At 39.8% G+C, this 1,034,354-nt stretch overlaps 10 protein-coding genes, 2 non-coding genes and 7 pseudogenes across 32 annotated transcripts; 13 read left to right on the top strand and 6 right to left on the bottom strand.

Annotated features, from left to right (window-relative positions):
• Positions 1-33,104: 33,104 nt before the first annotated feature.
• LOC119532770 lies at positions 33,105-34,483 on the top strand (annotated as a pseudogene).
• A 1,483-nt stretch (positions 34,484-35,966) lies between these two features.
• Positions 35,967-41,216, top strand: LOC119532769 (annotated as a pseudogene).
• Positions 41,217-60,940: 19,724 nt separating this feature from the next.
• Positions 60,941-183,552, bottom strand: DAPK2 (death associated protein kinase 2). 5 transcript variants are annotated; one of them, XM_037833736.1, is made up of 13 exons: positions 183,538-183,552; positions 183,262-183,332; positions 177,063-177,160; positions 119,318-119,539; positions 109,440-109,578; positions 91,137-91,266; positions 81,201-81,249; positions 80,459-80,485; positions 77,525-77,677; positions 76,414-76,459; positions 65,093-65,182; positions 64,894-64,977; positions 60,941-61,159 (listed from the first exon to the last, which is right to left on the bottom strand). In XM_037833736.1, the coding sequence occupies exons 3-13, from the start codon at positions 177,137-177,139 to the stop codon at positions 61,079-61,081; spliced, it is 1,098 nt and encodes a 365-aa protein (XP_037689664.1). In that variant the 5' UTR covers positions 177,140-177,160; positions 183,262-183,332; positions 183,538-183,552; the 3' UTR covers positions 60,941-61,078. The 5 variants fall into 5 exon arrangements, with proteins under 5 accessions (XP_037689664.1, XP_037689665.1, XP_037689666.1 ...); XM_037833737.1 differs by lacking the exon at positions 183,538-183,552 and having other exon boundaries at positions 183,262-183,385; XM_037833738.1 differs by lacking the exons at positions 177,063-177,160; positions 183,262-183,332; positions 183,538-183,552 and adding an exon at positions 166,458-166,539.
• LOC119530908 lies at positions 142,661-146,379 on the top strand (annotated as a pseudogene).
• A 20,803-nt stretch (positions 183,553-204,355) lies between the features above and the next one.
• Positions 204,356-205,467, top strand: LOC119533331 (annotated as a pseudogene).
• A 5,406-nt stretch (positions 205,468-210,873) lies between these two features.
• Positions 210,874-280,352, bottom strand: CIAO2A (cytosolic iron-sulfur assembly component 2A). Of its 2 annotated transcripts, XM_037833734.1 has the most exons (5): positions 279,993-280,352; positions 265,914-266,078; positions 242,443-242,492; positions 224,613-224,658; positions 210,874-212,186 (listed from the first exon to the last, which is right to left on the bottom strand). In XM_037833734.1, the coding sequence occupies exons 1-5, from the start codon at positions 280,114-280,116 to the stop codon at positions 212,089-212,091; spliced, it is 483 nt and encodes a 160-aa protein (XP_037689662.1). In that variant the 5' UTR covers positions 280,117-280,352; the 3' UTR covers positions 210,874-212,088. The 2 variants fall into 2 exon arrangements, with proteins under 2 accessions (XP_037689662.1, XP_037689663.1); XM_037833735.1 differs by lacking the exon at positions 224,613-224,658.
• Positions 239,585-239,692, top strand: LOC119533523. The gene has a single exon (XR_005216653.1). It is a non-coding gene; the product is annotated as a U6 spliceosomal RNA (small nuclear RNA).
• Positions 280,353-282,073: 1,721 nt separating the features above from the next.
• SNX1 (sorting nexin 1) lies at positions 282,074-316,082 on the top strand. The gene is made up of 15 exons (XM_037833733.1): positions 282,074-282,266; positions 293,828-293,924; positions 297,862-297,989; positions 298,511-298,577; positions 301,444-301,487; positions 303,726-303,867; positions 304,478-304,556; positions 305,006-305,081; positions 309,439-309,552; positions 309,758-309,851; positions 310,922-311,127; positions 313,624-313,767; positions 314,307-314,387; positions 314,868-314,939; positions 315,644-316,082. The coding sequence occupies exons 1-15, from the start codon at positions 282,108-282,110 to the stop codon at positions 315,692-315,694; spliced, it is 1,554 nt and encodes a 517-aa protein (XP_037689661.1). The 5' UTR covers positions 282,074-282,107; the 3' UTR covers positions 315,695-316,082.
• A 10,534-nt stretch (positions 316,083-326,616) lies between these two features.
• On the top strand, positions 326,617-329,954 carry SNX22 (sorting nexin 22). The gene is made up of 7 exons (XM_037833730.1): positions 326,617-326,760; positions 327,114-327,197; positions 327,547-327,651; positions 328,146-328,240; positions 328,613-328,645; positions 328,844-328,911; positions 329,283-329,954. The coding sequence occupies exons 1-7, from the start codon at positions 326,686-326,688 to the stop codon at positions 329,402-329,404; spliced, it is 582 nt and encodes a 193-aa protein (XP_037689658.1). The 5' UTR covers positions 326,617-326,685; the 3' UTR covers positions 329,405-329,954.
• PPIB (peptidylprolyl isomerase B) lies at positions 329,925-335,857 on the bottom strand. 2 transcript variants are annotated; one of them, XM_037833729.1, is made up of 5 exons: positions 335,721-335,857; positions 334,744-334,857; positions 333,937-334,030; positions 330,847-331,031; positions 329,925-330,269 (listed from the first exon to the last, which is right to left on the bottom strand). In XM_037833729.1, exons 1-5 carry the CDS (start codon positions 335,748-335,750, stop codon positions 330,147-330,149), a joined length of 546 nt encoding a protein of 181 aa, XP_037689657.1. In that variant the 5' UTR covers positions 335,751-335,857; the 3' UTR covers positions 329,925-330,146. The 2 variants fall into 2 exon arrangements, with proteins under 2 accessions (XP_037689657.1, XP_037689656.1); XM_037833728.1 differs by having other exon boundaries at positions 335,616-335,798.
• A 2,101-nt stretch (positions 335,858-337,958) lies between these two features.
• On the bottom strand, positions 337,959-561,313 carry CSNK1G1 (casein kinase 1 gamma 1). Of its 9 annotated transcripts, none has more exons than XM_037833721.1 (14): positions 561,112-561,313; positions 507,130-507,180; positions 490,639-491,043; positions 435,033-435,073; positions 429,590-429,659; positions 390,054-390,205; positions 388,503-388,737; positions 384,078-384,163; positions 382,255-382,339; positions 381,830-381,978; positions 381,065-381,172; positions 368,400-368,510; positions 358,404-358,510; positions 337,959-343,960 (listed from the first exon to the last, which is right to left on the bottom strand). In XM_037833721.1, the coding sequence occupies exons 3-14, from the start codon at positions 490,817-490,819 to the stop codon at positions 343,906-343,908; spliced, it is 1,380 nt and encodes a 459-aa protein (XP_037689649.1). In that variant the 5' UTR covers positions 490,820-491,043; positions 507,130-507,180; positions 561,112-561,313; the 3' UTR covers positions 337,959-343,905. The 9 variants fall into 9 exon arrangements, 7 of the variants coding, with proteins under 7 accessions (XP_037689649.1, XP_037689650.1, XP_037689651.1 ...); XM_037833722.1 differs by lacking the exon at positions 561,112-561,313 and adding an exon at positions 530,511-530,554; XM_037833725.1 differs by lacking the exon at positions 337,959-343,960 and adding an exon at positions 359,727-359,781 and having other exon boundaries at positions 358,400-358,510.
• On the top strand, positions 531,624-531,733 carry LOC119533719. Its single transcript, XR_005216829.1, has one exon. It is a non-coding gene; the product is annotated as a small nucleolar RNA SNORA44 (small nucleolar RNA).
• Positions 561,314-568,085: 6,772 nt separating the features above from the next.
• Positions 568,086-575,877, bottom strand: PCLAF (PCNA clamp associated factor). Of its 2 annotated transcripts, none has more exons than XM_037833732.1 (4): positions 575,644-575,877; positions 575,260-575,340; positions 575,068-575,069; positions 568,086-569,633 (listed from the first exon to the last, which is right to left on the bottom strand). In XM_037833732.1, exons 1-4 carry the CDS (start codon positions 575,687-575,689, stop codon positions 569,565-569,567), a joined length of 198 nt encoding a protein of 65 aa, XP_037689660.1. In that variant the 5' UTR covers positions 575,690-575,877; the 3' UTR covers positions 568,086-569,564. The 2 variants fall into 2 exon arrangements, with proteins under 2 accessions (XP_037689660.1, XP_037689659.1); XM_037833731.1 differs by lacking the exon at positions 575,068-575,069 and adding an exon at positions 573,666-573,828 and having other exon boundaries at positions 568,086-569,678; positions 575,644-575,794.
• A 2,848-nt stretch (positions 575,878-578,725) lies between these two features.
• Positions 578,726-676,728, top strand: TRIP4 (thyroid hormone receptor interactor 4). 3 transcript variants are annotated; one of them, XR_005216445.1, is made up of 15 exons: positions 578,726-578,866; positions 583,021-583,190; positions 584,638-584,771; positions 591,362-591,574; positions 592,969-593,047; positions 594,717-594,846; positions 596,788-597,003; positions 617,722-617,848; positions 620,895-621,082; positions 639,585-639,709; positions 640,791-640,882; positions 668,336-668,438; positions 670,116-670,206; positions 671,123-671,164; positions 676,428-676,728. XR_005216445.1 is itself a non-coding variant. In XM_037833719.1 (14 exons), coding segments are annotated over exons 2-14 (1,647 nt in total). In that variant the 5' UTR covers positions 578,775-578,866; positions 582,014-582,112; the 3' UTR covers positions 676,496-676,728. The 3 variants fall into 3 exon arrangements, 2 of the variants coding, with proteins under 2 accessions (XP_037689646.1, XP_037689647.1); XM_037833719.1 differs by lacking the exons at positions 670,116-670,206; positions 671,123-671,164 and adding an exon at positions 582,014-582,114 and having other exon boundaries at positions 578,775-578,866; XM_037833718.1 differs by lacking the exons at positions 670,116-670,206; positions 671,123-671,164.
• On the top strand, positions 601,316-601,995 carry LOC119531908 (annotated as a pseudogene).
• A 4,700-nt stretch (positions 676,729-681,428) lies between the features above and the next one.
• On the top strand, positions 681,429-1,032,307 carry ZNF609 (zinc finger protein 609). 4 transcript variants are annotated; one of them, XR_005216444.1, is made up of 11 exons: positions 681,829-681,938; positions 707,608-708,481; positions 881,707-881,932; positions 991,949-992,036; positions 993,749-996,089; positions 997,046-997,412; positions 998,850-999,025; positions 999,277-999,493; positions 1,000,035-1,000,113; positions 1,000,430-1,000,826; positions 1,032,217-1,032,307. XR_005216444.1 is itself a non-coding variant. In XM_037833715.1 (10 exons), exons 2-9 carry the CDS (start codon positions 707,735-707,737, stop codon positions 1,000,106-1,000,108), a joined length of 4,236 nt encoding a protein of 1,411 aa, XP_037689643.1. In that variant the 5' UTR covers positions 681,429-681,648; positions 707,608-707,734; the 3' UTR covers positions 1,000,109-1,000,113; positions 1,000,430-1,004,875. The 4 variants fall into 4 exon arrangements, 3 of the variants coding, with proteins under 3 accessions (XP_037689643.1, XP_037689642.1, XP_037689644.1); XM_037833715.1 differs by lacking the exons at positions 681,829-681,938; positions 1,032,217-1,032,307 and adding an exon at positions 681,429-681,648 and having other exon boundaries at positions 1,000,430-1,004,875; XM_037833714.1 differs by lacking the exon at positions 1,032,217-1,032,307 and having other exon boundaries at positions 1,000,430-1,004,875.
• On the top strand, positions 954,658-967,789 carry LOC119530906 (annotated as a pseudogene).
• LOC119531904 lies at positions 978,298-978,928 on the top strand (annotated as a pseudogene).
• OAZ2 (ornithine decarboxylase antizyme 2) lies at positions 1,006,164-1,019,372 on the bottom strand. The gene is given in 6 exon segments (XM_037833717.1): positions 1,006,164-1,007,356; positions 1,007,622-1,007,707; positions 1,008,550-1,008,725; positions 1,010,035-1,010,115; positions 1,010,117-1,010,192; positions 1,019,165-1,019,372. Coding segments are annotated over 6 exon segments (570 nt in total). The 5' UTR covers positions 1,019,185-1,019,372; the 3' UTR covers positions 1,006,164-1,007,225.
• Positions 1,032,308-1,034,354: the final 2,047 nt, after the last annotated feature.

Raw genomic sequence — 1,034,354 nt, 5'->3', positions numbered from 1 at the left:
CTGGTGTTCATTCCAAATATTCTACTGAGCATTAATTATATGTAACTGACCGTGAGGACATGGGGCCAAAAAACGGAAACAGGCTCTGCCCCCCAGAAGTTCACATTTAACTGGTGACCTGAGGAACACACAAACGTAAGAATCATGTATTTGTCACCAATGTTGTAAAATATTATAGTATAGGCAGAAGAGGAAGCTTGCCGTTGGTAGAGCTGAATTTATGTCATATGAAGTAAGTTAGACCAAGAATTAGGAGCATGGCTTTGCTGTCAGACAGACAAGGCGAGAATTCTGAATCCCACTTCCGGCAAGTTGCTTGACCTCTCTATGCCTCAATTTCCTCATCTGTCAACAGGACAGATTAGTTCTTATGATCTCAGGCTTCCTATGAGGAGTAAAAGGTATGCAAATCTCCTGGCACATATTAAGTACTTATTAAATGGTAGGTATCATTACATGTATAACTTTTAAATTTCTATGTATAAAATTTGTATCTATTTCTGGGTTACTTTGTAAACAAGAACAGAGGTGAGGGAGTAGGTGTGTGGGGAGTGATGCCATTGTTGTAGCGCTTTTTGATCTGGGTATTGTAGATCTGAGACAAGGCCAACAAGCTTCCCTGTCAGTCTCATTTTAATTTGCAGATAATGTAGGCATCAATGCCACTCACAAACATCCCATGACATTACATTTTTCTTGGATTTGGAAACTGTACTGCTTTTGCCCTTTCTTTCAAGAAAAGGTCTCTCTCTGCTTACATTAAAGACCAACTGAGAGATTCTTCCTTTGCCCTCTAAGGGATGTGTGGAAAGAACTGAATACAATTGAGTGCAATAGCATACAATTATCGAATATAGTTAGTGTCAGCAAATAAGCCCTGACCATTTTCCATCCTTACCTTAACCACCTAAACACTCTCTCATATTCACATCAACAATCTGCTAGAGGCTCTTTCTCATCTTTCCCCCAACTCTATCAGTTCATTTGATCCAAATTTCCCCTAGAGAAAAATGTTGGTGATGAGAAGGGTAGAAAGAGAGAGCTCAAGACCTCAGTATTACAGGTCTTTGCCCTGGTAGTCCTCTGAGTGGCACATTCAGACCACACCAGTTAGCCACATCTTCCCTCACACACATTACCCCCATCTCATGCCACATATTCCACAGTCCCACGCCCCAGCCAGGAGTTACCAGGCAAATGAACTGGAGAATCAATAGAAGAATATATATATTTTTTTCATCTGGTAGTTTGAAGCTGTAAGTACCCTAGAAAAACATGTTCTTAAATTTAATCCATTCTTGTGGGTGTGAACCCATTGTAAGTAAGAATTTTTGATGAAGTTACTTCAGTTAAGGTGTGGCCCACCTCAATCAGGTTGGGTCTTTATCCTATTACTGGAATCTTTAATATAAGAATGAAATTCAGACAAAGAGAAAGCTACAGGAAGCAAGACGCAACATCACAGAACCCAGAAGAGAAGGGAGAGACCAGGAGACTCTGCCATTTGTCTTGCCATGGGACAAAGGAGCCATGGATCACCAGCAACCAGTCCTAGAACACTGATCTTCAGGAAGAAATCATCACCTTCATGATGCCTTGATTTGAACTTTCTTTTAGCCTCAATACCATAAGCTAATAAATTCCAATTGTTTAAGCCCACCCATTTCATGATATTTGCTTGAGCAGCCTAGAAAACTAAAACAATCTGCATATATGAGATATATGGCTCCTAAATAAAAATTAGGGCTAAATCAAAAGTGAAAGGATCCAGCAGAGGGTAAAGTGTGGAGGAAGGGGTGAAAAGGAACAAGTTTGTTTTGCCCTTGGCACTGGACTCAGGAAACAAACAACTCTGATGTACAGGAAAAAACTCCAGAGCAGGAGTCCTCAGGAGTCCTGGTGTCTCTTGAAATTGCAGCCTCTTTGCCGTCAGGTTACACAGACTTGCTGAGACTCTGTCTCACATCTGTAAATAAGGGTGACAATTGGTTTCCTGCCTGCCTCAGAGTATCATGAGAGTCAAATAACAGGAAAGTACTTTGTAAGCTTAAAGCACTATATATGTGAGGCATTATCATTCATTCACTTAACAGATCTTTGTTGAACACCTATCATAAGCTAGGCATTGTGTGAGGTACCAAATACTGTAAGTTAAGCAAATATGGTAACTGCTCTCAAAGTTAAGCAAATATGGTAACTGCTCTAATAGGAGGAGATGGGAGAGAAAAGGGATAATTACAATGCCATGTTAGGAGAGTACAAGTGATAAGGGTATGGGTAGGGGGATGGGGAATAAGAAGAAGGGGAAGGGGAAAGAGATCTGAAGGCTTCTTGGAGAAGGAGGTTTAGAATAGCACACACAATGAGAAACCCCCCATTTCATGAAGATTAATTCGTAAATCAACTCCAAAATAATGTCAACAAATTGCTTTGCCGTGGGTTGTGAATTCTGATTTGTTCTAATAAAAGTCACATCTCCTAAACCATTAAAAAGAAGTCTTTGATGTGGAGTCATTATATAAACCCATTAGCTTTGAAGAAAGATGGAATTACTGGAGGAAAAAACCAGTGGTATCTTAATTAGAAACATTTTGTTCTTACAGCTTGTATTTAAATACCAGAAAAAGAAAATGCATTCCACCTCACATACTCAGCCACCCATAGTTTCCTACAGCCAGTCTCTCTGATCCAGATAATATTATAGATCAGAGCCTATCTATAAATTCATTTCCAAAACATGGTAACTATTCCTTATTTTTGTTTATGTTTATTTATACTCTGCTTCTTTACAAAAAAAGACTCTGAGATAGCTATTAGCACTTTATTCTCAATCATGTTCCCCACAAAGAAACCCCAAGAGACTGCACATATCAATCAATCAATTCTCACATTTATTAAGTGCCTACCATGTGCATAATATTGTGCTGGAACTATAACATGTAACAGGTCTATGCCCTTTAGGGGCCTGAAAATTAAAGGTAGAGATAAAGATCCATGAAAAGATAGTTAAATCACCAACAATGTGATTTGTCATTGGTGGTATGAGCAAAATTGTAAAGTTGGGTGCCCAACTTCTGAAACTTGTTTACCATATTGCTCCTCCAGAGAAGCAGGATATCGAGGAAAGGCAAGATGTTTATTGTAACTTCATATTTACAGATCTATGATAGGTATTTTAGTAAGTCCTCTGGACTATGTCATCCTTTAAATGGAGTGAAACCATTACAATTTTCTCTTCCTACAGGTAAAGTTTGAAACTGGCCAAACTCAGGGATCAATTAAAATTAATTCTAAAAGACAAAGACTTGCACAAAAGACAGCTACCAACAAAAAGTGGTGTGACACAAGCTAACAGACTGTGCAGAAAAATAAATATTCCCAGAACTCAGAAGGCAAAAGAGGGAGATTGCTGGTAAGAGAGAACTTCCTGCAGGTGGAAGGATTTGAGAGGGGTGCTGACAGCTAAAAATGAAGTTACATATTTTGATAATGTATTCTCAAAACACCAACCTCCAAACCATAAAAGTTGCCCAGAATTCTTGTTAAATGTATCTACATATGAGAACAAACTCATTACCTCCTTTCTTGCTAAAGGATAATTGATCTGCCAAAGAGGTTTGAAGGGAAGCAGGGATACTAAAAATAGGACCACAAGATTGGCAGGTTGTTCTTTTGGAAATAGAGTCACTCTTGCTGAAGGAAACCTTATAGGGTTCCCATTTTATATCCATATCCTAAAGGAAACTTAATACATGCCAGGAAAACCCACCCTCCAAATAGTATTAACAACTTCCCACATTTCCTGTTCCTTAATCCTGCAGTGCAATAACTATCTTTAGATAAATTATTTTTACAACAGTTTGTTGGTGTTTTTCCATCAAAACACAAATGCCTGGGGCAGACACAGATGAGCATTTTCTCACTCAGCAGGAGGGAATGGAATGTTGATGCTAGGGAAAGCAACGGAAGCTTCAGGGAAACAAAAATGGGGAGAAGGAAAAAAGGGAAGTAACATTTATACAGTGCTATCCATGCCAGACACTATGGTAGCCCAGTGGGAACAAGAGAAATAAGGCACATCTTTGTTCTGGAAAGAAAACAGTAGAGATAATGTACATATAAATAATTATAACACAAACTAGAGAGCTCTGAGTGCAATAAGAGAGCTAGCCTCCTTCCCTCTTTTGAAGGACTGAGTAGCTTAAAAGAGAGCTATTTGAATTCCAGCAGGTTGGATTAGAAACAGTAAATAAGAAATGAGGATCTGAAGATTATTTAGTTTTGGACACATAGAAATAGGGAACATTCTAGGCACAAGTGGCTCAAGATCAGCAGGCAGACCAGTTTAATTGTGGCTATGTGGTGCTTATGTTTTCCAGGTCTCTTGGTTGCAAGCGACAGAAACCCAACCTGAACTTACATAGGTAGAAAATGGGGAGAGCAATTATCTCAAAAACTAAAAAAAAGGTTAACAATCAAACCGGGGAGGGCAATGATGCACCAAATTTTCAGAAACTTATGGAATCAGGAACTTCAGCACAATCAAAACTCTCTTTCTCCTTTGCTTCCCTTGCCCAGTTGACTTAGGTTTCTCCCAAAGCAGAGTAGCTTTCTTCATATAGTTGGAAACACGGCACCCCTCAAGTTCTACATCTACCACACCCAAAACTATTTAGAAAAGAACTAATGCTCTCAATTCCAATTTGAAAAATTCTGGGGGAAACTATTGATTAGCTAAACTTGGGTCAGTACCCATCTCCAGACTGATCCGAGGGTATCCAAGAGAAGGGACAGGTCATAACATAGCAACATTGTGCTCATTAACAGTATGAGAAAAAAGTGGGAGATGGGTCAGAAAAGGCAGTAGAGACCTATAAGACTGTGCTCTGGGAGTTGGTAAGGACTGAAGTTCGTATCCGCCAAGTTGCATATCAGAAAGGGAGGAAACATGTTGGCCCAAAACTGTGGTGAACATTTGCTGGACTATCATGTTAAAATGGGGCTGAAAATTTTAAGTCATGTTCAAATCGATGAATACCTTGTCATTTCAATCAAGATGTTGTGAAACATAGTGGATCTCTCACATTGACTTTAAGGACAGCAAGAGTTGGGGTCCAGTCCTCGTTCTTCAACTGTCTAGCTGACTGACTTTGGGTGATTATCTTAATCAAATCAATCTGAGCTTCAATTTCCTCTCTGAAAAAAATTATAGTAATAATGTCAGCTAACATCTATCGAACGTTGCTGTTCTAAGCACTTTTAAAAAATTATTTCATTTAATCTTCAAAACAACCCTATAGGGGTCTATAAATCTGAGCTATAATACCCACTCAAGGGGTTCTTATAAAGATGAAAGAACCCATGTAAAATGTATATAGCCCAATTGCCTGGCACACAGCCAACACTTACTATCTCATTATTTTTAATTGCCTGATGCCCAGAAAACAAAACTCCTTGCATTTCCTGATTGCCTTCAGCTTCAAAGACTAATGCTTTAGGAAAATAAAAACAATAACAAATGGAAGGTAAGCAGTCTATGACTCCTTGTCTCTGACATAGAGCCAGGAGTAGGGTCTGACTTGGCAGGGACTAAAATAAGCCAGGAAGAGGAATACTACAAATAGAAGGTAGAGGATTGAGAAATGTGGTTATGAAATGTCAAATGAATGAAAGTGGGCTAGCATTTTGGGGTTTTCTCCTTACAAGATAGAACTTTCCCAAAAAAGCCCACCTATAAATTTTATCTAAAGGGCCATTTGAAGTATCTCATATCTTTGACTTCCATGTTGTCTAATGGCTGGGATTATTTAACCAAGGACAGGAACTAACATTCACTGAGAAAAATCATTGTGTCTGGACACTCTGCAGAGTACTTTACACACATCAATCTCATTTACTCCCCAGAAAGGTGGATATCTTCTCTGCATTATACAGATAAAGAAACTGAGGCTGAGAATTTAGAAGTGACTTGGTGTGGATTACCAACTAGTAAGTAGCAAAGCTGGGATTCAAACACAATTTTGTCTGACTTCAAAGCCTACAACACAAAATAAGTCTCATTTTCTTGCCAAGGAGAGATGTTCAAGGCACGAAGTACTACCGATAACTGAGAAAACTGGTGACATAATAGGCACCTCTCTTTCCTCTTCCTTTTCTCCATATGTGGTTGGCAAGGAACTTACATTTCTTTTAAGACAAGAAGAAAGGAACTTTTACAAGTTTTGACAAAGGCATGAATCCTATAAAGAGAGGTTTTAGAGAAATAATATTATGCAAAATTTGTATTATGTTCAATAGACATTGACACAATCTTACAGTGCACAAGGCATAGTGCCAGACAAAGGAGTGGGGGACACAAAGATTAACAAGATTTCCCAGACCTCAAAATGCTTAAAGTCTAGCAGAGAAGATGGAAATGGAAGGAGCCCTGGTCTGCCATTCAGCCTGTGTGAGCAACCTTGCTCCACAAACCTGGGGATAAGAATAAGATGCCTGATTTATTTATATTTATTTATTCAAATAAAATCTGGTTTAGCTTCCCTACCCTGCTGGTAGCTCAGTCATTATTTGGGCTCCTTTTCTACCTAGCAGAAGCTTCTGATGACTGGTGGGGCTACCAATAGTTGTTCAAAGCAGCCTGACTTCTCCCTGCTCCAGGGCTCTCTTCCATCTGCCTAGTGCAAGGCAGATGGAAGAGCCTGGGGACTAATGGTCCCTGTGAGTAGTCTTCAACAAACACTGACTAGACTTGGTATTATAAACAACCCAGATCCTCCTGCCCTCAGGTGGGATAACTCAGAAATGTGTGTTTTCCAATGACTCCCAGAACTCCCTAGTGGAATTAAGTTCAGCAAGTGGCTTAACACACATGTTTTTGGCTGTCCTCCTTTCTCCGTCTTGTGTCCTCACTCCCCTTTGGTGTTCTTAGGGTCACCTCCCCAATAAACTACCCTTGAATCCTCATCTTAGGGTCTGCTTCCCCAAGAATGGAAAAAAACTAAGACATTGCTTTACCCTGGGTTTACGTATAGGCTGAAGTCTTCATGCAGAGCAAATCATTAGGGGAGTCTTCTCTGGCTGCCAGTCTGTGGTAACCACTGATCTGCTGCTCATCTTCCAAACCTACAGGTCTCTTGAAATCAGTGAGCAACAGTCAGGTATGGAAAGCCAGGACCTAATGTCTAGTCTCTTTGGATATACCAGGCTGCCCATCCCCTCTGAGATCCTGCCATCTCCCTGGGACTAGCCAGGTTAGGGTGCAGATCGCCCAAACCCACAGAATCTACAGACTACTAGCCCCTTCCTATCACAAGGATTCTTCCTTCACTCTCATTGTTTCCATCTACCCTGCCCTAAAATATTTACTTTCTGCCCCCAAAATAATCCACTCAAGAAACTCAAACTTTTGAAAACCGAACCTTGAACAGCAGGCTGCCTTAAGTAACTTCTGCTCTCAATACTGCAGCCCAAACTTCCTCTGAGGCAGGAAACCCAAAGCCTGTCTACCGTCTCAAAACAGGGAGGGAAAATCCCAAGAATAAATAAACAAATGATTGTTTTTCTTCCTAATTCTTCCACAGCAGCAAAAGCAAAACACAAGAGCTCAATAGATTTTCCTGCCACATCTTACTTGCTATCAAATTAAATAGAAAGGGTTATTCTGGAGGACTTATCTTTATGAAGGTCCTTTTTCTTGAAAATAACAGAAAAAAAAAATTGGAATCTATTAAAAGGACCCAAGGACAGGAGTAGTGTAGCCTCATTCATGGGGAATGAGAGTCAGGACTGGGAAAGCTGCTCTGAGACACCTGGGATCTCATGGTATCCCCGTGTTGTCTCTTGTTTTGCATCTGCCCCCTCTGTTCTCTCTGCAAACCACCTCTCCCTGTTTCTCTGTTCCCATGGCAGAAAGCAGCCACCCTGTGGCTCCCAATTCTATATCTTCTCAGTCCAGGAGACCAATAGATATTCACTAATATCTCTCAACGTCCAAAGTTTCCAGATGAAGAAGTCTGATTGGTCCATCCCTAGAAGTTTAAACACCCCTTTCACTTGAACTTAATCAGATTCAACACTTAGCTGTAAGGGAGGCCGGGTTATGTGATCTCTAGCTGGGTGGTCATAAGTTCTGCGCAATTTATTACTGAAAGGAAGAAGGAAAATGACTACTGGAGATAGTTAGCTGTCTCTGCCACAGTCCACATCAAATGCTTAGTTGTTTCAAAGATAAGCATGGCACCTCCTAGAGATAAGGCCAAAGACACATGATGGGCCTCACTCATGCAGGGAGCTGTAACCTGTGAAAGCAGAGAAACTGGCAGCAACAGGAAGCAGACCTGGTTCTTTCCTTTTATAGGACAGATTCAAAAAAATGGGATTCCCAGATCAAAGGCTATAGGTACTGAAAAAATTTAATTTGTATGGCTAGATTTCTTTCCCAGAAAGTTGTAATAATTCTTCTATCATCTGAGTATGAAGGTGCCTTTTCCCCCAGTCTCACCAGCTCTGCATGTTTTCAGTCCTTTCAAGCTTTGCCAATCTGATGGGTGAAAAATGGTATCTTAACTGCTCTAATTTTCATCTCTCTGACTACAAGTGAATTTGAACTTTATCTCAGTTTTAAGTAGGGTACGTGTATTTCCTGTATGTTGCTTTAATGATGGCCTCAGGACACACCAGTTTGTGATATTCTTTCAACCCACCGAAGTTTGCAAGGCCTGACAGTGAGCACAACTCTACTTCTTGGCCTCAGCAGCAGTACCACTCCCTATACATTTGTGCAACCCTCTGGAAAGCGATTTGACAAAATGAATCACTGTTCTCACCTTTAACCCAGCAACCTCTCTTCAGGGCATCTAGCTTACAGAAACAATTGAAACTATAGAGAAAGCTATATACAAAAAGATGTTCATTATAGCATTATTTTTAATAGCAGAAATTTTTAAACAATCTAAGTGGCCAAAAATATTTTATAATGGTTAAGCAAGCAAGATGATTTAGTAATTCTAAATCCATTAAAATGAAAGACTAAGAAGTAATATACAAATTATTCATGATATAAAATATGGATAGAGAATGGCTCCTGTACCCCACACTCCTCTTGTTCCATTCAAGGAGCTGCTCTTCCCTCTGACTTTATGGAAATCACATTGTTCCTCGGAATCCCTGGCTGCAACAATGGGCACTGACACTGGCCTGGACAACTATGACACCCCTTTCCCTCACCCACACTGATTCGTCCAAGGGGTGGGCATGTGACCCATGGAAGGCCAATCAGAGAAACAGCCTGAAATGTGATGTGTGTTTTCCTCTGGGATCAAAAGCTGTCAAGGACCACAGAAGCCTCACCATGCTGTCAGCCATTTTTTCCATCACATAAAGAGAACTCCCTGGAGAATGAAGCTACACAGGGGGAAGCAGAGCCAAGGCATGGAGAGACACAGGGTCCCAACAACATCATTTAAGCAATGAATCTAGCTATTCCAAAAGCCAGCACACTCTTAGACCTGCTAATTACTGAACCAACAAATTTCCGTTTTTTCACTTAAGCTAATTTGAGTTGGGGTTCTGTCACCTGCAACCAAGAGTCCTGACTAACACAATTACTGAACCAACAAATTTCCTTTTTTTCACTTTAGCTAATTTGAGTTGGGGTTCTGTTACCTGCAACCAAGAGTCCTCACTAACACAATATGTCTATTAAAAAAAATTTGGAAGGAAATGCACAAAAGGATTATTGTGTTTGGTGAAAGAATTATGGGAGGTTTTTCTTTTTATTTTCTATCCCGTTTGTAATATTATATTGTTTTTATAATTTCAAAAGATTCATTTAAGAAAGAACAGAGGAATACCCCCTGGGGGCCCACTGCAGCTGAATATCATATTTCAGGGCCCACATATATGGGATCAGAGAAGTTTGTAAGGAACTTGCCTGAGGTTACAAAACCAACAAATGAGGGGCTGAGATGCAAACTCAGATCTGCCTCCCCCAAAACCAATGCTGCAAATCAATCTTATTCCTAATCCAAAGGGAAAACATCATGGGCCAATGCACAAAAATATATGTGTATAATTAATCCACTGTATTTGATAATAGACTGTTGCAATAGCTGGCACTTTCGAAATATATTTATTTTATTATACAAGTTGTATTAGTTTCCCTCTGCTGCTGTAACAAATTACCACAAACATAATGGCTTAAAATAATACAAAGATACTATCTTTGAGTTCTGGTCATTTCAGACTGAAATGGTCTTGCAGGGTTAAAATAAGTGGCTGTGCCTTCTGGAGGCTTTATGGAAGAATACAATTCCTTGCCTTTTCCAGTTTTTAGAGGTCACCTGCATTCTTGGCTCATGGTCCATTCCTCCACCTTCAAGCCTGCAGTGTAGCATTTTCCACTCTCTCTCTCTGACCCTCATCTTCCTGCCATCCTCTTATAAGGACCCTTGTGATTACATTGATTCCACCTGGATAGTCCAGGATACTCTCCCCATCTCACCTGACTCACATGTGCAAAATCCCTTTTACCACGTAAACTAACAACCAGAGGTTCCAAGGATTAGGATGTGGATATCTTTGGGGGACCATTATTCTACCTACCACAAAAGTTATGTAACTACAAAATTAAAAACTTGGAACATGTGCAAAAAGAAGAAAAAAATTACCTACAATTCTTCCAACACAATCACTAATAAGATCTTTCTGTAATTCTTTCCAATCTTTTTTGTTATTTAGTTTTCCACATAGTTTTAGTTATACCATTTTGTATCTCACTTTTTTTGCTTGGTGCATACCACAAGCTCTTTCCTGTACTGTTACATGATGTTTTAAGATAATCATTAGCAATGGCGATATACTATTTCACTGAATGTATATTCTGTCACTTGTTTAACCAGTTCCCTAATGTTAGACCTTTAGGTGGACATTTAGGATGCTTCCATCTTTTAACTCTTACACACAATGAGGCAACAAACATATGCACACAACTCTTTCTAAATTTGTGAATTATTTCTTTAGGATAGATTCTAAGAAGTAGAATTACCTAGACTAAGGAAATAAAATCATTTTGACATGAACACCCAAATTACATTCGCAAAGGTTATAGTGATTCCACTGTTACAAGAGAGGAAGGAGAAGGCTTGTTTCGCTGCACCCCATCAACTGTTGTCACTTGCCAAATGCCATCTGACTCATTCTCTATATCCTGTTTTTACTCTCATCACCCATGTTTGAGAAACACCTGAAGGGTCATGATTCCTTTGGTATGTTTTCATCAGACACAGCTAAATTAGCCAGTCAACCATTTTGTCCAAAGACACATGAAATTAGGAATCAACTTCCCAGCAGTGATTTTTTTTTTTTTTTTTTTATGGTTTAGTATGACAGACAGCACCAATTTCCACAACAACAGCTGTGGAGCACATCTGGAACATGTCTTCCTTGTCTCTTAGAGCCAGGGCCAGCTGGGACCCCTTGGGAGTGCCTCCTCAAGCTGCCCGCCCTCTCCAACTCTGGACTGGGAAGGGGGCCTGGCTTCACGGTCCTTGCCAAGCATGCAGTCTCAAGCCTCTGTAACAACAGAGAAAAGAAAAGCCAAGTTGGTATCTGGACTCAAATTGCCTCTGGTTTTGGAAATAATGATAATGACAATGACAACAATAACAACAACATTAACTGCTACTAGGTAATTGCTAAGGTCCAGGCACCTTACAGAATCATTTCATTTTCTCCTAGAAAGTACCTGCTGTAACAACCATTTTAAAGATTAGGAAATAGAAGTTCAGAGAAGTGAAGGCCACACAAACTAAATGTGGCAAAGCTGAGGTATGAGGCCAGATTTTGACTCCAGAGGAAGGTTCTCAAACCATATGAGGTGATGTTGCATGCTAAAAATATTTACAACATGTTTTCTTGGGGTGTTACTCATGGAAAATCCAGTGTCTTAGGGAAAAGCAACTTGGTGTATTTGATAAAATGCCTTTCTGTACATTCAAGGAGAAGAAGTAGGGTGGGTCCCTAAACAATGACTGTGCCTTGGGAGAGAATTACAGAGATAATGGGGAGGCGTTTGTACCTTGCCCACACATTCATCTGCTGTCTAACTCATTTTCTCAGCTGGAAAATAACATGGGGAGATGGAAATGTAATTGGGTTTAGGGTCCTGGTTTGTCTCCCAGAGCAGAGGGCAAGTGCCTTGAATTCTGGGCTCCAACATGTTTCTGCATCCCTCTAGCATCCCCCTAGCATGAGTCCTGGACCAAGGGCACTGGGGCCATTTAGAAGCATAGAAGTAAGGCCTTGGCTAGTGTTTTGGTTTACTGAAGCTGCAAGAATGCAAAATACCAGAAATGGATTGGCTTCTACAATGGGGGTTTAGTAGTTCACAAATTTACAGTTCTAAGGCCATGAAAATGTCCCAATTAAGGCATCAAGAGGTAGATACCTTCTCTGAGGAAAGGCTGATGGCATCCAGGGTTTTTCTGTCACATGAGAAGACACATGGTGACATCTGCTGGACCTTCTCTCCCGGCTTCTGGTTTCAAAATGGCCTTCTCGAAAATGTGTCTCCAAAATGTCTCTCTTAGCTGCCCCTGGCAGCAAACTCTGAATTACATATTTTAGTTTCTCTCTGAAATGTCTCTTTCAGCTTCTCTGAGCTCTCTACCTCTCTCTGAGTTCTCTTAAAGGACTCCAGTAAAGGATTAACACCCACCTTGAATGGGTGGGGTCACATCCCCATGGAAACAGTCTAATCAAAAGGTCCCACCCAAAACAGGTCTGCCCCTACAATAGTGGATTAAAAGAACATTGTCTGTTATGGGGTACGTAATAGATTCAAACCAGGGCAGCTAAAAATTCTGAGTAAGGGTCACAGAGTCAAACAGGTGTACCCCCAGGCACAGATGCTCTAGCACAGATCTCTGAGGGAGGCAGATTACCTCCTCAGCCTCAAGAGTCCTTGGGCCAGCCTTCAGATTCAAAAACCAACCTCAGAGAGTAGTTTGAAGCTGTGACTGCCACATTCTGACTCCTTCTAATCCCTCATTTCTGCTACTGTCTTTATTAATCCTTCCTGTGGCACCTACTCGCTCTTCAGTCATAGATATTGTTATTACTTTCAGTAGTAGTGACAGTAGAATAACAGTGACAATGAAACTGTGTGCTAGATATCTAGGGAATTGACTGAAAGCGGCCATAATGGGATAGAAGTGTCCAGAAGGATGTGGCTCTTTTATCTAGCTGACCAGGGAAGGTCTCTCTGGTGAAGTGACATTTGAGCAAAGACTTGAGAATAGTGAGGAAGAGAGCCATGTCGATATCTGAGGGAAGACTATCCCAGGTAGACGGAATAGCAAGTACAAAAGTAGATCCTGAGATGGAGGGGCCTTGACATGGTCAAGAACCAGCAAGGAGGAAAGATGGTTGCAGTGGAGCAGAGTAGAAGATGGAACAAAGTATTAGGAGATGAGGCAGGAGAGGGAAGGATGGGGGCAGAATCATGTGGGGCATTGAAGGTCAAGGTAAGGACTTTGGCTTTTACTCTTAGGTGCGGACCACTGGCAGTTTTTTGGTTTTGTTTTTCAATGTATTGTGGTAATATATGTATGCATGTATAAATAACAAATTTTCCCATTTTAACCATTTTAAATGGTTAAATTTACATTCTCACTGGTGGGTTTTGAATAGATGAGTGACCTGATCTGGGTTATATTTTCAAAAGATCCCTCTGGCTGCTGTGTTGAAGATAGACTAGGGGGGACCAAGAAAAGAAATAAGGGGACCTATATCAATAACCCAGGAGGTTAGAGCAATAACCCAGGAGAGTTAATGTTGGCATGGTCAAGGGTAGACGTGGTGGAGATGGTGATATGAGGTTGGATTTTGAACATATTTTATAGGAAGAGTCAACAGGATATACCGATGGATTGGATGTGGAGTGTGAAAGAAGGAATCCCAGATGACTCTGTTTTTTGACCTGGGCAATCAGAAAGATGCAGTTGCCATTTATTAAGATGGGGTAGACAGCAGGAGGAACATGTTTGGAAGAAAGAACAGAAGTTTGGTTTTGGACATACTGAGTCTGTCAACCATGTGGATGTGTTAAGCAGGCCGTTGGATACAAATGAGTCTGGAATTGAGGGGAGAGGTCCGGGATGTGCTACAAAGTTGAGACTTATCAGAGAACAGATGGTATGTAAAGTCATGAGGCTGGATGAGATCACCTAGGGAGTGAGTGTAAAACAGAGGAGGAGAGGTCTGTGCCCTGAGCTCTCCAATGTTCAGAAGTCAGGAAAATGAGGGCCTGAAAAGGCAGGATGTGTGTGTGTGTGTGTGTGTGTGTGTGTGTGTGTGTGTGTGTGTGTGTGTAAGGGGGGGGTAGGGAGAGAGACTGTGAGTGGCCATTGTCTATGTCTGTCTGAGGTCCTGAAAGTCTGGGTTTGTGTGGCAGAGGGAAGCCACATAGATTTTGAGTCTGCAGGCAAAGTTCCAGGCCTTGCTGGGTGAGTTCAGTGAATGCCCCAAGAAGCATCTGCACTGGTTTGAAACTGTAACGTACCCCAGGAAAGACGATATTCTTTAATGCAATCTTGTGAAGGCAGACTTGTTGTGAGTGGGACCTTTTGATTAGGTTGTTTCCATGGAGATGTGACCCACCCAACTGTGGGTGAGAACTTTTGATTAGATTATTTCCATTGGAGGTGTGACCCTGACCATTCAAGGTGGATCTTAATTAGATCACTAGTGTCCTTAAGAGAGCTAAGAGCCAATACAGACCCAGACACTTGGAGATGCTTGGGGATGCAGATGGAAAGACGTTTGGAGATACTAAACTAAGAGATGAAGCCCAGAGTTTGCCCTGGAGAAGCCAAGAGAGGACTCTCAGATGCTTAGAGACAAACACCTCAGGAGAACAAGCAAGGATGCACAGAGGCTGCGAGAAAGGGAAACAAAGAGAGAGAGAAGCCCAGAGACATTATGGACAAAGCTATTTTGAAACCAGAACCCAGGAGCAAAGGACTGGCAGAAACCAGCCATGTGCCTTCCCAGCTGACAAGAGGTGTTCTGAGTGCCATTGGCCTTTCTTCTGTGAAGGTATCCTCTTGTTGATGCCTTAGTTTGGATACTTTTATGGCCTTAGAACTGTAAATTTTTAACCTAATAAATCCCCTTTACAAAAGCCAATCCATTTCTGGTATATTGCATTTCCAGCAGCTTTGGAAAACCAGAACAGAGTCCATAAGCTGAGTTCACTGATCTCTCCAAGAAGCACCATAATGTGAATTTAATGTAGTCCCTAAGAAGATCCCATTGGACCTGAGTCCAGCACCTTTCTCTCGACATCCTCATAGTCTGAGTCAGTACATCACCCAAGAAGCCCCATTGCCTGAATTCAGTGGGTTGCCTGGGAGTCCTTGCAGCCTGAGTTTAGTGCATTTCTCAAAAAAGCCCTAGAGTCTCAGTTCAGTCACTCCACTGAGATGTCCTCAGAGCCTGGTTCTGAGCATCTGTCAAGCGTTCGCACAGCCCAATTCAAAGCATTCCATAAGAAGCCTCTCACAGCCTGAATCCCTCCTACCCCCAGGAAGTTCATACTCCCTGGCTTGGTCTCTGAGAGTTCACTACACCCTCACCCCCATTCAATCCAATTCACCATCAGGCTCCAAGTTACCAAAACCCCAGCCCATTAAGGTTGCTCAAGTCAGGAGACTTTTTCTTGAATGGAGAAGGAAAGCTGGGTCTTTGTCCCTGCTATCGACCTTAAAAGGCCTCTCCCCCTTGCTGGATACCTAAGGCTGCCACCTGCCAAGCCTCTAGATAAATCCACACAGTGGGGACCTCTCAGCAGCTGTGCTGGATACCATTAACTGATCTTCCTTACCTTCTGGAGCTGGCTTTTTCCATGGCTTCCATAACAACCCACTCTCCTGGTTCTTCCAACTCCCTAACCAGTCCTCTGTCTCCCTCACACTGCCCTTCCCTTAAATGCTTGGTTTCCTAAGTTCAGCCTCAAGCCCTCTTCCTACTGTACTTGCTTGCCCTGGACGGCCTCACTGTCTCCCTTGGATTTAGAGCCATCCATGTGTGACCACTACCAGGCCAGACCTCTCATATGAGCTCCAGCCTCAACTCCTGCCTGGCCACCTCTTCCTGGTCATCATGTCACAGGTTCCTCAAAAGAACCACCTCTAAAATGTAACTTAGCACACCCACTGCCTCCCAAACCCAGCTGCTCTTCCCATGTCCCCATTTCTGTGACCACCTTTTCACCCACCCAGACACCAGAGGCAGAAACCTGGGCATCATACCTGGGAATGTGAACTCCATGAGGGCAGGGATTTTTCTTTTTCTTTTCTCTTCTTATTCATTGGACAGGTTCAATTTTATTATAGAATGGGTCAGTGACTCAGAATAGACAGAAAGTCCCACTCCTGCTTCCTGTTTCCCAGTAGAACCACTTTCAACTCTTTTAAAGGGTGCCATTTCCTTTCTGTATCTGTGTGATTTAGGATTCTCTAGGAAACAGAATCAACAGGATATATATGAGACTTTATAAAAGTGTCTCATGAAACTGTGGGGATACAGGAGTCCAAATTCTGCAGGACAGGCCATGAGCTGGAAACTCCAATGAAGGTCCTTGATGAACTCCCCAGGACAGCCTGATTGGCTGAAGAAGAAATGGAAGTTCTCTCTTCTCCCTTAAAAAACAAACAAACAAACAAACAAAAAACACTTCAACTGATTGGATTAAATCCAACTGATTGGATTCTCTCATAATCCCTTAGTTGGTCATAGATATAATCAGCCACAGAAGCAATCAATTGACTGATGATTTAATAAACCAGCCTCCTGGTTTATTAACCAGCCAGGAAATTTCCTTGCAACAACAGGCCAGTGCTTGCTTGACCAGACAACTTGGCACCATCACCCAGACAACTTGACACATGAACCCAACCATCACACTATCTCTTACTGATATTCCACAGATTAGAAAACAGCTGTAGAAAGGCCTGGCCAGAGCATGTTCATTCAAACCACCACCCTTTGTTTGCAATTGTCCTTACCATTCATCACTGGCATATGAACAGTCTATCACCATTCTCAAATTAGAGCTCCCATACTTCCATTTAGAACAACTCCATGATGGGATGTAGGATCTCATTTGCACCTTTGGAGAAAAGAGGGTGCCTTTGCAAAGACTCATCTCTATTTTATGTGAACCTTAAATCCTCAGGGGCTCTCCTTTGACCCAAATTTTGAGTCCCCTCTGCTCTGAACTAACTGCTCCAAACAACCCCACAAAATTGAGATACTAATTTTCAAGCAGCTGTCACATGCCAAGCACCACACTGAGAGTTTTATACGTGTCTCATTTAGTCTGCTTAACAGCCCTGAGAGATGAGAAGCATTTCCCTGTTTCCCAGATAAAGAAACAAAGGCCAAAGAGATTAAGCTATTAGCCTGAGAGACTGCTTAGGACTTGACTTGTGCCAACATTGGTGCCGCTGTTTCCCCTCTTCGCAATGCCTCCTCCCCAAGGACATAGTTTTATACCCTGTCTTGCCACCATGTAAAGCATTGTAATCTAAAGCTCATGAGATTGGTGGGGGCAGAGAGGCCTTTGAGTTGATGACTTTTTTCTCTTTCCCTGCCTTGAGTTCAGACTTGATTTCTAACTGGTGGAATTTTCTTCTTCTCACTCCTTTGAGTCCTCACCTACAACATGAGCCATCCCCTGTCCAGTTATTAGTGCTCCTTCTTTATTCCTCCTTCTTCAAGGTAGGAGCTAGGAAGGGTTGAGCCTCCATGGGTCCTGGCATGTAATAGGTTACCAGGACCCATAGATCTCTGGGTTAAGACTAAGTGTCTCTGTTTAGCCGGTTCTCACAATTAAAAAATAATTGACTCTGGGCAATAGACTTCTGTGGCCCCTTATACCAAACCATAAATTCCCAGTGTTTTCTGCTTCAAAGCAGTGGGATGAGTACGGGGACTATGGGGTGGGGGGGGGGGGGTTGTGAAGCTGAAGAGATGAGAGGAGGCCAATTCTATACAATTAGAATTTCAAGGTCCTAAGTTGATATCTTGGTTAAGTCTCTTATTATGTCATCTTCGGCAAGTCACTTAACCTCTCTGAGTTGTGTTTCCCTCATTTGTGAAAAGGGGCTAATAATCCCTGAGTCACAGAGAAGTTGTGAGAGCATAGTTTCCAGCACACAGGAGACATAGATGAACATTTGATGGATGGATAAATGGATGAATGACCTAACAGAAAAAGCATGAAATATACAATCTGTTTAAATAAGTGCAATGTTAAAATTTTTCATGAAATGCATGTTATCTTTTGGGGCTATAAATAGATTAGGCAATAAAATTAATTATGTCAATGAACAATCATGACTCAGTGGAAATGCCAAGCCTTTAAAACCTGAGATACAATTACTGGATCCAGCTTCAAAGGCAAACTAAAGGATTTTTAAAAAAAAATTCCCATAGTCCAAGATGTGACAAAGCTGCTGTGTGTGGGATGGAGCCCCTGGTTACAACACTCAGAACATTCACAGTGGGAGAATTTTAGGATGCGTGAGAATCCTATATCCCATACCCAGATTAAGGCCAATCAAAGCATCAGGGTCTAAATGATGAGGTCCTGTTTGTGATCGTGGCCCTAAAGATTGTTAGCAAACCCCAAAAGCCTCAGCTTCTGAGCCCTCCCACTAAGGGACTAGAGTCTGCCCAGGCCTCTCCAGCCTCCCCTCCGAGGCTGTGGACTCCTCCCTGTGGTGTCTACCCTTCTCCTCTGGGAGGGAGCTTCTGACCCCCCCACACTCGACCCTGGAGCCCCAAGCCAGTACCAGCCCCAGCCTTGTCCTCCCATCCCGAGGTGCTGTCCAGATGCTGAGAGTTGGAGCCGGCAGGGAGCTGTCCAGCCTGCAAAGCCACCGCCAAAGCTGGGGAGCCAAGCGGGGCCTCAAAGCTTAGCCATGCCGGCGGAACCTGGACCCAGAGCCTATGAACCAAGCTAGGGCTGCTGGGAAGGCCCTTGGTGGCCACACCCAACTGAAAAAAAGGAGGAAACAGGCCCAGAGAGAATAAGGGTTGGCTCAGAACACACGGCCCATCAGCAGCAGAGAGAGAAGCAGGTCTACCAGCCTTCCAAGCTGCTGCTGTGGGCTCCCATCTCCCAGCATACAGGATTACATCCTTGTTGATGACTGTCTGCTAGACGCACGGCAACCACACACAATGCTTATATAGCCCTTACAAGTTTCAAGATGCTTTTATTATTCTTTCATTTCATTCTTACCACTACACTGTGATTAGCTGTGGCAATACTGTCATCACCAACCCCATTTTCCAGATACAGAAACCGAGGTACAAAGAGGTGAACTAGAGCCAGGAGCAGGAGGAGAGGGTCAGGGAAGGCTGTCCAGAGAAGGGACAACTGAGCCAGATTGGATGAGGGAAGGGGGAGGGCATTGTAAGTAGAAAAGTAGCAGCAACAAAGTCCTGGATTTAGGGATGGAGAGAGAACAGTATGCAGCACGGAAGGAGCACAGGGCCCATAGAGTGTGGCAGAGGGTGAGGTCAAAACAGTGAGAAGAGGAAGGGCTGGGGAGTAGATTACACAGCCATCCTGAAAGGCTCCCTCTGGGGGAAGATTTCCAGTAGTCCTGTGGCAGCAGTCTATACCTCAGCCCAAAGTACTTGGTGGCAGACATTGCCCAGAGTCCTCCTTAAGGGTGGTTTTGAAGGGCTGTGGCTCATCGCTTCAACTAGGCTATAAGTTCCCCTAAGTTAGAATGCTGTCTCTCATTCTGGAGTCTCCCTCCTGCCCTGGGCACTGGAATCCCATGTCATCTCTGATGAAGACTCAAGGGCCTGTCCACCAAAGCACAAGCCTAGGCCATGGTCTTTGGGGCACACACACATGCCTCCCTGTGTGTATGACTGGTGGGAGTAGGATGGGGGATGACTGATGGACAGGCTGGGGGGATAGAGATCATACAATGGTGCTCAATTTCCTTAGGATGGGATATTGCTTTGGTTTGCTAAAGCTACCAGAAATGGGTTGACTTTTACAATGGGGTTTTATTAACTTATGACTTATGGTTCTTAGGTCATGAAAATGCCATCTCAAGCCATCAACAGGATGATACCTTCTCTGAAGACTGGTTACTGGCAAGCATGGGCTCTTCTGATAGATAGCGAGGCACATGGCAATGTCTGCTGGTTCTTCTTTTCTGGGTTTCATTGCTTCAGCTTCTGGCTTCTCTGTCTGTGGCTTTTTTTTTTTTTTTTTTTTTTTTTAACTTCTCTGGAGCTTTTTCTGTGAGCTTCTCTGGAGCTTTTTCTGTGAGTTCATGTGTTTTATCCTCTTCTAAAGAATTCCAGTAAGAGGGTGTTGAATAGGGTGGGTCACGTATCAGTTGAAATAACCGAATCAAAAGGTCCCACCCAACAATAGGTCTGCACCCACAGGAATGGCTTAAAAAACATGGCCTTTTCTGGGGTACACAACAGTTTCAAACTACCACAGACATGAAAATGGAATGAAAGAAATTTATGTTCATTGAACACTTATTGACTCCATTCCAAATGCTTTCAATGTGCTATTTTATTTAATCTTTGCAGCAACTTTCATTTTACAGTTGAGGGATCCAAAGCTCAGAGAGGTGAGAAAACTTACCCAAAATACTTGCTCTGTGGCCACACTTCCCATACCCCAGTCCCAGACAGCGACTGAACATGGCAGGAATACAAAGGCAGATCTCTTTCTGGAAGTCAGAGGACTCCTCTGATTGGAGGCTTTAGCTCAAGGACACCCAATGGTACTGCTGAACTCTCTTAGAACTGCATCTTAGTCTAAGATGCTTCTTCCCAACCTTCCTTTCTTCCCTCTCTCCTTCACATGAGTCAGACCTGCTAAGGTCTGATGGCTCTTCCAGCCTGCTCAGCTCCCTCCCCAATTCTCCACACAGGCATTTTCCTTCTTGCATGTCTAATCTCATCTTGGCATCTGCTTCTCGGAAGACCTGGGTGAACACAGCCACACAGCTGGTGAGTGGCTGGCTGGGCTTAGACCAACCCATACTCACTCTGCATCATGTGCCTCCTGCCAGGACACAATTAGAAGCAGCCAAGGATAATGTGGAGCTGGCTGCTGGTTTTCTTTAAACATGCACAGGAGAGAGCTCCTTAGCCCTCCTTCCTTCTGCAGCTTACTCACTTCCTTCCAGTGGGAATGACTGGCTGATTCTGTAATTGCAGATTAATCTGTGTGCCTGCCTGCTGCTTCTCACTTTATCCAGGACTCCAGTGGAGAGGAAAGCCTGTGTGGGTTTATTTTCCTCTCGAAATGAATCTTCAAGCCTGTTTTATACTTGCCTCTCAGTTTCAGTTCTAATCCTGCCTTAAACAATCCCCTCTACAATGACAATGTTCAAAGGCTCCTGAGTTTTGCACAGCCCTCATAACCCGAAAAATAGATAATGAAGTAATCCTACAGACGGTATAGATACCCCTAGAAAGGTGAAAGAGAAAGTTTCCTGAAAAGCTGTATAAACTCTCTTTCCACAAATTGAATCAAGTATTACATTCGTGGGGTGGAGGAACTCATTAGCTAAAGGAATCCTGAATTTGTGGCTCACTCCCTGCTCTTTCCCCAGCCCCAGCCTATAAGGAGTAGGTGCTGGGTAAATATTTTTAGTGTGAAGAACTGAAAACCTTTATAGAGCAGTTTGATAAGTTCAGATTTTCTTATGACTTGGTGTCCAGAAAGCAGAATATATCATGAGACCAATGAGCTCACCCCTTGGATCCAGTGAATTCTGAATAGCCCTGGCTGCTTTCTCAAGGCTCCAGGCAGAGGAAATGAATGTGATGCTTTCAGAGACCCCTGTGTTAGGAGGTGGGAGAACACCCATATTAGAAATAGACTCAAATAGAAATAGACTGTACTTGGATATCCTGAGGCCAAAGTTTATAGTTATTACACCCTTATCAACCTAGAGTATCACCAACACCCTTCTGCGGAGCTGCCCATTTTGACATCACTGAGGCAAATTATTATAGATTGCCAAGGAATCCAGCTGCAGGCCTAGAACAAACAGGGGTCACAGTGTAGCTGGCTGTTACAAGAAGGCAGATAATCTAGATAGAACAGGACACCAGGCCCAAATAATGACCCTAGAATTATATCCTTTGGTCCCAAAACATACACCCAAGGTCCAGTACATGCCACCCAGTCCCTACCTTTCATTTCTATCTAAATCCTATCCATCCTCTAAAACCTAGCTCAAGTCTCACCTCTTCCAAGAAGCCTTCTGTGTCTATCCCAGCCCATATTGATATCTAAACTCTCGAAGGGCTTAGAGGCTCTTCTGTACCACATAGCACTTACGTTATTAGGTCCTGTCTTTTATAGCTAATGGTCTGCATTCATGTAACAAATCAATACAATTTCCTAGAAAGTAATAGCTAGTACCTTTGTATTCTTTTCAGTTCCAGGCACACAGTAAATAAACACTTCAGAAATGGCTGTTGATTTGGCATCCAATAGATGCTACATGAATGCCCATTGGTTTGACAAACAATAGTTGCTCAATAAATGCCTATTGGATTGGTTTACAGAAGATGCTCAATAAATGCCTGCTAGTTTGGTGTACAATAGGAGTTCAATAAGTGGTTGACTTGATCTAATAGAATTTTCTGGGTGCCCTTCTTGCTGAGGACTGGCTGAGTTGACTGGGGTACCAGCCAGCCAGTGGAAGGTTGGGTTGGGTCCTGAAAAACATCCAGCACAGGAGAGCTCTTGAAGGCAGGGCCAAGTGGCGGTAAATTGGTGAGAAAAATCCAAGCCAAGTTTTTGAGGAGGATTAAGAGTTGAGGCCTGGAGAGCCCGGATACAAATGTCAGGCCCCAAGAGGCACTTTCCAACAGTACCTCTTCAGGTAAGCTTTCCCTGGTCTCACTAACCAACACTTTCTGAGGCACTGCTCTATTTTATTTACTTCTTGCTATTCAAATCACCTGATATTATCTAGTTCAGTGGCATTTTTCCCCATACCTGGCACCCATCTCACTTCCTCACAGGAATGTAAACCCTATGAGGACAAACATTTCCTGTTCACTGATGCTTGTCTTGATCACCAACATAATCCCATGACTAGATGTTTAATAAATATATGAATGAACTAGATATGTGAAAGACCGAATGAACTAACAGAAGCTGAGAGAAAGGAAGTCAACAGGGAGTAGATTCGGAGGGATTTGGAAGGAAACCAGTGAAGGTCTGGCTTTTGGCTACAATGGCCCATGAGCCAATTGTTGTTTTCTGTCCTCCTTTTTGGACTATAGGTGTCATAAATGAAAGTGTCTGGTTATCTTAAAGGAACATAGGATAGAGGAAGAGATTATCAGCCTGTGCCTTCACCATCGATCCACCTTTTAACAATGCGATTATAAAATGGCTCCACTGTCTTATTCTTGGACAGCCCAAAGGATATTCTGTAGTGGATGATATAAAAACATCTCATGAAGTACATCATGTATTTTGAAAGTAAACTTAACCTTATTATACAACTAATAGGTAATAAATTGGGATATTATTCAGTATACATTCACTCCCCTCTCACTGTGAGCAGCATATACTTCTCTGTCCCATTGATATTGGGTTTGGCCATGTGACTTCATTTTTTTGGTGAAATGGTGTAAGCAGAGGCTTTGTATGTGCTTGGACAGTTTGGCTTGTTTGTCTCTTGGGCCCTAGATCTGGAATGAGAATCAAGGACAGGATAGCTGCTGCTCCTTCAGCCAGAGCCCCAGAATGAGGATATGTGGAGCAGACCTGAGCCTGACCTGCAGTGAGGAGCCAGACACAGCCAACCTGCAGCCTGAACCATGGCAAACCCACCAGGCTCAGCCGAGATCAGTTGAACCATGGTTGATCTGCGACCTGTGAGCCTGAGAATAAGCTCTTGTGTTATAAGCCCCTGAGTTTTGGGCTGGTCTATTATGCAGCATTGTTGTGGCAATAGCTGATAAATTTATAATACATGCTCATTGTATAAAAAATTAGAAAATGTAGATAAGCAAAAGAGGGGAAATATAAGACACCCGTGATTGCATCACCCAGATAAGCACTGTTAGCATCATGCTATATGGCTCTCAATTATTTTTTTGTGTTTCCCAGTAATGGTTGCCTACTATACATACTTTTTGTAACTTGCCCTTTTATGCCAATATATTAAGAGCATCTCTCTAAGATTGTAACACGCATGGCAGGGTTGTCTCATTATCCCTCCCAACAACCTTACAAGGCAGGCTCAGAGAGGTGACCTGATTTGCTCAAGGTCACAACCTCTGGGAATCAGCAGAGCCCGGTTTGACTCCAAGTTCAGTGCTCTTTCCACCAGGCAGTTCTCTCTTGGGGCCTCATTAGCATTTTTGGCACTGGCAAGGTCAGCTCCTTCTCCAACAAGAACAGTGAAACCTTTACCTTATCTGGAAGGAGAACATGAGTGTTTGGTTTCCCTGATTCACCCAATCCCAGGGCTGTGGCAAAGCCCTGGCTCAAGGACACTGCCGCCAACCTTTATCCACATGCATGGGGGTGGGGGGGGTGGGAGGTGTCGTTGTTTCCACCATGGGGTAGGGTAGGGGAAGGTAAGGGCAAGTGATCCAGAAGGGAAGTATTTTCTGACAGAGCCCTTGGCAAGCCATCAAATTCCAATTTCGTCTAGGGGAGAAACAAAGCTGTTGGGCATCCCTGTCAGCAGGTCTGGGAATGAAGCAGAGGGTAGTTTCAATTCCTACAAAAAAAGAAAAAAATCAGCCTTGGAGCCTCTGCCATAAACCTGGGAAACCCAGGGAGCCAGGTTGCATGCCCAACCCCAGATAGCTTCAGCAAGAGAACTCCGTGGAGGCTGGAGAAGGACCAGATCACAGGTTCCAGTCACTTACCTAAGCCAAGGACCAGGTGGAAGAACTGCCTTCAACTAGTTGCGTGGCTTCAGTTTTCTCATCTACCAAATGGTCATGGAACTGTGTGCCCACTGAACCCTCTCTCCTCCAACAAAGCAGGGTTGTTGACAGGATCCAGCAAAATAAAATGAAAGGGAAAGGGCTATGGAAACCGCAGGGGAGTCATGTGGGGCAGCGTCCTCTCGGCCACACACACAGGTCCTCACTCTCCAAGCAAAGGTGGCAACAGAGAAAAAGAGCTTGGGTTTGGGGGGATCTTCAGGTGGGAAAAACAGACCCTACAGAATCCCTGAAAGTTTGTGGAAAGTAGATTCCAGCCACAGCTTCTCTTGTGATAAGGTTTTCCCTGGAGAAAGCTCTCTGTGGGTTGTCTTTTCCTCCTTAAGTTGATTTTCTGGTCCCAGCTGGTGAAATAAAGGAAGGAAGGGAAGGGAAGAGAAAGAAGAAAGAAAACAAACAGCTCACACTGGGTGGACTGGGGCCAGTGGAGGCAGGTGGGAGGGGTTTGGACAGCATAGGAGGGACCACTTGGGAGCCAGAACCCCAGAACTGAAGCCTCGGGGCCGATGCAGTCATGAAGAGCCCAGGATGAGAAACAGCTCTGCCCAGAGGCTCTGATGGCAAAACCAACAAATTGCAGGTGTATTGGGGTAATGGACAGCCTTGTTTAGTTGAAGAGCTTCCTTCTTCCTTCCTCCCTTCATCAAGCTCAGCCCCTTCTTTTTTTTTTTTTTAAATTAAATTCAGTTTTATTGAAATACATTCACACACCATACAATCATCCATGATATACAATCCACTGTCCACAGTATGATAACATAGTTATGCGTTCATCACCACAGTCTATCTCTGAACATTTTCCCTACATCAGAAAGAACCAGAACAAGAATAAAAAATAAAAGTGAAAAAAGAACACCCAAATCATCCCCCCATCCCACCCCATTTGTCCTTTAGTTTTTATCCCCATTCCTCCACTCATCCATACACTAGATAAAGGGGGTGTGATCCACAAGGTCTTCACAATCACACTGTCACCCCTTGTAATCTACATTATTACATAATTGTCTTCAGGAGTCCAGACTGCTGGGTTGGAGTTTGGTAGTTTCAGGTATTTACTTCTAGCTATTCCAATACATTAAAGCCTAAGAGGTGTTATCTATACAGTGCATAAGAATGTCCACCAGAGTGACCCCTCGACTCCATTTGGAATCTCTCAGCCACTGAAACTATTTCGTTCCATTTGGCATCCCCCTTTTGGTCAAGAAGATACTCTCAGTCCCACGATGCCGGGTCCACATTCATCCCCGGGAGTCATACTCTGCGTTGCCAGGGAGATTTACATCCCTGGGAGTCGGGTCCCACGTAGGGGGGGAGGGCAGTGAGTTCACCTGTCGAGATGGCTCAGTTAGAGAGAGAGAGGGCCACATCTGAGCAACGAAGAGGTACTCAGGGGAAGACTCTTAGGCACCATTACATACAACTTTAGACTCTCCTTTGTGGTAATGAGCTTCATAAGGGCAAGTCCCATGCTCGAGGGCTCAGCACATCAAACCGCCAGTCCCAATGTTTGTGACAACATCAACACCAGTCCAGGTGAGGATGTCCAACACATCCGCACCTTCCCCCAGATCCTCGGGGCTGGGGAGGGGGAGGCTGTAAATATATTTTTTATTATCTGCCCAAATTACTCTAGGATGTGTCACTATTTCACTCCAGCCTATACTAACCTACCGTATCTCACTTCCTATTCAAAGTCCCATGCAATTGTGGTGTTTGAACAAATCGACGGTAGAGTTGTACCGTTTAGCAAATTTAGATCCCGTACCAAATAGATATCTATTCCCTTGGTCTCATATGAAAGTTGAAGTTTTAAAACACAATCAGTTTCAACCTTTATCCTTTGGCCTGGCTTGCCCTGGTCTTAACCAGACCTGCTTCATTCATATCACTAATTGAAGTCTGGGCTCTTTTTCAGCTTTTTCTTTTTTTTTTTTTTTTTTTTTTGACAGTGTCAGCCCCTTCTTAGGCAGAGGAAGAGATAAGAGGTCCCAAGAGGAAGGAGACATAGGGGAAAGAAAGCACCAGTTTTGGAACCAGAGAGAAATGAATTGAAATTCCAGTTGTGTGATCTCGGAAAATTCACAGAGCCTCTCCAGGTCTGTTCTGTACCTGTAAAATGGAAATAATAATTTCTTTTTGAAAAAGAATGTGTAAAGCATCTTGCTCAGTGTCTGGCACATTCTTGGTAGCAAGTATTACCAGGTTTGCATGGAGAATTTGAGGAGGAGGCAGAACTAGAGCTTGGGTCTCTGGACTCAGAGACCAGCCCTGCTCCCCTGAGCTGCTTCTTGGTAGCTGGGAGCAGCCGGTGCCCTAACCCCTGGCAGTGAGCTCAGACTGAATCCACAGGGAAACATCAGGCACGTTCTCCCTCCCCCAGGATTCCGGTTGCCAAGGCTGCCTTTCACTGAGGTATGAGGACAGGGGTTCACTCTCCCCTGGGTCAAGACAGCTCTCCACAGGCAGGGGCAGGCTCCCTGGAGGTAGCACTCCCACCAGGCCCCAGGAAAGCTGTGGGGACTATGCCAACAGAAGCCTGGCCTCGTGGCTGCGCCCCAGAATGCCCCACCCAAGGGACTAGGCTCTTAACAGCTCAGAGTCAGCAAGGAAGAGGGGGTCCTCCTCAGAGAGCTGCTCCTGTGGGGCCAGAGTCTCCCACAGCCGACGTGAGGACCCCGAGCCTCACCAAGGGCACTGGGGGGCCCAGGGTCATCTGGAAGTCCCACTCTTCCTCTCCCCTTCCTGTATATCATTTTTTCTTCTCTAAATGCCATCCCACTGAAAGGCATTTATTTCCGTACTTCATTTGCCTGACCAGACTGTGAGCTACGTGAGGGCGGCAACCAGGACTTCTTTGGCACAATGCCCCCTGCCCTCCCAGGACCTGGCACAGAGCCGGGAGGCAGTGATGTTCAGTAAATGGGTGCTGAGACAACAGGAAAGGAATGGAGTTGAATTATTTGGGGTTCTCAAAGGAACTGATGAGTTCACGGGATCAAAATGAGCAAGGAGAGGTTGCAAGACACTTGAGCTGCTCAGTCTATACCTCCGTCTGCCAGTATAGATTTCAGTGCTTTAAAGAAAAAGCAACATTGATGCAATTGCTAAACTGGGGGAAATGTATCATTCAACATTTATTTTGTTTCTCATTATAAAATTAGTGCCTGCTCATTGGAAAACACAAAAATGAATAAAAAAGGAAATGAAGTTTTGTCATAAACCCATAATATATGTGTGCATATGTGTATGTAGATATTTTTATTGCGGCATAACACATATAATGCTGCTAATATTTCAACATTTAGACTTGCAGTCACTTACTAAGTATAGGCATGCTTTTTTCAAAAACGTATCTTTGAACACATTCCTCAAGGTGAAGTGAGTTCTCTCTCAGCCCTCCTAAGGCTCTGAGTTACTTGCCTCCTGAGGCAAAGACAGGAGTAGGAAGATTTCTGCAGTTAGGAATTCAGGCTCCTTCAGGATGCTAACCTCAGACCCAGCCCGACTGTTAGAAGCTAATGGGTTTGTGGCTGGGAGCAGAGAAGGACAGGGACATCCAGGCACATGCAGGGACTTGACCTCCAGGGAGCCAGGGGTAGGGGTGAGATAGAGGAAGCTCCATGTTCTCTAACACCTGCTCTGGGCCAGGCGAGGCTTGGCTAACAGATCATATCTAGGCTTCCCTTCTCACCTGTGCAGACACAGCTAGTTGACCTCAGTACTCTTTCCCACAGACTCAACACAGTGCTACAGGCAGCCACTACCAGTTACTGAACTTGCCACCCAAGTCACTAGACCCTTGCAATTTATTGCCTCTTTCTGTCCTCACAGTAGACCATTATTAAGGTATGTTCTAGTTTGCTAATGCCGGGATGCAAAACACCAGAAATAGATTGGCTTTTATAAAGGGGGTTTATTTGGCTACACAGTTACAGTCTTAAGGCCATAAAGTATCCAAGGTAAGGCATCAACAATCAGATACCTTCACTGGAGGGAGGCCAATGGCATCTGGAAAACCTCTGTTAGCCGGGAAGGCATGTGGCTGGCATCTGCTCCAAAGTTCTGGTTTCAAAATGACTTTCTCCCAGGACGTTCCTGTCTAGGCTGCAGTTCCTCAAAAATGTCACTCTCAGTGGCTCTTGGGGTGTTTGTCCTCTCTTAGCTTCTCCAGAGCAAGTGTTTGCTTTCAACAGCCATCTTCAAACTGTCTGTCATCTGCAGCTACTCTCTCAGCTTCTGTGCATTCTTCAAAGTGTCCCTTTTGGCTGTAGCTCCTCTTCAATATGTCACTCTGAGCTGCACTGAGTTCCTTCTGTTTGTCAGCTCATTTATATGGTTCCTGTGATTTAATTTAGACCCACACTGAATGGGTGGGGTGACACCTCCATGGAAATTATCCAATCAGAGTCATCACCCACAGTTAGGTGGGGCGCATTTCCATGCAAACAACCCAATCCAAATGTTCCAATTTAATCCCCACTAATATGTCTGCCCCACAAAATTGCATCAAAGAACATGGCTTTTTCTGGGGGGGCATAATACATTCAAACCAGCATAAGGTAGTTCCCATTTTATGATGAAGAAGCTGAGCCTCAGAGAGATTAAGTCACTTCCTTCAAAGCCCTCAGTGGTAAGTGGCAGAGCCAGGATCAAATCCAGTCTGTTGGAGACCTTGAGAGGGATAATGAGCATTGCAGCAGCCCCTGGGAGCTCCATGTTTCTTTTGGAGGAGTCCCTTGCTTTCTTTCCCTTACCATTCAGTTAACACCAGGGCCTGGCCCTGTGGAATCAGGTGCCTTTAAGTCATGTTCATCAGAATGAGGCTGGCAAGGAGCCACCCCCCTACCCAGCCCCCATACCAACCATCTGCCCTAAAGGATCACAGAGCCCATGCAGAGGCCACAGACAAGCTGGGAGGGCAAACCAAGCCCCAGCGCTGCCACATCCTTGCCTTGGTCTCTTCTCTGACCTGGGGCCAACCAGGCAGAGGGAGTAGGGAGCTAGGCTCTTGGGAATTTTCCAGTGAGACCAGGAGAGAAATGGCTCAGCTTTGGGGAAATTCCCTAAAGAAATAGATCAATTAAACCACTCTCTGAGGCCCAGGGCCTTCCTAGGGCATGACTGGCTGTGTGTGAGACAGAGAGGCCAAGACTCTCATGCCTTGGAACTCCTGGTAAAGAAAATACCATTAACCTATATCAGTCATTCACATTCTAGTGTGAATGAGATTCCCTGGTCCATTCTTCCATAGGCTAAAGAGAGAGCTTAAGCTCCAAGGCCTTAGGGTGAGTAAGTACTAAACTGAAACAGAAGGTAGTTTCCAACCCAGATTCTTCCCCTTGCTAGTCAGGTGACTTGGGGCTAATAATTCAGCCTCTGAGTCTCAGTTTCTTTATCCCTAAATAAAGGGAGTAATAATTCCAAGGTTGTTGAGTCCATAAATGGAGACACATGAGTGAAGGCACTTGCCACACAATAGGAGCTCAGTGTACCTTTCCTCCCTCCCACACTCCCTCCCTTCCTTTTTTCCTCATATCACAGCTGCTCTAGGGCAAGACCTGGAGAACAATCCAGTGTACTGGGAGCCTCAGGCAGAGTTCTGAGTAGAAGGCTAATTCTGAATCTGGGGTCTGGAACAGGGTTCTAAGTGGATTATCTGGGAACTGGCCTTGACCACACTTGTGGCAGAGCTGCCTGTGGGTGGACCTGCTCAGAAAACCTGGACCTGACCTGGACAGTGATAGCATCAGCGCAGTCATCTTTGCCAAGGGTTTGAACTTGAGGTTGGTTTGAACTTGAGGTTGGTGACCTGAGGGGGGTGGGGAGAGGGTCCCCACCAGGATGGAGACACAGGACTGTAATTTGTGCCCTGCCCTACAGCTCAAGGAAAATCACCTACTAGGGAGGAGACAGAAGAGATCCCAGCCAGCATTGGCAACATGATGTTCAATTATCAATGCAAACTTGCCAGGCATGAAGGCAAAACAGGCAGGGCTGCTACTCTGCCTTACAGATCAATAGGCAAAACCTTAAACTATACTGAAAAAAAAGTACCATAAACAAAACTAAAAAGGTAAATACAAAATTAGGAAAGATATTTGCAGTACATACAACAGATAAGAATATAATATCCTTTTACTGAGGAAGTTTTTCAAACCAATTAGAAGGTGACTCTCCTAATAGATAATAAAGAAAGTATAAATAGGCAACTCATAAAAGAAGCGTGAATATGCAGAAATTGACACACAAACTCTCCTGGGTGGGGGTATAAACTGGAATAAACTTTATGAAAACAGTTGGGCAGTTTTTTCAAGCTCCTTCCTTCACTTTAACCCAGCAATTCCATTGAGGAATTTATCCTTGGAAACAATTGAAAAAGAAAACCAAGATGTATAAGAACAACCACAGCGGTGCTAGTTATAACAGTGAAAAATTGGAAGCACACTAAATATTGAGTAGAGCATGATAAATAACATTTTGGTACTTCCAGACAATGAAGTATTATTCAGGCATTAAAAATTATGTCAGACTGAACAAAGATGTCTGTGTGTCAAGTTGAAAGAGGAGGGCTAGGGGCATGTATGATGCCAGAAGGAAAGATAGCTGATAAAGACTGAGACTGTATAACTTAGTGAAACCTAGAGCGGTCAAGGATGATGACTAAGCAAAAAAAGAAAAAAAAAATTACTCTGGAAGAGTATTTGTGGACATAGGAAAGTGTGTACGAAATACTATTGAAGGAAACAAGGTAAAATAGTATGAGCTCATTTCTGAAGAAAATATGTGTATATGTCTGTATTGAAAAAAGTAAATAACAAATTCTAATATATTCCTAGGGCTTATATCTGAGTGCTATTATGGGGGACCCAGGGGATTTTGTGTTTGTTTTTCTGTGTTTTCCAAATTTTATTCATTGAGCATTTTGGCTTTTGCAATGAGAAAAAAATTCCTCCGAATAAAAAAATAAGTAAAAGAGCAATTTTATGACAAAACCTTTTCTCCAGCCCCTTACACTCATACCCTTCAGGTTGAACTAGCACAGATTGTCCATCAGTGAAAAAAGGTCCGAGTTCTGGGCTGGAAACCAGGTTTCGAGTCTTGTTTGTGATCAGCCTGAGGCTGGGTAAGTCCCTCCTCAACTCTGAGGGCCTTCGGAGCCCAGGCTCTTGGGGATGTGACAAGACTTGGGAGAGCTTGAGAAGACAAGCTTTTGAGAAGAGGGGTGTGCTGGTTTGGATATATTATGCCCCCCACAAAAGCCATGTTCTTTAATGCAATCTTGTGGGGGCAGACTGGTTAGTCTGTTGATTTGGGTGGAAACTTTGATTAAATTATTTTCATGGAGGTGTGGACTCCACTCACTCAGCATGGGTCTTGATTGGTTCACTGGATTACTTGAGAGAACTCAAGAGCCCACACAGATGCTTGCTGATGCTTGGAGATGCTTGCAGATGCAGACAGAAGGACGTCGGAAGATGCTAAGCTAAGAAATGAAGCCCGTAGTTTGCCCTGGAGAAGCTAAGAGAGGACACCCAGATGCTTAGAGAGAAATGCCCTGGAAGAAAGAAGCAAGGATGCCCAGGAGCTGAGAGAGAGAAGCTGAAACACAACCTGGGACCAGCAGACGCCAGCCACATGCCTTCCCAGCTGACAGGTGTCCCGGACACCATCGGCCATTCTTCAGGGAAGGTACCCTCTTATTGATGCCTTAGTTTGGACACTTTTTATGGCCTTAGGACTCTAAATTTGTAACGAAATAAATCCCCTTTATAAAAGCCAACCCGACTTCGGTGGAGTCCAACCTACGGTGGCGGGTGGGATCGCGCGGGTGCTGCGTCCCAGGGCAGCCCACACCCTCCCTTCCCTTGCATCCACAGCCCTCGGCTGATGGGCGGCCGATGGGACGCAGCGCCGTGGCCCTGGCCCATGGGGAAGGAGCGTGCTGGCCGGCAATGGAGCCAGAGCGGGGCTGCCGCTGAGCCAGGCCGTGAACGCCACCGCCTCCTTGCTGCAGCCACCTGCCTCAGCCCCTCGCAGAGCACCGGGCCGCTGGGAGCATGGCCCTGGAGCAGTTCTGTGCGGTCCTCAAAGTGTTGTTAATAACAATACTTGTAGTGGAAGGGATTGCTGTGGCCCTAAAGACCCAAGATGGACAAAATATTGGAATCAAACATTCCTGCAACCCAGTGTGGCATTTGGGTTTAGACCGGCAATGGAGGTCATTTTGCTTCACCAAATTATCCTGATTCATAGCCACCAAACAAGGGTGTATTTATATTTTGGAAGCTGCTCCACATCAAAGAATAGAGTTGACCTTTGATGAACATTATGATATAGAACCATCATTTGAATGTTGGTTTGATCACTTGGGAAGTTTCAGATGGACCATTTAGTTTCTCTCCACTTATAGATGGTTATGGTGGTGTCAAAAGTCCTCCATTAATTAGATCAACGGGGAGATTCATGTGGATTAAGTTTAGTTCTGATGAAGAGCTAGAAGGACTTGGATTTCGAGCAAAATATTCATTTATTCCAGATTCAGACTTTACTTACCTAGGAAGTATTTTACATCCCATTCCAGATTGCCAGTGTGCCGGTTTGAATGTATTATGTCTCCCAAACGCCATTATCTTTGATGTAATCTTGTGCGGGCAGACCTATCAGTGTTAATTAGATTGTAATTCATTGAGTGTTTCCATGGAATGTGCCCCACCCAACTGTGGGTGATAACTCTGATGAGATGATTTCCATGGAGGTGTGGCCCCACCCATTCAGGGTGGGCCTTGATCAGTGGAGCCATATAAATGGTCTGACAAACAGAAGGAACTCAGTGCAGCTGTGAGTGACATTTTGAAGAGGAGCTACAGCCAAGAGGGACACTTTGAAGAAAGCACAGGAGCTGCAGATAGAGACAGTCTGAAGATGGCCATTGAAAGCAGACTTTTGCTCCGGAGAAGCTAAGAGAGGACAAACACCCAAGAACAACTAGGAGTGACATTTTTGAGGAACTGAAGCCTCGAGAGGAACATCCTGGGAGAAAGCCATTTTGAACCCAGAACTTTGGAGCAGACACCAGCCACATGCCTTCCCAGCTAACAGAGGTTTTCCGGACACCATTGGCCATCCTCCAGTGAAGGTACCTGATTGCTGATGTGTTACCTTGGACACTTTATGGCCTTAAGACTGTAACTGTGTAACTAAATAAACCGCTTTTATAAAAGCCAATCCATCTCTGGTGTTTTGCATTCCAGCAGCATTAGCAAACTAGAACAGCCAGTTTGAGCTCTCAGGAGCTGATGGAATAGTATGTTCTAGTCAGGTAGAACAAGAATTAAAAACAAAGCCTGGCCAAGCAGTTGATTGCATATGGACAATTAAAGCTACTCCAAAAGCTAAGAACTTGTTCTGCAGGCAGAAGCAGCCTACAAAAAGCTAAAGCAGTTTTATGAAATAAATGAAAGTGGTCTAGAGCAAAGGATTACCTGCTTTAAGTCATAAAATAGAGCATTTGAAAGGAGGAGAAAGTCTATTCCATAGGGAATAGAGGAATCATTTGAATTCCTATAAATGGGAATTTCTAAGGCCACAAGCAAGCACAAGTTCAGGGCAAGACACAGAAAAGATTGAGAGTACCTAGCACTTCACATTCACCTCAGGCTGAACTTCTAGATGGAAGGTCTAAACTCTGACAGTATCCATACCACCAGCCAACTGAGACCCAATTCGCAAAGAGAGTAAAAGGTGTTTTTTGCATTGGTTTGTTATTTCAGGAACAAACAGCTCAGGGGCTAAATTCCCAGAGTACACACTTTAAATTATCTAAATGTACAGTGTGCAACAAAAGAGTATAAGACAAATAAAGAAAGAGGAAGTGATGGGCTATACAAGGAATAAGATAAAAATCTAGAAATCACCAACAGAGATGACCAGACTTTGAACATACCAGCAGACTTTTAAAAACATGATCCTAATATGCTAAAGGAGATAAGGGAATACACAGAAAAATAACTAAAGGCTATCAGGAAAACAATGAATGAACAATATGAGAATCTCAATAAATATATAGAAAATTTTTAAGGCACCAAACAGAACTACTGGAGTTGGAGTCAAAGACTGGAATAACTGAAATACATTCTATATAGAGAGGGTTTCACCAGAGATTGGAGCTGGCAGAGAAAAGAACTTGTGAACTAGAAAACAAGATAACAGAAATGACTTATGCTGAGAAGCAGAAAGAAAAAATGAAAAAAGTGAACAGAGCCAAAGGGGAAAAGGACCTGTGGACACCAATAAACATACCAATATATGAATTATAGGAGTCCTAGAAGGAGGAGAAAGAGACAAAGGGGCAGAAGGAATATTTAAAATAATGGCAGAAGACTTCCCAAATTAAACAAAAGACATGTATACACACGTTCAAGAATCTCAACAAACCCAAACAGGATAAACTTGATGAGAACCACACCCACACTCATAGTAGTCAAGCTGCTGTAAGAGTTTTGCAAGCTGCAAGAGAAAAGTAATGTGCTATATACAGGGGAGTCCCATCAGAAACCATGGATGCAAGAAGTCTGAGGGGCAAAATATTTAAAGTGCTAAAAGAAAAAAATTGCCAACCAAGAATTTTATATACAGTGAGACAGTCTCAAAAATGAGGTGGAGTTTAAGACATTAAGACATTTCCAGAGAAACAAAACTTGAGGGAGTTTGTTACCACTAGGCCTGCCCTACAAGAAATGTTAAAAGGAGTTCTTCAGACTGAAAGAAAAGACAGTAGACAGGGGATTGAAGCAGCAGAAAGAAATAAAGATCCTCTGGTAAAGTTAGGGAAAAAAAAAAGCCAACCCATTTCTGGTATTTTGCATAATGGAAGGCCTAGCAAACTGGAAGGCGACCCCACCCCAGTGGGAATTGGCTCCATGACCAAGATCTACTGGCAGGTGAGAGACTGATCTCCAAGACACTGATGTCTCCTGGCAAGTGTGTACAAGCCCAGAAATTATGTATCTGGATCTGCAGTGGAAATAGGGAGTTCACACATTTGGAGGGGATAAAAAATTACCTATTTCTTATCAATAATCTCTAACTGAAATCTAGCACTAAACCTCAGCAGTATTAGCAGTAACTGCGACTTTGTCACTAATAAAAATCACAGTTATTTTCATATCACATTACCATTCCTTGTCAGTATATCAAAATGGATTAAACTCATCATTGCTTCAAAACTCTGGCAGTTATGTCCACTGCTAGATTTTGTTATTTAAAGTGTCAGTAAGGAAGCACATCAATTACTGTATTCCAAATTGCCTTTTAAAAATATTTTCATAACTATATTTCAGTATAATAGATTTTCTTTTAATCCTCTGTGTTTTATTTTACACATTCAAAAATATTCTGAGAAGGGGCCATAAGCTTCACCAGACTGCCACAGGGTACCATGTCAGCAAAAAATTAAGAGCTGCTGCTATAAGCCCAGGGCTTTGAGACAGAGGGAAGAGAGACTTTTCTAGTCCTGCTCCATTCCCATCCCACCCCACCCTGGTCTCACAAGGACAGCCTGGGATTCTAGTAGTTCTAATAGGACTCCATGATTAGCTGCTTATTGACTCCGATCCCCTCTAAAATACTTTCCAGAATAACCAAGACTGAAGGAGAATATCCCCAATTCCCAGGTGATTTCATTCTGAACAGCAGGTAAATTCACCAAAAATGATGTAATTTAAGATACTGAAAATGTGGGTTGAGTTCCCAGGTTCCAAATTCAGAGGTTTTACAATGTCTTATCTCTATATCTTAGCACAGGTTAAAGTTTGGTTTTTTAAACAGTTTTTAAAAGCACACTTTCACATGCATTTCTTTTCCATTCAAGCCTCATCCCAATCATGTGAGGATCAATCCATTTTACAGATGAAGAAAGTGGAGCCCAAAGTGAAGTGACCTGCTTTATCTTTACCTAGCACGTAGCAGAGCTGGGATTTGACACTAAGCCTCCTGGCTCCACATCCACTAGGCTGTCGGTTGCTCTGCTCCCTCCGCAGTCCACCCACACCTCAGAATATGAGACTACAGCAAACTTAAGTCCTGGCTTTCTCTTGGCCCTTCTCATGTTGGAAAACTGCCTCTGGTCTAAATTCAAAGAACATTCTACAGTTTGTCATCTGTGTGGAAAATTCCATCTGTCGAGTCTCATAGCTGCTATTTTTTACCAGCCAGCCCCTCTTCTCCCTGCTTTCCTTCGGGGATCTACCTCTTCCCCATTCCATGTGTCCTGAAGACACTGTCAATCCCAGTGCCTGATTCCCTGCCCTGTCTCACATTTCCAGGGCCTTGGATGGGCATGTGACCTGAGCTTGGTGAGTCAGATATTCTCCTCTGAGAATCTTGTGCAGAGGGACCCAGTGATGGGAGGCTCATGGTCTCCCTAGTTCCTTTCCTTCTGAAGGCTCATGCACTCACATTTTCTTTTGTTTTGGTGAATTACCAGTAAACTCCTTATATATACATAGTGTGTGTGTATATACATATATATACACATATACATTTATATATATATAGTTGTTGTTGTTAAGTTAGCCACAGTCAGCCTCTGTTGCTTTCAACCAAAGAACCCTGGTTGAACCATCAGTCAAGGAAGGAAAAGGGAAGAGAAAGAGGAGGGGAGAGGGAAGGAAGAGAGGAAGCCAGCATCTAGTGAGCCTACTATGTGCACGCCTGGGCTAGGACCTTCAGTACCTTCTCTTGTTTTCTCCTAACACTCATTTGAAGTCGGTGTTATCAGGCCCTTTCTAACTGCAGGGAAAGTGAGACTTTGAAGAGTGAAATGACTTGCCCAACGTCACATATTGAGGTGGTAACAGACTTGGTTAGACCCATATTTGTCTCATCACAAGTCTGTTCTCTTGTCATTCTGTGTTAGGCTTGAAAGAAGGCCCAATCTCACCTCCCTCTGGCACACTGCTGAGTTTTTAATTTCCAAAGGAGAAGCAATAAAATATATCCTATTTTTCTCTCTCACAGTCTCAAGAGTACACTCAGATTTGGCCTTGGGCACAGCCATGAGGCAGAGGGTCCCAGGAAGCCCTTTCTGGGTCTCGTGTCCCAGCTCCACTTCAGCCTACCCTGGCTACTTCCTGGACATTGATCTTCTTCCCTCACTCCACAAAACCTTGCTCTTGGGAAAGGGCCTTCCTAAATCATTCCCACCTTGCTCCCTGTGACTGAGAAGTCTTAAAATGTTTCTATTCAAGAAAGTCTCAGAAAAGACTTTGTAACTCTGGGATTGCATCTGGGCCGGGGGCTGTTTAGGGGATGCAGTGCCCCTGACATCACACCTCACAGACTTCCTCACAGAGGGCAGACCTGAGGGTTCAAGGCACGAGGCCCCGAGCGGCGGCTCAGCAAACCAAGAGGGGTGAGATGGAGCCTGCGAGGAGAGGCGAGTCCTCTTCCCAGGGTGAGGAGAGGGCAGGGCAGGGTGAGGCTACGGGGCCGAGTCTTATACACCATCAGGGTGGCCAAGGAACTGGGATCCCCAGGTGTTTGTCCCAGCCCAGCCCTGCTTGGGCAAGTTGCTCCCCTTTGGGACCACTACTGGCCCCTTTTGGAAGTAAGAAAAGGGCAGCAGAGGCCCCTAAGCCTCCGGAGGGGCAGCTCCTGACATGCAGGGAATGTCCTCCCAGGGCTGGGAGTGTTGACAGGATCATCACAACAGCCAACTACGCTCTGTGGATCATGTGTCACCAGCCAGGCTTGCTCAGCTTTCTCCCAGCATTTGCGGTGGGTCCCCAGAAGCAGATAGGCCTCCAATCCATCATCTTCAGGACCAGGACTGTGGGGGGCCATGCCAGGGTGGAACTTCCAGCTGTCCAGGGCTGTCCCTGAGCCGGTGGGGAAAACAGAAAATGGGGATGGGGGTTTGGTTTGGCTTCCCTTCACTTCCCTTCACTTGTTATTAAAGAAAACATGGGAGAATAATTTGGCTTTGAACAAATAAGTCCATATGCCAGCTGTAGGCCAAAACTTTACAATTCTGAAACCTGGAAAAACCCTGAGGTTACCCCAACACACATCATTCCAGAGATGGGAAACTGAGGCTCACGGAGGTGACAAGATTGGTTTGACTTGCTGAACCAGGACTTAAATACAGGTGTCTCCACTCCCCATATTTAATAATCTCTATTCTGGGAAGGGAGGGGTTGTTATTTCAAGGCTGTCCAGGGCTTGACATTTCTCCCGCTGTACCCTCCTCTTCATCACTGTTCGTGGACCACCTTCTAATCATGGCCCCCACTCAGCAAGTTACCACAGCACTGGCAGAAAATAGATGTGTTATCTCTGGGTGTTAGGACAGCCGACTTTCTCTCTTTTCAAAAAAAGTAGTTTTAAAATTGAAACAATTAGATGGATTGTATTGTGTGTGAATGTATCTCAATAAAATTGAATTAAAAATAGTTTTAAAATGGAAACAATTGACGGGATTGTATTGTGTGTGAATACATCTCAATAAAGTTGCCTTAAAAATTTGAAATAAAAACCTTCATTTAAAAGAAAATAAAATCCTGGATAGTTTCTAATAATGGAGGAGAAGAGGTCCAAAAAGACGTTATTGGGATATATGAAAAAGTTGGAATATAGACTGTCAGCTTTATATCAATGTTAAGTTTCTTGAACTTGCTAACTTAAGGTGTTTACAAAGTGAGTACCTTTGTTCTTGGGAAATGCACATGGAAGTATTATGTGTTTAAGGAGCATGATGTGTACAGCCTACTCTCAAATGTTCATTAGATAGATAGATAGATAGATAGATGGACAGGTGACAGATAAATATAGATAGGTAGCTGGATAGATAGAATGATATGGTAAATGTGGCAAAAATGTTAAAAGTTGGTGGATCTGGGTATCTGTGGGGGGAGGGTATGCTGGATTCTTCTGTATGGAATTTGAATTATTTTTGCAACTGTCTTGGAAGTTTGAAATTATTTCAAAATAAAAAGTTTAAAGAAAAGAAAAGAAAGACTCACTTCTGCTGTGGAGCATCTGCAGACCTTGTTTGCAAACATGGGTGATTTCCTGGGGTTTGGGTAATTGTTTGCATACTTGGGTCTCCCTTGCCCTTTAGACTATAAACCCCCTGAGGGCCAGGAACAAGTCTTCTGAGGTGTTGAGTTTTTTCATGTGTCTGCCTGCAGCAGGTACCCAATAAATGCTTGTTAAATTGAAATGGAAAATGGGAATGAAGGTCTGCTAGGCTGCTATTTTGCTCTTGGTATGATGGGGTGTGGGAGGAATGGGCAGTGATGCCCAGGTCCCCTGCAGTGTGCAGCATTTCCTAAAGTGTGCTTAGAATGTCAGCCCATACAATGTCACGGGAGGAAGGTATTTTGAGGTCAAATAAAATTGCTCAGCTCCCAGCAGAACAAATTTGGAACTGGATTGGATGCACTGAGTCCTACTAGAGTATTAATGACACCCTCAAACATTGCTCGTGTGGGTTTTAAATAGATCCAACTGGTTGGAAGAGCAATTTAGCAATACCTAGTAGGTGAAAATGTTCTTGGGTCTAGGAATTGCACTTCTGAGTATATACCCTAGATAAACTTTCAAACGTGGACACAGGGCAATGTGAACAATAGCGTACAATGTAGCAGTGTTTGTAAAAAATTAAAATGTCCAGGCACTGTGTCCAGTGGTCCCCTGAAGGCACTGTGCAGCTGCTCCCACGTGGAGCTGAGCCCTTACTGGGACCAGCACTTCTGGGGTGTCACTGAAGATCAAGAAAAATTACTGAAGAAAAGCTGTACGTTGTATGTTGGAAATCTTTCCTTTTACACAGCTGAAGAACAAGTCTATGAACTCTTCAGCAAAAGTGGTGACATAAAGAAAATCATTATGGGCTTGGATAAAAAAACAAAACAAAACAAAACAACGACAACAAAAAAAAAACAGCATGTGGATTCTGTTCCGTGGAGTATGTCAAAAGAGCAGATGCAGAAAATGCCATGCAGTGCATAAATGGAACTTGTCTGGATGACCAGCTCATTGGCACAGACTGGGACACAGGCTTTAAGGAGGGCCGGAAATATGGCCGGGAGCAATCTGGGGGCCAGGTACAAGATGAGTATCAGCAAGACTATGATGCTGGGAGAGGAGACTGCAGAAAGCTGGCATAAACCAGCAAGTGGGTGGGTGGGAGCCCCACCAGTGACAAACACTCTCCTCAGCCTGCTGAATTTGTTGAAGAGCAATACTGAAGCTCTGCAAACCAGCCGGGTTTTACCAAGCTTTGATCAACGTCTACTGAGCTGGAAGCCCCTTTAGGGAGTTCCTCTCTGAAAATTATTAAAGGACAGAATCTAAAAGAATGCCTTTAATTCTAGTCTTAGAATCTTGGCTATGTGTCAGATGACCAGAATGATTTTCTATTACCAGGTCAAACATTGTGTTCCATGATGACAGATTAGATTTATAATGTTGATTAGTCTGTCGGCCAAAAACATCACACTTCTTTCAAGAAGACTGGAAAAATTTTAAAATTTGTTTTATCATGTTTAGGTCTTAAGTAGATTCATGATCTACATTGTGGCCTAGATTTTTTTTTTAATTTTAAGTTTGCATTAGATAAAGTTTAATAAATGGAGTTTTGCTATGTAATATAGCCATACTCTACATTAGAAACAGATGTTTGACAACAGAATTTGTTTTCTATGCTGAATTCTAATCTCTAAAGTCAAACTTAGAGTCAAGGACCTACCTAAATAGTTGGTACAAAAGTTAAGCCTTAGACATGAAAAGATAGTCATCTTCATTAGCTACTAGGGAAATGCAAATCAAAACCACAATGAGGTATCACCTCACACCTATAAGAATGGCCACTACTAAACAAACAGGAAACTACAAGTGTTGGAGAGGATGTGGAGAAATAGGAACACATTCACTGCTGGTGGGAATGTAAAATGGTCCAGCCACTGTGGAAGACAGTTTGGCAGTTCCTCAGAAAACTAAATTTTGAGTTGCCCTACAATCCAGCAATTCTGCTACTCAGTATAACACCCAGAAGATCTGAAAGCAGGGACACAAACAGACATTTGCACACTGACATTCATAGCGGCATTATTCACAATTGCCAAAAGATGGAAACAATCCAGAATCCATCAATAGACAAGTGGATAAACAAAATGTGCTATATACATACGATGGAATATTATGCAACAGTAAGAAGGAATGAGGTCCTGAAGCATGTGACAACATGGATGAACCTTGAGGACATAATGCTAAGTGAAATAAGTCAGACACAAAAGGAAGATACTTTATGATTTCACTAATATGAACTAACTAGAACATGTAAACTCAGAGTCTTAAAATGTAGAATATAGGATACCTAGAGATAGAAGCTAGAGAAGGGGGAGCAGTCACCTGACATGTACAGAATTGTTAATGAGGTTGAACTTAAATGTTTGGGAATGGATAGAGGGAATGGTAGCTCATTATTAGGATTATAAGTAATAGAGGCAATGTATTATAGGTGAATTTGATTGAAAGTGGTTGTTTACAGTCATGTATGTAAATAAGTTCTTCCATGAACTACTACTAATGTAAAAAAATAGAACTAGAGGGGTATAGGGAAGAAAATATAGCTATTGCAAACTATGGACTATAGTTAACAGTCATATGTTAATATTGTTTCATATTTGTGTGGTGTGTGAATATATCTCAATAAAATTGGAAAAAAAAAAAGTTAAGCCTTAGACAGTCCCCAGGGGACATCATTTGCATCCATGCTTTATATGGTCCATCAGGAAATCCAGGAATAGGTCTCAAAGGGTATTTACTAAACACATTTTTCAAAAGAGGTACAAGTTATACCTAAAGCTAAAGAAAGCAAGATTTTGTTTTACTGAGAACTTCAAATGCTCCCAAGAGGGACATCGCCAGTAGGAAATGTGATGAAATAACAAGGAATGAGTTAAAACATTGTCTTGAAATTGTGAAAGTTGCTGTGAGGGCCATCTGATTTATTCTGTTCATTTTCAAAGTGATCTTGGTAATGGAGTGGGTTTAAAGAGCTTGCAGATCAAGAAAATGCTTAACAAAAATGATCATATAAACTTCCCTCAGGAATGTCTTTTTCAGCCAATTCTTATATTGAAGTCTGTTTTGTTTTTACCCCCCATTTCAAATGAATTGTACCTACTGAGGTTCAGAGCCTTAATAGTGAGCTGATGTTTCCTGCAGAGAGGGGAATCTAGAGAATTTATTACGTATTTGTAAGGCAAGAAGTGATTCGTCTGTAATACTCTATGTGAGCTATAAAAACGCTAGTCTAGTGTAGTTTTCCCTGATAAAAGTGAAGTGCTTTGTAAAAGTTGGGGCTGAAGTAACTTAATGTGAACATCTTTCTTTCATGTTCCAGTAACTAGGTTTTCTCATGAAATTCAAACTGTTTAAATTTTTAAAAGAGCTATAACTAGCTGTAAGTTCTTAAAAGAAACCATTTGCAAAATTTCATTTAATGAGGATATATATTGGTTTTTCTAATTTCTTTTTGCATTATAGTTTCAATTAATGTATTTTATATTCTTTTGTAGTAAACATAACTCAGATTTCTGTAGGCCTTACAACCACAGAGTGGTTCCTATTTGAATTGCCTCTTCGGTGACAGGTCACCTTCCAATAAAGTTGAACCAACTTTCAAAAAAAAAAAAAAAAGTCCAACAACAGGAGAAAGGCTGAATTGTGGTTAAGTGTAGATAATGGAATACCATATAGCAATGAAAATCAATAAACTAAAGCCACATGTATCAATATGAATTAACCCAAAAACATAATGTTGAATTTTTTTAAATGCAGAAGGAAATATACAATATCATGGTGTATACATACAGTTTAGAAACCAGCAAAACAGTACTATATAATCTTGATGTATACATAAATATGTTATCAAAAGGATAAACTATGTATGGGGATAATATGCACTAAGTTGATGACAGAGGGTGGAGGGTAGGGAATGACTGTGGTTGGGTCCCCAGGAGGCCTCAATTGTTCTGTAGTTTTTCTTAAGATGGAGGAGAAAAGGATCTGAAGCAAATATGATAACATTATGATATGATTTAGCAGGGAAGTAGGTGTACAAGTGTTCATTCTATTGCTCCCCATTTTTGTGTGACTATTTCAAATATTTTACAAGACAAAATGTTTAATTTATGAAAGAAAGAATCTGGGTCTTCATTGAGAGATGCAGTTAGCCCATCCTGAACTGCCCCCATCTTAAAAAAAAAATCTTATTTTAAGTCAGATAACATACTCTCTTATTGTTTCAGATCTTTTGAATTGAGTTTTCAGTTTTGTATTCCTCTATGGGCCATGATGACAAATGGGCAGGAAGGCTGTTCAAATCCACACTGGATTCGGCAGGAAGAGGGTCTTCACCATTCAAGACCCATCTCTAACCCACTCTTCTGCTCCATAGCCTTGAACAGCCCATTGTTGACTACAGGATCAAGCTCAGATTCTTTAGCCTGGCCTCAAAACTCTCCGGCTCGTAGCCTGCAGCCATCTGCTAGCTTTGACTCAAGTATAACTCCACCTTTCAGTTCCAGGGGTGTTCTCCCTGCTTCCTGACAAGATGCCTCCAGGCCTGTGCCCAGGGTGTCCCCACCCGCCTGGAATGCCCTTCCCTTTCTCCTCAAGCCTCGCCCTGTGGCTCACTGAAGACTCACCAGTTGGGGAGCAAGGTCGGCCGAGCAGAAAGGGCACAGTCCCAGGTTTGATTCCTGACGTGGTCGTTTAGTAGCTGCAAACTGGAGGCAATTTTTCCAACTCTTTTTCAACTTCCTCCCCTGTAAAGTGAAGGGACAGCAGCTGCCTCATTTGGGTTGTGGTAAGCATTGGGGCTAACACACGTGAAGAGCTCCTCACTGGCAGGGATATGGCAGGCAGTCCCAGTCCTCCCCCACCAAATGTGAGCTCCTCTGAGGAAACATCAAAGCTGCCCTTATTTTAGAAACTGTTTATTGAAATTTAATGGATATGCATAGAACCACCTAGCATAGTCATAAGTGGAATAATTCAATGAATTTTCAAATACTGAACACACCTGTGCAACCAGCACCAGATCAAGACCCCAAAGTCCCCTCGTGTTCTGTCCTTGTCATTGCTTCAGCCTCCCCAACCCCAACCAAGGGTGGCCACTGTTCTGACATCTGACTCCCCATATAAGGGCTGCCTGTTTTTGTTCTTTATATAAATGGCATCATCCACTACATTACTCACATTTTTAAGGAGCGTCTCTCATCTCCACGGCCCATAGCACTTCTTCTAAACCTCTAACAGTCAGTCCAAGAGCTCCCAGAGGGCAGGAGCCGGGCCTCATTCCCACTTCACCCTCAGTGCCTCTCCTAGGATTCCAAGGGAAAGAGAAGGGAAGGGATCTAAAATGCTTGGTGAACTTTTCTAAGTCCTGACCCACATGGAGAAAAGCAAGTCTTGACTCAGTGGTACCGCAGAGGTGAGCTGTCCTTGACCCTGGCCACTGACAAAAAGCTATGTAAGCAGCTGTGGTTTCCCAAAGGATGCATCCCCTTCTCTCTCTCTTTGACCCTTGCTCCCTACTTCCTTCTTTTGGAGAACTTCCTTCCTCTCGGGGCCAGGCCAGGGTGACCCGTCTGTCAGCGCCTCCTCCGCCGGCCAGGCAGGAAGGCTGGGAAAGGGGCCACGTGGGTCTTCCACATGGCTGGTTACAGGGGTGTGGGGATGGGGAGTCAAGGTTTCCGGCAGAGGCCTTTCATCCAGAAAGCCACAGGGCCTGGGGCAGCTCCCTGCAGCTCTTCCTCTGAGCCTTGCCCTGTCCACATGATGCCCCAGGAGACAAAGCTCACCTGGCGGTCCCATTAAGCCCACGCACAAGTACAGAACCAAGGGCTGATGCCAATGACAGAGACCCTTCCAAGCTTGCTTCAAATGCTGGAATGATTTTGTATTTATAGAATATCATCTTTATTTTATTAGGTTTTGTTTTAGATTTTTAATTCAAAGTTTGTTTATCCAGTTTGTTGTTGTTTTACTTTATCAAAGAAAAGCTTAGTTGGCCATGACTCAAGTCATGTGCCCACGCTGGACAAGCTAGGCCGGCTTTGCAGCAATTATTTGGAGAGAGTTGGGGGAGGGCTGCTCTAGTCCTGCGCCTGCCCCAGCCTGGCCCTGGGGAGGACTTACAGGGCTGGATTTCATGGGTTCTGCAGTTGATTGCCCTCCAATCCTTTAATCTGCACAAGGTCAGTTGTCCAGACTGTCCCCAGGGCTGACCAGATGGAAAGGGAACTCCCAACAGGGCAGGCCTCCTGGTCAGTGTCTACTGAACACCAGCTCCCACTTGCTCCAGAATGTCAGCCTCATCTGAAGCTGCTACTGTGGCCATCTTCTTTAGGATTAAGCATTATCTTCTTCCCAGGGGACCTCTTTAGAATGCGTCTCTTTCAAAGAGATGAGTTTATTGAACTCAATAAACTTTTCTTCAAAATCAGGGAGGAAGACTCTGAGAGAGAACTCCCTGTAAAAGGAGTGCTGGAAAATAAGGAACAAGCATGGCACGAGGGCCTTGGAGACAAACAAAAATGAGTTTTGGCTCAACCTGCACCCCCACTTCCCAAGCTCCCCCACTGCCCCAGAGACCTGCCTTTCTGGCAGGAATGGGGTCAGAAACCACTCTTGGATGGGAGTGCCCAGTTGGGAGAGCCCAAGAACTCCCTGGAAGGGGCTCCCAGGCTGCAGAAATGCTCTTACTGAACCCAAGCTACATGTACACTTACACTCGCCTCCTCCCCATCCTGACACGCCTACACAGTGTGTCCGCATAAAACCCAGCCCACACTTTACACATACCCTCCTCAGCCATGCCCAGCACACACACACAGAGGTCTAGAGCTGGCAAGGATCTTAAAAATCCAACTATTTTACAGTTAAGAAGCCTGAGCTAGAGAGACAGGAGACATGTGCGAGGTAATCCAGAATTAGAGGTGAGTCAGGTCTCCTCACGGTAAAGGCAGCCAAACCTTGTCTCTTCTCCCCAGCTGGGTGACCACTGGCAAGTCCCTTAACCTCTCTGAGTTTGGGGTCTTTGTGAAATGATAAAACCCACCTCAGAGGGCTTTTGCAAGGATTCAAGGGAACCACGTGGTTGAGCACCTTCCTTGCAAGCCACAGTGATGGTGAGGGATGGTGGCCTTTTTTCCTTCCTTGGAAAGTCCACCTGCAAGTTATATTGGGAATATGTGTTGCAAATATTTTTCCTGTTATGTCTTTTAACTTTTTAATGGTATAATTTATTATTTAAACGTTTGTTATTTGAATGTAGTTAAATACATACATGTTTTCCCTTTAGATTTTGTGTTTTTGTGTCTTGCCTAACGTAATAAGTGAAGACATTTTAAAATGACAAATTTCCCAGACAAATCATAGTAAAGGAAACATAAGTAAATCTTTTAAATAAGAAAAAAGAAAAAAAAAAAAACAATTCACAAACTCTCACAGTAAGAGAAAGGCAAATTAAAACTGTTCTGAGATATCTTTTTTACATTATAAGATTAGCAAAACTCTAAAGTTTTGATGGCATACTAGTGTTGGTGGAGCTGATGGGAAGCAGGCACTCTCAAACATTGCTGGGAGAAGTATAAATTAGTACAACCCTTATCAAGGGTAATTTAGCCATATTTTAAAAAAATAAAAATGCATATATCCTTGGATCTAAGAATTCCACTTCTAGGAATTTATTTAGGATATTATTATAATTGTATCAAATGACATATGTAAAATGTTATTCATATGGCATTGTTTGTAATAGCAAAGGAAACAATCCAAATATCCATCATTAGGGAACTGTTAAAAACATGTCATACAATGGACTACTATATAGCCATAACAAAGAATGAGGAGGCTCTTTATGAAAAGATATGGAAAAAATCTATATTGTTAAGTGAAAGAAGCAAGGTGTGGAATAGTATATGTAATTTGCTATCATTTGTGGAAAGAGGGGGAAAAGAATATTTTTCTTTATACATTATATATGCTCTTATTATATATAATATTATATATAGATGATTATTTATATATAACATTATATGCATATATATAAACTCTACAAGGATTTGCAGGTAACTAGTAATGGTGATTATATGGTGGGGGATGGAGAGAGACTTTGCTCTGTATATTTTTTTATACTTAAAAATGTGTGAATCATGCTAATGATGATTTGACTATTCAGAAAAAAATGTAAAATAATGACAGATTCCGGAATCCAATTCAGAATATCAAACCAGACTCTCAGGGGTTAGGCTTCTATTTTTAAAAAATTCCTCAGGAACCTCTTGGGGGAATCATGGTCTGTTCTAAAAAAATCCCTCAGGATCTGCTAAGCTTTAGATCCAGCAGTCAAGGCCCGTGGCTGGTGTAGCGCCACCTGGTGGTCCTAGTCAGAATAGATTCCAACCATCTCTGAAAAATCTGTGGGGATGACGGGCAGATGTAGAGATACAAAATGGGACAGTACCCACTGATGTGGGGATGGTCCCAGAGGGCATGTGATTGGCCCGGAGTCTCTGGTGCCCTCCAGAGTTGCTTTCTGGGTCCTGACTGGAATGAGGCACAGCTGGAGAGCAACCAGCTCTGTGCTCCTCTTGCCCTGGACGTGCCTTGGTGTCTCTCTCCGAGTTCTGCAGCCTCTGTGTCCCAGGGAACCACCCAGAGGTGCCCTGCAGGAGCACACAGTGCATGGACTTTAAAAGTAGACCTGGGTTCAAATCCTGTATCCACCATCTACTAGCCCTCTTATCTGCCCTCTCAGATCCTGCCCTCAGTTTTTTCATCTGCAGAGTGGGGTTAATTGTAAGACAGACAGAGTCTGCACACAAATCGAGAACAATGCCTGGGCTTAGGAGGAACTTGATAAATGCTAGTTCTCTCCCCTTGTGTTACTTCTTGATAAGTTTACAGTGAGAAAATGGAGGAAAGTCCTCTGACCCCAAAAAGAATAGGTTGGCTCCTGGGAGCTTCCTGTAGCCACAGGGCTGGGAAGGCCTGAGCATTGGAAAGACTGAGGAAGAAATCCTTATGCTTCTGGTATTGCTAAAATGTCTCTCTCCCTCTTTACCTTCTTGTTTCCTCGTCAGCTACCAAGGAACAAATCCCAGGCCTGGCTGAGGGAGCAAGTGGTTGCAGTTCCCACAGGCAGGGTCAGGCCCCATCCCAGGCATGCCACCATAGGCCTGGGCACTCCAGCAGGACAGCCTCTGGCCTGAGAGAAAGACCAGTCCCTGCCCTCAGGGAGTGCATAGTCTGGGGAGAGAGAGCCCAATGGAGCAGAAATCACAGTGAATGCACAGGGGGCTGCTGGGACCCAGAGAGGCAATGACGAACATACTGAGTTGGCCACCTGCTCTTTTGGGTTATGGCACAGTTTCTAGAAGCCCCTGATAAAATGTAGCTAAGAGTCCATTAGCCCTTCACCCCTTAGCTCAGAGTAGCATCTTTGCTTCCCTCCTAGGTCTTCTCAAAGGTGGCAGAACCCAAAGGAGCTGAGATACTAGACTGGCATATTTTTGTTTGAGGCTGTGGGCAGGGACAGTTCAGAGGATGGGCCAAAGCAGTCCGGGGAGCGGTGACTACTGGATTCGAGGCTGCCTGGCAGTGGCAAGACACCAGCTTGGCCAGATGAAGAGCCTCGCAAGAGGAAATTGGGAAACATCAAGGCCCCTTGTGTCACAATCCTGACCTGCTGTGCTCTGTATCCCCCGCAACACACGACCTCTGAGAAGTCAGAGGCCCAGAGAACAGGATCCAACCTTAAGGGTCACCTGATTCACAGGTAAGGAGACTGAGGACCAGCAGGGAAGGTTTCTGCCTCAGTCCCACGGTGACTTAATGGGTGACCCTGACCTAGAACTCAAGTTTCCTGAGCCCCATTGCGTGGAAGAAAGCACTAAGGTTTTGAAGCTAGAGAGAACTGGATTTGAACTGAATTTGTGGTCTTAAAAAGTCATTCACCTTTCTGAGCCTCAGTTTTCCTTATCTGTAAAATGGATACATTAGCTTTTTCTCAGGATTGTCACAAGGACGAGAAATAATATATGCAAATTATTTGGCACATGGCTGCTGAGGGTTAAGTGGGGACCTCTATTATTCTGCCTTCTTCTACCCCAAACAGAACCTGCCACTTACAGGCAGGATGAAGGCTGGCTGCTGCAGCTCACAAGCGTGGCTGCTTTGTACTTGGTTGTCGGGGGTGGGTGGGAGGGGGAGGTGGGGGATGGGGAGGAGGAACTTGGGGTTCTGGTTGCAGGGGTGGAGGGGTCAGACCAGTAGAAAGCAGAATGTGCTTTGTAGCTGGGGATTGTGGCTTCCTCACTAACCCCAGTTTGATGATCGTGCAGGCTGTGGCAGCCACGTACCTAACATGTAGCTGAAAATGCAGAGATGGAAAAACAAGAGCCATGGCCCCTTATGCCCATAAAGGCAGCTGCCAACCCCATGCTTTATAGTCACAAAAGTGGTTCCCAGAGGCATAAATACTACGGGAAGTCTCTTTCCTTCTCTTCCTTTTGCTCTAGTTTCCTCATTTATGTATACATTTTTATCCTTCTACTTATGACGTAAACCACAATAAGCATGGTTGCTACAGCGCGACCACTTTCCGAGTGCAATATAGCAGGTACTTTACATGTGTTAGCTCATCTAATTTAATCTTCACAGCAGCCCTGCAAGAAACATATTTTAATCCCCATTTTACAGGAGGGGAAACTGAGTCACAAAGAGGTGAAGTTCCTTGCCAAAAGTCACTCAACCAGGAAAGTGCCAGAACTGGGATTCAAACCCAGAGGCCTGGGCTGACTCCAAAGTCAGTGTTTCCATGCCCAAGACCAGTACCTTCTGCCTGGGTTTGAAGCCAATTTGCAGGGAAGGGGAGTAGATATGGACAGGGCCTGCAGTTTTGGAAGCTATAACAGGACTGGTTCCTGGATGGGTGTGGGGTGATTTTGGGAGGGGAAGCCTCAATGGAACCCAAGAGAGTTTGCTCATGAGGCAACCCTAAACGGGTAGAGGACATCATAGCAGCAGAACTAGATAAAAGGATGACCCAGGTAATAGCAGGGAAGATAAAGGAAACTGAGGGAGACATTGGGGCCACCTCTCCAACATCCATTACCCATCTCTTAGCAGTGACCTCAGTTTCCCTGAGAAACCTCCCAATTTTAGAGGAAGCTGAGTCCACCCCAGACTCTAAGGCCCCGGGTCTCAGACCCAAAAGAATCACTCCAATTCCATTCTCTGGCCCCTGTTATTGGCCCAGCGATGAGCACGTGGACCAAGAAGACATGAAGAGAAGCTTCCTGAGGCCTTTAGACAGCAACTGCCCCGCTTTTCTCACTCACCTCCCTGGGTAGCCTTTCTGGCTGGTGCTTAACTCTCAGTGAATATGCTGAAGTCTGTGCCCCTCCTGGGTTTGTGCCCTTGGGGGAGAGGGGTGGGGTCGGGTGATAAAAGTCAGATCCCTGTTTTAAACATTCAAATTGTAGGGAAGGTGGGGCCACAGGGCCTTGAAATCATCCCACAGAGGCCCGTGTTCAAGGTGGTGAGAGCCCAGAGAGCCCAGTCGAGGCCAGGGTGGGGGGTAGCAGACACTACAGCTGCTTCTCTGACCCTGGCCAAGAGGAGTCACCCAGGCACCCAGGTCAGGGCCTGGATATTCTTGGCCTCCTGCTGCATCAGCAGAGTCTGGGAGGCGGCAGCCATTTTGTATGTCATGTGACTGAGGGCACTGAGCCAGCGGTGTGGCCATGGGGAGCCAACCTTAAGCCCTCGCCATGGGCCCAGGCCCCACCTGCTCTCTGGGCTCAGGTTCTGGTCTCCAGAGTCAGATGAGGGCAGAGGCAGGAGGGAGGAGCTCCAGCCAGGCCAGACGGCCACCAAAGCACTAGAGAAGGGGACTTTGGGCCCCTCAGCAACTCCACCCTTCAGCCATTCCCTCAGTAAACATCCTGAGCTCGGCTTCTTTTTGGGGGATGCACAACTGACCATCTAGGTTTGCCCTGGACTCTCCCGGTTTTAGCACTGAAACTCCCGTGTCCCAGGAAACCCTTCAATCCTGGGCAAACTGGGATGCCTGGTAACTCCCACCATTCTCACATCTATCCTCCAGTTGGGACCTGCTTTTGAAGATGCGGAAACTGAAGCCCGGAAGAGGGAAGTACCTTGCTCGGGTTCATGCAGCCAGAAAGGTGAAGGAGCTGGCGCTGGAACTCCAAGCTCTGACCCAGGTTAGGGCCTCCCCCAGCTCATCAGGTGATTCCAACAGCCCCTAACTGCTGGCCCTCCTCCAGACTTGTCTACCTCATCTACCTCCCCTCCTGTCAGAGTTAGGTTTCTAAACCAGTGTTTCCAAACCACCTGGAGTATTTATTAAAGCACAGATGCTGGGCCCACCCCCAGGGTTTCTGTTTTAGTAATCCGGGCCGGGATGGAGATTTTGCCTTTCTAACAAGTTCCCAGTTACGCTGCTGCTGCTGCTGACTTGCACTTTGAGAAACACCCATCTGAGCTACAGCTCTCACCCAGCGTCACAAAACCTCTGGACCTTCTCACAGCTCATTGAATAAAAGCCTGAGCCTGGGTTCGAGCCCCCATCATCTCCACAGCTCCCCAACCATACTGAGTTCCCCCCACCCTACCACACCCCCACCCCCGCCATCAGGAGTTACTCTGCTCTCTCTCACTTCTGTGTCTACTTAGGTTGTTCCTGGCCTCAACTTCTCAGCCCCCACCACATACACAAATCCTCGTCCTTTCAGCCACCTCCTCTGGATGCCTGGGCCCCATCTCCAAGAATGAGGGCTTCTTCCTCAGCTTCCAACTTAGCCCCTATTTCATCCTGCCCTGAGTAATGGGTTAACTGTCTTTGTCACTGGACTGTGGGTTCCTTGAGAACAAGGACAGTCTTTTTCATTTTAGTATAATATTTGTTGAATGGATGTGACCCCAGAAGACAGAACCAGCACGAGGCTGATTGGAGCTCAACTTGAGAAGGAACTTGTGACGATGTGAATGATTTGATGCCAAGGGTTTGAGGGTCCTGCCAGGGGAGACTGTGAGCTCCCTGTCCACCCTGGCTAGCAGAGATATTGCCAAGGACATCTTCAGTGGAGCTGGATGAACATCTACAAAGTCGCGAAGCCCCTGGTTAGGCTAGGTACTGGCTATCCCAACCCCCTCTGAGGCCCCCGTTTCCCCAGCAAACCCGCTGCCCTGCATTCCAGACCCACAAGGCCCCGTGGGCTGGCAGAGCCTTACCAGAGGTGAGTGACTGTAGGCAAGCTCAGTGTTTTACCAGTGGCCTTCACCGACTGAACGCAAGGAGTGATCGGTGGTGATACCCTCCTGCTACAGGCCCAACCCTCCTCCCCTCCTCCTCCGACCACCTCCCCAGAAGGACCAACCTGTCTTTGTGCTTGGGCCACTTCCCCGTCCTTCACCACACCTGTGTTTCCAGCCTCATGGGACTAGAGGAAACAGCTTATCTGCAGGTTTGCCCCCAGCCTGGATTCCTTGGGAACAGAAATATTTCCCTCTATACCCCAGTGCCTAGCATGGTATCAGACACACGGAAATGCTCAGAAGGTGTGCCTTTACCTTGAACTTTCCCCAGCCGTGGTATCCTACCAGGTGTTCCGTGAGTGGCCATGTGCCCTCTTGTCCTTCTCCATCTGCTCTTGGGAAAGAACCTGTGAAACCCCATCCAACCAAGAAACCCATGACCAAGGCTTTCTGTCCCTGACATCCCTGAGGGAAATTTTACTATTTAAATCAGGCAAGCTTGAAAGACTCCCTTGATTGCATCATGGCTAAGCATAGCATGTATGGTGTTTGTTTGTTTGTTTGTTTGTTTGTTAGTTGGTTGGTTTGGGGAGGAGGGGTGGGATTTCCAAGAGTCTGGACTTTTATCACTCGGTAGGGCTGTCCAGGGTTAGCATAGATCTTAAGAGTATGGCGAGGTCTGCAGTTTGTACCATTACAGAAAATCTGTGCAGGCTTCCTCTCCCACCAGGAAATGTCTCATCAATCAATTTCAAAGCCAGCAGCTCGGTTGTTGGAACAGCCTGAGAAAGCCAAGACCCAGGGGACCCAGCTGGGGGACACTCGGGCCTCAGCTCTCCTTCTGCCAACCTCCAGGTCTCATGAGCATTTGTTTCCGTGTCTTCCTGGGGCTGACCGAGGTCATGACCTTCTGAAAGCATGCAGGGTCAGCCAACCCTTCTGAAATTTCCCCTCAATGTGTGTGAAAGGAGATATGTCCAACCGCAAACACACATAGCCCACATCCTTATGACTCAGCAGCTGCTGCTGTCCTCAACCCAATCCCCTGGAATGTCAACCAGCCCTGCTGCAGAGGCCTGACAGCATTACAACAGATGCTGCAAGTCCTGAGCCCAGAAGGCACTTTCTCCGTGAGTCCTTTGGGACAATACTCAGACACCCAGACACATCCAGACACATAGTCAGATGCACACACAGAAACAAATACAGACAGACAGACACACAAACACCTAGATGCCTCCAAAGGACTCAGCCAGAACCAAGGCTGACTTCCATGCCTGACCTTGAACACTTCTGCCCATGTAGCAGGTGGCCACTGGCTTTCGGGCAGGGCCTGCTGGATCTCTGACTGGTACCAGGGTCGTGATAGCCTTGGGAGGAAAAAATGGTAGAACTACCAATTTACCACAGTCCAGTTAACACCCAGAAAAGTCTCCCTCATTTATTTGGTAGCTGGTAGCTTTCCGAAGTCTAGTCAAGGGAAGGCATAAGGATAAGCAATCAGAAGACCAGCCTGTGCCTTCTCCATTCTTTTATTAGAAGCTTATTCATCCTCTAAGGCCAGATTGGACACCTTGCCCATGCAGTCCTCCAGGGCCCCTGGTCAGAAATAATGGGGAGAAGCTCATTTTGGCTTCTTGCCAGTCTGAGGCCTTATGGGTTTCCTTGACATTTTGGACCAACCAAGGAGAAACGACACACATTCATTAATTCCTTCCACAAATACTTACTGAGCACCATCGGGCACTGCACAGAAAATAGCAGCCAAGAGAAACACAGTCCTGCCTCATGGAGCTTATCATCCACCAGAGGAGACAGGTACCAAAAACTCAAGCAATTCTCACAGTAAGTATTTAATTAAAATTAATGAAGGTGATAAAGGAGAGTCAAGGTGCAATGAGAGGTTATAGGAGGGAGACCTAATCTGTTCTGGAAGGCAGGGGTGGAGAAGGTGGGAGGGTGGTTGTAAGGAAGTATTGTTTTCGTTTCCTGGACTGCTCAACCAAATACCATGAAATGGGTTGGGTTAAACGACGAATTTATTTGCTCACAGTTTTGAGATTAGGAAAAAGTCCAAATCAAGGCATCATCAAGGCAATGTTTCTTCCTTGAAGATTGTGGTGTTCCGGGGCTGGCTGCTGGTGATCCTTAGTCTTAAGCTTGTCACCTGGCAAGACACATGGCAGCCTCTCCTGGCCTCTCCCTTCTCCTCTGGGTTCTACTGATGCTCAGGTTCGGGCTGCTCCCTCTGTGGCACTCTCTCTCTCTTTCTCTCTCTCTCTCTCTCTCTCTCTGTCTGAACTTCATTCTGCTTACAAAGCACTCCAGTAATAGGATTAAGACCCATCCTGAATGGGCTGGGCCACACACACCTTAACTGAAGTAACCTCATCAAAAGGCCCTATTTATAATGGATTCACACCCACACGAATGGATTAAGTTTAAGAACATGTTTTTCTGGGGTACACACAGCTTCAAACCACCACAAGACCCTAAAGGATTAGGAGTTAACTTTACAAAGAGGCAGAGAATGGGTGGGGTTTGGGGTGGAAAAGGAAATATTCTAGACAGGTGATGTGCACCCAGACTCTAAATCAGGCAGGAAGGAGCCTGCGCCTTTAAGGCCGGGTGGCTGGAGCACAGCAGGCAGAGGGCCCAAAGGCTGGAGTGACAGGTGGGGGCCAGATCGTGAGGGGTCTCTTGGGCCATGTTCAAGATTTTGAACTTTAAGGTGAAAGAGACAGACGAAAGGGGAGAAACAGAGAATTAATTTTTACCTTAAAAAAGGCTTTTTTGCCAGAAACTAACCACAATAATAAAAAAAAAAGACATCAATTGAGCAACAGTGGCTCAGCACCCAGCTTTGCAGTGAGTGGGATGGCTCTGTCTGTGCCTGCCAAGGGAGATAGGTGGAGAGGAAAAGAAGGCACAAGTTCACCCTTCCCTGCCCTCTCCCTCTCTCCTTGTGTCAGTTCAGGTGCTTTGGGAAGCAGACACCAAGATGGAATTAAAAGTGCAAGAGATTTGGGGAGTAGGGGGGCATCTGGGAAGGAAAAAGGGAGCAAGAGTGGGCAAGGGAGAGCTTTTACAATCACAGTGCAGGTCTGACATCTAAGAAAGGAGAGGGGGAAGGACTGAGGATTGGGCAGGAAGAGCCTCAGACAGCAGTGCAGTTCTGAGTCTCAGCCAGGCTGATAAGGAGCCCAGGACAAAGGCTGCCTGTTAGAGGGGCCCCACACTGGACGGGAACACCCTGACTCTAGTGTCCACCCACCATGCTCAGTCATTGGCTGAAAGCAGCCGGGGGAGGGCAGGGCCTCAGTGGGAATGCATGGTCAGTCCCGAAGGTGCCGTCGGTTGACAGCACTCCTTACTGCAGGCTCTCTCTTAAAGGGAGATCTGACTTACATATGCTTTATGTAAGTTATAAAATAAACTCCCATGAGCCCACCATGCTGTGAATTTAGTGTTGGCTGAAACACTGCCAACAGCGTAGTATCCACCCTTGTCCTCCTCCTCATCTCAGCTGTCCAGAGGTAATCTTCATCCTGAATATTGAGTGTAGTCATTCCCTGACTTTTAAAATATACTCGTATCACTTTTGCATATATCCCTAAACAATGCACGGTATAGTTTTGTTTTTGAACTTAATAAAAATAGTATCATACTGCATATGGTTTTCCAGAATGCTTTTGTTTCACTTAGTACTGTGTTTCTCCAGAAAAAAGAGAAAAGAATGTGGATTTGGGGGTAGGCAAAACTGGGCAGGAATCCAGACTCCAGGTACTGCAGCTGTGTGACTGCATGCAAATTTCTTGACCCCACCAAGCCTCAGCTTCCTCTTCTATATAAATGGGGCTCTCACTTCCCTTAAAAAGTTATAGAGAGGCTTAAATGAAATGCTGTAAGTAAAATATTTCCTATTACAGAGCAGGTTCTTAAAAATTATTGAGAGTTTCCTTTCCTTCTTTCATTTTCCCTCTAGCTCAGGGGTGGAGGATCATTGGTCCACAGAGGAAAAAATACTTAAGAAATTATTTCTCCCTAGATAATAAAACCAACTGATTTTTTAGTTTAATAATGTGTTTCAGCTATGAAGAGGAGAGAAAACCTAGTGGGAGAAAGGGGAAAACAGGCATTTTAGAAACCATTAATGGGAGATCATCTTTCTGCTTTTTGGAATGTCAACTAACCATTGTTTACAGCTCTTCAACTGCTCTAATCCCTAAATCTATTAAATTGGCTTAGAACGGGATTAGCCCAGCAGACCACCAAGGAAGATATTATTCTTTTGGGGTGCAGCAATGGTGAACAGAACAATGTCAGAATGATATCAAGCTGGGAGGCACACTGAAAGCAAGTTCTACAAGCCTGTGCCTGATAAAATTCCTTGTTATCCCAGTCCTCAATTTAACCCTTTTCATATGTACCCACTTTAATGGTCTATGGAGCACAAGGCTTGATTTTTCTTTCAAATAGATTTTATGATTCATCTTTTTATGGTAAGGCCTTCATTTGCTTCCAAAATAAGTTTTCAGCAAATAAATATGCAAGTGGAAAAGGCAAAGACAATCCAAAATCCAGAGTCAGGAGTCAGGAAAGCTGGTGAGATTGACATTAAAACATGGTGTGCTAAAATATTGAAATGTGTACTTGTGAAATATTATTGCAGCATCCTGCAAACACACAGGCATATACCCCGGGGCAGGGCACCTTCAGACCTCTTTAAAGAATTGCTTTTTAACTGAGTACAGTTTCATCACTGAAAATGTTCTGTTGGCCTCAGAGCACACACTGTGGTCCCTTGCAGTTTTGAAGTGTCAGCTGGTCAGCACAACTTCAGAGCCGACAGAACACACCTGGTTCCCCTGGGCCAGCTGCTCCACTTACCCTCACACCTGGAGGGCAGCAGACATCTGCCACAGGGACTGGGCCCTGAAGGGAGGGGCATGGGGACCTGGCTTCTGGCTGCTGAGGAGAAGGCCTCTGGGGTTAGAATGCAGGATTTGTATCCTTAAAAGCCTCCTCTGCCCACTGCCTGGTCCTGTAGTTCCCAAAGGATTCTGGGAACTCCAGCAGGTACCATCAAACACCAGAGAGCTGAGCTTAATATGACCTGGATGAGGGGAAGCTGAGAAGAGCAGTCTGGGAGCAGGATGGATTTCTAGATTCCCAAGACTTCTAGAATATGGATGCCTTTAGGGAAGGACCATGCCTGTCCTGCTCACTGTTCTAATCCTAGTACCTAGAATAGTGCCAAACACATAGTAGGAGCCCAATAAATATGGGTTCACTGACTGACTCCCAGTCCATGGTCGGCTGCTGTGTCCTCTATTTTGAGACGGGCAAAAGCAAGTGTGAAAATTTCTTCCATTTCCAGCAATGAAGAACAAGACTGTGAACAGCAAAAGACAGATGGCAGCTTGTTAAAAATGAAGCAAAGCTAATGGTCCATCCATTGCCTGAAAGGCTAGTCACAGTTGATTAAACTGAAGAAATGAGCACTGTACTAGGAGTCACAAAGTCTGGGTTTTCATCAGATATTTTCATATACCTACCGTGTGAATGCAGAACTAGCCACTTCCCCACTTTGGGCTTTGGTTTGCTCTTCATAAAGTGCAGTGGTTGGTCTAGACAAGTTCTAAAAGGTTAGCCTGATGATCAGGATTGGAAACTTGAGGCTGGGTTGGTCAAAGCTGCTCACTGTTCTCCCTCCTGACTTCTGAGTCGGTTACCCAAGCAGGAGGACCATCTCCTACTCCCTCCCAGTGAGCCCTTGTTCTGGAATATTCCCTGCTGATTTAAGTGACTGGCCACAGCCACGAGCTCCCCACAGGCCCAAAGGTCCTGGGCATAGTTGGCAGTTCCCAGCCTCAGCTCCGGCCTCTCAGGCTCAGACTGAGTGAGGCCGAGCGAGGAACAGGGCTGGTTCTGCCTGAGAACTGGGGAGGCCCAAGAACTATGGGTCAACTTCTTGTCTTCATGAAGCTACTCACCTCTTGCAAGTCCACTCAGTCTCTGGCCAGAGCCTCCTGAAATCGATTGCCTTTCTGTTCCTAAAAGGCCATTTTGCCGTGGATCCTTCCAGTGGATGAAGCTTTTTGGTTCACTTTCTCACACAAAGTGCTTAAAAGTCTCTGCTGACCAAGGAAATGGATGCCTCTCTTGTCCCCCAGGACTCTTTATTTCCACTATGTTTTTTTCCCCCTTCTCTCCTTCTTTGCTTATTTCCTCAGATAAGTTTCCTCACTCACCTTCCAAAGCTTCTCTCCCTCTCTTTCCACCTCTTCCCACGTACTTTCCCAGCCTCCATGCCTCACCTGGACCCTGTATGTTTCTGGCTTCTAAGATTCTTCTCTGGGCTTCTGGTTGGCAACACCATTCTCTCCTGGCCAGGAAGGCAGGGCCACATCTCTGTTGTTAAAATTCCCTTGCCAAACCCACTCAAGGGTCCAGGTAAACCATCTCTTTTCCTCTCCTTTCTCTCTGTAGGTCCTTCTTTGCCCTTCTTCACATCTTTAAAAAGTCCTCTGCCCCCATCTTGGCCACAGTTGGCAGAGGTGGTGATGGTAGTGGTAGAGGGAACACGGGCAATAAATGCTGGTATCTGGGCCAATTTTGTTGGTTTGGAGACCTTTAAGCAAGGATGGAGCAGGAGTCCAGAGGGGGTGGTGCAGTACGACATCCTGAGGTTCTGTCTACTGAGGACCCCAAACCTAGGTGCTCCCGCAGAGTCACAGGTACCTGGGTGGAGGGAAATCGGATGGGGTGGCCCTAAAAGAAACCAAGCATCAGATAAACCAGAAGTTTAATAAAAAAATGAAAAAAAAGTTACAATCCAAGGAGCTGGCAACCAGCTGTTTTAGGAGGTTTGAATATGTTGGTCAGCCTGATACCCTGACTAAGGTGGGATCTGGGAAGTCACAAGCTTGGTCCCTCACACCCCAAGAGTCACTTCACTCACCCGCCCTGTTCCCCTGGGGAAGGCCTCTCTGCCTTCCTGGTACAATTTTGGACCAGGCTGGTTCTGTACTCCCTCCCCGTGAGGACAGCTCCCTGGGTCTGACCTCCACCCCCACCCACCTCACCCACCCGGGGCCCCTCGTATGCCAGCCAAGCTCTACCCAGAGGGATAAAATGGAATCTCCTGCTTTCTTCAGAGAGAAGACAGGGATTGCTGGACCCAAGCTTTTCCCTTTTCCCAACGTTTGCCTGTCCCCTGCTCGCCTGCCAAGCTCAGCAGCCCAGCTTCCAGTAGGACAAACAGGGTGGACCTGGGGCTTGCCTTCTGTCCACTGCCTCCGATGACATCATAAAACACTCACTCCTCACACCCACACATATAGGTCCAGATCCTGATGGTGTTTGATTACACTGTTTCCTTAAGTCACACCCTCACCCCGGGTTCTAAGGTTGGCAGACAGGTGAGCGCTGGTATTATGGAGAATTCAGAGCTTTGGGAATCTTGGAGCCTCCTCCAGAAGAGACAGCACAGCTCCCAGGGGGATCTTGGCTCCCCTGAAAACTCTTCAAAATCCTGCAGACGCATCTCTCTTGCAAGGTGCTTGGGGATGCAGAATGCCTGGGTGCTGGTGGTGACCTGGGTCTAAGAGCTGCACAGAAGGGAGCCGGGCTGGGCCCAGGCCTCCCTGGAGGCCACCGCGAGCTGGGCCAGTTAGGAGGTACTGCTCCTCCTCCGGGGGTGGAGGGCTTTCCTCTTGGCAACATCCTCCTCTGTGTCACTCTCACAGTTCCTCTGGGGGGAGAAAAAGAGGCCCAAGGCCAGGGGGTCATGAAATGCCAGGAATGGGGTTTAACCGGGCAACCTGTCAGAGGCCTGCAAACCAGAGAAGTGGATGTTGAAGGGAAACCTGCTTCTGGGCCCAGAGACCAGGAAAGGGGGCACTGGAGGTGGGAGTGGGGTCGGGGGTGTCAGATTAACCTTTTCAAGGCTTGCCCATGCCCTGAAAGAGGACAGGCCAGCTGCCTCCAGAGACGTCCTTCCCAGGAGGAAGGAAAACAGCAGGGCATCTAAGGGGAACCAGGCACCAAGAGAAGGCAAATTTTAATAACAATGAAAATTGTATCTGGTGCCCTTTGTAGCTGCCACATAATGAAGACATGCGGTACATGGTCTGTGGGCTGATGGGTCTCCTTAACTCAGTTTAGAGAGAACAGGAGTTGGGGGTGAACCACAGCCCTCCTACTTCCCCCCCACCCACCCCAGCCCTGATGGCCACCCCTCCACATCCCCTCTTCCTTAACTGGCTTAGGTTTCACTTTCAGCAGAGTCTTGCCATGATTTTTTTTTTTCGGGAAAATGGCTTCTGAGCTCCATTTTTTTAAGAAAGAGGAAGAGTGAAGTGCTGTCCTTCAGCTTGTATGTGGCTAAACCAGAGCCAAGGCAGCAACTCTGGACATCATATTGTTTTTTCATTCAGGCCAAACCAATCTAATCTAATTATTAAAAATGCGCAGTTATAAAAGAAGTACTAATTCAGAAAGCCCTTAAGTGAGTGATAAAAAAGCTGTTGCCAAATGTCCAATTTTAATGCTTCCTAAACAAACAAGCCTAACATTCTTCTTTTCTTTTCTATTTATTTATTTATTTAATTTATTTTTGAGAGAGAGGTTGAGGGTTATGGAACAATCATGCATAAAATACAGGATTCTCATATACCACCCTATTATTAATACCTTGCATTGGTGTGGAACATGTGTTACAATTGATGAAAGCATATTTTTGTAATTTAACTATTAACTATAGTCCATGGTTTAAGCTAGGGTTCACTGTGCTGTGCAGTTCCATGGATTTTTAAAAAACTTATTCTAGTACCACATATACAACCTAAATTTTCCTCTTTTAAACATATTATGTAATATATAATTCAGAGCTGTTAATTAGATTCACAATGTTTTCTAATTTTTATTTTTAAGGAAAGTCCTTTAAGGAAACTATATAACACATCTGGGACCCCATCCTTTTCCACTTGCAGGGTGAGCCATTGAGCTGATGGTGCTGCTTGCACAAGGACAAAAATTAGGAAAGAATTTCTAATCTTTTCAATTACTCTCTGGTCCTCTCTCCCTATGGATCGCATTCTATCAGGGCAACGGGGTCGGGGCACAGCCTGGGAGGCATGCCCTCTGCCCGCCATATGCTCGCCCAGGACCTTCCTTCCTTCCCTGCCCTGAGCCAGCTGGCAATTCAAGGTCAAGATCAATTTCAGCCAAATACATCCTGGACCAAACTTGACTATTACAATAAAAATAACTCAAGCTCTGCTGAACGGCAACTTTTTAGTATGAGTCAGAACCCAAACAATAAAAAAGTAAGCTGGGGGGAAAGTCTGCCTGCCATTAACAGGGATTTGCAGAGGGAGAGAAATCCAGTCCCCTTTTATAGCAGATGCAGACACTGGCCAGAGAAGGGACAGGGCTCGGCCAAAGCTGCACAGTTGTTTCAGGCCTCTGGAGCCATCAAGTCCTGGACAAGAGCAAGAATCAGCAAGAGCCCAGGCTAAGGAAAGAGGACACTGGGGGCAAGGAGGGGAGGGGCTGCAGGAGCTGTGCTCTCTGTGCATCTGGGACGCAGTATGAATGCCGCGCACCCCGAGGCTGCCCGGGGCTGATTGCCCGCCGGTCTCAGGCCCACCTGCCCCTTCCTGAGCAGGGGGGTCACGTTTGTGACCTGGGCCCCCTTCACCACCCTCAGCAAGACCAACTGAAATGCTAAGAGTGGCACTGCATTTTAAAATCTATAGGAGGATTTTTTTTTTTTTTTGATCTGCTATAAGATTTATTAGAAAACAATAGCTGTAAGTTTACCTTTATATTAAGAAATTGTTTTTCACCCCAAATGGTTAAATTGCAGATAGTCCCAACTGTAACAGAAGTATTTTGGAGAATATGCTGCCAAGTATAGATATAAAAGCTCTCTCCTTGCAGTTCATTAGGAAAGTGACAAAGAGACATTGGCTGCAATGGATTCCTTCAGTGGGCCATGTTTTTATCTGCAGTGGAGAAACTACATTCTAAATCTGATCTCTGATTGGGAAATACTTGGTTTTATTCTCACTTGACAGTATCTGGAGAATTAACATGGGAAAAGATGCCACAATAACATTGTTTAAACAGATTTCTACTTATGCATGGGAACATTGATCCTTCTGAAGTGACCTAGTTAATGAGCAGTGTTATTGGGCATAGAAGCCTGTTCTATTAACATTCACCAGGTTCACCTTTACACTTTCGGTCCTCAAGCTTTTTCAGGGTATCTACCATCTTAAATTGCATTTTCTGGTAGCCTTTATTCCAGAACTTCTGCAGAATATCTCCACAACTTTTTCACATTTAGCACTCTAAACACCACACAGGAGAACCATAAACAATTCTTTAACTATAACACAAGAGAGTAATTTTGAAAATGAAGGATTAATGTAAATTCTATTTGTTTAATTATAATTATTAATTCCAATAAACCAGGCCCCAACTCACACTTTGAAATATCACTGCATTAGTCTAGGAGTCAGCAAAATTTTTCTATAAAGGGCCAAATAGGAAATATTTTAGGCTTTTACTGGCCAAAGAATTTCTGTTGTAAGTAGACAATTCTGCAGTTGTAGTGCAAAAATAGCAATAGACAATATATATTTAAAAAGTGACTGTGACTGTGATCCAAAAAAATCTATAGGAGGATTTTAAACAAAAACGACACTAATAATTGCTAAAGCTTATTGAGCACTTATATGCCAGGCTTTGTTCTAAGATTATGTCATCACTTAATCCTCACGATGAAGTTATGAGATAGGGACTATTATTAATCCCATTTTACAAAGGAGACAGTTTTGCCACAGAGAGGCTAAGTGATTTCCCCAAGGTTACACAACTGCTAAGGACAGATTTGAACCCTGGTGGTCCAGCTCCAGGGGCCACACTCTTGACCAATGTGTTACATTGTAAGCCTCTCATTTTAAACGGACATAAAACTTTAACAAGCTAGCCAAATATAAATTATCATCCAAATATTATTACCAATGTTGAGCTAGGCAAACGAGAAATAGAAAAATTGAAAAAGAATTCCAAAGCAGATTTTGGATTATCAGAAGCAATTTTTTGGTTATCTGTGGAGGTCTCATTATCCAGAGTCCCTGTGGTCCCCAGAGGGCTATGACTCCTCAGGGAAAGGCTGGGGGTTGTGGGGTGGCAGCAGCAGCCCCTTTGGAGGCCCACCAGAAAAGGATCCGAGATCCTTCAGAAGTTCATGTGGCCCCACGGGTGAGCTCCCACCCGGAACCACCCTAAGGCGCCCCAGAACACAAGTTCTTCTGACTACGCCTCAGCCTCCAGTGCAGAGGAGGAGAAGACCAGCAGAACTGGCTGGAAACAGTCCAGGCCCACCAGCCTCAAGGAGCAGGGGAAGCGTCCCTCATCCCCGAGCTCCAGGGCACCCCAGAATTCTGCCACGAAGAGGACCCTGCATTTACCCACCAGGTTTTCGTCTGGCTTCAGGTGCACCTTCTTCATCAGCGAGCGGGTAAGGTGGTTACACAAGGAGACGATGCTGAAGGAGAGCTGGGGGGAGGGAGAGAAAAAGAACTGCCAGGTAAAAGTGGGCACAGACACCGTAAGAGAATCCAGGAGCCCTGCCAGGGGTCCCTGCTGCCTCCACCCCCGAACCCCAACATACCTTCCACCTCCTGCGGACATACTGCTTCTTGAAGTTTTCCAGGTTGACCACGGATTCCCTGCGCACCATGGCTTGCTGTTTGTCCACCGGCTGAGAGACAAAGCAGAGAGTGGCAGCTGATGATGGGCCTCGTGTGGCAGCCACCCCCATCTTCATAGAACCCCCAACCACATGCCGTCCTTAGCCTGACCCTGGCGCCTCTTGGCTAGGAGGTCATGCAGCAGGAGTGTGCCATGAGGCCACACAGCTACCGAGTTTCAGCTGTTCTGGAGATGCCCTTGGTGTCCTGAGCTATTATTACTACAGCCAGACAGGCCAGTTTGGCTGGAGGCATGGGGCAGCAGGGGTATCGATCAGGGGCCACTTAGAGGGAGAGGGTCATCTGATAGCCATACAGCAATGCCCACTCTGCTGGTTCTGGGTTTGGCAAATTGGATGCCTTATTGGCAGACAGGGTATTAATACTCCACAAAAAATAAATGGGAGGAAAGAGGAGAATTGATAAGGGTTGAGAGGAAGTGGGATGTTCAGTTGCATTTCACAGCCTGGCAGTCAAGGCTTAGCCAAGCCTGGCATGGTTTCTCTAAGCCTCAGTTTCCTCATCTGTAATATGGGGCCATTAACACCATATCGTGGTGGTGTTTGTTAAGGATTAAATGAATGCAGGCAGGTCAAGTGCCTAGCCTATTGCTGCTCAATAAATGATAATAAATTATTAGTCTTCTTGCCTTCTCCATCCTCTCTTGAAATTTCCCCTTTGTAAAATTAGGTTTTCCTAAATCAAGAGATCAAAAGATGGATTTCAGGGATTCTGTGAACCTCCTGAAATGGTTTGCAAATTTTAGTGTGCACGCTTTTACACAAATGTTCAATGCAGCATTATTCATAATAGCCCAAAATTGGAAACAACCCAAATAGCCATCAACTGATGAATGGATAAACAAAATGTGGTATATCCATACAATGGAATGTTATTCAGTCATAAAAAGGAATGAAGTATTGATATATGCCACAACATGAATGAACCTTGAAAACATTATGCTAAATGAAAGAAGCCAGACACAAAAGACCACATATTGTCTGAATTCCACTCATATGAAATATTCAGAATAGGCAAATCCATAGAGACAAAAAGATTAGTGGTTGCCTGGGGCTGGGGAAGGTGGGAATAAGGAACGACTGGCTAAAGGGTAAAGGGTTTCTTTTTTGGGTGATGAAAATGTTCTGGAATTAGTGGTGATGGTTGTACAACCTTGTGGATATGCCAAAAGCCATTTTATGGTGTGTGAATTATATCCCAATAAGGAAAAGTTCAGTGTGTATGTACAGACGTGTTTCTTCTGAGGAGAGCTGATGGCTTTCAATGAATCTCAAAGGACTCCATGAACCTCAAGAAAATGAAGAATTGCCAGGACGCTCTGTAAGGTCCCGTCCAGCTCTAGACTTTCCTCTGTGCTCTGGCAGCCTCCTCACTGCACTGCCTCATTTGGCACCTTGGTGAATGCTGAGTGAGGTGGCTTGTTGACTCTCAAGTGCTAATCACAACAAAAGCAACCTCCCCTCTTGTTTATTTTTCATCCTGGTGTTCGGCACCAAGAGGAAGCCAGCGCATATTGCCAACCCACGCTGCTCTGAGTTTATCTTCTGGCAGGAGGCTCCTTCCATGTCCCCACCCCCCACCTCTCCAAGAAGGGCCTCCATGTATTTTAAAGTCCAATTTAAATGTGATCTCCAAGACAATTTCCAAGATACACCACCTCCCTCCCCCACATGTGTACTCCTTTATGATATACAGCATCTGTCTTGGTCAACTGCAGAGAGAGCCATGCCTCTACTGGATGTTTATATCACTGCCCCTTCTCCACCCTCTACCCCCACCCAGAGCCGACAATAGTAGGTGCGTAATAGTTGCATGTTAAATTGTTTCCCTGAGCTGCTGAAGAGACAAACTAGAATGAAATCCCAGGACCTGAGCCTGCTCACTCCCACTGATGAGAGGCCCAGATCACAGATCACCAAGATCAGCCCAGTCACTGACACCCCAGGGAAGCCATCTCTATGGCTCCACCTGGGAATCAGCAGATGCAGAATTCTGTGGTCAGGGGGCAGGGAGGAAAATGCAGGCAATATGGATGGGAAGGGGAGAGGGGAGACTGGGGCTATTCACCCTCCAAAACTGCAACTGAGTGATTTGGGCAAAAGAGTACAGGAGGGAAAAGAGAGGAGGGGCAGGAGGAAGGCAGAGAGAGGACAGAGAAGAGAAAAAGATGAGGGCATGGAGAGGCCTATCAGACCACATCCACTTCTCTTCCCTGAACGCACGTCATCTCCACTGCTGCACCTCCAAGCCCAGCCCTGGATCTGGGTCCCACTGGAAGGGAGACACAAAAGACGGCAGAGAACAACCAGTCTGGGCAGAGGACTAGGCCTGCTCCTCCCCTCAAAACCTTCCAGCTCCTTCCCAGCACACTCGACAGAACCCAGCGAGCTCATGGAGACAGACCCCCCCAAGGCCAGCATGATCTGGCTCCTTCAACTTGACTTCCTACCTCTCCTTCCTGTCCATTTGGCCCCTGCCACTCAGGCCTGCTTGCTGTTTCATGAACTTGAGGTCTCAGGATCTTTGCATTTGTTTAAAATATTGTTCCCTTATATACTTTATCACTTTGTTAAGGTCTTTGATCAAATGTCACCTCCTTAGGGAGGCTTTCCTTGACTGCTTCTTCACTGCATGTGTCACTCCTGACATCTCAGTCTGTATTTATTTATTGGTTTATTGCTAGTCCTCACTGCCCCCCCCGCCCCGCCTTACCTTCCAGTTCCTAGAATCTCCTCCCCAGGATGATTAGTCTCCTGCCTCCCCAACCAGTAAGACATTTCTATCTCAAACCTCACTGATACACAAAGAAAACAATTCACACTGAGGCATAAATGACCTTTGAGCCTAACCCTTGCAGGAGCACTTGTATTTTATGGGGAAAGTTTGATGCAGAGGAATTAGTAGACTCTGAGAGGGAAGGGACTCTTTTTGTCCATTTACTGGCACCCTCGTTCAGGAGCGGTATGGGCACTTTGGCTGAACCCCATGGCTGGAAGGTCAACATGCAGACAAGGGGAATCCCACTAGCAAGAACCCCGTGGTCCAAGAGACCCAGCGGCGCCAGCTGGAGAAATGGCACAGGCAGAGGTGTGCAAAGTTGCAAAGCTGCCCTGAGCAGAGGAGCCTAACTAAAATGTCAGGTGGGACCATTCCCAGAGGCCACTAATGAGAGGTGACGGAATTACTTCTAGGGCCCTGTCTACATGCTACACACAACAGCATGAGGAAGAGGAGGCCGCTTGGGCTATAAATCTGCCTGGCTGGCCCTTCCTAAGCAATGGGCCTCTCGGGTTGCTAAGAGGTGCACCAAATGCTGACACTGTCTTCTCCGACAGTGAGTCTGAGTCACAAAGATATAAATTCTACAGTGGAAACTATTCCCAGAAGGAATGCATCACTAACACTTTTGATTAAATTGGGTGTGTGGGGGGGTGGGCAGGGGTGAAGCTAGGTTCTCTCTTCTCCTGACCTCCCTGCTCTGCAAACAAATGGTGCCACCCTTGGGCCTTGTGGTCCCTCAGGGATACCAGTGAGCCCAAACAATTGTAACCAGGTTCCTAGGAGCGTGTCTGGTGTCTAGGAAAAATGCTGGGAAGGGAGGCAAGAAGATAGAAAGCTGTGGCTAAAGTCAGGTTTTCTTCACACCAATGCAAATGTCTTTGAAAAAATCCAGTGAGTGTGCTAGGTCAGCAGTGATATACACACAAGGGGGGCTGAAGCAGCCTTATCCTCCCAGGCATAAAAAAGGAGAGCTCCCTTTACCGAGGAGGTGTCCCCAGAGGATTTTCAATTCAGGGCCTCCTGCAGAAACTGCAAACAGATGGCAATTTTGCAAACCTCTGCCTGTGCCATTACTCTAGCCCCATCCTCCATGGAAAGCCAAGGCCACCTGGGAACCCACTTCTCTTTCCTGCACAGAACCATGTCTCTGGGCCTCATCTCTTTGTCCCCCTTAAGTGTGTCTCTAAATGAAACACCTCCACCTCTCCCTTCTGCTGGCTGTCTAGATAGCTGGAGCCTAGGCCCTGCTGGCTTCACCCACCTATTTTCCCAGGAAAGACGCACATGAGGCTTATGGTACCTGAGTCTCTGCCTCCTTATAAATGGGTGGGGAGAGCTACAGAAAGCCCATGTGTCTGCAGATTATTCCCTACAGTGAACAACTACAGTGGAAGGAGGTGGAAATGCCCCATTTCCCTCCCTAGTCTGGTCTGCTTTCTGAGTTACTGATCAGCATGTGCACAGACAGTCTTTTAATCCTCTTCTCTGGGACCTTCAGTATTCTGAGCAATTTTTTTCTCAGAAAAAGCTTCAAAAGTTTTCCTTCCTACACTGTTAAAGAAGACAAAAGACTTGAGAGACATGACAGCTAAATGCCATGTGTGGACCGTGTTCAGATTCTGATTTAACAAACCAACTGCAACAGGGTGTGGAAATGTGTATCCAGACGATGTTAAGAGATTGTTTTAATTTAGTCGGGGTAATAATGTCACAGCAGTTATACTAAAGAGAAGAGTCCTTATCAGAGATTCATGCTGAAGATTTTATGAAATAAATAAGTCTCCAAAATTTGCTTTAAAATACAACAGAAAAAAACAGTGGGGGGAGATGGATGAAAGATGATTGGTCATGACTTAAGTTGGATTATCAGTACATGGAGATTCATTATACCATCCTCTATGCTTTTGTGCAGGTGCTGAAAAATTTCCATAACCAAAGTTAAAAACAGAAACTCTCTCTCTTTTTAATCTCCACTCAACAGTTCCAGGTTCCTGACCCCAGCCTGGGCTCATCCCCAGTCCTTCCACTTCTCTACTTCTCCACGAGGCTGCAGCTTGCAGGGGAGGGGAGCAGGCTGCGGAAGGAGGCCCTTCCCCAAGAAGCTTCTGCTCTCGGCTGCCCCCTTACACTTTCTCAATCAGAACTCACCTCTCCTGTTTTCTGGATTATACAGTATTAGGTATCTCTATCATATCACTCATCACGGCCTTTCTCATCTCTCATTTGGTTCAGGCCAAGAAATTGAGTCTTCTATTCAGGGGTTGCCTTGTTGTTATCTGTCACCTCTCCCCAGAGGAGCACAAGCAGTGTTAGTTCAACTGAACTGCTCCTCTGCTCCCCTGCTCTCCCTGCTCCTTGAATACGCCCACAGCTGGGTCTCCTCGACAGTGTAAAGAGTCTCCCCACACTATGAGTCTCATGGACAAAGGGGAAAAGGCCATTCAGCTCCACAGACATTTACAGAAGGCTGACAGGGGGTGACAGCTGGGCACACGGCCACCTCCGAATGCGCAGGTGGCCTGTGTGATCAAGTGAGACGTCTTCATAATCACCCGGGTGCAGGGCAGAGTTGGGTCTCCTGGAGGAAACTCTGGCTTCTGTCATCATAACTCTGCCCCATCCTTTCAGTGCCAGCTTTTGCAGAATCATCCATTACAAAACCGTCTCCATCCTTCCCTTCACAAAGTCTGTAATCATAAGCTGTGTGCATCTGCCTCAGAGCAGGTACAGGCTGCTGCCTTCCCCAAGTGTTCCAGCTTCCTGGGGAATCCTTGCTCAGGGAGATGTCACACACTGCCCCTCCGACCCCAAACAGCCCAGGGTGGTATCTGAAGAGCACAAGGATCGATCTTTAATTCACAGCCTGGCAAATTAAAACTCCTCGGTGATGGCAGAAGGACTGGCCCACAGAGCAGTCTCCCAAGCCTTCCTCCCTTGAGGTACCAGCCAACAGTCCACTCTCAGCTCTCCACCCTGTCATTGTCAGCCCCTCCCTGCCCTCAACCGCACTGTTAAAATGCCAGCTGCTGGGCCTGCGGAGCACTTAGTTAGGTGGGTTCCCTGGCTGGGCATCCCACAACACCGCATGTCCAGAGGCCTCTCGGGCTCCCCCCAGCCAGAGGAGAATGGGAGGAGGGTAGCCAAGGGACGGGTTTTCCCAAAAGACTTGGGGGGGGGGGCAGTTCTCAGTTCACTAGGATTTGTCTTTAGAAGCTCTTTGTACAGAAAAGACATCTTATATGAAACATCTAAATGAGAAGTAATTACCAATGACTCGACGTGAACTATTCCACTACTGTGAAGAAAACCACTCTGGGTTCTGACCCCAGCTCTGGGGCTGACTAGCCAGGTACTTCAGACTAGTCCCAACCACAGAATTGCTGTTCAGTCAATGGTCTCAGGAAATTCATTTAATGGTCACAGAACATTGTTGTAAAATGTTGTAAATGAGAACTGCCAGGCGGTTCACCTCTGAGGACCCTCCTGTGATTCTAAAATAATGGCATCTCCCTCCCTTTTCCCAGTGTCCCAAATTCAAATCATCACCAACACACCTCTCTTCTATTGCATTTTATTTTGACAATCACAAAGTTTTCTCCATGGTGCTCAATCAGTGGCTTCCTCTCCTTTGGAGACCTGGCTGTATGAAGGTAAAAGTCTGCTGACACTGCCAAAGGGACCTTTAATATTTGCAGGGTCTTATGTCAAATGAGTATACAATGTCCCCTGACATGGCAGGTAAGTCATTGGAGAGACTGGAGGTGGGTCATTTGTCTCGATGCTCCCAGGTAAGTTATAGGAAACAGGGTTGTTACCATCTTCCAAGACACACATTTTCCCATCTCTGAAATTGGGATGCATCTCCCAGTCAGTGGCATCCTAGCATGACATCAGCCTGGAGTGAAGGCAGGTGTTTCCGGAGAGGACCACACTTACTTCGGCAGCCAGCTGGGGCCAACCAGCCTCAGACTGTTTCACGTAAGATTTTCTGCTTGCGGTTCTTTGGATCACACTCATAGTGAGAATTTGGAAAGCAAACCTGAGTACCACTGGCCTGGGCTCCAGGTCTCAGGTGAGGGGTTTTCATCCTTCCATCTAGGGTCTCGGTTGAGACCCACATGCCTTGCTTTCGTTTTCTGCAAGGTGGCTTTATTCCTCATTTACCCTGTCACTGAGAGTGTCCCAGCTTTATGCGGGGGTCTCCTATTGGACTCCCTGTCTTGGGTTTTTTTTTCTTTCTTAGTGATACACAAAAGAGTGATACATGTTCTAATCATAGTTCCTTATATTTAATGCAAAAACATTCTGTTACAATAAATATGATATTTGCAATGATTCACCATGCCAACAGAAAAGAAGATGCCATTTTGAGGAAATGGTTTCATGGGATCAAAATCTCCTGTCTTATCCTAAACTGCTTCCTGGCTGCCTGCTCCCTGGGCACCTTGCACTGTTAACTAGCAGGGCACCCTTTGGTGGCTTCTCAGGACTCTTGGGACAAAGGCAGAGCTCCTTCTCATGGCCAAAGCCCTGCAAGGCTGGCCCTGCCTCCTCTCCAGCCCCGTCTACACTGCACTCTTACTGGTTCTCTTTCCTCCAGGTTTCTGTCCCTACATCGTCAGCCTTCCACATCCCCTCCCTTGCATAATGCCTCTGTGGGGAACACTTCTCTTTCCAGGGTGTGCTTAGCTGATATCAGCTCTAACATAACAACCTCGGGGACACCTTCCCAGGCCAGATCAAACTCCATCATAGGCTCTGGGGGAGCTGCATGCTTCTCTTTGGTGGCATATGCCACAGCTGCAGCTTTAGGTTTCTGTGATTCTTGATTAATGTCTGAATCCTTCACTGGATGGTGAACTCCTCAAAGGCAGGGAACATGCCTTTTTTGTATTCATCACTGTATTCCTGTGGACCTGGTAGTTGGTAGGTGCTCAGTAATTGTTTGTGAATGGATGGATGGATCCACAAGCAGACACTAAACTCCTGGAGGCTGGGGCAGGCAGGAGAAGCAGAAAGAGCAACAGGCTTTCATCAGAAGGCCTCCACTTCTGCACTATTGATGTGACTTGGGCAGATCAAAACCTCTGTTTCCTCCTCTTTATTTTGGGAATAATACTTACCCTGCCTATTCCTCGAGGGTGTTTTGTGAGGCAGTGAAGGCTCTTTGAAACTATGCAATCTGCCCCACCCCCCAGCCTCTAGCACGGAGTGGGGCTCGAACTCTCGGCACTGTTTATGCGAGTCAGTCGACTGCCCCTCCTCTGGCCGGCCCGGGAGATCAGACCTTAGTCCTCGGGGAGGGGTGCGCGAAGCTTTGGGTCACAAAGGGACCACTGAGTCTTGTGCTTCCTAATCTTTTTGCTCACCCTCCTCAGAAACTCTTATGGAGCTTCTTATACCTTTCAAGGCCCAAAGCCCAAGGTGCATAAGAAAAGGAACATTCTCGTTGAATACTTTTTGGTCTTCATTCTTCACACAAAGTTGGGGCCCTTGACCAGAAGAGGGGAAAGGGTGGGGAAGGGTGGAGGAGGGTGCTGCCCCTTCCCTCCTGCTCTGCAGGCCGGTCTTCAGACAGGAACAGGGTGGGTAGGAGCAGAGAACTGTACTTTCCAAGGACACAAGTCTTGGGGCAACCACCTGAGGGTATAAGGCATTCTACCTATACCTGGCTGAATACACAAAGTGGTTTCCTTTGTCCCTGGGATCTGAAGTTTATTATTAAGGTGGATGTTAATATCTGCCTTTCATATCCCCCAACTGAGAGTCAGGCATTCTGGGTTCCTGTTTCATTTGTGTCAACCAGCCACAAGCAATCCAGACTCCCTTTCCCTCCCCAAGTCAATTTCCTCATCTGTCACATGGAAGTAATAATCAGAACAACAACAATAATACCACCCACCTTCCTATCTCATAGATTTCTTTCAAGGATCAAATGAGGTCACAGACATACAGTGCTTGGAAAAGGAAAAGTCAATGCAAACAAAAGCTAATATTATTTTGTGCACTTTGAATCTCTGCTTCAGCAGCAGGAAACCACCAAACTGACTTACTGTTATCCCTAGTCAACTCAACTACTGCCTAAGATCTGCAATCCATAAGGTGTGTATAGTTGAGAAGTGAGACGTGAACAAATCCATCATCTCACATCAGTTATCGACCATCTCCCCAGGGCTGGTGTTCCTCCCTCTGGAGAAGGGTACACCAAGGCTTTCCACCGAGGGGTATTCATTCTTTAATTGTTTTCAGAGCACAGCTGCCCTGCCAGTGCCCTCTGCAGAAAACCAGGTTAGTGAGGGATGGTGCAGAATGAATAACTAACTAGCATCCCAGCGAATCTGGGTCAGTGGAGGGGGGTCAGGCTATGACAGACACACCCTCCCCTGCAGGATCATTTTAGCTGGGTGACCCTGCAGGGCAGCTGAGAGCATGCTTCTGCAAACCACTTGGGATGCATTACTGACTGGATCCTGGTACTCAGAGCTTCAAGCTGGCCAGGACTTCCTGGCTGCATGATCTGTTGAGCAGCTCTGTCAGGGATTCACTGGCATCCTGGAGGAACATGGAGCCTAGGCCGTCTGTGCTCCTGCTCTCCAACTGGAAGCTGCCCACCAGATCCTGGACCCACTGTAGGTCTGCCGAAAGCTCCTGCCTCAAAGTCTCAAACTGCATCTGCAGATTGTCCAATTTCCTGGCCACACTTCCAAGGTTGGACCCTGTGGCCTGGACGTCTTCTCTTAGGAGCTTCTTCAGGGACTTTACCTTGCGGAACTCGTACCTGAGCTGAGACAGGTCATGCCGGGAGCTTTCACGTTCCTCTCGGTACCATGCCTCCTTCTCGTTGTAGATGGAGACCAGGGCCTCCACATCGTCCTGGAGGGCATCGTGGGCCTCAGCCAGGGCACGGCATCCCTGCTCCACCAGAACCATGTCCTCTACCACACGGGCAAAGCGCTCGAAGTTGACGTAGGTGTTGTTGGGGGGCATGCTCGAGTGGCATTTGAGGGTGTACTCTCTCAGGCGTTTGGCCTTCAGCTGGGCGGGCTCTGCCTTCCGCTGTTCGGGGGCCCTGACTTCTCCTTTTGACTGGTGGGTGTTCAGACAGAAGAACCAGAGTGTTAACTCGATGCGTGCTCCAGAGGCCAGTCAGCGGAAGGCGCATGCGCGGCCTTGGCGTTCAGTGCATGCATCAGGCCTTGGGGAGAACCAGGGTGGGACAAGCACCCCCGCAGACCAGAAGAAAGGTGGAAGAGTGCGGGGGTGCTGCCTGCATGCTCACTTCAGGGCAGGATGGGCCACGGCCATTAGAGGGTCTCCACATGCATAGCATTTAATGGGTGCTCACAGAGACAAGCAGGCTGGAGTCACGGTCCCATGGGCAGCCACTCCAGGGCTGGAACACACACGGCCATGGATGGCAGAGGGCGGCTGGGGGGCCTCCCTCCTTCAGGACAGTTGGCTCCCTAGTGCTTGGCAACACTTGGCAAGCTGAGCAGGGAGGTGGCCCAAAAGAATCCCTAACTCTGTGTTTTAGGACCAACTGAGGGCCCTGGGCCTTCCCCATCCTTCAAGGGGTAGACAGATTTGACCTTCTCCCTGCTCTCCATCTTCCATGGACCTCTACCCCTTCTTATTCGCACCATTTACAGATTCACAGACCTGTAAGAGACCTTAGCTCACCTTCTGGGACCTTCTCACTTAACAATTCGGGTGAATGGGAAGTTAGATGACGTCCCCGGGAGTGCACCACCATCTGTTCACAGAACTAGGATAAGAATCCTGGTTTCCTGGTCCCTGCTCTCCCAAAGTGCTTTTCACTAGACCAGGCTGCAAGACCCTCTGGGAAACCAGAAGCTGGGGCTCACTGTTTTGCCCCCACACCCCCACAGAGAGAACGAAATTGCCCCAACAGAGTGTCTGTCTCTCCTACCCCCAGGCCTCCGTCTCAGAGCCCCATTCTGAGGCCTCGAGGGGACGTGAGAAGCTGAGTGACAGGTTTGGGCATCACCTTTAATCAGAGCCCCAAGAATCAGAAAGCAGGAGCCCTGGTTACAATGCTGGGGTTTTTAACTACCACTGACCTCTCTCTACAACTGGGGGATCCTGATATCTACTTTGGGAAGTGATGACATTTATATCCTCCGACAGAACACTTTATAAGATGGCCCCAAAGAAAAGGGGTTTCAATTGAGGTTTGTTAGGGTTTTCATTTCATACGTAACCTGAATCTGTGAAAGACAAACTTAAACTAGCAAAACCTGTTTGAACAGTGCAGACCCTTTGCCCTCCCCTCTCCCACTAGCTTCCACCTGTGCCCTGAGGATCAGCAGATCAAGCAAAGGCCTCTCCAGGGGCTCCTTGCCTGTGGCCACCCCCAGCCAGCCCTGGAGACAGAGCAGGGACCCTCCCACTCACTGGAGCCCACCACCAGTGCCCTTACCATGATCCAGGGGTGCCTGAGAGCCTCTTGGATTGTGAGCCGCCTCCTGCAGCAAGGATCAGAAAACAGTGATGATCCATGAGCACAGAAGTTGGGAACGATTGTCTCTGTTCTGACTCTTTTTAGTCCTGCATCTGGACCTTCCTCGACTGGTGTCATTAAACAGCAAAACGGAGGTGGAGATTTGCTTGGGGAGACGGCTGCGTTCCCTGCACTCCAGGGGAAAGTGGTCCAGGCAAACCCCGGACAGAGGGATCTTACATAAACCCCCACCTTCAGTCCCCAAGTTGAAGGACCCAACACCACACTATAGGGGAGCCATAAATGCTCTATTGGGCTTCCTTTCCTGCAGAATCCTTACAATCTCCATTGCTAAACCTTGGGTCTCTGTTCTTCTCTTTGCCTCCCTGATCTATTTTCTGCCCTTTGCTGCTCTGAACCAAGTAAGGTGACCCTACCTTGCACCACCATTAGTCTGGGAAATCAGGAGCCCTGCACTTTAGAGGACCCCACTCTAGCCCTCTCTGGAGTCTGTGGAATTGAGAGGACCTGACCTTCTAGATTCTGTGCTGTACCTTGCTCCCTACCTTCATCCAGGCCATGCTCTGGGCACCCAGCACCCTACTACTCCCTGCCCGTCTCCTTCCACAGCCACAGGGCTCATCCTGGGCCCCAAAGAAAGGAGATTAGCTCGTCTCCTGTTCCTCTCCTCCTGTACCTCTGAGTCTGCCTCATCTCTGCCCATCCCTCAACCTGAATTGGCTTGAAAACCCTGCCACTTTCTTTTCAAATCCTAGTTCCAGGTGCTTTGGGACAGACTGCACAAAGTAATGAGCCCTAGAAATCTCAGGCTGATCTCCAAATACACACACAGGATTCTCTGCCTTTTACCAGGAAAAGAAAGCAGAAAGACTTGAGTAAAGAAGACGAATGCCAAGTCTCGGCCAGTCCACACTTCTCAGTGCCTGCCCTGCTTAGAGCACAATGGTGCAGAGGGCAGTGTGTGGCCAAGCCAGGACAGACAGCAGACTGACACCTCCTTGGGAGAGGTGGGGGAGAGACAGGAGAGGATCAGTACCTGAGAAGCCAATGCCTTTCTCTGTCCTCTTACCGGGTCTCTTTAACCAGAAGCTTCCGAATGAAGTCCTTGGCCAGCTCACTGGTCTGACTGAAGAATTCTTCATCAAAGTCATAACTCACTGCTGTGATATTTGCCAGTGTTTCCTGCTTTGTGTCTCCCAGGAAAGGGGATGCTCCACTTAGGCTGAGCACAACAGAGAGGGAACCACATGACTGTGGGAAAGTAGATAGAAATGGGGGTGATGGACTTAGGGAACCCTGACCCTTACTGGTGCATGGGGATGGGAGTTTCCCAGCAACACAGGTTGTGCTCTCTGGGCAGTCGGTGAGCACAGCTTTTTTAACTGAGACCAATTTAATACACTTTTATGGAGCTCCAACTAGAACCTGGCAGAGATAAACCATGACTTCAGGGACTCAAAAGCTGAGGGAGAGAAACACAGAGGCATGGGTCTCTAAAATTCTCAGCAAAACAATGTAGAGTATGATGGAAGGTCAAAGGACTGGGGGAACACAGGAAAGAAGAGGGCCCGGTGTGGCTTCCTGGTAGAGAGGACATCTGTATCCATTGCTTCTGGAAGAATGGAGAAGTTGTCAGCAGCCACAGAAGGAGATGGAGGGATCTAGGCCAAGGGAGCAGCAGATGGAGCAAAACCCAAGAGGTGTGGAAATAGATGGGCCATTAGGGACTGGCAGGGTTTGTGGAAGGATGTGGGAGGATGCGGGAGGATGTGGAGGATGCATCACACAATAGTGACCCCTGGTTCTACCATCGCCTACTCCGATTTCAGTTCCTCATGGGATACCTCCACCTGGATGTCCACTGCCCCAGAACTCACTGTGCCCCAACTTCCCTCCGTGCACTCCCTGCCTCGATTAATGACATCACTTTACAAATATGTCCAAGCTAGAAATACAGGAGTGCTCTTTAACTCCTCCTTCCCTTCCCTCACCATATCTAATTGTTGAATCCATTTACACAATATCTCTCAGATGTCATCCCCACTGCCACTTTATTAGCATGGGAGCAGCAAATTGCATTGGAAAAAAGAAATGATATCTCAATCCTGGGTGAGAATCCCCCTCATTAGCTGTGTGAGCCTAGGTAAATCACTCAACCTCTCTGAGCTCAGGGGTAAAATGAAGAAAATAAAAAGTCCCTACTTCACATGATTGTTGTGAAGAATAAATGAGAGAGATAATGTATATAAAATGCTTTGTGCAACTGTGGACCATACTAAGAGCTGTATAATTCAAGAATATTGTTATTGTCATTGCTAACACAAAAAAAAATTTCTAGGAACCATTTCCTACAGGTTCACATCTACACTCTTGGCAAGGCATTCGAGACCCTCAGAAGTTGGTCCCTACCACATGTTCCTTACGTTCCAGCCACACTTAACACGCTCACTGTTCCTTTCCTCAAGCTGTTTCCTCAGCCAACACAAGGCTCCCCTCCCTCTCCACCAGGAGAATTAACACCATTCCTTACAGTCCCGTTCTAATCCCTCTCCCTCAGCCCCAGTAAAACCAGTGGCTTCCTCATCTGTGTCTCACAGAGGTGTGTCCACGCCTCCAGCACCACCTTCGTCCCACTGGATGAGAGTTAGTTGTGTGGGTGTCTGTCCCAGAGACAGGGCGCTCCAGGCAAGCTGGGCAGAATCCCCTGTGGATCAGTGTCCTGAGCGCCTGGCACCGGGCCCACCATGGAACAGACACTCAGCAACGCTGTGTTGAATTCATATGAGCCACAAGAAGACCGTGTGCCCTGTAGATGCTGGGATTCCTTAGTATTTCAATATGGAAATCAGAGCTCTGAAGAAATCAGGTTTCAAGGGCCAACATCTGAATATTCTGGCTCTCATCTGAAACCGATAGATCAGTGGTTCTTGGCCCTCCCTTTGCATCAAGTTCAGCTTTTTAAAAAATACTGATGCCCTGATGCCAAGCCTAGTGACTCTGATTTGCTAGATCTGGGATGGTGCCTGGGCCACAGTAGTTATTAAAGGCTTGGCTGGGGGCCTCAGGAGCAGCCTTGGGGTCCAACACATCATGCAGAGCTTCCCAGTCCGAGCGCTGCTGGGAGAGTCGGAGAACTGGTTTGCACAGGTGTTGAGACGATGATCCCCTCAGCTGTTGAGCGCTGGTACCCCTTGTCCCCTCTGGCTGTGGCAGTCAGCACCCATAAAAGCATCATTTTCCATGTGTGCTGTTAGGTGAAAAAAGTGGGGAAGCCCTGATGGAATACACACCTCCTGATCCACCACGCTCGTGTCAGAGCCGGTGCTGGGAAATTTGCTCACATTGGCTTGTTCAATCTCCATGGCAGGGAGCTTATGATTCCTATTTTTCTGATGAGGAAAACAGGCCTGGAGGTTTAGCACTTGCCAAGGCCACAGAAATGATAGGTGATGGAGTTGTCTGATCACCTCTAGATGTAATTCACTGTAAAACAGGGCTATGCTGGAAATCTCTGATCAAGAAATATAATACTCCTGGGACAGGAAGGAGAGACATTGGCAGGGGGGAAAAGTGGGGGGCAGTGGGGGAAAGAAAGGAGGAGAGAGAATGTGCTAGGAAGAAAAAGGCATGTGGGAAAAGGAAGGGAAAGAGAGAGATGAGGCAGGATCAGGGAGGGTTTCGCTAACTTCAGACCTGTCCCAAAGCTCAGCCTGGGTGAGGCTGGACAGCCAATTCCTGGTCAAAGTGGGGATGCAGGTACCGGCTAGGCTGCAGGATGGAGGGCTGGAGGCTGCCCTCCCAGATTCCTGCTCAACCTCAACCCTGGGGACAGACGTGTGAGATGGAGCTAAGAGCATGTCGCCTCAGGTTTGCTGTGTGGATCTAACACATGATGGTGGGTGCTCAGTAGATGTCAGTCAGACTATCTGTCTGTACCTCCCTCATTCCTCCTGGTTCCCCCAGATCTAAGCTGGGTGGGAGCCCTGGGTTTGGGGATACTCACAGAATGTAGGTGATGACGCCTATGCTCCTGCAAAGCAAAGAACAGTCAAGTCAGGGGCTGCCTGGCTCTAATCCCAGATCACCAGCAGGACTCCCCAGAGGGTCCTCAGGGGAAGAGGTCACTTGCCTCCTCCATGGTGGCCCCTGGATGCTGTCTCACGCCCCACAGCCCTCCCTGTCCCATGCTTCAGTTAACAGCCTGGCCATGTTTGGAGTCATCAAGTTCTGGACATTGAATCTGAGGACCTGATTTGAGACCCAGACTCTGGCACTTGCTGGCTCTATGCTTTTGGGCGAGTCCTTTATCATCTCTGACCCTTTCTCTCCTCATAGAATGAGGATAATGGTAATTACCTCACAGGACTGCTGGTAGGAGTTTAGAAACATCAAGTAATGAATGTGCTCTGCACCGTACAAATGAAATGAGCTTCATTTGTGCAGGGAATCAACCACTGCAGTAGCTGCAGGCCTGGAGCAGGTGCCCAGGATGTGAGAGGCTCTGACTGGCTGAGCTATTATTGCTATTATCTTTATCACGACTGTGGGAGGCCTCGGGCCTGCCTCTCCTCTCCTTTTGCTCCTCATTTCTCCACTGCTGCTAACACTCTGCCTCAGACATGTTCAGAAGCTCTGAAAGGCTGGAGTGGAGAAAGGGTTTTCATGGTCAAGGAGGAGATCCCTGGAGCTAGGGTCTGAGGCCTTCTGCCCTTAGGCCAGGGTCCTGGGTGGGCTCCACAACTTACCACATGTCAGCCTCCAGCCCCAGGGGCTCATAGTTCACGATTTCTGGAGCTGAAAGAAGGCATATTGAAGAATCAACAGTAGGGTGAAAATGTGAGGAGATGGCTGTAGGGAATTTGGTGCCAAATGTCTCCACCCTGAATCCCCACTAAGGAAAATCAGAGCAGTAGATGGAGATGTTATAGGTAAGAATTTTGAGGAAGGACATTGCCTGTTATTCTGGTAGAAACCTTCTACAAATAGGCCTTGACAGTGAGGAAGAGGGAAAGTAGACAGGAAAACCGGGAAAAGGAGGAAGAGGGTAAGGAGCTGAAGGTGCAGGAAGGAGAAGTGGGGGTCTAAGGACAAGGCCACTTGAGAACTTTCAGGTGGACACCGGGGAAGTAAGTGCTGGACGGTGATGGAGAAGAAAAGAAGGCAAGGAGGGAATCCACATTCCTCTGAGTCTGGTCTGAGAGAGGACGTCTCCCACCTGTGGGACGTGAGGATAAAAGGGTAAGCTAGAGGAGACCGAGGCATCCAGGGGCAGATGACCAGGGCAGCTGCGAATCGGGTTCTGGGCCAGAGCTAGCAAATTTCAAGTCAGGGTAAAGAGAAATAAGAACTCTGTGAATGATGTGGCGACCTAGAGAGGGGTTGGGTCCAGAAAAGAAGACTCTACCAAGGAGAGAAGACGACCAAATGCTACTCAGAGATCCAGGCAGGTGAGCACAGGAAAATGACTGTTGCATTTTTTAGTCACTGCAGTGCCCAGGAAGAGGGACATGGGCATAAGAGTGTAGATGACTCTTTTAAAAGCTTGGCAATGAACTTTGTTGAAGTGTGTAAAAAGTGCAAATCTATTCTAAAGTTAGATAGTTAAATGTAACTAATAGGCATCATAAATCGATAACTTGATAGTACGCTCCATAGCATCTCTTGGGCAATTCTGTGCTAGCATCACCTAATGAAGCCTTGGCTTTATTGTATGTTTGTCAGATCCATATCCTAAATTTCTTTCCAGTGTCTTTTCAATTTTTCCTCAAGTTATGTTCTTTGTAGACAGTGCAATTGCAATGCTTAAAAAGGAAAACTGATTATGTACTATTGGTGATAAAGAAGAACTGGGACTTAGTAATTTTAATAGTATTCATTATTCTTCTCTTTTCCCAAAAACATGGGAGACACTAGCTTTGACCTTTTTCCTTTGTTTACATTCCTTGAAAAAGATTTTCACCTCACTGAAAAAAAAAAAAAGCTTGACAATGAAAAAGAGGAGAAAGGGCAGAAGCTAAAGAAGGGAGTTGCTAATGGAAAAAGGTGGAGAGGGGGAAAGGCTACATCTTTTTATTTAGAATAATATCAAAACCATTGCATTTATAGGGTAAGCCAACCGTGCTATCTTTCTGCCTCCCCATTCTTCAACACAGAGGGAACCACTATCCTGGCTTTGCTTACTTATAAAAATGGTGTCACGCTGTACATGATCTACTGTCACTTGCTTTTTCACTCAACATTATGCTTCTAATGATCACTGAATGTTCATCCATGGGCTTTCATTTTCATTGCTATATAACAGTCCGTTATGAGACTATAAATAATTTTCAGTCATTCTCCTCTGAATGATCATTTGGATATTTTCCATTTCTTTTTTGGAACAATATTGCTATGAATTTTTCTGTACGTTGTCTCCTCAGGCACATGTGAAGGTCTTCCTTTAGCTTGATTCGCAGACACTCTTCCTAACTGTCACTGGTCCAGATAAGATAGGTACAGAAATTGGGAGTAAATATTTAGAAACTCTTATATCCAATCATCTTTTCTAGGAATTTATTTTTATTATATTTTACTGAAGTAGCAGTCCAGAACAGATTGAAAGTTTTTTGTTTTTTTTTAAAATAGTCTTTTGCCACGGAGAGTTTGAGAAGCACAACTATGGGATATATATCTAGGAGTAGAACTGCTGGATTGTTAGGGTTTGTTAATGTTCAGCTTTATAAGAAAAATCCTAAATGTTTTCTGAAGTGATTGTACAAATTTACACTCCCATGAGTAGTAAGTAAGTTACATCCTGATCAATACTTGTATTGTCAGACTTTTAAAGTTTTGGCAGAGTACTAGTTTGGTAGCATTGGTATTTCACTGTGATGTTATTTACATTGCCATGGTTACTAATGGGGTTAAGCATCTTTTCATATATCCATTGGTCATTTATGTTGTCTGTTATAAAATGCCTGCTCATGTTCTATGTCCACTTCTCCACTGGGTTGTTTTTCTTTTTCTTTTATTGATCTGCAGTAGTTCTTTAGATATTCTGAGCTCTAATCCTGTCAGTTACACATGGGTAAGATATATTCTCCTAGCATGTACATTGTTTTTCACTTTTTATTGTGTTTTTTGATAATCAGATATTCTTAATTTTAATGTAGCCAAATTTACCAAATGTTTTCTTTGATGGTTAGCATTCTGAGATTATGTTTAAGAAATTCTTCCTAACTTGAAGTCATTGAGATAGTCTCCTTTGTTTCATTCTAAAAGTTTTAAAGGTTTGTCTTCCACACTGAAGTCTTTCTACCTGGAAATTATTTTTGTGTACGGTATGAAGTAAGGATTTCTTTTCTTTTTCCATATAAATATCCAATTGTTCCAGCATCATTTATTGAATCACTTGTCCTTTTCCTGAGTAATTTGCAATACTGCATCCAGTACATATCAAATTTCTAAAATGTGTATGCTTTGTTTTGGGCCTTTCTAACCTTTTTGGTCAATTTGTTTTTTCCCATTGTAATGTTATGTCTTGAAATTTGGTGGGGCAGGCCCTCCACTTTATTCTTCTTCCAGAGAATTTTATGTATCCTAGGGTCTTTGATATTTTTTTTGACTATTTAGATAATTTTATCTATACTGGCTTGCCTTCATGGATCAGAAAGGCGGCGAACCATAGACTGTCAATTTCTCCACCTGTGGAGCCATAACAGCAAATCACAGGGAATTCAGGTGACAGATTCTTACAGTCTATACTTGATACAGTTTTTTTATACTTTATCAAAAAATTAAAAAAAATTTTCAAACAAAACAAAAGAAATAAGAAAAACAAATAACCTAAAATAACTACACTGCTTCCAACATGTTCCTACCATACCTCAAGAAAATTAACACACCATAGTCATTCCTGAGCATTCCCAAGATATTTTATTTATTTATCTTAAAATAATCTTGTCAAGTACTTAGGAAAGCTGACTTGGAATTTTGATTGGAATTGCTTTGAATCTATAGTTTAATTTAGGGACACTTGTCTCTTTCCATCCATGAACATGGTATATCTCTCCATTTTATTAGGTGTTCTTTAATATTTGTTACCAAGTATTATTATTTTCTCAATACAGGTCTAGAATTTGTTTGTTAGATTTATTATTAGGTATCTTATTTTTTACCATTTTATTGAAATATAATTTACATACCATAAAACTCATCTGCTTCAAGTGTAAGGTTCAATAAATTTTAGTATACTTGCAGAGTTGTACAACCATGGCCATAAACAATTTTAGGACATTTCTCTGACCCTAAAAAAGAAACGTTGAGACCCCTTATTTCTAATTTTTATTGTAAATGGTGTGTTTTCAAGTGACTTTTTATTTTTTGCTAAAGTGCTGAAATGCAGTTGCTACTTTGCTTACCACAATGCTAATCTCTCATTTAATACAATTTGTCTGTAAGTTATTTTTCTATTTTTTATAAAGACAATTGCTTCTCCTGTAAATAATTATAGGGTTGTTTCTTCCTTTTAATTATTACCTTTATTTATCTTTCTTGTCATACCACACTAGTTAGGACCTTCAGAACAATACTGAATAGAAGTGACTGATAATGGGCATCATTGTCTTGTATTTGATTTTAAAGAGTTTGATTCTAATTTCACTATTAAAAATGATGTTTATTATAGGTTTATGGTGGATACTCTTTATTAAGTTATGAAAGTTCCTTTCTATTCTTAATTTGCAGAGAACTTTTAAAAGGAAAAAAAAATGTAACCAGTAATAAAATAATCTTTCAAATTTTAATCTGTTAACTTCGTCAACTAATTTAGAGATTATCTCATGTGAATCCATTCTTTTAATCCTGGAATAAATCAAACTTGGTTATGATTTATTACCCCTTGTTCTGATGATCTATTTCTATAAAACAAACTACTCAAATGGAGGCTGCCAGTGTCTTGAGGCCTGAGAATGAAAACGGGCACAGGAACATTTCCTCCATATTCTAAATCAAAGTAGTGACAGAGCCTGCCCACATTCTAGGAGGAAGGGATATAGTCCCCAAATCTTAATGGGAGGAATGTGAAAGAATTTGAGGTCATCTTTAATCCACTGCAACTTTTTATACACAATTAGGTTCAGTTTAAAATTTTTAATTTAGATTTTGTTTAGAATTTTTACATATATATTCATAAGTGAGCTTGGCCCATAATTTCACTTTCTTGTACTATCCCTGTAAGGTTTGGATATCAAAGGTATGAGGTCCTCAGAAAATAGCTGGGGAGGGGATATGCTCTCTTTTTATAGTTTCTGCAAGACAACAGATTATTGATATGATACAAAATTGGTATATCATTGGAATAAGCTCTTACTTAACTTTTGTAGAATCTGCCTGTGGAATCATTTGGGCCAGATATTTTCTTTGTGGAAATACTTTTAACTACTCATATAATTAATGACTATTCTTCCTGACTTAGTTTTGGCAAGTTATAGAAATTGTCCTTTTTGCCCAAATTTTCAAATTTATTCGCAAAAAGTTCTGCAGAATATTCTATTTATAATTTCTGCTATATTAGTAATGTCCCTGTTTAAATTTCTGATTCTTTTTATGCTCTCTCTTTCTCTCTTTATAAATCAGCCTCACCAGAGATTTGTCATGGTATTATTTTTCTTAAAGAACCAACTCTTGATTTGGTTGATCCTCTCCACTGTATCCTAATACAATTTCAGTTCCCACTTCTGTAATTTTTCGTCCACAGGCATACCACAGAGATATTGCAGTTTCGGTTCCAGACCACTGCAATGAAGTGAATATCGCAATAAAGTGAGTCACATGAATTTTTTTGGTTTCCCAGTGCATATAAAAGTTATGTTTATACTGCACTGTAGTCTATTAAGTGTGCAATAACATTATGTCTAAAAAAACCAATGTACACACCTTAATTAAAGTATGATACAGACACAAAGTGAGCACATGCTTTTAGAAAAATGGTGCTGATAGATTTGCTCGATGCAGGGGTGCCACAAATCTTCAATTTGTTAAAAAAAACCACTATCTGCGAAGCACAGTAAAGCAAATTGCAATAAAATGAGGTACACCTCTACTCTCTGGGTTTACTCAGCTGTTCTTTTTCTAATTTTCTAAATTGGATGCTTAGCTCATTAATTTTAAGGCTTTCCTCTTTTCCTATGAAAACAAATAAGTTATAAATTTTCTTTTAAATAACATTTTTGCTATATTCCACAAGCTTTCTAAGTTCTAAGAGGTTTTACTTTCCATTACAATTTCTTTCTGGACTAAAGATTTATATAAAAGTATGTTTTCTAGCTTGCTTCCAAAGATACAAGGATTATGAATCTTTTCACATTTTGGCCAGAAACATCATCATTATGATATTAATTTCTTAACATTCATTAGGTTTCCTTTATGGTCAATTACATGGTCATTTTTGTAAATGTTAAACGAGTTTGAGTGTATCCTCTAAGTACACCTTTATATGTATGTCTATTAATTAAGTGTGTTAACTGTGTTGTTTATATCTTTTTCTTCACTAACCTTTGTTCTTGATTTATTATATTGAGGGAAGTGTGTTTAAATCTTCCACTATATTGGTGAATTTTACAATTTCTCCCTATAATTCTATCAATTTTTGTTTTATTTATTTTCAGTTATTTTGTTAGATACATCTAAGTTTAGAATTATTATAAACTGAATTTTTATCTTTACATACTAATACTACTTATCTGTAAAAATGCTTTTTATTTTAACATCTATTTTTTTCTATTAATATAGCTACCTCAGCTTTTTAGTTCATATTTTCTGGTATATATTTTTCCAGTCTTTTGTTTACAATCATTACATATTCTTATGTTTTAAGTGTCCGTATAAATAAATATTTTAAAACCTAATTTACAATCTCTGTCTTTTAACTAACACATGTAGTCCATTTGTATCTATCTCTCTATCTCTCTATCTATCTATCTAAATAATTTGGGCTCATTTCCCATCATTTTTGTGCTTATATTTGTCCATTTTTCCCTATTTTTCTTCTCTTTTCTTGTCTTTTTCTTTAATTGAGGTTTTTGCTAATTTTCATATTTTCCCCCAACTTCTATTTTTTAATGGTTACTCTTGAAATTTTACTATAGATAGCTAACAAATTTTAACATAAATCAATATTTTGACCCTCTTCCAACAATACAAGAACCTTAGAAAGTTAATTTCAAACACCCCTCCTATCTAGCATTACTGTCTTCAGTTTTTAGTTCTGTACTTTTTAACCACAGAACTAAAACATCTTCAGCAGCAGCATTTCCTACAGAAAATGTTTATATTTATATTTACTGATTTCTTTGCTCACTATTCTTGTCTTAAGTCCTCTTTTCTGAGATCGTTTTTCTTAATCCAGAAGTAACCCTTTCAGAAGTTCTGTTTGTGAAAGATTGCTGGTGGTAAACTCTTTTTGTTCTTTTGTTTTGTTTTTACTTGGTTTTGCCTGAATCTTTTGCCCTCATTCTTGAAATATAATTGTTCTGGGTACACCATTATGGGTTTGCCCCCCCCCCCCCCACCTCCCTGCTCTTTGAAGGTCATGCTCTACTGGATCCTAGCTTACGTTGTTGTTTTGAGAAGTATGCTGTCAGTCTGTTGTCCCTTTGTAGGTGATTGGTCTTTCTTTCTGACTTCTTTTAGGATCTTCTGTTTGTCTTTGGTGCCCTACAATTTCACTATAATGTGTCTAGGTATGAATTTATTTAATTTTTTTCTGCTTGGTATGCATTGCCCTTCCTATGTTCTGGAAGCATGTTTTTACATCAGTTTTGAAAGTTCTCAGTCATTCTCTTCAAATATTCCTTCTATTGTCTCTATTCCTTCCTTCTGGAATCCCAGAGGGAAGGAATAAAAAATCTGTTATAACTTTTAAAAAATCCTTTTTGTCTTATCCTCTCCTTTATATTTCTATATCTTTGTCACCTAGGTAATTTTTTCAGCCCAATCCTCAAATTCTCTCATCAGTGAGTATTTAACCCATTCACTCAGTTATAAATGTCAACAATCATACATTAAATTTCTTAAAGTTATTCCTGGTTCTTTTAAAAAAATTTCCTGGTCAACTTTGACAGTCTCTCATTGCTTGCTCATTGATGTGAGTCTACCTTTTATTTCTTTATACATTCTATTTATTTTATTGTAGAGATCTATTAATCTCAATATCTTGTGCCCTTTAGCATCCAAATCTTTGTTTACTGTTTCTACTGAGACACACAATTCACTCTTGTTAGGCTTGTTTCTTGTGTGTTTTATGATCACTGTGAGCTCATATTTGTTTCATTTTAATCAGTGGGAATTCTGGGAGCTAAATAAGAGATGTTTCCCTCAAGTGAGAATTAGTGATTACTTCTTCTGAAACTCACAGGGCACTATCAACCTGGGGTCATTTTAGCTGCCCTTCCAGGGTCCCCTACCTTGAGGCTTTCCTGAGGCAAGTCTCTGATTGAAATGCTGATATGTGCACCTGCCTTTAGAGGAAGTCCTCCTGTTGAGTTTGCTTGCTGTTCACAGCTCCAGTCCTAAATTCATTTCACTGGCTTGGGGAGTGGAATGGGTGGTACTGAAGAGGTTTGTGCCCTTAAAGATTTCTCTTATTTCCTATGTGCCCAGAAATGCATTAAAAATAATCTCTCTCAGGAATCGTGGGAGGGCCTTTGGAAGACTTACTCTACCACACTACTGGAAGCTGACACTTTTTAACCTGGGGTCTCAGGTTGAAAATTCAAAGGAATGGTAGGGGATAGGGAAAAGTAGTTATAACCTGTTTCTTAGAGATACTGGGAAAGAAAAGTCATCATAATTTGAGTAGGGGCTTAAAGAAGCCACCCTATATATTCGTAAGGTGCAAACAAAATCAGTGCTGTGCTAAAGCTCATACTGGCTCATAAAAACTGATTGTGCATATCTCTTTCCAACTGTGTGTTCAGGGACAACATACTGGGAGTTTGAAATTAGCAAATGCCATTAATCAAGCCTTTTTTTTTTTTTTTTTTTTTTTTTAATTTGAGAACCAGCTGCTAAACATTTATTAGCACACCACAGGGCAAAATCCTCCACAGTCTGCTGGCTCCATCCATCCATGTGTCTCTCACTCAAATCCCAAGTCTGGTATGAACTCTTACCTCAAACCAGAGTGGACAATGGGTTGTCTCCCACAAATAAACTCATTCCAGCCTTAACCCGTTGTGGTACCACTTAAACTGGGGTGTGCCCTTCTCTACCCTGACTCCCTCCTCACTCCCTTCAGAGACTTCTTACAACCCTAACACTAGCCCTTTGTCCCTCACACTCAACGTCATGACTGATCCTGTTGACTTTAACAGAGTGGATATCTTGTCTGAACAGTCTCTCAGAGCTCTCCTTACTACAATTTCTCACATTTACAATTAATCACATTCTGTCTTGTGACCCCTCTTCCATTTTTGCCTCAAATTTCTAGTTGAACCATTTATTGTTATTAACACTTGCCATAAACTCAATTAAAGAAACATAAGCATTTTTACCACAAATGTGAATGCTGGACAGTAACTACTGTCTCAAAGTTCTAGGCTAGATACAAGTTCAAGTTTGGCTCTGCCATCAACTCACTGTGTGACCTTGGGCATGTCATTCAGAGTGTGACTTCCTGAGGGCAGGGACCATTCTTTGGGCAGGGAAACCATCACTATTCCACCAGTACCTCACCTAACAGCTGTCATACAGTAGATGAAGACTATCCATTCGTTAACCTGAATTAAAGGTCCTTCGTCCTCCATTTCCACATTTGTTAAATACTAGACCAGAGGATCTGGAAAGATCCTTACGGCACTCCTGTTTGGCGTTTTGTGTGTCTTTTCCCCACAATTAAATTGCAAGCTCCTTGAGGGCAGGGTCTTCTTAGAGAGATGACCCAGTGCAATGGAAGGAGAACAGGCTTTGATGTCTGATGTATCTGTGTTTGAATCTCAGCTCCACCACCTACTAATTGTGTTGCCTTGAACAAGAGACATGATGGAGAAAATAATAAAATCCACTTCATGAGTCATTCTGAAGATTAACTGAGATAATGTCATAGAGCACGAGGCATAATAACTGACACACAGCAAGGTTTCCTTGCCTTGGGTCTGTGGGGCCTCTGCAGAGCCATTCCATAGTGGCTGCAGAGCTGGAAATCAGTCAGAGTAGATGGTCTGAGATATTCTGTCTTCATTTTAAATTAGACTGTGGTCAGCAGTTTCAGCCCCCAGGTTTTGAGGAGAACACACCCTTCCTCTATCTCCAAGATCACTCCAACTCCCAAGGGTGAGATCTAGCATCTGGCAGATTATTTCCTCTTTATTTTTCAGGAAATCAGAGAAGGTTGAGTTTATGGGAATGCAAGAGGGCAAAGTGATTTTAAATCTTCAAAAATCATCTAAGAGCAGGAGGTAGGGTTAGCTCTGGGAAGGTTTCACCCTGCAGAAGCCTCCAGGTCCCACCTGGCTACCCCATGACCTCACTGGGTCTCCAAGCCAGTTACCTGGGCCCTCACCCAAAGGCTCAGCAAGGTATTTCCTTCCCCACCCTTTATGTTCTTTTGGGGCCATAGCCCCAGACACAGGGTTTGTTCCAAGGATTTCTCTACCTTTTGATCCCAGACTCTTAGCTGGGAGAGAAAGAAGCCTAAAGCTCACCAACAAATTCCGGCGTCCCAAAAATGTTCTTAAACTCAACTCCATCTTCTATTTCATGAGCCAGGCCAAAGTCAATCAGCTTGATGTGTGGAATGGGAATATTCTTGTCTAACAACATAATGTTTTCTGGCTGGAGAAAAAAAAAGAAAAAAAAAGAAAAGAAGAAAAGGAAAGAAAGTATGTAAAGCTCTGTTTTGTGTTTTTGCTTTGGGGTTTGATTTGGGGTTTGGTGTTCTTTTTTAGGTGACTAACACAGCATAAATTCTTTCTTGTTTTTGCATCCTCAGACTTCTCCTGTGAACTCAAACACAGACATAGTGCCGAGGGCAAGGCCTGGGTTTTTTCCCCAAACTGCTGCTGACAGTAGGACTTAGAGATTTGGGCTCAATCCCCTTTCTGTCTCTAAATGGCAGATCTGTTTACTGCAGTGCCTCTGTTTCCCGATCTGTCAAATGGGTCCAGTGAGACACTAGCATTTCCAACTCACAAAAACCATGTTCTGTGAGTGTGATGGGGTGGGGGTGGCACAGCTTAGCCCGGGTTTACCCACAGCTTAGTGACCTGTCTTCCTGACTGCCTCTCTCCCCCACCAGCTGATTTCCTGTTGATAACTCTCCCCTCTTTCTAGACTAACTGTACGGCCCACATGTGTCTATGTGTTTAACTAATTTTGACCCTCAACTGGACACAGGAAAAAATGCACCTCATTTCCAGGGAAAATACCAGCAGCCCAGGCTATTTCCAAACAGCTGCCAGGTCAGACACAGCAATGCAGGTGTGTGTTGGGGGAGTGGGCAGCCCTGCCCTGGCCTTCACAGGCCTGGGCTCCCAAGAGGCTTGAACAGGGCCCTGGGTCCCACCCCTCTCACTCCCACCAACTGCTCAGAGTGCAAGGCAGGGCGGGCAGGCCCCTCTCCTTCATTCTTTCTCCCACCCTTCAGCACGACTGTCCCATACTCCTCAAAACGCAACATCCTGAAAACATATATCCCTGCAAAAACTTGCACATCAGTGTTCAAAGCAGCATATTCATAATAGCCAAAAGATGGAAACACCCCAAAATGCCCACCAACTGACGAATGGATAAAGAAAATATGGTATAGCCATATAATGGAATATTTGGCAACAAAACAGAATGAAATACCAATGTTACATCATGGATGAACCCTGAAAACATCATGCTAATGAAAGAAGCCAGACACAAAGAACACATATTGTATGATTCCATTTATATGAAATATCCAGAATAGGCAAACCTATACGGACAGAAAGTAGATCAGAGGTTGCCAGGGCCTGAGAAGTTTGGCGGGAAATGGAGAGTGGCTACTCATGGGTTCAGACTTTCTTTTGGGGATGATAAAAGTGCTCTAAAATCGACTGTGGTATTGTTTGCACAGCTCTGTGAACTGCATACTTTAAATGAGTGGACGGTATGGTACACGAATTACATCTCCATGAAGTTGTCACGAATGAATGTTTTAGAAAATGGAATAGCCCTGTTTCTCACCGTTTCCCACTCTGTACGTTTGGTGGCAGCGTTTGCTCTACCTGGAATGCCTCTGCTCACTCCCTGCCTACTGAAATCCTAGCCGGCTTTAGAGTCTACCTCAGCCTGCTTTGTCCTTGGAGCCTTTCTGCATGTGCCCTGAGCTGCCCCTTGCCTCCCCTGAGCCCCTTCACATTTATGTGAATCTCTTTCTATTACGATATTTGTCACATTCTCCCCTGCCAATAGTCCTTGGCTGTCTTTGTCCTAGCTCCCCTCCAGACCCTCTGCAGGAGGGGGGACTCAGGCATTTGCCTCTTTGCCCCCACAGAGCCCAGCACACAGACCAGCATGTTGAAAGTGGCAGCAACTTCGCTGAGCTGATTTTGAATCTGGACTGAAGACTCACCCCAGGTGTCCTCAGTCTAAACTTCCAGGCTTCCTAAAGCATTTGTGACCTCATGTCACAACAGCTGGAAACTTTCATTTGAGGGAGTTGGCTGAGGTCCCCCTTTATGTTTCCTTTTTTTTTTTTTAAATAAATAACACACTTCCTTTTGCATTTTAAAACTTGTTTATTATTCTTCCTCTCTGGAGATTTCTCTCAACCTTATTTTGAAAATGTGTCAAAGTCCTTTCCCAAGGCAGAGCGGATTCTTAGGCTCTAGAAAGGGGGGCAGGAGCAAGGGGAGGTCAGGGGACAAGACCCAGGCAGGTGGCCCTGCTCCGAGTCCCAACCTAGCCTGCCAGTGACTGCCCCTGATCCCCAGTATCCTCCACCTCCCCAGCACGCGGCTTCTTCTCCCTCCATTCCACACTTACCCCTTGGCCACCTTGTTGGGAACTTCTCTTTTCCTACAGGGGAAAGGCCCTGGGGCTTCTCTCTGGGGCCGATGACCAGGGCCCAGGTCTTCCTGAGTGCCACAGGGCAGTCAAGGCCCAGGGCACCACCTCCCGAGACACACTGAATGGGGAAGGGAGCCATGGTGGACAGAGGTGAACACAGGGCTCCTGATGATCCCCAGGATGGGGTGGGTGGGGAAGGGGACGAGAAGGGTCCTTGCCTCATATCTTCTTGCTTCTGTGGCCCACAGTCCAGGGGAAATGGTGTAAAACCCACTGGCTTGTGAGAATCTCAGGGCAAGGCCATATTTTCTCACCTGAGTCCCGTCTGTCCCCAGCCCCACCCCAAGAACCTAACACAAATAGCAGGGTACTTCTCCCCTGCTTGGAGGACCCTTCCCACCATGCCCCTCACCCCCTGTCCCTAACCTGGCTAATTTCTCTTCACATTTCAGTAAAGATAGCACCTCCTCCAGAAGACCTTCCCTGATCCCCACCTCCCCACTTCCCTATCTCCAAACACTCTATACCTCCCCAGTTGCAGTGCTTCTTACATACTCTTATCCTTGGCTTACTTATCTGTCTCCCCTCCCTGGACTGTGAGCTTCCCAAGCAATTTATTCCCATTAGCATCCCCAGAGCCCAGATAGAGCCTGATATGCACCAGGTGCTCAATAAATGTTCCCTGAGTGAAGACAAGTACCATTTTTTAAGCCCTTACAATGTGCAGGGCCCAACACTAACCGGGCACGTAACATACTTTACACCTCATTGAACTCTCTTTTCCCTTTTTCCAGAAAAAGAAACCAAGATTGAAATTCTAGCTCCTGGCCACACAGATTTTAACCTTTACTTGTCAAACTCCAAGGCTACCTAATCCCTAGACTACATGAACAACCTTCCCTGTTCCTCAAGGACCTTGTAAGTCTATCCTGGGAAAAAGCAGGAATGCTGCTGGAGCCTGGCAATCCAGGGCAACCTCGCACCCTGTCTCAGGCCCTGCTATTTTCCTCCTCGGGCACCTGCTTTCCAACCCAGGCTGCCTTTTCTTCTGGTGGTGCTTCCATTTTGGCAGGTCAGTGGCCTCCAACTCCTGTCCCTGGCCTGGCCCTCATGCTCATTTCAGAGGAGGCCCTGCCAAGGGAGGAGACTTCCCAAGGGGAGTCTGGATGAAGTGATGTGGTCTGGAGATTTCAGACTGGGAGGTGGCCCCAGGGTAGCAGGAATGCTCTGCTGGGCAGTCAGGACCCGGGCGCTTGTCCCGCCTTGCCTCCCTCCACTCCTTCCCTGAGCCATTTGGTCCAGACACACCTGCAGGCTTGGACCTACCCAGAGGCCATGGCCAACCTGGGAGTAAACAGAGGCCATAGCTCTGTTCCAGTTTGCTAATGCTGCCATTCACAAAACACCAGAAATAGACTGGCTTTTATAAAGGGGGCTTATTTGGTTACAAGGTTACAGTCTTAAGGCCATAATACTGTCCAAGCTAAGGCATCAACAATAGGGTACCTTCAATGGAGAAAGGCCATTGGCATCTAGAAAACCTCTGTTAGCTGGGAAGGCACATGGCTGGTGTCTGCTTGCTCCCAGGATGAGTTTCAAAATGGCGTTCTCCAAAATGTCAATGTCAGCTTTCAACGGCCATCTTCAAAATGTCTGTCTCAGCTGCAGCAGCAAGCTCCTTCTGTCTGAGCTCTAATATAGGGCTCCAGTAAACCAATTAAGGCCCACATTGAATGAGTGGGGCCACACCTCCATGGAAATACTCTAATTAAAGGTATTATCCACAGTTAAGTGGGTCACATCTCCATGGAAACAACCTAATCCAAATGTTCCAACCTAATCAACACTAATACATCTGCCCTCACAAGATTGCATCAAAGAACATGGCCTTTTCTGGGGGACATAATATAGCCAAACCGGCACAGACTCCCTGCCACCACATGATATTTCCTACTTCCTTCTCAGGCCACCAAGGTCTGGTCCAGGTGCCTGATGGACCCAGATCATCCAAGGGATTCAGACCCTGTATCTGTAGCCCCTTCTGCTTTCAGAAAGACTTCCCTCTCCCTATCCAAACCTCCACTAGTAGCCTGATGATACGCAGGAAGCAGGGCAGGGGCAAACATTTACCGCAGGTTTCCAAGCCAAGCAGCACGCTAGCGCTCTATGCAAACACCATGTAATCCTTGCATCCACCCTGAGTGGTAGGTACTGTTATCATCCCCTGTTCCAGTTTGCTAATGCTACAAATGGATTGGCTTTTATAAAGGGGATTTATTAGGTTACAAAATCACAGTTGTAAGGCCACAGAAGAGTCCAGGCTAAGGCATCAACAAGAGGATACCATCACTGAGGAACAGCTGATGGTATCCGCAACACCTCTGTCTGCTGGGAAGGCATGTGGCTGGTGTCTGCTGGTCCTTTGCTTCTGGGTTGTGTTTCAAAATGGCTTTCTCCAAGTCTCCAGGCATCTGTCTTGGTTCCTCTCTCTCAGCTCCTGTGTATCCTTGCTTCTTTCTTCCAGGATGTTTCTCTCTAAGTGTCTGGGGGTCCTCTCTTAGCTTCTCCAGGGCAAACTCTAGGCTTCATCTCTTAGCTTAGCATCTCCAAACTGTCCTTCGGTCTGCATCTCCAAGCATCAGCAAGCATCTGGGTCCATGTCGGCTCTAGCTTTTCTCTCAAATACTCCAGCGAACTAATCAAGACCCACCCTGAATGGGCGGGGCCACACTCCATGGAAATAATGTAAGCAAAAGTATCACCCATATTTGGGTGAATCACATCTCCATGGAAACACTCAATCAAAATCTGCCTCAACAAGATTGTATTAAAGAACACAGCTTTTTGGGGACATAATATACCCAAACTGGCACATCCCCACTTCTCAGATTTTCCAAAGGTCCAACAAATCATAATGGCAGAATTGGAGTGGGCTCCCTGGGCATTCCAGCCCCTGTTCTCTCTACCACATCACCCAGTCTGGTTAAGCCCAGATGCCTTAGCCTGATATTTGAGGTAACTGAGGCTCTGCACTAGCTGCCCCAAGCTACCTTCCAGCCTCACCACCCATCGCTTGCCTGCAGCTGCCCTATATCTCCTCAGGATGTAAGATAATACCTTATAGGGTATTGCCACCCCCAGAATAACAGATCAATTTTATCTTTTGCTTTGGCTGTTCCCTTCTCCGAAATGCCTTTCCTACTCTTCTTCACACTCTCAGAGCTTATCCCCCACTTCCTTTTACCCCATGACCTTGTGCTCTAACCCCCTGAGCGCTGACAAGGCTCGCTGACGGTCCTAAGTCGTAGGCTGACTCTCATTTTGTGGTGCCACTTTCCTGGGTAGTGGCCTCTGTGGGAAAACTCGGATCCAGGGATTGGTTTTAAGCTTTTTGGCACCTTTACAGTGTCCTGAATCCTGCGTGCTCCATTAATATTTGCTGAAATGAACTGAAAAGAGCGGAACAGAATTCTGGGGTCGTGGAGACGTGCAGGGAAACCCCCTCCCTCCGGCTGGCAGACCCTCTCTTTCTTCCTGCTGAGGCGCTCCACCTCCTCTGGGGGCGCCAGAGTGCACTCCTCCCTCGGGGGATGCTGGCTGGGTCAGGGGGAAGAGGAGCCGAGGCAAGGTTCCCAAGGGAGCCTGAGGGGCCAGTAAGGCAGCAGTTCTCCATGGGGTTGGTCTAAGTTTCTCTACTTCCCCCCTCCCCAAACAGGGCAGCGTGGTGGAAGAGAGCCCAGTCCTGCATGTTGGGAAACTCCATTCCCAGCTCCACCCCGCAAGGCTATGTGGGCTTAAGCAGGCCACTTGCTCTCTCTGGGTCCCAGCCCCCTACTGTAAGATGGACACTGGATGGCATCCAAAGCCCCTTGGAACTCTAGGCTCTGCAGTTTTAAGGCGGCACAACCTCCCAACCTGGCCTGGCAAATTCGCAGTTCTCTGGGCCCCCAGACAGAATGTAGAAAGGCTCAGTTCACCTTGCCTCAAATAAGGAAGAGCCAGGCTGCTGCTGGGCCCAAGCCAGGCTGCCCTCTGGGGAAGGACGATCCTTGCCCTACTCCCTCACTCCTGTCATAGTCCCTTGGCTTCATTTACTTCACCCACACACCTGACGTCACCTCCAAAGCATGGCCGGAGGGAGGCATCTGATGGCTGCAGGGAGGGACCACATTCTGGTCGCATGGCCCAGCCCAGCCCAGGACCCACAGAGCTGTCAGCAGGATGGGGAACAGCCCCCTGTCAGAACAAGCCCACCCGGCTCAGCCCCCCCAGGCAGGTAATGGCGGAAGGGGCCAACGTGCCCCTCCACTTCCCAGAGGATCTGGCTAGAGGTGTTTGCTGTGCTGCCAACAGGAGGTTGGTCCTTGAGGCAGGGGCCATATTGACGGGTGAGCCCCACAGGCCCGGCGCAGCAGGCACAGGAGCCCCTGCAGGGTGAAGGCCCCCTCGGGGGACTATCTAGTGAAGTGCAGAGGGTGAGGGCTTGGATTCTGTTTGGGGTGATGGAAAAGTTCTGGTAATAGATGGTGGTAATGGATGGTGGCAACTCTGTGAACGTAATCAATGCCACTGAATTATACACTTAAAAATAGTTTAAATGGCAATTTTGATTATATACATATTTTACCACAATAAAGTTTAAATAAGTAAAAAATTTGTAGAAATGTAGGTTTTAAAAAAAACAAGGCAGGGGCTTGGAGTAAGGCATGCCTGGGTTCAAATCCCAACTCTGCCATTCATAGCGTGAGACCTGGGCAAGGTCAATGGACCTCTTGGAGCCTCAGTTTCCCATCTGTAAAATGGGCACACCTAATGTGGCATACGGTTCTTTTGAGGATACAGAAAGATGGTCCATATAAGGAACAGTGTCTGGCAAGATTTTGGAGAATGACAGCTCTTTGTTCACTCTTTTCTGGGATACCAGCATTGACAACAGTCATCTCTGGGTGCTTTGACTCAATCCCTGCTGAATCACCTGCAAACGGCTAAAGAACATGTCCTTTCACAGGCCTGCCTACTCACCCACTTGTCTCCCTCCCCCCATCCCCATCCCATCCCTTTCTTCCCCCTTCCAGATCTACAATGTTAGGGCTGCAAGACATCATTAAGTCCCTTCCTGTTGCAAAGCAGCTCAGAGAAGTCAAGAAACTGTCCAAGGTCATTAGGCAAGGAGCACAGCCAGGACATGAACCCAAGTCTGCTGACCCCTGGCCCAGGGCTCTCCCCATGTGCCCACATGGCCTGCCTGCCGCTGGGTGAGGCTGTGCAGTTCAGCAGAGCTGGAGCCCAGCCAGGTATGTGCTAGGGTGACAAGGAAGCTGCTGACGAACCTTCAGTGAAAATGTCAAGCACAGCCCCAGATTATTCAGGCAGTGCTGGGCAACCTGAGAAAGCAAAGCCGCTCACTGCCAGGCCTCTGTGGGCAGGTTTCCAGGGTGTTGCAGCTCCCTCTCCTCCTGAGCCACTGTAGATAAGACCACAGGCAGTGCCTCCCACAGACGTCTGTGTAGCCCACGCCATTCAAGGCTTTTCTGACATCCCGTCTCACTTCTCATGAGCTCACCCTCTGCTCTAGCCAGGCTGACCTCCTCATCACCCCCAACCCAACCTGTAGTTCACTCTGCTGGAGTGCCCTTCCCCTGACAAGCTCCTTCTCTCCCTCACCATCCAGCTCCAACACAATATGTGCTGGAGCATCTGTAAACCCACAACCCCACTTCCTACCTCTGCCTTACTAAACTCCATGAAGGAGGGCAGGGGCCTTGCCTTTCACATGCATCTCTAGCACCCAAAAAGAGTGGCTGGCATTGCAGTAGGTGCTCAGTAATTGCTTACTGGATAGACGAATGAATGATCCAATGCAGTCACATATGCTGACTTGTCCATCCTGCTTTGGGGAAATCAATATAGATAATGGCTAGGAGCACAGGTCTTGGAGCTAGGCAGACCTGGGTTCGACTTCCAGTTCTGCAATTTGCCAGCAGTCTGACACTGGTCAAGTTTCTTAACCGCTCTCAGCCTCAGGTTTCTCACCTGTAAAATATGAATAATAATAAAACCTACCTCAAGAAGGTTACTGGGAGGATCAAACAATGCATAAGAAGGGGCCTGAAATACTGTAACTGTTACCATCTCTGTGATGATTTCCTTGATCAAGTTCCTTTTTCCCAGAATGAAGGAACTTATTATCTGCCTATTGAACTCCTACCCATCTGTACAGGCCCAGCCAAAATTCTAGCTCCTCTGGGAAGCATCATCTGAACACCCAGCCTGGCCTCCTTCCCTCTCCTGGCTCCACACCCCTGCAGCAATCTTCACCTGCAGCAGCCCCCAGCCTGCAGCCCTAGTTGCCCCCATGAGCTCTGTGTGTGAGTCTCACCTCCCCCAACTAGACTTTGCATTTTCTGGTGGCAGGGCCCAATTCTCATGCTCCTCCTGTGTTTCCTCAAAGCACCCACCCTGGGGTTCATCTATAGCAAAACCCATAGCACTTTATAGTTTACAAAGTATTCACATTCATCTCATTTCATCCTTACTCTGTGAGGCAGGTACTGTCATCACCTCCATTTTACAGATGAAGTAACTGAGGCCTGGGGAGGTTAAATGCTTGCCCAAGGCTCTTCAGCTAGTAGGCAGTGGAACTGAGATTCACGTTCAGGCTAACTCCAAGTGCTGTGTGCTCTCCCCTCCACCATGTTACCCTCCTTCCTCTAGTTGCCACAGGATGCCCTCAGGGTCATCTCCCACCCCATCTGCTGGCAAAATGGGCATTTCCAAGTCAGGTCTGCTGCCTCCTTAGCTCACTGGCCCAGCTACACGTTCTTCCCGGAAAACCCACAGCTGTAACTTAGGAAAGCCCCTGAACTCAGCTGCACTTGGATTTGTTACACCGTGGCCTCTGGTCACTCACCCACGCCCTCTTCTACTAGGGGAGGCCGCTTTGGGACTCTGGACCCCTCTCTGCCCTGCGAAGTAAAGCAGGAGAGAAAACCCACCACCTATTTTGACTCTAAGTTGTCATAGAACAGGGATGGGAAATAAAAATTCGCTTTCCAGACCATTTCAGGACTGGGCCAATCAGCAGTGCTGGCTTTTTGGTTTGTGCCACAAAACAACGAGCATTTTGCATGCACTTTCCCACATCACCTCATCAGATGCTCACAGATGCCGTACGAGGTCAGGGAACCAGTGCTCCTTCTAACCAGTCAGGAGTGTGGGCCCGGATCCAGGCATTCTAAGCCCCAAGTCATGCTTGGGAGCCTCCCTCTGTGCTAGTTGCCCACTGGAATCCCCTGGGGACTGGGTTAAAAATACCAAACTGACTAAATCCAACTCAGCAAGGGTGGGAATCCAGAATTGGTTTCCTAAAGTAAGCTCTTCAAGGAAGTTATAATCAGCAGGTGACCAGGAAAGGGTTTGATTCCCACCTCCGCCCCATACTACCTGTGTGACCCTGGCAAAAGACTCACCTTTCTGAGCCTTGGGTCATCATCTGCAAAATGGAAATATTAATAAGGGAAGGGGTTCTGAGGAGGCACAATGCAGCCCTAGGAGCCCTTCAGCAACCTGTAAAATGGGCATAACAATAGAAACTCTCTCATAGGGTTCTGGTGTAGATAAAAATGAGTAAATACATGCAAAAGCACTTATACCAGAGCCTGCACACAGTAAATGCTCAATAAATGCTGGCTGCCATTATTATTATACCACCGTTGCCCCCACAACAGTTAGCCTGCATATGGCACTATCCTGTTTACAAAATGCTTTCACCTACAGGGTCTCAGAGAACCAGTGGGATGCTGCAGCTGGTGCTAACCGGCTCACGAAAGCTGATTGTTAAATTACAGGGATTTGGGGAGCCAGTCATTAAGCACAGGCATTATTAAAAGTTAAATTATATAAACTTATATTTAAATAAATCATATTAAAAATACTATACTATTTTACTATATTTTACTATTGTTTATGCTCTTGAGGTTATTTATGCCTTTTGTATCTGTATTGGAGAAATACCATATAATACTATATAATATATAATGGTGTGCTACACCTCTTTCCAATTCCACAGTTAGTGACATCACATTGGGAGCTTGAAATTGGACATGACAGATATATTTACACCATGGAAAGTGGCAAGCAATAAATGGCTCGATTTATTGTTCTCTTGATTCTAGGCTTAAGAAAGTGATGGAGAATATGATAATAATACGGATTTAACTTAAAATAAAAGTGTATCGTGTCTATAGCTGTTGCTTTGTGAATAGCACAGAAAATTGAAATATTTGTCCAATATTTGAACACTATTGTTCAATTCTGCAAGGAAGTCACTCATATCATTGGTGAATGAGTAAAATTCCAAAATACATTTTCTTTGTTTCATTTTCGTCTTTATAGTTAACATAAACAAAAATATCAATCAACATTCTTGTTGGAACTACATTCGTCAACTGCAGCCATAGGTTGGCTACTGACACGAGAGTTTAGCAAAAACCAAACTGGCTCTATGGAATTTATGATAGAGTATTATATATTTTGTTATTATTTGTAAATTGTGTTATAACTTTTTATTGGTAAAATTTATAATAAACATATATATTTATATACATTTTTCCACAGATCCGGCTATTACATATTTACTATAACACCACTGCACAGAGCCTCAATAAAGTAGGTATCACTGCCAATGTTTTCCAGATAAGGAAAATGAGGGACAGTGAAGTAACTTGTTCAAGGCCACACAACTAGTAAGTAGTGAAACCAAGTTTGAGCCCAGATCTTTGTGCCAAGATAGCTGCTCTTTCTGCCACCCCTCGCTACTTCTGAAGTCCAATTCTTTCACTCCTAGTGGAGATCAGCTGCAGTGGGAGGGCTGATGGTGGGGCTGTGAATAGAACTTAAAAGGTACTATTTGAACACATGGTATTTTAGTGGAAATCAGGCCTGGGTGGAAGGTCAGAGTGCAGGGTGTGGGCAGCCGGGAGCAGCTAGAGGCTTCTGAGCACCTAAAGGCGATGGGTAAGGATAAAAGGAAGGGAAGGCACTACATTTTGTTAGTTTCCTCATCAGTAAAATAAGGATCACAGTATCTATCCCAATCCATGTCAACCTAGGTTATGAGCACCTGGGAATTACACAGTATCCTGAATTTTGGGAATCAGCCCAACCTGCTGGTTGAGAAGTATCATTAACCTTTGGATGGTTCCATACTTGTCTTCTTTTCTGAGTTCCTTTGGAGAGGAATAAGGAGAAATGTGGCCCAATAGGGAAGCTAATTAAAATTCACCACTGGCACTTGTGAGGAGCTTTGAACTTTTGCAGGGCCCTTTTATAAACACTGATAGATCCCTAGTCCTTCACTCCAATTTTGTGGCACAGGAAACAGAGGCGATATTACCTCCACTTCCAAGGCCAAGAGAGGTCAGAGATGTGACCTCCCCAACATCACACACCAGAGGTGGAACTTAAACCCAGGTTCAGCTCCCAATCCTCTCCTCTTTCCACTAAACCATGTAAATCCTGCTGTATCTCCTAAGAATCAGCTGGTTGGTTTACTGCCTCCCATTTCAAAGTTTCTATAATTCGGCTCTTTTAATAATGACCCCCTCCAGAGTTTAATTTTTGCCATATGTTGTTCTCCTTCCCTTACCTATTTAGGAGGGAGTGTGCTCAATTCACTTCTCCCAGGTTACCCTTGGGTAGCCTTGCAGGAATTGATTAAGTGGTCAGCATGTACGTATTTCCAAGGTTTCAGACTCACAGTCTGATGCATGGGGCTAAGATGAAGAAGCCCCATGGGATAGACTCTGAGGCTGGGGTACAAGCTAAACCTTGGGTATAAGGATTAGGAAACAGAGCCTACCCCTTGGGGCACACTATGAAAGCTTCTACAGCCAAATAAAAACAGTTCAAAGTACACATGGGCTGCTTGGGTTAAAATGTAAAGAGAAAAAAGGTGGGAGAGAAAATACTGCAAGTAGTCTAGTTATAAGCAACTTAAAACACACACACCACCTGTTCATAGAAAGCAGGAAGAAAATACACCAAATGTTAATATGGTTGTTTTAAATTGAAGGGACTATGGGTAACATCTTTGTATGTTTCTGTATTTAGCGAGTTTTTCTTACTTTCTGTAATAGCACAGAAAACCATCAACTTCGTTTAAAAAAAAAAGTTTGTTGGGCACCTTTGGTTCACCCTTTTCCCACATTCTTGCTATAGCCTGAAACGAGCCTACTCTTTCCCATCCATCCTCTTCCCTGCCAGGAAAATGTTCTTCCTACATCAGAAATCAGACCACGTTTTTCTACCCATTAAAGGATCTTCCATAATTACTGTTAATTTTCTTAAATGTGATAATGGTACTGCGGTTTGGTAGGAGATTGTTCTTAATTTTGGCACATGAATACTGAAGTGTTTAAAATGAGGTGTCATAATGGCTACAATTTACTTTCAAATCATATATATACATATACACATACATACACTTACACACACATATGCTTTTACATATATATACATATATATATATATATATATATATATATATATATATATATATATATATATATTTTTTTTTTTTTTTTTTTTCCCTTGGCAAATGTGGCCAAATGTTAATTGTGAAATCTTGGAGGAGGGTGTAACGATATTCACTATATTTTTCTTTCAATTTCAATGAATATTTTGAAATTTTTTCATAATGAAAAGTTCTGAGGGATAAAGCCTTCCATGGTTTGTGATCACCTACACAAACTCTTTGGTCTGGCCCTAACTCTTTCCACTCTCACTCTAACCTACCTTGTCGGTTAAATCTCTACCAAGTCTCACCTCCACTCAACGTCCCCCAGGTTTTAGGACATAAATATTTGTCTCATGCTTGTAAGTTCTAATTTTCAAACACTTGAATGTTCTATAGAGTTAATAAAATATAAATTACTTTTTTACGTATTAGGGGTAGCTTTTAGAAAGAGAAAACAATGTAACCAGATGAGAAATAAACTGTGTGAAGGATAAATTTACAGCACAGTACAGACTTTTGGATTAATTGTACGTAAAAGGCATGATTCAAGGAAGTAAGAAATCTGGACTGTTAGAATCTGGTAAAATAAAACTGGTGACACCCAGCTTTGCTTAGTGTTTCTTCACTGGCTGAGTTCAAATCCCAGCCCATCATTTAATACCTGTGTGATCTTTGGCAAGTTACTTAAACTCTCTGAATCTCAACTGCATGGTGTGTAAAAAAGTGGCAATCTCTTATACCTCAGTGGGTGTCAGTGAGGATCAAATGAGAGACTAGATATGTAAGCACCGTGCATTCTAGAAAATACCATATTCATTTTAAATATTATCAGTATCATTCGTATGAAAGCTTAATGAGCAGACCCCTTCACACTGCAAACATCAAGAACAGCTAAAATGATGACTCAGGGCATAGAGGAATTTGGATTTTTGGAGTATCTTGCTCACGAATTCACCTCTCTTAGGACTTTTATACAAAAAAAAAAGTACCCTCGGAGTTCTGGGTTCCTGGCTTGTGTACAATTTCATTCAATTCTCACAACTTGTTCTTTCTGCTTAAAATGTCAGTCAAACCCAAGGACTACCTTTCATTTCTGAATTCTCAAGTTGGATCAGGTTAGGGTGGGGATTTGGAGGAAGAGGATGAGGACACACCCATGAGCAGAGGGGAAACTCCCAAATCGAAAATAAACACAAAGCCACTCACAAACACCCTCTACAAGGCTTTTATTTGTGTTGGGATCATGTACCAAGGCGAGGTTACTGGGTGGTACTGAGCCCCATTTCCTGGTGATCCATACCAGAAAGGCATGTCTGAAGGCACGTCTGGGTTCTACCCAGTACTGGGGGAGAGCCAGCCCCAGTGCCTCTTCAGTATGTGTAGACATGGGGCAACCTCACTTAGCGTCATCACCCCATCTACCCACATCAACGGCCTTTCTGTTACAACACAAACCAGGACGATCTGCACTCTGCCGAAGCACAGAGCTTACCCCTTGGAAGTCAGTGTTCATTGGCGAGAGTCATGGTTCGCTTCTATCTCAGGTGGCTTCCCCACCAAACCTCACTGCAGTCATCTCTAGGAGATGGTGGGCCCTGGAAGGAGGTATCATATGCCATTGATGTTCGCCACTCTCCTGGCATCCAGTAAGCCCTCAATAAATGTTCACTGAATTGAAATCTGCCTGCAACCTCTTTTGCATTTTCCAGGTGAGAAATGAAAGGACCTCGGGCATCCATGTGTGCATTTCATCTGCACTCAGGTATTCATTCATTGTGTTCACTCATGGATTTCATTTACTGAGCAACTTATCATGTGCCAGGCACTGCACTAGACACAGGCAGCAGAAAGTGATTCATGGTGATAAATGCTCTCCATAGAAGTTTGTACTAAGTGCAGTAGAGGCAGAAAGGCAGGTTAGTCCTTAGTTATGCTCTGGGGAGGAGACAGGAGTGGGAAAGTCTTCTGAGGGGAAATGGCATTGCTGCTGGGCCTCAAAGGATGAGCAGAAGGTACACAGGCAGAGAAACCACAGGGCAGCCTCCTGGACTGGAACCGGCATGAATGGTCAACTCGCTGCCTGGGGCTAGTGTTTCCAATTGGGGAGAGGTTGATGGGGCCAGAACCAGGGCTAGGGTGGTTCAAGAAAGGCCTGAAAGCCATGCTGAGAATGGGCTATTTCTCCTATGAGTAACAAGGGTCCATCACAGTTTTCTTTTACATTCATTAGTGCCCTCATCTGCTCTCTGCCACAAGCTGGGAGCATCTTGTGGGCAGGGACTGAGCCTGGCCTTCCCAGCACAATGCCTGGACATAGGAGCAACTCATCAAATAGCAGCCTGAGGAGAAGTCGTTTATGTTCCAAAGGCAGGCTACAGAGCTGACTCTCCTCAATCACCTGCCCCTTCACGCTGGAAGGTGAGGGTAGAGAGCAGGTCATGGGAAGGGGCAGGAAGACAACGGGGTGCCCATGTTCACAGGACAGTGAGGCTAGCCTGACTTGCTTGGTGAGGAGTAACAGAATACAAGTAGGAGAGGAAAGCAGAGGCTCCTCATGGAGAATGAAAACCAAAAATAAAGATGTGGATTTTATTTGGTGGAAAACACCGAACCAAGAAGCCATCTCTAAAGTGCAGACTTTCTGTGTGATCCCCTCCAGCTGGCCGAAAGCTCCAGCCAGGGGGCATGCACAGCCACATTCTGGTTCCAGGAAATGTCTTTCAAGAATGAAAATTAAAAACAAAGATGTGGATTTTATTTGGTGGAAAACAGCGAACAAAGAAGCCACCTCTAAAGTATGGACTTTCTGTGTGATCCCCTCCAGCTGTCAGAAAGTTCCAGCCAGGGGTCACGCACAGCCATTCTGGCTTCAGGAGGTGTCTGCTCAATCATGAAACAATCCCTCTGAGTTCCAGCTATGCATCACTTCCTGAAGTTGCCCAGTTGGGCCCCAGTGTAGGGGCCCAGGGATGGGGGCATCAGAAGGCCCAGAGCCCACAGAACTCCAAGGACGCATGTCTGTGACGTGGGTAGCAGCATCCCCACCTACACGCATTCAGGGGAAACCCAGACTCTCCCCAGGTTGTGGAAAATGTCCTGATGGAGCCCAGAAGCCAGACATGAGCCCCCACCAGCAGCCCCTCCTAGCAACCAATCCCAGCAATCTGCTGGGCAATTTACAATTGAATTAGCAGTGTTTGTTTTCCTAGCCTATCAGGGCCCGAAACACAGCAACAAGAGTTGTGTTTTCTTTTCCTCTGTTCTAGGAAGGGAAATAATAGCAGCTACCATTACTGAACACCTATTTGGTATTCAGCACTAATGCTTCTTCTCTCCAAACTTTACAACAACCCTACCGGGTATGCTTTATTATTTCATCGAAGCTGAAAGACTGATGTTCAGTCGTATCCTGCTACGTGGTAGAATGAGGATCAAACCCTGATCTGGTTAACTCCTGCGAGCTCTCACCTCACCACAATGAACTGTATGGACGCAAACCAGGTAGAATCAACCTGCAAGTCCTCTTACCTCTACCAGGCCTATTAGAGAAAAGACAAAGGAGCCCATTTGGGGGCTGGTCTCCTGCAGCTGGCAAAGGCACAAGAAAACAACGCATTAATTGCCCCTACAAGTACCAGGAAGGAGACACAGTGCAATCCAGGCAGAAATTCCTGCTTGATGCGTTATCATCTGAGGTCCAAAGGCCTCCCAGGCCACGCCCTCCTCAGGTGACCCTGAGCGAAGCTCTGCACCAGGCCTTCTGTTGGAGGAATTCAGAACACTGAGAGGGTCGGCATAAGGAGGGGCCACCAAGCTGAGGAGACTCACAGCAGGACACCTCATGAGGCAGAGGAGGAGCTGGGGCTGGGGCCCACATGCAGTAACAGCCCACCCCAGGCATGGCCACTGAGAGACCTTGGGCACCCAGACCCCCTCTGGGCCGGTCCCCAGAGCCAGAGAGACTTGGGTGTCATCCTGGACTCTGCCCTCTCCCTCATCTCCCACATGCAGTGAGGCACCTCATCCCTAGATCAGCTTCGGTATTAGGTCTTCAATCTGTCCCCTCCTCAATGAATTTGGCACTCATCATGTCTCACAAAATTACTGCACCAGCCTGCACCTAGCCCCCGGGTTGTCCCCCAGTCTATCCACCCTGCCAGCTGGGGACTGTTCTGAAACACACACGTGCTCACCTCACCTCCCTGCTCATCTGGCCCTTATAAATCTCAGGGGAAAGTTCAACCTCCTTGACTTAGTTCCCACACCCTCTGACTGCCTCCCAGCCTCTTTCTGGTGTCTCCTGCAGCCACCCAGTACATGCACCCTTTGCCTGTTCCTCCCTGAATGCATCGTGCTATTTCATGGCCACCTGTACTGCTGGGATCTCTCTTCAGAAATTCCTTCCCCTCTGCTAACTCCTACCAGTCCTTGAGAACCAAACTCAAACACCACTCATTCAGGAAGCCCTCCCAGATATCCCAATCTGACATAGATCCCTCTCCTTAGAGCTCTCCAAGCCCCTGTGCTTCCCTTTATCACAGCACTTGGAGCTGTTGATGTGTCTTCTCTGTCCCTACGTGATGTTCCCTGGAAAAGAGGAACTAAACCCAGATGGAGCCTCAGTTAATTTTGTACATACAGCAACCACCCAGTCACCAAGCACAGTAGTTGAAACACAACAGAAATTATTCAGTGAAAAAAATGAACGGGTCCCCTTCAGGGTACAAAGGTCCCTCTGATCACTGGGTATAGGACCTTTATGTTTTGGGGGTCTCTAAAATCTCATAAGTCTATGCTGAGTTACAAGCTCAGTTACTAAGGGAACTGACCCTTCTGCTTGGTTCACATTCTTGCTTTATGAAGTCCTCTTAGTCACAGTGAACTTTCCCAGCCCTGAATACCAGTTACCACAAATGATCAGCAGTCCCTGGAAACAGTTTTATGGCCACAATTTGGGGTGGAGTGGGGGAGGGCAGCCAGCAGTCCCTGGGCTCCAAGATTTACAATCTCTGGCCAAGAGACGCTGGAGAGAGAGCCAGCCAACCTCAGCAGTCTTCCTCCAAACACGTCTTGTTCTGCCCACTCAGGAGTTAGCTCTTGGTTACTGGAAAGTTCAATCTTATGAAATGTGTTTGGTTTCCAGTTGCCTGTCATTAGTCAACTTATTTTAAAAATACACCCACCTGCTCCCTGAAAGAGATAAAGCGCCTGTGGTCTGACTTAGAAGCTTCTTGTAGGCAGCGCCTGTGTACAGAAAGCTTATACACGAAACGAGACTGAGGAGGTGGATACTTTCTAAGGCATCACGTCTTGCCTGGAGCTCAGGGTCGTCGGCTGTGAGATGAGGGAGGAGGATGAGGTGGGCACTGGGCCCCTCCTAGCACTGACATCCCAAGAGACTGGGCCCCTTCTTCTTAAACTCTCATTTTTTTCCCTCCTCACCCCCCACACTGACCTTGAGATCAAAGTGAGCAATTTTCTTGGTGTGAAGGTAGTTCACCCCATCCAGGATCTGCTTAATGAAGCTGGTGGCCTCCTCCTCACTCAGTGACTCCTTCTGGGCCAGGAAGTCAAAGAGCTCTCCTCCGGACACTCTGCAAGACATGGGCAGGGAGGGGCCAGCCCATCAGCCCTGTGTGTCAGGAGGCCTGAACCCAGCCCTCCGCCACCCTGTATCACAGTCCCCCATGTCCATCGCTGGGGCTTTACCCAGCCAGCACCACGGACTGACTATGTTTCTATTTGCTGTGTTCTCCCCTTTGGATCACAAGGACAGGAATCATCCTCAGGGGGTCACCAGAAGGGCCTCTAGTCACACTCTAGGCCCAGGTCCCCAGTTATGCTGGGTGTTACCCACACTCGATACAACTGAGGTAGCAGATGGCAGAGACAAGACAAACAGGAACAAATGCTGGGCCGGAAGATGGGAGAACTGGGTTCCTCCAGCCCAGCCTGAAACTGATCTTGGACAGCTCATTTCCCCTCTCTAGGCCTCAGTTCCCTCACCTGCAAGATGGGCAGACTGTGCAAGATGACCCATAATGCCCCTGTAGTGGGTTGAATTGCCCCCAAAAAATATGTTCAAGTCCCAACCCCCAGTACCGTGACTGTGACCTTATTTGGAAATAGGCTCTTTGCAGATGTAATCAAGTTAAGATGAGGTTATACTGGATTAGGGTGGGCCCTAAGCCAAAGAGACTGGTGTCCTTATATGAGAAAGGAGAGGGATATTCAGACCCAGAGGCACACCAGAAGAAGGTCATAAAAGATGGCCTCTTCATAGGCTCAAGAGAATCTAGGCATGGTCCTTAATTAAAACATAAAATCCTATTAATTATATCAGTCCCTTACAAACTCTAAAGTACTACTTTTGTCCTCATAGTCGATACCCTTGTGCCCTATAGTCGATTAGTTGATGTGACAAGAAAGGAGAAGTACAGGGTAAAAGGAATCCCCCATGGGATTTAGGGTTGCCAGGTAAAATGTGAGATTTTTATTTGCTAAATTCAGCAACCTTCTGGTCTTGTTTGTCCTGTGACAGATGCTGGTGCACCCAGCCAGCACTGTGCTTTCTCTGGGCTCTGACAGACCCAAGGGTCATCCCAGGAAAAGATCTCAGGAGGTGATATGGACCAGGAAGTCCAGGACCTTGGAATTACTTGGAAGACTTGTAAAAATTCAGATTCTCAGGCCCTACCACAGTTTTGACCAAATTAGATTCTCAGTGGTAAGGTCTTGGAAATTGTATTTTTATAACAACAACAACAACATAATAATTAATATTTAAGTTAATATTCAATACTCGTCACTTATTCTGTGCCAGAAATGAAGTTACATGCTTTGTGCACATTATCTCATGCAATCATCACAATATCCTACAAGGTAAATAATAGTCCTATTTTATCATTGCTGATATGGAGGCTCAGTGAGGTTAAGTGACTTGCCCAAGGTCACGCAGTTAGAAAGTGGTAATGTCAGGAATCAAACCTAGACAGAATGACTGACAACCACTATATCACTTTAAGTCTTCCCAGAGGATTCCTACATGGTCAGAATAGGCCCCATCCCTGGTTTGGAAATCATCTCCCTGTCACCTAGCCCATCCTAAATAAAGAGCATCAAAACCCTATTTTCCTGTCTTTAACAATCTCCAGAAGCATACCAAAGATTAACCTTAGCATCATGAAAAGTGGAATAACCAGACAATGCGCCAGATGGGGTGCAATAGGAAGTACACAGCAACACTTATGATGTATTCTGACCTAAAAATTGAATCCTAACTCTGATTAAGCCTCTAGTTCAGTGTTATCCAACAGAACTTTCCAAAGTGATAGAAATGGTCTTATCACATGTAGCTACCGAGCCCTTGAAATTTGGGTAGTGTGACTGAGGAACTGAATTCTAAATTTTATTTAATTTGAATTAATTTGAATTTTAACAGTGAAGTGGTATGTAAAATATTTTCCATGAAATATAACTTTATTGTTCTGGTAGGACTGCATTTCATTTTATCTATTGCTTTGTATACTAGTTAAGATGTGCCATAAATATAAAATACCCCCTGGATTTTGAAGATTAAGTATGAAAAAAGAATGTACATTATTTCATTAATAGTTTATTATATGCTGAAATAATATTTTGTATATATTGGTTATATAAAAAATATTAAAATTAATTCACCTGTTTCTTTTTACTTCTTATTTAATGTGGCTACTAGAAAATTTTAAATTATATATGTATTATATTTCTATGGGACAGCAGCAATACAAAGGGATCACCTCTGGAATTAACTACTAGTTTACAGGAAATACAGGGGACAGAGGAACATGTTAAATAACACAATGAGGAAGGAATCATCCAAATCCAGACTATAAGACAATTGACAGGACAAATGATCCAGTTTCTTTAATAAATCAACAGCATCAAAAAAGAGGTGGAAGGGGAACTATTATAGAACAAAACAGACATAAGAGACAAAAGAGCCAATTACGGTGTTGTGGAACTTATTTGGATCCTAATTCAAATAAAATAACTCTAAAAAGATACCTCTGAGTCCACCAGAGAAATATGATAATGGCCCGGAGAGCAGGCAGCTCTGGGGATCCTGAGGCCCGACTGGTTAATTCCATGAGGTGTATACTAAAGTACTTACAAGTGAAAGGACACTATGTCTGCGATTTCCTTTAAAATTCCAGCAAACAAAAACAGTCAGGGTTGGGCGGGGGGAGAGCAGAGTTTTATATAAAACGAGATTGGCAAAATGTTGATAACTTGAAGCTGGGTGGGGGACACAGGGGGACCGATTATACTACTATCTCTGCTTTTGTGTATGTTCAACCCTCCCCCTAAAAAAAAAGTGTTCTTCCTCAGTTATCCTCCCACAGCATGGCCATCACCACATGGAAGTTTTTCGGTAACAAATGAGGAGACCGAGGCCTGGAGGAGGGGCAGTGGCCATCCACAGTCATAGCGAGGAAACACATGGTCAGGACGAGAGTCTGCGCTCCCAGCTCTCAGTCCAATGCCGCCTCCGTGTACTAACATGTGACCTGGAGCAAGTTGCCTAACATCTCTAAGTCAGCAAAATGGGGGAAATAAGAGTGTTACATTACAGATCAAAAGAGCACAGTGACTGGCACGCAGAAAGTGCCCCAGCAGTGGGGGCTCCTGTCACTGGCGTCATCATTTGTTTGTTGCATGTGGTTAGCATGGGCTTACAGGGTTGGGGAAGGTGTTGGGGGCATAATAGGGCCTGGGTAAGATCTTCAAAGACGGAGCCAGGGACTGAGGACAGGCAGGACAAGTAGCGGAAAAGCCTGAGCCTGGAAAGCATGTGTGGTGATAAGTCCCTGTGCACAGGCAGGCCTTGGAGGTGAAGACCTGCAGAGGAATGCTGGTTCTGCCACTTACTAGTGAGTTACTCTCAGTTTCAGTCTTTTTCATCTAAGTGGGTTTAAAAACATCACCCTTAAATAGATGGATGAATGTCAGAAAGTATATGCTTCTCTCATGATGTGAGCTTCTCAAGGGCAGGGGCCATGAATTAGGTATTCATTTTATTTCCAGTGTCTGGCATGTAATAAATGCTGGGTAAATGTTTGGAGAAAGAGAGCAGGGGAAAAAAGAGAGAAGGGGAAAGGTGAAAGGCTGAAGAGAGTGCTGTCTACTACAGCTGCAGTGCCCCCCTGCTCAGAGTGAGCCGGGCAGGGCCTGAAGCGGCTGCCTTGGTGCTGGGGATGAGGCCGGTGTGCTCTTTTCCCACATGTCAGACAGATGAGGTCACCTGTGTCCCACCCCCCACCCCCACCCAGGGCAGGTGCAGGAGATGGAGCACCCCTGCAGCTGCTGAAGAAGGAACCTTGAGTTTGCCCCGCAGACCCAGGTCAAAGAGCCAGGAATGTGGATCCAATCCTCCCCCAGCTTAAGACTCAAACTTGACCTTGAGGTGGGGCATGTAAGAGTGCCAGGGCTCACCTTTTCTTCTGGTAAAAGAGAAACAAAGGGTTTCACTGCCACTTTTGAGTATGGGGGCCAGAGGGGTAAGAGAAATCTTGAAGTAATGTTGGGCAAGCGCTATGAAATCTTTGATAAAGCCCTTGAAATAAATACCATGTACCATATCACTGTCAGGGGAGGCAGTGTGGAAATGGGCTTGAGTTCGAGTTGATTTAAAGTTTGCCACACTTGCAACACGCTTTCCCAGCATTCGCTCACTTGAGCTCATGTCCACCCTGAGAGGCAGAATGGAATGACTGTCCCCTTGTATCAGATGAAACTCAGGCCCCAAGAGAACGAGTGACTTGCCCAAGGTCACACAGCTAGTAAGTGGCAGAACTGGATTTAGATCCAGATCTTCTCAGCCCAGTCCACCGAGTATTCTTCTCACCGTGCTCTCTCCACATTACAAAACCTGAGTTGCTGGTGCAAAAAATGAAGCTTGAACGTCACCAAGCACTGGACAGGCCTCCGACCTCCCTGCTCAGCTAAGCCCATGCCCTCATCACACTGAACTGTTATGATCTGTTTGTCTCTCTGAATGACTAGGTTATCTTTGCTTCCACAGAAACTAGTGCAAGGAAGACATTCAATAGAAGTTTGGTGAATAAAAGGACAAATGAAAGAAATTTTAAAAATTTCAAATATCAACATGACATAGAATATTCCATATCATATAGACAGTAAAGCCTTGGTATTTGCAAGAGATCTATCTGTCTGGAGCCCCTTGCAAATTTTCAAATTCACTGTGCCCCTCTGAAATAGATAGAAACCAGCCCTACCCTTGCTTTTTATATCCCCAGTCCCTGCCAGGTCCTATGAGGCTGTGATGGGAGGCAGATAGATAATAATCCTACCATTTCTACCTTAAATGAAAAGCTGAATAAATGTAAGTGATTAAAATGTGGAAGTCTCCTGTCAAGCCAAGCCATGGACGTGATGGCCTGGGCTGGGTGAGGACTTTAGATGGCAGTAATCAGCCTTTATGACGAAAGGTGTGGTCCAGGCAGGAGACCCAGATGAGGCATTTCATTCCCTTGGGATGAAGAAGGAAACAGCCACTTTGGCCCATAGACTCTCCCCTAGAGACTTGGAAAGATGGGAGGCTGATGAGCCTGCCCAGGGTGACCAACAAGCCCTGGACACCCAGGCTGAGGACACTCAAGGCAAAGCCCAGTCACCTATTTTCAGAGCCCAGCCAAGGAGTCTGGCTTTTACTTCTTTTTCCCCTAACATAGTTACTTCCAAGGGCTTTTCAGCCCTCAAATCTCTCTGCCCTGGAGTCATTCCCTATCTCATTTCAAACTTCTTTCCTCTCACATCCCAAACCTCTTTAGCTTAAAGATAAAAACAAACACACAAAACAAAACAAAACAAAAAACAAAACAAAGAACCTAATAGCCTGACTTCCCCTCTTCTCCTACCAGCATCTGCAGGGTCAGTCCCCTTCCTGCTAATCTGAATTTTGTCTCCTTTTCCCCTGTAGGTTGGTACTGGCTGCTGGAATTGGCTTTTCAGAATTTTTCTGGAAATGTGTGGTCAACCAACCTATGGTCACAGTGATGGGGAAGGATGCTGCCAGTGGTGCTGGTGCCCAGGAAAATGGGATCAATTCAGGGAACTGAGAAGCAATGCCAACACCTGGAGCTCTCTGCCAGGCCAGTCTCTGGTATGCAACTGCCAGGGTATTGCTTTCCACTGGCTTGGCATGGAGGAGGCCCTGGAACATCCAGGGGCTTGGGATGGGAGGCCTGCTCAACCTCCCAGGGAACACAGACCCAATGGGGTTTAAAGCCTGCCTTGGAAGGAGTCAGTTACATTTTGTTTCAGGGCTCCACATGTGACATGAGTTAATCTGTTGAGATTTTGAAAACATTCTTTCCCACATACAGATGTCAATTTGTATGGACAACTCTGCCCTCAACAGCCTGACCAGAGGCAGCTGCTGCTAAGGAGGTCACAGATGGGGTAATAAAAGAGGAAAGGGACTTAAATCAGGGCTGTCATGTCCTTCCAGTACTGGCTGATTTAAAAGAAAGCAGAAGCAAGATGCTGCACCAGACAAAGGTTGCTGAGATGGGCAGTGGGATTGGGTATATTTATCCATAAAACCTGTAATTTTCGACTGAGCAGATGGACATCAATAACCACATTCAATTAGGAGAAAAACCCACTAACCTATTAGGGCACAGTATGAACCAGGAGGCCAAAGACCCCGATCAGCCCCAAAGGGGTCCAAGTCCAAGCACAAGAGCCCATGAACGTCTCTCCTATGAGACCCTCCCTCTCAGACCTTGGTCAGAGATGGATTAGACACCATGTAGCAAGCTTGGCCCCGTCTTTTCTAAGTTCATAACTCTCTAGCACTCCACAGACAGGCACCCTGAGGGCAATGAGACAACTTGGAAGTAAGTGAGGAGACAGAAAAACTAAGAACAGACAGAACTCAACAAGCAAGTCACAAGAGGCACCAGTGGGATACAGCCTTAACTCACAAGAAGAAATACCTCAAGAGCACCCCTCACCTCAACTCCTGGGTTCTACAAACAATTAAAGAAATGTCAATTAAAATGACAACAAAGTATTTTATAACTATAAAGGTCAATAAATGGAAAATGTTTTAAAACAATTCAGGGCTAGCAGGGTGATAGGCAATTAGGAACACTCCTTCCTATGTCGCAGTTGGTACCGATTAGCCAACACCAACTAGTAACCCCACCTGGATGTCCTTTGAGAGTGAGGATATGGAGAGCTCTAAAAATGTCACCCTTTGATTTAGTTGTCCCACTCCTGAGGATTTATCATAAAGAATTAATTCAAAAGAAAATGGGAAAACTGGGGGAAGAAAGCTGTTTTATAGCAGTAAAATCCGTACTAGTGAATAACTGGAAAATAAAAACCAAATGTCCACCAATGGGAAAATACTGGTATGCAATTTCAGTGAAACATGATAAGTATGTAAAAAGAGAAAAGGCTATTGATGGCATTATGTAATAGTACAATGATTGCACACAGATTAAGATTTGGGAGGGACCACAGAAAAACATAAACAGCTATGTTTGGGTAGTGCGATTTTGAATGTAATTTCTTTTCAGTTGTTGCAAAGTTTTTAAAATTGTAGTCTTTTAAAGAAGTGGCCTGGCCTGCTCAGTGAAGGTGGGCTTGTCATTCTCTGCTGGGAATCAGCATGCCAACTGCTGCCCTTAGCCTTGAGGCATGCCCCACTTCAGGCGTCCACATGGCTGGCCACATCTGGGGGACCCCACCAGGCTTCTGGGAGAAACATGGAGGACACCGGGAGTTAGTGAAGGGGACTGCACTGGCAATTCTAGGCATTTAAACATTGGAGTGAATAATTTAAGAATCAAATGCAAAAGTATGCAAATTCCTATCTGCTACCTAAATCTATATTCTGGCAACGCTAGAGCATGGGTCTCATTTAAAATGATCCCAGATGTCAGGTGGTCCACCCCACCTTTAGGCAGGTTAAGGATGGCTGCCTGGTTTACAGATGAGATCTGAAGCTTCGAGGGGGTGAGGTGACATGCTCAAGGTCACAAAGGCAGGGATTACCAAGGCAAATGCCATCATCCTCTGCTCACTGGCAGATGTGCATGTGCATATGCGGTCCAGAAGAGTCCCAACACGAAGATTTCCTGCTTGAATCGACACAGCCACCGTGACTTGTGCCACAGTGGATTTAAGCCCTGTTGTCTGCTAGAGCCCCACCTCCCATTCTGTGGAGAGGCCTCCAGGCGGGGGACCTGGGTGGCCGAGCAGCCCGAGGAGTCTTGGTGTCTCCTATTTGAATCCCACCAAAGACTGTCAAATCTCCTGCTGGGCCTCAGGCCATCTGCACAGGCCTTGTGGTTGCACGTCCTGGCTCTAGGCCCTGGTAAGCAACCTGGCCTCTTAGGGTTCATGTCAGTAAAAAGGGGATAGTAAGAGCCTCCATGTGCTAGGACTGTTGCGAGGGTTACCTGAGGTAACGGGAGTAGAGCACCCAGCACTGGAAACACTCAGTCACCTCTCTGTGCTGGTATATGCTTCTCTGGCCACTGTCTTTGTGAAGTAAGAGCTATTATTATAATAATAAAGTGTCAAAAGCACCCAGAAGGCTGGCCCCTATGGCGCTGGTTGCTGCAAGGAGAGGCTAAACCTGTTTATAATTGTGCCTAAGAGTCTCCCCCGAGTGCCTCTTTGTTGCTCAGATGTGGCCCTCTCTCCCTAACTAACTAAGCCACCTTGGCAGGTGATCTCGCTGCCCTCCCCACTACGTGGCACCTGATTTACAGGGAGTGTAAATCTCCCTGGCAACACAGGATATGACTCCCAGGGACGAATCTGGACCCGGCATCATGGGATTGAGAACATCTTCTTGACCAAAAGGGGGATGTGAAAGGAAATAAGTTTCAGTGGCTGAGAGATTTCAAATGGAGTCGAGAGATCACTCTGGTAGACATTCTTATGCACTATATAGATAACACTTTTTAGGTTTTAATATCTTGGAACAGCTAGAAGTAAATACCCGAAACTACCAAACTCCAACCTAGTAGCCTTGACTCGTGAAGACGATTGTAAAACACTGTAGCTTACAAGGGGTGACAGTACTGTCAGGCCCCAGAAAAAGAGTCTAACATATAGAAGGAATGTCTGATCCACGGGCCCTGCTGCTTATCTCATAAATACCAGGTGTGCCATAAACTAAGGGTTGAAGGCTGTTTTAGGAATCCCAGTCACAGTGGCACCTAGACTCCAGGGGGCAGACAAGGCAAGATCAGATATCCCCATAAAGATGAATGACCGCAAACAAGCCAAAAGGCCTGCTTCCTCCACATAGATAATATAGTGCACATCAAAGAAGAGTAGTGTGTTAAAACCCTAGTAACCAGTCAGCAGAACTGATAAGCACTCACCCAATCGAGGCCCAGAACACACTCAGCAGGACCTTCCCCCCCAATACCCAACGTGGGTTTTTCCTTTAAAAAATGCTGCTCTCAGATACAGGGCCGGAGCCATTTTTCCTTTCTTTCTTTTCTGATGGCTCCCACCTGCTTTCTTCTGCTTTCTTCCTCTAATAAACCTTAAATTCTCTACTTAAACCATGACTCGCTGAGTTTGTGTGGATTCTTGAATGGCTCTGAACCTAACAAGTACTATTGTGAAAACCTGGTGGATCACACCCCCTTTATCCAGTGTATGAATGGATGAATGGAAAAATGGGGACAAAACTAAATGAAAAATAGGGTGGGATATGGGGAGGTGATTTGGGTGTTCTTTTTTTATTTTTATTTTTTATTCTTATTCTGATTCTGGTGTAAGAAAAATGTTCAAAAATAGATTGTGGTGATGAATGCATAACTACATGATTGTACTGTGAACAGTTGATTGTACACCATGGATGATTGTATGGTATGTGACTATATCTCAATAAAAGTGAATTAAAAAAAAAGAAGCACCCTGAGGATGTTTGTTTTTCCCTCTTCACAGAACAGATTCCTCGGAGGCAGCCCCCTCTCCTGCATTCACCTCTCCCCACCCTCTCAGCCTCCCACGCATTCTCCTGCCTGGACCTAAACCCGGCACCAGCCATTTCTTCCCTTTTGATCCTCAGGGTCCAATAAAAGCCAGACCAAGACCCGGCCCTCCGCCCCTCGTCCGGCCCACTCTCCGGAGGAGGAACGGAGTGACTGAGGCAGAGGGAACCTGCCCACCCCTGACGTCACCCCTGGGCCGAGCTCCAGTCTGGTTGCTCCCGCCCCCGGGGTGCATGGGCTGGGGCTTCCACCGGCCTGCCTGTCCCGGCCGCCCCTCCCACCCCCGCGTACCCCCACTCACAGCTCGAGGATGAGCACCACGTCGGTGCGGTTCTCATAGACATCGTGCAGCGTGATGACGTTGGGGTGCAGCACCTGCCGCAGGATGCTCACCTCCCGCTCGATCTCCTCCCGGCACACGCCCCGCCGGCTGCCCCGGCTCTGCCGCTTCTTGATGAACTTGGCTGCGAACTCGAGCCCTGTGCTCTTTTCCCGGCACTTCTTCACGATGGCAAACTGGCCGCTGTGGGGACACAGACCAGGGAGGGAGTGACCAGCTGTCGGCCACCAGGCTACACTAATTCGGTCCTTCTGCAGGGCAGAACTCAGCATCAGACGGTCTCCCCACCCAGATGTTAGCCTGTGCCCGAGGGGACAGGGACTGGGCTTCCCTTCTGTTCATACAGATCCTTAACTTTTTACTGGGAATGAATATTAGTAATATCATCCCCAATGTACAGATGTGAACACGGAGACCCTATGGGTTTATTGATCAGGATGACAAAGCTGCATTGTTCCAAAGCCTCAGCTAGGACCCAAGTTTACTGTCCAACAGATGAAAGCACACAATGTCCATATGCTTACAGTGTATAAAGAGGAGATTAAAAAGGAAAAAAAAAAAGCAAAAAAAGATCAGCCAAAATACCAAGTGTAACAATCATCAGCCTGGGTCCCCCAGATCTGGAGGCAAGTACAAATTCATCCATTTGGAATTGTGAAGGGACAAAACACCTTTATATTCTCATGTTCACACCTCTGCTCACAATCCTCCTTCCCCCAAATAAAATCTCAATTACCGGACCTGAGCCAAGTAACTAAACAATTGGGGGACTGAGCAAATATGATGGTGATGATCTTGATGTAAAGACAAGGCCAGCAGCTATGCAGGGTGAGTTGATGGGGACTCTGGTCTGGGGGTGGGGGCAGGTAACCTAACAATAGTGGGAATTCATCACGGGGCGGGGAGAGAGGGTGGTGACTGCGGAGTTGTAAAATGTTAGGAACTGAAGCACAAGGAGAGGTCAAGTGACTGGCCTGAGGTCATCACAGAGTTAATAGCAAAGCCAGATGCCCAGTTCAAAAGCTTCTAAGATAGCTATAGGATTTACGAAGTCAACGCTAGCACCCAGGGATAAGTCTGGAAATCCTTCAGTCCCAGGTCCAAGATAGCAACCATGAAATGGCATCCCCTTCAGAGCACACTCAGCTCTGAGCCACCTTCCCTGAGTGTTCTGGGGACAGTCTGCACCACGGGGAAGGGCAGTAGGCAACCCTCTGCCTCACCATCTCAGTTCAGGCCGTCAGCAGGGGCCTCTCAGAGTCACTGGGGACTGCCCTGGGGCCAACCCTCCCGGAGGAGCCATCACCCCTAACCCCTATCCCCCCAGCCCTAGGCAACCACTAATCTACTTTCTGTCTCTGTAGATTTGCCTATTCTAGGCATGTCATATAAATGAAATCATACAACATGGTTTCAATTCTTTCATCCATGATGTAGAACGTATCAGTACTTTATTCCTTTTTGTTGTTGTTGTTGTTCTGCATAATATCTCCCCTTTATTTTTTTTTTCCGGTTCTGTTAATTACATTCATTATGTTGTGAATAGCCTGTCTTTCTTTAAATGCAATTTTATTGAGATATAATCACATAACATCACATAATATACAATCATTCAAAGTGTGCAATCAGTTGTTCACAGTATCATTATATAGTTGTGCTTTTATCACCACAATCAAACTGAACATTTTCATTACTCCAAAAAATAAAATGAAAATTAAAATAAATTTTTCATTTATTTTAATACAGTTTAATTGAGATTTATTCACACATCATACAGTTGTGCGTTCATCACCAGAATCAATTTTTGAACCTTTTCCTTACTCCAAAATAAAAATAATAGCAAAAAAGAAGACCTAAATCTTTCCATCCCCTCCATCCCACCCTATTCTTCATCTAATTTTTGTCACCATTTTTCCACTCATCTGTCCATATACTGGATAAAGAAAGTGTGAGCCACAAGGTTTTCACAGTCACACAGTCTCACTATGCAGTCTACATAGGTATACAGTCGTCTTCAAGAATCAAGGTCACTGGGGTGCAGTCTCACAGCTTCAGGTATTTCCCTCTAGCCATTCCAACACACTAAAGACTAAAAGGTGATAACTATATAGCGCATAGGAATACCCTCTAGAGTGACCTCTCGCCTCCATTTGAAATCTCTCAGCCACTGGAACCCTACTTTGTTTCTTCTCTTCCCCCTTTTGGTCAAGAAGATCCTCTCAATCTCACAGTGCTGGGTGCAGGCTCATCTCCAGGAATCATGTCCCATGTTGCCAGGGGGATTCACACCCTTGGGAGTCACGTTCCACATAGGGGGGAGGGTAGTGAGTTCACCTGACAAGTGGGCTTAGAGAGAGAGAGGAACACATCTGAGCAACAAAGAGGCTCTGGCGGGGGAGGGGGGAGGGACTCCTAGGCACAATTATAAGTGGGCTTAGCCTCTCTCTCCCTCTCCGTTGCAGCAACTAGCCTCACAGGGGAAGGCCCCCAGATCGAGGGCTTGGCCCACTAAATTGGCAGTCCTCAGCGTTTGCAGGAAAATCAGCAATAGCCCAGGTGGGGAAGTCCAACACTTCCACATTTCTCCTCAGCTCCTTGCGGGGTTGGGGTGGGGGGGGGTGGGAGGTGGGGGTGGGTAGGGCACAAATACACTTCATTCCTTTTTATTGCCAAAAAATATTCCATTGTATGGATATACTATATTTTATCTAACTACTCATTAACTATATGGACATTTGGATTTCCAGTTTGGAGCTATAATGAATAATGCTGCTATGAACATTTGTATACAAGTTTTTGCATGAACATGCTTTCATTTCTCTTGGGTGTATACCTAGAAGTAGAATTGCTGGATCATATTGTAACTCCACATTTAACCATTTGAGGAACTGCCATACTGTTTTCCAAAGCAGCTGCACCTTTTTACATTCCCTCCAGCAATGTATGAGGGTTCCAATTTCTCTGTGTTTTCACCAACATTTGTTATTATCTGTCTTTTTGATTATAGCCATGTCAGTAGATATGAAGTGGTAGCTCATTGTGGTGCTCCGCGTTTTCTTTCCACCCAAAATACTCACTGTTTGAGACAGAACTTAGAAAGTTTTATGGTTCAGCTTAATAAAGGGCCACCAGAGTCCAGACTAAGGCTGTACTCTCTAAGTGGCCATGCTGTAAAGTTACACACAGTGAGATACTCTGGATATTTACCTCAACCTGAGAAAATAGCTTCACATGTGGACCAGTCCATTATTAGAATAATCTTCAGTGAGTTAATCTTCAAAATAAACCCAAGTGACAACGACAAAAAAGTCAAGTCAAGCAAGCAAGGAATAAATACACCAACAGTTAAATAGCATTCCATGGCAACCTCACTGGAGATGTCACCAAACACGTATTCATGTGTCTCTTCATCCCCTCATCCCTCCATTTACTCAACACTGCCTGAGCATCTGCTGGGCAATAAGGGGCAGGGACCAAAGGTAAGACAACAGGGACAGATGGAGCTCTGGGGATGGAGAGGTCCCTGGGGACCGGGCAGGACAAAAAAAAAAGGCTTTTGGATCCAAATTTATATTATACTGTCTGCTAACTCTATAATCAATTTTCAGCTATTTAGGATCCAAATATTGGCTCTATGCTGTGCACACATTAGGGTCTGACGCAGGTGGAGTTCTCCCAAAAGCAGAGCAAACACATGCAGCACACTCTCTGACACAGCTGCCCTTGGAGCCAATTCAGGCCTCAGGGACAATGGGCCCCTTGGTAGGTGCCGGCAAACACTTGACCAAACTTCCAGTCCCAGCTGCTGTGAGGCCCCCATTAGGACAGCCATGCTCCTCTCCTCTGTGACACCTCCAGGAGCTGCTCATGCAGACATGGCACTTCGAGGTTGTGGCTTTTCACAACAGCCCCGAGGACAGAGGGGGCTCACTCTCTCAATTTGACAAAGGGGGAAATCACACCTTACGGATTTTAAGCGGTTTGTTGAAGCTTAAAATAGGCATATAGGCAGAAGTGGAGGTGCAGGATTTGGGTTTGGCACCCAAACTCCCCATCTCCCAGCACCACTCTGTTGACTACATTAGGACTTTTTTTGTAAAGCAGAGCTAAGTGTTTTAGGTCACCTTGACATAGCTTCCCCCTTGTGAAGGAAACTGAGGCATTTTGCTATATCACATGTCTCAAAAGCTCTCAAAAAGCATATGAGTGTTTGCTTTCCCTGCTCAAGCAGTGGTGGCAGAGAGAGGGGACTGGGGATCAGGCCTAATGAGTTGGCATCTTTCTCCCACTGAAAGGAGGAGGTATTGGGGGGGAGAGGGAAGACTAGGAGGGAGCCCAACTCCAGGCACCTACAGTCAACTCTCCTCCCTTCAGGTGGGAGGGCCCTCTGCACAGGGCGCCAGTGGGAACCTCAGCAAGAGCCAAGAGCTTGCTGGTTTTCCCCTTTCCTTGAGCTGTTCCTGGGGAGACTGGAGAACGCCACCCTCATCTAGGGCCAGTCTCCAGGCCAAGAGGCCTGGGCTCAGGGACTCATTTTGTCACCTCTGGCAAGTCCTCACCTGCTCTGAGCATCAGTTTCCTCGTCTGGAAAATGGGGATAATGATTCCCAAATAGGGAATTGTGAAGACTGGAAATATTTGTTATTTTGACCCACAGTTGACACTAAGAAAAGGTAGCTATCATGACCATTATTAGCTTGTGGCTCCTGTGAAGGCCGAGCAAGAGACACCCAGACACAGAAGTTACTGATTTAAATGGTCTGGAATGTGTGGCCAGGGAATCGGTATAATTTTAAAGCTCCCCAGGTGATTCTAAAGCATAGCCAGATGTGGGAATATCTATCTGCGTTCTAAGCAATTAGCCAACTCTTTTCATCCTTAGAGCAGTGGTTCCCAACTCTGTGAAATTTTTAAACTCCTAGTGCCTGGGTCCCACCCCAAAGATTCAGATTTCCTGGGCTTCAGGATATTTCAAAGCTCCCTAGGTGATTCTAGCATGCAGCCAAGGCTGAGAGCCCCTTAACGGCTGAGGAAATGACACCACTGTTTCTCTTATCTATTCTCTGTCCTTTTCACTATTACACTCCTCCTCAGTTCTCTGGTCTGACAATTTGAGGGGAGAGGAGCGGAGGGGAACAAGAAGGGAGAAGTTGTTTCTCCCACTAGCACAAGTTTGTTTCATGGGTCAGCAATAGAAGTGCTGTGATATTAATTTGCAGATCAAGACAAATGATTACTTGGGCTTTGGGGATAACAAGAGCAGGAGCTGGCAGATGCACAAAAGCTGGTCCTAAGGTGGCTCTACTGTGCCCATCAGAGGGTGCCAGCAGACATGACGGGAAGTGAAGGCAGCAATGGTGACGGGCTCTTGTCTGTCCATCGGGAAGGCTCTGGCCCCACGGTGCAGAAGCTGCCCATCTAGGCTACAGGGGCAAGGAGTGAGCAGTGAGGGCCCTTCTAGGTCAGGACAGAGCCACTCAGGGTGTCATCCAGGGAGGGGGCAGAGGGAAGCCATGCAACTTTTAATGGAGGTCATTGCCAACACTATTTCAAGAATTATGGGATGCTGGAATATTTGTACACATACACAAAGCAGGCATATTCCAATTCCTCTCCTCTCCCCCCTGCCCCCATCGCCCCCCAGCAACATCAGTATCTAATCCATACTCTAATGCACAAAGGGCCAGGGTTCCTGGTTCTGCTATCAAAACTCTGTGGGCTTGGACAAGTCACTGCCTTCTCGGTTTGCGTTTCTCCCTTCCTTGTCAAATGGGGATGACAAAACCTGCCCTGCCCAGCACACGGGGCTGTTGGGGGAAACCATGAGATAATGTCTGAGGAAGGACTTCACCATCCAGTGCTGCAGAAAGGCAGTGTGGCGTGGGCAGGCGGGAACTCTGCGCCTAAGGCAGGCTTGGAAGTCACTTGGGAGGGCTTAGTGAGACAATAAATCTCAAGACACAGAAACTACCTTCCCCGCTTCCTTCAGTACACTCCCTTGCAATCGTGTCAGGAGCACTCCCCTCTTCCCAGGCAGCAGCCCAGCCCAGCGCCTCATTCTCAAAGCACCCCAGGGAGGACCAGGTCAGCAGAGGGCACTCACACGTGGGTCTCATTCCAGACCTTGACAGGGCCAGGTGGCAACCCAGGAGGGCTTGAGTAATCAGATGAAATGGAGCACACCCAGAATAGCTTCCCAGTGCTCAAAAATACCTCCAAAAACAGCTTCTAAGCTTCATGGAAGTGCCTGGCTCAATCATCCCCAAATTCTTCACCAAAGGGAAATAACCCAGATATGACCGAAACATCACAACATGGGTAGATTTTGTATAACAGCATGGACGTTACAACATTTATACCTGTAACATGCATGAGCTTTTGCATTATCCCCCAACTCTTCCCTTTCCCACAGGCCCTAGAGAACAGATGTTCCCCTATCAGTAAAACAGTAAATCTTAAGCTCGAGGAAAACAACAGTGTTGTCAGAAGCTATGTCCAGTAAGATAAACAGCACCACTGTCAGAAGTTATGCCCAGGAGAAAAACATAAAGTGTTGTAGAAGCTTGACAGGCCAACTTGTAATCCTTAATTTGAATGCATACTCAGCCAACCATACTGCATTCAAATCTTATAAAACATTGCCCTGTCCTCTGGTCAATGTGGACCATCATAGCAAGGAACTGCTCTCTCCTGCACCACCAGGACGAGGACCCCATGTAAACCCTCAATAAACACTCTCTTTTACTCACCAAGCTGGACTCATCTGAGTCATTCCTTGGTCTCTTATACCCCTTGCAGTTTGGTGGAAGACTGTCTTATTACAAAGCCCCTCACCTTACTCAGAACAACACCCAACTTTGTTGCTGACAAACTATCTTTATGGTCATTCTCTCTTTTAATATATGCAGTTCCATCTGACAGATAAGAAAACTGAGGCTTACAGAGATTAAGTGACTTGGCAGTTGGGCCAGGTAGCAGTCCCTGATAGCAGGAACAGGACTCAAATCCAGTGCAGAGACTCTAACTCCGGTGAGACGCTCAAGGTAAGTAGCAGCAGCAGCAGCTACCAAGTAGTGGGGTGGGGGGTCTGACCCCAGAAGGGAAGCCTAATCTATCTCTGACATTATTTAGAATTGCCCATGCATGTTGATAGTAATAATCGGATTTATTTTTATTTGATGTTATTATTCCTTTTACAGTCTCAAAAGACAATACACCCCTCCTGGCCTGCATGGGGGCAGACCACTTCCACTACCCACCCACCCCCAGCCTCTATGGTAAGCAACGGATAACCAGACTTGTTCTGTCAACCAGCAGGGGCCCAGCTGCTAAGGTTTTGTAAGGTTAGAGTGGGTCTAACTCATTTCCTCTCTCAATCAACAATAAACTGTCCATGTGTGGATCAGAGTACTTCAGTAACTTGCCCCAAAGTCACCAGATTGTCAAATTGGAGATGAAGCAGAGCTGCACACAATCCTAAACCCAGGGATCAAGCTGCCACGTGAGGTGAAAGGTGTCAAATGGGAAGTGGTCCAAGGCGAAGGGATGTGGAGACTGGTTCCTCCTCCCACTTCCCCCACAGCAGTCACTGCAGTTCCTCTTCCCACTCTGGAGAACAATGAATCACGATTCATCTGGAATTACCCTACAGGTGTTCAGGGTCACAAGGCAGGGACAATGCTTAAAAGCTTCCCATCACGGCTACCCCAGGTGCAGCCCAGCAGGTACCTGAACAGGACCTTTAGCCAACCTGACCTTCAGCTAACATGTCTCAAAGACAGGAGCAACTCAGATCTACAGACAGCCAGAGCCACATCAGCCAGATCCCAGAAGGTCCACACCCGGATCCCAAGGCAACAGCCCATCTGGGGATGGTGTCACCGAGCCTCTCCCAGCTCCTCCACCTGGCCAGGCCAACTTCTGGGCCTTTGTGGGCTGAGCCTGCGCTCCTTATCTCCGACCCCTTCCCAACATCTCTCTCCTTTCTCTCACTGCCTCAGCAATCAACAGGTTTTTTTTTAGCTCCTGTATCCAAGTCCAGGATTTAAACTCAAAAGATCCAGGTTCTATTTCTAGCTCTTCTGCCATTAATAAATCCCATAACCTCTAAGCCTTAGTTTCCTCTTGTGTATCACTGACAAAAGAATTTCCCAGTTTCACCAAGTTGTAATAGGAATAAAATAAGCATGTGACAGCACTGTGTAAATTATAATTTCCCCACAAATGTGAATTATTATTTATTTATGTTCACTGGGACTGCCTATCTGGATCCTAGTCTCCATATTTCCAATCTTAGTGTATTCTTGAACCTGACTTGGCCCCAATGAACCCACTTTAAAAACAGACAGTGCTGGGGAGGGCTGTGGGAGTAAAGTACCGGGATCCAGAAAGACAGAAAATGCTCCAAGACACACAGTTACCCAAGGTCAGGACAAGCAAGACACCAAATATCCAGGAAGTCAAAACCAGAGTTAAGAAACCTAAAGATACCAGAAGGCAGAGCCTGAAGCAGGCCAGGGAGATAAGGGAGCAGCAACAAAGTCAGGATGCAACAAGGAGAAAAGCTGGAGCAGACAAATAGAAACATTAGCACCGGAACCAGCAAATAGAGGAGGGCCCAGGGTTGTTCAAACAACCTTTCCTTCCAGCTATTGAGACTAATGAACCCTACCACCACCACGAACCACATTGCTGTTGTCTTTCTAGTCGCTTGACAATAGTTTTTAAATTTATTTGAGATGTGGAGCCTTCTCGCAAATGAAATCTTGCATGGAAGCCAGATAAGTGAAACAGATAAAAGCAGTGCTTCCTTTTGGGGGAGACACTCAGAGCCCTTCCCACTCCCCACCCCTACTAGTCCCATAGTGCCTAAAGGGGCTTCATGGAGCCCCAAGCACTCAAGGGAAGATGGTTTGAGAAGTACTGCAGTATAGCATGGAAGCATGCTGTTTCTTAGATGACCCCAAAGGAGTTTCAAACTGTACATGAAAAAAAAGGAGAAACAGAAACACTGTTTCTTATAATTATTATCTAGTCTTTTGAGAAATCATTCCAACCAAGTCAAACTCAAGGTGAGAGGTAAGGAAGACCTGTAGGATGAGCGTCAGGAACCAGAAGTCTCCAGGGAGCTGAACTCCGACCCACATATGGCCCTGTCCACAAAGTTGTGGGCGTCTGCTCTTTGCTGGCCTTGCGGCAGCTGCTTTCAGAAAGTTAGCTCATTTAATCCTCTGACCCGACAGACTACCTTCCTTCCTCTGGACTTTTTTTTGTCAGAAAAACATATTTCTAAAAGCTCAGAAAGGAAGGAATTATCAAGCAGAGCCAAGTCATGCTTAGTTATGGTATTTTTGCAATCTGCTTTTAAGTATAGGCACGTTTTGATGCTGTCATCAAATTAACATAAGCCCATAGGTCCAAGACCAGAAATAAATTAGGCTCGATTTAGGTTGGCCTTGGCTGTATAGAGAAAGGTTTTTGCTGAAATTGGAGTTCAGTGTCCTCTGCTATTTCCCTTGGTCTAAAGTCTAAACCCTAGGCACTGATGTGATTTAAGTTAATGTGGCAGTGCTGGTCTTAGAGGGTGACACCCACCCAACCCATTCACCTAACTGTCCATTCACCTTATCCATCCATTCACTAACTTATTCCTCCATCTCTCATTTACTGTTCATTGTCCTAAGTGCTATAAACAAGACCTACCCACAACTTGAAGGGCATGCAGTCTATTGGGGAGATCAGACAAACACTAACAAAAAGGAAATATAACATGGAAATGCAAGAAATATAGAATGGATAGGCAAGAAATATCTGCCTCAGGTTCAAGTGAGTGGGCAAACAGTTAAATGCTGTAGCAGTTCAGCAGAGCGTAAGAGAAGGATGGGCTGAAGGAGTCAGAGAAGACTTATGGAGGAGGTGGGATTTGAAGTAGGATTTGAAGAAATGGCTGGATTCGGGAAGACAAAGAGAAAGCAGCTTACCATCGTTAGAGAGGCAGGGAATGCTTCACAAATGCTTTATTCTGTAGAGGCCCCAAGCCACCATCTCTCTTCCTGTCAAGTGACCACTTTCTAGAGGAAATACCTCAGGAGCTGAACTTGCCCTTTCCTCTCCTTATGGGGCTGGAGGGAAGTTGTGGAGGGAAGAGGTCAAGCAGTCAAGTTCAGATGATGCTTAATTGGGTTGGGTACACTTTCCATTACCTCAAATCCCTGACAACCAGATGTACATTGATCAATGAAAGAATTTCAACCGAAAAAAGTCCACTTGCTCATTCCTGGAAATGTCAGCTGGTTGGTCCTCAGAGCCTGGGCCCAGGAGGTTGGAACATAAAGGATGAAACCATAAACATGAGAGCAAGAAAGCGACTGCTGAGAGACACATAAAAGTCTAGACTGTTGAGGTTCTCCTATTACTGTGGGGATACAGCATATCCTCATAAAATGGTGAGGTGAACAATTCATCTTCTATGATAGCTCCCTCCCACCTTTCCAGACCCTTCCTCTTCAGTGCAAAGAATTCTCCTGTATCCAGCTTGCCCCCTGTGAACTTTTCACCTCTCCTGGCCCACCACTAACCTTTACTACCCTGAGAACTGTTCCATAATTCACATAAGGTAACAAAGGATTCCAAAGGGTTAAACGGACCTCCCTCCAAAGTGACACATTCACATTTTAACCGAGTCCTTGACCAAGAAGCGGCTTTAAAGATGGCAAGTGGAGAAACTACCCAGATATATGAAGGCCTTTCCAGTTTCCTAAAAATCACTCCAAAAAGATGGTTTCCTGTTTTGTCTCTGCAGAGGGCTGACTATATGTGTCTGTAGACGTATGTACAAATTAGAACTAATTATTTCTTGTCCATTCTCTTCTGTACACTGGATCTTAAGGCCCAAGGGATTCTTACCGTAATTTCTTCACTGATATACTCAACTGTTAGCCACCAAGGATGGATGCTCAAGATTAGGCATTCCAGCTCCACCACTAACTTCCAAGTCCCTTTTATTATCTGGGCCTCAGTTTCCTCATCCAAACAATCAAAGGTTGAACCAAGATAACTCTCTCAGATACCCCACTCCCATCCCAGCTCACTCAGCTCACTGACTCAGGTCAGTATGTTAGAAAGTCATCCTCAAACATTCCAGAGATATACAGGGTGATTCTGAGTTTCCTGTTTCACAGTACTCAGCCATGGGTTCAGACCACTGAGATTTATCAGTCTAAATTTCCAAAGAGAAAAGGGGACCAGGGCTTTGGGCAGAGACAGCTGATCTCTCAGTGACATACCCCTTACACCTTCACATCCAGGAAAATGCTGAATACACCAAACATCACAAAAGTATTTCCATAACAAATTATTTGGACGTTCATTTTAGCTCTCAGCCACCAACCACACAGCCTGTGAGAGCCTGGAGAGTAAGAACTGCCCAAGTCATCTTTCTAACTCTCATAGAGCCAGCTCAGCACTGGCCACAAAGCAGGTATTCAGCCGGTGTCGGCAGAAACGAATGATCTAAATCGAGAAGGCAGGAAGTGTGGCACAGGGCCCTGTCACCCACAGACACCTTCAATGCAGCCGGAGGGCTTCAGGTGGCAAACTCCCTTACAGCAGAAAATGTCTTGGGTATGGTTTTTGTTTTGTTTTTTGTTTGTTTTCTTTACAAAAGAAACATGTTCATTATAAAAAGCACAAAGAAGCAGCTAAAATTTTTCCTTAATCCCACCTTCCTAATTATTATTTTGGCTTCTGCTCTCTTGGATTTTTTTTAGTGCATACTATAGTCTTTTTATTATCATTATTTTTAACGTAACTGAAATGATAATGAATATACTATTTTAGAACCTGCTTTTTTATTCTATACTGAACAATATATCATGAACATTTCCCCCACATAATTCAAAATTCTCTTACCACCTGATTTAATGGCTATATAGCATCCCTTCATACAGATAATGATTTCTTTAAGCAAATTCTTAATTTTGGACATTTACATTATTTCCAAGTTTTAAATATCATTAACAACACTGACATAAATACCTTTATATATAAATCTTTGCATACATCCGTGATTATTTTTCCTTAAGATAAATTCTAAGAAGTAGAATACTTGGTCAAAGGATATGTACATTTTTAAGGTGTTTGATGCTTGACAAATTATCCTATAGAAAGATTGCCCCATTTATACTCCAAACAGCCATAAATATCTACAGCACTCCACCCGCATTTCACCAAATACTAGTTTATTACTATTTTCAACTTTACCATTTTGATACATGAAAGGTAATATCGCATTGTTTTAACTTGAATTTAATTAACTTGCAGTTGATTACCAGTAAGAATGAACATCTTTCCCTATTTTTATTGGTAACTTGAACTGTCTACTCATATATTTTGCTAACTTTTCTGTTGGGGTGTTTGCCTTTTTCATATTGTTTGCAAAAGCTCTTTACATATTTGTGATACGAACCTTTTGTCATGTATGTTGCAAATATTTTTCCCAACCAATGGATGAGTCCAAATATTTCTGAGTTGACTGTCTACAAAGGAACTTGAGTTCTTTCTCGGTGTCAGATGTCAACCATCTTTTCCCCTTTACCTCTGTCTCCTCCTGCCTGTCACTGTGCCTTAGGAGCCCTGGGAAGGGAATGGCTGCTGTGCCTCAGTGAGACTGCCGCCCTTGATCACCAGAGCACTCGATCCAGGTGTTAGCATCAAACGAACTGCACAGGCCCAGAGAAACCACCCCACCCCTTCCCCCCATGCCTGGTCCTCTCCTCAAAGTGGCTGCACTCTTCCTCCAGGCACTGTCCCTCCTCCTGGCTGAAGGCGGAGGGGACAGCATCTGACCCAGAGCAGGTCCTGCTGCCTGGCACCCCCCCCCCCAGGTGGGCTGCAGCTGCAGGGTCGGTGTGCACAACAGACTCTTGAGGGATACAAAGCATCTCCCAGCTCCCAACTGATCCATTCTGTTGTTTAGTGTCCTTTTCAACAGGACTTGCAAAATCACTTTATTTCAGAAATTAGTATCATGAAGAGGTGTGTCTACCTTGGAAAACTGAAAACCTTCCTCAGTTCAGATCATGAAAATGGCACAGTCTACTTTCTTTCCCTTTTGTTGTCTTGGTCAGTGACAATAACTCAGATGGCCTAGATCTTGGGTGTATTTCCTTCCTCCTTCCTTTGCACCAGTGGTTGTCAAACTTGGGGGTTTATCAGCATCATCTGGGGGTTTGTTAAATGTAGATGCCCAGGCCCTACCACAGATTTGCAGAATCGTAATCTTCTGGAGGGAATGTGGCTCTTGATCTTCCAACACTATTTTAAAGTTCTGTCTATGTGCCTTATTGTACATTGCCTCAAATCCTTAACATACATGCGCCAAAGGAACCATAAATGATTTTGTGCTGCCAATGTGGCCCAGGAACCAGGTACTGAGGCATATAATGAGCTGCAGAGTCCAACTTCAAAGGCAGGACTCTGTCCATTTCCCAGTAGCTAAAGGAGGCTCGGAAGTATTCAAAGCGTTGTCCAAGGCTGAACCACCCAAACAATTATTTACAGTCAATTCCAATGGCCAAATTGTTTGCAGCACAGAAGGTGGTGTTCACAGGAATAAAATGGTGGCACCCATGCCCCCTCCTGCCTGTATGCTCACAGGTGGCCCATTTCCTCATCCTCACCCTCAAAGGTATTTGGCTTTAGATCCACCCCCAGCCTCCCTATGCCCACAGGCCTGGAGGGTGGGATGGGGATGTGGGTGGGGTGGGGCGAAGGAACAGGTCCAAGTCCTCTTAGAAGCAGATTTCCCTCCAAACTCTCCTCCCACCCACCCCCTGTCTCCCAGGCAGAAACCAGAGCCTCTGCTGGGCAAGCAACTCAGAGTGTGGCTGTGCCATCTCCTCTGTCATCACCCTCCCCAATTAGCAGCTACCAGGCGCCCTCAGGGCTGCCACTCCTACCTGGTTCCTCTAACTGTGTTCTAAGTGGTTACACATAATAGGCTTTGGCTAGCTGACATGTTTTCTTCAAGCCCAATTGTCAGGATCCAGGAATGGTATGCATCACAAACAACATTTACGTTTCCTCTAATTTCCCACACTGCAATCTAGAATGGACCCCAGCTGCTAAACAAGCTGCCTCCCTCCAGAATGCCCACCTGCTAAGCCTCCCTTGCAAGCTGCCTCCACGTGGCAAAGATGTGCACATGCCCACATTAGAGCCAATTAGGGACAAAGGTTAACCAGCGGTGCTCCAAGGACTCAGGGCCTCCAATCTGGGAGACCTCCAACCCAATTTCCTCACTAGCTGGCTATCAGACTTCAGGCGAGCTTCTTCATCAGTAAAATGGGGATGATAATGACCTCATGGGTTGTGATGAGGATTAAATACACTTAACAATGCCTAGAACAGCACCTGGCACATGGTAAACACCAATAAATATGATTTTAATTTTAGCTCTCTGGGCTTCAGTTTCCTCAGCTGTGAAACAAAAATAATACTTCTCTCTCAAATTTAATTAAGCAAATTTAATTAAGAAATATGAGAACACTTAGCACAGAGCCTGGCATATTCTAGGTGCTCAGAGAATGGTTTCTGAATAATGAAGGATGCACAAATCAGACAATAAATGTTGTATTTTGGAACAGACATTTCCACCCATAGTTGCCCATTGCCCTTTCCTGCCCCTCAGTATCTTGGAAAATTACCCCCACCCACAGAGAAACAGGCCCACAGAGCAGTCACTAGCTCCCCACGGGGCCTAGGCTGGCCAGATTGGCACATTCCTGCCTTATCTTGGCAAGTCCCAGCTTTCCCTCTGGAACAGGGTGAGTAGCCAGGTTGTGTCTCAGCTCGTCGGGACCCAGGACAGCCAAGGACAGACTGTCTCCCTCAGGCTGCCCCCACCACACTCTTTCTCCACACCTCTCCAAGCCAGGGATTCTGCAAGGTCTCCTGCCAGAAGCTGATCTGCCAGGCTGGCATGGCTCAGCTCCACCCAGAGAAGGGGCCCCAGCTAAGCAAGGCTCTCTTCCTGGGTCTTTGGTCTCTGCCAGGTGGGCCCACTCTCAGGAGACCCAGGGGAGTTGCCAAGAAGCACAGCCAGGCAGGGCTGAGATCACAACAACATAACAACAAGTGCCCTCTGTGAGCCCAATTCGGCATCCTTCCTGCCACAGCCCTTACCACCCCAGACTGTTCTACTTGCCTGCATCCTCTAGGATTGTAAACCCAGGAAGAACAATGTCTTGTTTACTGTTTTGCTTTCTGCATCTATAAGTGCTCAGCAAATATTAGTGGAATAAACGAGCACTTACAGAGTTGCCCACTGGGAACTCAAAGATGAAAACAATGCAATCCTTCACCCATGTAAGAACCACAAAAGAGTTGAACAAGGAAGCTACCCAGCTCCTACCTTCACAAATCTCCTATCTAAACTAAACATTCTGTGAATCTTCTCTCCCATGCTCTTTGAGGGTAGGGCTGTTGTGTGGAACTTCTCTTTTCCCCCAGGACACCCAACTTCACTCAGTGCCCAGTAGGTACTTGGACACACAGACTAAATGCAGCTCAGGACAGAGGCATTGCACACTGCCAGAAACATGCCCATTCAGACTTCTATCGTCACTCTGTTCTGGGAGGAAGTTTCCAACAGATCCCTGGGACAAGTAGGAAGCATCAAAGGAAATATCTGATCAAGCCGGAACTAGGGGCCAGAACTATCCACAGGCTGTGTTAGACTCAAGCCTTCCAGAGCATGGCCCCCGACAACTGTTTTTCACTGAATTGCAGGGTCAAACCGCAGGAGAGAGGAAGGACTCTCTCCCCCACCATTGCACAGTTGAGGAAACCCCGGGAGCAGCTTGCCCAAGGTCTCAGAGCAGTTTACAGCAGAGAAGCTCGAGTCCCAGGGTTCTCGACTCCTATTCCAGTGTCCTTTGCACTATGGCAAGAATTTTCGGGCTTTTTCTACTAGCAGAGTCCATTTTATTTTCATTTGTAATTAAAAAAAAATTTTTTTATCACAGTAATACATATGAACATGGCTAAATAAAACTCAAAACTGCACAGAAGGCCTTGTTATGAAAACAACGGTACGGTCCCCTGCCTAATCCCTCTCCTGCTCCAGCTCTGGCAAACACTTTTAAGCCTTCCCATATTTAAAAAAGTTTTTGCAAATAAATCTTAGATAGATATTTGCTAATCAAACTAGGTCAAAGCAAATACGCTTTCACTGAGAGGAGGATGGGGCGAAGCACCTGCTGGACTCCTATACAAGTGCTCATGCACATGTGTGTGCACACATACACATCCATGACAGGCCCTAAGGCTGTACCTAAAGGCTCAGTGTGAAAAGCACACCACTGTAGCAAGCTTCCCCTTACATCACAGCCCCCAACTTTTATTGGGGGTCTGCTATGGAGGTAGAGGGAAACTTTCTCCCTGAACAGATATACCTGTATCAGATATACCTGATTTTGTCCTACAGACTTCTGAGGTCTCACCAACTGCAGCAAAAGAGACCTCTACAAAAACTCAGATTTTCCCTAAGGCTTAGGCTCTGATTGGAGGGAAAGAAAAAGGGAGGAATCCATGTGTGCCACAGCTCATAAAAACACAGACCTAACAGCTAGTTGGATTGGCAGTCATGTACACCTTAAGATGAATTAGTTTAATTAGATTGCTTTCCTACCAACTGGCAGAATCCAGCTATGATAGAAAAAAATGGAAATTTTGATGTAAGGAAAGAAGAAGGGGTAATGTTGGGGGTGAGGGACAACTCAGGTACTTAAGGAGAAGGCAGGAGATGCGCTCTGTGTTGGAGGTCTTTAGGTGCTAGAGGGTAGGGCAAGGTGAGAATAGGGGAATGGCAGAAGGTGTCAGAGGAATTATGAATTCTTTCTTTGAGTGCTTACTGCTCAGTCCCTCCCTTCTTCAAAACATTTAAGTGAACACACTTCAACCACCTCTATTACTTGCACCCACCCCTCCCCCCAAAAGTTTTGTTATGCACTGGATTTTGCTGTGCTACCCCATCAGATACAGAAGGGGGAACTGGCTCCTTCTCCTATCTCTAGATCACTGTCCAGCCATGGGGAAATGCAGCTTGTCACCTAAAAAAGACAGTTATCATACCATGATGGTGCAATCTCCTTCCTTCTCCTTCCCGCAGATGGGGCTCTAGCACTCATAATCTACATTTTCTCCCCCTAAAATCAATGCAAATATACAGTCCGTGATGACAACGGCCTCTTCCCACCAGATGGGGATGGGAAGGATTGGGGACATTGATCAGCAATCATAGTTCCCAGCATGGCCTTCCTGGAAATCTTCCACCATCGCTTAAACAGGTCAGCAGCGTGTCCTACTCCTCCCAGGGCCCTGGGCTGCACTTCTCTCCTCACCACTGGACGTTCACCTAGAGAACACTGCTCTTCAAAGTGTGGTCCTTGGACCAGCAATATCGGCATCATCATAGAGCTGGTTAGAGAGCAGAATCTCAGACCCTACCGCAGAACTGAGTCAGAATCTACATATTAGTACAACTCTCAGGTGATTCACATACCTATTAGAAAATATTACAGCAAGACACAAACCCACTGCTTAAATTACCTCCACTCTAAATTACCTACTATTCTGGACATTCTTGCTAAAAATCTGGACATTTGAGACTCTTCCTACCTTGGTAAAGGTGGTATCATGAGCAAACTCAAATGAACAAATACCTGTTGAATGTGAAAAACTTGGCTAGTCTTTGTCCTCAGTTCCTAGAGAAGCAATCTCTGAAGCTCTGGAATTTCCTGGGATAGGAGGGTCTTCTGTTCTTCATGGTGGCCCCAGGACCATACCAGATGGTTCATATGCTAATGAGATGGCAGGGAGGGGCCAATCAGACCTGCAGTCTTGGGTGGGGCCTGGCCCTACCAGACAGGCCAACCATGTGATTAAGGAGTTGGGATTTGAGCAGAGTCATATCAGCCCAACATCTGAGAGGGGAGGGGGCTGCAGATTGAGTTCAATCCTGCAGATTCCATTAATCATGCATATTTAGTGAGATTCCACACAAACGTGGGTCACTTGAAGGCCGGATGAGCATCCTTCATTGAGAGAATACGTTGCTGCTGACTCCATATGGAGAGGACATGGAAGTTTGCATTTGAGACCCTCCCAGACCTCGTGTCTCTTCTTTTGGCAACTTATTTGTATCCTTTTACTATAATAAAACTATAAACATAGGTATAGAGCCTTCAGTGAGTTCTGTGAGTTGTTTTAGCAAATTATCAAATTCGAGGGAGTGGTGGGAACCCCCAAATTTGTAGCCAGTTGGTCAGAAATGCCAGTGGCCTGGACGCCTAAACTCGCAACTGGTGCCTGCAGGGCAAACTTGCAGAGGATTGTCCTTAACCCATGGACTCCGGGGAGTTCGAGTCAGAAGTGAATTGGGTTCAGTGATGCAGCTGTCTTTGCAGTTGCAATAAAGGCTTTTTGATAACCTCAGACTCCTTCTGTGAATAAGTAACACTTGAAGAGTAGTTTATGATTGACATAGTGGTTTCACACTCACTAATTCCTTGGGAAGCTCCTATTACAGAGGAGGAAACAGGCTCAGTAACACAAGCATCTCTCATGGTAATTTGCACAGAACATTCAACAAATAATTTTTTACTTAATTAATTAATAGATGAATGGATGACAAACTAGCAGTTTTATCAGAACATTTTCTTCATCTCTCACTGAAAAGACTCGTAAACTGAGCTATAGGTACAATGCTGGAGGGAAAATGGCTTGAGACTGTCTTACCCCTAAAATATAGATTCCTGATATCATCTGGTTTTCTTCTAATCTGCCTATTTCTCCTCAATTTAAAGAGTCTCTCTCTCACACACGATTCCACTTAATGGAGGATTATAGTGAACTGAAGTTTATAGAGTGAGACCATAATGTACTATGTCTGATTGTCTCAAACGGTTTGCAGTCTGGCACAGAAGGCAATTCCCAAGAAGGAGTTTCAAAATTATTTTCAACATTGACAGCATCCTTGGAAGATTCTCCCATTTGTTTAAAAACAACTATCATTATTTTGTAATTACACCTTGCTCTACTTACAAAGACTTTTCACTATTTTTCAAACTAATAGCTAACACATTTCTTTCTATATTCCAGGTGCCATTCTAAAATGTTTTACCTCACTCAGTCCTCTTAACATCCCTGTGAGGGAGGTATTATTACCCCTTTTACAGATGAAGTTCCTGGGGCACAGAGAGGGGAAGTAATTTTCCAAAGTCACACAGCTAGGAATGCTTGAAGCCAGAATTTGAACCCCAAAACACTGGCTCCAAATCCTGTATTCTTGACCCTTGATTGGCTCATTGAGAGTGGAGGAAAATTCATGGGAAACTGAGTCAGCAGTCTGGGAGAGAAGATGGGATAGAAGGTCAGGATCTTGTCTATTTTCAAAGCCAAACAGTGTCAAGCTTGGCCTATCCTTGAACATCATCACTGGTTGCTGGGAACGTGACCATGAGAGAGAAATCAAGCTGAGTTTCCACTTAAGTAATTACTTGTCCCATCCCTAAAGAAAGTTCATCCACTGATCCCTGAATGCCCTTTCCTACCTCAGTCACAGGTGATGGCAGACTTTCAGGAGGGGCCTGGGTAGGTCAAGCATGCATCCTGGGCCCCTAGAGCCACTCACCTGCTGCTGGGAGGTGTGCTTCAAGGAGTCAGATTACCTGCGCTCTGCTAGAGCTCCCTCGAAACAACTGGTATGCTTAGAAAAAGTCATAAGTTTTCTGGGCCTCAGTTTCCTCCTCTGTAAAATGAGGGTAATACCTGCCTGTGGGAGGCTGCTATGAAGCCCAAACATGACAGTGGAAGGGAACACACTTTATAAACTGCAAAAGGCCACACAAATGCATGGAATGATGTGTGGGCTCCACTGTTCTCACACACAGACACAGGAGACAGTTACTTGGTAAGATTTCAGGGGGTCTTTGCCCCCACAATAAATCCACCACCTGTCATTTCATCTCTAAAGCATCATTCCTTTGAGTCCTGGGGCTTTTTAACAGAGGAGCACCAAGTAAATGAAATTAATGGCAGGGGAGGTTGTGTGTGTGTGTGTGTGTGTGTGTGTGTGTGTGTGTGTGTGTGTGTGTGTGAGTGATGGCAGGGAAGGGTTATGAATGAATTTCTATCAACTTAGACCCAAAGCAGGGATTAGCTTGAATGGAACGTAGACCTGGTGACTGAGGAGGGGTGGGATGGTGTGCAGCGAAGTGAGATGGGAAGGAACTGGCCTCAGTGGGGTAGAATATAGAGACAACCCCTCTGGCTTTTCTCTACCGCTCTGAGGCTGGCCTGATTCCAAATCACATTTCCACATCCTGTCCCTCTTCTGTGATTTTGTGAGGAGAAACTCAGAACACTGACACCTTCAGTGGGTGTGAAACTCACCCGCATTTTTAGGAAGGTTTAGCAACGATACTTGTCCATAGCCAGTGCCATTGCTCTGGCAATTGAAAGTATACTTTGTCAACTGCAAAATAAGGTCCTTTTGGGGCATCCAACATTTTCAGCATCACCAGGATTCCCCTCCTTTTTGCAGCTCCACAGCAGAGTTAAGCAATCTGGGTTTAACTTCCTGATTGATCAAGAGAAAATCAGCCATGCTCTCTGGGCTTTAGTTTCATCATTTTAAATGAGATGAGTGGACTAGATCCATGGTCTTTGAACTTCTTAGCTAGGAAAATGCAACATATAGAATTCATGAAAACCAAAATGCTAGGGGTGGGGGGCCCCACACCTGTGGGGAAACCTGAGTTGTAAGGAACACAGCTTTGAAAATCACTGGGTCAGAGGAGATTTAGGAGACATGACAACTAAATGCAAGGTGGCAACCTGAATGGGATCGTGGAACAGAAAAGGGACATTAATGGAAAAATTGGTGAAATCCAAGTAAAGCCTGGAGTTTAGTTAATAGTAATGTACTAATGTTGGTTTCTTAGTTTTGACAAATGTACCATGGTTATGTAAGATGTTAACATTAGGGGAAATTAGATAAGGGGTATATGGGAACTCTGTACTATCTTTGCAATTTTTTTGTAAATCTAAAATTATTTTAAAATAAAAAGTACATTAGAAAAAACAAGGTTGTTAATAGTATCTATCTTACAGGGCTGTTGTGAGGATTGAATGAACTAATTTAAAGGCCTTGGAACAACATCCAATGCATGGACATTAGTTATTATTATTACTACCACTTTCTGCTAACCCAGAAAATAGACCTACAGCCTTACATCAAAGATGTATCATTCACTCCAGAAGCTTTGAACCTCATTTACTTTTTCCCATATTGACCTCTTGAGAGAGGAAAAGAGAATAGGTCTATTGAAAAGACAATTGGTCTATGGAAATACTGCAAATATTTCAGTAAGGCCTGTGACACTGAGACTGAGAGGCATGTCCTCACAGTAAGGTTTGTGAATCCCAATTTGGGGTCAAAGAGGTCCCATAAAAGTTTTATCTAATCTCATTGAAAATAAAAATAATTTTTTTAACTTCAACAATATTATCAACTCATGGCCATCTTATTTCATTTATACTGCCCCCCCCCCCTTTACCCCGACCCCATTGGATTATTTTTAAGCAAATCCTGGCTATCATATCATTTTATGCATAAATATTTCAGCATGTATCTCTAAAAGATTAAGACTCTTTTTTAAAAACTATAATTGCAGTACCTATCATGCTTAAAAAACTAACAATAATTATTTAATATCATCAATATTCAGTTGGTGTTCACATTTCCCTGACTATTGAATCCTAAGGGTTTCTTACAATTTGTTTCATCAAATCAAAATCCAAATAAGGTTCATACCTTGCAACTGATTGACAATGTCCATTAAGTCTCTTTTATCTCTAGGTTCCCTTCTCTCTCTCTCTTACTTCTCTCTCTCACTCTCTTTCCCACTCCCTCTTTTTCTTATCAATCTTTTGTTGAAATTCTGAGTCTTTTGACCTGTCTAGTTTCCTACAGTCTGGATTCTGCCCTTACTGCCCCATAATGCTCCTCTGTGCCCTGTGTTTCCTGTAAATTAGTAGCTGGGTCTAGGGGCTTGATTTGATTCAGTTTTGAGTTTCTGGCACAGCTCCATCAGAGGCACTACTGTGTACTTCCATCAGGAGGTACGTGACATCTGCCTATCTCTTTGTGATAGCAGCAACTTTTGATGACCAAAGCCTAGATCCATTAATTCAATAGGGGGGGGCGTAATTTTAAAAAAAATCACCATCATCATCATCCATGACTTGCCTCAGGCTGTTACCTTTGTCTGGATGGAGCAGCTTCGTTCTTCATTTAGACAAGAAAGATTGTTCAGAGGATTTTAAGTTCCTTAGAGGGATACAGACTTTCCAAGAAGTTGCTGCCCCATTAGCCTGGGATGAAGGTGAACTCTGCTAGGCCTCCGTAGAAGGTGCTAGCTGGTTTGGTGGGGTCTCCCCACTCAGCCTTCTTCTCATCGATCTCCCATGGGCTCCCAGGTTTGGCAAGTGGGCTTTCATTCTCGCAGGCTCTGGGATGCACACACAAACACATCAAGCACGTGCAAAACTGGCTCCCAAGTCTGCCAAGGAAGCAACCCAAGGATCCTTTAACACTGAGAGCCACACCCGCCCTTTCAGCAGCCACAGGTTGTTCTTTGACCTCACATTCTTGGCTTTGGTGCCAAAATCAGTGACGACTTCTCTTTCTTTCCTTTCAAATACTAATTCCTTCTATTCCCATAGCTCCTTCTAGATGAGGGTTTTCACAAGCTTTCAAAACAGTCTCTTATATAATCCTCCTAGCACATTAGTGAGTAAGGAATGCCCTCACCCTATAAAGGGAAATCGACCCCAAGGAGCTCAGCTGACACTCCTGCTATCCTGCTCTGGCCTATGGCCTGCTCTTAAGGGTGCAAAATTCTGCCCTTGACAAAAACAAAACAAAAACAAAACAAAACAAAACAAAACAAAACATGTCTGTGAGTAAGTTCAAGAGGGGAAGGGTCTTTTTCATGTGGTCTGGAGGAAGCCAGGAGGCTCTTATCAGAAGGGGTATTCCAGTTAGGTCTTGACAACTATCCTGCCTAGAGTTTCCCAAACAGCAGCAATTTCAATCATGTTGTTCTACTTTCCGGCTCTGTGTGTGAGGCCATGTGTTTGATCAGGGGTTTAGTAAATACAGTCACCACAGATATCAAGAACAAGCAGAAGCGTTATCCTCCTTTGCCCGAATCCCGGCTACTGGCCCAGGAACACCACATGCCGTTCAGCAGAGGCGTGCAGGTGCTGGAGACGGTGAGGAAAGAGATGGCTGAACCAACCCAGAAGGTGGGAGGGCAGCTATGTACCTTCCCAAGATGGGAATGGGCTTGTGCCAATCTGCCAGGGTCCCTCATGCTTAAGGCCAACAGCAAACCCTGGGAGATAGATGGCCAAGGTGGGAGTGGGAGGGAGGAGAAAATGAGAAATAATCTGGCCCACAACGTGGGGGAAGTGAACACAAGAAATGGATCTAGGAACAGAACCAGAGCCAACCCATACAAAACTGCAACGGGGCAAAACCAGCCTGCCCAGCATAGCTCTCCCTGGGCCATCTCCTGCAGGCCTACTGTGGCACCGCCTCACTCCCCAGAGGGCTCGGGACCAGCCCACACTGAGAGCTCCAGCCCACCACACCAATGCACCTGGCTTCCCCGGGCCCCCTGACCCTTTACCACCACAGCAGCCCCTGCCACTGAGGTCTGTACCCTGAGTCCTGACATGCTTAGCTTTTGTCAAATTATCAAAAACAGGCCAGAGTTGGAGAATCATCTTGATGTCAGAGGCCATAGGTCTCCACGAGGGTGGTCAAGGAGCAGAAGACACCAAAACAGACTTTTCTTCCCTTACACCAAGTCCTGGTGTATAAAGTATGTGTCAGCTCTTGGCAATCCCCAATTAAGGATGTCTAGTCTCAGCACTTACATCAAAACCCCCAAGAAAAGTCACAAATTTCCCAAACTCTGTCCCCACCCCTCCAAAGCAGGGCAGAACCAATGAAGAAAAGTTGTCTGATATCCTCCAGCACACAATAAAACTCGGGAAACCTCATGTAACCCTGGAAATAAAGGCAACTTCTCAACATCACCCTCACTTTACAAATGGGGAAACTGAGGCCCAGAAAAGGGAAGGGAATTGCCCAAGTCACCCATTCTTCCAGGCAGTGACAGATGCAGGACCAGACACGTCTCCTGACAGGCAGCTGGTTCTCTCTCCACTCCACCCTCATGTTTCAGACAGCTCAGACTTGGTGCCTCCACGGGGAAGGCCTGGTGGCTGGAAGAGGCTGAGGCCAAGTACAGATCACATCACCCTCACAGGCAGCCAAGAAGGAAGTGGAGACTATTCTCCTTCCCTCCCACCTGCAGGTAGCCCGGCTCCAGGAAGACACTGAAAAATGCAGGGAGGCTCAAATTTTGCTCAGAGAAACTTCCACCAGTTACAAGGGAGGAGAAAAGCCCATCCCCACACAACCCTAACTCACTTACCTCTACAATGACGAGAAGGTACAGGATCCCCTCAGCCTGTAATCTGGCCTCCACTCAGTTTCCAGTGCCCCCAGTCCTCTCTCTGCTCCCTTCTCATGGCAAATATCCCCCAAGCCCACCCTGCTCACACCTGCCCAAGATACCCACCTCCTCCTTGCTCCAGCCAGAGCTTCCCATCCTCTAAGGACCACCTGGAAGCCTCTCTCCTCCAGGAAGCGTCCCCTGTTCCCTAGGGCCCAATGCAATTTCTTCCCTTCCTGGATTTCCCAGCCCCAGAGAAAGTTAGTGCTGGGAAGGAAGGGATCTGTCCCCTTGGGAAGGGCCTATCCTACTGGGTACTGGGATTTCTCATGACCCCCTGTGACAGCTCACCTGTTGTCTGTTCGGCATACCTCATTTTTCTGATTTGTTTAACTGTTATGCTGATAAAGGGAGCGAGAGTCCTACTTATTGGCACATCACATATGCTGGAGCATGAGACAATGGTTGATAAATAGCATTTAGCACTATATATCAAGAACCATACACCCCAAATATCCATCAACTGATGACTGGATATGTGGCAAAATAAAACGTGACATAATCTGTACAATGGAATACTTTTCACAATTAAAAGGAATGAAGTACTTTATGCATGCCACAATATGGATGAACCCAGAAAACATGATGTTAAGTGAAAAAGCCAGAAACAAAAAAACACTTCTTGTATGATTCCATTTATATGAACTGTCCGGAATAGGCAAATCCATGGGGACAGAAAGTAGATTAGTGATTGTCTTGAGCTAGTGGGGTAGGGGGTAATGGGGAGTGACTTCTGATAGGTATGGGGTTTCTTTTTGGGGTAATGAAAATTGATTTTGATGATGTTCACACAATTCTGTTAATATACTGAAAGCCACTGAATTATCTACTTCAAATGGGTGAACTGCATGGTATGTGAATTATATCTCTGTCAAAAAAAAAATACTCATCATATGCTTGCACCAGGTAATGTCAACTGTGCCTCAATATCAAGGTCCTTTACAGATAATAAAGCACTTCTACATACATTAGCCCCAGGCTATACATCAACATACTGCACAGTTGGTATTATCCCTCATTTTGCAGACTAGGAAGTTGAAGCTCAGGGAGTTAAGATCACATTGCTAACTAGCAGTTAATCTGGTTAAAATCAGATGATTTAAAGTGCAGTGTTCTTTGGGAATGTGGCCTATGAAAAGATTTCAAAAGAAAGAACACATCTCACGGACAAAGAAAAGCTGGAAACAAACCAAACATCCTTCACCAAGGAACTGCTGTGGCAATTAGTTGTTCTGGATGCAGTGGACACACACATTAAAATGATAAATATGACCATCATGTGGGACACGTTTATCAAATAACATTAAGCGAACACGCAAAAATAGTATGTACAGTTTGATTATGATTTTTGTTTTGTTTTAAATACACTCATGTGGCCAATAAATAGTAGAGAACACGGTTGCAAAATGTGCTAGGATGATGAATATGTGCATGAAACTTTTCCTTTAAAAATTTCCTGTGTTTTTTTAACAGTCAAGAAAAGAGAGAAAATAAACACTCAAATGGCCACTCTGCAGTCAGCGCAGCAGTGCACTGTTATTACCCAATCCAGGGACCTCAAGAGGGGCTCTCTGCAGGACAGGCCACAACTGCAGGGCCATGGAGGAACTTACAGGAGGCAGGGGAAAGAGGGGTGGGACCCCCTCTCAGGCAGCAGAGACACTGCAAATATAAGATCTCCCTTTTCTTTGTCAAAAAGAAGCACAGGAAAGTGTGCCATAATTTATTCAGTGATTTTTCCTTTAAAATGTTCTTCGTGTACCCTGGTCACGAGGTCCTTCCGCTACAAGTGGCTGAAAGCGACCCCTCCCGCCAACCAGTTCCCCCAGGCCTTGAACTGCCAAACAGCTACTCAACTGCTTAAGCTGACCCACAGGCTCAGAACAGAGACAAAGCAAGGGAAGAAGCAGAGGCTGTTGGCCCAGGCTGAGAAGAAAGCTGTCTCCAAGGGGACGTTCCTGCTAAGAGGCCGCCTGTCCCCCGAGCAGGGGTGAATACTGTCAGCACCTTGGTGGAAAATGAGAAGGCCCAGCTGGTGGTGACTGCACATGATGTGGACCCCATGGACAGAGCTGGCTGTCTTCCTGCCTGCCTTGTGTCATAAAATGGGGGTCCCCTACTGCTGCATCAAGGGGAGGGCCGGGCTGGGATGGCTCGTCTACAGAAAGACCTGAACCATATTCGCCTTCTCACAGTCCAACTCAGAAGACAAAGGAGCAAAGCTGGTGGAAGCTCTCAGGACCAACTACAATGACAGATAAGAGGAGATCTGCAGTCACTGGGGAGGAAATATCTTGGGTCCAAAATCTGGCTCACATTGCCAAGCTGGAAAAGGCAAAAGCTAAAGAACTTGCCACTAAATGGAGTTAAATGTATACAGTTGACTTTTCTGTAAATAAAGATTAAAATTCTTTCCCAAAAAGGTTAATTTTATGTTACGTGAATTTCACTTCAATAAACTGTAAAACAATTCTAACGTGCAATGTGAAAAAAAAAATGTTAAATAGCCACATGTGACTACTGCATTGGACAGCGCAGCTCTAAGTAAATATACAAAATACAAGTCCTTTAGAAAACAGACTCCATGTAGTAAGTGTAAAGAAAAATATTAGCTCTCCTTCTAGCTTGAGAATGCTTTAACCTAAATGGCAGAAACCCAGATTGTTCCTTGAAGAAGCCCCAGGGAGCAGAGTCCCTCTTCTTGTGTCCTCTTCCCAGCTTTCCCACCACCCAGCTTGGAGGGGAGCTAGGTGCCCCTAGTTCCTTCTGTAAAATGTAAACCAGCCACTCAGACTTCCTCACACAGTTGTGAGGACACACTGCAAAACTGTATGCTTAGGGGCCTTAAAAGTGCTGCAAAAGCATTGCCATCACCATCACTGCTATAGTGCCCTTCCTGACGTCCTCATTAAACGGCCCTTTAACAGGCAGTAGCAGGTGGGAGGGTGGGGTGGGGGGGCCACTGGGGGGCAGGGGGTGATACTGTGTCCAGGAGCAAGGGGAGGGGAGAAAGTTTCAGGCAGCCATTATTTTATCAAAAATTCAATAAAACATTCTATGTGGCTTACCTGCCCCATATAGTCCATGAATGTGATAAATTAATCTGCCAATAATTCCATTTTGTACAATCTTTTATCTGACAACGATACTGACACAAGTATGGCACAAGAGTTTGCCCTGTTTACTGCTGAATCCTCAGGGCATAGAAGCATACTTGGCAGATAGTGGGTGAATAAGTGATATATGCAGACATAGACACAAAGAGGCTTATTGCAGTAGCAATCTAAATATCTGTCAGCAGAGCACTGGCTAAATTAATTATGGCCCATCCACGATAGGTGGCCTGTGCAGTTGTCAAAAAGGATGTGATGTGTGTGTTTGTGTGTACTAATAAGGGAAGATGCACAAGATTATAAAACCAAGTTGCTGAACAAAATTTTGATCCCATCTACATGTACAGTCTGATCCAACCCCAACTACATGTTTAAAAATACAGAATATGCACACATATGGTTGTATATGATTTCTAGAAGGATCCATAAGAAACTTAACAAGTGTCACTTTTGAGGACTGGGACTGGGGGGTTCAGGGGGATGGGGAAGGGAACCTTTAAATGTGTCTTTTTTTTTTTTTTAAATAAACTGTGATTTTTTTAAACTGTAAATGTCAAACATATTTGTTAAAAATTCTATCTGGGGTTGGCCTGGCCAAAAGGAATGATGGGGAAAAATGTTTATACTATAATGTAATTGGGTAAACCAGGATATAAGTTTTATCTTCGGTAGGCTCATAACATAAAACAGACAAAAAAGAACGCATGGAAGAAAAGCCACGGCACAGCCCCTCCCAGCCTGGTCCCTGCAAGAAGGCCCGAGACCCCTCCCACCCCAGATCATCCCCAAGATGGCAGCCAAGTTGGCAAGGAGGACCTTCCACAGCCGGAGTCCAGCAAGCAGTCACAACAACATTCCAATGTTCGCAAAGTGAGATGGGCCCAACGCCCTCGTTCTGCACAGGACTAGGGAGATGGGAGTAAACCTGTCTTAACTTCTACAGGGGCTGAGAGCCTTTTCTTCAGAACTGAGATTTTAGGCTGGATGGCTGCAAGTCGGGAAACACTGAGTGTATCTGTGCGATCTGAAGAGTCCAGAAACAAACAGCTTAAACTACACTAGGTGCCTTTAAGTTTTGGTAACTGGGCGGAAAAGTGAAACCAGGAGAGAGGCTTCCAGGCAGCTGAAATGTCTCTGATTACCTTGTGGGCAGTCGTATGGAAGGAAATACTTTAAGAAACAGGAGGGTGAGCTGGGAGAAGGGGCAAGAATTTAAAAGTAAAGAACTTAAGCTCGGGAAGGGCCCTCAGATACCACCTAAGTCCAACCCCTACATCGCCAGAGAAGGAGTTGAGGCCCAGATGAGAATGCATTCCTTCTAAAAATGACTGTAGACCAGGGAAGGGGGGTGCTACTAAGTGACCAGAGTTACAGGTTCCCTGGTGGTGACTGCTAAAGCAGACTGGAATTGAGATATTATCCATTCTGGAAAAATACAGTTGTCTGAACATCACATCAGAGCCACAGGAAATAAGGACCCTGTCCCTGAAAGTGTTCCCGCTTCACATGAATAAATCTTGATGCCATCGTGAGCAGATAGAAATCTCCCTCTTTAGGACTAATAAGTCATTTCATTTAGCAAACTGGAGAGGCCCCAACCTTCCCTGGTTGTTACTGGCAGAAGCTCTGGGCCAGGAAGCTCAGCTGCCTGAATCCTCACTAAGGTTGCAGCAACCCAAGTTAAGTGTTTGTTTTCTTAGTTTTCCTCCAACCAGGCTCCCAGATGGCCTTCACCCACCCCAGAGAACCTAGCTCTTGGGAAGTGGGGTTAGCACGAAGATTGCCTTACAGAGAAAGTGTGATCCACCCTGCAGTTTGAGTTTTTAGGAGTCCTACCTGAGGAGGCAGCCCTGCTGGGGGGTGGGAGGGTGGGGTGAGGTGTCTTGGACCCTAACTTGTCCACAGAGAGAACCTTCATGTTGGTCCAGGCCCTGCCATTATCAGATACGATTCTGCAGAGACTTGAGGGCTGCTGGGAAAATCACAGAATGTTCAAACCGAAAGGGACCCTCGGGAGTATCTAAGAGTCCAACACTCTGGTGTTCCAGAGGATGAAGTGAAAACCGAGGAAGTTGGTGATTTGCTCAAAGCCACCCAACAATTTGGGAACAGAGGTGGAATGACAAGAGGGGCCCACAGACACTTTCCTTTGCCAGTTGAGCAGCCAAAGGGGCACCAACCTGTGTTTACCAAAGACCAGGTACAAGGTACCACAGGAATCACAAATCCTGCCTACAGGGAGCTGACATCTATTTGGAAAAACAAGACCTGACCCCTCAGAAAAGTTAATAATACTAAATAAAAACAAGTCATGCCACAGTTGAGGGAGGGAGGATAAATGAACAGATGCATGGTACAGAAAACCAAGAGGCATGCAGTTAGGAAGACTCCTCGGAGGAGGAGGGCAGGAAAGGATGAAGCGGTCCAGACAGAGGAAGAGAAGAAGAGCAGACTTTTGCAAGGTGGCAAATAAGGGGGAAGCGGCAGGAGAGGACACTGCAGTGGTCAGGGACCTGTGCCAGTGGCAGTCTGGCAGGTGACCAAACAGCCTGGCTGACCCATGGGTTCCTGGATGCCAAGGACACTTTCCCGCCTGGCTATGCCTCATGGACAAGAGAGCAGCATGTTCCAGGTGGGAATTACAGCTCTGAAGTTCAAAAGCAGCTAATCCCAGGGCTCTGTGAGCACTTTACACAAGGTCCTCCCACAGCTGACCCAGGGGACCAAGAACCACTTGACCATAAGGCCTCAGAGCTGCTGGGGGTATGCGGCCCAGCCTGCAAGGACACTGACCCCAAAGGCCTCGGGCAACTCCAGGAGGAAAAAGGGGTGGGCAGGTACGGTGGTTGAATAATGACCCCTAAAGAGTTATGTCCATGTGAATGTGACCTTGTTTGGATAAAGCATCTATGCAGATGTAATTAATTTAAGAATCTCAAGATAAGATCATCCTGGATTACTTAAGTGGGCCCTAAATCCAATGACAAGCATCTTTATAAGAGTGAGGCAGAGGGACATTAGATGGACAGAAGAGGAGGGCTCACAGAGGCATATAGGGGAGAAGGTGATGTGACCTGACCCTCTTCATCCATGAGCTCCCCAAAAGTAACTGTCACCCTCCTTCTCCAGCAAGTTTCTCAGAGTCCATTATTAGAGAGAGGTGGTGTGATTCAGGAAATGTTCTGGCTTTGGAGTCAAATAGGCCTGGATTTTAATCCCAGGGTGACTCAGGATATGAATGATTTGATCTCTCTGAGCCTCACTTTCTCACCTATAAAGTGGGGTAAATGCTTTATTGTGACAATTAGAACAGCACCTATAAAGTTTCCAGCATGTGGCTGCCTGCAAGAGGAGCACAATAAATGGTAGTAACTAATATCATCATTATTTACATCCATAGCAAAATTTTCCTGTAACACGGCTGTGCCCACCATGTTCTCGTGGAGTTGGTGGATGCGAGACCCACACCCTAGGGGCTGTCCCCAAGGGGCTCAGCCCAACCAGGAAGAGGGGGCATCCCGAGCAGAAGGTGAGGCAGCCTAAATTTAGGAAGAGCCCAATGATGGATGGAGAAGCACACACTACAGGTGCCAGAGTAGGGGGTAGGGGACTCCATGGTACAAGGGTAGGCTTTTGGAAGAACATACAGTAGAGCAAAGGATGGAAAGATGATATTCTGGGTTGAATTCTGTCTCCCTACAAGATATTTTGAAGCTCTAACCCTGGTACCTCAGAATGTGACCTTAATTAGAAATGGGATCATTGCAGACATAGTAAGTCAAGATGAGGTCACCTTGGAGTAGGGTAGGCCCTTAATCCAATATGACAGGTGTTCTTATACAAATAGGAGAGTCATAGACACAGAGACATGCAGGGGAGATACCACGTGAAGACGGAGGCAGAGACTGGAGTGATCCAGCTACAAGCCACAGAGTGCCAAGGACTGCCGGCCCCCAACAGAAGCTAGGAGAGGGCAAGGAAAGATTCCTTCCCTAGAGCCAGTAAAGAGAGCATGATCTTACCAACACCTTGATTTGGGACTTCTAGCCTCCAAAACTGTGACAGAATAAATTTCTACTGTTTTAAGCCACCCAGTCTGTGGTAATGTGTTACTGCGGCCCTAGGAGGCTGGTACTGGTGGGTAGGCCATTCCTGGTGAGCTGGAGAAAAGACTGCCCCTGGGGACTCAGGGCTGCCCTGGGAAAACCAACTCTTGGATTCCCCCTCTTGGATGGGGGAACAGGGGTTGAACCCACTGGCCTGCAGAACTCCCAGAGGCTCAGGCGGAAATCACCAAATCATTCTGCAGCAGAGAAAATGGAGGGTTGAAGGAGGGTGTTTCTGCATCCCTCAGGCAGCCAGGTGCAGGTGCTGAGGGTGACGAAAGGGACCAGCTGCCTGAAAGACAGCGTCTGTCAGCTACCCGCCCCCACCCTCGCCCTTCCCACACACACACACAGACAGGCAGGAAACAGTAAGGAGGAATTCTCAACACCTGACAGCCATGCTCACCCCTCCAGGCAAACACAATGGGCAAAGAGGTGGCGCACACCTGTGTGGGGCCCAGCACCCCTTGGCACTGCCACTGGTTTGTTCCCAGGTGTGGCTGGAGCAGCAGTTTCAATGTCACTGAGTCCAACAAGCCCTCCATTTATAGGGGATGAAACTGGGGCCCAGAGAGGGGACTGTTCACCAAAGATTACCCGGTCAGTGGGCACCGGAGCCAGAAGCCGGGGCCAGAACACAGTTGTCCTGCCCCCTGGATGATGTAAGATGTGAACCATGCTACCTCCAGCCAGGGCCTGGGCCTGCCTGAGACACATGGGGCCAAAATAACCAAGGACGGTGCTGAGATACTGACCACCAGGGCTTCAGTGGACCAGCACTGGGCTGGGCTTCTCAGGACCTGGAACTACCTGAGGGACACTGAGCAGGTCACTTTGCCCCCTGCCTCAGTTTCTCCAGTTGTCAAGTTAAAAGTTGATAACATGTAGGTTCTTTGATTATTCACTTAGCAGAGTTTGTGAGAATCTACTGCATCCCTCTTACTCACCTTCAAGACCTTCTTTCCCCACTCACTAGCTGTGACCTCAGTCCCCTGTGTTCCTCCAGTAGACACCCAATAAATACTTGTTTTCTGAATAAGGAACAGATGATGTTGAGTGAGTCACCCAATCTCTTGAAACCTCAGTTTCCTCATCTATAAAATGGGGCTAATAGTACCTACCTCCCCTGCTACCTCATAAGGCAGCTGTAAAGACCAAATAGAGAAGGCAGCTGTAGGAGGCTGAGGAAGAGGGCAAAGCTCCAAGCAAAGGCCCCAAACAGACCTCAGAGGCCACCCCATACTCCACCAAGGTTGGCCTCTGAGGACAGTCACACTGAGTCGATGCTCATATCTCTCTATGCAAGCCAGGATACAGGCCAGTCCACTTCGTGACCTGGGTACAAACCTCCCTCCCTTCCCTTGTCTGGAGTCAGAAAACCTTGGCTTATGTTCTGATGCTGCCTCTTCCTAATTGTATGACAGGAGCAGGCCACTTTATTTCTCTGAGCCTCAGTTTTCTCTTCTGTAGAAGAGGGTTTAATTAGCCCTGCCTATCTAGAAATGTAGCCGTGAGAGTCGAATGAAATAACATATGTGAGAGTGCTTTACAAACCATACAAATGTAGGCGGTGATTACTATAATTATTATGTCAAAAATAGACACATTGTGAGTCTCAGAGGAATGCAGACTCCTGGGCCAGGCGGAGGGTACAAATGCCACTACTCCTTTCAATTCCGGTAACTTTGACATTTTCTCCATCAAATTACAAAAGCCTATATTGCTTTTCCAGGAAGCCAAAAATATTCTAGCCACAACTCTGGGGAACCACAAAATAAGACATTTCCATCATAGATGCTGCTTGGCTTCAATCAACGCAGCTCCCTAGGCCACAAAAATGTTTTTTTAAAAACACCACTTACCATAATCCAGCCCCTCCTCCAAAACACATCCTTTCTCCTAAGAAAATAAGTGGGTACCACTTTTGATAAAATCCAACTCTGAGGCATTCATTCTCGGAAGGCAGGCCCTAACCCTGGCCAAGGGACAGACATCAGCATTCTCGGGTTACAGTTTGCAGGTAGAGAGATTTCCAGGGGAAGTGGGAGAGGAACTGAGGCTCCTGGCCAGCCCCAAGGGCTGTGAGGACAAGGCCTGTGAGCCCAAAGAGATAATGACTGCTCCAGTCTCAGAAATTAGCTCTACTAAAGGGCTAAGAAGCTAAACAACCTCAAGACTCCTTGAGCGGTTAAGTTTTAACCAATCAGGTAGGAAGAGGGCCTGTGGACCAATTTCTCCTCACCCACAGGCTTTGATGCTGCAACCTCATCTCCAACTCCCTCCTCCCAACAAATGGCTGCCCCATTCACAAAGAGTCAGCGGATCAAGGACCAGCCAGAAGGAATCTCAAAGAAGGCCCACCTGTCCTACGGTCCTTGTGGTCCCATAGTGTAGGCAACTGGCCCCACAAGGTCATCCCAAAACTGTGCATGGCAGACACCCCCAGTCCTGTGTTCAGGGCCAACCTGGCCAGGGTCCTATCCACAGCTACTTGCCCATGGTTTACTCTTGGGTCTGCTGCTTCCTCCAAAGACCACAGTCCTGGATGGAGACTGCATGCACTTTGCTTGTAACCTCAGGCCCCCTTTGGATGTTCTGCTCTCTGGTGCAAAAGCTTGAACCACATGACAGACAGCCTGGCCTGGTGGGAAAAGCAAATGCTTTGCAGTCAGGTAGACCTGAGTTTGAATCCAGGGCTTGTTGCTGACCAGCTCCAGAGCCTTGGGGAAACGACTTAGCATCTCCAGTCCCTGGTTTCCTCATCCATAAAAGGTATCACACAAAGTTTGTAAAGATTTGTAATAATGTATGTAAATAATATGTAATAATGTATGAAGGCCTCATGTACATGACTGGCACTTAATCAGTGGTGATTTTTATTATAATGGCACTCCTACCCCCACTCCCATGTGCCAGAGTCTAAGGCCTCATCACTCCACAGTGTCTGACCCTTACCTTTGGTTCACATGTTAACCACTTTTATCAGAGGGCCCTGCTCTCAGACTTGCCCAGTTCTGGGTTAAGCCAGGGCTGGCCACTGTGGAGTGCAGGGCTGGCAAATAAAAAGCACTCAAAACAGTAAATGTCTGTTTACATGGAAAACAAATCCTAAAATCTCAAATTACTGGAATATTTTCTCCACTACATTCTACTTCTTTGGGTACAAATCAATAAGTAAACAAGCTTAGATCAGAAGTTAAAGAGTAACTTCTCTCATAGGGACTTTTTTCTTCTTTGGATGGCCATGGTACTACATAGCATTCAGTGGGCAAAACACAAAGATGGGAGGTACTTGGATGATTCTGGAAGTTCCTTCAGACTTCAAAAAAATATTTTATTTATAATGCATTGTCATTTTCTGATTATAAGAGTAATATATGATCACTGTAGACAGTATGGGAGACAGAAAAAGTCAACGGAAAAAACAAATCAGTGTCAATTTCACCATCTCTAGAAAACGCCATAGTGAATGTTACAGTGTTATTTCCTGCCAGTCTTTCTTCTATACGCCTGTATGTATGTATGACTTCATTCATTTAAAAACAAACAAATGAATAAGCAAGACACCAGCACAGACAGGAAAGCAGCTGCTAACTGCCCATGGAAGGCTTCCTTGTCCTGTTCTCATTCTCCCCACCCCTCAACAAGTAACTTGTTAGTGACACGGCCTGCACATTGCACAGTTACAGCTTGTCTTATCAGGGGTTGGTGAACTTCTGTCCTCCGAGTGAGTGAACGTAGTCATCTCTGCTTTCCATTTTTGTGCTACTGAGTCAATATTTATTAGCTGTGTTGCTAAAACAGGCACCGGTCACAGACTTGGTACTAAGCCTTCCCATCTAATCTCAGTGGCACCTGGAGGCTTTACTATGCCACAGGCCACAGAACCAGGTGAGTGCTCCTGCCCTACTTGAACAGGTGGCCTCTGGCCCAGCAAGGTTGCAACCCATAATCATAGAAGTTGCAGAAGGCTAGTGCTGGAAGACACATAAATGTTACAGATGGGGAAACTGAGGCCCTGTGTGTGTGTGGGGGGGAGGGGTACTTGCCTAAGACAGTACAGCTCCAGAACCTCTGGACCCCTTTGCTCCCATACCTATGCTCTCTCTTGTTGCACTGTCTCACTGAATGCATCAACATGGAGAAACATCTTTAAAGGCAGCAGGAAACAGAACCCATTTCATCAGGACTGGAAATTAGGCAAGCACTGCTCGAGATAGTCAATTTCACAGACGGATCTTCCCAAGGGTGCCCTGATCTCTTGCAGTAATAATTAAGGTGATACCATCATGTTGTCAATCCTTTTGTCTCTTGCTGGAATCCATTTATTGATTCATATCATGAATTTTTATTGAGCACCAACTATGGGAAAGCATTACTTGTTTCACGAAAGCAGTGCCACTTTCCCCTTGCAGTTGCCAAAGGGAGTCTGAAGCCTAGAGGAAAATATACATAGAAAGGAAATGAAGGAGGATCATGGTTTGGGGGTAGCCTCGGGAGAAAGTACCTGTTCCCAAGAGCACCTCAGGTACTAAAAAGAACAAATCAAAAGGGAAAGGACAGTGACTTGGTATGACACCACATTCCTGTAGTTGTTTCTGTGGAGTAGTGGAAAGTGGAAAGTGCAAAGGACCCAGAGTGAGGCGATTGCATTCAAGTCCTACTTCCACTATCAACAGGCTGCACGGCCCAGGGAAGGAAAGTGCCTTACCCCAGGCCATGTGACATATTGGTGGCCAAACTGGACCTTGATCAAGTTCTTTATTCCAAGTCCATGGCTGATGACCCAGATGCCACAGATGAGTTTTCTACAACTTTTATCTTCAGACAGCCTCAAGAAAGCCACTACCCTTATCTGGAACTCCCATGGCAGTAGGACTTCTTCTCTTCAGTTGAAACCAAGCCCCACCCACAAGGGGAAGCCCTAGAACCTTCTCCCCACCTGGGTTCACAAACCCAGGCTCAACTACTTCCTACAGGAGCAGGACAGAGGCTGCTAGGCTCAAACCAGTGCAGAAAGAAGCCTGCAGTGTGGGGAGATGCTGGCATATGAGAGGGAGAACAAATGAGCATTCTGTGCAGCTGCTGGGATGTCAACAGCTCTGTACTCTCAGCCTACCCCCACCCCACCCCCTGCCACCTCCAGGCAAGAAAACAAAGAAGATCGTGAGAACAGGGCCATGATGAAAATGGTGCTGCGGCATTTCTACCTTCTTCTGCCCTTGGGAGTGCCATTCTGTAGACTTGAACTCAGAGCTCTCGGGGCTGAGCAAAGCTTATGGTGGCACTGGCCCCTGTCTTTGTTGACTGCCTACTATGGATCTAGCCCTATGTTAGGGGGAGTAGGAACATTAAGAAGGGCAAACCTTGGCCCCTGGTCTCAAAGGATTCACAGTCTGGCTTAGAAAGAAGAAGGAACACCCAGAAAACCTTCTACTTCCTATCAATTTTGTGTGAGGCACAGACTGTAAAGGCTATAGGTGCTTAAAACTGGAGAGATGGATGAGGCTTAGAGGAAGAACCCATAGGAAGACCTCAGAGGGAAAGGAGATATTTTCACTGGGCTTGAGAGCTGAGTGGAACTAGGCAGTAGAAAAGAGGAAGGGAGATGAGAAATAAAGTGCTCAGAATGAAGAAAGGAACATCTCATAAAAAGGCATGGATAAAGAAGCCAGAGGGGAGAAAGGTTAGGAAGTATTGGAAGGTTAGGAAGTTTGGACAGGTATAGTGGGCAAAATAATGGGACTGAGTTAGCCACATCCTTCAGTTTAATCTGCCAGCCACTTATTCCTGAGTGTACCAGACATTGTAGTGGGAAGATATGGCTCCTGCCCTAGAAGCACTTGCTCTACAAAGAGGAAATCAAGTTGGCAACAAAAACGGAAGGTAAACACATTAGAGATATATACCTGTAGGCAAAAAGTACAGTCTATAAAGGTAACCATCCAAATGTTGGTCGATGTCAACAAGGGTCCTCTAACCTTCACAATGGCTACAGGGGCTGGCTCTTGGGCAATCTTGCAGAGACAACAGGAAATGCACAACACCGTCATCACTAAATGAGCACCTATAGTTACGAACATTTGAATAGTTCAAGTTCTGTTCTCAGTTATCAGCCATTTTCTTCAGTTAGGCAAAGGTTTCCCAGACTTATTTTGAACACAGCTTCCCAAAGGCAGCTGTTTTCATTTTCTAGGCTGCTCCAAGCAAATACTATGGAATGGGTGGCTTAAACAAAGCTTACACTTTTGAGGCCATGAAAATATCCAAATCAAGGCATCATCAAGGCAATGCTTTCTTCCCAAAGACTGGCTGCTGGTGATACTTGGCTCCTCTGCCACATGGCAAGGCACATGGTGGGGTCTGCTGGCCTCTCCCTTCTCTGCTGGGTTTCACTGATGTCAGCTCTGTTCCAATCAGTTCACTCTGTTTATAAAGGACTCCAGTAATAGGATCAAGACCCATCCTAAATGACATGGGTCACACCTTAACTGAAATAGCCTCATCAAAAGGTCCTCCTTACAATGGGTCCACACCCACAGGAATGGATTAGATTTAAGTACATGGTTTCCTGGGGCACATACAGCTTCAAACCACCACAGCAGCAGCAGCTGGAATTGGGGCTTGAGCTATAATACCTTCAAGAATACTTCCCTGCATCCAACAGACAAGTCCTCTAAAATGTAGACTTTTAAAAAGTCATTTTGTTTAATGCCCAAGAAAGAAGGACTTGCACATGGTGAATTCTTTTGTGAAGAGCAGACTACTTTTATAAAACATTTTAATTACCCTAAAGAGCTCACAGTCCAGGGAAGATAGACGGTATCTCAGGGCGCTTCCAACCTAAATCCTAAGAAGGTTTGATGACAAATCACTCTTTCTAAACCCCTTGGGAGGTATCCAGGTGAGAGGGGTATCTCTGTCAGAATTGTTCTGCCAAAAGGGATGGGACACATGCTGTAGATACCAGTATGGATTCTTCACACCATCTCTTTTCCTTCCTTTTTAGCTGCTGCCATCCTAACTTACTAATCCTTCAGTAATTTACTGAGTCTTTTCTTTCCATGTGCAGGATATAAAACAATGATGCCTCCATGCCCACCCTCACAGAACTTCCAGGTCCTCACCACCTCACATTCTTCGCAGCGATTCGCTCCTCCCAGGCCTGTCTCCCAGGCCCTTTCTCCAACCACATTAATCTTTCTTCCTGCTTCTCTTCAGCTCAAAACTAGTATGAAGTCCAAACTCCTGACCATGCAATATTTTAAAAGCAATTGATCTGTTTGTATGTGACAAAAGAATCACATGCTAAATGTTTTAAATTTAAGTTTAAATGTTTTCAATATCACATGTATTATTTGGGTGTTCATTTGGCCGAACCATGTCCCGTCAGCTCTTGAGTTGCCATGGAGCCCAATACTCTCATGTTCCTTGCCTCTGCAAGTTCTCTGTAAGCTCCTAGAAAGTACACACTATATTTTTGCATTCAACCCCCCCTCTCCATCCTTCCTTAAGGCCCATCAAAGCATCTCCTACCTGATACGTCCTTGACTGATATTTCACAGAATCATTAAATTTTGTAACTGAGGGGACCTGGGTCATTAGTCCAGCCCCTTTGTTGTACCAACAAGAAGACTGAGAACTAGAGAAGAGAAGGAACTTACCAAATGTCACAATGGCAAAGCCAGAAGAGAGGCCTCAGGAATCAACTGAAACCAGAACTCATTCTTCCATTCAAACTTTTGCGCTAAGCCTTCTATCTGCCTACCACTGTGTAAGGCACTGGGAGATAAAATTGAATGAGCTCCAGTTCCTATGATCGGAAAGCTCACTGCTGCTTTAGGGGAGCTCTTTGTCAAGGGCCAGTGCCACAAAAAATGGAAGCAGACTGGCAGGCAAATAATGACAACAGAGGTGTCCACAAGGTGCTGTGGGAGCATAGAAGAGGTTTGTCCAGCTCCGCTGGCAGGCAACATTCCTCTCAGCTGCCAGGAGGTAGTAGAACTTGAGCACCAGGAGAACTAGGCCAGAGGTTAATACACGGGTGGGACTTAGACCAGCACAGGGAGAACATGCAACCTGGCTTAAGAGAAAGGTGGTCACCAGAAGCATGCAACAAAGACAGGAAATGAACCTAAAAGCCATAAAGAAATTGGCTTGTGGGGTCACTGCCTCTTCAAGTGTGCCTGCTTGCACCTGCGCCATTTCCTCCTCCCCACCTTGAGGTAAACTCCCTGAGTTTAATTGGCTTTTATCTGATGATCACTGCCCCTAATAGGCAGAGCTTTTCCAGCCCGCCCAACTCATACGATCCCAACCAGCCAATGAATGGGTCACTACTGGGTCAGGTGACCAGCCCTGTTCCAATCAGGAGCTATCCCTGCACAAGGACCAGCCCAGCACCACTCCCTGGGGCAGGGGGCTGTGCCGGGAGGTGGGAGGCCAGTTTTACCAAGAAGGGAAGGCTCAGTATGGCAGATCCCATACACAAGAGGGGCCTGGCATCACAGGCAGAGATCCAGTGTAGGTGAAGGCAGAGTCAAAAATAACATGGAGGGGCAGAGGTTAATAAAGAGACTTGTCCCATGAAAGGGAGATGTAATAACCCAACATCTTTAAGGACTGATTATGTGTCTCTTGAAGAACTGATCTTGGAGCCAGTTGTACAATCTAGACAAATTGGGGTGCTTTAAAAAATACAGATGCCAGGGCCCCACCTCAGACCTTCTAAATCTGAATCCTTGGCATATTTGTATGCTTGTATGTTTGTTTGTTTGTATGTTTGTTTTAAACCTCCCCTGGTGATTCTGATGTACTGCTTGGGCTGACAACCACTGTGCTGCATGTTTCACAGTCGTAATCTCATTTAATCCTCTGGAGTCAGGAAAGTTCTAGATTCAAATCCTGACCTGATAAAGTAGGTGGCATGGTCCCATTTCACAGGTGAGAAAACCAAGGCTCAGAGATGTGAAGTAATTGGCCCCAAAACACACAGCATGTCAGTAATAAAGCTGGGATTCACTCTCAGATTTGATCCCTGAGCCTGAGGGACAAATTCTCGGCTGTATGCTGGAGAGGTTCCACTGCCCTACTGAGATGGCTGGACCCAGGGATCTTGCAGGAGGGAAGCAGCCCCAAGGGTCAGGGTGGGGGTATGGAGCCAGGACGACTTGGCCAGGATGGCTGCGGCAGAGCTGGAGTGGGCAGGGAATGTTTCTTGATAGGCAGGGAATTGAAATCTTAGAGATGCATGTGGATCCCAGAGAGGTTCTTATATCAGGTTTTGGACAAAACATCTGAAAGAATTTCATGATCCCCAATTCTGGAAATGCTGCAGAGTTTGCTGGCTCTGAAGAGAAAATTCTTTCTCTAAGGAATCTTTTCGAGATTGTTACTTGGGACTTTATTGACAAACCTCTGTGGACACACAGACTTATCCTCCCTCCATGTGGCCTCCCTACTGTCTTTGTGCCTCTGCTTCCTTATCGGTAAATGGAACAGTGACTTCCCACATGCCTGCCTACCCCACAGAGGGGAGTCTAGGACCAAATGAGGTAACAGAGGAGAAGCTGCCTGATCCCAACCCTCCCTGGCAGAGGGTCTGGACAAGCGCTTCAAAACAACTGACCACTGGGTTTTTAGAATAAAGATGTCAGTATCAGTGACTATTGCTGTGAGCTCCAGCCAGCCAATGCCCCTTACATCTGTGGCAGGAAGGGAAAAAGTAATATTTTGAGAGCTGCTCAGAGCTGTTACCCTGTGCTTGGTAGGGGTGGGGAGAAAAAGGGAATGGGGAAGCATAGATGACTTTTGGCTTGGGGAAAATTTGAAAGGGTCGTTGGATTGGCAAAAAGGAGGTTGGGGGTCCACTAAGGTTTCAACAAGGAGTTAAACTGCCTGCATATAAAAGAAAAGGGGGACTGGTGGCTTGATGGGTTGAGCCCTCTACCATAAGTTTTACCCTTGGGAAGACGGTTGCTGCAAAGGAGAGGCTAGGCCTCCCTATATTTGTGCCTAAGAGTCTCCTCCTGAATGCCTCGTTGTTGCTCAGATGTGGCCCTCTCTCTCTGGCTAAGCCAACTTGAAAGGTGAAATCACTGCCCTCCCCCCTACGTGGGATCAGACACCCAGGGAAGTGAATCTCCCTGGCAACGTGGAATATGACTCCCGGGGAGGAATGTAGACCCGGCATCGTGGGATGGAGAACATCTTCTTGACCAAAAGGGGGATGTGAAAGGAAATGAAATAAGCTTCAGTGGCAGAGAGATTCCAAAACGAGCCGAGAGATCACTCTGGTGGGCACTCTTACGCACACTTTAGACAACCTTTTTTAGGTTCTAAAGAATTGGGGTAGCTGGTGGTGGATACCTGAAACTATTAAACTACAACCCAGAACCCATGAATCTCGAAGACAGTTGTATAAAAATGTAGCTTATGAGGGGTGACAGTGGGATTGGGAATGCCATAAGGACCAAACTCCACTTTGTCTAGTTTATGGATGGATGTGTAGAAAAGTAGGGGAAGCAAACAAACAGACAAAGGTACCTAGTGTTCTTTTTTACTTCAATTGCTCTTTTTCACTCTAATTATTATTCTTGTTATTTTTGTGTGTGTGCTAATGAAGGTGTCAGGGATTGATTTAGGTGATGAATGTACAACTAGGTAATGGTACTGTAAACAATCGAAAGTACAATTTGTTTTGTATGACTGCGTGGTATGTGAATATATCTCAATAAAATGATGATTAAAAAAAAAAAAAAAAAAAGAAAAGGGGCATTTCCCTTGGGCAGTAACTGTAAAGGATGGTAGCAGATTTGGGGCCTGGAGTCCCGTATCACCATGGAGGTCAGGAGTCAAAGGAGCAGAGGTGTCTGTTACCTAACTTTAAGCTGTTTTCTTCTCTGTGCAGGAACTCCTCACATTACCCCCAAGCCTTATGTGAAACTTAGTTTACCCTGCAACCAGTTTCAGCAGCAAGGTGAGGGACTTGGAAATGGGCCTGGGTCCGCTCCTGGGGAGGGTTATGGAGGGAGTGCAGCCTTGTCTCAAAAGGTGGTCTCAGGTCCAAGGACCTGAGGTGTCAAGGAGGATGTGAGAGTCCCCTGGGGAGACTCAGAAAGGCTGGGGCAGGGGGCAGGGGGCAGGACTTCCTGCTGTCCTGGAATGAAACGCTCATCGTTCTTATTTGGACATTAAAGGACAGGGGACCCCAGAAGCTGAAAAACATGAAAGGACATTCCATATGTGGTATTTCAACAATTCCATGAGTAGGGACTATGTTACAGATGCTGAAACTGCATCTATGAGAGCGAAGGTGCCTGGGGTCAAACATCTCCCAGTAGCTGAGCCAGGAGGCAAACCCTGGCGTGGACGACTCCAGTGGCCAGAATCATGACCCCGGGGCTGTGGCTCTTCAGCCTCCCACCCACATCCAGGGCTCCTGCCCTTCTTGCCTCTTCCCTGTCTCATGTCTCAGCTGGGCTCCTCCAAAGGATAGGCTGGTAGGAACACATCACTCCTAGAACTGCCCTGGACCCTCAACAGCTAAGTCCTCCTCCCTAGCTGGGGGCCCTCCCCTCAGAGTGCTAAATGAGCATCGCCTCAAGGAGGGGAGTCTATTTCATTAACCTCCAGGCCAGAGGCTCAGGATTCAAGATTAGGGTCCCGAGGTCTTAGCGTTGGATGCTGGGGGATAGGGTGTGGGTCACCTGGGGTGGTGAGCAGAGAGGCAATGCCAGCCCTGGAATTGGGTTAGACACAGAACAAATGGGCTGTCAGTAGGCTCCCCCAATAAACTCCCCAAAACACTAAATGATATTATCAACCTCCTTCCCTGCTCTTTGGAGGGGACCTGAGGGTCGCAGGCCAAGAGAAAATCCTGGGGGGCATGATACCTCAAAGAGAGCAATGGATCAGGAGTCAGAAGGCATGGGCTTAAATCCCAGCTCTGACATTTACCTTGGCAAGTTAAAAGTTCTCTAAGCCTCAGCTTCCTTATCTGTAAAATGCATGAAATACCTACTACCCCCTAGGCTGCGAGAGGACTAAATCAGGCAATATACCATGAGAAGATACTCAACCCCTGAAACCAGAGCTCCCTTCCCTTCTTCCCACCATATCCTTTCCAAACAGGACAGGGCCGCCCTGGGTGGACAGCAGTTCTGAAACTGGGCTCCTCACAGTCCTGAGCCCTGGAGGACCCTTTGCTTAGCCCTTCCTCTGCTTTTACCACTACCGGCCTTCACTTTGATCTGCTTAAATCCTGACTCCACTTATAAAAAATTCTACTGCTTAAAGAGTAGTAAACCCTACTGGAGGAGACCTGAAGTCAGTACTTTCTTCTGTAAAGGGCCTGATGGTAAATATTTTAGGTATTGCAAAATCAAGGATATCATGTAGGTACTTATACAAGGGAGAAAACGTATTTCCACAAATATTTTATTGATGAAATTCAAAATATAATAGTAATTGAGTATACATTTTTTGCAATACAGGTCTTCTAATGAGAAGAATAGGAAATTTTGGGGGGAGGAGGGGATAAAATTCTGCTTCTTTGGGGTTCAAAGTTAGAGTTTCCTATCATCAAATCAACTGGGAATGTTCATCTATAAAACCATCCTTAGCTCAAGGGCCATTCAAAAACAGGTGGCAGACTAGATTTGGTTCTAGGGCAAAAGGTTTGTGTCCCTGGACTATACTGTAGGAGCCTCTCCAGGTTAAGGGTCTCAGCTTCTGAAGCCTGTTACAGGAGGCCTCTCAGGGTGTGCTATGAGCAGCCTTTTCTCTGCAGCAAAAGGGCTCAGCTGCTCCAGGCTGTTTCCGGACTGTGTAGTCCCCACAAGAGACTTCCCCATCGCCTGCTCTGGGGAAGGGTGGAAGCTGCAGGTCTCACACAGCCTCCCACCTTCACTGCCAGAGCCCTGGGGAGCTTCACTACAGCTGGGGTGGTGGGCTACCTCAGGACCTAACTCCTCCTGCTGGCCTTGTCTCTAAGTTCTCTGTGTTTTCCCAGTGTGCCAGTCTGGATGTATTATGTCTGCCAAAACACCATGTTCTTTAATGCAATCTTGAGGGGGCAGACGTATTAGTGTTGATTAGGTTGGAATCCTTTTATTGAGTGTTTCCATGGAGATGTGACTCAATCAATTGTGGGCGAGAACTCTTATTAGATAATTTCCATGGAGGTGTTAACCCACCCAATTCAGTGTGGGTCTTAATTGAATCACTGGAGTCCTTAAAAGAGTTCACAGACAGAAGAAGCTCAGAGCAGCTGTGAGTGACATTTTGGAGAGCAACTGATAGAGACATTGGAGATGGCCATTGAAAGCAGACTTATACTAGCCAAGAGTTTGCTCCAAAGAAGCTAAGAGAGGACAAAACACCTCAAGAGCAACATTTTGAAGAATGCACAGGAGCTGAGAGGAGCTAGAACACAACCCGGGGATCAGCAGACACCAGCCACATGCCTTCCCAGCTAAGAGAGGTTTCCCGGACACCACTGGCCTTCCTTCGGTGAAGATATACTTGTGTTGATGCCTTAATCTGGACATTTTCATGGCTTTCAGACTGTAGCTTTGTAACCAAATAAACCCCCTTTATAAAAGCCAATCCATTTCTGGTATTTTGCATGGCAGCATTAGCAAACTGGAACACCCAGCAAGGGGGAGGACAGGGGAACTGAGCTCCTGTTTGCTCTCAAAAGAGCATCTGCCACCCCCAAAACCCCTCTCCCAATAGCACTCTTTCAGAAAGCTGTCCTAAAGAACCCTTCCAGCCATCTTTTCAAAGTAGAGACAAAGAATCAGAACCCTTTGACCTGAGGGCCATCCAGCGTCGGTGCCTCTGGGGTGAGGGCGAGCCCTGAGGATGGAGGGGAGGGAGGTAGCTCCATTCAGTCTACAGGGAGGAGCTCTCGCCTCTAGTCCTGACTGGGCAGGGTCAGGCAAATTCTCTGGGCCTCGTTTTTGTCACTTATAAATTGAGAATTATTATATTTGCCTTACTGACTTTGTTTGCTATTAGAACTTCAAATTATCCATGAAAATGATTGAATATGTAATAAAATGAAAATTGAATGTAAACACCGTGAAGAAAAGTAAAGTTGCAGAGAGAATAAAGTTTGGAATTAAGGGAGAGGAACTGAAGGCTTCAACCACTTTAAATTTCTCCACAGCAAAAACATTAATATCTTTATAAACACTCAAACTACCATAAAATAGGTAAAAATAATAATAATAATTATAAAAGAGTGTTGGCAAAGCCATAATGAAATAAGTGCATGCTGGAGGCACTAAACTGGTTCAGTATTTTTAGTTTCAACCATTAAACCAGTTATGCATGACCTCTGACCTCATACTCCACCTTTGGGAATACACCCAACAGAAGTAATGCAAAGAGAGGAAATTAGATAGATATGTTTACAGAAACACTACTATTCTTAGCAGTGAAAAAAATTAGGGGAAAGTTAAGTAAATTGGGAATATCTATAAGGTAGAATATTATGAAGTTAATAAAAATATATGGACTGTATCTATTTTGAAAAAAAGGTCAGTATTCTTTAAAAATGTCAATGTCATGGAAGTCAAAGAAAGGCTGAGGAACTGTTCCTGATTAAAGGAGACTAAAGAGAAAGCACAATTAAATGCAATACATGAACTTGCACTGGATCTTGTACTGAGAGAGACAAACGCTATAAAGGACATTAAGGGAACAAGTGACAAAATTGGAACATGGGTGCTAGATTAGATAAAGAATATGGTATCAGTGCTAAATGTTCTGAATTTGATAACTGTGCTGTGGTTACAAAAGAGAGTGTCCATGTTCTTAAGAGATGCACAGTGAAGTATTAAGGGATAAAGCGGCATAATGTCTGCAATTTACTCTCAAATGGTTCAGAAACAATAAAAGAAAGGGAAAAAGGAGGGGGAGAAGGAAAGTAGGAAGGGGGGAGGCAGAGAGGGAGGGAGAAAATGTGACAAAATATTAAAAATTGGTGTATCTGGGTAAAAGGTATATGGGAATTCTGTTTCTCTCACATCTTTTCTAATAAGTTTGGAATTATTTTTTAAAAAAAATAATTTATATATATAAACTCTGGATATATGGAAAGGAATAAATGAACCAAAGTTAAGTCCAAAAATAACATCACAAAATTTACAAACTGGTAATAAGTAAAACGAAAGTATACACACAAGATAGATGTAGAATGGTTTCAATTACCACCACCTACCTCCCCCCTCCAGCTCTTGCAGTTTTCATAAAGCAGATTAAGCTCTAGAAGACTGACCCCTTAGGGCACACGATTTGCACTGTGTGCTGAGCTTCTGACAGGAGCTGCCTGCATGTGCAATGCAGCCACTTTGTTTGAGTGGCTTTGTGCTTTGTTTTCCTTACAATGAGTGATAAAAGCGCCTCCCTCCCTCATCTACCACTTCTGTCATCCAGGGCCCTCTGCAGTCGCCCCACCCCCCTGGCGGCCCTGTCCTGTGACCCTCTGCTCTGCCCCAGCCTGGGTCCCCTGCTCCTCAGTCCTCCACACTGGCCTCACACAAGGTGGTTAGTTGCCCATCTCCCCAGTCAGACTGTCACGGCCTTGAGCTGTTCACCTCCCCAGTGTAGTGACTTCCTCCTCCCAACTTCTAGCACATGTTTTTGGGGTTCCTCCATTATCACATGGCCTGGTCCATCTTCTCGTTTCATTAGCTTTTGAGGAGAGTGTCCCTGTGCCCTCTGAGCCTTAATCCCTTCCAGGGCAAGTCCTGAGCTTAGGATTCCTAAGCCTGTCTTGGTGCCCAACACACAGTGGGTGACTGGTATAATTATCACTGACTGTGATAACGACCTGCAGTACAGATGAGCACGTACTCACAAGCTTTTGCCCACATGCACAGACATCCGCATGCACACTCTAACCTTTCGGAAACCACCGGCTTGTCTCCAGCACAGCTGGGGCCCAGATGGCTGTACTGCCACCAACCCCAAGCTTGTCTGTGCCTGGCCCAGGAAGCTCTCAAGCCTATGGCAGGTGACAAGGCGCCACTGTGCTGTGCTGTCGTTTTACATCTGTCTGGCTCACAGTTACCACAACCTTCTGGGAAGTCCACCCCTTCATTTGTTCCACAGGTCAGAGGCTCTGAAGCCAGCCAATGCCCAATCCATCCAAAGTCTACTGTGGTGTTGCTGGGGCCTGGCTTTGATGGAAATGCCATTTCCTCCCTCCTTGATGTTGAGGCGCTGCTACTGGCACTCCTCACCCACCTCTTCTTTTTCTGGTCACTCTCCCACCCTGAGCTAGGACACAGTCCTATAAGGTTCACAGGCAGAATCCCATCAAGGCTGCAGGAAAGAGTCTGACTGAGGGAATTTTATGGGTTGGTGGGGTCCTCTCAGGGACACAGATGCTGGATATATCTGCCCTTTCCACTTTCCTCTCTGTGGTGGTTCAGTTCATGTGTCAACTTGGCCAGGTTATGGTGTCTAATTGTTTGGCCAAGCAAGCACTGGCCTGATTGTTACTAGGGGGCTATTTCATGGATTTAAATCATCAGTAAGTTGATTGCATCTGTGACTGATTACATCTACAATCAACTCAGGAGATTGCCTTCAACAATGAGAGAAGTCTCATCTAATCAGGTGAAGGCTTTCAAAGGAAAAGTGATGATTTCAGTAGTCAAAAGAGAGAATTTCCATCTCTGCTTCAGCTAGTTAGCTTCTCCTGGGGAATTCATCAAAAACCTTCATCGGAGTTCCCAGTTTGTGGCCTGCCCTGTGGAATTTGGACTTCTTATTAAAGCCTCATAATATTTACATAACTTATCTCCTATCAGTTCTGTTTCCATAGAGAACCCTGACTAATACAGCTTTGGTACCGGGAGTGGTTTTTAAGAAACAGAATCTTAAGGATTGTTTTGAGAATTGGTTCTCCAATATGATTAGATTCAAATTTCCAATTTATGTAGACTCCATTTCCAACCATCAACATGGCACTGATAGGCCATGGCATGAGTTAACAATAGATATATGCAAAATATCACTACTGGATAAAGCTACTCAAATGCTTATAGGAGGCAAAGCTCTGGGTGAGTGTTTTTGACACTTTAACAGAGTTTTGTGGAGTTAAAAGGTATAATGATATTGGCTGGTTGTTCCTAAATATGCTGGATACAGTTGTAAGAGAAAGGGATGAGCTCAAGGCTCCAAATTCCCAACTTAAGTACCACACAAAGGACATGAAAGTTTCTGTGGGTTCTCTGAAAGAAAATCTTATTTCATGAAGCTCCAGATTTGGGATTTCTGAAAATGAGACCTAGAGTCTCATTGCGCAAATGGCTGGATTCAATGTAAATTAAATTCTCACCCTTGCAGGATGTTTGCTGTTAAAGTGTGGGCATTGCTTGGAAAGGAATGGGATCCTGAAAAGTGAAATGGGAACATATGGGTTGACCATAATGATGGTGGAGACATCGAAACCCTAAATTCTGCTGAGTCTTTTCCAGTAAACCTGTCTTTACCAGACCATTAGTTTTGCCCTCAGGAATCTTCCATCCACTTCCACCTGACGAGATATGACTGTAACCACCTCCCCTGAGGAAACAGCCCTCAATCCTCTGTTTGAAGGGATTAATCCTGTTTCACCAGATGAAACTGCAATGGAAGCCCTTAGGTAATTGGCTTGTAAGACCCTTCTAATTCTTCTTGTGACCCATCCCCACCACCCCTCTTTTCTTCCAGACCTATAACCAGATTGAAGTCCCAACAGGCCCCAAAAAGTGAGGTACAAAGTGTGACCCATGAGGAGGTATGCTATATTCCAAAAGAACTGCATGAGTTTTCCAATTTATATAGATAGAAATCAGGGGAATGTGTATAGGAATGGATATTAAGGGTATGGGATAATGGTGAAAGGAATATAAAGTTGGATCAGGCTTAATTTATTGATATGGGCCCACTAAGCAGAGATTCTATATTCAACATAGTAGCTCAGGGGGTTAGAAAGGACCCTAACAGTTTGTTCAGGTGGTTGGCTGAAGCATGAACCAAAAAGTGGCCCACATTGCCTGAGGGTGAAATGCCAGGACTGCCCTGGTATAGTGTTGATGAGAGACTCCAAAGGCTTAGAGAGACTGGAATGTTAGAGTGGATTTCTCATGTAAGACCTGCTCACCCATCCCAGAGGACACACCTTTCACCAGGACTCATAAATTTATGAGACTAGCTCCATCATCCCTGAAGAGCTCTGTGATTGCTCTTCTCTATAGGTCAGATATTACTGTGGGAACTGCTGTCACTGAGATGGAATCCTTAAACACAATGGGATGATCGGATTACAGGTTGGCAGAAGCCAAGTGGCAGCACTTAATCGATAAAGACAAAGTGGGCATGGCTACGGTAATGGACAGCAGACTCAAAGTAGTCTCAATTGCAGAGAACTATGGTGTCGGCTAGTAGATCATGGAGTACCTAGAAGTAAAATGGATGGACAGTCTACTAAATTCTTACTTGATCTGTATAAGCAGAAGTGTTCTACAAGAGTTTTACAACTCTTATAAAAAAAAATCTCATAATATTTACTATATATATACATCTCCTGCTGGTTCTGTTTCCCTAGAGAATCCTGACTAATACACTCCCCTTCCACCCCCGCTTCATGGTAAAACCCTCCAACCCAGAGCAAATTCCTTAACCCCCACCCCTGCTCCTGGGTCTCTACTAGAATAGATGACCTCTGAAGAATCTCCCAGATCAATTTTGATTAAATTACGGAATTAGCATAGTGTAAAAGAAAGAGCATGAGCTTTGCAGTCTGACAGACTGAGAATGGAATCTGACTGCCCTTTTCAGACTCTGTGATCTTCAGTTTATTATTTAACTTCCCTGAGCTTTGGTTTTCTCATCTGTGAAGTGGGAATGTGATCCAGCTCGTATAGTTCTTCAAGGACGGGAAGTACTTGGCACCAACCCTGACACAGGAGCAGTAGATTCCTAACATAAATCAGTCTATTTCACTTTCCCAGCAGCAGGAAATACAAGCATGTGTGTGATCAGAGAAGCACAAAAATCCCAGCCCAAGTAGCTAGAAAAGCCTAGGGAAGTTTCTGGCTTTTATCATGACTTTCTCTGAGATTTATTGTGACACACGCAGTAGAAGTTCCTGCATGGCTTCTCCTTGAGTCAGGTACTTAATGTTTTGGGGACTGAGTTTCATCATCTGTAAAATGGGACTAGTAACTACCTCACAGGGTGTCATAAGGATTAAGTACTATAATGTGTGTCCAGTAAATGGAAATCATTTTTATGTTTTGTTTCCCAGTTTTGTGTTTGGGTGATTCAAATTCATGGATTCCGTGGCTGACAGGAGTTGGGGGTTTGGCAGATTTAACTCAAGGCGAGTTCCAAGCAGCTCTGAAGTTAACTTACTGGGTGTCTTGGGTATACACTTTTGTTTTGAGCTCCTTTGAGAGTAAAAGACCTGGGCTGGACCCCATGGTGGGGGGATGGATGGATAAAAACTGAAATGCTTAGGAGCTGGGTCTGGAGGGACCTTCAATTCAGTGGGGAAGATGGCCTTGTGAATCTTTTTAAATAACATAAGGTATGATGACATAAGCAATTAAAAGAGATGTGAGTCCAGGATATAAAGGAATCAAACTGAGAGGTGGGGATGCAATAGAATGGGATGGATCATGTTGGGAAGATAGCATGTGAACTGGACCATGAAGGAAAAGTAGAATTTTTCTGAGGCTGAGGAAACAGCAAGCGCAAAGACAAGTCACAGAAGCTCTTGGAACCTCTGACCTCTGTGTCAGTGCCAGAGTGATGCTCAAAACGGGAGGAGAGATGTGGCCCTGCCTTAAAGAGTTGACAGCTCAGTAAAGACAAACAAGAGATCAGGCCTGTTCTCCTCCTGGGGTTCCCCAGGGCCCACCCCCCATTCTGCCCCAGGAGCTTAGCACTGGTGGCTGAATTCACTCTGGGGGAATGTTAACTCCTTGCCTCAAGTAGACACAAAACAGGAGGGATATATGAGTGTGGGAAATAGCCTCGGAAAGATTAGAAGGTAAGAGTCAGAAGTAAAAATAGCTGCTGGATTAAGGCTGCTGATCTTTTATTGGCTTACACTGTTGTCTTAAATTTTTTATTAAATCAACTTTCATCCAAAGTAAGTCTCATAGACCTATATGTGCTGCTGTGGAAAGATAATCAACATGTTTCATTAAGTGAAAAAGCAAGCTATAGATTGTTGGGGTTGTGTGGCCTCATTTGGGTCCACATACACACTTGCTTTACTTAGAAAATTTCTGAAAGGCAACAGAAGAAAATTATCATCAAACTTTACATGTGGGGCATGAGACTCAAAAGGAGGGTGAGGGAATTTCTACTTTTTACTTTATACTCTTCATAACTTCATGACATTTACAATGTATTACTTCTACTATTTAAAAAAATTAACATAAAAACAAAAAGAAATTATAAAAGTCCTCTTGCCTCAGAGTTTATCTTGGAGACTCTTTTCCTAATGACCAAGAAGAGTAAATCCAAACACCTCCTTTTGTTGATTTCCATAGTGTTTGGTGGCTGGACTGGGCTGGAGAACCTCTGCCTGGGTAAATCTGAGCTCAAGCATTTCCTTTAGCGTTTTGTTTCTCTCCCCAAAGAGGCTGCCTGGTTGAGCCGAGTGTGTGGGGGTGATCTCAACCACAGACGGCCCCCCCGGGAGGCTGAGGTCTGGCAGGCAACCCCAGCAATATGGCTGCCCCCTGGGAGTCCTCAGCTCTGTTCTGGAAGGGCAAAGCTTGAGTGGAGGGGCTCCTTCCCTGACCCAAGGCTCCTGTCCCTACAAAAGGAGACTCTGCAGGTTAAGTGCCTAGCAGGGGGCTGTGTAGCAATTTCTGTTGCTGTCTTCACCAGGTCAGAGGGAAAGGGGATGATAGGGTGTGTGGAGTAATTGTGAGGCAGGTTCCTTGGAGAGGTGGGGGCTGTGGATAAAGGTATGAATGTAGATATAGAAAAGTTTGTATTTGTTTCCATCAGTACAGTGTAGTTGAAAAGGTTCCAGCCTGACAGTCAGGAGACCCACCTTTGAGTCCCACTACCTATGTCACCTGCTCTGTGACCTTTGGTTTCACTTTCCTCATCTATAAAATGAGGGATTTGTTCTCAATTCATGTTGACATCCAGTCCAACACTAACATTTTTTTTTTTAATCATCATTTTATTGAGATATATTCACATACCACGCAGTCATACAAAACAAATTGTACTTTCGATTGTTTACAGTACCATTACATAGTTGTACATTCATCACCTAAATCAATCCCTGACACCTTCATTAGCACACACACAAAAATAACAAGAATAATAATTAGAGTGAAAAAGAGCAATTGAAGTAAAAAAGAACACTGGGTACCTTTGTCTGTTTGTTTCCTTCCCCTACTTTTCTACACATCCATCCATAAACTAGACAAAGTGGAGTTTGGTCCTTTTGGCTTTCCCAATCCCATTGTCACCCCTCATAAGCTACATTTTTATACAACTGTCTTCGAGATTCATGGGTTCTGGGTTGTAGTTTGATAGTTTCAGGTATCCACCACCAGCCACCCCAATTCTTTAGAACCTAAAAAGGGTTGTCTAAAGTGTGCGTAACAGTGCCCACCAGAGTGATCTCTCGGCTCGTTTTGGAATCTCTCTGCCACTGAAGCTTATTTCATTTCCTTTCACATCCCCCTTTTGGTCAAGAAGATGTTCTCCGTCCCCCGATGCCGGGTCTACATTCCTCCCCGGGAGTCATATTCTACGTTGCCAGGGAGATTCACTCCCCTGGGTGTCTGATCCCACGTAGGGGGGAGGGCAGCAACACTAACATTTTATGATTTTATAGTAATATAATAATCTAGGTAACTATATAGGCAAGAAGAAATAGCTGCTCATTATATTCTGCTTACATTAAGTTCCTTATATCCTTGGGTATACGAGTATTTGTCTGTGTGGGGTTTTGGGGCTAGCTTTCAGCCCTCTCCCACCCCCTGGGAGCATCACGCCGGCCCAAATGCTCACCTTTCCTGACTCTGATCGAGCGAACCTACCCTCAAGGCCAAAGAGGAAAAACTGCCCTACCCTATATTCTCCCCCATTCCCCAGAAGCCCTGAAATGAAAGGAAAAGTGATTTTGTATTTTGTGAGATCTTACGGTATGGTGACCAGAGCCCTAGACTAGAAGCCAGGCCACCCATCCCCACCCTGGTTTTGTGACCAGTTTGCTATGTGACCTTGGACAAGCCACTTCTTTCTGGCCCTAGCCTCATCTATAAAGTGAGGACGTGGATATGTTTCTCTTTAAGAGCTCTGCATTTCTCCAAACACTGCCAGGAAGCAAGAGACAACCTCCAGCATCCCGAGCAGGCTATGCCAAATGCGTGAGCACAGCCAACTGTTTGCACTCAGTACTGGGAACTAGAAACAAGGCGAGATACGCAGGGTGGCACAGGGTCCCAGCCGAGTGCAGAACTGGCCAGCCAGGGGACACTGTTCTGAGACAAAGCTAAATTCCACCCTTACTTGTAGAATAAGGACAGAAAGAGCCCCCAAAGGAATCAGGAACATGTGCTTCAGGGACCAGACCAGGGCAGGGGGTGGAGTGAAGGCTCTTTGTTAATACACTATTCTAGGTAAGGTATATACATAGAAGAAAATGCACCTATATGTGTACAGCTTGATATATTTTCATGAAATGAACACATCCAGGAAATGAGTACCCAGATCAAGAAACAGAATATGACCTGCACCCCAAAAATCCTCATGCCCTCTTCCAGCTACTTCCAGTCCCCTAAGGATAACCACTATTCTGATTTCTAGCACCACTGACACATTTTACCTGTTTTAGAATTTTACATAAATGGAATTATACAGTGTTTATTCTGTTGAGTCTGGCTTCTTTTGCTCAGCATTATGTTTGTGAGCATCATCTATCATTATGTGAAACAGACTGATTCATTTTCAGTTTTGCATAGTAAGGATTTAATAAAGAGCTAAAATCAGTGAGTCATCTCTGAGTCTAGGCTATGGTGCTCACTGAAGGTGGAGGACAGGTTCAAATTTAGCTCCCCCCCAAATCAGAATGATTCCCCTGCTATTCTTCCTGCACATCCCTTACCTCCCTGCCTCCCTCCTGGGGGGCTCCAGAGGGGGAAAGTGGGGACTTATGCCCCAAATGTAGTTCAGAGGCTCAGTCCATCATGTGGTGAAGTCCAGAAGCTCTTGTTTATTGAACACTTAGGCTGCACCCAGCTCTGTAAAGGACACCTTAGATCCAGCCTCTCATTTAATCCCCACAACCGGGAAGTAGACAGTTATTATTCCTGTCTTACAGGTAAGAAAACTGAGGCTGAGAGGTTGAGTAGGTTGCCCTAAGTTTGCACAACTGGGAGGGGGACCAAAACTCTAACCCAAGCGACCCCAAAGGCCAAACCTGTCTCCCCTCCCCCCATGTCTTCTACCTCCTCTAGCACCACTTGTCCCTGCCTCACTTTCTGAGGCCACGCCGGCCTTCTGCCAGCTCCTCACAGGCTCCCCCCCCACCTCAGGGCCTGTGTCGATGCTGCCATGTTTGCCTGCACACTTACCACTGGTTCACAAAATAACTTCCTCTGAGTGGCCCTCCCTGACCACCCAGTTTAAAGCACATGCCCTGAGATTCTCTCTTGGAGCACCCTGTTCTCTCCTTTCAGAGCCCATTTCACCCTTTATAATGTCCTATCCTTTTGTGTTCACTTGTTGAGTGCCTTTCTCTATAGCCTGGACAGTGTCCGGCACACAGTAGGTCCTCAAGAATATTGTTAAATGAAGAATGGGAGGAAAGAAGGGAGGGACAGGGCTGGCCCCTCAGAAGCCAAGCTCTCATCTGAAAACAGCTCTAGTTCCAGCTCTTCTATGGCCCTTCCCATCTCTGAGTTTTGGTTTCCTCAACTGTCAAATGAGGGGCCAGGAAGAGAGGACCTCTAAAGTCCTTCCAGTCCTAGTATGTCCAGCCACTCCAAAGACCCCAGGGCCCCAGACTTCTGCTACCTCTTACCTGCTGTACACCCAGTTAGCACTTTAGACAAATGGGGGAGGAGGTCATCCCAAGTCTCCCCAGGCTGTCAGGTACAGGGGCCTTCATACCCTGTTGTAGGTGCAGGACCAGAAAACATGAGGTCACTTCCAGCTCTAATAGCTCGTAATCCTGATGGGGTGGGGCAGGGGGTGCATGGAGCCAAGACTCAGAAGGAATAATAGATGAATTCCCCAGGAAACTGCTTCTACTTCCTTCTTCAGAGTCTCCCCAGCATTCTCAGCCTGATTCTGCCTTGTTATCATGTACATGACTGCTCGACAGCCAGACCGGAGCCCTAGGAGGGCAGAGACTGTATCTTGCTCATCTCTGTATCCACAGCGCTCAGCCCAGGCCCCTACTCACAAGACCTAGCCAAGGTGAGGCCACCAAATCAAATACCACTGGCAGGGCCAGCCAGGGCCTGCTGCTGAGGATGCCATTTTTCCCCTGGTGTCACTAAGGTCAGACGTGCCTGAGGCAAAGAAAACCTGGCTTCTTCATTCAGACTCCAGCCGACCACCCCAGTCCTCTGGCCCTCTCTCTCCTCCTCCCACCCCTTCACCAGGCTGAGAGGCCATCACCCTCTGGGGACTCTGCAGTGACTTGCTCTCCACCCTTGTCAGCAATCTGCAGCCACCAGAACAAACTCTCCCTAAACTTGAAGCTACTGCTGCCTCCCATTCTTCTCAGAATAAGGTTCCTGTGGCTTTGAAGCTCTTTCTGATTTTGTCTTTAAAATAATGAATTAATTAGTCTTGATGCAAGAGTTCTATGGAGAAAAAGGCCTCCTGTTTTAATTCTTGGATGCAGCAGAGGCCCTAAACTCCCACTTTTTTACCCTGCTGGGTGTGTGAAGGGGGAAGGCCATGTATATGAGGAGCACGTCTGAGTGTGCAAATGTGCTCAAAGGAGAGAGCACAAGCAGGTGTGCAGGTATAACTGGGTTTGGTCAGAATGTTTGCTATGCCACTGACTGGCTGTGCAACTTTGGGCTATTTGCTTACACTCACTGGACTACAGTTTCCTCATCTGAAAAATGAGAGTAAAAATAATTCCTATTTCATACATTGTGAGAATCAAACTTGGAGACAGATGCTTTGTAATCACTAGAACACCACCTAAATATTAGCAGTTGATAGAAATAGAAGGCTAGAAGAGGGCTTCAGAAAATCTTAATTTCTGTAGCTACTTTCAGATCTCAGAGTTCAGCCTTGGCTCTGTTCTGGATTTAGCAAACCTGTAAGGGCACTAAATAAGTTGGATCCCAGGAACCTTCATGACTAGTTTCTGTGGTGGTTACTCAATGCAAATCCATTTTCAGGAAGATTACTTCACCTCCCATTCAGGCTCTGAGCCCAAAGACAAATAAATCCTGGGAACCACGGAGAATCCCAAGCAGGACACATAGAAGAAAACCAACAGGCCAGGTCTCGGTCCCAAGCCTGGGGAGGGCTTTGTGAGAAAAGCGTCAGATAAAACAAGAATCATCTGTTGTACATAACTGTCAGCCAGGTTATACTGAAAATAGAGAACTCAACAATTCTAGCTACTTCTGATGGCAAGTCTTTATTTCCAGAGAAATGACTGCGGAAATATCCATGAAGACGAAGAAACCTCAGGGTCATTTTTAAAACTTCCCACTAATCCTGTGACAAGCCTGAGCCCTTCAGCACCAACCAACAACCACACTAAGAGAAAGGCCACCTTGGTTCCATCTCACCTTCCCGCCACTTCTCAGTCTCTTACCTCCCCAGCTCCTCCCCGATGTCATAAAAGTCCTCCACCTTCTGCTGCTTGAACGTCTCCATGCTTGGACTCCTCATTGAGGCCTGAAGCCTACAAATCTGAAATGGGAAGAAACATGAAGTTAGGGCAACCAAGCAAATTAGCACATACCTACAGATCTCAGGCCTAAGGGTGATGGCTGCAGGAGACCTAATAATTAAACAATAACCCACAGCCCTGGATCTCTGGGGATTGCCCTGCTCAAGCCTTTTCTCACTTGTGACCGATGATAATACAGTTGCTGTTTGATTTATATTAATTTAAATTCGTTAAGGAGAGAGTAAAAGAGGTCTCCTCACTTCTTCAGATCTGCTCTGAAGAAGTTCAGAGAAATAGACCCATGACAAACATCAAAAATTTGTTCTCATTAAATTCAGATCTACGCAGAAAAGAGGCACCAGTTTTTGAGCTGGAAGTCCTGTGTTCAAGTCCTAGCTCTGCTTGGGCAAGTCATTTAACTGTCCAGAGCCTCAGTGTTCTCATCAGTAAAATGGGGCTAATAGTGTAAAGATCAACTGTGATTTATGAAATTATTTTATAAACTATAGACTGCTGTAGAAAAGGTAAGGGATTATCATGACCTCAGCTCCCTCAGGGGCTGTGCCACCCAACTGCAAGTCTGAACTGATTTGTAAGCTCTCTCACTCATCACCCCAAGGGAAAGGTGAGAGGGAGTGGTGTGGCAAATTACAACAGGCACAGAAGTCAGGAGCCTGAGGTTCTAGTTCTGGTTTTGTTCTCATCTAGCTCTGTGGCCTCATCTCTTGTCAGAGAAGCCTCAGTTTCCTTATCACAAAATGGAGCTAACTCTACCTGCCCAGGGCATCTCAGTAAGAGCCACAGGACAGCCAAGTCGTGGGGAGCACTCACAACTCCACCAGGAGAGGCTGTCTGCATCCTCACCTGGGGTCCTCTTGCCCGAAGAGCTCACCCACTCCCAGGACAGCCACGTGCCACCCTGGACAGCACCCAGAACACGGGGCACCAAACATGAAGACAAAACCAGCTGTCCGTGGGTGCTGTCTTTCAGGAACCGTCAGCAAAGGCCTCTCAGAGCTCATTTCAGACAGCATTGGCGGCTTTTCTTCTGCCTGCCAATCAGCTACCATTCACACCCTGGCTCTATGAACCCCAAAAGGCTGTTTTCACCAGGCTGGGTGGAGGCACCATTACATAAGTGGTGTCTCATCAACGCCAAGTGGCGGGAGCTGTTCTAACGCTCAGGGGATATTTCACCCCTTCCTCCACCTATGTCCGCTGCAAACCAGAACCCCATTACAGGGTGCTGCCTCCCTCCCTCCTTTTGCTGAGACACACACATCCCTGCAGATTCTTAGGCAGAGCTGGCCCAGCTCCCTGGCATTGCTCTCAGGGATCTGCAGACCCCCTGCCTGTCAGCACCCAGGGTCCTATCAGGCAACCTCCTTCCTGCTCAATCTTCATACTGTGCTTGGCCAGGCCCTGGGCAAGCAAGGAATACTGAAGAGAGTAGGCTCCAGGAGCCCCAGTTTTAGACTTTTTTGGGTGTGTTTCTGCAATGTACCCCCCAGCAGGTTAGCAGCCCTCTCTGGGCCTCAGTCCTCTCATCTGTGCACAGGGTGATAACATCTACACCACCTGCTCCACGCAGAGGCTTGAGGATCCATTGTGATAACGGTGTTGAAAACACTCTAAAAACCAAAAACTGCTGTGCAAATAAGAAAGATTGTTATTACTATTATTATTTGACTCATCTGAGACCAGTGTTCGTGTATCTGCTTTCTAAAGTCATTGAGACAACCAGTTCAGTTCCTTTCTGAAGAAAAGGTTTTGAGGTTCCCCTGGCAAGTTTGGCTTGACCCACCCTCATCCCCACCATCCTGGCAGATTTCCTAGACTAAACTAGAGGGTGACAGAAGTACTCTCTACTGTCTCTTCTTGCTGAAAAAAATCCTTCCAAACAAATCATTTGGGTCAGGCCCTCAGGGGAAAGGAAGGTTTGCTGGTTTCACACAGCTAGATGAAAGTTGAAAATTCCAAAAAATTCTGTTGACAGATACTCCAAGAGTGGTCCCAGGAACAGCTAAGACCCTCCACTTGGTGAAGGGCCAGCTTCATTTGTTATCAAGAGCTGAAATGGATTTGAAGGAGCCCCAATTCCCCAGTAAAACAGCAAGATTCGGGCTGCATAGGCTGGATGGCTGGAAATGGTGGGGCAGGGGACTCCCCTAATGAAAAACTAGGTCCACCACTTTGGCCCCAACTCACCTTTCCAACCTTAGCCCCCATCCCAGACTTATTTTGTATTACAGCCAAAGAAGATCTTTCCTTTTCCCCCCAAAACTTTCACTCCTGCAATGCCTCAGCTCAAGCTGGGCCGTTTCTTTCAAAACTCCTCCCTTTCTGCAAGGCCCAGCTCAAAAGCTACCAGCTCCTCTTTTCCTCCAAAGCCAGATGCAAAGTCTCTCCCTTTTTAAACTCCCAGAGAGTGCTCTTCATACAATTTTTAGGGCATATATCACATTCTGGCTCCTATCATAATCTGTTTCCATTGCTAACCCAGAGAGAGAGAGCAAGAGAGCACAGATTCTATGGTCTGACAGGCCTGTGTTCAAATCTCAGCTCTTCTATGTACTAGCATATGCTGAGCACAGGGAAAATTACTCATGAGGAAAATGAGGCTAGACAATGCCCAGTGTTGGTGAGGATGTGGAGCAACTAGAACTCTCAAACGCCACCAGGGGGGAGTACACTGAGACAACCACTTTGGAAAACTGTAGGGTAGTTCTGTGGACATACCCAATCCTAAGTACACACCTAAGGGAGATGTGTAAAGATGTTTTCCAAAATGGTCCAATCTAGAATGTTCACAGCTGCACTATTAGTAATAACTAAAAATTGGAAACAATCCAATGCCCATCAATGGAAGAATGGATAAATAAATTGAGGTATATCCATACAACAGAATTATACAACAATGAGAAGAACAAACCACTGCTACACCCAACAACATGGATGAATTTCACAGGCATAATGTCAAATGAAAGAAGTTAGACATAAAAAAGTATACGATGTGATTTCATTTATGTAAAAGACCAAAATAGGCAAAATTAATCTGTGGTGTTGGAAGTCAGAATAGTGGTTACCCCTGGGTGAGGGGGTGTGACTGGAAGAAAACATGAGGGGTCCTCTGGGTGCTGGTAATGTTGTTTCTTGATCCGGGAAACTGGGTGGTGGTTATATGGATATATGGGATATAAAAATTTTATATCTAATAAAAAATGAGGCAAATACCTACTTTATGAGACAAAAGCGGTAACGTATGAAATGTTTTAAATGGCCCCTGGACAGGCCCAGCAAACATGAGTTCCTTCCTACCTGCCAATGTCTTGGAGTCCCATGAGGGCAAGATTGTGATGCTTTCAACTCTGTCCCCCCTGAAGTAGCTGATATACAGTAGGAACTCAATAAATGTTGGCTGATTTGAATTTAGTATCCCAACCTCCCTTCTTGCTTCTCAAAGCCACTACTCAGATACCTCACTGGGTAAAAAAACTGGTAACAACTTAAAGTCCTTTCCAATACCTCCCAACCCTCCAATGCATTTGCATTTAACAGTTCAGAAACATGAAACTAAAGGGGAGAAACTCTGTGGTGGAATTTCAGACACCGACTAGGACCTAGAGAAGGACCGGGGAGGTGCAGCCACTTTTTTGGCCCTGAAAAGCTCAAACCATGTGGCAGAGGGGAGGATACGGCAGCAAAATTTAGCTGGAAGCAGAGGCCATTGGCTCCAAACATTCCAAGGAAGAGGTCCATCTTAATGTTCCCATTTCTCTTGATGGAGTCATTGGAATTCATGTACCTGCCCCCAACCCTTAAACTAGGCAACACTTCAGGGAGTTAAAACAGACTTCTTAGAACCTCACAGAAAGGGACCTTGCAGATCATCTTTTTGGGGGTTTTAGACTCTATTTTAGGGGCCACCAGGATGAGGAAGGAGACCAGAGCCTCCCCCTCCCCCACCATTTCAACCAGAGCAGTTCCACTTTATCCATACTATATGTTGGGGTTCTGTGTAAGCATTTACCAGGAAAAAAAAAAAAAAATTGAAAACCACTGATGTCTGGTCTAACCCACTTTTTTTTACAAAAGGAGGAAACTGAGGTCCAGAGGGAGGAAGGGACTTGCTAAAAGTCCCTAGCCAACCCAGTCCCGCTGCTTTTCCCAGGGCTTCTGTTGATAGCAAGCCCAACCTTCCAACAGTGGTACCGGGTTGGGAACTCAAAGGCCTCCTGAGGGACAAGCTACGAGGGGGCCACCATAGGGAACGCTCTACTGCCACTAAACCCTCTACCCCAGCAGCCCCAGCTCACCCTGCAAAGTGATCTCACCGAGTTCCTTATCCCACCTCACCCAGGGTGACTATGTGGAAAGGGACTGTGGCAAGGGGGCAGGCAGTGGTTTGGGCCAAACACATGATTGTGCACACACACACACACACACACACACACACTCCATTAGGAATCATCACACTCAGGCTCTGGGGCAGCTGTCAACAGAAAGGAGGGGGCTCCGGCACTTACACAGCCCCTCCGTGCATTTGAGGCTTTGACTCATTTCATCCCCTCCACAATCTTTGATGAGGAAGCTGGGGCTCAGAGGTCAGCCACCTGCCTGAGTTGACGTGAGAAAACCATGTCTTTCTGGTGAAGTTCCAGCTCCGCTGAGCAGCCTGCCTGACCACCCCCACATCTAACAAATAAAGAGGCCTTGAGGAGGTGCAGGTGTTCTCATTCCTGCCAGCAGGAATCTTGCCCCAGACCAGCAGACACCACCCACATCCACACACCCCCATCCCCCTGTGCAAGCCTCTCTGCAGCTACTGAATTATCAGTGAGGCCACTTTTGGTGCTTGGGAAATGGGTAGTTTGGGGAACAGAGCTCTTGAATCCATCTGTGTAGAGACCAAGACCCCAATGCCCCCAGCAAAAGGACTCTCCGGGAATAGCTTCTGAAGGGGCAGTTGGGAAACACCAAGTCAACAGTCCCCTAGCTGCCCTCCCCAGCTATGACTTCCCCACTGTGAGTGTCCACCCCAAACCTATGTGGCCTCAAAGGAACTCACCTCTCTGGGCCTCATGTTCTCCTCTGTAAAGTGGGAATACTAATTTCTACCTTGCAAGTTGTAAGGGAGGGTAAGTCACACCCATACATGTCACAAGATATCCACAATGCCTGGCACAGAGTCAGGTCAACTGTTGGAGCCCCTTCCACCTGAGCCCACAACAGACCTGCTGTATGCCCCCACGCCCACCCCAGCCCCGGCTCCAGGAGGGTACTCTTGACAGCGGGAACCACAGGTTCATTTGGCCACATGGGAGACTGTGTGGTGAGCACTATCACTTCCTTGCCCCAGTGGTGCTCAGGGAGTAGAAAGACAACCGATGATGCTGAGAAGACCCGGTATGTCTCCTCTCGGGAGTCCGGGGTGCTCTCGCCCCCTTCATAGGGGCATAACTTGAAGGACATTTGTCCCCCATCTACTTCCTAGGTGCCAGTCCCCCGCCTGCCGCCCCCACCCCAGCTGGGCCATCCCTCGGGTCAAAGTGCCAGGCTTCGGAGCGCGCCCTAGGGGCGACGCGAGGGGGTTCCCGGCGCTCGGTCGCCTGCCACAGCGCCCAAGGCCACCTCCGACCATGGCCAGGCGCGGTGTCGGGGACTGGACCGGCGGGCCCGGGATCCACGACAGAGTCCCAGCCCCCGGGCGCCGCTGCAGTAGGGTTGCCCGCCCCGTCCCGCCCGTCGAGCCCGCACCGGAGCGTTACTCACGGTGGGAGGCTGCGCTACCGCGGGCGCGGCGGGTGCGGCGGGTGCGCGGCGCTCGGCCGGGCTCTGCTGCTCTCCTCCCTGCGCGCTCGGCGCCCGCCCGCGGAGCCACCGAGGAGCCCAGAGGGCGGAGCGGTCGGCCCGGTCCCAGGCGCCGGCTGGAGGCGCGCCTGGGGGCCCGGCGGCCCGGGACGGGGCTTGGCGCGCCCCCTGCTGGGAATATCCTCCTGCCGGCCCCGGGGTGGGGGCCGAGCGCCTCCCTGACAAGTTGGGGAGCGCACTTCCCGCGCTCTGAGGCTCGCAGAAGAGGGGGCGAGGGTCAGGGTGGAGGAGATCCTCCCGGTGCTCTCACCTGTTATGCCGTTCACATTCTGTGTGGCCTTGGGCAAGTCGGCTAACATCACCGAGCCTCGTTTCCCACTTCTGGAAATTGATTTAAATGAGCTGATGCATATAATACGGTCTGACACAATGACACGATCGCTCAGAAAATGGTATTTCCTTGCCCCCACCCCCACCCCTTTCCCACCGTGAGAGAGGAAGTCCCACTAGGGAATAGGGTGCTTCCTGCTTCCTAGCCAGCCCGCTCCCTGACACCGCAGTTTGTTTTGGGAAGCTCACCACTCACATCTCAGCAGGATGAGGGCTATGATGCGGTGGGGGCGGGGTTGGGGAGCTGGGCTGTGATTCGGGGGAGCTGCTCTCTCCTCATGCAGCTTAGGAATGGCCAGGCCCTTATTGCTCTTTGCTTCCCCAGCCCTGGAATGGGAGGTGAATGAAGCCCTCACATCACAACAAATCTTCCCTAATTGAGGACGTGGGCGTGGATTCCTCCTCTCTTCCTTCTGCTGAAAAAAGTCCCTGGAGGAAAAAAAGAGTGGAGGGGGTAATGGGAGGAAGGACGCAGAAACAGAACTTAAGCCAAGTTCAGTGGTCTTATTTCAAGACAAAAAGCTGTTTAGTGGATGGAAAGAAGGCCCCTTTCTAGAACTTCCATTTCTAAGTGACCCATGGCACTCCTCAAGAAAGCCTTATGTTGAGAGTCCTGGCCTTGGTCAAGGCCCTGCTCTGCCTGCCGTTCAGTGTGTATGGCTTGGGGCAAGGCACCTGAGCCTTCCCATAGCTCTGAATGGAGTGATCTTGAGTCTGAAATGAGACAGCATGTAAGATGTGCCTAGCAGGACTTGTACCAGTGTGAGCCCCCATTAGCCGTTTGGACACTGGGGCACTGTCAAATATAGATGAGCAATCTCTCAGCATTTGGAGCAGCCTCGGGAAAGATCCCAGAGCTTCCTTTTTTCCAAACTTAACAACATCCCAGGACAGTGCAGGCCCTGAGCCTCCTCTCCCAAGAGAACCATGCTAGATAGAGTAATAACCAAGACCAGAGTCAATGGGCAGAGGACACTCACTGGTAAGGTTTCACCAGCATAGGGACGTCACTTATCCTCAGACTATCCTCAGAACAGACCCCTCACCACCACCCTGCATTTCAGGTTGTCTATTGCTACATAAGAAACCACCCCAGCCTTGGTGGCATAAAACCACAACAATTTCATTATGCTCACAACTGCCAGGGCACTTGGGCAAGGCTTATGTCTGCTCCATAATGTCTGGAGCTTCAGCTGGAGGTAACTTGAATGTTAAATGGGTGGGGGCTGGATTCATCTGGAACCTTCTTCATTCACATGTCCAGTGCCTAGGCTGTGATGACTGGAGTATGAGCTTGACTGACAGTACCAGAGCACATATCCGTAGCCTTTCTTTCCTTCTGAGCCTCATACTTCATACCTAATTTCTAGCAGCACCCTCTTGCATGAGCCGAAGCAGAAGTTTTTGGATTTGGCACTTGGCAAATTAGTCAGAGAACATCACAACTGGAAGGATCATTGTCAATCAACACATTCAGCCTGGACATTTTTCACATGAGGAAACTGTGGCTCAGGGAGGGAAAGTGACTTGCCTGTGGTCACACCATACTTGGTTCATACCTCTCTTGTCGTTCTCTGCCCTCTCTTTGAGTTATGATTATTGTCCACTTCTCTTTTCCTTAAGGGCAAGGACAATGTCTTGTTCATCTTGTCCATCTTTGTACACATGCAGAGGCAGAATTAGAACCAGGTCTCTTGACTCCCAGTTCACTCTACCTGCCAAAATGCAATTGCCTAGGGAGGTATCACCCGGAGCTACAGTTTATGCTTGAGGTTGAATGCATTCATCAAACCCTCACCTAAGAGCAGTGACGGCACTGAGCACTGAACAAGGGACCGAAGGGCCAGTGGACAGAGAAGGGGAAGTTGAAGCAAAAAGAGGTCAAAGAGTTAAGAGCTAAGAATGATACAAATCGGCTTCAGCCCCTGCGTGGTTCCCACTGCTGACCAAATAGAGCACAAATGCCTCACCCTGGCATAAATGCTCCAACCTGCATTTTCCACCATGTCTCTTCCCACTTGTGAATGCACAGCCAGCCCTTTTGCCAGGTTGGCTTATTGGCTGTTCCTGCCTCCATGCTTTTGCTTAAGCCATTCTCACTATCTTTCATCCCGTACTACAAAATCTTATCCATCCTTCAAGAGCCCTCTCAAGTATCATATACTCCACGGAAACTTACCTTATCTGCCCAACTAGATGGTTCACTCCTCTAAACCCCACTATACTTGGTTCATACCTCTCTTGTTATGATTATTGTTCACTTCTCTTTTCCTTAAGGGCAAGGACAATGTCTTGTTCATCTTGTACATCTTTATACACATGAAGTGCCTGATATCCCAGCCCCAATAAAAGCTTAAATTGAATTACTAATATGTAATTACTAGAATGTAAATGCCATGAGGGAAGGGACCATAACTGTGCTGTTTTCTGTTGTCCTCCAAGGGTACTCAAGGGCCTGGCACTTAATAGATGCTCAATAATCATATGTTGGATGGAAATTTGATAATTAATTTTAATAGCTGCTATGTATTACATTTCAGCAAGCATGTGCCACTCCAGTGACTGGTGCTTTATTCAAGGTGGATGTTATTAACCCCTTTTACAGATGACGTAAATGAAGCTTAGGGAAGTTGTGAAGTTGTTGAGCTGGGATGTGTACTTCATCCATATGCAAATCCCAAGCTCTTTCTGCTCACCCCATTGCCTGCCCTCGATTGGAAATTTCAAGATTTCTAAAATGGTGTTAATATAGGGTTCTCAGTCCTAGCTGCACTTCAGAATCTCCTAAGGAGTGTTTAAAAATTCCCATGCCTAGGCTATACCCCACAATATTTACATTAGGATCTCTGGGAGTGAGGTCTGGGTATCAGTATTTTTTTTTAAACTCCCCAGGTTATTCCAGTGTATGTTGAGAACCACTTTGTTCATGCCACAGAGACCTGGAGAAATGGAAGTGTCCTCCATCTACCCACCAAACTGCAAACACATCTGAGCATCTACTTTGTGCAAAGGACCATGAGGTGGGTGAGTCACAGGAGCTTGGAGCTTCCACAGCATGAGAAGACAAACCCATGGGGAAAGATCTAACCATGCCAGGCAGCAAGAGGGCAATGGTAGTGGTGATGTCCTAAAACTGACTTCAGTGCCTGGCAAGTTTACAGAGCCTAACAACCTGCTGACAAGGAGGCATGGCAGATACCAGACAGCATAGAGTTTGGCATAGAGGATGCACAGTGTGAGGGTTAAATGCAATGGACTCTGAAGCCAGACTGCCTGGGTGTGGATCCCGACACTGTAAGTAATTTGCTGTGTGATCTAAGGCAAGTCACTGATCTCTCTGTGCCTCATTATCCCCGAGTACTAGCATTTATGTCATGGGTTATTGTGAATGTCCAATTAATTATTCATTTGAGTGAAGGACTTAGATCAGTGCCTGGCACATGGTAAAATGCTCAATGAGTATTAGCTATTTTTACTATTCCTTAAATGTCTGCTGAGTTCCCCTAGGGGAGGAAGTAGGTCTTATTCATCTTTGCACCCCACCCCACTCCAGCCTGGCCCACTTCTTAGGAAGTATCAAATGAAATCTAGAATGCAGACTTCTTGACAAGGGGTCCAGTGCTGGATCCTTTCCTGGGCTTGCAGTCTGGGCCAGGAGAAGGCACAGGTAATTCCTCCCCAGCTGGCTCTCCCCATGGGTGGGAGGCAGGTGGGAAGCCCCTCCTCCCAAGGGTGGCCTCGTGGCCTGGCTTCTCAGCTGCAACCCTGCCCACCCTGCCCTGTGCCCTCTGCTCCCCCACACTCAGCCAGGCGAGGTCAGGGGTGTGGAGAGGTCTGGCAGCCCTTCCTGCTTCCTCCCCTGGGAGTTCCACTGGCTCCTGCAGCCCGAGGCAGCTGCTTCGGCCTCTAGCCTTGCTGGACTCAGCACAGGAATGGGACTGGGAAGGGGAGAAGAGCCAGCGAGTCTCCAGGAATGGGAAGCCCTACCTTTCCCTGGAGGCCCTGGAGGATGGGGATTTCCTGGGCATGTTTGCACACTCATTCACTCTGCAAACATTCAATGGCACCTCCTGGGACTTGTTGGGGTAGGGCGAGATAGGGGCACGACATGGGGAAGGGTCAGGTCTACTCTGGCAGGCATCATGAGGGGCCTCGAGGGGAAGGTGAGGCTTGATTCAAGCTTGCAAGAAGAGTGATGAGTGATGAGCACCAGGAGAGTATGGAGTGGGGTGGGTGAAGAGAGCACAGTAGGTGGGAGCAGCTGTGTGTACAAAGGGCTGGGGGTGTGAAATCACCTGTCATTTACTGCCCTGTTTCCCTTCTGAGTCAGCACAGGAGTCATCTGCCATTGCAGAGGGTGGTTACACAGGCCTTAGGAGCTTGGCCAGGGCCCCCAAACTCTGCGCACCTGCCCAGTTCCCTAAGCTCTGGAATCAGACAGGTGTTTTTGTATTCCTGCTCAGCTATTTCCTGGGCAAGTTACTTTTCCTCTCTGAGCCTCTGCTGCCTCATCTGAAAAATGGGTATAATTACACCTTTTTCTCTGGGCTGCTGTGAGGACCAAATAAGATGTCTGAGAAAGCACTGGCACAAACATCAGCTTTGCTCCCAAACATGTTGATTTCCTCTCTCAGGACAGTCTGGGCCACACCTCTCTGTCCATGTTGTGCCTGCCTCTATTTCTGAAACACTTTCTTCATTTCCCCTACATCTATCCAAGGCTCAGCTCAATTCCAGCTCATTCATTCTTCAAGCATTTCCTGGTGCACATCCCCAGCCAATGCCGAGAGAAATTTAGCCCTGCCTTTCAGGAGCTCGGAGTTGATCAGAGGTGACATCCTGGGAATATGTGCTGACTCCTGTGTTCTGAGCAGAGCCCTGAGAGGTCCCACAGATGGGAGGGGATAGTCCCTGAGTGCTGGGGGGCTGGAGAGACTCCTCTAAGGAGAGGAACTCTTCCTAGACCCCCTCAGCCAGCTCCTCAGAGCTGACAAGCATATCTACTGAGCTGAAGATAAGATTTCACCTTCCTGTGTTTGCTAATGTGCCTTTTGGGTGTCTCCTGTCACTCTTACCGTGCCTTAATGTGGTCAGACTCACCAGAGGCCCTGGTAAATCCGTGAGGGAAGGATGGGTGGACGGCACTTCCCTCCCACCTTCTCCTGCAGAGAAACTGCCAGGCCAGCACTGACCCTTCTGAGGGCAGCTCCTTCCGCATCCCTGGCTGACTCTTGGCCTCTGTGAAGGCCAGCCCTCCCACTCAGCGCCCTCCTGGTCTGCATGCCGACTCCATCTCAGCTGAGTCCCAGGTCGTGACCCAGTTATGAACAGTTGTATGGGGAGGCCAAACGTGCATGGAGGCCGTCCATGGCGGTCTCCACAGCAAAAGGGAGTGGGCCCTGCTCCTTCCTCTCCAGACCTGCTCTCCAGGCTGCGACCACGGCCTCCCTCAGTCTTTTCCTTTCACGAGATTTTTCTGGCATCTGGGCCTTGGCTTCCATCTCTCCATACATGTAGAATATTTTCCTCCTTCTACTCAGATCAAATAGACATTAATAGAAGATCCATCATGAGCCAGGGAATATGTTCAGTGTTCTCTGATTCTCTCATTTAATGTCCAAGTTGAATACCTTTCCAGGCAGATATTATTATTATTATCCTTATTTTGCATTCATTTTGGCTATCCCATTTCTAATCTCCCTTCCTACTTGGGAGGAATCAACCATGGAGGCTGTACTGGGGTATAAGTGGATATACTGCATCATCTCCCACCTCCAGAGCTAAATGGGGGAAGATCCTTTCTCTCTTATCCCCAGGATCCATGGGACCCAGGCTCGGCCAGTTCAGCATTTTGAATCCCAAGATGTTCACAGCAGTGGTCCGGTGGCCGTGCAGGGGTCCTGGACAGCTGGTTCTTCCTGCCTGGCTTCTGGAGCCCCATTTGGTTCCTGTTCTTTCAGCCACGCATGGATTCTTAGTCTCTCCAGCCTTCCAGTAAATCCCTTTGCATTGAGTTGGCAAGAACCTGACTGATACTGGGAGGGACGGGAATGTGCTCAGCACTGAAGGGTCAGTCAGCAAACAAACCAGACATCTTCTTTTATACCCAGAGTTTTCCCACTGGGTCACAGGGGTTCCAACAGAGGAGAGAGGCAGAGGGATTCCCAGGACCATGCTGAAGGGGAATCCAAGGTCGGGAGCACAGGGCAAACCGAGAGAGCGACCAGCCCAGGTTGGAGCAGGAGAACAGAGAACCCTGGAATGATGTCTCCCAAGGAAAAAGTGAAACTGATATATCAGGCAATCTGTTTTAAGCTATTAAGTGGTGCTTTACTTGTTAAAAGTTTGGGGGATGGATTTATTATAGGTACACAGAAAAATTAAATAAATAAGGAAGTGATTCTTAATTCCAGAGAAAACAAAAACGTATATAAGGGAGGAAATGTTATCATAATTCACGATAGCTGAGCTGTGAGCTGGGAATAATATTTACATAGTCATAATAATATAAACAATGCATTGTTATCCAGTCTCCACAGACAGCAAGTTGGAGGCGTGGGGAGAAGTATGAGCATTAAAACCCCATCTTTCCCACTAGGCAATCAATAGATACCTAAAAGGGAAGAGTCAAAAAATAGCGTAATAATAACGATGTTTGGGAACATGGCACTGAATAACAAAAGAAACTGTTTCAAGTGCTGAAATGATGGCTTCTGGGGTTTGGGGCTCAAGTGTGAGGCAGGATGGGGCAGAGGATTGTGGTTTTTCAATTATAAGACTGAAAACTATTTTGCCCTTTCAAACTATGTATATCTGTTACTTTGATAAAAGTTAAAGGAAAAGAAAAAGAAAATAGGTGGAATCAGAATGATAGGAAAAAAGGCAGAGAAAATCACAGCTCAAGATATCCTAGTTGCTAACAATAATTAGGCATTTATCATACCCAATCAATGTATGACTAGGATTATCCTCATTTTACATTTGAGGCTTAGTGATACTCACAGAGTTAACATGTAGCAGAGACAGTTTAAACCGAGACAGTCTGATTTCAGAGCCTCAGTCCTGCCATACTCTGGGAAAATTCCAAGCTCTGCATTAACCATTAAGAAGAGCAAAAGTAGACTGGGGCTGGGGGGCTAACCATCAGCATAATTCATGAAGTGCCACATTAGGCACTGCAGGGCCAGCAGGTTCCTCCTCCTCTTCTTCCACCTCACAGAAGAGCCAAAGGATGTGGCTTTGGACTTGGGATAAAGCCTGGAGTGAGAAGACCTCAGAGAACAACCTGCCTAGGAGGCCTCATAATAAGGGCGGGGAGGGAGGCTTAGGGAGAAGCAGAGCAGAGGCAACTCTGGTCCTCTATGAGGAACAGAGGAGGGAATAAGGAGAGACAGCTATACCTAGAAATTAAATACAGCATGGTGTGCCATGCTTAGAGTAAAGCTCTACATTTATGGCAATTTTTCCCCAACCTGTCTGCTCCTCACCTAGTCCCCAGCAGGAAGGCTAGTCTAACAATATGGAGAAAAGTTAAGAGGCATGGAGAATAGATTTAGGAGATTCAACATTTGTCTAAAATGAGTATTAGGGCAGAAGAAAGAACATTAATAATCAAAGATATGCTAGAAGAAAATTATCTTGAGCTGGAAAAATTATAAAAATCTTCAAATTAAAGGAACCTATCAACTACCAAGCAGGATTAATGAATATATATATGTATATGTATACACACACACACCAAAGTACATCATGAGGAAATTTCAGAATCCTAAGGATAAAGAAAAAATCCTAAAAGAATCCAGAGAGAAAGGCATTGTCAAGAAGAATGCAAATGAGACCTACTACACTTCTCATCAGTTAAGCCAAACTGTCCACTAAGTGTGACAGCAAAATGAGGCCATTTTTGGACATGCAAGAAACTCAGAAATTTTACCACAGACATAAAGTATAAAACAATTGCTCTAGAAGGTGTAAAATATGCTCAAAGAATCCAAGAATTCTTGGACAGCTTGGTCCAAAAAACAACTTGGTCTATGTATGGCCCAGAAGAAGAGAATAGAAAGAAAATAAAAAGATTCTTTAGTGCTGACACTTGGTGGATTCTCAGTCAAGCTGCCAAGTTTTCATGATGTAGGATTACAGTTCCTTCTTTTTGCACCGAAAGCTACTTCTTTCAGGATGTCTTAGAATCACTGACCCCTTAGAATTACACCCCTTAGATTCAGATTCAGGAATGCACATTTTTAACAGGCTCCTTAGGCAATTCATATCAACACTAAATTTTGAGAACTGAAGCTAACTTGTTTCTATATGTAATAATATATACATAATCATAAAAATAAATGTCATTTATTGGTTTTTAATTTATAGAATCAACCTGTAAGTAAAGGAGGGACTAATTTAACTATGGGTACAAATCAAAATTTATCTTTTAAATCTTGACAATTCTAAAAACATATAAGTAACAAATCTGGGAAGTAGAAAGGGGAGAAAGGTGAAAGGAAGGGAATGTGCTTTGTTTAGATTACTTTAAATTATAATAGTAGGCTCCTAAGAGAAATGATCAATTCCAGGGCTGGGGGTAGCATAAAGTGAACCAAGAACATTGTGTGCCATAAAGTAAGGAAGGGCTCAAAAACAGATGCAGACATGTCAGGAGGAGAAGGGAGATGGCTTGAAGGGGCCCCCATGGGCCATATTTGGAAGAATTTGAGCATCAAAATAAATAATGGCAGGAATGGATTATAACATACTGAAGAATAAAAAGAATCCCTGTGTTCCAGTCTGAGACTAAAAAATTAAAATTAAAAAAGGAGGAGAAAATGAAGTGATTTTTGAAGAAAAGTATGAACTATTAAAGAATAAATGATAGAATTAGAAAAATCACTTCACCACCACATAGTAATGTGATTCAGGCAAGAACCATCATTGGATATTAAAACCATTGAATGAAACATTGTTGGAGAACAGGACAGTCACATGATCTGTACGTATCACCCCACAGATTATTCATTAATGACAAAGAGAAAAAGGTAACTTTACAGTGGAGAAATCTGGTAGATACCACCATAATAAAATGGCCAAACTTAGCATCAACTTTAATGGGACAAACTGGCATCATGTGCCTTCTGGTATAACATATAATATCACCTATGTAGTACTTCTGCCAAAAATGTACAACCTGAATCTGATCATGAGGAAACTATCAGATAAGTCCAGATTAAGGGATATTCTGTGAAACCTTTGACCTGTACTCTTCAAAAATACCACCATGAAAGAAAAATATGACTGTTTTATATTAGAGGAGACTGAAGAGATGTGACAACTCAGTGCAATGTGGTGACTGACTGGACCCTGGATTGAAAAAAAAAAAAAAAAACAGTTAAAAGGGACATTGGACAATGGTGTCAATTCAAATATGCACTTTCAATTAGATAATTGTATCAATGTATTCTCTGAATGTGAGAATTATATTGTGGTTATGTAGGAGAATTCTTGGGGCAGGCCTACTGACATATTCGGGGGAGAAATGGTTTTATTTCTATAGCCTACTGTTCCTCAAATAGTTCAGCAAAAAGAATATGTATATATGTAAAGTGAGAGAAAGCTAAATATGGCAAGTGGTTAACAGTTGATAAATCTAGGAGCATCCTTTTTACAACCTTTCTGAAAATGTGAAACTTTTCAAAATCAAAAATTGGGGAAAATAAAACAAAATCTATTATAGTGATTAACAGAAAAACTAAAACTAAAAATTGTAAAAAGTGGTTGTCTTCAGGGATTAACACTGGGATGAGATAAAAGGGAGACTTCACTTTCATTTTATGCTTTTTGGGTTCTTTTTTGCTATATTTCTTTATTGCTTCTCTGATTAAAAAGAAAACTAGTTTAATTAATAAAACAAAATGTCTACAACAGAGGCTGCTCTGAGAATGTTTTATCTATGGAGTCCTCTTCATTCCAGAAAAAATTAATAAATATCATGTTTAGTTCCCATTAATGCTCTAATGACCTTTTAAACCTATTAATGAGTGCTGAAATTCTTAGAGCTCCAGTCAGTCTTCCTCAACCTCATTTCTGCTTAGCAACAGCACTTATCAAAGGACATTGCATTCTTTTGCTAATCTTGCTAAGTGAAAAAAAAATTGCTAAGAACATTAAACATCACTGATGTGAAGACACATTGAGCTATAAATATCCTTCAGAAATTGATGAAAATGACAATGAAAGCCATATCTCATTTATACATCCTATTTTGTCCTATTTTTTTTTATCACCAAGAAGTTCTCTGTCAATCTACCTATCTCCTATTTTCAGTCTACAAAACAATTAAGGGACTTCGAAAGTTTCACAATTTTTCTATCTTTTAATTCATTTTAACCAGTGGAGGAGATATGACTTGCCCAAATTGCACTGCTGACTATTGTCAAATGCTCAACTAGGAACCAGGCTTCTGTCTCTATATCCTCACACCACGGTTTTGGTCCTGATTCTTCCATTCCTTGCCTCAGTTTTCTTACCTAAAAAATGGTATAGTGGTATTAGATTAAAATCAAATTAGCCCCCAAACTCCGATGGTAGGTATTGTGTTTCAGTTGGAGAAACAAAAGTTCAGCAAGGCCCTGCAACTTAATAAATTTCACTCTGTAAGGCGACCTTTAGCTTACACACATTTCCATTTTATATTCTGACTCATCTGCGCAGACCTCACCTTAATGTAGTCAAGGAGCTACATGATATGACAGCCTTAGGAATCCAGCAGCATAGAAACTCAGCTGATACGATCCAGTTTAGCTTTAATCAGAATAACAACAACAAAAACTGAAGAACCATAACATTCCTTAAACACAAAGAAACAAAAAACTTAGTAAACTAATAAATTTTGGTAAAATTTTTAATTTAATTCATTTAATTCATTTTTAATTCTGCACATATCAACTGTGGACCAAGCTCGAGCCTGTAGTTAGTGATCTTAATGAATCCTTGAAACCCTCAGAAAACCAAAAGCTACTGTGGTTTCTAGTAGGTAGAAATTTTTTTTTATTTTTTATTTTTATCATAACTTTATTTTGATAATTGCTCCTAAATTTATAATTTTGCATCACCCAAAAGATTCCTGAAGAGCAGAGCCTTTGTGGACTTTATTTTAAACTGTTTCCTTAACAATACTTTTTTTTTTTAAATCTTCATTTTATTGAGATATATTCACATACCACGCAGTCACACAAAACAAATCGTACATTCGATTGTTCACAGTACCATTACATAGTTGTACATTTATCACCTAAATCAATCCCTGACACCTTCATTAGCACACACACAAAAATAACAAGAATAATAATTAAAGTGAAAAAGAGCAATTAAAGTAAAAAAAGAACACTGGGTACCTTTGTCTGTTTGTTTGTTTGTTTCCTTCCCCTATTTTTCTACTCATCCATCCATAAACCAGACAAAGGGGAGTGTGGTCCTTATGGCTTTCCCAATCCCATTGTCACCCCTCATAAGCTACATTTTTATACAATTGTCTTCGAGATTCATGGGTTCTGGGTTGTAGTTTGATAGTTTCAGGTATCTACCACCAGCTACCCCAGTTCATCAGAACCTAAAAAGGGTTGTCTAAATTGTGTGTAAGAGTGCCCACCAGAGTGACCTCTCGGCACCTTTCGGAATCTCTCTGCCACTGAAGCTTATTTCATTTCCTTTCACATCCCCCTTTTGGTCAAGAATATGTTCTCCATCCCACGATGCTGGGTCTACATTCCTCCCCGGGAGTCATATTCCACGTTGCCAGGGAGATTCACTCCCCTGGGTGTCTGATCCCACGTAGTGGGGAGGGCAGTGATTTCACCTTTCAAGTTGGCTTAGCTAGAGAGAGAGGGCCACATCTGAGCAACAAAGAGGCATTCGGGAGGAGGCTCTTAGGCACAATTATAGGGAGGCCTAGCCTCTCCTTTGCAGCAACAGTCTTCCCAAGGGTAAATCCTGTGGTAGAGGGCTCAACCCATCAAACCACCAGTCCCCTATGTCTGTGGTCATATTAGCAACCATCAAGGTGGGGTAGGCCAATACCCCTGCATTCTCCACAGGCTCCTCGAGGGGGCTCTACATATTTTTTTCCTTGTTTTTTTTTTAACTCTTTTTTTTTTTTTAATCAACTGTATGAAAAATAAAAAAATAAAAAAAAAATAAAAAAAAAAAACATACAATAAAAGAACATTTCAAAGAGACCATAACAAGGGAGTAAGAAAAAGACAACTAACCTAAGATAACTACTATACTTCCAACATGTTCCTACTCTACCCCAAGAAAGTTACCTAATATAGCAACATTTCTGTGAACTTGTTCCTACTATACCTATCAGAAATTAACAGACCATAGTCATTCCTGGGCATTCCCAGAACGTTAAATTTACCCATGACAGCTTATCTGCTCTTCTTGGATTATTGTTTCCCCTTCTTTAATTGCTCTCTATTGCTAGTTCCCCTACATTCTACATTATAAACCATTTGTTTGACATTTTTCAAAGTTCATGTTAGTGGTAGCATATAATATTTCTCTTTTTGTGCCTGGCTTATTTCGCTCAGCATTATGTCTTCAAGGTTCATCCATGTTGTCATATGTTTCATGAGATCGTTCCTTCTTACTGCCATGTAGTATTCCATCGTGTGTATATACCATATTTTATTTATCCACTCATCTGTTGAAAGACATTTGGGTTGTTTCCATCTCTTGGCAATTGTGAATAATGCTGCTATGAACATTGGCGTGCAGATATCTGTTCGTGTCATTGCTTTCCGATCTTCTGGGTATATACCGAGAAGTGCAATCGCTGGATCGAACAGTAACTCTATATCTAGTTGTCTAAGGAACTGCCAGACTGACTTCCAGAGTGGCTGAACCATTATACAGTCCCACCAACAGTGAATAAGAGTTCCAATTTCTCCACTTCCCCTCCAGCATTTGTAGTTTCCTGTTTGTTTAATGGCAGCCATTCTAATCGATGTGAGATGGTATCTCATTGTGGTCTTAATTTGCATCTCTCTAATAGCTAGTGAAGCTGAACATTTTTTCATGTGTTTCTTGGCCATTTGTATTTCCTCTTCAGAGAAGTGTCTTTTCATATCTTTTGCCCATTTTATAATTGGGCTGTCTGTACTATTGTCATTGAGTTGTAGGATTTCTTTATATATGCAAGATATCAGTCTTGTCAGATGCATGGTTTCCAAAAATTTTTTCCCATTGAGTTGGCTGCCTCTTTACCTTTTTGAGAAATTCCTTTGAGGTACAGAAACTTCTAAGCTTGAGGAGTTCCCGTTTATCTATTTTTTCTTTTGTTGCTTGTGCTTTGGGTGTAAAGTCTAGGAAGTGGCCACCTAATACAAGGTCTTGAAGATGTTTTCCTACATTATCTTCTAGGAGTTTTATGGTACTTTCTTTTATATTGAGATCTTTGGTCCATTTTGAGTTAATTTTTGTGTAGGGGGTGAGGTAGGGGTCCTCTTTCATTCTTTTGGATATGGATATCCAACTCTCCCAGCTCCATTTGTTGAAAAGACCATTATGACCCAGTTCAGTGACTTTGGGGGCCTTATCAAAGATCAGTCGGCCATAGATCTTGGGGTCTATCTCTGAATTCTCAATTCGATTCCATTGATCTATATGTCTATCTTTGTGCCAGTACCATGCTGTTTGGACAACTGTGGCTTTATAGTAAGCTTCAAAGTCAGGGAGTGTAAGTCCTCCCATTTCATTTTTCTTTTTTAGAGTGTCTTTAGCAATTCTAGGCATCTTCCCTTTCCAAATAAATGTGATAACTAGCTTTTCCAAGTCTTCAAAGTAGGTTGTTGGAATTTTGATTGGGATTGCATTGAATCTGTAGATGAGTTTGGGTAGAATTGACATCTCAATGACATTTAGCCTTCCTATCCATGAACATGGAATACTTTTCCATCTTTTAAGGTCCCCTTCTATTTCTTTTAGTAGATTTATGCAGTTTTCTTTGTATAGGTCTTTTACATCTTTGGTTAAGTTTCTTCCTAGGTACTTGATTTTTTTAGTTGCTATTGAAAATGGTATCTTGTTCATTTCTAGCATATAGAAACATTACTGACTTATGTGCATTAATCTTGTATCCCGCTACTTTGCTAAATTTGTTTATTAACTCTAGTAGCTGTATCATCTATTTCTCAGGGTTTTCCAGGTATAAGATCATAACACTTGCAAACAATGACAGTTTTACTTCTTCTTTTCCAATTTGGATGCCTTTTATTTCTTTGCCTTGCCGGCTTGCCCTGGCTAGCACTTCCAGCAAAATGTTGAATAACAGTGGTGATAGCGGGCATCCTTGTCTTGTTCCTGATCTTAGAGGGAAGGCTTTCAGTCTGTCACCATTGAGTAGTATGCTGGCTGTGGGTTTTTCATATATGCTCTTTATTATATTGAGGAAGTTTCCTTCAATTCCTACTTTTGAAGTGTTTTTATCAAAAACAGATGTTGGATTTTGTCAAATGCTTTTTCAGCATCTATTGAGATGATCATTTGATTTTTCCCTTTCGAATTGTTAATGTATTGTAATACATTGATTGATTTTCTTATGTTGAACCATCCTTGCATGCCTGGAATGAACCCCACTTGGTCATGATGTATGATTTTTTTTAATGTGTCTTTGGATTCAATTTGCAAGTATTTTGTTGACGATTTTTGCATCTATATTCATTAGGGAGATTGGCTGGTAATTTTCCTTTTTTGTAGCATTTTTGCCTGGTTTTCGTATTAGATTGATGTTAGTGTCATAAAATGAGTTAGGTAGTGTTCCATTTTCTTCAATGCTTTGAAAGACTTTGAGTAAGATTGGTGTCAGTTATTTCTGGAAATTTTGGTAGAATTCCCCTGTGAAGCCATCTGGCCCTGGGCATTTATTTGTGGGAAGATTTTTGAAGACTGATTGGATCTCTTTGCTTGTGATGGGTTGATTGAAGTCTTCTATTTCTTCCCTGGTCAGTCTAGGTTGTTCATATGTTTCCAGGAAATTGTCCATTTCCTCTACATTATACAGTTTGTTGCCATACAGTTGTTCATAGTATCCTCTTATAATTTTTTAAATTTCTTTGGGATCTGCAGTTATGTCACCTTTTTCATTCATTATTTTGTGTATATGGGTCTTCTCTCTTTTTGATTTTGTCAGTTTAGTTAGGGGCTTGTCAATCTTGTTGATCTTCTCAAAGAACCAACTTTTGGTGATATTTATCCTCTCTATTGTTTTTTTGTTCTCTATGTCATTTATTTCTGCTTTAATCCTTGTTATTTCTTTTCTTGTACTTGGTTTAGGATTGGTTTGCTGTTCATTTTCTAGCTTCTTCAGTTGATCTATTAGTTCTCTGATTTTGGCTCTTTCTTCTGTTTTAATATATGTGTTTAGTGCTATAAATTTCCCCCTCAGTACTGCTTTTGCTGCATCCCATAGGTTTTGGTATGTTGTGTTCTCATTTTCATTTGTCTCTATATATTTAGCAATTTCTCTTGCTATTTCTTCTTTAACCCACTGATTGTTTAGGATTGTGTTGTTTAACCTCCAGGTATTTGTGAATTTTCTAAGTCTCTGATGGTTATTGATTTCTAATTGTATTCCATTGTGGTCAGAGAATGTGCTTTGAATAATTTCAATCCTTTTAAATTTATTGAGCCTTGTTTTATGTCCCAGCATATGATCTATTCTGGAGAAAGTTCCGTGAGCACTAGAGAAGTATGGGTATCCTGGTGATTTGGGATGTAATGTTCTATATATGTCTGTTAAATGTAATTCATTTATCAGATTGTTTAGGTTTTCAGTTTCCTTATTGGTCTTCTGTCTGGTTGATCTATCTATAGGAGAGAGTGATGTGTTGAAGTCTCCCACAATTATTGTGGAAACATCAATTGCTTCCTTTAGTTTTGCCAGTGTTTCTCTCATGTATTTTGTGGCACCTTGGTTGGGTGCATAGACATTTACGATTGTTATTTCTTCTTGTTGAATTGCTCCTTTTATTAGTATGTAGTGGCCTTCTTTGTCTCTCAAAACATCCCTGCATTTAAAGTCTATTTTATCTGAGATTAATATTGCTACACCTGCTTTCTTTTGGCTGTAGCTTGCATGAAATATTTTTTCCATCCTTTCACTTTCAATTTCTTTATGTCCCTGTGTCTAAGATGAGTCTCTTGTATGCAACATATTGATGGTTCATTTTTTTTAATCCATTCTGTGAATCTATATCTTTTAATTGGGGAGTTTAATCCATTTACATTCAACGTTATAACCGTGAAGGCATTTCTTGAATCAGCCATCTTATCCTTTGGTTTATGTTTGTCATATATATTTTTCCCCTCTCTCTATTAATATCCTTTAACGTACCCATGCCGAATCTCTTCAGTACTGAACCTTTCTCCAAGTCTCTCTGTCCTTTCTTTGTTTCTCTGTCTGTAGGGCTCCCTTTAGTATCTCCAGTAGGGCAGATCTCTTGTTAGCAAATTCTCTCAGCATTTGTCTGTGAAAAATTTAAGCTCTCCCTCAAATTGGAAGGAGAGCTTTGCTGGATAAAGTATTCTTAGTTGGAAATTTTTCTCACTCAAAATTTTAAATATATCATGCCACTGCCTTCTTGCCTCCATGGTGGCTGCTGAGTAGTCACTACTTAGTCTTATGCTGTTTCCTTTGTATGTGGTGAATTGCTTTTCTCTTGCTGCTTTCAGAACTTGCTCCTTCTCTTCCGTGTTTGACAGTGTGATCAGAATATGTCTCGGAGTGAGTTTATTTGGATTTATTCTACTTGGAGTTCACTGGGCATTTATGATTTGTGTATTTATGTTGTTTAGAAGATTTGGGAAGTTTTCCCCAACAATTTCATTGAATACTCCTCCTAGACCTTTACCCTTTTCTTCCCCTCTGGAAAACCAATGAGTCATATTCAGACGTTTTATATTGTCTATCATATCCCTGAGGTCCATTTTGATTTTTTCAATTTTTTTTCCCCATTCTTTCTTTTGTGCTTTCATTTTCCATTCTGTCATCTTCCAGGTCACTGATTCATTGTTCAACTTCCTCTAGTCTTGTACTATGAGTATCCAGAATCTTTTTAATTTGGTCAACAGTTTCTTTAATTTCCATAAGATCATCTATTTTTTTATTTCGTCTTGCAATGTCTTTTCTATGCTCTTCTAGGGTCTTCTTGATATCCTTTGTATCCCATACTATCGTCTCATTGTTCATCTTTAGTTCTTTGATTAGTTTCTCTAGGGACTGTGTGTCTTCTGATCTTCTGATTTGGGTGCTTGGGCTTGGGTTATCCATATCATCTGGTTTTTTCATATGCTTTATAATTTTCTGTTGTTTTTGGCCTCTTGGCATTTGCTTAACTTGATAGGGTTTTTTTAGGATTTGTAGACCAATTGCAGTCCTTATCTCTAATTTATCAGATCTACAGCTCCGTGGAGTACACTTTCTCTAACTAACCAGCAGGTGGCGTCCACGAGCCACCTGTCCTCCACAAGCCAGTTCTCCCCTGCTTTGCCTTTGTGGTGAGTGGGGGAGTGAGTCTTGTGGGATCCAATTGGTGTACCAAGCTTGCGTGTGTGGTTGGTGTTGCCCGCCCTGTATATGGGGTGTGTGTCTGGGCAGTCAGGGAGGGGGGATGGCTCTAACAATCAAATCTCCCTGGTGTTCCTGGAGTTTTAAAGCTGCTGCAATAGTCTAATCCTTCAGTTCAGTCCTGCCACAGTTTGTCTCTGCCACTGACCCACAAGTCCTTGGTATTGGCGTATGGCCCCTGAGACTTGCATGTGGGTCCCTCTTCCGGGCCATGAACCCTCTGGTCCTCTGCTGAGGGATGACTGTGCTATGTCACAGGTGAGTGCCATCCCCAGGGCGGTTCTGGGCTGCAGGGCTGTGTAGGGAGGCTCCCAGTCTGCTGAAATGATGGCTGAATGGGGCTTGTTAATTCACACTGATCCACCTTCCCAAGTCTGGGACAACCAGCTGAGAGTGCAGGGAAGACTAATGTCCACGCCCAGTTTTGTGGTGTATGCGTGTTATTTGAAGCACTTCCATCACACTGGGTTGTCTGGGGCAGCTCTGGGCTATGGGGCTGGTGACTGGCAGGAGTGTTTCCTGTCCACCAGGATGATGGCTGTGAGTGGACACCCCCCTTTTCTTGGTAAGTTGTGGTGTTTAGTGAATTTTCTCATGCACTGGATTATTGCCTTTTGTCTCAGAGCTCTCTTAGTTCTGCTCCTGTCTTGACCTGCCCAAATTGCAAGTCTTTGAGGCTTTCTGTATTGGGCTTCTTAGAGTAATTGTTTTAGAAACAGAAAAAAAAAAGATAAAAAAAAAAAAAAAGCCCTCCTTGCAGATCTAATGGGTTATTGAAATGCTAAGAGACAAAGCAATTAGGGCCATTAAGGAAAGATCCAGGGGGCAGAGAGATCAGTTTTTCTTCGGGATTTGCATATGAGCCTCAGGGCCTGAGCTCTGCCCTTCCCCTTTCTATGTTCACCAGAACTCCAAACAGCCTCTGCTTTTGTTTTAGAGTTTTTCTTACTGTTTTTTGCTATGCCTATCTCCTCTCTGCTGGGCTGGCTGCTCTCAGATTCTCTGGTGTCTGGTCTCAGTCTATCTATGGTTGGAGTTTGGATCAGTAGAATGAGTTTCCTATAAGAGCTGCCACTGCAGTTCTCCCTTCTCCTTCCCAGCGCTGACGGTCCCTCCTCCCACGGGACTGAGCCTGGCAGGGAGGGGCACGGGTCCCCTGGCCACAAAAACTTAGAGATTCCGCTGATCTCAGCAGTTCGACGTGTTCATGAGTGTTGTATGAAGTATGCCAAAAGTCAAATTTCTCTGTGGTGTCCAGTCCACGCAGTTCCTGGCTTTCTACCTACTTTCCTGGAGGAGTAACTAAAACATACAGCTCACCAATCCGCCATCTTGCCCCGCCCTTGAGTAGGTAGAAATTTAAAACCGGAAGGAAACTTCAAGATCATCTTCTCACACCTTTACTTTATAAAAGGAAGAACGAGGACCAAAGAGGGGAAGTGACTTATCCAAGTTCGCAGTCACCTGGGGCAGAGCCAGGACTGGGGTTGGGCCTCCTGACCCCTAGCCCAGTGGACATTCTTATATGAAGTCACAACAGCTGAAGCCCTGATTAAGCCAAATCCACTCATTATGATCAAGCAAATTCAACAAGCAATTTTGGAGAGCCTGCTATACTTGACATTGTATCATGATTATGGGAGGTAACAGGAGGTGTCTGCAGAGATAGAGAATAGAAAACATATTCAAGATAGCCAAAAGTGTCAGTGCCAGGACCCAGGAGTTTGGAGAATCAAAGGAGACTTCCCCAAGGGGGGAAATATATTTTCTTTATCTCTCACCTTAAAAATTTATTTTAAAAACTGGTTTTACAAAGGACACATACACTAAGGTTTTGTGTTTTTGTTTTGGTGTTTAATTAGGGGTTTTCTAATTATTAAAAGGAAACATACATTGCAAAAAAAAACTTTTAAGGCAGAGATAACTTCTTAAAATTTTGATATATTTCCTTCTGGTCACTTTTTTTATATGTAAACACAACCTTTTGTTTAATTGGGATCACTTAGTATATATTGCCTTTATTTTGCTTTTCTCTCTTAATTATATCATGAGACATCTCATATAATTAAAGAGCCTGTGAACACACTAAAATTAACTTTACCTATTGTTAGACCCTAAATTGTACATTTTTCATTATAAAAAATAATTCTGTGGTCACACATTTTATAAGGTAGGGTTTGAAAATAATGGTTGTGGATAAGATAGACTTCAACAAACGATGTTAAGTCAATAATTAGCCATCTGGATAAAAACTGAACTGGATCCATTCCTCAGACTATATACACCATATAGATTCTAAATGGCTCAAAGACTGAAATGTAAAAAAGAAAAAAAAGAAAGAAAAAAAAGGAATCATAGAATTATTCAAAGAAAACAAGGACAAATTTTTTATAACTTTAGAGTGGGGAAGACCATTCTAATTATAGCACAAAATCCAGGGCACATAAAATAAAAGATTGATCAATTTAACCACATTAAATTTTTAATAAAATCTTCACAGCAATAAAAAAAAGAAAAAGTAAAAAACAAATGACAAATTGGGAGGAACAAATAAACTTGCAACATATATCACAGATAAAGGGCTTTTCTCCCTAATATGTAAAGAGCTCCTACAAATCATTAAAAAAAAAGACAAGCAAGCTAATCAGAAAATGGACAAATGATATGGAGTGTTCACAGAACAGGAAATACAAATGTCTCTTACTCAGGAAAAAATACTCAATTTCACCTACAATGAGGGAAATACTGACTAAAACTTCACTGAGGTATAATTTTTCACCTATAGTTTGATAAAAACCTGAATGTTCAAGGATCCACTGTTTGGCAAAGCTCAGAGAAACAGGCACTCTCATACACTGATGATGGGAGTGTAAATTTGCATGACTCTGGAGGTGATTTGTCAGTATCTGTCTAAATTATAAATGCACAGACCCTTCACCCATTCCCAGGAATTTACTCTAGAGATCCACATGAACATGTAAAATAGAACATATACACAAGGTTGTTCATGATAGCTTTGTTTGTAACAGCAAAATATTGGAAACAACCTAAATGCTTTTGTTAAATAAATTGTGAAACATAAAGTGGAATACTATATGACAAAAAATGAGGAAGCTTTTTGTGGGCTGATATGGAATATCTCAAAGATATATCATCAGATAAAAAAGTAATAAGGTAAGGTGCAGAACAGTGTGGATAAAATTTGTGCAAAAAGGGAGTCCTAGGGCCCTTGCCTCATCCCTCCACAGGCTGGGCTTCTGGCCCCACAAGCCACCTGAGAAGAGTCGCTGGCTGTGGTTGCCACCAGGTATATTTCTAAATCTTGAAGGTAAGCAAAAACTTCTGCTTTGGAAGAGATGTATTTTTGTCACTTTCTGTAAACTAAAGCATTTCAATGTCTCTTTTGGATTGTTTTTGCACTTCTCGAACATGAGTTGAATCACTCAGGTCTGAAAAGCCTTCTGGTACCAGTATCCACCAATACTTGGTTGATGAGCCAAACTTTTCTTGGTTTCCTCCTCCTTCTACTAAAGCCAGTGACATAGTATGTTCCACCAGCCTTTCTCACTATGAACTCCAAGGGGGAAATGGGAAGAGGATTTGACAACATGACTTCTGTTCACTTTGCACAGCATGCTCCTACAGAAACACTGGTGACTCTAAAACTTACAAACCTGGAAAACTACACTGAACACCTGAGAGCTGCTTTACACGTTCAGCAAGTCAATTCTTGAGAATTCTAGAAGGAATCAGTGAAACTTTAATAAGAAACATTCTTTTTGGAGCAGTGACAGGGCTGAATTATCTATACCAAATGGCTGTATTTACAGCCATATCCTCATTTCTGGTGATGGCCTAGTGACCTTCTCTGGCCTGTTCCATCTGCATAGTTTGGTTAAGCACAGACAGAATCAGGGCTGTGTTTGATTTCCCACAGCTCAGCACATCAGTGCAACCATAGCTGAGTCCAGATCTACTGAAAGAGGATTTACATGGACATAATATGAAGTCAGATATTTACAGTGTTGGGATTACAGCCTGTGAATAAGCCAGTGGGCAAGTACCTTTCCAGGACATGAATAGGACTCAGATGCTGTTACAGAAACTGAAAGGTCCTCCTTATAGCCCATTGGATATCAGATTCCAGAATGAAAAATTCCCAACCAGGTGTAGACTCTGGAATTGGAGAAAATGTACCTGCGTCCAGTGGAATGTGCATAGTAAATAGTGACAGACTACAGATGTCATCCTCAAAAACTTTCTCTGCTGCCTTCATTAGCTTAGTACAACTCTTGTTTGCAACAAGATCCTGAGAAAAGGCCATCAGCAAGCAATTTACTGTCCCACATATTCTTCAAACACACAAAAGAGCAAAGCCAGGATTCAATACTTTCGCAGCTGCCTCCTGCTTACAACCAGCCATCAATAGCAGTGCCTCCAGTGTTACATTAGACTGAGCTGGAATGCATTTTTCCTGTTGAAAAAGACTCAAACTGTCAATTCTAGGGCTGCCAAATCATTTTATGTCCTATGTACTTGATACTTTCTCCTTGCTGCTTTTTCTTCCATATTGCTAGGTACAAATTCCAGAATTATACTTGAAAATACAGTTGGCACACTGGACGATCTATCATTTTAAACCACTTTTTCAAAGTGGCATTCTTATAGCCCCCTCAATTAACTCAGAGTGCTATCATAACTCCAGGGAAACTTCAGAATTATTAATCTAGAATTTAGCAAAATTTAGTGTCTTCTATTCTTGATTTTTTCCCCCAAGCTATGACTCCTTTCTTGATCTCTCAATATTTTCAGTTATTTTCTTCAGCATTTTGCTGTCCTTAGGGGAATGAGCCCTCAGAGGACAGTGCTTCCAAGTACAGCTTTTTTTTTTTTTTCCAGATTCTGTAAGCTTTTTGATCAGCTATTGTTAGACCAACAGGCTAAGTTTATCCTGGTGCCAAACCCTTTTTAGTAGAAGGGAAAATGTTTATACTTTCCTATTTTCCATTTTTGGTACTTATGTTAACAACAAACTGAGCCTCAGTTACACTGAACGATTCACTTGAAATACCAAAAAAAAAAAAAAAAAAAAAAAAAAAATTGTGCCCAAAAGGTGTATATATATAGTTTTTGCTTTTTACAGGCATAAAAATTCTCTGGGGCAATGAGTAAGAAATCATTAACCTTGGACGCCTATTGGGGAAGGGTTAAAACTGGGTGGATAAGGCACAGGGTTGGGAAGGAATCTTTGTACTGTATCACTTTCTATACTTTTTATGTCTAAACCACATGAAGTTATTACTCACCAAAAAACAAAATAAATAATTAAGAAGTCTATGCAAGCAAAAAACTAGGAAAGAGTTTGTGATATTTAGGACAGAAAATTTTAATATCCATATTATATAAATACCTTTTTAATAAAGTGAACATCTCAATAGAGAAATGGGAAAAGAGAACAAACATGATGTTTTTAAAAAGCCCAACAGAAATATTTTAAAATGCTTACGCTTACCAGTAACCAAACAAATACAAATTAAAGATATTTTTTATCTTCCCTCTTGGCAAAGATTTTTTAAAAATAATAAAACCCAGTATTAGTACAGGAGTAGGGACACATTCACTTGCATACCTTCTTGGTAGGGTACCAATTGTATAATTGCTCCAATATATATTTCAGCAATGGGTATCAAAAGCCTCAAAATAATTCATAATCTTTGGTAAAGCAATTCCACATCCAAGAAAATCTTCAGTAACAATCACCCCCTCTGAACAAAGGGTGTAGACTGGCACTAGGTAGCGCAACCTGGCTGGAGCAGGGGTGAATAGGCCCTCAGGGGTTCTCTCTGCAGGTGCTGGGCGCACCCAGGGCAGCTGACACCAAACAATGTTTCTGTCCCTGTTAGATGACTGACGAGAAACCTGAAAAAACAGCACTAAGGGACATGCTTTGCTGCCATCTAGTGTTACTCCAGGTAATAGCACCCAGCCAGGAGAAAAATTATTTGCCTCCGTCAAAATAACTTAGCACACAGGTGCCCTCTCCCCTATTTTTATTTAACAAACACTGATTAAGCATTTATTATGTTTCAGGAACTGTGCCCAGCACTTTATAAGCATTCCCTCTTTTAATCCTCCCAATAGCCGTATGAAGTAGGTACTTTTATTATTCCCATTTTACAGATGAGAGAACTAAGGTACAGAGAGGTGAGTCCAGGATTGGAACAAGGTGGCAGTTTGGCACCAGGATCCATGCTCCTAACCACCTCCTCTGTGAGGACAAAGGTCTCTGTGATACTAACAGCTCTTCGAGGGGTCCTCACAGCCCACCCAGCAAGGCGCCCCCACCCCCAACTGCCCCAAATAAGTTCACATACGGACCAAGTTCATCCCTGTTCCAGGGCAGTCTAACCTGAATCAGGGGTTTTTAAAGAATTTTTATTTGTAAAATATTTCATACATACAAAAAGGTATAAGGAACAATATAAACAAAAACTCAGTAGCAGCTAAAAAAAAAAAAAAAAAAAAAATAGAGCATTTCCAGTGATGCATCAGTGATGAGTCTCAACCTTCATGGTTCACTGGCTTGTTTCCCACCATCATATTTACACATGAGGACACCAACCTGGCTATGAATACAACTTTTATAGCAATCCTTCCCCTTCCCAACAAACGGTCCTCCCCTAGTTACGGTTAACTGCTAGAGATATCTGCAGTTTTGGTGACAAAGTTGTAGCTTCACAGTGGAGCTGAAAAGTTTTTACATTATTTGTTATGGTCTAAGAAGTGGTTCCCAACCTAGTCTGTGGACCCCTGGGACTCTGAGGAATTATTTCAAGGAGTAGGGAGTCCAAATGCTCAGCTAGCATTGTCTGTAGACCAGGGTGGTTAAACTGGGGTCTATGGACTTCTTGGTGAGTCTGAGAACTTCCTGAAGTCATATGCAAAATTTTATGTTTACCTGCCCTTTTCTCCCTGAGGGAGAAGGTCCGTTCCATATCTTTTATCAGATTCTCAAAGAGATCTGAGACCTTCCAAAAAGATTAAGAATCATTCCTATAGATCAGGGTTGGCACATAGCCAGAGGCCAAATCCAGTCCAACACTTGCTATTCTATGTCCCACAGCTAAGAATAGATTTTATGTTTTTAAATGGTGGAAAAAATCAAAAGAATATTTCATGACACATGAAAGTTATATGAAGTTCAAATGTGTTTCCACAAAGTTTTAATGGAACACAGCCACTCTCAGTCATTTACATAGTCATGGATGCTTTCATGCTACAAGAGCAGTTAAATAATTGCACAGAGACTAACCATATGGTTCACAAAACCTAAAATATTTACTATGGGCCCTTTTCCAAAAAAGTTTACCAGTCCCTGCTAGAGATGGGTTAGATAATATATCTCGTGAATACATGTGTTCTTTTTCACTTGTATGCAGGTACTGTTACGATTGATAAAGTACAAATTCATTTAAAATATTAAATGTAGAGGGCTTTAGTCATCTGAACCCTCTTACTACATTTGGACAATTCTCACCACATGAGTCTTGCTGGCAGTCTGTCTCCATTTACAGAAGGTCAGATTCTCCTTTCTTTGGCCTCACTCCAAAAAAAAAAAAGGAATAGAGGAGAGATCATTTTGGCAGCAGTGGAAGCTACAGCAGTTCCACCCAGCTTCCAGGAGCAGCAGGGCCTGCAATGATGGGGGCACCTGCAGCAGTGACCCACTTCTCACTGTGGTTTCCTAATCAGACAGTCCCTAAGACATGGTTTTATCTTTGGTCCTGGCTGTCTACCTTCTCTGATTGTCCAGGATGAGCTCAGGCACTAGGAGAGACTGGGCCTGTATCATTCACTCCCTACAGCAGAGAGGGGCCTAAGGCAAAGGTTGATACGTAAGAATTCCAAGAGGACAGGGACTATGGCTGATCCATTTTTGTATTCTCAGTATCTAAGATAGTGCTTGGTACTTAAAAAGTGCTCACTAAATATCTGCTGGTGGGATAAAGAGTAAGTACATGAGTTGGCAAGAGAATGGACTGGGGATTTCTGACTTCAGTAGACTTCAGCCACCTGAAATTGTCAATGAGTTTCATGTACCAGGATCTCATGAGAAGGGGATGTAAAGACAGCTTTGCTCTTCAAACTCTATTTATGGCTCCCTGGGTTTCCTAAGCTCCAGTGACAGGAATCAGTCAGAACTTGGGGATTAATGTAAATTTGGACCCTGCTGCAAGCCCCAGAACCCACTCAGATGATGCCTGTGATATCTTCTACAAGCAGACAGATGGTCCAATAGCTTATATATATGCACATGTATGGGTTGGGTGAGAGGTTAAAGAACCGTGCATACAGTAGGTTCACTTGGCTCCTACCCTGGCCCTGGATCATATACTGCTGTGAAGCAAGAAACTCACTGTTGGTCCTGAGGTCTTTTTCCCGATGGATTTGTAATTTAGAAAGAAGTGACTAAAATCATGATTAAAAATTAAGAATATTTCATTACATTTGGATCTATTTATGTATGCTGGGTGACAGATCTTTTAAAATCTGGATGAGAAGCCAATGAGAACTTTCATAGCAAAAGATCAGGAATTGACAGTGCTATTTCCAAAAACTAGTGCCCCTGTGCCAGGAAGTGGTTTCTCTGACAGCAGCATTTTTAATGATATCAAGAGAAAGAGAGAACACAGGGAAATCCTCAGTGAAGAGTCTTAGCTGAAATCAAGATGACTATAACAGGACGTCTGTAACCAGTATGCTGTATAACAGTAAGTAAACATTTTATTGACTCCCATTATCCTCTTAAACTTTGAGAGGGTGTGATCTTCATCTGCCCATGGCAGATGGTTTGGGCAGACATATGACTTCTGTCAGATAAGTCCTCCTGTTACTTTTAATCATACATATCATTTCATTAAGGCATCCAGTCACATCTATTAGTCAGAACTACAAACTTGCCTTTAAATTTTTTCTAACCTGAGCTTGCTTCAGGCTTGAAACCTACAGTGGAGTAATGGGATGAGGTCCTTTGCTTTCTCTTCTCTTAACTCCCTCATTTGCTAGTTATTCTGGCACTGCCTTAGAAGCTGGAGTGGGGAGGAGAGGTAAAGAGATAGCACAGTTCTTACTTAGCTGGTTGGCTCTGTGCTCTTTGGGCCTGTCTGGTGATTAGAATTGGCTCTTTCTCTAGTGGTGGTGTTTTCATGGACTTATCAAAGGTTACCGAATGCCCCTTGGCCCTGGCAGATGCATCCCCACCCTGGCTGCTCACTTGCTGTCCTCTCCTCATCCCTGGGCACCAAGTAGTTCATGGCCAGCTGCTTCCTGCTGAAGCCTCCTTAGTCCTGCTGATGGCCCACTGGAGAGTGTCAATTATGAATCCACAGCAAGGTCCATCAAAAACATTCATGCTTCCATTGCTGTGAAGGCTCTGCCATGAAAGAGTCAGCCTCTTGCCCTCTAGATTTCCTAAGCAAGGATCAGACCTTAGTCTTCAGCTCACTACTGCTTTCATTTTTGGCCTGAGTCAGGTACCAATTTTCTGGGTCTCCCAATCCCAGAGAACATATTTCCAAATATTTCAAGTTGTCCCTTTGAAAGTCCCCTCAGCAGACAGTAATAAAAGGTGTCATCACTCCACCCTTCTACCAAAATGGGTGTAGGGACCCAGCACAGCAACAACTTTCTACAAAGAAATTTCCTCAGAAATCTTCTCAACAAATTCTCTGTGCTCTCAAAACTTTAATAATCGAAGTGGATAAAGGGGATAAAGGTGTTAAAGAGCCACAGAACAGATTCTACTGTTTTCCCCTTTAGATCCTGAAGTAATGTTGAGGCAGCAAGAGTTCCATTCTAATACCTTCTACATTATTTACTTATTGCTGCATGATAAATTACCCCACAACTTAGTGGCATAAAACAACAATAAACATTTATTATCTCTCACAGTTTCTATGGGTCAGGAATTTGGGAGTGGCTTAGTTGGGTAGTTCTGGCTCAGGGTCTCATGAGGTTTCAGTCAAGATGTCAGCCTGCAGTTATCTGAAGGCTTGGCTGAAGCAGGACAATCATTTCCAAGGTGGTTCATTCACATGGTTGGCAAATTGGTGCTGGTTGTTGGTAGAAGCCTAAATTCTTCTCCACATAGGATTCTCCACAGGGCTGCTTGAATATCCTCACGACATGGCAGCTGGCTTCCTGCAGAATGTTAGCAATCCAAGAGACCAAGGTACAAGCAGCAAGACCTGTTATGATCTATCCTCAGAAGTCACACATGGTCACCTCTGCCATACTTTTTTGGTCACACCAACCAGCTCTAACTCAATATGGAAAGAAACTATACAAGGGCATGAATAGCAGGAGGTGAAGATCACTGGGGGCCATCTCAGAGGCTGCCTACCATACCGTTACATTTCAAACGATCACTGTCTCTTACAACAAAATGAACAAAATACAAATAAAGAACAGACCATAAATTTAGATTGGTTTAATCAAAACTTCTTTGGGGGATGTCTTCATCTTCAAATTTGAGTGTATCATATGGCCACCTCCATGTCTGTGTCTCATCTGTTCCTCTTTTTTCAGGACTCTCTTTGAAGGAAGGCAGGGCCTACACCTGATCTCTTCTTAAATATCCCTTTTGATTCTCTGATCTCTAATTTATATACTAATCAGCAAAATTAAAGCTTTGGAAATATTTTTAGGAATCTACATTCACACTGAAATTCACAGTTCAATGAAAACATTTTCATGTGAATCATTACAAGAATCATCTCTGTTTTACTTATATTTTACAGAGTAATGATTTAAATTGGATACATCTGGGCACAGTAGATATTCGACATGAAAAATAGTTGTATCCGAATGGGCATCAGAAAAATAGCAACTCATCTTACACATAATAGCTAGAAAATATTTCTCTATCTGAACACTTAAGTGTTACAAATCCTGAGAATGCTGTACAATGAATACTACCTTATAATTAAATCTTGCTTGAAAATAATCTTTTAAAAAATGCTTTGAGATACAAATCACTTAGTTATTAAACATGAGTCTTTTACATTTTACAAAGAGTTTAAACAAATATATCAAACAATTACAGCTCAGTATCTCTTAAAATAGCTATTAATCAGGTTCAAGGACGCACTGTTCTACAATTTCCCGTAAGTTGGGGTTCTCCATTGCAGCTGCCACTCGTTCTTTATCATTTATCTGCTTGTTGACTGTAAAACACACAGATAAAAGTTAGCAGAACAGTGTCAATAAATAGTGACAATATTTTTACTAGCCCTGTAAAAGAAAACCTTTTCCCCTTGAGAACCTGAATGAAGCTGGTTTTGGATATTTATTCATAATACAATTTTCAATATCTGGAAGGCAGATTTAAAGAGAAAATCCCCTAAAATTCTCCTACCCTATCACAACAATTTTCATTTTTTTCTTTCCAGTCTTTTTCATATACATATTTTCTTATAGCAGTAAAAAAAATTTTGAAAATTGCTGCATTATTCCCTTAAGTATATTTTCAAAACTATAGTTATTCAAAACAGGGAAAATTACAAGTGTTACAAATTAATTATGAAGACTATGCAACAATGAACACCTTTAGGCATATAACCATCTGTTTGAAAAAATTCCTGAAAGTGGAATTATTAGCTCAAAGGTATATATATTTTTTCATGGTTTCTGAATGATAACTTAGCATCTTTAAAAATTATTATTAGAGCAGTTGTAGATTTACAGAAAAATCTTGCATAAAGTACAGAGTTTTCATATACCACCCCCCCACACACATACACACTCAGTTTTCTCTATTATTAACATTTTGCATTAGTGTGATACCTTTGTTTCTTGGTGAAACAATATGATTGTAAGCATACTTAATTATAATCTGTACTTTACATGTGATTCACTCTTTGAGTTATATAGTTCTATGGGGTTTTTTGTATCCTCAAACTTATATACAACCTAAAATTTTACATTTTATACACTTTTAAATATACAATTCAGTGGTGTTAATTACATTCACAAAGTTGTGGCTCCATAGTCACCATCCATTGCCAAAACTTTTCTATCACTCCAAATAGAAACTCTGTACCAATTAAACACTGACTCCCCCTTCCTTACCTCAACCCAGCCCTCATAACCTGTATTCTAGTTTCTGACTTTCTGAATTTGCATATTCTACTTAGTTCAGATAAGTGAGATTGGAAAATATTTGTCCTTTTGTGTCTGGCTTATTTCACTCAACTTGATGTCTTCAAGGTTCATCCATGTTGTAGCATGCGTCAAAACGTCATTCCTTTTTACAGTAAAATAATATTCCATTTTATGTATATACCACATTTTGTTTATCCATTCATTTCTTGATGGACACTTGGGTTGCTTTCATCTTTTGGCAACTGTGAATAATGCCGCTATAAATATCGGTGTGTAATTATCTGTTCGAGTCCTTGCTTTCAATTCTTTTGGGTTTAAACCTAGACGTAAGATTGCTGGGTCATATGGTAATTCTATACTTAATTTCCTGAGGAACCACAAAACTGTTTACCACATCAGCTGCACCATTTTACATTCCTACCAACAATGAACGAGGGATCCTATTTCTCCACATCCTCTCCAACACTTGTAATTTTCCATTTCTAGTTGGTATGAAATTGCATGTCATTAGGGTTTTGATTTGCATTGCCTTAATATCTAATGACGTTGAACATCTTTTCATGTGCTTATTGGCCATGCGAATATCTTCTTTGGAGAAATGTCTATTGAAATCCTGGGCCATTTTTTTTTAACGTAATTTTATTGAGATATATTCACATACCATATTATCCAGCCAAAGTATACAATCAGTGGTTCATAGTATCATCACATAGTTGTGTATTCATCACCATGATCAATTTTTGAACATTTACATTACCCCAGAAAAAGGAATAAAAAGAAAAAAGGAAACCCCAAACATCCCATCCCCCTTATCCCCACCCCCCTTATTAACCTCTAGTATTGCACTCTACCCAATTTTAAGACTAAATGTAGGTTAATTAAGACAGTGTAGTATTGTCAGAGATAGATATATAGATCAGAGGAACAGAATAAAACATCCAGATGAAGATCCATACAAACACAGGCAACCTTTTTTTTTTTTTTGCTATCTAGCTATACAATCAAATCATTATCAAAGATCAAGGCTACTGGATTACAGCTCTGGGCCCATTTTTAAATTGGATTGTTTGTCTTTTTGTTGTTGAGTTGTAGAATTCCTTTATATATTCTGGAAATTAAACCCTTATTGGATATGTAATTTCCAAATATTTCTTCTATTATGTAAGTTGTATTTTTTCTTTCATTTTACACGAAAGTTTTTAATTCTGATGAAGTCTCATTTATCCATTTGTTCTTTCATTGCTCGTGCTTTTGGTGTAAAATCTAAGAAACCATTGCCTGACACAAAGTACTGAAAATGTTTCCCATGTTTTCATCAAGGAGTTTTACAGTTTTGGTCCTTGTTATTTAGGTCTGTAATCCATTATGAATTAATTTTTGTATATGGTGTGAGGTAGGAGTCTACATTCATTTTTTTGCATATGGACATACAGTTCTACCAGCACCATCTGTTGAAAGGACTATTCTTTCCCCACTGAGTGGTCTTGGCACCTTGGTAAAAAATCAACTGGCCATAGGGGTAAGGTTTTATTTCTGAACTCTCAGTTTGATTGCATGGATCTATATGTCTGTCCTTGTACTAGAACCATGCTGTTTTGATGCTGTGACTTTGTAATAAGTTTTTAAATCAGGAGGCATGAGTTCTCTAACTTTTTTTCCCCCCAAAGATGTATTTGGCTATTCAGGACCTTTTACATTTCCATATGAATTTGATGATTGGCTTTTCCATTTCTGTGAAGAAGGTTGTTGCAAGTTTGACTGGGATTGCATTGTTTCTTTAAATTAATTTGAGTAGAATTAACATTTTATCAATATTTAGTCTTCCAATCCATGAACACGGAATGTTCTTCCACTTACTTAGGTCTTGTTTGATTCTTTCAGCAATGTTTATAGTTTTCTGAATACAGGTCCTTTACAGCCTTGGTTAAATTTTTTCCTAGATATTTGATCTTTTATTTAGATGCTATTGTAAGTGGAATTTTTTTTCCTGATTTCCTCTTCATATGGCTCATTACTAGGGTATAGAAACTACTGATTTTTGCATGTTAATCTTGTATCCAGCCATTTTGATGAACTCATTTATTAGCTCTAGCAGTGTTGTTGTAGACTTTTTTGGATCATGTCATCTTCAAATAGCAAAAGTTTTACTTTTTCCTTTCAAATTTGAATGCCTTTTATTCCTTTATTTCATTTTTTTTGAATAACTGCTCTGTCAAGAACTTTCATTACAAGGTTGAATAACAGTGGTGATGACAATGGGCATCCTTGTTTTGTTAGTGGTCTTAAGGAGAAATCTTTCAGTCTTTCAAGATTGAGAATAATGTTACTCGTGGATTTTTCAGGTATGTGCGATCATTTTAAGGATGTGTGCCTGTTTGGAACTATTATGCAAAAATCAGTAGTGTTTCTGTATACTAGTAATGACAGCTTAGAAAGAAAATGCCCTGGGAGAAGCAAGAATTCAGCCTTATTGCCAGGAGAAATCATTGCAAAGTTCACCATGGACTCAGGAGAACCTGTGTCTATGAGCCATACTTTGTGCTAAGGGAGTTAGCAAGGGGGAGGGTGCAAGTCATACTGTGGCTTTCATTTTTTTCTAGTGAATCAATAAAGCTGTTACAAGCTAAAAAAAAAAAAAAAAAAGAAAAAGAAAAAGAAAAAAACCTCTCAGTCATGATTGAGAGCAGAGAAAGGCTTGATTCTGGGGACCCACAAAAACTGAGAAAGCCATTTTGAAACCAGGGCCCAGGAAAGAAGGATCCACAGACATCACTATGTGCCTTCCCATGCACAGAAGAACCCCAGATGCCACTGGCCTTTCCTCAGAGAAGTTATTTTCCTCGTGATGTCTTAATTTGGACATTTTCAGGTCCTTAGAACTGCAAATTTGTAACCTAATAAATCCCCACTGAAAAAGCCAATCCATTTCTGGTATATGCATTCTGGCAGCTTTAGCAAACTGCAACAGATTTTGGTACCAGAGACATGGATGCTGCTGCAATTTGCACATACCAAAAATGCTGGAACAGCTTTATAAACGGATAAGGGGAAGATTTGAAAGAATTGTGAGGAGCTTGATAGAAAAGGCCTAGATTGCTTTGAAGAGACTGTTGGTAGAAATATGGATGCTAAAGGTACTTCCAATAAGGCCTTAGACAGAAATAATGAATGTTCTATTGTAAACTGGAAGGAAGGCGATCCTTGTTTTAAAGTGGCAGAGAATTTGGAAAAATTCAGTTCTGGTGTTGGACGGAAGGCAGAATTTGAAAGTGACAAACTTGGATATATAGCTGAGGAAATTTCCAAACTAAGTGTGGAAGATGCAGTCTGGCTTCTCTTTGCAACTTATATTAAAAAGTGAGAGGAAAAGGATAAGCTGAGAAATGAACTCTTGGGTACAAAGAAACCAGAAATTGATGGTCTGGAAAATTCTGGGTTTCCAGGAAGTGAGACCCCAGAGGATAGGGCCCCACATAAGGATTTAAACAAACATGGAATGAGTCAGCCATCTCAGGCCAAGCCAGGATTGGAAATGGAATTAACCAGAAAGGATTTGTGGAAAGTCCTATTGTCTGATGGTTGGGATCCTGTATGCTGCATGCCAAACCAACAAGTTTTTCTGTGAGATTTGTATAAACAGAACCACTGCCAGCCTGGACTAAAAGGGACAAAAAAGGAATAGATCGAAGGAAAAATTTCTTCAAAGGCAGATGGAAACTAAGATCTGAAGGCAAGAAACCTCAGGCCAGGAGAGTGGACCAACCCATGCATGTGGAGAGGGAGGGTTTGCCCTGGAGTTTGCTGAGGGCAGGGCTTCCACCTCATTGTTGATAAAGAATGCTGCTGCCCCAGGCCTCAGAGAGGATAGAGCACATTCCTCAGGGAATGGGGACAGCCTGGCCACATCCCCACTGTTCTAAGGAGGAGAGGGTGCCCCAGAGATGGCAGAGAGTCTGGGTGCCACCCTGATGCTTGAAGGTGGAGCGAGAATAAGATGGTCTCCCCAGTGCTTGGAAATGCTGAAACCCTCACGCCAGTGTTTGGAGACAGCAGGGCCACCACTTAAGCCCTTGGAGAGGGTGGGACTGCCACTCTCTCAAGCCCTGAGGATAAAACATCTTTCAATAGGTGACTCTTAGACTTTGAAATCTAATGGCATTTGCCCTGCAGGTTTTCAGAACTGTTTGGGACCTCCGACCCCAGTTTTCCTTCCAATTTGTCCCTAAGGAAATGGGAATGTTTATCCTATGACTGTCCCTCCTTTGTATATTGGAAGCAGATAAATTGTTCTAAGTTTCACAGGTCCACAGCCAGAGAGGAATTTTGCCTTATGCTTGTAACTGATATTGATAAAACTTTGTACTTAATATTGTTACTGAAATGATTTAAGGCTTTTGTGGTATTGTGATGGGAAGAACATTTCTTTTTGGAGTCCAAAGGGTGGAGTGTGCTGGTCTGGAGCTGTTATGTTTCCAGATAATGCCATGTTCTTTTAATCCATTCTTGTGGGTGCAGACCTATTGTTGGGTGGGACCTTTTGAATAGGTTGTTTCCTTGGGGATATGACCCAGCCAATTCAGGGTGGGTCTTAATCCTTTACTGGAGTCCTTTAAGAGAGCTCTCTCTCTCTCTCTCTCTCTCTCTCTCTCTCACACACACACACACACACACACACACAGATTAGAAAGAAAACACCTCAGGAGAAGAAGGACCCACAGAAACTGAGAGAGCCCTTTTGAAACCAGAGCCTAGGAAAGAAGGACTAGCAGACATCACCAGGTATCTTCCCATGTGACAGAGGAAACCCAGATGCTATTGGCCTTTCCTCAGAGAAGGTATCTTCTTCTTGATGCCTTAATTTGGACATTTTCAGGGCCTCAGAGCTGTAAATTTGTAACCTAAATAAATCCCCATTGAAAAAGTCAACCCATTCCTGGTATATTGCATTCCAGCAGCTTTAGCAAACTGAAACTGGATGCTTCTTTCTATTCCTAGTTTTCTGGGTGCTTTCATGAAGAAAGTTTGCTGGGTTAAAATGCCTTTTCTGCATCAATTGAGAGGATCATGTGTTTTTTTTTCCCTTCATTCTATTAATGTGGTGTATTACATTAATTGATTTTCTTATGTTGACCCATCCTTACATTCCTGGGATAAATCCAACTTAATCATGGTGTACAATTCTTTTAATGTGCTGGTGGATTCAGTGTGTTATTATTTTGTTGATAATTTCTGCATCTATATTTATGAGAAATATTGGTCTGTAATTTTCTCTTCTTGTATTGTCTTTAACTGCTTTGGTATGAGGGTGATGTTAGCTTCATAGAATGAGTTAGATAGTGTTCCCTCCTCTTCAATTTTTTTGGGAGAGTTTGAGCAGAATTGCTATTAATTCTTCTTGGGATGATTGGAAGAAGTCACCTGTGAAGCCGTGTGGTCCTGGGCTTTTCTTTAATGGGAGGTTTTTGATGACTGATCCAGTCTCTTTATTGGTGATTGGTTTGTTGAGGTCTTCTATTTCTTCTAGAGTCAGTGTAGGTTATTTTTGTGTTTCTAGGAAATTAACAATTTCATCTAAGTTTTCTAGTTTGTTGCCATACTAGAAAACTTTGATGTTCATAGTATCTTCTTATGATCCATTTTACTACTCTTAGAATCCATTTACATAGTATCTTGTTCATAGTATCTTCTTATGATCCATTTTACTACTATGGGGTCAGCAGTAATATCTTCCCTCTCATTTCTGATCTTATTTATTTGCATCTTCTCTTTTTTTCTTTGACAGTCTAGCTAAGGGTTTGTCAATTTTATTGATCTTCTCAAAGAACCAACTTTTGGTTTTGTTAATTCTATCTGTTGTTTTTTTGTTGTTGTTTTTCTCAATTTCATTTATCTCTGCTCTGATTTTTGCTATTTCCTTCCATCTCCTTACTTTGGGATTAGTTTGCTGTTCTTTTTCTAGTTATTTCAGGTGTGTGGTTATGGTTATGTCTCTAACTTGAGACCTTCTCCTTCTTCCTTTTTTAGCTTGAGCATCAATATTGGTGGAGTTGCCACTGACCAAGATAGGGAAGGACTCAGGAGGAAGAGAGATCTTTTTTAATGTAAACATTTAGTGCTATAAATTTCCTTCTCAACACTACCTTTGTTGCATCCCATAAGTTTTGGTATGTTGTGTTTTGTTTTCATTCATCTCAAGATATTTCCTGATTTTCCTTGTGATTTCTTCTTCGACCCATTTATTGTTTAAGATTGTGTTGTTTAACTCCCATTAATTTGTGGATTTTCCAGTTCTCCCTGTTATTGATTTCTAGCTTCATTCCATTTTAGTTGGAGAAGATGCTTCATATAATTCCAACTTTTTAAATTTATTGAGACTTGTTTGGTGACCTAACATATGGTCTATCCTGGAGAATGATCCATGTGCAATTGAGAAGAATGTGTAATCTGCTGTTTTTGGGTGCTGTGCTCTGTATATGCCTGTTATGGTTAGTTCATTTATAATATTGTTCAAGTTCTCCATATTCTTATCAATCTTCTGTCTAGTTCTATCCATTGATCGAAGTGGTGCAGTGAAGTCTCCAACTTTTATTGTAGAGGTGTGTATATCTGCCCCCAGTTTTGCCAATGTTTGCCTCATGTATTTTAGTTCACTGTGATTAGGTGCATATATGTTTATGATTGTTACATCTTCTTGGTGGACTGATCCTTTTATTAATATATAGTGTCCTTCTTTGTCTCTTATAACAGCTTTTGACTAAAAGTCTATTTTATCTGATATTAGTATAGCTGCCCCAGCTCTATTTTGGTTAATGTTTGTATGGAATATTTTTTCCCGTCTTTTCACTTTCGAATTTGTCTTTGAGTCACAAGGTGAGTCTCCTGTAAATAACATATAGTTGGGGCCATTCTGCCAACCCTGTCTTCTGATTGAAGAATTTAATCCATTTACATTCAGTGTAATTACTGATAAAACAGGACTTACTTCAGCCATTTTATCCTTTGTTTCTTATATGTCTTATATCTTTTTTTTGTCCCTCTGTTCCTTTATTGCAAACTTCTTTTGTGTAGAGTTGATCTTTTGTGATGTAACTGACTGATGCCTTTCTCATTTCCATTTCTGTCTATATTTTAAATATTTCCTTTATGGTTACCTTGGGGTTTGCATTAAACAATCTAAGTTATAACTTATTTCAAAATGTTATGAATTTAACTTCAATAGCATACACAGCCTCTCCTCCTTTCTATCCCTGTCCATTTCTCCTCTTTATATTTGTCACACATTATTTCTTTATATTTGGGTGTCCATAACATAGAAATATGATTTCTTATTCAACTGTATTCTAAATCTTACAGGAAATAAAGAATAGATTTACATACCGAGGATATACTATACTATGGCATTTTGCATTTACCCATATAGTTACCTTTACTGGAGATCTTCATCTCTTCATATTGCTCTAAGATACTCTATCCTGTCCTTTCTGTTTGTGCCAGTTTGAATGTATTGTGTCCCCCAAACGCCATTATCTTTGATGTAGTCTTGTGGGGCAGATGTTTTGGTGCTGATTAGATTTGCTTGGAATGTGCCCCACCCAGCTGTGGGTGATGACTCTGATGAGATATTCCCATGGAGGCATGGCCCCACCCATTCAGGGTGGGACTTGATCAGTGGAGCCATATAAATGAGCTGACTCAAAGAGAAGGAACTCAGTGCAGCTGTGAGTGACGTTTTGAAGAGGAGCAAGCTTGCTAGAGAGGAACGTCCTGGGAGAAAGCCATTTTGAAACCAGAACTTTGGAGCAGACGCCAGCCACGTGCCTTCCCAGCTAACAGAGGTTTTCTGGGCACCATTGGCCATCCTCCAGTGAAGGTACCCGATTACTGATGTGTTACCTTGGACACTTTATGGCCTTAAGACTGTAACTGTGTAGACAAATAAACCCCCTTTTTATAAAAGCCAATCCATCTCTGGTGTTTTGCATTCTGCAGAATTACCAAACTAGAACACTGTTCAACTGAAGTACTCCATTTAGCACTTTTTTTTCCTTTGGTAGGGGAGGGCTCTTGGTGACAAACTCTCTCAGTTTTCATTTCAGTTTCTGGTTTGCTAAACAACTGGAATGCAAAATACCAGAAATGGATTGGCTTTTATAAAGGGGATTTATTAGGTTACAATATACAGTTCTAAGGCCATAAAAGTGTCAAAACTAAGGCATCAACAAGAGGGTACCTTCACTGAGGAAAAGCCGATGGTATCCAGAACATCTTTGTCTGCTGGGAAGGCATGTGGTGGACATCTGCCAGTCCTCTGCTCCTGGGTTGCACTGCTTTCAGCTTCTGATTCCAGTTGCCTTCTCTTAAAGCATTGGTGGGGTCTCTCTTAGCTTCTCCAGGGCAAATTCTGCATTTCATCTGTTAGCTTCTCTCCTGGTTCTGGTTTCAACAGCTATCTCCAAATGTTCCTGGGCATTTTCTAAGTGTCTCTGAGTATTCACTTAGCTTCTCCAGAGCAAACTCTGGGCTTCATGTCTTATCATAGCATCTCCAAATGTCTTTCTGTCTGTATCTCTGAGCATCTCTGTCTGTGTCAGCTCTCTTAAGGATTCCAGTAAACTAATTAAGACTCACCTGGAATGGGCGGGGGTCACTTCTCCATGGAAATAATCTAGTCAAAAGATCCCAGCCACAATAAGTCTGCACCCACAAGAGTGGATTAAAAGAACATAGTCTTTCCAGGGAGTACATAACAGCTTCAAACTGGCACATCTGTGAATGTCTTAAACTCTCCCACATTTTTGAAGGACATTTTTGCCAGATACAGAATTCTTGGTTGGCAGTTTTTCTATTTCAAAACTTAAATATGTCATACCACTACCTTCTTGCCTCCAGCCTTTCTGATGAGAAATCACCACTTGGTCTTACTGAGGATTCCTTGTACATGATGAACTGCTGTTCTCTTGATCTTTTCAGAATTCTCTCTTTATCTCTAGCATTCAACATTTTGATTAGTATACATCTTAGACCAGGTTATTAGGGTTTATCCTGTTTAAAGTTTGTTGCACTTCTTGGACATGTATATCCATTTCTTTAGTCAGACTGGAGAAGTTTTATACCATATTTCCCATATTCTTTTCTGCCCCCTTTCCTTCTTCTCTCCTTCTGGGACTCATAATGTATATGTTGGTGTGCTTCATGTTGTCCTACAGGTCCCTTCAGCTCTGCTCACTTTTTTCATTCTTTTCTGTATCTGCTCTTCAGATTGTGATTTTAACTGTCCTGTCTTCTAGGTCGCTAATTCTTTTTTCTACCTGTTCAAATCTGCTGTTCTATTTTTAATCTTCATTTTTTGTTTTTCATCCCCATAAGTTCTGTTATGTTTCATTTTAAACTTTCTAATTCTTCCTTTTGTTTACTCATTTTCTTCTTTATACCATTTAGTTCAATATCCATACTTTCCTTTAGTTCACGGAACTGATTTAGGAGATTTGACAGAATGTCTTTGGTTAGTTGCTCCCATGCCTGTGCTGCTTCTGTTGTTTTAATATATTCCCTTGAATAAGTCACCTCTCTTCCTATTTCTTTATATAACTTGTGATCTTTTGTTGATGTGTGGGATTTGATTATTTTCATGTGCTAACTCTAGGTATGTGGGATTTGATTATTTGATGTGCTAACTTGAGATCTTTTGTTGAAATGTGGGATTTGATTATTTTTGATGTGCTAACTCTTGGAGTTTTAGTGTAGAATGGCTGTGTGTTAAGGTTCTTTTTCAATTCTCAGCCCAGTTTATACTGAACATTTAGAGTAGCCTGTGGTTAACAGTTCATTTTTTTCTCAGGTCTTTCTGTGCCTGAGTCTTACTGTGAGTGTGTGCATTAACTTTCAAGATTACCCGAGTATGCTGACTGTTTCCTATCCAGGAGAGGAATTCCTTTCATTTCTTTCTCCTCCGGAAATCCTGGGTTTCTTCTCTTTGTTATTATATACAATATACAATTTCTTCCCCAGTGTTAGTGGTTTGCTCAACTCCTCGCCCATGCTCTAGACCACCCTTTCACTCCAGCTTTCAGCCCTGGGTCCTCACTGCCTTTTGGCAGCTCAGCTTCCCTTTCTGTTTGGCTTTTCTGCCTCTGGTACCTTCCAGGTTAGGTAACCTCAACCCAAGGAGACAGATGGGGGCTAATGTTCAAGGATACCCAATATTTTGATTTCACTAGCAGTTAGGGTTCAGGCTGGGAGTGTGCACAAATTGCCAAAAGTTTCACTGAAGGTCACTCTGGTTTCAGGGAGCCAGTTTGAATGCACATACGCAGACTGCTAGGTTCCAACAGTGGATCTATGTGGCTCCCCATGCCTGAATGCATGTGGGATTCTAAGCTGCTGTAGTAGGTAGCTCTGTGGTCAATGACCATGGCAGGAAGTGCTTGGGACAGAGAGCTGCCACTATGTATCTCTTAAACCATGTTAATCCAAGCATGGAGTGAGGGGTCTGGACCAGTAAATATACCTCACTACTCTGCTTTTTTTAGGTGTTTTGTTACTCCTCAACTGGCATTTGTAGAGTTGTTCTCCAGTCTTGATTGCCCTCTGGTGTTCCAAATGAGTTAAATCTGACCTTATATTTAGCTGTCTCTAAGGGGACAGCTTGATGGCAACATCCCTTGGTACGAGTATTTTTATGGTTTGATACCTATTATTTAATTATTTCCCAAAATTATTTACAAATTTATATCAACAGCAATACAGCAGTGTATCAGTTTTGCCAGCAATACCCGTTATTAATAAAAACAAATTCATACATACACATGCACACATATAAAATAGGAATTGAAAAATGGCTCCATATTATTGTTGTAATTTACATTTCCTTGATTAATTGTGAGACAGAAAATTTTCCCACATTTATCTATTGGTTCTTGGGTGAATTTTCTGTTTATGCCTCTTTCTGTTAATCTATTAGGTCTTTTTTTTTTTTCCATCAGTCTGCATCCTGGATCTTCAGATAAAAAAGGTACTGTCTGATCCATTATCTGTTGTCTATAATTTGCTAGTAGCACTCTTGATGGAAGAGAGATGGCCATTTTCTTAACACGAACTAACTTTTCTGGGACACTGCTAAAATATCTCATGTAGGAACACATATATCCCTACCTAAACAATTTCAATTTACTCTGTTTCTTTCTGTTTCAATAGGCTCCACAACAGCAAGGATGTATCTCAAAGGCTGAGCTGTGCCTACGCATAGAAGGCACTCAGTAAACGCTAAAGGAAAACCCATAAGGCTTAATACAGTTACTATTATCAGATCTTATACTTAAGAGGAGTTTCAAAAGGATAGCCTGAGTGGATTACTTCCTTGAAATGCCTCGGTTTTGTGCTTTTTTGAAGTACCCAGTAGATAGTTGGCTGGCAGAAAGACCATATAGCAAGCATAAATGGCTGATGTTGACTTGATGTTGATTTTTAAACAATGTTTTAGCTTCACTTACTGTCCTCTTCTGTTGAGTGGGTTCCTTCAGAAATGTAGATTTCCAACTAGGAAGAAAAAATATTAAAAGGAAATCATGAAAGCATTCTAAAGTGGCAGAGTGAGGTGGAATGTACAGTGGACTCAAGAGTCTAGGGATATAAACCAAATCCTGTTTCTAACATCAAAGACTTAGGAGCAAATCCCACACATTGTTTTTCTAAAACAAGGACTGAAGTGAGTAGGATTTATTTTAGTCATCTGGGAAAGGCCTGTAGGGGACAGTCCAATTAATTTTTAAATACACACAAATACAATTTTACACAACTGAGACCTCATACATGTTGTTTTTACAGATGAATATCCCTCCTACTCCACCCTACCTCTTCCTCCCAAAGCAGCATCTAAAATTCCTTCCTGCCTCATCCCCATAAGAACTCAAAAATGATGGAGACATGTTAAAAAAAGACCCAAGCAATAGCTTGAAAGGGCTGCCATTGGCACAAACTGGGAACAATATAAGCATGAAAATGAATAATAATTTTGAATATAACTCATTGAATGAAGTAAGAATTCACAATTCTGAACTGATAAATAAATAATAAAATAATATATGAGAGAGAAAGGAAAGTTCTTTCTCACAGTGGAATGCCTACTAACAAATGTAGAAGGAATGATGAAATTAGGAAATCATCATTTAGAACCATCACCGTAATAACTGATTCATTAATTAATGCTAAAACTAATGGGTAAAAGTGTGGTGAGAACAGGATATTTACATAGTCTCAAAGTTTCTCTATACTTTATTAATTATAATAGGAAACAATGACAAATTTTCAACGGAAGACCTGGTGGATATCACATTAATCAAAGGATTAAAATCACCCATAATGGGATAAACTGACATTATAAGCCTCTTGATATGATGCACTGAGAAGATGACACCACATACTCAGTAATCTTGCCAAAAATGTATAACCTAAATACAATCTGGAAACATCAGAAAACTCAAATTTGAGGGAAAATCTACAAAATATATGCCTACAATCTTTAAAAATATCAAGATCATGAGAGAAAAAAGTCAAGGAACTATTCCTGATTAAAGGAGACTAAAGAAACAAGACAACAAATGCAGTGTATGATCATGGGAAGGAGGAGAATCACTATAAAGGATATGTTTGAAAAGTAGGAGAAATTTGAATATGTATTTAGATTAGGTAAGAGCACTGTATTACTATTAAATTTCCTGGTTTTGATAATGCTACTGTGGTTAAGTAAGAAAATGCCCTTGCTGCATGCTAAAGTATTGAGGAATAAAGGGGCATGATAACTGCATGCAATTGTTTCAGAAAACAGAGAGAAAGAGAACGAAAAATAAAGATAAAGCAAGGTGGCAAAATTTTAACAATTAGTGAATCTGGGTGAAGGATATATGGGAGGTTCTTTATAAATTAGTGAATCTGGGTGAAGGATATATGGGAGTGTGATGGTTGGGTTCATGTGTCAACTTGGCTAGGTGGCCTAGCTGTCTGGTCAAGCGGGCACTGGCCTGACGATTGCTGTGAGGCTATCTGAGGCTGGTTAATAAACCAACGGGCTGGTTTGTCGGATCATCAGTCAATTGACTGCAGCTGACTGATGACTCATCAAGGAGCATGCCTTCCACAATGAGAGAATGCAATTGGCTGGATTTGGTCCGGGTGATCAGTTGGAGGCTTATAAGCCGGACGGTTAGAGAACCTTCACTTCTTCTTCAGCTGCTCAGTGAAGCTTTTCCTGGGGAGCTCGTCGAAGTTGCCAGTTCGTTTCCTGAGGAGTTCGTCAAAGTTGTCGGTTCGTTTCCTGAGGAGTTTGTCAAAGTTGCTGGTTCGTTTCCTGAGGAGTTCGTCAAAGTTGTCGGTTCGTTTCCCAAGGAGTTTGTCGGACGTCTTCCTTGGAGTTGACAGCTTGTTGACGGCTCTGCAGAATTTGGACTCGTGCGCTCCCGCAGTTGCGTGAGTCACTTTTACAATTTAATAATAAGAGACATCTCTTCGTTGATTCTGTTTCCAAGGAGAACCCTAACTAATACAACTTGGTACCGGAAGTGGTTCTTGAGAAATGGAATCTTAAAATGGGCTTTTACAATTTGTTTTCTACTCTGATTAGATTCAGAGGCACTAATGACTCTATTTCCAATAATCAAGACGGTACTAACAGTCCATGGCAGGAGTTGGCAAAGGAAATACGCAAAATAGCACCATTTGATTCTCCTAATTGTGCTCTAGTACGAAGCGAGGCTCTGGGTAACAGCGTTTTCGACACTTTCACGGAGTTTTGCAGTATTAAGAGATATAATGATGTTGGCTGGCTGCTCTTAGATACTTTGGATGCAGTTGTAAGAGAAAGGGATGAGCTAAAGGCTTCAAATTCAAAACTTGAATGCTGTATGACAGATGTAAAGGGTCCATTTGTGCCCTGAAAGAAAATCTTATTTCCTGTGCCCGCAGACTGGAGGTTTCTGAAAATCAGACGCAGTCTCTTATTGTGTGAGTAGCACATTTACAGCGTAAACTAAAATCTCAACCTCTCAGGGTGTCTGCTGTTAAAGTAAAGGCACTGATTGGAAAAGAATGGGACCCAGAAACTTGGGATGGGGACATATGGATTGATAATAATGACAGTGAGGACATTGGAACCCTGGATTCTGCTGGGTCATTGTTAGATTTACCTGTAGAGGGCTGTCCTGGGGAAACAGCTTCTCTGCCTCCAGTCTGCCCTAAGGAGCCTGCCACGCAACTCCCACCTAAGGAGATTAACCCTTCAATGCCTGCTAATCTTGTAATCACCTCCCCTGAGGAAGCAGCCCTCACTCTTTTGTCTGGAGAGATTAATCCTGTTTTAAGAGATGAAAATGCAACAGAGTGCCCTGAGGTGAATGGCTTGAGAGATAATTCTAACTCTTTTCATGACCCACCCCCACCACCAGTTTTTGCTTCAAGACTTATAACTAGGCTCAAGTCCCAACAAGCCCCAAAGGGTGAGGTACAAAGTGTGACCCATGAGGAAGTACGCTATACTCCAAAAGAACTGTATGAGTTTTCCAACTTATACAGACAGAAACCAGGGGAATATGTGTGGGAATGGATATTGAGAGTGTGGGATAATGGTGGAAGGAATATAAGGTTGGATCAGGCTGAATTTATTGATATGGGCCCACTAAGCAGAGATTCTGCATTCAATGTCGTAGCTCGAGGGGTTAGAAAGGGTGTTAACAGTTTGTTTGGGTGGCTGGCTGAAACATGGATCAAAAGGTGGCCGGCATTACCAGAAGTTGAAATGCCAGAACTGCCCTGGTATAATGTGGAGGAGGGGATTCAAAGGCTTAGAGAGACTGGAATGTTAGAGTGGATTTATCATGGAAAACCTGCTCACACAGCCCTGGAATGTCCAGAGGACACACCTTTTACCAGGACTGTAAGGAAAAAATTTGTGAAACTAGCTCCATCATCCCTGAAGAGCTCTGTAGTCGGCCTTCTCTATAGGTCAGATATTACTGTAGGAACTGCTGTCACTGAACTGGAATCCTTAAACACAATGGGGATAATCGGGTCCCGAGTCAGCAGAAGCCAAGTGGCTGCAGTTAATCGCCACAGACAAGGTGGACAGGGCTACCATAATGGAAAACAGGCTCAAAGCAGCAATCAAAATAATATGACTCGCAGAGACTTATGGCGTTGCTAGTGGATCATGGAGTACCAAGTAGTAAAATAGATGGGCAATCGACTAAATTCTTGTTTGAACTATATAAGCAGAAGAATTCTAGGCCACGTGAACAAAAATCTCCCTTGAATTACAAAAACAGAGAGTCACGGCCCCTTAATCAATTCCCAGACTTGAGACAGTTTACAGATCCAGAGCCTCCTGAATGAAGGGAAGGCCGGGTACCCTTGGAGAAGGACCCTGTCACACTGCCAAAAATTTATACTGTTAATCTTCCTCCCAGCCTTCCCCAGGGGGACCTACGGCCTTTTACCAGGGTGACTGTGCATTGGGGAAAAGGAAATGATCAGATATTTTGTGGATTATTAGACACTGGTTCAGAAGTGACATTAATTCCCGGAGACCCAAAACGTCACTCTGGTCCACCAGTCAGAGTTGGGGCTTATGGAGGTCAGATGATTGATGGAGTTTTAGTCCAGGTCCGTCTCACAGTGGGTCCAGTGGGTCCCCGGACCCATTCTGTGGTTATTTCCGCAGTGCCGGAATGCATAATTGGAATAGACATACTCAGCAACTGGCGGAATCCTCACATTGGTTCCCTGACTCCTGGAGTGAGGGCTATTATGGTGGGAAAGGCCAAGTGGAAGCCATTAGAGCTGCCCCTGCCTAGCAAAGTAGTGAACCAGAAGCAATACCGGATTCCTGGAGGGATTGCAGAGATTAATGCCACTCTTAAGGACTTGAAGGATGCAGGGGTGGTGATTCCCACCACATCCCCATTCAACTCTCCTATTTGGCCTGTGCAGAAAACAGATGGGTCTTGGAGGATGACTGTGGATTATCGTAAGCTTAACCAGGTGGTGACTCCAATTGCAGCTGCTGTCCCAGATGTGATATCATTGCTTGAGCAAATCAACACATCCCCTGGTACCTGGTATGCAGCTATTGATCTGGCAAATGCTTTTTTCTCAATTGCTGTCAGCAAGGACCACCAGAAACAGTTTGCATTTAGCTGGCAAGGCCAGCAGTTTACATTCACTGTGCTACCTCAGGGTTATATCAGCTCTCCAGCTCTATGTCATAATATTGTCCGCAGGGATCTTGATCATTTCTCCCTCCCACAAGACATCACACTTGTCCATTATATTGATGATATCATGTTGATTGGACCTAGTGAGCAAGAAGTAGCAACTACTCTAGATTTGTTGGTAAGGTATTTGCGTGGCAGAGGATGGGAGATAAATCCAACAAAAATACAGGGGCCTTCCACCTCAGTAAAATTTCTAGGTGTCCAGTGGTGTGGGGCCTGTCGAGATATTCCTTCTAAGGTGAAGGATAAGCTGCTGCATCTGGCCCCTCCTACAACCAAAAAAGAGGCACAATGCTTAGTTGGCCTCTTTGGGTTTTGGAGACAACATATTCCTCATTTGGGTGTGCTACTCCGGCCCATTTACCGAGTGACTAGAAAAGCTTCTAGTTTTGAGTGGGGACCGGAGCAAGATGAGGCTCTGCAACAGGTCCAGGCTGCTGTGCAAGCTGCTCTGCCGCTTGGACCATATGATCCAGCTGATCCAATGGTGCTGGAAGTGTCAGTGGCAAATAGAGATGCTGTTTGGAGCCTTTGGCAGGCTCCTATAGGAGAATCACAATGCAGGCCCTTAGGATTTTGGAGTAAAGCTTTACCATCCTCTGCAGATAACTACTCTCCATTTGAGAAACAACTGTTGGCTTGCTACTGGGCCTTAGTAGAGACAGAACGCTTAACCATGGGCCACCAAGTTACCATGAGACCTGAGTTACCTATCATGAGCTGGGTGTTATCTGACCCACCAAGCCATAAAGTTGGGCGTGCACAGCAGCACTCCATCATAAAATGGAAATGGTATATACGATAGAGCTCGAGCAGGTCCTGAAGGTACAAGCAAATTACATGAGGAAGTGGCCCAAATGCCCATGGCCCCCACTCCTTCCACCTTACCTTCTCTTTCCCAGCCCACAGCTATGGCATCTTGGGGAGTTCCTTACAATCAGTTGACTGAGGAAGAGAAGACTCGGGCCTGGTTTACAGATGGTTCTGCACGATATGCAGATACCACCCGAAAGTGGACAGCTGCAGCACTGCAGCCCCTTTCTGGGATATCCCTGAAGGACAGTGGTGAGGGGAAATCCTCCCAGTGGGCAGAACTTCGAGCAGTGCATCTGGTTGTTCACTTTGCTTGGAAGGAGAACTGGCCAGAGGTGCGTCTGTATACTGATTCCTGGGCTGTTGCTAATGGTTTGGCTGGATGGTCAGGGACTTGGAAGGAACATGATTGGAAGATTGGTGACAAAGAAGTCTGGGGAAGGGGTATGTGGATAGACCTTTCTGAGTGGGCAAACAACATGAAGATATTTGTGTCCCATGTGAATGCTCACCAGAGGGTGACTTCAGCAGAAGAAGGTTTTAATAACCAAGTGGATAAAATGACCCGTTTGGTGGATACCAATCAGCCTCTTTCCCCAGCAACTCCTGTCATTGCCCAATGGGCTCATGAACAAAGTGGTCATGGTGGTAGGGATGGAGGTTATGCATGGGCTCAGCAACATGGACTTCCACTCACCAAGGCTGACCTGGCCACAGCTACTGCTGAGTGTCCAATTTGCCAGCAGCAGAGACCCACACTCAGTCCCCGATATGGCACCATTCCTCGGGGTGATCAGCCTGCTACCTGGTGGCAGGTTGATTACATCGGACCACTTCCATCATGGAAAGGGCAGCGATTTGTTCTTACTGGAATAGACACATACTCCAGATATGGGTTTGCCTTCCCTGCACGACATGCTTCTGCCAAAACTACAATATGTGGACTTACAGAATGCCTCATCCACCGTCATGGTATTCCACACAGCATTGCTTCAGACCAAGGAAACCACTTCACAGCAAATGAAGTGAGGGGATGGGCACATGCTCATGGAATTCTGTGGTCTTATCATGTTCCCCATTATCCAGAAGCAGCTGGGTTGATAGAACGGTGGAATGGCCTATTGAAGACTCAATTACGGCGCCAACTAGGTGGCAATACCTTGCAGGGCTGGGGCAGTGTTCTCCAGGAGGCTGTGTAAGCTCTGAATCAGCGTCCACTCTATGGCGCTGTTTCTCCCATAGCCAGAATTCATGGGTCCAGGAATCAAGGGGTGGAAACAGGAGTAGCACCACTCACTATCACTCCTAGTGATCCACTAGGGAAATTTTTGCTTCCTGTCCCTGCAAGTTTAAGCTCTGCTGGTCTACAAGTCTTGGTTCCAAAAGGAGGAGTGCTTCCACCAGGAAACACAACAGTAATCCCATTGAACTGGAAGTTAAGGCTGCCACCTGGCCACTTTGGGCTTCTTATGCCTCTGAATCAACAGGCAAGGAAGGGGATTACTGTACTGGCTGGGGTGATTGATCCTGACTATCAAGGGGAAATAGCACTGCAACTACACAATGGAAGTAAAGAAGAGTTTTCCTGGCATACAGGAGATCCCCTGGGGCGTCTCTTAGTACTACCATGCCCCGTGATTCAAGTCAATGGAAAACTGCAACAACCCAATCCAGGCAGGACTACCAATGGCCAAGAAACTTCAGGAATGAAGGTTTGGGTCACCCCACCAGGCAAAGAACCACGGCCAGCTGAAGTGCTTGCTGAGGGTAAAGGGAACATGGAATGGGTAGTGGAAGAAGGTCGTGATAAATATGAACTACGGCCACGTGACCAGTTACAGAAATGAGGACTATGATGATACGAATATTTCCTCCTTGTTTTGTTATGATTATGTTTGTATTTGTCTGTGAAGAAAATATTTTTGCTTTCTTCTCTGTCTTATCCCCTTATCATATGGCATAAGCTGTAACGTTCATTTTGAAGATATGGTTTTAGGTGATGTGTACAACTGCCAAGTTGACAAGGGGTGGACTGTGATGGTTGGGTTCATGTGTCAACTTGGCTAGGTGGCCTAGCTGTCTGGTCAAGCGGGCACTGGCCTGACAATTGCTGTGAGGCTATCTGAGGCTGGTTAATAAACCAACGGGCTGGTTTGTTGGATCATCAGTCAATTGACTGCAGCTGACTGATAACTCATCAAGGGGCGTGCTTCCACAGTGAGAGAATGCAATTGGCTGGATTTGGTCCGGGTGATCAGTTGGAGGCTTATAAGCCGGACGGTTAGAGAACCTTCACTTCTTCAGCTGCTCAGTGAAGCTTTTCCTGGGGAGCTCGTCGAAGTTGCCAGTTCGTTTCCTGAGGAGTTTGTCAAAGTTGGCGGTTCGTTTCCTGAGGAGTTCGTCAAAGTTGCCGGTTCGTTTCCTGAGGAGTTCGTCAAAGTTGTCGGTTCGTTTCCCAAGGAGTTTGTCGGACGTCTTCCTTGGAGTTGACAGCTTGTTGACGGCTCTGCAGAATTTGGACTCGTGCACTCCCGCAGTTGCGTGAGTCACTTTTACAATTTAATAATAAGAGACATCTCTCGTTGATTCTGTTTCCAAGGAGAACCCTAACTAATACAGGGAGGTTCTTTATACTATCCTTCCAACTTTCTGTAAGTTTGAAATAACTTCAAAATGAAAAGGTAGAAACTTTAATTAAAAAGTTAAAATGCAAATCAAAATAAAATTTACAAGGTTTCATAAGCCACTAGTATTAGCATTTTTTACTTTACTCATTAATTCAAGGCACCTTTATTGAGTTCCTTCTATGTATAAGATCAAAGAGAGGAATACAGAAATGGGTCATATATGAAATCTACCTTCAGGATGCTAACAGTCCAGGAGGAAAGATGAAACATGGGCTTAAATAGCAAGAATACAAATTAGAAAACAACACTCTCCAGATTAGAAGACAAAGAAAGAGCTATGGGAATTCAAAGAAGAGAGAAATGGCTTTGGTTATGGGAATCAGGACTGACATCAAGTAAGATAGATGCCATTTCCATTAGGCTATAAAAGATAGGTATGGTTTGGATATATGATAAGAAAGAAGGCTATTTCATGTGGATGACTCTGAGCAAAGGCTAGTGGCAGCAAGGTGTAGAAAGCATAATCACCTAAGAAGGTGCTGAGTAAGAGGTAAGATAATCACTTACAAGCTATAACTAATTACAATGAATTAACTGTGAAATTTATATTCCTGAGCACAAGCAACAACAACAAAAAACCCTGATAAATTGGACTTCAACAAAATTAAAAATTTTTATGCTACAAAGGGCACTATCAAGAAAGTGAAAAGACAACCCACAGAATGGGAGAAAAATACTTGCAAATCTTATATCTGATAAGGGACTTGTAACCAGAATATAAAAAGAACTGTTATAACTCAATAATAAAAAGGGCAAAGGATCTAAATAGACTTTTCTTCAAATAAGGTATATAGATGGCCAATAAGCACTTGAAAAGATGCTTAACATCATTGGCTATAAGAAAAATACAAATCAAACCCACAAGGAGGAGGATTGTGGGAACATGGTTGAGTAGAAAGTTACAGGAACCAGTCCCTTCACCAAAACCACTACTGAACTGGCAGTAACTATCTGAATAGACTATTTTGAAACCCCATAGTCTACAGAACACCCGGGAGGGGCAGGAGGAAAAGGCTGGCAAATTGTGGTAAATACTGGTGAGTTTCACCCTCCCTACAGCAGCAGCTATCCCCCATCCCCCAGACTCTGATAAGCAGCAGTGGGGACTGGAGCTCAGGCTCCTGGCACAGCTTGCTCAGATAAAAAAGACAGGACCCTGCATGTTGCACTTGCCTGGGGCTGATCTTCTTGATAGGAGGGCTAAGCTCTGAAGGAAACCACCAACCAAACAGAACCAAATTACAAAGTTGGTAAAAGGTGCTTTTTGCATTGGATTGTTTGTTTTGATTGTCCCCTGGCATTTAAGAAAATCTCTTTCATATTACTATCTGGGTACAAACGTAAGGAACAGAAACCTCAGGGAATAAATACCAAAGTGAATACTTTAAAATATTAAACTGTGAAGCCTGCAACCAAATTACAAGAAACACAAACAGGATATGATGGCCCAACCAAAGGAACAAGATAAAAATCTAGAGACTATCAAATAAGATGACCAGACTTTGAACTTACTGGACAAAGACTTAAAAAAAAAAAAAAAAATCCTCAATATGCTCAAGGATATAAAGGAAAACATGTAGAAGGAACTAAGAATATGAGGAAATCAATTAATGAACAAAATGGGAATCTCTCTGTTATGCTCAATAGGAACTGAGCAGAAATACTGGAGTTGAATAACACAATAACTGAAATTAACAATTCTCTAAGGGGTTTCAACAGGAGATTGGAGGAGGCAGAAGAAAGAATTAGTGATCTTGAAAGACATGACAATTGAAACGGTTTATGCTGAGGAGCAGAAAGGAAAACAAAACAAAAAAAAAAAGTAAAAAGAAGCCAAGAGACCCGTGGGGAAACATCAAGCATATAATATATGCATTAAGGGAGTCCCAGAAAGACAAGAAAGGGAGAAGGGATAGCAGGAATATTGAAAAAAAATACTGGCAGAAAACTTCCCAAATTTAAAGAAAGCCATGAATGTGCACATTTAAGATGTGCAATGAACCACAAACAGGATAGACTCAAAGGGAACCAGGCCCAGACACAATAATCAAACTATCCAATACCAAGGACAAGAAGAGAGTTCATAAAACTGTAAGACAAAAGCAGAGTTATGCACAGGGAATGCCAAAGAGATTATATGCTGAGTTCTCAAGAGAAACTATGGAAGCAAAAAAGGGCAGTGGTACAAAATATTTAAAGTGCTGAAAGAAAACAATTGCTAACCAAGAATTTTCTATCTAGCAAGATTTTCTTTCAAAAATAAGGGATTAACACACTCCCAAATAAATAAAAGCAGAGGGAGTTGATTACCACTGCACCTGCCCTACAAACAATGCTAAACAGAGTCCTTTAGACTGAAAGAAAAGGACACGAGACAGTGGATCGAAGTGGAATAAAGAAATAGACCTGTGGTAAAGATAACCACAAGGGTAATTTTAAACGCCAGTATATTGTGTTGTATTTTTTGGTATGTAATGCCACTTCTTAGACCTTACAGGTAGTACAATGGAAATGCATAAAAAGAAATGATAAATCTATGATTTGGAACATATAATATACAAAGATATAATTTATAACAAGTACAACAAAAAGGTGGGACTATGGAGGGGTACAGGAACAGTGTATATGTATGCCATGAAGTTAAGATACTATCAAATCAAATATAATAATAATAGATTTAGGATGTCAAATTTTCACCAAATAATCACCACAAAGAAAATACATGAAAACATATTAAAAAAGAAATGAGAATGGACTGAAAATGGTGCAATAAAAAAAATCAAAGCACTAAGAAAGTAGACATTAGCAAAAGAACTGAGGGTCAAAAAGGTATAAGAAATACATAGATAAAATAGCAAAATGGCAGAAGAAAGTCCTGTGTTACCTTTAGTTACTGTAAATGTAAATGGATTAAATTCTTCACTCAACAGGCAGAGACTGGAAGAATGGATTAAAGAGCATGACTGAACTATATGCTGCTTACAAGAGACTCACTTCAATTCAAAGACATACATAGGCAGAAAGTGAAAGGATGGAAAAAAATATGTATCATGCAAGTAGTAACCACAAGACAGCTGGAACAGCTATACTAATCTCAGATAAAACAGACTTTAAGTAAAAAACTGTTACGAAGGACAAAGACGGTAACCATATACTGATAAAGGGGTCTATTAAAAAAGAAGATGTAACAATTATAAATATATATGAACCAAAATGGCAGATTTGAAGGGAGAAACTGACGGTTCTACATTAATAGGAGATTTTAATACACCACTTTCAAAGATAGATAGAACATCTAGCCAGAAGATCAGTACAAGACTTGAATGATACTCTAAACCAACTAGACTTAACCGACACATAGAGAACACTTCACCCAACAACAAAAGAATACACATTCTTCTTGAGTGTACATGGATCATTCTCCAGGATAGACCATATGTTAACTCACACAAGTCTTAATAAATTAAAAAATATTTGAATTGTACATACAAGATACAATATCTTCTCCAACCACAACAGAATGAAGCTAGAAATCAATAACAAGGGAAGAAAAGGAAAATTCACAATTATCTGGAAATTAATATTCTCTTAAACAAAAAAAGGGTTAAAAAGGAAATAGCAAAGGAAATTAGGAAACATCTTAAGGCAAATGAAAAAGAAATTACAACATGCCAAAACTTAAGGGATGCAGCAAAGGCAGTGCTGAGAGGCAAATTTATAGCTCTAAATACTTACATTAAAAAAGAAGAAAGACTTCAAATCAGACATCAATCCACAAAACTGGAAGAACTAGAAAAAGGAGAGCAAACTAAACCCAAAGCAAGCAGAAGGAAAAAAATAAAAAAAAATTGGAGCAGAGATAAATGAAATAGAGAACAAAAAAACAAGAGAGAACCAACAAAACCAAAAGTTGGTTCTTTGAAAAGATCAATAAAATTGACAAACCTTTAGCTAGACTTACAAAGAAAAAAAGAGAGAAGATACAGATAACGAAACTCAGGAATGAAAAGGGAACATTACTACTGACCTCACAGGAAGAAAAAGAATTATAAGAAGATACTATGAACAACTATATGCCAATAAATTAGATAATCTAGATAAAATGGACAAATTCTTAGAAACACACAAACTACCTTCACTGACTCAGGTAGAAACAGAATATCTCAACAAAGCAATTTCTAGTAAAGAGATTGAATCAGTAATCAAAAACCTTCCAGCAAAGAAAAGCCCAGGACCAAATGGCTCCAGAGGGGAATTTTACCAAACATTCCAAGAAGGCTTGACTCCACTTCTACTTAAACTCTTGTCAAAATATCAAAGAGGAGGGAACTCTCCCAAATTCATTCTATGAGGCCAACATCATGTTCCTACCAAAGCCAGATAAAGATAACATGAGAAAAGAAAATTACAGACCAGTATCTCTTATAGGGATAAAAAAAATCCTCAACAAAACACTAGCAAAACTAATCCATTAGCACATTAAAAAAATTATACACCACGATCAAGGAGATTTATCCTGTATGCAAGTGTGGTTCAAAATAAGAAAATCAAGTAATGTAATATAGCACATTAACAGAATAAAGGTTAAAAACCACATGATCATCTCAATTGATCCAGAAAAGACATTTAACAAAATTCAGCACTCCATCTTGATAAAAACACTTGGAACACTAAGAATAGAAGGAAATTCCCTCAATATGATAAAGGGAATACACAAAAACCCACAGCTATCATCCTACTTAATAGTGAAAGACTGAAAGTTTTCCCTCTAAGATCAGGAACAAGACAAGGATGTCCAATGTCACCACTGTACTAGAAATTCTTGCCAGAGCAATGAGGCAAGAAACAGAAATAAAAGGCATCCAAATTGGAAGGGAAGAAGTAAAACTTTCCCTATTTGCAGATGACATGATCCTATATACAGAAAATCCTGAAAAGCCCACAACAAAGCTCTTAGACCTAATAATGAATTCAGCAAAGTGGCAGGGTACAAGATCAACACACAAAACTCAGTGTTGTTTCTATACACTAATAATGAACAATCTGAAGAGGAAATCAAGAAAACAACTTCATTTACAATAGCAACTAAAAGAATCAAATATCTAGGAATAAATCTAACCAAGGATGTAAAGGACTTGTACTCAGAAAACTATAAAACATTGCTCAAATAAATCAAAGAAGACCTAAATAGATGGAAGGACATTCAAATTCACAAATTGGAAGACTAAATATTGTTAAGATATCAAATTCTACCCACAGCGATTTAGAGAGTCAATGCAATTCCCAACAAAATTCCAACAATCTTTTTTGCAGAAATGGAAAAGCCAACTACCCATTTATATGGAAGGGTAAGGGGCCCTGAAACAGCCAAAGCCATCTTGAAAAAGAAAAATGAAATTGGAAAACTAACCTTCCAATTTTAACACTACAAAGCCACAGTAATCAAAACAGCATGATACTGGCACAAGGACAGACATATAGACCAATGGAATCGAATTGAGAACTCATAAATCAACCTTCACATTTATGGCCAACTGATTTCTGACAAGAGGGCAAAGACCACTCAACTGGGAAAGAATAGTCTCTTCAACAAACAGTGCTGGGAAAACTGGATCTCCATTTGCAAAATAAGCATTCCCTACCTTATACCACATACAAAAATCAACTCAAAATGTATCAAAGGCCTAAATACAAGAACCAGAACTATAAAACTCTTAGAAGAAAAAACATAGGGAAACATCTTCAGAAGCTTGTTAGGCAATGGTTTCTTAGACTTTAAACCCAAAACACAAGCTACAAAAGAAAAACTAGATAAATGGGACCTAATCATAATTAAAAACTATTGTGTGTCAAAGAACTTTATCATGAAATAAAACAACAATCTACACCAGGGAGTAAATATTTGGAAACCACATATCTGATAAAGGTTTAATACTCAGGATATATTAAAAAAATCTTTCAATTTAATAACAAAAAAACAACCCAATTAAAAAATGGGCAAACAACTTGATTAGATATCACTCCAAAATTACACAAATGGCCAAAAAGCACATGAAAAGATGCTCAGCATAATTAGCCATCAGGGAAATGCCAGTCAGAACCATTATAAGATCTCATTTCATACCCACTGAAATGGCTGCTATTAAAATAAAATGGAAATTACAAGTGTTGGAGAGGATACAGAGAAATAGGAATACTTATTCATTGCTGTTGGCAATATAAAACAGTGCAGCCACTCTGGAAGACAGTGTGGCAGTTCCTCAGAAAGCTAAGTATAGAACTACCATATGAACCAGCAATCCCACCATGAGGTACATACCCCAAAGAATTAAAAGCAGTGACTTGAACAGATATTTGCACACCCATGTTCATAGTGGCATTATTCACAATTGCCAAAAGATGGAAGCAACACAAATACCCATCAACAGATGAAAGAATAAACAAAATGTGGTATATAAATACAATGGATTATTATCCAGCCATAAAAAAGACTGAAGTTCTGATACATGCAACAAAATGAACCCTGAAGACATCATGTTGAGTGAAATAAGCCAGACACAAAAGGACAAATATTGTATTTTCTCACTAATATGAAAAAATTAGAATAAGCAAACTCCTAGAGTCAGAATCTAGAATATAGGTTGCCATAGGATGGGGTGGGGATAGGGAATGAAAAGTTGGGCTTAGAATGTACAGGGTTCTGTGATCGCTTCAGCAGTACATATAATAAAATTGGAACGATACAGAAAAGATTAGCATGGCCCCTGTACAAGGATGACACGCAAATTTGATGAAGTGTTCCATATTTTCGTGTGGCTCCCTGAGCATCGATCCTTTGCTGGTTATCACTGAGGAAAAGATATGTATCAAAGCAAAATGTAGGGCAGCTAATATTAAAGCTGTGACTTTCTGGCAAAAAGAAAAAAAAAAAGAATGTACAGGGTTCCAATGTGAATGATGGAAATGTTTTGGTTGTGGATGATGGTGATGGTAGCACAACATTGTGAATGTAATTAACAGCACTGAATTTTATATTTGAATGTGGTTAAAAGGGGAAATTTTAGGTTGTATATATTACTAGAATCAGAATTAAGAAAAAAAAACCTGATAGGACTATACAATACTAACAGTGAACCCTAACGTAAACCATGGACTATAGTTAATAGCACAAAACAGCATGGTATTGGCACAAAGATAGACATACTGATCAATGGAATTGAACTGAGAGTTCAGAAATAGACCCCCGGATATATGGTCGACTGATTGACTGTTTTTTGATAAGGCCCCCAAATGCACAGAACTGGGACAGAACAGTCTCTTCAACAAATGGAGCTGGGAGAACTGGATATCTATAACCAAAACATACCTCATACCCTAAACAAAAATTAACTCAAAGTGAATCAAAGACCTCAATATAAGAGACAGCAGAATAAAACTCTTAGAAGATAATATAGGGAAACATCTTCAGGAGCTAATAATAGGAGGTAGCTTCTTAGGTGTTACATCCAAAGTACAAGCAACAAAAGTAAAAACAGATAAATGGGAACTCTTCAAAATCAAAAGCTTCTGTGCCTAAAAAAACTGTCAAAAAGGTGAAGAGGCAGCCAATTCAATGGGAGAAAATATTTGGAAACCATGTATCTGATAAGAGACTGATATTTTGCATATATAAAGAAATCCTACAACTCAACAACAGTAGTACAAACAGCCCAATTATAAAATGGGCGAAAGATATGAAAAGGTATTTTTCCAAAGAGGAAATACGAATGGCTAAAAAACACATGAAAAAAAACGCTCATCTTCACTAGCTATTAGGGACATGCAAATCAAAACCACAATGAGGTACTATATCATACCAATAAGAATGGCTGCCATTAAACAAACAGGAAACAATAAATGCTGAAGAGGATGTGGAGGAATTAGAACTCTTATTCATTGCTGGTGGGAATGTATAATGGTATAGCCGCTGTGGAAGAAAGTTTGGTGGTTTCTCAGGAAACTAGATATTGAATTACCCTACTATCCAGCAATTCCACTTCTCAATATAAACCCAGAATAGTTGAAAGAAGTGATACGAACAGACATTTGTACACTGATGTTTATAGCAGCATTGTTCACAATTGCCAAGAGACGGAAACAATCCAAGTGTCCTTCAACAGATGATGGATAAACAAAATGTGATATATACATATGATGGAATACTAAGCAGCAGTAAGAAGGAACAAGGTTCTGAAACATATGGCAACATGGATGAACCTTGACAATATAATACTGAGTGAAATAAGTCAAATGCAAAAGGAGAGATATTGTATGTTACCACTTCTATGAACTCTCCGAACAATGTAAAATCAATGTCTTGTAATGTAGAACATTGGGGACCTAGTGATAGACAGAAGCTAGTGAGGGGGAATGTAATCTCATATATTCAGATATGTTAATGATGGTGAATTCAGTGGTATAGGAATGGATAGGGGTGACGACTGTTTGTTAATGGGATTATTAAGTATCAGAGTCGTATTGAAGGTGAATAGGATTGAAAGGGGTTTAAAGGCATGTTTCCCACAGATCATCACCACTAATACAGACAGGTACTTGCATGATATACTTCTAAGGTAGGACACTAACACAGAGAGTTTTAAAATACAATAATAATAAAAAAAGTACAATTATTAAAAAAAGTTCTGTCATGAATTGTAACAAACGTACCACACTAATGTAAGTTGTTAATACTAAGGTGGTACATGGGAGCCCTGTATATTAAGCATGATTTTTCTGTAAACCTATAACTTCTTTAATAAAAACAAAACAAAACAAAAGACAATGATATATAACTTTATAACCTCTAGCAATAATCAAAAAGATAGTAAATGTTGGCAAGAATGTGGAGAAATTAGATCTCTCATACACTGCTGAAGGGATTGTAAAATGGTACAGCTGTTATGGAAAATAGTCTGGCAGTTCCTCAAAAAGTTAAACATAGAATTACCATATGACCTGGCAATTCCACTCCTAGATATATAATTGAAATTTATACCTAGAAGAATTGAAAACATGTACACAAACATTCATAGAATTATTACTCATAATAGCCAAAAAGTGGGAAGCAGCACAGTGTCCATCAACTGATGAATAAAATGTAATATATCTATACAATAAAGTATTATTTGGTAATAAAGATGAATAAAATACTGATACATGCTATGGCATGGATGAATCAAAAAACATTCTATGTGAAAGAAGCTAATCACAAAAGACCACATATTGCATGATTCCATCGATTTGAAATATCCAGAAAGGCAAATCTAGAGGCAGAAAGTGGATTATTGGTTGCACGGAGTTGGGGGTAGGGGTGGGGTGGGGTTGGATGTCTGAGGAAAATAGATGTGATTGTTAATGGGTATGGGGTTTCTTTTATGGATGATAAAAATGTTTTAAACTTGATATTGTTATACAAATCTGTGAATAACCACTACATTGTAAAATACAGTTTATAAAATTATACCTCAATAAAATTATCAAAAAATAACCCCCCCAAAAAAACCACACCCCATCTTCCTTACCTTATGTTTAAATGGTAAACATCGCTGAAGTTTTACTCTTAAGCACAGCCCTGTGGAGAAGAAAAAAAAAAGAGCCCCAGTTATCTCTTCCGGTTCTTAAAAAAAACACAGATGTGTCTAGGTGTCTCCATACAGTATTACAGCTGTTTGGCTCAATCCAGAGGTGGAGGTCACTGTTCCATCTTTCACCATAATGTGTAGAGGGAGAGTGAGGATGTTCCCTTGTGAACTTAAAAGATACATCCTGGGCTGGTGGCATTGCTAGTGACTCCAAAGGAAGAGACGAGAATTAATATTTATTGATCGTCTTCTTTGAGCCTGGCACCATGCTAGGGACTTCATTAACATGTATGTAGTCTTACTTACCCTCATGATAATCCAGTGAAACAGGTATTACCAACCCAATATTACATATTATGAAACCAAGGTCACAATGTAACTTGCTCAAACTCACTGAGCTAGTTAAAGTGTCAAAGTTGGGACTGGAACTCAAGACCACTGCAAAATCCAGGCCCTTTCTACTATATCAATCTGCTTTCAAGCAAAGGTCAATTCATTTATCAAACTTCACTGAATGCCCACAACAGGCCTAACCATGCAAAAAATTAAAACCAAGAGCCACTTAAAAAAAAAGGGCCACAGAAATCTCTCAAATTTAGAATCCTGACACAAGCTCCCCTGAAGTTTGTCACCTCAATGCTAAATCACAGTTCAATCAGTAGTTTTCTAGTTGAGACCTGAATTAGAAATTAAAACTGGGTTTGGAACAGATCCTCAGTATCAGTGTTCCATTGCTCCCCACCATAAAATAAGGAATGAATTTTAAAATAAATCCACACTCTTACACAGCAGAAAATAAATCAAATTGCTCTTATTATTAAGAGAGAGTATTTCAATAACGAGTTTTGAAAAAGTAAACTTCAGAATGAATAGGACCACGGACAAATCAGTAAAAAAAATGGGGACAAAAAGTTAATGAACAATAGGTGGGGAGGAGGAGTATGGGATGTTTTGGGTGGTCATCTTTACTTTTACTTTTATTCTTATTTTTATTTTTATTCTTTGGAGTAATTAAAATGTTCAAAAATTGTGGTAATGAATGTACAACTACATGATCATACTGTGAACAACTGATTGTACACTTTGGATGACTGTATGGTATGTGAATGTATATCAATAAAATTGCATTAAAAAAAAAAAGAATGAAAAAGATCTCTCTAACTCTCTAGGTTTGTAGATTTGGAAGAGTTTATTTCCTCTTCCAACTAATAAGTAAGGCCTTTTTATCCTATCAGGAATATTTTCTTAGTATTTAGGTTTGTTTAAAGCAAACAACAAAACCCCAAACTATCCCAATGCTGCAAAATTTAATTGCTAAATTGTCTATCTTTGGGGATGGATGAAATTAAATAGCTCTTGGTCTTCTAAGTACCATTAGGTTTTCTAACAGAATCATCTGAAAAATCGCAGAAGAGTAAAATGGATTAGATAAGATACAACTTTGTCTAGCTCAGAATCTGGTATGTAATATAGTTCTGTAATAAATATTGGGGAACTCTAAAGAGATTATATCCTTTTCTTAATAGGGTCTCCCATTAAAGGACTGGGTTTAGAGCTTATCTGGGAGAATTTCTCTCCTTAACTTCTTATTTGTGTGCCATCTGAGCATCCTTATGTGTTCTAATGACTGTTGGTGTTTTAACTATGAAGTAAGTAACAACTGTTTCACAGTTTCTTAAAAGCACTTTCTTGAGTATCATCACCTTCAAGGGAAGCAGTATATAGCATAAGTGAGATAGATGCTTTGGGTTCAAAACCTGGCTCCAGATTCCATGTACTCCCTATCAAATTTCCAGCAGCCTTTTCTGCAGAAATGCAAAAACCAGTTCTCAAATTCATATGGAACTACAAGGGGTTCCAAAGAGCCAAAACAATTTTGAAAAAGAAGAACAAAATTGGAGGACTTGTACTTCCCAATCCCAAATTGCAACAGTAGTCAAAACAGTGTGGTACTGGCATAAAGACAGACAAATAGACCAATGTAAGACAATTTAAAGTCCAGAAATAAACCCACATATCTATGGCCAGTTGATTTTTTAACTTTCTATTTTGAAATAATTTCAAACTTACAGGACAATTGCAAAATTAATACAAACCCCAAACAAAGAATTCCAGCATATCACTCCCCCAGCCCAATTCTCAGATCCACCAATTTTAACATTTTGCCACCTTTGCCCCCCCTTCCTTCTCCTCCCCCATCCCTTCCTCCCTCCCTACTTATTCTCCTCTGAACATTTGAAAGTAGGTTGCACAAATCATACTCCTTGAACACATAATACTTCCATGTACATTTCCTATGAACAAGAATAAACACTTATATAATCACCTTAAATGTAGTTATCAAGTTCAAGAAATTAATTGTTCACATAAAGCTCACATTCTATGTTCTAATTTCTTATGTCCCAATAATGTCCTGAGGATTTTCTCCTCTATTCTTAGATCCCATCCAGTATCATGTATTGCATTTAATTGTCATTATCTCTTTAGTTTTTCTTCCTTTCTTTCTTTTTTAAAATTGCAGAAACATTTATACAACATAAATCTTCCCTTTCCCACTCATCCCAGGCATATTATTTTGCAGGATTAATTACATTCACAATGTTGCAGTACCCTCTCACCACCATCCATTACTATAACTTTCCCTTCATCTCAAACAGAAACCCTATACTCATTTCATGTTAACTCCCTTTGCCTTTGCCTGCCTCCCCTGGTAACGTGTACTCTACTTTATGTCTCTATGAGGAGTTTGCAGTCTCTCTTATTTTCTTTGTGGTTACCGTGGGGCTTAAGTTTAATATCCTAAATCTGTAACAGTCTCAACTGCTTGGACACCAACTTAAATTATGTTCTTACGTTGCTGCCCCCCTATCTTTATGTAGTTCTTGTCACACATTACATATTTATGCATTATTAGTCCAACCACTGATTTATCACTACATTTTATACATTTGCCTTTTAGCTCCTGTAGGAAGTACAAAGAGGAGTTACAAATCAAAAATACAATAGTGGTGGTATTTATATTTACCAATATCATCTTCACCAGAGATCTTTATTTTTTATTTCTTCATGTGGTTTCAGTCCATTGTCGAGTGTCTTTTCCTTTCAACCCACAGAACTCCCTTTAGCATTTCTTGTAGGGCCAGTCTAATGGTGACAAAGTCCCTCAGCTTTTGTTTATCTCGAAATGTCTTAATCCCTCCCTCATTTTTGAAAGACAGTTTGCTGGATACAGAATTCTCGTTTGGCAATTTTTTGCTTTCAGCACTCTAAATATGTCTTCCCACTGCCTTCTTCCCACCATGGTTTCCAACAAGAAATCAACATGTAATCTTATTTGGGCTCCTGCGTATGTGACACGTTGCTTCTTGCTTGTAAATTTCAGAATTCTCTGTTAATTTTGGCATTCAGCAGTTTGATTAACAACATAACATGGTGTGGGTCTATTTGAGTTTATCCTCTTGGGAATTTGTTGAGCATCTTGGATGTGTATATTCAAGTCTGTTATTAATTTGGGGAAGTTACAGCCATTATTTCTTTGAATATTATCGCTGCCCCTTTCTCTCTTTCTTCCCCTTCCTCTTCCCAGGATGCATGTATTGGTAATGTGATGGTATCCCACAGGTTCCTCACGCCCTGTTTACTTTTCTTCATTCTTTCCTCTTTCTGTTCCTCAGACTGAATGATTTCAATAGTCTTATCTTCAATTACAAAGGTTCTTTCTTCTGCCAGTTCCAATCTGCTGTTGAACTCCTCTAGGGAATTTTAAAACTTGTTACTGTGGTCTTCATCTCTGTTTGGTTCCTTTTCATAATTTCCATCTCTCTTTTGATATTTTCTTTGTGTTCATCTATCATTTTCCTGATTTCCTTTAGTTCTTTGTTCATGTTTCCATTTAGCTCTTTTTAGGAGCAGTTTTTAAAGTCTTCGTCTGGTATGTCCAAGATCTGATCCTCCTCACTGATGCTTTCTAATGTTTTAATCTCCTCCTTTGCCTGGGCTGTTGCTTCCTGTTTCTTTGTATATTTTGTAAACTTTTGTTGAAACCTGGACATTTTGATATTTTAGTGTTTTATTGCTGGAATTTAGACTCTGAGGCATCTGTTCCTTAAGTCTGTGTCAAGTTAGTGCTATGACAGAGCATTCCTTGAAGGCCAGGAGCTAACCAAAATAAGGAGGAGGAGGAAGAGGAGGAGGACAAAAAGGAAAAAAACCTTTCTCAATCAACCTCTGCAACTGCTCTCCTTCAGGGCTTATCCATACAATCGTTTACAGAATAGCTCCAGGCCAAAGCATAGGGGTATCCCTGATACTTTCTGTGCATGCCTCTTCTTGGGCATGCACATGTGGCCCTAGGATTCCCCCCATTTATATGAATATAAATACCCCTCTTCCCTAGGAAACAGGTCTCTGACATTCCTGGGCACTGCACTGTATGTCCTACAGCCAGCAGTTCCTTATCTCAGGCAGTACAACTTCACTGCTTTTCTGTAACATTCTGTAGGAGAGTGTAGTGCGTCACTTTCCATGAGGGGCAAGTCTGCAGAGAGTCCCTCAGGCCATCACCAGGCAAATTGGCCTGGACATACATGCTCCCAATATGTGTATAAGGGTTACTCTGCTCTCTCTGGAACCAGGACCAGGAATCCATAGTGAGAGCATGGGCTATCTCTGTGCCAAGCTGGCAAGGGGATAGGGAGTTGCCAGCCAGGGCACCATGAGATCCTACCACTTTTAAGTGGCCTCTTTCTTGATTCAGTGCTTGCTCTGTTTCTGCAATCCTTTAAATGTTTTGGAGTTTTTAGAAAGAAGTCTCTGCTCGTTCTTGCTGGTTGTTCAAAGCTTCTATAGGGGAACAGTGCCCTGAAGTGTCTCATTCCACCATCCTGATAGGGACAGGGCCTATGGCCAATTTCTTTTTTTTTTTTTTTTTTAATTAAATTCAGTTTTATTGAGATATATTCACATACCATACAATCATCCATGGTGTATAATCAACTGTTCACATATCATCATCACCCCAATCTATTTTTGAACATTTTCCTTACACCAGAAAGAATCAGAATAAGAATAAAAAATAAAAGTAAAAAGGAACAACGAAATCATCCCCCCATTCCCACCTTATTTTTCATTTCGTTTTTCTCCCCATTTTTCTACTCATTCATGCATACGCTGGATAAAGGGGGTACGATCCAAAAGGTTTTCACAATCACACTGTCACCCCTTGTAAGCTACATTTTTATACAATTGTCTTTAAGAGTCCAGGCTACCAGGTTGGAGTTTGATAGTTTCAGGTATTTACTTCTAGCTATGCCAGTACATTAAAACCTAAAAAGTGTTATCTATATAGTGCATAAGAATGTCCACTGGAGTGACCTCTCGACTCCATTTGAAATCTCTCAGCCACTGAAACTTTATTTCATTTCATTTCGCATCCCCGTTTTGGTCAAGAAGATGTTCTCAATCCCACGATGCTGGGTCCAGATTCATCCCCAGGAGTCATACACTGTGTTGCCAGGGAGATTTACACCTCTGGGAGTCAGGTCCCATGTAGGGGGGAGGGCAGTGAATTCACCTGCCAAGGTGGCTTAGCTAGAGAGAGAGGGCCACATCTGAGCAACAAAGAGGCACTCAGGGGGAGACTCTTAGGCATAATTATAGGCAGGTTTAGCCTCTCCTTTGCAGTAACAAGCTTCATAAGGGCAAGTCCCAAGAAAGAGGGCTCAGCATACCAAGCTGTCAGTCCTCAATGTTTCTGAGAACATCAGCAACAATCCAGGTGAGGAAGTCCAACACCTCTGCATTTTCCCCCAGCTCCTCAGGGGAGCCCTGCATATGTATTTCTATTTCCCGACCAAATTACTTTTGGATGTGTCACTATGTCACTCTAACCTACACAAACTTACCATATCTCACTTCCTATTCAACATTCCATGTAATTGTGGTGTTTGAACAAACTGACTGTAGAGGTTATACTGTTTAGAAAATATAGATCCTGCACCAAATGAACATCTCTTCCCTTGGTCTCACATGGAAGTTGAAGTTTTAATACACAGTCAGTTTCAACATTTACCCTTTGGCCCAATTTGCCCTAGTCTTAACCAGATCTGCTTCGCTGATATCTTTAATTTAAGTCTGGACTCTTTTTCAGCTTTTTTTTTTTTTTTTTAACAGTTGCTGTATGCACTAATGCTGACATTCATATCTGCCGAGCTCTAGCTCTGAGTTTCAGGTGTCACACAAATACCCAGTGTTCCAGAGACCAATCAGGTTATACACAAAGGGATCAGCATCTCAGAGTTTGGAGACAGCCATTACAATTCAGGAATAGATTTGAATGCTCTAAGAGCTTATAATCTAGGGATCATCACAATAATTGTTTCCCTGTTAGGCCGTGCTCTAAGACTCAATTCTGAATTTACACATTGTAGTTAGTCCATATTAGTGAGGCATTATAGTGTTTGCCTTTGTTTTTGGCATCCTTCACTCAAAATGCTGCCTACGGGATCCATTTACCTCGTTTCATGTCTCACAGCTTTACTCCTTTCTCGCAGTTTCTCAGTATTCCATTGTATGCATACACCACAGTTCACCAATCTGTTCCTCAGTCAGTGTACCCTTAGGCCACCTCCACACATTGCAGATCATGAATACTGCCTCCATAAACACCAGTGTGCAAATGTCCATTCATGTGTCTGCTTTCAGATCTTCCAATGACATACCCCATAAGGAAGTTGCAGGACCTTATGGTCCCCACATACTTAGCTTCTTGTGGAACCACCACAGTAACCTCCAGAAAGGCGACACCATTCTGCCTCCTCATCAACAGTAAATAGGTACATCCCTCTCTCCATGTTTTCTCCAGCACTTTTACCCCTATTTATATTTTTTCCTACAATTTTATAGAGTCATATTCACATACCATACATTTATCCACAGTGTACTGTCAGCTGTTCACGGTATCATCATACAGTTGTACATTTATCACCACAATCAGTACTTGAACATATTGGTTACTAAGAAAAAAAGTTTTGTTTTTTTTTAGCAAATAATAAAAAAGATAATAAAAAGAAAAATAAAATGTCATACAATATAGTAAGGACAGAAAACACCACCACTACCAAGAATCCCATATCCCATCCCTCCCTTATATTCCTCTCTCATACACATTTAGCTTTGGTATGTTGCCTTTCTTACATTTAATGGAAGCATATTACAATGTTACTGCTGACCATAGACTGCAGTTTGCTTTGATTATGTTTTTTCCCAAATACCATCCCATTTTCAACACTCTGCGTGACTGACATTGATTTGTTTTCCCACACGTAAAAATGTTTTTATATTTGTACATTTAGTAACAGTCATTGGCCACTCCAGTTTTTGCCAAGTTATACAGTCCCAGTCTTTATCATCTATCTTTACCTCTGGTGCCATACATTCCCCTATCCCACCTCTTTCAGCTTTACTCACAGACATCTTTGTTCAGTGTACTTACAATATTGTGCTACCATCACACAGTATTATGCTACTTATTTCTGTATCTATACAATCAATCCTGCTGAACATTCTGTAGTCCTTCAGCATCAAAAGTCCAAACTCTACCCTCTTTCTATCTCCTGGTAGCCTGTGTTACCAGCTTTTAACTCTCAAAGTTTGCTCATTAATGTTAGTTCATATTAGTGAGACCACACAGTATATGTCCTTTTGTTTCTGGCTAACTTCATCAACATAATGTCTTCAAGGATCATCCACGTTATTACATGTGCCATGTCTTTGTTCTGTCTTACAGCTGCATAATTTTCCATCATGTGTATATACCACAGTTTGTTTATCCACTAGTCTGTTGATGGATATTTGGTCTGTTTCCATCTCTTGGCAATTGTGAATAATGCTGCAGTAAACATCAGTTTACAAATGCCCATTTGTGTCTTAACTTTCAGTTCCTCTGAGTACATACTTAGCAATGGAATAGCTGGGTCATATGGCAAATCTATACTTAGTTTCCTGAGGAACCTCCACACTGTCTTCCAGAGTGGTTGCACCATTCTACATTCCCACCAACAACGAATAAGTGTGCCTTTCTCCACATCCTCTCCAGCACTTGTACTTTTTTGTTTTTTAGATAATGGCCATTCTGGTAGGTGTGAGATGGTATCTCATTGTGGTTTTGATTTGCATTTCCCAAATAGCCAGTGAAGTTGAGCATTTTTTCATATGTTTTTGAGCCATTTGTATTTCCTCTTCAGAAAAGTGTCTGTCCATGTCTTTTGCCCATTTTTTTTTTTCATATCTCTTTCTTTGTCTCTTTCTTCCTTTATTGCAACATGCTTTTTGGTATAGTTGATATTTTTGTGATGTATCCAACTGGTACTTTTATCATTTCTGTTTTTTTTTTGTTTGTTTGTTTATTTGTTTGTTTATTTAATTTATTTATTTGCCATCAGGGTGATATATATATATATACACACACACACATATATATATATTTTTTCTGATGGTTGCTTTATTTATTATTTTTTAAATTTTATTTTGAAATAAATTCAAACTTACAAGAACAGTTGCAAAAACAATACAAACCCCATACACAGAACTCCAGCATACCCCAACCCCCCTCCCCTGAAACCCTGATCCACCAACTTTAACATTCTGTCACACCATTTCTTTCTTTCCCTTCCTCCCTCCCTATCATCCATTATCTATTGTTCTGCCTTCTGAACATATGAGAGCAAGCTGCACACATCCTTGAAGAAATATTATAATTCACATATACATTTCCCATGAACAAGAACATTCTTTTATGCAATCCCATTAAGCGCAGCTAAGAAGTTCAAGAAATTCAACATTGATACAAAGCTTACATTCTATATTTACTTTTTTTACTTTCTTATGTCCCAACTGTGTCCCTTTGAGCCTCCTGTCCTCCGTCCTCAGATCCCATCTGGGATCATCCTTGGCATTTAATTGTCATTATCTATTTAGACTGTCTTTTTTTTTTCAGTTGTGGAAACATATATACAGCCTAAATCTTCCCATTCCAACCCCTCCCTAGCATTCTATTAGTGGGATTAATCACATTTAGAATGTTGCAATGCTATCACCTTCCCACCATCCATTACTAGAAATTTCCCTTCACCCCAAACAGAAACCCTATACTTATTTCTTAACTCCCCATTGCTCCTTCCCCCATTTCTCGTAACCCACACTCTACTTTTCATCTCTATGGTCACATTCTCTGATACTTTCTTTGTATTTACCATGGGGCTTAAACTTAACCTCTTAAATCTATAACAATCTTGTTTTTCTTTGATACCAACTTAACTTCAATAGGACACATAAACTATGTTCCTATGCTCCTCCATTCCCCCACCTTTATGTAGTTCTTGTCAAAAATTACAAATTTTACATTGAGTCCAAAACCATTGATTTATCATTACTGTTTATGTATTTTAGATCCTGTAGGAAGTAAATAGTGGAGTTACAAATCAAAAATACAGTAGTATTGGTATTTATATTTACCATGTGATCTTTACTGGAAATCGTTATTTCTTCATGTGGTTTCAGTCAATTGTTTAGTGTCCCTTCCTTCTGCCTGCTTAGTTCCCTTTAGCATTTCTTACAGGACTGATCTACGGGTGATGAAGTCCCTCAGCTTTTGATTATCTCGGAATGTTTTCATCTCCCCCTCATTTTTACCCTTCAGTTGTTTGTGAATTTTCTAAGTCTCTGATGGTTATGACTTCTATGTGTATTCCATTGTGTTCAGAGAATGTGCTTTGAATAAATTCAATTTTTTTTAAAATTTATTGAGGCTTGTTTTATGTCCCAGCATATGGTCTATTCTGGAGAAAGATCCGTGGTCGCTAGAGAAGAATGTGTGTCCTGGTGATTTGGGATGTAATGTTCTATATATGTCTGTTAAATTTCTCTCTCTCTCTCTCTTTCTTTGTTTCTCTGTCGGTAGGGCTCCCTTTAGTATGTAAAGTAGGGCAGGTCTTTTACTAGCAAAATCTCTCAGCATTTGTTTGTGAAAAATTTAAGCTCTCCCTCAAGTTTGAAGGAGCGTTTTCCTGGATAAAGTATTCTTGGTTGGAAATTTTTCTGTCTCAGAATTTTAAATATGTCATGCCACTGCTTTCTTGCTTCCATGGTGGCTGCTGAGTAGTCACTACTCAGTCTTATGTTGTTTCCTTTGTATGTGGTGAATTGCTTTTCTCTTGCTGCGTTCGGAACTTGCTCCTTCTCTTCAGTATTTGACAGTCTGATCAGAATATGTCTTAGAGTGGGTTTATTTGGATTTATTCTATTTGGAGTTCGCTGGGCATTTATGCTTTGTGTATTTATATTGTGTAGAAGATTTGGGAAGTTTTCCCCAACAATTTCTTTGAAAACTCTTTCTAGACCTTTACCCTTCTCAACCCCTTCTGGAACACCAATGAGTCTTAAATTTGGACATTTTATTTTATCTATCATATCCCTGAGATCCATTTTGATTTTTTCGATTTTTTTTCCCCATTCTTTCTATTGTTCTTTCATTTTCTGTTCTGTGGTCCTCGAGGACACTGAGTCATTGTTCAACTTCCTCTAGTCTTGTATTATGAGTATCCAGAGTCTGTTTAATTTGGCCAACAGTTTCTTTTATTTCCATAAGATCTTCTATTTTTTTTATTTACTCTTGCAATTTCTTCTTTATGCTCTTCTAGGGTCTTCTTTATGTCCTTTATATCCTGTGCCATGCTCTCGTTGTTTGTCCTTAATTCTTAGATTAATTGCGCCAAGTACTATGTCTCTTCTGATCTTCTGATTTGGGGGTTTGGGTTTGGGCTGTCCATATCGTCTGGTTTTATCATATGCTTTAAGATTTTCTGTTGTTTTTGGCCTCTTGGCATTTGCTTTACTTGATAGGGTTCTTTCCGGATATAAAAAATAGCAATCTGTAATTTGTCAGATTTACAGCTTGGTGGCATACACTTTCTCTAACTAACCAGCAGATGGCATCCGCGAGTCACCTATTCTCCTTAAGTCAGTTCTCTACAACTTTGTCTTTGTGGTGTGTGGGGATCTGATTCTTGTGGGGTTCAACTGGTGCACTATGTTTGGGTGTGTTGTTGATGCTGCCTGCCCTGAACGTGGGGCATGTGTCTGGGTGGTTAGGGAGGCAGGGGAGCTTTAATAATCAAACCTCCCAGGTATTCCCAGAGGTTTAAGACTATTGCAAGAGTCTAAGCCTTCATTTCAGTCTTGCCTCAGATTGTCTCTGCTGCTGACCCACAAGTTCCCAGCATTTGCGTAGGGTCCCTTGGATTTCCGAGGGGGTTTCCCCTCTCAGCCGTGCTCTTGTAGGACCTCTGCTGAGGGAAGGCTGTGCCACGTCACAAGTGCGCACCGGCACACCAGGGAAGCCCTGGGCCGCTGGGCCATGCAGGGGAGCTCCCAGCCCGCTGCAAAGATGGCTCCTCGCACAGCTCCACCTTCCCAGCTGCGGATGCACCAAAGGCCACTGTCCACGGCCAATACTGTGGCGTGTGCACAGTGCTACGGGAAAAACTCCCCGTCACACTGGGTTTCTTGGCATGGCTCTAGGCTGTGGGTCAGGCCTGGGCAGAAGTGTCCGCCGCCCGCTGGGGAGATGGCTGCAAGGGGCGTGGTTTTTTTCTCCTTTTGGCTCCCCTCTGCACCCCTGGCCCTGAGAAAATCAGCAGCGGGCTATCCTCCACGCCAGACACTGAGACGTTGGCACAGCCCGCTCCTGCTATGCTTCACTGTGCAGTTCTCACTGTCTCAACCGCAGCCGCTCCCGGGTTTTTTTTTTTTTTTTAAAGGAACTAGTCCATCTCCAAACGCCAAACCACAGTTTCCCCACAGCGCAGTGTGGCCACCGGACTTTCAACCAGCTCACTCACTCGTTTCAGAATGCAGACTCCCGGTTTCACCAAGTGCACAGTCCCTGTGGATTTAGCAGATCTTGTCCGGCTGGTGCATCGCTGGGAATTAGTGTTCTGGGTCACTTTCTGGCTTTTATCTAGTATTTTTCATGGAGGTGTTTTTTTGCCCTGTCTCACCTAGCCGCCATCTTAGGTTCTCCCCTTTTTTAAACTGGATTGTTTGTCTTTCTGTTGTTGAGTTGTAGGATCCCTTTATATATTTGGGATATTAAACCTTTATCTGATATATCGTTTCCAAATATCATCTCCCATTGCGTAGGCTGCCTTTTTACTTTTCTGACAAATATAAAAGTATTTAATTTTGAGGAGATCCCAATTGTCTATTTTTTCTTTGGTTGCTCACATCTTGGGTGAGAGGTCTAGGAAACCACCTCCTATCACAAGATCTTTAAGATATTGCCCTACATTTTCTTCTAAGAGTCTTATGGTCTCAGCGCTAACATTTAAGTCTTTGATCCATTTCGAGTTAATTTTTGTATAAGGTGTGAGATAGGAGTCCTCTTTGATTCTTTCGGAAAGGGATATCCAGTTCTCCAAACACCATTTATTGAAGAGGCTGCTCTGTCCCAGTTGCTTTGGCTTGGCTGCCTTATCAAAGATCAACTGTCTGTAGATGAGAGGGTCTATTTCTGAACACTCAATTAAATTCCATTGGTTGGTATATCTATCCTTATGCCAGTACCATGCTGTTTTGACCACTGTAGCTTTGTAGAATGTTTCAAAGTCAGGTAGTGTGAGACCCCCCACTTCATTCCTCTTTCTCAATATATTTTTGGCTTTTCGGGGCACCTTGCCCTACCAAATAAATTTGGTTAACTGTTTTTATTATTTCTGCAAAGTAAGTTGTTGGGATTTTAATTGGTATTGCATTGACTCTATAAATCAGTTTAGGGAAAATTGCCATCTTAACTATATTTAGTTTTCTAATCCATGAACACGGTATGTTCTTCCATTTTTTAAGGTCTTGTTCAATTTCTTTTAGCAGTTTCTTATAGTTTTCTTTGTATAGGTCTTTTGTCGCCTTGGTTAAGTTTATTCCTAAATACTTGATTCTTTTGGTTGCTATTGTAAATGGAATTTTTTTCTTGATTTTGTCCCCTTGTTGCACATTACTTGTGTTTTGGAACACTACAGATTTTTGCGTGTTGATCTTGTAGCCCGCCACTGTGCTATATTCATTGACTAGTTCTAGTAGATTTGCTGCAGATTTTTCTGGATTTTCTATATATAGAATCATGTCATCTGCAAACAGTGACAGTTTTACTTCTTCCTCTCCAATTTGGATGCCTTTTATTCCTTTTTCTTGCCTAATTGTTCTAGCTAGCACTTCCAGCACAATGTTGAATAACAATGGTGACAGTGGGCATCCCTGTCTTGTTCCTGATCTTAGAGGGAAAGCTTTCAGTCTTTCCCCATTGAGTGTGACGTTAGCTGTGGATTTTTCATATATTGCCTTTATCATATTGAGAAAGTTCCCTTCTATTCCTATCCTCTGAAGTGTTTTCATCAAGAAAGGATGTTGAATTTTGTCAAATGCCTTTTCTGCATCGATCAAGATGATCATGTGGCTCTTCCGCTTTGATTTATTAATGAGGTGTATTACGTTAATTGATTTTCTTGTGTTGAACCAGCCTTGCATGCCTGGAATAAATCCCACCTAGTTGTCATGTATAATTTTTTTAATGTGGTGCTGGATTCAATTTGTGAGTATTTTGTTGAGGATTTTTGCATCTATAGTCATTAAAGAGATTGGTCTATAATTTTCTTTTTTTGTAGTATCTTTGATTTTAGTATTAGGGTAATGTTGGCTTCACAGAATGAGTTAGGTAGCTTTCCCTCTTCTTCAGTTTTTTTGAAGAGTTTGAGCAGGATTGATACTAATTCTTTCTCAAATGCTTGGTAGAGTTCACATGTGAAGCCATCTGGTCCTGGGGCCAATTTCTTTTGACAAGGGTGCTATATATACAAATCACTATACACACTATACACACAAATCAACACAAAATGGATCAAGGACCTAAATATAAGAGCTAAAACTATAAAGTTCTTAGAAGATAACATAGGGCCAAATCTTCATGACTTAGGATTTGGCAATGGATTCTTGGATATGACACCAAAAGCACAAGCAACAAAAGAAACAATAGATAAATTTGACCTCATCAACATTAAAAACTTTTGTACATGAAAGGATATTATCAAGAAAGTGTAAAGACAACAACCTACAGAATGAGAGAAAATAGTTGCAAACCACATATTAGATAAGGGCTTAATATCTGTAATATATAAAGACCTTTTACAACGCAACAGCAAAAAACAAGCAATCCAATTTAAAAATGGGCAAAGGACTTGAATAGACATTTCTCCAAAGACATACAAATGGCCAATAAATGTATGAAAGGATGTTCAATATCATTAGCCATTACAGAAATGAAAATCAAAGCCACAAAGAGATACCACTTAACACCTACAAGGATGGCTATTATTGAAAAAAGAGAAAGTAACAGGCGTTGGAAAGACTGCAGAGAAATTGTAACACTAATGTAATGTTTTTGAGAAAATAAAATGGTGTAGCCATTGTGGAAAGCAATATGGTCATTCCTCTAAAAGTTAAATATAGAATTACCATATGACATTTCTGGGTATATACCCAAAGAAGGTGAAAAAGATCTCACAGATATTTGTACACCATTGTTTATAACAGCATTATTCACAACGGTGAAAAGCTGGAAACACCACAAGTGACCATCAACACATGAATAGATAAACAAAATGTGGTATATACACAAAATGGAGTATTATTCAGCTATAAGAAAGAATGGAGTATGAGATACATTGCGGTATGGAAGAACCTTGAAAATACTATGCTCGATGAAATAAGCCAATCAAATGAGAACAAAAATTGTATAATATCACTTATGAAAGACAACTAGAAACAGCAAATTCACAGAGATAGACAGTGGACTAGAGATTACCAAGGAATGGGGAGGCGGGGAGAAGACAGGGGGAGTGATTGTAAAAAACAAAAACAACTCTGCTTTAGCGCACACTAGCTATGCTTCAGTGGACAAGTTCCTTAACCTCTCTGAGCTTCAGATTCCTTATCTATAAAATGAGTATTATGATGGTGTTCCAGTTTGCTAATGCTGCCATTAAGCAAAATACAGTTGCTATGAGAAGTATATAAAGTGTATTATAACATATTTAGAACAATGCCTGGCATATAAATGTCCAATAAATGTTAGGTATTACTATTTTATCATTTTCATTTTACAGCCAGGGAACCAAGAAAACTGATTTGAGTAAAATCACATAATCAAGAAATAACAGTGGTGAGAGATGAATCTAGACCTTCTGACTCCAATCTTATGCCCTTTCCAAAAGTGTCTGAACTAAGTCAACAGGAGTGAGTATCACTAGTGTCCCTGCCTTAACCACTTGTTCCTTTTGATTTTCTCTTTCCTTTGGAATTACTCACCAGGATAACTGAACAGGTGACAACCTAAACAATCAGGGAACTGTTACCCAGGTGCCTTTCACTGCTAGGTCTACCTGCTTATAAGAAATGCTCCTCAGCACATCAGCCAGAAAGAGGGCTCTCTTCATCAAATTTCCCAATTGTGTTCATTGAACACGATTACTATGATACACTGCTGCCTACCCTTTAAAAAGTCAAGCATCTTAACTGAAATGCCTATCAAAAGGGCTACAAAAGCAACAAAACTTTGTTTAAGAAGTGTACGGATCTGAAATATCAACCATATCCTAACCTTACTATGTATACATAACAATTATTTTCATTTTATGTTCTCTCTCAATCTTTGTCCACATAAACACAGTTTTCTAACTGTAATCATAATGCAGTTAAAAGTCAAGCTTTTTCATCTATTTCTCACACAGATACTTTGGTTCCTTGGTTATGTTTATAATTTTCAATAGCTACATGAAATTCCATCATATTGGCGCCATTTCCTAATTAATGGATACTATCATTTCTTCCAGGTTTCATTATTATAAACTTACTACAAACATTTTGTACATGTTAGTATTTTCCTCTATGGGATTATTTCCTTCAATTCCTGGGTCAAAGAGTACAAACTTTTTAAAGACTCTTTACATGTGCCACTAAAGTATTTTCCAAGAGGATTTTCCAGTATATTTACAGCATCTGACCCAATAATTCCATTTACAGGAATTTCTCCTGAGGCAATACTAGAGATGTATAAAAGATTTACCTTAAAGGTTACTAGAGGATGAGGGGAAAGGGGAAGGAGGAGTGTATACTTGGCACCCCATGTCTACCAATTTCCTCAATTTGGGTTTGATACAGCTTCATAATTAGATTCAAATTATGCATTTTTATTAGGAATATCACAGAAGTGATGCTGAGTTCTTCTTAGCATATCATATCAGAATGTATAATATTGTCAACTAGTTCCATTACTGTCATTTAACTTTGACCCTTTGGGTTAAGATGGTATCTGCTAGGTGTCTTTACTTTAAAGTTATCATTTAACCCTTAGGATCAATTAGCATCTTTTGGTGAGAAACTTTGAGACAATGTAAATATACTGTTACTGCACTTTCACTTGCTGATTTTAGCATCCATTGAAGATTCCTGACTGTATCAATCATTATTAAGATGGCTGCCAAAAGGTGATTTTCTAATTCCATCATTTCTTCTACATTTAATAGTTGAAATTCTACTGTATGAAAGAGCTTTCCTCATTCATTCATTCATTCATATTGGTGTGGACTCGTGGAATATGTCCCCATCATTCTTTGAGCATTTCTCAATTGTATAACAAGATGTTCCAGGCTCATCTACTTCCTCCACCTCGGCCCTGGAATCAACCATTTCTGCAAGGATCCCTGGTTCCTCTCAGTGGAGAAGAATAATTAGAATACAATATCTGGGTTTGGGTGTGCTCATTACTACTGGGATGTCATCGCTTCTAGGCCCTCTCAGCACAGAGCTTGGATATATATATTTTATACACACGTATGCATATACATACATACAAAGAAACAGTCATGTATGTACACACATATATATCAAATATACTTATAACCACTCACATACATCTATAACCATTTCCATTCATGTACTTTATTTTTGTAGCTAGCTAGCTATATATTAATCCCATGAGTTCACATTGATACCTTCTATTCCAACCCTACACTGCTAGGTTCATTCTATCCTTCCCCCTTTATATATCTGTATAACACCCTGACAGTGAGAAATCTGGCTCCCACCATCACAATATATTTTATTTGTTCAATTCTAAAATGTACAGAAAGTAGTTCAGAATTGCTAACCTCTGCAAAAAAGATGTCTACTAATTAGAATTCAATATTTGTTTAGAGGTGTTTTTCTCCTTTACCCCAAGGTATATAATCCAAATACATATATTTTTAATACCCCAGGCAGCATATAATTCCTCAGTCTCTAGGGCCCTTATTTCAAACACTTACATTAGAGTTTCCAAATGCCAATCCAGGAGGTGAAATAGGACTAGGCATTCATCAGAATCAACTGGGAGGTTTTGTTTGTTTATTTTTTAACATAGACTCCCACATCTGAGATTTCCTTTTCCAGCCTTTATGGAATAACTGATATTCGATTTGCCCTCTGACCATAAATAACTATAAACTGGACAAAATGTATGAAGCGACTGTTTTGGACACTGGACATTAGGCAACACAGGGCATGATCCCTGAGAGAAGGGAACATACAAGGTAAGCTCTACGATCTCCTTGGTTTTCTGCCTGAATACTTTCTGTACTGTAGCACAGGATGGTTGAGCCCAATTTGAATTACTGAACTGAGGAAGGAGCAATCAGAGTTAAAGGCTACTGAGGTGGCTAAAATTTACAGGACAGGGTAATAAAGAAGAGAGAGCTACACAGAGAAGTCATTTCAAAAATCTGCATCGGGGTCTTTGGTTGAATATTAAATTGCACATGCACAGAGCAATATTCCATGAGACCTGGCAGTGAACAATTATTCATTCAGGAAGTGTGAGCTCAACAAAGATTCAGGAGATCAAAAAGTGGAGAAGTAAGATTCTGATGAGCCAGAATGGAGGAGAGATCTCAATGAACACCTCGTTCACTCACCTGAGGTACTAGAAGGCTACCCTCAGGAGTAGCTCTACTGTTATTCCCTGAAATAAAGGCTACACTAGACTCTTAAAATCAAAATCAAGATGATCACCAGTAAATTAACTGCCCGTATAAAACTCAACATTATTTAAGGGAAGCCAACACAATCTAGACTGTCAACAACACAGCATCTACAATGTCCAGCACCCCCAAAAATTACTGGACTTGTGAAGCAGAAAAATGTCACCCATATCCAAGAAGAAGGGAAAAATATCAGTCAACAGAGGTTAGAATTAGACGACATAGTGGTTAGAATAAGCAGAGAGGACTTTAAATCAGCTATAATAAATATGATTAAGAATTTAAAGACTCCCCAGTCCTACTGAATTAGATCTAGGGGAAGGATCCAGGAATCTTTATTTTAAAAAGCTCCCTGGGTGACAGCAATATTCAGCCAGATTTGGAAACTACTGGTAACAATTAAGAACCGAAGCTGCCATTTAGTAGCAGCCTTGGTGGAGCCATACATAAACAAAGTGTGGGTAGAAAGAGATCATACAGCTTCAGAAACCAAAACCAACAAACACACACAGCCTAAAAACTTTCCAGTTTCCAGAGGCCTAGCAAAACTACTTGTATTTTGTTTCTGTCCAAATCTTTCCAACAAAACCTCTTTCTACTTTCTAACTTTCCCTTTTCAATCCTTTTTATAAACTTATTTATATTTCAATAGGTAATGATCCCATAGTTCAAAATTAGAAAATAAAAAAAGGTATACAGCAAAGTCTCCCTCCCATCTTCTCCCCTATCTGCTCAATTCCTACTACCACAGTTCCCTAACCTACCACCACAGCTGTTAGATTTTTGTTTTCTTTATGTATATGCAATCAGACATAAAGATATATTTTTGTCTTTTTTATACAAATGGTATTGCAGAGATCCTATATTTGCTTTATTTATTTATTTTACTAGAGCAGTTGTAGGTTTACAGAAAAATCAGGCAGATAGGGAGATAGTGTCTATTTCTCCCTTCAAATCTGTCAACATTTGCTTCATATATTTTGGGGTTTGCCATTAAGTGCATATATATTTATAATTGTTTTGTCTTCTTCTTGAATTGACCCATTTATCAGTATAGAATGATTATCTTTGTCCCTTGTAACAAATTTTTGACTTAAGGTCTATTTTATCTGATATTAGTATAGCTTCTGCAGCTCTCTTTCGGTTATTATTTGCATGGAATATTTTTTTCCATCCTTTCACTTTCAACCTACACGTGTCTTTGAATTTAAGGTGAGTTATAAACAACATATAGTTGGATCATGCTTTTTTTTTTTTTTTAATCTATTCTGCCAATCTCTGCCTTTTGACTGGAGAGTTTAATCCATTTACATTCAAAGTAACTACTAATAATGCAGGACTTTCTTCTGTCATTTTGCTATTTGGTGTTTTTAAGTCATATCTTTTTTGTCCCTCAATTTCATTACTGCCTTTATTCATATTTATTTGATTTTTTGTAGTAAACCCTTTTGAGTAGCTTATTTCCTTCTGCGCATATTTTTCAGATATTTTCTTTGTGGTTACCATGGAGCTTAAATTAGTATCCTAAATCTATGCCAATCACGTTTGATTTGATACAACATTAACTTCAATAGCATATACAAATATACAAACTAGGTTCCTATACCTCTCTGCCCCCTGCCTTTTTGTTGTACTCGTTACAAATTATATCTCTATACATTGTGTCCCCCAAATCATAGATTTGTCATTATTTTTACACAATTACATTTAAGAACCTGTAAGAAGTAAAAGTGGAGTTCCATGCTAAAAATACAATACAATAGTACTGGCATTTATAATTACCCAGGCCTTTATTTCTTTATGACACTTTAATCCACTGTTTAGTGTCCCTTTTCTCTCAGTCTGAAGAACTCCCTTTAGCATTGCTTGTAGGGCAGGTGTAGTAGTAATCAACTCCCCATGTTTTTATCTATCAGGAATGTTGTAATCTCTCCCTCATTTTTGAAAAAAATTTGCTAGACAGAAAATTCTTAGTTGGCAGTTGTTTTCTTTCAACACTTTAAGTATTTCATCCCACTGCCTTCTGCTTCCATGGTTTCTGATGAGAAATCTGCATTTTATCTTACTGGGGGTCCCTTGTATTTGACCTGTTGCTTTAATCTTGCAGCATTCAGAACTCTCACGTCGTCCTGGGGGTCTGGGCATGATTCTTTTTGAGTTTATCCTGTTTGGGATTTTGGGGGGGCCTCTTCAATGTGTATATTCATGTCTTTCATTGAATTTTGGAAATTTTCTGCCATTATTTATTTAAATATTCCTTCTGCCCCTTTCTCTCCTTCTTTTCCTTCTGACACACCCTTATTGCATTTACGGATACTCTTGATGGTGTCCCACAGGTTCTCTACCCCAGGCCACCTGATTTGATTGTTTCTCATATTGCTTCAGCCTTTTAGGCTGCTTTTGCCTGCAGGACAAGTTCTGGAAAGGCGAGCCAAAGAGGAGTATCCTGATTCAGTCCTTCCGGATGGCACTTGACAGATTGGGCCCAATGTACAAGCTCTCCAGAATGTGCACAGGAGTTATTTTACCTCCTCTGGAACAGGGCCAGGGACCCACAATGAAAGCACAGGCCAGCTCCACTCTCTGTCAGGGAAGGAGATGGGGAGGGGCCAGCAAGGACAACATAAGCTTCTTCTATGCTTTTTAGCTGCATTGTCTTGATTCAGTATTCACTCTGTTACTGCAATCCTTTGTTTTCTGGAGCTCTGTGGAAGCTGGGTCTGCCCATTTTTGTTAGTTTTTCAAAGATTTTGTGGGGGAATGGAACTTAGGAACATCTTCCACTGCCATCTTGGGCAACTGGAAGTTTATCCTTGCTTTTAACACTTAACAATGTGTCATAGAGATCTTTTCTTATCAGCACATGAAGAACTTCATTTTCTTTTATAGCTGCATAGTATTCAATTGTTTATATACACCACCATTTATTTAAACAATCCTCCAATGAATGGACATTTAGTTTGAGACATTTATATCTTTTATAAGAAAGTATATAATCAAAGACACTTATTTATATATTACTGATAACTAATCCATTACTGAGAATGCAGCCTCTCAAATGGAAAACTGTCTCAAAAAATATCCTTCCTACAACTTTATGATGATACCATGAACAACTGATTGTACACTGTGGATAAATGTATGGTATGTGAACATAACTCTATAAAATTGTAGGAAAATATATAAATAGGAGTAAAAGTGTTGGAGAAAACATGGTGAGAGGGATGATGCCTCACCAATATGGACTAACTACAATGTGTAAACTCAGAATTGAATCTTCGAACATAGCCTAACATGGACACAATAATTGTAATAGTCCCTAGATTGTAAGCTCTTACAGCAGTTAACTCTATCCCTGAATTGTAAGGCCTGTCTCTAAACTGTGAGATGCTGATCCCCTAGCATATAACCTGATTGGTCTCTGGAACAATGCATATCTCTGAGACACCTGAAACTCAGAGCTAGAGCTCGGCAGATATGAATGTCAGTATTAGTGCATACAGCCACTGTCAAAAAAAAAAAAAAAAAAGCTGAAAAAGAGCCCAGACTTCAATTAGTGATATGAATGAAGCAGGTCTGGTTAAGACCAGGGCAAGCCAGGCCAAAGGGTAAAGGTTGAAACTGATTGTGTTTTAAAACTTCAACTTTCATATGAGACCAAGGGAATAGATATCTATTTGGTACAGGATCTAAATTTTCTAAACGGTACAACTCTACAGTCGATTTGTTCAAACACCACAATTGCATGGAACTTTGAATAGGAAGTGAGATACGGTAGGTTAGTACAAGCTGGAGTGAAATAGTGACACATCCTAGAGTAATTTGGGCAGATAATAAAAAATATATTTACAGCCTCCCCCTCCCCAGCCCCGAGGATCTGGGGGAAGGTGCGGATGTGTTGGACATCCTCACCTGGACTGGTGTTGATGTTGTCACAAACATTGGGACTGGCGGTTTGATGTGCTGAGCCCTCGAGCATGGGACTTGCCCTTATGAAGCTCATTACCACAAAGGAGAGTCTAAAGTTGTATGTAATGGTGCCTAAGAGTCTCCCCCTGAGTACCTCTTCGTTGCTCAGATGTGGCCCTCTCTCTCTCTAACTGAGCCATCTCGACAGGTGAACTCGCTGCCCTCCCCCCTACGTGGGACCCGACTCCCAGGGGTGTAAATCTCCCTGGCAACGCAGAGTATGACTCCCGGGGATGAATGTGGACCCGGCATCGTGGGACTGAGAGTATCTTCTTGACCAAAAGGGGGATGCAAAATGAGACGAAATAGTTTCAGTGGCTGAGAGATTCCAAACGGAGTCGAGAGGTCACTCTGGTGGACATTCTTATGCACTATATAGATAACACCTCTTAGGCTTTAATGTATCGGAATAGCTAGAAGTAAATACCTGAAACTACCAAACTCCAACCCAGCAGTCTGGACTCCTGAAGACAATTATATAATAATGTAGATTACAAGGGGTGACAGTGTGATTGTGAAGACCTTGTGGATCACACCCCCTTCATCTAGTGTATGGATGAGTGGAGGAATGGGGATAAAAACTAAAGAACAAATGGGGTGGGATGGGGGGATGATTTGGGTGTTCTTTTTTCACTTTTATTTTTTATTCTTGTTCTGGTTCTTTCTGATGTAAGGAAAATGTTCAGAGATAGATTGTGGAGATGAACGCATAACTATGTTATCATACTGTGGACAGTGGATTGTATATCATGGATGATTGTATGGTGTATGAATGTATTTCAATAAAACTGAATTTAATTAAAAAAAACATATATATCCTTCCTCCAAGACTTCTGTCCATTCTACAGAGACACCAATAAGCAGATGAAAGGAGACGGTGATGGCAGCAGTACCAATCTGATACTTGCGCCCACTCCAATCTCTAGAACTAAGGAGAAGAGCTGATCCACACCCACTGTCCATTAATTATGGACATGCACACCTAAGAGAAACAGTATGGTTTACCTAAAGGAGAAATGGATTTGGAGTTAGGAGACCTGAGTTTGAGTTTTAGCTTCATGACTTCCTGGCTGTGTGATCCAGAGAAAGTCACTTAAACTCTCCGAGTCTCAGGTTCCTCATTCGTAAAAGGAAGATAATATTTTAACTCCCTCACAGGCTAATTTGTGAGGACTACAGAAGATGTATATGAAAACACTCTGTAAACCATAAAGTGCTACACATGATGCAAATTATTATTTTGGATTAGTACTAGCAAATAATATATATATTCTGTGTGTGTGTGTGTGTGTGTGTGTGTGTGTATATGTAAAATCTTACCAATAAGAGTTGCCAAAGAGCAATGAGGTACTGTTGGCGTGAACCTGATAATAACCAGATAGTCCTCTTCATTTATCTCCTGTACTTCTACACAACTTTCCTTTACAACTTCCAGTTCTTCTAAAGTATTGGGCTTCTCTGGGTCTCGGATAGTTCGAATCAAATCTAAAGAATCATTAGAGACAAGGTATTATGTTAAAACCTGAATTTTCTAAATAAAGATAATTTTGCCAATCCTAATCCAAATACTGACTTCTTTGCTTAAGCAAATAGCACAGCAATGCCCCAGGGTTCTGATAGAAATTTCTACTACCAGTTTCCTTTGGAGAAAACTGTTTCCTTGGATTACTATTTGTGGTGGCTAGACCACATCTGTTTTCTCAGATCCAACATTCCTGGATTGCCTGTTTTCAGATACAGCATATGAAAGGCCAACAAGGTAGTGGGAGTATGTCATATCAATTTCAGGTGGGAATGCTTACCTGATTAAAATGCAAATGAAAAATTAAAGAGGAACCATTGATAAACGAAGAATCGTGACTCTCATTCAATAATATTTATTGAAATTTTACTATGTATACAACATGCAAGGCACTGTGAGGGGTATCTAGATGAACCAGACATAGAAATTAATGTTGGGGGAAACTCAGTATAATACACTGGCTAGGAAGATGGACTCTGAAGACCTACAGACAGAGGTTCAGATTCTGCTCCTTATAGGCTATATGACCTTGTGCAAGTTAGCTTACCTCCCCACACCTCAGTTTCCTCATTTATAAAACAAGGACAAAAATTTATATCATGGGGTTGTAAGAATTAAATGAGATATATTTAAAGTGCTCTGTACACTCATACACCTGAAAATAAATAAAAATTATAACTTCTAAAAATCAAGATAGAATATAGTAAGAATGGAGCAAATGCCATGGGAGCTAAAGAGGAAGAAATAACTTTGAGCTTGGGATAATGTGGTATTGGGCTTTATGGAAGTGTAATCTGAATGAAGCCTTAAAAATTAGGTTACATTTCAATATTTGGCATTTAAGGTAAAGGAAAGCAAAGAACAAGTTTAGTTCTCCTGAAACCCAGCATAAAAGGGAGTTTACACCAGATTACAGGCAATAGGGTGTCCACAAGAAGTTGTGAACAGGAAGTAATACGGACAGCATTGTGCTGTCAACTGGTAACTCATTCACCAACATAGACTCAGAACTAAAGAGATGAGTCAGAGATACCAAGTGAAAAAGCTTGGCCAAAAATAGGCACATGAAAATAATAATGGAGAGGAGAGGATGCACGAAGAAGTAATTTCAGAAGCAGACAACAGAAATTTGACATTGATGTGTAAGACAAGGAAAGGGAAAAAATGACATTTTAAGTCCAAGTGTCTAGGAGAACAGTGATAGAATGAACAGAAATAAAGAATAAAGGAAGAAATTTGAATAGGGGCTGGGGAAAATGAGTTGTTTCATATGTAATGATTTTGAGATGCTTAAGGGGTAATCTGACGGATTTTCCAGGAGACACTGAACTGTAGCATAGAGTTTAGAGAGCATTAAGGCTAGAATGATTGTTGAACTGATCAACAAAAACAGTTTTCAGCCTTGGCTGAATACTGGAATCACTGGGAATGCCTTTAAAAAATAGTGATGTCTGGGTTCTACCACAGAGATTCTGAAATAATTGGTTTGGAGTGTGTACTGGGCAATGAGAGCTTTTAAAACTCCAAAGGTTATTCCTATGTGCAGTCCAGTATGAAAACCAATGATGTAAAGGGAAAGAGATCCAAGGATAGACACATGGGAAGCACTTAATTTAGAACCAAATGGAAAAGAAAAGCAAAAAGAAGCAGAGAAGGAAAGAGTAGAATAGTTAACATCAAAGGCTACAAAAAAAATTCAGGCTGACAAGAGCAAAAAACAGGTCTTTGATTTGTCAACTAGGAGGTCACCAGTAAGAAAGCAGTTTTGATGTAGAGGTGAGGGAGAAATACAGTTTGCAAAAGAGGAAGAGAGAGGAAACTAAAAATGCAGTCCAAGAGCCTTGGAGGGGAGAGGAAGAGCAAAAGGAAAGTAGCTTTAGAGGAAGCCAGAATGACGATAAGGGAAACCTGAGTATGTTTTGTAGCCAAAGGAAAAATACTAAATGGAAGAAGAGGGATTGAAAATATAAGAGGGAATTGAGGACAGACTGGTAAAATAAGCAGAAGGAAATGGGATCTGTGATGTGGAAGACTGGGTTAGCCTTGGAAAGGACAAGTTTCCTTCCAACTCTGAGGTTATAGAAAAAAGGTGAAGAGGACAATCATAAAGAGAAGTGTTGAGGTGGAGAGGAGAGAAGCAGAGGGACTTCATGTAGGGTGGACTCAATGTTCTCAAGCCTGGGGTTTTGTTCTATTATTTATAATCCCCCTGTGATCAAAAATTCAACTGGAAGGCCCCACCCTGATCAAGATGGCAGAATGGGATACTTCAGGGCTCTGACACCCTACAGAAGCTTTGAATAACCAGCAATAAACTGGCAGAAACATCTTTCTAAAAGCTCCAGAAAACAGTTCAAGGTTTTCAATAACAGGACAATGGCTGAATCAAGAAAAAAGGCTACTTAAAGGAGGTAGGATCTCATGGTACCCCGGATGGCCCATATCCCAGCCCCTCACTGGATTAGCACAGAGCCAGCCCATGATCCCAGCTCCCAATTGAAGTCCCTATACTGCCTCCAGAGGGAGCAGAGTAACCCTTGTGCTCATATTGGGAGCATATATGTCTGGCCCAATACGTCTAATGGTGACCTCAGGGACTCACTCTCCCAGAACTTGCCCTGTGTGTAGAAGGCAGCTCAGAGAGCTCTACTACAGAATGCTGTGGGAGAGCAGTCAAGTTGTGCAGCATGGTGCAAGGGATTCCTGGCGGTAGGACACATAGTACAGTACTTGGAAGCATGGGGAAACTTACTCCCAGGTGTGCCAGTTTGAATATATTGTGTCCCCCAAACGCCATTATCTTTGATGTAATCTTGTGTGGGCAGATGTTATCAATGTTGATTAGATTGTAATTCTTTGAATGTTTCTTTGGAATGTGCCCCACCCAGCTGTGGGTGATGACTCTGATTGGATAATTTCCATGGAGGTGTTGCTCCGCCCATTCAGGGTGGGTCTAAGTTGATCAGTGGAGCCATATAAATGAGCTGACATAGAAGGAATTCAGTGCAGCTGTGAGTGACATTTTGAAGAGGAGATACAGCCAAGAGGGACACTTTGAAGAAAGCACAGGAGCTGCAGATGAGAGGCAGTTTGAAGACGGCTGTTGAAAGCAGACTCTTGCTCCGGAGAAGCTGAGAGAGGACAAATACCCCAAGTGCAACTAAGAGTGACATTTTTGAGGAACTGCAGCCTACAGAGGAACATCCTGGGAGAAAGCCATTTTGGAACCAGAACTTGGAGGAGCCACCAGCCACATGCCTTCCTAGCTAACAGGTTTTCCGGACACCATTGGCCATCCTCCAGTGAAGGTAACCGATTGTTGATGCGTTTACCTTGGACATTTTATGGCCTTGAAACTGTAACTATGTAACCAAATAAACCCCTTTTATAAAAGCCAATCCATCTCTGGTGTTTTGAATTCCAGCAGCATTAGCAAACTAGAACACCAGGTAATAAGGATCATTTCATATCTGTGTAAATGGGGGAATCCTAGGGCCACACGTGCATGTATAAAACAAGACCCAAGGGCAGAAAAGCTTAGGGAGACCCCTATGTTGTGGCCTGGAGTTATTCTCCAAACTCATTGTTTGGATAAGCCCTAAAGGAGAATACTGGCACAGGCCAATCTTCAAAGACTGAGAAAGGTATTTTCTTTTTTCCCCACTTTTTTTTTGTTTGTTTTTTTTTTGTTGTTGTTGTTAGCTGCTAACATTCAAGGAAACCTCTGTCATAGCAACAGCACTAGTTAAGGAGCAGATGCCTCAGTCTAAATTCCAGTGATAACACACTAAAATACCAATGTCTAGATTTAAACAAAAGATTGCGATACATACAAGGAAACAGAAAGTGATGGACCATGCAAAAGAGAAGATTTAAGCATTAGAAATCATCAATGAGTAGGACCAGACCTAGGACATAGCAGACAAAGACTTTAAAAACCTGGTCCCAAATATTCTCAAAGAGCTAAAGGAAAACATGGACAAAGAACTAAGGGAAATCTGAGAAGCACTAGATGAACAAAAAGAGAATATCAATAGAGATATAGAAATTATGAAGAGAAACCAAACAGAGCTGAAGTCCATAGTAACAGAAATTAAAAACTCTCCAAAGGGTTTCAACAGCAGATTGGAGCTGGCAGAAGAAAGAATCAGTGAACTTGAAGATTAGACAACTGAAATCATTCAGTCTGAGAAGCAGAAAGAAGAAAGAAGAAAAGTGAACAGAGCCTGAGCAACCTGTGGTACACCATCAAATATATGAACATAGGCATTGTGGGAGTCCCAGAAGGAGAAGAGAGAAAGAAAGGGGAAGAAAGAATATTCAAAGAAATAACGGCAGAAAATTTCCCAAATTTAACAAGACATAAATATGCACATTCAAGAATCACAACAGATCACAAACAGGATAAACACAAAGAAAACCACACCTAGACAAAACTGTCCAATGCCAAGAACAAGGAGAGAGTTCTGAAAGTGGCAAGAGAAAAGCAATGGGTTATGTGCAAGAGAATCTCAGTAAGATTAAGTGCTGATTACTCATCAGAAACCATGAAGGCAAGAACACAGTGGTACAAAATATTGAAAGTGCTGAAGGAAAACAACTGCCAACCAAAAATTTTATATCTAGCATCACTTTCTTTCAAAATAAGGGAGAGATTAACATAGTTGCAGATAAACAAAGCTGAAGGAGTTCATTACAAGTAGACATGCATTACAAGCAATACTAAAGGGGAATTTTTCAGACTGAAAGGAAAGAACACTAGACAGTGGATCAAAGTGTCATACAGAAATAGACCTGTGGTAAAGGTAACATATGAGTAATTATAAATGCCAATGCTATTGAATTGTTTTTGGTCTGTAACTCCACTTCTTACTTCTTATGGGTGGTTCAATGCAAATGCATAAAAGTTAAAGATAAATCTATGGTTTTGAGCATACAATGTACAAAGATGTAATATGTAAAAAGTACAAAAAAAAGGTGGGGTGACAGGGGGGACAGGAACAGTGTGTGGGTATGCTATTAAACATTAGTTGGTATCAAATCAGATATGATTAGTATAGAATTAGCATGTTAAATTTTAACTGCATCATAACCACAAAGAAAATACATGAAAAATATATTCAGAAAAAAATGAGAAGGGATTCAAAATTGTACAGTACAAAAAAAACAAACATTTATGAAAGTAAGCATAACAGAAGAATTGAGGGTCAGAAAAAGCAAAAGACTTAACAAACACCAAATAGCAAAATGGCAGAAGAAAGTCCTGCATTACCAGTAGTTATTTTAAATGTAAATGGAATAACTCACCAATCAAAGGCACATATTGGCAGACTGGATAAAACAGTTATAAACCAACTATATGATGTTTACAAGAGACTCATTTTAAATTCAAAGACATAAGTAGGTTGAAAGTGAAAGGATGCAAAAAATATACCATGCAATTAGTAAACAAGAGAGCTGAGGTAGCAATACTAATATCAGATAAAATCGACTTTAAGTCAAAAACTGTTACAAGGGACAAAGGTCATTATATACTGATAAAGGGGGCAATTCAACAAGACAAAACAATTATAATATGTACCTAATAGCTGAGACCAAAGTATATGAAGCAAATACTGACAGATTTTAAGGGAGAAACAGATGATTTTACCTTAATAATAGGAGATTTCAATATACCACTTTCAGTAATGGAGAAAACATGTAGATGGAAGATCAATAAGATGTAAACGATTTGAATGATACTCTAAACCTGCTAGAACTAACCAACATATATAGAACACTTCATCCAACAGCAGCAGAATACACATTCTTCTCAAGTGTACATGGATCATTCTCCAGGAAAGACCATATCTTAGGTCACAAAACAAGTGTCAATAAATTTAAAAGTATTAAAATCATACAATATATCTTCTCTGATCACAATGGAATGAAAGTAGAAATCAATAACAGAAGGAGATATGGAAAACTCAACAAATATGTAGAAATTAAATAATGCATTCTTAAATAACCAATGGGTCAAAGAGGAAATCATAGGGAAATAGGAAATATGTGAGGCAGATAAAAATGAAAGTACAACGTATCAGAACTTCTGGGATGCAGCAAAGGCAGTGCTGAGAGGAAAATTTATAGCTCTAAATGCTTATATTAAAAAAAGATCTCAAGTGGATACCCAGGACTCTACCATGGCGTCTGTCCTGCTAGTGAACGAGAAGAAACGCATGGGTGTCAAATTAGGGGAGCTGCCAAGCTGCATACTGATGCAGGATTTCACCCCTAAAGGCACTGCAGAAGCCTTTTCAGAGAGGTTACCCCTGGTATTGCAACAAGTATGTCAACTGAAGAAAGGTGGCATTGCTGGGATTTCTGTGGTGCTGACAGCTTACATGGCTTTCAGCTACTGTCATTCATACAAAAGACTCAAACATGAATGGTTATGCAAGTACCACTGAGGAAGTGAGTGTGGATGCACTCTGCATTCCTGATGGTGGCCGTCTCTGCCCTGGCCCCTCCTTGAGAAACATGATCCTTGAGGATCATATCTAACTGAGAATTTTCATATCTAATTAAGAACTAATGACCAATAAAAGATGACTAGTATGTGTTTTTAAAAAAAATTAGAGCAGGGATAAACGAAATAGAGGTAAAAAGATTAAAAATTAAAATTAAAAAGAAAAACCCAGAGACAATCAATTAAGCCAAAGGTTGGTTCTTTGAAAAGATCAATAAAATCAACAAACCTTTAGTTAGACTGATAAAGAGAAAAAGAGGATGCAAATAACTAAAATCAGAAATAAAAAGGGAGATATTACTGCCAATATCACAGAAATAACAAGGACTGTAAGAGGATACTATGGACAACTGCATGACAACAAATTAGATAACCTAGATGAAATGGACAAATTTCTAGAAACACACAAATTACCTACACTGTCTCAAGAAGAAATATAAGATCTCAATAAACCAATAACTAGTCCAGACATTGGATCAGTATCATAAACCTCCCAACAAAAAAAAGCCCAGGCCCAGATGGCTTCATAGGGGAATTTTACCAAACTTTCCAAGAAGAATTACCACTAATCCTTACTCAAACTCTTCCCAAAAAATTGAAGAGGAGGGAACACTCTCTTACTCATTCTACTAGGCCAACATCGCCTTCAAACAAAAGCCAGATAAAGATACCACAAGAAAAGAAAATTACAGAGAGGCAAAAATCCTCAGCAAAATACTAGCAAAGTGAATCCATCAGCACATTAAAAGAATTACACACAGTGATCAAGTGGATTTATCCCGGGTATGCAAGCATGGTTCAACATAAGAAAATCAATTAATGTAATACACCACATTAACAGAATGAAGGATAAAAACCACTAGATTGTCTCAACTGATGCAGAAAAGGTATTTGACAAAATCTAGCACCACTTCTTGATAAAAACACTTAAAAAACTAGGAATAGAAGGAAATTCCCTCAACATCATAAAGGGAATATATGAAAAATTCGCAGCTAACATCATACTCAACGGTGTAAGATTGAAAGCTTTCCCTCTAAGATGAGAAACAAGACAAGGATGCCCAGTGTCACTACTGTCATTCAACACTGAACTGCTAGCTACAGCAATTAAGGAAGAGAAGGAAAGAAAAGGCATCCAAACTGGAAAAGAATTGAAACTTACCCTACTTGCAGTTGAGATGATCCTACATAAAGAAAATCCCGAGAAAGCCACAACAAAACTACTAGAACTACTAAGCAACTTCAGCAAAGTGATGGAGTACAAGATCAAGATGCAAATTCAGTAGTGCTTCTATACACTAGTAATGAATAATCTGAAGAAGAAAACAAGAAAAAAATTCCACTTACAATAACAAATAAAAAGATCAAATACCTAGGAAAAAATATAACCAAGGACATAAAGGACTTGTAGACAGAAAACTAAAAACATTGCTAAAATCAAAGTAGACCTAAGTAAATGGAAGAACATTCCATGTTTATGGATTGAAAGACTAAATATTTTTAAGATGACAGTTCTATCCAAAGTGATTTACAGTTTCAACACAATCCCAATCAAATTCTACCAACCTTCTTTGCAGAAATGGAAAAGCCAATCATCAAATTTATATGATATTTATAAGATAGCCAAAGCTATCTTGAAAAAGAAGAATGAAGTTGGAGGACTCATACTTCCTAATCTTAAAACAAAGTAATCAACTTCCCAAACCTTCTATACAATATAAATACACAAAGCATAAATGCCCAGTGAACTCCTAATAGAATAAATCCAAATAAACCCACTCTAAGACATATTCTGATCAGACTGTCAAATACTGAAGAAAAAGAGCAAGTTCCGAAAGCAGCAAGAGAAAAGCAATTCACCATATACAAAGGAAACAACATAAGACTAAGTAGTGACTACTCAGTGGCTACCAAGGAGGCGAGAAGGCAGTGGCATGACGTATTTAAAATTCTGAGACAGAAAAATTTCCAACCAAGAATACTTTATCCAGCAAAACTCTCCTTCAAATTTGAGGGAGAGCTTAAATTTTTCACAGACAAACAAATGCTGAGAGATTTTGCTAATGAAAGACCTGCCCTACTTCACATACTAAAGGGAGCCCTACCGACAGGGAAGCAAAGAAAGGAGAGATATAGAGAAAATTAACAGACATATATAGAACATTACATCCCAAATCACCAGGACACACATTCTTCTCTAGTGATCACAGATCATTCTCCAGAATAGACCATATGCTGGGACATAAAACAAGCCTCAATAAATTAAAAAAAAAATGAATTTATTCAAAGTACAGTCTCTGACCACAATGGAATACAAACAGAAGTCAATAACCATCAGAGACTTAGAAAATTCAGAAATATCTGGAGGGTAAAAATGAGGGGGAGATGAAAACATCCCCAGATAATCAAAAGCTGAGGGACTTCATCACCAGTAGATCAGTCCTATAAGAAATCCTAAAGGGAATTGAGCAGGCTGAAAGGAAGGGACACTAAACAATTGACTGAAACCACATGAAGAAATAACGATTTCCAGTAAAGATCACATGGTAAATATAAATACCAATACTACTGTATTTTTGATTTGTAACTCCACTATTTACTTCCTACAGGATCTAAAACACATAAACTGTAATGATAAATCAGTGGTTTTGGACTCAATGTAAAATATGTAATTTTTGACAAGAACTACATAAAGGTGGGGGAATGGAGGAGTATAGGAACATAGTTTATGTGTTCTACTGAAGTTAAGTTTGTTATCAAAGAAAAACAATACTGTTATAGACTTATGAGGTTAAATTTAAGCCCCACAGTAAACACAAAAAAAGTATCAGAGAATAAGACCATAGAGATGAAAAGTAGAGTATCGGTTACAAGAAGTGGGGGAAGGGGCAATGGGGAGTTAAGAAAGGAGTGTAGGGTTTCTGTTTGGAGTGAAGGGAAATTTCTAGTAATGGATGGTGGGAAGGTGATAGCACTGCAACATTCTAAATGTGATTAATCCAACTAATGGAATGCTAGGGAGGGGTTGGAATGGGAAGATTTAGGCTGTATATATGTTTCCACAAGTGGAAAAAAAAAAAAAAAAAGACAGTCTAAATAGATAATGACAATTAAATGCCAAGGATGATCCTGGATGGGATCTGAGGATGGAGGAGAGGAAGCTCAAAGGGACACAGTTGGGACATAATTAAAAAAAAAAAAGTAAATATAGAATGTAAGCTTTTTATCAATGTTGAATTTCTTGAACTTCTTAGCTGCGCTTAATGGGAATGCATAAAAGAATGTTCTTGTTCATGGGAAATGTATATGTGCATTATATTGTTTGTTTAAGGATGTGTGCAGTCTGTTCTCATATGTTCAGAAGACAGAGCAATAGGTGATGGATGATAGATAGGGAGGGAGGGAGGGGGGGAAAGAAAGAAATGGTGGTGTGACAGGATGTTAAAGTTGGTAGATCGGGGTATCAGGGGAGGAGGGGTATGCTGGAGTTCTGTGTATGGGGTTTGTATTGTTTTTGCAACTGTTCTTGTAAGTTTGAATTTATTTCAAAATAAAATTTAAAAAATAAATAAATTAAAAATAAAAAAAAAAAACCAGCATGATACTAGTACAAAGACATTCACAGACAATTGGAATTGAATTTAGAGTTCAGAAATCAACCCTCACATTTATGGCCAACCGATTTTTGACAGGGGTGCCAAATCCAACCAATTGGGAAAGAATAGTCTCTCCAACAAATGGTGCTGGGAGAACCAAGTATCCAAATGCAAAAGAAGAAATGTAAAATGGTGCAGCCGCTGTGGAAATCAGTTTGGAAGTTCCTCAAAAAGCTAAGTATAGAACTACCACATGACCTGGTAATCCCACGACTAGGTACATACCCCAAAGAATTGAAAGCAGGGATTTGAACAGATATTTGCACACCAATGTTCATAGCAGCATTATTCCAAGAGATGGAAATAATCCAAGTGTCCATCAACTGATAACTGATAAATAAAATGTGGTATACTTCATACAATGAAGTATTATTCAGCCATGAAAAGGAATAAAGGTTCTGATACATGCAGCAACATGGATGAATCTTGAAGACATGATGTTGAGTGAAATAAGCCAGACACAAAAGGACAAATATTGTATGATCTTACTGATTTGAAACAACTAGAATAAGCAAACTCACAGAGTGAGAATCTAGAATATAGGTTACCAGAGGACAGGGTAGGGATAGGGAATGGGAAGTTAAGGCTTAAAATATACCAGGTTTCTATTTGGAAAGATGGAAATGTTTCGGTAATGGATGGTGGTGATGGTAGCACAATGTTGTGAATACAATTACCAACACTAAAATATATATCTGAATGTGATTAAAAGGGGAAATGTTGGATTGTATATATGGTAACAGAATACAATTTTTTTTTTTTAAATCCATGGAACTACACTACACAGTGAACCCCAAGTTAAACCATGGACTTTAATTAATAATACAATTACAAAAACATGCTATCATCAATTATAACTGATGTTCCACCCCAATGCAAGGTGTTGGTGGTGGTGGGGTGGTGTATTAGAATCCTGTATTTTATGCATGATTGTTCTGTAAACCCACAACTTCTCAGATATATATATTACCACAATACCATTTTTTAAAAAAAGTTCTTACATAAACTGTAACAAATGTACCACAGTAATACAAGGTGTTAATTATAGTGTGGTATATGGGAACTCTGTATTTTATGCATGATATTTCTATAAACCTACAACTTCTCTAGTAATTTAAAAAACACACAAAAAGGTAGTTCTGCAGGTTGAAAGAAAAGGACACCTATTGATTGAAGCCACATGAAGAAATACATATTTCCAGTAAAAATAATGACATAATTAAATATAAATACCACCACTATGGTAATTTTGGTTCATAACTCTACTTTTTACTTCCCATAGCATCTAAAAGGCAAATTCATAAGATGTAATGAGAAATCAATGGTTGGGGACTCTTAATGTATAAATATTTAATTTGTGATAAGAACTAAATAAAGATAGGGAGTGGAGGGATATAGGAACATAAGTTACACATACTATTGAAGTTGTTGATATCAAAGCAAATGAGGCTGTTACAGATTGAGGATGTTAAATTTAAGCCCCATGGCAACCACAATGAAAATTTCAGAGAATATGCATACTCATAGAGACAGAAAGTAGGGTAGGGTACCAGGCAATGGGGACACGGGCCATGGGGAGTTAACACAAAAGGAGTATAGTGTTTCTGTTTGGAGATGAAGACAAAGTGATAGTAATGGATGTGATCAGGGTACTGCAACATTGTAAATGTGATTAATCTCACTGAATGTATTCTTGGGGTGGGTGGGGATGGGAAGATTTATGTTGTTTCCACAATTAAAAAGAAAGAAACTAAAGAGATAATGACAATTAAATGGAATAGGTGACACTGAATGGAACTAAGAATAGAGGAGAAAAGCCTCAAAAGGACATTGCTGGGACATAAGAAAAAATTAGACTATAGAATGTAAGGTTTACATCAATGTTAAGTTTCTTGAACTTATTATCTGCACGTAAAGTGATTATATAAGTGAATATCCTTGTTCATCAGAAATGTACATGGAAGGATTATGTGTTAAAGAAGTACATGATGTGTGCAACCTGCTCTCAAATGTTCAGAAGATAGATGGATAGAATGATATGGCAAATGTTAAAATTGGTAGATCTGAGTATCTGGGGGATGGTCAGGGTATGGTAGAGTTCTGTCCGGGTTTTGTATTATTTTTGCAACTGTTCTGTAATTTTGAAATTATTTCAAAATAAAAATTAAAAAAAAAAAAAAAAGAAACACAACTGGGAAAAACAAATTAACAAACTTTAACTTCTACCCACCCATTTCCTGGGCTGACTGCTTATTTCTTGATTAAAGAACTTCACAACACAGGCAGGAAAAAAGAAGACAAAGTACAAAGTTTCTCTTTCCCAGGACTTTGTTTTCATGCGACTCAGGGAAACAGGGTTTTTGAAAAGGAATTTTCTGAATGTCATCATATGCCTTCTCTCTGTAAGACTCATTTATACAAGCTGTATTAAATTCTGTATATGCTACTTAACCCTTGAAATTAAATCTCACTCTTTATTACACTTCTCTAGTTCTCCAGCAATTAGAGGGGTTTGGATTTATTTCTTTAGAAATAAAGCAGTGTTGCTCTTCTCACATTACTTCCCTGTCAGAATTCCTTTTATGGGCTCTGCACTGATAAACAATTCTTCATTTATATTTAAAACCTTCCACTATCCAATTCCAACCTACTAAGACAATCTTACACCACATTTCCTCCTTTAACCACAAACCCGAAACACGCTTTCTCACCTCCATACTTTTGCTGTAGTTTCTTCTGCCTATTAAGGTCTCTGATCTTCTAGGTACCCAGATTCTGCTTACTCAAGGCCCAACTCAAGTGACTCCTCCTTAAAGGTTTTCCAGATCCCCCTAAAGATTAGTATCTCTCCTTCCTCTGAATCGCTTTACCTCTTATTCAGCCCTACGACCTTCTCTGCAAATTATATTTTTCCACATACAGGTCTCCCTCAATATAAGTTAAAAAGTAAGAAACATCTCGACACAAGTTGCATCTGCAGTGCCCTGCAGTCCCTAGATGCTGGAGATAAGAGGCCTAGCAGGACAGGAATATGTCCAACTGCTTTGTGGAGATCATGCCACTCATAATTACCATCTGGCTGGAGCTGATTAATAAGTCCTGCCTCTAGCAAGAGAGAGTTTGTAAACTAGATAAGTTCCAAAGGTTTTTCCCATCCCTGGCTTCCTTCTACTGACCTATAATCATTACCTGAATTATAACTGCATTAGAGGAGCCTATTTCGTTCTCTTCTCCTGAAGACCTCTGCCCCTCTGTCTACAGACGTTACCGCAGGAGAGAGTAGCTGTTATCTTGGGCCAGTCCCCAACGCAGTCGCTACCCCCAAGGTCCTCGGCGGTGGCGGGAGAAATGCGTATCCAGGGGGATCGAGATATGGAAGGAAGGAGGCTCAAGCAGTGCACTCAGGCATTGGGGCGCAGGTTTATTCCCTAACCAAGTACCCTAGACTCCTGCCCTGCCCAGGAGTCTACGGCGTGGGGCCGACAAAGAGAATGAAGAGTTCAAGATCTCTCTGCTCCGCTTTCCCTACATTTGGGGAAAAACCCAGGCACAGGAGGGACCCACACTCCCACGTGACTTAGAACCCCAGACAAAACGCTTCCCCTCTCCCGACCAGATCCGATAAAAATGTCACTCCCAGCACTAAGGCGAGGCCCTCAACCCCAATGCCTCCACATATAACGCCAAACACTGCCTTAGGTAAAATTAATTACCATAAACTTCTAGCGCTTTCTCTTCCATGATCCGGGGCCGCCGGGCAACTCCCGGCTCAGAAAGGCCCGAGAGCCACAAGACTCTGTTCAGCATCCGGGAGAGCAGCCCAGACAACCGTTCCATCCTCACGCTCCGCCATCACTGGCGACTGTCCCACTCGAGCTACCGTCTGTCAGCAGCCGGCCACGGGAATTACCCACTTCCTGGTCTTCAAACCGGCTAAGAGAAGCCTAAAGGTCGAAAGGAGTAAAGAGTAGGCGGAACCAGGCTTAGTAGCGTGGAGGAGATAGGGAAGGGCGCTGGAAGGACTACAAGCCCCAGCAGATTTGCTCGGTTTCGGCGAGACAATAGAAAAAAAATTCTCTTGGCTCTTGAGGCGCATTGCGTGCTGGGACGTATGGCACATTTTCTAAGGGGGACTGAGAGCTGTATTCTGGGACTTGTAGTCTCCACCGGGGAAGGGGGTTTGTGACTGTTACCCACCACTGATTGCCTCTTTCAGCGTTCCCGATAAAATCAATCCTGAAGAGGTAGGGGGAAAGGAGATCTTGGTTTCTAGTGCTGGAGGAGCGTGTGCACGGAGACTCTACTGATAATTCTCCGAGTGTTGGTTCTAGTCAAATCTTTTCTTACTTCCTGATCGGGCCGGAAGTGAGTTTCCGTTGTAGTTAAAAAGGACTTTTTGGGAGCCCAGTAAGGACGGTTAGGTAAGGCGGGGGGAGGAGTTTTGGGTTTCCTCGTTTTCTCATAGGGCCTCAGTTCAGCACAACTCCTCACTAAGTGCTGATTATTTCTGCCAAGCGCCTTCAAAGACAATTAGAAATAACTTTCTCCTAAAGGAATAGTGGCACGTTGAAGATCGCCATCCTTAAAAGAATGTCTTAAGCCCTTTGATCTTCGCGGCTGTGATGGATGCCAGTAACAAGGCTGATGGTATTGGTAGTTTCATCTATCCATCCCTCCATTCAAAAAGTTGCTAGACGCGGTCGGTATGCGCCCAGGATAGGAAGATAAATAAGACTTGACCCCAGCTCTCAAACAGCTCACAGAATTTTGAGGAAACCAACCGCTGGTGTTGAGGAATTTGCAATTGGAAACAAACTAAACCATTTTGTTAAAGTTGGTGACGAGCTTCATCCAATCCCTATTGCGAAGAAAGTCAGGATTATTTTACAGAATTATCTTACTATAATATAACCCATTTATAAACTCTAGTTTTGTGTTTTTTTTTAGCTGATTTAGACTTGAAGGTCACTGGACAATCAGAGAATAGTTTAAGTCCCAGGACAATTTTATTAGGAATTTAACAATTTCTCTGCCATCTATTCCACTCTACTTACTCCACATCAATTGAGACGATAATCCTAACTTCCTTCCAACCAAATTTAGAACACTTAAGTCTCACCTCCTCTGTGAGGCGTCCCCAAGCAAAATTATCTTTCACTGTGCTCTCACAGCACATTATAGCATTGAACATGTTGAACTGATGATTTTCATGCCTGTCTCATTAAATTGTAAGCGCCAAGTGGCCAAATTTTCAGTATATCAAATGCACAGCAGGATGCCAAGCGTACAGTAGATGCTTAATATGTATTTCTTGACTGAATTAACGGAATGTTGCCCAAAGAATAAACAAGAAAAAAGACTGCGAAACTTTCCTGCAGTCCGTTCAGAGACCTCGATCGAAAATATTTACTGAACCACTATGAGGTCACTGTGCTAGGCATGGATAGGTGGCATGTACAGGTTTTCAAACCTTTTGTAGCCACAGACTCCCTTATTCAAACGAAATCTTAAGAAGCCGCCTAAATAGAGCTATCCAGAAAAGTTCCCCAGGAACATGAGCAGCCCTTAGCTTCTCCTTTTCTTCCTCTTTAACCAACGTTTTGGTCCGGGGCTGGGATTTGTTGGTCAGGAGTCGTTGGTTTCGGCCCCGCCCTGGGTCCGCCCTCCGTGCCAGGCCCCGCCCCCGTACCCAGGCCCCGCCCTTAATCCCCGCCCCACGGGTCCCACAGGGTCGTAGAGGCGCTCCCACCAATCAGCCGCAACGCTTTGCTCGCGGCGCTCACTCTGTATAAAGTTTTTGTTGCGGCTTCCGCTGCTTGTGGAGGAAGATGGCGTCGGGTGGTGGTGGCTGTAGCGCTTCGGAGAGACTCCCTCCGCCCTTCCCGGGCCTGGAGCTGGAGTCCGAGGGGGCGGCCGAGGGGTCAGAACCTGAGGCTGGGGACAGCGACACCGAGGGGGAGGACATCTTTACCGGCGCCGCGGCGGCCGTGAGTTCACATTCTTCGGAGCGGGCGGGAGGCTTCCCCAAAAGGGAAAGGAGGCTAGGCGAGGGTCGGGAGGCTGAGCAGAGTGGGCCCGGCGAGATCTCGCGTCAGTGACAACAGTCAGGGATCGAGGGGTCTTCGCTGGGCGCCAAGCCGCAGGTCCTGGCTTTCCCGGTCCCTGGGCGAACGGTGAGGAGTGAGAGATGTGGTGACCTCACGGATCCGCTGTTTTGCTTATCGTTTCCTGGTCAGGCTGGTTTAATAGGTCAGAAGAAGGGGATGGGATGTAGACCTTCCTTTTCCTAGGCCATACTGCGCTTAAAATGAAAAATGTTAATCTGGAGAGGCCCGGGATATTGACCCGCCCACAAATCTTTACGTTAGCTCAGCGTTTACCGGTAATTATCAAAGGCCCTTTCTGGATTTTATTTTATAAGAGTTATATTGACTCCTCTGATCTCCAGAAAAATCTGATCTTCTCTGATCAGGTGAGAGAAGGCCCTGGCAGACAGAGCATTAGATAGACCAGAAGGCTTTGTCTTTTTTAAAGGGCTTTGTTAAAGTGCCCAAGTACCTCAGTGGGACCAAATTTGTAAATGCGAAGAGGAAATGGTGTTTCCCATGGTTATGTATAAATTTCTAATAAGACTTGAGTGTTGGAAGAAGCTAATCTTTGTATGTGGAATGTGGAAATCACTAATCAGTTCTTGGACCAGTGCAGATATTTTGGGCTGTTTCGTGAGAATACTGACTCATATGACTTGGTAGGGTTCTTTCCAAGTTGTAAACTTCTTTAGTGCTGGATCTGTAAATTTGTTCCTCTTTCTGTCTTGGATGATGCTGCTCTTCATAGTACCTACTCATTCTTCACTCAGTGAGTGATTAAATAAAACAGCTTTAAATTTTTCGTGCAGCATGTGTCTGGAAAAATTTGAGGATCATCTCATTAATGTTAGAAAAGGGTTAAATTTCTTGGAAATATCTTCCTAAAAGCCTTCATTAACAATCAGTAGAATATTCCTGTTCTGGATTCAGGAACTGAGTCCCTAATCCCAGCTTATATAGTGCTTGCTGCTGTTAATATGATAGTTCAAACTGTCTAATGAAGTCTGAGTTATTCTCTAACTGTTGCTGCTAATTTAGATTTTCAATGTTAGACTTTCTGTATTCCATTTAAAACAAATCTTTAGTCTATTTCTTTACCATGGAGAACAGCTACTGTTGATAAGTGCTGGGATGGCAGGTATTCAGAATGAGTATCTGAAAATAGAAATTCTGGCACCCAAAGTGGTTGGTTACATAGGCATATGTTAATTTATTTTCCAAAAAATCACCTGGGAAGGGTGAGGTCTTATTTTCTAGAGTTGTCTAAAGAAGTTCATGAGGCTGTGATTTGATTAGTCTTGCCAGATGACTTTACAGAGGCATCAGTACCTCTCTATTGTAAGACTAAAAATCCATTTCCAGCTAGGGGGCCTGGGAGGGAGTCAGAATGACACTGTTTTACTGCACAAAGCATAAATAATTTTATTTAGATTTTGATCCAGAATAATTTGAGTTACTAAGGAAACTTAAATGCCACCTGTAAGTCATTTTTCTAGCTGCCTGCTCAGATGTTAATCTTCAGGAAGCCAAGATCCCCAAGATTCCTCACTAGTTAAACTGTGTATGTCTTGTTAAGCAGCCATTAAATAAAATTATATTCTAGTAAATGCATTAGTTTGTGAGCCAGAGAAGATGGAGAATTGCAGTGCTTCTCTATCTTAGGAACAGCATCCAAGAATAAAGTCATTAAGAGAGTGGGCTTTGAAATCTGATGCTTGGATTTAGATCCTGGCTCTACTAGTTATGAGTTTAACCTTGTATTTAATTACTCTGTTCAGTTTCTTACCTGTAAAATGTGAATAATAATAGTATTTACGTCCAGCATTATTATGAAGATTGAGTTAGAATACCTCTAAAACACTTAGAGTGGTGCCTTGCACATAATAAATATTTAGAGTACTTACTTTTTGAGGATTTGAGCTATATTTGTTGATGGACATTTTTGCAAACTGAAATTACTCTAGAATCAAAAAACCCACAAAATTGAATAATGGATTGGAAAAAATTAAATAACTAAAAATGGTTAGTATAGCTTATCAAAATAAAAACTAACTAGAAATAAGATTAACTGATTAACTAAAAACCTTAAAGTAGGCACTTAATAATTTCAGTAGTATCTTATTGATTTAAGTTAAATTTCAGATTGTGTTTTGTTGCCTTCTGGAAGCTGGCATTGAAGGCACCAAAGTGTGAAGCTGAGGCATGTAAAATTCACGTACGGTGTGAATATAATTTTTCTGGACACTGTATAACAGCTATTGCTTTTAATTATCCCATCTGCTCTCTTTTACAGCCAAAGAGACTTTAAAACAGTAATAGAAATATGATTTGATTTGTAATCAAAAGAGCAGCATGTTATAGGCAACTCAGAAACTGCAGTTATTGAATGGGAGAGAAAAATGTTAAAGGATTATTACAACAAATCAAAAGCAGCTTGTGAAAGGTTTGACTCTTAATACTAAGACCTTTTCTTTCTTTCTCTTACTTTGTGGGCCTATAAATAATGGTCTTAAACTCTTTATTATCGGACTCTGGTGTGGAACTGAATTGAGATATGTATCTTTTTAGTTAAAACTTAGTTCTGAGATAGGATTACTTTTCACTTTTTAATATAAAACTCAGAAACTAAATTGGAACCATTCTTTTAATTCTTGAAATTATGTTAAATATGGTACATACCTGGCATACATATTTTTATTCCTCATTTCACTTCATTGGTCTTATTTGCATACTTCTAAACCCAAAGAGTGGAATTGAAGCAAGTTCTTTTATTTGTCTTCCTAGGAGTTCTTACATGCCCACCTCTTTTTAGTAGTGTGTCAGGACCACAATTAGATTTGCCCTCTAAATAAAAGGGAATAACTCTGAAGGCTCACGCTAAGAGGAAGGAAGAAAGCCTAGATAAATGATGTCCTTAGTTCAGATTTTGACCAACTCTATTACTGTCTTCTTTTGATGCTGTATCAAACCAGTTAGAATTTTTTTTTCCATTACTCTTATTCTTTAATTGAAATCCTGTTTTTAAAATGGCCAGAAAAAATGAAACAGGATAAAGAAATAATAGCAAGGGACTTGAAAATTCTCTTACTGAATGGTCTTTGATTAATCAAGAATTATTTACAACCCTAAGTGAAATCATGAACTATGGTAAATAGTATAATTATACTATTTTGTCATCAGTTGTAACAAATGTTCCATACTGATGCAAGGTGTTAATAATAGGGTGGTATACGGGAATCCTATATTTTATGCATGATTGTTCTGTACCCACAACATCTCTAATAAAAAAAAAAATTATGATTTAGCCCACTTGTGTTTCAGACTAATGAACAAGACAAGTTTTATTGGTATTCAGATGTCTTCAATAGCAATTGGCTCCTGATTGACAGTGTTATAGACTACAGAGAGTTATAGAAACTTATCAACATTTAGACAGGAAATGACATGGTCTTTTGCAATCCAACCCTAAATCTGTGATCAATATAATCAATATATCATGTATGGGGGAATAGAGGCTCTTTTTGAGACTAGCTTATTTCCTTTTTACTGCTTATAGAATAACTTCTTTGGATCTGGATAGAACTTGGTCATTTTATAAAAAGTCATAAGGAGATTAATAGTTTGGCTAATATTTTAATTCTCGGTTCTGCAAAAAATAGCATAGTGGCTATTCCAAAGGTGTAACCCATGCTCAATAAGTGTCTTGCCATTAGCCCTTCTCTGATCTTAACCAGACTTCTGAAAAGATATCTAGATAAGAGTTATCTTTGAACAAAGTTTTTTTTGCTTAGTTTCTTTAGTTAATGGTTTAGTCATTTATAACTGATATTAATAATAGTCGTGTATATATTTCCCACTAGTGTGTAGAATGTAGCATATTGCCTCAAACACTTGTATTTGGAGCTAACATCACATCAGGTGGCCACATCTGGTCAAAAGAAGTTGAAATTCCACATTTTCCCCACAGGTCTGTGAAAAATGTTCTTGAAAAAGTCAATGACCGGTATTATGTCCAAAGATTCATTTTAATGCTCAGCTCAAATCATAAACAAGTTGTACTTCTAATAACTTCAGATTTTTGTGAAATACAAAGAATCATAGATTTCTTGACTGTAGAACTGTACTAGCAGTTAACCTAGCTTTCAAGATTATGGAGAAAAAGCTAATAAAAGTAGTTGTAAGTGTTTTGTGGGGGAAGATGGATGGATGAGAGAAGACATTTAAAGGTGACTAATAGGAACCCAGTTTAAAATTTATTTAAAATTAGAGGGTGGGGTTTATGAGAAAAGCAACAGAGGTTGCATTTGGTTTCCCTAGGGTTTGCTGCCTCTTTCCTTACTCGTGTTAAGGCAGCTCTGATGACTTGGCCATTTGTGGTTTGTTAGTTTGGGAGGAAAGAGGAAAAAACAGTCCTAATTTCTCTTTCTTGCTTCTCAAAGCTTCTCAACACTCTTGGGTAACTGTTGGCATAAATAAATCATGAGTAGTGGATAGTTACTAGAGCAAGTAGCCATAAGTATCTCATCTCAGGAAAAGCCTGTTGCTCAACTTTTTCTGGCTTATTCTTTTGGTTAGTCAAACGGACAGCTGGAGCTTCATTGTGCTTTCAGACTAGATTTGATCTGAGTTAGCTTTTTCCTTTTAGAAGATAATGCACCCATTCGTACTCTGATCCTTCTAGAGTAGTTTTTTGGGCCTTCTAAATTATGTTAGTTTGAGACCTAAAATTTTTAGTAGGGAAATTACACAGAGAATTCGGTAGAATGTAGCTAAATTTTGGTGAATTCATGGTATTGCTTTTCAGTTTATAGTCCCTAATGGGCTTGTTCATGTTTTTCCTTAAATAGATCAGTGGTGAACTTCAAGCTTGACTTTCCCACACTCCCAGCTCCCCCCTTTCTATTTTGTTTAGTCCCTTTACCCTCTAGTGTAGTGCTCTGGACCCATTTGCAATCCAGAAAAGCCTAGAAACTTGTTCTCTGAATAATGTTTTTAAATGCATAAAGTAAAATATATAAGATTACAAAATGAAACCAATTATATTGAAATATGGTTATAAATACATTAAAACAATTTTGTATTAGTAATATGCTTTTTAGTGCATTAAAAAACAAGATCTAGGATCAGGCTCAATAGCTACCCTAATTTTGAAACAGAGATGAGTGTTAATATTTTGAGATCTACAACAACTATAAATCATATAAAAATAACAAATTTCTATCATAGTCCGAGGTACTGCTATTATTACTATGATTTGTTGCCTATCTTTATAATTAAAGAAAATGCTGAGTCTCAGAGGTTAGTGAAAATACAATTATAATTTTATTTCCCACTGAGTTCATAATTAGAGGTTAGTGGAAATATCTGAGTTCATAGACCCCATGAATTCTATGTCTCATGGACCCCAGGATAAGAACCTCTGTTTTAGCTCCTTAAGCTATGATTAATCCAAAATTATTTGGATTAATCAAATATTCACTCAGTTCGTAGAGTAAGATGCACCCTTTTCCCAAATACCATGGACACTGAATGACCCTTCTCCTACTTTTGGGCATGGTAGTGGGAGAGGGTTCACTGCCTGTGGTAGGCAGAATAATGCCCCCCAAAGATGTCCACATTCTAATCTGTGATTATTTTAGGCTGCATGGCAAGGGGGAATTAAGGTTGAAGATAGAGTTAACATTGTAAATCAGCTGACCTTATAATAGGAAAATTATCCTGCATTATTTCAGTGGGCCCAAGTAATCACAAGGATCCTTCAAAATAGAAGAGTCGGAGGAAGAAAGGCACAGAGAGATGCAGTATTGGAGGATGGGGGCCATAAGTCAAGTAATGTAAGTGGCTTCTAGAAACTAGTAAGGGCAAGGAAACGAATTCTCCCCTATAATGTCCAGAAAGGAACACTGCTCTGCTTTCACCTTGATTTTAGCCCAGTGAGGCAGACCTGTGTTAAACTTCTGTAGCTCTGTAAGATAATAAATTTGCCTTGTTTTAGCCCGTAGCTTGTGGTAATTTGTTGCAGCAACAATAGAGAACTAATAAACTGCCCTACCATGCTCATTTATCCCTAGAAGTAAAGCTGGCAAAAGGAGCAGTATTTCATGCCAAGGTCTTCCAGGGTAATTTTTAAAGACTGTGTGGCTTCCCTGTTATCATCTAGGTATAGCTCCTGGAGTTAACTTACTCCTAAGTTTCGTTGCCTTGCTACATTATTGTGATCATACAACTCCTTAGCTCCACCGTGCCTTTCTAAAATATATTAATTTTCCCTTGGAAAATGAGTACTCTGGTCCTCCTTAAGCAGAGTTACCTTAACATTTAATTTGGAATGGTGTTGTGAGTTTTCATAATACCTACCCTTTTGAGATCCTTGAAAATAACAAAGGGTTCCTCATGGAGCAAAGAGCAGTTGAACAACATGAGGAAGAATCACAACTTGTTACCCTAAAGGGAAGTTACTAGAATCACAGTAGGACTTCTCAATGCTGAATGGCTATGTCAGCTCTGAGGGGCAGCAAACCCACTTCTCTCTGTCCCTGAACTACGAAAATTGTGTTAACAGACTTGGTCTCATGGTTTGGGGCTGGCAGTTTGTGCTCTGTTGCTGGCAGAACTTTAAATGGACTTATCAGTGGAACCACCTGCTAGACTTAACAGCCAGAGGGAGTCAGGAAATATTGAATATCCTAGCCTAGAATTCTATCTATTTAAAAAAAAAAAAGGAGTTGGGGAGGCAAGGAGAAGGAGGCAGGACAATTCTTTGGCTTTATTTACTACATCACAAACATACTATTTTCATTGCAGAAAATAGTTTTATCTGTTGCTTAGACATTTAGCCCCTTCCGTACATTATAAAGCAAGGCCTATTTTTTAGTATAGATTTTGGCCACTCATTATAATCAGTGTGTCTCCTCCCTTCCCCCATTAATAAATGCGTATATCCAAAATGAGTCCTTCCTAAACTTGTAACTGTTGATTCACAATTAGCTTTTTAATGTGATTATAAACTTTATATTATATATATATCTTATATGTAAATTATACCTCAGTAAAGCTGATTTAAAGTTAGCCTTTAAACTTTATGCATAATTAATGATATAATGTCTGGGTGGCATATATTTTGATGACAAGTGAGCTATTATTATAGACTCCCGTCTCATGGAAGATCTGTTTTGTATTTACAGTACTGTGTGAATATAGGTTACCAATGAACAGGATTCCATTTTTTCTTGTCGTACATATGTTACCACAATAAAATTTTTTAAAAAGATAAATACCTCAAGCATCAGAACCAAATGAAACCCTCAAGCATCCAAAAAGAAATGTTTTTGTTCATTTGTTTTTGAATCTGATTTTAAGTGAAACTTGAGAATGTTATTACGCCTTGAAGGGCAACTGTGTGCTGTGTACTCTTCAGCCTAAAGAGAGAACCATAGTTTGTCCAATGCCAATCAAAATCAGTTGGCTGAAAATAAATTTGGTAAGGTCAAAGTTCAAATAAGTGTGAAAAGAGATAAAGTTGGGGAAGGGTACTGTATCATATGCCAGAGAGAGGTTAACATGATTCTTATGTAAGAAGCATGTACACCTAATTAAGTAAAGCAAGGGACATCAAGACAAGTCACGGGGGTTCAGATGGCCAGTAAACATGTAAAAGACAACTTTTCACCAGCCAGCCTGGCAAAGATATAAGAAAGACAATGCTTAATGTTAATGCTTAACTGCTGGGAGGTGGGGGTATAAATTGGTTGTCTTTGTGGAAGGCAGCTTAGCAGAGCCTTTGAAAATTTAAGATCTAATAATTCTACTTTAAGAATCTGTGCCGCCTGCGACCCCGCTGGTGGCCCCACTTTGGCGCCCAGGCCTCCACCGACAGCGCAGATAAAGGCCCCTAGGCTGCGGAAATGGCGGCGGGGAGTAGCCAAGCCCTGGAGACCCGGATCTTCTGTCTATATACTGAGAAGTGCAATTGCTGGATTGAAGAATAACTCTATATCTAGTTTCCTGGGGAGGTGCCAGACTGACTTCCAGAGTGGCTGAACCATTGTGCAGTCCCACCAACAATGAATGGGGGTTCCGATTTCTCCGCATCCTCTCCAGCATCTGTAGTTTCCTGTTTGTTTAATGGCAGCCATTCTAATTGGTGTGAGATGGTATCTCATTGTGGTCTTAATTTGCATCTCTCTAATCTAATGAAGGCAAGTGTTTCTGAACTTTCAAGGAAGGGATCATCTGTATTTTCACAAACTCTTCTGGATTACATGAAACAAAGACTACTCTGCAACTCACCAAATAAGGAAACTACAAAGAAGAAAGAAAAAGCAATTGAAGCAGGCTGATGTGCCAAAAGTCCCTTGCAGTGATAATTAAGACCCCTGCCTCTATTGGAAAGGAGAAACTGTGATAAACAAGTCATGCTGACACCAGCAAGTCTGCATATCTTCATCAGATAAGCCCATTCATACACAAACATTCTGCCTTGGCAGCTTTTACAGACTTATGGTACCCAAGGATGCCCTGCCCCAGACAACTCACATAGCTTGTGTCCCCCTTGCCTTCCTGTCCTTTTTCCCCCCATACCCTTTCTTGTTCTAAGCAGGTATATAAATGGTTTCCCAACCACTTCACCTTGAGCAGTAACTTTCTTTCAGTTCTGCTCCCAGTCCTGCCACTTAGCTCAATAAACTTATTCTACACCTTGGTATTTAAAAAAAAAAAAAAGAATCTATGCCATGTCGTGGGATGGAGAACACCTTCTTGACCAAAAGGGGGAAATGAAAGGAGATGAAATAAGCTTCAGTGGCAGAGAGATTCCAAAGGGAGCTGGGAGGTCACTCTGGTGGGCACTCTCACGCACAATATAGACAACCCTTTTTAGGTTCTAATGAATTGGGGTAGCTGGCGGTAGATACCTGAAACTATCAAATTACCACCCAGAACCCATGAATCTTGAAGACGATTGTATAAAAATGTAGCTTATGAGGGGTGACAATGGGATTGGGAAAGCTGTAAGGACCACACTCCCCTTTGTCTAGTTTATGGATGGATGAGTAGAAAAATGGGGGAAGGAAACAAACAAACAAACAAACAAAGGCACCCAGTGTTTTTTGCTTTAATTGCTCTTTTTTCACTTTAATTATTATTCTTGTTATTTTTGTGTGTGTGGTAATGAAGGTGTCAGGGATTGATTTTGGTGATGAATGCACGGCTATGTGGTGGTACTATGAACAATCGAATGTACGATTTGTTTTGTATGACTGCGTGATATGTGAATATATCTCAATAAAATGAATATTTTAAAAAAAAATCTATGCCATGGAAGTAATTAGATATGGACTTACATATAGGAGTGGATATCATGGCATTATTTGTGTTGTTGTAAAAACCTGGAATCCATCTAAATGGCCAGCCTTAGAGGAGTGATTATGTCGTGGTATATCCTTATGGTGAAGAGTTAAGTCACTAAAAGTGGTATTTTTGTACAACTTTTAATGTACAGATGTTAGAGGGGGAAAAACAGGAAACAAACAGATCAAATTTTGTAAACGAACTACAGAGGAAAGATTGGGGTAATAAGTATACTTGAACTCTCAACTGCAGATGGTACCTCAGACAATGTAAGAGGAACCGTTTTCTATGCTCATGGGGTGGGTGGGTGGGGGTAGTTGTTACATAGTTTACTAAGGGAACACAAGTCTTTGCTTTTATGTGGTCAAGTAAAAGAAAAGAGGAAGGTATTAGTTTTCCTAGTTGTCACTGAAGTTTCCCTTCCATCTGGGTGTGACTATTCTGATTGGTACAGGGAAAAACAATCTGCTATCCTAACATTGCTCCAGAAATTGTTCTTAGTCATTAACCTTCCAAGTTTAGATGGTGAATCAGTAATAGAAAGCCAGTTTTATTCATCCCTGTATTCAGAAGTGGGTTCTTACAGGCATTTAAGAAGAAGGTTAAATTCTAACCTGTACGTTTCCTGTTGCTTTGGTAAATATACTAGTAAAGTATATAAGTATATATATCCTTAATTTATCTGGGGTTTTAATCTCTCCTAGATGGAGGCTGGTGTAGGTAGTTAACTGAATTAACTACTGTTAAGTTAGATAGCCTTTGTGCTGGTATCTCGTGAGATTGCTGTACTGTACAAGAGCATGTAAAGCAAGGTGTTTGGCAATGGACTAGGCAAAAAAGAAATTCTAGCTTTGTTTTTGCCGTTTTTTTGTTTTCTTTCTTTTTGCAGGTTTTTTTTTTGTTTTTTGTTTTTTTTTTTGTTTTTTTTTTTAGTTAAAGATTGTGGAAACAACGAAAGGACAGGATCACTGTCTCTAACAATTGGCGTAATGTTTAAAATTAAACAACTAAGTGCTCGTTAAACTTTATTAGCCTAGAAAAGTTCCAGTAGAAGCATTGTTTGTGAATATAAATCTAAATGTTGGTAACAATTTCTTTCCCAGAGGATGGCCTAGTTTGGGGATAGGTCTGTTTACATGGCAAATTCAGAGTACCCAATAGATCTGTCATTTCACTTTGTTCTGTTGGTCAGAAAAGGTATGTCTCCAAGGGACAAAGTCCCTTAGATTTGTTAAGGATATAGTTCATAAAAGGTTCCTTAAGTCAGGTCTTTTAAATGATTTGGCCCTAGGGTCTAACTCCAAAACTCCGCAGAATCGCATCATGCCTTTGAAGCCAGATTCCCAGCTTTCTGTTCGTGTTCTGCACAATCTGGCTTTGTTCATTCTGGCATTGGTATAGGGGCCCACCCCACCCTTGTTTGCAGCAGATCATGAGCTTTTAATAAAGGCCAGGGACTGACTGTATTTTCACCATGTGCCCACTAGGCTAAGCATGATTGATTTTTATTTCCTAGCCTGATTTGGAGTTTGTTAAAGTGTTTGTGTGAATTAGGATGAAAAGAGAAGCTATTCACAAACATCATTAGATGTAAAATGGTAACATCTTTGCCTGTCAGGTGGATCAATTAATAGTCACACAGTTGGGCTTCAGTTAACAGTTTAGCCAAGGCCTCAAAGTAAGCTGGGATCAGAGCTTCAATTCTGGACTCCCAACGTGGTATCTTGGCACTAGAAATATTAACGGTCATCAGCTAAGCAAGAGAAATGTATTGGGGCAGGTTCTTTTGAAAATTATCTGTGTAAACACATGCCTGTGTTGGTATCATGTGCTTTGGGGTAGGACATTTCAGCAAGGTTATTGTGCTAGAAAATTAACCCTAAAATGTATGAATTTATTTTAGTTCTGTGATCCCTTGGGCAGCACTTACATCACTAATAATGATTTGCTGTGTATTTAGGAGAATAGAGAATTGAACTGGCTAATGAGTGATCCTATCTTTCTCTAAATACTTTTGGGGGTGACTGAGGGATGCATTTAAAATTGCTTCCTAGGCAGGCTGAGTTTGTTTTAGTGGCATGGTTTTATTCGGAGTATCTTTTTGTTTCCAGAGTAAGCCTCAGTCTCCTATGAGAACTGCTTCCCTTCTTCCCAAAGAAAATGGGGTCCATGAGGAACAAGACCAAGAGCCCCAAGATCTCTTTGCAGGTAAATATGGGCTCAAGACTTAATACTAGGAACCTTCTAAATGGCTTTGCTAAATTGTTGAATTAAAGTTCAAAAACAAACAAACAAAAAGACAAAAGTTTTGGAAACATAACTCCATATAGGATATTATTGTGGAGGAATGATTCCAAAAATTGTAAAATGCAAGCCGTACCATCTTACAGGTTTAGGGAGTAAGACGTAAATATACAGTTGTTTAAGAACAAGAGTTAAACTATAAAACAATAATAGAATTGTGGCCAAAGGAATGGTAGAAATACTAGGTAACAGGGTCCCATAGGAGTATGAGGTCATTGACTAAAGCAGGGGCTTTAGATTTTTATGACTGAGACCATAGTAAGAAATACATTTTGGGTCATAAACCATAATATATACATACTTGTACAAAAATGAAACAAATTTTATTAAGATTTGCCCTTACTACTTCTGATCAATCTTAAATTTTTATTTTCCTTTTTAAAATTTTCTTTGAAACCCATTGAATTGATATCTACCATGACTAATAACTGGTAGTTTGCAAAATACTGTTCTAGATCAGGGTTTCTCGACCTTGGCACTGTTATCATTTTTGGCTCTTTTAGGTGACTGCCCTGTTCTCAACGGGATGATTTTGCCCTTCAGAGGACGTTTGGCAATATATTTTTGGTTGTCACAACTGGGAAGGAAATGCTTCTGGCAGCTAGATAGTAGAGGCCACAGATGCTGCTAAACATTTTGTGATACTCAGGACAGGCCCTCACAACAAAGAATTATCCAGCCCAGAATGCCAATGGTGCTGAGATTGAGAAACCCTGTTGTAGAGTGATCCTGGAAGACTGCCTGAAAAAGGCAGGATTTATGTAGGAAAAAAAAGGAGAAAGTGTACAAATGGTTGGGCAGGAAGTATAAGGTGTGTTTGAAGGCCAGTGAGTAAACTTGGTGGACCAAAGCAGGGGCTTCTGGAGAAGCCATGGAAGATAAGACTGGAAATGTAGTTTGGGGACAGGTTTAGGTGAATTTTACACATCAGTAATTAGAGTTTGAATTTTCATCCTAGCACTGATTGAGAGCCCTTGGCAGTTTTGAATAAGGAAAGCAATATGAGCAAAGTAGTGTTTTAGGAAGCCCAATCTAGTGGAATTATATAAAATGGATTGCAATGAGTAAGGACTGGAGACTTTTCAGAAGGTAATCACAAATAGTTCAAGAATGAAATGGCAAAGGCCAAAATTAAAGCAAAGGGAAAGATGGAGACTTTTCAAAAGAGAAATCAACAATATCTCATGTTGGTCATTGGATATAGTGGGTATCCAAAAAATGAGAATTGAAGACAGGATTTCAGGTTCAAGTATTGAGAGGAAAATGGTGCCATCAATAGAACCATATTCTAAAGAAGAAACTGGCTTTGGGGAAAAGTGTGGTAGAGTTTCAGTTATTTCAAGTTTGAAATACAAAATGGGATGCCCAGAAGAGAGTTGGAAGTGTGGTACCCTTATCTGGAGAAAAAGGGAAGAACTGGAGAGATGGAAATCATCTGCCTAGAAGTGGTAATGGAGACTGCCATGTGAATGAGATGCTGAAAGGAGAGTGTTGGAGAAGGGGAGAGACAAGGGGGATGAGGGTAAAATCTTGGGAGGGCTCTCATGTTTGAACTCTGGAAGGAAATTTATAAAAGACATAAAACGGAAGAAGAGGTTATAAGAAATACAGAGATTTCAAAGATGTCCCAGTCCCTTTCATCTCTGAAACTTAAAGTACACACTATTCATTCTGGTAATGATTATTTTTTGGATAGAGTTTCTGGAGGAGAAATGCAAATAATGAATTATTTTTAGTTCTATAGCAGGTTGAAGAGTATACACTTTCTATCTTTGGGACCTTAACATTTATATAATCTTTTCCTATAAGAAGACCTGAGATCTTAGTGTGACCCATGATTGTTTTTTTTTGTTTTGTTTGTTTTGATTACTCAAACACAGTTTTATTTGTAAGTAGCAATGTTATATCTTGAAATCAGTCATTCAAAACAGTGTTCTAGGTACTGGGGTAACTCATACCGCTTACGTTCTAGGGAGAGAAATAGACAATAAACCAGTAAAAAAAATAACAGATTGAGGTGTGATTAGTTTTTATGTAGATGAACACATAGAAGATCTTTATTAGGAACATATTTATTACTAATGAGGATTTATATTTACTCCCTACTCCACCAGTTTCATAAACAGTTAATACCCGCCTCACTACTAACAAAGGAATATAAGATAGTTAGAGAAAGGAATATCTACAATGAGACATTTAGTCTAAGACATGAGCAGATTCTTAGATGATTTAGATATTGACTGTGGAAAGTTAAATATTCTGATTTCATTTTCCACATCTAGTTTAGCAATGATTAGAGCCTCTGTGATGAAGCCCAAAAGCTTTTCCTTTACTGTTATCAAGAGTTCAAAGAAAAAAGCTTTTTTAATGTTGTTTTGCTTCTTTGTCAATTGAATTTCAACAGAAAATGCATAGTTTTTAAAAAGGCTTTGAGTAGCACTCTGTTAAGCCAAAGATTTAAATGCACACAGTACCTCCTGTTTCCTTTCCAAATGCTTTTATTAACCTAATTATTTATGTGAGACCTGTACGATGTGAAAATCCTAAACATACTTCAGCTGTTCGCTGGTTTCAAAAAATCCTAACGTCTTAAAATGTTAATTATATATACTTTTTTTCTTTTATAGTCTCACTTGAGGTCAAATTATATTACTGCTTCTCCTTTTCCTGATAGGGATCAGATTCCATTTCTAACAGTGATGCAGCCTTGTTTGCAGACATGATTCACATTTATTGGTCAGAACACTGATAGGATCTGGTTATGCCTAAAAGACTCCGTGTTCTGGTTTCATCTTAGTTCCAAATGAAAATCTAAAAAAGAAAAAGAAACATCTTTCTTTGAATTCCTTAAGGCTAAAATTGAATACCTAATGATCAGACCAAACCTAAATGGATATTTATGTTTTTCTTTCTTAAAAAGAACAAAGTTTGAACTGTTCAGGTTTTGAACTTGTAGCTTCATTGTTCTAAGTTCTGAGTATATTCATTTTGTTTGCCTAAAGAAATTTAATGCCTAAAAATGGCATGTAATGCTATTTGAAAGTTCCCTCTCTGGAACACTTGGGGAATGAGTCACTCTGCTCAATGAATTTTTCTCAGAGTGACAAAATGTGGCTCTTAAGCACTATTTTTTTTAACTGTTTTGATTAGAAAGATTTTCAAATATTATGTCTCCCCCCTGCCTTGGACAGCATATATGAAAACATAATTAAATCTTTGCAGGAAGATCTAAAACCATATTTATGAACAGTTCTTAAGCTATGCTAAAATAACAGTGCTGTCCTCAAATGTGGTAAACAGTGCCCTTTCTCAAATATCACTGTTTATATCTTGGATCCGTTTTTTTCTAGCTTATAGTTTTCTTCACTTTTCATTTGATGTCAGTTTTTGCTGTCAGTGTACCTGCCTCCTCTGTCATACTGGTTTGTAAAAGCAGATAACCAAACTTATTTTTTTTAAAAGTTATAACAAGAATAAATTATATTCATAAAAAGTCATAAAAGAATACTCTTAAGAGTAAAATAAATCATACTTATTTTGACTGTGTAGTCTTTTTTGTTTATTTTAGGTTCTAACCTGAATTCTAGATAGGAAAAGGTAGCCAAGTAGTTGTATTTGGAAAGGAGAGGGGTTGTTACTAAGTCTGTGCTAGAAGGACACTTCCCTTACCCTCTCCCCTTTTAACCAAGTAAAAATTTCATGATTCTTACTCTCATAGTCTGAGAAAATCTAAATATTGAAAGTGGTTACTATCATTTTTGTAAATCTCTTGGCTTATAGAATTGAAGTTCAGCCAGAGACCCACTATTGACCTTGGTTTTAAAATATTAACTCTTTTTAGATGCCACAGTGGAGCTATCCCTGGACAGCACACAAAATAATCAGAAGAAGGTGCCGGCCAAAATGCTTGTTTCTCTTCCTTCACAGGAAGCCACAAATTCTTCTAAGTCCCAGCCAAGCTATGAGGAGGTGAGAATCTGTACTGTTGGTCTTGTTTCTTTTGGAATTTTAGGACTGCATGCTGCCAGTCTGAAGGTCAGTTGAGTATGAACTATGAAAAAATCTGACTCTTGAAGAAGACCATTATGGTTAATGGACAGCCAGAATCCAATAAAAGACTCTTTTATGGATAGAATATCTATTGCCCAGAGGATGCATAAAGGCATTTAATGGTCACTAAGCTCCCATATTCAGGAGTTTAGTCTCTCCAGATTCCCTCCTTAGCCTGAAAGAGGCAAGTCTTCCAGAATCCAGTAGCTATTCAGTGTGTGATCAAATAATGTTTTAAGGGAATAGATGTAACAACGACCTTTGAACTGGCTCCCAGCTTAAAATCATGGGAGTTGGTTCATTGGAATTACTCATTGTTGGATTGTTGGTACATGAAATGATCCATCTTGATTTAATCATATTGACGTAAGGTTAATGAAGGATAAAATTGATAGCCTTTTTTTGTATCAACTCTCATGATTTGTCTTTTCTTTTAAAAGCTAGAGGAAGAAGAACAGGAGGACCAATTTGATTTGACAGTTGGTATAACTGATCCTGAGAAGATAGGTGAGCACTCTTGGGACTCCTAGTGTTGTTAGGCTATGGCTGTGGAAAACATAGTTAGCTCATTTCTGGATTTTTACCTCCAAAGCGAGCCAGTCAACATGGAGTACTTCATCATTATCTTTCCTGTAAAGTTATATCCCTTGCTATGCTGCTAAGGCCAGAAACAGCAATTACCCAGTACTTTATTTAAGCTTTTCTGGGCTTTAGGAAGAAAAATCAGAGACATTGAACACTATTAGAATTCTTTTTTAAAAACCTAAATGTTGCCTTCTCCCACAGAGTTGATGAGACCATTTTATTTCCTTTTGAGATTGTAAATTCAATTTAAGCACCCTAAAAACATGTTCTAAAATTTTGGAGTACTGAACTGAACTTTTCCTTTAAGAAGTTTGAAATTCTTGTTACATATTATTTGTCACGTACTCTCGCTGTTCTGATGAGGTGGGAAAGTCTGAGTCTCTCTTTCACGGATAAGAGACTAAGGGACCCAGGTTGAATTTTGGTCAAATTAGATTTTTTAAAAAGCACAATACTAAACTTTGGCCAGAGCTTGGATTTTCAGGAAGGTGTCCCCAATCCCAAGAATTTGAGGATTATTAATGAACAGAGAACTGTAGGCCTTGACTTTCCTTGTTCCAGTATTGTCCTTTACAGACAAGGCTATGCAGGACCTAAACAGGGGTGTTGTTAATTAGAGGAAAATGTAATTCCCAAGCTTCTCTTTATTCTAAACTAGGAACTAGAATTTATGCAGTCTAATTGGACTTATGCCAAAATGGTTTGTTGTTGAACTGTTGATTTTTCTTTTTTTCCACTGAAGTAGCTTTCCTGTTCAGGCACAGCATGGTCCATAGTTGAGCCTGGACCAGAACTTTGGATCATTACAAGTCTAGAAATTTTTCTTGCCTTTCTAGTATTTATGGATATCCTATAAACATATTGATTATGAACAGATAATAGTTGCTTTAAATCCTTGGTGGAGTAAGACCGATAATAAATAATTAATACTAATTATTTTAATATTTAACAAGTCATGATGTTTAAACCAAGAGAGGGAATAATTAAGATATCCCACAGATCAGATTTATTTAAACACAAATCAATCTTAGGTAATAAGTTTTCATCATACCAAAGTCTAGATTCCCAGCTGTGTTGATGCCAAGATGCCAGCTACCTAAACCATTTTCATGTTCAAGGACTAATAATGACAAGAATACGTCTTTGCGTAGGCTGTTGATTCAGCATGTGCTTCTCATTGTCTTACACACCTAAATAGATTAGAATCCTACTTCTACCAAGATATTCTTTGTAGAGCCTTGATAATTTGCATATGTTGTCTTCAATTCCTCTGAAATTATTTGGGAAATTTCTGTAAACTTCAAGGCTGCAATATTATTAGTCCATTTCCAGACCTTGTTTGCTTTGTAGGTACACACAAGTTTGTCCCCTTTCACACACGTTGTCTTGATAAATAACTGACATGCAGACAAAATATCTGAAGATCCAGCTTTGCTGCTCTGTTTTATGCATGTTGGCACTTAGATTTTTCCATAATTGCAGGGACTAAATTATGGGATTGACCTTTTGGTCAATTAACTATGATATTCTAATGTGAATGAAATTTTGAATATAAATTTAGATTTTTTCCTTTCATCAGTGGTAAACATCTTTAGTAGTATTAGGCAATGTAGTATAAATGGTTTAGAGGAGAATAAAGTAATTTCTAAAGCTTAGCTTACAATTTTCATTATACAGTGTTTTGGTGAGGTTGGAGAGGGAGATAAGGCAAGCCCTTTATTCTATTATCTCTACCTTCTCTGTGTACCTTATAAAGTAGTCATTTCCAGCCATCTCTTGAAACCTGGTTGCAATATTTTATCCCACTGATCCAGTACTGCCTCTTCCTTCCCCACCCCCTCGCTCCACAACAGTTCAGGTGCTTAAGCAGCTAGTAATTGTTTGTAACAGGTTTTCCTGTTTGGTGAGGCTTGGAATCGGGGGGGGGGGGGGGGGGGGGGGGGGGGGGGGGGGGGGGGGGGTGGGGTGGGGAGGTAAGGAACAAAACCAGCAATGGAACTCTATAGCCCAGCACTGGAGCTGTGTTTATCCAGATTCCAATGTATGTCTTTTCAGTGTTCAGGGAGTCAGTGGTGCCTTTATCTTCCTAAGTGGTCTAGGTCAGGACAATACCTTAGAGAAAAACAGTGGCTTGAATCCTAAAGTATGTAGCAGTCAAAAGCTTTTTCCAAAAAATAATTCCTTCAGGAAAGGAAGACTGCATGACATCAGACAGCCAAAGTGTCTTTCTGTCAGGCCCTTTGCTCTGAGTGAACATGCTAGATCAGAGAGGTCAGTGTCCCCAGCACCAATGGAGAGGGCCTCAGTGGTATCTCTGAAAGAGCAAACTGAGCCCAGAGCTAGCCTAGGGTAGAACCACTTGTTTCCTTTTAGATCAGTTGCTTCCTTCTCCTCCTTTTGCTTTATACAGCAAGAGAATTGTTTGGTTTTGGACAGATGTGAGTAACCAGCCCAAATATTGGCATGGTAACAACTGATGGATTGTCAGTATCCAGTGCTGCTTTGTGGAGGATGTAAATGGAGCCTGGCTTTGAAACAGGGGGCTGACTCTCTTGTCTGACTCAAACTGGGGCCCAGCCAACATCTGCGGGGGCATGGTATGCAGCAAAATGACCCTGAAGCAAAGGAGGAACTAGATTTTAGGGTAGAATATAAAACTTGGAGATGAAACAAGTATCCCTTCTTATATATGGGCTCCTGTGGTTTATGGTTCCTGCTTAAATGTAGTTAGATTAGCACTGCTTTGGTTTACAGAATAATCCTTTCCTGCCTTTTTGTTCTCCCACAGGAGATGGTATGAATGCCTATGTAGCCTACAAAGTGACAACACAGGTGAGTCTAGGTGGCCCTCCTGATGCTAAGTGAGTCTAAGTGACCCTTAAGAGTCTTGGATGCTCACACCAAGAAGATCATCATTGTTATTGCTTTGGGTATCCTTTTAGTTTCCTTGCCAGCATCTTCCTTCATGTTTATTCAAGGTGGAGCAAGCCTCCACTCCCTTGGTAACCTCATGTGGGTGGGTATTCTAGACTGAGCCTTTCTAACTTTCTTCTAGAGAGCTAATACTTCAGTATGTAACTTTGTGAGTTTTATTAAGACAGATACAGTCCCATTCCTCTTAGGAACTATATGACTTAGAGCTAGGTTAGTAGATTGCCCCAAACTGAGTTAATCACCTGTTTAAAAGTCCTTAGTTCTGAGATTTCATATACAGAGCTTCTTTTAATACTTTGTCTAACAGTTTGCTGTTTAGGGCTGGTCTTCCTTTTTTATTTAATATTAATGCATATGAAACTTATAAGATGTCATATAAATTATGAAGCATAATAAAATGAAGCCACAAACCTACTAGCAATCTTTTTTTTTTAATTTTTAAAATTCTTTTAATTAAAAACATTTTATTAGAGAAGTTGTAGGTTTACAAAATAATCATGCATAAAATACAGGATTCCCATGTACCGTCCTATTATTAACACTGTGCATTGATGGTGGAGCATTTGTTACAAGTGATGACAGCACATTTTTATAATTGTACTATTAACTATAGTTCATGGTTTATCTTAGGGTTCACTGTATAGTGCAGGTCCATGGATTTAAAAAAAAGAAGTTTATTACCATGTACACAACCTAACATTTCCCCTTGTAACCACATTCAGATATATATTTCAGTGCTGTTAATTACATCCCCACCATCCATTACCGACACATTTCCATCATTCCAAATAGGAACCCTGTACTTAACCATGGGTCTTAAGATCACTAACATAGCATCCACCTGTGTGTGCCCCATCGCATCCCCTGCCTCATACCTTAGAGACAACTTTTGTAAGTTGTCTCACATTTCCTTTATTAAAAATCTTCACATATGTATCCCTAAACAATATACTGTTGTGCTTTGCTTTTGAGTTTCGTAAAAATGGCATCAAGCTGGAAATAGTGCTTTCTTAACTTAGCATTGTTTTTTAGACCTACTCATGCTATATGTAGTTGTAGTTAGAACTTTGTGTGAATATACCAGAATATATTTTTCCAAATGTTTTTCATAAACATTTGTCTTATTTCCAGTTTTTGTAATAACAAAACATTCTCGCACATGTCTTCTAGTGCACACATAGAAGGGTTTATCTGGGGTATGTGACTGGGAGTAATTTTCTTGGGTCATAGATAGTACAATTGTTGAACCTCCCAAGGAATGCAAACTGTTTTCTGAAGTCTTTGTACCAATTCATACTCCCATCGGCATTGTGTAAAAATTCCCATTGATTCACTTCCTTGCCAACACTTGGCAAGGCCAATCATAAACTTTACCTATCTGGTGAGTATAAAATCATCTGTCATCATGATATAGGCCATGTCTTTTTTACTAGACGTTTCCTTTGTATTGTCTCTCTCCTACTTGTTGGCCTGCCTCCTATGAGCTGTAGCTCCTGTTATACTTCAGAGGTTAAGGGGTCTGCAGTTTAAACATTTCATTTCATCCCCTTTAAAAGCACAGCTTAGTCTGTCTTTAGTTTGGCCACTTTAATTCCAGCAGCTAATACCCTTAATAAGTCAGTGCAGGATGATTGGGTTATGGGTGACCATAAAGCTAGAATTCAATATCTTTTTCCTTTAGAGCAAGGGTTTTTAACTGGGGATGAAACTGTATTTGCATTTAATTGGTTGCCTTTGCAATCCCTTGTATTTTATGTATGCATTTAAAAATCATTATTCTGTACAACTATGTAATGGTACTGTAAACAATCGAAAGTACAATTTGTTTTGTATGACTGCGTGGTATGTGAATATATCTCAATAAAATGATGATTAAAAAAAAAAAAAAAAAAAAAAAAAAAAAAAAAAAAAAAAAAAAAAAAATCATTATTCTGAGATGGCTTTTCTGGGCTTCCAAAAGGGGCTTTAGCTCAAAAAAGTTTAAGAAGCTCTGCCTTGAAGAAAGTTATTTGTCAAGTGCTTAAAGGGCAGGGATCTGGGAAATGGATTCCTTTGAAGTCAGCCGAATGGCTTTTGAGATACTCATTCATCTCTTATTTGGAATGAAATAGCCTTGTGTTTTTTCTGTCCCCCAAGACGAGCTTACCAATATTCAGAAGTAAACAGTTTGCAGTGAAAAGAAGATTCAGTGATTTTCTGGGTCTTTATGAGAAGCTTTCAGAGAAACACTCTCAGAATGGCTTCATTGTCCCTCCTCCACCTGAGAAAAGTCTAATAGGTAAGGCTATGGTCTTTGATTCCACTTGGATTTTTTCCTTTGCATTTTTTGTTTCTTTAATATAATTACTGCTTACTATATGAGACTACTTCTATTAACAGTGTAGAATCTTGTGGTTTGGAAAAGAGAGACATCTCTAGTGTTTTCCTATAAATCACTTGTGTCAAGAGAAATCTTTACCATGTTTTGACATGTTGTCTTTCCTTGGGTGCAATAGGAAGCTCTGGTTTCAGCCTGGAGAGTATTTTGGTATTTTTTGAATTGGTATCCAGGAGTCTTAAATGATTACTGTCCCCTCCATATGAAAATGTACTAATTTGGTTGGGGAGAGGGGCTTTCCATCACTATCAATTGTTGTTTGCTAATCTCTACTCAAGAGTCCCATGGCACCCTTTTAGAAAATGTTATGTTCTGCAAGTCCCAGAGTTTAGAATCTTCAGCATTTAGAGGCTAGGTAAAAAAATGATTGTCATGTAAAGGACCTTTTGTTCATTCCTGCCCATGAGGTAGAAGTAGCCTTAAGCAGTGTTTTATAGTGCCCTCCCCCCTCCCCCATTTATCCTTTATATGCTGATTTATGATTATTTTTGCTCTTTAAATTTTATTCCAGGAATGACAAAAGTGAAAGTTGGGAAGGAAGATTCTTCTTCTGCAGAATTTCTTGAAAAACGGAGGGCTGCTCTAGAAAGGTGTCATATGCTATAACCATTTTCCTGAAAAATATGAAAACAAGTGGGAAACTGAAACAGATTTAATTATGAGATATTTGCTCAAGTGAATAGAGGTGAAACTTGGGTGAATTAAAGATTCCTAGCTACATATTAACTCTAACTTTTCCTGAGTTCCAATTAGGAACAGATTACCTTTTTTATCTTTCCCCATCCTGAATGGGCAATCGTATTCTCCTTGGACAATCAAATATAAATAGCTCTGAAGTCTTTCTCTGATCAGTTATTTTTCTGTCCCTTTTTGGAAATGTGAATATGAACTCCAATATGCTTACAAGCAGGGACCTACTTAAGTTCCTTGTCTGAGGACATTTTCAAGTAATAAAAGACATGCTGTGCCTATCAAAATTGTATGATGCCCAAAACCTTGTGAGGCCATATTAACTAAACGGATAATTGCTTAACTTTAGGTACCTTCAGAGGATTGTGAATCATCCTACGATGTTACAGGACCCTGATGTCAGGGAGTTCTTGGAAAAAGAAGAGGTTAGTATTCTACAAACTGAATTTCATAATTTGTATTTGCCCCTAGTGAAATTAAAATGTTTTAGAACTTAACATGTATATATTCTTGTACCAAAGTCTGTCTTATTTGTGAGTCCCTAAGATTGACAAGTATTTTTCAGCCTTTAATATAAAAGAAGTTCCTTGCCTGTAGTCAAAAGCAACTGGTTTTAAAGGTCAAATTGCAACCTACTAAATACCTGAAACTGTTGAATTGCAATCCAGTATCCTTGATTCTTGAAGACGATCGTATAACAGTGTGACTGTGAAAACCTTGTGGCTCACACTCCCTTTTTCCAGTGTATGGACAAATGAGTAGAAAAAAAGGGGAACAAAAAGTAAATGAATAATAGGGGGAAAAAGGAGTATGAGATATTTTGGTGTTCTTTTTTACTTTTATTTTTATTTTTATCCTTATACTTTTTTGGGGGGGTAATGAAAATGTTCGAAAAATTGATTATGGTGATGAATGCACAACTATGTGATGATACAGTGAACAATTGATTGTACACTTTGGATGATTATATGGTATGTGAATATATCTCAAAAAAATTGCATTTTAAAAAATTGCAACCTAGTTCTGTGTGACTGGATCAGCACAGTGGTCCATTTGGCAAGTCCGTGGCATGTCTTTCATAGGTTACTATTTGGTTCAAATTGAATGCCTAATTTTGTGCCAGGAGCTGAGGGGCATTGGTTAAAAACCACTTACCGTAGACCTCAGAATTGCCCTGTAGCAAAAGCATTGAATAAAGCGGGCAGTTTTTTTACAGGCTATGCATAGGCTATTCATGATTGTGAAAAATTGGAGACAAGACCAATTGCTAACATGAGGAGGATTAAATAAAAATATCAATAAAACAAATACTTTATTCTTATCATAAACAGAAAATATACAGAAATGATAGTACATCAAAGCAAATGTTAAAAGAATTAAGAAAGTGAAACATGCGACACGTATAGATGTCAGCTATAGAAAAATGTAAATCTCTAAGGATCAAAGAAACAATGGAATAAAGCAATGTTTTTATCTCATAGGAAAGAAAAATACAAGGAAATAAGTGACAGGGCAGGACTATTTTTAAAATTTTTAAATCAACTTTATTGGGGTATAATTTACATGCAATAAAATGTACCTATATTAAGTGTTGTGCTTGATGCATTTTGAAGAATATGTGTACCTGTATGCTCCATGAATTCCCCTTCCCCAGTATTTTTTGAAAATCAAGTTTATTAAGTTATAATTTACATATAGTAAAATTTATGCATTTTAGTGAGTTCTGTGAGTGTCAACAAATGCATACAGTTGGATAACCATCACTACCCAGTACTTATAATTTAAATTATAATTTGAAAAAAGGAGTTTGTGAAAGGCATAAAGAAAATGGCTTCTCTTTCTCCTGAAGCCAGAGAGAAAATCTTTCTACCCCTACACAACTGGTTTTCCTGTGCTGTGGAAACTTTTTGAATTATTCATAGCTGCTAACAGCTTGTTCTCTTCTCTCTTAATATACATCTGTCCTTGAAGTGTTATTTTTTTAAATTATTTTGAGTTATGGTAAAATATACATAACATAAAAATCATTTTAAGTGGACAATTCTTTGATGTTAAGTACAGTGACAATACTTTATAACTTTCACCACTCTTTCCGTACTATTTTCATTATTCCAAACTAAATCTCATACTCATTTAGCAATAAATCCCCATTTCTCTCTCTTCCCACCCCTGCTTCCCTCTATTCTACTTTCTGTCTCTATGAATTTCCTTACTGTAAGTATTTCATATAAGAGAAATACAATATTTGCCCTTTTATGTTTGGCTGACGTCACGCAACATGATGTCTTCGAGATTCATCCATGTTGTAGCACATATCAGCCCTTCACTTCTTTTTATGGCTGAATAATATTCCACTGTGTGAATATACCACATTTTGTTTAACCATTCATCTGTCAATGGACATGATTGCTTCCACCTTTTGACTGTTGTCAGTAGTGCTGCAGTGAACGCTGGTGTACAAATAGCTGTCCAAGTCCCTGTTTTCAGTTCTTTTGGGTATACACCTAGAAGTAGAATTAACTTTCTGAGGAACGATCAGGCTGTTTTCCACAGTGGCTGCACCATTTCAGGTCCTACCAACAATGTACAAGCATTCGTGCTTTTCTGCACCTCTCCAATGCTTGTTATTTTCAGCTTTTTAAATTATAGCCATCCTAGTGGGTTTGAGGTGGTATCTCATTGTAGTTTTAATTTGCATTTCTCTAATGGCTAATGATAATGAGCATCTTTTTATATACTTATTGGCCATTTGAATATCTTCTTTGGAGCAACATCTATTCAAATCCTTGGCTCATTTTTTAATTGGGTTGTTTGTCTTTTTGTTACTGAGTTGTAAGAGTTCTTTATATATTCTTGATATTAAATGCTCATCAGATATATGGCTTCCAAATATTTTCTCTCATTCTATAGGTAGTCTTTTCACTTTCTTGAAAATGTCTTCTGCCCAGATTTTTTTAAAATTTTGATGAAGTTCATTTTATCTATTTTTTCTTGCTTGTGCTTTCGGTGTAAAATCTAAAAATCCATTGCCTATTACAAGGTTCTGAAGATAATTCCCTGTGTAAAAGTTTTATATTATTGGCTTTTATATTAAAAATTTTGATCCATTTTAACTCATTTTTGTATGTGGTTAAAGGTAGGGTTCCACATTCATTTTTTTGCATGTGAATTTCCAGTTGTCCTAGCACCATTTGTTGAAGAGAGTATCCTTTCCCCATTGTATGGACTTAGTGCCTTTGTTGAGAATCAACTGGTTATAGATATGTGGATTTATCTGGATTCTCAGTTCTATTCCTTTGGTCTATGCATCTGTCCTTATGCCAGTACCACACTGTAGCTTTCTAAAAGTGTGAGTCTTCCAACTTTGTCCTTATTTTTCACGATTATTTTGGCTATTCAGGATCCTTGGAAAACCATATGAATTTAAGAATCAGCTTTTCCATTTCTGCAAAAAAGGCAGCTGGAATTTTGATAGAACTGTTTTGAATTTATGGATTGCTTTAGGCAGTACTGATATCTTGACAGTAATATATTCCAATCCATGAACATGGTATGTCTTTCTATTTATTTAAGTCTTTTTTAATTTTCTTTCAGCCATGTTTTGTAGTTTTCAGTGTACAAGTCTTTCACCTCCTTGATTAAATTTATTCCTAGGTAATTTATTCTTTTAGATGCCATTGTAAATGAAATTGTTTTCTTGGTTCTTTTTCAGATTGTTCATTATTTTGTTTTTATTTTTACATTTTTCTTTAATTTGCATATAATATACTTTTCTCTAATGGAGAAAATGGTACCAAGTGTGTGGGATTTTTTTTTTTCCAAAATGACATTTTTTCATTAAAAAATGCTTAAACTCTTTTAATTCATCCTCTGGGCATTTCTAAATCCATTCTTCCTTTCTACCCTTTCATCCCTACCTCATACCCCTAGAGCAGAATTTGTCCACAGAGGCACTCTTGCCACTTTGAGCTGGATAATTCTTTGTTATGAAGGATTGGCCTGTGCACTGTAGGACATTCAGCAACATCCATGGTGTCTACCTGTTAGATGCCAGTAGTACTCCTTCCCCTGAGATGTCCCCAGACAATGCCAAATGTCCCTTAGGAAGCAAAGTGGCCCCTAGTTGAGAACCACTGCCCTTGAGTCCTGAACACTAAAATCCAAGTTTTCATCATGGATAGTGTACAGACAGACTCCTCAGCATTCCTTTCAGGCATTAGGAAAGAAGTGGTAAGATTTGTCCAATAAAATTGTTTTCAAATATTTGGTATTCTTGGTTTATCTGGGTCATCCCTAAAAGAAGTCTCAATCTAAATAAATAATGTTCCTGTCCTTAGATCTTTGTTCACTGAGGAAAACCATAATGGAATTACAGCACAAGTCTCTCAAGACCTGTTAAGTCCAACTATGTGCAGAGTAGGCTGATCCAAAGAAACTTTTGACTTTTAATAGAAGTATGCTTGGTATTTAAGCAGTTCATGCCTGGTGGGCAGAAAATCTCAATATGAGGTCACCTGGCCACATGATACTCAGAGTCTACTTTCTTCATGTGCACAATATCAAAAGCTGAAAATTTTGCTGTTTCTGTTTAACATGGCCCTTTGATCTATCCTTCTATACATGCTTGTTTGGATTCATCTAACTGCCTTTGAAAAAAACAATCTACAGTTCAAATAATTTATTGAACAAGTTTTGGGCATGCCTTCTGATGGATCCTAATTCTTCTGAACCTAAAATAAGGGCAGCAGATAACTTGCCATCCCCGTCTTCTTGGTCTTATAGCTGCCACGTGCCGTGGGTACCCAGACATTGAGTGGTGCTGGTCTCCTCAAGATGTTCAACAAAGCCACAGATGCAGTTAGCAAAATGACCATCAAGATGAATGAATCAGACATAGTGAGTAGCCCTGTGCCTCTCAGAACCCCTTTGCCCCTCAGGCTTGTGGGTCACAAGTCCTGAGGAGTCCTGAAATTTCTGAGATTATAGCCTTTTTTATAAGGTAATGCAGTCCCCCTTTTTATAAACTGCTAAGGAAAACTTAAGCTCTGCACCTACAGGAGTAACATTACCTCCATTAAATCTCTGGGCTTGTGTGTTTCAGTGGTTTGAGGAGAAGCTCCAGGAGGTAGAGTGTGAGGAGCAGCGCTTACGGAAACTGCATGCTGTTGTAGAAACTCTTGTCAACCATAGGAAAGGTAACAACCTCTGAAATGCACCTGGAGCTGGGGGAAATTGATGCACGTCTGTGATGAGCTACAGATGGGAGGGCATGCTGTCCCCAAACATCTTAGCCATTCAAGTTGAAATTCCCAGCCCACTTGGTCCTTGGTATTCTGACCAAAAGATATGCACTGCATTTCCTGGTAGGAGACATGACTGCAGCCACCATGGCACTGTGCTTGCTAGGTGGGTACAGCCTGGCCTGGTACATCAGATTCTGTTGTTTTGATTTGAGTTTATGGCTTATACCCATTTAGCTTTAGCTAGATGGGCAAACAAGCAATATGTAAATGCAGGGAAACCATTTATATCTCCTAACCCTTCTTTACCCTTCTTTGGTGAGATTTCCTTAAGAGTTAGTGAGATTTATCAAGTTTTCCTTCTGCCTTAAACATGCTGATAATCAGAAATCTAAACAGGCAGAAGACCAGTAGCATGAGGCCAATATAAGGGGTTGGCAAACTAGTCCTAACCCAGGCCTGATTTGGTCTTGGGGCCTATTGCCATGAGCTAAGAATGATTTTTATATTTTTAAAAAGTGTGGGGGAAAAGAAAAGAATATGTGACAGAGACCATATGTGGTCTACAAAACCTAAAACATTTACCATCTTGCCCTTTACAGAAACAGTTTGCGAACCCCTGCTCAAGAATATACAAGACTATGCAGTGTATACATATATCTGTTGTCACGATGACAGGCTCCAGATCATGAGCTTTGGCATAAAACTAAGAATCATTACTTTTGCCCATTTGTATTAACTGGCCATTGGTTCTCCAGGAAAGTTGGAGCTATTTCTTCCAGGTAGGCCTAACCTAGTAAAACTGAAGACAGCAGGTTCCTCTTCCTTCTGTTCCTTGTGACCACGCTGCACTCCCCTCAGTTTCTGAATACAGTTAATTGTGGCCTAAGTGACTAGGTTGCTGAGCCCTGAGTTGCCAGTCATGCAGGTGGGAGCATTGTTAATACATGCCATGCAGTGCCAGCTGCCTTATCCTGTTTCTTTGTGAGATCAGATGTGCCTCTGCTGTCTTTCCCTCCTTCCAGAGCTAGCGCTTAACACAGCCCAGTTTGCAAAGAGTCTAGCCATGCTCGGGAGCTCAGAGGACAACACGGCATTGTCACGGGCACTCTCCCAGCTCGCTGAGGTGGAAGAAAAAATTGAACAGCTCCACCAGGAACAGGCCAACAATGACTTCTTCCTCCTTGCCGAGCTCCTGAGTGACTACATTCGCCTCCTGGCCATAGTCCGAGTAAGCTTTTCTTTCCTTCCCTCTTTCTCCTCCTTTCAATTTTAATTCATCTTTTCTTTGCTCTCCCTGTTCCCAAGAAAGTTTCATCCCATTACAGCTAGTAAATAGGTATAACCTTTTCTACTCCTAGGAGAGAAGGTATCCTGTAAACAAAAGAATGCGTTTAACTCCTACCTAGCTCACTGAGCCTTTGAGGTCCACAGTCATTTTCCTGGAGGCATTTGGAGAAAAGATCCCTCTTGAATTTCCATATAGGTTCCCCTTAATATTAAAGCTGAATGGTGCCCTCAGTGATCCTGTCTTCACAAGGCTTTATTACAGATCTGCTGTTTTAGCCCCCTGGAGCAGTGACTTCCTTAATCCTTTGTCTTTGCCTCTTTAACAGTGAGCAGTGACTTTGCTCTTGTGAGAGCTCTTGCTGGCTTCCACTTGTGTCTCTAATGTGGGCAGTCAGGTGACTACATGTAACTGGCTTGGCATTGAATGGAGGAATGTGGCCAGGGGGCTGAGAGAGCCTGTCACCAAAGCCCTTCATGTGCTATGCTGACCACGGTGGTAACAACACCACAGCTTGGCCCTAGGGTCAAGCACCTCACCTTTTCTCCTGATGACCACAGGCATCTGGTTTTCCATGAGCTGTCAGAGCAGCCAAGGAAGCTGACTGGGTAGTGGTATTAGCTCTTGTATAGCGTCTCTAAGACAGAGGAAAGAGCCAAGAGGAAGCCTGGCACCTGCCCTAAAGGGCCAGAGTCTGCCCTTGATTCGGCTTGGGGCCAGAGTCTGCCCCTCATTGGGCTTGGGACCAGGATGTGTGAACCCCTGAGGTGGAGCAGATCCCATGCCCCACCCCTGCCCCATATCCCTACCAGGGAGCTCCTGCGTTGTGTCAAGAGCTGAGCTGCTTCCAGGGCTCATTTCCTCCATGGTGAATTGCTCAATACAATCTATGAGATTACTTATTATCCTCTCTCTGCTGTTCGGTTTGCTGCTAAATCCAGAGTGAAAAGACGCTTGAAAAATAACCTGCTGTGGAATTCTTAGAACTGGTCAATCTTCTTAGACTGGAGAGCCATTCCAGAGAGGAGCTCTCTCTAGGGGAAGCTCTCAGAGAGTAGCATTGTTTGGGGTCTTTTCTGGAGAACAAACTTTTTGGATATGACCTCCAGGCAAGGTGAGCCAGGTATGTGCAGCGTGAGCTGGTATGTACAGGGGTGAGGGAAGCCTAGCCTAGAGCTCTGTTATGCTGGGCCTGGGAAAGCATGCCTTAGAGCACAGAGCTGCAAGCTGGCCTTCTCTCAGAGACCTTTCACCTGTCCACGTCAAGATCATGAGCTGGTGCTGGGATTGGAGAGATGAGGAGATGTTTTTTTTCCGCTCTTTGCTGACCCAGTTAGCTCAATGTAGGCTTGACTCTTACTTGGATATGAGGTCACCCTTTACCTAATCCTTTGACACTGAGGTGTTAAGAAATTGCACAGGAGCAGGAGCAACATTGCTAAGGAAGGTAAATTTGGTGGCCTTGCACTCTTAAGGTTCAAGTTTCATAAAGACCTGCCCTAAGGAGACCTAGAAAACATACAAAGAACTTTTGCAGGGAAGAGAAGCAAATGGAACAGGGCTGGGAGGGCTCTGTAGGTCAGCTGACTTCAGGCCCAGATCTTTGAACCAGGCTGCCTCTGGAAACAAAAGCAAGTGGGAAGGAAGGAGCTGTGATGGTTTAGTTAGGCCTACAAGTGTATTTCCTGGAAATAGTGATTGTGGTTGAGACATAGGGAAAACCAGTAGGTAGACTTTGAGGAGCTACTTGGAAGCCTTTGATAGCCTAGGGCAGGTGAATATGGCTGGAATAAAAGCTGTGTGTCCCCATGGTGGTTTTAAGTGTTTATTTAAAGCTCTGTTAAGCTAATCCTGTATGCTATTTGGGTATTGGTTTAAAGGTTGCTTCCTCCGATTGGCCTTCTCTGACATCTCGCAGGCTAACCAAAGTCCCAGTTTGATGTTATATTGCCGTGTCTGTTTTCTTAGTACTCTGCACTGTTGTAATTATTTATTTCTAATTACTAATGATTTCTTTTATTAGATTATAACCTCCATGAAACTGGGACTGTGTATGTTTCATTCTACTGTATACTACCTCTTGGTCTGTGGTACACACTCAGAAAAAATGTTCAGATTTGTGGGGCTGCCTGATCTGAGGGAGGCAGTTTGGAAGCCATAGTTTTGAGCATTGGTGTCAGGCCACCTACTGTACTCCCAGCTATTCACCCCTAGGAGTAACATGAAGCAGCTTGGTACTGGCCAGATGGAGGCTTGAAGAGGAACCTTACCCAAGCTTGTCCTTTTAGACATTAAACTTTCCAGTGGTACACTAACTCATGGCTGCAGAACCTGCTCAGTCCTTCCCTGGCACAGCTGGCAGGAGATCCTCCCTCTGGGGCAGAGCCAACAGAGCTTCTGAAGGGCTGGTTGTGCTCTCCCTTTTCCTAACCACCACAGGCTGCCTTTGACCAACGCATGAAGACATGGCAGCGTTGGCAGGATGCTCAGGCAACACTGCAGAAGAAGCGGGAGGCTGAGGCTCGGCTGCTGTGGGCCAACAAGCCTGACAAGTTGCAACAAGCCAAGGATGAGATTGCAGAGGTGAGTCCTCCAAGACAGCCCAACATGGCTATGCTACTGGCTCCTGAATGAGCCCTGATCTCATCCTAACCAGATGCTTGGAACTGCACAGCAGGTAGGAAACCTTATTGAATCTAAAGGGCTGTAGCTGCTGGGGAGGCCTCTGGGAATGATTTGCCAAATGAGAATCTGAGGGTGGAGTCCTGGCATGAATCTTTAAAAATCTCCCTAGGTAATTCAGATATGCCCCACGGGGGTTCTCTGGGGTTCCCAGCCCTGCTGCTGAGTACCTAAACCAGAGGCTGCTGGAGTACCAGGGCTTTCTTGGAGACCATGCTTTGCCTGGGGCAGCAATATCTATGTTCTGGCCAGCCCTAAAGTGACTGTTGGGTGGACTCTGACTTAAGTACCAAATTCCATTATGACATCTGATCTTAGCCAGAGGGACTGACAGACTTAATGATCAATTGAGCTCTCATATTTAGAATTGGTATGCAAGTCTAAAGGTTTAATAATGAAACCATAATATTAAATGACCCCTTCTTTGCTCTGTATTCCAGTGGGAGTCTCGAGTGACTCAGTATGAAAGGGACTTTGAAAGAATTTCAACAGTGGTCCGAAAAGAAGTGATACGGTTTGAGGTGAGAGAGAAGATCCTGCCTCTCACTTAGTGTGCAGTGCCTGTTTTAGTAGTATTGTTGGTTTTGTCCAAGTCTGTTGGGTAGAGAGACAAATGGAAGTTCCAGTGACTTGGCAGTTATGAGCAAGTGAGGCCTTCTCTGGTATGTGTGTACGTGTGCGTGTGCGTGTGCGTGTGTGTGTGTATGAGGCATTGACTGTCCTATACTTGTTGGACCAGAACAGTTAGACACAAAACAAAGCTTGCGACTGCCATATACCCTCCAATTCCCTATCCTTTTTCCTCCCTTCTTCCACCCCTGCCCTCTAAGAAAGCCTTGCAAGGCTTGGGAGAGGCTATTTGGCTGGAATTGTAGCCAGCCAGCTGCGGGTTCTACTTTCTGAGGTGATGTTCAGCCTTGGTCATCATAAACAACACCATCCCATCAAGAAGGGAAGGAGCAACTGTCTAGGTGGTCAGTATAGAATCCTATCTCCTATAGAAAGAGAAATCCAAGGACTTCAAAAACCACGTGATCAAGTACCTTGAGACACTTCTGTATTCACAGCAGCAGGTATGTGAGTATGATGACCTTTCTCCTCTACTGCCTGCTCCAAAGGTCAGCTGCCTACTTGGGGTTTTGATGACAGGGTGGGCTGGTTCTGCTTCTGAGGGGCTGGGACCTGATATAGTCAATAATTGAAAGTAGGCCCTGCTGCTCTAAGATGGAGCATCCAAGAGGGTTTTTTCCTAAGCAGAGAAACCCAGCTCTGCTGCACTAATCCTATGATGACTTAGTTTTTGAAATGAAACCTGTGTCTTCTCTCCCTGTACTTTTTAGCCTTTGAGTGGCCGCCCTGTGGTATCACCTAACCCCCTTGAGGCGAGGCCACAGTCAGTACCTGGAACAGTGGCCCCCATTGTGAGGCACTAACTGAGCTGGGCAAAACTGTAGCCTCTGCAGGGATACTATCTCCAGAGTGGATCCAAGACTGTCTTTAGAGACGGCCCTTGAATTTGGGGTTCAAAACTGATGCTTCCCTCAGTCTGGGAGTGGGGGTGGATTGGTGGGGGGAGGGCTGCCTAGCCATTCTGTCACGGGTTCTGCTCTCAGCTCAGTCATTTCCTCACTCAGCCTCAGCTTCCACATCTGCTCCGCAGGCCTTTGGGTGGCTGAGGCACTTGGGTTGCACCATGACAGGCTTGCTCGCTCCCCTTCCACACTCAGGCTCTGCCACTAGATGGGGGTGCTTGCTTACTGTCCCCACTTCTTTGCAGCTGGCAAAGTACTGGGAAGCCTTCCTTCCTGAGGCAAAGGCCATCTCCTAACGGACCAAGGACACCAGAGCCCACATGCCTGACGCTGCCTTTTTATACATGTCCTTCTCCACCTCTGATGGACCCCAGTGATGCATTCTGCCTAGCCTGGACTTAACCCCTTCCACCTTGCCCCCACAACCAACCTGTCCCCAGTCACTAACCATACTTCATTTAGCTTCCATATATATTTTCTTACCTAAGAGAATAGTTTCCTGCTTTAAGCAAAAGACCTACAATAGGTGGTGGAATTATAGAATGGGGTGGGGTATTGATATAAATATATAAATACAAATGTATATTTTTCAGGATGTGGTTTAGGAACTGGGAATAACGTTTTCTGTTACTCCTGATGGTGCCATGAAAAGATTATGTAATAAAATATTTTAAAATCAGGTTACATGACTCAGAATGGTGGTGGTTTTTGCTTTAGGCTGGGAGCAATTGGGAAGCAGGTCTGGAATACTAGCCAAGAAGTTGCCCATGTATAGTAAGTTTTTTTCCACAGGCGTTCACAAGTGTTGCTGCTGCTTCCCTCTGGAACTGGGGCTTTTTTTCTGCACTTAACCTCAGCTGCCTGTTGTGAGGGTTTCTTAATCTGTTTAATTCTTATCCCTACTTCTTTAGGATATTATTATTATATGATATATAATATTCTCCAGCAAAGGAGACAGACTTTCTATTTTATTCCTACCCTTTTTCCCTAGGTTGCCCAGGGCTCTCTGAGTCTTGCCTTCTGATTGCAAAGTTCTGTACCTCTTTTTGCCAACCATTAAAATGGGTCTGCAGTAGACTTGTTCATGTTAAGGTGTTAAGGACCTAATGTGTTACCCCCATCGATGCAAGAGCTTGGCCCTCTTCCTCTAGATAGGATAATTCAAGAGCCCCTAAACCTTTTGAGTTTCAAAGAAGCTTTACTGTTTGTGCCCATAGGAAACATTCTAGCAAGACCCTCCCACCCCCACCCTTACTCTTGAATGTTGTAAGCACAACTGACCTCTTCAAACTGGTCTCTGAGCTGCTATGGCCAGGGGGGGCCCTGGCTTCAGATCAGTCATGCTGTGTTCCCCCCTCAGCCATGTCCACAGCTGCTTAAGCTGCACTGGTCCGGCTTTGCAGACTGCGTGTCATGGGAATTTTGCTATTCCCAGCCCCCTGCCAGACTCAGCAACAACAGAACCCACCACCCCAAAGATGCCCCTGCCTGAGGGGCTCCAGGACCTGCTCTATCAGTTCTCTTTGGTGAGTGGTTAAGGCTTGGGGGAGAGAAGCCTGAGGCAAGAGAATCCAGTAAACAGTACTGATTTCCAGGACACTGACTGTCCTCACACCAGGGGAAGTACCAATGCTGGCAAGTGTATTTTTCAACAAGTTAATTTTTTTGGAAAAAGTCACACAGTCTCTCTTCACACACGCACACACATCCCCCCCACCATATCCTTATTATCACCTTTGATTGTATCCTTGCAGTCTTTTAAAATATACTTTTACACAGTTGTAACAATATACCCATAAAATGTTTTGTACCCTGCTTTTATCATTCAACATGTATATATGTTATGAGCATTTTTTATATTGTTATGTCTCTTCACAAACTTTATTTGTAAGGCTCTGTAATTTTAAGGCTTCCAAGGAGAGACTGTACCATAATTCTAACTCATCCCTTGTTGTTGGATTCTTGATTTTTCTGATAACTTTTAAAATTGTAATATAATTTCAGACTTACAGAAAAGTTGCAGGAATGTTACAAATAGCTCCCATATAACTTACCCACATTTACCGAGGGTTTTACGTTTTACCCCATTTCCTTTATCATTTGCTTTCTCTCTGTTTATGTTGTTTTTTTCAGAATCGTTTAACAGTAAACTGCAGACATTGTGTCCTTTTACCCCAAAATTTCAGTATGCATTTTTTCAAGAACAAGGACATTCTCTTAAAAGTTATAACTTATAAGTACAGTTATCAAAAGCTGGAAGTTTAACATTCATGTAATACTGTTATCTAATCCATGGCTCATACTTACATTTCATCAGTTGCTCCAATAATGTTCTTTAAAGCTATTCTTCTTTTCCTGGTGCAGGATCATGTGTTACATTTGGTTGACTCCTTGGTCTTCTTTAATCTGAAGAATTCCTCAGCCTTTCTTTGTCTTTTTGACATTGACATTTCTGAAGAATACAGGCTACTTATTTTGTAGAATATGCATCAGTTTGGGTTTGTCTGATTGTTTCCACATGATTAGATTAGAGTTTTACATCTTGGGCAGACTATGACAGAAGTGATATGTCAGTGCATTTTCATTTGACGTATAATATCAGTTGGTCCCCTTAACTTTGATCACTTGGTTAAGTTGATGTCTTCCAGTTTTCTCCATTGTAATTAACCAGTAACTTGTGGGGGAATACTTTGAGATCATGTAAATATTTTGTTCCTCATTAAACTCTCATCCACTAGTTATAGTGCCAATTGATGATGAGTCTTGCTGAATCAGTTATTACTATCAGATAGACCAATGTGATTTTCTAACTACATAATTCCTTCTACATTTATTGGTTAGCATTCTATTTCTAAAGAAAATCATCCCTTCTTCCCATATGTTAATCTACTGTTCATCAATATAGATGCATTGATTTCTATTTTACTCAAAGTTACAATCCATTGCTTTGATTTATTTTGAGTCTCAAAACTCTCCCAGACTTTAGTAGCCTTCTTTGTCTTTTTGATGTGTCCCCATAATTTTTTTTGAGCACTTCCCCCCTTTTTGGCATAATGTGTTCTGGCATAATGTGTTCCAGCTCTGAATTCAGCCATTTCTCCATTGAACTCCTGATTCCTTTTAGTGGAGAATGGTATTTAGAAACCAAGATCTGAATGCTGAATGTGCTCCTGGCTACTGGGGTGCCATCACTTGTAGGCTCTCAGCAGATAAAGCTGAGAAATTATTAGTTTGAGATAGATAGAAATAGATGACGGATAAAAAATTAGGTATTAAAAATCATGAACTCACACTGATATTTCCAGGCTAGCCTGCTGGGATCATTGGGATCCCTTTTTTCCATATTTATGGTAACTCTTCTCCAGGGGGACTTAATTTTTAAAATTGCTTCTTTGTTTTATTCCATCTAGTGAAGGGAATAATAGGAACACAAAGGGAAGAAGGAACCATTCTACCTAGGGACTCAGGAGGGAGCAATTCATGGAGAATGCGATGCTTCTCCACTCAGTTTTAAGGACCAGCTCTTAAAGGATGAAGAGGTGTTTGCTCCTTCTGCTGGGACCAATCTGCCTCCCTTGTCTGTCAGGCAGTGCAAGGTACACATCTGGAGAAATGTAAGTGGCTCAGTGTGGCCGTAGTTAGGTCAGTGAGGTGGCTCATGGAGAGTGATGAGCAGGAGCCAGACCTCTCAGTGCCTGATACCGCTCATGAAGTATTTTGAATGTTTCTCTGTAAGTGTGGGAACGCTGCTGGGAGGAGTTAAGCAGGAAATAACACGGTCACATTTGTGATTTAGAAATATCAGAAGGTGTGAGACTGGAGGCAGGGGGAGCAGCCATCATGGCCATCCATGAGCTGAGGAGGGCAGTAGTAAGGGGGTTAGAGCTGAGAGGAGAGGTTCGGGAGGTGAAGATTGAACCATTGGGATCTGGTTACTGATTTGAAGAGAGGCCCAGAGGGAGGAGGGCTGGAGCTAGCATGGTTTCATGCTTGGATGTTGGGGTAAATGGTGACACGAGAGACAAAATAAGTTTGGAGTAGAGGGGAGTGGAAGCAGTGGGGACAGGGAGAACTGACTGTTGTTTTAAGAGCCTCCTCAGATTGGGGGTGCAGGGCAGGGTTAGAGGTAGGGGAAGTAGTAAAAGGAGGCATTGTTTTATCTAATGGTGGAGCAGACTTGAGCATATAGTAAGATTCAGAGGAGAAAAAGAATAACCATCAGAGTCACATCTGGGAGAAAATGCATTCGAGAGCACAGGAGGATAGAGTTACTGTGATCTGAGGGACCCCCACTGCTGAGGCTGCAGGAAAGAAATTGTAGGTGGAAGGATGGCAGAAGAGTGAAGGGTTGATGCTTGATAATTAAAATTTCCATATAGATACTTATTTTGAGTCAAGTGGTTTTGAGTAGAGGTGTGGAAATGAGTCTCTACTTCCCCTGCTTCCCTTTGGGTTCTTTCCTCAAGAATCTCTGAGCTCTGGAGCCATGAAGAAGACTTAGAGCTGGAGGAACCCCAGTCCTCAATGTAAATATTCAGTGACTGTATAAATGAGAGAAGTGGAAATAAGATAGGAAGTGTCACATCCGAATATTTGTAACTTCTCAGCTCTTTCCAGAAGATATTCATTCTGAATGCATGATAGAATCCTAAAGAAAACGAAGAATGTCTTTGCAGAAATGCACTTTAAAGGGAGAGAAAATGACAGAAATCTGCAAAAGATGGGGCCAGGAGGTGTGTTGAGAGAGAGGATGGTGATGGTGAGCATGCTTAGGGCCCACATGAGGTTGAAAATCATGGATTTGGATGGGGCATTGAGTCCCAAGTTCATGGGATTCTCCCCACTAGTACGCAGCAGTGGTGTGGGGGGTGGGGGGTGAGGGCAGGGATGCGGGAGTGGAAAGTGATCCATCCTGGAGCAGAGAAGGACACACAGCTTTGCTGTAGCTGGCACATGCCTGAGCTGTACACTTTGGAGATGCTGGCTAAGATTCTTTGCTCCGGGTTTGGGCAAGGTCAGGCCTAAGCTGAGATTTAGAAGTGGGTAAGAACAACCCAGCTCTGAATTTTGAGCCCTGGGAATGGTGCATACATCACCTGCCAATTTCTTGTGATAGCAGTTGTGATTTTATGTTGGCCCTCTCTACCAAACTATCAGTTTTCTGAGGTCAAATGTCTTTATAACTCCATATCCCCTGGCAGAGGTTTGGGCTTGTAGAACAGATGTCAAATGGATAACTGTTGAATGATTTTTCTCCATTTGCAGACTCTAGCACCTGGCATTCACAGCTTTCTGTGAGGGGACCCTAGCTCACCTTTCCCTGTTTATCTCCTAGACCTTTACAAGAATGTCTGACACCTCATGTTGGAATCTAATTCCAAACATGCTCATTCCTTTCTCACTTCTATGTGGCCTTTGTCAGTGCTGGTCTTTGTGCCTGAAATACTGTTTTTCAGCCCCCGTCTCTTATTATCTATCTCAGAATGATACCCTTCTGAAACAGACATTCTTCCACACTGGATGGGCGTGTAACTAAAAGACATAGGGGTGGAGGGCATTTGCCAGTGTGATCCCGTTCGATGCTTCCAGTAACCAAGTCCACGAGGATGACTATCCAAAGATGCTCATCATAGTATTGTTTACAAAAGGTCCACCAGGAAGGGATTAAGTGAATTATGGTACAACCATACAAGCAGATATTATACAGCCATTGAAGACGAAATATAGCTATATTCATTGCTATGGAAAGCTATTATATATTTTTTGAGTCAAAAAAGCACAGTAAAGAATTGGCTATGATCCTCATTTATATAAAATTATATGAGAAGGATGTTGATTGAATTGTTATCTATGGTTGCCTCTAAGGATGGAATTTTGCATTATTTTTAATTTTTATACCATTTTATATTGCTTGATTTTTTTTGTATTATCTTTATAATCAGAAAAATGTAAATAAAGCTATTTTCATTATGGGAAAAAAAATCCAGTGCATCCTTTGAGGCCTACTTCATAAGTAAATTCTCCAGGAAGGTTTCTCTGATCCCACTCCCCACCGCCACCCCCAGACTGGAGTGGGAGCCTCAGGTGCCTCCTTTAAACCTCTTTGCATGGTACTACTATCTTTCTCATCATCCTTTGTCATTATCTTAAACCTCTAGTCTTTCTCACCCTTATCTTCAAGATGATCTCATTAGCCTCCTGGGCACTGAGCTCCTTAAGATCATGGACTGTGTTGTTCCTACTCCTCTTGTTGCCCTCCTACACCAAAGGGGGCTGCTCCTCAGCTCCAGTCGATTATTGTTGAGTGAGCCTTTGGGTCCACTGAGTCCAGATCTTGGGATTTTTCAAAAGATCCAGAAATCTTGCTTAACTCACGGTTCAGTAGGCCTTGCTGTGGTTGGCAGGATTGGTGTTTGGTGCTCTAAGTGGGGCCTGTAGGCTGACAGGTGATAGCCACCCACCACCCACCCTACTTCTCCCCACCTCAAGCTTGACCCAGACTTGTCTTCTCCTCTTTGGCCTTTTCTGTGTGGAAATGACCTCCAGGCTATGATAACAAGACCTCTGAGGGCAGAACGGCCAACCACAAGGCTGCTCAGAGGAGGCTGGCTGCTTAGCCTCCATAGGATGCATTTTGGGGCCAGCTAAACTCCACAGAAAAACTCAATCTGAGATAGGACCTTTCCCTAAAGAGATGTGGATTGTTTTCAAATGACTGCCCCTTCCAAGCTGCAGAGCTATGAGCTTCCTCTTCCAATATGAGTGGCAGCAATTATGACCACAGGGACCAAACCAGCAGGTCTCCCCTCAGGGGAACATCGGCAGCCTCACCAGAAAAAAATGACAAGACACCCGGCAACTAGGAGGCTGTGCAGGGTGGGTTGCAGCCTGGCTCTGACAGCCCCCTTTCACTCCAGGGCTTAACAATGTTTATTTATTGTAAGAGCTGCCATCTGTTAAATACCTACTCTGTGCTAGGCACTGTGCTCAGGGCTTAAGACGTTTCTAATCCATGTTAAGAGACTGCAGCTCAGAGAGCCTAAGCAATTTGCCCAACATCACACCCCGAGCTAAGACTTGAACCCATTCTGCTTGACCAGCTGTCTGCCACATCATATTCCACACAATCCAGACAGGGATGGACAAGAGGAATCTAGACCTGTTAAAGACGTATGAGCTTTGGCCCCTGTGAGATAATCTCTCCAGACATGCACAGTGGGTTGCCCAGTAGTATGAGCTGAAACTGGAAGACAGAGCAATAGCTTCAGTGAGTAGCTAGAGACCATTAGAGGCAGACACTAACCCCTCTCCTTCCAGCCACTCCAAGGCTAGAGCGAATCTGGGGCACCTCCATTCCTGACCTCAAGGCCTGAGGCTGAGGCCTCTTCTGGCTTCTAGCTAGGCTTTCCTGTTGTCCTCACTCCTTGGTCCCATGACTTTTCTTCACAATAAACTATTACTTAAGGATACCGAAGTAGGTCTTTGTTTCTTGAAACCCAGTGCCGGGCACACAGAGGGACCAATTGGATGGTCAGTTGACAGATCACTCTGAGGGGTGTTAGGAGTTGTTATATCACCAGAAAAATCTCCCTGGAAAGCTGGGCTGCCTTGGTTGCAAGGTGGCTGGGGTAGTCTCTGCCAGTTCCCCTTGGTTTAGCCCTGGGTTGTGTTGTTGAAAGTAGCTGAGCTGCCTCTGTCACATCTGGGCAGGGGGCAGGTGGCTTCTAGTAGTGACATTGCTGGCTGGAGCCTGTCTGTCCCCTGGAAAGCAGGTCACCAGCCTGCCCTGGGCCAAGGTTTGCTTTTAGGGTTCAGACAGGATACACTTGTCAGAGGTACCTTCCTTAATGCAGCTCTTTCAAGAACCCACTTCCCTTCCTCATCTCATTTTTCTCTCTATAAAATGAAAGACAGGCTAGATCAACAATTCTAAATGTCTTAGCAGCGCCATTTTTTAGACATCTTGCACTGAAATCCAATACTCAAAACAGAAAATCTTACACATTTATTTCAAATTTATATTTATTTGGATTTATAAAATGTACTTATTAAAATAATCAGTAAGAACTATGAGGCAGTTTTGATAAACAGCATAGTTACTGATATACATCAATCTCTGCTTCCAATTATTTCTTCACTTTTTTTTCTTTCGTTTGCACAATATTGAGAAAATCAGGAAAATCCTGATCACAGAGTTAGAAGTGGAAATAGTTTATAATCGAGTTTCTTTTTCTGATTATTTATTTTGTAAGCCAACCTTGCAATGTCAGGATACTGAAAGAAGAGTAGCAGATTTTTTTGTTTCAAATGAAGTAATATATTAGGATGAACCTATGTAACTGCCACCATCTCACTGTTTTTGACCTCCAAAAAAAAAAAAAAAAGCAAATTCATATAATTCAATCAAATAATAGCTAACATTTACCGTGTGCCAGGTCATGTGCTAAACCCTTGTTAAGCATGAACTCATTTGGTCTACACAGCAACTCTCCATTTTACAGATAAGGACACAGGCTCAAGGGGTTGTCCTCGCTGAGACAGCTCCCCAGGAGGTTTGGCCCCTTCCCAGGGCAGACCCGCCCCTGGCCCCACCACTGCTGGGTGTACTGGCCCGGAAAGAATCCAGCCTCTGTGCCCAGCAGCTGTTTGTTTTCTTAATGGGGTTAACCAAACCTGAGCAGCCTCTGCAGCCTGGTAGGAACTTGGCCAGTGAAAGGGGGCTTTGTGTGACTGCTATGGAAGGCGAGGGGCCAGAGCCAAGGAGAAAGCCGCAGAGGAGCCAACCTGCGTGCTAGGCTTGGTGAGGGCTGCCCAGCCCTTCCTGCTCTCTGCTCAGGGCTACCCTACTGGGTAATGGTCCTCATCTCCAGGCAGCTAAGGCAGCTCCATGGCTTAACTGTGGGGCAAGTATGTACCCAGGGCTCATGTGGGAGTCAACAGACTGGTGTCTAACCCTAAAGGTCAGAGGTGGCTTCCAGTTATTTTCCTCCTGAGGGCCATCAGTAATCCCTGCTCCCTTCTTGCCTTCCTCCCAGGCCTTCTCTATCTTCCCTGGAAGTTTCTCTATCATTCACTCATAGAGTTTTCAATCAACAAATTTTTTGAATGTATACTAGCTACTAAGCATTATGGAGGCAACCACTAACAAGACAGACCGTATCCTTGGCTTGATGGTGCACACAGTCAGGGGAACAAAGGGAGACAAAAAACAAATGATAATTACAGATAGTATTAAGTGCATAGAGTAATATGATAAGGTGGTCAGGAAGGAAGGCTCTTTGAGGAGGTGAATTTTAGACTGAGATTTGGAGGATGAGCCCCCAAGGTGAAAAGTCAGGGGAGAATTTTAAGTAGAGGAAACAGCAAGTGCAGAGGCCCTGAGGCAGGAAAGAGCTTGTCAGGTTTGAGGAACTGGAAGGTCACTATGATTGGAGCTTGTGTTCAAAGGTGAGAGGGAAAGAGATGAAGGCTGGGCTGGGTCATTTAGAACTTTGTAGACTGTGGTAGGGAGAGTAGGTTTAAAGTGCAGTGGGAAGCCATTGGAGGGTTTTAAGCAAATGACTTGATGACTGTGCTGCTGTATGGGGGAGGGAGGCAAGAAAAGGGAGAACCATTAGGGGACATCGCAGTTTTCCAGGTGTTAAGTAGGGGTAGACAAAAAGATGTGTGATCAAGAAGTCTAGAGGCCCAAGGGTCCCAGGGGAGGGCCCCTCGGTTAGTAGGAAGTAGGGGAGGATCCGTGGGCCAGTGAGAGCTGGGTCACTGAATGATGGGTCCCTAAAGTGTCAGGGAGGAAATGAAACCCCAGCACTTCTCTTCATGGTGGGTCATTTCTCTTCCGGGGGACCACACCAGGATCCTGGAAGTTTCAGCTTCCTGATTCTGGGGCCTGTGTGAGATAAAATTTGGAGGGAGAAAGTATAGGAGATAGTAATGGTGAGAGACCTGCTTGCTCACTTTGGGTGTCATCCTCTCACCATTTCTGGGGGCAGAGGGAGGCTGGAGATCTGCTGCTGCTCAGAAGCACCTCTGCACTATCGGGGAAGGAGTGACTCAATGGCTTCTTTTCCTCCACCCCCCTGAGAGAGGCACTTTGTTTCCTCCTTGATAACCTCCACAAACCCCCCAAGAAGACAGGGCCTGCCCCCTCCTCTTCCAAGGCCTTTGTGGGAGGAAGTCAATGAAGTAGAGGACGAGGACCCTGCCATAGTGCAGCTAAAAGGGAGTAATTCCCTATAACTGAGAGAGGTGGGGGCTAGGAAAGATATGGGGGTGGCAGGAGATGGATTAAAATCTTGTCACATGCCCAGGAAGATCTTGCCCAGAGAGGTGGAAACAGCAGCCTGGTGTCACTTCTCACAGTCCTTCTCTATCCACTCTCCACCCCCATCCCCCCCCAAGCCCATAAATCAAGCTGCCAATTAACACCCACTCTGCTGAAAGTTTAACATGGATATGTCACTCAATTTTCAGTCTCCTGTGGGAGGTATAGTATCCTTATTTTGCAGATGAGCACAGACAGGTTTACAAAGTTCCAGAAATCCAGAAACCCCAAACCGGAGCCTGGGTCCTTAAACTGCCTCTGCCCAGAACACTGGGCCTGGAGCTGGATCAAGCTGAAAGATGAAATGGGTGGTTGGATGGATGGATGAATGGAAGGAAAGATATGAATGGATGGAAGGGCTTGACTGTATTGGGATGGGGGTGGGGTGGGTGTCAAAGCCGGATTGGATCCTAGCCTTACTCGGGCATGGCCCCACTCCAGAGAATTCCCTGGTTCTGGCCCCTAGGGCCAAGCTGGAAGTGGAGTGTAGGGGATAGGGACGGCCCTACCCTGGGGAAGGGTCTGAGGAAGGCAGGTGAGGCCCCTGGTTGGTGCCCAGGGCAGGGCGGGGCCTGCTCTCTCCCCCAACCCCTCTCCCGCCGCCGCCCTTGCCTCGTGCCCTCAGGCCCTTGTCCTTAATAGGCACTTGACAAAGAGGTGAAATTTTGACTCGCCCGCATTCCTGGCTGTCACTGGACGCTCAGTAAATGTTTGACAGACGGATGACACTCCGCCAAAGGTTCCCCACCCCCGCTGCAACCCCTGTAGGGCTCAAGGGCTGCGCTTGGCTCGGCCGCCTCGTGCGCTCTTTAATCTTCCCGGGACAGGACCCCGCGGCGCCGGGGAACGCCCGGGGTGGGGCCAACGGGGCGGGGGCGGGGCCTGCCGCGCCAAGGACTGCTGTCTGCGCCCCGGGTGCTCCCGCTAGCGTCGGGCGAGGACCTGGAGAGGGCGCGGGCTGGGATGCTGGAGGTTCACATCCCGTCGGCCGGGCCTGAGGCCGAGGGGTCCAGGCAGAGTCCAGAGAAGAGCCACATGGTGAGCGGGGTACTGGGCGAGGAGGGGCGCTGCGACCCGCCGCGGGATTTCCCAGTTCCGAGCGCAGTGGGGACCCCGCGCCCAGGGCTGGGGCGTCCGAGCATGGTGGGCCAGGATGTCTGGGGAGAAACTGTCGAGGGTTTCGGGGCCGCTTGGTCAGGACTCTTGAGGGCCCGCACGGAACAGAGGGGCGGGTCCTCCAGCCCCTCCTCCCGTGTGTGGAGAGCGCGGGAGGGTCCCGGGGAAGCGGCGGCCGCTTTGTGCCTTTCGAGCGCGGGAGGGTGGCGCGTCGCCCGGGCGCGGGTCGTGCTGTGCCCTCACGCGCGCCCCCGCCGCCCGCCCGCGCCCGCCAGGTGTTCCGAGTGGAGGTGCTGTGCGGCGGGCGCAGACACACGGTGCCGAGGCGCTACAGCGAGTTCCATGCGCTGCACAAGCGGGTGAGGTGGCTCCGACGACAGAACCAACCCGGCCCAGTCCCTCGCCTGCCCCTGGAGGGCGCAGGTCCTGGTCACAGACCCCGCCGCGGGCTGCGGGCCCTTGCGGGGAAGTCGCAGGGAAGCAGGACCCCTCTTGACCGTGCCCCTGCACGACCTATGTGCCCTCGGGGATTTGGAGGGCTTGGGGCCTCCCGCGCCGGTGCCCCAACCACCAGTCAGCCGGGTGGCTCCCAGGGTAGAGCCCAAGGGTGGGGCGCAGGGAGGACTGGGGAAGGCTCTTGGCTGGGATGGAGTGGGCTTGAGAGCTCAACCGGGGGAGCCGTGACCGCACCGCGATAACCTCTGGCAGATCAAGAAACTGTACAAAGTGCCCGACTTCCCCTCAAAACGCCTGCCCAACTGGAGGACCAGAGGATTGGAACAGCGCCGGCAGAGCTTGGAGGCCTACATCCAGGTATGCGTGGGGCACACTCGGTGGCCCCCGGCCTGCTGGACCAGGACAGAGAGTTTGGGGACAAGGAGAGATCCACGTCTTGGGCATGTTATTCACTACCCCAAGCCTCAAATTTCTGAACAGTAGTGGATAAGAACATCCCTCACTGCACTATTGAAAGGAACGAGGTAACCAGGAGGGGGGTCTTGGTTCAGTAAAAGCGTTTGTTTCCTCTTGAGGAGGTCCTGTGCTGCCCTTATAATGGGGATGTGGGGTGGGTGTCTGGCCAGCCCCAGGGATGCGAGATTTCAGGCTGGTCTGGCTTCATGAATGTACATCCTGTCAGTCATGCAGGACCCAGTGCTCAGAAAGGATCAGAGCTCAGCTTAATGTTCTGCTCTCACTGCCTAGAAATTCTTAATCATTTTTGAAAAGGGGCCTTGCATTTTCATCTTGTGGTGGCCCATGCAAATTACCTAGCTGGGCCTGGTTACCTGTCCTCTCCCCCCCTCCAGGGCATCCTGTATCTGAACCAGGATGTGCCCAAGGAACTACTGGAATTCCTGAGACTTCGGCACTTCCCCACAGACCCCAAGGCCAGCAGCTGGGGGTGAGCACATACAGGGGCTGTGACTTGACATGGGAGAGGGGCCAGTGTTGGGGCAACAGGTGTTCTCCGCAGCAAGCAGATGAGGAAAGCTTTTGGAGGCCCAGCCTCACTCTCCTTCTCACATCTGCAAGGCCCTAGCCTGGTTCTTCCTCCTGAGACATGACCTGTCTCATCAGCTTTCTTGACCCTTTGGTGGAGGGGCTGTTTTCTGGTCAGGCTTGGTTACCCCAGCTGCCTCAGGAACTGGGATTGTTATGAAATAGAAGCAATGGTCTCCTGTGAGGTGAAGTTCTGGGATTCTGGGTTTCTACCCCTTCCTTAGGCTCCCAGGAGCATCCCCAGGTAGCTCACCGGCCTCTCTCTCCTTTTCAGCACCCTTGGGGAGTTCCTGCCCAACGACTGCAGGCAAGTCCAAGCCCCTGCCTGCGCTGAGCTCCTGCTGCCCCCTGGTGGCCTGTTTTCCTGTTGGTGCCTCCTGAGCCCAGTTCCCATTCACCTTTTCCTTTTATGGCCCCTGGTGATGGCAATCCCTAGCGTCTAACCCACGTAGGACACTGCTCCGCCTCCCCTCACTCCTCAGTTCGTGACCCTCTTGCCTCCCAGCTCACAGCTGCACCACCGGCCCGTCATCAGTTTCTGCGTGGATCCCTACATTTGCAGCTCCTCCCCAGGTGAGGAGGTGCTTCTGAAGCCATTGCCACCTGCAGTCTGTTTAGGGCCCCGTTGTCATGGTGGGGGGAGTACTTGCCATTTCTCAGCTCCCAGGACCCCTACGCAACATGTCCCTCCTACTGTCCTTTGGGGTCAAACTTGCTCCCTTGCACCCTGTAGCCTTTGTGTGGGTGAAATAAGCTTGGCTCTCCTGGTCTATAATCCTTAGCAGCCTGGCTTTACCAAGCTGACGTGAACAGACTGTGATCTGGGAAAGCCAAGGCCTCACTTGGGATGGCCAGCTGTTACCTGCAGCCTTGACAGGGGCTCCTGCTCCCAAGTGGGGCAGAGTCTGGGCAGGAGCTCAGGGAGTTTTACTTCTATGCCACAGAGCCTCTGCCCAGCGTGGTGGTGAATGGTGTGCTCCAGGGCCTCTACAGCTTTAGCATCAGCCCCATCAAAGCCCAGCCAACAGCTGCCTGTCACTCTGCTCCTCTGCCATTGATGCCCTGATCAGGCCAGCGGCTTTTGGGCCACCTGCCAGGAGTCACGTGCCTTAGTCCTGAGTCTCATATAAGGCATCAAGGTTGGGTTCCCCTGTGGCCCGGGACCTGGGACTTACCCACCCACCGGGTTTTGCCCAGTCTCCACTCGGGGCTCAGAACTCAGCCTGCAGTAGTAGCTGGGGATGGTACTCATGTGCCCTTAGGGCCCCAGGACCAATAGAAGATAAGGAATAAAGGGAGAAGTCACCTTAGAGACAGGCTATGGAAAGGTACAGGTGTATTTCTTAATCTAGACTAGAATACAAATCTAAGCCAAGATGGGTGGGTGGGGGAAGGTGGTTGGGAGGGGGGCAAAGGTTGAGGCACAGTAGTTGGCCAAGTTTAGAAGCAAGGGACAAAAGCTCCTGTCTGACTCTGTGTAAAAGGTTCAGGCAGGACCCTAAGGAAGGGGCTGGCATCCACTGCCACAGGAGAATCCCAGACATGGTGGGGGGGAGTACTGTATACCCAAGAACCCAGCCCACATGCAGGTTATAAAAAACCCACTTTTTCATTTATTGGTCAGCATTGGTCAGTTTGTTACAAAATTGGGCCCGTGGGCTTGTGGCATTTGGGGTCATGGGTCTGCTCCGTCAGATGCAGCACTAGGGCCCGTGCAGCGTGGAGCCCTGTGGCGGGCTATCTTCACCCCCACGGGGGCAGCAGTGCCCGCGACGATGGTCACTCACAGGGAAGAGGTCCCTGGGGCCCTACTCCTTGGCGATGGCAAAGGGCTTCTCCACCTCGATCTTGCCACAGTCTGTGATTATCACATCTTTCAGGGGCTTGTCCCGACTGTCTGTCTTTGTGCTCTCCACCTTGCGTATTACCTCCTGGGAAGAAAGGCAGAAGTGGAAGGGTGAGGTGGGGCAGGAGGCCCACCACTCAAGAGAACTAGGCCCCCAGCATGTGGCTCAGGAAGGCTGAGACCCACATCTGATGTCCGCAACATCGAGACACCAAAGTTCTAATGGACTCAGGGCCAGGGAAAACCCGGTTTGGACAACAAGGGATGCAGCAGTTTTGTTCCCTGAAGTAAGACACAGGTTGGGGTGAAGAGGAGGAAGGGGTGGCTTTCAGGACATCGTGTTCAGCTGTCGCCTGTACAACTCAGGGGAGGGTGCCAGCACCTCAGTGTCTAAGTGAATGATGGGACGAAGCTTCCTGTAGTTGTGCAACCTCAACAAGGCCTCCTGGCTGGGCTCTGCCTGGGTCTGGAAGGGTTTAGAATTTGGGGACATTGAGATACAGGCTGTTTATTCTTGATTCCCCTCAGGTTAGTAAACATAAGCACAAGTGGTCTGGACTTGTAAGTTAGATTCTCTTGGGAATTTATGGAGCTTCGCCCCAGGGTCTGTGTCAGATCCTGGTAAGGATGGCCCAGGTTGTGCCCCAGCCTCCAGAACTCACCATGCCCTCTAGAACTTTGCCAAACACTACGTGCTTGCCGTCCAGCCAGGATGTCTTGACCGTAGTGATGAAGAACTGAGAGCCGTTGGTGTCTTTGCCTGCATTGGCCATGCTCACCCAGCCGGGTCCATAGTGTTTCAGCTTGAAGTTCTCATCAGCGAAGCGTTCGCCATAGATGCTCTTTCCTGGGAAGAGAGATATATAACCTGTCGGTCAGGGGAGCTGGGTTGGCCCAAACAAAGCAGATCTTTGGCATAAGGATTCAAGCAAGGGACTCAACCTGTCCAGGCTTGAGTGGAGTCCAATGACAAAAAAAACCTGCCCTGTTCCTGTCCTCTGGCCCTAGAGCCCAATCGTACTGACTGAAACCAAATAGGACATAAGGCCAGGCTAGTTTAGTGAGCAGCTCCCATGATGGATTACTTTGAGAGTCTAGTTTTATGGCCTTTAAATAGGAACATATCATCAGCTCTACTCCCAGTTATAGCTGAGACCTGCCATGGAGGAACTCTGGGGAAGAGCAGTGCCATGCAGGATGGGGTTCGGGGGGTGGGGGTGGGGGGACGACAAGTTGGGAAGGCAATGCTCCAGAAGAGGAGGACTGCTGTGGTTAATCAGCTTGTCTTCCGGAGAGCACAGAAGATTCTGAGGTAGTTGCAGGGCGGAAAGCAGGCAGAGATGGGTGGGGAGGGGCAGGGAGAGGGGCTGTCATTTGGGTGCCAAAGGATTAAGAGCCTCTCGTCAATGATAAGTATAAAAGGTGACTGAATATATGAAATATGTCCATGTGGGGTTTGGGGGCCAGGGTACGTGAAAAAGGGAGCTGAGAGCAGATCTCTGTACCACTTCCCCAGTTTCTAAAACTGGTTCCAGGTGAAAGAGTATGACAAACCAAGGGCTCCTTGGTCCAAAAGGTTTGGAGAAACACTACATTCTTCTTTTTCCGTTACCTCTTGGAGAGTCACACTGTATTAAAGGCCCTGAGAAATCCAACAATAAACACATTTTCTATTTTACAGAACACCTCTCCAAGTTATTTGCGTAACTGTTTCTTCCTCAATACACCTGTTTTCATCCTATCGCTCCCGAGAATGGAACCAGGTTGGGAGCGTCCTACTGACACTAACCAAGACGAGAAAGGACTGATTGTACAGCAGGTGGAAAGACTGAAAACCAAGAATCACTAATTAAAGGAGGCACATGTCCAAGGGATTGTGGGACGGGACTTGTCTCCCGGCTCCTGCTGCCTGATCCTTCCATGAGGAAGTCTATCCAGCCTAGTCGGCTTCAGGCCACTTCCCTGGCTGGTGGGGGTGTGGGGGGGGGTCTCAGCCTGTGCTCCACCTCTCACCCCTACACCTCCCGCCACTGTGCAATGAATGAATCTCAGCTGGGGTGCTGCCTAAAAGCCTCCCCATTTGAGAGTCCTCTTCATAAAAACCAGCTGCAGGATTTCCATTAAATTACTGCTATCCAGAAAATCCCAAGTCTACACCCTTAGCTCCAAACCACTTTCTCTCAAAATACAATGAGTTCCAAACTTAAATGTCCTTTCCATTCCTGCTACCCCCACTGCAGTAATGGCTCATACTTAGTGTTAGCAGTGCTGTAAGCATTTTACAGATATAACAACCCACCCTCTCAGGCAGGGGCCTATAACCCTATTTCACAGATGAAGAAACTGAGGCAAAGAGACATTAAAGGCACCCCAGTTAGGAAGCAGCAGAGCTGGGATTCAAACCAAGGTGGTCTGGTGCTCAAATCTCTGCTCTCACCCTTGGGTAAGGCTCACATCACCCTATCCCAGAACAGGTGCACCAATTCCCTATGCAGTCCTGCCTCCACATCCTGAATCCTGCTACGTTATTTTCCCTCAGAAACCTTTGCAATTGGGTCATCCTCCTGCGGATCCTCACCCCCTTCAGGACAAAGCCCAGGTTTCCTGGCCTGGCCATAACCCACCTCTCTGAACACCGCCGTCTCCATTTCCTCCATACCCCCAGATTCCGCCAAGCTCCTGCCACACAACAGAGGTGGGCTCCCCCCTTAACCATGCCTCTTCTGTGCCCATTCAAATTCTCCCCATCTGGGACCCAGTTCAAATCTTCCTGCACAGCCCAAGGCCATTTCCTGATCATTCCTTTGGCCTGTGATTGATTTCTCTGCTTGTAAGCACAATGGCCGGCTCTCCTGAGCACTTACCACAGGCCAGGCACTCAGCACTCAGAATCTCATCTCGTCCTCACAGCACCCAGACTGTAATCACTCTCATTTTATAGAAGAGGAAACTGACTCTCTGAGAGTTGCAGTCACTTGCCTGAGGCCATAAAGCAAGAAGGTGGCAGACACTGGATCAAAAGTGTGTCTTGACTCAAAGGGTTACAAGCTCTTTGAATTATTAACATCTGCTTTGTACCTTCTTTTCCACTGTTGCCTGTAGCTATTACTTAAGTCTTGTACTGTTACGCAGCTTTCATAGTTTTTTCCCCCTAGTTCTTCCCACCTACATGATAAACAACTTGGGGACAGAGCCTATGTCTTAAAAACTACTACAGCCTCCTTATGAATTTTGGGTATTGGAAGTAAATGGGAGCTACTGCTCCACTCATCTGTGCACCCACCCCAGAGCCTGGCTCAGTAAATATTCATCGATAAAGTGAGCTGGTCTGACGGAGCAGGAGGCTGTATGCTGGAGGACAGTGAAACCTGTGATTACCACAGGGTATCTGTCTGTCTGTCCTATCTGTACAGTAATGCAGATGTGAGAGTCAGTCAGAGTGGTCTCTGGTGGGAGACTGCCAAGGAAAGAAATTTCTACCACCCTGGCTGGGGCTTCCAAAGTGGCCCACACAGGCTTTGCATGCCTGGCCTGGGTTCGCCTACACGTGTGTCTTTATTTTGTTCCCTTTCTCTGCAAGAAAAAAGTCACCAGGCCTGCTACCCGAGAAAGAGCCTCTTATGTCCATCCAACCCCTGCTATTACTCTGTCTGCTTTGTACTGGGTTTCTTGTACAAAGAAGGATACAGCTGGTCTCCCCCAATCTGGAGACTGCACTGACAGACTCCTCTGCCTAGAGGAACCGAGGTTACCTCCAGTGCCATCTCCCCGGGTGAAGTCTCCGCCCTGGATCATGAAGTCCTTGATCACACGATGGAATTTGCTGTCCTTGTAGCCAAATCCTTTCTAGAAAAAGGGATAGGAAAGTGATGAGTAGGCACTAAGCACCAGGTAGATATCCCTGCTTGCAGGAATCCAGCCCACAACTGCTCATGGCAGACATACCACTGATGGCCAGATTCATCATTCAACATGCTACTGAGTGATCAGTTACCATGGGCCATACAGGCAGCACACAGATCCGGGAAAGGCCAAGACTCCATATTCCTCTGCCTGGTAACATCCCAGAGTCTAAACAATTCTATAGCAGGTAATGCCTCCTTCTTCCTCTCATTTCTTCTAATTATCAGAACAGACGCAAGAAAACTGACCGAGAAGAAAGGTCATCTGCTGGCCCAGTGGAGACGTTAGGATACAGACTTTCTTAAACAAGCACTAGTCTTTCCTTGAAACCTTGGAAGCTCTGGGGTCCTTATTCATAGGAGAAAGCTCTGGTGCAGTGGTTACAAACCACTTTCCACAGATATGGTTGATTACTGCAGTGTCTTAAGGATGTACAAATTTCTCAAGAAAACCCTAATTTCTGGATTCAATAAATTAAAAAAAGAAACTCATTACATAAGACAATACTGAGTTCCCAGTGTTAGAGGCCAACAGGCAGTTGGTACTGGGGTGGGGGTGGGGCTACCACTATAGATGGGACACTCTGCAGCTGAGTTTGCTGCCATTGCTACTTGCCAACTTCACTTGAGTTGTCTACCGTGGTTCTAGCCACTTACCTCTCCTGTAGCTAAGGCCACAAAATTATCCACTGTTTTTGGAACAGTCTTTCCAAAGAGACCGATGACCACCTGGCCTACATCTTCATCTCCAATTTGTATATTAAAGTACACCTGAGGAGAAAGACCATTTCAAACTTAGACTCTTTAAAGGGGTCTTGCAAGGGAAGTGCGGTGGGGTCGTGGGGTAGGGGGTAGGTAGGAAGCTAACCCGAGGATGGAAGAGAATACACAACCATATTCTTTCTCTTTCCTGCTTTAGAGGAGTGATTCTGAGTCTGTGTTTGGTGGAGTAAAAAACCCCAAGAATCTAATGAAAGTTAGACTCTTCCTACACTCTCCTTAGATTACAGGGAACAATCTTTGCTCTGCTCAGATTTTAAGAGGTTAACATTAAAACAAAACCAAAACCAAAACATAAGGAAGGGAGCCCAAGTTCACAAGCAATTTGCTGTGCTTTGTAAATGAAGTGCTAAATTTGGCCTAAGGAAAGAAAGGATTCCGAAGTTGGCAGACATCTTTCATCATTTCCCCAGCACTGAGGAGAAATCGCAAAAAGGCTGAGGATTTCTGAGGATGACAGTGCCCGGCCCAGCTGGGCATCCTAAGCTCTATTTCCATGAGGCAGGGGCAGGGCAGAATGATGTCGGGGAGAGTCCGAGCCATTCTCGGGTCTGAAAGGGTAGGACGGCCGCGGCGCCACGAGGCAAAAGCCGGAACCCAGGGAAGGGCGGAGTCAAAGCCAAGGACACGGCGGCCGGAGCTCCAGATCCTTAAAAGCGTCGGGCACCAGTGACCAGCCGCGCCGAAGCCGGCCCCCAGGCAGCTGAGCGCACGCCTTGTCAGGCGGGTCGGGAGAGGAGAGCCTGGACCTTCACAGTGACTTTGGGCCCCTTCTTCTTCTCGTCGGCCGCGGAGGGCCCCGGCAGCAGCAAAAAGAAGACAGAGCCCATGATGAGGGCGGCGGCGAAGAGCACCTTCATGTTCCGCTCAGAGAAGCGCAGCATCCACCGCGAGAGGCGAGTGCTGCCGGGACAGCCAAGGGCCGGAAGAGGGTGGGGACGCGGCGACTGGGGCACCAGCACCGCCACCGAGAGAGGACCGCGGGGGGGGGGGACCCAGGACTCCATACGGCCTTTTAGCAGAGACCGGCTCCGTTTCCCCCCTCTTGGTCGGCGCTGGATAGTAGGTTCCCCTGCGGGGCGGGGCCCGGCTCGCCGTCAAAGCCTGCGGAGACGCGGGCTTGTGGGTGGCTGCCACGTTATTGCTGCCTCATTGGACTCCAGCTCGTGCACTCGCACCAATAGGAAAGGGATCAGGGGAAGGAGGCGCCCCTTCAAGGAGCGCGATGGTTGGGTGAAGAGACTACAAACCCCAGGATGCGGCGCGGCGTTCTGCGACCCACCCTGCCTCTTCAGATCATTAGGCATTTGGCGTGTTTGTGACTGACTCTGAATGTGGGAAGTCACTGTGCCTGGATAGACAAAAGACGCTTTGTCGTCTGTATTGGGCCAGTCAAGCTTTAGAAACCACCAAATTGGGTTTAAGTGTGGTAGCTTCCGAAAACTCAGGACAGTTTTATCCCTTACCTAGGGGATAAGCCTTATGCAATGTCCTCTATGAGTCTTGAAAGTCTTGCTTCAAAACCCACCTCCTTTTTTATGTAGTCCCTATCGCTTTACTAACCATATTTCTCTCTCTTCTCTAATCCTACTCTTACTACTTTTTGATTCAATGCACACTTTATTACATATTTTGGTTCTTAAATTCCTTTTTTTACCTATTTATTTTCCTGAGTAGACTACACTTTTTGTGTGAGCAAGGGAGGTGTTGCACTTATTTTGTATACATCTCCTTCAACAAATAAGGGTTGCAGTAGCCTCACCTTAGCTCTGCGATGACAAATAGGAAGCAACATGAGGCTTCCAGAGTCTTTTCTTTTTTAGAAACCTTCAGGGAAGTGTCGGTTGTGAGGTGCCCCCACAGCACTATTTCTTCCAGATCTTCTCTCACACATACACCGTGTTGTTTCCGACAGTCTACAACATATATACTTTGGTACTGGGAAAATTTATACCTCTGGAGGAATAAAAACTACATATTCACATCTTCTAAAATTTGGGCCTATGGTTTCACTAAGCATCTTTAATTCTCCAAGATTACAGAAATTCCTGGCCTTCACAGCCTAGACTGTAGGCATGGCTCCATTTTCATAGTTCAACTATGCAATTTGATCTCTATATGAGGTGCCGAGCTGAGTGTGAGGTTCATGGTCACCAGCATTAACATGTCCTTCCCTATACTTAGGACACTGTGGTCAGGCTGTAGAGCTTCAAGACAGTCCTCCAAACATAAATGATGTTGCTATTTCCAATCCTTAATCCAGACAACCTAAATCAGGTGGAGGTTCTTCTAGGTAAAATTGCTGCAGTGGCAAAAATTATCTTCCAAATTCTACCCCTACCCCTTTTTTTATTTTGGCCTGCCAAACCTTTTTTCCCACTTACTGGTCTCCCACTGCCCCTGGCTGAGAAAAATGTTAACCAGACCATGTTTTCCAAGTAGCTTCCAGCACATGAGGAGCTAATGCTAAAATGGCATAAAAACAGCCTTTTTGGCCCTTCCAATTTTAAGGGAAAAAATCAGGTTGATGGATAAAATGCTTTCATGTGAAGTTTTTCTCCCATGATACTCTTACACATGTTTTGTGCTCCTACTTGCCTACAGTGAAAAAATGAATTGAGGTAATTGAGTGGTAAAAACAAAACTTGTTTTGTGGCCATATATGCACTTGTGATTTTATATTGCATGATAAATTATAGTTATATTTTCTATCTGTATAAATGTGGAGAATTATATAAGTACTATTTCAGAGTGTTCCACAAAGTATATCTTGACTTCCTGGTGTTCTACTGAGAACCACAGGGATACAGGAACTAACATGTGAGTGACAATGTCCAAATTCCTCCAGAATATTTATTTTTATTTTTGTTCCTCCCGAATATTTATTTTTAAAGTGACCCATAACAGAAGGCAATATTCAACCCAAAGAAATGAAACAAGAATGCCAAAGTATCAGGCAATATTTTTGTTCATGGGAGCCTGAATCACATGATAGTTATGGCTGGCTTTCTTTGTTACAAAAGAGCCAGGGGAGATTATAAACTAACAGATAAATGGACCAACCAACCAACAAAGCAAGCAAAACTACCCAAGAAAGGTAAGACATTTTATTTTACATAGAAAAAGGGTGCAAACTGAGTCCTTTTCTCCCCAAACTGGGGAAGAAGTAGTTTTTAAAGATCACATTTGTATTTTCATGGTGCCCTAGGAAATGGCCTATTCCAGAATAACATATTAGGACCCATTTTTCATTTTCTCCAAAGAAGGCTACTTCCTCTGCAGCACAGTTTTTCCTAATGGTGCACAAACCCTCTCTTCTGGAGGAACTACTTCAAATATACTTGAAAATGACATTCATGTTCAAAAATAACTACACATTTCATTTTCACAGCTGAGCTTTGCAACCAGTGCCAGGGTTTACCAAAACATTACATACCTTTAAAAAAAATTAAAAAAAAAGAAACTAAATAAACCAAAAGGCATTTAACAATAATCAGACACATCCACACATCAATTAAACTGATTTCCACAGCTGATTTATACATTATCTAGTTTTTAAAAATTGCAATCAACACCCCAACATCTCTTTTTAAATGTACGATGGGCGAAGATTATAGAAACAGACAAAATAATAAATTAGAGCATGTAATATAACCAATGGGAACTGATGAATCAACATTATTTTCCATTGGGGGGGTTACATTTTTGGTTTCATCTGTATCTTTTCTGCGTTACTCTTCTGCTCAATAAATGGGGCTCCCTCCCAGAGCCAGCTTGCTGCTGCACTAATTTGAGAAGCTCGCCGTCACCTTTTTTCCTTCCGAGAATACCCAGGAACTCATAATTCCGAGCAGCCAGGTTGAGTCTTTATAGAAGTGAAATACAGATGAGCACACACACACGCATACACATGCAATCACATACACCCACCTGGAAATATACTTCCCCCCAAAGAAATGGCTTGTCTTTCCTGAGACATTGCTAACAGACTGATAAACCTCCTAACAAAGGATTTCAGTGCAAGAGCCAGCCTGGGATTTGGGCAAAGCTCATGAAGAGGAACACTGAAAACATCTCTCGCCTGACTGGGAAGAAGGGGGTGGGGTGTCAGAAGAGTTGTCCTCTTGTGCGTGTTCCTGGGATGACTGCATTCCACTGATTCCCAGAGATAACAATCCTCTGCTCTGAGACCTTAAAATCAGTGATGGCACTGGAAAGGTGATTGTGAGGAGTAAAAGAAGAAAAATAACAAAAGAAATTCTGTCCACAGAACTCTGAGGTTTCTTTATAACATCAAGTTTGGTAAATCAAACTAGAAACATATGGAGTACACGTTCACTTTTTCCTTTATAAGCTGATCTACAAATACTGGAGAAGGTTTCCTGGTTGGTTTTTGAGGAAATATGTCAACTACTACTGTCTATATCCAGGGAACCTGCTTACTATTTCAAATACAATGGAGAAACCTATTCTTTTGCATTCATTCACCTGCAAAAGGAGTTAGGAAAAACTGATATTTTAAAGACTATTTAGTTGATCAAAGACCAAGATACCTTATTTGTAGCTAAAACACTGTTCAAAACTCTGCAAACCCTCAGAAGAGCCTTGGTTTTCTCTTATCTTAGTCAGAACCCCCTCACCCCAGTAAAAAAATAAAACCAAAGTAATCCCATCTGATTCCTAACAACCATGATGGGAAGCCTGGGAGTTACTGGCCTTGAGCCTTTAGATGAGACTTGCCTGAAGCCCTGGAGAGTCTGCAAAATCAAGAACCCCAGAGACAAGTGCCTGTCACATATATGGCCAATCCAGACGAGGTACCCAGATATCCTGGCTCCCTGGGGGTTCCTTGGCAATGGTGAGGATAGTGGCTGTCAGTGGCATGGCAAAGGCAGTGCTGGCTGTATGGCGCTGGAAGCTCCAATTCTGAGAAACTCTAGTCCTAACTTGGCTCTAACATGGGAGAAAATGTTGCCAGGGAAACTCATTGGGAATGGAAAGCTGGTTTAAATACAAAAATGGAAGAGGTGGTGCTAGGACACTGGAAGCATGTGGGTATGGGATAGATGCATCACATCAGAAGAAAGTTCCTTTGAGGAGATGCTTTCTAGGTTGCCATGGAAGTACACGTTTTTTGTTTTTGTATTTTGGGAAGCCATGCTTGCTCACTAGTAGGGGAAATCCATTTTTTGTATTAAAAAAAAAATTAAGGCTGTGACCTTTGGTAACCACTTTGACATAACATTACTAATGTATTTCTGGTATTAAAAGTGGTTACTAACACTGAAAATCAACACTGAATATACACTACCAGTGTACATTTCCACTGAACTAAATTGGAAGTTACTTTAGAGGCAATGGGATACCGCTACTGGCTAATGAGCAGGGGCTGTTTCTATGTACTTCGAGTTCACTGAGAATAGGCAATCACGTCTAATAGAAACCTCAGGATCTGTCCCCTATTAACCTTTACATTCCCAAGAAAAATGGACCTTTAATTGAGGGCCAACCTAGTTACCTGACTTGTACCTTCCTAGATCCTGTTTACTCCTAGACAGACTCAAACAACAGGAGAATGTTAATTAAGGCAGTCTTGAATGCACATTGGCTACTGGGACACTGTGCCCACTCTTGAGGAGCAGTCTGGGGTGAGAACTCTGGGAAGTGCTAAGGTATTCAGCGAACGATCAACCCATGGAGGATTAAACTGCACAGATACAAATCATACTCTGGTCATGAGGGGAGAACCCTTAATGCTTTGGATGGAATCCTGGCCACCTGCCTGAATTGGCTCAGGATGCAATGCTGGAGGGTCTGCAGGGCTTGGGAGAACTCCTAATGGTATAATATTAAGGTTTTGTATTTTGTTTTTAATGAGCAGATGCTGGGTTAGATCAAGGACAAACAACTGCATCAATCCCAAAGCAAAAAGATCCTTAGACATCATGGCTGCAAAATGGAGAAAGCTTGAAAACTACACAGCATGTCGATGGTGTGGGTTGGGGTGGGGTGGGAACCCCAAAGATCTGGCTGAGGCATACAGCCAAGAAACTAACATAGGAACTGGGCTGAGGGAGAGAGCCCTGATGCGTGTGCTGGTGGGGATGGAGCTGATGGTTAAATTGCTTCTGGGGTAATGTTGGGTTTTTTTGTTTTCTTTTGTTTGTTTGTTTTTTAAAAAAAGGAAGACCACAACAGAATCTCCTAGGGGTATGGGACCCTTTTGGGGTGCCAGTGGCCCTGGAAGAATCACCATTCCCAGCAGGCTAAAGAAACCTGGGGTTCTTCACCTTTGTTATGAAAACCAAATATCTTCTAAGAGATTTGTGGGGAGTGGAGGGTGAGAACAGTGCATTTGGAAGGACTCCCTGCCTCAAGCCACAATTTAGGTTCATCTTCTTAGGAGCTAACCTTTAAAAACTTTCAAGACAAAAGATCCAAACCAAAACAAAAGAAACCCACACCAGCTCCAAGGGGGCTTGCCCCATTGCCAAGCTGGTTACTGCCTTGCTTTTTTGTGAGGGCAGGGAGAGGCACTTAGTGGAATATGGAGTACCAGGACACTCCAGGCTTTGCCACCATTTCCCCCTGTGTTCCCTTGAAAGGCAAGGCTTTTTCTATACAGGAATGAGGAAGCTGAAGTTTCTATACAGGAAGATGAAGAGTTGCCCAAATGCCAGTTGAGAAATTACGTAAATTTCAGTGATGGGGCCTTAACCATTAGGTAATAGCAAAGACGCAAACCCCAATATTCAAAGTCCTTGTAGGGAAGGGGTGTGACATTGAGTTTCCCTGCCACTCTATATTGTATACAGGAAATTTCTTTCAAAGAAAGGAAAGATTACAATCATCACATAAGCTAAGCAGGTTTGAAGCCAGTAAAGGGATATTCCCTAGCCAAGGCCCAATGGAACAGGTGAAGTCCAATAACTCCGACCCATGCTAATGCTACTTTTTCTGTTCCATATAAGGTATATCAAAGAACCTGTCAGGAAATGCCAACTACCAGAAAGTATTCCCAAACCCTTAAGTCCAACAGTCAGCCCTACAAGTCAGCCCTATACCTCAAGCCAGAGGCAAAGATTTCTGTGCTCCAAAAACTATCAACTAAGAAACCAGCCATTGTCCTTCATGGTTAGCTTTTGGTAGTGCCACTGAAATGTGAGAATGGGAAGGGCAAAAGGGGGGTACTGGTTTGCTCTTTCTTCTCTCAGATCCAAGACCTCTTTCCCTGATGTAAATTATCCTGTGTCCTGTTCACATCTGGAATGAGGAGTCACTGTTTGAACAAGCCACTGAATTCAAATGAAAATCAAACCTGAGAAAAGTAACTCTACACATTATTGATTTTTTAAGGAGTGAATGAGAAACCAAGACCATTCCTAATAAGTCTGTCCTGTGAATACACTGTGGTGGGAATGGAAGGTATACTAGGGAGAGCATGGCCATTTTATTTGGAAGAAGCTTCTGTCTCATTGAGAAAAATTTCAGGCCTCTCATTTCTCCTTCTCCCTGGAATTTTCCAGAACCAACCGATCTTACCCTTTTGTTTACCGCAGCCCCATGTACTAGTCCTAATCCTGCCATTGTGGACCTGCTGCGAGATTTTCATGGTTTTGGTTTCTGATAAGGCAGGCCAGCCTAAATACTGTAACTTAGCTTCTGGGGCACACCCCAATGCCACGCCCTGAGGTTCCTCTGGCAGTTGAAAGGCAGGCTCACTTCTCTTCTTTGTCCACTGGTGACAATATGGTGGTGGCTGTTTCATCATTAATTTTGTCCCCCAGTCACCAGAAGTCACATGGTCATCTAGCTGGAAGTCTCTGGCAGTAGAGGACACAGATATTTCTGAGTTTTTTAAATTAAGCATCTGGTTCTCTGGAATGGGCTGTCTCCTGGTCACAGTCTGGTTTGGCCTGGCTCATCCCATGTGCTTGAAAGCTAGGTTTTCTCAACTGCAGGGTAATTAGGTCATGAGACTCTGGGAGGGACAGTCTTCAGCAGCTGAGAAGATGAATGAAAATTCAAGTATGTTTCCTTGCCAACCTGAGTGCAATGGCTCAGAATGACACAGGATTTGGCTGCTTCTCTTCTGGGTGCTGCAGATCAAAATTTTTCCATTGAGAATGTCATCTGGACCCATGTTTTCTCTGAATGGCTCTCTTGGCTCCATTCCCCTCAAAACAGAAAAAGTAAAAACCCCAATATAACCAGACACAATATGCATCTGCCATGTTTTTTGTTTAAAAAAAAAAAACAAAGTGCAAAAAGTTGGATTTTTTTTTCCATTGCTCAAAACAATTTGCATTGTCCTACTACCATCTGGAGAACAGAGTTCGCTTGTCAAGAAAGCTAAGTATGCCAATGCACAGGGACAGTAGACTGCAGATTTCTCACAGCTTGTGTCCTACAGTGTAACTTCCCAGGAGGGAAGGAGGGAGAGAGGGAGGGAGGAAGGAAGGGACCTGCACCCCGTGGCCAGCTGGGGATTGAGGCTGCACAGGCACAGAGGAAGAGGAAGTCATACTGCCAGACACACCTGGTGGGTTGGAGAAGGTTCTTCTCCAGCCCAGGTCTGCCATCTTCCTCCTAACTTCTTGGCCACACCCCCAAACTCTTGAGCTCCTTCAGCAGACAAAGCCTTTGCTCACTAGCTTTTATGCTGGAGAGGGGTGAGGGTGGGGCAAGAACCAGGAGTAAACTAAGGGGAAGGAAGAGAATGGTAGTCCTTGAGTTTTTGTGAATGACACCTTCACTGTAAACATTGGGAAGGAGAGTCAACCAGGCAGCCCCAAGGGCAAGCAGTGGTGGAGCAGCAGCTCTGGGACCTGCTCAGAGCCTTAGGCAGGTGGGAACAGCCAATGACCCACTGGGCCCTGATTGCCCACACTGGCTCCTTCTGGGGCATCTGTTTTCTTCTTTTTGGTTTGGATCTCACCCTCCCCCAATAGAGGAGTCCCTTCCAATGAGAAATGGCAGGAGCTGCAGGTGCAATTGAGTCAGAGTCCCCAGAGCCCGAGGACTTTGAAGAGGCACTGGTCACTTGTGGCGCTGAACAGTCTTCTTTCTTTTCCTCTTAAAGAAACAGCAGCACCTGGAGCACAAGGAACATCGCAAGTCAGTGTGGCGAGGCCTTCAGCTTTCAGCAGACCTCTGCAGGGGGTGGAATTTCCCCCAGACACCCAACCACAGGGCTGCCCACCATCTACAGTATGCATATTAGAGGCAGTTGGCAATATCTGCCAAGAAAGTCAAGGGAAATAGCTGCTTCATTTCAATATGCAGCTACTCAACCTAATTACCAAAGTGCTGCAAGCTAGGCAGAACCATGACAGGCATTTCTGGAAGAAAAATGAAGGCTTATTTCCTCCTCTAATACCCAGCCCAGGGCCTTATCTTTGTCTGGAACCATGAATGGAGAGCCTCAGGGCTGTATAAGAACAGCCTGCATTGTCTGCCCTTTGACAGAGAGAGTAAAATTATTTAATGCTGATAGTCAGTGAGCAGGGAGGCTAAACTAGGGCAAGCAAATTCCACGGAAAGCATGATGTCTGGAACTTGGGGAGGATCTCACTATACTACCAGAGAGGGATTAAAGAGCCCTTCCCCCCACCCACCCCACCCCCACTCCCCCCATCTGCACTACCTGGTACAGGCAGAAGCCCTAACTCCAATAGGAACTGCAATCTCCTGACTGAAATCAGCACAGCCCATGTGTCATCTGGAAGGGGTTAATACCATGGCCCTAGAGCTGATCATCAGGGATTTCTCTGATTGCAGGGCACCTCTCAACTTAGCTTCCTGCGACTGCTGCTGCATGTCAGACTGGGTTTAAGAATGGGCCATGTTCAGGGTGGAGGTTGGGGCCTGCTGCCGTCATGAGCCTTCCAGCGCTGTCTCCTGGGGAACAGGAGCCACAGCTCTAGCATATCCCTTGGCCTGAGTACCATTCCCTCCTCACTCCAGTCTTTGGAATGGGAAGCATCACTCTTGCTTAGGCAGTGACAAGTCCAGAAGAGGGTGATGAGGGCTTGGCATGGCCGGTACAAATTATGTTTCCTTTCCTGGAAGCTGAAACATGGGAATGAGAATGTGAGGGGCAAAAGATGCCAGATGATAGATGGGGAGTAAAACTGCAGGTATAACTCAGATCCAAACTCTTGAAAGAAAATCTTTACTAAGAAAACTACCTTTGGGTCCCTTAGGTTTATCCTTCAAGGGTGAATGCCAGGAAGATTCATATGGAAATAAAGACCTCTTGCTTAACTTCCATTTCTCTAAGTTCTCCACTGGAGGGAAAATTTCCAATTTACTGAGGTATATTGGTATTCCTACATCTAATGGACTAGTTATTAAAAACTCAGAGAAAGTTTCTTAGAATGCAAAAATAGAAATTTACATAGATATTGATGGGCTTTAACCTTATTTGAATGAATCAAACTTGGAAATTTCCAAAATAGGAGCTTAAGAGGGTCTTAAAGAAGATTTTCTCTATAAGTATCAATGGCATTTGTGATGTACTTTTTTAAAAAAATTAGAGAAGTAGTGAGGTTATAGAAAAATCATGCATCAAAAATACAGGGTTCCCATAAACCACCATATTAACACCTTGCATTGGTGTGGTACATTTGTTACAACTGATGCAAGAACATTTTTATAACTGTACTATTAACTATAGTCCAGGGATTAAATTAGGGTGCACTGTTGTGTAATGCATTTCCATGGATTTTTTAAAATTAACTTTTATTCTAGCAATATATATACAACCTAAAAATTCCCCTTTTAACCACATTCAAATATATGCTATTAATTACACTGACAACGTTGTGCTACCATCACCAACATCTACTACCCAAACTTTTCCATCCCAAATAGAGACTGTACATTTTAAGCCTTAACTCCGTATATTATTCCCCATACAACCCCACCCCCTGGTAACCTATATTCTTATGCTATGAGTTTGGTTATTCTAATTATTTAATATCAGTGAGATCAAACAACATTTGTCCTTTTGTGTCTGGTTTATTTCACTCAACATGATGTCTTCAAGGTTCATCCATGTTGTCACACATATCAGGACTTCATTCCTTTTTGTGGCTGAATAATATCCCATTGGGTGTATACACAACATTTTGTTTATCGACTCGTTGGTTAATGGTCACTTGGGTTGCTTCCATCTTTGGGCAATTGTAAATAATGCCGCTATGAACATCAGTGTGTGACTATATGTTCGACAACTGTTCAACAACTCTATTTTCAATTCCTTAGAATATACACCTAGAAGTAGGATTGCTGGGTCATATGATAATTCTATACTTAACTTTTTGAGCAACTGCCAAACTGTCTTCCACAGCAGCTGCACCACTTTACAATTTTACATCCCACCAACAATGAATGCATGTTCCTATTTCTCCACAGCCTTGCCAACACTTGTAATTTTCTGTTTTTTTTTTTCAATAGTAGCACTCTAGTGGGTGTGAAACGGTATTTCATTGTGGTTTTGATTTGCATTTCCCTTATGGCTAATGATGTTAAACATCCTTTCATGTGCTTTCTGGTCATTTGTACATCTTTTTTGGAGAAATGTGTATTTAGTTCTTTTGCCCATTTTTAAATTGGGTTGTTTAACTTTTTCTTGATAAGTTAAAGGAATTATTTATATATTCTGAATACTAAACTGTTATCACATATGTGGTTTTCAAAATATTTTCTCCCATTGTGTAGGTTGTCATTTAACTTTCACAATAGGGTTCTTTGATGCACAGAAGTTTTAAATTTCGATGACTGTTTTGTATGACTGTGTGGTATGTGAATATATCTCAATAAAATGAATATTAAAAAATAATGGACTAAATGGCAATGTTTTGGTATATATATATGTTACTCCAAAAAAATAAAATAAAATAAATTAGTTGTTAGAAGAACAACAACAACAAAATTTTTCGATGAGGTCCCATTTATCTGTTTTTTGATTTTGTTGCTTGTGCTTTGAGTGTAAAGTCTGAGACACCTTTGCCTAACAAAAGATCCTCAAGATGCTTTCTTAACATTTTCTTCTAAGAGTTTTATTATTCTGGCTCTAATATTTCGATTTTTTATCCATTTTCAACTGATTTTATATATAGCGTGAGGTAGGGGTAGACCTTCGTTCTTTTGCAAATGGAGATCCATTTTCCCCACCACCATATGTTGAAGAGACTATTCTTTCCCATTTGGGTGGTCTTTGCCCCCTTGTCAAAAACCAGTTGACCATACAGGCAGGATAATTCCATTCCTTTACCCCAAGGTGTGTGCATCCCTCCTTGGCTTGGGGTGGCCAAGGTGGCTGTCATCCAGGATCCCTTGAGATTGAGGAGTGAGCAGAAATAAGGGGGGATTATAGTTATTGTCTTGTGTTAACTGAGTAATTTGTAACATTGCTATAAAAAAAAAAAAAGATGTTTGTCCTAAAGTGGCAGGATAACCAAATGCAATACACATCCTTGATTACATCTTAGCTCAAATAAACATATAGTATATAATATACAATTTTTCAAAAGCTATGAAGGGCAATTTTAGAACAACTAAAGAAATTTGAAAATGGACTCTTGGCATGAGATTTCTTGACTCCAGACCTCAACTTCCATGGTTCTGTCTTTGAAGAAATTTTTCCTTCAATTTGTCCCTTCTCAATCCCTTCTGTGATGGTTAGGTTCATGTGTCAACTTGGCCAGGTGATGGTACCCAGATGTCTGGTCAAGCAAGCACTGGCCTGTTACTGCAAGGACATTTGTGGCTGGTTAATAAACCAACAGGCTGGTTTATTAAATCATAAGTCAACTGGCTGCAGCTGTGACTGATTATATCAACGAAGGGTGTGTCTTCCACAATGAGAGAATGCAATCAGCTGGATTTAATCCAATCAGTTGAAGACTTTTAAGTGAGACAAATAGAGGACCTTCACTTCTTTGACTGACCAGTGAAGCATTTCCTGAAGAGTTCATCGAACACGTTCATCGGAATTGCCAGTTTGCTGCCTGAGGAGTTCATCGAACATCTTCTTTGGAGTTGCCAGTCTGCTACCTGCCCTATGGAATTTGGACTCATGCATACCCACAGTTGCATGAGACACTTTTATAAATCTTTTATTTATAGATATTTCTTGTTGATTCTGTTTCCCTAGAGAACGCTCCAAATCCAGACTGGCAGTGGTTCCGTTTACACAGATCTTGCAAAAAATTTGTTGGCTTGGCATGCAGCATACAGGGGTCAAAACCATCAGACAATCGGACTTTCCACACATCCTTTCTGGATAACTCCATCTCCAATCCTAGCTTGTACTGAAATGGCTGGCTGGTTCCAGGTTTCATTAAAACCTCAAATGGCACACTATTCTCTGGGGTCTCACTTTCTGGAAGCCCAGAATTTTCCAGACCATCAATTTCTGATTTCTTTGTTCCCAAGAGTTCAGTTCTCAGCTTATCTCTTTCCTCTCACATTTTACTACAAGCTGCAAGGAGAAGCCAGGCTGCAATTTCCATATCTAGCTTGGAGATCTCTTTAGCTAAGTATTCCACCTTGTCACTTACAAATTCTGCCTTCCATCCAACACCAGGACTCAATTTTGCCAAATTCTCCACCACTTTAAAACAACGATCGCCTTTCTTTTGGTTTGCAATGACACATTCAACACTTCTGTTCAAGGCCTCATCAGAAGTATCATTAGAGTCCATATTTCTACCAACAGTCTCTTCACAGTGGTCCAGGCCTTTTCTATCAAGCTCCTCACAATTCTTCAAGAATCTTCCCTTTATCCATTTAAAAAAGCCGTTCCAACATGTTTGGTATTTTGCAAATTCAGCAGCACCCCACTTCTCTGGTACCAAAATCTGTTCTGGTTTGCCAATGCTGTTGTTAGGCAAAATACCAGAAATAGATTGGCTTTTATAAAGGGGATTTATTACATTACAAGTTTACAATTCTACAGCCATAAAAGTGTTCAAACTAAGGTATCAACAAGAGGATACCTTCACTGAATAGCCAATGGCTTCCAGAAAACCTCTTAGCTAGGAAGGCCCATGGCTGCCGTCTGCTGGTCCCAGGTTGTTTCAGCTCCTCTTTACCTCCTGTGCGTCCTTAGCTTAGCATCTCCAAACACCCTTCTGTCCACAACTCTGAGCATCTCTGTCAACTCCCAAGCATCTCTCCAGAAGTCTCTCTCAGCTGCTCTGAGAGCTCCTTCTGTCTGTGAGCTCTCTTAAAGGACTCCAATGATTTAATTAAGACCCACCCTGAATGGGAGGGGGGTCCACATCTCCATGGAAATAATTTAATCAAACATTTCCGCCCTAATGAACAGACTAATAAATCTGTCCCTACAAGACTGCATTAAAAAAATATGGCTTTTGGGGGGACATAATATACCCAAACCAGCACCGACTATATAGTCAATAACTTTATCAGAGTTAAAATGTTTGAGTATGAAAATGCAATAGTGGTTATGTAGGAGAATGTCTTTGTTCTCAGGATATATAATCAGTAATGAATTACTTTGGTGTGTGCAGTTTACTATTTATTATCTAATGGTTTAGGAGAAAAAGAAGTGTGCATGTATATATGTATAGAGAGAAAGAGAAAACATACATATATTTACATTCATATACATATTTACATACACATACATAATACACATACAGAAAGAGAGAATGAATTTGTATGTGAAGAAGTGCTTACAATTGGTGAATTTAGGTGAAGTGTATATGGGTATTCACTGTACTAGTCATTCAACTTTTCCATAGGTTCAAAAATTTGTGTAATTAAAAGATAAGGGGTGTGCAGGTTTGAAGCTGTATGGACCCCAGAAGAGCTATGATCTTTTAATCCAATCTTGTGGGGTGGGAACTTTTGATTGAATATTCACCCAGTCTGAATGGGACTTAATTAAATCACTGGAGTCCTTTAAGAGAGTTCACGGAGAGAAGGAGCTCAGAGAAACTGAAAGAGACATTTTGAAGAGAAGCTAAAATACGTAATCCAGAGTTTGCCCTGGGAGAAGCTAAGAGCTGCCACAAACCCAGGTGCTTGGAGATGCAGACAGAAAGATGTTTGGAGATGCTAAGCTAAGAGATGAAGCCTAAAGTTTGAAGGCCAGAGAAGCTAAGGGAGGACCCCCAGATGCTCAGAGAGAAACGCCCTGGGAGAACATGCAAGGACACACCGGAGCTGAGAGAGAGAAACTAAGAGAGACAGAAACCCAGAGATATTTTGGAGAAAGCCATTTTGAAACTAGAACCCAGGAGCAAAGGACCAGCAGATGCCAGCCATATGCCTTCCCAACTGACAGAGGTGTTCCAGAAGCCATCAGCGGTTCTTCAGTGATGGTATCCTCTTGTTGATGCCTTAGTTTGGACACTTTTATGGTCTTAGAACTGTAAATATGTAACCTAATAAATCCCCTTAGAAAAGCCAATCCATTTCTGGTATTTTGCATAGTAGCAGCTTTAACAAACCGGAACAAGGGGGAATTAAATTAAAAAAAAAAAAATCAGTTGGCCATAAATGTGAGGGTTGATTTCCAAACTATCAATTTGATATTATTGGTCTAGATGTCTGCCCTTGTGCCAATACGATGCTGTTTTGATTACTGTGCCTTTGTAATAAGTTTTAATATTGGACAATATTTAATATTGCCCTCCAACTTCATTCTTCTTTTTCAAGATGGCTTTGGCCATTCAGGACCCTTTATTGTTCCATATAAATTTTCCGTTTCTACAAAGAAGGTTGTTGGAATTTTGATTGGAATTGTACTGAATCTGTAAACTGCTTTGAGTAGAACTGACATCTTAACAATAGGTAGTCTTCCAACCCATGAACACAAATGTCCTTCCATTTATTTAAGTCTTCTTTGACTGCTTTAAGCAATGTTTTGCAGTTTTCTGAGTACAAGTCCTTTACATCCTTAGTTAGATTTATTCCTAGATATTTGATTCTTTTAGTTGCTATTATGAATGGAGTAGTTTTCTTGATTTCTTCTTCAGATTGTTCATTATTAGTGTATAGAAACACCATGGAGTTTTGCATGCTTATCTTGTACCCCGTCATTTTGCTGAATTCATTTATTAGTTCTAAGAGCTTTCTTATGGATTTTTCAGGATTTTCTGTATATAGGATCATGTCATCTGCAAACAGGGAAAGTTTTACTTCTTCCTTCCAAACTGGAAGCCTTTTATTTCTTTTTCTTGCATACTCTGGCTAGAACTTCCATTACAATGTTGAGTAACAGTGGTGACAGTGGGCATCCTTGTCTTGCTCCTGATCTTAGAGGGAAAGCTTTTAGTCTTTCACCATTAAGTAGGATGCTAGCTGTGGGGTTTTCATATATGTCCTTTATCATGTTGAGGAAATGTCCTTCTAGTCCTAGTGTTCCCAGTGTTTTTAGCAAGATCAAGTACTGTTTTTTTGGTCAAGTGCCTTTTATGCATCAATTGAAATGATCATTTGTTTTTAATCCTTTATTCTATAAATGTGTTGTATTACAGTATTTGATTTTCTGAACCACACTTGCATAAAGGTGAATCCCACTTGATTATGGTGCTGATGGATTCGGTTTGCTAGTATTTCGTTGAGGATTTTTTCATCCCTATTTGTAGGAGATACTGGTCTGTAACTTTCTTTCCTTTTGATATCTTTATCTGACTTTGGTATGAGAGTGATTTTGATCTCATAGAATGAATTAGGGAGTGTTCCCTCTTCTTCAAGTTTTTGGAAGATTTTAACCTGGATTGGTGTTAATTCTTCCTAGAATTTTTTGTAAAATTCCCCAGTGAAAACCATCTGGTCCTAGACTTTCCTTTGTTAGGAGGTTTTTGATTACTGATTTAATCTCTCTTCTAGTTATTGGTTTGTTGAGATCTTCTATTTCTTCTTGAATCAATGTAGGTAATTGGTGTGGTTTGAAGTCTTTCTTCTTTTTCATGTAAGAATTTAAAGCTATAAATTTCCTTCTCAGCACTGCCTTCGCTGCATACCATAAGTTTTGTTATTTTGTATTTCAATTTCATTTACCTCAAGATATTTCCTAATTTCATTTCTGATTTCCTCTTTAACCCATTGGCTGTTTAAGAGAATGTTATTTAATTTCCACATATTGGTGAATTTTCCATTTCTCCCTCTGTTATTGATTTCTAGCTTCGTTCCTTTGTGGTTGGAGAAGATACATTGTATGACTTTAATATTTTTTAATTTATTGAGACATGTGTTGGTGACCTAAGACATGATCTATCCTGGAAAATGATCTATGTGCACTTGAGAAGAATGTGTATTCTGTTGTTGCTGGGTCAAGTGTTTCATGTATGTCTGTTCAGTCTAGTTGGTTTAGAGTGTCACTCAGGTCTTGTACTTTCTTACTTATCTTCTGTCCAGATGTTCTATCCATTATTGAAAATGGTATATTAAAGTCTCTTATAATTAATGTAGAACCATCTATTTTTCCCTTCAAATCCTTAAGTATTTCCTTTATATATTTTGGGGCTCTGCTGTTAGGTGTACACTGTTATGTTTTCTTCTTGAATTGACATCTTTATCAGTGTATTATGACCATCTTTGTCCTTTGTAACAGTTTTTTAGTTAAAATCTATGTTATCTGGTATCAGTATAGCTATCCCAGCTGTCTTCTGGTTACTACTTGCACAGAATATTTTTTTTTCCATCTTTTCACTTTCAACCTACTTATGTCTTTGACTTTAAGGTGAGACTCTATGCAGACAGCATATAATTGGGTCATTTTTTTTTTTTAATCCCTTCTGCCAATTTCTGCTTTTGACTAGAGAATTTAATCCATTTACATTTTCTGATGTACTACTAATGAGTATGAATATAGCCACTAAACAAAGTGTCATGTGTATCTGGAGACTGGATACGTTCTTTTAAATGACCAACACTTTTGATTATTTAAAACAGTCATCAATGGAATCCCTGTGGAAAGATTCATGAATAAATAGTCTTTTTCTAGACATATACTTTAGAGAATGGACATTTAGAAGTTGAATATCCTGAAGTTAATATTAAACAAGGCAAATTAAATCTCATGGGGGTACCAAAATTTTAGTAGACGTACCTGTTCCTGATGAGCCATGATTTTCAGTGGGATCACTAACATTTATGTCAATTTCTATTATTATTCTTTCTGGAGAATGCTAAGATGATGATTCTGTGTCTCTAAATAAGAGCAATCAAAAAGTCTGAAATACTGTTTAGGTGCATTTCAACATGTAAAATAACTTTATCTTTCACCTCTCCTGATGCAAGCTTTTAGAATAAGTGTCTGCTTACAAGCATATCATAACCTGATGTGTAAGGCTCAATTTACCTGCCTAGAGGAAAGTGTGAACTGTAGTTCACAAAAGCTGGAATATTTTACATTTAGAGCCCTAGATTAATTTTTTTTTTCTATACTGAAATTAAAGCTTTAGCAGTAGCAGAAACTTTGAACAAAAGCTCTACTCCCGAGGACGCAGTCCCCTGCTCTTCAACTCTGGCTTTTGTGGGACTCCCAGCAACGAGACCTATTATACTGTGCCAGATCCTAGAACAAGCCCACTAACTCACTTCATATAGGTGGCCTACTCTCAGAAAAGAATGCAGATGATGAACCCCTCTGTGTCTTAGGCTCCCTTACAGTTGATTTTTTGTTTGGATGACCTGAAGTTCAGAATAAGCTGTAGTCAGAATCAATCCAATCTCCCAACTCACAGGCCATCAAGTATTCTTCCCCTGGGTCTCTGGGCCATTACCTTTTTCACACTGCCCTCTCACTATGTCCTGACGGTTCCCTATTTAGCAATTCCCTTGCTATGTTCTCCTGTTTTGCCATACTTGTACATTCTTTCTTTGCTCTAATACCTACAGAGACCTCTTGCCCCCTCAGCTCCTTGAGAGACAGTAAGTTAAATGTCCTGGAAAATTACTTGTGTTTGTGTGTGTGTGTGTTTTTTTGTTTTTGTTTTTGTTTTTTTTAATGTGTTTATGTCTATTTCTCCAGTAGATGGTTACTAAGCTCTTTGGGGCAGACCCTCACCTTGGGAACTCCTCTGGTTCCAAGTACAGAGTAGAGGTTGGAAGAGCACAGAGTAGACCCTTTAAGTATTTGATGACTAATTCAGAGTTATGTGACTGACACCTCACAGGAAAAAGCTAGACTCTGACAATGTCAGATTATACAGGCACATGTCTGTTAAATGCATACTACTCGATGCCTTACAACTACAAAGTCCTATCTCCATAAAGTCCATTTGTTATCTTCACTACATTCCTGTCCCTAAGGAAACCTCTCTAGGCAATTTGGCTTAGACAGTTCAGGTTCAGAAACTGGTATCCAACCCAGGTACTGAAAACAAGTAGAAACTCATAGAGTCCATCAGGCTGTTATCACTGTATAGAATATGACCCTGTGCATGCAGACACTGTGGGAAAGGCACAATTCCAGACTGCAAAGGCCAACAAGCTTAGGAGCAGTTGCAAGGTTGTAGGCAGTAGCTAGGAAAAGAGCTGGGGAGGCCTACTACGTACGGATTCTTCAGGGCTTCCCCTTCCATATACCCCTTTTTGTTCCCAAGAATGCATTCAAGGAGCATTTTCCAAAAGTGCAAAAGACAGGGTTCAACACCTCATTAGCTGAGTCAGCCCTTGGCCCACTGGTCTCTCTTACAGGGAAAAAAAAAGACAATCAACAAAAAACAAACAAAAAATCCACAACAACAACAACAACAACAACAAAATGTCCATCTCTCCTCCAAGAAGGAGCACTCTCTTTCTGAGAGACTCATACTTTACAGATGGAGGAACCAGCTCAATCAAAAAGAAAAATTAGTTTTTCTAAAGCAGCTGATATCCAGATTAGAGACCATGCTGCAGAATGTGAGATTATCTGGCAATATTACTGTCCTTGGAGTTCTGAGGAATAATCTAAACAACTTATATAGCAACCTTGTCCTCCTACATCTGTACCTCTCCTTCTGATAATATCTGGTCATATTAATTTGGGAGGAAATTGACTCAGCTAAAAATAAAGAAATAATTTTGGGGTAGGATATTGTTTTGGCAGGAGGAGGCAGTGATGAGGCGAGTTTGAAAGGAAAGAAGGAACAGATTAATCCCCGGGTATAGTCTATCCCATCCCCACCTTGTGGATCTAGTTCCCAAGTTCTGGGTGATTATGGCACAAGGTGGCATATGGAAGCCATTCAGTGTTACTAAGGCATTTTGTTGGCCTTGCCAATCCCAGCCTAGTCTGGTCCGCTCCCCTTGTATGTGGACTGGAGAGAGGGACTCACCACAGGTTGAGCATTTTCAGGCAGCTACAGAGTATATAAAGAGAAAAACACAGAAAGGAAGAGAGAGAAAGAGAGATATTAGTTCACAGAGGTGAGATGGAAGCGACTCCCTGTGAGCCATGCAAACATGCAGTATGTGTCTGTGTTTAGTTTCTTCCTTGGCCAAGGTGGAGTGAGTAGGCCCAGGATACTTGATCCCCACTCTAAAGTCGGGAGGGGGGTAGGGATAGCAGAGGCCTGACAGATGCCCTCAAGGTGGGAACTGGAGCTCAGTGAGGGGTAAAGCAAAACAGAGTTGGTGGGAACTCCAGGTAGGCTTTCCTGGGGAATCTGCAGGAAGGTAGTAGGGGAAAGAGCAAATGACCCTGCCTGTAAGAACCCATGCAAGCACCAAGGTCAAGCCATTTTGGTTCCCACCCAAAGTTTTATTGTACAATGATAGGCTACAATTATTTGGAGGGTCAGAGATGTTCCTAGACCTTCTACAAGGCTACCATGCCTAGCCAAAGCAACTGGCTATTAACTCTTCCTCTACAGAAGGATAAAAGCCTTAGGAGATACTTTACTCTAATAAGGAGATTAATCAGAGGGAGGAGGGTTGCTGCTCTGGATTAGGTATAATTGCCAAAGAATGGCCTAAATACCCCATTCTTGTTAATTCTCCAGAGAAATGAGGTCCACATTTTCTAAGTTATAAAGTCAGTAGGTAATCAAAAAGTCCCTGTGTTCTTACTACAAGAAAAATCAACCAAAACGTTCCTTGCCCTCCCCACCCTTCTAACCATAGTTAAACAAGGACATGCGTCCTGCAGCTGCAGGAAAAGGGAAGTAAAGATGTTCATTTTGTACATACAACAAAAAACCAAAACACTGTTATTTCTCTCGTCCTCTACACAAAACAAGCCAGGCAAGGAACCCAAAGTCAAAAATTTGGAAGTGTAGTCCCTGAGTTGAGTTTCAATAAAGGAAAACAGCTCTCTTTCACCCACAAGAAAGCTGCATGGACAAACGGCATCACAGCTGCGTGCACTGAGGGGTTGTTTGGGACATCTTGTGCCTCTTTAGCTGTGACTTCTTCCCATGAAAATGATTAAGGAGGTACGAACATGGCCACCCCCTCCCCATCCTTCTGTATATATAGAAGGTCAAGAAGAACAACACATGGCTGTGCCCTTACAGCAAACTAGGCAAGATGGATTGGTAGCTCATGAAAGCATTAGGGGAGTCAGCACACAATATGCCCCAAGTCATGAGTTTTTGGATATCATTTGGTCAAACACATTTGCTCCCCTGTGGTTTCCACACTTTTCAGAAGGCCCAAAACGAGTCAGGGACATGAAGGTACAGTGGTGATTCTTGCTAAATGGGAAGAATTTAAACTCTCTTTACACCCTAGGGCTTATACAATACCAGAACAGAATATACCAGATTGAAATTTCTCTGTATGAATGAACTCCTCTCTTACACACAGGACATAAACACCACACTCATAAACACAACTAGAGTACAGATTCACCAAAATGAAATGGGATAAGTGGGTTCAAAAGATAAACCTGTCTGCTCATATTATAAGACTAAGCCCATTCAAATTTGTATTCAAAGTATACTTTTAAATCCAGAGCTAAACTTCTAGGTGAATTGAGATAGGGGTAGGGGTGAAAACGGGTACAGACATTGTTCAAGCTCAGACAATGTTTGGATCTCATTCCATCTGGTGCAGTGGCTTCCAACCTCGGCCACACTCCGAAATCTTAAGCTATACCCCCAGATAAATTAAATCAGAATCTCTGAGGCCAGAACTCAGATATTTGTATTTCCTAAAATGTCCCAGGTAACTTCAAAGTCCAGAATGTAGTTTTATTATGGAAACTGAAAAACTGAATACCATTAAGAACTCCCTGAGAATAGGCAGCATGCTTTCTTGCTAAAAATGGTCTCCTTCTGGCATAAAACCTCTCTCTGATCTCTTCTCCTTATGTCATCAGTGCCTTATTTAAACCAGGAGAGGAGCATCTGAAGCTGCCTACAGTCAATAGGAACACAACAGGACAAAGTCCTATTTATCCTTGGTTCCTTTCTATCTACTGGGTAGGAATCCTTAAGCCCTTGCTTTCCAATAAAGTGACCTTTTGAAGGCAAAAGAGCTTACCAAATAGATGGGCAAGAGAGAAGAGGAGTGGGCAGGGGAGATAAGTACAGCAAGTGCTTCTGGAAGAAAGAAGAATGCAGGTCTTGGCTGGCCTCTCACTGTCTTACACCCAGAGGTGTAAACTTGTTCTGGCTTGTCTATAGGCTATATGAGGGCTCAAGAGATCACTTAGGGCACAATATCACTGTAAATATGTTTCTTGCTTCAGAAAACATAAGACGGGATTATCCTGAATGTTTTCAAAGGAATTGCAAGAAAAGTCACCCATATCAGTAGCATTTATTGACTTGTGATATCTTCTTGGAGTATGAATCTGGCTCTGACTTTGGGACAGGGGAAAAAAGGGAAATAAGTGATAGAAATACTGTTTTTGCAGCAGAATTGCCAATTATTTCACCGTCCACCCCAGATTTTAAGGGTTTAAACACAGACCATGCGGAGAGCACCAAGGGATGGGTGGCTGGTGGTATGGGCAGGGCAAGACATACACATGCAAGAGAAGCGGCAAAGGGAATGTGGGTAACTTCCTCATCTTCTTGGGATTAATATGACTTCCCTTCCTTCCAAAGACTTACTCAAGAGGTGCAGAGGTTATTTTTCTTGCTGGACTTAAATAAGTCTCCCTGAATGCAAAATCATTGAGAGAGAACAAAATGGCTCTGAAACCCTTGCCAGTACTATACACCCAGAGTTGTTAGCGGAAAACAAGAAATTGAATGCTGTTAAGCATGGCTTATCTGGTTTAGATGAGGAGATTTTTCACTGCATTCCATAGAGAACAAGAGGCAAGGCCCAAGAGGCTCATGGCTACTATCTGCTCATGACATGATTCTTCTAGTTGACCATGTCTTTTGCCCCATGTGGACTAGAAAAATATGACTGTTCTCCCAGAATTCACAGCTAAAGAAGGGCAGCAGCAGCCTTAAGGTACCATGCAAAAAACACAAAGTGCTCAAAGGAAGAAAGCTATGGACATAAGCATGAGGAATTCAGTCTGACATGGGCAGCACAAGGAGAGGAAGAGACAGAAGAGATTTTTCAATCCATGACTCAAGAACCCCCTTGAAAAATGAACGTACTTAGCTTCCTCCACTACCTCCACCTCGGCGTGAGCTGTGATTGGTGCATTGGAGTGGGCTCCTGTGGGGTCATCGACATTCAGCTCTCCATTGGTTGAGCTAACCACCTGAAACAGAAAGACAGAGTGTGACAGGTACCCTGGCAACAAGAGCCTCCTGCTAGTACCAGAGAGGGTCATTAAGGGAGATCTGGCCTCTAGCTTCATACCTAACCAGGCAGTGTCTAGAAGGTTTGTTTTCCTGCAGCGAGGGGCCAGCTGTCCTAATTTAGGGAAGGTATATTACATCAAGGCTCCCAGACTCAAAAGACATGAGAACACTAAATTCATTGGTGTAAACATATTAACAATAACTTCTATATTGAGTGCCTGCTCTGTGTCACATACTCTGCTACATTGTGTGTGTGTATGCACATGTGTAAATTTACTTTTCACAAAAACTCTGTGAAGTAGGTCATATTACTCCCTATTTACATATAGATATTTTCATATTGAAAAAATGCACATCTTTTTATTAAATTACAAATTACTGTACAACTGAATTCTAAAGGTAAAATCGCTTTGATTCCTTGAACATGATAGGTAAATCCTACTTCTCTTAATTATGATGCTGTAATTCTGTAGACACAGCCATGATGTTAAAAAAAAAAAAAAAAAAAAATCTAAAAAGGAAATCAATAGTGGGCACCAGAAACTACGGTCACACTTTCCTTTAGAAATCTCTTCATGGCTTTCACAATTGGTTTGAAGTTAATCAAAATAACAAGACTGTAATATCCTCTCTGGTGGGAGAGCAGATGGTAAGGAAACACTTTTCCTTGAAAGATCAGTCTTATTTCAAAAACCTTTATTTCAGGTTCAGTGTCATCCCACTTCTCACTGATGGTCCCCGAACTGTAACTGAAGGCTCTCACTCCTGTCATCTGGTTAATGTGGACCCGATCAGGCTTCTCTTGCTCATGCAGCTGCTTCTGCCACCTGGTTTCATTTCCAGCACATGATTCCTGTTTATGTGGGTGCTGGGGAGTGGGAAAAGGGACCCCGCTGGACAAACCACTCTGCTGTTAAAGACCTTGGCTGAAACATGGGAGAGAACCACAAAATAGGATAAACGGTCTGAATATCATATGCCCTTGGGTAAGTAACTTAATCTATTTGAGACTGTTTCTCACAGGCTGATGTGAGAATTATACAAGAAAATGTATGAGATAGTGCCTGGTACAATACCTGGTACACAACAATGGAGGCAGCATAGCACAGTAAATAAGATCTGGGCTCTAGAGTTAAGTCAGCCCTGGGTTTGAACCCCAGCTCCACCACTTACTTGCTGTGGGTCCTTGGGCAAGATCCGCAATCTTTCTGTGCCTGAGCTTCCTAATCTGTAAAATGGGGAAATAATGGTGTTTACCTAATAATGGTGTTTACCACAAAAAGTGTTTTGCCCAGTGCCTGGCACATAGTAAAGGCTCAATAAATGTTTCTATTAGTATTATTCTCCCTTCATAAATGTTTGCATATTCGTATTTGTTTCTAAACCTGGTGTCCTCACCAGCAGTTATTTGCAAAAATTTCCTGAGCAGTCTATGAAGAACAAAGTGGGAGGAAATGTTTAATATGAGGAGTTTTAAAATGTGTCTTATTCAAAGAGACAGGGGCAGACAGGGTAAATACTACTTATCAGTAAACCATATCCACCATCATTTCTAGACTGGAAATATTTATTATTCTTACTAATAATAACACTTTTTGTAAAAAAACCTAAAATAATGCTGTACAGTTAGCAGAAGTAACTTATAACATTAAATCCGGATTTGCCAAAGGGTGACCCAAATTTCTGCTGGTGATCAAATTTAGCATCTTTCAGTAACGAAACAACCAGAAGTTTTTTACTCTCCTGACATGGTATAATAAGAAATATACAATACTATCCATGTAGTATTCTAGCTAAAAAAAAAAATATTTTTATCTGAATCTAATCATGAGGGGGAAAAATCAGACATATCCACAATGTGGGACATTCTATAGCCTGGATTCTTTAAAAAAAAAAAAAAAAAGACTACATCTTAAAAATTGAAGTGTCAAGTTACAGATTTAGAAGACATTAAAAGAGACTCAGATTGAAAGAGACTGAAGAGACAACCAAATGCAATGCATAAATCTTGGTTAGATATTGGACACTATAAAATTAATTTGGGGGATGACTGGGAGAAAGATGATATGGGCTATATATTAGATACTATGGAATTGTGGAATTATTATTAATTTCCTTAGTTATGACAATGGTGGTGGTGTTTACATGAGAGAGTATCTTTGTTCTTAGGAGATGCAGGCCAAAGTATTTCAGGATGAAGTGAGTTGACGTCTACAACTTATTTTCAAATGGTTTAGCAAAACCACACACACATATATACAGCATTAAAGCAAATGTAGCAAAATCTTAATACTTCATTAATCTAGATTATGGGTATACAGCATTATATTTTCAACTTTTCTGGAGATTTGAAAATTTCAAAAGAAAAAGTTGGGAAAAATCCAGCAAAAACAACAAGTTGAGGAGAGAGGGTCCACAGATTGGAGAACCATGGCTCATCACTCTAATGCTGTCCTGTTAATTTCTTCAGTCCTACAATGGTTTCTTATAGGCACGTTCTGGTGCATGCTAGCGATAATGTTTGTAAATGCATTCTGTGAGCACAAGGGTTAAAGAAGAAATCACAGTAAGCTTCTTCATGAACAATTCAGGAACTAGACAAGATGTTATAAAATGCCTTGGCCTCAATTGGCATGAATAAAGCAGCAGTAAGCATCACCACTGAGAATTACCTGGTGACACTGGGTCATGGTGCCTGCTCACAGCATTTCACATGTCTCATACCCTCTAATTTCTCCTCGCTATGAACTGCCACTTGGCCCAGAAGCAGTGTCCTTGGGCAATCTAAGGAAGAAGAGATTATCCCTATTTTACAGACTAGACTGCTTGTCTATATGGATAAGCATCTGGTCTTAAATGAATCAGGCACAAATGGGAAGCTTACTATCGCAATTGTCTACTCTTCAACTTAACTGTACATAAAACATCCCTGAAAATTAATGGCTACCAATCTGGGCCTTGAGAGCATCCACTTAAAAATTATTTCAGGTTGTAGGCACAGTTACCCAAATCCATTAAATTGCTGCCTGGATGTGCAGTGGTGCAAGGGACAGAACACTAGTGTAGGGGACAGAAGAGCTGGATTCCGGGCCTAGCTCTACCGTCAACATCCTCTGAGCCTTGGTTTCTAATTCTATAAGACAGAGTGAATTACCTTAGTCCTGTCTACCTCATAATTTCTAAGACAGTTAAATACAACAATGTCTAGGAAACAGATTTGAAAAATTGTAAAGTATCTTATTAATGTAATGTTATTAGTATTTTAAACAATAACATTGTTCTACTTTTAAAATTGATTTTTTAGTGTACCTTCAATAAAAATAAGCTTTATCTGAGTATCTGGAATACTGACATCTATTATGCTATAATCACTACTAAAATTATTCCCACATTCCTTTGGCTATATCATACAAGACTACAGTAATTAATATAGTATAGGATTATCCATGAGAAAGACTACTTTGACTGTTAGTCCTTAGTATTGATACCATCCCTTTTAGAAGTCTCAAAAATTTGAGTTACTAGTCTCATTTTTTCAAAATGTCACTGTGAGGGAAAATTAGAGCTGTGTATCAAAAGAAGCAGTACTCTAGCTGATAATCAATGTTTCAATCCTACTTCTTACAACTAACATTTGGTAATTCTCTGCTCCAGCTTCCCTCTCTATCAAATGGGAACAATACTGACCTCAGTAAGAGTTGTAAATAATTGAAAAATTCAAAGATTTTGAACAAAGTAAATATCAGCTAAATGTTAAATGTCACTCTTAAGTCTCATACCCTTGCTTTGTCCTGGAGATTTCTAGCAATTTCTTATATGTTTTAATTTAAATAACTTTAGAGTACTCTTTTTGAAAGAGAAAAATACACTATCTTCTTGAGTTTCAGCCTTCCACATATGGAAGAACTGGATATACCAGAAGGATGGGAACCCTGGGGATCCTCTCCCATTAAATAGGCTGGAAAGGGAGTGTCCATGTGCTTTACCAGAACAAATTCTTCTCTTCTCAGGTTTCTGTATTCCTCCCCAGTCAAGGTGTCTGCATAGTTTGATCAAATTGCTTCTGGGAAGTGAGACAACTTCCAAAGAAGTGGGAATCTGTTGTGCTAGAAAGGTAGTGTTTATTTAGTTTGCAAAAAGCATAGCCTCTACAAGTTTACAAAAACTGGGGCTAAAAACATTGGAAGCTCAGAGAGGCAGATGTAGTGAGGAGCAGTAGAGCCTAACATAATGTTAAGGAAATGGCACAATTGCCTGTGCCCTATGCAAATGCCAGGGAAGCTGGTAGAACTTAGTTTATAGGGAGCAGAGGGAGGCTACATTTTTCAAAAGCACTGCTAGGGATGCTCTGATTGGCTCCAATTAAAATCTAAAGACAACCCCTCACACTAAGGAGTAGGAAACACCATCCAACTGAACACCCCTGTGTTCTAGGAACACAGCTCCAGTAAACTAACCATGAGATTTTTCCTCTTAAAATAATTATTTATCTTTATTTTTTCTAATTAGAAGTATTCAAAACATCAAAAAAATAGACAACATAAAAAGTATAAATCTTCAGTGATGTCATCATATGGAACTGCGTATTAGAAAATTTGGTGTGTGTTCCTCTAGAGCAAAGTATTTCTGAAAAGAGACAGATATAATTCTTTTAGGTTTTATGGGCCAAACAGACTCTGTTGAAACTACTCAACTCTGCCATTATGGCATGAAAGCAACCACATGTAAACTAATGAATCTGGTTGTGTTCTAATAAAACTTTATAAAAACAGGCAGAGGGTGGGATGTGGCCCACCGGCTGTGCTTGCTGTCTTCCACTCTAGATTGCTTCTTTTTTCTCTGTATATACTGTACACACACACAAACACACGCACAATATATACATACATTAAAACAGGGCCAAATTTTATGTACTCTTTTGCAACTAGGTTTGTTTCATAACACACCTTGGACATTTCTCCATAATATACAGAGATCTCTCTCCACTGACTGCAGGTAATTATAATAATTGTTTAGTTAATGCTGAACTGATGGAATATTTAGTTGCTTCATTTTTTTGGCATTACAAACAAGCCAGCAATGAATAGTATAGAATTGTACTGTCCAATATAGTAACCAGTAATCACATGTGGTTATTGAGCACATGAAACGTAGCTAGTCCACATTTGTGTAGGTGTTCACTGCACACAAGATTTCAAGGACAGTTAAAAAAAAAATGTAAAATATCTCATTAATAATACTGGTTACTAGGAAATGTAAAATTACAAATATGGCTCATGTTATATTTCTATTGGACAACACTGTTAAAGAACATGTATATCTAGGTATCTATGCATTTCTGAAGAATTTTTATCTGAAACTGGATTTGCTGGATGAAAAGATGTAGATACTTAAGATTTTAACAGAACATGCCAAATCACCCTTAAAAATAATTGTTCTAACGCCATTAAAAATGAGCAAAGTTTCCCCCTATGTGGGACATGATTCCCAGGACTGTAAATCTCCTTGGCAATATGTGACATGACTCCTGGGGATGAGCCTGGCCCTGGCATCTTGGGATTGAAAAGCCTTCTTGGACCAAAAGAGGGAAGAAGAATGAAACAAAATAGAGTTTCAGTGGCTGAGAGGTTTCAAATCGAGTCGAGAGGTTATTCTGGAGGTTATTCTTATGCATTATATAGAGATCCCTTTTTAGTTTGTAGTGTATTAGAATAGCTAGAAGGAAATACCTGAAACTGTTGAACTGTAATCCAGTAGCCTTGATTCTTGAAGATGATTATATAATTTTATAGCTTTTATGGTGTGACTGTGTAATTGTGAAAACCTTGTGACTGACACTCTCTTTATCCAGTGTATAGACAGATGAGTAAGAAAACAAGACAAAAAATAAATAAAAGGGAGGGATAAAGGGTATGGGATGTTTTAGGTGTCTTTTAAGAATTTTTCTTCTTTTTTTTGGAGTAATGAAAATATTCAAAACCAGATTGTGGTGATGAATGCACAACTATATGATGACACTGTGAACCACTGTACACTTCGGATGACTATTTGGTATGTGAATATATCACAATAAAATTGCATTAAAAAATGGGCATAGACTTGAACAGACATTTCTCCAAAGAAGATATACAAATGGTCAATAAACATATGAAATGATAGTCAACATCATTAGCCATTAGGGAAATGCAAATCCAAACCACAAGATACCACTTCACACCCACAGGGATGGTTGTCGTAAAAAAAAAAAAAAGGAAAATAACAAGTCTATAGAGAATGTGACGAAATTGGAACTCTAGAGGATTGTTCCTGGAAATGCAAAATGGTGTAACCACTGTGGAAAGCAAAAAGTTAAATAAAGAATTATCATACGACCTGGCAATTTCACTTCTAGGTATATACCCAAAGAAAATGAAAACAGGGTCTCAAAAAGATACTTGTATACCAATGTTTATAGCAGCATTATTCACAAGAGACAAAAGCCAGAAACAACCCAAATGTCCATCAACAAATGAATGGATAAACACAATGTGGTACATACACACAATGGAATATTATTTGGCTATAAGAAAGAATGGAGTTGTGAGACACACTGCAATATGAAAGAACCTTGAAAACATTATGCTCAGTAAAATAAGAAAGGCACATAAGGACAAATATTGTATGATAACACAAGAGAAGACTAGAAATAAGAAATTCATAGAGATAGTAGATTAGAGATTCCCTACTAGGGTACAAGGAGCAGGGAAAGGGGGAATATTTGTTTGGAAAGAAAATAAAAGGTTGTTCTAATTCACATTTCACCAATAGCAAATGGATAGGCTATTTACTAAACTTAAAAATTTTTGCCAATGTGATATGCAAAAAGTGACACTTTAAAACTTTTTAGTTTATTTTTATCAGCACATTGTATAAAAGGTCAAATATTTCTACAAAGATTGTTAGGAAAAAACAGTAGTCTCTTCTCCCATTCCCCCATTTCCTCTTCTTTTATAGCTGATTCTTTTGATTTTTTACCTCCATATCTATAAATAACATGCATCTTGATTTTTCATTTTTAGGCATCATATTCAAAGGTATACCCTTTCTACCCTTCAATTCTCCATTCATACTGTAATTTTGGCTAGATAAATTCTTTACATTAATATGATTATTAAAAGACATTCATAGCTGAGCCATGGAATATACCATGATTACCTTTCCTTTCCTGTATTGTTGTCCTTGGAGTTAATAATTATCTTTTAAAATTTATTTTTACTTACTTTTTAATATATCAATTGTTAATCACTAATTCTACCCAAATTATCTGTCATTTATCAAATAGCTTCTCTCAAGATACTTTGACATGTCAATAACCTGGCCATTTCATCATCTGGGTGAAGCTGCCCTCAGAGCCTCCTGACCACCTATGTTGGGGACAGGCTGCTGCCTTCTGCTGCATAGCTGTTATCCTGGGATCTCCTAACTTTACCATTATACTAGGGAAAGTTTGCCACTCATTTTGGTAAAACACATACTCCTGTAGCTTCTTAAGAAAGAGAGCATGAGAAGTAAAATTTTGAGGCCCTGGATTTTTATGAAAATGTCTTTATTCTATACTCACACCAGATTGACAATCTGGCTGAGTATAGAATTCTAAGTCACAAATAAGTTTCCCTCAAGTTTGAAGGCATTGTTCATTGCCTTCTGGCTTCCAGTATTGCTGTTGGGAAATTTGAAGCTACTCTGATTCCTGATCCTTTCTTTGTAAGAGACTGTTTTCTTTTTTTGATAGCTTGAAGGAACTTTTTTTTGTCCTCACCGGTTCTGAAATTTCACAAGTGATGTGTCTTGGTGTGGTCTATTGTCCATTATGCTGGGCACACAACGGACCTCTTCAATCTGGAAATGGTCTTTGAGTTCTGGGAAATTATTTTGTGGATGATTTCCTCCCCTTCATTTTCTCTGTTCTCTCCCTACCTCCTCTCTAGAACTCCTATTATTTAGAAATTGGACCTTCTGGACACTCATCAAATTTTCTTAAATTTTTTCCTCCAATTTTTCCTCTTTTTCTCTCTCTTTGGTCTACTTTCTGGGAGACTTCCTCAACTTTATCTTCCAAACTGTTCTATTGAGATTTTAAAATTTTGGTTATGATGTTTTTAATTTTTAAGAGCTCTTTTTATGTTCTCAGAATGTTCCTTTTTTTAACAGCAACCTGACCTTGCTTTGCAGTTGCAGTATCTTCTGTCTTTGAAGATATTAACAAGGAGTTTTTGTTGTTGCTTGCTTGCTTTGATCTCTTTCTTATTAAAGATGCCCGATAATCCTTGATTATGTGCTCATATTTAAAAGCGGGGGACTGCAAAGTTAATTGACACAGTGAAAACAGGGATGGGACATGTCAACTATGTAGGATACAGCTATGTATCCTACATCTCACTGCATTTTGAATTACTAAATGGTGAAAGAAGGCAACCACTGTGAACACATTCACTTAATCTCCAGTTTCAGTACAGTACTCTGCCCTCAACTGTGCTTCATACCCTCTAGTCTAGAGATCCTACATTTTGTTCCACCCAGAGAAGAAATCTTTGGTATTTTCTAAGGAGGGGCAGATAACCTAGTTATTTATGGCTTCCTAATCAGACTTTCAACCAATCTTCCTTACTGTAGCACATTCCGTTCTCCCTCCACCTCCATTTACAAAAGGCCAATTCCTCAGCCTTCAGATTTCCTCAATGTAAACAGCCTTCATTTGCAGCTTTCCCCTGTACTGGCTCAGGATTCTGTTTTCTTGGAAGTACTAAGTTATTTAATTGTCCATCTGCTTTCCAGATTCCAAGATTTAGTTTTTGTTGCCTCTTCTTCTGTTTTCTCTATCCTTATATGGACATACACTTTATCAAAAAAATCCCTTTACCAGTCTTTTAGTGTTGTTTCAGGAGAGAATGAAAGTCAATTTATGTGTTCAACCCATTATTCTTACCTAACATGTTCTAATGAGGTTTTTACAGGGCTAAAGCTGTCTCCTAACTTCTTGTGAATAACACAGTCTTGTAGTGAATCACTTCTTATAAAAGCATATTCCTAGACTACCAAGCCTGTCAAGATGCATTCCTATATGCAAAAGGCCTGTATGCCTCTTTATAAGAATTTGTGTTTAATAGCTGTGGGCTCGTTTGTGTGAACTTGTGGGACTGGTATTGTAGGATAAGGAAAAAATTTAAGTTAAGATTTATAAAAGAGTCAAATAAAAGAAAAGTTGAGAGACACAACAGGTTCTTAGTACTAAAGAAAGACAAGAGAGTCATAATAAACCAAATGAAATCAGAAATCCAAAAACACACTATTCCAGGGAGAAAAAAAGAAATAGTCCAACTTCCTGGGTACCCACTCAGAATTAGCTAACTTGTAACAATTAACCTTCTCCTTATCATGCTCTAAGGCACATATCATCACAGAATGAGCTACATATGCAGTCCTCCAGTCCTCTATCCAAAATATTTATTTTTTCCCTTTTCAGGTCTTTACAGTTAATAGACTTGACACAGACTAAGACCACTTCCACCTTGATATTATTTTTATAGTTTCTCATTGAGTTGATATAGGTTGTAGAACTAAGTTAATCAGAAATCAGGATCAGAAATCATATGGATGTTTCCTTAGTCAGTGACATCAACCAGCAATCATCTCAATAAACCTTTACCCAAGTCCACCTAGGCAAAAAATGAGCACACAGATTCAGAACTGTAGAAGCAACTCACCCTTGCTGTAAGTTTCCATTCTAAAGGAACTCAAGTTTGAGAAGCAAGCTGATATTCTACCAGCCAAGCTGGGAAGGCCAGGAAAGGGCTATAGAGGCAATACCTGCACTGATCCCCCATGGCGGTCTGCAGCCAAGTGAGACGTCAGGTACGAGGTATTGGTCTGCCGGCTGGGCTGGATTTCCCACTCTCCTCGGCGCTCGGACGATGCAGCCTGCTCAGGCATTAGGAAGCATGAGAGCAAGATATGGAAGGAAAGGTGAAGCAACAGCAAGCAATAACAAAATCAAGTACAATAGTGTCCCTGAGGGTTTTGTTTTGTTTTGGATTTTGAACTAAGAACAGCTGCAAAACACTGAGAAAAAGTTAGCTTGGCTACATCCATTTCAGCCTAATCAGCCAATTCATGACACTCTACAGCACACAATCCTCATGGAGAAACAGAAAAATAATGAGCACCAGAAGCTAGAATCACCTTTTAGCTTCCATATTAGTCAAATTTCAGTAGCTACTAAGCAGATCAAATTCAGAATGTTAAAACTGTTTGACAGAGGAATAATCATACTTGCAGCATCATTTCATTGATTTAAAAAATCTACCTGATCAGACAGTAGAAATACAGAAAATTCCTGGCAATAGGAATCAAGACAATATGCTTTTTCTTTAAAATAGGGAGCCCACTACTCTCAGAATTAACCTCCACGAGACCTTCTACTGAGATACAACAAGCAGTGGCCGAAATATGCTTTCTTTCCTAACAGAATGAACAAAACATGTCTTCAAAAGCAGGTTCACATGTCAAGAATATGAAAAGATGGGAAGGAAAAAAATAAGGCTACAACATTTTCCTGATTCCTTTAATTAACAGCCTCTCATCAGGAATTAGAAAAAGTTTACGAATTGACATGACTACCATCAATTATTTTCTTCCAGAAAGCAAAAGGCAGATCCTTTACCGGCAAAAGGAGGGCCTTCAATTCAATATCTCTTTGGGCTCTGCTTTCACCTTTGCTGTCATTCATGGCTCTCTTCATTCCTCCTTTACCTGTTTTTTTAGATCTCATACTATTCTGATCTTGCTCATAAGTGATTTTTGTTCTGAAGAATCTGTTTAGGTGCCTCTTCCCCTGTGCCAGATGGCTGAGGAGGTGTTAACATCATGATGCTCAGCTGTAACAGTCCTAAGGTGCTACAAAAATGAAAAATGAGTAATTGGAGAGGCAGCAGTGAGAGATTAGTAAATCAAAATTTAATTGCTGCTGATATAAACAGCAGCAGGGATTGGGATGTAATATTGCTGCTCTGCATGAAAACCAGTAAGGATGCTATAAATCTTAGGATTGTGCACAGCTATAAATGTTGTAGTCTATAAAAAAAGAAAAGGAGGGGTGAGGAAGTAATGATTTGAGCCTCTATATATTCACTCTTCTCTTTCTGTGTTTCATTGATAAGGGTTGTTTAAAGGCTACCCATAAGTTACCATAATATGAAGAGGCTTTTTCCATAAAAAACAGGGCCTCATACACCAGCTACAACTTACTTATTTTCTTTATTAATGGAATAAGAAGTCACATGTGTAATAGCCTTGGCCATGTTTTCTCTGATATTCCCCAGGAAATGAGGAGATTGCATAAGAAGGCAGTTGTATTAACTTGTTTGCTATGCATTCTTACAAAGGAGGGGTTTGGTTTTTTACTGCTAGTCAATTAGAGAGAATCAAAGCTCCCCCAAATAATCCCCACCTCTAATTACTTCTGCCAACAGAAGTTCGGATGTTTCATTTTCCAAAATAAAATGGAGGCGAATAACATAATCATAACTATTTTATAACCTTATTGACAATCTCTATATCTAGAGAGCACTTAACAGATAATCCATTTTACTCTTACTACTAGAGAGAAAGAGAATAAATCTGTTCTTCTAATTTTAGAAATTTCATCTACAACTAATATCTAGCTATTAGTGATAGCTTCTTCAGTTCTTTCTAGGACTTTTAAATTTTTTTGTAATATTTATGTAGAACAGAAGTTCCTAAACTACTATATAGAACTATCAGTTCTCAAAAAATTTATATGCTTAAAAAATTACCATTTACAAGCCATTCAGTGTTGAGTCCCATGATGCATGAAATTACTTCTCTCATATATGCTTTCTGTTTTGTAATTGTTTTTAAAGCAGACAAAATTGAATATGGTGGAAAATATGCACAAAACACTCATATGCTTTGAAGATTAAGAAAGCCCTGGACAGCTGATCAACTATTATTTCCATTTTTACTGAAACACAGAGCAGAACTCTGGTTTGATCTACTGTCTGATTCATAGGATGGTTTACTTTTTCATACTCATTCTGGCTAAATAATTTTTTGGAAGAATCAAGACTTTAATTTAAATGAAAAAAGACATTTTTTCAAAGGTGTAAAAGTCATACTCCATCTCCATACATGATATAATACATTATCGCTTAAAAAGAGAAAAATAATGTTAACTTTCCAGACTGCTTCATAAATGTTTCCTGTGTAGTGAAGGAAGAAAACACCATACCATAGTATTGCCCTTCAATGCCTTCCATATCCACCAAAAGAAGCAAATCTAAGTGACAGAAGTGAACCTGGGGGTTGCTGGTTTACTACTTTGGAAACTATGCTAAACAATGCTAAACTCTAGGGCTATTCTTTCCTAGAATTTAAGGGCTTGGATTGATATCTAAGAGGTTGATAAAGTAGAAAAGGTCATTTGCCAGTTTTGGAAAGTAACTGTGTGGCTAGAAGCTAGATGACACTAAAGAAGGTTGACAACTGAAAGGTATTCTAGGCAATGTTGGGTACAAGTGGGCAATGATTAGGCACGATCAGATGCTAATATTAAGAAGCACAGCAGAGTAAGTAGTTATACTAAGCAAACTAGTAGGGAGATCAGCATGTAAACTCTTCACTCATAAAGATCACTCATGCATACACGTCTATCTAAAAGGTAATCAGGAGCATCCATGGGTACAAGACTCTTTCAACAATATCAATCTCTCTGCATTACTTGAAAGGCAAAGGTCCACATGGAGTGTGTAAGTCCCCAAAGGCAGGAGCAGGAATCTCAAGTAGTGGTAACTCCTTGGGGAAACGCTTTAAAGTCTTCAGTTGTGAATGCATTACCTGCATGGAAATGCTTGGTTTACTATGTAGAAGGTGAATGTGGAAACAAGAAAGCAACAATCTAGCATAGCATAAATCAAGGCAGAACTAACAACAAAAAAAAAAAAAAAAAGAAAAAAATACTTAAAAGAATACATAGAAGACTGGTGAAAAAAGTGAAAACCACCAACTGTGCCTACGGCAGACGAAACAAGTCTTTCCCAGCATTCATTTGGCAGGGATTAACACAGTGGGGAGAGCTACACTAACAAGGGGTGAAGAAAATACTGTCTGAAAACATCTCAGATATTGTGGCTTGAAAATTATTTCAAATTCTTATTGGAGATAAAGCTACTATTCTGAAGCAAAAAGAAGGCAAACATCTTTCTCTTGTTCCAACAAAAGCAAAACAAAACAAACAGAACACCAAATCCCATTCTTCATAGAAAGCTACTTTTGAAAAATTAATTTGATTATATTTACAAAGAACTCAATCACTTCCCTTTATGGCTTCCAAAATACTTTTTTAAAAAGCTGGCAAGTTTATTGAAGTGTACATTTTAACAAAATTAAAAAGTTCCTTCTATGAAGCTCATGAAATAGAATCAGTTTTCCTGTGCCAGACAGGTTATTCCATACAACTGGTCACGTGTATGGACATGGACTTCCCGTATCCTACATGCCTGGTCAAATATCATAGATGCTTAACAATCACTGACAACTCCCTGGCTCAATACTATGCAGACCTACAGAAACAGTAGCATCAATTCTGTGAAGCTCTTTGAAAAATCATGGGGCCATTCTAGAATTTCGCAACTCTCTACTCAAACTTCGCCCTATCCTCACTCAAAATGGTACAAAACACTCCTTTAGGGAATGATGATTTTTCTCGGTAGGATCAATCCACAATCACCAAATCTCCTCCTAGAAAGAGATGCTGCAGAACATTAGGTGTATGCTGAAATACAAACAGGAAGGACTACAATGTTCAACCATGCCACTGAGTATTCCTAAAGTGCATTTCACACTTCTCTGAAGTTTGCTACTAGGCAGAGGTGAAATGATGTCTGACTTTCTGTAAAGTTAAGGATGTATGTGGGAAGCAAAAAATTTTACACCTGAGAATAAACTATTTTATTTTAGTAAATTGAAACAGGGTCAGGATTATGGGGCACAGGTAAAATATTAAATTAAGTCTACATTTTGGCTGAAAAGGCCTTTAGATCAGGTATATAGCTTTACCAGACAACTTTCTTCGGAAGTAAAAAAAAAAGAAAAAAAAAAACTACAAACTTCCATCTTAAGTAGAAAACAACCCAAGTGTCCATCAACAGATGAATGGACAAACAAAAGGCAATATATACAGCAATGGAATATTATTCAGCCACAAAAAAGGAATAAAATTCTGATACATGTTACATCATGTATGAATATTGAAAAATGCCAAGTGAAATAAGCCAGACACACAAAAAGGACAAATACTGTATGATTCCACTTACTAGAATAAGCAAATTCAAAGAGACAAAAAGTAGATTACAGGAGGCAAATTATCTCTGAGCAAACTCCTCTATCCCTTCAACTAGCATAACCTGAACCTCGCTGAGTACTAAGTGGTAGGCTGTAAAAGGAAGGAGAATGGAGAATTCATCAACTTTTGTTTTTTTTAAGGCTACTGCAACTGGAGGTTTTTTTTTTTTTTTTTTTAGGAGAAAGATATGGACTAAACAAAGATCTTTGACTAACTTGTCTATTTAGCAATCTCATTTAATCTCCCCTATGGAAAAGCTATGCCCATAAATTTTACTTAGCAAGCATGACAGCACAAATCACAACATATTTTTCTAAGGCTATGTACCCCTTAAATCCATTCCCTTGGAGTCTAGATGCAAACAAATAAATCTAGAACCACACTTTCACTGGGGGCACATCTTCAGAATTCACTATGATTTGACTTTTTAAAGTTTTGTTGTTTATTTCTTGTGTGCTTATAAGGTACTTAGTTTAAAAAACGGTTCTTCTGGAGCCTGAGGGATCAGTTTAATTCATATTTTCCTTCATAGTCAAATTGGAGAACATGCAAGGGAGTAGTACATCTAAGTAGAAAATTATAAAGACAAACTCTTTCCCCTAACATAGGCTACACAGAAAAAAACTCAAAAAACAATAAGTAATATTTTGGGATTCAGTATTATCAGGGTTAGGATACCATGTCTGGAAGAGTATAGCTCTTGATGGCCAATATGGCCTCTTTTCAAACTCAGAACAGGATCTATTCTCCCCAAATTTTCAGGCCAAGTAGCCATTCTTCTTCATATGCCCACAGAAAACCTACCAAAAGGGGTCAATGGGAGAAAAAAGAAGCAATCTCTATCCAAATTGCTGAACCGTGATAGTGTAGTGTGTATATCATTTACCAAAGTAAGGATTGTTACAAGCTTAGATTTAAATTTCTGAAAGAGCAGAAAAAGTGTTGCTGCATGTACATCCTGATCAATGCAATATTCATTATTTAGTGCATCCAACAAGCAGACTGAATTAAAACCTTCAACAGTACATTATGTTGCACTCTAATATTAGATCTGTAGATACCAACAGGACTTACTTCTTGACTGAATTTGATCAGAGAGTGCTAGGGAAACTCTGTCAGGTAGAAGTAGGCAGAACTATTCTAGTTTTCATCCCCCCTTCCTGGTAGATGGTAATGCAGACTTTTTCAGAGAGAAATCAGAGATACAACAAGATTTACCATCTTTGGAACTGGGAAAGGACAAAAAACAAGGGTAAAATGATGGAAAAGACCAACCCAATCAGAATCTTCCTGAATGGATTTAGCTTTCATGAATATTCAAAGAAAATGCATGATTTAACTTACAATTCTCTAGCTGGGCAAAATTAATATTCAAAAAAATTGTTCTTAAGCATTTGCTATTAAAATAGTTTTACAAGGCAGACCAATATAGGCGAGTTTAAATGCAGTTCTCTACATCCAGAAACCAAACAGTACCCAACTGAATATACCTACAAACTAGACCAGCAAAACAAAATTTGCCCAGAATATAAGGCAAAGATAGTCTCATAGAGATTCAGGAAGAAAATCCAATATGATTGAGTGGAATTTCTTTGCATCAAGAGCCCTGTGGATATTTTTATACCCCTCCCCTTCATCAGACAATCCAGCCCTACTTTGGCCACCAAACACAGGCAGAATGGCTCATTGTGGAAACAGAAAATAAGTAGGAGGAAAAGTCTGAAATATATTTTTTCATGTTAGTTTAAATAAAAATCTACAATTAAAAAAAATCTGGTTTCATCTATACTGCTCATTTGACTGATTCATTTATTCATTCATTCATGAATTTAATTATTTATTGAATGTCTACTATGTGCCAAACATTGTTTGAGCTGTTAGCAGTGAACAAAACAGGCAAAAATCTCTGCCCTTAAATCTGAGAAAGCTGAGGCCCAAGAGGTATATTCAACTGGGTACTGTTTGGTTTCTAGATGTAGTAATAGATTCCAAATATGGTTCCCAAAGAACTGCATTTAAACTCACCTATATTGGTCTGCCTTGTAAAGCTATTTTAATAACAAATGCTTAAGAACAATTTTTTTGAACATTAATTTTGCCCAGCTAGAGAATTGTAAATTAAATCAGGAGTTTTCTTAGAATAAATATTTATGAATGCTAAATCCATTCAGAAATTCTTGGGGTAAGTTAAAAGCATGTTCTGAGCTGCTTCTTTCCCCTACTACCCTTAGTAGGGGACTAAACAGTTTGTTAATCCCCTTTCTCACTCCTCTGTCACACAGTTGTTGGGCAATCTGCCTAGAATAATAAGGCTATTTGTTTATCATCAATGTCATCTCCATGTCTTGACTTCCAAATGTCTCTCTAGTTTTCTTTTGAGAGCTAACCTTTGCCTGCTAGACATCTTCAATTGGGATATATTGCTAGTGTTTCAAACTCAAGAGCCTGAAGTCAAACTCCAAACATCTCCTCCCAACTTTCCCATCTCTAGTAACAATACCTCCTAATCATCCAGGCTCAAAATCTCAGCAGCAGCCTTGACTCATCTTTCTCCCTCAACTCTGACATAGATGTGGGCTGCCACTTTCTGTTGCTCAGGCATCCTTTCTGCTTAGAATGCCTCTTCCATCTCCACTTAATTCTCCCAAGAATATTTCAAATGCAACCTCTTTCATGAAATTCTGTCATGCTCAGACCAAGATGAAATATCTCCTTCTTCCAATCCCTGATGATAATAATTTGCTATTTAGGGTATATATCTATTCTGCCTTGTATTATCAGTTATCTGAATACTTATCTGGTTGTCAGTTCTTTGAGGACAAGGACTCCCTTACTTATCTTGGTATCCCCAGTATATACTTTCACACAGCAGTCCCCTACTCAGATTTTCTGAGTCAATGTGGCTGAAAAACGATTAGCTATCCCTAAAGTCAATCCCTTTCAATTTCAAGGCAGGAAAAAGAGATTTCATTTTCTTCTTTTGCTGACTTGAAAACTGGAAAAGAATTATTAGTCTAAAAAATCATATTGCTCTCAAGTCCTAGAGTAATAAAAGGGACATACTTGGTGGCAACTGCGCAAAAGAAAACAACTCTGGAGATGGAACAAAAGCAATGAGACCACAAACTAAGACAGTGTGAAGGCTGAACAGACACTAGAAATCCATTTACCCATAGTGCAGAAAGAATACTACCCAGCAAGGATTCAAGATCCTGCTGGGAAAGAGATATAAAATTTGCATTAATGTGGGGAATTCCAATCCCTTAGCAGCCATGGGATACTAAAAATGCTTAAAAAAAAAAAAAAATCAGAGAGAGATTTTCAAGATTGAACTCTTCAAAAAGAAGCTTAGTGCCTTGCAGATGAGATTTTTCTAAATCATTACATACAGAGGTCAAATGACCTTTCCTTTAAAAATACAATGAAATTCACTGCAACTATACTTTTTACCTAGGGACTAAGTATGACCTCCTTTTTTATCCTCACATTCAAGTTCTCAATCATCTCTTTAAGAGAAGGAAAAGAGGGGGCAAAATGGCAGCATAGAGAGGAGTGGAAGCTAAGTAGTCCCCCTGGAACAACTACAAAAAACCAGAAACAACTAGTAAATAATCCAGAATAACTGTGAGGGGACAAACGAGACCATCCACTCATCATACACCAACCTGAACTGGGAGGAATGCCCAAGATCACAGCATAAAATCTGTAAGTAAAACCTGCGGATCCAAGTCGTGAGACCCCCTCCCCCATAGCCCAAGCTGCAAAGCCTCGTGGTGCCAGAGAGAAGCTCTCTCCCAGCAAGCAAATATAGCTCAGCTGAGCTCCAACTGGGGTTTTAAGTAGCGAGTGTGAACTGCTCACTACAGGTACGCAGCCCCAAAAAACAGACAGAGGCTATGGGTGACGACTGACCTGGGAGAGCCGGAGGGTCGCCTTGGACTGGGTCTGAAGGGGACTATCTGTTTCTTTTTTGGCTCAGTGGAGAAAGCCCCAGTCATTTTCAGTTTCCAGGGCTGTGAAGCAGAGAAGGGTGGAGACAGCACAGGCAGAGAACAAGACCATTGAAATGCTAATGACCTCCACCTGGGGGCTCTGTCTTCTCTAGGAGGAAAGGGGTGGGACCCTTTCCATTCAGAACCAGACCCCAGAGCCTGGGGGAACACGGCCATACCTCCTCACACCAGTCAAGAATTATAGGCTAACAGGCGTCACCTGCTGGGCAGAAAAGCACAGTGACCCGAGGCATCAAAGGGTGGAGCAATTTTCTAAGACACACCCTCAGGGAAACCAGATACTGAATATTTCTTCCCTCTGGGACCTGAGCCTGTTGTGGTCTGGGAAAACCTGATTTGGATAACCAAGGAAACCATGCCTAGACAACAGAAAATTACAACCTACACTAAGAAAAACAAAGTTATGGCCCAGTCAAAGGAACAAACGTACACTTCAACTGAGATACAGGAATTTAAACAACTAATGCTTAATCAATTCAAAGTTTAGAGAAGATATTGCAAAAGAGATAGAGGCTGTAAAGGAAGCACTGGACATGTATACGGCAGAAATCAAAAGTTCAAAAAAACAACTAGTAGAATCTATGGAAATGAAAGGTACAACACAAGAGATGAAAGACACAATGGAAACATACAACAGCAGATCTCAAGAGGCAGAAGAAAACACTCAGGAACTGGAGAACAAAACACCTGAAAGCCTACACGCAAAGGAGCAGATGGAGAAAAGAATGAAAAAATATGAGCAACGTCTCCGGAAACTCAAGGATGAAACAAAGTACAATAATGTACGTATCACTGGTGTCCCAGAAGGAGAAGAGAAGGGAAAGGGGGAAGAAGCAATAATAGAGGAAATAATTAATGAAAATTTCCCATCTCTTATGAAAGACATAAAATTACAGATCCAAGAAGTGCAGCGTACTCCAAACAGAAGAGATATGAATAGGCCTACGCCAAGACACTTAATAATCAGATTATCAAATGTCAAAGACAAAGAGAGAATCCTGAAAGCAGCAAGAGAAAAGCGATCCATTACATACAAAGGAAGCTTAATAAGACTATATGCGGATCTTTCAGCAGAAACAATGGAGGCAAGAAGGAAGTGGTGTGATATATTTAAGATACTGAAAGAGAAAAAACACCAACCAAGAATCCTGTATCCAGCAAAGCTGTCCTTTAAATATGAGGGAGAGCTCAAAATATTTTCTGACAAACAGACAATGAGAGACTTTGTGAACAAGACACCTGTCCTACAGGAAATACTAAAGGGAGCACTGCACGGTGATAGAAGACAGGAGTGTGTGGTTTGGAACACAATTTGGGGAGACGGTAGCACAACAATGTAAGTACACTGAACAAAGGTAACTATGAATACGGTTGAGAGAGGAAGGTGGGGAGCATGTGAGACACCACAAGAAAGGAGGAAAGATAAAGACTGGGACTGTGTAACTTGGTGAAATCTAGAGTATCCAACAATTGTGATAAAATGTACAAGTATGTTGTTTTACGAGGGAGAACAAGCAAATGTCAACCTTGCAAGGTGTTAAAAATGGGGAGGCATTGGGGGAGGGATGCAATCAGCATAAACTAGAGACTGTAACTAATAGAATCATTGTATTATGCTTCCTTTAATGTAACAAAGGTGATATACCAAGGTGAATGCAGATAAGAGGGGGGGATAGGGGAGGCATGTTAGACACTTGACATTGGTGGTATTGTCTGATTCTTTATTCTACTTTGATTTAAGGTTATTTTTCCTTTTGCTGCTTCCTAGCTGTCTCTTTTTTTCCTCTTTCTTTTGCCTCTCTACTTTCTTTGACTCTCCCTCCTGCCTTGTGGAAGAAATGTAGATGCTCTTATACAGATAATGGTGAAGGTGGTGAACACATAAATGTATGACCATGCAGAAAACCATTGATTATTTACTTGGGATGGAATGTATGGTGAGTGAACAAAACCATATTTAAAAAAAATGGGTTGATGACAAAACCTCGAGGGCAATATGCTGAGTGAAATAAGCCAGACACATTAGGACAATTATTGCAGGGTCTCACTGATAGGAACTAATTATAATATGTAAACTCACAGACATGAAATATAAGGTACCAAGATATAGGACGAGGCTTAAGAATGGGGAGTGGTTGCTTAGTATGAGCAGAATGTTCAATTAGGATGAACTTAAATGTTTGGAAATGAACAGGGGTGTTGGTAGCAAGATGCGAGAATAACTTAACAGCGCCGAATGGTGTGTGAATGAGGAGGAAAGGGGAAGCTCAGAGTCGTATATGTCACCAGAAGGAAAGCTGGAGGTCAAAAGATGGGAATGTATAAAACTGAATCCTATGGTGGGCAATGTCCATGATCAACTGTACAAATACTAGAAATCGCTTCCATGAACCAGAACAAATGTATGACAATACAATTAGAAGTTAATAATAGAAGGGCATATAGGGAAGAACTATATACCTATTACAAACTATATACTACAGTTAGTAGTATTTCAACATTTTTTCATAAACAGTAACAAATGTACTATATCAATACTAGGAGTCAACAATTGAGGGGGGTTGGTTAGGAATAGGGGAGGATTAGAGTTTCCTTTTCTTTTTTTCTTTTTTCATCTTTCACTGTATTTCTTGTCTGGAGTAATGAAAAGGTTCTAAAAATTGAACAAAAATTAAGTGTGATGGATGCACAGCTGTATGAGGGTACCCAGGGGCAAGTGATTGTACACTTTGGATCTTTGAATAATTGTATGGTATCTGAACAATCTCAATAAAAATGAAAAAAAAAAAAAAAAAAAGAGAAGGAAAAGAAATGACTCATTTTTTTTTCCTGAAAGAAACACGTTTTAATTCTAAGATATTCTAAAAATGTGAGTGGCATATATATGTTGACTGTGTCTTCACTGACAACTTAAATTCTCTTATTTTTTTTCTTTCCATATCTTTACTTAGCCAAGTATTCTGCATAAAGCATTTAACTATGGACCCAATTAGCATCCATAATTTGCTGAATTCCATCTTTTTACCAACCTACTCTCTCTTTTATCCACTAATAAATGTCTTTTCTTCCTTTACACATTTTTTTCTCATCCATCAAGCCACACATTTTGCCAAGAGTATGTAATTTTTAGTGAGTCTATCTGTATTTGTGTACATATTTCATTGTACATATACATGTATGTGTGTGTGTTTATGTACTTCTCTATACTATTCTTAACCTATGCATTTGACACGTGCATCTGTGAGATATGTATTTTTGTATTTTATTGTAAAAATGTCTTTTAGTATAGAAAATTGGGGTCGAAGGTATAAGGAAACAAGCTCATTTGATAGTGATAAGGATATATATTTATTTTTAAGCCTGTTTATTATGTTTCGCTTATGCATCTACAGAGGTCTCAACATTCTTTATTAAAATGTCACATAAAGATAAAAATCCTTTGTCATATTTACTTCCCAATCAGTCCTTTTTTAATGTCAAATTTGTTTATTTTTTTCATGATCGCCTCCTCTGTCTTTAGGCTAAAAGACTACTAGTTTTCCACTCACTGAACACAGCCTTCTCTGAGTGGACTAATATGAAGCTGAGTCTTCATTTTAGGTCCATCTCAAATTTTAGCCAGTTCTAGAATTAACATGGGTATAGGGACAAGGGGTGTGGTTGGAGGTTCCAGTTCACGCCCAGGTCAGCTAGAAGTCCAAACTAACAAAGAAGAACAAGAATTGCCAAGAGCTCCAGACTGGACCACAGATGAGAACCAAAGTGGGCTACCCATTGTTCCTGTACATCCGGCAGGTTCTATGGGCTATGGTAGACTGCCTTGGGTCTTAAGTCAGAATTAGTCTATACTTCAGCCAACAGACTCGGACAGACCCAGATTCTCTAGAGTGAACGCTTCTTATAAGGCACCTGGCCACATCTCAGTGTTGTTATGCATGCCCTGAGGGATGCTAGAGTGTTACACCACACAACTGAGAAAAGGCAAGCCTTTTGCCTTTCATTTCTGTATGTACACTTAGGCAGAGAAGCTGAAGAATTTGGGTTTTAATACTAGCCAAGAAGAGGAGGAATGTAGGAAACAACAGAAGGACAATGCATACCTGATTTCTAAGAGGCTGCTGTTGTGATGGTCGATCCCTGTGTGTGTGGCTTTCTCGAGTTATTGCAGATGCACCAGAATCTACATGAACTGACCCTACTGGAGTAGGCTGGAAAAACAAACAAAAAAGTCAAATGGAGAAAACCAGATCCAACTTGATACCTCTACAAAGGACAGCATCATTCTAACTCTAATTCTAACAGAATAGTAGTAATTTTTATTTTCAATGACCAAGGGCAGTTTCATGTCTTATTGTCTTCTCGGTTTACTCATTTGCAAAAGGGGGGCAGCTTGGTCCTCAATAAGTCATTAGAGAGTAGTTTACTTTTGAAAACAAAAACATAAAAATCCTAGAGTGATATCTATGAGCATTCTCTCAGGGCCTGTAGACCCCTGGCCAGAAAAGCAAATCCAAAAGTTTCCTACTATGTTGGGTTCCACTCCACAGGAGCCAAGTATGTTGACAGCTTATGTAGCAATAACTTTTGAATCCTACAAATGAAACATCTTTTAAAAGACTAACTTAAATTTTGGTATATTAGGTCATACAGGTCACAATCTGAAAAACATGTAAAGGAGTTATTTTGACTTCCTAATCCTAGTGAGAGCAACCTATGGTATCACCCTAAAAAGACTGGTAAATGTAATATCCACAGTCAAAGGAATGTTGTTTCCAAAGATTTAAGCAAAAACACTGGCAAGTAAAGCAGTGGGGCATGCTGGGTTTTGAGAATGAAAGTCATGAGGTTAAAAAAAGGATACTTACAATAGGCCTCCCAACCCAATCATAGACGTAGTCAAAAGTATAGCCTTTCCTTTCAAAGAGGTCTGTGAAGAGGGTCCGTAAATACTCATAATCAGGCTTTTCAAAGAAGTCTAATCGTCTGACATACCGAAGGTAGGTTGCCATCTCCTCTGTTAGAAAAGAGATGAAAGGCCATACTCATTGGCTGAATGCTTCCCATGGGGGGACGCTCCGGGCCAAGCAAGGGATATTGGTGCAGACTATTTTACACTCGCATTTTCTTTATGGGCTAAATGGAAGTGATAAAACCTACCTTAGTCTAAATAATAATGAAAGAAAATGTAAATAGCCAGAGAACACTCTTATCTAGAGACACCAAGTAATGGGTCTCAACCTACTTCAAAAGCTTCAGTCACATTGGCTGGAGTGTCCTTTTAGCATCCTACCTGGAAAGTTCTCACAGAGAGCTTCAATGGGAGTATTCCTTTTGGTGTCACCAATTTTTTGATATCTCTCTTTTAATGTGTCAGCCTGTAGAGAGTAGAGAGAGAAACTTATTTGGAAAGAGGTGCTAAGTATGGGAGGTTTAATATGTTTGGGGACACGATTGTTTCACTCAAATCAACAGGATCCGGTAGTCTCAATTTTTCTTCTCTCTAACACTAACAAATAAGAAATGAACTAAAGATAATGTACTTAGATTTGTACAGAAAAACTGCTGTGCCCTGGAAAGTTTTACTTGCAAATACAGTTAGCAGTCTCAGATAAACACTATCAAATGTACTGAGATGAGTGGCTAGGGTAAGAAAATAAAAATATTAAGTAGCAGTATTTTCAAAATTCAGAAGTTTAGTAATCTTCCATTGCTATCGGGGTTCAATAATGGTATAGCCTTCCCCCTCTTAGATCAGTTCTACGATAAGAATAAAAGTAATGCAAATCCAACTAGGGGCAAAAAATACGGATAGTTAGATAAGTTGAGTAGAAAAAAAGAACAAGAAATTGAAAAATTCCTTTCAATAATGCTCTTCCAGACGGAAAAAAGTTCTCTATGATTTAGGCATGGCTAACAGATAGGTTTAGTGTGAGTCAGTGGTTCAAAGCAGCCCAAGTATGGTATGCTCAGGACTGTAGAGAGAGAGCTCCTGGACTCTAGCTGAATGGTTGGCTCTCAAGGGATTCTCGTGAGGCTCTACCTAGTGTACTGTATATGGCACAATGGTGTTCTGGAGAAATTTTAGAACCAGAACTATCACTAAAATAAATGATTCAGGGTCATGAGAAGAGATACTTAGAAGAAAGTTTCAAGCAATTAATACAATACTTATGCATTGTTTAGTTATATGAGTGAGTAGGATGTGAGATTCTATTTGAAAGCTGTCAATATCAATTAGAAGCTATACATACGACTAGGAGAAGACCATGATGTTAGGACAGGAATTCAAGGGGAATTGTGTAGAAGCTTTACTTTTCAGGGCTATGCCCTTTAAAGTACAGCAAAATGAATCTTTCTGCCTTTTGGAAAGGAGAGGGTAGAGAAGTATCCCAAACTATTAAGTTTATTTCCATATTGATGTGCTGAAATAAATTACAGCTCAAAATTTACCTACCTCATGGGACTTTGGTTAGAAGCTCACCATTTTTCTAGTCTAATTTAAACAGAGGCATAGAGTAATTATAATGCTTATAATGATAATTATTAAGAGTTAATTTTGACATGAAGTTGTCACCAACCTAAGGAAGGCTATTTAACCTACATGTTTCACAAGGAATGGCTATTGTCTGAATGGGCATCTATTCAATAATACACTTGAGGAACAATGCTAAATCTGGATTTTCATTTTATTTCAGCTGGGTCCTTAGCCCACATATTTTCCAGTTCCCCTTAGGGGCATATCCATCCCTGCTGGTCTTGCTGGTAAAATGTGTAGCAGCTGCTGTCATCAATTTGTTCCAGAAATTCCCCAACACACTGGGAACATGCCTCCTGCTACATAATGATAATGGAGGAGGAATACTGACAGAGAGAAGCAGCACTGCCAAGGTTAGAAGGGAATGTGGGAAAAGATTATTAAAGACCCGAAAGCAAGGAAGGAAGGATTAAGAAGGGGAAGAAAACAAATGTGAGCAAAGAGAGCTTTCAAAGCCCAGGGGAGCAGCGACAATGTGGACTTCCCTTGTGTGCTTCTTATAGCTATTAAGTCAGCAGAGTCCACATTAACAACTGAACATTGAAACAAAGCCCATCACTGAGCAATTTCAAGGATACCTTGAGTCCTTGCCAGGGTAGGCTGCCTCGAAGGAAATACATGAACATATGGCCTAGGGCTTCCAAATCATCCCGACGGCTTTGCTCTAAAACGGAAGACAGGTCACACATTATGTTTGCAGTCATGAAAACAGTCATTAAAGTTCAAAACCAAGTAATTCCTTCAGAAACCTTTCTGCTCTAGAAAGGCTCTGCTTATTAAGTCATTATATAGCTAAACCAGATAGAGTATTTTAAGATCAAAATAAACAACAATTTTATGTACTTCCTTTGCCTAGATATATAGCCGATAAATAAATACCAAGTGAAAAGAGCAAATTCTAAACTAAAACCAATCCCAAATCACTGAATGTGAGCAACAACCCCTCACACAATGCTGTGACCTTCCTGAAAGTTAGGTAATTTGAATGAAGTATTATTTCCAACATATGGGCTACAGAGGGAAACTCTGGTTACCACTTGAACAGCAGACTAAGCAGATGAAGCTCTTACAACAGCCATTTTGACTAGGCCTGCAAAGAGACAAGCTGTAAAATACCTAGAACACATGCTTAGTGCTTTTATTTATCATAAAAATCCAGCTTCAAAGAAGTAAACATCAATGTATAATCCTTCTGCTCACATTCCATTCGAATCATCCTCCATAAACAATTGAAGAAAAAATTTAAAATGTATTATTAAGGTGTCCTATATGGTCATATAAAACAAAGTCACTGCATTCTGGGAGCTTATCATACAGAACAAGTTGCTGGGGTTTTCTTTCTTTTTTTCTTTTTAAATGGGAAGATGAAGATGGATAAGAACTACAGAATAGTTAATAAAAAATTTGCAACTTCATCTAAAAAAACATTCTACACAATCTCTGGTTGTCAGACAGCCCTGACAGATATAAATCGCATAAAACTGAGATGGTACACATCAATTGAAATAGTCTTAATAAGAATGAAATAAAACAACAAGACTATCAGAATCTTTTATCTACATAATAAAATAAAACTATTGGAAGCGTTTGTCTACATGGCTTGCCTGAAGTTTGCAATAAAATATTATATATAATTGAAATAAAAAGCCATTGGACAAAAACAGAATTTGTGAACAGAATCTAAGGATGAAAAAATGAAAAAATAGGACAAACAGGATGAGCTGAGATCTCCCAAAAAGCTGGGCAGATAGAAAAAATACACCCTGCAGTTTTCTCTCACTGTATCACACCTACTCACTGGTACTCCATTTTTATATCCCATTTTCTGTAAGAGGCCCCTTGGTAATAAAAAAAAATCTGCAGAATGATTGCAGTTTAGTTAGTTGAGCACTAGAGGGCGAAACTTTCCACATTATCATACGGATCAGGGCTTTACAGAAAAAAGCCTTCCTACTTTTCACAATAGACACCAATCATAAAAGGAGAAAAAAAAAAAAAAAACAAAATTAAATCTACTGGTATAGTAATGAAAGTTTCCAAATCTCAGGAACCATGAAAAATAGGTGTGAAATATGGGATAATAGGAAAAACAGTGTTTCCTGAGTCAGGTTATCGAGATTTTATCCTATCTTTGCCATTAATTTAGTCAATGTGAAATTAATCATGGCCAAGTCATCTACCTTGGCCTCAGCTTCCTCATTTGCAAATAAAGTGCTGGTTTCGATCATCTATGAAGTCACTTTCCAGCTCTAAAATTCTAAAATAATCTATGATAATTTAAACTGTTAGGACCACTCAAGAGTGAAAACAGAGCCATGCTTTATTTCCATACTTCACCAAACATTTCACATTTGTTCACTACTTCCACATGCAGAATCTTTTCATTTTTAAAGAAGAAAGGTTTAAATACCAATGAGACCAGGAGGACACAAAGTTCTTCAATACCATAAAGTCTTGCTTTCAACTAATCAGAAAGATGTGCGTGGTTTATATGCATCACATTCCTGATTTTATGTCAAATATATTTTATTGAAGGAAAGGGGCAAGGTGACCCAGTGTTCTCACCCTAATTTCAACCATTAAATAACACAAGTTAGGCTGTCTTAATCAGGGTTTAATCAGTGGGAAGGTGGCTAATCTGATGCGGTAATACCAGGTTTAGGAGGCTTGGTTTCTTGTCCTCCAGTCTCACAAAATTAACTGGAGATTCTCTCCAAATCATTTGAAGATAACACTTCCCAGATATTTTTTTCCTTCATTACAACACAAAGAATGCAACACAATACAATTAGAAATCCTATGACAGCTCTCCAGCTTGAAACATGGGACAGAGTTTAAAGGGCATGTGACAACCACTTATATGCGATCTGTAACATGGGAAGAACAAAATATAGTGACAAGTTGGATCCGACCTGAAAAACTCTGGACTTTGAACAAGAAGCCCAAATCTGGAAATAAAAATTCCAGCAGGAATGGCAGGATACCAAGAGATGAAGGAAATCAGTCTGGCACACAGTAGATAATAACATATTTAGTTGATTACTTAATAATGATCGCTACCATATAAAGAGCCAGGAATTATACTAAACACTGTATATGCATTATCTCCCAGAAACGTATGTTACAGGTACTATTCTCACACCCATTTCATAGATAAGATAACTGAGGCAGAGGAAGACAGGTTACTGAACAAAAATCACATAGCTGTTAAATGGAAGCATCTGCATTCCTTCTTCTTAACCATTACAATGCAACTTATATAAACGTAATGCACATACCCATCCATCCCTTGTTTGTTCTTGCCTTTCCTAACAAGAATAATAAAGTCAGAGTAAGAACTGCTAAGCCCAGGAAATAGGCATTAGAGCAACTGAACTTTCAGAGTGTTTCAGCTAAACCAATTATGACTGTACTATTTAAGACACAGTCTGTCTTCTTGTAAATAGGAAGCAAGCACTGTGTGAGAGACCTGTGCTAGGCGCTTTTTACATATATTATCCAATTGATCCTCAAAACATCCTTGTGAAGTATTATCCTCATTTTACAGATAAGACTTAGGGGAATTAATTATTTCCATACTTCACCAAACATTCCACATTTGTTCACTACTTCCACAGGGGAATTAAGTAACTTGTCGAAAGTGAAACAGATATTAAGTGGCAGGTGACCTTGTAGTCTAAACCTAAAGTATTACATATAGTTACGTGAGGATTTCCATGTGGTAACTGAAAAAACCCTTTTAGGATTCATAATTTCAACACAAGTTGTATCACACTACTTTGTAATTTCATTTTTATTCTTCACCATCACTAGAATCTTCATCTGAATGCCTATGCATTTTACTCAATGAGGCAACTTTGTAGATATTACATTAGTCTTTAAAATATTAATATTAAAACCTTATGTAATTAGCTATGTCTAAGAGTATGGAACTTGAAAATATTCTGCTCATATGTCTACTTGCTAGAGTAGTAGTTTTCAAACATATATTTTTAATCACTTAAAACCCCTTTCTTCAAATGTAATCTTCCACGAAAGCCCAATACATAAAACAGACAAAAGGGGAGATTTCTGGAGAAGCTGGTGAGGGGCCCAGAGCTCCACCTGGTTGGCCTCCCCGCTATTCCTTAGGCTTCTCTCTCCAATACCTTCTACCTTGATTAGAGCTTTGAACAGTATTGGTGCAAATTGTCCATCCTGAATATGGGCATTATCTTGTCTTATTGCACTTTGTAGATACTGTGTTTTTTACAAACCGAAGGGTTGTGGAAGCACTGTGGCAAGCAAGTCTAGGAGCACCATTTTTCCAACAGCATACGCTCACTTTGTATCTGTCAATCACATTTTAATTAAGGTATTATGTACATTTTTTTTAGATATATGCTATTGCATACTTAATAGACTTAAGTAAAGTATAAACATAACTTTATATGTACTAGGAACCCAAAAAATTTGTGTGACTTGCCTTATTGCAGTGGTCTAGACCCAAACACACAATATCTCTGAAGTACGTGGTAAAATGAAAAACTCATGGGAAAGCAAACACCTTTTCACTGAACAAGGCTTAGACTCTTCCTTGAAGAATTAGATTTGGATGGAACTGTGAACAGAAGCCCAGTCCATGTTTTTGTGAAGCATTCTTTCTCAAAGCAGATGTGAGCCTGATGTCCTTTTCAAGACAATTATATATGGGGTAATATGTATATAAATACCAAATTCATTACTAAACTCACTAAAATACTATCACCTTAATGCAATAATTCAAATATCCACACTGCTGAGAAAATAAGCCCTTGAAAACATTGTAAAGAATTAAAAATCCTTGGGTAGTCAATAGGAGACTTTAGGAAAGTTATTAACTTACCATCTTAATTTCTCAAATACAGAAATCACTTACCTTGTGAAGGCACAAGTTGAAACACACACTGGGGACAAAAGTGTTATTGGAACAAAACATTGTTTTAATGACCTTCCCCCTTTAATGGAGCAGAAAATGAACACACCTTTGCCAAGATGCGTGTTGATAGACATATATCTTGCAGTTCCAGTTAAACTTTTGTGTTCTCTATAAGGTATGTGTTTTTTGGTTTCAGGGTCAATGTATTCCTTGGCCAGTCCAAAGTCTATAATGTGTATAACATGCTCTTTCTTATTGCCTTGTCGGCCAATCAGGAAGTTCTCTGGCTTAACATCTCGGTAAATGAGGTTTTTTGAGTGCACATATTCCATTCGAGAAAGCTAAAACAAAAAAGATGGAAATACTCTAAAGAAGAATATTAGAAAAATATATTGACCCAAGGTTTTAATTATTGAAATAAAATAAAACTCATCTCTTTTTCCACTACCCACAGTTACCTTACTGACTTGTAAGCCAAAAAAATATTTTCTGATACAAATACGCATGTAACAAATATCAAACTTAGGAAAACAAAGTGGGATAGTAAAGTTCAGCTGAAATGATAATGCAGAATTTTACTTCATATTGTAACAATTTGCACAGATGAATACAATTGATTGTTTTTATACTATTTAAGAAGGTAAGCATTTGACAGGCAAGAAGTTATTGCCAGGTAGGATAAGAGAATACGTCAGTGGCCTTTGAGACAGGTGCCACTGCCATGTCCACCTCCTGCCCACACCTTCTCCTCAGTTGGACAGAGCACCCCAACCCAGCTCTCTTTGCTGTACAAAAAAGAAAAGTGAGGCCTGATGTCACACAGCTAGTTAACTGCAGAGGCAGGACTGCAGTTTTCATGTTAAAGTAAATATAACCCAAAATAATAACCATAAAATTATTTGAAATCTTGTTAAGTATTTGTATCTACCAAGCTTTTCTATTTAATAGTAAGGGAAGCTTGGACATTTGAATTTTAGACCCAAAAGTCAGAGTCCATTTCTAAGGTTTCAAGTTTTTATTGTTTTACTGTCAAATAAAACAAAGAAGTATTTTCACCTTTCTCCTGAGGGACTGATAAACTTCTCAAAGGAAGGGTCTCCACTGCCCCTTAAACTGGTATTTTGGCAGGAGCTTAAGAGAGCTCCCTCTTCAGATGTGTCAATCTCTGTGAGAAGTGGAGGCCAGAGAACAAAAGGCAGGTCCTTGACCACACAATTTTGGAAACTGAGCATTAGGGCAATGGAGTACATCTCCAATCTTTTCTTGTTTGCAACAGTGAAGGGAAAGGGAGGACAAAGACAAAACCTACAGCTACTTGTTTAAAACCCAGAAATAAAACATCGAAGAAATTACTTGCATGCTTACAACTTCACCAAATCCTCTTCTCCCCTAATCTAAATTATATGCTATATATTTCAACCTCAGTTTAAGGTCAAGGTATTGTTCCAAGGTGCAAATTCTTACAAGGAGCACAAACTGCAGTTTGACTTCTCTGGGTTAACCCATTTTGTCCCTGCCAGATTCCTAAAACGCCATTAAGCCCATGAACAGGCATTCTCTAGGTATCCTTATAGCTGGTGAATCACCCAAAAAAGTCCATGAAGATATGGCTGGGGGACTCCCCTTATTCTCTCATAGAGGAGCAATACCAACTTACCAACTGGATGGCTATCATTAACACCGTCTTCAAAGTAAAAGTTCTGTCACAGAGATCAAACAAGTCCTCCAAGCTAGGGCCAAGAAGCTCCAGTACCATGGCATTGTATTTCCCACAAGGTCCAAAGTAATATACCTGTGGGAGCCCTTCACCTGAAAGCGGAAGAGAAATGGGGTGCAGAGCAGGAGACACAAAAACCAAAATATGAGACAATGCATTAGGACGGAACAGATTTAAAGCAAGTGTAATTTGTGCAGATTTCTATTTACTTTCACAGTCCCTACTGGAGAACTTAAACTGAGCACAATAGTGTCAGTGGAAACTAATGATGGGTGGGAAGGGCTAAGACATTGCACAATACGTTCAAATAAGCAGATATTTAATACCAGAGTGCCAAAGGCATTTCTACTGATATAGAAGACAGAGAATGGCCCCTGATCCATTAGTGGATCAGCCTAAACTATTCTTCCCAAAGGATGCCCAAAAGTGCAGTACCATAAGAGGTTCAAAGGATGCGCACTGAACTGGAAGGCGAGGCTAACAGATCTGGTGGCATTAGCTAGTTTCATTAGCACTCCTGTCTGTGCTTACTGGCAAAGCCACGAGGAGCTGTTTGCAATTGTTACTCCATGGAGAACTCAGACTGAAGGGGCAAGGTCACCAAGGGTGCACCCTGGCCCTAAGCCAACTGGCCCTTTTCTCACAGGGAGTCTGTAGTTTCCTGTTTCTATAAGCCAGAGAAAAGTCAACAGACACTCAGGGTTTGGTTGCTGATAAGTAATTATGAAAGGAACAGAAAAAAATATATAAGTACTGGGTTTTCCCCAGATTTGAAATTCATAGTTAAAAGAAGCCAAAATCTAGACTTTCTCACATAAGTGGCAACTTGTGAAAGAATTTTTCTCCTTAAAGTGCACTGTAAATATGAGACACTCAATAAATGTGTGCTAAATGCCATGTGTGAACAGTGGCAACAAATGAGACTGCAAAACATTTTTAATTATCTGGTCTCACATAGCTGAAACACTTCGATCTTACACATTTACATACACCATGGTCTACAGTTGTATATGCTGTAGCTTACAGCTTGCTTCTACCTCCAAATTTTTAAGACAAAATTCTTTCCATCTTCCTATTCCCTTTTTAATTGGATAGTTGGGATACAGGCAAAGGTGATATATATCTAATACTTAAATGTTGACCCAATGCACTCATCCTCTCCAGGGCAGACCTTGTATATTTGGAGTTAGTACAATTCATTGCTATGATATGTGTATATTTAACTATTTCACATACTGCCTATTAGTCAATCTTATTCCATCTAAAACCTAAACAACTTGAGTTTTTAAAAAATATGTTTATTTCTAGCTCATATCATCTAATATAATAAACTATGCTATTGCTTATTCAATAAATATCCACTGAATTGTCTTGTGGTTGTTTTGATTCTCCCCACCTCCAAAAGAAAACAGGATTAAATTTGAAGTTTCTTTTTTCCTGTTATTTTGAGGAATCCATTTTTCAGTTTGTTTGAAATAAATGAGTCCTACTGAAAAATCTAAAGCAGAACATTCTACCCTAGAGATTTATTGCTTTTGTTAATCAGATACAAGGTAGACAAAATTTGGGGATCTATTTAATTTATGTCCTATAAAGAGTTTTGATGTTACTAAAATTTGATTTTCCTAATATGAATATAATACTCCTCAGAGCAGGCTGTGGCAGAGACTGTTGGTTGCCTGCCCAATATCCATTCTCCCCTTCTTCCTTAATAACAGAACTTTTAATTGTTGAGAATAGCAACAAGCTCAGTTATAACTTTCCAGTCTCCTGTAACAATAGGAATGGCCAATAAGATGGAAGCAAAAGTTATTGGGTGGGGTGGTTCTGGAAAAGTTCTGTCAAGAGAGGTGACTCAAGTGGGAGGTGTGCCCCTCTAATGATGACTGAAGTGCCAGAAGCCATGGAGAACCACCAAAAATCTTGAGGATATAAAATAGTGCTAAGAATGGATGGAGAAGGAAGAGAGAAGAACCTGAGTCCCTGATGGCTGTGGAGCAAATCAATTTGGACTTCCTTTCCTCTAGAATTGTTTTACCCAAGAGAAAAATCAATCCCTGTCTTGACTGAGTTACTATTATTTTGACTTTTAAAAAACTTTTTGTTTTGAAATAGGATCAAACCTACAGGACAGTTACAAAAATAATACAAGCCCCACATAAAGAACTCCAACATACCCCTACCACTTCCAGATACCCAGATCCACCAATTTTAACTTTTTGCCATATTTGTGGTACCATTCATTCTATCAATCCATTTTCTGAACATTTGCATGTAGGCTGTATACATCATGCTCCTTTAACAATTAATACTGCCATGTACGTTTCCTAAGAAAAAGGATATTCACTTATGTAACCACTTTAAGTGCAGTTACCAAGTTATAACATTTACGTAAAGCTGATAGTCCATATTCCATTTTTTCCATATGTCTCAATAATGTACCTTTGAATCTTTTCTCCTCCCTTGCTAGATCCTATCTAGGATCATGTACTGCATTAATTGTCATTGCATTTTTCTGTTTAAATTGTGGGAACATACAATACAAACTTTTCCCATCTCAACCATGCTCAAGCATACTATTTAGCAGGATTAATCACATTTAAAATATTGCTGTACCCCTGCCACCTTCCATTAATAAAACTTACCCATCTCCTCAAACAAAAACCCTACACCCATTATACGTTACCTCCCTGCTGCCCTGTCTCTGGCAACCTGTACCCTAATTTCTGTCTCTATAAGCTTGCATATTCTCAAATATTTTCTTTGTAGTTACCATGAGGAAATTTTTAATATCCTAAATCTATAACAATCTTGTCTGATTTAATACCAACTTAAATTCAATAGTATACACACCTTCAGCCCCCACCTTTATGTAGTTCTTATCACAAATTACATGTTTATACATTATGAGTCCAAAATCACTGATTTAACATTACATTTGTTGCATTTGCCTTTTAGATCCTGCAGGAGTATAAAAACTGGATTTACAAACAAAATATACAATAGTACTGGCATTTCTATTTACCCACATCATGTGGCTTTGATCTATTTCTAGTGTCCTTTCTTTCAACCTGCAGAACTCTCTTTAGTAACTCTCTTAAGACCAATCTAGTAGTGACAAAGCACCTCAGCTTTTGTTTATCTGGGAATGTCTTTTTTTTTTAAACGCAATTTTATTGAAGTATATTCACATACCACAAAATCATCTAAAGTATCCAACAACTGTTCACAGTATCATCATATACATCTGCATTTATCCCCACAATCAATTTTTCAACATTTTCATTGCTCCAAAAAATAAGAATAAAAATAAAAATAAAAAAGAAGACCCAAATCATCCCATTTCCCTCCTCCACCACCACTACCCCCATTATTCATTTACTTTTTGTCCCCATTTTTCTACTCATTTGTCCATAAAATGGGTAAAGGGACTGTGAGCCATAAGGTTTTCACAATCACACAGTCACACCATATAAGCTATATAGTTATATGATTGTCTTCAAGAATCAAGGATACTGGATTGCAGTTCAACAGTTTCAGATATTTCCTTCTAGCTATTCTAATAAACTAAAAACTAAAAGGGAAATCTAAATAATGCATAAGAGTTAGCTCCAGAATGACCTCTCGACTCCATCTGAAATCTCTCAGCCACTGAAACTTTATTTCATTTCGTTTCTCTTCCCCTTTTTGGTCCAGAAGGCTTTCTCAATCCTACAATGCCAGGTCCAGGCTCATCCCCAGGAGTCATGTCCCATGTTGCCAGGAAGATTTATACCCCTGGAAGTCATGACCCATGTAGGGGGCGGGCAGTGAGTTTACCTGCCGAGTTGGCTTAGACACAGAGGCCACACATCTAAGCAACAAAAGAAGTTCTTGGGGGTGACTCTCAGGTACAATTATAAGTAGGCTTAGCCTCTCCTTTGGAGTAACAAGCTTCATAACGGCAAGCCCTAAGATCGAGGGTCGGCCTACTAAACTGGTAGTCCACACTGCTTGTGACAATATCAGGAATTCCCCAGCTGAGGAAGTTTAATATTTCCACATTTTTCCCCAGTCCCTCAAAGGGGCTCTGCAAATACTTTTTATTCTCTGCCCAAATTACTCTGGGATGTATTGGGGTTTCAAGCTAACCTGTACAAACCAACCAGATCTCACTCCCTACTGAAGGTTCCATGTAATTATGGTGTTTGAGTGAACTGACCACACAAGTTAAATTACATAGCATGCTACAGAAAATACATATTTTGCATCAAATAATAATCTCTTCCTTTGGTCCCACACAGAAGTCGAAGTTTTAAAACACTGTTAATATCACCTCTACCCTTTAGCATGATCTACCCCAGTCTCAACCAAGTCCATTTCGTTTATATCTCCAACTGAAGTCTGATCTCCTATTCAGCCTCTTTAACAGATGCTGCATGGGGCAATGCCGACACTCACAGCTGCCGAACTCTGGCTCTGAGCACCAGGCACCACATAGACACCCGAAGCTCCAGGAACTGACCAGGTCACACACAAACAGCTTAACATCTCAGAATTTAGCAATAACTGCTACAACTCATGAACAGATGTGCCTGCTGTAAGAGCTTACAATCTAGGAACCTTTATATAAGCATTCCCGATAACCCATGCTCCCAGATTTAATTCTCAGAGTTTGAACATTATTGTTAGTCCATATTAATGAGGTGTTATAATGTTTATTTTTTTCATTTCTAGCTTATTTCACTCAACCTACTGTCCTCACATTCCATTCACCTAGTTGTATACCTCACAATTTCATTCCTTCTTGCCGACGCTCAATATGCCATTGTATGTATACACCATGGTTCACCATGCTGTTTATCAGTCAATGTACCCTTAGGCCACCTCCATCCATTGCAAATCATGAATACTGCTGCCATAAACACCAGTGTGCAATGTCCACTCATGTCTCTGCTTTCAGTTCCTCCAAGTATACAACGAGTAACAGAGTTGCAGGACCATATGACAACACCATACTTAGCTTCCTGTGGAACCACCCCTGCAGATGGGCTGCACCATTCTACTTCCCCACCAACAGTGAATAGGTACAACCCTCACTCCACATTTTCTTCAGTATTTGTATCCCTCTGTTTGTTTTTTAAGCAGTTTTATTCACACACCATATAATCCATTCTTAGTAAACCATCAATGATTCCTGGTATAAACACACAGTTATGCATTTACCACCATAATCTATATGAGAACATTTCCATTTCCTCCACAATGAAAGAGGAAGAGGAGAAAAAAAACAAAGAATAAAAAATGAAGAAAATAAAATACAATGAAAAGATCATACAACAACACCAAGAGTCCCATACCATACCCTTAAATCCCCTTACAGACATTTAGCTTTCATATATTGCCTTTGTTACAATTAATGGAAGCATATTACAATGTTACTGTTAACCATAGTCTCTATTTTGCATTATTTTTCCCCCATATTATCCAGTTTTCAAAACCTTGCAATGTTGACATTCATTTGTTTTCCCTCATGTAAAAACATTCTTATTTTAGTACACTTAATCACCATCATTGACCATTCCAGGTTTCACTAAGTTATACAGTTCCAGTCTTTATCCTCTTTCTTTCTGGTATCAGACATGCCCCTAGCCTCCCTCTTTCACCTGTACTCATATTCATCTTTATTCAGAGTACTTATAATATCGTGCTACCAACACACGGTATTGTGCTATCTATTTCTGGATCTATTCAATCAATCCTGTTGAACATTCTATATTCCTTCAGCATCAGATGTCTGATGTCTACCCTCTTTCTATCTCCTGATAACCTGTGTTCTCAACTTTAATTTTCAAGGTTTGCTCATTAATGTTAGTTCATACTGGTGAGACCATACAGTATTTGTCCTTTTGTTTCCGGCTAATTTCCACTCAACGTAATGTCTACTGTCTACCATTTTGTCTTTTGGATTTTATGTCATATCTTATTTTATTTTAATTTTTTTCTCTTTTTCTTTTTACCCTTACTGATAGTCTTCATTTCTACACTCTTCTCCGAACCTCTCTCTCTCTTTTCCTATCTGCCTGTAGTGCTTCCTTTAGTATTTCTTGTAGAGCAGGTATCTAGTTCACAAACTCTGTCAGTGTCTGTTTGTCTGAAAATATTTTAAACTTCCCCTCATTTTTGAAGGACAGTTTTGCCAGATATAGAAATCTTGGTTGGCAGTTTTTCTCTTTCAGTATCTTAAATATGTCGTACACTGCCTTCTCTCCTCCATGGTTTCTACTCAGATCTGCACATAGTCCTATTGAGCTTCCTTTGCATGTGATAGATCGCTTTTCTCTTGCTGCTTTCAGAATTTTCTCTTTGACTTTGACATTTGATAATCTGATTATTGTCTTGGAGTAGGTCTATTTGGATCTATTCTGCTTGGGGTACACTGAACTTCTTGGATCTGTAATTTTGTCTTTCTTAAGAGATGGGAAATTTTCAGTGATTATTTCCTCCATTACTGTTTCTGCCCCTTTTCCCTCCTATTAAAAATAAGTATAAAAAATAAAAGTAAAAAAGAACAACCAAATTATCCCCCCCACCCTATTTTACATTTAGTTTTTGTCCCCATTTTTCCACTCATCCATCCATATATTGGATAAAGGGAGTGTGATCCACAAGGCTTTTACAATCACACTGTCACCCCTTGTAAGCTACATTTTTATACAACTGTCTTCAAGAGTCAAGGCTACTGGGTTGCAGTTTGAGTTTCAGGTATTCACTTCTAGCTATTCCAATGCATTAAACCAACAACAGTTATCTATATAGTGTGTAAGAGTGCCCACCAGAGTGACCTCTTGACTCCATTTGGAATCTCTCAGCCACTGAAACTTTATTTCATTCCATTTTGCATCCGCCTTTTGGTCAAGATGTTCTCAATCCCATGATGTTGGGTCCAGATTCATCCTCGGGAGTCATATCCTGGGTTGCCTGGGAGATTTATACCCCTGGAAGTCAGATACCACGTAGTGGGGGAGGGCAGAGAGATAGATCACCTGCCAAGTTGGCTTAGCTAGAGAAAGAGGGCCACATCTGAGCAACAAAGAGGTACTCAGGGAGAGACTCTTAGGCACAATTATAAGCAGGTTTAGCCTCTCCTTTGCAGAAACGAGTGAAGGGAATCAATTTTAAAGCTAGTTGAACATCTTGTCTGCTTAAAGTTTCTCAGGTATTAAAAAAAAAAAAGTGCTGCTGAGCATGAAAGCTCTTTGGGACGCAAAGCTGTAATTTATTAGAACTACCTGTATAGAAAGATTCCCTTGTAAGTTTCATTCTTGTCTAGTTTTTCCCATGACTACCCATAAAGTGGTGAGTGTTGCTGGTGAAAGACACAGGCAATGCCCACTAAGCAAAGTTTGCCTCTTTGGTCAGAGATTACCACACAGTAATGATTCTATCACCTGGGCAGAATTAAATGAGAAATCCTGTATTATTTCAAGCAGAGCCATCTTTAATCCACTGCTTATGAATTTTTTAAATTAATCAACAGTATAATTAAGGGAATCCTTTATTAAGAAGGGATGAGGGCAGAGCCTGAAACACAAGCAATACATGTTGTAAACAAGGTACTATGAAACAGCTTTTTCATCCATCATTCATGTGTTCTTATAAGCCCTGCTGGATATATGGCTCACATATATATCAAGTTGCATGCAAGAGGAAGTGAGGGGTACAACACTACAGCTAATTTTCAGCCTGTCATGAATTCAACTTGGGTTAAACACACCAAATCAAGGATAATGCTTTCTTTACCCTCCAAGCTATTACCTAAAAAGATTCTATAATGCTTTAGGAACAGTAACTACTCTAAGTAGAGATATTTTTAAATGCACATCAGGCTGAGAACTGAAATAGAACCACTTTGGAGCTTTTAATACTCTGATCATATTATTGCCCAATAATTAGACTTTCATTTTGTTTTAAAAAGATAAATTATCTAACCATGAAGCAATTTCAAACAAATCCCATATCTATATTAATATCTGGATTTAAAAATAATACACTAGTATTTCAATAGTCTATGTTGGTGATGACTGTCTTCTAAAGTCAGGGCTGAAGAAAACCTTTAAGGACATAATGACCTTAGCAATCCTTTTCTTTTGTTTTATTTATAGTTTTGGGTTTTTGTTTTTTTTTTTAATTTTTAAGACAATAGGATGGATTCTCTGTGGTAATGAAAATGTTCAAAAATTAATTGGTGATCTTAAATTCAAAGGCATAAGTAGGTTGAAAGTGAAAGGATGGAAAAAATATACCATGCACATAGTAACCAAAAGAGAGCTGGGGTAGCTATACTAATATTAGATAAAATAGACCTTAAGTCAAAAACAGTTATGAGGGACAAAAATGGCCATTATATACTGATAAAGGGGTCAATTCAACAAAAGTATAAAGAAATACACCAGTGTTCATAGCATTATTCACAATAGTGAAAAAGTGGAAACAGCCCAAGTATCCAGCAATAGATGAATGGATAAACAAAATATCATTCAGCCATAAAAAGAAATGATGCACTGATACATGCTACAACATGGATTAACCTCAAAAATTTATGCTAAGTGAAAGAAGCCAGATACAAAAGGACAAATATTATATGATTCCACTTCCATGAAATGTCTAGAATAGGCAAATTCAAAGAGATTGAAGTGGATTAGAGGCTACCAGGGGCTGGAGAAAGGAGGGAATAGGTAGATACTGCTTAATGTATACAGTGTTTCTGTTTTGGATGAGATTTTGGTGGGTTTTTAGTAATGGATGGTGTTGATGGCAGCAAAACATTGTAAATGTAATTAATGCTCCTGAAATGTACACTTAAAATGGCAAATTTTATGGTCTATATGTTATCACAATTTTTAAAAAAATTATAAGGAGAGTTCTTAAACATGTTACTAGGAAAACACACACCCACACACAAAATTAATTGGTGATGGACGCACAAATATATGGTGGTACTGTGAACAACTGATTGTATGCTTTGTATGACTGCATGGTATGTGAATATATCTCAATAAAATTGAACTATTAAAAAAAAAAAAAGAATATAGGATGGCTTTTCCTCTACAATTAAATTCTCTTCTTGGTCCCATCAATGGTAGTGACTTCTGGCATAACTACTGAAAGTTCTGCAGTGTTGTGAGAGATTAGGAAATTAGTAACAAATGGGGTTTTATTGTCAGGAATAATAATATATTAAACAAGTCTACTTAAGAAGAAAGGAGGAAGAATAGGCAGGTAAACTAGATAATATTTCATAGGTTGAAGTGAAAGGGAAGAATGAAAGCATTGTCTTTAAAAGTGAGAGAATAACTATAAAAACAATGTATTATTACAAAGATGAGACAACACATAATTTTTTTTTCTTTGTCAAGGAACAACAGAATCCCTCTCTGATTCGGAAAAATGCCTCATTACAATATGTACCAGTTCAACATATGAATATACCCAAAAAACCGGTTTACTTGTGGATCGTACTCCCTTTATCCAGTGTATGGATGGATGAGTAGAAAAATGGGGACAAAAACTAAATGAAAAATAGGGTGGGATGAGGGGGGATGGTTTGGGTGTTCTTTTTTACTTTTATTTATTATTCTTGCTGGTGTAAGGAAAATGTTCAAAAATAGATTGGGGTGATGAATGCATAATTATATGATTATAAAATGAACAGTTGAGTGTACACTATGGATGATTGTATGGTATGCGAATATATCTCAATAAAACTGGATTTAATTAAAAAATTACATTTAAAAAAAGCCAAAAACAAAGAAAGAAAGAAAGAAAGAGAAAGAAAGAGAAAGAAAACGGTTTAATAACAAAAACAACTAGACCTAGAATTAAGGAATCAGGATTACACTGTTTGCCCTACAATGAAAAATGTTTTACAGTTATCTGGTTCACAGGTCTTTTGAGAGCTGAAAAATTGCTAGACATACAATAACATGAGCTCAAATTTGTATGGCAAGGAAGAGAAAGTGAGAAAATGCAAGAGCAGAGGAATAATTTCACATTTCTGAGCCACAGAAACTGAGCTTTTATATATATATTGTCTACTACACATACACAATTACCAAGGTCTTGAGCCTCAAAGCAGGATTAAAATTTTGTTTATCCAAAGGAGTCAGGAAAGAAAGCTCAAAAGAAGAGGATAGGTTTCTTTTGTAGTAGACAGCATCTAAGATAAAAACCTTTTAAAAAGTTCCTTGTGAATCAGGGAGGGGAGGGAATTCTATTTTTCCAAAAAAAGACTAACTCAGGTCAAGACTGGTACATTTAAACAAAACAAAACAAAACAAAAACTCAGTCTGAATTTTCTCCACTTTTCTTAAAGTTCCTATGATTAAGTTATAAAGATGGAATATTGAATTTCAAAGGGTGCATGCAAAAGCTAAGATGAGGTGCCCAATTCTTCTTAACGTACACTCAAACAAAAACTAAAAAGTCAAAGTTCTAGCAAGCATTTAGAAAGAATGAAGAAAAAATGAGGTTACCAAACTACAGTAAGCAATTTCTGACAATCCTGCCCCACTCCCATTAAGCTTTATCCATGTGTCTGCCTTCCCTACTAACAGGAAGCTATTTGAAGGCAGTGACTACCATGTGTAATTACACTTGTATGTCCAGCACCTAGCACTAGCCCAAGCATATGACAGATAAGGATAGAATAAGTAAGAGAATGGCACTTGAATTTCCTATTTGGAAATTCACACACACACTCAGAGCAAAACAAATTCAGCAAAATTTTAAATGTGCAGTGAATGCTATAACTGCTCTAAATAGAGTCTATCAAAAAAAAAAAAAAAAAGTGCAGGCAACCTCTGAAAATAAACTCACTATCCTCCCCTCTACATGGCAACATGGGACATGACCCCCAGGGATGAGCCTGGTCTTGGCATTGTGGGATTGACAATGCCTTCTTGACCAAAAAGGAGAAGAGAAATGAAACAAAATAAAGTTTCAGTGGCTAAGAGACTTCAAACAGAGTCAAGAGGTCATTCTCAAGGTTACTCTTACGCAGATATTGCAAATGGCCACAGTATGCCAAGCCCCAACCAACAGTATTCCTGAAAAACCTAAAGAATATCCAGGGCTCTATATAAGACTCTATAAATGTTTTGCCTATTTAATTTTTCAGAAACTTAAAGCCTCCAGACAGCTCCTATGCCAAATGAGCCCTGAAACCGAGAGGTACCAGTCTCCCCAAGAGTATCAACCAGTTTCTTTCCTCTTCCCCATAATGTCGATAACCCTTCTCAGCATGAAGAAGTTAGAATGGTCATTGTCCAGATATCCCTGAAGACTGAATGATCAAACGAGACAGAGGAGTTGTAATTGAGAAGTTAGAATTTAACAAATGATTATGACTACGGACTCATTATATAGATATTTCTTTTTAGTTTCTAGTGTATTAGAATAGCCAGAAGGAGATACCTGAAATTGTTGAACTGTAATCCAGTAGCCTTAATCTTTGATAATGATTGTATTACTATATAGCTTTCATCTTGTGACAGTGTGATTGTAAAAACCTAGTGACTGACACCCCCTTTATCTAATGTGTGGATAGATAAGTAACAAAATAAACACATCCATGAAAAAAAAAATGGTTGGGAATATGGGGGAAGATACCCCTACATAAACTATGGACAATAGCTAATAGTACTACTTTAATAATCTTTCGTCAATTGTAACAAATTTTCCTAACCAATTCAAGTGTTGGTGGTAGGGAGGTGTTTGGGAATTCTGTATTTTATACGATTGTTGTGTAAACCCACAACTTCTTTAATAAGAAATTATTTAAAAAAAAACTGCAGTAATCTTCAAAATCTTTAAAAAAAACAGATTGATTTTTTTCTGAGTAGTTCTTGTTTGAATTTCATGGGAATGATATTAAAAAAAAAAAAAATCCTGTTGGGCAAGTCCCAGCATGAAGATTCCAAGCAATCTGGAATTGCAATATTTCTACATTGACTTTTTTCTGTTTATTTTCTTCCATGATGATTGGAATCTGCAGATTTATCTTGCTGTTCCCATATGGAGGTGGACAACTATGTAGAATTTTTCACTTTGGTTAATAGCATGGAAAGCTATACACAAACAAATATAAATGTCTTTCCTCTTCCAGAACAGCACATTTGCATCCAAATAACTTAAATGACCAACAAAATTAGTCATTTAAGTAGTCTAATATGCAAAGGAAATCTGATGACCTCTACCTACCCTCTCCTCCTCCCTTTCCATTTATAAACAAATTCTTTATTTTGGTTCTAGCTTGGTATTATATAGTCTTTTTTTTTTTTTTTAAACATAAGTAGCTCTTTCTCATCTCACTTGAATCTCACAGTCATCCTGTGAAGAAAAAAAAGAAAGTACTAATAACCTCATTCTACAGATGAGATAGAGACCCTAAGATGCAACCTTCCCTAGGTAACAGAGTTCCCAAGTGAAAGAACCAGATCTCTCAAATTTGATTCACTGCTCTCTTCCCTAAGCTGTCAATAAATTCTGCCTCTTGTTATTCTTCCCCCTTTCATTAGTGTGGTTGCCAAAATCATTCTCCACGCTTCCCATCACATCTCTTCCAAACGAGGTGCCCTTTGATTAAATTTTACTTTTCCAGCAAATCTCTGTCACCCTTCCAGGATGTAAGTCCTGAGGCAAATCAACAGGCAGCTTGATATGTTCTACCCACCCCCCTGGATCCTATTATTTTTACATCAGCTCCATGAATACCATTCTTTTCACATTTCCTGTTAGATGTCCATCTCTCTGCAGTTCTCAGATCTTTGTTGACCCCAGTCTCTGGTCTGGAATAGGGGCCAACTGGGACACCATTTTTCTAAATTATAAAAATGATCATTTTCAACAAACATAACAACAAACCAAAAGCAGAAGAGAAAATAGATAAAGAAAAAGTGTACACAACCATAAGGAATAAAACACATACACATTATCATATTGAAGACTACTGTTCAGCAACTTCCTTTTTAAATTTAATACTATATAGTACACATTTTTTGCTTGTCAGCATGTGGATTTACCTCATTTGTTTTACTAACTACATTATATTCCACCACATGATGTATCATATTTAACCTTTCTCTTCCTGAAGGATGTTTAGGTTATTTCCATATATGTGCTATTAGAAATAGATATTACAGTGCATAGCTGTTGTTTTGCCTTGACCTGGATCCTCCCCAATCTGCCCCCACCTTCTGATAACACCCTACTCCTCCAGTGAGAAAGCACCATTTCCTCAGTGTTACTTCACATGGGTCAAGGAGGGTCGATTCATTTTCCACTGATACCCCAAGGATCAGTGTAATCATAGTATTCTGTCCCCCTGCCCTGGGGAACTGCATTAGGGATGGGTTCTTGACCCATGTCTGTACAATCAGAGTCAACCCCAGGACTTTTGTGGATCTACAGGGGAAGAGGAGCCTCCCCCATTCCCCCATCCCTGATTGCTAAACTGTAAGGAGCTTAGCCTGGTGCTGCTAGGAGACAGTCTATTTGAGAATGAAGTCAATACACAGAAAGCAGAACTGGGAAAAACAGAGAGACAGACAAATATACCACGTACCTGAGGACCAAGAACATTGCTGGTCCTGAATCCAGCTGGCCTGAGGCAAGAATACTTCTGGACTTCTTAGTCCTATGAGCCAAGAAATTATTTCTTCTCTTTCTTAAGTGAACTTGAACGGAGACACTTTCATTGCAAAACAGAGAGTCCTGACAAATATTCACGTAATACTGCAAGAAATCCTGTGCCTACACTTTTAGGCATATATGTAAATTTATCTGGAGGGTAAATTCCCGAAGAAGAAATGCTGGGTCAAGGGCACACATATCTAACATTTTACGAGATAATTCAAAATTGTCAGAGCTCTAAATCTTCTTTGGTCCCTGCTCTGACTCTAGTCCTGGGCCTATTTTCAACATTTAGTATTACAATCCCATTACTTGATTATCCAGGCCCATGGGGTATTTAAAAATGCTTTCAGAATCTGCCCTGACCCATTATTTCCAAAGCCCCAGTCCTGGAGTTATCTCCTTTCTCATTCTTAGTCACACTGTGATTGCAGGAGTCTCCTACCTTTCATCCAGATTACCACTGGTAATTTAAAGTCAGAAGAATCTTTCCTCCCCTTTTATTTATTCAATGCTACAATTAGAGAATTTCACTCAAAGCATACCCCATCACGAAAGTGTATGGGCCATAAGCTGCTTTACAGTTTATGAAGTGTTTTTATTATATAAGTTCTCTCATTTAATACTAAGAAGTACATTTTGGTATTAATAGTCCCATTTTATAGGTAAGGTAAATGATCTAAAGTGATGTGCTTAAGTCTTAAATAACTGGTATAGCCAGGATCTGAATCCCCAACTTCTGCCTCCATGTCATACTCTTTTCTTATCCACATATCCCTAAATTCACTGACACCCAGAGTGGCAGTATGTACTACTGCGTCACACTATTTTGACAGGAACTTAACTGATTTCTTTAAAGGTTTAGAAAATATGGTCCCTCTATGAACCTAATGACATTAGATATTGATGTTGACAGATTATGAACTTTAGTGATAAAAGAAGAGTAATATTTCCCCTTATAAAAGCACAGGTAAGATTACATCAGGATACACCACTGCTATTTTTCTAATACAACTACCAAGGAGTCAATCTTCAAATGAAGCCTAATAAATTAAACACAAAATTTAGGAATTCAGAGGCAACTTGGCATATGCTTAAATTAATACAGAAAATATAAAAACCAGATAAGCTTATGTTTTCATTAACTTTGGATCCATTTGACAAATTATTCCCAGAAGTCTCCTGATTGGAAAACACACACACACACAAAGGCACACAATTTAATCATAGGATGAAAGCACAGTGTCCCCTATTATTGAACACTCTTAATATTATAATACCCTTAAGCATCAAAATAGCCCTGGGAAAATGATGTGCCAAGTGTCACCCTCATTTTCTGAATGGTAAAGTAGAGGTTAAGTGGTTTGTTGAAGAACTGGTCAATGGAACAGATGCTGCAGCCTGCCATCATTTTCTCATTTGAGCCTTCACCTAAATAATCTCTGGTCAGAACAGATGTGACCTCACAGAACATTCAAGATGACCTTATAATTCTGGTCATGAGGGGACATGAAGACTTGCAAGGAAGCAAAGTGAACTCATTTATCTTGCTGATTTTCAGTTAGTCTGAGGAGTAAGACTGTAATGTCCCTGTTCCCAGTTGTAAATTCAATTAAGTACTGAGTGTTTGCTGGTCAGTTTGTCCATTCATCAAACATCACAAGTGAGAATAGGATGCTATGGGAACAGTAAAGAGGGGCACCTAACCTTAACTGAAGGACTGGGTAAAGTGTCACAGAGCAGGAGCCACAGGCTAAGTCTTGAAGGATGGTTAAGAACTGACTAGGCTGGGGTAGGGAAAGTGTCATCTTGCAGGCTGAGGGAGCAGCAAATATAGGTCACTAAATGACAGGGACAAAAGGAGGGTAATAGTTCTTTGAAATTAGGAAAACTAAGACTATTTTGCTCTCACTTGGAGTTTCTTTTAATTTTGAACCACATTATAGTAGAAGCCATTAATAAAGTTGAAAGGCAAAGATATCTGAGTAAATAAAAAGAATAAAGAACAGGAAAAATAAAGATTTAATCTGAGCATTTTATATGTATATTTCCTAAGCACATCTTTAATAATATTTTCACAGGAAGCATTTTCTTCTAAGCAAACATGAAGAACACACTCTGGTACTACAGCAGCACCATCCAACAGGTATATGATGTGAGCCACAAATGAGAGTCGTCGTTCTGGTTTGCGAATACTGCCTTATGCAAAATACCAGAAATGGATTGGCTTTTATAAAGGGGGTTTATTTGGTTACAAAGTTACAGTCTTAAGGCTATAAAATGTCTAAGGTAAATCACCAACAAAGGGTACCTTCACTGGAGAAAGTCCACTGGCATCTGGAAAACCTCTGTTAGTTGGGAAGGCACGTGGCTGGCGTCTGCCTGCTCCCAGGTTGTGTTTCAAAATGGCATTCTCTAAAATGTCAGTGTCAGCTTCCAACAGCCATCTTCAAAATGTGTTTCTCAGCTGCAGCTAGCTTGTGAGCTCCTTCTGTCTGAGCTTTTATAGGGCTCCAGGGAACTAATCAAGGCCCACGCTGAAGGGGCGGGGCCACGCCTCCATGGAAATTATCTAATCAGAGTTATGGCTTACAGTTGGGTGGGTCACATCTCCATGGACATAACCTAATCCAAAGGTTCCAACTTAATTAACACCAATATGTCTGCCCCTACAAGAATGCATTAAAGAATATGGCTTTTTCTGGGGGACATAATATATACAACCCGGCACATTCCACCCCCAGTCCCCAGAAAAACATGTTCTTTCCAAATACAAAGTACATTAAGCCCATCACAGTATCACAAAAACTTAAATCATTTCAGTAACAATAGGTAAGTATAAGATCTCATCAAAATCAGTTATAAGCCTGGTCTGTCCAAAAGCAAAATTCCCCTCTGGCTCTGTACCTGTGAATCTGCTTCCAATATACAATGGAGGGACAGTCGTAGGGCAAACATTCCCATTGCCATAAGGAGAAACTGAAAGGAAAACAGGGTTTAAGGGACCAAAACAATTTCTAAAACCTGCAGGGCAAACTCCATTAGATTTCAAAGTCTGAGAGTCATTTATCGAACAACGTTGTATCCTTGGGGCTGGAGAGAACAGGAGTTCAACCCTTTCCAAAGGCTTATGCGGCAACCTTTTTCCCTCTAAATGCTGGGGTGAATGCTCCAACATACCTACACACTGGGGAGACCACCTTCTTGGCCCACCCTCCTCAAACATTGGGGTGCCAACTGGACTCTGCCTCTCCAGGGCAAACGCTCTACCCTTTCTGAACATTGGGGTGGTGGCCAGGCTTTTCCCAATCCCCTGGGAACGTGTTCCACCCTCTGGGACCTGGGATGGCAGCACTCTTCCCGAACATGGAGATGCAAGGCCCACCTTCGACCACCGGGGCAAACTCACCCTTTCTGTGCATGTGGGCCAGTCCACTCTCCCAACCCAAGACCTCTTGATTCCAGACCTCAACCTCCATGGCTCTGTCTTTGAAGAAATTTTTCCTTCAATTTGTTCCTTGTCTGTCTCCTGCAGTCCAGACCGGCAATGGCTCTGTCTATATACAGATCTCGCAAAAATTCTGTTGGCTTTGCATGAAGCACACAGGGGTCTAAGCTGTCAGATGATAGGACTTTCCACAGATCCTTTCTGGATAACTCCATCTCGAATCTTGGCTTGTACTGAAATGGTGGTTGGGTCGGGTTTCATTTTTGGTTAAATCCTCATGTGAGGCTATAGCTTCTGGGGTCGTGCTTTTTGGAAGCCTGGAATTTTCCAAACTATTAGTTTCTGGTTTCTTCATACCCAAGAGTACAGTTCTAAGTTTATCCCTCGCCTCTCGCATTTTACTATAAGCTACAAGGAGAAACCAAGGTACATCTTCAACTTTTAGCTTCGAAATCTCTTCAGCCAAGTATCCCAGGTTGTCGCTTTCAAATTCTGCCTTCCATCTGACACCAGGACTCAATTTTGCCAAATTCTCTGCCACTCTAAAACAAGAATGGTCTTTCTCCCAGATGGCAATGACACATTCATCATTTCTGTTCAGGGCCTAATCAGAAGTATTTTTAGAGTCCATATTTCTACAAACAGTCTATCCAAAGCAATTTAGGCCTTTTCTATCAAGCTTTTCACAATTCTTCCAGAATCTTCCCCTTATCCATTTAAAAAGCCTTTCCAACATGTTCGGTATTTGCAAGCTCAGCAGCACCAGCACCCCACTTCTTCGGTACCAAAATCTGTTCCGGTTTGCTAGTGCTGCCTTATGCAAAATACCAGAGATGGATTGGCTTTTATAAAGGGGGTTTATTTGGTTACAAAGTTACAGTCTTAAGGCTATAAAATGTCCAAGGTAAGGCATCAACAAAGGGTACCTTCACTGGAGAAAGGCCACTGGCATCCGGAAAACCTCTGTTAGCTGGGAAGGCACGTGGCTGGCGTCTGCTTGCTCCCAGGTTATGTTTCAAAATGGCATTCTCCAAAATGTCAAACGGCCATCTTCAAAATGTGTCTCTCAGCTGCAGCTAGCTGTGAGCTCCTTCTGTCTGAGTTTTTATAGGGCTCCAGTGAACTAATCAAGGCCCACGCTGAATGGGCAGGGCCACGCCTCCATGGAAATTAATCAGAGTTATCACCTACAATTGGGTGAGTCACATCTCCATGGACACAACCTAATCCAAAGGTTCCAACTTAATCAACATTAATATGTCTGCCCCTACAAGAATGCATTAAAGAATATGGCTTTTCCTGGGAGACATAATAAATACAAACCTGCACAGTCATGTATATAATTTTATTTAAATTTTCTAGAAGCCACCTTTAAGAAGTAAAAAGAAACAGGTAAAAGTTAAGCTAAATAATATATTTTATTTAATCCCTATCCAAAATATTATTATTTAAATACGCAATCAATTTAAAAATTATTGAATTATTTTACATTGCCTTTTTTTGGTACTTAATCTTCAAAACTCCTTCATATACTTACAGCACATATGGATTAGCCACATTTTCAGGTGCTCAACAGGCACATGTGACTACTGTATTGGAAAGCACAATACTGTAAGGAGTTATGAAAGATATGTGAGGCTAGCTTATGTCCAAAAACAGAGTGGGAAGAGGTTCTATATTTAGTGTTGGCCCAAGAAGCCAACACTCTCCTTCCACTGAACTCTCCAGAACCGGTGATTCTGCTCATCTGAAGCCAATCAGGGGTTGACTCCCTTTTAGAGTATAAGTTAGGGTCTGTGTCTATCTTGTTCACCACTCTGTCCCCGGGGCTTAGCTCAGAAAATCACCTAACCTAAGTAGGATGCTCAATGAATACTTATTTAATGAATGTAGGAACAGACAAATACCTGCCTCTGGGCCTTTGCTCATTTTATTCTTAAAAGGCTTTCCTTACTCTTCCATTTCAACATGTCCAAATAAATTACATACTTTTAAAAAGTTCAGCTCCATAGCTGCTATCCTTACGAACTCCCATATCATTTAATTTGTACATTAAAAAAAAAATCCACTGTTTTACCTTGTGCTATAGCTGCTCATGTACAGCAGTGACTGCCTTGGGGGTAGTACTACAATGCCTTGCCATGAACCTACTTGGAAACTCAAAATACATTAAAAATTTCTTTCAAATGAGGCTCTAGTCTCTTGAAGGGCAGAGACCATTGTATTTATAACTCTGTGACCCTCGAATCACCCACCACAGTACTATGGACACAGAAGATGCTCAATATGTTTTTGTTAGTGAAAACTTCATCTCCTTGTATTAAGACTAGGACTTAGTAAGATACCGCCCATGGGCTGATACAATTAAAGCAAAATGAAGTATTTAAAAAAGTGGAAATGCTAGGAAAAGCAAAGTATTTGACTGTTGAAATACAAAGAGTGCAGAGATGTATAGAGCTGACAAATTCTTCTTTTAAGTGGGTGGAATATAAATTACTTGCTTCGGAGTAGTAGGGAGAATATGACAATATAATTGGTCACAAATGTTAAAAATGAATCTTCTTGTTTTTTTCTTGAGGATTCTTATAAATGAGTTATATTCTACAAATATGAAAGGGCTTAGCTAGCAACTGGATTGCTACTTTGATAATAAGTGCTAGGAGTTATCTATCTTTATATAGCCTGTTACTGGAACTTAGGGAAAATATTCTCTCTAATCAATGACACTAACAGACATTGGAAGAAGTTAAGATTTTAATACAAGACAATAGATACATGCTTCTACTTTCTCACAACCCACAGAAATAATTCACTTCAATGACTCATCTCTTTCATTCCACAGTACTCCATAACTTTGATGATGCTAAGTGTTACCTCCAATCTTAATGATTAATTATGACTATGTGCTAGCAGGGGAGTGACTGTGGGCTGTGGTCAGTCCTATAATCGTAGTTGAGCTTAGTCTAGCCCTTAGTTTGGACTGAAACTTCCATTCTCTTAAACCACTATTCTCTAAGGGTAGTCACTATGCCATTCTTAATGTCTGGAGAATGGCTGGGAAGATTTGGAAGGAAGAAAAACATGAAGGTACACAGTAAGAGAGATGTGAGTAAAGACAAAAAAGGAAAGTAAGACATAGAATTAAGGGGAGAAAATGGCACCAGCACCTTTAAGGTCTGTGCCTATTTACAAGTAAGCTTCCACTGACGACAGGCTTTGGTGATCAACCTTTTCGAAACCTTAGCTTGCATAAGCACTATACCAATTTTCTGGAACTAATCACAACTCTCCAGCCTAGTCTGCTTACATATAAATTACTTGGGTCTATTTTTAGAACCTTACCTTCTATTTTTCATGAAGTTCTTTAAAATAAGACAAAATCCAAATAACAAACTCTGCTTTCACACTGAGCAAATATCTCTAGCAGTTCTGCGCTTCACAAAACAATGCACTGAAAAGGTGACAGCACTTTGTGTTACCGTGAGGTGTATGCAGGCCAAACAATTTCTATAATAAACCCACAACACTCTAATTGCAATTAAATAAATAAATAGCCCAACCAATCTTCACAAGCAAAATGCTTAAAATAGAAGTGGTTTTCTTTTTGCAGAAGAGAAAAGGACAAATTCCCTAAAATTTTATGTATGTGATTAAAGGCAATTACTCCATATGCCTGTTGTGGGTTGCCCTGTGTCCCCCTTAACACATGCTGAAGGACCTGTGAATGTGAGCTTGTTTGGAGATAGGGTCTCTGCAGATGTAATCAAGTTAAGATGAGGTCATACTGGATTAAGGTGGGTCCTATATCCAATGGCCGGTAACAGTAAAAGAAGAGACACAGAGACCGAAAAGAGACACAGGGAAGAAGTCCTTGTGAAGACTGGAGTTATGTTGCAACATGCCAAGGTACACCATAGATTTCTGGCAACCACCAGAAGTTTGAAGAGGCAAAGAATTCTTTCCTAGAGCCTTCAGAGGGAGCATGGCCCTACTGACACCCTGATTAAGGATTTCTAGCCTCCAGAACTGTGAATATATTTCTGTTGTTTTAAGCCACCCAGTTTATGATACATTTTTATGGCAGCTCTAGGAAACTAATCCAATGCCTCATGTGACTTTGAGCTATTTGAGAGTTTTAAAGGGCAGCGAAGGGCCATATGGAATTTGGCTCTAGCAGACAAGCAAATCTCCTACACTACATGTGAACTTTTCTTTGCTTATACATTAGAGTACATTACTAACATAATGTGAGAATTGTTGTCCCGAGACTCTAAACTATGGAAAGTGTTCACAAAGAACACAACCATAGAATTTACTCTGCTCCAGAAGTGTACCTGGGCCTCAGAAACATCAGTTCCCTTTTTGGCTAACTAGTTTAGCTACTTAACAAAGGCTAGGGTGATGGTGTTTTCCAGTTGGAAGAACAGACAGAAATTCATAGCACATCACTACTAAATTAGCTCCATTAAAGACTAGTAATTATTAGTACTGAATATGTGAATTATACCTTTCCAAGCCCAGTAAATGAAACAACCTTTTCTATTTTTTCTTCACAAAATTAAGCATTAGCTACATCAATGGAAATCATTTGCCTGTCCCTTAAAAATGTTTTCTGGAAAACGTCGGCAGATTTGAAAACACACACACACACATACACACATACAGCACTTTAAAAGGAAAAGAAAAAGTCTACATTACACTTTTCCTTGTTTGAAATCTGTTTCAAATATATAAAATAGGGATGCTTTTCACATACCGATCTCAGGCTCCTGCTAGTGAATCACCAACTCAGGCACAATTATTTATTTAGGTTCTCCTAAGAGAAACAACAGTGATAATGGTGCTGCCCTTTCTGCAAAATATATTCAGACTTAGATATTTTCAAACATCCCATCACCCTTTACTCAGTGAGCAAGACTGTATCTTTTAAATTTATTTTAATACGTGTTTTTTGCTGTTGGCCTAGTATTTACTTACTTCAAACAGACCACTTGCACTGAAAAGAGCAGGTCCTCAGAGGGTAAAGTTTCGCAGGTGTGGCTTTAAACCTCAATTCATCATTCCAGACCCTCTCAATGCATGAGAAGGCCTACCTCTTGCAAACAGATTGTTCTCGTAAGATTATTCCAACAAGAGTATGGTGAGTACAACAAATACAGGCAAAATTAGTTGTGAAAGGGGCAGTTCTCTCTCATTGTCCTAATTCAGAACACTGCACACTTGCAAATCTCAAGGTGTTAAAATGGCTTAAGACGAAACGTCTTGCCTTTTTTTTCTTTAGCAAATGTGACAGAAGAGAAAGCAAAATATGGTCTGTGAGTTCACCATTCTCTTGTTAAACTGTCAATTGTTTCTCCCAGTTCTTAAACCCCATTAAATTAAAGAATCTGCTCTCTGCTGAATGGTGGGCCCACATGAATCAGCATCCTCCGGAACTAGATTCTTTCCCAGTAACTTGTAACTGGGACATGGGCTCCAGTCTATCTCTGCTGGTGCTTAAATTAAGGAGAAGGGCAATTTGGGAGGCCTTTTTCCACCAAATGTAATGCTAAGAAGAGAAGGCTGGTAATGTGGAGAGAAGAATGAAACAAACAAACAGAAGCACAGGCAAGAGATTTTATGGCCCTAGGTAGATAGAGACAGAGAGACAAATAAAGAGCATCAGATGGAGTCAAGAAAAGTCAGACAGAAAACCAGGGACAAAGAATAATTCTCTTGGTCCTTAAAAACTTTCCAAGCGCTTTATTCTAATCCCTAGAGAAACCTGTGTATATCCTGCCTTTGGTTCCATGACATGTCCCTGTCCAGTAAATCCCCCTTTTTGGTCTAAGCAAGTTTAAACAGATTTTGTTATCTGCAATGAAAACTGTGTTGACTAAGACACACATATAACTGTTCACACTCTTCTTTAAACTTCATTTCCTAAGCACTCACTATGTGCAAGACACCGTACTAGGTGCTTCAGGGAGGGACTTGGAAAAAGATAAATAAGACTCAGACTCAGCCCTTAGGGAGCTTACAAGTAGAGAAAAATCAAGTAAATAGCTAACATGGTTCTGAAAATAACTTAAGCCAAGCCTTTCTTAAGAATTAGTAAAATGAAAGAAAAGTATGATGTGAAATTGCATGAGAACAAAATTTACTTGCTCAAATTTAATCATACATGCTTGGCAAGAAAATTTAAGAAAATAAAAAACTACCATAAAATTATATCTTGCAGATGTATACTTGATTACATAAACCCTGTCCCATCATATACATTACACATCTATATTGTGCAGTACACAGTTACTGAACATGATCAAATACACAAATCTAGATAGATTATACTATAGGGTAATATAAGGGATTTTTTGAAGGGTTAACTTTGATTATGTGTTATTGTCACCTTATGTGCTAACTTTAGATCCTAACTTTATATGTGACTCTTCTGTATTTAACAGCTGGTTTCCTTAGAAAGAACTGTCACCCTTGAAATCCTAGCATTATACATAAGATACCTAAAACTGTTATCCAGGTGGGATCTGTGGCAGTCAGTGGTTGGTTTATTATTTAAATGAGTAGGTTATCCCAACATCCACTTGAAATGAAATATGCTGTTTCTGAGCAATATTTTAGATTCTGAATATAGCTTTTAGACTTTAGACACTAAAGCCTTTAGTGACCCAGGGACTCACTTGCTTTTTTCAATACAGGAAACAAAACAAACACATAGAACTATATCCTGACAGGCTCCAGCAATTTATTCTCTAACATTTTTATTATTTCCTTGAATTGTTCTTCAATGTTTCAGTTGTTTTTTAATACTCCAACTGTTTCTCAATAATATTCAACTTGACATTTAACTCAGTTTACCCCTTAAGTATTTCATCTCTCATATCCATATTGGATAATAAAGCTAACAGATACTTCTTTGAGGTAATTTCTATATACTGCAAACTGAACAGAACGATAAAAAGGAATAAGAAATTTTGGTCACTGCCAATCTTGAGCAAGGATCAGCAAACTGTGGCATGCAGGTCAAATCTGGCCCATCCGGTTTTGGATGGCTCACAAACTAAAAATAGTTTCTACATTTTTAAATGTTTGAAAAAAAATCTAAAGAATATTTCATGCTGTGAAAATTATATGAAATTTAAATTTCAATGTCCATAAAGTTTTATTGGAACCCAGTTCATTCATTTACACATAGTATATGGCTGCTTTTGTGCTACAAGGACAAAATGAGTAGCTGCAACAAAGATCATTAGCCCACAAAGCCTAAGACATTTACTATCTGGCCCTTTATGCTATCTAATTTCATAAGATAGTGTACCAGTTTGTACATATTATGTCTCCCAGAAAAAGCCACGTTCTTTGATGCAGTCTTGTGAGGGCAGACATATTAGTGTTGATTAAGTTGGAACGTTTGTATTAGGTTGTTTCCATGGAGCTGTGTCCCACCCAACTGTGGGTGATAACTCTGATTGGATAATTTCCATGGAGGTGTGGCCCCGCCCATGCAGCATGGGCATTGATTACTTTACTAGAGCACTATATAAGCTCAGACAGAAGGAGTGAGCTTGCTACAGCCAAGAGGGACACTTTGAAGAATGCACAGGAGCTGAGAGAGTAGCTGCAGATGAGAGACAGTTTGAAGATGGCCGTTGAAAGCAGACTTTTGCTCTGGAGAAGCTAAGACAGGAAAAATGCCCCAAAAGCAACTAAGAGTGACATTTTTGAGGAACTGCAGCCTAGAGAGGAACATCCTGGGAGAAAGCCATTTTGAAACCAGAACTGTGGAGTAGACAGCAGCCATGTGCCTTCCCAGCTAACAGAGGTTTTTTGGACACCATTGGCCATCTTCCAGTGAAGGTACCTGATTGTTGATGACTTACCTTGGACACTTTATGGCATTAAGACTGTAACTTTGCAACCAAATAAACCCCCTTTATAAAAGCCAATCCATTTCCGGTGTTTTGTGAAAAGGCAGCATTAGCAAACTGGAACAAATAGCCTCCTCAATCTCATCTTTCATATGGTAGTCCATATATATCTAGCCTTCCTTTTTAGGGGTAGTAGTATTCACTAATATTCCCACAGACCTTAAGTCTTAGTATTTCAGTACTAGTAACACTTCCTTTGAAAATTCATAAATGAATCCAATTATGAGAAGAACCAAACATTAACTGATCCAGTTGGCTTGGTCCCTGGTTTCAATAAGATTTTACAGAACAAAAGTGGGTATAGCAATTTGATCTTTTCTGGGGTCTTTTTCCAAGTGTTACAAAATGTCTACAGCCAAGTGTCCCCTCCAAAGTTAGCATAAAAGGTTATGATGTTGTGAAAGTAAAAGTGTTCATTCTCACCAAAGAGGCTCAAGTGAGCACTACTTGTATTTCAATCTGACCATGTTCAGTCCCTCTCAAAGAAAAAACCCCCCTCAAGATGACTGATGTGATAAGTTCACTGTAGCTGGAATTCTGGCTCTATTGAGTCCAGAAAAAGTTTCAAAATTGAAACTATTACTTCTTCATTCTGATTTTTTAAAAACCCATGAAAATGTAAATAGGATATTTCCATTTTTACAAGACAGTTAGGTCTTCAGTTTTAATATAAAACAATACTGTCTTGTGTTTAGATAGCACTTTTCCCTTAAGAATTCAAGGCCTTTATAGACATTGTCTCTTTCAACACCAGAAGGTCTGCAAAATTGATAAGAAATAGGCTTTCTTGTTATATGAATAAGGAAACTGAGGTACATCAGGGACAAATGGTTAACCCTGAGTCACAAAGAAAACTGGGAAAACTTGGGTTAAACTTTTTCTTCTTTCCAAGTTTTGGCTATCTCCACTTATTGACACTGCCTATATTTAGAGATGTCAAGTATCTAAATCTCCACAGTCCTCAAGTTGTAATTTCAAGGCTGCTCATTTACACTAATTAAGATAAGTTTCCCTTAATTTAGTAGGTGTCTCCTCCCCTATAATATCTCTGGCAGAGACTTCTGGAAAATTTATTCATGCCAAGAAAGGATCCAGATTTCACTTTCTTTTTATCAAATTCACCATTTTATCCTTTCCTCTCTTACTGGAAACTTTCTACCCAAATGGAGATCAAAATTCTGAATTCCTTAAGCACTCCTAACTAAGAGACATCTAAATTGAGGCATATGACTTGTTTGCAATTATCCTTGCTATATGATACTTTTATTTTAGGTAAAATTCCCATCTTTCCAGTATTTCTTCAGATATTCTAATTCTTGATTTTCCTGTGAACTGCTAAGCTTGTTTGCCCAGGTTGTTTATAATGTGCTCCTAAGGAAGTTCACAACATTGTAGGAAGATTTTGTTAATCTCACACTTTCTTATGATTTCTTCACGTCTATGCTTTATTCATACTCTGTTAAAGTAGACCCATGTTCCCATTGGTTTGTCACCTAGATTCAAAGCTCTTTTTCTGGTATCAATCAGCACATCCTGTCTTATTTTTTTTTTTTTTTTCCTTTCTTCATGTTGCTGCTCCAGTCTTTTTTGATGGCATAAAAAAACTATTTCCTCCCAGCAATTTCAAAACTGCAAAGTCCAATCAATTTTACTAACTCTTTATGCATAGCATAAAGGGTTCAGTGGGTGAAAATGGCTTGCATTTGGTAGTTCTGAGCTTCTCAGTTGTATACAAGGCACGCACATTCAACATAAAATGATTAATTTACTTTGGGAGAAAAAAAGTTTCAAAGTCTGGAAAGCTCAATGCCATGAACGGTTTTAGAGATAATAAAAGAAGGCTTCTAAGCCATGTTATTTGGGGGCACCTTGTGAAACAGGAAATCCTACTCTTTCTCTGGCTGGAAGTTCTGGGCTTTTGCCCCAGTTAAATGCCTTTATGATTTTCCTATCCTCTGTCACTGTTTTATAAGTAGAAAAGGATAATGGGTGGAAGACCGCAGGCATCTGCTGGGTATGTGTATGTATATGTACACAAAACACAGATCTGTATAAAAATACAGGACAAACACATTTCTAGCTTTGGTTTGTCTATGATGTGACCCTGGCTAAGTTATTAAACTTTCCTGATCTCAAAAAGGGAAAAAAAGGAAATAACCATATAAAGTGCCTACTGGGTACTTAAAAGTTCACTTACTTTCTCTGCTTAATGAGATTTTGCTTAGGCTTGGTTACATGCGTGAAGTTTCAATTAGGATCTTGCCGTTTTTTCTTTATTTGGAGATTAGCATCCCCCTTTACAAGACAGCCAAAGCAGGAGAGTCCTCAAAAGATTAGAATAGCTATGAAAAGCCAGAACATGGCAGCTTTGGCTTAGATCAGCTATGGTATGGTATTTAATCCTCGAGTCTTTGAGAGTTTTTCCCAGGTAGGTTGCTCGGTGAAAACGGAATTAAGTGTTTAATAAGAGCAAGATGAGTTCCTCCACTATCTTTAGGATCTCTCAGTACAATTAAAGCCGCTCCAGAAGCAAAGAGATCATTGTAGCTTCTGTTTCTATCATAGCCAGGCCTTGGCGAATGCCAGTAAAGGGGTGGGAATTTACCTTAACTTACTCTAGTCCTTTTACTAAAAATGTCAAAGTTATTGTTTCAAAACCACTGTTCCTAAGAAACAGACTGTTAACTCTTAAAACAGTAGAAGACAACTTTATAGCTCCTTCTGGAAAAGTTAGAGATCCCCCACCGTATTTAATTAACTTGCTTTCTCATTCTCTATCTTGAGTCCTATTTTCTTGCCATTTTCTTCCTATTCTCTCAATCCTTTTTCATTTATTCCTGGCTTTGCCTACTCATTCTGTCTCTCTTTTTTGCTTTCCCTTGCCTTGCCACTTGAGCTCTATGCTTTTTCTGGTTTATTCATCTTTACATTCCAATTTTGTTTTTTTTTTGTTTGTTTGTTTTGTTTTTTTGTTTTTTAGTATGTGTGCCACCAAAGCAAGCACTGGTTTATTAATTACCAAACATATACTTATCATGTGGCCAGCCCATTTCTAGCTACAGGTCTTCATCCTCAAACCATTCTTCTCCTATGCAGATATCTTTAGGCCACTGGTTCTTGCATATCTCTGCCCAAAACCTATCATCCACCAAGCCCTGTTCCCATGTACAAGGATATAAGCAAAAGTGGTAGGTGTAGTGGATAAAAGATTTGTGGGCTGGAAAATTTTTTTATTCACAATATATGTACTTTTGAAGGCAAAAGGACCCTGAAGACATAGGAAAACCTAAAAACATTGCCATAAAAGGAAAATAAATTTGGGACTTGCCCACAGTAACTATAATACAATTAACACAATATTGACAAATGAAGAAAATGATAAGAAAATAAGAAAGATGGTTACAACTCACAGGGTGCTTTTATCTGTTGATTCCAAGGCTTACAGTCTTTAATTAACATGACTGAACAGCTCTGTACCTTCTAGTGAAGCAAGCTGGCCCACTGCACCAAACAAATATTGAAGCTACCAGGAATGCAAGCAAGTTCCAGGAAATCCAGATCAATCTGGAAGGCCCCAACTCCTAATCTTATATACTCAAAACAATCCATAGAAAATACATCTGAAAAGAAAAGCAGCAGTGTACTCAATGTCAGAATCCTCTGTGCTTTACAAATTCAGAACAGTGTTATAAGAAGGACTGCAGAAAAAATAAGACAAAAGTTAAGAACCTATTTCACAGCCTCTTGTCTTTCTCACCTCTGTCTTTTCAAGACTGCCCACATGTTCCTCTCACATGCATACCTAATAAATTTTCTGCCTGCTTACTCCATGCTACCCTGCGTTCCTAAATTCTTTCTCATGGCATGGCCAAGAATCTGGCAGCCAAAATCTGGCAACATATTTTGGCGAGCCAGCCAGGAGACACTTTTCCTCTCCAACCATCTGGACTGGTAAGTCATGGCTATTGACCTGGAGGCTGGGCTGCATGCTTTCGCTTTTTCTTCTCTCTTGGCTCATTACTATCCTCTCCTATATCCTCATGCAACTCTGTGTCTCTTGGAATCTAGGAGCTGATCCAGCTCCCCCAGGGCATAAGCTCTATTGACTTTGAGCCTTCGGTTCCCTCCTCAGAGGTGGCAGGAGCCCATCTCCAGGCCATGTAGATCCAAGGAGGCTCAGGGTGGTGGGTGATACTGCCCTTTGGGACCTGACTGGTGCTTCTCCCCATGTCAAGCAGGAGCCAACTGGAGCCAAATTGAGTACCCCTGGTTTTTTTTCTTTCTCTCTCCCTCCTCGGCTCTCCAAGACTTCCCCACACTTTCTCTTTTCCTCCCCTCTGAGGATCCAGACCCATCCTCCTGCACCTCTTTAACATAGGTCCTCTCTCCTGCCTCCAAGAGAATCTCCCTTTCTCCTCTATCTGGCTTTCACTGCGTTCTAAGAACTCCATCTTTTGTAATAGGATTCTTGTACCAAACAAGGTATTCTCTTTAATATTCTAGAGAGTCACCTCTATTTTATGACCATGGGAATTAGGTACTTTCCAACAGGAGTGTCTCCCCTTCAGGCCCTAATTGTTTATTCTCTATTGAGACCCCCATTTGGCCAAATGTAAAGCTCCTCTCTCCTAGAGCATGCTAGCTTTTTAGTCCTCAGGAAACAGGAAAAGGGTAAAGGTATTCCTGGGAGTGCTGTCCTAGACTTCTCTCAGGCAAGGTGAGCGTCCCCACCTTGGTAGTGTGGATCTAGACATCTCCCGCAGAGGAACGTCCCAGGGACACCTGGTGACTTGACTGAGGACGTCCAGTGACTTACTCCCCATGTTCTCAAGAGATTGGGTCAGCAGAGAAGAAGGATTCCCCGAGAGCACTGCCCTGGAATTCTTCTGGGCAAGGCCCGGGTAAGCCCTCCAGAAGCATTAGGTCCAGGCATCTACCAGGAAATGTGCTTTAAGGGGTCTGAGTGCCCAACTCCTCAAGAGCATTGTCCTGGAATTCTTCCAGGCAAGGCCCGGGAAACCCCTGGAAGCACAGGTCGAGACATCTCTCAGAAAAGGTGTCCCAGGGTAGCCCAGTGACTGTACTCCCCATGTTCCCAGGTGATTGGGCCAGCGGAGAGGGAAACGCCCAGCTCTGACGCACACTGGGACGCCACGTGGTCAAACTGGTGCTAGTGAGGCTCCTCTATTTCTTTTTCCAGACAAAACGGGAAATGCCAACCATCAGTATAAGCTAAAAGACGGGGTAGCATAGCTCTCCAATGGGACTCTCAATTGCAATACCATCCTCCAGTCTGCAAAAGACAGAAAGTAGTCAGAAATTTCCTGTGCCCATCTTCCAGTCTGTAACAGGGAAAGTAGTCAAAAATTCCCTATGCCCAGATGTTTATGGCTCTCTATCAAAACAAAGACCTGAGAAGGACTTGTCACTTGTGTTATAGTCATGTCTCAATTTCCACTAGAGGAAAAGATCTTAATGATCCCCTTTTAAAACTTGCTTACTAAAAGGCATAAGAAAATGTACCACTAAGCCACTTAATTATGGTAAGCTAAGGGAGATCACTCAAGAGAAAAAGGAAAACCCAGCTCTATTCAGGGGAAGCTAGTGGAAGCCCTAATAAGTACACCAATGTCAGCCTGGCCTCCCAGAAAGTCAGATTTTGCTGGACACCCATTTCACCAGCCAGTCTGCCCATGACATTCAGAGAAAGCTGTAAAAGCTCTCCATGGGCCGCAAACGCCTACTAATTACCTATTAAAACTGCCTTTTCTGTCTTTAAAAATCAAAACAAGGCCAGGGAGGAGGAGAAGGCAAAGAGAGGTAAGCAGGTAAGCAAAAGACCTGGGAACAGGCTCAGCTTATTACAGTTGCTGTTAAAGGCACCTTGGCTGCATCGAGGTCACCTGAATCATGGCTCCAAGCCTCAAGAGCCTCGCTTCAACTGTGAGTCAGAGCACCACTGGCACTGAGAGTGCCAGGAACCTCGAGACAACCCTGGACCTCGGGACCCACCAGGGCCTTACCCCAAGTGCCACCAACATGGGCACTGGGCCCAGGGACTGCACTGTCTCCTGAAGGGGGAGCAAGACAGCCCCTCAAGCCCTGCTCACTGCATGTAAAGAAAACTGAGAGTGCCTGAGGCCACTTATGGCTCTGCTGACTTCACATCTGACCATCAACCTAGGGGAGCATCGGGTGACACCTGGTATGGCAGGTAAGATTATTAATTTCTTAATTAAATAATAGAGCCACTTACTCTGTTCTGAACTGCCACTCTAAGCCTACCCCCACTTGGACTTTTCTAGTTATGGGAGTTGAAGGTAAAGCAAAAACTTTTAAAACTTTTACTACCCCTCTCCTTTGTAGGCTTAAGGGAGGGATCATCTTCACTCCCTAGGGGCCACCTTAAGACTAGTAAATCCAGCTAGTTTTTACCACTTGTTTGCCCAGGGGCCCATAAGAGATCCAGGCCTCTTGGCATCCCAAAGGAACTCCTTAAGCAAGTAAACCCATCTGTATGGGACGAAAGCATCCTGAGGATAGCCCACCAAATAGCCCCTTTCTGCATTCAGGTTTACAGTCCTAGATCTTAAAATCATTTTTTTTTTTTTTTGTATCCCTCTTCACTCTGACTCTCAATACCTATTTGCTTTTAAATGGCAGGGACTTAAGGATAGGATTTCAGCCCTGGTCACTTAGACAGTGCTGCCCCAAGGGTTTCAAAATAGTCCCTATATCTTTAAGAATGAGTGTCCCATGTTGCCAGGAAGATTCATTCCCCTGGAAGTCATGTCCCTCGTGGTGGCGGGAGGTTAATAAATGTATTTGCTGAGTTGGGCTTAGAGAGAGAAAAGTCACATCTGAGCAACAAAAGAGGTTCCCTGGAGGTGCATCTTAGGCATAATTATAGGAGGGTTCAGCCTCCCATTTACAACCTTAACTTCATAAGAGCAAGCTTCTGTGTGATGTTAAATGTTGTCAATCATGGTTTTAGTTTTTCAGAAGTTACAGATCATAAAAACATCCTAGTTCAGCTCTGTTTGACAAGGAACCTAGAATAAAGACTAAAATCTTAATCAGAAAATAAAAAGTATTTGCAAAGTCCCTTGAAGGACTAGAGAAAAAAGTGAAACTTTCTCATCAAGTCCCCATTCAATAATAGGGATTTCCATTATTCTCTTAAGCAAGCACCCAGTTTGTTTCTTATAGATTAGAAGCCTTTCACAACAAACTTCTCCTTACCAAAGGCTATGCTCCTGTTCTCCATGCTCAACCAGTCACCCTCAATAGCATGGCCAGAGACTTCTATGCTCCCACAAGTAGGGGACTGCAACCCAACTGACAGTGTGAAGCAATTGCAGAAGATGAACCACTGGTCCAAATTCCCTTAAGATTAAAGAGAGATGTCTCTGTGGGGGAAAGGAGACAGGGTTAGAATTAGGGTGGTGACTTGGCTCAGCAAAGAGCTAATTCCCAAAAGGAGTCAGGCCTCAAGGAGAAGGATATCTCTGAGAAAAACAGTAATATAAAAGCACCTAGGGGCCAAACAACCCCATCTAAGCGAGTCATCTACAGAGAAGGGTGGAGCCAACGGACCCATCCAAATGCTCTATCTATCACCAGGCACTGCTCTGGAGAGAAGGGAGGGTAAGAGAAAGAGCCCCGAACAAGGAAGGGAGAGGCGGAGTAAATAAAGCTAATCTATAAAGGCAAATGACCCCACATTGCCAGGACCTCTTGCCTTTCTCATCTCTGCTTTGCAAGAGTGCCCACATGCTTCTATCACATGCATACCTAATAAATTTCATGCCTGCTTAAAAAAAAAAGTATTTGGTTTAGTCACAGGAAAAAACTCTAAAACTTTATTTTCCATATATGAGGAAAATAACATAATTTTTCATAATTATTACATATAGTTGTAGAGGTTCACATTTAAATATTCTTGGTTTCGCTTGTAATAAGTTTGGAAATCCTCCAGAAATTTCAGTCTCAATACTTTGAACCACACTTTTCAAGTAAAAATCCACCTGGACACTTGTCATCCCATTATGTGAAAACACTAGACAATGTTTCCATTCTGACTCACTGACCATCATATGTCCATTTTGCCGGGATTATATTTTTACAGTAATAACTACTAAAAGGTAAGTTTGAGTCTTCTGAAACTTGAGGAAGACACCAAGTATAAATATCTGCAGAGGAAATATAACCAGGATGTTTCTCATACAGTAACATGTATTCTTTAAGAGTTTCTTATCACAGAATCTTAGAATTCAAATTGGCCTCAGAAAGTCATCTATTCAAACTCTACACAGTGCACAAATCTCTCTCACAACATCCCCAGTGTATAACTGTTCCACTTCTACCTGAACAATCCCCTATCCCCCATAAGATAGGAAATCTTATTGCCTAAGACAAATTATTCCATTTCAGTTTGCTTTTTTTCTTCTGACAACGTGTTTGGAAAGAAAGAAAACAAGGTATTGTACCACTTTATTATGAGTTGTTGAAATTGTGCCTAAAACTGTCAACATATGGCTCAGGAAAAACAGGGGTGGGGGGCAGGAGCAGGTTGCTTGGGCTTTGTTACATTTAGGCTATGGTGATGGAAGAGGGAGGAAAAGAAGAATAAATCAACTGGTGCAGTCTATAAAAAAGTTAGTTATTAGTATAAAAATAATACTCAGGGTAAAAATTTCAAACAATACTGAAGGATATAAAGTGAAAACTTAAAATGCCTTTGCTTCCCATTCTTTTTAAAGGTAATCATTGTTTATATTTTCACTTAAAATAGAGGAAGGGATAACAACAGACAAGATGGAATTTAACAAAGGATTATAAATGAATACTGAATCTTTATATGATTTTCTTTTTCTTAGTTGCTAGGGTACTAGAATAAGCTAGAAGGAAAGAAATGAAATGTGCAACTGTAACACATAGCATCCTTTGAAAATTTATTCTGTAGCTACTTGTTAAATTATAATTTGAAAGCTATCAACTTTTTGTATATATGTTATATTTCACAATAAGAAAATAACTGAAACTATGGTACAACTCTTAACAACCTTTGAAATCTCCTATATAATTGTTTATTAAATCATATGTTGACAGATACTACATTTTTGTATATATGTTATATTTCACAGTGAGGAAATATAAGGAACTGTAACCTATAATTTTCTTTGAAATTTGTTCTCTAACTACTTGTTAAATTTCACTTGGAAAGATATAACTTCTATGTATGTTATGTTATAGTCTACAGTTTAAAAAAATATGATAAAAATGGAAAAATATATTGGGATATCTTTCCATATTAGTACATAGAGCTCTTCCTCCTTTTTAATAGCTATACAGTATTATATGGTATAAATATAACATTATTTATTTAAGCAGTTCCATATTGATGGATACTTAGGTTATTTTCACACTGGTCACACTTGCACTTATTAGATCACCAAGAATACCTTATGAGGAAGGCAGGATAGCAAATATTAGTTCCATCATGTAGACAAAATCTGAGGCCCAACAAGGTTAAACACTATCAGTGTGATACATTTTAAATCTTCCTTATCCTATACTGAACAATGGTCCCTCTCTTCGGTGCTACTTCACTAATGCCCTGTGTGCTGGTTTATGTATTATGTCCCCCAGAAAAAGCCATATTCTTTGATGCTATCTTGTGGGGCAGACATATTAGTGGGGATTAAGTTGGAATGTTGGGATTAGGTTGTTTCCATGGAAATGCGCCCCACCCAACTGTGGGTGTGACTCTGATTGGATAATTTCCATGGGGGTGTGGCCCCACCCATTCAGCATGGGCCTTGATTAGTTTCCTGGAGCACTATCTAAGCTCAGACAGAAGGAGCAAGCTTGCTGCAGCCAAGAGGGACACTTCGAAGAATGCACAGGAGCTGAGAGAGTAGCTGCAGAAGAGAGACAGTTTGAAGATGGCCGTTGAAAACAGACTCTTGCTCCGGAGAAGCTAAGAGAGGACAAACACCACAAGAGCACTGAGAGTGACATTTGGAGCAGCTGCAGCTAGGAGAGGACAAAACGCCCCAAGAGCAACACTTTGGAGAACACCATTTTGAAACACAACCTGGGAGCAAGCAGATGCCAGCCATGCGCCTTTCCAGCTACAGAGGTTTTCTGGATGCCAATGGCCTTTCTCCAGTGAAGGTACCCTTTGTTGATGCTATACCATGGACATGTTATGGCCTTTAGACAGTAACTTTTTAACCAAATAAACCCCCTTTGTAAAATTCAATCCATTTCTGGTATTGTGCAAAATGGCAGCAGTAGCAAACCAGAACAGGGGGTTAATATGTAATTATAATTAAAAAATAGACACTACATAATTATCAGTAGGACAACAGAATCAGGATCGAAAAATATCCCAATATTTAGTAATAATGGGACAAAATAAGATGACATTTAAGACGTTCAGGTGCTCAAAATCAATTATATAACTACAAAAAAATGCAGAAAGCCTTAACTGATGGCAGCTTATATAAAAAGGATTTATAGGTTTTGACTGAGTACAATTCCATAAAAGCAGAAAAGTCAATTATGTAAATGGCTGTTAAGAAACTAATGTAAAATATGTTGAATTATTAGAAATACTGTGTCCAGGTCAAGGAAGATAACAATCCCACTGTCTGAAGAGTTTCTTGTGCTGTTTTCGGAGGCTTGCTTAAAAGGAATGTCAAAAATCTAGAGGGAATTCAGAAGTGTGTGTGTTTGTACATGTGTACTTGCTGGTAGGGAGTAGGTTTGTGGAGTGATGATGGTGCAGTATCTGCAAACCACGTTATGCAAAAAGACTGAAAGAACTGAAGACACTTGGCTTAAAAAGGAGGCCTGGAGGTGGGTGGTAGAGGGGGCAGCATATAACAGGTACAGATGAATGCCTCTGAGCTGCCAACAGAAGACCCAACTGTGCTCCATGAAAATTTTTAAAAAGGCAAATTGTGGCACAATATGAAGAACTGCCAATACCTTGGGCTTTCCAAAACTGAATTGCCTTGAAAAGTGGTGAACTCTATGGCTAGAAGTGGTCAAGCAAAGGTGGATAATTACTTGTTAATAAAATATTAGAAGCAATTCTTGCACTGAGTGGAAATTTGAGCCACTTCTTAAAGCTCTTCCTATCTTGGAAAAATTTGTGGCTACCTTGTTAATTGTAGGCAAGAGTATTGAGAAGATAGACACCACAGATCCTTTAAGTGGGTAATCTCAAGAAGCAGAAACAATGAGGCCAGAAAGAACTGAATCACCCCTGAACTTCATGTAAGGCCTAGAAGGCTTTGTGACTTTTAGATGATTGTCAGAAGTGCTAGGAAGAAGACCAATGATGGCCAGCCTACCTATGGGCCAACAGCTGACCTGACCACTATAATAGAGCCCACCTATTTCCACTCACTGCAGTGAGGGATACACTAATCTCAGAGGATCCAGTTTTTCTTGCTGCCTAAAGTGAAAGCAATCTTTTAGTTGCCGTTCACCCAATGCTCTTCTTATTTACTCAGTGCATGGAGAATGCCATAACTTCAAGAATCTGTAATCATCTCCTATATTTGGGGAAAGTACAAGCCTAGCAGTACAGATGTTACTTCTACAGAATAGATAATAGTTCATGAGAATTTTCTGTTGTATACTTAAAAGGGAAGGATTGATCTGATTTTGTCCACTCAAACTTCTAAGTTGGGCTGGACTTAGCATATGTTTATTTGTGCCTAACCGCCAACCCCCCTCCACCCACCCACAGGATTTTTTATGGCAGCTCTATTCACATTTGCCCCAAACTGGAATCTAATAACCCAAATGTCCATCAGCTGGTGAACAGATAAATCATAGTATATCCATACAATGGAATACCACTCAGCAATAAAAACAAATGAACTATCGATGAACCATTACATGGATGTATTGTACAATCATTTTGCCAAGTGAAGGAAGCCAGACATTAAAAAGTACATTTATATATATGTGCGTGTGTATGTTTGTATGTATGTGTGTGCGTATGTTATTCTAGAAACCATTCTAAAGAAGATGAGTTGTTGCCTGGGAGTCCTATGGACAGAGAGAGGGATGAACTGCAAAGGGCTTGAGGGTGATGGAAAGAATCAGGTGTTTTCAAAAGTGTATTCAACTGTTAAAACTCACTGGATTGTACAATTTATATGGAAGCAGTTAATTCAATGTAAATTATAACTCGGTACAGACAGTAAAAAGATCAGTGGTTGCCAGGGATTTAGGAGGGAGGGAAGGAGGCGATGAATAGATGGCGCATAGGGCATTTTTAGGGTTGAAACAAACTAATAGTGTTGAAACTATTCTCTTTGATAGTGTAATGGTGGATGCATGACATTTTGCATTTATCAAAACCCACAGAACTGGACAACACAAACAGTGAACCCTCATGTAAAACTATGGACTTCAGTTAATAATCATGTGTCATTATTGGTCTGTGAGTTGTAATAAGAACTAGAAGCTAATAATAGGGGAAATTGTGAGTTGTAATAAGAACAAGAAGCTAATAATAGGGGAAATTGTGCAGAGGAGAGGGGGTATTTGAGAACTCTGTACTATCTTCAAAATTTTTCTGTAAACCTAAAACTGCTCTGAAAAATAAAGTCTTTTAATAAAAAAAAAAGTGGAATACCTATATCCAAAGTGTAATATGGATTATCAGTCTTTCTCCCAGGATTATTTTCAAATTGATTCTTTCTCAACACTTCAACTCAGCTGAGAAGCTTTACTACATGTTTTCAGCTTCACTGGAATTTTTTTCTATAAGTTAATTTTCCAAATATTATGTGCATTTTACATGTCATGTTCCTAATAAATTATCCTATCCTTAATCCTTAACCTTCATTAATTCAGAAATAATTAACTGATTTTGATTAGAAGTGGCAAAAAATAAACAAATTTTTACTTTTCAAATTTTACTTCCATCCTTCTTTCTCCATAGGGTTTCCCTGAAAGGGAGTTTCAGATCTTGATAATTGAGATGGTGATGGCCACGGATATGTCCTGTAATTTCCAACAAACCAAAGCGATGAAGACTGCCAGAAGTGTGAGTGGGCCTATCACACTATGTTTGTTTGTTTTTTAAATGCAATTTTATTGAGATATATTCACATACCATACAACCCATCTGAGGTATACAATGCATAACTATATGATGATACTGTGAGCCAGTGATTGTGCTTCAGTTTTAAGACATGTACAAACATGTTCATCATAAGTCAGCTGTGCATAGTTATCACTGTGAAATTTACAAAACCAGGAACAACGTGATAGCCAAATTTACGGTTTAGTTCTAGAGCAAGAGGGAACTCAAACCTCAAGTTACACATACATTCTGTCAACTCAGTTGCCAAACTTAAATCCTATGCCAAAAACACTCCATGTTTAAGAATACAGTCAATCAACCAATATATATTGAGAAGCAACTATGAATAAGAATTTATGTTAAGTCCAAAGAAAGACAAATGCTCAACCTTGGCCTCCTTATGTTATGACTATGGCTAACTGCTGCCATGGTCAGGATATAAGGAGACTTGAGTAACACCTAGTGGCTCTTATATAATTCTATATATTCTAAGAAGTGAAATTCAAATTCCTTCAATAGTGGTACTTGAAATAGAGATCATCTTTTAGTAATTCACATAAAACTGTCACTATGAAGGGAGCATAAAACAGAGGAATTTCTACTACAGTCAAATGATAAAACTAGCTCTGTAGGATTCCATCTTCAGAGAGAGGTGTCCTACAAAAGCAACCTCCTTATGGTTCGCAACAATTGCTCAGACAAAATATTTTTTTGGAAACTAGCAAGACAGTTCAGAAATTAGAGCTTTTAGGCAAAAAGAAGGTGTGTTTTTAAAAATTATAAACAATTTAAAAAACTGAAAGGCCATAGGTTATTATAATCATATGGAATAGCACTTGCAAATTAATGAGAACAATGGGCAAAATGACAGTTATGGTATTTTACAAATGTATACTTTAGAATATCTTTAAAATAGGTATGTAGTCTCAATGTGTTAAAATATAGCTTGCAAATTACCAACCTCTTCTTTCTTTTGGAATACATAAAGAAATGAAAAGAGAATAAATGAACTACCAAAAAGCAAAAACTCCATAACATACATGTTTCAGACAGGTAAAAGAATTCCAAGGCTGGTCTGTGGGTAAGATAATGGCATCACAGACCCCAAACAACTCAACTGTACTTCCACAAGACAGAGAGCAAATAGCTTTTTGGTTGATCATGTTTATTTGACTATGGTTATTTACCTATTCAGCAAATAGGAAAGTATATAATCTGATAAACAGGTAAACCAGACAAGAGAATTTACATGATATTTTAGGGCTTCCAGCCAAGCTATATACTAAGTAAAATGGATAGAAAAGATTTGACTTACCTGCACTGCCGAGCTGTTTATAAAACCTGTACTCTAAATGAAGCTGTGGAGCACGTGATTTTATTGGTTCCTGAAACCCAAGAAGTGAAATTGTGATCAGATTTAGACAAATGAGATTTTTCTATTCCTAAATTTTTAGAGTAAATCAGAGCCAAGAATCACTTATCACATATGATATCCATATGTGACTGCATTTTCTTACTACAGTTTCTCTTTGAAGGCACAGCTAGGAGAAGATGAAGCTGAATTACATACAATTCCTTTCACATATAACTAAATGAAAACAGACTCTGCATGAGTGGTCATTCAGAGATAGCTCCCTCACCATGAAATAATCTCCCAAAATATATTCTCCTAGGAAACCAGATGCCAAACTCTTTTTAAATACCAACGTATATTTCCTGCTTGTTTTATCAAGAATTTTGGGTGGTGACCAGCTTTATTACTTTCAGTAAACTGATACAAGGTCAGCATAAAAAATAAAACACAAAAACCAAGAATAAAGTAAAAATAATCTGAAATAATATCACTTATAGAGAACTGCTATTAACATTTTGGTGTATTTCCAAATCTATTTTTTTTTTATTACAATGATTTATATATTTGGAATTTTAGCATATTTCAAAAATATATTAACTTGGAGAGGTGTATTTTCTATATGAAATCTAGGAAAAGGAGTTGTTGGAGGATAAGAATGTATCAGAAAACTTCCTGGACTCTGCAAGGGACTAATAATGGCAAACCTGGATATAAAGTGCTTATCACGTACCAGGCACTGCATTAAATGTTTTCATTTGCCAAGGTTTCAAAGCTAGCAAGCAGCAGATCCAGTATTTGAACCCAACTATTGAATCCAACAAAACCCAGAGTCTTTCACTGTTAATCACTGCATTCAATTGCCTCATAAATGTATATCACTAGAGTGAGGAGAAAGGAACCAGGCTACTATCATTTGCTGACAGTATTTCTTAGGATTATCTAACTTTAGCATGACAGTAAACCATACTAAAGGAAGCATGTAAATTCAAATCAAGTAAATTTCTGATAAATTCTTTCTCCTAAGCAGATTTTTTCACCATTTCATTCTGAAATCGATTTTGCATGGCTTCATATCAAACACGTAGGATTTCTGGCAGAATTCTTTCAGAAAGGCAGGCCTTTGTTCCAGACTATCTTTTCAAGGGTGTTCTGCATCTCAGACCCTTCACAGTTCTTCATGGTTTTGGCAACAAGGATGGGATGATGATAAACACATGGATTTCTTCTCTGAAGAAAAGCTGTTGGCATCTGGTGTTCCTCTGTCACATTGGAAGGCACATGGCTGGAGTCTGCTGGGTCACTCCCAGGTTTAGATTCTGGTTTCTGTTGCTTTTGCCAAAATGTCTCTGGGTTTCTGTCTCAGCTTCTCTCTCTCAGCTCCTGTGCATCCTTGCTTGTTTCTCCCAGGGCAGTTATTACTAAGCATCTGGGGGTCCTCTCTTAGTTTCTCTGTGGTAAACTCTGGATTTCATCTCCTAGCTTCTCTCCTGGTTCTGGTTTTAATGATTTTCTCCAAAATGTTTCTGGGCATTTTGTCTCTAAGCCTCTGTCCCAAATCTATTTTAATAGATGTATTTTTATATAATATAGGTTTATGAATATTTTTATATAAATGAGAGCATATTGTATTTGCTGTTCTGTAATGTGCATTTTTAAAATTCAACAATGTGATGATGACATCTTTCTATGGCAATAAGTATAGCTGTATATTATTAGTTTTAATGGCTGTAGTATCCCTATGAATGCCTATAGGTTTGCATGTATCTGTGTGTGCTTCTCACACACTCACACATCATAATTTTGGGACATTTGGACTGTTTTCAGTTTTTAATATTATGAACGTTGTTAGGGACATTCTTGTGTATAATTATTTTTACACTCTAGAGAATTAAAGATCATAAATGCAATTAAAATATGTAACTTTAATCAAGGTGGTGTTCAAGTTTTCAAAAACAGAGTTTTCTAAAGCCCTCAGAGATAAAGCAGCTGAACAACCACATTTTGCTCTATACTAAACTTCAAGAATTGGCTGGTTAATTCTTTTGAACTGACAGCATACCAAGCAAATAGCTAACAAGACAATCTAACATTACCCTACAAAGATAGGATCTCCTTAAAGGAACATTCTTTTCGTTTTTCAATGACAGACAAAAATCATCACAACCTTGTTTTGATCTCTCTTTAGAAACTCAGCATCTGCAGTTATCTAACACTAATTATTATTACAGTAAGCACTGTTACAATAAGAAACCAGAATATTTTTAACTGGTAGCTTATTTACTTTCTGGCTCTACTCTCAGTTTTCCTCTAAGACCTTCTTCCTTAAAGACCACACCAAAAACAGATAAATAATAAATAATCACAGGTGCAAGAGCGACATTGCACAGTCATTTAATTCATTTACTTCATCTATTTGGTTCTAAGTAGATCAGATAATTATTCACCCTATTTTTAAGACTTCAAAGAAGGCGATCCCGCAGCCTCCCCTGATAATTCATGCTGGTGTTTTAACAAGTTTCGAGATTTGGAAGATCTTTATATTTAGTTCAAATCTCCACTACTAAAACTTAAGATTGTTTCTCTTACATCCTCAGTAACCAGAAAAAACAGCTCCTCAAAAACCTGTGAATGCTCCAAGAGCTGTATTCAAATAACAGAACTATTCAATCATTTCTTAGATTTCCTTTCTTCGGACAAATTTCAGTTCATTTAACTTTTCCTCACTGGTCTTATGTTTTAGTTCTCTGATCATCTCTGAAGGCTCTTTCCTGAACCAACTTGAAGTTTGCTGCATTTTTCTTAAGATATGAAACTCATAAATTACAGAATTCATGAAGATATCTACTCTACCCTCTGCTTCTAGGATTGTTGTATTTCTAAATCAATTAAGGCAGACCAGAATATTTCATATCCCTAAGGAGCTCTGTGAAAGAACTCCTGCTCTTCTTTGATTGTAAAATCAGCAATTATTAGAGTTGAACTCCAAGTTTCCCAAGATTCTTGTAATCAGAAGACATAAGACCATCCATTTGTTTCCTCAGATATGTAGGGATCACTGATGAGAGACTACATTTAGTTGTAGGTCTTCCATTACATCACTGCCCAAAGCAGCGAGTTATGGAATTTTTCCTTGAGGAAAATCACTGATACTTCATGATGAATCAAATAGGAAATGTGATGACAATACCAAACAGAGGTTGACACAAGCACCAGAAAGAGGAGTGTTCTTTCCGTATAAACAGTCTTTGGATTTTGACAAACCCTAAGTAGGAATAAATTTTTAAACCATGGAATCTTCCTCAAATATAATATTCTGAAATCTCATATTGGAAAACCTTAATAGGAAATATCCAGTCTGATCCTGGGTAACTTAAGTTAGCAGATTTTTAAAAAAGGAAAAACTCTTTAGAGAATCTAGGGCTGAAAATGGGCTTATACTTCACATAATACGCAGACATGAGGCCTTGTTAATCACTGACTGAAAGATTAACACTCTTCAGCCAAACAACCCCTTTAGTCCATGGTTGCAGTATAATTAGCCAATTGGGGCTTCAAAGTGCTTTTCTGGAAACAGGATGAATACAGGGCAATGCAAACACTTCCGAGCACAGATGAGCAGCATGGAGGGAAATTTTTTTTTACAATTGTTAGAAAACCTCTGTCAAAAAAAGAACCCTAGAAATTTGGGTGAAAGGTAAAGGAGGGGCTCATCAGACTATTTTGTTCACTTTATATATGAGTTCTTAAAAAGGTCCCTAGAAATCCAAGAAATATGAGTCTGCCCTTCAGATTCAAGCAAAGTAGAACTGAAACAGCACTAGTAGGATTTCCTTTCATTTCTATGCCAGATGCTACTTATATTTCCATAGAGGGCTGGCCATTTGCCAGAAGGTTATTCTGGAACACACATGTCTGCCTGAAATCCTAAACCTACAAAAGGTGGCTACCTCATAGGGATGTAAGGCAAAACTTGCTGTTAAAATAAAAAGAGCTCAATTACTCCCCTTCTATCTCCCTAGGAGAGCACAAGTCCAACAGCAAGAGTGTATACCACAGATGAGACTGTTATCCTATAACATGCCTTTAAGACTTATTTGAAAGAGAAATGAAGTACTGAGGCACATCATTATCTCTAGATGATATGAAGTCTACTTTTAACTTTAATTATTGGCCATACAAAGCCCAATAAAGATTTAATAAAATGAAAGTGAAATGTAATGGTCAGTCATGTCAACAACATGTTATGTAACTAATCTATACAGTTTATCTGGTATGACCCTGGGAGAAGAAATCTAGATAGAAAGAATTGCCCCTAATAGAATGCCTCAAAAGAAGTCTTGATCAATAAAGGGACAATAACAAATGTTCAGTTTTTACATTTATCAAAGCAGTTGTAGGTTTACAGAAAAATCCTGCAGTAAGTACAGAGTTTCCATATACCTCCCTTCACACAGTTTTCCCTGTTATTAACATTTTGCATTAGTGCCGTACCTTTGTTAAAATGGATGAATCAAGATTATAATTATACTATTAACTATAGATCATAGTTTATATTAGGGTTTACTCTGTGTTGTACAGTTCTATGGTCTGGTTTTCTTTAATTTTCAGTAATATTTTAAATGTTAATTCATCAGAAAAGAACAGCATTCAAGTATCACAAGACGCTTCTTTCAACCATTAACTCCTCTCTCCGGTTTCCAACTAATAATGCCCAAGGTAACTGTAAATCCTGGGATTTGGAAGACAAACATTTACTCAGTTTCATAGAAGGTAGAATTAGAAATGATTTTGCATCAACCTTAAATATGAGATAAAGAATTGTTTCTTCTACTATTATTACTAATCCTTTTTTTTTTTAAATAGAATGCTATTTTCAATGGCTAGTTGAGGTATGTGATAGTTTAGTATTGACATAATGATTTGAAGTCTCTGCTTCTAATGACCACATGATGTGGTTGACAGCTTTTTAAACCCAGGATTAGATGATCAGATTTGGTTCTCTACAACTAAGTATATTAATAAATGCTTTACATTTAAGAAATGGATCAGTGATATTTGAAGGAAAAATGATAAAATTCTCAAATAATTTTATCTTTTAAAATAGTACTGTGAATGGCATCAAGTTCAAAGAATTACTATTTCTTCCAGCTACTTTTTATCAACTAATTTTTGATTCATCATTGCTAACATGATAGGCAGCATAATCTAACTAACTATAGTATATAGTATCTAGTGATTCATCACTGTAACACTATTCTGGAAGGAAAAACACCATGTGGGATCACATGCAAAAAGGAAAACAGTATTAGTATTTTTGTGAATGTATACAACTATTTCCTGTAAAAAGATACGTAAGGAGGGAGGACACCAAAACATAATTACCGCAAATATAGATTCTACTCACCAGTTTGATTGCTACATATTCATTGGTGTAGAGATTTTTACCTAGGGGAAAAGCAGAAAGTATATGTTTTAGTGACATTTATTCTGGGAAATATAAAGGAATATTTTAACTTACAGGGTCATGAGAAAGGTCAGATTCCCAAAGCTGTTCACATATATGAAACATGATTTATAAGTGAAAAGCTAAACAGAGATAATGAGACCTAGCAAGACTAGAACAAAAACAGCTTGAGAATTTGGAAATTTAAGTTAGACATGAGAATTTTTTTAAAAAAGAGAAAGCAAATCTTTCTTTCACTCCTTCTCTCTCTCCTTTTCAAACACACACACACTGTTATTTAATATTTTTCAACTGTCAAACCATGAAGCAAATCAAGAAGGAGAAATGTCAAAATTTTAAAGATGCAGAGATTTTAACTCTTGGAGCAGTAAACACAAATCTTCATTTTTAAGTCATTGGCAAATAGGGATTTTATATTTTTTTGTCATGATATTTAGTGTCAACTTTAGAGGGCATAAAGGGCAGTGTGAAATAAAACCAATTATTGCCCAACCCACCTTTTAGAGACATCATGTACTGCCTGTAAGTAGCTGATTGTCAAAGATGTTCTGACTGTACACCAGAACTGTAGTCTATTATCTTTAATTACATACAAGAAACAGATCTCCACCTAAACAACACTTATCTCAAAGTTCTTGGAATGATTCTCCCTCTCAACTTCCCTACTTCAATAAATCAAATCAATATTCTCACAGACATCTAGACTAATAATGTCTATGAGGGGAGTGATTATAGATGAGAATTAAGGATGAGAGCAACAACTATCACTTACTGAACCCATGTTGTATGCTGAGTACGTAGCTCCCTACCACATCTCTACCAACATTGGTCCTTGAAGGCTTAACTATTTCTTATATATGTTTGTCCTATCTTACCCAGCCCACAATAAATATCTTGAGGGCAATGATTTTAACTAATAGTTCTCTCAGTGCCCTGTGGTGTTTAAGACCATGTTCTGTGTAGGGCAGACAGTCAAAACCCTGACTGATTAAAAGTTACTAGTATGTACCATATGGTTACTTTTTAAATAATAACACACAAATAAATGTTACACACATACACACACATACATAGCTGAATATATGTACATGGAAAAAGATATAGAAAGTTGTACATTAAGATGATAAAATGACTGTTGCTCAGTAGTTTTTCATTTTTATAAAACACACCTTGTTTTTATAATTAAAAAAAAGACAAATTTCATTTGGGGAACAAAAAGCCCTTTGCAAACTACATCATTATACTTTGAATACTGCTATCAGGTTGCTGAATAGCTTTATGTGTCAAAGGCATAAACTAATTTAGGATAGTTTTCATTTACACATAACATAATAAAGAGGATTCACATGTTGCCAGAAAAACAGGTAAGAAATCATTATAGCTGAATAACTTTTTTTTAAAGGAGCAAAGCAGAAAAGTTATTTTTTCTTCTATATGTTAATTGCACTAAGCTTCTAAAAGTTAAATTATGTTTCCATTAATGTTCTGATAATGAATAAATACCATTTATATTTTTTATTAAGTTGTAAAAAGGGTAGTAATAACTGTGAGAAGAACAGATGAAACAGTAACATTCAGCCACGTCACACGCACATTAAAACTCCAATTTGGCCCAGAGAGTTCCTCCACACCAGTTATAATGTCACATAAAGATTTTTAAGCATTTAAGGTGAATTGAGGTGGTCGTGTATATGTAAAGAGAGTAATAAATCAAGATTCCAGTCTAATGGGAAAGTCAAGACTTTAACATAGCTAACTATAATACAAGACAGATCTTGAATTAAATATTACCATAGAGGAGCTAAATGTGTTAGAAGAGAAGAGAAAAGAAGGCAATGACTTATGATGGGGTTTAGGAGAGCCAGGAAACTCTCAAGAAGGAGATTCTTTTCTTTCTTTCCATTTCTTTTTTTTTCTCCTGGATCTTAAAGAATGAGTAGAAAGAAAGGGAAAAGTCATCTGAGGGAGAAAGCAGATGGCATAGGCTGAAAATGGTGGATGATCTGGGGTGTACGGAACAAATTGCATTGTGAGGATCAGGAAAGGGTAGGGACGAGTAAAGGGTTGAGTTTACATTAGGAAAAAAAAACTGAATGCCATCTTAAAGTTTAAAATGAAAGGTTTTTGAGTAAAATAGTGATATGATGAGATCTGTGACTATGAATAACCCCTTTACAAGGCAGTATAAAAGATCAACTAGAAAACAGAGATTAATATGCATTATATGCAGATACCAGCATCTAAGATGAATAACAGCTGTTCTCACTAGGCAGAGAGTGTATTCTAGACTTGGGCTTGGGTCCTGCACATGGTGGCTCAAAAGTTTGTTAAATAAATCACATAATGTGATGAGTGTTAATATAGAAACATGAACAACTTAAAAAAGGAGCTTGGGGGTGGGGGGGTGGATAGAAAGAAGCATCTGAGCACAAGAGGCACATAAATTGGGCCTTAAAGGATAATAGAGGAGAGATTAAAGGGTATTCCTGATTAAAATAGCAATTTCAACAGTGATTGAAGACAACAGAATATACACAGAATTTCATATACTGTAGTTGGATGGGTATAATTGGAGCACAAGGTATATGGAGAAAAATCCACTAGGAAGAGAGATTATGAATAATCTTGGATGCCAGCTTCGTGCTATGTGTATGTGTGCCCCAGGATATGTGGAGGTGTACTATGGTGTTTGTGCACAAAATTACAGAATAAGACACATATTTTCTGGATCTTCATTTTTACCTGAAGATTTGGGGGAAATCTTTTTTACATTAAAACAAAGTATATTATAGAAATTGCACATAATTTTTTTTCTTTGAAGAAAAAATTCAAGAGTTCAAAGAAATCCTAGGTACTTATGGACCTGCTTCTTCTAGCGGAGTCTGGACGTGGGGAAGAAGGGGTGCCTCACCATTCAGTGTGTAAGCTTTTTCTTATTTATCCTGTGTTCCGCTGGGCAGCCCACTTTTCACAGCATCTGTGGTCCTGAAGTCAAGAGCCTTCCTAATTCAGATTCAACAGATTGTGACCCTGACATCTCCTGTGAGGATGGAAAAGGGTAACCAGGCTATGAACAGTTAGGGAGAAGATTTAGGGGTCTAACTACTTCTTACAGAGATTTTCACAATGCTTCTGTTTTCAGCCCTATTTGTATCCCAATTTCCTGAAGTTCCTGGTATCTCCAATTCCTGAACCTATCTGATGTCTTTTGTAGTACAAACTGGTCTATCCTGCAGGCACTCAGCATTCTCTGGGCTCTCTCAACTATCTGCTTTCTAAGCTTCCAAAATTTTACTAACATTTATCATCTATTTTCATCTTTTCTCCCAATTTTTAGTTCCTTGTGTGTTTATGTTTTTGTTTAAAAAAAAAAAAAAATCCCTTTCCTAAACAAATTTAAGACTCAACTAGCACCTAGGTCTATAAACTACTATATTATAATTAGGAACATATATGTCTTTTTTTTTTAAATCTCCAGTAGGCAGTGAATTTCCTGAGGACAAGAAGAATGTTCAATTCATCTTTTTATCCCTAACAACAAGCATAATATCTGATATATAGTAGGTAACAAATGCTTGCTTGAAGTGATCCAAGATTTACTTGATACACATGGAAAGTTCTTGAAAGTTCTAGGGCAATGAAAAAGGAAGGCTAGTTTGGAATCAGATTAAGGATAATCCTAAATGCAAATACTGGAGTTTGGACTTCATTGTTCAGCTTGCTGTGAAACCAACAAAGCTCTTTGTGCTAACAGAAAAAGAATAATAGTGAAAGTCATGTTTTAGAAATATTGCCTGGCTCCAGTGTATAAGAAGAGGAGGGGAATGACTAGAAAGAAGACAAATAGGAAGTTTTTATAACAGAACATTTAAAGTATGACATCCCACAGAGTAGTTATGAGGATTACATAAGATAGAATATATGAAAGTACTTTGCAAACTGCAAAGTGCTAGGTAAATCTAGTTTTTATTACTTCTATTATTGTGGGTATGAGGTAATCATTCCTGGAAGAGAAGGACTAAAAAAATAGGATTTATATGCAAGGCATTTTGAAGAAAGAACTAAAAACCCTTGGGTTTTATGTAAACGTGAAGGATAAAGAAAAGAGAAGGGTAAAAAACGATGCTCCTAATCAGAGGTGAGAACCCAAAGAGTCAGGAGCAGAGGCAATGATCATTCCACTCTACCATAATGCCTTCCCCCAGCTCTCTCTAAACCTCAATGTGATAGGCAAATTATGAAATGCCTCCTAGCTTTAATTTTCATATCTGTATAAAAGAATATAATTGCATAAGTACAAGGAATAAATGAGACAGGTGTATGTGTCCCCAAAAATGGTGGCTGATATATCACAAAATGCCAGCTTGCTTGTGTTTGCTTACTTTCTCAAGGGGCACCATAAGAACTTAACACACGTCATCCTTTTACAAAGCAATCATCCTTATTCCTAAGAAGCATTGGAGGTGACTGGATAATTCTCCTGAGCCATGCCCTGCTCAAATGAATTCCTTTGCCAGGGGAAAAGGCAACATTAAAACTCAACTGGACAACACAAAAGGCAGCCATGTGGAAGTCTAGACAATCAGTCAGCCACTATCCTCAGTGACATACAATGCTCAAAACTTTTGCTCTGGAAGAATTTAATTAAATGATTAAGGGTTAAAATCTTTGCTTGTTCAAAATGAATGACTGCTTCAGCTTAAAAGAAAAAAAAAAAACCACCACCACAAAACAGCAACTGTGAGAAAGGCACGTAGTTTAATGGGTAGAAAAATACCATCAACGAGACGACGCAATCCCAACACTCAAAGCTCTTATTATCTGTTGCACAAATTCCACAATGCTTCCCAATCTTACTTCCTGGCCATGGGCTTTTTTATTATTAGTGGAAAAGAAACTGCATTACATACTAGTTTTTGGCACTTGACATCTAAACTCAGCCCTTCTGAAGCAGCAGTCCTGGATCTGATGCTGCCCATAAAACCCACTGCATGAAGACTTCCTGTTTCAGGAAGTCACCTAGAGAAACAACATTTACCGTAAGCTTCATCAGAAACAGAATTATTTCAAAGAACCTGCAGGTCTCGGTTCTCATAGCCACACTGATAAAGGAACATACAGTCTCCGGTTCCCAGTTTAGTTAGATCTCCAGCTGTCACATTTTCTTGCCCTAAAGTAAAAGTAGTACATTTATAAATTACAACCTAGAACTTGTAAGAAAAATCCTGTAAAATGAACTTGAGGCAATTAGTAGTTAAAACAAGAAACCACTTTTATGTAAGTTGGATTGGTTAACATGTCTACTTAGGGAAAAGAGGACAGGCTGGCCGATTGCCTCCACCATTTGGCAGCATCTCTTTAAGCGGAGAGTACAGTATGATTAAAGGAAGAAGATAATAAATGGCATTATAACTTAAAAGAAAAAAGTCAGAGGACTTTTTAATTTTTACTAACTTAATACCACTAATATATTAATATACTGTGTTGAAACATTTCCCAAATGGTTAGCAATTAACACTAAGGATAATTTCTGCTTTTGTCAAGTTTTTTCAAGGAGTTACTTCAGTAAAGTAGCTTATTATAAAAAAATTATTAAAGCTTGCTTAACACCCCTGGTGATGATATATAGCATGTTTACTATTAACAAAACATTGTTAAAATGTTTTCTAAACTGTAGGACATGACCCATTAGTGGGATGTGAAGTAAATAAATAAATTCAGTGGGTTCTAACGAACATTTTTTCTTTAAAGAAAAACAGAATTAAAAAAATCAGAGTACATCATACTTACCAAGAACAAATATTTTGTTCCAGATATACACACAAATTTAATTTAATTGTATGTGTACTGGATCACAATACAATAGTTATTTTTTAGTTGGGGTCATTGTCAAAAAAAGAGTAATAGCCATCAATAAACACCTTTTGGAAAGCAGTTTCAATTTTTTTCTTGAGAGGAAAAGCTTAGGTCCGGGATGATTTACCCTAAACTACTATAATATGATATTCTGATCCATGTGTTAGTAAAAAAAAATGACAGTAACTGAAGTTCTGAAGTGAAGCTAGGTAGAATGAGATAGAAGGTGGTGGGGACCAGGGGAAAGGAAGGAGGTGGCAGTCATTTATAAATGGGGTGAAAGCAGGACCTGCACCACATTTTCAACATCTCTACAAAGCAAATGTGTAAATTTTTCTACAAAATAGTGGTGGCACTAAAACCTGGGATGAATCACTCCAGAAAGCATGATACTCTGCAATAGAAAACTAATGAAGGACTTTTTTTTTTTAATTTTATCATGCAAAATTTCAAGTGAATATTATGATTCCCTTATGTAATCACACCCAATTTCAATAAAAGAAATATTTTGAAGCAAATACAGAGGTTACATAATTTCATCAGTAAATATTTCATCAGGAATCTCTAAAAGACTTCAGGTACTTTTTCAGAGAAGATGGATTCCTTGTTATTTGAAGATCTCTGCAGTATCAATATGGAAAATTAAAAGATCAAATGGGAACCCCACAGAAATGGAGACGGTGACAGTATCAGTGAGACATTTCTGCCACACAGAAAGAAAAGGGTCCAAATGGCGCTCAGAAAAGAAAAGGGCTGAAACTGAAAAAACAGTTGTGAATGAATTTCAAGATAAAGCAATCAATTCCAGAAGAACTATAACCATAGAATGTAATGGCTTGGATTTTAACACCAGGCAAAAACAGCCTAAAATACTTTCCTGCCTAGAAGAACACAGATTTCCATTCTAGATGATAATGCAAGTTTTAAGAGGAAATATAAATGCTGTTTATGAAGATGTAGCGGTGATATAAGAATATTTATATATAAAATTAGTTACTCAACTAATGTATAAATTGGAGAAGCTACAATATGCCGAAAACTTTGCTAATGCATCCACATCCCTTGTCCATGTATTTCTCACACCAAATGAAAGTATTTGTGTAAATATGAGCAACATTGACCTACATATCCCATATTTTAAAAAACTTTATTGTTAATTATTTGCACAAATATCTGAAGAATCTGACAAAAAAATTTTCAGCTTTGTTTAGAGCCAGTGATTGGGAAGCAGCCCCTCCTGAATAACACTAGAAAGAAGTGTAAAGATCCCTGACACATACAGTAAACATCTAAAAACAAATTTTAATCCTCTTGTACAAATGATGTGCTTTTTAGGGTTTTTTTTTACAATGACTTCTTTTTTATTAAGGTATAATTTACATGCAGGAAAGTGCGTGAACATTAAATGTACAGCTTAGTGAATTTTTACATATCCACATATATATACCTATGCAACCACCATCCAGAGAAAGAACATTTTCAACACCCTAACAGGCTTTGTTGTGCCTCTTCCCAATCAATAGTCCCTACTACCACCACTAAAATAATCTTTTTGACTGCTATTGCAAGAGAGTAGTTTTGCCTGTTTTTTAACATCATGTGGATAGAATTTTACAATAACCACTCATTTGTGTCTGGTTTCCTTTGCTCAACGTTATGCCTGTGAGATTCATTCATTTTGTTGCAAGTACTAGTAATTCAAGCTTTGTCATGACTGTGTGGTATTCCATTGCATGAGCATACCACAATTTATGAATCTGTTCTATTGTTGACAGACACTCGGGTTGTTTTCAGTTTTGGGCCATTAGGAATAATGCTGCTATAAACATTCTTGAACATATCTCTTAGTGTACATATATATGCATTTTCTTGGGTACATACCCAGAGTGGAAGTTCTGGGTAACAGAGTATTCGTATGTTAAGCTTTAATAGATTCTGCCAAACAGCTTTCCACAATAGTAGTATGAATTTATCCTCTTAGCAATTTATGAGATATCCAGTTGGTCCTATTCCTCACCAACACTTGGTGTAGCCATTCTGGTACAAATGACATGGGTACAAATTGTCCTTTAACAGGACTAATGTTTAAGTTTATTATATTTTAAACAGAAGGGATACCTTTCAAAGTTGCTACCAGTCTATGTGATATTAGACAAAGAGGCAGCATGCTGAAAAGTGTCTAATTGCCTAGTACAAAAACCTACTTGAGTGCTGATGATTATATTCTTTGGACACTATGATCTTTCATAAAGTTTTCATATTCTGTGACAAATTTCCTGAATTTAGTGCCATAAATGTTCAACTAAATTTATATAATGTGAAGTTATATTTGCTATTTTTATATTTAAATAATAATTAAAGTAAAAAATTCAATGCAAGTTATCAGTATTGTTCCTTGAGCATTTTATCTTTGCCTGGTTTATTGAAGAATAGTAGCATATTTCATCTTTTTTATATAAAACTATTGTATGTTTTAACATGATTAATATATAATCTTTTATTATAGCTACAGATGAAGTTTGGGGAATTTTTAGACTGTCAACAAATCTAAATTTTTATTAATTTAAAAATGAAAAAAGTTGAGGTAGAGCAATGAAAATCAATGAATTAGAAGTATACATATCAACATGGATGAATCTCACACACCATATTTTGTGCAAAAGTGAAGACCAGAAGTTATTACATATATTGTTTGTATAGATTAAAAGCTAAAGAAGCAAAATAATAAAAATTTTTAAGCATGTTTGAAGACCAGCTCTAGTCTAGTGTGTCCTGGGTCAAGTTTTTTAAACGGCCTTTCTTCCTTTCCCTTTCCCCTCTGACAGATGGCCAGAGTATCCAGAAGGGGGATGCTGGCAGGTCAGGGTCCTGCTTCAGTCCAGTACATCAGTTGATAATGGTGATGGAGGATGTCCAAGGCTGGGTGGTCAGCTGGCACAGCTGGGAATTTGGTTACATACAGGGAGGACTAAGCAAATAATAAGAATATGAAAAAAAAAGTATATTGAGGACAGTGTGGGCCAGAGAAAAGAATTAAAAATACAGGAACTGGGGAGGCTAGAATAAAAGCTATGGTGTGGAATAAGAATTGAATGAATTGGTGTGAACTTGTGGTTTTAATATAATGCATATGAGGCCAGTATTACCCTGATACCAAAGTCAGACAAAGATATCATAAGAAAGGAAAACAACAGACTATATCACATGAACATAGACGCAAAAATCTTTAACAAAATACTGGTCAATCAAATTCAACAATATTTAAAAAGATTATACACCAAGACTAATTGAGATTTGCTGTAGGAATGCAATGTTGGTTTAACATTTGAAAATCAGTTAATGTAGCACACCATATTTGAAGAATAAAGAACAAAGCACATATGATAATCTCACATATGTAGGCACAGAAAAAGCATTTTGACAAAAATCCACACCCATTCATGACAAAAACACACAGCAAACTAGAAATAAAAGAAAACTTCCTCTATCAGGTAAAACGAGGCATCTAAGAAAAACCTATAGCTAACCTCAAACTTTATGATGACAGACTGAACTTTTCCTCTAAGATTGGGATTTACTCTTGCCACTTCTATTCAACATTGTACTGGACATCTAGCCAGTAAAATGAGGCAATAAAATAATAAATAAAGATATCCAGATTGGAAAGTAAGAAGTAAAAAAAAAAAAAGTCTTTAATCACAAATGACATGATCCACAAAAAACACCTACTAGAATTGATGCACAAGTATAGCAAGGTCACAGAACTTAAGATCAATGTAAAGGAATCAACTGAATTTTTATATATTAGCAACAAACAATCTGCAAATGATATTAAGAAAACAATTCCATTAACAATATCACGAAAAATAACTTAGGAATAAAGTTAACATATACAATGAAAACTATAAAACATTGCTGAGAGAAATTAAAGAAGATATAAATAGAGAGTCATTCCACGTCCATAGATTGAAAGTCTCAAATGTGTTAAGACAATTCTCAAGTGACGTATTGACTCAGTATAAGCCATATCAAAATCCCAGCAGTATTTTTTGTAAAACTTGAAAAATTTTTACACTTGTAAGGAAGCTGCATTTATAAGGAAATGCAAAGAACCAAAATGGCCAAAACAATTTTGAAAGAGAAAAGTCGTGAGGGCTTACATTATTTGACTTTGAAACTTACTACAAAGCTCCAGTAATCAGTGTGGTCTTGGAAAAGGATAAACATACAGATTGATGGCAGAGATCTGAGAATTCAATATTAAACTTCTACAATTATGGTAAACTGACTTTACACAAAGGTGTCAAGAGAACGCAATGGGGAAAGGACAATCTTTTAAACACACGGTGCTGGGAAAACTGGCTAGCCAGTAACAAAAAACCCAACTTAGACCCTTACCTCACACCACACACAAAAATCAACTCAAAATGAACCACAGACCTCTATGCAAAGGCTAAAATTATAAAACTTTTAGAAGAAAATACTGGAGAAAATCTTTGTGACCTTGGATTAGCCACACCAAAAGTACTAGCCATAAAAATAAAAAATGGATAAAAAGGACTTTGTGAAAATTAAAACTTTTGTCCATCAAAGCCAGCATTACAAAAATGAAAAGCTGAGCCACAGACTGGAAGAAAATATTTACAAATTGTGTATCTAACAAAGACTTGAGTCCAGAATGTGTAAGAAATACTTACACATATTCAATAGTAATGTAACTGAGAAGTTAGGATTTAACAAATGATTATGATTACTGAGTCATTATATAGACATTTCTTTTTACTTTCTAGTGTATTAGAGTGGGCAGAGGGAAATACCTGTAATTTCTGAACTGTAATCCATCTGGTTTGATCTCTGATAATGATATGTAACCATATAGCCTTATCTTGTGATTGTAAAACCCTTGTGATGACACGCACTCCCTTATCCTATTTTTCAACTTTGGAATCTTATGATCACTAGCGACTGAAACTTTGTTTTGTTTTATTTCACTTCCCCCTTTCAGGCAAGAAGATTTGCTCAAACCAACAATGCCGTGTCCAGGCTCATCCCCAGGAGTAATGTCCCACATTGCCAGGGAGATTCATACCCCTGGGAGTCAAGTCCCACATAGTGGGGAGGGCAGTGAGTTCACCTGCCACGTGGGCTTGGGGGGTGGGGCACATCTGTGCAACAAAGAGGTTCTCTGGGGGAGACTCTTAGGCACAATTATAAGTAGCTCAGCCTCTCCTTTGCAGCAATGAGCTTCACAAGGGCACACCCCAAGATCAAGGGCTCATCCTACCAAACTGTCAGTCTTCAACCTTTGCACAACACCAGCAGGAACCCAGGTGGGGAAATCTAACATTTCCGCATTCTTCCCCAGTTCCCCAGGATTCCCTGCAAATATATCCTCATTCTCACCTCATTTGGGGTGTGTTAGGATTTCACACTAACCTGTACAAACCTACCAGATCTCACTTTCTATTCAAAGTTCCATGTAATTTTCGTGTTTGAATAAATTGATGGTACAAGGTAAATTATTTAGTGTGCTGTAGAAGATATATATCCTGCACCAAATAAACATCTCTTCCCTTGGTCTCACACAGAAGTTGAAGTTTTAAAACACAGTCAAAATTGTCCTTTACCTTTGGCCTGACTTGCCTTAGTCCAACCAGATCTGCTTCATTCATATCTCTAATTGAAGTCTGGACTCTTTTTCAGCTTTTTTAACAGTTGCTGTATGCGCTAATACTGACATTCATAGCTGCCGGGCTCTAACTCTGAGTTTCAGATGCCGCACAGATACCCAAAATTCCAAAGACCGACCAGGTTACACACACAGAGATCAGCACCTCAGCATTTGGAGATAGCCATTACAATTCAGGAATAGATGTGACTGAGGTTAAGAGCTTACAATCTAGGGACCATTACAATAAGCATTTTCCTGATAAGCTGCACTCTAAGATTCAATTCTCAGAGTTTACACATTGTAGTTAGACCACATTGGTGAGGCATTATGATGTTTGTCCTTTCATTTCTGGCATACTTCACTCAAAATGCTGTCAACAGGATCCATTCACCTCGTTGCATGTCTCACAGCTTCACTCCTCATAGTTGCTCAATATTCCATCGTATGCATACACCACAGTTCACCATTCTGTTCATCAGCCGATGCACCCTTAGGCCACCTCCATCCACTGCAAATCATGAATACTGCCTCCATAAACAGCAGTGAGCAAATGTCCATTCATGTCCCTGCTCTCAGATCTTCCAAGTATATACCCCATAATGAGGTGGCAGGACCTTATGGCACCCACATACTTAGCTTCTTGTAGAACCACCACACTGTCCTCCAGATAGGCTACACCATTCTACTTCCCCACCAACAATAAATAGGTACATCCCTCTCTCCATCTTTTTGCCAGCACTTTTACCCCATTTATATTTTTCCTACAATTTTATAGATATATTCACATACCATACAATCATCCACATTGTACAATTGTTCACAGTATCATATAGTTGTGCATTCATCACCACAATCAATGCTTGAACATATTCATTACTACAAAAAAAATTTGTTAAAGAATAATAAAAAGATAATAAAGAAAACACCATACAATACAATACAATAAAGTCACATAACACCACTACCAAGAATCCCATATCCCTCTCTTATATCCCCCTCTCATACACATTTAGCTTTGGTATATTGCCTTTGTTATATTTAATGGAGGCATATTACAATGCTACTGTTAACTAGAGACTCCAGTTTGCTTTCATGATATTTTTCCCCAATACCATCCCTTTTTCAACACTTTGCAAGGGTGACGTTTATTGTTTCTCCCACATGTAAAAACATTTTTATATCTGTACATTTAGTCACAATCATTAACCACTCTAGTTTTCACTAAGTTATACAGACCCAGTCTTTATCGTCTATCTTTACTTCTGGTGTCTTACATGCCCGTAGCCCTCCTCTTTCACCATTACTCACAGACATCTTTATTCAGTGTACTTACAATATTGTGTAATGATCACACAGTATTATGCTATCCATTTCTGGATCTATACATTGATCCTGCTGAACATTCTATATTCCTTCAGCATCAAATGACCAATCTCTACCCTCTTTCTGTCTCCTGATAACATGTGTTCTCAGCTTTTAACTCTCAAAGTTTGCTTGTTAATGTTAGTTCATATTAGTGAGACTATTACAATATTTGTTCTTTTGTTTCTGGCTAACTTTGCTCAACATAATGTCCTCAAGGTTCATCCACATTATTATATGTCCATGACTTTGTTCTGTCTTACACCTGTATAATATTCCATCAAGTGTATATACCACAATTTGTTTATCTACTCATCCACTGATGGACATTTGGGCTGTTTCCATCTCTTGGCAATTGTGAATAATGCTGCTACAAACATCAGTTTACAAACATCTGGTCGTGTCTTAGCTTCAGTTCCTCTAAGAATATACCTAGTATATACTGGATCCAAAATTGCTGGATCATATGGCAAATCTATACTTAGCTTCCTGAGGAACTGCCACTCTGCCTTCCAGAATGGCTGCACCAGTCTACATTCCCATCAATAGTGAGTAAGTGTTCCTCTTTCTCCACATCGTCTCCAGCACTTGTAATTTTCTGCTTTTTGGACAACGGCCATTCTGTTAGGTCTGAAATGACATCTCATTGTGGTTTTGATTTGCATTTCCCTAATAGCCAGTGAAGTTGAGCATTTTTCATATGTTTTTGAGTCATTTATATTTCCTCTTCAGAAAAGTACCTGTCCATGTCTTTTGCCCATTTTTTAAAATTCAGTTTTATTGAGATATATTCACATACCATACAATCATCCATGGTGTACAATCAACTGAATGTGCGCACCTCATCTGATCTTTTGCCCATTTTTAAATTGGGTTGTTTGTCTTTCTGTTGTTGAGTTTTTGGATCCCTTTATATATTCAGGATATTAAACCCTTATCTGATATGTGGTTTCCAAATATTGTCTCCCATTGCATAGGCTGCGTTTTTACTTTTCTGACCAAGTTCTTTGATGTACAAAAGTGTTTAATTTTGAGGATATCTCTTTATCTATTTCTTCTTTAGTTGCTCGCACTTTGGGTGTAAGGTCTAGAAAACCACCTCCTATCACAAGATCTTTAAGATATTGCCCTACATTTTCTTCTGAGAATCTAATGGTCTTAGTGCTAATGTTTAGGTCTTTGATCCATTTCAAGTTAATTTTTGTATAAGGTGTGAGGTAGGAGTCCTCTTTCATTCTTTTGGATATGGATATTCAGTTCTCCAAACATCATTTATTGAAGAGGCTGCTCTGTTACAGTTGCTTTGGCTTGACTGCCTTATCAAAGATCAACTGTCTGTAGATGCAAGGGTCTATTTCTGAACACTCAATTTGATTCCATTGGTCAGTATATCTATCCTTATGCTAGTACCATGCTGCTTTGACCACTGTAGCTTTGTAATATGTTTAAAAGTCAGGTAGTGTAAGACCTCCCACTTTGTTCCTCTTTCTCAAGATGTTTTTGGTTATTTGGGGGACCTTGCCCTTCCAAATAGATTTGGTTATTGGTTTTTCTATTTCTGCAAAGTAAATTGTTGGGATTTTAATTCAAATTGTGTTGAATCTATAAATCAGTTTAGGGAAAACTGACATCTTAACTATATTTTGTCTTCCAATCCATGAATACAGTGTGTTCTTCCACTTTTTTAGGTCCTATTTGATTTCTTTTAGCAGTTTCTTGTAGTTTTCTCTGTACAGGTCTTTCGTGGCCTTGGTTAAGTTTATTCCTATATACTTGATTCTTTGGGTTGCTATTGTAAACGGATTTTTTTTCTTGATTTCCTCCTCCTGTTGCACATTACTTGTGTATAGGAACACTACAGAATTTTGCATGTTGATCTTGTAGCCTGCTGCTTTGCTGTATTCACTGATTAGTTCTAGTAGCTTTGCTGTAGATTTTTGTGGATTTTCTACAGATAGCATCATGTCATCTGCAAACAGTGAAAGTTTTACTTCTTCCTCTCCAATTTAGATGTCTTCTATTTCTTTTTCTTGCCTAATTGCTATTGCTAGAACTCCCAGCACAATGTTGAATAACAATAGTGACAGTGTTCATCCCTGTCTTGTTCCTGATCTTAGAGGGAAAGCTTTCAGTCTTTCCCCATTGAGTCTGATGTTAGCTGTGAATTTTTCATATATCTCCTTTATCATATTGAGAAAGTTCCCTTCTATTCCTGTCCTTTGAAGTGTTTTCATCAAGAAAGGATGTTGAATTTTGTCAAATGCTGTTCTAGTTTGCTAATGCTGCCAGAATGCAAAACACCAGAGACGGACTGGCCTTTATAAAAGGGCGTTTATTTGGTTACACAGTTAGAGTTTTAAGGCCATAAAGTGTCCAAGGTAACACATCAGCAATCGGGTACCTTCACTGGAGGATGGCCAATGGTGTCCGGAAAACCTCTGTTAGCTGGGAAGGCACGTGGCTTGTGTCTGCTCCAAAGTTCTGGTTTCAAAATGGCTTTCTTCCAGGATGTTCCTCTCTAGGTTGCAGTTCCTCAAAAATGTCACTCTTAGTTGCACTTGGGGTATTTGTCCTTTCTTGGCTTCTCTGGAGCAAGTGTCTGCTTTCAATGGTCGTCTTCAAACTGTCTCTTATCTGCAGCTCCTGTGCTTTCTTTCTCAGCCGTAGCTCCTCTTCAAAACATCACTCACAGCTGCACTGAGTTGCCTCTGCCCACCAGCTCATTTATATGGTTCCACTGATCAAGCTTGCTCCTTCTGTCTGATCTTATATAGTGTGCCAGTAATTATATTCAGACCCACCCAATGGGCGGGCCAACACATCCATGGAAATTATCCAATCAGAGTCATCACTCACAGTTGGGTGGGGCACATCTCCATGGAAACACTCAGAGAATTACAATCTAATTAACACTGATAGGTCTGCCCACACAAGATTACACCAAAGATAACAGCGTTTGGGAGGACATAACACATTCAGACTGGCACAAATGCCTTTTCTGCATCGATTGAGATGATCATGTGGCTCTTCCACTTTGATTTATTGATGTGGTGAACTACAGTAATTGATTTTCTGAAGCTGAACCAGCCTTGAACACCTGGAATAAATCCCACCTGGTCGTGGTGTATAAATCTTTTAGTGTGCTGCTGGATTCGATTTGCGAGTATTTTGTTGAGGATTTTTGCATCTATATTCATTAAAGAGATTGGTCTACACTATTCTTTTTTTGTAGTATTTTTGTCTGACTTTGGTATTAGGGTGATGTTGGCTTCATAGAATGAGTTAGGTAGCTTTCCCTCCTCTTCAATTTTTTTGAAGAGTTTGAACAGGATTGGTATTAATTCTTTCTTGAATGCTTGGTAGAATTCATATATGAAGCCATCTGGTCCTGGGCTTTTCTTTTTTGAGAGCTTTTTGATGACTGACTCAATCTCTTTCCTTGTGACTGGCTTGTTGAAGTCATCTATTTCTTCTCAAGTCAGTGTTGGTTGTTTATGCTTTTCTAGGAAGTTGTCCATTTCGTCTAAGTTGTCTAGTTTATTAGCATATTTGCTTGTAATATCCTCTCATTATCTCCTTTATTTCTGCAGGGTCAGTAGTTATGTCCCCCTTTCCATTTCTGATTGTGTTTATTTGCATCCACTCTCTCTCTTTTTTTTTAAATTAGCCTAGCTAAGGGTCCATTGATTTTATTGATTTCCTCACAGAATCACCTTCTGGTTTGGATTCTCTCTATTGTTTTCCTGTTCTCAATTTCATTTATTTCTGCTCTGATCTTTGTTATTTCTTTCCTTCTGTTTGCTTTGGGGTTAGTTTGCTGTTCTTTCTCTAGTTCCTCCAGGTGAACTGTTAATTCAGTTAATTCCTCAATTTTTTCTTCTCAGTTCTTTTCTCTTTCTTCTTCAGTTCTTTTTTTTTAAATTCAGTTTTGTTGAGATATATTCATATACCCTACAATCGTCCACAGTATACAATCCATTGTTCACAATACCATCATATACTTGTACACTCATCACCACAATCAATTTTTAAACATTTTCACTACTCAGAAAAAAAAATAAAAATAATAAAAACACAAGTAAAAAAGAACACCCAAAATCCCATTCCCTCATCCCCCCTATTATTCATTTAATTTTTGTTCCCATTTTTCTAATCATCTGTCCATACACTGGATAAAGGGAGTGTGAACCACAAGGTTTTCATAATTACATGGTCACATCATATAAGATTTATAGTTATACAATCATCTTCGTTTTCAAGAATCAAGGCTACTGGGTTGCAGTTCAACAGTTTCAGGTATTTTCTTCTCGCTATTCCAACATACTAAAAACTATAAAGGGTTATGTAAATAATGCATAAGAATAACCTCCAGAATGACCTCTTGACTCCATTTGAAATCCCTCAGCCACTGAAACTTTATTTTGCTTCATTTCTCTTCCCCCCTTTGGTCAAGAATGCTTTCTCAGTCCCACAGTGCCGGGTCCAGGCTCATCCCTGGGAGTTACGTCCATATAGAGGGGAGGGCAGTGAGTTTACCTGCCGAGGTGGCTTAGAGAGAGAGGCAACACCTGAGCAACAAAAGAGGGTCCCTGGGGGTGACTTTAAGCACGATTATACGTGGGCTCAGCCTTTCATTTGCAGTAACAAGCTTCATAAGGGCAAGCCCAAGATCAAGGGCTTGGCCTTCTCAGTTGGTAGTTCCCAATGCTTGTGGGAATATCATTATCAATAACTCCCCAGATGGAGAAGTCAATAGTTCTACATTTTCCCCCAGCCTCTCCAGGGGGCTTTGCAAATACATTTTTATCCTCTACCCAAATTACTTGCCCATCTTTTGATAATATAAAACTACAGAGTTACTGCAGCTCAGGGAGACAAATGTTTAGGCTGATATATTCTCTGATTTCCTACTTCATGCCTAGCAATAAACTCTCTCTCTCTTTGAAACCTTGATGTCTCACTAACTGGTCATTTGAGCACATCAGGCAGAGAACCCACTGCATTTATGCGGTACCAGTAAGAACATAAACAACCAAATTAAACAACAGACAAAAGACTTGAACAGAAATCTCACCAAAGATAACAGAAGAATAGCTAATGAACACATGCAAAGATGCTCAATATGATTAGTTACTAAAGAAGCGCAAATTAAAACCACGATAAGATACTACTCCTCACCCTCTAGAAAGGCTATAATAAAAAAGACAATCAGAAGTGTTGGTAAGGATGTGAAGAAACCGGAATCTTTATACATTTCTAGTCGGCATTTAAATGGTACAAACACTTTGGAAAAGAGTTTGGCAGTTTCTAAAAAAGTTAAATTGAAACTTACCATAAAACCCAGCAACTCCACTCCTAGGAATCTACCCAAGAGAAATTAAAATATATGTCCCCATAAAGACTTGAATGTGAATATTCACAGCAACATTATTTATAATATCCTCAAACCGAAGATAACTCAAATGTCCATCAGGAAGTGAATAAGTAAATGAAAAGGTAAATTTATGGAGACAGAAAGGAGGAGCCATGGTTTTTCTGAAACTGGATTGTGATGATAGTTACATAACTATAAATTTACAAAAAATTATTCAATTGTACACTAACATTAGATGAATTTTATAGTACACATATTATACCTCAATAAAGCTTAAAAATAAACAGGTTATTACTAGGGGAAGAGGAGGGGAAAAGAGAGTTAAGATTAGACAAATAATTTAGAAATCAATTTCTAAAGAAAAACCTTGCAGAAAAACCATCAGTGGAAGAATTTACTGAGTTCTTCCTTCTGACCTGTAGAGGAAGGAGTTCAAGGTCTCTTGCTGCTCTACAGGTTTGATATCAAGAAACTAACCAGACTGTGTTCTGAGGGTTGAAAATTCAAAGGAGTTTAAAGGTTAGCACAAATGTATTTGCTCCTTTTCTCTCTCATACAAGTAGTGGAGGTAAGGGCCCAGGCCTATTCTTGTACGGCAAAGGATATTCTCATACTACTATACCCCTCTTGTCTTGATTCTCTCTTGTTTCCAACTTGGCATAATAGAACCGGGTTCCTATTCCAACTATAGCTTAGGCTAGTTCAGTGGGAAGTAGTAGAAGCCAACACACTTGCCCTTGTTTTGTCTTTTGGCTTTATTTTCTCTAGCAGTGGCAAAAACGGACTGAATCAGTCTTTCCTCATGGCTTTACCAGAGTTCTACAATACAATTGAAGCCAAAGCCCTAACCATTAACAAAACATTGTACTTGGCTTTTATGCAAGTATCTAACGTAGGTATCCGATGGGTAGTAGACGTGCCTAGGTCAAGGCAAAACACCATCTAATTACTATATTAGTGGTATATCCCATTGCAAAATCCTGACTAAACTGCTCTTCTGACCCAAAAAGAACAGTCTTGAGCAAATCTCTTAACAATTTGGTCTTAAGATAGCTTCATTTCTAAACAGAATCTAACTACAGAATTTCATTTTTCAAACTTCTCACCCAACATTATACACAAATGTACTGAAACCTACAACCTTAAAACTTTCTTTAATTTTATTTATTTTTTAATTGTGGTAAAAAATACATAATATACAAATATTTTAACCATTTTAAGCAGGCAATTCTGTGACATTAAGTAAACTGACAAAACTGTGCTACTTTCACCACTATCTATTTCAAAAATATTTTCAACATCCCAAACAAAAACTCAAACCCATTAAGCAATAATTCCCCATTCCCTTCCCCCCATTCCCAGTAAGCTTTCTGCTTTCTGTCTCTATGAAAGTGCCTATTCTAAGTATTTCTCAAAAGAGAAATCGTACAATATTTTTTCCTTTATGTCTGGTTTATTTCGCTCAACATAATGTCTTCAAGGTTCATCCATGTTATACCATGTAGTCGGCACATCTTTCTTTTTATAGCTGAATAATGTTCCCTTTTATGGATATACCCACATTTTGTGTATCCATTCACCTGATGATGGACACTGGGGTTGCTTCCACATTTGCACTAGGCATAATAGAATGTAAATATTCTACAATGTTATACTGTGAATACTGCTGCAATGAATAATGATGTACAGATCTCTTTCCCAGTGCCTACTTTCAATTCTTGTGAGCATACACCAAGGAGTGGAACTGCCAGAACATATGGTAATTTTGTATTTAACTTTCTGAGGAACAGCCAAACTGAAAAGAAGGACATTAGAGAGTTAACTCAAAGTCATAAGAGAAATAAAGAACACTGGTAAAGGTAACTACACAGGTAAATATAAACCCTTGTATTATTGTAATTTTAGTTTGTAACTGCTTTTTCTCCTGCCATATGACTTAGCAGGCAAATGTATAAAACAATGAATAAAATCTATGTTAATGGGCATACAATGTATAAAGATATAATCAGAGACAATAACAATGTAAAGGGGGAGGGTCAGAGATATATAGGAGTAGAGAGTTTGTATACTACTGAAACTAGGTCGGCATTAGTCAAATGGGTGATTATTAGTTTAAGAATTTAATGATAACTATAAGGGTACCACTAAGAAAGTAGCTTAAGAAAATATAGAGAAAAGCAAAGAAGACAGGAATCAAAATGGTATACAATAAAAAAGCAGTAAGTACAAAAAATGGAAGTAATGGCATAATTTATGACAAAAACATACAAGCACACAGGGGGAAAAAAGCTAAATACTTTCATCTAAGTTATTTCCTTAAATGTCACTGGAATAAACTCCCCTATTAAAAGGCAGAGACTGGGGGGCAAGATGGCAGACTGGTGAGCTGTATGTTTTAGTTACTCCTCCAGGAAAGTAGGTAGAAAGCCAGGAACTGCGTGCACTGGACACCACAGAGCAATCTGACTTTGGGCATACTTCATACAACACTCATGAAAACGTGGAACTGCTGAGATCAGCGAAATCTGTAAGTTTTTGCGGCCAGGGGACCCGCGCCCCTCCCTGCCAGGCTCAGTCCCGGGGGAGGAGGGGCTGTCAGCTCCGGGAAGGAGAAGGGAGAACTGCAGTGCCAGCCCTTATCGGAAACTCATTCTACTGATTCAAACTCCAACCATGGATAGACTGAGACCAGACACCAGAGAATCTGAGAGCAGCCAGCCCAGCAGAGAGGAGACAGGCATAGGAAAAAAACAACACGAAAAACTCCAAAATAAAAGCGGAGGATTTTTGGAGTTCTGGTGAACATAGAAAGGGGAAGGGCCCTGAGGCGCATATGCAAATCCTGAAGAAAAGCTGATCTCTCTGCCCTATGGACCTTTCCTTAATGGCCCTGGTTGCTTTGTCTCTTAGCATTTCAATAACCCATTAGATCTCTGAGGAGGGCCCGTTTTTTTTGTTTTTTGTTTTTTTTGTTTTTTTTTTTGTTTTTTTTTAATACTTTTTTCTTTTTCTAAAACAATTACTCTAAGAAGCCCAATACAGAAAGCTTCAAAGACTTGCTATTTCGGCAGGTCAAGTCAAGAGCAGAACTAGGAGAGCTCTGAGACAAAACGCAATAATTCAGTGGCTGAGAAAATTCACTAAACACCACAACTTCCCAAGAAAAGGGGGGTGTCCGCTCACAGCCATCATCCTGGTGGACAGGAAACACTCCTGCCCATCGCCAGCCCCATAGCCCAGAACTTCCCCAGACAACCCAGTGTGACGGAAGTGCTTCAAATAACAGGCACACACCACAAAACTGGGCGTGGACATTAGCCTTCCCTGCAACCTCAGCTGATTGTCCCAGAGTTGGGAAGGTAGAGCAGTGTGAATTAACAAAGCCCCATTCAGCCATCATTTCAGCAGACTGGGAGCCTCCCTACACAGCCCAGCAGCCCAGAACTGCCCTGGGGGGACGGCAATCACCTGTGACATAGCACAGTCATCCCTCAACAGAGAACCCAGGGTGCACGGCCTGGAAGAGGGGCCCACTTGCAAGTCTCAGGAGCCATACGCCAATACCAAGGACTTGTGGGTCAGTGCAGAGATAAACTGTGGCAGGACTGAACTGAAGGATTAGACTATTGCAGCAGCTTTAAAACTCTAGGATCACCAGGGAGATTTGATTGTTAGAGCCACCCCCCCCCTCCCTGACTGCCCAGAAACACGCCCCATATACAGGGCAGGCAACACCAACTACACACGCAAGCTTGGTACACCAATTGGACCCCACAAGACTCACTCCCCCACTCACCAAAAAGGCTAAGCAGGGGAGAACTGGCTTGTGGAGAACAGGTGGCTCGTGGACGCCACCTGCTGGTTAGTTAGAGAAAGTGTACTCCACGAAGCTGTAGATCTGATAAATTAGAGATAAGGACTTCAATTGGTCTACAAATCCTAAAAGAACCCTATCAAGTTCAGCAAATGCCACGAGGCCAAAAACAACAGAAAATTATAAAGCATATGAAAAAACCAGACGATATGGATAACTCAAGCCCAAGCACCCAAATCAAAAGACCAGAAGAGACACAGCACCTAGAGCAGCTACTCAAAGAACTAAAGATGAACAATGAGACCATAGTACGGGAGATAAAGGAAATCAAGAAGACCCTAGAAGAGCATAAAGAAGACATTGCAAGACTAAATTAAAAAAAATGGATGATCTTATGGAAATTAAAGAAACTGTTGACCAAATTAAAAAGATTCTGGACACTCATAGTACAAGACTAGAGGAAGTTGAACAACGAATCAGTGACCTCGAAGATGACAGAATGGAAAATGAAAGCATAAAAGAAAGAATGGGGAAAAAAATTGAAAAAATCGAAATGGACCTCAGGGATATGATAGATAATATGAAACGTCCAAATATAAGACTCATTGGTGTCCCAGAAGGGGAAGAAAAGGGTAAAGGTCTAGGAAGAGTATTCAAAGAAATTGTTGGGGAAAACTTCCCAAATCTTCTAAACAACATAAATACACAAATCATAAATGCTCAGCGAACTCCAAATAGAATAAATCCAAATAAACCCGCTCCGAGACATATACTAATCACACTATCAAACACAGAAGAGAAGGAGCAACTTCTGAAAGCAGCAAGAGAAAAGCAATTGACCACATACAAAGGAAACAGCATAAGACTAAGTAGTGACTACTCAGCAGCCACCATGGAGGCAAGAAGGCAGTGGCACGATATATTTAAAATTCTGAGTGAGAAAAATTTCCAGCCAAGAATACTTTATCCAGCAAAGCTCTCCTTCAAATTTGAGGGAGAGCTTAAATTTTTCACAGACAAACAAATGCTGAGAGAATTTGCTAACAAGAGACCTGCCCTACTGGAGATACTCAATGGAGCCCTACAGACAGAGAAACAAAGAAAGGACAGAGAGACTTGGAGAAAGGTTCAGTACTAAAGAGATTCGGTATGGGTACAATAAAGGATATTAATAGACAGAGGGGAAAAATATGACAAACATAAACCAAAGGATAAGATGGCTGATTCACGGAATGCCTTCACGGTTATAACATTGAATGTAAATGGATTAAACTCCCCAATTAAAAGATATAGATTCGCAGAATGGATCCAAAAAAATGAACCATCAATATGTTGCATACAAGAGACTCATCTTAGACACAGGGACACAAAGAAACTGAAAGTGAAAGGATGGAAAAAAAATATTTCATGCAAGCTACAGCCAAAAGAAAGCAGGTGTAGCAATATTAATCTCAGATAAAATAGACTTCAAATGCAGGGATGTTTTGAGAGACAACGAAGGCCACTACGTACTAATAAAAGGGGCAATTCAGCAAGAAGAAATAACAATCGTAAATGTCTATGCACCCAACCAAGGTGCCACAAAATACATGAGAGAAACACTGGCAAAACTAAAGGAAGCAATTGATGTTTCCACAATAATTGTGGGAGACTTCAACACATCACTCTCTCCTACAGATAGATCAACCAGACAGAAGACCAATAAGGAAATTGAAAACCTAAACAATCTGATAAATGAATTAGATTTAACAGACATATACAGGACATTACATCCCAAATCACCAGGATACACATACTTTTCTAGTGCTCATGGAACTTTCTCCAGAATAGATCATATGCTGGGACATAAAACAAGCCTCAATAAATTTAAAAAGATTGAAATTATTCAAAGCACATTCTCTGACCACAATGGAATACAATTAGAAGTCAATAACCATCAGAGACTTAGAAAATTCACAAATACCTGGAGGTTAAACAACACACTCCTAAACAATCAGTGGGTTAAAGAAGAAATAGCAAGAGAAATTGCTAAATATATAGAGACGAATGAAAATGAGAACACAACATACCAAAACCTATGGGATGCAGCAAAAGCAGTGCCAAGGGGGAAATTTATAGCACTAAACGCATATATTAAAAAGGAAGAAAGAGCCAAAATCAAAGAACTAATGGATCAACTGAAGAAGCTAGAAAATGAACAGCAAACCAATCCTAAACCAAGTACAAGAAAAGAAATAACAAGGATTAAAGCAGAAATAAATGACATAGAGAACAAAAAAACAATAGAGAGGATAAATATCACCAAAAGTTGGTTCTTTAAGAAGATCAACAAGATTGACAAGCCCCTAGCTAGACTGACAAAATCAAAAAGAGAGAAGACCCATATAAACAAAATAATGAATGAAAAAGGTGACATAACTGCAGATCCTGAAGAAATTAAAAAAATTATAAGAGGATACTATGAACAACTGTATGGCAACAAACTGGATAATGTAGAGGAAATGGACAATTTCCTGGAAACATATGAACAACCTAGACTGACCAGAGAAGAAATAGAAGACCTCAACCAACCCATCACAAGCAAAGAGATCCAATCAGTCATCAAAAATCTTCCCACAAATAAATGCCCAGGGCCAGATGGCTTCACAGGGGAATTCTACCAAACTTTCCAGAAAGAACTGACACCAATCTTACTCAAACTCTTTCAAAACATTGAAGAAAATGGAACACTACCTAACTCATTTTATGAAGCTAACATCAATCTAATACCAAAACCAGGCAAAGATGCTACAAAAAAGGAAAACTACCGGCCAATCTCCCTAATGAATATAGATGCAAAAATCCTCAACAAAATACTTGCAAATCGAATCCAAAGACACATTAAAAAATTCATACACCATGACCAAGTGGGGTTTATTCCAGGCATGCAAGGATGGTTCAACATAAGAAAATCAATCAATGTATTACAACACATTAACGAGTCAAAAAGGAAAAATCAATTGATCATCTCAATAGATGCTGAAAAAGCATTTGACAAAATCCAACATCCCTTTTTGATAAAAACACTTCAAAAGGTAGGAATTGAAGGAAACTTCCTCAACATGATAAAGAGCATATATGAAAAACCCACAGCCAGCATACTACTCAATGGTGAGAGACTGAAAGCCTTCCCTCTAAGATCAGGAACAAGACAAGGATGCCCGCTGTCACCACTGTTATTCAACATTGTGCTGGAAGTGCTAGCCAGGGCAATCCGGCAAGACAAAGAAATAAAAGGCATCCAAATTGGAAAAGAAGAAGTAAAACTGTCATTGTTTGCAGATGATATGATCTTATATCTAGAAAACCCTGACAAATCGACGATACAGCTACTAGAGCTAATAAACAAATTTAGCAAAGTAGCGGGATACAAGGTTAATGCACATAAGTCAGTAATGTTTCTATATGCTAGAAATGAACAAACTGAAGAGACACTCAAGAAAAAGATACCATTTTCAATAGCAACTAAAAAATCAAGTACCTAGGAATAAACTTAACCAAAGATGTAAAAGACCTATACAAAGAAAACTACATAACTCTACTAAAAGAAATAGAAGGGGACCTTAAAAGATGGAAAAATATTCCATGTTCATGGATAGGAAGGCTAAATGTCATTAAGATGTCAATTCTACCCAAACTCATCTACAGATTCAATGCAATCCCAATCAAAATTCCAACAACCTACTTTGCAGACTTGGAAAAGCTAGTTATCAAATTTATTTGGAAAGGGAAGATGCCTCGAATTGCTAAAGACACTCTAAAAAAGAAAAACGAAGTGGGAGGACTTACACTCCCTGACTTTGAAGCTTATTATAAAGCCACAGTTGCCAAAACAGCATGGTACTGGCACAAAGATAGACATATAGATCAATGGAATCGAATTGAGAATTCGGAGATAGACCCTCAGATCTATGGCCGACTGATCTTTGATAAGGCCCCCAAAGTCACTGAACTGAGTCATAATGGTCTTTTCAACAAATGGGGCTGGGAGAGTTGGATATCCATATCCAAAGGAATGAAAGAGGACCCCTACCTCACCCGCTACACAAAAATTAACTCAAAATGGACCAAAGATCTCAATATAAAAGAAAGTACCATAAAACTCCTAGAAGATAATGTAGGAAAACATCTTCAAGACCTTGTATTAGGCAGCCACTTCCTAGACTTTACACCCAAAGCACAAGCAACAAAAGAGAAAATAGATAAATGGGAACTCCTCAAGCTTAGAAGTTTCTGCACCTCAAAGGAATTTCTCAAAAAGGTAAAGAGGCAGCCAACTCAATGGGAAAAAATATTTGGAAACCATGTATCTGAGAAAAGACTGATATCTTGCATATATAAAGAAATCCTACAACTCAATGACAATAGTACAGTTGGCCCAATTATAAAATGGGCAAAAGATATGAAAAGACAGTTCTCTGAAGAGGAAATACAAATGGCCAAGAAACACATGAAAAAATGTTCAGCTTCACTAGCTATTAGAGAGATGCAAATTAAGACCACAATGAGATACCATCTAACACCAGTTAGAATGGCTGCCATTAAACAAACAGGAAACTACAAATGCTGGAGGGGATGTGGAGAAATTGGAACTCTTATTCACTGTTGGTGGGACTGTATAATGGTTCAGCCACTCTGGAAGTCAGTCTGGCAGTTCCTTAGAAAACTAGATATAGAGTTACCGTTCGATCCAGTGATTGCACTTCTCGGTATATACCCGGAAGATCGGAAAGCAGTGACACGAACAGATATCTGCACGCCAATGTTCATAGCAGCATTACTCACAATTGCCAAGAGATGGAAACAACCCAAATGTCCTTCAACAGATGATGGAATACTACGCGGCAGTAAGAAGGAACGATCTCGTGAAACATATGACAACATGGATGAACCTTGAAGACATAATGCTGAGCGAAATAAGCCAGGCACAAAAAGAGAAATATTATATGCTACCACTAATGTGAACTTTGAAAAATGTAAAACAAATGGTTTATAATGTAGAATGTAGGGGAACTAACAATAGAGAGCAATTAAGGAAGGGGGAACAATAATCCAAGAAGAACAGATAAGCTATTTAACGTTCTGGGGATGCCCAGGAATGACTATGGTCTGTTAATTTCTGATGCATATAGTAGGAGCAAGTTCACAGAAATGTTGCTATATTAGGTAACTTTCTTGGGGTAAAGTAGGAACATGTTGGAAGTTAAGCAGTTATCTTAGGTTAGTTGTCTTTTTCTTACTCCCTTGTTATGGTCTCTTTGAAATGTTCTTTTATTGTATGTTTGTTTTCTTTTTAACTTTTTTTCCATACAGTTGATTTAAAAAAGAAGGGAAAGTTAAAAAAAAAAAAAAAAAGATGTAGTGCCCCCTTGAGGAGCCTGTGGAGAATGCAGGGGTATTCGCCTACCCCACCTCCATGGTTGCTAACATGACCACAGACATAGGGGACTGGTGGTTTGATGGGTTGGGCCCTCTACCACAGGTTTTACCCTTGGGAAGACGGTTGCTGCAAAGGAGAGGCTAGGCCTCCCTATGGTTGTGCCTAAGAGCCTCCTCCCGAATGCCTCTTTGTTGCTCAGATGTGGCCCTGTTTCTCTAGCTAAGCCAACTTGAAAGGTGAAATCACTGCCCTCCCCTCTACATGGGATCAGACACCCAGGGGAGTGAATCTCCCTGGCAACATGGAATATGACTCCCGGGGAGGAATGTAGACCTGGCATCGTGGGATGGAGAACACCTTCTTGACCAAAAGGGGGATGTGAAAGGAAATGAAATAAGCTTCAGTGGCAGAGAGAATCCAAAAGGAGCCGAGAGGTCACTCTGGTGGGCACTCTCTTACGCACACTTTAGACAACCCTTTTTAGGTTCTAAAGAATTGGGGTAGCTGGTGGTCGATACCTGAAACTATCAAACTACAACCCCGAACCCATGAATCTCGAAGACAGTTGTATAAAAATGTAGCTTATGAGGGGTGACAATGGGATTGGGAAAGACATAAGGACCACACTCCACTTCGTCTAGTTTATGGATGGATGAGTAGAAAAATAGGGGAAGGAAACAAACAGACAAAGGTACCCAGTGTTCTTTTTTACTTCAATTGCTCTTTTTCACTCTAATTATTATTCTTGTTATTCTTGTGTGTGTGCTAATGAAGGTGTCAGGGATTGATTTGGGTGATGAATGTACAACTATGTATTGGTACTGTGAACAATCAAAAGTACGATTTGTTTTGTATGACTGCGTGGTATATGAATATATCTCAATAAAATGAAGATTAAAAAAAAAAAAAAAAAAAGACATAATGCTGAGCAAAATAAGCCAGGCACAAAAAGAGAGATATTGTATGTTACCACTAATGTGAATTCTGTGAAAAATGTACAATGTTTTATACTGTAGAATGTAGGGGACCTATAGATACCAATTAGTGGAGGGGGAATGATAATCTAATAAGAACAGATAAACTATGGAGGGTAATCTCAAGGTTATGGGAATGCTCAGGAATGATTATGGTTTGTAAACTTTCTTGGATATAGTAAGATCATGTTGGAAGCAATAGAGTTATTTTAGGTTTTTTTTTCTCTTATTCCATTGTTTTCTTAGGGGTTGTTAATTTTCTTGGGGTATGGTAGGAACATGTTGGAAGCAATGTAGTTATTTTAGATTATTTGTTTTTCTTACTCCCCTGTTTGGACATGGTTTATTAATTTTCTTGGGGTATGGTAGGAACATATTGGAAGCAAAGTAGTTATTTTAGGTTATTTGTTTTCCTTAATCCATTGCTTTGTTTGAAATGTTGTGGGGTTTTTTTGGTTGTTGTTTGCCTGTTTGTTTTTAATTTTTTGATAAAGAAAGTTAAAAAATTGAAAAAAAATCAGTAGAAAAATGGGAGTAAAAACTAAATGACAAATAGGGTGGGATGGGGGGATGGTTTGGGTATTCTCTTTTCACTTTTATTTTTTATTCTTATTTGATTCTTTCTGATGTAAGGAAAATGTTCAGAAATAGATTGTGGTGATGAACGCATAACTATATGATCATACTGTGATCTGTTGATTGTATACAATGGATGACTGTATGGTTTATGAATATATTTCAATAAAACTGAATTAAAAAAAAAAAAGGCAGAGACTGGCAGATTGGATGAAAAAGCATGATCCATCTATACACTGTCTATTAGAGAATCATTTTAGGTACAAAGACACAAAAAGATTGAAAGAAAGGGTGGAAAAAGATATTAAATGCAAACAATAATCAAAAGAGAGCTGGAGTAGCTAAATTATTAACAAAGAGACTTTAGGTCAGGAAAGATTACAAGAGACAAAGAAGGATATTATATATTGATAAAAGGTTCAATCCAGGAAGAAGATAAAACCATTATAAACATATATGTACCCCACAACAGAGTCGCAAACTTGACTGAATTGAAGGGAAAATATATATATTTCTATAGTATTAGTTAAGACTTCGATACACAACTTTCAGTAATTGTTAGAACATCTATACAGAAGATCAGTAAGGACATAGAGGATGCGAACAACACATTTAACTAGTTAGAAATAATAGAGTACATAGAAAACTCCACCCAACAACAGCAGAATACTCATTCCTCTCAAGTGCACATGGGTCATTTTCCAGGATAAAATACATGTTAGGTCATAAATCAAACTTTAATAAATTTTAAAATATTGAAGTCATACAAAATATCTTCTTGTATTAATATTATACTCCTTCCAAATGCCTACCTTAAAAAAGGCTGCAAATCAATAACTTAACTTTATACCTAAAGAAAATAAAACAAGAAAACTAAATCCAAAGTTAGTAGAAGGAAGGTGACAGCAGAGATTAGAGCAGAGAGAAATGAAATAGAGAACAGAAAAACAACAGAACCAACAAAACTCAAAGTTGTTCTTTTGTAAAGATCAATAAACTTGACAATTCTTTACACAGACTTACAAAGAAAATGAGAGAGAAAACAAATAATTAAAATCTGGAACAAAATGGGGACATTACTATTGAATTCAACAAAAATAAAATGGATTATAAGAGGGTACTATGAACAATTATATGCCAATAAATTAGAAAACCTAGATGAAATGGATAAATTCCTAGACACATACATATTACTTAATCTAACACAAGAAGAAAAAAATGTCAACAGACCTATAACAAGTACACAGATTAAATCAGTAATCAAAAACTTCTATCAAACATTTAAAGATTTAACACCAACCCTTCTCAAACTCTTCCAAAAAACAGAAAAGAAGGGAACACTTTCTAACTCATTGTATGAGGCCAGCATCACCCTGATATCAAAGCCTTTTAGATAAAGCACAAGAAAAGAACATTATAGATCAAAATGTCATATGAATATAGATGCAAAAACCCTCCTCAAAGTACTGGCAAACCAAATCCAACTGTATATTAAAAAGGATTATTCACCACAAACAAAGTGGGATTTATTCCAGGAATATAGGATGGTTCAACATAAGAAAATCAATCAAATTAATATACCACATTAACAGAATGAAGTAAAAACTTTAATTCAAAGTGATGACACAGGATTTTCCAAATTTGGTTACAAAGTATCTATATAGCTACAGTTTGGCCTCAAGCTTTTAATGTTGAAAATCATGAATATATGTTTTTTATGTTACAAATAATTTAATTAGAATATTAATAATATAGCCAACATTACTGTTGTTTTTAAAGAAATGGTATATATAAATAGAAGATGATGAAATTAAAGAGAGTAGACGAATTAATGACCTGTCCCCCAGAGATGATTCACAAATAAGAAAGTATGTCTTCCTACACCAAAGGATCTTATTATCCAAAAAACAACAAAAACCAGGTGTCAGTGTGTTCAAGTCCTTTTTTTTCAGTAAAGAGCAATAAACTTATCAAATTTACTTTGCAATCCAGCTGGTAGCATGTTCAAAAAAGAGAGACCTCAGAAAGGCCTTTGGGAAGTAAGAGTTGAGTTGATATAATAAACTACTCTGAAAGCCACTTTGGACAACCAGTGCAAAATAGGTATTCATCCCTTCCAGCACTATCTTACCTCATACTTTTATCTTACTTCACAATTGCTGATTCTCCCTCCACATCAAATCTTTATTCTGTCACTGTAAAACTAAGCATAAAGTAATCACAACCTAAACATAAGAACTAAAAGCATGGAAGAAAACATAACAGAGACAGAAGTCCCCAGGCTTGGTAAAAAAAAAAAAGTAAAAAAAAAAAAAGTAAATAAGACACAAAAAAACATAATGGAAAAATCTTTATGACCCTGGATTTGGCAAAAGATTCTTAAATATGTCACCAAAAGCACAAACAACAAAAGAAAAATATAGACACACTGAACTTCATCAAAATAAAAAACTTTGTGTATCAAAGAACATTTATCAAGAAAATGAAAAGACAACCTATAGAATGGGAGAAAATATTTGCAAATCACATCTGATAAGGATTAAATATCAAGGATCTATAAAGAACTCTTCAATTCAAGAAAGAGAAAAATATTTCAGTTTTTAAAAAGGGCAAAGGATTTAAATACACAATTCTCCAAAGATATACAAATAGCCAAAAGCTCCTAAAAATACACTTAACATCAATAGACCACTGTGAGATACCACTTCACACCCAACAGGATGGTTAAAATAAAAAACGCATACGATAGGTGTATGATGTGTAGAAATTGGAGCCCTCATACAATGCTTCTGGGAATAAAAAATGGTACAGCCACTTTGGAAAACACTCTGGCAGTTTCTCAAAAAAAAAAAAAAAAAAAAAAATTAAACATAGGGCCATCATTTCCAATCCTAAGTTTATACTCAAGAGAAAAGAAAACCACACAAAAACTTGCACATGAATGTTCACAGCAGCAACATTCATAATAGCTAAAAAGTGGAAACAACCCAAAATGCAGTATATCCATACAATGAAGTAACATTCAGCAATAAACAAAAATGAAGTACTGATACATGCTACTTCATGGATGAACTTTGAAAACAGTGTGCTAAGTAAAAACAGCCAGTGAGAAAAGAACACACACTACATGATTCCATTTATATGAAATGTATATAATGGGCAAATCTACAGGGAGTCTTTAGTGTATGCTTGGGGCTGAGGTGAAGAGAGATGGGAGGCATGGGTAAAAGGGATAGCTAAAGGGTATTGGACTTTTCCTTCTTTTTAAAAATTTTTTCTTTTATTAGAAAAATTGTAGATTTTCAGAAAAATCATGCAGAAAATACAGGGTTCCAATATACCACCCATCACATGCACAGTTTTCTGTTATTAATAATTACATATTGTAATTTTCCTACAACAGATGAAAACAATATTACTACAATTCTGCTGTTAACTATAGTCCATACTTAACAATAGGGTTCCCTGTGTGTGTTGTACAGTCCTATGGTTTTTAAATTTTTATTCTAGTAATGTATATACAACCTAAAATTTTCCATTTTAACGACATTCAAATATGTAATTCAGTGGTGTCAAAGACGTTAACAATGTGCTGCCATTAACTTGCCATTACCTACTTCCACCCTGACCCCTAATAACTTGTATTCTAGTTTCTGACTCTATAAATCTACTTATTCTAATTATTTCATATCAGTGGGATCATACAATATTTGTCCTTTTTTGTCTGCCTTATTTCATTCAACACGATGTTTACAAGTTCCATCCATGCTGTCACATGTTTCAGGACTTCACTTCTTTTTACAGCTGAATAATATTCCATTGCATGGGTATACCACATTTTGTTTACCCTTTCATCTGTTGTTTCAATCTTCCAGCAATTGTGAATAATGCCGCTATGAACGTTAGTGTGCAAATATATGTTCAAGTCCCTGCTTTCAATTCTTTTGGGTATATACCTACAAATGCATTGCCAGGTCATATGGTATTTCTATGTTTAACTTTCTGAGGAAATGTCAAACTGTTTTCCCCAGAAGTGGCACTATTTTACACTCCCAACAACAATGAATGAGTGTCCCTATTTCTCCACATCTTCTTCAACACTTGTTTTTTTAATAGTAGCGATTCCAGTGGGTGTGAAATGGTTATCTCATTGTGGCTTTGATTGACATTTACTGGATGACAAATGAAATTGAGTATCTTTTCATGAGCTTATGGGCCATTTGTATACCTTTTTTTGGAAAATGTATATTCAAGTCTTTTTGCCCATTTTAAAATCGGACTGTTTGTCTTTTTGTCGTTGAGCTGTAGATTCTTTACATATTCTGGAAATTAAACCTGTGTCAGATATGTGGTTTCCAAATATTTTCAACTATTCAGCAGGTTGTCATTTTACTTTCAAGGTGAAGTCCTTTGATGCACATACATTTTTTATTTTGATGATGTGTCATTTATCAATTTTTTCTTTTGTTGTCTGTGCTTTGGGTATAAAGTCTAAGAAATCATTGCCTAACCAAAGGTCCTGAAGATGCTTCCTTATGGTTTCTTCTAGAAGTTCTAGAAGTTTTATAGTTTTGGTTATTATACTTTGATCTATTTTGAATTGATTTTTGTATGTCATGAGAGGTTAAGAGTCCACTTTCATTCTTTTGCATATGGATGTCCAGTTGCCCAAGCACCACTTGTTAAAATATCAGTCTTTCCCCACTAAGTGGACTTGGCACTGTTGTCAAAAATCAAGTGGCCAGAGATGTGAAGGTTTATTTCTGATAGTTCAATTCCACTGGTCTATATGATTAATTTTGTGCCAGTACCACATTGTTTTGATTACTGTGACTTTGTAGTAAAGTTTTTTTTTAAAAAAGCAGTTTTACTGAGATAAATTCACATACCATATAATACATCTAAAGTGTACAAACACTGCCTTCCAGCATATTCAGAGTTGTGGATACATCACCACAATTAATTCTAGAACATTTTCACATTGAAGAGGGTTCACTATGTTATACAGTCCTATGTTTCATCCTCTGGCTTTCCTTCTAGGGTTATATATGACTTAAAACATTCCCTTTCAACCACAATTGCTCCCACATATCACTGTTACATGCACTATAATGTGCTCCTATCACCTCCATCCATTTCCAAACATTTACAGTCTATCTTCATACATACTCTACACAAATTAAGCACCAGTTCCCCATTGTCTGCCTTCATTCTATCTTTATTTGGTAACATATGTTCTAGATATTAACACCAAGAGTTTGCTAGTTATATTTAGTTCATATTAGTGAGGTCATACAATATCTGTCCTTTTGTGTCTGACATTTTACTCAACACAATGTCCTAAAGGTTCAACCATGTAGTCACATGTGTAATGACTTCATTTCTTCTTACAGCTACATAATATTCCACCATATGTACGTACTACATTTTGTTTATCCATTTATCACTTGATGGATACCTGGGTTGCTTCTACCTTCTGGCAACTGTAAATAATGCCACTGTGAACTTACAGAAATAAAGCCTCACATCTCTGGCCAATTGATTTTTGACAAGGGTGCCAAGTCCACTCAGTGGGGAAAGAATACTATTTTAACAAGTGTGGGTGAAGTGTGGATATTCTTTATTTTGTGGCTGCCCTTCAGTACTGTCTTCTTGGCTTTAAAGTCTTTGCTTTGGCTTTGGTTTTGGGAAGGGCAGGGGCTTCCTTCTTCACTTTTGTTGCCATCTTTATGAAAAGTTGTCTGGGTCTTTAAACAAACTGAAAGTTGAATGTAACTCCCCCTGTAGAAATTTGACACCACAAAGTATTACATGACCATCACTGATGCCCCAGGACACAGAGAATTTATCAACAACATGGTTACCAGCATATCTCAGGCTGACTGTGTTATCCTGATTGTTGCACTGGTATTGGTGATTTTGAGGCTAGTATCTCCAAGAATGGGCAGACCACTGAATATGACCTTCTGGTTTACACACCTGATGTGAAACAATCAATTGTTGGTGTTGAAATGTATTTCATTGAGCAACTCTACAGGTAGAAGAAAGATGAACTCGTTAAGAATGTCAGCACCTACATTAAGAAAATTGACTATAACCCTGACACAGTAGCATTTGTGCCAATTTCTGGTTGGAATGGTGACAACATGCTAGAGCCAAGTGCCAACATGTCTTGGTTCAAGGAATGAAGACACACCTCTAAGGATGGCAACGTCAGTGGAACCACGCTGCTTGAAGCTCCAGATTATATCCTCCCACCTATTCTCCCACCTGACGAGACTTTGCACCTCCCCTCCAGAATGTCTACAATATTGGTGGTATTAGTACTGTCCCTGAGGATCAAGTAGAGACTAGTGTTCCCAAACTGGGTATGCTGATCACATTTGCTCCAGTCAATGTTACAACAGAAGTAAAGTTTGTTGAAATGCACCATGAAGCTTTGAGTAAATGCTTCCTGGGGACAATGTGGGCTTCATTGTCAAGAATGTGTCCTTAATAGATGTTCATCATGGCACCATGGCTTGAGACAGCAAAAATGACCCACCAATGAAAGCAGCTGGCTTCACTGCTCAAGTGATTATCCTGAACCATCCATGCCAAATCAGTGTTGGTGCTACATCTGTGCTGGATTGTCACACAGCTTACATTATTTTCAAGTTTTCTGAGCTGAAAGAGATGATTGACAGCCTTTCTGGTAAGAAGTGGAAGATGGCCTCAAATTATTGAAATCTGATAATGCTTCCATCATTGATATGGTTCTTGGCAAGCCCATGTGAATTGAGAGCTTCTCTAACTATCCTCCTCTGGGTTGTTCTGCTATTCACGATATGCGACAGTGAGTTGCTGTGCCATAAAGGCAGTGGAAGAGAAAACTGCTGGAAAAGAAATCTAAATGCTTGATTGTCTGATGGTATTGACAGAAATTTTACAATTCTGTTGGAGACTTGAGGTGAAGAATTAATAGACGGTATGCAGATAATTACAAAAATGTAATTTTGAAAAACCAAGTATCAGTATTTTTAATTTTGAGAGGAGGAGGAAGGGGGTTGTAAAAGAAACAAAATATAATAATGCTCTTGCAGCTCTGCTGTGAACAATATTTTCACTGTCATAAAACTGTAAATACAAGAATGACATAACCACATTAGGAGAATGTGTTATGTATGTGATTGGGGATGGTGAGTGTGAGAAAATCAATGAACAATATTTAAAACTGAAAAAGAACCAAGAAGCAATAATATTTAGAAGTAAGGAGGTGTCCAGAGAGCACTGTTTAAAGAGTTAAAATGGTTATCAGGACTTAAGAGTAAGGTAGGTGTGCCAGTTTATATATATTAAGTCCCCCAGAAAAAGCCATGTTCTTTGATGCAATCTTGTAGGGGCAGACAAATTAGTGTTGATTAAGTTGCAATCATTGGATTGAGTGTTTCCATGGAGATGTGACCCACCCAACTGTGAGTGACACCTTTGATTAGGGTGTGACCTCTTGATTGAATGTTTCCATGGAAATGTGGCCTTCCCCACTCAGGGTGCATCTTGATTAGTTCACTGGAGTCCTATAAAAAGAGCTCACAAACAGAAGGACCTCAGAGCAACTGAGAGTGACATTCTGGAGGGGCGCTGCAGCTGAGACAGACATTTTGGAAGACGACTGTTGAAAGCTGACATTTTGGAGAATGCCATTATGAAAGAATGGGGAAAAAAATTGAAAAAATCAAAATGGACCTCAGGGATGATAGATAATATAAAACATCCAAATATAAGACTCACTGGTATCCCAGAAGGGGAAGAGAAGGGTAAAGGTCTAGAAAGAGTATTCAAAGAAATTGTTGGGGAAAAATTCCCAAACCTTCTACACAACATAAATACACAAAGCATAAATGCCCACTGAACTCCAAATAGAATAAATCCAAATAAACCCACTCCGAGACATATTCTGATCAGACACTCAAATACTTAAGAGAAGGAGCAAGTTCTGAAAGCAGCAAGAGAAAAGTACTTCACCACATACAAAGGAAAAAACATAAGACTAAGTAGTGGCTACTCAGCAGCCACCATGGAGGCGAGAAGGCAGTGGCATGACCTATTTAAAATTCTGAGAGAAAAATTAACAACCAAGATTCTTTATCCAGCAAAGCTCTCCTTCAAATTTGAGGGAGAGCTTAAATTTTTCATAGAAAGACAAACGCTGAGTGATTTTGCTAATAAAAGACCTGCCCTACATGAGATACTAAAGGGAGCCCTACTGACAGAGAAACAAAGAAAGGAGAGAGAGATATGGAGAACGGTTTCATAATATTAGATGAAGATGCATTTTTTAAGCCATATAGTGACAACTGAATATAAGTTTGGCTTTATTATCATCATAGTCATCATAAGACACAACCCTATGTTAAATTATTTTTAATTCCGTATTTCAGAGAGGAATAAACAGACATTGCAGAATGGTGACATTATGAAGTAGAAAACATACTTGGTATCACATCCTATTCCATGCTACCATTTCTTTCACTCTATTTCAAATGGATAATTCAGGTTTATGGTATGGCATTCTTTCTGAAACACTAGAAGTCAGAAGATGAACATACTTTCCTCACTTTTCTGACTTGCTGATTGTAAATGCGGTCATCTCACTAAACTTGTAAGATGACTCTTAGTTTCCTAATTGATAAAACAGGAATTAGACTAAGAATAATTAAAAATTATTAAATTTAAAAAAATTAAATTATTAAAAAATATATGATGTATATATATGGCATCCTCTTGCTCTAATAACCCCATCCCAGAAAATAATTGGATAATTCAGCATGACATTATCTGCTCTATTAAAGTCTGCTATGGCTGGCAGTAAGCTCCACTTCCTTTGATAAGAACTTTGCCTTTTTCTGGAAAATTATGACCATAAATTCAGAGAGTTTTCTCCTTAGAAGACATGATGACATTATGTAAACATTGATTCTTAGCTCCTCCTCATAATCAGATCTTTCTTTTATAAACTGCTGTTGCCTATAACCATCTTAGTTTTGTAGCTCTGCTCAATAATTCCAAACTGGTTCAGAAAGTCTGGAAATTTTATAGTTAAATTCTCCTCATTAACTAAACTAGTCAAGATATCAATGAATAATTCCCCAAGTGTCGTATATGTGACATTTCTAAAGTCACTATATTAACATATGACACAGACTGTGCGTCAGTGAATGTGTATAAAACTCTTCCCTCATACATTTTTTTTTATTTTGAAATAAATTCAAAGTTTTAGGAACAGTTGCAAAAACAATACTAATCCCCTACACAGAATTCCATCATACCCTGACGCCCCTCCCCTGATAGCTCAATCCACCAACTTTAACATGCTGTCACATAGCTATTTCTTTCCCTCGCTCCCTCCCTCCCTTCCTATCATCCATCATCTATTGCTCTGTCTTCTGAACATGAGGGCTAGCTGCACACATCCTTGAACATACACTATAATTCACGTATAAACTTCCCATGAACAAGAACATTCTTTTATGCAATCCCATTAAGTGCAGCTAAGAAGTACAAGAGATTCAACAATGATATAAAGCTTACATTCTATATTACCTTTTCCTTATGTCTCAACTCTGTCCCTTTGAGCCAACTGTCCTCTATCCTGCAATCCCATCCAGGTTCATCCTTGGCATTCAATTGTCATCTATTTAGGCTGTCTTTTTTTTTTTTTTTTTTTTTTTCAGTTGCGGAAACACATACAGCCTAAATTTTTCCATTCCACCCCCTCCCTAGCCTTCCATTAGTGGGATTAATCACATTTAGAATGTTGTAATGCTCTTTCCCACCCTCCATTACTAGAAATTTCCCTTCACCTCAAACAGCAACCCTACACTCATTTCTTAACTCCCCATTGCCCCCTCCCCCATTTCTTTTAACCCAAACTCTACTTTTCATCTTTATGGTTATATTCTCTGATAATTTCTTTGTGTTTACTGTGGGGCTTCAAATTAACCTCTTAAATCCATATCAGTCTTGTTTTTCTTTGATACCACCTTCACTTCAATAGGACAAATAAACTATGTTCCTATACTCCTTCATTCCCCCACCTTTATATAGTTGTCTAAAATCACATATTTTACATTGAGTTCAAAACCACTGATTTGTCATTAGAGTTTGTGTATTTTATATCATGTAGGAAGTAGTGGAGTTACAATTCAAAAATTATTGACTTCTATTTGTATTCCATTGTGGTTGGAGAATGTGCTTTGAGTATATTCAATTTTTTTTTTTTTTTAATTTCTTGAAGCTTGTTTTATATCCCAGCTTATGGTCCCTTCTGGAGAAAGACCTGTGGTCACTAGAGAAAACTGAGTGTCCTGGTGATTCGGGATGTAAGGTTCTATATATGTCTGTTAAAATTCTCTATATCTCCTTTCTTTGTTTCTCTGTTGGTAGGGCACCCTTTAGAATATGAAGTAGGGCAGGTCTTTTATTGGCAAAGTCTCTCAGCATTTGTTTGTCTGCGAAAAATTTAAGCTCTCCCTCAAATTTGAAGGAGAGTTTTTCTGGATAAAGTATTCTTGGTTGGAAATTTTTCTCTCTCAGAATTTTAAACATGTCATGCCACTGCCTTCTTGCCTCCATGACATGGTGGCTGCTGAGAAGTCACAGCTTAATCTTATGTTGTTTCCTTTGTATGTGGTGAATTGCTTTTCTCTTGCTACTTTCAGAACTTGCTCCTTCTCTTCAGTATTTGAGAGTCTGATCAGAATATGTCTCAAGAGTGGGTTTATTTGGATTTATTCTATTTGGAGTTCGCTGGGCATTTATGCTTTGTGTATTTATATTGTGTAGAAGGTTGGGGAAGTTTTCCCCAACAATTTCTTTGAATACTCTTTCTAGACCTTTACCCTTCTCTTTCCCTTCTGGGACACCAATGAGTCTTAAGTTTGGATGTTTTATTTTATCTATCGTATCCCTGAGGTCCATTTTGATTTTTTCGATTCTTTTCTCCATTCTTTCGTTTTTTCATTTTCTGTTCTGTGGACTTCTAGGACACTGAGATGTTGTTCAGCTTCCTCTAGTCTTGTATTGTGAATATCCAGAGTCTTTTTAATTTGGCCAACAGTTTCTTTTATTTCCTTAAGATCTTCTAATTTTTATTTACTCTTGCAACGTCTTGTTTATGCTCTTCTAGGGTCTTCTTTATGTCACTTATATCCTGGGCCATGGTCTTCTTGATGTCCTTTAAATCCTTTGCCATGTTTTTGTTCCTCGATTGTAGTTCTTTGATTAATTTTGCGAGGTACTGTGTTTCTTCCGATAACTTGATTTGTGTGTTTGGAGTTAGATTCTCCATATCGTCTGGTTTTATCATATGCATTAAGATTTTCTGTTGTTTTTGGCCTCTTGGCATTTGTTTTGCTTGATAGGGTTCTTTCAAGTTGTAAAAAAAAAAAGATATCGATATAATTTTTCAGAAACACAGTTTGGTGGCATACAATTTCTCTAACTAACCAGCAGATGGTGTCTGTGAGTCACCTATACCCCTCAAGTCAGTTCTCAACCTTGTTCCCGTGGTGTGTGGGGATATGATTCTTGGGTTCAGTTGGAGAACTCAGTTTGGGTGTGTTGCTGGAGCCGTCCGCCCTGAATGTGGGGCGTGTGTACGGGTGGCCAGGGAGGAAGGGCAGTTTTAATATTTAAATCCCCCAGGTTCCCGGAGATTCAAGGCCGTCGCAAGAGTCTAAGCCTTCATTTCATTTCAGCCCCAGCCCGTCTTCTCTCACTGTCTCACAAACCACCGGACTTGGCATAGCGTCCCTGGGTTTTCTGAGCAGGTCCCCCCTCCCAGCCACGATCCTCCGGGAGCTCAGCTGAGGGAATTCCATGCTACATCACCAGTGCGCACTGTCCCTCAAGGGAAGCCCCAGGCCGCCGGGCCGTGCGGTGGCGCGCTCTCAGCCTGAAGCAAAAATGGCTGAATGGGGCGTCTCAACCTCCACCTCATCACACAGTTCCTCCTTCCCAGCTCCGGGACAACTGGCGGGGCTCTGGGCTGTGGGCATGGCCCCGGGCAGGAGTTTATCCAGCCCTCCAGGGAGCCAGCTGCTAGCCACGGGGTTTCTTTCTGCTTCTGGCTCTCCCCTCCGTTCCCCCGTCCCCAAGGGTATCTGCAGTGGGTATCTTCCTGGCCAGACCTCGAGAGGCCGGCCCAGCCCCCTCTTGCTGTGTTTTACTGCGTGGTTCCCATTATTGCAGCTGCAGCTGCTCCTGGGTTTTTCTCTTTTTTTTTTTTTTTTTAATAAGAGCCAGTTGGTCTCCAAATGTCGAACCCTGGCTTCCCCGGACTGCCACGTGGCTGCGGGTCTTCCAGCCAGCTTACTCACTCGTTTCAGAATGCAGACTCCCGGTTTCACCAAGTATACGGCCCCTCTGGAATTAGGAGACCTCATCCAGCTGGCGCATCGCTGTAACCGGTATTCTGGGTCACTTTCTGTTTTTTTTTAATCTAGTTTTTTTACAGAGGTGTTTTTTCACCCTGTCTCACCTAGCCGCCATCTTCTGATCCAGCCTCATACAGTTTTTTAATGGATTATGTTATTGATGAAATAATTAATTCTTCAAGATCTGTTAAAGCTTTTTAACCTCAACAAATCATGCCTGAGTTAGAACCAAGAGTATTTAAACTTCAAGTGTAATTACAAAAGAAATTTTATATGCATTTGTGGCTGTTCCAAGAAAGGTAAAATGCATTTTGTCTGGGTTTATGATTTTAAATTCAATCCCTGCACAACATGCTGTGGAGACAAAACAAATTATATAATCTGTTACACACCTGTAAAGAAGGACCATAAACATCCTTTACTGAGGGGGAGTGGGGTGTATTTTGTCAGGTCTGCAACCTACTTTCAAATGGTTCATACATAAATACATACTTCAAAAGAGATAAAGCATACAGAACAAAATGTTAACAACTGGTAAATCAAGGAGACAGTATATTATGGCCATTTGCCATCCTATTCTTTTTACTTTTTCTGTAAGATGGTAATTTTTCTTTATAAGGTTGGGGAAAATTAAAGCAAAATTTTTAAAAAGTACTTTGTTTTATTAATACAAACCAAGAGTTCATTAAACATAAAGCACTGAGTTAGGGAGTTACATACATTATCAGAATTATATCTTTACAACGAATCTATAAGGTAGATATTATTCTTATCTCACAGAGAAAGAAAATAATGACATGACTTCTAAAACTTGTAATGGTTTAGTCCATCCACAGAACCTAAAAATCTGCAATTTTTTAGGAACTTTAACAATATTAGAAAAGCACAATATGTCAGTTTTTCTGGAGGTTTTTTTTTTGGCTACTATATAATACAGACCCAGTTTATACTAAGATTTCTTAAGAACTTATTAAAATAACATTTGATTGGTACAATGCTTTCACTTTCAAACTCTGAAGAAATACTTTAAAATTTTACATTTTATCTTAAATCCACATTCTTTTAGATGAATGATTTTCAACTTCTTTTTAAAGCAGCAGATCCATTCCTTTCAAACAAAATCTTATTTGAAAACTCAATATATAAAAGAGATAACAAGGAGTGTCCTACTGGATCCCTTTTCCTTTCCAATTCCAGTGGAGTGGGAAATAGGAACTCCAAGACTTGTGGGATACAATATGAAACCAACTGCTTTACATAATGTACATCTATAAATCGTTAATGATCACAACTGCCAAAAACAGAACTGGATGGTAGAAGCTAAAGTTACAGGTTCCAATTTCACTTCATGTAAGACAGTTCAGTAATTCAGATAAAGAAAGAATAATATACAGAGAAGTTGTCATGCACATCCTGCTTTAGTCAGAGAAAGAAGTGTCTTATTTTAGAAGCCAGGGAGGAGTGTGTCACAGGACAAGCCAATTTACCTTTGTCAGGAACATCCTTCTGGGCTAATGTGCTTCTGCATATTCCATCAGATACCAAAGAAGGAAAAGGGCAAAGAGGTCAAATCTTAGTGCCTCCATTTTCTTGTTTGCAAGTAAAAACATCTTCTAGCCCTATCCTACTACATAGGGATAATATGAAGATTATTAAAATTATATGCAAGTCTCTCTAGTCTAAAAGGTCACCCATAAACATACATACATCCTTAGCTGGGTGTGAAAGGAATTTCATCTGTCTACTTATTCTTGCAACTACAAAGAAAAACACAAGCAGTTTTACAGATTAGAAATATATATTTTCTTAATTCTGGAGGACTAGAATCATTCATATTGTAATCTTTAGGTGATTATTTCCAGGCCCGATTCAGCAGAAGGCTTAAAACATTTTTTTTAAAAAAGAAGGCCCTCAAAACTCCCATGTTTCTCAATGAATGAAAGCCAATTCTCAAAGAAGAAATATAAATAAATATATGAAAAGTTCATTTTCCCCCACCAGACTAGCAAAGTTGAAAAGATTCTTGACAATTTTTAGGTTTTATAAAGTGTACACACACACACACACACACACAGACTGAGAGCAAACCATTTTTTTGGAGGACAAATTGAAAAGGTATAAGAAAATTGCAGATGTTCATATCCTTTGACTCAGAAAGTATTCTTCCAGTATTTCTCCTAAGAAAATAATCAGCCAAGTTTGTAAAGAAGTGTCTACAAAGACGTTAAGTACAGAAGTATTTATAATCCTAAAAAAAACATGTATATTAATAAATTGGTTAAATTATTGACTAATAGACAGATAGTAAAAATGAAAGAGACTATATTTAAATTGAAATAAGATGGTCTTGATACATTAAGTAATCCAAGCAGGTTTACCTCACAGTTTGACTGCATTTCTAAAATATGACCTGTATACATTTTAAAATTCTGGAGAAATAAACCCCTACAAGTGGTTATCTCTAGAGACACAACTAAAGCATTTTTTTTTTCAAATTTGCAACAAGTATTTCATTTTTTAAAAATGTGCTGTAAACATTTTTTTGCTTTTGGCTTATTGCTTTTTATAAGAATACAAAATACATGTTATCTCAAAAATATATAATCAGAAGTGAAAGACCAAAGGCAATAATTAACCTGTCCTGCCTCCTTAAGGCACAAGGCTTTGCAACCCAGCCCTCTAGAAACTCTTTCCTTTTGACTTCTTGAACTTTCTACACTTCAGATTCTTCCTGCAGAGTCCTTTAAATGCACCTTCCCTCTCCTACTTATAAAATCTCCACAAGCATCACTTCTACTATCCGATTGTGGGTACATTAACATCTACGTGGTGATGATTTCTAAATTCCTATCTTAAGTTTAAACTTTGTGCATATGTGCTGCATACTCATCAAAGTCAATTTTTTCACAAACTCTATCTACCTGCCCTCCCCACCACCCATCCCAGTCCTGTATTTCCTATTGCTATTAAAGGCTTCCTCATTGACTTGGACTCCCCAAGCTGGCAAACTCAATCATCTCTGACTCCTTCCTCTCAATAACTGTTGACCAATCAAATCCTGCCTATACTCTACTTTTGAAGTTTTTCCTCAAATAATCTATTCCTCTCCATTTCATTGCCATTTTCACAGCTAAGAGCTAAGGGCCTCTTCATTTATGAACTGCACCATTCAAACATTTTTTGAGTACCTACTGCATGCCATACACAGTGAAAGGAATTGAGGATATGAAAATTAATAAAATAAGGTTATTACCCTCAAGCATATCCTGAGGTAGAGAGATGTGTGTACCATAATTAGAGCAAAACCCATAAAATATCAATCTCTTATCTGATCTTATCTTACTGCTATATGGATTATCTTTCTAGAATACAAATCAGATGATGTCTCTCCTCTGTTTTAAAACCTTAATGATTCCACCCATTGCTTACAGGATCAAGTCCAACTGCTTCTACAGCTGGCAAACACTTCACAATCTAGTCCCAAATCTATTACTTTTCTTTCACTTCACACCCTATAACCCAGTCACATATAACTAATTGCTGCTCTGATAACACGCTGTGCCATTTCACAATACCCTGAGTTTGTGCATCCAGCTGCCTCTATCTGGAGCAGACTTCTTCCTTATTTCCACCAAGTAGAAATCCTGACCTACTCTCAATCTAATAATACCTCCTCTCTGAAACTTTCATTAACTTTCCCTGCCAAAGTAGTTTTTATATAATCTATCATAATATTTATCACTTTTTATTATAATTTATTTTTCTTTTTTTCTCTACCACTAATCTGGGATTCTTGAGGACAGAAACCACACCTTATATTCTTTTATCCTTTCCAAAGTCTACCATGATAGTACATATTCAACAAATATTTGTTGAATGGATGATGGAGTGGAAACAGAATGGCAGAGAACCAAACACACTAAACATGCTTTTGTTTTTTTATTTCTTCCTATCCATCTAGCTATCTTTCTATTTATCTAACAAATAACAACAGTAAACAATATAGATAGACTCCCTGACCTCCCAGAGGCTTATGTTCAAGTAAGAAAAAGCAACTAACAGGCAAACAAATACACAAGATCATTTCAGATATTGATAAATGGTATGAATTAAAATAAAGCAGTTTGATGGGGTAGAATTTGGCTACAGGAGAGATGTACTACTTTAAATGGGAGTGGGAGAGTCAGGTGTTTCAGAGACGATAACATAAAAGCTGAGGCAGGAAGATGAGAAGCATCAACTAAGCAAAATTTTAGAAAAGAACTTTGTGGGCAGAAAGAATTCTAAGTGTAAAGGCCCTGAAGCAGAAATGTACTTGGGTGGAGGCCTACCGGCACCTGCCCTGAGTTTAGAATTTCCTAATTAATACATGCTGTAATCTGTATAATCTTCTACTCACTGATACCAAAGCAATAAAATGATGGAATGGGGTATAGCCTACTCTATTGTTAGGAAGATGCCAAATGACTCTGAAAGTCCCTTTTCTGGTTTCTGCTGGGAAAAAGTATCCCTAAATATAATGCCATAATGATATGTTCCCAGGGCTAATGGAAACCTGAGAAGTACATAAGAATAAACCACTTTAAAAGGAAGGCAAGATGAGTTCTTTCTACTAAAAGGAAAGTCACAACTAAGAAGTATCCAAATTATCCTAGATTCATAAGAGGAAATAAAACACATCTCTCTACTACTATGAAAATACTTATGGACTACAAGCTTATTCTTTTAACTGAATGTATTTTTCTATTCCCACATAAACTTAAAAGATTGTATAATACAAATCCAGACTTAAGTAATTAAGGAAAACAGATTTTCAGTTGTCACTGACCAAGGTTTTTCCCATGTTTATAAAATTAAACAATTTTTTGATGTTCTGAGAATGCATAAATTTATGCGCATTAGAAACTGTTTCTCAGCAGTAATTTTGTGGATGTTTTAACATAATCTACTTAATACAAGTATTCATGTGATGTTAAAGTTAATCCATTACATAAATGAGTATTCACAAAACTAGTTGCTAAAGCAACTCAGTATTGCTAAGAAGTCAAGCACTGTGAAATTACACATCTTACGCCTATTCTCAGTGGCTTTCACCCGATTTGTTAACCCGAATGTGAACACGTCTATAAATATAAAGAGCTTCTCTTCTTTTCTTTATCCTAGTCAGGTCTTGAATTTCTGGGTTGCCAACCTTCTATGGGTAAAAATAAATTCATTCTAAGCATCCCTAAATTCCATTCTGCACCTAGTGATCTCAGGCTACTGTAACTGAAGTTTCCCTGAGGCTCTCCATGGATGATCACAGGTAAGACTTTTTCCATTTTCTTTTGCAGGACTATCAGGAGTAGGCAACCCAGGTGACAAACATTAAACATCTAATGCTCCTACCTTCCCATTCCCTCAAAGGCCAAAGTCTCTTACAATGGGTCTTCAAAAAAACCCAAAGACTCAACAGCTCTGAAATAAATACTTTAGCCTAAAAAGGAACCCTTTCATATTCCCCAAGCTGATTTCCAACTTCATACATTTTTAAGGTTTTTTATTTTCTCTTCCATCTACACATGTAGGTAGGGCCATTAAAAAGTATGTAAAGGTATGTTTTAGTTACTCCTCCAGGAAAGTAGGTAGAAAGCCAGGAACTGCGTGGACTGGACACCACAGAGCAATCTGTCTTTGGGCATACTTCATACAACACTCATGAAAATGTCGAACTGCTGAGATCAGCAAAATCTGTAAGTTTTTGCGGCCAGGGGACCCGCGCCCCTCCCTGCCAGGCTCACTCCCGGGGGAGGAGGGGCTGTCAGCTCCGGGAAGGAGAAGGGAGAACTGCAGTGGCAGCCCTTATCGGAAACTCATTCTACTGATCCAAACTCCAACCATAGATAGACTGAGACCAGACACCAGAGAATCTGAGAGCAGCCAGCCCAGCAGAGAGGAGACGGGCATAGAAAAAAAAAAACAACAACACGAAAAACTCCAAAATAAAAGCAGAGGATTTTTGGAGTTCTGGTGAACACAGAAAGGGGAAGGGCGGAGCTCAGGCCTTGAGGCGCATATGCAAATCCCGAAGAAAAGCTGATCTCTCTGCCCTGTGGACCTTTCCTTAATGGCCCTGGTTGCTTTGTCTATTAGCCTTTCAATAACCCATTAGATCTCTGAGGAGGGCCTTTTTTTTTTTTTTTTAATCCTTTTTTCTTTTTCTAAAACAATTACTCTAAGAAGCCCAATACAGAAAGCTTCAAAGACTTTCAATTTGGGCACGTCAAGTCAAGAGCAGAACTAAGAGAGCTCTGAGACAAAAGGCAATAATCCAGTGGCTGAGAAAATTCACTAAACACCACAACTTCCCAAGAAAAGGGGGGTGTCCGCTCACAGCCACCATCCTGGTGGACAGGAAACACTCCTGTCCATCGCCAGCCCCATAGCCCAGAGCTGCCCCAGACAACCCAGTGTGACGGAAGGGCTTCAAATAACAGGCACACACCACAAAACTGGGCGTGGACATTAGCCTTCCCTGCAACCTCAGCTGACTGTCCCAGAGTTGGGAAGGTGGAGCAGTGTGAATTAACAAAGCCCCACTCAGCCATCATTTGAGCAGACTGGGAGCCTCCCTACACAGCCCAGCAGCCCAGAACTGCCCTGGGGGGATGGCACTCACCTGTGACATAGCACAGTCATCCCTCAACAGAGGACCCGGGGTGCACAGCCTGGAAGAGGGGCCCACTTGCAAGTCTCAGGAGCCATACGCCAATACCAAGGACTTGTGGGTCAGTGGCAGAGACAAACTGTGGCAGGACTGAACTGAAGGATTAGACTATTGCAGCAGCTTTAAAACTCTAGGATCACCAGGGATATTTGATTGTTAGGGCCACCCCCCCTCCCCGACTGCCCAGAAACACGCCCCACATACAGGGCAGGCAACACCAACTACACACGCAAGCTCGGTACACTAACTGGGCCCCACAAGACTCACTCCCCCACTCACCAAAAAGGCTAAGCAGGGGAGAACTGGCTTGTGGAGAACAGGTGGCTCGTGGACGCCACCTGCTGGTTAGTTAGAGAAAGTGTACTCCACGAAGCTGTAGATCTGATAAATTAGAGATAAGGACTTCAATAGGTCTACAAACCCTAAAAGAACCCTATCAAGTTCAGCAAATGCCACGAGGCCAAAAACAACAGAAAATTATAAAGCATATGAAAAAACCAGACGATATGAATAACCCAAGCCCAAGCACACAAATCAAAAGACCAGAAGAGACACAGCACCTAGAGCAGCTACTCAAAGAACTAAAGATGAACAACGAGACCATAGTACGGGATATAAAGGAAATCAAGAAGACTCTAGAAGAGCATAAAGAAGACATTGCAAGACTAAATAAAAAAATGGATGATCTTATGGAAATTAAAGAAACTGTTGACCAAATTAAAAAGACTCTGGACACTCATAGTACAAGATTAGAGGAAGTTGAACAACGAATCAGTGACCTGGAAGATGACAGAATGGAAAATGAAAGCATAAAAGAAAGAATGGGGAAAAAAATTGAAAAAATCGAAATGGACCTCAGGGATATGATAGATAATATGAAACGTCCAAATATAAGACTCATTGGTGTCCCAGAAGGGGAAGAAAAGGGTAAAGGTCTAGGAAGAGTATTCAAAGAAATTGTTGGGGAAAACTTCCCAAATCTTCTAAACAACATAAATACACAAATCATAAATGCTCAGCGAACTCCAAATAGAATAAATCCAAATAAACCCACTCCGAGACATATTCTGATCACACTGTCAAACACAGAAGAGAAGGAGCAAGTTCTGAAAGCAGCAAGAGAAAAGCAATTGACCACATACAAAGGAAACAGCATAAGACTAAGTAGTGACTACTCAGCAGCCACCATGGAGGCAAGAAGGCAGTGGCACGATATATTTAAAATTCTGAGTGAGAAAAATTTCCAGCCAAGAATACTTTATCCAGCAAAGCTCTCCTTCAAATTTGAGGGAGAGCTTAAATTTTTCACAGACAAACAAATGCTGAGAGAATTTGCTAACAAGAGACCTGCCCTACTGGAGATACTCAAGGGAGCCCTACAGACAGAGAAACAAAGACAGGACAGAGAGACTTGGAGAAAGGTTCAGTACTAAAGAGATTCGGTATGGGTACAATAAAGGATATTAATAGACAGAGGGAAAAATATGGCAAACATAAACCAAAGGATAAGATGGCCGATTCAAGAAATGCCTTCACGGTTATAACGTTGAATGTAAATGGATTAAACTCCCCAATTAAAAGATATAGATTCGCAGAATGGATCAAAAAAATGAACCATCAATATGTTGCATACAAGAGACTCATCTTAGACACAGGGACACAAAGAAACTGAAAGTGAAAGGATGGAGAAAAATATTTCATGCAAGCTACAGCCAAAAGAAAGCAGGTGTAGCAATATTAATCTCAGATAAAATAGACTTTAAATGCAGGGATGTTTTCAGAGACAAAGAAGGCCACTACATACTAATAAAAGGGGCAATTCAGCAAGAAGAAATAACAATCGTAAATGTCTATGCACCCAATCAAGGTGCCACAAAATACATGAGAGAAACACTGGCAAAACTAAAGGCAGCAATTGATGTTTCCACAATAACTGTGGGAGACTTGAACACATCACTCTCTCCTATAGATAGATCAACCAGACAGAAGACCAATAAGGAAATTGAAAACCTAAACAATCTGATAAATGAATTAGATTTAACAGACATATACAGGACATTACATCCCAAATCACCAGGATACACATACTTTTCTAGTGCTCACGGAACTTTCTCCAGAATAGATCATATGCTGGGACATAAAACAAGCCTCAATAAATTTAAAAAGATTGAAATTATTCAAAGCACATTCTCTGACCACAATGGAATACAATTAGAAGTCAATAACCATCAGAAACTTAGAAAATTCACAAATACCTGGAGGTTAAACAACACACTCCTAAACAATCAGTGGGTTAAAGAAGAAATAGCAAGAGAAATTGCTAAATATATAGAGACGAATGAAAATGAGAACACAACATACCAAAATCTATGGGATGCAGCAAAAGCAGTGCTAAGGGGGAAATTTATAGCACTAAACGCGTATATTAAAAAGGAAGAAAGAGCCAAAATCAAAGAACTAATGATCAACTGAAGAAGCTAGAAAATGAACAGCAAACCAATCCTAAACCAAGTACAAGAAAAGAAATAACAAGGATTAAAGCAGAAATAAATGACATAGAGAACAAAAAAAACAATAGAGAGGATAAATATCACCAAAAGTTGGTTCTTTGAGAAGATCAACAAGATTGACAAGCCCCTAGCTAGACTGACAAAATCAAAAAGAGAGAAGACCCATATAAACAAAATAATGAATGAAAAAGGTGACGTAACTGCAGATCCCGAAGAAATTAAAAAAATTATAAGAGGATATTATGAACAACTGTATGGCAACAAACTGGACAATGTAGAAGAAATGGACAATTTCCTGGAAACATATGAACAACCTAGACTGACCAGAGAAGAAATAGAAGACCTCAACCAACCCATCACAAGCAAAGAGATCCAGTCAGTCATCAAAAATCTTCCCACAAATAAATGCCCAGGGCCAGATGGCTTCACAGGGGAATTCTACCAAACTTTCCAGAAAGAACTGACACCAATCTTACTCAAACTCTTTCAAAACATTGAAGAAAATGGAACACTACCTAACTCATTTTATGAAGCTAACATCAATCTAATACCAAAACCAGGCAAAGATGCTACAAAAAAGGAAAACTACCGGCTAATCTCCCTAATGAATATAGATGCAAAAATCCTCAACAAAATACTTGCAATTCGAATCCAAAGACACATTAAAAAAATCATACACCATGACCAAGTAGGGTTTATTCCAGGCATGCAAGGATGGTTCAACATAAGAAAAACAATCAATGTATTACAACACATTAAAAACTCGAAAGGGAAAAATCAATTGATCATCTCAATAGATGCTGAAAAAGCATTTGACAAAATCCAACATCCCTTTTTGATAAAAACACTTCAAAAGGTAGGAATTGAAGGAAACTTCCTCAACATGATAAAGAGCATATATGAAAAACCCACAGCCAGCATACTACTCAATGGTGAGAGACTGAAAGCCTTCCCTCTAAGATCAGGAACAAGACAAGGATGCCCGCTGTCACCACTGTTATTCAACATTGTGCTGGAAGTGCTAGCCAGGGCAATCCGGCAAGACAAAGAAATAAAAGGCATCCAAATTGGAAAAGAAGAAGTAAAACTGTCATTGTTTGCAGATGATATGATCTTATATCTAGAAAACCCTGACAAATCGACGATACAGCTACTAGAGCTAATAAACAAATTTAGCAAAGTAGCGGGATACAAGATTAATGCACATAAGTCAGTAATGTTTCTATATGCTAGAAATGAACAAACTGAAGAGACACTCAAGAAAAAGATACCATTTTCAATAGCAACTAAAAAAATCAAGTACCTAGGAATAAACTTAACCAAAGATGTAAAAGACCTATACAAAGAAAACTACATAACTCTACTAAAAGAAATAGAAGGGGACCTTAAAAGATGGAAAAATATTCCATGTTCATGGATAGGAAGGCTAAATGTCATTAAGATGTCAATTCTACCCAAACTTATCTACAGATTCAATGCAATCCCAATCAAAATCCCAACAACCTACTTTGCAGACTTGGAAAAGCTAGTTATCAAATTTATTTGGAAAGGGAAGATGCCTCGAATTGCTAAAGACACTCTAAAAAAGAAAAACGAAGTGGGAGGACTTACACTCCCTGACTTTGAAGCTTATTATAAAGCCACAGTTGCCAAAACAGCATGGTACTGGCACAAAGATAGACATATAGATCAATGGAATCGAATTGAGAATTCGGAGATAGACCCTCAGATCTATGGCCGACTGATCTTTGATAAGGCCCCCAAAGTCACTGAACTGAGTCATAATGGTCTTTTCAACAAATGGGGCTGGGAGAGTTGGATATCCATATCCAAAAGAATGAAAGAGGACCCCTACCTCACCCCCTACACAAAAATTAACTCAAAATGGACCAAAGATCTCAATATAAAAGAAAGTACCATAAAACTTCTAGAAGATAATGTAGGAAAACATCTTCAAGACCTTGTATTAGGCGGCCACTTCCTAGACTTTACACCCAAAGCACAAGCAACAAAAGAGAAAATAGATAAATGGGAACTCCTCAAGCTTAGAAGTTTCTGCACCTCAAAGGAATTTCTCAAAAAGGTAAAGAGGCAGCCAACTCAATGGGAAAAAATTTTTGGAAACCATGTATCTGACAAAAGACTGATATCTTGCATATACAAAGAAATCCTACAACTCAATGACAATAGTACAGACAGCCCAATTATAAAATGGGCAAAAGATATGAAAAGACAGTTCTCTGAAGAGGAAATACAAATGGCCAAGAAACACATGAAAAAATGTTCAGCTTCACTAGATATTAGAGAGATGCAAATTAAAACCACAATGAGATACCATCTAACACCAGTTAGAATGGCTGCCATTAAACAAACAGGAAACTACAAATGCTGGAGGGGATGTGGAGAAATTGGAACTCTTATTCATTGTTGGTGGGACTGTATAATGGTTCAGCCACTCTGGAAGTCAGTCTGGCAGTTCCTTAGAAAACTAGATATAGAGCTACCATTCGATCCAGCGATTGCACTTCTCGGTATATACCCGGAAGATCGGAAAGCAGTGACACGAACAGATATCTGCACGCCAATGTTCATAGCAGCATTATTCACAATTGCCAAGAGATGGAAACAACCCAAATGTCCTTCAACAGATGAGTGGATAAATAAAATGTGGTATATACACACGATGGAATACTACGCGGCAGTAAGAAGGAACGATCTGGTGAAACATATGACAACATGGATGAACCTTGAAGACATAATGCTGAGCGAAATAAGCCAGGCACAAGAAGAGAAATATTATATGCTACCACTAATGTGAACTTTGAAAAATGTAAAACAAATGGTTTATAATGTAGAATGTAGGGGAACTAGCAGTAGAGAGCAATTAAGGAAGGGGGAACAATAATCCAAGAAGAACAGATAAGCTATTTAACGTCCTGGGGATGCCCAGAAATGACTATGGTCTGTTAAATTCTGATGGATATAGTAGGAACAAGTTCACAGAAATGTTGCTATATTAGGTAACTTTCTTGGGGTAAAGTAGGAACATGTTGGAAGTTAAGCAGTTATCTTAGGTTAGTTGTCTTTTTCTTACTCCCTTGTTATGGTCTCTTTGAAATGTTCTTTTATTGTATGTTTGTTTTCTTTTTAACTTTTTTTTTCATACAGTTGATTTAAAAAAGAAGGGAAAGTTAAAAAAAAAAAAAAGAAAGAAAGAAAAACAAGTTAAAAAAAAAAGATGTAGTGCCCCCTTGAGGAGCCTGTGGAGAGTGCAGGGGTATTCGCCTAACCCACCTCCATGGTTGCTAACATGACCACAGACATAGGGGACTGGTGGTTTGATGGGTTGAGCCCTCTACCACAGGTTTTACCCTTGGGAAGACGGTTGCTGCAAAGGAGAGGCTAGGCCTCCCTATGGTTGTGCCTAAGAGCCTCCTCCCGAATGCCTCTTTGTTGCTCAGATGTGGCCCTCTCTCTCTGGCTAAGCCAACTTGAAAGGTGAAATCACTGCCCTCCCCACTACGTGGGATCAGACACCCAGGGGAGTGAATCTCCCTGGCAACGTGGAATATGACTCCCGGGGAGGAATGTAGACCCGGCATCGTGGGACGGAGAACATCTTCTTGACCAAAAGGGGGATGTGAAAGGAAATGAAATAAGCTTCAGTGGCAGAGAGATTCCAAAACGAGCCGAGACGTCACTCTGGAGGGCACTCTTATGCACACTTTAGACAACCCTTTTTAGGTTCTAAAGAATTGGGGTAGCTGGTGGGATACCTGAAACTATCAAACTACAACCCAGAACCCATGAATCTCGAAGACAGTTGTATAAAAATGTAGCTTATGAGGGGTGACAATGGGATTGGGAAAGCCATAAGGACCACACTCCACTTCGTCTAGTTTATGGATGGATGAGTGGAAAAATAGGGGAAGGAAACAAACAGACAAAGGTACCCAGTGTTCTTTTTTACTTCAATTGCTCTTTTTCACTCTAATTATTATTCTTGTTATTTCTGTGTGTGTGCTAATGAAGGTGTCAGGGATTGATTTAGGTGATGAATGTACAACTATGTAATGGTACTGTAAACAATCGAAAGTACGATTTGTTTTGTATGACTGCGTGGTATGTGAATATATCTCAATAAAATGATGATTTAAAAAAAAAAAAAAAAGTATGTAAATACTCAATGTACTTCCTTCCCTATCTGACATCTTCAAACTGGGTGATAATCGTCACCTCATCCATAAAATCATACTTGAAAGAGAAAATTCATTTCCTTGTTTTTGAAATAAAACTGCACAATTTCTCCCTGGAGTTCAATCCCGATGTTGGGACATCCAGGAAGAAACACGAACACAGTATCTTTCAGATAACCTCTCTAAGTAAGATGCATATTCTTACAGACCAATTCTGGGTATTAACTAAAAAGGAATTTACTCTCTTCCCTTTTCAGGGGTAGAATTTGAATTAAAGCAAGGCCTTATTTCCTTACTTCCAACAGTGTGGTTCAAAGACCAGCAGCATCAGCACCAACAACACCTGGGAGTTTGTTAAGAATGCAGAATTTAGGCCTCTAGACCAAACCTACTAAATCAGAATCTGCATTTTAGTTATATCTGTCTGCAGATTTCCAGTTTGTGGAAAATTTTTAAAAGTCCATCTATCCCCCACAAAGAGAGATAAAATGTGCCTAACAATTAAAACTGATGACTGCAGTCCTCTTTACAAATTCTTTAGTTCTCATAATAATAAGCCTTAGTTAAGAGAGACTTCTCAAAAAATTATAAACTGCCTATCTTGAAACACACCAAATCTTATTATAGCTACTGTTGTATTAGTGGATGCCACTGACGTAACCAAATTCTTACCTAATCTGAGCTCTCCGAAGTTCCCACATCCTATCTTCTTGCCAACTCTGAAGTTGGGTCCCACCATAAGAACCCCAGAGGATGTTGAGGAGCCAGATGTTCGGGAACAGTGTGCATTCCTTTGTGCCATGGGTTTAGTTGTCCGTTGTCTTTCATCCTTTTCCCTACTAGGATGGTCCATGATCCTAATGACAGAGTCCCTGTACAATGGGTAGGCTCAGTGTGTATACCTCTCTTCAGTAAAAAAGTATTTCCGAATGAACCATAGTCAGAGAAAGACAAAAAGTTCTTTTGGCACCATATTTACGTTTCTAATGTATCTCCAAGAGATGAAAAACCATTGATCAATTCCTGTAGGACGTGTAGTCTGAAGATCTCAAGCATAGGAGGATATTTTTTTGCAACCTAGGTGAAAATAAAGAAAACATTGTTAAAAATTAAATTTTAAAACAAATTGGAGAATGTCACCGCTAATTAGAATGGACCCTATCCAAAAAATGAACAAAGTGGACAGGTTCCTGAAATGAGTTTTATATCCTTCCAAATGTTTAGCAATCTAGACTAGTTATTCATCTAGTAACATAAGCTCAATAGGTTGCGGACCACAGGAATACACGTCTTTCATAAAAAATGCCTTCTACTACTGTACATTTGACCAAAAAGAAAGCAATTTTTAGATTAAGTGGTGGAGTGAGACAATTCAGAGCTCCATCCTCCTAAAAAGCTTTGAACAACCAGCAAGAACTGGCAGAAACATCTTTCCAAAATCTCCTAGAAAACAGTTAAACAATTGCAATAACAGGGTGAGCAATGCATCAAGAAAAAGATCACTTAAAAGTGATTTAGATCTCCTGGCACCCTGGAGGGCCCCTCCTCTAATCCCTCACCAGCCAGGCACAGAGCTGACATGGAGCCAGTCAGTACTCCCAGTGGGAATCCCTGGTTGCAATTCTGGAGGGCATAGAATAACCTTTGTGTACATACTGGGAGCACGTATATCTAAAAATACTTTTAAAAAATGGTCCTAAAAATACTCAAAGAGGTAGGGGAAAACATCAACTTAAAGAACTAAAGGAAATGAGGAAACTGAGAGATAAACATTAAGAGAATATCAATAGACATGGAAATTATGAAAAGGAATCAAACAGTGCTGAAGACCACAGTAATAGAAATTTAAAATTCCCTAGAGGGGTTCAACAGCAGATTGGAGCTGGCAGAAGAAAGAATCAGTGAACTTGAAGATAATTGAAATTAGCCAATCTGAGAAGAAGAAAGAGGACAGAATGAAGAATAACAAACACAGTCCGAGGAACCTACAGAACACCATCAAATATACCAATATATGCACTGTGGGAGTACCAGAAAGAGAGAAAGAGGCATAGAGGATATTCAAAGAAATAATGGCTGAAAACGTCTCAAATTTAATGAAAGACATGAATTTACACATCCAAGACAACTCAACAAACTCCGAACAGAATAAATCCAAATAGACCCACACTGTACCATGTTATACTCAAAGTAGTAAATGTCAAAGACAGAGAATTCTGAAAGTTGCAAGAAAGAAGCACTATGTTACATACAAGGGAGCCTTAATAAGATTAAATGTCAACTTCTTATTGGAAACCAGAGGCAAGAAGGCAGTGGGATGACATTTAAAGCACTGAAAGCAAAGAACTGCCAACCCAAAATTCTGTATTTGGCAAAACTGCCTTTCAAAAATGAGGAGGGATTAAGACATCATCAGGTAAACAAAAGCTGAGGGATTTCATCACCAGTAGATCAGCCCTATGAGAAATGCTAAAGGGAGTTCTGCAGGTTGAAAGGAAAGGACACTTGACAATTAAATGAAGCCACATGAAAAAATAAAAATCTCCAATAAACAATAAGAATAAAGATATGGGTAACTGTACATGCCAGTACGATTGTCTTTTGATTTGTTACTTCACCTCTTACTTCCTACAGGATCCAAAAGCGAAGGCACAAAATGTAATGATAAATCAATAGGTTGGGACTCATAATGTATAAATACGTGATTTGTGACAACAACTACATAAAGGTGGGGGGATGGAATGTATAGGAACATGCTACTGATATTAAGTCGGTATCAAAGCGAATGAGATTGTTATATAGATTTAGGATATTAAATTTAAGCCCCATGGTAAACACAAAGAAAATATCAGAGAATATGCAAACTCAGAGACAAAAAGTAGAGTACAAGTTACCAGGGTTAGCGGCAGGGGCAATGGGGAAGTAATGCAAAATGAGTACAGCGTCTCTGTATGGGGTGAAGGGAAAGTGATAGTAATGGATGATAATGAAGGTACTACCACATTATGAATGTGATTAATTCCACTGAATGGTATACTTGGGAGGGACTAGGATAGGAAGATTTATGTTGTACATATGCTCCCACAATTAAAAAGAAAAAGACAAAAGAGAATCTAAAGTAAATGCAACACATGATACTGGATAGGATCTAACAATGGAGGAGAAAACTCTCAAAAGGACATTACTGGGACATAAGAAAAAATTGGAATATAGAATACAAGCTTTAAATCAATGTTGAATTTCTTGAACTTGGTGACTGCACTTAATGTAAGTGCGAGTAAATGTCCTTGCTCATAGGAAATGTACTTGGGAGTATTATATGTTCAAGGAACATGATGTGTACAACCTGCACTCAAATGTTCAAAAATAGAGGGATGGATGGATGGACAGATAAATAGATAAATGATAGATGGATGAAATAATACAGCAAAAGTGGCAAAATGTTGGAATTGGGGGATCTGATTATCTGGGGGAGTGGGGATATACTGGAGTTCTCTGAATGGGGTTTGTACTAATTTTGCAACTGTTCTGTAAATTTGAAATTATTTCAAAATAAAAAATCAAAAAAAAAAAAGAATTTTTTTTGGGGGTATGGGGGGGAGGTAATCCAAGTTAAATAAACAGAGGGCAATGGAATGAAAAGTTCTTTCTTCTAATTTGGCCCAAATATAACAGAAGTGAGGTACTTACTGCTCTCCTTCCCCACCATTTGCTAAGCACTGGCAGCAGTCATGCAATCCAAAAAGTTATCAACTGTCACAGATTACTTCTATGAGGAACATTCCGAAACCCTAGTGGTACTAAGTGATATTAGGTTAAAGCTTTGTAAAACCCAACTTTTTAGTCTAGTCTTCACTGTTGAATGAGAATGCAATGACAGAGTGCCTAAAAGAAGATCCTTTTGCAAACCCCAAAGTGAAAATAAACGTGAGGGTCATGGATTGAACTGTGTCCCCAAGAAGATATGTTCTAGTCTTAACTCCTAGTCCCGTGAATGTGATTTTATTTGGAAATAAGATATCTGAAGATGTTAGTCAAAATGAGGCCAAACTGGACTAGGGTGGGTCCTAATTCAATATGACTGGTGTCCTTACAAGGAGAGGAAATTTGGACAGACTCAGGAAGAGACAGATGGAGAGAAGACAGTTATGCGATGGAGGTAGAGATTGACTCATGCCACAGACTGCTGGCAAGCCACAGCTAAAACCCAACAGACTTCAGAGGAAATAGACTTTCAGAGGAAACCCAACAGACTTCAAGGCTCTGTGAATACCTTGATTTCAGACTTCTAGCCTCCAAAACTGTGAGATGACACATTGCTGTTGTTTTAAGCCATCCATTTTGTGGTACTTTGTTATAGCAGCCCCAGCAAACTAGGACACCAAGAAACAAAAAAATCTTAAAACACAGTACTGATCCATACTGGAATTCTCCAGTGCCCCAATTCAGAACTAAGCCCTATACAAAAGTTTACAATGAGATCATTTCAATGCTGTTTAATAATGATGACAGTTTCTTCTCAAATCTTTTGATGATCCAGGTGTATCCTTAACAAGAAAATACTGTATTATCACTGATCACTTACTATTCACATACTTAGACTTCACTTTCTTAAGCATTTTCCTTAAAACTTTAAGGAAGAAGAGAATTAGAAGACCTATTTGATTTTTATTGCTTGTATTCAATAACACAAAAATGTCTAAACTGTAGGTTTCCTAAAAAAGCCTTTCTTTTAACTCCTTAGTACAATGCCAACCACAAAGCTGTGAGCTGAATGAACAAGTGGGCACATAATTCAAGAATATAATCTGTTTACTGCATTACAGGAGTTAAAACAAACTGCTTATTTTCACCTTTCTGTTTTCTTTGCATTATTAAAACAACATAATGACATATAGCTTCCACAGTGTTAATCATTAATAAAATGCCTTTCTCTGAATAGAGGAAACGATACATTTACACTTATAATGTATGTTCTGTTAAGAAAGAAAACTCAGGGTGATGAGGTCAGCAATTACTGAACTTCCTACATGAACCGCATTACAAATTTATATTTCTCCTCATTTTTTTATCTCTTATTTACAACTGTATCCAATTTCCTGATTATCCTTGTCTTTTACCAAGTCCTCACACAAAATTGGAAAAAAACAGAAATAAAATTTAAAATGTTTTATTTAAGATCGTCCCCATCTTAATTGGTGGGAGGGTGTATGTGAGAAATGGCCAACAATAGGCTGTGTCTTATGCCACCCAGAAAATTTGTGAACATTCAACTAGCTCCCAGATTTTCATAAATTATCACTAACATAATAATCTCATTTGTAAAATTTGGGAAACTGTGTTACCTTGACTATTTCACTTCAATTTTTCATTTGTGTTCACACTACTTCTCTAACAAATAGAGGTTCTTTTTATAATGCTTGTTACTGGTTTTCTCCACTGCACTTAAACTCATGTAACATTAGGTATAGTATTACCCACATATATCTAATGTATGTATTAGAAGAACACACAGTACCTGCCAGGTTCAGAAAGCCAAAAATTTCATTCACCTGGGAAAAGAATGTTAACACCTGCTTGTAGAACAGAACAATCACTTTACCTCCAACAAAAATGACAAAAACTCACATTTAAGGTGACAATTTTCTAACCTATGCATGGGACATTAGCATTGTCTAATCTGTAATTATAAAAGATGAATAATATTTAATAATACTTTATGTGGCATATCTTATTTAAAAAAATCAAACTTGAATGATCCAAACTTTTTAAAACACAAATTAAAAAGTCATATTTCTTTATCACCACCCACTGCTCAAAACTATTTCCTCATTCCTAGTTATAATCTTTACCATGTCATTTGAGACCCTTCAATATCAACTCCCTATTTCAATGCATATATTAAAAAAGCTACTACATGAACATAAGGAGCATCCATATCTTAGCCCATATACCTACAACAGCCTCCTAACTATTCTGTCTGCATTTATGATCTAACTCATGTCCTATATCCTTTATAAAATCTTTTATACTCAATTCATCATTAACACTTGGAACAGCACTGTCTACACCATTCATTTGCCACCTACCATGTATCAGATTATATTGAGATGTACTTTAATATCCAATTTTTAATAATAAGCCTTTGAGATAACGGATGTTGTTATATCTTCTTTAATGTATTGAGTAATAATTATGATGGTCCTGCTTAATTGACAGAAAAGATTCCTGGGACCTAACCAAATATTTACACAAAGTAAAAGTAAACAAAATTCTAATTAATACTAAGAACTCCTAGAATTGATGTAACAAGAATCTATTATAAATTTAAATTCTTTAGTGTTAATACATAGGTGAGGATTTCTATTTCACAAGGATACTAAATGATTTATTTATAGTCACATTATAAAATCATCTGAACAAATATTTAAAGAACTGGAGAATTACAATTGTGAATCCATCTGTGAAGTAGAAAATAAATCACTGATTTACTGTTTGTTTATTATCAATTCAAATGACCAATAGACACATGAAAAGATGTTCAGCACTGCTATTAGGAAATGCAAATCAAAACCATGAGACACTGGGAGAGCACCTGGAACACTCAGGTTTATGCCAATAGCCTTCACAGTTTGCTACAATCTCCCAAGAAACACAGAAAATGAACAGACTTCAGGTATCATGTCATTCAAGGACATGACTGTGGCGTTCACCCAGGAAAAATAGCAGCACCTGCTCCCTGCTCAGAGGACCCTCTACAGAGATAGATGCTGGAGAACTACAGCCATCGTGCCTCGATGGGGTATTGTTACATAGAACCAGAAATGATTTTCAGGTTGGAGCAAGCAGAAGAGCCCTGCTCATCAGAGAACGAATTTCAAAACAGGAGTTCCCCAAGGTCCCATCCAGAATACTACATTAAGCTTTAGTCATCATTTCTCCCTAAATTCCTCTTGGTTGTGGCAGTTTTTCATACTTTTCTTGCTTTTGATGACCTAGACTGTTTGAGGAGTACTGGTTGAGTTCTTTGTATATTTTGGATACAAGTCCTTTCTAGATATCTGTTTTGTAAATATTTTCTCTCAGCCTGAGGCTTGTCTTTCCATTCCTTTAACAGTGTCTTTTACAGAATAGAAGTTTTAAATTTTAATAAAGTAAACTTATCAATTAAAAAAAACCCACAATGAAATACTACCTCATAACCCCTTAGAATTACTATTACTAAAAAAATGAAATTAACAAGTGCTGGTGAGGATGTGGAGAAATAGGATCTTTAATATACTGTTGGTGGGAATGTAAAATGGTGCAGCTGCTATGGAAAACAATTCATTGGTTCCTCAAAAAGTTAAACATAGAACTACCATATGATCCAGCAATCCCACTTCTAGATATATACCCAGAAGAACTGAAAGCAAGGACTCAAACAGGTATTTCTACACTGATGTTCAGAGCAGTATTATTCATAATAGCCAAAATGCAGCAGCAACCCAAATGTCTATCAGCAAATGAATGGCTTAAAATATGCGGTATATATGTAAAATGGAATATTATTCAGCCTTAAAAAGGAATGAAGCTCTGATGCAAGTAACTACCTGGATGAACCCTAAAGACATCTTGTTAAGTGAAATAAGCCAGACACAAATGAACAGATACTACCTGATTCTACTTATATGAAATAGATAGAAGGAAATTTATAAAGACAGAAAGTAGAGTACAGGTTACCAGGTGCCAGAATGGGGAGAGACGGGTAGTTAATGTACAACAGGTGTAGGGTTTTTGTTTGGGATGGTGGTGAAAGCAGTACAACACTGTGAATGTAATTTATTCCACTGAACGGCATGCTTGGCAGTGGATGAAATGGGAAAGTTTGTGTTGTACATTTTCTACAATTAAATAAAAAAAAAGGGGGGGGGGCTAAAGAGACAGTGACAATTAATTACAATGAATGATCCTGGGCTAGATCTAACAATGGAGGACAAGGCCCCAAAGGGCATTGTTGGGCAAATGCCCAAACTATTGGCATCTGGGCAAAAAAATGTGGCATAACACTAAAATTTGGTGGATCTTGATATCTTGGTGGGGGGTTTGTGGCATTTTCTGAATTGGTTTTGTATTATTTTGAAGTTATTTCCCAAAAAAGTTTTAAAAGGGGAGTGGGAATCACTATAGGGTTTGTATAGAAATTCCCAAGCTGATCATAACATGGATATGGAAAAGCAAAGGACAAAGGACTTGGATTAGCCAAAAGAGACTTAGGAAAAAAAAAGTTGAAGGATCACACTCCCTTTATCCAGTGTATGGATAGATGAGTAGAAAAATGGGGACAAAAAAACTAAATGAAAAATAGGGTGGGAGGGGGGGTGTTTTGGGTGTTCTTTACTTTTATTTTTTATTCTTATTTTCACTTTTTCCGGTACAAGGAAAATGTTCAAACAATAGACTGGAGTGATGAATGCACAATTATATGATGGTACAGTGAACAACTGATTGTACACTTTGGATGATTGTATGGTATGTGAATATATCTCAACAAAATTGAATAAAAAAACTGATTGGGGTGATGAATGCACAACTATGTGACAGTACTGTGAACAGTTGTACACCATGGATAATTATACAGTATGTAACTATATCTCAATAAAACTGAATTTTAAAAAAATTATTTTACACTCAAGTGTTCAGAAAATGGATTGATATACAGATGGACAAATAGATGGATTGATAGACTGATGGACAGATAAATAGAATAAAAAAATGGAAGCAGACACTAGAGTGATAAATATCTTCTATCTACAGGTATAAATATTCATCAAAAATATAACCAAGTGTACATTTAAGATATGTCCATTTCACTGTATGTAACTCAAATTAAAAAAATGCACAAGTCCATGAGAGTGGGGAAGAGATGGAGAGCACAGTAGAGTGTCAAATCCTGAAAGGGGTGAAGAGCCCAGTAAGAGAGGTGAGAACCCAAGTACAATCCAATATGGGGTTCCATGTGGAAGGGTGACAGAACCCAAGTGGAGTGAGGGAGGAGGGGGTAGAGGTGACAATGGGAGATTAATCAAATAAGTAAATACACTGAGGACAATAATGGCTAAGTTTCTCACTGTATGAGAGAAGAGTTATAAAAATGGAAGAAAACCCACTCCCTTTATCCAGCGTATGGACAGATGGGTAGAAAAATGAGGACAAAAAGTAAATGAATAATAGGGAAGGATGGGGGGTATGGGATGTTTTGGGTGTTCTTTTTTACTTTAATTTTAGTTCTTATTCTTTTTTTGTGGTAATGAAAATGTTCAAAAATTGATTGTGGTGATGAAGGCACAACTATATATTGGTACTGGGAACAAATGATTGTACACTGTGGATGACAGTATGGTTTGTGAATATATCTTGATAAAACTGAATTTTAAAAATGGAAGAAAAAAATGGACAGGGAAAACACTAGAATGAACTCTGTGATACTGGACTAGCATTAGAGTAGCAGTGAGAATGCATGACTTTATATATGCATACACATATATTTGCTCTTTCTTGAAATTGTTTTTCTTCTTTGAGTTCATGTTGTCACTCTAGCCTGATTTTCCTCTTATTTATTTGGCTGCTCCTTCTTATTCTCCTTTAAAAGTTCCTCTTACTCAGCCTGTCCTTGAATTGCTTAATTTCCTCAACATACTAGCCCAAGCCTGCCTCTCTCAAAATCAAGACTTACAGTCACACATTCATTCAACACATCTTTATTAAGCATCTACTATGTAAAAGGAGGCACTGGCATTGTTCATTCCCGGCTGATGAATCCTTAATTTACATCTACACCTATTACTGTCGTTGCTTTCCTGAGACTCAAATCTATATATTCAGGCACATACTCAATTTTTCTACTTAAATGTCTTAAAGACACCTCAAAATTCAACAGTTCCAACTGAACTCCTCTTCTTGGCTTCCACTTCTTATTCCCCAACCCCCCAAACCTCAAGCCTCCTTTCTTCTCTAAGGTTCTTATCTCAGTGAACAATACCACTGTCTACCCCAGTGACTTAAATCAGACACAGAGAACTATCAAATTTAACTCTTCAATAGTACATATGATGGAATATTGTGCAGCTACAGTAAAGAATGAAGTTGTGAGGCAAGCAACAAGGTAAATGAAACTTGAGGACATTATGTTGTATGAAATAAGCCAGAAACGAAAGGATAAATACTGTACAGTCTCATTTAGACAATGCTTATAAGAAATGTAGGGCCTAGATTGTAAGTTCTTACAGCAGTCACATTTATTCCTGAATTTTATGTGTTATTTCTAAATTCTGAGATGCTGTGCTCTTTGTGTACAACCTGGTAGTTCCCTGGACCAATGGGTACCTGTGTGACACCTCAGACTCAAGAGTTAGAGTTCTGCAACACTGAAAGTCAGCATTATTCCATAGAGCAACTGTTAAAGAAGCTGAAAATGAGATCAGACTTCAATTAGAGATATGAACAAAGCTGATCTGGTTGGGACTAAGATAAATCAGAATATAGGATAAAGGATATCGTCTGTAATTTAAAACTTCACCTTCTGTGTAAGACCAAAGGAAAAGATGTTTTGTCCAAATTTAAATTTTCTGTAGCATACAATTTAACTTAACCTGTTTGGCCAGTTCATTTAAATAACCTAAACACATGGAGCCTAGAACAGGGAATGAGATCTTATAATTCTGTATTGCTTAATGTAATACCCTGATACATTCCAGAGTGTGTTGGGTTGATAATAAAAAAGTATTAGCAAAGTCCCTTCAGGGACTGGAGAAAAAATATGGAACTATTAAACTTCCCCACATGGGAAATCCCTGATACTCTCTCAAGCATTAGGGACTCCCAACTTAATAAGTCAAGCCCTCAATCTTGAGGCTTGCTCTTATGAAAATTATTTCTGCAATGGGGAAGCTAAGCCTAACGATAATTAGTCCTAAGAGTCACTTCCAGAGAACCTCTTTTGTTGCTCAGATGTGGCCTCTCTCTCTCTGAGCCCAACTCTGCAAAAAAACTCATTACCCTCCCCTCTACGTGGGACATGACCCCCAGGGATGAGCCTGGCCCTGGTATTGTGGGACTGAAAATGCCTTCTTGACCAAAAGGGGGAAAAGAAATGTTAACAAAATAAGGGCTCAGTGGCTAAGAGAGTTCAAATAGAGTCAAGAGGCTATTCTGGAGGTTACTCTTAATATAAGCTTCAGCGAGATGTCTCAAATTGCCATGGTATGCCAAGCCCCAAGCAACAGTACTGCTGAAACCCCTAAAGAATATGCAGGGCTCTACCTGAGATTCTATGTAAAAGTTTCACTCACTAAAGTTTATTTTGCAGAAACTTAAAACCTCCAGATTATTCCTATGCCAGACAAGCCCTGAAACCCAGAGGTACCAATCTCTCCAGGAGGATCAACCACTTGCATCCCCCTACTCCATAATGTCAACACTCCTTTTCAGCATAAAGAAATTAGAGTGGTCACTGTCCAAATAGCCCTTAAGATTGATACAATGATCAAATGAGGAGGAGGAGCTGTAACAGAGAAGATGCGATTTAACAAATGATTATGACTACTCAATCATTATGCAGAAATTTCTTTTTAGTTTGTAGTGTATTACAACAGCTAGAAGGAAATACCTGAAATGGTGGAATCATAGCCCATACTATACTTTGAAATATTCTCAATAACTATTTGTTGCAATGTACTTTGAAATTTATCATTTTTCTGCATATATATTTCATACTTTTTTTTTTAAATTTAGCTCTTAAATAACAATCAAATCGATACATTTCTCTCCATCTTCCTTAATATCATTCTGGCAAAGAAACTATTCTTCCACGAGGATGGTGACAGAATCTCTTAACTAGACTCCATGCTTCCAAGTTTCTTCCCTCAACCCCCTTTCCTCTTGATTTCATCCACCACTGGAGCCAAAGGGAACTTTCTAAAATCCAAGTCTGATCATGTCACTGTCCAACTAAAAGGACTTCAATGGCTCCCCACTGCTCTTAGGATAAAATGTAAAATCCTTTACATGGCTTAGTGTCCTGTCTGATAAAACACTTGCTTACCTCTCCAGCTTCAGGTCTGTTAAATTCTCCACTGATACGTTCCTGAGCACCAAACTTAATTCAATTCCCCCCAAACAGCCCTCTGTCTGGACCCCTCTTTTATCTCTGCTCTTCATCATGTTAACTTACTTTGTCTTTAGCTTTTACCTTAAAAGTCTTTTTCCCTAGAAAATTTTTCCTGACTCCCCAATTTTGGGTTACATGACCCTCTTAGGTACTCCTTAGCCCCCCACTATAACAGTAATCACAGTGCACTGTAATTGTGAAGCTCTGTGAAGGTAGGAACTGTTGTCTTATTCATCATTTTACTCACAGGTCTAGCATAGTAAGTTTTCAAATATTTGGAGAATAAATAAATACTTAAATAAAGGATTTAATGACTTTTCAATCTTGGTTTTCAACCAGTGAACAGATTTTAAAAAGTTGAACCAAATACATAAGATTATAATTTTTGCCATCATTTTGAAAAGGAAAAATGTAATAATCACAAGGACCATGAAAATTATGCCCTGCCATAATTATCTGCAATGTGTTATCACTGTAGAAAAGGCCCTGGCCATTAGAAAAGTATGACCCAAATTTTTACCTATCTTAGAGAGCATTAGAAGATAAAAACTAACTCACAAACTGGTATTATTTTAAATCCAAATCTTAATATTCTCGACTGGAGGCTTTTCTGACATTATTAACATTTAGGTCCAATGCATTTTTAGAGGCTACGCAGAAACAACATATTTAACAAAGGCACAAAGTTAGTGAGGTAGAAGATCAAGGCTAGAAATCTGCAATTTTATTCTCAGCACTGCTACTAATTTGCTTCCCTCCATTTGATTCACTTTCTCTAATGGTAAACGGGGTATACTAGAAACTGCATCATTTCACTGGAAGAGAAAAAGGTTTAAAGAACTGTAAAAAGAAAAAAAAAAAAGGAGATATAACCACAAATGCTTTTTTTTTGTTTTGAAATAAATTCAAAGTTATAGGAACAGTTGCAAAAACAATACTAACCTCATACACAGAACTCCATCATACCCTGTCCCCCCTCCCCCGATAGCCCAATCCACCATCTTTAACATGCTGTCACATTGCTATTTCTTTCCCTCCCTCCCTCCCTCCCTATCTATCATCCATCATCTATTGCTCTGTTTTCTGAACATATGAGAGCTAGCTGCACACATCCTTGAACAAACACTATAATTCATATATACACTTCCCATGAACAAGAACATTATTTTATGCAATCCCATTAAGCACAGCTAAGAAGTACAAGAGATTCAACAATGATACAAAGCTTACATTCTATATTTCCTTTTCCTTATGTCTCAACTGCGTCCCTTTGAGCCTCCTGTCCTCCATCCTCCAGTCCCATCCAGGTTCACCCTTGGCATTCAATTGTCATCTATTTAGACTTTTTTTTTTTTTTTTCAATTGTGGAAACATATATACAGCCTAAATCTTCCCATTCCAACCCCTCCCTAGCATTCCATTAGTGGGATTAATCACCTTTAGAATGTTGCAATGCCCTTTCCCACCATCCATTACTAGAAATTTCCCTTCACCTCAAACAGCAACCCTACACTCATTTCTTAACTCCCCATTGCCCCTTCCCCCATTTCTCTTAACCCATACTCTAATTTTCATCTCTATGGTTATATTCTCTGATAATTTCTTTGTGTTTACTGGGGGGCTTAAAATTAACCTCTTAAATCCATAACAATCTTGTTTTTCTTTGATACCACCTTCAGTTCAATAGGACACATAAACTATGTTCCTATACTCCTCCATTCCCCCACCGTTATATAGTTGTCTAAAATTATATATTTTACATTGAGTTCAAAACCACTGATTTGTCATTAGAGTTTGCGTATTTTATATCATGTAGGAAGTAAATAGTGGAGTTACAATTCAAAAACTATTGACTTCTATTGTATTCCATTGTGGTTGGAGAATGTGCTTTGAGTACATTCAATTTTTTTTTTTAATTTATTGAAGCTTGTTATATGTCCCAGCTTATGGTCCCTTCTGGAGAAAGATCCGTGATCACCAGAGAAAAATGAGTGTCCTGGTGATTTGGGATGTAAGGTTCTATATATGTCTGTTAAAATTCTCTATACCTCTTTCTCCTTACCTTGTTTCTCTGTCAGTAGGGCTCCCTTTAGTATCTGAAGTAGGGCAGGTCTTTTATTGGCAAACTCTCTCAGCATTTGTTTGTCTGTGAAAAATTTAAGCTTTCCCTCAAATTTGAAGGAGAGTTTTGATGGATAAAGTATTCTTGGTTGGAAATTTTTCTCTCTCATAATTTTAAATATGTCATGCCACTGCCTCCTCGCCTCCATGGTGGCCGCTGAATAGTCACTACTTAATCTTATGTTGTTTCCGTTGTATGTGGTGAATTGCTTTTCTCTTGCTACTTTCAGAACTTGCTCCCTCTCTTCAGTATTTGACAGTCTGATCAGAATATGTCTTAGAGTGGGTTTATTTGGATTTATTCTATTTGGAGTTTGCTGGGCATTTATGCTTTGTGTATTTATATTGTGTAGAAGGTTAGGGAAGTTTTCCCCCAACAATTTCTTTGAATACTCTTTCTAGACCTTTACCCTTCTCTTCCCCTTCTGGGAAACCAATGAGTCTTAAATTTGGACGTTTTATTTTATCTATTGTATCCCTGAGATCCATTTCGATTTTTTCAATTTTTTTCTCCATTCGTTCTTCTGTTTTTTCATTTTCTGTTCTGTGGACTTTTAGGACACTGAAACGTTGTTCAACTTCCTCTAATCTTGTATTGTGAATATCCAGAGTCTTTTTAATTTGGCCAACAGTTTCTTTTATTTCCATAAGATATTCTATTTTTTTATTTACTCTTGCAATGTCTTCTTTATGCTCTTCTAGGGTCTTCTTTATGTCGCTTATATCCTGGGCCATGGTCTTCTTCATGTCCTTTAAATCCTTTGCTATGTTTCGTTCCTCGATTGTAGTTCTTTGATTAATTGTGCCAAGTACTGTGTCTCTTCTGATATTTTGATTTGGGTGTTTGGAATTGGATTCTCCATATCGTCTGGTTTTATCATATGCTTTAAGATTTTCTGTTGTTTTTGGCCTCTTGGCATTTGCTTTGCTTGACAGGGTTCTTCCAAATTGTAAAAAAAAGATACCAATCTAATTTTTCAGAAACACAGTTTGGTGGCATACACTTTCTCTAAGTAACCAGCAGATGGAGTCTGCGAGTCACCTATACCCCTCAAGTCAGTTCTCAACCTTGTCTCTGCAGTGTGTGGGGAAATGATTCTTGTGGGGTTCAGTTGGAGAACTCAGTTTGGGTGTGTTGCTGGAGCTGTCCGCCCTAAATCTGGGGCGTGTGTCTGGGTGGCCAGGGAGGAAGGGCAGCTTTAATATTCAAATCCTCCAGGTTCCCGGAGATTCAAGGCCGCCGCAAGAGTCTAAGCCTTCATTTCAGTTCAGCCCCAGACCCTCTCTCTTGCTGTCCCACAAACCACCAGACTTGGCGTGGCATCCCTGGGTTCTCCGAGCGGGCCCCCCCTCCCAGCCGTGATGCTCCAGGACCTCTGCTGAGGGAATGCCGTACTATGTCACCAGTGCGCGCCGTCCCTCAAGGGAAGCCCCGGGCCGCCGGGCCGTGCAGGGGCGCTCTCAGCCTAATGCAAAGATGGCCGAACGGGGCGTCTCAACCCTCCTCCTCGCAGTTCCTCCTTCCCAGCTCCGGGACAACTGGCGGGGCTCTGGGCTGTGGGCACAGCCCCGGGCAGGAGTTTATCCAGCCCTCCGGGGAGCCAGCTGCTAGCCATGGGGATTCTTTCAGCTTCCGGCTCTCCCCTCCATTCCCCCAGCCCCGAGGGTATCTGCAGGGGGTTATCCTCCAGGCCAGACACTGAGAGGCCGGCCCAGCCCCCTCCTGCTGTGCTTTACTGCGTGGTTCCCACTGTCACAACTGCAGCCGCTCCTGGGTTTTTCCCTTCTTTTTTTTTTTTTTAAAAAGAACCGGTCAGTCTCCAAATGCCAACCCCTTGCTTCCCCACACCACACGCGGCTGCGGGTCTTCCAGGCACCTTACTCACTCGTTTCAGAATGCAGACTCCCAGTTTCACCAAGTATATGGCCCCTGTGGTACTAGCAGACCTCATCCAGCTGGCGCATCGCTGTAACCGGTATGGTGGGTCACTTTCTGGTTTTCATCTAGTGTTTTTCATGGAGGTGTTTTTTTGCCCTGTCTCACCTAGCCACCATCTTAGTTTCTCCCAGACAAATGCTTTCTTAAATATTATTTCTATACAAATGAACGTTAAGTATTTACTGAAGGAGTTAGCATAATTTGCAAAAGGTGTATAAAAGGAAAATTATAAGCACCTATATCTATTCAATGTAGAGTTTTAATTCAACAAATATTTAGTGAGTATCTCTTTTGTCTCTGAAACCGGGCCAGTTACCGAAGCTATAACAGTGAACTCAACGTATAGAGTACCTTTGCTCACAGAACTTATAGTCTACAGGGGACATCATCACATACAAACAAACATGAAGAAAAGAACTACAAACTGGGACCATGCTAAAAGAAAACAAAAACCTGCCAAAACAAAAATTATAGAAAAAGATAGAAGTGTTTAAATTTAATAGAAGTCAAATTTAAATAGTTCCTAAAGAGTGAGAAGGTCCTTCAGACAAAGGCAAGAGCCTGTAAGGAAAGGTTCTTGGTGAGAGACCAAAGAAGCTGGGGGTTATAATGCACATGGTGAAAGTGTAACAGGACTCCAGTATTCAGGATTTTATAGGCCATTGAAATTGCCACAGGAAGCCATTTAAGCATTAAAAGCACTGGAATAGCATTTCTAGTTTAGAAAAGATATTTACATTTTCTAAGAATGATTGACTCTGATCTATTTAGTGGAGTTAACCTAGGTTTAACATGCCTTGGTAGAAGGCAATTATTCCTTTCCAGAGAGGTTAAATTCATTGTCTAGGTCATGCAGTAAAATCCAGCCAGGAGTCCAAAAGCCCGAGCTCTCTCCCTTCTACCACCCTTACCAAGGACCTCCTGGCCCCCTCACTTACTCACCCCATTTACTCACCTCACTTACAGCCCCAGTGAGTCAAAGTGCACTGGCCACACAACTGTCCTCCTGAAACAATAAAAAACAAACGTGTGTGGTGATTTTTAAAATACGTCCATAAATCTTTTGCTAGGGAGCCTAATTCTCTCTTCTTGAGGGAGAGTTTCTTCAGTTTCCTTCAGTGAATGTCCTTCATAACTTGAATGCTATCTGTACTTATAAAATTTCTCCATGGGATCTCATTTTCTCTGCGTTTTTTAAAACAGCTTTATTGAGATATAGTTATAATTCACTTATCATACAATTCATCTATTACACTGTTTTAAAAATAATCGATAATCTTTGAACCAGGAGATTTCAAACAGGTCTATCTTTAGCCCACAATTAGTTCAACTGATTTTTCTTGAGTCTGTTTACCTAGTAAATACTTATCAATTTCTCTGACTAGTTCATTTATTTCACCACCCGACAGGGAGGGCAGGGAGCTAGGACCTTAAACAATTGCTATCCAGCTGAGAAAAAGATCTTGAGAAGTTGTCCTTTCCTCCTGCCTTTGGACCTCCCTCATCTCTAAATCTTGTCTACCTAAAATTGGTGGGGACTTCTTCCATGTAGACTTGAACAAACTGTAATATTAAAAGTTCTTACCAGAGGAGGGAAAATGTATTTTTTCACAAATTTTTATAAATGAACAATATAAATAAATCATATATTGTTTCTTTATTAGCCCTGCTGTTGCAGCCTCAACACACAACTAAACCATGTACCCGACCAACTTTCCTCTTCCTGTGACAAGTTAGTAGGGATTTTCAAATTTTCCTTTACATGGTTCTGACAACAGTCTTCTTGGAAAGGATGGTTGCAACTGATTTTCTTTCAATCTGGTCCAAATTATACTGTTCCTGGAAGACATTCCTTAAAACTTGTGCCATGAAATTGGACAGTTTTCTGTTTTTCTTCACCCTGATGAAGTTTTCTTCACCACCTTTGCTTTAATATTATTTTGCTGTTGTCTGTAATTCATTATATTGTATTGTTTTGGGAGTCATGGTAAGATTAAGGGGTTAATGGGTATAAATCTGTATTTAAAGTATCTTCTCTTCTGGAGAACTATTTACTTTGAACAACTACAAATGTATGCAGGTTCAAATTTACTCTGAAGCTAGATAAAACTTAAGTTTTATCCATACTCCCAATCAACATCAGACTTTGAACTGACTTTCTGCCACTTTATAAAATTTTTCATTTTCTATTTTCTTGCCATAACAGACACATCTTTCAACTTATACTCAAATATATCTACTATCAAGGGATAAAAATCTAACATCCCTGAGAATATTCAAAAGTAATATGCCACCATTTTTTACATTCCAAATGCTGAGAAGGACCAGATATAAAATATAGAAGAGTGGGGACTGCTGGGACAGTGTATGGTGGTAAAGTGAATAGTGGGTGTCCCATCTAAAGGGTACAGTTATCTCTCAGCTCCTGCTGCTTTTTGCCATATAAGAATACAGGCCCAATGCTGCAGCTCTGATTTTTCAGGAGTTGTTAAACACTGTATTTTTAATAAAATCTCCCAGTTTTTATATGTTGGTAATTAATTTTAGTAAATTTTTAAACACTGTGCAAGTGACCAGTTTACAGCCTCTGGTCTAAGGTTCTTAAAGTAAAATATGGCTTTTAAAGTCTTTAGCTCAAGGAAGGGAATTCAAAAAATATGAAAAAAGTATCCTGTTTAAAATAAAAAGTACCTTGTTCACCTCAGCAATAAAACAACCCTGAAGATTAAAAAAGAGAATCTTAATTATATTGCTTTCTATGAGAAGTTCAGATGATTAGTATTGTTAAGCAGATCTAATTTCCTTAACGGTACCCTTGAGCAGAAAAATTTAATTCATTTGTTTCTTATTCAAGGAAAAATTACCCTTCTCAATTTCAAATCCAAATAAGATCAATTTAATGTATTATTCTAAGGAAATGAGCAGCATTCAAAGTAAAAAAAGTATTCCACAAATGAGAAAATATAAGCATTTATATGACAAATAGTTGGGTTTATAAAGGAAAAAGGCTATAATAAATCATATAAAATTATCACAAGCCCATGGGCTACTGACTGATGATGAATGCAGCTGCTTCTAATATTGAGCTAGGCTGATATTGAGCCTTGGACACAGCAAATTTCATTTAAAAGTGTGTGGTCAAGACCTAACACTCATACTGGTAAAGTTTTCCAATTATGAAATGATCATATCGTTAAACTTTCCTTGAGCGAGCAAGGCAGCAAGTGGCATGGGAAAGGAGGAGGGGGAATTGGGTTTTATTGATTTTAGACATGAAGCCTGAATTCTCTTCCTATATTTCCCACTAACTTATTGATATAAGTCACGCAAGACAGTAACAGATCTCACAAGAGTACCTGCTATGCCCTAATGAGAACTTACGGAACATTTTATTATATTTTTATTCCTTTCTCTCAACTAAATTACCCTAAGTAGTAAAAACCTTTCATCTTCTGAAATCCTTATTCTATGACAAGTTTTTCTTCTTTCTTGGAGCATGAAGGCCTATTATAACATGAATGTTCACATAATCAGGTTTATCTTTCCTAGTTTTATGTATGAACTAGCCACAAAGTAATTTGGCTCTTTCTCCCAAAACTGCCCACAGATAAGTCTTTTTCATCTTCAGGTACATACCATACTTTCACTAGGTACATGCAAACCAAGATTTTAAACTCAGCTACTCCAAAGTTTCAGATATGGCTCACTTTAATCATGGTATTATATAAAATGCATTACACTTTTTTATCTTTTTGCTTTTGATATGAACGAGTCACCACTATTACACAGTCAGTATTTATTGGTAACTTGAAGGGATGCTGTTGAAAATCTGGTATAGTATTGAATGTAAGTACTACTAAATTTTTAACTTTTGTCCAGTTTCAAAGAAACTATTTATTAACCATTGACTACACCATAAACATATAAGCAATGACATACACCCTTCTGAATAGAATGTTTAAAGTTATATTTGTTCCTGCTATCCTTCAAAGCATCTGCTTATTGTGTCACTTTATAGTTTACATGGAAAAGCAAAAGGAATAGATTCCTTCCAGTATTCTTAATCAAAACCACTCTAACCAGCAGATTACATGAATTCTCTGGATATACTTCATAGGACACAATGAAAAAGTCAAAATAGTTCACTTTTATAAAAAAGAATTCACTTTGATAAGACATCTTCACATTGTAGAATAGTGACAACTACAAAATCCAAAATTTATTGGGCCCTTATGTGCCAGGCACTCTTTAAGTGCTTTAAAAATATTAATTCATGAAGTCCTTGCACAACCCTATGAGCTAATAATATTTTTACTATCTTCCTCTTTTCCCAGAGGAGGAAACCAAGTAAGCTGCCTAGATCACAAAACTAGGAAGCAGTGGAGCCAGGATACTCAGGCAGTCTGGCTCGAAAGCCTGTAATCTACCCACTTTGTTTTTTTGTTTCTTGTTTTTCCCCTGAGCAAGTTTTTTATTTTTTAAATTGAGATTGTTCATGTACCATACAATTATCCAAAGATCCAAAGTGCACAATCAATTGCCCACAGTAGCATCATACAGCTGTGCATCCAGCATCACAATTTTTTTCCAATTTTTAGAACATTTTCATTACTCCAGAAAATAAATAAAGACAAAAAAAAAAAAAAAAAAAGGAAACTCAAATCCTCCCATACCTCTAACTGCCCCCCTCCATTATTGATTCATAGCATTGGTATAGTACATTTGTTAATGTTGATGAAAGAATGTTAAAATACTACTAACTGTAGTTTACAGTTTGCAATAGGTATATTTTTTCCTATGTGCCCCTCTATTATTAATTTCTACTTATAGTGTCATACATTTCTTGTAGTTCATAAGAGAGATTTATAATATTTGTACAGTTAATCATGGACATTGCCCACCACAAGATTCACTGTTTTATATATTCCCATCTTTTAACCTCCAACTTTCCTTCTGGTGACATATGTGACTCTGAGCTTCCCCTTTCCACCACATTCACATATCATTCAGCACTGTCAGTTATTCTCACAATGTGCTACCATCATCTCTGTCCATTTCAAAATGCTTAAGTTCACCCTAGTTGAACATTTTCCTCATAATAAGCAATTGCTCCCCATTCTTTAGCCTCATTCTATATCCTGGTAACTTATATTTCATGTCTATGAGTTTATATATTATACTTAGTTCATATTAGTGAGACCCTGCAATATTTGCCCTTATGTGTTTGTCTTATTTCACTCAATATAGTGCCTGTTCTAGTTTGCTAATGCTGCCAGGATGCAAAACACCAGAAATGGATTGGCTTTTATAAAGGGGGTTTATCTGGCTACCCAGTTACAATCTTAAAGCAATAAAGCGTCCAAGGTAACACATCAACAATCGGGTACCTTCACTGAAGGATGGCCAATGGTGTCCGGAAAACCTCTGTTAGCTGGGAAGGCACGTGGCTGGCGTCTGCTCCAACTTCTGCTTTCAAAATGGCTTTCTCCCAGGGTGTTCCTCTCTAGGCCACAATTCCTCTTCAAAATGTCACTCTCAGTTGCTCTTGGGGCATTTGTCCTCTCTTAGCTTCTCTGGAGCAAGAGGCTGCTTTCAATAGCTGTCTTCAAACTGTCTCTCATCTGCAGCTCCTGTGCTTTCTTCAAAGTGTCCCTCTTGGCTGTAGCAAGCTCACTCCTTCTGTCTGAGCTTATATAGTGCTCTAGTAAACTAATCAAGGCCCATGCTGAACAGGCAGGGCCATACCTCCATGGAAACCTTCCCATCAGAGTCATCACCCACAGTTGGGTGGGTCACATCTCCATGGAAACACTCAAAAGAATTACAATCTAATCAACACTAATATGTCTGCCCACACAAGATTACATCAAAGATAATGGTGTTTTGGGGGACATAATACATTCAAACCGGCACAGTGCCCTTCATGTTTCTTCATCAACCCATTTTTTTAAGATGGTTTTGTACACTCACCATATATTCCATCCTAAGTAAACAATCAATGGTTCCCCATATAGTCACATATTTATGTATTCACCACCATTACCACTATTTATAGAAGGACATCTCCATTTCTTCCACAAAGAAGGAGGAAGAGTCAAAGAAGGTAGAGAGACAAAAGAAAAAGAAAAAAAAAATCACAGCTAAAAAGCAACAAAAGAAAAGACAGAGTTAACCTAAAGTAGAATAAAAGAGTCAGACATCACCAATGCCAAGAGTTCCATACCCCTCCCCTATGCCCCCATATGCATTTAGCTTTGTTATATTGCCTTTGTTACATTAAGGGAAGCATAATACAATGTTTCTGTTAATTATAGTCTCTAGCTTGCATTGATTGTATTTTTCCCCCAATCCCATCCTATTTTAAACACCTTGCAAGGTTGACATTCATTTGTTCTCCCTCATGTAAAAACTTATCTGTACCTTTTTCCACAGTCATTGAGCACCCTAGGTTTGACTGAGTTATACAGTCCCAGTCTTTATCTTTCCCCTTTCCTTCTGGTGTCCCACATGCTCCTAACCTTCCTCTTTCAAACATACAGTCATCTTTGTTCAGTGTATTTACATTGCTGTGCTACTATCTCCCAAAATTGTTTTCCAAACCGCTCACTCCTGTCTTTTCCTTTCCATCTATAGTGCTCCCTTTAGCATTTCCTGTAGAGCAGGTATCTTATTCACAAACTCTGTCACTGTCTGTTTGTCAGAGAATATTTTAAGCTCTCCCTCATATTTGAAGGACAGTTTCGCCGGATATAGGATTCTTGGTTAGTGGTTTTTCTCTTTCAGTATCTTAAATATATCACACCACTTCCTTCTTGCCCCATGGTTTCTATTGAGAAATCCACACATAGTCTTATCAAGCTTCCTTTGTAACGGATCGCTTTTTCTCTTCCTGATTTCAGGATTCTCCCTTTATCTTTGACGTTTGATAATCTGATTATTAAGTGTTTTGGCATAGGCCTATTCAGATCTATTCTGTTTGGGGTTCGCTGCACTTCTTGGATCTGTAATTTTACGTCTTTCGTAAACGATGGGAAATTTTCATTGATTATTTCCTCTATTACTGCTTCTGCCCCTTTACCCTTCTCTTCACTTTCTGGGACACCCATGACATGTACATTCCTGCATTTCATGTAGTCATTCAATTCCCTGAGACGTTGCTCATATTTTTCCATTCTTTTCTCTATCTGTTATTTTGTGTATAGGCTTTCAGGTGTCTTGTTCTCCAGTTCCTGAGTGTTTTCTTTTGCCTCTTAAGATCTGCTGTTGTATGTCTCGTGTGTTTCATCTCTTGTGTTGCACTTTTCATTTCCATAGATTCTGCCAGTTGTTTTATTGACCTTTCCATTTCTACCTTATGTACATCCAGTTTTTTCATTATATGCTTCATCTCTTTTGCCATATCTTCCCTAAACTTTTTGAATTGATTTAGCATTAGTTGTTTCAATTCCTGTATCTCAGTTGAAGTTTATGTTTATTCCTCTCACTGGGCCATAAGTTTGTTTTTCTTAGTGTAGGTTGTAGTTTTCTGTTGTCTGGCATCTGGTTTCCCTGGTTACCCCAATCAGGTTTTCCCAGACCAGAATGGGCTCAGGTCTCAGGTCTCAGAAGGAGGCAAGAGTATCAGGTCTTAGAAGACTGATATGCCTTGTGAGGCCTCAAGCCACTGTGCTTTTCTGCCCAGCAGGTGGCACCTGTCAGCCTGTCTCTCCAGGCTGGTGTCAGGAGGTGTGGCTGTTTCCCCCAGGCTCCAGAGTCTGGTTCTGAAAGGAAGGCAGGTAGTAGAACTTGGCACCACCTCTTTCCTATTAGGGAAGATAAACCCCCTAGGGAGATATCATTTGCATTTGAATAGTCTTTTTAACTCTGCTATCTCCACCCCTGTCTGGGTCAGAGCACTGGGAACTGAAAATGGCTGAGGCTTTCTCCACTGAGCCAAAAAAAGGACAGAAAGCCCCCCTTCAGGGCCAGTGAGTGAGTGAAACCCTCCATTTCACTCATTGGCCAGAGACAGTACCTGGTCCTCTGAGTTCCCCTTCCCTCCCAGAGAGGTCCTCCGGCTCTCCAAGGTCAGTTGTCACCAAAAGCCTCTGTTTGCTTGTTGGGGATACATAGATTGTATTGAGAAATCAACATTTGTTAATTAAAACCTCAGTTGGAGCTGGGCTGAGGTATATTCGCTTGTTCAGAGCGCTGCTCTCCATCACAGCAAGGCTTTGCAGTTCAGGCTGCCATGGGGGAGGGGTTTTCGGCATGGGTGCACAGTTTTTACTTACAGATTTTATGCTGTGATCTGGGGCATTCCTCCCAATCCAGATTGGTGTATGATGTGTGGACAGTCACTTTTGTTCCCCAGCAGTTTTCCAGATTATTGTTACTGGTTGTTTATTGGTTGTTCCAGGGAGACTAACTAGCTTCCACTCCTCTCTATGCCACCATCTTATTCCCCACTCCCCCACTTTGTTTTATAAACACTATACTAAGAGAACAAATCTGTTCATTATAAATGAACCCATACCAATTTCTTCAATGGTTCTCCTTTAAGATTCATCACTAAAGTGTCAACAAATGCACCAATTATTGCAAGAGAATTTATTCTTTTAGGAAATATGAGTACATTTTCAGATATAAGTAAATCCAAGGTTTGTCAATAGGATGCTGCCACATTAATATGAAAGGTAAAATTTATTATTATACAGTCCAATGCTCTATAATGTGTTAGGTAGGGTAACTTTTGAACCCATAAAAGCAGCTGAACCAGTAAGAATTTTTAACAATTTAATACAGAACTCTTTGAATGCTTTCAATTTTTGTGATATCTGGAACAGTGAACACTTTTTGCTACAGTCATTTGCTATAGCTATGCAGTAATAAAATAAAATAAAAGTATTAATTTTAAGGAGAATGGAATAACATGAATTCAAAGAGGTCTTCAATGCTATTTTATCTTCAAGGGGATATGGCTACAGTTACCTTATCCCTCTCAGAAGCAACATAGCAGACTTCTATTTGAATTCTAAAAGTGTATATGGACAGCTTTAAGCTTCATCTTTCACTACTGTCAGTAAAGACAGCTCTGAATTCCATAAAATGAAGCAGGTAGAGGTGGGGAGGCTCAAACCTAAAAAATAATCTACATATCCTGATAGTTAGTACTGCATTCTCATATTATAATGGATTTCCTCATACCAAGAAAAATTCTGTAGTCCTAGAATCATAAAAGATTATCTAACCATTCCTGTGACAAATAATTACAACTGAATAGAGCTAGATTCACAACTAATTTCAGTAAGTGTTTGAAAGCAACATAATTATTACTACCTTTTAACTTCTACAACTTTAGGTTTTAATACTCAGGTCTGAATTTTTACAGTAATAACATTAACTATCTTTTGAGTGCCCACTGCATGGATAAAATTCACCTGGGTTATCTTTTTAAACAACTATAGCATAGGAAAGAAATTTTAATTTTCACTTTAACGATGGAAAAAATAAGGTCTACAGAGGTTAAGTAATTTGCATAAGATTTTCCTGATTCCAAAGCTCTTCCCCACATTATGTCATGTCTTATCATCATACCTCACCTCATTCAATGTGAATGAAAACATGTGTACCTCAGTTTTCAGTGTTTTAAGATATGGATTGCAAAAATACATATATATTTTTTTAATTTCCATAAAAAATTAACTTTTATGCTTAATTTTTAAAAATTGTGTTAAAATTATCAACTTATATTAAATTTATATACAAAATAGTTCTGATAAACCGATTATACTAATTTACAGAATTTTAAAATTTTAGTATAACAGCTATTATAGGGCTAGGAAATTCATCTTGATTTTCAGAGATTATAGATTCAGCTTTCAAAATAAGCTAAAATTATCTGGGAAGGGTAGAATAAAGAAATCCTAACATGCATATCTCAGAGGTGCTTTTAATTTAAAATTCAGGCAATAAAATCAGCAAAGCTTGAACTACTGAAATCTTTTATATACTTTAACAGATGACAGTAGCTACAATTACCTCCACTAAAGAGCTCCCACCTAGAAGTACCTGGCTTTCTTTAACTTAGGTAAGCCTAGAGGCCACAATATTATTTCCATTCTTTCATTTCCCTAATGGTACTGTGGTATTTTAAAACTGTATGATCTCCAGAAAAACATGTTCTTAAGGTTAATCTGTTCTGGTGAGTATAAACCCAGTGTAAGTAGGATCTTTTCATCAGATTACTTCAGTTAAGTTTGACTCACCTATTCAGGATAGGTCTTAATCCTATTTAGTGGAGTCCTTTATAAACAGAATGAATACACAGAGAATGTCATGGAAGCAAAAAGCAGAAATTAATGAACAGTGAAACTGGGAAGAAAAGGCAGAGATCAGCAGATGCTGCCATATGCCTTGCCATGTGACAGAGGAGCCAAGGATTGCCAGCAGGTGGTCTTCAGGAAGAAAGCACCCCCTTTATTTGGACATTTTACTTGCCTCAAACTGTAAGGTAATGAATTCCCATTATTTAAGCCAACAGATTTCATGGTATCTGCTTTAAGCAGTCTAGGAAACTAAAACTTCCAGGGAAGTTAATACAAAGGTTAAGACAATTTGTAAAGAAAACAAAAATTCAAATTATTCCACCTGCCCTTTCAAAACACATACACTGTGAGATGGGAGCCTAAAATATCTTTTAATATATGCTAAAAGAGATATTTTCTACTTCAAAAAAAATTTTTTTCAAGCCAAGCTACACTAAAAAACAATAAAACATAGCTTTCATTGAGTGGATGGCTTTTCTACCCTATTCAAGCAAAATAAATAATAAAACTATCATGATGAATCAAGTATTGAAGATCCACAAAGACCTCTCACTGGCATAAAGAGCCAAAAGGGACCTTAATTCTCATTTGTCTTACAATTTTTTTTTTTAATTTTCAAATAAGGGTTTTGATAACTGCAGTTTGGTAACAGAGGCACAGTCAAGACAGCCTTGGACAGAGTTCTCAAAAATTATGTACTTGAGTTCTCCATTAACTGCCTCATCCCTACTTACCTCCCAACCCAGAGAGCCAACATGTCTCCATAAATATTTACTTTATGGTTAAGGATTTGAAATTTTTAAGATTTAATAAGCAAATTTTCACCTAATTATTACCTAGAAAACACCCCATCACAAGGTTGGTACTAAAGAGTCTCTCTAATATTGATGGGAAAAATTAGAATTTCAATCTTCTTGTTGCTCATTGAGCAAATATTAGATTATGACACACTACATTCTGATTTGAGTTCCTCCAGTGTTGTATCAACTTATTCCTTCTATTTCCTGTTTTCTCTTAGTTACTACATTTCAAAAACTTGAGAATAGGGAAAAATGGAAAAGTACTTACAACCTGCCTATAAGCTCAATCAAGGTAGGAGCAAGTCTCTTGTTTGTCACTATAGCTCCAGTGATTACACTGGGCCTAACACACAGTAGTTGCTCAATAAAATTATGATGCATGAATGAATGACATCATCCTTAGTTCATACATCCTTCTACCACTGTACTAACTGATTGTGGCTATTTTTTTTACCAATCTGCCCACCAAACCTATGGAACTCTTTGGGACCAGATACTGCCGTCTTATTTACATACCTGCTGTGTCGAGCACTATGCCCAAAACAGAGTAAATAAATGTTTAATTGAATTGACTGCTTTCAATTAACTAGAATTTACTTAACAAGTACCCTCAATTAACTAAATCCTATGACCCATCTCAGTCCTTATTCTAATGTCAGAAAAAGTATAAAACAACAAAACCCCATAACTGATGATCTATACCACATCCTTTCTTTCCTCCCTTATTTATCTGTTTTAAGGCCAAGAAGTCTTCCAGAGTCACTATAAATACAATCCGCATTCAAATCAACACAAATAATCTATTTCACTGAACATAATCAGAATTCTTGTTCAGAGTAAAAAAAAAAACTTAACAATATTCACAGATTCTACCATCAAAGAGTCCATTCTATTCTCTACATCAGGAATATCAGTGATATATTTTTAAATGATTTGAATAAACAGAACCATCATTTACAACTCTAGTTTCCCCAATATACTGTAAACCTCTGTAAGCCCAATAGTACCTTAGGCATAGTTCAAAATAAAACAGTTTAAAAGTTTGTCATACTCTTCAATTAAACAAGAGCCATTCTAGGCTTTGTAGGCTCTAAATCACTGAATTTTTAAAAATCTGTCATATTGTGCACTAAGAGCTTCAGAGTTTACACAACTTAATTTCAAATATCTGAAACAAAAAAGTCAATCACTGGGCTAATTCCCTCCTTTTCTGCCCTTCACCCATCCAGAAGACAGTCAGTCATAACAATATTATGGATAAGGAAACGAAAATGAAAATTAGGTAATTTCACAAGGGAAAAAAGGAACTGAAAGCAAAGTTCCAAGGCTAGTTTGAATTTGTGATCTATGCTGCTTTAAGAAGACATGAGTCTTATGAAAATACTTGACTGTTGGATGAATAGTTAAGTGGCAATGTCTCTCATTCTATTACTAACATTATATCAAAATATGGCTATAGTTACCTTCTAACACTCAGAAGCAGCTAGCATACCTCTATTTGAATTCTAAAAGTTTATTCTTTGATTTCTTTTAATAATGTTTTGTAGTTTTCCACATTTAAGTCCTTTACATCCTTGGTTAAATCTATTCCTAGATATTAGATTCTTTTAGTTGCTACTGTAGTGGAATTTTTTCCTTGATTTCCTCTTCAGATTGTTCATTACTAGTGTATAGAAACCCATCTGACTTCAGCATGTTTATCTTGTACCCCACCAGGTTCTGAATTTATTAGCTCTAGTAGCTTTATTGTGGATTTTTCGGGACTTTCTAAATAAAGGATCATATCATCTGTAAATAGGGAGAGTTTTATTTTTTCCTTTTCAATTTGGATATCTTCTATTTCTTTTTCTTGCCTATTGCTTTGGCTAGAACTTCCAGAACAATGTCGAACAACAGCAGTGATGGTGGGCATCACCGTTTTGTTCCTGATCTTAGTAGGAAAGCTTTCCGTCTTTCACCATTGAGTATGATGTTAGTTGTGGGCTTCTCATATATGCCCTTTACTGTGCTGATTCACAATCCCTTTATTATTTTCGGTCTGCTGAGATCATGTATTTCCTTTTGAGTCAGTGTAGGTAGTTTGTGTATTTATAGGAATGTGCCCGTTTCATTTAAGTTTTTAATTTGTTGGCATAGTTGTTCATAGTATCCTCTTATAATCCTTTATTTCTAAGGGGTTGTATACTAAGGTCCACCATGTTACGTCTGATTTTAGTTATTTGTGTCCTCTCTTTTTGTCAGTATAGCTAAAAGTTCCTTGATTTCACAGATATTTTCAAAGAACCAACTTTTGGTTTTGCTAATTTCTCTGTATTGTTTTTTAATTCTCTATTTCATTTATCTCTGCCCCAATCTTTATTATTTACTTCCTTCTGCTCGTTTTGGGTTTAATTTGCTCTTCTTTCACTAGATCCTCCAGTTATGAGGTTTGGTATCTAATTTGTAAGCATTTAGTGCTATAAATTTCCCTCTCGGTCCTACCTTTACTACATCCCCCAAATTTTGATATGCTGTTTTAATTTTCAGGCACTTCAAGACATTTCCTAATATCCCTTATGATTTTGTCTTTGACTCACTGGTTGTTTAAGAGTATGTTAATATCCGTTTTCCATTTCTCCCTCTACTATTGATTTCTAGCTTCATTCCACTGTAGTCAGAATTTATTGACTTCTTTTGTGACCTTACATATGGTCTCTCCTGGAGAATGATCCATGTACACTAGATAAAAATGAGTATTCTTCTGGTGTTGGGTGAAGTGTTCAATATATGTCCATTAGGTCTACTTGGTTTACAGTATTGTTCAAATCTTCTATTTCCTTTTTTATCTTCTGTTTAGATGTTCTATACATTATTGAAAGGGGTGTGTTGAAGTCTACTATTCATGTAGAACTATCTATTTCTCCCTTCAAATCTGTTAATATTTATTTTATATATCTGGGGGCAGTGCCATTAGGTACATATATATTTACAACTGCTGTTGAATTGACCTCTCTACCATAATATAGTGATCTTTCTTTGAATTAAAGTCCATTTTATCTGATATTAGCATACCTGTCCCTGCTGTCTTTTGGTTACTATTTGCATGGCACATTTTTTTCCAATCCTTTCACTTTGAAACTATATATGTCTGAATTTAAGGTGAGTCTCTCATTAGACAGCATATAGTTGTCATGCTTTTTTTTTTAATCCATTTTGCCAATCTCTGCCTTTTGACTGGAAAGTTTAATCTACTTACATTTAAAGTAACTACTCATAATGTACAACTTTCTTCTGCCATTTTGCTATTTGCAGTTTGCAAATCTTATATGCTTCATCCTGCAATTCTTTTGTTAGTGTTTACTTTCATATTTATTTGATTTTTTTTTGGATTGTACCATTTTGGGTCCTTTCTCATGTCTTTCTGTTTATATTTTTCACACATTTTCTGTAGTTACCATCGGACTTAAATTTAACACCCCATATCTGTAACAATTATGTTTGACTTGATACCAATTGAGTTTTAATAGCATACACATACACTTTTCTGCTATCCCTTTCTTCACTTTTTTGGTGTACTTGTTTGGTGTACTTCATACACCATAGACCTATCATTAATTTTTATGTGTTTGTATTTTAGAAACTTAAGAAGTAAAAAGTAGAGTTACATATAAAAAAGTACATAGTGTTGCCATGTATAATTATCCATATGGTTACCTTTATCACAGCTCTTTATTTCTTGATGCTGCTTAGACCTACTCTCCAGTATCCTTTCCTTTCACTCTGACAAACTCCCTTTAGCACTGCTTGTAAGGCAGGTCTAGTGGTGACAAACTCCCTCAGCTTTTGTCTGTCTGGAAACGTCTTAATTTCTCCCACATTTTTGAAAGAAAGTCTCACCAAAAAGAAAATTTGTGATTGGAAACTGATTACTTTCAGCACTTCAAATATTTTATCCCACTGCTTTCTTGAACTCATCGTTTCTCATGAGAAATCAAAACTTAATTTTATTGGAACTCCTTTGTACACAACATGTTAATTTTCTCTTGCAGCTTTTAGAACTCTCTCCTTCTCCTTGGCATTGGATAGTTTGGTTACTATGTGTCTGGGCCTGGTTCTCTTTGAGTTTATCCTCTTTGGGGTTCATTGGGCTTCTTGAATGTGCATATTTATGTCTTTTATTATATTTGGGAGATTTTCTACCAATTTCTTTGATATTCCCTCTGTTCCCTTCTAACTTTCTTCTCCCTCCGAGACTCCTATAATGCATATATTGGTATGCTTGATGGTATCCCCACAGGTTTCTCAGGCTTTGTTCCCTTTTTTTCTTCTTTTTTCTTTCTGTTCCTCATTCTTAATAATTTCAATTATCTTGTCTGTGGGATCACCTATTCTCTTTTCTGTCATCTCCAAACTTTTGTTGAAACTATCTAGGAAATTTTACATTTCAATTATTGTGGTTTTCAATGCCAGTATTTGTTTGATTCCTTTAGTATTTCTATCTCTTTGTTGGGGTTCTCATTCATTGTTTTACTGATATCCTTTATTTGCTTCTTAGTGTTTTCCTTTATCTCCTTAAGCATACAGGGGATCATTATTTTAATGTTTTTATGGGGTATGTTCCAGTGTGGTCCTCTTCATTGATGGTTTCTGGATTTTTATCTTATATCTTTGATGGGTCACCATTTTCTGTTTTTTGTCTTGTAATCTTCTGTTGTACTCTGAACATTTTAATATTTTAAAGTGTGAACTCTGGGATTTAGCCTCTGAACTGTATGATCCTTAAATCTGTATGGTGCTAATGATATGGCAGAGATTTCCTTGAGTGTTGAGTGCTAACAAAAACAAACAAAAACTATTAACAGAATTTGCATATTGACTCTGCTTTGGTTGGTAGTCTCCAGAGTTTAGCCCTCCTATCAAAAGGATCAGCCTGAGGTGAATGTGAAGTGCAGGATCTTCTTTGTCTTATCTGGACCTGGGTTTTATCTTGGGTTTGTGCTTGCTCTTGGCTTTTGGAATTCCCGTTCTAGTTTGCTAATGCTGCCAGAATGCAAAACACCAGAAATGGATCGGCTTTTATAAAGGGGGTTTATCTGGTCACAAAGTTGCAGTCTTAAGGCCATAAAGTGTCCAAAGTAAGTCATCAACAATAGGGTACCTTCACTAGAGGATGGCCAATGGCGTCCAGAAAACCTCTGTTAGCTGGGAATGCACGTGGCTGGCATCTGCTCCAAAGTTCTGGGTTCAAAATGGCTTTCTCCAAGGATGTTCCTCTCTAGGCTGCAGTTCCTCAAAAATGTCACTCTCAGTTGCTCTTGGGGTGTTTGTCCTCTCTTAGCTTCTCCGGAGCAAGCCTGCTTTCAACGGCCGTCTTCAAACTGTCTCTCATCCTGCAGCTCCTCTCTTCTCAGCTCCTGTGCATTCTTCCAAGTGTCCCTCTTGGCTATAGTAAGCCCGCTCCTTCTGTCTGAGTTTATATAGTGCTCCAGTAAACTAATCAAGGCCATGCTGAATAGGTGGGGCCACACTTCCATAGGAAAAACCTAATCCCAACGTTCCAACTTAATTCCCACTAATATGTCTGCCCCACAAGATTGCATCAAAGAATATGGCTTTTTCTGGGGGATATAATACATTCACACTGGTACATCTCTCATTTACAGGAATTCACATGCCCTCTCCATTCCCTATGAAATAGACTTTTTCCCCCTCCCGGGTGCTTTATTGTATGATTTAATGCAATTAATCCTTTGCCCCAGGCCACACCGACTTACATGTTTCTTACATTGCTTTGGCTGCCTGGAACCTGCTTCTGCCTACAGAGCAAGTCCCTGTAGGTCAACCCAGAGAGGAGTTTCCAGGTTCAATCTTTCAGGTTGCAACCCGATAGATTGGCACTGACGTGCAGGCTCCCTAGTATTCACAAAGTGGCCCAGGGACCCATAATATGAGCATAGGCTGGCTCTGGTGCCAGGGAGGGGTAGAGGAGGGGCTAACCAGAGCACCACAAGGTTCCCCTAATGTTTAAAAACATTTTTCTTGATCTGGTACATACAGTTGGCTTGTGTTGTTACATACAGTCTGATATACTTCAACTAGAGCATTTAATCTATTTACATTTATTATGATCACTGACATATTTGGTCTTATTTCTACTGTAGTATTGTGCTCTTTCTCTTTGTTCTACCATTTGTTTCTTTCTCTCTCCTGTTTTGCTATTATTCTGCATTATTTTAGGTACTCCTCCACCCCACTACATTTTGCTTTCTAGCTTGAATTTTATTCTTTCAGGGGCTAGTCTAAAACATTTTTAATGTACATTTAACTTAAAGTAAGTTAATCAATGTGTTTTACTAGCCTCTCATTCATCTATCTGTGAAATTATTAGATGTTGCATTAGTTTCCTATCACTGTTGCAACAAATTATCACAAATTCTGTGGCTTAAAAGAAAGCAAATTCATTGTCTTGCAAACATCTGGAGGTCAGAATCCAAAATGGTCTCACTTGTCTAATATCATGATGTTAGCAAGGCTACGTTCCTTCTGGCCACTCTAGGAAAGAATCCAAATTCTTATTTTTTTGTTTTGTTTTTCCCTAGCATCTAGAGACTGCCTGCATTCCTTGGCTAGCAGCTCCTTCTTCAAAGCCAGCAATGTAACATCTTTAAATCTGTCTGAATCTGCTGCCTTCCTTTTCCCCTTATAAGAATTTTGTGATTACTTTGGGCCCACTGGATAATCCATAATAACCTCCTATCTCAAGACTTTTAATTTAATCACATCCAAAAGTCCCTTTAATCATGTATAGCAACATATTCACAGGTGCCAGGGATTAGGAATGTGGACATCTTTGGGGGACCATCATTCTGCATACCAGGGATGTACATCAGAACTTTTCACTCCTCCCATATGTCTTAACCTCCTGTCAATAGTTTCTATATTTCTTTGCCTGTGCACCATGTTCAATTATTTCTTCAGCTTTACCTTTTAATTTACTTATAAACTCTTCAATCTATCTAATCTGCTATGAAATCTCTCCATTAATTTGTAATTTCAATTATGCTTTTTCATTTCTGGATTCTGCCTGATTATTTTGCATAATCCCTTACTCATACTTTCAATTCCCCCATTTGTTTCTTCGGACATTTTAAACATACTAATTTCAGACTCCAAATCCAATAATAGTAACTGAATTATTGTTGGGTCTGTTTTTGGTGTTTTGTTTTGCTCATGGTACTCTATTTCCTCATGTGCTTTGTGACTTTTCAGAAGGAGCTCTGCTCTCTAGAATATTATCTTTGATAATACTCTGACCTTTGAGGGATGCTCCCCCAACAAGGATTTGAAATTCACTTCTATCTAATGACTGGGCATAATATCAAACTATAATCACTTAAAAGAAGTCCCAGTTTAGAGTTTTTATCAAATCACACAGGTAGTAGGGTCCCAAACTTCTGTGAAGACATGTTTCTAATTTTCAATGCTCAGTGCAAACTTCTTACTCCCTCTATTCACAGTCAAGGCTGAGAGGGATAATTTTTTGATTCTCTTTGCCAGGCTGATTTTTTTTTTTCTGGTTCTCCCCTTTGTAGCTTTTGGGGGTTTCTGAATTTAGGAAGGCATATCTCTGTTCACACTCTCTACATTGCAGGGATCCTATTTTTTGTCTCCTGAGTCCCAAGTGTACCTGTGAAAACTGAAAGTACAAGTCATCTGGAATCAGCAGATGTCCTGAGGGCAGCAGTCACTCATTACTTACATACCTATCCGAATTTCTCTCTCTCTCATTCTCTCTCTATCTTTTTAACCTTACTTTCTTGCCAGCTCAACCATGGTTTTTAAGTTTTCTCCCCCCATAAATCCATTATTTTTATGCAATTAATAGTAGGAAGACTTTTTTCCCATATCACCAAAAATAAAGTAAGTTATACCAATTCCTGATAATATGTATAAAATTATGTTACATGAGTGGTTCTGAAATTATACCTTCCCAATACATTTCATTTCTTTACTCTTCTTTTTCTTCATTCCTTCAAAGTTCCTTTCTAAGGGATTTCCTTCACCAAATAACTAAGTATTATTTTCCAGTCTTTGCCACCCATTCCCAAGGCTCCTAAATTTTCCCAATATCCTTAAATTTAAATTGCAGCTTTATAGAGTATAAAAATGGATTTATGATATTACCAAATAATAAAATTTAGGTATACTACAAACACAAATGCAAGAAAGAATAGAAAATAAAAATGATTTATGTGTTAGGTGGTGAAATTCTCATTTATATTCCCTTCATTTTTAACTTTTTGTTATTTTTGCTACATTATATATGCAATAAAATTTAAAACTACCACCATTTTAAACTGGCTAACTTCCCTTTCTCACTCTTGGTTGAAAAATTATTGATACAAATATGCTCCTTAACTCTACTGCATCAGCCATTCTCTCACATAATTATTTCAGGATGCTGGTAAATTTCTATGGGTAGCCAAACTTAAGAAACAATCACTGTAAAACTGTCATACTGCAGTATATATTTCAATAAGCTTTAGAAAGGCATCTCATTCTTTGTGGCTGTTAGAAATGAGCCAGAGTATATTTTATGATCAAAAACCAATTCAGCCACGAGTTCTAGGTCCCAAAATCACAATCTACCTATGAAGGGAATTGGGCTGAAATCACTAACAGTTAAATGAATATTATTTCAATGCACCTCTTCTTTAGAGAAGGAAGTCAGAATGGTTTCACAAGCTTGAGGGTGGGGGAAAACATAATGACTCACAGAAGACTTCAAATGGTAAAGCAATGTACAGAGAATCAGGGCAATAATAAGCTTTTGACTATGTCTCTATTTCTTCATTGGTAAAATTAAAATGGCCACCAACAAAAACAACAAATCTGGTCTGAGATGTGGGGCAACCTTACAGTCAGTGCTCTTTCCCTTTATCCCTGTTCTTCCTTCAGGCAGCTCCAAAGCAGTGTGTGGGAAGGAGGAGATAAGTAGGGAAGGAAAACAAACAGACAAGATGCTCATAACTTGTAAAGGGGTCTCTCTCCTCATAGTCACATGGAAAGCCAAGGAGCTTTCCTTTACTTCTTGTACTCTAGCTTGTTTGTGATTCTACACTGGATTCACAAGAATCCATTAAGTTTTCTGGATCTGCCTGCAGTAGTAAATAAAGGTAAACAGGCAAACAATCCAAAGGAGTAAAAAAACAAAAAAAAATAGTCTGCAAGTTGCTTTTTACTGCTAATCCAGATCACCAGCCTCAGTTTAAAAGTCTCTGACTGGGAAATAGCCCTTCAATTGATAATTCAGTGACAATACTAAGTAGATAATGTTCGAGAGAGATGACAACACGTTAAAGGGGGTTTCCAGCTAACTCTGTAATCAATATCATAGCAAGCTTATCAGTTTCACTTTGAAATATGAAAAGCACTGAGTAAGAAGGGTGTTTCTTCTTTAAAGCCAAGAAAAGAACAATGGGGGAAAAAAAACAATGATTGGCCCACCATAAAGAAGCAAAAATATAGACCATACTTTAGCGCTGCTTTGTGAAGCATTAATTAAAAACAACCCTTCTCAAGTAGCTTGCTCAGAAGTCAAACATAAGGGAGGGAGAAAACCTAACATGCCCACAGGATTCCCACGGCCTGAGCCAAATTTAATTATTAAGACAATGTAGTGAAATTCACATAATTATGTGTATTTGACTGCATAAAAGTCCATGTCAAAAACAATGCTTTACAGTTCGAGAATAGGAAAAATGCTGTGACTCAAAAGACAACTGGGGGGAAAAAAGACAACTGTGTTTCACTTGCCCCTTTCCCTTTAGGACAACTTGTTAGTAATCATAAATCATTTTAATCATCAGCTATATAAAATCTCCATTCTTAAAGACTAAAGGACAATGCCTGATTTCTGATATTTTTAATGTGCCTAGGGAAAATGTGACATAATTAAATAGAAAATGCAAAACTCTCTTTTAATAAATATTCCAAGAATAAAATTACTAGCATATCAATCCTCAAACTGTTTTCTCTTCCTCAAGGATCATTCTTACCTACCTTACCTTTCTACTGTTTTCCAATTAGTCTTTATCTTGTCCCACCTTCTAATCTATTCATGCTTCAAATAACCACTATTCTGTCTAGACAAATAGTTTTTAAAAATACACATGCAGGTTATTTATCAAACTGTATCTGTGCATAAATGTAAATGTCTTTATGTATAAAAATCTCTCATTAGCCTAATCATTAGGAAATTATGTCTTGAATAGGTGAATTTGTTATAAAATTGAGGTTTAACTTTTAAACCCCAGTCTAAGTTTACCATGTATTAAAGTATGCTCTTAACAGAAGTCACTACAAAAGTAATTTAACCTATGGTCTTTGCCATAAGATTAAGGGGAAAAATGAGATACAGATATTGGAAAGGAAGAGACAAAAGAAGAGAAGAATTTTAGAGCAATTTCTCACACATGGACCTTTATGCAGCCAAAGATAGGACACTAGGTAAGTTTAGCCCTTTTTAATGACTAAGAACAACCACAGCATTGTTCTATAAAAACTGATCTCTTCATGCCCTAATTAAATGTGTAAGACCAATGCTACTACACTAAATGGCCCCAGGCTACTAAGTTTTAAAAAGCATATTTTTCCTTTGAATCAAAAGTCACTTCTTGGCAGGGTGTTCCATTCTAGTATCATCTTCCTCTCTCGTGTAGGCTCTACCTCCTTTAATTGTATATGGGCCATAACCAAGCCTTTTAGTAAGGGTTTGTCAAGTTCAGGTGATTATGCTCATGGAAGCTTCAGACGTCCACCCTTGAGAAAAGTGCCTGAGTTTTAAGGTTCAGACTTACAGAACAGATTTCCTCACCTTCACTGCAGTTCTTAGCCATTTATAAGAAGTTTCTAAGTACGTAAAACTAACAGAGCATGTATACACATAAAAAATAATTATAATTAGGTCAAATAGAGCATATCCAGGAGCATTCAGTAAAGATGTGATTTTAGTACTGAAAAGGATTGTTGCTTCTTAATTCATAAAAGAAACTGCCTTAGGTTTCATAAAGGGCAGACCAGTTTGAAAATCAGCCAAAAAACATTTCTTATGTCTGCAATCTTTAAAAGCATTAAAGGAAAGGAAAAAAGAGATGCTGTTTTACGAAAAATACAGGCAATAAATCAAGTTAATAAAAAAGTCATTTCTAATTAAAAGTCCTTTGGATTCCTTCCTAATACAAATGAACAAGAAAAGTCTACAATTAACACATCAACTATAAATACTTCTAAAGCAACTTGCTCATTATCAGGTTACCCACTGCCTCTGTGATTCTGATTCCACAATTAATTTGCTTAGCAAACCATCTTTTACACAGATTTTTGTCAGCCACAGGTAGAAAGGATTCTTCACAGATATAACCCAACAGCCTTCAGGGCTGAGTGTTATCTGTACCACATCAAAACCCAAGGTGGATTCGTCAGCAGACACTATCAAGTCTTGCACATATGACTGTAAACTGGGAAAAACAGGTCCTTTGAAATTTTCATTGCCAAAACATTTCAGAAATTAATATAATATTGACATGTCTCAAATAGTGCTAATTTATTTTTACATAAATTTTATGTAATTTTACTTTTTAATTTCCAGTTAGTTACCAAATAGGCATCCAAGGGCTACATAACACTGCCTCATATTTATCATAATAGCAAGTACATATCAAACACGTAACACAAAAACAAGTTAACATGTTTTATCTATAAAATTGGGAACACCTAATGTTGGCAAAGTCCAGAGAAGTATACTCTCATGCCTTGCTTGAGGGGACCACATAATCTCTCTAGAAGACAAGCTGGCAAAATGTTCAGTTATTGAACCCTAAGGAATAAATAATAATGTTCATTTATTAAACCGTAAGGAAGTAAGTTTTCTAAGGAAATAATTAAAAATGAACATAAAAAGATGATATTCATCTCAGGACTTAAAACAAAAAATCTGAAAATAAAATAAAAAAGCCAATGAGAGGCACAGTTAAATAATTTAAGTGTGGATACAGCCATTAAATAACTATCTATTGAAATGGAACAACACTGCCAATGCAAAGTGAAAAAAGGATACTTTTTAAACTGTATAAAAAATCAAAGTTTTATTAAAAACAAATATGTGTGTGTCTGCATGTATCGTATAATCACAAAACAAATTGGAAAGAAAATTTAACTGTTAATAATGATTATTCTCACAGAGGTATTACATGTGGTTTTATTTATTCTTTTAACTTCTATAGTGCATAAATTTTTACAATATTAATATATGAAATAATCACCTAAACTATTTGAAAAAAGAAATCAAACCAAAAACCTTGTCTCTATCTTCAAAAAATTGACAAAATACTGAGATATTACTAATAAAAAGAAAGTGTTTTTAAACAAGAAAATAACAAATTGTACATAATCTATTTTATAACAAGAGAATAATAAAAAATATGTTAGCATACTTAAGGACATTTAAAGGAGTAAACATTTAAACTGTTAAATTTCTCAAAGGAGATAAAAGCACCTCCACTTAGTTAAAAATTTCTACAGTGTTGGTACTTTTTATAATGAATATGTTTTATCTCTGTAAAAAGCTTACAAAAATAGAAAATCTTACTTGTTCTAAGTTTAAACTAAAACTGACATTTGTAAAGAAACATTAACCCAAGAGTTAAATAAAAGTCCACCACAAAAATTAATTACCAGTTCCCACACTTGGATGGCTATTCCTTAAAAGATGGAAAATAAGTGTTGGTGAAAATGTGAAGAAATTTATCACGCATTGCTGGTAGAAACAAAAAATGATGTAGACACTGTGGAAAACAGTCTGGTTGTTCCTCAAAAAGTTAAATATAGAATTACCATAAGACCCAGCAATCTTACTTCTACGTAAATACCCAAAAGAAAAGAATGCAGGGACCCAGATATTTGTACACCAATGTTCATAGCATTATTTCATAGCCAAAAGGTGGAAATAACTCAAGTGTTCATCAACAGATGAATAAATTAAATGTGGTACATACATGTAATAGAATATTATTCAGCCATGAAAAGGAATAAAGTTTTAATACATGCTACAACGTGGATAAACTTTGAAAACATTATGCTAAGCTAAACAAGCCAGACATAGAAGGACAAAAATTGTATGATTCCACTTATAGGAAATATTTATAATAGGCAAATCCATAGAGAGAAAATAGATTAGAGGTTACCAGGACCTGAGAGAAGAAGAAATGGGTAGTTATCACATAATGGATCAAAAGTTGTTCTTCGGTATGATGAAAACGTGTTGGTAATGGATGGTGGTGGTGGTGGTAGCACAACACTGTAAAAGTAATTAAAGCACTGAATTGTACATTTAAAAACGGTTAAAATTGCAAATTTTATGTTATATGCTAACACTATACAATACAATACAATACAATACAAACTAGCTGTTACTGGTTAGGAATACACATTACATCAAAGTTAATGTTATTTTATTTTTTATATCTTATTATATTGTAATTAAAATACACTGGATTCAGAATGTTATAAAACTAATAAGCATGTATATGCTGTAGTTCTTAGAAACATATTTTAAATTTCATGGGGACCTGCTTTTAGCAACACTTTTATTCATAGCATACTTTTTGGGCAGACCAGAGACTATTCTCAAGTCAAACCAAAGGTCTGAAATGTTCTTTGGTCACTCTAGTCAAAAGCAAAATTAAATTCTCCCTCCCCTGTAACTAATCATCCTAGACAGAGGATTTTATAAAATTTGGAGACTCAAACTCATTTTATTACTAAGGATTAACTGGAGTCAGTTTGGCTCCTCCACATTAGAAACACTTGATGATTCTGAATATCCAACTCAATACCTTAATATATTTTAGTACCAAAAGAAAACCAATGCAAGAAAACCAAAGGCACACACAATGGCAAATAGGGAAGAAATGTCTCATACAGAGGAACTAAATGTAAGAACTGAACTAAGGGCTAAAAATTCTGAATTCTAATCATATGTAAGCCAGTGACCCAAGTCAATATTTCTTATCTCAATCAACCATAAATTGATGAGACTATTCAAATATAAACAATAAAAGTGTTTGAAAATAGAATTAAAACAAAATTTTTTAACCAAAGAAAAAGAATTCATTGTCCAAACCTGGTCTGCACAGACATTCCCAATGGCCCTGAAATCAGTACTGGTAAGTGTGATAACTTAAAGATTTAAAGTATATTTAGTAACTGGGAGGTAGTACTTGAATACCAAGGATGCAACCTTAGTTTAATCACAGCTGAGTGCATAAAGAGGTTTATGCTGTCAGTACTGGCCTAACAAAAGCAAGTTAAATTTCAAGGGTAGCCAAAGGATCTCCAACTGCATGATAGAGCTACCTAGAGAGACTCTGACAGCCCATAATACCTGCAACTGCCACTCAACTTCCCTATAACGCCTCAGGACCTGGGCTGGAAACACCTGAATTCAGGTGTTTCCATCAACTTCCACTGGTTTAGAGCTTTCATACTGTTTTATTCTTCAGATTTTAGCCCTGAGTTTCCTGGCAGTCTTAACAAGACTGAAGTTATCAGCTTGTTGCTGGAGCAGATCTATGTTACCAGTGAAACTATCCTCATCTGTGATTATGCATCTAGAGTTGGGAGAAGCACTGTGGGAAGAGGCAGGCTAAAAGGCACCTAGCTGATTATTAGTTAGAAACGGTAAGCAGAGACCTTTGCTTTTGGCTTAGTACTATGCCCATGCTACTTGGAATGCTGGTGACCAGTAAAAGCCTACTGGATTAAAAAAAAATTTTTTTTTCAAGAGGATAAAGCATAGCCTTGCCTACGAAATGATTTAAAAATGTCCATTTCAGGTTTAAAAGATAATGGCTATGTAAAAATACTGTTTGAAAAAGTGGACATAATAAAATACATTTTATGCTCATTCTCAAATATTTCTGTAATAAATATTTAGCTCCTACTTTTACTATATAATCTTTATATCTTCACTCAATACTCATCTTCCTTATGTGCCACTATTTATGGATCTTAGAATTTTTATCTTTTATTATTTAAAAAAAGGAATATTACTGATATCTACATTTGTTAAGTTTAAACTTGAATATGTCTCCAATTTTAAAAAATTACCACATTGGGTAAAAGTAAAAAATATGAAAAATGATGAAACGGGTTAACAGCAATATTTGGGTATTAGCAGGCAAAAAAAAAGTTAGGTGGAAAATGGAACTGTTATGGGTTGAATTGTGTCCCCCCTAAAATACATTTTATCCTAACCCCATTATCTGTATATGTGACCTTATTTGGAAATAGGGTCAGTGAAAATGGAATTAGGTAAAAATGAGGTCGTATTGAGATAGGGTATGTCCTTATATGAAGAGGAAATTTGGACACAGACCTAGAGAGAGACACAAGGGAGAATGCCATGTGACAACTGAAACAGAGATCAAAGCCCAAGGATTGTCAACAAACTACCAGAAGTTATGAAGAGTCAAGAAAGTTTTCAGATTTCCTGCCACAGACTTCTGACATCTAACCTCTGAAACTGTAAGACAAAAAAAATTTCTGTTCTTTTATGCCATCCAGTTTGTGGTACTTTATTACAGCAGCTCTAGGAAACTAAGTATCTATGCTTCCATTTCTGTCAATATGACAGATTAATCAAACAACCTACATAATAACAACTGAACTTGATGAACTAAAAGCAACACTTTGGGTATTTTCCCCCCTAAATATTTTATGAGTCTTTTTTATAGCTCCCATTTCTCTCTTCAGCATTTTCCATTTTCCATTAAATCCTTAAATTTACAATCGTTTTAAAGTCCTTGTGTGATAATTCCATCATCTGAGCAGTCTGGGGTCTGTTTCTACTGTCTGGTATTTCTTCCACTTATGGATGACATTTTCCTACTTCTTTCCATGTCTAGCATGGTAGTTTGGAACTGTTACGTACCCCAGAAAAGGACATGTTCTTTTGATCCATTCCTGTGGGTGCAGACTTATAGTGGTTTGTACCTTTTGGTTGGGTTGTTTCAATTGAGGTGTGACACAGTCCATTCAAGGTGGGTCTTAATCCTTTTACTGGAGTTCTTTATGAGAGGATAAAAGTCAGAAAAAGCCCAGACAGCATTTGCAGAAAAAGCGCTGGAGAAGCTAAGAGACAATCCACAGAAGCTCAGAGAGAAAGCCACTGGAACCAGAAACTGAAAACAACAAAACCTGGGAGAGAAGGACCAGCAAACACTACTCGTGTGTCTTCTCATGTGACACAGGTGTACCAGATCCCAGCTACCTGTCTTCATAGAAGGTATCATCCAGTTGATGCCTTAATTGGGACAGTTTCATGGCCTCAAAACTGTAAATTTGTAAGCTAATAAATCCCCATTCCTGGTGTGTTGCATTCCAGCAGCTTTAGCAAACCTAAACATCTAGTAAACACAAAATTCAGGACAGTGATTAACTCTAGGAGGTCAGAAGGAGGAAGTGGCACAAAGAGCTTCTAAGTTACTAGTAAGACTCGATTTCTTTACTTGAGTGATGGGTGTGCAGTGTTCAATTTTAGTCTTAAAACTACACATAACTTTATATTTATGCTCTAGTTAATGAAAAAATACTTTGAAAATTAAGTTGAAAACATTCAGTAAGAAAATGAAAATAAAGAAAAAAAAAGTGGAGTGTCATCACCAAAGAAGGCAGGCAAAGAATAGAACTCCAGAGCTCCATCTTCTCCCAAAAAAATAATCTGGGAACAAATGTCAGAATCTACTTTTGCAAAACTCTGGAACCAAAGCAAAAATGTAAGACAACCAACAGGGAAGGCACAGCCAAGAAAGAAGCTACTTCACTGCAGTAAGAAAAGGCATTCTAAATAACCTGCCTCCCATCTCCCATTTCCAAGTTCAGTAGAAGCCTTGAAGATGACAGCCCACACTCTGGAGGCAGGTCAGTAGTACCAGAGGAAGCAATACAGACCTCAAAGAAATGAGGTAATATGTCACAATCTCACTGATAGATCCCGCAAGGGTTTACCTTTGTTTTGTCATACTCTGAGCATCCTGAAGTCTGGGGAAACTTCATGGGCAGCATTTGCTGAAAGCATTTAAAGGTAAAAAATACTGGATGTAGCAGTTTGTGGCAAGGGAAAACACCTAGGACAAGACAGAGAAAGAATGAAAACCCTGGAAAGAAAGAGGTTGAGAAATAGGATATGCAGAGGGAACTGGAATTTTTAAAGCTCTCACCATGCACATGCACCAGGCTGGACACATGCTTAGAAAAGTCCTGAGAGGTCCCTAAGCTTTCACTTCTAAATGACCTCAGGCGCTGCAAAACAGAAAACAAAGGCTAAGGCAGAGTTGTAAATGGCATGACAAAGCGATGAGGAAATGCCCCAAAACAGAATTGGGAAAAAAAAAAGGAAGAGTATTTTTTTCATTTATTTTCTATCCTTCATTTTTTTCTTTTCTTGACTTCAGGTGCTTACAGAAACCCTACCAAAAAACTCAATGACCACAAAGCTTATTCAAAACAGACTTCAGTGGCCACATACAACAAAGAATACAGAGAACACAAAATAGTTAAGGAAAGACACTAAACTAGAAAAGAAAAGCAAAACAACAATAACAACCAAAAACAAGCAGCAGCAGCAAACACTAGGGAGAGGTTAGAATCAGATTTCTAGAAACTGATATCCAGGTGTCACATTATAATAGGCAAAACAACAAGTTTTCAATGAAAAATTATGAGGCACACGAAGAAAAAAGAAAGTAAGGCCAAATAACAGAAAAAAAAACAAATGAATAAAAATTGTCACAGAGGAGCCCCAGGCACTGGACTTACTAGACAAAGACTATAAATCCACTGTTATAAATATACACAGAGAGCTAAAAGTGACCACAGACAACAAACTACAGGACACCAGAAAAACAATGTGTCACCAAGTAGAGAATATCAATAAAGAGCTGGAAATCAAAACAGGAACCAAATAGAAATTTTGGAGCTGAAAAGTACAAAAACTTAAATGAAAAATTCCCTAAAAGGTTTTAACAGCAGTTAAACAGGCAGAAGAAAGAATCAGGGAACTTGAAAATAGGTAACTGAGATTATTCTGTCTGAGGAGCAGAAAATGAAAAGAAGGAAGAAAAAAGGAACAGAGCCTAAGGAACTTGTTTGAAACCATGACGTGTACCAACATACACAACGGAAGTTCCAGAGGGAGAAAAGAAAAGAAAAAGGTGGAAAAGATATTTGAAGAAATAACGGGCAAAACTTTCAAAATATGACAAAAAACAACAAACAAACAAAAAAACCATGAATCTATACATCCAAGCAGCTCAACTAACTCTAAGCAGGATGAACTCAAAGGGAGCCAAACTGAGATTCACTGTACTCACAGTGTCAAAACACAAAGAAAAAGAAAGAATTTTGAAAGAAGAGAGAGAAAAGTGATTCATTATGAACAGCTGATCCTCAATAAGATTAACAGCAAATTTATCTTCAGAAACCATTTGGCCAGGAAGAAGTGAAACGGTATATACTTAAAACCCAGGAAATGAAAAAAAGGAGCGACAAGAAATTCTAAATTTGAGAAAACTATTCTTGAAAAATGAAGAAGAAATTAAGAAATTTCCAGATAAACATAAGATGATAGAATTCATAGTAGTACATCTGCCTTACTAGACATTCAAAACATTGTCCATTAGGCTGAAATTAAAGACTACTAGATGGTAAAACAAAGACATACAAAGAAATAAAAATAAGAGTAAAAGTAGCTATGTAAGTATGAGTGTGTGTGTGTGTGTGTGTGCGTGTGTATGCCAGAATTATTACATTTTTGGTTTGTAACACCTGTGTTTTATTTCCAGCAAAATTTAAAAGACAAAAACATAGAACAATAATTATATCTATGTTAAAGGGCACACAACATAAAGTAGCTTGTTGGGAAGTTTCACTTCTTCCTTTCTGGGTATTTTGATGCTGTATTTACCCCACAAATCTTGCTCTTAAATTTAACCCATTCTGGTGGGTACACTGACTGAAAACAGGACCTTTAGATGAGGCTGCTTCAGTTTAGGTATGGCCCAGTCCAGTAAGGTTGGGTCTTAATTCTATTACTGATGCCTTTTATAAGCCGAATGAAATTCAGAAAGAATTTTCAGCAGTCAGCCCCAGAATGCCAGTCTTTGGGAAGAAAGCACTGCCTTTAGACTCAAAACCATGAGCAAACAAATTCCCATTGTTTAACCCAATCCACTTCATGGTATTTGCTTGAGCAGCCAAAGAAAATGAAACAGATGTTGGTACCAAAAGAGCGGGGTGCTGCTAATGCAAATACCAAAAATGTGGAAAGATCTCTAGAATTGGACAATGGGTTTAGAGGCTGGAAGAACTATGAGGTACTTCATAGAGAAGGCCTAGATTGCCTTGAAGAGACTGTTGGTAGAAACAACCTATTTTTTTTTGAATGTAAATTTGCTTTATGAATAACATGGGGGTGGTATACAAATATTCCACTATAATGATACAGAAAAATTAAAGAATTTTAATAAGATACACAAATGTCAGGAAAAAAATGAAGCTAAAAATATTAAAGTGATTTTGGGGATATATAAAGCCCCTCCCTAAATAAAATGGACCGAATGCAAATAATTCTAGTAAGAATTGGGGTGTCATGACTTCAACAGTATTGATTTTGTAATATTTTAATAATATATTTATGTCAATACAATTTATTTAAATTGTAAGATATATTTTGATTAGACATAAAGGAAATAAGATGTACAGAGGAATCATGCTACTGAAATTGGGAAATATTTGACGAATACAAGGTAAATAAAGCAAACAAAGTAAAATACTTACCCTTTCATCCACATGTTGTCGCTGGACACTGCAAGTTTTTTTTGTTTTGTTTTCTTTGCTTTTTTTTTTAAATTTTATTTTGAAATAAATTCAGACTTACAGGAACGGTTGCAAAAACAATACAAAACACATACACAGAACTCCAGCATACCCTGACCCCCCTCCCCCGATACCCCGATCCACCAACTTTAACATCCTGTCACACCACCATTCTTTCTTTCTCTCCCTCCCTTCCTCCCTCCCTATCACCTATCATCTATTGCACTGTCTTCTGAACATGAGAGCAAGCTGAACACATCCTTTAACAAACAATATAAATCACATATACATTTCCCATGAAAAAGAACATTCTTTTATGCAATCCCATTAAGCGCAGCTAAGAAATTCAAGAAATCCAACATTGATACAAAGCTTGCATTCTATAGTTCCTTTTTTTTCTCCTTATGTCCCATCTGTGGCCCTTTGAGCCTCCTCTCCTCCATCCTCAGATCCCATCCAGGATCACCCTTGGCATTTAATTGTCATTATCTATTTAGACTGTCTTTTTTTTTTTTTCAATTGTGGAAAAATATATACAGCCTAAATCTTCCCATTCCAACCCCTCCCTAGCATTCCATTCGTGGGATTAATCATATTTAGAATGTTGCAATGCCATCACTTTCCCACCATCCATTACTAGAAATTTCCCTTCACCCCAAACAGAAACCCTATACTCATTTCTTAACTCCCCATTGCCCCTTCCCCCACTTCTCATAACCCACACTTTACTTTTCATCTCTATTGTCATATTGTCTGATACTTTCTTTGTGTTTACTGTAGGGCTTAAATTTAACCTCTTAAATCCATAACAATCTTGGTTTTCTTTGATACCAACTTAACTTCAATAGGACACATAAACTATGTTCCTATACTCCTGCATTCCCCCACCTTTATGTAGTTCTTGTCAAAAATTACATATTTTACATTGAGTCCAAAACCACTAATTTATCATTACAGTTTATGTATTTTAGATCCTGTAAGAAGTAAATAGTGGAGTTACAAATCAAAAACACAGTAGTACTGGTATTTATATTTACCATGTGATCTTTACTGGAAATCGTTATTTCTTCAAGTGGTTTCAGTCAACTGTTTAGTGTCCCCTCCTTTCAGCCTGCACAATTCCCTTTAGCATTTCTTATTGGACTGATCTACTGGTGATGAAGTCCCTCAGCTTTTGATTATCCAGGAATGTTTTCATTTCCCCCTCATTTTTAATTTACAGGTGTTTGTGAATTTTCTAAGTCTCTGATGGTTATTGACTTCTATTTATATTCCATTGTGGTCAGAGAATGTGCTTTGAATAAATTCAATTTTTTTTAATTTATTGAGGCTTGTTTTATGTCCCAGCATATGGTCTATTCTGGAGAAAGATCCATGATCACTAGAGAAGAATGTGTGTCCTGGAGATCTGGGATGTAAGGTTCTATATATGTCTGTTAAATTTCTCTATATCTCTCTCTCCTTTCTTTGTTTCTCTGTCGGTAGAGCTCCTTTAGTATCTGAAGTAGGGCAGATCTTTTATTAGCAAAATCACTCAGCATTTGCTTGTCTGTGGAAAATTTAAGCTCTCTCTCAAATTTGAAGGAGAGTTTTGATGGATGAAGTATTCTTGGCCAGAGATTTTTCTCTCTCAGAATTTCAAATATGTCATGCCACTGCCTTCTCACTGTGGTCACTGAGTAGTCACTACTCAAGTCTCTTATGTTGTTCCCTTTGTATGTGGTGAATTGCTTTTCTCTTGCTGCTTTCAGAACTTGCTCCTTCTCTTCAGTATTTGACAGTCTGATCAGAATATGTCTTGGAGTGGGTTTATTTGGATTTATTCTATTTGGAGCTTGCTGGGCATTTATGCTTTGTGTATTTACACTGTGTAGAAGGTTTGGGAAGTTTTCCCCAACAACTTCTTTAAATACTCTTTCTAGACCTTTACCCTTCTCTTCCCCTTCTGGGACACCAATAAATCTTAAATTTGGACATTTTATTTTAACTATCATATCCCTGAGATCCATTTTGATTTTTTTGATTTTTTTCCCCATTCTTTCTTTTGTTCTTTCATTTTCTATTCTGTAGCCCTCAAGGACACTGAGTCATTGTTCAGCCTCCTCTAGTCTTGTAGTTTGAGTATCCAGAATCTTTTTAATTTGGTCAACAGTTTATTTGATTTCCATAAGATCATCTATTTTTTTATTTATTCTTGCAAGTTCTTCTTTATGCTCTTCTAGGGTCTTCTTCATGTCCTTTATATCCTGTGCCATGTTGTCATTGTTTGTCTTTAGTTCTTTGATTAATTGCTCCAAGTACTGTGTCTCTTCTGATCTTTTGATTTGGGTGCTTGGGTTTGGATTCTCATATTGTCTGGTTTTATCTATGCTTTAAAATTTTCTATTGTTTTTGGCCTCTTGGCATTTGCTTTCCTTGATAGGGTTCTTTCAGAATATGAAAAACACCAATCTCTAATTTGTCAGATCTATAGCTTGGTGGCGTACAGTTTCTCTAACTAACCAGCAGATGGCATCCACAAGTCACCTATTCCCCTGAAGCCAGTCTCCCCTACTTTGTCTTTGTGGTGTGTGGGAGTCTGATTCTTGTGGGGTTCAATTGGTGCACCAAGTTTGGGTGTGTTGTTGGTGCTGTCCGCCCTGAATGAGGGGCGAGTGTCTGAGCAGTTAGGGAGGCAGGGCAGCTTTAATAATCAAACCTCCCAGGTGTTCCCGGAGATTTAAAGCTGTTGCAAGAGTCTAAGCCTTCTTTTCAGTCTTGCCACAGATTGTCTCTGCTGCTGACCCAGAAGTCCTTGGTATTGGCGTAGGGTCCCTGGGATTTCTGAGCAGTTCCCCTTTCTCAGCCATGCTCTTCCAGGACCTCTGCTGAGGGAAGGCTGTGCCACGTCACAAGTGCGCTCCGGCCCTCCAGGGACACCCTGGGCTGCCAGGCGGTGCAGGGGTGTTCCCAGCCTGCTGTAAAGATGGCTGAATGGGGTGTGTTAATTTCCCCCTTTTCGCACAGCTCCACCTTCCCAGCTCTGGGACAATTAGCTGTGGGTGCACTAAAGGCCACTGTCCACAGCCGATATTGTGGCATGTGCGTGGTGTTGCAGGGAACTCTCCCTGTCACACTGGGACCCTCGGCGCAGCTCTGGGCTGTGGCTCTGGCCCCAGACAGGAGCGTCCCCAGCTCGCCGGGAAGATGACTGCAAGGGGCGCAGTTTCTTTCGCCTTTTGGCTCCCCTGTGCTCTCCCGGCTCTGAGACAATTAGCAACGGGTGTGGGAAGGGATATCCGCCACACCAGATACTGAGGCATTGGCACAGCCTGGGCTTCACTGCGCGGTTCTCGGTGCCGTATCTGCAGCCGCTCCCGGGTTTTTTGTTTTTTGTCTTTTTTATAAAAAGAACTAGTCCGCCTCCAAACGCCAGCCCACGGTTTCCCCACACCACAGCGCAGCTGCCGGACTTTCAGCTGGCTCACTCACTCATTTCAGAATGCCGACTTCCGGTTTCACCAAATGCACGGTCCCTGTGGATTTAGCAAACCTTGTCCGGGTGGTGCATCGCTGGAACTGGTGTCCTGGGTCACTTTCTGGCTTTCATCTAGTATTTTTCACAGAGGTGTTTTTTTGCCCTGTCTCACCTAGCCGCCATCTTAGGTTCCGAAACAACCTATTTTAAAAGTAGTCCAGTGATACCTTAGAAGGAAATGATAAATGTGTTATTGGAAATCAAGAGAAAAGCCAATTCTAGTTTTAAAATTGGAGAACTTAGCGAAATTGAGTTCTGGTGTCTGTCAGAAGACAGAATTTGAAAGTGATGAACTTGGATATTTAGCCGAGGAGAGTCACAAGCTAAAAGTGGAAAGCACACCCTGATTTCTCCTTGCAGCTTATATTAAAATGTGAGAGGACAGGGATAAGCTGAAAACTGAACTCTTGGGCACAAAGAAACCAGAAATTGATGGTGTAGAAAATTCTAAGTTTCCAGAATGAGAGTCCACAAAGAACAGTGCTCCATGATGGTTTAACTGAACATGGAATCAATCAGCAATTTCGAGAGAAATCAAGGGAAACATCTTTAGGACCCTGTGTTAGGCAATGGTTTCTTAGATTTCACCCCCAAAGCACAAACAAAAAAAGAAAAAACATATAACCTGTACTTCAACAAGATTAAAAACTTTTGAGCACTAAAGGATTTCAACATGAAAGCAAAAAGACAATCTAGAGAAGGGAGGAAATATTTGTAAACCACATATCCAATTAAGGGTTTACTATCCAGAATATATAAAGAAATCCTAAAACTCAACAACAACAAAAAAGAAAAGAACCAAATGCAAACATGGGCAAAAGACTTGAAAATACATTTCTCTCAAAAAGATATACAAAATGGCCAAAAAGCACATGAACAGATGCTCAACATCACTAGTTAGTACAGAAATGCAAGTCAAAACCCATTACTGATATCCCTAGACATCACCAGACATCCCTGAAGATCAAGAAAGTGATGTAATGAGAGGAAGGGGTAGCAAAAGATAAGATAGGATTTAACAAAGGATTACGAGTACTGAATCTTTACATAAATATGAATATAAATATTAAATATATAGATACATATTTTAGATGCTAGGGTATTAGAATAGGTAGAAGGCAATAACTAAAATGGTGGAACTGTAACCCGTAACATTCTTTGAAATCTGCTCTATAGCTACTCATTAAATTGTACTTTGAAAGTTATTACCTTTCTGTATATATCTTATGTTTCACCATAAGGAAATAACTGAAACTGTGGAAATGTAACCCCTAACATTCTTTGAAATTTGCTCTCTAACTACTTGTTAAACCACACTCTGAAAGTCATCACTGTTCTATATATACATTTCACAATAAAAAATGTATTTAAAAAAAAGAAACATGATAAAAGCTGATAACACAGGCTACAAGGAATAGAAAGAGGGTAGAGATCAGGCATTTGATGCTGAAAGACTACAGAATGTTCAGCAGGATTAATTGTATAGATCCAGAAATAGATAGCATAATACTGTGTGATGGTAGCACAATATTTCAAGTACAATGAACAAAGATGTCTGTGAGTAAAGCTGAAAGAGGTGGGCTAGGGGAATGTATGACACCAGACATAAAGATAGATGATAAAGACAAGGACTGTGTAAGTTGGCAAAAACTGGAGTGGCCAAGGACTGTTGCTAAATGTACAAACATAAAAATGTTTTTACATGTGGGAGAACAAATCAATGTCAACCATGCAGAGTGTTGAAAAAGGGATGGTATTTGGGAAAAAACATAATCAAAGCAAACTGGATCTATGCTCAACAGTAACACTGTAACATGCTTCCATTAAATGTAACAAAGGCAATATACCAAAGCTAAATGTGTATGAGAGGGGGATACAGGGGAGGGATATGGGGTTCTTGGTAATGGTGTTGTTTTCTATCCATAATATTATATGGTATTGTATAATATTTTATTTTTCTTTTTATTATCTTTTTTATTATTTGCTAAAAAAAATACTTTTTCACAGTAATCAATATGTTCAAGTGCGGACTGTGGTGATAAATGTGCAACTGTATGATGATACCATGAACAACTGACTGTACACTGTGGATAATTGTATGGTATGTGAATATATGTATAAAATTGTAGGAAAAAATATAAATAGGGGTAAAAGTTTTGGAGAAAACATGGAGAGAGGGATGTACCTATTTACCATTGATGAGGCAGAATGCTGTAGCCTTCCTGGAGGTGAGTGTGGTAGTTCACAAGAAGCTAAGTATGTGGGGGCCATAACCTGCAACCTCATAACCTGAGAGCAGAGACACGAATGGACATTTGCACACTGGTGTTTATGGAGGCAGTATTCATGATTTGCAGTGGGTGGAGGTGGCCTAAGGGTACACCAGCTTGAGGAACAGAATGGTGAACTGTGGTGTATGCATACAATGGAATACTGAGCAACTACGAAAAAGAGCGAAGCTGAGAGACACACAACGAGGTGAATGGATCCTGTAGACAGCATTTTGAGTAAAGTATGCCAGAAACAAAGGCAAACACTATAATGCCTCACCAATATGGACTAACTACAATGTGTAAACTCAGAATTGAATCTTAGAGCACAGCCTAACGGGGAAACAATTATTGTAATGGTCCCTAGATTGTAAGCTCTTAACAGCAGTCAAATCTATTCCTGAATTGTAATGGCTATCTCCAAACTCTGAGGTGCTGATCCCTTTGTGTATAACATGATTGGTCTCTGGAATACTGGGTATCTCTGTAACACCTGAAACTCAAGAGTTAGAGCTCAGCAGATATGAATGTCAGTATTAACGCATACAGCAACTGTCATTTAAAAAAAAAAAAAAAAAAAAAGCTGAAAAAGAGCCCAGACTTCAATTAGAGATATGAATCAAGCAGATCTGGTTAAGACTACGGCAAATCAGGCCAAAGGGTAAAGGCTGAAACTGTGTGTTAAAACTTCAACTTCCATGTACAACCAAGGAAAGAGATGTTTTTTTTTGGTATGGGATCTATATTTTCTAAATAATATAACTTCTACAGTCAATTTGTTCAAACACCGCAATTACATGGAACTTTGAATAGGAAGCAACATACGGTAGGTTTGTATAGGTTAGAGTGAAATAGCAACACATCACAAAGTAATCTGAGCGGAAAATAAAAATACATATGCAGGGCCCCCCTGAGGAGCTGGGGGAAAATGCGGAAGTGTTCTAATTCCTCACCTGGATTGTTGCTGATGTTCTCACAAACACTGAAGACTGACGGCTTGGTATGCTGAGCCCTCTATCTTGGGGCTTGCCCTTATGAAGCTTGTTGCTGCAAAGGAGAGGCTAAACCTGCTTATAATTGTGCCTAAGAGTCTCCCCCTGAGTGCCTCTTTGTTGCTCAGATGTGGCCCTCTCTCTCTAACTAAGCCACCTTGGCAGGTGATTTCACTGCCCTCTTCCCTACATGGGACATGACTCCCAGGGGTATAAATCTCCCTGGCAATGCAGGATATGACTCCTGGGGATGAATCTGGACCCGGAAGTGTGGGATTGAGAACAACTTCTTGACCAAAAGGGGAATCTGAAATGAAACGAAATAAAGCTTCAGTGGCTGAGAGATTTCAAATGGAGTTGAGAGGTCACTCTGGTGGACATTCTTATGCACTATATAAATAACAGTTTTTAGGTTTTAATGTATCGGAATAGCTAGAAATAAATACCTGAAACTATCAAACTGCAACCCAGTAGCCTTGACTCGTGAAGACGATTGTATAACAATGTAGCTCACAAGGAGTGACAGTGTGATTGTGAAAACCTTGTGGATCACACTCCTTTATCTAGGGTATGGATGGATGAGTAGAAAAATGGGGACAAAAGCTAAATGAAAAACAGAGTGGGATGGGAGGGTGATTTGAGTGTTCCTTTTTACTTTTGTTTTTTATTCTTATTCTGATTCTTTCTGGTGTAAGGAAAATGTTCAAAAATAGATTGGGGTGATGAATGCACAACTATATGATGGTACTATGAACAGTTGATTGTACAGCATAAATGACTGTATGGTATGTGAATATATCCCAATAAAACTGAATGTAATTTTAAAAAAATAAAATAAAATAAAAGCAGGTAGCCTGACACCAGAGCCCAAACCCTTAAACGTGTGTATGTGCATGTATCAATCTGTAATGTGTGTAGTATGTGTGTTTTTTAATAAAAATTGCATTAATAATTAATCAGAAAAAAAAAGAAACATGAAATACCACTTCACACTCACTAGAATGGCTATTCATTATTTCAAAGCAAAAAATATGCATTAGAGAGGATGTGGATAAAAAAGAACACTCATTCATTGTTGGTGGAAATGTAAAATGGTGCCACTGCTGGGGAAGACAGTATGGCAGTTCTTCAGAAAACTTCAGTACAGAATTACCATATATCATGGCAATCCCACTTCTAGGTATATATCCTAATGAATTCAAAGCAGGGACTAAGGACAGATGTTTGCACACTAGTGTTCACAACCGCCAAATGATAAAAGGAACCCAAATGTCCATCAACAGAAGAACAGATAAGCAAAAAATGTAGTATATGCATGCAATGGAATACTGTGCAGCCCTGAGAAGGAACAAAGTTCTGATACATGTGGCAACATGGATGAATCTTGAAGACCTCATGTTGAATAACATAAGCCAGATGCAGGAGGACACATACTGTATAATTTCACTAACAGGAAATAATTAGAATAAGCAAATTCATAGAGTCAGAAACTAGAATACAGGTTACCAGGGGCAAGGGTTGTGTTGGGACTGGGGAGTTAATACTTAATTTGTACAGAATTTCTATCTGGCGTGATGGAAAAGTCTGGGTAATGGATATTAATGACGGTAGCACAACACTATGAATATAATTAAAAGCACGGAATCATATATTTGAATATGTATAAAAGGGAAAATTTTAGGTTGTATATATGTTGTTACAATAAAAAATTAAAAAAACAAAAATAACCACATGATAGTACAACACAGTGAACCTTAATGTAAACTATGGAAAACAGTTATAGTGCAATTATAATAATATTTTTTAGTAATTATAAGAAAGGTACAGTAAATTAAGGTGTTAGTAATAATAGGTGGGGTATGTGGGAATTTTCTGTACAACATTTTGGTAAACCTAGAACTTCCCTTGTAATAAAAAAAAAAAAATGTATATTAAAAAAAAAAAAGCAGTAGGATCTCCTGGCACCCTGGCAGGCCCTTCTCCTACCTGTCACCAGTTCATCACAGAGCCAGATTGCATTCCCAGTGTGAAGCTCTGGTCCTGGTTCCAGAGTAGGCACAGCAACATTCCTGTACATACTGGGAACATTTATGTCTGGCCAAATATATCTGAGGATGGCCTGAAGAACTTGCTATCCTGGAACATGCCCTTGGTGTAGAAGGCGGCTCACCAAGGTCTCTTGTAGAATGTCATGGGAGAGCAGTCAAGTAGTGCTGCCTGGAGGAAGGGATTATGGTGTAGGACATAGAGCTCATGTTCCTAGGGATGAGGAGACATTTGGAACCATATAAACAGGGGAATTCCTAGACCAAACATGCATGCCCAAGACAAGACACATGTGCAGAAAGAATCAGGGAATACCCTATGCTTTGGCCTGGACCTACTTCCTAAACTCATTAAATGGATAAGCCATGAAAGAGAGCACTTACACAAGTAAATCTGCAAAGACTGGGAAAGTTGTTTTTGTTTTTTCCTTCTTCCTTTTTTTGGCTAGCTACTGGCAATCAGGGAAAGCTCTGTCATCTGTCATCATACTAGCTGGATACAATGTTAAAGAAACAGACACCTAAGATTACAAATTCAAGTAGTAATACTTTAAAATATCAAAATATCTAGGTTTCAACAAAAAATTACAAAACATTCAAAGACAAAGGAAGCGGTGGCCAAAGGAGAAGATTAAAGCTTTGGAAACCATCAATAAGGAGGACTAGACCTCAGATACACCAAAGGCTTTTAAGAAAATGGTCCTAAATATACTCAGAGACAAAGGAAAATGTAGACAAAGAATTAAAGGAAATCAGGAAAAAAACAGATGAACACAAAGAGAACATCAATAGAGACAAAGAAACTATTACAAGGAACCAAACAGAATGAAGATCACACTAACAGAAATTCAAATTTCTCTAGATGGGTATAACAGAAAGTTGATGCTGCTAGCAGAAAGGATCAGAGAACTTGAAGATAATACAATTTAAATCACTCTGAGAAATAGAAATAAGAATGAAGAAAAATTGACAGAGCCTGAGGAAACTGTAGATCATCAAGCCTAACAACATATGCACCTTGCAAATTCCTAGGAATAGAAAAAGAACAGAGAGAGTATTCAAAGAATAATGGCTAGGCAGAGTCCGCGGCAGGGCCCGGTGGGGGTGCGGCAGGGACGCTCTCAGAGGTACCCTGGGCAGCCCCGGCCATGCTGCCACCCCTGCCCAGAAGAACACTATGTGCCCCAGAGAGGCATCACGTTGAGCCCTCTCCCACCCGGCAGGCTGGGAGAGCTGCCTTGCAACAACCCCAGATGCTGGTTCCTAGGAACAAAACTCTCATATGGTAAAGAGGGAGCCTTAGGAAGAGGACTCCCACCTGGAATGTCGCCCACCATCAGAGCTCCAAAGCCCAGGAGGAAGAGCCCGAGTGAGGGCAGACCCTCCCTCTGATCCTTGGCTCCACCCAGAAGCCACCCAAAACTGTAAGAAAATGGGAGGTTTGAGGCAAGTTTCAGAAGAGATAGCTCCTCCTCCATTGTTCTCTACATGTTTCCTAGAGCAGCAGAAAATGAACAGAACTCAGGAATGATGCACATTCTTGGTGATGTGATTTGCGTTGACCAACTAGAGGAAATCATGCTAAATCCTCATGAGGCATTTAGAGTTCTTGGCATTGAAGTGTATACAGTGTTCCTTTCCTGGTTTTTATATAGGTGGAGACAGGTGCTCTTTGTTCCAGGGAAATGCCTGGAAGAACAAACACTGCTCATCAGTTTGCTCTGCTTCAGCCCCAGGCCAAAGTTACAGTTGCACACATACCAGTTCAAAAATAACCAAGGGTTTCTAGCAGTTTGCTTTGCTTTCTGTCTCTACACACCCCTGGATTGATCTCTTGGGAAGGAGCCAGCAGTTGTGCTAATTTCGCATCTTGGTAGGAGCTGAAAGCTTCAGTCAAGAGCAGCAGTGACCTCCACGTTGCCAAATCCAGTGGTGAAGTCTCAGGCTTCATCTTGCTTGACCGTTTAGTGGCATTTGACATTGTTGATCACTTTTTCCTCCTGATTGAACTTTCTTCACGTGGCTTCCAGAACACAACATTCTCTTAATTTTCCTTCTGCCATTGCTTCCTTCTTTTCCTTTGCCAGTTCCTCCTTTTCTTCCTACCTCTTAATGTTGGAAAGCCCCAAGCTCACTCTTAGTCCTCATCCTTTCTCTGTCTGAGACCTGTACCTCAGTGGTCTCGCATATTCTCCTAAGTACTTCTGGGGCCTGATGACTCCTCATAATCTCTCTGGCCCAGTGTTTTAGTCTCCTGGGCTGCTTAAGCAAATACCATGAAATGATTCAACATAAACAACGGAAATTTATTCGCTCATAGTTTTGAGGCCGGGAGAAGGTCCAAATCAAAGCATCACCAAGGCAATGCTTTCTTTCTGAAGACTGGTGTTCTGGGGCTGGCTGCCAGCGATCCTGGCTTCTTTGTCACTTGGGAAGGCAGATTGTGGCATCTCCTGTTCTCTTCCTTCTTTTCAGAGTTTCGTTGATATCAGCTTCTGGCTTTGGTGGCATTCTCTTTCTCTCTGTCTGAAATTCGTTCTTTTATAAAGGTCTCCAGTAATATGACTAAGAACTGTCCTGATTGAGGTGGGCCACACCTTAACTGAAGTAGCCTCATCAAAAGGTCCTACTTACAATGAGTTTAAACCCACAGGAATGGATTAGGTTTAAGAATATGCTTTTCTGGTGTACATACAGCCCCTAACCACCACATCCAGACCTCTTCCTTCATTTAAGATTCATGTATCTAACTGTCTGCTCTACATCTCCACTTCAATGTTTAAGAGACATAGTTCAACATGGCTACAGCTGACTTACTGGTCACCTCCTTCCCAAACTGGCTTCCCCTGCAGCCTTCCTCTTCTTGATTGATAGCTGACCCCTTGGAATATCCTTGCCCTGTTTGTCCCTCATGCTGCACGTCTTACTTGTCAGCAAAACCTCTTGGCTCTAGATTTAAAATATATCCAGAATCTTCCCTCTTCTGATCATCTGCACTGCAAATACCCTGGCCAACCCCCACATCTCTTTCCTGGATGATGGGAGTAAAACAGCAGGTCTCGCTGCTCCTTACCCCTGACTCCTGAGCTTCTGCCAGAGCACTCCATGGGGAATTAGACTCAGGTTACTGTATAACCCTCCTCTGCCCAACATCTACGTTTTCCTCTAAGTAAAAGCCAGAGCTCTTCCAGTGGGTTATGTGACCCATTCATTCTTTGACCTCACCTCCTTCCAGCCCCTTGGTCACACTGTACCAGCCCTACTAGCCTTCTTGTTGTTCCAGACACATACTGGGCACAATGCCATCTTCATCCTTGTACAAAATGTACCTTCTTCCTGGAGCATGCACTCCCTGGGCCTTATGGCCAACTCCCTCTCCACCTCTGGACCCCACTCAGATGTCACTGCTCAGGGAAGTGCACTCAGACTCCCAGCTCAAAATTGCTTGCTGACACCAGTGTTCCCATTCCCTTACTTGGTCCACTTTATGTTTTTACCATAGCACTTCTCACCTGACATGCTCTACAGGTCACTCATCACTCTGTTTGTTGTTTTGTTTTTCATCTCTTAGACCCCTCTTGAATGACTATAACCTTCCTGAATTGTTGACCAAAGTGTCCCAAGTATCCAGGACAATTCCTGGCAAATAAAAAGTATTCAGAAGTTGAATGAATGAATGAATGAACGAACATGTGCCATTTATTTTCCTTTGTAAGTACGAAGAAGCTTAATTTTTAAATCTAATATTTTTACTTTTTAATAACAGATTTAAATTTTCTTGCTTGAGTGTTTCCTTGTTTTTTGTTTTGTGTTTTACTCAAATATATATTTTATGTACTGTGGGAAAAAAAAAAAAAGAATGGCTAAAAATTCCCTAAATTTAATGTAGACATGAAAATACACATCCAAGACATTCAACAAACTCCAAACAAGATAATACCAAATAGATCCATTCTGCAGCATATTATAATCAAACTGTCAAATACCAGAGATAAAGAGAGAATTCTGAAAGCCACAAGAGAGAAGCAATGTGTCACATACAAGGGAGTTTCAATAAGATTAAGTGCCAATTTTTCAACAGAAACCATGGAGGCAAGAAGACAGAGGCATGACATCTTTTCAGCATTGAAAAGAAACAACTTCCAACCAAGATTTCTATATCCAGCAAAACTGTCTTTCGAAAATGAGTTTGAAATATTTACAGATAAACAGACACTGAGAGAGTTCATAAACAGGAGACCTCCTCTACAAAAAATACTAAAGGGAGTGTTACAGACAGACAGGAAAAGACAGGAGAGAGAGGTTTGGAGAAGAGTGTAAAAATGAAGATATCAGGAGATAGCAAGAGGGTAGAGATCGGGCATTTGAGGCTGAAGGAATATAGAATGTTCAAGAGGATTGACTGTACAGATCTAGAAATGTATATAGCACAATACTGTGTGATGGAAGCACAATATTGGAAGTACACTGAACAAAGATGACTGTGAGTACAGTTGAAAGAGGAATTTAGGGGTATGTATGACACCAGAAGGAAAGACAGAAGATAAAGACTGGGACTGTATAACCTAACGAAACCTACAGTAGTCAGTGATTGTTATTAAATGTACAAATATAAGAATGTTTTTACCTGAGGGAGAACAAATCAATGTGAACTTTGCAACATGTTGAAAATGGGATGGCCTTGGGGGAAAAATAACAATCAAAGCAAAATAGAGACTATAGTTAACAATAACACTGTAATATGCTTCCATTAATTGTAACAAAGGTAATACACCAAAGCTAAATGTCTACATCGGGTGGGAAAAAGGGAGGGGTATGGGATTCTTGGCATTGGTGGTGGTGTCTGACCTTTTTAATGTATTTTTTTGTTGTTGTTTTTGAGTCTTTTTTTAATTCTTTTTTTCTCCTCTTTCTCTTTCTTTGAGGAAGAAATGGAAATGTCCTCATATAGATTGTAGTGGTGAATGCGTAACCATGTGGTTATACCAGGAATCATTGATTGTTTACTTAGGAGGGAATGCATGGTGTATGAATAAAACTGTTTAAAAAATACTTAGGAGGGAATGCATGGTGTATGAATAAAACTGTTTAAAAAATAAACAGAGGGATACAAGTGCTGGAAAAAATGCTGAGAGAGGGATATACCTATTCACTGTTGATGGGGAAGTAAAATGTTGCGGCCCATCTGGAGGGCACTGTGATAGTCACAGAAAGCTAAGCATGGGGTTGCCATATGGTCCTACAACCTTGTTACTGGGTACATACTTGGAAGAATTGAGAACAGGAACACAAATGGACATGTGCACAGCGGCAATATTTACGATTCACAATGGATGGAGGTCGCCTAAGTGTACATCCACTGAACGATGGAATGGCAAACTGTGGTGTATACATACAATGGAATATTGAGTGACTATGAGAAGGAATGAAGTTGTGAGGTATACAACTAGGTGAATGGACCTTGAGGGCAGTATGTTGAGTGAAATAAACCAGAAATGAAAAGACAAACATTATAATGCCTCACTAATATGGAATAACTATAATGTGCAAACTCTGAGAATTGAATCCGAGAGTACACGTTATCAGAGGACGAATTATGGTAAAGGTTCCTAGAGCAGTTACATCTATTCCAGAGTTGTAAGGGCTATTTGCAAATTCTGAGATGCTAAGACTTGGTTGGTCCCTGGAACTTTGGGTATCTGTGTGATGTGACACCGGAGACTCAGAGCCAGAGTGCAGCAGCTATGAATGTTAGCATTACCACATAAAGCAAACGTTAAAGAGGCTGAAAAAGAGATCAGACTTCAATTAGAGATTGAAGGACTAAGGTAAATCAGACTAAAGAGTAAAGGATGATGTTGACAGTGTTTTAAAACTTTAACTTCTGTGTGAGACCAAAGAAAGAGATGCAAAATCTATATTTTCTGTAGCACACTATATAATTTAACTTGTAGGGTTAGTTTATTCAAACACCTTAATTACACGGAACTTTGAATAGGGAATGATACCTGGTTGGTTTTTACAGGTTAGTGTGAAGCCCCAATACATCCCAAGTAATTTGGGCAGAGAATAACAATGTATTTGCAAAATCCCCTTGAGGGACTGGGGAAAAATGTGGAAATATTAAATTTCCCCACCTGGAGAATTACTGATATTCTCACAAGCATTGAGGACTACCAATTTAGAAGGCCGAGCCCTTGATCTTGGGGCTTGTTTTTATAAAGCTTGTAACTGCAAAGGACAGGTTCAGCCTACTTATAATTGTGCCTAAGAGTCATCCCCAGAGAACCTCTTTCGTTGCTCAGATGTGGACTCTCTCTATAAGCCAACTTGGCAGGTGGACTAGCTGCCTTCCCCCCACTGTGGGCCATGACTCCCAGGGATGTAAATCTCCCTCGCAACGTGGAATGTGACTCCTAGGGATGTACCTGGACCTGGCATCATGGGATTGAGAAAGCATTCTTGACCAAAAGGGGGAAGAAAAATGATACAAAATAAAGTTTCAGTTGCTGAGAGACTTCAAATGGAGTCAAGAGGTGATTCTGGAGGTTATTCTTATGCACTATATAGAAACCCCTTTGTAGTTTTTAGTGTATTGGAATAGCTAGAAGGAACTACCCAAAACTGTCAAACTGCAACCCAGTGGCCTTGATTCTTGAAGATGACTGTATAACTACGTGTCTTACATGGGGTGACTGTGTGATTGTGAAAACATTATGGCTTACACTCCCTTTATTCAGTGTATGGACAGATGAGTAGAAAAATGGGGACAAAAATTAACTGAAAAATAGGATGGAATGGGGGGGGTGGGATGTTTCAGATGTTCTTTTTTACTTTTATTTTTATTGTTATTTGTATTTTTTTGGAGTAAAGAAAATGTTCAAAAATTGATTCTGGTGATGAAGCACAACTATACGATGGTACTGTGAACAATTGATTTTATATTGTGGATGATTGTATGGTATGTGATTATATCACAATAAAGCTGAATTTTAAAAATATCAATGTATCAAAATGCTGTGGAGAATCAAATGATTAATAACACCATGAATGGCTTCCTTAAGCAAGTGGACTTTGCTAAATCCATTAAGGAGTGTTTTAAAACACTTAAAGAGAACCAAAGCACACACACTTAAAGATGCTAAAACTCTGAATAGTTCTATGGTTTGTTTTCCTCAACAGATGTGCATCCTTCAAGCCCAGAATTCATCAGATGCTTATTAAATTAATCTGTACTTTCAGTTTTTACATGACATTCTACTCTAGTTTAATAAATATGCCACCACATGAAAGCAGAATTCCACTGGTGCATTATGGCATTCAATATTGGCAGATTACCTTCACTGTGCAAAAAAATACATTAAGATTCATAATAATGCAGCCAAATGTGTGCTCGCTATATATATAGTATCTTCACCATTATTCTTGAATTGGCCAATTTCTATCTAACTTTGAAGCACAACATAACTGCTTTTAACTAAAGTCCAAGTGACACCTGGTACCTGAAAGAAATACACATTAACTCACTCAGCACTTCACACATTAACTAGAAATTCAACCAAATATTCGAGTTCTAGGAAATACTGTAGTAATTTAATAGTCCACTTAAATTTCCTAGAAAATTTACTTCATATAATACCATAATTTCCTTATTCAATAAAATGAAATTGGTACAGACATATCAGAAATAGGATTGGACTGGGAGTCAAGAGGCCTAGATTCCAGTGTGTCTCATTATCTAGGTATACAATCTTGAGCAGGTCACACAGCTTCTTTGCGCTTAGGTATTCTCAGCTGTAAAACAAAAAGGTCTAACTAGACTATCTCCATGTTTTCTTCTAGGTTTATGATTCCATAATCATGAAACACAAGAAACACAAGCATTAATCAGACGGATCCCATTAAAGACAAAGTGATCTTGTGTATTGATTGATTTGGAAAACATTTATCTTCAGAGAATCTAAATGCTTCCATACAAACAGCTCCTTGAGCATGTTATTGTTTAACCAGGTGAAAAAAGCAATCAAAACCCACTAAAAACAGAGTCATTAAGCAATTCTTGCATCATAGCCTAAATGACTGGAAAATGGTTAAGATGTTTTGGAAAATAGAAGGTGTCTTAGAAGTCCAGGATGGGACAGTTATAAAGGCAACTAATAGAGAGTGCTAGCTAACCATTGCTACTTAGTCTATGTGAGAAATAGTGTCTCAGGAAACCATCCCATTACTTTTGGGATCAATATTCCCAACCTGAGTCAAAATTGGAAATAACCAGGCAATTAGAGCAGTACCTCTGGTGTCTCCTCCTACTCAATCTTTGCCAGCCCAAGCTTTTTGATTGTCTTCAACAAGTGTAATAATAATAATAATAATAATAGTAATAATTAGTAGCAAACACTAGAGAGGGCCAGCAAGAAATCTGTATAGCTGAAACGTTGCACAAGAATAAAACGCAAATGGAAAATTACTTTAACATTTAGTGTCAGTTCAAAAATTCTGGATTTGGATCTCTTATCAAATCTTGTTTGTACCTGCAACTGACAAATGGCTGATACCACATTTAGCTCACTTTTCCTAATGCTCTATTACATATCTCAAGCATAGAATTAAGGACTTGTCTATTACCACCTAATGACCTAATATCAATATTTTTAATGGAAACCCAGACTCTAAACAAAGCATTTAATACATCCAAGAACATTACAAAAATCTCACTTACCTATCACCCCTACAAATTATTTTATTCATTTTACTTTCTAAAAGAAAAAGTCATATTAACACCTTTAGAACAGAAAAAAAAAATATGAAACTATTAGACATCCATATGCAGCAATATGAATATAGACACAGTCCTAACACCTTTCACAAATATTAAATTGAAATGAATCTTAGACCTAAATGTAAAATACAAAACTATAAAACTTCTGGAAGATATCACAGGAGAAAATATAAGTAACTTTGGGTTTGGTGATGAGTTTTTAGATACAGCACCAAAAGCACTATCCATGAAAGAAAGAAATCAGTAAGTTGGCTTCAACAAAATTTAAAGGTTTGGCTCTGTGAAAGACTCTGTTAAGAAAATGGAAGACAGATATTTGAAAAACAAGTATCTGATAAAGAATTTGTATACAAAATATACAAAGAACTCTTAAAACTCAACAACCCAACTTAAAAAAATAAGAAAACAATCCAATTTAAAAATAGGCAAAAGAGTTGAACAGACAACTCACCAAAGAAGATTCAGATGGCAAATAAGCAAATGAAAAGATGTTCAACATCATACGTCATTAGGAAATTGCTAATTAAAACAATGAGATACCACCACACATCTATTAGTATGGCTAAAATACAAAAAATTGACCATACTAAATTCTGACAAGGATGTGGAAGACCAGGAATGCTAACTCCTGTAATGCACAAGGTACAAATACTTTGGAAGACAGTTTGGCAGTTTCTTAGAAAGCTAAACATAGTCTTGCCATACAATCCAGCAAACATGATCCTAGGTATTTACTCAAAGGAGCTGAAAACTTGTGTCCACGTAAAAACCTGAACGCGAATGTTTATAGTAGTTATATTCATAATCACCCCAAACTGGAAGCAACCAAGATGTATGTCAATAGATGAATGGATAAACAAACTATGGTGCATCCATACAATGGAACAGTATTAAGTAGCATAAAGAAGTGCTCTTATCAAGCCACAAAAAAATACGGAGGCATCTTAAATGCATATTGCTAAGTAAAAGAAACTAGTCTGAAAAGGCAACATACTATTTGTTTCCGTATATGACATTTTGGAAAGGCAAAACTTTAAAGACAGTAAAAAGATCAGTGGTTGCAAGGGGATTTTTAGAGATTTTAGGATGGTAAAACTATTCTATATGAACTATAATGGTAGATGCGTCATTATGCATTTGTCAAAACTTAGAGAACTGAACAACATAGAGTATAAACTATGGACTACAGTTAATAATACTGTATCAATATTGGTTTACTAATCGTAACAAACACCACACTAATTCAAGATGTTAATAATAGAGGAAATGGGAGGCAGCAAGTTATAGAACTCTATGTACTATCCACTCAATTATTCTGTAAATCTAAAACTGTTCTAAAACAGTCTTTCTACGACTACTGAAATAAAAAATGAAAGTGAAAAGAAAAAACTAAAGTCTTAACTCCCCCAAAAATAATAGACTCAGGCACCCACAATCTCAAATAGTAGAGACTGCCACTGTAGACTATGGAAATTCTAATAAAGTGAAAAAAAATTGAGACTTTAATACAATACCATCTTCATAAGGAATTAGAATAATATGAATATGTTCCATCTATTATCTGAGATAAGAGGGACAATCCTAAATAAAATGCTCATATCTTAAAACTGCCTTCCATCACTTGAGGAATGTAAAGTTTACAAATTTTCTTCCCCTTGCCTTTTTTCTGGCATTGGTCACTTCTTTGATCACCTCCATCAGAGAGACCTTCAAGAAATGAAGAGGAAATTCAGCTAGGAATTTACAATTTAGCCTGAAGAAGCTAACAAGACATTTGGTGATTGGCATGGACTTTCAAGCACAGACACACAGACACACACACACACACACACACACACACACACAAACCATAAACAGTTCCACATCATTGGTTAATGCTAAAAAGTAAATTAAAGTGTATTTAACTTATCAAGAGGAACATAACTGTATGGTACTTTCAATCAGAGGCCCCAAAGTCCCCAATATCCCTTTTTCTAGGCTAAGGAGTTAGAATGCAGAAGCAACAGACAGCAATGTGGGTCCTATGCTGTTTTTCTTTGGTAAATTCATGTGGCATTTTGATGGACATATCAAAGCTGTAGTGCTTCTACAGGCTTTATCCAGCACCCAGAGTGGTGCTGTACCAAGTCATCCTTGGTGGCAAGGGCAATGGCTACCTGTCAACCCAAGTTCTCTGTGCAAGGCAGAACTCAAGAGAATATCCCATCCCCCATATGTCCATATGTTCATTGGGATGGGTGAGAGATTACCAAAGAACAGTCTCCATCCCTAGTACTCCACTCCCCATCGTAACTGCACTGCCCACCTAGAGATTCTGGGTGAGAGAGACCACAGCAGTCCAGGGACAGTCCATCTGTCTTCCTTCCTTACCAGAACATTCCTACTATGGGCAAAGCATGATTTTCTTACCAGGATGGTTTCTCTTCAGGTCATTTCTGGGATACTACACTAGATCTTCTTCATAGTTTCTCAAAGATGCTTGGCTCTTTCTGGTGCATGCTATGTGCCAACTATAATCTCAGCAAGTTAAGGTCTTTTTTTTTTTTAGCTCAGAAAACTCAAGAACATGTCCTGAGGATTTATTAAGAACCCAAACTGAAAAGTAAGAAGGATGTGCCCTATGAACTCTTATGGCGCACACACAGATAAAAACCATAGCAACAGGTATATGGGTAAGGGCAAAGCCCACTGCTGAAAGAATAGGTTTGCAAGGGCTTATCACTAAATAAAAAATCATCAGCAGAAGGTTCTCTTCTGGTTTAGTTTAAGACATACGTGAAGAAAAATTTATCCTAATACCGCCATATCCATTTTTTTTAGCAACTATAGTAAAAGATGTTCAACTACGGACTATAGTAAGCACTGCTGACAAAACTGGTTTTAATAAGTGAATGACAACAAATTAAAGATGCATGAAGCTACCTAATGTTAAGCATTTGAAATGACAATCATCTTTAACCAATGTTTTCAGTCATCCTGTATAAATCAATATAAAAATACAAGTTCTTTAGTAACATGTTCACTGATATAGATGAAATTATATAACCTAAATCTACTGAGGGTTTTTACATTTGAAAAATAATCTGATGAACTCAAAACCACAAAACATGAAGGGGGTGGGGAGGGAAGGAATCTGAAACAGATGGCATCTCTCTAATTTTTTTTTCAGAGTCCATCTTGAACACAATCCCAATAATGTCAAAATCCAATTTAGCTCTCCAAATAAATAATCTACAAAATTTAAAATGATAATTCTGAAGTAAATTCATTCCTTTTTTTTTTCCTCTCAGATTCTCAAAGGTTCTGTATTTCACAGAAATAAGTAGAAGCAGTTGAGACATTAAGGACAGAATAACTATCATTCCAAAAATTCAAAAGTTCTTTTAGGAAAATACATTTCTGCTTATCTAAAGTCATTAAAGCAGTTTCCATAAAGATTGGTGCTATTAAAATCTGCCCACAATTTAAGCCTTTTTTTCTGGATACAATGATTATTTATTTTTATTAGAGACCATACCATACCTCCATAAAAGAAACATGCTTCATAAGAGAAACAGAGTCTGGAAGAATACTCATTTGGTCTAAGAAAAAAGAAAGGACTGCCTAGATATTTTTTTTTAGCATTTTCACAGTAACTCTTTCACTCCTGTCCTTGGCAGTACCAATAAAATTAACTATTTTGTTTATTATATGATTCTAGTGTATGGTACCTAAACCTTCCCAATCTTTCCTAAAACTTCCTGATATCATCCAAGAGATGACAGATTTCCTGACAAGCAAATTCATAACTGACAACTGCAAAGATCCTTGGAACAGCCACATAGTTTGAGTGGAAAAGGCCATCAAGGAAAAGTATCATCTCTAACAGTCTATATTGGTTGCATACAATTTAGATAGACATTTTACTCTAATAGCAAGTATCCTTTTATACAAAAATAAATGGTTTATTAAAGTTTTGTGAAGATAGGAAGAAAGTGAGTGGTCCTGATGGCTTTATCAAAGCAAGATAATATGACCTCAATTTTAAGATTCAAAAGGTGATAAAAAGTGATCATAGCAATCATGATCATAGCAAAATGTTTCAAAACATACTAAAGACTTTACACTCTCAAAAGAGCCATCTGGAAAAGCAGAACAACCTTACCAAAAGTTCTACAACTGCAGCAAAATGTAATTTCAACTCTGTTTAAAAGACAGAGACACAGGGAAGAAATATATTTGAAATTTTGTCTCAAATTTAGGCAAATACCCATAAACCTTCTTACAAAGTTATACTGAATTAGAAACTTTCTATTTATATTATATTGTAATATTGAATTACAAACCTTGCACCCACTTTTTACACACACACACAAATCTATTTATTATAAAGCAAGTTATTTTGTCCTTTGAGCATAAAGTACATTAAAAAATTAAAAATTACTAACTACAAGCTATGTCAAAAAGCAAATGATATTACCTGAAAATCAAATAGCTTACATATAACTGTATCATTTTAAATCCACAAAACAAATGAACATTGACTTCACATTTCTTAGATTTATTTCTGCATTCTGAACGTGAAATTCATTCCAGTTTCATTTATTTTACAGATTTGTACACATAAGTATTCCATAAGTTTTCCTAATAATTTTAGTCTAATTAAGATGAGTCATGCTACTGATGTTGGTTTTAATCTTAAAATTACAACTACTTTCTATTTTATGCTCCAATTATAATTCTTTAAAAAAAAACATTAAGATTTACGTACATAAATTTTTAATGTTTTTCTTATCAATCTATACTGTATATGTCACATACCTGAGAAAATTCTTTGACATATGTTAGTCATTTCAATAAATGCACATATTCTGCTTTTTTATTTTAAGAAATCACTGAACTTAAATTTCATGCTACTTACGGTTAACTTCCAGAAGCCACTGAAAGTCCTGTTGCATACATATGTCTTGGAACATTATAATCCAGTCCCCTTCCTATCTCAAACCTTGTTTCACAAAACTGGGATACCACTGACTGTGTAAGACTAATGCTAATGATTCATTTTGCAACTTGAAGGTGTTTATGTTGAAAATGGGCTGTTATTTAAATATATTACTTCCCTCATAATATTGATAAGAATTATAACTCATTTTTCTTACGAGGAAACTGAGGATCTGGTAAGTTCCACGATTTGCCCAAGGTCAACAACTAGCAAACGGCAAAGCCTGGGTTCAATCTCAGATTTACCTACTTCAAGCCAATTCTTCCACTTGACCACAATAATCTACTTAAAAAATTAAGGAGGCTCAACAGCAGAGAATCTTGTCTCTATGAACTTGCACATATCTATTCTGAGACATCTATCACCACAAAGTACCTAGCAATGCAGTCACTGATTGAAATATAAATGGAAGTATCTTTCTGCTTCATTTAAACTGACAGGTAAGAAAGACGGTTGGAAAAGGCTTGCCTCAACATGTCTCGCCTGGACCTCTACATCTAAATGGTTCCTCCAGCCTATTTATTTTAAAAACACATAACGAACGTCTACCATACTAGGCTACGACCGACTAGCCTATAGTTTGGTGCTTTTCGGAGATACACTTTTCTAAGATGATTTATATCAGATTCAACATCGGGCTGGGAGACTTGGCCAAATATGCCATTCCGGGACTTTCCAAACATCTGAAAAATCATTTGTGGGCAACGAATCCAGTTCCACCTTTTTTCTTTTACGCCTTGATGACTGCCCACTTGGGGGGCACTATTACTATAGGCCGCTGGGGTGAGGCAGCAGTAAAGGAAGAAGTGGGGGAAGCGCACGGAAGTTGGGTGGAAAGAAGTCTCCTTACCCCCTCTTCTGCCCTAGCTCCGCCAAGGGCGGTTCCCTGCGGTGCCCGGTCGACTCGAAACCTCCCGAACCTCGAAGTCGGGCTGTGATCCAGCGAGGAGGCAGGGAATGAGAGCAATGGAAGCATGGGCTTGCTCAGCCACTCCGCCGAGGTCCATGTCTTCCTTTCGGCCTCAGAAGATGCTCCTTTCCAGAGCGAGCCCTCCAGGTAGTAAAAGCCCTGTCCGCACCGGCCGAAGTCTGCCTTAGACAGGGCGCCTCCTTCGCCTATCTCGAACCCGCACCTGAAACCGTCCCCCCGCGGTGTCCCCAGCACTTCCATTCCGACGTTGGAAACCTCTACACACACACACACACACACGCCAGTCTGCACTCCACCCGGGATGCCGGCGTACTCCCGTCCCTACGCGGGAAAGGGCTCCCTACCACACACACACGCTCAAACCCCAGGCTTTCGGACCCCGTCGAAGCCGGAGCGCGTACCTGATCCGGCCCGGCTCAGGGATTCAGGTGCGGAGGACGAAGTCCCTTCCTGGAGGTGCTGAGTGCTCCTCTACCCACCCACAGCGGTGACTTCTCTCTTTCCAAGAGAGGGAGGGAGTAGAGGCGCCGGAGGGCAGGGGGGAGGCGAGGAGCGAAGGGGCGGCAGGAGCCGAACCGGAATCGCTAACGTTGGACCCACCCTCGGCCCGGAGCCCACACAGCACCCTAGCACTCCGGATAGGACAAACGGAGAGCAGGCGGGGAGACATTGATACAACCATTTCCGGGTCATCCCCTCTGCTGCCCCTCCTTAGCAACCGCGTGGAGTTGCTAAGGGGAAGTGCCTTCAAAGACGCCCGCCCCCATATCTTGGGGAACTATCAGGAGGTATCTGGGAGCTTTGAGTTCTCCTTTCGCAACACCCCCTTACTTTCTGCTTCTGATCTTAGACCAAGCTCACGCTTCGCTGCCAATGTCATAAAGCCCATCCCACTCTTCATTCAACTGTACCCTCTCTCAACCCCGAGCTACTGTATACACCTGTTCCCTCGCGCGGACTCCGAGGCAGGAATTCTCCTAAGGATCTATCACTCCTAAGGATCTATCCCTCGCGTAAGTTATTTCCTGGCGGTTTAGAAAGCATCTCCCTCTGGTGGATTTTCAGGTTTGTTTCAACCAGGCTTTTTAAGTCTTCAATGTTAGGAAAGCTTTCTCACGCACTTCGTTCATTAACAGCCCCAGAAGCAGAATGGTGAGAAAAGTTTTCTCTTCACCTGTTTTTTCTTTTGTACGAATTGCACATGTACATGTTCTGGAAATCACCTAGTTAAAGGAAGGAGCAAGAAAAGATTCAATGTAAATAGACTAGATGATTTTAATCCTTAAAAGAGAAAGAATGAGAAAAGGTCGAAGGAGGCCTGTAATTAAGTTGGGAGGTAAAGAGACATCTAGCCCTCCACTCAGAATAAACTTTCAAACCCACAGTGTGGGCAAACAAAATATATTTATGAGACCTCATTTATTCTTGTGTCAGGTGATTTTGAGTTTGAAAATATTGGGAAAATAATTGGAGTAAAAAGACCACAGAAAAATGGCCCTTATCATTATGGTAATTGAATATTCAGAGAAATGCAATTGGACATTCAGAGAAAATTGAGTAAAAATATTTCCTTCACTTTCCTTTCTTCGAATGGGCCCTAGAGCTTTTCTTAAGAGTAGTTACGGAATTTGTTCTGTATTCCATGGAATTGAATGTAGTTGCAAGTGCAGGCTTCAATTTTATTGGTCATGATAACCTTTTAGTCAATGATAGTGGACTGTTGTCCACCTTAGATGGGACAAAAAGGAAACGAGCTTTGGTAACTTAAAAGAAACAGCACGGGGAACCTAAGATGGCGGCTAGGTGAGACAGGGCAAAAAAACACCTCCGTGAAAAATCCTAGATAAAAACCAGGAAGTGGCCTAGAATACCACTTCCAGCGATGCACCAGCTGGACAAGGTCTGCTAAAACCACAGGGACCGTGCACTTGGTGAAACCGGGAATCTGCTTTCTGAAACGAGTGAGTAAGCTAGCTGAAAGTCCCGCGGCCCTGCTGCGGTGCGGGGAAACTGCAGGTTGGCGTTTGGAGACGGACTAGTTCTTTTTTTAAAAAAAACAAAAAAACAAAAAAAAAACGGGAGCTCCTGCAAATACGGCAGTGAGTACTGCACAGTGAAGCACTGCAGGAGCGGGCTGTAGCCAACGCCTTGGTGTTGGCCATGGAGGATAGCCTTCCCCACACCTGCTGCTGATTGTCCCGGAGCCACAGGGACAGAGGGGAGAGCCAAAAGGAGAAAGAAACCGCACCCTTTGCAGCCGGCTTCCCACAGCACCCCGCAGATGCCACAATATCGGCTGTGGACAGTGGCCTTGGGTGCAACCACAGCTAGCTGTCCCAGAGCTGGGAAGGCGGAGCTGTGCGAAAAGGGGGGGTTGAGACACCCCATTCAGCCATTTCTGCATCAGGCTGGGAGCGCCCCTGCACAGCCCAGCAGCCCGGGGCTTCCCTTGAGGGAAGGCGTGCACTTGTGAGGTAGCACAGCCTTCCCTCAGCAGAGGTCCTGGAAAATCACAGCTATCAAGCAAAGCAAATGCCAAGAGGCCAAAAACAACAGAAAATCTTAAAGCATTTGCTAAAACCAGACGATATGGAGAACCCAATCCCAAACACCCAAATCAAACAATCGGAGGAGACACAGTACTTGGCGCAATTAATCAAAGGACTATGGTCAAAGAATGAGAGCATGACACAGAATATAAAGGACATGAAGAAGAACATGGCACAGGATATAAAAGACATAAAGAAGACCCTAGAAGAGCATAAAGAAGAAATTGCAAGAGTAAATAAAAAAATAGAAGATCTTATGGAAATAAAAGAAACTGTTGGCCAAATTAAGACTCTGGATATTCATAATACAAGATTAGAGGAAGTTGAAAACAACTCAGCGTCCTAGAAGACCACAGAACAGAAAATGAAAAAACAAAAGAAAGAATGGAGAAAAAATCAAACTGGATCTCAGGGATACGATAGATAAAATTAAACATCCAAATTTAAGACTCATTGGTATCCCAGAAGGGGAAGAGAAAGGTAAAGGTCTAGAAAGAATATTCAAAAAAATTGTTGGGGAAAAATTCCCAAACCTTCTACACAATATAAATACACAAAGCATAAATGCCCAGCAAACTTCAAATAGAATAAATCCAAATAAACCCACTCCAAGACATATTCTGATCGGACTGTCAAATACTGAAGAGAAGGAGCAAGTTCTGAAAGCAGCAAGAGAAAGGCAATTCACCACATACAAAGGTAACAACATAAGACTAAGTAGTGACTACTCAGTGGCCACCATGGAGGCAAGAAGGCAGTGGCATGACATATTTAAAATTCTGAGAGAGAAAAATTTCCAACCAAGAATACTTTATCCAGCAAAACTCTCCTTCAAATTTGAGGGAGAGCTTAAATTCTTCAAAGACAAACAAATGCTGAGAGATTTTGCCAATAAAAGACCTGCCCTACTTCAGATACTTAAAGGGAGCCCTACCGACGACAGAGAAACAAAGAAAGGAGAGAGAAATATAGAGAAATTTAACACACATATATAGAACCTTGCATCCCAAATCACCGGGACACACATTTTTCTCTAGTGATCACGGATCTTTCTCCAGAATAGATCTTATGCTGGGACATAAAACAAGCCTCAATAAACTGAAAAAAAAAAAAAAAAAAAAAAGTTGAATATATTCAAAGCACATTCTCTGACCACAATGGAATACAAATAGAAGCCAATAATTTTTGATTTGTAACTCCACTATTTACTTCCTACAGGATATAAAATACATAAACTCTAATGACAAATCAGTGGTTTTGGACTCAATGTAAAATGTGTAATTTTTGACAAGAACTATACAAAGGCAGGGGAATGGAGGAGTATAGGAACATAATTTACAGGTCCTATTGAAGTTAAGATGGTATCAAAGAAAACCAAGATTGTTATAGATTTAAGAGGTTAAATTTAAGCCCCACAGTAAACACAAATTTTCAGAGAATATGACCATAGAGATGAAAATTAGAGTATGGGTTATAAGAAGTGGGGGAAGGGGCAATGGGGAGTTAAGAAATGAGTGTAGGGTTGCTGTTTGAGGCGAAGGGAAATTTCTAGTAATGGATGGTGGGAAGGTGATAGCATTACAACATTCTAAATGTGATTAATCCAACTAATGGAATGCTAGGGAGGGGGTGGAATGGGAAGATTTAGGCTGTGTATGTTTCCACAATTGAAAAAAAGAAAAAAAGTCTAAATAGATGACAGTTGAATTACAAGGATGATCCTGGATGGGATCTGAGGATGGAGGACAGGAAGCTCAAAGGGACACAGTTGGGACATAAGGAAAAAAAAAAAAAGGAAATATAGAATGTAAGCTTTGTATCAATGTTGAATTTCTTGAACTTCTTAGCTGCGCTTAATGGGACTGCATAAAAGAATGTTCTTGTTCATGGGAATTGTATATGTATATGTGAATTATAGTGTTTGCTCAAGGATGTGTGCAGCTTGCTCTCATATGTTCAGAGGACAAAGCAATAGATGATGGATGACAGGGAGGGAGGGAGGGGGTGAGGGAAAGAAAGAAATGGTGGTGTGACAGCATGTTAAAGTTGATGGATCGGGGTATCGGGGGAGGGGGTTAGTGTCTGTTGTGTATGGGGTTTGTATTGTTTTGCAACTGTTCCTGTAACTTTGAATTTATTTCAAAATAAAATTAAAAAAAAAAAAAAGAAACAGCAGGTCTATTTGTTTCCTGTACACATGAGATAGTATTGAGTTAATTTACCTAGGCAAAAGTCAGTTAAACAAAATCTTTAGGAAATCACTTTAGACATAGGTGTGTCAGTAGCAGCATGTTTAATAAATCTAAGACAATTCCAACTCCACTATCAACATGCATCAATGTGGGAGTATACACACACACACACACACACACTCACACACACATACACAATTCAAATGGTGTGATGGTTTGAAGCTGTATGGACCCAAGAAAAATCATGATCTTAAAGCTAATCCATTTCTGTGGGTGTAAACCTATTGTAGGTAGAACCCTTTGATCATGTTACTTCAGTTAAGGCATGGCCCAAGGTGGGTCTTAATCCTTTTACTGCAATCCTTCATAAAATGAAATTAAGATAAAGAAAAAGCCACAGAAGCAAGAAGCTGAAAGCAAGGAAACCAGGAAGAGAAGGGAGATACCAGCAGACACCACCATGTGCCTTGCCACGTGACAGGAGTCCAGGATCACCAGCAGCCAGTCTTTAGGAAGAAGATATTGTCTTGATACTGCCTTGATTTGGACATTTTCACAGCATCATTAGGTTGTAAGCTAATAAACTCCCATTGTTAAAGCCAACACATTTCTGGTATATTGCTTTTGTCTGCTTAGCAAACTAGTACAAATGGTATCTGAGCACATCCAGTAATCCATTGTTTTTTAAAAACCCTGGCTGAAAATGACAATAAACTTGTTAGCAGGTCAAATTAGAGCTTGATAACTCAATTGCCAACAGGTTTAAATATCAAAAAACTTTAAATTAGGAAAGTAAAATTATGAGCCCAACAAGCAATAACTTATTTAAAACAATGGTGGACTTAGTTGTCCCTAAAAAAATTAAATCATGAGTATGGTAAATGTGTTTTATAAAAAGAAATGTTCTATTGAGTAAAATGAATAGTTAAGATTAAATGTGAGTTTAAACCATTATAGAAATGCAAATTCCCATTATCAGTCCCTTTTCCCACTGCCTGAAGAAAAACTATTTCCAAGCAGCATTTGTATCCTCTTTTCCTATAGCTTTATTTAAAAAAAAAAAAAATTTCAGTGATTTTTAAATAGGTGTATGGGTAACTCCTGAATAGTCACATGATCTCTATAATTCTATCATTTTCAACATACTCATTGCTTGGAGACCTCTAAAGATGAAAAGCACAACAACCAAGAAATAAAACTAAGTATGTGAGCTTAACTACACTTCTAGAATTTTGCAAACAGTGCTAGAGCAACCCAAACTCTTTATAAGAACTATAAGATAGTGCTCTAGGATCTAGGCTAGATTTCAAATAGCCTTCATAAGCCCTTCATCCTGTAGATAAATATGGGACCTCCAGTCTTTTCTCCCAGTCTCTTGAAAGCTGCTCACCTAGGATACTGTGGAATCTGACAACCAAGTGATGTAAACAATAGAATGTGTAGCCTTAAGAAGAAGATAAAGATGTGATATCTTTAAATATTTGAAGGTTATCATCATGTCGAAGGAATAATTTGTTCTATGTTATTTCAAGGATAGAACCAAGAATAGAAGTAGGGGAGTTACAAAAATATAATTTTTTTAACTTACACATTTTTCACAGTTAAGAGTTGCCGAATAGTAGAACAGATCACCTGAAGCTGTATGTACCCCAGAAAAGTGTTCTTAAATTTAATCCATTCCTGTAGGTGTGAACCCATTGTAAACAGGTCCTTTTGATGAGGTTACTTCAGTTAAGAAGGTGTGGCCCACCATAATCAGGATGGCTCTTAATCATATTACTAGAATTCTTTATAAGCAGAGTGAAATTCAGACAAATAGAGAGAAAGCTCCAGGAAGCAAGAGGCTAGATATCAACGGAACCCAGAAGAGAAGGGAGAGACCAGAATTCACCACCATGTGCCTTGCCATGTGCCAGAGGTGCCAAGGATTGTCAGCAGCCCACCCCAGAACACCACAGTCTTCACGGAGAAAGCATCACCCTGATGATGCCTCGATTTGGACTTTCATTTAGTCTCAAAACTGGAAGCTAATAAATGTCCATTGTTTAAGCCATTTCCTGGAAGTTGCTTCAGCAGCCTAGAAAACTAAAACATCACCTGAAAAACAACTATAATTGGCTGGGGTTGAACAAGAATGATACCTAAGGTTTGGTTCAATGAAGATCTGTACCACATACATATGCTATCTTTAAAGGTCAAAGAAAACATTTTAACAATATTGGTCAGACCTAGTCCCAGCCGAATCTTCAATTTTTCCAAAAGTGACTTAGTCTGAAGAAATCTCAGTTTAATGAGATTTGTAAATATATAGGTACATAAAAGGTTCACTTAGTTTGGGCTTCATTTTCTGCTTTTTTTTTTTTTTTCAAAGAGAAGCATTTGTCATCTTTTAAATATCTCTGAGCCCTCTTTATAGTATAATTTTCTCTATGGTATTTGCCCTTCCTTTATGAAACTATTTAAACACTAAATACATATGTAATCCTCACAAGGTTCTAGCATTTGAAACTTTGAGAGAAGTAGTTTTAATCATTGTTTGGTTAGGAACTTAACACTTGCTTTTATAATTTAAATAATCCATTAAAAGAGGGAAACCAGATCAACTTGGTAAAGAAACATACAAAATTACAAACATGGTTTAATTTCTTTTTAATGGATAAATTAGTTTTTAATTCCATTTCAATGGAAGCAGGAGATCTGTATTTTCCTTATGTTTAGGAGAAGCTAAATTGCCATGCTACATTTTAAGAAAACTTTGAAATGGAAAAATTACCTAGGAATCCTGTATAATAAAAGTGAGATATCAAGTATTGTATCCTGTAAAGATTGTAGGTTGAGTCAAGTTTTTTAGAAACAATACATATCAAAGTTAGACTTCATTGGGCACTCCACCATGAAATCTCTCACCAAAACTGACACATAGCAAATTAAAAAAAATAGCAAATCAGGTTTTGGACCCATCGAAACTTGATTTTAGCCGACTTGGTCTGAGCTACTCCTTATTAAGAAATCTAATTATCAAGGAAGTACTTAGCATAAAACTCTCTGTCCCCAATTCAGTAACATTCTGTTTAATACCCACCTCTTAAGGACAAAGCAAAAAAAGATGATCTGTAATCATCAGGACTCAGCCATGTGGAAGTTGATAAAATCAGGTGAGTGCACAAACTTGTATTTGGAAGGAATAAAATAGAAATATCTGGTAGGACATAATCTTAGGAAACACAGAAAGGGATAGTATATTGTGAAAATAAGTATTCGTTTATTGCAAACAAATTTCAGAAAAACATCCTGTTAAAATACAGTTAATTATTACAACAGGATGTAAGTGAACAAAAAGAGTGAGGAGGAAGCATGTTACCACGTAATATTATATCCACCTCTTCAGTTATACCCCTGGTTCTCTAGAAAAGTATATAACCTCTGCATTTACAGCATGATTCGCCTTTTATGTTTTACTGACTTATTTCCAACTTTAAAAGTATAGGGTAGTATCTTATGATACTGAATTAAATACATATCCTAGGAAAATTTCTCTCTTTAAATGTACTTTATGGAATTTTCCTGCCTGACTCTATGCTAGTACTTTATCTTCTTTTGTAAGAAGCTTTGATTATCAATCAAATTGCCATGAAAATTATCTAAGGATACCCATCCAAATTTTTTTCAATATTACATATTTGGTGCCCTTTCTGAAAAAGTTCAGTTTAATTAATACTGAATTTTTTCAATGTGCAAAATCTAACTCTGCTTTTTTAATCAAATAAAAGGGGAAAATGGCAACATTCCAATAATCAAATGCCAATAAAAATGGCAGCAGTACAAAGATCTAAGCAGATCTAAAATACAGCAGATTTGTAATTAGAGCACCATGTAATGATTTGTTTTTAGCAAGAACAAGAAGTTTAACAGGTAAAAGGAGGAAATAAAATACCGCATTATACTGAATACTAAGCTAAGTATCATATATTAATCTTACATACTAATAACTACTTGCTTTTGAATAACTAATTAAGCCTAATTTTTAAATTAAATGCCCATTCAACAGAACTGATAGGAACAAACATATTTATGCAAATTTACATCCTAGAGTACCAGAGTACACAGGAGATATTAGTCAAAGATGAATAGGAAAGTTCTACTCTTTTTCGGCATCTGTGTGACCAGGTTGCAAAGCACATGCTCCATGGAAAGAATAGAGAACTTCAGTAGTCACCCAAATATCAACTGTAAAAAATGAAACAAAAAGTTACAAACCTATATAAATCAGGAACATTAATTAACAGTCTAGTGCAAGTGACTAAAAATAAGAAAACATTAGACTCCATTAATTGATACATACTTATGAATTTCAAGTACAAGGTCAACAAAATTTTTAACAATTTATCTTGCCTGTTAATTTGCAGAATCATTGTTTCTCCTTTAGGATATACTTACATTTTTATTAAAAGTGCTATTTCTATAGCATCTTCTTTCAACATGTTGGAAAGTAGATTGATAAACAAAGTATAATCCTTAAGGAAGAACTTTGTGATAATAAGAAGTAAAAGAATTAACCGATCCAGTTAAGTAGAGAATACAAATAGCAAGTTGTCATATTTGACAACGTATCCTTTTGAACCATATAAATGTATTACCTATTTAGTAAAATCCCAATATTGTCTGTATTGGCATATGGTAGTCATAGCATTTCAAAGATAGTACACTTATTCCAAAGACATTTTGTACTCATTACAATTGTTCCAGAAAAAGTGAAATAAAACTTAATCATCAATTTTTGTTTGTTTGTTTTGTTTTCAAATAGCTACAGAAGATCTGTGGGACCTACTCTAAAATTCTCAGGATTTAAATTAGATCCCATGAGCCTGAATGGTCAGGGAGCTAAGCAGTGAAAGGAGAAAGCTCAAACATGGATATTGGATTTTAGTATAAGATTATCATTGACTCACCTACTAAAAGATTATAGAGAGATCTTTACTGAATTTCCTGGAAATTAAATCAAATTAACTAATGAACCCTATCATGACCCAAATCTCCTTTTTGCAAGGGCTTTATTTACTTTAAGCATCCTAGTTCTGTACAACATTAAGGCAGATAGTCTTTCTTGATAGTGACTCTCCCTCATGCAACTGATGAGAGTTTACCCTGCTTTTGGGAGAAAAATAAGGCCATAGGAATGACCATATTACAGAATATGAATTAGGGAGTTTATAGAAGACCTTCCAATAAACTCACTCACTACTTCATAAAAGAGTAATTACATCTCTCCTAAACAAACTCAAATCTAAGAAATGGTCCTAAAGAAATAATGTAAATCTCTATTACCTAGTTTTAGGAGAATGCTACTATGTCAGATTTTATTAAACCGTGGATTAAAATTCTTTATGAGAACATATGATGGAAAGCTTGTAATATAGGTTTTATAGTGAAAGCTTAACACTGTAAAACTTTATCTAGAGTTTATCAATGTTATAACCACATTTGGTTTTATTGCCAAATATTTTATTTCCTTAATGGAAATAAAAAATAATTCAAATGCCAAATACTTTGTTTTGATTGCTCCTTCAGCCAATTCTTTTTTTCTCTTTCTTTTTACTTAGTTTATATTCAGTGTAAATAAATTACATAAGTTATACAAATCCAATGTACAATCCAAAACATATGTACAGTGTTCATATATGAAGCAAAAGGGAGTGTTCATTTACACACACCGTAGCTTGAGATCTGTTGGATCTGGTTGTTCCCGTGTAGGTTTCTAAGATGGCAAATATTGGTTTATTAAGACTACTATAGATACTGGAGCATCCAATATTGACTCATATAAAAAGTGTTCCCAATGTGGCTATTCTGATTCATAAAGCTTATATCTAAAAAAGCATTTCCAGAAAGAGCACAAAGGTTTTTTATGAATTTAATACAGTCTTCGTTTCCCTTATACCTGATTTACCTTATTTTTTACTCCTTATACCTGATTTACATTATTTTTTACTCCTTCACATTTGCCTCTTAATTTCAAGATCTGTCAAATGTCCCTTCAAGATAGATCATTTTTTAAATGGTCAAAATTATTTAACATATTCAGAAACAACAAGCAGCATTTTATGATTAGTTGCAGTTAGTATACTTCTTATGCTTGGAATCAAGCTAAATGAATCTGACACTTGTTGGATGGGAAGGTGTGATGGGAAATTCCTGCCATTTGACTTTAATAATCTATATGTAAGAAATGCTCATTACTTTTGGATTTGGAGTAGATTCCAATCTATCATTTCCTTGCTGCATGTCAATTACTACATAGAAAGTCAAATGAAATGTCAAATCCAAAGCCCCAGAGGAGTTACGTTCCCAAAACAATAGTGAAAGCTTAACACTGTAAAATTTTATCTAGAGTTTATCAACATTAAATTAGTACTGCTGAAACAATACACAGAGGAATTACAGTAACCCCTGGAGGTTCCTTCCAATGTGCATATAAGTAGAATCATGGAAGCTTTTAATATTAACCAATCATTTTATGACCTTTAATGAACCAAAATGAAAACTAAAATTCCATTCAAAAGCCCAGCCTTATTTTCTACAGCAAGGTGAAATCTATTCTTATTTTCAAGAGTTTTTAAGTGCCCATATTTCTTAATTAAACATATCTTTAATTCTTGATGATGCCTCTCTCATCAGTCTTGTACATCAAACTGCAGCAGATTTAATATTGGCATTCATCATCTAGACAAATCCTTTAGATGGTCTTCAAATCAGTGAAATTTAGGGATTTTCAATATTTTCTGGGTTAACAAAAAAAGGAGTGGAATTAGTAGATTTGATGAAGAACTGTTTTTCCCTTGCAAGACTGAACTTCTAGATAACGCAGAGATCAGGCTTTAGAATATGAATTAGATAGGTATAGTTTCTGAGTCTCTTAGCTGTGGAGATGTAAAAGGGAGCGCAAGACCATAAGGAGACTGGATGTAGACTGCAGGGCACTGCTGCCTCCCTTGGTGGTGGGCTTTATAGTTATGGAGCCATCTGGCATGCTGGATAAAGGAGTGAATTAATAAATCTGCGTGGGTAGGAGCAGCGCCAGAAGCGGCAGCCCCAGCCAGAACCTTGCATATGTTGGCCCAAGCCAGGCATTGGCGTCTGGCTCCCTGCTCCATGCACTGTAGGATCACCAGCTCCTGGAGGTTTAAGGCATGGTGGCAAGCACTGCTGGCCCTCACATGCAAGGGGCATCACAAAGGCTGTGACATGAAGCTGCTTTCCTACCCTTTCCAAACTTGTCAAATACCTTTGTCTTTCAAATACAACATTTAAAATTTGTTCAGAGTCTGGAACCTAATACTTACAAATTAATTATATGAAAAAACTTGTCTTTTTTCCAACTGGCATTATTTTTTCATGATCCTTTTAAGTGATACATACTTGTTTAAAGTTGGTTACACAGAGTGAGCATGAGAAGTTTTTACCCAGAGATAATCACTATTGATACTTGGTACATATTTTTATACGGTACATATACATATCATTTTCACAATTACGATTGTACTTTTGTATCCAGAACTTTTCCTTAACATTTATCATGAGCATTTTTCTGTCATTAAAAACTAAAAACATGATTTAAATATTTTCTTAAAAAAGGTTGCACACTGAACTCTGTGTGTATAGTCTTATCCCTATCTTGTTTAAAATATCATGTATTTATAGAGGAACTCCAAGGAAAATAAACTATAATGTTATCTTGGTTGTTTCTAGGTGATGGAGATGTCTGTATTTGCCAACTTTTTTATATTGGTTATATATTTCTTGTGGAGGTTAAACTAGTAGTTTTATGAGCGGTAGGTTTAATGGAATTCAAGCGAGAATAAATCAACATGGAAATTGCTTTTTGGAAAAAAAAGTGAAATAAGTAAAAGAGAAAGTAGGCAGTGAAAATTAAAGGATAAAGAGAGGAAGTTCATAGTGAATAACATAGCACTTATCATCTGAATGGGAACTGATCATCTTTGAGTGACTAGAATGGGTAAAAATAACACCTTCCAGTGATGTTTGAAATTTGGGGAATGACTTATAATAAGAAACTTAATATAAGTTTTAAAAATCTTTGATTTGTATTCACTTATTGGCATGAAGAAAAACTTTAAAATTTACTCAGTGTCCCATTTGGCTTTTAGTTTCCAGAATATAAATATTTTTTTTGTATTCCAAAAAATAAAAACTTACTTTCTCTTTGCTTTTCCTAAGCCACTGCTTCCTGCCTCTTCAGGAATCCGATTCTCTTTTTTGGAATCTTTAGGGGACAGCCTGAAGAATTCTCCAATTCCTTTTTGCCATTTGGGAGTTGGGCGCACACAAACAGGATTACCTCCTGCATATTTATTTTCGGCTGTAAAACATAAACAAATGAACTAAACAAGAATTAAGAACACAATTACCATTCCTTAAAGGGGAAATTAATTCCTTCTTTAACACCTAATTCTCAAGTGTAAAATGAAATGGTGTTGTATCAGTCTTAAAAGAAGTAGAAAATGTGACATGATATAGCTGTATTCAGCCAATAAAGCCCAGTTTGATAGCTATCCTTTAGTTTAAAAAAAGAATATTAACATTATTTTTACAACCAGAAAATATTTTTCATATTTTGTCCACAAGCAAAACTATTCAAATACAACAAATAAAAAGAGTGATCTCCTGAAGGAGTCTTACAGGAAAGCATTTACTATTGGAAAGTATATAGCAGCAGCAGATAGTTGAGCACAGGATTCAAACCCAATTCTGCTGGTTTCACTGTGTGACCTTTACCAAGTTATGTAGATTGAACTTAAATTTCCTCATCTTTAAAATGAGGATGTTACCAATTTCATACAGTTGAGTAGTGGGGTTAAAAATAGAGATCATTTTAAAGATGACACATATTTTGTCCAAGGATCTATGCAGTTGGCTCTGGTGATTCAACTGTGGATGTGGCCATAATGGAGTATAGTCTAGTGGTACATGATATAAGATATTCTTAATAAATTAACCTACTTACAAAAATTTTGACTACTATTCCCTTTTATCTGAAGAAACTGAATTAATAAATATTTTCTGATGAAATGTTAGATGAGGGGGAAATTTGAGACAACTTAAAAACCCATGAAGTCCTAAACAGTGTTCCACTTTATGTTCTTTACTAGAGCGTATGGAATTAATCTTCCTGCCTGGTCAACCTCCTACTGAAAGGAATGAGGCACCAGATGGCACAGTATTTTCTCAACATTTCCACATGCAGAGGGAGCAACATGAAGCTATTTCCCTTGCCTGGTCCCCCCTCCTACTCTCCTGAAGGTAACATTAGGAGCTGCTATGTTGGAAAACACAGACCACACACACTAAAGTAGAAGAGAGAAAGAAAAAAGATAAACGTGCAGAAACGAAAACAGAAAAACTACAACAAAGAAGACAACGTGATCATCCTAACTCTTAATCTAGTGAGGGGGCGTTTAAACAGCCATTTACAAGAAAAAGCCATCTGTCAATATTAAGAAAAATAAAAAAGCTAACCTGAAAAAGAAAAATAGGTTTGAAGTTAAGCTGTGTCCGTTTCTAACCCAAGGCTTGAGATTCTCTTCCAAGCGACCCCAACTTCTACCCCAGCCGGCCAAGAGGCCAAGACTCCCTCATTATGTCAGAGGGCAAGGAAGAAATTCGGGCGTGAGGATCTCAAGGAAAATAAATTCCACGGCGGATTCGCAGGTCAGAAGGATTGTGGTGCCAGGCCTGATCTCCTTTGGGGAGGGTTCCTCTTACTCCAGGAGCTTGCAGGAGCGCATCTTACCTTTCCGCGACGAAAGCGACGTGGAGTTAGTGGCAGAGGTGGAGGAACCAAGCACCTTCCTGGGGGCTCGAGAAGCCACCACTGCGAAGAGAGGCAAAGGAGGGCTTTCAGAAAGGGACAGGAGGGTTTGGGGCCACATTCTCCCCGCAGTCCCCATCCCAGTGACTAGGATACAGCCCCAAGATCCTGGGCAGTCGCATAACCACCACCACCCCACCCTCCAGCCCCAGCCGCTTCTTCCTTAAGGTAAAGGGGCCGGGCTGCTGCTTCTCGGCGAGCTGGAAGAGTTTAGCGCACAGGGCCTAAGGGAGCCACCTCCCCTTTCGTCAGCGGCCCGGCTGCCAGAGGACCCCCGCCCTTTAATACTGAGCTGGACAGCCTCACCTTTGCGGTAGGCGCCTGGGACATTGTCTGCTTTAGTCCGCACCATGTTCAAACCGGAGATGAAAGCAATAAACTGACTTCCCAGCCGTTGGTATGTCACAGGACAAGGACCAGAAAACGAATCTCCCGCCTCCGTTTATATTGGTCTCCTTCCCGCGCTCTCCACCGCCTCTCTTGAACCGCCGCCCCTATTGGTTCCACGCCGACACCGCCGGACCAATCGCTAGCGTCCAGCAATGACAGCCGCGACGCTCCATGCGTCGCCGACCCGTCCACCAATTCTCAGAGGCCTATGATTCGTACCCGCACCCAGTGGGCGGTGCCAAGACGCCTTCCAAGGGTTGCCCCATGTGTGGGAATTAAGGTTCTGAACTAGAGAAACGGGCTTACTTAGAAAGGAAAACCCAGCAGACCAAGACGGCAAATTTCAACGTTTCTTCAAAAGTTACCACAGGGTTAAATCCATAATGATTGACTGCTGGAAGTGAAACGTGAAATTAAGCGGACTTTTTGATATAAATCATAATAAAAACTTTCCTTTGATACCTCATGCATGAACTCTCTGAACAGCGTCCATGCTAAAACAATCCTGTGGAATGGAAGAAAAGGAAACTAATACAATTTATTTACACGGATTTTCGAGTTTTTAGGATTACGTGATACTAAAAACAACAAGAAAACATTGGGTGAATTGTATGCACAAACATATAAAAAGAAACTAAGTAATCCTGAGTCGGAAATCTGCATGATCTCTTTAAAACCTGCCAAATGTGTTAAGGGTGTGGACCTACACACCTAGCACACAGTGGACATAACTTCAGCATAGAAACTGTTAACTGTTTTCTATCCCTACGCCTGTCTTTTGATTACTCACACTACCCCCTAGGAAGCCATTTTCACTTTCTGAAAAACATCCATAAAGCAGGATAAGATATGCTTGCCTTGAGATGTTAAATGCTCACTTGAAAGGCAACCCTGGTGTGTACGTAGGGCACTGATCTCTACAATAACTCAGGCTTGAACCTTTAGAAAATAGGCTACTCAGGGCTTCACAGAATCAACTACTTTAAGTGATAGAATGAAAGGATCCAGACAACAGGTTAACATTATAATTGTAGGAAATGTATTGGAAATTACCTGTAGTTTTGTCTAAACCCTGGAGTCTAAGATTACAGCCAAATTCTTACCAGAAAAATCAACAAGCACCAGGGTATTCCCTTGTTCTTGGTTGGCATGCCCCATCTCAATGCATGTTTTTTGTTTAATGCACATTATTTCCTTTTCAGTTATAGGACGTCTACGCAGGTCTGAATTGCTTAATTTGAACTCACATCCCAGAGCCCTACAAAGATTAGAACTGCAGAGTGAAACTGCTAGTCTGTTCTCCTAATCCACATGCAAAATAAATCACTAGAAAGAATCGAAAATAAACCTTTGACATAGGGTCATTCTACATCTTACTATAGCCGTGTTGGTTTGTTTTTTTTTTGTATGTTTGTCTTTTTAATACTGATGTGATGGATGCATGTTAGAGAAAAACAGCAGTGCCACATACTAAAAATCCATAATTTAAATGTTTGCTTTGCAGAAGTGCTTCTCCTTCACAGTTAAATAAAACCCAGGGACTTGCATAGTGTGAGCCTGAAAATTGTGAAGGCCTAGGCCATTAAAGAAAAGTTATGGTATGTAAGAATGAATACCTAAATTTATAACAAAGAATATCTTTAAATCATGTTAATGGGTGTGCCTGCATTGCTCAACCAAGAATGAGTTTTAAAGAATGATAATTATTGTAAATATTATTTTAACTAGAGATTACAATCATTAACATATGCCTTAAGAGGAAAGTATGCTTATGTTACTCTTAAGGACCCAGTAATTTCATCACAATATGTATTTGTTACCTGGGATACATATATGCTACCTGGGGTACAAAAAGACAAAGCTTATTTCTATCTTCAAGAAGTTAACCTTCTAATTATAAGGACTGAATAAACAGGTAAATGATCTGGACACATTATAATTGTATTAAACGTAGCAGAGTTTTCTGAAGAAGCAAAAACTTGTACCCACTATTAATGAACATTCACAGAGTATTTTGTTTTTTAAAAAAGTCTTGGAAAATCATATATTTTCCGAATTAATGGCAACAAAAATACTCTAAACTCATTGTAAACAAATATATTTACATGATTTTGATTATTTATGCCAATGAAAACAGCATAAAAAGGTGAAACAACATTCAGTTTAATGTAATTACTTAGTCTAAATAGCCTAATGGGCCTGAAGAACTTTTAACCTATAAAGATAAAGCAAAACCAGCCAATTAAATTTATTGGTTAAATGAATCAGAAGACATTATGCTCTGCAGAAATGTCCGGCCAAATTTTCCCAAGAACATTTTACTAGCCCAGTAGAGTTGCAGAACACCCTTAAATCTGATCATCTTGAATTGAAATACCTTAAAAGCTTAAATTCTATGAAAGAGGATACATGTGGAAGATCTTCAGAGCCAAATCCAGTTATCAGTTTTATTCCCCTTCCCCATCCCACCCCACCCCGCCAGCTTGCTGAGTTATCTTGGGTCTCCGGGAGACGACCTGGCTCAACAAATCAGAGATTTTAGCAGTGCGAACCTACTATTAGAATACAGCGGATATTAGTAACAAAAAACAGAGCAAATACTTCCAGTTTACAAATCCTGTAGCTTACATGTACTGTTTTAAATGTTTCACATTAAACAATTTAAAAGGTGACCCCCTTCCTCCAGGTCCCCGGGGTTTTTTTTGTTGTTGCTGTTTTGTTTTGTTTTGTTTTGTTTTTTTCCTGAAGTTTTTACAAGTATTTGCACTGTATTCTTTGCAAAATTCCTAATATCCTGCTTCGAGTCCTACATGTGACGTAGTAGAAAAATCACTCGCGCATCGTTCTCGAAGACACTTGTAAATTGGCAAAGAAACTGAAAGGAGAACAGGTGTGAGCGATAGGCGTTGACTGCTGTGAGCCTGCGCGGAGTGGCGCCGACTGACGGAACCCGGGCGAGCGAGCTCCGTGTTGCCTAGGGGACTAGTCCGGCGCAGGACGCGTGGCTTTTGCAGACCAGCTGGTTCCGTCTGGGGAAGATGGCGCTGGCTGGGGCGGCAACCCGGGAGCAGTTGGTATGCTGGTGTTGCCAGCAGTTGCGGAAAACTTTCGGCCTGGATGTCAGCGAGGAGATCATGCAGTGAGGACGGCTCGGGTCTTAGGCGGGAAGTTGCTGTGCGATGTGCACTGGCAATGCGAACGGGGATTCGGGGAGGACTGAGAAGTTGACGAGTGAAGAAACGTGATAAAGGGACTATTGTCTGTCTCTAGGCGAATTATGGTCTCCGACTTTGTAGTATAGTATTCTGAAATAGGGTGCCGGGATCCAAAATCTGCCACTGGCCTCTTTTCCTAGGAAAACGCCAAATTTCTGCTGATTAGAATTACAAGACTGTCCCGAGAGCCAATTTCCTTACAGATTCCGGAGGGAAGGGGCAAGCCAAATTGACTTTCCAGATATTTCTTACTCTGAATATTTTAGTTTTCCTCGTCTGGGTGTGTCAAATAGGACCTAGAATTTAATTGGAGGCGGCCTGGTATAGATATTGCTAATAGTTCTTGACTTAGGAGTCCCAGTTTCACTTTTCTTTTGCCATTTACCGGCTTTGGAACCTCGGGCAACTTAATTTTCCTCTCTATATCTTAGTTTCCTCATCTAGAAAATGACTCGTTAGCGGAGCTTATCTTTAATACTTAATGTTTCTTACAAAACGAAATGGAGATGGTGAATATGATTTAATATATGCCTTCAATTGATTTAACAAATATTTGTTGAGCTACTATTATATGCCAGGTACTGGGGCAACCAAGACAAACGATGAAGAAAATTGGGCTCTGTTTTGTTGATGAGTGTTGGAGGTGGGGGGAATGAAGGGTGTTGTAGGAGCACGGAATAAAAGCCCTTCGCAGACATTTGAGCAGCTTGGAAGTTTTCCTGAAAGGATGACATTTCGCTTGAGAACTAAAGGCTGGGTAGGTGGAGGTGCAAAGAATTCAGGCAGGGGGAAAACTTCTAAAAAATGGAACTTGATCAAGGAACCTGAAAGTAGTTGATTGACATTGAAACCTCAATGGCAATATTGGGGCTTTTGTAGGAAGTAAAGTGAGTTCCTGAGACTGGGAAAATAGACTTGTTGGCAAGGAGAGAATTGAGAGCCAATTTTAAAGGATTTTATTAAATAGTGGAATGGCCTACCCAAAAAATAGAACAGCCAAGTCATATAGTTTGGCTTTATCATTGTTTGAGGATATGATTAAATTGAACAAGTAGTTTCAAACATTTTTAAAAAGAAGTGGCTCACTACCAAATGAAAATGAAAATTTGCAACATATAAAGCAGAAAAAGTGTTTTTTATTAATGTAAGTAAATTAAAATTTACCACATTATTCACTCTAAAGTCACAGGAAGAAAAATTAAGGCCAATTTTGATGATTCAACATTTTGAAATGGGGTGTGAATAATAGATGTAGTCTTCTCAGTCTCAGAATCCAATTCTATTTTGTTTGCTTACTCAGTATAGAGAAAATTCTGATTCTCATAAATAATTGTTTATCAGCTCATTTTGCAGTCTCAGATTCTCTTCAGTTAAACTTATCCACAGCCTTGAAAGAGGAATGATAAGAAATTTCTGGGTTTTAAAAAAATTTTTATTTTCAGTACGTTAAATTGACCCATAAAAACATTCTAAAAATGTACATTTTTTCCTTTTTAACAAAATATATAATAAAACATAAAACCCCCAAAACAGAATACTGACATTTGCAATTCAAAATCAAATTAGCAGAATATTAAATATTTACAAAACTGTGTCTCTTAAAAATATTTATAAAGGTACATGCAGTTTTGTAGAATTGACATAAAATAATGGCTCAAAAATGGGAGAATTTTCATTCATTCCTAAAAATAAAATATGTCCAATAGAAGCTGTGAAGATTCTTGAGTACACAAGGTTTGTTTTTGGTTTCAGTACCAAAGCCTTTATCCTTTTTGTGCGTGTAAGAACTTACACATGTTCTTTTAAGAAACAGGTTGTGAGGGCTTACCACAGCATGTGAAGTTGCAGCTGGGGATGGGTACCCTTTCCCCACCCTCAGTCAATAGTATAATAGGAACCTGACTTTAGAAATTTCTGTTTTAAAATTGAATCACTAAGTATAGCTGAACACCTACTTGCATTTTTTTATCGTAAATATAAGTTAGACAAGAAGTGTCCAGAACCTAAAATAAGCATTAACACTGCTTTTGATACAATAATACTATTTGAAGTAGGTGTTCCAAGTTATTGCACAACAGATATTACACCAAGATGAAAGTATTTGCTGTATAAATTTGCTGGGCCTTGCCTAACATTTAACTGAGAATGATCCAGGAGTACTATAATAGTGTAGTAACTTGAACAATTTTGTATGCATGGTGTCACATAGGCCTGAATTAAAAAAACTAAATAATAAAACACAGCACAGACCTACTGCCTTCCTCATCAATGACACATAACACATTAAGAGCTATACATAAAGTTAGCATAACTTTATTCCACAGTCTACAGACTCCATTTTGATAAGATTTACTGTATAACATTCGGATGAATGTTGTTCTTTATTATACTTTGTTAAATAGTTAAAAAGAGATCTACTCAAGTGTTTCAGGAACTCTTTAAGTACTCTTCTGGTAATCTGAAAATTCCAGGATTAAATAATTCCTTGAGGTTCCCTACTGCCCTGTGAGTCTTTGATAATGTTAATCTTTTCGTGGGGGCTGATAAATTTGGGGATCAAATTGATTATAATGAAAAAATCCTGAAAAACCATTGTTTTTTTTTTTTTTTAAATCTATAGTGGGTTAGGATATGTTTTTAATGAGCCCCAAAGGCAGAGGTTTGTTCACCTATGTATCATTATTCTGCACATCTACCACTTCATTAGGGAGAAAATCTATTACATGTGCTATCAACAATGTGACAATGACTTTTTAAATTTAAAGGATATAGGAATATTATTATAATTTTTATTGCTTTCCATACCAGTGTGTCTGAATTACAGTTTATTCAGGTTTTATAATGCTTTCAGGATCTGATATCTTAATTTATAAGTGATTTTTATCACTTCTTTTTTCTCTAATGATAAAATATAGTCACTGTAGAAAACTAAAAAAAAAAAAAAAATCAGAAAAGGGTAAAGGAGGAAATCAAAATTACTGTCATACCACAATCTTGAGTTAATCACTGTTTCTCTGTGTTTTTTTCCTATGGGTATTATGTAATATATTTTCAAAACATATTCATTGTAGGGAGGAAAAAGAGAGACCACAAATGAATAAAAACTGCCTTTAAGCCTACCAACTCAGTGGTAACCATTTTGGTGTATAACCTTCTAGCCTTTTTTCTACATGTAAGTGTATGTATGTACACATTCTTTTTATAGAAATGGGGTCATTTGTTATACAGTCTATCCTACTACTTCACTTAACAATATAATAGGCACATTTTCCCAGGTCAATAATAATAATTAAAAATTTTCACTTGTAATGGTGCAATAATATTACACTCTGTAATATCCAAAAAACTCAATTTATTTACCTCTTCCCCTGTGAATGGATGTTTCCCATTTTTTTTGCTTATTCAAATAATGATGCAAGTAACTTTTTTTGCATAAGTTTTTCTGCATCTCTTACTTTGTATAGGGTGGTATAAATGGAATTATTGGATCATTTTTAAGACTTAAAATATTGGCTCATTGATTTCTAGAAAAGTTGTACTGATACTCCCAGCCATTTCACTTTAAGGAACCCTTTATAACTTTTCCTTAAGTTAGCTCTACCTATTCTAATGTGATACTAACTTGATTTATAATTTTTAAGAATGTTGAATCAGTAACTGCTTAGGTTGTAGTATATATTCATGTTTTTAACAAAAAGAGAAATTTTAGATTTTTCAATATAGGGTTAAATCATATTATTTCCAAAAGAATGTAACATCTACAGATTTGTAATTATAGAAAGTATTTCTATGTTAAGAATAGCCCCATGAGCCTATCCTAACACTGATTTGATTCTAGAAATACAGAGAAATAGTAAATAGGTAAATATTATGAAAGCTAGATTACGAACTACTTAGGTTAAGGTTCTTGTCCTAACAAATTTATGTACCTAGCATCTAGCATAGTACTTGGTTCAAAGTAAATATTTCAGTGGACTAATGAATTAATGGTTTCTACTATCTTGATTTCTGTTATGATTATGAAAAATCATAGCGTAAGCTAGCTTTGTTTCAACAACTTATGTCTTTGCCTTCTGAGGTATGTTTTGTCAATTGAGAGTGCTGAAGAGATACGAGAATATGTTGCTGACCTCCTCCAGGGAAATGAAGGCAAAAAAGGTCAATTCATAGAAGAGCTTATAATCAAATGGCAAAAGAATGATCATGAATTGATTTCTGATCCTTTGCAACAGAGCTTCAAAAAAGATGGTAAGCAGTGGTGGGTAGAAGAATAATAAAATACTGACAAAAAGTATATTAACAATAGGGGAAAATAAGGGGTATGGATAGTTTGGGTGTTCTTTTTATTTCTTTTTTTATTTTCTTTATTTTTTGTATTCTTTTTCTTTGTTTTGGAGTAATGAAAATGTTTAAAAATTGATTGTGGTGATGAATACACAACTATATGATGATACTGTGAGCCATTGATTGTATACTTTAGATGGATTATATAGTGTGAGTAAATCTCAGTAAAATTGCATTAAAAACAAACAAAAAACTCTAATGAGATGTCACTTCATACCCACTAGCATGGCCAGAATCAAAAAGTCAGGAAACAAGAAGTATTGGTAAGGATGTGGCGATATCAGAACCCTCAAACACTGTTTGTGGGGAAGTAAAATGTTCAAGTCACTTTTGAAAGCAGTGTAGTAGTTCCTTAAACAATTAAACATAGAGTTTGCATATGACCCAGCAATTCTATTCCTAGGTATATACACAAGATAAATGAAAACAGATGTCCATGCAGAATCTTGCACACTAATGTTTATAGCAGCACTTTTCATAATAGCCCAAATGTATATACAACCTAAATGTCCATCAGTGAACAAGTAGATAAACAAAATGTAGAATATTCTAAATTGATTGTGGTGATGGGGTGGTATGATTGAATAAACTAAAAAACATTGTATTGTGGATTGTATGGTATGAAAATTATATCAATGAAGTCTTTATAAAAATTTTTCTAAAAAGAAGGTAAGTTAAATTAATGTCCTTAAGTAAAGGTTGAAATACTGGTAACTGGAAAGGTTCATGGGACATAGTATTTTCTGTCACCACATGTATCTTCATAGCTAACTTAAGCAGAATCATGTGTGTAATTTTTTTTAGTTCAGTTCTACTCAATCTGTAATGAATATTGTTCTAGTTCATACTGTTTAAACTCAGAAAATATCACAAGAATACCTGTTTCCAGACATGAAATGTGGCTTCAGAATAATTTGAAAATGTATATAAGCATTAAAGGAACATTTTTCAGTTATGTGTTTAACCTGCATGAAAGTAAAATGTTAACCAATTACAGTATGAATAGCATTCCGTTAACTCTTTAGTTATATAGTACCAAAGAGGAGCATCAAACTAAATAATGTAACTCATCATCATACAATCTACAATATCAGAAATTAATTCAATTTTTTAGTCCTAGCCAGTAGTGTTTGTTTGAATTCTCTATAATTGAGTATAATCTTGAAAATGCTTTATATTTAATTCCGACTTGAGAGGGAAAGATAATTAATTTAAAAATCTGCCTGATTTGATGTTTTGGCTCAAAATATTAATTAAGCATTGCCTTCTCTTTATTAGCATTAGAGTTTCATCAGTGAATCCTGCTATTATCAATCTATGAACATATATATATATTTTTTTTTCTTTAAAGAAATTTTAGATGGGCAGAGATCAGGAGACCAGCTAAAGAGGAGTAGGCGGAAAGGGAGAAACAGACAGGAAGTTCCTGCATTTGCTGAGCCTGACACAGCTGTAGAGGTTAAAACACCTTTTGATTTGGCCAAGGTGAGTGCTTGTAGAATGAGGATTTTTCCTGGCTATATGGAGAAGAGGACTTGATTAATGTATTTCAGAAACAAAGTTTATAACTTGATCTGGACTGGTAATTTTTCAACAAGTACATGAATTTTGCAGAGAAAAAATGTTGTTGATGACATACTGTATCACGGGTTCGTCTCTATACACCTGAAACCTATGCTCTCCATTAGAAAAGGCCTGAGCCTAATCAGGTCATCATTCAAGGGGTTTGGAGTTCATCAAATAACCTCCCACTCAATTAATAGTATAGGGACAGACAATAGTTTAAAAATAAGTAACACTCAAGACAAGAATTCAACTTTAACACATTTTTACTAAAGGACCACTGAAGGTAAAAGGAACAAGTTTACAATGTAAAAATTAATTGATACATAACCAAGCCTGGGAGCCCCCACTCCTCCAGACTCAACTGGACATGAGGTCAGAAAGCTCCTTTTGTTTGAGTTACAGAGAATTTATAGTGTCTTGATTTATATCCAATTAAATCATATTCTATTTTTACATTTAAACCATGAATGTAAATGATGCATCGTGAGCATGAGTGATTCAGGGTCAAAGGAGTGTATCCGCAGTGTTATCTAAGACTTAGCCTTGAATGCCTGTAAAATTCTACTAAAAATATTTTTACTAATTAAGCTATGATTTCTGTAAGAGCAATATAATATACTTCCACTTATACAAAGTCTAAAAATCAGAAAAGAGAGTACTATTACTTGTCTTTAACTTGTTAATTTAGTTTTTTCATTTTATTCTATGATTAATTTAGTTACTACATCATACTGATAAACATACATCTGATTAGGACTGTATTCAACCTTGCTACATTGTTTATGACTTATTTATGATTAAAGTAACAGCTGCAGCCCCATCCCGTTTTCACAGAGGACCAGGTGATTACATGTTATCTAGATCTAAGAAGGTTGAAGGCTCTTTCTGCTTTTTTGAAAATAGTCGCAGTTTTTTTTAACTGATTAGGGTCTCCAGTATAATCTTATATTATGGGACTTGAAGGATATGAATTATCTGTCCCAATTATTATAGTAAGGCCTTTCCACTTTTTTTCATTTGGAACTTGTAGTTGAGTGTTTTTAGGTAAAAGTTCTGTTAAATATGCTTCTATATCAGAAGGTATAACAAGTTTTTCACTATCAGAACAGAAAACATCAGGTAGTATATGAGAGCAGCATAGAGAGAAGGAGTCAGCATCCTCATCATCAGATTCCTCAGTAGAGACATCATCCTGCAACAGCTGCTTTTGGGGAGGGGGCAGCCTGATTAAATAAGTATTATAGAGACATCTTTGCTTAGAGATGAGATTGATAGATATCTGATGATGGAAATATTTAAGGAAAGGTACCAGGGCTTCAACATTTTTTTGTACTTTTATACTTAAAAAGTACACAATTCTAGCTATTATTAGATGTTTTCCTATTTTGAGCCAACTTCCACCATCATTATCATCATAATAATTCAGCTTTTGGAGCTTTTTCACATTCTCTCTTTCAGCTCTCACAACAGCCCTGTGGGGGCAGAAATATTTATAATCGTGGCAATTTGACAGGATTACTTTCCCCAAAGAAGGGAATAGTTAATTAAGGTAAGAAAGAAAAGCAGTGACCAAAAAGTTCTTAGTGTGATGACCATGCGAAAAACATGGAAAATCCAGCAGCCTTTTGTGCAGAAATGGAAAAGCCAATCATTAAATTCATATGGAATGGAAGTGGGCCCCAAATAGCCAAAAACATATTGAAAAAGAAGAACAAAGCAACAGAAATCAAAACAGTTTGATGCTGGCATAAGGACAGACATACAAACCAATGCAGTTGAATCGAGAGTCCAGAAATAAGTCCACAAATCTATGGCCAAATGATTTTTGATAGTTGTGCTGAATCCATTCAATGTAGAAAAAATAGTTTCTTTCAACAAATGGTGCTGGAAAAACTGGATATTCACATTCAAAAGAATGAAATTGAACCCAACCTCATACCATACACAAAAAGTAACTCAAAATGGATTAACAACCTAAATATAAGAACAAATATTATAAAATTCTTAGAGGAAAACATAGGGGAAAATCTTTAGGACCTGGTATTAGGCAATGGATCCTTAGACCTTATACCAAAAGCTTGAGCAACAAAAGAAAAAGATAAATTGGACTTCATACTGCGACAACACATAGTATAATTTTGTGTGATTTTTATAAATGTGCATAAATGGTACAGTGTATTATTTTGCAAACTGTTTTTAGAACTCTGTATTTTGGAGAACTGTGTGTGCTGATATATAGATTTGGTTTGTTTCCTTAACTCCTATGTAATACTCCATTGATTTAATTTCTCCATTTATTAATTTATTCTTGCACATTTGTATTATTTCTCATGTATTGCTATTATGAATAGTGCTGCAAAGAACATTCTTATATATATTTTCTTTGTCTACATTTGAGACAGTCGCTCTACAGTATAGTTACCTGTTACAGAATTGCTGAGTTATACATGTCCTTAATTTTTCTTTTGTTCATACAACCAAATTAGTCTCTAAAATGCTTGTACCAATTTTATACTCTCACCAGCAGGATAAGAGATTTTTCTTTCCTGTCTTTGCCAGTACAAAGTTTTGTCAGGATTTTTAAGTTTTACCCTATATTAAGGATGAGAAATAGTATTGCATTTAAGTTTGCATACCTGTGAATTCTAAAGAAAGAGTTGGTATCATTTTGGAGGGTGGTTTTTTATTTGTTTTTTGGCTTTTTGGCTTTTGGGATTTTCTCTTCTATGAACTACTTAATCATATCCTTGGCCTGTTTTTCTACTTAGTTGATGATCTTTTAAAATTGATTTATAGGAATTCTTTGCTTATTCTCTGTATTGCTCCTTTGTTATATCAGTTACAGATATTTTCTGTCATTTTGTCCATTTTTTATTTGTCCTTTGTTTTGACTCAAATTTTTTTTTTATTTTGACTTAGTGAAATGTATTGGTCTTTTTTTTAAAAGTTTTTATGACTTATTCTTAAGGCATTTTTCCCACCCCAATGTGAAAAAGATATTCTTGTAAATTTTTTTAATAGTTTAAAGGTTTTAATAGTCACATTTAGGTTTATAATCCAGCTACACATTATTTTGACTAATCTTATTCAGTACTCTTTCTTATCAGTAAAAATACTTATATTTTAAGTAGCATATATATTTTATATATGTATATATGTTATATATGGTAATTGAAAGTATATAGAATATTAATAAAATACAGTGGAAGCATAAAGTAATGAAAATATTTTCTTGTCAGGATGATGAAATAATGGTTGAAATTGTTAAAGTGTTATTTCATACATACTTATTTCATAGTTTTATTTAGTAATTATTTGAAATAAGCATAAAATACAATAGTAATCTTTTGATAATTCAATTTTAATATTCAGGAGAGAAGGTTGTAGAAAATAACTTGAGTTTTCTTCTTTGAACCACTTTCCTAAGGATTCTTTTTTAAAACTTTAGTTTTGGTTTTAAATGTTTTGAAGTTACTTTTAAATAATTTAAAAATTGTTGTTTGCCAATGTCTTTGAGTATTTCTTTTTTGTAACTTTTAAACCTTTCAATTTACTTTATCCTGTTTTGCTCTTATCTGTTTGGTCAACTCACTTATTTACCAATCCACATTAAAGAAACCTGTATGGGCTGCTTCTACTACTACAACGTAGCTTTTTAGCGTTAATGTTAATGGACCTTAATAAGTAATATAGTGCCTTGATGCTAAGTAGGTTTCAGAAGGTAAAATAAAAGTTCTGTTTCACTCTTGTGTACTCAGGCTTAGGTGGGGAATGATTTTCAAATTAGTAATGATGTAACATTAACTTCCAGTCTCTTAATGCTTTAAAAGTTATTTATACCTCAGTAACTTTGTCTGAGTCTGTATTTTGTCCTTGAGAGTTTTGCACTTATTAAAAGCAAACTTGTGTAAAATGTTTGAAAAAGTGCCATGAGGCACTTCCAGGAAGATGGTGGAATAGGTGAGGCAGAACCGGCTTCACCTCCGTGAAAGTAACTAGAGAGGGGCCAGCGGATTTCAGGGACTGCAATTTCGGGGTGTGACCAGCATAGAGGGTCCCCCACAGTACATGAAAGGGACACCAATGCAAATGGAAGAGAGAAGGAAGCTCAAGAGACAGGGTGAGTTTGTTCTTGGACTGCCTCCTGAGCGGCAATGGCAAGAACACCACCAGGCAAGAGAATGAGCCAGCAGCTCTCCACTCCCATGCACCTACCTTGACAGTTAGCTGGGGAGGTGATCCTCCACAGCCAGACAGTAGGGAGCTCCTGTAAGTGAATCCGGTGGGCAGTATTTGCTCTCCCCACACGGAAGTGCAGGGGTGCAACAGTGAGAAGCGGCGAGAAGTGGAGAAGGGAGAGGTGCCATACTGACGATCAGGAGCCCCTCCCATACATACCCCAGAGACTCACGGGTGCATGGCAGGCAGGGAGTGGGCTGGTAGGGCCCGCGTTCCATCTGCAGGGTGCCCTTGAGAGGACCCTGCCTACTTGCTCAGGGCCCATGTCGCAGCCCTAGGGGCGGGCAGTCCCCAGTGCATATGGAGATCTGGTGCACTGATTGGTCCCCCACCCGGTTTGGACTCTGCCTACTGCACAGGAGAAAACCAGCGAAGACCTACTTGAGAGCGCAACCTGCTGGTAGGTTAGGGAAGCTGCACTCCAGCAAGCTATAGCTTTACCAAATTATATATAAGTGCTCAAATAATCCTACATTTCCCAAAATAACCCTATCAAGACAAGCAAATGCCCCAAAGCCAAAAGAAAATTACAAAGCACTTGAAGAATCTAGAAGATATGCACAAGTCAAACGAACAAATTAAAAAGCTGGAAGAGACACAAAATTTGGAGCAATTAATTTAAAAAGTACAAACAAATCTCTAAAACAACTTCAATGAGATGGCTAAAGACATAAAGGAAATCAAGAAGACTCTAAAAGAGCATAAAGAAGAATTTGAAAGAGTAAATAAAAAATAGACCTTATGGAAATAAAACACACTATGGATCAAATTAAAAATATGCTAGAGATACACAATAGCAGATTTGAAGAAGTAGAAGAAAGAATAAGTGAACCTGAGGACAGAATAATTGAATGTGAGCACACAAAAGAACAAATGGGGAAAAAAATTAAAAATTTGAAGTGGATCTTAGAGAAATGATTGGCAGGATATAAAACTGTTCAGCTTTAGGAGATATCAGTTTACCTTCCCACCAGCAATATATGCGAGTTCTAATGCTCTGTATCCTCTCCAACACTCTGTTTTCTGTCTTTTTCAATTTAGCGCTTTTGGTTGGTGTGTAGTGATACTATGTTGTAGCTTTGGTTCACATTTTCTTGATAACTACTGAAATTGAGTACCTTTTCATGTGTATATTGGTCATTTGGATATCTTCTTTTATGAAGTCTCTGTTTATATATTTTGCCCATTGTTCTATTGTGTTATCTGTCTTTTTCTTGTTGATTTCTTACTGGTTCCATTTTTATTGACTTTCTTATTTATTTTATTGTTTGTCCATATTTACAAATCCATGAATATCATCTGCTTTTAGGGGCATTCTTTTTTTTTTAAATGCAATTTTATTGACATATATTCACATACCATACAATCATCCAAAGTGTACAATCAGTTGTTCACAGTATCTTCACATAGTTGTGCATCATCACAGTCAATTTTTGTAACATTTTCATTACTCCAAAAAATAAGAATAAATATTAAAGTAAAAAGGAACACCCAACAGCTCATACTCCTTTTTCCTCCCTATTATTCATTTACTTTTTGTCCCCTTTTTTTCTACTCATTAGTCCATACACTGGATAGAGGGAGTGTGAGCTACAAGGTTTTCACAATCACGCAGTCACACTGTATAAGTTATATAGTTATTTGATTGTCTTCAAAATCGAGGATACTGGATTGCAGTTCAACAGTTTCAGATATTTCTTTCTAGCTAATCTAGTATACTGAAAACTAAAACTAAAAACTAAAAACTGTATAATGCATAAGAATATCCTTCTCTTCCCCCTTGTGGTCAAGAAGGCTTTCTCAATCCCATGATGCTAGGTCCAGGCTCATCCCCGGGAGTCATGTCGCAGGTTGCCAGGGAGATTTACACCCCTGGGAGTCATGTTCCATGTAGTGGGGGAAGGCACTGAGTTTACCTGCTTAGTAGGCTCAGAGAGAAACGGGAGGGGCATTCTTCTTTGTGTGATCTCCAATTCAGGTGTGCTTAAAGATGTCATATATACATTTTGATTGTTACATTTATCTTCCACCAGCCATGATAGGGAGCTGAGAGCTACTAGCAGAGAAGGCAAGTTAATTGTCTAGTTTTTCTAGAGCATAACTTGTCCTCAGACCCTTGATAACAACTACCTTGTGTTTTCCCACTCTTCCTTCTTTCATGGTTCCTGGAAAGTATATAATTTATTAGACAGAGGTAGGGGTCTTTCCCCCTTGACCATTTTTTTTGTCCTTAATTTTTGATGTTATTTCTGATGTCTTTGTACAATTAGGCACAAGAGAACAGTAACTCCTTAAAGAAGAAGACGAAGTTTGTCAACTTATATGCAAAAGAGGGACAGGACAGGCTTGCAGTCCTGCTCCCTGGTCGCCACCCTTGTGATTGCCTGGGACAGAAGCACAAGCTCATAAATAACTGTCTGATCTGTGGGCGTATTGTTTGTGAACAAGAGGGCTCTGGCCCCTGCTTATTCTGTGGTTCTCTGGTAAATTGTTCTTTTCCATTTTATTTTATTGTGCTTTGAGTTAATATATAGAGCCTTTCCGATCCCTAGTAATTCCTCTTTTCCTTAGTGAATTTCTTCCCTAAGATGTCCATTGTACTCTAGTAGCAAGGATTTGATTAGTCAGAAACTCAAGTTTTTATCCTAGTACTGAGGCCTGTTAGTGAGAAGGTTTTGAGAATGTGCATTATTGAAAGATCCATGTCTCACATCAAATTAACTTCAAGAAAATTTTAGGGTCTGAAATGTCAAAACATTTTTTAGTCAAATTCTTCAGATGTGGTTCATATCCCTAGGGGAGGAGAGCCACTGTGACATGATCCTCAGCCCATTATAGCTTCTCTTTCCAGGACACATCCCTATTATAGCTCTTTCCTATCTGAGAGAATGACCTCAAGTATGTAGCACTAATGTGCAGTCCAGAAAACTTATTCTGCCAGTTGAGGAGGCTAGCAGAAGCAGTGGCAGTTAGTATTGGCGAAGGCATCCATTTTATATTGCTTTATTTTCCCTCCTTTGATGATGCCCGTAATTTTTATATAAGCTTAGAATATACACTGATAGACAATAGGTGACCTAAAAAATATAGTGTTTGCCAATAAAATGTTCATGAAATGATAGATTTCCTCCCATATGGGGGCTTTCTCTAGAGAAACATCCTACAGGTCCTGGCTGAAACTGTATGCCATTGAAGCAATTGCTAGAAAGTACACTATCTTCTGTTAGGTCCCTTGGATACTTCAGTTCAAGAAACTAAATAATGTAAAGCAGATTGTCTTGAAGCCTTACAGTTTTATAAACCCAGTTTAAAATCGGTTATAAGTAGCCTTTCTCAGCTTCCCCTCTTGTAATTTCAGTGATTTTTACATAATATATCCATTTATTTTGTAAGTAGGTAATGTTCAAAGGTAAAGAAACAAAATGTATAGTATAAAAGCTATACTAATTCTCACTCCTGGAATTATAATTCACTTCTTTTTCTGGTTCCTTCTAATAAAGTAACTGCTTGTAATTTCTTTTATAAAACTAGGGCTTAAAGATTAAGAATTGGAAGGCTTTAAAAAAAAAAAAAAACACTCTTGTGTGTTCTTTCCAGTATTTTCTCGGTAGTGGCAAATCTTTGTCCTTTGAGAATAGGTTAGATTTTTTCTTTTAAACCATCAGTCATTCCACAGACACCTGCAGTGAGATCAGTTTTATTGTACAGCTTATACAAGAAGGGAGAAATGGAAAGAGACCTAAGGAAAAACTCATTTGGATATATCATTTTGGTATGTTTTTCTGGATCAGAAAGCACATATAATGTGTAATTTGATGTTGCTTTTTAGGTCTATCAAGCAAACAATGTGATTTAACTTTTTCTTACTACCTTATAGGTATGTACTCATGAAGAACAGGATATTTTGCAGCGTGACTCAAACAAGAGCCAGAAACTGCTGAAGAAGCTCATGTCAGGTAGGCAGCAATCTTCTGATTGGATCACTGTGGTGATGAGTACATTTTGTTTCATCTGTTGAGTGTTTCTCTTTTCTGGTATGGAAGAAGCAGTTCATATATCTTTTGTTTTATTTCCTTGGAATAAATTCCTAAGAATAAGATTACTGAGTCAAAAAATATGATCATTTTTGACCTTTGAGAGGTATGTTCCAAATTACTTTATCAAAGTATTGTACTACAATACAGCAAAATTATCAAGTACCTCTCAACCTTCTGTAATTGAGTTTTGACATTTTTTTTTACAGTGGTAGAGTTGTATTTTAAAATTATTAATGAAGTGAATATGTCTCCATATTTCTTCAGTTAGGATTTATTTAAAGACATTGTTATGAGGAAAGATAGTTCTAAATGCCTTTCAGGACACAAGAATAACCTCTATTTTTTTTTTAAAGAAAAATTTCTTAGAACTTTGAACAGGTTTAGAGTTTTTTTGTATATTGAACTAGAGAAATTGTGATTTATATAACAATCATGCATAAAATACAGGATTCCCATATACCACGTTATTAACACCTTGCATTGGTTTGATACATTTGTTACAATTGATGAAAGCACAGTTTTGTAATTATTCTGTTTACTATAGTTCATGGTTTAACTCATAGTTCACTGTGTTCTGCAGTTCTATGGATTTTTTTTTTAATTTTATTCTAGAACCAAATATACAATCTAACATTTCCCTTTTTAACCACATTCAGATACATATTTCAGTGCTCTTAATTAATTGATCAAATAATTTGTCAGAACTTCACTCCTTTTTCAGGCTGAATAATATTTCATTGTGTATATATATTACATTTTGTTTATCCATTCATCAGTTCATGGACACTTGGGTAGCTACCATCTTTCAGGCTTGAAGTTTTAGGTAAAGAGAAAGGTCAGCTTTCATTACAGTCAAATTGTTTCCCTAATACAATTTGGATGGTGGTTTTACATGACCTGTGATTCTCTTTTCTGGGATATATATTTATGATATGTTGTTATGTAGGAGGTAGCATGGGGTGGTGGACAGTATATGGGCCAGAGTCACACAGAACTGGATTCAAATTTCATTTCTGCCTTCTAATTTCTGAGTCAATTCAGTAAATTTATTAGTGTCTTCAAACTTCACTTGTCATATCTGTAAAACAAAGTTAATAAAAACTGTTTTACCAGATTAATGTGAAAATTAATATCATGTATATTAAGTGCCCTAGCATCTAATAGGTTCTCATTAACTAATAAGTTCTGCCCGTCCCTAAAATTTCTTCTCTTCTTCCCTTCCATTATTTAACTTTTAGTTTTGATATATAAAAGTATATTTAAATGTGATATTTAGTCCTGCAATCAGTAAAAAATTTTTATTTACAAGGTACTTGTATGTCATGTTGATAGCTTTTTACCAAATTTCTACAAGTGAAGTAAAGGACAATAATGTTGATTGAGAACCTGTTATTTGTCAAACACTGTTTGATGCTTTACAGGTAAAGCCTGGCCTGTGTACTTACTTATTTCTCTTAGAAATGAAGGCTCTAGGCCATCGGGGCAGAAGCATATCTTCTCATGTTTTGTTCTTTGCTCCATAATGATACAACTAAGTTTGTATTATAGACCAGTTGGTTTTTTGTTCAATTTCCTTACTGAATTCCAGGGACAGAGAATTCCGGAAAGGTGGACATCTCTACCAAGGACCTTCTTCCTCATCAGGAATCGCGAATTAAGTCTGGTCTGGAAAAGGCTATCAAGCATAAAGACAAACTGTTAGAGTTTGACAAAACTAGGTATGATGTAGTTAGAATAGCAAATGCTAAGAAATAAATTAGTCTACAGATTATAGCCACTAAAATATTATTTTACAAGTTGATATCTTCTCAGGGTGGGGGTATGAAAGAGATTATGCAAAAGAGACCTACTTCTTGTTTCAAATCCAGTTTTGAAAAAAAAAGGCTCTTTAGCATTTTTTGATTCTTGGCAAATGCTAGTACACTAGTATATCCCCCGGAAAGTTGACTTGGATTGACAGAATTCCCCATTTTTTCAATTGCAGCCGTTCAGTCAGTCAGTGAACAAATATTAGAGGGCTTATCATGTCATGTGCCAATTGCTGTGTTGGCCTCTGGAGAACCTGTAAGAAATTACTTCTGGAAGAGCCTAGGTAATGACATATAATGGGCATGACTTACCCTTTTCCTTCCCTTTGTCACTGAGTTTGTTTTCTGATTCAATAATTAATTATTAGAACGTACATAAATTGGCTTTTACAGTCCTATACTGTTACTGTTTAGTCCACTGACATCTCTTCAGGAGACAGATTTGTGGATTTAAGTTCTATTTTTTATTTCCTTCTCTTTTTTTTCCTTTGGACAAAAAAATATGTATTGAAAACTAGTTAGTGGTAAAGAATATTTAGATAGAACATATATACTCTCTTCTCAAGTGACCATGTGAAGTTACGTGAGAGTCCTGAGAAAGATTCTGAATCTCTCACTTACTATTACTGACCTGGGAGACCATTCCTGGCATTACAATCCTTTAGTAAGCAGTACCTGCTGATTCCAAACCATTTGCAATGTATACATTAAATGTAATTTATAAAATTGTTCCCTAAGTAAGCCCATCACAAGGTGTGTAACTTATGTTCACTCTTAATTCTTTAATATAACATTTAGCTCTTCTCAGTAAAACTTACCATTAGAAATGGAATTAGAAATGAACTACATGTCTTGATAACTAAAAACAGAACAGAGTCTCTCCCTGTTGATATTGCTGCTTTGCTGGTGTGTCCAAGGGCAAAAATTTTATTATCTAGTTTCACTTATGGGACCAATTTCCTCCTGAGTCCTCTTAAACTTTCCACTTTAGGAAAATTCTGCTTACAACTTAAAATCCTGCTGAGTCCTGAAAATTTGAAATAATATATGAATCTGATTTCAGTATATCCCTTATGCCTATGCATATCACTAGTTTATAATTTTGCACAAATTCAATTTTAACTGGTTTTGTGACTTTGGAATAGTCAATTAACTTCTACAGACCCCAGATTCATTATCTGTAGAATAAGAGGGTAGGATCATTAAGAATCCTTCTAGTCCTCAGTTTGTAGGTTGGTATAATTTTAGAGTTAGGCCTGATTGTCATACTTTGGAACTTGGCATAGGGTATTAGTGGAGGAATTGGAGATAGGGTTCTGTGGGAGGAGGGGGGATGTTGACATATAGTAGTAGAGTAATGGATTCTCTTCAGAGTTACTAGTTAAGCCCCAGCCACAGGACTGAGATTCAGGATAAAACTCCAGTTTCTGAAGGAGGAACAAATAGGTATGGTAGGAATAGGCTGGTTCCTAATTATAGAGGGATTATTATATTAAGTAGGCTGCATGCACTTAGATGCAGTGAAACCAGGCTGAAGTACAGTTATTAGAAGGTGAAGACTGGGCTAGAAAGAAAGGTAGGACAATGGATTATGGTGCTGTATCTTTTCCAGCCTGAAGTTGAGGTTAGTTCTAGGACCTGGGCTGAGCCTACAGTGGGGATAAGATATATACAAAAGCTGGGAAGTAAGCAGGGCTTGATCTGATTTATGAATATGCATGGGCATTTATATTTGAGGCAGTAACCTCTAGAACAGCTTAAGAATGAGTTACTTTTGAACAGTTCCTAATAATAGATCCTTTTATCAACAGGTCATCTTATTGCCATGTATTCTTTTTTTTTTTCCCTTAGTGTTCGAAGAACTCAGGTCATTGATGATGAGTCTGATTACTTTGCCAGTGATTCTAACCAGTGGTTGTCCAAAATTGAGCGGGAAACTCTGCAGAAACGAGAGGAAGAGCTGAGAGAACTTCGACATGCCTCTCGACTCTCTAAGAGGATCACCATTGACTTTGCAGGCAGGAAGATCCTGGAAGAAGAAAATCCATTAGCAGATTATCACAGCAAGTAAGTGGGCTGAACAAGGGAGAGCAGTTTGATTATAAAGGACGTCCCCCCTCAGTCTTGTTGTTGATTTTAAAGTAATATATTCATTTGAAATAGAGAACAGGTAGAAAACATATAGAACAACATGTAAGAATAGCTAAGAAAATTTTGAAAATGAGCAATGAGGGGAACTTGTCCTTCTAGATAAAAACAGTTTTTTATAAAGCTTTAGTAATTAAAACAATGAGGTACAGTTTGGGCACAGGAATAGATAATGAAACGTTGTAGAATCCAGAAAGATAACCCGTGTGTGTACATTGGGTGTGCTTAATGTCTTATATGGGTGTGGATTTAGTAATCAATAAAGGTAACATTTCTAACCAGTAAGAAAAGGATTGAGTGTATGATGTTGGAATGATTGGCCATCAGTATGGGAAAAATATTAGGTTATGTATTTATCTCAAACCATACTAATTAAATGGGCAGAAGAGCTAAATGTAAAAGAGAGAAATAAAAGGATCAGAAAGTAATATTGAATGTAGAAGAATATTTTATAGTTTTGATGTGAAAAGGCTCTTTCTAAGCAAGATACAAAACCCAGAAGTCATAAACACATAAGATATTGTAAATAAAGTATAAAGACAGTACTAGACTGGAAGAAAATATTTTAAAGATTTTTTTTATAGTCAAAAGAGCAGTATTTATATTATATAAATAAATCCTGAAATTAAGGGATAAAGACAAAAAAATCCAGTAGAAAATAGGCAAAGACTAAGTCCAGACAATTCACAGATTAGGGAATAAAGATAGGCAATAAACATTTTAAAAGATGCTCAACTAGTAATTAGGGAAATGCAAATTTAAAAACCCAACACAGGCATTGTGGGAAGATGACAGAGTAGAAAACTCCAGGAACCAGTACCTCCATGAAAACAACTATTGAACTGGCAGGAGCTATCTGAATCAACTATTTTGAACCTCTGGAGTCTAGTGGAACATTGTGCAGCAACCAGGGAAGAGCTAGAGGAAGAGGTTGGTAACTTGAGTTCAGTATTGGTGAATTTCACCCTCCATGCAGTGGCTACCAGCCCCCAGCCCCCAATCGCATAGCAGGCAGCAGTGGGGACTATAGCTCAGGCTCCTGGAGCAGCTAGCTGGTACCAGTGTGGGCTACAAGAATCTAGTCCTCCAAAATCCGGGGATGCATGGTCCGACTGCTGATCACTGCTTTTGATCAGCTACTTCAGATAACATGGGTCCCTGGCTCTAGGGTGTCCATTGTTCTAACCCTCCCTCCTCTGCCCAGTCCCCCAGGCAAAAGTGGCAGAGGAGTCTTAAAGAGGCTGTACTTATTTTTTTTTAATCTCTTTTCACTTTCCATTCCCTGACTGGGGGCAAAAACAGTTTGGAAAGGTCACAAATAGACCACTTCAGTCCCCAACAAAACAACAAAACAACCATTACTCCCAAAAGAGTGGGAGAACTAGATTTTCAGAGTCACAACAACATAATAGAATGTCCAGTTCTCACCCAAATAAATTACAAAACACAAAGAAACAGGAAAGTATGACCCTTTAAAATTTGGCAGAAAACATCCCAGAGGAAGCTTATACATTAGAACTGTTAGTCAAAGACTTGACATCAACTATCTTAAATATGTTCAATGAGCTAAAGAAATCCATATAAAAAGAACTAAAGGAAATTAGGAAAATGTCTGAACAAAATAAAAAGATGGAAATTAAATAGAAAACAGCAGAAATTTTGTAGCTGCAAAATACAGTATTTGAAATGTAAAGCTCTTTAATGGATTGAACAGCAGAATTGAACAGGCAGAAGGAAAGGATCAGTCAACTTGAATACAGGACAATTACAATTATCCAGTGTGAGGAACAGAAAGAAAATAATGGAGAAAAATAGCCTAAGCGAAGTATGGGACACCATCAAGCATACCAACATATGTATCATTGGAGTCCCAGAAGGACAAGAGAGAGTGAAAGGGGCAAAAAGAAGTATTTGAAAAAATAATGGCTGAAAATGTTCCCAATCTGATGAAAGTCATGAATATATACACCCAGGACAATCAGTGAACTCCAAGCAGTATAGACTCTATGAGATCTACACAAAGACACATTGTAGTGAAATTGTTGAACTCCAAAGACAGAGAAAGAGAGGACTTTGAAAGCAGCAAGAGAGAAGAGACTTGTCTCATACTGGGGAGCACCAATAATACTAACAGCAGATTTCTTAACAGAAACCATGGAAGTCAGAAGACAATTGAACGGCATATTTAAAGTCCTTAAAGAAAAAAATTATGAAGCAAGAATTCTATACCTAGCAAAGTTATCATTCAAAACAAAGGAGAAATTAAGGCATTTACAGATAAACGAAAGCTGAAAGAATTCCTTAGCAGAAGACTCACCCTACAAGAAATGCTAAAGGGAATCTTTCAGGCTCAAATAAAAGAACACCAGACAGTAATTCAAAGCCATAAGAGAAATAAAGAACACTGGAAGAGGTATCTACATAGGTAAATATAAAATCCTATATTGTATTCCTATTGGTTTGTAACAGTTTTCTCCCCTATATTACTTAACAGATGTGTAAATCTATGTTAATGGGCATACGATGTATAAAAGTGTAATCCAAGTCAATAACAATATAAAGGGAGAGGGATGGAGATATTTAGGGGTAGAGAGTTTGTATATTACAGAAACTAGGTTGGTATGGAGACATGGACCCCGCCTATTCAGAGTGGGTCTTGATTTAATCACTGGAGTCCTATAAAAGAACTCACAAACAGGGGGAGCTCTTATCAGCTGAGAGGGACATTTTTGAGGGAAGCTAAGAGCTGACACTGATGTTAACACTTAGAGGTGCTTGGAGACATTTGGAGACTAGGTTGTTATTAGTTTAAGATATTAATTGTAATTACGAAGGTAGCCACCAAGAAAGTAACTAAAAAATATAGAAAAAAGAAAAGACGGGAATCGAAATGCTACACTGCAAAAAAAAACAAAAAACAAACAAAAACACCCACTTTAAATACAAAAAATGGCAGTGTGCCAGTTTGGATATATTATGTCCCCCCAAAAGCCATTTTCTTTGATGCAGTCTTGTGGTGGGGCAGATTTATCTTTTAATTGAGATTTTCCATGGAGATGTGACTCAATCAACTGTGAGTAAACATTTGATTAAATTATTTCCATGGAGATACGGACCCCGCCTATTCAGCGTGGGTCTTGATGTAATCACTGGAGTCCTATAAAAGAACTCACAAACAGGGGGAGCTTGTATCAGCTGAGAGGGACATTTTGGAGGGAAGCTAAGAGCTGACACTGATGCTAACACTTGGAGATGCTTGTAGACATCTGGAGATGCTAGCCCAGAGTTTGCTCTGGAGAAGCTAAGAGAGGACCTGATGCTTAGATGTACAGGAGTTGAAGAAGCTAAGAGAGACCCAGAGACATTTTGGAGAAAGCCATTTTGAAATGCAACCGGGGAGCAAAGGAAAAGTAGATGCCAGCCATGTGCCTTCCCAGCTGACATAGGTGTTCCAGATGCCATTGGCCATTCATCAGTGAAGGTATCATCTTGTTGATGCCTTAGTTTGCATACTTTTATGGCCTTAAAACTATAAATATGTAACTTAATAAATCCCATTTATAAAAGCCAATCCATTTTTGGTATTTTGCATAATGGCAGGATTAACAAACTGGAACAGGCAGTAATGGGGTAACTAAGGAATAAAAAAATATTCAATACATGTAGAAAACAAATAGCTAAATGCCAGAAATAAATCCTTCTTTCTCAGTAATTACCTTAAATATCAGTAGATTACCCTTTTAAAAGGCAGAGATTGGCAGATTAGACAAAAAAGCGTGATCCATCTATATACTGTCTACAAGAGACTCACTTGAGGTACAAAGAGGTTGAAATTAAACAGGTGAAAAAAGATATTCCATGCAAATACTAATCAAAAGAGAGCCAGAGTGGCTATATTATTGTCAGACAAAATAAACTTTAAGTCAAAAAAGTTTACAAGAGACAAAGAAGCATATTATATATTGATAAAAAGTTCTATCCAGCAAGAAGATACAACCATTATAAATATATATGCACCTTACAACAGAGCCCCAAAATATGTGAAACAAAAATTAACAGAATTGACACAGAAGAAAAGAAAATTACAGACCAATGTCCCTTATGAATATAGATGCAAATATCCTCAAGAAAATACTGGCAAATCAAATTCAACAGTATATTAAAAGGATTATATACCATGACCAGGTGGGATTTATTCCAGGTTTGCAAGGATGGTTCAACGTAAGAAAATCAATCAAGCGGCCTTCTAGCAACAGCGACGCAAGATGGCGGCCACCACGGGCTCGGGAGTAAAAGTCCCTCGCAATTTCCGACTGTTGGAAGAACTCGAAGAAGGCCAGAAAGGAGTAGGAGATGGCACAGTTAGCTGGGGTCTAGAAGATGACGAAGACATGACACTTACAAGATGGACAGGGATGATAATTGGGCCTCCAAGAACAATTTATGAAAACCGAATATACAGCCTTAAAATAGAATGTGGACCTAAATACCCAGAAGCACCCCACTTTGTAAGATTTGTAACAAAAATTAATATGGAGTTAATAGTTCTAATGGAGTGGTGGACCCAAGAGCCATATCAGTGCTAGCAAAATGGCAGAATTCATATAGCATCAAAGTTGTCCTGCAAGAACTTCGGCGCCTAATGATGTCTAAAGAAAATATGAAACTCCCTCAGCCGCCTGAAGGACAGTGTTACAGCAATTAATCAAAAAGAAAAACCACAGGCCCTCCCCCCATCCCATTCAATTTAAGCAGTCTTCATTTTCCACAGTAGTAAATTTTCTAGATACGTCTTGTAGACCTCAAAGTACTGGAAAGGAAGCTCCCCTTCAAAGGCATTTTATCTTAAGATACTGTAAATGATAACTAATTTTTTGTCCATTTGAAATATATAAGTTGTGCTATAACAAATCATACTGTCAAGTGTAACCACTGTCCATGTAGTTGAACTTCTGGGATCAAGAAAGTATATTTAAATTGGTTCCCATCATAACTGGTGGGGCACATCTAACTCAACTGTGAAGAGACACATCACACAGTCACCTTGCTGCTGATTACATGGCCTGGGGTCTCTGCCTCTCCCCCTTTCCCTCCCCCTACCTTCCTCCTTCCTTCTCCCCCTACAACAGCCCTCCAGATTGGGGTGGCGTATTAGAATAGATGTGAATGTTTCAGGTCACAGCCTGTGGGACTACTGCTGGGTGTGTGTGGGTGCTTCATCTGCACCCCCCCAGTTTCTTTTTTTAAGTCTTAAATGACTACCCCCTTCCAGGCCATCATCCTCTCCCCACTCTCCACTGCCACCCTTGGCCGAAGAATAGATTGTAAACCCCTCTGCTCCCCTCTGAAATTGGCCTTTGATGAGGAATTCTTTCAGGGCTCTCCCCATATCTCCTCCCCACTCCCACCCCCCACCCCCAATTGAGGGGTGCTGCTTTTTCCTTCATCCTCCTGAAGTCCCTTTCTGCACCTTCACCATCCAACGCTTTCCATGACACTTCCTTGCTTTGGCCAGAAGCCATCAGGTAAGGTTGGAAAGAGTCTCTGACCTCCCTTATTTAGTTTTGGAACCACATTTCTTTACTCTCCACCAGCCTGGGAAATGAAAATTAGGTCCTCAGCCCTGCCACCCTCTGCTGTCATCGTCAGCTGATGAATTTTTTTAGCTCAGGTTTTGATACAGTGAAAAGAACACTCACCAGGGTTTCTCAGACCTGCCAGCTCTCAAAGTCCTTGGTGGTTAAACTTGGAGAGAGGCCACATGAAGACACTTGTAAGCACACACAATCCCTCTGAATGAATTGTTTTCTTATAATTGCTTTTGCTTTTAAAAATTGAAGACATTTAAACAGGGCTCTCATTTGGTTATCCTTGCAATCCATTTGGGTCTAGTTTGGACTCTGACAACTGGAACAAAAAGAACCTTGAATTCGGGGCACACTTCGGTTTTGGTGCTGCTGCCTCTGACGAGCCTCAGCAGGGGAACTCGGTGTGCACAGCAGATCCTGAAATTGGCAGGCTTGACTTCCTGACAAATTGCTGCGTTTTCCCACTTTTCTGTTCAGGACCACTAAATGCTAAAATGTGGATGCATACCAAAATAAAAGCAAGTCATTGTGTCCTAAAAAAAAAAAGAAAAGAAAAAAGAAAATCAATCAATGTAATATACCACATTAATAGAATGAAGGAAGAAAAACAAAACAAAACATGATCATCTCGATGCAGAAAAGGCATTTGACAAAATCCCTTTCATGATAAAAACACTCAGAAAACTAGGAATAGAAGGGAACTTTCTCAAATGATAGAGGCTGCTTATGAAGTACCCACAGCTAATGTCGTACTCAATGGTGAAAGACAGAGCTCCTGCCACCCCTAAGATCAGGAACAAGATAAGAATGCCTGCTGTTGTCACTGTTATTCAGCATTTACTGAAAGTTCTAACCAGAATGTTCAGACAAAAGAAAGAAATAAAAGGCATCCAAATTGGAAAGGAAGGTTTAAAATGATCCCTATTTGCAGATATTATCCTATATGGAATAAATCTCAAAGAATCCATAAGAAAGCCACTAGAACTAATTAACAAATTCAGCAGTGTTGCAGGATATGAAATAAACAATCAGAAATCAGTTGGGTTTCTATATACTAGGAATGAACAATCTAAAAAAGGAAATCAAGAAAACAACTCCCCTTAAAATTACATTTATAAGAATAAAATATCTAAAATAAATTTAATTATAGAAGTTAAAGACTTTTACACTGAAAACTACAAAACATTGCTGAAAGAAATTAAAGAAGACCTAAATAAGTGGAAGACATCTCATTTGCATGGATTGGAAGACTTAATACTATTAAAATATGAATACTTTAAAAAAAAAAAAGATAAAAACTGCCTAAGGTGATCTACAAATTCAATGAAATCCCTATCAATATTCCAGCAGCGCTCTTTGCTGTAATTGAGAATCTGATCCTCAAATTCATATAGAATGCAAGGGGCCCTGAATAGCCAAAACAACCTTTGAAAAGAAGGACAAATTTGGAAGACACACTTTCTGATTTCAAAAGTTCGTATAAACCTACAGTAATTAAAACAGTATGGCACTGACATAAGTTTAGGCATATAAACCAGTAGAAAATAATTGAGAGTCCAGAGATAAATCCAGAAATCTGTGACCAGTTGATTTTCAACAAGGGTGCCAAAACCATTCAATGGGGAAAGAATAGTTTCTTCAACAGATGGTTCTGAGGCAAGTGAAATCCACATGAGAAGCATGAATGTGGACTGCTACTTCTAATCATGTGCAAAAATTAATTCAAAATGGATGAACAACCTAAATATAAAAGCTAATACTATAAAACTCCTACAAGAAAACATGGGGAAATATTTTTGCTTGGTAGTGGGGAATGGATTTTTATATTTTACACCAAAAGCGCAAGCAGCAAAAGAAAAAAAATAGATAAAATGGACATCATCAAAATTAAAAACTTCTGTGCGTCAAAGCCACTATCAAGAAAGTGAAAAGATGACCTGCAGAATGGGAGAAATATTTGTAAACTATACATCTGATAAGGGTTTAATATCCAGAATACATAAACTCCTATTACTTTTTTTTTGGGGGGGGGCTTTTATAAAAGGGGTTTATTTGATTACAAAGTTGCAGTCTTAAGGCCATAAAGTGTCCAAGGTAAGGCATCAACGATAGGGTACTTTCACTGGAGAAAGGCCGTTGGCATACAGAAAACTTCTGTTAGCTGAGAAGGCACGTAGCTGGCACCTGTTTGCTCCCAGGTTGCGTTTCAAAATGGTATTCTCCAAAATGTCAGCATCAGCTTTCAATAGCTGTCTTTAAAATGTCTTTCTTGGCTGTAGTCTCTGGGGCCTCACCTTCTGGAAGCCCAAAATTTACCAAACTATCAGTTTCTGGTTTCTTCATACCCAAGAGTTCATTTCTCAGCTTATCTCTGTCCTGTCACATTTTACTATAAGCTTCAAGGAGAAGCCAGGCTGCATCCTCCACAGGTAGTCTAGAGATCACCTCAGCTAAGTATCCCAGCTTGTCAGTTTCAAATTCTTCCTTCCGTCTGACACCAGGACTCAATTTTGCCAAATGCTCTGCCACTTTAAAACAAGGATCACCTTTCTAACAATTTGCAATGAGACGTTCAACATTTCTGTTCAAGCCCTCATCAGAAGTATCTTTAGAGTCCATATTTCTACCAACAGTCTCTTAAAAGCAATCTAGACCTTTTCGATGAAGCTCCTCACAATTCTTCCAAAATCTTCCCCTTATCCATTTAAAAAGCCAGTCCAGCATGTTTGGTATTTGCAAGCTTAACAGCAGCACCACCCCATTCTCTGTACCAAAATCTGTTCTGGTTTGCTAATGCTGTTGTTATGCAAAATACCAGAGATGAATTGGCTTTTATGAAGGGGGTTTATGTGGTTACAAAGTTACAGTCCTAAGGCCATAAAAGTGTCCAAGCTAATGTGTTAACAACAGGGTAACTTAACAGAAGCACGGCCAATGGCCTCTGGATCCTATTAACTTTTTAACAAAAGACAATCCAGTTAGAAAATGGGCCAAGGATTTAAATAGACATTTTTCCGTAGAAGATATTCAGATGTCCAATAAGTATATAAAAAGATGCTCGTCAGTAGCTATTAGAGAAAAGCAAATTAAAAGTACAATAAAATTCCACTTCACACCCACTAGGATGGCTTTATTCAAAAACTGAAAATAACAAGCATTATCATGGAGTGAAGAAATGGGAACACTTGTACATTGATGGTGAGACTGTAAAATGGTACAGCCACAGTGGAAAACAGTTTGGGTGTTCCTTGGAAAGTTAAAGAATTGCAATTCTACTCCTGGGTAAATTATCAAAATAATTGAAAACAGGGACTTGGACTGACATTTGTACACCAATGTTCATCACAGCATTATTCACTATAATCAAAAGGTAGAAGCAACATAGGTTCATCAATAGATGAATGGATAAACAAAAAGTGGTATATCCACACAATGGACTATTACTCAGCCATAAAAAGAAGTGAAGTGCTGGTACCTGCGACAACATGGGTGAACCTTGAAGACATCATGTTGAGTGACATAAGCCAGATACAAAAGGATAAATAAATACTGTGTTTCTTTTATATGAAATTCTTGGAATAAGCAAATTCATAGAGACAGAAAACAAAAGTGCTTACCTGGGGAAAGTGGAGGAACTACTGTTAAATATTTGAGTATGAATTTTGTTTTGGCACTATGAAAATAGTCTAGAAATAAATAGTTGTGAAGGTTACACAGTATTGTCATTGTACTTAATGTCAAAAATTGCCCACTAAAAAAGGTTAAAATTATTTTTATGCCTTGTGGTTTTTCCACAATTAAAAATAAATTATTTTAAAAAGCAACATATTTTTTGCTGAAATTGGCTGAAATAAAAAAATAGATGGTATTCCATAATATGTGAGTCTAGGAAAATGGGTATACTCTTGCTGTGAATGGGAGTATTGATATGGTATAGCCTTTAGTAGGGAAATTTAGCAGTCTCTCAAAATTTAAATTGTGCAGATTTTTTACTTAACCATTTACACCACCAGATATCATGATGCCAGTTTCCTCATTCTTTTTTTTTCTTTTTTTTAAATTTATTGAGATTGTTCACATACCATATAATTATCCAAAGACCCAAAGTGTACGATCAGTTGCCCATAGTACCATTGTACAGCTGTACATCCATCACCACAATTATTTTTTTTCAATTTTTAGAACATTTTTATTACTTCAGAAAAGAAATAAAGACAAAAAAAAGACAACTCCAATCCTCCCATACCCCTAACAACTCCCCCTCCATTATTGACTCGTAGTATTGATATAGTACATTTGTTACTATTGATGAAAGAATGTTAAAATACTATTAACTGTAGTAGATAGTTTGCAATAGGTATATATTTTTCCCTATATATCCCTCTATGATTAACTTACAGTGTCATACATTTGTTCTAGTTCATGAAAGAGATTTCTAACATTTGTATAGTTAATCACAGAGGTTGTCCACCACAAGATTCACTGTTTTATACATTCCCATCTTTTAACCTCCAACTTCCCTTCTGGTGACATACATGACTCTAAGCTTCACCTTTCCACCACATTCACATATCATTCAGCACTGTTAGTTATTCTCACAATAATGTTCTACTGTCACCTCTGTCCATTTCCAAGCACTTAAGTTCAACCTAATTGAGCCTTCTGCTCATAATAAGCAACCACTCTCCATTCTTTAACCTCTTTCTATATCCTGGTAACTTATTTCATGTCTATGAGTTTATATATTACAATTAGTTCATGTCAGTGAGACCATGGAATATTTGTCCTTATTTTGCTCAATGTAGTGCCCTCAAGGTTTCTTTATCTATCCATTTTTTTTTAAGGATGGTTTTGTTCACTCACCATACATTCTGTCCTAAGTAAACAATCTATGGTTCCCTGTATAGTTATATATTTATGTATTCACCACCATTACCACTATCTATATAAGGATATCTCCATTTCTTCCATGAAGGAAGAAGAGTCAAGGAAGATAGACAAAAGAAACAGAGAAAAAACCAAAAACAAAATGACAGCTAAAAAGCAAAAAAAGGAAAGATAGAGTTAACCTACAGTAGATTAAAAGAGTCAGACAACATCACAAATGCCAAGAGCCACATACCCCGCTCTTATGTCTTGCGGTCGCAGTTGACTCGTCTGGGGGGGGGGGGTGGCGGCCGGTTGCTAAATCCTAGGCTCCCAGGATTGCTCGGAGGGTACCGGCGGCGGGGGCTCTTTCCCGGAGGCGAGGGCGAGGCGGGGGACTTGGCCAGGTCCCCGGCGGGGTGGCGTGCAAAGTATGGAGGGCGGCGAGAAAGGAACAGGCGGGACACGGTTCTTTTAGGGTGAAGAAGCCAAGAGAGAGAGAGAGAGTTTATTAGGGGAGAGTACAAGCTTATATCGGGCGTTTAGAGGGCGGGGTAGCTGTAGAGGTTAAAGGCTTGGATTGGTTCTGAGAGGGCGCGGAGGTTGATTGAAAAGGAGCGAGAGTTGCTCCGGTAACGGTGTCTGGCAACAATGTATGTGCACTGGTGGTAATGGGAGTTGCACTGGCAACGGGGAGTGTCCGGGCAAGATAAGGGGGTGGGGAAAAGGCGGTTCCCTCCGGCAAGCCTCCCCTAACAGTGTTATTTTGGGTGAGGAAATGGGGCCTGCCTCCGGCCTCACTTTCCCAGGCCCGGGGGGCTGCGGAGGGCGCTGTCGCCCGTGCCCACCACCCTCCCCAGGGGCTGATCAGGTCCCCCAGCCCAGGCCCGCCAAGTTGAAGCACGTAATCAGTGTCCCGCATTTCCCCCTTCTTTTCTAATTAAAGGAAGAAGCTTACCGGAGAGGCCCGCTAAGGGATGAGGGAAGGGGGAGGCCGGGGAGGGGAAAAAAGGGGTTGACGGTGGCTCAGCGAGGCTGGAGCTCGGCGTTGGTGTGGCGCCCGGGCGCTCGACAGGGGCCTTGCTGCTTGCGGGATGGACGAGGGTGGGGGGTTTAAAGTTGGAGGTTCAGAGAAGCTGGAGCTCGAGGTTGGTGCGATGTTCAGGCGATCGACAAGGGCCTCGCGGTCGGCGGGTTGACCAGTGGCGGTGAGGTCGCGGAGGGTTGGTTGTCATCTCGGAGTAGGGAGCGTCAGAGGTGGTGAGTCGCTGGTACTGGACTTGCACGAACGAGGAGAAAATAGCATCCGTTTGTTTCCTTACAAGCTGGACAATTCTGCGGATAATGCAGGGTCCTAAGGTGAGAGCTAGAATAATCATTAGTAGGGGGCCGAGGAGAGGGAGGAGGTAAGGGAGGAGGGGGGTAAAGATGTGGGACCAATAGCTGGTGGCTTCACGGTCTCTTTTGCGTTGTTCCAGTCCCTCTCGGACCTTCTTTAGGCTGTCCTCGGCGAGACCTGTGGAATTGGCATATACACAGCACTCTTCTCCTAGGGCGGCGCAAAGGCCGCCTCCTTTGAGGAGGAGAAGGTCGAGACCTCGGCGGTTTTGGAGCACTACCTCAGAGAGGGAATTGACAGAATTTTTAAGATGGGAAATAGCGTCTTGTAGGTGACGAATGTCCTCGTCAACAGCCGCCCGGAGGTGAGTTAGGGCGGAGCCTTGACTGGCTAATGCAGCGATTTCGGTGCCAGCGCCTGCAAGACCTAGGAGGGAGGCAATCGTGAGGACGGTGATGGGCTCTCGCTTTTGCAGTGGGGCAGAAGCTGCAGTTGTTTCCAGGCGGAGGAAGAAGTCTTCCTCGCTGTGGTATAGGACCCTAGGGATGAGGACAATTAGGAGGCAAGTTTCATTAGTTGTATTGAGGGTTTGCACGTTAAGGCAGGGGGTAAGCCCTGTAGAGGAGCAGAGCCATTGGGAGGAGTTATGAGGGATGAGAAATTTTGCAGAGCTGCTGGGAGATGAGTAGTCGGCGCAAGCTGTGAGGTTGGGAGAGTTACTTGAGCGAGGGCGGATGCACTTTCCTGTAAAGGAGACTGAATGAAAGGTTAGGGGGACGGCAGAGGTATTCCAATTGCATTCTGAGGGGCTGTCCTCTGTGTTTTCTGAAAAGGAGAGGTTGGAGGCTACTGGTTCATACAGGGGGGAGGAAGTGCAGAGGCAAAGCCAGCAGGAGGAGGTAAGATTGGGGTTGGAGGAATTCGACTGAGGTGAAGGCTGCTTGGATAAGGTCGAGGAGGGGAGAGGAGTAACGAGAGGGGGGCAGAAAAGGTTGGGGTGGTGGTGTTGGCGATGCGTTGTTTGCAGCTGAGGTGCGGCTGGAGAGCTGTGGAAAAAGGGGGTTAATGACTTGGTTGGGACCTATGCCAGAGGGTGTTTTTAATGCAGTATTTTGGCATGGTTGGCTTACAGCCTCCTTTTTTATGAGAATAAGTGATCCTCGGTCGGCTCCTTTCTCATAGATTCTGAAGCCCCAAGTTTGACCGAGTAACCAGGAGGGATTAGTGGGGAGCTGCACTGTAAGATTAAGATGTGTGCAGGATTCCTCGCTTTCTTGGCCGAGCCAGTTAACTGTAGGGAGTTTGCACCCTGTAGGGGTCCATTTTAAGGTAAGGTAATGATTAGGAACAGGAGGCTTCCAATTAGTGGCTAATGTTTCACACCCCCAGTATGCACAGTAGTACTCGTTGGGGGAATTACAGTACGATTTTCCAGGATTTGAGGATGGGCACATGTAATATTGGGCCTGGGGATCACTTACCTTCCTGGCGCAGGTTTCTTCGACTCTGGAGACAAAGGTGGCGAAAGGCTCACTCGGCTCCTGGAAGAGCTTGGTGAATTTATTAGGCCGACAGGCAGAGCAGTTGGCAAAAGCTCGCAAGGCGATTCCCCGAAGGATAGGCCAAAAGGTGGCAGGCGCATTAATATAAGCAGACGCATTTAGAAACGCTCCCGTGCCTAGATAGGCTTCGGGGTGATGATAGACTCCAGTGGCTGCGTCTTGCTCACTTTGCTTAGCTGCTTCCGCCTGGAAGTGAGCACGCCAATCAACAAACTGGCCGGGGTTAAGAATGGAATGGGCAAGCGAGGCCCAGTCTTGGGGGATGCAAAAGTCCATGCCGAGATTCTGCAGTATTTGGGAAGCGTATGGGCTACCTAACCCGTCTTCCTTGACGGCCCTGTGAAGCTGCTTGATAGTATTAGAGTCAATGGGATACCAGTCATACGGTTTCTGTGGTGTGGGGGTAAGGTTAAGAGGAAAGCAGCGAAAGGCACGAGAGAAAGGAGGACGCGCTTGCAGAGGGCTTGGCGCGGGAGTGGGGGTAGGGGGAGCGTTGCCCCAAGGGTTGCCTTGAGGTGTAGAAGGCAGCCAGGGGTTGTTAGTCGGCAGGGTGGGAGGAGCGGCGGCAGCTGCCGGTAGCGGCTCCGAGGGGGAGCTTGACGGAGGGGGAGGCGGAAGTGGGAGGCCCCAAGCGTCGCAAGACGGCGGCGCGGTGGGAGTGGCTAAGGCATAAGATGGTGGACTAGCTCCGCCCTGTGAAAGGGCGGGGTAAAGCACTTGCGGTTTCCGGCCCAGCTTAGGGCTGACGTCATCGCCGGAGCACTTCCTCCCCTCGATGGAAGAAGAAGGAGGAGGAGGAAGTTCGCCATCTTGGCGAGGCTCAGTGTTATTTTGTTTTTTGGGAGTCACTTCGAGCGCGTTGTTAATCTGCTCGACTAAGGACTCTGTGTCCGAATCGTGGTCTACATTAGTATCGCTGTCTGAATCTGTTGACTGGGTTGATAGGGCCTCCTTGGATTTAATGGGGCCTCGATCAGGGGGGAGGGAGCCTTGAAGGCAGGAGCGGACGGTTATTAAGGTGGGGAGCAAGCCGGGAGGGAAGCGCTTGCTCTCATGTCCCATGGCGTTGGTGACCCGATCAATAAGGCGATCATAAGTAACAGGGTCCCAAAGATGGCAAGTGGTGAGCCATGGGTTAAAGGGCAGCAGGAGGTCCCAGTATACTTGCAGCTGCCGGACAGATACCTTACAGCGATGTGTGTCTAGGAGACCAGCCAGAGCACGAACTTGGGGTGCTTGGCGTGCAGATAGACGATTACCCATAGAGGAGTGAGAAAAGAAAAAGGGGGGTTGATTATTGAGTAAAGAAAATGAGGTAAACTGTGGTCGCGAGGCCGAAGGAGACGGCGAGAATAGAAGGCAGGAGCCTCTAGTAGCGAGAGCAGTTTGGGGGGGGCGGTCGCAAAGAGGCACACCGCGCGAAACAAAGAAACAAAGACACAAAGGACCACAGCAAAGTAATGGAGGGGAAGAGGGAAAGCTACTGGAGGAAGAGTGTTAGGAGGAATGGGGGGACATAGGAAGAGAAGACGAAAGGTAGTCGGGGGTAAGAGTTAGGTTAACGCGGGAAAGGAAGAGCGGCCCGGGCGCGGAGCGGCGTGGGAGAGGCGGCTCCGGACGTGGAGCGGCGAGGGAGAGGCGGCTCCGCGGGGCGGCGAGGGAGAGGCGGCCCTTACTTTGCAGGCGAGGAGAAGGGGAGCTGGAGAGGCGTCCGGGCGAGCGGGTGGTTTTACTGGACCGCTGCGTGGAGAGGACTTTTAATTCCAGGGGCCCCACGTTGGGCGCCAGTTGCGGTCGCAGTTGACTCGTCTGGGGGGGTGGTGGCGGCCGGTTGCTAAATCCTAGGCTCCCAGGATTGCTCGGAGGGTACCGGCGGCGGGGGCTCTTTCCCAGAGGCGAGGGCGAGGCAGGGGACTTGGCCAGGTCCCCGGCGGGGTGGCGTGCAAAGTATGGAGGGCGGCGAGAAAGGAACAGGCGGGACATGGTTCTTTTAGGGTGAAGAAGCCAAGAGAGAGAGAGAGAGTTTATTAGGGGAGAGTACAAGCTTATATCGGGCGTTTAGAGGGCGGGGTAGCTGTAGAGGTTAAAGGCTTGGATTGGTTCTGAGAGGGCGCGGAGGTTGATTGAAAAGGAGCGAGAGTTGCTCCGGTAACGGTGTCTGGCAACAATGTATGCGCACTGGTGGTAATGGGAGTTGCACTGGCAACGGGGAGTGTCCGGGCAAGATAAGGGGGTGGGGAAAAGGCGGTTCCCTCCGGCAAGCCTCCCCTAACAGTGTTATTTTGGGTGAGGAAATGGGGCCTGCCTCCGGCCTCACTTTCCCAGGCCCGGGGGGCTGCGGAGGGCGCTGTCGCCCGTGCCCACCACCCTCCCCAGGGGCTGATCAGGTCCCCCAGCCCAGGCCCGCCAAGTTGAAGCACGTAATCAGTGTCCCGCAATGTCTCCCTCTTAAAGGCATTTAGCTTTGGTTTATTGCCTTTGTTACATTAAAGGAAGCATAATACAACATTTCTGTTAACTATAGTCTCTAGTTTGCATTGATTTTATTTTGTTCCACAATACCACCCTATTTTTAACACCTTGCAAGGTTGACATTCATTTATGCTTCCTTGTGTAAAAACATATTTGTACATTTTATCACAATTGTTGAGCACTCTAGGTTTCACTGAGTTATACAGTCCCAGTCTTTATTTTTCTTCTTTGCTTCTGGTGTCCCACATGCTCCTAACCTTCCTCTTTCAATCACTCACAGTCATCTTTGTTCAGTATACTTACATTGCTATACTATCATCACCCAGAATTGTGTTCCATACCTCTCACTCCTGTCTTTTCCTATGTGTCTGTAGTGCTCCCTTCAGTATTTCCTGTAGCACAGGTATCTTGTTCACAAACTCTATCATTGTCTGTCAGAGAACATTTTAAACTTTCCCTCCTATTTGAAGGACAGTTTTCCCAGATATAGGATTCTTGGCGATTTTTCTCTTTCATTATCTTAAATATATCATACCACGGCCTTCTTGCCTCCATGGTTTCTACTGAGAAATCTGCATGTAGTCTTATGAAGCTTCCTTTTTCTTTTTTCTTCCTGCTTTCAAAGTTCTCTGTCTTTGACATTTGATAATCTGATTATTAAGTGTCTTGGTGTAGATCTATTCGTATCTATTCTGTTTGGCATATGCTGCGCCTTTGGATCTGTAATTTTATGTCTTTCATAAGAGATGGGAAATTTTCATTAATTATTTCCTGTATTATTGCATTTACCCCTTTTCCCTTCTCTTCTCCTTCTGGGACAACCATGACATATACATTCATGCATTTCATGTTGTCAGTCAATTCCCTGAGATGTTGCTCCTATTTTTCCATTCTTTTCCCTATCTGTTTTTTTGTGTATAGGATTTCAGGTGTCTTGTTCTCCAGTTCTTGAGTGTTTTCTTCTGCTTCTTGAGATCTGTTGTTGTATGTCTCCATTGTGTTTTTCATCTCTTGTGTTGTGCCTTTCATTTCCATAGATTCTGCCAGTAGTTTTTCCAAACTTTTGATTTCTACCTCGTGTTTGCCCAGTGTTTTCCTTATAGCCTTCATCTCTTTTGTTACATCTTCCCTGAACTTGTTGATTTGGTTTTTGATTTGATTTAGCATATTTCTTTGAAAATCTTTAATAGATCGTTTCATTAAAGTGAAACAATATCTCAGCTGTATCTTGATTGAAGTGTAAGTTTGTTCCTTTGACTGGGCCATATGTTCGTTTTTCCTAGTATAGATTGTAGTTTTCTGTTGTTTAGGCATCTGGTTTCCTTGGTTACCCCGATCAGATTTTCCCAGACCAAAATGGGTTCAGGTCTCAGAATGGGGTTATATTCAGGGTGTATCTTAGAAGAATGACAGACTTTCCTGTGAAGTCTCCAGTTGCTGTGCTTTTCCTGACCTGCCCAGCAAGTGGTGCTTGTGAGCCTTTTGCTCCCAGCTGTTGTAAGGAGATGTGTTTTGGCTTCAGTTTCTGTTTTGGCTGTTTCCCCCCAGATTCTGGGGTCTGGTTCTGAAGGGAAAGCTGGGCCCCACCTCCTTACTCTTAGGGAAGATATGCCCCCTAGGGAGTTATCATTTGCATTTGAATAGTCTCTCTGACTCTGTTATCTGCACCCCTGTCTGGGTCAGAGCTCTGAGAACTGAAAATGGCTGAGGCTCCTTCCACTGAAAATGGCTGCGGTTCTCTCCTCTGAGCCCCTCAGGTTGACAGAAAAAGGGATAGAAAGCCCCCTTTTAGAGCCAGCACACAGCCCCCCAGTTTCACTCATTGGCCAGAGGGTAACACCTGGTCTTCTGGGCTCCCCCTCCCATGACTGATGAGTCTTCTGGTTTTTTAAGGTAAGTCATCACTAAAAACCTCTCTTTGCTTGTTGGGGGTTTGTAGCTTTTATTTACTAGTCCACATTTGTTAATTGGAACCCCAGTTGGATCTCAGTTGAGCTATATTCGCTTGCTGGGAGAGTGCTGCTCTCTGTCACAGCGAGGTTTTGCAGCAAAGCCTGCCATGGGGTGAGGGTGCTCCTGGCACAGTTCCACAGTTTTTACTTACAGATTTTATGCTGCGATCTCAGGCATTCCTCCCAATCCAGGTTGGTGTACAATGAGTGGACAGTCACAATCGTCCCCCAGCAGTTATTCCAAGTTATTTACCCATTGTTCCTTAGTTGTTCCGGGAGACTAACTAAATTCCACTCCTGCCTATGCCACCATCTTACTGTCCTCTCCTCATTCTTTTGGCAACAAGTTTTTAAAACATTTGCCATTCTGACACATGAAAAGCTGTATTACATCATGATTTTAATATGTTTCTTTGCTTTTGTTGTATATTAGTAACCTTGGGCATTCTAAAAATGTATTAATTAGCTATTGGTATTATTTCTTTCATAGATTCTAGAATTCTTTCCTCTACAGTATGTTTCATTCACTTCCCTGTCTTCTTTAGATCACACTGTTTCCACCCTATTTTAGATTCACTTCTTCCCACAAATTCTTCTACTTTCTTAGCTTCATTCCTTTGTTTCTACTTTTCCCATGGTTTGGAAATCTCTCCCTCAATCTTTGCCTTTCAATTATCTACTTCTCACTTGAATTGACTTAATACAGTATGTGGGATGATGTGATAGTAACTATCACATAGATTGTGCCTATCTCATAGTGATTATTAAATCCTCCTATTTATTGTCATGTCTTAATGTCTGTCTTAAATCTGCCCCTTAGATTGAAAGCTTCTTGAAAGCAGAAACCATTTCCTCCCCACCTTTTAAGTTGCCTTGCACATAAGAGGTGCCCAATCTTAGGTTAGTTGTCTTTTTCTTACTCCCTTGTTATGGTCTCTTTGAAATGTTCTTTTATTGTATGTTTGTTTTCTTTTTAACTTTTTTTTCATACAGTTGATTTAAAAAAGAAGGGAAAGTTAAAAAAAAAAAAAGAAAAACAAGGAAAAAAAAAAGATGTAGTGCCCCCTTGAGGAGCCTGTGGAGAATGCAGGGGTATTCGCCTACCCCACCTCCATGGTTGCTAACATGACCACAGACATAGGGGACTGGTGGTTTGATGGGTTGAGCCCCCTACCACAGGTTTTACCCTTGGGAAGACGGTTGCTGCAAAGGAGAAGCTAGGCCTCCCTATGGTTGTGCCTAAGAGCCTCCTCCCAAATGCCTCTTTGTTGCTCAGATGTGGCCCTGTCTCTCTAGCTAAGCCAACTTGAAAGGTGAAATCACTGCCCTCCCCCCTACGTGGGATCAGACACCCAGGGGAGTGAATCTCCCTGGCAACGTGGAATATGACTCCCGGGGAGGAATGTAGACCTGGCATCGTGGGACAGAGAACATGTTCTTGACCAAAAGGGGGATGTGAAAGGAAATGAAATAAGCTTCAGTGGTAGAGAGATTCCAAAAGGAGCCGAGAGGTCACTCTGGTGGGCACTCTTATGCACACTTTAGACAACCCTTTTTAGGTTCTAAAGAATTGGGGTAGCTGGTGGTGGATACCTGAAACTATCAAACTACAACCCAGAACCCATGAATCTTGAAGACAGTGGTATAAAAATGTAGCTTATGAGGGGTGACAGTGGGATTGGGAAAGCCATAAGGACCACACTCCACTTTGTCTAGTTTATGGATGGATGAGTAGAAAAATAGGGGAAGGAAACAAACAGACAAAGGTACCCAGTGTTCTTTTTTACTTCAATTGCTCTTTTTCACTCTAATTATTATTCTTGTTATTTTTGTGTGTGTGTGCTAATGAAGGTGTCAGGGATTGATTTGGGTGATGAATGTACCACTATGTAATGGTACTGTAAACAATCGAAAGTACGATTTGTTTTGTATGACTGCGTGGTATGTGAATATATCTCAATAAAATGAAGATTAAAAAAAAAGAGGTGCCCAACACGTAACTCTTGAATTTAAATCAGGGTCAGATTCATCCTTTCCTATTAGTAGAAGGTTTTCCTTATGTCATGCCTCAGAATTATCATCATTATCCACAAGTATTTATCAAGCATCCACAGGGACATAGAGTAAAGTAGCAAGTAATGTAGGGGTATAGAACGGAATGAGATATGGATCCTGCAGGGCCTATGATCTAATAAACAATAGGATTAGTTCTATAGTCCTGTTATGAAAATCATCATACTGTTTCATAGTTTTAGAGCCAAATACCCAGAACAGACACCATAGGCACTGGATAACATTGGGATGTATCAAATGACTGTTTAGATAGTAGGTGCTATAGGAGGACTTCAGGGAAGGGAGCAAGCACTTTTTGTGGAGCTGGTGAAGGGCCTCTTTAGAACTTCTAGGCCTTGAAGCAAGGGTAGAATACGGATAGATAAGCCTGGAAGAGTGAGGAGGGACTCCTGAATGGACAAAGGAATAACTGTGATTGTGTAGGGTGTGCTGAGAAGACAATGGATAGAGTAAATAGGCTGCCATAGAATACTCTACTGTGGGTCAGGTTATTTCTAGGCATCTTTTCCAATTTTGGCTTCTTTAATGATATTGTTAAACAGAAGAATGATTGTAGTGTGCTCTGCAATTTTCTTGGTTTTCAAGAACTTTAACTCCTATTCCTTAAAGTTCTTGAAGAGAATAGAAGGAATTTGGGGGGTGGGGAAAGGGAGTAGATCATCCATGGACTCCTCTTTGAATTCCAAATTTTATTACTTTTGAAGGGTTTTATTTTGGTGGTAAGTAAGGACATTTTGAACATAGAACATTACCAATTATTTCATCCTTTTGGTTTGTTATCACAGACTAGATGAGACAATACAGGCCATTGCCGATGGAACTTTGAACCAGCCACTCAACGAATTGGATAGATCTTCTGAAGAGCCTTTGGGAGTTCTGGTGAATCCTAACTTGCACCAGCCCCCTCCTCAGGTTAGTGGGCCTTTACTACCTGTTGATGAAAGAAGATTGGGCCCAAATATTTCTCCTTTAAAGTGTGTCTTTTTAGATACCAAGTCTGCTCTCTTCATATACCTGCCAACCTTATTCCCTGGCCCAATTTTCTCCTGTTTTTCTTGTGACACTTTTGACAAGTTGACCTATATTAACTTCTGAGTATTTCCTAAGAGAGAGCTTTGTTAAATACAGTATAGATTTAGCTAATTATCATATGGTCCTTTTGCTACCATTTTTTCTCTTTTATAAGATATGGGTGGTCCCATCGAGTGGTATTTTAAATTAATATATTCATTTATCCAGGGTCATAATTCATTTTACTATCAAGTATTTACATTGAGCATTAACTGTGTACAAGCCTATAGTAGTAAGCAATCAACCAAACACTGATACTATGCTCAAGAAACTCACAAACAAGTAGAGAAAAAGATCTAGTACTAATAGAGATATTAATGCAGTGTTGTGTGAACTCAGGAGGGACAGACTAGTTCCAGTTGAGGGGATTCATAGGAGCATTGGAGCACTGGCCTTGGATATTTGGGGATGTTGGGAAAAAACAATCCAGGAAGAATGAGTTGTAGGAACAAAGGTATGGGTACAGGAAAGTGTAGGATATACGTTTAGGGAATAGTGACTTCAGGCTACATAGATAGGACTCATAAAAGGGATTATCATGAGAAAAAGAGCAAGGTTGGGTGGTAGGACCAGGTCACTAATGAGCTTAAATGTTTAGCCAAGAAGTCATAACATTTTTATTTTTGTAAATAAATGTGAGTAATCAAAGGTTCTTAATCAGAGAGATTAGGCCATCAGAGTAATGCTTTAGAGAGCTTAACTGGAGATATTCATTCTGCACTGAATATATGCCAAGTTCTATGCCAGATGCTGGGAAATTAAAAGGTAAATGCCCAGCCCCTCTCCTTAGTTAAGGACTTCATATGTGAATACAAATAATTGAAATTCTTTAAGATAATTGCTATATAGAGGTATGTCATGGGTACAGGAGGAATTAGGAGAGGTTGTTTACAAATCTGCTAGAGGCTTCACAAAAGAAACGGTATGCAAGAAGAGACTTACAGGATGAATAGGAGTTTACGGCAGACAGATCTGAGGAGAGGGAATTCCAGGCAGAACATGCAAAAAAACTTTGCAGTTTGAAAGCATTTTAAGTTTGGGGGACCCATAAGTAATTAAGTATTGTTAAAATACTTAGATGTATTTGTTTAGATGTAGATGCGTTAGTTCCCTTGAGCTGCCATAACAAAGTACCATAAACTAGGTGACTTAAGACAAAAGAAGTTTATTCTCTTACAGTTCTGGAGGTGAAAGATCAATGTGTCAATAAGGGCACACTCCTGAAGGCCATGGGGGAGAATGCTTCCTTATCTCTTCCACCTTCTGGTAGCTCAGGCATTCCTTGGTTTATAGCTGTACCACTCCCATCTCTGCCTCTGAATTTTTGGGAGATACTGTTCAACCCAATACAGTAGGCAACACTTGATCACAAAAGCCCTTACTTCTCATGCTAAGGAGTTTAGGTTTTATCCTAAAGAGGGATTCTTGAAGAATTTAAGCAGAAGATTGACAGAACTTCCATTCCTATGTGGAAAATGGATTAAAAGGAAATGTGAGATAAATGCACAGTAGGGAGATGATGAGAGCCCAGATTAGGGTTGTCTAATAGTCTTATTGAAAGATAATAGATAATAAGGGGTTAATTTAGGAAAGTTAGCTATAGGAATAGAGAAACGGGTACTATATACAAGAACGATAGTAGAGATAGAACAGAGAATTTGGGCCTCAGGATTGTTCAAATACCAACTTTTTTTGAAACCACTTATTTCCCCTTTAATATATCAGTTCTTCCTCTATGTTCCCACATAATAACGTACATTCTTATTTAGCATTTCCCTCATTCTGCCTTATGTTTTAGATAGTTATGTATGTGTCTGTCTTCTACTAGGATTGTAAGTTCCTTTAAAACCAAGAACAAATCTTTTTCGTATTTTATATGTCTCCCTACACAAAAATTTTTCAAAGATAGGACACACTTGATTAGAATCATGAAATTTTACTGTAGAAAGATTCCTAGAGATTCATTTAGTCCAACCTCATCATTTTAGAATTTAGAAAACAAACCTTTAGGGGTTAAATGATTACTAAGGATCTCTGAACTACCCCCTAGTGGTTTTTTTTTTCCTATAAATTGTTAAATAAAAATATCAAAAAACTAAAAAGCTAACCCCAAACTTCAACTTCCTAATAGAGCCTTTTTGTTTGTTTAATTTCATTCTCTGGAAGAGACATTAACCTTTGTCATACTCTGACTGAACTACTGCCAGGACTCTTCAGCCTTCTATAATTACTTGGACCTTGTAATTTTGTATTTTCTTTACATGAGGGGAGCCTTGTTTTATTAGTGTTCTCTCTTCTCTTTCATGGGACAAGTTGTTAATTTCAGGATAGGAGGGTACTTTACCAGCAGTCAGAACTGCTGCTGCTGACATCATCTCTTTGCATGTGACTTGGCTCTTACGTACATGAAGAATGTGTGGACCAAAATGTTGAACCTTCATTTGGCTGATTGAATTAAGTTGGGAAATTGCTCAGAATCTAATATGGATCATTAATAAGTGTAACTGGAAATAATTAAAGCCCTTTGGGTGTCAAAATTTGTGCTGTTGCTGAAATTGGAAGCCTTATATGGAGATTTCACCATTCTACATTATCCTTTAAGATGGGATCTTCTTGTCATACCTGGGACCCCTCCTGAATTTATGCCTCCTTCACCTTTTTTGGCCCTTTCTTAGACAAAGATGGGATATTTTTTTCTGAAAGTGCTCCTAGTATGATTTCCTCATTGTTAGCATACATCTCATTTCATTTCATCTCCCTACCCCATTCACCTTAATTTGCAGGTTCTTCCCTGTGTATGTATATGTGTTTGTGTATGTATGTGTGTGTGTGTGTGTTTGTATATATATATATATATATGTTTTTCCTTCCCTCTACCCCCATATAGTGGGTAGACCAGACAGGATCAGCCTCACAGAAAAAGGCTTTCCATTCAGAAGGATCAGAACTAAAGCTCAGCTCTCATCGGTACCAATTGCGAATCCAGGACCAAGATTTTCAAGAGGGCTTTGATGGTGGCTGGTGCCTCTCTATGCATCAGCCCTGGGCTTCTCTGCTTGTCAAAGGGATTAAAAGGTAAAAGCAGAATAATCTTGGCAGTGGAAGAACTCAGAGTGATATAAGCTACTTAATTTAGAATCATAGAGTAGAATTAGTTTTCCCTAATCTATTGATGATTTATAATAGTCTTTAGCACTTAGGACTTTAAAGCAATGTATTCAAGTTACTGACTTAGTAGTATCAAGCATAAAAAGCATTAAAAAAAACAACCAATTTTGGAAAGGCTGAGGGTCTGAGTCAAGACAAATAATAGGACACCGGTCTTTTCATCTTTAGAAGGAAGCCTGTTGAAAAACTCCTCTTGGCTTTGTCTTTGTAATATACTACTGAAGTAATCTTAGTGGTTTGATCCCATTTGAAATTTAAAGTTTTTATGCCTGTTTATTCATTTATTAAGATACCTGCCTAACTGAACTGGTTTTGCTTTTTAATCTATATACATGTATCTGTTAATATTGGTAACCATGTTGAGAAACTTTTTCCACAAATTCCTTTTTCATGCAAAGTAGGGGAATAGTGAGGGATAAATGGGTGTTAAAGAGTTGAGTAGTCATGCCTGTTAGCAATACTAATAGCTTACTATTGCTTGTTTTCATATACTTTTTCTCAATTCAATTTTAAAATATATTTTTTTGCTTTTAATAAATGTAAATAGAAAATTGGAAAATATAGAAAAGTAGCTAGAAAAAGAAAGATCACCCATAATCACACCACCTAGAGACAGCTACTGTTAACATTTTGGAATATGTATTTATGTTCTTTGTCCTATTCATATTGTTGTATAGTGAGATTATAATATATATATATATTTATACTTGTTTTTCTTTTTTCACTTATATTGCAACATATTCATCTTTCTTATTTTATCTATTAGAATTTTATATGCTTTGCAGTATCCTAACTCAACAGTGATAATGCCTTGTATTTAAATAAAATTTTACAGTTTTTAAAACAGTAGCTCTAGAGAGTGCACAAAATGGTGGAGTTGCAAGTTTTACAAATTGCTCCCACCACTAGAAAAATGAAAACGTAGAAAGAGACTGGAATAAATTAAGTGATAACCCTGGAACCAGAATGCATATTAAGAACGACTACAGGAACTCCAGCTGAAGCGAGAGGCTGCTGAGAGTTCAGCTTTTGTAAGTGAAAGCACAGACCATGATTAGGCCCCATTGTTCAGTCCCAAGGCAGCAGCTGCAGAAAGAGCTGCAGCTATGTGGCCTGGATTCTGGGAGTGGCCACTTGGGCTCAGAGCTGACAGAGGAAACCACCTCCTCTAAACCTAGTGCTTGAGAGTCAAGATCATTCTGGGGGATCCTGAAGGACCAGTGCAGAAGCTGGTTTCAGTTTTGGCTCTCTGAGCAGCAGCTCTTTCAGCCTCCCACCAGCATCCACCTGGATGTATAGAGCTCATTGTATTTTTTTAACTTCTGGGTGTGAGTGTTTCCTGGTCTGGCAGATCTCTGAGGGCACAGCATAGACTGGGCCTTGGTTTCAACCCTCTCTGCAGCAGCAGCTTCTGCCCTCATGCTGGCATCTACCAGAATTTAAAGGCCCAGTGTACTTTTTCATTGATTAGGTTTGTTTGTTTGTTGTTGGCATTCTTTAGTTTGGTGAATCCCTGAGGGCCCAGTGCAGATGCTAGCCTCGGTTTCTCTCAGAAGCAGTGTCTTCTTACCTTACATCAGCATCTACATACAGATAAAGAACCAGTACAGCTCTTTTTGTTCTTGTTTTTTGGTTGGTTGGTTGGTTGGTTGGTTGGTTTTTTTTTGTTTGTTTTTTTTAAGTTTCTCTGTTTTATATTTTTGCGATCCCTGAAGGGCAAGCATGGATGTGGCCTAGGTTTCGTCCCTGAAAGCAGCAGCCTCTGTCTTCCTACCATCATACAACAGGAGACTTGGAGAGGCAGTGCACTTCATTATTTTTTTCTCGCTTTCTTTTTTTTATGTGGGTGTTTTGTATGTTCGTATTTTTTTCTTCTCTCCCTTTATTTTTTTTCTCTTTTCCTCCTTTTTTCTTTCTTTTTTTTTTTTTTCCTTCTTGTTCTTATTCTGATGGCCTGAAGAATGGGAGAACTAGATTTCCAGAGTTCCCACAACATAATAATCAGAATGCCTAGTTCTCAACAAAAAATTACAAAACATTAAAGTAGATAGGAAAATATGACCCAATCACAGGAAAAAATAATTCAGTTGAAAATATTCTGGAGGAAGTACAGTCTCTGGAATTGCTAATCAAAGATCTTAAAACAATTGTCATAAATAGGGTCAAGCAACTAAAGAAAAACATGGGCAGAGAACTAAAATAAATCAGGAAAACAATATATAAGCAAAATGAGAATTTCATTAATGAGTAGAAATAAGAACCTAATGGAAATTGTGGAACTCAAAAGAATAATACGTGAAAAATTCAGTAGAGGATTTCAAGAGTAGATTGGAGGAGGCAGAAGAAAGGATCAGCAAACTTGAAAACAGAAGGACTGAAATTGTCCATGTTGAGGAGCAGAGAGAAAAAAGAATGAAAAAAGATGAATAGAGCCTGAGGAACCTGTGGGACACATCAGTCAAACCTATAAACATGTTATAATAGTCCCAAAGGAGAAGAGAGAGAGAGAAAGGGCAAGAAAAAAAATTTTGAAGAAATAAAATTTTCAAAATATGATAAAATATGTGAATATACATATCCAAGATGCTCAACAAATATCAAACAGGATGAACCCAGACAGATCTACACTGAGACATGTTATGATCAAACTGTCTAATGCCAAGGACAAAGATAGAATCTTAAAAACAGCAAGGAAGAAGCAACATGTCAAATACAAGGAATCCTTAATAAGATTAACATCTTATTTCTCAGTAGAAATCATGGAAGCCAGAAGTCAGTGGGAGGACATAAAGTGCTGAAAGGGAAAAATTAACCAAGAATAATATACCCAGCAAAGTTGTCCTTCAAAAATGAGGGAGAAATAAAGTTATTTCCTGACAAACAAAAATTGAGGGAGTTCATTACCCCTAGCTGTGCCTTATAGGAAATGTTAAAGGGAATTCTCCATGTTGAAAGGAAAGGACACTGGACAGTATCTTGATGTTGGATGAAGAATTACGGATCACCATTAAAGGGCCAACATGATTAAATGTAAAAACCAGTATTATTTCATTTGTAATACTGTCTTTTACTTCTTATAAGGCTTAAAATTCAAATACATATAAACAAATATAAATCTTTATTACTGGGCACACAATACATAAAGATATAATTTGTGACAAGAACATAAAAGAGGGATGGAGGGATATAGGTACTGTTTGTATATACGCTATTGAAGTCAAGTTGCAATGAACACACATTAAATTGTAATAGAACTAGTATGTTAAATGTAATCCTCATGGTAACCATGAATGAAATATCTTTAAAAATTGACACAAAAAGATGTGATTAAAGTTGTACGTTATAAAAGATCATCTAAACAAAAAGGAAGGCAGTAACGGAGGAACGAAGAGAGACAAAAGGTATAAGACGTACAAAAAACTATTAGCAAAATGGCAGAAGTAATTTCCTTAAATGTAAATGTCTTAACCCCTCCAATTAAAAGACAGATTCTCAAAATGGATTCAGAAACCTGACCCAACTATATGCTGTTTACAGGAGACCCATCTTAGATCCATAGATACAAACATGTTAAAAGTGAAATGATGGAAAAAAATACTTCCTGCAAATAAGTCATCAAAAGAGAGTGGGACTAGCTATATTAATATCAGACACATTAGACTTTAAGTCAAAAACTGTTACAAAAGTCAAAGGACAATATGTACCAATAAAAGGGTGAATTCAAAAAGAAGATTTAATAGTTATAAACTTAGATGGACCTAAATCAGACCAACAAAATATACAAAGCAATCATTGACAGAATTGAAAGGAGAAATGGAGAATTCTACGGTAATAGTTAGAGATTTCAATAAACCACTGTTGTTTTTACGTGTAATTTATTTATTTTTCAGTTCAGTTTTATTGAGATATGGTCACATACCCTACAATCATCCACAGTTTACAATCAGTCGTTCACACTATTATCATATAGTTGTGCATTCATCACCAAAATCAATTTTTGAACATTTTCATTACTCAAAAATAAATAAAAATAAGAATACAAGAAGAGAAGAACACCCAAAACATCCCATCCTATCCATCCCCCCTATTATTCATTTAATTTTTGTTCCTGTTTTTGTACTCATCTGTCTTCTGGTTAAAGCAGTGTGAGCCACAAGGTTTTCACAATTAGAGTCAAACCATGTAAGCTACATAGTTACACAATCGTCTTTAAGAATCAAGGCTACTGGGTTACAGTTCAACAGTTTCAGGTATTTCCTTCTAGCTATTCCAATACATTAAAAACTAAAAAGAGGTGTATGTATAATGTGTAAGAATAACCTCCAGAATGACTTCTTGACTCCATTTGAAATCTCTCAGCCATGAAACTTTATTTTTTTTCATTTCTCTTCCCCCTTTTGGTCAAGAAGGCTTTCTTTATCCCATGATGGGATTAAGATCCCCATCAGGCTCATCCCCGGGAATTATGTCCTATGTCAGGGGAGGGCAGTGCGTTTACCTGCTGTGTGGGCTTAGAGAGAGAGAGGCCACATCTAAGCAACAAAAAAGGTTCTCCTGGGGATACTTTTAGGCACCATTATAAGTACGCTTAGCTTCTCTTTTGCAGTAACAAGCTTCATAAGGGCAAGCCCCAGAATCAGGGATTTGGCCTTCTAGATTGGTAGTAGATTGGGTAGGATATTCCCCAATGCTTGTGAGAATATCCATAATTCCCTAGGTGGGTATTCTGGTTTGCTAATGCTGCCAGAATGCAAAACACCAGAGATGGAGTGGCTTTTATAAAGGGGTTGATTTGGTTACACAGTTATAGTCTTAAGGCCATGAAGTGTCCAAGGTAACATATCCAATCGTGTACCTTCACTGGAGGACGGCCAGTGGCGTCAGGAAGACCTCTGTTAGCTGGGAACGCATGTGGCTGGCGTCTGCTCCAAGTTCTGGTTTCAAAATAGCTGTCTCCCAGGACTTTCCTCTCTAGGCCGCAGCTCCTCTTCAAAATGTCACTATCAGTTGCTCTTGGGGCATTTGTCCTCTCTTAGCTTCTCTGGAGCAAGAGTCTGCTTTCAATGGCCGTCTTCAAACTGTCTGTCATCTGTAGCTTCTGTGAGTTCTTCAACGTGTCCCTCTTGGCTGTAGCTCCTCTTCAAAACATCACTCACAGCTGCAGTAAGTTCCCTCTGCCCGTCAGCTCATTTATATGGCTTCAGTGATCAAGGCCCACCCTGGATGGGTGGGCCAACACCTCCATGGAAATTATGCAGAGTGATCAACCACACATGGGTGGGGGACATTCCATGGAAGCACTCAAAGAATTACAGTCTAATTAATACTGATAGGTCTGCCCACACAAGATTACATCAAAGATAATGGCATTTGGGGGGACATAATACATTCAAACCAGCACTGTGGGGAAGTTTAATATTTCTACATTTTTCCCCAGTCCCTCAGGGGGACTTTGCAAATACATTTTTATTCTCTACCCAAATTACTTTGGGATGTATTGGGGTTTCACACTAACCTGTACAAACCAATCAGCTCTCACTCCCTATTCAAACTTCTATGTACTTATGGTGTTTGAATAAACTGATCATACAAGTTAAATTATTTGGTGTCAATACACTACTTTTGATACTGGATTGAATATCTAAACAGAAGATCAGTAAGAAAATAGAGGACCTGAACAACACTATAAACCAACTAGATCTAACCAATATATATATCGGTTAGAACACTTCATCTTACAATAGCAGAATACACATTCCCTTCATTTGCACAGTGATCATTCTCTAGGGTAGACCATGTTAGGGCACAAGAGAAATCTCAGTAAATTAAAAAATATTAAAATCAGAAAAAGTAACATTTCTGACCACAGTGAAATGAAGCTAGAAATCAATAACAGAAAGAAACTAGGAAATTTACAAATGTGGAAACTAAATAGCACACTCTTAAACAGTGGGTTAAAGAACAAATTACAAGAGAAATTAAAAATACTTACAGAATTCTGGAAGATGGCAGTTAGGACAGACAGGGAAAAAAACACCTCCATGAAAAATACTAGATAAAAGCCAGAAAGTGACCCAGAACACCAGTTCCAGCACTGCACCAGCTGGACAAGTTCTGCTAAATCCACAGGGACCGTGCACTTGGTGAAACCGGGATTCTGCATTCTGAAATGAGTGAGTAAGCCTGCGGAATATCCAGCAGCCACGCTGCGGTGTGGGGAAACTGTGGGTTGGCGTTTGGAGTTGGACTAGTTCTTTTTTGAAAAACCCACAAGCAGCTGCAGATGCGGCAGCGAGATCTGCACAGTGAAGCATGGCAGGAACTGGCTGTGAGTACGCCTCCATATCTGGCATGAATGATAGCCTTTTGTGCACCCGTTGCTAATTCTCTCAGTGCAAGGCAGGCAGAAGTTAGCCAAAAGGGAAATAACCATGCCCCTTACAGCCATCTTCCGGCGGGCTGGGAATGCTCCTACCCGGCAACGTCGCTACAGCCCGGAGCCACACTAAAAAACCCAGTGTGACGGGAAGTGATTCCGGCATCGTATGCACTCCAACAATATCGGGTGTGGACAATAGGCTTTTGCACACCCATAGCTAATTGTCCCGGAGCTAGGACGGTGCAGCTGTGTGAAAAGGTGGAAATTAACACACCCCATACAGCCATCCTTTCAGCAGGCTGGGAATGCCCCTACACGGTCTGGTGGCCCAGAACTTCCCTTGAGGGACGGCACGCACTTGTGATGTAGCACAGCCTTCCCTAGCAGAGGCCCTGGGAGGGCATGGCTCTGAAGAGGGACCCACTCGGAAATCCCAGGGACCAAGTGCCAATACCAAGGACTTCTGGGTCAGCAGCAGAGACAATCTGTGGTGAGACTGAACTGGAGGTTTAGACTCTTGCAACAGCCTTAAATCTCCAGGGACACCTGGGAGGTTTGATCATTAAAGCAGCCCTCCCTCCCTCACTGCTCAGACACACGCCCCACATTCAGGGCAGAAAGCGCCAACAACATACCCAAACTTAGTGCACCAATTGGATCCCCACAAGAATCAGACCCCTACCCACCACAAAGACAAAGTTGGGGAGAACTGACTTGCTGGGAGTTGGTAGCTCGCAGATGCCACCTGCTGGTTAGTTACAAAAAGTTACGCCACCAAGCTGTAGATTTGACAAATTAGAGATTGGATTTTGAATTAGCCTATGTATCCTAAAAGAACCCTATTGAGTTAAGCAAATGCCAGGAGGCCAAAACAAACAGAAAATTTTAAAACATATAAAAAAAACAGATGATGTGGATAACCCAAACCCAAACACCCAAATCCAAAGATCAGAGGAGACACACTACTTGGAGCAATTAATGAAAGAGCTAAACACAAACAACGGGAGCATGGCACGGGATATAAAGGACATGAGGAAGACCCTAGAAGAGCATAAAGAAGAAATTGCAAGAGTAAATAAAAAAATAGATGATCTTATGGAAATAAAAGAAACTGTCAACCAAATTAAAAAGATTCTGGATACTCCTAGTACAAGACTAGAGGAAGCTGAACAACAAATCAGCAACCTGGAGGATGACAAAATGGAAAATGAAAGAACAAAAGAAAGAATGGGGGAAAAATTGAAAAAATCGAAATGGACCTCAGGGATATGATAGATAAAATAAAATGTCCAAATATAGGACTCATTGGTGTCCGAGAAGGGTAAAGGTCTAGAAAGAGTATTCAAAGAAATTGTTGAGGAAAAATTCCCAAACCTTCTACACAACATACATACACAAAGCATAAATGCCCAGCAAACTCCAAATAGAATAAATCCAAGTAAACCCACTCCAAGACATATTCTGATCAGACTGTCAAATACTGAAGAGAAGGAGCAAGTTCTGAAAGCAGCAAGAGAAAAGCAATTCACCACATAAAAGGAAATAACGTAAGACTTAAGTAGTGACTACTCAGCAGCCACCATGGAGGCGAGAAGGCAGTGGCATGACATATTTAAAATTCTGAGAGGGAAAAATTGCCAACCGAGAATTCTTTATCCAGCAAGGCCTTCCTTCAGATTTGAGGGAGAGCTCAAATTTTTCACAAACAAAGAAATGTTGAGAGATTTTGCTAATAAAAAACCTGGCCTACTTCAGATACTAAAGGAAGTCCTATTGACAGAGAAACAAAGAAAGGAGAGAAAGATATGGAGAAAGGTTCAGAATTAAAGAGATTTAATATTGGTTCATTAAAGGACAATAAGAGAGGGGGGAAAATGTATCTGACAAACATAAACGAAAGGATAGGATGGCTGATTCAAGAAATGCCTTCACAGTAATAATGTTGAATGTAAATGGGTTAAACTCCCCAATTAAAAGATATAGATTGGCAGAATGGATCAAAAAATACGAACCATCAATATATTGCATACAAGAGACACATCTTAAACACAGGGACACAAATTGAAAGTGCAAGGATGGAAAAAATATTTCATGCAAGCTACAGCCAAAAGAACGCAGGAGTAGCAATATTAATCTCAGATAAAATAGACTTTAAATGCAAAGATATTATGAGAGACGAAGAAGGCCACGACATGTTAATAAAAGGGGCAATTCAACAAGAAGAAATAACAATCATAAATGTTTATGCATCCAGTCATAGTGCCACCAAATACATGAGACAAACACTGGCAAAACTAAAGGAAGCAACAGATGTTTCCACAATAATTGTGGGAGAATTCAACACATCACTCTCTCCTATAGATAGATCAACCAGACAGAAGACCAATAAGGAAATTGAAAACCTAAACAATCTGATAAATGAATTAGATTTAACAGACATATACAGGACATTACATCCCAAATCACCAGGATACACATACTTTTCTAGTGCTCACGGAACTTTCTCCAGAATAGATCATATGCTGGGACATAAAACAAGCCTCAATAAATTTAAAAAGATTGAAATTATTGAAAGCACATTCTCTGACCACAATGGAATACAATTAGAAGTCAATAACCATCAGAGACTTAGAAAATTCACAAATACCTGGAGGTTAAACAACACACTCCTAAACAATCAGTGGGTTAAAGAAGAAATAACGAGAGAAATTGCTAAATATTTAGAGATGAATGAAAATGAGAACACAACATATCAAAACCTGCAGCAAATATGCAGCAAAAGCAGTACTGAGGCAAATATGTACCTGCAGCAAATATGCAGCAAAAGCAGTACTGAGGGGAAGTTTATAGCACTAAACACATACAACAAAAAGGAAGAAAGAGCTAAAATCACAGAAGTAATGGAGCAATTGAAGAAGCTAGAAAATGAACAGCAAACTAATCCTAAACCAAGTAGAAGAAAAGAATAACAAGGATTAAAGTAGAAATAAATGATGTAGAGAACAAAAAAACAATAGAGAGAATAAATAACACCAAGAGTTGGTTCTTTGAGAAGAGCAACAAGATTGATAAGCCCCTAGCTAGACTGACAAAATCAAAAAGAGAGAAGACCCATATAAACTAATGAATGAGAAAGGTGACATTACTGTGAATCCTGAAGAAATTTAAAAAATTATAAGACATACTATGAACAACTGTATGCCAACAAACTAGATAATGTAGAGGAAATAGACAATTTTCTGGAAACATATTAACAACCTAGACTGACCAGAGAAGAAATAGAAGATCTCAGCCAACCAATCACAGGCAAAGAAATCCAACCAGTCATCAAAAATCTTCCCACAAATAAATGCCCAGGGCCAGATGGCTTCACAGGGGAATTCTACCAAGCTTTCCAAAAAGAACTGACACCAATCTTACTTAAACTCTTTCAAAACATTGAAGAAAATGGAAGACTACCTAACACATTTTATGACGCTAACATCAATCTAATACCAAAACCAGGCAAAGATGCCACAAAAAAGGAAAACTACAGGCCAATCTCCCTAATGAATATAGATGCAAAAATTCTCAACAAAGTACTTGCAAATCGAATCCAAAGACACATTTAGAAAATCACACACCACGACCAAGTGGGGTTCATTCCAGGCATGCAAGGATGGTTCAACATAAGAAAATCAATCAATGTACTACAACACATTAACAAATCAAAAAAGAAAAATCAAATGATCATCTCAATAGATGCTGAAAAAGCATTTGACAAAATCCAACATCCCCTTTTGATAAAAACACTTCAAAAGGTAGGAATTGAAGGAAACTTCCTCAGTATGATAAAGGGCATATATGAAAACCCTAAGCCAGCATAGTACTCAATGATGAGAGACTGAAAGCCTTCCATCTAAGATCAGGAACGAGACAAGGATGCCCACTGTGACCACTGTTATTCAACATTGTTCTAGAAGTCCTAGCTAGGGCAATCAGGCAAGACAAAAAAATAAAAGGCATCCAAATTGGAAAAGAAGAAGTGAAACTGTCATTATTTGCAGATGATATGATCTTATATCTGGAAAACCCTGAGAAATTGACAGTACAGCTATTGGAGCTAATAAACATATTTAGCAAAGTAGCGGGATGCAAGATTAATGCACATAACTCAGTAATGTTTCTATACACTAGAAATGAAAGAAGTGAAGGGACACTCAAGAAAAAGATGCCATTTTCAATAGCAACTAAGAAAATCAAGTACCTAGGAATAAACTTAACCAAAGACATAAAAGACATATACAAAGACAATTACATAACTCTACTAAAAGAAATAGAAAGGGACTTAAAAGATGGAAAAATATTCCATTTTCATGGATAGGAAGGCTAAATGTCATTAAGATGTCAATTCTACCCAAACTCATCTACAGATTCAATGCAATCCCAATCAAAATTCCAACAACTTGCTTTGCAGACTTGGAAAAGCTAGTTATCAAATATATTTGGAAAGGGAAGATGCCTTGAATTGCTAAAAACACTCTAAAAAAGAAAAGCAAAGTGGGAGGACTTACACTCCCTGACTTTGAAGCTTGCTGTAAAGCCACAGTAGCCAAAACAGCATGGTACTGGCACAAAGATAGATATATCGATCAATGGAATTGAATTGAGAATTCGGAGATAGACCCCGAGATCTATGGCCGAATGATCTTTGATAAGGCCCCCAAAGCCACTAAACTGGGACATAACAGTCTTTTCAACAAGTTGGGCTGGGAGAGTTGGATATCCATATCCAAAAGAATGAAAGAAGACCACTACCTCACACCCTACACAAAAATTAACTCAAAGTGGATCAAAGAGCTCAATATAAAAGATGGCACCATAGAACTCCTAGAATATAGTGTAATGAGACATCTTCAAGACCTTGTATTAGGAGGTCACTTCCTAGACCTTACATCCAAAGCACAAGCAACAAAGGAGAAAATAGATAAATGGGAACTTCTCAAGCTTAGAAGTTTCTGTACCTCAAAGGAATTTGTCAAAAAGGCGAAGAGGCAGCCAACTCAATGGGAAAAAATTTTTTGAAACCATGTATCTGACAAAAGACTGATATCTTGCATATACAAAGAAATCCTGCAAGTTGATGACAATAGTACAGGCAGCCCAATTATAAATAGGCAAAAGACATGAAGAGTCAGTTCTCTGAAGAGGAAATACAAATGGCCAAGAAACACATGAAAAAATGTTCAGCTTCACTACCTATTAGAGAGATGCAAATTAAGACCACAATGAGATACCATCTCACACCAATTAGAATGGCTGCCATTAAACAAACAGGAAACTACAAATGCTGGAGAGGATGTGGAGAAATTGGAAATCTTATTCATTGTTGGTGGGACTGTATAGTGGTTCAGCCACTCTGGAAGACAATCTGGCAGTTCCTTAGAAAACTCGATACAGAATTACTCTTTAATCCAGCAATTGCACTTCTCGGTATATACCTGGAAGTTCTGAAAGCAGTGATGCGAACAGATATCTGCACGCCAATGTTCACAGCAGCATTATTCACAATTGCCAAGAGATGGAAACAACCCAAATGTCCTTCAGCAGATGAATGGATAAATAAAATGTGGTATATACACACAATGGAATACCATGCAGCGGTAAGAAGTAACAATGTTGTGAAACATATGAATGTTGGATGAACCTTGAAGACATAATGCTGAGCGAAATAAGCCAGGCTCAAAAAGAGAAATATTATATGCTACCACTTATGTGAACATTGCTGGGGGTGTTGGGCTTCCCTGCCTCAATGGTTGCTGGTTGTGCTCACAGACATTGGGGACTGATGGTTTGATGGGCTGAGCCCTCAATCACAGGACTTGCCCTTGGGAAGACTGTTACTGCATATGAGAGGCTAGGCCTGCCTATAATTGTGCCTAAGTGTCTCCTCCTGAATGCTTCTTTGTTGCTCAGATGTGGCACTCTCTCTTGAGCTACACCAGCTTGGCAGATGAAATCACTGCCCTCCCCCCTACATGGGATCTGACATCCAGGGGTGTAAATACCCCTGGCACCGTGGAGTATGACTCCTGGGGAGGAATCTGTACCAGGCATTGTGGGATGGAGAACATCTTCTTTACCAAAAGGGGGATGTGAAATGAAATGAAATAAGTTTCAGTGGCTGAGAGATTCTGAAAGGAGCTGAGAGGTCACTCTGTTGGTCACTCTTGTGCATAATATAGATAACCCTTTTTAGGTTCTAATGAATTGGACTAGCTAGCAGTAAATACCTGAAACTATCAAACTACAACCCAGAACCCTTCACTCTTGAAGACGATTGTATAAAAATATAGCTTATGAGGGGTGACAGTGTGATTGGGAAAGCCACGTGGATCACACTCCCCTTTATCCAGTGTATGGATGGATGAGTAGAAAAACGGGGGCAAAAAAAAAAAAAAGCATCCAGTGATCTTTTATACTTTAATTGTTCTTTTTTGCTTTAATTTTTATTCTTATTACTTTTGTGTGTGTGGTAATGAGAATGTTGAAAAATTAATTTTGGTCATGGACGCACAACTATATGTTGGTACTGTGAACAATTGATTGTACGCTTTGTATGACTGCATGGTATGTGAATACATCTCAATAAAATTGAATCATTAAAAAAAATACACTATGATAACCAAAAAAAAAGATGCTTACAGACAAATGAAAACAAAGACATGATATACGAAAACTTATGCGATGTGGAGAAGGCAGTGCTCAGAGGGTAATTTATAGCTATGAATGCCTGTATTAAAAAAGAAAAATGCTCTCAAATTAATAATCTAACTTTATATCTTGAGGGACTAGAAAAACAAGAGCAAAGTAATTCCAAAGTTAGCAGAAGAAAAGAAATAATTAAGAGCAGAAATAAATGAAATAGAGAGTAGAAAAACAATTGAAAGAATAAACAAACAAAATATTGGTTTTTTGAAAAAGTCAGTAAAATTGACAAACCTTTAACTAGGAAAAATAATGCAAATAACTAAAGTTAAACAGAAAAATGGTGATATCATTACCGACCTTAAAGAACGTCATTAAGAATTGTATGCCAACAAACTAGATAATCTAGAACAAATGGAAAAATTCCTAGAAATAAATCAGTTACCCAAAATGACTCAAGAAGAAATAGAAAACATCAACAAATGTATAAGTACAGAGATTGAATCAATAATTAAAATGCTTTCACTAGTGAAATCTACTAAATACTTAAAGGAGAATTCATGTCAATCCTTCTCAAACTCTTCCAGAGAATTCAAGAGGAAGCAATACTTCCTAATTCATTCTATGAGGCCAGCATAACTCTGATTTCAAAGCCTGGTAAAGATATCACAAGAAAAGAAAGTTACACACCAATTTCCCTTATGAATATAGATGCAAAAATCGTTAACAAGATGCTAGCAAAATGAATCCAGCAGTATATTTAAAATATTATACACCATGACAAAGTAGGATTTATCCCAGGAATGCAAGGGTGGTTCACCATACAAAAATCAACTAATATAGCATACTACATAAGTAGAATGAAGAAAAAAAATGAAGAAAAAAAAACCACATGGTTATCTCAGTAGATGTAGAAAAGGCATTAGACAGAATCTGGCACCCTTTCTTGATTAAAAAAAAACACTCAGAAAAATAGGAATAGAAGGGAATTTTCTTAACATGTTAAATGCTGTTTATGAAAGATCCACAGCTAACATCATACTCAAGCTTAAAGCTTTCCCCATAAGATCAGGAATGAAACAAGGATGCCCACCCTCATCACTGCTATTCAATATTGTACTAGAAGTTCTTGCTAGAGCAATTAGGCAAGAAAAAGAAATAAAAGGCACTAACGTTGGAAAGGAAGAAGTAAAACTATATTTGCAGATGACGTGATCTTACATATAGAAAACCCAAAGGAATTTTTAACAAAACTATTAAAGCTAATAAATGAATTCTGCAAAGCTGGAAAACAAGATCAGCATGCAAAAAACATTTATGTTCTTATACACTAGCAATAAACAATCTGAAGAGAAAATTAAGAAAACAATTCTATTTACAGTAACATCTAAAATAATAAAATACCTAGGAAGAGATTTAACTAAGGATATTAAAGACTTGTGTACTGAAAACTATAAAACACTGCTGAAAACAATCAAAGAAGACCTAAATAAATGGCAAGACATCCCATGTTCATTGACTGGAAGACTTGGCATTGTTAAGATGTATTACCAAAAGCGATTTATAAATTCAATATCAACCCTATTTAAATTCCCATAGCCTTTTTTGCAGAAATGGAAATCCCCAAATTTATATAGACCTGCAAGGAACCCTGAATAGCCTAAACAATCTTGAAAAAGAAGAGCTGGTTTGGAGAACTCACACTTCCTGACTTCAGATTTTCTTATAGTGACAGGAATCAAAACATTGTGGTACTGGCACAAAAATAGACAAATAGATCACTGGAACAGGATTGAAAGTGTAGGAATAGACCCACACATCTGTGGCCAGTTGAATTTTGACAAGGGAGCTAACTACATTCAATAGAGAAAGATTCGTCTATTTAACAAGTGGTGTTGAGAAAACTGGATATCCACACGCAGAAAATTGAACTTAGACTCTCTCTCACACTATCAACTCAAAATGGATCAAGGACCTAAATATAAGAGCTAAAACTCTTAAAAGATAATATAGTGACAGATCTTCATGACTGGTATTCAGAAGTGGATTCTGAGATATGACACCAAAAGCACAAGCAACGAAAGAAACAATAGATAAATTTGATTTTATCAAAATAAACTTTTGTGCATCAAATGAAATGATTGAGAAAGTAAAAGGACAATCTGCAGAAAGGGAAAAAATAGTTTCAGGCCTTATGTAAGTTAAGGGTTTAATATCCAGAATATATAAATAACTTTTACTGCAAAAACAAGAAGACAAAACAATCCAATTTAAAAAACGGGCCAAGAACTTTAATAGACATTTCTTCAAAAAAGATACACAAACGACCAATAAATACATGAAAAGAATCTCAACATTATTAGCCATTAGGGACATGCAAATTAAAACCACAATGAGAGAAACCTTGTCACACCCACAAAGCTGGCTATTATTTAAAAGAAGAAGAAGGAGGAGGAGGGGGGGGGAGGGGAGGGGGAGGAGGAGGAGGAGAAGGGGGAGGGGAGGAGGAGGAGGAGGAGGAAAAGAAAAAAATAACAAGTGTTGGAGAGGCTATAGGGAAATTGAGACTCTAGTGCATTGTTGGTGGGAATGTAAAATGGTGCAACCGCTGTGGAAAGCAGTGCTTAAAAAGTTAAATATAGAATTATATTATAATTCTTTATTTAACTTTTAATTCTGGAAATCTGGTAATCTCACTTTTAAATCTGGTAATCTCACTTCCAGATTTATACCCACCCAAAGAGAGTGAGAACAGGATCGCAAACAGATACTTGTACAACAGTGTTTATAGGAGCATTATTCATAATAGCTGAAAGCTGGAAAGAACCCAAATATCCATCAACAAATGAATAGTCAAAATGTGGTACATATACATGATGGAATATTATTTGGCCGTAAGAAAAAATGAAGTTATGAGATATACTGCATCATGGAAGAACCTTGAAAACATATTCGGTGAAATAAGCAAGACGCATAAGGACAAAAATTGTATGATATCACTTATAAGAGATATCTAAAAAAGCAAGTTTACAGAGATAAACAGCAGATTAAAGGTTATGGGAGAGTAGGGGGAGGATGGGGCAAGGGGGTGGGGAGGGGTGTGTTTTTTTTTTAATTTTAAAAATTAAGAAAACAAAAGAACCATGATTAAAGGGCTTCTTCCATGCCCTTTATATTACATGATCCTTTACATTTCAAAACCAGTGTGTGATGTCTCAATTATTTTTATTTCAAAATGCAATTCCCTGGAGCTATTGCAGAGAAGAAATCAATTCCACCAAAATGCTGAACAACATTATCAAAAAAATAGTATCTCTATGAAATAAGTCAGGCTGGTAATATTACAGTCTTTGACACATAAGGACACTGAGGAATGAAAAGGTAATGTAACTTGCTCTAAATAACAAAGCTAGTGTGTTGGTTTGAATCTGTTATGTCTCCCACAAAAGCATGTTCTTTAACGCAATTTTGTGGGGGCAGACTTTTTAGTCTTTTGATTAGGGTGGGGCATTTGATTAGGTTAGTTCCATTGAGATTTGACCCACCCAAATGTAGGTGACACCTTTGATTAAATTATTTCCATGGAGGTGTGGACCCCACCTATTCAGGGTGGGTCTTGATTAGTTCACAAGAGCCAACACAGATGCTGATGCTTGGAGATGCAGACAGAAGGACGGTTTGAAGATGCTAAGCTAAGAGATGAAGCCCAGAGTTTGCCCAGGAGAAGCTAAGAGAGGACTCCCAGATGCTTAGAGAGAAACACCCCAGGAAAACCAAGCAGAGCGCTGAGAGAAGCTATTATAAAATTCCCCTTTATAAAAGCCAATCCATTTCTGGTATTTTGCATAACAGCAGCATTACCAAACCAGAACAGCTAGTTAGTGGCAGGAGGTAGAACTAGAGTTCAGGTTTTCAAAAGTGCTCTTTCTACTCTTCTGTGCAGGTTCAGGTTTCTCTACTTTCCTGAAAAGAAAACTATCAGCATTTAGGAATAATTTCTACTTTGGTGTTTTCACTATTAGCTGTGATTTCCCTCCTTTATTCAAGTGCACTGCTCCTTTTCTGCCCCCTTGCAGGTCAAGCTTTCTTGCTTTGGCTTTTAATTGTTTCATGTTGAAAACAGAAACATGTGAATCTGCTTCTGCTCCAAGGCAATGAGGTCCCCAGATGTCTCTTCGCATTCACTTCTCTGCAGTTTAGGTGTCTTCCAAAGTAGAAAACTGAACAGTTTGCCTTCTGCTGAGGGAATCAGAATGTTTACATTTCTTTCATCCTGTTTGGATCTGTGTTGTTCAGATATTCTCACTGACAAGAAAAGGATAAGCAGCATCCATCCTGTAATCACTAATCTCACAGAAATAAAGTAGGTGGTTTTGTTAATTTGTGGGATCATTTTCCCAGTAACCTCCCCTTCAGATTATTTGGTATATAGGGCAGAAGTATATTGATTCATTTCCCATTTATTGCACACTTTGTGTGTACCTGGTATTCTTCTAATTCATCAATATTGGAAAACAAAGGATGTGAGAAATTTACAACCCTAGTTCCTGTTTTAATAATGGTATAACGGGTATATTATCAAAGTACTTTATTTTATTTGGTGTGAGGTAAAAGAAAAGCATCTTTTTGTAACCCTTGGAAAATAACAAAGTAATTTTCTTGAGGGCATTTGTTTTTCTATTTAACAATTATTTCACATTAGTCAACAAGTTGTTTCATTATCCATAAAGAACAGAACTCTGTACAAAATAGTTAGAAAATATAAACGGGTATGTTTGCAGTTTAAAGAGTAAAGATGGTAGGCATTCTTATTTACTTATAATTCTATAAATAAAAGTACCATTCTTGAGGAGATATGTATGGGTGATGATTTTTCTGTTAGGCTGGAGAACAAATAATCAACCAATCTTCCAAGAAAAGGTTAGTCTTTGACTGACAGAAAGGCAAGGATTTTCGTTTCTGTGGGACAACTTGGATGTCTTGAAAGTATAGGTTTTGGATGGTACAAGTCCCAAATCTAGTGAGAGCTCCAATTCTAAATACAAGGATCAGGTAAAAAAGTGACCAGGGAAGAGAGGAGTTGTGGTTTGTTTTTGGTTTTTTATTTTGTTTTTTTTGTTTGTTTGTTTTTTAATGACAAAATAAATTAGAGAACAGGATTCATTCTCAAGTAATAGGTATTGTGCGAGAAAGTATTTTACACAAAAGATACCACTCTTGGTCAGGTATCATCTATAAATATCTTGGTCCAACTGTTTTTTTGCCATAAGGCTTGTTGTAGGTTATAGGAGCCTCTAGGAAACTAGAATTTAGACCTTCCTACTGAATTTGTGTTTGTTTAAGGGTGGAGGGCAGAACCTGGTACACTCCTCACAGAGGACGACTTTGGATAGCAGCCACAGCCAAAAAACCCTCTACTCAAGAAGTCTCAGAACTCCAGGCTACATATCGCCTTCTTCGTGGAAAAGGTAACAACCCTATATCCTCCTTTCAATCTTACTTTATGGAGAGAAGTCATTGATTTTTATTTTCTTTCACTTCCTTCTTCCTGTGGCTTTTTCTTGGGTTAAAAGGAGTTTTAAACCTTTTGTTTGTTTGTTTGTTTGTTTATAGCAGATCATAGGCACCTTTTCAGAGCACTAATTCATCAAACAGTGCAAGTAAAAATACCATTTTATAACCCCAGAAGTCAACCAACTAGACTTCATTTTATGTGAGAAAATTTTCTCCTATCTTTTTTACTATGAAGGTGAAATGACTACTGTAAACTCTGGGATGTTTACATTGGGAAGAAGAAGCACAAAAAAGAAATTTTTATATGGAGTGACCCAAATAGAAACCATCTATCAAGTTTGGATAGTTCAGAGTTGATTGGCTTAAGCCACATATTTTGAGAATCACCTCAAGCACATTAAAATTTGGGCCTTAAGAAACACTTCTGATCCTTGGGCATCCTGTTTTCCTTCCTCTTATACACCTCATACAGTTGTTGTGAAGGTAGAATGAGATAATTACAAATCTCCCTTTAAAAGCTTTTAAGAATCCAAGCAAAAGGAATCAATAGAAATCAAAAGTGCATGCTTCCTTAAAAGTGCAATTTCATTTTGGCTGGTATGACTTGTTTCAAATTGATATTTTGACATTTTTATGGTTTTTACCACCAAAGAATTTTTTTTTCTCATGATACTTATAGCTGCCTTTGTTTCTGAAACCCATCACCACCAAACTCCAATCTGATCCAGTTCAGCTTAGTAGAATTGATTTGTTTGGAATGAAGTTGTGGGGTACTTGAACTTTGATGGTGCTAGGGCAATAGGTTTCTAAAGGTAAATTTTCTAGCTTAGCATAAGGAGAGTGGACAAAGCCAACCATTCACTAGATTTTTCTCTAAAATTCAAACAGTTATGCCAGATTAAAACTTTATTATTTTGCTATTTCTACAAATACTTAATGCAAAATGTGATTTCTTCAAAATTTAGACTTGTGAGTTCCAGGGCCTTCTTTGTTGTATTAAGAAATTTATCCATTCCTTTTTTATTCTTGATTCAGATTTAGAATTTCCCAGTGACTATCCATCAGGTTGTCTTCTGGGTTGTGTTGACCTAACTGATTGCTTGTCCCAGAAGCAATTTAAAGAACAGGTGAGTAAAAATGCTTCTCTTGGACATATGCTTGATATGACACCATAAAAATGTGCCACCATAACTGACCTGTAGATCCTTCTTCACAGAATATCCTGGAGGTAATAAGTTGATCGCAGTTGTATTTAAACATATGAAGAGAGTCTTTTAATAAAGAAATATTAGGGGAAGAAAAGACCAGGCAGAAAGAGAAAAAACTTATTGATACTTTGGTTTTTGGCATATAGGGGACTAATGGTATCATTTTTGCATAACAAGCTGTTGCCAAAATCCAGCTAACAAATATAGGGTCCTCATCCCTTACTAAACCTTTGCTTCTTTTGCACTTAATCATCCCTTGAATCATTTTGATTGGGTGGTAGGAATGGTAGGATCTGATATTGTTTCTTTTGGAACATTTGGTCCAAGCCAGAGAATTCATGATAGGTAAGTGTATTTAAACTCTGCCTGGACTGTGCCAGGTTTGGTTTGAATGTATGTATTTATTTGATTTATTTTGGTCACTCAAGATTGAACTGATGTAACTAAGTTACATTTTTGAACAGCAGAGGGAGCCAAAGGACTTCGGCTTAATTGGAAAAACTCCTGAAATGCTGTGCCTTTATGTTTAGACTCAGAATAGCAGAAATCCAAGATGGTCAAGTCCATCCTTGAAACATGAAGAGTATTTCCTAACAGTATGGTTTTCCTTTTCTTTGAATAGTTAATTTAGGCAATAGGGCTGTTACCACTGTGCTTAATAAGGAAATATGTTTCAGCTTAACTTTGCTTAGTAAACTTCTTTGTTTTCCAGACTTATTTGCCATTTCTTATTGTTATTACCTTTTTTTTTTTTTTACTCTTCTTCTCCATCTCACCCCATCTGTCTTTTCCTTAAGATTTTAGCAGTCTTCTGTCTTTCATTTTCTTGTGGGTTGCCTCCTCAGCCCTCCTCTGATTACTTTATATGTGTGGTACAACGTGTGCATTTTGGTGTGAATGATGACTCCCTGCCACTTGTTCTGCCCTTAGTACTTCATCCAGAGCTAGGCATAACAAAAAACATATGGAGGCCCTCCATCTCCCACTACTCTATGCCTGTTTACTATCCCATTATGGGTCTTGTGTTCATTTTTTCAGTTGGCTTCTTTTTTCCCCTCTTCTTCCTTTTTTTTTCTTAGTCTAGAAGTAATAATTATAAAAATTCCTTACACTGGTGTAGGCTTTACAGTTTTAGAGACTCACAGTCATTAGCAGCTTAGTATAACTTAATGCATTATGGTTTCCTCCTGGAATATTTGCATCCTAAAAGAGAACCCAGGAGCATCTGGCAGTGAGTGGTGGTTTTTGGCAAGGGGACTTAGTTTAGTTTCCTATTTGTCTGTCAAGGAAGCCACCACCTGATACAAGGTTAAATGATTTCAATCTCTAGATAGTGAATTTTCTTTCTGCCACGAATTTGTGTACAGAAGGGTAGGAAACTGAAACAATAATCTATAAAGTGTTACAAGGGTTATGGAAATTAGAAATTAATTAACAAAGATCATTTGGGTTTCTTAAGAATACCTCTCTTTCAGGTCAGCATGATGCTCCTACTTGAGCTTATATTCCATCTTTTCTCCTGAGGTTGGTGTGAGAAGCACATAGAAGTGCAGGAGTCTCCCTTATGTTCCCAGAAAGAGGTCCTAGCAACTGTCCTTATGAGTGTCCCTGATACATGACATTATAATATACCAAAATGCCAGAAGCCACTAGGCTTCATCAAACATAAGCACCCCATACACAGTTCTCCTATGGTCAGCTTTTCTGTGGCTTTTTTTTTCATTCTTCCTTTTCTGTGTTTGAGGGCAGCAGATGAATGTATTTAGGAATGATATTACACCATTTGGGAATATTTAATACATAAGGATCTTACCACTTTTTTTAGTTGAGATATATTCACATACCATATACACATCCAACGTGTACAATCATTTGTTCACAGTACCATTATATGCATTACCACAATCAATTTTTGAACATTTTCATTACTCCAAAAATAAATAAATAAATAAAAATTAAAGTGAAAAAGAACACCCAAAACATCCCATCCCCCCATTCCCGCATTATTAATTTAATTTTTTCCCCATTTTTCTACTCATCTGTCCCTACATTGGATATTTCATAATCACATCGTCACACTGTATAAGCTATATAGTTATACAGTCATCTTCAAGTATCAAGGCTACTGTGTTGCAGTTCAACAGTTTCAGGTATTTCCTTCTAGCTGTTCCAATACACTTTTTTTTGTTTTCTTTCATTTCACTTCCCCCTTTTGGGCAAGAAAGCTTTCTCAATCCCACAATGCCAGGACCAGACTTATCCCCAGGAGTTATGTCCCATGTTACCAGGGAGATTATACCCCTGGAAGTCATGTCCCACATTGGGGGAGGGCTGTGAGTTTACCTGCAGAGTTGACTTAGAAAGAGAGGCCATATGTGAGCAACAAAAGAGGTTCTCTGAGGCTGATTTTAGGCACAATTACAAGTAGTCTTAGCTTCTCCTTTGCATAAACAAGCTTCATAAGGGCAAGCACCAAGATTGAAGGCTTGATCTTCTAAATTGGTAGTCCCCAATGCTTAAAGAATATCAGTAATTCCTCAGGTGGGGAAGTTTAAGATTTCCGCATTTTTCCCCAGTCCCTCAAGGGGGCTTTGCATATACATTTTATTCTTTGCCAGATTACTCTGGGATGTATCGGGGCATCACACTAACTTGTACAATCCAACCAGATTCCCTATTCAAAGTTCCATGTAATTATGGTGTTTGAATAAACTGACCACACAAATTACATTATATAGTGTACTACAGAAAATACAGATTTTGCACAGAATAAACATCTCTATATTTGGTCTCACATGGAAGTTGAAGTTTTAAAACACTGTCAAGGGCGGGGTAAGATGGCGGACTGGTGAGCTGTATGTTTTAGTTACTCCTCCAGGAAAGTAGGTAGAAAGCCAGGAACTGCGTGGACTGGACACTGCAGAGCAATCTGACTTTGGGCATACTTCATACAACACTCATGAACACATCGAACTGCTGAGATCAGCGAAATCTGTAAGTTTTTGTGGCCAGGGGACCCGCGCCCCTCCCTGCCAGACTCAGTCCCGTGGGAGGAGGGGCTGTCAGCTCCAGGAAGGAGAAGGGGGAACTGCAGTGGCAGCTCTTATCAGAAACTCATTCTACTGATCCAAACTCCAACCATAGATAGACTGAGACCAGACACCAGAGAATCTGAGAGCAGCCAGCCCAGCAGAGAGGAGACAGACATAGAAAAAAACAGCACGAAAAACTCCAAAATAAAAGCGGAGGATTTTTGGAGTTCTGGTGAACATAGAAAGGGGAAGGGCAGAGCTCAGGCCCTGAGGCTCATATTGAAATCCTGAAGAAAAGCTGATCTCTCTGCCCTGTGGACCTTTCCTTAATGGCCCTAATTGCTTTGTCTCTTAGCATTTCAATAACCCATTAGATCTGTGAGGAGGGCCCTTTTTTTTTTTTTTTAATCCTTTTTTCTTTTTCTAAAACAATTACTCTAAGAAGCCCAATACAGAAAGCTTCAAAGACTTGCAATTTGGGCAGGTCAAGACAAGAGCAGAACTAAGAGAGCTCTGAGACAACAGGCAATAATCCAGTGGCTGAGAAAATTCACTAAACACCACAACTTCCCAAGAAAAGGGCGGTGTCCGCTCACAGCCACCATCCTGGTGGACAGGAAACACTCCTGCCCATCGCCAGCCCCATAGCCCAGAGCTGCCCCAGACAACCCAGTGTGACGGAAGTGCTTCAAATAACAGGCACACACCACAAAACTGGGCGTGGACATTATCCTTCCCTGCAACCTCAGCTGATTGTCCCAGAGTTGGGAAGGTGGAGCAGTGTGAATTAACAAAGCCCCATTCAGCCATCATTTGAGCAGACTGGGAGCCTCCCTACACAGCCCAGCAGCCCAGAACCACCCTGGGGGGACGGCACTCACCTCTGACATAGCACAGTCATCCCTCAACAGAGGACCAGGGGGTGTACGGCCTGGAACAGGGACCCACTCACAAGTCTCAGGAGCCATTCGCCAATACCAAGGACTTGTGGGTCAGTGGCAGAGACAAACTGTGGCAGGACTGAACTGAAGGATTAGACTATTGCAGCAGCTTTAAACCTCCAGGAACACCAGAGAGATTTGATTGTTAGAGCCACCCCCCCTCCCTGACCGCCCAGACACACGCCCCATATACAGGGTGGGCAACACCAACTACACATGCAAGCTTGGTACACCAATTGGACCCCACAAGACTCACTGCCCCACTCACCACAAAGGCAAAGCAGGGGAGAACTGGCTTGTGGAGAACAGGTGGCTCGTGGATGCCACCTGCTGGTTAGTTAGAGAAAGTGTACTCCATGAAGCTGTGCATCTGATAAATTAGAGCTAAGGACTTCAGTTGGTATACAAATCCTAAAAGAACCCTATCAAGTTTAGCAAATGCCAACAGGACAAAAACAACAGAAAATTATAAAGCATATGAAAAAACCAGACGATATGGATAACCCAAGCCCAAGCACCCAAATCAAAAGATCAGAAGAGACACAGCACCTAGAGCAGCTACTCAAAGAACTAAAGATGAACAATGAGACCATAGTATGGGATACAAAGGATATCAAGAAGACCCTAGAAGAGCATAAAGAAGACATTGCAAGACTAAATAAAAAAATAGATGATCTTATGGAAATTAAAGAAACTGTTGACCAAATTAAAAAGATTCTGGACACTCATAGTACAAGACTAGAGGAAGTTGAACAATGAATCAGTGACCTGGAAGATGACAGAATGGAAAATGAAAACATAAAAGAAAGAATGGGGGAAAAAATTGAAAAAATCGAAATGGACCTCAGGGATATGATAGATAATATAAAACGTCTGAATATAAGAATCATTGGTGTTCCAGAAGGGGAAGAAAAAGGTAAAGGTCTAGGAAGAGTATTCAAAGAAATTGTTGGGGAAAACTTCCCAAATCTTCTAAACAACATAAATACACAAATCATAAATGCTCTGCGAACTCCAAATAGAATAAATCCAAATAAACCCACTCTGAGACATATTCTGATCACACTGTCAAACACGGAAGAGAAGGAGCAAGTTCTGAAAGCAGCAAGAGAAAAGCAATTCACCACATACAAAGGAAACAGCATAAGACTAAGTAGTGACTGCTCAGCAGCCACCATGGAGGCGAGAAAGCAGTGGCACGATATATTTAAAATTCTGAGAGAGAAAAATTTCCAACCAAGAATACTTTATCCAGCAAAGCTCTCCTTCAAATTTGAGAAATAGCTTAAATTTTTCACAGACAAACAAATGCTGACAGAATTTGCAAACAAGAGACCTGCCCTACTGGAGATACTAAACGGAGCCCTACAGACAGAGAAACAAAGAAAGGACAGAGAGACTTGGAGAAAGGTTCAGTACTAAAGAGATTCAGTATGGGTACAATAAAGGATATTAATAGAGGGGAAAAATATATATGACAAACATAAACCAAAGGATAAGATGGCTGATGCAAGAAATGCCTTCATGGTTATAACGTTGAATGTAAGTGGATTAAACTCCCCAATTAAAAGATATAGATTGGCAGAATGGATCAAAAAAAATGAACCATAAATATGTTGCATACAAGAGACTCATCTTAGACACAGGGACACAAAGAAACTGAAAGTGAAAGGATGGAAAAAAATATTTCATGCAAGCTACAGCCAAAAGAAAGCAGGTGTAGCAATATTAATCTCAGATAAAATAGACTTTAAATGCAGGGATGTTTTGCGAGACAAAGAAGGCCACTACATACTAATAAAAGGGGCAGTTCAACAAGAAGAAGTAACAATCGTAAATGTCTATGCACCCAATCAAGGTGCCACAAAATACATGAGAGAAACACTGGCAAAACTAAAGGAAGCAATTGATGTTTCCACAATAATTGTGGGAGACTTCAACACATCACTCTCTCCTATAGATAGATCAACCAGACAGAAGACCAATAAGGAAATTGAAAACCTAAGCAAGCTGATAAATGAATTAGATTTAAGAGACATATATAGAACATTACATCCCAAATCACCAGGATACACATACTTTTCTAGTGCTCACGGAACTTTCTCCAGAATAGATCATATGCTGGGACATAAAACAAGCCTCAATAAATTTAAAAAGATTGAAATTATTCAAAGCACATTCTCTGACCACAATGGAATACAATTAGAAGTCAATAACCATCAGAGACTTAGAAAATTCACAAATACCTGGAGGTTAAACAACACACTCCTAAACAATCAGTGGGTTAAAGAAGAAATAGCAAGAGAAATTGCTAAATATATAGAGACGAATGAAAATGAGAACACAAACTATGGGATGCAGCAAAAGCAGTGCTGAGGGGGAAATTTATAGCACTAAATGCATATATTAAAAAAGAAAAAAGAGCCAAAATCAAAGAACTAATGCATCAACTGAAGAAGCTAGAAAGTGAACAGCAAACCAATCCTAAACCAAGTAGAAGAAAAGAAATAACAAGGATTAAAGCAGAAATAAATGACATAGAGAACAAAAAAACAATAGAAAGGATAAATATCACCACAAGTTTGTTCTTTGAGAAGATCAACAAGATTGACAAGCCCCTAGCTAGACTGACAAAATCAAAAAGAAAGAAGACCCACATAAACAAAATAATGAATGAAAAAAGGTGACATAACTGCAGATCCTGAAGAAATTAAAAAAATTGTAAGAGGATACTATGAACAACTGGCAACAAACTGGATAATGTAGAGGAAATGGACAATTTCCTGGAAACATATGAACAACCTAGACTGACCAGAGAAGAAATAGAAGACCTCAACCAACCCATCACAAGCAAAGAGATCCAGTCAGTCATCAAAAATCTTCCCACAAATAAATGCCCAGGGCCAGATGGCTTCACAGGCGAATTCTACCAAACTTTCCAGAAAGAACTGACACCAATCTTACTCAGACTCTTTCAAAACATTGAAGACAATGGAACACTACCTAACTCGTTTTATGAAGCTAACATCAATCTAATACCAAAACCAGGCAAAGATGCTACAAAAAAGGAAAACTACTGGCCAATCTCCCTAGTGAATATAGATGCAAAAATCCTCAACAAAATACTTGTAAATCGAATCCAAAGACACATTGAAAAAATCATACACCATGACCAAGTGGGGTTCATTCCAGGCATGCAAGGATGGTTCAACATAAGAAAATCAATCAATGTATTACAACACATTAAAAATTCAAAAGGGAAAAATCAAATGATCTTCTCAATAGATGCAGAAAAAGCATTTGACAAAATCCAACATCCATTTTTGATAAAAACACTTCAAAAGGTAGGAATTGAAGGAAACTTCCTCAATATGATAAAGAGCATATATGAAAAACCCATAGCCAGCATAGTACTCAATGGTGAGAGACTGAAAGCCTTCCCTCTAAGATCAGGAACATGACAAGGATGCCCGCTGTCACCACTGTTATTCAACATTGTGCTGGAAGTGCTAGTCAGGGCAGTCCGGCAAGACAAAGAAATAAAAGGTATCCAAATTGGAAAAGAAGAAGTAAAACTGTCATTGTTTGCAGATGATATGGTCTTATATCTGGAAAACCCTGAGAAATTGACAGTACAGCTACTAGAGCTAATAAACAAATTTAAAAAAGTAGCGGGATACGGGATTAATGCACATAAGTCAGTAATGTTTCTATATGCTAGAAATGAACAAACTGAAGAGACACTCAAGGAAAAGATTCCATTCTCAATAGCAACTAAAAAAATCAAGTACCTAGGAATCAACTTAACCAAAGATGTAAAAGACCTATACAAAGAAAACTACATAACTCTACTAAAAGAAATAGAAGGGGACCTTAAAAGATGGAAAAATATTCCATGTTCATGGATAGGAAGGCTAAATGTCATTAAGATGTCAATTCTACCCAAACTCATCTACAGATTCAATGCAATCCCAATCAAAATTCCAACAACCTACTTTGCAGACTTGGAAAAGCTAGTTATCAAATTTATTTGGAAAGGGAAGACGCCTCGAATTGCTAAAGACACTCTAAAAAAGAAAAACGAAGTGGGAGGACTTACACTCCCTGACTTTGAAGCTTATTATAAAGCCACAGTTGTGAAAACAGCATGGTACTGGCACAAAGATAGACATATAGATCAATGGAATCGAATTGAGAATTCAGAGATAGAGCCTGAGATCTATGGCCAACTGATCTTTGATAAGGCCCCCAAAGTCACTGAACTGAGTCATAATGGTCTTTTCAACAAATGGGGCTGGGAGAGTTGGATATCCATATCCAAAAGAATGAAAGAGGACCCCTACCTCACCCCCTACACAAAAATTAACTCAAAATGGATGAAAGATCTCAATATAAAAGAAAGTACCATAAAACTTCTAGAAGATAATGTAGGAAAACATCTTCAAGACCTTGTATTAGGCGGCCACTTCCTAGACTTTACACCCAAAGCACAAGCAACAAAAGAGAAAATAGATAAATGGGAACTCCTCAAGCTTAGAAGTTTCTGCACCTCAAAGGAATTTGTCAAAAAGGTCAAGAGGCAGCCAACTCAATGGCAAAAAATTTTGGGAAACCATATATCTGACAAAAGACTGATATCTTGCATATATAAAGAAATCCTACAACTCAATGACAGTAGTACAGACAGCCCAATTATAAAATGGGCAAAAGATATGAAAAGACAGTTCTCTGAAGAGGAAATACAAATGGCCAAGAAACACATGAAAAAATGTTCAGCTTCACTAGCTATTAGAGAGATGCAAATTAAGACCACAATGAGATACCATCTAACACCAGTTAGAGTGGCTGCCATTAAACAAACAGGAAACTCCAAATGCTGGAGGGGATGTGGAGAAATTGGAACTCTTATTCATTGTTGGTGGGACTGTATAATGGTTCAGCCACTCTGGAAGTCAGTCTAGCAGTTGCTTAGAAAACTAGATATAGAGTTACCATTCGATCCAGCAACTGCACGTCTCGGTATATACCCGGAAGATCGGAAAGCAGTGACACGAACAGATATCTGCATACCAATGTTCATAGCAGCATTATTCACAATTGCCAAGAGATGGAAACAACCCAAATGTCCTTCAACAGATGAGTGGATAAATAAAATGTGGTATATACACACGATGGAATGCTACACAGCAGTAAGAAGGAACTATCTTGTGAAACATATGACAACATGGATGAACCTTGAAGACGTAATGCCAAGCAAAATAAGCTAGGCAGAAAAAGAGAAATATTATATGCTACCACTAATGTGAACTTTGAAAAATGTAAAACAAATGGTTTATAATGTAGAATGTAGGGGAACTAGCAATAGAGAGCAATTAAGGAAGGGGGAACAATAATCCAAGAACAGATAAGCTATTTAACGTTCTGGGGATGCCCAGGAATGACTATGGTCTGTTAATTTCTGATGGATATAGTAGGAACAAGTTCACTGAAATATTGCTATATTATGTAAGTTTCTTGGGGTAAAGTAGGAACAGGTTGGAAGTAAAGCAGTTATCTTAGGTTAGTTGTCTTTTTCTTACTCCCGTGTTATGGTCTCTTTGAAATGTTCTTTTATTGTATTTTTTTTTTTTCATACAGTTGATTTAAAGAAGAAAAAAAGTTAAAAAAAAAAAAAAAAAAAAAAAAAAAAAAAAAAGGAAAAAAATATGTAGTGCCCCCTTGAGGAGCCTGTGGAGAATGCAGGGGTATTGCCCTACCCCACCTCGAAGGTTCCTAACATGACCACAGACATAGGGGACTGGTGGTTTGATGGGTTGAGCCCTCTACCATAGGTTTTACCCTTGGGAAGACGGTTGCTGTAAAGGAGAGGCTAGGCCTCCCTATAATTGTGCCTAAGAGCCTCCTCCCGAATGCCTCTTTGTTGCTCAGATGTGGCCCTCTCTCTCTAGCTAAGCCAACTTGAAAGGTGAAATCACTGCCCTCCCCGCTACGTGGGATCAGACACCCAGGGGAGTGAATCTCCCTGGCAATGTGGAAAATGACTCCCGGGGAGGAATGTAGACCCGGCATCGTGGGACGGAGAACATCTTCTTGACCAAAAGGAGGATGTGAAAGGAAATGAAATAAGCTTCAGCGGCAGAGAGATTCCAAAAGGAGCCGAGAGGTCACTCTGGTGGGCACTCTTACGCACGATTTAGACAACCCTTTTTAGGTTCTAAAGAATTGGGGTAGCTGGTGGTAGATACCTGAAACTATCAAACTACAACCCAGAACCCATGAATCTCGAAGACAATTGTATAAAAATGTAGCTTATGAAGGGTGACAATGGGATTGGGAAAGCCATAAGGCCCACACTCCACTTTGTCTAGTTTATGGATGGATGAGTAGAAAAATAGGGGAAGGAAACAGACAGACAGACAAAGGTACCCTGTGTTCTTTTTTACTTCAATTGCTCTTTTTCACTTTAATTATTATTATTGTTATTTTTGTGTGTGTGCTAATGAAGGTGTCAGGGATTGATTTAGGTGATGAATGTACAACTATGTAATGGTACTGTGAACAGTCGAATGTACGATTTGTTTTGTATGACTGCGTGGTATGTGAATATATCTCAATAAAATGAAGATAAAAAAAGAAAAAGAAAAAAAAAACACTGTCAAGATCATCCTTTACCCTTTAGTCTGATTTACCTTAGTTCTAAGCAGTTCCATTTTGTTCATATCTCTAATTGAAGTTTAATTCTTTTCTCGGCCTCTTTAACATTTGCTGTATGGAGTAATACTGACATTCTTAGCTGTCGAACTCTGGCTCTGAATCTCAGGTTTTACACAGATACCCAAAGTTTCAGGGACCAACCAGGTTATACACAAAGAACTCAGCATCTCAGAATTTACAAATAACCATTACAACTCAGGAATAGAGGTAACTGCTGTAAGAACTTACAGTCTAGGAACCTTTACCATAAGCCTTCCCCTGACAACCTATGCTCTCAGATTTAATTCTCAGAGTTTGCAGATTATACGTAGTCCGTATTAGTGAGACGTTATAATGTTTGTCTTTTCATTTCTGGTTTATTTCACTCAACATACTGTCCTCAAGGTCCATTCACCTAGTTGCATACCTCACAACTTGATTCCTTCTTATAGTCGCCTGTTCTGGTTTGCTAATGCTGCCATTTGCAAAATACCAGAAACGGGTTGGCTTTTATAAAAGGGGTTTATTTGGTTACAAAGTTACAATCTTAAGGCCATAAAGTGTCCAAAGTAAGGCATCAACAACAGGGCACCTTCACTGAAGGATAGCCAATGACGTCCGGAAAACCTCTGTTAGCTGAAAGGTACGTGGCTGCCATCTGCGTGCTCCCAGGTTGTGTTTCAAAATGGCCTTGAATGGCCGTCTTCAAAATGTGTCCCTCAGCTGCAGCTAGCAGTGAGCGCCTTCTGTCTGAGCTTTTATAGGGCTCCAGTGAACTAATCAAGGGCCACGCTAAATGGGCAGGGCCATGCCTCCATGGAAATTATCTGATTAGGATTTTCACCTACAGTTGGATGGGTCATATCTCCATGGAAACAACCTAATCCAAAGGTTCCAAGTTAATCAACACTAATACATCTGCCCCCACAAGACTGCCTTAAAGAATATGACTTTTTCTGCGGGACATAATATACAAACCAGCACACTGCCCAATATTCCATTGTATGTATACACCACAGTTCGCCATTCTGTTCATCAGTCAGTGTACCCTTAGGCCACCTCCATCCATTGTAAAACATGAATGCTGCCACCATAATCACCAGTGTGCAAATGTCCATTCATGTCCCTGCTCTCAGTTCTTCCAAGTATATACCCAGTAACAAGGTTGCAGGACCATATGGCAGCTCCATACTTAGCTTCCTGTGGAACCACCACACTGCCCTCCAGATAGGCTGCACCATACTATTTCCCCACCAACAGTGATTGGGTACATTGCTCTTTCCACATTTTCTCCAGCACTTGTAACCCTCTTTTTATTTTTTAAACATTTTTATTCACACACCATACATTCCCTCCTAAGTAAACAATCGATGGCATTATAATCACATAGTTAAAATCACGTAGTTATGCTTTCACCACCACAATCCATTTCTTCTACAAAGAAAGAGGAAGAGGAGAAAAAAGAAAAAAAGAAAGAGAAAACAAAAGATGGAAAAATAAAAGGATCTTACCACTTTTAAAAGTTGTAGCTTTGATATTTATCTGCCTCTTGGAAAATATCTATACCACCTCTGGTACTCTACCTGTCTTTATTTGAGCTCGAGTTCTATGACATAAGAAATGTGGTTGTGAGTTGTTACACTTGCCTCATTCTTATTTCAGAAGAAGAGATGTGGGGGTTTAGGAATAATAGCCCTAGACTAGAATGTCCCAAACTATCTTATGACATAAATATTCTCTGAAAAAACAAAAAACGGTTCTATGGGCTAATACATTTGGTTCAAACAAAGTTAACATGTTGTTTAATGTAGAACTTCTCAGAAATCTTAATATGCTAATATGCATCTCTCTGAGAGGTAGATATAATATGTAGTGTTCCCAGAACTTTTTGACCATGAAATCACCACTACTCACCACAGCCTATTTACAGATTATAAAACTGGTATCCAGTGGTATATACAGTTTAGGAAGTACTAGGCTAAGTATGTTTGTTTTTCCTTTATCCTTGTAGGTACATACATTGAGAAAAAACCATCCAGGAAACAATTTCCTAATCTGTGTCTTCTTTTTTTGTATCTCCACATCCATTTCTCATCACTCAGCTGAAGTGCATTTTCTTTGAAAACCAGTAGATCTACTAATTTTTGTTTTAACTGAAATAACCTCCTAAGTGACTTTGGACCACTTTTTACTTTTCTATCTTCTTCCTTTTTCCTTTCGCTAAGAAATACTGTAATTTACTTCCCGACCTCACATTCTTGGCTTCTCTTTGGTAAGTTAAAATGTAATTAGTACTAACTATTTTTTTGGCCTGGTGTGATCATTTAAACAAAACAAAACAAAAACCTAGAAAAGGTTTGATTAGTGGTTGTTTTAAAATCAAGTGCACTGTACTATATAAGTGGCTTTTAAAATGTGTTCTTAAAATGATCTCCCCTAAGCTAAGAACCTGTCTTCATTTTATCTTCTAAGATTAGTGTAGCTGACATGGCTGATTTATAACAGTAAAAAAACCCACTAGACTCTCATCCCTCCTGAGTAATGGCAGGAGTGATACAGAAAATGCTGTGGGTGCAACTCAGGGAAGAAAGGTAGATGAGAGCCATCTAGTTAAAGCTTCTCTTGTATTCCCCTGGAGGGAGCCAGTGCTGTTTGCCAACATTTTATCTGCCAGCAGCAGATGTAAGCTCTCAGAAACAGCAGGGAGGATGTTGACTGCAACAATGCATCAAGGCAGTGGTTTGTAACCTCAATAGTAAGGCAGTTAAAACTTTTTTTTTAAACAAAGACATTTTGATTGCCAAATCCATAACCATTAGCAGCTGTGGTTATAAAGTTTTCTAGACTTAACAAGTTTTCAAACACAAAGTTGAGTTCGTGGTTTTTGTTTCTGTGTGTCTGTGTTGTGTTTGTACTTGCTATTTATATCCCCCCACCACCACCTTCAATAGCAAATCTGATTTGTCTGAAATATCCAAGGTCATTGATTATTCTATTTCTTCTGAAGTGAGTCCATTCCTTTTTTGCCAGCTTACTGACCCTTTAGTCCATTTGATCTTATGGTTTTTATAACAGCCAAGAACCTATCTTCAAGGATTTATGCACAGGCAATTCTTCTGGGTACCTATATCCAGTAATTGATATCAGCAGTAGAATAGCAGTCTTCCACCAGTTAAGAGAATATTGCTTATTCCTTCTTCTAGAAGAGATTCCAAACAACACAGATCTTTAGGATGATTGCAGATATCACTGCATATGTGAAAATCATTTGTTTCTATCACCAATGGATTTTCTGTGAGTTTGAGAAGTGGGAAATTAGGGAATGAAAGAATATTCAATATTCAAAACAGACATTGACCTTGAAGATACAAAGTCTCCAAATTTTCTTTTAAATTATGTGAAAATGTCCTTTCTGTTGTACTGGGAAAATCAGCTGATTCACAGACCTCAAAATGTATGCTCCTAAGGGATCATGAGGATCTGAGACCCAACAAAGAGGGAAACTGTCAGCAAAAATTAGTCTAACTTCGGTCACTTCTTTAAAGTCACAGCTCACTTGGATGAGACAGGGGATGTATCTTCAGAGTTCACATGAAGACTAGAACGTTTATCAGAGTTTCTAAGTCAGAACAGTATGTCATTAGAATTGTTTGCAGCCTGGGTGTCAGGTAACCACTTGTAAGTAATTTAAGGAACAGCCGTCTACATTTTTTTTTTTTTTTTTTTTTTTAACCCAGAAAGCATTGGGCTTTCTTTGGACCTATCCTGAAGAGAGGGGGTGGGAGTGGGGAATATTGCCACTTTTCCATATGTTTACCTAAATTATTTAATGTTTAGTTTTTCATCTGAAAATGAGCATATGATTCTTAAGATTTTCTTATGTATTCAATCATCAATAAATATTTGAGAGCCTGCTGTAAGTCAGACACTATTCCAGACACTGACTGAAACCAAAAGGTAAATTAGCTCTGGGTTCTGTCCTCAGAATGTTTAAAACACCACCAGGGAGATAAGTTATGTATGTAAACAACCAAATACAAAATAAAAAGTGACAATAACTGTCTTAACAGAGGTAAAGACTTTCTCTGAGGAATTTAAGGGAGGGAAGAGATGCTTCCAGCTGGAACAAAAAGGACTTTATTTAGATAGCTTTTAAATTAGCCTTGAAATGTAGAAATAATCAAAGCTATCACTTTTTGATCAATTATTATGTGCCAGGCTCATTATGTATATAATTTTCTAATCTTCATAACAATTCCAAGCAAGGTATTATTACCTCTCTTTTGAAGATGAGGAAATTTAAGGCTCAGAGAGTTATAATAAATTGCTTAATGTCAGTCAGTAAAATGGTAGAGTTGGAATTATTGTTAAGTATTCCTCTTTAGATGGAGAAAAGCATATTCTAAGGAGAGGGAATAACATGAGCAGAGGCACAGAGGTGGAAAGTTAGGGGCTTGAATGTAGACTATGACAAAGTACTTTGTTCAATGAAGAGTGTAGGTAAAGTGGAACAAGTGGCAAACAAGAATGAAAAGTTAGTTAGATGGTCAGATGGTAGATGTTCTAGTTTGCTAATGCTGTGGAATGCAAAACACCAGAGATGGATTGGCTTTTATAAAAAGGGTTTATTTGGCTACACAGTCTTAAGGCCATAAAGTGTCCAAGGTAACAAATCAGTAATCGGGTACCTTCACTGGAGGATGGCCAATGGCGTCCGGAAAACCTCTTGTTAGCTGGGAAGGCATGTGGCTGGCATCTGCTCCAAAGTTCTGGTTTCAAAATGGCTTTCTCCCAGGACGTTCCTCTTTAGCAAGCTTGCTCCTCTTCAAAACGTCACTCACAGCTGCACTGAGTTCCTTCTCTTTGAGTCAGCTCATTTATATGGCTCCACTGATCAAGGCCCACCCTGAATGGGTGGGGTCATGCCTCCATGGGAATATCTCATCAGAGTCATCACCCACAGCTGGGTGGGGCACATTCCAAGCAAATCTAATCAGCACCAAAATGTGTGCGCCACAAGACTACATCAAAGATAATGGCATTTGGGGGACACAATACATTCAAACTGGCACAGTAGATAACTTTGAATGATAGGCTACAGAAGGAGGACCTTTTTCTAGAGTCAGTCAAGGGATAAGAGGAGGGGTGCACTTAAGATTTTTATGTAGGGAATAACATGATCAGAGCCTTGCTTGAGGAAAGCTAATTGGGCAGCAATGTGGAAGACAGATTGAAGGGGAGAGAGACTCAAGTTGAGAAGACTAATGAGAAGGCAGTTGTAATACAGGGAAGAGATATAATGAAAACCAGTTCTAGGATAATGGCAGTGGAACTGGAAAGGAAGAGGAATAGATGGAAGAGGTTTTACGTATGCTGAATCAATCACTTAATGTGATATCTTTATTTTATCTCTCACTAAACCAGAGGCTTTGAGAGAGAAAGTGGTCTGCCTAATGTAGAAGATAGCCTTGCTATCTTCATGAAATCTGTTCAAGGCTTCTTGGTTTGCCATCCAATCTACTGAGTGAACCAGATGGCAAATTATCTCCTAATTTAAGATTTTATTGTTCAGAATAATATATAACCATACATACAGAAAGTATTTGTTGACCTTCAGTCATGTGCCAGGCACTGTGCTAAAGACCAAGAACCCAAAGTTTTTGTTTTATTTTTTATTTTTCTTTTAAATTCAGTTGTATTGAGATATATTCACATACCCTACAGTCATCTGCAGTGTACCATCAACTGTTCACAGTACCATCATATAGTTGTACATTCATCACCCCAATTTTTGAACATTTTCCTTACTCCGATAAGAATAAAAATATGAAAGTAAAAAAAGATACTCAAAGCATTCCACTCCCCCATCCTGCCCTATTTCTCATCTAGTTTTTGTCCCCATTTTTCTACTCGTCTTTCCATACCCTGGATAAAGGGAGTGTGAGCCACGATGTTTTCACAATCACATAATCACACCATGTAAGCTACATAGTTATGCAATTGTCTTCAAGAATCAAGGCTACTGGGTTGGAGTTTGATAGTTTCAGGTATTTCCTTCTAGCTATTCCAGTAAAAACTAAAAAGGGTTATCTGTATAGTGCATAAGAATGCCCTCTAGGGTGACGTCTGCATTTGAAATCTCGCATTTACTGAAACTTTATTTTGTATCATTTCACTTCCCCCTTTTGTCAAGATTTTCTAAATCCCATGATGCAGGGTCCAGGCTTATCCCCGGGAGTCATGTCCCATGTAGTGGGGAGGGCAGTGAGTTCACTTGCCCTGTGGACTTAGAGAAAGAAAGGGGCCACATCTGAGCAAGAAAGAGGTTCTCTGGGGGAGACTCTTAGGCACAATTATAAGTAGGCTTGGCCTCTCCTTTGCAGTAACAAGCTTCATAAGGGTAAGCCCCAAGATTGAGGGCTCAGCCTACTAAATTGTTAGTCCTCAGTGTTTGTGAGAATATCAGTAATAACCCAGGTGGGAAAATCCAGCATTTCTGCATTTTTTCCCCAGTTCCTCAGGGGTCCCTGCAAATATATTTTTATTCTCTGTCCATATTACTTTGGCATGTATCAAGGACCCAGAGTTTTAACAGGACAGTCCATGCTCTCTAGATCTTTAAGTCTATTGGGAGAGATCAAGACAAGAAAATCCAATTATAATTATCATATGAATAAAGGAGTGCACAGTGAAGTGAACTAATTCAGCTTGGCTGGAGTTGAGGTGGAAAGGACTGGGGAAACTTTTTAAAAAATGATAAGTCCTGAAGAAAGCAGAACTGATATCTTCCTCAATATGCCATTCTATATCATGTCTCCATGGTGTTGTTCCCCAGGAGAGTTCCAATTCATCCCTTAAAACAGCTTAGATGTCACTCTCTTTGTAAAGTCTTCCCAGATCCCAGTCCATTTTCTCTAAGACATGATTAATCACTTCCTTCTTTGGGCTACTGTATTCATACTTCTGTTTATTGCATTTTTCACTTTCTTTTTTTTTTCCTGGTAACTATACATTCACATGTATTTCTTTTAGGTTGCCATCTATGTCTCTTTCGTCTTTGTCTCTCCAGTGCCCTAGCATGTAGCCTGGCACATAGTTCTGCAGCATCCTTGAAAAATCACCCCTCCCAGGGACCCAGCCATTATAGATGGTTGTGACCATAAATTTAGAGGCAGACAATGGTAGGTGTTTGAAAATGCCATGTGAAGGAATTTAAATTGTATTCTGAAAGCAACCAGGGAAGTGATTGAATGAGATGTGCATTTTAGAAAGATTGTCCTGGTAGCAGTATGAAAGATGGATTGATTGGAGCAAGCCTGAAATTAGGGAGGTGATTTAGGAAATTTTCCTGGTTGTCCACGTAAAGCATGATGAAGGCCTGCAGCAATGCTGGGGCAGTTGAGTGGAAGAGAAAGGAGCAGATAATAGAAATGTTTAGGAACTAAAGTCTACAGTAGTTGATTGAATATAAAGGATGAGAGGAAAAGAGAAGTCTAGGATGAACTTGGGTTTCTGGCTGTGGTGAGTAGGTGAGTAGGGGTATACAAAAGATGAAAATGTTCTTTTAAGGTAAATGACTTTATAAAATAAATGAGCTGTGGCAAAGGAAACCTATATTATAGCAGTAAAGGAGAGATGATCTGTAGTCTCTGATCACCATGAAAGTTTTCTGTGATTTTCATTAGGACAGTTTTTTGTTTTTTGTTTTCTAAAACAGCAACCATTTATTTAACTCCTCTTTCTTTAGCTCAGAGTTCGGTGGTTCTTCTGGACTCAGCAGGGCTCACTCATGTGTCTGCAGTCAACTGGTGACTTGGACTGGTGCTGGCTCGTCTAACAGGGTCTCGGCTGACTCATCTTTGTTCCACAGTCTCTTGTCCTCCATCAGGCAGCCCTGGGGCTTGCTCACACTGCCCATGGGCAGGGATCCAAACAAGCAGGCAGAAGCTGCAAGCCTTCTTACGGCCTAAGCTTAAAACTGGCACAACACTTCCATTACATTATGTTGGTCAAAGCAAATCACAGAGCCAGCCCATATTCAAGGGTTGGGGAAACAGACTCTTTTTTTTCCCCCGTATTTTTTTTGTTGTTGTAGAATATAACATATATACATAGAATTGATAGCTCTCCAAGTGCAATTTAACAAGCAGAGAGCAAATTTCAAAGAATATCATAGGTCACAGTTCCACAGTTTGTCACTTCCTCATTGTGAAATATAACAGATATACAAAAAAAGTTAATACCTTTCAAAGTATAATTTAACAAGTAGTTATATAAGAAATTTCCAATGTTGTTATGAGTAAAAGTACCAAAATTTCAGTTATTTCCTTATTGTGAAATGTAACATACATACAAAAAGGTGATAGCTTTCAAATTACAATTTAACAAGTAGCTATAGAACAAATTTCAAAGGATGCTATGGGTTACAGTTCCACCATTTCATTTCTTTCCTTCTAGCTGTTCCAAAACCCTAGCAACTAAGAGAAAGAAAATTATGTAGAGATTCAGTATTCATAATCCATTGTTAAATTCCATCTTGTCTGTTGCTACCCCTTCTTCTAGTTTAATCATTTTCCCAATCTTCAGGGATGTTTTGGCAGTGACCACCCTAACTTGTTCATGTTGAGAAGGGGTGTTGACATAATGGGAAAAGGGGACACATCTGGTCCTTGAAGGACACATCTTGTTCTTGAAGAAGCTATTGCCTCTGGGTTTTGGGACTTAGCTGGCATAGGAGTTCTCTGAGAAATTTAAGTTTCTGAAGAATAAACTTAGTGAGTGAAACTTTTATAGAGTTTCAGATAGGGATCTGGGTATTCTTTAAGGCTTTCGGGACTGCTATTGACTTACGCTTATACTGTGGTCATTTGGCATATCTAGGTGAAGCTTGCATAGGAGTAACATCTAGGACAGCCTCTTTAGTCTATTTGAATTCTCTTAGTCACTGAAACCTTATTTTATTGCCTTTCTTTTCCCCCTTTTGGTCAAAAGGCATTCTCTGTCCCTTGATGGAAGGGTCAGGCTCATTCTCAGAACCCATGTCCCACATCACCTCATTCATCTTGGAGGTCTTATCCCACGTTGGGGCAGGGAGAGTGATGAATTTATTTGCAGAGTTAGGCTTAGAGAGAGAAAGTCCACATTTGAGCAACAAAAGACATTCTCTGGAGGTGACTCCTAGGCATAATTATAGATGAGCTTAGCCTCCCCTTAACAACCGTAAGTTTTACCCAAGCAGGTCTTAAGATTGAGCGCTTGACTTATAAAGTAGGGGGTTCAACCTCGATGGTTGCTGATGTGCTCACAGACATAGGGGACTGGTGGTTTGATGGGCTGAGCCCTCTACCATGGGACTTGCCCTTGGGAAGACTGTTGCTGCAAAGGAGAGGCTAGGCCTGCCTATAGTTGTGCCTAAAGGTCTCCTCCTGAATGCCTTTTTGTTGTTCAGATGTGGCTCTCTCTCTAGCTAAGCCAACTTGGCAGGTGAAATCACTGGCCGCCCCCCTACGTGGGATCTGACACCCAGGGGTGTAAATCTCCCGGCAACATGGAATATGACTCCCGAAGAGGAATCTAGACCTGACATCGTGGGATGGAAAACATGTTCTTGACCAAAAGGGAGATGTGAAACGAAATGAAATAAGCTTCAGTGGCTGAGAGATTCCGAAAGGAACCGAGAGGTCACTCTGGTGGGTACTCTTAGGCACAATATAGATAACCCTTTTTAAGTTCTAATTGAAATAGCTAGCAGTAAATACCTGAAACTATCAAACTACAACCCAGAACCCTTGAATCTTGAAGATGATTGTATAAAAATGTAGCTTTTGAGTGGTGACAGTGTGATTGGGAAAGCCATATGGACTACACTCCCCTTTGTCCAGCGTATGGATGGATGAGTAGAAAAATGGGGGCAAAATAAAAGGCATCCAATGTTCTTATTTACTTTAACTGTTCTTTTTCACTTTAATTTTTATTCTTATTATTTTTGTGTGTGTGGTAATGAAAATGTTCAAAAATTAATTTTGGTGATGGACACACAACTATATAATGGTACTGTGAACAATTTAATGTACGCTTTGTTATGACTGCATGGTATGTGAATATATCTCAATAAAATTGAATTTAAAAAAAATAAGGAAAAAAAAAAGTATGGGATTCCTGAGTTCACAAAGCATATGTTATGTCCACGATAATCCACCCATATCTCACATTATCATCATTTAGTTGTACAATCCTCATCACTCTCCATTTTCAGCAATTCTCATGACCCAAAACACCTCACAGCACTTGTTAGCCCTTAATTATTTGTCCTGATATTTGTGTGGTAGACCTATTAATTACAGTCCCTAGTATGCAAAAAGTAGATTTTTCCTATATACTCTTCTGTTTACAACTCTCTGTGTTATTACCATTCCTTAGAAGTATATCATGCAAGCCCTCATCTATATTTGTGGTACTGATCTGTGGGAAACCTGCCTTTAAACAACCCCTTTCAATCCTATTCATCTTCAATACAGCTCTAATACTTAAAATATCATTAACAATCATCACTCCTATCCATTACCATACCTTTGAGTTCAGCATCATTAACATATCTGAACATACTAGGTTATCATTCCCCCTCACTAGCTTCTGTCTATCATTAGGTCCCCAATATTCTACATTATAAGACATTGATTTTACATAGTTCAGAGTTCATAGAAGTGGTAACATACAATATCTCTCCTTTTGTGTCTGACTTATTTCACTCCGCATTACATCTTCAAGGTTCATCCATGTTGCCATATGTTTCAGGACCTTGTTCCTTCTTACTGCTGACTGTATAGTATTCCATTGTATATATATGCCACATTTTGTTTATCCACTTGTCTGTTGAAGGACACTTGAACTGTTTCCATCTCTTGGCAATCATGAACAATGCTGCTATGAACAGTGGTGTACAAATGTCTGTTCATGTCACTGCCATCAGATCTTCTGGCTATATACCGAGAAGCGGAATTGCTGGATCATAGGGTAATTCAATATCTGGTTTTCTGAGAAACTGCCCAACTTTCTTCCTCAGTGGCTATACCATTATACATTCCCACCAGCAACGAATAAGAGTTCCAATTTCTAGGACAGTTTTTAAATTTTTATTTAATCTGTTTTGTTCTAAAACACAAATGTTACTTGATAAAGGAGTATTGTTGATATTAACACCACCAGATTGCTAGATAATGATCTTACATTGTCATGTCAAGTGAAATTAAAGAATGCTCCTCATGAGCTCTGCTTCAGAATAGCTGCTCTTAATTGAGTTAAATCAACCATTCGGAGACTAAAATCTAAAATTTGCACAGCCCTTAAGAGGAATTGAAGCTTCAGCATCCTGAGGTATTAGTCCCAGAGTAGACTTCAATGGTTGAGGGCCTCCCAATCTAGTTTCTTAAATTAAGAAAAATTTTCTTTTGGTTCTCACTGATTTAAATTGGAGTGAAAGCTTGCTATATTGAAAGTTAAGACCAAATATAATGGTGAATGGGTGATTCCAAGGTAGGCCTTGAAGAGTCAGGCCAGAAAAACTGGTTAATTTTGGAGAAAATAAACTTGCTTGGGTTCTTTCAGAGGTTGTAGGTTTCAGGATAGGATTCCAAATGGTGCAGAAAACCACAGTGAGAATTTTATTGTAAGTAGGATGGGACCAAGGAGACCAAAATTATGTGGCTGCCACCGTATCTTCTTCCACAAATGGCTATGGGACTCATAAGCTACATATCTTTCATCCCTTACTCTCTTTACCTAGAGCATATGTGAATTGTCTCTATAGCATTCATCTGGAAGTCCCTTTCTTTGATACTGGACCCATGACTTGATTTGGGTACTACTGGTAGATGGGAGTTCAGCTGTCTCACTCTGGGCCAGATGGTGTGATATTTATCCAAACCTAGTCAAACATAGAGTAGTTATCTGGTCAAAGTATCATCATCAGTTTGTTACTCTGATGTGAGAAAACTTTTATCTTCCAATATAGTGGAGCCTGAGGTGCTAGTTACACTGTGAACACCTTGAATTCCTTTGAAGGAAAATGTAAATGATAACTATTTATTTATCAGAGAACATAGTTGTTTTCAGGATTTGCTTCTTTGGATCTGTTGTGCCTGTGGCCTCTTTACCAGACTCATTTTCTTCTCTCTTTCTGAGTTATTTCAGTCTTCTTGTAGTTTATTTTCGGCTAACTAGATTTCAGAGCCTGATTTCATGTCCTCTCTAGTTCTCCGAAGTCCAAACCAGGAAAACCTACAGCAAATATGTCCTTGTCAATAAGTTCTTTCTTGACTGTTTACTTTAGCTGTTAATCCTGTAGTGACAGGTATAAGATTTATAGGTCATCTGGGTATTTGTTGTGAAGAGTGACATAGTTTAGGAGTTACTGATCATTTCAATGCAAGAACTAAGTGGAGGCTTGCAGAGTCAGTAAAAATGCATACTTGGCTCTGAGTCAGTAGCAGTTGCCAAAAACTAATTTTTTTTCTCTTATGGAAATGGCAAAAGAAATGTTATCTAGATAGTGAGTGAACAATTTCTCTCTGGAGAGAAGAAGAAGAAAATGGCTCTTCAGTAGTTAATTACCTGTTATGTTAGACAGCTATGAAACTTATGAAGCAAAAAAGAAGAGTGGGCCCACCTCCTCCGCTTGTTTGGCTGGAAACCAGATGATAGGAAGCTCACTGAGGCAAGAACAGCAACAACTTCCTAAGGACTCTTTTACCAGATTTCAGTGGTTGCTTTGAGATGCCTAATCTTAGAACCTGTTTATTGTGTTATCTCGGTGACAGAGACCCTTAATCCAGCATCCTCTCTAAATTGGGAATGACATATAGAGCTTTTCCACATTTTTCACAAATGCAGGCTTCAACTCCTTTCTATTCTTTTGCTTTTTCTCTGGGTCACCTGCATTTTAGTCTTTTGACTCTCAGACCAAAAATCCCTTTCTTATAGGCCCCTGATTTGTTAGTGTGTAATATGGTCCTTAGTGTCCATGTTCCAGTTTCACAGATTGTACTTTTGGGGGAGAGCTGAGGCTCTGTCAAGCAAACTGCTTCAACACATGAAAAACAATCCTTTTTACCATGGAAAATAATCCTTTCTCCCAATGCATAAGCCTTACCTTTCTTTATTTCTTCCATACTGGTTTGCTTTTAACCTCTGTTTCTTGTAAGCCCCCTGAAGTTCAGTGGTAGACTTGGAAAAGGGATGTTCACATGGAACTTGAGAGATACAGTGGGAAAGTTGATTTTAATATTTATCATTATTTTGAGGCACAAAGAGGGTCTAAGGGACCTCTTATGTAATTTCATTTATTCAGTTTTCCCAATTTTTCCCATTACTTGATTTTTGCTTACTCTATTAATATATATAGGGCCATACTGGCCACTTGCCAAGACATGAAAGTGTTCATTTAGCTTGAGGAATAATAGATTACAGAAGAGCATCTGCTTTTATCCAGAGTTATAGTCCTAAGAGTGTCCAGTTCTCAGCATGTGCATATTCAGCGTGATTAAGATAACTGTAATGCACAAGTTGCTAACTTCCTTGTTCTTTCATTCAACATATATTTATTGAATGCTGTCTATGTGTCAGGTATGGTTCTTGATGTTGAGATTATAGCAGTAAACAAAACACAAAAATCCCTGCCCTCTTGAAACTTTCATCCTAGAAGAGGGAGACTAAATTAAAAAAATAATAATAAGTAAATTATATAGTATCAGATGATGGTAAATGCTATGGAATAAAATGAGGTAGGAGAGGAGAATTAAGTGTCCCAGGTTTGTTGGGAGATTGGTTCACATTTTTAAATAAGGTGATCAGAGAAGTCGCACTACAAAGCTGACATTTGAACAGAGTCCTAAAGGAAGAAAGGAAGTCACGTGGATATCTAGGGAGTAAAGCAGTCCAGGAAGAGGGAACAAGCAAGTGCAAAGATCTAGAAGCAGGAACTTCAAAGATATCAGTGTGTCTGGAGTGGAGGGAAAGTGGGGGAGAGTAAAAGCGGAAGGTGTCAGAGAGGAAATGGGGAGCCAGATTGTCTAAGGTCTTGTAGGCCATGATAAGGAGTTACACTTTTATTCTAACTGACATGAAAAGCCTTTGGAGAGTTTTAAGCAGAAGAGTGACATGATCTGATGATTTTAAAAAGATAACTCTGGCTGCTGTTTTGAGAATAGACAAGAGAGAAGTTAAGAGCAAAAACAGAGCCACCAGTTAGGAGGTTATTGCCATAATCCATGGAGACATCATGATGACTTGGTACAGGGAAGTAACCTTAAGGACATCTTAAGAAGTGGTTAGATATTAGATATATTTTGAGGCAGAGCTGACATGATTTACCAGTGGGTTGACCATGGGATTTTTTTACCTAAACAACTGGAAGGATGAAATAACCATTTATTGAAATGCATATGAATGAGAGAAGCAAGTTTGGAAAGGAAATTTAGGACCTTTATTTTTTATATATTATACCTATTAAACATCCAAGTGTATATATTGAGTGGGAAAATACATGTGCAAACCAGGAATTTAGAGAAGTCGTTCAGGCTGAAGATACAAATTTGAGATTGCTTAGCATAAGATGGATTTTTTAACTCTGAGGCCAAAGGAGATCACCAAGGTTGTGAATGTAGAGAGAAGAGAGGTCTGAAACTTGACCCCTGCAGCACTTGAACATTTAAAGGCTGGGTAGATAAGGAGCAGCCAGTAAAGTAGCAAAACCAGGAAGAGAATGGTATCCTAGAAGCCAAGTGAGGAATGTGTTCAAGGAGGGAGAGATTAATTCTGACAAGTTATACAGATAGATAAGTAAGGATGAGAACTGAGCACTGACCATTTGATTTAGCGGCATGGAAGTCAGTAGGTGACCTTTACATGAATAGTTTTGGTGGAGTGATGGGAGTGAAAGCCTGTTTATAGTGAATTCAAGAAAAAAATAGAAGGATAGGAATTGGAGACAAGGAGTATAAATAATCTTTTGATTAATTTTGTTGTAAAAGAGATCTGAGAAATGAAGCACTGGAGCTGGAGGAGGACATGGGATCACGAGTGGAGTTTTTGGGTTTTGTTTGTTTGTTTGTTTCATGGGAGACATTACAGAGAGTTTGTGTGCTAATGGAATTGATCCAGAAGAGAGGGAAGAATTTCTGTTGCAAAAGAAAACGGAAAGAATGGTTGAAATGGCTTGCAGTTTTGGAAGAGCAGAACTGTGGAGTCCTCCTGGCAGCAGTGTCCTTTGCCTCAGTGCTCTCTAGGCCACATAGAAGAAAGAGCAGGAAAATTGAAGAGACAGTAATTATGACTGCTGCTGTTTTTGGCCTCTGTAGAATTAGATTTCAAGATCTTGATGGCAGCCTCTGGTCTTATTTGTGCCAAAGTACCTCAGCATGAGTCTTGTGCAGAGCTCACTCCCTTCTGAAATCCAGCAATCACAGCTGAACTGTGCTTTTCTTTGAGTTCTAAAGATCCAGGAGTAGAGAAAGAAGAGGGTTTACCTTCCCATCTTTAGTCTTTCTTTTCCACTGTGATCGTTTTGACCCTGCCTATGAATATGATTGTGGCTGATAATATGAAGCTTATGTTTTATCAAAGTACATGCTACACCTGTTCCACACTGAAAGCCTGGTATGTCGGCAGACCAAAAGCTGCTGTTTTCCCTACAGCATTACTTATCACATAGAACAGAATGGTCAGAGAAAAACTTTATCTATGCTTCCACCAGTTATAGAGAAGTTTGAATTTTCTTACTCATTTTGCTGAAACCTCTGTTTCTATTTTAAAGGCTTAACTTTTTAGGGGACATATCTTAGCAGTAAATACAGTGGAAAATAATTCCAAACTATTTGATGGTAGTTGCTAGGAGAAAGGCTCTTCTGGTAATGAAGTCTGACCCAGATGCCCATGACTCATATTTGTTGAACATTTAAATACAAGACATCCTAAGATAGGAAATAATGAACTATCAGATCAGTCAGGCATTGCTAGAGGGTGTTTTCTGCTAACCCGCATCCACAGTTGTTTCTTAAATTATAATTGTGTGGCCAGTGGAGTCTTACTTAGGTTCTTTGCAGAGGAATAAGCCTTAAGTTTTCATACAGATTTGTTTTGTAATAAGAGATCCAAAGAAGTCATATAAATAATTTGCAGAATTGCTCTACAAATTACCTTTTCACCCTAAATAAGCTTGGAATGCATCCAGAAAACAGCTTTTTCATGTGAGAGAAGGGTTCTGTTTACTGTTTCTGGCAGAATTTCTACAAATGTTTTGTATTTGTTTAGTCTTTCCAGTGTGTCACTTGAGTTGAACCTTGTGGGAGGAGGAGTGCCCAGTGTTTCTGAAAGAGACCCTTGAATCTCCTGACTCACAATCACTTGCATTAAAAGAATAGTCAACTTTGAGTTTTCTTCTGGGAGGATGTCAGGCATCTGTTTTTTATGAAATTGTTCTCATTACAGGAAGTCTGATGTAGCAGCCAATAAACTATGTAGCAATACTAGCTAAGACCTGGTGAAAGATGACAGTTTGTTCTTGCTTGTTGAGCATAATCCTCTTTACCTGACTGTGAAATGGAGAGTACTAGCATCAGAACACTGAGGTGAAATCTGGGACATCCTTTGATCTTTTTGAAATTCATAATTTGTCCCAACTAACCTGAGAGTTTTATTTTTATATTTTGCAGTATCCAGACATCAGTCAAGAATCTGATTCTCCGTTTGTTTTTATCTGCACAAATCCCCAGGAAATGATCGTGAAGTTTCCTGTTAAAGGAAATCCAAAAATCTGTAAGTCACTTTGATGGTATAATTTTCTTTCTTTTTGTTTTGCATCTCACTTGTTTAGAGTTTTAAGAATTATCTCCTTTTACCCTGCTCTATGACATCCCTAGTGTTGGAGGATTAATATGATTATTTTTTATCAGTAACTTCGGTGTTACGTTATATACAGTATAGCCTCTCCAAAAGTGTACCTTGATCCTCAATTATTGGCATGCTAGTGAATCACTCTAAACTTCATTTAGAGCCCCATTACATTAAAATGCTATTTTTCAGCCAAAAGGGTATGATTTATCCCACTGTACTGCTCATTAAAAGAAATAGTAAGCCAATGCCAGTGGTGACATTGTCATTTATCCATCCAATCTAAGAATGAGACTTAACTTTTTATCACTCTTTCATTGTCTATTTTGGAAGCATCACTTCCACATTTCCCTTTTTTGATTCCTAGCGCTCTGCCCTTAACCCTCTTTCTTTTCATCCTCTTTTTAAAACCTCTTGATGATTTCTTTGTAACTTTTGCTATTATATATTTATGATTTATAATACCCTCTGCATATTCACTTCTCAGGAAGTGCTTGTTGACTAATCTTTCAACTTCCAACTCTTCTTCAAGTCCCAGCTTCTCTTGCTCTGTCTAGTCCTGTAGCAGACTCTTGTATTTCAAAACAATCTCAAAAAACATATGGTGGGGCCTCCCTGCCTAACTTCCTTTTAAAAACATCAGTGACTCTCCCATTTGCTCATCTCAGTTACCATTCTATGCCTCTGTGTCACTGCTTTCCCATTGTGTGAATTGAGGTAATTCTGGGGTAGGCATTGTCTTCAGCTATGCACGATTCTACCTCACCCTGTATCTTGGGGACCAACTTGCCATTTCATAAGCCTATTTTCTAGACAAGTACTTCTCAAAGTGTTATGAGAATAAAAATCACCAGAGAACTGTTAAAACACAGGTTCCTGGATCCTGCTCACAGATGATATTGATTCTGCTGTTCAGCTGGCTACACTTTAAGTAACACTGCTTTTGGTCACAAAATGAATGCTTGGAGTATGAATTTAGGTTAATGTCTACTCAATGCAGAATTCAGGCAACATTAATGATTTATAAGACATATGTTTCTGAGATTCTTACAGATCAGAAAATGTGTGAACATAGGTTGCCTTTGACTTTCATAAATTATTTACCTCAGATTATATCTCAGCTGGTGGCCGGGTAGTCCTGGAAATGTTTCCTCCACTCTTTAAAATTCCACCTTTTCTTCTTCCTCTTTCTTGATTGTAGCGTCCTACCCCTTCCTACTCCATTCCATTCTCACTTTATTCAAGGCACTGGTGACAACACTGGTGGTAGGAAGAAAGGGTGGTAGGTCTTTTCTCCCAGACCCACTGTTGTTTGATCTTTAGTCCCAGCTCCCTTTCCTTAACTTCCTCCCCTATCTTGATTTTCATCTGCTGTTTAATCTCCTGTGGAAAAATGTTTCATGTAAACAGAGTTTAGATATGTCTTTGAAATGTTTTATTTCAGTACTTCTCTACTCAGAGATCCACCTTCCATGTATATGTGACTTTCATTTTTCTCCATAAGGTTTAAATGGGGGGTCAGGGAGTGGGGCTGTCTGTTGGGGAGTGATGCTCTTAAGAGAAGGCTTTAATGACCTTTCTTTTCCCCATTGTTGCTGATAGTTAAAATCTTTCAAGAACCAAAATGGGCTGTGGGCTTGCTTCAAGAATAGCAGGGCTGGAGAGAAATTGTGAGATTGCAGCTTCTTCCATGGTAGGTCACATAAAGTGAAACATTTGGTCAAAAACAACAAGTAGCAAAAATAAAAAGAGAGAGAAGAGAGCAGCCAATCCCTATGTGTCTCGGGGAAAAAAAATTTATTGAGAGGGAGCCAGCCTACCTGGGAGGTTAGTCTGATGTGAAGTTTTTATTCTGTTAACTCCTTGTTCCTTTATCCTTAATTCCTCCTTACCATCTCTAAAAGCCTTCCACTCTGGCAGAACTCTCTTCTCTGAGGCCATAAGAGCCATCTCAGAGCTGGAGAATTCTTAATTCCAGTGCCATAAGGGAAAATACATACTTCGCTCTTAATTTGGAATGCTTATCATATTTGTCCCTTAATATGTTGTTACAGGAAGTGGTTAAGTTCCATTGTATTAATATTAATAATCTATTTCACTTATAGCCCTGTGTCTTAAATTGTTTTCTGTGAGAAATGTATTCCAAGTTCCAAACTTTTGACTTGCAAATAAACTTTGAGAATACAGCCCATTTACATGTTGTATCACGTGTATGTGTGTATATTTATATGCCTTATGTTAAAGGTATCTATTTTTATTTGTTTATGTTTTTGGACATACAAATGAACTTGCTTGATCTGAGGGTAACTGTTGAAATTTAAATAATTCTGAAAAGAGCAATGTACAATATGATACCACTTGGCTGTGTGTCTGCTCAAATTAGGAAATGCAAAAAAATGTTAAGTATAGTAGAATATACAGGTTGAATGTTCAAGTAAAGAGATGAAGGAAATCCTGCGTGTGCTCTATAAATGCATGCAAATACTGCCTTATATCTTAAGCAAAGGATTTTATGAAAATCCCTGACTGTTACATTGATGAATGTTAAGTACTTTTTCCAGTTTTAACTCCTGGCCCATCTGCTGCCCATGCATTTGATTTTCTTTTAGGCCCTGTGATTAAGGATGTGATTTAACACTGAAATGCTGTAGGTAAGAAATATGTAAAATTATTTGGGAAATACAGAAACTAAGCATTATCACTCTACAACTAAGAATGTATGTGTTATTGTAGTTCACTGCCCAGATCTCAAGTGTTGAAAGACTAGGCTGAACTAGAACCTGAGCTCAGAGTTCCTGCAACCCATGGGTAGCCATGATCCCTGCTTCTTCAGGCAAGAATCCCAGTCCTGTTCTTCGTCCCTTCCCTTCATTATCCACAGCTGGCCTAAGAGTTGCCACTATTAGTAGTCACTATGGTAGATGTTAGGGATACAAAGAGCCCTTACTTGTGAGATTGCTGGCACATGTCTGATTGTATCAGGCAGCCTAGGTAATGAAAGAATTTCTGAATCCCTGGGATGCCCTTGAAATGCCTGTTTCTCTTCAATCTTCTTCCTCCTTCGTCCTTCTATTAGTTTTCCATTTTATAACTTCAGCTTTGAAGCCCAGAGATTAATTTGCCTACCATTGAGTGCTTTGCTCTGGTGGGGCTTGATCTTTTCTGAGCTGGTCTCACTTGAGGGCTTTTACAATCGAACTGGAGTTTTCTGAAACTTACACATGGAATGTTCTTATACAGTAAAACTGTGGATGTGAAGAAGGTATTATCCCTATTTTTTTTAATGTCCCTATTTTTAATATGAACATTCTGAAATATTGTTCAAGACTCGTCTGGGGTTATATGGTACATTAAAGATAAAACTAAGACTGTAGCTAAGAAACACAACTCCTAGGCCCCAGGATAAATAATAAGAAAACCCTTACTTTTTTTTTTTTATTGTGAAATATAACATATATTCGGAAAAGTGTTAACTTTCAAAGTACAGTTTAACAAGTAGTTAGCAAATTTCAAAGAATGTTATGGATTACAGTTCTACAATTTCAGTTATTTCCTTATTGTGAAGTATAACATATATATAAAAAGATGATAACTTTCAAAGTAGATTATTATCTAGTAGTTATAGAGCAAATTTCAAAGAATGTTCTGGGTTACAGTTCCACAATTTCAGTTATTTCCTTATTGTGAAATATAACATGTATACAGACATGTGATAACTTTCAAAGTATAATTTAACAAGTAGCTATAGAGTGAATTTCAAAGCATGTTATGGATTACAGTTCTACCATGTCAGTTATTACCTTCTAACTACTCTAGTACCCTAGAAACTAAAATATATATATATATATATATAAAGATTCAGTATTCATAATCCTTTGTTAAATCCTTTCTTGTCAGTTGCTACCCCGATCTCATTTGATCACTTTCTCAATTTTCAGGGATATCTGTGCAGTGGCACCCTCACTTGTTCATATTGAAAAGGGGTGTCAACATTATAGGGAAGGGGGATGCATCTGGTTGATGTTCTTGGAGAGGCTGTTGTCTCTGGGTTTTGGGACTTATCTGGCATAAGAACACTCTGGGGGATTTAAGTTTCTGAAAAACAAACTTAGTGAATGAAACTTTTGTAGAGTCTCAGATAGGAACCTAGGTATTCTTTAGTGTTTTTGAAACTACTGTTGATTAGGGCTTGGCATACTGTGGGCATTTGGAATATGTAACTGGAGCTTACATAAGAGTAACCTCCAGGATAGCATCTCACCTGTATTTGAAATCTCTTAGCCACTGAAGCCTTATTTTGTTACCTTTCTTTCCCCCTTTTGATCAAAAAGACATTCTCAATCCTTTGATGCCAAGGCCACGCTTTAGTCCTGGGAGTCATGTCCCACATCAGGGATATTCAATCCCTGGGAGTCATGTCTCATGTAGGGGTAGAGGGACTACCCTTACTTTTTCAGGGGACTTTTTCGGAGTTTGTGAAGCACTTTAACCCATTATTTCAATTAGTTATTTGATGAAATGACAATGTATGTAAGACCCTTAGTGCTGTGCCTGGTACATAAAAAGCAATTAATGGTATTTGTAATCCTCTCAATAACTCCATCAAGTTTGGGATTTTCTCTTCCTTTCTTTTCACAGTTGGGTAAACAGGATTACAGAAGTTGCCTTTTACTCAAGTCTTCTGTATCTAGGTTTTCTGCTCTTTGTACTGCATCAAATTGCCTCAGAAGCAAATTATTCCAATTTAAATTTCATTTTTCGTGTACAATATCATAGAGTTGGAAGGGGTCCAACTTCCTCTTAGAGTTAAGAAAGTTGAGAACAAGAATGATTAGGTGACTTTCTCAAGGTTTACAGCTATGTAGTCTCAGGACTAAAACTGGGACCTGAGTTTTCCAACTTATTCACTAGAGAGAACTAGAAGTTTGGAGTCCTAGATGGAATTTTAAATTCTGTCCTAGGTTGTCTAAAAAGCTAAATGAGGTAAAATACTTCTTTGTACCTCTGGGTATCATCAACTTTATAACGGATATTCTTATGTTTATGTGATACCTATTTTTGTTTTGTTTAGTTTCATTTTTGCTTTTGAAATAATTTCAGACTTCCAGGAAACTTGTAAACATAATGTAAAAATAGTACAGAAAACTTCAATATATCCCCTACCCATATACCCAGATTTACCAACTTTTAACATTTTGCCACACTTATTTCTCTCTCTCTCTTTTCTAAACATTTGAGAATAGGTTGTATACATCATACTCCTTTACCATTTAATATTTACACGTATATTTCCCCAAAACAAGAATATTCATTTATGTAACCATATTAGGTACAATTGTCAAATTCAATAAATTTAACATTAATATTTAAATCAATTTAGTCCGTATGTGTCTCAGAAAAAAATTTCCAATTTTTTCAGCTGCTCCAATAATGTTGTTTTGAGCATTTTCTCCTTCATAGTTAATTTAGTCCAGTATCATATATTACATTTAATTGTCATTGTCTCTCTAGTTTCTCTTTTGTAAAGAAAATGAGATAACATTGTAGTAACCTCTATAAAACATAAAATATCCCATCTCAACTGCTCCCAAGCATATAATTCAGTGGCATTAGTCACATTCATAATGTTTTGCGACCTTTACCACCATCCTTACCAAAACTTTTTCGTCATCCCAAACAGAGACTCTGAACCCATTAACCAGTAACTCCCCATTCCCACCCCTTCCCCAAACTGTACTCTACTTTCTGTCTTTATGAATTTTCATACTGTAATTATTTCCTATAAGTAGAATTATACAATATCTATTCTTTTGTTTCTGGCCTATTTCATTCCACATTATGTTTTCAAGTTTCAGCCATGTTGTAGCATGCTTCAGAACTGCATTCCTTTTTATGATGAGTAATATTCCACTGTAGGTATATACCACATTTTGTTTATCCATTTTATCTGTTAATGGACACTTGGGTTGCCTCCACCTTTTATGAAAAATGCTGCAATGGACATTGGTGTACAAATATCTGTCCGAGTCTTTGCTATCAATTCTTTTGGGCATATACCTAGAAATGGGATTGCTAGGTCTTATGTTAACTCTGTGTTTAACTTTTGAGGAATCACCAAACTGTTTTCAGCAGTGACTACACCATTTTACATTCCTAACAACAATGCACAAAGTTGCCTATTTCTCTTCATCCTCACCAACATTGTTATATTCCATTTTTTCAATAATGGCCATTCTTGTGGGTATGAGGTGATAACCTACTATTTTTGGTTACTTAGTATTTCCTATAATGTAAAAGGTTTTGAAATTTGTAGTGTCTCACTTCTTTAATTCATTTGATAGAAACATGTATTAAGCACCTACCATTTGAAAGTCACTGTGGTAGGTATTAGGGATACAAAGGCAAACTTGCCTTGTAATAGGGCCTTTTGCCAAATTGCTGGCATGTACATGTTTCAGCTAGGCAGCTTTGGTGAAGAAAGACTCTTGAATTCCTGGGAATACCCTAAGTTCTGAAACCTAGCTTAAAATCACCAGTATTATGACTATTGTGGATGACATACATGGCAACACTTAATGATGTTTTCTGAGGAAACCCAGAAAAGGAGGTAGTAGTGTTATTCCAGAAGCTGGTATAATCCTAGAGAGATGATGGGGGAGGGGAGCCTTAACAGGGAAAGTGGTTAGACTCAGGAGGTTGAATGCTGTAAGTAAATATACTTTTCCAAGCACTTTCACAGTTATTTTTTCTCACAATATCTTTGTGCAGTGGTCAGGATGTATATTCTTATCTTAGTTGAACAAATGAATATTGAAATTTAGAGAGCTGAACTTGTCCTAGGTCATGCAGCTAGTTAATACCAGAGAAGGGGGGACTCCAACTGGGGTCTCCTGACTTCTAGTTCCGTGCTCTTTCTGTAACACCTGATTACTGCAAGAAATGAAAATGAGAACATATGAGGGGTTGTGGTTGTGGGTATGGACATGTAGTATACCTGCTGCCCCTGAAGGGAAGTGAGGCTCCTTTTTATTTACTTTTGTTTTGTTTGTTTGTTTATTTATTTAGTGCGGAACTATTTTTCTGTTTCCAGTGTGAGCATCGCTATTGACTTAGATTAGACTTTTTGTAAAAGAAAGCAAACTGCAAGCTCTGAACTCTGGCCAGACAGACAGAAAATCTAAGATTCTCTTCCTGAGATGGATGGCTCCTAAGCCTGCTACCATTGAACCAAACTCTACCCTGGTAGATTGGAGGGAGTCAGAGGTCAGAGAACACATCAGTCAAGTACCTCTCATTAGGGTCACCTGGGACAGGAAGGTTGCTTGTTTTCTAAGTTTAACACTTAGAAGAGTCAGACAGCCTATGACCTTTGCCCTTTTTAGCTGGTGATACGGGCCCTTTGTCAGTAGCTTATTCATGTGGATTCTACTCCACTGTTTCAGGTCACTCCCCCTATTGAGTCTGAGGCAGCAGAGGTGGTGAGTTGAACTGCCTTTCACTGTGAGAGAGGTTCATGCATTATGCTCTGCCAGTTAAAAGGGCAGAGGAATGGGTTTACCACTGTGTGAAATTACTTTCCTTTGTTACGTGTGTATATTCTTTAAAAATTCGCCTTCGTATTAGACACCCTGAAAATGTTTCTTTTCTAGTAGCTACAAAATGAGAAGTATTAACTTCTGAGATTTTGGGGGCAAATACTCATTGTGTGTGTGTGTGTGTGTGTATTCTTATTCAGTGTTCCCACTGCCCCTCATTCTTACAGAATGAAACTCGGAAGTTTGGAAGTGTCTGAGTCCTGAAGCAAGATAATTGAATGTAACAGGAATACAGTAACCAGAAGTCCTGGGAGGCCACAAAATATTCGCATTGCAAATATAAAAAATAAATAATGAGACTTCTTTTTCTCCCTTACAGGGAAACTGGATTCCAAGATACATCAAGGAGCAAAGAAGGGTTTAATGAAGCAGAATAAAGCCGTCTGACCCAGGAGAAAAAGAACTATATAACTTAGTGGAGTTTTGTGTAAAAAATTGCTATCCATTGGTCTTTTGGAATTGAAGCAGTAGAAATCTAAAGGATTGGTATCAGGCTTGAATCTGTCAGAATTTAAACTCTTACCAAAATATGTGTATTTTCCTTAAGGAGTGGGATTCTTACTTTATGTGGTGTTTCAAAATCTTTGAATACATTATTTATAAAAATCTATTTAAAAATTCTAGGTCTTTGATAGTTTTCTCTGAGTGGTATTGGAGAAGACAAAGGAACAAGTTGGAAATTACATTCCGCTCTGAGGCTTGGATTTGTAGTTAGGAAAAATCTTAGCATAGATTAACTATTTTGAAGGACCACTGGATTTTAAAGTTTTTTTGGTTTTTTTTTTCCCCCAAAGTGATGGCCCAGTAGAGTACTAGAATGTTTTGGGAACATTGTTTTATACAAACCTGCTATAGACAAAAGGTTTTTAAGAAGTTTTCTGCTCTAGTCCAACTTCTCAGTCTTCAAAAGCGAGTAACATTCCTTAGCAGAATTTTTATCTTTTTTTTTATTTTTTGAGGGATAACCTGAAGAAGTGCTGCCACTTTGTTTTTTGGTTTGCAAAGAAGCTAGGACATAAGAAGATCAGAGTGAAAGGAGATGGAGCCACCTGCCAAAGCAGCATGAATCTGCCCTATTTATTTTGTTGGTATTGCAAAAGCATCACTTGGATGGGGCAATGAGAAACAAACTGAAAAGTAAAATCCCTTCAGTAAATTCATCCAAGTACCCCAAACTCTGAAACCAAACCTTTTAAACCATCCACACCACAGGAAACTAGGAGCTTTGGAAAAACAGGAGGTTGCTTTTGAAATAGATTTTTATTAGTCAATCTGGCCCCTCTTAGTAAAGCATTTTGTTTCTGAGGCTGCTCTGAAGAGCTTGTCAGAATCTCAGTTGATAGTATCTTGAAGAAATTCATCGCCTTAAATGTGTATGTTCTGCTTTTTGTAAAGCAGCACCGCTACACTGGGGAAGTTGGATTCCCTCCAGCAGTTGTGTGCATGACTTAAAAAAGAGGGTGAGGAAAAAAAAGTGCCTTGTGTTAGGAAAAAGATTAATTTCCCCTTTCTTTAATACTTCATATTCAGCATTTATTTGCATTGAAATGCCTCTGCTCATTTTGCATTGATGTTCACTCAACTGTAAACTTTGCTTGTTATATAACTCTAGGCATTGGTTCTTCCAAGCCTGATCTCTCTGGATTCCTAGGGAAACCTCTCCTGTTCTGGTGATGCAGACATGCAGTAGTCTCTTCTTTTCCTGTTCAGCCTGTGAGGAAAAGGTGGAAAGGACAGCTAATGACATTTCCATAGGGAAACAATTCTCTTTCTGGCCTTCTGTAGTACTTATTAAAGAAGCCACCCTGGGTTCACTATGCAGTTAACCGAGTAGTAGCACCCTGAATTCTGTGCTAGAATTACCTGGTTCTTTAAATACCAAAATAAAACTGAAAGGCAGGAGGTGAAGAGGCTAAGGAGCAGGGAGAAAAAAAAGTTTTTCTTCCTTTTTATTTGAACGACAGCCTGAGCACAGAGGAATCTGGATTGATTTTTCCACCTGCATAGATTGTGTGTTCTTGCCTAAAGATAAAACCTCAGAAGCTGCAGGAGATCAGGTTATACAACCATTTTGTGTCCTGTGGTAAGAGCTAAGTTTACAAGAACCCACCTCAGCAACCAAAATGTGCAACTGGAGAACCAAATGGGTAAATAGCAGAGAAACTTGGAAATTTCTTCTTTACATGGTTAAACTGTGAGAGCCTATCTTTAGTTCACATGATTGTGGTATAGGTCTCTCTTATTTGCTGACACCAGGGAGAAGTGTGGGAGAAACTTGGGGGTAGATGGCTCTCAGTTGCTCAGTGATGAATAGCATATTTTAAAGCTTAATGGAAATTCTTAGCAATCTGAGTGTAAACTCACCCAGGAATAGCCTTTCAGTGCTTTACAGCTCTGTGCTCTGACCCTGTAACTCTGGGACAGCTTGGCCTGAGGGAAATTTCACATTTCTGAGCTGATTTTCTGTTGCGGCCTAAATATCTATGCCCCCTTTGGGATGGTTGGGTTCAGTTGCTATCAAATTGCTATCAACTTGTATAGTACCAAAAGGATTGCTTTTTGTTTTCTGTTTTCCTTTTTTAAGCAGAACCCATTCTCAGTTATATAAGCTCAGAGTAAGGCATACATGAAGATGTAGACTTTGTAAGAATTTAGGAGACCTTGACCTTGGAGACATGTTTACAATAAAGAAACGAGTTTTCTTGCTTGTTATATCTGATCTGGAGAAAGAGAAACAGGTGTCCCTCCCCATGGTTTCTTTTTAAGCTGGAAGTTTGAGAGAGAAACCCACTTTTTCCCAGGGAGTAGGTATGAAAAATTTAAAGATAACTTCTACAAATCATTACAAAGTTATAGCATTTATGAATTATAATCTTTAATTTCTTTTCATTTTAAATACTGTCTCTACTAAGGTCCATTTATGTGGATTTCATTAATTTAGGAATTTTTTTTTTTATACCTTTGCTAGAGCTCCTACCCAAGAACAAGACAGTATGGGGGTTGTTCTTATGCCCAGCTGAAACAGACCAGTAGAAAGCAATCACCTATTATACTAGAAAAATCAGTGAACTTCAGTTTGTTAAACCTGGAGAATGAGGGGTAAGCAGGGAGTCCCGTGATGAAGAAGTTTTTTTCCTTGAGATTCAAATGGCACGTGCACATTTGCTCTTCTCAGCTTCTGTGGATGTGTTTGGAGGGAGGTGATCCATACCACAGGCTCCAGCAGCAATTAGGGATCCAGCATGTTGGGAACTCTTCCACTTCTCATGCACAGAAGAAAGAGCATAGCCACAGTACCATGCTCTGAAACAAACTTGTGTGAATGTCAATCTATATGTATGCATATAATGTGGGTTAGTTTATGGCTGAAACTTGGTAAAGTGAAAAGATTTCAGTTGTGACAATGGAGAACCCAGAAAGAAAATCTAGTAAATGTTGCACTCTAAGCTTGGAGTCAGGAAAGTGGTGGTGGTAGGGAAGGTCTGGAATCCATACGGTGGTGCATCATAGGAAGTGCATGAGATCTTGGGATTAGCAGCAAAATATGTCTATACAGGACATTTGAGAACAGCCTAGTGCTGTACTGCCCAATACAGTAGCCACTAGCCATATGTGGCCATTTAAATTTAAATTAATTAAAATTAATGAAATCAAAAATTTGGTTCTTCAGTCCCATTAATCATATTTCAAATGCCCAAACAGCCACATGTGTTTACTGATATCTGAATTTTACGGCACAGATATAGAATATTTCCATTATCACATAAAGTTCTATTGGATAGTGCTTGTTTGGAACAGGGTTGGCAAACTTTTTCTGTTAAGGGCCAGATTAACAAATATTTTTGGCTTTACAGGACATACAGTCTCTTTTGCTACTACTGAACTCTGTTGTTACAGTGCAAAAGCAGCCATTGACAATACATAAATGAATGAACATGACTATGAGCCAATACATTTGACATTGAAATTTGAATTTCATATAATTTTCAAGTCATGAAATCTTGTTTTGATTTTTTTTTTCAACTGTCTAAAAATATAAAAACCATTCTTACCTCATGGGACATACCCAAACAGGCTATGAGTCTAATTTGACCCATGGGCTATAGTTTGCTAACCCCTGGTCTGGGGAACAGGAAGTAAAACTTAAGATTCTTTTACTGTTCAAGACATCTGATCACCTCAGAATTTTTAGTGATTCTTTCCAGGCTTGAGAACTTTCTCTGGCTAAAAATTGGGATTCACAGCAAAGACTGTTTACTTTCCTTTATTCCCTATTTCTGTAGTCTAAACCTCTCCAATAGTAGAATCATGCCCCTTCAGTAGGAAAGGACTACTGGAGTGTTTAATGCTTAATTATGTCACAACTAAGTCTAAAGCACTAAACGCTTCTCTTTTCTACCTCCTAAATGCTGAATCCTCACTGGTAACATTGTCCTGTACAGAGTGGAAATTTGCTATCACCTGGGATCAGTTCTGTCTCTGAACAACTTGAATATTGGTGGACCAAAAAGGGCATTATTTCTCCTACACAAGACATGCTTAGTGTATTCTTCAGCTGTCGACCTCCCTCCTTCCCTTCCTTCCCCCGCCCCACCCTTGGAGATGGGGACTAAAGGAATTTTATGACCTAGGCTCTATCTCCGAGTCACCTGCTATCTTGAGTGGCACTGTTGAAGGATGCCTGAGGATAAAGAAAGAGAGGAAAGGAAAGATAAAACTGTAGAAGGAGGTGGGAGTTTTAGGGAGGAGGTCATGATGAGTATGTTTCACAAGTGGGAGGAGTGTGGGAGGTTTCACAAAGTGGACTGAATGCCTACTATATTACTATATAGAGTGCTGGGCAATTGGCAGTTCAGAGATGAACGTCAGATTAGGAAAACTAAACGTTAAAATCATTGGAAAATGATGGGTTTGAGAAAGGCAGAATAGGACTTTTAGATAATAATATTTGTGATACAGGATGGTGAGGTGAAAAAGGATATAGAAGGATTAGAAGTAGATACTTTGGAGAGGAAAACAAATGATAAATCCAAAAATTCTTTTTGAAACTGGAGAACAAAGGATAGAAAATTAGGGGGTTGGTACTTTGCTGAACTAAGGGATAAAATAGATGAAACCATCATAAGCTGTGCTTGCATTTCTCTTCTTTATAGATGTTCACGTTCAGACTCCATATGGCCTTTTTCTCTCCCTCTGCTTCACGATTGAAGGGAACCTACAAAATTGGTGTTTTTTGTGTTCAAGGTACGATACTTTACCAGAGACCCCTCTGCGAGGAAGTCTGGTCTAGTCAGAGTTCTTTTCCACGATGAAAGAGCATTAGGTTCGAGCTCTCCAACCCAGGTTTCTTCGAGTTTATCTGTCTTAACTGGCTCGCCGGGTTTTCCAGCATTCCTCGAGCTACGACTCTTTAATCCAGGCTGGAGGTGACTGAGCGTACCGAGACCCAGGATTTGTCTCCCCCACCCAGGTTCCGGGTTTCCCCGACTCTCTCCCACACCGGACTCCACACGAGCCGGGGATCCGGATCCGAGGACAAGGTGATCCAGTATCCGGGTCTTCTGGGTGGCCCTGGTTGTCCCGGATCGCGGCGGCGGCGGCGGCGGCGGTGGCGGCGGCGGCTGAGGAACCCGCGGCCCCGGACACAGCGGCACCGGCCGGGCGGGACGGAGCAGCGCGGGGAGGGGGCGGAGAGCCGGAGTCGAGGCGGGGTGGGGTGGGGGGGAGGGGCCGCGGGAACGGATGGCGGCCTGGGGCCCGTAGCAGCGGCGGCTCTACAGCCTGGGGCCCCGGGCGGGCGGAGGTGGCGGCTCCCGGGACCGGCCGCGCGGTGAGTCCGGAGCTTTGTGTGGAGCCGGGGCTGGGGGAGGAAAGGGGCGGTGGCGCTGATGGGATCCGGGCTTGAGAGGAGCCGAAGGGGCCCGGGGGCACCGGCGCCTGACGGAGGAAGTGGGGGTTGGGGAACCAGGGCGGAGCGAGGGGAAGGTGTGGGGGGGAAAGGGGGAGTCGTTGCGTGGGTGGGGGAGGGGGCGTCGAGGGGCGCGGGGTGAAGTTCAAAGCGTGGCCGGGGCCAGTTCGGGCCAGGAGTAAGGGTTCCGAGGGAGGTTTAGGGTTTGGCCAGGTAGTGGGGACAGGCCAGAGTTTCAGAGGCGAGTCTGGATATGTTGAGGGGACCCAGGGCGACTGGGGCTAGTCAGGGAGTTAGGGGGGGTTCAGAACGAAGGGTTGGGGTCAGGACGTGTGCGCGGCGCCGGAGTGGGGAGCAAGGTGGCTGGGAATGTACAGTAAGTGGGTTGTGGGTGTGTGCTTCTTCCAGTCTTCAGGTCACATTTACTCCTGTCCTTTTCTTCAAGATGGAGGGATCACTAGGCCTAGCCCTTAACAGCTCTCTTGTACCCCCGAGAGGGTTTGTGACCCTGTCCTGTTTGGAAAACCCATGCTGCCCTCTTTTCTCTTTATGTGTAATTATGGTTGGATTGTCTCTGTGCTTTGCTCAGATTCTCCTTCCTCCCTGTGGGGTTGAGGAGGAGGAGACACATCTGACCAATTAATGTGTGTTTGTGAAACAGGCAGCAGCAAACAGTCATTTCAGCTTCTAGGAATTAGGCTCACACAGGGTGGAGAAATCAGAGCCCTTCAGGGGGAATCTTTCTGAACAAATCACAGATGATTAAATTCTCTAAGAAACAGCTTCTTTCCTAAAGGAGAATGGGAAAGATGGGGGAGAAAGCCTGCCGTTTCCAGCCATGTGTCCAGAGCCCCAGGTTGAAGAGAGTCCCCAAACCCCCACAGGCTTCCCTTTTCTCTGTTAGGCTTTGCACTGCAGCTTTGAGTTAATTTCACCCCTGCTGCTTTGTCTTGGAGGAGGGAATGCTGGTTTAGGCTGTTGTGAGGGGATGACTGTTCTATGGCCACACACAATAGTCGTGTCATTTTATCGGGAGTGCTACCCCAGGGCTGAGAACTGCTGCTGCAGAGATAAACTGGTCCCTCTCACCCGCCTATTGTGTACACAGTGAAGGTCATAGGTTCAAGTCTTGTCTGAGAGCTTTGGATATGCTCCATCTCCCAGGCTCCTCAATGCCATTTTCTTCTTTAGCAGATTGGGGCTTGCCATTGGATGAGGCCAGACAGAAAGGCTCTTCTTTTTGAGTGAGGAACAATGCAGAGCTCATTGGCACACATTTTTCAGAAGAATAGGGGATGCCAGCCATGTTGTGCCTGCCTCTTTGGCTAGCCTGTACTAAGTTGTAAAGAAATCATGACTCGACCTTGATTCTTATGACAGACCTTTAAAGAAGAAGACTGCAAGGGGTGGTTTCTGTTCTTCCTTGAACATCATATTTAATTCTTTTTATAGAAATGGGACACTTGTGCAATAATTTTTGTTAGTTTGATTAGGGCTACTACTAAAAACCTGTGCGGGGTTAAGCTAGGGAGTCAAGGACCAAGTATCTTTTTAATGGTGACTTCCTGGTCGATAGTAATTGCACAACAAAAAGCCACAGAATTTGCCTATGTGGGCAATGGCTGTGGGAACAACAACAACAAAAAACAACTTTCAACATTTGTTTTAGGTCTGATGAAAGGAGATGATTTGATTGTGCAGAAAGTCTACATCTGTCTCTGTATTAGGAAGAAATTTGCCAAAAAGATGGACGTAAAAAAATCATTTGAGATTTTTGGGGTTGTTAGTAAGAGAAGGATGAAGACAAGCTGGAAGAGGAACCCTAGGAATAGTGCACAAATAATATTTAGGTTCTTTAGTTGGGTAAAAAATTATCTGGGGCTAGAAAAGAGGTCTCCATTTAGGACATTAAAGAAAAAGTTAAAGTAATTAGAAGTAAAACTCATTGTGAGAGGTGAATTGTATGCAATACATAGTATATAAAATAGCCATTTCCCATAGGGTATTATTGAAGAGGAACTTTAGCCTTTGGTTTTGGTAAAGGTCTTTCTAGGGCAAGGAGCCTTCCTCATTTCTTTATTTCAGTGAGTTTCTTGAAATGATGGCTTGCCACTTAGGTGTTAGGCTTTGATAGGAGAGAATAAATTGTTCTGACTTTGTTTCTTGGTGACAGAACTGTCTTAAGGCCTTCCTGGAGGGATTGCTTATCTTTAGACTATTTCCAACTATATGTTCTATGTCCCTGAGTGAAACCTCAGCTAAACTGAATCTAAAACTTTTTGCTCTTGGCTCATTGGCATTCCTTTTTGAATCCTGTCAGGTGACAGTGGAAGGAGAGAATAAATTTGCCTTTATTAGATTTAGTGGTTTCAGAGCTGGGCCCCTTGCCACAAGGAGTCTGTGTGACTCTTCTGATTGTGACCATATGTTAGAGAGTTCTTTAGATTCTTTTTCTCCTAGCTTCTTGGTGGTAAATGTTTCCTAGTGAGATAGTTGGACAGATTAGTGTTTATTTTGTGTGAAGAAATGGAAGCATAATTTTGGCTCCTGGTAGTAATTATGTTGCAATTAGCATATAGAAACTAAATGACTGGAAAAGGAAGTTTTGAGGGGTTTACTGATTGCTCTGTCAAGTAGAGGTGCCACTCTATTTATTTAACTTGGAACACTACTGCCTGGGCTTAGCCATGGAGACTAAGAAGTACAGGAATGATGTGTGTTTTCCAGAAGTTCCCACTTTTGCTACTCCTCTCTAGTTATTCCCCTGCCAAGTAACATAGCACCTTATACTGCCACTTTCCTCCTGCACCAAAAGTCGCTAAGTAATTATTATTTTCCTTGTGAAATAGTGGTCATAGATGGGAATACTGCCAGGCAGATGCAGCCACTCTGAGATAGCCATCCTTATGTTGCGTGACAAGTTGTCTTTGCAACAACTTAATTCTCATTTCTACTTGATTTTTATAAACCAGTTTCCTTTTATAAAACAAAGAACCAAAAAATCAAAAACGAAAGCCCACAAAACACAAACTCACATAGGGTACTAATATGCCTTCATCATGCTCTTTAGATAAAAGTTGGCTGTGACAAACAAAATATAGGTGATGCTGATTAGCAGGTTCTGAGCCTGCTGAGTGTCACTAAAGGACCCTTTTCACTAAGGAACAGGTAATTCACGAAAGCACCTGCCTAGCTGGGCATGTGGAATTGGCAGCAGCTGTGCAGCTGAAGAGGGATTACTGAGCAGGTGGTTAAAGAATCACATGCCACAGTGACAAGAAAATACTTGGTCTTCCATATTTTAGGTTTAGTTCATATGTGTAAAACAGTTGCACTTTATTTCACATTTCTTAGTGCTGATACTAGGTATTTTAGTGAGATGATAATGGAATAGGAAAAAGAGAGTCTTCATCTGTGTTTCTTTATTATTTCTGAGTAGCATGTCCTAGACAGCCTTATTGTATTTCTAGGAGTCCTGGCTTTATGCCCAATGAATAGGAAGGAAATAGTGGTAATTCAGTGTTTCCAGTACTTTTTATTGGAGGGAAATAGGAAAGAGAAAATTCTTTGTTTTCAGTATGGTGAAAAAGATTTAGCCCATGGAAGGATACCCAGCAAGCTTTATGCAAAAGATGCAATTGACCTTTTGTATTAGGTTTACTTAACATGCCTTACCCAAGAAATTTGCATGTGTTTTTATGTTATGAATGTAGTTCTCCTTATGAAGTTTGCTTCTCTTCATATGTTTGTATTATTCCACTTTTACTTTTTCTAGTACCTTTACACCTCTTTTCCCTAACATTGAGACTAACATCACTTGTTAGAACTGAATCATCACCAGAGGGCTAAATGATATTAAGGAAATGTCTCTGCTATTTACCTTAAAAACAGGTACAGCATTTCCTAAAACTTGGAGAAGGACTCCAGCTTTGGGATTTTCTGCAGATTCCCATATTTTTCTTTGAAATTATAATCGTCTTCTGTTTATATGATTTTATTTTTCTTTCACAAGTTTTTGTCACTGTAGTAGGCTTTGCCATAGACCTTAAAATTTGTAAGCAAGTATCTTGGAGATTTTCCGACCTTTTTGATGTCTACCCATCATTTTCTGTATTTGCTCCTTCTATTGAAATACACACACACACACACACACACACACACACACACACACAAACAATCTAATTGAATTCTCAGGGTACTAATTAACAGTTGATTGAAGAGAAATAAGTGGTATTCACTGTTTTGGAGTTTGGAAATCCCTTTTCCCCCAGCCCAAGTGGAGTGAACGCTCTGCCTTGTCAGAGAGAGAGATTTGGGAGAAAGGAGGCCAACTGGGATGAGGGACCATGGACCACTGCATAGGTAGAGACTTCCGCAACAGTCTACTTGAACTTGGTTTGTAACCTAGCTTTAAGCAGGATCCTAGTAATGGCAGTTATTTGTGTAGCAGTCATCTCTGGAATAGAATAGAAATTTCTTGATTTCCATATATGAAGCCATCACTAGTGTTGTTTTAACTATTTCCAAACCACCATATCCTTTCCTAGCATTCTCACTAGTTTGCTTCCTCATGCTTTTCTCCCCTCCCTGATCTCCCATCCTAGTTCTTTGCTCAGAAGACTTCTCTAGCAGCTTGGAAATATAGTAACTACTGTAGCTATTACAGTCACAACCCAGATCCTCCACCTCCTTCTCTCTTACCCCTTTCTATCTTCCTTCCCCCTCCCCTTGCTCTCGCAGTAGGAGTTGAACTGCAGTCTCATGAGCACAGTCAGATCTATGAATGAGCTTTATATCTTGTCAAGGCAGAACTCCAGATCCAACAGGGCTGATTTTTCATGGTTCTCTTGCTGTTTGTTCTTGGATCAGAGTCCCAGAAATGAGACATGGCAAATACCTATTAGGTCACATCTAGCTCATCAGGGGCAAACCTAGGATCTTTCTCTTGTCTCTGTGAGAATTTTTTCCTTCTTTCTTTTGTAGGTGAACGTTTCTGATGCCAGGCAAGCTCTGAAACTGCCTTCTTTTTATTGTGCTCTTTGGTTATTAATGTCTGGTCAACTTTGTTCTCTTGGATTTTTATTTTTATTCCATTTTCAGGATTACTTGCTCCCAGCACTCTCTACGCCTTCAACTTCAGTCCTTTTTTCTTGATCGTTGGCACCACCTGTGTAGTTTCCTTTTGTACCGATGGTTATCTATGCCAGAAGTCATGACTTTTTAAACCTTTGCCACAAGGGTCATTGTGGCATCCTCTTAAGCAGATGCGTTTGAGGGAAGCGTGGGACACACATAGCAGGTAGTAATTAATAAAATGACCTGGGAAATATGTGCAGAGTTACACCGTTAAGAAACCCTTGCACTGTATGAATAAATAAATGCTGCTTTTTTCTGTTTATTTAGGGGTGTTTCCTGTTCTAATCCTCTGTTCTGTTTCTGTGGATGAATTTTATTTTTTGCCTATCTTAGTTACATATTAGATCTGTGATCTAGTATGTTTTCTTTTCTACTATAGTTTTGCAAAGCGTAGACGAAAAAGCATAGAATTGAGAGTCGTAAAACCCAGGTTCTAATCAACACTCTGCCTCTAACCAGCTGTGTGATTTTATGCAGGTCACTTTATGGTTCTTTCCTCATCTGTAAAATGAGCCCATTAGACAAGATAATCTCGAAGGTTCCGTTTAGTCGTAGACTTTCACAATATCAAGATCGTGACAGGGAAGAATGGGACAAAAATGGTTGATGTAAATGAGCAGTTTTTCCTTTTCTTTATTGCCAGTAAGAAATATAGTCAGAATTCAGAAGTGCTAATGAGTGCAGCCTTAGTTCCCTAGGGTTTGACTCTCGTTCTTCTTTGATATGTGTGTAGAGTTTATGCTGTGCTTTTTACTATGCCATCTTTTGGAGTGTCTTGTACCCTCATTTTGCAAGTTCACCAGCTTGCCAAATATATCTTTTTCTAGTCTGCTTAAGTCATAGGAGACACAATCAGAAAGCTGCGGAAAAGGAACCTCACCTTGTGAGAAGGAAATCATACCTGAAGGCTTTGCCAGCTATCAATAAGAAATAAGTTTGTGTATTTATTCAGGGATCTAAGATCTTTTTAATCCTTATATCTGAAATCTTTGAGCCAAATGGAATTGTTCTTAGGATTCTTCTAGTGGTTTAGGAATTTTTCCATTTTTGGCCAGCTTGGAAACCCTGCTTTGAATTAACTTCTTGGTACTCAACACAAGTTGACAAAAGTGTTTTGTTTGGGATATAAAATTTTATTATTTTTTAATGCTGAAAATACTAAATCGGTAACATTTGGTGAAGTTTGACTAATAGGGAAAGGGGGATTGTCTCTGAAATACCACCTAAAAGAGACTGAAAGATTGGAAGATAGTAGATGACTGGAGGGAGGAACTTTGAGGTTAAAAGTAACGTCAGGAAATCTTTGTTTTCAAGCAGTTTAAGGGAATACAGTTACATAACCAAGTTGTTAATTCCCCAAGTTAGGATTTTTATCAGCACTTCCCAGTTAATTCTTGGATTTAGGACTTCCAATAGTAGCTATTTGTTGAGTGTTAAGATAATGGTATTTTAGTCTTCTTGTTGTTAATATAGTAAAATCACATGTTTAATCTACCTTTGAACATTGGAAATAGTGTTCACTGTTTTTAAATTTGTGGTTAAAATATTCATTGTTCTGTAATAGAACAATTTGGTGGGTAGAACTGTTGTTTGTTTTGGACTCTTTACAAAAAGTCCTGGAAATGCTTTTATTCCCAGCTATCTGTAGCCTATTACTAATTTTTAGGTAATCATCTTTTGAATGCATCTCCAGATCATCATTTCTGAAACCTGCCTACCCTTTTCTTTCCAAAGCATTATTGTTCTTCTGGTTGCTGTGGCTCGAAACTTTAGACTCATATTTGGCTCTTCTGTCTTCCTTATCACCTCATCTAATCATTCACTAAATTTGGATCATTTTAGACATCTTTCCACTTGTCTATTCTTTTGAGTAATTCAGGCCTTCATCTTCTCTATATTATTGCAATAACCTCATGGTTAATGCCTCTTTCTCTATCTCATCCTACGTACTGCTGCTATATTATTATAATTTTCAATTATTCATTTAGGTAATATTTATGGAACGTTTTATGTGCCAGGCCAGATGTAGTCCCTGCCCTTATAGAACTTACAGTCTACTGGGGAGACTGCTAACTAACAAATGTATGATTTTGAACAGAAATGCTCTGAAAGAAAAGAATTTGGTTCTAGAAGAGTATGTAACAATGCAACCTAGGGTAGACTTTTAAAAACACAGATCTGATCATGTCACTTCTTGTTGATAAACCTTATTTATTGATCCCTTATTGCCTAAAAAGTGAAGTCTGTTTGTCTTAGCTTAAAGCTGGCATTCAAGATCCTCCTTTACCTGATTAAACCTGACTTTCCATGGCCTTTTTTTCATATTAATTCCCACTCTATCCATATCTGTTTACAGCCCCCCCCTTTTTTCTCCAATTTATCCTTCAGTATTTGCTCTCTATGTGTTAGTATTTTCTTTTCTTTTCTGGTAGAGTGCCCTTCCCTGCTTCCAAGGCATTCACCTCCAAATCTGACCTTTCCTTCAACCTAGAAAAAAAAATTTCATCTCCTCCCTGAAGCTTTTCTTACCCCTCTTTTTCCCACCCCTCTATCTACAGAATTGATTTCATCTTCCTCTTTCTCTCTCTAACTGTGCTCAGCTCTCTTTTGTAGCACTTTATCACATATCGTCTTTGTAATTATTTGTGAATAAATTTTCTTCCTCCCTTATTCTAAGTTCCATAAGAGACCCGTATCTCCTGTCTTCCCAATAGCACCCAGCCTAATGCTTTGAATATAACTTTATGTTTAATTAGTGCTTGCTGGAATGAATTGGAATTTGATTTTTGAAAAAAGAAACTTCTTGTGATTTTTCTTCAGGCTTGCTTTTATCCTAAGGTAATTTCCATTCAAAAGATTTTATACCAAATTGAATAAAGTAAAAACAAGGCAAGCTATGAATTCCTGGAGGTTCGAGGACAAGCCTTTGCTGTCTTTACTACCTGTATCGGTACTGTGGTTCATACATCCTAGTTGTTGGAAATCTTGGGTGATGGGGGTGGTGTTACAGTGCAAAGGGAATGGAGTTAGGTCAGTCACTGGAATCAGTCTCTGGGTATTGTTGTTCTCTGGGAGGTCCTTTTAGTTTTTCTTGTTTTTTTCATTCCACAAATACTTACTGGATTCCTACTATATGCCCTGTTCTGGCTGCTTAAGATCTACCAGTAAACAAAACAGACAAAAATAATCTCTACCTTTATGGATCTTATCTTTTAGCAGAAAGAAATAAAAATAAATGTAATAAATATACAGTATTAAGAGGGTGATAAATGCTGTAGAGGAAAAATTTTAGAACAGGGTAAGGGTGGTTGGGTGTGTGGAGCAGGAGAGGGTTGCAGTTTTAAATAAGATAGTCATAAGTAGGGATCCTTGAGAAATGTGCTAGTATGTTACAGGGTTGTTAGGAGCTTCCTTAGGTTACTGGATATTCTTCCACCCAGTAGAGAGAAGGAGGCGTTTGTTGTCTGCAGTTGTTCCAAGTCCAGCTGACAGTGAGGGGAAATAGCCACTCGTGTATGTTCTCTTCTGGTTGCTCCTCTGGCTGGCATTCCTGGAGGTTAATCAGGGTGAACATTGCAGTTATGTTTGGAAGACACCAGGGATGGAACTGGAAATTTATAAGCAATTCCCTGAAAGGTGGAATTTACCCTTTTAACTGGGCCTTGGGTGCCTGAAGTAATGAGTGAATTAGGCCTCTTGAGTTTTTTCTGACCTTAAAGGGAAAAACCTAATATCATGCCCTTCTCTCTTTCTAGTGAGGCCTCAGCAACTTTTTTGGAGGTAGCTGTTTTTAAAATAAGCTTTCAAGGTGTGCACACTATGCAATTTAGAAAGTGTATTTTCAGATTTGTGTTAGTTTGATTTCCTCTCAACATATAGATATGGTTTTTAGAAGTCTCAGTACCTAATTCAGTAGCCTGAAGATAAAGATATCTTTTGATGTCCAGATGCTCTGTTGTTTAACTTTTGCATTATAAATTTTCTCGTACTTTCATTGTTTGCCCTTCCCTAGCCCTTCTACTTCATTATTTTTCCTTTCACCTCTTCCGTTTTTTTCTTACATGAAGCTGATAGGAAACAGAAATCCCTTAAGCCAGGCTGTTGTTTTGGTAATTGGCTGGAAGATAAAATATCTATCTAATATATGAGATGGAACAGCTGATATAATGTCCTTGGGTTATGTATGGTAGTGGACATCAAGATAGCTTGTGGACATCAAGGTCCCCACTTGTTAATACTGTAGCCATTTGAAGTAGCTAGGGTACCAGGTATATTGAGATCTGTGTATTCTTTCTTTAGCTGTTTATACCAGTAGCTTGTGCAATTGCAGTACACAAGGAGATCCATCCATCATTCTGTAGAAATGTGGTCTTTTTGATGTATAATTTTAAAATAAAGGTTTTTAATGGACTCAAAGCCATGCTAAGGAAAATATGTTACTTTTAGGCATGGTGGATGGGCTCCTAGGCAGATTTCATATTACCTTTCTCTGTGAGGATTTTCTGTATATCAAACTTGAAAACCAGCTAATTCCAGTGTTGTTTTTTCTTTGGTGGTTGAGAGGATCTCAGTTTAACTGACCAAGTTGTATTGCTTTTATTAGTGAAAGTGCTTCAACATAGTTTAGTTTCCTGGTGAAAACTATTTTCTCAGTAATAATGTTTCTGTGGCTTGTATGAGTAGGCCCTTCCAGTTCTAGCAGAGCCAGAAATTCAGGCAAAGTGGATTTCAAGTGAGTTCCATAACACTGTCTGACAGTGAGAAGTGCAGGGCAGTGTCTGGCAATATTCCCTTTTTTATGGAGCCTTTCCATAAGACATCCTATTTTAACAAGGTCACGTTTGGGTAGATGACAAAGCAATGAAGTGGTATTTTCTTCCAACAACAGATTTATAATACGTTATACCTGATTGTGTGACCTTAAGCATTAGATTTATTTAGAAGTGTTACTGATATTATTAGTGCCATTTCTACCATCTTTAGGTACATTTTTTCTTTTTCTTTATATTATTGTTTTGTTGTTATTTTATTTTATTTTTAGATGCATTTTTCCTTTCTTCATCTTCCTTTCTTGATTTAATTCATATCTCAGATACAGGATAGAGACTAACCACTGAAATGTGGTACTGCTAGGCCATCTACCTCATAGAAATGATAAAGGCAGCAAGGGATTGCACTTTTTGTAAGGAATAAGAAACAATAGTAATATAAAATTATTTCCCTGTAACAAAGGAGGGGTATGGAATCATAAAAAGTTGAGATTACTGCTTAAATAAAAATGTCATAGTCCTACTCAAAATAATGTGACTGAGCTGAAAATGTTAAAGGAGATTGGAAAAACTGCAGAGTTGGGCCAGATAGTAATAATGAGGGGTTTATTTATATATAGGTTGATTAAATACTTCATTAAGAGCAAATGTGAAGATGTCATTTTGATTAAGGCAAACTACTCCCTACAACTGGTAGGTTTAGAACCTATAAAGCAAAGAAATTACCTGGATTTTACCTTCAGGAACAAGCAAGAATTGATATAGGTTTCTATTGGTCAGCCACTGTTAAATTATTATCATACCATTATTAAGTTCAGCATTCTTCAAGGAGAAGAAAAACAAAATCATGGTGATTCAGTTTTCAGAAATTGAGCTGTGATCAAGTATGTACATTAGGAAAGTGGAAAGAACGATTTTAAAAGTAACCCACTGAATGTTTAAAGACTTAAAAATTATTATATTAGAAGTCCTTATTAACAGTAAGGGATCAAAAGGACCACAAAAAACATGATTGTTTGACATAGTCTTAGAGCTTGTGGAAAGGAGTGAGGCATTTAAAAAAAAAAAAATGGAACATTTTCAATTAAGGCCAGAGAAGCCCACAAAGTGATGATAATTGGGTTAACCTAGAAATTAGGTGGAAGAAAAAAAATGAATTTAATAAGCCTCTTCGCACAACTGATAAGAGTTCTTTGTTTTTGTTTTCCTTTAAAAAAAATTTTTTTTTAAAAATTCAAACTTATAGGATGGTTGCAAAAATAATACAAACCCCATACAGAGAACTCCAGCATACTCCCAATCCCCAGATACCCAGATCCACCAATTTTAACATTTTGCCACATTTGCCATGTCATTCTACCTATCCATCCATCTGTCAATCAATCCATCGTCCATCTGTTTTCTGAACATTTGAGAGCAGGTTGCATACATGATACTCCTTGAACACATAGTACTTCCATGTACATTTCCTATGAACAAGGATATTCACTTAAATAATCACCTTAAGTGCAGTTTTCAAATTCAAAACATTTAACCTTGATATAAAGCTTACAGTTGGATATATATTCCAATTTTTTCATATGTCTCAATAATGTCCTTTTGAGTCTTTTCTCCTCCATTCTTAGATTTCATCCAGGATCACGTATTATATTTCTCGTTGTCTCTTTAATTGCCCTTCCCTCCCTCCCTCCTCTTCCTCCCTTCCTCCTTTCCTTCCTTCCTTCCTCCTTTGAATGACTAAAAATGACTAAAACTTTCTGTGGCAGAAATGTTATGTTGTGCATTAACAAATTGACTTTCTGACAGTAAATACATCTATAGGTCCACAACCTCTTAACTGTAGTTCTAAAAGAGCTCTGAAAACTGAATTTTTTTTGTAAGACAGGCACAAACTTGACTTCAACTAATTACAGGCTGTTTATGAACTCTCTGTTTTGTTCTATTTCAAGTAAATATTTTTGCTGTAGGAATGTTAACAAGCTTGATTACAGAGTGCTATACCAGTTTCCACTGAGAATATTACACTATATATGGTAAATTAATTATCCCCTCTTTACAGGTAAAATAACTGAGCATCAAATAGGTACAGTGACTTGCCCAAGGTTGTTACACATCTAAAGAGAGTTAAGAGTAAACTGAGTCTTTTTGTCTCATTTTTCTCCCGTCGCACTCTACTGCTTCCTTATGACTTTATGTCGAAAGGCTATCTTGATGATAAGCTCTTCTAGGTGGCAAAGTTTAAGAGATGACACTCATCTTATTTAATGTTTTACTTAAGTTAAATATTCAGGTCTCCCTGGGACATTAAGCTCTTTGAGGTATTTAAGTCCCAAAATTGTTGAGATTGTACTTCAGAAATATCTTGGATGTGAGAAAGGGTGAAAAGTAGAAGACGAGCTTCCGTGTAAACAAGTATCACATTTAAAAGAAGCAGAAAGTACAAAATACTTTCATAGGATATGTAACCTGTAGCTAACAATTGCAGCCCCCAAAGGAAACTAGGAATCTTGGTAAGCTGTTCCTAGAAAAAGTAGTTCAGTGTGCTGCCAGGAAAATGCTGGGCATCTTTAGGAAGAGATTCAGAACTAAACAAAGATAAAAAATAAACTTTCCTCTATGTAAAACCAAGGTTTTCTATATTTGTGATAGTGTATAATCTGTTGGACCCCAAGAAATACATATCAGAGCTGGTGACTAAAGGAGGTGACATGGAAATCTTAAAATCCCTTACTAGTAGAAGCACACTTCCAAGTTAGAAGTGAATTTAGTTCAATTATTGGGTTACTTTTATGAATAGTAAATCAATAAAATGAGCTAATCCTAGAAATGGTAAAAATTAAAAATAAGGTCAAGAAGGTTTTTGTGTGTGTTTTTTTAATTAAAGTTTTTTATTTTGAGATAATGGTAGTGTCTTATGCAGTTGTGAGAAATAATACAGAGAGAGCCCTTGTACACTTAACCCAGTTCCCCCAATGATAAAATCTTGCAGAACTATAGTACACTATCGCAGCGACATATTGACATTGATACAATCCACCTATCTTGTTTGGATATCTCAGTTTGATTTGTACTCATTTTGTGTATATGTGTATTTAGTTCTGTGCATTTTATTACATGTGAAGGTTCTTATATCCACCACCACAGTCAAGATGCAGAACATTTCCATCACCACAAGAGTCTCATGTTGCCGTTTTAGAAGAACACTCACCTACCCTGTCACCCTACACTCCTCTTTCCCACAAGAAGGTTTATGATAAATTATTGGATTGACACATTTTATAATTGCCTGTTAAGAAAGTCTAAGAATGCTTTGGGGGAGTATAGCCTTAACTTTTTATAACATTATTTTGAAATTTGTTTTATCGAAGTAGTACATAAACTTTTGTTTTCCCATGAACTTTGTATTGAAAGTCAAATAGTATTACGGCTTTTTTTTTTTAAAAACAGTTTCATTGAACCGTGACTTATACCCATAATGTTCACCCATTTTAAGTGTGTAATTCAATGATTTTTAGTGTATTTACAGAGTTACAGGCATCACCACAATCTAATGAGCACATTTCTGTTAACCTAAAAAGTAACCTCATGCCTACACAGTCCCTCTGACAACTTCTTAAAAAGATTAATAATAGCCCTAGCTGTAATAGCCCCTTTTCACAGCTCAGGAAACTAAGGCTCAGAGAGGCAAAGTTGCTTAGCCATAGCTTATAGCAAGGCATCCACAAGGCTGGGGATCAATGCAGGCCCATCTGGCTCCTGACTTTTTAAACTTTATTTTGAAATAATTTCAAATACAGGACAGTTGCAAAATTCCCATACAGAGAACCCAGCATATCCCCACTGCCCCAAATAATGAGAGGCACCAATTCTGACATTTTGCCACCTTTGCTGTATCATTCCTTACATCTATCATCTGTCAGTTACCTATTTATCTATCTATCCATCCATCCATCCATCCCTCTATTTTCTGAATATTTGAGAGCAGATTCCACACATCATACTCCTTGAACACATATTTCCATGTACATTTCCTACAAACAAGGACATTCACCCATGCAGTCACCTTAAGTGGAGTCACCAAGTTCAAGAAATTTAATGCTGATATAAAGCTTACATTCTATATTCTAGTTTTTTTCTTATGTCCCAATAATGTCCTTTTGCACCTTTTTTCCTCCAATCTTAGATCCCTTCTGGTATTAAATATTGCATTTGATTGTCATTATCTCTTTAGTTTCTCTTTCTTTCTTTTTAAACTGTGGAAACACGTATTCAACATAAGTTTTCCCATCCCATCCCTTCCCAAGCATATCATTCAATGGGATTAATCATATTCACAGTGTTACAGTATCCTCACCACCATCCATTATTAGAGCTTTCCCTTCACTCCAAACGGAAACCCTCCATTCATTTTGCATTAACATCCCATTACCCCTGCCCCTCACCTCTTTTAACTTGTACTCTATTTTCTGTATATTTGTATGTTCTATGATATTTTCTTTATGGTCACCATGAGGCTTAAATTTAACATCCTAAATCTATAAGAATCACATTTGCTTTGATATCAACTTAAGACCTTCATTAGCATGCACAAACTATGTTTCTGTACCCCTTCATCCTCCAACCTTTTTGTAGTTCTCGTCACAAATTACATATTTATACATTATGAGTCCAAAACCATTGATTTGTCATTATGCATAAGCATTTTAGATCCTGAAGGAAGTCAAAGGTGGAGTTACAAATCAAAAATACATTAGTACTGGCGTTTATATTTACTCATGTTATTATCTTTACTGGAGATCTTTATTTCTTCATTTGGCTTCAGTCAGTTGTCTAGTGTCCTTAACTTTCAACCTGCAGAACTCGCGTTAGCATTTCTTGTAGGACTGGACTAGTGGTGATAAAGTCTCTCCTCTTTTGTTTATCTGGGAATATCTTAATCCCTTCCTCATTTTTGAAAGACAGTTTTGCCAGATACAGAATTCTTGGTTGGCAAATTTTTGTTTTCAGCACTTTAAAGATGTCTTCCCACTGCCTTCTTGCCTCCGTGGTTTCTGATGAGCAATTGGCACTTAATCTTATTTAGACTCCTTTGTATGTGGCATGTCGCTTTTCTCTTGTGGCTTTCAGAGTTCTCCCTTTGTCTTTGGCATTCAACAGTTTGATTATAATACGGTGCATTGTGGGTTCTTTTGGGGTTATCCTATTTGGGGTTCATTGAGCATCTTGGATTTGTATGCTAATGTTCATTAAATTTGGGATGTTTTCACCTGTTATTTCTTTTAATATTCTCTTTGTGTCTTTCTCTCTTTCTTCTTCTGGGACTCCCACAATGCGTATATTAGTGTGCTTGATGGTATCCCACAGGTTCCTCAGACTCTGTTCACTTTTCTTCTTTCTAGTCCTCAGACTGGATGGTTTCAGTTGTCTTGTCTTCAGGTTGACTGATTTCTTCTGCCAGCTCCAGTTTGCTGTTGATCCATCCCCTCTAGGAAATTTTTAATTCCTGTTACTGGGGTCTTTAGTTCTGTTTGGTTCCTTTAATAATTTCCATCTCTCTATTGATGTTCTGTTTGCATCCATCTATTGTTTTCTTGATTTCTTACAGTTCCTTGTCCATGTTTTCCTTTAATTTTGAGCATATTTAGGGCCATTAAAAAAAATCTTTGGAGTGTCTCAGGTCTGATCATCCTCATTGATAGATTGTAATGCTTTAATCTTTTCCTTTGCCCGGCCCATTTCCTGTTTCTATGTTTTGTAGTCTTTTGTTGAAACCTTGACATTTTGATATTTTTGTGTGCTATACTGCTGGAATTTAGACTCTGAGGGGTCTGGTCCTTAAGCGTATATCCAGCAAGTGTTATGACAGAGCTTTCTTTGAATGCCTGGAGCTAATTTAAAAAAAAAAAGGAAAAAAAGAAAACACCTTTCACCAGTCTTTGCACATTGACCTATTGAATGTTCTCCTTCACAGCTTATCCATACAATGAAATTGGAGAATGTCTTCAGGCCAAAGCATAGGGGCCTCCCTGATCTTTCTGCCCATGCCTCTTGACTTGGGCATACACACGTGGCCCTAGGAATTTCCCCCAGATGTCCCCTCTTTGCCTGGAAACAATTTCCTCACTATCCTGGGTACTTCACTGAATGTCCTACAACCAGCAATCCCTTGCCCTGGGCAGCACAACTTGACTGCTCTCCAACAAAAATTCTGCAGGAGAGCCTGGTGAGCTGCCTTCTGCACTCAGGGCAAGTTCTGGGACAGCGAGTCCCTCAGGCCGCCATTAGATAGATTGTGCCAGACATGCATGCTCCCAGTATGTGAACAAGGGTAACTCTGCTTCCTCTGGAAGTGGGACCAGGGATCCATACTGGGAGACTGGAGTTGGTGAGGGGATGGGGAGGGACCACCAGGGGTCCAGAAGATCCTATTGCATTTAAGTGGATTTTTTCTTGATTTGGTGCTCGTCAGCACTTGTCCTGTTACTGTAAATTCTTTAACTGTTTTCTGGAGCTTTTAGAGGTTTCTGTTTCTGTCAGTTCTTGATGGTTGTACAAAAATTCTTCAGGGGACAAAAACCTGTAATCTCTATCCACCATCTTCATCAGGGAGGGGTGCTGATTTTGCCTCATTGTTCTGGTTGGTTTTTATGTCCCTATCACTAATTCTTTCAGACTCTTCAATAGATCTGTAAATCTCCTCATAACATAGTTAGATGTCTGGTTAGCCATAAGTTCCTCTTTTTTTCTTTTTCTTTTTTTTTTTTTTTTTTAGCCATTTCTCTAAGTATCCTAACCTGTGAAGTGGATGGCATGATCTCCTTTTTCCATGATGGTATAAAATATAAAATGCTATTTTAAGACCAGGACCAAACCAAACATGATTTAGTAAGCAGTTTTCCTGTTCACAGGTATTTATTCTTTTACTGTGTGTGTGTGTGTGTGTGTGTGTGTGTGTGTGAAGAGCATTGTTAATTTTAAGTGTACAAAATTGATTTTTATATTTGTATGCAGTCATAAACCACCATCCAGATCAAGATACAGAACATTTGTAGCACACCACAAGGTTCCTTCATGCTTTTTTTTCCCCTTTGCCAGATGTAACCACTTTTCTAATTTCTGTCACCTTTGATTCATACGTTTTTAAAATGTGACAACTAGCTAGCTTAAGGATGATTGAATTTATTATACATTTAAGTATATACATTAAATGTAAATATTATACATTTAATGTATATACAGGAGTTGGTTATGTCCAAAACACCTTATTTGTGGACTAGCCATATTTTGGAAGCAACTATGTATAGATGAGACTCTTGAAGGCTAAGTAAGAGAATACTCAGAAAATAGTCATATTAAGAAATGTGGGAACCACTTTGTTTTCTGGCTTTCCTCCTAGAATCTTAATGAATCTACATCCTTTATCCCAGAGAGAAGAATTCGCACTCTGTTCTAGTAGGTTTGAAGACTGGTAGGTAATTGAGATATTTTATAGCTGGTGAGAAATCAAGCTGAAGTAAGAATGGAGAGGAGAAGCAGCAGCAGGGACCTTTTAAGACTCTGCCCTTTGGAAAAGAAAGTTCATTCACTCAGTTGTAGAACAAAATATGTATTGAGGGCGAACTGTGAACCAAACACTGTTTTTCATAGGATATAATGGTGAGCAAAACTGACACAGCTCTTTTCCTAAGGGTGTTTGTGGTCTAGTGGAGGAAACAAATAATCATACACATATGGGAAAGGGGGTGAACAGTTAATGGTAATGTCTTCTGGGTAAAGGACATAAGTTAAGTTTGGAGGGTAGGGACAGAGTGTTGCCATGAGACAAGGCTGGAGAAGTAGACAAGGGTTAGATATTTATGGATGTGCATGAGGATTCTACTTTTTTTTTTTTAGTGGATTCCACCATATTTATTTATTTATTTATTTATTTTACAGCTTGTTGAATAGTGTGGATATTATCTTTTGATAAGAGAAGTTCTCTTTGTCCCCCTCAGAGAGATTTACTATAGGATAGTAATTATTCTTGTATAAGCAATTTGGCTTGTATAAGTGAGGTCTAGAATATAAAAAGTTAAGGTAATTCCTTATATTTCCTGAAAAATTCTAAGGGTTTTTCCTGTCCCTCAGTCCTTTGATCTTGATCCATATTAATCCCTATTTTAGAGATGAACAGATTAACATACAAAAAAGTTAAATGCTTTGACCCAACAGTTTTGCATGCAGGGCCAGTTTCTTAGGTCTCATGATTGCTAGCTGTTCTAGTTTGCTAATGCTGCCAGAATGCAAAACACCAGAGGTGGATTGGCTTTTATAAAAGGGGGTTTATTTGGTTACACATTACAGTCTTAAGGCCATAAAATGTCCAACAAATCGGGTACCTTCATTGGAGGATGGCCAATGGCGTCTGGAAAACCTCTGTTAGCTGAGAAGGCAAGTGGCTGGCGTCTGCTCTAAGTTCTGGTTTCGAAATAGCTTTCTCCAAGGATCCTCTATAGGCCACAGCTCCTCTTCAGAATGTCACTGTCAGTTGCTTTTGGGGCATTTGTCCTCTCTTAGCTTCTTCGGAGCAGAAGTCTGCTTTCAACAGCCATCTTCAAACTGTCTCTCATCTGCAGCTCCTCTCTTCTCAGCTCCTGTGCATTCTTCGAAGTGTCCCTCTTGGCTGTAGCACGCTCGCTCTTTCTGTCTGAGCTTATATAGTGCTCCAGTGAACTAATTCAGACCCAACCTGAATGGGTGGGTTCACACCTCCATGGAAATTATCCAGTCAGGGTCATCACCCACAGTTGGGTGTGTCATATATTCATGGAAACACTCAAAGAATTACAATCTAATCTAATTAACACTGATCAATACATCTGCCCACAAAAGATTACATGAAAGACAATGGCGTTTTGGGGGACATAATACATTCAAACCAGCACACTAGCTATCTTCACTACTCACTTTTTTTTCCTGAGGATTTGACGTCACCTATTCTTTTTAGCACAATTAGTTTACCTTTAAATTATAAGGGGTTATCTAGCCCTCCAGTTGTAAGGAAATGGTGATAGAGCTTTGTTTACTTTAGATTATTTTGGCTCTCTACCTCTTGGCCTGCTTACACACAGGCCTTGGTAAGAGTTTTCTCTCTGGACCATTTTGGCCAAATGAATACCTCTAGGGTTGGTCTGAAGTATTTTCTTATTCAGTTCGCTATTTGTGGGATGTATGCTGGCACAAAGCAGTACTGACAAAAACTAAGGTTCTAAACCTGAGCCCTGTTGCAATAGCTGCATCCTAGTGGAAGTGTCATTTGCCCGTGTGAAATGAAACAGGTGAAGCCTTGTAATCTTTGTCTGAGAATTGCAGCCTATGAGGACCATAAAACTATTCATGAGCTGTAGCATATACGCTCAGAAACTGAGAGATGCTACACTTAAACTCTTGTGTCCTTAGATAACACATGGTCAGATGAGCCCTGTTGAAGAGGATGTGTCAAATTGGCACTGTTAATCTTTTCTTTATCTGATTCCCTTGGAGATAGAGGCTGAGAACTATGGTACTTGAGGAGATGATACACAGTTCCTTTGTTACAGTAATTAATGTAAGAAATTAAGGGAGAGGCCCAAAGGGAAGTTGATTGTTTCTTGTTAGAGCCCTAGGTGGAAATTCAGTTGATTAGTGAGTTCCTATGAAGTGTGGCATGTAGTGAGGGAGATGCTTGTTCTTCCAGCTGGGTAAGCTCGGAGTCACTGAAGATGGTTTACATGTTGTACTAGCCTCACCTGAGGCTGGCTACATATGAAGTGATTTCAGGGCACCATCTGGAATTCAGCAAAGATGGTATAATAGGTTCTCTTCTTGGCAACTTTGTTGTATCCCATTGGTTTATTGACAGTTCCCTGGGTATCATACCCCGTGAACCTCACACAATTTAAATTTGAAAGCCTGTCCTGTCAATGTGGTCAGCAACTTAGTAGGTTGGAACAGTTGCTTAAGAACTAGTCCATATGTTGAAACTGCAAGCCTTGGGTTTGGTGCCTGGGCCTTGATGGATTTTTGATGCAAGATGGAACCTCTCTGTCAGCGACTACAATGTATAATTTTGTGAACCACATCTGGAGGCAGGAGTACCCTAAAAGGAAAACCCGGATCACTGAGTTCAAGGAAGAAGAAAGGATCGCCATTTTCTCTTAAAACTTAAGTGGGTATCCATGATACCTGTGATTTAGTTTGTAAAAAAAAAAAGAGAAAATTAACATTTTTCCTATATTTTTCTTAAAACTTTAGCTGCCTTATAATAAGTATAATTGTGAAACATTCCTCTTTAAGTTCAGACACCAGAAGCTTATGACAATATTTGGGTCCTCTCATATTTTTGAGGTGTTTATATTTTTCAAATTTGTTTCTTCCTATATAATATGCTTAGAATCATGAAGGATTCTCCTTCCACTTTATAATGAGAAAACTAATATTTAATGAAGCCACCTGGCTAGCACCCTGGCTAGGGTCAGTGAAAACTGGAGTCCATAAATCACATCTCCTGATTCTTAGTTCAATGTTCTTTTTAAGTACACCATACTACCTTCCTAAAATTTTTTTTGTTAGTCATGAATGCATCTTTGGGAGGGGAGTACCTACCAGACAGATCACCCTCACATCCAAATTTCATGTGTGTGACAAAGTAGATTATACATACTGATATACAACTGTCACTTGCCCAAACCAAAGCCTATAAGATGATTGATCCAAAAACCCGCAGAGGAGAGGAGGACAAATAAATTTACAGTAGAACAGCATTTGCTATTTAGAACACTTTTCTTTGGGTAGTTACCAATTAAAGGGATCCTGTCTTTGAAACTCTATGGGGTGGATAACAGAGCTCTATCTGGGTGGAAAGAGAAGTACTGTGTTTCTTATTATGTTTGGGCATAAGTAAGGTCAGTTGCTGTTTATGCCCTATGGGCAGGGGCAGAGACCTCACATTAAAACTCTTTTTCATTCTTAGCCTTCTTGAAGAAAGGCTTTGTTCATTCCTGACGTAGGGGAGTGGTGTGATTTATGGCATGTGCCCTGGAAAAAGCAATTAATGAGCTGAAATGTGTGATTTACAAATATACCACTCGGTGGGTTGGGAGTCTGAGAGAAGGATTTGGGTTCCAGAAAGGAAACTGGGATTTGAACATCTGTTGTTATGATGTGCTACTTTTGAGGGTTAATGCTTTGGGTGGGTGTAGGGTATGGGGAGCGATTGTCATGACCTATCTCAGTCCCTTAGCCATGCAAAGAGAATTTCTTGGTGATCAGGTACAGGCACAAAGCACAGATGGTACTGTCAAGTCATGAACAAGTTAAGCTGCAGAGTTGGATGAATCGTGGTCTTAAATAGGGAAATGGAGTACTATTAGGCAGAAAGAGAGAAGAGAGGAAAATATTCACAGAAGCTCTTTCAAGTTGAAAGTGTCTTGTGGTCTCTGTAAAGTGTGGGTTCTCCTGATTCTGCACTTTCTGTACCATGGAAGCAAGAGGTCAGTACTTTTCATTTCAGTTAGCATGTTTGTTATGCTGCCTCCTGGGGTTAAACATCTCTGTAATGACCTGACAGAGAGTTGATTATTAGCTGTATAAAGCCAGAGATGCTGTAGGAAGCAGATGGGAAGTGGTTTGGCTGCTGCAGCCAGGCTGATTAAAAAAGCTTGGCAATTTTACAGCTTTCTTTGGAAATGCACCACTAAAGTTACTATGAAGCCTGCTGGGTTTGGAAAGCTTGATTTTTGAAAAGCCACCTAGTTGAAAAGTAGTACCTTTTGAAAACCGTTACCCAAAATAATGAACTCTTACACCCTCAAAAATAGGATTGGGCCTCTCCAAAAGAACGTAAGAACACCAAACATCAGTCCTTTGTATAGATTTTCTTTGTTTCGTCCTGGTCTTTCAGAAATTCTGGGTAATTTTACAATAGGGAGAGCACTTTTTGATAAGTACGTTTATAGAATCATTGATTTGGAAAGATCCTAGAGATATCCAGGCCCTCCCACAGATAGAGGAATCCTTTCTCTGTGGAATAATTTGTTTCACAGGTGCTTATGCTTTTTCTTCTCACACTTGTGGTGAACAAAACGTAGTCTTACTGAGCTTTAGGGTCATTTTGGGAAATTTCAAATTATTAACTTTTTCCTGAGTTGAATATCTGTCTTTTTGTGACTATTTATACTGTTAGTCCTATTTCTACCTTCAGCATCACAGAATTGTTTCTGTCTTCCATATGGCAACCATCATATATTTGACTAACCTGCCTGTCTTCCTTAAGTATTCTCCTTTCCAGACTAAAGAATCCCAGTTTCTAAGACCCTTCCCCTTACAAAATGGCTTCTAGTTCTTTAACCATATTTTCCTGGACATACCTCCATTTTATGAGTGTCTCGCTTAAGATGTGGAGCCTGGAAATAAGCACAGACCATTAAATGTTAGTTTTACCTCCAGCTCCCTTTTGACAAGAAACACAATTTAAAAAAATAGAATGGCAATATTTCTTGCTTACTAGAAAAAACAAAATGTATGGAATTGGAACAAGAAGAATTTGAGGATATGTCAGCTTTATAATTTATAGTTTATCTTTCCTTATTGCTAATTAAAGTTGAATTTTTTTTTGAGCTTCTAAATGATTGATTTAGCCTCACTTCTTTTTCAAGAATGATTTTTAATACCTGCATTGAATTTATTCTTCAGATTACAAAATTTAGTTGGCATTCGTACTTGCAAGAATTATTCAGATTTATTCTACATTTATCTGCTTTTGGTGCTTTGGGTGACTTAACAAGATGGATACATATGAGCTCTTACACAACTGAAAATAATGCTATCCTTTTACTCAGTGTAAGATTCTTGGCCAACAATCTCTTCTCTTCAAAATTTTGTAGGTTTTCATTATCTTTTAATGTTTAGTGTTGCAGAGAAATCTAAGGTTAGCCTAATTTTTGTTCTTTGTAGTTTATAATTTTTGCCAGAATTTGTGCAAATTTAGCTTTTTAAATTGATTATGCTGAAAATGTAGTGAACCTTTTCAGTCAGCATGCAAGATCTATACTCAGCTCAAGATGTTTTTCATTTATTATGTCTTTGATAGTTTGCTTTTTATCCATTGTTCTAGTCACTTCTTCAGTTTGACCTTTACTGATATTAAATGCTTTATCTCTCTCAACATCCCTCATTATTTTCTTTTCATTTGCATTCTGGAAGACTGTCTCAATTTTTCTTGCAATTCACTGATTCATTTTCCACAATTTTAATTCTGTGCTTTCTTGACTTCTGTATTAATTGATACTATGTTTTGTGTTTTCTTGCATCTTCCTTTTTTTTTTTACTGCCATATCCTTTTGTTCTTTTATCTAAGTTCATATCTTTTCATTTCAAGCTGTTTTTTCTTCTTAATGTCTCTCTTTCTTATATTTCTTATATTTTGTTTATCTTGCTCTGTATTATAGGTCAGCCCAGTGCAGTAGAGCGAGAGCTATCAGAAACTCTCAGTCAGTGAGCACCACATTTTTATATGCTTTATATGCTTTCCTTTATATACCCCTGCAGTCTCTCTTCCATCACCATTCTATTTCTAGAGGAAGATCTTTTGAACCTAAGGGAAGTTTTATTGTTTTTCCAAGGATAAACAAATCTGGGGTTGTTTTAATGGTTAAATTACATACTAATAATAGCACAGCTCTGGAGGATAGTGGCTAAGCCTTAGGTGAGTGTGGGTTATGCTCTCGGCCTAGTCACAATTGCAAATATTGCAGAGGTGACAAATTATGATGTTAGAAGGAACCATTCTCTAATAATCCTCTGTAGTTCAGATTCAGTTCAGATTCCCTTTTCCAGAAATGCTTTCTGCCCTTCACAATAGAATTATTTTTCAGGACCATGTTTCACTATACTGTAAGCTCTGTGACCATGTAAACATTATTCAGTGTTTTATTCTCTGCTGTATTCCCAGGACCTGGTTTAGAGCTTCACATAGAGTAGGCAATCGATTTAAAAAATTTAAATGAAAGGACAAAATATACTGTTTCATGGAGTATGAAATATATTACTGTTTCTTGGAGACGATGTCTTTCTTCTTGTGCAGTTTACTGAAACTTTCTTCAGAATTCTAGATCCTTTTCAGAGGTATTGTCTCTGACTCTTCAAGGAGTGTTTTCTTTACCTTATGTCTGGCATTTTTTCAGTTTCTGCATCATCATTCTTCCCTCCCCTTTTGCTCATCCTTTTATGAAGATCTATGTAGACTTGATGTTTGTTAATAGACAGTGGTTGATTCCTGTTGGCACTAAGCTCTCTACTTGGATAATGGATATATTCTTCTCTGAGATCTACAGCTAAATGACAGATCACTATGCTTACCTCTCTCTCTTAAATCCTAGTTGCTAGCAGGCATTCACCTGGTACAGCTCTGCTTTCCTAGGATGACATCATCTCTTTCCCTTGCACTCTGGTTCTGTGACACTGTTGTGAGGGAGTAGGTTAAAAAATACAATTTGTCCTGTTGTTTCTTTAGATTTTCCTGTCAGGTATCCACTTTGTAGAATCATTGTGCCACCACTGGTTTGCTCTTTCTGTTCATTTATCCTATAAGAGTTATTGTCCAGATAAATATAGAAAATAGAAAGATGGTGGGGAGAGAAATGAGCAAGAACAGATCTCTTTGGCTTTATGATAAAGTAATAACTGGATAATATATGTTGGCTGCCAAGTTTTCTAGATGGTATCCTCACCAAGTCTCATGATTCAGGAGACAGTAGAGAGGTATAAATTCCATTTTGACCCCTTTTTTTTTGGGTTTGTTTTTAAGCTGATCTCTGTTTCATGTGATGAGGCCCTGGTGTTTGTCAATACAGTGCCATCAATCTTATATACATAGGTTTTCTAGTCTTCATCAATTTTTGATAAGGTATAAATCTTTTTTTCCTGTGTCTTCATAGCTGTTTGAGTGGGAAGAGGGACAGGCCTCATTGAATTTTGCTTTCCAGGCATAATTTGAAACCTAGAGTTTAATAAGGCTGATTTAACTTTGCTGAGCTTAAGAAGATTCATTGAGTCCTCTCAGAATTAACTTCTCTAGTTGCAGTCTTTATCCTGTCATGAAGTTACATTTCCCTCAGTTCTGCTTGCTTTTCTCTTTTATTCTTACTTACTATAATAAAACTTTTTTATCCCAGTGGTGGAAAGACAAGGCATCTATACTCTTTGTAGTTGGGACAGGCCTTGTTAGTATCGGGCTTTTAAAGCCTTTGCTAGACCATATTCTGAGCCTCTGATAATTCAATTAGAACCAAGTAGAAAAGGGGTCTGAGTGTTGAATCTTTGATGTGCTGGGGCTTGTATCAGTTGAGGGAGGATTGCCAGCTGGCAGTGGTAGTAGAAATGAGTCTCTCGGGGATGGGAAACTAACTCTAGAGGACTCCTAGTTAAGACTTACCGAAGAATCACTGAGCAATTGGAAATATTTTACTCTCCCCTGGGGAGATGGATGGGAATTTGCTTTTCCTTAATCCAGTGTGACTTGGTTAGAAATAACAATTGAACCTGTTTGTTTTGTCTCTTGTGGTGTGATAGCCCCATAGGAAGGGCTTGTTCTGTGTGGGAGTTTATTTCAGGCTGTCTCCTTGCCTGTATTGTTTCCTTTAACAGCTTTTTAAATTTTCTTTTTCCAGCAATGATGTTGTCCACTGGGCATGTACTGACCATTGTGGCAGGTCTGAGAACATAGCTGAAGCTGAAAATAGGAAAGCTGGGGGCAAGGAAGAGCCTTGAACCTTGAGGTGGGACGTTGACTCTAAGATGTCCTTGAGCAGTGGAGCCTCCGGAGGGAAAGGAGTGGATGCAAACCCGGTTGAGACATACGACAGTGGGGATGAATGGGACATTGGAGTAGGGAATCTCATCATTGACCTGGACGCCGATCTGGAAAAGGACCAGCAGAAACTGGAAATGTCAGGCTCAAAGGAGGTGGGGATGCCAGCTCCCAATGCTGTGGCCACACTACCAGACAACATCAAGTTTGTTACCCCAGTGCCAGGTCCTCAAGGGAAGGAAGGCAAATCAAAATCCAAAAGGAATAAGAGTGGCAAAGACACTAGCAAACCCACTCCAGGGACTTCTCTATTCACTCCGAATGAGGGGGCAGCTAGCAAGAAAGAGGTGCAGGGACGCTCAGGAGATGGTGCCAATGCGGGAGGCCTGGTTGCTGCTATTGCTCCCAAGGGCTCAGAGAAGGCGGCTAAGGCATCCCGCAGTGTAGCTGGCTCCAAAAAGGAGAAGGAGAACAGCTCATCTAAGAGCAAGAAAGAGAGAAGTGACGGAGTGGGGACTTGTTCGGAAAAGGATCCTGGTGTCCTCCAGCCAGTTCCTCTGGGAGGACGGGGTGGTCAGTATGATGGAAGTGCAGAGGTCGATACAGGAGCTGTGGAGCCTCTTGGGAGTATAGCTATTGAGCCTGGGGCAGCGCTCAATCCTTTGGGAGCTAAACCGGAGCCAGAGGAAGGGGAGAATGAGTGTCGTCCGCTAAAGAAAGTCAAGTCTGAAAAGGTAAGAGGTGGCCAGATCTGGCTGCCTGCTGCCAGTCAGAACTGCCTAAGACTAAATGCCAAATATTATGTACACTCTGTGGGAGGCTTTTTAGTTGGTGGGTAATGACCAATTACAATGTCAGAGCGGCTGGTAATGATAATGTGGTTTTGTTCCAAATTAGGGGATTCCCTACAGACTCATTAACAACAGGCCTGGCCATTTTGGAGCAGGAGATCTGTTGTTGGAAACAGCTACTTCGTAGAATGAAATTTCTGTAGGCTGAGTTGAGAACCTCCCACCTTGTTCTTGTCCTGCCTCAGACACTTGTTGCTAGAGCCTGGTTCCCCACTTGACTGGCTTTTCATCCTTAGTCATGATAGTTAATAAACTTAGTAGGCTCTTTGTTGTATGTATCGATTGAGTGCTGTTCTTGTGGAATAAATGGTGCTGCTGATCTATGAAAGAGCAAAGGCTTTAAGGAATTTTATGGCAACATATCTATCAAGTGTTCTGTTGGTAGCTACCAAAGATCAAAGGGGCACAGATTGGAATCAGGTAAACAAGGGTCAGGAGGTACTGACCATACAATGAGATACTTAATCAAGCATTATTAAGTTAGTGTTGTGACTCTGAAAGGGTGGCCTAGAAAGAGATCTGGCCATTAAAGATGTATTTCTTGGCCAGGTATCACTCTAATTATTGGGAGTCAAAGTCTCTTGGTGATTTAATAGCGGCAAAACAGTATAATGATACCTTGCCTCCTGCTTGACTTGGAAGGACAGGTGCCTGCAGCCCCAGGAGGGGTTAAGGCTAAGTTCCCTCTTCTGGGAAGATGATCTTAGTTCATGTCTCAGGAAATGAAGCTTAGCTTGCAGGTCTGGAGCAGAGTAAGTGTGAGTCTAGGGACAAGTGTGAGTCTAGGGACAGCTCAGGCTGCTTTAAACTTCAGCAGCTTACAATTTCCTGCACAGTGGCTGGCCTGATGATAGTCTCTTCGTTGGCTCTTGATTTTTTTGCTCTGTGCTCTGCTCACCCCTGCTTTTAGCTTATCCCAGCAGATGCAGTATAAATTGATTTCTCTGTATTTACGTCAGCTTCAGCTGATATACATGTTAATAAATAGAAGCTGGATGTGTATGTTTAAGTGATGGTGCTCTCTCAGTGCCTGGATTCCAGTAATAGCATGCCCTTTCTTTGCTGTAGGTATTTTGTCTTTGCCTTAGGCACATTTGTAGCTCATAGCAGCATCTGGGCATCTCTGGTAACAAGGCTGTGAGTTTCTTCCACTAACAACACAAATAGTTCATTCCCTTTTACCAGGGGCAGCTGCCAAAGAGACTGCCTGTGTTTAAGTGGCAGATGCTGTAGTCCACCTCAGCAGAGTTGAGTTCCAGCTGGTTACTGGCACGGCTCTTCCTATCCTGGCTGTGATTTGCCATTTTCTCTGGGGTGCAGATGGATAATACTGTTTTAAAGAGGCTTAGGAGTACCAGGAGTTCTTGCTTCTGTTCCAGGCTCATTAGACTGTTCCCTACATCTGGCTTAAGGAAGCTCTTGCCATATATTCATGTTCATAATCACTGTTGGTAAAATCTACAAAGACCAGTTCTTCTTGTGCTTTAGCACTTTTTTTTTTTTTTTTTAGAAAAAAAAGTGGCTTTCCTTTCCTTTTTCTTTCTATTTACAATACTTGACTCATGGTGCAATCTTCTAAACCCAGTAGTAGTCTGTGGGTGAAAAGATTAATGTTGTTTAGCTTCATGTTGGATTTAATCTAAATGCTCATGGTGGTCTCCCACAGAGAAGCAAATGGAACCCATTTTCTCTTATTTAGGTGCAGGGACTGATTGGGAGACTGCCCTTCGGGTAGTTGGGCTGAAAAATGCAGTACATTCAGCTGGGTATACACCTTTGGTGCCAGGGAGTTTGGGCCCTTAGTAATGTAGCCATGCTGTGAGCCTTGTCTCCCAGGAAGACTGTAAGAATGGGACAATAGAGTGACAGAAAAGTAAGAGAGACTATGCTTTATCCTTTTTGGGTGAAGGATAAAATTGCTGGGAAGTACTTTTAGAGCAGAAAATTTGCTGTGCAGTTTGATGTTACTGTAAGTAAGAGCCCACTGTCTCAATTTCTTCCCCTGTTCCCTTAATCCCTTTGGACAGTTTGATTCTGGGGGTACCTTTTCATAAGACTTTGGCCATTGAAATAAAAAAATTATTTAAAGGTTTGGAAGTTGCTAGGAGATAAAAACACAATATGCAGGGAGAGAGCATTTCTGGAATGAGAGGAGGGGAGGAGGCTAGTTAAAGGAAAGAAAGCAAGGAAACTTGTGGTGGAGCAGCTTTTGAGAAACAGGGACCCCAGAGTTTGGGACATAATAGGTGCTCAGTGTTGCTGATTACTACTATAGCTTGTAAGCAAAGTCTTGAAAACCTCTTAAGATTTTCTTTGTGAGATATGGGCCTGCCTGTGACCTAACTGGTTTGGAATGTTCCATGCATGTGGTGACAACCAACAGAACCAAAACAGCAAAATGAATGTTTTGATATAATCTAGGAACTGAGTAGTCTGAGCTGGGAGCTGCCCTAAAGAGGGAAAACTCATAAAATTTGGAAAATGTCTTGACTGGACCCTTTCCCTCCTTTGGAAATAAGAGAGAAGACAAAAGAGTCTGTGGTGTAGGGTAGAATTGTCACATGTCTACCATTAGCTAATGAGGAAGATTTGAGTATTCAAATTATCAATTCATGTCCTTCTCTTGTCAGCAAGGCAGGTATCTCAGGCTGTTGCTGAGGATCTTTTCTGTCAGCCCAAGAATGTGTGCTTTGGCTTCTTGGGATCTCCCTTTTGCTCCTCCACCTCTCTGGCAGGTTTCTGTGCTGTTTCCCAGAGTTCTAGGAGAGACCAGAGATGGCCCTTAGCAACTACTGCTGCCCTGAATTGTTATTGAACACTCCTGCCGGGTGCTTCCTGCCAGCTGAAGAGACAGGGGAGAGGATATTGAGGAATAAAGAAGATGGAGGCTTCCAGCTCCTGACTGTTCCCTTGCCAGTAGTTTGATTGATAGATTGTTAAGTTAGGGAGGAAGGAGGGCACCTGTCTGAGTGTCCCGAGTTTAGGGCTTGTGACTCTGACAGGCAAGAAGAAACACAGATGGCAGTGATCTACCTATGCTAACTTTATCAGGACTTATGACAGGAGATTCAAGGGGAGACTCCTTATTTTTCAAATCATATAAAGTAACCAATAGGCCATAGTGGGTAAAGGATCTAGAAGTTTGCAACCAGAAGCTCACCTGGGCCCTCTTTAGCTGCTGCTTTTGATCTTGCAGGATAGGAACATTCTGCACTCGGCTTTCTCCATGATTGTGTCTCAGCTTCTGCTGCTATTAGAATGCTGCGGAATTAACCAATTCCCCCATTAGTTTAGTATACAAAGAAAATGATAAGGTGTGCTCTTTGCTCTTTTGCCTTATGATCACATTTGCTGTCATATCCTGTGTTTTAAGAGCATCTTCCTTTGCCCTTGGTTTTGTTTTCCTGCCCTGGTTTAGGCCTTCCAGCTTAGTTCTCTTGTGTTGCAATCTCTCATTGCCCAACCAAAGTCAGGTCTCTTTTATTCCTTCTGATCCAAGATCCTCTCTCAACACCTTCCTCCTTCACTAGCCATTCTTTCTCAGCTATTGATGGCACAGTAATCAGCCTTCCTTCCTGAAGCCAAATGCCCTCAAGCATTTTCCTGCATGGAAAAAAATTTAAAAGTTGCTATTTGTATGGGACAGGGATGCCGTCTCTAACTACAGTGGAGCCTGAACTTAATTTATTATTTCATTCAGCTCTGTTTTCCATCTGGGTGTTGTAATTCAAGGACAGCCCAAAGAAAGATTATTTTGCCCTGTCTCCTCATTTTTTGGAAGAGGAAACTAAGACCAGGGAGGTCCTGTGACTTGCCTAGTCAGTGGCAAAGCCAGGTGTAGATACCAGGTTTCTAGATACCAAGTTCTTATAGCATATTGTTACTCAGGGATTCTTAACAAACCTTTAACTGTCATGAGGGGTTTTCCTTTTACCCATTTTAAAGACTCCCTTAGAAACAACATTGAATGTAAGTGTCCAGGTACTTTACGACTGCTTTAATCTGTTTTTTGTAGTGGCTTTGACATTGTACAGACACTCAGTAAAGAAAGGATCTTTGAGTTTAAGGTTTTTAGGGACAGTCATGATATTTGCAAAGAAAAACCATTTATAGCTGGCTCTGAACCTATCCTGTTATATATAAAGAAGAAAATTAACTTTTAAACTGCTGCTTTGAGCTCAACTCCTTGTTCATGTGGGTGTGTGTTCTAAAATATTCTATTCAGCCAAACTTTCATTGTGATCATTGAGGCATTGCTCAGGGCCTTTATTTGGCAATTGCATGTAGGGAAAAAATCCCTGCTTTGGTGCTTCTTACTTGGATACGTCACTGATAGGTAGACCTTTACATTTATTGTGGGTGTTATTAACTGATTTGTAAAGTGAAGACATACTGTTGGATACTTTTATCACTTTTTATTCATTCAGTACATTAATTGACTGCATTTTAGATTCTAGGTTCTGCACTTGGTGCTGAGTGTACACTGCCAAATAAAACAGGATCCCTGCTCCTTGAGGAGCTTAAGTTTGCCATTTAGAGCCGAGTTCCTAAAAGTGTGACCTGTGAAACCACTTGCATTACATCACTTGAGTGTCAGAAATACAGAATCTTGGACCCTGCCCCAGATGTCCTAAATAGGTTTTGGGGCAAGGGGTCCAGAAATCTGTACTTCCAGAAGGCTCTCAAATCATTAAAGTTTGAGAATGTTTGTGATATTTCTTCGTAAGGTAAGCATTGGGAACCACTTTTAGCTTAAAATGCCAGGCCTTCCGGTCTTGGATTTCATATCAGCTCTTACATATGGCATAGTGGCTTTGAGTGTAGACTCTGGAGCCAAACGACCTGGGTTTGTATCCTGGCTCTGCCACTTATTAAATAAGTAATCTTAAGCAAGTTACTTAATTGTTCTGCCTCAGTTTTGTCATCTACCAAATGAAGAAAATAATAGAACCTACATGGGGTTGTTGTGAGATTAAATGAGTTAATTCATGTGAAACACATAGAACAGTGCCTAGCATATAGGAAGCATTCAATGAATATTAGAAAAAAGAAAAACATGATTTGAATTGAAATATCTCTTAGGCTGCTCTAGGCAATAATGGGCTGAAATACAATGACATTCCAGTATACAGGAAATCTGGTATGAATGGATAAACCTGTTAACTAAGACTTTCTGCACTCTACTCAGAAGAATTTCCAGGTCTTTGCATGCTGGTGATATTTTCTAAAGTCCCTCATGTTTGTAGTTGGAGGGGAAAAAAGACCAAATTTGGCTTCAGAAGATATCAAAGTGCCCTGTTGAAGTTCAGATTTCATATAAATTGATTTTCCTTTCTGGCCACATCCCTCGTGTGGGATTGGATGTTCCTGTGGGTTTGCCAGCACGTGCAGTCTGATGGACACTGGAAGAGCACTAAGTGTTTTTGTTTCTATATAAGAGTGCTTGGAAAATCCAAGTCTTATTCTTAATCTTCCTCCCCCAGTGTGAACCTGTAGTTTTGCCATTTGGGCATATGAGCTTTTACCAGCAGAGCTCATCCAGGGAGGCAGCAGGACTCAGGCTTTCAGGCTGGAGGCGGCGGTAACACACACAGCTGAGATCCTGCTACTGCTGGCTGTCTGAGCCCTCCTCTCTGTGGTTTTCACTCTTGAAGCCATGCTTGACTAACCCGCCTCCAGAGCTGCTGACAGGGCCATGTTCACAGGCCTTGGAAATTACGCTGTTCATTTCCTTATCATCCCCTGACCTGCAGTGCACAGCCTTCTGGTGCAGGAACAAGGCAGAAAAAAATCCAGATGGCTCCCAGCCAGCATGTGTCAAGAGCTACAAAGAAGGAAATTGGACTTGCTCACTTAAAAGCCATGGGGTTATGCTTTGATTTTTGGTTCCTGCCGAGAATTATTTGTGTGTGTGCGCATGTTCTGTTTTCATGTAGGTGTATAGAATGAGTCTGTTCATGGCAAAGCTGCGGAGGAGGAGCATCTGCAAGTACAGAACAGAGTGAAGATTGCTTTTCTCTTCAGCTAATTTCCCAGTTGTGCCATTGGGGTGGGTCTGGAAGTATTAGCATCAGGAAGGTGCCAGACCATATTAATATTTTAAAATATATTTCTCTTGGTACAGTTTAGTTATGGTTGAGAGCACCCACCCAAGTAAGAAAGCTTCCATGGTTGGCTGAGGAAACATTTTAAACAAATCCTGTTCCTTGAAATCTTTCTTCCTGTATGACATTGACATAATCAATGTTTAAACTACCCAGGAAACTATAGACTTTGAATCAATCTTGGAGAATAATAGTTCTTTTGAGACAGAGGATGGTGTGACAAAAGAGAGACAGACAAATCTGAGGAAATAAGAACATTTTGAGATTTTCTGTTTATAGGTCAAAATTCTATTATATTTTAAGAGCTGGTCCTTGTCTGGGGAGTTATTACAAAACAATCTACTTCCTTTTCCTTTTGACATCTCCCTTGCCCTGGGAGACATAAAAGAATGACTTTTCAGGCTAAAGAAGTAAATTGTGGAGGTTCTTGAAGAGAGTTTACCCTTCTGCCCTCAATTTTCTTTCTTCTGGCTGTTTTATGATCATTGGTGCCATTGCAGCCTTTGTGAGTAGGAAAAGAAGGAAGTCTTTTTGCTTTAAGTCCCTGGAGGGGTTTTTAAGCCCTAAGTGGCTGTCTCATTGGAAGTGCTCAGTAGAGAAGTGTTTTCACATGAGAAGGAGATAGCTAAGGTGAGAGGGGGTTACTCTTTTTCCTTCTTTAAAAGCAACGGTCCCTGGACCACCGCATCAGTATTATCTTGGGAACTTGTTAGAAATGTGAAGTCTCAGGCCCCACCCTGGACCCCAAATCAGAAACTCCAGGGTAGAGACTCAACAATATTTTAACAAATTCTCCCTGTGATATTTAGTGTGTTATACACACTAAAAATTGAGAACCACTGTTACAGAGGATTCTTCTCTCTTAATAGTGATGATGAACCTCACCAAAAACCTTACAGGGAGAAAGTAACCCTGGACAGTAGTTACGATTTTTTTTTTTTTTTTTTTTTTTTTTTTTTCTGTGAGTGATGTCCAGATAAATCTTTTCTCTTTGTGGACAAACTGACAGGAACCTAAAATTGGAAGGAATGCTTAATGTTTTGGGACTTTCAGGGCAGGAGAGCTCCTCAAATTATTTAACCTAAGCCTCAATTTTCTCATCTGTAATGTGGAGGTAAATAATAGTACCAACCTCAGAGGGTTATTGTGAGGATTAAATGAGATACTGAAAGTTAAGCACTCAGCACAGTGCTTGGCGTATAGTAGGTACTGAATAAGTGTTCGCTGTTTCTAAAGTTATTGTTATTGCATAACTTTGACATGCAAGGTCATTGTGAAGTTAAGGGGCAAGGATATCCTTAGAGACTTTGGAGATTTAAAGCCCCTGGAGGCTTTAGAAAATAATGAATTTATGATAGCTAATATTTCAGCTTTTACTGAACAGAAAGATTTGAGAGGTTAACTCAGAGCCATTCTAGCTGTTAAGATTGCAGATTTATTGTTTGGTTGGTTGGTTGGTTTGGAAGGGTTTGTTGGGCTCCTTTTGGTAGTGGGCTGATCTGAGATTGAAGAACCATGGCACTTGCTTAATCATTTTCATTAAAATCAGTTTCTTCTAATATATACAATTCCTACTGAATTATTTTCCTAAGGGCTGAAATGAGTATAACATGATTATTTTAGTTTAGGAAGTTTTTTTTTCCCCTGTTAATCCTATAGAGTGCAGAATAGCCTTTGAAAGGGATTAGCACTCCTACATGTAGCCTAAACAGTCAGAAGAATGAAGATTGAGATACTTCTTTTATGAACTTGTCACTGGCTGCAGGGAAGAACAAAGCAGTTCTTAGATTTTGGAAGAGATCAGTTTTCAACTTGAAGTGCTATCCATTGGGAGGGTACAATTTGACTATGTGCCTGAAAAATACTCTAATTTGCTTTTTAAAATTTGAGACTTACTGGATTTCAACCTTAGCAGCAAATACTAGAATATGTTTGTTTGTTTGGTTTTTTTTAACATTTTATTTTGGAATAAATTCAAAGTTATAGGAACAGTTGCAAAAACCATACAAACCCCATACACAGAACTCCAGCATTCCCTGACCCCCCCCATAACCCCCAATCCACAAACTTTAACATTTTGTCCCACCGCTATTTCTTTCCCTCCCTCTCTCCCTCCCTCCCTCCCTCCCTATCATCCATCATCTATTGCTCTGTCTTCTGAACATATGAGAGCTAACTGCACACATCCTGGAACAAACACTATAATTCTCATATACAATTCCCATGAACAAGAAGATTCTTTTATGCAATCCCATTAAACGCAGCTAAGAAGTACAAGAGATTCAACAATGAAACAAAGGTTATTCTATGTTTCCTTTTCATTATGTCTCAACTATGTCCCTTTGAGCCTCCTGTCCTCCATCGTCTGATCCTATACAGGGTCATCCTTGGTATTCAATTGTTGTCTATTTAGACTGTTTTTATTTTGTTTTTTGTTTTTTTCTCAACTGTGGAAACATATATACAGCCTAAATCTTCCCATTCCACTCCCTCCCTAGCCTTTCATTAGTGGGATTAATCACATTTAGAATGTTGTAATGCTCTTTCCCACCATCCATTACTAGAAATTTCCCTTCACCTCAAATAGCAACCCCACACTCATTTCTTAACTCCCCATTGCCCCTTCCCCCATTTCTCTTAACCCAAACTCTACTTTTCATCTCTGTGGTTATATTCTCTGATAATTTCTTTTGTGTTTACTGTGGGGCTTAAAATTAACCTCTTAAATCCATATCGTCTTGTTTTTCTTTGATACCACCTTCACTTCAATAGGACACATAAACTATGTTCCTATACTCCTTCATTCCCCCACCTTTCTATAGTTGTCTAAAATTACATATTTTACATTGAGTTCAAAACCACTGATTTGTCCTTAAAGTTTGTGTATTTTATATCATGTAGGAAGTAACTAGTGGAATTACAGTTCAAAAATTATTGACTTCTATTTGTATTCCATTGTGGTTGGAGAATGTGCTTTGAGTATATTCAATTTTTTTTTTTAAATTTCTTGAGGCTTGTTTTATGTCCCAGCTTATGGTTCCTTCTTGAGAAAGAGCTGTGATCACTAGAGAAAAGTGAGTGTCCTGGTGATTTGGGATGTAAGGTTCTATATATGTCTGTTAAAATTCTCTGTATCTCTTTCTCCTTTCCCTGTCTCTCCGCCAGCAGGGCTCCCCTCAGAATCTGAAGTAGGGCAGGTCTTTCATCGGCAAAGTCTCTTGGCATTTGTTTGTCTGTGAAAAATTTAAGCTCTCCGTCAAATTTGAAGGAGAGTTTTGCTGGATAAGTATTCTTGGTTGGAAATTTTTCTCTCTCAGAATTTTAAATATGTCATGCCACTGCCTTCTCGCCTCCATAGTGGCTGCTGAGTAGTCACAACTTAGTCTTATGTTGTTTCCTTTGTATGTGGTGAATTGCTTTTCTCTTGCTGCTTTCAGAACTTGCTCCTTCTCTTCAGTATTTGACAGTCTGATCAGAATATGTCTCGGAGTGGGTTTATTTGGATTTATTCTGTTTGGAGTTCGCTGGGCATTTATGCTTTGTATATTTATATTATGTAGAAGGTTGGGGAAGTTTTCCCCAACAATTTCTTTGAATACTCTTTCTAGACCTTTACCGTTCTCTTCCCCTTCTGGGACACCAATGAGTCTTAAGTTTGGACGTTTTATTTTATCTATTGTATCCCTGAGATCCATTTCGATTTTTTCTCCATTCTTTTTTTTGTTTTTTCATTTTCTGTTCTGTGGACTTCTAGGACTTTGAGTCTTTGTTCAACTTCCTCTAGTCTTGTATTGGGAATATCCAGAATCTTTTTAATTTGGCCAACAGTTTCTTTTATTTCCATAAGATCTTCTATTTTTTCATTTACTCTTGCAATGTCTTCTTTATGCTCTTCTAGGGTCTTCTTTTTGTCGCTTATATCCTGGGCCATGGTCTTCTTCATGTCCTTTAAATCCTTTGCCATGTTTTCATTCCTCGATTGTAGTTCTTTGATTAATTGAGCCAAGTACTGTGTGTCTTCTGATATTTTGATATGAGTGTTTGGACTTGGGTTCTCCATATCGTCCAGTTTTATCATATGCATTGAGATTTTCTGTTGTTTCTGGCCTCCTGGCATCTGCTTTGCTTGATAGGGCTTCGTTTCAAAATGCAGACTCCTGGTTTCACCAAGTATACAGCCCCTATGGTACAAGGAGTCCTCATCCAACAGGCGCATCACTGAAATCGGTATTCTGGGTCACCTTCCGGTTTTTATCTAGTATTTTTCACGGAGATGTTTTTTGTCCTGTCTCACCTAGCTGCCATCTTAGGTTCTCTCCTAGAATATGTTTTGATGAGCCAGACCTGTCCATTTAATCCTTTCTTGGGCTCTGTTTTTGGTTAGTAGAGGGTTCTCTTCGTTGTAAAAAAAGTTTTATTTTGTAAACTGGTAGCCAGCTCACCCAGCCCAGAGGTGATATTTCGTATTTGATGTGTTTCTTTGAAAGTCAGGTACTTTCTCTGGACTGACTCAAACCTTAGTGAAAGGGACAGAGAGTGTTGTAGGAAGGAGGTGTACGTTTTTATCAAGCTCACGTGGACCAAAGTAGCATGAGGTTAGGAAATCAGCATTCAGGCCACAGAGTCTCTTGTTGCTGAGGCTTCTCAACTCAGAGTGCATACCAAAATTACTTCTGGAGATTTTACAAAGTACCAGTGCCCATTGAAGTAAAATCTTTGGTGCTGAGGACCCCAAGTATCTAGTTTTTAAAGTTCAACAGGTACTTTCAATGTACCTCTTGTTTATAAACCACTTCTGTTGTAGAAAAGACTTTGGTTTCAGTATACTACCTCTGGGAATCCCTGTTATTTTCTTAGCCAGGTAACTCTTAAAAATGTCATTCCTTTTTGCTATATCAAGATGGAGCTGTGCACTGCACTTTAAATGTCATGTTATTATCGCGTGGCGTACAGCATGCTCAGGATGCTCCTTCAACTCTCCTTTTTCATTCTTCAGTCTACTGGATGCTTCTGTTGAAGACAGTCATTTAGGAATACAGCTATAATGAATCTGGTCTTCTCATTACCTTAATTGAGAGGATTAATTATTGAATTTTTGACAGTTACAGGCCTTAAAGGTGGAGCAGCCATATCAGTGTTATTAATTCAACTTTAAATTATTGTTCCAGATTTTTTAGGCAAATTTGAGCAAAATTCTAATGACTGGATACATTTGTCATACATAGGCAACTTGTGAATTTTTTGTATGTAAATTAGAAGGAGCAGAAGGCAGGTTTGGGTAATCAAAATTTATTTTAGTCCAAAAGCAGTTTCTTTTCTCATTGATCTATGAATATATTTCTATGCTTATGGTGGACAATAGTTGTCCCTGATTTTCTAGAAATCTGTGACCCTTGAAAATAAAGTAACACAGTTATCCAAAAAAAAAAAAAAGACATTATTCTTGAGTCTGCTTTCAGATATATTCAAACTCTGCAACCTCTTAAACATACCATTTTAGGAAGAGAGAACATTGTCTCATTGAAATAAAAGTCCCTTGGCTCTTAAGTTTTTTGCCTTTTTAAAAAATAAGTACATACATCATCTTTGAAGTCAAGAAAATAATTAAATGTTTTTGGATATTAAGTATTTACCTGCTGGGATTTTAAGACTCATACCTAAGGAAGAGTAATTAGAATTCTAATTTTTATCAGAGATGAACACATACCTGAATATCTTCCAACTCATGGTAATAAACATTGTGAAATGCCTTATTTTGGCCAAAATTATAATTATATAACATTAACTATGCTCTCAGGATTTATGTTAATCTATACTTTATAGGCATCTTTGTAGTTTTTGGAGTATCTCAGATGTATATACTATTGAATAGGAGGAGGAAAAAAATGGCAAAAGTGGGAAAGAATTCATCATACAAAGTGTCTACACATTTATAGACACCATATTAGGCTAGATCTTAATTCCATCAGTATGTAGATTCTTAAACATCTGGTGGGGTGTCTGCTTTAGATAAAGTATGCCATGAGGCATTTTTCATTTTGCATATACATATGTGCTTGGATTGAAGGTGTGGGGGCTTGAAGTCAAAACAAGCTGGATTGTTCATATAATTTCAGAAAGAGATTGAGAAATTTTTTCAGTTTTGTTTGCCTCTGATATCTCTCCTGTTCTTTCTAATTTTTTACAAGGATTAGGTTCTATAGGCAGGGTCTGAGACACTCAGTCAGGAATTACACTTGAAAATTATTTAGGATGATGCCATATTAGAGATTGACAACCATTTTTTTCTCCAGCATTGAAACCATTATAAAAATGTTCAGTTGAGGTCCCATATAAAATCTGAATTCTGTTTAAGGACTGTGTTGATGAAAAATATGTTTCGTAAATACTAGAATTACCTTAAACCTAGTGAGATGCTTACACTTTGAGAGACACATGAATGGAGACCAGATTAACAGAACAGTGAGTTCCAATCTCCAGCTCTAGCTCCCTTCAGAGCACATACTCAATGAATGTAAGGCCCTAACAATTCAGATTGTTCTTTTTTATTTTTTAACCAGCCATGTATAGTTGTTTTGATTATTTTAAATGTATATATCCAGTTACCTGTTTAGTTTGCAAAGGTAATTTATGATAGTGGAGGAAATAATGGAGTTCAGATTCTCTCTGTGGTGGAAGTATATAGATGTATGAGCTGAATCCAGCTTAATATAGTGATTATTCTTGTATAGCATTTACTTTTCTATTCTAACCTTCATATTCCTCATAATACCAACAAATATCTTCTCTTTAGGTTCCCTTGGTCATTGAGGAAATAAGGCTTTTTCTATGGTAATCTGAGGTCTTCCTGAGTTGAACAAGAGCCATCTTATTAGCAAACTGAACAACAGAGTGGGTCTCCTCTTATCAACAAAAATATCCCTGAGTCTAGTCTCTCGTTCATAGGCCCAGTGGCTCTGATATCTCCTTTTAGATACTCCTCATATTCTAGCCTTTTCTGATAAAACCATTTATTTTATCTTGTTTGAATTATTTTTCATTATTTCTGAAACTCACTGTCCTAGTTTGCTAATGCTGCAGAATGCAAAGCACCAGAGATGGATAGGCTTTTATAAAACGGGGGTTCATTTCACTACACAGTTACAGTCTTAAGGCCACAAAGCATCCAAGGTAACACCTCAGCAATCGGGTACCTTCACCAGAGGATGGCCAATGGCGTCCAGAAAACCTCTGTTAGCTGGGAAGGCAGCTGGTGTCTGCTCCAAAGCTCCGGCCTCAAAACGGCTTTCTCCCAGGAGGTTCCTTTCTAGCAAGCTTGCTCCTCTTCAAAACATCACTCCCAGCTGCACTCAGTTTCCTCTCTTTGAGTCAGCTCATTTATATAGCTCCACTGATCAAGGCCCACCCTGAATGAGCGGGGCCACACCTCCACGGGAACATCACATCAAAATCATCACTGACAGCTGGGTGGGGCACACTCCAAGCAAATCCAACCAGCACCAAAACTTCTGCCCCACACAAGACCACAAAGATAATGGCATTTGGGGGACACAATACACTCAAACCGGCACACTCACTTTTATATTTGTTGTTGGTTCTGTCTTATCCATATGGGGTTTTATTTAGGTATTCAGATTTAGGGAGGGTTCTTCCCCTCCTCCCCAGTTGAAAATAATTAACTAGGAGAAAGCATTGATTCTGGTATGTTCTACCATGGGCACTCCTTATAGTCAGGACACAGCATTGCCTGTATCAGGAAAACCACTGTACTACTTTTGAAATGAGGTTTTACCCATAGTTTGAAACTGTTAGTAGTTGCTGCTTAGAGATGACACTGCTGTAAATATACCTTATTTGAAGACATGGTGCTAATACTATACTATACTAATACATATTTTTAGCAGTTTACTAGTGACAGCTCTTGGACAAGACATTACAATTGCCCTATAGGGCTGGAGAGACAGAGTCTTCATGTTGAAGAGCTGAGTAAACATGATTCTGGTTGTAGGCCAATACAACATCACTAAAGTGGGTAAAATGTACAGTTTGCCTCTCCCTGGAAAGCATTTTGGCCAGGGCAAAGCTCCCAGAATTGGAAATTCTAAGCATTTTGAACTGGGAAGCTCTGGGTATTTGCTTAAAGTATAACTTGCCCCTCACCTTTTGTGAAATGAAGCTTCTTTTCAAAAAGAGGGGTGTGGACGGAATAGGGGAAATTTGAAGGCTTAAAATAATGTCTCCCTACTCTGTAATCACACATCATAACTAAGCAGATAGGTGTCCTCGTATCACAGAGGAAAAGATTGACTGTTTAGAAGTCAAGTTAGGTAGGGCTGTGTATAACTTCTGCTGGATTAATGTCCTGAAGTGGTATTCAGGGCAGAGGAAAGTATGGGTAGATAATAGGAAAATAATATCCCAATGACTTTTTCATATCTGACTAAAATTTTTAGATTTCTCATTTATTTTTATTCTGTAGTCACATTTCACCCTCTGTCCTGTTTCATATATAGTAACCAAAGGCAGGAGGAAAGGGCCAGGTAAATCCCATTCAAATCCCCTCGTATTCCCCCACCCACATTGAGCTTTAAACTGGTGGAATCTTGTTGAAATGAATTGGGAGCAGCCTTAGAGGTATGTTTGGGAGGTGGTAGTAGAGAACAGGTAGTAGAGTTGGGTTTTATGACGATGTGGGAATGAAAGCTTGAATATAAACTTTTTTTTTTAAATTTTTTATCAATTTTTTATTGTAGAATATAACACATATACATAGACATGATAACTTTCCAAGTGCAATTTAACAAGTAGTTAAAGAGCAAATTTCAGAAAAAATTATAGGTTACATTTCCACAGTTTCAGTTATTTCCTTATTATGCAGCATAACATATCTACAAAAAGTAATGTCTTTCAAAGTATGGTTTAACAAGTAGATATAGAGGAAATTTCCAAAGTTGTTATGAGTTATAGTACCATAGTTTCAGTTATTTCCTTATTGTGAAATATAACATATATACAAAGAGGTATAGCTTTCAACTTCTAATTTAACAAGTAGCTATAGAATAAACTTCAAAGGATGCTATGTGTTACAGTTGCACCATTTCAATTCTTTCCTTCTAGCTCTTCTAGTACCCTAGCAACTAAGAAAATTATATGAAGATTCAGTATTCATAATCCTTTGTTAAATTTCATCTTGTCTGTTGCTATCTCTTCCTCTATTTTAATCGCTTTCCTGATCTTCAGGGATTGTCTAGGCAATGACCAACCTAACCTGTTCATGTTGAAAAGGGGTGTCAACTTTATGAGCAAAGGGTGCACATCTAGCTGATGATCTTGAAGAGGCTATTGCCTCTGGGTTTGGGGACTTAGCTGGCCTAGGGGCACTCTAAAGGATTTGAATCTCTGAAGAATACACTTAGTGAGTATAACTTGTATAGAGTCCCAGATAGGGACCCAGATATTCTTTTAGGTTTTCCGAACTACTGTTGACTTGGGCTTATCATATTGTGGTCATTTGGAATATCTGGGTGAGGCTTGCATAGGAGTAACCTCCAGGATAGCCTCTTGACTTCATTTGAACTCTCTTAGCCACTTTATTTGGTTGCCTTTCTTTTCTCCTTTTTGGTCAAAAAGGCACTCTCAATCCCTTGATGCCAGGGTCAGGCTCATTCCTGGAATCCTTGTCCCATGTTGCCAGAAAGGCTCATCCATCTTGGGGGTCCTGTCCCATATTGGGGGGAGGGTGATGAATTTATTTGCAGAGTTAGGCTTAGAGAGAGAAAGTCCACATTTGAGCAACAAAAGAGGTTCTCTGGAGGTGACTCCTAGGCATAATTAGAGGTCAGCTTAGCCTCCCCTTAACAACCATGAGTTTCACCAGAGCAAGCCTCAATATCGAGGGCTTGACTTATAAAGTAGGGGGTTCCTAAGTTCACATAGAGTATGTTATGTCCGTGATAATCCATCCATATCTCACATTATTGTCACTTAGCTGTATGATCCTCATTACTCTCCATTTTAAACAATTCCCATGACCCAAAACATCGCCTGGCTCCTGTCAGCCCTAAATTATTTGTCCCTACTATTTGTGTAATACTAGTGTGGTATTATTATTAATTATAATCCCTAGTATGCAATATGTAGATTTTTCCCATATACCCTTGTGTTGTCAACTCTCTGCACTAGTGCCTTACCTTAGAAGTATATCATGCAAGCACCTATCTGTATTTGTGGTGCTGATCTGTGGGAAACATGCCTTTCAACAACCCCTTTCAATCATATTCACCTTCAGTATGGCTGTGATGCTTATAATCCCATTAACATATAGTCATCACCCCTTTCCATTACCATAACTTTGAATTCACCGTCATTAACATATCTGAACATAATAGATTATCCTTCCCTCTCAGCAGCTTCTGTCTATCACTAGGTCCCCAATATTCTATATTATAAGACATTGATTGTGCATTGTTCACGTAGTTCATAGAAGTGGTAAGATACAATATCTCTTCTTTTATGTGACTTATTTCACTCAGAATTATATCTTCAAGGTTCATCCATGTTGCCATGTTTCAGGACCTTGTTCCTTCTTACTGTTGCATAATATTCTATCATATGTATATCCCACATTTTTTTATCCACTTGTCTGCTGAAGGACACCTGGATTGTTTCTGTCTCTTAGCAGTTGTGAACAATGCTGCTATGAACATCAGTGTACAAATATCTGTTCGTGTCACTGCTTTCAAATCTTCTGGGTATATACCGAGAAGTGAAATTGCCGGATCATGGGGTAATTCAATATCTAGTTTTCTGAGAAACCACCAAACTATCTTCCAGAGTGGCTGTAGCATTATACATTCCCACCAGCAGTGAATAAGAGTTCCAGTTTCTCCACATCCTCTCCAGCATTTGTAGTTTCCTTTTTGTTTGATGGCAGCCATTCTTATTGGTGTGAGATGATGTCTCATTGTGGTCTTGATTTGCATCTCCCTAATAGCTAGTGAAGATGAACATATTTTCATGTGCTTTTTAGCCATTTATATTTCCTCTTTGAAGAAATATCTTTTCATATCTTTTGCCCATTTTACAATTGGTCTGTTTGTACTATCGTCATTGAATTGTAGGATTTCTTTATATATGCTAGATATTAGTCTCTTATCAGATACGTGGTTTCCAAATATTTTCTCCCATTGCATTGGCTGTCTCTTCACCTTTTTGACAAATTCCTTTGAGGTACAGAAGCTTTTGATTTTGAGGCGTTCCCATTTATCTGTTTTCTCTTTTGTTGCTTGAGCTTTGGGTATAAGGTCTAAGAAGCAACCTCCTAATACTAGGTCTTGAAGATGCTTCTCTACATTACCTTCTAGGAGTTTTATGGTACTGTCTCTTATATTGAGGTCTTTGATCCATTTTGAGTTAATTTTTTTATAGGGTGTGAGGTAGGGGTCCTCTTTCATTCTTTTTGTTATGGCCATCCAGTTCTCCCAGCCCCATTTGTTGAAGAGACTGCTCTGTCTCAGATCAGTGGATTTGGGGACCTTATCAAAAATCAGACAACTGTATATCTGGGGGTCTGTTTCTGAAGTCTCAATTCAATTCCGTTGATCAGTATGTCTGTCTTTGTGCCAGTACTATGCTGTTCAGACTGCTGTGGCTTTATAGTAGGCTTCAAAGTCAGGAAGTGTAAGTCCTCCCACTTGGTTCTTTTTTTTTAGGATGGTTTCAGCAGTTCAAGGCCCCTTTCCCTTCCAAATAAATTTGATAACTAGCTTTTCCAAATCTGCAAAGTAGGTTGTTGGAATTTGGATTGGGATTGTGTTGAATCTGTATAACAGTTTGGGTGGAATTGACATCTTAACAATGTTTAGTCTTCCTATCCATGAACACTGAATATTTTTCCACTTATTTTCGTCCTTTTTATTTCTTTTAGTAAAATTTTATAGTTTTCTATGTAAGTTTATTCCTAGGTACTTGATTTTTTTAGTTGCTATTGTGAGAAGTTTTTTTTTATTGCCTCTTCAGTTAGGTCGTTCCTAGTGCACAGGAACATTACTGACTTATGTACATTAATCATTTTTCAAATATCAGATCATAATATCTGAAAATAATGACAGTTTACTTCTTCCTTTCCAATCTGAATACCTTTTATATCTTTGTCTTGGCAAATCGCTCTGGCTAGAACTTCTAGCACATTGTTGAGTAATAGAGGTGACAGTGGGCATCCTTGTCTCATTCCCGATCTTAGGGGAAGGCTTTCAGCCTCTCACTGTTGAGTTCTATGCTGGCTGTGGGTTTTTCTTATATGCCCTTTATCATATTCAGGAAGTTTCCTTCAATTCCTACCTTTTAAAGTGTTTTTATCAAAAAAGTATGTTGAATTTTGTCAAATGCTTTTTCAGCATCTATCGAGATGATCGTTTGATTTTTCCCTTTTGATTTGTTAATGTGTTGAATTACATTAATTTATTTTCTTATGTTGAACCACCTTTGCATGCCAGGAGTGAACCCCAGTTGGTCATGGTATATAATTCTTTTAATATACCTTGTAATTCAATTTGCAAGTATTTTGTTTAGGATTTTTGCATCTGTATTAATTAGGGAGATTGGTCTGTAGTTTTCCTTTTTTGTAGTATCTTTATCTGTTTTTGGTATTAGAGTGATATAAGCTTCATAAAGTGAGTTAGGTAATGTTCCTTTTTCTTCAATTTTTTGAAAGAGTTTGAGCAGGAATGGTGTCAATTCTTTCTGGAAATTTTGGTAAAATTCCCCTGGGAAGCCATCTGGCCCTGGGCTTTTCTTCGTAGGTCAATTTTTGATGACTGATTTAACCTCTTTGCTTGTGATTGGTTTGTTGAGGTCTTCTGTTTCTTCTTGGGCCAGTCTCAGTTGTTCATGTGTTTCCAAGAAATTGTCCATTTCCTCTAAATTGTATAGCTTGTTGACATACAGTTTTTCATAGCATTCTCTTGTGTGCCCCCTGCCCCCCACCTTTGGTATCTGTAGTAATTATCCCCTTCTCATTTCTGATTCTGTTTATTTGGGTCTTCTCTCTTTTTGACTTTGTCAGTCTAGCTAAGGGTCTGTCAATCTTGTTGATCTTCTCAAAGAACCAACTTTTGGGTTTGTTTATTCTCTCTATTGGTTTTTTGTTGTTGTTTTGTTTTTTGTTTGTTTGTTTGTTTTTCTCCAGCTCATTTATTTCTGCTTTAATCTTTGTTATTTCTTTTCATCTGCTTGCTTTAGGGTTAGTTTGCTGATCATTCTGTAGCCTCTTCAGTTGTTCAGTTAGGTCTTCAGTTTTAGCTCGCTCTTTCTTTTTGGCATATGCATTTAGAGCAATAAATTTACCTCTTAGCACTGCCTTCGCTGCATCCCACAGGTTTTGATGTGTTGTGTTCTCATTTTCATTAGTCTCTAGATAGTTACCAGTTTCTCTTGCAATTTCTTCTTTGACCCACTGGTTGTTTAGGAGTGTGTTGTTTAACCTACATATATTTGCGAAAGATCTGGTTCTTTGGTGGTGGTTGATTTCTAGTTGCATTCCATTGTGGTCAGAGAATGTGCTTTGAATAATTTCAGTCTTTTTAAATTTATTAAGACTTGTTTTGTCCCCCAGCGTGTGATCTATCCTGGAAAATGTTCTTGAATATAAATTTTTGATAGTTTATTGTTATTTTTTCACAACTAACAAATGTTAGTATTTTCCCTAGCACCTTTTGACTTGCTATTGGCCAGAAAAAATGTGAAATGACTGGTATATTAGTCTCTAGGTTGTTTTTGGCTAGGAATTTGAGATTAGGATAGTTTAGGAGTTGATAGGAAGAGATGATGTGTTTGGTTTAAATGATGCCTCCCCCAAAACAAACAAACAATACTTTTAAAGAAACTTAGATTTTAGTGTGATGCCTAAGTCTATACTGTGCATTCAGTAAAAATAAATTATCTTTTATGAAATGTTCTCATATTGATCTTATCTCAGGGATAGTTCCTTGTCATTGCATTTATCCTGTTTATGTATTTCTGTATCTTTCAAAACCATTTCCAAAGTTCATCTTGCAGGCTACTGAATAATAAGTCAAATCTTAGTTTATTAGCTGTCAGAAAGATCCTGATCAAAAATTCACATCAGATCCTAGCAGTGGAATCCTTTTACTGTATTGATTTTTTTCTCCTTCTGCCCCTATTTTGGAAAATTTTTACTTGATAATGCTTTTCTGACACTACCTGTTTCAGCATTATTTAATTGGGAATTTTAAATTTCTTGGTTTAATAATAGAATTAACTGATTTTAAAATTCCCTCTGATTCAACACATCATACTTGGAAAACTTTATAACTAAATTATCATTTGTTTCTAGACTTATGGGTTGGAGGACTATCTTTACCAAGCTATTCAAATTTGTGTATACTCATTTAGTTCATCCAGCAAATACTTATTGAGTACCTACCATGTTACAGGCACTGTGTTAAGATAAAGTGTTCAATAATGGACCCTGTTCTTTTAGATCTTACGTTCTGATGGAGACAGATACATGAGTTGTTGTAACAGTTTGATGAGTTATGATGGCGGAGGGTACTGCAGGAGCCCATAGCAGGGCAGTCAAAATACAGAATAGTATATAAGATCATGGAAGATCTACCCTTGAAATGGTGGTTAACCAGAGACCCAAAGGGATAAGTAGGAGTTAGACAGGTGAAGGGAGAGAGAGCAGAAGACTTTTGCCATGCAGAAGGAATAGCATAATCATAGACTTTGTGGTAAGACAGAGCTTGGAGCATTAGAACAACTGAAAGAAGTTTGCTTTGGAGGATGAGGAATAGAATGGTAAGAATAAAACTGGAATGTTAGGTAAGGAGTCAGATAGTAGAGGACCTTAAAAGCTTTGTTAACGAGTTTGGATTTCATCTTAAAGTTTGTGGAAACCTATTTGTAGAATTTTTCTAGCGGACTGAAGTCACTGGTCTTGCGTTTTTATAGGTATCTCTTGATGCCACTTAGAGTGGATTGTAGAGCAAGATCAGAGGCAATTTGGAGGCTGCTGGCATAGACCAGTTAAGATTGATGGAGATCTGAAGTAGAATATTAATAGGAAAAGAGTGACGTGGGAGAATTTGATGGAATTTGAGTTCATTTGGCACCTGTTAATTGATTTCACATGGGATGAAATTGAAAGCGAAGAGAAGTCAAAAGTCATGCCCAAGTCTTTGGCTTGAGCCCAGTTGGTGGATTTACTGATAAAAGGAACATTGGAGGGAGGGGCAATTTGCAGGGAGGGAATTGCAGGGAAGGAGTTTGAGAGCATAGTGAGTTAAGCTTTGGATAGTGAGTTAAACTTTGTATGATGTGGCTGTCCTGGGAATACAGTGGTAAGCAAATAGATTTGATCCCTTCCTTCTTGGGGCTTATAATCTAGTAGGAGATCCAGAATTGAATCAAGTAATCACACACACTTATATAACTATACACTATTAAAGGTGATAAGAAGGAAAAGTTATAGCATACTGAGAGTTTATGATTGACTCATTCTAGGGGGATGAGGGTCAGGAAAAAATACCTATGAAGAAGCTTGAGTAAACATCTGAAGGATGAATAATAGTTAATTTGGAGACAAGAGTTGAATGATTGAATAACTCTTGAGGTCTAGAGGTCCAGAGAGAGAACTGGAAATCTAAAGGTTTAGGAGTTATCAGCAATGTGTGAAAAAATAAATGGTAATTTATGACATAGAAGTGAGTGTGCTTGCCCGGAAAGAATGTGTCTATGTTGAGTGAGATTAAAGGAAGGGAGCCTGGGCCAGATACCTGAGAACACTAAGAAGGTGTACACTAAGAAGTTGTAATTTAGATGGCATATTCAGATGTACTCCCCCATGTAATGTAGAGCACGCAGAAACACAATATGTCTACAAAAACATTTCTTTTGTAATGGCCACTGAAGTTACTTCTCAAAGTGTTGCTTGATTGCAGAAAATGCTTGCTTTTGTCTTCAATATTAAATCTTTCCATTTTTATCTACTTTATATGGGTGAGTAAAAAGTCATTCCATATTGGAGAATGTTGACTGCTGCCTGAGAATGTAGTCCTCGGAGATGTCCTTGGATAGGGCCTGAGCTGGAAGCAATAGGTTAAGTAACCCACATCAGTATCTTGAGTGGAGTCCAAGAAAAGATCGTGTTTGAAGCTTGAAAGATCCTATAAAAAGAGGGCAGGCCTTGGGCAAGCAGCCTTTGAGGTGGTAACCAGCTCATAAACAAGAGCTGGCATATGCCAACCAAGTTTCTCATCCTGACTCCAGAGTTGGCTAAGGAGAGAAATGTGTGAAAGGCTCTGTAAGTAGAAGGATTGTTCTTGGCTTTGATTGAGTGTGGCTAACAGTGGAATAGGGATCGCTGGGGTCTTGGCATTGCCCTGAAACTCAGAGGAAGGTTGTTTTTTCCCCTTCCTTTTTTTGTTTTGTTTTTTTCCTTTACCCACCTTCATATTAAGATTTCAACAGCAAATGGTTGGATATTGAATGTTTTACAACTCTTCTAGGACAACCTATTAATATTATTGCCTCCTAAAATGAGAGCCTGAAAAGATTTAACTAGATAGAATCAAGACTCATAACCTTTGTGAAAGTACCCTAAGCAAGGAACCTCCTCAGTTTATTTGGAAGTATTTTAAGTTTTACTGAAATTCCATCGTTGCCAGCATAGTTTTTAAAAGAGGATAAGCAGCCATGGTGGCTAAACCAAGGAGACCAATAAGATTATAATTTGGAATTGGCAGCAGCGTGGGCCATCTGAGGAAAAAAGGAAAGGGGAGCATTGGTGTGGGAAAGACGCACACCTACGCCTCTGGACTCCTGTCCTCTCATTATTCTTTATTGGTCCTGGCAGCTGCGAGAGCTTGCTCAATAGAGTTGTGGGCTGGGGATTGTTTCTCAGTCCCTGAATAGGAGTACCAAGTGGAGCTGCGTTATCTAGGCTCTGGGCCTCTGGCATTTAGCTAACTAATGCTGAAACATCTGGTGACTCTGGACAAAAGCCTATTTTGTCAGAGAGAAGATTGGGGCAAAGTACAAGCATTGTTATCTCTGATGCCCTCAGGGCAAACTGTCTACTTGGCAAGTGGGAATGTCTTGACCTTGTGCATTTACAGCAATGTGTCTATTTTGTTTTATGTTTGTTTGAGATTATTTTCTCCTAGTGAGGTTTTTGCATTCAGGCATTGAAACCGACTATTAATGCTGGTTTTTTTTGTTTTTTTTTTTTAAGTTTTAAACATCATAAAAGTAATGAATGCTTATTGTACAGAATTTGGAAAGTGTAGGAAGTAAAAGGAAGAAAAGGATAATCTTACTAATTCTACCATATGCTTTTTCTTAACAGAAGAATTTCTTTAATGTCATGGAACTGGCTTGAGATTATTGCTTCAGGACTGGCTTGGGCATGATCCAGGCCTCATGAATCTCAACCCTGTTCCCCTAAGCATCTTTAATTTTCCATTTTGAGAACTGCTCTGGTCTGCCCTGCTTGGCTATATTTTATTATATTTGATAAGCTCTCACTCCATCTTCTATATTTAATTTTTTTATAACTTGTCTAAAGCCAAGTTTTTATCTTCATCTGTGATTGTCTTTAGAAGTCTGAGTGAGTGTTTTGTCTTTTAGTGGTGGTGATGAGTGAGTGTGGTGGGGAGAGTCTTATTTTTTTAAAAGGTTAAATGTTGACACACTTTTCCCTTTTTTGAAATAGGTGTTAATTTACATAATAATTTCCTTCTGCTAGGTCAAGCAATAGTCTTATGGGACTTCTTTATAGAAGAGAAGGGCAGTATTTCATGGAATTTCAAGACAAACTGAGCCCACAGGGACTTTTTCTTTTCCCCTGGGTAACATTTCAGTTGAGGTTGGCACATTGAAACAGATTCACTTCCTTTTCTATGCACTACCACACAGATTTATAAGATGACCAGTTTGGAGGTTCTGCTTATTAAATGTTTACATAGATGTTTAGATTTATCTTTTAACTCTTAGAGGTTTATGGTAAAGAAAATGGAAATCTTGGCCCTGTGAGGAAATGTGTTTTGGACTTATTGGTTATTCCTTTTTAATGTTAAAATGAGGCAGAAATATAAGAGACTACTTTGACATTTGCAATGCCAGATGTAGCCATTCCCAAGAGAGACTTCCGTTAACATACCTTATCATCTTTTGATGAAACAGAAGAGATACTAGCTGGCTGTGTGTGTGTGTGTGTGTGTGTGTGTGTGTGTGTGTGTATTTAATGCAATTTTATTGAGCTATATCCACATACCATACAATCCATATATATTTTAATTTGTCTTCTCTGAGAGTATACGTTCTATTCTGTGATGAGTTATTGTACATTTTCTTTTCATTTGACTTGGACTCTCTCCTTAAAATAGAGAAGAGGGAGCTCCTAGTCAAGCAGCTCTAATAATCTTTGGAACTGTTTCAGTACTTTGGTTTGAAGAAATCAAATCAGGATTGACTACCTAATAATAAGCTTTGTCTAAAAGCCTGACGTAAGAAATTTTTTAAGACATTTTTTATTGTGAAATTCAACATATATACAGAACAGTGATAACTTTCAAAGTGTGATTTAACAGGTAGTTAGCAAATTTCAAAGTTGGTTATGGGTTACAGTTCTGTAATTTCAGATAATTCCTTTTTGTGATATACAGCATACATACAGAAATGTAACAGCCCCCAAAGTACGATCCAACAAGCGGTTATATAGGTAACCTCAAAGAACATTATAGGTTACAGTTCCACAGCCTCAGCCCCCTCCTAATTGTGAAATACAAGATATATCCAAAAAGTTGATAACCTTCAGAGTACAATTTAATGAGTGGCTTTAGAGCAAATCTAAAAGAATGCCATGGGTCACAGTTCCTCCATTTCAGTTATCTCCCTCTAGCTATTCCAACACCCCAGCATAAAAATATATGTATATATATATATATATATATATATATATATATATATGAATGACTCAGTGTTCATAATCCTTTGTTAAATCCTATCTTCTCTGTTGCCACCCCCTCCTCTCATTCTGTCACTCTCTCGATCTTCAGGGGTTCCAGCCAGTGACCACCCTAACCTGTTCATATTAAAAAGGGGTCTGACATAAGAATTTAAAGAAATGTAAGAAAAATCTTTGAAAATCTTCCATGTGACTAACTTAAATTTCATATGAATGAACGGTTGAGAAATGATGTCTTGTGGCCTAAGCTGTGAGTGGAATTTCAGCTTTTAGCATGCTTATCATATGGTTTTAATGTTCCTGCCTTTCTTTGTATATTGTCAAAAAGCAGAAAATAATCTGTTTCCGTTAATAATTGTTTTGGAAGAGGTAAGCTGGACAGGTTATATGGAGGTATTTTTTTTCCCCAATACAGTTTTTTTAATTGAGTTATAAAATTACAGACCATAAAATTCACACTTTTTATAAAGTGTACAATTTACTGGTTTTTAGCATATTTGCAAAATTGTACAACCATCACTACTATTTAATTCTAGAATGTTTTTATCACCTTAGAAACAAATTCCCTGCCTATTAGCAACCACTTCCCATTCACTGGCCACCATTAATGTACTCTGTCTCTATGGATTTGCCTATTCCGGGCATTTCATATAAATGAAATTATACAATACGTGGCTTTTTGTGTCTGGCTTCTTTCATTCACCATATTACTTCTTATGGCTGAACAATATTCTCTTGTATGAATATGCCACATTTATCCATTCACCAGTTAATGGACATTTGGGTTATTTCCATTTTTGGGCTATTATGAATATTGTTACTGTAAACATTTGTGTACAGATTTTTGCATGGATATATATATATATTCAGTTCTCTTGGGTATATACCTAGGAGTGGAATTGCTGGGTCAAATAGTAACTCTATGTTTAAATTTTTAAGGAATTGGCAAACTGTTTTCCACAGTGGGTGCACTATTATACATTTCCAGTAGCAGTGTCTGAGGGTTCCACTTTATTACTATTCTTGTCAACACTTGTTTTTGTCCATCTTTTTTATTATAACTTAGTACGTATGAAATAGTATCTTACTGTGGTTTTGATTTGCATATCCCTAATGACTAATGAAGTTGAACATCTTTTCATGTGCTTTGTGGCCGTTTGTATAGCTTCTCTGAAGAAATGTCTATTTAGGTCCTTTGCCTATTTTTTAATGGAGTTGTTTATCATTTTATTGTTGAATTGTAAGAGTTTATATATTCTGAATACTTGTCTCTTATCAGATTTATGATTTGCAAATATTTTCTTCCATTCCATGGGTTGTCTTTTCACTTTATTGTTAGTGTACTTTGAAGCACAGAAGATTCTAAATTTGAAAAAGTCCAATTTATCTGTTTTTTCTTTGGTTATTCATGCTTTTGGTGTTGTATCTAAGAAACCATTGCTAATCAGAAGTCATGAAGATTTACGCCTGTGCTTTCTTCTAAGCATTTTATAGTTTTAGCTTTTACGTATAGGTCTTTGGTGCATTTTGAGTTAATTTTTGTATATAGTGTATGTTGTAGTTTCCTGGGCTGCTCCAGCAAATACCATGAGATGGGTTGAGCTTAAACTATGGGAATTTATTTGCTTATGGTTAGATTCTGGTAAAATGTCCAAATCAAGGCACCATCAGAGCAATGCTTTCTTCCCAAAGACTGGCTGCCAGTGATCCTCTCCTCTGCTACATGGCACATGGCAGTGTCTGCTGGACTCTCCTTTCTCTTCTGGGTTTTGTTGCTTTCAGCGTCTTGCTTCCGTGGCTTTTTCTCTCTCTCTCTGTATTCATTCTATTTATAAAGGACTCCAGTAACAGAATTAAGGGCCATCCTGAATGAGGTGGACCGCAATTTAACTGCAGTAGTCTCATCAAAAGGTCCTACTTACAATGGGTTTACATCCACAGGAGTGAATTGGATTTAAGAGCATATTTTCCTGGGGTACATACAGCTTTACACCACCACACTGTGAGGTAGGGGTTCATCTCTTTTCTTTTGAATTTTTACATTCAGTTGCCCCAGCACCATTTGTTGAAAAGATCATTCATTCCCCCATTGAATTGTCTTAATACCCTTGTCAAAAATCAGTTGATGGTAAGTGTATAAGTTTATTTCTGACTCTCAACTATGTCTCATTGATTTACATGACTATCTTTATGCCAGTTTTAACACAGTCTTGATTACTGTAGCTTTGAAATTGAGAAATATGAGGAAAAGAGTTCCCAATATTTTCTTTTTTTTTAATCTTCATTTTATTGAGATATATTCACATCCCACGCAGTCATACAAAACAAATCGTACTTTCGATTGTTTACAGTACCATTACATAGTTGTACATTCATCACCTAAATCAATCCCTGACACCTTCATTAGCACACACACAAAAATAACAAGAATAATAATTAAAGTGAAAAAGAGCAATTGAAGTAAAAAAGAACACGGGGTACCTTTGTCTGTTTGTTTCCTTCCCCTATTTTTCTACTCATCCATCCATACACTAGACAAAGTGGAGTGTGGGCCTTATGGCTTTCCCAATCCCATTGTCACCCCTCATAAGCTACATTTTTATACAACTGTCTTCGAGATTCATGGGTTCTGGGTTGTAGTTTGATAGTTTCAGGTATCCACCACCAGCTACCCCAATTCTTTGGAACCTAAAAAGGGTTGTCTAAAGTGTGCGTAAGAGTGCCCACCAGAGTGACCTCTCGGCTCCTTTTGGAATCTCTCTGCCACTGAAGCTTATTTCATTTCCTTTCACATCCCCCTTTTGGTCAAGAAGATGTTCTCCATCCCACGATGCCGGGTCTACATTCCTCCCCGGGAGTCATATTCCACGTTGCCAGGGAGATTCACTCCCCTGGGTGTCTGATCCCATGTAGGGGGGAGGGCAGTGATTTCACCTTTCACGTTGGCTTAGCCAGAGAGAGAGGGCCACATCTGAGCAACAAAGAGGCATTTGGGAGGAGGCTCTTAGGCACAACCATAGGGAGGCCTAGCCTCTCCTTTGCAGCAACCGTCTTCCCAAGGGTAAAACTTATGGTAGAGGGCTCAACCCATCAAACCACCAGTCCGCTATGTCTGTGGTCATGTTAGCAACCATGGAGGTGGGGTAGGCAAATACCCCTGCATTCTCCACAGGCTCCTCAAGGGGGCAATACATCTTTTTTCCCTTGTTTTTCTTTTTTTTTTTTTTTAACTTTCCATTCTTTTTTGTTTGTTTGTTTGTTTGTTTTTATTAAATTCAGTTTTATTGAAATACATTCACACACCATACAATCATCCATGATGTACAATCCACTGTCCACAGTATGATAACATAGTTATGCGTTCATCTCCACAATCTATCTCTGAACATTTTCCTTACATCAGAAAGAACCAGAACAAGAATAAAAAATAAAAGTGAAAAAAGAACACCCAAATCATCCCCCCATCCCACCCCATTTGTCCTTTAGTTTTTTTTTTGTTTTTTTTTTTTGTTTTTTTAATCTTCATTCAACTGAGATACATTCACACACCACGCAGTCACACAAAACAAATCGCACCCTTGACCGTCCACAGCACCACTACATAGTTGTACATTCATCACCTAAATCAATCCCTGACACCTACATTAGCACACACACAAAAATAACAAGAATAATAATTAGAGTGAAAAAGAGCAATTGAAGTAAAAAAGAACACGGGGTACCTTTGTTTGTTTGTTTCCTTCCCCTATTTTTCTACTCATCCATCCATAAACTAGACAAAGTGGAGTGTGGTCCTTATGGCTTTCCCAATCCCATTGTCACCCCTCATAAGCTACATTTTCATACAACTGTCTTCGAGATTCATGGGTTCTGGGTTGTAGTTTGATAGTTTCAGGTATCCACCACCAGCTACCCCAATTCTTTGGAACCTAAAAAGGGTTGTCTAAAGTGTGCGTAAGAGTGCCCACCAGAGTGACCTCTCGGTTCCTTTTGGAATCTCTCTGCCACTGAAGCTTATTTCATTTCCTTTCACATCCCCCTTTTGGTCAAGACGATGTTCTGCGTCCCACGATGCCAGGTCTACATTCCTCCCCGGGAGTCATATTCCACGTTGCCAGGGAGATTCACTCCCCTGGGTGTCTGATCCCACGTAGGGGGGAGGGCAGTGATTTCACCTTTCAAGTTGGCTTAGCTAGAGAGAGAGGGCCACATCTGAGCAACAAAGAGGCATTTGGGAGGAGGCTCTTAGGCACAACCATAGGGAGGCCTAGCCTCTCCTTTGCAGCAACCGTCTTCCCAAGGGTAAAACCTATGGTAGAGGGCTCAACCCATCAAACCACCAGTCCCCTATGTCTGTGGTCATGTTAGCAACCATCGAGGTGGGGTAGGCAAATACCTCTGCATTCTCCACAGGCTCCTCAAGGGGGCACTACATCTTTTTTTCCTTGTTTTTCTTTTTTTTTTCTAACTTTCCCTTCTTTTTCAAATCAACTGTATGAAAAAAAAGTTAAACAGAAAACAAACATAAAATAAAAGAACATTTCAAAGAGACCATAACAAGGGAGTAAGAAAAAGACAACGAACCTAACTGCTTAACTTCCAACATGTTCCTACTTTACCCCAAGAAAGTTACATAATATAGCAACATTTCTGTGTACTTGTTCCTACTATATCCATCAGAAATTAACAGACCATAGTCATTCCTGGGCATCCCCAGAACGTTAAATAGCTTATCTGTTCTTCTTGGATTATTGTTCCCCCTTCCTTAATTGCTCTCTATTGCTAGTTCCCCTACATTCTACATTATAAACCATTTGTTTTACATTTTTCAAAGTTCACATTTGTGGTAGCATATAATATTTCTCTTTTTGTGCCTGGCTTATTTCGCTCAGCATTATGTCTTCAAGGTTCATCCATGTTGTCATATGTTTCACGAGATCGTTCCTTCTTACTGCCGCGTAGTATTCCATCGTGTGTATATACCACATTTTATTTATCCACTCATCTGTTGAAGGACATTTGGGTTGTTTCCATCTCTTGGCAATTGTGAATAATGCTGCTATGAACATTGGCGTGCAGATATCTGTTCATGTCACTGCTTTCCGATCTTCCGGGTATATACCGAGAAGTGCAATCGCTGGATCGAATGGTAACTCTATATCTAGTTTTCTAAGGAACTGCCAGACTGACTTCCAGAGTGGCTGAACCATTATACAGTCCCACCAACAATGAATAAGAGTTCCAATTTCTCCACATCCCCTCCAGCATTTGTAGTTTCCTGTTTGTTTAATGGCAGCCATTCCAACCGGTGTTAGATGGTATCTCATTTTGGTCTTAATTTGCATCTCTCTAATAGCTAGTGAAGGTGAACATTTTTTCATGTGTTTCTTGGCCATTTGTATTTCCTCTTCAGAGAACTGTCTTTTCATATCTTTTGCCCATTTTATAATTGGGCCGACTGTACTATTGTCATTGAGTTGTAGGATTTCTTTATATATGCAAGATATCAGTCTTTTGTCAGATACATGGTTTCCAAAAATTTTTTCCCATTCAGTTGGCTGCCTCTTTACCTTTTTGAGAAATTCCTTTGAGGTGCAGAAACTTCTAAGCTTGAGGAGTTCCCATTTATCTATTTTCTCTTTTGTTGCTTGTGCTTTGGGTGTAAAGTCTAGGAAGTGGCCGCCTAATACAAGGTCTTGAAGATGTTTTCCTACATTATCTTCTAGGAGTTTTATGGTACTTTCTTTTATATTGAGATCTTTGGTCCATTTTGAGTTAATTTTTGTGTAGGGGGTGAGGTAGGGGTCCTCTTTCATTCTTTTGGATATGGATATCCAACTCTCCCAGCCCCATTTGTTGAAAAGACCATTGTGGCTCAGTTCAGTGACTTTGGGGGCCTTATCAAAGATCAGTCGGCCATAGATCTGAGGGTCTATCTCCGAATTCTCAATTCGATTCCATTGATCTATATGTCTATCTTTGTGCCAGTACCATGCTGTTTTGGCAACTGTGGCTTTATAATAAGCTTCAAAGTCAGGGAGTGTAAGTCCTCCCACTTCGTTTTTCTTTTTTAGAGTGTCTTTAGCAATTCGAGGCATCTTCCCTTTCCAAATAAATTTGATAACTAGCTTTTCCAAGTCTGCAAAGTAGGTTGTTGGAATTTTGATTGGGATTGCATTGAATCTGTAGATGAGTTTGGGTAGAATTGACATCTTAATGACATTTAGCCTTCCTATCCATGAACATGGAATATTTTTCCATCTTTTAAGGTCCCCTTCTATTTCTTTTAGTAGAGTTATGTAGTTTTCTTTGTATAGGTCTTTTACATCTTTGGTTAAGTTTATTCCTAGGTACTTGATTTTTTTAGTTGCTGTTGCAAATGGTATCTTTTTCTTGAGTGTCTCTTCAGTTTGTTCATTTCTAGCATATAGAAACATTACTGACTTATGTGCATTAATCTTGTATCCCGCTACTTTGCTAAATTTGTTTATTAGCTCTAGTAGCTGTATCGTCGATTTCTCAGGGTTTTCTAGATATAAGATCATATCGTCTGCAAACAATGACAGTTTTACTTCTTCTTTTCCAATTTGGATGCCTTTTATTTCTTTGTCTTGCCGGATTGCCCTGGCTAGCACTTCCAGCACAATGTTGAATAACAGTGGTGACAGTGGGCATCCTTGTCTTGTTCCTGATCTTAGAGGGAAGGCTTTCAGTCTCTCACCATTGAGTACTGTGCTGGCTGTGGGTTTTTCATATATGCTCTTTATCATGTTGAGGAAGTTTCCTTCAATTCCTACCTTTTGAAGTGTTTTTATCAAAAAGGGATGTTGGATTTTGTCAAATGCTTTTTCAGCATCTATTGAGATGATCAATTGATTTTTCCCTTTCGAGTTTTTGATGTGTTGTAATACATTGATTGTTTTTCTTATGTTGAACCATCCTTGCATGCCTGGAATGAACCCCACTTGGTCATGGTGTATGATTTTTTTAATGTGTCTTTGGATTCGAATTGCAAGTATTTTGTTGAGGATTTTTGCATCTATATTCATTAGGGAGATTGGCCGGTAGTTTTCCCTTTTTGTAGCATCTTTGCCTGGTTTTGGTATTAGATTGATGTTAGCTTCATAAAATGAGTTAGGTAGTGTTCCATTTTCTTCAATGTTTTGAAAGAGTTTGAGTAAGATTGGTGTCAGTTCTTCCTGGAAAGTTTGGTAGAATTCCCCTGTGAAGCCATCTGGCCCTGGGCATTTATTTGTGGGAAGATTTTTGATGACTGATTGGATCTCTTTGCTTGTGATGGGTTGGTTGAGTTCTTCTATTTCTTCTCTGGTCAGTCTAGGTTGTTCATATGTTTCCAGGAAATTGTCCATTTCTTCTACGTTGTCCAGTTTATTGCCATACAGTTGTTCATAATATCCTCTTATAATTTTTTTAATTTCTTCAGGATCTGCAGTTATGTCACCTTTTTCATTCATTATTTTGTTTATATGGGTCTTCTCTCTTTTTGATTTTGTCAGTCTAGCTAGGGGCTTGTCAATCTTGTTGATCTTCACAAAGAACCAACTTTTGGTGATATTTATCCTCTCTATTGTTTTTTTGTTCTCTATGTCATTTATTTCTGCTTTAATCCTTGTTATTTCTTTTCTTGTACTTGGTTTAGGATTGGTTTGCTGTTCATTTTCTAGCTTCTTCAGTTGATCCATTAGTTCTTTGATTTTGGCTCTTGCTTCCTTTTTAATATATGCGTTTAGTGCTATAAATTTCCCCCTTAGCACTGCTTTTGCTGCATCCCATAGGTTTTGGTATGTTGTGTTCTCATTTTCGTTCGTCTCTATATATTTAGCAATTTCTGTGCTATTTCTTCTTTAACCCACTGATTGTTTAGGAGTGTGTTGTTTAACCTCCAGGTATTTGTGAATTTTCTAAGTCTCTGATGATTATTGACTTCTAATTGTATTCCATTGTGGTCAGAGAATGTGCTTTGAATAATTTCAATCTTTTTAAATTTATTGAGGCTTGTTTTATGTCCCAGCATATGATCTATTCTGGAGAAAGTTCCATGAGCACTAGAAAAGTATGTGTATCCTGGTGATTTGGGATGTAATGTCCTGTATATGTCTGTTAAATCTAATTCATTTATCAGATTGTTTAGGTTTTCAATTTCCTTATTGGTCTTCTGTCTGGTTGATTTATCTATAGGAGAGAGTGATGTGTTGAAGTCTCCCACAATTATTGTGGAAACATCAATTGCTTCCTTTAGTTTTGCCAGTGTTTCTCTCATGTATTTTGTGACACCTTGATTGGGTGCATAGACATTTACGATTGTTATTACTTCTTGCTGAATTGCCCCTTTTATTAGTATGTAGTGGCCTTCTTTGTCTCTCAAAACATCCCTGCATTTGAAGTCTATTTTATCTTAGATTAATATTGCTACACCTGCTTTCTTTTGGCTGTAGCTTGCATGAAATATTTTTTTCCATCCTTTCAGTTTCTTTGTGTCCCTATGTCTAAGATGAGTCTCTTGTATGCAACATATTGATGGTTCATTTTTTTTGATCCATTCTGCGAATCTATATCTTTTAATTGGGGAGTTTAATCCATTTACATTCAACGTTATAACCGTGAAGGCATTTCTTGAATCAGCCATCTTATCCTTTGGTTTATGTTTGCCATATTTTTCCCCTCTCTCTATTAATATCCTTTATTGTACCCATACCGAACCTCTTTAGTACTGAACCTTTCTCCAAGTCTCTCTGTCCTGTCTTTGTTTCTCTGTCTGTAGGGCTCCCTTTAGTATCTCCAGTAGGGCAAGTCTCTTGTTAGCAAATTCTCTCAGCATTTGTTTGTCTGTGAAAAATTTAAGCTCTCCCTCAAATTTGAAGGAGAGCTTTGCTGGATAAAGTATTCTTGGCTGGAAATTTTTCTCACTCAGAATTTTAAATATATCGTGCCACTGCCTTCTCGCCTCCATGGTGGCTGCTGAGTAGTCACTACTTAGTCTTATGCTGTTTCCTTTGTATGTGGTGAATTGCTTTTCTCTTGCTGCTTTCAGAACTTGCTCCTTCTCTTCTGTGTTTGACATTGTGATCAGTATATGTCTCGGAGTGGGTTTATTTCGATTTATTCTATTTGGAGTTCGCTGAGCATTTATGATTTGTGTATTTATGTTGTTTAGAAGATTTGGGAAGTTTTCCCCAACAATTTCTTTGAATACTCTTCCTAGACCTTTACCCTTTTCTTCCCCTTCTGGGACACCAATGAGTCTTATATTTGGATGTTTCATATTATCTATCATATCCCTGAGGTCCATTTCGATTTTTTCAATTTTTTTCCCCATTCTTTCTTTTATGCTTTCATTTTCCCTTCTGTCATCTTCGAGGTCACTGATTCGTTGTTCAACTTCCTCTAGTCTTGTGCTATGAGTGTCCAGAATCTTTTTAATTTGGTCAACAGTTTCTTTAATTTCCATAAGATCATCCATTTTTTTTATTTAGTCTTGCAATGTCTTCTTTATGCTCTTCTAGGGTCTTCTTGATTTCCTTTGTATCCTGTACTATGGTCTCATTGTTCATCTTTAGTTCTTTGAGTAGCTGCTCTAGGTGCTGTGTCTCTTCTGATTTTTTGATTTGGGTGCTTGGGCTTGGGTTATCCATATCGTCTGGTTTTTTCATATGCTTTATAATTTTCTGTTGTTTTTGGCCTCGTGGCATTTGCTGAACTTGATAGGGTTCTTTTAGGGTTTGTAGACCTATTGAAGTCCTTATCTGTAATTTATCACATCTACAGCTTCGTGGAGTACAGTTTCTCTAACTAACCAGCAGGTGGCATCCACGAGCCACTTGTTCTCCTCAAGCCAGTTCTCCCTGCTTAGCCTTTTTGGTTAGTGGGGGAGTGAGTCTTGTGGGGTCCAGTTGGTGTACCAAGCTTGCGTGTGTGGTTGGTGTTGGCTGCCCTGTATATGGGGTGTGTTTCTGGGCAGTCAGGGAGAGGGGGTGGCCCTAACAATCAAATCTCCCTGGTGATCCTAGAGTTTTAAAGCTGCTGCAATAGTCTAATCCTTCAGTTCAGTCCTGCCACAGTTTGTCTCTGCCACTGACCCACAAGTCCTTGGTATTGGCGTATGGCTCCTGAGACTTGCAAGTGGACCCCTCTTCCAGGCTGTGCACCCCGGGTCCTCTGTTGTGGGATGACTGTGCTATGTCACAGGTGAGTGCCGTCCCCCCAGGGCAGTTCTGGGCTGCTGGGCTGTGTAGGGAGGCTCCCAGTCTGCTGAAATGATGGCTGAATGGGGCTTTGTTAATTCACACTGCTCCACCTTCCCAACTCTGGGACAATCAGCTGAGGTTGCAGGGAAGGCTAATGTCCACGCCCAGTTTTGTGGTGTGTGCCTGTTATTTGAAGCCCTTCCGTCACACTGGGTTGTCTGGGGCAGCTCTGGTCATGGGGCTGGCAATGGGCAGGAGTGTTTCCTGTCCACCAGGATGATGGCTGTTAGCGGACACCCCCCTTTTCTTGGGAAGTTGTGGTGTTTAGTGAATTTTCTCAGCCACTGGATTATTGCCTTTTGTCTCAGATTTCTCTTAGTTCTCCTCTTGACTTGACTTGCCCAAATTGCAAGTCTTTGAAGCTTTCTGTATTGGGCTTCTTAGAGTAATTGTTTTAGAAAAAGAAAAAAGGATTAAAAAATAAAAAAGGGCCCTCCTCAGAGATCTAATGGGTTATTGAAATGCTAAGAGACAAAGCAACCAGGGCCATTAAGGAAAGGTCCACAGGGCAGAGAGATCAGCTTTTCTTCAGGATTTCAATATGAGCCTCAGGGCCTGAGCTCTGCCCTTCCCCTTTCTATGTTCACCAGAACTCCAAAAATCCTCCGCTTTTATTTTGGAGTTTTTCGTGTTGTTTTTTTCCTATGCCTGTCTCCTCTCTGCTGGGCTGGCTGCTCTCAGATTCTCTGGTGTCTGGTCTCAGTCTATCTATGGTTGGAGTTTGGATCAGTAGAATGAGTTTCCGATAAGGGCTGCCACTGCAGTTCTCCCTTCTCCTTCCCGGAGCTGACAGCCCCTCCTCCCACGGGACCGAGCCTGGCAGGGAGGGATGCGGGTCCGCTGGCCGCAAAAACTTACAGATTTCGCTGATCTCAGCAGTTCCACGTTTTCATGAGTTTTATATGAAGTATGCCCAAAGTCAGATTGCTCTGTGGTGTCCAGTCCACGCAGTTCCTGGCTTTCTACCTACTTTCCTGGAGGAGTAACTAAAACATACAGCTCACCAGTCCGCCATCTTGCCCCGCCTCCCTATTTATCCCCAATATTTTCAAGATCGTTTTGGCTGTTGTGGGTCTTGCATTTCCATATGAATGTTAGGATCAAGTTGTCAATTTCTGCAAAAAAAATGTGAGCTGGAATTTTGATAGGATCAATTTAGAGCATATTGCCATCTTAATATTAAGTCTTCTAATCCATGCATACTGGCTGTCTTTGCATTTATTTAGGTGTTCTTTAATTTCTTTAACGAAGTTTTGCAATTTTTAGTGTACAAGTCTTGCACTTCTTTTATTAAATTTATTCCTAAATATTTTATTATCTTTGATGCTATTATAAATGGACTTATTCTTAATTTCATTTTTCCAGTTTTCATTGTTAGTGTATAGAAATACATTGATGTGTGTGTATTAATCTTGTATCTTGCAACTTTGCTTATCTGTTAACTCTGATAATTTTGTGTGTGTGGGTTCATTATGATTTTCTTTTTACAAGATTACATCATCTGCAAATAGAGCTGGTTTTACTTTTTTCTTTCCAATCCGGATGCCTTTTATTTATTTATTTCTTGCTTAATTGCTGGCTAGAACCACCAATACACTGTTGAATCAAAGTGGCAAGAGCAGACATCCATGACTTGTTCCTTATCTTGGGGAGAATATTTTCAGTCTTTGACCATTAAGTTTGATTTTAATTGTGGATTTTTCATAAATGCCCTTTATCTATATATGAAGTTTTGAAGGGAACACTTATACTATTGTTGAGGTTTAAAAGTATTTTGATTGTTTCATAACTAGATAACGCTTGAGGGTCAAGGGTGTGTGTATGTTTGTATGTGTGCGTGTATGAGTCTGTGGAGAGGAGAGGAGAGTTGGAGAAACTTGTGAAATATAAAGCATACAAGATTGAGAATACCTGGATTCTAGTATGCATTTTGCCCCTTAAGGTATAAAACCTTGGGCATTTTGTTTGATTCCCTTTTCTTCCTTCATTCATGCTTTCTGGTCTTCAGATGTTTTTTGAACAACCACTTTGTCTGGCAATCTGAGGATTCAGGGGTAAAAAGACTAAAGTCTTTGTCTTCAGATATCAGTTTACAGTCTATGCTAATAATCTCAAGTTTCTCATCTGTGAAGATGGTGATATTGTGCATATGTTGATTTGTGGGTAGATGTTGTGGCCCTGATTATTTTCAGAGTTCACTGTGGTCTCAGTGTGAAGACTAGCCTTATATGTGAATGACATGGGGGCTACCTCTGTGTCAGTGTCTTACACGCTTATTATTTCAAACTACTATAGTTAGAGAAGTGACTCCCAAATCTCCATCCCTTGACCTGACGTCTTTCCTAAATTTCACCATGGTTTCCAGCTACGTAAAAGATTTCCTTGCTTGATTGTCCTAAATATACATAAAACTCACAATGTTCAAAACAAAATCATTATCGCCAAAGCCTGCCTCTCTCCAAGTCTTCTCAATTTCAGTAGTGGGAATACTTCCTCTCAGTCACCCAAACTAGAAACTTTTGGATGATCCTTGATACCTTTTCCTCACCACTCACATCTAAAGTATCTCAAAGACCCTTAGAGAGACTGTTTCCTACTTGTCTGTGATTAACTCCCCTCTTTTCTATCCTTGTTGCCACTTCATTTATTCAGACTCTCATGATTTTTAACCTGGACTAAACTTTAGTCTCATCCCCTTTATATCCCCCTTGGGTGAACTAATTGTCATTCAGGCTCAGCTCAACTGTTACTTCTTCTTTATAGAATATTCTTATTAGACAACTCCTCAGAATTCGAGGTGAAATTAAATACCTTTCTATCGGTGTTACAGAAGTATTGGATTTTGAATGGGGTTAATAGCATAAGTTTTAAAATCATGCAGATTTGGCCTCATATCTTACCTCTTAATAGCACTATGACCTTGGGCAAATTAGGCAACATTGTTCAGCCTCTCTGAGTCTCTCTTTCCTTATCTGTAAAGTAAAGCTATTAACTATTTCATAGAGTATAAGTGAAGATTAAATGCAATAATGAGGGTTATAATTATATTAATCATGGCTACAATATGTTGAACAAATATTTGCCAAGCAGTGGGCTAAGTATAATTGACCTATATTGTTCATGAAAAGAACCTAGCTCAGTGCCTATTATATAGTAGGTATTAGTAAACAAAAGCTAGTATTATCTTTCTAGTCTTCTTCCACTAGGCTTGGCATGTTAAGGGCAAGAACCATGTCTTATCTTTGTGACTGACATGGTAAATCATCAAGGAACAGTTGCTGAATTTGAATTTATTTAGTTTTATTTGAGGAAATGCTAGGAGGTCTTCAAAATAAATTTCCCTACTAACTTGACCAAAATTCCTTTGAGATTTAAACGCTTTTAGTTTCCTATTAAGGGACACATACCCCTAGAAAGAGATAGTAACTTGAGCTATTATCAACAACAGTCTTATGGGAATTAATTATCAACTGCTTTCTAATCTGAGAAAGATCTTACAGGATGAGATTTGGGTGGGAAAGAAAGAGGAGGGGAAGAGATCTGAGCACAGAGAGTTACCAAAATCACTATTTCACATTTTCTTCAGAATTACTGACTTTTTCCTAATTTGTAATGGACATCATGCCATACATATGACACACACACACACACAGGCTGCATTTGATAATCTTGGCTCTGTGCAACCATAGGATTAGATCATGCAAAGTGAGTCATTCTTAATTCTATGTCTCGGAGGTCTGAATTAGGTTAGTTGGCACTATTGTAATATTATGGCAATGATTGCAGATTCACTCCCTCTAGAGACAGTTAATAGTTTTTATATTGAGTATTGAGGGGAGAATTATTTTAGACTGGTCCCTGATTTCTGTCAGCAGTCTTTTAAATGAATGTCAGCTGTCTGCTAAATCAATGTCAGCTATCAGCTACCCTGTCTACTGCCCAGAGGATTGCTGAGTCAAAGTTGAAAAACTTGAAAGCACTGAAAAAGTTATACAAATGGAATGTGTTATTCCAGGAATTTAATAAATGACTTTGGAAAACTCACTTAACTTCCTGGGCCTCAGTTTCCTTATCTTTAAAAAGAAAGACTTGGGAAAATTTATTTCCAGGGCCCCTACCAGCTCTAAAATTCTAACTCCATTCTCTCTTCCCTTTTAATTGATGTGTCTTACTCTCAGGCAGTCTGTTATTACAGCAGCCATAGTGATTCTTTTAAAACTTGTCTAGTCAATATCACTCCTCTGCTCGGAACCTCCATTGGCTCTTCATTTCATTCAAAGAGCCAATGGCCTATAAGGCCCTATTTGATCTGCACTTCTTGCCATACATAACCTCTTTGACCTTATCTCCTATTTTTCCTTCTGTCAACCCCCTCCACCCATACTGGACCCTTGCTGTTCTTTGAACATTTCAGGCATGCTCCTTTAGCTTAGGGATGATAACACTAAAGGTTTTGGCTGCTAGAATTCTCTTTTCACAGGTAGCAAGTAGTGGCCCAACTCCCTTTTTCCCTTCAGTCTTTGCTCAGATGGCACCCTATTTTAAATTCGCAACCACCTCTGTATTGGCCCCTGCATTCTTTTTCATCAATGCACTAAATCTCCTTCTAATTTACTATATATTGCATTTAATTATTATGTTTATTATTTGTTGTTTTACTCTACTTGCTAGAATGTAAGTTCTACCAGGGCAGATATTTTGTTTTGTTTTGTTCACCTTTGTTTCCCAAGGACCTATAATAGTACCTGACCCGATAGATATTTGTTAAATTTATGAATGAGTTGTGAGGTGTGGTGAATACTAATCTCATTTTTAGCTAATAAGGTCCTCAGCTGACTCATTTATGCTAGGTTTGGTCTCTTATCTTTCTTGGTGGTTGTCCGCTTGTGTTTTTTTTTTTGTTGTTGTTGTTGTTTTGCATTTGAAATATATCTTTATTTCTACTGTTTCTTTTTTTTTTAAATCTTCATTTTATTGAGATATATTCACATACCACGCAGTCATACAAAACAAATCGTACATTCGATTGTTCACAGTAACATTACATAGTTGTACATTCATCACCTAAACCAATCCCTGACACCTTCATTAGCACACACACAAAAATAACAAGAATAATAATTAAAGTGAAAAAGAGCAATGAAAGTAAAAAAGAACACTGGGTACCTTTGTCTGTTTGTTTAACAGTTTGTTTAACTGTTCCCCTGTTGAAGGACTTCTGGGCCGTTTCCATTTTGGAGCCATTATGAAAAATATTGCTATGAACACTTGTGTATAGGATTTTGTGTGGACGTAAGTTTTCATTTCTCTGGGATAAATACCCAAGAGTATAACTGTTGAGTGATATAGTAATTGCATGTTAAAATTTTTAAGAAACTACTGAATTGTTTTCCATAGTGGTTGTACTGTTTTATATTTGTACCAGCAATGCAATGCAAGGGAGATCCAGTTTCTTCGCATCCTTGCCAGTTTTGATGACACCACTATTTTTAATTTTAGCTATTCTTATAGGTTTGTAATGATATATCATTGTGATTTTAATTTGTGTTTCCTGTCACTAAAGATGTTGAGCATCTTTTCATGTGCTTGTTTGCAGTCTGTATAAGGCATATGTTGGCAATACTGCAGATTCAGTTCCAGACCACCAAAATAAAGAGAATATTGCAATAAAAGGTTCACATGAATTTTTTGGTTTCTGAGTGCATGTGAAAGTTATGTTTGCACTATACTGTAGTATGTTAAGTGTGCAACAGCATTATGTCTAAAAAAAAAGTACATGCCTTAATTTAAAAATACTTCATTGCCAAAAAATGCTAACCATTAATCAGTCAAAGTGATGTCATTAACATGGCACTGTCAGGCATCCCCTGGAAAAGTCTCCCCTCAGAATCAGCTAATAAAAGGTGAAATCCCACTGGCTTAGAACTCTGGAGGACAATAGAGACTGGAGAAGGTCTCCACGGATGCTCAACTAAAGAAAAACAAAGATTAGGTAGGAGATTTCCCTCCGGGACTCACCTGTCCAGACTCCTCCCCTGCCCGCACAGCTTGCAAATGGTACAGAGGCAGTGTGACCCTGGTCCTACTTGCTGCGGATGCAGACTATATAGAGCCATTCACAGCAGTGAGTTAGAACCCCACGTGTATCCAGGCACAGGGACCCAAGTCTGCAGAGACCCAGGCGGAACACAAGCCACTGAGGAGCGCCACACACAAAAGGGCCCCCAGGAGAAAACAAAAAAAGAGAGACAGAGAGACTGTGGCAGAACTTTGGCAAGGGTTGCACACATTCAATCCAATCTCTGTTCAATGGACCACCTAAACACAAAACAGACATTTCTGGATAGACCCAGGATGGAATACCCTAACAGAAGAAACTGGAAGCAGGAAAGCCTACAGAAGAAAACAAAGGTTGGGGGGTGGGGTGGGGTGGACGATGATGGACCGCTGTAAGACAGGACAGCTCTAGAACTGAAAAGTGTAAGGAAAGGGGATACTGAGTAAGGGAGAGAATTTAAACAAATCATAGGAAATGGGGGGGAAAATTTTGCTTGAAATCGAACAGAACAGATCAAGATTTCTGGAGAAGAAACAGGAAAGGAAGCTTTCTTCTGGAGATGAAACATTTGTACATAAAAGGGCAGTCTTAAAAGTTGTACTGCATTTTCAGAGCAAGAAACAGGTGCAGAAGACCTAAGAAAATCTGAAGAATTGAACACAGGTTCAGTATAAGTTAGACCGAGAATCAGTGAAGAGCCTTAACACATAGGCAATTTATAGTAAAACCCTAGGCAAAAAGGAGAAACTGACGTTCAGAGTTAACACATCAAAATAATCTGATGCCCAGACAACAGCCAGAAATTACAAGCAATGCTAAGAAACATGAGGATATGGCTCAGGCAAGGGAACAAGTTAAAACTTCAGAGGAGAGAGGAGACACAGACTTTGGAACAACTAATCAAACAAGTCCAAACAAATCTTCTGAAACAGTTCAAAGATATGAAGGAAAATATGGATATAGAGTTAAAGGATATTAAGAAGACAATGTGTGAGCCAAAAGAAGAATTTGAAAGTTTCAAAAGAAACATAAATTATGGAAATGAAAGGCATAATAATGGAGATTAAAAATACACTATTGGAGACTTCCGGGAAGATGAAGGAATAGGGAGTTGCAGGGCTCATACATCTGAAAACAGCTAATGGACAGGCAGAAACTGTCAGAAACAACTGTTCTGGAGCTCCAGAGACCAGAGGAGTACTGCACAGCATCCAGGGAAGAGCAGGACTATGAGACTGAGAAGCTGCAGTAAAAACTAACTCAAATGGCTGAGGCGCCTAGCACCCATCCCCCATCCTTGAGGCAAGCACCTTCGAGTTCGCCTAGTCCCTGCCTGGTGGGCTGCTGCAGACTGGGAGGACCATGGAAGCCCTCCTCCCCAAGAACAGAGAGGGACACGGCTCAGTTCTGGGCCACCTATTAGCTGGCAAATATACACCACTGGATCCCACTGCTTTAGCCTGTCCCAGATAGGTGCTGCTGGTGCCATTCTTTCCACCCGCAGCAGAGCTGGAACCACCAGAGGGCTAAAACTGCTAAGTCTTCTTAAGGCTATTAAGAATGAAGAGTGCCACTTGCTGGGCAGCCCAGGAAAGTGCACCTTTGTGGAACTGTCAAGAAGGCTTTTTGGCAATGAGCACCATCTGCTGAGCAAGCCAGGAAAGCGCACCTTTGGGAAGCTGAAATAAAGGATTTTTTGGTGTCTTTCCTGAGCCTCTCCCTAGGGCCCTTTGGAACTTGTCTGTGCCCCCAGGATGGGTCCCTGGCCCTGTTTTGACTGGGAAATACTGATGAACCAAGGGTCAATGAAGAACCGTAACATAAACCCAATCAACAACAAAATTCGAGACAAGAGAGAAACCAGCCTTTGGAATAATCTCTTCGGGATTTTCAGATGCCCCATATATCAGCAAAAAAATCACAAGCCATACTAACAAACAGGAAGATATTGCACAGTCAAAGGAACAAATTAAAAAGCAGAGGAGAAAAAGAATTTGGAAAAACTAATCAAAGATGTTCAAACAAATATCCTAAACCAATTCAAGGATGTGAATGAGAATATGGCTAAAGAGATAAAGTATATTAAGAAGAAACTGGATGAGCTTAAAGAATTTGAAAGCATGCAAAGAAAAATAACCTATGGAAATGAAGGGCAGAACAGATGAGATTAAAAGTGTGCTACAGGCATACAGCCATAGATATGAACAGGCAGAAGAGATGATCGACGACCTAGAAGAAAGGACATCCGAAATAAAACAGACAAAAACAGAGAGATAAAAGAATGGAAAAATTCATTCAGGGAATTGAATGACAGCATGAAGAACACAAATATACACGTTGTAGGTGTCCCAAAATGAGAGAGGAAGGGAAAAGTAATAGAATATTTGAGGAAATAATGTCCAAAAACTTACAAACTCTTATGAAAAATTTAAATACTCATATCCAAGAAGCACAGTGTACTCCAAACAGAGTAAATCCAAATAGACCTACTGCAAGATAAATACTAACAGACAGTCAACTGCCAAAGATAAAGAGAAAATTCTGAAAGCAGCAATAAAAAAGCGATTCATCACATACAAGGGATGCTTAAAAGACTGATTTCTGATTTCTAATCAGAAACCATGGAGGTGAGAAGGCAGTGGTATGATATATTTAAGATACTGAAAAAAAAAGTGTTAGCCAAGAATATTTATCCAGCAACACTATCCTTCAAAGTTGAGGGAGAATTTAATATATTTACAGATAAATAGAAGCTGAGAGAGTTAACAAGAGTCCTGCCCTACAAGAAATACTGAGGGAGTTCTGCAAGCTGAAAAGAAAAGGTAGAAGAGAGGGGCCTGGAGAAGATTACAGAAATAAAGATTATCAGTAAGGGTAACTGAAAGGATAAAAAGAGAGACAAAAACAAGATGTGACACATAAAAGCAAAAGGATACAATAGTTGAAATAAGTACTGCCTTTACAGTAATAGCATTGAATATTAATGGATTGAACTCCCCAATCAAAAAAACACAGATTTGCAGAATGAATGAAAAAATATGATTCATTTATATGTTGTCTGCAAGAAGCTCACTTAGACCCAAGGATACAAATAGTTTGAAAGTGAAAGGATGAAAAAAGATATTCCACACCAACAGTAGGCAAAAAAGAGCATGGATAGCTATAACAATATTAGAAAAAATAGACTTTAAGTGCAAAAATATTATATGAGACAAAGAAAGACATTACATATTAATAAAAGGGGCAATCCGCCAAGAAGAAATAATAAATAATAATAATCAATACTTATGCACCTAATCAGTGTGTCCCAAAATACAAACACTGTCAAAACTGAATGGATTAGTAGATGTCTCTACAATGGTAGTTGGTGACTTCAATACACAACTGTCATCAGTAGATAGAACATCTAGACAAAGGATCAATAAGGAAACAGAAAACTTGAATAATATGATAAATGAACTAGCCCAGAGATACATATGCAGAACACTGCACCCAAACTGCAGGATAGCCATTCTTCTCAAGTGCACATGGATTATTCTCCAGGGTAGACCACGCATTGGGTCACAAAATGAGTCTCAGTGAATTTTAAAAGATTGAAATTATACAGAGCATCTTCTCTGACCATAAATGGAATGAAGCTAGAAATCAATAACAGACGAAGAACTGGAAATCTACAGATATATGAAGTTAACGCTATTACACATTCAGTGTGTCAGTAAAGAAATTATGAGGGAAATCAGTAAATACCTTGAACTGAATGGAAACAAGAATTCAGCATACCAAAATGTAAAGTATATGGCGAGTGCAGTGCTGTGAGGGAAATTTATAGTCCTAAATACTTACATTAAAAAAGAAGAAACAGTTTAAGTCAAAGACCTAACTGCACACCTAGAGGAACTAGAAAAAGAACAGCAAACTAAATCCAAAGTGAGCAGAAGAAAAGAAATAACGAAGATTAGAGTCAAAATAAATGAAATAGAGAATAAAAAAAAAAACACGGTAGCATTAACAAAACCAAAAGTTGGTTGTTTGAAAATACCAATAAAATTGATAAAATTCTAAAATGCTTAGCTAGAATAGCAAAGAAAAAAGAGAGAAGATGCAAATAAAAAAAAAATGAGAAATGAGAGGGCAGACATTACTATTGACCCCACAGAAATAAAAAGGATCACAAGAGTATACTATGAATGACTGTATGCCTACAAATTAGGTAGCCTGTTTAAAATGGACAAATTCCTAGAAATGCATGGACAACCTACATTGACTCTAGAAGAAATAGAAGATCTCAAGAGACCAATTACAAGAAATTGAATCAGTTACCAAAAACCTAACAACAAAGAAAAGCCTAGTACCAGGTGACTTCACAGGTGAATTCTGTTAAACATTCCAAGAAGAATTAATACCAATCCTGCTCATACTTTTCCAAGAAATTGAACAGGAGGGTGCTCTACCTAACTCATTCTATGAAGCTAGTATCACCCTAATACCAATGCCAGATAAAGATACAACTAGAAAAGAAAAGTGCAGACCAGTTTCTCTTATGAATATAAATACCAAAAAAAATTCCTCTGAAAATAGTTGCAAATCATATCCAATAGCACATTAAAAGAATTGTGTGGTTAGGTTCATGTGTCAACTTGGCTAGGTGTGCCAGTTTGAATGTAGTATGTCCCCCCAAACGCCATTATCTTTGATGTAATCTTGTGTGGGCAGACATTATCAGTGTTGATGAGATTGGAATTCTTTGAGTGTTTCCATGGAGATGTGCCCCACCCAACTGTAGGTGATAACTCTGATAAGATATTTTCATGGAGGCGTGCCCCCCCCCATTCAGGGTGGGCCGTGATCAGTGGAGCTATATAAATGAGCTGATGGGCAGAGGGAACTCAGTGCAGCTGTGAGTGGTATTTTGGAGAGGAGCTACAGCCAAGAGGGACACTTTGAAGAAAGCACAGGAGCTGCAGATGAGAGACAGTTTGAAGACGGCCATTGAAAGAAGACTCTTGCTCCGGAGAAGCTAAGAGAGGACAGATACCCCAAGTGCAACTAAGAGTGACATTTTTGAGGAACTGCAGCCTAGAGAGGAACATCCTGGGAGACAACCATTTTGAAACCAGAACTTTGGAGCAGACGCCAGCCACGTGCCTTTCCAGCTAACAGAGGTTTTCTGGACACCATTGGCCATCCTCCAGTGAAGGTACCTGATTGCTGATGTGTTACCTTGGACACTTTATGGTAACTGTGTAACCAAATAAACCCCCTTTATAAAAGCCAGTCCATTTCTGGTGGTTTGCATTCTGGCAGCATTAGCAAACTAGAACACCAGGTGATGGTCTGATCAAGCAAGCATTGGCCTAACTGTTACTGCAGGGACATTTGTGGCTGGTTTATTAAATCATCAGTCAATTGGCTGCAGCTGTGACTGACTACATTCAATGAAGGGCGTGTCTTCCACAATGAGTGAATGCAATCAGCTGGATTTAATCCAATCAGTTGAAGACTTTTAAGTGAGACAGATAGAGGACCTTCACCTCTTTGGCTAACCAGTGAAGCGTTTCCTGAGGAGTTCATCGAAGTTACCAGTTCGTTCCTGAGGAGTTCATCAAACACGTTCATCAAAGTTGTCAGTTCGCTGCCTGAGGAGTTCATTGAACATCTTTATTGGAGTGCCAGTTTGCTGCCTACCCTACGGAATTTGGACTCGTGCATACCCACAGTTGCATGAGACACTTTTATAAAATCTTATATTTATAGATATCTCTTGTTGATTCTGTTTCCCTAGAGAACCCTAACTAATATACCATGATCAACTGGGATTTATCCCAGGTATGCAAGGGTAGTTCAACATAAGAAAATCAGTTAATGTAATACAACACATTAACAAAACAAAGGGAAGAAAACCCACATGATCATCTCATTTGACACAGAAAAGGCATTTGTCAAAATCCAGCACCTTTCTTGATATACAAACTCAGTAAAATAGGAATCAAAGGAAAATTCCTCAACATGATAAAGGGCATTTATGAAATACCCACAGCTGACATTGTATTCAATAGGAAAGTTTAAAAGCTGTCTCCTAAGATCTGGAGCCAGATAAGAATGCCCACTGTCACCACTTTTATTCAACATTATGCTGGAAGCTCTAGCCAGAGCAATTAGGCAAGAAAAAGAAATAAAAGGCATCCAAATTGGAAAAGAAAAAGTAAAACTTCACTATTTGCAGGTGACATGATCCTATATATATATATAGAAAGCCCTGAAAAATCAACAAAGCTACTAGAGCTAATAAACAAATTCAGCAAAGTGAAGGGATACAAGTTCAACACGCAAAAATCATTAATGTTTCTATACATTATTAATGAGCAATCTGAGGAAATCAAGAAAAAAAAATTCCATTTGCAGTAGAAACTAAAACAATCAAATGCTTAGGAAGAAATTTAACCAAGGATATAATGGACTTATACACAGAAAACTACAAAACTTTGCTGAAAGAAAACAAAGAATATCTAAATAAATAGAAGGACATTCCGTTTTCATGGATTGGAAGACTAAATATTCTCAAAATGTCAGTTCTACTCAAAGCAGTTTACAAATTCAATGCAATCCCAATCAAAATTCAAACAGCCTGTTTTGCAGATATGGAAAAGCCAATTATCAAATTTATTTGGAAGGGTAAGGGGCCCTGAATAGCCATAAACATCTTGAAGAAGAAGAACAAATTTTGAGAACTCCCCCTTGTTACTTTATAGCTTACTGCAAAGTTTTGGTGGTCAGAACAGCATCACACTGGCACATGGATAGACATATAGACCAATAAAATCAAATTCAGAGTTTAGAAATAGAACCTCACATATATGGCCAATTGAATTTTGACAGGGCTGCTAATCCACTCAATTGGAAAAGAATAGTATCTTCAACAAATGGTGCTGGGAGAATTGGATATCCATATGCAAAGAGAATGAAGGAGGAGCCCTTATCTCAAACCACATACAAAGATTAACTCAAAATGGATCAAAGACTTCACTATAAGGACCTGGACCATGAACCTCCGAGAGGAAAATATAGGGAAGCATCTTTAGGATCTTGTGTTAGGCAATGGTTTCTTAGGCTTTACGCCCAAAGGACAAGCAACAAAAGAAAAAATAAATGGAACCTCTTCAAAATTAAAAGCTTTTGCACATCAAAGGACTTTATCATGAATGTGAAAAGACAGCCTACTCAATGGGCAAAAATATTTGGAAACCACATTCGATAAGTCTTCAATTTCCAGAATATATAAAGAAATCCTACAACTCAACATTAAATGACAGACAATGCAGTTTTTAAAATGTGCGAAAGACTTGATAAGACATTTCTCCAAAGAGGATATACAAATGGCTAAAAAGTACATGAAAGGAAGCTCAACATCGTTATCTATTAGGGAAATGTAAATCAAAATCACAATAAGATACCATTTTGCACCCATTAGAATGACTACTATTAAAAAAGAAACAAAATTACAAGTGTTTGAGAGCATGTGAAAGAATAGGAACACGCATTCATTGCTGGTGAGAATGTGAAATGGTGCAACTGCTGTGGAAGACAATTTGACAGTTCCTCAGAAAGCTAAATATAGAATTACCATTTTAAAAAATTGAAAGCAGAGACTCCAATAGATATTTCCACACCAACATTCGTAGCAGCATTATTCACAATTGTGATAATATGAAAGTATCAACTGATGAGTGGATAAACAAAATGTGGTATTCCATACAATGGAATTTTGTTCAGCATTAAGGAATGAAGTTCTGGTACATGCTACAGCATGGATGAACCTTGAAGACATTATGTTGAGTGAAATAAGCCAGACTCAAAAGAATAAATATTTTATGGTCTCACCAATATGAAATAATTAGAATAAGCAAACTCAGTTACAATCTAGACTATAGATTACCAGGGGCTGAGTTGGAGGTAGGGAATGTGGAGTTAATGCTTGATTTGTACAGAATTTTTATTTGGGTTGATTTTAAAGTTTTCAAAATGGATGGTGGTAATGGTTGCACAACATTGTGAGTGTAATTAATAGCACCCAACTATATATGTGAACATAGTTAAAAGTGGAAATTTTAGGTCATGTATATGGTACTAGAATAAACATTAAAAGATAAAACATAGGACTGTACAACAACACAGTGAACCCTATTGTAAATGATTGACTATGGTTGATAGTGCAATTATAATATTCTTTCAACTGTAACAAAGGTACCATACTAATGCAAAGTTTTAATAGTGGGGGTATATGGGAACACTGTCATTTTTACATGATTTTTCTATAAAGTTACAGCTTCCTTAATTAAAAATCAATCAATCAATCAATCCTAACCATCATCTGAGCCTTCAGTGATGATCTTTTTGCTATTGGAGAGTTTTCCCTCAATGTTGATACTTGCTGACCATCAGAGTGGTGGTTGCTGAAGGTTGGGGTGGCTGTGGCAATTTCTTAAAATAAGGCAACCATGAAGTTTACCACATTGATTGACTCTTCCTTTCACGAAAGATCTCTCTGTAGCATGAGATGCTGTTTGCTGGAGTTTTACCTACAGTGGAACTTCTTTCAAAATTGGAGTCAGTCCTCTCAAACCCTGCCGCTGTTTTGTCAACTAAGTTTATGTAATATTCTAAATCCTTTGACATTTCAGGAATGTTCACAGCATCTTCATCAGGAGTAGATCCCATCCTAAGAAACCACTTTCTTTGCTCATCCATAAGAAGCAACTCCTCATCCATTGTTTTATCATGAGATTGCAATGTGGTTCAGGCACACCTTCAGGCTCCACTTTTAATTCTTTTTCTTGCTATTTCCATTGCGTCTGCAGTTACTACCTCCTCTGAAGTCTTGCACCCCTCAGAGTCATCCGTGAGGGTTGGAATCAACTTCTTCCAAACTCCTGTTAATGTTGATATTTTGACCTCCTCCCATGAAACACAAATGTTCTTAAATGGGATATAGAATGGTGAATCCTTTCTAGAAGGTTTTCATTTTACTCTGTCCAGATCGATCAGAGGAATCACTGATCTATGGCAGCTATAGCCTCCTTGATCCATGATTACAGAATGGTGGGTGTGTTAGCAGGCAGGCAAACAACATTAATCTCATCGTACACCTCCATCAGAGCTGTTGAGTTACCAGGTGCATTGTCAATGAACAGTAATATTTTAAAAGGAATCTTTTTTTCTGAACAATATGTCTCAATAGTGGGCTTAAAATATTTAGTAAACTTTGTTGTAAACAGATGTGCTGTCTTCTAGGTTTTGTTCCATTTATAGAGCACAGACAGAATAGATTTAGCATAGTTTTTAAAAGCCCTAGGATTTTTGGAACGGTAAGTGAGCATTGGCTTCAACTTACAGTCATCAGCTGTATTAGCCTCTAACAAGAGTGTCAGCCTGTCCTTTGAAGCTTTGAAGCCAGGCACTGACTTCTCTCTAGCCATGAAAATCCTAGATGGCATCTTTTTTCCAATAGAAGGCTGTTTTGTCTACATTGAAAATCTGTTGTTTTGCGTAGCCACCTTCATCAATTATCTTAGCTAGATCTTGTGGATAACTTGCTGCAGCTTCTACATCAGCACTTGCTGCTTCACCTTGTATCTTTACATTTTGGAGATGACTTCTTTCCTTAAACCTCACGAACCAACCTCTGCTAGCTTCAGACTTTTCTTCTGCAGCTTCCTCTCCTCTCTCAGTCTTTACAGAAGTAAAGACAGTTAGGATTGCTCTGGATTAGGTTTTGGTTTAGGGAAATGTTGTGAGTGGTTTGATCTCCTATCCTGAATAAGAATACTTTCTCCTTATCAGCAATAAGGCTGTTTAACTTTCTTATTCCTGTGTTTACTGGAGTAGCACTTTTAATTTCCTTGAAGAACTTTTCCTTTGCATTTAGAACTTGGCTAACTGGTACTAGAGGTCTGGCTTTCAGCCTGTCTTACCTTTTGAGATGCCTTCCTCACTAAGCTTAATCATTTCTAGCTTTTGCTTCGACTGGAGAAATGTGTGAGTCTTCCTTTTGCTTGAACACATAGAGGCCATTGTATGGTTATTAATTGTTCTAATTTGAATATTGGGTCACAGGGAATCGGGAGGCCTATGGAGTCAGGGAGAGATGGGGAACAGCCAATCAGTAGAGCAGTCCAAACACACAGATATTTACCAGTTTGCTGTCTTACATGGGCACCATTTATGGAACCCCAAAACAATTGCAGTAGTAACATCAAAGATCATAAATCACCATAACAGATGGAATAATAATTTAAAAGTTTGAAATATTGCAAGAATTTCCAAAATGTAACACAGGACACAAACTTTTAAATTTGTGACTGGATTCCATCCAATCTCTAAACACAAAGGGAGAAAAATATTGGGACCTTATGTAGGCAACAAGTGTGACATTATTCACTTGATATTTCCCGAGTAGAGTAACAGGAATAGAAAAACATGGTGCCACAGATGCTATATAGGCTTTCTGTGGTTTAAGCACGTCTTTTCCTCAGTGCTTGTACCACATTTCTTTACCCTAAAGTGCACAAATGTTTGAGAGAATGAAGATTTTCTTCAGCTCATAGTTTCCATGAATATTAAGTCTAGTATTGAATAGTTGACCTGGTTTTGGTTGTGTTTCTTTTTAATGATTTAAAATGCCTTCGTCAGATGTGGTTTGTTCTGGGGTATAGTGATTTATAATAATTCACTTGCTCTAGCTTAAAATTGTGCTGTTCTGCTTTTTTTTTTTTTTATGGACTCTGTTTTTATTTTAGAACAGTTTTAGATTTACAGAAAAATTGAAATGAATTCCCCTATATCCCACACCGAGATTCCCCCTATTATTAGCATGTTACATTAGTATGGTACATTTTATACTATTAGTGAACCAATATTGATACATTATTATTAACTGAATCCATACTTTACATTTCCTCAGTTTTAATCCAGTGTCCTTTTTCTGGGCCAGGATCCAATCTAGGATACCACATTACATTACCTTCAGTTTTCATGTCTTCTTAGGCTCATCTTGGCTGTGGCAGTTTCTCAGAGTTTCCTTGTTTTTATGACCTCAAAAGTTAGGAGGAATACTGGTCAGGTGTTTTGTAAAATACCCCATTATTGGAATTTGTTTGATATTTTCCTCATGATTAGGATAGGATTATGGGTTTTGTGGAGAAAGACCACAAAGTGATATTTTCATTCCCTCGTATCATGGGTACATACTGTCAACATAATTTATGGCTGTTATTGACCTTGATCACCTGGATGAAAGATGTTTGTCAGTTTTCTCCACTGTACCATTACTATTATTTCCCCTTTCCATACTGTATTCCTTGGATAGAAGTCACTATGCATAGCCCACACTGAAGAAAGGGGAGTCATGCTTCTCCTCCTTGAGGGTGGAGTGTCTACGTAAATTATTTGGAATTTTTCTGCATAGGAGATGCTGTTATGCTTTTAAACAACTTGATTTATGGTGGTTGGAGGAAAGTGTAAAGCTGCTGAGGTGTTAGGCAGAACTAGTCCCTAAATTCTTGATGTAGGTAAAGTCATGTCAGGTTCTCTAAGTAAACACTGTTAGGTTTTGATTCATTGGCCTAGATTGTTTTTATTTCATCTCCTTTAGCTGCCTAGTCTTCCTTTGAGTATTAGGTTTAGTGAGCCTTTGGGAAACACTGAGAGCTTTGTCTATTTACATGTGTCCAAAACATGTACCTAGGGCTCTGAAGTTTTCTGAACAGTCAGCCCTCTGTTTTAAAAAGAGGGAGGTTTTGTGACTACATATAGCCACATTGCAAACTGAAAGAAAATATTTATTATACTCATACTGCTTTAGGAGTCAAAGACTGACACCCAGTGGAGTGAATAAGAGAAGGTATATCTTCACTTTTCCTTAAAAACTTATATCTGATATATGATTCAAATATGACTGCTGTGAATAGTTCACTGGTCACAGTCTATTAATCTAGATCAGTGATACTCACAGTGTGGCCCCAGACCAGTATCATCTTATGGAATCTTGTTAGAAATGCAGAATCTTTCCCTGTCCCAGACCTACTGATTCAGAAACTCTAGGGGTGGTGTCCAGCAAGTCTTCCAGATGATTCTGGCATATGCTAATTTTAAAGTATCACTGATTCAGTTTGAGTGTGCATGCTATCCTGGAATAGTGGTTCTTAGGGCATATGGGCTATGAGTAGCATTTGCTTTTCCCAGAAGACCTTGAAAACTCTTCCTTTTTTTGATCAGAGTGTCTGACTCCTAAGATCCTAAGGGTAGTCCATTGCCTCCCTTAAGATCATATTTGGTGACTTGCTGTATCTAGAGCAAATGTTGGCAAATTATGGCCTTTGGCCCAAATGGGGCCCACCTCCTGGCTTTGAACAGTTATCAAACCATTAATGTTTGGGTTTTTTGGAAACATCTTTATTGAGATATAATTTACATATTGTAAAATTCACCCATTTTAAGTGTACAACTCAATGGTTTTTAGTGTATTCACAGAGTTGTGCAGCCATCACCACTCTTTAATTTTAGAACACTTTTATCCTTAAAAGAAAACCTGTACTATTGATCTAGAGCAGTGTTTGTCAACTCTTTCTTCATTATTGTCCCCTAAGGAAACTTTTTGGACATTTTTTTCCCCCAATTTGCTTCCTCCCCATGAAATTTTAGTACCACAGATATACCTTTGGCAGCCCACAAACCATCGTAATATCTTAAGATTTTTTTCACTCCCAAGAACTAATTTTTGCCTCCTCAGGGGTGATAGTGCCCTTATTGAGAATGCATGTTCTAGAGTATTGTTCTGGTTAGTTTCTGTTCTCTGTTGCAGAGTAAGGATACACAAAACTATGCAAACTGTTATTGTTGTTTTCCCTATTAACCTAGTCAGTATTCACCACATTTTGCTAAATGTTTATTGATTAGAGTATTTGGGTCAAATTCTGCTTTAAAATGTGTGTGCATATGTTGGAGAGTCTGTTTTGTTTACCTAGAAAGCCAAATTAAAGTAATAATAATGAAAAAAAAATTTTAATATTTTTTAGAAGAGTTAGATTTCCCTCAGAAATATCTCTAGTATTGAATGTTCAAACAGTTTATTGGGATCTACTGTTAGATCTCTTATCAATGTCTGTCAGCAAATACAAAAGCTATTACTATACTAGCAATTTAAGCTTTTAGGAAATGAAAAATAACTCTTCTTCACCAAAATGTTTGAGGCTTTTGCTTTAATTCACAGACTGCTTTACCATAGAGTTTATTAGTGAATTGAACTATAGGCAGAGACTAGAGTTTAAGTTTTTAAAATCTTATCTGAAATTTCTACCTGGTTTATGAGGCTATCTCCCTGTGCTTTATAACATTAGGAAAAATTTCCTTTTATTCTACCACCACCACCACCCATCCTTATCTTCTCTTCTTATCCAGAGGTTTTTTTTGTTTTTTGTTTTTAATCCTATTAACATACATATAACCTAAAATTTCCCCCTTTCAACCACAGTTCAGCACGTGTTCTTGGAGAGGTGGGAGAGGGCAGTAGTATGTGAGGATTTAAGGGGGTGTGGGGCGGTAAGGTGAGAGGCTGGTCAAAAGAGAAAACTCGAGTTTAAAGCAGTGAAACACTAATACCAACTACCCTTTTCTTTTTGTCAGTTGCTGATGGCTTTGTGTTTAGTAATCTAGAATAGGCCATTAATCTTTATGAAAACAAATAGGTTTTTAAAATGTACATTAAAAATGCCTGAGTCTAGCAGCAAAAGAAAATCCATTTTAGTCCCCTTCTTCTTCTCCAACAAATATGGAAAAGCTGACAAGAGTTGCATTTCCGCAGAAGGAAAATAATTGGCAAAATGGAACACTTGCAAATGAACTGCACTGGGACTGTAACTGACTTTATGGAGAGGTAATTGTTGTCCAAGTGGAATCCCTTCTCTTGCCCTTGCCTTTTGGGTCCTGCCATTTACTGAATTGAGCTTTTTCTTCTCTTCAGTTTAAATGGGTTCTTCTGAGAAAGGTGAACCAAGAACTACTCCCCAGGGTGTATTTTTTTGTGCTGAGAGTAGGGGGGCTTAGAAAATGGCCTAAAACCATCTTTCTCAAACTCTGAACTTTGCTTATAATATTTATAGCCTTCTCAGGGAAAATTAGAAACACAATTAAACATAAAAAATAAAACATTATTTTGCCTGAATTGAATTGGGTTTTGCAAATAGTTAATATGAGGGAGGGAGGCAGAAATGATAACCTTTTCCAGGTTCAAATGAGATTTAGTCCACTTTTTCTGGAACTTCCTTCCTGACTCAAGAATTTCTCTTTATGTGATTTTTTTTCCATCATCAAATGGTGTGGCAGTCCTGTAATATTGAATAGGATTTAAATATTGTCACCTTTCAAAGTTCTGTGTACTACTGTACCAAAAAAAAAACCTCATTACTTATAATCAACATGTCTAAAATAGTCCTTATCTTTCTACCTAAACCTGATTGATATTCTTTGTCTTGGTGGTGCTTTCCACACCATCACTCAGTTGCTGAAGCTGCAGCAGAGAATTGTCCTAGATTTTCTCCCTTTCACTTTTCAGAAGTCGCTAGTCTTGTGGATGGTTCCTCTTAAAAATATCCCCTTCTCCTCCTCTTAATCCCCACTTCCTCTGCCTTAGTTGGACCATATCCTGCATCATTCCAGTTGTTCCCAGTTGGTCTTCCTCCTTCTGATCTAGTTTCTCTCCAGTCTATTTCTTTACTTTGTTGCCAGGTCAGCTTGCTTTCTGAAATGACCGCATGGTATCACACTTCTGCTTTAAAACCCTGTAATTATTTTCTATAACATTCTTGATTAAGTTCCAGTTCCTTAATTTTAAGACACAGCGTCCTTCAGAATCCCATTCCTGTCTGCTTTTTTCTACCTTCATCTTCTACCACTCCTCCTTTATTTCATCCATGCCAAGTTACTTGCAGTTTACTATTCCATGGCGTTTCATACTTCATATTTCATATCATTGTGCCTTTCTTTGTATACACTTTTTTCTCTGCCCAGAACACTTTTCCCTGCTTTTTTAAAAATCAAATAATAGTTCTACTTTAAGAATCAGTCAAAGTTTTACCCTTGGAAAGTCCTTCCTTGTTCCCAAGACCTCATACCTATTTGTGTCATAGCCTTTTCCACACCAAACTATCTGATTTCTCTCTTTTCCATCTTGACTGTAAGGTCTTTTTAAGGGCAAGGGCTGTGTCATCTTTGTTTTAGGCTCCATTTTACTTAACACAGTACCTGACACCTAGCAGTTCCATAAGTGTTCACTGACTGACTCTCATTCATGTTAAAGAGAAAAAAATTTCCATGGAGCAGAAAGGTTTTCACATTAAGCACTGGATCCATTTATTGCAAGTAATATTCATTAGAACCAAAGTCCAGCAAAAGCAAAGAATTTGAAAGGACTTTGGGACTGGTTTGAATATCATTTGATCTGCTTTATATGTTCACTAGTTTTTAGTAACCAGATTTATGTAGAATGTGATTAAGATAATTTTTTGGCTCTCAGTGTCAGCCAGACAAATTATGCTGAGGTTGGAAGTTCTCTTTTCAGCTGTTTTTCCTTTGTATGGAAACAGCAAGACCTGGTTTCTCCCTCAGCTTCATCTGAAACCCCTTTCCAAGGACATGAGTGACCACCATCAGACTTTTCCAAGAGTTCTCTTAATGGCAAAGCAAGAACTAATCCCTCAGGTAAACTGTCAGCAAACAAACCCCTTTTTAACAATCTAGCATGAAAGCCATGTGAGGGGAATACAAGGCCAGGTACACTGGTTGTTAAGGGGCATCTGGTTTTCAGTCTCCTAATTGCCAGTCATTCCTTTCTTTGCTATTCTGCCATCAAGTTGTAGTGTTGTGCTGCATGTTTTAAGATGGCTCTTAGACGTTTGATAATTGCAGAAAGCTGTGGTGTTCCTATTATGAGCGAACTGTTCACCAGTGGTTTCTGCCATTCTGATTAGCAGGTGAAAAAGATTAAGACTGGCTATTTAGCAGGATTAACTGAGACTAGAACCGCCCCCCCACCTTCTTTCTTGAAGCCTTTGTGTCTCTCCTGGAAGTACTTCCAGTCCTTTCTTTTGCAACCAGATCTCCTTGATAAAAGGGGGACAAACGAGTTAGTGTGGCAAGAAGATCACACATTCTAAGTGTATAGATTGGCTTTTGACAGATGAACACTTCTGTTTAACTACCACCCAAACCAAGATGTAGAACCTGTTAATTTCCCCAGAAAGTTCCTTTGTGTCCTTTGAAATCAGTCTCCTACCCCTATCCCATTGCAATCGGCCACTGAGATTTCTAGCACTATGGATTAGTTTTGCCTTTTCTACAATTTGTTATGAAAGAAATCATACAATATTTACTGTTTTATGCCCAGCTTCTTTCATTGAGTATAATGTCTGTGAAAATTGTCCATGTTGTTGCATGTATTGGTAGTTTATTTCTTTTTATTGCTAAGGACTATTCTGTGGTGTGGGTAAACTACAATTTGTTTATCCATCAGTTGAAAATCATTTCAATTATTTTCTAGCTTGGAGCTTTTTATAAATAAAGCTGTGAACATCCATGTACAAAGCTTTTTATGGACATAGGGTTTCATTTTTTCTTGAATAAATATCTAAGAGTAGAGTTGCTGAATCATATGTTAAGTGTATGTTTAGCTTTATAGGAAACTGACAAACTGTTTTCCAAAATGGTTGTACCATTTACACTCGGACTAGCAATGTATGTGAGAATTCTAGTAGCTGCAAATCCTTGCCACCATTTCATATTGTCTCTCTTTTCCATATAGCCATCTAGTGGGTATGAAATGATATCTCCTTGTGATTCTTATGTTTTATGTTTCTTGATGCTATTGTAAATATAATCTTTTAAAATTTCATTTTCCATATATTTGTTGCTAATATATGGAAATACACTTGATTTTTGTATATTGACATTGTATCAAAGTCAATTAGTTCTTATTTCTAGCAGGGTTTGTGTATGGTTAGGATTTCCTACATAGACAATCATGGAGTTGGTATTGCACTTATATCCTTCAACTATAGGCAATGAGGATAGGATCCACATATTCTGGATTTTTTTTTTTTTTTTTTTTTTTTTGCTTGTTTGATTTTCTGGATTTCTAAAAGCCTTCTCTCCACAGTCCTCTGCATGCATAGTAGGATGACATAATTGAAGTGTGAACCATGAAGTATACAAATACAGACACAGTAAGTTGTGTAGAATTGGCATGGATGTCAGCTAGTAAACAAGGCTACTTTTTACCCTCTGTGCTTTTGAAAATTTAAAAAATAGGCCTGTGGTCTAAAAAACAATAAAATTTGGCTCAGGCCAAAAGAAACACTTCCTAAAACCAGGTTATTCAGAAAGATAATGGCATTACCTCTGGCCTTTTGTAAAGCCATTCCCAGTTCATTCATTCGACAAATATTTGTTGAGTGCCTTCCAAGTACCAGGTACTGTTCTGGTGGTGCTTGGGATACACCAGTGAACAAAACAGTCAAAAATCCCTGTTTTACTTACACTCTATTGGAGGAAATAAATACACAATAAATATTAAACATAAAAATACTATTATTTATTTAATAAGGGAGAAAGGACTTTGGAGAAAAATGAGGCAGAGAAAGAAAGGGGAATGAAGGGTAGAAAAAGTATGCCATTTTTACACCTTTGTAGACCACCACTTGATTAAGATAGAATGTCATCTGATTTACCCCACAAACCAAGTAGTAGAAAAAAAATTAATTCAAAATTAATTATTCAGTCAATGATGATCCTTATCTCAAATTTAGATATGTATTCCCCAGTGATTCTCTTCTCCAACCTAATTGTCTTATTTACAGGGAAGATAAAGATTTGAATTTTTTCAGCATCTGCCATAAATAAAAAACAATGTTGTAGCACTAGACAGTTACAGAATTGTTCATTTTACCATCCTATACAGAAATCGTCAAAATTATGTTCGAGATCAGTGAAGCAAAGGAAGGATACTACTTTAGAGTAATTCTCCTTGTGGACATTTTAACAAAACATCAGGTGCCACAGAAATAGCACTAAACCAGATGGCTGTTAAATCAGATGTTTTTCATTGTGGATTGATGAATTGATAGACATTAGTACATGTGCACAGGTAATAGTACTAGCTAGAATTCTTGAAGATAAAATTTTAGAAGAACATTATTTGTTCTGTATGAAACTACCAAAACAAATTACTTGAAATGAAATATTCAAAGTTTTAAATGAAATCCTTGAAACAAATAAGATATTATGAAAACACTTCTCTGTTCATGTAGTGGTATTTGCACTGCAGTGACAGGTATACATGTTAAAAGCAAATATTATATGATCTCACTTATGTGAAATAATTAGAATACACAAATTCATAGAGTCAGAAACTAGAATATAGGTTACCAGGGGCCAGGGGCTGGGTAGAGAATGGGGAGTTAATGCTTCCTTGGTAGGTACAAAGTTTCTTTTGGGGTGATGGAAAAGCTTTGGAAATGGATGGCGGTGATGGTGGCAATGGTGGCACAATATTGTAAAAGTAATTAACACCACTGAATTTTATATTTGAAAGTTTATATTTTTATAAACACTGCCTCAATTGTAACAAAAGTACCAACTAATGCAGTGTTAATGATAGGGAAAGCTTTGTGTGTGAGGAAGGGTATATGGGAACTCTGTACTTTCTGCATGATTTTTCAGTAAACCTTTAACTTCTCTAATGGGAATAAAAAAGAGTTTACCTGAAAACCCTGGGATTCAAGTACATTTTCAGTTTTGCAGTGGAGAAACTCAGTTTTGCCTGTAAGTCTTAATTTAGTATTCAAGTATGTTTTCAAAATAGTGACTTTTATAATAATAACTAAGACTTAAAATAGCATTCACTATGTGCCAGCACTATTGTTAGACTTTTACATATATGTATTTATTTAATCTTCACAACAAGTGATTTAGATACTGTTAATGTCATCCTCATCTACAGCTGAGGAAATTTGAGGCACAGAGCTTTTAGATAACTTGCCCAAGGTCACATAACTAGGAAGTGGCAGAGCGCAGATTCAAAGCTCCCCAACTCACTGATGAAATCTCAGCCACTGTAGTCCTGGCTATTTTGGGGTTTTTTTTGTTTGTTTGTTTGTTTGTTTGTTTAATCTTCATTTTATTGAGATATATTCACATACCACGCAGTCATACAAAACAGATCGTACATTTGATTGTTCACAGTACCATTACATAGTTGTACATTCATCACCTAAATCAATCCCTGACACCTTCATTAGCACACACACAAAAATAACAAGAATAATAATTAAAGTGAAAAAGAGCAATTGAAGTAAAAAAGAACACTGGGTACCTTTGTCTGTTTGTTTGTTTGTTTCCTTCCCCTATTTTTCTATTCATCCATCCATAAACTAGACAAAATGGAGTGTGGTCCTTATGGCTTTCCCAATCCCATTGTCACCCCTCATAAGCTACATTTTTATACAATTGTCTTCGAGATTCATGGGTTCTGGGTTGTAGTTTGATAGTTTCAGGTATCCACCACCAGCTACCCCAATTCTTTAGAACCTAAAATGGGTTGTCTAAAGTGTGCGTAAGAGTGCCCACCAGCGTGACCTCTTGGCTCCTTTTGGAATCTCTCTGCCACTGAAGCTTATTTCATTTTCTTTCACATCCCCCTTTTGGTCGAGAAGATGTTCTCCGTCCCACGATGCCAGGTCTGCATTCCTCCCCGGGAGTCATATTCCACGTTGCCAGGGAGATTCACTCCCCTGGGTGTCTGATCCCACATAGGAGGGAGGGCAGTGATTTCACCTTTCAAGTTGGCTTAGCTAGAGAGAGAGGGCCACATCTGAGCAACAAAGAGGCATTCGGGAGGAGGCTCTTAGGCACAATTATAGGGAGGCCTAGCCTCTCCTTTACAGCAACCGTCTTCCCAAGGGTAAAACCTATGGTAGAGGGCTCAACCCATCAAACCACCAGTCCCCTATGTCTGTGGTCATGTTAGCAACCATCGAGGTGGGGTAGGCCAATACCCCTGCAGAGAATGCCATTTTGAAACACAATGTGGGAGCAAGTGGATGTCAGCCACATGCCTTCTGAGCTAACAGAGGTTTAATTTTTATTTTGAAATAATTTCAAACATATAGGACAGTTGCAAATACAATACAAACCCCATGCTGAGAACTCCAACACCCCCCCACCCCCAGATATCCATATCTACCAATTTTACATTTTGCTACCTTTGCAGTACCTTTCTTTCTCTTCCTTCCTTCCTTCCTCTCTCCCTCCCCCCTTTCTTTCAACTATATCTATTATCTTTCTATCAATTATCTGTCTATCCATTTATCATCTTCTGAACATTTGAGAGCAGGTTGCATATATCATACTCCTTGAACTCATAACATTTCCATGTACATTTCCTACGAACAAGGATATTCACTTATGTCATTAACTTAACTGCAGTTAGTTCAAGAAAATTAATATGGATTTAAGCTTAAATTCTATATTCCAATTTTCTTATGCCCCCTTTGAGCTTTTCTCCTCCATTCTTTGATTCACTCCAGTGTCATGTATTGCACTGATGTCAGTTACTCTTAATTAACTTTTTTAATTACTATATAAAAAAAAATTTTTTAAAAAGGTGTACAATAAAAAACATTTCAAACAATCCATAACAAGGGAATAAGAAAACACAACTAACCTAAAATACCTATTTTACTTTCCAACATTTTCCTACTCTACCCCAAGAATATAACCTAATATAGCAACATTTCTGTGAACTTCTTCCAACCATACTCATCAGAAATTAACAAACCATAGTCATTCCTGGGCATTCCCAGAACATTAAATTTACCCACGATACCTTATCTGTTCTTATTGTGTTATCGTTCCCCCTTCATTAATTGCTCTCTATTGCTAGTTCCCCTACATTCTACATTATAAACCATTTATTGTTAGGAGTGTGTTGTTTAACCCTCCAGGTGTTTGGTGAATTTTCTAAGTCTCTGATGGTTATTGACTTCTAATTGTATTCCATTGTAGTCAGAGAATGTGCTTTGAATAATTTCAATTTTTTAAAATTATTGAGGCTTGTTTTATGTCCCGTCATATGGTCTGTTCTGGAGAAAGTTCCGTGATCACTAGGGAAGAATGTGTATCCTAGTGATTTGGGATGTGATGGTCTATATATGTCTGTTAAATCCAATTCATTTATCAAGATGTTTTAGGTTTTCAGTTTTCCTTATTGGTCTTGTGTCTGGTGATCTTTCTATAGGAGAGAGTGATGTGTTGAAGTCTCCCACAAAAAATTATTGTGGAAACATCCATTGCATCCTTTAGTTTTGTCAGTGTTTGTCTCCTGTATTTTGTGGCACCATGATTGGGTGCATAGACATTTATGATTGTTATTTCTTCTTGTTGAATTGCACCTTTTATTAGTATGTAGTGGCCTTCCTGTGTCTCTCATAACATCCTTGCATTTAAGTCTATTTTATCTGAGATTAATATTGCTACTACTTTCCTGCTTCTTTGGGCTGTAGCTTGCATGAAATATTTTTTCCATCCTTTCACTTTCAATTTCTTTGTGTCCCTGTGTTTAAGATGAGTCTCTTGTATGCAACATATTGATGGTTCATATGTTTTGATCCATTCTGCGAATCTATATCTTTTAATTGGGGAGTCTAATCCATTTACATTCAATGTTATTACTGTGAAGGCATTTCTTGAATCAGCCATCCTACCCTTTGGTTTATGTTTGTCAGATATATTTTTTCCCTTTCTCTCTTAATGTCCTTTAATGAACCAATATTGAATCTCTTTAGTACTGAACCGTTCTCCATATCTTTCTCTCCTTTCTTTGTTTCTCTGTCAGTAGGGCTCCCTTTAGTATCTGAAGTAAGGCAGGATTTTATTAGCAAAATCTCTCAGCATTTGTTTGTGAAAAATTTAAGCTCTCCCTCAAATTTGAAGGAGAGCTTTTCTGGATAAAGTATTCTTGGTTGGAAATTTTTCTCTCTCAGAATTTTAAATATGTCATGCCACTGCCTTCTCGCCTACATGGTGGCCGCTGAGTAGTCACTACTTAGTCTTATGCTGTTTCCTTTGTATGTGGTGAATTGCTTTTCTCTTGCTGCTTTCAGAACTTGCTCCTGCCTCTTCAGTATTTGACAGTCTGATCAGAATATATCTTGGAGTGGGGTTTATTTGGATTATTCTATTTGGAGTTCGCTGGACATTTATGCTTTGTGTATTTATATTGTGTATAAGGTTTGGGAAGTTTTCCCCAACAATTTCTTTGAATACTCTTTCTAGACCTTTACCCTTCTCTTCCCCTTCTGGGACACCAATGAGTCTTATATTTGGACGTTTTATTTTATCTGTCATATCCCTGAGGTCCATTTTGATTTTTTCGATTTTTTTCCCCATTCTTTCTTTTGTTCTTTCGTTTTCTGTTCTGTGGTTCTCGAGGTCACTGATTCGTTGTTCAGCTTCCACTAGTCTTATACTATGAGTATCCAGATCTTTTTAATTTGGTCAACAGTTTTCTTGTATTTCCCTAAGATCATCTATTTTTTTTTATTTACTCTTGGCAATTTCTTCTTTATGCTCTTCTAGGGTCTTCTTTATGTCCTTTATATCCTGCTCCATGCTCTTCTTCATGTCCTGTGTGTCCTGTGCCATGCTCTCGTGGTTGTTATCTTTAGTTCTTTGATTAATGCTGCAAGTACTGTGTCTCCTCTGATCTTTTAATTTGGGTGTTTGGGTTTGGGTCCTCCATATCGTCTGGTTTTATCATATGCTTTAAAATTTTCTGTTGTTTTTGGCCTCTTGGCATTTGCTTTATTTCATAGGGTTCTTTTAGGATATGTAGGATTATTCAAAGATGAGTTTCTAATTTGTCAGATATCCAGCTTGGTGGCGTACACTTTCTCTAACTAACCAGCAGATGGTGTCCACGAGTCACCTATTCCCCTCAAGTCAGTTCTCCCCAACTTTGCCTTTGTGGTATGTTGGGGTCTGATTCTTGTGGGGGCCAATTGGTGCACCAAGTTTGGGTGTGTTGTTGGTGCTGTTTGCCCTGATGTGGGCGTGTGTCTGAGCGGTTAGGGAGGGAGGGCACTTTAACAATCAAACCTCCCAGGTGTTCCTGCAGATTAAAGGCTGTTGCAGAAGTCTAAACCTTCATTTCAGTCTCACCACAGATTGTCTCTGTCGCTGACCCACAAGTCTCTGGTTTTGTTGTATGGTCGCTGGGATTTCCCGAGCAGGTCCCTCTTCCAAGCCATGCCCTTCTAGGGCCTCTGCTGAGGGAAGGGTTGTGCTGCGTCACAAGTGCGCAGCCGTCCCTCAAGGGAAGTTCTGGGCCACTGGGCCGTGTAGGGGCATTCCCAGCCTGCTGAAAGGATGGCTGAATGGGGGCGTGTTAATTCCCCCCTTTTCGCACATTGCTACCTTCCCCAGCTCCAGGACAATTAGCTGCGGGTGCATTGAAAGGCTATTGTCCCGCCCGATAATTGTGGTGTGTTACGTATGTTGCTGGAAACACTTGCTGTCACAGCTGGGTTTTTTTGGTGCGGCTCTGGGCTGTGGCTCCGGCGCCAGGCAGGAGTGTTCCCAGCCCGCCGGGAAGATGGCTGCAAGGGACATGGTTTTTTTTCCCCTTTTGGCTAATCTCTCCCTTCCTCGCTTGAAGACAATTAGCAGCAGGTGTGCGAAAGGCTATCTTCCACACCAGATATTGAGGCGTTTGCCCAGCCTGTTCCTGACACGCTTCGCTGTGTGGTTCTCACTGCCGTATCTGCAACCGCTTTTGGTTTTTTTTAAAAAAGAACTAGTCCACCTCCAAACACCAACCCTCGTTTTCCCCACACCGCAGCGTGGCTGCCGAATATTCAGCAGCTTACTCACTCGTTTCAGAACGCAGACTCCCAGTTTCACCAAGTTCACAGTCCCTGTGGATGTAGCAGACCTTGTCCAGCTGGTGCATCGCAGGAACTGGTGTTCTTGGTCACTTTCTGCTTTTATCTAATCTTTTTCATGGAGGTGTTTTTTTTGCCCTGTCCTCTCGTAGCCACCGTTTTAGGTTCTCCTGCCTATTTTGTTTTTATATGAAGAAATGGATCCAAATAACCCTGTCTTTTAACTGGCTGTCAAGAATTCAGGAGCTAAAAGAGTACTTTAAGCTCTTTCTCTGTGTGTGAATAATTCTAATTTTGTAGGTTTGTTGAAGGATAATTAATTGGCTGAAACAATGATTACTTTGACACTTCTGAGCACCCAAATAGTTTTACTAGAAAACTATAATCATCACATAAAAATATATTAATGTATATTAACAAATAGAGTCAAAACAAAAATTCGTCTTGGGAAAAATTAGGTTAAAATTTGGGTTTGCTGCTGATGTTTAGTTAGTGTTAAATTGAATCCTAAAGAAACTGTATTAGGTTTATAAGTTTCCTTATAAACTTCTGGGTGTTTATAAAGATAAAGGGCTATCATTCTGTTGAAGTAATAATAAAAAAAATTTCAACTGAATTGTATATTTAATTGTTTTGAAAAGAAATCCCAACTGTACTTTTGTTAATAAAAATAAAGGAAAAATATCTTGATTTTTTAAAATTGTACTTTATAATTTAGAGATGACTTAACAGAATGCTGGTAAATGAAACAATATGATATCTTAAGATTCAGTAAAGCTAGTTGATGGATACAGGATATTTATTATCTTTATTCTTAACTTCATTTGAAATATTTTATAATTTAAAATTAAAATAAATAATGTAAAAGAATTCAAAGTTACAAAAAGATTAGAAAGAATCACATCAGGAGCAGGAGTAAATATTCTGATAAAACAGGAGGAGCAAAGAAAATAGATTAATAATAATAATAAACAACTAATTTTGAATTGGAAAGATAAAAATTTAAGGAAGCCCAAGACAGATAAATCTTGGTCTCATTTTAGTGGCAAAGTCATTTGCTGACGGTGAAGTGGGAGTATCAGGGATATGTTTGAGAGTTGAAGGTTGGTTTGAAAAGTTTGACAGATTCAGGACAGGGAGTAACATAAAAAACAAACAGGAAGCATTAAAGGCTACCTAAGGGTGGTTAGAAGGAATTTGTTGTTGGCCAAGACAGCACAGTTTATGCAATTATTGTGGATTTACTAGGCAGTGCTCCAAAGCCCAGGAGAAAAATAAAAGAACAAATACAAAACAAAAGCAAACAATTGAATGAAAGAGTTTGGATTAAGATTGCATTAGGCAAAGAAGAGAAAGCCACTCTAACATAAATCCAGGGGTACGAGTTGGAGTTATTGTAAGGCTTGAAGGAGATAATCATAAGAAAAACCGGAGAAAAAAATACAGCTGGATCCCTTGAGTACACTCATCTCTGACTCTCTCTACCTTTTCTTTCTTTCTTTCACCTTTATATTGAAATATTTTAAACTTCAAGAAAGTTGTAAAAATAACACGGAAACAATACATACCATACCCCCTCCACAGATATCCAGATTTACCAACTACTGGCATTTTGCAACATTTGTTGTCTCAATTTAGCTAGCTACCTGTTTTCCAAATATTTGAGAGTAAATTGCATGTGTCATGCTCCTCTAATACTTAACACTCCATGTATGTTTTCATAAGACCTAGGATACTTACTATGTAACCACATTAAGTACAGTTATCAAGTTTAAAAAGTTTAACATTGATTAAAAGCATATAGTCCATATTCCGATTTTTTCATTTGTCTCATTAATGTTCTTTTGCTGCAGCCTGCATTTCTCTCCTCTATTATGAAATCCAATCCAAGATGATGTTATGCATTTTATTATCTATATCTCTTCAGTTTTTCCTCTTACAACATAAAATTTCTGTTTTCAACCACACCAAGCATTCACTTCACAGCATTAATCACGTACACAATATTGTGCTACCATCACCACCGTCTATTCCAAAACTTTTCTTTCACCTCCAAACATAATGCATACTGTAGATTAACTCCAGTCCTCTTTTCCCCTGACCCTGGTAACCTGTACTCTACTTTTTTTTCCGTGAATTTGCATGTTATGGTTATTTCATAAATATAAGTGGAATCATGCATTATCTGTCCTTTTGTGTCTGGCTTAGTTAACTTAACATTACGCCTTCAAGGTTCATCCATGTTGCAGGATGTATCAAAATGTCATTCCTTTTTGTAGCTTGGATAATATTCCATTACATGTATTTTATCATGTATATCCATTCATGTGTTGCTGGACATTTGGGTTGCATTTTTACCTTTTGACTATTGTGAATAATGCTGCAATGAACTTTGGTGTACAAATATCTGTGTTGAGTTCCTGCATTCTTAGGGATATAACTAGAAGTAAGATTGTTGGTCATATGGTAATTCCATGTGTACCTTTCTGAGGAACTGCCAAACTGTTTTCCATAGCAGCTGCACTATTTTACATTTCATCTACAATGTACAAGGTTTCCTATTTCTCTACAGCCTTGTCAGCACTTGTAATTTTCTGTTTTTTAATAATAGCCTTTCTAGTGGGTGTGAAATGATATCTATTGTGGTTTTTGATTTGCATTTCCCTAGTGGCTCATGATGTTGAGCATCCTTCCCATGTGCTTATTGGCCGTTTGTATATCTTCTTTGACAAAAAAACCTATTCAAGTCTGTTCTATTTTGCTAATGCTGTTCAGAATGCAAAACACCAGAAATGGATAGGCTTTATAAAGGGGGTTTATTTGGTTACAAAGTTACAGTCTGAAGGCCATAAAGTATCCAAGGTAAATCATCAACAATCGGGTACCTTCACTGGAGAATGGCCAATGGCGTCTGGAAAACCTCTGTTAGCTGCGAAGGCACGTGGCTGGCGTCTGCTTTCAAGTTCTGGATTTCAGAATGGATTTCTGCCAGGATGTTGTTCTCTAGGCTGCAGTTCCTCAAAAATGTCACTCTTAGTTGCACTTGGGGTATTTGTCCTCCCTTAGCTTCTCCGGAGCAAGAGTCTGCTCTCAAAAGTTGTCTTCAAACTGTATCTGCAGCTCCTGTGCACTCTTCAAAGTGTCCCTCTTACCTGTAGCTCCTCTTCAAAACATCACTCACAGCTACACTGAGTTCCTTCTGCTTGCCAGCTCATTTATATGGCTCCACTGATCAAGGCCCACCCTGAATGGGTGGGGCCATGCCTCTATGGAAATTATCTCATCAGAGTTATCACCTACAGTTGGGTGGGGCACATTTCCATGGAAACACCCAAAGGATCCCAATCCAATCAGCACTAAAACGTCTGCCCCGCAAGATTGCATTAAAGGATATGGCTTTTTCTGGGGGACATAACACATTCAGACTGGCACAAAGTCCTTTGACCATTTTTAAAGTTGGTTGTCTTTTTTCTATTCTTTATATATTCTGGATATTAAACCTTTAGTAGATATGATGTTCCAGTTTGCTAGTGCTGCTGTTTGCAAAAACACCAGAGATGGATTGGCTTTTATAAAAGGGGTTTATTTGGTTACACAGTTACAGCCTGAAGGCCGTAAAGCAGCCAAGGTAAGGCATCAAACAATGGGGGTACCTTCACTGAAGGATGGCCATTGGCATCCCGGAAAACCTCTGTTAGCTCAGAAGGCATGTGGCTGACATCCACCTTGCTCCCACATTGTGTTTTCAAAATGGCATTCTCTGCAGGGGTATTGGCCTACCCCACCTCGATGGTTGCTAACATGACCACAGACATAGGGGACTGGTGGTTTGATGGGTTGAGCCCTCTACCATAGGTTTTACCCTTGGGAAGACGGTTGCTGTAAAGGAGAGGCTAGTCCTCCCTATAATTGTGCCTAAGAGCCTCCTCCCGAATGCCTCTTTGTTGCTCAGATGTGGCCCTCTCTCTCTAGCTAAGCCAACTTGAAAGGTGAAATCACTGCCCTCCCCGCTATGTGGGATCAGACACCCAGGGGAGTGAATCTCCCTGGCAACGTGGAATATGACTCCCGGGGAGGAATGTAGACCTGGCATCGTGGGACGGAAAACATCTTCTTGACCAAAAGGGGGATGTGAAAGGAAATGAAATAAGCTTCAGTGGCAGAGAGATTCCAAAAGGAGCCGAGAGATCACGCTGGTGGGCACTCTTACGCACAATTTAGACAACCCTTTTTAGGTTCTAAAGAATTGGGGTAGCTGGTGGTGGATACCTGAAACTATCAAACTACAACCCAGAACCCATGAATCTCGAAGACAATTGTATAAAAATGTAGCTTATGAGGGGTGACAGTGGGATTGGGAAAGCCATAAGGACCACACTCCATTTTGTCTAGTTTATGGATGGATGAATAGAAAAATAGGGGAAGGAAACAAACAAACAAGCAGACAAAGGTACTCAGTGTTCTTTTTTACTTCAATTGCTCTTTTTCACTTTAATTATTATTCTTGTTATTTTTGTGTGTGTGCTAATGAAGGTGTCAGGGATTGATTTAGGTGATGAATGTACAACTATGTAATGGTACTGTGAACAATCGAATGTACGATTTGTTTTGTATGACTGCGTGGTATGTGAATATATCTCAATAAAATGAAGATAAAAAAAAAAAAGATATATAAAGTGGAAAAAAAAATGGCATTCTCCAAAATGGTGCTCTTGGGGCATTTTGTCCTCTCTTAGCTGCAGCTCCTTTTCAAAATGTCACTTCTTAGTTGCTCTCCAAAATATCAGTCTTAGCTGCTCTGAGTTCCCTCTGTCTGTCAGCTCATTTATATGGCTCCAGTGATTTAATTCAGACCCACCCCAAATGGGCGGGGTAGCACCTCCATGGAAATTATCCAATCAAAGTCTTGCCATGGAATGTTCACATCTCCATGGAAACAATAAGTTCCAACCTAATCAACACTAATACGTCTGCCCCCACAAGACTGCATCAAAGATAATGGTGTTTGGGGGGACATAATACATCCTAACTGGCACATATGGTTTCCAAATATTTTCTCCCATTCTGTAAGTTGTCTTTGCACTTTTTTGATAATATCCTTTGCACAGAAGTATTTAATTTTAATAAAGTCCAATTTATGTAATTTTTTTTTCTCATTAGCACTTTTTATAGTCAAGTCTAAGAATTCATTGCCTAAATGAGGTCCTGAATATATTTCCCTATATTTACTTCTAAAATTTTTATAGTTTTACTTATTGTAATTAGGTCATTGATCCATTTTTAAATTAACTTTTGTTTATGATGTAAGGTAGGAATCCACTTTAAAGACTATTCTTTCCCCATTGAGTGAACTTGGTACTATTGTCAAAAATCAATTTGCAGGAAGGGCTAGGCTTTCAAGAGAATTGAGATGCCTGTGAGTTGTTCCCTTTGGTTTATATCTGTTGGCTAGAGATTGACTGCATCTGTCTTTGGAAGAGGGAAGAAAATACATAAAAAATAAATGGCTAGTTAAAAGTCCTAATTCTTACTTTAAAATGATAAATGTCCAGGTTGCTCAGACAGTTTTTTTTTGTGTATGGGTTGTTCGGCAATGTTGTACCAGCCTTCAGGAGGAAAGCCCAGACTCACGGAAGATATTCGTTTAGAAGAAAGCAGTACTAATGATCCACACAACTTCCTGAATTTGTGTTATGTTGCAGAATGCCTTATTAATTCTGTAATTTTAGTCATTCTACCAAGGTAGTGCAATTATGTTTGGTTTTGTAAGGTATATAGCAGGGATCTCCTATTATAGTGTCGATTTTTCAATAAAGTTTTGATTATGGGGGAAAAATCAGTTGGCCATAGATGTGTGGGTTTATTTCTGAACTCTCAATTCTGTTCCACTGACCTATATGTTTGCCCTTGTGCCTATACCATGCTGTTTTTATTACTGTAGCTTTGTAATAAGTTTTGAAATTGGGAAGTATGAGTCCTCAAATTTTGTTCTTTCTCAAGATGTTTTAGCTATTTGGGGCTCCAGACCATTCCATAAGAATTTGATAATCGACTTCTCCATTTCTGTGAAGAAGGCTTAATTTGTATTGGGATTGCACTGAATCTGTTAATCACTTTGGGTAGGATTGACAACTTAATATTTAGTCTTTAAATAGCCATGAACTTGGAATGTCCTTCCATTTATTTAGGTCTTCTTTGATATCTTTCAGCTGTGTTCTGTAGTTGTCTGTGCAACTTCCTTTACATTCTTTGTTAAATTTATTCCTAGATTTTTTATGCCTTAGTTGCTATGGTAAATGGAATATTTCTCTTGATATCCTTTTCAGATGTCATTACTAGTGAACAAAAACACCACTGATTTTTTCTTATCCATCTTTGCTGAATTTATTTATTAGCTTCAGTAGCTTTGTTTTTTTTTGGGGGGGGGTTCTGTATATAAGATTGTGTCATCTTTAAGTATGGAAAGTTTTACTTCTTCCTTTCCGATTTGGATCCCTTTTATTTCTTTTGCTTGCCTAATTGCACTGGTTAGAACTCCTAAGTACTGTGTTGAAAAACAGTAATAGAGTGGGTATCCTTTTCTTGTTCCTGATTTTAGGGAGAAAGCTTTCAGTCTTTCACCTGTTGAGTATGATGTTAGCTGTGGGTTTTTCACATACGCTCTTTATCATGTTGAGGAAGTTTCCTTCTAGTCTAGTTTTTTGAGTGTTTTTATCAAGAAGGGAGTGCTAGATTTTGTCAAATGCTTTTATGTGTCCATTGATATGATCCTGTGGTTTTTTACCCTTCTTTCTGTTAATGTGGTGTACAATGTTAATTGATTTTCTTATGTTTAACCATCCTTGCATATCTGGAATAAATTTTACTTGATCATGGTGTATAAATCTTTTAATGTGCTTTTGGATTTAGTTCATTAGTATTTTATATTTATCCATACGGGTTACTGGTCTGTAATTTTCTTGTAGTATTTTTATGTGGTTTTGGTATTAGAGTGATGTTGGCTTCATAGAATGAGTTGGGAAGTGTTCCCTCTGTTTCAATTTTTTTTTAAAGAATTTGAGCAGGGTTAGAATTAGTTTCTGCTTGTCATGTTTGGTAAATTTACCGGTGGAACCATCTGGTCCTGGTTTGTTGTTGTTGGGAGGTTTTTGATTACTGATTGAATCTCTTTTACTTGTTATTGGTCTGCTGAAATCTAGTTCTTCTAGAGTCAGTATATAGGTGGTTTGGCTTTTAGGAATTTGTACATTTTCTCTCAGTTGTCTAATTTGTTGGTGCACAATTGTTCATAATATCTTCTGATTTTTTTTTTTTATTTCTATGGTGTCAGTTGTGATGTCCCCCGAAGAATCAACTTCTGTTTTTGTTGATTCTCTTTGTTGATTTTTTATTCTCTGTTTCATTTATCTCCACTATAATCTTTGTTATTTCCTTATTTTACTGTTTTTGGGTTTAGTTTGCTCTTCTTTAGTTCTTCTAGTTGTGAGGTTAGGTCACTGATATGAGATCTTTCTTCTTTTTAAATAAAAGCATTTAGCATTGTAAATTTCCCTCTCAGCACGGTCTTTGATGCATCCAAAAAGTTTTTTGTATGTTATTTTTCTTGTTTTCATTCACTTCACAATATTTCCCAATCTCCCTTTGGATTTCTTCTTTAACCCATATTTAAGAGTACATTATTTAATTTCCACATATTTAGTTCTGCCTCTTTTATTGATTTTTAGCTTCATTCCATTGTGGTTGGAGAAGATATGTTTAGTGATTTCAGCATTTTAAAATTTATTGACACTTATTGTGACCTAAAACATGATTTCTCCTAGTCAGTGACCTGTGTACACTAGAGAATGTATATTCTGTTGCTGTTCGGTAAAGTGTTCTCTATATTTCTTTAGGTCTAGTTGGTTTATAGTATTATTCAATTCGTCTATTTTCTTACTGATCTTCTGTCTAGATGTTCTATCCATTATTGAAAGTAGTCTGTTGAAGTCTCCTACTGTTAATATAGAACTCTCGATTTCTCCCTTCAAATCTGTCAACCTTTGCTTCATATATTTTGGGGCTCTGTTGTTAGGTGCATATATATATTTATAATTATTTTATTTTCTTATTTAATTGACCTCTTTATCATTATTTAGTTATCATCTTTGTCCTTGTAACAGTTTTTTTAATTAAAGTCTATTTTATCTGCTATTTGTATAGCTACCCCATCTCTTTTTCTGTTTATTATTTGCATGGAATTCTTTTTCCATCCTTTCACTTTCAACCTGCTTGTGTCTTTGAATTTAAGGTGACTCTCTTTAAACAGCATATAGTTGGGTTGTACATTTTTCTCCATTCTACCAATCTCTGCCTTTTGACTGGAAAGTTTAATCATTTACATTTAAAATAACTATTGATAATGCAGCACTTTCTTTTATCAGTTTGCTATTTGGTTTTTGTAAGTCCTATACCTTTTTTGTTTCTCAGTTTTTCCATTGCTGCCTACTTTCATATTTATTTGATTTTTTGTAGTAAACTATTTTGAGTCTTTTCTTTTTTACTTCTATGTATGTTTTTCAGATTTTTTTTTTGCAGTTACCATGGGGCTGAAATTTAACATCCTAATTTATACCAATCTGATTCAATACCAACTTAACTTCAGTTGACATTAAGTTGGTATCCTATTATATTCTTAAGCCCTTCCATCCCCTATCTCTTTGTTGTACTTGTCACAAACTATATCCTTATACATTGTGTGTACACAACCACAGATTTATCAATACCTTTTAGCATTTGCATTTTAGATCCTGTAAGAAATGAAATGTGTAGTTATATACCAAAATTATAATACAATACTACTGGCATTTATAATTACCCACATGTTACCTTTACTTGAGATGTTTATTTCTTTATGCTGCTTTGATCTACTAACTTAGTGTTTGATTTGCTAATGCTGCCTTTTTGCAAAACACCAGAAATGGATCGGCTTTTATAAAGGGGGTTTATTTGATTACAAAGTTACAGTCTTAAGGCCATAAGTGTCCAAGTAATTCAACAGCAATGGGATACCTTCACTGAAGGATGGCCATTGGCATCTGGAAAACCTCTCTTAGTTCAGAAGGCACGTGGCTGGCATCTGCTTGTTCCTAGGTTGCGTTTCAAATGGCCTTCTCCAAAATGGTATTCTTGGGGTATTTTGTCCTCTTTTAGCTACAGCTCCTCTTCACAATGTCACTCTCAGTTGCTCTTGGGTTGTTTGTCCTCTCTTAGCTTCTACGGAGCAAAAGTCTGCTTTCAAGGCCTGTCTCCAAAATGTCTCTCTCAGCTTCCGTGCATTCTTCAAAGTGTCCCTCTTGGCTGTAGCAAGCTTGCTCCTTCTGTCTGAGCTTATATAGTGCTCCAGTAAACTAATCAAGGCCCAAGCTGAATGGGCAGGGCCACACCTCCATGGAAATTATCCAGTCAGAGTTATCGCCTACAGTTGGGTGGGTCACATCTCCATGGAAACACTCAAAGAATTACAATCTAATCAACACTAATACATCTGCCCACACACACAAGATTCATCAAAGATAATGGTGTTTTGCGGGACATAATACATTCAAACTGGCGCACTTAGTGTCCTTTCCTTTTAAATCAGAAGAACTGCTGTTAATGTTGCTTGTAGGGCAGGTCTAGCAGTGACAAATTCCATCAGCTTTTGTTTATCTAGGAACATTTTAACTCACTCTCATTTTTTAAAGAGTTTTGCCATAGATAAAATTCTTGTTTGGCCATATTTTTCTTTCATCACTTTCAGTATGTCATCCCACTGCATTCTTGCCTCAGTTTCCCATGGAAAAATCAGCAGTTAATCTTATTAAGGACCCATTGTACATGGCACATTGCTTCTCTTCTGCGGTTTTCAGGATTTTCTTTTTGTCTTACACATTCAACAGTTGGATTTTGGTGTGAGTATACTTGAATTTATCCTGTATGGAGTTTGTTAAACTTCTTGGATATGTATATTTATGTCTTTCATTAAATTGGGAAATTTTCAGCCATTATTTCTTCGAGTATTTTTTTCTACCCCTTTCTCTCTCCTCCTTCTGGTACTCCCTTAATACTTTTATTGGTCCCACAGATCTCTTAGCTCTGTTCACTTTTCTTCATTCATTTTTATTTCTTCTCCTAAGTCTGCATAGTTTCAACTGTTTTGTTTTCAAGTTGGCAGATTCTTTGTTTTGCCCGCTCCATTCTGCTGTTGAACTCCTCTGGGGGATTTTTTATTTCAGTTACTGTTGTCTTCATCTCCACTACTTCTGTTTCAGTCTTTTTCATGATTTCTATCTCTTTCTTAAAATTCTCTTTGTGTTTATTGTTTTCCTGATTTACTTCAGTTTTTGTGTTTTCCTTTAGCTCTTCAGATCCATAATCTGGTCTTCCTTGTTGGCGGTTTCTAGTGTTTTGTCTTGCTCCTTTATGGGGGCCATGATTTCCTCTTTCTTCGTATACCTGGTAATCCTTTGTTGTGCACTGAACATTTTAATATTTTAATGTATTATTTCTGGAATTTAGTCACTGAGGTGTCTGTTCCTTAAGCTTGTATCCAGCTATTGTTTTGATAGAGATTTCCTTGAATGTCATGAGCTAACAAAACAAAACAAAAGAAGAATTTGCATTTTTGCCCATATTAGTGGATGTTCTTCTTCAGACCTTAGGCTGCCTAACAAGTGTTTAAAGAAGAGCCTGAGGCAAAAGCTTAAGGTCCTCCCTTTTCTTTTCTGCATATGTGCCTTGTCTTGGGCTTTTACACATGGCCCTAGGAATTCCCTCATCCATATGAATTTGAATGTCTCCCTTCCCTCCCCCCAGGAAGTAGTCTCTCTTCCTGGTCCTGGTTGCTACACTACATATCTTAAAGCTATCACTCCTTTACCCCAGGCAGCGTCTAATTGACTGCTCTCTCTCTCATAGCAGTCTAGCTGTCCTGCCAGTCACCTCTACACACAGGGCAAGCTCTGGGATGGGAAGCCTGCAACTGGTGTCCTGATTAAGGTTTTGAAATGTTATCTGCATATTTTAAAATATGCATACCAATGATTAAAATTATTTGAACAAAAAAAAATGGCACAGGGATTAAACTACACCCAGCTTCTTCTTCATGTAGCTTTTTCCTTCACCACCATGTAAGTTCTTTTCCTTCTCTACCAGCCAGAGGGACAGATGAGAGAGGTAGGAATGGCCTTCCTTGTCAGTAGTTCTCAGTTCTTTGATGTGATAAGGGCCAATAGTGTCATTTAAATTTGATCTAACCTCTTTGCTTCTTAAAGAGTTAACAGCTAAAAGAAGGGAAATAAGAAGTCTTCTGTGGGGAGACAGAACCTTGATGTGTCTCACTCTGCCATCTTGGTGATGTCACTGTTCTTTCTTTATTGGCATACTCTATTTGCACATGACTCTACATGAGGAACAAAGCCTTTACTTTGCATAAATCTCTACCCTCTTCATGCATTGCAGATTTTGATCCATTAGTGTTTTATGAAATCAGTTTAGTTGGTTTCAACCAGTATTTTTTTTTTAAAAAAAGGAATTCAGTATACGTTGTAAGGTTATTTTCAGTGTGTGTTTGTTTGAATGCATACTTCTTGCAACATGAAATTCATTCAGCATGTTTATTGAGTGTCTACTATGAGGCAAACAGTTCTAGGTGCTGGGGACATACTAGTAAACCAACAAAACTTCCTTCCCTTTACTCCTTTCTGCCCCCAAATCCTCTCCAATACTGTGCAGAATAGGCAGAATTCAGCTGTCCTGTGGTGGAGTGGGGAGGGAGAGAATATGGGAGAGGGAGGGTAGTGGAGAGAGGAATTGCACAGCTTACCTGGCTGTAGACCTTATGTGTAGACCTTACATGTAGACATTACACTGAGTTGGAAACAGAGGTTGTCTGTCACTGGAGTAAACTCCAGCCCTGAATTTCGTGTACACAGAGTTTGCTTGCCTAAGACTGAAGCCGGAGCAAGGGAATCTCGTTCCTACCACTAGCCTTGTGCTGAGTAACAGTCAACAGCAGTCTGTTACTGGGGGCAAGGGCATGGTGTGATATCTGCTCTCTAGCGCAGGTGTACAAGACCTGCTAAAAACTGAGGGTGGCACACTCTACTCACATTAAAACACAAGGTAGTGGCAGTTTCACCACTGGAAGAATTTGAAGGCTATGTTGCACTAAAGCTAAGCAGTAGTAAAACCAAAGCCCAGCTCGACTACTGACTGAATTGACTCAGACACCAACCCTAATGGCCTAAAAGAAATTGGTGTGCTTATTTTCAGGCTTAAATATTGTTTACCTTAGTCTCTGCTATTCTTTTTGTCACAGTTTCCAATTCAATAAAAAAATTAAGAGACATATTAAAAAGCAAGAAAAACAATGCAAGCAGAACCAAACTAGAAATTGTCCACATGTTTGGAACTATTAGATCTTAAGTAACTATGATTAACATTTTGAAGGATCTAAAGAGAAAATACTTGCCCTTAAGGAACTTACAGTCTGGAGAACAGAGACAGACAGTAAGTGACATAAATATATAGTGTGTTGGATGGTGATGAGTGTTATGGAGAAAAACAAAGCCAAGAGGAGGTATGGGGGATTTGTTAGAGAGTGGATCAGAGGAGGAGACATTCTATAAATGACTGGGAGGTAAGGAAGCAAGACAAGCAGATACATAGAGGAAAAATGTCCAAGGAGAAGAAAAGAGCAATTGAAGTGAGTAGGTGCCTATATATTGAGAAAATAACAAAGGAATCAGTTTGACTTAGAGCTGAGGGAGTTGAGGGGGAGAGTAAATAGTAGGAGATAAATTCAAAGAAGTAAGTGGTTAGGGGGTAGTGCATTATAAGGACTTAGGCTTTTGTTCTGAAATGGGAAGCCATTTATTTTTATTAAATGTTAAAACATTTTAAAAAGCTTTATTGCAGTACAATTAACCTAAGATAAGCCGCACACATTTAATTTGATTTGTTCTGACATATGTGTCCACTTATGAAACACATTATGATTAAGGTATTGAACATATCCATCACCCCAAAACACTTCCTGTGCCCCTTTGTAATTTCTTCTCACCCATTCCTGCTGTCTACTTCAATATCCAGGCAACCAGAGATCTGATTTCTGTCACTATAGATTAGTTTATGTTTCTAGAATTTTATATAAATGGAATTTACTCTTTTTAGTATAACTTCTTTCATCATAATTTGAGATTGCATGTATCTATGGTTCATTCCTTTTTATTCCTGAATGATTTCCATCGTATAGATACACTGCTATTTGCTTATTCAGTCTGTCAGTGGACATATTAGATGTTTCCAGTTTGGGGCTATTGCAAATAAAGCTACCATGAATATTCATGTACAAGTCTTGGTATAGAAATCTGCTTTCTTTTCTCTTAGGTAAGTACCTAGGATTGGAATCTCTAGATTATATAGTAGGTGTATATTTAACTTCGTAAGTAACATTTTTGGTAAACAGATTTCCAAAGTGTTTATACCATATTACATTCCTATTAGCAGTGTATGAGAGTTCCATGTCATCCATATCTTCATTCACACTTGGTATGGTCTGTTTGGCATGTGTGTTTTTTAAGATATTCTGATAGATGTATAATTGTATCTTTTTGAGGTTTTAATTTGCATTTCTTGTTTGACTAATGATGGCCCCTTTTATTAAATTTATTTCCCATCCATGTATCTTCTTTGATGAAGTGTGTCCTAAAATCTTTTGTTCATTTTTGAATTGGTTTGTTTGCTTGCTTATTAATTCATTCTTAGGATTTTAAAAATATATTCTGAATGTAAGTCCTTTATCTGATATGTGATTTGCAAATATATTTCCCCCAGTCCTTGTGGCTTTCTGTTCATTCTCTTATCAGTGGCTTTCAAAGAGCAGAAGTTCTTAATTTTGATGGTGTTCAATTCATCAGTGTTTTCTTTAATGGGTCAAGCTTTGAGGCGCAAATCTAATCTTTGTCTAATCCATGGACAAAGATATTCTCCAATGTTTTCTTCTAGAAGTTTTATAGTTGTAGGTTTTATATTTAGGTCCACCATCCACTTTGTGTTGATTTTTATATATTCTGGTGGATTGATTTGTGTTGCCCCAGTTTGCACATGTTCTTGGACTTGGTTCACACTCTGGTGGGTTTAGACCCATTGTAAATAGGGTCTCTTGAAGTTGTTACTTTAGTTAGGGTGTGGCCTAAATGAGTATCTTGAGTTTTAATCTGGATTACTAAAATCTTTACAAGCAGAATGATATGCAGGCATAGAGAAAGCCATGGGAAGAAGCTGAAAGTGAATGGAACCCAGAGGAGAAAAGAGAAGACATCACCAGTATATTACCATGTAACATAAAAGCCAAAGACCAACAATAGCCAGCATTCAGCCTTGGAATGCTGACACCTGGAATTTAGACTTCTCCTAGCCTCAGAACTGCGAGCCAATAAATTCCTGTACTTAAGCCAATCCATAATATGGCATTCATTTTAGCAGCCAGGAAACTAAGACATATACAGTCAAGGTATAGATAACTTGTTTTCTTTCCTTGACTTTTTTTTATATGCAATAGCTTTTTTACTTTGTCAAAGAATTAAAAGAAAAAGCCAATTGAAACAAAACAAAACTAAGGATTAAGAAAAACAACCTAAAATAACTATTGCTTCCAACATGCCCCTACCATACCCCAAGAAAATTAACAAACCCTAACAAAACAAAGGAATAAGAAAACAAATAACCTAAAATAACTACATTGCTTCCAACATAATCCTACCATACCCAAGAAAGTTTGCAGACTATGATCATTTCTGAGCATTCCCATAACATTGAGATTACCACCAATAGCTTATCTGTTCTTATTAGATTATTGTTCCCCCTTCACTAGTTGCTGTCTATAGGTCTGCTACATTCTACAATATAAAATATTTATTTTACATTTTTCACAGCTTTGACATTAGTGGTGACATACAATAGCTCTCCTTTTGTGTCTGGCTTATTTCACTCAGCATTATGTCTTCAAAGTTCATCCATGTTGTCATATGTTTCACAACCTCGTTCCTTCTTACTGCCGTGTAGTATTCCATCTGTATATACCACATTTTGTTTATCCACTCATCTGTTGAAGAGCATTTGGATTGTTTCCATTTCTTGGCAATTGTGAATAATGCTGCTGTGAACATCAGTGTGTAAGTATCTGTTCGTGTCACTGTATATACCGAGAACTGAAATTGCTGGATCGAAGGGTAACTCGATATCTAATTTTCTAAGGAATCGCCAGACTGTCTTCCAGAGTGGCTGTACCATTATACCGTCCCACCAGCAATGAACAAGAGTTCCAATTTCTCCACATCCTCTCTAGCATTTGTAGTTTCCTGTTTGTTTAATGGCAGCCATTCTGATTGGTGTGAGATGATATCTCATTTTGGTCTTAATTTGCATCTCCCTAATAGCTAGTGAAGACGAACGTTTTTCATGTGTTTTTTAGCCATTTGTATTTCGTCTTCAGTGAAATGTCTTTTCATATCTTTTGCCCATTTTATAATTGGGCTGTCTGTACTGTTGTCATTGAGTTGTAGGATATCTTTATATATATATATATATATATATGTATGTATTTCTATATTTCTGCATCCTCTCCAACATTTGTTATTTGCCATTTTTTTAATAGTAGTCATTCTAGTGTGTGTGAAATGGTATCTCATTGTGCTTTTGTTTGGCATTTTCCTAATGGCCAAAGATGTTGAGCATATTTTTGTGTACTTTCTGGCCAAAAGATATTTGGAAAGATATCTGTTCAAGTCTTTTGTCCATTTTTTAATCAGGTTATTTGTCTTTTTTGTTGTTGCCTGCTTCGGTTTTAATTGGTATTGCATTAAACCTATTGATAACTGTGGGGAGAATTGACATCTTAGTAATATTAAGTCTTCTAATTCATGAACATAGTATATCTCTTATTTATTTTAGGTCTTCTATTTCTTTTAGTAGTGTTTTGTTGTTTTAGTGTACAGATTTTACACATTTTTGTCAGTTTTTGTTCCTAAATATGTCACATTTTTGATATATTGTAGTGTTTTTAAATTTCAATTTCTGATATTTTATTGATAGTATAGTAGAAATAAAATTTATTTTTATAAATTGAACTTATATCCTCCAACCTTGCTAAGCCAATATATCAGTTCTAGTTGCTTTTTTGTAGATTCTATAGAAATTTCTACCTAGACGGTGCTGCATGTGGTTTGGAAAACAAGTAAAATCTGCCACTTTAGACTACTTCCAGCTATACATTTATAGGTCCTAATTGATTTTAGTATGAGACCTTTTTTTGTTTGTTTGTTTAAAGATGGAGTGGCTCCAAACTTGCTAATAGTAGCTTTAGTAAGAGTTTTAATTGTGCCTCTAATTTACTGCATAATATACCTAAGATTTGTTATACCCCACCCCTTAGAAATGTTGTTTTTTAAATTATTAAACTCTCATGCTCATGTAGAAAAATCGGAAGATACAGAGAAGTATAGAGGACAAAAATTACCCACAATCCAACATGTTGCAATGACCACTTTTGCCATTTGGGCATTTTTCCCTCATTGTATGCATTTACCATTGAGCTCCTGTTTTTTTTAGCTTATCTTTTTTCTTTTATTTCATTTAAAATTCTCTATAAATATTTTTAGCTATTGCTAAATATTCCAGAATCAAGATGTATCATAAATTACTCAACCATATCACTAATTCACTAGTGTTAAATTTTTAGATTGTTTTTGCCTTTTTTTTTTTTGTAAATGAATCCTTTCGGATTCTTTTTTTTTTTTTAATGTAATTTTATTGAAATATATTCACATACCATACAGTCATTCAAAGTGTACAACAGTTCACAATTTTATCATATAGTTGTTCATTCAACACCATAATCAATTTTTGAACATTTTCATCGCTCCAAAAAATAAAATGAAAATGAGAATAAAAATAAAAGTAAAAAAGAACACTCAAAGCATCCATACCTCTCCTCCCCACCTCATTTACTTTTTTTTTAATTGCAATATGTTGACATACCATACAATCATCCAAAGTGTAAAACAGTTGTTCACAGTATCATCATATAGTTGTGCATTCATCACCATAGTCAATTTTTGAACATTTTCATTACTCCAAAAAGTAGAAATAAGAATAAAAGTAAAAGTGAAAAGAACACTAAATGTTGTCCCGTATCCCCCTTCTCCATATTCTTAATTTAGTTTTTGTCCCTATTTTTGCTACTCATTTGTCCATACACTGGGTGTGCCAGTTTGAATGTTTTATGTCCCCCAGAAAAAGCCATATTCTTTGATGCAATCTTGTGGGGCAGACGTTTTAGTGCTGATTAGATTGTAATCCTTTGAGTGTTTCCATGGAGATGTGACCCACCCAACTGTAGGTGGTAACTCTGATGAGATAATTTCCATGGAGAATTGGCCACACCCATTCAGGGTGGGCCTTGATCACTGAAGCCATATAAATGAGCTGACAAACAGAAGGAACTCAGTGCAGCTGTAAGTGACATTTTGAAGAGGAGCTACAGCCAAGAGGGACACTTTGAAGAACGCCCAGAAGCTGAGAAAGGAGCTACAGATGAGAGACATTTTGAAGATGGCTGTTGAAAGTACACTTTTGCTCTGGAGAAAGTAAGAGAGGAAGAACGCCCCAAGAGCAACTAAGAGTGACATTTTTGAGGAACTGCAGCCTTGAGAGGAACATCCTGAGAGAAAGCCATTTTGAACCCAGAACTTTGGAGCAGACACCAGCCACGTGCCTTCTCAGCTGACAGAGGTTTTCCAGACACCATTGGCCACCCTCCAATGAAGGTACCCAATTGTTGATGACTTACCTTGGAAATTTTATGACCTTAAGACTATAACTTTGTAACCAAATAAACCCCCTTTATAAAAGCCGATCCATTTCTGGTGTTTTGCATTCCAGCAGCATTAGCAAACTAGAACACTGGGTAAAGGGAGTGTTAGCCATAAGGTTTTCACAATCACATGGTCACAGCATATAAGCTATATAGTTATACTGTCAGCTTTAAGAATCAAGGATACTGGACTGCAGTTCAACAATTTCAGATATTTCCTTTCAATGGTTCTAATAAACTAAAACCTAAAAAGGGATATCTATATAACGCATAAGAGTTAACCTCCAGAATGACCTCTTGACTCCATTGAAATCTCTCAGCCATTGAAACTTTATTTTGTTTCAATTCTCCTTCCTCGTTTGGTCCAAAAGGCTTTCTCAGTTGCACGATGCAGGGTCCAGGCTCATTCCTGAGAGTCAGAGTCCACATAGCCAGGAAGATTTATATCCCTGGGAGTCATGTTCCATGTAGCGGGGAGGGTGGTGAGTTTACCTGCCAGGTTGACTTAGAGAGGCCACATCTGAGCAACAAAAGAGGCCCTCTGGGGGTGACTCCATGCACAATTATGGATAGGATTAGCCTCTCCTTTGCAGAATAAAGCTTTGTGAGGGCAAGCCCCAAGATCGAGGGCTTGGCATACTATGCTGGTTGTCCCAAATGCTTGCAAAAGTAACAGGAATTCCCCAGCTGGGGAAGTTTAATATTCACATTTTTCCGCAGTCCCTCAAGGGAGCTTTGTAAATACTTTTTATTCTCTGCCCAAATTACTCTGGGTTGTATCAGGGCTTCGTGCTAACCTGTACAAACAACCAGGTCTTACTCCCTAGTCAAGGTTCCATGTAATTATGGCATTTGAATAAACTGGCCATACATGTAAAATATATAGTGTGCTACAGAAAATATAGACTTTGTAACATATAACCATCTCTTCCTTTGGTCCCACACAGAAGTCAAAGTTTTAAAACATGGTTAGTTTCATCCTGTACCCTTTAATCAGATCTACCCCCATCTCAACCAAGTCCATTTCGTTCATATCTCAGTCGAAATCTGATCTGCTTTTCAGCTTCTCTAGCACTTGGTTCATGGGGCAGTGCCAATACTGACAGCTGCTGAACTCTGGTTCTGAGTTCCACGTGCCACACAGACACCCGAAGCTTCAAGAACTGGCCACGTCACACACAAACAGCTCATAATCTCAAAATTTAGAAATAACTGTTACAACTTATGAATAAATATGACTGCTGTAAGAGCTTACAATCTAGGAACCTTTATATAAGCCTACCCCTTATAGCCCATGCTCCCAGATTCAATTCTCAGTTTACGGATTGTTATTAGTCTATATTATTGAGGCGTTATAATGTTTGTCCTTTCATTTCTGGTTTATTTCGCTCAACCTACTGTCCTCACGGTCCATTCACTTTGTTGCATACCTCATAAATTCATTCTTTTATGCTGCTCCCTCATGCAAAAACATTCTTATGTTTGTACATGTAGTCACACACACTGACCACTATAAAGTTTCACTAAGTTATATAGTCCCAGTCTTTATTCTCTATCTTTCCTTCTGGTGTCATACAGACCCCTAACCTTCCTCTTTCAACCATATTCACAGTCATCTTTTTTTCAGTGTATACTTACAATAGTGTGCTACTATCACACAGTATCATGCTATCCATTTGTAGATCTACACAATCAGTCCTCTAGAACATTCTATACTCCTTCAACATCAAATGTCCAATCTCTACCCTCTTTGTATCTCCTGATGTCTTCATTTCTACACTAGTCTCCAAACTTCTCTCTCCTGTCTTTTCCTGTCTGTAGCACTTCCTTTAGTATTTCCTATACAGGAGGTCTCCTGTTCATGAACTCTCTCAGTGTCTGTTTATCTGTAAATATTTTGAACTCTCCCTCATTTTTGAAGGACAGTTTTGCTGGATACAGGGTTCTTGGTTGGCAGTTTTTCTGTTTAAGTATCTTGAAAATGTCATACCACTGCCTTCTCACCTCCTTGGTTTCTGGCTGAGAGATCTGCACTTAGTCTTATCGAGCTTCCCTTGTATGTGATGGATTCCTTTTCTCTTGCTGAGATCAAAGTCAACCAACAAGGAAATCTTAATGCAAAAGAGAGAAAACCACCTCCAGAGTAAACCAATCAAGAAAACCACATGCCAAGACAGAAGAAAATCATGAGCCACATCAGGAAATGGGAAGATATGGCCCAGTCAAAGGAAGAAACTAACATTTCAACTGAGATTCAAGAGTTAAAACAACTAATTATAGATGTTCAAACAAATCTTTTAAATTGAATCAGCAAGGTAAGAGAGAATGTGACAAAAGAGATAAAGGATGTAAAGAAGACACTGGGTGACCATACGGAAGAATTCGTAAACTTGAAAAAACAAATGGCAGAACTTATGGGAATGAAAGGCACAACAGAAGAGATGAAAAACACAACGGTGACATACAACAGTAGAATTGTAGAGGCAGAAGAAAAGATCAGTGAGATGGAGGACAGGACATCTGAAATCCTGCACACAAAGGAACAAATGGAAAAGAATGGAAAAATATGAGCAGGGTCTCAGGGAACTGAAGGACAACCTGAAGCACATGAATGTACATGTTATAGGTGTCCCAGAAGGAGAAAAGAAGGGAAAAGTGGCAGAATAATAGAGGAAATAATTGGATTCTTTTTACATACAATTTGATCTGCATTTTACTTATTTTTCATGGGTGGATGGATGCTCAGATATAAATAATGCTATAGTAAACATCTTTGTGCAAACATCTTGGTTTGCATTTCTTTTCTTTCTTGGTTGGATTCTTAGAAGTAAAATAATTGGGTCAAAGCTTTGAACCTTATTAGTGAGGTTGAATAATTTTTCAAATGTTATGTACCTACTTGTATATCTTCTTTTGTAAAATCTGTTTTAATTTTTTGTTGATTTTTTTTTTTAATTTTATCTTTGGGACTTTCTGGATCTTAGTTGTTAAAAATATTTGTAGGAATCCTTTACCAAGACTATGAGTCTGCTGTAATAATTATAATAGCACTTAGTATATGCCAGGCATTATTCTAAATGCTTTGAGAATATTACCTTGTTTAACCCTTGTGACAATCAACTGTTATTTCTGTTTTACAGTCACAGAAAACAAATTACTGAAAGATTAATTAAATAATCAATTTCCGATACCTAACTAAAAATTTAACATAAATATCTTTGCCATTCCCTCCTAACCGCTAATACCTAAGACTACTTTTCTAGTCTTTGGCATAATACCAGTGTATTTAGTCTGTTTATAACCTCACACCACCGTGTTGACCAATACTCATTGTTAACCAGTGTGTTTACCTTCTGATTTGACCCTTCCTACTACAGTTTTAACATTACCTAGGTCTATTGACATTTTGTCATAATGGCTAAATTTAGTATGTATTTAAAATTATTCACCACTTGAAAGAATTTTAAAATTGTTATTTATATCCCATCTGCTTTAAAAAAGAATTTAAGGCAATTTACTATGAATGAGGTATACAATAGGACTTTCTTTTACCTCTTTTTCTTAAGTTTTATGCATTTATTCATCAAATCTTTATCACAATTCATAGCTGTTGGATATCTATGTCCTGGACACCAGTGGTAGACTAGTGATTTAAAGATGATTTAAAATTATTGTTTTTATTTTGGTAAACTATACTAAATAAAATTTACCATTTTAACCATTTTTAAGTGTCCATTCAATGACACTAAGTACATTCACAATGTTGCACAAACATTATACCATCTCTTTCTAGAATTTTTCCACCACCGCAGACAGAAAGTCTGTGCCCATTAAGCAATAATTCTCTATCCACCCACCCCACCCCACCCTATATTCACCTCCCTAGCCCCTGGTAACTTCTAATCTACTTTCTGTTTCCATGAATTTGCTTATTCTAATTGTTTGCATGTTCACATATGGTACTGAATGTGATAGGGCATACTGAAATTGAAATATTTATATCAAGTATTTATTCATTAATAAGCATTTGTTCCAAGAGCAAAATATAATTCTATGTAGGCAGAAATTTGAGTTTGGAATTGGTGGAAGAGAAGTTGAGAGGTGAGATGGAGGGCATTTTTGAAGTTGGATTAATTTGGACTGAATCTTAGTCAGTGGAGAGCTATTAAAATTTTTTTTGATCCAGGTAGTGATGTCATGAAAATGGTGTTTTAGGGGGTTGAATTCTGGCAGAAATATATAGAAAGATTGTCTCAAAGGAAAACATACCAGGAAATGACTTAATAGTTCCATTGCGACAACCCATACACTATTGATTTCCTGAACTTGATGTTAGTGACTGCTCCAACTCAAGGTAAGGAGCCCCAGCCTAGTTTGGCTCCTATTACATTTCTATTCTTACCTCTCCCAAGAGCCAACCATACTGAACCTCCTTTAGTTTCCTGAATTTGCATATTGCAAATTCAGGAAATTCTCTTCTCTTCTCCAAGTTTTAATGCATGTATGTTTCTGGCCATCACACTTTCATTTCCCATTCCCTTACCATCTCCTCACCTCCCATCTTAATCAAGAGAGGCCTCTAAAATACCTTTTTCCTTTTCTTACCTATGTGACCTTGGGTAATTTACTTAAACCTCTCAAAGTCTCAACTTCCTAGTCTGTACAATGTGAATAATAATAACAGTTCCTACTTCATAAGGCTGTTGAGAAAATTAGTGTATAAATAGATGGAATGTTCTTAAAACAATGCTTGGCACTTAATAAGCACTATATAAGTATTAATTATTACTGGCTTTGTTGTCTGGCTCATACTCATTTTTCCAGACCTCATCTTAGATTTTACTTCTGCCTTCTGAGAGGCCTTCCATTACCAAGATCTAGATTAGAAACTCCTATGTGTTCCCATAAATTCCTGTACTTCCCTCACAATGTTGTGCTATTATTTCCTAGCTGACTGTCATAAATTCTTTTTCTACTACTATCACATCACATCCTCCTTGACTGGCACATAGTAACTGCTCAGTAAATATTTTTTGTCTAGCACACAGATACAGTTCAAATAGAAAACTGAGTAGGGGAATTTTAGTATTTGAACTAAATTATCAAGGTGTATTTCAAAGAACTGTATATAGCTTTGAGACTCTAAATCCTTTCTGGTCTTTTTCCTGTCACCATTCCCTTTTTAGTCAACAAATCTTTCATATGGATCTTGACCCAAGAAGTTAAGGTTTTTTGGGGCTGTTCCACCCTATTTCCATTCTCTAGTCTGAAGTCGAGCTATTGTGCTAACATTTTCAGTATCTGAGGGAATTCATGCATTTGCAGTTAAATTAACCCCTTTAGAAATGAAATAAGCTTCAGTGGCAGAGAGATTCCAAAAGGAGCCGAGAGGTCACTCTGGTGGGCACTCTTACGCACACTTTAGACAACCCTTTTTAGGTTCTAAAGAATTGGGGTAGCTGGTGGTGGATACCTGAAACTATCAAACTGCAACCCAGAACCCATGAATCTCGAAGACAGTTGTATAAAAATGTAGCTTATGAGGGGTGACAATGGGATTGGGAAAGCCATAAGGACCACACTCCACTTTGTCTAGTTTATGGATGGAGGGTAGAAAAATAGGGAAAGGAAACAAACAGACAAAGGTACCCAGTGTTCTTTTTTACTTCAATTGCTCTTTTTCACTTTAATTATTATTCTTGTTATTTTTGTGTGTGTGCTAATGAAGGTGTCAGGGATTGATTTAGGTGATGAATGTACAACTATGTAATGGTACTGTAAACAATCGAAAGTACGATTTGTTTTGTATGACTGCGTGGTATATGAATATATCTCAATAAAATGAAGATTAAAAAAAAAAAATTATCCCCTTTAGCTTTGACTGGAATATGAAGAAATGCCCAGAGAGGATAATTCCCAGGCTGAACCCTGACTTTATGCACCTTTAAATGGACAGCCTCAAAGATATAAATTTTTCATTTTAGATCAAGGAAATGCTCATTTTTCTTCCTTGATTACAACTTCTGTTTGGAAAGAAAAGATCCCTTGGTTTAAAGATGGAGTAAAAAAATGGTGGTAGTGAGATTCAAGTCCCGGGGATAAAAAGTGGAGGGCCAAAAGCTGACCATCTTGGTTAGTCAGCCTGGGATGGGGGTGAAGAAAAACCTCTTAGTGGCAGCAACCAAGGGGAAGAGAACATTGGCTGAGGCCTAAGGATTTGTAGCAAGGAGACCATTCATCAGTGGCCAAGTCAGGACCTGAGAAGGGGCCTTCTTGTAGCTGTGCACTAGAAAAGCATTGGTGTAAGATATCCTCAGTACTGACATTTATCATTGTCTGCTGTGTATCAGATGCTTGTGGACATTGTTAGGGTGAATTAAAAAAAAAAAAAAAAAAAAACAGAGTGACATGGCCTCCTAGAGAAAAGATGGACGTATAATGAATAATTAATAATTTTAACATTCCCCACCACATCCAAGGATATAAACTCAATGAGAACTGACCATGTCTGTTTTATGTCTGCCACGAAGTAGTTGCTCAATAAATAACTGTTGAATAAATGAATTTGTTTAACCTTTTCCAGTTTATTCCATGCCTTCACAGATATCCCGTTTAGTATTCTGCCTTCTCTGCTATTTACCCTCTTTTTTGGTGTAAGCAAGATGGATAACAGTATCCATAAGAATAATAGTATAACATAAGAGAATAAATTCAGTTAAATAGAGGTTCAAATATGAGATTTTAATACAGAAGAAATTGATTCTGTCTTGGTAGGGTCACAGAAAACCTCTCTAAGGACATGGGCTTTTTTTTAATCATATTTTTTATTGTCGAATATAACATATGTACATAGAAGTGATAACTTTCCAAGTATAATTTAACAAGTAGTTAGAGAGCAAACTTCAAAAAATATTACAAGTTACAGTTCCACAGTTTCAGTTATTTCCTTAATATGAAATATATACAAATAGGTAATTCTTTCAAAGTATGAGTTCACAAGAAGATATATAGGAAATTTCCAAAGTTGTTGTAAGTTATAGTATCATATTTTCAATTATTTCCTTATTGTGAAATATAAAATATATACAAAAAGGTATAGATTTCAAATTACAATTTAACAAGTAGCTGTAGAACAAATTTCAAAGGACTCTGTGTTACAGTTGTAACATTTCAGTTCTTTCCTTCTAGCTATTCTTGTACCGTAGCAACTAAGAAAAAGAAAACTATATAATGATTCAGTATTCATAATGCTTTGTCAAATTCCATCTTGTCGAGGAGGAACCTAAGATGGCGGATAGGTGAGACAGGGCAAAAAGACACCTCCATGAAAAATACTAGGTAAAAACCAGGAAGTGACCCAGAACACCAGTTCCAGCAGTGCACCAACTGGACAAGGTCTGCTAAATCCACAGGGACCGTGCATTTGGTGAAACCAGGAGTCTGCATTCTGAAACGAGGTGGGAACACCCCTGCACGGCCCAGCGGTCCAGGGCTTCCCTGGAGGGCCAGCGCGCACTTGTGACGTGCCACAACCATCCCTCAGCAGAGGTCCTGGAGAAGCGCGGCTGAGAATGAGCACCCGCTTGGAAATCCCAGGAACCCTACGCCAATACGCTGGACTTGTGGGTCAGCGGCAGAGACAATCTGTGGCAAGACTGAAATGAAGGGTTAGACTCTTGCAATAACCTTAAATCTCTGGGAACACCTGGGAGGTTTGATTATTAAAGCTGCCCTGCCTCCCTAACCACCCAGACGTATGCCCCACATTCAGGGCAGACAGCACCAACAACACACCTGAACTTAGTGCACCAATTGAACCCCACAAGAATCAGATCCCCACACACCACAAAGACAGAGTTGGGGAGAACTGACTTGAGGGGAATAGGTGACTCGCGGACGCCATCTGCTGGCTATTTAGAGAAAGTGTATGCCACCAAGCTGTAGATCTGACAAATTAGAGATCGGTATTTTTTATATCCAGAAAGAACCCTATCAAGTAAAGCAAATGCCAAGAGCCCAAAAACAACAGAAAATCGTAAAGCATATGATAAAAGCAGACGATACGGAGAACCCAAACCCAAACACCCAAATCAAAAGATTAGAAGAGACACAGTACTTGGCGCAATTAATCAAAGAACTAAAGTCAAACAATGAGAGCATGGCACAGGGTATAAAGGACGTAAAGAAGATCCTAGAAGTGCATAAAGAAGAAATTGCAAGAGTAAATAAAAAAATAGAAGATCTTATGGAAATAAAAGAAACTGTTGGCCAAATTAAAAAGACTCTGGATACTCATAATACAAGATTAGAGAAGTTGAACAACAACTCAGCGTCTTCGGGGACCACAGAACAGAAAATGAAAGAACAAAAGAAAGAATGGGGGAAAAAATCGAAATGGATCTCAGGGTACGATAGATAAAATAAAACATCCAAATATAAGATTCATTGGTGTCCCAGAAGGGGAAGAGAAGGGTAAAGGTCTGGAAAGAGTATTCAAAGAAATTGTTGGGGAAAACTTCCCAAACCTTCTACACAATATAAATGCACAAAGCATAAATGCCCAGCAAACTCCAAATAGAATAAATCCAAATAAATCCACTCCAAGACATATTCAGATCAGACTGTCAAATACTGAAGAGAAGGAGCAAGTTCTGAAAGCAGCAAGAGAAAAGCAATTCACCACATACAAAGGAAACAACATAAGACTAAGTAGTGACTACTCAGCAGCCACAATGGAGGCGAGAAGGCAGTGACACAACGTATTTAAAATTCTGAGACAGAAAAATTACCAACCAAGAATTCTTTATACAGCAAAGCTCTCCTTCAGATTTGAGGGAGAGCTTAAATTTTTCACAGACAAATACTGAGAGATTTTGCTAATAAAAGCCCTGCCCTGCATCAGATACTAAAGGGAGCCCTACTGACAGAGAAACAAAGAAAGAAGAGAGCAAGCGAGAGAGAAATTTAACGGACATATATAGAACGTTACATCCCAGGTCACCAGGACACACATTCTTCTCTAGTGATCATGGATCTTTCTCCAGAATGGACTGTATGCTGGGACATAAAACAAGCCTCAATAAATTTTAAAATCTCTGACCACAATGGAATACAAATAGAAGTCAGTAACCATCAGAGACTTAGAAAATTCCCCAAAAAATGGAGGGTAAAAATGAGGGGGAGATGAAAACATTCCTGGATAATCAAAAGCCGAGGGACTTCATCACCAGTAGATCAGTCCTATAAGAAATGCTAAAGGGAGTTGAACAGGCTGAAAGGAAGGGACATTAAACAATTGACTGAAATCACATGAAGAAATAAAGATTTCCAGTAAAGATCACATGGTAAATATAAATACCAATACTACTGTATTTTTGATTTGTAACTCCACTATTTATTTCCTACAGGATCTAAAATACATAAACTGTAATGATAAATTAGTGGTTTTGGACTCAATGTAAAATATGTAATTTTTGACAAAAACTACATAAAGGTTGGGGAATGGAGGAGTATAGGAACATAGTTTATGTGTCATATTGAAGTTAAGTTGGTATCAAAGAAAAACAAGATTGTTATAGATTTAAGAGGTTAGATTTAAGCCACACAGTAAACAAAGAAAGTATCAGAGAATACGACCATAGAGATGAAGAGTAGAGTATGGGTTACAAGAAGTAGGGGAAGGAGCAAGGGGGAGTTAAATGAGTGTAGGGTTTTTGTTTGGGGTGAAGGGAAATTTCTGGTAATGGATGGTGGGAAGGTGATAGCACTGCTACATTCTAAATGTGATTAGTCCCACTAATGGAATGCTAGAGAGGGGTTGGAATGGGAAGATTGAGGTGGTATATATGTGTCCTAGTTTGCTAATGCTGCAGAATGCAAAACACCAGAGATGGACAGGCCTTTATAAAACGGGGGTTTATTTCACTACACAGTTACAGTCTTAAGGCCACAAAGCATCCAAAGTAACACCTCAGCAATCGGGTACCTTTACCGGAGGACAGCCAGTGGTGTCCGGAAAACCTCTGTTAGCTAGGAAGGCAGCTGGCGTCTGCTCCAAAGCTCCGGCCTCAAAACGGCTTTCTCCCAGGACGTTCCTTTCTAGCAAGCTTGCTTCTCTTCAAAACATCACTCCCAGCTGCACTCTTTTTCTTCCCCCCAAGTCAGCTCATTTATATAGCTCCACTGATCAAGGCCCACCCCGAATGGGTGGGGCCACGCCTCCATGGGAACATCTCATCAAAATTATCTCCCACAGCTGGGTGGGGCACACTCCAAGCAAATCTAACCAACACCAAAACTTCTGCCCCACACAAGACTACAAAGATAATGGCATTTGGGGGACACAATACACTCAAACTGGCACAATATGTTTCCACAATTGGGAAAAAAAAAAGACAATCTAAATAGGTGACAATTAAATGCTAAGGATGATCCTGGATAGGATCTGAGGATGGAGGAGAGGAGGCTCAAAGGGACACAGATGGGACAAAAGAAAGAAAAAAAAGGAAACATAGAATGTAAGCTTTGTATCAATGTTGAATTTCATGAACTTCTTAGCTGCGCTTAATGGGATTGCATAAAAGAATGTTCTTGTACATGGGAAATGTATACGTGAATTATATTGTTTGTTCAAGGATGTGTGCAGCTTGCTCTCATATGTTCAGAGGACAGAGCAATAGATGATGGATGATAGATAGGGAGAGACGGAGGGAAAGAAAGAAATGGTGGTGTGACAGGATGTTAAAGTTGGTGGATCGGGGTATCAGGTGAGGGTTTGGGGTATGCTGGAGTTCTGTGTATGGGGTTTGTATTGTTTTTGCAACTGTTCCTGTAAGTTTGAATTTATTTCAAAAAAAAATTCCATCTTATCTGTTGCTTTCCCTTCCTCTATTGTAATCACTTTCCTGATCTTCAGGGATGTCTAGGCAGTGAGCACCCTAAGTTGTTTATGTTGAAGAGGGGTGTCAATTTTATAAACAAAGGGGATGCATCTAGTTGTTCTTGAAGAGGCTATTGCCTCTGGGTTTTGGGACTTAGCTGGCTTGGGAGCACTCTAAAGGATTTAAATCTCTGAAGAATACACTTATTGAGTGAAACTTTATTATAGAGTCCCAGATAGGGACCCAGATATTCCTTAAGGTTTTCAGGACTACTGTTGACTTGGGCTCATCATATTGTTGTCATTTGGAATATCTAGGTGAAGCTTGCTTAGGAGTAACCTCCAGGACAGCCTCTTGACTCTATTTGAACTCTCTTAGCCACTAAAACCTTATTTTGTTGCCTTTCTTTTTGCCTTTTTGGTTAAAAATGCACTCTCAATCCCTCCATGCCAGGGTCAGGCTCATTCCCGAATCCATGTCCCATGTCACCAGGAAGTCTCATTCATCTAGGGGGGTCCTGTCCCACATCAAGGTGAGAGATGAATTCATTTGCTGAGTTAGGTTTAGAGAGAGAAAGTCCACATTTGAGCAACAAAAGAGGTTCTCTGGAGGTGACTCCTAGGCAAAATTATAGGTGGACTTAGCCTCCCCTTTACAACCGTTAAGTTTCACCCAATCAAGCCTTGATATCAAGGGCTTGACTTATAAAGCAGGGGGTTCCTAAATTCCCATAGCATATGTTAGGTCCACAATAATCCATCCATATCTCACATTATTGTCACTTAATTGTACATTCCTCATTATTCTCCATTTTAAACAGTTCTCCTGATGCAAAACATCTCATAGCTCCTGTCAGCCCTTAATTATTTGTCCCTAGTATTTGTGTAATACTAATATGGTATTCCTATTATGCAGTATATAGATTTTTCCCATATACCCTTGTGTTGTCAACTCTGCGCTAGTGTCATACCTTAGAAATATATCATGCAAACACCTATCTGTATTTGTGGTGCTGGTCTGTGGGAAACAAGGGCATGGTCTTTTAACCAGGCCTTTAAGAAGACTGTAGTTTTGATAAATAGAGAGGAAAATAGGAGCTTTTGTATCCACGTCATAAGCCAAATGAATTGTTATATCTCTCTCCTAGATTTATAGTGGCCACATACATTCATTTCCTCTTCCTCTTATCTCCCTAGTTGTTTGTTTGTTTTTGTTTAACAAAAGATCCTTCCGCTTTCCACAACCCACCAGATGCCATTCCATGGAGATAGAGTTTATTTTATTCCTTGTTCATATTCATCTCTTACCCAGGGAATTCCTTACTTTCTATTCCTGAACATTGAATATTTGTTTCATATTCATTGTTTAAATTCTAACATAGAAAACTCGGGGACTTCCTTTTCCAATAGTGTTGTCTCTTAAATATTCTGCCCATCTGTATTCATTCATGCATGTATTGGGAGAAGGAGGAGAAAAGAATGAGTATTTGAAAAAAATATGAACTTGGGTTACTTGGCTAAAAGAATAAATAGATGATGATCATGAATGAGAAACTGCAGGACTTCTTAATTGACTGGATTAGGGTAGCAAGGAATAGAAATTGATCAAAGATGACCAAAGTCCATAGAATCTGTGTTTTAATTTTTTTTTTTTTACAATTTTTATTGTGAAATGTGACATATATTCAGAAAAGTGATAACATTCAAAGTACAATTTAATGAGTAATTAGCAATTTCAAAGAATGTTATGGGTTACAGTTCCACCATTTCGGTTATTTCCTTATTGTGAAATATAATATATACACAAAAAAGTTAGTATCTTTCAAAGTATGATTTAACGAGTAGTTCTATAGGAAATTTCCAAAGTTATAAGTTACAGTACCATACTTTCAGTTATTTCCTTATTGTGAAATATAACAGATATACAAAAAGGTACTAGCTTTCAAATTAACAATTTAAGAAGTTGCTAAAGAACATTTAAAGGATGCTGTGTGTTACAGTTCCACCATTTCAGTTATTTCCTTCTAGCTATTCTAATACCCCAGCAACTAAAAAAAGGAAAATTATTTACAGGTTCAGTATTCATAGTCCTTTATTAAATTCCATCTTGTCTGTTGCTACCCTTTCCCGATGTTTAGGGATGTCTAGGCAGGTACCACCCTAATAAGTACATGTTAAAAAGGTATGCCAACTTTATGAGAAAAGGGACACATCTAGTTGATGTTCTTGAAGAGGCTGTTGCCTCTGGGTTTTGGTACTTGGCTAACATAGGAGTTCTCTGAAGAATTTAAGTTTCTGAAGCATGAACTTAGTGAGTGAAACCTTTATAGAGTCTCAGATAGGGATCCGGGTATTCTTTATGGTTTTTGAGACTGCTGTTGATTTGGGCTTGTTATATTGTGGTCATTTGGCATATCTAGGTGAGTTTTTATAGGAGTAACCTCCAGGACAGCCTTTTGACTCTATTTGAGTTCTCTTAGCCAATGAAACCTTATTTTGTTGCCTTTCTTTTCCCTCTTGTGGTCAAAAGGCATTCTCAGTTCCTCGATGACAGTGTCTGGCTCATTCACGGAATCTGTGTCCCCCATTGCCCGGAAGGCTCATTATCTGGGGGGTCCTGAGCCACATCGGGGGAAGGGTGATGAATTCATTTGCAGAGTTAGGCTTAGAGAGAGAGTCCACATTTGAGCAAGAAAAAACTTTCTCTGGAGGTGACACCTAAGCATAATTATAGGTGGACTTAGCCTCCCCTTTACAACAATAAGTTTCACGCCAATCAAGCCTCAATATCGAGGGCTTGACTTATAAAGCAGGGGGTTCCTAAGTTCACATAGCATAAGTTATGTCCACAATAATCTATCCATATCTCACATTATCATCACTTAGTTGTACAATCCTCATCACTCTCCATTTTGAACAATTCTCATGACCCAAAACATCTTGTAGCTCTTGTTGGCCCTTAATTATTATCCCTAGTATTTGTATAGTACTAGTATGGTATTGCTATTAATTATAGTCCCTAGTTTGCAATATGTGGATTTTTCCAATATATCCTTCTGTTGTCAACTCTCTTTGCTAGTGTTATGCCTTAGAAGTATATCATGCAAGCCTCTATATTTGTGGTGCTGAACTGTGGGAAACATGCCTTTAAACAACCCCTTTCAATCCTATTTGCCTTCAGTATGGCTCTGATACTTATAATCTCATTAACAAACAATCATCACCCCTATCTATTACCATGCCCTTGAATTCACCATCATTAACATATCTGAACATTTTAGCTTATCATTCCCCCTCACTAGCTACTGTCTATCACTAGATCCCTAATATTTTATATTATAAGACATTGATTGTACATTGTTCAGAGAGTTCATCAAAGTGGTAAGATACAATGTCTCTCCTTTTGTGTCTGACTTATTTCACTCAGCATTATCTCTTCAAGGTTCAACCACATTGCCATATGTTTCAGGACCTTGTTCATTCTTACTGCTGCATAGTATTCCATCGTATGTATATCCCACATTTTGTTTATCCACTCATCTCTTGAAAGACACTTGGATTATTTCCATTTCTTGGCAGTTGTGAACAATGCTGTTGTGAACATCGGTGCACAAATGTCTGTTCGTGTCACTGCTTTCAGATCTTCTGGTATATACCGAGGAGTGGAATTGCCGGATCGTATGGTAATTCAATATCTACTTTTCTGAGAAACCGCCAAACTGTCTTCCACAGTGGCTGTACAATTGTATATTCCCACCTGCAACGAATAAGTGTTTCAATTCCTCTACATCCTCTCCAGCATTTATTGTTTACTGTTTGTTTAATGACAGCCATTCTTATTGGTGTGAGATGGTATCTCATTGTGGTTTTGATTTGCATTTTCCTAATAGCTAGTGAAGATGAATATTTTTTCATGTGTTTTTTTTAGTCATTTTTATTTCCTCTTTACAAAAATACCTTTTCATATATTTTGCCCTTATTATAATTGGGCTGTTGGTACTACTGTCATTGAGTTGTAGGATTTCTTTATTTGTGTAAGATAATCTGTCTCTTATCAGAGAGATGGTTTCCAAATATTTTCTCCCATTGAGTTGGCTGCCTCTTCACCTTTTTGACAAAGTTTTCTGAGACACAGAAGCTTTTGGTTTTGAGGAGTTCCCATTTATCTGTTTTTTCTTTCGTTTCTTGTCCTTTGGGTGTAAGGTCTAAGACACACCCTCCTAATACTAGGTCTTGAAGATGTTTCCCTACATTAACTTCTAGGACTTTTATGGTATTGTCTCTTATATTGAGGTCTTTGATCCACTTTGAGTTAATTTTTGTGTAGGGTTTGTGGTTCTTTTTGTTATGACTTTCCAGTTCTCCCAGCCCCATTTTTTTGAAGAAATTGTTCTGTCCCAGTTCAGTGGATTTGGGGACTTTATCAAAAAATCAGACAACCGTATATCTGGGGGTCTATTCCCGAACTCTCAGTTCAGTTCCCTTGATCAATATTTCTGTCTTTGTGCCAATATCATGCTGTTTTGACTGATGGGCTTTATAGTAGGCTTCAATGTCAGGAAGTGTAGTCCTCCCACTTCGTTTTTGTTTTTTGTTTTTTGTTTTGAAAATGTTTTTGGCAATTCGAGGCCCCTTTCCTTTCAAAATAATTTCGTAACTAGGTTTTCCAAGTCTGCAAAGTATGTTGTTGGAATTTTGATTGAAATTGAGTTGGATCTGTAGATCAGTTTGGGTAGGAATGACATCTTAGTGACGTTTAGCGTTCGTGTCCATGAACACAGAATATTTTTCCATCTCTTTAGGTCCCCTTTTATTTCTTGTAGTAAAGTTATATAATTTTTGGATAGAAGTCATTTACATCCTTGGTTAAGTTTATTCCTAGGTACGTGATTTTTTTAGTTGCTATTATGAATGTAATCTTTTTCTTGAGTGTCTCTTCAGTTACGTCTTTTCTAGTGTATAAGAACATTACTGACTTATTTGCATTAATCTTGTATCCTGCTGCTCTGCTGAATTTGTTTATTAGCTCAAGTAGCTGTGTCGTCGATTTCTCAGGGTTTTCCAAATAAAAGAGCATATCTGCAGATAATGACAGTTTTACTTCTTCCTTTCCAATTTGAATACCTTATTTCATTGTCTTGCGGGATTGTTCTGGCTAGAACTTCTAGCATAATGTTGAATAATGGTAGTGACAGCTGGCATCCTTGTCTCATTCCTGATCTTAAAGGGAAGACTTTCAGAGTCTCACCATTGAGTACTATGCTAGGTTTGGGTGTTTCATATATGCCCTTAATCATATTGAGGAAGTTTCCTTCAGTTCCTACCTTTTGAAGTGTTTTTATCAAAAAGGGATGTCAGATTTTGTCAAATGCTCTTTCAGCGTCTATTGAGATGATCATTTGATTTTTTCCTTTTGATTTGTTAATATGTTGCATTACATTGAATGATTTTCTCATGTTGAATGACCCTTGCTAGCCTGGGATAGATAAATCCTACTTTGTCATAGTGTATGTTTTTTAATGTGTGTTTGGATTCGATTGGCAAGTATTTTGTTGAGGATTTTTGATTCTGTATTCATTAGGGAGATTGTCCTGTAGTTTTCCTTTCTTGTAGCATCTTTATCTGATTTTGTTATTTGGTTGTGTTCCATTTTCTTCAGTTTCTTAAAAGAGTTTGAGTAGGAATGGTGTCAATTCTTTTTGGAAAGTTTGGTAGAATTCCCCTGTGAAGCCATCTGCCGTCGGCTTTTATTTGTAGGAAGCTTTCTGATGACTGATTGGATCTCTTTACTTGTAATTGGTTTGAGGTCTTTTATTTCTTCTTGGGTCAGTCTAGTATACTTTATAGAGTCAAACTCCAAGAGGATCACTTTCAGGCTGACAAAAGTTATTTTTGATCAGATTTACCTGCCTGAAAAAATATATTTAATTGTTGAGTTCAGTTCATTCATTTATATATTCATTTATTCAACAAATATTTCAGAACTTTCTTTGTGCTAAGCACTGTGCCAGATATTATTTTCATGACTAAATAGCTTAGTGAAAAAGACGTCCACTCATAAAGTTAATTATTGTACTTTTTTATTGTAAATCATAAATGTTAAGCCTTCATCATTAGCACTTCAAGCTGTTCCCTCCATTCTCACTCTTATTTCATACTGTTAGCAAGCTGGTCTCGCTAAAGGTTATTTTCAATGAAAACCATGTTGCTAATCCTAAAATGATGTATTGTTCTGCATTTGCCCTCAAATCCTAGATTATTAATATTGAAAGAGACTTTAGATATAATAAGTCTAATGCTCCTGTTTTCTGCATTCAGAAAATTAGTTCTAAAGAGAAAAAGTGATTTGCCTAAAGTCATAAAGATAATGAATGGAAGAACTGAAATTCTATCCCGGTTTATCCTTCTTATCACTATGGCAGAATAAAATTCATTATAACACAGTTTTAGGATTTATATTTAACTCTTGGAATGTTGCACTGATGGAAGTTTCCCCAAAAAGTGTGCAGATTATTTCTGTACAGCTTTTGAATATCACACCTATATTGTCAAATGCTTTAACTCCTCTGGATTCAGCCCTTTTCCCTTCTAAACTTGGATCTAGTGTTAAAAGCCCAAGATTTCCCAAAATTGTAATTTTGTTTTGAATTGTATTTATCACTTTCTTGGTTTCATCCCTATTTGAATTATAGTATTGTGATTAATATATCCCTATTAGAAATATAGAACAGATTGGGAGATACCTCTATGATGACCAAGTTCAGTTTCCTTATTTTGCAAATGGCTACCTGGAGCTGATGGTCCTATAGAGTAATGAGAAAGGTGCTTGATTGGGAAATGTGAGATCTACATTCTGGTTTCAGTTCTATAATAAACTAGCTATGAGTAGCTAGGCAAGTGGATAAACAACTTCCTTTCTCTGAGTCTCATTTTCCTCATCTGTGAAATGAGGGATTAATCTGGATAACATTCTGTAAATCAACAAATTCAGGGATTTTGACTTGTAGTTCCACACTGGAGCGACTTATTGTCTTAGTTTCCTAGGGCTGCCAAACAAAATAAGACAAACTTGGTGTGTGAGAACAACAGAAATTTGTTTGTAACAGTTCTGGAGGCCAGAAGTCTGATATCAAGGTGTCTGCAGAGCCTTACTTCCAATGAAACTTGTAGGGGAGATTCTGTTCCTTGCCTCTTAGCTTTGGTGGTTTGCCGGCAATGGTTGGCATTCCCTGGTTTGCAATTATAGCATTTCAGTCTCTGCCTCAGTCATTATATGGCATTCTCCCCTGCATCTGTCTGTCTCTGTGTCTAAATTTCCCTTTCCTAATAAGGACACCAGTCATGTTGGATTAGGGCCCACCTTAATCTATGTTGACCTCATCCTAACTGATCATACCTTTAAAAGCTCTATTTCCAAATAAGCTCACATTTACAGGATTGGGGGTTACAATGTTTTTGGGGGACATAGTTTAATCCATAACACTTTCCCTCCAGTGACTGTTAAAGCATATGCTCCATAAGGACAATTTGATGTCTTTGTTGTTGTTTATATCCATGCCAATGCCAAGAATGAGATATCACTTTACATAGAGTGAATGCTAAGGTTAATACATACATTCCTTCTCTAGACTGTTAATCCTAGTGGAGAAAATAAGGAACTTTTTAATATAGATCACTCAGTGAAGTAGGAAGTCAGAGTATATAAGACACTGCAGAAAAATAACTCATAATGCTACCACTAATGACGGTGATGGGAATAACAGCAAACATTTATTTACTGTGTGTTAAATTCAATACTAAGCACTTTGTGTATATTAATTGAATGGATTAAATGAGTTGATAAATGTATGTAGATAGTGGCTGGTATGTGGTGAGAGCTATAGCTGCAACTACCAATTTTTAAAATTTTGTTTATTTTATTAGAGCAGTTGCAGGTTTACAGAAAAAGCATGTATAAAATAAAGACTTCTCATAGACCACCCTATTACTAACTCCTTGCATTAGTGTGGTACATTTGTCACAACTCATGAAAGAACATTTAAAGGAATTCTATTAACTGTAGTACATTATTTACAATAGGGTTCACTGTGTATGCAGTCCTATGTTGTTATGTTGTGTTTTTTTTTAATTTTTATTCTATTAACGTATACAGCCTAAATTTTCAGTTGTTAATTACCTTCATAATGTTGTGCTACCATCACCACCATCCATTACCAAAAGTTTACATGTAACCCAAATAGAAAATCTTTACAATTTAAGCATTAATTCCCCATTCCCTACCCCCACCCCAGTGTCTGGTAACCTATTTTCTAGAATTTGGCTCTGAGTTTGCTTATTCTAATTATTTCACATCATTGAGATCACACAATATTTGTTTTACTTCTCTCAACATGATATCTTCAAGGTTCATCCATGTTGTAGCATGTATCAGAACTTCATCCTTTTTATGGATGAATAATATTCCATTGCGTGTATATACCACATTTTATTTATCAATTCGTTGGTTGATGGACATGGAGTTGCTTCCACCTTTTGTCAAGTGAGAATAATTCCTCTATGAACTTTGGTGTGAAAGCTGTTCAAGTCCCAGCTTTCAAATTTTGTGGGTATATACATAGACGTGGGATTGCCAGGTGATAACGGTAATTCTGTACTTAACTTTCTGAGGAACCACCAAACTGTCTTCCTCAGCAGCTGAGCTGTTTTGCATTCCCACAAACAATAAATGAGTGCTCCTATTTCTCCACAACCGCTTCAACACTTGTAATTGTCTTTTTATTTTTTTTGTTGGTAGTAGCCATTCTTTTTTTAATGCAGTTTTATTGAGATATATTCACATAACATACAGTCCTTCAAAGTGTACAGTTGTTCATAGTATCATATAGTTGTACATACATCACCACAATCAATCTTTGAACATTTTCATTACTCCAAAAAATAAAATTAAAATTAAAATATAAAAGAACGTCCAATAGGGGACTGGTGGTTGGATGGGTTGAGCCTTCTACCATAAGTTTTACCCTTGGGAAGACGGTTGCTGCAAAGGAGAGGCTAGGCCTCCCTATGGTTGTGCCTAAGAGCCTCCTCCCGAATGCCTCTTTGTTGCTCAGATGTGGCCCTCTCTCTCTGGCTAAGCCAACTTGAAAGGTGAAATCACTGCCCTCCCCCCTACGTGGGATCAGACACCCAGGGGACTGAATCTCCCTGGCAACGTGGAATATGACTCCCGGGGAGGAATGTAGACCCAGCATCGTGGGACGGAGAACATCTTCTTGACCAAAAGGGGGATGTGAGAGGAAATGAAATAAGCTTCAGTGGCAGAGAGATTCCAAAACGAGCCGAGAGGTCACTCTGGTGGGCACTCTTACGCACACTTTAGACAACCCTTTTTAGGTTCTAAAGAATTGGGGTAGCTGGTGGTGGATACCTGAAACTATCAAACTACAACCCAGAACCCATGAATCTCGAAGACAGTTGTATAAAAATGTAGCTTATGAGGGGTGACAATGGGATTGGGAAAGCCATAAGGACCACACTCCACTTTGTCTAGTTTATGGATGGAGTAGAAAAATAGGGGAAGGAAACAAACAGACAAAGATACCCAGTGTTCTTTTTTACTTCAATTGCTCTTTTTCACTCTAATTATTATTCTTGTTATTTGTGTGTGTGTGCTAATGAAGGTGTCAGGGATTGATTTAGGTGATGAATGTACAACTATGTAATGGTACTGTAAACAATCGAAAGTACGATTTGTTTTGTATGACTGCGTGGTATGTGAATATATCTCAATAAAATGAAGATTAAAAAAAAATAAAAAAAAAAAAGAACTTCCAAAACATTCCATTCCCCTCTTCCACCCACTGTTTATTTACTTTTTTCTTTTTAATACTCATTGTTTTTTTTACTTTGTCAAAAATTAAAAAATAATTTTAAAAAAACATTTTAAACAAAAGCAAAAGAAAGGAATAAGAAAAAACAAATAACCTAAAATAATTACATTGCTTCCAACATGTTTGTTAATTTTCTTGGGGTATGGTAGGAACATGTAGGAAGCAATGTAGTTATTTTAGATTATTTGTTTTTTCTTATTCCTTTGTTTGGTTATGTTTTGATACTAGCCATTCTACTGGGAGTGAAATGCTATCTCATTGTGGTTTTGGTTTGCATTTTCGTAATAGATAATGATTTTGAACATCTTTTCATGTGCTTTTTGGCCTTGTGTATTTCCTCTTTGGAGAAATGTCTGTTCAAGTCTTTTGCCCATTTTTTAAATGTTTTTTTTTTTTGTCCTTTTACTATTGAGTTGAAGGATTTATTTATATATTCTGGATATTACACTCTTATCAGATATGTGGTTTCCAAATGTTTTTTCCTATTGAGTAGGTTGTCTTTCACTTTTTTTTTTTAACTTCAACATTGTTTTTATTTTATTTTTTATCTTCATTTTATTGAGATATATTCACATACCACGCAGTCATACAAAACAAATCGTACATTCTGTTGTTCACAGTACCATTACATAGTTGTACATTCATCACCTAAATCAATCCCTGACACCTTCATTAGCACACACACAAAATAACAAGAATAATAATTAAAGTGAAAAAGAGCAATTGAAGTAAAAAAGAACACTGGGTACCTTTGTCTGTTTGTTTGTTTGTTTCCTTCCCCTATTTTTCTACTCATCCATCCATAAACTAGACAAAGTGGAGTGTGGTCCTTATGGCTTTCCCAATCCCATTGTCACCCCTCATAAGCTACATTTTTATACAATTGTCTTTGAGATTCATGGGATCTGGGTTGTAGTTTGATAGTTTCAGGTATCCACCACCAGCTACCCCAATTCTTTAGAACCTAAAAAGGGTTGTCTAAAGTGTGCATAAGAGTGCCCACCAGAGTGACCTCTCGGCTCGTTTTGGAATCTCTCTGCCACTGAAGCTTATTTCATTTCCTCTCACATCCCCCTTTTGGTCAAGAAGATGTTCTCCGTCCCACTATGCCAGGTCTACATTCCTCCCTGGGAGTCATATTCCACGTTGCCAAGGAAATTCACTCCCCTGGGTGTCTGATCCCACATAGCGGGGAGGGCAGTGATTTCACCTTTCAAGTTGGCTTAGCTAGAGAGAGAGGGCCACATCTGAGCAACAAAGAGGCATTTGGGAGGAGGCTCTTAGGCACAACCATAGGGAGGCCTAGCCTCTCCTTTGCAGCAACCGTCTTCCCAAGGGTAAAACCTATGGTAGAGGGCTCAACCCATCAAACCACCAGTCCCCTATGTCTGTGGTCATGTTAGCAACCATCGAGGTGGGGTAGGCCAATACCCCTGCATTCTCCACAGGCTCCTCAAGGGGGCACTACATCTTTTTTTCCTTGTTTTTCTTTTTTTTTTTTTTTAACTTTCCCTTCTTTTTTAAATCAACTGTATGAAAAAAAAGTTAAACAGAAAACAAACATACAATAAAAGAACATTTCAAAGAGACCATAACAAGGGAGTAAGAAAAAGACAACAAACCTAAGATAACTGCTTAACTTCCAACATGTTCCTACTGTACCCCAAGAAAGTTACCTAATATAGCAACATTTCTGTGGACTTGTTCCTACTATATCCATCAGAAATTAACAGACCATAGTCATTCCTGGGCATCCCCAGAATGTTAAATAGCTTATCTGTTCTTCTTGGATTATTGTTCCCCCTTCCTTAATTGCTCTCTATTGCTAGTTCCCCTACATTCTACATTTATAGACCATTTGTTTTACATTTTTCAAAGTTCACATTACTGGTAGCATATAATATTTCTCTTTTTGTACCTGGCTTATTTCGCTCAGCATTATGTCTTCAAGGTTCATCCATGTTGTCATATGTTTCACAACATCGTTCCTTCTTACTGCCGTGTAGTATTCCATTGTGTGTATATACCACATTTTATTAATCCACTCATCTGTTGAAGGACATTTGGGTTGTTTCCATCTCTTGGCAATTGTGAATAATGCTGCTATGAACATTGGCATGCAGGTATCTGTTCGTGTCACTGCTTTCCGATCTTCCGGGTATATACCAAGAAGTGCAATCACTGGATCGAATGGTAACTCTGTATCTAGTTTTCTAAGGAACTGCCAGATGGACTTCCAGAGTGGCTGAACCATTATACAGTCCCACCAACAATGAATAAGAGTTCCAATTTCTCCACATCCCCTCCAGCATTTGTAGTTTCCTGTTTGTTTAATGGCAGCCACTCTAATCGGTGTTAGATGGTATCTCATTGTGGTCTTAATTTGCATCTCTCTAATAGCTAGTGAAGCTGAACATTTTTTCATGTGTTTCTTGGCCATTTGTATTTCCTCTTCAGAGAACTGTCTTTTCATATCTTTTGCCCATTTTATAATTGGGCTGTCTGTACTACTGTCATTGAGTTGTAGGATTTCTTTATATATGCAAGATATCAGTCTTTTGTCAGATATATGGTTTCCAAAAATTTTTTGCCATTGAGTTGGCTGCCTCTTGACCTTTTTGACAAATTCCTTTGAGGTGCAGAAACTTCTAAGCTTGAGGAGTTCCCATTTATCTATTTTTTCTTTTGTTGCTTGTGCTTTGGGTGTAAAGTCTAGGAAGTGTCCGCCTAATACAAGGACTTGAAGATGTTTTCCTACATTATCTTCTAGGAGTTTTATGGTACTTTCTTTTATATTGAGATCTTTCATCCATTTTGAGTTAATTTTTGTGTAGGGGGTGAGGTAGGGGTCCTCTTTCATTCTTTTGGATATAGATATTCAACTCTCCCAGCCCCATTTGTTGAAAAGACCATTATGACTCAGTTCAGTGACGTTGGGGGCCTTATCAAAGATCAGTCGGCTATAGATCTGGGCGTCTATCTCTGAATTCTCAATTCGATTCCATTGATCTATATGTCTATCTTTGTGCCAGTACCATGCTGTTTTGGCAACTGTGGCTTTATAATAAGCTTCAAAGTCAGGGAGTGTAAGTCCTCCCACTTCGTTTTTCTTTTTTAGAGTGTCTTTAGCAATTCGAGGCGTCTTCCCTTTCCAAATAAATTTGATAACTAGCTTTTCCAAGTCTGCAAAGTAGGTTGTTGGAATTTTGATTGGGATTGCATTGAATCTGTAGATGAGTTTGGGTAGAATTGACATCTTAATGACATTTAGTCTTCCTATCCATGAACATGGAATATTTTTCCATCTTTTAAGGTCCCCTTCTATTTCTTTTAGTAGAGTTATGTAGTTTTCTTTGTATAGGTCTTTTACATCTTTGGTTAAGTTTATTCCTAGGTACTTGATTTTTTTAGTTGCTGTTGAGAATGGAATCTTTTTCTTGAGTGTCTCTTCAGTTTGTTCATTTCTAGCATATAGAAACATTACTGACTTATGTGCATTAATCTTGTATCCCGCTACTTTGCTAAATTTGTTTATTAGCTCTAGTAGCTGTATCGTCGATTTCTCAGGGTTTTCCAGATATAAGATCATATCATCTGCAAACAATGACAGTTTTACTTCTTCTTTTCCAATTTGGATGCCTTTTATTTCTTTGTCTTGCCGGATTGCCCTGGCTAGCACTTCCAGCACAATGTTGAATAACAGTGGTGACAGCGGGCATCCTTGTCTTGTTGCAGATCTTAGAGGGAAGGCTTTCAGTCTCTCACCATTGAGTACTATGCTGGCTGTGGGTTTTTCATATATGCTCTTTATCATGTTGAGGAAGTTTCCTTCAATTCCTACCTTTTGAAGTGTTTTTATCAAAAAGGGATGTTGGATTTTGTCAAATGCTTTTTCAGCATCTATTGAAATGATCAATTGATTTTGCCCTTTTGACTTGTTAATGTGTTGTAATACATTGATTGATTTTCTTATGTTGAACCATCCTTGCATGCCTGGAATGAACCCCACTTGGTCATGGTGTATGATTTTTTTAATGTGTCTTTGGATTCGATTTGCAAGTATTTTGTTGAGGATTTTTGCATCTATATTCATTAGGGAGATAGGCCTGTAGTTTTCCTTTCTTGTAGCATCTTTGCCTGGTTTTGGTATTAGATTAATGTCAGCTTCATCAAATTAGTTAGGTATTGTTCCATTTTCTTCAATGTTTTGAAAGAGTTTGAGTAAGATTGGTGTCAGTTCTTTCTGGAAAGTTTGGTAGAATTCCCCTGTGAAGCCATCTGGCCCTGGGCATTTATTTGTGGGAAGATTTTTGATGACTGATTGGATCTCTTTGCTTGTGATTGGTTGATTGAGGTCTTCTATTTCTTCTCTGGTCAGTCTAGGTTGTTCATACGTTTCCAGGAAATTGTCCATTTCCTCTACATTCTCCAGTTTGTTGCCATACAGTTGTTCATAGTATCCTCTTATAATTTTTTTAATTTCTTCAGGATCTGCAGTTATGTCACCTTTTTCATTCATTATTTTGTTTATATGGGTCTTCTCTCTTTTTGATTTTGTCAGTCTAGCTAGGGGCTTGTCAATCTTGTTGATCTTCACAAAGAACCAACTTTTGGTGATATTTATCCTCTCTATTGTTTTTTTGTTCTCTGTGTTATTTATTTCTGCTTTAATCCTTGTTATTTCTTTTCTTGTACTTGGTTTAGGATTGGTTTGCTGTTCATTTTCTAGCGTCTTCAGTTGATCCATTAGTTCTTTGATTTTGGCTCTTTCTTCCTTTTTAATATATGCATTTACTGCTATAAATTTCCCCCTCAGCACTGCTTTTGCTGCATCCCATAGGTTTTGGTATGTTGTGTTCTCATTTTCATTCGTCTCTATATATTTAGCAATTTCTCTTGCTATTTCTTCTTTAACCCACTGATTGTTTAGGAGTGTGTTGTTTAACCTCCAGGTATTTGTGAATTTTCTAAGTCTCTGATGGTTATTGACTTCTAATTGTATTCCATTGTGGTCAGAGAATGTGCTGTGAGTAATTTCAATCTTTTTAAATTTATTGAGGCTTGTTTTATGTCCCAGCATATGATCTATTCTGGAGAAAGTTCCGTGAGCACTAGAAAAGTATGTGTATCCTGGTGATTTGGGATGTAATGTTCTGTATATGTCTGTTAAATCTAATTCATTTATCAGATTGTTTAGGTTTTCAGTTTCCTTACTGGTCTTCTGTCTGGTTGATCTATCTATAGGAGAGAGTGATGTGTTGAAGTCTCCCACAATTATTGTGGAAACATCAATTGCTTCCTTTAGTTTTGCCAGTGTTTCTCTCATGTATTTTGTGGCACCTTGATTGGGTGCATAGACATTTATGATTGTTATTTCTTCTTGTTGAATTGCCCCTTTTATTAGTTGTAGTGGCCTTCTTTGTCTCTGAAAACATCCCTGCATTTAAAGTCTATTTTATCTGAGATTAATATTGCTACACCTGCTTTCTTTTGGCTGTAGCTTGCATGAAATATTTTTTTCCATCCTTTCACTTTCAATTTCTTTGTGTCCCTGTGTCTAATGTCTTTCACTTTTATGATAAAACCCTTTGATGTACAGAAGCTTTTAATTTTGGTGAAGTCCCATATATCAATTTTTTTTCTTTTGTTGCTTATGCTGTAGGTGTAAAGTCTGAGAAACCTTCGCATAACAGAAGGTCCTGAAGATGCTTCCCTTCTTTTCTTCTAGGAATTTTATAATCTTGGGTTTTATATTTAGGTCTTTGGTCATTTTGAGTTAATTTTTGTATATAGTGTGAGATAATAGGGATCTTTCGTCATTCTTTTGTGTATGGATATCCAGTTCGCCCAGCAGTATTTGTTGAAGACACAGTTCTTTCCCAGTTGAGTGGACTTGGCAGCCTTGTGAAAAATCAATTGGTGATTGTACATTTCAGATGATTTTATGGTATGTGAATATGTTATCAGTAAAATTGCATTAAAAAATCAATTGACCATAGATATAAAGGTCTTTTGGACTCTCAATTTGATTCTATTGGTCTATGTATCTGTCCTTCTGTCAGTGTCATGCTGTTTGGCTGCTATAGCTTTGTAATAAGTGTTTTTTTAATGCAATTTTTATTTTTAACTTTAACATATATACATAACAGTGATAACTTTCAAAGTACGATTTAAGAAGTAGTTAGAGAGCAAATTTCAAAGAATGTCATGGGTCACAGTTCTACAACTTCAGCTATTTCCTTTATTGTAAAATATACATACAGAAAGGTATTAACTTTTGATGTACAGCTCAACAAGCAGTTATATAGGTAATTTAAAAAATCGTTATGGTTACAGTTCCACAGTTTCAGTTCTTTCCTTATTATGCAATATAAGGTATATACAGAAAGGTAAAGATTTTAGAAGCACAATTCAACAAGTAGCTATTGAGCAGATTTCAAAGGATGTTTTGTAATATATATATGTTTATATATATGTACATATATATGTTTATATATAAATAAAATACGTTTATATAAATGTATAATATATGTTTATATAAAATATATGTTTATATGTTTATAACATGTTTATATATATTTATATATAAATCTAAAATATCTTTGTGTTTATATAAAATATATATATGTTTATATAAAGTTTCCATATTCATAAACCTTTGTTAAATCTTACCTTGTTTGTTGCTACCCCTTCCTCTCATTTAATCTCTTTCTCCATCTTCAGGGGTGTCTAGGCAATGAGCACTCTAACCTGTTCATATTGAAAGGGGGTGTTGACAGTATGGGGAATTTGTTAATGTCTTATATTACATTGATTGATCTCAATTTGGTTCCATTGATCTGTATGACTATCTTTATTCTGTTTTGACCACTGTAGCTTTGTAATATGCTCCAAAATCAGAACGTGTGAATCCTCCAACTTCCTTCTTCTTTTTCCACACTGTATAATCTATCCAAAGTGTACAGTCAGTGTCTTTGGTATAATTATAAAGTTGTGCATTCACTACCACAATCAATTTGAGAACATTGTCATTGTTCCCTCCCTCAAAAGTTCCATAACCCTTGTAAACCACCATTTTTGACGCTTGGCTTTAGTATAATCCCTTTGTTACAATTGATGAAAGATTGTTACAGTGTTATTATTAGCTATAATCCACCTTCTTGGTGGATTGCCCCTTGTTTTAGTTTGTTAATGCTGCCAGAATGCAAAACACCAGAGATGGATTGGCTTTTATAAAGGGGGTTTATTTGGTTTCACAGTTACAGTCTTTAAGGTCATAAAGTGTCCAAGGTAATGCATCAACAATCAGGTACCTTCACTGGAGGATGGCCAATGGCATCCGGAAAACCTCTGTTAGCTGGGAAGGCACGTGGCTGGCATCTGCTCCAAAGTTCTGGTTTCAAAATGGCTTTCTCCCAGGACTTTCCTCTCTAGGCTACAGTTTCTCAAAAATGTCACTTTTAGTTGCTCTTCGGGTGTTTGTCCTCTCTTAGCTTCTCCAGAGCAAGAGTCTGCTTTCAACAGCTGTCTTCAAACTGTCTCTCATTTGCAGCTGCTCTCTCAGCTTCTGCACATTCTTCAAATTGTCCCTCTTGGCTGTGGTTCCTCTTCAAAACATCACTCACAGCTGCACTGAGTTCTTTCTCTTTGAGTCAGCTCATTTACATGGCTCCACTGATCAAGGCCCACCCTGAATGGGTGGGGCCACACCTCCATGGAAATATCCCATCTGTTATCATCTACAGTTGGGTGGGGCGCATCTCCATGCAAACAACCTAATCCAAACATTCCAACGTAATCCCACTATTTTGTCTGCCCCACAAGATTACATCAAAGAATATGGCTTTTTCTGGGGGACATAATACATTCAAACCGGCACACCCCTTTTATTGCTATATAATGCCCTTCCTTGTCTCTTATAACATTTTTGTATTTTTGTCTAATATTAGTAGAGCTACCCCAGCTCGTTTTTGGTTATTGTTTGCATTGAGTATCTTTTTCAGCCTTTCACTTTCAACCTATTTTTATCCTTGGGTGTAAGATGAGTATCTTGTACATAGCATATTTGATGGCTCATTTTTTTTAATCCATTCTGCCAATCTGTCGTGTGTCTGCAGTGTATTTTTAATTTCATCTAGTCTTTCATTCCCATATGTTATTTTTCTTTATATATTTTCAAATTTTTATGTGTACACAGTGTCTTCATAATATCCTTTATCTCTTTAGCCATCTTGTTGAATTTGTTTAGATTTGTTTGAACATCTTTAATTAGTTGTTCCAAATTCTATATATCTTCTGAGTTTTTAATTTGATCCTTTCACTTGGCCGTATCTTCTTGTTTCTTAGTTATGTCTTGTAATTTTTTGCTGTTGACTGGGCATCTGATTATCTTGATAAGATTATTCCGAAAGTTGGTTTCCCTCTCTTGTCTAAGATTTTGTTGTTGTGTTTGTGTTAGAGCTTTTCTTTTGCACTTGGTGCGTCAGTAGTTCCCAGCCACTACAGGACCAGGGTTCCATGCAGGGTGCAGACTTTTTCCAAAGGACCCTGGGGAGAGGGTCAGGAAAGTACCTTCCAAAGACTCCACTTTCCTAGCCTTCCCACAAGATGGCACTCTTTGGCAACTTGTTACCCATGGCCCTACAATGTAAATTATTTTTAAACCCTTTCTCTCCTCTGCTTCTGATGCAGGTTGAAATAATGGCACCACGGCACTGCAGGTGCTTGTCTAGAAAGGACCAAGACCTCAGGATCCCGATGTCCAATTTCACTGACCAACAGTTAGATTAGAACTGTGCCACTCCCTGCTCTCTTCCCAGGTGGGAGGGCTTCTCCAACTCTCCCAGTGCTCAGCAATCCCCGTGACAGAAGTTAGGCCGACCCAGACGTTGCTTGCCTTGAGAGTGGGGGATGGGTGCTGGGAACCATGTTCAGCAGAATGGTGCCACATTCCCTCTGTTCCTGGTGAGAGGGCTTCCCTGACTCATCCAGTCATAATAGCCAGCAAGTCTGAACTGAGCTGGCCAGAGCTGCTGGTGTCAAGGGTGGGTGATGGAAACCGTGACCAAACAAGTCACTCACCACAGTTTCCTCATCGCATTTTCTATGCCTTTAGAATCTATTGCACCGCAGGCACCCCCTGTTCCTGTCTGGAAAGGGCAAAGACTGTGGGAGCCAGAGGATCAATATTGCCAGCCAACAGTTGGTTCAGAACTGGGCCATGTCTCCCAATGTTCCCAGGGGAGGGTTTCCCTGACTCTCCCTGTCCACAGCAACTAGGCTGCAAGAACCAGGCCAACTGGAAGCTGCCGGGCTGGAGTGTGGAATGGGTGCCAGGTGCTGAGGTTGCACAAGTCACAGCAGTTTCTCCTTTGATTGTGAAATCACTGGTGCCATGAGCACCCCGGGCTCCACAGTTTCTCTGTCAAAGCTTCTCCACCTTTAGAAACAATGGTGCAGCAGGTGCCTTGGGCTCTTGTCTGTAAAGGGCCAAGACTGTAGGACCCAAAGGACCAATTTCACCAGCCAACAGTTGGATCAGAACTCTGCCAAGTCCCCCTCTGTTCCTGGGGGGAAGTCTTTCCTGAAGCTGCTGGCCTTGAGAGTGGAGGATGAGTGCCAGGAGCCCCAGTTGAGTTGAGTCACTCACACAGTTTCTCCATCGCAGTTTCTCTTGTTTCTTCACCTATTTCTACCTTGTATCTTGCAGTGGTCCTTCCCTGGTCTACCGAACCCCAGAACAGCTGCTTGGACAGTTTCTGCCTGTTCTCTAGGTGTTTTTGGTAGACGAATTTAGTTCTGGTGGAAGAGTTAGTTCTGCCTCTCCTAATTCCACCATCTTCCTGGAAGTCTTCTCTACTTTCCAGATTGTCTTCTGCATATCCTTTAGTTCTGTATCCACCAATAGTTTATTTCTATCCATATTTTCCCTCATCTCCTTGAATTGATTGAGATTTGTTTGAATTTCTTTGATAAGTTGTTCCAAAGTCTGTGTCTCCTCTGAAGTTTTAATTTGTTCCCTTGACTGAGCCATATATTCCTATTTCTTAGTATGGCTTGTTATTTTTTGCTGATGTCTAGGCATCTGATTATTTTGATGTGTTAGCTCTAAAGGTCAGTTTCTCCCTCTTGCCTAGGATTTTATTGCAAATTGGCTGTGTGTTAAGGCTCTTTTCTTTGACACTTGGGCCAACTTATACTGAACCTTTAAAGTAGCCCATGCTCAACTGTTCACATTTTCTTAGGTCTTCAGTACCTGTTTCTTGCCCTAGAAATACACTACACCTTTTAAGATTGCCATTTTATGTGTGAGTGTTTCACCTCCTGGAGAAAGCTTCCATTCCTCTGTCCCTTCTCCAGGAATACTGATCTGTTCTGTTCTGTTTTTGTGCAGAAGTCTTCTCCCCAGCTCCCATTATTTAATTGTTCTCCCTCACTCAGCGCCCCCTTTTCATTACACTTTTCAGTTCAGTTTTCCTTTTGATTTTTCCATGAAGTTTTTCTGCCTCAGGTTACATCCCTATTGAAGTATCCCACTCCAGGGAGCAAGATGGGGTCAGTGTTCAAAAATGTCCATTTTTCATTTAGATGATCCAGAAATCAAAGATGGGTTAGCTGTGTGCACCTCTTTCCAACAATTGTGCTGCTGTCTCCTTTATTTCCTGAGGGCCCTTTCTATGCACTTGTTCACCAGCCACTTGTGTGCCACCCTGGTTCTCTGCAGATTTCGGTCCCTGTGCCTGGATATGTGTGGGGTTCTAACTTGTTGCCATGGGTGGCTTTGTGGTCTGTATCCACAACAGGAGGGACCTGGGTCATGCTGCCTCTGTATGACTCTTAAGCTGCGCGGGACAGAGTTGGGTAGGGGTCTAGACCAGTTGGTCCAGGTCATAGATTCCCTACCTTGTTTGGTGGGTTTTGTGTGTGTGTGGTTTTTTTTTTACTTTTTCTTCAATTCAGCATTTGCGGAGTCCTCTCCCGCCTATATCGTACACCAGAGTTCCAAACAAGTGAGATTTGTCCTTTTATTGTTTCTGAGGTGAGACTTTTCCAGAGGATATTTTATATTGCCATGTTGACAACATCTACAATTATCATTTTTGTTATTTTGTAGTTGTGGTGGTTGTGTTATTATTAATCTTCACAGCAATCCTATAAAATAGGTACTATTATTATCTGTTTTAGAGATGAGGAAGCTGAATGCCAGAGGTTAAGCTAGGAAATAGAACAGGATTCAAACCTATAGTTGTGTATAGTTTAGTGTTCAATCAGTTAAGAATGTCTAGGCATATGGGTAGCTGCTTTACTTAGAGTAGCCAAGGAAGGCATTTAGGCTGAGCCTGAAAGATGAAAAACAAGTCATGCAGAAATCTTGTGGGATAGAGTTCTGGGCAAAGAGCATATAATGCCAAGGCCATAAGAGGGTAATGGGCTTACTATGGTTCTAAACATAGAAATGTCACCTTCTCAGTGTGTCTTTCCCTGAATACTCTATATACAATTACACACCTACACAAACTTTCTGTTCCCTCTTCCCTGTTTTATTTTCCCCATAGCACTTCTTATTTTCTAACATACCCTGTAATTTATTTTGGTTTTTACTTTTTCCCCCACCATGGAATACAAGCTCCATGAGGATAGGGATTTTTGTTTTGATATTTTTGTTTCTGTCCCCAGAGTCTCTCATAGGCCATGGAATTTCTTTCAACAAATTAGAAAAACATCTCCCTCCCAGGAGGTTACAGCCCCACATCAGGACATGCATCTTAGTTAGGAAAGCATCACCTGGATTTCATCCTTTTCCTTCTTCATCAGCCAATGGCCTTTATTCAAGATATAATTGAACTGCCATTACACTGAAGCCCTGGATGCGTCTGCAGTACCTAGAAGAGTTCCAGCATGTAGCAGGCACTGAATAAATATTTGTAGAATCATGAAATAGTTTCAAGTGAGGGGAATGAGGGGTTATGAGGTGGGAAGGCAGGAAGAGAGCAGACCTTATGGAGACTTCTAAGGAGTGTGATTTTTTTTTCCTCTAATAGCAGCAGAAAGCTGACAAGTCACATGGAATACCTTTCACTGAATCATAATCTTCTGTATTTTTAATAAGCAGTACAAGTGGTTCTTATGCTCAGGCAAGTTTGAAAATTACTGTAGTAGAGAAAGTTATAGGCCAAGTTTGTTGAAGTCCAACTTTTAATACTTTTGGACCTTGGCCTCAGGGATCTGTCCTCCCAACACTCAGGGATCTGGTGTTGGATTTGCCTGCATAAGTTGATTTACCATGTTCTATCAAGCTCCATGCTAGGAGCTTTGTGATGAACTAGATACAAAATGACCATTTTTTTCTCTTGCAACCCAAAATCCAGACACAGTAGCATAGAGTTTTTATGTTAAGATTGTTGCAGAAAACCTAGGATCTCTGGGCCTCGTGTTTGAATGGCGACTCAGGGAGAAAATGAGGGCACCTAAACACTATTTTACTTAGGAACTTCCTGTATGAATTAGTCAAGACCATCTCATTTTTCATCATTTCCCTCTCCACTCTCCCATAAAATACCAGCCCTCTCTGATGTGTTTAGCATTCTCTCTTCACTGAGGAGGTGACAGCTGGAATCTTGGCAGCAAATGAGTATTCTAGCGTTTGTTTCTCTTTCATACTGATGTTTTTGGGACCCAAGACCACATTTGAGAATTCACTTTCTCTCTAAGAGGCTTTGTCAGTTTTTGTCTTATTTCCTTTCTTTTCTATGATAGGATAAGGATATGGCTTGAAAAAGAAGGAAATTGTAGAGGTTTATTGATGGAGTTCCTGCTCCACCATGTCCTAAGCCTGCTACAGGCATGCTTCTGATGAATCACTGATGTTAGTATTTAGTATTTACTGATCCTCATATCCCAGTAGTGTGCAAAGCCCAAGGGCCTTAATAGCTAAATCATCTACTTGGTCATTGGCTTTCTCCCTCCCTCACCTTTGTGGGTGGCTACAGAGAGGAATATGGGAGATATAAAAGTATAAGCAAGAGGAAATCTAGACTATGCAGCTTTATTGCTGCCTGGTAAGTGGCCTGGGGGTTCAGATGCAAGGATTTAATTCTCTTGGTGCAGCTGCCATAAATAACCTGCTTTCATTGGGAGTGAGGATGAAGTGTTTCCACATGATTGCTCAAGGCTCTTTTTTTCTTTGCATTAATACTCCCTCTCTCCTCTCTTTCATTAACTGCTTAGCGGTTGCTGATGCAATTAAAACGAGATGTGTCTGCAGCCTCTGGTTTGCTGTCAGGGCCTTCTCTCTAAGATCTTCATCTTGCTAGGGATGTGTGAACATCTGATTTTGAAGCAAGAAGAGGGAGGGACCAGTGTTTGCAGTTAAATGCATTTTTCTAAAAGCAGCAGCTTGCTTTCTGGATTTGTCCTGACACTCTAATCATTTCACCCAGACAAGCCCTAGTTCTTCGTGCTGCTCATTAATGAGGCTTGTATCTGGCAGCATAGTATATAGAACTGAATTCTGCTGAATTGGTTTTGTTGGTTATATAGGAAGTGTTTTTCATTTTTTAACTAAGGAGAGAGTAAGAAGGCGACAGCAGACTCAAGTGCAGAAAAGTAAAAAAAAAAAAAAAAAAAAAAAAAAAAAAAAAAAAAAAAAAATTCAGCGTGTTTCCATGGAAAATAAGAACCTGGAGATGTATAATGGTCTGGATTGCAACACTCAGCCTGTTTTGGCACATTGGGTAGTAGATACACTACACCTGCTACTGTGTATGTCTCCTTCCTGGCCAGCATTTTCAGTCTACCTCTGCCTTTTGTTCTCTTTTGCTTATCTTTGAAATAACCTCAAAAAACTCTAAGAGTCTTTCTCTTCTGTTTTTACTTAGTTTCTGGCAGAAGAGGATTGACTGCTTGCTTTACCACAGGCTGCAGATGGCATTGCTGTGTGACATGAATTCCCACCTGCCAGCCTGTGCCCCAAACTACTGTTTGTGCTTGCTATGCTCACAGAACAATCACATTGCCTAGCACAGTGAAACTTATAAAGTTAAAGCATGCATAGGAATCACCTGGAGATCAAGTTAAAACACAGATTTCTGGGCTGCACCCCCAGAGTTTATGGTTTGGTAAATCTGCAATGAGATCCTTAGTTTGCATTTTTAACAAGTCACCAGGAAGTGCTAATGCTACCAGACTGAGGACCACACTTTGAGTAGTACAGGCCATGGATAATGCCTTACACATAGCTAAGACTCAATGAATATTTGTTGATTTGATTTTTCTAGTAGTTAATTCTGTCTTAGGATGTGTTTGACATTCAGCCACCCTCTCCCACATTTCTTTTTTCACATTATCCATGTTTGTTGCTAGCTGTATGTCTGTTAGGGTGCTTGATTCTGATACACAAAGCTATAGTTTTTCTGAAACTTTAATGGTTTCATATTTATGATTAGGACAACTGATCTGATGTAGTTATATGCCTGGATGACAAGTTTCAAATCTTTTCTAAGGTAGGGCAAGTATGTGATTTGTATTTCTTTGTTAACTCAAATTTATCGTGTTCTCTTGACCACCCTGATTTAGTCAAATCCATTCTGACTTGGGGACAGGGATCATTTTGTTTTCTTGTAATAGACTTTATTTTTCACAAAGTTTTAGATTTACAGAAAAGTTGAAATGATAGTTCAGAGAATCCCCCTATATCCCATACCTAGATTCCCATATTATTAATAATTGACATTAGTATGGTACATTTGTTACTGTTAATGAACCAATATTGACACATCCTTATTAACTAAAGATCATACTTTATTCAGATTTCCTTAGTTTTAACTAATTCCTTTTTTCTTCCAGAATACCATCCAGGACACTACATTATATTTTGATGTCATGCCTGTTTAGGCTCCTCGTGGCTATGGCAGTTTCTCAGACTTTACTTGTTTTTTGATGACCTTGACAGTTTTGAGGAGTACTGGTCAGCTATTTTGTTGAATGCACCATTATTGGAATTTGCCTGATGTTTTTCTCATGAGTAGACTGGATTATGTATTATTGGGAAGATGACCACAGAGGTAGAATGCCATTTTCATCACCTCATATTAAGGGTATATAACTACCAACATGATTTATGACTGTTGATGTTGGCTTTGACCGCCTAGCTGAAATAGTGTTTGTCAGGTTTCTACACTGTAAAATTACCCTCTGTTTTCCCCCTTTCTACACTGTATTCTTTGGAGGGAAGTCACTATGTAAGCCCACTCCTAAGGAGTAGGGAGATAGGTTCCTCCTCCTTGAGGGCAGAGTATCTACACTAATTATTTAGAATTCTTCTGCATGGGCTGTTTGTCTCTTTTTCCCCATTTATTAATTTATTCAGTCATTTATTTATATGTTTGTACTCATGGACATTTGTTTTATACCTTGTGTTATAATCCCATACTACTTTATTTTATGGCTGAAATTGTTCAACTTTGGCCGTTAGGAATTCTTTCATTTGGCTCCTGTGCTCCTTTGACATATTTGTATCACTGTGTATGTGTGTGTATGGGTCCTTTCTTTCTCCCTGTTGTCTTTTTCTTCCTTACTTTTTGACACTACAACATGCTTCAGACTCATTTTGTATATTTCCTGCCCCTGTCCTAGAATCAGCCATTTCTCCAAGGAGCCTAGCTCTTTTTATTGGAAAATAGTACTAGAGAACAAGATCTAGACATGAGTCGTGTTCATTGCTACTAGTGTGGGAAGATTATTTTTTAAACATTATTCTCATTGTTTTATATTTTTAATAGTATTAGTAAATAAATAGATTTGTTGCTATTAAATATAAGTATGGTTCTTACAGAGGTTGAGGCTACATTGTACATATTCTGTACTGATTCTTAATTGCTTATTAATATTTTAGAGACCCTTATGTAGTTGCATGAAGTTAATGCAAGTTTCTCCTGACCCTTAGTATAAATCTCGTCTTTAGTCTCTTTAGCTAGTACAGTACTAAGCCCTGACCATTCTGTCTGAGAATGCTGGATTCATTGTAGGCACTGATAAGGGTCAAAGCCTCAGGGAACCAAAGGGAAGACTAGAAGATCCCTACTTACACACTTCTCATTAAGAAAGAAAAAGAGAGTTCTTTGAATACCAGTGTTTTGAAAATTGATTCCCAGAGATTGAGTTGGGGGAGAAGGGAAATAAGAATGCGAGAGAAGAAAATAATTAAAATTTGATTGCTTGGGAGATTTGACTCCTCAGTTAATAAGCTAAAAGATGTATAAGTGGTTTGCCTCTGGAGAAGAGAAGTGGCACAGCAACAGGGGAGGGGAGGGGAGGGGGAAAAATGCTGCTTTTTCTTAACAAACTTTCTTTGACCCTTTAAACTATGTTTAGCATGTTTAACTTTGATCTGTGAAAATAGTAGTGGGACTGGGGGAAAATGTTAAACAAAAAAAAAAAGAAAATTAAAGCATAGGTACTCTCAAAACAATAAATTATATTGTGATAAGAATCTTTGGTCAGTATATGTAGACCTTTCACCACATTTCTGATTTATCAGTTAATAAGTTTGTGGCTACAAGTAACAGAAAAGGTTTTAAAGTGGCTTAGTAAGGAAATTTATTCTCTCTCATAACAGGAAGTTCGGTGTTAAGTGAGGTTTTTGGATTGTTTGTTTTGGATATTCAGCTTTGCAAGCATCTGGTCTAAATATCACAACATAAAGTGAAGAAGGGAAATCTGCTTCTCTTTCTTAGGAGTAAGGAAGTCTTTCCCAGAAGTCCCTAGCAGACTTTTATTATAACCTCTCATTGATCATAACTGAGTAATAAGCCCTTTTTTAGTCACTGACAAGAGAAATGGGATTCAGTGATTGTTTTAGGCTGATCTCTCAAGTAGAATGGATGTTGGAAGTCATCCACAATGTCTGCTACTGTCATTACTTGTCAAATATTTATTGAGAACCTAACCCCTGCTTGCAAAAACCTTTACTGTTTAGTTAGAAGAAAAAGAAAATGGGCATATGAAACAACTGATCATCAGTATGGATTGTGTCAGATACTTTGTAGCTACTCAGCAAATATTTATTGAATGAATTAGGTGGGTGTAAGTAAAATTTTTTGGCATAGATGTAAGTGCTTTAGGAGTTCTAAAATAGGGAAAGATACAAGAAGTTTAGACTATGCCAAAAATCTCAAAGAAGTAAAAAAAAGAATACTTGAACCACTGTATACTCAGCAGCTCATCACAGTGATGTCCTTCTGTCCATCGGTGTGTTGGAGATGTTTAACTAGCTTGGGGGGCGGGAAATGGCTTATTTATTAATTTATTAACTTCCATAGCATAAATAATCTCACCATGACCAATTTCAAGCTATTAACATGGAGCCAACTGTTTTTCACACCACTGCTTCTAACAGCCTTATTTTTACTTCTTATTAACCTATTGAGACCACACATTGATAAAAGCAGTGTTTAGTATTTTTATAGCCTTATAAATGATCAACATTAAAACCCAAATTACCAATATAAGTTGGTTTTAATGTTTTTTCGTTTTGGGTGTTTTGAATGGTGATGTGTTGGAGAAAGTATAATTTTAAAGTAATATTAAGTACTGGTTTTTTAGACTTTGAGAAATGAAAACAGCCTTGCTGTTAGCTTTACATACCAGATGAAATGTTACTCATTCAGTTTTTATGGACCACCAACTATGTGCTCAGCACTACAAAAACGAAAATAAATAAGACTAGAATTTCAATAAGGGCCTTTCTCCCAGCCTGGTGGTTAGATAATTTTCTTACAGATAACAGATAATTTTCTAACAGACAGTGGGAGAGTATTGAGGGCTCTTGAGTTTTAAACAAGTGCAATGAGAACACAAAAGAGAGGGCAACTAAATAGGAGATTGTCATGAAGGGAGGAGTTTGCAGAGAAGAGATAAAGAGAAAGCTATCTTTCAGGCAGTAGGAACGACATGGCATGCTTCAAGCTTTTTGTGTGTGACGTGTGGGTAAATCTCAGATTGGATAGAGTAGAGAAGGGGAAGGCAAGAGCCTCCACAAAGAAATAAGGCCCTGCTGATAACTTTATTATAGCACAGGGAAATCCATTTCAGACTTTAAGATAATAAATTTTTGTTGTTTTAAGCCACTAAGTTTGTGGTAATATGTTATAGCAGCAATAGGAAACAAATACAACTATAGAGTTAGCTTTACTGGTGTTCTTTATTTCTTCCTTTGGATTCAGATTAGTGCCTCCTTTCATTTCAGCCTGAGGGATTCACTTTAGTATTTTTTGTAGGGTAGGTCTATTACTAACAAGTTCTCTCATTTTTTGTTTATCTGGGATTCTTTTAGCTTCTTGTTTTTGAAGGATAGTTTTGCTGGATGTAGTACTCTTGATAGATAGTCTTCTTCTTTCAAGACTTTGAATATGTGAACTCACTTGTCTTCTGGCCTCCATGGATTCTTTTTTTTTAAGCATAAATTTTATTCAGTTATTTTTGTTGCTTCACTGTAAATGTCTTCATATTTTCTCTCTGAAGTATTCCAGATTTTGATTTATCCAGTATGTACCAAAAACTCATATTAAAGACAAATGAGTAGATGTTGAACATATCTCATAAAACATGTTTGGAAGATAATTTTTGATGGATAAGAAACCTTTTTGATCATTCTTGCAGTTGGTTTTCTAAGGTCATTTTTTTTCAAACTAAATTCAATTAGTCTTATAAAATGTAAGTTATGCCCTTCCAATTTCCAACATATCCTAATCTGGTAGCATGTGGAGCTGGGATAGGAACATCAGAAATAGCAAATACACTTTGGGTTACCTCCTGCCCATTCCACTTGATAAAGTCCAATTAACCAAAGAAGAATTTGGTCCTGTAAAAGAAATTGCATGAGCTAAAGTAAATAATTGTTACCTCTGAAAAGTCTGGGTGGAAGAATAGTCAGTATATATTTGTAACTCAGGAGAGGCTTTGTTAATTTTTAATCTAACAGAATTATTATGGCTATGTCCTTTTCATTATTTTAAATAAGAAATGGATGAAAACTTTTTTAGGAATGGTAACAGAGAAAAAAAATTATCCTCATACTCAGAATAAACAATTACATATATTTTTATGTATTTAGATAAATGAAAAACACCTTTTAATATGTTTCTTATAATAATTTTCATGTAATAGTCAGATATGTTCAGGAATACCACAAAAACTCTTTAAGTATAACTCGTCATGTTCTAACATTTCTTTTCCATTTTCTTTTCTTTTTTTAAAAATTCAGTTTTATTGAGATATATTCACATATTATACAGTCATCCACAGTGTACAATCAACTATTCACAGTACCATGGATTCTGATGAGACGTCATCTGTTAGTCTTATTGAGAATTCCTTGTATGTGATGAATAGCTTCTCTCTTGCTGCTTTCAAGTTTTTCTTTTAGGCTTTCAACAGCTTGATCATGATGTGTGTAGATGTGAATCTCTGTGAGTTTATCCTGTTTGGAGTTGGTTGAACTTCTTAGATTTGTAGATTAATGATTTTCATCAAATTTGAGACACTTTCATCTGTTATTTTTTCAAATATTTTTTCTGCCACTTTCCTCTTTGTCTCTCCTCTGGGATGTCACATACTTTGAATGTAAGTTGTTATGCTTGATGATATCCACATGTGTGTGAGGCTCTGTTAATTTTTCTTCATTATCTTTTCTTTTCCTTATACTGGGTAATCTCAATTTTTTTCTTTTTTTTTTTTTTAATTTTATTTTGACATAAATTCAAAGTTACAGGAACAGTTGCAAAAACAATACAAACCCCATACACAGAACTCCAGCATACCCTGACCCCCCTCCCCCGATACCCTGATCCACCAACTTTGGATAATCTCAATTGACCTAACTTCAAGTTTGCTGATTCTTTCTTCTGCCTGCTCAAATCCACTGGTGAATTTTTTTTTTTCAATTATTGTAGTTTTCAACTCCAGAATTTCTGTTTGGATCTCTTTTTATAGTATTCATCTCTTTATTGATATTTTCTATGTGGTGAGACATCATTCTCATACTTTCCTTTAGTTCTTTAGACATGCTTTCCTTTAGTTATTTGAACATATTTCAGATAGCTGATTTAAAATCTTTGTCTAGTAACTCCCAATGTCTGGACTTCTTCAGAGACAGTTTCACTGGATATGGACCATACTTTCTTATTTGTTTGTATGTCCATAATTTTGTGTTGAAAATGGGACATTTTAAATGATATAATAAGGTACCTCTGGAAATCATGTTTTTCCTCCTTCCCAAAGTTTGCTGTTTTTGCTCTTTGATGTGTTAATGCTTGTTGTTTGTTTAGTGATTTTTCTTAACTAATTTCTGTAAAGTCTATTTTTTGTCATTTGTGGCCACTGATGTCTCTAGTAACTTTGTGGTCAGCTGATGATTGGATGGAGATTTCCTTAAATGCCTGGAACCAATAAATTTCCGAGTCGTTGCTGAAGGACTCTGTGTGCATATTGGGGCATGCTTTCGGTATTAAGCCAGGCAGCTGACATCTCTGTTTTAGCCTTCATTTTCTGCTTGTGCAGAGCCTCAGGGTATAGCCAAAGGTGAGAGGTTAGGGCCTTCTCAGTTCTTTAATTAGAATGCACTCAGCCCTGAGCATACACATATCCCTAAGCGTACATATGGCTTTTAGATTCCCAGAAATATGTTAGAGCTTTTCAAAGCCCCCATGGACCTCTCCAACCCCAGCTTTTCCTTTTAAGCTTTTTGGTTAATCTATTATTTCCCCAAATGTTGTCGACAGTTACAGGCGGCCATGAAGTTAAATACTTGCCTGTAATTCTTTCCAACAAATATCCAGTCCTTGGAGAAAAGACTTTTCAGTTTAGGTAAGCTCTGAGTCGGGTCAAATATAGACAGTCTTGCAAGTGAGGTCTTCCAGGGAGCCACCAGAAGTGTTAAATAAGGACAGTTCTCTGGGAATGTAGCTTTGAAGGCACTCCAAGCTTGTTCTTTCTCCTCTGGTGATGGTGAGGTTGCTGGTTTTCGCAGTTGCAGGCTGTTGGTTTTCAGAGCAGGAAATAGGAATAGTTCAAGTTAAAATGCCGCAAAGCTCACTGTTCTCACTGAGGTTCAGATGTTTTTCTTAAGTAAATGCTCACCAGATTGCTACAAGCCTTTGATTAATTTCCAGAGTTTGAAAAAGTTGATTCTGACATTTTTGCCAATTTTCTTGTTGATTTTTTGGAGGAGGGAATTTTCAGAGATCCTTATTCTGCCATTTTCTCTGATATTTTCTCCTCATTCTTTAAATATTTTAGGTCCTGGCTCAAAGTTACTCTCTTCACTGCTACTCATGCTTTAATTCTTGGTGAATTCAGTATTCATGTTGATGGTCTTTCCAGCGTATTTGCTTCTTAATTCCTTGATCACCTCTCTTCCAGTGATTTTGTCGTCTGTCCTGTCTCAGCTAATAGTCCCACTATCATATACTAGACCAGTGTCCTATGGACCATACTGCCTATTTTCGTAAATAAAGTTTATTAAATACAGTCATGTGCCTTCGTTAAGGTATTGTCTATGGCTGTTTTTGCACTGCAATACAAAATTGAGTAGGTGCACCTGGGATTATTGTCCCATAAGCCTAAAGTATCTACTTTCTGGCACTTTACAGAAAAACTTTGCAAACTGCTGCCCTAAACCTTCTCAGTTATGACTGCATCTCTTCTTCATCGCGGTTTCAAGCATCCCATTCTCCATCCATCACCTTGTTACAGCTCCCTTCCTCTAGAATCTCAATTCCATTATTCCTTTGACCTCACCCCCTTTTGTGCTATGCATTTCACTCTTTTCATATCTCCTTATGCAGCTTCTATTCATTATAGGTACTATCTTATATATATTCTTATCACTGACAAACCCCAACCATGGTTAAATCCAACTTTTTGCTTACTCCATGCCTGCACCTATACATCTAGATGTGGCTGGAGAAAACCACACAACTCTTCTGCCAGGTCTTACTTTAAGTTCATTGTCATTAACATTATGGTACCCCTTAAGAATGCAGCAGCCCTATTACATTTCCCTATTCATTCACTTTTTCAAAACTTCTTTTCTGCTCAAACTTCCCACATCCCTCTCTGATCTTCAGTCTTACCTTACTTACTGTTTCACTGTAAAAATAGAAACAAGAACTTCTGCCCATTCTACAAAATCTTACCATTTATTTTTACTCACTTCTACTCATTTATCTTTGCCCATGAATTGCTTATGTACCTATCTAGGGCTAATCCTCCCTCTTATGCACAGGAGCTCATCCTCTTGCCTACTCAATGACTTTACTACAGTTATTCTCCTTTATGTCCCTTACAGAATTCCTTTTTTTTTTTTCCTTTACAGAGGATTATTACCATCAGCACACAAAAATACACTAATTTTTCCAATCTTTTAGGAACAAAAAAAACCTCTCGATTTTGCATCCCCATCCTGCAAGTGCCCTATTTCTCTACTTCCTTTAACAACTCTTCAAAGAGTAGCCTGTACTCCAAGTATAATATAGACTCCAATTATCATCTACAGAACCATATTCAATTCCTCTCTTCTTTTTCTCCCTTAAACCAACTCTAATCATGTTTCTGCCTCTGCCATTCCATAGAAACTACCCTTGTCAAAGTTGCTAACCACCTCTCCATTGGTAAATCCAGTGACTTGTTCTCAATCTTTTTTTTAAATAACTGCATTGTTGAGAGAAAAATCACATGCTATAAAGTTCATCTTTCAAAAGTGTAAAATTCAGTTTTAGCATAACAGAGTTGTACAACCATCACCATTATCTAATTTTAGAACCTTCCCATCACCCCAAAAGACACCCTGTACACATTAGCAGTCATTCCCTATCCCCTCCACCCCCCAGCTCCTGGAATCACTAATCTACTTTCTGACTCTATGTATTTGCCTATTCTGGGCTTTTCATATAAATGAAATCATGTAATAGGTGGCTTTTTGTGTCTGGCTTCTTTAACAGCATAATATTTTTAAGGATCATCCAAAATGTATCATGTATCAGTACTTTGCTTCTTTTTATGGCTGAATTGCATTCTGTTGTATGGATATTTCATATTTTATTTATCCATTCATCAGTTGATGGACATTTGAGTTGCTTCCACTTTTTGGCTATTATGAATAATGCTACTATGAACATTCACATGCAAGTTTTTGTGTGGACATATGTATTCAATTATTGGGTATATGCTAGGAGTGGAATTGTTAGTTCATATGTTAATTATGTTTAATGTGTTGGGAACTGCCAAACTTTTTTCCAAAGTAGCTGCACCATTTTGCAGTCCTTCCAACAATGTATGAGGGTTCCAGTTCCCCACATCCTTGTTGTCCATCTTTTTTATTTTAGCCATCCTAGTGGGTATGAAGTGGTGTGCCATTTTAATTTGCATTTCCTTGATGACTAATTGATATTTATCACATTTTCATGTGTTTTGTGGCCATTTGTGTATCTTCTTTGAAAAAAAAGTCTGTTCAGATTCTTTGCCCAGTTTTAAGTGGGTTGTTTTTTGTTTTTATTGTTGAGGTGTAAGAGTTCTTTATATATGCTTACCAGTTACAAGTCCCTTATCAGATATATGATTTGTAAATACTTTCTCCCATTCTGAGGGTTTTCTTTTCACTTTCTTGATGTTCCCCAGTTCTCAATCTTTATCTTACTTGACCTTTCAGCAGATTTGATTACTCTCTCCTTCATATAGTTTCTTCACTTGTATTCCAAAATACTCCTGGTTTTCTTTTCAACTAGGTCTTCTTTGCTGTGTGTCTTTAATCTCTCCGACTTCTAAACACTGAGGCGCCCCACAGTCCAATTCTCAGACTACTTAGACTCAGACTACTCTGTCTATACCTACTCTTTTCATTATCTTTTCTACTCTCCTTCATATGCTGATAACTTCAAATTTACTGCCAGTCTCATATATTTATCTGCCTGACATTTCCACTGACATGTTTGATAATTATTTCAAAGTTAATATGTAAAAAACCAGACTCCTGAATTTTCCTCCAAACCTAATCCTCCCTGTGTCTTCCTCTTCTCAATAAACAGCAATTCCCTTTTTCTATTAGCTGCGCCAAGAAAACATCCTTGGCTTTCCATTCTCTCCCTCTCCATATCCAATCCACCAACAAATTAAAGGCTCCACCTTTAATGTATCTAAAATCCAACCTCTTGGCTCCACCTTCATTGCCACCAGCCTGGTCTAAACCTCTGTTTAGCCAATTCTGGATTATTGCAGTAGCCCTTAATTAGTATCCCTGTTTCTGTCTTTAGCACCCTGTAGCCTGTTCTCAACACAGCAGCCAGAGTGATCTTTTCAAAGCATGTCAGATTATTTTACTCCTCTACTCAAAACCAGCCATATCATTTCGGAAAATCAAAAATTCTTATAATCACTTACATCATCTGGCTCCCATTTGCATTCTGACTTTATTTACTCTCCTCTCTATCCTTCTTTCATTCTTCTTCAGCCATACTAGCTTCCTTACTGTTTCTCATACACTGCAGGCACATCCCTTCATTATGGCCTTTGTGTGCTTTTCCCTCTGCCTGAAATGCCTACCCTTTGGTTATTCTCATGGCTTCAGTAACAATGCATGCAGAACCACGCTGAAGCCTGAAGCAAAAAGGGAAATAAATATTGATACAGTCTTAATGTAAATCTTGACATTTTGTATATCACAGGTTTTTTTTGCATTATATTTTTTAAAATATTTCATTAAAATATGTACCTTGATTATTGAGTTTTTGGTGCCTCCTTTGGTGCCTCACTTGCCTCATATGCCTCACCCTAGTGCACACCCTTCTCAGGAAACCAGGTACTAGAGAAGGGAAAGTCCACTTGACCACTGCTATCTACCATAAACTTTCAGATAACATCATACTGAATGATAAAAGACTGAATGCTTTTGCCCCAAGATCAGGAAAAAGCCACTTCTATTCCTCATTGCACTGGAGCTTCTAGGCAGGGCAAGCAATAAGTCATAAAAAAGAAATAAAAGCATCCAGATTAGAAAGGAAGAAGTAAAACTGTCATTATAGGTGATATGATTATCTATGTAGAAGCTATCAGAAAAAAAGCTATTAGAACTAATATATGAGTTTGGCAAGATTACAGGATAAAAGATCAATGTGAAAATCAGTTGTATTTTTATATACTGGCACTCAAATTGAAATTTAAAATATCATTTACAGTAGCATTAAAAATATGAAGTACATATGGATCAACCTGATAGAATATGTATAAAACCTGTACTAAGAAAATACAACACATTACTGAGAGAAATTTTAAAAGACCTGAATAAATGAAGAGATTACCATGATCATGTATCGAAAGACTCAACAGTGTTATGATGTCAATTCTCCCCAACTTGATTGATAGATTCAGTGAATCCCAATTCCCAGCAGACTTTTTAAAAGAAATTGACAAGTTAATTTTAAAGTTCATATGGAAATTCACTTGTAGTACCTGACTTCAAAACTTATTATAAAGCTACAATAATTGAGACAGTGTGGCATTGGTATTAAGATAGACAAGTAGATCAATGTAAGAGAGTCCAAAAATTGACCCACACATAAATGGCAATTGATTTTCTACAGAGGTATAAGGGGAATTTGATGGGGAAAAGGATATTTTAACAAATGGTGCTGTAACTATTTGATATCCTTAATACAGAAGAGTGAAGTTCAATCTGAACTTCACAAAATATGCAAAATTTAACTTAAAATTGATCCTAGAGATAAAGATAAAATCTGAAGCTTATGAAACTTCTAGAAGAAAGCACAGGAGAAAACCTTTGTGACCTTGAATTAGGCAAAGATTTCTTAGATGTGACATCAAAAGTATAATCCATGAAAGAAGAATTTGATAAATTGGACTTCATCAAAATCAGAAAATTCTGCTCTTTGAAAGATCTATAGTGAGATACTACTAGGCACTTGTTATAATATCTAAAATTTAAAAGATTGCCTATATCCAGTGTTGGTGAGAAGCAACTGGAACTGTCTTACATTGCTAGTAAGAATGTAAAACGATAGAAGCACGTTGGAAAACAGTTTGACAATTTTTTTAAGAAGTCAAGCATTTACCTAACATATGACCCAACCATTTCATTCCAAGATATTTACCCAAAATTAACAAAAGCGTTTGTCCACCCAAATTCTTGTAGCCCGAAAGTGGAAACAATCCAAATGTCCATGAACAGGGAAATGGAAAAAAAATTTTGGGCTTATCTATACAATAAATTCTTACTCATTATCAAAGAGGAATGATCTATTGACTTATACAGCATGGATGAATCTCAAAATAATCCTGAATGAAAGAAACCATACAAAATAGAGTAACACAGTGTATGAGTCCATTTGTATAAAATTCTAGAAAATGCAAACTAATTATAATTACAGAAAGCAGGTCAGTGGTTACCTGAGGGAGAAAGGCTCTAGAAGAGGGATTATGAGGAAGCTTGAGAAAACTTTTCCATGTGATAGATTTGTTCACTATCTTGATTATGGTGATAGTTTTCATGGTATTATACATATGTCAAAACTTATTAGGTTGTACACTTTGAATTTGTGTGCTTATTGTATGCCAGTTATACCTCAATAAAGCTGTTTTTAAAAACTAGAACTAAACTGGACTATCCATTGTAATCAAGGTATGAGGCACCCCATGTCCTGTTACTAGGAAAGTGAATTGATAAGTCTTTACCAGACTACAATTTGAGAATATGCATTGAAAATGTTTATGCCCTTTGTCACAATAACTCCACTTGTAGGAGTTTATTACAAGTAAAAGAGCTTGCAAAGATTTGTGGACAAGGATGTAACCTGACATTTTATCTATAGGAAACAAGTTAGATAAATTCCACTAGAGCTGTATGAGGAAAAATTAAAAACTGTATTCTCAATCATAGAGGAAATGTTCGTGTGAAAGTGAAAAAATTGATTAAAAATCAATATGTTCAATATGCCCAATATTTTTCTTTGAAGATAAGTATCTTTTGGAGTAATGAAAATGTTAAAAAATGGATTGTGGTGAGGAATGCACAACTATATGATGGTAATGTGAACAATTGATTGTACATTATGGATGATTTATAGTATGTGAATATATCTCAATTAAACTGAATTTAAAAAAAATAAAATACATTAAGGAGCAACCAAAAGTAAATAAATAAATATCAAAGTGTAACAATGTTTTGGGGGGGGATATGCTTACTAGTGCTTTTTATTTTCTCTATATTTTACTTATTATAAAATATTTTTTTACCTCAAACAATTATGCAAATATAATTTTAAAGAAACTTGAAATGTAAATATTGGTTCTAATATGGTTTGGAAGAACCTAAAAGTCACCTTGTAAGAAGGGAGATTTTAAATTCTTGGATAGAAGGGGAATCTACAGCTTCATGAAACTGCTCTGTCCTAGAAGCAGGGGTTGATTTTTAGGGAAAGTATCTTATCAAAGTCACTGTATACCTATAAACATATTGACTTATTTTTAAAATGTAAAATTCTTTCTAGTTTGAATGAATTTTAAAGTTTAATTTTAAAGTTGGTTCTTAGGAGAAGGTATTTCTCAATTATTTTATTGACTAAGGAATTTACTATTCTCTTGACAGTATTTAGGTTTTTTCCTAAAATAACAGAAAATTGGGAATAGAGTAATGTAGTTCCGGAAATCAGCTCAGCAACATGCTATTTAACATGGATTCATCAGCTAGTCATATCAAATTCAACTAAGGAAAAGCCCCATCAATCAAGTTTTAAACATCTAAATTCATAAGAGTATTTATATAGGTCATTCAGATTAATTTGATTGGTGTTTTGTATGGGCTTTCCTGAAGTATAATTTTAAGTGATTAATTAAGATGCTCTTCCAAAAGGTTTAGCTTATTGTGACTAATGGTTTTATGTGCAGGTTATTTGATGAAATTGTAATTAATTTGGCATACTGCCTTGATCTATTTATTTACTAAAATACTATCTGTATTTAGTTTCAAAAATTAAAAGTACGATTTAGCTTTTAATAGAACAGCCCCATGCCTATCCCTCCTTACTCGAGATTTTTGCTTCCCAGAGGCAACCATGTTCAAGTCTTTTGACTGTTTCTTCTGGTATTTTCTTCTGTAGTTCAAAAAATTTGCTTATTCTGCTATACTTTTAATATTTTGAATTTATTTAATCATCTATTATGAATTATCTGTTATCTACTATGAAAGATGAGGTTTATCTCTCTTACTCCTCCCTGGCACATGCACACTGTCTCTCCTTTTCCTTTCTTGTACAGCCTTTTGTTTTCCCTGGATTTGTTTTTTTGTTTGTTTCTTTGCTTAGATTTTTAATATCCATCAGCTGTTAATCTCTCAACTCTCCAATAATTGACCATCTCTTTCTGATATGTTTAAACCTATTTGATATTCTTTCTGTTTTTTCCCTTTAGAGACAGCATTCCTTTAGCACTTTTAACTCTGTGGACTAGTAGTTTTTTGAGCCAGCTATGTAACTGTTGTCCTAAGATTTATGTTTGGAATTTCCTTCTAGGTTGAATCCTCTCCTTTCTGGATCCCATGTCTTCCTCTTTTTTGGTTTATTTCCTTGTGATGCTGAAGCACATTCTCTAGTAGTAGCTTTCTGAGAAAAGGAGCATAGAAAATAAACTTTCTAGGAAAAGCCCCATCAGTCAAGTTTGTGTGGACATTAAATTCAAGATTGGAAATACTAGGTTAGACCATAAGAAATTGCTGAGAGTTAACAGTTTTTGACCTACGATAATGGCAGTTTCGTAGTGACCTAATAATTTTACTTCAGAATTTTGATGGTATTAAGTCATTGCCTTCCCTCTTCCAGTTATTATCATCTTCTTTCTATTTCTGGTATTCTGAAATTTTATTGTGATGTACTTTGATGTGGTTTTCTTTTCATCTATACTACTAGTAGCTAAATTCTAGATAGCTCTTTTAATCTGGAAATTCCTATCTGGACATTTTTAAATTTTCCTTTTATTTTTTCTTTCTTCATTCATTCATTCATTCATAAATTTCCTTTTCCTCGTTTCTTTTATTCTTTCTCTCTAGAACTCTATTAGTTGGAGGCTGACCCAACTAGGTTGCTCATCACAGTTTTTTAATCATGTTCCTTTTTGTTTTCTTTTTCTTTTTTTCTTTTTTTTTGGGGGGGGGAGGGGTTTGAATTTCCTCAACTTATCCTCACACTTCTCATTATAGTTTTTCCCCCTATTTCTGCTATTATATTTTTAATTTCCACAAGCTCCTCCTTATAGTCTTAATGTTATTTTTTCATAATTTCTTGTTCTTATTCAATGGATGCAATATATTATGTCTAATACGGTAGTTTTTGTTGTTGATTTTGTTTTCTTCTGTTCCCTGCATTGTCTCTATTTGTCATGAGTTCATTCTTTCTATTTGCTTCATGTTGGAAGGCTTTTATCAAATGTCTTGTGATTCTTAACTATCCATTCATATTTAAAAGTGAGACATAGTCCTTTTTTAGAAGCTCCGTTTTCATTGGTGGGACTTGTCAATTGATGGCCTTTACTATAGGGGTAATGAGAAAGAGAATTGACCTTTTAGGTGGGGCCACCCAGTTGCCATCATCTGTAGGTCTTTTGTCTTCGGCTAGTCATATTTCCCTGAGAGAAATTAACCAGTCTTTTGCCTGCTTTCTCAGATCTCAGTGAAGGAAAAAGGGTTTGTTTAAAAAAAAAATGTGGGGGAGAGGTGGTCTCTGGACTACATTGGGTGGTAGAGATGGTCTAGAGTTCTGATAGCATCTTTTTAAAACTTTAAGCCTGTTTTCAGCCCTACCTCATGCCCACTTTTCAGAAGTTCCTGGTGCGCTAATTTCTGTTTTCCTGGGTTCTGAAAGTTTGTTAATATAGTTCTACCACCGCCAGTCTCATAGCCTTGGGTTTCAACTTCCTCTGGTCTGCTAAGTTAACATTTGTCCATCTGCTTTCCAGTTCCCACAGTGTTTTTGACATCTCCGGTCCTCTGTTGTCTCTTGCTCTCTTTGCCCTCAAGGATTTACACCAATTTTTCTGTTTTACTTGTTCTCATTTTAGTGAGGTTTGGGGGAGGAGGTTTTGGAAAGGACACAACACTTTGAGCATGGTTAGCCCAGAAGGCAGCTTTTCTCTAATTCACAAAGGTCTTATACTGGAGGTGGCTCTGGCTATGTGTTAGTTGCTGTTGTCTTTAACTAATAACTTGGATCTGACTTTGGGTTTAGTAAAAGGAAATACTTCTCAAATTTATTAACCCCACCATTTATGGTTTTTCAAAGGTTGCCTCTAATTTTAACCTTTTCCCATATATTGCTATAGCAAATTATGAATGCCCTTTACTGGGTTAAATTACCCCGTTTCTTTGTGACTATTACTGTGTATTCCCTTTGAATATAGTAATAAACTAGTTGAATTTCTAGATCTTCTTCACTGGGTTCTGTTGTAGCTACCTTAGCAGCTAATTGGGTGCTCAGTAACCTTAATTAATGCTCATTTACCTTTGACCTCATTGAATCCCTTGCCAGCCATACTCAGTAAAATCAGGCTTGGCTGTATTACTCCAGCAATTCTGGGTACTAAATTCTTATCCTGTACACAATGACTCAACAGAGAAGGAGAATAAATATAATGGATTCTGAGTTGTATATTTTTTATTGCAATAATGTACAAAAGAAAATATGCCTTGTGAAGTCAAGTTACTGTTCACCTTGTTAAATTTTCGAAGAGAACTTAGTTCCTTAGGAAAACAGTAGAACCAGTGTTCATGTTGAGAGGTGCTGGTGGTCCTTCACAAGTCCTACCTAATTCTACTACCCACCCTCTTTGATTTTTAACTTTTATATTATCTTAAGAAAGGGTGGGAGAGGAAGGAAGAGAAGGGAGATAGGGAATAACGAGCTGATAATAGGTGTCAGCGTGGTGACAATTACAGTATTAGAACAGAACAAAAGGCAGTAAAAATCTTGAGTTTAGCAAAAGTAAATAATTCTCGAGTTTACTAGACCTGCCATTTAATGCTTTTTCATTTTTTTGTTTCTAATTTGAATCTTTACTCAAATATCACAGACAGAGATGCAGCTAGGATGTGGCAACCTATGACTCTTCTCTTTTATCTCCAAAAAGAAATGTTTGCCTTCAAGATAATTTATTCCTTTATAGCCTTTCTTCCTATGAGTTATTATTTCTACTTGTTGCTTTCTAGAAGAGGTTTCATAATGAGAATGCTTTACTGTTTATTCAATATTTTATGAGAGGCTACTCTGCAGAACAGATAGCAAAAGCTAAAGGAATTACTTAATCTTTCAGAGCAGCTGAAGGAAATAGCAGCCCATTGTTCTGTAAAGTGGATCTTGCCACACATTTATAGTTGAAATCTCAGCCTTATCATTGTACATTTCAGTATCCTAAGAGATCGGGGTGGGGGGAGTGGGGGTGGTGGGAATCTATTTTACCGTCTTCCTTTATACATGAGGTAGTGACTGTTATATAGGTAAATGAGACTATGTTTGTCCTGTCAGAGCCATATCTTCAGCACCTAGCCCAGCACCTATTTGTGGTAGGACCTTGGTAAATGTTATTGTATGAATGTTGGAATGACTACTAAGCTCTGGAACAGTGGCTCAGAGAGTCTAATAACAGAGATGAAACATTGAGTTTCTTGAGAATTGTGGTATATTATCTGCAATTATGGAGAGACTAGTAAAAGCTATTCTGACTAAATTAGATTTGCAAAGTAATTCATTTATTCATTCATTCAAAAAATATTATCGAGTACCTCCCATGATCAGGCATTCTGCTTGACTTGGGGAATGAGTGCTGAAGGAGACATTTACCACCCCCTTTTTCATGGAACTTACAGTTTATTGTGGGAGGGAGATGTTGCAAAAATAGTCCTTTTGCAGGTAATAAGTGCTACAAAGGAAAATTATACCTTTTAGATACTATGGAGGTAGACTCTATGGCTTAATTTTTCTGAAAACTAATGTGGTTAGTACAATCTTTGTACTACCTGAAGAAGTTATAAGGAAAGTTTGTCATGTTTCCTCATTGTAACCATGTATAGGCACCAGATTAAGAAAGTATATTTTGCCTCCAGTTATTATTTGTTTCTTTCTCTTAGTTTTAAACTGTGAAATATATCCTTTACAGTTTAAAGAATAGTAACAACACCTTTACACACCACCCACCTGAAGAAGTCAAGCATTAACAACACTTAGAACCTACTATATGACCCTTCACCCACTGTATTCTCTCCTCCTATCTCCCACTGTCTGACATTTTATATTAGTTGTTTGTTTATATTTTTCCATTTGTCTGTATCTCTAAGCAAAACTAAGAAGTTTTCCTTACTGCTGAAATTCATCCGTGTACAGTGTATCCAGTATACATGTGCAGCATAATTTATTTTCACACCTTTCAGTGTTCCACTGTATGAATGTATGAAAATATGTATCATTTCATCTATTGTTGATGGACATTTTAGTTATTTCCAACATTTTACTGTTAACAAACATTTCTGCTATGTTGTTTTATATCTGCTGGTGCCTGTGTACAAACGTAGGAGTGGAGTTGCTAAGTGGTACGGTATGTACATGTTCTACCTTACTAAGTAAGGCCAGTTTTCCAAAGCAGTTGTACAAGTTTATTATATTTCTACCTGCAGTGGGTTCTTTTTGCTTCACCAGTACTTGCTATTATTAACTTGAAAAATTTTGCCAGTATGGTGGGTATGTCATACGGTGTCTTAAGTGTGACCGGGAATGTGATTGAGGACAGTGTGAACACATCAGTATGTTGTGTGCTCAAGTGTATCTTTTCTTCCTCTTACCTTCATTCTTTAAAAGAAACAAACCCAAAAAGAAATACTACAGGCTTACCCCAGACTTACAGGGTGCAAAGTATAGCTTCCTTTTGAGGGCTGTGAAACAAGCTCTGTGTATTAAGATAACATCTCTATAAGCATATGTAAGTATAGGCTTTCTCTCTGAATGGAAAATCTAGTCTTGTTAGGGTGGTAATGAAATAACTTGGTTCTTTGACACATGGCTTGCAATGGTGTGTATAATGAAATGAGAACTTGGAATGTAACTTCGTTTTCTTTTTCTCTTTCTTTGAGAGATTGGAAAAGAAATACCTTGAATTACAATTAGGCAGAACTTTAGTTTGAGAGAGAACAGATATATCTGAATTGGGTATGTTCGTGTTGTCAAAATTTAGGTGGCACAAAGTGGTATACACAGTGAAACTTTACAAGGAGTTTCAGTTTAGGCCAGTGGAATTATTTGGATGTTGATTGAGGACGGAGGTAAACAATGAGTCTTAAAAGTATGTGTGTTTGTCACATATACTTGTCAAAAATGCAAAGGTAATAAGTGTTTCTCTTCTCTACTGGTTTCTCCCTCTGTTCTTGCAGTCATGACTTGGTTTATTTAGTTTCTTGCTAGTTCTTGCAGGCGTGTGCTTGCTTTCTGACTCTAATCTTTAACTCAAAATCAGACTGATCCAACTTTGTGGCAAGAAATCCTTAGAATCTCTTCTAGCAACCTGAGCAAAACCCACAAGGAAAAAACATAAAGAGCAACTTTAGAAATAGGCTCTGGGACATTGGAAATGTGAAAATTATACCAAAATAGGTCTTAATATTTCATAGATTGAAAGATGATGTCTCATTGCCTGAGGAATAAGTGCATCTGAACTATTTCACCATTTATATTTGAAATACACATGTCTCTATGGAGCTCAAAAATTGTGATTCTAACACCTTTCATGTTGGACCTAAGCCTGATGTCAATCCATTGCCATTGTGGTTTAGTTTAGGTGCTACCTTTCTCTCACTCATATCATTTTGAAGAGGTTACTGGTTGGCCATATTTTATTTTTGTACTAAAAGTGCTATCTGAATGTAGAAGTTCTCATTTTGATGGATATCCTTGTCATAAAGCTCAAGTTAATAGCAGTGCTGTTAAGGGTAGCTGTTCCTGTAGTCATACCAGTTTGACTTTAGGCAAGATTAGAATTTAGAAGAGAGAATAAAATCCTAACATATTATTTATCTTATAAGAAACCAAGACCAACAGAGCTTAAGTGGCTAATGTCTAGAAACCGTGAGGGTGCTAGAAAACTTAGTAATAGGAGCCAGGAAACCTTCCTTTGCAGAAGGATTAAAGTCTGCTTGTTATAGAGAGGAGGGGAAAGTCGGATTGAGGGACAACTGAAGTATTTGTGCTGTAGACATTTTCCCCTTATTAGAAACTGTCCCACCCATTTGTTTTTCCGAAGTTTCCTTCTCAAAAGAGTCCAACTGCCTCATTAAAGTGGAGATTAATTGCTTTCCCTCCCACTCCTTAGAGAATTATAGTATTATTATCAATATGTCACCTACTGACCAGTTTTATCTGCTTTGGGAGACTATATACTCTTGGGTTATACAGCTTGTTCTATAAGAAAGGAAAGGTTGTAGAAATGACTGCAGATTATGGCATCCTCTTGTCAGTCTTAAGTGCAACAAGGACTATATTTCAGCTACCTGAATAAGACAGGTAATTTACACATCAGAATGTCATTTTGGAACTTTCACATCTGGGTTCATTCTTAGCTTGCTCAGATGAACACTAGCAAGTTCCATTTAAGCTCTTCTGATGGAGCCCAATCTACAAGAATTGTGGAAAGTGTAAATGGTGAAATAGTTCAGGATAAACTGAGCTATATATATTCTGGGTTTTGAGTATCAGTTGTAACCCATGAAAGTTCCTCTATGGAACTTTTCATATTCCAACTTGAAGTTGGTTGCTTTTCATATTCCAGCTTGAAGTTGGTTGCTTTAGCAGCCAGTTCCTGACCTGCTATTAGCCTGAAAAGAGCTGCTAAGATCTGATTGTGAACCTTCCAATATTTGTTTTGAGATAAAGATCAGTGGATAAAAGTCTCTTTGTAGGATCCCTAGAACACATTTAATGACAACAGTAAGTAGAAGTAGCAGTTAACATTTATTAGATTATGTGCCAGGCAACAATGCTAAATACTTTATATATGGTATTTCACATAATTCTTACAGTTCTGTGATATAGGTGCTAAAATAATTTCTACTTCATTAATGAGAAAACAGAGGCAAGTTAAATTACTTGCCTAAAGTTGCACAACCATTAGTGGAGGATCTGTTTAACCCAAGTTAGCTATCTTCAAAGTCCAGTTCTCTTAATCATTATCTCCCCCTACTTATCTTCATCCTTTACTTCTATATGAAGAAGTCTGTCTTTCCTTATTTCATCCTTTTTTAAATCAAACCTCTCCTCTAATCCTTCCTAAAATAGCCCTCCTCTATGGAACTTTTCAGCAGTATTCTTTTATATGAGCTATTCTTTTCCACAAGGTTAAGAATCTATAAATAAAATGGTTAAGAAATTTCACATCTTAGAAAAAACCCAGACACTTAAGAAGTATGTTCAGTATAGAGATATCCTTTTTGAAAGCTCTTGATGGTATACACAGATAAGTGAAAACTGAGACTGATCAACACTTGTAAATTTGGTTCTTTGTGCCATAATGTTTTATCCCAGGTTTTTTCTCCTATATAGTGAATTTTGATAAATAATTTCTCAGATGTTGCATCATACTGATGGTAAAATCTGAAACACTGTTCTAGTTTACTAGATAGTAGAAGAGCTAAGTTTGGGCTGGTCTGCCAGGAGAAGTTGGAGACCGAAATCAAAAAACGCATACTGCACAAGGCTCCCGTTTTAAATCTTTCCTGGTCACCAACTACTTGCTGATTAGAAATCTTAACTCCCAGTCTATGCTCTAAGAAACCTATATGTCCTGGCTTAAGAGGCATTCAGACTTTACCCACTCTTGGACATCATTACTTTATTCGAATATTACTATGTGTCTTAGTTTCCAGACTGCATGACAGGTACCACACAATGGGTTGGCTTAAACAACGGGAATTTTCTATTACAATTTTAGAGGCTTGGAAGGCTTACTTCTTCCCAGGGTCGGGAGCATTCTGGCTGGCTGGCAGTACTTGGGTTCTTTGGCTGTTCTTTCGGTTCTTTGGCTTTCCTGTCACTTGGCAATGTCGTCTCCTTTCTTAGCTGGGTTTCTGCTCACTTCCAGCTTCTGGCTCCTACCCTGGCTTTCTCCTTATAAGGCCTCCAGGATTAAGACCCATCCTGATTCACTTGGCCACACCTTAAATAAAAATAACATCTTCAAAAGTTCCTATTTACTATGGGTTCACACCTACAGAAATGGGATTAAGATTAAGAACAGATTTGTTTGTTTTCCCCTGGGGTACATAATTCAGTCCACCATAATATATATGTAAGGTCATACATATGCCTGGGGAGAGACAGGATAAACTGAGCTATATATATTCTGGGTTTTGAGTATCAGTTGTAACCCATGAAAGGAATCCAGAAATCAGCATAGACCTCCTTAAGTGAAGACAAGAGTAGTGGCTGTAAATGTCAATGATTTATAGGTTTATTGTCAGGAAGACATTAAAAACAAATAAAATGTTATCCTTTGGGAATAAAGACAAATAAGTTCTGTATTTCTGGTAATAGAAAGGTCCTGAAAAGAGTAAGTAAATTAGTCCAGAAATGGGGGCAATACTATAGATGTTTTTTGAAACTCTGGTAAGCCCTGGAGTTGGTTGAGTAGTGTGCATCAAAAAGCCTTAAAACGTAATTATTCTTTTACTGAGTTATCTGATATGTAGGACTTTATCCTATGAAAATAATGAAGCAGGTGCAAGAGATTTAGCCTTTAAGACAATCCTCTCATTATTGTTATACAAGTGAAAATTGTGACAACCTAAATATTCATCTATAGGAAATTGGTTAAATAAATTATGACCTTTCTGTTCAAAAACTACAATTCAAACATTTAAGATTATGTTTTAAAAAATTAATAGGTAACCGATACAGTGAAATTCTGATAATCTGGCCTTTTGTACTCTGATAATTACAACTGGTGTTCAAGAAAGTTCCCATATTCAAGAGTAATCCAGAAAGTTCTGATTATCCAATATATATAGTTCTCTTAGTATCCATAATTCATTCCTATAGTAGAATTGAGTGGATAAGGATTGTCTAGCTTTATTAACACTTTTGTGTTGGAACCCCTTGGTATCATTCAGGTTTTGAATGTTTGAGGAAGACATAAGAGAGATTTGAACGGTTTTTTTGTTTTGTTTTTTGTTTTTTGTCATGAACAGGCATATTAAAGATGAAACATGCACTCCCTATTCTCCCCCCAAAAAAATTCAATAAGCAGCTTATTTTAGAAGAAATTAAAGAATAAATTGATGGGGAACCACCTCTCATAGTTAGGGGGCTGGTGGGGCACTAGGAACACAGACTGGAAAGGATGCCGGACATATAAAACTACAGTTTTAAAAATTAAAACCTGGGAAGACAAAGACTCGGAGGGGATATGGTCAAATATTTAGAAATTATAGAGCAGTTGGGAAACAAACCTGTCTCTTTCCACTGGACTTGGACTTATGAGCTTATAAAGCTTGAACTGCTGCAGCCACCTTGCCTCTTAAGAGGAGACCATGTCTGAAAATGGAGCTAAACCAGAGAAAGCAGAGACAAGAGAGGAAGAGATAGAAACTGAGCTTCCATGACATTGTTTGTGCCCTTCCATCAGGCCATGCCTGATTTTAACTTTTTCAGTTCTGTGAGCCACTAAATCCCCTTTTTGTTTTGTATGTGGTTTTTCTATCACTTTTAACTGGAAGATTCCTTATAGATCATAAAGTCCACCTACTTCATTTCAAGATTGAAGTTTGGTGAAATGAAATGACTTGACTAAAGTTATACAGCAAAATAGTGGAAAACAGGCACCCAAAGCTGGCCTTGTTACCTCTTTTATAAGCTTATAACCCCAATATCAATTTAAGTAGGTTTGGGGTAAAGTCTGTGATGTGTTTGAGGATGCCATTTAAGATGAATTAATGGAAATTGTCCCCAGTCTCACAGAAAGTGCCCTTTTGAATGACAGTGACTGCTATTGTCAGAAAATTGGCCACCAGTTTTGTAGCTCTTATTTTTCTAAACTGTTAGATAAGAAAACTGTCCATAGACCGTAGCATCTCTGTGATTGATACCTTAATAACTCATTCATTGGTGAACTCAATGGATAACATTTACCTGAATTTTAAAGTGGTTACCTGGCCTAATGTTGCCCATTCCCTGGGCCTCCTAAACTTCTAGAATTGGCAGGCTCAAACAGTTTTCCATGAAAGTGTCAAGTACTGTGAAATGAAATATGGACCTCAAATATATGCTTAAGCTCTTTCTTGCCTTAGGGGTTTGCATATGCTGTTCCCTCTGGCTGCAGTGCTTTTCCTGAGACTCTTACTATGGATGCTCCTTCTCTTCTTTCAGGTCTCAGCTGAAATTTAACCTCTTCAGAGATACCATCCCTGACTGCCCTAAGTAGCTCGCTCCCTGTTCTCTTATCACATAACTTGTTTGTTCCTTAACAGCAGTTTCTAATTTATATTTATTTACTGATCTCTTTTGTTTACGACTCTATACCCAGTGCTTAACACAGTGCCTACAGATAGGGCTTACTCAGTAATTATTGGTTGAATGATTGAATTTCATGGATCCAGAGCTTGAAGAAAAATAATTAAAAGCACTGAATATTTGGATCCTTCCACCAACCCTGTCCCAAGTACCTTAATTGCCCTCTCACCTTCACTGATGGAGCATATGACATGAATCCTGATGAGAGAGGAAACTAAAAACTACTTAACCGCTATACTGATAGTTGTCTCAGGCAGTTTTGAGTTAATATTTTATTACCTCTCTTCTTCAGCTTGCCATTCCTTGGTTTTTGTTTTTTTTTTTTTCCCCCTCTTCTCTTTGACTTCTCACCTACCCAATTGACTCTGACTCGTATTTCTCACACTAAATGGTATATCAGAGAAGTGAGGTGGCCCTGAGAGCAGGGGAGGAAGGATGGGATGATAAGGGCCACCAGAAATGTTTCAGAAATCTTTTGTCCGAAGGTCACAGTTTCAAGGCTAGAATGAGAGTGACTTTGATTGCCCCTTTTTCTTGTTCGGTATCCTCAGCTTGAGTGCTTAGGCTGGCAGACAAACCCCTTTTCCTCTTCAGTTACTGTCAGAGCAACATGAGGGTCAGGCAGAGAGAGACAAATGAGAGCAGCTCAGGGAATGAAGGTTACCACAGTAACAAGCAAGCGGGACTGCTATTTGGAAACAGGCCTGATCTTTCTCCTTCCTCCTTCTCAACACAGGAAGATGGGTATTGTTTAGCTCACCTGCATTCTTGGGGTGGAAATCATAATCCCTTTCTGACAGTTCCCAGTGACACTGGAGTGAGCTGCTTTGCATTTTAATTTGAGAAACAGCAGCCACAGTTTTCTCAGAAGTGCTGGAAACACGGCTTTTCCTGGCCCTGTTCCAGGTAGGATTCTGGTTGCTACAGAGAGGGGATTAGAATTGTTGTTTATTCCTCACCAGATTCTGCATATGTGCATAGGTGTACATGCGTTGAAGATGCCCTTGGTTCTAGAAAACTAGAATCAAATGAATATAGACAGCCTGCAGTTTATGAATATTTGCCTTATGAAAGTCACAAAGATATTCGTGTAGTATTACACCTATCCCCAGCTCTTAGGGACTACCCAGCTGTTGTGGGAAGTCCTGTTGCCCAGTGACCCATGTAATGGTTGTTCTGACTTCATGTCCTTACCCTTCGAGCCTCCCCTTCTACTTATATGCCCCTATTGCCTCTCTCTTCACCTGCCAGCCCATTTCCTCATCAGCCTAGGTCCTTTTCTTGCAATAAACCTTAACATATGTGAACAGCCCCCCTTTTTTCCTTCAAAATATAAATAGCTTTTCTTTTACTAGAATAATATATTCTCAATGTTTTGAAAAAACAATACCAAAAAAATTAAAAAATGATAGTAAAAATCATTCAGAATCTTAACCACCCAGAGATGACTGCTAGAACACCATTCCAGATCTCAATCTCTATTTGTATCTGTTGATCTACGTATTATATAAGAATCATATATAGTTAATATAGAAATCCATTTAACATTAATGCTGTATTGTAACCTTTTTTCCTTTTTTTTCACCCAAAAAGATGTTATGAATATCTGTCCTTGAAGATAGATAGAGACCTGTGCTACTCTTTCATCTTTACCAGTCAAATAGGTGGAAAATTGTATTTTTATTTGTGTTTATATTTTATTCTGAAGTCCTTAAAAATACTCAGAAGACCCCTTCAGACTGTGCACTGAAGACCTATCTACTTCTATACTTCCAGCCTTCTTTTCCTACAGTGCTGGCAACAAGCAAGTAAATAAAAACCTAATCACACTCATCTCTCCCCAACCTCCCTCAAAAACAAAACTGAATCTTCTTTTTTTTTATTTCAGTAATGGAATAGCATCCACTTGAATTTAAGTTCCAGAGATGGGGATTTTTGTCTGTTTTGTACATAGCTGTATCCTCTGTGCCTAGAATAATGCCTGGCATATATTAAGTATTCAGTAAATATTTGTGGAACGAATCATCCTCCACTCATATGAATCAAAAATTCTGAAAATACCTGACTCTTGTACTGATTACCTGCATGTCTGATGCCTCAAAAAGCCAAGTTGCTTACACAGCCTGAATGTCTCTTGAGTGCTTCCTGTTATCCACCTACTTCTGAACATTATTACTGACCTTTATTATTTACAGACATCTAGCTAGGGCCTTCTCTTTTCAATCTCTTTTAGTCTACTCCCTTCCATTAATTTTACCTTTAAAAATACATATCTAATAACATCATTCCCTTACTTTAATTCCTCAGTGATTTCTTAATATCTACAAGGATAAATTCAAACTTCGTTGTCCTTGTACTTTGCTCTAACTAAACCAAACAACTTGTATTTCTTAGACTATATTGTTGGTTCATGCCTGTGCACCTTTGAGCAGACTGTTCCTTCTGTTTAGAGTATGCTTTCTTCTTTTTCTTTTCTTTTTTTTTTTTTTTTTTTTTTTGCCTGGCAAACTCGTACTTAAACTTTTGGTTCACTCCAGTATGAAGTCTTCCCTATTCCCCTTGGCACTTGCTCCCTGAGCAGGGTATTTACAGCACTTTGTTCACCTCTGTTGTGATTTTTTGTTTACCAATTTTCATCTCCTACTCTAAAATGAAGTTTTGCAAGCAAGTAAATAAAATTCATATTGACTCCAAAAATATAGGATGTCCATTTTTCTGAGACTTACAGAGTTGCATGATTCCCCATTTTATAGCCCATTGAATGTATTGCTTTATTTTGTGGGTATTAGAATAAGGATCATTTAGTAGTAAAGACAATAAAAATCTATTAACTAGAATATAGTGACTCTTACATTGTTGGGTTTGTCTAATGTTCTACCTTGTTTAAGGAGATTTTTAAGGATAAAGCTCTTTTTAATATTGGGGTGCTATGATGTCTTTGTAAGTTACGGTAACTTAACTTTTCTGTACCTTGAAATATGAATTGCTTCTCTCAATTTCTTTTAAGATTTTATGGGCCGCATATGTATGTTCTATAAAATTCTAATTTTCATGTAGTGTTGTTATTTGGTATTTTGGTTTGTGTTGGTCCAACTGTTTAGAAGAGGTGAGGTAAGGAGTAACTGAAAAGTGAAATATAGTATAGGAAGTCCTGACAACTTTGTGACAGGTGTTTCAGTTGTTCTTCTTTGTATGATATTTGTATTGAAAAATCAGAACCATGTTGTGATGCAACTTTAAGCAACAATCTATATATGAAACCAAGGATTGAGTTCAAGTGTCTAAATCCCAAATTAATCATATTGGAGAATATTGAAAGAATTTGCACATATAGTCAAAAGAACCTCTCATCTAGGGAAGCCTGGTAAAGGAGAGAGTACCAGAAGCCTGCAGACAGTCAGATGTCCACATTTTCAAAATTGTATACCATTGAGCTTAACATTGACCTTCAATAAAATCCTAGAACAGGATATTAAACAGATGGTTTGTGAGATACTTGTGCTCTCCCATCTGGTTGGAGGTCATCTTCTTTGGAGTAGCATTGTATAATGAAAAAGAACATAAGCTTCAGAGTCAGGCACACCTTGGCTCAAATCCTGGCCCTTCCACTTAATAACTGGATAATTGTGGGTAAGTCAGGTAACCTTCCTGAGGCTCTGTTTATTTTCTGTCAAACAAAGCTGTCATCTACTTCATAGAAGTGTTATGAGATTTAATGAGATAACATATGTATTCTAGTTTGCTAATGCTGCCAGGATGCAAAACACCAGAAATGGATAAGCTTTTATAAAGGGGGGTTATTTGGTTACAGAGTTACAGTCTTTGATTTCTTTAAGGTATTTGAAAAAGCCTTGATTCCTTTAAGGTATGTGAAAAAGCCTTTTATGATATTCTTCATAACATGTCAATGAAATCTGGACTGGATGGTGATATAGTTGGGTGATTTTATAGCTGACTGAAGAGCTATATTTAAAGACTGTTGATTACTGGATGTTGGTCAGCTGGGATGGAGGTGGTGTACCACAAGACTCTGCCTTTGGTCCGGTCTTGTTCAACATTTTATTACAACTTCAGTGACTAAATAAAAGGTATGCATATAAATTTGTGGTTGATATAGTGGTCAGGACTTTCTCAGTTGTGTTAGAAACCTGACTTAAGCAAACAAGGAATTTGTAGTTTCCCATCCCATGAATGAGGTTTATTGGTTTCAACCAGAAGCTCAAATAATGTCATTGGGATTCTCCTTTTCCCTGAATTGGCTCTATTCTTAGGCAAGTGCCCTAAGAATAGAAATGGCCGCTGGCTGTTCCAGATTAATTAGTACCAAGAAAAGAAAGAATCTCTATAGCCTTTGGAGAATCTATTCTATGTAGTTTTGGTAATGCTGGGCCTGCTCCTATTGCTGAGTGAGGTTGGGGGAATGGATTTCCCAAAGGAAAGGGAAAGTCCTTTACCAAAAGAAAAGAGAAGGGAAAGGATAAGGAAGAGTCAAAACTGTGCTACCATGAGCACACCACAGGTGAATAGCTCAAGGACTGAGTGTCCGAATAGAGATTGACAATGTCACATGAGACTGGAAAGGTGGGATTAAATTAACAAGTTTGTTATTACTATCATCATCATTATCAGCTAATAATTGTTGGACTTTTTCTGTATGCTGTGCACTGTACACTAAGCACTTTACATTCCATTAATTGTTGTAATAACCTTATGAAACATGGATATCCTTGATGGTTTTGTTGTTTTATTTTTAAAGAAGAGGAAACTGAGGCCCAGAAAGATCACATAATATACCTGTGGTTACCCAGCTGTTAAGATTTCAACCAGTTTATCTTTTGGGAAGATTAGCATTTAAAGTTTAAAACAATTGCCTACATGTATTGTTACATGAACAGTAAGGTGCAGAACACTGTACACAGTACATTGCCATTTCTGTAAAAATAAATAAAGAGAAAGGTACTTATAAACAGACAAGCACATATGCATCACATTGGTTGCTTCTGGGAAAGGAAACTGGGGGCTAGGGATGGAAGAGAATCTTTTACTCTATATCCTTTACTACTGTTGTCTATTTTTAATTAAAAAGAATAATAACTGTAAAAGAACATAAATATGGGAAACCTGACTGGTTAAAAATTGACTAGAAAAAATTCTAGGGGATTTTAAAGGATTTGAAATTCAACATGAGCTTTTAAGAGTGACTTGATTATTAGAAAAGCTAAAAATGGCTCTCTCTTAAGATTGTCAGAATACTTTAGGCACACTACTAGGTACTCAATACATGTTATAGAATTTAGTCTTTTTGATCATCCCAATAAGGTAGCAGTTATTTTTTCTACCCAGCCAGGTAGGTGGGGGTGGAGTTCAAATAGAGGTTAGATGACTACCTATTGTGAAAAAGGTTCCATCGCTGCATTGGGTGGCTAGATGATCTTTAAGACTCTTCCACATTTATGATGCTATGATTTTGTTTGAGCCTATTCTTTTAGGAATCTTTTTATACATGATATAAAATTAGATGCTATTGTATCAGTATCTGCTTTGCAGCTTAAGGTACTTTCTTTAGACAGAATGACCTCTCATTGGAATCACCATTGTTCCTGTCAAATCCATGAGTCTTTATGTGAAAGTTATACAAAATCAGTGGATTTTTTAAGACCTTCTAGAACAAAGAAGTCACCTCTAATCAAATTAGATGGCCATTTCCTTGTAGGTTCAACAGTGCTGAGGTATCCATAATCAGAAGCCAACTGTACTGTACAACACCCTTCAGACCACTTTGCAGTTTTATCTCTACACCTCTAGCTTAAATGGCAAGGGCAAGGAAGACTTTTGTAGGAAATGATGGCTCTTGGTTTATTAAGGACCCATTTCAAAACTTCTTTTAGATAATGACATTAATTTCAGAGCAGTCTTATTTATCCTTGGCAGTTGCAAAACTAACAGGCATTGGAGAAAATGACCCCCCCTCCTCCTACAAGGGTTAGAGTCAGTTTTGTCAGTAGTTTTGCCTGTGATCATTCATCATTAATTTATGTTTTATAAAAAATTAAGCACCTTATTCTAATTTTTTAAATATCCACTTATTACATGGTTGCTGAAGTTTATTAATACTTAATTTGTAAACATCCCTTACTTAGTCTCTAGATCTCAGGAGTATTCCTTTCTAATCCACACTTGCTAATAATTTTTCCTGCCTTCCTATCTTTTTTCCTTTACACTTCCTTCCAAATTATCCTGTCGTAGCAGGCAATCTCTCTCAACTTCTTCCTGCCAAAATCCTAGTTTTATTTAGGAATCAGGTGGGCTATTTGCTTCTGGAAAAGCTGATCTTTTCCCCAGTCCTAGAACATTCAATTAGTTTAGGCCTATTAAAGGCCTGTTAAAGGCAATGCTATTCTCCTTACCAGTGCTTGGTTCGGGACTGAGTGTATGATTGGAATTTTAGCCATTCTAAAGTGAGGGAAAATCTGCTAGAGTGATTCCACAATACATTTCTTTGTCCTTAAAAAGGGGTAAAAGACAAGTCAAACACAGCTAAAGGAAATAAAACCCAGAGCAAAAAGAAATTAGCCGAGGATAGTGCAAAGATTTAGCACAAGGATGTTCATCACAGTGTTGGATATAATATTAAGGCTGCCCAAAAATTGGGAAAGTGTTTAAAAATATTATAGGACATCTGTAAGTTTCACTACTACTTAGTTATTAAAATGATGATGTAGAGTAGTATGTAATGATAATCCAAGATGTTTGTTTCTATATCATTATGTGAAGGGGGGAAAAAAGGTTTCCAAAAAGATATACACAATAAAATACTATTTTTGTAAGGGTGTGGTGGGGAGCCGGGTGAGATTCTGGGTGATTTTGTTTTGTTCTTTTCCTTATCTGTACTATATAATTTTCCTTTAGTGAACATCCATTAATTTTGCAACCAATGTTATTTTAAAAGAAGAAATTCTGAATAAAATGGAATGCAAAAGAAAAATGCAAAGCAAAGAGATTTTCTCTTCCTGCCTTCAGATATTGTTTGACGATATGATTCATAAAGCTGATAGAACCACTTGTAACCATGAAAGAGCAACCCTGAAACCAAAAGCCTACATGCAGTTGGAAAAATAGAAAAAGATCCCAGGTTCTTGATATTATTGAGCCTTGAGAATTTCCCAATTTCTGGGCTCATGTTATACAGTATAATAAATCCTCTTATTATTTAGGTTGTTTGAGATGGGTCATTGAAGTCTTACCAGCTAAAAGAATCCTATTTGGTATATTAATACTTATCTTGGTACTGATTCATATCAGACTCTACTTCTTGTCCCCCATATAGACCCAGATCCCCGTTTTTTTCAATATACTCTATTCCTCATCATTCATTCAATGAAAGCTTATGTACCTATTATGTACATTAGTGTTAAGTTGTCAAGACCATTATATATCCCACTATAGGTCTCCACCTTTTCAAAATTTAGAACCTAGTGGAAGAGACAGAGGAGAAGCAAAAAAGTCACCTCTTTCCGATTGGAATCCCCTTTCCATCCCTGTAGCTGCGGCAACCGCTTTCCTCCCTCTACCTAGGTGGGATTCCCTGTCTCTGGCCATAGGAACCAGTGGCTTAGAGAAGCTGTTCTCAGTATAAGACCCATGGACCCGTAAGTATTTCTGAGGCCTTTTCAGGGGTTCTGTAATCAAAATTGTTTTCATAATGTTTTAGTTTCCTATATGCTAAACAGATATCATGCAGTGTGCTCACTAAACAACAGGAATTTATTGGCTCACAATTTCAGAGGCTAGAAGCTTTCTTCCTCCCAGGGTCTGAATCTTCTGGTTGCCCTGCAATCTTTGGGGTTTCTTGGATTTTCTGGCATATGGTAATGTATTCTCCTTTCTTCTTTGGGTTCCGTTGCCTTCCTTGCCTTCCAGCTTCTGGCTGCTTCCCATGGCTTCTCTCTCTATCTGACTTTCACTCAGTTTATAAAGAACTCCAGTAATCTAAATTAAAGCCCATCCTGATTTAAGTGAGCCACACGTTAACTGAAATAACATCTTGAAGAAATCTTATTTACAATGGGTGTAGACCATGACGGAGAAAATTTCCATATTGAGGTATACAATTCAATCCATCACAAAATAACACTAAGACATTATTTACCTTTTTCTCCTGGCTGACATTTTCACTGCTGGTGCAAAAGCATTGGTGGGTAAAACAGCTGGCACCCAGGTATGAATCATGGCAGTGGCACCAAATTGTACTAGTAACCAATACATTCTTCACTACTATACACTCACAGTTAAAAAAAATAAATAAATAAAGCCAATTTCACTTTTAAAATGTCCTTAATGAAGTAGTAAAAAGCATTAATTTTATTAAATGTCGACCTTTCAGTACATGTCATCTTATAATATGTGTGATAAAATGAGAAGTACACATAAAGCACTTCTGCTGCAGGCCAAAGTAGGATGGTTGTCTCTGGGAAAAGCATTTGTGCAATTAAGTTCTGAGCTGAGCTAGCCAGTTTTTTGTTTGTTTGTTTTTTATGGAATGCTATTTTTAGTGAAAGTGACAAATTATAATTTTTCAGACTAGAGTATTTGGCAGACATTTTCTTAAAATGAATGAAATGAGTCTGTTACTTCAAGGAAAACAATGGACAATATTTGTTGTTAATAAAACTTGAGCTTTCAAGCAGAAATCATAATTTTGAAAAACTTGTATCTACCCCCCCATGAACTTGGCAGCTTATGAGTACTTAAAGATTTTTTTGATGAGATCAGAGGCAATATTAACATGTGATTTTTTTTATATGAATGAAATACATCAATATTTGAAAGAGCTGTACAAGTCAGTAAACCAAGATTTTCCAAATGACCAGTACTTGGTTTTTAAAAATAATACATGGGTGAAACAAACATTCAAAGTGTAAGATAGACCTTCAGATTTTAATGTAACTGTACAAAAAGTTGAATGATACAGTTTCAGATTCCACATAGCCACGTGTCTTTAAGTACTATCACTTGTTGAGTTTTGATATCATGTCAAAGAAGACTATCCACAGTTATCTGAAAAGGCTGATAAAGTACATATATACTATGTTTTTGTATGTGTGTGTCTTATATATAGAAAGAGATAAATAGATAATCTGTGTAATATGTATATCTGGATATATATCTTTACAAAGCTGATATTCTTTATATACTACAACCAAAACATTTCACCAACAGATTGAATGTCTTGTCTTCTATGAAAACAGGCATTAAGAAGATCTGCAAAAATATAAAACGATGCCACTCTTCTCTTTTTTCCTTTCTTTTGAAAAACTATAGCTATTTTTATTTAAAATACTATATATATTAATATGTAATAATTTTCATTACTGTAAATAAGTTAATTTGTATTAAATTTTTTCTATTTTAATTTCTAATACAGTGAATTTCAATAAATATAACCAATATAAATAAAAGCTCTTTGAGAGTCTCTGTTTTTTTTTTTAATTAAATTCAGTTTTATTGAAATATATTCACTTATCATATAATCATCCATGGTGTACAATCAGCTGTTCACAGTACCATCGTGTAGTTTTGCATTCATCACCCCAATCTATTTTTGAACATTTTCCTTACGTCATAAAGAATCCGAATAGGAATAAAAAATAAAAGTAAAAAAGAACACCCAAATCATCCCCCCCATCCCACCCTATTTGTCATTTAATTTTTGTCCCCATTTTTCTACTCATCCATCCGTACACTAAATAAAGGGAGTGTGATCCACAAGGTTTTCATAATCACACTGTCAACCCTTGCAATTTACATTGTTATACAGTCATCTTCAGGAGTCCAGACTACTGGGTTGGAGTTTGATAGTTTCAGGTATTTACTTCTAGCTATTCCAATACATTAAAACCTAAGAGGTGTTATCTATGTAGTGCATAAGAATGTCCACCAGAGTGACCTTTCGACTCCATTTGAAATCTCTCAGCCACTGAAACTTTATTTCATTTCATTTTGCATCCCCCTTTTGGTCAAGAAGATATTCTCAATCCCATGATGCCGGGTCCAGATTCATCCCTAGGAGTCATATCCTGTGTTGCCAGGGAGATTTACACCCCTGGGAGTCAGGTCCCACTTGGCGGGGGTGGGAGGCAGTGAGTTCACCTGCCGAGGTGACTTAGTCAGAGAGAGAGAAGACCACATCTGAGCAACAAAGAGGTACTCAGGGGGAAGAGAGTCTCCATTTTTAAAATTAATCTTTTTATTGTGAGATAATTGTAATTATAATAAATCATACAAAGAGGTCTCATGTACCATTTATCTATTTTCCCTCAACTGTAACATCTTGCAAAACTGTGTTACAGTATCACAACTGGGGATATTGACATTGCTACAATTTACCTCTCTTGTTCAGATTTCCCCAGTTTTACTTGTATTCATTTGTGTACATGCATCTCCGTGTGTGAGAGTTTAGTTCTGTGCAGTTTTTTCACATGCAACTTCTTGAATCCACTGCACACAGTCAAGGTATGGAACAGTTCGATCACCACTTAGGATCCTTTGTGTTGCCCTCTCATAACCACATCTACCTCCCATCTGCACCACCCCCCCAACTCTAATCCCTGATGACCACTAGCCTGTTCTGTTCCTATAATTTTGTGGTGGGTTTTTTTTTTTTTAATTTCAAAATTGTTAGTTAAATTAGTACATATTAAAATTTTTCTGTTTTAATTTCTAATATAGTAAATATCAACAGATATATCCTACATAAATAAAAGCTCTTTGGGGTTCTCCATTTTTAAGAATGTAAAGGAATCTTGAGACCAAACAATTTGAGGGCAGCAGGCTTAGCGCAGGAAGCATCATCCCTATTTCCCCTTTCCAAGCTATAATAGAGCAAGATTTGGTTTTTGATGTCTGAATTTGGAATTCTCAAAGGACCGTCAGTATCAGTTTGATCCAGCCATGTTATAGGTTAAATAGGTTTGCGTGAGATGGTCTAGGAATCACCGTCTGAGATTTTTCTTCTGAAAGTTGAGATTCTGAATGATTAAAAAAAAAAAACTTTTGTGTTGTGTTCACCTTATTTGATTTATCGGTTTTTTAAATTTTTGTTTGTTTGTTTTTGAATCCTGAGGAGTAGGAGAATGCAGTAGAAGTGACACACTCTAGTCCTGACTTAAAAATGAGTATATATGTGAAAGGAGGTTAAAGGGTGTTTTAGTTAGTTTCCCGGCTACTAAAACAAGTACCATGGAATGGGTTGGCTTAAACAACAGTAATTTGTTCACTCACGGTTTTGAGGCTAGGAAAAGTTCAAAATTGAGGTGTCATCATTCGAGCACTGGCTACTGGCAATCCTTGGTCCTTGGCTTTTCTGTCACATGGCAATACACATGACAGCGTCTTCCTTACTTTTCCAGGTTCTGTTGACTTCCAGCTGCTTCTTTCTTCCCATGGCTTTCCTTGCTTATGAGGAATTTATCCATATTGGATTAAGGCACACCCTCATTCAGTTTGGACACACCTTCCCAACAGCATCCTCAAAGGTCCAATTTACACAGGGGTTCACACCCACAGAACCAGGGATTGAGACTTGAACATGAACATGCCTTTTGTGGAAGGCATGATTCAATCTCCAGCTAGGGGTATGGTCAGGAGAGGAAGTTGTTGCAACCCAAGCATGAATTTTTCTCAGGTCCTTTGTTTCTGGGAAGTTAATTCTAGTGCTTCATTTGGACCAATACAGGAATAGGAGATATCACCAGCCTTCTGTGGAAAAAAATACAGTCAGCTTCAGAGGTAGTCCTTAGGTCCCTGTCATCACTCATCAGCCATAAAGTTAATAGCTTTGCTGAAGGGAAATGTTGTGATTTTCAATCAGGCAGGAGAATGAACCATCTCTTCTACTCTTCTTACTGTCTATATTCGGCAAAAACCTTTGCCTAAATAATGGGTGCTGCCCAGTGATTTGTGTTATGCATTGATTCCACTTATGGGATTTTTTTTTCCTTTGTTAAATTTCCAGAATAGCTTATGCATTCTCACACACAAGAAATTTAGACAGATTTAAATATTAGGATTGCTTGACCTGCTGTGTCCTTCTCCTTACCAGAAGAGGGCTTTAGGGTCTGAGCCTGAGACAGTATGAGGATAACTGCAGGGGAACTGCCCAAGGCTAGTCTGTAGTCTTCAAATTATACATTCACTGCACTTACATTTTCTAGTGAACGCTGGAATACTGCCACTGCTGTCTTTGACCAGGTGCTGAATGGTTAAAATTGAGTGCTGAGAGCTTCAGGCAAGATGGTGGCATAGAGAGGAGTGGAAGCTAAGTAGTCCCCCTGGAACAACTACAAAAAACAAGAAACAACTAGTAAATAATCCAGAATAACTGCAGGGGGACAAATGAGACCATCCACTCATCATACACCAACCTGAATTGGGAGGAATGCCCAAGATCACAGCATAAAATCTGTAAGTAAAACCTGCAGATCCAAGTCCTGAGACCCCTCCCCCATAGCCTGAGCTGCAAAGCCTCCTGGTGCCAGAGAGAAGCTTTCTCCCAGCAAGCGAATATAGCTCAGCTGAGCTCCAACTGGGGTTTTAAGTAGCGAGTGTGACCTGCTGACTACAGGTACGAATCCCCAAAAAACAGACAGAGGCTTTGGGGTGGCGACTGACTTTAGAGAGCTGGAGGGTCTCCTTGGACTAGGTCTGAAGTGGACTATCTGTTTCTTTTTTGGCTCAGTGGAGAAAGCCCCAGTCATTTTCAGTTTCCAGGGCTGTGACTCAGAGAAGGGTGGAGAAAGCACAAGCAGAGAGAGAGGCCATTGAAATGCTAATGACCTCCCCCTAGGGGGTGTGTCTTCTCTAAGAGGAAAGGGGTGGGGCCCTTTCCATTCAGAACCAGAACCCAGAGCCTGGGGGAACACAGCCATACCTCCTCACACCAATCAAGAATTTTTTTTTTTAATTTTTATTTATTTATTTTTTTTTAATCTTCATTTTATTGAGATATATTCACATAACACGCAGTCATACAAAACAAATCATACATTCGATTGTTCATAGTACCATTACATAGTTGTACATTCATCACCTAAATCAATCCCTGACACCTTCATTAGCACACACACAAAAATAACAAGAATAATAATTAAAGTGAAAAAGAGCAATTAAAGTAAAAAAGAACACTGGGTACCTTTGTCTGTTTCTTTGTTTGTTTCCTTTCCCTATTTTTCTACTCATCCATCCATAAACTAGACAAAGGGGAGTGTGGTCCTTATGGCTTTCCCAATCCCATTGTCACCCCTCATAAGCTACATTTTTATACACTTGTCTCGAGATTCATGGGTTCTGGGTTGTAGTTTGATAGTTTCAGGTATCTACCACTAGCTACCCCAATTCTTTAGAACCTAAAAAGGGTTGTCTAACTTGTGCGTAAGAGTGCCCACCAGAGTGACCTCTCAGCTCGTTTTGGAATCTTCTCTGCCACTGAAGCTTATTTCATTTCCTTTCACATCCCCCTTTTGGTCAAGAAGATGTTCTCCATCCCACGATGCCGGGTCTATATTCCTCCCCAGGAGTCATAGTCCATGTTGCCAGGGAGATTCACTCCCCTGGGTGTCTGATCCCACATAGCAGGGAGGGCAGTGATTTCACCTTTCAAGTTGGCTTAGGTAGAGAGAGAGGGCCACATCTGAGCAACAAAGAGGCATTCGGGAGGAGGCTCTTAGGCACAATTATAGGGAGGCCTAGCCTCTCCTTTGCAGCAACCGTCTTCCCAAGGGTAAATCCTGTGGTAGAGGTCTCAACCCATCAAATCACCAGTCCCCTATGTCTGCGGTCATGTTAGCAATCATTGAGGTGGGGTAGGCCAATACCCCTGCATTCTCCACAGGCTCCTCAAGGGGGCCCTACATATTTTTTTCCTTGTTTATTTTAACTTTTTTTTTTTTTAATCAACTGTATGAAAAATAAAAAAATAATTTTAAAAAATACAATAAAAGAACATTTCAAAGACACCATAACAAAGGAGTAAGACAAAGACAACTAACCTAAGATAACTGCTTTACTTCCAACATGTTCCTACTCTACCCCAAGAAAGTTACCTAATATAGCAACATTTCTGTGAACTTGTTCCTACTATACCCATCAGAAATTAGCAGACCATAGTCATTCCTGGGCATTCCCAGAACGTTAAATTTACCCATGATAGTTTATCTGTTCTTGGATTATTGTTCCCCCTTCCTTAATTGCTCTCTGTTGCTAGTTCCCCTACATTCTACATTATCAACCATTTGTTTTACATTTTTCAAAGTTCACATTAGTGGTAGCATATAATATTTCTCTTTTTGTGCCTGGCTTATTTCGCTCAGCATTATGTCTTCAAGGTTCATCCATGTTGTCATATGTTTCACAACATCGTTCCTTCTTACTGCCGTGTAGTATTCCATTGTGTGTATATACCACATTTTATTAATCCACTCATCTGTTGAAGGACATTTGGGTTGTTTCCATCTCTTGGCAATTGTGAATAATGCTGCTATGAACATTGGCGTTCAGATATCTGTTCGTGTCACTGCTTTCCGATCTTCCGGGTATATACGGAGAAGTGCAATTGCTAGATCGAACCGTAACTCTGTATCTAGTTTTCTAAGGAACTGCCAGACTGACTTCCAGAGTGGCTGAACCATTATACAGTCCCACCGACAATGAATAAGAGTTCCAGTTTCTCCACATCCCCTCCAACATTTGTAGTTTCCTGTTTGTTTAATGGCAGCCATTCTAACTGGTGTTAGATGGTATCTCACTGTGGTCTTAATTTGCATCTCTCTAATAGCTAGTGAAGCTGAACATTTTTTCATGTGTTTCTTGGCCATTTGTATTTCCTCTTCAGAGAACTGTCTTTTCATATCTTTTGCCCATTTTATAATTGGGCTGTCTGTACTAGTGTCATTGAGTTATAGGCTTTATAATAAGCTTCAAAGTCAGGGAGGGTAAGTCCTCCCACTTGGTTTTTCTTTTTTAGAGTGTCTTTAGCAATTCGAGGCATCTTCCCTTTACAAACAAATTTGATAACTAGCTTTTCCAAGTCTGCAAAGTAGGTTGTTGGAATTTTGATTGGGATTGCATTGAATCTGTAGATGAGTTTGGGTAGAATTGACATCTTAATGACATTTAGCCTTCCTATCCATGAACATGGAATATTTTTCCATCTTTTAAGGTCCCCTTCTATTTCTTTTAGTAGAGTTATGTAGTTTTCTTTGTATAGGTCTTTTACATCTTTGGTTAAGTTTCTTCCTAGGTACTTGATTTTTTTAGTTGCTATTGAGAATGGAATCTTTTTCTTGAGTGTCTCTTCAGTTTGTTCATTTCTAGCATATAGAAACATTACTGACTTATGTGCATTAATCTTGTATCCCGCTACTTTGCTAAATTTGTTTATTAGCTCTAGTAGCTGTATCGTCGATTTCTCAGGGTTTTCCAGATATAAGATCATATCATCTGCAAACAATGACAGTTTTACTTCTTTTCTAATTTGGATGCCTTTTATTTCTTTGTCTTGCCGGATTGCCCTGGCTAGCACTTTCAGCACAATGTTGAATAACAGTGGTGACAGCGGGCATCCTTGTCTTGTTCCTGATCTTAGAGGGAAGGCTTTCAGTCTCTCACCATTGAGTACTATGCTGGCTGTGGGTTTTTCATATATGCCCTTTATCATATTGAGGAAGTTTCCTTCAATTCCTACCTTTTGAAGTGTTTTTATCAAAAACGGATGTTGGATTTTGTCAGATGCTTTTTCAGCATCTATTGAGATGATCATTTGATTTTTCCCCTCCGAATTGTTAATGTTTTGTAATACATTGATCGATTTTCTTATGTTGAACCATCCTTGCATGCCTGAAATGAACCCCACTTGGTCATGGTGTATGATTTTTTTAATGTGTCTTTGGATTCGATTTGCAAGTATTTTCTTGAGGATTTTTGCATCTATATTCATTAGGGAGATTGGCCGGTAGTTTTCCTTTTTTGTAGCGTCTTTGCCTGGTTTTGGTTTTAGATTGATGTTAGCTTCATAAAATGAGTTAGGTAGTGTTCCATTTTCTTCAATGATTTGAAAGAGTTTGAGTAAGATTGGTGTCAGTTCTTTCTGGAAAGTTTGGTAGAATTCCCCTGTGAAGCCATCTGGCCCTGGGCATTTATTTGTGGGAAGATTTTTGATGACTGATTGGATCTCTTTGCTTGTGATAGGTTGGTTGAGGTCTTCTATTTCTTCTCTGGTCAGTCTAGGTTGTTCATATGTTTCCAGGAAATTGTCCATTTCCTCTACATTATCCAGTTTGTTGCCATACAGTTGTTCATAGAATCCTCTTATAATTTTTTTAATTTCTTCAGGATCTGCAGTTATGTCACCTTTTTCATTCATTATTTTGTTTATATGGGTCTTCTCTCTTTTTGATTTTGTCAGTCTAGCTAGGGGCTTGTCAATCTTGTTGATCTTCTCAAAGAACCAACTTTTGGTGATATTTATCCTCTCTATTGTTTTTTTGTTCTCTATGTCATTTATTTCTGCTTTAATCCTTGTTATTTCTTTTCTTCTACTTGGTTTAGGATTGGTTTGCTGTTCATTTTCTAGCTTCTTCAGTTGATCCATTAGTTCTTTGATTTTGGCTCTTTCTTCCTTTTTAATATATGCGTTTAGTGCTATAAATTTCCCCCTCAGTACCGCTTTTGCTGCATGCCATAGGTTTTGGTGTGTTGTGTTCTCATTTTCATTCGTCCCTATATATTTAGCAATTTCCCTTGCTATTTCTTCTTTAACCCACTGATTGTTTAGGAGTGTTTTGTTTAACCTCCGGGCTTTTGTGAATTTTCTAAGTCTCTGATAGTTATTAACTTCTAATTGTATTCCATTGTGGTCAGAGAATGTGCTTTGAATAATTTCAATCTTTTTAAATTTATTGAGCCTTGTTTTATGTCCCAGCATATGATCTATTCTGGAGAAAATTCCGTGAGCACTAGAAAAGTATGTGTATCCTGGTGATTTGGGATGTAATGTTCTATATATGTCTGTTAAATCTAATTCATTTATCAGATTGTTTAGGTCTTCAGTTTCCTTGTTGGTCTTCTGTCTGGTTGATCTATCTATAGGAGAGAGTGATGTGTTGAAGTCTCCCACAATTATTGTGGAAACATCGATTGCTTCCTTTAGTTTTGCCAGTGTTTCTCTCATGTATTTTGGGGCACCTTGATTGGGTGCATAAACATTTATGATTGTTATTTCTTCTTGTTGAATTTTATTAGTATGTAGTGGCCTTCTTTGTCTCTCAAAACATCCCTGCATTTAAAGTCTGTTTTATCTGAGATTAGTATTGCTACACCTGCTTTCTTATGGCTGTAGCTTGCATGAAATATTTTTTTCCATCCTTTCACTTTCAGTTTCTTTGTGTCCCTGTGTCTAAGATGAGTCTCTTGTACGCAACATATTGAAGGTTCATTTTTTTTAATCCGTTCTGCCAATCTATATCTTTTAATTGGGGAGTTTAATCCATTTACATTCAACGTTATAACCGTGAAGGCATTTCTTGCATCAGCCATCTTATCCTTTGGTTTATGTTTGTCATATATATTTTTCCCCTGTCTCTATTAATGTACCCATACTGAATCTCTTTAGAACTGAACCTTTCTCTAAGTCTCTCTCTCCTTTCTTTGTTTCTCTGTCTGTAGGGCTCCCTTTAGTATCTCTAGTAGGGCACATCTCTTGTTAGCAAATTCCCTCAGCATTTGTTTGTCTGTGAGAAATTTAAGTTCTCCCTCAAATTTGAAGGAGAGCTTTGCTGGGTAAAGAATTCTTGGTTGGAAATTTTTCTCACTCAGAATTTTAAATATATTGTGCCACTGCTTTCTCGCCTCCATGGTGGCTGCTGAGTAGTCACTACTTAGTGTTATGCTGTTTCCTTTGTATGTGGTGAATTGCTTTTCTCTTGCTGCTTTCAGAACTTGCTCCTTCTCTTCCGTGTTTGACAGTGTGATCAGAATATGTCTCGGAGTGTGTTTATTTGGATTTATTCTATTTGGAGTTCGCTGGGCATTTATGATTTGTGTATTTATGGTGTTTTGAAGATTTGGGACGTTTTCCCCAATAATTTCTTTGAATAGTCTTCCGAGACCTTTACCCTTTTCTTCCCCTTCTGGAACACCAATGAGTCTTATACGTGGATGTTTTATATTATCTATCATATCCCTGAGGTCCATTTCGATTTTTTCAATTTTTTCCCCCATTCTTTCTTTTATGCTTTCATTTTCCATTCTGTCATCTTCCAGGTCACTGATTCATTGTTCAACTTCCTGTAGTCTTGTACTATGAGTATCCAGAATCTTTTTAATTTGGTCAACAGTTTCTTTAATTTCCATAAGATCATCCATTTTTTTTATTTAGTCTTGCAACGTCTTCTTTATGCTCTTCTAGGGTCTTTTTGATATCCTTTGTATCCCGTAGTATGGTCTCATTGTTCATCTTTAGTTCTTTGATTAGTGGTTCTAGGGACTGTGTCTCTTCTGATCTTTTGGTTTGGGTGCTTGGGCTTGGGTTATCCATATCGTCTGGTTTTTTCATATGCTTTATAATTTTCTGTCATTTTTGGCCTCTTGGCATTTGATGAACTTGATAGGGTTCTTTTAGGATTTGTAGACCAATTAAAGTCCTTAGCTCTAATTTATCAGATCTACAGCTTCGTAGAGTACACTTTCTCTAACTATCCAGCAGGTGGCGTCCACGAGCCACCTGTTCTCCACAAGCCAGTTCTCCCCTGCTTTGCCTTTGTGGTGAGTGGGGCAGTGAGTCTTGTGGGGTCCAATTGGTGTACCAAGCTTGCATGTGTACTTGGTGTTGCCCGCCCTGTATATGGGGCGTGTGTCTGGGCGGTCAGGGAGTGGGGGTGGCTCTAACAATCAAATCTCCCTGGTGTTCCTGGAGTTTTAAAGCTGCTGCAATACTCTTATCCTTCAGTTCAGTCCTGCCACAGTTTGTCTCTGCCACTGACCCACAAGTCCTTCATATTGGTTGTATGGCTCCTGAGACTTGCGAGTGGGTCCCTCTTCCAGGCCGTGCACCCCCTGGTCCTCTGTTGAGGGATGACTGTGCTATGTCACAGGTGAGTGCCATCCCCCCAGGGTGGTTCTGGGCTGCTGGGCTGTGTAGGGAGGCTCCCAGTCTGCTGAAATGATGGCTGAATGGGGCTTTGTTAATTCACACTGCTCCACTTTCCCAACTCTGGGACAACCAGCTGAGGGTGCAGGGAAGGCTAATGTCCACATCCAGTTTTGTGGTGTGTGACTGTTATTTGAAGCACTTCCGTCACACTGGGTTGTCTGGGGCAGCTCTGGGCTATGGGGCTGGTGACGGGTAGGAGTGTTTCCTGTCCACCAGGATGATGGCTATGAGCGGACACCCCCTTTTTCTTGGGAAGTTGTGGTGTTTAGTGAATTTTCTCAGCCACTGGATTATTACCTTTTGTCTCAGAGCTCTCTTAGTTCTGCTCTTGTCTTGACCTGCCCAAATTGCAAGTCTTTGAGGCTTTCTGTATTGGGCTTCTTAGAGTAATTGTTTTAGAAACAGAAAAAAAAATGATTTAAAAAAAAAAAAAAAAGCCCTCCTCACAGATCTAATGGGTTATTGAAATGCTAAGAGACAAAGCAATTAGGGCCATTAAGGAAAGATCCAGGGGGTAGAGAGATCGTTTTTCTTCGGTATTTGCATATGAGCCTCAGGGCCTGTGCTCTGCCCTTCCCCTTTCTATGTTCACCAGAACTCCAAAAAGCCTCCACTTTTATTTTGGCATTTTTCTTGCTGTTTTTTTGCTATGCCTATCTCCTCTCTGCTGGGCTGGCTGCTCTCAGATTCTGTGGTGTCTGGTGTCAGTCTATCTGTTGTTGCAGTTTGGATCAGTAGAATGAGTTTCCGATAAGAGCTGCCATTGCAGTTCTCCCTTCTCCTTTGCAGTGCTGATGGTCCTTCCTCCCACGGGACTGAGCCTGGCAGGGAGGGGCGCAGGTCCCCTGGCCGCAAAAACTTACAGATTTCGCTGGTCTCAGGAGTTCAACATGTTCAGGAGTGTTGTATGAAGTATGCCCAAAGTCAAATTACTCTGCAGTATCCAGTCCACACAGTTACTGGCTTTCTACCTACTTTCCTGGAGGAGTAACTAAAACATACAGCTCACCAATCCGCCATCTCGCCATCAGTCAAGAATTATAGGCTAACAGGCATCACCTGCTGGGCAGAAAAGCACAGTGACCTGAGGCATCACAGGGTGTAGCAATTTTCTAAGACACACCCTCAGGGAAACCAGATACTGAATATTTCTTCCCTCTGGGACCTGAGCCTGTTCTGGTCTGGGAAAACCTGATTTGGATAACCAAGGAAACCATACCTAGACAACAGAAAATTACAACCTTCACTAAGAAAAACAAATTTATGGCCCAGTCAAAGGAACAAACGTACACTTCAACTGAGATACAGGAATTTAAACAACTAATGCTAAATCAATTCAAAAAGTTTAGAGAAGATATTGCAAAAGAGATAGAGGCTTTAAAGAAAACCCTGGGCATATATAAGGCAGAAATCGGAAGTTCAAAAAAACTAGTAGAATCTATGGAAATGAAAGGCACAACACAAGAGATGAAAGACACAATGGAAAGATACAACAGCAGATCTCAAGAGGCAGAAGAAAACACTCAGGAACTGGAGAATGAAACACCTGAAAGCCTACATGCAAAGGAGCAGATGGAGAAAAGAATGAAATAATATGAGCAATGTCTCCGGGAACTCAAGGATGAAACAAAGTACAATAATGTACGTATCATTGGTGTCCCAGAAGGAGAAGAGAAGAGAAAAGCAGTAGAAGCAATAATAGAGGAAATAATTAATGAAAATTTCCCATCTCTTATGAAAGACATAAAATTACAGATCCAAGAAGCGCAGCGTACTCCAAACAGAAGAGTTCTGAATAGGCCTACGCCAAGACACTTAATAATCAGATTATCAAATGTCAAAGACAAAGAGAGAATCCTGAAAGCAGCAAGAGAGAAACAGTCCATTACATACAAAGGAAGCTTAATAAGACTATGTGCAGATTTCTCAGTAGAAACCATGGAGGCAAGAAGGAAGTGGTGTGATATATAAGATAATGAAAGCGAAAAACCGCCAACCAAGAATCCTATATCCAGCAAAGCTGTCCTTCAAATATGAGGGAGAGCTCAAAATATTTTCTGACGAACAGACAATGAGAGACTTTGTGAACAAGACACCTGCCCTACAGGAAATACTAAAGGGAGCACTACAGGGTGATAGAAGACAGGAGTGCATGGTTTGGAACACAATTTTGGGAGATGGTAGCACAACAATGTATAAGTACACTGAACAAAGATAACTATGAATACGGTTGAGAAAGGAAGGTGGGGAGCATGTGAGACACCAGAAGAAAGGAGGAAAGATAAAGACTGGGACTGTGTAACTTGGTGAAATCTAGAGTATTCAACAATTGTGATAAAATGTACAAGTATGTTGTTTTACGAGGGAGAACAAGCAAATGTCAACCTTGCAAGGTGTTAAAAATGGGGAGGCATTGGGGGAGGGATGCAATCAGCATAAACTAGAGACTGTAACTAATAAAAAAAAATTGAGTGCTAAAGTAAGTCTTCTGTGAATAATAGAATATGAGCTTCTAAGAACTGTTTTGATATATGCTTATAATACCTGCTACCCTTTCTATCTTTTTTACTCTTTTTTTCTTGCCTTCTGCTACAAAATGTTTTTGGAAATTAACCAGATGCAATCAAGTTCTTTTTAAAATCAGTCTGAATGATATCTGAAAGCTCGACAAACCAGCAGCCTCATTTTTTTTTTTTTTTTTTAATGGGTGCAGCAGTATACTTGGTATTTGAAAAGGAGGCTGGATTTCCTTCTTCGTTAATAGTTAAATGTTGTGTTTTGGAAATTTACTTGAGATACTCCATTCCACTTTGGCAAGAACTTTGTTAAAAGGAGAAAATTCAGACTTCTCCCCCCAGCCCCAATTACTCTGATCTCTACCTGCCAGCCTCACTACAAGGAATGGCTGATCTTTCAGACTAAGCAAAAATAATCCATCATTATAAAAATAATAATAATACAGTAAACTTATTTTGTCTTATAATTCCAGCCAGTAGAAGACAGTTCAAATAATTGAGGGTTTTTCCTGTTTATTTTAATTTAACAGAAACAAATAACATAATAAACTAATAAATGGAATTTATTAAATTACCTGCTCTTCTTTTTAATAAACCACAAAAATATTTGTGAGCAAACCAAGTTTTATATAATATGTTGGCAGGGGAAATATTTAAATATTTTGTCCTTGAATGAGTAAGCATTCATTCCAATCCCGTACTATACTTGTATTATTAGTATTCCTGATGCTGAATCCCTTTAAAATCTTAAAGGATCTTTGGAATTTTCAAAGAAATATATCTTATTAATATAATATTTAGTGTGTTTGATGACATTCTACTTTCTGCACAGTCTTATCTGGTAACTCTAAATAAATCTGAACGTTATCCTTCATTATCTTTCATTCTTGGGTAAAAGAGAGTTTCTTAGAGCCACCACAGTTATCAATAGAACCAGCCTCCTTTCTGCCTTTTGACTGTGGAGGTGAGGATATCTGATTCATATTTGTGAAGGAGGAGGGGGAAAAATATTTCTTCAGTTCATTTTCTACCCCTAAATTATGTTGCAGCCTTGATGATTTCTCTCCACCAGTGCTCACACTCATGTGTGGGAGGCAGCTGAAGTCAATGTATAATTAATTCTTGTGGGGAGATTAATGATTCTGGCCTTTCTTCTTTTCCCCAGTCCTCATTCCTGTGTCACCTGCCTATCAGCACTCAGATCCCTAATAGTTGCTGTTAGACAAATATCTAAAGATGATTTGAAAAGAAGTTGCATTATAAATAAAGGACATGAGGAACACGGCTATGTGCTGTCAGTCTCCCAACTCTCAGCAGCAGGAAGAAGGAATGTGTCAGTCCTGAAGTGGGTACCTGGGCAGAGCAGCACAGTATCCACTAGAGAGGATTCTTGTAAATGTTTGCCAGACTGTATACTCTCCTACTAAAAACCCTCCAGTGAATTGTCTTCATGCGTAGAATAAAATCCAAAGCCTTAACTGTAGTGTAAGACTTCTGTTCTAGTTTGCTAATGCTGGCAGGATGCAAAACACCAGGTATGGATTGGCTTTTATAAAAGGGGGTTTATTTGGTTATACAGTTACAGTCTTAAGGCCATAAAGTGTCCAAGGTAACACATCAACAATCAGGTACCTTCTCTGGAGGATGGCCAACGGTGTCCAGAAAATCTCTGTTAGCTGGGAAGGCACGTGCCTGGTATCTGCTCTGGGTTCTGGTTTCAAAATGGCTTTCTCCCAGGATGTTCCTCTCTAGGCCGCAGCTCCTCTTTGGAATGTCACTCTCAGTTGCTCTTGGGGTGTTTGTCCTCTCTCAGCTTCTCTGGAGCAAGAGTCTCCTTCCAACAGCCATCTTCAAACTGTCTCTCATCTGCAGCTCCTCTCTCAGCTCCTGGGTGTTCTTCAGAGTGTCCCTCTTGGCTGTAGCAAGCTTGCTCCTTCTATCTGAGCGTACATAGTGCTCCAGTAATTTAATTCAGACCCACCCTGAATGGATGGGGCAACACCTCCACGGAAATTATCAAACCAAAGGTCTTGTCCACAGCTGATTGAATCACATCTCCATGGAAACACCCAAAGGATTCCAAACTCTAATAACACTAATATGTCTGCCCATACAAGACTGCATCAAAGATAATGGCATTCTGGGGGGACATAATACATCTAACTGGCACAACTTCCTACATGACCTAGCCTCTGTATAACTCTCCCGTTTCATTTAGTACTACTAATTTTCTCAGCTACCGTTTCTCCTGCCACACTGGCCTCTTTCCTTGATCTCTTTGAACACTCCAATCAAATTCTTACCTCTGTACCATGCACTTACTCTTTCTTCTGCCTGGAATTTTCTTCCCCCAGATGATATCAGAGCTCATTCCCTTACACCGTTTAGGTCCCTATTTAAAAGTCATTTTCCCAATGACCATCCAATCTAATGTAGCCATCCCCCTCTACCACACCACTCTCTATCCCCTTGCCTTGCTTAATTTTTTTTGATGGCTCTACTCCCCAGCCGACAGTGTATTTTACAGCATGTATTTACTTCTTTGTTTACTGCTTATCCATTAGAATGTAAGTTCTACAAAGGGACTTTTTCAGTTTTGTTCACGATTGTATTCCCAGAACCCAGAACAATACCTGGAGTATAGAGGCCATTCAATAAATATTTGTTGGGTTAAAATAAAATAATGAACATGAACTGTTGGGAAACTTCAGAGATATGCATCTTTATTTCTCTCTAAGTCTGTTTCAGGTTTTGTTTTGTTTGACCCATTCATGTGCCCCTGGAGCAATGTTGGCATTTCTTAGCATTTCAGAGACTGAGAATTGGCCCAGCTTTTTGTTGTTGTTGTTGTTGTAGTTGTTAAAACATTTGATGACCTTAACTTTTTTTATATTCCTATTCCTTTTTTCCCTGTTGGCATCAATTGTCTGACTTTCCCTGACCTTATAGCCTAGGTATATGGGAGAGATGGCAAAATGAGTTATTTTCTGATTTTTTATCCTCTCTTGGAGAGTGATAAATGAAGCTTTGTTTGTTTCAGTGGAGAGTAGAATATGAAGTCCCATAAAGCCACCTAGTTTATTAGATAAATACCACAGAGCTGCTTACTGTACACTATGTCTTAATGTAGATTACAGATGTGAACAAATGGTAATAGCAGAGCTGGATTATTGTGCTGTAATTAAAGATAATTGTGTTGCTCTGTGATTTCTCTGTAAATTTCTGTTGCAAAGTAGAAGGAAACTGAATAGTTTCAAACCTATAAATGGATTTCTTCACTTCTCCACAGCCCCATAAATCTTTTTAATTAACTAAATAATTAAATAAAGTAATCTTCACATGAACAGAGATCCTGAACTCTGCTTAGTTACTCCAGTCAGTAAAGGATAGTTTGGTACATACACATGTTAATCAGATTTTCATTTGTATTAGTTTTGTTATTTAACTAAGTATAAGTTTCTTCTCTTCAGATGTTCTGTAACAGGGTTTAATTTGGCAAAATGCTTGAATGCAACAGTGGTGTTGCAACTTCAGTCTTAGATGTTGTTTTCTGTGTTTGTCAGTGCAGAATTGGGACTTTGACTCTATCTAGAATGTAGTATTATATCTTCCCCCTGGTCTCCCAGCAGCACTTTAGTTAACCTAGCAGAAAATGAAACCACTTCCAGAAAAAAAAAAAAAAAAAAAAATGTGTTGGCTGAGAGAATATGTCGGTGTCTCCCCGGGGATTTACCTCTTTCTATGCCTGGGATTGCTGCCTCAGTGTGGAACATATTGGCAGCAGGACATACTCAAGCAAGGCAGCTAGAAGGGTCACAGGAGAAATCTAGAATTTTAAGATCAAGATCTGTAACTAAGGAGGAGACCCTGCAGGAATTTCTACTACTATTAGAAGTATTATTAGAAGGTACAGAAAAGCGAACAAACCCTAAGCAAAGGAAATGTACATACTGCCTGTGAAATTGCTTCTCAGTTCTTCCCCTGGAGAAAAACAGAGAAACAGATGAGGACAAGAATAAAGATGACTTGTACATATTGTCTCTAATTTTCCCTTTCTAGTGATTCTCAATGATACAATCTCCAGGAAGCATTTTTTCAAAGGGGTATGAGCTAACTTTTTACAGCATTCATTCCTAAAAAGCCTTAGTGATGTGAACCAGCTTCAACACTATACCAGAGTTACACGGAGGCTCCAGTTTACTTTTTCTGTGTTGCTAGCCATGTCTTTCCAGCTTTTCCATGTTTTTACCTTTTCTGCGCATGGAAATTTTAAAGAGTCTTTCAAGGATCTACCATACTCCATGAAGGTTGCCAAATTAAATTGTAAATGCCCAAAAAAGAGCAAAAATGCCTTTTGGCATTTACCGTAATGCTGAACATTCATTACACAAGCTTTACTTCCATTTCATTTTGTGAAAAAGGCAGAATTAAGGAAGTACAGTGTTGGGGTGTTTGACAACAAGCAGCTAAGGATAATGTTTGGCCGCTCTTTAGGGAAAAGAATTTATCTGTATCAGAGTTCGAGCATTCTAGGAACTCTGGCAGTGATGATCTGCAATAGCAGTGACTTTGCAAGCCAAGAAACCAGAATTAATTGCAGAGAATGATGCAGTACCAGATCTCAGTTTCTATAGTAGTTTTCAAACACAGGAAGCGGTGTATGTCTGTGTGTGTGTGTGTGTGTGTGTGTGTGTGTGTGTGTGTGTGTGTGTGTGTTGAGGATAGATTATTGGTGGTATGGTGGTGAGGTAGTAGACTATCTCAGAAACAATGTGCTATTGCAGAGCTGACAGCAATTCAGATTATGGATGCATGTGTGGCTCTTTCTGAATATAGATCTGTTCATGGACTACATTTTACCTGAATTGAAAAGTCTTTCTCAAGGGGAAGAAAGAGTCCCAATTCTTAACTCTTGCTTTCTAGGTCTGCTGATTGGTATAATACTTAGTCCTGAGGGAAAATCAGTCAACAGTGTACCTTTGTAAATGCAAGTCACTATGCTCAGATTGGATTAAACATCAGACTCAGAGTTGGTTCTCTGTCACCCTGATAAATGCTAGGATTTAAAGAGTTAAGAGGTCATCACCCTTTTCATTACAATTCCTCTGCTGTCTCTAGATGTGTTACATTCTTCTTGGAACCTAAGTAATTAGGTTCTTGTGAGAGGTTCTAGTTTTGGAGGTAGATTGCTAGTCCTTGTGTTGTACTATTTCTATCTATGTGTGTGTAATCACCTACATCTGCTGGCTGCTATGGATTTGTTTCTGTATGGTAATAGCACCTCCTGTTCATTACAAATAAATCCAATGTTAGATTCGTATTACAAAATGCCATTCTCATTAACCAACCACTGTTAGAATCGTTGAGGGTTAGAAACCCTCATAAGGTTCCTCCCTGCCCTCCTATGCCTTTTAACTAGATTTCCTTCTAGCTGAAGATTTATTAGAGCTCCAGTCTTCTTGAACGGGCATTCTTAGAATCTGAATATTTCTCCCCTCTTTATCCGAACCCATATTCATGGGTTGTTTTTTTTTTTTTTTTTAATTTTTTTTTAAATTTAATTTTATTGAGATTGTTCACATACCATCCAAAGATCCAAAGTACACAATCAGTTGCCCACGGTACCATCATACAGCTGTGCATCCATCACCACAATTATTTTTTTTCAATTTTTAGAACATTTTCATTACTCCAGAAAAGAAATAAAGACAACTCAAATCCTCCCATACCCCTAACCACCCCCCTACTATTGACTCATAGTATTGGTATAGTACATTTGTTACTGTTGATGAAAGAATGTTAAAATACTACTAACTGTTGTACCTAGTTTGCAATAGGTATATTTTTTCCCTATATACCCTTTTATTGTTAACTTCTATAGTGTCATACATTTGTTCTAGTTCATGGAAAAGATTTCTAATATTTGTACAGTCAGTCATGGAGATGGTCCACCACAAGATTCACTGTTTTATACATTCCCATCTTTTAACCTCCAACTTCCCTTCTGGTGACATACATGACTCTGAGCTTCCCCTTTCTACCACATTCACATACCATTCAGCACTGTTAGTTATTCTCACAATAATGTGCAACCATCACTTCTGTCCATTTCCAAACCCTTAAGTTCAACCTAGTTGAACCTTCTGCTCATAATAAGCAACCACTCCCCATTTTTTAACCTCGTTCAATATCCTGGTAACTTATATTTCATGTCTATGAGTTTACATATTATAATTAGTTCATATCAGTGAAACCATGCAATATTTGTCCTTATGTGTCTGACTTATTTTGCTCAATGTAGTGCCCTCAAGGTTGCTTCATCAATCCATTTTTTTTAAGTTTTATTCACCCACCATACTTTCCGTCCTAAGTAAACAATCAGTGGTTCCCTGTATAGTCATATATTTATGTATTCACCACCATTACCACTATTTATATAAGGACATCTCCATTTCTTCCTCAAAGAAGGATGAAAAGTTGAAGAAGGTAGAGAGACAAAAGAAAAAGAAAAAGAAATTACAGCCAAAAAGCTACAAAAGGAAAGACAGAGTTAACCTAAAGTAGAATAAAAGAGTCAGACAACATCACCAATGCCAAGAGCCCCATACCCCTCCCTCCCTTATGTCTCCCTCTTAAAGGCATTTAGCTTTGGTATATTGCCTTTGTTACATTAAAGGAAGCATAATACAATGTTTCTGTTAACTATAGTCTCTAGTTTGCATTGATTTTTTCCCCCAGTACCACTCTCTTTTTAACACCTTGCAAAGATTGGCATTCATTTGTTCTCCCTCATGTAAAAACATATTTGCATATTTTATCACAGTTTTTGAGCACTGTAGGTTTCACTAAGTTATACAGTCCCACTCTTTATTTTTCCTCTTCCCTTCTGGTGTCCCACATGCTCCTAACCTTCCTCTTTCAACCATATTCACAGTCATCTTTGTTCAGTGTACTTACATTGCTGTGCTACCATCACCCAAAATTGTGTTCCAAACGTGTCACGCCTATCTTTTCCTGTCTGTCTGTAGTGCTCCCTTTAGTATTTCCTGTGGCACAGGTATCTTGCTCACAAACTCTCTCATTGTCTGTTTGTCAGAGAATATTTTAAACTCTCCCTCATATTTGAAGGATAGTTTTGCCAGATACAGGATTCTTGGCTGGCGGTTTTTCTCTTTCAATATCTTAAATATATCACACCACTTCCTTCTTGCCTCCATGGTTTCTACTGAGAAATCCGCACATAGTCTTATCAAGCTTCCTTTGTAGGTGATGAGTCACTTTTCTCTTGCTGCTTTCAGGATTCTCTTTTGATAATCTGCTTATTAAATGTCTTGGCGTAGGCCTATTCATATGTATTCTGGGGTATGCTGCACTTCTTGGATCTGTAATTCTATGTCTTTCCTAAGAGATGGGAAATTTTCATTGATTATTTCCTCTATTATTGCTTCTGCCCCTTTTCCCTCCTCTTCTCTTTCTGGGACACCCATGACATGTACATTCATGCGCTTCATTTGGTCATTCAATTCCCTGAGACGTTGCTCCTATTTTTCCATTCTTTTCCCTAACTGTTCTTTTGTGGGTAGGATTTCAGGTGTCTTGTTCTCCATTTCCAGAGTGTTTTCTTCTGCCTCTTGAGATCTGCTGTTGTATGTCTCCATTGTGTTTCTCATCTCTTGTGTTGTGCCTTTCATTTCCATAGATTCTGCCAGTTGTTTTTTCAGACTTTCAATTTCTACCTTATGTTCACCCATGTTTTCATTATAGCCTTCATCTCTTTTGTTATATCTTCCCTGAACTGATTGATTTGGTTTTTTGTTTAATTTGGCATATTTCTTCAAAAAGCTTTAATAGATTTTTTCATTACAGTGAAACAGTATCTCAGCTGTGTCTTGATTGAGGTGTAACTTTGTTCCTTTAGCTGGGCCATTTCTTTGTTTTTCCTAGTATAGATTGTAGTTTTCTGTTGTCTAGGCATCTGGTTTCCTTGGTCACCCCAGTCAAATTTTCCCAGACCAGAATGGGTTCAGGTCTCAGAATGGGGTTATATTCAGAGTATATCTTACAGGAATGACAGACTTTCCTGTGAGGTCTCCAGTTGCTGTGCTTTTCCTAACCTGCCCAACAGGTGGCACTTGTCAGCCTGTCACTCCCAACTGATGTAAGGAGGTGTGGCCTCTTCAGTTTCTGTTTTGGCTGTTTTTCCCCAGGCTCTGGTGTCTGATTCTGAAGGGAAAGCTGGGACCCACCTCCTTACTCTCAGGGAAGATACAGTCATGGGTTTTATACCTGATTAATGTAAGTTTGTTGAAAGCTAGATTGGTGGAAAGAATGGTGGTGTCAGTAGGACATGCCTCAGAAACTGGGCCTTTTCTTTCTCATCAACTCATGTACTCTGTTACTATTGAAGGCTGGCCCTGATTCTCTTTTGTTAGAGATTTTCTAATGAGAGGAGAAAAATTAGATGTCTTTTTTATATACTTTCAGCCAAGCACAGTTTATAAGGAAGATCATTAATTAGAAATAGAGCTTCTCGTAGCACAGGGTGCACTCATCTATACCACTAGGTTTGTGGTAGATCATGAACAAAAAAGTGAAAGGAAAGACTAAAGTCTTATATTTAGAGCTCTCTGCACAATGACAGGAAAAGATGCCGGACTAGATTAAATACAAAGAAGTTATTTCCTCTAAATGTTCTCCTTGCAACTCAGCTACTTATTTTCTCTTCCCCCACAGATGGAGTCCCCTGTCTCCACACCGGCAGTGCTGCCACTGCACCTTTTAGTGCCAGTGGTCAGTAATGACATCTCATCCCCCTGTGAGCAGATCATGGTTCGCACCCGATCAGTTGGGGTGAACACATGTGATGTGGCTCTAGCCACAGAGCCTGAATGCCTGGGCCCCTGTGAACCTGGGACCAGCGTCAATCTTGAGGGCATCGTGTGGCAGGAAACGGAAGATGGTAAGTGCTATATGTGGTATTCCTATCCCTTCTCAACCTGCTTCTGCAAGGGAGCCTACAGGGGCTTATTGTTCTAAACAATAGCAAGTATTTACTAAGAGTTTAGGTGCCAGTTTGCTGGCGATACCCAGAGGATTACAGCAAAACTTTTTAGCAAAAACTCCCAGCTTCTAGAGATTGCCAAGTCCGGTTTCTTAGATTATCTCCCTTTCATTGTTATTCATGGTACATAAGCAGTCATTTGATAAGTGCTGGACAAGTAATCCAAACTGTGTCTATACTCTCTGTACCCCTCTCTTATCATTTTATATGGGAAAATTAGAATATAAAGGAACTTTGGGTCAGGTTTGAAGAGAAAAAGTAATAAAAGGGCAGCTGAGGGAATAAAGGGAACTGAAAACAGTCGCTCTTAAATTGATGTGGTATTGGCTTATAGAATATGCATCTCTTGCTTTTTTCAACACCTGGAGTTTCAGCAGCTCCTTCTTGACACTGATTGCCTCATTGCCCAGCAATCTACCCCACTACATGCATCTGTCACTTAGTACAGATTTTATAGACTAGACCTATAAAATGGGGAAATTTTTGCATGGTCTTGTTTCCAAGCATCCACTAAACAGTTAGCTCACAGTACGGTGCTGCTGCTTAAGACGACCATCCATATTTCTCTTATGTTCCATATGCCCCTGTTCTTCTATTTTGGAAGTCCATAAACCTGAAAAAAAATTCAATAGGAGCTCAAAGGGACTTAACTAGGTATATAAAATCCCTTGGTAACATCTTTTTGCAATTTGATTTCATTTGAATCTTTTTATAAAAGATCCAAGTCCTTGTCAAAGTGTATGTGGCTAGGGAGGCTGGGCGTCAATCCCATCAGATCTCCGCATCAGTAACCAGCCTTTCATAGCATCCCCTCTGAGGCAGTTATCTGTGATTATCACAAACTATCTTATCAGTCTGCCTGTGATATGCCTGTGATTCAGGCATATCATTCTGGTCATTCTAATAAGAGTCTCTTGCCCTGAATATTTTCTTGTTATTTGGTTTTTAAACTTTTTACTTTGAAATACTTTCAAATTTACATTACAGTTATAAAAATAATACAAACCCCATAAGGAAAACTCCAACATACCCCTATCCTGGCAGATATCCAGAGCCACCAATTTTAACTTTTTGCCATATTTGCCATATCATTCTGTCTGTCCATCAGTCTGTCCATCTGTCTTTTTGTCTATTTATCAATCCATTTGCTGAACACTTGACTTTGGGATGTATATATCATGCTCCTTGAATACTTAATACTGCCACATACATTTCCTGAGAACAAGGATATTCATTTATATAATCAGTTTAAATACAGTTATTACAGTCAAGAAATTTAACATTAATATAAAGCTTACAGTTTGTTTTCCAAGTTTTCGTCTGTCCCAAAAATATCCTTTTGGGCCTTTTCTCTTCCATTATTGGATATCATCCAGGATCACATATTGAATTTGGCTGACATTGTCTTTTTAGTTGCTCATTCCTTTATTTAAATGGTGGAAACATATATACAACATAAACTTTCCCATCTCAACCATTCCCACACATACCATTCCATGAGATTACTCATTTCCACACTGTTGTGGCACCCCCACCACCTTCCTTTATTAAAACTTCCCTTTCATTCCAACAAAAAGCCTGCATTCACTTTGCATTAATTCCTCATTATGCGCGCGCACGCACACACACACCGCACTACTTTTTGTAGATCCAGAGATCTTTATTTCCTCATATGACCTCATTCGGCAAAGAGCTTTCTCCTTCAGAGCTCATCCATACAAAGAGTTTAGAGAATAGCTCCAGCCCAAAGCATAGGGACCCCCCCCAGTGCTTTCTGAGCATGTTTTGTCTCAGAACATGCATTTGGCCCTAGGAATTACCTCCATTTACACAGATACGAGTGTTCCCTCTTTCCTAGTAAACAGTTTCATCATGGTCCTGGGCACTGCACTGTAGGAGGATTGCTCTGCTCCCTCTGGAACCAGGACCAGAGAACCACATTGGGATGCGGCCACTCCATACCAAGCCCGTCGGGGGGTGAGGGGTAGGGCTGCCAGGATACCACTTTTCTTCTCTTTTTTGGCTTTATTTTATTAGATCAGTTGTAGGTTTATAGAAACATCATACAGAAAGTACAGAGTTCCCACATCTACCCACCTCTCTACACACAGTTTTCCCAATTAACATTTTGCCTTAGTGTGGCAACTTTGTTACAATTGATGAAACAATATTACCATGATTTTGCTATTAACTTTAGTCCACTGTTTCCATTAGGATTCACTCTTTGTGTTGTACAGTTCTATGGGTTTGTTGTGTGGATGTGTGTGTGTGTGTGTGGTAATTTATATACAACTTAAAGTTTTTCAACCACATTCAGATAAATAATTCAGTGGTGTTAATTACATTCACACTGTTCTGATACCCTCACCACCATCCACTACCAAAACTTTTCCATCACCCTGAACAGAAAATCTGTACCAGTTAAGCTTTAACATCCTAAATCTACAACAGTCATATTTGATTTGATGCCAACTTAACTTCAGTAGCATACACATACACCCTTCTATACCCCTCCATCCTCCCACCATTTTTTATACTTGTTACAGATTATACCTTTGTACATTGCATATCCAAAATCATAGATTTATAATTGCATCTTATGCATTTGCATTTTAGCTCCTGTAAGAAATGGAGTTACATGCCAAAAAATACAGTTCAATAGTACTGACATTTGTCTATAACCCATATGGTTACTGTGCCAGTTTGAATGTATTGTGTCCCCCCAAATGCCATTATCTTTGATGTAATCTTGTGTGGGCAGACGTTATCAGTGTTCATTAGATTTGCATGGAAATGCACCCCACCCAACTGTAGGTGATAACTCTGATGAGATATTTCCATGGAGGCATGGCCCCACCCATTCAGGGTGGGCCTTGATCAGTGGAGCCATGCAAATGAGCTGACAGGCAGAGGGAAATCAGTGCAGCTGTGAGTGATGTTTTAAAGAGGAGCTATGTACAAGAGGGACTCTTTGAAGAAAGCACAGGAGCTGCAGATGAGAGAAAGTTTGAAGATGGCCACTGAAAGCACTCTTGCTCTGGAGAAGCTGAGAAGGACAAATACCCCAAGTGCAACTAAGAGTGACATTTTTGAGGAACTGCAGCCTAGAGAGGAACATCCTGGGAGAAAGCCATTTTGAAACCAGAACTTGGAGCAGACGCCAGCCACGTGCCTTCCAAGCTAACAGAGGTTTTCTGGACACCATTGGCCATCCTCCAGTGAAGGTACCCAATTGCTGATGTGTTAACTTGGACACTTTATGGCCTTAAGACTGTAACTGTGCAACCAAATAAACCCCTTTTATAAAAGCCAATCCATCTCTTGTGTTTTGCATTCTGGCAGCATTAGCAAACCAGAACAGTTACCTTTACCAGAAGTCTTTATTTCTTTTTGCTACTTTGATCCACTGTCTAGTGTCCGTTTCTTTCAGTCTGAAGACCTCCCTTTAGCATTGCTGGTAGGGCAGGTCTAGTGATAATGAACTCCCTCAGCTTTTGTTTGTTTGGGAATATCTTAATCTCCTCCTCATTGTTGAAAGAAAGTTTTGCTGGATTAAAAATTCTTGGTTGGCAGTAATTTTCCTTCACACATTAAATATTTCACACTGCTTCCTTCTTTCTTTCCTCCATGGTTTTTGATGAGAAATTGCCACTTAATCTTATTGAGTTTCCCTTGAACATACTTGTTGCTTTTCTCTTGCAGTCTTCAGAACTCTCTCCTTGTCTTTGGCATTGGACAGTTTGATTGCTGTGTCTCTTGGCTTGATTCTCTTTGAGTTTGTCCTTTTTGGGGGTTTGTTGGTCTTGAATGTGCATATTCATGTCTTTCCTTAAATTTGGAAAGTTTTCTGCCATTATTTCTTTGAATATTCCTTCTGCCCCTTTCTCTCTTTCTTCCCCCTTGGGACTCCCATAATGTGTATATTAGTACACTTGCACCCCAGTGTTTGCACCAGTGCCACTCTGCTCCCTCTGGAACAGGGTCCAGGGACCCACAATGAAAACAAAAACTGGCTCCATCCCATATTATGGATGGGATGGGTGAGGGCCCAGCATGGTCACCTGAGTTTCTTCTATGGCTTTTTTTTTTTTTTTTTTTTTTTTTTAATCATCATTTTATTGAGATATATTCACATACCACGCAGTCATACAAAACAAATTGTACTTTCGATTGTTTACAGTACCATTACATAGTTGTACATTCATCACCTAAATCAATCCCTGACACCTTCATTAGCACACACACAAAATAACAAGAATAATAATTAGAGTGAAAAAGAGCAATTGAAGTAAAAAAGAACACTGGGTACCTTTGTCTGTTTGTTTGCTTCCCCTACTTTTCTACACATCCATCCATAAACTAGACAAAGTGGAGTTTGGTCCTTATGGCATTCCCAATCCCACTGTCACCCCTCATAAGCTACATTTTTATACAACTGTCTTCGAGATTCATGGGTTCTGGGTTGTAGTTTAATAGTTTCAGGTATCCACCACCAGCTACCCCAATTCTTTAGAACCTAAAAAAGTTGTCTAAAGTGTGCGTAAGAGTGCCCACCAGAGTGATCTCTCGGCTCATTTTGGAATCTCTCTGCCACTGAAGGTTATTTCATTTCCTTTCACATCCCCCTTTTGGTCAAGAAGATGTTCTCCATCCCACGATGCCGGGTCTACATTCCTCCCCGGGAGTCATATTCCACGTTGCCAGGGAGATTCACTTCCCTGGGTGTCTGATCCCACGTAGGGGGGAGGGCAGTGATTTCACCTTTCAAGTTGGCTTAGCCAGAGAGAGAGGGCCACATCTGAGCAACAAAGAGGCATTCAGGAGGAGACTCTTAGGCACAAATACAGGGAGGCCTAGCCTCTCCTTTGCAGCAACCGTCTTCCCAAGGGTAAAACTTATGGTAGAGGGCTCAACCCATCAAACCACCAGTCCCCTATGTCTGTGGTCATGTTAGCAACCATGAAGGTGGGGTAGGCAAATACCCCTGCATTCTCCACAGGCTCCTCAAGGGGGCACTACATCTTTTTTTTTTTTTTTTCCTTGTTTGTCTTTTTTCTTTTTTTTTTTTTTTTAACTTTCCCTTCTTTTTTAAATCAACTGTATGAAAAAAAAAGTTAAAAAGAAAACAAACATACAATATAAGAACATTTCAAAGAGACCATAACAAGGGAGTAAGAAAAAGACAACTAACCTAAGATAACTGCTTAACTTCCAACATGTTCCTACTTTACCCCAAGAAAGTTACATAATATAGCAACATTTCAGTGAACTTGTTCCTACTACATCCATCAGAAATTAACAGACCATAGTCATTTCTGGGCATCCCCAGAACGTTAAATAGCTTATCTGTTCTTCTTGGATTATTGTTCCCCCTTCCTTAATTGCTCTCTACTGCTAGTTCCCCTACATTCTACATTATAAACCATTTGTTTTACATTTTTCAAAGTTCACATTAGTGGTATCATATAATATTTCTCTTTTTGTGCCTGGCTTATTTCGCTCAGCATTATGTCTTCAAGGTTCATCCATGTTGTCATATGTTTCACCAGATCGTTCCTTCTTACTGCCGCGTAGTATTCCATCGTGTGTATATACCACATTTTATTTATCCACTCATCTGTTGAAGGACATTTGGGTTGTTTCCATCTCTTGGCAATTGTGAATAATGCTGCTATGAACATTGGCGTGCAGATATCTGTTCGTGTCACTGCTTTCCGATCTTCCGGGTATATACCGAGAAGTGCAATCGCTGGATCGAATGGTAGCTCTATATCTAGTTTTCTAAGGAACTGCCAGACTGACTTCCAGAGTGGCTGAACCATTATACAGTCCCACCAACAATGAATAAGAGTTCCAATTTCTCCACATCCCCTCCAGCATTTGTAGTTTCCTGTTTGTTTAATGGCAGCCACTCTAATCGGTGTTAGATGGTATCTCATTGTGGTCTTAATTTGCATCTCTCTAATAGCTAGTGAAGCTGAACATTTTTTCATGTGTTTCTTGGCCATTTGTATTTCCTCTTCAGAGAACTGTCTTTTCATATCTTTTGCCCATTTTATAATTGGGCTGTCTGTACTATTGTCATTGAGTTGTAGGATTTCTTTGTATATGCAAGATATCAGTCTTTTGTCAGATACATGGTTTCCAAAAATTTTTTCCCATTGAGTTGGCTGCCTCTTTACCTTTTTGAGAAATTCCTTTGAGGTGCAGAAACTTCTAAGCTTGAGGAGTTCCCATTTATCTATTTTCTCTTTTGTTGCTTGTGCTTTGGGTGTAAAGTCTAGGAAGTGGCCTCCTAATACAAGGTCTTGAAGATGTTTTCCTACATTATCTTCTAGGAGTTTTATGGTACTTTCTTTTATATTGAGATCTTTGGTCCATTTTGAGTTAATTTTTGTGTAGGGGGTGAGGTAGGGGTCCTCTTTCATTCTTTTGGATATGGATATCCAACTCTCCCAGCCCCATTTGTTGAAAAGACCATTATGGCTCAGTTCGGTGACTTTGGGGGCCTTATCAAAGATCAGTCGGCCATAGATCTGAGGGTCTATCTCTGAATTCTCAATTCGATTCCATTGATCTATATGTCTATCTTTGTGCCAGTACCATGCTGTTTTGGCAACTGTGGCTTTATAATAAGCTTCAAAGTCAGGGAGTGTAAGTCCTCCCACTTCGTTTTTCTTTTTTAGAGTGTCTTTAGCAATTCGAGGCATCTTCCCTTTCCAAATAAATTTGATAACTAGCTTTTCCAAGTCTGCAAAGTAGGTTGTTGGAATTTTGATTGGGATTGCATTGAATCTGTAGATGAGTTTGGGTAGAATTGACATCTTAATGACATTTAGCCTTCCTATCCATGAACATGGAATATTTTTCCATCTTTTAAGGTCCCCTTCTATTTCTTTTAGTAGAGTTATGTAGTTTTCTTTGTATAGGTCTTTTACATCTTTGGTTAAGTTTATTCCTAGGTACTTGATTTTTTTAGTTGCTATTGAAAATGGTATCTTTTTCTTGAGTGTCTCTTCAGTTTGTTCATTTCTAGCATATAGAAACATTACTGACTTATGTGCATTAATCTTGTATCCTGCTACTTTGCTAAATTTGTTTATTAGCTCTAGTAGGTGTATCGTCGATTTCTCAGGGTTTTCTAGATATAAGATCATATCATCTGCAAACAATGACAGTTTTACTTCTTCTTTTCCAATTTGGATGCCTTTTATTTCTTTGTCTTGCCGGATTGCCCTGGCTAGCACTTCCAGCACAATGTTGAATAACAGTGGTGACAGCGGGCATCCTTGTCTTGTTCCTGATCTTAGAGGGAAGGCTTTCAGTCTCTCACCATTGAGTACTATGCTGGCTGTGGGTTTTTTCATATATGCTCTTTATCATGTTGAGGAAGTTTCCTTCAATTCCTACCTTTTGAAGTGTTTTTATCAAAAAGGGATGTTGGATTTTGTCAAATGCTTTTTCAGCATCTATTGAGATGATCAATTGATTTTTCCCTTTTGAGTTTTTAATGTGTTGTAATACATTGATTGTTTTTCTTATGTTGAACCATCCTTGCATGCCTGGAATGAACCCCACTTGGTCATGGTGTATGATGTTTTTAATGTGTCTTTGGATTCGATTTGCAAGTATTTTGTTGAGGATTTTTGCATCTATATTCATTAGGGAGATTGGCCGGTAGTTTTCCTTTTTTGTAGCATCTTTGCCTGGTTTTGGTATTAGATTGATGTTAGCTTCATAAAATGAGTTAGGTAGTGTTCCATTTTTTTCAATGTTTTGAAAGAGTTTGAGTAAGATTGGTGTCAGTTCTTTCTGGAAAGTTTGGTAGAATTCCCCTGTGAAGCCATCTGGCCCTGGGCATTTATTTGTGGGAAGATTTTTGATGACTGATTGGATCTCTTTGCTTGTGATGGGTTGGTTGAGGTCTTCTGTTTCTTCTCTGGTCAGTCTAGGTTGTTCATATGTTTCCAGGAAATTGTCCATTTCTTCTACATTATCCAGTTTGTTGCCATACAGTTGTTCATAATATCCTCTTATAATTTTTTTAATTTCTTCAGGATCTGCAGTTATGTTACCTTTTTCATTCATTATTTTGTTTATATGGGTTTTCTCTCTTTTTTATTTTGTCAGTCTAGCTAGGGGCTTGTCAATCTTGTTGATCTTCTCAAAGAACCAACTTTTGGTGATATTTATCCTTTCTATTGTTTTTTTGTTCTCTATGTCATTTATTTCTGCTTTAATCCTTGTTATTTCTTTTCTTCTACTTGGTTTAGGATTGGTTTGCTGTTCATTTTCTAGCTTCTTCAGTTGATCCATTAGTTCTTTGATTTTGGCTCTTTCTTCCTTTTTAATATATGCGTTTAGTGCTATAAATTTCCCCCTTAGCACTGCTTTTGCTGCATCCCATAGGTTTTGGTATGTTGTGTTCTCATTTTCATTCGTCTCTATATATTTAGCAATTTCTCTTGCTATTTCTTCTTTAACCCACTGATTGTTTAGGAGTGTGTTGTTTAACCTCCAGGTATTTGTGAATTTTCTAAGTCTCTGATGGTTATTGACTTCTAATTGTATTCCATTGTGGTCAGAGAATGTGCTTTGAATAATTTCAATCTTTTTAAATTTATTGAGGCTTGTTTTATGTCCCAGCATATGATCTATTCTGGAGAAAGTTCCGTGAGCACTAGAAAAGTATGTGTATCCTGGTGATTTGGGATGTAATGTCCTGTAGATGTCTGTTAAATCTAATTCATTTATCATATTGTTTAGGTTTTCAATTTCCTTATTGGTCTTCTGTCTGGTTGATCTATCTATAGGAGAAAGTGATGTGTTGAAGTCTCCCACAATTATTGTGGAAACATCAATTGCTTCCTTTAGTTTTGCCAATGTTTCTCTCATGTATTTTGTGGCACCTTGATTGGGTGCATAGACATTTACGATTGTTATTTCTTCTTGCTGAATTGCCCCTTTTATTAGTATGTAGTGGCCTTCTTTGTCTCTCAAAACATCCCTGCATTTGAAGTCTATTTTATCTGAGATTAATATTGCTACACCTGCTTTCTTTTGGCTGTAGCTTGCATGAAATATTTTTTTCCATCCTTTCACTTTCAGTTTCTTTGTGTCCCTGTGTCTAAGATGAGTCTCTTGTATGCAACATATTGATGGTTCATTTTTTTTTGATCCATTCTGCGAATCTATATCTTTTAATTGGGGAGTTTAATCCATTTACATTCAACGTTAAAACCGTGAAGGCATTTCTTGAATCGGCCATCTTATCCTTTGGATTATGTTTGCCATATTTTTCCCTCTCTCTATTAATATCCTTTATTGTACCCATACCGAATCTCTTTAGTACTGAACCTTTCTCCAGGTCTCTCTGTCCTGTCTTTGTTTCTCTGTCTGTAGGGCTCCTTTTAGTATCTCCAGTAGGGCAGGTCTCTTGTTAGCAAATTCTCTCAGCATTTCTTTGTCTGTGAAAAATTTAAGCTCTCCCTCAAATTTGAAGGAGAGCTTTGCTGGATAAAGTATTCTTGGCTGGAAATTCCTCTCACTCAGAATTTTAAATATATCGTGCCACTGCCTTCTTGCCTCCATGGTGGCTGCTGAGTAGTCACTACTTAGTCTTATGCTGTTTCCTTTGTATGTGGTGAATTGCTTTTCTCTTGCTGCTTTCAGAACTTGCTCCTTCTCTTCTGTGTTTGACAGTGTGATCAGTATATGTCTCGGAGTGGGTTTTTTTGGATTTATTCTATTTGGAGTTCGCTGAGCATTTATGATTTGTGTATTTATGTTGTTTAGAAGATTTGGGAAGTTTTCCCCAACAATTTCTTTGAATACTCTTCCTAGACCTTTACCCTTTTCTTCCCCTTCTGGGACACCAATGAGTCTTATATTCGTACGTTTCATATTATCTATCATATCCCTGAGGTCCATTTCGAGTTTTTCAATTTTTTTCCCCATTCTTTCTTTTATGCTTTCATTTTCCATTCTGTCATCTTCCAGGTCACTGATTCGTTGTTCAACTTCCTCTAGTCTTGTACTATGCTTGTCCAGAATCTTTTTAATTTGGTCAACAGTTTCTTTAATTTCCATAAGATCATCCATTTTTTTATTTAGTCTTGCAATGTCTTCTTTATGCTCTTCTAGGGTCTTCTTGATTTCCTTCATATCCCGTACTAGGGTCTCATTGTTCATCTTTAGTTCTTTGAGTAGCTGCTCTAGGTGGTGTGTCTCTTCTGGTCTTTTGATTTGGGTGCTTGGGCTTGGGTTATCCATATCGTCTGGTTTTTTCATATGCTTTATAATTTTCTGTTGTTTTTGGCCTCGTGGCATTTGCTGAACTTGATAGGGTTCTTTTAGGGTTTGTAGACCAGTTGAAGTCCTTATCTCTAATTTATCAGATCTACAGCTTCGTGGAGTAGACTTTCTCTAACTAACCAGCAGGTGGCGTCCACAAGCCACCTGTTCTCCACAAGCCAGATCTCCCCTGCTTAGCCTTTTTGGTGAGTGGGGGAGTGAGTCTTGTGGGGCCCAATTGGTGTACCAAGCTTGCGTGTGTAGTTGGTGTTGCCTGCCCTGTATGTGGGGCGTGTTTCTGGGCAGTCGGGGAGGGGGGGTGGCCCTAACAATCAAATCTCCCTGATGATCCTAGAGTTTTAAAGCTGCTGCAATAGTCTAATCCTTCAGTTCAGTCCTGCCACAGTTTGTCTCTGCCACTGACCCACAAGTCTTTGGTATTGGCGTATGGCTCCTGAGACTTGCAAGTGGGCCCCTCTTCCAGGCTGTGCACCCCGGGTCCTCTGTTGAGGGATGACTGTGCTATGTCACAGGTGAGTGCCGTCCCCCCAGGGCAGTTCTGGGCTGCTGGGCTGTGTTGGGAGGCTCCCAGTCTGCTCAAATGATGGCTGAATGGGGCTCTGTTAATTCACACTGCTCCCCCTTCCCAGCTCTGGGACATTCAGCTGAGGTTGCAGGGAAGGCTAGTGTCCACGCCCAGTTTTGTGGTGTGTGCCTGTTATTTGAAGCACTTCCGTCACACTGGGTTGTCTGGGGCAGCTCTGGGCTATGGGGCTGGCAATGGGCAGGAGTGTTTCCTGTCCACCAGGATGGTGGCTGTGCGGACACCCCCCTTTTCTTGGGAAATTGTGTTGTTTAGTGAATTTTCTCAGCCACTGGAATATTGCCTTTTGTCTCAGAGCTCTCTTAGTTCTGCTCTTGACTTGACGTGCCCAAATTTCAATTCTTTGAAGCTTTCTGTATTGAGCTTCTTAGAGTAATTGTTTTAGAAAAAGCAAAAAGGATTTAAAAAAAAAAAAAAAAAAAAAACGGCCCTCCTCAGAGATCTAATGGGTTATTGAAATGCTAATAGACAAAGCAACCAGGGCCATTAAGGAAAGGTGCACAGGGGAGAGAGATCAGCTTTGCTTCGGGATTTGCATATGTGCCTCAAGGCCTGATCTCCGCCCTTCCCCTTTCTGTGTTCACCAGAACTCGAAAAATCCTCTGCTTTTATTTTGGAGTTTTTCGTGTTGTTTTTTTTCTATGTCTGTCTCCTCTCTGCTGGGCTGGCTGCTCTCAGAGTCTCTGGTGTCTGGTCTCAGTCTATCTATGGTTGGAGTTTGAATCAGTAGAATGAGTTTCCGATAAGAGCAGCCACTGCAATTCTCCCTTCTCCTTCCCGGAGCTGACAGCCCCTCCTCCCCCGGGACTGAGCCTGGCAGGGAGGGGCGCGGGTCCCCTGGCCGCAAAAACTTACAGATTTCGCTGATCTCAGCAGTTCCACGTTTTCATGAGTGTTGTATGAAGTATGCCCAAAGACAGATTGCTCTGTGGTGTCCAGTCCACGCAGTTCCTGGCTCTCTTCTATGGCTTTTGAAGCTGTGTTTCTTGATTTAGCACTTGCCCAGTTAATGCAGCCCTTTAAGTGGTTTCCATAGTTTTGAGGAAGGTCTTTAAAAGTCCTCTGCCACTTTTGCCCAAGGTGGGGTGGAACAATGGCTGCCCTCAGAATCTGCCGCCAGCAATCTGAAGTAGCTAATCAAAAGCAGTAATCAGTGATCAGACCACACCTCCCCCCACCAACCCTGGAGTTTGGAGGACTGAGTCTTTATGTCCCACCATGGCACCAGCAAGCTGTACTAGGAGCCAGAGCTGCAGTCCCTCCTGCTGCCCACCACAAGGCTGGGTGATGGTGGATCGTAGCCATTGCAGAGATGGTGGAAGTTACTGGTATTTACTGTGATTTACCAGCCTCTCTTCCTCCCACTCCTCCCTGAATGCTGCATGGTCTTCTACTACACTCTGGAGTTTCCAGATAGTTGATTTAGACAGTTCCTGCCGAATCAATCATTCTTTTGGTGGAATGACTGATTCCTAGAGCTTCCTACCCTGCCATCTTCGCACAATCCTCATTTCGATCCTACCATCTTTAAGTGGCGTTTTTTTTTGACTTGGCGGTCACCCTGCTGCTACAGTTCTTTATCTGTTTTCTGAAGCTTTGAGAAAGACATTTCTGCCAGTTCTTGCTTGTTGTTCAAAGCTTCTGTGGAGGTACGGAGCACTGAAGCACCTGCCACCTTGACTAGGGCGATGCCTTATCAAAAGCTTCTCCGTGTTTATTTGAAGTCCACCATGCAGTAGGCACTGATGTGTGCAGGTTAAGAACTCTGAGTTCTTGGTTCTCTCATCATTAGTGATGTAGTAAAGCTTCAGCTTTCAGAATAAATTGCTGATGTTTGGCAGTGTGCTTGAGACCATAATGCAAAAAACCTATTGTGGTAGAAACTGGTGCAGAGAAGGTGAAGAGAGTGGTTGAGTCTGAATGTATGTACACTATATACAATCTAGAAATCACAATCTCTCTGATCTTAAAAATGCCTTCTGCCTATGGCCAAACATGTGAACGTCCAGAGTCTGTTGGAATGACAAGCATCTGGACTGTAGCTCTTTGCCACCTAGCAGCCTCTTGCCTCAATATACTGAAGATGGGAGACATCTATTTCCTGCCTATTTGTTCTACCCATCTTTATGATGGTGACTTTTCTCCAATGACAAGATGTTTTTTGTGTAAGTGAACCTGATCAAAACTTTTCAAAAGAGTAAGGCTAACCTTACGCACTTCTAAGGATTTCAAATACCTTTTTGTCTGAGGATCTCTATTCTCCTCACTAGGGGTGTGTTAGCACAGGATTTTTTCTACATCATTTGCTCTGACAGGCTCTCTGGTTGTCACTAGCAGACTGTTACACCCTGTACTTTATTTGATAGCACTTATTACAATTGGCAATTTTGTATATAATTGTATGGTTATTTTATTGATGTCTATCTCTCCCACTGCCTTAGGGGTTCCATGAGATTAGGGATTCTCTTTTGCTCATCATTCTATCCCCAGCACTTAACATAGTACCTGGCACAAATAGGCCCTCAAAAATATTTATTTGAAAGAATGAATGCATGTATTCATGTCATTGTTATTTCTGAATCTATGTTAGTATATATCTAACAGGTACTATGATATTGTTTGAATTTAGGAGTCACGCTTCACTGCTTTCTAAAATCCTACACCTTCTCTGAAAATCAGAATAAATACGGTTTCGAATAGGTTTCAGATTAATTTATGTAAATCTGTAAATTTTTAGACGTCTTACTTTTTTAAAATGCATTTTTATTGAGACACAGTCACACGCCATATAATCCATCCAAAGTATATAATCAGTGACCCACAGTGTCATCATGTAGTTGTGCATTCATCATCATGATCAATTTAGAACATGGTCATTACTACAGAAAAATAAAGAAAAATAAAAAAGAAAATCCAAAACATCCCATACCACTTATCCCTCCTATTATTGACCCCTAGTATTGGTGTGGTACGTTTGCTACTGTTACTGTCCAATATACCACTATTTTTTTAACTCCTTATAATACTGTCATACATTTGTTCTAGTTCATGAAAGAAATTTTTTGTATTTGTATTGTTAATCACAGTCATTGTCCACCACAAGTTTCAATGTGTTATACAGTTCCATGTTTCAATCTCTGCCCTTCCTTCTGGGAATTTACATGACTCTAAACTTCCCCTATCAACCACATTCATGCACAGTTCAATGCTGTTAATTATATTTAAAATAACATACTACCTTAACCAAAAGGCGGATGTGGAAGGAAATGAAATAAGCTTCAGTGGCAGAGAGATTCCAAAAGGAGCCAAGAGGCACTCTGGTGGGTATTCTTATGCACAATATAGACAACCCTTTTTAGGTTCTAATGAATTGGAATAGCTAGCAGTAAATACCTGAAACTATCCAACTACAACCCAGAACCCATGAATCTTGAAGACGACTGTATAAAAATGTAGCTTATGAGGGGTGGCAATGTGATTGGGAAAGCCATATGGACCACACTCTCCTTTGTCTAGTTTATGGATGGATGAGTAGAAAAAAGGGTGAAGAAAAAAAAAAGGCACCCAGTGTTCTTTTTTGCTTTAATTGTTCTTTTTCACTTTAATTTTTATTCTTACTATTTTTGTGTGTGTGGTAATGAAATGTCAAAAATTAATTTTGGTGATGAATGCACAACTATGTAATGGTAATGTGAACAATTGAATGTACGCTTTGTTTTGTATGACTTGCATGGTATGTGAATATATCTCAATAAAAAAGAATTAAAAAAAAAGAAAAGAAAGCGAAGCAGAAGGTATTACTCTCCAGGCAGCTGCAATGGGATGTGTCCTGGCACTTGAGAACCTCCCAATTTTTAAAGAACCTGCTTCACCTCAGCAGAGGTGGACTGTCGGAGAGAGCTGCTCAAAAAATAAATAAATAAAAGAATATGCTACCATCATCTCTATCCATTTCCAAACTTTTGAATTCAATCTGGTTAAAAATTATGCACATTGTAAGTAAGCAATGACTCCCCATTCTCTAGCCTCATTTTATCTTCTGGTAGCCTATAGTCAAGATTTTATGTCTATGAGTTTACATATTATAATTAGTTCATATTAGTAAGATCATACAATATTTTCCTTTCATGCCTGACTTATTTCACTCAACATAATGTCTTCAGGGTTCATCCATTTTGTTGCGTGCTCCAGGGTTTCGTTCCTGCTTATTGCTGAATAATATTCCATGATATATATATACTACATTTTGTTTATCCATTTATCGGTTGCTGGATACTTGAGTTTCCATTTTTTTGCAGTTGTGAATAAGGCCACTATGAACATTGGTGTACAAATGTTTGCATCCCTGCTTTCAGTTCTTCTAGGTGTACACTGATAACACTGAGTAGCAGGATTGCCAGATTGTAGGGCAGTTCTATACTGAGCTTTCTGAGGAACCGCCAAACCATCCTCCGCTGCGGCTCTACCATTTTACATTCCCACCAACAGTGAATAAGGTGTTCCTATTTCTCCACATCCTCTCCAACAGTTGTAGTGTCCTGTTTGTTTAGATGGGGCCATTCTATTTGGTGTAAAATGGTAATCTCATTGTGGTTTTGAATTGTATTTCCCTAATAACTAGTGAAACTGAATATCTTTTCATGTGCTTTTTAGCCATTTGTATTTCCTCTTTGGAAAAATGTCTGTTCAAGTTTTTTGCCCATTTTTTAATTGTGTTGTTCTCTTTTTATTGTTGAGTTGTAGGATTTCTTTATATATTCTGGATATCAAACCCTTATCACATATGTGGTTTCCAAATATTTTCTCCCATTGAGTCGTCTCCCTTTTCACCCTTTTCACAAAGTCCTTTGAAGCACAGAAGAATTCAGTTTTAAGAAGGTCCCGTTTATCTGTTTTTTCTTTTGATGCTTGTGTTTTGAGTGTAAGGTCTAAGAAACTACCACCTATCACTAGATCTTGAAGATGCATCCCTACATTTTCTTCTAGGAGTTTTATGGTCCTGATTCTTATATTTACGTCATTGATCCATTTGGAGTTAATTTTTGTATAGGGTGTGAGATAGTGGTCCTCTTATCATTTTTTTTGCATATGGATATCCAGTTCCCCAAACAACATTTATTGAAGAGACTGTTCTGTCCCAGTTGAGTGGACTTGGGAGACTTATCAAAAATCAGTTGACCATAGATTTCAGGGTATGTTTCTGAATGCTCAATTCTATTCCATTGATCTCAATATGTCTCTCTTTATACCAGTACCATGCTGTTTTGACCACTGTGGCTTTATAATATGCTTTAAAGTCATGAAGCAGGAGTCCTCCAACTTCATTCTTCTTTTTCTAGATGTTTTTGACTATTGGAGGCCCCTTAACTTTCCAAATAAATATAATAATTAGCTTTTCCATTTCTGCAAAGTAAGCTGTTAGTATTTTGATTGGTATTGCATTAAATCTGTAGATCAATTTGGGTAGAATTGACATCTTAACATCATTTAGCCTTGCAATCCATGAACATGGAATGTCTTTCCATTAATTTAAGTTGTATTTGATTTCTTTTAGCAATGTTTTGTAGTTTTGTGTGTACAAGTCTTTTGCATCCTTGGTTAAGTTTATTCCTAGATATTTGATTCTTTTAGTTGCTATAACAAGTGGAATTTTTTTCCTGATTACCTCCTCGGATTGCTCATTTCTAGTGTTTAGAGATGCTACTGATTTTTTTTTTAATTCAGTTTTACTAAGATATAGTCACATACCATACAGTCATCCAAAGTGTACAATCAATTGTTCACAGTACCATCATATGGTTGTGCATTCATCACCCCAATCTATTTTTTGAACATTTTCCTTGTACCAGAAGTAAAAATAAGAATAAAAAATAAAAGTAAAAAAGAATGCCCAAATCATCCCCCCCCCACCCTATTTTTCATTTAATTTTTTGTCCCCATTTTTCTACTCATCCATCCATAGACTGGATAAAGGGAGTGTGATACACAAGGCTTTCACACTCACACTGTTACCCCTTCTAAGCTACATTGCTATACAGTCATCTTCAAGAGTCAAGGCAGTTGCAGTTTGATAGTTTCAGGTATTTACTCCTAGCTATTCCAGTGCATTAAAACCTAAAAAGGGTTATCTGTATAGTGCATAAGAATGCGCACCAGAGTGACCTCTTGGTTCCATTTGGAATCTCTCAGCCACTGAAACTTTATTTCAAGAAACACTACTGATTTTTGCATATTGATGTATCCTTCACTTTGCTGATCTCATTTGTTAGCTCTGGTAGCATTGTCATAGTTCTTTGGGGACTTTCTAAATATAGAATCATGTTGTCTGCAAATAAAGAAAGCCTTACTTCTTCTTTTCCAATTTGGATGCCTTTTATTTCTTTTTCTTGCCTAATTGCTCTACCAAGAACTTCTAGCACTATGTTGACTAACAGTGTTGACAATGGGCATCCTTGTCTTGTTCCCAATCTTAGAGGGGAAGCTTTCAGTCTCTCACTGTTCAATAGGATGTTAGCTATAGATTTTTCATATATGTCCTTTATCATGTTAAGGAAGTTTCCTTTGATTCCTAACTTTTGAAGTGTTTTTATAAAGAAAGGATGCTGGATTTTGTCAAATGACTTTTCTGTATCTATCAAGATGATCAAATGGTTTTTCCCTTTTGCTTTGTTAATGTGGTATGTTACATTAATTGATTTTCTTGTGTTGAACCACCCTTGCATACCTGGAATAAAACCCACTTGATTATGGTGTATTATTCTTTTAATGTGCTGTTGGATTCAATTTGCAAGTATTTTGTTGAGGATTTTTGCATCTGTATTCATTAGCGAGATTGATATGTAGTTTTCTTGTAGTATCTTTATCAGGCTTTGGTATTAGGATGATGTTTGCTTCATAGAATGAATTAGGTAGCTGTTCCAGTTTGCTAATGCTGCCTATTATGCAAAATACCAGAAATGGATTGGCTTTTATAAAGGGGGTTTATTTGGTTACAAAGTTACAGTCTTAAGGTTATAAGTGTCCAAGCTATGGTGTTGACAACAGGGTACTTCACTGAAGGATGGCCACTGGCATCTGGAAAACATCTGTTAGCTGGGAAGGCGTGTGGCTGGTGTCTGCTGATCCCAGACTGCATTCCAGCTCCTCTCTCAGCTCCTGTGCATTCTTCAAAATGTCACTCTCAGTTGTTCTGAGGTCCTTCTGTCTGTGAATTCCTTTATATGACTCCAGTGATCCAATTAACACACCCACCCTGAAAGGGTCAGGTAACACCTCCATGAAAATTTTCCAATCAAACTTTTCACTCATGGTTGATTGAGTCACATCTCCATGGAAACACTCAAAGGATTCTAATCTAATCAACACTAATACGTCTGCCCCCACAAGATTGCATCAAAGATAATGGCGTTTTGGGGGACATAATTCATCCAAACCGGCACAGTAGCGTTCCCTCTTCTTTAATTTTTTGGAAGAGTTTGAGCGGAATTGGTATTAATTCTTCTTGGAATTTGGTAAAATTCACCTGTGAAGCCATCTGGCCCAGGCTTCTCTTTGTTGGTAGGTTTTTGATGACTAATTCAATCTCTTTATTTATGATTGGTTTGCTGAGGCTTTCTGTTCTTCTTGAGTCAATGGAGGTAATTTGTGTGTTTCTAAGAAATTGTCCATTTCATCTAAGTTGTCTAGATGTGTTTTTTTCTTTTCTTCTGGGTTCATCATAATGACCTGTTCTGGTTTGCTAAAGCTGCCAAAATGCAAAATACCAGAAATGGATTGGCTTTTACAATGGAAGTTTATTAATTCACAGATTTAAAGTTTTAAGGCCATGAAAATGTCCCAGTTAAGGCATCAACAGGACGATACCTTTTCTGAAGAAAGGCCAATGGCATCTGGGGTTCCTCTGTCACATGGGAAGGCACATGGCCAGTATCTGCTGGTCCTCTCCGGGATTTAGCTTCTGGTTTCTGTGGCTTTCTCCAAAATGTCTCTGGTCTAGGGTATGGATGGATGCATAGAAAAATGGGGAAGAAAACTAAATGAAAAATAGGGTGGGATGGAGGGTGGAATGATTTGTGTGTTCTTTTTTACTTCTATTTTTTATTCTTATTTGCATTCTTTCTGGAGTAATGAAAATGTTCAAAAATTGATTGGGGAGATGAATGCACAACCACATGGTGGTACTGTGAACAGTTGATTGTACACCATGGATGATTATATGCTAGGTAAATATATTTCAATAAAACTGAATTTTTTTAAAATGTGTCTGGCATTAGGCTCTGGAAAAGCTCCAAAAAGCCCTGCTCTTTTTCCTGCGCTTTCCAACCTGCCCAGCATATGGTACCCTTCAGTTACTTATTCAGCCTAAGAAAGTATTTAACTCATGAAGCCCAGCAGTATTTCATCCCAGCAGACCCAGTGGGGCTGAAACTGCAGGGTTCCTGTGTTCTCACTTCACTACCAGTATCTGGCTCAGTTTGGGGCTGTAACTCCTTCTGTACTTGGGGTGGTGGACTCCCACAGCTGCCCCAGTCCACAGCCATCCTACAGGCAATGACTGGGACTCTTGCTGCTGTTTCCCTCAAGGGTGAAGAATGGGCACCAGGAGCTGCAGCAGGATTTACAGTTCTGCCCACGTTTTCTCCGTCCGTTCATCCTGCACTGTCCTGAGCCTTGAATTGTCATCCCCTATCTCCTGGGTCCCCAAACAATTGATTGAGACAGTTTCTGCCTAGCTACTTGCTTTTTTGGGAAAGAAGTAAATTCAGCCATTCCCTCCCTAATCCTCCATTTTGGAAGCCCTTCCTTGGTGGCTGGTTGTATTCTGCCTTCCCCAGCGGCTTGAGTCCTGCAGTGGGTCCCTGTAGATTTGGATCTCTGTGTCTGGATATATTTGGGGATCTGTCTCACTAATGTGTTTCTCTGTGCCTTATGGGAAGTGGGCGGGATCCCAACCACTGCCCCCTGGGCACTTCCCATTCTACATGGGACGGAGTGAGGAGGAGAGAAGAGGACCAGCTGGTCCAGGATAGAAGTTTCCTACCTGCTATTTTTTTCTTTCTTCGATTCAGCATTGTGGGATCCTTCTCTATGCTTGATCTTCCTCCAGAGTTCTCAGCAAGTGAGATTATCCTTTTTTTCACTGAATCCTTGGTGTCGGAAATAAAGCAGTACCTGTAAGAGAATGAACACTCACTCGGTTCTGGAGGAGAGAAGAATTTATTTACAATCTTGCAAGATAGAGCACACAGCCAAAAACGTGGTGGGCTGGCGCGTGGGAGGAAGAACATGGCGATCTTTTAATCTCCTATTCCTAATGCGCAAGTCCCTCCCATTTTCCCATTGGCTGGGTACTACAGAGGTTACAGCCTATCTGAGAGAGCTAACTAGCTCATCTTTGAGATTTTAATTTGTACAGCCTATCTGAGACAGCCAAGTAGCCCATCACTGAGATTTTGAATTGTACAGCCTATCCGAGAGAGTTCATTCAGTTTAAATTTCCTACTGGGAGTTCCCGCTTCTGATTTTACCCCATATCTCTTTACATTCCAGGAACCATGGTTACTTTTCCATATAAGGAGCTGGCGCAGATTCTCTCTCTCTTCTCTTTACTACAGGGCCTGTTTAAGCTGGTTTCTGCCCCCATTTTCCCTATTCCATGCTGTCTCTATGTGAAAGCTAAACTTAACCCTTTCTTACACTTGGAGAGAGGTTTTCAGTAGATGTGTTACGTCACCATGGTGATGATTATTCTCTTATTTGTAATATCAGATTTTTTTCCCACTTCTTGAGTTTTGACTTAGTATCTTCCTCCTTTATTTTTATCTTTCATCACAAGTGTGAGACAATTGTTTTGCAATGGTATACTCTACATTTCCTTTACTTTGTGGCTATCCCGGAGGGCCTTCCCCAGAACTGTCAAATGGACATGGGATCCCATTCAACCATGAATTGGGATCAGAGTTGGTTCATGTTCTTTTTCATCTTCAGGTAATAGAGATCTCCTGCAAAGATCATTCTTTACAGATCTATAAGATCGAGTGTACTGAGTCAGTTCCCAAGTTAATCATAAGAGCTACATACAGATATTTAAAAAAAAAAAAAAAAAATCCTTCCAAGCTTCTAGGCTTTGAGTTTGCCACCCAGCTCTTTGTACTTTTGTTGTTTCTTTGCCCAGCAAACTACTACCTTCAAATGGAAGAGCCCTTGTAGTTTAGAGAGGAGCTGTGAATGCTTGGACTCTGAAGGGAATGGAGAATGCTGAGGTCCCTGTAGAACTGAGCCATATTGCTGAGAAACCTTGCCTCTGAGGCATTTTGAAATTCCTACAGCTCCCATCTCTTTTTCAGCTGTTAGTGATTCAGCCAGCACTGCAAAGATCCTCCTTAACTCAGCTCAACTTTGGAACTTATGTTAAGAAGACTCAAGTGTAAAGCATGTAAACTTGAATGCTTTCTTTGACCTTTTTGAGATTTATTCTTAGCACTTACTCAGGGCTCTGATTCCACTTAATTTCACTTTGTACCACCTCATTTAAAATCAAAATATCAGGTACCAAGTCTGCTCTAGGTTCAACAAGGTTTACCTTAGCCCAGGGTCCTGGACACAATGTATGAGAATTCTTAAGGTAGACCATATACTTCTGTGAGGCAAAATTGCTTACTGGCTACTCTTGAGTCAAGGGCAACACTGACTTTAGATAAGAATCCCAGGAGATACTATAGATTCTCCTTTTTAGATAGCAGCATTAAGCCTAAGGGCAACAATGGTGATTGATATAAATTACTTTGTCAAATAATGCTTTATGGCAGACCCTATGGTATCGTGGAAGGAGCACTGGAATGAAAGTCGAGGGACCGCTATACCTCTGCCACTATCATCGTGATCTTCAGCAAGGCCTTAGTTACCTCATCTCTTAAGTAGAGTTGAACTAGGTCGCCAATGAAGATCCATCTACAGCTCTTTATTATAAGAATCTATGACTTTTAAACCATAGAACCAGCATGAATCCAGTACCAGTCAACTATGGCATCTTGAAAATGAACAATTTTACACTGCATCCATAAGGATGAAATTGCAGTATTAGTGATACCACTGATAAAATTTCATTATACAGTTTTTGTATAGATTTGTTTGATCAGAAAAACAAAAGTCTTCACCTTGCCAGTCTCAAATGCAGAAAAACTCACTATGCCAATTCCAGCTCCTGATTCTAGACTGACAAGTGGAAGAATTCACAAGCCCAAGCTGTTTTCATGCACATGTGTGTTAGCTGTCATAAGCTGAGCCCACAATAACACTTAGCAGTCCCTTCATCTCCCTGTTACCTTTACATGCCCCAGTACTTCATTTTCAAGATTCGTTAGCCCAATACCTTCTTTCTTAATGCTCTGTAAACAACTTAATACCAAAGCTACCCTATACCCGCAAGCTTCACTTCTCTTTTTTTTTAATAATTAAAAACTTTTTATTTTGAAATAATTTCAAATTTGCAGAACAGTTGCAAAAATAATACAAACCCCAGAGAACTCCAGCATACCTCACCCTATCCCAAGATACCCAGATCAGCCAACTTTAACATTTTGCCACCTATGCCATATCATTTTATCTTTTAGCTGTCTTCTGAATATTTGAGCACAGGTTGCACCTAGAATACTCCTGGCATATATAATACTTCCATGTACATTTCCTACAAACAAGGATATTCACTTATGTAATTACCTTAGGTGCAGTTATTAAGGGCAAGGAATTCAACATTGATATAAAGCTTATAGTCTACATTCCAGTTTTTTCTTATATCCCAGTAATGTCCTTTTGAGTCTTTTGTCCTCCATTCTTAGATCCCATCCAGGATTATATATTGTATTTAATTGTTATTATCTCTACGGATTCTCTATTTTTTAATTGTGGGAGCATATATACAACATAAATCTTCCCATCCCAAACCCTCCCAAGAATACCATTCAGAGGGATTTATCACATTCACAATATTGCAGTGCCTTCACCACAATCCATTACTAGAACTTTCCCTTCACCCTAAATAGAAGCCCTACACTCAATTTGCATTAACTTTCATTGCCCCTGCCCGCATCCCAGGTAACCTGTACTCTATTTTCTATCTCTGTGAGTTTGCATATTCCCTGGTATTTTCTTCGTAGTTACCATGGGGCTTAAATTTAACATCCTGAATCTATAACAGTCCCATTTGCTTTGATACAAGCTTAACATCAGTAGTATACACATGCTGGGTTCCCATATCCTTCCGTCCCCCCACCTTTATGTAGTTCCTGTCAGAAATTGCATATTTATACATTATGAGTCCAGAACTATTGATTTTCCATTACATTTTGTGCATTTGCCTTTTAGATCTTGTAGGAAGTAAACAGTGGAGTTTCAAAACAAAAATACAATAGTTCTGGCATTTCTGTTTACCCATGTCATCTTGACCAGAGGTCTTTATTTCTTCATGTGGCCACAGTCAACAGAGAGCTAGCTCTCTCCTTCAGAGTTTATCCATATAAAGAGTTTAGAGAATAGCTCCAGGTCAGAGTAGGCCTGCCTACCCAAAGGAGGAATTCTGTTTACACAGATATGAATGTCTTCAGCCAGCACACCAGGCAGTAAGACTTGACTGCTGTCCCACAGCATTCTGTAGGAGAGCTCTGTGTGCTGCCTTCCACACACAGAGTTGGTTAAATTCTGGGATGTCAAGTTCCTCAGGCCACTACCAGATAGATTGGAGATTGAGCCAGAGGTTACATACTCCCAGTGTGTGCACAAGGGTTACTCAGATCCCTCAGGAACCAGGACCAGGGATCCACATTGGGAGCATGGGCTGGCTCCACAAGATCCTACCACTTTTAAGTAGCCTTTTTCTTGATTCAGCACTTACCCTGTTACTGTAGTGCTTTAAATTTTTTCTGGAGCTTTGAGAAAGATGTTTCTGCAAATTCTTACTTGTTGTTCAAAGCTTTTGTGAGGGGGAGAAGAATCCAGAAAATTCTCACTCCACCTTCTTGATTAAAGCCAAGCCCCCCTCCTCTCATTTTTAATATGTATTTTTCTTTTTCTATCATTTCCTTTTTTCTCTCCTTACTTGGAAGATTTAAGACTTTATACCATGAATTTTAACTGTTCTTTCTCCTTCATATTCAATCTTTCCTCTTCTATTTAAACTTTCCTTTTGCATCCCTTCTTTACAATGAAAATATTTATTCATCCTTGCTATCCCCTTGAACTACTACCTCATCCCTTCCATTCACTACTTGCTATTAATATTTTCAGTCACTTCCTACCAGCTTACTGTCATAATTTGCTGCCCTCAGATTTGTTCTATCACCAGAATTTTGCATACTATTGATCATCTCATTTCAAAAGATTTTCTCAGTCTGTCCTAGATTTTTAGCTCTTCTAACTCTTTTTTCTTGAAACTTTCCTCTCTTACCTTTGTCATACTGTACTTCCCTAAATCTCCTCATTTTTTCTGTCTAAGTGGTTATCTTCTTTATTTTGTGTGATCCCTCTTCCTCCTTGTGTTCATTGGGTCAGAGATTCCTGAAAGGGGTTCAGGATGCTGAAATATTAGTCAGCTCTGTCCTATTGGCCTCTAGGTAAGGCCTGTGGCAGCGGGTACTCCACACCCTCTTCCCCAAACAAGCAGCTTTATCCACAGTATATATTTTTATTTACTATGCAAAGTGAGGAAAGCTGAGGAAACACTGAATTAGGAATGGTGTTTGACTGCTAGAAACAGAAAATGCACTAATAATGTAAAAGAATTCTGGAGAGTTCTAGAGCTGGTTTTATGGCTTCACAATGTAATCAACATTCCAGACTCCTTAAAGTTATTTCTTTATTTCCAAATTGCCTTCGTAGTTTCAAGTATCACATTTAGTTTCCAGGGTTGAAGAAGAAGAGAGAAGAGCAAAATGACATCTGCCTTTCATCTTAATCTGTTCCCTTTAAAGAGCTTTCCCAGAAGCCACACCCTAAAACTTCTGCCTGCATCTCAATGCCTACCTGTCTTCAAAAAGACCAGGGCAGTGTAGCTTTTTAGGTAGATACATTGCTTCCCCCCACACACCCCAAAATAGAGCTCCTTACTAAGGAAGGAGTTACCAGACTTTGCTCTCTTCTGCTCTGCAGAGCCTTCAAACATCATGACTCCCCAAAGTTGCTATTTCAGCTGCTTTGTTTTAGTAAGTGGTCTCTTATTTACTCATGACTTCAACTGTCACCCTTGTATGAACAATCCGCAAACTTTCTCTCTAGACTTGATCTTTTGCCTAATCCTATTTCATACTGCTGATTTGAACATCATCAGGAACTTCTTAAATCTAAGTGTCAAAAAAGAATGACCATCTTTCTCATTGAAATATGATTCTCTTTCCTTCTTTCGTATTTTTTCATTGTACCTGCCTTTATCATTCTTCCTTCATCACCTACTTCAGCACCCTTCCAATTTTCTGGGCTCAAATCTCCATAACTATTTTTGACTCTGACTCTTCATCCATCTGCACCCCAAACATCTGTCAGGCCCTTTTGATTTTAATCAGTTGTCAAGTCCTTTAGATTCTGCAGATTTAATAATATTGATATCTCATTCCTGTATCCAGTCCCCATTTCTCTAGCTCAGATACCTAGAATTTTACTCCTGAATTGTTACAATAGTATCCTGACTGATTTCTGTGTCTGTGTTCTCTCTTACTTTTAACAGATCTTTATAATTCACATTGCTGTCAGATTTTTCTTCTTCAAGCATCTCTCTGACCATGTTGCCAACTTTAGAGACATACCTCATTTTATTGTGCTTCGTTCTATTTCACTTCAGAGATAATATGTTTTTTTACAAACTGAAGATTTGTGACAACACTGCTTTGAGCAAGTCTGCTGATGCCATTTTTTCAACAGCATGTACTTGTTTCGTGTCTCTGGTAATTTTTGCAATATTTCAAGCTTTTTCATTATTATTATATCTGTTATGGTGATCTGCAATCTTTGATGTTACTATAGTAATTTTGGGGGCACCACAAATGCTGCCCATATAAGACAATTAACTAATCAATCAGTGTTGCATGTGTTTTGACCACTCCGCCAACCAGCCATTTCCCATGTATCTCCCTCTACTTGGGCCTCCCTATTCCCTGAGATACCACAATATTAAAATTAGGCCAATAGATAACTGTACAATGGCCTGTCAGCATTCAAGTGGAAGGAAGAGTTGCACATCTCTCATAGTCAGTCAGAAGCTAGAAATGATTAAGTTTAGTGAGGGAGGCATGTTGAAAGCTGAAATAGGCCGAAAGCTAGGCCTCTTGTGCCAAACAGTTAGCCAAGTTGTGAATGCAAAGGAAAAGTTCTTGAAGGAAATTAAAAGTGTTACTCCAGTAAACACAGAAATAAGAGAGTGTTCCATTGATTTATATATATATATATCCTTATGCCTGAACCATGCTCTCTCTCTTTTTTAAAACGTAATTTTATTTAGATATAGTCACACACCATACATCCATCCAAAGTATAGTCAGTGGTTCACAGTATCGTCACAAATTTGTGTATTCATCACCATGATCATTTCTAGAATATTTGCATATTACTCCAGAAAAGGAAATAAAGTAAAAAGAAGACCCCAAACATCCCATACCCCTTACATCTCTTATTGATCACTAGTATTGCTACTCTACCCAATTTTATGACTTACAGTAGAGGTAGGTTAATTTAAACAGTGTAGTATTTTCAGAGATAGATATATAGATCAGTGGAACAGAACAAATCATCCAGAAGTAGATCCATACAAACACAGGCAACTGGCTTTTTTTTTGTCTTTTTTTTTGCTATATAGTTATACAATCATTATCAAAGATCAAGGCTACTGTATGACAGTTCATCAACATCAGGTATTTCCTTCTGACTATTCTAAAACACTGGACACTAAAAAGAAATATCTGTATAATGAGTCAGTATTCACAGTCATTTATAAATCCAAATTTCTCAGTTACACCTCCTCCCTCTCATTCGATCTTTCAGTCTTCAGGGATATCTGGGCAATGATGATTTTACTTCTTTATGCTGAAAAGGGGTATTGACCTTATGGGGTAGAGGCATGAAACTGGTTGATGTTCTTTAAGAGACTGATACTTCTGGGTTTCAGAGCTCATCTGGCATATAATCAATCTGTAGGCTTTAAGTTTCTGAAAAAATTAACTTACTAATAAAAACTTTTATAAAGACTTAGATAGAACCCAGTGTCCTCCCTGGGTTTTCAGGAATAGTGTTGGTTGGGACTTGGCATACTGTGGTAGTTTGCAGTATCTGGCTAAAGCTTGCATAAGAGTAACCTCCAGAATGACATCTCAACTCTATTTGAAATCTCTTAGCCACTGAAACCTTATTTTATTCCATTTCTTTTCCTCCTTTTGGTCCAGCAGGCATTTTGAATCCCGCAATGTCAAGGCCAGGCTCACCCTGGGAGTCCTGTCCCACATTGCCAGGGAGACTTAAACCCCTGGGAGTCATGTCGCACATAAACATGCTTGCTCCAGGTTTATTTGTGCTCATAGCTTGTATTCAGTGGTTCAAATGTGTTCATTAAAACCGCAATTGGCTTGGTTAAGTTACTTACTTTCCCTTGGTCCTAGGAGACTTTTTTTTCCACAGGAAAGTGTTCCAACTCAGCCTGCTGTGCCAGAGGGGTGCCAGCTCCACCGTTTGGGGAGCTTTACTTACAGTTCTATGCTATGATGTCAGCCATTCTACCCATTCCAGACTGGTATACAATGTGGATTCGTTCATGGATGTCCCCCAGCAGTTGTTCCAGACTATTTATTAGTTGTTTCTGGCTATTCACTAGCTGCTCTAGAGGAGTAACTAAATTCCACTCCTGGTCTTGCCTCCCGGGATATTACATATTGATAAAGGGGTCAATTCATCAAGAAGACGTAAGAATCCAAAATGTGTAAGCACCTAACAGTACTGTTTCAAAATAAGTAGAACAAAAACTGAAAGAAGTCTGTCCCAACAGAGAGGAGGTGGAACTGACAGAAAATAATAATAATAATAAATAAAAACAGAGGCTTTTGGAGACAGTTGAGCTCAGAATACTGGAAACCGGCTGTGTCCCAAGGAAAGGGGCACATAGAACCAGGTACCAACTCCAGTCAACCGGTGAAACTGAGGGGCTGGGGACTGGCTCTGAAAAGGGGATTTCTTTCTTTTTCTTTTTTTTTTACTCCTCTCATTTTAAGTAGCTCATTAGAGCAAGCCTCAGGCATTTTCAATTGTTAGTGCTGACGCAGGCCCAGGTGGAGTTCAGAGAGTTGGAGAGACAAAGGAAGAAGTCAAGAGTAGGAGATAATTCCCTAAACGGTGTATCTATGCTAATAAAAGGGGGCCAGGGCCCAGCTCAAGTAGTGGCAGCCCTCCTTTAGAGAATTCAGACCCCAAGGCCTGGGAGTGGGGGTGAGAGAAACAGCTTAAGCTTAGCTTCTGACACCCTCCGCCTCTGGCCGGGACATGGTCCATTGAGAATTAAAGGCACCGCATCTCTTTACACCAATGCAGAGCTGCAGGCTGACAAGCACCACTTGCTGGGCAGGAAAGGAAAAGTACACAGCCTAGAGGTCTCACAGGGAAGTCTGACAGTATTCTGGGTCTCATCCTCAGGGAAACCTGATACTGATTACACCCTCCTCCTGAGACCTGGGCCTGTCTGGTCTGGGAAAATCTGATTGGGGTAATCAAGGAAACCAGATGCATAGACAACAAAAAATTATGAATCCCATTAGGAAAATGAAGATATGGCCTAGTCACAGGAACAAACTTATACTTCAAATGAGATATAGAAGTTGAAACAACTAATTAAAGATGTTCAAACAAATTTTCTAAATCCAATCAATGAGCTGAAGAAAAATGTGGCAAAAGACATGAAGGATATAAAGATGACACTGGGTGTCCATAAAGAAGAATTTGTAAGCTTGAAAAACCAAATGGCAGAACTTAAGGGAATGAAAGGCACGATAGAAGAGATGAAAAACACAATGGAGACATACAATAGCAGATTTGAAGAAGCAGAAGAAAGGATTCGTGAACTGGGGGACAGAACATCTGAAATCCTACACACGAACAGATAGGGAAAAGAATGGAAAAATACAAGCAGCATCTCAGGGAATTTAAAGACATTGTGAAGCACACAAATAAACATGTCATGGGTGTCCCAGAAGGAGAAGGAAAAGGGGGCAGAAACGATACTGGGGGAAATAATCACTGAAAATTTCCTGTCTCTTATGAAAGACAAAATTTCAGATCCAAGAAGCGCAGCGTACCCCAAACAGAATAGATCTGAATAGACCTACTCCAAGACACTTAATAATCAGATTATCAAATGTCAAAAGACAAAGAATTCTGAAAGCAGCAAGATAAAAGCAATCCATCCCATACAAGGGAAGCTCAACAAGACTATGTGCAAACTACAAGAAGCTAAGTATGGGCTTGCCATATGATCCTGCAACCCTGTTATTCGTTGTATACTTGGAGGAACTAAGAGCAGGGACATTAGTGGACATTTGCACAGTGGTGTTTCTGGCAGCAGTATTCACAATTTACCATGGATGGAAGTGGCCTAAGGGTACATCTACTGATAAACGGAATGGTGAACTGTGGTGTATATATGCAATGGAATATTGAGCCACATTAAAAAGGAATGAAGTTGTGAGGTAGGCAACTAGGTGAATGGACCTTGAGGACAGTAGGTTAAGTGAAATAAGCCAGAAATGAAAAGACAAACATTATAACTCCTCACTAATATGGACTACCAATAATCTGCAAACCCTGAGAATTGAATCTGGGAGCATGGGCTATCAGGGGAAAGCTTATGTAATGGTTCCTATATTGTAAGCTCTGACAGCAGTCACATCTTTTAATGAGTTGTAACAGTTACTTCTAAATTCTGAGATGCTGAGCTGTTTATGTGTGGCCTGGTTGGTCCCTGGAGGTTCGGGTGTCTATGTGGCACCTGGGACTGGGAGCCAGAATTCGGTAGCTGTGAGTATGAGCATTGCCCCATGCAGCAGCTGTTAAAGAGGCTGAAAAGGAGTTCAGACCTCAGTAGGAGATATGAATGAAATGGAATTGATTGAGACTGGGGTAGATCAGACTAAAGGGCAGAGGATGATTATTAACTGTGTTTTAAAACTTCAACTTCTAAACAACCAGTGGGTCAAAGAAGAAATTGCAACGTTCTGGGGATGCCCAGAAATGACTATGGTCTGTTAATTTCTGATGAATGTAGTAGGAACAAGTTCACTGAAATGTTGCTATATTATGTAACTTTCTTGGGGTAAAGTAGGAACATGTTGGAAGTTAAGCAGTTATCTTAGGTTAGTTGTCTTTTTCTTACTCCCTTGTTATGGTCTCTTTGAAATGTTCTTTTATTGTATGTTTGTTTTCTTTTTAACTTTTTTTTCATACAGTTGATTTAAAAAAGAAGGGAAAGTTAAAAAAAAAAAAAGAAAAGAAAAAAGACAAACAAGGAAAAAAAAAAAAAAGATGTAGTGCCCCCTTGAGGAGCCTGTGGAGAATGCAGGGGTATTCGCCTACCCCACCTCCATGGTTGCTAACATGACCACAGACATAGGGGACTGGTGGTTTGATGGGTTGAGCCCTCTACCATAAGTTTTACCCTTGGGAAGACGGTTGCTGCAAAGGAGAGGCTAGGCCTCCCTATATTTGTGCCTAAGAGTCTCCTCCTGAATGCCTCTTTGTTGCTCAGATGTGGCCCTCTCTCTCTGGCTAAGCCAACTTGAAAGGTGAAATCACTGCCCTCCCCCCTACGTGGGACCAGACACCCAGGGGAGTGAATCTCCCTGGCAACGTGGAATATGACTCCCGGAGAGGAATGTAGACCCGGCATCGTGGGATGGAGAACATCTGCTTGACCAAAAGGGGGATGTGAAAGGAAATGAAATAAGCTTCAGTGGCAGAGAGATTCCAAAACGAGCCGAGAGATCACTCTGGTGGGCACTCTTACGCACACTTTAGACAACCTTTTTTAGGTTCTAAAGAATTGGGGTAGCTGGTGGTGGATACCTGAAACTATTAAACTACAACCCAGAACCCATGAATCTCGAAGACAGTTGTATAAAAATGTAGCTTATGAGGGATGACAATGGGATTGGGAAAGCCATAAGGACCAAACTCCACTTTGTCTAGTTTATGGATGGATGTGTAGAAAAGTAGGGGAAGGAAACAAACAGACAAAGGTACCCAGTGTTCTTTTTTACTTCAATTGCTCTTTTTCACTCTAATTATTATTCTTGTTATTTTTGTGTGTGTGCTAATGAAGGTGTCAGGGATTGATTTAGGTGATGAATGTACAACTATGTAATGGTACTGTAAACAATCGAAAGTACAATTTGTTTTGTATGACTGCATGGTATGTGAATATATCTCAATAAAATGATGATAAAAAAAAAAAAGAAGAAATTGCAAGAGAAAGTGGTAAATATCTAGAGACAAATGAAAATGAGAACACAACTTATCAAAACCTGTAGGATGCAGTGAAGGCAGTGCTGAGAGGGAATTTATAGCTCTAAATGCATATATCAGAAAGCAAGAAAGAGCTAAAACTAAAGACCTAACTGAACAACTGAAGAAGCTAGAAAATGTCAGCAAACTAACCCTAAAGCAAGTAGACAAAAAGATTAAAGCAGAAATAAATGAGCTGGAGAATAAAAGAAAAAGGAAAAAGAAAGAAAAAAGGAAAAAAAAAAACAACCAATAGAATAAATAAAACTAAAAGTTCATTCTTTGAGAAGAGCAACAAGATTGACAGACCATTAGCTAGACTGACAAAGTAAAAAAGAGAGATGACCCAAATAAACAGAATCAGAAATGAGAAGGGGATAATTACTACAGATCCCGAAGAAATTTAAAAAAAAAAATCATAAGAGGATACTATGAACAACTGTATGCCAATAAGCTAGACAATTTAGAGGAAATGGACAATTTCCTGGAAGCACATGAACAACCTAGACTGCTGCAAGAAGAATTAGAAGACCTCAATAAACCAAACACAAGCAGAGATATCCAATCAGTCATCAAACACCTACCTACAAATAAAAGCCCAGGGCCAGATGGCTTCACAGGGGAATTTTACCAAACTTTCCAAATAAAACTGACACCATTCCTCCTCAAACTCTTTAAAAAAATTGTAGAAAAAGGAACACTACCTAACTTTTTATGAAGTTAATATCACTCTGATACCAAAACCAGATAAAGATACTACAAAAAAGGAACACTATAGGCCAATCTCCGTATTGAATATAGATGCAAAAATCCTAAACAAAATACTTGCAGATTGAACCTGAAGGCACATTAAAAGAATTATGCAGCACAACCAAGTTCGGGTTCATTCCTGGCATGCAAGGGTGGTTCAACATAAGAAATTCAATTAATGTAATTCAACATTACCTTAACAAATTGAAAGGGAAAATCAAAAGATCATCATCTCGTTAGATCCTGAAAAAGCATTTGACAAAATTCAACATCCTTTTTTTAATAAAAACACTTCAAAAGGTAGGAATTGAAGGAACCTTCCTCAATATGATAAAGGGCATATATGAAAAACCCACAGCCAACATAATTCTCAATGGTGAGACGCTGAAAGACTTTCCCCTAAGATTGAGAATGAGACAAGGATGCCCACTGTTACCTCTGTTATTCAACATAGTGCCAGAAGTTCTAACTAGAGCAATTCGCCAAGAGAAAGATATAAAAGGTTTCCAAATTGGAAAGGAAGAAGTAAAACTGTCATTATTTGCAGATGATATGATCTTATATTTGAAAAATCCTGATAATTTGATCACAAAGCTACTTGAGCTAATGAACAAATTCAGCAGAGTGGTGGGATATAAGATAAATTGCACATACATCAGTAATGTTCCTACACACTAGGAATGACCTAACTGAAGAGGCAATCAAAAAAAAAAATCCCATTCACAATAGCTACTAAAAAAATCAGGTAACGAGGAATAAACTTACTTAAGGACATAAAAGACCTCTACACACAAAACTACAAAATTTTACTAAAAGAAATAAAAAAGGACTTAAATAGGTAGAAAAATATTCTGCATTCATGGATAAGAAGACTAAACATTGTTAAGATGTCAGTTCTACCCAAACTGTCTACAGATTCAACACAATCCCAATCCATATTCCAACAACCTGCTTTGCAGACTTGGAAAAGCTTGTTATCAAATTTACTTGGAAGGGAAAGATGGCTCGAATTGCCAAAAACATTCCCTGAAGATCGGGAAAGTGAGGAAACTAGAGGAAAGGGTAGCAAAGGACAAGATGGAATTTAACAAAGGACATTGAATACCTAATCTTTATATAATTTCTTTTTCTTAGTTGATAGGGTATTAGAATAGTTGGAAGGAAAGAATTGAAATGGTAGAACTGTAACCCATAGCATCCTTTGAAATTTGTTCTATAGCTACTTTTTAAATTATAATTTGAAAGCTATAACTTTTTGTATGTATGTTATATTTCACAAAATAACTGAAACTATGGTACTATAACTCATAATAACTTTGGAAATTTCCTATATATCTACTTGTTATATAATACTTTGAAAGATACTACCTTTTTGTATATATATTTCATAATAAGGAAATAACTGAAACTGTAGAACTGTAACCTATAATATTCTTTGAAATTTGCTCTCTGTTAAATTGCACTTGGAAAGCTGTCATTTTTATGTATATATGTTATATTCTACAATAAAATATATGTATAATTAAAAAAAAAAAACTTCAGCTTCTTTGTGGAACCAAAGAAAGAGATTTTTATTCAGTGCAAAATCTATATTTTCTTTAGCACACTATATAATTTAATTTGTATGGTCAGTTTACACAAACACCATAATTAAATGGAATCTTGAATAGGGGTTGAGAACTGATTGGTTTGTACAGGTTAGCCTGAAGTCTTGATACATCCCAGAATAATTTGGGCAGAGGATGAAAGTGTTTGCAAAGCCCCCTTGAGGGACTGGGGGAAAATGTAGAAATACTAAACTTTCCCAGATGGGTAATTGCTGATATTCTCGCAAGCATTGGGGACTACCAATTTAGAAGGCCAAGTCCTCGATCTTGGGGCTTGCCCTTATGAAGCTTGTTACTGCAAAGGAGAGGCTATCTACTTATAATTGTACCTGAGAGTCACCCCCAGAGAACCTCTTTTGTTGCTCAGATGGGGGGTGATGGAATGATTTAGGTGTTCTTTTTTACTTTTATTTTTTATTCTTATTTTCATTCTGTTTGGAGTAATGGAAATGTTCAAAAATTGATTGTGGTGATGAATGTACAACTATATGATGAAACTATGAATAGTTGATTGTACACCATGTGAATATATGGTGTATGGTTGTATGGTATGTGAATATATCTCAATAAAACTGAATTTTAAAAAATAATAAATTCACAGCTTCTAACTTCTCAACTGGACAAAAGAATTGCTTGTGCAGTGGGGTTGCACTTTGAGTGAATTTTAATTACATAATTTTGTAGAAGCACAATATGAAGATATTAGTTAAATTTTGTTTTATTTGGAGAATGTGAAATATTGAAAATCCCCAAATTAAAAACAAATAATTGCATATTTTCAAAGTTGACAAGCTTAGTATATTATGAACTTGCCTTCCTGCCACTGAAAGTGTCAAATTAGATTGTAAACAGAGATATCTATAGGTTTTGTCAGTCCTATGGAAATTGAGATAATCATGTGATATTTACATTATGTGAGGTCTTCCAGAACACATCTCTTTAATAAAATGAGAATTTCTTATGAAAAAAAATGACATCCCTCTTCATCCCTGGTAATTTTTACTGCTCTAATTTGTCTGATGTAAACATCCCAGCTTTCTTTTCATTAGAGTTTGCATGACATGTCTTTTCCCATACTTTTGTTTTTACCCTACCTATATCATTATATTTGAAGTGAATTTGTTGTAGGTAACATATAGTTGGGTCTTGTTTTTTTATATCCATTCTGACAATCTGTGTTTATACTATTTACATTTAATTTAATTATCGATATGTTTGAATTTAGGTATTCCATTTTATTATTTGTTTTCTGTTTGTTTCCTCTATTTATTGTTCTTCTATTTCCCCTTTCCTGCCCTGTTTTGGATTATTTTAACATTTATCTATAGTTTTTTAGTGGTTGTTCTAGGGATTGCAATATACATATTTAACTTTTCACAGTCTATTTAAAATTAGCATTTTAGCTCTTCAAATGGAATATAGAAATCTTACTACCATATCTTAACCCTCTCTTTTTCTAACATTGTAGTTGTCTTACTCAGCAGTCAGCAAACTGCAGCCCATTTCCTATTTTTATTTAGCTTATGAGCTTAATGGTTTTTATTTTTTTAATGGTTGAAAAATGACAAAAAAAGAATGTTCGTGAGATGTTAAAATTATATAAAATTCATATTTCAGTGTCCCTAAATAAAGTTTTATTGTAACATAACTCTTTTGTTTGTGTATTTTTGGCTTCTTTTGTTACATAATGACAGACTGGAGTGGTTGCAACAGAGACTATATGGTCTGCAAAGGCAAAAATATTTACTATCAGGTCTTTAACTAAAAAGATTTGCCAGCCCTGGTCTTATGTGTTACGTATTTACATTGAAAACTCTTATCAGGGAATTTTATAATTTTCCTTTTCAATGGTCAAACATAATTTAAAGAACTCTAGAGAATGATTTATATTTACCTAGATACCTAACATTTCTGTTGCTTTTCCTTCATTCCTGATGTTCCACAAGTCCCTGCATTATTTCCCTTCTGTCTGGAGAACTTCCTTTAATAATTTTCTTAGAGCAGATCCACTGGTTATGAATTCTCTGAGGATGTCTTTGTTTTGCCTTTATTCCTAAATGATGTTTTTGCTGGGTACAGATTTCTGGGTTTATAGTTATTTTCTTTCCGCACTTTACAAATGTTGTTCTTCTTCCTTTTAGACTATGGTTTTTCATGAGAAATATGCAATCATTTCAGTCATGTTCTTCTGTAAATAATATGTCATTTTCCCTGGTCGCTTTCAACATTTTTCATTTTCAGCAGTTTGATTATGGTGTGTCCAGCATGGATTTCTTTGGGTTTTTTCCTGTTTGGGATTTACTTATCCTTTTGAATCTGTAAGTTAGTCTTTTGCCAAATTTGGGAGTTTTCAACCATTATTTCTTCAAGCTTTTTTTTATAAACCACACTCTTTCTCCTCTCCTTCTAGGACTATAATCTGTAAATGTTAGACCAGTTCTTATTTGTTTCCACCTAGGATTCTTGGCATATTGTGGCAGTTTGCAATATCCAGCTGAAAGTTGCAGAAGAGTAAACCCCAAAACGGCCTCTTGACTCTGTTTGAAATCTCTCAGCCAATGAAACCTTATTTTGTTATATTTCTTTTCCCCCTTTTGGTCTAGAAGGCATTCTCAATCCTACAATGCCAGGACCAGTGTCATCCCTGGGAGTCAGGTCCCGTATAGGGGGTAGGGTAATGAATTTATATTTGCAGAGTTGGCATAGAGAGAGGCCACATCTGAGCAACAAAAGAGGTTGTCTGGGAATGACTCTTGGGCATAATTATACGTAGGATTAGCCTCCTCTTTACAGAAGTAAGTATCTGTAAAAACAAGATTGAGGGCTTGACTTATTAAGTAGGGGGTCCCTAATTTCACATAACATATATTGTATCCAAAATAAACAATGTCTTACATTATCCTTACTTAGTTGTACAATCATCATCACGCTGAATTTTATAGAATTATCATAACAAAAAACACCCCATAACTCTTATCTCCTCCTCTGCCGGTTTTTAACTGTTAGGGACCCCAGAAGAGCCATGATCTTTTAACTCAGTCTTTTTGGGTGGAATCTTTTGATTGAGTGTTTCCATGGAGATGAGACTCACCCAACTGTGGGTGATACCTTTGATTCGATCATTTCCATGGAGGTGTGGACCCTGTCCATTCCAGGTGGGTCTTGATTCGTTCACTGGAGTATTTAAGAGAGCTTGAGAGCCGACACAGACACTGATGCTTGGGAACACTTGGAGATGACTGGATATGCAGAAAGAAAGACATTTAGAGATGCTAAGCTAAGAGTTGAAGCCCAGAGTTTGCCCTGGAGAAGCTAAGAGAGGACCCTCAGATGCTTAGAGAGAAACACCCTGGGAGAAAACAAAGATGTACAGGAGCTAAGAGAGAGGAGTGAAGACAGAAGCCCAGAGACATTTTGAAGAAAGCCATTTTGAAACACAACCTGGGAGCAAAGGGCCAGCAGACACCAGCCTTGTGCCTTCCCAGCTAACAGAGGTTTCCAGATGCCATTGACCATTCTTCAGTGAAGGTATCCTTTATTGATGCCTTAGTATGGACACTTTTATGGCCTTAGAACTGTAATTTTGTAACCTAATAAGTCCCCTTTATAAAAGCCAATGCATTTCTAGTATTTTGCATAATGACAGCATTAGTAAACTGGAACAAATCCCCTCCCCTGATTATTTACCCCTAGAATTGTTGTGTTGCTATTAAGGTATTTGTATTAAATATAGTCTATAGCATGCAGTATGTAGTTTTTCTGATATACCATTCAATTGTTAACTCTTTGTACAAGTGTCATACCTTTGAAGTAGATCATGCAAGAACTTATTTATATTTTTAGTGCTAATCTGTGAGATACATGACTTTAAACAACCCCTTTCAATCATGTTTACCTTCAATACAGCACTGTTACTTATAATCCCATTAACGAACTATCATCACTACTGTCTATTCCCGTACTTTAAGTTCAACCTTGGTAACAAGTCTGTACATATTAGTTAACCGCTCCCCCTTCTCTAGCTTCTGTCTATCTCTGTGTCCCCTATAGTCTACATTTTTAAGACTCTGATTTTGCGTTATCTAGGGAGTTCATACTAGTGAAATCATACAATATCTCTCCTTTTGTATCTCACTTATTTCACTCAGCATTATGTCCTCAAGGTTCATCCATATTGTCACATGTTTCAGGACTTCATTCCTTCTTAATGCTGCATAATATTCCATCATATACATATACCACATTTTGTTCATCCACTCATCTGTTGAAGGACACTTGGATTGTTTACATCTTTTGGCAATTGTGAATATTGCTGCTATGAACATAAGTGTGCAAATATTTGTTCATGTCACTACTTTTAGTTCTTCTGGGTATATACTGGGTAGTGAAATTGCCAGGTCATAGGCAACTCAATATTTAGTTTTCTAAGGAACCGCCAAACTGTCTTCCACAGTGGCTTCACCATTATACATTCCCATCAGCAGTGGATAAATGCTCCAATTTCTCTGCATCCTCTCCAGCATTTGTAATTTCTTGTTTGTTTAATGGCAGCCCTTTTATAGGAGTGAGATGATATCTCATTGTGGTTTTGATTTGCATTTCCCTAATAGCTAATGAAGACAAACATTTTTTCATGTGCTTTTTTAGGCATTTGTATTTCCTCTTCAGAAAAATGTCTGTTCTTATCTTTTGCCCATTTCGTAATTGGGTTGTTTGTACTTTTGTCAGTGAGTTATAGGATTTCTTTATATGTACTGAATGTCAATCCTTATCAGATATATAGTTTCCAAATATTTTCTCCCCTTGTGATTGGCTGTCTCTTCAACTTTTTGACAAAGTCCTTTGAGGCACAGAAGCATTTGATTTTGAGGAGTTCCCATTTATCTATTTTTCTTTCATTGCTTGTGCTTTGGGTATAAAGTCTAAGAAGCAACCTCCTATTACTAGGTCTTGAACATGTTTCCCTATATTATTTTCTAGGAGTTTTATAGTACTGGCTCTTGTATTTAGGTCTTTGATCCACTTTGCGTTAATTTTTGTATAGGATGTGAGGTAGGGTTGGTCTTTCATTCTTTTGGATATGGATATCCAGTTCTCCCGTTTGTTGATGAGACTGCTCTGTCCCATTTCAGTGGATTTGGGGGCCTTGTCAAAAATCAATTGACTGTAGGTCTGTTTCCAAACTCTCAATTCAATTCATTGATCATTATGTCTCTTTTTGTGCCAGTACCATGCTATTTTCACCACTTTGGCTTTATAGTGGGCTTTAAATTCAGGAAGTGTAAGTCCTCCCACTTCCTTCCTTTTTAGGATATTTTTGGCAATTTGAGGCCCCTTTCCCTCCCAAATAAACTTGATAACTAGCTTGTTCACATCTGCAAGGTAGGTTGTTGGAATTTTAATTGGAATTGCATTGAATCCGTAGATCAATTTGGTTAGAATTAATGTCTTAACAACACTTACCCTCCTATCCATGAACACGGAATATCTTTCCACCTATTTAAGTCCTCTTTAATTTCTTTTGGCACAGCTTTGTGGTTTTCTGTGTAGAGGTCTGTTCCAGTTTGCTAATGCTGCTGTTATGCAAAACACTAGAAATGGATTGGCTTTTATAACGGGGGGTTATTTGGTTACAAAGTTACAGTCTGAAGGCCATGAAAATGTCCAAATGAAGCCATCGAAACAAGTATACCTTCACCGAAGGAAAGCTAATGGTATCTGGAAAACCTCTGTTAGCTGGAACAGCATGTGGCTGGCGTCTTCTGATCCCGGGTTGTGTTATAGCTCCTCTCTCAGCTTCTGTCCAGTCTTCAAAATATTGCTCTTGGGGTGTTTTGTCCTATCTTAGCTTCTCCGGAGCAAACTGTTAGCAAAAGTCTGCTTTCGATGGCCATCTCCAAAATGTCTTTCTTGGCTGTAGCACCAAGCTCCTGCCTGAGCTCTTACAGTGTTGCAGTGAGTTAATTAAGACCCATGCTGAATGGACGGAACCACACCTCCATGGAAATAATCCAATCAGAGTTATTGCCTGCAGTTGGACTGGTCACATCTCCATGTTAACAACCCAATCCAAATGCTGCAACCTAATCAAGACTTTTTTGTAGTGTCTTTATCTGGTTTTGGTATTAGAGTCATGTTAGCTTTGTAAAATAGGTTAGATAGTATTTCTTATTCTTCAATTTTTTGGAAGAGTTTGAGCAAGAATGTTGTTAGTTCTTTCTGGAATATTTGGTAAAATTCCCCTGTGAAGTCATTGGGCCCTAGGATTTTCTTCATAGAAATATTTTTGATGACTGATTGGATCTCTTTACTTGTGATTGATTTGTTGAGGTCTTCTATTTCTTCTTGAGTCAGTATAGGTGGATCATGTGTTTCCCAGAAGTTGTCCATTTCCTCTAAGTTGTCAAGTTTTTTGGCATGTGGTTTTTCATAGTGTCATCTTAAGACTGTTTTTTTTAAGTTCTTTGGAATCCCTGGTAATGATTTTATTTTGATCTTCTCTATTTTTGACTTTGTCAGTCTAGCTAAGGGTTTGTCAATCTTGTTGACCTTCTCAAAGTACCAGCGTTTGGTTTCATTTATTTTCTCATTTTTTGTTCTCCATCTCATTTATTTCTGCTTTAATCTTTATTTATTTTCTTCTACTTGCATTAGGGTTTAGTTTGCTGTTCTTTCTCTAGTTTCTTCAGTTGTTCAGTTAGGTCTTTGGTTTTAGCTCTTTCTTCTTTTTTAATGTATGCATTTAGAGCTATAATGTCCCTGTCACCTCCACCTTCACTGCATCCCATGGGTTTTGATATGTTGTGTTCTCATTTTCATTAGTCTCCAGATATTTACCAATTTCTCTTGCAATTTCTTCTTTGACCTACTGATTAAGAGTATGTTGTTTAACCTCCATATATTTGTGAAAGTTCTGGTTCTTTGGTGATTATTGATTTCCAGCTACATTCCATTATGGTTTGAGAATGTGCTTTGAATAATTCAGTCTTTTTAAATTTATTGAGATTTGTTTTGTGCACCAGCATATTGTCTATCTTGGGGAAGGTTGCATGAGTTTTACAGAAGAATGTATATCCTTGTGTTTGGGGATACAATGATCTATATATGTCTGTTATGTCTAATTCATTTATCACATTGTTTAGTTTATCTATTTCTTTATGTGTCTAGTTGTTCTATCTATAGAAGAGAGTGGTATATTGAAGTCTCCCAGTATTATTGTAGAAATGTCTATTTCTCCCTTCTGTTTGCCAGTGTTTGCCTCATGTACTTTGGAGCTCTTTGGGTGCATAAACATTTATGATTGTTATATTTGCTTGGTGAATTGCTCCTTTTATTAATATATAGTGTCCTTCTTTGTCTCTTATGACATCCTTGCATTTAAAGTCTATTTTATCTGATATTAGTATAGCTACCCCTGCTTTCTTTTGGTTACAGCTTGCGTGGAATATTTTTTCCATCCTTTCACTTTTAATCTCTGTGTCGTTGAGTCTAAGATGAGTCTCTTGCAGACAGCATATTGATGGATCATACTTTTTAATACATTCTGCCAGTCTGTATCTTTTAATTGGGGAGTTTAATACATTCACAAAGTTACTACAAGGTAATTCTTGCACTAATCATCTTATCCTTTGTTTTTTATTTGTTAGATCTGTTTTTTCCCACTTTCTCTTTTTTTCCTTTAAGTTACCCTTACTGATAGTCTTCAATTGTGTGCCCTTCTCCACACCTCTCTCTCCTATCTTTTTTTTTTTTTTTTTCCAGCTGATAGAATTCCTTTTAGTATTTCTTGGAGGGCAGGTCTCATGTTAAATTCTCTCAGCATTTGTTTGCCTGTAAAAATTTTTAACTCCCCTTCACTTCTGAAGGACACCTTTGCAGGCAGATTTTCTCCTTCAGAATCTTAAATATGTCATACCGCTGCCTTCTCACCTCCTTGGTGCCCATTGAGTAGTCAGTACTTAGTTTTTTTTGGCTTCTCTTCAATGTGGTAAATCACTTTTCTATTGCTTCTTTCAGGCCTTACTCCTTCAGCATTTGTCAATCTGATTAGTATGTGCCTCTAAGTGGATCAGTTTAGATTTATTCTATTTGGATTTTGTTGGGCTTCTTTGATTTGCATATTTATATCTTTTATAAGGGTTGGGATGTTTTCCTCAACTGTCTCTTCAAATACTCTTCCTAGCCCTTTACTCTTCTCTTCTTCTGGGACACCGTTGACTCTTAGAGTTGTGCCTTTCATGTTGTCCATCATTTCCTTGAGATCCAATTCAAATTTTTTTTTATCCTTTTCACCATTTGTTCTTTTGTGCATTTGCATTCAATTTGGTTGTCCTCTAGTTCACTTTATTTTTTCTTCTGCCTCTTCAAATCTGCTTCTGCCTCTTCAAATCTGCTGCTGTTGAATGTCCCTAGTGTATTTTTAATTTGATCTACAGTATCTTTCATTCCCATTAGATCTTCTCTTTTTTCTATTTACTGTTTCAAATTCTTCTTTTTTTCTTCTTCTACTGTCTTCTTGATGTTCTTTATGTCTTTAGCCAACCCAGTGAAATAGTTTTAGAGATTTGTATATACTTCTTTGATATATAACTTGATATGTTCCAAGTTCTGTGTCTCCTCCAGCTTTTTAATTTGATCATTTGGCTTGGCCATATCTTCTTCAATCTTCATATGTTTTGTGATTTTCTGTTGTTTTCTTGCCATTTGCTTATCTTAATTAAGGGCATTTTGGGAGATGCAAGACTTTTTGGCATCCATATAAAATTTGGCAGAACCTGAGTTTCCCAGAGTGCAGTTTCCCTGTCTTCCGGGCAGGTGATGCTCTTGGGCCACCTCTTCCCCTCAAGCTTACATTTCCCTGACTGTGGCTGCACACTGGGTGGGGTCCAGACCAGGTGGAAATCCAATCAGCACAGGAGTTCTCCATGCACACTGGAGACTGCAGGTCTCAGGGGTGGGGACTAGACACTGTGCAGTTCAGCAGGGAATCCGCTTGAAGGCACGGTGGGGCTGGTGATTCCCTGGCTTCCAGGTGGATTAATCTCAGGCTATGGGGCTGCGAGTTACACCTTCCCCAGCCCTCAGCCAGCCCAGAAGTGTCCTGCTTTCATCGGCCCACAAGATCCCTGCCCACTGTGTATGCACAGCCCTCTGGGGTAGGGGAGGGTCTCTTGGTGCTTCCATGTGGCACGCTCCCTTGTCTCCACCTCTCCACCTCTGCACACTGTGAACGCTATGGGCCTCCGTGGAGAAGGGATACAGGAAGCGAAACACAGACTGCTTCTCTCACATGCTAATTGTCTGTCAGCTCTGCTCAGCTCTGTGTCCCCAGTCCTCCCCCAAACCAGGTCCCCTCAGCAACCTGCCTCAGGGTTGAAGGATGAGCACTGCACACTGCACCAAGGACTCTGTGTATGGCTAATTCAAGTCTGTTGCTTTCTGGGTCCCCTCATGGGAGCTTTGGACTATGGGACTGAGAAGGGTTATCTCCTCAGTTGGTTGTAGAGATGGGCCTGCAGCAGTGTGGAGCTCTTCCCTCTCCTGCTCCAGTCGGCATGTAACTGCCATCTCTGGAGGCAGTCATGAGTGAATAAACTCACCCCATCCTTTCAGTCGTAATTTCTCTGCTTTTTCATCCAGGTCCCCCCTATATATTGTAGAAGTTTCTTTGGCAGCTTGTACCCAGGAGCCACTGCCCCAGTCGTTTTCTGCCTTTTCTCTAATTATTCCACAGGGGAGAAGTTTGCTCTGCCTCTCCTATTCTGCCATCTTCACAGAAGTTCCCAGGGAATACATTTTTATTACAACACTGTTTGAGAAAAACTGTTTCAGGGAATAAGAATACCTAAAAAGCCAAGTAATATAGTACAAATACATCTAGAGTCAGTAGAGATGGATTCTCGAACAGGTTACTTATTAACTAGCTGTGTAATCTTGGGTAAGTCTCAGCTCCCTGGTCTTAGTTTTCTGATTTATAAAAGGAAGGGCTTAGGTGAGATCTGCATTGTACAGTGTAACTTTTTGTGCTGATGGAAATGCACTGTACAAAATGATAACCACTTGTCCCATATGACTGTTGGGAACTTGAAATGTGGCAAATGGGACTAAGGAAATGAATTTTTTATTTTATTTCATTTAAATTTAAATAGCTTGATGTAGATAGTGGCTTACAGTATTGGACCCCACAGGGGCAAGATGATTTTTAAAGTCCCTTTCATTTCTAAAGGTATAAATGTACTCTGAGATGGAAAGAAGAGTAATTGTAGAGCAAAGAGCTGACATCTGGACAGACCCAGGGTGACTTCTGTGAACTCTGGCCCCTGTTACATAGGAGAACACTTGGCCCTGTGGTTGAGTCCTGTGCTTTGGTCTGTGGGTTACAGTTTTCTCATTATCAGAATAATAGACAGTGGTTTTGCTTAGCAGGAAGTTAGTTTGCCTGTGATAGTTCTGCTGAGAACTTGGCACCCATGGTTCTTCAGCCTCATCTGATTGCAGATCCCTTCTGTGGGTCTTTATCCTTCTCACTAAAGGGAAAGGGCTGCCCATTAATCTTCATTCATGGAAATGATAACCTTAGTGGTTACTCCTGGTTTATTCTATGTGATTCTGATGTAGGAAAGTATATGTGTGAACTGTGGAATATCTAATTTTAGATATTTATCTAGAAAAGTATGGAGGTACTCAGCTACTTGTTTTTCTTTCTCCTTGACTGTAATTAATACCACTTCCCCATCAATCTTGCTCCAGCCATTGCTCACCTAGAGAGATGGTGAACAGTGACGAAGCTTTCTCCAGTGCTTAGCCAGTTGTGTACTAGCCTGGCTCACATAGAGACAGCTCTACCAATAGCACTCATAAAGAGCCTAGCAGCCATTGTCTGGCACCACGGCTCTTCATAGCAACAGACCACCACATAGAAATAGCAGCCACACAAAGGCAATATTGGGGCAATCAATACCTACTTTCTCCCACCTATCCCCCACCAAAAAACACAGCCAACACATTCTTTCCACCTAGCAGTGTACTCCCAGGGGATGCATTAGGGCAGTGACATGTTCATATACCCTTGTATACTATGCTATCTGTCCACTGTCATTTATTTAAATTCTGAAGCCCTAAGGTAAATTTTCAGTCACAGGCTTGTTTTTGTTTTGTTTTGTTTTGTTTTGTTTTGTTTTGTTTTGTTTTAATTAAATTCAGTTTTATTGAGATATGTTCATATACCAGTCATCCATGGTGTACAACCAGCTGTTCACAGTACCAATCATATAGTTGTGCATTTATCACTCCAGTCTATTTTTGAACATTTTCCTTACATCAGAAAGAATCAGAATAAGAATAAAACATAGAAGTAAAAAAGAACACCCAAATCATCCCCCCCATCCCACTCTATTTTTCATTTAGTTTTTGTCCCCATTTTTTCACCCATCCATCCATACACTGGATAAAGGGAGTGTGATCCACAAGGTTTTCACAATCACACTGTCGCTCCTTGTGAGCTACATTGTTATACAATCATCTTCAGGAGTCAAGGCTACTAAGTTGGAGTTTGATAGTTTCAGGTATTTACTTCTAGCTATTCCAATACATTAAAACCTAAAAGGTGTTATCTATATAGTACGTAAGAATGTCCACCAGAGTGACCTCTTGACTCCATTGAAATCTCTCAGCCACTGAAGCTTTATTTCATTTCATCTCACATCCCCTTTTGGTCAAGAAGATGTTCTCAGTCCCATGATGCCAGGTCCAGGTTCATCCCCGGGAGTCATATCCTGCATTGCCAGGGAGATTTACACTCTTGGGAGTCGGGTCCCACGTAGGGGGCAGGGCAGTGAGTTCACCAGCCCACGTGGCTCAGTTAGAGAGAGAGGGCCACATCTGAGCAACAAAGAGGCACTCGGGGAGACTCTTAGGCACAATTATAAGCAGGTTTAGCCTCTCCTTTGCAGTAATGAGCTTCAGAAGGGCAAGCCCCAAGATAGAGGGCTCGGCATACCAAACCATCAGTCTTCAATGTTTGTGAGAACATCAGCAGTTATCCAGGTGAGGAAGTCAAACACTTCCACATTTTCTGCCAGCTCCACAGCAGGGCCCTGCATGTATGTTTATTCTCTGCCCAGATTACTTTGCAATGTGTCCCTATTTCACTCTAACCTATGGAAAGCTACCATATCTCCTATTCAAAGTTCCATGTAATTGTGGTGTTTGAACAAGCTGACTGTAGAAGTTATATTGTTTAGAAAATATAGATCCTGCACCAAATAAACATCTCTTCCCTTGGTCTCACATGGAAGTTGAAGTTTTAACACACAGTTTCTACCTTTACCCTTTGGCCCTATTTGCCCTAGTCTTAACCAGATGTGCTTCATTCATATCTGTAATTAAAGTCTGAGCTCTTTTTTTTTTTCTAACAGTTACTGTATGCACTAATACTGACATTTGTATCTGCCTAGTTCTAGCTCTGAGTTTCAGGTGTCACCAGATACCCGATGTTCCAGAGACCAATGAGGTTATACACAAACGGTTCAGCATCTCAGAGTTTGGAGATAGCTATTACAATTCAGGAATAAATTTGACTGCTGTAAGAGCTTACAATCTAGGGACCATTACAGTAATCATTCCCCTGTTAGGCTGTGCCCTAAGATTCAATTCTGAGTTTACACATTGTAGTTAGTCCATATTGGTGAGGCATTATAGTGTTTGCCTTTGTTTTTGCGTACTTCACTCAAAATGCTGTCTACAGGATCCATTCACCTCCTTGCATTGTCTCACAGCTTCCCTTCTTCTTCTAGTTGTTCAATATTACATTGTATGCAGTCACCACAGTTCACCATTCTGTTCCTCAGTCGATGTACCCTTAGGCCACCTCCACACATTGCAAATCATGAATACTGCCTCCATAAACACCAGTGTGCAAATGTCCATTCATGTCTCTGCTCTCAGATCTTCCAAGTATATACCCCATAATGAGGTTGCAGGACCTTATGGCCCCCACCTACTTACTTCTTGTGGAACCACCACACTGACCTCCAGAAAGGCTACACCATTCTGCCTCCTCATCAACAGTAAATAGGTACATCCCTCTTTCCATGTTTTCTCACACAGCCTTGTTTTTAACTTTCATTTTGCAAATTGCAAAATGAACTAATCTCCATGGGAGAGAGTTGACCTCCTTTTGTACACTCTCGCCCACCTCTTCCCCATTAGGCCCAGACAGTACAGAGGTCCAGGGTGTAGGCTTGCAGATAGGTCAGGTTGTTTCAAGACAAGATCCTTTTGATATTTCAGTAGCAAAGCCCTCTCAGATGGGCTCAAAGACGACTCATTTTAATACTAATGTCATGCTTTAACAACTTAGTTCCTGATATTTACGTGGGAACCCAGGTGAGTGATAGCTTAGGCAATTAATATAATTCCGGGATAAAATGGAGGTAATCACTAGCTAATATTAAATTTAGCTTTAGGAAATATGATTCTGAGGGAAAGGGCCCCATTTGAGAGCCTTGTTGTTTTCTTGCCCCGTTAATAGGGTCATTTAACTGGTCTGGACCTTAATTTCCTCGTTTGTAAAATAAGGATGTTGAACTACTTGATCTTGCTGATCTTTTCCAGCTCTGATGTTTAAGATTCTGTGTGGGACAGAAGAGGGAGCTTTCTCTGTAATTCATTGGTTGTGGCAAGAGCTGCTGGAAGATATTGAACCCTCTGGTCTCTGTGCTTACACTGCTAAAAATGGGTCCTGGTCCTGCCTTGGTTGACAAAGCTACTGCACAGTGATGGGCAGAAGCTATTAACAATCTTGGCAACTAGCCTTTTCTCCCACAGCAGTAGTTTCAGACTAGTTCAGGTAGAACTTTGCTTCTCGGTCACTGCCACTGCTGTTGCTGCAGCCACCACTACCTCTGTGTTTGTGGTTCTCTCTGTCTCTGACTGCTCTATGAAAGTCGGAGGTGTTTGCCACTCCTTCCAGTACCTCATTATCCCTTCTCTCTCAGGCTTTACAGAACAAAGAAATCACAGGGCATCAACTTTATAATTTGGGCAGCTGGAGATAATTTCTCCGTGATAGGGTGGGTAGGTGGCTGATTCTGGCATGAGGCAACATGCTAAAATGGCCTTGTGTTTTATCTGCCAGGCTTAAGCTTTGTTAGACCTCTTCAGGCTTCTCTGAATTTGAGTTAAATTATAGTGTCACAAAAGGCCCATGTGCTTTCAGAGAGGTAGGAAAAACAAGGATAGCATGTTATTTGTAGGTCCTGCTACTCGCTAATTGTTCAAGGAATTTTTGTTTAATCCACTATCCCTGTGCTTACTCTTGCCAGATCTTTTGGTGGCCTTCATATCCTTCTCTATAGCAACAAGCTATATGACAAAAAGACTATGGTGAGAAATTGAGTATTCCCACATACAAGCACACCCATTAAATTGTATTCTATTTTCTCTTCAGGGTGTCAAAAAAAAAGCTTAAAAGGCTACTTAATTTTCTACCCCCATTGAACTCATAATCAAATGGAACTTTTAACCCTGAACTAACTCAGTGAACAACCTAACCTGCCTTCTCCTTATTTGATCTGATTATTCCCATCTTTTGAAAAATTTCCCATATCATTCAACTTTTGAAATTCTATGCCTCTTTCCATTTACCAAGCTCCCCTCTGCTTTTCAACTTTTAGGTCACTTATTAGAATTTTCTGACTCTGTTTTAAAAAATATCCTTATGTCAGTATGGAGAAGGAACAGATGAAGAAAGTAGACTCTCCCTACCTCCTAAGTGTTATTGCATTAGATATGAGACTGGTCTGCTGCCCTAGAGGCTAGGCAGACTGTAAAATATAGAATGAGCTTGACATTTTACTTGGTGTCTCAGCAAATCTTGGCAATGCCTACTTTCTTTTCCTCCCTGCCACTGATCTACAGAACTCACAAGTCTAAAGGTTTTTGTTTTGTTTTGCTTTGTTTTGTTTTTTAACAGGTCTTATTGAACAATAATATAAATATAAATATGTGCACAAATCGTAAGTGTGCAGGTCATTGAAGTTTCACAAAGTGAACACACCCATGGTACCAGCACCTAGATAAAGAAACACAATATTACCAGAAATCCCTTCATGCCATCCTTCTTATGGTTAATTCGTCCTCCCCCAAAAGTAACCAGTTCTGACTGCTATCATGGAGATTAGTGTTACCCATTTTTAACTTTATGTAAATAAAATCATTACAGTATGTTTGTTTTTTTTTTTTATGTCTAGCTTCTTTTGCTCAACATATGTCAGTGAGATTCATCCATTTTGGTGCATGTAGTTGTACTTTATTCTCATTATTTTATAGTATTCCATTGTGCAACTATGCCACTACTTATTTATTCAGTTGTTGATGGGCATTTGACTTGTTTGCAGTTTGGGGCTGTTAGAATAGTGCTGCTGTGAAAATTCTTATACGTGTCTTTGGAGGGAATATATGTATACGCTGCCATTGTATATATACTTAGGTATTGAATTCCTGGGTCATAAGGTATGCATATGATCAGCTTTAATAGATACTGCTAATTTTCCAAAGTGTCTGAACCAATTTGCACTCCCATTGCCAACATTACTGGAGTCTCAGTTGTTCTATATCCTTGCTGACACTTGACCTTATTTGTCTTTTCCATGTTAGCCATTCTGCTTGGTATATAGTGGTATCTCATTGTGGTATTAATTTTCATTTCCCTGATGAGTAAGGAAACTGAGCTTTTGGTTCATTTGGAAATCTTTTATGAACTTACTGTTCAAATCTTTTGCCTATTTTTGGATTGGGTTGTCAGTTTTTTATTGGTTTGTAAGAGTTCTTCATATGTTCTGGTAATGAGTCCTTTGTCAGATATATATACATTATAATTATCTTCTATTCTTGTGTCTTGCCTTTTCATTCTCTTAATGGTATCTTTTCATGAATGGAATTTCTTAATATTAAAAATTATTTTTTCTTTTAAAGAGAGTGTTTTTGTGTCCTGTATAAGAAAGTGTTGCCTATCCCAAATATAAAGCTATTTTCCAGTATTGTTTTCTGAGAACTTTATTGTTTTACTTTTCATATTTAGGTCTACATTCTTTCTGGAATTGACCTTCGTTTAGGGTATGAGTTGAGAGTCAAATCATATGGCTATCTAATTGACCCAGCAACTTATTGGAAAGACCATTTGTCATATGTCAAACAAGATAGGTGTGGATCTGTTTCTGGGCTCTCTCTCATGCTCCATTCATCTATTTGTCTCTCCTTCTGTCAGTACTAAATTGTCTTAATAACTAAAGCTTTTTAAGTCTTGATGTCTATTAGTTTAAGTCCTCCAGCTTTGTTTTACTACTTTTTTCAAGTTTGTCTTGGCTATTCTAGGCTCTTTGCATTTCCATTAAAATTTTAGGATCAGCTTGGGGATTTCTATGAAAAAAACCTGCTGAGATTTTGATAGTGATTACATTAAATCTACAGAGCAACTTGGAGAAGACCTACAGTTTTGTCCTTTTACTTAAACCAGTAGTTCTCAGTTACTGAGATGGAGTTAGAGGGTTGGTGGGGGTTGGTCAGAGCAGGTTAGTGATATCAGAAACACCTGATAAACTTATTTAAAATGTATGTTAGGTATTCCATACTTCTCAGTTCTGAATCAGTAGGTTCAGGATGGATCTTGGGCATATTTATTGCGAAAAAGTTCCCCAAGAAATAATGATTTGCCGCTGTCACCACTGTTCCCTACCCACTGGCCCAGAGTATTCTTCTTGACTAGCACCAGTGATTCATTGGGGCTGCTTAAGGTAAAATCTGACTGCTTTGGTCAACACCAGGCCTGTCTTTGGGAGCAACAAAAATTTCAGCATAATTATTGTCATAAGTTTGGGAGAGGGAAGAAATCTGGAACTGTGCATAATAATGAGAGGCATTACTTGCCAAAGTCAGTCAGAACAGGAGAGCATCCACTCTCAGGCCCCAACTGTTACTGACTTCCTCTGTCTACATTACTGTTTTCCCTTCTTGGCACTGCAAGTCACAGTGTGGTTCAGTTCTGCTCTGCTAACAAATCCTGAAAATACCAAGTAGAGGTTACCAGAAAGAAAAAGAGGCTTCAGCAGTTGGCTACATCTCTTGGCCCTTGGCTGAAGAAGAATGAAAGGAAAAGCATCTCATGTAGGCTAATCCCTAACCATGTTCTTATACTAGTTCTTCCTACTAGGTCATAAAGCAGTGAAGATGTGGACAAGTATGATTCCATCTCAACTCCAGGCAGGTATTTGCTCAAATTCCATTGAGATGATATCATCCTTTTTGTTCCCAGTGGTTTCCAGACAAGGACTCCAGCTGGACAGCCAAAGGCATGACGACTTCTGCTAATTCACCTCCTCTAGCTGTGGGTACAGTAAATGGTTACCTCAGCAAGAAGAAAGGGAGGATGTGCAACTTAAGGGTGAGGTGAACTAGCCTTTGTTGCACTTATACAAAATTTCAGTGATGCAGGAACTTATAGATGGAAGGAAGGACTTTATCAGATCTGTAATAGTGTTCCTCCCCAGCCTCCCTCTCTACCCCAGAATGCTTCACATTTGGTGGATGTTCCCCTTTCGCCTTACTTCTCTACCCTATACCAGTTCTTTTCCTGCTTATAGCTTTAGCAATAACAGATCTACCTAACTACTCCCAGGATTGGTGCTCACTTGATAATGGTTTCAACTGGCCATTGATTATACTTTCAGCCCAAATTCTGTGGCAATACCATCGTCATATGAAAATGGTTCCAAGATGATGGGTGTTACATTTTGTTGTTTCTTTGGCCCATTCAGACCCAGAAGATCCCAGAACAAGAATTTAGGATTTTTATTTCCTGTCAATCCCGGACTTGAAGGCAGAAAAACTGGAAGAGACTGTTTTCTATAGGTATGATTCTCAAATTTTGCTGCATGTTAGAATATGGGGACAGGGATTTAAAAATCCTGATGATGCCCACATCTCACCCAATTAAATCAAAATATCTGTGAGTGGAAGCCAGGTGTCAGTATCTTTTATAGATCTGCATGTGCTTCCAGTGTGCAGCAAAGTATGGGAACCACTGCTCCTTAAGCTTCAGACATTTCTGTAGAAGACTTTATCCCAAATTCCTTTATTGGATCACCTCAGAGATTTATACTTAGAATGTTAAAAAAAGGGCTCTTAAGCAGTATAGAGTCTCTTTGGAAGTATCCTCTTTAAAGCACTAAGAGCCACATTCCTGCGTTTGGGTTTCTGGTTTTGGAAGACCCATATATGATTTGATCCTTCTTTACAGTCAAGTCCATGACTTGTGGTTGAATGAATTGCCAGGTTAAATGGGATATGGAAATGTTGCTGTTAAGCTGATCTGAGGTTCTGCCTGCATGAGGCTTAGTGTAGGACATAAGAATTGATCTTATGGCAAGAGCATTCTAATAATTTTCATTGCATTAGACAGATTTGAGAGTAGAGTTTTCCCTGAAGTGTGGCAGAATTTTAGCCATGTTCCTGATATTACCCATGGCAAAACCCATAAGAAAAGAATGATTTTCAGATAACAACTATGTACCTGATTTAGGAAAAAAAATCTTAGCTAGTAGTTGAAGCACAGGTGGTCCTAATTTTCCCTAGTGTCTTCATTTCTGGAAGGCTACTCATTCTTTTGAATTCCTGAATATATTCACCCTTTCCCTACATCTCTACTTTGAGCTTTTGTCCTGGAAGAACATAATCTCTAATTGTATGGCAAGATTAAATTTTAGACAGTAACATACCAGAGATCAAGCTATGAGAAGTAAACATTCCTTTATTCCCCCAGTTGGGGCTTCTACCCAGGGATAGTACCCAGAATTCCAAACCAGCCTTTCTTATGGGCATCCCCTTGCTACCTTCCCTCCTCTCTCAATCCTAGCCAGTTACCTGCAGTATACTGCTCCAGGCTAAGAAGCTTATGACATATTTACTTTCCTGTGATCTTCTTCTCTACCTCTATCTCAAATAGAACTAGAAAATCTGAAACTGTATTGACTGAATGTTGCAGTTTCATCAGCCTTCTTCTTACCCCCACTCCTAATATGTCTGTCATTCTCCTTTAGAAAGAAATTGGAACTAAGCAAACTTCATTAACAGATTTAATCATTTAGTGGTAGCTAAAAGGACCTTTGGCCATTTTAAGAGGTCTGGGAGAAAAAAAAGAGGACTTTACCTAGGAAAGCAAAGAGAAGAGCATAACTGAAGGCTTATTCAACTTATAGGGAACAGGACTGTTCTAGTTTGCTAATGCTGCCAGAACGCAAAACACCAGAGATGGATTGGCTTTTATAAAAGGGGGGTTATTTGTTTACACAGTTACAGTCTTAAGACCATAAAGTGTCCAAGGTAATGCATCAGCAATCAGGTACCTTCGTTGAAGAATGGCCAGTGGCATCTGGGAAACCTCTGTTAGCTGGGAAGGCACATGGCTGGCATCTCCTCCAAAGTTCTGGTTTCAAAATGGCTTTCTCCCAGGACCATTCCTCTCAAGGTGCAGTTCCTCAAAAATGTCACTCTTAGTTGCACTTGGGGTATTTGTCCTCTCTTAGTTTCTCCGGAGCAAGAGCCTGCTTCAACGGCTGTTCTCAAACTGTCTCTCATCTGCAGCTCCTGTGCTTTCTTCAAAGTGTCCCTCTTGGCTGTAGCTCCTCTTCAAAATGTCACTCACAGCTGCACTGAGTTCCTTCTGTTTGCCAGCTCATTTATATGGCTCCACTGATCAAGGCCCACCCTGAATGGGTGGAGCCACGCCTCCATGGAAATATCTCATCAGAGTTATCACCTACAGTTGGGTGGGGCGCATTTCCATGCAAATCTAATCAGCACCAAAACGTCTGCCCCACAAGACTACATCAAAGAATATGGCTTTTTCTGGGGGACATAATACATTCAAACTGGCACAAGGACTAAATTGAACACTTTGGCACCAGCATAAACTGTGTCGGCAACAACAATTAGTTTTTATTGTTAACCACTCCCATTAGCACTCTAGGTTAGGCTTAGCAGTTTTTATTTCTCCGACCAAGCCAAGAAAATACAGCTTTCAGGGGAACCTTTTTTAAGGAGGAGGGTGGTGGGAAGGGGATTGGGGAAGAAGGAGAAGGAAAGAACAAAGGAAAAGGAAATGGTCGTCTTTTGAAAATACCAGATGGTGGGGCTGCTATTTGCACATCCAGGAAATGAATAAATCCCTTCATCAGAGCATCTGCCTTGAGATATGAGTCTCAGGTATCAATTCTAACAGTCTATATTCCTCTGTATAAAATGGTTTGGTACCAAAGGACTGTTGCCAAGTCTGTTAGTTTTTATGTTTTTAAGTCCAAAGTGAATGCTGTACAAATGTTCTGCAGTGCTGTCTGTAGAATGGCGACAAAAATGATAAGCTCTTAATCCAGTGAGTAACTTGTTTTCATTATAAAAATTGATAAGTAGGAAGCTTGAAGTGGAGAAGCTTTTATGTCTTTGGACCCAGAGATCCTCCACTAGGTCACGTTCTAGTAAGAGGAGGTGTGTAGATGGTTAAACAGATTTTGTAAGCTATTGTGTTATCCTGTGCTTTGAATTTAGATCAAGAGGCAATGAACTCTTTTTTTAGACCAAAATAATATTTTAATAACAGTAAATATCTTCTTTATACCATAATTTTTTGTTTAGTCATCATGGTGTTTTAAAAAAAAATTTAATTTTACAATCACTTTAGATTTACAGAAAGATGATCTGATAACACACAGAGCTTCTGTACACCCTACATCCAGTTTCCCTATTTCTAACATCTTAGTTTAATATGGAACAGTTGTAGCAGGTCATGAACCAACACTGATACATTATTATTTCTTTTCTTTTTTTTTTCCAATTCAGTTTTATTGAGATAAATTCACATACCCTATAGTCATCCACAGTGTTGTACGGTAAATTGTTCACCAAATTTACTGTACATTTATCACCAAAATCAATTTTTGAACATTTTCATTATTCCAATAAAATTAAAATTTTTGTTCCCATTTATCTACTTCTCTGTCCATACACTGGATAAAGGGAGTGTGAGCCACAAGGTTTTCACAATCACAAAGTCACACCATGTAAGCTACATAGTTATAAGTTGTCTTCAAGAATCAAGGCTACTGGGTTGTAGTTCAACAGTTTCAGGTATTTCCTTCTAGCTATTCCCATACACTAAAAACTAAAAAGAGATATCTATATAGTGTATAAGAATACCCTCCAGAATGACCTCTGACTCCATTTGAAATCTCTCAGTCACTGGTCATTATTTTATTTTCATTTCTCTTCCCCCTTTTGGTCAGGAAGGCTTTCTCAGTCCCACGATGCTGGGTCCAGGCTCATTCCCGGGAGTCACATCCCATGTTGCCAGGGAGATTTAGACTCCTGGGAGTCATGTCCACGTAGAGGGTAGGCAATGAGTTTACCTGCTGAGTTGGCTTAGAGAGAGAGAGAGAGACCACATCTGAGCAACAAAAAAAGTTCTCTGGGAGAGGGTCTTAGGCACAATTTAAGTAGGCTTAGCCTCTCCTTTGCAGTAACAAGCTTCATAAGGGCAAGACCCAAGTTTGAGGGCTCAACCTACTAAATTGGTAGTCCTCAATGTTGCGAGAATATCAGTAGTTCCCCAGGTGGGAAAGTTTAATATTTCTGCATTTTTCCCCACTTCCTCAGGGAGTCCTGCAAATAAATTTTTATCCTCTGCCGAGATTACTTTAGGATATATTGGGATTTCACACTAACCTGTACAAACCTACCAGATCTCATTTCCTATTCAAAGTTCCATGTAATTACGGTGTGTGAATAAACTGACCATACAAGTTAAATTATTTGGTATGCTACAGAAAATATAGATCCTACACCAAATAAACATATCTTCCCTTGGTCTCACACAGAAGTTGAAGTTTTAGAACACAGTCAATATCATCTTTACCCTTTGGCCTGATTCGCCTTAGTCTTAACCAGATCCGCTTCATCCACATCTCTAATTGAAGTCTGAACTTTTTCAGTTTTTTAACAGTTGCTGTATGAGGTAATACTAGACATTCATAGCTGCCGAACTCTAGCTCTGAGTCTCAGGTGTCACGCTGATACTCGAAGTTCCAGGAACTGACCAGGTCATACACAAAGAGCTCACCATCTCAGAATTCAGAGATAACCATTACAACTCAGGTATAGATATAACTGCTATAAGAGCTTACAATCTAGGGACCTTTACAATAAGCATTCCCCTGATAACCTGTGCTCTAAGATTCAGTTCTCAGAGTTTGTACATTATAATTAGTCCATATTAGTGAGGCATTATAATTTTGTCTTTTTGTTTCTGGCATATTTCACTCAAAATGCTATCCTCAAGATCCATTCACCTAGTTACATGTCTCACCACTTCATTCCTTCTTGCAGCTGCTCAGTATTCTGAGGAAATGAACTCTTATCTCTTTCTTCTACATTGTTTACCCCACCACTAGCAACTATTTTTCCCTCTGTTTTTTTTTTTTTTCATTTTTAGTGATTTAAAAAAAAAAAGCCTATGTCAGGTTCTAGTGTCCAGTTGTTTAATCAAGCAAGCACTGACCTGATTGTTACTGTGAGAATATTTCATGGATTTGAATCATCAGTAAGTTGGTTGCCTCTATGGCTGATTACGTCTACAATCAACTGAGGAGATTGCCTTCTACAGTGAGAGAAGTCTCCGCTAATCAGTGAAGACCTTAAAAAGAGAAGTGATGATTTCAGCAGTCAGAAAGAAGAATTTCCATCTCTACTTCAGCCAGCCACCTACCTTCTCCTGGGGAAGTTATCAAAAACCTTCATCAGAGTTCCCAGCTTGTGGCCTGTCGGTTCTGTTTCCCTCAAGAACTCTGACTGATACAGCTTGTTTATTGTTGAAAATTTAGGAAACGAAGAAATAATAAATCACAAAGAAGAAAACCGTAGTCACCCAGAGATAGCCCCTGTTACAATTTTGTTATATTATGCGTATGTTTTAAATTTTAATTTTAATTTTAATTTCTCTGTATATTTTTTAATCTGCTTTCTTTATGGAGGAATATATCATGAACATCTTCCCATGACATTAAATGATCTGTAATATTTTAAATGACCACAAAGTATTTCATCTTAAGGATTATCCTGATTGATTTAATCAAGTTACATCTGCTTTATTTTATGGTTTTAAAAAAATACTTCTGAAATTTTCCAGCTCTTCAAGAACTGAGCTTTATTTCTTATATCATCAGTAAAATATCTCACAAAGGAAACACACTATGTGTGTTTCATAATAACTTTGCAGCTTTAGACTTTTGTATTTTTGTCCCCTGCCTTTCCTCTTTCTATACCCTTCCTGCCATTTGTTTACTTTGACATTTCTTTTTTGCTTCTGGCCTCCTCTATGTATGTGCCTTTTTCTTTGCTATCAGTATGTAGCTTTATTGATGGTTCTGTTTCCTTTCTAGTAGAGAGAGGTCAAACATAAAATCAATAACCTGCTTCTTTGCCAAAAATAACCCTACATGTGTTGATGTCTTTCACAGTTTTATTCTCAAGTGCAATACACAGACTGTTTAGTGTTTTACACCTGAGAATGTGAGTTCCTGAACAAAGAAAGTGTGTTCTCATCATTCGAGGCAGTGTAGTTACAAATGCAGGCTTTAAGTTAGATTCAAACTGATTTGGTCAGTTCCTGACTTGTAACATCGGAACAGGTTGCTTGAGCTTTCATTTCCTCATTTTTAAAATGGAAATAATACTTTGGGAATTGTTGAATAAATATGAAAATAATATATGGAAGGTGCTTAAGCACAAAAATGGTAGCCGTTATCTTGAAAGCCAGCAAGACTCCTTAGAAATAGGATCCCCAGCTCCCCACCCCCCCCCACCCCCCCAAAAAAAATCAGAAAGTGCAACAAAGGATTTAACCTGTGTGTCTGTCTGGGACTAAAGCATCTTTACTTTTTCTATCATTAAGTATTTCAGTTTGTTAAAGCTGTGAGAATACAATATCCCAGAAATGGGTTTGGCTTTTACAAAGGGGGTTTATTAGCTTACAATTTACAGTTCTAAGGCCGTGAAAATGTCCAAATTAAGGCATCAACAAGAGGATACCTTCTCTGAAGAAAGTCTACCGGCATCTGGAACACCTCTGTCACCTGGGAAGGCACAGAGCCAGCATCTGCTTGTCCTTCTCTCCCAGGTTTCGTTCCTTTCAGGTTCCTGCTTCAGTGGCTCTTTCAGCTTCTGTGGTTGTTTCTTTCTTTCTGAACTTTCTGGCTTTTTTCTGTCCTTTATCCTCTCATAAGGACTCTAGTAAAGGATTAAGGCCCACCTTGAATTGGGTGGGTCACATCTCACTTGAAATAACCTAAACTAAAGGTCCCACCCACAATCAATCTGCACCCACAAAAATGGGTTAAAAGAACATGGCCTTTTCTAGGATACATAACAGCTTCAAACCAGCATATTAAGACTTGGGAGAATTTTTCCACAACTTTAGTGAGACTATAATGGAGTCTAAATCTTAATTGAGTGGCCAGCCCCATGTGTGACAAGAGTTAATGTCTAGGATGCTTCTATTGGTTCATCTCATAGGTACAGGAGGAAGACATGTTTATTGCAAAATCTACAGCAAAGTTTGGTAGGAATAAATAATTAAAAACAAAAAATTTGAACCAACTCCATCTTTGATAAGACAGATTGAAAGTTATTTTTAATGCAGTTTTATTTAGATACTATACACCATACAAGCCATCCAAAGTATACAATCAGTGGCTCACGGTATCATCACATAGTTGTGTATTCATCACCACAATCAATTTTAGACCATTTTCATTACACACAAAAAAGAAAAGAACACCACAATGGAGTAAAATATCTATGGTTGTTTGGTCTTAACAGTCACTGTTAACAAGTAGATACATTTTGAAAAAGTAGAATTGTAACTTAAATGAAGCTTTAGAAATATAGGACTTAATTTAGCTGTATTTCTGGTTTTAAAAATCTTAAATCTTTATCCTTTATTTTAATATGGTAAACCCATTATTGCTGTATAGAATATAGTCATTTAGACTTATTAGACCCCTTCCCCCCAACACACACACACACGCATACACACACACACACACGCATGCAGCTAGAAATTTGGTGAACCACACTGAGTTGAGAATCAGAAAGTAACTGAAATTCTTATCTTTAAAAGAAGGTAGAGTAAGTAGTTGAGAAGTTCCTATTCTGCTGTCAGTTCATTAGCCATAGGTGAGATCTGGTGTCTTTCCAAACCCTGCCTGATGGGTTAAACCCATATTGGTTATTTATTCTGTTTAGTAGTTACTGAGTGCCTGTTAGTGCTAAGTAGGGAGACGGAAAAAATGAAGATATTATTTTTGCTGATACAACATAGTTGGGTTTTTCTTGGTTTTTTTTTTTTTTAAGGAAGTGTTACTTTTTAGTTTGTACACTAAAACGTAAGAGGATACAATATTCAAAAGGTACAAAAAGGGTGGACAGTAAAAAGTAAGTTTTCCTCCCCTGTTCCCTACCTCACCCATATCCCCTCACTTGAGACAACTACAGTTAAAATTTCAAAGTAGAGTTTTTATATCATTTTAAAAATTAGAATATTTATCCAGAAAAAGAAATAATATAACAGGGATAGGGATACATTTTGGGATATTAAATAAGAAACTGGGTAAAGTAAATCATTAATTTCTAAATCAATTAAGTTCAGTCATGATAGAAAACATAAAATACGTATCTGAAGGTCTTGGGGCTTAAGAAGGGACTGAGGTTAATTAAAGTTAGAGGAGGTACGGAAATTCTGTAAACAAAAAATACCTGTACTAGGGCAGAGCAACAAGTGAAACAGAAATTTGTTTAAAAGGAAAGAAGCCCTCTCCTACTCAACTTCAGTAAGTGTGTCTTTTGCATCTCAGACAAACTCTTGAAAGTAGGGTGCTGGGGATTTGGGCATAGGTAGAAGGAGAGATCATTAGACAGCATATTGAGAAAGGAGGCTGTAGAACTTTGAGAAAAAACTTGCAGAGGTTACTTCTTCACCTAAGAATGAGAATCACTATCACAACTGTAAAATAATCATTTAGTGTATAGTATGTGTGTGGGAGGCAAAGGAGGATCTTTTGTCAGATATTTAAAACTAATAGAGAATAAGTAGTAAGATCTGATGAAAGCAGGTCACATCTGGCAAGATGGCGGACTGGTGAGCTGTATGTTTTAGTTACTCCTCCAGGAAAGTAGGTAGAAAGCCAGGAACTGCGTGGACTGGACACCACAGAGCAATCTGACTTTGGGCATACTTCATACAACACTCATGAAAATGTGGAACTGCTGAGATCACCGAAATCTGTAAGTTTTTGTGGCCAGGGGACCCGCACCCCTCCCTGCCAGGCTTAGTCCCGTGGGAGGAGGGGCTGTCAGCTCCGGGAAGGAGAAGGGAGAACTGCAGTGGCAGCCCTTATCAGAAACTCATTCTACTGATCCAAACTCCAACCGTAGATAGACTGAGACCAGACACCAGAGAATCTGAGAGCAGCCAGCCTAGCACAGAGGAGACAGGCATAGAAAAAAACAACAGGAAAAACTCCAAAATAAAAACAGAGGATTTTTGGAGTTCTGGTGAACATAGAAAGGGGAAGGGCAGAGCTCATGCCCTGAGGCTCATATGCAAATCCCGAAGAAAAGCTGATCTCTCTGCCCTGTGGACCTTTCCTTAATGGCCCTAATCGCTTTGTCTCTTAGCATTTCAATAACCCATTAGATCTCTGAGGAGGGCCCTTTTTTTTAATCCTTTTTTCTTTTTCTAAAACAATTACTCTAAGAAGCCCAATACAGAAAGCTTCAAAGACTTGCAATTTGGGCAGGTCAAGACAAGGGCAGAACTAAGAGAGCTCTGAGACAAAAGGCAATAATCCAGTGGCTGAGAAAATTCACTAAACACCACAACTTCCCAAGAAAAGGGGGGTGTCTGCTCACAGCCATCATCCTGGTGGACAGGAAACACTCCTGCCCGTTGCCAGCCCCATAGCCCAGAGCTGCCCCAGACAACCCAGTGTGACGGAAGGGCTTCAAATAACAGGCACACACCACAAAACTGGGTGTGGACATTAGCCTTCCCTGCAACCTCAGCTGATTGTCCCAGAGTTGGGAAGGTGGAGCAGTGTGAATTAACAAAGCCCCATTCAGCCATCATTTCAGCAGACTGGGAGCCTCCCTACACAGCCCAGCAGCCCAGAACTGCCCTGGGGGGACAGCACTCACCTGTGACATAGCACAGTCATCCCTCAACAGAGGACCCGGGGTGCACGGCCTGGAAGAGGGGCCCACTTGCAAGTCTCTGGAGCCATACGCCAATACCAAGTACTTGTGGGTCAGTGGCAGAGACAAACTGTGGCAGGACTGAACTGAAGGATTAGACTATTGCAGCAGCTTTAAAACTCTAGGATCACCAGGGAGATTTGATTGTTAGAGCCACCCCCCCCTCCCTGACTGCCCAGAAACACGCCCCATATACAGGGCAGGCAACACCAACTACACACGCAAGCTTGGTACCCCAATTGGACCCCACAAGACTCACTCTCCCACTCACCAAAAAGGCTAAGCAGGGGAGAACTGGCTTGTGGAGAACAGGTGGCTCGTGGACGCCACCTGCTGGTTAGTTAGAGAAAGTGTACTCCACGAAGCTGTAGATCTGATAAATTAGAGATAAGGACTTCAATTGGTCTACAAATCCTAAAAGAACCCTATCAAGTTCAGCAAATGCCACGAGGCCAAAAACAACAGAAAATTATAAAGCATATGAAAAAACCAGACGATATGGATAACCCAAGCCCAAGCACCCAAATCAAAAGATCAGAAGAGACACAGCACCTAGAGCAGCTACTCAAACAACTAAAGATGAACAATGAGACCATAGTATGGGAGATAAAGGAAATCAAGAAGACCCTAGAAGAGCATAAAGAAGACATTGCAAGACTAAATAAAAAAATGGATGATCTTATGGAAATTAAAATAACTGTTGACCAAATTAAAAAGATTCTGGACACTCATAGTACAAGACTAGAGGAAGTTGAACAACGAATCAGTGACCTGGAAGATGACAGAATGGAAAATGAAAGCATAAAAGAAAGAATGGGGAAAAAAATTGAAAAAATTGAAATGGACCTCAGGGATATGATAGATAATATGAAACGTCCAAATATAAGACTCATTGGTGTCCCAGAAGGGGAAGAAAAGGGTAAAGGTCTAGGAAGAGTATTCAAAGAAATTGTTGGGGAAAACTTCCCAAATCTTCTAAACAACATAAATACACAAATCATAAATGCTCAGCGAACTCCAAATAGAATAAATCCAAATAAACCCACTCCGAGACATATACTGATCACAGTGTCAAACACAGAAGAGAAGGAGCAAGTTCTGAAAGCAGCAAGAGAAAAGCAATTCACCACATACAAAGGAAACAGCATAAGACTAAGTAGTGACTACTCAGCAGCCACCATGGAGGCAAGAAGGCAGTGGCATGATATATTTAAAATTCTGAGTGAGAAAAATTTCCAGCCAAGAATACTTTATCCAGCAAAGCTCTCCTTCAAATTTGAGGGAGAGCTTAAATTTTTCACAGACAAACAAATGCTGAGAGAATTTGCTAACAAGAGACCTGCCCTACTGGAGATACTAAAGGGAGCCCTACACACAGAGAAACAAAGGAAGGACAGAGAGACTTGGAGAAAGGTTCAGTACTAAAGAGATTTGGTATGGGTACAATAAAGGATATTAATAGACAGAGGGGAAAAATATGACAAACATAAACCAAAGGATAAGATGGCTGATTCAAGAAATGCCTTCACGGTTATAACGTTGAATGTAAATGGATTAAACTCCCCAATTAAAAGATATAGATTCGCAGAATGGATCAAAAAAAATGAACCATCAATATGTTGCATACAAGAGACTCATCTTAGACACAGGGACACAAAGAAACTAAAAGTGAAAGGATGGAAAAAAATATTTCATGCAAGCTACAGCCAAAAGAAAGCAGGTGTAGCAATATTAATCTCAGATAAAATAGACTTCAAATTCAGGGATGTTTTGAGAGACAAAGAAGGCCACTACGTACTAATAAAAGGGGCAATTCAGCAAGAAGAAATAACAATCGTAAATGTCTATGCACCCAACCAAGGTGCCACAAAATACATGAGAGAATCACTGGCAAAACTAAAGGAAGCAATTGATGTTTCCACAATAATTGTGGGAGACTTCAACACATCACTCTCTCCTATAGATAGATCAACCAGACAGAAGACCAATAAGGAAATTGAAAACCTAAACAATCTGATAAATGAATTAGATTTAACAGACATATACAGGACATTACATCCCAAATCACCAGGATACACATACTTTTCTAGTGCTCACGGAACTTTCTCCAGAATAGATCATATGCTGGGACATAAAACAAGCCTCAATAAATTTAAAAAGATTGAAATTATTGAAACCACATTCTCTGACCACAATGGAATACAATTAGAAGTCAATAACCATCAGAGACTTAGAAAATTGACAAATACCTGGAGGTTAAACAACACACTCCTAAACAATCAGTGGGTTAAAGAAGAAATAGCAAGAGAAATTGCTAAATATATAGAGACGAATGAAAATGAGAACACAACATACCAAAACCTATGGGATGCAGCAAAAGCAGTGCTAAGGGGGAAATTTATAGCACTAAACGCATATATTAAAAAGGAAGAAAGAGCCAAAATCAAAGAACTAATGGATCAACTGAAGAAGCTAGAAAATGAACAACAAACCAATCCTAAACCAAGTAGAAGAAAAGAAATAACAAGGATTAAAGCAGAAATAAATGACATAGAGAACAAAAAAACAATAGAGAGGATAAATATCACCAAAAGTTGGTTCTTTGAGAAGATCAACAAGATTGACAAGCCCCTAGCTAGACTGACAAAATCAAAAAGAGAGAAGACCCATATAAACAAAATAATGAATGAAAAAGGTGACATAACTGCAGATCCTGAAGAAATTAAAAAAATTATAAGAGGATACTATGAACAACTGTATGGCAACAAACTGGAGAATGTAGAGGAAATGGACAATTTCCTGGAAACATATGAACAACCTAGACTGACCAGAGAAGAAATAGAAGACCTCAACCAACCCATCACAAGCAAAGAGATCCAATCAGTCATCAAAAATCTTCCCACAAATAAATGCCCAGGGCCAGATGGCTTCAAAGGGGAATTCTACCAAACTTTCCAGAAAGAACTGACACCAATCTTACTCAAACTCTTTCAAAACATTGAAGAAAATGGAACACTACCTAACTCATTTTATGAAGCTAACATCAATCTAATACCAAAACCAGGCAAAGATGCTACAAAAAAGGAAAACTACCGGCCAATCTCCCTAATGAATATAGATGCAAAAATCCTCAACAAAATACTTGCAAATCGAATCCAAAGACACATTAAAAAAATCATACACCATGACCAAGTGGGGTTTATTCCAGGCATGCAAGGATGGTTCAACATAAGAAAATCAATCAATGTATTACAACACATTAACAAGTCAAAAGGGAAAAATCAATTGATCATCTCAATAGATGCTGAAAAAGCATTTGAAAAATCCAACATCCCTTTTTGATAAAAACACTTCAAAAGGTAGGAATTGAAGGAAACTTCCTCAACATGATAAAGAGCATATATGAAAAACCCACAGCCAGCATAGTACTCAATGGTGAGAGACTGAAAGCCTTCCCTCTAAGATCAGGAACAAGACAAGGATGCCCGCTGTCACCACTGTTATTCAACATTGTGCTGGAAGTGCTCGCCGGGGCAATCCGGCAAGACAAAGAAATAAAAGGCATCCAAATTGGAAAAGAAGAAGTAAAACTGTCATTGTTTGCAGATGATATGATCTTATATCTAGAAAACCCTGAGAAATCGACGATACAGCTACTAGAGCTAATAAACAAATTTAGCAAAGTAGCGGGATACAAGATTAATGCACATAAGTCAGTAATGTTTCTATATGCTAGAAATGAACAAACCGAAGAAACACTCAAGAAAAAGATACCATTTGCAACAGCAACTAAAAAAATCAAGTACCTAGGAATAAACTTAACCAAAGATGTAAAAGACCTATACAAAGAAAACTACATAACTCTACTAAAAGAAATAGAAGGGGACCTTAAAAGATGGAAAAATATTCCATGTTCATGGATAGGAAGACTAAATGTCATTAAGATGTCAATTCTACCCAAACTCATCTACAGATTCAATGCAATCCCAATCAAAATTCCAACAACCTACTTTGCAGACTTGGAAAAGCTAGTTATCAAATTTATTTGGAAAGGGAAGATGCCTCGAATTGCTAAAGACACTCTAAAAAAGAAAAACGAAGTGGGAGGACTTACACTCCCTGACTTTGAAGCTTATTATAAAGTCACAGTTGCCAAAACAGCATGATACTGGCACAAAGATAGACATATAGATCAGTGGAATCGAATTGAGAATTCGGAGATAGACCCTCAGATCTATGGCCGACTGATCTTTGATAAGGCCCCCAAAGTCACTGAACTGAGTCATAATGGTCTTTTCAACAAATGGGGCTGGGAGAGTTGGATATCCATATCCAAAAGAATGAAAGAGGACCCCTACCTCACCCCCTACACAAAAATTAACTCAAAATGGACCAAAGATCTCAATATAAAAGAAACTACCATAAAACTCCTAGAAGATAATGTAGGAAAACATCTTCAAGACCTTGTATTAGGTGGCCACTTCCTAGACTTTACACCCAAAGCACAAGAACAAAAGAGAAAATAGACAAATGGGAACTCCTCAAGCTTAGAAGTTTCTGCACCTCAAAGGAATTTCTCAAAAAGGTAAAGAGGCAGCCAACTCAATGGGAAAAAATTTTTGGAAACCATGTATCTGACAAAAGACTGATATCTTGCATATATAAAGAAATCCTGCAACTCAATGACAGTAGTACAGTCGGCCCAATTATAAAATGGGCAAAAGATATGAAAAGACAGTTCTCTGAAGAGGAAATACAAATGGCCAAGAAACACATGAAAAAATGTTCAGCTTCACTAGCTATTAGAGAGATGCAAATTAAGACCACAATGAGATACCATCTAACACCGGTTAGAATGGCTGCCATTAAACAAACAGGAAACTCCAAATGCTGGAGGGGATGTGGAGAAATTGGAACTCTTATTCACTGTTGGTGGGACTGTATAATGATTCAGCCACTCTGGAAGTCAGTCTGGCAGTTCCTTAGAAAACTAGATATAGAGCTACCATTCGATCCAGCGATTGCACTTCTCGGTATATACCCAGAAGATCGGAAAGCAGTGACACGAACAGATATCTGCACGCCAATGTTCATAGCAGCATTATTCACAATTGCCAAGAGATGGAAACAACCCAAATGTCCTTCAACAGATGAGTGGATAAAGAAAATGTGGTATATACACACGATGGAATACTACGCGGCAGTAAGAAGGAACGATCTCGTGAAACATATGACAACATGGATGAACCTTGAAGACATAATGCTGAGCGAAATAAGCCAGGCACAAAAAGAGAAATATTATATGCTACCACTAATGTGAACTTTGAAAAATGTAAAACAAATGGTTTATAATGTAGAATGTAGGGGAACTAGCAGTAGAGAGCAATTAAGGAAGGGGGAACAATAATCGAAGAAGAACAGATAAGCTATTTAACGTTCTGGGGATGCCCAGGAATGACTATGGTCTGTTAATTTCAGATGGATATAGTAGGAGCAAGTTCACAGAAATGTTGCTATATTAGGTAACTTTCTTGGGGTAAAGTAGGAACATGTTGGAAGTTAAGCAGTTATCTTAGGTTAGTTGTCTTTTTCTTACTCCCTTGTTATGGTCTCTTTGAAATGTTCTTTTATTGTATGTTTGTTTTCTTTTTAACTTTTTTCTCATACAGTTGATTTAAAAAAGAAGGGAAAGTTAAAAAAAAAAAAAAAAACAAGGAAAAAAAAAAAAGATGCAGTGCCCCCTTGAGGAGCCTGTGGAGAATGCAGGGGTATTCGCCTACCCCACCTCCATGGTTGCTAACATGACCACAGACATAGGGGACTGGTGGTTTGATGGGTTGAGCCCTCTACCACAGGTTTTACCCTTGGGAAGACGGTTGCTGCAAAGGAGAGGCTAGGCCTCCCTATGGTTGTGCCTAAGAGCCTCCTCCCGAATGCCTCTTTGTTGCTCAGATGTGGCCCTGTCTCTCTAGCTAAGCCAACTTGAAAGGTGAAATCACTGCCCTCCCCCCTACGTGGGATCAGACACCCAGGGGAGTGAATCTCCCTGGCAACGTGGAATATGACTCCTGGGGAGGAATGTAGACCTGGCATCGTGGGACGGAGAACACCTTCTTGACCAAAAGGGGGAGGTGAAAGGAAATGAAATAAGCTTCAGTGGCAGAGAGAATCCAAAAGGAGCCGAGAGGTCACTCTGGTGGGCACTCTTACACACACTTTAGACAACCCTTTTTAGGTTCTAAAGAATTGGGGTAGCTGGTGGTGGATACCTGAAACTATCAAACTACAACCCAGAACCCATGAATCTCAAAGACAGTTGTATAAAAATGTAGCTTATGAGGGGTGACAAGGGGATTGGGAAAGCCATAAGGACCACACTCCACTTTGTCTAGTTTATGGATGGATGAGTAGAAAAATAGGGGAAGGAAACAAACAGACAAAGGTACCCAGTGTTCTTTTTTACTTCAATTGCTCTTTTTCACTCTAATTATTATTCTTGTTATTCTTGTGTGTGTGCTAATGAAGGTGTCAGGGATTGATTTAGGTGATGAATGTACAACTATGTAATGGTACTGTGAACAATCGAAAGTACGATTTGTTTTGTATGACTGCGTGGTAAATGAATATATCTCAATAAAATGAAGATTAAAAAAAAAAAAAAAAAGTTGGTTCTTTGAGAAGATCAACAAGATTGACAAGCCCCTAGCTAGACTGACAAAATCAAAAAGCCAGAAGACCCATATAAACAAAATAATGAATGAAAAAGGTGACATAACTGCAGATCCTGAAGAAATTAAAAAAATTATAAGAGGATACTATGAACAACTGTATGGCAACAAACTGGATAATGTAGAGGAAATGGACAATTTCCTGGAAACATATGAACAACCTAGACTGACCAGAGAAGAAATAGAAGACCTCAACCAACCCATCACAAGCAAAGAGATCCAATCAGTCATCAAAAATCTTCCCACAAATAAATGCCCAGGGCCAGATGGCTTCACAGGGGAATTCTACCAAACTTTCCAGAAAGAACTGACACCAATCTTACTCAAACTCTTTCAGAACATTGAAGAAAATGGAACACTACCTAACTCATTTTATGAAGCTAACATCAATCTAATACCAAAACCAGGCAAAGATGCTACAAAAAAGGAAAACTACCGGCCAATCTCCCTAATGAATATAGATGCAAAAATCCTCAACAAAATACTTGCAAATCGAATCCAAAGACTCATTGAAAAAATCATACACCATGACCAAGTGGGGTTCATTCCAGGCATGCAAGGATGGTTCAACATAAGAAAATCAATCAATGTATTACAACACATTAAAAATTCGAAAGGGAAAAATCAAATGATCTTCTCAATAGATGCAGAAAAAGCATTTGACAAAATCCAACATCCATTTTTTTTGATAAAAACACTTCAAAAGGTAGGAATTGAAGGAAACTTCCTCAACATGATAAAGAGCATATATGAAGAACCCACAGCCAGCATAGTACTCAATGGTGAGAGACTGAAAGCCTTCCCTCTCAGATCAGGAACAAGACAAGGATGCCCGCTGTCACCACTGTTATTCAACATTGTGCTGGAAGTGCTAGCCGGGGCAATCCGGCAAGACAAAGAAATAAAAGGCATCCAAATTGGAAAAGAAGAAGTAAAACTGTCATTGTTTGCAGATGATATGATCTTATATCTAGAAAACCCTGAGAAATCGACGATACAGCTACTAGAGCTAATAAACAAATTTAGCAAAGTAGCGGGATACAAGATTAATGCACATAAGTCAGTAATGTTTCTGTATGCTAGAAATGAACAAACTGAAGAGACACTCAAGAAAAAGATACCATTTTCAATAGCAACTAAAAAAATCAAGTACCTAGGAATAAACTTAACCAAAGATGTAAAAGACCTATACAAAGAAAACTACATAACTCTACTAAAAGAAATAGAAGGGGACCTTAAAAGATGGAAAAATATTCCATGTTCATGGATAGGAAGACTAAATGTCATTAAGATGTCAATTCTACCCAAACTCATCTACAGATTCAATGCAATCCCAATCAAAATTCCAACAACCTACTTTGCAGACTTGGAAAAGCTAGTTATCAAATTTATTTGGAAAGGGAAGATGCCTCGAATTGCTAAAGACACTCTAAAAAAGAAAAACGAAGTGGGAGGACTTACACTCCCTGACTTTGAAGCTTATTATAAAGCCACAGTTGCCAAAACAGCATGGTACTGGCACAAAGATAGACATATAGATCAATGGAATCGAATTGAGAATTCAAATAGACCCTCAGATCTATGGCTGACTGATCTTTGATAAGGCCCCCAAAGTCACTGAACTGAGTCATAATGGTCTTTTCAACAAATGGGGCTGGGAGAGTTGAATATCCATATCCAAAAGAATGAAAGAGGACCCCTACCTCACCCCCTACACAAAAATTAACTCAAAATGGACCAAAGATCTCAGTATAAAAGAAAGTACCATAAAACTCCTAGAAGATAATGTAGGAAAACATCTTCAAGACCTTGTATTAGGTGGCCACTTCCTAGACTTTACACCCAAAGCACAAACAACAAAAGAGAAAATAGATAAATGGGAACTCCTCAAGCTTAGAAGTTTCTGCACCTCAAAGGAATTTCTCAAAAAGGTAAAGAGGCAGCCAACTCAATGGGAAAAAATTTTTGGAAACCATGTATCTGACAAAAGACTGATATCTTGCATATACAAAGAAATCCTAAAACTCAATGACAATAGTACAGACAGCCCAATTATAAAATGGGCAAAAGATATGAAAAGACAGTTCTCTGAAGAGGATATACAAATGGCCAAGAAACACATGAAAAAATGTTCAGCTTCACTAGCTATTAGAGAGATGCAAATTAAAACCACAATGAGATACCATCTAACACCGGTTAGAATGGCTGCCATTAAACAAACAGGAAACTCCAAATGCTGGAGGGGATGTGGAGAAATTGGAACTCTGATTCACTGTTGGTGGGACTGTATAATGGTTCAGCCACTCTGGAAGTCAGTCTGGAAGTTCCTTAGAAAACTAGATATAGAGCTACCATTCGATCCAGCGATTGCACTTCTCGGTATATACCCGGAAGATCGGAAAGCAGTGACACGAACAGATATCTGCACGCCAATGTTCATAGCAGCATTATTCACAATTGCCAAGAGATGGAAACAACCCAAATGTCCTTCAACAGATGAGTGGATAAAGAAAATGTGGTATATACACACGATGGAATACTACGCGGCAGTAAGAAGGAACGATCTCGTGAAACATATGACAACATGGATGAACCTTGAAGACATAATGCTGAGCGAAATAAGCCAGGCACAAAAAGAGAAATATTATATGCTACCACTAATGTGAACTTTGAAAAATGTAAAACAAATGGTTTATAATGTAGAATGTAGGGGAACTAGCAGTAGAGAGCAATTAAGGAAGGGGGAACAATAATCCAAGAAGAACAGATAAGCTATTTAACGTTCTGGGGATGCCCAGAAATGACTATGGTCTGTTAAATTCTGATGGATATAGTAGGAACAAGTTCACAGAAATGTTGCTATATTATGTAACTTTCTTGGGGTAAAGTAGGAACATGTTGGAAGTTAAGCAGTTAGGTTAGTTGTCTTTTTCTTACTCCCTTGTTATGGTCTCTTTGAAATGTTCTTTTATTGTATGTTTGTTTTTAACTTTTTTTCATACAGGTGATTTGAAAAAGAAGGGAAAGTTAAAAAAAAAAAGAAAGAAAGAAAGAAAAACAAGGAAAAAAAAAAAAGATGTAGTGCCCCCTTGAGGAGCATGTGGAGAATGCAGGGGTATTCGCCTAACCCACCTCCATGGTTGCTAACATGACCACAGACATAGGGGACTGGTGGTTTGATGGGTTGAGCCCTCTACCATAAGTTTTACCCTTGGGAAGACGGTTGCTGCAAAGGAGAGGCTAGGCCTCCCTATATTTGTGCTTAAGAGTCTCCTCCTGAATGCCTCTTTGTTGCTCAGATGTGGCCCTGTCTCTCTAGCTAAGCCAACTTGAAAGGTGAAATCACTGCCCTCCCCCCTACGTGGGATCAGACACCCAGGGGAGTGAATCTCCCCGGCAACGTAGAATATGACTCCCGGGGAGGAATGTAGACCCGGCATCGTGGGACGGAGAACATCTTCTTGACCAAAAGGGGGATGTGAAAGGAAATGAAATAAGCTTCAGTGGCAGAGAGATTCCAAAACGAGCCGAGAGGTCACTCTGGAGGGCACTCTTACGCACACTTTAGACTACCCTTTTTAGGTTCTAAAGAATTGGGGTAGCTGGTGGTGGATACCTGAAACTATCAAACTATAACCCAGAACCCATGAATCTCGAAGACAGTTGTATAAAAATGTAGCTTATGAGGGGTGACAATGGGATTGGGAAAGCCATAAGGACCACACTCCACTTTGTCTAGTTTATGGATGGATGAGTAGAAAAATAGGGGAAGGAAACAAACAGACAAAGGTACCCAGTGTTCTTTTTTGCTTCAATTGCTCTTTTTCACTCTAATTATTGTTCTTGTTATTTTTGTGTGTGTGCTAATGAAGGTGTCAGGGATTGATTTAGGTGATGAATGTACAACTATGTAATGGTACTGTGAACAATCGAAAGTTTGATTTGTTTTGTATGACTGCGTGGTATGTGAATATATCTCAATAAATAAAAAACCTCAAAAAAAAAATAATAGTAGAAAATTGTAAAACTAGTGTCTAGTACTGGCCCAATCAGGCCAATTTGGCAATCTAGAAACAGGCCCTGATTTATAAGCAAACCAATGGAAATGGAAAGGATTTTTCAGTAGTAAGTGTTGGGGAACCCCTCTGTTTAGGGGGTAGGGGGAATTATTTTGAGGCCTACCTCAGGCTATATGTATGTATGTGTATGTGTATACGTATGCGTGTGTGTATAAATATACATATATGCACATATATATATTCTATAAATTCCACATTGATAAAAAAGGTACATATATTTAAAGCCATTCAATTAAAATACTATATAGGTGCATATCCAGATTTCTAGATAAGAAAAGGCTATCTGAGCATAAAAGTAATGGAAGATTATCAGAAAGATTTGGCTACATTAAAAATGTGAAACTACCAAGTCAAAGAACATCTTAACTTTGTCTATTTCCTTTCAAATGGTCTAGAAGGAAAAGAAATTGTACCCTATCGCATTTTTGTCACGTAATGCCAAGTAGGCAACTTTGATTCCTAAAATTTGTGGAGCTTTCACGTTTGCTTTACATGTGGGAGCTTCATTCTCAGGAAATTTCATAACCAAGGTATCCTCAAATAGCTTCATGCAAAGAACTGCATCACTAAATAGGGTGTAATAAGATCCCTATTAATGATACAGTCAGCAAATGTCGTATAATTGAGAACTGAAAAAGATTGCTTTTTGCTAAAAAATTACAGAGCTCAATTCGTTTTCAGTTCTTCCCAAATGGGTGACTTGCAGCAAACCACAGCAAGTCTTTTCTTTGACCTCCTTATGTTTGACCAGAAGTCCAGGTAACTGCAGTAGATGCCTGCTACTATGAGGGGGTAGACTGGAGCACTAAGCCCTCACTTAGCTCCTCTTTGATGTCGGAATTCCCCAACTGGTTCATCATTCACATTGGAGGGAAGAGATTGTGACAGAAGCTGTCAGGAGCACTGTATGGGGAGAAAGCATCTTTGACACAGTAAAGATATAAGGTGACCTAAAGGTTTGGGAGCTGTTGTGGCAGTGACAGTTGATGGAGAAGGCCTGGTTAGAGGTTTCTCATAGATGTTCTCCAGAATCCAACACTAATTTTCTACAGATGCTCCCCTCTTGGGGAGGAAGTAGAAGCTGTCTGTTTTGTTTCTATTCATGTGTTACCTGTTAGCTCTCTCCTTGTTCACTCTCATTAAGCACTACCTGTACTACCATTTCCAATTCTTCTGCATCCCAGGATTTTAGTTATTCAGAAATTTAAATAAATGATACAAAAAACCTTCATAATGTGAAATCTTGGAGCCCAGTCTGCATCTTTCTATCATTATACCATATTGTCTGAGATACTACAAGTCTGTACAGAATAGGCACTGTTCCTAAACAGGGCCTCCAGCTTTGCTGCCCCCTTGGAAACCAAGGCTTCCATCTGGCTCCAAATGCCTTATATGGTAGAGTCTTGGGTAGCTAATTAAAGTGCATCCAAGAGTAATTTTTTAAAAAAACCAACTTTAAAGACTTATTACTTGTCTGTTAAAAAACCCTTATTTCCTTAGGTTAGACTGTCCATCACCTACCTTATGCATCCCTATGATCTTTTGGATTAGTAGTAGTAAGCATTGCTGGTAATAATGTCTTCTGCTTTATATTAAAGTTTGATGACTTACTTCATTGTAGATTATACATTTCCTGAAGCAGAGACTAAAATGTGTTCATCTCCACTCCCCCCACCCACCCACCCACGAAACACACATACAAATGGTATATTGCTTTGAATTAGTAGCTCTAGGTAGATTAGATGGGAAGCTACTGGTGTTTGAGTTCTCTGTAATTTTAACATCTTAGCAATGTCCAGGATTCCCTTAGGTTCAATTAGATTGGGAGGCAAAGGGCTATATAAAGTCAGTAAACGATCCATCCAATTGCTAATGAGTTATAAATTACCTCTTACTCTTTTAAAGGGTGAAGGAAAACTTGAGTTGTATCCAGACAATATGGTTGCTCTAGCACCATCTAGAGGAAAGTCTAGAAATGTTTAAAATACCATTTTACAATTTCACCTTATCAGTTCATTTAAATCTACACATCACCTACTTCCCATCTCTCTTTTGTTACTAAACAGTCATCACATGGTAAGGTCTGGTTCACTCAGACATTCAAACAAATTTTACTCTGTCCTTATCATCTGCTGCCTGATAGCTTGTTATCTTTTTACATGTCTACATTACCTATTCCAGTTGGACTCTAAAATGCATGAGAATAGGGAACACGTCTTTTCTGTCCCCACAGGCTCTAACTGCTTTATAGGAATTTATTAAATATTGATTAATAAATGATATATGTAGACATTACAAATAACCTTACGGGTTAGATATAAAACATGGATCATTCTTAAAAACGTAATGCCAAAATAAAATGAAACAGAATGAGATCTATAACAGAATAGACTATGTATGTAAATTAAAACATGTGAAATCAAAATAATAATGTATGTAATATACATTTCACAAGAATGTATAAAAGCAAAAAATGTGTATATTAAACATAAAGAATGGCTTTTGGGGAAAGGGGCAAGGGAATGGGGAATGGTATAAAATGGAATAAGTATTAAATAACAAGAGAAAACTGAAAACAACCTTTATTCTTATCAGGTTTAGAAAACAGGGTAGATGAGCAGCATCTATTGGGGATGGTGAATTAAGCAACCCAGCACACCAGTCAAAAGTTCTTATCTTATTTTCTATAACTTATTTTAAAGCTTTAGTTCACCTGTCATTAACAATAAGTTTTATTTGGCATCAAGTATTAGACTAACTTCTTCAAGTTCTCCTTCCTGCTCTCTTACTGCCTCGGCTCATCATGTCACAGTTTCACCTTTATGTGTGCAATGCATCCCAAATCTTAAGATTTATAAAATCCTACCTATTTTCTTTTCTAACTTATCTACACTCCATGCTATACCACAGTATGTAACATATGTTTTTTTTTTTTTTTACTAATGGTTTAATGTATATCCATTCTCCAGTTAAGTAACTGTTTTTCTATTCTATTTTGAATCCCTGATAGCACTTGACAAGATGATGGTGAATGAAAAGTAATATACATTTGCTGGTTAATTGCATGAAAGCAGTGGTTTTTGTGTGTGGGTTTGTTTTTTGTTTTTTTGTGTTTTGTTTTGTTTGTTTTTTTTTTTTAAGAGCAGTTGCAAGTTTTCAGGAAAATCATGCAAAAAGAACAGATTTCCATATACCTCCCCCCACCCCGATACACACATACTTTTCCATATTACTAATATTCTGCATTGGTGTGATACCTTTGTTACATTGATGAACCATTATTATTATTATTATTATTTTAACTAAAGTCCATAGTTTAGTGTTTACAGTTTTGTTATTGGAGGTTTTTTTTTAAGTTGTAGTAAATGTATACAATATAAAAATTCCTATTTTAGCTGCTTTAAAGTATACAATTCAGTGGTATGAAAGCAGTGTTTGAGGTAGATTAATCTGATAGGGATTTACCAGCTGGATTGACAGATGGAATTAAAAGACTGGAGTTAGGGAGCACAATTTAAAGACCCTTAGAATAGTTTACAGGTGTGTAAATGAGTGCTTGGACTCTGGTGGTTGTGGTGAGGATGCAGTGGAAGACGTTCAGAGAGATTTCAAAGGCAGAATGGATGGACCATGATGACAGACTCTTATCCAGATGTCACAGACAGCCAACTCTGCTTCCTCCTTTTTCAGCCCATGAGCCTTCCTGGTTATGCCCAAAGTTCCTTGCTTCCTTTACAGATCATCAGTTGCCTATCTTTGGGATCCAAAATTCTTATATCTTAGGAGAATTCCAATTTGGCAAGAAGATACCAAGAAGGCAAAACTGGCTGGTCCTCAGTTTTCTGTTTCACAGCATGAAGGTAGCAGTAGCTTAGTTAACATTCTATAAAAAGACAGAAGTAAAACAGTGCTTGGGTTTTATGCCTTAATTCAGTGGTTCTCATAGGTTTTGGTCTCAGGACACCTTTTCACTCTTAACAATTATTGAGGATTTCAAAGAGCTTTTGTCTATGTGGATTATATTAAAACTGAGAAATTAAGTATATATTAATACATTTAAAAATAATAAATGTATTACCTGTTACCATAAACAATTTTTGTGGGAAAGAAAAAAAAAAAAAACCTCTATTTTCCAAAACAGAATATTTAGTGAGAATTGTTTTACATTTTTACAAATCTCTTTAAGGTATGGCTTAATAGAAGACCAACTGGATTCTCATTTATGCTTCTACACTCAATTTGTTGAAATATCGTGTCATGTAGCCTCTGGGAAACTCTTGGAAACTCTTAGCCTTATGAAAATTGACTTTGCAGACCCCTTGACAGTGTATGAGGGAATTCCAGGAGTTCCTGGACCACCCTTTGAGAACCACTGACTTGAGCAATACTTTTTTTTTTTTTTTTTAAAGGGGAAAAAAAAACATTTTAATTGAGAATACATCTCCAAACTAAAAGGATGATAAAACATATTTCATTTCATACAAAGAGTGAACAATAGATAGTTAGGGTTGCTATATTAGTATCAGGAAAAAAAAAGACTCTAATCAAAAGTTGTTACTATAGATGAAGAAGAACCTACATGATGAAAAAAGGGACAATCTATCAAACAGGTATAATAATTATAAACATATACTCACCAAGGAATAGAGCCCTAAAATATATAAAGTATTAAAAGGAGAAATAGACAGTTCTATAATAAAAAAATTGGAGACTTGAGTACCCCTCTTTCAATGAATGGAACAACAAGACATAATACCAATAAGGAATAAAGGACTTGAACAACATATAAACCAAATACTGTTAACAGATATACAGAGCACTACACTCCCCCAAATGGTAGAATATGCATTTTTCTCAAGTACATATAGAATATTCTCTAGGATATTAGCTATTAGATATTTGTTAGCTGACAAAGCAAGTAAATACATTTTAAAATATTTAAATCTTCCAAGTATCTTCTTGGAACAAAATAAAATGAAACTAGAAATCAATAACAGAAGGAAAACTGGAAATTTAAAATATATTTGGAAAATAAATGACACTCTCTGTATTAGGATTCTCCGGAAAAACAAAACCATCAGGATACAAACATTAAGAGAATTGTTATAGGAATTGGCTCAGTTGACTGTGGGGATTGGTAAATACAAATTCCATAAGGCAGGCTGCAAGTTGGAAACTGGTAAAAGTGGCATTGTAGTCTCTGAGAGAAGCGAGTTGGCTGAAATGGAGATAGAAAGTCTTCCTTCTGACTGCTGAAATCTTCTGTTCTCACTTTAAGCCTCCAACTGATTGAATGAGGAAACTCCAGTCCTCTCATTGCTGAAGGCAGTCTCCTTTGTTGATTGCAGATTAGTCAGTCCCTCTCTTTGTCTCTTTCCTCATTTTAAAATGGTTATAGCAATGGTGACACTGGATTGAAAACAAGTAATGGATGGAAAAATATATCTCTGGAAAGTCTATAGTAGATATAAAATCAATATGAATTAATTTCTGCCTATTTATTGAAGTAATATAGTATAATGAAAAGAGTGAAAAGTTAGCCCACTCCATGTTCGAATTCCTTTATCACTTATTAACTGTATGAACTCGGGAAGTTACTTCATGTCACTGACAATCTGTTGAGCAATACTTTTTAGTTTCTCTGTTTCAGGGAGAGCCTTTAAGATCTAGGTTTGATTCTATAACTATTCTAGACATTCTTGGCACCTGTACTAAGACCCATATTACCAAGAGGTAGGAAAAATATGTTCAAAAGAGGAATAAAAACAAGTCTTCAATTTTAAAAAAACTTTTTTTGGACATTGACCACACACACCCACACAACTGCTATAAACTATAATTTGGGGACATTCCCAAAAAATAATTGCCTAATTCTTCTGGCTATGAACTGTAGCATTTTTCCCCATGGACTTTGAGTTCCAATAACAGAATCTTAAGAGAGTCATGAAATTAGTGGATGTGAAATAAATATGACCATGAAGTCAGATAAGAGGACCTATGGGGCCCGATGATAGAGCTACATTTGTATTGATTCCCTGATTTCCTCACCTAGAGTAGATTAAAAGAAAGAAGTTGAATGTGATACAGAGGTTTGGGATAAGAGAAAGACCTACTATAAAAGGTAGACATATTAATGACAAGAAAAAATGGTTGCTGACAGCTAGAGAGGAGCCTGAAAAGCAAAATACAAAAACTCAACAGAGCAGTTTGGTCTCAATTAATAGAGGGCCAATAACCCTTAACACCTCAGTAACCTTTAACAGATCATCTCTTTATCAAATGAACATAGGATAGTCATATCCAGATTTATGTCCCTGAGTCATCAAGAACAGATTAAAATATCCTCTATATATGGGAACTCCCCAGTTTATGAATGGCTTGTCTTCCAAAGTTAATTTTCAAATCAGTTGTTTGGGTCCCAGACAAGCTTGCTTTTTCGTTTTATCAGCTCAACAAACAGCTTTTGAGTGTCTAATTTTAATAGAAACATGTATTTTTATACCTAGCTCTCATTTATAACTTTGTTTCAGTGAGAGAATGCCTTCTGAATCCCTGAAGCCAAAGCCTGGACATATATATAGTTCCCCTCTGGCCTACATTATCTGCCAGAGATTGGCAAGCTTTGGCCCAGGGTGCAAATCCAGCCCATTGCCTCTTTTTGTAATAAAATTTTATTGGAACATAGTTAACATCCATTCATTTACAAAATCTCTATGGCTCCTTTTGTTCTGTGACAGTTGAGAAGTTGCAACACAGCCCATCTGGTTCACAAAGCCTAAGGTATTTACTAACTGTCCCTTGTATAGAGTCTTCTAAACCCTGGTCTACATTATCAGGTCTGGTCCACCCTTCTCCCTCTAATACACTGTCTCTGACTTCATTTCTTCCCATTCTGCCCCTCATTCCTCTACAGCCACACTATCCTCTTTACTGTTCCTCAGAACGTAAGCATATTCCCATCACAGGGAATGTTCTGCCTAAAATGTTCTGCCTTCTAATTTCTACCATGACTCACTCGATAGCCTCAGGTTTCTCTGTTTGAATGTTACCTTCTCAGTAAGGCTTTTCTCAGCCGCCTTTTATAAAATAGCAACATCTCCATCCCTGGCGTTCTCTGTTCGTCTTCTTCTGCTAATTTTTCTCCATAGAGCTTATCTGAAATATATCTACTTGTTCATTTATTTATTATCTGTCTCCTCTCATAAGAGTAGGGACTTTGTCAGTTTTGTGCATTGCTATATCTCAGCAATTAGAACAGTGTCTGGCTCACAGTAGGTAGTCATTTGTTAAATGACACCCAGGAGGACAAAGTGCCCTGCCTAAAGCTATATAGCTAGTTACTGGTTCATTTTGGGTGAACTAGATTCTTACTCAACCCACAAAATAAACCATATTCTCTTCATACGCTAGTGAGAATCCTTAGCCCCATTATGTATATAAGGATGGAATGAACTACTTATAAGTTTTTCTTTCCTTGAATGGAGTCTCTGGAGATAAATAAGGAGCATTCATTCATTCAACAAATTTATTGAGCACCTACTATATGCCAAATTTGTTTCTAGTAGCTATAGGTAGAGCAGTGAACTAAAATGACAAAAATCCTTGCTTTCATAGAGCTTACGTTCTAATAGGGTAGTACAGACAACAAAAAAATACATTCTGTGTTGCATTCTGAAAAGGGTAGAACAGACAACAAAAAAATACATTTTGTGTTACATACTGATAAATGCTATGGAGGAATAAAAGGAGAGGGGTCTAGGGAGGATATACTGGGGAGAGTGGAATTAGAGATGGCCTCACTGTGATCATTATTAAGAAAAGATTTGAAAGAACTGAGGAAATAAGCCTTGAGAACATGGGGCATGGAGGGAGAAGTGTTACAGGTAGATGGAATAATAAATACAAAGGCCCTGAGACTGGAACATGCCTGCTGTGTTCAAGCAATCACGAGGTCACTGTGGTAGGTCAGAGTAAATGAGGAGCAGAATAGTAGAAGATGAGGTTGGTCCAAAATGTAATGCAGGGCCAAATCATGTGGGTCCTTGAAGGTCAGAATTTATGTAAGAATTCAGGCCTTTAATCTGAATGAAATGGAAAGCCATTGGAAGGTTTTGAGCAGAGGAATTATAGATGTGACTTAGGTTTTAACAGGATCTCTTTGGCTCCTGCCAAAGGAGAATAGATGAAAGAGGGATAAAGATTCAATCAGGTTAGAAGGCTATTGCAATAATCCAAGAAAAAGAGTAATGGCTAGGAGTTGTGGAAGTGGAGGTGGTAAGATATGGTCAAAATCTGTATGTACTTTTAAGGTGAGCCAACAAGATTTGCTGACTGTCAGATATGGGACAAGGGAATAGGAGAGGAGTCGAGAAAAACTCCAAGGTTTTTAACCTGAACAGCTGGAAAGATAGAGTATGCCATTAATTGAGATAGGAAAAACTCAGAGCAAGTGGTGGTGGTGGTGGTGGTATCAGGAGCTCAGTTTGGGTCGTGTTAAGTTTGAGATCTCTCTTTAGACATCAAATGAAAATGATGAGTATGCAATTAGATAAAGAATCTGGAGTTCAAAAGAAACGTTTGGGTTGAAGATAGAAATTTGATAGTCATTAGCTAGACATGAAGAAGTAACAGCAAAAGAGGCTGAAATAGTGGAAAACCAGGAGAGTGTGGTATCCTGGAAACCAAATGAAAGAAGTATTTCAGGGAGGAGACTAGCAGAGATGATAAAAATGAGGGCCCTAAAGGTAAATTTTTACCCTTTCCCACTATTGTACTTGGATTAGCCTTAACTGATTGGGAGTTTTGAATTGTCCACTGAAGCAAAGCAGTGCTACTCTGGGATTGGGTTTTGACTCTGGATTGCATTCCTCCTGAGACTTGAAGAAACCTGACTACTGCCTCATAAGTCATTTCCCCTTTACCCTGCCCAAGTGTTGATAACCTTTACTAGGAAGAATACTCAGCTCTCTAAAACATAATAATTGTTAATGAGATTATGTCTCTACGACCTTTGGTAAATATGAGAACAACCATTTAGAGATACACAAAGCACTATTTATAACTACTATTTTTAGTAGTAATCATTTCAAACATATAAAGCCTCTTCTTATTTTGTGAGCACTTAATAAATTGGAAGCATTCCAAAATGAGGACCAATTTTTCTGTTTCTCTTCAGCCTACTTGCTACCCTAAAGCTAGCCCTAATAGAGAAATCAGATCTGTCAACTATTATTTTGTTTTTTTTTTTCCTGTCCTCTTATCCTCCCAGCTGTCTCAACTCAGAACCTTGTAGGAAGAGTTACACTTCATAAAAATGTATTTGCTTTGACGTGTAAACAAGCCTCCATTTTGTCTTTCTATATTAGAATTTTTCCTCCTCTCCTTTCCCATTTCCAGTATTCTGTCTGACCTGTCTTCTCTTCACCTCATTCATTATTGCTAACATTTCCTTATCATACCAGAGGAAAAAGCCAGATTTATAAACATGTGTTCCTATCTAGCTGTTTCAAGAGTAGGAGTAATGTTTATCCTCTGATTGTATGCCTGCTCTCTATGTACAGCTGTGCTCACCTGCCCTTATAAATGAGGTACCTATCTCTAAAGTCTTACCTTCTCTAGGAATAAATGGCCTCAGTTTCTATTCAAATTAGTTATGTAGTAGTCAGAGCAGCCCATTACTGAGAGGGAGAGACCCACTCAAATTCATTTGCTAATAGCAAGAGAGAATTCAGCCTAATTATTTTTTAGGAGGTTTGACCTTTCCCTTACGATGCCAGCATCCTGGAAAGGGATAGGAATACTGTACTTTTCCATTCTGGATGCCCCCTGCAATTTTGCAAGTGCCTTTTATCTAAGATAAAGATAAAGGAATAGTCTAAGGAAATTATGTGAAAAGAACCAGAATCCATTAGAGATAGCTTTGGCATGCCTTAGAGTCTGGAAGAGCCAATCATGGGATACAAGATTAATGTACATAAGTCAGTAATTCCTATACACTAGAAATGACCTAACTGAAGAAACACTCAAGAAAAAGATTCCATTCTCAATAGCAACTAAAAAAGTTAAGTACCTAGGAATAAACTTAACTAAAGATGTAAAAGACCTATTCATAGAAAACTACATAACTTTACTAAAAGAAATAGAAGGGGACCTAAAAAGATGGAAAAATATTCTGTGTTCATGGATAGGAAGGCTAAATTTCATTAAGATGTCAATTCTACCCAAACTCATCTACAGATTCAATGCAATTCCTATCAAAATTCCAACAACCTGCCTTGCAGACTTGGGAAAGCTAGTTATCAAATTTATTTGTTAGGGGAAGATGCCTCGAATTGCTAAAAACATTCTAAAAAAGAAAAACAAAGCAAGAGGACTTATACTCCCTGACTTTGAAACTTATTAGAAAGCCACAGTAGTCAAAACAGCATGGTACTGGCACAAAGATAGACCTTTTAATTAATGGAATTGAATTGAGAATTTGGAATTGAATTGAGAATCTGCAGTCAACCGATCTTTGATAAGGCCCCCAAAACCACTGAACTGGGACATAACAGTCTAATCAACAAATGGGGCTGGGAAAGCTGGATATCCATTTCCAAAAGACTGAAAGAAGACCCCTACACCACACCATACACAAAAATTAACTCAAAATGGATTAAAGACCTCAATATAAGAGACAGCACCATAAAACTCCTAGCAGATAATATAGGGAATCATCTTCAAGACCTTGTATTAGGAGGTCCTTACATCCAAAACACAAGGAACAAAAGAAAAAATAGATAAGTAGGAACTCCTCAAACTTAAAAGCTTCTGTCCTCAAAGGAATTTGTCAAAAAAGTGAAGAGGCGGCCAACTCAATGGGAAAAAAGATTTGGAAACCACATATCTGACAAAAGACTGATTATCTTGCATATGTAGAGAAATCCTACAACTCAACTACAGTAGTACAGACACCCCAATTATAAAATGGGCAAAAGATATCGCACTGAAGAGGAAATACAAATGGCTAAAAAGCACATGAAAAAACGTTCATCTTTAGTAACTATTAGAGAGATGCAGATTAAGACCACAATGAGATATCACTTCACACCAATTAGAATGGATGCCATGAAACAAACAAGAAGCTACAAATGCTGGAGAGGATGTGGAGAAATTGGAACTCTTATCCATTGTTGGTGGGACTGTATAATGGTACAGCCACTCTGGAAGACAGTCTGACGGTTCCTTAGAAAACTAGATATGGAGCTACCCTTCGATCCAGCAATTCCACTTCTCAGTATATACCCGGAAGATCTGAAAGCAGTGACGCAAACAGATAGTTGCACAGCGATGTTCATAGCAGCATTATTCATAATTGCCAAGTGATGGAAACAATCCAAATGTCCTTCAACAGATGAGTGGATAAACAAAATGTGGTATATACACACAATGGAATACTATGCAGCAGTAAGAAGGAACAAGGTCATGAAACATGACAACATGGATGAACCTTGAAGACATAATGCTGAGCAAAATTATCCAGGCACAAAAAGAGAGATATTGTATGCTACCACTAAAGGGAACTCTGTGAAAAATGTAAAATAAATGGTTTGCATTGTAGAATGTAGGGGACCTAGCGATAGCAAATAGTGAAGGGGGAACGATAATCTAATAAGAACAGATAAGCTGTGGAGGGTAAACTTAATGTTGTGGGAATGCTCAGGAACAACTATGGTTTGTTAATTTCTGGGGGTATGGTAGGAACAAGTTCACAGAAATGTAGTTATTTTAGGTTATTTGTTTTTCTTATTCCTTTGTTAGGTTATAATCTTTATTTTCTTGGAGTAGGGTAGGAACATTTTAGAAGCAATGTAGTTACTTTGGGTTATTTGTTTTTTCTTATTCCTTTGTTTTGGTTTTGTTTGAAATGTTTTTTTATTGTTTGTTTTTTAATTTTTTGATAAAGTTGATAATGTGAAAAAAAGTAAATGAACAGTGAGGGGAGGAGGGGAATGGAATGTTTTGGATGTTCTTTTTTATTCTAATTTTTATTTTAGTTTTTGGAGTAATGAAAATGTTCAGATATTGATCGTGGTGATAAGTGCACAACTATGTGATACTATGAACAACTGATTGTACACTTTGAAGGATTGTATGTACTGTGAATATATCTCAATAAGTTTTTATTAAAAAAAAATGGGACTTATTTGTGGAAATACCAAATAACAGATGATGCCAGTGCTGAAAAAGGTTCAGGGGCCCTGGAATGGGACTCTGTAGAGGCTTCAGCTGCAGGGCCTAGGTCTAAGGATGGGGCTGTGGCCACAGAGCTCATGGAGGCAAGGCAGAGGATGAGGAGTGGCTTCCTGTCACCAAGCTGAGCTGTCTGGTCAAGGACATGAAGATCAAGTTCTTGGAGAAAAATCTATCTTTTCTCTCTCCCTATCAAGGAATCTGAAATTATTGACTTTTTCCTGGGGCTGTTCCTCAAGGAAGAGATTTTGAAAATCATGCTTATATAAGAGCAAACCCACTCTGGCCAGCAGACAAGGTTCAAGGCCTTTGTCACTATTGAATACTACATTGTCCATGTGAGTTTGGCCATCCACAGAGCTAGCATCCTAGCCAAGCTCTTCATCGTCTCTGTGCAATGGGGTTACGGTGGGGACAAGATTGCAAGCCCCACACTCCCTGGCAAGGTGATAGGGCACTATGGCTCTGTGTTGGTGCACCTCATCCAAACCTCCAGAGGTACTGGCATCATCTCAGACCCCTTGCCCAAGAACCTGCTGCTGATGGTTAGTATTGACAACTGCTAAGCCTCAACCAGGGGCTGCACGGTCTTCCTGGGCAACTTTGCCAAGACCACCTTTGCTGCCATCTCCAAGACGTACAGCTCTCTCGCCCCCAATCTTGTTCACCAGTCTCCCTATCAGGAATTCATTGACCGTCTTGTAAATATCCACACCAGAGTCTCCATACAGAGGACCAAAGCCCCAGCCTTGAGCACCATATGGGGTTTTGTACAGGAAAAATAAAGTGAATTAATTAAGCCTGAAAAATAAAAAATAAATAAATAAACTAAAAGTTAATGGGAGGGGGAAGTCCAAGGAATTGGGAAGAACTATGTCAAGCTGCCTGCTAGCTCAGTGATTAGAATTATAATATCCTTAGTTTCATTGTGGTGCAAGAGCCCCAAAAAGCCATTAGAGGGCCTATTCAGACTTAGAGGCTTAGGAGACCAGGTGGAAGAACTTGAAAAACTGTTAGAGAAGGAGAGAAAAAGTTTATAACTCTCAAAAGGAGTCTGCAAAGCAAAATTTCATATACTAGAAGTCTAATGCTAAGAAAGATCACCAATAAAAATTACCCACAACTTCTGCTTCCAGGAAGATGGAGTAGACATATTTTTCCCTGTTCTTCCCACTAAGTACAACTAAAAACCCTGGACACTATATATAAAACAAACATAATAAGACTATGAAAGGTGGAGAGAATACATTTAGGCAAAGGACCTTACGATCTGAAGAATGACATGGTATTGAGTTCCTCAGATTTTCTTTTTGTCTTATATATCCCAATCTTGGAGCTGAACTTTATATTTAAAGGTGAAAGCCTGAATGCCCCCCCGCCATGAGGTAAAAAAAAGAAGTGCTGAAAATTCTAGCCAGTGCAATAAGGCAAGAAAAAGAAATAAAAGGAAACAAATCATAAGAGAAGAAATAAAAGTGTCCCTTTTTCCAGAAAACAATTATTGTCTACATAGAAAAGTCCAATGAACCTACAAAAAAACACACAGAAACAACTAATAAGTGAGGTCAGCAAATTCGCAGGATATTAGGTAAGCATGCAAAAATCAATTGTGTAAGACCAAGAAGATGGCAGCATAGAGAGGAGTGGAAGTTAGTTAGTCCCCCTGGAAAAACTAATAAACAACCAGGAACAACTAGTAAATAATCTGGAATAACTGCTGGGGGACAACTGTGACTGTTCACACATCTTCTGCCAACCTGGATTGGGAGGAATTCCTGAGATCTCAGCATAAAATCTGTAAGTAAAAACTGCGGACCCGAGCTGGGAGCCCCTCCCCCCATGGCAGCCCAAACTGCAAAACCTTGCTGTAATAGAAAGCAGCACTCTCTGAACAAGCAAATATACCTCAGCCCAGCTCCAACAGGGGTTTTAATTAACATGGAGTGTTCAATACAAGCTGCAAATCCCCAACAAGCAGACAGAAGCTTTTAGTGATGACTGACCTTAAAGAACTGGAGGACTTCTCTGTCCCAGAAAGTGGAGCCCAGAGGACCAGCTGCTATCTCTAGCTGGCGGGTGAAGCGGGGGGTGGGGGGTGGGGGGTATGGGCTGGCCCTTAAGGAGGGCTTTCTGTCCCTTTTTCTCTCTCTCACCCTGGGCGGCTCAGTGGAGAAAACCTCAGCCATTTTCAGTTCGCAGCACTCTAACCCAGACAAGGATGGAGATAGCAGAGTAAGAGAGACAAAGAACCTATTTAAATGCTGATGATAACTCCCTAGGGGGTGTATCTTCCCTAAGAGGAAGGAGGTGGTGCCCAGCTCTACTATCGGCCTCCATTCAGAACCAGACCCCAGAGTCTAGGGGAAAACAGCCAAAACAGAAACTAAGCGGGCCACACTTCCTTACATCAGTCAGGAATGACAGGCTGACAGATGCCACCTGCTGGGCAGATTAGGAAAAGCACAGCAGCTAGAGGCCTCACAGGGTGTGTCAATCTTCTAAGACACACCCTCAGGGAAACCTGATACTGAATATTGCCCCCTTCTGAGATCTGAGCCCGTTCTGGTCTGGGAAAACCTGATTGGGGAAACAAAGGAAACCAGATGCCTACTCAACAGAAAACTACAACCTATACTAAGAAAAATGAAGTTATTTCCCAGTCAAAGGAACACAGTACACTTCAACTGAGATACAGGAATTGAAACAAGTATTGCTAAATCAATTCAAAAAGTTTAGGGAAGATAGGCAAAAGAGATGAAGTGGATAATGAAAACACTGGACAAACAGAAGGTAGAAATTGAAAGTTTGAAAAAACAACTGGCAGAATCTATGGAAATGAAAGGCACAACACAAGAGATGAAAGACACAGTGGAGACATACAACAGCAGATCTCAAGAGGCAGAAGAAAACAGGAACAGGAGAACAAGACACCTGAAATCCTACACACAAAAGAACAGATAGGGAAAAGAATGGAAAAATAGGAGCAACATCTCAGGGAATTGAATGACAACATGAAACACATGAATGTATGTGTCATGGGTGTCCCAGAAGGAGAAGAGAAGGGAAAGGGGGCAGAAACAATAATAGAGGAAATAATCGCTGAAAATTTCCCATCTCTTATGAAAGACATAAAATTACAGATCCAAGAAGTGCAGCGTACTCCAAACAGAATAGATCTGAAGAGGCCTATGCCAAGACACTTAATAATTATCAAACATCAAAGACAGAGAGAATCCTGAAAGCAGCAAGAGAAAAGTGATCCATCACATACAAAGGAAGCTTGATAAGACTATGTGCGGATTTCTCAGCAGAAACCATGGAGACAAGAAGGAAGTGGGGTGATATATTTAAGATACTGAAAGAGAAAAACTGCCAACCAAGAATCCTATATCCGGCAAAACTGTCCTTCAAATATGAGGGAGAATTCAAAATATTCTCTGACAAACAGACAGTGACAGAGTTTGTGAACAAGATACCTGCACTACACGGAATACTAAAGGGAGCACTACAGACAGATGGGAAAAGACAGGAGTGAGAGGTTTGGAACACAATTTTGGGTGATGGTAGCACACCAATGTAAGTACACTGAACAAAGATGACTGTGAGTATGGTTGAAAGAGGAAGGTTAAGAACATGTGGGACACCAGAAGGAAAGAGTAAAGATAAAGAGAGGGACTGTATAACTCAGTGAAACCTAGAGTGCTCAACAATTGTGATAAAATGTACAAATATGTTTTTACATGAGGGAGAACTAATGACTGTCAATCATGCAAGGTGTTAAAAATAGGGCGACATTGCAGTAAAAATACAATCAATGCAAGCTAGAGACTATAATTAACAGAAACATCATATTATGCTTCCTTTAATGTAACAAAGGCAATATACTAAAGCTAAATGCATATAAGAAGGGGACATAAGGGAGGGGTATAGGACTCTTGGCATTGGTGATGTTGTCTGACTCTTTAGTCTACTCTAGTTTAATACTGTCTTTCCTTTTGTTGCTTCTAAGCTATCATGTTGTTGTTGTTTTCCTCTTTCTTTTTTCTTTTTCTTTGGTCTCTCTACCTTCTTTGATTCTTCCTTCTTTGTGGGAGAAATGGAGATGTCCTTATGTAGATAGTGTTGATGGTGGTGAATACATAAATATGTGACTATACAGGGAACCTTCGATTGTTTACTTAAGATGGAATATACAGAGAACTTAAGATGGCAGCTAGGTGAGACAGGGCAAAAAAAAACACCTCCGTGAAAAATACTAGATAAAAGCCAAAAAGTGACCCAGAACACCAGTTCCAGCAATGCACCAGCCGGACAAATTCTGCTAAATCCACAGGGACCGTGCATTTGGAGAAACCGGGAGTCTGCATTCTGAAACGAGTGGGTAAGCCGGCTGAAAGTCTGGCGGCCACGCTGCGGTGTGGGGAAACCTCAGGTTGATGTTTGGAGATGGACTAGTTCTTTTTAAAAAAAAAAAAAAACAAAAAACCCTGGAGCAGCTGCAGATACGGCAGTGAGAACTGCGCAGTGAAGCACATCAGGAGCGGGCTTTAGCCAATGCCTCGGTGTCTGGCATGGAGGATAGCCTTCCCCACACCTGCTGCTGATTGTCTCAGGGCCAGGGGGACAGAAGTGAGCCAAAAGGAGAAAGAAACTGTGCCCCTTTCAGCCATCTCCCTGGTGGGCTGGAGACATTCCTGCCCGGGGACAGAGCCATAGCCCAGAGCCGCGCCAAGAGTGTTTCCCACAGCATCGTGCACACGCCACAATATCAGCCATGGACAGTGGCCTTTAGTGCACCCGCAGCTAATTGTCCCAGAGCTGGGAAGGCGGAGCTGTGCGTAAAGTGGGACATTAACATGCCCCATTCAACCATCTTTAAAGCAGGCTGGGAACGCCCCTGCACAGCCCAGCGGCCCAGGGCTTTCCTGGAGGCCAGCATGCACTTGTGACATGGCACAACCTTCCTTCAGCAGAGGTCCTGGAAGAGCACGGCTGGGAAGGGGGACCCGCTCGGAAATCCCAGGGACCCTACGCCAATACCAAAGACTTGTGGGTCAGCGGCAGAGACAATCTGTGGCGAGACTGAAATGAAGGCTTAGACTCTTGCAACAGCCTTAAATCTCCAGGAACACCTGGGAGGTTTGATTATTAAAGCTGCCCTGCCTCCCTAACTACCCAGACATACACCCCACATTCAGGAGCAGACAGCACCAACAACACACCCAAACTTAGTGCACCAATTGAACCCCACAAGAATCAGATCCCCACACACCACAAAGACAAAGTTGGGGAGAACTGACTTGAGGGGAATAGGTGACTCGCGGATGCCATCTGCTGGCTAATTAGAGAAAGTATACACCACCAAGCTGTAGATCTGACAAATTAGAGATCGATATTTTTTATATCCAGAAAGAACCCTATCAAGTAAAGCAAATGCCAAGAGCCCAAAAACAACAGAAAATCTTAAAGCATATGATAAAACCAGATGTTATGGAGAACCCAAACCCAAACACCCAAATCAAAAGATCAGAAGAGACACAGTACTTGGTGCAATTAATCAAAGACCTAAAATCAAACAACGAGAGCATGGCACGGGACATAAAGGACATGAAGAAGACCCTAGAAGAGCATAAAGAATAAATTGCAAGAGTAAATAAAAATTAGAAGATCTTATGGAAATAAAAGAAACTGTAGGCCAAATTAAAAAGACTCTGGATACTCATAATACAAGATTAGAGGAAGATGAACAATGACTCGGTGTCCTCAAGGACCACAGAATGGAAAATGAAAGAACAAAAGAAAGAATGGGGAAAAAATCAAAGAAATCAAAATGGATCTCAGGGATACAGTAGATAAAATAGAACGTCCAAATTTAAGACTCTTTGGTATCCCAGAAGGGGAAGACAAGGGTAAAGGTCTAGAAAGAGTATTCAAAGCAGTTGTTGGGGAAGACTTCCCAAACCTTCTACACAATATAAATACACAAAGCATAAATGCCCAGCGAATTCCAAACAGAATAAATCCAAATAAATCCACTCCAGGACATATTCTGATCAGACTGTCAAATAGTGAAGAGAAGGAGCAAGTTCCGAAAGCAGCAAGAAGAAAGCAATTCACCACATATAAAGGAAACAACATAAGACTAAGTAGTGACTACTCAGCGGCCACCATGGAGGCGAGAAGGCAGTGGCATGACATATTTAAAATTCTGAGAGAGAAAATTTTCCAACCAAGAATACTTTATCCAGCAAAATTCTCCTTCAAATTTGAGAGAGAGCTAAAATTTTTCACAGACAAACAAATGCTAAGAGATTTTGCTAATAAAAGCCCTGCCCTACTTCACATACTAAAGGGAGCCCTACCAACAGAGAAACAAAGAAAGGAAAGAGATATAGAAAAATTTAACAGACATATATAGAACATTACATCCCAAATCACCAGGACACACATTCTTCTCTAGTTACCACAGATCTTTCTCTAGAATAGACCATAGGCTGGGACATAAAACAAGCCTCAATAAATTAAAAAAAAAAAATTTTAATATATGCAAAGCACATTCTCTGACCACAATGGAATACAAATAGAAGTCAATAATTTTTTATTTGTAACTCTACTATTTACTACCTACAGGATATAAAATACATAAAATCCAATGAAAAATCAGTGGTTTTGGACTCAATGTAAAATATGTAATTTTTGACAAGAACTACATAAAGGTTGGGGAATGGAGTAGTATAGGAACATAGTTTACGTGTCCTATTGAAGTTAAGTTGTTATCAAAGAAAAACAAGATTGTTATAGATTTAAGAGGTTAAATTTAAGCCACACGGTAAACACAAAGAAATTATCAGAGAATATGTCCATAGAGATGAAGAGTAGAGTATGGGTTATGAGAAGTCGGGGAAGGGGCAATGGGGAGTTAAGAAATGAGTGTAGGGTTTCTGTTTTGGGTGAAGGGAAATTTCTAGTAATGGATGGTGGGAAAGTGATGGCATTGCAACATTCTAAATGTGATTAATCCCACTATTGGAAAGCTAGGGAGGGGCTGGAATGGGAAGATTTAGGCTGTATATATTTTTCCACAATTGAAAAAAAAAAATAAAAGACAGTCTAAATAGATAATGACAATTAAATGCCAAGGATGATCCTGGATGGGATCTGAGGATGGAGGAGAGGAGGCCCAAAGGGACACAGTTGGGACATAAGGGGAAAAAAAAAAAGGAACTATAGAATGCAAGCTTTGTATCAATATTGAATTTCTTAAACTTCTTAGCTGCACTTAATGGGATTGCATAAAAGAATGTTCTTGTTCATGGGAATTGTGTATGTGAATTATATTGTTTGTTCAAGGATGTGTGCAGCTTGCTCTCATGCTCAGAAGACAGAGCAATAGATGATGGATGATAGATAGGGAGGGAAAGAAAGAAATGGTGGTGTGACAGGATGTTAAAGTTGGTGGATTGGGGTATTGCGGGAGGGGGGAGGGGTATGCTGCAGTTCTGTGTATGTGTTTTGTATTGTTTTTGCAACCGTTCCTGTAAGTTTGAATTTATTTCAAAAGAAAATTTAAAAAAAAAAAAGACAGAATATACAGTGTGTGAACAAAACTGTCTTAAAACAAAAATGGGTTGATGAAGAAACCTTGAGGGTACTATATTGAGTGAAATAAGTCAGACACGTAAGGACAAATATTGCATGGTCTCACTGATATGAACTAATAATAATATGTAAACTCATAGACATGAAATGTAGATTACCAGGATATAGCATGGGGCTAAAGAATGGGGAGCAGTTGCTTATTATGAGCAGAAGGTACAACTAGGTTGCACTTAAGTGTTTGAAAATGGACAGAGGTGACGGTAGCATGTTGTGAGAATAGCTAACAGTGCTGAATGATGTGTGAATGTGGTGGAAAGGGGAAGCTCAGATTCACATATGTCACCAGAAGGAAAGTTGGAGGTTAAAAGATGGGAATGTATAAAAGAGTGAATCTTGTGGTGGGCAGTGTCCATGATTAACTGTACAAATATTAGAAATCTCTTTCATGAACTATAACAAACATATGACACTATAATTAGAACTTTATAAGAGAGGGGCATATGAGGAAAAATATATACCTATTGCAAACTGTATACTACAGTTAGTAGTATTTTAACATTCTTTCCTCAATAGTAACAAATGTACTATACCAATAGTATGAGTCAGTAATGGAGGGGGGGGGTGGTTAGGGGTATGGGAGGGTTTGAGTTGTCTTTTTTTGTCTTTATTTCTTTTCTGGAGTAATGAAAATGTTCTCAAAATTAAAGAAAAAAATGTGATGAATACACAGCTGTATGATGGTACTATGGGCAACTGATTGTACACTTTGGATCTTTGGCTAATTATATGGTATGTGAACAATCTCAATTTAAAAAAAATTTTTTTTTAAATTAAGGGTCTGAAAAAAAATCAATTTTGTATCTATATACTAGCAATGAACATTTGGAAACTGTGATTAAAAATAAAATACCATTTGCAACAGCTCAAAGGAAAACAAGAAATTACTTAGGTATAAATCTAAGAAACATCTCCTGGTCTTGTATGCTGAAAAGTACACAGCTCTAATGAAAGAAATCAAAGAAGATCTAAATAAATGGAGAGACACACCATGTTCATGGCTTGGAAGACTTAACATAGTAAACATGTCAGTTCTCCCCAAATTGATAATACACATTTAAAGCAATGCCTATTAAAATCCCAGCAAGATTTTTTTTTTGTATGTAGATAAGATTATTTGAGAATTTATATGGAAAAAGCAAAGCAACTAGAATAGTTAAAACAGTTTAAAAAAGGAAAAAAGTGGAAGGAATCAGCCTGTCCAATTTTAAGACTTAATATATATCCACAGTAATCAAGTAATAGACACATAGATCAATGGAACAGAATAGAGTACTCAAAAATAGACAAATAGCCCCAAGTGATTTTTGACAAAGGTACGAAAACAATTCAGTGGAGGAAAGATAGCCTTTTCACATCAACTGAGATCTCACACCTCACAAAATTAACTCAACATGGATCAAGAATCTAAACATAAAACTATAAAACTTTTAGGAAAAAACATAGGGGAAAATCTTCTGAATCTAGGGCTAGGCAAAGACACCAAAAACATGATCCACAACAGAGGAAAAAATTTGGTAAATTGGACTTCATCAAAATTGACAACAATTTGTTCAGTGAAAGACCCTATTAAAAGAATGAAAAGGCAAGCCTCAGAGGAGAAGAAAATAGCCAACAAAAGACTGGTATCTAGAATATATAAAGAATTCCCCAAACTCGACAGTTTAAAAAAAAAAAATCCACTTGAAAATGGGGCAAAAGATAAACAGATATTTCACCAAAGAGATACACAGATGACAAATAAGCACGTGAAAAGATGTTTGACATCATTAGCCACTAGGCAAATACAAATTAAAACCATGAGCTATCACTATACACCTAACAGATTGGCTAAAATAAAAAATGGTAGCATCAAATACTAGCAAGGATGCAAAGAAACTGGATCACTCATGCATTGCTGGTGGAAGTTAAATGGGTAAGCCCTCTGGAAAACAGTTTGGCAGTTTCTTAAAAAACTAAGTATGCAACTACCATATAACCCAGCAACTGCTGATCATTTACCCCAGAGAAATGAAAACTTATGTTCATATAAAACCTGTACATAAATGTTGATAGCAACCTTATTCATAATAGCCAAAAACTGGAGAAAACCCAGATTACCATTCATCCATTGAAGGACAGCAAACTGTGATACATCTATACCATGGAATACTACTAAGCAATAAAAAGAAGCAAAATATTGATACACGCAACTCGGATGAGTCTCCAGAGAACTATGGTGAGTGAAAAATGCCAATCTCAAAAGGTTAATACTATATGATTCCATTTATATAACATTCTTGAAAAGCAACATTATAGAAATGAGAGGGCAATAAGGGGTATGAGGTGTTTAGGGATTTTTTTGGAGTAATAAAAATATTCTGAAATTGATTGTGGTGATGAATGCACAGCTATGTGGTGATACTGTGAACTATTGATTGTACACTTTGGATGGATTGTATGGTATGTGAGTACACCTCAATAAAACTGCTTTTAAAAAAAAAAGTATCAGAAGAAAAAGAACTACTTGGTGGGCCCTCAGTATAAACTGGCTCTCATCTCCAGTACCAAGTGGAAATGGGCAAGATGAAAGGATAAAATTTCTGCTACTGTTTAAAAGGTCCAACTTTGAGCCTTTGAATCTTGAATAGCACATAACCAATATAAATTGTGAAAGATTCACTAACACCAGAAAGAACAAATATATATATATATATTTTTCAATCATGTATCAGGATATATATATATATACTGAATCTAGAAAAGCCTTATGGTTGAAAATATGTAGTTAAGCAGTGTAGGATTGTGAAGTGACCTGGGAATATTGAGTGAAAAATTTTGTAAGAATGTGAAATGAGATTCAACTCAATAGATTAGTAATTGCACATATAGAAACAACGAAAGTTGTTGCTGAAAAATCTAAGTTGGTGAAGTCCTAGTTTTTTTATGTAGCTCTAAAGAGAAATATTTGAATGTTAGAAAATAACTTTGAATGAAAACTAAAACATATAGAACAGAAAATTATTTGTCTTACTCTTATGTTAATATTATAACATGTGTGCATTTCAGAGTTATAGACAAACATGGATAAAAATACATATACTTTAAAAATCAAAATAAATACTTGTGGAATGCAGCTAAAGTAGTGCTGGAGGAAAATTTATACCTTTAAATGCTTCTAATACATAAGAAAAAAAATCTAAAGCAGAGATTGGTAAACTTTTTCTTTAAAGAGCCTGATAGTAAATTTTTTAGACTTTGTGGGCCATACAGTCTCTGTTGTGATTACTCAACCTTCTTGTAGCCTGAAAGCAGACATAGACAATATGTAAAGGAATAAGCATGGTATGTTCCAATAAAACTTTATTCATGGGACTGAGATTTGAATTTCTTATAATTTCAATGAAATTTTATTGTTCTTTTCACTTTTCCTGCCATTAAAAATGTAAAAGCCATTCTTAGCTTATGAGCTGTACAAAAAAACAAGCAGCAGGCCAAATTTGGCCCAAGGGCTGTGATTTCCCAACCCCTAAAGCATCTAGGGTACTCAGAGATATGAAACTCTAGAAACATTCCTTCTCAAATCAGAAAGAAGACAAGAATGCAGGGATTACCCCTTCTATTTAACATTTTACTGGAGTTTCTAGCCAATCTAAGGAAATAAGAAAAAATATATAAGAAATAAAGAGAGTAAGATGACTATGCCAAACTCTGTAAAAAAACTCACTGCACTCGCCCCTTTATGGGACATGACTCCCAGGGGTGTAAGTCTCCCTGACAATGTGGGTCATGAGTCCCAGGGTGAGCCTGGCCATCACATCATGGGATTGAGAATGTCTTCTTGAACAAAAGGGGGGAAAGAACTGAAACAAAAGTTTCAGTGGCTAAGAGATTTCAAATAGAGTTAAGAGATCATTTTGCAGGTTAGTTATGCAAGCTTCAGCCAGATATTGCATATTGCCTTGGTATGCTAAGCCCCAACCAACAGTATTCCTGAAAACCCTAAAGAATACCCTGGGCTCTATCTGCAACTTTATAAGAGTTTTACTTGTGAAGTTTATTTTTTCAGAAACTTAAAGCCTCCAGATTGAGCCTATGCCAGATAATCCCTGAAACCCAGAGACGCCACTGTCTCCAAGAACATCAACCAATTTCATTCCTCTACCCCGTAATGTCAACACCCTTTTTCATCCTGAAGAAGTTAGAATGGTCATTGCCCAGATATCCCTGAAGACTGAGAAAATATTAAAATGAAAGAGAGGAGTTGTAACTGAGAATTTAGGATTTAACAAATGATTATGACTACTGAATCATTATATAGATATTTCTTTTTAAGTTTCTCGTGTATTGGAATAGCCAGAAGGAAATACCTGAAACTGCTGAACTATAACCCAGTAGCCTTGATGTTTGATAATGATTGTGTAACTACATAGTTTTTCTCTTATGACTGTGTGATTGTAAAAACCTTGTGACTGACAACCTCTTTATCCAGTGTATGGTTAGATGAGTAATAAAATAAAGACAGGTATGGGAAAAAAAAGAAAGTGTGAGACGGGCTCTGGGAAACCCCATGAGCCGGCTCTGTGGTCTTCCTTTCCAGTCTGCCATCTATGGTGGAATCACCACAAAGATGCAAATTTCTTAATAATCCTATCAGGGAAAACCAACACTCTCAAGGTTGAACCCTCAGATACAATAGAAAATGTGAAAGCCAAGGTCCAGGATAAGGAAAGAATTCCTTCTCATCAGCAGAAACGATCTTTGCTGGCAAGGCACTGGAAGATGGGCATACCCTGTCTGACAACAACTTTCTAAAGGAGTCAACTGTTTGTCTTGTGTTAAGACTTTCTGGTGGTGTTAAGAAAAGGAAGAAGTCTTACACTTTCCTAAAAAGAATAAACATAAGAGGGAGAAAGTTAAGTTGGCTGCCCTGAAATATACTATAAGGTGAATGAGAATGGCAAAATTAGTCACCTTGATCAGGAATGCCCTTCAGATGAATGTGGTGCTGGAGCTTTTATGGCCAACCCTTTGAATGACATTTCTGTGGCAAGTGTTGTATGACTTACTGTTTCAATGAACCAAATGACAAGTAATTGTGTATGAGTTAAAAAGAGAGCTCATATTTTATGCATGATTGTTTTGTAAACCCATAACTTCTTCAATAAGAGAGAGAGAGAGACATCATCACGGTTGTTTGAATCCAAAATGAACTTGTAAAAATCAGTGACTTTCCCAGGCTTCAGTAACAATCACTTAGAAAATTTATCAGAAACCTCATTTGTTACAGCAAAAATGAAAATAAGGAACCTAAGAATAGCTTTATCTAAAAATATGCAAATTATATACCAGTGTTCATAGCAGCATTATTCACAATAGCTAAAAGGTGGGAGCAACCCAGGTGTCCACCAGCAGATGAATAGATAAAACTTGGTATATACACATGTTCTAGTTTGCTAATGCTGCCAGAATGCAAAACACCAGAGATGGATTGGCTTTTATAAAAGGAGTTTATTTGGTTACACAGTTACAGTCTTAAGGCCATAACGTGTCCAAGGTAACACATCAGCAATCGAGTACCTTCACTGGAGGATGGCCAATGGTGTCCGGAAAACCTCTGTTAGCTGGGAAGGCACATGGCTGGTGTCTGCTCCAAAGTTCTGGTTTCAAAATGGCTTTCTCCCAGGACGTTCCTCTCTAGGCTGAAGTTCCTCAAAAATGTCACTCTTAGTTGCACTTGGGACATTTGTCCTCTTTCAGCTTCTCCGGAGCAAGAGTCTGCTTTCAATGGCCGTCTTCAAACTGTCTCTCATCTGCAGCTCCTGTGCTTTCTTCAAAGTGTCCCTCTTGGCTGTAGCTCCTCTTCAAAACATCACTCACAGCTGCAGTGAGTTCCTTCTTTTATGTCAGCTCATTTATATGGCTACACTGATCAACTTAGACCCACCCCGAATGGGCGGAGCAACACCTCCGTGGAAATTCTCTCATCAGAGTCATCACCCACAGCTGGGTGGGGAACATTCCAAAGAAACAGTCAAAGAATTACAATCTAATCAACACTGATAACATCTGCCCACACAAGATTACATCAAAGATAGTGGCATTTGGGGGACACAATATATTCAAACTGGCACAACACACAATGGAATATTATTCAGCAATAAAAAGGAATGAAATTCTGATGCATGCTACCTCATGGATGAACCTTGAAGATAGCATGTTAAGTGAGATTAGCCAGACACAAAGAGACAAAAATTGTATGATTTTACTTATATGAAATACTTAGAATAAGTAAATTCATAGAGACAGAAGGTAGACTGCAGGTTACCAGTGACTAGGGTGGAAATGGGGATAGGATCAGAAGTTATTGCTTCCATTTTCTCCCCTTTTGAATCAGAGTGTCTGTAACTGGTATCCTATGCCTGTACTGCCACTGGGACCAGGTAACGTGTTTCTATTTCACAGATACATAGATGAGAGGAATTTTGCCTCAGAATGGATCATATCCAGAGTCTCACCCATACCTGATTCAGATGATGAGGCTTGGGACCTTTTAACTATCAGATTTAGATGAGATTTTGGACCTTGAGTTAATGCTGTAATGGGTTGAGACTTGTGGGAACTTTGGAACAAGGTTAATGTATTTTACTCATGGAAAGGAATGAATCTTTGGACAACAGAGGGTGGACTCTAGTAGATAGAGTAATGGTCCCGCAAAGATGTCCATGTTCTAATCCCCAGAATATGCAAATATGTTACCTTATGTGGGAAAGGGGAAGTAAGGTTGCAGATGGAATTAAGGTTTATTTATCAGCTGACTTTTAGGATAAGGAAATTACCTGGATTATCCAAGTGGGTCCAAAATAATCACAAGGGTCCTTTAAAGTAGAAAAGGGAGACAGAAGAGAAGGTCAGAGTGGTACAATGTGAGAAGGACCTGCTGTTGGTGGCTTTGAAGATGGAGAAAGGGGACCCCATGTCAAGGAATGGGGGCAGCTTCCAGAAGCTGGAAAAGGGAAGGAAACATCCTATCCAGAGCCTACAGAAAAGAACACAGCCTTGCCAACACCTTGATTTTATCTTAGTGAGACTCATGTTAGGTTTCTGATTTGCAGAACTCTGAGACAATAAATTTGTGTTGTGTTAGAAAAAAAAAGTGAATTAGAAAACTCTAAAGACAAAGGGAGTGGCCATAAAATTTCTGTCTAGGGTTTTGGGGATAAAGAAAAAATAAAAACGCCAGTGATTTATTTGATAAAGAAATCAAAAGCCTTGAGGCCCAAACATATATACATATAACTTGCCAATTTACAACATCTGCCTAAAAGATGTCCATACCATTGAAACCCATATAACCTGATCAGAAATGGGAAAATAAAAGAATGCAAGAATGGAAAACAAGTACTGTTAGCTGAAAATGAACTCATACAACTGGATTATGAAACTTGAGAAGTGAGCTTTCGTAGGAGTGTTAGTAGAAGAAATAAACAGAATTAGAAAAAAAAACTACAAATAGAATAATCAGAGGGTAACTATTAAATAGATGTGCTTAAAACTATTAAAGGGCTAACAAATGAAGAAAATAGTAGATTTGGGAAAATGAAGTAAAACTTGTAAATACTATATGTATAATAATTGAACTGAAAACTCAATGGACAGACTAAGAGAACTAAATGGAGAATTAGTGAACTGGGAGGTAGATCTGAGGAAGTTACTAGCGTGTCATGCAGAAAGTTAAGCAGATGGCAATAGCGATTGGATAGGAGCACAAGGAGTCTTCTGGGACATTCATGATATTCTGCTTCTTAATCTCGGACTGGTTATATGAGCATGCTCATTTTGTGAAAATTCATTGAACAGTACAATTAAGAGTGATCTACTTCCATGAAGAGGTAGAAAATGTTAATTAACCGGTACAAAAAATATAGAATACTTAACATCCAAAATTGCAAAGGCAAAATGGTAACATAAAAAGTTCTATCAATTTTAGAGAAATCAAAAAAGGAATAAAATCAACAAAGAGAGAAAAGCATAATGAATAGAAATTCAAAACAAAATAAGATGGTTGAAATAAATCCAAATATAAATCTACCTACTTAAATATATAGGTAATGTTAAGTTTGCTAAAATAGCAAATTTTATTTTTTAAAGAATCATACCTAAAACAATGATTAATGAAGTATAAAATTTAAAGAATGGAAAAGAATCATTCAGGTGTTATTTGTATGACAATATTAATATGCAATTAAATAGATTGTAACATATATCTATTACAGATACAGGGAGTTAATGATAAAAACAATTCTGAATTGTTTGAAACTCTAGAGGAAAATATGGAGTGGAGAAAGACCCTGCAAAGGCCATATAATTTTAATACTGAATATCTATAATTTAGGACTGATGCAAAACTAAAGGTATTTTGAGACAAAAAAAGATGAGAGGATTTAAGGCTGCTGAAAGAATTACTAAAAGATAAATTTTCATAAGGAAGAAATAAAACTCAGAAGAAGTGTGTTGTAAGACACAAAACAAAACATAAAATTGGAAGCTTAAAAAAACTTTTTGTACTATGTTCATTATTTTGGTTAAGGATGTGTGCAGGGCTCAGCTGGGCTATTCTTTTATTCCATTTGGCATCGCCTGGAAATACCCAATGGTATTCTTCTGGCAGTTGGCCTGGACTTCATTCTTATATGTCTGATGCCTTGCAGACATCTGGAAGGCTGGGCTCAGCTGGGCCATTCTTTCTCTTCTTGTAGTCTCAACATATCTTCACATAGTCTCTCCTGCATGGAAGTCGAACTTCTTGCATCACAGCTCAGGACTCCAAGAAACCAAACTTGCTGGTCCTCTTAAAAGCTAGTCCTGGAACTAGCATCATGTCATTTCTGCAACAAAAAAATTTATTGGTCAAAGCAGCCAGCTAGATTAACAAAAGGGGGTGATAAATTCCACTTCTCTATGAATGTAGTATTACAGAATTTGGGGCCATCTTCAATCTTCAAGGGTAAGTATTTTGGAGGAACTAGAAATCATTAAAGAAGGAAAAATGTTGGGGAAAAGAGCTATCATTAATATACTTAGAGAGATACAAGGAGATACTTCATCCATGAAAAAACAAAGTTATAAGGTGACGGCCTTCAGAGAATTAAAACGAGCTCTTAGAAATTAAAAACACAACAACAGAAATGAAAAAAAAATTAGTAGGAGTATTGGAAAATAAAGATGAGAATATTTCTCAGAAAGGAGACTAAAAAGGCAAAAAAAAAAAAAAGATACTCTTAAGTCATAAAAAGCGCAAGCCGTAAAGGAAAAGCTTAATAAATTTGACTTGATTAAAATATAGAACTTCTTTTCAACCAAACTCATCATAAATACTTTAAAAAATAAGCTACATATATCAGTGTTAGATTTCTTGAACTTATTAACTGTAGCTAATATTGCTACATAAGTGAATATTCTTGTTCTTAGGAAATATACATGGAACTCTCAAGTGTTAAAGGAACCTACTCATATGTTTAGAAAATAGACAAATGAGGTTGATAGATATAACAAATGTGGCAAAATGTTGAAAGTTGGTAAATCAGGGGGGTATATGGGGATGCTCTGTTGTTTTTGTATTATTTTAGCAACTTTCCTGTGGGTTTGAAATTATTTCAAAATTAAAACTTTTTTTAAAAGTTTTCAAAAAATAAAATTAAAAAGTTGAGTCCGGGGGTGATGTCATCAACATGGCAACATAAACAGCTACTGAAAACTTCTCTCTGGAGATTCAATGAAAAAAAAAGGACAATTCTGAATTGTTTGAAACTCTAGAGGAAGATATGGACTGGAGAAAGACCCTGCAAAGGCCAAATTGAAGAAAGAGAAGAAATATCAGCAGGCAGACAAGTGAGTGAGTGTCCGGCCCATAAAACCACCGGGAAGCAGGGAGCCGAGCCACTCCATAGGTGAGCAGGTGAGTTTGCCCCAGAAAGCTGCTGGGAAGCCATCAGGGACCAGGGAGCTGAGCTGCGCCACAGAGGAGTGGGTGAGTTTGCCCCAGAAAGCAGCTGGGAAGCCGCCATGGAGCAGGGAGCTGAGCCAAAGACAAGCAGATCCCTAGCCAAGAATCCCTGTGCCAGGGACAGGCCATTGCAGCAGGCAGAGGAGAGAGGAAGGGGGTAGCTCTCCATGCCCATGCAGCCATCTTTGCAGCTGACTGGGAGACACCCTGCACAGTGACGCAGCCAAAAGCCTCCTTAAGGGAATTTAGGATTTGGCAGGCTTGCGACGGCATCCACCCTTCCTCCATGGGAGACTGTGGTGTGCACAGCCTAGAGGCAGGGGTGTCACAACAGAAGTGCCAGGAACCCTCCCCCTAACCCAGGGACCCGTGGACACCCCACAGAGAGGAACTGTGGGGCATTTGAACTGGAGGGGGAGACACGCAGGTCTGCAGCCCCAGGAAAGGCTGGGACCACTGTGTCCTAAAGCGGTCTCCCTTCCAAACTGCATAGGCACCCCTCCACCCACAGGTTTGGTGGTCCCCACTGCATACAGAAAATTGGTGCATTGATATAACTTCCACATGGTTTGGATCCCCACTTAGTGCATAGATGAAGTTGGGGAGAACTGGCTATAAGAGGTGGCTCAGGAGCTCCAACTGCTGATAGCTCAGGGAAAGTACGCTCCACCAAGCTGTAGCTCTGTCAAATTATAGATAAGTGTTCAAATAAGTCTACATGTACTAAAAGAACCCTATAAAGATAAGCAAATGCCAAGAGGCCAAAAACAACAGGAAATTATAGTGCATATGAAGAAACCAGAAAATATGGATAATCCAGATGCCCAAGTTAAAAAGGCAGAGGAGATACAGAATTTGGAGCAGTTAGTCAAAGATGTACTCATCAGCATTAATATCATGGTTCAGTATATAAAGGATATGAAAAAGACCCTAGAAGAGCATAAAGAAGAATTTGCAAGAGTAAATTTTAAAATAGCGTATCTTATGGAAATAAAAAGATTCTGTTAATCAAATTAAAAAAGATTCTTGAGTCACATAAGACCAGATTTCAAGAGGTAGAGGAAAGAATTAGTGAACTCAAAGATAGCATGATGGAAATTGAAAGCACAAAATAACAAATGGTGAAAAAAAATTGAAAATTTTGAAGTAAATCTTAGGGAAACAGTGGGCAACATGAAGCACACAAATATAAGAATCATCAGTGTTCCAGAAGGGGAAGAGAAGAGTAAAAGAGTAGGAAGAGTATTCAAAGACATTGTTGGTGAAAACTTCCCAACCCTTCTAAATGACATAAATATGCAAATCATAGATGCCCAGTGAGCTCCAAATAGAATAAACCCACTCCAAAACATTGTCTGATCAGATTATCAAATGCCGAAGAGAAGGAGAAAGTTCTGAAAGCAGCAAGAGAGAAGTGATTCAGCACATACATGGGAAACAACATAAGGTTAAGTAGTGACCACTCAGTGGCCACCATGGACGTGTTTAAAATTCTAAAAGAGAAAAATTGCCAACCAAGAATTCTTTATCCAGCAAAGCTCTGCTTCAAATTTGAGGGAGAGCTTAAAATTTTCACAAACAAATGCTGAGAGAATTTGCCAACAAGAGACCTGCTCTACAAGAAATACTAAAGGGAATTCTACCAGGTAAGACAAAAGAAAGGAGGGAGAGGTCTGGAGAAAGGCACAGAACTGAAGAGTTTAGTAAGGGTACCTTAAAGGGAATAGAGAGAGGAAAAAATACATCTGACAAATAAAAACCAAAGGATATGGCTGATTCAAGAACTGCCTTCACAGTAATCACATTGAATATGAATGGATTAAACTCCTCAATTAAAAGATACAGACTGGCAGAATGGATTAAAACATGTGAACCATCAATATGTTACTTACAAGAGACTCATCTTGGACCCAGAGACACAAAGTAATTGAAAGTGAAAGGATGGTGTGATGATTAGGTTCATGTGTCAGTTTGGCCTGGTAATGGTACCCAGGTGTCTGGTCAAGCAAGCACTGGCCTAACTGTTATTGCAAGGACAGAAGGCTAGTTTATTAAATCTTCAGTCAATTGGCTGCAGCTGTGACTGATTATGTCAATGAAGGGCGTGTCTTCCACAATGAGAGAAGGCAGTCAGCTGGATTTAATCCAATCAGTTGACAACTTTTAAGCGAGACAGATAGAGGACCTTCACTTCTGCTGCTGCTGCTGACCAGTGAAGCATTTCCTGAGGAGTTCATCAAAGTTGCCAGTTCATTACCTGAGGAGTTCATCGAACATGTTCATCAGAGTTGCCAGTCTGCTGCCTGCCCTATGGAATTTGGACTTGTGCATATCCACAGTTGCATAAAACACTTCTATAATCATATTTATAAATATCTCTTACTGATTCTGTTTCCCTAGAGAACCCTATCTAATATAGATGGGAAGAAAATATTCCATGCAAGCTATAGCCAAAAGAAAACAGGGGTAGCAATATTAATCTCAGATAAAATAGACTTTAAATGCAAGTATGTCATAAGAGACAAAGAAGGACACTATATACTAATAAAAGGGACAATTCAACAAGAAGAAACAACAAACATAATGTCTGTGTACCCAGTCACGGTGCCCCAAAGTACATGGGACAAACAATGGCAAAACTGAAGGAAGCAATAGATGTTTCCACAATAATCATGGGAGACTTCAATACATCACTCTCTCATTTATAGATAGATCAATCAGACAGAGGACCAATAAGGAAATTGAAAAACTAAAAACTGTGATAAATGAATTTGACTTAACAGGCATATATAGAACATTACATCCCAAATCACGAGGATGCACATTCTTTTCTAGTGCTCATGGAACTTTCTCCAGAATAGATCATATTCTGGGGCATAAAACAAGCCTCAATAAATTGAAAAAGATTGAAATTATTCAAAGCACATTCTCTGATCACAATGAAATGCAACTAGAAGTTAATAATCATCAAAGATCTAGAACATTCACAAATATCTGGAGGTTAACACACTCTTAAACAATCAGTGGGTTAAAGATGAAATTGCAAGAGAAATTGCTAAATATCTAGAGATGAATAAAAATGAGAAGACAACATATCAAAACTTACGGGATGCAGTGAAGGCGGTATTGTGGGGGAAATTTGTAGCTCTAAATGCATACATTAAAAAGGAAGAAAGCTAAAACCAAAGAACTGCTGGAACAACTAAAGAAGCTAGAAAACGAACAGCAAACTTATCCTAAACCAAGCAGAAGAAAGGAAATAACAAGGATTAAAGCAGAAATAAATGACATGGAGTACAAAAAAAAAAAAAAAAAAAAAAAAAAAAAAAAAACAATAGAAAAAAAAAAAACAAAAGTTTGTTCTTTGAGAAGATCAACAAGATTGACAAGCCCTTAGCTAGACTGGCAAAATCAAAAAGAGAGAAGACCCAAATAAAAAAAATAATAAATGAGAGAGGGGACATTACTGCAGATCCCAAAGAAATTTAAAAAATCATAAGAGGATTCTATCAACAACTCTACACCAACCAACTAGGTAATTTAGAAGAAATGGACAATTTCCTGGAAACACATGAACAACCTAGACTGACCAGAGAAGAAATAGAAGACCTCAACAAACCAATCACAAGCAGAGAGATCCAATCAGTCATCAAAAAGCTTCCCAAAAATAAAAGCCCAGGGCCACATGGCCTCACAGGGGAATTCTATCAAACTTTCCAAAAAGAACTGACACCAATCTTACTTAAACTCTTTCAAAAAATTGAAGAAAATGGAACATACCTAACCCATTTTATGAAGCGAACTTCACTCTAATACAAAAACCAGGTAAAGATGCTACAAGAAAGGAAAACTACAGGCCGGTCTCCCTCATGAATATAGACACAGAAATTCCCAACAAAATACTTGCAAAATCAAATCGAAGACAAATTTAAAAAATCATATACTGTGACCAAGTGGGGTTCATTCCAGGCATGCGTGCAAAGATGGTTCAACATAAGAAACTCAGTGTAATACAACACATTAACAAATCAAAAGGGAACAATCAAATGATTGTCTCAATAGATGCTGAAAAAGCATTCAACAAAATCCAGCTTCCTTTATTGATAGAAACACTTCAAAGGTAGGAATTGAAGGAAACTTCCTCAATATGATAAAGAGCATATATGAAAAACCCACAGCCAGCATAGTACTCAAAGGCTAGAGACTGAAAGCCTTCCCTCTAAGATCAGGAACGAGACAAGGATGCCCGCTCTCATCGCTGTTATTCAACATTGTGCTAGAAATGCTAGCCAGAGCAATCCCTCAAGACAAAGAAATAAAAGGCATCCAAATTGGAAAGGAAGAAGTAAAACTGTCATTATTTGCAGATGATATGATCTTATATTTGGAAAACCCTGAGAGATCAATGATACAGCTACTTCAGCTAATAAATTTAGCAAAGTAGTGGGATACAAGATTAATGCACATAAGTCAGTAATGTTCCTATACATTGGAAATGACCTAACTGAAGACACACTCAAGGAAAATATTCCATTCTCAATAGCAACTAAAAAAATCAAGTACCTAGGAATAAACTTAACTAAAGATGTAAAAGACCTATACATAGAAAATTACATAACTTTACTAGAAGAAATAGAAGGGGACCTAAAAAGATGGAAAAAATTCCATGTTCATGGATAGGAAGGCTAAATGTCATTAAGATGTCAACTCTACCCAAACCCATCTACAGATTCAATGCAATTCCAATCAAAATTCCAGCAACCTACTTTGCAGACTTGGAAAAGCTCGTTATCCAATTTATTTGGAAGGGACAGATGCCTCAAATTTCTAAAACCATTCTAAAAAAGAAATACAAAATGGGAGATCTTACACTTCCTGATTTGAACCTTACTGTAAAGCCACAGAAGGCAAAACAGCATGGTGTTGGCACAGAGATAGACTTATTGATCAATGGAATTGAATCAAGAGTTCGGAAATAGACCCCCAGATCTACCATCAACTAATCTTTGATAAGGCCCCCAAGCCTACTGAACTGTGATATAACAGTCTCTTCAACAAATGGGGTTGGGAGAATTGGATATCCATGTCCAAAATAATGAAAGAGGACCCCTACCTCACACCCTACACTAAAATTAAGTCAAAGTGGATCAAAGACCTCAATATAAGAAACAGTACCATAAAACCCCTAGAAGAGAATGTAGGGAAACATCTTCAAGACCTTGTATTACGAGGTCACTTCTTAGACCTTACACCCAAAGCACAAGCAACAAAAGAAAAAATAGATAAATGGGAACTCCTCAAAATTGAAAGCTTCTGTATGTCAAAGGAATTTGTCAAAAAGGTGAAGAGGCAGCCAACTCAATGGGAAAAAATATTTGGAAACCATATATCTGATAAAGACTGATATTTTGCATATATAAAGAAATCCTACAATTCAATGACAATAGTACAGACAACCCAATTATAAAATGGGCAAAAGGTTAAGATATTTCTCTGAAGAAGAAATACAAATGGTTAAAAAGCACATGAAAAAATGTTCATCTTCACCAGCTATTAGGGACATGCAAGTTAAGACTACAGTGAGATACCATCTCACACCAATTAGAATGGCTGCCATTAAACAAACAGGAAACTACAAATTCTGGAGAAGATGTGGAGAAATTGGAACTCTTATTCATTGCTGGTGGGACTATATAATGATACATCCACTCTGGAGGACAGTCTACGGTTCCTTTGAAAACTAGATATCAAGTTACCCTGTTATCCAGCAATTTCACTTCTTGGTATATACCCGGAAGATCTGAAAGCAGTGACACAAACCAGTATGTGCACACCGATGTTCATAGCAGCATTATTCACAATTTCCAAGACAAGGAAACAATCCAAATGTCCTTCAGCAGATGAGTGGGTAAACAAAATGTGGTATATACACATGATGGAATACTGTGTGGCAGTAAGAAGGGACAATGTCGTGAAACATGACAACATGGATGAACCTTGAAGACATAATGCCGAGTGAAATAAGCCAGACACAAAAGAGAAAAGAGTGTTCATTACCACTAATGGGAACTCTGTGAAAAATGTAAAATATATGTTTTATATTATAGAATGTAGGGGACCTAGAGAAAGACAGCAACTAGTGAAGGGGGAACAGTAATCTAATAAGAACAGGTAAGATACGGAGAGTAATCTTAATGATATGGGAATGCTCAGAAATGACTATGGTGTGTTAATTTTCTTGGGGTATGGTAGGAACATGTAGCAATGTTGTTATTTTAGGTTATTTTCTTATTCCTTTGTTTTATTTTGTTTTGAAATGTTTTTTTTTATTTTTTTGATAAAGTATAAAAAGAAAGTTGAGTCCATGTCACACTTTTATACCAGGTTAAATTACAGATGGATCAAAGATTTAAATACAAAAAGTAATATCATAAAAGTACTAGAAGAAACCATGAAAAAGAAAATGAGAAAACTGTTAATAAAGTGATCGAATGGGGAAAGCCTTTTGAAATATGACAGAAGAACTCAGAAGCCATAAAAGATTGATAAATTTACCATCAAAATAATTCTGCATAGTGTTAACTACCATTAGCAAAGTCAGATAACTAGGGGAAATATCCAATTCATAGTATAAGACAAAAGGCTTACTCCAGTTTATTAAGAGCCACAAATAAGAAACAGACTAATAATTCAGTAAAAACAAAAATGAGCAAAGGATATGAACAGCCATTTCACCAGAAGGGAAATACAAATGTCTTTTAAACATTAAATGATATACAAACTCATAATAAGAAAAACTAAATTAAAACTACATAACACTTTTTTTTCCTATCACATTGGCAAAGATCAAAAAATTTTATAACACTATGTTGCCAAAGGGAAAGAGCAGCAGGTGTTCTCATGTACTATTGGTGGGTGTGTAAATTAAAATCTTCACTTTGAGGGCAATTAGGTAATATTTATCAAAACCCCAAATATAAGTGTCCTGTGCGATTAGCAATTTTACTTACAGGAATTTTCCTTATAGACATATAAATAAGATACAACATTTGCACAAGGTTATTCATTGCATCATTATCTGTAATAGCAAAAGAATGAAGCAACCTAAATATCCATCAACAGGGTACTGAGTAAATAAATTACAGTACAGTCGTTCAAATGCAACCATTAAAAAAGAATGAACTTGCTCTACGTGTACTAATAAGGAATGATCTAAAATATGTGGTTACTTGAGAAAAGCAATGTGCAAAACTATGTATATTGCTACCATTTAAGAAAGAATGTATAAATATATATGTATAAAATATCTTTGGAAGAATACATGGAACTGGAGGGCTGGAGAACAGTAACAGAAGGGACACAATATTATATTGGGGTTTGGGGGATATCTTTTGAATTTTGGATATGGCTATATTACCTACTCAAAAGCATTTTTAAATTAACAACATGATAGGAATATTCATCATGGCATCATTTAAGAGCAAAACATGCCAAAAATTAAGTGTCCATCGACAAGATTATGTATAAATTGCGGTCAAATCATACAATGTAATACTTCCTTGAGAGCAGTTAAAATGAGTGAAATAAAGTTTTTCATGTCAACATGGATAAATCTCAAATTTGTAATATTTAAGCAAGAAAGGTAAGTTGCAAATTTATATCCCCAGCATGATCCCATTTATGAAAAGTTTTAAAATATAGTAAATAATGCTCTTCAACTATGATGTTTTATTTAGAAAAATCTGATGCAAGTATGGCACAAAATCTTATGAATTTGTTGAGATGCAGAGTGGGTATATGAGTTTGTTAGAGTATGCTTTGTACTTTTTCAGTATGTTTGAAATAATGCATAATTTAAAAAAAATAAAATAAAATGTGCCTTGACCCATGCCATAAAATCTTTGCAACTGTTGCCAGTCCTTAGGGTACCCAATAGTGCTGTAGGCAATTCCCATGGAATTATTCCAGCCCAATTCTGTTTGTCCCGTTGGGATCCAGAGGACCCCTTAGTCCTTCCTACAGAAGTCACAGTATGGCTCAAATGGAAGATATTCTTTTTGGTAGGCAGCATGGTTTCTCTTGTCTTTATCTGAGTCTTCTTGTTTTCCAGGGATGTTGGTGGTAAATGTAACATGGAGGAACAAGACCTATGTAGGTACACTTCTTGACTGTACACGGCATGATTGGGCACCCCCAAGGTAAGCAATCTACAGCTTTTTAGTTTATATTAGTGGTTCAGAATAATCAGTGAATCTGTATACCTTTATCATGCTAGAGTTGTGGTGTGCCTGGCTTTCAAAGGACATTATGGTATAGAGACAAAGGAAGGCATTACATTCAACTGGCATTCAAGGAGAATAAATGAGTTAGGTATTGAAGCATTGGGAGTAGGATGGGAAGGAATGGGGAGGAAACTATATAAACTTTTGTCTAGAATTACTGAATTCTGGCTTCTACCTGTAATTACCTTGAGAGCACGGCCATAAAGTCTAACGATGGATGAACATTAATTGACAATGCTTTTTGATAACAGGTCTCTCTCAGAAATTTAAACTCAAAAACATTTTCAGTTTTATGAATTCCACTAGATTTCATGAAAACCTTTTCAAGTTGCAATTTGACTTTAAGATAGACATTTCAGTCAACAGTACCTTATAGCTTGTTCCTAATATTAGTCTCCAGTTTGCCAGGGTTTGGGTCTTTGGAAAAATTATCTTAAACCTTCAACTGCTTACTGTTCCCATGGAACAAAGATGGGCAGGGATGTTCCAAGGAAAAATATTTTAAAGCTCTTGACTCCATACCACCTTCTTTTTCTCAGGTATAATTATGTCTACCTTGGGATATATGGTTATTTATTCCTCCAGTTTTCAGAGATGCCGGACCAGGTTTTCTAGAATCTTAGAGTATTGTCTGACTGTAATCAAACTATCACAGAAGTTGCCCTGAAAAGAATCAGAAACAGATGAGCTAGGGCCAGTTTGTAAAGTTCTTTACATTCTCCCTTTGTATGTCTGGGAAACCTATTGGAATGACTTATTTCTGCTTTAGATACATAAGAATCCAGAGATACAGGAGCTGAGAGGGTAAGTGATAACAGGGAAACAGTAAGTCACAACATAGTAGGGCACCTTTGGGGACCCGAAGGAGATATTTGACAAAATTTGCCTTTTTCCTGCCATTAGCTGTGCCTTCCACTCTCTTAGAAACAGCCTGTTCCAGCTGCACCTGGAACAAGATAAAACAGTCTACATGTCTACAAAGGAACCAACTTCAGCTGAGACTTTAATTCTAGGTGATGTTTTGAGCTCCTTGAGAAGCCATGAGGAATAACCCCTATGTGCAAATCTCCAAACATTCAAAGAACTCATGTAATGTTGAATTGTAATGTTGGTGTTAATGTTAGGGGCTTGTTAATGTGAATAGATCCTTTGTTCTACCTGGCTGTACATTTGTGACAAGGTATGTAGGGGAAAGGCATTGGGCTGAAAATAGAGCTAGATTCTGGTCCAGGCATTGCCGTTATTCAACTGTGTGACTTTTGGCAAGTCACTTAGTATGCCTGGCCAGTGATACCTGAATGATACCTGGATGATACCTGAAGTCTTTCCTGAAACCATACCTACAGCTATATATAGGAAATGCAGACATGACTGCTCTTTGTTTTATGGAGCAAATGGCATGGTTTAGAGGCCAGTGTTAGGGAATAATTTACAACAACTAGCATGCGGAGAGATCCTAGGAGCTCATCACTTAATGCAGTTGCGTGCATTCAAAAGTTCCTTTAACAAATCATATTCATTGAAAATGAAAATGTCCAGCTGGACATTTCTTCTATAGGTTGCAGCTAAACTAGTTTGACAATTTTTTCTGCTCTTTATGATATCTTGTTGTTTTATCCTTTGCGAAGGTTCTGTGACTCCCCGACCAGTGACTTGGAAATGCGTAATGGTCGGGGTAGAGGCAAACGCATGCGTCCCAACAGTAACACACCTGTCAATGAGACAGCCACAGCCTCTGACAGCAAAGGGACCAGCAGCAGTAGCAAAACCCGGGCAGGAGCCAATAGCAAAGGCCGTCGGGGCAGCCAAAACTCTTCAGAGCATCGCCCACCTGCTAGCAGCACCTCTGAGGATGTCAAAGCCAGCCCTTCCTCAGCTAATAAGCGGAAAAACAAACCCCTTTCAGACATGGAGCTGAATTCTAGTTCAGAGGACTCCAAAGGGAGCAAGCGTGTCCGTACAAATTCCATGGGCTCAGCCACTGGCCCCCTCCCTGGGACCAAGGTGGAACCCACTATTCTGGACAGAAATTGTCCCTCCCCAGTCCTAATTGACTGTCCCCACCCAAACTGCAACAAAAAGTACAAGCACATCAATGGACTTAAGTACCACCAAGCTCATGCCCATACAGATGATGACAGCAAGCCAGAAGCGGATGGAGACAGTGAGTACGGAGAGGAGCCCACCCTCCATGCAGATCTCGGAAGCTGCAATGGTGCATCTGTCTCACAAAAAGGTTCCTTGTCCCCTGCCCGCTCAGCTACCCCCAAAGTTCGGCTCATAGAGCCCCATAGCCCTTCTCCTTCAAGCAAATTCAGCACAAGAGGCCTCTGTAAGAAAAAGTTGAGTGGAGAAGGGGATACAGATCTTGGGGCCTTATCCAATGATGGCTCTGATGATGGACCTTCAGTAATGGATGAAACAAGCAATGATGCCTTTGATTCTTTGGAAAGGAAGTGTATGGAAAAAGAAAAATGTAAAAAACCCTCTAGTTTGAAACCGGAAAAGATTCCTTCCAAGAGCCTAAAGTCAGCCCGGCCCATTGCCCCTGCCATCCCTCCTCAACAAATCTATACCTTCCAGACAGCCACTTTCACAGCAGCAAGCCCAGGCTCCTCCCCAGGCTTGACCACCACAGTGGTCCAAGCCATGCCCAGCAGCCCCCAACTCAAGCCCATTCAGCCCAAGCCCACTGTCATGGGAGAACCTTTCACAGTCAACCCTGCCTTGACACCAGCCAAGGATAAGAAAAAGAAGGACAAAAAAAAGAAAGAATCTTCAAAAGAACTTGAAAGTCCCCTGACCCCTGGGAAGGTGTGTAGAGCAGAAGAAGGCAAAAGCCCATTCAGGGAATCATCAGGAGATGGGATGAAAATGGAGGGGCTTCTAAATGGTTCATCTGATCCCCACCAGAGCCGACTTGCTAGCATCAAGGCTGAAGCTGACAAGATCTATAGCTTCACAGACAATGCCCCCAGCCCTTCAATTGGAGGTAGTAGCCGCCTAGATAGCACTACCCCTACCCAGCCCATGACTTCCTTACATGTAGTAACCCAGAATGGAGCTGAAGCCAGCTCTGTCAAAACCAACAGTCCTGCATACTCTGACATCTCTGATGCTGGGGAGGATGGGGAAGGCAAGGTGGACAGTGTCAAATCAAAAGACCCCGAACAGTTGGTTAAGGAAGGGGCTAAGAAAACCCTTTTCCCCCCTCAGTCACAGAGCAAAGACTCACCATATTACCAAGGTTTTGAGAGTTACTACTCTCCAAGTTACACACAGTCCAGCCCAGGGGCTCTGAACCCCAGCAGCCAGACAGGGCTGGAGAGCCAGTCCCTGAAGACAAAAAAGGATGAGGAGCCTGAGAGCATAGAGGGGAAAGTGAAGAATGATGTCTCTGAGGAGAAGAAACCAGAGCTGAGCAGTTCCAGTCAGCAGCCCTCTGTCATCCAGCAGCGTCCCAATATGTATATGCAGTCCCTTTACTACAACCAGTATGCCTACGTGCCCCCCTATGGCTACAGCGACCAGAGTTATCACACCCACCTTCTGAGCACCAACACAGCTTACCGGCAGCAGTATGAAGAACAACAGAAACGGCAGAGCTTGGAGCAGCAGCAGCGGGGACTGGACAAAAAGACAGAGATGGGCCTGAAGGAGCGGGAGGCAGCGCTCAAGGAAGAGTGGAAGCAAAAGCCATCAATTCCACCAACTCTCACCAAGGCCCCCAGCCTGACAGACTTAGTTAAGTCAGGACCTGGCAAAGCCAAGGAGCCAGGGGCCGACCCTACCAAATCAGTCATTATTCCCAAGTTAGATGACTCTTCAAAACTCCCCAGCCAGGCCCCAGAAGGACTTCAGGTGAAGCTGAGTGGCACTAGCCATCTAGGCAAGGAGGCCTCTGAGGCTAAGGCAGGTGCTGAGTGTGGCCGCCAGGCAGAGGTGGATCCAATACTCTGGTACCGACAGGTAACTGTGGTCCTGGGAAGAAGTGGAAATACTGTTTGATTGTCTTTCTCTCTTCCTCACAAATGAGGGCTGTCCTTATGTAGTGGTTCAACAAAATTGAGAGTAGCAGGAGAAATCTATAATTTTAGGGATTCTTTACCTTTGTAAATCATTTTAGTGTTTTTTAAAAGTACTTTTATATCAGTAAAAGGTGTTTTTCCTATTTGACAAAAAAGGCCCAGATAACTTAGCTTGATTTGTCTGAGGTTACTCAGGACTTCACTAGCAGAGCCAGTACTAGAACCCAGGTGTCTTGATTCCTAATCCAGTATTTCTTCCACTCTTTAGTTTCTATGGAATGAATTAATGTTCTCCCCATTTTAGAGTAGGCCCAGAGTGTACTACCCATACTGACTTTTTTTTAATACCTATACATTTTTTATTAAGAAAAAATGTAATGTTTATATACAAACATATATGTCTGACCTATTGTTAAAAGGATATTATAGGTAGAGTTAGAACTAAGAACTTAGAGTCTCATATCTTGCTCTGCTCATGAGACATAGAATGACTTCCCTTCCCACTTGATACCACAGTTATACCTCCCCCTTCAGACTTACAGCTTTCCACCCTCTGAGACTGCTCTGAGTAAGTAAAAGAATTAAACATCCTTGAAAAGGGGGCAGCCTCTTCTGTTCAAGAAGTTGTTTACCCAGAATGTTTGTTCTCTCCTAGAGAACATCCACTGGTGGATTTTTCTTTTCTTTCCTCTCACCTTGTCTTTTTGTGGGGGAGATGGGACTTTTTAAGCAAGAGGGACCCAGGTTGGGTTGTAAATGAAGATCAATAGAGGCCAAGATTATACTCTGCCCCAGGTATCTCATAATTATCTGCTGTGGTATTTCTGCTGAGACCTTGGGCTTGAAACATCTCCCTTATCTGTAAAGTACTCAACCCTCATTCTGTGATTGTTGTAGGAGGCAGAGCCCCGGATGTGGACATATGTTTATCCTGCCAAATACGCAGACATCAAGTCAGAGGATGAGCGGTGGAAAGAGGAGCGGGACCGCAAATTGAAGGAGGAAAGGAGTCGGAGTAAGGACTCTGTCCCCAAAGAGGATGGGAAGGAAAGCACAAGTAGTGACTGCAAGCTGCCCCCATCTGAGGAATCTCGCCTTGGGAGCAAGGAGCCCCGACCAAGTGTCCATGTGCCTGTGTCCTCCCCACTCACCCAGCACCAGTCCTACATCCCCTACATGCATGGCTATTCCTACAGCCAGTCCTATGACCCCAACCACCCCAGCTACCGGGGCATGCCTGCTGTGATGATGCAGAACTACCCAGGTACAGCATCCTGGTGCCATTTGCTGTTCTGTTTACTGGGAAGGGAAATGAAGCACCAATTCAAATCCAGAATTTTCTTGGTGAGCACTAGTAAGGCTTATTGAAGCTCAGTTAGATGACAGCCCTTTTTAGAATGTATCTTTCTGTGAAGTGGCCACACTAACCCTAAGCTCCTTGACTGATCCCTAATTATAGTCTCTGGGACCACCTCTCCCTCCCTTGGTCCAACTAGAGGGTTCCCTCTACAGTCAGTTTACATTGCCAACTGAAGGTAAACTTGCTCTCTACCACTGCCATCTTTTCTTAGTTGGTATTTTTTTAAGCATAGTTCTGCAATGTGCTAGACACTGTGGAGAATACAAAAGAAGTTGAAAAGACTTAAGGATCTTACAATTTAATTGTAGCAGGAGAGATACATGGAATATTAAAAATTCAAACCAGGACAATGTATATATTCAATTGCAAGATCATGTTCAGCTATAAAGTCAGAAGGCAGTCAGAAATGGGAAAACAGTTTTAAAATCAGATTGGGGCAGAGGGAGTCCAGATAGAAAAGGTTCAGCTTAGGAAAGATAAGTTCTTTACACTGCTGTTGATTAGTTCTTGGGTAGAGTGGGAGGGGAGGGTGGAGTGGGTTTTAAATATTTGTTAATGTCTTAGAAGAAAATGCTCTTTCTCTACTTGCCGATTTATTGTCGCTGGAGGAGCTATAGGGGAAGCTTCTGGGGTGGAAGGGCACTTACTTAACTCACTCCTTAGAGCTCGTAACTCCCTACAGGAAAGCAATCTAAAAGTCTTGATGTTCTGATATAACATTATAAGGCAAACTCTAAATAAGACCGTAAGCTTTTCAAACAAAAGCTTTTCTCACCTCATGGTATTCCTTTCTGTCACCCCCACCCATCTATATAAAAGCCATAGTTCTGTTTATTGAGTCTCCTGCTCTGTGCCAAGCACAGTTCTCAGTGATTTATATCCATTATCTTATTTAATCTTCCCTGTCACCCTATGAAATAAGTATCGGTATCTTCATTTTGATGGTAAGAAAACTGAAGCTCAAAAAGTTGATAATTTGCTAATAAGTCTCAGAGGTAGGATTTTCAGCTCAGGGCTATCTGAGTCTAAATAGTATCTTTCCACTTTACTGTTTCATCTCTCCCAGATGAGTCTCTGAAGCTGGTTCAAAGAACCATAGTAGAAGTTGGCTGGAGGAAACTGAGGGTCATATGCCTAACATCCCTTAGCTAGTTTTTACTGTAGAACTCTCGGTTTCTACCCAGGGATGAAAGGACAAGCCAATAGTCTCAGCCTGAGGACACCATGGTAGAAAATATCTCAGCCTGTGCCTAAGAAAGCTGATGCTCACCTAACCAAGTTCACCAGAGTTTCTACCACCTCTTCCATCTCCTTCACTACTTTTTATTTCTCCTTTCCCAGGTTCATACCTTCCTTCCAGCTACTCTTTCTCCCCATATGGCAGCAAAGTCTCAGGGGGTGAAGATGTCGACAAGGCACGAGCCAGCCCCAGTGTCAGCTGTAAATCTGGCTCAGAGTCCAAAGCCCTGGACATCTTGCAGCAGCATGCCAGTCATTACAAGAGCAAGTCTCCCACGGTAAGGGAATTGCAGTGATGCTACCTGTTATCCAAAGACAAGTGAGGCCAGATCCAGGGTCTGGGAGAAGGTAAGCAAGTTCAGGCCCAGACCACAGTCCAGCCTGGCTGATTTGACATTGACCCCACTGGGGATACCTCCTTGATTCTTAGATGTCCTGCATCTTTAGGGAGTCTGTGGACCCTGGGCATCTCATTTTTGTGTGTGTATGTGTCTCACTATAATGCTTTTATGTCTGCTTTCATTTCCAGATAAGTGATAAAACTCCTCAGGAGAGAGATCGGGGAGGCTGTGGAGTAGTTGGTGGTGGTGGCAGCTGTAGCAGCATCGGGGGAGCAGGCGGGGGTGAAAGGAGTGTAGACCGGCCCCGCACCTCCCCTTCCCAGCGCCTGATGTCCACACATCACCACCACCACCACTTGGGGTACTCATTGCTCCCAGCACAGTACAACTTACCCTATGCAGCAGGTAAGCCTCTTTACTCCACCTCCTATCTTTTTGTTTCTACCCTAGTAGCATTGCCCACAGCAAGAGGCCCCAGGCAAAAGTCCTTTTTCAAAAATTTAAAAAAAAAAATTTTTTTTAATTAAAAAAAAAGTTTTAAATTTTTTTGGAACTTTGAGCCTGAGTCCTGTCTTTCTACAGACAGTCATTAAAGCATGTGGCATTTGTTTCCTCCCTTGGAGCTTGGGAACTCTCAAACTCCTCCAGTTTGTACTCCTTCTCAAATACTGGCTTTGATATTGAGAAGAATAAGGAACAGGTATTCTCACAGCCAAAAAAAAAACATGCAATTGAAAAATAGAGCCCTACTATCTATTGCCAGTCACTGTATCTGGCCAAATATCAGATTTTTTTTTTTCCTCTAAGTTCCCCAAAACTCAGTGGAGCTAGGAATTTAAGGGGAAATTCCTCCCAATACACACCTTCCCAACACCCTGCTAAAGGGAAAGTGCTCAGTAGAAGGGCCCTGGGAGCACTACACTAACATGTTCTCTTCCTCACTTAGGGCTTTCTTCTACAGCCATTGTTGCCAGCCAGCAAGGCTCAACTCCCTCACTCTACCCACCCCCCCGGAGGTGAAAATGGTAAGTAACTGTTGTTAATTTGGGGCAACATATAGAGCAGGGATAGGCCATACCTGGATTACAGACCCCTGTGGAGCCCAGGTGGTGGGATGGCTCTGTGGGCTGAGAAGCATGGGAAGTGGTAATGGTGGAACTCAGCCAAGCCTAAATCCAGAATCTCCCATGAAGCCATGTGCATCTGAGAGGACCTGTGGAACACAGATGTTCCCTAGGAACCATACTGGTCTCCCCCGCAGTTTATTTTCTTGGAGCACCACCTTGTGGTTGTTTTGCCAGCAAGCTGAGGGCCTGGTATCTGTCCATGTTTCCCTTGCAGAACACCAAGTGCCCGGATAAAGACAGCTTCACCGGCCCGGACTGGTTCACCCAAGGAGGTGCTGGAGGTGCCATTTAGACATCAGTTAAATGGTGTTGAGCATCCTGTTTGCTGTTTCCACCATGACCGAAGGCAGACCCTTGGCTGTCTCACCTCCACCAGATCCCCGGACTCCCTGCCCCTCCCTCTTCCTCAGGAGCTGGGGAGCTGGTACATAACAAAAATATTTATTCTCTTGGCCACAATCGTGACTGTTGTGGCCTCTCTGGAGATGAAGGCATAGGGAGCAACCAGGGGAACATGGCCTCAGCCCAGAGAAGTCACTGCTCTGTTCCCCAAGATCCTGGTCAGCTGCTGGAGCAGTATCAACCCCCAGGGAGGGACACCCAAGCACTGGGTAAGGTTTGAAGACAGCACAGCAGCCATACCCCTCTCACTGTCATTACCACCATCACCAGATCCTGTATCTCCCCAGCGTTTTGGGCCTCGGGCAAACATGGAGGAATTAGAATCTCAGGAAAGAAATTGGGAGCTGTTTTCCCTGTAATTGAGAAAACATGGTCTTCAAATATGAAGACTCCTCCCTCTCACATGAGCACATATAATTGCTCAGAGCCTAGCCTGGAAAGGAAGACCCAAAGCATTTGTCCCACCAGGGCCTTGAGCTCCTATCAGGGAGAAGGCAAGGGGTCCCAACCCCAGCACAGGGCTCCCAAGGGATATGGGAGTAAGCTGGAGTTGGAGAAGCTGGAGCTGGAGCATGAATGGAGTCTATGAAGTAGAACCTGCATCCCCACTAAGTCCTGCTGCTACCTATCCCTCAACTCCTTGCCCTTTTCTCTCCTCCCTCCTGACCCCTTGGTGCCTTTCCCAGGGGGGATCTCCGAACTGATCTCTTCTTTTCCACAGCTCTTAAGACTCAGGCAGATAAAACAGTATTCCCCTCACATGGGGAGCTTTGGAGTCTGCCAGGTCACCTGAGGGCAAGACCCAGGAAGCAGGTCTTGGGAACACCCAGCAGTTCTTAGAGATGTCCTGTCCATTCAGCCATCTGAGTAGCCTCCTCCTTTAGGGCCACAAATATATACAGCCCAAGTTTCTCTGTCTACAAAAACATTTATATAGCTCAATCTGTAACCTCCTTTTGTGCCAATATAAGCCGTGTTTATATGTAACACACTTGGTTTGATTCTAGGGGCCACTGGCCATGGGAGGTTATTTGTTCCTTAGACTCTGGGATAATTCATCTAGGGCCACAAAGTATCCTCAGCAGAGCTGTGATTTGAGGCAGCAGACTGCTATCCTTAGAAATGCAGTTTCCCAGTCCAAGCTTTATGCTCTTTTGACCTGGAAAGTGACAATGATTTGGTAGCTTTATTAGAGTCACTTCTTCCCCATGGTGTGGGGAGTTCTTGCTCTTACTTTACTTTTAGGAGATCATCCCTTTGTTTCCTCCTCTGCTACCTTTCCTTGAGCCTCTGGATTGAGAGAGAAAGACTGATCTGACACCAGCTTAAGCTAGAAAACAGCTTTTGTGACCAGAGTGCCAAAAGTGAAAGTATAAAGGGAGGAGCGTTGCTCTGACTCAGTTTGGAGAATGGGGGAAGAGGGGTAGGAAACTGTAAGCACAATGCCCAGCAGAGTTTAGTTTCCACAGGGCCTGGAGTAATATCTATGTCTAGGGGTATAGATAGGCTGAGGTCACAGGGTCATTTGCCCAAGACGAGCCACCTCTGACCTACAGACCTTTCCTCTGGGTTTCCATGTTTTGTTTTTGTTCAATTTGGGTTCTGAGACACCTCCCCCCTCCCCACTCCCCACCCCAAAAAAAACCCCCACTGTTTAGATCTCTTGGCAGACCCTCAAGCAGCCTTCTTTTTAACCCATCGTTCCCTCTGCCTCCTGCTGCCCCAGTGGGCAGTGCTCTGAGCAGCGACTTCCCTTTCATCCATGGAAGTAACTGATGTGAACACCTTCACCCCACTTAACCTGAGTCACCACCACCAAAGGGATGACTGAATTTCAACCCGATTATGCCCTCCCAGGTTCCTGTGGGGTAGAGCTAAGGGTCTATCTCTGTTCCTGTTTGTTTTTAAATATTGTCGTGTGTTTTGTATCTGTGGCACTGGCCTCCAGTGTACTCTGTACATATTGTAAAGAAAGTTTGGAGTAATTTTCTTTCCCGTTGGGCAGGCATGGCCCCACATTCCCACCTTTTCCACTTCGTTCTGTAACACAAAGAGGAGAAAGCTTCTGTATTAGCAGGGCAGCCTTGGGTTCTGCAGAAGGGAACAGTTCCCCCCGCCCCCACTCCCCTTAAAAAACATTTGGCTCTTCGATTCTTGTATCTAATTCTCCCTTAAAGAGTAGGAGGTGCTCAAAAGAGCAGATGAAAGCAAAAATGGCAGAATGGCACTGCCTTTTCCTGGTCCATGATCCTTGCCAGAGCCAATCTTCCCTCCCTGAAATAATACAAAGCGACAGCAGCCATACAGGAAATAGAGACCCTTGACAAGTGCTGTCTACTTCCAGCCTCTCTACTTGGCAAGGAGGGACAGGTGGGGGGTACATGTGGCACCTATGACCTATTCAGAGGGATGAGGCACTCAGTAAGGATCTCCACCTTACCCCAGGGGCAAGGGCTGAAAAAATTTGCTGCTAAGGGCCCAGACCATCAGACCAAAGGCTCTGAGCCACTCTTGCTCAGGCCTTCATGATAGCTCAGGGTTTGGGGCTCCCCTAGGTTGGGGCCAGGAAAGGGAACAAGAGCCTCATCCCCAGGTAAGATAGCTAAGGATTGGAGGAAAGCTGCACTTTAGGATTCCCATCTATTTCTTCTTCATTTAGAGTGTGCCAGCTCCCTTTATCTCCCTTTCCCTGCCTTGGTCATTTAAAAAAAGTTTCCTTCTCTTATCCACCCTCTCCTCACATCCCAAGGTCAAAGGACCACAGAAGGATAAAAGGACACCCCATGAACAAAAGAGTGATTCTTGAATCTCTTCTCTTCAGGCTCTAAGGTGAAGGTGGAAGGACTTAAGAGAGTTGGGGGTTGACTGCAGAAGGGCTAAAGAATTATTGTATATGGACTTTTGAGGCAACCAATGTCCCTTATTATCCCATATATCCCCATGACCATCCCAGTGTCTACTCTGATGCCCTCCAAGATTAAACTGGGCAGCTAGTTAACCCCATAATTCTGGGCCTTTGTTATTTGCTTTATTATGAGGTCATCCCAGAAAGCTTTCTGATGATCCCCCCTGCCATGGGCCCCTCCCAGTATTGAACCCCTCCCAGGCCCTGTCCCCAGCCCCTCCTGCCCCAGCCCACCCGCTTGCCTTGGTGCTCAGCCCCACATTGGGAGCAGATTGGGGCAAGCTGGAGGCCCGGGCTGGAGGGGCAGTGTTGCTGTTTGTAGCTTTTGTTCCATTGGCGTTGCTCTGTTGGATTTAATTTCAGTCTTCTTATTCTTCCCTTCTGTAAAGTGTACATTACCAAGTTCCTTGTTTTTTTATATATATATATAAATATATATATATATATATATATAAACTGTACTCTTTTTGCCTTTGTACATTTAGGCAAGAAGAGAAAAATAAATCTTTTTAAGAGACAATCACAAATCTGTGAGGGCTACTGGTTATTTCTCCTGGAGTTTGCTGCTGAGCTGCCTCCCCCTTCCAACTTTTCCATTCTCCCTCAGCTTTCCTGATCTTCCTGGTCCTGCTCCATAGGCATCCTCAGCTTCACCTTCCCTGACTGATGGCAAGCTGTTGAATTCAGTGTCCAAACTACCTGTCCTGCAGCCCTTTCCTATCCAGCATTGTTTTCTGGCCTGCACACTGGCTTAGCCCAAACCTTAATCCTGTGCCCTGGCCTCTCCTCTCTTCACCTTTAGATCTCATTCACCAAAGTGGCTTTGGATCCCTGGGTACTCTGGGAATTACCTCCTGGAGACCCTGGCTTTGAAAACTCACCTGTAAAACTATGCAGCTGAGAGCTCTCTGCCTACTAATTTGCATTATTCAAATCTGACTGGGAGTCAGAACTGATGGATTTTAAGCATAAGTGGGAAACTGTCCCCAACTCTCCCCACAGAGTCCAGCCTCCAGAGAGCTCTGATTCCAAAGTCCAGAGAATCACTCCTGGCTGGTGGACTCCTAGCTACCCCATCAGAAAAGGGCTAAAGGTTTATGGGTCAAGAGCATTTGATCAGAATTTCAAAGGGTGGTAACATTCTGAAACACAACCCAACCAAACTATTGTTTTACCTCTCTTAACTTTCTCCTCTTCCTCTACTTTCCTCCTCTCCTCCTTTGGCCCTTTCTCTCCCTTTTCCTAATTGGCTTTGGAATTGAAGTATATTTTTAAATTATTTGTTGTATTTATTGAATAAAGTTTTAATGTCCCTGTTCTTACATTTAGACTTAGTTTGCCTTTCACATCTTATTCCCCACCCCACCCCCCCACCCCCCCACCCCCACTACACAGCACCAAAGATTTTTAAGTGGCTTTTTTTAACCAATGTGTAGCTTTTAGGTGCCCTATGTATTTCCTGTCAGTGGTCTTCAATAGCAAAATTTTCCTTTTTAAAAGAGAAATCTTGCCTGAATGCCTTGGTTTCCAATTCAGCTATTCCAACTCAGGCTGTATTGAAGAGGAGCCACCAGCAGATGGCAGCAGAATTTCAGGTGTGTTTCCCATCATCTACACTTTTGGGGACAAAAGTAAAGGACTGTTTTGTCGTCCTTGAGTTTGAGTTTAACACCTGAATCTAAACTGCCTACATCAGCTTGGCCATTGGCATTTATGTGGATCTCTGCTAAGATCTCACTGTAGTTACCAATTTTTAGTCACTGGCTTTAGGCTGCTTATAGGGGATATCTGCTCAGTAAGAAATCTTCAAACCTTTCTGATTTCAACTGTGAATGTCTCTAGGCCCAGACCTGCTCTAGGAACACTTGGGGCAAGGGGAATTGTACTCACTTCTTTGAATGACTGTCAGGTGGAGACCAAGGTAGAAACACAAGCCCCAAGAACAAAATGAAAATAGGCCAAAAACTCTTGGAGAAACTGAGGACAGCCACGGCTTAACAGTAGACTGTTCCAAAACTGTAGGAGGTAGAAGAACATACTCAGCACTTCACTTGGAAAAAGAAAATCGGTAGGAAAAAATGCAAATAAGCCCTTGAGAAATTAAAAAATACATAGGTGAAGAAGGAATCCTAGCCCCTACAGTGACCTTAGGGCCCTGGGCTCAAAAGGAGAAAACTTACACCTTTCTAGGGAGGCTGTATACTTCCTTCAAAGACCTCCAGGAATGGGACTGTCTGGCAGCACCATGCAAAAGCCAAAATCTAGTTTTATGGCCCAGCCTTCTATATAACAGAAAAAACTAAGAACAGCTTGGATCCTGGGTATAGCCTCTATTCTGAATTAAGCTGATGTGCACACCCATCTCTCCAGGGGGCTCTGTAGGTGTGTCCCAGACTGCTAGCAACCCCACATTTCAGTGTAACATGACTCCAGATACCTTGGCCAGTTTACCCTGCTGCACTGCCATTTTCCTGAGGAGCATGTACCACACCCCTACTAGGTTAGGCTCTGGACTCAAACGATAATAGTGGTAGGAAGGTGATCCTGAGGCAGGAATAAAGAACAAACAAACCACAACTTTACATCAGTTTATTGACACAGTAACACAACACGCTTGCCTCCCTGACACCCCCCACCACCCCCTCTCACCCTCTTCTAGATCTCTCCCCCTTCCTCCCAACTTAAAATAAGCTATTCAGTGAAAATAGAAAAGGGCAGGCCACTTCTATACACCCAGTCCCACCCCTAGGCCCCGTGGAACAGGGTTTCAGGCACTATTCAGAACCTGTTAGAGAGGAAGGGGAAGTTATCACTATGCTCAGCCAGCCAGAGGCATCCAGACCCTAAGAATAGATTATGCCACAGACCCCAGGCCCTGAGTTGCTATTCCTCCTTCTCTCTGCTCTGACCCTAGGAAGGAGACCTTGGGGCCTAGGCCTGCTGCCAGGACCAAGAACTTCTGGCAATGGTTTGAGAATTGGAATTTGGCTAGTATTTTTTAAGGCCCAGGTACTTCCAAAAAAGCCCTGGTGATGGGAGTGAAATTCAATGCCCCTATGTATAAAATGCTTTGATAACATTAAACAGATTAAGCTAGCTTAACGAAATACCAGAATAACACTAAGCTGTAAAGGAGGAAGGGTCAGACCTGCTTACTCCAGGCCAGACACAAATGCACACAGAGAAGCCCAGGTGGAGTGTCAAAAACGCAAGGATACTGCCCAGGAGCTGAAAAGCCTATACCCAGGAGCCCCTGGGGTGATAGGAAGCAAGGAAAGAAAAATAATACCCAAGTCTTAAAAACCAAATAAGAAAGCCCAACAGCAGGGGAACCTGAGCCTGACAGTGCTGCCCACCAGCCCTTCAGACCTTGCCCCTGGACCCAAATAGCCCCTCCCTCTAGGCAGTGTCCTCCCCTAGGCTAGATAGAGCACATCACACAGCGCAGTTTAAAAAGCTTCTAATGCCAGTTCATAAACATCTTCATTTACTATTGGTGATTACATGTGAATAATATGTTTATAATGTTCTTTATGGAAAACAATTTCAACAAGTCAACTCCAAGAACACAATAGGCAACCCTCACGCTAAACCCCTAGTGTCCTTCCCTAGACACCAAGGAGCCCCCTCCTCCGTCCCAGGGCTGCCTGACCTTCCCCTCTTCCCCCATTGTGGCTCTTGGGCAAAGCATTCTCCGTGACCATTAGTCCTCATCGGACAAGTTCTGGTCCAGGGGGTAAACCATGAACATCACATCTGGCCGAGAGGGGACACAGGGATGGCCTGGACGCACAATCTCAAAGCCCAAGAAGCTGAAGGTCTTCAGGAGTGGTGCTGCAGAAGATGTAAAAAGGATTCTGATAAGGAACACAGGGGTAGGTTCAAATCAAGGGAAAACTCAGATGGAATAAATATACACTAGGCCTTTTCTAACCCTCAGGATTGGCGCCCCCCACCCCCACCCACCCCCCACTTCTGTGATTTCCCAGACTTTATAAGGCAAACCCAGAGTCCCATCTTACTGTACAGAAACTCCCTTTTCTCCTCCCCAGTCCCCCACTGTCTAGGCAGTAGCTCTCAGGTTGTTTCGATCCCTCACCTCTGTCTTCCCGGCCCTTCCTGAAGCAGATGAAGACATAGCTCACTTTCATCTTCTCTTCAGCGAACTCTAACAGTGCTAACAATCTGCAAAAGACAAAACTACTCAGGCCCACCACCACCTCCCTGAACTTCCCTCCCTTCTACTCCCAGCACTGCCCCCTCCCCCCTCCCCAAAGAAAAAGGCTTTTTGAGGCTTACAGCCAACATTATATAGAGGGAAGCTCCAGGGAGAAGGTTCCTATTTCAAGCAAAGTTCAGAAAGAAATAAGCCACAATCCCTAAGAAAAATGTTATTGAATTATCTCTTCCTGAAATAGGGGTTCTTCATCTGAAATTAACAATAACCAACTTAACTAATGTAGTTCATGAGACAGAGTTTAGGGCCTAGGAAAAGAACCCATTTCTTTAGGGGTCCTCCAAGAATGCCCAAGTTTGAAATAACCTGCCATTCAGAGGGACTCTGAGGGAACACTGTCTAAAAGAATTTACTAAAGAGGTTCGGGCCACTCAAAATAACTTCCTCCTCTCAGGACTATTCTTACACACCTGGCTGCTTGGCCAGGGCCATGTCCAATCCAATGAAATCCCCCTCTTATCTCTCAGTTTCCCGGCCTTTTGAATTTCCCCATTGTATGGTGGCTCACAGGGGATTTCCTGTCTGCTGAGAAGAGTGAACCATGTGGCAATTAACTGGCAGGGATTTGGTTAATGGGATAATGATCTGCTTTAATTATAACCTAGAGCATGACTATTTTATTGGCTAAAAATAATCCCTTACAAAATGGTTTGCTTGAAAAGCCTACCGCTTGGGAAGAGGCACAGATTCTCTGACTCGTGTCTGTTATCCCCAATAAGCATACACCCTTCTCTGGAACAGGATCTCTGTTCCCATTTGCCCTTACCCTTACTCAACACTTGATCCTTACCCTTCTTTGCTCCCATCAGCTAATAATCCATCTGGGATTTCTACAAACAGGCTCTGGCTGGACAGGACTGCATCCCAGGAAGAGATCTTCACCTCGGTGACCTCATACTGGAAGTGGATGATGTGAGGTTTTCCATCGTTCACAGGGAGGTCCTGGGTCACAGTGAGCTTCTCGTCCTGTAAAGGAAATCAGGGCAGAGGACTAGGTCACTAATGCTTCTGGCCACATCAGACATTCCCTAATTTAGGTGGTGCTGGGAGTCCCCTTGGCCCTATCTCAGGGTAGCATGGGATAGAGAAGATGCTGAAAATGTAGGGCTGCATGTTAACTAAATGGACCCATCACTCATCAGGCATTTCAACCAGTTGATACTGGCTAAAAGCCAGTGATAGGAAGGGAAGTATTTACCAGATGCCCACCAGGTGCCAAGAACTGTGCAAGGTGTTTTTCCATATATTACCTCAGTTGTCACGACAAACACCTGAAGCAGACATTAATATCTCCATTTTAAATATGAAGTACTAAGGCCCAGAACATGGCTTCAAAGCTAGTAAATGGCAGTATGTTGAGATTCAAGCCCAGGTTTCCCTGACTCCAAAGCCCATCTCCCCCACCCCCACCCCCACCATGTTGTTTCCCTTACCTTTCTTAAAGAGACTCATCAAAAATAAATGAGGATGTATAAGGGTTTGGTTGAGACCCAGATTAACCAAATCCTGATTCCAGGAAGTCTGCAGGGTCTACGATACCTCACCTGGGTACAGTCTCACAATATCAGAGTTTGGCTGCCCTGCTACCTCTCAACCCATCTTAGAACCAACTTCTGGGCCTCAATCACAGTATTAAAAGGCAGCAAATAGCCGCCTGTCCCAGGCTAGATCACTTCTTTTTTTTTTTTTTTTTTTTTAAATAATTCCAAACTTACATATGGGAAACCAGACCACTCTTGGGGTAAAAAAAGGAAAGATAATGGGGTAGATTCGCAAGGTTTTCCAAAGCTACTGGCCCATGCCATATGCTGCCAGGTAGATACGTGATTGCCCCTCTCTCACTGCCACACTACCCCCACCCCCCACACCTGCACTTCACCATCAGACTGGTAATGGAAAGAAATCAGAATGCTCAAGAGTTGAGGACAATGGGAAACTGCTGTCCCTGGCCCTGGTATTTCTCAAGAGACACTGAGAAGTAGTACCAGAAAGAGTTCTCGCACCATTCCCACTTAGGACCCTGAAACCACTACTCAAGTGCTGACCAGCAAGCTGAGAGGACAGCCGAGTATTCACTTGGTGCTGATATTCTCCCTCTGGTATTCCCCCAAAGCCACCTAGCCTCAGTTGAGAGTCCTTCCCCAACCATCCCACTGGCCCAGCCTAAGAATCACAAGACTAAAGAACTAAAGAAAGTGATTACTGCCCATGAGCAGCAGCTCAATGGTGCATTGAAGGCCCTGCCCCAAGCCTTCCACTCCAGGGTCCTCCTTACCTTATATATTAGAGCTGAGAGAGAAGGATCCCTGCTGCCCCCTCGCCCACCGGGGATCTTCGACAGTGGGTGAGGGGCATCAGGAGCACCACAGAGGCCCCGGAACAATGTGCCTGCAGCACTGCAGCTGGGGACAGTTACTCAAAGGCAAAATACTACTGCAAAAGACAAGGAGGTAAGCCAGTAAACACCAAGATGAAGAGTTAACTCGACATCCCACCCCAACCCTTGTCCTGGTTGTCCCAAAACAAGTGCTCTAGGATTACACCACTGCCCTAATTCCTTTGGCTTCAGCTTCCAGAATACTCCTGTCCTCTTAAGGGCAGGAACCCACCATTCTACAGAGGCACAGAGAGTTCTGGGAAGGCCAAATAAGTCCAATTGGATATGTCTGACCAGAGGAGCACTTGTCAAACATCTTCAAATAAATCTCTGGTGCTGAGCAGACTTTGGGAGGGACCAGATTTTGGCCTGCCTACTAAGCAGAGCCTACCTGGGACATCCCCCACCCCCCAACCCCTTCCCTTATCCCAATAGTGCCTTAACAACCTATGTGGCAGAATCAGTTTACGGAATCGCTTCAGGCTGGAAAGAGGCATATGGGCCTCAGGAAGTCAGGGCCGGGTACCATCTCCCTGAGGACCTCCAAAGACCATCTACCCCATGATGGCCCACTCCTCAATATGAGCAAAGAAACCAGATAAGAAATCACTTACTCTAATCCTTCGAAGGTCAAGAATTTAATGAAACCCATGGATTTGGTTCCTGGAGAAGAGGTGCACTACAGTACATAGAGTATTATGTATCACTGACATGCCACCAAATGCTGGGTCTCCTTGCCTTTCTTTGCTAGAATCTGACTTGGGCATAGGAGTTTAGGTAATGTATTGATGTGATCTGAAAAGACAGGTCAGGTGTGTGGGGTGTGGGTAGGGAGGTTGCTAGGAAGAGGTATATTGCTATGACCTGAGTAAAGAAGTCAATAATCAGATGGGTTACAGAGAGTGAAAGGCTCCTAAAGGAGTTTCCTGTCATTTTCCAGATTAGCCACCATGATTCCCAGGTGACTCAACAGGGCTCCAAATCTGCTTCATTGCCTTCTCAGAACCCAATTTAGTGGCTTCTTAGGCTGAGATGTAGCTCTCCCTAGTCAAAGGACAAGTAAAGCAGGGAAAGAGGTAAACTGTGCATGTGTACCATGACTCAGCAACAGGCTTGTCCCATGGCCCCAACACAGCAGCCTCAAGACAGCTGGAATGCAGTGGATAACATATATGGGAGGGTGCTGATATGGGAGGGTGCTGCAGGGATGTGTTGGAGCTGGCTCACAACTGTGCACATCTCTTCCCAACTATGCATTTAATGACATTGTGTTGGTAGCTTGACTTAGCCAGAGGGGGAGTATTTACACCACAGAAATCAGCAAAAGCTATATAAATCCAAGCTTTTTTTTGTCAAGAGCCAGGTGTAAAATGGTGTGAGGCACAATTCTTCATACTGTCCTTTGCTTTATATGGCGTGAAATACCAGATTTGAGCTCTTCACTTATGCTCAGAGCAATAGAACTGAACTCATACCTAACATGGCCATGGTAGAATAATCAAAGGGACAGTCCACTTAGACCCTCAGTACTAGCAGGCCAGTATTGGCACTCCAGCTGAAACAGGAAGCGCAAATCCCTCATGAATCTAGCTCAGCTCCTAGGATCTGTTCTTTCAAGGATTTCAGCTGGGGGCCTAGAAGTACACTTGAAAACTTCTTTGGGAAATGGAATTCCCAGGGAAGTGTCCATGGACATCGAGCAGTGGCAACATTTGGGGGTGATAACTATGTGCCCCTTCCCTTGCCTCCTCTGGAAAACCTCAGGGCCTCCTTACTTCCCCATTTTTTCACCTCACCACAGCTGTTAACAGAGGAGCATGAGAAAGGGCTATGGTACTATTTTCAAAGACAGAGTCATTTTCTGCTGGGAACAATGAACTCTTACGATTACCCCTTCCAATATGTCAAGGAGCAGAAAAATAGTGTGTCCAGGCAGGAAAAAATAAGACAAGGGGGGTTTCCCCCGAGCAAAGGCACACACAGATCCTACATAAGATAACCTTTCCATTCCCTAGTGACCACTCTGGCCTATGTTAACGTTCCTGCAGAAACACCAGGGAAGCTGGACCACTGGAGAAAGCCTGCTCACTTGTACTAGTCAATGGAGCTACCCAAGGACTGGACATACCCCTTTTGGTGTAGACAGATGAGATGTAGCCTTGTATAACAGGATACTTGCTTGGGTTCACAAGACAATCAGATTAGTAAGGGCCCTTGCAATTCTAGAATTATGGTGCCAATTCATTTTACTTCAGACTAATTCCTTAGGAATTATTCCTCTAAGAGTCTTTAGATTGGAGATCACCATCTCACCCCTGCCCTTCATTCCCAACCCATTAGATGATTCTTAGCTAATTTTTATTAAAAATGGCAAAGAGGCCAACCCACTGAAAAAGATCAGAATAAGGTGAGTGGTTTATTTTTTTAGATCCAAAATTCCCTTTGTCTTCCTAGAAATAATCCCTGGGACCTGTCCTGTGGTCTGGCACTAATCTACAAGCTAATGATATTTCTGGTTTCCTGAACTTTCTCCCCTTCAAATAAATGTGAGAAGTCTATGCCATAGTAACAAATCATTAGTTCCCCTCTCTAACACACACACAATGATCCTGGAGACTTTTTCCTCCTCCCTCACAAAGTCTGCACAGGTAAGCAAGTGCGTATGAGTAGAGGGAGAGGTGGGTGTTTCAGGCCCCCACTCTGGGATCCAATTCCAGTTCAACTAAGAAAAACAGCTGGGGTCTGGGATAAGCTTAGTAGACAGCAGATCACAATCAATTATTTTCACCATCCATCATAATGGATCTGTTTTTAGTTTACTTTATGTGAATGGCAAATTGCTTTCAAAAAAACTGACTTTCATTCCTCAAATGAGAAGGGGAGAGAAATGAGTACTTATGTGATGGTTAAAGAAATTAAGGGGGATGAAATTGTCCAGCAATGGCACTCATTTCTCTAACTGGCTTTAGTGTTCAAAATGATAATGATATTGGGGCAAGAACTGCCAACAACCTTACTAGAACAGTGAATCCTGGAGGAACTTAAGTAAATTGGAGAAAGTGGCTTCTAAACACAGGTCTTCCTGTTACAAGATCCAAACCAGCTTAGGTTACATATTCAGGTTAGTCCTGTTTCTAACTAGCTCCAATGCCCAGCTTTTTCCAGTCCTTCCTCAGATCCTGCTCACTCCACTGTGGGGGTAGGGGATGGGGCAGGCATGGTTTAATGTCCTTCCTACCACCAAAAGAATGATTTAAGCTCAGTCCATAGGCAGAAAAGATCAGGATGATAGAGATGCAAATGTATCATACTGAACCCAAACACCCAGCTAGGCTGGTTCTATTTTGGGGGAAGAAATATATACCATGCTGGAGATAAAACTGTCAGGGATCCAGCATCCAAGTCAATTCCAAAGAGAGACGGGAGATTAGAGCCGATCTGTTAGTGCCTTTTATTTTCTCAATTGTTATCAGACATGCCCTTAGAAACACTCCTTAGAATACATATGAATGTTACAGAGATACCATACCCTGGTGCCTCTAATTTAAAACATTCTGTGAAACTGTTGTCTGAAATGTCCTTAGCAAGTTATAACTTCATCCACAGACAGACGGTGGCTGTAGCAGATGTATTCCTGGGAAATGTTAATGGTAAATCAAATTTTATAATTCAAATCCTATTTTAAAATCTCTAGGGTGCTCACTATTTAAAGGAATTAGCCTTAAATATCTTGATAAAGGATCTCCTGTTAAAGGAAGAGTCACTTCTAGTTGACTTTGAAATTAATTTTGAGTTTCATATTTGGTTTGCCCAAAGCATGATACAGCATGCTACACAGAGTAGAGATTTAATATAAAAGTAATATTGAGGCTAACTTCCATTCAGCTACATCTAACAAATACTTGAATTCAAATTCTCCTTGATATTCTTTTGATCAAGTTCCACTTGAACCAGTGGCCTCCTTAGCTCATTCAAGTCTGTACCCTTTCTGTCTGGTTTCGTACCTGTCAGAGGAGGGTCAAATGGCTCTAGTATTACTGAGTATTACTGACCTTTTGGTATCCAAAGAAAAGACACAATAACCACATTCCCAGCATTCTACTTCCATTCCCTCTTTCAGCCTGTTCTGACCCATTCATGTCTCAGGCCCTGCCTCATATAATCCTCTCTAGGGTGCCCTCACTTCCCTCACACAGGCTGCTTTTACTCTGAGACTAGGAATGTCTCCAACGACTAATCCCTATGGAAAGGGGGACCAATCCAGGGTTAACATCAAATTTAGCTGAAAAGAAATAGGAAGAGGGAATTTTGGCCACCTTCAGTCTAATATGACCATGGAGGCTGATTTCCATTTGCCAATTTCCCTTCCATGTGAGAAAGCAGCCCTGGACAGATGCCAGACATAAGTCATTTCACTAGGGCTGTTCTGCATTCCAAAGGGAGTTTACTTGCTAGGCACCATCATCAAGAAAATGATATCATCACTCTGAATCACAGATTGAAAACAAAAGTGAGTTTTGGTTCATTCTCCACAAGAAACACACTTATGGTGACAGAGTATGTGTGCCTATGAGGTGTGCTCTTTTCCTTAAGATTCTCTTACACAGCTGATATTGGTACAACTTCCACCAAAGGTAGGCAGAGCCACATTTTGCTACACCAGAGGTGGGTGAATAACTTGGTAATTATACTTTAAAATAAGGTCTTAATTTTACATTGTAAATACCTAAATCTTGTTTGTATAGTAAGCTCATCACCCAGTTCCAGCCCCCTTCCCAGTAAAATAATTACTTCATTATTTATATAATATCAAAGGCCTAGGAAATTTCTTAAGGCTTATTTTATACCAGGCTTTTTATTCTGCTGCTGCTAACAGGAAATGACCTGCTTTGTTCACGTTAAGTAACAAAATTCTTGCTCACCTACTCAGCCATTTCTGGTCTATAGCTTTCAATTAGGCTTCACAGCCTTCTGAATCATGGCACCTACTTGAATCAATACTGCATACTGTTTCAAAAAGGGATGAATTACTCTTTTTTTTTCCTAGAAATGCACAATTGTAACATCACTCTACCCATTCTTCAGTCCCCTTTTTTATATTTCTGAGCAGCTCTAAGGCTAAATTTGGATTTCTTGGCAGAAGGGGAATTGCTATTATTAGTCCACACTGCTTTCTGAAGTATACCTCCAATTTGAGGGAATTCCTGACTATTAAGACTAACTCTATGGGGTGACCTTGAAGGCACGTCCTGGGAAAACTGGCTCTCCCTATCACCCCTAACCCAACAAGCCACTGTGCCAATAATTAGTGAATAACCAAACCAAATTCTTTGGGGAGAAACAGAAATGCCATTGTCCAGGAAATCATTTAGTGAAGATGCTCAGGGAGTTCTAATGTGCTTTTGTGCCCTGCCCACCCTGTCCCACCCCCACTCCACCCTACCCTCAACCCTCCAAAAAACACCTACAGAACTATACACTTCTCCCGAAGGCCCATCAGCACAAAGAATGATTATGATATGCATATCAAGCCAGTTCTGCTCCACAAACTGTACTGTCACAAGGTACTAAGCAAGTCCTAGAAAGACTGTCTCCCTGCCCCTGGAAATCCAAGGAGAGAAAGGCTATACAACTTGATGCAAAAATCATTTCCTTTGGGTTTTTTGTTTGTTTGTTTGTTTTTTCATTTCCTTGGATTTAAACCTCATGTTCAAAAATCATAACAGAGGTACTTGTGTCATCTTGCCTCCCCCACCATAAGGAACTCTGACATTTAGGATGCACCAATCAGAACAAGACTGGAAAGGAGAACCTTGTTTTCAAAACACACTTTTGGTTCTCCTGCATTTTATTTCTTCCAGAAAATCAAGCCTCCAACACTGAAGCCAGGGATGCTGCAAATCCCAAGCCCCACTTGATGGAAGCTAAGCTCCCAACCAGCAATCCTCTCTATAGATACAAAACACCAAGAACAGTAACTGGGAAGAACATCCGGTTCTTATCAGAATCCCTAGTTAGGGCTCTACCAGGATTCCTTTTAGAAAGGGGAAAGCCAGAGGAGGCTGGGAAACCTGCTATGGAAACAGGATTGCCATAACTCAAAGAAACCAGACACCCTGTACACACCACCCCACCCCACCCCCAGGCCAAAGTAGAGAAGCACGATTCCAAGACCTTGTTCCTGCCCAGGCCTTGGCAGGCCAGCTGGCTCCTCCTTCAGCCTGCCTCTCATATAGCCATGCCCCTCAAATTACCAACACACTAAGCAAGGGCCCCAGAGACAAGCAAGCCTGTTTTGCCATTCAGGAAACTAACCCAAGTTAAGCTAACCCAACCCCCTCTTTTTACATGTAAGCACACTGGGTAAGTCAGAACTAGAACTCAGGTCTCCACATCACAGTGGGTGAAGATCCTTATATGTTGGTCTCAATGATCAACTTCTTCAGGGCTCCACTGCATAGGACTTGGCACCTAGGCGCAGCTCAGTCTAGAGACTCCAGAGAGTGTCCCCTGAGACAAGCCCACTTTCCAACCCACACTGTGGAGTCACCCAAAAATAAGAACAGAAAAAATCCATCTCACATACCCCTTCAGTGGGTTTTCCTGTAGGTTTCTTGCTTTCCTATACCCCTGCACCTCCTTCTGCCCTCTCTCAGACCTGTCATCTATCCTCAGCACACACAGCCTTCTTTATAAGTAACATCTTTTACATCCAGCACCATCCGAGTATATAACTACCTCCACCTCCTCAGCTCCATAGAGAGGCTGGGTTAGAGAAGATGGAATAAAAGAGAAAAAGGTATGCAAAGGGAGATACACAGGGAGAGTCTCGGGAAAAGAAAACAAAACAGCTGGTACCTTGGATAAAGAGGGCTTGGGAGGCAGGGATAATGGGTCAAACAGCACTATAACAAACCAGGAGTTTATTTTCTTTCTGCATGAAGGGAAGAAATGAGGATGGGAAAGCTACAGAGTCTGAGATTTGAGGAAAGAAGAAGGCTAATAGCTGAGAATTGAGTATTCCAAGGTAGGAGAATTTAAGAGGTTGTTGCAGGTATCTTGGGTATTTCTGGAGAGTACCTGAGAAAGAAAGACATCTCTGAAGAAGACAACGCCCTTTTCAGTAGCAAAAGGGCTGTCACCAACTAAAAGAGTATGATTGTAAGGACTAACACCTTCCTGGAGGGCAATGTTTCTCAACCCTGGCTGCACAACAGAAAGAATTACCTGGGGAGCTTTAAAAATATATACTAATAAAGAAGCCCCACCCCAGGCCAATTAGACCAGAATCTTTGAAGGTGGGGCCTAAGTGATTTTTCAAATATGCGGCCAGGGTTGAGAAACACTTAAATACAAAAAAAAGCTGAAAACCCAGTTGGAATATTTAAAGATGATGCTGCTGAAGGGGTGGGGAATGGGAAGTTAGAGACCATTTTTAGTGAGAAGGGAGCCCAAGTGTGATAGGAACCATGAGTGGCAGTTAGAGCCCTATGTGAAGAAAAGGAAAAGGAAGGCCATGTTTATAAGAATTGAAGTCTAGTTCTGGATAGATCATGGCACAATTTGGAGGGTTTGCAGGAAACTGATCTGCTTGTAAAACAATGAGGCCCAAGTGAGGGGCAGAGGCCATAAGGCCAAATCTGGGGACAAAGAGTCCAGTGTGGGGGAACTAATAAGATCCATACTTGTTTTGGAGGTGACAGCAACAAGTATAGGAAAAGGGGGAGAAGGAATTGAGCCCAAATTGTAAATGAAAGCCAATCTAATGTATCTGAGACAAGTGGAGTTTAAAAATGTGGGAATCAGGGAATTATGGAACGGTTTCACAGAAGAGATGGGAGCAAAAACGAGTATATTTGAGGGACAGATGGGTGAGAAAAAAGAAAAAAGAGGTGAGGTAGAGAGGAAAATTGATCAATGAATTCCACCTACTTTGGGCCCAGGAAGGCTATGGGATGCAAGTTTTGAAACACACAATTTCAAAAAATTGTGCAGCTTTTCTCTCCAATTAATGGGGGGAAGGCTGTGGTCAGATTTTGAAGGAGGAAACTTTCTCCAATTAATGGGGGGAAGGCTGGGGTCAGGTTTTGAAGGAGGAAACTTTCTAAGGCCCACTTTCCAGAGCATGGGACCTGATTTGAGGCACTGGAGGTACAGGGAAAGCGGATAGTCCTTAAAGGCTGAGCGGGCTGAGTTCTGTGGAGCTGATGATCTAAAGATGGGATTTAGTTAAGACGGGAAGGGTAAGCATAAAGTGTTTAAAGGGTAAGAGCTTAGAGGAGTGTGAGTGGAGGAGAAGGGACCCCATTAGGGGAATAGGATAGAGGTTAGGAATCAAGTCCAAAGTGTTTGAGAAGTAAAAGGAATGCGGATGGGAGAGAGGTGTAGAAGAAGGGAGAGAAAAGATGAAGCTGGAGTGAGGGACCAAGGTGAGGACTGGGCTTCGTTGTAAAAACTATTAGGTCTGGCATGGGTGGGGGAGGGGGAGGAGTGGGGGTAATGGGTCCAGCTGAGAAGCTGAAGGATGGAGCCTGAAGGGGGGGGGCGGTTTAAGACGACGGTGATGAGAGGAGTCTGGGTGGGGGAGGGGGGACAGTTTCAATTAGGGAGGGGATTTAAAGAGGAGGGTTAAGTGACTTAAAGGGGGAGAAAGGAAGATTTGGGGGAAACGGGAAACAATTTGGATAATCAATATGAGGCAGGAAGCCCAGTTTGGGGAATGGGGCACCGTTCGGCGGGGCTGAAGGGTAAAAGACCTAACTGGAAGGTTGGGTCCCAGTTTGTAGGGGCTTTAGGGGTGGAGGAGGCCCGGATGAGAGGAATGAGCCAGGCTGGAGGGAGGGGGCTAAGGGACGGAAGGAGACCTAATTGTAGGGCTTAGATTGGGGTGGCTGAACTGGGGAAGGGACCCGGTGGGGGGCGGACGGGGCCCTGCTGTGGGGGCGGGAACCGATTGTGTGGTGGGAGAGGAGGCCCTCGAGCATTCGAGGGGGAAGACGGGGGCGGGGAGACTGGGCCGGGCCGTTACCTGTCCTGGGTGTTTATCATCCTCGGCGGCTCTGCTCAGGGTGGGAAGAGGCGGCGCAGGGAGTGGGTAGGTGGATGAGTGGGTGGGTGTGGGGTCGCGCGCGCGGGGCCGATCGCTGCAAGCTAGGTCCCTGTCAGGCCGCGGGCCGGGAACCCTCCTCCTGCCTCAGCGAGCGCCTGCCTCCAACTGACCCTCCCCGGCCGCCGCCGAAGCCGCCGCAACCGCCCCGCCCCGAGGGCTCATTTGCATATCCCCACCCCGGCGCCGCGCGGTGTCCTGGGAAACTGGGGCCCCACAACAAAGGGCAAAGCACCGCCCGCCTCCGCGCAGGCGCAGTAAAGGCCGGTAGCGGGCAAGGAGAGGTGGAGCGGTCATTTGGGCCTACCTGAAAGATGGGTTGAATTTCAGCAGTTTTCTGAGCATTGACCCGACCTAGTCCTCGTCCCTAACCCTTATTTGCCTGGGACCGAGGGGAGCTATGTTATTTGTAGGCCCTCAGAGGATATTTTATTAAAACAAAATCGGAAATCTAAGTGTACTACGTACACCTATTAGTACCATTTCCAGTGAGAGCCCAGGCTCTTAGATCTCGTTTCCTCAGCTTATGATGCAGGTCAACGATCAGTTGAAATCAACAATCTCTGCACTTTGAAAACACAGATCAATGGTCTAGGCCCCAAATACTGGTTCCTGGTCATCTCAAGACAAATATCTGTAGGTCACCATCACTAACTTGTTTATGGTCACATCAGATCACGAGTGCAGCTACTCTTAGATTAGTCATGCACGGTTACTAGTTCATTCACCTCCATTCACTCTCCCTGCTAGTCCTTATTCACATTAGTGACGTACCCAAAGGTCACAATCACTGGTGCACTTCAACACAATCATCAAAGGTCCCAACCCTATGTTCACGGGCAACCTAGGCTGTAACTAAGAGCTCAGATCATAGTGGGTCGCTGTCACCTCAAATCACATTATTCATTAACATATAATTACTGAGCAGCTACTTACTACCAGATTTGGGCAATGTGTTAGAACCCACGAATACTCCATGATAAACCAGACAAGGTTTCTGCCTTGGGTGTCACAATCTGGTGAGAGAGAGAGACACAGAGAGGCCATCACAATATGAGGTAAGTAAACGTTAACTCTAAGAGCAGCCACAGAGAAACTAACTGCCAGGAATTGGGAACGGCTTCGCAAAAAAGGTGATCACAATCACTCCAGATTAGAGGTCACCCCCCAGTTCATAACAGCCCCAAATCACAAATGGCCCACATCAGAGCCATCTCAGGACACAATTACTCTACTTCACAAACAACATGTTTTTGTATTTTAGATGATGGGGATGTGGGGACAGAAGAAAGGTTGGAGCTGCCACCTAAGGCTTTCCAGCAAAAATTAAAGTGGCAAATGATACCCAAACTGCCCAGATTTATCACTAGATATTTGGGCAAGGGGGATCCCATACTCTGGCTCACTTTTAAGATCCTCCACCCTGTCCCTTTGGCCATCCTCAGCTACTCTTCCAGGTTCAAGCCAGGTGTGCTCTTACATTCATTTATAGCAGAACTGGACAATTAACACCAGCCCTGATCCACCACACTTCATAGTCCCAGGGAACATAGCCTTCACAGGGAACTGGAATGGCTCGTTTCTGCCAGCCCATATCTGAACAAGTAGCTCTTTAGCCTGAAGGACAGGTTTTGATCAATCAATCAGCAAATACTGAGAACTCACTTTGTCAATAATAATGACCATTTAATGAGCATCCTGCTAAAGCATGATTTTTTACAACAGCTCTCCATCCCCATTTTACAGATGAAAAGAACCAAAAGCTCAAGGAGATTTATTCTGTCCACTAATATTTAATGAGTGCCAGACAAGTTCATTTACTTGCTCTAACTAAAAGCTAGTAAGTGATGGAGTTAGAATTGGGACCCCGAGTTGCCTGATCCTGTGCTTTGTCTGTGTTCACATGGTGGACTCAGAAGGTCTCTGCTACAGGTCTCTATTTGAGGGAGCAGATGCCTTGATGGCTGCCTGGCCAGCATATGAAACATTCACAAAACCTGTGCTGTCCAATATGATAGCCACTAGCCAAGTGTGACTATTTAAATTTAATTCAAAATGAAATAAAATGTAAAATTCAGTTCCTCAGCCCTACTAGCTACATTCATGTGCTTGAGAGCCACACATGGCTAGTGGCTACCATGTTAGGCAGTGAAGATATAGAACATTTCCATCACCATGGAAGTTTCCATTGGACAGTGCTATATCCCATCATGTCCCTATCCCTATTTACCTCACCCACCACCACAGGTTCAAGCTCCCTCTCCCACATTAGCACCTGCATCGTTGTCCTCACACTGGCAATCTGTCCGACCCTGCCCCCAGCTCCCTGTCCCCAGCCACACCCTGTCACTACCCTTTGCAACCTGTGACTAACAAATTCTTTCATATTCTAGGCCTTTTCTCAGGATGCTATCTTCACCTCCTTACCTTACCTGAAACCTGACCATCCCCTAATGACACTGCTTCTTTGGCAGCCCTCTTAGATGACTGCTATTTTTCTCTCCTTCTAGAGTATCTCAGGATCAGGAAGTAGGTAAGTATATTCCTCTCCCGCTCCCACTGCCATTTCTAAACCAATCTTTCCCCTCCCTCCTACTTCTGTTCCTTTGAAGCTTGTCATCTGGATATACCATCTTGGTTGATACCATCAATCAACCACCTGGCTGATGCCCATCATTTAGCTCTTGGCTCACTGCCTCTCTATCCACACCAAATTTTGTCATATTTCATGAACTCAACATCCACATGACATCCTACCCAATACCTTCCTCTCACTTTCTTGACCTCCTTATCTCCCATGATATTTTCAACACTCCACAGTAGCTACCCTTTCTTTTAATCATACCTCAACTTTGTTTTCAGGACTGTACCACTTCTAAAATATAGACTCTCCAACCACAACCTTTTGCTTACGCCTCCTTCAACAATTCTTTGACCCTATCACCAACTCCAATCCCTTGACCTCACAAATTTCCCGCTATGCATTAGCCCCAGGCTTCACATTCCTTCTTTTCTAGCTTCATTTCCATCATCCATCACTATAATTACTCTCTTTGTGCTTGCCTGACAAAAGCCCTACTCTGGATAAATTCAATCATCTGCCTTCTTGGTGCAGGTACTCAAGCAGCTCAGCATTGCTAGATCAAAATCACACTACCAGGCAGAATGTCTTAACTTCATGTTCATGATTCTAACTTCAAACAGACTCTCAACACTGCCTGATAATTCCTACTACATTTCTCCAATAAGTTTGCTTTTCCACTCTGAAAGACTTTTATACTGTCTCTCTCTACCCTTCTCAGCTGATGACCTAGCCTCTTATGACACTAAGGAAATAGAAACAAAGGGGAATTCCCTCTCACTCCTGCCACAGCCTACAAACTTATCTGCATTCCCACTCACTTGTTCCTGCTCCCCTTCTGGTAGTCTGAGAAGTGGGCCCACCTCTTATAAAAGACCAGCCAATAACTCCATGTGAACTATGAAGCCCATCCTCCCTCACCTTGCTCCTACAACTTAAATCTTTCCCTTCAGCACACAAAAATAATCTCTTATCTGAAACAAATAATAATAGCATAGCCACTCTGGGAAACAGTTTGCAATTTCTTAAAAAAAAAAAAAAAAATTAAACATGCAACTACCAAACACCCAGCATCTGCACTCCTGGGCATTTATCCCAAAGAAACGAAAGTATATGTTCACACAAAACCTGTATACATGTGTTTGTAGCAGTTTTGTTTGTAATAGCCAAAAACGGAATCAGCCCAGATGTCCTTCAACAGGTGAATAGTTAAAGAAACTGGTACATCCATACCATGGAACACTACTCTGCACCAAAAGGAATGAACTATTGATCTATACAGTGACTTGAATGAACCTCCAGGGAACTGTGCTGATTGAAAAAAATCCCCAAAGTTTACATACTGTATGATTCCATTTATAAAACATTTCTGAAAGGACAACATTTAGAAATGGAGGAGAGATTAGTGGTTGCCAGAGGGTTGGGATGAGAGAGGTAGGAATGGGTGTGGTTATAAAAGGGCTTCACCAGGGATCCCTGTGGTGCTAGAACTATTCTGTACCTCGACAATAGCGGTGGAAACACCAGCCTATGCATGTCGTAACACTGTATTGAACTAAATGTGCACACGCACGTGCGCACACACACACACACAAATGAGTATAAATAATACTGAATAAGATTGGTGGATTGAATTAATGTCAATATCCTGGTTGTGAGGTTGTACTATAATTTTGCAAAATGTTACCATAGGAGGAAACTGGGCAAAGTGTACAAGAGATCTCAATGTATTATTTCTTAAAACTGCTTGTGAATCTAAAATTACCTCAATAACGTTTTCAATTAAAAAAAGATGTAATGTGGTAAGTTTGTATTTAGATACAATAATATACCCATATATATCAAAATGAATTAAACAACAAAAAGCTATGAGTTAGGTTACAGAGAAGAAAAGTATTCTAGTCCCAGTGAACTGCTTTTGCAAAGATGAGAGTGACAAACTCAAGGAAGCAAAACCAGTTAAGTATGGGGAAAATGATAAGAGGTAAGGCAGAGGCTAGAGGGGTAATCAGTAGGCCCTATTTAAGGGCTCAAGTGTCTGTAGGATGTCAATCAAAAAAGCTACAGGGTGCAATGTGGGTCAGACAAATATCAGTTTGACTACTTGCTGGCTTTATGACTTTGGACTAGTCACTTGCCTACTGAGGGCCTCAGTTTCCTCCTTTGTAAAACCCAGGGATCATGTCACCTGCCTTCCAAAACTGCTGTGGGAATAGTATACATAAAAGCACCTACCCCAGTGTCCAGAAGATGTTCCATAAATGTAAATTCAGTCCCAGTTCCCTCTGTATAAAAATCTCTTCTCCAGGAAAGATTAGATAAAAGCTAATTTAAAATGATCAAATTCATGAGTGCTTACTGACACTCACAAGAAAAAAAAAAAAAAGAGAGAGAGAGAAATAAAAAGAAGAAGAAAGAAAGATCTTTAAAGAATCCAAAGGAACCCACTCATTTTTCTGAAAACTGATAAAGGGAGAAAATCGAGTCAAGCATTTAACTTACCCTTCCTGTACGAACTGTACTTCATTCAGTGTAACAAAATTGTTGACGTGGGATAATTATTCTGAAAATTGGTAAGGTAAGAAACAAGCCTTTGACATGCTTTTCTTTATAAGTGTGCCTCATAGTACCCAATTAGGTAATAAATGAAGAAGGAATGACAAAATGTTACCATTCTGCAAACCTTGATAAGACCATGGAGCGAGGCAATGATCATCAAGAGTTGTCAGTGTCAAAAGGAAAGAGACATGAACGTTATATGGCTCCTGAAGGAAGGCACACCACCTCCTATGAAGAATTCTTACAAAAAATTGAACCTGAATCAGATCAAGCCTTTATACCTAATTACCAGTTTACAGAAAATAAAAGGAGACAAATGCCACTACAGGGATGTATTCAGTAAAATCCCAAATGTAGGAAATTTCTACAAGACAAAAATCTTGGTTTCTTCAACCAAAACAAGGGGCAGGGGGACATCTGTACATTAAAATAGATTTAAGAGACGTATCCACCAATGTAATGGGTGGCTCTTTTTAGAAACTGATTCAAAGAAATGAACTGAAAAAAAAGAGAGAGAAACAGAAAGAGGGATAGGGAAAGAAAGAAAAGAAATTATGAGACAATCAGGGAAATTTGAACACTGATGATAATAATTAAGAAATAATTATTAAAGTTTTTAGCTCTGAAAATGGTAATGTAGTCATGTTTAAAAAAGAATCATTATTTTTTAATGATACACACTGAGATAATTATGGATGAAATGATATGCTTGAGATTAGCTTCAAAAGAATCAAAGTTAGGGGGTATACATGAACCAGTAACTATGAGTTGTAGATTGCTGAAGATTGTTGAATCCTCTTAGTAAATGAGGATTTATTTTCCTATGCTTTTTACTTTTCTGTATATTTGACATTTTCCATCATAAAAACTTTAAAATAGTAATTAAATAACAACAACAAATCTCAAACCACTCCAATCTGACATACATCCCTACCATCCCACAGGGACTGCTCATGTCAGGGTCATCTCTGATCTCTAAATGACCAAATCCAGAGTTCTTTTTGTCCTGTCATTTGACCTCAGGAATGTCTGACACAGTTGGCCACTCCCTCCCTCTTGGGACACTGTCCTCTCTCCTTTGCCATGACACTGCACTCTTCTGAGCAGTTCTCTGGCCACGAATTCTCAGCGTCCTTTCCTAATTTCACTCTACCTGAATTCCAGGCCCAGCCCTGTAGTCTCTTCTATTCCTAGATGTTTTCATTTACTCCCATGGATTTAAATATCATCGGTAGCCTAATGGCTCATAGATTTGTGTCTCTAGCCTAGATTCCTTTAAACTAGAAACATATATCCTAAGGCCAGCCTCACATCTCTTTTGATCGGCTCACATGCCCAAACCCTTAATTCCACCTGCTCCACAAGGCCAGTCCTCTTCCAGTCTTCCCTGTTCCATAAATGGCACCACGACCATCTGGTTGCTCAAGCAGGATCTTGGTGGCATTCTGTTTCCAAAAATTGTGGTAACATACATGTTACATAAAATTTACCATTTAACGATTTTTAAGTGTACAATTCAGTGATGTTAATTATTTTACAATGTTGTGCTACCATTACCACCTTCCATTACTAAAACTTTTTCATCACCCAAACAGAAACTCTTTACCCATTAAGCAACAACTCCCCATTCCCCCTCTCTGCAGTCGCTGATAACCTCTAATCTACTTTCTGAAAGCTAATTTGCTTATTCTAGATAATTTTATATAAATGGAATCATACAATGTTTCTCCTTTTGTGTCTGGCTTATTTCATTTAGCATAATGTTTCCAGAGTTCACCAATACTGTCACATGTATCAGAACTTCATTCCTTTTTATGGCTGAATAATATTCCACTGCATGAATATACCACATTTTGTTTATCCAGTCATCTGCTGATAGACATTGGGGTTGTTTTCACCTGTTGCCTATTGTGAATAATGCTGTTATGAACATTGTTGTAACAGTTGGGGGTCACTCTTAATTCCTCTTTTTCCCTCAACCCCCACTCCTCATCCAGCTCATCATGACAAGTCCTACCACTTCTGTCTCCAAAATGGATATGCTCATTCTCCATGTCTACCACCCTGGTCCAACCCACCACCTCCTCTTGCTCAGATTACTGCAGACTTCTGATGGTCTTCTTACCTGCTTTCTTGTCTTCTTCCGATCTATTGACCTCAAAATAGCCAGGGTAATAGTTTAAGTATTTCCAAAACATAGATTGTGTCATTACTGTAATTTAAACCCTCTGATAGCTTCCTATATCACTTGTAATAAAACCCAAATTCCTCACCACAGCACACAAGACTCTGCAGGATGTGAACACCCCTGGCCCCACCCTCCCACTCCCCCACGCCCTGCTCCTTCCTGGACTGACTCTGGTTCCTTGTCCGGGTATCAAACATGGCAAGCTTCTTTTTGCCTCCGGCCTTTATTCCTGCAGTTCCCTTGGTCTGTTTCACCATCCTGTCAGATCTCCCCAAGGCTGGCTCCTCATCCTTGAGATCACACCTTAAATACTGCCTCTTCAGAGAGCTCTTCCAGGGGTCCCCCGGGAGCATGACCACACCCTGTGTTTACCTCACAGCCACGATCACATCTATAATTATTCAGTTAGTTGTTTCCTTGTGTCACACACCCATCAGACTGAAAGCTCCAAGAGGGAGAGAAGCAAAGAGCCTGGCCCAGAATAGGTACTCAGTGAAATCTTTCAAAGTATGAAAGCTTACGGTATTGTTGGAGAGATATTATTTATATATATGAAGCAACTAGAGAGCAAATGAAGACAGCATAATTAGTTTAAAAGCGGACTGCCCTGCCTGCAAATGCTGGAAGAGCTTAGAAGAGTTAACATCAGCTTCTTTGCCTTCCTGAGGACAGAGTTCAAGTGGCACTCTTTCAGGATGAAAATAAAGCCTAGGGCACCAAAAAAAGACAATGAAATAAAGGTTCTGAAAGGCCCAAGCAGGAGGATCAGGATACCAAGAGACTGGAATTTTTTTCCTGTGTTACCTCCCAGGGTTATGCGAAAGTTGCCTCTGAAAACAGTAAAGTGTAATAGAAAGACATTGCCCAAGAGTCAGAAAACTTGACTGTCCCAGTTCTTCCCTTTTACTGGTTATTGATCTTGGACTAGACACAGGTACCCTTTCTCAGTTTCTCATCTAAAATTTAAAGTCTTTATATATAGAGAGAGAGAGACTTTTCTCAAAGTTAATTTGTTATTTACAAACACTCTATACCTACCAAACAAAAATTCCCCATTCATCCTTCTTCCCACCCCCTGGTAACCTCTCAACTACTTTCTGTCTGTGAATTTGCTATTTCTAGTTATCTCATAAAGTGATATCATACAATATTTGTCCTATGTGCCTTGCATATTTCACTTAGCATAATGTTGTCAAGCTTCCTTCATGTTGCAGCATGTCTCAGAACGTCATTCCTTCTTATGGCCAAATAATGTTCCATTGCATGTATGTACCACATTCCGTTTATCCATTTATTTATTGATGGAAATGGGTTGTTTCTACCTTTTGCCTATTAGGAATAATGCGGTTATATACCCTGTTGTACAAATATCTGTTGGAGACCCTGTTTTCACCTTCTTTGGGTATATATGTAGGAGTGGAATTGCTGGGTCAAATGGTATTTCTGTAGTTAACATTTTGAGGGACTGCCATGTTGCTTTCCATTGTGGCTGCACCATTTTACATTTCCACCAACCATACGCTAGAGTTCCCATTTCTCTGCATCCTTGTCAACAGTTGTTACTTCCCCCCACCCCTTTTTTTTTAATAAGAGCCGTCCTTGTGGTGTGAAGTGGTATCTAATGATGGTTTTGGTTTGCATTTCCCTAATGGCTCATGATGTTGATCATCTTTTCATGGGCTTATTGGCCATTTGTATATCCTTATTGTGAAATGTCTGTTCAAGTCCTTTGCTTAGGGCTCTTTATAACTGTAAAGACTCTTTAGATTTCTAAGTGGCCACTTGTGTATGGTGGAGCCAAAAGCAGACAGCAGTCACTTAAGGGGTGAAACCAAATGTCAGGGGAAGGAGATTGAGATTGAGGACTCAGTTCACCAGCGGCCTGGAACCACCTGGAAAGAGGAGGGAATTAGGATCAAGGACCAGCCTGTTGCCCCTACCCAGAGAGCTTCCTCACAGTGTCCAGCTTCAATCCCACCACCAACTCCCGGAGTTGGGATCCAGGGCCGGGGAAGGGAGACAGGCTTTAGAAGTGGCAAAGTATTTGTGAGGAGCCTGCCCCTTGGCACACAGGGCAGGAAGTGCCTGGCGGAAGATGTGGGAGTGGGGGGCCTGGGAGGCACCAGAACCGAGTGTGAGCAAAGAGTTTACTGAAAGCCTGGGGCATGGGGTTCCAGTCCCAGGCAGAACGTTATTTTAGACTAACAGGAAAAATAAACATAGTGGTTTCCAGCAACTTCCCAGCCCCAGGAAGCTGGAAATAGCTAGATATTCCTTTTTGTTCCTCTGAGAACAGCACCGCAGGCCTGTAAGTGCCTCCTTCTGCTCCTGCTGAGGGGGTTTGTGGGGAAGGGAAAAAACAACCTGGGGGCTCTGGTCCCATCACTGTCTCTACTCTCAGGACTTGCTTTCCCTGACCTCTGGGGGGAAAAAAACAAAAAAACTTTAGAAGAAAATGACCCTTTCTCCCCATCTGCCACCACTAGCCAAAAACCCTGTCAGAACCTGGCTTCATCCATCATCCTGGGAATTATACCCAAAGTTAAGTGTGAGGATAGGATGAGGTAGGAAAGAGGGCAGTTGGACATTGGCTACCACTGGGGAGGGGGAGACCTAGGAAAGGGGAGATAGTTGTCAGCCATCTGAAGGTTCACAGGGATGAAGAGAAGGTAGGAAGAAAGGCCTGAGGAAGGCCAACCTTTGAGGAAGCCAAAGTATAGGGTGAGCAAGTGAGAGGGGGCTGTGTAGTGGGAGCAGGGCAGCCAGGAGTCAGAGCCTGTGGCCTGCCTTGCCAAGGACCAGTCCCGGGCCCCAGGCTCTGTGCCCATTCTCTGATCTGCCGCATTGTTCTGCCATTTCCTTCTCTGGAAGTAGTAACGGGGTGGAGGGGGCCGGGGGATTGCATGGTCAGTAGTAAATGGAGCAGGATGGAACTTCCACTGGGGGAGGGGAGGGCTCGGGTCCATTCCCATGACCGGTTGCCCTTCCGGCTGCCCTGGGACTGTGTGGGAAAAAGTCTCGGAAGTGCCAGGGACACTGTGTGTGGATGTGTGTGTTTTCATTTGTGTCCAGCTGCCTTGCTTGATGTTAGTCACAGGACAAAGCCCTTTGAGGAATTGTCACTAGGCTATGTTCCCACAGGGCTCTGCCCTGGGAGAGGCATAAGAATCTGCCCCAGTGCCTGGAGAGAAGGACACTGGAGGCTGGAGGACCAACTCCCTGGAGGGGTCTTGACTTTTAGTGAGACCAGATTGGCTGACTTCCCTGGTTTTATGGGGATGCTTCTGGAACCTTCTGCTAAGCTCTCAGCTTCCGGGAAGGGCTCTATTACTAGCTGGGTGCTGGAAGGCGGGTAGGAACTGAAAATGGGGAGTGAAGTCAACATTCCCACAGCATCTCCCTAAGAAGCCCAGAATCCTTTGCACTTACGTAGATCTTAGAGCTTAACAGCATGCCAAGAGATTTTATGAAGGTCCAGTTTTCTGCCTTCAGGCAAGAAGCTCTAAGCAGAGATCACATACTAGAAGCCCACAGGCCAAATGCATTCTACAGACATGCCCTGTTTAGCCAACACAGTATTTAAGAAATTTTTTGAGCCAATATTTAGAATTGAGATGTTTCACGTAAATATTCCAGTTTCTACATTCTCTTGAAAAATCAGATCTGACTAACAATGGTCCCATATGCCCCCATGACAACAGTTGATTGGGCTGAATAATGGCTGACAGAGCTTGGACTATCTATCTTGCCACAGCCACCACCATTCCCCATTGCCCCAAGGCTCAGGCTGTGTGTCAGCTGCTGTTGCTCAACAGACGTGGATGATAGTTTTCTGTACCCCTATCTCTATGGGACATCAAAGGAACTAAGTGGGCCACCTGTGTCTAGAGGGTATATTTTTACCCTGTGACAACTATCTGTAAAGAAACAAAGATGGCTGTCTTCCCGCCACCTTTTCTGCACCCTCTGCAGTGACATGGTGCCTAATGCCACCTTCTGACAGCACAATGTCATAGGCCTTGTGCCAAAATTACCCCTCATCCCCAAATCACAAGTCTCATGTTTTCAGTGAGCAAAACTCAGTTGCAAGGCATAAAGCAGTAATAATAATGTCTTGTAGCAATCCCCAGCTCATCTCCCTAACTCCAAATTGCTAATGACCCTGTGATAAAGTTGAAACTCCCTATCCTGTGTGTTCTCTCAGACAGAGACCTCCGACAACTGCATGTGAATGCACACTGGAAACACAGCTGAAAGAGCTCACACCAAACTGAAAACCAAGGTCACTTCAGGTGCCAAGAGTACAAGAAACTGAGATAATGGTCCCAGGCATATCCATCAAGCTTTACTTTTTAACAAGGAAATGCTAATCATTAATAACTTACATTAATTAAAATTAATAATAAGCAGAAATGCCTTAGCCTAATACCTGTCACTCTGACCCCAGTGTACCTTTCCTCAGATTGCTCCCCTCCATGACTGGTGCATACTGCTCCCTGAACATGTCTATTTCTGCTTCCATACTGTTCTCTCTCCTCCTCTTACCCGGAATGCCTTTCTCCTTCTCCTCTCACGCCAAATCCAGCCCATCCCTCAAAGCAAAAGTCTTTAAATAATTTTGCTCATATGCACATAAATAAATTTTAAAATTATGTCCCCCCAGTAAAGCTGGTTTTTAAAAATATGTGTTTCTTTGAAATTTTGAATTTTGATTAAAATTTTTTCAACCAGGTTTAAACAGTTACAAAGGACTAATTTCTGCTGTATTTGAAATAATTGACAGTAAAAGTAAAACTTATGAGATCTAAATACCACAGCAACTTCTGATACCCTTTATTTGCAAACTACATGAGCAAGATCTTTAACACAGGAAATTTTGCGTCATTGCTTTTTCTCCTTGAACTCATTTTTTCCCCACTTACCCCACATCATTCTATCCTTATGTAATAAGTAGTTTATGCTTGAAAATCTTTTATTAATCATCAAAACATAATCTCTGATATAATATATATATACATATATATTAAATTCTTACTTTCTTATTTTCTGAACATAAGGCTCTAGAATTTAAAATTTCTCCTAGATTGACTTATCATTACAATCATTATTAGTTCATTGTTTACCAAGACAACATAAATATATTACAAATTTTGTAAATTTAAACATAAAAGATAAAATTCTATAGGAAATACAACTCATATGGAGATGGATGTATCCATGGTAGAATAAGATGTGCTAAAATGAGTGATCAGCATCAATTTCATTTCCACTTTCCATTTTTCTAAATGTTAATATTGAGCACATGGGAATGGAAGAAATTCTAGCAGAGTCACTTGATATCGCATAATGATCAAGTAGGTGGCAACTGAACTGGGTCCTCCTTTGATTTGTTGGAAAGAATGTCAGGAAATCACTGATTTGCAATCATTTCTCAATACTAAAATCAATATTTTAATTGTTTGTTTGGTGCCCAGAAATTTTTACACACCAGAGCAACACACCAAAGTAAAACTGAGGATAGGTGAGACATATGCCCTTTGTATACTATAAGCTAAGATAAGCTGCAGTAACAAACATCAAAATCTCAGCTGCTTAAACCAACAAAGGTTCTTTCCCCTCCTCACTCACGCTCCATGTCCCTCACAGGTCAGCTGGGGGCTCTGACCCAGGCCCTCCTCATTCCGGGATCTAGGCTCTGCCATCTGAAATGTCATCGGTCTCCACGGCAGAGAGAAGGTAAGGAGGAGAATCGTACACTGGCTCTTAAATGCTTCTACCCAGAAGAAACAAACTTCTGTTCATATTTCATTGGCCAAAGAAAGTCACATGACCATGCCTGACCTCTAAATGGGGGAAAGTACCTGGAGGGAAGAGAACCTGGGAAATGGGTGAGCAGGACTAAAGCTTATCACACCTTGCTGGGTCAAGTGGGAGGCAAGAGATTGTGAAAATGAAGGGAGAGGCATTCTCAGGCTGTAGAACTAGGACCTGGTGAAGATGAGGTTCTGAAAGTTGATTGCTTAAACACAACAGTGCCCACCTACCCCTAGAAAAGTCTTTTTGTTCCTCTGTGGGTACACATGCCTCTGTTTGATGACCACTATTTCCTTTATGAAGCCTTCTCTGGCCCCTCTGTCTCCCTCTGGTGTTCCTGCCACCATTATTGCTTATGCTGTATATTTGGAAGTTACTGGGAGGTATTACCTCTCAACTGTGTGTATCATGTTTTCCTAACAAGCTGCAGGCTCTTTGGGGATGGGAACCATATCATTGAGTTTTTTATATTCCCCACACAAGGACATTCAGAAAATATTTGAGTTCTGTTTGACAGCTGAATTGGTCACTTTTCTCTGTGGGCTTCAATCTCCTTATCTAGGAAGTTGGAATAACAAGGCCTGCCCTTACAAGTGCACTTTAATGTGGTGAGGATCAATCGAGATTACGGAAGTGAAAGCTTCTCCTGCCCTACTCCCCTCCACACAACAGGAACCAGCATCTTGACATTCCACTTCTGAAAAACTGGATGGTCTGGCTGTATGTAATAAGGAGCCTTTGAAGGTTCTTGAAAAGGTCTGTGAAAAGTGGAGTTTTAGGCAGATCCATCTGACATCAGTGACTGCTGGGTGGTTGGGGGGCATGGGAGACAGTGCAGGAAAAAGCAAAGGGCAGGAAGTCCACATGGAAATTGGCTCCTATGATCCAAAAGTGAGACGATGGAGACCTACTGGGTGAGTAGTGCATGGTCAGCCCCAATGCACCCTCACAGAGAGAGACCCAGGCTGCCTTTTTGGAACCCCCAAATCTGGATTCAAGACTGAAATTTGGAACCCTGGCCCAGGGGTGATCGCATCCCCACTCCTCCCCCCAGCCAAAACCCATTTTTTCTACGCCCTGACCCTGCCCCCTGGTGGCTGATGGAGACATCGCGGATACTGCATTATACAGAAGCAGAATTCTGGTTCTTCATCGGGGATCTAGGATCATGTGGGTGAGAAGAAGGTGCTCAGATAATCCAGCCTTTTGCGCCTGGCTCTTTGCTGGCACAAGGAGCTTCTATAGAAAAAGAAAGGACCAAAAGAGGGAGAGGATGGGGTCATACCCATGAGTTGTGGGTAAATACACAAGGGCAGTTTTTGCTCCTAGACTCACTGCACAAAGTGAAAACTAAAAGGAACTTTTTGAACTGAGGTTGCAAACTGAGCCCACAGGCCATGGTTTAGCCCATGCAATGGTTTTAAATTTTTTGGTTAATTGCCAACATTCAAAATCAGGAATTTTCACATTAAAATTTGAATATCCAGTTCTCTTGAAAAAATCAAAACATCAAGCGACATGGAGCCCCCATCCTGCTGGGCAACAACTGGCTGGGGCTGAGAAGGAGCTACTGCCCCTTCCAGCGGTACATGAGCCTCCAGCCACCCAGTCACCCAGGCCTCCTCCCTTTAGTCTTTATCACCCCTCTCAGATCCTTGAATGAGTTTGCAAATCTTGGCTGAGCTCAGCATTTCATGCTGGAGACCACAGTCAAAAGCTACTCTTCCAGTGCAGCCGCTGTGGAAAACAGTTTGGCAATTCCTCAAAAACTGATCCCACTTCCAGGTATATACCCGAAAGAATTGAAAGCAGGGACTCAGATACTTGTACACCAATGTTCATAGTATCATTATGCACAATACTCAAAAGGTGGACACAACCCAAGTGTCCATCAACAGAAGAATGGATAAACAAAATGTGGTACATACATACAATGGAATATTATTCAGCCATAAAAAGGAACAAAGTTC

Source organism: Choloepus didactylus, chromosome 4, assembly GCF_015220235.1.
Source record: "Choloepus didactylus isolate mChoDid1 chromosome 4, mChoDid1.pri, whole genome shotgun sequence".
Lineage (NCBI taxonomy): Eukaryota > Metazoa > Chordata > Mammalia > Pilosa > Megalonychidae > Choloepus > Choloepus didactylus.
The sequence above is the reverse complement of the archived record's forward strand: the minus strand, read 5'-3'. Positions and strand labels throughout refer to the sequence as shown.

Coding starts and splice junctions, on each gene's coding strand:
- DAPK2 (XM_037833736.1), bottom strand. CDS start 177,139: ATGAGGAGTCCAAGCATGGAGACGTTCAAGCAGCAGAAGGTGGAGGAC. Junction 119,540..177,062: donor ATCGGGGAGGAGCTGGGGAG/GTAAGAGACTGA, acceptor GTGTCCCCACAG/CGGCCAGTTTGCCATCGTGA. Junction 64,978..65,092: donor ATGTCCGCAGGAGGTGGAAG/GTATGTTGGGGT, acceptor CCCTCCCCCCAG/CTCTCCTTCAGCATCGTCTC.
- CIAO2A (XM_037833734.1), bottom strand. CDS start 280,116: ATGGAACGGTTGTCTGGGCTGCTCTCCCGGATGCTGAACAGAGTCTTG. Junction 266,079..279,992: donor GAAAGCGCTAGAAGTTTATG/GTAATTAATTTT, acceptor ATGATTCTTTAG/ATTTGATTCGAACTATCCGA. Junction 212,187..224,612: donor CCACTCAACAGAAGAGGACA/GTAAGTGAAGCT, acceptor TGTGTTTTACAG/TCAACAAGCAGATAAATGAT.
- SNX1 (XM_037833733.1), top strand. CDS start 282,108: ATGGCGTCGGGTGGTGGTGGCTGTAGCGCTTCGGAGAGACTCCCTCCG. Junction 282,267..293,827: donor TTACCGGCGCCGCGGCGGCC/GTGAGTTCACAT, acceptor TTTTGTTTCCAG/AGTAAGCCTCAGTCTCCTAT. Junction 305,082..309,438: donor AGTTCTTGGAAAAAGAAGAG/GTTAGTATTCTA, acceptor TTGGTCTTATAG/CTGCCACGTGCCGTGGGTAC.
- SNX22 (XM_037833730.1), top strand. CDS start 326,686: ATGCTGGAGGTTCACATCCCGTCGGCCGGGCCTGAGGCCGAGGGGTCC. Junction 327,652..328,145: donor GCTTGGAGGCCTACATCCAG/GTATGCGTGGGG, acceptor CCCCCCCTCCAG/GGCATCCTGTATCTGAACCA. Junction 328,646..328,843: donor TTCCTGCCCAACGACTGCAG/GCAAGTCCAAGC, acceptor CTTGCCTCCCAG/CTCACAGCTGCACCACCGGC.
- PPIB (XM_037833728.1), bottom strand. CDS start 335,750: ATGCTGCGCTTCTCTGAGCGGAACATGAAGGTGCTCTTCGCCGCCGCC. Junction 334,858..335,615: donor GGCCCAAAGTCACTGTGAAG/GTCCAGGCTCTC, acceptor CTTTCTCCTCAG/GTGTACTTTAATATACAAAT. Junction 330,270..330,846: donor GCAAAGTTCTAGAGGGCATG/GTGAGTTCTGGA, acceptor CTTTCTTCCCAG/GAGGTAATACGCAAGGTGGA.
- CSNK1G1 (XM_037833721.1), bottom strand. CDS start 490,819: ATGGACCATCCTAGTAGGGAAAAGGATGAAAGACAACGGACAACTAAA. Junction 429,660..435,032: donor AATATGTAGCAATCAAACTG/GTGAGTAGAATC, acceptor CTTGGGTTTCAG/GAACCAATAAAATCACGTGC. Junction 368,511..381,064: donor AGCAGCCTCTTAGAAATCAG/GTATGCATTGTC, acceptor ATGCCTGAGCAG/GCTGCATCGTCCGAGCGCCG.
- PCLAF (XM_037833731.1), bottom strand. CDS start 575,689: ATGGTGCGGACTAAAGCAGACAATGTCCCAGGCGCCTACCGCAAAG. Junction 575,341..575,643: donor CCCAGGCGCCTACCGCAAAG/GTGAGGCTGTCC, acceptor CTCTCTTCGCAG/TGGTGGCTTCTCGAGCCCCC. Junction 573,829..575,259: donor GTCGCTTTCGTCGCGGAAAG/GTAAGATGCGCT, acceptor TATGTTTTACAG/CCGAAAATAAATATGCAGGA.
- TRIP4 (XM_037833718.1), top strand. CDS start 578,766: ATGGCGCTGGCTGGGGCGGCAACCCGGGAGCAGTTGGTATGCTGGTGT. Junction 584,772..591,361: donor CACCTTTTGATTTGGCCAAG/GTGAGTGCTTGT, acceptor TTGTACAATTAG/GCACAAGAGAACAGTAACTC. Junction 639,710..640,790: donor TCGCCTTCTTCGTGGAAAAG/GTAACAACCCTA, acceptor TTCTTGATTCAG/ATTTAGAATTTCCCAGTGAC.
- ZNF609 (XM_037833715.1), top strand. CDS start 707,735: ATGTCCTTGAGCAGTGGAGCCTCCGGAGGGAAAGGAGTGGATGCAAAC. Junction 997,413..998,849: donor GATGATGCAGAACTACCCAG/GTACAGCATCCT, acceptor CTCCTTTCCCAG/GTTCATACCTTCCTTCCAGC. Junction 999,026..999,276: donor ACAAGAGCAAGTCTCCCACG/GTAAGGGAATTG, acceptor TTTCATTTCCAG/ATAAGTGATAAAACTCCTCA.